Below are 1,153,433 nucleotides of genomic sequence, written 5' to 3' on the forward strand. Positions count from 1 at the left end.
TGTACAGATCTGACAGCAGCAGCATTGACATTTTCCCACCTTTCAGCAGTATCTCCTTTCCATATGGAGAAAAGGCTGCCTGATCCTTATCATTACATCATGGCTTAGTTCATGCTAGACCAAGTATAAATGACTTTGTAAGTCAAGATGCTCTCTGGAAATGTGTGTGTTGTACAACTTTATATGTGGGACAAAACAGTGGTAGCAGAGCAACATAGCCCCCCTCCTTCTGTATGTATACAGTCACATAATTTACTGTGTAGATATCTTTAGTTTCTCTGGCCTCTTGTTTGGATACTTCTGTCTTACCTCTTAACTTACTTATGCCTTGACTAAGAGTTTTATGAAAGGTCATAGTACTGCAATCCTTTTCACAGCAGTAACTCTGTTGCATGACTTCATCCTGTTGCTCAGAATTAGATTTTTCCTTCTGAAATGTTCAGAATGCACTTTGTTATGTTGCTGAAGACTGCATTTTTATTACTTAAAAAAATAGAAATGGGAGACTTTAATTCTCGCTTTGTTGTATTCTTCCACATGAATGTATTTAATTCTGGTCTAGGAAAAGCATACTCGCAACTTAATAACAAGGTAGCATTACTTATGCTCATTTTATTTTGTTCATATTATATTTTTGCCAAGAGTGTAATTTGCTTAAAAAGTTTATGAATATGATTTGCAACACAACTGAGCTCTTGTCATATACAAGCTTATTCTAGGCTGTTAAACCAAATACTAATTGAGATTTCAGGGGAAAAAAACCTTTAAAGAAGATTGTATGGGACTTTCTAAAGAAGTGAACTCTTTTGTGGTTATTGTTATATAAGCAGATAAAATAGGAGAAATTCAACAAATCTAAATAACTGTAAGTAGATAAAATAGCGTGGATTTTTAAAAACACCTTCTGTTACTTTATTCCTATTTTATTCAAGAGATACTGTTTTTCTGATTAAAATTTTTTGATAGGTATTTAATTTTTTTTTATATTAGAAATTTTCACTTGAATAGGTATCTTAGCGACCATGTTGTCCAATACATTTTATGCAATGAAATTCAACACAGATTTTGATAGGGCACTGGTTCAGGCTCCCCAGGGTCACAGCATCAGACTGACAGAGTTCTAGAAGTGTTTGAACAATGTTCTCAGGCACATGGTGTGACTCTTGGGGATGGTTTTGTGCAGGGCCAGGAGTTGTAATCAATGATCCTTGTGTGTCTCTTCCAACTCAGCATATTCTGTGGTTCTGTAATTATGCTTTGCGCTTAAAATTAAATACTCAATCTCTTCACAAACCTAAAAGTAGGTGAGTGAAAGTATCTGTAAGACTTAAAATCTTGTACTAGAGGTGTGAGAATTTCAACATACCTTTTTCTTGTAAGGATCTCAAAATAAAATTTCAGTACTGCTTTAGCCATGATGAGCTGAATTGCTCTTCAAAGCTGCACGGAGTCAAAACAAAGGTTAGGAGAAAGTTGCATTCCAAGTAGGATTTTCATGTAAAGAGATATCGTTTGTTTCTGAGGCATGATATCTTTTGTTTCCTAAAGTCTTCATATCCTTGTGTCTGCTAGAACCATACAGTTTGTGTGTCATGAAACCCAAGTCCAATTCCATTCACAGATGAGGGAGGGAGTGGTTTTTAGGTGGTGTGTGATTTTTTTGATTCAGATTAGGCTTAAAATTTAGTTTGTTTTCCTCAATAATTGAAGTCACATTTAACAGTGCTAGTTAAAGCATGTCTGTTTTAATGATAAAACAGCATTTGAGTCAACTTTCTCTTTCATACATCACTAATAACCTCACTTAAATTTTAGAAGAATACCCATTTCTATATAGAGAGCCCATAAGTAGTGTACTCTTCTGATTCTATTCTGCCTTCCCCCCACCACTGACCGTGTCTTCAGGGTCTCTCCTCGTAATATCGAAGGCAAAACAAATGGTGCTCTGCAGCGCGGTGTCCTGGCCTGCACTTAGGCCGTGTGACCACGAGATGTCACAGCCCAGCTGCGGGTGCGGAGCTCGGCTTCACCCCACCTTCCCTGCCCCTGTTCGCGAGGAGCATCACACACCACCCCCTCCCAGTATTGTCTTCGGAAAAGTATTCATTTCCTAATGGCAAGTATTTCTGTCTGCAACTGCCTTTATAATTTGCTCTCCATTTGCTAACTCGGTAGTCAAAATACTTTGTCTGTTCTGTGGCAAGCATTCATTGGGCTTTCTTCACAGCTGTACTGTTATGCTTTTCTCCTTTAAGCAACTGCTTCCCCTATTGTTGTCTGTATTTTTGTGAGAACATAGCAAAATAGGAAATAATAAAAAATCTCTTCACTTTCTCTATGCCAGTCAAGACTTAGTGTATCTCCATTTTATGATCTTGTCAGCCATCCCTTTTCTAAGGTAAAGAATTCTACCTTATGTTGCAGTAGTTGAAAGGTGTTCTCTACCTTGATTCCTTGTTGCCGCTCTCTTTTTTGTTCTGTCTTGTTCTCGTGGAACCAAAAAGCATGCAGCTTGTGAGATTTGGGAGATTTGTGAAATCAGGTGGTGGCATGGTGATGTGTTCCTCTGTTCCTTAGTAATCTTAGTAATTCCAAATACTTGATTTCCTCTTTTTGATTGCTCCTGAGCATTGAACCAATGTTTTGATAGAGTTGTCATAACTTCAAGGTCATGTTTAAATGTCAATTTTTCAGCTTGTCATTTTTATAAAGGTAAATTATTTTTCCCATATTCATCACTTTTAAGTTTTAATTTACCCTGTATTTAATCTGTTTTTTATTGCCCAGACAGGTCTAGAAATGTGTGTAAGGTTTTTTGCTATTTTTTGGTTGCTTTGTTGGTGTTGTTTTCCAGTTCCTTATCCCCATGCCTTTCCTCTTGATAGTTGATACTAACTGATACAAGTTAGTATCAATTTACAGCATACTTAGAGATTCCCCTTGGTGTTTACTCAGTTTTCCAGATAATTTATGTGCATGTCGCACAAAAAAAGGCCAATTTTTGGATTGCATTAGTGAAAAGTCATTACTGAGAAAACAGTCCAAATATGCTTTTGCCCTTCTTTTTTTTCATTTTTTGGTCATTGGCTTAGTCATCTGAGGATCCATAAACCATGGCATTCTTACTTGTCTTAAGAATCCATAGTGAGGGACTAAGTGCCTTGCAGAAATTCAAAGTTGTATTAACCTGATTTCTTTGTCAAGATACTTGCAGATGACTTCAGGGAGTTTGAGTGGAAGTAATAATCTTTACATCTATATTCATTCTCTATGATAAGATGTGATTCAGTATTGCCATCACCTGGAGGATCTTTGAAGAATAGTGGTTTTTTTCAAAGCAGTGATTCAGCAGCATTGCATAGATCCATTTTCTCCATACTAGCACCATCATCCCAGCACTGTATCCTAAAACTCATCTGGAACGGACTTTACACTCTCATTGTGGATGTTTCCTCAGCCATGACATTATCTATCCCAGTTACATAACTTCAATGTTCAGAAAAAGAACTCAAATAGGAAGATTATTTTTTGGTGCAAGTTAATTTGGAGGGGAAAATGGCAGTAGTTTCTGCATGTATTTTTGTCTGGTTGGTTGGGCGGCTTGGTTTTTCTTTGAAATTGTATTTGATTCCTGTGCTCTGAAAGTGAAGTTTTTTTCTGGGTTTTGGGTGAATAGTTCAACTTCTGAAATCCTAAAGGCTCATTTAGCATCAACCTGTGTGTATAATTTCATTTTCCCAATGTTTTAAAAATATCAAACTTCAAAAAAAAATTTGTTACTACTGACGTTTTTCTATCTGGATGGGGTGCTTATAAAATGGAGGTATCAGTTTGACTTTCATTAAGGTGACATGTTGGGCTCTCACAGAGCATTCTATCCTATTTTCCTGAAAAACTTGGTGAGTTATCCAAATATTAGGTACATACCTATCTGCTGCATCTTCACTGTTAAGTCTGAATGAAGTTCCTGTCCTGGATTTGAATTATTCTACATACGATTGCCTTAACTGAAGAAGCACAAATCAAAATATTCAGAGTAGCCATGGGAGAGGTAATGTCTCTTCTTCAGCCAGCACCTTAATCAGAAATTCTGCTTAAATACTATGCTTTCTCTTTTGTTTTAAACATTTTTCCCGTGCTTAACTGGAGAAAAACTTATACCTCCTTATGTTCTGTGCAGATTATAGCTGTTACCTAACATCTACTGAGGTCTTTGAAGGAATGTAGTTTCCTTGTTAATAATGGTGGTTCCCTAAGAATTATCACCACAAATTTTCTGCCCCCTTCATCTTCTGCAGCAAAGTTTACTTTGCTCAAGGTAACATCACACTCAAAGAGGTTTAACTCAGTTAAAGTTAACTGAGGACTTTTTCAAGTTATTTTTTATTAATGTTTTCAAGAACAATGCCACCGAAGGAAGAATTCCCATCCTTCCTTTTGAGTTCTTGCTCTAAAAGAAAAGGAAGATTGAAATCAAGCTGGCAAACAAAGAATTTTCAGTTGATTATGCCAGTTCACTATATAATCATACTTGGAAATAGGATTTAAGACAAACATTTGACTTTCAAATGTTCATTTCAATGACCCTGAGATTTGTTAAAAATTTGGTAATCTTATAATCAGAGGATGCTAATTCCACAAACAACAATATACAGAAGTAATGATAAATTTCCTTCAATAAGATATGCTCAGGAATTTAATTCTCCCATTGACTGAGTCTCTCCAGTTTCAAAACTCTCTTAAGGTGCTGATTTATTTCTCACTGTTCACTGGCAAGCTGTAGTTCATGAGGAGCTCCACCCTAAAGGGTGGTGGGGAGAAGAAGGCAGATTTTTTCAGGATTCTGAGGGGAAAGACCTTGGACAAGAGCAATCCATCATGATAATGCTACTCTCAGAAGGCTTTATTGGAACTTGCATTAGTGTCCAACAGCTGTGTGCCTGGTCCAGCATGAATGAACCATGTCCCAGTCAAGGTGAATATTATGGTGAATAGGAACCATCAAGTTATAATGCTGTCCAAAAAATACAAAGTACAAGGGTCCATGTTTTTTTAGTGGTCTTTCCCCTTCATTTGAGGAGTGCTGGGTATCTTCAGGTGCAGGTCCTGGTACCTGGGTACAGCAAAATCCAAGAGTGCTATGAATATGTTGCAGATAATCTCTGTTTTCAGATGTGAACATCTGCTTAAGCTTAGAAGCCAAAAACTTACAGGCATTCACTTTCTTTTCTTGTCAAAAAGTGAAAAGCATGATCCCAAAAATATCTGATCCTTCATGGTAGATTTTTTGATCAAGTTACTAAGTTTCAGTTCAGTGATCTTTTACCAATACAGAGGATTTCAGACAGGCTTCTTTAACGCTGTGAAACCAGAAATCTCAAAAGGACATGAGATTTGAACAGAAGCCATAAAATAGATATTGAGTCTAGAAGTCTTTTATTTTTGTATACCAGTTACAAGTAGATTTTATTATTGTTTTATTAAAGTAATGTCTAATATTGAAGACTTTAGTCCTTCATGTCAGTATTGGGACTTGTATCAAATTTAGAAATAGTTACTAAAAAGGTTAATTTTAAATTATATTCTCTTTTATGCTTAATTTTTTTTCAGATTCAGAATCACTAATTTCATAAATAACAACTTATTATTTTAGAAACTATAGGAAAATAATCCACATTTTAGCTTAGGAAAAGCCATAACATACAAGTCACTCTACCCGATGAAACCTTATCATTAGTCAGATGCTCCCTGAATGACACATTATGAGAGCTGAACAATATTCTTAGTGAAAGAGATAAGTCTATACTGGATTTCCTACAGATGCCCAGGGAGTTTTCATGTCTCAGTAAATATATAGAAATTTACTGCAGAGTTCAATTTGTTTTGATGCTGCTTTCAAGCAACAGCTCTAAACACACTTAAGAGTTGTGAAAGCTCCATTTTTTGCTTCTTACTGTCAACTTCCACACAGTATCAAACAACTGTAGGTAGATACTATGATAGGCAACTGGGCTCAGTGATCACTGTTAGACTAGAATCAAGGCAGGAAAAAAGTTAAGGTGAGAGAAAGAAGCAGAAATTAAGAGTGGCACAGAGCATCTTTAAAAAAAAAAGAAGAATAAAAAAGGCAAAAAAGTGAAAGCATACTCAGGAATCAGACTTGGAATGAAAATGCCACACAATCAAAATATATACTAAACAGAAGGGCAAGGTGAGAGTTCTTTTCAAGAAGCAGGCAGGCAGACTGCTCAGGATTGGGAAGCAGAATGAAGCAGGTATTAAGCAGGTGAGAGAAGGAAGCCACAAGAATGAAGCTGCGACCGATCACAAGTAACTGAGAGCTCCCCTGGATGGCATCTCAGATTTTGATACACAGACAGTCAGACACACAACCCAGTACCCCCACACAATCACACAACTGTTCCAATTATTCAGATTTACTAGGTCTTACTGGGAGAATTCCTCTCCCTTCAGTAGAAATCCAGATTAACAGGCACCACCTGATATCTTTATTGCTGTTGTTTATTCTCCATCTGTTTGCATTGCTCGTACTTACACATAGCTCCTCCAAGGTGTCTGTCTTTAAAAAAGGGGAAAACCCCAAAACAAAAGTGCTGCCCTCATTTGGTCAGATGGTCACCTCAGGGATGGCACACAAGGTATCCCAAGGGAGCACTGGGTGCTCCACAATGCAGAGGGGTTGACAGTGCTGCCATCACTTACTTGTTTTCAGTGTATTGTCTAAATTCCCATTTACAGATTGTATTAACTAGTTTTGATTACATTAACCCTCACAAAATGGACAAGTGTCTTAAAAAGAGTCCTGCAAAGAAATTGTCATTGAAGATGATTCTCAACGCAAGCAGGGAACAAGAAAATGGTAGAGCTGACCCTTCTGTTCCAAGTGTGACCTCTTTGTCAGCCACACAACATCAAAACCAATGGTGATCTGATTGGATCTGACAATAAGTTGATCGAACACATTAAAAATTATCAAGACTGAAGTATCCTGTGAGGAAAGGCTGAGAGAATTCAGTTAGTTCAGCCTGGAAAAGAGAAGGTTTTGGGACCATGTAATTGTGGTCTTCAAGTACTTGAAGGGAACCTACAAGAATAACGGAGAGGGGATTTTTACAAAGGGGGCAAAGGGGACTAAGGGGAATGGCTTAAACCTGAAACAAGGTTGGTTTAGATTAGATATTAAGAAAAAGGTTTTCACTGGGAGGATGGCAAAGCACTGGAGCAAGTTGCCCAGAGAAGTGGTGGATATGTCATCCCTGGGAAGAGTTCAAGGCCAGGTTGGATGGAGCTCTGAGCTACCTGATCTAGTAAAGTTGTCCCTGCCTATGGCAGGGGGGTTGGAACTATCATTCTTTGATTCTATGACTCTATGATTCTATGAACTGACAACCACTGTTAATGAAGTTCACCAAAATGCGTATTGTGTCTTGAGATATCAGCTAAAGTTGGTATGGAGCCACTATGGTTAGCCAGATGTTTACAAAGCTACACATTCAGAACATGAAGACAGACAGACCTTCAAAATATTTTTCAGTGATGCTTTCAGTCATGCTGCTCAATCCAGCACTTTGCAAAACTTAATGATAAAAGTCTAGAAGTTTCATAGATAATAGCAAAAGACCACATGCCATTGAGGAAACAATTGTTATTCCCATGACAATAAAAATAACTGAAATAACACAGGTAGAAGAATACAGCAGCAATCTAAAACACACTCTTGTCAGTAAATACAGTTGAAAGATGCATAGAAGACACTGCTGAAGATTTGAAGAAACAAGCATTAGGACAATTACTGCTCCAAATGTACTGGAGAAGATCTATTCTCAACAGGAAACAGTTTTTTTGATGAAACTGATGTTTAATGGAAAAGCTGTGCAAATGTAGCTACTGATGGAGTGGCTGCTTTGACTGGAATAAGAAAGGAATTGCAGACTAAGGCTACAGAGAGCACTGCCTGTGAAACTCCTTCACTGCCTCACTCAGAGGTAAGCTATTGCAGCAAAGTAGTTGGAGCCAGGAGTGCACAGTGTGCTGCAGGACGGCATCAGTGTTATAACCTGACAAAAACGAGCCTTCAAACAGTGGCATCTTCACCAGATTTTGTAATGAGATGGGGAGGGGCCACAAAAATCCCTGGCACTGCACAATGATTCTCTGGATAACCTGTGGCAAAGTGCTTAAAAGTGTTGTCAAACTTAATACATTTTGTTTTACAAAAAGACAAGTGCTCCAAATCCACTGACCTTTTTGGTGATGACAAGTACCTGTCAGTAGTTTGCCACATAGCAGGAATTTCCAAAAAATAAACAGACTTGATGTGTCCCTTTGAGGGGAAGGTGATGTTTTAGCAATGAATGAGACATGCAAACATATTTTATTATATGTTATTCATTAATGGTATGATGTTTGCTATTCATTAAAAATAATAACAGATTCCACAGATCTACACACCTAAAATGGAAGTAATTTGAAAAGTGTGAGAAAATGGTTTATTATACTGGTTTATTGTGACATAATAAATCAACTACAACACCTGTATTAATATATCAAAAGTGGAGTACATAAATCTTACGAATAACCAATATAATATAATTTATTTTGTTTGTCAGATGTATTTGTCTTCTGCCTGTATTGGTTTGAAATGTTTTTTGGCGGTACTACAGGATCAAAAAGGTAGTAATGCTCAGGTGAAGAGTGAGATCTCTTATAAAATTTTCTGCAAAATATGAATCTCTAATATTCTGATTAAAAGAGATGATAGACAAGGTATTAGGTTCATAGTTTTTGCATCTCTTACCTGTGTTTTTTTAATGTCCACCAATTTTAGATTTGTAGTTCTTAAAGCACCTTGAAAAAACAACTGGAACCCCTCCATCACAACAATTCTGATGTTCTTTAGAACAGAAAAATATTAATTTTTTTAAAAGCATAACTAGAAGATTGTAATAATGTATTTTAAAGTATCATAAAAGCAATTGTATTTGTAAATACTATTTGAGTTTTGAATTTCTTTCATATTACTGTTTTTTGCATATTTTTCATTTTTTTCCACATGCCCTTTTTTGTGTATTATTCTGTATTTTAAAAGTAGGTATTTGAAATGTGCTAGTGCAAAACTGTGAGGCACAAAGGGGGCATGTTTTGAGGGGCAAGAAAGCAGTATCAGGTGTAAAATCTGTAAAATCTGAAAAAAAAGAGTAAAAGTGTACTTTAACTACCTAGACATTTTTTTTGCATACTTCATCTTTTTGCAACCAAATAATGGCTTTGGACATATAGACAGATGGACAAGTTTAAAAAACCCAAAATACCAGATTCTGTTAAATATCAGGTCACAATATGGCTATGGGTCTGAGGGTGTACAAGATCTGAAAGTCTCACACCACATATAGGAGGCAATTCTTTGAAACAAGCTGTTAGAGTAATTTTGGAACTTCTGAGAAATTACACCCTGCCCAAGGTAAAGAAATTCTTTACCTTGCTACTATTAGTAGCATTTCCAGATGTTACACTTTGTCCAGATGTACAAGTGGTACTACTTTTTTATTTATTAATTTACTAATCTCTGACTTCCTGGAAATAAATTTTAAAAAATACTACACTTCAATTTATGAATTAAATTAAATGCATACTTATTATCAAAAATATGGAACAGTTGTTAAATATGGGATTGAAAAAGAACTTCTAAAGTGCTAGTAGACAGTAGCTGTACTGTAAAAACAGGTTATGCCTCTGTCCCTGTAACTGGAATTACAACTGTACTTTTGTGATAGCTAAAATTTCTGATTTCCAGTCTGAAATGTGGTTTCTAGTAGATGTGTAACCATTTTATCCGAGCTTGTGTTGTCCTTATGTTTAAACATCTATGTTTCTTCTCAGTGTTTCCTTTCAACATGTGTTTATTAGCAAACAATGATCTGCACTTGCATCATAAATTTGCATTGTTATTCTCAGCTTCAGGCCTTATTTTCTGTGTATATACTTACATACTGAGAAAAGAAATCCCATCAGGAAACTGATGACTGAAAGGTTTTTATCAATCATGAGTCCCTTGACTCAGTTCACCGCATAGGTACAGGAGCATTAGGGCTTGTAGAACGGTGCATTTGAGGTAGAAGCCAAAACAAAATGTGGAATTAGAGGTAAGGAGAAAAGGTAGTGAGCCATCACTTTCTTTAACTTTGATCTTACAAAACAGGGAAATTTCCATTTTCTTATCACCCTAGTAACAGTTCTCCACATGTCCCAGTTTGAATCCATTTTTCTTTAATATAAGTTGCCAGAATTCAGTGTAACAGTATACACAGGGACTCATTAGTGCAATGTAAAATAACATAAAATCTTCTCTTACTCTACTGAAATGATCATTTCTGATTTAAGGTCATGTTTGCCTTGTAGGGTTGCATCACATTGGTGGCTCAGTTGTCCTGAGATTGACTAATATGTTATGATCTTCATTTCCCTAATAGGTTTTCAGTGTGTTAGTTTCTGAGGAACTGTCTCAGAACTAGATTTAGGCATAAATAGTTGTGTATGATGACAGACTGATGTGTCTGCAGAATCATCATGGTACAGAATTGCTCCCATATTTCATCCTCTCTTAGCAGCTCAGGGTGCCAAGATCACATGAGCATTAATTTCATGACTGCTGCTATGCTGGCTGTGTACTGGTCCCCTCCTGCTCACACCTTTTCCCCAACACTGTCTGCTTGATTGCTAGAGTTGATAACAAAGCAGAAAAGGGTTCATTTCAATATGGGGGAGTGGAAGATGGATTTAAGAGTTTAAGCTAGTCCCTGCTGCTGACAGGGCTGGGTGATTTAAGTCACATAGCCACCTATTATTGGGACTGGGAAGCTTTACTTCGTTGTGACCTTTGTTGCCTCCTCTTAATTTCTCCAGACTGGAGAAAATGGAGTGTTCTAGGAGGATTTGGCCATTGACAGAGGTGAGCACAGAGCAAATTGGGATCTTGGCTATCTGATGCTGGAACTTTTTTGAAGTTCTTTTCACATTTCACTTTTCTGCCTCTGCCAGTAGTTTTTGGTTCTTCTCCTCAGACAGGGTGCATGGCTCCAGCCCCGAGACAGAGAGAGGGTTGTGCAGAAGGTGGTGGGACCACGGCTGTTTGCTATTGGTGGTAGGGATGTTGCTTAGCTTAGCAACACAAACTTCTCAGGGAAGATGTTCCTGTCCTGGTTCCTCTGTCATCACCACAAAATATAGTTTTGAAGCCTGTTCTTGTTGAGAAAATAAGTAATTTTATCCTCTCCTTGAGGGCATCAAAATCCAATTTAGTATACACTGCTAAGAAGCCTTGAGCACGGAGCCTGTGCCCCAACCTCATACTTCGTATTATTAAATGTCATGACACTTCCATTACTCCAGTCCCTGAGTCACCCGGTTTTTCCTTTGTCTTAGTTCAGTTCTCTGTGATCACACATGGTTAGGAGGCATTGACATCACTCCTACTTTTTATGCCAGGGAGTTTTAAAAATATTAAATAAGACGGTTCTCAAAGATGATCTTTGAGGAACTCTACTACTAACTTCACTCTAGGGCAGAGGTCTGGCTCATAGGAGTTGACATCTCCTCCACAGCCAGTTCCTTACTTCTCACAATTGCAGCAATAGCCACAATTTTATGTAAAACTTTTGTGTAGAGTGTTACAGAGATCTAGACAAATACTATTCTGCTTTTTATTTGTTCATAAAATTTGCTCCTTTTTTAAGACATCCAGTCATTCTAGCAGGATTGCTTTGCTAGTCATGTCATTTTATTTCATTTTCTGTTCACCCTCATATATTTAATGGTTTATTTTCTCCAGAAGTCCTTTTAGATATTTTGTATTCTGAGATCAGAGTAAAGTGTTCAGGTGTGTAGATCACTTTTTTTTCTGTACTGTTTGCTGACATAAAATAGGTATAGGAATAGAGAAGTGGGAAAACATTGGCAAATGGCATAAGTTAGACTTTCTGTAATATTACTTTCAGTAATGGTTGTTATATTTGAAAAAAAGAAAAATTATTGAAAAATATTCAGAAATAGCTATAGGAATGTTTGTGTGCTGCTTGTTATATGGGTTATGATGAGAGGCTTAGAAAGCTCAATCTGTTCAATATGTTTGAGTGAGGATTCAGATGTAATTTGATTAGGGTCCACAAATAGATTCATGAAAATGAGATTTCTAGTATTTAATGGCCTTAAACGGTATAGAATGTAATAAGGTTCAGAAGCTTGAAACTGAACATAGACAAATCCAGACTAATAAAAAATGTGGATATCCCTTAACAATGAGGGTAACTAACCTTTGGAACACATGATTAAGATTGTCATTACTTGGAGTCTTTACAAAGACATTTAGTTTTGATGTAATAGCAGGAGATTCTTTGGCCTGCAGAGGAAGTATGGTTGTGCTAATGTAGTTATAGTCCCTTTTGGCCTTGATATTCTTCTGCTTCTTTTTAAAAATTCGGATACATAAAATAAGTCCCTCAAACATGCAAAAGAATTGAAATAACATTAACCTCTCCTCTCAGCTTGCTATGTTCAATGCACTTATCTTCATTTTCTATACTTACCAGGAAAAGACCTTACAAAATGAAATCTGCCTGCCCTCCTGCCTTGATAATCTGTAAATGATGGCATTTTATAGCCATGAAGTGTTGGAAATACTATCTTATTTTTATAATACAACAGAGTTTGTTATTTAGTCAAGATTATTTCAGCTTGAATTAAGTCCTAGGCAGTCTATTTTCAAATAAGCATTTCTTTCTTTGTGCTTTGAGAACTAAGAATAAAAAAGCCCCATATGCTGAATATTGGTAGCCACTTAAAAAGGCAAAATACTGCACTTTTATTGTATGTGGGAAACCCGTTGTAGACAGGGTAGCATTGGGGGATTTTTTGAGCCAAGTTTTATGGGACGAGACAAAAATTCATTAAGAAAAATGGGCAGACATGGAGAATAGCAATGGTACTGATTTTATTAGTTATCCAAAACATAGAAGTAGATGGGCCAGTGCTTGAGGTGGCTCTGGCATGAGTGCTTCTGGGGTTTTTTAACAAAAAATTGTCTAAGCTCTATGCTTTACATTTACTATTCAATGTAGAAAAAAGGAAAAAAAGTATTTAACCCTCCATATCTCTCCAGACTTCATTAATTAGTAAATAATTAAGAAAGAGGTTTCTATTAAACAGGTAGAGGAAATAGGAAATGAAAATGAGTTAGCTTAAAAATATTGCATCTTAAAATATTTCATTATATCACTTCTTTCTTCCAATGTCATTTCACATTTCAATTGTTAAATTTTAGCCATTTAAAAGTTAGCATGACTTGAGGAAAAGAAAGCATGAATGGAGAGATAAACATAGACATTTTTGTTAATTTCTTTTAGTTTAGGAACATTTTCACTTTACAAGCACAGAACTACTGATTACTGTGGTAACATTTCTTGACATTGCACACACGGTAAAATTCAGAAGACTGAATTAACTGTGACCTTTACGAGAAATCTTAACCTAGATGATCAAAGTAAAAATGGATAAGCAGTCTTTGACAGATGGATTAATAGACTGTCATCTAATACATTTTCGATATAAAATTTGTTTAATTACTGCACTATTTTGAGAAAAACATATTGCTAGTTTCCAGAAGAAAGTCAAAACTGATGAATTGTCATGAATCTTGAGGATCTAAGGAAATGAAATCAACAAGGTTTTATAGAATTTTATGAAGAGAATAAAATATTCTTAGGTGTTCAATAACAATTATACTAATTTTTTGCTAGGCACCTGATTCAAGAACATTAAATAAGGTATAGAATCTAACTGCAAAAGCCTGCCTTTGGCTTCTAAGTAATGAAAGTGCAAATGGGCACTATGGTACTTAATTAATGCCTGTAATTTTTTATCTGGAGCATTTTGGTGCAGAATAGTTATGATCATTTATTTGAACATATAAAGGGTTTAGGAAACATTTACTTGATGTTTGAAAAATGATGAGGTGAAATGTAATAGTATGTCATTACATAATTTCTTTCTGTAAGGGCAAATTTGAAGTGAAAGTACAAAGTTCATCTGGATTTGTCTGTTAGAGCAGATGTCTGCGATGAATGCTGAATTACTTTAGTCTTTAAACAGAGGATTTAGAAAGCTTCATGTTTTGAGTTGAAGTGGAAATAGCTATGAAAAAAGAAAGCTGTTTCAATGCTGAAGATACGTGAGTTTTTGTGTATATTGTACATTATATAACCTTAAAATTGTAGTACTGTTGCTGTTCCATTCTCAGCAGCTTTTATGTGTCATGTTAAATCATGCCAGATTGGTGGGTTTTACAGTGATCTAGTAGAGGCTACAGGAATACTACCTACTCAATTTTTAGATGTTGAACTTGCTAAATAGTAACATATTGCTTCAGCAGATTTTTAGTGCACCATTTTGCCCTATAGAAAAATGTTTAGGGGAATGTACAGCAGCCAGCACTAAAGCATATTAGTTTATATGAAGAATATTCTCAGTATAGATGTTTTAAAAATAATCGACAAATTGGTATCATCCTTCTTTAACTTCTTGTTAAAAAATGCAAAATGTACTAGAACAAGCCTCAATCCAAACCTGGAATTTAATGTAGCAGTTTCTGCTGCTCTTAATTAAACATGCTTGTTCTTCACACAGAATAATTTGATAAAAATTGCTTATTAAACAATTACAGCACCTTACATTCTGGAAAGTACAGTATGGTACTCCTTGTTCACTTGAACTTGCAAAGAGTTCAAATATATTGTGAAAAATGAATATCAAAAAGGCATAAAATTAGTATAAGCTTAAAATTAAGTTAAACTTGCATGTTGAAAATATTGAAATTGCTATTTCTTAAATTACATGTGAACACAAGAGCTGTGGTTGTTGAATACAGTATTACTGATAAGTAAAAGGTTTGCAGATTGGCTGCACTCACAATAGAACTTAATAGAACAATATTCTAAGACTGAGAGAATCAGATAAATTATAATGACATATAAAGCAGACTCTTCTAAGTATATAATTGTTAGTACTCTAAGGGAAAGTAATAATAATTGTTATAACCAGTAATATTGGATTGACTGAAGGCTTGCAGCAAACAGACCTGCAGAACAGTAAAGCATTTGATAGAATTTCTAACTATAAACTTCAGGACTTCTTGTCCTTCTAGGCATTTGAAAAACAAGCATGGGTGACTACTGAATTTCTCTATTGTGTGTGTCTGCAAATGCCCAAAGATGCTTCTGACAGGGTGGATAGTATCTGAAATTCATGAAATTTGGGGAAGGAGAGAGAAGAGCTTGAGAAAAGAAAGGAAACCCGTCTGGTTTATGTATAAGACAGGGTATTGGACAAAATCAAGTTTTATTGAAACAGATCCTTTCTGAGAACTGCATATATTTATGTAGGTACAGGGTAAAGTGAGAGAACATAGGTTTTTCTTTGTTTGCAGAGCTTATATTAAGTTTCTTACGAGGAGGAATGTTAGCTGTGCAGAGACGTTTAATATTTGATGTGGGCAGTAACTCCTCAAGCTGACTTCAATGCACAGGCTGACAAATCAAGAAGTTGCTTTAGATTTTAAGTGTAAGCACATTTATTGTTTAGTTGATTTGTGCTTCTGGACTGAACGTGACCTGTTAGCATTTTTTAATGATTACTTATCTATCATTAATGGAATTATCCCAATAAATTTGCCTGATTTTCCTTAGGATGTGATAATTTAGAGAATCTTAATAGATAATAGTAAATTTTCATTAATGTATTAAATGCATCAAAAAGCCTGCTGCATGGGATGCTGTAGAAATGCACTGAAAACTAACCCCTTCTATATAACCCAAATATTTCACAACACTGTTGAGAGGAAGAAGGTCATTGTGGTTGCAGGATCCCTATAATAAAGAATTTTTAAAAAGAAGACACAGATAAGATAATAGTTAAAAATTGCAAGGATCTTCAGAGTAAATATAAAATTATTTTATTCAGAAGTTAAGTATATTATTCTGTTAAATATAAATTAAACATAAATATAAATATATAAAAATAAAATATAAAACAATAAATTATTTTATTAAATCAAGTTATTTTATTAAGAAGTTAATTCTTAAGTAAGAAATATTTTCATTTTTATCCCCAAAACCACATCTGCTCCTTGCTAAGTGATTTACTTCTATTTCTAATTAGTTAGATTTTAATTGTGATTTTACCAGGTTTTAATTTCTGATCCAAGCTATGTTAATGAAAACAACAGCAGATACAATTCTTATTGGGTCATAGGACAGGCCCTTTTTGCCTTCAGTGTCTCATTTATCAGTGAAAGTAATTAATTCCTTAAGGGTCTACATTACTTAGAGTAGTTTGTGAGCTATTTAGGCAACAGAGTTCCTGAAAATAGAAAAGCTGTTTTTCAGAGTGTGAAATTGTGGAATTATTTCCCTGTTAAATAACACCAGCAGAACAAGCTAAGTATTATAATTATTGCTAAATAGTGAAATTAGTCTTTTCCATCAGTCAATTTCCAACCACTAACTCTTTCATGAAATGATATGTCTGGAAATAATATTTCACTTTTTGAAATTGTGAGACTTATGGGTGTTTAATGACATTTCACAAAACTATACAATCTTTTAAAGGAAAAGTGTGCTAAAACTGTTGAAACAGTTCTTGTGGGGAGGTAAGACACATAGAACTCCTCATTTCTGAGGGCTGTCTCATCAGAAATTACTCATATACAAGTCATATAACACATGTGAAATGCTTAATACTTTCTCTGTGAAGGGAAAAGAGTTTGTTTCTGATATAGCAGTGTTTCAGCAGTCAAGTCAGTTGTTTACTTCAGGCCCAGCTTTTCTTGTGGTGTTTTTTTTTTCTCCCAGCTTTATTACTTTGCCTAAAAAAATATTTTCTTCTTAGAGTATTTGATCTGTTTGGTTTTATTATTTTTAAAATGCTCTAATGATTACAATTGGAATTATACTACTATAGTTACAATAAGTATATATATATATAAATACTATTTTATATATATATATATATATATATATATATATATATATAATACAGTAAGTATAAATGGTGCAAGAAAAAAAACAATTTCCAAGACATTTTACTTCTAATAATTTCAAGATAATATAAATTACAAAGGCAAGTAAACCTCTAATTTTCAGCAGCCACATCCTTAGTGTTTCAGTATAAGTAATAGCTTTCATTTTGGCACTGAGACACAGGATGGTTTGCTATCCTACTGGTGTACCTTATTGTTTTATTAAGTATTATTAAGGCTAGATTACAACATTTACTTTGCCTCCCGGTTTTTAGTTGAGAATTCTGTTGGACTAGGTTTAGTTTAAAACCAGGTGAACCAACATATAAGTAAAGGTGTCATTAGTATCCAAAAGAAAGGTTCTACTAGGTTTTGTGGTGTTCTTATGCCACACATTGTTCTGTGCAGGATCTCAGATGATCAGTTAATTTAGCTAATTATTTTATAAACTGTGTGGTGTGAAAAAACTCCACTCAGGAAGAGCTATGAAATTTAGAAGTTTTAAATCTAGATCTGTTGGAAAATAATGAGGCTTAAAAAGCCACGTCACAGTTCCCAGCCAAATTCATCTTCATATAAACTGCAGAGCATTGGGAAAGAATAGGTTGGAAAAGGAGGAGCAGGCCTGAGGGAAGAGAAGTTGGACTTGATTTGCTCTTACCTTGTCTGGATATATTGTTCTCTCTGTTCTTTATCTAGGAAGTCCAAGAAGTGAAACTTAGGAAACCTGAACCTCATTCTCTACTGTTAATTATAAAAGCATTTTTGAAATAAACAAGAATCACAGAAGTAATTTCAGTATCAGTATGAGGCTCTCTTTCCCCCAATTTTGCAGGAGTAAGTATTCACAGGTTGTTTTGTCATACTGATTCCAAGTGGAGTTCCAGCTGTTTCTGTATAAACCTTCTGAACTGCTTGTATAATTTTCTTCAGCCAGTCCTGGTTTTGCTGGATATTCCTGTGCTTGCCAGGGAAATAGTTAACAGGAAAACCCAGGAAACGAAAGCAGATATTTGACCAAATTCCATTATCAACTGCACTAAAAATTCCTTAAAAACACTAGACTTCATAGTTTTAGAGTATGTGGTTTTGATAGATAAACCTATGAAGTGACTGCATGTTGCAGTACCTAAAAGTGTAAGAAAATATGACTAAGTAAAATAACCCTTCAATGTAATATTAAAATTATACTAGAGATTAAATGGCAACTATTTGTTTTATTTCCCTGTTTTCTTTTTTGGCATTCCCAACAGCTGTGGGTTGATTTAAAAGTCCTGGAAAATACTGTATGGAATTTTGTGTAAGTGCATTTATAGGTCGTCTTTACGAAGATAAGTACTGTCAATCAGTCAAGAAGAAAATGAAGTCAGGTACCCCAAAAGAAAGCAAAACTAAGTATCCTGAAATCATTAAAATAGAATTTTAAAAATATCTTCTATTTTTGGTTTTCAAATTTCTTGCTGAGCATTCTTTGCAGTGACATTGAAAGAATTAATATTATTAACTTTTAGGATATAGAATTGTTGAGTACGGCTGTGTTCCTTAGCTACAGCTTTGAAGGACACAAATATTTCCACAAATATTCTTAATTCTCTAAAATAGTCTGACTGCAATGGACTACAATATGTAAAAAGAGCATTGAACTTTTGACATTTCATGTATTTTTAAAATATTTTTCACTGTTTCTTGGTATGTGTGTTTTCTTCTGGAAGAAGAATTTTTATTGAGAAGGAAGAAATAAATCATACATAAAATAACCATTTGTTATTCTGGTAGCTGATTTTCACATAAACAGCAAGAAGCTGCTGTAAATTAAATGTTTCCTGCTGATCCACTTCCTTTTAAAACACAGTAGGAGGGGCATTAGTTAACATTAAGGCAAACACAATTATCTGCTGACTACATTGTATTAAAAATAGCTAACAGCAATAATTCTTTGGCTTCTTCCATCTTTGCAGGTAAGTTATGAAATTAGTTCATGTAAACATGCTGGAAAGCAGTAAAACACTTAATGATTTCCTGTATGCTACTCTGAGCCTTGGCTAGAGAAGTAAATTTTAGTTGTGAAGAAACATATTAACCATGGAAAGTATGACCAGTTTCAAATGATCTTATTTTCAGTAGAAAAAATGGAAAAGTATTTGTGGTAAACATGAAATGAACAATTTTTTTAATATATATATACCGGTATATAAATAATTTATTTCCCTCATATTATGTATGCCTTATACCCACGTATGGAAATATGGAAGATGGCTGTTTATGGTCCTTTGTCCCACAATCCTCTTTTCTCCAATTTTAACTCCCAAGCTGTCCTAATTTTGTATCTGAGAGACAGATGACCAAAACCCAACCAATCAAAAAAATCCATCGCACTTTTCAGGAGTTCAGCCTCAGGAACTTTATTTTCTCTTGTGGAATTTTGTAACAATTTTTCTAGAGTGTTCTGCCCAAAAAGGTGAAGATGTCTATTTTGATTTCTGTGTATAAATAACATACACAGTTTTTCTTAAGTATTCACTTTTAATAATATTTCTACTATCATCAGCTGTAGTACTGACCCAATAATTTCATATTCAGATGCAATTATTTGAATATTATTCACTTATTTTAAATAAGAAAAATCTCTGGGATAAATTATGTCCTAACCTAAAACAGAGTTAATCTTGCTCACTTCAGTATCAATGAGACCTGATCTTTTTGTCTGCTGGTTTTAGTTCTATATGCTTTGCTAATGTGAAACCCTTTTAAAATGGTTAAAATAACACTTCACAGGTAATGATTACCTGTATACCTGTATGTAAATACCTCTTACAAATAGGGCCCTTCTGAGATACTATTTTAAATGATCAAATAATAGAAATCATATTGCATAAAATATCTGGAACTTGGGCATGTTGCTGAGCTGTTGCTTTAAAACAGCTTGTGAGTCATGTAGAAAGAAAAAGGAGCAATACAAGCAAAAATGTGTAAATTATAGTTATTTTTGCTGGTAACATGACTAGAGTAATTATTGCATTTTGCAAGTATATTCATGATTATAATATGAAATTTTAAAATTGCTTTTCAATTAATAAAAATAATTTCTGAAAGCAAATAATGTTGTTGAGATGTTGAAGCATTTCTTACATGGTGGCTAATTCGTCCTATGATGTACTCCGTAATTTGAACACTAAAATTTGAATCCCTCCCTGCTGGTCTACAGAAATTCTAGATCTGTTAAGGGGTGCAGTACTACTCATACTGAATTAAATTGCTTGATACATCTGTAAAATAAAGAACACTCAGCCCAGTTTAGTCCTTTAATGTTTACCATATTATTCAGACCTGCTAACTATGTTCATATATCTAATTAAGTATTTATATTTCATTGTAATTCACTTGATCAGTGAGAATTGATTGATTTGATCACTCTGACATGGATCAAATCCAGAGAGTTGCAATTCAAAGGGCTGCATCCTATCATCCTGGCTTTATTCTTCTCTAAGACAGACTTTTTACTTTCTCATTTTGCATCCAGTTTATTACAAAGGATCAGATATGGAAAGTCTTTTTCTCATTGTACTGACATTTCTGCTGCCTTTCCCAGACAAGGTAGGATGCATAGGTTGGAATGCTGGTGGTTTGTTTTCTGTAAGCTTTCAAGTGGGCCATCACAGTCTTCATAAATGTCTTCAGTGTGCTTCTAAGGTCAGACCTTTATGGAAAAAATCAGAGCTGTTCCGTTCTGCCTCATTGTGTGCTAAAATATTGCACCTGAGATCTGCCTTTCTAAGTCTCAACTGGATTCAATACAAGTTCTGTCTTGTGAATAGGAAATTAATTTATAGAACTGCAGAGAACGATGATAACTTGCATAGATGTACTATATCTAGTGGTTTGAGGAAATAATAAAGTGTAAGAATCAAGTGAGAATGACAGTCTCACAGCAAAATTTTTTGATTACACAGAGCTGGTACTTCAATGGTAGTTACAAACTTAACAGTAAGTAGCACACCCTGGAATTGGAACAAAAATACAGCATTTGAGCAGGAAAAGATAATGCCAGAATAGATCTCTGCTTCAACTCTTTCATGGCCATCAAAATTTATTATTCAATGTTGGGAATTTGTAGAGATGTATAATCAGCTGCCTTTTTTGATGCAATTTATTTCTAATTGAATTTGAAGAATGAAATTTCCATACCTCATAAAAATGTCTCAGTGTACTGCAGACTATTTTAAAAGACAGCATTATAACTCAACATTTATTAATGTTTGTTGTTCCATGCACTTTCTTTTATTTGAAAAAGAAATATTTTGGATAATTTTCAAATGATTTTTTTTCCCAGAGAAATGTGGCTTGTCACTTGGGACAACTTTTTAGACTCTGTTACACTCTGTTCCTTTCACAGCCCTTGAAACTGGCTGTGGTCTGCATTGTCTTTGGACATGAAAATATGCTTCTTTTGCTGTTCCCTCCTAGGAGCATTATCCCAGGAAAGCCTAGAGTTTGTTCTATCTTATGCCAGGCTGTTTGGTTCCCATTATGCTATTTATTCCAGGAAAGCCCTTTAAGAGTAATGCTTTTGATATACTTGAGCTCTCTCAGCTTTCATCTGTTTCTTGTCTTTATTTTCTCATCATGCCCCGCTAGGTCAGACACAGTAAGGCTATGTTTATATAATCTACATGTTATTAGCATTGAAATGCACCCTCAGGCACACTGCTTGTGGAGCCTCTTGGGCATGGTTTGGAAGTTCTTTGCTTCACCTGTGTTGTAGAGCCTCATTTTGAGTCAAAGTTGATGTGAAAAGGATAGAAATGTACCTCTCTGTTGCCCCATCCCCCAGAATGAGGTCATGAATTCATGTGGCTTTTTTTTTTCTACAGTAAGACAGAATCTACATCTATTTTAAAAAGCAACTGGAAAGGGCTATACAGCATTTAAGTATTCTGCATGATCTGAAAGTTTTCTTGATTCTTTTCACAGGGTGGTTTTGCATTTACATGTAGAAGGAGGTCGGATTGAAATTATTTACAAGGCAATGGGTCATAGCTTTTGCTTTAAGAGAAACTTCAGACTTGTTCATTTTCTGCTAGTGCAGCGTGCTTTGAGGACAGCCATATTGGCCTAAGGCATTTCTTCAAATGCAATTTATTATAAATCTTTTCTAAAATTTGCAAAACCAAAAGTTATCCTTTGAGATATTAAATAGCATGTTTGACTAAGTTAAATGCATGAAGCATATTTCCACATAGTTGAAGTCAATTGTTCTGAAGGAATTTGATCCAAGACATCATCCAAAGGGATGGAACTCAGAAATCAAAGTCTAGAAGTAGTCATCTTTTAAGCTTTACCTACTCAGATGTCAGGACAGAATTTATCTTAAAATTCTGAGTTTTGACAGAGGAAACTTGTAGTTGATTGACTTCTAATAAACTAAATTGATGGTAACAGCATATGCTATGTTGGTAAGGAAGAAATTTTCTTGTTCCTTCATTATTTCTGAGTATAAGTAAACTATTTCCAAACATTAAAAGCAAAATTGGATAAAATACAAACTCTGTTATTTATGACTTACATTATCTCCTGTAAAAAAAGTTGGTATCTTCCAGCATTCCCAAAAGCCTTCTAGCAATTAGAAAGTTTTCATCAAATTACCTTCGTCTTTTGAATGACTTTGCTGTGGTGTTACATTCTTTAAAACATTATCTCCTGATTATTTACTCTCTATTTTTAAAAATTATTCTGGCAAGATTATTTGTACTGTAATTTCTTATTGAAAGATTAATATATCAGACTTCCATCATATTTCTTAAAAGTGATCATGTACGTGCAAAAAATTAGGGATAAATTATCTAGAATTTGTTTAGAAAATTGGACTATTCCCACAAATGCTTTTAAAGAAAATAGGAGGAGCAGCAGTACCAGAAGGGACTGCACTCCTCGTACCCTCTCGAAAATGAAAAATGTAATGATTCAGTGTAGTTTAATGACTGCAATCACAGGGTCTTACCTTTCATATTTCTATGCAGTAGAAATTGTATTTTTCAATCTCCCAGTTATTAATATTTTATTTCAACATATTCATGCTGTACTTCTGCAGCATCAGATCTACAAATGCTTTGAAATGCCAGAAAATCTGGACAAAAATTCTGTGGTTTTTTACTATTGCATTGTTTTGCCTTTCCTGGTGCAAAATTACTCTGTCATGAAAGGATTATCACAGAAGCACAAAATGGTGGAGGTTGTGATAACCTCCCGAGGTTGTCTGGTCCAACCATCCTGCTCTAGCTGAGGACATCCAGAATTGTTTGCCCAGGACCAAGTTCCAGTGGCTTTTAAATATCTCCAAGGGTGGACTCCACAGCATTCCTGGGCAGCCTGTGCCAGTTCTCAGTCACCACCATGGTGAAAAGGTGTCTCCTGATTTTCAGGGGGAGAGTCCAGTATTCAGTTTGTACCCATTGGCTCTGGTCCTGTCACTGGTCACCGCTGGGAAGAGCTTTTATCCTGTTTGCACTGTCCCTTCAGTTATTTGTATACATTGGTAAGGTCCCCCTGAGCCTTCTCCTCTTCAGGCTGATCAGGATACTGCTTCCTACCACAGTTCTCTTCAGAAGCACATGCTATCTAAGCAGCCACCTTTTTCACTCTGTTTTTTTATTACCATCTTCAGAACTAAGATACCTCACCTTTGAAGACTTTTTTGGAATCTGGTACCAGGAGAAATTCTGTAGAGCCACCCAGTCATATGAGATAGAGCCAGGCTTAAAAATACAGTAATTTTTCACATTCGAGAACAATAGTGTAGCTCTTCATGAGATACTTTCGACAGCATGTTTTTTCACAAAAATTTTTTTTTTTTGCATAGAATTTTTTGTAAACTTAGATGGTACAGAAATAATGACAGCATCTAAGAAATGTTGCCTTATTAAGTTTATTTTTTCAGAAAACCATAGATTGCTTTGGGTTAACAGTAACCTCTGAATATCACTGAATCCAAGTCAGCAGTCATGGGCAGAGACATCTTTCCCTAGATCAGGATGCTCAAAACGAGATCTTGTGCATTTAGTTTTTAACATACCTTGGGATTCAGCCATGGAGAATCACTTAGTGACTTGTGTCACCACGCTCTCACTACTGCCCTGCTGAACTCTACTCACAGATTGCCCATTTTCTCACAAATTCACTGGTTCTTCATAAAGCAGAATAGTTTGAAAAGGAATAATTATTTTAAGTGGTAATTCTGAGACATGACACAATTTCTAAAAAGCTTGCTGTATTTTCTTGTTTAAGGATGAAAACTGAAGTAGTATTCTTTTACCACATAGATATATTTTTGTTTAGATTTTTAAAACCTGCAGATAACTGAAATATGACTGTTTAGATAGCTGCTAAAATAAAACCAGTCAAGTTCCTCTGATTCTAAATCAATTTTTAATGCATTATAGGAAAATGATGAATATTTATATGTTTGGAACTGATTTGCACATATCTTTCAGTGGTTAGAAACTGCATCTCAGCTGTACAGTCTTGACCCCCCTTTTTTCCAATATTAAACAATAGTGGGGTTTAATTGTGCTTTGATCCTCGTATATAATCCCTTTTGGTTAACATTAAGTTCGTACCAGAAAATTTAATTCTAAGTAGTCTCTAAGAGTTTTTTCACTTCAAAAATATTTTGTTTGTCCAGAGGATTATTAGCTGCTACACAGCTTTTAGTTATGGTAGAGAACATCCAAGGCATGCTCATTTCACTGTCCTACAACTAAAATTATACTTAAAAAAGAAAAACCTACAAAACAGAATAAAGATCAAAGCAAACTTCTTTCCTCCCACCCTAAGGAGCAGGGAAGGGAAAGAGAAACAGAACAAAGTGGATAAAAATGGAATTAGGAAACAGGCAGAAAGAGACAGATAAAATATTAATTTTAAATATAAAGGCCTTCCTTTCACTATTTTATGGGATAAATGGTCACCACTCTCACATTAATTTTTCAGTGAAAAGACCTTTAAAATTATTTTGTGCAATTTTTGTAATAATTTAATTCCTTTTGAGACATTTTATAAAGAAAATATTACTGAAATTATTCTCAAAACAATTTTATTTCTGACAGCTCTTGTTATTGAGGTTTCTTAAAGTGTCACATAATTACATATTAATGTTAAGAAATATTTTAAGTAATAAATAATGTCATTTAGGCCAGTCATCTTTTAGTATTTTTATGGTCTCAAGCAAACATAACTTATCTTTGAAAATACTTCTTCTTTGATACATGTTGCTTATGACTAAAAGACAAAAGAACTCAGAGCAAAAGAGAAACATAAAATGTGAAAGTGAAGCTCTAAAATCTGTACATCACTTAAGGCAAAAAAACTGCAATGTTTTAAAAATGTCTAGTATTGTTCCCATCTTTAAAAGGATTCAAGAATGACTCCAGGTATCACAGGCTTGCAACTTCTTTTCAGTATTATAAGAAGGGATGCAGTATAATTAAGGAGAATGTAATGAAATGCTTGGATAAATATATGCTGATATGATCAACCTGGCCTAGCTGCCACAAGGGTAAATCACACATTCTTGACCAGCTAAATTCTTTGAGTCAACAGTAAGTGTATAAAGGGCATCTTGAGGAAGTAATTTACTGTGATTTTTCAAAAGGATTTCTGACAAAATCTCTCAGAAGAAATTGGGTAGAAAAATAAAGCAGCCAAGAGGTAAGGCTGAAATTCTGAGAAGGTTTAAAAGGAAGTAAGCAAGCCAAAATAAGCAACATTTTAATAAATATTTTCTTCACAGACTAGGGAGGAATTCTTATCAGGCAATACGAAACACTTAAGGAAAAAAGATTTTATACTAAAACTAGCTACTAATTTACCTTGTTTCAATAATTATGCTACCTAAATGGGTGTTTTCCAGGAAATCTCTCATGACTGCATTTTCATCACAGTTAGCTAGGGCCACTGATGTATTATAAGGCACCATTTTATTTTAATCAGACTTTGGTAGTATCACAGCTTCAAAGCATTGAATTGACATTGCTGCAGTCCAGTCCTTCTGACTTTGGTGCTTTGTTTTTTTCAGTGTCCCTTGATGCAGTGAAGTATTTGTCTATTTAGTAAATTAGATCAGAAAACCAATCTGGATCAAAATAATCCCATATCCCCTCCAGCAAGGAGTTAGAGATTGTCCAGGTTACTTTGTTTATCCTGTTCACTGTTAGTCACATAAGTACATCTGGTGATGTAAGAGAGGGAATAGAGCAAGGGCAGGAATAGTGGCTGTAGGAGATGCCCTGTTTTGATGGCAATACCTGTTTATTCTTCCTTCACATTATTTTTGAAGCTGTGTCTAACAGCTTCAGGTAGTAGAACAGGTAGTGAAGTCAACTATATTCAGTTCAAACTTGAACTCTAGCAGTTGCTAGCTCAGACAGAAATGCAAATGATGAGACATTTCTGATAAATGCAATGATGAGAGGTACCCTAAAAAGTCTGCAATAAAAATATGATACAAGCTATATATTGATTTTCACCAGACAGCTATGCTGGGATGCATTTCACTTTTCTGAACCAACAGTCAAACTGGGAGTCACTGAGAAAAAATATTAAAATTCTTTTGAGTTGGGAGAGTCATGTCTGGATTATTATGAGAAATACTTAAAAATGTAACTGAATTTCACAGGAAGCTTGAAGATTTAAAAATCAAAATAAAAGCATATATGATGAACTGTATTAAATATGCTTACTAATATAGCATTTCACATATATTAAACAAATTGATTTTTTGTTTTTTTTCCAGTATGTAGTAGGAATAGAGTCAGAAAAAGCTGATTAGTTAGTTTAAACACTAGGCTTAGAGTTTCCTGACATACAGAAGCCTTAAAAAAGCAGTAAAATTTCACCCTTAAACAAATAACAGAATAAATAGCTTTATGCTTTATCAAAATTAATGTAGAGATGAGAAAGATATAACAGAAAATTCCCTGGTTCCTTGGTATGTTGATTACATCTGAACATTTTGACCAAAGATTGTTGGTAATGGATATTGGAGAGGAGTTATTTCTGAGTTTTTCCCTGTTCAGGTACTTGTAGCAGATGATTGACAGCCAAAATATTATGAGCAGTATGGGCACAGTACCATTTCTGGCTACCTTGCAGGAAGATAAACAGCACATCATCTTATTTCAGCTGGCTGTACATGGACAAGAATGGCATGCAGAGCAGGATTTTAGCATGCATGGAAGAGCCAAAGTTAGAGTTAATAGATTGATGTGGCTGGATAGGACAGTTTCTTCAGCACAGTGGATTTATAAAAAATTCTCAGGATTTATAAAAATCTCTAGCTACATCTACAATCTGTGAATCTTCTACTTAAATTTGGCAAAACTTGAGTTTGTGAACTCTCCAAGTGTAAGGTAGAAGTGGTTCTTGTTGAAACACCAGAGAGGTGCCAGTTCCTCAGAACACAATACGCTCCCTAAACAATGTGTCCTACCATTTATTCACATTAATCTTTAGGGAAACAGATTTCATCAGGTTTCATGCTGCAAAGAGTCTTTGAGAATGCAAGAAAGGAAGCAGCACAAACTCTTAAAAATGTTTTACTTAACAGTATTATTAGTAATCTGAAAGAGAGGAGTGTTAAGAAGATAGCAAGCAAATTAGAAGGTGTCGCAAAATTAGTGAAAACAGAAATAAAAACCAGAAGGAGATTGCAAATACAGGAAGGAAATAAGTAAACCAAGGAAAGTTTGCTTAGAAAATTCAAAGTTAATTATACAGAGAAAAATAATATTAAAAAAGTTCAGCATTAGAAATATGGAAAGTAGTAAAAATAAAGAAGCTACGAGGACAATGATTGAAGAGCAAATAGTATATGATTGTGAATTGGAACATGGAATAAACCCAAACAATTTTATTTTGGAGGCAAACTCCCTTCTCAAGCTCTCTGATCTGCAGAGCATGTAAATAAACTGTATCATCTTTCAGAACAGTGCATCTTGTTCTCTCAAGTTTATCTCACCAATTTTGTGAGCTGGTTGCAAGAGAGGATGTATCACCACAATGAAGCATTTTTATCATGCACAAAGGTAATGGATGATGTGAGCTACATTGCTATAAGCAAAAGAACTATAATCCCTCGCTATCTTTGAGGCCAGAGGGAGGTGCAGTATAGCTGTTCATGGCAGGGGGAAAGGCTGTGTCCCATTTCCATAGTTTCAGGTCGTTCTCCTCAGGCTGGGTCATATGGTGGGGCATTCTGCCAACCAAAGAGCTGCAAAGCATATTTTTTGCACTCACATTTTCAGGTCCTGCACAGCACTGCAGTTTCTCTCCATCACTGGAGGAGCTGGAAAGAAACTGCAGTGCTTCACTCAAGTCAAGTCTGAACAAATGAGTTGCTGTTGCAATGGTGGAGAATGAGAGAGCAGGTGGAACACTGTAATAATAATGCTGTCAAGTAATTATTATAATTATTTGCTCTAAGTATCTCAGAGCTTTCTTTTCTCTGTAAGGAAGAGTCCAAATTGAAACACTTTTTGATATTGGAAGGGTTGGCTTGTGGAAGAGGGTAAAAGAACTAGACATATGATCATTAATATGACTATGTCTGCATGGCACCTTAGGGGCTGGACCATGGAGCTCACTAAGGCTACTGCGCCCCTTGATGTGTCTTAGTGCTTTTCATGGTCAAATACAGGAGTCTTGTAGCATTCCCTACAGGCTAAGAAAGGCTTCTGGAGCTCACACAGCCTACAAATCCATCTGCTTTTGTATTTCACAACACTGAGACCTGAGACCCTCTTCTGAAGAGTCACATGGCTGACTTGTCATTGGCCATGTTATGGCACTGCAAGGCAGCTGATGCTTGTCCATGTGTGATTCAGTCAGGAGTATGCTCCAACTTGCTTGGACATGATCTAAGTTTGCAGTCTGCAGCACACCCCAAATCTATTTTATGTTCAGTTTTCTAGTACACAATAAATAACCCAAACAGTGGGCCTGGGACAACCACGGGTCTTAGGAAATGGGCTTTAAACACACATTCCACAAAAACAGAGGCAAAGCCTGTATAGCATGCCTGATAGCTACCTGAAGAGAACTTAATGAGCATTCCCTAATAAAACAGATCCTGTAGAAGAAAATGGAAAGTGGCATGTGTACATTACCGTGCAGTTTAACATGAACAGTAAATGAAAAGACAATGTTAGGATGTTACTGTGCTAACTCTTAAAACACCCTGCATATGTATCCTGCATTCCAAAGCAAGCTGAATGTACTGGAAATCTCCATTGCCATTGTCACTAAACTATTCTGCAGCTGCTTGTCACTTTGTTGAGCCAAACACCAAAAGTTTGCACAGCTATCATCTTCCAAGGGTGCTGCCAGGTTTGAATAGCTTTATTTTATGCCATGATCACATTCATCCTTTCTGGCTGCAGGTATCTCAGGAAATGGTGGTTCAGTCTGTCTCCTTAGGCACTGGGTGTCCTTCATACCTTCTTCAGAATTGCACTTGACATTTCAATATCCCAAACTTAGTATATGTGATACATCGTGTTGATTTCCACTCTTGAGTTAGGCATCAGGAAGAGTTCAATGCTCCTGCCCTAAAGAGAGAAAATATTTCAAAAGATTGAGGATTTTAAAAAGTGCTTAAAGGAGACACAAGACAAAATAAATAATTTAAAAAATAGTGCCATATGAAAATTTTGTAGAAGATACATATATACAGTACAGTCCTATGATAAAGAAAAATAGTTCTAAAAGAGCAGAAAAATGTCGCCAGCTAGGCAGCTGTTAGGGGAAAAAACTTTATCCTAGTTCTAAACAATAAGCTGCAAAGAAGCAGGGATCCTAATGTAGCTGGGACACAGAGTATGAACATGGGATCAGTGGCAGTGAAATGTTTTCTCAGGACAGGGTCCTGTTTTGTCTCTGAGCCCTAACCTGAGCCAGTATTAGTACAAATACGGTAAGTGGATGTGTCTATTTTTGTCAGTCTTCCTCCAGATAGGCTAAGATAAACCTAAAACTAATTCATTTACTTTGAGATTAAGTCTGGCAAAAGTGGAAAGTACTGTTTTACTGATCTCAGATTATTTCCATTGGCACCTGCTTTGGTATTTCTTACCTAGTTTAAAAGTCTTAAATTATATAACATGGTCTCTAATGTCAGAATTCATTTTCCTATAGCATCAATGCTTACTAATATTTATACTAATACCCAAGTGCCTATTAAAGTCTACCAGAATTATTAATCCCCCCCCCTAGTCTTTATTTTTGTTCTTTGGAGTAGGAGTCATTGTTCTTTCTTTTCTCTTTTTCTTTTTTTTTTCCTGGTACAGCTCCTAGCACAATGGTATCCAGATCTGAGTCTGATTTTCTTAAAGTTCTAGAGGAGACGTATTGGAAGCAAAAGTTTCAAAATAGATCTATGCCATCTGAACTTCTGTGCTTCACTGCGTGATGTCCATTTTAAAGGCAGGGTCAGATTCAGGAGCAAAATAGTTGGAAAGATAAAGTGGGGGCTCTGTGAGACTTTAGCCAAAAATAAGATCCTCCATCCATAGTTCTGCAGCCTCTGAGACTGACCTGTAATGTTGTGAAATTATGAACCTCATGCCAGCTTTCATTTGTGTATTGAGCAAACACAAGGACAGAAGGTTACAACTGCTTCCAAAAGAAAACAAAAAAAAAATTAATACTAAAAATATGAAAGTTTCATGTGAGGCTTTGGTAATTGTTTTAGCAATTATTTGATTGACTAAGATTTTGCATCTTGTACTCAATAATATTTTGATTAAAAAGGGTAAATTCCAAAATATGTGAATCTTGTATTATTCAGTCAGATAATATAAACTGAAAGAGTGACTACGTAAGACTGAGAAATAATTAACAAGAAATAGAATTTACCATTATTAGCATAGTTCTTAAATTTCATTCTTCTTGGTTGTGGAGGGAATTTTCAAGAAACCCCTACTACAGAACAGAGAAGTATTATGGAGGCACATAAAGAGTACTTGCTGATAAGCAATCCTTTGAATCCTTGAAAATCTCTTCTCTTTAATAATTATACCAACTGCCACTTCAACCACAAAGCAAAGCTTAAATGGCACAGTGAGTTGAGAAATGCAGCAGTTGTCTAGGGAGGCTAAACAACATATTATTCTGCACTTATTTTAATAAAAATATACATGCATATACAATTTGAAAATGCATGTACTTTCATAAGTATAAGCAATAAGAACAAAAATACCTCAGCAAACAATACTTTTGGTGATTTATGATTCCATTATCCCCTTTATAGCCCCCTAATAGGCATTACATGTAGCAAAAACAAAAAAGGAAATTTTCTGTTTTAACCAGGCCTCTTAATCCTGAGAAGTATTTAATCTTTTGGAAATGTCTCAGTGGCACATTGCTGATGGCATGCAATAAAGGTAGTTGACCTGTCCCCTGTGGAGCAAACCCAAGGCAATCTGCTTAATCTCATCCTGGGAAACACACACAGTATCACTGAATCTGATGAAATCACATGGATATTTTTTCAGATGCCTTGCAAATGCATACACAGAAATTATTAAGACAAGCTTTGTTCAGTTCACAATTCAGCCTTTTTGAAGCATCTCCCATGCCCTTGAAGAACAAAGCTGACAGCCGTATTTAAATTTTGTTTTTAAGATTGTCTGCAAAATTACTCTCATCCCCCTGAGAGGAAGTAACTCAATCCCCACAATGCCGGGGACAGTTAAAATCTAAAATAAACACATAAGAAATCCCCTTATTTAAGACACTGTCTTTTCCCATTATTAGTGTCTTCAGATAAAATACAATTTTGCTAAATTTTAAATAGTCAACTCGAAGCTTTCCATGGCAGGTGTCTGCCTCAGGCTGAAATGAATGTAGTACTTTACTTGTCTTGGAAAGCTTAAGCAAGCAGGTCCATGCTTCACAATAGATTTCATAGGAAAATAATTTTGCTCCTATGAGAAATGTTTACAATTATCAAGGAAACTGTATTATCTTTATGTTCTGGAGCAGTGGCCTAAAGCTTGGCATGAGTTAGGCTGTGAAAATATGCCTACATTTGGCTTGCGTTTATAACCTCATGGAAAAAAAAAGAAAAAAGGAAAAAACCTCCATGTTTTTAGCCACTAGGGTTTGGCAGTTACCTTCTCCAAAGCTCCATCTTCACTGGATCTGCTCCTTGTTTGGACTGAAGGGGCCAAATAAAGCTTTGTGCAATTCCTCCTCTCTTTGACAAGCATTGTGGTTTGGAAAACAGAGTTTGTAGCAGGAGATTATCTCTCTTTTAGTGTCAAAGAACCCCTGCTGATGCCACAGCAATAGAAGGAAAACTGCCTAAGTGGAGCACTAGGAACTGGGCCTGAGTGTTACAAGGATGGGGAAAATTATGGAGCACAGGGCAAGAGAGAGTAACTGAAATTATTAGGGAAAAGAAATGAGGGCAGAAAAAAGTGGAATTAAAATGCAAAGTTAATAGAAAGGAGTGGGAACAGTCAGGATCTCAGAAAGAAATTACTTGACTGGGAAGGCCACCAAGGAATTTATAACTATGATATGGATGTAGAGGAAATAGCACCCTTGGAGGATTTCTGTTTAGGAAATGATAGATAGGTATTACCTTTGTCTTCCCCTGGAACTAGTGTTTTGCTCCAGCCAGGCAATAATTCTGTAGGCCAGATGAAATGCGTGTCTCACCTGCCTCTTGTGGCTGATTCACAGAAGAGGGAGAGTTTTTCACAACTCAAGTACTTTTCTAGGTTACATGTCAGAGGTCTGTACTGCACCCATCAACACAAACTGGTTGAGTGTGTGTACATGTTATGTAACACCCGTTTAGAATTTTTGCTTTTAGAAGCTAGGCAGCTGCACGAGCTTTCCAAACATAGTCCTGTTGTTCTTTGGTCTTTTATGAATAACATATACCTGTTTCCTCAAAAATTGATAGTTGCAAGTTTTTTTTACTGAAACCTGACATGAATCAGTCATTCTTAGAATACCTTCAAGAGTCTACATTGTACTTTCTGTTGCCACATGCCTCTGAGGAGGAAAAGTCTAAATTGGCATATCCAAGTAATGAAAGCATCTGAGACATATTTAAGCTTATGAAGTTAAAAGACAGGGGTGTATGTATAAGCTCAAAATACATCTGCCTGGAAAAATTCAGTGATGAGAAATTTGCAAGGTCAAAGGACAAAAATCCAGTAAATTATTTTCTGGTCATTTCAGCTATGTTGCCAAATTTACTAGAGCTCTGGAGACAGGAACTGACCCATCCCACTCACTATGTGGTGCCCTTTATTTAAAAACTGATGGTGTTACTAAGCATTTAGGAGTTTCCTTTGCCTTTGTACAGTAGAACTAACTGGATTATTATGCAACCTTTATATTTTTCTTTTTTCTTACTATTTACCATTTCTTCCCTGCTGTCATTTTTAATAGCACTGATATTTACTTCTACATTAAATTACAAATGAAGCTTTGTTATGAAAGAGAAAAGAGTATTTTGACTGTAGTTCTGCTAAGCATGCAGTGCTTTGTCATGGTAAATGCTCCCCACAGATATCATGTCTTATAATCACTCTTGCTTAGAGTTAAAAAAAAAAAAAAACCCAAAATATGCAAGTGATAAAGTGTACTGCAAGATTGGTGGAACATGCTGAAACTCCATTCTAACTAGGAATATTGAGTCATTGGCATGATTAAGGGAAATGAGATGACTTACTCATAAATCCCTAGCAATCATCATCTCTCAAATACCACAGCTAATAAATAACCATTTGTTTACAAATAGGCTGTATCATCCTCTGGTGGCTGAGGCCTGTGAAGCTGGATCATATTTACCTTTTTCTGAAGCCTTCCATTAAAGTTTCTAAAAGGTTTCCCTTTAGATGATCTTATGTCTATAAAAACTGAATCCCCCTTAATCTCTTTGAATATTGTATTAAGTACAGCTTTTCTCAGCCCATGCAAAAATCTTGAAATATCACAGTGAGAATTTTTTAAAGATAGTTTAATTGTAAGTCATTATAAGTGATATACTGTAGCTGCCTTTCCTTTAGCCTCCAATTGTAATTAATGGGTTAATTATCTTTTGCATTTACAGTGGATATTTTTTTCCAAAAAGTTAGGCCTATTAGGCACCTGAACAGTTTTCAAGATAATGAACAATGTTGAGTGCATCCCAGTTATTACAATTGTTAAACAATAAGAAGGAAAACCAAAATTTGATTACCAATGAGCACCTGAATATTATGACAAAGCTGTTTTCTCTGAATTAAGTATTTCACAAGAATTTTTCAAAACTTCTCTCACCTTTGAACTGTTTTGTTTTGAAAACCCTATTTTTCAGTGCAGAGAAAAAGTTCATTGATGTAAAATTCCTTCTGAAGAAGAACAGGGATTTCACTCATCAAACCACCACCATCAGTCATAAAGGCTGTTCATACCTCAGATTTCTTTCAGTTGCCTCCTGAAAACAAAACAGATTTAGCCAAGTATTAGAGAGATAACAAGGAGCTGTATTTTTACCAGTAGAGATAACTTGGTTGCTATGCCAAAGACTTAAGTTTTTATTTTTGAAAAAGAAATTACTCCAGAGAATTTTTTTTTCCCACAACTCTTAAAATATACACCAGCACCAAATAAGCAATCATGGATTCACTTGAAGACTTGAGCTGTGAAATTGCATCTCAAGCAATTAAGAATTCTTTGTACTATGACAAGTAATGCATACTAAACTTGTTACCCAGAACGGGCCAAATGAGATCTTCCAATATAATAGTAACTTTTTATCTTTTTAGTGAAATCAATACCTGTAATTTTAACTTTCCAGATTTTCTGAATTTCCACTTGAGAGCATGTACAGCCAATATAGTCCTACATCTTTTCAATTTATATCTCTTCTTTCTGCTACTCTCGAATTATAAACTTGTTCTCCAGCCAGTCTTCTGCATCCATTTAATTTAGTTTTAGCTTTCTGCTTAATCTTTTGCTATTCTTTCAACACTTATCCATAATCAGCTACACCAATTAGCTAATTTCTATTCAGATTAATTTCTTTTCCCAACATTTTAGAATTGTTTAATCAATCAAGATTTTATTCTGGATTGTTTTGCATTTTGTTTTCTTCCCTTGGAGACTGATTTCAATTGGCTTTTGTGTTTGAAAAGAGATTTTCAATTTCCATTGATAAACACAGTTTTATTTTATTTTATTTTATTTTATTTTATTTTATTTTATTTTATTTTATTTTATTTTATTTTATTTTATTTTATTTTAATTATTTTTTTCCCAATACCTTAGAATTTCTTGCTTGTAAATGCTTTTCTAGTTCATTCTGAAATATGGCAAATGACAAGCAAGGGTGCTTTAGTTTACCATATACCCACTATTTCATGTCATATATGGGGGGGTAAGTGCATCCATATAATATGGAAATATATGCTTTATATATGTTTGTGCTTTATATAAAGGTACATACTCATATGCTTAAATGCACAAATGCACATGATGGTTTCAGTGGATGTTCTAATGAAACATAGAGACTATTTCTAATATTTTCTTGTCCTCTTTATTTTTGTAAATTGCAGTTATACTTGAACCATATTGTTTCCTAAATGGAGAATAAGAAACTTCTCACTCTAAATGGCAATTGTGAAGTAAGTTTCTTCAGAAAGAATGGCCCAAAGGCAATATTATCTGCTTGTACCTATTTAATCTCCCCATCCCTCTGAATCATGTGCCAGAACACAGGTTTTTTTAGTGGGAGGCAAATCTTAAATAAGAGCTCTTTAAATAGATTGTTATGTTGTTGTGACAGGTAGAAAAAAGTTAATGAGCTATTAGATGTCACAGAACTGTAAAATCACCAGATTGTTTAGAGCTTCAATCTGACTGATAGCACTGCACTGCAAGATGCAGCTGTAGAAATAAAAATGCACATCTGAACAACGCTGAGTCATTACTCATGTTTGAGAATGTAATGTCTGCTGATTTGCATTTGCTTTGCTGTACCTTATTTTGGAATTTTAAAATGGCTTTGAAATTCTTAGAGTATTAGACCTTTATATGGGTAAAGAGAAAAACAGTTACAGGAGTTAGAGCAAAAAATATTTTTACACTGTACATATAATTTGTTATTTTGGGCATAAATTAATGACAGTGTGGTGGTAATTAAGAGGAAAATCTAGTACCCACTAGTTACTGCATATTTATTTGGCACTTTTGTCTACTTATTTTCCTTTGAAGTACATTTGACACTGGGCACTGTCAGGGTGGTGGAGTAGGAGGCCTGTTGGTCTTAGATAAGATATCAACTCCTAGTTTTCATCTAATTTTCTTTAGAAAAGACAGAAGTGCCTAATACAGTAAACACAATTATTCCAGAGCACTTAATAGAAGGCTAACAAAATAGATAACTTGACAAGCTTATAAAAGCTGTATGAATATAGCAAAGTATGTAAACTGCAATGTTTTTATTAGAAAGTAATAGAAATGCAAATTGTTTTCAGAGAAGGCACTCAAAATAGAGTTTTTTTCCTGTAAAATTGTTTTCTTATTGTGAGACACCAGTGTGGTAATGCCCCAAGAAACAACAGGCATTTTGCTGTTGGCTTAGTTCTAAGAAAATAGGGATTTTCCCAGGACCAAACAGGTTATTAAACAGCTCTATTGTTTATAGTAAAAGCTGTTTAGTACTTTGACTGTCTTCCAGTCAGATTTCCAGTATTAAACCAGAAAACATTTGCTAGGTCTATTTCATATAGGCCTTCTCTTCACAAACACATCCTCTAGCTCTTGAACTTGAATTCCATTTTAAAGTATACTGCATTCTGCTATGGAGGGACACCATTTATCTTATCTGGAGGATGAGTTTCAGTTGAAGTAGATATAGGTAGATCCAAGGAAAGTACCTTTTGGAAGTCAAGAATAAATTAATTGCTGATGAAGAAATAAGAACGTAATCTCTTGGGTTGCTGTTGAATTCTGACTTCAACTATTTTCTGGAGCTGTGAGTTCTTCTAGTGCTCCCATGAAATGAGATAAATAGCTGTATAGATAAACTCATAGACTATGAGTGAATGTGTTTTATTTTTTGAGGGCTAACATTGTCTCTTAGAGGCAAATGCAAGAACTAAACTGGACAGTGAACAGCTTTATAGTCCCACTCCTCTCCTTGGCAGCTGGGCCTTGTGTTTTGGAATCTAAGCACTTACGCTAAATAAATACTTACTATAATACCCTGTGAAACATGAATAAATATAGAAACAATGTATATTAATGGCAAATACACAAAGGCCAATGGATCCCTGTGCACTGGGGAGAGCATGGACTGTGCTGATACAGAATTTGGTGAAGGGGCTAGCTCAATGCCAAAGATGGCACAGAGAGAGGTAAGCTGATTAATTCAGCCTCACACCTCTCCTGATCCAGGAATTTTGGCTCTGTTTACACGACTGGCACCATTGTAAAGAACAGACCTGCCATGAGTCTTCATGGAAGGATCAAACAAGAGTACTTAGTTATGAATTGTGTCTACTTGTAGCAAAGCACTAGAACCTTCTCTGAGGTAAAGAGACCTCTACAACTGTCAAAATTTTATGAACTACTTCATTGTAATTAAAGGGCACAAGAAAGGAAACAGACAAACACAGTCTTAACATCTGCATGATGTCTGGCATCTTGTTTGTTTGATTGTAAACTGTGTTATCTTATTTTGGTGTCATTGCTGGAAATAGATTAGATTCTGTTGTATTGGGACATTTTGCTTTTTCTGAGCACTACTCAGAACCACAGTTTCGAAATCTGGCATCTATTTTTCAGGTACAATTTGAGCACTGCTTTTTCTGCAAGCAAATGATAAAATATACAGATATGCATACAAACCTCAGCTGTATGTGCTAACTGAATACAAACTAAGCACAAACAGGCTTTTACAGATGTAAATTCTATCATTTTCTTGTACAAGTGACAGTGATAAACAACCACACACACCAGTGATTTGCATACACAGGGCTGAAGTTTAGCTTTGAGTGCTTTTTGAGACCTTAAGTGTCATACCCTGTTGACAGCATATTTGACCTGAGAACTTTAGCTTTTAAATCAAAACATTTCCTTGCAACTTCAGTTTATTTTCTTTATATCCATTACCATGTATATTTATTTTTAATCTGTCATCAAAACATCTATCTGTGAATGGTTAGGCTGACTGGTGTCTTTTGCTGAGCTATTTCTAATATGCTGGGAGGCATTGCTGTTTAAGTACATTTGCTTAATTTTGGATCTAATTCTATTAATTTTGCAATGACTGGACATTTTTCCATAGGGTCTTTTGATTGTACATTCCTTGGGGCAGGGATGTGTCTTCCATTGTTATTTTGTGAGTGAACTGCCAGTGATGGTATCCAAGAAGTACAAGTAGACAATAACCTATTCTTTCAAGGAACAAAAAGATGTTCTTTCCAATGCATTCATCTTTCATCTCTCTTGAGTTTGCCATTCAGAGTCAGAAACTGTTTGCAGGGTTTTTAATTTTCATCAATTTCCTAGGTATTTTGCATCTTCTAGTCTTCTCATTTCCTCACTAATTTGCTTCACTATTGTACTCATTAATACTCACTCCTTCTAATGTCTATTTTAAAATCTACAATTCTTGAGTAGAAAAATTAAAAATCAATTTTTCAGGTTGCTTTTTGAAGATATATGATATCCCACTCAGCAAAGCTTTCCTTCAAACTTACTCTGTGGGGTTTTTTTTTCTCTATAGCATCAAAAAAGCAGAAATAATGAAAACATGGCTTTTACAATTGAGGAGACATTGCTAGCTCCAAAGTATAGCTATATTGAAACTATTTATGGAATTTAAAATTATTTTGCAAAGGGAAAGTTCTGGATTTTGTGTTTCCCCTTCAGAACTAGGTCCTATATTTCACCTTGTAGCTGTAAAACTGGCATCAAAACAGATTCATCCTAGACAGCAAAGTCAGACTCTTTTCTAAATATTAAGGTGCTGAAGACTATACTACTTAAATACATACTCTCTGCCTCACTGGATTCAACCAGCTGCAGGTGAAGACCTGACTATAGTGGACAAAACTGGAAAACCCTGTACTCGAGTCCCTGTACTTGAATAGAAGAGTAATTGATCATATATACACTTATTATCAGTTCTTAGCCTTTAGAAGATGTGATGAATTGTGTTCAGTCTCATTTATGTGTAAGACTTTGCGTTTTATTACTCCAAAGGTTGATGAGTTTGAATATATTTCCAATCTGCAGAAAGAACAAGGAGAGAATGGGGCATATCTCAGCAGGACCAGAGAGCCAGCAGAAGTTGAAAGAAGTAGTCAAATTGAGCAGTATGCATTAATTTAAAAATTAAAAGCAGAAATGTTTTAAGAAAGTGGGTTTGTGCATATTGTTTATACAGATACTACCAAACAGATTACTCATCTATTTTCGTCATCAAGAAAATCTTCCAGACTTCATTTTGATAGTTTTAAACAAAACCCATCATCCCAGCTCAAAACTGTATTTGCATATGTATATATGCAGTCTGCTATGAAAAAAAAAAAGATGCTATTAGCACATGGAGTCCTTATGCTTCACCCTACTACAAGAGACAGAACTATGAAGAGAGATTGGGAAAGGAAAAAAAAGGAAAGAAAACCTAAGAAAAAAAGGGATTGCTGGACCTAAACACACAATTGTTCTGGGCTTCTTCCTTATCCCATGACATGCTCCTGTTCTGATGATGTTTCCCTACAATTCCACTAGGAATTTCAGATATAAAGGCACATAGGAACACTCCATGGCATGGAAGATCAGAGGAATTGGTGCTCCTAACACCTGCACTTGTTCCTCCACAAATCTCCTCTGCACTTTACACAGCAGGACTGTGAGTGGCTTTCAGACCAGCTGGTGAAGCAGAAATGCTGAAGGGTTTAGCCCACACATCATCTTGTCTCCATCTCTCCCTGTTACTGTGACTCCAAACTTCTGTTCTTGCACACCAACCCTTGGCTGCCACTGAGGATGTTCTATCCCGTGTAGAACATTCTCATGCCTTTATCTACTTCTGTAAGTTTCTTCTCTAGCAATGAAGATGTAGCATCCATTAAGAAATTATCTAGATAAATTCTTTTTCTGTTGTTTTAAAACATTTCCCTTTTGTTTGTTTCTAAAAATTATTATAGCGACAAATTACTTTTTCTCCCAATTTCTAACTTAAGTGAATTCAGTGGAGATATTCCTTTCCCAGGTACTGAAAACTGTGTAAAACTTTTCAGTTTGACACAGATCCAGGCTTACCACAGGAACCAAGAAGACTGCAGCATCACCCAGTGATATACAGATGTTTTCAGTGTGTGAAACAAATGTGGTTTGCTGCCCACCCACATCCCTCAGAGCTTCATTTCTTCCCTTTGAGCCTCCCAGGTTAGGCCTTTCATCCCACCCAGTGATGTCTGACCAGCTATGAGTCCAGGCCAACTCTCAGAAAAGTCAGCACAAATAGCTGCTTCTTTTTCAACTTCATGTAGCAATTTTGAGGTGAATAAGAGCTTCCACACAAAAAAGGACAGATACTTGTGTGCTCAGATCATGATGCTGCTATGGAAAGTGAATGCATGCCCATTTCTCTCATTGTCTTGGGCAAGGAAGGATGAAACTTTGCCTATGGCCAGAGAATAGTTTTGTTTGTCAGTCATGTAGAATTTAAACTACAAGGAGCTATGTTCATGTTTAAAACTCTTTAAGCCTATCAATTCTATTTTGATAGTTTTCCAGAAAAGGAGAAACAGGATTCTTTATTCCAAAAAAGGAATGGAGATAAATCTTTAAAAGTGTCAAAAATATCATTCAAGGCTTGAGTTGTGCAGCCATTCTTTGTGGTTTTGGGATCTGTGAGCAAAAATGTTAGAATGCAGGGGAGAATGAATTAAAATTGGGGTAGAAAGCTAGAAGACAAGATGTTTTTGAATATGTAGCTTGTAATTTATCAATTTTCATGTGGACTGTGCAGAAAATGGTGAAATTCAAATAGTACATTCAGCTTTTACTCTCTATGAACATCCAGAGCATGTTTTTATATCCCAGTGCAATGTAATTGTTTTAGGATAGCATTTATTAAGCACATAAAATTATAGACTTTTTGAGACAGAAAATACCTGCATAGATAGATCTCAAAAATTACAGAAGTCCCCAGGTTACCAAATATTTACTTACCTGCAGTAAAGTGCCTAAGAGGCAGAAGCAGAGATCGATGAGTGGGAAGATGACCCATTGGATATTTGTATTAGCCACTTTGAAGACACAGTATGGAGGGAATTATTGATAAAGTCACAGCCTTCACGAGAAACCAACTCTGTTTGCAACTCTTAAGTGAGAAATGAAATTGCCTAGAATGCAAGTTGACAGATAAGACTGTTGAGTGAGGCCCCAAGGAGCTTGTGTTGACAACAGGAAACCTTTTATTTGAATTGTCTAAGGGTGGTAAAAGGTCAAAATTATTCAAATGCTGAGTGCAGCAGATAGATGAATCCTGAACCAACAGATTTGTGAGGCAGCAGAAAGCAAAATGCTCTGATAGCTGCATTTTTATAAAGATTATGTAAGTCTCTCTAATTTGTAATAGCCACCTTTTTATATTTTAAATGCAACGTCTTCAGTTCATCCACATTGTAAATGTAAATGTAAGTGTGCTTGAGAAAGACCTGAAAATATCTTTGAAGATTAATTCTTATGTAAGTAAATATCAATAAATGTTTTAGTTAGCTTCTGAGCAGTTATCCTAACTACTCACAAGAGGTGACAAATTGCTAAGTGAAACAAATGACCAAAAGAAGAGATTCTGGAAAAGGCATAAATGTTCTTTTTAATCTGCTGCTGAGCTACTTTATGATCTTAGGCAACTCATTTAATTTGTGCATGTCTTCCCACCATTTCTACCCTTATTAATTAGGACTACATAGAATCTCCCTGCCATGTTGGCTGCACAGTATGTTTTACTATCATCTGATCATAACCAAGAATAACAAGATAAAAATTACACTGGATTCTAGAAGAAGTCTTTGACCCTTTCCATTAAATTGTTCCAATTCTTGGCCTGTAATTAAATTCATATTGTCATCACTCCCCGAGTTTAATTTTTTGAGCTACGAAGAATGGTCATGAAAGGTCTTCCTTTTGCATTTTAGGACATCAGTGTCTCTGTAGTCTATTTAGTCACCCACACCCATTTTACAGTACAACTCACAACTGCAAAATATGCAAGAGCATGGAGTGTGTGTTAATGAGTCATAGTATCGATTTCACCAGCAATATTTTAATGCTGTTTCTCTTGAAAAATGTACAATAAATCTGGGCTCAGAAATCCTTTATATATGTTGTGTATGGTAATAGACAGTCCATATTCAGTAATGTACTTTATTATTCTATATAGAAGCTAAAATATACGCTGTTTTACCATAGTGCACATAAGTGAAAGATCCATGCTAATTTTTTTCAGTCTGTCAGGACATCTGAGAAGCATTCAACACAATGTTGTTTCCTTAGGAGCTCAGCCTATTTGGTGTGGATTGGCTTGCCCTCTAGTGAGACTCCCTGCTTTCTGCTTCTCAAATGCATGCTCTTCCAAGACGCTGCCGTGTGGTAAAATGCTCTGGTTCACCATTATTCCACCTCAGCTCCAAATACAGTTCTGTGGTTTTAGTTCAGTGTAGGTACCAAGTAAGTTGGAGGTTCCAAAACCTTTTCATTAGGCAATACTGATGAACTGCTCAGTTTTGTGGCTCATTGCATTATCATGGTCTGTAGTGCCATTCTTCAGAAGGACCACTGGAAGGAGGTCATGCTTCCTATCTCCCCAGGCTGCTGGTTCAGATCATGTTTTCCTGTCCAATTTGTTAGCATTTCTAGATTTGTAGTTACTGTTTCTAGCTCAAATTGTGCTTGGCCTGGAGATCTTTATTTCTCTCACTGAGATTTGCAATGATTATTCAGAACTTTACCTTAGCCTAAAAAAATATATTCTACCTAGAGTTCTCTAGAAATCCTTTGAATAACAGCAATCTGGTTTGTGCAGAGAAACTGAGAGCACACTGTTATGATGAATTGATTTTAATAATATTATTTTTGCAATAGAGTTGTAAATCTCTTGCAGCACAGAAAGGAAAGATAGGATAAAAAAGAGGAAGAAAGGGAAGTTTGAAATCAGCCAAAGGCAAAAATTTGTACTGACTTTTACATAGTCTAGGGCCTGCCCTTTTCTTCTTATGTATGATCATGTTCACTTGAACTATCTGAGAAATTTCTTTTGGTTTTGGGGGTTAAACTCTCTAGGATTAGGAGCAGATCTTTCTGAGTCCAGGGCCCCCACCTTTGGAATTAGTTTTCCTTGGTTCTCTGCCAATGTCCAACTCCAGTAATCTTCAGAGCACATGGACAAATATTTGTATTTGGGTAAGTTTTTCTGTATTTTTAGGCTTGGTTTTGCTTTGAATTTTACTTTACAGTCCTTGAGATGGTAGATTGGGAACTGTTATTTTCTAACAGGATTATTTAGTAATACCCACCACGGGAAGTTTTCTATGTAATTTATCAGTTGTTTTTAAAAATGAGCACTGTGGTGCCTGAGTGAACAATGTATTTATTTTCACTTTTATTTTGCCATTTTCCAATCTGTGATACTGGGAGTACTTTGACTGAAAAGCTCTAAGGACAGAAGTTTGTTCCTTGCATGACTTCTCTGAGCAAGGCAGGGGTGACTATGCAGGTGGACAGACAGTGGGATGGCTTATCAGCTGTGTGGGCTCACTGCTTTGTTCTGGGCAATTCTGCTGTCAAGTCCACCTTGGTACACGTTGTGCAGCCATTGTGGCTGTGCAGCTCTCCCCTCCAAAGTGCCTGTCTGCAATCGGTACTGCTTTCTGCTTATGAGACCAGAACTGCAAGAGTGTCCAGAAGGTATAAAGCTTTCTACCCAAAATGTAGCCTTTCAATAAAGTCTATTGTAATGATTACAAATGGATGACTGTAAGTAGTCTGAAGTATTTGATTATAGAAGTTAATATATTGATTATATATTGTCTAATTATTTACTTCAATATTAAACAATTGTGCTGGTAATTTCAGTAGAAATGCTCTTCATTTTCACCAATCTGAGAAAATAGCAGGGACTGTAAATACTTGACATGCTTTGAGAATAATACAAAAGGATCTTTTATTAGAGATCTTAGAGATGTGTATTTTAAAAATTCAGTTGTGGTGTGACAAAGACTTGTTTTCTCTTGTGCAAGGTTAGCTCTTGCCCTTTGTCTAAATATATTGTAACAATAAGAACTGTTCAGGTTCCCACAGTAACAACACTGTTGGGGGACAACCCAAGGCCAGGAATAAAAGGGTGTCATAAAGTCACCTGCTTCCCAAAATATCCTGGGAGAGGTTCTCTCTTGGCGTAAAACAGACCAGCTACCAAGGATGTGGCCCGGTATCTGGGCAGAGCGGGTAGTCGCTGTCGGAGAGGTCAGTACATGCATCAGCTGGATGATGTATAGATCAGATCTTTGCACTGCAGGCTCTTAGGAGATGTTTCCAGTTAACTTCCAGAGCAGCTGCTCCTCAGGACAATGGGATGTTATATTTAGAAGTGCAGACTGGTCACCTGATGGTGTCCTGATTTAAGAACGATCAGGTCTGTGCTCACCACTCATCTCTTTGAAATGAAAAGAGGAATAGCTGAAGAGTTGGCTTGGCTCTGGCACCGTTAAGAAATTCTTGTTTTGGTATAAAGCACTCTTAATGAGATTGCATTTTTTTCCCTATCACGTCTAACTTCAGTCTGAGAAGGAAGATAACACAAAGAATAAAACAGTCGAGAGTGCACTGCGATCACAACTGATTTAGCAGCTTACACGCGATTTTTTTTTTCTTTTTCTTTTCTCTTCTTTTATCTGTGTTGATAAAATCGGAGAGCCGGTGGCTAGCACTGATTTAGATTTCCAGCCTGGATTTGTTCTTGTTTTTCTCCTTACTTCAGTTCTCCTTGTGCAGTGCTGCGTGGCGCTGGCAGCCTGAGAGAGAGGGAGCTCCAGTCACACGCATAGACTGAGACCGCTGAGAGGAGATTAACATCAAGGAGCCCACATTTGCAATAGCGGGTGGTGCTGGGGGGAGAGGCGAGGGGAAAATAAAATAAAAGCAACAATCGGGTAAATGCTCCTCTCTTCTCGCCACCAGCACCTTGCACAGGTCTGAAATCGCTTGTTTTGCTTTGCTGTATTGCGCTTGCCTGGGCTGTGGAGAGGGGAGGGGGAGGGGAGGAAGGGGGAGGTTTAACTTTTACTTGACATTACCGGGTTATTGTCACTTCCCCCGTGTTAAACCCCGGCGGTTTCCCCTCGCCCCCACCCCCTCCCCGGGCTCGGCTCCCTCCAGTTAACTTTGTTCAAAGGGCTGCAGCCGGGAGGGCTTGTCCGGGCCTGGGACACAGATAGCGTAAAGTAAATAACCACCACAATTAGGCTGGGGCCGCGAGTTGATCTTCGTGGCGAGAGATCTGCTTAGTTAGCGTTTGCTGTTTCGGGGCGATTGAAGGCCGCCGTGCCAAGGACACGCACACGCACACACACAGACACACACAGTCACTCTTACACACGCACGCTGGATACAAAAGTCTGGAGGATCTAGGGGAGAATTGCAGCCGCCGGATCGGTGCAGCAGCGGCGGCCAGAGCCATGCGTGTCACGGCCTCCTGAGGGGGGAAAAGGAAGGAAGGAAGGGAGGAAGGAGGAAAAAACAAAAGAGAGAAAGAAAGAAAGAAGGAAAAAAGAAAAGAGGGAGAAAGGAAAGCAGAAGAAAGACGCGGGGTGGTGGAAAGTGTTTGCCTGCTTTTGTCTCGCAATACAGTGAACTGGAAGATGGAGATGGATGTTAAGGGAGTTTCTCCGTGCCCGGAGCCCATCCCCCCGGCGGCGGGGTCTGGCGGCTGCCCGCACCAGCGCCCGCACCACCGCGATGGGCAGCCCGCGGAGCCGGCCCCCGCCGCCGACAGCGGCCACCCGGAGCGGAGGCACGGCACTGAGAAAGAGGACAAAAAGGTAGGTCCGCTCCGCCGCCGGCCGGCCGGCGCCGCGCCCGCCGGAGGGGCCGGCTGCCCGGGGCCGCGCTCGGCGGGGCGGGCGGGGCCGCTCCCGTTCCGCTCCGCTCCGTTCCGCTCCGCTCCGCTCCCCGCCGGCCCCGGCCGCGGGCAGCCCCGCGCCGCCCTTTGTCAGCGCGGCGGCGGCGGCGGCGGCGGCGGCGGGAGGCGGGGGGCCGGCGGCCGAGGTTGTCTGAGGACACGGGGGTGGCGGGGCGGGGAGCGCGGGGCCGCCGCCGCCGCCGGGCCCGGGGCGCCGGGCATTGTTCCGCCCGCACGCCCGGCGGGAGCGGCCCAGGTGCCGCCGCCAAAGTTTAACCTCACTCTTCGAGGGGCCGCGGCCGGCGGGGCCGCCGCTCCCGTTCCCTCCCCGCGCCTCGCCTCGACTCCCAGCCGGCGGCGAGGGGCGAGTCACTTGGGGGGAAGGAGCCCGGGCGCTGTGTCCCTCCAGCCCTGCTGTGTCATTGCGGACCGGGGGACGGCTGCTCGCTGCCGAGTGAGAACCTGCGGGTGACGGAGTTGAGCGAGAAATGGGTCAGATCGCACCCTTTGGTGCGGATGTGTCTGCTGCTGGGAGAATCGGAAAGTAGGGAGGATGGGATGGAAAAAGGTTGCCATTAAGATAATGTCAGCGGAGTGCATTGATCAGTGCTTTTGTCTGTGGGCACTGTCTTCATTCATTTTTCTCGGCATGGGTTTGCTAAACTGAAGCCGATGAATTCTGCTGTGTCTGTAGTCTGTGACAGGCAGAGACTGGTAAATGTGTAAGTTTCATCGTAATTCGGTGATGGTTGCAAGGTGTGATCCCTGTGTGCTAGACCGTAAAACACATCCGTTTATATTTTACTGAAATCCGAGTAATTGTCTGAATGCACAGATACCCCCAAACAGATTATAATCCTAGAGTAACGTAAAAAAGAAATGTTGACATGTACTGGATTTGAGCCGTGTTTCTTCAACTAGTTTTACTATAGTTTGGTTTTGTTACAAATGTGTAAGAGAACAGTAACACAATGAAGGAATGTAAGCGAGCAATGCAATAAATCAATGCAACAACTATGTCACACCACATATTTGCATGACTAGAGCTCCAGTTGTCATGAGAAAGATTTCTCATGTTGTATTTTTTAAAAATTGTATTTTTAAATGTAGACTCCGAGTTTTCAGCATTTGCCTCCTACACTTCTGGGTTTGTTACTGTTCGGTAAAATCTGTGCTATTGTTTTAATTAAAAGAGGGTATTGACGTTGGATCATTTCAGTAGGGCCCGTACAGCTTAAGAGGGTGGATGCAAGGGCTTTATTTTTAAAATGGTAACTGGTGGTTTACATATTGTGATAGATGAGCACAGAATTCCATCTCCTTTGAGTTTATGAATATTTAATTCTGTCGTTACTGCATGTTACTGTACCTAGCTGAATGATTCGTGTGTGTGTGTGATTTGTTTCTAGGATCCCTTTCCTTGCACTGTGCTACTTACTAAACTTAAAATTATTTTATTTAAAAATAATTAAAATGTAGAGCCAAGGTTGCCATTTACATGACTTCGTTTTGCCACTGCCTCAAGAATTTTAAAACCCTGCCATCAGCAGAAATCCATGCTCAATAATTACTTTCTGATGCACCACACAGTCTAATGTTTTACCAATCATGGACATGAGGAAGGCAAAGAAGGTGTGACTCAAGGTGAATGAACACCAAAGAAGGCCAGATTCTCTGTGGTGTGGCTAATTAATGTGTTTAGACGACTCAGGATTGCACTCTTTTATTCTGTATCTGCCAGCATTTTCTGGACGTATAAACAAAAGTACGACCTCCTTTTTTTGGTTTTTTGTTCTATCTATAGCCATGCTAAAGTACTGTGATATATTCATCCTTTTTTAATTCCACTATTAGCTTTTCCAAGTTTGCCATTGCCAAGGTTGTTGCAATGACTAGCTTGTATTTTTGGGATGTGCTGTGATATTTCAAACCTCCCCAAATGTATGTATCTTTTCTGGATGCTGTCCCAGGACAACCAGTACTTCTTATTAGTGCAGAACTATTTCAGATATCTGGTAAAGTACTGGCAACAGAAATATAATAAGAAGGGGAAAAACCATTCGAGTGATAGTAAAATCCAACACTATTGTGAAAAAAACTCAAGTCAACTACAAAACTGAACTCAAGCATTTCTGGAAGTATCATCTAAGAACTTTCTAAATTGATTGAAATAACTGTACCACTGTTCTCTTGGCCCTTATACAAACTTCCAAGGCACACTGATACATGCTAGAAGTGTCAGCGCTCTACATGGAAATTGTAAAGGACATTAGAACCTGGATTCCTGACAATGTATAATTATGACTACCTAAATATTAAGATCTTGCAATGTCTCATGATTTCACTGTCAGATTTGCTTTTTGGGATCATGCTTCAATTAAAAAAAAATCTCATATATAATCATTGAGCTCCATTACCAGTGGACATAAAAAAGTTCCATCTAAAAGGAACTGGGTCAAATTTATGTTCTAATAAAAGTATTTTTTGTCACTGTCTCCAAAAGGAACATTGAATTAACCAAAGCAAGCATTTTCCTAAGTCTATGGAATTTTAGTAGAAGATACTACCATAGTCTTACTTATACAGATACTAAAGGTTTTTCCTCTGCTGTATATTAGTTTATTTGTCATTGAGCTTCAATAAAATTTTGAAATGTTTGTAACTTGAAATATATCCCACTGTCTTCAGCTGGGATGCTGATGTGCTGAAGTGTGTGCTTAAGTGCTTTGTTGGAGGAAGACCTAGGCTACTTCTCTTATATCTTTCTGTTGAGACCATCTCTAACTGATGTATGAGAATAGAAATTATGAAGCTAGACTTTATAATTTATTAAGTATACTTGGTGCTTTAAAGCCTAGTTGCCATTTGGGTGGGAGAAAGCGAAGCACAAATAGTAGAGTGCAAGATTTAGAAAGCTAATAGGCTGACTCTATATGGATACTATTTTTTTTGTCTTAAAGCAAAACACATCAGAAAATATTTTTCAACACTCCTACAATGTTTTCTGTTATTTTAGTTAAAAGCATATAGGTCTAATCCTATATACAGAAGCATGTTGACATTCTCCAGTATGGCAAAGTGAGTGACTGGGGGAGGGAACAACCCGCAATCCTGGCTGTTCATTCCTGGCTGGAGGTGCAGCTGATGCCTGTGACAGGTTGTGTGGGTGGCTTGTCACACCATCTTGCCACTCCATGACTCGGTGCCAACAGATCCAGGCCTCTAAATTGTACTGAGAATTCTTTTCATCTTATGTTGGAATGATTGCATCTTTACAAGGATCAGTGTACGGAGCACTTTGGGAGTAGAAGGCAGCTTTGCAGTTCCTTTGCAAGCTGGTGACTGTAGGTGAGGTTTATGACAGCTCACAGCTCAGGATGGGTGGAGTTTTCCCAGAGGCGATACCCTGAGCCTTGCATCAGGACTTTCAAGCCCTTGGCTACAGCCAATCTATTACAGTGTTTTCATTTTCCAAAGCCCCCAAGTTGTCCAGAAGTTTGTCTGAGGTATGGATTTGGTAATGTGTTTTATTCTGAGGAAGACTTCTGCATCTCTCTGGTATGCACAAATCATTTAGCACAAATTATCTACAAGCACCTCCAGAGCTTTCACTTTATACCTGCATTCCAGATATAAAACCATCTGTGAAGTGGCTCCAAAGCGAAGAACTTTCTGTGTATTTATATGGAAGTGAGCACACCGAGGTTATAGCAAAACCAAGCTTATGTGGGCTGGCTACATTGTATTCGGCTGCACAACCAATTCACCCGTGCTTGATGCAAGAGTTCTGAGGTGTTTTGTGGGCTTTTTGTATGTTATTTCCCAGGATGCTCACTTGTGATAGTGCTGTGTGATAATGGCACCCAAGTGTGAGCTTCTAGAGGGGAAAAGCTGAGTGCTTTGGGAAAAGGCACTTGGTATTAACTTGGGGATTCTGTTCTGCTGTACACATGATCTGATCATCCGTCTCTTCTGCTAGCATATTTACAAGAATACTGCTATCAACTATGCAGTGCTTGTTCACTCATCCTCCACAAGCAGTAGGTCAGGAATAGTGGGAGACACTTCAGGGGAATTCTTTTTTAATAGTTTCTCTTATATATTTAGTTATGTTTGCTTTGGAAAGCCAAATGTTACTGTGTGTTTACATTTAGAGAGAGAAGGCTCAAGAAATGCAGTTTATGCTTGAAGCAGATGGTGGGGATTCTTTCAGGGGGTAGATCACTCCAATCTCAAATCAGATGTGCTTGTCTTACCTTAGGCAGTTCTGTTGTGAACAGAAGAGGAGTTGTCAACCACTGCCATGTTTCTTGGAGATTTGATTTTCTTTTGCCAGATAATCTGGACTCATCCCATTGAGCAATCAGAAGTTGAGAACTAAAAACTGAAACTGAAATCAATAATGGCTATGAGGAACCAGTATAGGGTGTGTGGGACGAAGAAAGCAGAAATAGACAACACTACTGGTTGCTTATGGTAGCAGCTTCTCCTGATAATAGTGTAAAATGCACCACCTTGTATTAATTGGAGTTTCTAAGTGCTAAAGGCTTTGTGCCAAGTGTATCATGGGCTATGGTTCTGCCAAGATGTAATGCAGGCATGAATAGCCAAGGTCAGGCCATTGTATGGATAGATGGACAAATTCTTCACCACACAGATAGGGCAGAAAACTATACTTGTGGTTGTTGTTATTCTGAGCTTTTGATGTCAGACAAAAATTCAAGTGTATGCTTAAAGTGAGGACAGAGCCAGAGAATAACGTCTTGTCTAAATCATTGGTAAGAAGATTTCAGAAATCATTCTCCAGCCCAGCAACATCAAGTCTGTCTTTTTCAGATCCACCCTTAAGCATCTGTTCTTTATTCTTAAGCTATTCCTATCTGTGCTGTGTACCATTGTGATATTGGTGTTGATCTGTATAGTTCAGTTTCTTCCTGATGAAGTGGTCTGAAAAAAAGTCTTCCAGGGTTCCCAGAGCCTGGTGGCTGCCTGAGTGGTCAGCCTGACCCAAAGCCACAGATCCAGGACATTCTGAGTCCCTCATGTTCAGGTATTTATCCTGCACATTCCTAGATCACAGCTTTGGGCCAGGCTAACTCATGGCTGTATGGTGAGACTCCTGGACACCTGTTCCTGGAATGGCTGCCCAAAGCCAGAGTGCCTGGCAGGTGCCTCTGGAAGGGAGGTTTTAGTTCTTTGTATTGCTGATGTGGGCAGCAAAGCTATTAGCCCTGCCATTAACCTGTTTTGATGAGCAAGACCCAAGAGCTATCTGCTTTGAGGAGACTAAGTAAAAAATTTAGATTAAAAAAAATTAAAAAGAGGAAATGCATTATGAACTGAAAGCCTTTGCAGGCAGGTCTACTTCTGCATTTTGATGCATTTCATGTATCTGCCTCACTCTTTTTTCTAGTGAGAGAATGAATCCTTAGATGAACCTAGGATTGTGCCTCTGTTACAAAATTAAGCAGATGCGAAGAAGAGAGAGAAAGAGAGAAACTGTTAGTATCTGAAGTCAAGAATAACAAACTCATGTTCTATTAGACATCAAAGAATCCAAAAGGAGATAAGATATTGGGAACAAGACCTCACCATTTTCATATCACCAAAATTACTTTTTTATTATATTTTGGCATTTCCTTTTACCGGGTGACCAGCATGCGGGTCAAGGGGCAGCGATTCTCCCCCTCTGCTCCACTCTTGTGCACCCCACTTGGAGCACTGCATCCAGCTCTGGTGCCCCAACATAAGGAGGACATGGAGCTGCTGCCCCAACATAAGGAGGACATGGAGCTGCTGGAGTGAGTCCAGAAGAGGCCACAAAGATGATCAGAGGGCTGGGGCACCTCTCCAGTGGAGACAGGCTGAGGGAACTGGGGCTGTTCAGCCTGGAGAAGAGAAAGCTCTGAAGACCCTAAGCAGCCTTCCAGCGTGTAAAGGGGACTTACAGGAGAACTGGAGAGGGACTTTTTACAAGGGCATGGAATGACAGGACAAGGGGAAGGGCTTTAAACTGGAAGAGATAATTCTTAATTAGGCATTAGGAATAAATTGTGTGGGTGGTGAGGCACCTGGAAGAGGTTGCCCAGAGAAGTTGTGGATGCCCCATGCCTAGCTGGATGGGGTTTTAAGCAACCCAGTATAGTGGAAAGTGTCCCTACCCATGGCAAGGGGTTTGGAACTAGATGGTTTTTAAGATCCCTTCCAATACAAACCACTTTAAGATTCCATGATTATGATATGGGAAAAAATCTTACCTTAAGTAGATGTCGACAGTATGACAACATTATTCTTACACTAAATAAAAAATGCTGCACTCTCCCAGCTACTGATACGATAATTAACTGAATCCCAGAATTTGGAGTGTGGAGTATGTGTGTTTTATGTTAAAGCATAAAGTTGGAGAACGAGGAATTCACACCTGTGATTTGCCTGTGTCTGTGCTAAAATAACACACATGATAGTGCATGTGAATGATTCTTTAAAATTTTATCCAATACAAAGATTTCTGAAAAAAGAATATGCTATTTAAAATAGTTGTCCTCTCAAATAAATCATATGAGAAATGTTTTGGTGAAGTTTATCAGTCTTACAACTGTTAAAATTTTTCATGCCACTGATCAATAAGTGGATGAAGCTTGAAACGGTGATCGCACTCTGACTGGTTCCTGTAGAAAACATATTCATTGTAATGAAGAGATTTCATGAAAAGTAAATACTGCTTAGAGTTAGTACAAAGTGAAATTAAGTGCATATGTAGCTGATTGAATAACAAATCCAGCGACATAAACAATGAACATCATGGATGGGAGCTGAACAATGCTCTTGAATCATCGGCAACACAACCACAAGTTTTGTGTGCAGAAGACACAGAACTGACTCTCTGGTTAAAGGCAATTTTGTCTTGGCTGCAGAAGGGTTGTGAGGATTCCTACTTGGACGAAGATGCAGCACTGAAAAGGGCTTTGTTATCTCCTCTTGAGCAGTTGGGCCATTGCCTTGACTCAGATGTAGTGGTATGTGCTCATGCCTATGTGCTGAGACTGGAAAGCAGTCCTATTCAGGACTGCATATGACAGCTCAGAGCTTGGCCAGTGCATGGCATATCCTTCCCACTTAAGTAGAGCTTGTTCTCAAAAGCCCAGTATTCACAGGAGTGCCTGGCCAAGAGCTGAGTGCCAGCTTGTAACAAATCTGAGGCTTCAAACAATGGATAATCAATGAAGCTAGAGACGAACAATGCCCATGTTGTAGCATGCTATTCCCAGTGTTTTCCTAGATGCTCGTAGTGTTTTTAGACCATCTCCAGCTATGATAAAAACTTACTCTTCTGCTGAATCCTTACAGCACAGCAATTTATACTAGACTGAGGTTTCAGTTTATGTAATTGCCTAAGCTAAGAGAGATGTATAGTTACTGATGTATGAAGTGGTTCAGTTTTTCTTTGGTTCCATATTTGGTTGTTCTCTGCCTGGCTGTAGCCATGCTGTTCATACGTGACTGGGATTATTTCCCAGCACCTTGTGCTAGGTGGATTTTTCTACTGACTCGCTGCCAGCAGTAATTGTCCGGCAATGGTATAAAAAGTTGCAGAGTCTCGGTATAGTTATTGTTTTTTAACACCTTGTCTCTGAAAATACCCAAATAGTAAAGAAAATGGGACTACAGCTGCAAATGGGAAAAGTAACAACAGGACCACTGATAATAATTTCCATAAAAGTAGGGGTCAGATCAGGTTTTAGTGTGATGTTTAAATGTGTAGAAGGAAAAAAAAATGGATCTGAAAGGCAATGCAGATGTTAGTATTCTACAGTAGTTTCTTTGCTTCCTCACTGTCATCCTTTCTGCATGGTTCTGAAATTCTCCTCTGCCTATAACAAAATTTTCTGTTTTATTTCAGTTCCCCACATTGCATTCTGAGATACAGGGGCAGTATAAACTGTTTCAGGAACTCTAGTAACCAGTACATCTTAGCTGGGATAAAACAAGACAACATTTGGCTCATAGTATGGACAAGGACAGTCATGTATAAAATTTGTTCGACAGCCATGATTTACTAGAAAAGGAGTAATTCTTCCATGCCTAATGGCTTCTGCCATGTGTTTAAATGCAGCTGTTATTTTTGTTATATATTATATGAAGACAAATCTTGTTACAGAAGCAGAATAGGAATAGTTTCTTTGACTGAAAAGCAAGTGTTGAGTGAATCAAAATTACAGACTCAAGCCACAAAGCTTGGTTAATGCACTTAGTGTTCCTGGGCTTTGGAGTTCATTCCATTGAACACCTTGTCCTATGGTTACAGGGTTTATTGTTTCCAAAAAGCTATTCGGCACAGGTTATTCAAAGTGATAATGTGATCAGGAAGTGCAGGGAAAATAAAGGTAACATTCCCCCCTTTAGTTCTAAACCCTCTGCAAAAGATTCTTATAATTGATTGGAGAATTAAATGAAAATACTGTGGAACCCATGCCTGTTCCATCAGCACAGAGTGTGTTAATTGATTTCAACAAGTGCCTCAAGCACCACTGACATCTCTTTTTTGCTATTACCCAGTGATGGTTTTCTCACTGAGGTTATTACTGAGTCCGTACTGATTTTTAGGAGACCATAGCAGAAAATCTGGTTTTGGACCCATACTACTCAAGGTCTTTGTGGAAAGGGAGTTAAAGGGCTAGAATCTAGCAAAGATAACTTTTATGGCTATTGTATTTAGTAGCAATTTTGTATTCAACATAGTATAAATAAATAGGCATTGTGCTTTTCTGTGGATTCAAAAAGAGTAGTGTATTGCCTTGAGGTGTGAATCAGGCATGACACAGGAAGGGTGACTACAAGTCCTCAGAGATGGGCAGGTGAGCATGATGTGTGGGGGTAGGTTGTAAATAACTTCTGCTCTTCAGGTGAATTAAGAATGAGAGGGAGTGACGTGGAGGGGTGGAAAGGGAGTAGCTGGAAAACTAATCGAAAGCAGCAACTTTTGAGTAGGGCTAGCAGAGAGAGGTTTGTAATGTTTGTGTTTTGAGGCAAAAGAGCTTTATGAAGTGTGCACTGGGTCCATGTGGAGTTAAGGAAGCACACAACAGAATTCCACAGCATTCACAAAATGCCAACTGAGGCTTCACAGACGTACAGTGCCCTGGTTAGCCTTGTTAACTTTATTGAGTGTGCTTCGAGGACATGCAGACTTTCAAAGTATGTGAAAACCACTTTTAATAATTAATTGGCTTGCTTTCTCCCGCCTATTGTTTCATATCTAATAAAGGGCAACAGCAAGCCATTGCCAAAGAAAATAGATACAATAATATTTAGGTTAGTTTGGTTTGAGACATGACAGGCTAAAAAGGATCTCCCCAAAGATCTCGGAACTTAAATAATCCCCATTTTTTGTCCTGTCTTATTTCTCTCACCACCATAAGATATGCTCTTAAACTAAATTTTCCCCGATCTAGTAAGTGGTTTCGGGAAGATTGGTCCATTTATAGAGTGCTTCTATATGAACTAATTTATAACTGGAAGCATGTTTCAACTTTACTATGCCAGGGACATGCTGAAATTTCCAAGTGATAAAATGACTTTTTCCTTAAGCAGAGCAGCCAGCATCTGCATTATCATCTACATCCCTGCACACATGGTGTGGCACAGGAAATGGCACACCATTATCAGATGGCTGTTAAGATGGATGCAGGGAAATGGTGAGGTTTCTGGCATGGCCTCAAAGACAGATATCCACAGATGTTCTGTAGTCACTTCAGTGCATGTAGTTAAAGGGTGCCTGCTGTGCGCTTGGGGAAATTTTTGCTTAAACAGATAACCTTAAAGTTTCAAGGAGGTCATGAATATCCTTCCAAAGGGAGAAGGGAGGAGTAGCAAGCTTAGGGGGAAGGAAAGCCATGCAGATTTTCAAGAGGAGCAAGGCAGCAACAAAGAGTCAGACTTACTTTGCCTACTACAGTAGGGAGGTGGCTACTGCAGTGTCATGTGCTGTTGTGGTCTTACACAAAGCATAGCCTTGTTTGACCTTAAAGTGGGATCCAAGGGTGCCACTTCTTGAAGTGGTCAAGAGAGCACACCCTATGCAGAAGATAAATAATTGATGGATCAATTCAGAGAGAGACCATGTGGAGGTTAGAGCATCAGAGGTGATCAAGGTCAGTGTGTCTCAGGGAATCTTTACGACAGGAGTGGCATGAGATAATCAGCCAGATCAACATCAAAACTGGGATCATCGTGTGCTGGGAAACACTGCTCAGGGCAGGGAAAAAGCTCTGGGCTCCCTGATCTGCTCTCTGCTCTGCGTGTTCTGCCTGTTGGAAAGATTCAAAAACTTTCTCTCTTCAGGCAGTTGTTTTGCAGTCATATGCTTTTGTATGCTGCTGCACACAAAACAGTCACTGAGGTCTTCCTAACCAATCAGGTGATGCAGTCACACTTGTACTTAATTGCTGCTGTTTTAGAGTCACACTTAGCTCCTCACAGCAGGGTATCAGTTTGGTCACACTATCCTATTGACTGGCATTATTCCTGGTATCCAGAGCTCTCCATACTGCCCATGTTTGTCTGCAGATTCAAGCAAAGCCCATGGAAAGGTGTCATTCTGCAATGTCAGTCTGCATTTCACAAGTGACTGTGCATGTTACCTGTGATCATAGTGTGACACCTCTTAGTCATACATCCACATCTGATGGTAGTAAGTGGAAGAGACTGGAGACAATAAGTCAAAAAACCATAGATAACAGGTACTTAGGTACTTTTGTACTATGAACTGTGTGATGATAAGAACTAGGAGCAGGAAAACACAGTGACACAATAGTTAACAGCCTTGCTCTTTTATTTGCTGATAGAGATGACTTGTTTCTCACCTACACAAAGGAAAATTATAGATGAATCTGTCATAGGTAGGACTTTTGCCATTTTTAAGACTCAGGTCAGAGCAGTTACACCTGTTGACGCACAGTTCTGTGGTATCAATAATCTCAGTATGCAGTGTGGTCCTGTTTTGTCGTACATCTGTGACAGAGACTGTCACAGCTACCCAGAGCACTGTGAGAAGTACAGAAGTTCAGTAGCCAGGGTCAGGACCTCTGAAAGGTGGTGTGGAGATCACTGCAGAGAATTTAAAAGGTGAGCTACCAAATGAAAAGTACAGAAATGCACTGTGTGCATCAAGCCACTCTGTGCACAAACATAAGTGTATGAGTTGTGCAGAGTAAAGACAGAAAATGTTGAGCTCTTCTTCCAGCCAACACTTGTTATGTTATCATGTTGCATAAAATAATGGGGGAGAAGCATACATACAGCAGTGAGGCAAAAATAATAAAACTCTTATTTAAAAGCCAAACCAATGTAAAATGCATAAATGGGATCAAGTGATAAATTTCAAAGGCTAAGTTACAGAAAAGAAGAATGAGGCAGTTCATCCTTTTCCCTCAGTTAGCAAGAATGAGGGAATGTGACCTGCTTATATGGCTGGCCACTGCTTGGTCTGTAGTATCTGGAGGCACATTCACCATAGGTAAAATACTATTCCCATATTCCATTTGTGCAGCTGGTGCTGGATGCCAATGCAATGCTGGCCACAGAAGGACAAAGTCTTACCTCACATCTGTAGTCTGTTACTGTCCTCTCTTCTGATCTCCTTCCAAACCAGTGCCAGGATGGCTGGCAGTGCTCCTGCAGACTCTGCAACAGAAAACAGAGACCACACCCTTGCCATGAGTGTTACTGTACCTCTCTGACAGCACTTCACGTCAGCCCAGAAGTGTAAGGATCAAAAGGACTAGTAAATTATTAAACTTAAAAAACACAGGGTTTGGAAAAGTGCTTCAGCATCTTTAAAGCTGAGATCTAATATTTGACTTCATGTAGGCTAAGGACAAATTTTGTGTCTTACTAGCAAAGGAATTTCACCATGTTTTTCACAGGCATGTTATATTTTACTGACTTAAAATTATTTATGACCAAGTAAAACTTGTTATGAGTAGAAATTATGCATGAGAGAGTGGAGAAGTACAGACTGTTAAAAAATAATCCAGAGGAAGGTGTATTAGCAGGTTCAGATGGGGTTAGTTGTGCATTGTCAGTGCTCTAACAACTTTCAGAATTTTTACATATACACACTTAGGAGAATGACATTCTATAGTATCAATGGGAAATTGAAACTCACTTCTATTCTTCAGAGCTGTAAGAGGATTGTTTTGAGCAATATAATTTTGGGAGAAATTTTCAGATTTGGAAAATAAGAAAAAGGAAGGAACACGGACAGATCTCTTTTTGAAATAAATCTGAATATTTAAAGTTTACTAAAATTACAATTTTACTGAGCATGCATTGTTCAAATCTTACTATGTTCCACACAAAACTCTCTAGAAAGTCCCTTGATGAGATTTTGTTTGGGATTAGGAATTATCCTTCCTTGGAGCAGGAGAATGCTGTAAATCTTCCACGTAATTTCTGTATGGTTCTGTGCTGGAAAATGCTTTGACAGTTTTTAAAATGAAATGGCATCTACTGAGAGTTTTCAGATACATTTAAGCTCCAAAAGTTAATATGAATTACCTGACAGTTGTCTTAAGTGATTGCAACTATAAATAAAACTGCAGTCTTACATACTTGCATGATCAGATCTTGGAATTCTGAGGTTTTGAGTGAGAAGTGTCATCCTCCTTTATGTAATTAAACAGTGCTGCTACAATGAAACCTGTACACTTCCATGTCCATGTAGCACTAAGTGTAATATTTCAACAGTATAAAATTGCATACCCTACTCTATCAAAAACAGTCTTAGAACTAAGGAACACCAGTGTGCTGGGGATGTGATACCTAATCTGAATCTATTTTTGGTATTAGGCAGTTGATATAAAGTGTTAGTGTAATAACTGAACACTGTTTTGAAGGACCTTAAAAAGGAAATGTATTTTGAAGTGGAAACTGTTGGCTAACTTGCATTTTCCAAGGCTGATATATTTAAAGAGGTATTTCATTATAATACAATATTTCAGATTCTAAGTAGTCTTTTCTAGAAGGGATGTGTAACAATGTCAAATATTGCAGTTGATAGTGTAGCCTTAGCCTGCACAACAAATTTATAAAAGTGGAATTCTTTGTCCTCTTGCTCTTGCTGGATCACCAGTTTGAGGAGTAACACATCTGTAATAGAGTCAGGCTGCTTTTTTATCAGCAGCTGATGGTGACACTCTTAAAAAAGGGCCGAATTCATACCTACAAATAAATTTGTCAACAAAATATGAGCATGTGAGGCAACAGTTCAGTCACGTTTCACTTTCATTTTTTCTCTTTTGTGCTAGGGAGTAACTTTAAAGTGTCAGCTCTTTCAGCTGAGTGTCAGCTTTTTAATAATTTGCTGCAGTGTGTCGACCCCCTCAGAATTACCACATGTTAGCTGTTTACCATGTTACCAGGACTGAAAGCATGTGCATTGAGCTGCTCCCCTTTGCCTACCTGTGTTGCTCCCAGTGACAGCCAGGTGATTATTTTAGCTGACAATTCAGGCACCATCAGAATGCCCCAGGTGTATTTGGTGTAGCTGTGCACAGTCTGGGAAGGTCAGTCAGTCACAGAGCCAGGCAGAGGGAGGAATGAGCCTGGGTGGTGGATGTGCTTGGCAGCCTGGATGGTGAGCAGGAAGACTTACAGGCCTAATCCCTTCCTTCCTTTTCTGAATAGTTGGGCAACCAGGAGACAATTACACTGTAGGTTGTGTGATCTCTGTGGGAATTTGCTTCTGAGAAGTCCTGGCAGTGGAGGCAGGAGAATCTGTTTATCCTACTGTCTGCCTGAGTTTTTGACTAATGCTACCGCTATAGGATGTTATCACCCAGCAGATATTTGAAATACTGTAATAACTCTATTTTTCCCTGTCCTCACTGTCAAAAAGAAGAATGACAAAGGGTTTTACTCATGGCAAACCTTGTGTTAATAATGGTAATGTGCCAGTGTGTATCTAGTTTTGGACTGCATCCTGTGGCTGGTTCCTGACTGTGAACCGGAGCTTTTGCTGGCATTTTCCTGTGTCTGACATTCAATTTGGACCTGTACTGCAGAGGGAAACAGTAGTAAGCTACTAACAGAGTGCCAGATAGTAAGAGGATGACAAGTCTTTTCCAGTCTTGTGTGAATGCTATTGAATGAGCAGTCAGTGTGCTAGGGGCCAGTGAGCCAACAAATATGTTCAGCGTTCCCAGAAAATAGTCTTCAGAATAGTAGGAGGGGTGATTATGAAGGGGAAGCATTTGAGAGCTATAGATAGTGGAGTTAGGCAGGAGAAGTGAGCTGGCAGGAAGGCATTTTGAAGCAAAATGGGGCTCTTTGTAAGCCTTTCCCACAGCAGCTCTGCCCATCCAGCCTGCACGTCCCGCTAGTGTGGAGCTGATGGGGGCAGGAGACTGCCAGCACATTTCCCTGTGGGAAAAGAGGAATGAAGGTTATAGGGAAGTGTCAAGGGGACACACACATGGCATGGACACAAAGGGCCATCTCTGCCAGGACTGCAGCTGTAGCAGTGACCAGGACTGACTGTGTATTTCAGCTGCTTTTGCCAATTCTCCACATTCTGTGAAAGTGAGTTCTCTGAAGCTGAATTGTTTGACAGTCCCTCCTTTTATACTTAGCTGTATTATTTACCAATTTTGAAAGCGGTTCAGTAGGGGATAACTAGTGTTCTGAGATCATGATGGGTCTCGTCAGGTTTCCAGAGAGTAGAGCAATTACTGTGTGAATAGAGGTGAACGTGACGGACAGGCCGGGTGGCTGCTCTCTCTAACCTGAGCATGAGTTTTCTCTTGTTTATGTGCACACTTCTTCTCTGTGATTAGCCTTGGTGGAAATGCCATCGCCAGGGTCCTGCAGGCAGCAGCAACTTAATAGGCAAAATGGAAGGGGTTAGGTGTTCTTCTGTCTTTTTCATTTTTCATTAAATAAGGCAAAATACACAATAAGTGAAGTCTGATTTGCATGGAAATTTGTATGCATGTATAATAGATCTGAATGTTCATGTGGGAAATTACTTTCTTTCAACTCAGTGGCCTGTATGTTTGATTTTTAGAATTATTTGCTTCTTTGTAACTTTCTCAAAGTTTCTATTGCAAAATACTGCCTCTAAATTCCTTGAGAAATACTCAAGCACTTGTGGCTTAGTAGATAAGGATGTTGTTGCCTTCTATTGGGAAGTATTTTTTATTAAAATCCATTGGCAGCTTTTCGATAAATTCCTCTTTTCTTCCTCTGTCAAATGTATTATTACAAGGATAACAATGAATACTGTCATTAAGAAATAGCAGGCATTTAATAGCCATTATTTAAAACTTCTATTCCATAGGCAAATATCTCTGTGTGCCTGTATGTGTAAAAGCCAGTTTTCATTGGGTTTTGAGTGCAACTAAGTCTTGAAATGAACTAGCAAATGTCCTTTGTTTAAACTTAACAATGATTGTACTTGATATTTTCAGAATTAATTTTTAGACCTGTTTTCAATATATTGCTGTTGTGTTCTGAGTACAATAGGGCAGCTTACTTGCAGCTGAATTAAAATCTGTGGTTTAATAGCACTTTGCCTTGCCTAGGCAATAAACTATCTCCCACAAATGGAGGTGCTATCAAGGTAAAACATGTTAAGTTAATTCTGTAACAAATCCTTGTGTTGCTGATGGAAAATATTTCAGAAGAATTACTCCCTGCTATGCGTGGGGGCTTCATGAATTTCAGGATAATGGAGATAACACTCTCTAAGGGGTCTGCTGAAATATACCCTTTCTGAAGAACTGTCTGAATTCTTCTTGGAAGTATTTGTGGATCAGAAACTGGCTATGGCCTAACTACACTTTCATTTGCTTTGCTTTAACAAAAGGTGTCATTTTAAACTGACTTCAGGAATTTGATGAAAAATCCTGTGTGGATACACTTAATTCAGTTAAACCTAGCTAATACAAATTTAATATGCATGGCTAATTTATAGATACAAGCTAAGCTAACAGAGTAAGTTTTTAACTGTTTACATAAATCAGTTTTTAAACAGACAAGGAAAAACTTTCATATAGCACAAGATTGAAGAGATTGGGGCTGTTTACCTTGGAGAGGAAATGAATCAGAAGTGAGATGATAAAAGGTTACAGACAACGAAGGTGTAGGCTTTACAGAGCAAGAAATGCTATTTCTACCATCAGGGAAGAACAAGGAGCATTGTGTGAAGGTTAAAAGTGACAAAGTCAAAAGTAAGTCAGAAGAAATGCTCTGCCATGCCGGGAACTCATTGCTGATGGAAGCTGAAGTTGCTGGATAACTCTGAGGGCAAGAGTTTAACAGGGTAGGCTTAGGGACATGATTTAAGGGTCAATTTGGCAGTGTTAACTGTTGGACTCCATGATCTTAGATGTCTTTTCCAACCTAAATGATTCTATGATTCTATCCAATTGCAATGGTAGGGATTAAAAAAATAAAAAGTGGTGGAAAAGGTAAATGCCTGTTTGTTTGAAGCAGCTCTGTTATTGATGAGGTCAATTTCCCCCCATATTTAGCTGCTGGTTCAATCTCTCAATTGCAGTATTGTGTCTGGGTAGATCTCCAGTAGCAATTTCTTGTTACTGTACAGATTACCACAATTGTGCCCATTTCCTTCCAAAATCTCATCATGTCTGCTTATTTTCTAAAAGCCACAGCAGACTCTTTTGTGGTCTCATTAGGAATTTGAATCACTGCATTTCACTGTTTCTAAAGAGCAAATGCCACAAATTTGTCTCAAAAGGTGACTGTCTCTCCCACACATGTTGATAATAGCAAGTACCTTTGTCTGGTTTCCCGAGTATGACATAGGACAGGTTTGGAAAACTTTCAGTGTTGCATAATGCTTGGTTCTTGGGAACGGGAGTGCATCATAGGCCAAGGTGGTTTGTTCATGGCTGTAGCTGCTAATCGAATGACTGGGATGACAGAGCTCTCCAGAGGACTCCTGGCTAATATCACAGTCTAATGGATGGGCCCCTGAGAATTGCCATGGAGAAAGCAATGCAGACAGAGCAGGAAAATTAAGATTACCTGTTCTCACCTGCTGCCACATCCTGGTGACTTGGACGTATCCTGGCACCTCTTGAACACGCTTCCTAAAGCCTAAAGGGGACTGTATTTTGCTGAGTAAACAGAAGATCCTAGAACCAGGCTTTTGAGTTGGATTTTTGGAGACCATGAGAAAGACTGCAGTGCAGAGTTAACCAGCATTTCTGGATTGGTCCCCATCAGCCTGGTGAGCTGTGTGCTACATGGATAAGAGATCTGGAGAGTGACATCTCGTTCACGTGGATTCCAGTCTTTTTGTTGCTTACTGCTCTGCAGCAGACTCTGAGAGTGTCTCTGCTGTCTCTTGGCTCTCCTTAATCAGCAGCTGCTGCTTTTTATCTCTGGAAGCAGCCTAATCATCTCCCCTGGTAGTTAGTGAGGTTGTTCTGGGACCCAGATGCTACCTGAGTCTTCTGTGTCTCTGGTGCAGACTGAGCATTGTGGCAGCCAAGAATGAGTGTGCTGTGCTATTTCTTTTGTCTCATGTGCTCAGCTAACCCTGCCAGGTTTTTGATCCATACAAGAGTTCTCTCACTTTTTGCCGTTTATGATAGAATGAGGTCACGAGTTAGGTCTGAGGCCATTTAATCATTCATTTTGTCTCTATCACTTACCCTCATATCCCACCATCCTTAGTCATGCCTACAGTATCAGTGGACTAATTGTACTATGGTGGAAAGACCTGACATGCAAATCTTTGCAGGCCTGCTTTGTGCGCCAAGTCTTCTGTCTCTCAAGCTATGTACTCTACAGAATCACAGCCTGGTGACAATGACCCAGTTGTACTCAAAGTCTGAGAAGTTCCCTCTGTTTTCCTCCCCTCCTCCTTCTTTTTTTCCTTGGTTTCATTTGGTTTTTTTTGTTTGTTTGTTATTACTCTGTTTTTCTTCATTAGTGTAAGTGAGCATTAGGCACTGGACAAGAGTCAAGATTCATTTTTTGCCTACTACTTTCTTTTCCTCCTCTCCATTTCTTGCAATCCCTCTTTGTGGATCTCTGAGGATGCAGCTTCAACAGATCCAGTAGACTGGATGGAAAGTTGATGTGTCAATGGGGGAGCTGAGCTGGTTAAAAGAATTTTTCAAAAATATTTCCTTAGAAGAATTTCAGATTTGATCCTATTTCAGGAACTCAGAGACATGTTCTCATGGCCAGACGTGGATTAATGGCAAGCTTAACAGGAGCCTGTTACATGAAGATGTTCTTTGTGGGAAAGTCTGATGGCCTTGCACTTTGGCACTTGGTGTGGAGCCAAGACTTTCAGAACTGTGTAAGTCCCAGCAGTAAATGGTGCTTACCTCTTAGATCCTCAGGAAAAAGCCTAGAGAGGTCGGATAGCTCTGGAGAGGCAGCAGAACCAAAGGTGTGAAAGCTCTGGTTTCGCAGTCCATGGCAGTGTGGCTGCCAGGAGGGAGCTCAGCCCTCCTGGAGCCCTGGCCCTGGCAGGGGTGACAGCTGCTTGGAGTAAATGACATGTTCCTCAGGCTCATGGCTACTGCTGACATCAATACCAGGTTCCCTCGGGCTCAGAGAAGTGGTGGGGATCACCTCCCTCCCAAAGCAGAAGCCTGCAGACTGTCCCAGCCATATGGCAGAGGCAGCTTTAAAAAATTTATTCCATTTGTTAAAATACTGCTTCAATCTAAAGGAAGATGAAAGCAAATAGAAAGTAATTCCTGGTGAACATGAACTGCTGTATTCTGGCTGGCTCCAAAGGGGAGCCTGAGAACAGCTTGCCAGCTGCACTGGAGAGCAACTTCTCCCATTAAAGGGATACAGCAGTGCATTTCTCTTCCCAGCTGGCATTCACTGCGGCTCATGTTTATGGCACTTTCCGGTGGAAGCAGAGCTCTCCAGAGGACTCCTGGCTAATAACACAATCTAATGGAAGCACCCCTGTGCTGAGTGATACTGAGGATGGAAACCTTACAGCCTGCACTGAGAAGTCAGGCCCTGTAAGTAAAAGCTGTAATGATTCATTTCCCTCGTGGAGGGACTGTGGAGAGGCATGTGTAGTGTACAGTTACAGCTAGCACGACAGTAACACCAATATAAAACAAAACCGTGCCAGTAAAAGTAACACTGAAAAAATGTCAGTGAAGAACTAAAGCAAAGGTGATACATGGCTCTTTCTGCAACCAGGACGTGTTTGTCAGTTATTCTCATGGGAATATCAGGTTGTAATTCTGAGATAAGTAATGTTAATACTAAAATAGAGTTTTGTGCCTGTATAAAAATACAGGGCTTAGGAGCGTGGTAGTTTTAAAAAAGCTCTTTTCTGATGCTTACCTATGGCTCCTTTTTGAAATATTGTTTGTACACTAAAATATACTGCAAGTATAAGTCTATGTCTTGCATTTAGATCTAATGTTACAATGACTGTAAAATAACCCATTTAGAATAATATGCAATCGAACTCCATTAATATTGTGTTGTAGCCTGAAATTTCTGCTGTAGTGAAGTTATTTTTATGTAAATAGAGAAGTTTGGATTGTAAAGTAAACAATTTCCATTCTGTATTCAGCAACTGAACTATATTTCTTTTTGACACTTTTGCAAAATGTGTTACACAGGATTAGTAAAAAAATCACTCACTGGAGCTTTTATATTTAATTTCACATGGCTGTGCTAACTGAAAGAGGCAGTACTATGTTAGAAATACAATATTTTCTTTGTTTGGAGAGCGGGATGTTACTTGTGATTTACTTACTTGTGGTTATTGGTTGTTACTGGGAACGCCAACATTTTGGAGCTGAAATTAATAAAGTTGAGGTACATTAAGCAGAAAAAAAATGTAAAAGAGAAAAATGTGTATTCCTTTGAAAATCCTGATGTAGGTCATAGTACAGCTGTGTGTAATTCTTTTAGCTACTGAAATGTAAAGTAGGTGATTGGAAAATGCCTAGGTTTTGTGACTCCCTAGGATACTAATAATCATACTTCAGGTACAAACTCTCCATGTCATGGTCTTACCAACTCAGCCTGCTGCTGTGATACTGGTACCATCAAATTTGAGGCCATACCAAATATGGTTAGATGCTGTCAAAGTAAATTTAACCCTCATCCATTAGGGAATTAGTCCAGGTGAAAGGTTACTTCCAATATCAAAGTGGCCATTTAATGCTCTTATTTCCTTTAATTGGAAATGATAATCAATGAGAATCATTTATAAAACCTGTCCAGACAAGTTATTCTCTACTTAAAATGACATCTTCTGCCCAAGGCACCGTAATTGCAATCAGGTTGATGCCATATGATCATAAAGAGATTCAAAACTTAATTATGTGTATGGTTAACCTGTTTGCAGTACTTGGCAAATAGACCTAAGCAGGTTTTTTCTCTGATAGGAACTTCATTGCGTTTGACCTTTTGTCATCCAAGGATTTGCATAAAGTATTTCCTTCTCTTGAATTAGGTTCTTGAGCGAAATGTTTCACGGGCGTGCTTAACTATTCATCTGTGCTACAATAGCAATTAATGTCTGTGTAAGTAAACCTTCTGTTTTAAAGGTCATTAATTTTCTATACATGATACAGCTCAGAGATCCTGTTACTAAAATAATTGGGAGCTAGAGGTACTGATTTATGAAGGAGGATTAAAAATACTAAAAATCTAAAGATTAGCTAAGTGGTGAGTAGGAAAGGTTGTGATCCAAGTCTTCCTCTTGGTGGTTTTGTTTGTATTGTATATTCATATATTTGTCTGAAGGCCTTTGGCTTTTGTTTCAAGAAAGTCAAACTAGATGTTCCAGTCACCCTTTCTGGTCTTAAAGTCCATGCATCCTACTTGCCTACTTCTTTAAAACCTGAGGAGAAATATGTTTTTTCTTTTTGTGGAGAAATATTTTACCCTGCAGACAAACTAACGGGGCCGGTTGTGCTGTAAGACTTGAGGATGTAGAGAACTTTTGGGTGGTAATGCAGCTCCAGTGTGGCAGCTCTGCCTCTACATTTTATTTTTGGGTCAGTGTGGAATCTGTGCCAGGCAGTGTTTGTTCCACACACAGGCTGCTTTGCAGTGGTGTCACATCACTATCAGCATTAGCAGATCAGTCTTTGCCCTGATGGAAAATATCCTGAGTCCTGGCTCTCCTTTACATCAGTTCTAACTCACCTGTATGGGAGTTACTTTGGTTTTACAGCTGTAACAGGGATAGGCTGCATTTCATTAACTTTATGAAGATTATGCTAAGGTGAAAAAAGGTTTGTGTGGCAGAAGCTTTTCTCACTGATGAGGTTGGTTCAACATTAATTCCTCATATGGATTTGTTTTGGATTTGGCTGCTTCTGTTGGCAGCACAAATAGTTCTGTAGCATCTGGAAAATGGCCGTGCATTGCCATTATAAGAATACTTACTGCAGTATATTATTTATTTGTAGCAATGCCCACTCTTTATTGGGGCTTTCCAAAATGTAGGAATATATTTACTCTGAAGTAATCACAACCTAAATAATCACTAACATACCAAAATTTAGAAATTAACCATTATTGCCAGCTAGATCCATAGAGAATATTTGATGGCATGGCTCAGAGTACTTCAATTAAGAATTGCTGATGAGAATCCAACACAGTAAGTAACAAATTAATGGAAGGGCAAGCAGTGGAGCTTCTTGCAATATTTCAGTGTTATAAAGCTCCATTTCTAAATTAGGAGAGTGCGCATTACCAGACTTTCAGCTTGTTACTGATCCAAAAATGAACATTGTGCGTGAAACACTATTGGATAGTGTCATCTTTGCAAGGAAACCACATGAAGAACTGTGCAGGAGAAAGCAATGTTTTCTTTGGCAATTAAAAAATAGGTAGCTGTTTGAACCTGTGCAGAAGCTGAAGTGTGAGGAAAGCAGAGGGAAACTGGTCAAAAGCAAAGGAGAATAAATGGAGCTGAGCCTCAATGCAAATGGAGTGAAGAGTTCAATGCCTGGCTTCTATGCCACAGTACTTCATAATTTTGCATCACATTTTCCTAAAAACTGATCAGCACTCTGAAGCATGATAAACAAATTCACAAAGAAAATGGAGCTGAAGAATTCTGTTAAACAATATTCTGCAGTACACAGATTCACTCCTGGTTTTTAGCAGAGCAGTTCAAAGCATCACGTGAAGCACATCTCCTGTTGGATTTGTTTTAGTTTTCTGTTAGATATTTCTGTCAATGAGTGTAAGTTCTCTTCCCCATACGACTTCTGTTGACTGGCAGAAACCATCTGGTTAGATATTTTTATGCCTGTTTAATTGATAATCAAGATTGAATCCTGTTAAAAAAATCTGACTTGCCTATTAGTAAATTCTATTTCCCCATTAAACTCTGAAGTCTAGAATACAGAGAGAAACTCATTCCTGACCTGTAATAAAACCGACAACCTCTACCTTCAGCTGGTATCTGTAAGTACATCCTCTTTAATCATGGTCTAATTGAGGCTTTGGTATTAGAAAGGAAGAGGAGACTGTAAGAGCCTGAAGGGACAGTTTATCTTAAAATGCCAAGAAAAATTCCATAGCTTCCTAGCACACAGAGCAAAGTGAGTTATGTTCACCTGTCGGGAAAGGAAATTCAGTGGTTATGGTAGACATTGCAGTTCAAGTCATGAAACAGGATCCCAGTGATGAGTATGGCTTAGGACTGATGAATGATTTATGAATGGCTTTTGCTTTTTAGCTTCTGGAGGAATCTTCTTTTCAAGACTTTTCTTATGCTCTGCCCGCCACCTTTCTGTAAAGGGAAATTTGCAAGTATGACAAAATACCTTGATTATTAGAACTGAAGGTTTAGGAAAAAAAAATTGCTAAATATTGTAAAAGTAGGAATTTAATCATGAGAGCTAGCAGGAATGTGCCTAAGGCTTTTCTTTTTCTCCCCCCACCCCCATCTGCATATCTCTAAAGGGTGTGTACTGTGGAAAACTTAGTGCTTTCTCCTCTATGCCTTCTATATGCCTTGAGTTCCTGTCATCTTCCCAGCCTGCTCCAGGTCTAATTGATGATAGCAGTAGTGCTTTCTACTGGAGAAATACTACTGTTCAAATCCTGTTCATAGTATTTTGGGCAGTAATTAAGTTCAGAATGAAAAGTAGGGGAAGGACAAGTTGTAGATTGGGAGGTATCAGGGATTTGAACACAGCAGTGGCTGATCACAGTTGTCTATTGGTGTCATGCTAGTAAAGCAATAACTTTTAGCTTTCAAACTCCCAGGTTCTTGTTGATAGCTTTTGCAGGTGGCCATTGCCTTCCCTCCACCACAGAAGGTAAATAAACTATGTAAAAGGCCATAAAGTTATCAGGGAGCCTGCATATAACCTGGAAAAGTTGTAGGAATCTGAAAGAGGGGGAAGGATAGATGCTGCATGGCTGGGCAGTCGAATAAACTTGGCCCAGGAAATTGCCAAGTAATTAAAAGAAGGATCTGTGATCTAGTCCATGGTCAGAGCAATTGTTCTGGGCATGCATCTGTACACAGAAATGTGCATGAGGAAATCCTTGCAACTGTAAGCAAAATCCAAGTAATTCCCTGTGTTATTTTGGTTGAGACAAGGGGTTCCCTGTACCTGCATGTGAGCTACGTGGCACATTTCCCTCTGCCTGACTGGGGGCTGCAGTAAGTAATCACACAGCTTCTGGTTGTTCTGCTGCAATCACCCAGGTTTAGATTGCAGCTAAGCATTATCCTCACAAGGCTTAATGGTGAAAGACAGGTATTTCCAACCTCTGCAGCATAAGCACCAACATTCCTGTTTGAAATGGATTATGTTTGTGCATGTAAGAATTTTATTTATGGCTGTTGTCTGAAGTGTTGCATCTGCTGCTCTGTCTTCACAAATGTGGCATTTGTGTTTGTTTCAGGGCTGAGGGATGTATTTGTAAGGATGAGAATGGCTTCAGCTTGCTTTGGTGGTATAGAAGTTTTTGTAAAGCACAGCTAAGGTTTGAATTTAGAATGCAGTAGCCCTGTGCCAAATGGGTGATTCTGCCCCCAGAGTGACTGTGTAGTTCAGATTAGGTGGAAAACAGGGTCTTAGTGCAGAGTTAGAAAGCCCAGGTGAGAATTAATGTAGAATATCTATAAATTGCTCCTTTCCCAACTAGAAAAACACTAGACAAATTTACTCTTTAGCCATCAGGCAAACAGAGACTCTCTTTCCTTGGATTCCTCCTTATATTACAAACTATTTGTAAATATTTCTTTTGGCTTTAAATGCGCTATTTAATAGTCTGAGTATTTTTTTTAATGTAAATGGACAGTTTCTTGTAGCTTGAATGGAACCAGTCATGATGCTGGCTTGTTGCTTGCTTTGTATAGGGAATTTGGGATGAGACATTTTCTTCATTGTGGTTTCTTTATTTCTTTAGTATTGGAATGTATTTTATTTTATTCTGAAGTCAGTGAGCATGGGGCAGAATATGTTCTCTTGAAACCCTGCTGGACTTGATGAGCAGTTTTTCTAGTTAATCCTCAAAGCTCTAGTGCCACTTTCCCCCCTGCCTTCATTATTTTGGTCCCAGTTTGGCCCACTGCATAACAAAAACAAGCTCGAAGGATGCTGTAAATTATATTGGCATGTGTGCTCCCTTGAGAGATAATGTGCTGCTTCATCCAAGTCCCAGGGTACCCTGACACCCATCTGCCAGGGAACTCCTCATCTGCCTAATGTGGGATTAGATGCTGTATGAAGCACTTGCTTTTTTTCCCTTTTAAATACATTTTCTGAATACAAAATATCTCTTTCTACACCCACATAGCTTACCTCTTTCATGTTGTTTTATAATAAGTGTCCGTTATTAGCATAATAACTGCTCAAAGTGACATCTTACATTGCATTGTCAAAGATCCATGTATTAATATTTCCATAGTTCTGATGCTATGATACACTGTAGTACTGTAATTTTACCAGAGATTATTATTTTTATGTCAAAGACCTGCCTATTCCATTTACATACCATACAGTGACACCAAAGCTACTGATAGTGGGCTGTTGTGAAGGTTCTGTAAAGCAATGTGTCAAAAAAAGTATGTAAAGCATAGCAAACCTTGGAGTGCTTTGATTGCTTCTTGAATTGCTTGGAAAAGGAGAATGAGAAAATTCATTCATGCAACATTCCCCTGTTGCGTATGGATTTGTTTATTTTAAAATTGTTTAGGCCTGTCTTATATCCTTTCTTATAAGCAATGTGAGTTGGCAAAGGCCAGCACGCCCCTCTTAACTCTATTTTATTACTTATCAAAAAGCCTTTGTGCAAAGATTAACTGTTCTTGCTCTCCATTTGCTATTATTGCCCCCCCACTGTTCAGTAAGTACCCCAAGCAGTTTTTGATAAGATGACAGAAAGGTTGCCTGGTTTCATTGTTGCTCTTCTCAGAATCTCTTGTATCCTCTGGTGAAATGTTATCTTGTACTTTGTTACAGTAATAGTCCTCAGTGATTCAAAACAGGTATTCTTTTGTCTCCTGCCCTAACAATGCATGTATGGGAGAGCGTTTGTTCTCTTTCACCAGCTCTGCTGCTGCTAACAAAAGCCACGCTGGATCAGAAGAGCAGCTGTCTTTACACCCAGTATCAATAGATCTCCCTCCTCCTCCTGCATGATGATAAGGGAGGGGGGGTGGCGAATGAGCAAAATCATTTTGACTCTTTCCTTGCTCTGTAGGCTGCAGACTTCTCTCTCTGCTGCAAGGCATCTTTCACTGAGTGGTTAGACACGATAACAGTGTGGAACTCAAGTATCTGTGTGCTCTTGAGAGGTGTCCTTCTTGAGCTGCCCCAGTTCTCAGGCAGGGTCTATAAAAAAATGTAAAAAATGCTCACTTGAGGTGAGGATTTCCTTTGACAGTAATGTGCTTATAAGGTGGGTAGAACTGCTAAATTCATACTCTCTGTTTACACATAAAATCTGGAATCTAAGGGAAGTTCATCATCAAGCTATTCCATTTTTTACCATTGACAGCATCTTGAAAAGGATCTGAATAGGTTTCAATATATAATGAAAATATCAGTGGATAATGCTGTTTTAGCCCTCTGCCTCTTTTGGGGTAGCAGGAAAGGGAGTTTGGGAGAGGGGTTTCTTTTCTGTGTTTGTTTGGGTTTTTTTTTCTTTTCTGGGAACTTGGATGAAAGCATTTTACAGATATCATTTGTGGGTAACTGATGATCTCATCCCAAACTTCATCTTGAGGTTTTCTAAAGAAACCCAGAAGATGGGAAGAGAAGAAAGAAGGAAACAGTGCTTGTTGAAATCCCAACACTGGATATCCCTGAGACTTGGTCTGGGTTATGTCTGGCATTGACCCAGATCTTGACGTCGTGCAAAACCATCTCTCACCCTACTTTGGGAATGCTCACCAAAGAGCTGTAGGCTCTCCTGGGATGTTCTGTTATTCTGAAGTTCTTCTGTCATGAGAACAATAATGCTCATAGTCTTAAAGCCAGAAAGACAGTGAGAGTGACATGGAAGGGTTCTCATTTTGGCTCCCATGAGTGTTCTGTATAAAGTGATGCAAGCCCAGTTATAAGTGCTGAAGAAAAATCTTCCTCAGAATAGCTTTCAATTTCATGATTGCATCTGTCTCCCCAGAAATGAAAGCGCTGGGTTAATGTTACTTCCCTACCTAAAACCTTAAAATAAGGACTCTGTCTCTGTTTGTTGTAAGTACTAACACCCCATAAACATGTGATTGCCACTGTAGAAATAACTTGTGAAGAGTGTATTTCAAGGTCTTTTAATATTTGAGTGGGTGTTGGCTGTTTCACTGAGCCATAGTTATTTGCCAAACACTACTTGAATTTCTCATGAGCAATATTAAGATCACAGTAAGTACAAAAAGCATGCAGTAAAACCAATGTCCCCATCCTCTAAGCAGACTTTGACCCAGCCCTGATTGCAGTCTTTGCTAAAAGATAAAAAAAATTAGAAATGGTATTTTGGTGCACTGCAGCACCTACACAAGAGTTTGTCTTTCCGTCCTCTGGTCCACCAGGGATGGCAGGTTCTTATTTTAAGGAGTACATGATTCAAACAAATGCCACTCTAAATAAAAGAGAGGAACCAGTACATTCTGTAGTTATTGGAATGTATTTAGAGCTTGTAGAGTTAAATGATTTACAGCTTTAGATATTTGGATGTGATTTCCATCTGTATGGTGTTATTCATTCCAAAGGGTCAATGAAAAGTACAATATTTTCTGTACTTATTTCCAATCAACTAATGAGATTTCTTGTGATATTTAGCTGCAACAATACACTGCAAGATAGGAAGAGACTGTTCATGAAGATTTGGAGGCACTTCCCAGACAGGCAGTTTCTCTAATATGCCTCTTGGTCCTTTCATTTCTCTGATGAGAACATAATGTGCATTTATGATGAAAATTACAACTTCTCTACATCTTTAGTCACTCTAGCAAACTGCCCTGTTGAGAGTGGTTTGTTCCACAGAAATAAAATGTAAATGAGATCATTTATTTCTAATAGAATAGGTGTTGTGCACTATGATTCTCACAGTACCTGGCTGAACTCTTTCTTGTACAGACACAACTCTTACCCGATTTCTGCAGAAAGTTTGCTGGAACCTCATGGATAAGGACCATGCATGGAAATGTTCTTGTCCTGACTTACTTGTTGGTGAATACTCACTCACCAATTAATTTCAAAGACAGACAAACATTTTCATATTTTGTTTCCCTGTTCAATAATAAATTCAAAGGGGTAGACTGGACAGTGGTTGGTATGCTTAGACTATGATACAGATGTTGGTTGTGTTTATTGACATTATGATGTCAATTTATGTTTTGCCTTTAACGTTCTAAAGTAGTTGGAAACAGTGGGTTACTCTGTTCTGTTGATGTAAATCTGAGTGGCTTTGGGGAGAACTGGTTCCCTCTTTCTCATCCTTTTGGGTAACTGATTTATTTGTTTGGGATTCTGGACTTGGAATTGATTTTGTTTATGTGCTTTAAGCTCCTGTGAGGCAGTGACAAACATTGCTGATGTCTCAGTAACTCTGCAGATCTGATTATCTGAAGTAATTGCATTATGTGACCTCTCACTTTCCAAATCTTCAATGTTGTTACCTGTTTTAAGACAGTCTCTAAGAGCAGCTCTGAAAGGAGGCTGAATTGCCCCTAAAGTGAAGCTCTGTAAGAATTTGAGGAAGGGGGAATTAGATTTCTTTTCTGCTAAACATTTCTATGTCCATCTTCATTACACTAGATAAAATGAGAATGAGGTAAAAAGGCTCTGCAACCCTTTCCAACTAGCTTTGTGAAACACTGAATTTGGTGTGCTGCTGAAGACTGTACCAGAACAAGCTAAAAACTTGTGGAGATCAGCTAGTCCCAGGTTTACTGAAAAGTACAGTTTAATGATAATTTTTGCTTTAATAATAAATAAGGCTGTTCTCCTTGAGTCACAGACTAATCAAATGGCATTTCCAATAGTGCTGCTCCTTTGGGCTGCTGATGAGTAGGAGCTTCAGTTAATGTGAAAGGGTGTGCTGCATCCTCAGATACTTGACTGCTGTGACGTACAGAAGTGGGATGTCTGGCTTTTGGCAGTGTTAATCACCTGTGCTTGAGGGACATTTGTGCATGGATTAATGAAGCAAGAGTCAGGGCAGACTAGATCATGAAAATACTTAGATCTAATTATCTATTTATTAATTCATGCTTTTATTGACTATTACAAGACTTACCGACAGGTAGGATCAGAACCTAAACTTGCTGGACGACTGCATTTGGGGGAGTGGGGGAGAAGAACAGTATGGAGAAATGGAGCTAAGTTTTCTTCTTGAGACTGTTGCTTGGAAAAAAAGAGTAATGTTGAAAGCTACTGCTGGTGAGTTACTGCTGTCTTCCCTGCTTCTGCCCCTTTGGAAGCAACAGAGTTGTCACAGCCAGTTCCCAACTGGTTCTTGGGTGTGACTCTGGAGCAACACTGTTAGGGAGTTTTTTGCTAATATTTAACACACTGTTTTTCAATAGCTTATTATAGCTAATGTTTAATATTTTACTAAGATCAATTTTATTTAAAAAATAAAGCTATAACAGGCTGTAAAACCATATCTTTTCAACTGTTCTTTCAGATTTTTTCCTATCTCTTTAGTTCTTATTGATTCTTATGCAAAACTTGAAGGGAAAATAACCCCAATAACCCCAGCTAGGTTAATTCATTGTCTTATCCCTTTTACTTTAGATACATGGGGGGTGTTTTTTTACCTCCTTCCCTTTCCCCCCACCCCAGTATTTTACTCACAATCTGCTCAGAGTGCTTGTTTCTGTGCCCTGCTAGAATTTGGGCTGAAGGAAGGCTGACCAGGGTGGCAGCAACACTTCTGCAAATGCCTGCTCATACCTGAACATGCCCTTTGCTCTTTGGGACTAAGATAAAATGGGAAAGCACTGGCCTCTGTCCAGTAAGTTCCCATGCTGATCCCTGTGGAGCTGTGAGGATTAAGCCCAACACAAGTGTTTGCTTGGGAACGTGGCTGTAATGTTTTTCAAGTTTCAGATCCTGGCTCATGGCAGTAGACAGCTCTTTTCCATCTTGAATACAAGCCCCTTTTCTTCCTGTCTACTCCTATATAGTCAGCACATCTACCATATGTGCCCCACCTTGCAGATGTTTTCAAATTTGCACAATCCTTTTACTTGACCTGCTCTGTATTCTGAACATTTTCCCTCCTCTGGTAAATACTAGATATATTGAATTTGGAGTAAACCCCTTGTCTCAACACTGTCTGTATCTCAGGCTGAAATCCTGAGCTTGCTGCTTTTAAAATAGAGCTTCTAACATGGTTTGCTTAAGGTGAAGATGATTTCCCAGTTTGTTGTTTGCATTTTTTCCCTTTTTCTTTTTTGGCTAGGTTTTTCTTTTTTTTTCCCTGTTTGTTTGTTTGTTTTCTCAGTTCCTCGAGGTGCTGGTGATCTAGAGAAACTTGTAGCTGCATAAAACATGCAGCATTATAATATGGATACTTTGTGGCACTGAACTTCAGAGGCTGGCTAATAGATGTGGAAGGGGTGGAAGCCTTTGGAGTGGTGTGTGCAATCTCAGCAGACAGCAGCACAGAGTCACTTCCAGCAGTCCTTTGCCAGAGCAGTGCTGTGTGTTTTGGAGGCAGGGTATCTGCATGAGGGTCACAGCTGACAGTTCAGACAAGGAGCTCGATCTTTGTTGACCTGGACTTTTGTAATGATCCATGAGAGCTGTGTGAACCTGTTTTATGCCCATACTGCTGTAAAATAGCAGGATAAAAGGCACACACCAGAAATTCTCTGTCTTTCCACTGGCAGTGTTCTGTCTCTTTTATGGAGGTACATGATTGCAAAGCAGTGGAAAAATTGACTTTACTACACATCATTATAAATGTCTCCTGTTTCTGCCTAGGTCATAGAAAGAGGGAGAATGAGAGGACTTTAAATTTGGACTTTTTTGTCCCTCAAAAAGCCTAAAAGATCAATGTTATTTACTGTTTGTATTTAGCCCAAAAAAAACCTCTCAAACTCTTGTTGGTTATTTTAAAAACCTTTCTGATTTTCAGTACCAATCAGTAGAGAAATTGCAGATATTTTTAATAATTGTTTTATTGTAGTTTGTTCCTATGTGGGCGCTGAAAGTCATACTTCAAGATGATTTCTGTCTGAACTTCTGCCTAGCATAAACATGGGTTCATTTGTTAAAATAGTGTTCAGTATATTGAAGAATTCAATTCGTACTTCTTTGCATATCTCTTAAGTAATATTTAGCCAAAATTTTCATATTTTGTTACTTGCTACATGGAGATGTCAGGCAGTGAGTTTCAAGAAGGCAATAATAACTGGATTCATGTGTTTAAGACCTGATGTATTGGTGGCTTCTGTGTAGTGATTTGGTACTATTGAATTTTATACTAGAGACTTTCTTTTTGCTGGCTCTGAACTTCCATTGCAAAGATGGGAATCAGTAAGTAATATCTTCCACTCCTGTCTTTAGTGGAATTTTGCATGCTGAAGGCACACCCTTAAATGTTGCTGGGGTTGAGCTGGGGTTGCTGAGCCCACCTGAAGCTGTTTCTCCTCCCTTTTTTAAAAAGAGCCATGGTTGAAGAAAAAGTGTGTATTATGATGACTTCAGGAAAAATGTGTAATATCTCAAATAACCTCACTGCTGTTTATATTCCTCAAACCCTAGGCACAAACTAGCAGTAGAATGCAGGCACTCCTTGGATCTCCTCCTGCGCAGGGTTAGGTGCTGGCTGGCTGAACCCCTCTGCCCTGGCTTTCCAGTAATGCTTCTGGACATCAGCTTCATGCTCTGTGTGTGTCAGGAGCAATGCAGGGAAAGGATTTGTTCTTGTGGCAGAAAGCGTTCTTGAGAGGCTCTTCACCGCACAGGGCCTCACACTTATGTTTTGACAGGATCTCTTCTCACACTGTCATGTTCTCAAAGCCTCTCTCACTTGAAGACTCTTATGTAAGGAGTATGGAACTGAAATAAATGCTGAGGGCCAAACAAGTCCTGACTTGATCAGTACACAAACACATTGTCTTGCTTGTCTGAGAATGGCCTTTTTTGCTTCCCGGGCTACATAAATGATGTGTCTTTCTCCAATGGGAATACAAGGCTGAGTATGTCCACACCTTTTGTAAGCATGCTGTCTGGCAATGCTGGCTGGCAGCAAGAAGGCCCTTGGCATATCATCTTTGATGGTGTCCTGGATACAGAGAAGCAGGAAGAGGGATTATTTTGCAAAGGTACAAGCTACTCTGATCCTCTTGGGGCTGGGTGACTTCCCACCACACTTTCCTTGGGGATGTACTGAAATGCCATAGTCTAGCCCACATGCTTCTGCTTGGAAATCTGAACCTCCAGGCATGAATAACTTACTGGAATTAATCTTCAACTGTTGTCATCCAGTATTCAAATATTAATGTGGCTGATCAGAGTGAGGCAGTGCAACCATGGTGGTCATGCAAAGCAGCGCATCGCACAAGTGACATTTCCTAACGTGAGGCAATGTTTGTTCTTCTGTAAAAGGCATTCTAACATTTTTCTTCAAACTGCCAGGCTAAATGGCTTGTGCTGGCCCAACCTCTGCACAGAAAGCAGTGCATTTGTGGTGAACAGCAAATATCAAGAAACAGCATTTGAAGGGGGAAGGAGTAGTAATGGAAATGCAAGAAGGTTCCATGGAGGTGATGAAACTTCTGAGATGCTGCAAGTTTAACAAGAACTGCCCTTTCCTTTGTCAGCCATACAGGCAGTGTAGCACTGGGAAAGAAACAGCACCAGGATCTGAATGAAGTGATCCTTCCAGGGAACAAATGACCTGGTAGTTCTCAGAGTGGCAGGTGAGACATGCCATATGCCAGATTTATTGTGTGCTTTGAACTGTAAAGTTTTGTGTGAGTTCATGAGCTATGGCACTGATCAAGATATTTTTCAGCCTTTTTACTGAAAGGCAAGTGTCACCACAAGTTAAATAATCTTGGATCTAGGTTTTTTTGGGTTGCCACAGAGGAGGCTTGTGTGGTAGGAAGTTATGTCTTCTTTTTAAAATCACCTCCTGGGTTGCATAGGGAGTTGGAGCAAGTACTATTCTCTCATGGGGCTCTGTTTTTCCCATCTGTAGTGATGCTTGCAGATTTTATTTAGCAAAGTTTCTCTGAGTAGCCAACAAAAAGTGGCACGTAAAACTTGAAATCACCATGTTTTAAGTAAATTCAGGAAAAGATCCCAGAAGAATACTCTATTTGTTCATGAGAAGGAATTCTGTCCTAAGTCAATGAAGCTGCTCAGATCAGATTTTACCTTAGTACCAAAGTTATCCCCTTGTATGATATTAGGATTAAAACACTCTTTGAGGGGAAGGAAGCTGCACTCTTCAATATGGCCATAACTATTTCTCAAGAATGAAAAATATCCCTTTCCTCATCTCCTCCACAGTATAAAGTCTTTATGCAATGACAAGGTGTACATTTCAAAACACAATTTCCTAACTCTCATTGAGCTTCAAGAAATAGAAGTGTGTAGATAAGTACAGGCTGAGACACCACATGAATGGATTCAGCTACAGGTTACAAAATCAAGCCTTTTAAAATAAAACTACATGAACAGACCAGGGAGTAGGAGAGACACAGGAGAAGAACTTGTTCCCTGCCAACTCACTTTTTGAAAACCCCAAATTAATTGTAGAGTGTGAAATGTGAACTTCTGTGAGTTGTTGGACAGACCAGAGATCTTCCTGTCCACCCCATCAAGCAGGGCCACTGTGGAATAACTGGTGGCCACCAAGCGTCTTTCCCACAGGCTGGCATGAAGCATCACCAATCCCATTTATGATTCACTTCATAGAGATTTGACAGAAATCTTAGCTTTTGTCTCAGCCATAAAAATTACCCTGGTCAAGTATTACAGTGACCTGAGGAGGTCGCTTGGGGTGAGAGAAGGACGAGAATCTTGTTTCTTGATCAGAAGGCTGGATTTATTGATATAAGATATATAATACACTATAACTATACTAAATAGAATAAAGAGAGAAGTTGCAGAGGCTTGCTAAGCTAAGAATAGAATAGAATCTATAACAAAGTTGTGTCCAGGGACTCTGTCCCCAGCTTGCTCCTGTGATTGGCTCTTAATTATAAACATGGGAACATGAACCAATCACAGGCGCATCCTATTGCATTTCACAGCAGCTGATAACAATTGTTTACATTCTTCTTCTGGGGCCCTTGCTTCCCAGAAGATGCAGAAATCTGAAAGAAAGGATTTCTATGAAAAAAATGTCTGCGACAGTCAAGGATCTTCCTCTGGTCCATCTCTGCTTGGACTTTGGTATTTTCTGCCATGTTGGTTTGTTCCCACTGAACCTCAGGCCTGGACTCCTTTCCAAAGATTCTTCAGCTAGTTGGTTCCCCTTGGACATAGTCTCAGCATTTCTTCTGCATCCAAGATCATCAGAGCTGAGACTCACACCACATTGCCATACCTCTTTGTTGTGGTTTTTTTTTTCTTTTCTTTTTTTTTTTTATTTTTTATTTTTTGACAGATTTCAGTGCCAGACTTGTGAATTATCTCAGTTTCCATGACTTTCAAATCCCATTTCTCATCTATGGTAATTTCAGCCTCTCCAGGCCAGTCATTAAGGGTTTAGGGAAAGAATTTTTCCTACCTACATACTTTTTTCCCCTCTATTTCTCCCTAAATGTTGCAAGCCTGACACTTTTGTCTCTACTATGTTTGTTTCTGAAAACTTTCTCTTCCATGTTCACCGGAGCAAATGAGGTGTTGGCTGGGGAGACACCAGTGGAGGGAGAGGGTATCCATGCTTTTATAGAGAACAGCATTCAGCACACTGAAATTGCAGTTTTAGGGAAAGTCCTGCTCAGCCCCAGCCTGGGGCAAACCTACTGGCTTGGGAGCCTTGAGGGAATGGCTGAAATTGCCTAAGCAGCTTATCAGCTAAAGCAGCTAAAAAACTAAAGCAGCTAAAAATTGAATATATCTTTATTGACTGTTTTTTAACTGGTGGGTTTTTTTTTTTTTTTCCATCCTCTTTGAGGACTTGCAACCTGCTTAAATTCAGGCCGGTTTTTGTTTAGACACATGCCTGACACAATCAGGAAATTTTGGATCTGTGACATACTTATTGTCAGACCCAAGGCAGGGCCATAGTGGCGAGTCTTTACTGGAAAAGAGCTTTCCACATCCACACATTTCCCTGTAACCTCTTTCTCAAAACTACCTACAATATTATGTCTGAAAACATTTTCCTCCCTCCCAAATCAGGCTGCAGCACATATTTAATGCATTTCAACCCCAGTTTCCCATTCAAGGGGGTCAAACTTTTGCAGATTTATTGGTGATTGAAAATGAAATCTTATGTGGGGAAGTACCAGGTAACCTTGGTAACAAGCAGAGCTGTGCCCCACAGCTCTCTGAGCTGACACCCCCCCACCTCCCTCCTGTGCCTTTTCTTGCCGCTTTATTTAGCTCAAGGTTTCCTATGATTGAGCCGATTCCTGTTCTCAGCTGAAGTCAGTGACAAACTTCTTGCTGGCTTTGGGGCTGGAGTGTTCATTGCTGGATAAAATGGGAACACACTCAAGGGATCAATCCAAGGGTCACAGAGCCCAGCTGGCTGAGGCCACCGCAGGATATTCTGCTGCTGAAAAATACACAGCAGAGTCGGATGCGCTCTTCTGTTTTGTTTTAACTTCATAAACATCAGTTCATTTTAAATAGTCTGCTTTTTCTGCCTTTTTTCTTTTTTTTTTTTTTTTAACTTTGAAAAGAGTGCTATTGCTGGAGGTGCTGTAAGAAGGAAGAAGATAAGTTGTTTGATGCTGCACATGACACAAAGCTTGGGGTAATGAAGGAATGGGTATGTTTCAGGTCAGCCTGAGTTCAGGCAGTGAGGTCTAAATAGCTGCTGGAATGGCACAATTTATCATTGTGTGAGAGAGAAGATTTTGGTTGCTAGACCCATTTATCTATGATCTATGTGCCTTCTGAAATCACAGGGCTTTATTTACCATAACAGAAGTTTAGATATAAACTTAAATATATTTTTTAACATAGGGAGAATTTGGTAGCATCCAGATACTATGATAACATTATCTTAAAGTGAAGGTGTGGAAACACAGTAAATCAAGGTAAAGTATCTGAGACTAAAGCAATGCTTTAATGTGTAAATCTTTTCTGTGGCAATTTCCTTGTGGTTTTGAAGTGGCATAGAACCATATGGCATTCTTTCTATGAGGCAAGACTTTTTTGAAGCAATTGTAAGTTATCCTGGATTTGCCATAAGGCATAGAAAAACATACATGTAACTGGTTGATGTGAATCAACAGATGTGCAGCAACTCTTTGTAAGTCTAAGGCCTTACTAAAGTCACATGTCAGTGGCTACTGGGCATGGGCTGATATGGAGAGTTTTGATGAATACAGTTAAAGACTGTAATTCATTGAATGTACAAAAATGTAGTGAGCTGGGGTACTTCAAGATACAGATTAGGTGAGCCTTTTGGCATATTTAATTATTGATGTAAGTCTACCTCTGCAAAAAAAAAAAAAAAAAAAAAGAGGGAAAGCATATTCATAGAGCTAGACTCTAGACTTCTTTTTTTGATGGTGGTTTATGCCATGTGAAGTCATCATAAGGTAAAATTGAAGCACTTTCAATATCACATTGATTAGCAGAGGAATGAAAGATAGAGGTGGTGGGGGCTGTTATTGATTAACATAGCAGAGTAAAGGAGGATTTAAACACAGAACAGTTAACAGAAGAAAGAAAGATAATTGTGATACAGTGATGAAAGAGGTGTGGTGCAGGGCAGAAGGTAGGAGTTGGAGTTACACGGCTGCAGAGACAGCTGCTGATGAAGAAAAGCTGAAGGAAAATACCATTGACATTCCTGAGTGGTTCTCAGGTTTGGTCTTGTTTTTAAAATGTGCTTTCCAAATAAGCTTTTAGCAATGCCACTGCATTATTTTATTGCTGTCATTTGTATGCACTATTCAGCTGCAGCTTTCCATACGTGCTAGAACTGTGAGCTGGGACTGGGGCTGGCACATGGGAGATTCCTGCAGGATTCAAAAGGAGAGGAGGCTGGAGGATTGAGTGACTACTGCAGCTGAGAAGAAGGAAAATGTATCAGTACCTTTGGGAAGTATTCCAGATGGGAGAATTTTTCCCTTTGTATCAGCATCTGCCCAGCTTGAGGCTGGAAGAAGGGAGAGGGTACACTGATATATAACTGCAGGTGTTTCTTTGAGAAATTTCTGCAAAGTTTAGGGGTTATGCCAGCTTTATTTAAAAAGAAAGAGACATGACTAATGTGGGAGGAGCCCTGCAACACAAAAAATTTTTCAAAAAATCCATAATTTTGATTACTGAGCGCCTGTCCTGAAATCCTACTAGGAGCAATATTTTGTATTGGATAAGGAAGTGTGTCAAAGTTTTTTGGGGGGAGAAAAGATATTCTTACACTACTGTAAAGGTAAATCAGTAAAAATACACGACATAGCAGAATTTCTAAGTTAAATCAATAACTCTACACACTAAAGTAGTGCTTTGTAAGCTAAAACTGCTCCACACATCATACTAATCCATTGAGAGTGTTGAGAGTTTAGGAGATTGGTTATACCCTCTGCAATATCAGTAAAATACAGTATTAGGTTACATATGCCTGCTAGGGCAGGCATCAGTAAATAAGTATGTGATATTAAAAATTTGATACTTCTAAGTCATTCTTTGATAGCAGAATGTGTTTATTGGCTTGTTGCATTTACCTTTCTGTGTATGTGAGCTGAGTTAAAATCAGTCCTTTGGCAGAGTTAACAGGCTGCTTAAAGCATTGGCTGGTGTGGGGATAGACCTGAAGATTAGTGCTGTAATAGGAACAGGAGTTGGAGGGCTGACATTAGTTTTCAGAGGTCTCTGGGGTGCCTTACCTGCAGCTAGAGAGGCTGCATTTGCCATTAATTTTTAAATGGTGAATGAGCTGGGCTGAATCCACTGCTTGCTCCCTGCTGCACTGGGTCTAAAGGAAGCAACGTGTGCTGCAAGAGGTGCATCCTGGCCAGGATGGCAGGGGCTGACTGCTTTCTCCCCACAGTGTTTATATCCTTGAGAAAGGTAGACTGGGGTTTCACTGGTTACCTCGGGGAAATCTGGAGGGTAAGTGCATCCTTTAATTGCAGTGTTGACCAGTCTCTGGAGTAGTCTTCTCTGAGGAGAAAGTACCAGCTGCTTCTGTGCTTTAAGGCTGCAATGAGCAGAACTCTGCTGGAGAAGGCAGAATCAGAGTAATACCAGTATCTATTTCCTTCAGTTTTTGGTTTTTTTTTCAACTTTTCATTGCTTAGGAGCAATTATGTACTGCTTCTGGTGCAGGAAAGGGCCATGCAGGGTCTGAGCAGACACCTTTCAGTCCACAGCACTGCTCTGTGAGGACCACCAGCCACTTCAGATCTGATGTTTGCCAGGGGCCTGTAGTTTCTATGGTGAAGATCCTATTTCTAAAGAATCTACATGTTGTAGCACAGCATCCGCTCAGTGTGTTGACCTAGCAATCCTGGAGTCGTGCTTAGCTGAGGTGTTACAGTTCTTTTGGTTTTCTACTTCACTGTAGCTGTTGTGCTTTGCTTGCTGATTCAGGACAGACGGCTTTATCCAAAACATTGGAATTAAAATTCTCCCACTGTGTTTTTGTTCTTAAAGTGTATGCATGCAGTAAGAATTGCCTCTTTTATTATTCTCAATGGTACTCACCAGCTCAAGTCCCTGAAGGGTTATTGGCATTATATTTGAGCCAATTATTTTTATTTAGAAAATTATACTTATTCATCTAGTATAATATTAAGTTACCAGGCTTGATGTTTTTCTCTTCCTCTAGCCTATATTTGCTGAGCTAGAACTGGGAACATATGCATCACATTCCTTTTTATTTGGTGGGCCTCAGAGTCTAAATTGGGACTTCTGAACTGCTCTTGAACACTGGGAAACCATATGTGGCATTGTGTTGTTTGAATGACATTCAAAGCCAGAGGGTTTGTGTGAGCAAGGAACGTGCATCATTGTTCAACCTATGCATGTGCACAAGAAGGCTGAGAGTGGGGGAGAAGAGCTACAGCTTTTCCCAAATACAAAAGAACAGGAAAAAATGTCTTTCCAGATGGAAAAAAATCTCCAGAGCTGGTGTATTCTACTACATACCTTGGCTTAATGGTCCTGGAAGCAATGGGGCACTTGCAGCCCATAGCTGGGTGTGGACCTGCCCCTCATGTTTGCAGCTCCCTGGTATTCAAGAAAGCACAGTGAGAAAAGCTCTCTTTGAGGCATGTGACACATTCCTTACAGATGGGGCAACTCCTGTGGGTGGGGAGGAGTTGTTCCAGGCTGTAATGTATGCTGTCATTTCAAGAAGAAGCTAAAACCTCAGTGTGTGAAGGGTAAGGGTTACTTTAAAGAAGGGTTGGACAGAAGATTTTTGAGCTTCAGGATGTTTGTGCTTCTGTTATAATCACATAAACAAATTTCCCAAGTTTTGTTTGGTTGGTTATTTATACATCTTCAAAAACTTTCAATGGGCTAAGGCGCGAAGTCCTTAAGTGGATCAATAATAATTTCAGTTTAGGAAATAAAAATGAGGGGAAACTGGCCAGCTTTTAGAGAAGGGATGGAAAGACCAGTGAGGTCATGCTGTTGAGTCTGGTGCTGCTCAGCATAGTCCTGAAAGAGGTGGAGAATGAGGCAAAAAAGCCTCCTGATGATACCAGATCAAACAGGATAGCTGAGGTGAGGATGTGCTATGGGTCTGCAGAACAGCCTCACCATACAGAGTGACCAAAGGACCACCTGGTAGAACATGGAATAGTGCAGAGGAAGAGAAACAATTCTAAATTGAAATACACCATGATGGAATGTAAATTACTGTTTGGAAAGAAAGCTTGGTTTATAATAACTGTATAAAAATGCCTGCTGAATGTGCAATAGGAATGAGAAAAAGAAAAAAACCCAACCTGAATACTGGGACTGGTTGGTAAAAAAATTGTGAACAAAAACAAGAGTCTTTATGCTGCAGCGTGAATGCATGGCATGCTTCAATATTGCATCCTTGCTCCATCATTTTAGAAAGGATGCAGAAGAAGGGGAGATGATACAGGAAATACTGATAAAAATGTGGAGTGACTCCCATATGGAAAACTATGCTTGGGTATCTATCTGAGCAGGAAGAAACAAAGATCTGTGAACTCTCAAGTGGCATGGAGAAAGCAAATAGAAAATGCCCATTCACTCTCTCATGCCATGGGAGCCAAGCAGCCTCAAGAGAATTGTTAGGTGACAGTTTTGAAACTAGCAAAAAGGACTTCCTGTAGCTGTGAAATTGCCCTGGGATATTATAGATGCCAAGAATTCCCATGTCAACAGGGGTGTTTGGACATACCCCTTAAAGAAAACTCTCCCGAAGGCTACTGTACACAAAAATGTAGTTCTGATTCAGGGAATCGCCTCACCAGAGATTGCTGGGAGCTGGGGAGTCCCAGAGGCTGGGACAGTGGGACTGGGGAAGGAGCTGAGGCTGTTTGCATTTGCCTGAGGAGGAAAAAGTGAAAGTTGTGAGTGTGATAGGATGCTCAACTTCCTCAGTCTCTGAGCCTATCACATCTGTCTCTTCCCATGTAATTACACCCACCCCGTGCCAGGGTATTGTTTAAATACATGACAAACAAGCTCCTATCCTTAAAAAGCAATTTGAGCTTTTGTGGAAGGATTTCAGTGAGTGTTCTTGCAGAAAAGAATGGCAGAAGGATTTTTGAAAAGAGAAGTCTGGGAGGGACAAAACCAGGTTCAGGGTGAAGTCCTAATTTGCAAAGATATTTTAATGATTTTGAAGGGTCTTTTTTGTCTTAATAGCTGTTTACATTGTACCTTAGTGTGTCACCCACGTGTGAATAACAGTGATGTTGATGTCTGGCAATAATCTCCAAATTGTGAACATCTTTCTATCCAGGCACTTGCTGTAGCTTTTCAGAGAGAGTGAAATGCAGCTGACCCGAATAAAGCCTGTGTACTGAAACACCTGATTTTCTTTTCTTTGAGGGTATTGTAATGTGTGCAGTGTATGTGCTAAAAACGTTGCTTTCTAGTTGGCTCTCCATGTAATGTTGGATTGCAACAGACTGCTCTCTGTCACACCTGATGACTAAACCTGTCTCACCCACGCCATGGGAAAGTACTGGTGCATTGAGCCTTCTTAGAATCAAGCTGTAGGTTATCCTCAGATTTCAAATCTCCTGTGCACTTTTTTTAATATGGCCTCTAACTCAAGAAATACAAGCACAAATGGATTCCAGGCAACAATTAATCAGATAAGTATTTATTTATTTAACTCAACCTATAGAATTATGCTGGCAATAGTTCTTTTTTTTTTTTTTTTTTTTTTTTTTTGAGTTAGACTTTCATTGAGCAAAAGACTGTCTTTTAAACACTTTTCTCTCTTTTTCAGGCATCTACACAGAAGCATTCTGGATTTCATTTGGCATGGTAAGAAACTCCCACTTAATTACAGAAAAAAGAATAAGTTAAGAGCTGTCTGCTTTGTTTACCTCCTGATATGTTCAAAGTGAAAATATGGCTGAGGAAACTAGATGCATTTGATTCATGTTGTGCATTTTAAAAAAGGATGGAGACACAATTAAAGCAAACTTACATTTCAACTGTGTGGTACAGCATTTACTACCACAATACCAAGAACTGGGTCAGAATTGGCTGTAAGCTGGGGATGAGAGTTCATCAGAAATTGCAGAATGTGTGTCTGCATGATGGAGGGAAATTTTTTAAACAATCAAAATTAAACTCCTTTTAAATGGCCCTAGGTGAGCCTGCAATTGCTGTAAGTGTTGTCTAGGAGATCCATGGTTACCAGAGTATGGGCAGGAAGCAATGCAAAGCCAGGTGACTGGGGAGGATGCACTGTGCTGTGAGGGGAAAAGCTGGTAACATAAATGTTGCTGAAATATGAAGCACTTCAACCTAATTGAGAGGAAGGCTTTAGTCTTGCTGCCATAGCTGTGTCAGGTAGGGATTTATTCTAGTTTTGTCATCATTACTATGCTAGCAAAAGCCCTAGAACGTATGAAGTTAGACTAGGGGAAAAAAGGATTTTTTTCTTGGTCAACTCAATATTTTCATGGAAATGTTGTTAAACTATACCTGCAAATGGCCTTTCTGTAAGTGTAAATTGTCTATGCTTGTGTAACCATACCAACACACCATTCCAAGAGTCTACAAGTAGTTGTTGAAAAGAAATCAACTGCACAAAGCTAAAGACAACAAATAATCCTTAGTATAAATTGACTAATTCTTACAACTGGTCGTGCTATATAAAAGGGAAATCCAATGACACCCCAAGTTTTTTTGGATTGTTTTTTGATTGGGTTTGGAGTTTTTTTCAGCCATTCCTCTCAACATGCAGTCATTTCTTCCTAAAGTTCAAACTAAGGAAAATTCAAGACATCATCATGCAGATGTTTTTTACCTCCTTGGGCATTTATTGTCTCTGAGGGACTGGTGGGGCTTGAGCCAGCGCGTCCCAGCAAACCTCGCTGGCGGGCCGTGAGAAGTTCGGCTTTCTCGGGCAGCGCTGAGGGAGTCTCTCTTTGAAGACTCCCTCCTCCCACATATGTATACTGGGCTTGAAGCCAAGCCTCTCTTCTGTAAAGAAACCTTGCTAAAATTTCTCATTTCATGCCCCTTTATGGAGAGAGAGGGAGTGCGAGGGGGAGAGAGAAGGAGGTACGTGCCAAGAGTATTGAGAGAGCAGAGCAGAGTAGATTCTTCATTTTGTGTGTTTGGGGACAGCAGGGCAGCAAGGAAGGAGAAGGCTTTATATTAATTAGTATCATATTTGCCATCCCTTCCTCCCACCTCAAAAGTGATAAGTTGTCCTCCTTCTCTTCTCCCAACCACATCTGTGTTTTTTTTAGACAACGGTTTTTTGTTTGAGTCCTTTGAACTAGCAGAGACACTTGAAATAAATGCACTTGTAAATGTGCCTCCTGCCAGCCTCTGTCTAGTCTGCATATGGACACTTAAAAGAGTTAAAGAATGTGTCTTATGTATCTTAGAAAAATGCTAAGTTCACAGTGGTGACACCTGAAATGACTTTATTCTTGCCTCCCTCTTAGAGTACAGTGGAATTGCTAGTGTATTATTTGATAAACAATCACCAATTAGTTGTTCCAATCCTCACTAATTCAGCAACTGCTCTCCAGGGCCTCCAGGCAGCTTGTATGCCAGTTCATGTGCTCGCCCCAGGTAGCTCTGAACTGAAGGAGTCTCCTTAATTGCTTTTGCTGTTATGTCTGTTTTAAAGGTTTTACTGTTCCTGTTGATGAGCTGGGTGGTGTATTACAAATGTGTGTTTGCTGTCTTACCTTTCCCCAGCGTGCTGTTAGCAGCACAAGTGACATAAACCATAATGCTGCATGGTGGGTAAAAACGCCCACTTTGTGCACCAAATGGAGGGTGGTCTTGCTGACTGGAGGCTTCACTTCCTCCATCTTTTATAGGTTTGGGTACTGCTGGGTGTCTCCATATACAGCCCTTCTGCCCCTGCTGTACACCTAGATCACAGATACATCAGATATCACTCATCTGCTGATCACAGAATGGCACAGGACCAGGAGATGAATTAGTCACCCTTGATCTTAAAGATTCTTGCAAATTCTAATGAACTACGAGCTGTGGATGGGAAGAGTGTCTCTCTGTTAACACTTGTTCCTTATTCTTTTGTCTTACAGGTGCTTGTGACTGATTACAAAATCTGCTGCTGAAGCAACTTTAGAGGTGGTGGAAGACCTATGGTTGTGGATCCTTTGCACATATAAATGTTATTGTGTGTGTCTGTTTGACCATGGTAGGATATTTAATGTATCATAGAAACAAGTTTTGTATCTCCAGTTTCAGTGTCCTTCTCATCATAGAACCTTCCTTTCAAACATATTTTCCTTTGTTTGAGTCTTTAAAAAACCTTGAAAACCCGAAACCTTGAAAAATTGTAACACTCTATGAGAAATGTACACTATTGTCATCTTCTGGGGAAAAGGGGAACTTTACTGTGTCCGCTGTTTTTGTAAGTGAAATGTGGTGTACAGCATGCTAAGTAACTGCTCAGTCAAATGTCAGTGTAAATTCAGAAATCCTCAGAAGAGGAAAGAAATAAATATTTTTATTTTCTCTAAAAGCTTCCCTGTAACATTCTTCTAAAGATTTTCTTCATGAGACAACACAAACTAAGCATTTGAGTGCCCTTTCACTTCTCAGCTTGATGGCAGGCTTGTTGTGACTTTTGGCCAAATGCTCTGAAGCCATTGTAAGCCTCCACAAAGATGTAGCCCATGCTGATAACCAGGGATATGCCTCATCTGTGATGAGCAGGAGGCTTGAGTAATAGATTTTTCTGTTTTAAGTGACACCCCTTTATCTGTACCTTGGAAGAAACTGCAGACAACTGACGTGAAACGCTGCTCACAATATCTGGGCAGAAAGTTGGGCAAAGCTGTTCCTTTAAAGTTGTTCAGCTAAACCCCTTCAGCTGGACCCCTTCCCTTCCCTTCCCTTCCCTTCCCTTCCCTTCCCTTCCCTTCCCTTCCCTTCCCTTCCCTTCCCTTCCCTTCCCTTCCCTTCCCTTCCCTTCCCTTCCCTTCCCTTCCCTTCCCTTCCCTTCCCTTCCCTTCCCTCTACACTGTCTATACTTCAGCATTTTCATTCTGATTTGTACATTTTTTTTAAGTCCTAATTTTTAAACATACTTGCTCTTTTTCAATTCTCCAAATGGATTCTTTGGCCTCCACTTACATAATCCTCCAGACTTGTGGAAATTGTAGATTGTAGAAAAAAGCTGATACCACAGCATAGTATTTGCAGCATAGGGCATCTGTAACCAAACTAAATAGCAAGGCATTATTCACAAGGAGGTGAGGTTATATTTTGCTGCTGCTAAGCTCTTTGCTGTTCAGTTTTAACACTGGATGCCTGGGTTTCTTTTTCTGGAGTGCCTGTTTACTCTTGTATATTTTTATAGAGTGAAAGGGTGGTGGGGAGAATGAGGGTGTTATGTGCAGTAGAGTTATAAATAATGTTGGCTCTCAGGTTATTTGCATTATATCTACTTGCCTGAATGCGTAAAGTTAAACAGAAATGTCTTATAAGAAACCAAAAAAAGGGCAGAACAATGTCATGGATAAGAGGTCTAAAGGCAATGCTATAGAATGTGTTGATTGGGGAGTATTTCCTACCTAGCTAATAAGCCAGACAGAAAATTGCTTACTCCTCCCTCAGCCTCAGAGATCAAACAGAATATTAAAGCCTTAAAGATGCTGATGCAAGGAAGAAGGAGGGTTACTCAGCACCCACTGCACTAAACTGACAGGCAAATGGGGAGCATGCTGGGAACAGAGCTGTATTCCCAGCCCAGAGACAGTGATCCTGGGGTGGATGACATGATGAAATGCAGCTGCTGTGGAGCAGGAGAAGCACACACATAGGGGGTTTTGTTGTTGTCTTTTTGCCCTGTATGCTGTTGACTTGGGGGCAAATAAAGAAGTGCCCACTTTTGGGCTGCATTTCAGTCACTGTGGTGGCTTTTGATTCAATAATGAGACATCGATAATGTTGCAGACTCCTGAACAAACAAGCCTGGGACAAGGATCCAAGGGAGAGTGGCTGCACTTTCTTCACTGACCTGTGGTTGCTTACATGGAACAAACATGCCAAGGTTTAGTCTTGCAGGGCTGAAACTGAAAAGAAGGCAGACTCTAATTTTGGGCAGTGAAGGACTGAGCCCTGAGGAAGCAATGCTGACATTGTGAGGGGTGTCTGGAAGATTTCAGAATATGTCTATGCCTTTGAGTTTTTCAGTGCTGGAATTTAGTTTCTGAAGTGTAATAACACCACTGCATCCTTGTAATTTTATTGCATTTTTATTATGGATATCATCTGCAATAACCCTGCTATCATATTGGCCTCTGCTATGGTTTCAGTAGTCTCTCCATCTAAGATGATGAAAGTGAAGTTGGGCCACATCATACACACTAGGTTTTCTTCCTTTGTTTCCTTTCTCCAAAATGCTGCTTGAGTTAGTGGAATCCTTCTGGCTTGTTCTTTCTTGGTGTTCATCCTCAAAGGTACACAGCATCCAGTTGATCTTTTCTTGGAGAAGAAGGAGTAAAAATATATCCTTGACAGAGCTGCTTCCTTGGTGCAGCAGAGATCATGGAAGACACTGTCCTACTCATTCCTCCTGTCCTTCCTGGATTGCTTAATTGCATCCCATATCAAAGTCTTGCATTCCTGCATGGCAGATGAGTCTTTGGAGCTCAGAATTCAAATTCTGGAGGACCTTGAGGCAAGAAGAACCCTTGACAGGCTTCTAGAATAGCTCTGGTTTCCAGAAGTGGTACAGAAACACCCGTGAATCTGCATAGCTGCCTGGCAAATCTGCAAAGGAGAGCAGTGCAATACTGAAGATAACAAAACAATGTGAAAATAAATGGAATGGCTGAGAGCTGGGATTCAAGCAAGAGCTGCTGAGTGCTCCAGTAGCAAACTCCTGCTAGACCAATTGGTCCCATATGCCAAAGAGGAGTTTGATTTGTGGCTGGGTTTCACAGTGATTTGAGCCTTGTGTCTCCTATAAATTCTATTGGAAACAGAGCTTCAGCTGTGAATCAGTTACAGGCGTAGTTTGTTAATTCAGTGATATATTTAAGTAACACTTTACATCTGGACTTGGCAATCAACTTGAAATCCTCATTTAAAAAACAATAGTAAAGTACCAGAGAGGCATGATGTAGTCCACCAGGGTTTTTTGGTTTTTTTTAGGTTTTGTTTTTGGGTTGTTTTTTGGGGTTTTTTTGGTTTTTTTTTATATTTGGTGGGGTTTTTTTGCCATAAGAGCCAATGTTTCAGTGATGTTTCTTCTAGCATGGAGAATGTATTAGAAAAGTAATGAGTAATTGGAAACAAAATGCTGTTGAGTGACAGAGCTCTGGACAAAATAAACCTACAAAATCTCCAATGTTGTGGAGTAACAGGCAAAATACTATTATCAGACTGAAAGCTAGAGAGGAGAGGAAAAGCAGAGGGTTAGGCTAATGTTTTGGGGTAGAAAGAGACCAAAGCTGGGCTTTGGACATCTGCAAATTAAGTAAGATTTCTGTTGTTTATGTATTTATTGAGAGACAGCTGGAGCCACCATGTTGCAAAATCTGTGTGGAAATACTTACACAGTCTGTTCAGGAGGAGCAAGAAGTATTAATTCTAAAGTTTTCCACCAAGTGGGCAGAACAGTGCTGGATGAAGATCAGTGATGAATAAAGAACAACTGAGTGTGAACAGTCAGTCCTGACAGATCCAGAAGAAATGAGTGTGAGAGATCAGTGGGAACACTTGGTCAAATTACAGCAGCCAAAACCCAACTGTGATATTGGGTTGCACATCATTGAAGACTGCTAAGAAGTTGAGTAACTGAGAGGACATTGTACAGACTTTTGTAAAAAGCTGTGCCTGTGGTCTCAGCTAGAACACAGTGCAGTTTTGGCCTCCTGAGCTCAAAAAGGGTGTGACTGAAATAGGGGGGTTGGAAAAAGGGTGGCAAGAGCATTCAAGAGCCTGAGAAAGCTCCTGCCAGAAAAAGGACCAAAAATATAGCCTTAGGAGATGGAGAAGAGGAGAAATAATACAAGTATGGAGGATACTGCTTATGGTGGAGGTAAGAGGTCAGGAACTTGGTCTCTTCTCATCCCATATCATAGGCCCGCAGGGGTTCAGGATGAAACCCCACAGTGGTTCAAAAAGATAGTAATTATGACTCATTTGGGAGGTGATATTAACAGTTCAGTCTTAATGTCATGACCTCAACTTTAAGATTTTAAGAGGGTAAAGGATAGGTGACAGCTGTAGTCCTATAAAAGCATAACTCTCAGCAAATGTGCCTTGTCAGAGGGTTTGTTACTTAGTTTCTTCATGCTCCAGTTTTCAAACTGTTATTTGAATTTTTTGTGATTAGTTCCTCTTCTGAAATCCTGTTTACATTCTATAAGAGAAGTTAATAATACAGTGTACTTTACTCAAAAAAAAAGAAAAAGCCTTTGATAGAGATGTCTAGTGCTTGTGCTGATACAGTGTAATTCAGCTGCTGTGCAACTTAACAAATCTCTTTTATAACATGTAGTAGTACCTTATTGGTCTAGTTGGCATGCTTTGGAAAAAACCAGTGGCCTAAAACCACTTGCTCAGGTGTACATGAAACAAATGTGTGTGTCTGGGTGTGTGCAGGCACAAATGAATTTATAGTGCAGAATGATAGGGGATCTCTTAATAGATGTAAACAATAATAACATGGTGTGATTTTTTTTTTCCTAGTGGCTTTCATAACTTCCTTCTTTCAGGGTTGTACACAGATGGCTCTTTCACAGTAGGTCCTAGTTCCTTCCACAGTGTCAGAAAGTTGCCTTTTGCTTTGAGAGATTGTTCCTTGAAGCAGAATCATAATTTTTAAACTTCTCTTCACTCTGCTGCTGCTCGGGGTCAACACGTTTGTTGTGCCACAGCAGTGTACTGGTTAAATTTTCCTGAAGGCATGATGCTGCTCTCAAGTAATATGTCTGTTGATGATGAACTTGCTGGTGAGCATAGAATGCATGGCCTTAGACATTTTTGCACTTCTTGGAGCATAGAAATTAATCTAAACATCCGTGTGCCCTTTGTATTGATTTGAAGCATATGGAGACATTTAACAGCTGATCTCCAAAACAATCTGTTATACAAAGCCATACCTTTGTTTAGCTTGCCTTGAACAACTCTCAAGAAATTATGTATTTTTTAACAATAAGATGAACAAATATTCTGAAGCCTGAGTCTTCCCTCTGACAGATTTATCTTTTTTTTTCCCTTAAAGAAACAAGAATAAATTGGTTAGATTTTGTAATATAAATATTGTTAAGGACTCTCTCAGGCTTATAAAGAGAGAAGTGTTTATTTTAGAATGGTATATTTCAAGATCAAGTAGTAAATTATTAATTTTTTCCCTTTCTCCATTTTATTACAGCTTTCATTTCTAGGCGGCTGGAATGATTAATGGGATATGCTGGGCTAATGCCTTGTATTTGGGTATACAAATGATAGAAGCAGCTTCCTGCAAAGCTTTTAGTGTTGGTGCAAGATTGGAAGATATTTTGAAGGCAGTGGGATGGCCATGGCAATTCCACTTCTCTCAATTTAGCCATAAATCAATTGTGAATTATTCTCCCACAGCAATTTTTCATACAGTTTGAACCTGGGTAATGAACATCCCTGTCCTGGAGTGAAATTGTGATTTTTCTAGATCTTGTTGAAGACACAATCAAGATTTATGAAGGGTGACAATGTAAACCCATTACATTTGCCTCTCTCTCATTTGCCTCTCCACCTCATCCATCCTTCCCTTCCCTTCCCTTCCCTTCCCTTCCCTTCCCTTCCCTTCCCTTCCCTTCCCTTCCCTTCCCTTCCCTTCCCTTCCCTTCCCTTCCCTTCCCTTCCCTTCCCACATCTGCCAGCCCAAGGAGCTTTAAAATGTCCATTAGAGCACAGCTGTTGCATAGCAGTGGCTCTTACTGCATGGGCAGTAATTTATCTGTGACAGACAGAGGAAACAGCAATAACCTAGATGGATATGAGATGGTTCAGATCAAGTAACAGGAGGATGTGAGCAACTTGCTCAGTTCTGAACTCTTTTTTTTCCCTCTGAATCTATTACATTCTCTTTTAATGTTGCTTGATATGAAAGTACAGGTTGCTTAAAAAGGAACCTTGCAGAAATTATGCTATCTCTTCCTCACTTTCAGTTTCAAATGCTCAAAAAATGTCTGAAAGCAAAAAGATGCTTTTTTGTTTGTTTGTTTTCCTGGCAGTCCCCAAATCTTCTCTGAACTCTGAAGCTCAAGGTATAGTAATTTCTTCCTTCTCTCCTCCTCCCTCTCCATCTTTGCCATTTACCGATTTGAAGCTGCCAGCACTGAGTAACCTCACTAATGCCTTGCTAATGGTGCCCTTTGCACCAGATGGCAAACCTACATGACAATCACACTGGAATTCTGCATTTGCATACTCTGGAATAATCTGCAATGTTTATGCTTCTGTGTTGCTTGGTTGGTAGCTGTAATGTTGAGCTGCAGTTTATTAGCCCTGGGTAGGGGTTCTTTCCTTGAGAAGGACCCTCTAGGTCCCTTGGAGGCTTTTGGCAAGTCATACGTCAATAAGCACTTTGGTTTTTCAGCCAATAATAAATACACACACACACAAAGTCATTTGGCTGCAGAGTGCCTGAAATTCAAGTTGCAGATTGTATCTGGCCCTTGGGCCAGGAATTCCTTGTTCCTGTATTAGACAGTGCCTAATAGTAGTTGAAAGAGAGAATTTTTAGAAATCATTTTGCAAGTGGCTCTGGAGAGACAATGAATGTAAATCCTTGCAGACTCACAAAGACTGCAGTCAGAATACTGAGTGAAACTCAAAGTGCAACATAGCGGTTCCTCCCTCATCTCAGGCTTCAAAGATTTAGTATTCAGAAGAATGTGGGAAATTGGGTCATTTCTGTACAGTTTAGAAGAGATCTGAGGTTACCAACTTTCTTGCTTTAGTCGTGTAGAAACTCTGAGTCTGGATTAGCAGGAATCCTGAACAGGATTTTCCTCTGCATTTAACATGAAAATCTAATAAATGTCATTTAACTCAGTGAGTGAAATTCTGTCACCATTGAAGTGGATATCAAAATTTCCATTGGCTTTTGTGATAATAGAATATCACCCAATAAGAATAAATCCAAAGTAAAATCTCTAGGTTTTTGAAGTAGTTATTTCTGTCAGGACACACCTGTGAGGCTTTTTGGATATGTTGTTTTAAGAAAAACAATTTAGCTTTCTTACTCAAAAGTAATTTTTCTGCCTTTTAGAAATGGCTAAAAGTTGCTTTTTATGAAGAGCATCATTTAGTGTGACACCTTAAAGATGTGAAGGAGGTGGTGTTAATTACTGTAAAATAAAAGCATATTTAATATCCTTCCTTCAAGAAGTTTGAATTTCTATTACTTGTTCCCCCCTGCCCTTGTTTTTGGTGAGAGTTTATGTGATGACTTTATGGTTCCCTAAATAGTTTTCAGAGTTTATGGGGTAGTATTTTATAACTGCATTCTGCAAGCAGTGGTGTCTTCTGGAATGGCCGTGAAATGTTATAGTAGAGATTTCAAAATGACAGGGTCTTGGCATGGGTTTCTGCAGAGAGGAAAAATGACTTTGGACTTGTTTAGAGTATGTCTCAGTGCAGGATGGCCCCAGAGCTGCCTGGCTTTGTAGGCTGAGGGGTCTGTTTGATCAGGTGGGAATTAGTAAATGTAAGAAATGCCAGAAACAGACTCAGTGTGTAAGTCCAGGTAGTATCTCCAGCACAAGCAAGTAGCAGGTGTCTTAGTGAGCTTATGGAGATACCTCTTGGTTATACTTTCCTAGATTTGGGAATCTCCTAAGCCAGAAAGCACAATAATAGAGGGGGGCTGAGAAGGGGAAGCGACATCTGGTTTATCTTTCTCTGTGACAAGGCTCTGGAAGAAGGCTTCCTTTATCTATTTTTTCACAACACCTGTGTCTCAGTAATTGCCCTGCTAGAAACTAGAACAACCTGACACTATTTTTACACAGAGCATGAAAGTACTTAATATATGAGTTATATGAAAGAAGATCTGACTGGGAGGAAGCTGAAGAAAAAGCAGGAAGTTAAATAGGGTGGAAGATAAAAAGGTTGCATTGCTTTTTACTGTATTTTATTCTTAATTACTCTTTCAGGTACTTCTCCCTTCCAGTATCTCAACATGAAAGATAAATCTATTTTACCCTGTGTGAAAACCCACAAAGTTTGATATAAATTTCATTTTTATATACACCTGTTTCTCCAAACAACCCCAGGCTAACATTTTGTCTTAGTGTAGAATTTGTCCAAGAAAATAAAGTAAGCATTGGCAAGGAAAAAAATAGGAATTTAATGGTATAATAGAAGTGTAAGTTTAAAGGCATAAAGTGATGGTTCACATAAGGATTATAAGACATTTTGGTTGCAGGCTGTTAACCATGCTACCAGTACATTAGAGGAGCCTAACTTGCAGTTGCCTGCATTCCAGAGTTTCACCCACTAAGTCATTAATTTGTTCTCATCTCTGGAAGATTTAACATGACACTGTAGTTTCTTGCATAATCATTTTATTATGCTAAAATGAAAAAAAGTAGCTAAAATGGGTTCTGATAATAGAAACCCAAATACATGAGACACTGTTTGTTCTGTTGAATGCCAAAATCAGTTATAGTTGTGTTTGCATGGTTTAAAAGCAAAAATTGCATGCAGATTTGAAAGCCCAATGAAAAATCAAAGTGAAAAATATCATATATTGAACAACACAGGCCCCTTGTTTCCTGTGCAAGTCTGAAAAGGAACATAAAAGAAAGTATTGTTGATTGTCATATAGAAAATGGACTCTGCTGTATTATCACATAAAATACATTTTCCCAGTTTCTAAGAGGAACAGATTAAGACATTTGAGCACCTCAGCTAGACTTCTTAGAGATTGGCTTGAAGTTATCGAACATATGGTGTTTTGGGTAAACAGAGAGCAACTAAAAAGATATTTGAAATCTTTTAGAATATATATGCCAATCAAATTCCCACCAGGATCTGACATTGTTGCATAGAGCTAGATCATGTAACCACTGCTAAACCAGATCTAAAAAAGGAAGCAAATAGCCAGAGCTAATTCTCTGAGTTCCTTCTGTAGTCAAGGAGTTAAAGAGGTAAATTCATTGCACTTAATTTAGAAGCCTGTGTTGGAATTAAATGAATCTTCAGCTGCCTGAAGATTCTGATTATGATGGGAATTAGCTGGCTAGCCAAGGATATATGCTTGAACTCTGAAATAAAGTGAGTTAGGTGAGATGAATCTTATCCCAAAGATATTACTTTCCTACAGTATGGTCTGGGTGGAATTGTAGTCAAGGCAGCATTTTTGATGATTGACAAATGTGACCCAGAATGAACTGCAAAGAAAAGTCTTCAGGACAAGTGGGAAAAATACTGGACAGGGAATGGGTTCTGATGGTTTTCCAGGGAGTTGTGCTATTGAAGCATCTGAAAACTGCTGGAGAAGTTTGTGTGTTGGAACTGCCAGGCAGCAATTAAGCCCAGCAGCACAGGCTGTTTGTTGTCGAGACTGAAGCATATGAGTTGAGTACACCCTGTTCTAGAGGGAGTTCATGGGCTGGCTGTTTTGCTTTTGTTGGAAAAAAATCCCAAGATGAAGAAAATACCCAGAGTTGTGCTTTCCTTTCTCTTTTGTGTTTGTCTCTAAGTGTTTGGCAGAGCTGGGGTTCCGCTCCAAGTGGTTTAAGGGCAGGCTGATCTGTGCTGTAAGGCTGCGTTGGCAGCAGTGGCTGACATTAGTCCTGCTAGAGAGGTGTTCTCACCAACTGCAGTGGCAGCAGATTTAGGCCTGTATTGAAGTTCACTGTTGACAGATATTAGGACAAAAGTAATGGATGTTCTGTTTGACTGGAGTGTTCAGGAAGACATGATCTGGGGAGGAGGAAGAAACTGAAAATGTTATCAGTACTTAGCATATCTTTCCCTTTCCCTCCTTCAAAACTAGCTGTTTTATCAGTGACCTACACTTAGGAGTTGTTCAGATAGAGGGATGAATGCTTGTGGGTTTTAAAACCTTCTCTTATCATCAGGTTTGCAGAAAACATATTCTCATTTAAGACAATACCTATGCTCTTCATCCATACAGGCACAATGGCAATGTATCAAATTAGATTATTTTTCTATGTCCCTCTCTTTCAAGTGTTCAGAATTTGATGCATATCAGCACTTTGTAGAGGATTTATGAGAGAGGATGTACATGAGGAAAAGATAGTTGATATGCCTCAGATTATGAAGAGTGTCTACGTACATAATATAAAATATTTTTTTGTTTTATTTATCACCTTCCTGGAAAACACAATAATCCAATCAGGACTAATAGTTGGGTTTTTTTTATGTCATTGGTTTGGCAAGCTAGCACACTGCGTAATTCCTTGTTTCTTTCTGGGATGACTGAAAAAATGGCAAAAAGCCAAGCTCAGGAAGCAACTGATCTCAGGCAATGTGCTAGAACCTCTCAATTGGTCTTTGGACTAGAATACAGCAGAGATTACTTTTGTGTTGCTGATGGATGATTTCTTAGTAATAGCTCATAGACAGATTTATTTCTGGCCTGTCTAGAATATTTGACATTGTGAATAACGCATTGCAGCTGATATGCCTTGAAGATCTTGTGAAGATGTAAGCAAATCATATGGATTGTATCCAGCTGCAGTGACTGAATTGTAATGCATAACTACAACTCTTCTCCTGGTATTCTTCTTTGTGCAAAGCCTGCAAAATGCTATCCTCACTCCTGTCTTGGTATGAGCACAAAGAGAAAATTAACTGCCCCTTAGCATGTATAAGCATCTGTCCTTTGCATTCAACTTGTAAAACATAAAACTTCTGACTATTCCTGTAACTAAGCTGAAAAAAATAAAAAAGACTTCCCTGAAAAGCTTAGGCTTAAACCATACACAGGCAAAATGAAAGGAGCAAGGAAAAGCTAACATTTTCAAGACTAGATAATGCATAACATCATCAGTTGCCCATGAAACTATTCCAAATGCCATGTACTCTTCCAATGGGTCTTCACTTTTTTGCCTTAGATCATGGATGATCAAGTAGTGATGACTTCCAAAATGTTTCCTCCCTACACTTAGCAGATGTTCTGTGGACAAATAATGTTTTCATAATGTTCCAATGTACCTTTAGCTCAGGTTATATTCTGTTTTCAAATTGAAAATCTGGTCTCCAGAATGTCAAATTACCTTTTTAAGTTGCCTAGATCAAAGTTGGCCATCACTCTTATGCTCTACTCCCCTTTTTGGTTTCTCTTAAGTATGAGATTAGGTGGTAAATCAAGCTTTATAGGGCTTAAAGGCAGGAACCCTCCATTCTTTATGTAACCAAAATCTACCATAGCATCAAGCATTCATCCATGGGAAGGAATTAATTTGGAGATAAAATATTCAGATATCCAACTCCTTGTTTCATAATTGTGTCTTAGAGATCAGGCATATTGTAAATCAAGTTGAAACTGATTTGAATAATTCACCTATACTTATCAATTATTAGCCAAGGAGGAGGCTACAGTTGTCATTAGCCAAGGAATAGAGGAAGAGAGATTCATGAAACTGCAAATGTGGCTGATAGGCAGATTATGGTGCAGGTCATAAATGTTATTAGGCCAATATATTGTCCAGACTCTGGGTGGCATCACTTTGTTATCCTGTGTGGGCTGTAAGACTTATTGTCCTGTGCTCATCCTCCTCTTTCAGAACCAGGTGCTTAGCTGCATGCAGTTTATTGTCTTCAGAGAAAAATCTAAATCATAACAATGTACATAACAGTATCTGGATAGAGTAAAATCTCCCAAATATCAGCAAAATTCCTGTTGGCTTCATAAGAGCTGCACATGAAATTACTTCAATATTTTATCTGATGAATCACTCTTTTTCCATTCCTTCATAACATTCAGAAGATTATATACTCCAAGGAACATTTTTTTACCCGTTGCCTAAATGCATTTTTCACAGTAAAGATCAGAAGATCACGTAAAGGTGTGGTTGTAGTTTACAATGATAATTTATTAGTGCTATCATTCATATCTTATTTCCTTGCCATACCCTTATGGCATGGAGCGATGCTATCAAAGCATAACGCATTCAACTAAGCAAACATTTTGAATACATTTGGGTAATTTTAAAAGCTAACTGTGTGGTTATACTGTGAATCCTATGTGAGTCTGAGATTGAAACCCTTGTCTGAGATTAATGAAAGGGGCCTGCCTTCCTCCCTTTCCCCTGCCCCAGTTTTGGCCTCTGAAGTTTAGTTTTGGGTCTAGTATAAAAAGACAAATATTGAAGAGCATGAAAAACCAATAAACTCGGTTATGTTAATTCTAAACTTTAATGGGTTGAAAGCAAACAAGTTCAAAACTGTGTTGATTTTCTGAATGGCTTTAACTGGAAGGTAGCTTATTTTTTTGCCCTTGTGGCATGAATTCACTGTATAAAAGAAGGGATTTACTAGGGGACTAAAATGAGATGTCCCTCATGTAGCAGTGTAGCAGCTATATTTTTTTCACTCTTGCATGATCTTTGCCCTACATTGTTCCTCTTGTTGCATCACAGATTTCCCAGGAGCAATGTGCGAAGTTTCCCTCCCCTTGCTCAAAACCTAAGCCTTTTTTCAATAATCTTGAGGTTTTATCCAGTGATATATAAGGAATTATTTCTATTACCACCAAATCCTCGAAGAGAACCATTGTGAAAAACTGTTCAAAGCCCAGGGTGAGCTTTTCAAAGGTATGTGCTTTTATAGGGAGTTGGTTTCATATCATCTCATGATGCGTCTTTGAAACTGTCCCCCATATGACTAAGACCATGTGTGAGACTCTGTGCCTAATTTGTGAGCAGTCATAATGATGGTACGGTAATAGGCATGCAACTGAGCCTGCGTTTTGTTCATAACTCCAAGTGCCTTTAGCTGAATTTTCAAAGAGGCTGAATTCTCACATCTCCTACTACTTCAGTGGAGCTGTAGGTGCTCCGGGACTGAAAATCAAGCTACTGACATACTGCAAAATTAAAGCTGAGGTATGAATGAGTCAATCAAATATCTACTGTTCATTCCTAAGTCAGACTTACCAACTGACTCTTTCTGAGTTAAATAGAGGCTGCTGCCTTCGTCTTTCAGGAGATTGTCAGTTCAAGAATTCCCTCTTTTTGTCACCTCACCTCCCAGACTCTAGCCTTACATAAGTGGTACTTTCTATTCACAGGTAACTGCCACATTTTATTTATTAGTTTGTGTATCTGGTAGCCACAGAGCTTGGTTGATGTGCTGTTTTTTCATCTTCATACTGTATGTCTACATGCAACACTTTTGATTTAGGGTTTGTTTTGGATGCTCTGTTGACTGAGCCGTGATCAATCATGTCATCAAGGCTGATATTCACTTTTAATACATAGAAACAAAAATAAACAAAACTTTGTATCACATATTGTGAATATTAATACATGTTTACGCTTATGCATGTGTATAATTTCATTAATTTATTTGGCATACTGGTATATATGGTTAAGCAGGTATTTTCATGCTTGCAGGGGAAGACATTTTCTTTATTTTTTATTTTTCCCCTCCAGTTTCAACCTTTATAAATCATGTTTTACTTCAAGAACATCATGATGTTGGCTGAAAAAAAATGGGGCTTTAAAAAAATGCATGCTCTTTTTACTTGCCTTTTGGTTTTTGATCTTTTATCTTCAGCTTGGAGATGTTTTCAAAACTCCTCTTTTCAACAATGAAGGCTAAGAGCATCTGGATTTTTATTTTAAAGGAAAAATGAAATCCTTACATAAACATATCATTGAAGGAGCTGGGCTTTAAAAAAACCACCAAATCAAAAGACAAAAAATAAAATTATGAGCCAGGGGTAGAGAAGCCTTAGAGAGAGCAACCTATAAACATAAAAGAATATCTTTTTATCAGTTCAAAGCTTAGAGGCACTGAAGTAAAGACTCTTGAAAGGTGTGAGTTTTTGAGACAATGGAGTTCTAGGAGTCTCTCCTCCTTGCAATGCTTAATTCAGACCCACTATCAAACAAGTCTGAACTTCACTTGGCCAAGAACTTAATGTCTGGATTCTTGTAGGTGCTAAAGAGTTACTGATGAGTAGGTGGAGGAATTTTGGTTATATATGTTGGTGTTTTTCACTGCAATAGCTGTAGCTGTTTGCAGTGCTGTCTGTAACCACCTCAGTCGAGGGTGAATTTTCCTGCCCTGCCCTTGCCTTTGATTGTGGTAAAGCACCCATGGACTGTGAAGAAAACAGCAGGGCTTAAGTGTAGTCTATTCAAGTATATTCAAAATACGTTATTTTTAGCATTATTGTTAATATGAAATGTTCCACCAACCAGCTGGAATTATGCAAATCCTAGCACATGCGTTCCTCACTAATCTGCACTCTTGGATGTACTCTTTACATTCATTTCATTTTATGAATGTCTTTCCAGCATACTTCCCTACAATAGGAGATTGAAAAGCCTGCAATTTTCTTCTTGCCTGATTCTCCCATTGGGTTTTGTTAGTATTTGAAAAAATAAATTGATGTTTTTTTTTATTATTTTTAGTTTTAAGCCCAGATTGAAGAAAAAAATCAACCTGCCAGCACAGATGAGTAGGGAGAAAAGGGAAGGCTCAGCAACTGCAAAATCTGAGTTCTTTATGTTGTTCTTTGTTGACTCACTGTTTGCAGTGGAGACACAAATTAGGGCAGTTATGGAAGGAGCTCTGAAAGTCTGCAAAGTTTTTCAATAACCTCTCATAACCTCTGTCACTTTCACTGATGTTACCACCAAAATATCATGGGCCAATTTCTAGATGGGAAGGAAGGTAAGAAGTGATGGGTCTGTGGTGTTGGCCTGTTTTACCTGTGCCATGTTTGTGGATTAGGAGGACATGGCCAAGGCCTTTGCCATCCTCATCATCCCAACATCCTTACTGTAGGGATAATGCACAGCCTCTGTTACACATTTCTCCTTCCTGCTTGGGGCCTGCTTTGGGTAGCCTGTGTGTGTCCTGCTCCTCATGTACCTTTGCATCCCTGTTGATTTATGGAACAGGCCTTCAGTGCCTTCTGGCATCATCGTAAGCACAGCTGTGGGAAAGGTTTCTGTGGGGCCCTGGTCCACCTGCTGCTGCAATAGTTATCAGTTCCTTGCACTCTAGCAGATTTCCTGGGGAGCTGGAGGATTTGTCCCAGAGGTGAGCAGCCTTGTTCCCTGGTTTGAATTCCCATGGTTAAATGACATTCTAAATCTCTGTTATATCTTCACCTTGTAAGTTGTCTGTTTTAAAGCTTTCTTAGAAAACTCATTCAATTTTAAAATCTTATTTACACCTCTAGTTCACCTTGTTTTCCTATAGAGGTCTTTTCAAACCTGGTAACTTCAATAATTTGTTGTGTCTCTGTGTTTTTGCTGAACTTGTGATTTCCAAATTGAATTGGTACAAGGTTTATTTGCTGCTGCTGTTTTAGTTTTCCGCAATGGAAGATAAAACACACAGCAAGACAGGATTTTTCAGGCTTTTTTTCTGACTAAAATAATAAACCAGCTCCAATTGCTCCTAACCAAAAGCTGGCGATGCATTTCATATTAGCCCTTCTGGGCAGAAGTGATCCACCCTGTGTGCTTGCAGACTGCCTAGCACCTCTGGGTCCTGCACACAAATTCTGATGGATATTGGGATTTTTCATTGCAAGATTCTTACCTTGCCTGAGGTAATCTCTTTTGTTAAGCAAGAAGGGACATTTAGAGTTGTCACTGTGCACAAGAGGTTTCTCACTTCTCTAACAAAAACAAACTTGCAGTTCTGGTGGCTTAGACACACAGTCTTCCATATTGACCTAGAGCTCCAAGAAGTGATAGGGATTTATTTCTTAATTGCTTCAGTCAGTCCTGCTTCCCAGCTACTAGTTATGCTACTTGTTTTTATCTATTTAGGGCCTGATTCTGATCTGTGGTTACTAACACTGTTTCCTTAAACAAATGGAATATTCATTGAGCTACTGTTCAAAGAAGGTGAGAGGGAAGGGAAGATCACTCTGTTAACTAGTTTGAAAACTAAAAACTAAAACTGACCTTTATTTTGCTAGTTCAATATTTATTAGCCTTTTGTAAACATTATGTGTGGGCAGCTCAGTCTCACCTAATTCAAATCAGATTGTTTGAGATTTACTGATGAGCAGATCTGAATGCTGATTTTAAGTATTCTGGCACTGAAACTATTTCCTATGGTGTAATGGTAACCATAAATGTTAGCCCCATAGGTTAATAATATTATACCATGATTGCTTTACAACCACAACTAATTTTTTAAAATTAATTACTTCTACTCAGGAGTTTGTATTGTAAAACAATCTGTCCTCTTAATTTGATATGGTTCCTGGTTTCCTAATATTTTGATAAAGTTGCAAAATGTTGTTCAGAATTATGGCTGTCCACATGACCTCTATTTTCATACTGAATAGCTTGATTTGAGTGCTCTTGCTCTGAATAGCTTTCAGACTTTCCTAGACCCAGAGTTTAACTAATATTGCCATAATTAGGAGTATCATATGAACATAATTAGGTGTATCAAACTCCAGATGAGTTGTGTGAAACAAAAAGGTGTATCAGATGATTTCTGAACTTTAGGAATTTAAGCATCCCAGACATAGTAAAGAGAATGAAAGAATGGCAATTGAGTTTAGCCAGATTTCTAGAACACTTCTGTCTCCCTTGGGTCAATCTGCTTTGGATCCCTTCATCGCATTCTGTAGGAAAGAAGTAATTTTGTGCCTGTATCCATTTAATGGCAGGTACCATGGAGTCCACGTCATCGATTAGAGCTTCTGTGTGGCATTTCTGTGCAAATGAGAAATACCTCACACAAAGCATGGACAGGATTTGCTTGGAATAGTGTAAAACTGGCAGCAGTACCTCTTTGCTGGCACTGATTTAATATTATGTAATGTTTTGTGTAATGTTTTTCACAAAGACACCTTCTGATAGCTGTTTTAAATAATTTTCACAGACAACTCAAAAACCTGCAAGATGAATACTTTAGCATTTACCAATCAGGGCTTTAACCTTCCACTCAGTTGAATGGTGTGGGATTTCAGTTTTTTCTGGATGCATTCCAGTGGTAGTGATTTCCTCTGTGGGGTTTATATTGTCCTTGTAGTAAGGTAAATGCTGAGTTGCCAAAAGCATACCCTTTTCAAAACAGGAATACAGCTCATCCAGCATAAGGCAAGATTCAGCAACATTCCTGCCTGGTATAAACTTTCTACATGGAGAAAATTCCTTCATGCAGGAAAAGCTTTTTCCATAAGAATCTGTTGTACAAAGTATAATATTTTTTTTTATTGAGCGGGTGAAATAGGGGCATAGCTCTTTCAGAAAACTTCATAATTCAAAGATCTGAATTGCCACAGGTTAATCATACATGATAAAAGAATATTTCCCATTGTCTTATTCCAACTGTAAAATGTAAGCAGCTTAAAAAGAAGCAACAGCACATGGAACTCTCTAGAAGTCAAGACAGATTCAGCAAATCTGACAGTAGGACTGGAGAAATCAAATATGTTTCTAAAACATATTTTTCTGATGGTGAGAGATTGTCAGAAAGTGGTGGCTAAGAGAGGTGGCTAAGAGTAAAATAACAGAAAAAGAGAGGAGGAAAGAAGGAGACTGAGGAGAGATTGTCTTTGAAACATCTCACATTTCACTTTGCAGAGCATGCACACATTTCTTTTCCCGATCTTGTTTGCACTATCTGGACTCTGAACCAGAGAAGACTTCCTAAAAAAGGAAGCAGTGGTTTCCTTCCTGCAGCCTTAGACACAGGCTGCAGCCTATAGGGTCTAAGGGGCTGAGTGATCTCTGCACCTCTCTGGCTTGCACACCTTCCCCTGAAGAGCTGGCCCATGCTCCAGGCCCAGGGCTTGTGCTGGTAGGGAGCTGGAGGGCACTGGGGGACTCAGGGCTCCAGCCTTCTCCACTGGCTGCAAACTTTTAAAAGACTTGTTATTTTCCCACACAGTTTTTATTGCTGCTGTTGTACATGGAATGAGTATCAAAGGCTTTAGATGCCTTTAAAATGCAACTCAAATACTGTAAAAAAAAGTCTGGTACAGTCATGGATTAGAATTTCAATCCATTTCAATAGACAAGACTCCAGGCAATTACCAATTCGGTTTCAATACGAAGCAAATGGATGCTGAGACATTTAGAGGCAGTGAAGGAAAGCAATACCGTGCTGCCACGGGGTCATGTAGAAATAAAACTGTTTGCCTCTGTCTTAAGAAATGTTGACAGATTTCAACACCCCTAGGGAAAGAGTGGTAGACGATGGATAGAACAGAAAGAAACTTGTCTTAAGCAATAAGTTGGAGCCCACCAAAAAGTGGTTGCCTAGTGATGGTGCTTTGTAAGATCCGACAAAATTATGCTGGGGACTTCAGAAGTGAATTGATGTAGTCTCCAAAGAGAGGAGGTTTTCGGTTGCAGGCAGCTTTTTACAATGTGTCTGTCTGTGACTGGACTAGTGTTCAGAGATGGAGGGCCAACATCATAGCATCAGATACTCATCCAAACCCAGACAGCACATGAAGATGTGAATAACTTTTTTTAAAGTTGATCTGCTTTTCTACAGGAGGTTGTTTTGACACTCATGTTTTTGATGGATCCCTGGTTCCTAGCATTTGTTGTACTCCTTTACCTGTACAATTTATTCTGTCCTTTCATTGCCACAGCTGTGCTTGTTGGCACTGGTTTTTATTTAGAAAGTGGGAAAATGGCAGGGTCCATGGCTCAACCCGCTCCTTCTGTTCCTTTATTCCCCCACGTGGAAGCAGAGACAAAATTAAATTGCAGAGCATGAGAATTGCTGAAGAGCAAAGTGCTAAGGCAAGATTATAATTGATACAGAACAAAGTTACCGTATGGTGGAGTGATGTTATGCCAAATATTTTTGCAGCCTTTCTAAAAGTGGGAGCATAACTTTGCAAACAACTAGGAAATGCCTACAAATTGCCTGATGTGAATTGCTTTTCTTCATTTAGCAATTTTTTTAGGAGAACAGAATGGTTTTGCTCAATTTTAGCAGTTAATTTGATATAATGCAATTGATGTAAATCATGTAGTTAGCTTGATTTATGTAATTTGTACCAGCAAAAAATTGTTTATAAACCAGGCCCAAAGTGTCTTTCTTAACACGAAAAGTACTTTTCTGACAACTACTGCTGTGAAGTAGAATACATATTGCCAGGCAAACAACATTTCAATTGTATTTTTGATTTCTTTATGGTTGGGGTAGAGAAAAGACTTGAATTATTAATTACAGAACTGTGACATTTTGTGGTAATTTCTTAGCAGATTTGGGAATTTCATTTTCAGAAAAAAAAAAGCTATTATGTTCAAAAGACATTTGGAGAAATAGAATGTTGTTTTCTCACTAATGTATTTCCAGTAAACATGGAGATTTAATGATTTTCAGAGATCTGTAATTGTATGCTGACAGTTCCTCCACTGAGGGAAGACCACTTTACTGAGGAACAATTGTCCCACATGTGGATGATTCAGAATTCCTTTTGCAAGAGATTTTGTGGCTTCTGTGGGCATTTATTACAGCATTTTAAAATATCATGTCTTAAGACAGTGACATTCACCGGATAGTTCTTCTGTCTCAGGATTCTCTTGCAGTGAATCTGTAGCAATTTCTGTGGGATCAATGGTATTACACTGGTACAAAACTGCTGTAAGAGGAAAACCAGATTAGATGCATGAAGTTATTTTTACAGTATGCTCTCTATTGTCATCAGCACAGGCACAATAATTAATAAATTTAAGAGTTTTAAGTATTTGAAAAAGAATGGCTGTTTTTCTTCATACGGAATACTTTGAATAACACATCTAGCAAGTGCTAGTTTAAGAATCTCTGAAAACCAGTGTATGAACAAACAGCTTAGGGTTTCTGCTCTCTACTGCATGTATATAGGTCTTCTGAGGGGCTCCAATAGCAACAACATGCAGTATGCTCCCAGTCACACCTCTCCTTTCCATATGCACAGAGCTGCCATATGTTTCTTCAGTTTCTCTGTCAGCTTTGCTGTTCTTGTTCCTGTTAAATGCAGAGCCTGGAAGCTAGATGTGATTTGCCTCTGGAGCAGTAGTAAATGTGACCCTCTGGGAGGGAAACTCATTATGTGAAAAGGCTGCCCAGTGGCATAAATCAGCCCCCATGGAGTTTGGGAGGAGCGTTTCACACCCTTGAATCTCTGCCAACACTAGTTAAACTGAGAGTCAGTTGTAAGCTTATTGCATACATGCTCTTCCTAAAGAAATGTTTTGGGTTTTTTACCCCAAGTTTACTGTGTCCTTTCCCACTGAATAGACCAAATCCCATTCCACTATATGGACAAACTGAGTAATTTGGTTTCTTGCGTTCTTGAGACACTGTCTTCTTGCTGTGCTGCCTCAGCGCCTTTCTCTGGGGAGCTGTCACAAAACTCCAGCTAATGCAAGTTAGGAAAGCAAAGTTGCTGTCAGGGCTAGTTCCTAGGGTTGTTACTGTCCCCAGATTCTGACTCCATCCAAAATCCTGATGATGCAGTTCATTTGGCTCAGGGCAAACACGCACTTTGTTATACATAACACAGACATGATTACATTTTCCATTTGGTAAAGTCATAGAGTAGCTCCAAGTCTGCCAAAAATAGAGACATGATTCAAGTTGCAAACAAGATGGAAGGATTTCAAATGGCTCCATTACACATAGAGCAAGCATAGTGAAATTAATAGGAAAAAGCTGGTTTGGGGACAAGGGCTGCACTCCCTTTTCCTAAGAAAATGCATAGTTGTGAGGCTGTGCAAATCAAGAGTTCCACTGTTGCAAGTAGAAAGAGTCTGATTTACTTAAAATGCAGGCTGTTGCAGGCTTTACCCTCCTGAAAAGAAACAATTTTTCCTAACTCACTGACCCATTTGTTTATCTGCTGAGTTGCCAAAAATGCATTTACAACAGATGTTTGCATGCATAGTGTGTCTATCTACTGCATGCTTTTGCATCTTTTCTTAGGAGAGACTGAGGCTATTTTAATTGCTAGTTTTCCACTCTCTGTCCCATTACCCATAGCAGCCTCACTGACCTCTGCAAAAAGAAATGTACAATTTAATTGCAGTTATCACTCTTTAAGCTAGGAGCATGGGAATAGGGTGTTCTTCTTGTCTTTTGGTGCAAGGGTCCAATATGCCAAATAGTATTTAATGGATAAATAGGGACTGCATCTGTCAGGCCAGGATATCAAAGCCTTTTAAAATGATGCCAGCATTAGTTTTACAGGGAGGGAAAGACATCACTGTTTGTTCAAAACTGCAAAACAAGGCCTGAAGAAGAATTGTGAGTGGCAAGTCCCAGGCTCATTAAAAAAGAAGAGATGCTCCTTAAAAGACACTCCTGGTTTGCATGTTCAGGTGCTAGGGCAATAGACTCTTGGCTCTCTGAAATTCCAAATCCCATTTGGGGATCTGTCTGGGCTATTTGTGTAAGTCATTCTGAGTCTCACACCCCTAAAATGAGGATATTAGCCATGTTCTAGTCTAGAGGTCTGAGGAGGTTAAATTCAGGTAGGAAAGGAGAGGAGATGTCTACATCTTGTTATGGACATGAGGCTAGAATACGGGTTTGGTGGCCTGTTTGCACTAGAAAAACCACAAAATCACAGAATTATTTGTGTAAGAAGGTGCTTTAAAGATCATCTTATTTCAACCCCTTTGCTGTGGGCAGGGACATCTCCAGCTAAATCAGGTTGCTCAAAACCCCAGCAAACCTGATCTTGAACACTTCCAGGGATGGAGCATCCATAACTTCTCTAGGCATGGTTTCAGTGCACTGCTAGGCATTCTCTTTCATTGTCTCACCCTCATGATGAACAATTGCTTTTCAGTCTAAATTTATGCTCAATTTAAAGCCATCACTGCTTGTCTGACTGCTACATGTCCTTGTAAAAAGTCCCTCTCCAGATCTCTTGTAGGCCTTCTGTAGGTACTGGAAGGTGCTCTAAGGTCTCCCTTGGAGCATTCTCTTCTCCAGGCTGAAGTACAGTCTACTTTCTGCATTAGGCTTTGGAAGTTTTAAAATGAACTGGACAGAGATCTGGAATTTTCAGGATGAGAGGACATAGCCTCAAGTTGTACCAGGGGAGGTTCAGGTAGACACCAGAAGGAATTTCTTCATGGGAAGGGTTGTTAAACAATGGTATGGGGACACCCACCATCCCTGGAGCTGTTCAAGAAATGACTGGATGTGGCACTTGGTCTGGTTGTGTGCCATGGTCTGGTTGGCATGGTGGTGATTGATCAAAGGTTGGACTAGATGGTCTCAGAGGTCTGTTCCAAACTTAATGATTCTGTGATTTTCCAGAGACTGAGAAGAAGGTTCCCTCCTCCTCTCACTGTCTCCAGTGTGCTGGTCTGCTTTGCTGTTATCTCCCCATAGGAACTGCAGATCCTGGTGAGGGAAATGATTCGCTTAAAGTAAAATGAACCTCAGGTAAAGAGTAGCTTGTAAAATAGCATATTTATATAGATGTAATCATTGTATTCGATGATTAACAGTGAACATTATACTTTCTGCATAATAAATATTTTAAAATCAGGTATCTATTTCTATAGTACCAAACATTTGAGTTTTCAGAAAGATGAAATCCTGGGCTAAGATTTTAATACATCAAAATAATATTCATAGATGCTGCTGTTCATAAGCATTCAAGTATAATCAGTGTGCTTTTAGAGATGTTATGTATGTTAATTTCTTCACTCAGTTCACAGTAGTTTTGGTGTTGAAAGAAAACAATAAGAAAAGCAAAAATGTAAATATTCCAATTTAGATATCAGTTATTTATTTCCTCATTGATGCACATGAATAAAAATTATATGAACAAAATAAGGAAAAAAAAAAGCCTGAAAACATAGAACAATATTCTGCAGCACACACAAGGTTTCCATTGGAACTTTAATGAGGTTTATTGGTTTCTGATTTGTGCCAAAGCTCAGGTTATGACCAACCCTGACTCCTTGCTGTTCCTGTGGCCCAGCAGTGCCTCACTCTGCCTGTGTAGTTATCCATTTTTTCTATCCTACTCATTCTCGTGGCAACCTGGCTCTTGGGAGCCTCTGATCTACCTGGGGTACAATGCCTTGTTCTTTCAGTCTCACCTGCTTGCACAGGGGGTCTCCTGAGCATGGCTGACACAGCAGACACCACCAGACACCCCAACACACTTGTAAAAGACAGGCTGGTGTCAAACTAATCAATTTGCTCAGGGGCTAGACCTAGGTGTAAGCTGGTTGAGCACAAGGACACCAGCTGGGGAGTGCTAGTGTGGGGAGTCACACCAGTTTGAAACTGGACTTAAATGGATGCCAAAAGTTTGGTGGTTTGCAGGGCTGCATTTCTTCGTTCTCAAAGAACCTGCAGGAAAGCACAGTCTGTCTGCTCTGCTGCCACAGAGCCTTTGCCTTGCTGTGTGCTGCCTTTGGAGTTTGAATTGTTTGTTGACTTAGAGGGATATAGCAAAATCCAGATTAAAATAAACACCAAGTGTTGCTCCATTTGATCTTGTCATTTCCTGTTGCTAGCAGTAGATAATGATGGAATAATTTGTTACTGTGTTCGAACTCTGCAGTATTGAGAATTCTCCTAATCTACTTTAGCCCATAGTTTGTTCATGGGAAAAGAACAAGAAATTTTCCAATGATTCTCTCATTTCTCTTTTAAAGAATGTTGAACCTGTTTCTGTGCTTGAAAGCAATTAGTATTGAGACTGCTAAGAATAAATTGCTGATACCCTCGAATCCTCTTAATTGCTATGCTGATCAATGACACGCCTGCTTAATTGGGATGATTGTCAGGCAACTAATCCTGTGCAATGCATTTCAATTACTCTAAACAATATATTAATGGCCTACCTCTGTTTAAATGACACATCTCCTGTTGTCTTCTGCTGCTGTAAGCTTTTCATAAGAGCCATAGAGAGAAAGATGGAAGCTTGAGAGGAGACATGTCCTACTTATGCACCCCCTTGCTTTCTTTATGTTGTTCTCCCACTTCTATATCACTCAATTTTATCCCAAATATTTAATACAAAATTATTATGTGTACTTCAAACACAATTCACAAACCGCAGTGAAGTATTTTCCCTCATCCCTGATACCCAGAAGAACCACTTAATTAGTTGTTTTCTGTTTACACTGGGTTCTTTGTGCTAACCAGGGTGTGCTGTTACATGTAGCTTCTCGCTTTGTTTTCTAATGGTATAAAAATGTGTAATTGGACAAGCCAAGGTCTTAACTATTAGAAAAGAATACTAATCAAGTATATTAATGTTCTCCTGTGATTAGGGGAGCTCATTTAAAAAATGTCAGTGTTTTAATGATGAAAGAGAAAGTTGTCTAAAAAAAAGAGTAAAAATGCTTTTCATTTTAATTAGCTCTAATTAGAAGATTAATAGATTTTAAGGACTAAAGGAGTCATTGTGATCTTTAGGGCTAGCTCCACAGGACACAGTGACATTAAAGAAACCAGATGCAGCCTCTGATGGTGCATCAGTGTGCATGCAGCAGATATCTGCTGCTTCCTGGTCATCTAGACCCATTCTTCTGTCAAGAGGGAGGATGAGACTTTCACCTCTTAAGTAAGATATCCAAACCAATTTAAATTGACTGTGTTCTAAAGGTACCTAAGCTAAAAAGAGCCATAGACTAAAAAGAGGATTGAGAATGACTAGGTCAATATGGTGGATAGCAAGCCATATAATAGATTAATCCTACTGTGTGTCATATATCTCACAAATAATGAAATAAGGAGTGAGCCTTCAAGCCACTGCCATAGCCTGAAGGTGCCTGAAGTTACATACAGAGTATTTTGTCCCTGAGAACTCCCCATGCTGCTGTTCTCTCTAGTGTAAGTGGCCAGGGCTGCTTTTGTCTGACCAAACATTTTCATACTGACACAGTGGAAACATTCAGTGAAGGAAAGCCCCCTGACTGTGCAGGTGCCATGCCTGCTGCTGCAGGTCCTTTGATGGGAAGCAGAGTGACTTGGTGATGTGGGAGTGCATGCTGGTAGCTCCTCTGCTTGGGATTATATGGTTCACATTTCTTCAGGTAAGAGGCAGCTCCTTGGCTTTTACTTTATACCTAAACCATGTGCTCCTAAACCTCTTGTTGGTACCCACACTGTAGATTTGCTGACTTCCCTCTGACACAGGCTGGTACACCCAGGACCTTCACAGAAGCACAGAATAGTTTGGGCTGGAAGGGACCTTTCAACTCATCCAAATCACCTGCAATGACCAGGGACATCTTGAACTACTTCAGGTTGCTCAGAGTCCTGCCCACCCTGACCTTGAATGTTTCCAGGGATGAGGCATCCACTATACCTCTGGGAAAATTCTTCCCTGTATCTAGTTCACCCAGAGGCAGAAATGGCCATTATCTTTTTAACTCACTGGAGGGAGAAAGGGAGCTATTTTCCATACAAATATATAATGATCAGGAGCAATTTATTACTTTTTTTTTCAGTAGGAAAAACAAAGTCACTTGCTGTCCCAGTCTGGGTTCATTCAAACCTCAGTGCCCTGCATATAAAAAGACTTAAATTGAGGCTGCTGTAGGTGAAAATTCATCCCTGCTTTTCTTATTCTTTACTGTTACAAATCCTGAAGCACACAGTAGTTGTGTTTGTATGAGAGAGCAAAGGTACCTTTAGTGTTTCCCCTGCCATCCCTCCAGCTCAGCAGGGAAACCTCTCTCTGGTTCTCACCTTTCTCATGAGTTCATAGGAAGGACAGTGTCAGTGTCACATCTTTTTTCACAATGCTGTCCAGTTGCTTGCTCTAAATGTATGATAAGGGTATGGATTATTTTGGATTGCTTCTTTGAAGGGTTGTCCTGGTGCCAGCCAGGACAGGGTTGATTTTTACAAGGAGGGGGCATGGCTGGGACCTGGAGATTATTCTATATCACCTCATGTCATTGCTGGGGATGGGGTAAGGGCGTTCTTCTGGGTCACTGTAGCATAGCAGAGGAAGGGGTTGGGTATTTGGCCTCTTTCACCCTCTTCATTAGTATTCTTGCTGCAACTGTTTGTCTTATCTCACTGCTGTCTCCAGTAAATTGTTCTTATCTCAACCTGTGATCCTCAACTTTGGTGCCTCCAATTCCCCTGTCTATCCTGCTGAGGGAGAGGGCAGGGAGTAAGCAGCAAATGGTTTGGAGAGTAAACTGGAGAGCACCATTCCTAAATCATTACATGTGTGTATTTCTTCACATGAAGACAGATTCCATACATAAACCTGGTGTTTGGATTCAGCCTAGCAAAAGGAAGGGACATCAGGTTTAGGATTGGAAGATCCTTATAGGAAGTCTTCATGTCTTTGGGTTTTTTTTGGCATCATTCTCAGTTTAACACTCCATCATGATTCTTGATAAACTTATAGCTAAATTATCTGTGCCACACTTCCAGGCTTCACTTACCTAACTCTGTCTTTTCTGTTCAGCAAGGAATTTGACATAACCTAATTTGACTCAATTAAATTCTTCTTGTAGAAATCTTTATCCTACCTATTTGCTGATGTACTATGTGAAGTATGTAAAACAATAATAGAATGACTATTTAGCTTTGCTTTGTTAGGTCACAGATCACATAGCTTACATCTTCAGCTTTACAGTAACAGCTCTGGTGTATATTGTTAAAAAATGCAGTTTTAAAAAATGTAAATAGAAAAAAATGGGTTGATTCTTTATTAGGGATGTTCATTTCTGTGCATCCCTTTCATAAACATTTTATATGCCTATTTGTTTCTGTTTATCCTCTTACTGATGCATTTCTGTGTAATTTGTGATGAACAGGCAAATGCATTGTTTTCACAGCACTTACACGTGTAAAATAAGATTTTTTTTTTTTTGCTATAGATTAAACCTCTGGAGAATTGTAAAGACAGACTTCAAGATTTCTACCTTTGCTACACAGCTTTGCAGCCCCCAGTCTTATTATTGTCTTTATATGTATAATCACTACCTCAGGGACAAGCTTCCTTCCAACTAAGAGAGTGTAGTTGCTGAATCTGTATTTTTAAAGAAATCTTTCTTTTCCTGACAGTTACTCCAGAGTAACTGGAGAGAAAAGAACAAGAAAGAGAAAAGGACAAGTGTTTTCTTAGATGTTGATTTGGTGACAAGGTCAGGAGACTGAGGAGGTTGGAGTATTTATGTGTTCTTTTAGGGGAACAGAGGAGAAAAGGGAATAGTGAGAGGTAAGAGGAACAAAAAAAAAAAAAACCCCAAAAGACCAGAAGGATATTGTGTGGATGTGTAGAAGGTAAGACAAAAGGAACAGGGATGAAATTGCTGTGACACTTCAGGGAAGTTGACAGTGGGAGCCAGTATTGATTGGCCATTGCTGGGACTGAAGGGCACTGAGACAAACTTCCATGCCATAGAGGAATAGGGTGGTCAGCTACCAAGATTTTTGATTCAGCTTTGGTTCTCTATGATGTTGCTGTCACAAAAGCCCATTTCTTTTGCTTGAAGTGCTTCTCTGTATGCACAGCACTAGGCTGCGTGGGCTGGCCCCGAGCAGTGAGTGTAAGCCAGCAGGGCTGCAATTCATGTGCAACAGGAGATGGTCCTAGCAGGGAAGACAAGTGAGGGTGTCTGGGGAGAAGGAATGGGGGCCCGTGGACTCCCTGCATATGTGTGTGTGTATGCATTGTGTCTACCCAGTGCACAGGGAGGGCAATCTCCAGCCCTGTCTTTCAAAATTCTTCTCTCCGAGGAATGGGACAGTGCTTCAAGCAGACTTTTGATGGCTGTCTTCATGAATAATGCTAATTGCGTCATAATACAAAAAGTTTAAAACTTTAGCTTTTGTACAGTAGGAAACGGATGAACAGTGCATCAGAAACATCTGTCAGGTTATAGAATAAAGGCTTAATTAGCATTTTTGTGTGGTGCAGAATAATTCATGCTGGGACATCAAAATTTGTCTTCTCAAATGCACAGGAAAACCACATTTTTTTGGTCTTGTTATTCTCAGGCTGGAGGGAGGGAGAAAACAGAGTTGTACCATGTTAGCACCAGTGAAAGTCTGCAGGGTGCAATGCAGTAGTATGTGCATCTTCAAAGTGCTTTAGAAACATGAATTAACACATTGATGTTGCACTCAGATTCTGTGGCAAGGGTAATGCTGCAGTCTTATCCAGAGTTCAAGGGTGTGATTTACAAAAGCACAATGGATGCTACAGAACTTTGTAGCACAAATTCAATTCAGTGACACTTAGGATTCTGTTGCCTAAACCCTGTCTTGAGTTGGCACTGAAATAAAGATAGCAGAAAAAAAAAAAAGGAAGAAAGAAAGACCTCTCTGAATGATCTGTATTCTGGAAAATCTGTCTTACTGTCACATTGCAAATTCCATGTGGTTTAGTTATTACAGAATTGCATGTATGGCTATAGAGAAAGTAGCTGCCTATTCAGTCTGGGAAATGAAGTGTATTGCCAAAGACAATAGTTGGAAGGAGCAGCTATCAGTAGGAGGAGGATCTTGAGCAATTCAGAACAGAAGTCAGTGTAGGTATTTATTCTCCTAGTCTGCTTTTAGCTCCTTCAGCTGTCTCTGACTCAGTGTGCTGAAGCTGACTGACTGCCTCCTTTCATTGACTAGGCAGGGAACTCCAGTCCTTCGCTTTGATCTGTTGAATCATTCCTAAGCTAGATACCTAACATGGGCATGCATATATGATGTGAAAACCTGCCAGAATGTATACTTTTACCTGCAAGGCTATGTTACAAAATTGGAAGAAATAGATGGAAATCCCTAAATGAAGGTTGGATACTTGAAAAAAACCCAACTCTTCCAGAAACCCTTAGCTTTATGAAAGAATCCTTGAGTGAAATACTATGGCTCATGCCTTGTGAATATTAGAGTCATATTAGAAGGACAAAATGGTCCCTTTGGCCTTAAAATGAATATGAAAATAATTTTAAGTTGCTCTCGGGTCTCTTATACTCCTTATGTTACATGCTGGGCTATAGGGTTTAAGGAACAGAATGCAATATATTCATGCTATGTCTTGTCTCCACTGTGGCAGAGAAGTTTAAAAAACTGTAAATAATCAAGAATTTATTAACCCCTTGGTCTCAGTTTTATTTTCCCTCCCCTTTATGTACTGTAGACACACAACATTTTAATTGAATCAATTATAAGTATGATGGGCTAGTTAATAGGATTTATATGCTTTGTATATCCTTCATAAATTCTGAAGCACCATAATGCATTAGAGTTACAGATAAACTATACGAAGAAGCTGGTGAATTGAATAATAGGAAGAATAATAGGAAAACAGTAATTGAAAAACCTATAAACTCCATTAATGTGCGCCCTTCCTTTATTAATTTGTAATAATAATGTAGTGGCTAAATCAATCAAAGATATTACAATAGCTGACTTAAAATGTTCTCTTCTAAAGAGATTTTTTTGCAATTTTATTCTAATTCCCCATACTGAGTGAATTAAGGATGGAGTCAGTTAGATATTGTTCTGTGTTACACCCAACTGATTTTGAGTGGAGCCATATTAGTGTAATTGGTAGCAGAATTTGGCCCTGAACTCTCAATTCCCATGCGAGGAAGGAGAGGGGAGAGACCCTCCCCAGATTTGCCCGTAGTTTTTTTAATTTGAGACTTGCGCAGAAGGAAAGCCTGAGCCCAAGTACCTCTGTACCCACGGCAGCATCCATAATGCATAAGCTATTAAGTGTTGTGAAGAGTGCTCTGCTTGTTGGATAGCTGCAGAATAACATGGCTAACAGATGTTGTGCTTCTAAAGCAGTTGAACTCCTGAGTGTGTTTTTATCTTCTGATCTGCAGCGCACTGTGGCTCCCTCACTGGTGCGTACACAAGGCAGACAGATTAGCGTTAATTAGAGATAGGCTTTGCTCATTTTTCCTTGCCAGTTTCAGTTTTTTGGGAAAGAAAACGTTTCTCTCCTTTGCAATTTAAAATAAAGGCATTTTAGAGTATATGTGGAGGGGGAGGGGGATTAGGCATTACTCAGTGATGCTTATGCTTAAATTGGCTGGTCCAGGTCTGGGAGTCAGCTGTCAAAGTCCCAAAGTGGATGAAGGCTAGTGGGGAGGATGGGGAGGGCAGGGCCAGGCTTGGTGCTGACTTCAGCACAGGAGTCCCAGGAGGGGAGGCACAAGAGCCAAGGAGACGTGCCATTTTGCAGCATGGCTTCGTGAGGAGAAGCATTAGCTGATTATTCCTTATAGGACATTGCTGAGCTTTATTAAAGCATTTTGCATTGCTGCCTATAATGAGAAAGGAAAGGGAGCTCTCTCCACCTTCTGACCCCCCTCCCTCCAGCACCAATGCAAGGGAGGATTTATTGCTTCATTAGCAGCATGATCACGCTTCACAATGAGTATTAAAGTATTGGCTTACTGAGTTATTTAGGGAATGAGTCTCCCCCCAGCTATTCCTCTCTCCCACTGCTACTGCACCCCCACTTTATTTCATGTGTTTTTGCCATTTACCCACCATGATCAAAATATCACTGTTTCCCTTTCAGTAGTGATAGGACACTGGCAATAGAACAAATATTTTTGGGTTGACAGTATGTTGCAGAATTGTAATGTGGGCTGGGTAAATTGAAATCAAAGCAAAACCAGATTCCACTCATTCTTCAGATTCCCAGGCAGACTGAGACATCTTTTGCAGTTCATTGATCTTTTAGCATGGGCTTAGTGATCATTCCCAGACAAAGGGGTGTAAGTTCCCAGATGGTGAAGGCTGTGCTGACTGCTTCAGTTGTACTTGTTTGTTTGGCTTTTTTTTCCCCATCTCCACAACTCTCCAGTTGTGAGAATATGGCAGAACCTCTGCAGTGCCTGCATTTACCTTCCCCCCCTTTTTAATGACCCCTATGATGTGGTATTTAATCAAATCTCATAATTCACTCTATCTAGTGTCCTCCTGAATATATCAGTGACAGAAAAGAATTTCAGCTTTTGCAAAACAATTATTGTGGTAGGCTTGTGAATGTTGCCTTCTTCTCTCATTAATTTCAATTATGTTCTGTTAGATTTCCACAACAGCTGTCCAGCAGTGAGGCTCTGTAGGCCACCATACCTTGGCGCTTTAAATTGTGGTTATGTTTAGAAAAGTGAATTCTTATTCAGCCTGTCTGTTGCCTGTGTGCTTTGAGTCATATTTGCTTACTTTACTGACACAAACACATTGTTTATTACCACTACAATCACAGTGCCAATATACCTCCAAGCTGCAGGATGACCTGTAATCTGCTCTGTCTCATGTAGCCTCAACAACATTGTCAGCAATGCTTAAATTGTAGATGATATTTTGGCCCTGGTGCTTGGAACAGATGCAGCTTGGCCTCCATCCACAGAAAAAAATTGTTACAGTGTGTTTTTTTTCTTTATCTGTAAGGAGGCAATTCACTACTTGGTACTTGTTGGTTTTGTCACAAGTGATCAGCCTTTGATACTACCAGAGCAGCAGTCACAGCAGAGAGGGTTCAAGTCACTTTGGTGAACCTCAGGGGTGTTCAGCAGATGCATATGCTCACTCTCTGAAGCCTCTTCAGAGGCAGCGTCCTTGTTGGACTTGCTGCATTTGTATGAACCAAATATTCTGAGCTGCATACCTGTTTTCCTATTGGTTTTTCCCTTGGACTTGTAAGACTGCTGTGCACACAGAATTTTACTATCAAAGGGTACGATGCTTGTTTTGGCTCTGTAGTTGATACTTCTTTTGGCTGTGTAGTAGCGAATGGATTTATTTTTAACTTTCAGCCAGGCTAATCTGACAGTGCTATTTCAGTTTAACAAATTAACACTTTAATTTGTCATTCCTACCATCTCTTAGGGGAGGGTTTATTCTGAAGGGTAATGTAGTTACAGTGGCAGCAGACACCACTGTCACTGGCAGCAACATTTTCTGACTCCTTGCAGTTTTGTAGTGGTGAAAAATCAGTACTGACACATTTTTCAGGCTATGGGGACACCTGCATTACAAGCACTCATGCCAGGATGTTTCCTTGCTGTGGAGGAAGGAATAACCAGGGCAGTGCAGAACTGGTCTGCTGCTAATATTCATACCGAGGATGACTACTGTTCTTGTCTCTATTTAAGTTTTTTACCATGGGTGACACTGTGGCTGCCTCTCCTTTGAGTTTCAGTTCCTCCTTTATGCAGCCAAGTCTCTACACCTAGTTACACCAAAGATCCTTTGATATCCCTGAAGCAAAGGGCTCTGGCACAATGTGTGTGCATGCTGCTGAACTCTCTTGCCCCTCAAAACCTAGGGATGGAATTCAAGCATCCTGTGGGAAACGTGGGGCTAGTCCCACTAACTATTGTGGGAATTGACTATTTTAGCAGCACGGATGTGATCCTTGAGGCCAAATAATTTGCTCATCTCTTGTATGTTGACTTGTGTCTGGTATATCAACACCACTCTTGCGCTAAACATTAAACAGAAAACTTAAGGGTCAACATGGCTGATGCCAGTGGTCTTTATTGTGTTCCTCCACTGAGTCTTAATGATGTCTGTCTGACACGTGTTCCCCATTTCTTGTCTGTGGTGTTGTGTCTTTTGGTCCACTGCTTTTCACAAGGTCCACAAAGTCCTCTAAAACCTGTGTACAAAAGTAGAAAATCCAAGAATGAGTTTTCCATTCCTCTCCTCCTTTTCCCCACCAAAACTGTCTCCAAGGGGAAGGCATCCAAATCCCTCTGTATTCTCTTGAGAAATGGTGAAAGGATCAGATGGGGCATGCTGGAGAGTCCTGCACAGAGGTGTTGAGCCCTGTTCCATGTAGTGCACATGTGATGGAGCTTGTAGGTGCTCTCTGCTGCTTTGTCTGCCCCAGGGGGATGGATACAGGCCGGGCCCTGGCAAGATGGTGGTCCTCAGGCTAAGTTTGCCCACACCCTCATCACATTTTTAATCTCAAAACTGTGAAAGTTGGTGGGTTTGGGTCTGGTATGGTTTGCCATGGGACAGCAGATTGAGCTCGGCCTGGGCTAAGGACTGGGGGGTTCTGTGGGAGACTGTAGGATGCTTATAATCAAAACACTTGTGATTATCATGCAATCATTTTTTGTTGTTTCTGTGGTTGAGAACACTTGGCTTTGATTTAGCTAGGCCCTGAGCACAAGCTTATCATTAATAATCAGGAAACTCTTCTACTTTTTGTGTTTAGTTAAAAGGAAATTTTTTCACTATTCACCACATAACCTCATCCTTTAGTGTCACAGTTTTATTTTCTGGCTATCCCAAACTTTGAGAGTTAATACCTCAGAGCTCAGGCATTGGATGGGATAAATATTCCATTTTTAGTGTCAATGGTTGTCATAGATACTCATAATTAATATTTAGTGTCTAGAAGAGATCTCAGAATAACTTGAACATAAAAGGATGCTGTGAGATTTTGGCAAATCAGAAAGTAAGTACCTGTTACAGGAATGAAAACAAATCAATTTCAACACATTGTCACTGACAATGTTTATTTTATTGTCTTTGTTCCATAACCTTGTTTCATGGATTTTCAGTTTCTTACATTTTTTCCTCACAGTGTAAGTGGTATGTTGGGATTAAGGCATTAACTCTAAGACAAGGCTTTCCAGTTTCTACATTACCTCACTTGACAGTTACTATACATTAGGTTTCACATTACAGCTCTTTAATTTCCACAGTCTCCTAACTTGATCCTCTTACAGAAAAGGGTTTTCCAGAGTGTTACAGCTACATCCAGCTTCGTTTTAGTTTCTGCCTTTAACAAACATTTGACAAACTAAGGCATGAATGGTACAGGAAGAACCACTTGCTAAAGGCAATCACAATCATGTCCTTGCAACACATTAAATTACAGTTTATTTTGTAGTTTGCTAGTCCTCCTGTTGAAAAATGTTTCTGAAGTGTGTCAGGGTACTAATCTGTCAGCATGTGGTAGATTTTGTCTGACCTTTCACAAATTGTAATTTTGGATATGTAAATTTCTTTTCATTGGCACTCTGTGGTAAGGATCATGATTTCTTAAATTTTTTCTAGGCAGCATACCTGAGATATTTTACTTCTTACTGGATAAAGTAAGATTCAAGAGTGTTCATAGGGTCATAGTGGTTTATCAAATTTTGTGTTGGCCAGAGATGAACGGCAAACCTCTGTTTTGATACAAGGTGAACCTCAACTCTTTCACAGCAGTTGGGGTTTGTCTGCACAGCCCAATGTCTTTCCCCCAGTATCTTTCCTCTCTTATGTCCAGGTGAGAAGATGACACAGTTACCAGCAATGCCTCCAGGTAAGAGGCTCTTTGGGCAGTATCAAACTTTATTATCCCCAAGAGCTCGGATGGGAAAAGCAAGAAATAGCAGTGCTGTTCTCGGTGAAGGATTTTGATTTTTCTTCCTAAGCATTTAGCAGGAGGTCTGACTCTGGATTTGCCTCTTAGTTAACACCTATGTTAACCCCATTCAGAAAACTATCCTTGATTCTCCAGAAAGAAAACTATATCATCAGATCAGTTGTTTTCATTATTATGAAACTACTCTCATTTAAAAAGTTCAGCAAAAACTGCAATCTAGTAATGCACTTCTATAGACAGACAAATTTGTGTTCTCCTTTTTCTTACTTCCTTTTAAGTAGCCTTAAGAGTATAGATTAATTAATTTTTTAATATAGAAATAATCCACAGTAATAACTTGATTCTTGCAATTTTTGTGCCCTTTCCCCAGTTGTTCCCTGATCACTATAATCTAAGTTCATTTGCTTCTATCAGTTACATCTTTTTGCTTGTACTGTCAGATTAATTCAGAAATATTTCCATTGTAGGAGGTATTTAAACCTTCTTTCTTTAGATCCATACCAGATAATCAGGGCAATTTGATTAAAATGGAAGGCTGATTTTTGATTCATGTTTCTTCTTTTTATGATGAGGGAAGAAAGTTCAGGTCATCTTTCAACCACACATAATACTAGTCAAAAAACAATATGATAATCCTGACTCCAGTGGTCTTCATCTCAGCAGGAACTTAATTCTCTTTATCTACATGTAATTCCTATTTAAAATATGAATTAAAACAATGCAATTTAAAAAAATTACAACTGTTCACATAAAATGCAGAGACAATTATGCTGAAGAATCTGTAGAGACATAAATATTCTGCCAGTGCAGCAGAAATAAAATGTGTCCATAGTTCCCTTTAAGAAAAGAGAATGAAAAGTGATACAGCAAAATGGGCAGAGGACAAAGCACTATTTTGATGTGAGATTTTTAGAAGGTACTTAAAAATTCTAGTTGGGTGATCAGCATAGCAGCCAAGAATTTTTTGTCCTGAAAAATGTAGATTAAGGCATGGTCAAAGGTAGATTGCTTATTTCTAAGCACTTGGGAGGCAGAGCTGGACAGCACTGCAGGGAGTTCTGCATGCAGAAATGGTCAAAAGACGAACAAAAGACTTGCTTCAGTAGCTTTCTTACTGTCCCTGGAACTGGGATGTTTTTTTCTCAAACTGGATGGAAGCTTTTGGGTTTTACATTTTTATGAAACTGGAGTTGTTTTAAGGGACAATCAGTTCCTGCAGGTAATAACTTTAATATTCCTTTAATTTCTTCAACACATCAAGAAAGGAACTAATTGATGCCTGAAAATATGACTGACTTCTGCCTCTGAATTTCTGTGCATTTCAAAAATAACTTTTTTTAAAATTAATTTTAGTTGTGCATTATTCTAGATAACCAAGACTTAGGAAATACAAGTCAGTTTTTCAGAATGATGTTTATATATTCATTGTAGTTATAGTACAGTTCAGAAGAGGACCGCTGGGATGACGTTTCTCTTTGGTTTCTGTTTGGGTTAGATCTGCTGGCTTACCAATATAAGTTGAATGTCTGCCTTCCCAGAAAGGGCCAGAAGACTTTTGGGGTTGTTGGATTGCAGTATCAGATGCTGTCAGATGAAGGGACACTTTCCTAATTCCCATCTATTGACAGAAGAGAATGGCCAAAGCAGTGTGGCCAAGAGGGCAAGGGAGGGGATTCTGCCCCTCTATTCCACTCTCCTGAGATCCCACCTGGAGCACTGCATCCAGCTCTGGGGCTCCCAGCATGAGAAGAATGTGGACCTCCTGAGGCAAGTCAGAGGAGGCCTACCAAGGTGATCAGAGGGCTGGAGCATCTCTCCTAAGAGGATAGAGATGAGGTTGTCCAGCCTGGAGAAGAGGAAGCTTTGGAGACACCTTAGAGAACCTTTCTGTACCTTAAGGGGCCTGGAGAGAGACTTTTTACAAGGGCATGCATTTATAGGTTGAGGGGAAATGGCTTTAAACTGAAAAAGGGTAGGTTTAGATTAGATATTAGGAAGAAATTCTTTACGTGAAGGTGGTGAGGCTTGAAACAGGCTGCCCAGAGAATCTGTGGATGTCCCATCCATGGAAGTGTTCAAGGTCAGGTTGGACAGGGCTTTGAACAACCTGGGCTAGTGGACAGTGTCCCTGACAGGAGGGTTGAACCAGGTGATATTTAAGGTCCCTTCAAACTCAAACCATGCTACAAAGCTATGATTTTATGACACTGGAGTAGTTACCTGATAAATAGGATTTCTTGTATTTCCAATTTTCAGGATTTTGGGGGAATATTTTGTTGCTATAAGAGTGACTGACCGTGCGTTGCCAGTGCGGCATGGCAAGTGTTTGTGCCTGCCCATGTTCAGCAAAGCAGTTAAGCACATTCCTAAATTAAAATATGTGAGTAAAGCAGCTTCACTGCTTTATAAAAAGTTATGGCTGTCTCAATCTTGGCCAGTGAAGACTAATTTTCTGACATCTGGGCAAGCTACAAAGGCCTGTCCAGCTGGGAGTTGCCGTCTCTCGTTTCTGCTGTGATTCAGACGTGTCTGCAAGAGGTCAGTGTGGCTGAGGGACTGCAGATTGCAGATTTTCTAGCGATGCCTGCATTTTCTCCATTATACCTGGCACAAACAATCAAATAAATGCAAACCAGAGAAGCAAAATAAATCAGACAGAAGCCTCAAAGGTAAATGAAGAACCTTTGTTTTCCATTTAAAACGGCTGGAAGCAGTAGTCTGTATGCCAGACCTTGGATCTCTTGAAAATGACTTATTCTCAGCATAATTTGCCACCTACATTAGACTGAATGAAAATCCATCAGCAAAAAGCTTCCAGATAGAGAGTCTGCAACACTTGGATTTAGTTCCAAATTTCAAAGGTCATTTAGAAAATCCAGGTCAGGATACAGAGTTGAATTTCAAATGTCCCTGAAGTTCATGTTTGTTCAGACCTAAGCCTAAAGATCTGAACCAACATGATAATGCAGATTTAAAACCTGAGCTTGTAGGTTTATGCGGAATCATTTATACAAACCCTTGGTTACTTTTTTTCTCTATGGTATTATTTACCACACACAAGGGCATGTAAAATAACTACTTAATAATTATGAACTGCTAAAACCTCTCATTATGCATTGAAAATGTGTGAGTGCAAATTCCCTAAATGATGTGGAAGTTGGACTGTTGGGAACATTCAGCTTGTACATTACTGGAGTGTAGGCTACTCTCTAGTACATTTGTCTGATATACAAGACAATTTCATCTCAGCTTGGATGAGATACAGAAGTGTAGGCTCTGTGGAATATGAAGTGGGCTTGGTGGAGCAGAGGGAAATTCATGTTACGTTCAATGTGCCTAGTAAATAATGAGATATTAAATTATAATGTGTTCCAGGAGTTTTCAACTGTATTTTCTCTTTAATCATTTCATTACTCAGAGTCCTTTGTTTCTGACTTGTGTCTTTCATTAGTTTTTTAGTACTTGAGTGTGTGTGTGGGGAGCTCTGGGTCCCTGTGGCACCTTTGCTATATTGATCCCTCAAGCAAGGAGATTTGTCCATAGCAGAATCACTTTTTTTGTTTCCTGAGCTACAGATTTCTGCTATGGGCATGGGCTAGCCCATGAGGAGAGGCTTCACCCACAGCAGCCACCATGTGTAGCCAAAGCTCCCCTGGACCATGTCCCGCTTCCATGGCCCTGCACTCTGAGTGGGCAGGTGTGACTGCAGGTCTGGGAGCAATGGAAAGGGCTCTTGTAGCCTCATGTGAGCAAGCAATGACCTGCTCACTGTTCCTGTCCCTTGGCATCACTGCCTGAGCATTGGACCAGCAAAGCAGGATTGGTGCCTTCAAACAGATGGGCCTGGGCACAGTCTGAGCCAAGGGAAGCAAATATGTGAATCACTTGTGGATGTTAAGGGCAGGATTCCCATTCAATGTTCTCAGCATTGTAGCAGGTATTAGGGTCCAAGCATTTAAACAGTAGAAGTGACTTGAGCTTATGAAAAATGCATGCTGGATAATTAGATTCCTCAAAGTGAGAAGGGGAAGGAAGTCTGCAGGTGTGCTCACCAAGGAGCAGAGGATTTAGGGATGTGCACTCTGGTTTGTACCAGTGAGTCAAAGAAGCCCTGGTATGTGAATTTGTAACCAAATTTGCCACAGGAATGCAAATAGGCATCTAATGCATGGCCTTAGTGAAATTCAATAGCAGATTTTTCAGGTATTCCCCTTTAATTACCAGGTGCTAAAGTGTCCATTACAGGAAAGCAAAAAAAGTGCCTTTATTATGTTTCCATAAACAAGGTCCTGATTTCTTGGACTGAAGCCTCAGGGAGCATTACAGTGTGGCAATTGGTATGGGCTGGTGTACTGGTTGTTTTGTTTGACCTTTTGCTGTTCAGAGGAGCCTAAAGGTGTTGGATCCCTGGTTGCTCATAATTTTCTTATGTTTCTTTGAAAATCTCTTCTTTAATGTTTGCTGTAAAATAAAACCTGTTGACATTGGCTGTGTTTATGGTACCAGTCTGCAAGAGCTCTCCTTTCTGTGCTTCACAGTCTGGACACACAAAGAATTTGTCCAAATATGGGGGCTTACTTAACTTACTGAGTAACCTGCCAGATTATTTGTGAGAACACTTACTTGGGGGCAGTTGTTTCATTTCCATGCACACGCCACTTTTATTTTTCTTAGTGTGAGTGAATGGGCTAGCATACTGGTATAGTTGTCAAAGCCAAAACTGGAACAATTTAATCAAGTGTAAATAAAAAGCCAGGAAATCTTTGCAGTCTTGTATTTTAGTGTGGGTCCAGGGTTGCCTCCAAATAAACTTATATAATGGCAGTGAGAATGCAGAAATGTTGCAGAGATTCCAAAACTGGAAATTTTAGACCATGTGCTGACTGAGTGCTGTGATGCACAGTGGTGTTGTGTTGTCTTTAACATTAATATATAGGCACACATACACTGTCATTAGGAAAATGTGCCCATAGAAGGCACTCAGAAAAATGTAACTGTGCTTCTGACTTATGCAGGATCAATAAAGTTCATTGTTGTGCACTTCAAATGGCTCCCCTCGGTGCAGCTCTCTTTACAGCAGCTTTGAACAATAAAGCCCTTGTTGGACGGTTCTGAGAAACAATAATGAATTTTTAAAGATGCTCATATTTAGTTAAATATATATATATTTATATACCCACACATGTATACCCATACATATGTGTACACTTATGTATTTATATTTATATAAATATTAAATTTTAAATGTATAATATATATTCATAATATATTATTATAAACATAATAGATTTTAATACATATTATCTATATGTTTACAATATAAATATAATAATAATATATTAATATACCCACTCATATGTCCCCATACATATATATGTGTACACTTATGTATTTATATTTATATAATACAAAAAATTAAATATATGTATAAATGGAAACATTTGATAAATAAGAGAAAGCCAGCACAGAAAATGGTAAATGTCTTTTAATTTGGTTATTGTAATGCAGGGTGCTGTCAAATAAATATGCACCTTTATTTCAGAAGATCTGTATTGCTTTGCTTAAGTAAAAAAATATATGCAGTACTGCTCTGAAAAGTAACTTGACACTTGAAAATGTAACCTAGAACTAGCAAAAGGACTAAAAGAAAAAGCGTTGGCCTGCCAACCTCTTAGCTTAGCACCTGACTCAAAGATGCCCTACATTTAAAATATTTATTTTTTTAAATGCAGACTCATGGATTTATTTATAACATGACTATCTCCATGTCTTCCTTCACATTTTGTTCCTTTTGTAGACAACTCCTAACTGTGCTCTTGCATACTATATGGTGGCTTGAATCTTTCACAAAGAGTGTACTCAAAACCTAATTGTATGAAGTTATCTGGGAGGCAGTGGTGTCAGTCTTTTAGAGGTAAAGACTCCTCTGTTTGGCAGAGGTTCTTTACTGTGGTTGTTGTCTCTTCTGCACCCCAAATTTGCAGTCTGGTGTCAGACAGTGTGTGCCCTGTTCATCCTGGGTAGATGGCCTGTATCATCCAGACTCAGTGTCCTGCTTGCATGGCCCTGCATCTTCTGCAGAGAACAGAGAGGGAGTTTCCCCAAGAACTGCTGTTGATGGATGGGCTGGACAAGTGTCAGTACCTTTTCCTTGGCACATCAAACACAGCCTGTGCTGGGCTGTGAGTTCTATGAGGCAGTGTTACAGTCACCCCTGCCCACAGTTCAGTTGTGTGGTTGACAAATTCTCTCTGAACACTTCATGCTACAATACTCCATCCTTTTTCAGTATGGCAGGAAGTCAAATCTGTATGTGCTTACCTCTAAATACAAATGGATACAAATAATAGGTGAATATTTTCATTTGATATTCTGTTCAGTGAAAGAATCAGTCAATTGATTAACCTATTATTCAGTCCATTATTCAGGATTCTATCACCATGAAGTCACAATTATTTAGGAAACTTTGATAAATTTTAAATCTGTTCCTGGCTTAAGACTATCAATTAAGCTATATAAAAAGAAGCAATTAGTCACTTTACCTTTTAAGAATTTTTATTGAAGTCCACACAAAGATTTATTTCTGTTTTGAGAAGACTATAGCCATGTGCCACTGTGTTTGTCTCTCTTAGGTTTATTATTTCATGTACTGTTTTCATTTAATTCCATAAAATTGCTGAAAGCTGTGAGTACTCAGCACCTTCCCAAACTGGGCTACTTCAGTTTCATTGCCTAAGTTTGCATTCAGGCATTTCCTTTAGGTAGAAGTGTTTTCATAAGCTGGGCAGTGGTTTCTGGCAGGAATGTTAATCTTTGCAAGTGCCACCACTGAGATTTCAGTCTTTGAGGGCTACCCCTTGTGGTAATGAAAGAGCCTGTGTTTCAATAATCCTATCATCTCTGCTGGCTGGAGTTTTAACTCCTGGTATGGCCACTTAAGTCTAACAGGTCAAAGAGGGCAGATGAAATGAATTTCACTGTTTTGCTAGACTGGCAGGTGATTGATAGTTCTATAACTTATACTCATTAGCAAAATAAAGTCAAGCATCAAAAGCATGCTAAGGTAGTCACACAAGAAAGGTAATGCACTCGGCAATTTTTCCATGAATTGTTGGGAAAGCCAGGTCTCTACAGCAGACTTTACTGAAGGTAAGTATGTATGAGAATTTCTAGAACATTTGGAGCCATAGTTGCAATAATGAAAGTTGATAGCGGCAATGAAAGAAATGGACAAATGCAAGCCCTAAATCCTTGTAGCACGCGAACATCACTGCTGACAAAAAGCATTTTAAAAATGAGGAAATCTGCAATATATCCAAGATAGTTACTATTCAGTGAGCATCACATTAATGCAGAAACAGCACCATCACTCGTAGGCTAAGAGCCAGTTATGACTGTGGAGTTACTCATCAGCATGCTCCGACTGACAACATTGCTAGGCCAGGATCTCTGCAATAATGGCAATAACAAAAGTTGAGGCAGTCAAAATATATTGAGAAATGCAATCAGCAAACACCATCCCTGTGTTTTAGATCAACATGAGGAAAAAAAATAATAATCAGTGCCCAATGTCAGAGTTCAGAGTGGGTGGAAATCATTGTTAAATCTGGCTGTCTACAACTCATAGGAGTCATCCAAATAGAGTCACCAAGGATTGCTTAGATTGTTTTAACTTCTACTGAAAGGAAATTTGGGTCAAAACTCTTGAAGATGTGAGCTGGTGTAGATGAGTTGATGCTAGAAGTTTTTTATTTTGGTAAGAACAAATTCATTAAAAAAGCACACTCTTTTATTATGATGATGCAAAAATATGAGAATGAAGCTGTGAGATGTTTAAACTTTTTTTTTCTCAGTGGCAGAAAATGTGCTCTGCTCCTCCTGAAACTGGTGTAACCGCAGCTGAAATATGGGTTTTGGTAGATGGGCTTAAGAGTAGACAGCCTGGATAGACCCCAGAGGAGAGTAACAGGAAAAGAGGATTAGAAAACCTGCTTATGGAAATCGGGTAAAGGAACTGATTTGTCTAATTTAGCAAAAAGAGGCCTGAGGGGAAACTTCATCTTCCAAAACATATATGAATGATGGGAAGGAACAGTGAGCAATTGTGGCGCTGGGACACTCATTCAGGGCTCCTTATTAAAGGTTTTAAAAAAAGTGGTTAAAGGAAGCTCTGCCAGGGGTAGACTGGAAGGGCTTGATCCCAGCTCATAATCCAAAGAATGGGGCCAAAATTGCCTTGGAATTCTTTTCCAAGTCTTTTTTTTTTACAATCTTAGAAAGCATAAGGAAAAGGCTTTTCAAGACACAAACCCCACATTTCAGGTTCTACCAATGAAAGGAGTCCAGGTGTATTGAGGCTCAGGCTTTAAGGACAGCGTAGTACAAGGCAACCTGAGTAGAAATGAAGGAAACAGCATGGATATTTTAATCAAGAAGGCCAAACTGTTGGTTAAGCTGCAGTAAAGGATTCTACCAGCTCAGCTATTAATGCTTTATGACTTTGACTGCTCAGAAATTGCTATTACTGCTCTTGCTTTACATGTACAGTACAAAAAATATGACAAACATTCAGAAACTTGAGAAAACTTCAGATGAAGCTCATATCACTAGGGAAATGCTTGTGGGAACAAGATGGCTGATAAATTATGGAAGTCTTCTGCAAAGCAGGGAAATAGGAAAAAATCCCAGAGAATAATGGGGAATGCAGCACTATAGCCAAAATATCAAAGAATACAGATGTAAAAAGTGATAACACTTAACAAAGTAAGCAACTATGTTACACTTCTGTTGACAGGCAAGCTCTTCCACATTGATATGTAAACCAAAATGAATTAATGGCAGTGCTGCAGCCTGGACTTTGACTTGGAAAATTAACCAGTCAACTCATTTTTCACACAAGGTTTAATCATCAAGAGAACATCCAACAGCTTCAAAAAAACCTTAATACATTTTCTGAAATCATGTGACAGATCTCTTTACAAATAACTCTGAAACATCTTGATGTGTCACAGTGTACCTGTAAAAATATTGAGGTAAAAATATCAGTGTAATCTTGAGCAAATGGTTTGATAATAGATAAATTAAGCAAGCATTGTGGCATGATCTCACCTCTGGCATTTGACTAGCCATTAAATGAAAAAGTAGATGGACACAGCACAAGCACCATATGACTCAGAAACTCACTGGAATCAGATTTTGCTGGTTGCAGAAGTCCTTGAAATGGCAAAAAAAGCCCCAACATCCCCCCACACATTCAAGACATCTTAGCATTGTAAATATGAGCTGGTTATCCAACAGGTGTGAGTAACCAACAGATATTGCAGCAAGAACCCCCCAGGTCCCACCTCACGTGTTATCTTAGGAGGCAGAGCTTACAAATGCTAATGCACATCCTTTGCAATAGATTATGGGTCAGTACAGATGTATAAAAGGATCTGCTGTCAAATAGCCAGAATGTGCCTCCACTTGAAAGGCAATTGAGTTTCAAGGGTCTACAAGTGGAAGGCTAACTGACAAATCTTCAGCTCAGAAGTTACTTTTGATAGATAGAGTGCCTTAAAAATTCGAGGCATTAAGTGGAATTAATTTATAACAAATAGTAGAATTCATCAGAGTTTTCAGATAATTGTGCTTTATCATTAATGCTATTCAGCAAGGAAAATGGGAAATATTTGCTGGGAGTTGTGAATCAAAGCAGAGCATCAGCTGTGACAGCTCTGCCATGGGGCAGTTGGAGAAGCACAAGAAAAAGGCCCACAGAAAGAATGTTTCTAATTGAACTTTATGCAGTGTGGGAAATAGTGCAATATTTAACAATTCTGGGAATATGTAGAAAGCTGTCCAAATTAAAAAAACCCAAAAACCTGTCAAGGCCTCGTTCTGGCCTGAAGCTACTTTGGATGGTACAGGAAAGAATCATGGAGGAGTTTTAGAATCTCTTGTGTTTCTACAGTCCTCGCAGCTGCAAGAGGTTTGTGTATGGAATTGAAGTATTTCATCACTGAATAATATATTACAGAGGACAACTAGTGTTACTAGTTCATTTAAGAAAATATTTTCAAAAGGCACTGTGTGCCAAAATTGCAAGAATAAATATATTGTATTGTAAAAAAAATACTAATAATTGCTTCCTGGAGATGAGCATTATAGGTTTCAATTTGTAGCTACAAAGCAATGACACTTTGAATGCACTCAGAAAATTGTACATTGTCTATTAAGTGAATTGAAGACTTAATGGATACGGGTGTTCAGTTTTTATCTCCACACAACTGTTGAAGAGTTAGGTAAAACCACTTGCTTTGACATGACTCCAGAAGGAAAGTACTGATCCAAAATGGTTACTTACAAGCAAAAAAAATTCACACACATTCCCCCAAACTGCTCGAATGTGTTCAGCACAGTCTTTCTATAAGCTAGCAGAATTACTCAAATACTTTTAAAAAGGAGTAGAAAACTGAGCAGAAGCTTTAAATAAGTATAGTCTGGGCAATCACAGACTCCCTTATCACTTCCAAAAATGACTTGCTTGGAGTAAATTGAAGAGCTTTGATAGTTCAGATAGCTGTACAATTCACATGTTCAGAGTGGTGATCACCTTCAAATTTAAGCACTTAATTTAAGAGCTTCAGTAATTTTAAATTGCTATGTTTCACTGAGTGGCAGGCAGAGACTCAAGTGCTACACTATTTTAAAAAACTTTGGGTGTTCTGCTTAATATTTTTCTTTCAGGGAATCCAGAGAGGATTTCTATAGCCAAGCATGGAAAATGGAGCAGATTTCAAGATTACTGTAGAAAAGCAGGAGACTGTGCTTTTTAAAAAGCAGAGCAGAGGAGTTCTCTGGGGAGCGTGCAGCTCCGAAGCTGCGCTTGCCCTTTTCTGTGAACTGTTTGACCAGTCCTTGTGTGGGCTGCTGCAGGAGGTACAAAGAGAGGTAATGACGTTTACATGGGCATCAAGAGACTTCTCTGTCTATTTGCTCTCCTGAAAGAGCCTGCCCAGGTTAGGTTTGTTTCCATTAGGCATTTCTGCTTAACACTACTTGCACAGAAGCAGATAGGAATGAAAGTTTACTGCTGTTAGAACGCTTCCCCCCTTGTGGATTCAGATATTTTTACCTAGCTGTGGGTTTCTTCATTTGTTATTTTGGTTTTACTAGGCTTCAGTTTGATGTCACGATAAATTCTTCCTGTGTGCTTTTAACTAGCTTGGTACAACATTTACTGATTAAATACTTGGCTGAGGACTGAGCTGAGCACTCTAAGTGGTTGCCATGAACTTTGTCTCAGCAGCTAGGAGATGTGCAGATGATACCACAAAAACCCTCACAGCCCCATATCCCTATCAGATGTGGGGAGCAGGATTTTGGAGTGTTGTGAGAAAGTCAGGCTTCAGAGCTGGTTATTCAGGGGTGCCTGGGAGGAGGTGCAGCTCTTTGGGGCAGGAAGGTGGCACTGCAGCCTCCTGCAGCCTGGATCACCACGGGTACTGCTCTTCAGGCTGGAAGGGAACAGGGCTGGGAGCCACAAACTACAGCCTCAGAAAACTTGCAGATGAAATGTCAAGAATTAAATATTACCTGAAGAGCCTAGGAGAGATTCATTGGAGCTGATACCTTGTGACCTCTCATTTAGCGGGACAAGACCAAAATTAGTCTCCTGTGAGGTAAATGTAAAGAATATCTTTCACTTCCAGAAAATTGCAATCCAGCTCAAAGACATTTTATTATTCAGGGTGCCACTTTAAATGTTAATCACTATTTGCAGGCTCATTGCAGCTTCAGACTGGCTTCTTCAAAGGAATGAAGGGGTAGTTCACATTCATCTACCACTGAAATTTGAAAATCCCAGCTCTAAGGTGTACGAGGGGCACAGGCCAAATTGAGTGAATTTGTCAGCTGTTATTTGGGACAGAGTTAGGTTGCTTCCTTGTTTTTATTTAAGGAAAATCAGTAATCTTTGCCTTGTCTCTGAACTTTCACTGGCTTCCTCTAATTTTTCAAAATGAATGTCTATCTCACTGCAAATGTTCACCTCTTGTGTTCTTTCTCTGTTAATAAACCTGCATGTGTTCATTTACCTGTTCAATTTCTTTTTATTGATAGTTGCTGTCCATAGAAGGGTTCTTATTGCTCCAGTTGTTTACTTTATGAGTCCTGGAAGGACTCCGTGAGCTGCGATTACAGCTTGTCACGGAGTAAACTGAATTGTGTAAGAATGTGATATTAACTTTTTAAGAGGTATCAGACAGTTAAGTTACAGCTCACTTTTGATGCCACCTCTGTAATACTGAAGGGCAGTGGGCTTACCTGACTAGTCCTCTCACTAGCCTGAACCTGGATAGACTTGCATGTGTGAAGAGACGAGTAATTTTATGTAGAGGAGGCTTATAATGCTTTCTGCAAAAACAATTTCTTAAATTTTATTCAAGTCCATTAGCCTTGCCTGTTACAAGAAAGATGCTGGAGCTATCTTGTCCAGCAGCCTTTTAATTTTAGGATCCTTGTTTGAGTTTTCCAATAAGTCACACCAGGTGCACAGCTGTGAGGGCAGAATTGTACCTCTGTATACCCACAGCTGGAAGGAATACTTGGGGTTTTCCCAGGGATGTGATTTTGTCATGGAAACTGCACTCCTTATCAGTAAAATTGTGAACATTTTCATTTTTCTCATGGGAAAAAGTAGAATAAAATTAATTCCAAAGCTGAAAATGTTGAATGGCATTCCCAGACTCACCAGTGGCTTATATAACGGGATCTGTCACTTCAGAAAATTCATAACCCAATCTCTCTGCATAGTACAGGCAGCCTTATGATTTAATGGCCTAAGAAAATTCAAGAATGCCAATGTGGACACCCCTGTGTTTCACTGCAGGAAAGAATTACAGCACAGTTCATAGGAATTCTATTGTGCAAGAACTAGCAATAGCATAAAAAATGCTGGTATTCAACTAATATGCCTTTCTTTTACACTGTGTCTCAATTGAATGAAGGAAAAATACCCAAACAAAGCTGTACTGTGTTTTGATTATTAAAAAATCGTGGTTATATTTGACATTGAAAAAATTTCCATTGAAATAATTTTAGTAAGTGTATACTACCAAATCACAGAAAATACTATTCCTATAAATAAAGATAGCAGCATGAGAGGTGGCTGAGTCAGTGTGAAGAATAACAGGGGTTTACTGGCAAAAGGGTGATATTTTGAATACTCATAATTTATTTACTCAGTCTGTCTTAAAATTTCAGCCCATCAATTATACATGAAACTGAATACCATAGCATAGGAGGGGACTAAAAGGCAAGTATTCATTTCCAGCTCTAACATCTCAGTCTTTAAAAAAGACCTACTCCTTAGCATAGTGGTAAGACAGATGGATAAGTGTTGGGAGATATGAGATTTATAGTTTGGCATTATTTAACTGCTCTGTAATTTGCTTGTACTAGCACCCTCGAGACACATTTTTTCAGAAAGTCTGAATTTTCTGCATTTATTCTAGTAATGGTATACTGAGAGTTGTTAAGGAAATTAAAGTCCCATTTCAGGCCTCAGTTCAGCAAAGCATTTAAGTAATTCTTAACTTAAAGTACATCTTAAACCAAATCCTATTTAACAAAGAGGAAAAAAAGGCCCACAAGTCTTCAGAGAGACTTCTTCACATGGTTAAAGTTAACAGCATGGGGTGTTTTTTAAAGTGAACTTGGAAATACTGCCTGTTTCACAGACTGAAGACGCTGCCTGTGCAAATGGACATGATAGATGAAATTACCTGTTGTCCAGAAAGCCTTTATGATGTGGTGAAGGAGGAATGAAACATGATTCAAAATTTTGATCAGAACATAGAATGAATTAGACTTACCATGCTTTGAGACAAGATTAAAAAAAAAAAAAAAAAAAAAAAAGTTGTTTTGCAAGGAAAAGAGCAATCTTGCAGTGACAAACTTATTGGGCATTTAGGTGTGTTCTCCTGAGACATCATGACATTGGAGGCTTTACTGAAAAGCTAGAAAAAAGAGCTTTTCTAATGAATGGAGAGACTTTATCAAACTGGCAGCTAAATCCCTTTCTGTCTTAGGACCATCTTTTAGTAGAATTGTCTCTGCTCCCTGTTCTGGAGAATTTCAGTGGGCTATATTGAGAGTTAATGGCTGTTTTGTCTAATACAGTTCCAGGCCCTGGTAAAGGTCCTGAATAATGTGGATAGATAAGTATTAGATTTGGTCTTGTGGAGCATAATATGTATTTCGAGGTCTCCTCACAAGATTCTATGATACAGCTTTCAGTTTTCAAAGTAAAACACCAATAAAAAATATTTATGTCCACCTCACCTCCCCAGTAAATTGGAAACTGTTATTTACGGTCATTAACCCAAATACAGTTACTTACTTCATACAGGTGGTCTTCCTTATGAAAATTCTATGATATGCACCGGGAAAATACCTGGTGGTCTTGTGTTTTGCCACCTGGTGTGATGCAAGATTAAAATCCAAAATTTCACCTGTGAAGACACTCAGATGACAAATAGCAAGGAAAAAGAAAAAATTACTTTTTGTCTAAGTAGGCCGTTTTCTAGTTGTTCATGAATGAAATTAAAAATAGCCATCAAGTAGAAAGCACCAATCATGATGACAAAGACTTTTTTCCACTCACTAGTTTAGATCATTAGGGAGATCAAAACCTATCTAAACCCCAAGTTTTGTTAGAGGAAAAAAGGCAATTTTATCATGTTTAATGGAAATTTCCCTGTGACAGAAATTCAGTGCTGCAAAATGTGTTTATTCTTCCATATGACAGCACAAAACATGACATAGGGAAAATTCAGACTCAATAGATTTCTTAATTAATTATGTGTCTATATTTCAGCATGTGACTTGAAGTATAGCACCCTTACAGAAACAGTATAAATGGGTCTGTTGTGAGTCTAAAAAACCACTCATTAATGTGTAGCTAATGACAAAAAATGCTTTCCTTTATGTGATAGCAAATTGTTATTAAGCAGAAGAAAGTTAATATGCTAATATTGCACTGCACAGTTAATTTCACCACATTCTTATTTTAACTTCAAGACATTCCGAACTTCTGTGTATCTTTTATTAAGTTTGTCTGAAGAGGGCAGCCTTTCCTAATACACTTGGAATTTTCTTAATTTGACAAGGTTACTGTATGCTGAACAAATTGACAAAGGACAAGCTCGCAATCTGAAGTTTGCCTCTTATTAGTGCCTGTGTTTTCATTGAAGTTTCTCTCCATGTATATTTATCAACCAACTGCAAAGGATATTATTATTTTAAATATTTGACCCCTCTGGTAAAATACATTCCAATTTCACTTACTCTCAATGCTAAATGAAGGAAGACTTTCTGTGATATTTCTGAAAAGAAATTTTAGGAGAATATTATTAGGAAATTTCTGGAAATATGGGTGTCGTTTATTCTTTCTGAAGTCTAAAAATAAGTGGTATTCACATGCATTTTTAAATGCTAAGACTGCATGTGAATAGAACAGGAAAATATCTGTCCCTTTGTGCTGACAGTCCTCCTAATCTTTCATGCTTTTCATGCTGAACTCCTCTCCAGGCTTCAAAAAAAGCATTAGCCTCAAAGTAGACAGTGATGTTACATTTTCTTTTATTTTATAGCTTAATGATAAGGAAACATTAGAAGAAAAAATCTTACAGCAAATTCATGCATTGCCATGTTAGCAGGAAAGATGAATGGCTACTCTGCATTTAGCAATTAGTGTGATAGATTTAAGGGCTCTTAGAAGAATTTATTGCTCTGGTGTGCCTCGATCACGGAGCAGGGAGGGGCATTTGAAGAAGCTGGGATGATAAATTTTTGCAGTTACTGCTGCTCTCTCCACTGTGTTGCATCTCTCCTCTTGCAGTGGCAGCCAGGTTTGAAATGCTGTCTCACCTTCTGTGCTGTTGGGGTTTAGATTGCACAACAGGAGAAGGAATGCTCCTGGACACAGGGAGTGAGCACAGGGGTTTGGAACAGGGAGCCCCTGGCAGCTGCTGCTGGTAGAAGAGGAAGGTAGGTGGAGACAATAGGTGTAGGATTTCACAGGATTTACATAAACAAGCCTCCTGTTTGCAAAAGAGTATCACCAGCTTGATTAGAATCCCTATAAAAACCATGTTAAACTCATTACTTGGGCAGTAAGAGTGGTGGTGTGAGTCCTGTGCAGGACAGTCAGCTAAGCAGTTCTCTCTAGAAATAGCTACAACAAAATCACTTCATGTACCCAGGAGCTCAGTAAGTTTGCTGTGGTGGTTGACAGCTAGCAAACTCTGTGCCACATCCCAGCCACAGCAGCTGTCACCCATGCCAGTTATATTGTGCTTGCACTGACTGCAGTCAAACTGCACTACAATGTCACCCCTTCCATTTCTCAGCTTTTCTCACCTGATGATTAGGTAATACCACTGCCAATCTAGTCAAGAGATCTCTTTTTTTTAATTTGGTGACTTTTTAGGGTCTATTGTCGAAAGAAATTTTTCCTTCTGTCATTAGGTTCAAAGCAGCAAATAATTGAATTTATTCCTCCCATGAACTTCTACTATTATTTAAAGCCATCATCACCAAACTCATTGCAACCTCATTGCCTGACAGAAAGCTTGCTCAAAATCTTATCATTACAAGACTATTTACCTGTTTTTGCAATCCTTGAATATCATTCCTGTTCACTGATCTAAACCTACCATTTTTTCTCACCTTGTCTTTCCTGCAGCAGTCACTTAGTCAGAAGTTGAGGCAGATTCCTTCAGTGCCTTCCAAGCAATGACTGGACTGATCTGAAAAGTGTGGGCCTTCTTCATCTTCCCATTTTAGTATTGGATTGCTATGAAACAGCAGAAATTTCACTGTATCTCTACTTGAAAAGCATCAAATTTCTTACATAATAGTCTCATACTTGTCCTGTGATGTTCCAAGATGTCAGATACTCTCCTTACAGGCCAAGGACCCACTAGATTATTGCTAAATCCTCTAAGAAATCACACTTAATTGTTTTTATATCATCATTTTTCCTAGAGACAATGCCTAACTAAAAGTGATTGCTTGTTTTCATTTTTTGTGGCTAATCTTGGAAAGGAACTCTTTGTCAGACACCAATATTCACCATCACTCACTGTTTCCTGTGTTTAAAGAGTATGTGTCTGTAAAAGGTATGAAAGCTGGATTTTTGAGGTTGAAATGGGAAGAAACATAAAAACAACTCCTACGTTTCCAATACATCCTGGTTTTCAAATTGGAAATGTGACTTTCTCTTTCTGCTCTTAGGAAATATTATCAAAATTAGGTTGTAAAAAATTTGACTAAGCTTATTGTATCTGAGTCTTAATAATTTAGTAGGAATTGCCAGCATTTTTCCTGAATGTCTAATTGCCTTTAAAAATTTGATTCTTCTGGGAATGACTCCTTTATCTGGAAAATAACTATTTGTTTTTCACTTTTATCTCTCACCATTAAAGAGATCATTATAGTACCTCCTCCACCTTTCTATGATTGCATTGTTTGCAAATAAAGATTTTTATCTTTGTATTTTACGGAACCTTCATGATTCATGTCCTTGCCTCCCAGTACTGAAACACATGTAAAATATTCTGATTATTACATCTACTGTATGCCATATTTTACTTTAATTTCTGCATTGTTGTCTTTTGCATTGTCTTATCAAGGCTATTCTCTGTTCTGGCTTTATTATAATCTTCAATGTAAGCATAAATCTGAATTCTTATTTTCTCTGGTAAACATTAATAAAAAAAGAAAAAGTCCCCCCATGCCTTTATGAGAGCATCCATTGTCTTTATATTTGCATTTGTTCTTCTAATGTTTTTTGATACTCTCTATAGTGCATGTCTGATGGTTTCCCACTCAGTACCAGTTTTCAGTGTGGTCACTTTGTTATCTTTTAATACCTCAGATCCAATATTTCTCAAAGATTCTGGGTCACTTTTCATATTTCTTGTCTGCTATTAAAATGGAACAGATAATCTTTCTCAGATTAGCTGCTCAAATAGAACAGCTCTCATTACAATCAATTTATTTTACGTTCTTGGTGTTATTCCTTTATCTCAAATCAACACAGACCTGTTAATTCCATTTTTACAGGCCTGTGCAGGCTTCTGAAGAAAGCTGAGTCTTTTGGTCCCACAAAACAAATCCCCTTTTGCTCTCTGCCATAGCCAAGACTGTCTGTGTCATAGAATCATAGAACCACAGAATATCCTGAGTTGGAAGGAACCCATCAGGATCATCAAGTCCAACTCCTGGCTCTGCACAGAACCATCCCCAAGAGTCCCACCATGTGCCTGAGAACATTGTCCAAACACTTCTTGAACTCTGTCAGGCTTGGTGCTGTGACTTCCCCTACATCTCCTATGACTTGCCCTACATCTCAATTTTCCTGAGTAAATGAAATGCTGGGGCATTCATTTACTCAGGAAAATGGTGAGAGTCTAAAGGACAGAAAAGATGTCAAATGTTCCAGGTTCTTCTGATAACACATCTTATACCTCCTTGAGCATTCTTTCAACAGGAGTGGGTATCCTGGTGATATCCAGGACTGTGGCATTCACTGACTCCTTGTTTAAGTTACTGATTGATGATAATAGAACATTGCTTGGCTTAATACTACACTTAGTTGCACAAAAGCAGCTGCTTTAGAAAGCCACTTTATGACTAAATTTTCTTTCATATGGCTGTGTTGTGCTCCCCTACCTTCTCTGTAGCACTTGGGGGAGTTCTTGACCTCAAACCATTGAATGTCTCCATATTTTTATTTTCTTTTGTTTTTCCAGCTGATTTCTCCTCTTTATCTAATTGCATGTTTCTATGTCTTGTGACTTTCTTACAATTTCTTAATTGTACATTTTATGGGGCTAGAATGCCAACTTTATGTCAACTCCATCTGGAAGACTTGAAGGTTGTTCCTCAATCTCATTGCAGCTTATCTTCAACCTCTCTCTGGCCTTGGAAGAAAGTGCTGACTGCACAAGAAATCATGATGTCTATAGCATCTCCACAGATTTCTTTCCAGATAAAGTTCCTAAGAAATATGTTATTGCTTCTCACCAACAGTAATGGTTGTTCAGGTTGTTCGTGATTTCAAGGGTGCTGCATTTTGTTTGATTGATACAAATAGGAAAGGAGAAGGAATTAGTGGTTACAGTATTGTTGGCTCGAGCTTGATCAGTCAGTTCTGCTAAGGTAGATGTGGTTTGAGATGGATTTCTTATACACAATTTTTAATATCAGTTCTTATTTGATTTGTGAGGTATAAAAGGCCTGTGGACTTCATTACCATTGAAATACATACTTTGAAACTTAAAATGCATTAATTATTACTTTTAACAATCAACTAGGATATGGGAGGTCATGTAGGGAACGTCTGGGGTTTTTTTTAGCACAAAGCTCCTGGTTGGTAAGTGTAAAGAGAGTTTATGAAGACATGATATTTTTATCTCTGGCTTTGTCTAGAAGGTTCCCTTGTTTCCTCCTTTAATGTCTTTATTAAATAAGTAAACAGGGGTGGACAAAGAGAAAAAAGAGAGGGAATCACAGTGTCATGAACCTGCACCATGGTTCAGAGTCCATGTCAAATCATTAGGTCAAGAATCCATGGATGGGGCTGGGTGATAGACATCTACTAACTTTTGGCAATTTCACCTCAAAAATTATGAGTCACTATGTTGATGGTTGTGACCAGACAGTGGATATGAAATGTGAGTACTTTGAGTGAGTGCCTGAGTTTCTATAAAAGTGTCTATGGAATGCATTTGCTTCATCAAAGCCCAAACCCACAGGTTCAGAGAGATGTACTCCTGTGGTTGACAGCTCAGTCAATATCTCTCCTGCTCTGTCTCTTCCTGTCATAACATTGATTTCTGTAAGCTAGAGGAAGTAATCCCTAATGACATTGTGTAACAGCGTTAAGGAAAGATTGTTTTCCCACTACACACTTTTTCATACACAACTTATAAATACATTTCATTACTTGCAAACTTTACCTCTTGCAACTCTGTTACATTTTATGTTCTGCCATTCTATCCAGATTGGCTGATTTCTTAATGTTTTCTTCCTGATTTTACACTTTTATGGAGCAACATACTTGGTGATTCCCCTGCATCACCTCATCACTGCAAAACAATGATGTCACTCTGACATATGCTATTCTCTCAGCTGCCAAGTAAGCTAAGGGATGCATCATGCACCCTTTGCATGGAGGAGAAGACCATATTGTCACCTCACCTACCATCCTTCCACTGCTGTCAACATCACTGCGCTTTGCTTCGTGTCCTAACCCCGTGATCAACAATGTTTGCTGTTGAGGGGTAAAAAATGCTGCATGGCTGTAATGAAATTACATTCCTGTTATTAATCTGATTATATAACCTTTTCCTGTCTTCTGTCTTCCTTTTTACTAACCAAAAAAAAAAAAATGCATCACTCTGCAATTTTGTAGAGCTAGCATCACTAGGAAGCAGGCAGTTTTCCAGGAAATTTTGGAGGATTTTTAACTTCTATGGTTTTGAAGAAACCATGGATATTTAAAGTACTTGGAATTTGTCTAGTCTTATGTTCAGAGCACTAGCTATGAATTTCCAGCATGGTATTGGTATTGTTGAAAAATGGGCAGAGGTTTTGAAGGGAGCAAGGAATTGTGTGTATTTATTACACAGAAGTGAAAATGGTTTCATGGGTGAGCAGCACATTTGAAATGAACAGGCTTTACTGGGGCTCGTCTCCCTGTGGAGCCAGGTGTGGCACCAGACTGGAAGCACAGAGCTACCCTTTCCACTGAGCTGACTTCTCTGATCCCTTGAGATGATGTTTGTGAGGAAGAGGCTGTAAAGGATTTAGTATTATCAAGTGTGTGAGGTCTTACCTCACACAGAGAATCAGCATGGCTTAAGGGTGTCTGGAGCCAGACCAGAGGCAGGTATGGATTGATATGTAGGCATGAAGGCTGTGTTGTTTCATGAGATATTACTGGTTCAAATTTCAGACTGTAATTCCTCTAAGCAGCATTTTTGATCAGAGAGTATCACATAAATTGTCACCATTTCTATTTACCTTGTACGTAGAAATTAATAACTTGTCATTTTCTGTACTGCATTATTGTGGGATAAGCCCAACAAGTGAAAAGAAATAAAACTCAATACTTCAAAAACCAGCTCCCACTGCTTCAGTCTGCTGTGGTTAATGTCAAAAGGACTTTGCTCATTATTCCTTCCTGGACAGTCATAAAGGATATTATAGCCCTTTATAGTATGAGAAGTTAAAACTTTATTTTTCACTTGTGTTTTCTTCATAAATTCCTGCTGTGAAAAAAAAAATAAACACGTTAACCCAAAGGCCAAAGGCCTGTGTCTCACAAGAAGCACTCCCTGAATATTGTTTCTTTTTAACATAACATTGCTGGTTCCTCTTTGCAAAAGTTACAGATATATAAAACTCCATTAAAAAAAAAAAGGAAACAAATTCAGAGAAAGATCTTCAGTGCCTTAACATCTTACAGAGTTGTTAGCTATCTCTGTAACTTTGTTCAGGAAATGACTTTTTTTTTTAATTTAAGAGAAAATCAGGAAAATTCCATAGCAAATACAAGGAAAAAAGAATTCTAGATATTGGACAGTGCACAATATATCCTCAATTTCGTATCCATCTATACATAAACAACTGGACTCTACATTCTTTAAAGAAGCAGCATCTTTTGTAAACCAGATGAACTAGAGACCAGCTGAATGCCATCAAGGTTTTAGGCCAGAAAGCCAAAGAGCCCAGGAATTGGTGGTAGATCAGGTGTTTCATGTAACTGTAATTGTATTCTCAGAGTACTACAGGTGTATGTGTAAGTAGATTTTCTTTGAAGAAAAATGGTTTTGGTACAACTAAGTATTTAGTATACATTCCATTTCTTTTCATATTTTATTTTCTCTATTTATAAAGAAAATAATTTTCTCCTCTTCTTGCCCAGCCAAAAATTTCTAAGTCCTGCAAGTCAAGACAGTGTTTCATGTCTTTACCAATGACCTGCATTTTGAAGAGTAACCCGGTTTGTGGGAGTTCACAAGGCAGTTCACAAGTACCCCAATTGCATAACAAATTTGCTACCATAATAACCCTTTGAGAGGTAGAAGAGGGCAAATTGCCTAGGTCCCTTGGTAGCAAGGAGAACAGGGACTGTGGGTAGATTTAATTTCACCTAACATTAGCCATCCCCAGTTAGATGTCTCAATTAAACTGCCTGCTTAGCCTTTCTCTCCAGTGAGTGGATGGAAAGAGACAGGTACTTCCAGACAGTAAATCATCCCATCTCAGGATGCTTTTCCAGAATAATGAGATGAATTGCCACACTCATCACAAGACTTTATAAGTTTATTTGGGTGTAGAACAAGTTATAAACGTCGCCTTTGTTATCAGAATATATACTCCTTTTTTTGCTTTTAGAAATATTGTCAGAGTAATGACATTTGTCATTCCGGGCTCTGCTTTTTTTTCATAAATTTCAAGTGTGGCCTTATCTTGGAGCTCTCCTTGACTGACTGAGGAACTATTTAGGGCCTGTATATGCTCTTGGCTTGTATTGCATGCAGTCACTGCATGCAATAAGCTCATGGAGAAGCTTGTACAGCCTTATCTCAAGAATGAAATAGTAACATGTGTTTCCCTGAACTGTCCTGTTGAGCCATGCTCCATTGTATTGACTTCCATGTATTCTTTTTAAAGTTTTTATTTTCCGGGTTTCTTGCTATGTTATATACTGTGTTCAGTAGTAGGAATCTTCTGAGAAAACAGTTTTCTTGTGAACTGCATATAAAAAAAGCATCTTTGCACATATACTGCGTAATTTGCTCATCTTTTATCTGTGCCACTTCAGGAGAGTGACAAGTACTTTTTTTTCTTGGTCTCACTAGGATTTGCAGGCAGTCTGATGTTTCATTCAGGCTCAGGTTTGGCTAAGTGCTTGAAGCATTGCACCTGCATCTACGTCAGATTTTCTCCTCTCACACTGACTGCTGCCTGGGCAGCAGTGTGCAGACCACCAGCTTCCCTCTCCATTTTTTCCACAATTTCCATCTCAGTTACAAAGCTCACACATCCAGTTTCCAGTCTTACTGCCTTTGGAAGTACAGTCTTCTGTGAGTCAGACCTTTCTAAAATTTTCAGCAAAACTTTGTGGTCTTTTAAAACAACAGGTGCTCATCTGCAGCTCAGTGAGTTTGACCTCTGTTCACCGGTGGAGGGAATGAGGAAAGGACCAGGACATAAGGAACAGCTTAGACAGCAGGTAATTAGGGCAGTCAGTCTTAATTAGTTTTTAATAGTTGGGGAGGAGCTTTTTGTATCTGCATATGGCTGAGAGGCAGCTTAGGGAGCAGGAATGAGCTGGGGAAGCAGAATGGAAATAAAGGTAGCTAAGAGTGGGACTTGCTAGAGGCTCTGGAGGTGTTGATGGCTGTTTGGTTTAGGTTGTTTCAGTGATGCTGTTAGGGAGCTCTGCAAGAGCAGGGAGGAAGTTTATGTCCAGGGCTTGTGCTAATTGTGCCAGAGGGAGCATTCTTAAATATCCTGTGTTTGTGCTCCTTCTTTCTCAAAAGAAGGAGTGATGTGGGAGGTGATTTTAACTGAAGAAAGGGATATGGTTTAAAGGCCTGAATGCAGCCTATGTTCTCCCTGGTAAAATAGCTTGGGAAAATGCAACACCTTGAGGTCTTTGAGGTGCAAGCTGCATGCAAAAGCTGCTTATCCAGCAGTGAATATGGTCTGGCTTATGGCCTATTCTGCTAGATATCAAGAGACATTCTTAGAGGTAGGTGGGTGTCTAATTTCTACTGGTTGCACCAAAATAGGGGTGGAGGTGTGTGCATTTGGAGTTTGCTCGTGCATAGCTTTTTCACTTGCTTTAAATATTTTAACCATTGAGATGAGCAGGGTTTGTGATCTGGCCTTCAGAATTTTTCCTGTTGCCCTTTAGAACTGGGACAGAAGCTTAGATGAAAGTATTTTCCAGATATTTCAGAATCTACTCTGAATAGTCTGTGTGTGAGCAGTACAAGCCTTTGCTGTATAATCCGGCAATCTGGTTGCCTTGCAACATGCAAGTGAGCCTGTTTCTTGGTCTGTGAATGGAGAAGGGGGGAGGGAAAGCCTGGAAGGGTAGGGAAAATAAAACTCTTTTATACTACTATTTGCAGTTTTTTAAAAATGCCATCTTAATCATATTGGAAGATGAAAGTCATCTAATAAGTACTTCTGAAGTGCTAGTATTTTCTTTTTTGTAACGTTAAAAAAAAAGAGAAATCATCTTCTGTCCTTGTCTTGGGAAGTATTTGTTTGCTGGATGTTTGTCCTGGAAAGGGTTTGCCTGTTTCTCTGTAATATTGCAGTACTGTTTCTCTGTGGGATATTTATCTTTCGGATGTCTTTGAAACTGAGACAGAAAAGTTCAAAAGAGTGATTGCTATGTAGGAAATGTACCTACTAAAGGTATTGGAGTGAGTAATGAAACTGCAGACTGGTATTTATGAGTTTAGACAGGAGGAAGATGCAGCTTTATTGGATGATCCTAAAGGCAGATATCATTACATATATATTAATTAAGAAAGGTGTGTGGTGCTGGTGGAAAGGGATCTTGCTGGAAAACGATTTCCAGGTGCTTCTAGAAAAACCTCCAGCTATCCCATTATTCAACTTGTTCAGAGATTGGCTGGTCATTCTTCTGAAGCAGATGGAGATAGTTTTTCTCGAAGCTGAGACCAGCATAGTGTGCACTTTGTCTTTTCTGAAGTATCTATCAAAAAAAAGTGTTATTCTGTTACATGGTGGATCTGTTCATTAAAAATGCCCATCCTTTTAAGGGTGTCTAGGAGAAGATAAATACACTATACATTAATGCTAATAATTAAATTTGTAAAATTACTGCTTTTTGATAGACTAACACACAAATACAATTCCAGCAGTGGCTGTTTTTCATTAGTTAGAATGACATGCCAGCTTTAGAATATGTAATGATGTATAAGCCCTGGTGGTTATGATTGGCATAGAAATGTACTATATCCTTGGGTGTTAAAAGCCATAAGCTATTTATTTTCATACTTACAAAGACTGTACTACATTGTGGTATAAATCTCACATGGTTGTCACAATTACATTTTTTTTTTTAGTAATTTATGTCCATATGGTTCAAATATGAATCTGTCCCCCTTATTAGCATCCTGCTGGTCACATAATGTACTGATAAATTAGTATCTTATGTCTGAAAAGCCTGTTTGAATTCAGATCTCATGCAAAAGAAACTTAAACCCACCTGGTCTTCCTGATATAAGTACCCTTGTTGTCATGCAGATTTTGTAATACATGAGCTTACACAGTATAGTAGTGACATGCTTGCAAGAAACTTGGTTATTTGCTGTGGTATCCAGTGGGTTTGTTTGGTTGTTTTTCTTTCTTTTTTTTTTTTTTTTTTTTTTTTTTAAGCACCACATTCACATAAGTAAGGAGTGGACTGGAAGCTCTTCTATTATACCAGACTCTAGCTTAAACTGGGTGTAGATGGTGTTGAAGTTGATGATATAAAATAATTTTGAAACCAGAGATAATGTGTAACAAAATAATTGATGTAGTTCTATTAGATGCCATAATGTATTGATTCTTCTTCAGTATCAAAGGCAGTTTGATTGTAAAGTCTGTATGTGACACACATGATATGGATGTGAAAGTATGGCCTTTGTTCTTAGGATTTTGGGGAAAAAAAATAGAGAAATGGGTGAAAGAAATATAGAGATAAATCATAAAGGCTGTTTTTCTTAAAAAGAAAGTTGGTATATAAATAATCCATTATGTATTCCAAAAATATTAAAAAATGAAACTTAGGTAAGGTGAAGTGATTCTGAAAGAACAAGTATTTTGTTTTGACACCGTCCTTTCAATCTTCCAACCCATAAGCAACACCATGTGCCCCTGTTCTCCACTTGAACAGTGAGCCATTGACCCCAGCTGAGTGTGACCTTGTTGCCAGTTCTTTATCTGCTGGTTGATCTGTCTGTCAAATCTGTGTCTCTCCAATTTAGAGCCAAGGGTCTGGTGTGGGACAGTGTCAGAGGCTTTTCACAAGCCCAGAGAGGTGATGTCAGTTGCTCTTCCTTTACAGCATGTTTGCTTAATCTGAGTGGATTCTCTGCCTGATGGGTAGTGCTTTGTAGCCTCAGTTTAGGTTGGGGTTTAGCATTTAAATATGCAGTCTAGGGGACAAAGTACAGATTGAAGTGTATATTGAGGTCCTGAGGTTCGAGGCTGAAAAGGGCATTGGTTGCAAATTCATCAAGCTTCCATCTATGTGATTTTAGTGCAACTGTCTCATATTTGTGGTTTCTGGGTCTCTTGCTTAGGGTTTTGGGTTTTTTTTTAAATTATAGTTATTTACATGGTTGAGATTGGTGAAGTTGCCTGTGTGTACGACAGACGTGTGGGTGAATACTTGACCTGTCCTTCTTTTATTTTGCAGAGACCTACAGCCAACAAGACTTCTGGTGCTCCTTCCTACAGCAGATGGTCCAGTTCACAGCCCCATCAGGTAATATGCCCTTGTCAAAAAGGATATGCAGCTCAGGTTGACACATGCATCCTTTGAAAGTGAATTTGTGAGGGGATCTGAGAGCGTTACCTTCCTGCACCAGCCCAACTGGGTCACACTGCTCTCTGAGGTTGTTGCAGAATATCCTGTGGCAAACTCTTGGATGCAGCTGCTGCTCATGGAGGAGCTTGTACAGCTGTGCCTCCTCTAATGCAGTGGTGCCTCTCTGGTTTGTCAGGGGTGGTTATTGTGCCTGGATCCCCCTGTCCTTTGCATCCTGTCACTTAAGCTACAAGTGTGGGTGTTTGATGCCCTTTGGCAATGCATGAAGTCTGTTCTCATATGCTAGCCCTCCTCCCCCACTGCCCTAGGGTTTCTTTGTGAAGTGGCTGCAATGATCAAAACTTCAGGAGAACTTGCCGAAGCCAGAAACTCTTAAGCGTTAGCCAGGAAACAATATTCTAGTTAATGATTATTTATAAGAATTTGAATGGTATTCAGGGTTTCTGTTACTTATCAAAATTGAAAGACTTTTTTGACTATACACTAGGATATGACTTGCCTTTGTTATTAAAGAACAATGTATTTCAACTAAAGCAACTTTGTCTTCAGAAACTCTTCAGGTATCTTTTCAGTAATGATTGCATTGGCTTTGCTTTCTTCCAGCCTCTACTTTTGTTTTTTCATACCTCTTCCTACATACGCATTAAAAAAAAAAACCCACAAAAACCCCAGTAACCCAGAAAAACCAAAACCACTACTCCCCCTTGACATCATGAAAAGTTTAAATTATCATGGTGAACAAACTCTTGATCTGACATGCTAGATTTTCTTCTTGAAGAACGTTTGTAGACTTAAGAGAGGAAACTTCCACTAAGTTGTGATTTAGCCTCAAAAACTAAAGCAAAAGAAACCATGAACTTAATTTGTGTTCAGATTAGGATGGGAAAAAATGTGGCTAAGTGCTTCATGGGCTGTTTTTCAGCCCATGATACTTTTTTCACTATCCTCCCAGTTTTAATAGTCCTGTTTTCACAAAGTATTGTGTGAGTTTTGTGCCTTCTCTTCATATAAAAATATGGTTATTTTGCTTGCAAAGTTTTCCAAATATTCTGTCTTTCACTTTTTCAACACTGAATTTTTAGGGTAAAAGTGAAGGATGCATAGACAAAATGTTAACTTTTTTAATGGTTATTGCTTGCTCCATCCTAGGGCATTAGACAGTGAGCAAGAAAAAAGTTCATAACTAATGCATATGAGCACTGTTCTGCTCTTCCTGTGTGTGCCTGCAGTTGTCTGTTAATAGGGGATGAATTCTTGAGTCAGGAGGAGATCATCCTAACAAATCATATGAGATGCACCTTATGCTCCGCACACTTGCTTTCCTTTTTGAGGAGGGAGGGAAACATAAGTGCATAATAAAGATTGTTTGTAGTGTTACAACCCTGTCAAACCACTAGCAGAGTTGAGGGATTAACTACCAGGAATGTTGCTTGAAAGTATGTCTAGACTATCCAACATCTGCAGGAAAAAAAATTGTTCTAATGTATTAAAGAGTGCTCGTGGTAGTTTCCCTCCACGTGTGTTGTACCCTTTGCGTTTGACTCTTGTTTTCCTTTGTCATTTCTCCTCTACTCTTTTCTTTTTCTTCCCTGTTTATTGTCAGCTTTTGTCTTCTGTGTTTTGGGTTAATAAGCTTATAAACTTGCCTCATGGATATTATAAATGCCAGTACCAACTGTGAGGATGTATAGGCTTGCTGTGGTTCTGTTTGGGAGGCTGGAATACCGCTGTGCGCTCTCATGAGCTGAGTGGCAAAATATTTGTATTGGATAAGAGATTTGTATTCAGCCTTGCAACTTGCCAGCATCTATATATAGTTTATTTAAACTTTTTTTTTTTAATATTTTTTTTTAAAGATAGCTTTCCAGGAAAGAAAAAGATTAAAGTTCAAAACTCATAGTCTGCATTTTCTTTAGTCTCATGCAGTGAACCCAGTGAAGGCTTTTCCACATGCATCTTAGAAGAATCCACACACAAACCTAATAGAACTACATAGCTGAGACCTTTGATGCATCTAAGAAATGGTAAAAGTTAAATTGATTTCTTCCTTCTTTCCCCTAAGTTTTTCTTTTTTCCTCTATCTATGTGGAGTTGGAAGGTTCATTAGGTGAGAGATTTGAAAGGGTGAGGTCAATGAGTCACAGAAAATAACACATTTTTTCCTGACTTGTTTTGCTTTGTGCTACCCAGACATGCTTATATTTTGTATTGGATAAACTGGAGCATGTTTATCTATCTCAAATATGCTATCTGGGGAAGTTTTTTAATAAGTTTCTATCAATTTATCGCTCTCATGGACACATGGAATTTGTATGGTCAGGTTTTTTTTATATAAAGTTGTTCAGAGAATAGTGTTGTCTGTCTTTTTTTTTTTTTTTTCACTGCCCCTTGAGCCTGAGAAAATGTCTTGTTGCAGGGGAGGCATCTTTGAAACTTGATTTAGAGGTTCCTTCTGACTGACCTGGGAAAGAGGCAATCGTACCTGGTTCAAGCTAGGTTTGTTCAAGCATTCCTCTTTCTCAATGTCAGAATAAGAAGCCATTAGTCTAAGAGGTTGATTTTTTTGGATTTGAGGAATTTATCAGTTGAATTAAGGAATTTGAAGGAGTGGGCAGGAAAGCCAAACAAAATCTCAGCTTCTGAACCGGCATCCATGTAGCTCTGGGATCTTCCTGCCTTCAGATGTACTAAACTGGCTTGAGGGATGGAATCAAGGAGGGGATAAAGATGCTAATGAACCAAAATTGCATACACTGTGTTCTGGGCTACTGGCATTGCTTGATGTGTGAAGAAGTCTGCAGCAATTTTGTGAGAAGCTCTGAACTTAGTCCTTCTGTGGTACTCTGAAGGCTGCTGCCTGAAGTGCAAGTGGCTCTTAGAGCTGATGAAAATGAATGAGGAAGTGGCACTTTATCAGGGATGATGGTATAGCTCTTTCTAACATGATGCTGCTTTTGCTGAGTGGGATGGCATCCAAGGCAGAGCTTCTTGTAGTGATGGCAAATCCTTGTGTGGGACAGTCTGTCTGACATGAGGAATCAAAGGTACACAGGCAGGCTGGGACACAAGACACTCAGCTTTGCAGCTTTGTTGTCTCTGAAAGCAATTTTAACATGAATTCACTCATTACTGGTAATGACTTGAGAACTGTGTGCTAGTAAAAATGAAGACAATTAAGAGAAAATCCCTCTTTTTTCCTTAGGGAAAAAAAGAAGAAACCATATATCTCAGATGCCAGCTTAAGGTCGAGGCATTGAAAAAAATCCATAGATAAAGTGTCCTAAAAGAAAGAATAATGGGACAATGATCCTCCTAATTTGCTATGTCTTAACAGTTAATGAGAGGCAAAAAGTCAGTAGTACCTACTCAGATCTCAGAAATACATCCACCTTGTCTGTGGGTAGAAGACAGTGTTAGGCTGACTTTTCTTGCTCATGAGCACACTAGGGAGCTGGTGAAATCTGACAATTCATTTGGTCTCCACTGTTGGCTGGCATCTTAGTGGCAAAATTCCAGGTCTCTTGCACAAAGGTTGTTAGCAAGACTATCTTTAGAAATGCCTAGATTATATTACTTTCTAGAACTATTCTAATGCCTCTTCAATATTAGGTGCTAAATGAGCCTGCAGAATAATTGGTGTGTATTAAATGCCATTAAAAATAATATAGAACATTTTAGCATCTTTCTCCTCCTCATATCTATTAGCAAGGCATTAGTTTATGAGCTAATGAAGTAAAAAATGCAGAAAGTGAAACTATATCCAATGGGCCACAGGACAGGAGGGCTCTCAGCTGTGATTCCATAATGTTCCTCTGTCTGGTTCCACTGCTGCTTTGTTACAGAGTTATTGCTCTGACTTTCTGGTAGAGGCAAAGCAAGCTCGTTGCTTTCTTGCTGGTAGTCAGAGCTTTGTCCATTGTTGAACTTGACATCAGTGCCTTAAGGCCAGAATATGTTTTCTTTTTTTCTTCAATAAAGAAAGGCTCTTTAAAACTTAAACCTCTTTAAACACAGGGATAACTACTATATTTTAGTACAAAGTGGTTAGCAGTTTCTCCTAGGAATCTGGATAGACAATGGATGTTGACAAACATTCAGTGTAGTGTCTATATTTCAAACAGCCAAAATATTTTATCTTTCCATATGGTAGTTTATAATACCGCTGCTTTGTGATGGGGATGATGGAAATACCAGTATACCAGTCAGGAAGGCAGAAGCTGGGAAAGGTGATTTTCCAGCTATACTGTGGCAGCTGTTTTGTTGAATTTCAGGTTAGAGATTTCAGTATACATAATTTCTCTCTCTCTTTGTCCCTGTTGTGTGTGTGCCTGCTTCCCCCTTGCCTTGTTTTTGCCCTTGTATTCTTCCTGTGTATGTGTTGGAGCAGTAATGTGTTGGTAAGAAGATAATTAGACAGGTGTCTGTTCAGTAGGCTTTTTCACAGCGCACAAGGTCAAAATGAACCTTGTGATTAATTGTGCAGCATGAGAGTAGAGAATTTATTTAGTTTTAGGAAGCCAACTAGGGATGGCTTCTGGTAACGGGTGGGATTGTTGTAGCCTAAAACACCTCCAAGTGGAATTTCATGGCTTCTTGGAGCAGGAAGATGGGTAATAGTGAGCTTCCTTGATGGGTTCTGGCAGACTGCCTGAACACAAAGGTAATCAGAGCAATGGCTCAGAAGATTCATTCCTGTGAAGTGAGTTTTCTTTTAAACTGGTGGAAGATAGCTAGTTCTAAATACTAAATAAAGAGTAATAAATAGTAATGTACTCAACTGCTTTCAGTCTTATTTGTTTTCCTTCAGTGCCTCAAGTCTGACTTGGAAAAAGTCAGTATTGAGAAAGTCACTGTCTCCCTGATGACTCAGCTCTTTGCTTTTCTGCTGAGCACTGCACACTGTGGCAGTAAATTTTAGGTTATGTGCCTGTCTGCTAGAAAACTTACTGTGAACACCAACTGAAGAAGCCACTTGAAGCCACTGAACAGCTGTCAAGTGGCAACAGAATTCCTTCACTCTTGACCTAGGTTTGAGCTGCAGTGTGCTCATCTAAATGACTGTGACTTAGTCCAGCTATTAGGGTTAAACCTTATTTTTAAGGGTCAGATGAGGTCTGGCAATTTTCCAAAGGCAAACCAGACAACCCACGCCACAGAAATATCTTCCTTCTTCCAGGCACTTGGTGTTTACCCCAAAAAAGTAGCAAAAATCAATGGGCTCAATTAGACTTAATAAGGGAAATTTGCCAGTTTTGCAATAAATGGAGTGGAAATCCCTAAATACCTCCTTTCCATAATACATCTTTTCAGAGCTAGGCATTCCTCTTTACCATAGGTCATCAGTTTTGCAGCATTGCATTTTGATCTTTGTTACATTTGGATAAGCACATGGAAAAATCAAGTATGTACTGATAGAAACTGAATTTTTTGACATGTCAAAGGTACTCACTGAATTTCAACAAGCCTCTGTTAGGTTTACCTTGGATCACTCATTAAATTTGAATTTGAGGTGGAGACAGTGCCTTGCAAGAGCAAATTTAAGTAGTTAAACACTTAGAAGGATAATTATTATTTTATGCATCATGTGTTGCCCTAAGTTCACTGAAAGTTTGGAAAATATGAATATCTGTGATCAGCACTCCAGGTGTGCTCTTATTCCATGTATAAGCCATATTATGCACTTGAGAGCCTTTTGGGATTTTGTCAACTATTGATAAAGATAGACCCATGTGTTTGGTCAGTCTTTATTAGTAGCAGACAAAAAATTAGCCATTCTCTTTTTTTTTTTTTCTAGTGTGTCTCACCTCTCATACCCTTGTCCATCTTTTCTGCTGCTGCTTGTTAGGTTCAACTGGAAACCTGGTGTTAAAGGTTCTTTCTGCTTTCCAAAGTTTGATGATTCCTCAGTGAAATCAGGGAGCTGCTGCTTCTGGCATGATGCTTTTTGTAGGAGCGTGTAAGGGAAGATTGAACCTGGCATATGTTTCATAAAGCCACAGGAATCTGCACTGGCAGCCCCAGCTTCACCAAGGTCATGGGCAAAGGCAGAGTTGATCTCAGTGACTGCTTTGCAAGTAACAGGAGAGCAGGGCACACTGAGTTGGCTGCTCAGCTAAATGCATCAGTACACCAGGATGTGTAAGCTATTTTTATTGTGTGAAGATAACTCAGCCAAATGAGACTCAGGAGCAATTGTGTCTGTTGCCAACCAAAGTGCAACATAAACTTAGCTTTGAAAAGTTAAGGCTTTTGTAAATGAAATATGAGGGGAACTAAAAAAGGAAACTGTTTGTTTTTTTTTTTTATTGGACAGTGGTAGAATATGAGTAAATGTAAATGTGTGCACTGTTATTCAAAGGTTGCTTTTCCAAGTATGTTACCTGTTGTCTGGACATAATTACCAGGCAGCTGCTTGAATTGAACATAAAGCTGATTCCTAAGCTCCAACAGGGTAAGAGCCTGAGCCTGGAGGGCAGCAATGGTGTTCATAAGATCCAACCCCATGCTTTCACTTAACTACTTGTGGAGAAACACTTTGTGTCTGACACAACTACTGACACAGCAGGATGAAGACTGGTGGTAATTTTAGAAAGAACCCCAAACCTATATTTAAAAGAAGGGCTTATGTTTTATAGTCACTGTAAATGATAAAATGCAGGCTCTATTCTGCAATCTGTGCATCTGGTACCTCTAGTCTACTCTATCGGTTGGATATATATATTCCTCACCAAGCACGGGATTTGGGCATTAGTTCCCAATACCAAAGTCTTGGTAAACCAGTTATGTTAAATTTCTCCCAATTATACTGTATAAATGTTAAACTTTAGGTGTAATGGTTATGAACACATAGGAGGACTCTTCCAAGACTCAGTACTGTGTATTTCTCTTCTGCAGGTGTGAGGAAGAAATAGCAGGTTTCCTTTCTCAGAAAGGGAAAGTTACCATTACTCTGTTAGATACCATTGTGTATCATGTTGCACTTTCAAGTAAGGGTTCAGAAGATTCCACCTATAGCTTGGCTGATCTTAAAAATCAGTATGCAGGGGAGAAAACCCCATTTTTTCCAAATGATGTTTCTAAACAGCTGATTTTTTTTTTTAGTTTGTTTGGGTTTTTTTTTTTTTTTTTTTTTTTGTGTTTTTGTTTTTTTGTTTTTTTTTTTTTTTTTTTTTGTCTGGTAGGCCAGCAAACTTTTTAGTCCTTTCAATTGTTGTGTAATTACTTTTGATGACAAACACCAAATGTATGTGTTGTGCTAACCCTCTGCTCAGTGGGCTCAGGTTTGTGTAGAGAAATGTGTGTGCTGGGCATGAGGGAAAAGACTAGCAGCATTTGTAATGACTTCTGTAGATGTAAAATGTTTCCAAAAGCTATTTGTCATCTGCACTTTTGTTGCCTCTCAAAACTATTTTCTTCTAGAAGAAGAATTTAATAAGATTTAAAAAGACTGCAAATGCTATCATTTTATAAAATTTTTAACTATAAAGACAACATTCTCCCCGTGTCACATATTGTGTCATTGCTGGAAGATTCCCAGCCTCATTTGGAAGCCTCACTTCAAAACTGCAGACTCAATTTGAGAAATCCCAGGAATGTTCCTCCCATAAGTCTTTTTTGCCTCTTTGGCTTAGCAAGTTAAGTTTATTGGTATTTTTTTTGTGAATGCTGACTGCTCTCTCTTTGACTGAATTTGGTGAGGAAAAGGAAGGATGCAAGTTTTCTGAACCTTTTAGAGACAAAGAAAAGCATGAGATCACCCTTCAGTAGCCATTGGGCAGTTCAAGGGGGAGAATCATAGAATGGCCTAGATTGGAAAGAATCTTAAAGATCATCTAGTTCCAAACCTCTGCTATGGTCAGGAACACCTTTCACTGGACCAGGTGGCTCAGAGTCCCATCCAACCTGGTCTTGAACACTTCCAGGGATGAGGCTTCCACCACTTCCTTTGACAACCTCTTCCAGTGCTCCACCACCCTCACAATTAAGAATTTCTTCCTGATAGCTAATCTAAACTTATTCTCTTTAAACCCATTTCCCCTTGTTCTCTCATTACATGCCCTTGCAAAAACTCTCATCTTTTTGTAGGCTCTGTTCAGATACTGGAAGGTCACAATTAGGTCACTCAAAACTTTCTCTTCTCCAGGCTGATAAATCCCATTTTTCTCAGTCTTTCCTCAAAGGAGAGGTGCTCCATCTCTCTAAATGTGGTGGCAGTCCTCCTCTGGACCTGCTCCAACAGGTTGCTGTCCTTTCTGTGCTGGGGAGCCTACAGCTGGATGCAGTGTTCCAGGTGGGGTTTCACCACATGGGAGAAGAGGGACAGAATCCTCTCGCTTGCCCTGCTGGATGCAGTCCAGGGTTGGATTGGATCAGCTGCATGTTGGCTGGAAGTGCACATTGCCAAATAATGTCCAGCTTCTCATCCACCAGCGTCCCTGGTCCTGAGCTGGGCTGCTCTTGATCTGTTTGTTCTCAGTCTGTGTTGATACTGACCCAGATGCAGCACCTCGTTATTGCTCTTGTTAAACTGTGAGATTCCCATGGGCCCATTTCTTGAGCTTGTCCAGGTCCCTCTGGATGGCATCTCCTCTTTCAGATGTGTCATCTGCAAGTTTGTCCGGGGTGCACCCTTTTTCTATGTCATTAATGGAGACATTAAATAACACTGGTCTCAGTATGGAATTCCAAAGGACACTACTTGTTGCTGATGCCCTTTAGAACTCTGAGCCACTGACCACTACTTTTTGCAAGAGTCCAACCAATTCCTTATCCACTTATCAGTCCAGCCATTGAATCCACCTCAATCCAATTTTGAGAGACTGATGTTATGGGGGACCGTAGATGACATCTATGTCCCTTCCCTTGTCCACTGATGTAGTCACTCTGTCATGGAAGGCCACTAGGTTAGTCAGGAAGGACTTGCCCTTGGTGAAGCTGTGCTGACTGTCCTCAATCACATCTTTGTCCTCCCTGTGTCTAAGCATAGTTTCTAGGAGGATCTGTTCCATGGTCTTGCCAGGCACAGAGGTGAGGCTAGTATGGGTCCCAGGTCCTCTTTTCTGCCTTTTTTATAGATGGGTGCAATGTTTCCCTTTTACTAGTTACCTGGAACTTTACCTGGCTGCCATGACTTTTCAAATATCACAGGGAGTGGTTTTACAATCAGCCAATTCCCTCAGGACTCTGGGATGCATTTCATTGGTCCCAATAGACTTATTTACATTCACGTTCCTCAGGTGGTGGTGAACCTGTTCTTTACTTGCAGTAGGGAAAGTGGTCCCCAATGTGCTCTCCATCCACTTGAGAGGTGTAGGAAGAGGAGTTGCCATTGAAGACAGAGGCAAAAAAGTTGTTTAGTACTTCAGGCTTCCTTTCATCTGTGATTGCCAGTTTTCCAGTTTTGTTCATTGGGGAGAATACACCTTCTTTGACCTTCCTTCTCTGTTTAACATTCCTGTAGAAGCCCTTGTTATTCTTTGTATCCCTTAACAGGTTCACTTCCAGCTTCACCTTGGCCTTTCTCACCCCATCCCTATACAACTGAATGTCATCTCTGTATTCCTCCCAGATTACCTGTCCTTGTTTCCTCTGTGCATTTGCTTCTTCCCCTTTAGTTTGACCAGCAGTTCCCCACAGAGCCATGTGGGTCTCTTGTCTTCCTTGACCAATTTCTTGCTTGCTCTAGGACTCTATGGAAGAATTCCTTAAAGGTCTCCCTGCTCTGTTTTACTGCTGTATCCTGAGGGCAGTCTTCCAGGGATTCCTATTGATTATCTTTTTTAAGAGGTGGAAGTTTGCCTTCCTGAAGTTCAGGGGCCTAACTTTACTCTTTACCTGACCCATATCTCTTGGGACTGCAAACTCCAGCAATGTGGGATCACTGCAGCCCAGTCTGCCTCCAATCTTGATGTCCACAATCAGCTCTCTTACACTTGCCATGTTATGGATTTCCTAACATGGGGCAAAAAACTCAGTTGTTGGTGTCTGTGTTTTTTCAAGAATGACGCTAAACTTTTGCTCCTGTGCAGATTTTCTGGTTAAGGGATGAGCTTACCCCAGAGCTCAAGGAATAATTCACTTAAAGTCAATCAGATGCAAGATGTGTGTATATTCACTATCAGGCTTAATTAGTTTTGTTGTTCACACAGCTACACAGCTGAATTCTAACAAAATTCTATAGTGGATTGATTGAATTCAGAACTCTTTAAATCTGTGAGTCTTTTAAGGAAACTGTCTCCTTGCTGTGTATAGCAACATTATTCTTGACTCTTCCCAAGGTTCAGATCTTGTCATATAAACTTCAGATAATATTGTTTGAAGCTGCACATAATCTTACAATAGGGTCTTTTCATTATGTTATCTGTAGTATCCCTGATGTGTTGACTAATAGCAAAGATTGACAAAGCGTGTTACACGCAAACATCTTGCCTCATGTTCTATTAAATGTGTCATTTGATGTCTTCTGTCTTCGTTTTGACTTTGCTATGACATCTTAAAAGAAAGAGAAGATGCCAACAGATGATGTTTTAACACTTGTCAGCAATTCGTCATGTTTCTTCTTACTTTAAATTTAATTGTTCTTGGAATGAACAGTTCAGAGGGATTTTTTTTTAAATTCTGCTTTCTGGTTAATGCAATCAATTTGATGCAGATGATAATTAGTATGATAATTGCAGCCTACACACACGCTACTCTAACCCCCCGATTTCTTCAGTGTTCCAATGTTTTTAAAGATTGCAAGATAGGTGGGAGCAGAAGAGTTTAAGTTATTTTTAGGGGCCTTTTGCCCCCTTGTTCTAGTATTTAAAAGTAACAGATGGACTTTGCTCTTTGTGCCTCTCATCTTTCATGCTCCTGAAGCCTTACACCTGGAAAGGAAATGCAATGAAGAGACATGGCTGGGTCCACCATCAGCTGCACTAACAAAGGAATTGATGGTTTTCCAGAGCAAACATTAGCTGAGGAGGAGGGTTTACCTTTGGAGGAGTAGCATCTGGCATTGAGCTGCGTCCAGGGGCTGATCTGGGGATGGAGGCATGTCAAGGGAAGATGGTCAAATCAGGGCTGGTGGCATAGGACTGCTTCTCTGCCTTTCTAAACCAGGTCCAGACAAAAACTTCTTTAAAAGCCTTTCCCCTTTCCTGTCTTTTGCACGAAGGAAAACAAAGCGCGCTGATGGATTGTTTTAATAATCTAAGTGATGATCATTCTGTTTGATAATTAGCCATGCAAATCTGAAAGAAACAATTGGTGGATCAACAAAAATAAATCTGCAGGCTACATTTGGGGGAAGAGCTGAAAAAGCTAATTTGGTTATAAAGATAGGTTATGCTTTGTAATGAGAAACGACAAGGCGTTTTGCTGCAACTGTCATGGCAACTTTACAGCTCCTTTATATAGTCTAATTTAAAATGTATTTACCCCGTAGCAATGAAATTGCAATCTATGTATGAATCATAAAAGCTGGGGATGGAAAATACCTCTTGAACATATGGACCAGTTCCTCAAAGGATACAATTCATTTTAACTCAAAGTGAGAGAATAAGATATTCTCTGTCTTCAAAGTGAGCTTTTTTGTCCGAGGTTTTCTGAGTGTGGACTCTAGAAAGGGTCTCTTTGTCTAATCTTGGAGCTGGACTTGGCTAAGAAACTTTTGTTAACTAGAGATCTCAGTATTTAAGTTTTGCTTCAACAGCTTGTGAGCTCTGCTGTCTACTACATGGCTCTACATAAGCTTAAATAGTCATTGAACACTGATAAAATTCACTTTTATCAAGATGCTTGTTAGTCATGTTTCAAGGCACAGATTAGTTGCCTACTGAGTTAAGATCTTAATTGTGTGAGTGCTCCATTTTTGTTCCATCAAGCTGCGTTGATATTTGAAATCAAACTGTAATCAGGAAATGAAAGCCTTTTCCCCCCCTGTTCGGTATTAACAGTGACTCAGTTAGTTGTTAATGCTAAGCATTGGTGGCAGTTATCTGAAAAGCAAGAATATGGTGCTAGAAGGAAAATAAGACTTTTATATTGGTGATTTAAATCAATGTAAGGTTTAGGGTGCTGGTTCTCCCAGCATGTTTAGAGATCCTGTTTCATTCTGATGATCAGCTTTTAGACTTAGAAGGAAATTCTTTGAGAATTTCATGACATCTTCCTAACAGAAGCTAGTTAACTTCCCCAAAGTCACCAAAGCTTGCATTACTCACTCTTATTCATAGCTCAGTATGGAAAAAAATTATCTAAAAATTCTGTTTTCAAGATCCATGATGAATATCTTTATTTCTCCTTTAGTTCTGCCACTGTCTGAGAGCCTTCTGTAGAGTGACCATTACCCTCCCTGTGAAGTGAGCTTTCAGCTTTGACTGGGATTATTTTTAAAAACACCAATGTTTCACACATTTTGGGGGATGGCATTGTTAAAAACACCAAGGGCCTACAAGTAACTTACAGTAATACCTCAAAGTCCACTGATGTGGGAGGCCAGGACCTTAATTCCATTCTAAATGAAATATCCAGGTTTTCTAAGGGAATTGAAATAGGGATAATGTAAGCAAAGAACTAGAAAGAACGATTCTGTAGAAACATGACTTACATATTGTCATAAAACCACTGTATTTCTTGCTTCAGCTGTATGTAGTGGATGTTCAAGACAATTAATGTATCAGGGCAAAATTTGCATAGATGTAGAAACTTGAATTAAAACTTCAAAACCAAAAGCAACTAAGAAGTTATTGAAAAGGCTGAAGTAGCCCAAGCAGAAATCCTACAGAAATCCAAATTTCTGACCGGCATTATAAGAAAAATGTGACTCTGGCAAAATGAGATGTTTTGTTGGTTTCTTTTTCTTTAATTGTGAATGGTGCTCAAATAGGGAAAGCATCTGGACTCCCAAGAATGAATGACAGTGCCTCAATGGATGAGATTGATTTGAATCCCTCTTCATGCACAGGTTAAAATGAGAATGTCAACTGGATTGTTGCAAAATTCAGAAGGGAAAACTAGAGTACTGTTCAGGATTGCAAATGTAACCATCAAAAACTTGTGGTGGGAGATGACAAGCTGGCAGAGTATGCTAATGAGTCTTAGATTTAATGCACATGAACTTTCATCCATGGTTTCCATTTATGGGCAGTGGAAGTGGTAAGCAAAATCATGCTGTGTGCCTTCATAACCGTGGCTGGACTATAAGAAGTAGGGGGGGAAATTGCTGTTAATCCTCCCAGTGACTTTTAGATGGACCTCCAAAGACTAGACAAAATTCTAAGCCTCTTATAACAACTGAGCTCTATTGTGTCCTGCAGTACAGAGCTTGCTTATCCTGCTAAAGATCAAGCTCTGTTTGTAGCCATCTAATGGGAATATATTGAATCTTGCATGGAGTGCAAGCAGGACTTTGATCAATATTGCACGCATTTTATGTGAGGACCTACAGCAGAGGCCCTACACTTAGAAAAACAATTGAAGTAGGTCTTGGGAACACTTGACAGAATATATAAACATATGATGTTATGGTCTCTGTGGAAATCTAGCTGTATTGAACTGAAAATAGACCATACAAGGAGAAAATTGTAGAATTGTAGTCCTTGTAGTAGGACACTATGCAGTAGGCCAGCAAGCTCTGTTTGGATTCCTTTGGAAAATAAAACTACAATAAAATATCTCCCTCAAAGAATTTAGCACATCTCTCCATACTCCACTATGAACTTCTGAAGGAGGAGTTTCTCTGTCTTACTGAGTGGTGTATACTCCAGGTATCTGATAATAAAAATCAAAAGCATGAGTTGTCCAGAGGAAGACATTGCAGGAGGTGCTCATGAGGCTCCATTTCTCCAAGGGGAAGCATGAATTCTACAGTCAATACACAGTTAGGTAAAATAAATATATTACACCAGGGCTTCCATCACTTGTGTTCTCTCTTCTCTGAGGCAATAGCACAATGCACATATCAAATGACTACATACTGACAAACTTCAGGTTGGGAAATGTTATCTGAGCTACTGTCCTCTGTATGTTCACATAACTTTCTGTGTGTTGATTTTTGTCTAGGAATGTTGTGTTTACACTTATTTTGAAAAGTAACTAAGGAATACTAAGGGAAAGTGGGATTAAGTACTGATTTCTGTGCCCTTTGGCTACTTGTTTTCAGTTCTAGTCATCGGGCCTAAGTCTTTTATCTCAGGGCAGTAGTCTGGTATGCTTTCATTTCTATCTGTTATTTAACTAAATTGCATTGTGAAGTAGGAACTTCTTAAGCTTTTTTTTTTAAAGTCCAGTTTTCTAACTTCTCCTTAATCTTGTTTCTTCTAGGATGTTATTTCCCAGATGTAGTATATGAGAAGTTTTATAGTTACTAAGCAATAGTGGTTGTAGTAGTCTTTGCAGTACAAATATTAATATGAAATCCTCCCTATAACAGTGGTGGTTGTAAAACTGCTGATATATCTGCTTTAAGTATGAGGGAAAAAAATGATAAAAGGCCATGTACTTTGACTGATAGGGGAAGTGTCCATGAACTAGAGTGTTTTCATGTCACAATTAAGTGCTATTCTTGTTCCAGAACAGCTTCATGTCCATGAATTCTTCATGTTTAAGGTTGCAGTGATTGTTTTTTGTTTTCAGTGAGAAAGCTTTCATTTAGGGACATAGTCTGTAGCATTTTTTAACTCCTTGTGTACTTTTCCCCATTACAGAATTTTAGAAGCATCTGCAGAATCAATTTTGAGTATTTAAATCTTTCTCTCATATTGCCCTTGATATGATCTTTCTCAAAAACTACTCAGTTTTGGTCCCTGAACACAACAAAACCATCACTATTGAAGGGGCTTGTTGAAGAGCTGCAAACTGAAAGCACCAAACTTTCAGCTCTGGTTCATACCTTGTCACTCAGAGTTGTGGAATGTGATGCCAGTTTCTCAAAGAGATACTTGGGTCTTATTTTTTATATAAATATATACATTTACTGATATATATATGTTGAACTTGCAAGCAACAAGGGTGCTGATTAAAACCTCATCTGTAATTTGGAAGTGCCACGAGGAAGGAGATCTGCCTGAACTCTACCAAGGAATTGGCAAAGTCGTAGGTAAGAGAGGCATGGATCCAGCAACATGCTTGGCTTCCAGCATTAAAAGTCTGACTGAAGTTCTTCACTGAAGGTGCCTAAAACAAATGGAAAAAAGCTCATTAACTCCTCAGGAAAATAAGTCTACTGAGGTGTGTTCAACATAGCGATGCATATCTAACCCTTGGCTCTGAATGCCATCACTTCAGTAGGGCTCAGAAGACAGAATTTCTCACTCTCCATACTTGAATCTTTTTTTGTACATTTTCCTGAAGCAGTTGCTCATCTCAGGGCTGGAGGAGTACAGGACCCGTCTGGACATTTACTCTGAATTGTTACAGCTGTTCTGTTTTTACTTAAATGTGTATTATTATGATCTAAAGTTCTTGGTTATAGAGAATATTTTTCACATGTAGGGCAGGTCAGCTTTTCCAGCTTCTGCTGCAGTGGGACAGTAATCCATCACCATGGCATATTGTATTTGTATCAGTGTACCAAAAAGACAAGTAAGCATTGCACCGACCAAGTCTCAAGCAACTTAATGCTTTCCACACCAAAGCCAGAGACTCCTGTTGCCTCAGCTTGCTAAGGCCTCTAGATGAGTCTCAGGACCCAGCCCAGCTTTGCTTTCCCCTGAGCTGATGTCTGCAGGGATGTGCAGAATAGCCATTAACTCGGGAAGAGGAGGGGATGCCACAAATTTTCCAGCGGTTTTTTTTCCTGTTTCTTTTGTCCTGAAACTTGTTGTGGCTTCTCACTCAGTTAAAATGTTAACTGTACTCTGCTTTTTAATGATTTTATAGGAAAGCCAACGTTTCTTTGAGTTTCAGAGCTGACAAATGTGTTTGCAGCTGAACTAGCTCTGGAGGGAGGTTCATGCCAGCATCTGCCACAAGGAGGCAGAAGCATTAAATCTTAAAATACTTGTAAACCACGTCCTTGATATGTATCTCAGTTTATTAAAACTATGCTTTGGAGTATCTATAGCTGCCTCTGATGTATACAGAAGCTTGGGGAGAGGGAAAATTTGCAGGGGAGAATCCAAAACATCAAAGAATTTCGTGCATGGTACGGTTTTACTTGGTGCTTTGATAAGGTGGAAAAAACTGTTATAAAAACATATAAGCAGCAATTAAAGCAAAGATAAGCCCCCCTTCCCCACTGGCAACAGTTACATGACAGTTTCCCACCCATTGCATTTCATACTTATCACTCTTGGTCACTTACCCTTTGTGAAGGCAACTCTAAAGTCCAGCTCAGTGACAGTGACGCATTAACATTGCAGTAATTGTATTTTCAAGCATGCCTGGTTTCCTGTTCAGCTAATAAGTTGCTTGCTCAGCTGCTTGCAGTAATTCAGAAACGCAGCATGGCATATTCGTGTTTCTGGACTACCTTTTTGGTCTGATTGCACTGTGATAATTCTCTTAGAGGTTAGCTAGAGAGAATTCTAAAAAGCATGAGTGGTTTAATTGAGTCTGATCCCTTCACAGCACTGCTGAATGTGAATGAAATCCCACTTGCATCCTGGTGAACAGACTATTGAAAGCTTGGTGGTGGTTTGCTGTGGATGCTTTTTACACCTGGTAATGCACATGAAAGAAATGGAGAAGGGGAGGCAGAATTCAAAGTGAAAGCTTGTATTTTGTCCTTAATTTGTCCTCCTTTACTTAAGCATCAAAGCACATATGGAAGAAAGGTCACTCTGTTATCTGAAACTACTGCAGTTCAATACGTACCTGGGCATAATGGAATTTGTTTAAGGACATGGTATCATCTGTAATGTCAGATGTCCTACCTGTTACCATCTGTGTCAGACTTCATCTGACTGACTGTAAATACAGATCCTCTGCTGTGTGTCTTTGACTGCTGTCTTGGTTAATGTAGGTTGGTTTGTGTGTTGAAATCCACTTAAAAAAGAAATTTCTTCCTGACTTAAAAAGCATTTGTGTAAGGAACACCTCTTCTGCCTGTGAAGGGATATTGCAGTCCATTGTGTTAAGACGTATTACAGGTTTAAATTACAGATTATGACACTTCAAAGGTGCTCTCTGATACTCATGCAGCAATCAGACATGCAGTCACAATGCTCCTGTGGCTTAGAGGCTCACAACTGAAAAGGAAGGAAAAAGGCATTTGATACCAGAGATGCATTTCTGAAGAGCAGCCTGTTGTTTCACTCTCTTCCTTATGCCACCACAAATGCTCATTGCTGAGGGCAGGCATGCGCTCCCCCACTTCTGCTGCAGGGAGCTCTGCTAATGTGGTGCTTGTAACCTTCCTCTGCTCCAAGCACTGCCTTTATATTTCAATAGCCTGTTGAGCACACGTCTTTCCACAGCCCAGGGCTTGAATTTGGGATCACATCGTCTAGCTTCCACTCCAATTAGCTATTGAATACACTGGACATGTTCATGTGTTAATTAATACCCAGTGAGATGGTATACAAGGTGATGAGTAAATAATGCATCAATAGATGTACATTCTTTCTTGGGTACTGTGAATATCAAGGAGTAGCTATACCTGCTTTTAAATAGGGGGAATTTTGATTTTATTTCTAAAATTATGGAAGCTTTGGATTGTAATTAATGATGCTGTTCTAGTAAAATAGACTTAGTTAGGTCAAGTTTTTGACCTAAAATTATTTTCCTCTTACATTTTGGAGTTAAATGTAGCTTTTATAATTGTTATTTCTAAATAAAAATTTAGAAATTGTGCAGAAGTTGTGCAGAAATTGTGCATTAAAAGTTAAAAGTGAGATAGTGAAAGCAGTTTAGCATCCATGTTCTTTCCTTTGTGTTGCACTTTCTTGTGATTTTATAATGTGCTTGCTGGAAAAAAATAATCAGTGGTATGTGTTGTTCTGCCACAGGCCTGACATTCTGGTAAACACTTCTCCCGCAAAAGATGTGTCAGAACCACTGTGAGGAGCATAAAATAAATGTTTTATATAAGTAAGCTGTTTAATGTCCTGTTACAACCAGTAACATCTATGTTGTCCTGCTAATGCAAGTAATCACTTAACCTTTCTGGTAAGCGACCTTTCCTCTGCTGTGTTTAGGAGGTTGTTTGTGCATCTCAAGACTGCTCAAACCGCTGTGTGTGATTGTCACGTAGCAGAACGCATGTCTTAATGTCACACAGGACTGCCTAAACTCACTTCTGCTGCTTGAATGTTTTATCAGTTTCTTCCGTTCAGAATGGCCTGCCACAATTTTTCTATTTTTTTTTTCCTCTTGGCTAGACATAACAATTTTAACTGCTATTGAGTTTTACCATTTGATTGACTTCTCTGTTATGGAAATGGTGTGTGACATGCCTGGCTTCCTGTTTCCAGGTAAATCGCACAAAAAGAAGGGAGCCTGGTTTACTGTAATGATACTTCACATTTTCAGGTATCATGGCTGAGCAAATGGTTCACTGCTTTAATTACAGTGGTCACTGAGGTAATGTCTGACAGGTTTTTAAGTTCCCAGTTGTCTAGATAATAGTCTGTGATAATGATGTTATTGTGGGCTCTTTTTTTTTTTTTTTTTCTGGTGAAATTGGTGATTTCTACTATTCTTGAAAGTCTGCTGTGCATTTCAGCACAACTGCAGCCTATTGCTGAAGCTGGATATCCTAATGCACATCACAGCTCTGTGCTGGGAGCAGTCATGGCTCTGGTGGGGAATGCACTGTATCCTTAGATCCTCCAGAGAAATGGTTCTATTTCAGAGTGACTCCCACATACTTCTCAGAAACTTCTAAAAAGAATTTTATATTACACAGCCAAAGTGTTTTCTCTCACTGTGTGTAACACTGAAGTATTTTTCAAAACACCTTGACAGTTAAAATGTGCTTGAGTATGAAGTTTTTTTTCCTGCAGTGTCTGATTATGCAGGTGCAGTTGATATAAATTTTTCCTTTTTAATTCCCTCTCCTCCACCCCCAGCTGTTACCTTGAAGTGGTCTGAAACAAGTTTAGTTTAACAGTTTATGTTCTTATTGAGATGCTATGCTTTTCTGCTGCAAGACTGTCTTACAGAAGTCACTGATATATCCCTTGATCATTTTTTTAACTTGTAGTTGTACTAGCAGTGACCTTACTATGAAGTCTTCTCTGTCTGTTGGTATCCTACTCTTGGATGTTATTGCAATGGTATGGTGTGAGTTAAACTGTTTGTCAGACTTTAAAAATATTTTTTTCCCCATTGAGGTGATAGTTTGTTCCCTCCACAGAAGTGAACATGGAACAAAAGCTCTGAACACCGGGAACCTCGGAATTGTTTTTGAAAGGTCCTTTTTGCCTCACTGAATAATTTCAGGACTCAGATCTTTAATTTTTTTTTATTATTATTTTAAGTACAATTTCAGTGGGACCCAACTCTGACTACTCGATAACTACAGCACAACTTATGTGTTGAAAACTTCAAAAGACACTTTTACAACTTGTAAAGCTAAATAACCTTTGAGTTTACTCAATCTCTTCAGGAAAGATTTGTGTTGTAGTGTTCACACCTCTTTAGGTAACAGCATGATCTTTGGGTGGACAATGAGTACATGGTCTGGACATAGCTTTACTCTTAGAGATTCATTTTGATTTTCTTTTATCTTGTGTTTTACCTCCCTGTCTGTTTCTAGCAAAGAAGTGAAGATATAATTCTGATATTGGTTGCTGTCTCTGGAGCCATTTAGTTGTGTTATCTATTTTGTGCCTGCTACACACAAATATGTCCTTGATGTTGCTACTAGTCTGTGATTTAAAACTGCTCTCATTCTTTTTAGTTTTGTCATATGCATACAATATTTCATCTTTTGAGACTGCCTGATATCTTACTGCTGTGTGCTTTCCCTTTATTTACAAGGATAGGTAGAATCTTGTCATAGTTATTAGCTCTGATTCTGTCCACAAAGTCTTTCTTATAAACCTTGTTGTAGCTTTTCTCTACTGCACCTGTATGTTGCTTTTCTGTTTAACTTTTTTACCCTGTGTCTTGTGCAAAATCATATTTTTCCCTCTTTTATACACTTTTCCAGTTCTACTGAGTGAATTATTTGTATGTCTGCTTCCCCAGCTTCTTGGAGTTCATTCTGAACTTGATAGCTGACACTTCCCATGCATTGGTAGAGTTACTGTATTTTCTTCTGTCTTTGCAGATGTGTATCTCTTGTCCCTTTCCTGAAGGGTCTCTCATAATATGTTTTTATTGTGCAATAGCTTTGCAGGAGCTCTGAAAGCCAGAAGATGCTGCTATTAGCCACTATGTATAGAACCCCCCTCCTACAGATATTATAGGCTATGCCTTTCCCTTATCAGTTCCTCTCAGCCTGTGGTGTAAATCATTCAGCTGTGCTTCCTTTGTTTGACTCTGGGTACAGCTCTGTGTCTTCTCTTTTTGCTGGTCTGAGAGGTTCCCACTTCAGAGCCCCCTCTTACCACTCCTGGGAGCAAAGCTCAAAGTCTTTGCTTTTTAACCAGGCCATCATTGTATGGCATTGGAGTTCCAGCTGGGTCTCTAACATAGCGTTCCTGTTGAGTTCCTTCTTAAATTCACATGTATGCTCTGGTTGCCTCCATTGCTTCCGGGAAGAATGCAATTCCTAGCAGGCATTTAAATCTTGGACTGAATAAGGTTGGCAGCATTACTTCCAGGATAATTTCAGGCAAACCTCTAAAAACATCTGCTAAAGCATCATTATCCCAAGGATAATGGCCACCTTCTATTTCCTACTCACCATTTGGAGGTAACCTGTCCCACCATGATTTCGAGCAAGAGATTAAACCAGTGTGGTGCCAGTTTTAGTGCTCCTTGTGGAAAACAAGATTTTAAAGCTTTGTGAAAATTCCTGTTTTTGCACTCTTCATGGGAGGAGATAAATTCTCTAATGAGGCACTGTATAATTTTTTTGGACCTTCTCCTTTTACTCACTAGAGGAAAACTAAGTTTAAAATGGAGGCCAATAAATTAGAAATTGTTTTGATACCATTTTTTTGTCTTCTCCTGCCAGTCCCTCATTTGCTCCTTTAGACAGGCTGTAATGAAACCTCAGATTCTGACACTCAGCAACCCACTTACTCAGTCTAAACCATGAGACAGAATGAGCAAAAGGGACAGCAGTTGTGTCTTTCTGGAGATATTTTTTGTTTTTTATCAGGTCTATTATATCCAAGTAGAATTATGTAAGAATTTGTCTTGACAGCCTAATTTATTCCTTTTTTTTTTTTCCCCCTTCTTCTCCCACAGTCCCCCAGCAGTAGGCATGAAAACTCCTGCCTGGCTTGCTGTCCTCTTTGGGAATTACCCATGAATAATTTTTCAGCATGCCCAAGGTTCTTATCCCTATAAAGCTTATGTTTCTTCATTGTGTCTCGGTTCCCTGTTAGCCATCTGCTACTGGTGACCTTGCAAAAGGGCCTGAGGACTCTTCCCTTCTTCCTCTTTCATCATTTCTCACTTCTGGCAAGTCATGCTCGTGGTATAAGCTGAGCCTGAAGCATGCCAGGAACAAACTGTGCGAAGTCCTTTGTGACCTGAGCAGAGGCTGAGGCTTCGGTGGAGAAAACAAGAGCTGATACCTGAGCTCACATAGACTTTGTAGTGCCTCAGCTTCATCAGGGCACTGCCTCTAAGCTGTGTTCCTGCCATTTGGTGGCATCTGGATGCAGCAGCTCATCTCTGGGGAGCAATCAAGAAGCATGAGACTCTTTGAGGTGACACTGTTTTTCCTTTGATCTCTTGGGCCTTCTTGATCTGATGGTAGTTTGAGCTGCAGCATGGAGGAATCAGCCAAAAAAGTGCCTTTTCCAGGAAACTCTGAGCAGATACCTTCTGATGAGAAATTCAACTCTTTTCTGCTTGTGCAACTTGAGAAATTGCATGAACTCAAATAGGAGGCCCCACAAATAAACTTCTCATTTGAGGAGGGAGAGAAGTTCCATGGCAATAAGCATTGTTAGCAGATACCAGCTGACACTTGAGTTTCGGGCTTCCTTGTGTAATAATGGATGATGTTTGTAAAAAATACTGTCGTAGTCCTTTACCTTTCCCAATAAGTTCTAGTACAAAATGAAAGAGATTCTTTTAAGAAGAAATATCTTCAGCATGGGTACTGACAAAGTACTTGTGGGGAATACCTGGGCAGAACTTTTTTCTAGTTGCAAGTGAAGATGTACCTAGAGAGAAAAAGCAGCTCTTGGTCTTATTTCTCTCCAGGTAAATATGGTTTTCAGTTGCAATTGCAGGGATTTTTTTTAATTTTTTTTTTTTTTAACTAAGCTAATAGTTGGATATGATTCTGTCATTGTGGTCCCTTTGGAAGCATGATTCACCTGAATGTCTGAGAAGGGATGTATGGTGAGTGATGTACTTGCATAGGGTTTCCAGGAATTACTGGTACCTTTCTGTACTGGTGAAATGTGCAGATGGTTTTGGCAAGTTCTGACAAGCTCCTTCTATGACTAAGCATAGGGCTACTCTCATTGTTCTTTCTATTAATCTCTCTAACAATACAAGATATTTGAAGGTTTTTTTTTTTCTTTTTTCTGATCAAAAATAGTCTGATGAAAATATCTGCATGCATCAGTTTGCTCTAGGACAAATTTTGTGTGGCATCAGTTTTTCGTCTTTTGTTGAAGGTTTCCAGCTTTTTCAGAAATCTTGATTTCTGATTTTGAGCATGCCTTTAGGAGCTGCCTTGGCTTCCCCTTCCATTTTATGTTTAACATGCATTAGAGACAGTACAGTTCCTGGAAACTGCAGTTTTCCCTGTTTAGAATCTGTATTATTTTAATGCATGTGATTCTGGTGATTGTAAACATAGGTATTAGTTTTATTCCTTTTTTTCCCAGGTTTCATGCTGCATACATGAAAGAGTGGATGTGTCTGTTCTGTGGGTTTTTTTTTTTTTTTCTGTTGTCTGATGCACAACTTGGTTAGTTTTTTGGTTTTTATAGTGAGATGTCAGCATGACATCCCAACAATATGTGCATATGTGTTATATTGACCTCTCTGTAGCTGAGCTATCAAAGTCTCATCTTGAAATTATTTATATACTTAACCTTAAGGTCCTGAGCAAACATACAGGCTTGATGGATATTATTGGCAAACATTAAAATCAGTGCTCGTCCCAACATATGTTCCTGCTGAACAAAACCTCGTCGTTGTTGGATTTTTTTTCTCCCTGTACTGACTATTGCTCTTTCTAAGAATATGCAGACCACTCACTAGTTAAACAGTCTAGTTTTTTAAAGTAGACCAGTTTCACTTGAGGACTGAAATCATGACTCTACCATATGATCTAATTAAGAGTTTGCTGACTTGGAAGACAATATTTGCCACGTAATTTGTTATTTGTCATATGGTAACCTTGAAGTTAGTGGGGTTGTGTTGGTAGCTGTAGCATCAAGGAGCAAGCAGTCACAGTGCCCTACACTGTTCTTTTGGGATGATGATAAACTGCATTAGTCATAAATGCTGATACTTAGAAAATAGTATTTATTCCCAAGCCTCTCAGTTGCTCTTAAGTATTTACTTTTTGGGTATTATTGGCTTCAAGGAGCATTAACAAAATGATGATTATATGTTGGTTTAAAGGCTATGAATGTTTATTACTTCAAGCAGAAAGACTTTGATTTATTCTTGAAATCACTGGTAGTAATTTGGAACACCCCACTTAAACATATGCTAGAACTGAGGCTTCCCTTGATAGCTCAGTCAGAGATGGAATTTTTCTGTAGTTATGCATTTCTAGGGGTCCTGAGTGTGAACTACTTGCCAGGCTCCACCCATACCTTATGTGTGCACACAACAGACAGATATAATGCTTTACCTTTTATCTTTATTGAAGATAGGTTTTAATATGAATTGGCACAAGTGTTTTGAATTTGGACTATTATGCAAAGAACAGAGCAGTATGAATATCTTAAATAGTGCCTGACTTCTGTTCTTAACACCTGCTGGCCTCCTCCATTGGCCTACTATTGTGAGTGTTGAATAAAAGGGAAAAAAGCTGTATGTTTTCAGATCTATTTTACAGCTGAATGACACATTTCTGAACAGATTAAAAGAAAAAAGAGTAGTGGGGAAACAGCATGGATTTACCAGAAGTAAAGCATTTGACCAATCTTTTGTGGTCAAAGGACTAGGCCTGTGGACAGTGGGGGAGTGGAGGGTATAATTTTCCTTGTCTTTAGCAACACTTCTGATGTGGTCTCCTGCAATATTTGTGTGCCCATGTTAGGGGCAGGTGTTTAAATCGATGCATAAATAAAATCTGATTGGATGATCAGGCCTAGGAGCAATATGTAGGTAGGGCTGTACTCTGCCTGAGCTGACTCTGAGTGGAGTGGTACTCCTGAATTCTCCTGTGATTCCTATGACCTTTTGTGATGAAATCAAGGTCTACATGAAATATGTCTTTCCTGTAGAATATTTTAGAAAATGCTTTGCTTTATTTAGGAGCTTGACATATTTTGTTCTAAGATTCAGGAAGAGTTATTTCTTTGCTCCAAAGAAGTTAATAAATACACATTTCAAATTCAGGAAGACTAAAATTTAGTATATTGATAAGTACGAACAACAGAAGAGTGAATTTAATAACCTGACAGTAATCTTGCCAGTAACACAACAAGATGTGCATTATAATTCAGTCAGGTTCTTCTACAATAGTCATCATCACACTGCAAACTGTACTTAAAGACATGAGCTCAGAAAGAATTTCCAAGTTTACCCAATTTCTTATGAGTTTAGAAGTTGACAACTGCTTTTGTGAATTTTTATACCTCTATCCCATTTTGCAAAATAGTCCTTCCTGTTAGGGTTAAATTGCTGATGGAGTGTCTCAACTGTTAACCAAGAGCATGCACTGTCTTGGTTAATGCACTTACCCTGCCACAGATCTAGGCTGTCATGCTTTAGATCAATCCTCTTGCATATTACAGTAGAGAAAAATCAGAGGCATATCAAAGAACTGGATGTGAAACAATTCAGAAAGCTGCCATTTTTCATAGAAAGCTCCTAATATGCCTTGTTAGGTGATGGCAATCTCGTTCTTGAAAAATCTGTGTTGAAGAATCATAAAATGGCCTGGGTTGGAAGGAACCCTAAAAATCCTCTTGTTCCAACCTGCAGTGGGCAGGGATACTTTTCATCCACCTGGTTACTCAGGGCCCCATCCAACCTGACCTTGAACACTGCCAGGGATGGGGCATCCAGAACTTCTCTGGCTAACCTGTTGACTGTGTTTAGTGTAGCTGAGGGGGTTTAACTTGTGCTTTTCACTTTTCACTGTCTGAAGAACCTTACTGTCTTCTGGGAGAGGGTTTGTGTTGATGTGGTACCACAGTTCAGCCATCAAGAACTGGAGGTACAAACTAGTTCTACATAGGGAAGTACTTAAACATGTTGCAGTGCCTCACCACCCTCACAGTAAAGAATTTCTTCCTGGTATCTAATCTAAATATCCCCTTTTTCAGTTTGAAGATGCTCTGCATTGCCTATAATCATTACACATCCTTGCAAAAAGTCTCTTCACATCTTTTTGTAGGCCCCCTTCATTTACATGTGGTTACCTCTCATGTTACCCCAAGCCTTCATTTTTCCAGATGTCCAACTTGCTTTTAAAATTGCAAATTTAGTGACAGTACAATGATAAAAGCTTTAATCCCAGCATCCTTTTGCCGCTTCCTTTAGAGGCATCAACATTTGCTATCTTAGCAGTAGACTTGCTGCTAACTATCCCTGCCTGCAATGGCCTGGTCTATTAGCCTGGCTAAGGTTCTGATGGCTAAATCTGAGCTTACTCTCGATGATGAGCACATTTTTGGGACATGGGTAATTATCCAGTATGAGCTAATTTGATCTTAAGGGCATGAGAGCAATAAAGATGATATTCATCAGGAAGGCATAATTCAGCTGCTCATAGCTGCTTTCTGTCTCTATGGGTGATAACACTAGTTTTATGTGGCAACATTATCTGGGAAATTTCCTATAAGCCTTAATCCTCTTCTGAATATATGTACAAGGGTGTTCTGTCTCCAGCATTTCAGCATGTCTGTTCTGGGTTAGAAATTCTACCTCTCTCATGGGAAGATGCTTGCTTCTTACCCAATAACAGTGTTATTTTGGCTCTGTCTTTCTGGCTGCCCCTGCACCCTAGAAGGTGCTGTACAGTATAGAAATGGCAATGTCTTACTACAGCAGGACATTGAGTAGTTGGTGGAAATAGCACTAAAATATCTTAGTATTGAAAGAGTTGATTGTCTTTCTTAGCCACTGCAATACCATTTCTTCAAAATATTGATAGTCTGTAGCACCAACTCATAAATTTAGAAGCAGCTATATATTTTTTTTTTTTTTTTTTGGTTTGCTCACTGCATAAATCAAACAAAGCCTTTATGGAAATATAACAAATAATGATGGTCTATTGTTATAAATTTTCTGCTGCTAAATAAAAGGAGAGAAACTCAGTATGAAACCTATGAAAACACAAAATGATAAAAGCAGGTATTTGACTCTGTAAATCGTTCCCAGTTATTCCCAGCACAGGGGGTTTATTTCTGGGTTGTTGTATTTCACCTTTAAATGTGTGACTGCTGTTTTTCTTGAAACTGAGATCTGCCCGCTGTCATCTGAGGACCGCTATGGTCCCTTCTGGGTTTTAGTGAGTATATGATGATCTGGTAGCTGAATTTTACACAGCTTCCTGTGATGAGCATTACAGGCTCCTGTGAGAAGAGACTTGAGCAGCTGAAGCTTGGCAAGCCCCAGTGGATCCTGTTAGAGATCAGAGGAGAAACCCACAAGCAAGGACAAGGAGTAAACAGCGATACATCTGTCAGCAGGCAGCTGATCAAAAATGTGCTCTTGGTACAGTTGAGCATGAAAGAAAATACTCAAATTGCTCTTTCACCTACCTTGTGCTCTGCAAGCTCTTGTAAAAGAATGGCCATCCTGTTGGATTTAGGCTGCCTTCTTAATGAGAAATCACACTATGAGTGAATGTGTGCTATGGAAATTGGCACATCGGATTGCTGTGTGTCTTCTTTGGCAGTCTCTGGAAGAAAAGGGGCCAGTGCTCTCTTCCTTCAGCTGGGTTTTCTGTGCTATAATAAAGCCAAAGTCTAGAAGTAGAACTGTTTAATGAGAAGTATAGTAAAAGAGCTCAGTTCTCACTATTAGGACATTGAATTTTTATTTGTTTTTAAAGAGAAGGATATTATTCTGAGAGGAACAAAAAATATCTGATTAATATTTATTTTCTGAACTAGTCTCACTTACCCTTTTTTTAAGATATTGGAATTATGTCTGCTTTTTTAATTCCGAGTGGTGAAAATAGGAAAAGAGACCCGAGAGATTTTATGCTTACATAATTTACATAATTTTTTACAGTAATAGTTAGTCAACAACCACATAGTAACTTAACAAAACTTAAGAATTGGCATTTCATTCTAGGCATTGCATTATGTGCAAATGTAATATCTTTTTATGATGATTTCTTTGGAGTCTAAACTAGAAGTGCTCCAAAGAGAACACAACAAAATGTGGAAAACAAGTAATGAGTCCTGCTGGTCCTTATGCCATCTGGAGGAAGGGAGCAGAGATCCTGGCACACAAGTGCCCCTTGGTAGGCTACACTGCTGAAAGAGGATAGGATGCTGCTCAGTTGCACTCCTGCAGCCAAAAGCACTTTTTTTTTTTTCTGCTGAGCAGAGCAGACATCAAGTGCATGCTAATTTGGTGCTTGATACACAGGTTACTTGTAAATTGGGAAACTCATAAGACTGGACCTAGAAGCATTTCTAGTGGAAGTTGCATTTCCTTCTGATATTAGTCTTAGGTCAGAATTGCTTGGCAAAAAAGATTTGCTCCAACCTCATTTGAATGTAAAGGGTATCCCAGGTTGCACCTACATTAGGGGTTTGTTCAGAGCAGCAGTGCTGCTCTGAAGCAAGTCTGCTCAGCCTGCCTGCTTGCAAGGCACTGGTTTGATTCACAGTGTGACTCTGGAGCACATGGATTATACCTCTGATGGACAGCAGACTTGGAGGCCAAGCAAATAATGTTACAAAACTGATATTGCCACGGAGAGGATGGACCAAGCAAGACCCCAGCACTAATTGTCTTCTGTGTGAATACTGAAGTGTAACTCAAGAGCTGCCTGCCTGTGCCACACAGGGAAGAGCATTCCACTGTAGCTTTAATGCACTTGGGTGGTGAAAGCGGTGGTTGCTATGTAAGCATGTGTGTGCAAAATATTCATCATAGAACAGATGCATGAAGGACACTGTTTATGTTTTCCTCTTTAGTATCTGTGTATTTAGGTTATCTTACAGATGATATAGTCCTTTAGCAAGAATCCCTAAGGGTGTTGAAGGATCAGAAGGATGGGGGAGAGGTCCCAACTGCTGTAAGAAGCTCAGAAGAGCCTTGCAGAAGTGTGCAATGGGCTGTGGATAGAAATGGCACAAAGATTTGAAATTACCCTCCTCCTCCTGGCCCCAGCAAGTTTTTGGCTGTCTACTTTGGTGGATGTTCAAAAAATCCCACTCTGGCTTGACTGTGTTTAGTGTAGCTGAGGGGGTTTAGTAACTTGTGCTTTTCACTGTCTGAAGAAACTTGATTCCGGGAGAGTGTTTAGGCTCGCGTGGTGCCACAGTTCAGCCACCAAGAACTGGAGGTACAAACTGGTTTCACACAGGGAAGTACTTAAACCTGAGATGTGGCTAACCTGTTATGGAGAGCAGGAGGCATCAGAATTGCGTTTTGATGTGGCTCTTTCTTTGTGTCTTTCTGGATCTTCAGAACATGCTGAATCTAGCTGAGCTACTCTTGCTGGTGTAATTTGGCTGGGTTAGGAAAACCTTAAGAAAAAAAAAATTTGAAGCATCAATCTGTGAGTGAAATATGCCAGGATAAGTAAGAAGTGTTGTAGTTAGAGCTGTAAACAAGATTATATTGCTTTTACTCCCAAATATTAATGCCTGACAAATCTCTATGGAGACCAATGTTCTGCAGGATATTATACATGAGAGCTAAAAGTAATGACAATGAAGAAATTAGTGAATTTTTCTGTAATGGGAAAACGAGGCTATAAAGATATTTTTTCAGTTACATTTGCACAGCTTCTACCTTTAAACAAAGGCAGTTTGTGCAAGAGTTTGAATGCAGTGTGTGGTCTTGTAGGGAGTGTGTGGCTTTGACCTCTGTCCTAACTTCTTATGCACTGGCAAATAAAATACTTACAGTAACTTTTTTTTTTTTTTAACATAAACCACATTTTGAGGTTTTGGGTTTGGCCTCCCTTGTTCATGATGAAGATCTTTTGTTTGAGGTTTTGATCTTCTATGCCTATTGCTTTTCTCAGTTTAATCAGGAGCAGCAACAGATATGCACTACCTTGTTGAGATGCCATGAAATCAACACTTTGATATGGACAAGGAAATCTAAATTTCCTGAGCGATGCTTTTCTGCAATCTACATTTAGAAGACCTAGCCATGCAGTTCCCTGTTTCATATGTTTGATCACATCCAGGAAAGAATGGTAGAGCCTGGAAGTTGCCCTAGTGAGGCTTTCACCCATCTCCACATGGGTGGGACCAAAGCTCCATGCAGCCATGGCCAGCTCATCCAGTCATCCATCTGCCAGCTGAGCAATGGATGCTCTGTGCTGATGGGCTCTGAACAAGAAAGCTGCTGCTGTCAGTCTAAGCCCTTTCAAAATGGGTGCCTGCCTCCTAGGAAAGAAAATAACCACAGCTGGCATTAACTGAGGTTCCCTTTTGGAAGTTTCTGTGGACAAAGTGCCAGATCAGCCCAGGTACTGAAAAAGTCACGAGAGATTAAGTGCTGCTGGATCAGTGTGATGCAGTTAGTGATGCTCCTCTCTGTGGGGATATGCTTTACTCTGTAGCAGTGTGAATAAAGGTTTGCTGAGTTTTTAAAGGAGTTCTGCAAGCATCTAGTTAAAAAGCTTGTTGCTGATAACATTGGCGTGGATAAGGATTTGACTGGCCAGCTGTCCACATGACAATAAAAGACAACTGCCTCTCTCTAAGACTTTCTACACACCTGGAAGATAACTGCAAAGCAGGACTGAAGGTTTTCTATATGCCCACCTGAAACCTGAGATAATATTATATCAATATAATAATATTATCAGTATAATTTTATTTGGATAGAACTTTTTAATTAATATAAGAAATAGAAAATTAATAAAATTAATAGAAGAAATAGAAAATAGATGAAAAGCAATCTTTTGGCACACGTAATAAGTTTTGGTTTGCAAAACTGTTGTAGTGAGTGCAGAAAGCTGCCAGACTGTCTGTTCTGTTAAAGAACCTTAATATTTTGGTGCAAGCTCAATGTGTCCAAACAGAGGTCTAATAGACCAGCAGCCAGAATAAGTCTAAAGATGAATTTGCTTACCATAGTGCCCCCTGTCCAGAGACCTTTCAGGAAAAAGACAGTCTTTAAGTAGCAAGGATTTCAAATTGCTTGGGATTTATGAGCTAAAGCCCATGTGTTGAATTATGCTTGAAAACAAACTGATAGCTACTGTGTTTAAGGACTGTGCTTTCTTCTCTGCAAAGGGCTGTGCATCGCTGACATAGCACATCCTGAAACAATTAGCTTAGGAACTGTACTAATTGTGTTCTTGTACTGCAAGGGAACAGAGTAAAGGAATGTAATCCCATAAATTGTGCCCCAGAATTCAAAAAGGTTGTTAAGACATTTGAACAACTCTAGACAAGGGCAGCAATGCTGGTGAAGGAGCTGGAAGGAATGTCCTCTGAGGAGTAGTTTAGGACACTGGGTGTGTCTAGTTTGGAGGGAAAAGGGTTAGGAAGCCACTTCACTGCTCTCTACAGCATCCTGAGAAGAAATGGAGAAGGGAATGTTGGCTGGTCTCTTCTTCCTAGGATCCTATACCAGGATGTACAGGAATGGCTCAAATCTGCATCTGTCAGGGGAGGTTTGGACTTAACACGAGGAAACACTTTTTCACCAAGAGGGTGGTCAGATCCTGGAACATGGTTCTTGGAGATGTGATTGATCCCCATGCCAGTCAGCAGTTAAGAGGCATTTGGACAATGCCATTAGTAGAATGCTTTAAGCTGTGGTAGGCCCCAAAGCTGTCAGGCAGTCAGACTGGATCATTGTAGCACCCTTCCAGAGGAATTGTTCTATTCTGTTCTTCTTCCCCTTTTCCTTTTCCTAGAAGTACATGCAGAGGAAATCTCTGATGACGTTTCTTCACTGCCCTGCAATAACAGAAGACATTGAAGGGTAATCATGTCCCATTCTACAATTAGGTTCTGTTATTTTGTGGGCAAAAAGGAATGTGCCTTCTGATGGGGGTGACAATTGTGGATTTTCTTTAGGTAATTTGACCACTTGAAGAAATTTGAAAAAAAGAAAGTGTGTGAAATGTGGGTTTTGTAAGACTTGTGTTCATCCAGTTTAGCTGTGATTTCACAGGGTGGCTTAGGGCAAATGTCTCAGCTCAGCCCGGGGCCTTCAGACCCTGCCTGAGCTACATTGTAGGATTGCACATCTCTGTCTCCTGGAGCAGCCTGGGACCTACAAGGGAGAGCTGCTCTTCTGGATGGACCCTTCAGGCCTAGGACACGGCTTGTCATGACTAACTTTGGGGATAACACAACATTGCTGTCTTCCCTGTGAGTCAAATAATGAGACTCTTATTTGCCTGAAGTGCCAGGAGTTTTTCCGTTTCAAATCCACTTTCAGGGACGCATATCACAAAGGTTGCAAGCTTCAGCAGTGTTTTATTGTCTTTCTCAATCTGCTTCAGAGCTGATGTTCACAAATTAACAAAATGAACATATGTGGCCAGGAGCAGGCAGATACATTCTTCAGTTTAGCTTGGAAAAAAATCTTTGCTTCTTTTCAAAAATAAATGGCAAGTGCCCAGCTGTGGTTTCTGATGCTGACTCTGAGGATCATGCATGCTGTATCATGCATCACACCTGTACCTTCTAGAAGAAGGAGAGGTTATAAAAAGCATGGAATCTTGTAGGAGGTGGGTCCTTCCAGTTGATACAAAGTTCTGGGACAAATGAAAAATTCTTTTTTAAGCAGACTAACAACAAAGCTTCAAAATCTTCTATGAAAGATCTATATGTTTTTCTTTCCCTTTAGGAAAAACCATTTCACATCTATTGTCTATTTTTTAACTTCATATAACAAAACATGAAAGCTATAAATTGCATTTTAGAAAGGTCAAAGTTGTTCAGCTCTATAGGAATGTTTTGGTTTATTTTTCATGAATGAAATCTTGTTTGCTGAAGTGCTGTTTGCCATAGAAATGTTATTTTGGAAAATGCTTATCAACAGCTCTAATAGCTCTTGCTCCCTGCCTTAAACAGTTGGACTTTTCTCCCAAGTTGTATTATGAAAGTCTTGTATAATCTGGAAGTTTTACTCATTAGCAAGGCAAAAATTAAATGCAAATTACAGGAGAAAGCTAATCTATTATCTTTATTTTGGCTAAAAAACTCCTTTCAACTCAATCTAGCAGGTTTGTTGTTGTTGTGCTCTTGGAAGTGATCTTTATCCTTGCTGTTTTTGGTTTTATGCTGTGGGTTTAGATAATATCAGGATAATGTACCATGTAAGTCAAGGAAATAATCTTAATCTTCTGTCTGGACTATGACAAGTGTTTCTAATTGTAATTAATAACTCATACATTAAACACTCAAATTAGCTTTGGTTGTTTAAGGTAGGAACTGGTTTCATGTCAATGACCTGAAATTGTTAGGCAGTCTTTCTGAGGATCGGATCATCAGATCTGCCATTAGATTCTCATTTCTTTGGTCAGACTGTTTTCACAGAATTTCCTCCCTGTGTGTAAAATTAAATCCCACTAAATTTCTTGTCATCTTGAATTTAGTTTCTTGCATGATGTTAGAATTTTATCAAGGTTTTGATGTCTAGCTAAAATTTTGTTTTGAAGTGTTTTTTAACCCATTGTTTCAAAATACTTCCTACGGTATAGCCTTAAATACACACATTGCAGTTAAAAATATCTGTGACTGGCCCAGAATCCTGAAAACCCTGGGTTTGCAAACACCTGAACTTTCTCAGCTAGCATAGAATGACATCTTTGCCTACAAGTTTTCTGGTTTAAGAGCAAGCAAAGCCACTGCCTTGCCTCCTGCTCCTCCCTGGGCCGTGTCACGCAGTGGTGGTGCAGGCTGTGTCAGTAGGTAATGTGAGTCAAATGGAGCTCAGCAGCACCTCACCTTTCTGGTGTTGTGGCGTGGTTTGGCACAGTACTTGCTCTTGAGCAGAAGTTTGTTTTTGAAAGGCTGAACTGATGTCTGCATAATTTATGTGAAAATACAGCTACTGACTGGCACCCAACCTCCAGAGAGATGCCATAAAGATTAAATTATGGAGCAGACTGGCAAGCCCCACCTATTTCTCATTTCCTTTGTTTTAGTATGGATGTTAGCAGCTCTTCTTGTGGAAATATTTCTCTTTCTTTCTCTGATTGCAGAACCTTGATTTTTTTTTTTTTTTTTTTGTTCTCTGGAATTTTTTTTTTTGTTCTCTGGATTTTTTTTTGTTCTCTGGAACTTATTTATATAAGTTTCTTTCTCTTCTGACCAGCTGTAGAGATGTTACTGGGAAATTCCTGAGCAAAAGCTCAGTTTATTTCCCGTTGTATTCCACATTATGAAAACTCCTTTACTCCCAAACTATGATACTGCTGTGAATAGGCTTGTTGGATTGCCCTAGAACTAAATTTATAAATGGAGATGCTCCTCTATATGCTATGCTATGATAGATTCTGCTAATGAAGGGCTTGGGTGAGGTGCCTTCTCCTGCATGGCTTGAGGCAAGTGCCATATGAGAAGGGGAGGAAGGAGAAAATGAGGAAAAACGTGCTGCAACTAATGTTTTGCTGTGAGCATGTTTGCAGTATTAAAGCAAATTCATTTTTATAGCCTTGTTAGTTTTGACTTTATGGCCTCCAATTCAATTCATAAACTTAGAATGTCTCATGTAAATGCAAACCTAAAAATGCCAGTAGTGAAGAGTTGGCAAAATAGAGAGTTATCCGTGTAATTTATTGAAAGAATGTAAACAGAGATGAACGAATAGACAGACTGCTCTCATGGGGACAAGGGGAAAGCAATGTCAAAAAATGTACACTGCATGAAGCCATGAAAAGTTAATACAGCATAATGCAACTAGGTCTGCAGAATATCAAGTGAAGCCAATTGCTGCTTTTAGCCCAACATGCTTAATAGATTCAGTGTTTTGTCCCTGTCCTCTCAGCTAATTCCCTTGGGACAACACAAGTAGCTACAAGATGTGACTTACCTCAAACAATTTCTCATGCTATTATCAGTTAAAATGTTTGCATGAAGATCTGTGAAACTTGAAACTAATGTTTAAAAAATTCACAGAACAGTTTTAATGGAGGTTATAACTAGAGCAGAGAGAGCCTGATGCTTCAGTAGATGCCTTGTCTGGGTTTGTGTTGAACTTAGACTTGTTTGATCCTTTGAAGTTGTGTCCACAAAAGCTGTGGGGTGGAGGGATGGGGTGGATTTATTTCAGCAATTTTTAATTTATTGCCTGGCACTTTCCCAACTTGTCTTGCACATGCTTTTTCCCCTTGACTTGCACAAAACTGAAGCATCATTGCAGTTACTTTCCTGTATCTCCTCTGCTGTTCATCCTAACGTGACTAATTAATGATGAAAAACCATGCTCAGGACTGAGCAGGTATAGGGACAGTGCTGGTATTTAAAAAGTTGACAAGACTGATCTTGTTAAGTCACTCACTAGTCACAGATAAGCCAGTTGCAGTGTGGAAGTGGTTTTACTGCTCAAATGTGATGCTGTGCTATGAAATCTGCCTCTTGCTTCTGCCAGGTGCTGCGTTCTCCAGCTTTGGGTGGTGGCCATGGGGTATGAATAACAGGAAAGAAACTACAGCTTTTATGCAAGTCTTTCAATGTCAAGCTTCTCATGAAATCCATTTCATTTGTTCTTTAGTCTGTCTTATGTATTTTGGCTGAAGCTTTCATGGCTACCTTGATAAGGTATCATGGTGACAGTATGGTAGGAAGGAATAGTTCCTTCTTTTCCCAGGAAAATAATTTGAAGTCAGAGATGAACTCAGTCCCCTAAGTTAGGTGAAAAAATACAGCCAATCAGCAGCAGTGGTTTCAGCTTACAAGCTTTATCCACTGGACTGATATAAAGACCATGTCCTTACCCTGCCTTGGTGTCCTTTGTCTGTAAAACGGTGTGTAGGACACAACCATACAAGGTTCTTCTGCTGTGGAAGTGAACTTGGAAATAGTCTGCATAGGGTTGGATGCACACTTCAGGTTGTGTGGGTTTAAAGTGTTTTGCTGGAATGAGTCAAGTGCTTAGTGGTTTGTAATGCTGGGGGCATTTATGGCTAAGTGCAGGACATCTCCAATATTCATGAGAGAACAGCAGCCCCATCATGGGACAGCGTAGCAATAAAATGGTTTTTATTACAGCTTTATAGCCCTCTCGAGATAAAGCCCTGGTTACAGGATTTGTGATCGTACCCTCAAGTGTGTGCAGGAGGACATTTTGCTTCTCTTGTTTAATTTCACGCACCCCTGTGAATCTTCAGCTTAGAGAATGTAAAGATTTTCACAGACATGGGTAAATAAACAAACACCTCTATGTTCATGTGTTAGAGCTTTCATGTCTGCTCTAATTTTGGTAGGAAGCCTGAGGACAAAATTCCCATCAGCTTTAGCATGAACTGGTTCCATAGGTGCTTTCCCTAAGAGAAAGCTCACCCTGGAAGGGGGGTCACTTACTACTATATCCACAGATGTAGTGAAGTGTACAGAAACAGGATGTGTTACAGCCAGTTGGAGGAAATTATATATATCAGCATTTTAATGTTTTTAGTGTATGCATTATATATAGCTCAGAAATTATACTTGGGTAACCATAAAGTTATGACTTTGTGAAGGTTGACTCTTACCTTTTAAAATGTACTTTATTGATATCCAAATGAGCAATACAGCACAAGAGCTTTTGGCATACTGCAATAAAACTTTGAGCAAAATTAGAAAAAGTCAGAAGGCAAGAACAATTTTAAAACAATGAAGATGAAAATTTTAAAAATGGGCGTGAGGGAGGGAAGGAACTTGAATTTCAAAAGTAGTGGTGGAAATATTTTTAAAGTGTCAGTGGAATCCTGCCAAGGATACATACTACACTTTCTGATTGATATAGAAGTTGCCTACCAGCAAAATTTTTGGAAGTAGAAGCAGAAAGATGGACAAGAAGGACATTCAACTGCATGTGTAGTGTTACTTCCCACTTCTCTAAAAAAACCCATAAAAATCCTGGAGCCACCAGCCTTGATGTGCTTATGCAGTTGAGGTTTTTTAGCATGCACAGATGCTGTGGTGGGATTCTTGCAAGACAGTGTGTTCCATATTATCCCCAGCAGTTGCTTAGCATGAAAATTAAAAGCATCTACTTATTCAGCAAACCTGCACAGTGCTGCAAAATGAAAATCTTGGTCCTGATGTTTCTCTTGGATGCGGAATCAAGTCCTTCAGCAGCCTGAATGAGTGGTGCTTATACTGTCACTGTAATGCAGATGAACATATGAGAAGGTTGTGTTCTGTGTAGCATGATCACATAGAAAGGAAAATGTGATAAGTAGCAGATGACTGATGATTTTACAATAAAAAACAATAAATAAAGAAAAAGAAGATGCTGTATAGTTTATTGCAATTTTCTCAAGCAAGAGAAGCTATCGAATTACTTTCAAGAAGGATCTCGGGAGCCTTCCTTAATGCACATTCAATGCCAAGCTCTTGAAAGCCCCATGTATTGTATAATATGGCTAACAAAGAAAAAACTGTGCAACAAAGCAGGGGAGGGGCTCATATTGACTGAATGTGGACAGACTGTGATTGATAGTGTTGCCTTTTTTTCCCCTTTGTGCGCTGTGCACAATAATTACTGTAGGCAGAACCTCATGTTTTAATATATTGTACAATAGCCTCTCTTTTGATTGAAATTCATGTTCATTTGATCTTGACAGCAATGCAAAGTTAGTTTTTTCCGGTAACATTTTTAATAATTAAACAAGCTATTTAAAGCTTGGCATTTTCATTATATTTGCACCAGTGCTATCCATTATTCTGATGATCCAGTGATTCTTTATTAAAACGAAAAATATTACATTCAAATATAAATGTCAGGCATAATTCATAAGTGTAATGAAAGTCATATCTGGCTTGGAGATGCAGTCCCCTCATGCATCTCAGTGGCCAGAGATTGCAGCATCCTTTTATGCTGGGCCACCTGGGTGACAATGGATGCACTCCTAAGCCTGATGTCTGTTAACCCTGGCATACTCCCTCTGGAGAATATTCTGTATTGCTTTCAAAAGTATTATTTCTCTGGATGGAAACTAAAGAGCAGCGCTGTCTCACAGTATTGTTAAGTTGAAATACCTCAGTTTTAATAGTCTGGGCCTGTTATCCTGGAGGGGCAAGAATAAAAACTGAAAAGCCCATTTAGGGAGACTGAGATTTAGGTGAGGCTGTGATCAACCTTCTGTAAAATGCCATCATTCCAAGGGTTGTGTATGATATGGAAATACTACAGTTTAAGTTCAGGGCTTAGGTGTAGATTAACTCTACCCACTTCATGTCTTTGCCCTTACATTAGAAATATTTTCTAAAACAAAGGTAAAGAGTCAGAAAGTACTAATTTCCTATTGAGCAAGAAATATTGGTAATATAGGCCATTATGGCTGATTCTCTTCTGAGCAGCACATGCTTTTCTTAGAAAACCTCCTGTCTGGACTCCTGGTACAGTTCAGGACACCCTGTTACAGCACCCTGTGCATCTGTCCCTATGTGACATGGTGTGACTGACAACCTGACAGCTCCTGAGTTAGCAACATGGATGAGCCACGAGCCTCTGCGCTGTCCTGATGTGCTCATGTGGCCTGGAAGGGGTTTGTCCTGCTGATTCCCTTCAGTGACACAATCCCAGTTTGGTATGTCTGTGGCTGTTTTATCCCCTGTCATTAGGGGATGACATACTCGTTGCAGCTGACTGGGTGGATGTCACTGCTCCAGGTGAAGGACAGCATAGCATTTTTCCTGGTTGAGGACAATATAGCATTTTCCCCCATTTACTTTTCACAAGCACACTGCTTTTGCCTGAGTTGCACCAGTCAGAGAGAAAATGTCAAACCTTGGCTTCTCTCTGAAGAAAACCATTCCAGATGGAAGCTCACCTGGGAACAGGGCAAGAGGTGACCTCATGGGAAAGGAATACTGGCTTTGCAAATACAGGTGTCATTGCTCCATCCTTGCTTTGTTTTTCTCCCAAGGGGAAGGAAGGATTGAAATTAATGTGGTTTCAACTTATATGCAGTCCCAGAAGACTGGAATCAGAGTGGTCGTACGATCTGATATTTTTTACAAAGGGCAGCAGTTTTTGGGCTATTTCTTCATTTCCCCTAAATTATTTAGCATCTTCTGGTTTATTGAAATGACATGAAATGGCAGCTGTCTAAAACTCTGGAGCCAAACTTAAAATAAAGAGTTGATACTATTAGATACTATAACAGACTGAAAGTATTTTTAGATTATTTAAATGATTCTTGAGAACTTTTTTGGAGCTTTTTCTCAGACAGCAATTTCTGGACCTCTTTTCCGGCCTGCTTTTCTGCAGACAGATGGATATAGCTGGAGAGAAATCTGGTGAGAATTGCTGAGAATTGTGAGAGAGAATCTGGTGTTGAAACGCTCCCTCTGAGACATGGTTCTTCCTGGGATTTCCCAGCTCTGGTCTGGTTTTACACCCAACTGTTTGCTCAAAGCACTGCCCACAATGAGAGCCTTCCCCTTAGCATGTGGCATGCCTGTTTGGAGTCTGTGTGAGGATGTCAGTGCCTGTGGATCAGAGAGACTTCTTCAGAGTCACAGGCTAACTTAAAACTCACAAGTATTTACAGAGGGGGTTTAAAGAGGGGACAAGATTTTCTTTAGTACTTAGTTCATTTTGTTGCTTTTTATTATCAATCTGTTTTTGCATTTAAAGAGAATCCCCAAAATTTTGTTATGCTTTTTTTTTTAATAAGGGTAAAGCCATTAAGACAGTATTCTGGGTTATTATTTGAGTATCAGTGTTGTTGAAGCGCATTTTTCAATTTACTCTGACTTTGAAGCCATGGGAGCAACTTTGCATTTGAATCCAATCAAGGAACTCTTGATGTAATAAATGAAACACTAGGGAAAAATCAAGGGTAACAATTGTATTTTCTCCCTTTGACTTTGGATTTTTAATGGGAAGAATAATTTTTGAACATTTTGAGAAATATTAAGTCTTTCCAGGCGAGCGTGCTTTTGCCTATTTGTTTTTTATGTATTCTTGGCACATAACAGTGGGGGATTTTTAACATACAGCTGAGACTGAAATATAAGCTCCCCTAATGAGTAAGATATATTGTCAGTGTCAAGTCAAATACAATAAAAAATGAGTGAATAATATGTGTACAAAAATGTACCATATGCCATTTCGTGATGATTTTTTATTATCATATTTATTCTTCAACTGATGCCACAGGCAGGCAAGCACTTTTTACCTTGTGTGATTCTTTTTCTTTGAAATCTGTATGTTCACTTTTATTTAGCTGATGCTAATCTGTTTCTAGTTGAATAATGTGTGTGTATTTATATATGCATGTCTATAACAGTATGTACATGCCTGTGTGTGGTGTGAAATTCTTGTGACAATATAATACTGCTTGGTGACAGCGAGTGTCTCTTCCTCTCCATGTTTTTGCCTTCTAACCCACGTGCTGGGGTTGAAATGCAGTCCACAACTCAGGCCAAAGGCTCAGTTCCTCACTGGGTGGCTATGCCACGCTCCAAACTCGATTACTTACTGCAGACTCTTCATGCCCCTGTACTAAGAACTGAGAATTAGTTATAGCAGCGTCTGAGCCTGTATTTGGGTTTACTGGCAAAGCTTTTATTGTCATTGATCAGAACTATATCCTGTGTTTAAAAAAGAAATAAATTCTGATTTTGGCCAAATTCTGTAATTTTATTAAACTTTCTGGTGCTCAGAATCTCATTGCATTCATAGGCAGCTTTTAGCTTGACTGTTTCTTCAGCTGAAATCTTTGCTGGTAGAGCAGGGCTGTGATTTATTATGAATTCTTCCCACCCCACCCACTTCTTCACTCTGCTTTTCTACCCTTCCCACATATGTTTCTTCTCTTCGGGTCTTTTTTTTTTCTCCTCAGTTTGTTTATTTTCTTTCCAGTGTGCTTAAACATATTGGCCAATTTAGAAGTTCAGAAATCTGAGGAGCTTTATTTGAGTGTCAGATGCAAGATGCTTTAAGATGTTTCAGTTTTGAGAAGGTTATCTTGGTCTTTGGAAAAGAGGTTTGTAAAGACGTGGTAAAAAGTGTAGCCTGAGCTTCACATCACTTTAACAACTCTTTTTCAATTTAGTCAGTTTTGAATTTAGTTCATTCGGATACCAGGAGCAAAATGATTTCAAGCGCTTTTTATTCGCGTTGAGTTCAAAATATTGATGAAACTAGCACTAATACTTTCTGTATTTACAACCACACTCTGAGATTCAGATGGGGAAAAACTTCCCACCAATGAGAATGCTGAGGTTCAAGAATGTATGAAAATCTGATGGGGGCAGCAGAGGAGAATGCAAATTTACCGGATATTTCTGAAATGCTTTAGAATAACAATTGAGTAGAGTGAAGATTTTCTTTTTTTAACCTTGGTCTGTGTTATGTACACATACAAAACTTAAATTGGTTTCCTCTCTTTGAACACTGACTCTTAAAAAAATACAAAATGAATCCTGAGTTGAAAAAAATGGTTACAGCATAGTGGGGCTGGTTCCCTGTCCTTTTTTCAAATTATGTTTATATTCAAATAGCATACTGTGTTCTAGACTTCAAGGTTATGTTATTAACCATGGATTTCTCTTTAAATGAAGGGATGCCTCTATTGTAATGATCCTGGCTCCTAAGGAAACTCCATTTTCTAATTCAGTTACCCTAATGGCATACCAAGGGTAGTATTTGGTGTATTTAACTAAACCTAGAGCACAGGGGATATCAGAAAATTCTGTAATACAGACTTGAATTAAGCAGTAAAAAGTCGTATTATATTCATCTTCTTTCCACATATAAATAAATAATGTGCCCTGTTACCAGGCTGTGAGGCTTCATTGTCTGCAGTTATGGACTTTTCCTGGCCAGGGGGGAAATACAGAGGATGCAGCTATAGAAAAAAAAAGATAGGAACATGTGTGAATTATGTATTGAGGTTTCTAAGAGTTCTGCACTGTCCTGGGTTATTGTAGCTGTTCCTTCCCTTCTTGTGGGAATGATGATTCATTCAGGCACTGCAGGATGAGAAACTAAATAATTTTCAGTGTGTTGATGAAATATTTGTAAGAGTTATGAAGTATGGCAGGGTTGGTGCAAGAATGAAATAGCTAACAAAAATTATTAAATAAAAGTGTAAAAATATGTAATTATCTGCCACTTTTACAGTATTCCCAGGGATTCTGCTCATCATTTGCTATGAGAGAGCAACTTTTATGACCTTAGGGCCTGGTTCTGTAAATGTAATATTGCTGGCATAATCCTACTGATTGCGCTGGCATAACTTTGTGGAAATCTTTCCAACACCTGGTGCTTAATATCCCAATTCTGAAATGTTAGAGCAATACTAAAAAATGACTGTACATCCTATATAGAATGTGTTCATGTGCACATGCCTATATATGTGTGTGTATATGATATAAGAGACACAGGAAGCAAGAATTATTTTCAGTCCTAGATGAGCAAGTACTTTGTCCACCAGCTCCCTCCACTACTCTTTGCAGTCATCCCAAAATCTTGTGCCATGCATCTGCAGTTGTATAAAAATACTTATATTGTACAAAACTTGTTAGTCTGCTTGTTGCCTCATTTCCTTGCTCAGTATTTTGCTCATGTTCACATTCAGGAAAACACTTCCAGGTCCCAAGAGATGAGGTGGATTCAAAACTCCAGAAACTGTAAAGCATAAACTTTTCTGATCTTTTTTTACCATGTGGATTTCAGACCTTTAGGTTCACAAATTTACATGATTCTTTACAACCTTCAAGGCTAGAACCTTAAATCTGCTTATATGGTGTTTATGTCAAATGCTGTGAATCTTGCTGGAGTTAAAACCCCAAACCAACTAACCAAAGAAAATACACAACCCACTATAGATTCACAAGCTCATAAGGTTAAAAAAGAACTGGTTCAAGCACAGAAAATCCTTTCTGTGGAAATGTTAACATCTGAACTATTTCTTTCCAAACTAGAGATGTCTTGGGCTTTTGTCTTGTCAGCTGCTGCACTGCAGTTTTATTTCACTATTTAATATGGTGCCTGCTTGACCTTCTCAACAGAATTTGAGAGGGTGAGAACAGTTATGCAGATAAACTTTTTATCTCTAGAAAATAGCACTTCTCAAACAGAGAAAAGTTCAGTTAGATTACATAGAAATAAAATTACCTTGCTCTAGTACTAGGACTTTGAGGGGGCTTGGTCAACCAACTAATTGACACATCCCAGGAAGGTGAAGTTTTTGTGAATTTATTTTAGCAAATAAATCAAGATTCAGTAGCCTTCATAAAACCAGCTGTCTAACTGGGGAAGACTGAGAATGTGGGCTCAGAAGAATAACATAGCTGTGTTGAGATTTTTAGTGATAAAGGCTGCATTAGAATTCAACTTGCTGTTGCAATATATCCTATATTATATCAACAACACTGAAAATTTCACTATATGCTTCCTGTGATGTGGAGGATAAACTGTCCTTTGTACTGCAGATGAGGTCTGTGCGTACCTCTGACCTTTCAAGTCTTGCTAATCAATTCTCATCCATCAGGCTCTCCACAAATTGCTGTATGAATAGCTAGAGAGGGGAAATTCTCCTCTCATTATACACACTACAAAAGGTTTGTCTCCCCCTGAAGCACGGAGGTACTGCTGGAGGCAGGTTACTGAACTAGATGTACAAGTGGACTTGATGTGTTCTGGCACGTCCTGTGGCTCCAGCACGAAGGCACCGAGAGAGCCCGTGCTGGGCCACAAAAATGAGTGGTGCCCAGCCTGACAATTCCGTAACTCCTGCTGTCAGAGTGGTTCTCTGCTGGGGAAAATTTGTGCAAGTCAGGGGAGCTATGCCAGTAAAAAGCTAGGAAAAGCTCGCAGTAAGTTATATCCATTGAAGAGTATTTTATTTGGCAGGGGCTGAATGCCTGTCTCTAAGTGCAGGATATCTCCTGGCACCCATGGGAGTGGTGGAAGTCCAGGAACTGTAGTAATCTGGCTGTGGGAATCTGACTCTGCAAAGTGCTGTGCGTCCCCGTTAGGGTGAAAGGCACCTACATAATAGCAATAGGATGTGATGTTAGGATAAATTCAGGATCTTAGAGGAATCTGCTTTCAATATGATGTCCATTGTTTGATATTCAGGGCTTTGACTTCAATGGCTTGTGTTGCTCTAGCATGACATGCTTTTGGGAGGAAAAAGCCCTCATCCTTAAAACAAAATAACCCTCCAATCCTACAAGTTCTTAGTGCATAATCAATCAGAATACAGGAGCTTTTTCCTCACGAAGAATTCCTAGATCTGTTTGTTCACAATTTTTGCAGATGTTTATGTGAGTGCAAGCAACACAGTGTAATGAAACAAATGAGTTGGAAGTGTCAGAATGCCCAATTATCCAACTCACTGCCTGTCTATGGGGCTGAACAATGGGAACTACTAGGCATGCTTTACTCATTTAACTTCGTTTAAACTATTCTTGGCATCAAAGTTGCATTAATGTGATAACTTCTGTGTGGCAATTAACAAACTGTAACAATTGGAGACATTCATAGGGCCTGCTGGGGAAGGGCTGCAGAGTGGGCACTTTAGCTGTTCGGCTAATTTCCTGTTGAACCTGAAAGGAGGAAGGAAAAGATTCGATTCTGGCTTCCTTCTCACAAATCTGAAAAGGAAGAAAAAATCTACAGGAAATCTGAATAGGAGTTGCTGTATCTCCTCCCAAAAGGACCTAAATTCTTCTCTTTTCCAGTTTATCCCTTTAGCCACCATGGCAATTTCCTCTCCTACTCGCTCTCAATTCCTGTGTCACAAAAAAAGGATGGACAGGGGGAGGAGGATATCATTGTCAGGGAAAGGTAGAAGTGAACAGAAAGCAGGTGAGAATCAACTAGAAAAAGGCAGAAAAATCTCATTATATTCAGGAAAAGGACAGCTGGAGTAATAACTGCAGGTGGATCATCAGGGGAATGGAGAACTTGAAGATAAAAGAGCTATTCCTGAGTCCTGCACACTAAGGAATTTTGGAAAGAATAAACTTGATCTTATGCTCTGAAAGCAGCCAGGCAGGCCCTGTTTTCACAGACATTGTTCTCATTGACTTATATTTAAGTTTTCTTTGAACAGAGACCACAGATTTGAACTCACCTTGTTCAAATAGATGTATCTTTTATACATGCAAAATGTCACTTGACTGTAAATTATTTCAGCCTGTGCTTTCTGTGCTAAGTGGTAGAATATAAAGTGGACTGAGACACACATTATGCGGAATTCTGTATGATTGTTAATAATAGCTGCCCAGCCATTCTCCTACAATTTTATGGCTTAAAAATAACGCTCAGCTGTTCTGGAACAAGAGGCCATTGGAAAGGGGTGAGGGCAGAATCTTTCATAACCTCTGAGTGGAAACAGTAGCCGCTGATCTGTTGGCACAGGAATTACCCGAGCCTATTATTATTCTATAAAAAGTAAATTGTTATTACCATACGTACAGACCTCCATTTTCTGGTGCAGAATCAGAACAGCTTTTTCCTGACAGCCCATGCTTCTCAGAGCTGTGCTCTGTGTGTCATGCAAAGGAGTTTCTTGGGGATGGAGGGTAGAAAAATCACTCATGAAAGGACGACCACCTACTGTGCATAACTACAAGGGCTTTTCCAGGGGATGTGACCTCCAAAATTCCTGTCAGCACTAAAACAATACAGCATCTTTCTCACCTTTTTGTAGTGAAGAACAATACATAGCCACTTTTGGTGGAAGCACATTTTTAGTGGCCAAGCCCACAATTCTCACTCCTCTTTAGCAACACATATTCATGTAGGAAATGGGCAAATAAAGGAGTAGAGAGCTGAGCTCTCTAGAGGGCATTTGAATTTTCTAGCTTCAGGAGAATTTTAAAATCTTTTCCATAATAAAACTTTGTAAGAGCATGCTTTTTGTTGACTTGAGGCTGAAAACCCAAACCCAAGTCTGTGCTAAAGCAACAGCAATTGTCTCCACATGGAATGATAGTGTGACTTGGCAATTTTTGTGTCAGATCAGTGAACAGTATTTTTTTTCTGTCAAACTGACTTCCAGCAAATGGTTTGCAGGAGTAAATACTAGTAATGAGTAACGCTTTCAAAATTGTGACCTGCCAAATTTTGACAGTTTCCTCTTTTTAAAAACTCAGATTTTCTAGAGATGTTCTTCTGAAAGATGCAGAGTGTAATCTGTGCCTGGCAACCCAGGGGTGAAAGCAGGCAGTGCAGTCAGCTCTTGAACAATGTTGCCGGAGTATTAGTTTGTGCAGGGGTGTCATGGCTTTCCTGTAGAATTTGTATGTCACACAAGATCCTGGATGCAAAAGAGTAATTGTCTAATTCTGCAGCTTTTCCTTTTGCTGGTGTGAGGTGGGTTCACCTCACTGGGTTCTCAAATCAAATATATTTTAAGTGTGAGAAAATGGCTCTTTATGTTCACATACAGTATGAAGTGCTTAATCATTCATAGCTGAAGATTAGCTGAGTGTGATTATTCACCAAGGTACATTAACAGCAGCTGGTGTTTTACTGCACTCCCACAAGAGAAAAAAAATGTCGGTCCAAAATCCATGCAGAGCTTTTAAAATCATCTGGATAAATATCTAGTGTTAAATGGACCAGATCTTCCTGCCTGCACCTTTACTGACAGAGGTGGTCTTGTTTTCAAATCTCCTGCAGTAAAATTGGAGGATGAAAATGTTTCTTGGGCAGTGTGGCATAGAGGCCAGCTCCCACTCCTTCTGTCGTTGCTGTGTCTCTGCTTCTGGTCTGGATGGTGGAGAGCAAACACTGAACACCTGCTCCCTGGGGAGGAAGAGAGATTGAGCATGTGTCCTCTTTATTCCAGGACAGAAACCAAATATTGCTGGAAACCATATTCAGGTCTGCCTGTGAGTTCTGAGGCACTCCCCTCTACTGCCTTTATCTGTGTACCAAAACTCAGAGGAGGTGCTGTGATGACACCAAGCACCAGTCTAGTGACTGCTCATACATTTTCAATGAGAGAGATGCTCTGCTAGAAACAGACATATTATACTCCAATCACTTATTTTTCATAGTTACAGTGGAAGGTGAAAGCAAAAAAATGTTGTAGAGGTCAGTCAGTCCATCCACCTGCCCCAAGACACTGCAGATAAAACCAATATGTTTCCGACAAGTGTCTGTATAGCTGTTCCTGAAAGGCCTAAATAATGGTGATCCAAGGTCTCTGTAGGCCAGCTCTTGCAGGACTTAGCTATTCTTACCACTAGAAGAAAGCATTTGCTGAAGTCTAACCTAAATCTCCCTTGCTGCCTTTTCAGCCTATTTCTAGACATACAAACCTTGGCCCATGTGGAAAAGGGCTTATTTCCTTTCTCTTTCTAGCAGTCCTTTTCTATGTTTGAAGATCGTTATCGCATCTCCCTTCAGACATCTTTATTTTTAGACTAAACAACTCTGCTTTTCCCAGACTTCCCTCCAAGGATAGGTTTTGAGACCTCTGGTGATAATTCTTTTCATCTGAAATCCTTCAAGTCGGCCTGCGTTGTTCTGGTATTAGAGACGGCACCCAAATCCGGCTGCAGTGCTCCAGCTGTGGGAGCCTCACTGCTTCTGAGCAAAGCAGAAGGTTTGCTTCAGCTGTCTTAGGAGCAGTGCTCCCCTTTATACATCCCACTTTGATATTTGCTTTCTCTCAAAAGCAAAATATTCTTGACTTGCATGCAGTATACGACCCATTAAGATTTGCAAATCCTGTTCTGAAGAGCCACTGCCTCTCCAGTGGTTTCCTCTCTCGTGGCTTTTGTCAGCTGCACAGGTATATAGATGGGTGTATACATATATGTGTGTGTATATATATATATATTTATAAATGTACATCCAGTCATCACATTTCTAGTCTGCAGCCTCACACTTGCTGAAGTGAATCCTCATTTGCTCAGACACTTTTCCCTCTGTCTCAGGATTACTTGGACACTAAATCTCTTCCTCTAAAGGATCTGTTGTACTTTCTCACCTTGATACTCTCTTTAGGCCTGGTGTTTTCTCCTTCATCATACTAAATTTTTAAAGAAAATACTGAAAACTCACAGAATGAAAACAGGTTCCTGCACTTAATTCAGCTTTCCTGTTTGGCAGTGAAGCAATGCTTGTATGATTTTTCAAATAGTCATGTATTAAACTGTAGTTTCACCTATACCTTGGTTGATTTCTTGTTTATGATAAATTGGTGAACAAGTGTTGGAATAGTTACTAAAATCAAACTTAGTACAGCTTCTGCTTTTTCATTCTTCATAAGAGCCATGATGCCATGGAATAAGTTGTTTGTAGGATATGTTATGTGTGTGAGCCATTTGTATGTTTGTTTATAACTTTCATTGTCTGCTTAATTGCTACTTGCAAATATTTTAATTTCATTCAATATCTTTCTGGGATTTGAAGTTACTTTGATTAATCTGAAAGTGTGCTGAAGGTATTTGGAAAAATGAAACACATTTTATCGAGATTTCCTGAATATGGTTATCTGGATGCAAATATGTATTTGTCTACCCATCCACTTGAATTTTGTTGAGGAGATGCTTGTGGGCAGCATGACCTAGGCTTAACATGTACTTGATATCTAGTCCCAAGTTTCAATGTAGTTGTCAGCTAAAAATTTTCTGCAGACTGGCTGGCCTCCCTATTTGGCAGCCTCTTGAACCTAGTTTATTCAGGCCACAGGGAATGTGTTTGTTTTTCTGTGCTTTGGGACAATAGGCTTCTCCTCCTCAATTAGGCAGGAGAACTTCTGTTCAGCCTAACTAGGATGAGAAATGGAATGTAGTTACAGCAGGCAGGTTTGTGCTTAGGTTTGTGACTCTATGACACATATTCTGCCTTGATTTTTGCACTTTGTAAATATACAGAAGTGACTGAAACTTCAAAATTTACCTCACTATTGGAGCATGTATCAAACTACTGCTGGTATGGTTTAGGGAGTTGAGCACATTTGTCACAGGTTTTTTCAAAGTTACTAATGTGTCAGGATCTTGCTATGGCAGAGTTTTGTTCCTGCAGTTTTGTTCTCATGGTGATAGAGCTGTCGCTTCAGCAACATTTTGACATCTAGAATTTTTTCACCAGTATCCTGAGTTGTACTAAGTGATTACATTCTATCTTCAGTGGTGAGCAGAGTTTAGATGTAATTCCTATTAGAACCCAGCCTCTGTCTCTCTGCCCTTCACACTGCTTCAAAATCACAAAAGCAAAACAACAGCACAGTAGCAAACTTGGCTTTCCAGTTCCTATCAGGAGCAGTGCTTGTGTGAAATCAATGGCTCTTAGTTTAAATAGACCAGTTTGGAAACTTTTCCCTTTCCTGTTGGGTTTTTATACTTTTCCAGATTAACTGATTTGCCTTCCATGTTTAATGGAGGAGTCACTAGCAGTTCCTGCTTGTAAATTGCTTAAAATTTACAAAAAGATGGTTGCAGCCTTTCCTTTGAGAAGGTTCTGTCTTTTTCCTGTTTGCAGTGAGTGGTTATATGCAGCATTAAGGATGCCCTTTGGTTAAGGAAGTGCCTCTTTTTATTATTTTTTTAAATCCTCTTCCATAGAATGACATCCACCTTGTCCTGCAATATCAAATATTAAAAAATGCCGCCTCACTCTGTTGCCTTGTGTGCTCCAAGAAGTGCTGGCAGCCCACCAAAATCACTATAAAGTCTAAAGCCAGGCTCTCACTTGTGCTACACCTGCAAAGGTGGAGAAAGGACTATGAGTGCTAGAAAGGTTATGTAAGAGTTATAGTTAAGTGGTTCAAAATTACTTCTTGCTTTCCAGGGAGAAGAGAGAAACTCCCTCTCACAGTGTAGGTTTCAAGCAGCCTGTTGCTCATCCACCTCCAAGGTACCCTTGAGGGCTACAACTTCTTTAGACATCAGTGACAGTGCCTTGCTCCTCCAACTGGTCCTCATCTCAGGGAAAAACCATGCCAAACGAGAATGTCCAAAACTCATCCCACATTCAGCCCGTGCACTCTGAAAGAGAAGGTCCTGTGGTGCAGAAGGCAATGGTCTGTGTATCAGAACAGCTGATTGCACCTGGCCACCATAGAGCCATGAAGTGCAGGCCACCTTTACAGCCTGAGTAAGCATTTCCTGAATGCAGCAGAGCAAGGTGGCAGGGTAGATGGATGTCTTGAACCTGATCCATGTTACCAAAGCAGAGGTACAAGCAAAGGTTCCCTTGCTACCCTCTCCAGCAGGCTCTGGCTCTCTGCAATGGCTCAAAATTACCTTTTGAGTCACCTGGTGCCTCATGTGCCCCGAGCTTGCTCCTGTTGTGCATCACCTGCCAAATCTAGTCTGGTGCTCCTAGATGAGCAAAAGCTGCTGCTAATTTTAAGAGATTCCCTGACTAAAACCTAGTGCTGCATGGCAATTGCAGAGGCAGGGGGTTCTGGTGCTTACTCTTGCCCTTTGGTACTGTCCTGTGTGCAAGGCAATATGCACTTCACTTCCACTACGTGTTCAGATATGTAAACCTTGTGCAAGTGAGTCTCTGAATAGTTCAACCAAATTGCAACCCTGAATCCAACCAAGCAGTTCAACTCTGAAGACTGCAGAATCAACCACAGGTGCAGCAAAAAAGTGTTCCTATTTAACTTTTTATTCCAGCTGAGATGGGAACATACAATCCATGGTGAATTCTGTCTCCTTCCACTCTCTCTCTATTCCCCAGGTATGTGTTTCTTGTTATTGTTGCAAGGAAGGAAAAAAGCTGCAGCATATTGAAATTGCCACACTTCAAGGCAGCATGTTTTGAGAAACTTCCAAAACAAAAAGCTACCACCAGTCTCCAAGCACTGTCTCACTGCACAGCTGGAGAGGACCATCAGGGCTTGAGGAGATGCCATCTGTGCAATTTCAGGGCCACTAAGGTCTTAGAAAGTGTTAATGACATTCCTTAAAATGTCTTCACTGTGGAAAACTTCAGAGCATCTGTCATTTGCCAGTTTTAACAGTGGGAATATCCTGCAGAAGAAAAAATAGAATCTTAACCTGATGTATTGGTTAAATATGGATTCTCTGGCACAAGTGACTGTTTTTTAGTATTTGTGTGCCCTACTAGGGTTAAGAAATACAACAGCAATTAAAGTAGATGCACTCTGATAACTTGCTTCTGCATCAGCGCTATTAATATCCATCTATCTTTTTGGCTAGTTTCAAACAGGAGACCAAAAGAATACCCCACAAAATGCTGAGGCAATACCTTGCATCATAAACTGCTGTGACTGTAATGAAATAAGATTTACACCGCTTTATTTTATAAAGTGTATTTTGTCAGGCTCTTGACAACGTCCCCCTGTTATCAGGGGCTACCATGTGCCCTACAGTGTAAAGCAGACATTGCCATTTGTGTCTCAACTTGTCCAGCATTCCCATGTCTTTGAATTTCCTGGCACTTTAATTCACTCGACAAATGCAGCTTTCTTTTCTCCTTGAGTCAGACGCCGCTATTTCCCAGTGGCGATAAACCTGAAGAAACATCCTAAAAGCTAGATAGATACATCTCTTTCACATTTATTGTGGAAGTAAAATACTCTGCAAAGAATATAAGCTGCTGTCAGGCATGTAGCCACAAGATGGGTGTTTTTCTCACATATGTATCCATTTCTTTTAATAATGAATAATGGACTTTATATTTAAAAGTGATGTTTCTATGAATGTGCTAGATTGTGCTATATTTCTTTCACATGAGTATATTCCCATCATGGCAAACTTCTCACAGAGCTTGCCTTGGGGGCTTTTGTTTAAAGTAATGCACTTTAATGAAAAAGGGCTGCTGAAATTTGTCAGCTTCTTCCAGCATGATTGCATTTTGGTGGTGGTTTAAAAAAATCTTTACCCACTTTATGATCTTCATGCTTGTTCCAAAATCCCTGTTCATTTTTAAAAGTAAAAAGATATATCTACACACATATTACCAAAAGCCCTAAAACTGCCTTGGACCTTTTGCATGAATAGTCTCATTGAAGCCAATGAATAATAGAGGCAGACTTCAGCTGTGTGCAATTTTCAAGCTCAGGCTGTAGGGTAGATTTCAAATATTACCAGCAATTTAGAGACATACACTTTGTGTGTAGTTTTCAAAGCCAGCAATATATTTTAAGGGCTTATATCTAATGAGAAATGGATGAAACTGATACCTCATTGCCAAGAGACGATTTTTGAAATTATCAACCTTGACTCAGTGAAGTAGAGACATCTTTGGAAGAGTGAGGACATGTGAGTGAAGTACCCTTGGACGTGTAAAGGTGAGCGTGCAAGTTCTTGTAAGTTTTTTGGGTTTTGCATTTTTCTTGCTAGAAGTTCAAGTCCTCTGGCACCAGGCAGATGGGCATGGCAAACTGCATGGCTGCAGTGATCTGTGACCCACAGGTTCTTGGTTATTTGTTTTCTCTTCTCCAGGGGGCTGTAGGGCAGACTAACTGAAAAATAGTACTAATTCCTGTAAGACTGGCTCTCCTTTAACAGCGCCAGTAAGGGGCTGTGTGGCTGTACTGCTGAAAAGTGAGAAAGTATTTAAAGGAGACTGGCACGTCCTTCAAGCCATGCACTGTAAGCCCTGCTGGATGCAAGGTGGTCTCTGGGGGGCTGCTGAGGAGATGGGCCATCCTGTGGGGCAGCAGCTGTGCTCCTGCAGCCCAGCCTGTGCAGGTGTGCTCCCACCAAGCAGCTCTGCACTGAGCCAGCACCAAAGGCAAAGGTGACCTGCAGCACAGTGTTCTGGGAGCAGCTGGTTTGTAACTTACAGGGGACAAGAACAGGGCGTGCCACACTTTGTTCTGGAAAATGCTTCCTAACTGCAGGCTGTGTGCTGGATTTACAGACAATTGGTTCCTGTGGTTTAGAGGAGCTACCTACTATTCAGGTCCTTTTCAAATCCAGCTAACCCTAGCTTCTCCTGTCTTCCGAGTATCTTGATGGACCCTGACAGATACAAAGTAAATAAGGATCTCAGGAATCATAATTTTTGGAGATGAATGTTCGTTTATGAATGCTGGTGGGAATCTGAAACTAGAAAATTATACACACACATGTACTCAAGAAATAGAAATGCAAAGTAAAAATAATCCCTCAGAGACTTACTCTGCAAATGTTTCAGGCTGTGTCAGACTGGCCCATGCAAGAGGATTGTCACAGAACCACAGAATAGGCTGAGGTGGAATAGATCCATCAGGGCCATTGAGTCCTGGCCCGGGACAGGACACTCCAAGAATCACGTCATGTGCCTGAGAGTGTTGTCTGAGTGCTTCTTGAACTCTGTCAGCCTTAGTGCTGTGACCACTTCCTTGGGGAGGTGGTTCCAGTGCTCATCCACCCTTTGTGATAAAAACCCTTTACATATCCAGCCTAGAACTTCCCTGACACAGCTCTATGTTTGAGCCAGTGTGAGCCTTGCAGGATCAAATTGTCCTTCCTGGCACAGAAGCAACAAAAATGAACAGCAAATGAAATGTACAGCTGTCATCTGATCACACACTTTTCCATAACAAATATCAGCATCTGTTTTCCAATGACAGGCCTTGGGTTATTGCTCAATGGTTCTCTTGATTGTTTGGCAACATTGTTAGGTGTCCCTAATGGTTGGCTATAAACCTGAAACTTGATCTCCCTTTCTTCCTTCATACTGTTCTAGACAGGAAAGCATTTCCTCCAGAGCCTGGACTCATTTCTCTGTAGAGATGTCCAAAATTTCACCAAGCAGCACTTAGATGGTGTCAATCTAATGGTTCAACAAAGAAACACACTTTAGAGGTTATCAGATAAATATGAAGCCTGTAGGAACTCTGTAATCTATGTAAATTCTTCTTCAGTAGGAGGAAAATTCTTTCAATATGGGAGTAGGATTTCTTCAGATCAATACTTCCTTTTCCCTTAATAAATCTTTAATAGTATCTTTAAGAATTAAAAAAAAAAAAAAAAATAGCACCTCAAAAAAAAAAAAAAAAAATCAGCTCCTATCAGAACATGCCCTGAAGGAGTAAATGAAGCTAGAAAGGGCCAATGTTTTTGTTATTGATTTATATCAGATGTTCCAGTGATGGGCAGAAGTAAATTAAGTGGAGTCTGGTCTTCAGTGGCATCTGTGCCTTTTTTAAAATTGGATTATGTTGTTTGAACTTGCTAGTAGCTCTTCAGAAACATTCTCAGCTTGTTGGGAAAATACTTTGTCATAGAGTAATTTCTGTTTTTTTCTTCTGCAGAGTGGTGTCCATGTTGTCTTATTCTGCTACCCATTTTAGAGTGTTACTCCATATGGGAACCAGGCAGGCAAATGCTTCCTTCCCACACAAAATGATATCTAGATTAGCTGGTTTTGTAGCTCATATATAAATGCCTAGTGGAGCTCTCAGGATTTTTTTGAATTGCAAGTAATACACAAACTGAGTTATTCGGTAGTTGAAGTGTGACTAATACTTGTTTTACATAGTTCAAGTTGATGATTACAAAGTTTGAAGCTTGGTTGAATAGAATTTAGTACCTAATACTCTGCAGAGCTTGTTTTCATTTTGCATTTAATCAATTGGTTTTTTCTTTAATGGATTCTCTTTGAAATTTTATGTTTGTACCAACGCAAAGACTTCAGTATTGCTGTGTTGCATTACCAAGGGCAATATCAGTTTAAATCACTTCATGATAAAACTTTGCATAATCTGCTCATACAAACTAATTAAATGTCAGGTCATTGTAATACAGAGCTCATATTATCACCATGGGTCACTAGAAACAGCAATTAGTAATTCATGTGTAATCCAGTTAAATTCAAATTACGAAAAAGAATGTCAAGTCAGAGTTTTGTTCCTAATTCCTAGTTTTTATAATTTTGTACAAGTTGATGGGGGCACTTAAACATACAAACAGAACTGGTTCGTAATTTAATTTGATTTATACTGCTCAAGCATGCTTTTAGGTTGTTCTAACCAGTGGTCATATGAGTGCTTGTACTTGGAAATCAATTAACTTTAGAACATATACATATTTTGAATATGTTAATCCTTCACTAACTACACTGTTATTTTACTGATGGGTATTTAATGGTTTGAAGGACCTCTGCGTTCAGCTTTCGCAAGCAGAAATAAAAAGTGGCTGATTGTTAGGTGAACTATGCAACCCACAAATAAATGAAAGAGCACCATGGTGGAAAGTCATGGAGGTTGTGCACCCTGGAAAGTGCTAGGTGCAGACAAGTGAGAAGGCAGGAGAGTGCTTTCTTCCACAGGCGGGGCAGGGGCTGTGTGCTGGGGCAGCCCCAGCTGGGGCTCTGTGCTGCCAGCTGTCCAGCTCAGCCGGTGCTTTGTATGGGCTGGTGCCTGCGGGACAATGTTCTGCAGGATGCATTGTCTGGGCTGCCACGTGAGATCCTGTCTCTGCAGCCAAGGACTGGGCAGCTGAGGTCAGTGTGTCCTTCCTGGAGCTTCTCTAAATGTACTGCAGCCAGAGCAAAATCTCCACTGCTACAGTCCTCCTGCTATGGCTCTTTTTGTTTGGAGCTCCAGATAGGGAGGGCATGCTCAGCATTAGGTACCATCAGCTTGCTCTCCATATAGTTTTTATAGGATTTTCCTTTAATTTTCCCAGATATATTTGGATTCAGGCTTCTCAGCATTTGCCTTTCTGTGGTTAAAACCTCATTAGGCTCCTATCATATTTCAAACTAAATAGAATATCCTGACTAAAATGTCAGTGACATTCTTATAATGGCTGTGTCTGAAAGAAGCTAAAGTACTGGTTGTAATTTATTTATATAGCATGCAAAGGTCTTAGGTGATTTAGAGAGAAGTCTAAAGAAAACAATCCTTCTGATCATGTAATGACATATTCTCAGATTATTTTAGCTTCCTCAGAAGACACTTAGTTGGTGCAAGCAGTGTCAGAGCTGGATTAAAAGTCACAGCGTGATGATAATCACTATTCCCAGCCCTGCTCTTCAGTACTGCTCAGATCCATACATACCCAGTTACTGGTTTCACTGGGTGGTCTGTTGTACATTGTTTTCTCACTATAAGACTCTATCAAAATCTCTTTAAAAACATAAAAGGAGCAGCCTATTCCAGGGCACTTTTATTTAAATGAGTCTCAAGTTTAAATATCTACCTTCAGCTTCCAGGTTTAAAAGATATGACCTTCTTTTTTGTTGTTTTTTTTTGGGGGGAGGGGGGGGTTTGGTTGTTTTTTTTTTTGTTGTTGTTGTTTTTTGTTTGTTTGTTTTTTTTGGTTTTTTTTGGTTTTTTCCTTAACAAAGTGAAAATTCAAATGCTAATCACAATCAGCCAAGCCCATCACTGCCAAATTAGGGATGACAAGTATACCCTGCTGTGTTAAGAGATGTTTTCAAATATGAATTTTCAAGAAAGGCATGATTTCTTTGTAGCTTTCCTGTGACATTCACTTTGTAATACAGTGATTACTGAGCATTCAAAAATAAGTGGCTACCCCAAAATATTTTTTGCACTCAGTTTATTGGTGTGTGCAGCACAGCTGTGAGCTGGTAACCTGTAACAGTGCAAAATACTGAAAACTTGAACAGCAGAACCAGATAAACCCAGAGATTGATCAATTTTTATATTTAATTAATCAATTTTTTATATTTAATTAAAGTATTTTGCTTTGGAAAGTTGCTATGAGAGCTGCAGAATTTCCATTCCCATCCCAGGAGATTGATACCAAACCCAGCCAACCCACGAGGCAATGGTACAGAGAGAGGGCTGGTGGGTGTCACAGGGAGCTGGAGCTGCCACAGCTGAGCATGGAGGAGGCTGGGATACACTCATGACTCTTCTTTTCTGAACTGATGAATTAGTAAATATCACACAAGGCTGCATCTTTCTATATCAGCTGAGATCCTGGCCTTGCATTTCTGAGAAAAGAGTGTTTTGAAAAGAGAGACGAAGTAATGAAGAACCTGGAGATGGGAATTTGGCACACTACCAAGAGCATCCTTGCTTTAGTGGAGCTGTATTTAAGTACTGCTGTGCTCTTTGCCATTGTTTCAAAAAGGCAATTATGCTGAGTTCATTAAGATGACATCAAAGGCAGAGAGCTCCCACCATTTATTATGCAAGCACTACAGCAAGTCTGCTGTTCATGCGTGTAGAGAAATGGTAGCGGGTATTTTGTTTTCCCACTTTAAAGAGTAAACTTAACATCATTTATAAGCAACGAAGTCAATAAGAAATTTGAAGAATGTCTCTGACAATAAGCCTGCTTTAGAGTAAATATCTCTTGGTGTCTTTAAAGGTTATTTTAGAGAGTGCGTAGTTTACAGAATCCCAAATGGGAGAGTTTGCTATCTTTATGTACATTAAGAGACCATGACATCAACTCCCTTCACACTGATGTTGACAGAAAACTCTACCTGGTTTTGAATACTCGGATTTGTTTTCTAAACATAGTCTTAGATAGGTCTGCCCTGCAGAGCAGCAGGAATTCCCATTTACCTCACCTTGTGCTAGCCTAGTCACAGTAGCAGTGATGCTGCAGCTGTGTGCAACTTGTCCCAGGCAGTGAAAACACAGAAAAAGGCAGCCACAGCAAGCAGGCACCACACTAGTTACAATAGATAAAATTTTAGCTTTTACTTAATAAAAGAAAAGAGTGGGGTTTTTCCCATGGAATTGCATGCTTCTGGAGTATGATGCTTTTTAAGTAAAGACCATGAATGTTAAAAAAAGTAGGTAGAGGTGATCACTATATCAAGTGGGCATCATTTGAAAGGAAGGATGTTTTCTCATGGGGCATTTAAATGTTTGGCGATCTTTAGTTGTGAAAGAAGTCCTGTCAAAGGAAAGGAATTGAAGTGGCTTGGTCTACATGGAAATGTGGAAGTGAATGAGGATAAATTTAAACTTGAATTAGCTGTGAGGCTGGGATGCTTTCATCACTGGTAAAGGATGAGTCAAAATAAAGTGCAAGTATGCTTAAGAACTGATAGGTTAAGTTTGTCTTGACCTGTAGGTGTAACAGCTCAGAAGCAGCCTGGTCTCACTCGTGTTGCACGAGCTAATGGAAATGCCAGGATTAATTGCCTGTGCACCCGTATGATGACATGAAGCTGCTTGTATACACTCAGCAAATAAAAGCAGCACAGATGTTTCTTCTGAAAAAGCAGTGCATATCATTGTACCAACTTACACAATGAGATGGGCAAGGTTACTGATCTTGGTTTCTGGAGATGTTACAGCAGCCACATCACCAGTAAACTCCCTCAGTGTCTCCCCCAGGGTGATATTTGAAAAAGTTGTGTGCCATATGTTGTGGTCTATGTGGGTGCATTTAGAAAGGAAGCACCCACAGCCATGCAAAAATAAAGCACAAATTGGTGTTTTCTGACCAATTTGTCAGAATCTAGCACTACTGACAGAATAAATATGCTGCCATTTCAGTTGGGTTTTTGGGGGAAGATCTGTGGCTGTGTATGGAGACACTAGTGAAATAATACTAATTGATAAAAATATCCATTGCTTTTTGTGGACAGCCAGAGGAGCTGCCTTTGTGCAGACCAGTACTACTTCTGTGCCCATGGAAACAGCATCCATTAAAAAGAAAACTGGAAAATTCTTATGCGCATTAGCAGAGCATAGAGGGAATGGGATTGTGGCTGCAATAAATCCCTTACCTTTTTACATTCCTCCCTTTCACTTTGGTAACTGCAGCACTGAGAACTTTGCGTTCAACTTAATGCTACATCTGTTCACTTCTGTCTGCCTCTGTAGCTCTGAGGCATTGGGCTCAAATGTTTCCCAGGGCTCCTGCTAGGGAACTGCATTTCCAAATGTGCTTTACTCAAGCTTTCTTTATAACCACAAAATCCTACATGTTGGCTGGTGGACTCTGGGAACACAGACTTCTGCAGTGTAGGAAACACCGGGTTGCTTAGGTCTGAGAGGCAAAGCCACACCATGTGGAAAAAAGATACTGAAAATGCTTCTTTTCATGGCATGCAGCATCACTGCTTGTGCTTTCTCCTTGAAAAGCAGTTCATTTAAACTGCCCTGCTTTGTTTCCATAAATGTAATCTATAGAGGTAATGATAAGCCAAGCAAGCTCTAAGGGTCCTGGCACCGTCAGGCTCTTTAGGATTCATTGTAGCAGGGGAGAACATCTGCAGTCTGAAGCTTCAGGAGTTTGGAACGAAAGATTATACTGTGTGTTTAACCAGCAATGAACTATTTTTAAATAAATGCCTCTCCTATTTGTTAACACTGAGAAAGGACAATAAAAAAAGCAAAATGTGGTCTCACATAGCTTTAGAAGAGACCAGGCCATTACTCCAAAATTCTTGTTTCTTCACTTATGGCTTTCCCCCTCATTTCTAAGTGTGTCTTGTTGATGACTGTGACATTTCTAGCAGTCAGGATATATTCATGCACTGAGGTCCACAGTCCTGAATGTGAGCTGAAATTGTTTGCGATTCAGAGAAGCTCATCATCCTGCTGTCTGCCTTAAGTACGTGGTGGTGGGCAACCTTTCATTATACGTTCCACCTGGGAAAAATCACACATCCCCTCCCAGTGACTGACAAGAGGCAGTGAAATCTCATCTCTTTCTGCTCTCCATCACCCTGCCTCAGCCCATCAGCTAACTGACAGATGGGACATGGTCCTGATGTATAGGTACTGGGAGATTAAAGAACAACTCTACAGCAAAATAAACCCACAGGACACAAGTAGCTTTTAAAATGGCCTCAGGAGACATGTCAGTCAGCACACAGTATGGGATTTTCTCAGGTAGGAATTGCATTTGCGGATTGTGTGTGTTGTTTAAACTGTAAAATGCCCTACTGCCAACCATTTGCCAAGCTGTTTCTTCCTGAGATGAAGGGGGGAGCTGGATCCAGGGCTCCCTGTGTTCATAAATAGAGATTATAGATCTGTATCTACTGTTATCTCTCCATTTACCTGTGTATGCCGAATATCTCTTTTTAAAATGACACTGGCTAAGTTTTGTGTACAGTGGAGCAGAATTCTCCTGTGATATTGATTACAACACACACTGTGCACATTTCTTGTTTCCGGGGGACAATGACTTAAAAAGTTGTTGAAGCAGAGAGAAGCACATGGGTCTTGGTTTAGTTTAATGGCAAATCACATTTGTCAAAAGCACAGATAAGGGAGCCTCACCCCAAGCGATTTCTGTAACAAAAATTGGAACAAAACTTGACCCTGGAATCTGTGAATTCTGAGCTCAGTGTGGGAGTTGTGCTTGCAGGAGAGTGGTGGGCTCAGTCCTTTAATAATACAAAGGGCTTTGTCATGGTGTCTGTTTTTCATGCCCTTCCTCTGCACCTAAGGGGAGAATTTTAGCCTAGGATTATTTTTTTTTTTCCTGTGGAGATGAGCAGTTTGTGAGCTTTTAAAACCCAGAAGCAGAGGCTCTCAGTAGCTCAGCAGTGATTTGTGCTGTGGTGAGCTGAGCTGGTGTGTGTGAAGCTGTTGGTGATCAGGAAAGCAGCAGTGTTCCATGAGGGCAGCTTCCCTAACTAGCATCACATAAAGTAACTTCTGTTTATCTAAGGATGGCTGATTTGTTGTGCCACTCAAATTTGTAGATATTTGAGGGACTGAGTCTTTCATGACATGGTGGTTTCTTTGTCCCTTACAGGCAAAATCATTTGGGAGGTAAAAACTTCAAATTGGGGTATTTGACTGCCTCTAGTACAGGAGATGTGGGAGAAAAGAGTTGAAATCAATGTCACAGGTGAACTCTCAGGTGTTCACAAGGTGTTGTACAAAGCAGATCTGTATGGTTGTTTGAAAACCAAATATACCTTTTAATTGCTCTGAAGTGATTTACTCTCAAGAAGAAAACTTGACTAATTTTTTAGTAGTCAAAGGTAGCAAAGACTTCTTTGGAATTTCCCATTTTAAATTTTTACATTTTTGATCTCTTTAATTACCTATGTACTCATAGGCTGTGTAACACAAGGCAGTTTTGAATGGTGAGACAAAGAGTAAAAGAGCTTTTGCAGCAGCTGGAGCCACTGAAGAAGTAGAGACAGAATTCTCTTTGGCTCTGGCAGGAAAAGCTGGGGAAGGTCTACTGAGGAAATTAAAAATGGAAATTAATTCTGGCCAAGCCCAGTATTTAGGTCTTAATCTTTCAGTCAAAGCAGCCAGTCTGCTGGTGTCAGATCTGCAAAGAACCACTGGAGCACCTTTTGGGGGATCCCAACTCTTCTGACAGCTAGGGGAGGTAAGGGGTTGCCCTTCAGGTCACTTTTTGAGTGGGGGGTGTGCCTTGGCTGAGCAATGATCCCTTGCAGCCTCCTGCCCCTTCTTGCTGCCCTGGGCTGGGCAGGAGAGAAGGTGTCAGAACAGGGACAGCCTTGTGCTGCAGCCAGGCTGAGGGCTGCCTCTCTCGTGCAGGAACCAAGCCCTTGGCTTTGGGCTAAGCAACACTGGCAAATTTATAAGCAACTGAAAGCACTCTGGAAAGGAAATATATATGATTTCATCTACCATGGCATGCTGTAGAGGGTTGAATTATTAAAATGCATGAGAGTTTCTCTTTCGAGCCAAATCAGGAGCTGTGGCTCTTCTCTGATCTGAGGCCTGGCAGTCGGTCAGATTTTTGCTTTCAGTGTACAGTAAGTGCAAGATGTCGCTGCACCTATTTTGCCTTGGTTTTCTGAGATGAAGATTTGCCAGGTGCCTCCTCTTTGTGGCTGCCTCTAAGTGCTGTGGTCATGCACGCTGCAGCCTGAGACAACTCTGGCTCAGCGGGAGCAGTGCCCAGTGGTCACATGTCCTGGAAAAGTGGTTGAAAAGTGAGCTTGGGTGATTTTCATTGCAGGTTTTAGGCAGAGGAAAACAGACTGAAATGTCTGCTCTTCTCCAGACTGTGCTGGCTACTACTGAAGGGCAAATAATGCAGAAGATGACCAGGGAAGCTGCTGTGATTGGTAGCACAGAGTCGAGGGCACCTTTTTGGTACCTGTCAGGCTTTACCATTGTGTAGAACCAGAGCTAAGACTTCAGTTAAATCAAGACCAGGCCTCCTCCCTCAGGAAAAGACTTGAGGAAGCTGGTCAGTCATGAAGCTGTATTTCTTGGGGTTTCCAGCAGGTTCTTCTTACTAAGCAAATGCTCTCTTGCTGAGTGTGTGGGTGTTGAGTTCCAATGGAATCATGAGGAAATTAACAAAAAACATAGAAGGGCCAAGACATGAAAGGCCTGTGCTCCTGGCAGGCTGAGAGATCTTTTTTCCTTGATGTAAACACTCTGTCCCCTTCCACTACTCCTCATGCCGATTTTCTGGCAGTAAAAGTCCATAAAATTGTGCTGGTAAACAAGGCATCCCCGAGTACTGCCTTGGTGGCCATGTGTGACCATGAGGGACTTCATGTGTGGTCACCACATGAAAACATATCCTTTCAAAGAGCTGCAAGCATAATACTTTCACTGTAGCTGGAGCTTTGACAGCTCACTGGAGAGCCTCACATGCAGCTCCTGTACGCTTGCTGGAGAAACGCCGCCCCAGGCACCTCTCATCTGGCTCTTAATTTCCTCCTTGGGAGACAAGGTGTGCGTGTGTGTGAGGGGAGGTGTCAGGACAGCCTGGCTAAAGCTCGCTCAGAACTGAGGGCTGGGTGAAGCTTTCAGCAGGCTGCTGCAGAGTGGGTGTAGGGAAGGAGTAGTGTGGAGCGTGCACAAGGGCACACAAAGCCTCGGTGGGCAGAGCAGCCCTGAGGGACCAGCAGAGCTTCTGGAGGCAGGAGCTGCCCAGCTCAGTGCTGCAGTGTGCAGCCTGCCCAGGTGGCTCTGGGAAGCTGATGCAGGTCATGACTCTGTGCATAACTTATGGTACACATGGAAGTGACCTTCCCTGCAAAATAGATGCGTGCTCTCATGCAGGGTGGGGTATCAGCAGGGCTTCTGTCTTTGTTACATCTCTGACACACAGAAAAATAATTAAAAAGAGGGTGTTTTACAGATATTTTTTTTTGCATTGAGGATTTTGGAACAAAAACGAAGCTTTTCCTGTCACATTGTTGTTTTCCCAGAAGCAGTGATTAGCAACTGCGATAAGCAGCGAAGGCTTTTCTGCAGAGATAGTGTGCTTGGATGCAAAGCACAGCAATTCCCACGTCTGTGCTGCATGCTCAGTCCCTGCTGCCCAGTGCTGGATCTGCAGCACCATTTTCACTGCATCCTTCCTAGAACAACAGAAGTAGGGACCTGGATGATTTTATTCTGTAACCTGTTATCAGAAGTAACTCCTTCCTTCTGGCATTAAGCTAATTGCCTTTATTCTGCATAAAGCGTTTCAGTGACTTGGTGAATTAATATTTGCTCCCAATGGAGAGTACATGAAGTATATTCTTTGTGAAGCAAAGTTGTAAACACACACTGTAAACTCCAAAGCACTGATGCAATATTTATGTTGTTCCATGTTCTACTGGCAGATTTAAGCATAATATTGTAGACTGGCAGGAGGCTGTTATGATCTAAACTCCATGATTATGTCAGTGTTTAATTTTAAGTTCTGTTGCACACAGCACAGTATCCAGCTACGTTTTTTGTGTATGAGTTTCCTTCTGGAAGCAGAGCTATCACTGGCCATGACCTAGACTGAAAAGCATAGAGTTTTCTTCTCACTCAGAGTAAACCATGAATAGTTTGGGTTCTATAATCTCAGTAATTTATCTAGAAGATGTATTTTTGGGTGCAAAGGCAGATGACATATCTCTCACTGATCCTATGTTATCTCTATGTCCCATACTGACACCCCATTATCACCTTTCATCTTCATGTACAAATACTGTAAGAAGGATCCAAATGTAGAAGACCTTTCCTCAAAATGCCTTCAGTTTTATGCAAGGCTCATTTTTTAATTGCATTATGCTGGCAGAACAGATTAGCTGCTCCCTCTCCATTCCCTTTTCTTCCCCGTGAGAAAGGTCCATCAGAGCTAACATGCACTCTCTGTGTCAGTCTTGTCTCCTAATATTTAATTGGTTCATTTTTGCATTTACAGAACTTGACTTCCTCAGCCCACAGTCCTAAGAGAATGCCATAAGCTTATGGTGATCAGCACCCATTAAACCATTAATTTTTGTGAAGGACTCAGCTCCCACTTAAGCAAGAAAACATCTCTCATTTGAAAATTTGCATAGCCAGCATGCTTAGCAATTAGAAGGATAGTTTCAATTTCAGAACTGTGTTTCTTGGAAACTGTGGGGCTTTAGATCTGAGTCTTTAGGTGCTGCAGCTGTGAGCAGTTGCCCTTTCCTGTTTATGGTGGCTGTCAGACTGATGGTTGTTTTGCATGCCTGAAGGTTATTTGTCTGGTAACTAAAAATAGGCTGCCCCAAATAGTTGGCCTCATCCTATGAACTGATGAATTCCTGCAGAAGATACTTTATCTTGGTTCCATCAGTACAGATTGCAAGAGAAGTTGGGTTGTATATATTTTTCCATCACATGTGATGCTCAAATAGGTGGTGCAGTCACAGGAGTCAGAAAGTGAATTTTAGTTTTCAATTTGAAAGACAAATAGAAGTTTTTACTTCAATCCTTTATGCTAAGAACATTCTTGAAAACTTAATTGTATTTGTGGTAATGTAAGCCCACTCCATAAAAGGCATTTCATCATTTTAGTTCACTATAAACTCAAATTTGTTCTTGGCAGTTAAATATGGAGGCTGAAATTTATCATCTGACTGAGGAACTGTAGCTTCCCTGTGTGGCCAAGGAGGAGAGGTCAACCTAATCACGTCTTAAGTGGGGTGTAGCACCTTTGCAAGCATCTCTCTCCACTGATTGCATCAGCAGCTCTCCTAACTTAAGTACTTTGGTCCTTAAAGTTAAGGATGAACGTAGGCCTGAGGAAGACTCAGTTTTTGTTGATGAACAGAGGTAAAATGCTTACAATTCAGCCAAACATTTTTCATTCTGTTATTTGTTGCTGTGGCTGACTGTGAATGTCTCTCTTCCTTTCTATTAATGAATACAGATGTGCAGCTGCCTGCACCCATCTGGCTTTGTTCAATAAATGTGCAGGCACAGACGTTTAAATCAAATATTGATAAATACAGCTTTTAATATGTAAATTCTTGTGAAGAAAACTATGTCTGCCTGTTTTGGTTTTTTTTTTTTTTTTTTTTTTTTTCTCATGGAGAGGCATTTCTGCTATACTGATACTTTTTTTAATTGCCATTGTATTCTGCCTACAGTGGTACATGCATTGATGTTTGAGAGTCAGAGGGACAGGACTAGTTCCTGGAATAGATTTGGGGAGTGAATAAAAGAAGGTAGAAGGAATTCTTTGGGCATAATAATTATTCTGTTGCAGTTGCAACATGTTCCTCATCCAAACACCTTTTCAGAGATCAGAGACACAATGTGTGAGCTGCACTAGTGAAGTCTTGAATGGTCCCAGATAACATCTACAGGAGTGTCAGACTGGATAGTGTTGAAATGTGCACTGGTGTGTGTATACTCAGAAAAAGTGAGCAATTATAACCCCACAAATTTCAAAATTTGTGGCCCTCTTGAAAGTAGTGAACTAAGGCCCTGCTAATATGTTTGACAGGTGCTTAGTGGGGTTATAAAATACCATAAGGAGAGTGGCAGTAGTGGAGAGCCTAGCTAAAGGTCAGCAGTCATTTCTCAGGGTAATTTCTGATCAATTATCACACTTGCTGTTAATTCTAAGATCTTAAGGATCTGTGATTTCAAGGGATTTTTTTCTTCTTTCCTCCCCTTTTTTTATGACAGGAAGTTATTAACCAGAAAAAGTCTGTTGAAAAGACAGGAAAGAGGAATATCCAAAATATCAGGATCGATCTTTTCACAAGAGAAAGCTGCAAATAAGTGTGACTTTAAAGGAGGCAACACTGTTGTATGGGTGTTCAAGGAGCACATGGTGAACTCACAGCATGGCTGAGTGTGCCTTTCTCCCCATTTTAATTTTTTTTCCCCGCCTTTCCAGAAAATCAGATATAAAATGCTCTTACAATAAATAAGTGGCCTAGTTATATATATATGTATATATATAATTTTTTCCATGGGTTCATAAATACACTTTTAACTGCACTTTCTGGTTTTCTCTGGTTTAGAAAAGTTTGTCTTGGTTTGGACTGCTCAGAATAGAAAGGACTCTTTGTTATCTTGAAATATGAGACATTTGCCTTCCTACTCCCCACTTTCCTTGGGATTTTTTTTCTCCTTGGAAGCTGGATATAATGAATTATCAGGTCTTTGACTTGCTTGCAGATTGTATGATGCCCTTTGCTACATAAGAAAGACTTGTCCATCTTGTCTTCTTTACTGGACAAGCAGTTGAAATTGCAGCTTTTGTTGGGCATTGAGTTGAAGATTTAAGGTACAGGATGAGAATAAGAAGTGAGACTTTTTGTTTTGTTTTAACATATGTTACAGTCTCAGCATAATTTATTTTGAGGCAAAAGGAGTCGAAGCAGCTTCTGTGTCCTTCAGCATCTCCCACCCTGTGACTTGCTTCCTGCTTTGCTGTCTAAGGAAGTCATATGTGAAGTTAGTTCCTGAAATGGAAGAGGTGCATTCTCAGAGCTGTGACTGATGGGTTTCTGTCAGCACTCTCAGGACCAGCCCTGCCATAGCAGACATACAGCATTTATTATGCTGCTAAGCAGACTTTTAAGAGGAATTAAGGTAGACATGTAAAACTGCTGGGTATGTATCGTTACTCAGTGTCATAAAATGCAAACTTAAGCTATTCAGTCTGTTGAAATACTTGGGTTTCCTCGTCTGACCTCAGAACTTTCTATGGAGAATACTTGTGTGTCACTTATGGCTTTTTTAGTATCTCCAGAAATGTCAGAAATTTTGTTAGTTTTTCCAGAGACACATATGCAGAAATAGATGGCATTGTTTCAGTGGTTTATAGAGAGATTATTGGATTAAACAACCGTTTTTGTCTAGACTAAACTGCCCTTTTTGCACTCTGGTACAAAAAGTAAAACCAGAAATATATTTTAAAGCATCAACATTTTATTTAAGGCTGTAAATTGTACTTCAAAACATTTTAGATGACATTGCCATTATGTATGCAAATGCAAGGAGCAATGTCAATAAATTGCTCTGTGGGTTGTATTTTATGCTTTGTACTGCGGTAAAGGAATGTATCAAAGAAACCTTTCAAATATACACACATGTTGTAAAAAGTAACACTATAAAACATCAGGATTTGAAATGCTTGCAGTAAGTGCTCTGTGGGATTATGCTGCCTTCATAAAAAGGTTGTCAGCACAAAGAGACTAATTCCAATCTTAAATTAACCAGCTCAGGGGAGCATGTTTTGGTACCAAGTGGCAGGGCTTGTGAATCACTCCTGGAGTATTTGCCCTGTGGATGGAGGAAGAACATGGTCCATAAAGTTCACAATGGTTTTGAAAGGCAGAAATGTGTGTTGGAATCCTGTTGCGCTGTTGGCTAAACTCAGTGGTGGGGAGCTTGTGCTTCATCAGCTCTGCCTTCATCTAGGAAAAGAAAAAGAAAAGAAAAAGCACAAAGAAAAAAGCCCCCAGAAGCCATGCATGGGGAAGTTCCTCTCACCCTGAGCCTTCTTTTATCCTATTTTTGCACAGGTTTTATTGTTGGCCTGGGCAGAGTCTTAAGCTTTGAATTTTATGTAAATGTTTTCTAAAGAGCAGTGCCCAGATAGAACAGGATGGAGTACACTTTTCAGCCCTCAGGTTCAACATGTTCTGGATGCCAGGTCACTCACCCATCCTTCTGCAGGCTCCCAGTATCTCCAGGCAGGAATGGAATCTCCTGCCTTCCCCCTTGTCCCCACCCTGTGCATGTTCTGGGTTGATTAAAGTATTCCTGGGTCCTTCTCTGAGAAAGGGCATATCTTGATGCTCCCAGTGGCATGTCTCCAAGTGCACTATAGGAACCAGAAATGTGAAACAACTGAGTTGTTACTATTCTATAAAAAATGAAGCTTTTTTCCTTAATTCCCTCTAAAGTTAGATCATTCCTGCATGTAGGGAACCAGAGAACAGTATTTGATCAGTGTTACCTTGCTTCAGTAAAACCCCAAGACAAGACACTCTCCTGGAAGGCCATTGGCATTCTGTGCTTTGTCCTGGGAAATAAACACCTGCCTTTACTGTGCCACTCTAACACTGCTTTTAACAACCTTTGCACACACAAATACATCTGAAGCAATCTAATGTATGTTAACCAGGTGTTCATGAGCTGTGATAGATTACTATTAATGGCTGGCATTTGCCTACTCCATCAAACCTTCCTTGGTAGGCTGCTGCTGTGGGAGGATGGAGCTGAACTTTGTGGGCATGGAAAGCCCAGCCCCTGGCCTGAGGAGTTTGAGAGACACTGGACTCTCTGTCCCTGCTGCTTTCCATGTCTATCTCACTGGTCTCTTGCCATTTTCATGCCAGTCTCCATGGAAACTTCTTTCAGGATAACGTAACAGAAATGTGAGTTAGCTCCCTGCCCGCAGGGAAGCTGCCATGGTCCCAATGCCAGAGCCCTGGTGAAACACGGCCCCAGCACGTGCATTCAAGTGGGGTTAGGTGGGTTACAGCAGCTGCTTCCAGATAAAGGTGAAAGCTCTCCTTTCCTGCTTGCCTTGCCAGGCCAGGTCTCCTCAGCCCTTCCCTCTCACGTTTGGAAATGCCCCTGTGTAATTATCCAATGGATTACTTTTCCCCTCCTGTTTGCAGGTTTGCATGATTCATTTTACATTTTAAATGGCTTTGTCAATAAAAGCTTCAGTTTTCAAATGAAACATTAGCTGGTAACTGGGGAAATGTTACAGGAAAATTTTTACTAACAGTTGTTGGTAAATTAATGAGTTTGCTGTGCCACAGTGTACTTAGGAAATGGCAATATAAAAAATGATTTAGAGAGTAAGGCAGTTTATTAGGAATAAAGCACCTGAGTTCTGTCCTTCCCTTGGCTGTTCCGGTTGTTTGTCCTTGTGCAAAGTCGCTGTTGAGTCCTGTGCTTTTCCTTCTCTAAATATGAAAAAAGCAAATACTTATACACATTCTTCAAGGATTTTGAAGATTGCACATGAATGCTACCTAAGTGGGAGCCACAGTGGGCTGAGGAGCCACTTGGGGTCCTCAAAAACAGATGTTCGGTTTTTTGGTGTGACTTTAGGAAGTGACCTGTAACTGAGTCCCCAGATACTCTAGAAGTAGATACTTTAGATGTTTAAAACACTTTTATTTCTTTTTAAATAAGGCCTTGTAGACTTCTTGCAAATGTATTGCTTTGCATTACCCTTTCTTCACAAGAAGTATCAACTGGAATCACAACTCTGTTGTTCCAAGCTCCCTATGCAAACCTCAAGAGAGACTTCCAGGAACCACTCAGTTCAATTAGACAAGACAGAGGCATGTTGGAAATGTTAACCCATTCTGAAATGGCCTGTATGAAATGTGATAGACCTGGAAGGTGAGTTTTAGCATCCTGAAATATTTTAACTGAAAAACAATGTCCTCTTTTGGGCTTGTGGGAGATGAGGGAACTCTGGGGACAGCAAAATTAGTAATTTCTTTTAGTTTCATATGAAATCTATGTCTTTAAAATACCAATTTCCCAGTTTGCATTTAGGGCTGGAATTCTCAGCTACACCTACCTCCTCCCCAACATGAACTGAACTTCAGGTTCAATTCAGAAAAGTCAATAAAATTAAATAGCTGGTTTGAAAATGGTGATTTTGAGAACATTTTGTTCAAGGCACCTTTTGTCCTTCGTTCTTGTAGTGTCAAGTGGGAAAGAAGGCAGAGCTTGAATTGCGTGTGTTCCTGAGCTGTAACCCTCTGCACAGCCTGGGCGTGGAGCCTTGGAAAGTGCTGCCTCTGGCATTGGATGAGAGGGCATGTAACAGGTTATCATAATTCCACTCCTCATCCCCAGTGCCCTTCATAGTAGCTATTAGTGAAATGAGGAAAAGAGGCAGTGAAGTGGTCCTTCACAGTCCCTTCTGTATGCCTTCTTTTCCACAAGGTAGGAAGCTAAGCCTTTGAAGTGACCCTGACAAATGAGAGCATGCACAAAGTCCTGCAGGGAACTTAAACAGCCTTTCTACCAGCTGCTGTCCTCTTTTTGCATGGGATGCTTTCTGCTAAATCTCATTAGAATGGGTAAATATTTCCAATAGGGATGGTGTAAAAATTCTGGTGGTTTAGCAGATGCTGGCTTTACTCACTCTTCCCTCTTGTGCTGAGTAGAGAGCATTTATTTAAAATGTTGTTGAGGCATTTGGTATTATTGCATCTCAGTGAAATAATTCATGGTATCATTAATTGTGGGTTGTTGACAAGATTTTTGTGGAAGCAGTGAAGAGATACATTCTGCTGTGTGGAAAAAATTAATGTATAAATAGAAAACAGAGAAAGTGGAAGCGTTCATTTTGCAACTCATGAACACAGGTGACAACAGATTTTGAATGCAAATATGTATAAAAATAAGGTATTCTGAATGAGTAATTTGATTTCCTGTGGGAGTGTATGAAATTGACCATTTACTCAATATCCCCAGTCTGAAAATTGAAGCTGCGTGTTGTATCAGCTTGACAACCACATCGCATTCTCCTCTTACATTGGCGTTAAGAGGTCAGAGATCATTAATATTTATGTGTGCAGACCAAAATGTAACATTTGTTTTTTGAATTGACTTCTTCATAGTAACTCTGGCCAGATTACCTGCTTGGGATGAGCTATACAGAAGGGAGTTGTGGCAGGGGGAATCTCTCCATTCACCATATTGCCCATTAGAAAAATCAGGTTCATTCAACAGCAAAAACCCGGATCCACTCTCAAAGCTGTTGCTCACACAGAAGGGAGTCTTCTGCTGTCACTCTGATCCCCTGCTGTGATAATTTTTCTTCTAAAAGAGCCATTTCCTTGGAGCTGTACTATGGAAATGCAGTGTGGCTCTATCCTGGCAGGTCTCTATGGTGCCCAAACAGATTAATGAAGTCTCTGGGCTTGGCCTTTCATGGCTCAGTTCTCACTGTAGCGTGTCCAGACTGCCAGAGCACTGAGTCTTGAAGAGATCTGTTAGTTTCTGACAGAAAAGTCCTAATAACATTGTTGTAAACACAGCTGTCTCCCACCCCCGGGTGGGAGTACCTTTCTTGCAGATTTCTGAAACAGCGTGATTATTTGTTAATTTAAAAATATAAACAAAAGGGATACTGCTATCAACAAGGGTGATAAGAAATTAAATTAAAAAGCCTGCAAAAGTTAAGCCTCATGTTATTGTCCTTCATAATCAGGACAGTTGGTCTTTTAAAAACAGAGAGAAAGGGGCTTATTGTTCCTTTGCTTGTTTCAGAAATATATCAACATTTTTTACACCTGTGCTGAAAGTAGTAAAGCCTTCTGTTTCTCAGTATATTTGCATTTGATCCAGTGTTCATGTTAGGGAGACAAATTTATTGATGAGCTAAGTGTTTGAGGCAGTATTATGTCTGAGCATTTTGTATCTCCCTCTTGTGCATGATCCTTTTGCTAGTGAGAAGTGTTCTGGTGCTGTCATGTTCTTCTTCTCCAGGTATCTGCCTTGGAGGTGCTCTTGCTTCTCCTTGCCCCTAATTAATGGCACACAGTACTGTGTTTGCAAAACAAAAGGACTCTGAGTTCACCTCAGCAGTTATTTACTGTCACCCAGTTGCTTCACTTCATTATCTATTTTGCCAAGTAATGTCTGTGGGTGTGATCAAGTGGAAAAATCTACTTGCCACCTTTTTATGGTTGGTGTGGGAATCCCTGTGCACAATGGTCACTTGTCCTTGTCCTTCAGCTTGTAAATATTTACTGGACACAGCAGAAAAGTGGATAAACCCTGTTGGGATGTTTTCCCTGGGAAAATCGAAGGATCATTTGGGTTGGAAAAGACCTCCAAAATCACGAAGTCAAACATTTGACTGACCATGGCACTATGTGTCCAGTCATTTCTTGAACACCTCTAGGGATGGTGATTCTACCATCTCCCTGGGCAGCCTGTTACAGGGCTTGACAACCTTTTCATGAAAAAATTCTTCCTGATGCCCAACCTGAACCTTCCCTGGAACAGATTGAGATAGTTCTCTTGTCTTTGTCACTAGTAGCCTGGTAGAAGAGGTTGACCCCTACCTTGCTTCAAACTCCTTTCAGGAGCCAGTTGGTGGGTGCTGCTGAAATTTTCTGCTAAACCCTGTTAACCCAGCTTCCATTCCTGCTTTCCTGCTGCTGATGCTTCTGCCACTATGGGAGATGTTGCTGCTTTCTACTTCTTTATAATTCAGGGCCTTCCTTACTGTCTTGATACCATCAAGGGTCCTCAGCAGCCTCCCAGCAGGAAAACAAGTAAATAAAAGGAAGAAAAAAGATTCTCTTCTTCAGTGATCTAGAAGTGTTTGGTTAAAATAGAACCATGTGACACCATTCTTCTCCAAAATCTCCAAAGTCATTGAGGGATCTGGTGAGAAGATAATGGTGTAGAGCAGGACCTCCATTAACTTCCCACTGAAAGTGAAAGATGAGGAGGTTCAACGAAGCTCTTCAAAGACCTGAGACAAATGGTTATACCACTGCATCCTGTATTTAAGTGGCCAAGGATTCTGTGTCTTCATGCTAAATGTGTGAGTTGAAGAGAAAAGCACTGGGAAGCACCGTAGTCTTAGATTTATGGCCTTGGGGGATTGAAGATTATTTTCTGTTCTAACTCAAGGTCATACAGCTCCATAACAATTTGTTCAAACTTTCTCCAACCTTGTTTCTCCACTAAGGATGAGGATGGTTGGGCAAATTATGGCTCATGTTCCTCAGATGTTCTAAAACATGTGTCTTGGTTGAAGGTAAGTATTCCCTTTCATAGTTAAATTATTGATTTTCTTAGTGCAAATTTAGTACATAATGTATTTTTAAAAGTTTCAAATAGATAGAAACACTACATTAAAAAGGATTTACATGCAACTCTCAAATCTCTGTTGTAAATGACAGAATTTGAGATTTTAGAAATTAAAGGTAAAGGAGATTTCATTCCTGATTCAGTACAAGAACCTGACAATGAGGAATACTTATTGTCTGGTTTGTAGAGAATTTTATGTTTTTCCTCTACTGTAGTCAGTCAGTTTGCCAACATTCTTTAATGCTTCTGCATAATCTTGATTTTGATTTTAACCCCAATGTGTTTTGTCAGGAAGAGTCTGCAATGGCACTGTGTTGGGAATTTAGGTGACTAGAGACTGGAAAAGTACAAAGCCGTGGCTAATTCCAAGTCCTGCACCTGCAAGATAGTGTGTCCTTGGGCCTAGCTGTAGTATGATAATAAATAGTGAAAGAGACATGAGAAAAGAGAGATGTAGGCCCAAAGGAATGAGGAAGAGTCAATGGTATAGTTTAACCAATAGATTGCTTGGCTTACAGAATATTCATAAGCTTATTATTTGCTGTATAAGTGTTTGATGCTTTTTTCAATAAACTGGACCTGTGATGAACCATCTGGTGTCCTGGTCTCCTTCCTTCAACAGCACTGCTCACAACCAAAAGAACTTGAATAGTTTTTTAAGATTTCACAATGTCATTTAACAAATGTGGCACTATAATTTACGTCTGCAGAGTTTCTGTCAGCCCATTTTGGAGGCGGGGGAGAAGAAGATCTGTTGAATGTAAGAGTAATTGTTATGTTTTCTTTCTCAGTGATACAGCTGCATTTAGTTGTCAGTTATTTTCCTTTGCGATTTTAGTGTGATTTTCTTCCCTTTTTTTGACTATTCCCTGGTTTGTTTTATAAAGAAATTACTTTTGTCCTGAAAGTGTGTGTTTCATAAATATCATCTGATTAGTTTTAGTGTCTTTTGTTTTTACTTTGTTCCTTTGACATATCCTCGTGACTTTATAATCAGAGTAATCTTTGATGCATGCTCAAAACTCATTCCCTCCACTTGACTTATATTTAAGTAGATGTTTTAAAGTCTTTGCTGCAGCAAGATCTCAGTCACCAGTGTCTTGCAAGATTCATTAGTTAAGTTCTGTAAATACCATAAAATGCATGTCAGAAAGACTATCCATAATCTGTGGTTTGGCTAGGAGAAGGTTTCTGCTTTCAGTTTAAGGGGATTTTTTTATTTTCTTTTCTTCTCTTTACTGCTTTGAAAATGCTTGGTATTTCTAAATGGAGCACAGTCCTAAAAATTCCACTGTCCTTGAAAGGAATTTTCTAAATTCCCCTGTGTTTCCATAGCATAGACGCCCCCTTTATTGCCGGTTAGGTGGCACTTCAAAGCTTTGGTTTGAGAAATTGCTGGTTGGAAGTCACACAAGAATTTTTGTTTTAAATTAATAGGAATCTGAATCAGATTTGGGTTTTGTCAGATTTTAAAATTGAAAAACCCCATACCAGCAAGACCACAAGCACTTGTTTCATGCCAGCCTGTTTTATGATGGTGTTTCATCTTTTACTTAGGAGTGGGGATATGATCTACCACCCTATAAGCAGCTACACAGTAAAATCCAAGAAGGCAGTATTTCCTCTCTTTGATGCTCTGCTCTTACTTACCTTCCTGCTCCCAGCACTAACTTCAGTAGGAGTTTTATTGTGACAAAAGATTTGTGATTTGACTCACTGACTTTTAGTAATATTGTTTGAGAGAGAACTATTGCACTCACTCCCAGTTAGTATCCTCCTGTACATTTTATGGTGAAGCATAAACTTAAGTGAACCCTTTATGTAAAATTCCTGCTGTGGTAGTTTTACTCATCTTAAGCAGATCTACCTTAGTCTGAAGACAACAGTGCACTTGGATGACTTTGTGGTCAGCATCATTAGAAAAACAGGTTGTCTTGGAAAAATATATTTGCCAGTGTTATGCATTGGAATGTGGGTTTTCCATCCTACCACTCATATTCCGGTGCTGATGAAAATTACAGTTATTAAGTTAGTCTGCTTTGTCTCAGCCCAACTAGCATTTTACTGCTCGTTTGTCACCAGCTCAGGATGAAAACTTCTGCTTGCCTTTTTTTTTCCCCCCAAGGCAAAATACAAGTAGAATCTATTGACATTTTGCTTTAACAAGAAGCCAGGATGCTTTTCCTTTAAAAGTGATCTTTGCATGTTGCTATGCACTTGATCATAGTTTCCTACAAAAATGAATATATTTTGGAAGCCAGGTATGGGTTTCATTCTCCCTCCTTGCATTGTCTGGAGAAATCACCATTGTTTGGATTTGGATAGAGAAACCACTGTAGTCAGAAACTGAATTGGTCTTTATTTGGAGGGGAGGGTGTTAAGAAATGCTGGATTTCCCGGGTTTGCATAATGCAACCAAGACAAAGCATGTGAAAGCAAAAGAACTGTAAGAATGTTAATATGACTCCAATTGCTGAAACATATGGAGCCAATCGCTGGCACTGCCTCAGCACAACTGGGAATGGAAATTAGCATTTTTCTCTGAAAAATATGGGATATTTCTCTTCCTGCAGTTTGTCTAATTTTTATGGCATTTCTCTTGTATAAAAGCAGGGAGACTTTCAAGATCAAGGTAAGCTATTTTGCCATCAATATTAATTTCTGGTCTTGTTTTTAGTACATTAAAATAGGAGAATTATGTGCAAGGAAAGAAAAAATATGAGGAGGACTTGGTATGCTGTTGAGCATATTCCCTTAACTTTGACACATTCTTGCTGATCTCACTATGGCTCACACTGAGGAACTCCTAATAGTTTTGCAAAAAAATCTGCTCATATCTTGGAGGTGGTACACTGACAAACTGTAAGTTTAAATTGTATTTGGGTTGTGATGTGTCTTTGATCTTAGACATAGATCTGTATTTCAGCTCATTGATGTGATGAGTCACCGTTAAAAATAAGATCTAAAAGCTTTTAAAATCTTAGATGTTGATCTTAAGAATCCTTTAATATTAAGAAAAACTATAAGGTAACTTCAAAAATAACTGTGCTCCAAAGGAATGATTGCTTGATTTGTCCTCTCTGGTGAACTTTCCTCATTCTTCCTCCTTCATTCCTTCTTTTCTGATTTTAGAATTGTTCCAAGTTGAGAAAGCAAGGCTTATTAACCCTGTGGCATCTGTAATTTTTAAAGGACACTTTTTGCTGTTTTCTGTTCATAAAGATTTTTTTCAAAAACTTTACTTTCTTTTTAATGCAGCTGTTATTAATTTATTTATTGTTATTATTCCTTAGTGGCCCAAGAAACGCTATATTTAATTTTATGCCTAGAGATTTAAACATACATAGAGCTGTTTACTGGAATATCACCAGCTGTTTAAGGACATTATATATACGCATATATATATATATATATATACACACATATATATATGTTTATGTGTGTGTGGAAATTAGTATTTCTTGAAACCTCTGCCTTAATTTGGCAAATTCCCTCTGTTTCTAATAAAGCAGGTCAACTGCTGTTGTGGATGACAGCAGGACTGAAAAATGGTTCTTAAGCTACTTTGTGTAAAACAATGAAAATTCTAACACAAGTATCTTTTCTTTCTCTTGTGTTTGTTTTGCCACTGTGTCAGTGGGAAAAACTAAGGCAGGGAAAGAGGATGACCTTTGTTTTTGAAGTAATTTAGATTAAACTTCTTCCAAAAATCTATTTCAGTACAAGCTGCACGTTCACCTCATTGTTTAAAATTACCAACCCAAGATGCAATGTGTTTTGGTCAGCAGGAGAGAGAACTGAGTGCTCACCTTATACATAGCTCCCATGCACACAGTGACTCAGTGGGGAGCTTCTTTTATGAATTCTGCAGTATCTTCTGTGGTTTAACTGGAATGCTTCCTGGTTTGAAGTAGCTCAGGAGAAAATTGCCACTGGGCTCACTTACATGGAGTGTAAGAACTGGTTGGCTGTTCTTTTTTTTTTTCCCTAGTGGAAAGAGCCAGTTTTGTCAAAACTAAAGTGTTTATAGGAACATAACCTTTTTCGATGAACTTTTCCTGGGAAAGAACTAGGTAGAGTTTCTAGTGAAAATTCCCTTAAAAGAACAGTGCTGTTACATGTATAAACTTGAATACATATTGAATATGAAAAGCACCAGTCTAGAGCAGTCCTGCTGGGCTGCTTATTTGCCCAGTTCTTGGCAATAAATGGCTTAGTGGCTCTGAGATCAAGGTTGCATCTAGGCTATTAACCTTCACAGCCATCACTGGATCCTTCCTCTGTGATCTATTTTGCAGCTGTTCATACTTCTGGCTACCAAATTGTTGGGTGGTGTGAGCTGCACAGCTCAGCTGGGCTTTTCCTGAGAAAGCTTTTTCTTCTGCTGCCTTTAAGACTGATAAGGAGCTTCTCTGGGCATCCCATCCTTGTATTCCTCGCCACTTGTCCAAATTAATTTTGATTTCTTTCATACACTTTTATTGCCCTCTTCTCCAGGTTTTGTCTCTTTCCCAAAGTGGAAGGAATGTCACACCTCTGATCTCTTTTGTACCTCCTCCTGTAGCTTCTCAATTTCCTGTATGTGGTTATTGTGAGATGAGGTGCCCAGAGAGTCAAGCACTATTTCAGATGCAGTTGCTGCAGAGCATAACAGGGCCCCTTCTGCTTGCATCCTTAAATAAGTGACATTTGTGGAGTCCTGTCACTCTGGATGTCATCTCTCTTTCTATGGCTCAGCCCTTGCAGCCTGGGGCCCCTGTGCCTCTGGGCTTGGAAAGGATGGTCCCAAGGCGCTGCTGTTTGCTGGTGACAGAATTCTGATTTGGCATGAAATAGCCACCCACTTTTCCATGGTGGAGCTCATTAAAAATTGTAAATTTGCAGTCTCATGTTCCTCACTTTTTATGTATTTCTTACTCTAATAACACCGATAATCTGAGCCCTTCTGAAGAGTGAAGTATTGCCGATACCAATTCCTTTATTTCTTCCCCAAAACCAGACCCTTCTTTTAATGACAAATAAAAAGGGAAACCATTTCACATAAATGGTCAGATTTTGGAGAGAAAAATAGGTTTGGAGTTTGTGTTTGTTTTTTTTTTTTTTTTTTTTCATTTTGTTTTCTTTAAACATGGATCATCCTGACTACTGAGGTGTGAGGAGCACAGCTGTGTCCTGCAGCCACTTCTACACTCTTCCTCTAGTTACAAAGTGCCTGATTTTCCTGTCTGGAGATAACAGCCCCACTTATCCAAATTGTTGTATCAGTCAGAGTGAAAATTAGAGTCAAACTTGCTGGGTTCTCCAGCATGTCTCTGCATTTTACAGCAGGTTAACATAAATTAAAGCAATGTTTTTGTTACCCGAATAGTCCTGTCATTGCTCTAGGAGGTTTAGATTTGACTAATTATAATGTCAGAGTGCTTTTCTGCCTATAATGAAAGTTTTTCCTTCAACCTGGTTCTATTGTTACGTTTGGTCTCCTGGCAAGGTACAATGTTGAAGAAGGGTTTTCTTTTCTTTTTATAAAATGATTACTAAAAGTGAAACATTTACATCCCTCCAAAATTTTCAGTAAGTATAGGCAATTCTAGGGAAGGAAAGTCTAGAAATTAAGTTGAAAATACAATCTTTTAGTAGTGGTAGGTTGTTACACAAAAAATGGCAGGGAAATAAGTAGAGGTTTAAAAAATGAAGTGACCTAGCCTCCAAATTACTCTTTACATTCAAATTCTCAGCTTGAGTAAATCAAAACTGCTGTGCAAAGTGATATGATCTATTTTCACTTAAAACTATTTATCTAAGTCAGTGGAAATATGCTATTTGCACAAGCTTGCTACTGGGGTATTACAAAGATTGTCCTAAGAAAAACAGCTGCCTTTTTGATTCAACAATGGGGCTTAAATACTTGAAAACTAAAATTAGGCAAATAGTTGATGTTATCATTGCCCAATTTATTCCTCCTTGCTATGAAGAATGACACGTCCCAGACACTGGCAAAATCTGAATCCGGACTTTTAAATTCAAGTATTTTGGATCCAGATCTCTGGGTTGGAATGATGAGTAGTTTTCTTTTTGTTTAAGGCATGTTGAAGCTATTTCCTGCAAAAGGAGGAGAAGGATGATGGAATCCTCTGAAGTTCTTCTGCAAATGGCATCTGACCTTAACGTGGGAACTTCAGTGGGTTGGTTGTCGGTTCAAATGCAGAGGAGCATTCCAATCTGCTGTAAATAAACAACAAAGCTTCAAAGGAGACAAGTTACAGCAATACAAACTGCATGCCCTATACCTCTTGTATTGATTAAATCATTCTCTAAACCTGGGGACATTTGACACCTCAATCAGCTTTCCCAAGTTGTACATCAATTTTCTTTGGTGCTAACAGCTCGACTTCTAGCATAGGTACATTGCAAATATAGAAAGATGGTAGAGAAAAAATACTAGGAAGGCTTTACAATTTACTTTTGGATCAAGGGTCACTAACTCCTTTGATATTTTCTTTTCCTCCTTCTGCATGGTTCATTAAATTCCCTGAAAGAATGGTGTGTGTTGTGCACATAAATAAACTAGCAATAACAAGGTTCCATCACTTACGTCTAGTAACTAGCTTAAAAAAACCAAACAACAAACCCCAAATCCTTCTACTATTGAATGGGGCTATCTTTACACAAGGAGTGTCCAAGTGCTTTTAAATCTCTGTTAGTCAAACTTGTAAGAATATATTGCACTCATGAGTTGCAAGGCACTTTTTCAGGTAATTAGTGTATTTATTATGAATTACTGTGGTAATAATTGGAAGGTAATGTAGGTCACATTGTCAGGTATTGTCTGGTGCTAAGTCTCATGGTTGTGTTCATCATGCAAAGTGAACTGCAGGCCACTGCACTTAAAGGACAGTTGTTGCATCTGGCAGGAAGAGGGGTATAGGAGAAACCTTTTGAATTTGGCATCTGTGACCAAGAGTTTTTACCAAGATTGCTAATTACTATACACTTTTTGTGACAGAAATTATAAATCCACATGATCAGTGTCTACATCTTCATTCACATTATTTAATGCAAATTAATGTAAAAATACCATATTGCAAAATGTTACAATAGTTTCTGATTTATAGGTTGCAACACACTTTATTCCCTCCCCTCATCTGCAGAATTTTTCACGTTTTTTATTTCAAGGATTCGCATGATAACATTATTGTTCTTTTTATTAGATGTATTGAAAAAATAATTTTATTATAAATGCTTCAATAAGGAAGGTATTTTTTCTTCTTTGTGAACATGTTCCTGAAAAAATCCATTTTCAGGAATTTGGTTCAGCTGGTTTGTAAATAGTTTTTTCATGAGAATTTGTCCCCTGAGCTATTACTGATTTAGTTAATGGTGTACATTAGCTATTAAAATTGTTATGCTTTTTCAAAGATTGCATTTGCCTAAAACAAGCCTTGGCCATCTCGCCTTCTCTTGCTTCTCAGGCCTTGAAGGAAGTGCAACTAACCCAAGAACATTAGCAAGGTCACTAAATCTGAATTTAGGAAGGATCAGAGCCAATGCAGTGTGTGTTTATTCCTTCCCTTTAGGATTACAGATGCTCCTTGCACAGCTAGAGTTCATAGGATAGGGGAGCTGATAAGGAAGGGAAAGACAGCTGAGCAATATTTGCTGCAGTAACATAATCCCCAGTAAAATCCTTAATGATATCAATGGCCTTTAAAGCCAACTTGTTTTCTCTATGCACACTGAGATCCTTACATATTACCACACAGTGTTCCAGCTGTCTAGAAATCTAGCTCTCACTGTCTAGAAATCACAGGAGGAGTCGGTGCAAGCATCAGGAAAAGTCACTGAGTCTTGTTCTTCTCTCTGGTCTTATGTGATGATTTTATATGACCTTAGAATTTGTCTGGGTGTAAATAAATGAAACAATAAATGAAAAGTAATAAATGAAACTGGACTAGTAATGCTAGTAATGCAAGTCCATTTTAGCTCAATTTTCTGCTGTGAAAGAAGCTTTTGAGGTCTGCTGCCCTGAAAAACACTTCAAGGTGAACTGGATTATCTAGTGAAAATGCTTGACTCAAGGAAATAACAAGAAAGGGGAGAAAATCAGAAGTGAAAACATTCTTTTGGTGTTTCCTGCAGTCCAAACTTATTTTTCATTCTGTGCCTCTTGCTGTTTCTTCCAACCAAATTTTTTATTTGACTTCTTTATTTTTAAAATTCTCTCCCTTTTTTATACTCATTGTGTTTTCTTTATTTGATTACTGATGGCATCAATTCAGCTGGACAAGGAATAAAAAAATAAGTGTGTATAAGAGGGCTGAAGGAGGAAAGACCTTCAAGCAATTAGGCTAATAAATATTCATTATTATTTGTGTTGCATTCACAATAAAGGAAAGAGAAGAAAAAAGGAATTCTGCATTTTAAAAAGGAATTCTGCAGTTTGCCAAGAAAAAAGTGTGCTCTGAGGCATCTCTTGCTGTTAATGAATGCTTAGTTTTGTCTGTCTTCTTGCATACTGATGGTACTTGTTAAAACAATGACCTTTTCCTCATTGTCCCTCTGATCCAAATGTATTTTGCCCAGATGGTTAGCGTAGGTGTTGATCTGGTAGTTTGGAAATCAGTGAAGTTATCTGCTGGTTTATTTATGTGATATTTCTGTATGAGAGCCTTAGTTGACACAGATTTTATTTCAGTGCTGATCAATGAGTGTGGATTTCAGCTGCCTCGCTGGCTGCAGAGCTCTCTGTTGCCTTTGGTAGTGTCTGTGAGTTTGAGGGGTTTGAGGTGAGCTCACTGTGCACACAGATGTCTCCCATACCCAGACATGACCCCATGGCAGGGAGCTCCTACAAGGAGCTTCCCTCAAGTGTTTCCTTTCAATAACTGCTTGGGATCTAATGAAATGTAGAATTAATAGCCAGGACTGAGCTTTATATATGAGTTGGTTCTGTAATCCAAGCACTATCTAATGAGATGGCTAATTAGCACTTTTTTGAGCATCTCCACTGTTAAGGTGAATTGAATGAAGTAGATGAGCTCCCAGAAATATTTCCCTTCAGAGTCAAAAGAGGCGCCCATCTGCCCCATAAAGTATCCTTCAGAAAATTTTCAGATTTGAATTTTGAGCAATGTTTAACTTGTAGCAAGCCTTTGCAAGCATCTGTGAAAGAGATAGGCACTGAGATATGAGCTTTCACCATTAGATTGCTTTAGCCCATTAAATTTCCTCTACTCCATTAAATGTTTCCATTACCCATTTCTTCCTGAATCATGGAGCTTTGTTCTCCATGGCAGGTTGTTTCTGACAAACCTGATGGCAGCTGTGGAAGACTGGAAGTGATAACATCCAAATGATGCAGCCAGAGAAGAGTTGGCAGAAGGATACTGAGGCCAGGGATTTTAGCACCCCTGATAAACCATGATTCAGGGAAACCCCCTTTCAGCAGAGATAGCTGGGATATCAGGCAGCTGTCATGAATAATCAAAGTACATGCATTTTCTTGCTGCCTTGGCTACTAGTTTCTTGTTATGGCTCTTTTTTGGTCTTGAGACTTCAGCAAGCAAAAAAGATCTGTTCCAGTTATGGCTCTGCAAGAATTCTGCTTTGGATCACACAGGTAGGAAGACCTGTGATTACAAGCTAGAGAGAAGTCCTACAGAGAATGCCCTTACACTTTTTATTCAGACTGTCTTAATAGAAAAGCTTAAGCAGCAGGGATAGAGTAGTTATGTTGTTTAGGCTATTGGATAGGAAATGCAGCATGGAAAATCTGTCTGTTTATGGACAAGAATTCCCACTGGCCACATTTACCTGAAAATCAGGTCCAAGGGGCGGTGGAGCTTTTTAAAGTGGTAAATGAAGGCTGCATTTAATTAAAAGAAAGATGTTAATATGAAAGGATTTTTCTTTTGTATAAGCATGGATAGGGATGCTCTGAAATACATAAGAGTCAAAGGTACTTATTGAAAAAGGTCAAATTTGTAGAATGAACAGTTGAAGTGACCAGATATATGCTTGCTTTACAATGCTTTTTTGTGAGGTAGGCTCTCTAATTAAGAGCTGTTTCAATTGAGGAAGGCATAGGGAAAACTGTGGACTTCCTTGACAAAAATTGAATTTTTCCTATGTTTAAAAAAAAAAAAGTGGAATGCTTTTGGGCCATTTTATCTACATATATAGCAAATAAAGATTATATTAGTAATTTTTAATGGTGAATAATGTGTAGTGCTCAACAAATATTTGTAACTGTGTGTGCCTGTGGAATGTAGCCAGGTGAGCCCAAATGATCTGGTGGTAGTGGTAAGAGTGGAGTGAGTTTGCAAGACTTCTGCCAATATTTGATTATCTAGAATAATATTAGCCTGTATGATTGACTGACTTGTGATTTTTTTCTTTGTCTGAAGTATATTTGTATTGTTTTTAAAAAGAAATTAGGCAATTTCTCCTGTTTCAAGTACTAATGGAGTGTATGAGTTGTTCAATATTCTGGCAGCCTTCAGAAGACTTTGCTAAAACTGTCTGGTACAGGGTGTGTGCCCTTTGCACATTACTAACAGCATATTGATGCATTCATTTTGAATTGCAGTAATCTATAGACTATCAAAAAATCTGAAACAAGGGGGTTTATTGTGGTAGGAGCCCCTCGGATTACTATTTTTTTTTTGACATGAGCTTAACATTTATGTGCTTATGTGTAAAGTAACACATCTTACATGATGCAAGATACATCCAAAACAAATCTGGCCCTATTTGTGAATGCTCTTGATCAGTTTTTTCCAGGGTTTCCAAGCTCAGTCTTCAGAATTTTTTTTCCTTTGCAACTCCAGTATACTCCATTAATCTGTTTGAGTTGTGAGGGTTACAGGTGTTTTCTGCTCAGAAAACTCACCTTGAACTGTGCTTTCTGTTACTTCCTCCATGTTTGCTCTTTGCTCTACATTATCTGGTGGAGAAATCAGAATCTTTGACAGTTAAGCTCTTTAGTGTATTCGTTATTCTAATTAGTTGAAACAATTCTATGTGAATTGTTCTTGAGGTTATCATATAAATGCTTCCCAAAAGGGTACATGATACATGAAATGGTCCATGTCAGCACATGGGCGTTCCGTGCATGGTGGGAAACAGCGGAACGTTTAACAAAGACAGTCTTTAGCATGACTTCCTTCTCCACATTGCCCAGGGCAAGCCTATGTCTGTTCATTGGCTCTGGTGGGAACACAGTCTCACTAGATTAAACTCTGCTTTTGTACATACCCTCTCAGCAGTACAGAGCACTTCCATTAAATCAATCAGAATCAGTCAGTTGTTCATTGACGAGTTCTTAAACATTTGCAAGTCAGCTTTCTCCAGTGTCTCTCAGGAGGGTCCTCACACTCCCATTTCAAGAAGAAATGTTTAGCCATCTCCCGTGAAGCATTGTGGCATTTTGGCACCTAGCAGCAGTGCACAAAGCTTGTTTGTTAGGAGGCGTTTTGGGGATGAAGTGGGAAATATCTCTCATGAAGGTGTCAGAGTTGATGACATGAAACCACTCTTGCTGTTATATATTCAGGCAGAATCCCAGAGCCTGAGAGCTAGGATTTAGGGAAAATAGCTAAAAAATCTGGTGCTTTGCCCGGCTATAGCACTTTTAATTGCTGCTTTTTCTCCTTTTTTTTCCCTTCATCTTAAGTTCTCTTATTAGAATCAATTGGCAGCAGTATTTCTCCTCCTCCTCCTGCTTCCCACTGCTCTGTGAAGAAAAATGTGTCTCTTAGGGATTGCAGGGAACAGCACAGTCAAGAAAATTCTTTGTATTTTTAAGTGGGATGATGGCTCTTTTGCCCGAAGGTAAAACTCGGTTTGAGCAGTAGGGGGCATGGAGAGTGTTTGTAAGCATAACTGCAGGCTGAAACACTTTTGTCTTCCTTCTACACCTTGTTCTGGAGGGCCAGAGGGGAGGTCGAAAGTCAGCTTCAAGTGTGCTGCATTGCTCTTTTTGAAATCTCCCAGCTCCTGGGGGTCCGATTTTTCAATGAGAAGTGGGCAGTGCTAGGATGAAACTCCTACCCTTTTGTGAGTTACAATGTCTTGAGCTTTAAAAGAACTATTCCTATAATTACACCTATATCCAGATGTTATTCAGACATTTTAGCTCAAGTAGCCTGGAGTTCTGCAGCTTAGCCTGTGGTCTCAGGGCAGGCCAGTGCTTTAGAAGGAGGACTTGCACCCTCTCTCACCCTCCTGTTCTCTTCTCCAGCATTCTTTTGTACTCCTAATATTTGAATTGCTGTTACCCCCAAACAGAGGCTCGTAGGAAAGGATTTTGGCACGAGAGGCTGCTGGCATATTATTTCTTCCTTTGTACTTCCCAAAGGATGGGATCCCTTAATCTCCTGATTGATTTGGAGCCAGCCTCCCTGCTGCTGAGGGAGGGATGTGAAGCTTTTCTGCCATCATCCCTTTCAGATACACTGCTGGAATGTGCCACTAATCACGAGGAAGAATTTCCCCTTCCTGCTGGCTGTTGCTCAATGCTCTTTGGCTTGCCCTGGGTTGTGCTTCTGACTGGTATCATTGAGGCCTTCAAATTGGAGCTGTTCCTTCATTTCCTTGTGTCTGGAGACAGTTTTGGAAATCATCCTGTTCTGCCTTGCTTCCATTATCTCGGTAAGGCTGCTGGCATGGCCTGTAGTCTGTCACCAATTTGCCTTCATCCAGAGCTCCTGGTTCTTCCCTGGCTTCTGAAATCACCTGAAACACATTGCAAAATGGGGTGGGTCACTGGAATGTTCTGTACCTGCCTTTGCTTCACAGCTGATGTGGATGGCTGAAGATGTGGATTCCTGACCCTGTGACGGTATTTGTTGTATATGTTTTAATTTCCCTTTTCTAGCGGAGAATCTGAGTTCTCAAGTTTACTCTCTATCTATAGGAAGGCAGCAAAGTTGTTGTAGACATGCACCTTCTGTCACAAATATGCTGTGTGTCCCTTCAGGCTTGCATCATGAACTCAAGAGGAGAAATAACTCAGAGTTTCTCATAGAGGGCTGATACACTGCAACCAGGTCCCTGATTTCTGTTTGTGTGCCTTTGTCCTTGAAAAAAGTGTCACCTTCTGCCCATAGCTGCTGGCCCCAGGAAGCCTAGGTTGGGACTGGAACCACTTTTTTTGGGTCAATATGATGAGCACAACAAAGTACTCAAATCAGTTTTGGGAGTTTTTTTAAGATACAAATTAAGCTGAAATGCTGACTCCAGGCACTACCAGTAACATCATGCAGATGTGAATGGGGATCTGGGGAACTGGCAGATTTGTGGTTCCTCACTCTTTCTCCAATGAATGTGGTCACCTAGGAGGAGAAACTCCATCAAAGCACCTGTCCAGTTTTGGCTGGTTTACCTAGAATGCCCAGAGGGATTGTTACAAATATATGCTAGTAATTTCACAGTGGTTGCAGTAATAAAGCAAATTTTTGTCTAAAAAAAGGCTTCTGTGTGTAGTGTTGCATGTGAATGTTATTAGGTGAGCAGCTACACTAAAGTCAGTCAAGTTCCAATTTATCACTGTTCTGGAACCTACCATGAGTAGTGTTCTGGTGAGGTGTAATGGAATGATTGGGTATTTAAATTGCACAGCAACAGCATAGCTGCTTACAGTACCAAAGGATGATAATGAATTTTCAGTTATTCCTTGTTGCTATAAGTGATGAAACAAAACAGTAATCTGAGGCTTTTCTTCTTTCCTCTATATTTTATTTCAAGGAATAGGATCATTTCAATTACAATAGAATTTGCTTACTCTGACTAATACTAAATGCAGCTAACTAACATCATCTACTCCATGCTATACAAACCTTTTGACACAGTTTCATTGCTGCCTCATAATCAGTAAGATTTTCTATTTACTTGAGAGTGGGAACCAGAGTTTACTTCTATGTGGCAGATTTTATTAAAATCAGAACTTTCAGGAACACAATAAATTAAGGGTGTGTGCAGGGAATTTGTACAAAGATATATAACCCTGCATGTTATTAACTACTAATAAAAGTTAATTAGTTACTTAATTAAGAACTAATAAAACTTTTGGCTCTCTAAACTGTGATTTGTTATTGGTGGTCAGTTTGCAGGGGGCTTCAGGGTTTAGCTATAGTGAGGACTTTGAATGAGGAGTATAAAATTAGGGCACATTATGGAAAGCCCTGAAGTTGCCTCACATCTTCTGAGCTAACCAGGGGTTTTGTGGCAGCCTTCAGTGAAGCACATATTATTTCTTATGCAGCCTTGCTGAGAAGTAAAATTCAGCGAAATTCTGCTTACAGCATTGTGTAAGATGAACTGCTATTTCAAGTAGCTGTTTGGAATAATTCTGTGGTGGTCAGTGATCAATGGCAGAGACTTTCAGCAGAGCGTTGGCCCAAAGGTTTGGGACTTTGTGATCTGAAAGCTACTGTGCAGAACACAGCCTTGTTCTGAATAAATATTAGGAATGCAGATTGTGGTGTGGGAACAGAAGATGTAGCCTAGAATATCATGTAACTCTTCAGAGTTTTTCTTTGCTTATTTATCTTGTAAATGTATACTTCAATTGCCGTCCACTGTTGAGAATAAAAAAATTGCTTGAGGAAACTCTTCAGTGCAATTTTATTTCTCAGCTTTGGAATATGTGAAGCCTGTATATTTAAATAAGAAGCTGTGTTTCATAAAGATATATGGGTACTATACATCAGCAAATTAGGTATGATTTCCTGTCTTTTGCTTGGCTTAATTTTTGTGTGTTAAACCTGAGAATCTTCTTATTTTATTATCCATTCAGAAAGAAAACTCTTTGAATAGAGAATTTCCAGTCTTTTGGGGGAACTCAAGAGACTTATGTAAAACTGTTGTCATGCTGATGATGTTGCTTTCTAGGATTTGCAGAGAGAAGTGTCTTGTTTATCCTAACTCAAATTGGAACAAGTTCTTCCCAATAGATTTCTAACAGGAAGTGTTGGACTACTGTGTCACAACAACTGTCAGATGCTCTGTAAAGATAGTTACCCCCATACACTTGGTTGACCTTGTAAATAAAATTTGGTTATACCTTTGAAGTGATTGGCCACACTATAGTTAACTTTTTTTCCCAGTAAAATGCAATGTTTTTGACAGGTGCAGGATAGAGGAGGAAGCAATAAGGGGGGTAATGGGGGGAATGGAATTGATTATAGGTGGTATAAATTTCAGGACAAGTATCAGCTCCTTGCACAGGGAAACCAGTGATTAAAGACCTGGATAGTTCTACACAATTGACTGCTCTGGAGTAGTGTTCTCCAAATTACAAAACCAATCAAGCACCCTAATTGCCTTCATTCAAAACCAGTCACCAATTTGATTCTGTTACCAGCCAAATAAGACAGCATAAATCAGGCAGTGTGGGTGTCAAGGAATGCACAACTGGGACCCAGCCAGATCTTATGTAAACCTAACAATAATGTATTAAATCCACAGGCAGGGGAGACTTGCAATTCTCACTTCAGAGCAGCATCTCCTTTTGGCTTTCTGTGACGTGGCAAGTGTAGGACTGCAAAGCTCCAGCTCTGAATGCCAGCCCCAGATATGATGGTGTGGCTTTACAATGGCTGTGGTGTAAGCGAGGCCTGAACGGGGCCTTTGCTTTGTAGTGTCTGCTTTTATTAGGATTTTTTTGTAAAAGGCTCTAATGGGATTTACTTTGCTCCCATTGAATCAAACTGTTACTGACATTAGTGAGAGCAAGTTCAGACCCCAGTTAGCTTTTCACTGTTGTTGTAAAAGCATTTATTGCTTTCTTTTAGTGGAGTGGAGCGAATTCTTTTTTCATCTTCAGCATGCATTCTCTTTGTCTGCTTTTGTGTGCATATTCTATTTTTGGGGGAAAAAATCCTTTACTTGAAAATCTCACCCTATTTCAGCATGCTTTTAAATGGGAAATGGAGCTGTATGACAACTTTTGGATCTTGAACACACTGGAATGACTATGGAAACAATTAAATGTTGCACTGCCTGAGAAGTCTTTCCTTGGAAGGAGGGATGAACTTCTCTGTAGCTATCCCTAGGACAGAATACCCATTAAACATTCTCCAAGCCCAATTTGACTGTCAGTTTAGGAGGTGCAGTCACAGATAGGCAGTGAAAGATCTTGTTGGTCAAACAACAGGAGTTAAAAGCAAATGGTTTAAATAGATGCTTGAAGCAGAAAAATAAATGTCTGACACTGATGGGGTCATGTAAGAAGTAACAAATTGTGACTGCTATACACAGGAATCTAATGTGAAATGTAAGGATTGAATTGTGTAATATGAAAAAAGGGTAAATTTAACAGAATTTAGAAAACTTCCAGATCTTTCAAATGTGAACAAGAGGATAGTGCAGAAAACTGACAAAATGACAGAATAAACCTAAAAAGGAGTTACAGAACATTTCACTGATACATGAAAAACGGAGAATGTCACACGGAAGACTTGACCCATCTCTCTAATTCTGCTAGTAATAAAAGAACATGGACACCTGATTTCTGACAAAATATAAAGGCATTTAATAAAAATAAATTAATACTTTTTTGGAGAAAATATTGAACCTGTGATATTTTTATAGGAGAAAAAGCTGTGTTTATTATGACCAGTACCTACTGCCTTTATAAAGATGTAAATACAAAAATAATTCATTCTTATGTTTCAATATATAAATGTAGCTTAAAAAAATTCCTGTGCTGATGAAAAGCGTTATTCAGCTTTATAGGTCTGTGGTAGTGTTTGTTTTCTGAGTTCTCTAATAGATTACCTCTAAACTGGTGAACAGGATGCCAGATTCTAAAATAATGGCAAAGATTTACTGTAAGTATCTGAAAAAATATATTTCCTGTTTCTAAATATTTTCTGAAATAGCTGGAAGATACGCTCTTTGACTTCCTTTCGCTGTTAAGTAGAGAAAAAACTCACTATTTTAAAATAGCAAGAAGACTTGCAACCAGTTTCAAGTAGGTGAACATTGTCATAACCCACGAATTCTGGTTAATTTTGTGAAATTGGTGTATTCAGTTCAAGGCTTCATATCTGTAGGTATGTCATTTCTACGCTTGGACAGAGGAGAGAAACAGAGTGGCATGCCTGTGTTGGGCACAATTGTATGTGCAGGACTTGGTCCAGGAGGCAGAAAGCTGGTTGCAAAGAAGTTATGCACAAGGTACAGAAGTCAAAGTAAGGCCAATAAAGACTTCTTTAGGAAGGTCTGACCTAAGCAAAGACAACACTTAAGACTGTTTGGAAAACTGAAACAATTTCTTGGCTTTCTGTACAGTTGTTTCTCAAGCTTGTGGGCCTGCCAGTTGGCTGCCAAAGAGGTGAACTGAGGAAAAAAAAAAAAAGAAATTATGAGTAGGAGATAACCTCATGCTCTTAGTGGATGAACAGGAGGAAAACTGCCCACTGGAACCTGGTGGTGATTGGAGAATATACAGACAAGTGAGGTGCTACTTGTGTAAAGAAACATAGAACTGCTGAGCTGAAAGTGAGCTAAGGAAGGCAAGGAAAGAAACTGGAGTTTCTTTCGCCAAGAGTATGGTGAGGGCCTGCCCAGAAAACCCCTAGACTGGGGGTTGGCTCTGCTCAAACGCAAGTATCTCATTCACTCCTGCAAGTTTCTCATCCAAACCCCAAAATATACTGATCTAATGGGAGAACCTGGTAAAGAGCAGTGGATTCTGAGGAGTATGAAGAAGCCCTTCCCGCCACCAAGCCTCCCCCTTCATGTGCTGAGGGGAGTGTGGAGAATTTCTTCTGAAAAGTGGTATTGTAAGCTGGACAGAGGAAGGAATTGAGTGCATCTCCCTATGAAATCTAATTGCATAGTAAATACTTTTTCTTTCTCTTTTCACTTGTACCCTTTCTGCTATTTTCTCTTCCCATGTCCTGATTTTCATTCCTTCATAGTCTCTCACTTCTCTTCTATTGTGATTTCATGTAATTTCATCATTACTATCTTCTTTTGCTCAGATTTTGGGAACATTTGAATATTTTAGCTAAATATACCAGTACTATAGTCTCTTTGCCTTTCTCCTCTAAATGACCATATTCTGGACCCTGTGTTCCACTCCTTGGCCCAAATTCTCCATCTAGCCATGCTGAGGTGACTCCTTCCCTTTCCACATCCCCAGACGTGTAGAGCACTCAGTCTTGGGTGGGATTTAAAGAAAAAAGCTGTAGGTGCCTGTATCCATTTCCTTCTTGCAGCAGGCAGCCAGTTCTCCGGAGGCAACATTACTACAGGTCAGACTGTGTCCTCCAAACCCTGAGATGGTCTCAAGCTACTCCTCTTTTTAGAGGAACAAATGTATGCAATGTATTGATCTTTCATACCCCTCAGAAAAATCTCTGTGTTTTTATGGTGAGTGGCCTGAAAGATCTGGTTTTGCCAGATGCAAACAAAGAATCCCAGATTTCAGTCTGCAGGCAGATGGACCTTTAAACAAAACTCCCTGCACAGCAGGGACATCTGTTACAATTTGTGATCCACAAACTTTAAGGATACTCAAAATTCAGCTATGGGGCTCAATCCTTAGCTAGACCCAGCAGGAGAAGTAAAAGGCAAAGTCTTTGTGCTGTGAGATTTGCTGAGAGCTGAAATAGTTCCTGCAGCAAACTGGAACTATGTGATTTTAACCTCATGTTTTCTGGAGCATTGTTTGGACATCTTTTCTTCCACTTTTTTATCATAGAAGACCTGACTAAGGAGTTGGGGACAGTGACAAACAGCTTGGTGGGGACATTAGAGGGGTACTGTACATTAGGATGATATTTTTGGAAATACATCCTACCTGAAACAGTGCCAATGGCAATTTTTCTCTTACCCTGTGGAAGCAGGAGCCAGCCCAATTGTTTGTGTTTACATTTAACACTTTCTGCATCTTCTGTTGGGAGTTAAAGGGTACCAAATAATTTTTGTCTCTGGTGTTACGTGTTGGAGAACATAGAACTGCTTCCACCCTACTTTTTGTAAATTTTTCGTAAATTCAGATTGAATTTTCCAAACTTATGAAAAAATAATAATTTTCTATTAAGTACTGGGAAATTTATTCAATGCCTCTTTTCTTTAAAATTTTCAGGGTTTTCTAGAAAGGTCATATGACTCTTCATTGCAGTGGCCATTTCTGATGGCACTGCTAGTGTTTGTGCAGACATTACATGAGGTTTTAAAACGTTAATTACTAGTTGGGATGTTTTTCCCCATGAATGGTTAATAATAAGGGTCATTTAAGACAGGACTTAAGTACTTTGCCTTTTCTGTCACTCATTAAATGTGTATGCTTTCTTTTCTTCAACTTAATTGTTTCAGCAAATACTCCTTCAACTGGGTTCCTTGCAAACATTAAGCAAGGAATTCAAGGAGCTTTGCTTAGATGCTCACAGTGTGTTTTACTTGGACAGATAGGACAAACATGAAATTCATAGGACTGTGTGGCTGGCACACCACATGCTATGTTTTAGAAGAATTCTATCTTTAGCCTCCCCGTTCCTGATGCTTTTAGACGTGAATTAGTATTATGTTTATAGAAGTTCTGAACTAGTATCTGTGAATATTTAAAAAAAATAAATCCAGAAGGTGCAAATTTATAGGCAAGCAGAGCCAAAGCCATTTCTATTTCTTCTTTTGGCAAATATTTAGGAGAAATATTTAGATATTTTAAGTTCTGCTTGACAAGTTTCCCTTAATATCTCAGGTTCTTCTATCCCTAATTGCTGGTGTCACAGCTTTTCCACACTTGTGCGCCTGCCAGCAATGGCTTGAAAAAGCCGTCTGTAATCTAAAACTCCGTTTTGAAATTCATTTCACAGGGTATACCTGGCAAGAAGTCAAAGTGCTTCATTGTGTGATCTTTCCACTTTCTGCACTACACAACATGCCTATAGCTCTCCTAACTGTTCTTTCAGGGGTTGGCTCTCCCCACCTCCCAGATCTGTCTCCACATGATCTGACCTTTCTCATTCTGGGGTAGAAATGTGGAAATACAGTGTGAATATTAATTTAGCAACTGAACTGTGTTCTCCAGAAACAACCTTCTCTCTTACATACAGTTGGAAAAAAAATTGATTTAGCATCTGCTGGTGTCAGACTGATGCTTCATTGTGCCCCTTTGGAAGAAAAAGTAAAAAGCAGGTCTTCTAATCACCTTCTCCTGTTTCTCCCTAGTTTGGGGTAACATTAATTAAAAGGAAGAAATTCATGTTTTGTTGAAAATACTGTCCAACCTTTGTCTAACCTTTAGGGAATATTCAATAGAAGAAGCTTACTGTTTTTCACAGTGACCTATAGTGTTTTTTATCTATTGAATATTTAATATCAGGTGGAGTGTCCCGTGACTGTGCAGCTCTGCTAATTACCTAATGTTATTTGTAGAAATCATTAAGCAAATTTAGTATTTCTCTTTTTGCATAACCAAGTCTGTGGGGAGGTGTTCCCAGCTGGTTCTCTGCCATTTTTAAAATTTCTACCATGTTTAATCCTCTGTAGATTTTTTTCAGATTATCACCTTTTTCTTTGTGGATACTTGAAAACAAACACATTGCTCTTCATAAACTTTAAATTGTACTGGTAAGAGGGAAAAACCTGGATTGTGCATTCGTTGGGAAAGTTGTCAATTATCAAGTAGAAAGAGGGCTACCCCTGGGGGTTTCCATTTGCCAAATTGCCATAAGAGATCTTTTGCTTGGAAAATACTAAACTCATATAAGATGCTAATAGAGTGTACTTACAAGAACATGCCAGTATCTTTATCTTTGAAAATTTCTCTTTTAAACTCTTTTCATGTTGCTGCTGCTCGGTTTGGGACTTTAGCATAAATTCTCATTTCCCAGCTAACATCTGTGGTCAGTCTAACTGGGACATGCTTATGACTGTTTTGTTTTATATTTAATATCAATAAGAATAATCTATTAAAATGCAAAGTCTACCTTAGAGAAACTACTCTTCAACCTCTACATTCAAGTTTTAAGAGTTAAAAAAAAGTTCACTATGTCTCTTAAAAATGTTATAAATTCATGGATATCAATCTTATCATAACTCAGTGAAACCCAGAAGAAAGAAAAAAGATAAGTAAAGACCAGTAAAGTTTATATCAACTCTTATAATCAGTGGAGATGCCATGCTTCTTATCAGAAGTAATTAATAATAGATTTTTTTCATGTCAGTCATTTGGCTACTGAGGCTTTGTTGGCCATTATAAACCTCAAATTCTTTAATTGCCCATTTAGTCTTGTGCTTTAAATTGTTGTTTGTTTCCTGAGAGTCAGATGAGAATACAAATTATCAGGTGAGGATTCTACATATATTTACCTAACTCTAAACGGCTAGCAATATCTAGAGAGAAAGAAGTGAAAACAGTTTCACAAGAATGTGCTGAAATAAGAGAGGAATGGAAGAGTCATCAGGACAATGAAATGGATACCGAGGAATACTCTAAAGCTGGTGATAATTGAAAATCTAGATGCTAGTTGCTTACTTAATTTGTCTGCAAATTCTTGTGCTTCTCTAGTCAAATGTAAGTATTTAAATACAGATTACACAACCAGTTCTTTCTGTTCTGTCATCTTTTCTTCATGCAAAAATGTGGGTTTTTTAAAAAAGGTACAGTGGATGACTCACCTTTTGAAAAAATTAGCCCTTTAATAGAAAGTAAATAGAAGCAGGAAGAATACTGAGGGAAGAAGCAAGACAGTGAAATATTTCAGTAGTTTGTTCCTGTTATTGAGTCTTCTGTTTCCAGACCTTAGCTGCACCAATATTTCCTCCAGGAAGTAAGGGACATAATGAATGTGTGTGTTTTTTCCAAAAATGAGTTTATTAAAAGAAAAAGGTCAATAGGGCTCCTTGCAATTTGCAACCCTGTTACCACAGAGGTAGCATTCTGCCAAGAACCTACAAACACTATTGACTTCCCTTAAGTTCAGAAATTTTGCATCATAGCGGTATTGATTGATTGATTTATTTTCAAGCAAAGAAAAGCACAAGGGAGGGAAATGCATAATCTGATGCTATGTTTTAGAGATTAGCATAGTGGAATTCTCATGTAAAGATCAAATGGGGCCATATGCGCTCTCTGGTTTTGATTGCTTTATCACAGTGATCGATGCAGCAAGGCCGTATCAGACCATTAAACATCTCTTGTTCCATGAGCCATTGCTAAATGCTTCAGAACAAGGTGCAGGATATACTGTGCATAATAAGAGTAGAATATCCTGCCCAGAGAGTATTAATCTTTCTAGCTTTCTTGTATACCCTGCATCATGAAGATTTATATCCTTTTAAAGTAAACAACAATGTCCCCCCTTTCCTATCTAATCCTCCATCTTTTTGTTCTTGCAGAGAAATAAAGTTTTTATCTTCAGCACAGGATCAATTCTGTTAGATATTTAAGTCTTTCAAATGAAAATCTTTTCTATGATTCTAGTGTTGTAACAAACCCTCTGAGCTCCTGTAGACTCCTTCCTGTGTTTGTAGCTGTGCATATTCTTAAGGGTTCTTGCTGCACTGGGACCTTCGCATCCAGAACAAAGCTGACATCCAGGGCTTAAATGACACTTGCTAAAGTTATCCAGTTTTTGCAGAGTGAATGGTTATCAGAATCTTGTCAAAATGCATGATTCTGATGTTAAAGAGACAGATAAACACTATATCTTCTGCTTCATCTAACAAATTTGCCTTTCTTTGATCAGCTGAATGTGATCCATGAAAGCAAAGAACTTCTTAAAATTTGTCTTACTAAATCTGAATTCTATTGTTTTTATAGTATCTATATTCCTGCATATTTTTTCTGGAATTTGAGGATAGAAGAAAATATTTACTTTTTTAGAGTAAAATTTTCTGCTTCTTTAAAATATTTTTAAACTAAAAATGGTTTTCCATCAACTAATTAAATTATTTTGCATTAATTGATATCTTCTCTAGTGAGTTTTGTAACAATTACAATGTTTCTGACTAAAATCAGAATTTTAGGCAGCAGCAAAAAAACCCTTATGTATGTTCTATCAATTTGATCTATCCATCTAAGTTAACAATTCTTATTAGGAAAGTCAATGTAGAAAATATGCATTTTTCTGTATCATGGCCTAAGTAAAAGAGACCTGTAAAAATGTTGGATAACCTCAAATCATGGTGTGACTTGCATCTATTCAGCATCTACTTGATTTTTCTTTTTACTTTGTTAAAAGGTTGACAATGCCATCAAATATTTGAATGGTTTGGCTATTTCATTGCGCAGCAGTATCTGCAAACAATTTGGGAATAATGACAGTCTACAGCAGATATTTCTAAAATTACAGGAGATAGGGACATATATTTGTATTTTCTTCCATATTTAAGCTGTAGACTGTAATTTTTTTCCTGTGTCTTTCTGCATTAGTGTTACATAAAATCTTAGCAGCAGACAGTTAAAAAAATTATATTAACCCTTTCCTCCTAAATAAATGTTTCTAGATATTTCTCTTGAAATATATAAGTTTAAAAGAATGTTCAAAATGTTGTAACAAGGTGTTTTTAATTTCAACATTTTCCCCTTATGTAATATAGACATAGATGAATACATGTAAATATGCATAGCTGAATGAGATGGAGTAAGGCTCTATTATAATGATTCAGCTCCTCAAATTTAATTCCCTCATCTTTGCTCTTTTATGCTGTTTGCTGTCTTAAATTCACCTAATTCATGTTCCCACTTTCTGCTTCATTAAAAAATTAGTCTGCCATCATATTTAAACAAAATTAGAAACATCCTCTGTGTTGTTCTGCCTGTGTTGTTATTTATTCCACTTAATTGTACTTACATTATATATGTGAATTACTGGAGGCCTTTCTGTGTCTTTTGTTGTGGCTGTTCCCAATCATGCAAGCTTTCATACTCATTATATACCTGAACATTGACCAAAAACCTGATTCAGTGATTAGATGATTGGTGACTGATTTGGGACTTTGCTGTTAAAATTTGAATGGACAAAAGATGTCACACATTCTCCCAAAGGGTGCAAAAGAGGAAGCAGTAAATTCTTTTACAGAGGCTGGGAAAGAGCTGTGCAATGTTTAAGTCACATAAGAAGCCTGATTCAGAGGTAATGCTGATTTTTGATCTTCCAAATAATAGTTTTCCTCCTTAGGTGAAAAACCATCTTTTTATTCCAGATATAGTAGGTAAGATTCCTTTCTTTTCTATCTATAGTCATTAACTTACCCTCTCAGTATCTATGTAACAGTTCACTAGATATTGAAAGTTGCACTTAAATAATCATGAAAATACTTATAGGTGATTGGAACTTTAAAAATTTATTTTAAACTGAACAAATAATGTGCCTCCAAAAATATCTCTTGACAATCTTCAAAAGTTCTGAACTGTTCTGGTAGAATAAGGTAACTAGTGTTGTAAGCTTCTGTACAAATCTTTTATTGTTTTTTCCTGTTTCTCCTATAAGGTTATGGCACCTGTATATATTGGAATACAAAAGATATGACTAAATATACTGTATGGGTAATTTTCCTGAAATGTATATTCTAAGCACAGAGCTGCAGAGGTAATCTACTGGCATAGAAACATAAGATTCAAAATGAGACTTTTAAAGGAATTTCTAGGGTATTATTTTTCTGTTAATTCTTTAGCATTTTAAGACCAGCGTCCTTACAGAGGGGTAAGAAATTCTACTCATCTTCAGGCTTTGGAAATATAGTTATCAACTCTAGAAAGGCTTTGACTTGAGAAGCAGAGGTTTTAGAACAACTGGGAACAATGTGACAGCACAGTGTCTGTTTATCCTCAGAGCCCTCTGCTGTGGTTTCTGGTTGTCTTCTATCTTCTGCTCAATCTCTGTTAATTTCTCTTCTGATTTTTGCAGCCTGGACATGATTGCTGTACTTATATTTTAAAATCTGGATTTTTACATTTTAACAAACATTTGGGAATATGAAAGGAGGCTCTGGTTGCATCAGGGAGAAACACAAAAGTAGAGGTTTCCATCTCCCCATTTACCTGTGAAATTTATGATGTTGAAGTTCAATAGGAAGGATCTGAATCTTACTCATCCCATTGGGCACTAGGGGAAAAAAAATCGCTGAGGCTGAGTTGCACTGAGTTATTCCCCTAGCTGTCAGTGTTTCATAAGTGAAGAAGTACAGCTCCACATGCCAGGCTCTGAGGAGCTTCAGCTGGATTTCCTCTCTTGAGGCTCAATGACTTCTCTTATTTGAGCACCCTCCAACAGGATTCAAAAGATCTCTGCTTTCCACTTAGAGCCCCTCAATGTGTAGTGTGTTTGGCTTATTTTTTCTCAGCAGTGTAATTTCATGACAACTGAAGCTATTTTCAGACCTGCCTGGGTTTTTCTTACTGCAGTAACCTTTCTAAAATGTAAGTAATTGGCATTTTGCTGTTGTTATTTTGGTTTATCAATTCATAAAGTATAAAATGCCAATCTGAAACACTTGTGGCTTGGCCAAAAGCAAGTCAGCCCTGTATCTTTAGCTGGTAAGAATAAAAGGAGTGGCTTATAGTTTGAAGGAAAAGGACTATTATGGGGAGGTTGCTTGTATGCATTCAGATTGATACTTGATAGGAAAAGTGATTTAGTATTTAGAAGCATTTGACTGATATTATCGTTACATGCAGTAGACAGTGATGCACGAGACAACTGAGTTTAACTCAAGAAGTAGTTTTGACAAAGCTTTGTCAGGGATCTGTTTGCTTAAACTCATGGTTTACTTTGAGGTCGTGAGTAGTCCCATTGTTCCGAATGCTGTGCAGACCAAAGCCAGAGCAGCTTTGCATGGTCAGATGTTCAGCATGAGTGCCTCATGTGTACCTCATGCTGCTCTGCTCCTTCAGATTCACTAAGTGTTCCATTAACTTAATGTATTTTTGTTTGTTTGTTGATGCCTGTGTCTCCTTCATACTAGTTTAGACCACAGGATTGTCAATAATCTGCAGAATTATTTGGATTTTAATAGCCTTTCATTGCCTTTTTTTTTTTCCTTCAGGGGAATTAAAGCAAAACTAAGCAAATCTTATAAGCTCTGATCCTGTAGTATACTATATTTTAGGCATTTCTCTTGTCTTTTATTTTGGGAATTTTAATGTCATTTTTCATTGAGATTTACTTATTTTTTAATGAAGTCTGTAACTGTATATTGATGTATCCTGGAAGTCCTCACTACACTGAAATCATACAGTTTATGGTCAACTTCCCAGTTATAATTTGCTCATCCTTTTTTATAAGTTAATAATTTCTCTCTTCTCCAGTATGAGTGCCCGAAGCTTAAGGGAAGAAAAAGCAGCTTTTCTTGACAACTCAGTAGCCCTGTGTGCATGTTCCTCTGTTCTGTATTTGATACTCAACAGATATCTGAGGCAGTTGAAATTGATTTGGAATACCCTGAGAGATGGTCTTGAGAATGTCTTCTTATTTTCTTTTTCTCTTTGTAGTGCATTCTGCTTTCTCTTTTGTTTTTTGTCTGTCCTACTGAAGTCATGGAATTGTTAGACTGTCTATTATATTTCTAATGGATCAGTTGAGTACTGGAAAAGAAAGAGGATATTAGCCTTTTCGCATTCAAAAGTGTCATTTACAATATATATGGTTCTATGAATAATTAATTTGAGTGAAAGGCCTGTCTGAGTATGATTTCACTAAGCAAGAAATAGCTTTTGATTCCTGGATTTCCTGGCTATCCAGTTTGCTCCTTGTTTTTTATAACATTCATGGAGCATTTTCAGCCCAACAGAAACCTTTGGCAAGTTCTGATTCAAGTAGCAAAATTCTTATTAGGTTTAAATTTCATTTTAAAAATATTATTTTCTCTGTTCTATTTATCTGCCTTTTGCTTCATCCTCCTGTGTTCCCTTAGTTGGATCTTTAGGGCTGTGTTGTCTGTAATGTCCCTCAAGTGATAAAATGTGTTGGTGCTTAACAGATAATGAGAGCTCAGGCGTGATATTGAAAAGTGAGCCATAATTTTCCCTATATTCCTTAATTCCATAAGAAATGGTGCTGAGCTTCAGATTGTTGTGCTGAAAATTATAACTCCATGGTCAGAGAAACCAAGCTGTTTTATTGTCAAGGGAGCAGGAGCCTGTGCACCAATCAGCAGTAAAACAATTTATGGGAGGAGTATTTGTTTCTCCAGCAGAAAATAAAAACTGTTTGCAGGGTATTGTAGCTAATGACAGGATGGATAAATCATGCACCTGCAGAACTCCTGGTATACAATAGATATAATATTATGGGAAGGAAATCATAGCTTTGATAAATGTCCTAATCCCACAGTGAGGTTTACAAAAGCATGCAAGCCCATCCACAGGAGTTAGCAGGAGAATGGTACATTGGTTAGTTTTGTACGATTTATAGAATTCCTACCAGTGGCCAAATGAGTTTCATAGCTGCACTCATTCAGTAAAGTAAGCATTTTCTGTACGTGAAGGCTTGTAATATGCATATGATGCTGAAATCAACACTTGCCCTACTGTGGCCAAGGAAAGAAATTTGGCTATATTTGGTAGAATTGCAGAAGTGATGCTGTGCTACAAACATTTTTCAGTTGTTCATATGCATCCCTCTTCCCTGATATCTCAGTCCAGATTACATTCACTGGTTAATGTTTCAGATTTGCTTAAATTGTCAGCCAGTTGTTACTCTTGGGGTTGTCTAAAAAAAGCTGTGTATTGCAGATCTAGTGTGAGGAAAATGCATTTTGTATCCAAGACAGTGGGTGATTTATTGTTCATGGAGTAATTCAATATACATGAAGTAAACAGATACATCAGAAAAAATGTTAAGATCTTGTAGAACATAATGAAAAATACCTTTGGGTACTGTAAAAGGGGAAGCAATTCAAGTGTTAATAAAATAATTATTTTTCTCCCCAAACTATCAAAAAATAATGAGTTTCACAAAAGATGTTAGCTCTCTGTAAAAAGTCCCAACTTGGCAGACAGGTAAATGCTAACATCAGTCATTAATCTGTAAAGCTCCTGAACTTGTGTTGCAGTTAGTGTAACACAGAAAAATAAGATGTAGGAATAAGTGGTTTGTTGACTTACAGAAGAATTGATAGAAGAGCTCTGTGTACTTGGAAATGTGATCCTAAGGAAATACATTTATAACAATTTTTTTTTCAATTTTTACAGCACCCTGTTTTGTTCTGTGGTTTACCAAGGGAATGCTATAGCAGTCCCAAATACTGCTCTGTATTTCACAGAAAATTCATTTAAGAGGGGCAACAGGCACATATGAGTCAGCGATTCTTAGATGTTGTAAAAATATTACTCTGGAGATCTGTCAGCAATACGTTTTGTATTTTATCAACAAATATCCTTAATAATAGTGTTCACCAATAGACTTTCTGATCTAGAGCAAATTTTTTGCCTCTGTGGCTTATGTGCTTAACAGCTGCTGGTGGAAGAACATTGTTTTCTCCACTCACTCTGTACAGATGGGCTGTATATGCATTTGTAGGAATATTGCATTGAGTGGTTTATGTGGGTGACTTCTTTAGAAATCAAAAGTATTCAGGTCATCTGTGAAAGAGTCTTAGCCAGTTCTGTCTTACCAGAGTTTACTAGAAACACTCAGTTCATGCTCATCTTGGGTTAACAGAATGCTTCACTGCTTTAAATTGCAACTGTGATGTTTTAAAAAAGGCTGGAGTAAATTTAACAAATACCAATGTGATTTATTTTCAGAAAATAATTACTTAATGACCTACCATTACAAGGTCATACAAGTCAGTGTCCTTCTGAGGTTGTTATGATTTAAATTTATCACAATACATTGACTAAATAATATTCGGAACAGAAGAAACTTTGACATGGCCTTACATGGAGTCAAGATATTCACTGTGTTTAAAAGTAAATCAAAGGTTTAAATTAGACCAAAAAGAATCTAGAAGAAATACATTTTAATACCAGTTTGCTTTTTACAAAGAGGGTAACAAAGTTAAACAAATAAAATACGTACGTTTTGGAAAGTCACCTTTCATTTTCCTTTCTGTGAAAGGAAGACATACAAAAGTGTGGTCCAGAAGCATGAATGTCCCCATTCCCTATGGCTTGGTACTACATGGGTATCAAAACCATTAAAGGCATCTCTTATGCATGCAAAATTCCTTTTCTTCTTCTGGAGAAATTAGTTTGAAGTAGAGGAGCATTTCTTGAGACTCTTGGCTTTGCACCGACTGTCCCTGCTGAGAGCTGGTGGTGGTAGTGCTTTTGGAGATGGATGTGTGTGCAGAAGTTGACTGAAACCCAGTAATCTCTTGCTTAGAGAATCATCAGGTAACAGCAACTTTTTTGGTGCGTCCCACACAGGTTGCCAAGAGGTTTTAAGGCTTTAATCTGGATTACCACTGGCCTATCTCCTATTACTAATTCTTTGCTCCTGGTGCAGATGCTAAGATGGCAGAAAACCAGCCTCTTCATGGCCTCTTCCTCAAGCTGTGAAGGCCTTCATTTTTTCAGCTCCTCTGCTCACTCTCTTGTAACTACAAGAGCAATGTTTCATATTTTGCCCAGGAAAAAAATGCTCTTGGGATTCAAGCAACAGTTAAAAGTACAACATGAATTACAGTGTTGTCACTGGAAATGACAGCAATTCTAACCAGAAAGTGTGAAAGCCATATATATTTTGTTTTCAAGGCATAATAACTCTGGGGGAAAATAATGAATGGCAAAATCTTTTTCTGGGCTACATTCCTTGAGTTATTTGAGACCTATCCTAAAAAGTCTCCCAAGTTAGCATTTGTACAGGGCCCCAGCTGAAAGTATTCCAGCTGTGCAGACCTGGGTCCCTTTCACCTGGCTGGCGGGGATCTTGCCTGCCAAGCAAGGCAATCCCATGGAGAGCATTCCTCTCTCACTTCCTGGGAGGGGGCAGATGGGCTGCATGTCCTGGCTTTTGGCATGGCGTGGGGCAAGTGCTCAGTGCTTTTGGACCCACTGGATGAGCTGCAATCTTACATGTATGCCGAGGTATGAAATACAGCCTCATCATTTCTCTGTGGTTTCAGTGGAATGCTATTTCTCTCAGTTGATCCTGTTTTTCCAGGTAGAGCTTATTGAGTTTCAATCCCATGTCTGGAAAAACAATTTTTCTCTCAAATTTGGTCATGTCTACAAAGTTTTGTTTTTAAAGGTTATGAGACAAACTTGATAAACTTGAAATCTTCTATGGCCAAATATTAAAAACTCATTTCTTACTGAAACAGATGGAATCTGGTCCTAGACAGTAAAAGATTTGCAAGCTATGGTGAATGATTATGTTGGGAAAAGTAGCAGCACAAAATTCCTCTTTTTGCCATTAACAAAAACCCCAAAACCAATCTGCAATACCTTCCACGTTTAGTTTTCATAACAACCCCAAAAGAAAAAAAACCTTTGCTCTTCAGTTTCCCAAACCTTTAAGGTCTCTCAGGGGGATTTTGTGATGAACTAACTTCAGATTTGGTTTGCCAGTTTCATATTTTCTCTGAGCATAAAAAAACCCCTCAACATTTTAGCTCATGCAATAATGTTCCAAGGAAGCTATTTTCATTTCTTTCTTTTACAGGTTATAGGAAACCTTTGATTTCTAGTATGGGAACAGTAGTATTTTGTAAAGCATCCAAACTTTTAAGAGCACAGGACTGTGCTTCGCATCATGGCCTGATCCATCCACAGGCATATAGAGTTTCTGGAAGCAGTACCTCCAGAATGGCAGTTTCTCTCCTTGGCTTTTCCAATCTTCTTAAATCATTTTAGCATGCAAAATAGGGGATGTCAAATCCCTTGAAGAGATATTGGAAGAGGGTGGATACCCTTTCAATCACAATTCCTTTCAGGAAAAAAAACCAAAAAAACTCAGAAGATGCAGCTGAAGGCAGAACCATTCCATAATGAAAATCCGGGGGACTAAAAACAGCTCAAATTGTGTGGGCTAAGAAAATGACATCATAGCTCTGTAAAGTTGCTTTTAAAAAATGAGGAAATGGGAGGCTGAATTCAGATGTTTACACCTCTTTAATCCCATTTGTTTGTTGGTTTTGCTTTTTTTAAAGTCAATGTTAGTCAAGAGGTAGTGTGGAGGAGAACATTTGAGCCTCTCCCTTCTTTTGGAGTGCCAAAGCCAATAATAATCGTGGCATCTTGTAATGTTTGGCAGAAAGGTATCTGATAGATGTAGTAAATCTTGCATTTGATGTGGTGTAAAAATTCAGAAGTTAGCACATAGTTTTCCTGTTACTTTACTGCATGATGACCCTGAAATGCAAAAGAGTGGAGGGCAAGGGTGTGATGACACAAAAACTAAGGCTGTGTCAGAAATATCAGATTTGTTTAATGTCCTAGTCAAAGGACATTATTTATCTTGACCCATGAGCTTCATTCACATTTGAATAGGAAGGAGAGGCTGCTAGTTCTGACATCAACTATAAACTTCTTTAAAACTTGGAAACGTTGCACCAGTCAAAAATATTACCACCATTTAAAATGTGCACAGTGCTTTGATGATAAAAAGTGTTCCATAAATACTATATTCTATTTTTTCCACTGTTAGACTTCACACAACAGCTATTACAAGAACTAAGGACCGAAAGCAGTTAAGCTCAAGAAATACTAATAATACTAATAACACTTTCCACTTCACTCATGCTTATGTCCAAAACTATTCAAATCTTTTACAAACACAAGGGAAAGGTTACTCTAAAAGTTTTAAAGTAAGATTATCCATACTTATAAACCAGAGAAATTAAGGCACAGGAAAAAGAAAAAAGGTTACACTTTAAATTATGCTTAGACATTTAAATTTTACTGCTCTCAATTTTACATTGCATTAGGTGTTTGGGGTATAAAGGGACTGGACTGGCTTGCTCAAGGAAAAGAAAATTCTCCTCTTGCTTTATAATGTTTCTTGTTTCTGGCCAGACATAACAAGGAGGGCAAAAGTTTTTGTGGGTTTTTTTTGGGTTGGTTTTGGGTTTTGTTTGTTTTGATCTGATAATTTTCTGCAGAAGTTTTCTGAAAGAAGCTGACTGGGTTGTCCCGAAAGTGGCAGAAGTGGTCTGCCATTGGCAACCTAAGAGCTATAAATAAGACATTAGGATTATGGGGAGAGGTGATTCCTTTTCTTGATGGAATCAGTAGTTAAGGGGAAAGAGATACACTTCTAAATCCTGAGTAAAAGCTCACATGCAATAAGACCTGCCAGTTTGTGGTGAGTTTACCTTTGCTGGCCACCATATGCTCATCCACAGGGTCTTTTACTCTCCCTCCTCAACACAAACAGGGTGGAAAATAAGGTGGAAAAGCTCATGGGTCAAGATGAAGACAGGGTGATCATTTAGCAATTACCTTCACAGGTAAAACCAGACTCCACATGGGAAAAATAACTTAACTACCAGTTAAAATAAGTTGGCATAGTGAGAAAGAAGGGGAAATTATTACAATACTCACGCCTTCTTCCCTCTGCCTTTTTCCCAGGCTCAGTTTCACTCTTCTGTTCCTGAGTCTGCTTCCCTGCTGGCACAGGGAGGTTGGGTGTTCTCCCTCTCCAGCTCCTCATGCTCATCCTCTGCTCCAGTGTAGGCCACAGTTCCTTCAGGACATCTCCACCTCCTCCAGCTTGGCTTTCTTCACAGATCCTGTCCCACCCTTGCTCCAGGTGGGCTCTCCAGGGGCTAAGGGGAGCCTCCTCACCCACCTCCCGCTCTCCCCCAGTGCTCACAGGCAATTTCTCACTTTTTCCCCTCACTCCCAGGCAGCCTTTTGCTCTTTCCAAGATCCATTTTCCCAGAGGCAGCGCCGCCTTGGCTGCAGGGCCCGGCTGGGCCCTGAAGCATGTGGGTGGCTGGGAGCCAGCTGGGAATGGCAGAATATGGCTGAGTATGGCAGGGTACGGCCCCAGCCTCACCTGGCAGGGGCTGCCCTGCACTGCCAGCACCTGGGCACCTGCCCCGGGCACCATTGTCCCCTTCCAGCTCTCCCAGTTGGTCCAGTGTCTTTCCCAGAGCTGCCTCTTCACTCTGCTGAGAAGGCTGCAGAGGTATGCAGCATTTTGTTTAAAGCTGAGAAAATCAAACCATCAACTTTTGGAGTCCCTGGTCTCATATCCCTGCTCCCTGACCACCTGAGGGGACCAGGCCGTTCTGGGACTTTGTGGCTGGTGGTGCAGAGATCCCTATTTTCTGGCAGACAAGCTGTATTTCTTCAATATTTCAAAGCCAATTATCCTGTGTCTCCACTGACTTTGACTTTGTTTTGCTATGTGTTTTGGGTTTTTTCTGGAGGGGATCCAGCAGCAAGAGAGCAGTTTTTATGGCTTCAGACTTGGTGGTCCCTGACCAGAGCTATTCACAGCAGAAGGGTCTCCTCTCAGGGACCTTTCACCCATGGCTCCTGGCCACCCTGAGGGGTCTGTGGGGTCTCATTTTGTGCCTCTGCATCCTGAGAGATCTTCATGGGAAGGACACCCTCTGCATCCTTGGTGCTCTGAAAGCCTCACTGTTCCTCATGCACCCCATGTGGAGGAATAGAAACAGGGCAGAGGGGCTCAGCTCTGTGCCTGGATTTAGCACCGGGGCTGAACTGTGCCTCCTGCACGGGGACAGAACAGGGAGAACATTTTGTGTAGCACACAAACAAAAGCCAGGCAGAAGGCTGTCCAGCAGCCCAGGGAGTCTGTGTGAAAAACAGGCTCATTTTTGGACCTGTTCTCTCAGAAGTGAACAGGGATAGTGCACATCTGTGTAGTGCCAGGGGCAGATCTCTCCTTACTGTAGTGGAGTTCGCTGCTGTTGTGAAAATAATCAGTTAACAAATATCACAACTGACAATGCACTTTTACATCCCATCAGCCACAGATACCTTCCACTGGTCCATACAATGAAAACCCCTCAGAAAAAATAGGAAGGAGCAAAGTTATTATTGGGATAAAACATTGAATGTTCACAGAATATTCAATGAGGGATCAACTTCTCAAGAGGAGTTAATAAGCAGCCACACTTAAATATCTGATGTTTATGAAGGGAAGAAATGTACACAGTACATGTAAATGTACATTAGTCAAATGTTCATTATGGCTAAAAACCTACTTGATCTGGCCAAAACAAAACCTAGCCTTCATCTCTTATGTAGAAGCAAGTGTACCAGAGCCCAGAAAGAAAGACTTGTTTTGAGGAGTGATCTGAAAGATAAGTAATATGTCAAATGAAAGAAAATGCAGTTTCTGCTCTTTGGGGAAAGAGGGTAAAAGGGGGAAGAAATAAAAAGAAAAACCCCACATTAAAACTCCTCAGTTATTTTTTTTTTTGGTTTTGTTTTTTTTTCCTAGCTGTAGCTATAGCCTCTTTCCTTTGATTTGTCATGATTTAAATTCATACAAAAAGATTTATTTCAAATAAGCCCCTTTAACTGTAGGGGCAGATATTTTTTTCTCCTAAAGCCTTTTGTAAGAACAAAGTAACCACTTGTCACACACGGTGACTAATGAGAGTTTAGTGTGGGTTTTAGTGTTCATTCATACGCTTTGTGTTCAGCTAGTCGTAAGTTAAATCTTTAGAAATCACACCGCAGGAATCCTTCTCTTAGGAGTGGGGGCGGGAGGCGAATCTGTCGAGATATTGAGAGCTGGTGAGCGGAAACTGCTCTTTTCAGGCTTCCTAATCGGCGGCACAGGAAATAAACACATGCAGGAAGTCGTTTGGCCTTTTCTTGAACTTAAAGTTTATGCAGCAATTGATAACTGAGGCAAACTTTGTGTACTTAAACTTTTGAAAATTAAATTAAATGAAGAGGGCATGTTCAGCGCATGCCAGCATGGACTGTAGTTTCTGCAAGCAGCTGGTCTAAATACAGTACTAAAAATTGGAAAGACTACAGAGTATATATTTTTGCAGCTAGAATGTGTCCTTGAAACCTTTTTGTATGTCTTCTCTCTGTCCTCTTTTGCTTCAATTTCTCTAATTCTCTCCTAATGAAACTGAGCTGAAGCATTGAAATCAAATTGAAAGTCATGTTTATGAAGCTGTTTTCCATGCTTCTACACCAGACTCTGCTCTTTCATCCTTTCCCTGACCTTCTCATTTATCTTGTAAGCACTTCAGGGTAAGAATGGTCTTGGATCATGTGAAACACCTTGTTTGATGGTGGTCCATATTGATATTTGGTTAATGCTACACGTATGATGTATAAAAGTTGTCTTTGAAAGGAGGGTAAAAATAAATGAAGTGTCATTCTTGGGTATAGCTTTTGAAATTGATAGCATCAATTTGCTCACAGGGACGTTTATAAGCATTTCTAAGAAATATTATTTGTGTTCATATTTCTCGAGCTTTCACCGTATAAACAAGGTCATTGTAAATTTAATGCTCTAAAAAGAATAGGTTTAGTTTTATAATAACCACAATTAGCTGGGGTAAATTTGCATGGGAAATTTAGAACACCTTTGCCAATAAAAAGAAAGCAAGCAAAACCCAAATCAAGAGCAGAATATGGAAAAAAAAGTACATTTGCATGTCTTTGAAGACCAACCTAAATACCTGCTAAAAATGCATCCACTCCTATGCATCTTCTACTCTTTTGAAAATTGATTCTTTTTTGCTGTCCTAATAAACCACCCCTAACAGTGCAGATGTTTATTAAGAATATTTTTCATAAACAAGGATAGAAGCAGAAAGCTGCAATTAAAATAAAATGAGAGAAAGAAAGAATGCAAGTGACTTACATATCTGTAGTCCAGGTTACTTTCAGATTAAATAATTGAATTTAAAAAAAAATTTCAAGATTTTTGATTTTTTTTCCCTAAGTAATTAGAATGTCATGAAATTTTATAGTGTGCTTAGAAGGTTGCACATTTGATATGTAGTTTTGTGAAGGCCCAACTTTGGCTAGCCCCTAGATGGATTTCAGGTCTTCAAGAAATAGATCTAAACATTGGCCCCAAACTGCCATTTACTGTAAAATGGCCATAACTGATCAGTTGTTCAATAAATGTCAATATAATAAAAATATATGGAAGTTTCTACAATTAATCTTGGGATTGTACCTTCTACACATTTTCAGAACATCCCCTTACTTCTATCACTTATTGATTGTCCATTTGATTTATATCCCAGCCTGAAGTCTAACAGTCATCAGTCTTCCTTTTGGGCATTACAGTGACATAGCTCTTTCACTGATATCTTTGATGGAATCCATTTTTTGCTTTTCCCAGCTCCTTACAGGAAACATTCAACTTAGTTCCAGACCATGTGGCATTATATGTATGCACAATGATGATTTATAGCTGCATTATTTGTATTCTACCCTAAAAGCTATTTTTACGTTGCATTTCTTTCTTTTTTGATAGTCCAGCTCCACAGTGAGAACGTACCAAAACAGTAAATCGAGAGTGACCATGAGCCCTGGCTTTAGCTCCCAGTGGAATAGCAGCCAACCTGCTTGGAATACATACACCTTTCCAAGAGCAAGCTTGCACTACCAGTCTCATGCTAGCTACACCTACTGTGCTGGACATCCTGCTGTAAGTAATGAAAACCTTTTCTGCAGTTACCTGAATGAGCTCTGTGATTCCCTAGGAGGTGGAGGCACTCAGGGGCTGATGATTCAGCACCCTTCTCCAGCAGTCTATATGTCCCATGCCAGACAGAACAGCTCGCATATACAAACCCAGACTCTAAAAAAAATATTAGAATGAGTCTTAGACATAAGCAAATGTGAAAGTTTTATGCCTCAGTAAAAATATATACTTTCTTGTGCATTTAGCATTCTTTCTCCTTGCATGAAATTACTGTTGTTTGTCTGGGTTTTGGTGTCAGAAACATAGTCTGAAAAGCAGTGTTACAGATGGCCTCGTTTCTGTTTCTGGTGAGCCTGTAAGATGAATCAATTATTCTTTCTATTTCAGACATTTTAAATTGTGTGGATTAGTCAGAGAAGAAGAGCATCTCTTCTCATCATTAGATTTGTTTTGACTCACTACTTTATCATTAATGTGATCAGTGGTGAACATGCAATCTTGTTGCTAAGCAAAGACTACTGGTCTTCCATAATTGCGTGAACTGGTGGCCAAAAAGAATGTGGAAGGGTGGCTCAGTGTTTTTGTGTGTTTTAATTTGACAGTCATGAAAGGGTCACAACTATAGGCTAATGGTGAATTTTGTCATATTGGTATTGTTGACTGCTTACAGCAGAGCCCTTTCGTTCATGTAGTTTCTGGTTTTGAAAGACCCCAAGAGAGTTAATGGGGGAAAATCTCATTAGTGTAAGCAATCTTCCTTTCTTCCCCACTCCACACTTTGTTGTTTTAATGTTTGGATTTGAACTTAGCTTTGGACATTTGGTTATAGAACTTCTTAAAAGACATAGCATCTTAACCTCCTGCTGTGTGTACGTAATGAAGTTTTGCCATCCTGTAGTGAATTCCAGTGGGGAAATGCAAAAGTGCAGCTTTTGGTACAGAATGGAAATTGTGCTGTGCAGCTTTATTGCAAGATCTTTGTCATTTGATTTAGATTTGCTATCTTACCTGCCAGCAGACTTCTGGCCAGAAGTTTGGGTTAGAAATTGTCTCAAACATTAACATGGTAATTGAAATAAAGTAGAGGAATATATTTGTAAAATCTTACTGTTTTTTCTGGGATGATGAGTTCTCAGAATAAATTAAACATCTCTATGGACTCTTCTGTTTTCTCACTTCCATTATGGTGTCATTGAAAATGATAAAAACTATTGTGAAGAAATAAAAAGTATTTGACATCACAAGGGCACAGATATTTTCCTTGTTTAGAATGATGGCTCAAAAAGAATCCCATGACAGCTTAATTTATCTTAAACTGTGGGTATTCAAATCATTAACTGCCCCTTAACTTTGATCAGCTAGAATAAACACTATCCCCTCTGTGACTCAAGCTTTGACTCTGCTTAGCAAAAGAGCATACAAGAAGAATGCTGTGCTTCCTGGAAGAGAGCTTAAAATTTGAATTGAAATTTCAGTGTTTTCAAGCTAATTCCACAGTTCCTTTTTTTTTTTGTTCAGACTAAAGTTGAGGGTAGCTCCGCTAGAATTGTAGTACAATATTTATAGGTTATACACATACAATCTGTATGATATTTGTTTTCATTGAGCATCTTAATATGTAGTCACTGGAAGTGATACACCAGTCTGGAAGTTGATTTATCTGATTTCTGGAAAGCAGAGATTTTAGAATGTTCAGAATTGCATAAACCTTTGTGCAGATTGGTTGATTAGCCCTGCCCTCAGTGTCCCTGGGTTCAAACATTTGCAAAACCTGGCACATTTTTTGGTTCTGGCTCATCTGAGGAGCTGTTGCAGGGCTACTCAGCAGAGATTGGACCGATTTCTTAAGCTGGTGGTGAGAAGCTGTAGCAGGTTAGCTGCCATTGCATGTGCCTACCACTGTGATCACACGCTTTTTCCATACCTTCCCTACTTCTGTATTCTCTAAGGAAGTCCATAAGCAGGGCCTGGGCAAGGCACTCCAGGAAATTCAGCTGCAGCATCAAATGAATTTCAAGTTTCCAAGAGAAAAAAAAAGGCCTTAATATTTGGTTGGATATCTGTTTCATTGTATATTATGAAGTTAGACTTAGTCTGGTTCCCGTTCCTCACGGGGATTGTTTTAATTTCGGCTCAAACCAACCTTTTTATGGTAAATGACAATAATAAAGCTGGATATGGACGAGCTCCTTTATTTGTGAATCTTCCAGTATTACATGCTCAACTGGATACCTGCTTTACTTCAGAGGATTTTATTTGCCCTCATCTGACACAGGTTCAGCTGAACAAGTTGTAGGTTGTAGAGCTGTATGAAGCTGTTTCTGCAAAACCTCCCACATGGAATATGTCTAAAGATCATTGCAGTTCCTTGACACTTTGGAGGCTAACAAACTTACAAGCACTGTGCAAGTTCAAGGCAGACAAATGTCAGGGAGTTGGATCTACCCTTGCAGTACTTAAAGATATTAGTCCCTGAAGACAGTGCCAAGAGAAAAGCTTTGGATTTCTCTACTGTTTGGAGAAAAGCTGAAGGAGACAAAAAAAGATTAATTTTAATTGGGCCAAATGTAACTGAATAAGAAAAAAAATCAATTCTCTAATTTTTTTTTTTTTTTTTTTTTAATCTAAATGAAAGAAAAAATATCTTACACAGTGCAGTGTTAAGAGACCCTTATGACTCTGGCTGGTCCTGAGTATGTCAGAGCCAAAGGTGGGGTTTTTATTTTGTTTTAACAGAGAGCACCCTTGGCATGTCTCTTCCATAGTGCTGCAACCATTGATTAAAAACAGTCTTTCCACCCTAGGAGAGAAAGGAACAGGAAGTTTGTTTAAACAGGGTTATTTTTCAGCTCTTGAATTATCTAAGGGAAAAACAGACTGCATATCAACCCAGTCAACAGTGCAATGCAGTTTTTGAACAAACAAGAAGGTGCTAATTTCTAGCTATACTGGGAAGCAGGATACCCCGCAGGATCTGTGTATACTAATATAAATGATAATGTGGTAGATGGTCCTTACATAGTAAATTATTTTTGATATTGGGAGCTTGAAATTCTCCTGGCATTCACACTCAGAGGTTTACAGCCAGAAAAATACAGCATGTATTGCTCAGAATAGGAGAAGACACCTAGTCATGTTTTCCTCTTGAACTTTCTTCACACAGGAAGATAAAAAATAGACAAAGTGATTCTGATTATCCCTGCTGGGCAAGATAGGAACCTTTGAATGATAGTGTCCTTTGAGCACTTTCACATCTACACAGGCTTCCTACCCATGCTTTTTCAAAAGTCTTAAAGACTCACTTCATTTCCTTTTCTCCACATTTTGCTGGAAGGATGATAGAATTTCACAGATCTTCAGAAATCTTGTTCACTGAATTAACTCTAACAAATGAACTACTTAGACTGTACTGTTGTTTTAAAGGAATTAATCTGTAAAGTGAGAAAACAAACACAGATCTCATCAGCTTTGGAGTATTCCAGCTGAAATTGTAAGGGAGTCTGTTATGCCTTTCTTGGATATTCATGTAGCAGTCTCAGATACCTGCCATGCTCACCTTTGTAAAAGTCAGTCCTTACTTATGAAGGAATTTGGCCCTGTGATCCCCTCTGATGAAGCAGACAGATCTGCTACAGAGTGTTGTGCCCTGCAGGGTTTGAAACCTTTGTTGTATGCCCATGGGGTGGTGAATTTAGCTGTGTGTATTAATTTCCCCATGTGCATACATCTCTGTAGCATGCACAATGTCTTTGAAATCCTTATCGAGATACCCAACCCAGGGTGTGTAAGACTTTCCGCTAGAATCCATTCTGCACTCTAACAGGATTTGGTCATGCTCCACTGGATCAGTGACAGCCTTCAAAGCATGATTGGTTAAATCTGTAGAGTTATTATTTGGAGCTCTACACATAATGTTTACAAGCTGTTACATCTGAGATGTCATAGATGGATCAGACAATCAGTTTGCTTAGCAGTCCCCATTCCAACAGTCTGTCCCCAGACTTCTTTCTATGGCTTCTTTAAATGCGTGATTGCTTCTGAAATTATGCTGTTAGTTGAAATGTGAAAAGCAGAATTTAAAAAAAATGTGATGCAGAGTGCTATGAGACACAACTGGCATTCTTCCACTCAATTCTGCAAGCCCTAGTAGGATCTCAAATCTTTAATCTTAGAAACCTTAAGACCCAGTAGAAGGAGCTGTAGCTCCTTTTACACGTTTCTGCTGGCAATCCTTGGATAGAAAAGCAGAAAGGGAGCAAGGCTGTCACTGTGGACAAGTCTAATGGAAGGGCTTACTCACTGTCAGCATGACTATGCAGAGTCCATCGGAAAAATTTCCAGTTCCAGGTAGGTAAGCCTCATTGCTGATGACAGAACTGCCGGACTGCAGCATTGCACAGCTGTAATGCTTTATGTAAACTGACTGTTCTGATCATTACCACACAAATTGGATTAACATCTGTAGTGAGCTCTCGGTGATTGACTGCTTAAGCAACTTATTTTGTATACATTTACAAAATTAGAAAACCTGCCATTTTTATTGGATTAGATAATGCAATGTTTAGGAACCACCTGGGGTTGTGAGATACAATTATCAATTTGTATGTATACATGTATATAATGGCTAAGTTATTAGTTTTAAATGTATATATATATTTAAAAACCCCACAGACCAGGTTTTTGGCTAAAATCTTTGCAGAATGATGTAGGAAGGTTCTCAGTGCAGGGCTGGAGTTGGTTATCAATCTCTAGTTTTCTGATATGATCCTATTCTCTGAAATGTAAACTTAATTAGGGAACACATTTTTGTAAGTGAAATATTCCACTCAAAGTTGGTTCTTTAACAGCAAAATAAGACTGACAGAAGCAATTTACTGGTGCATACCAAATTCACACATCATACCAAATATGATATGACCATACATTATAATGCAAAGATAATGTTTTAAGAAGCACCTTTCTTTAAATTCAGGAAGCATGCAATACATAGCATGAGTGTCCTATACCAAACAGACCTTTATTTCTCTAGAAATAAAAGTAGAAAAGATCAGCGATGAAGTTTGGTTTGTGGTTTTTTTTAATACTAAGATCTTTCCAGTGAGTAATTCTGTTGCACCTCTCCTTAGAGAGAAAGTGCAAAGAGTGAAATGCTTATGCAGTATAATCCTGTCATCACTAATTTCCGAGATATCTGTTTAAACAAAAGCTGTCACTTTCTGATCTGACTTGAGCCTCCTGCCTGATTCATTTTGTAATGTCACGAACAGTGGATTGTGGATTCGTGGAGTAGAGCTGGTCTGATTAGAGAGGAAGAAACTCCTTTTTACACATGCACATCCTTATAATCAGCAGTGATGGGAAAGGAAATAAATAGTACAGTAGGCATGAATTGGAAGTGTCTCTCTAAGAACCTCTCAATTACACTTGCAGTTCTGAAGTCTCGGCTTTCTCTGTCCTTTGTGTTAACCCTTTCTTACCTTCCTAGGCCTTTCATGTGAGATTGCTCCCTACCATTCTCTAGCCAGTATTTCTTTGGTGCTATTGGCCCTTGTCATTATAATGGCCACAGATGAAAAAAAGTGGAAATGGATTCCAGAAATTATACACTGCTGAAGGACCATTGAGCAAAATATCTGCCAGATGTCACTTCGGTCACAGTCTTACAGTAAATAAAGTGTAAAGAATGTGTTTTGATCTTCTAAAGTTGGTGACAGCCCCAGCTTTCCCCCATTAATAAATCTGGGGAAAGGTCAAGCACTGGCTGGAAAGAAGTAGGAAAGGGCTCTCCAACCAGAATTAAAAGAGAAGTGTATCACCAAAAACTATTTTATGTAGTTGTTGACATGTTCCTCATGAAATCCTGCAAGAACAAGTGAGAGTATAAAATGAAGAGGCAGTCATTAAAGTGAGAATCAAAAGGATGTCATCTCCATTGCTAGGTAAAGTTGTGCTATAAGAGAGAAGCTGTGCCAGTTAGGAGAAAAGTAATGAAGGATTGTGGAGAAAGGAATATTTTTGATTGACAAGATATTGTAGCTATCAGGTGCAATGAGTAGCTTAGCAATCAGCTGCAAATCCATATGCTAACGGAGACATAAATTATTTATTCTGTTTATCTATTACCTCCATCTACAGGAACAGAGCCTCAAAAACATGAACTTATTAGGCCACTAACGTAAAACACATTTTCACTGTGGCTTGGCTTCTTTGGAGAAGAGAGGGTGGAAATTTCAAACCCCCAAACAAATATGTCTCTTAATTAACTTTTCTCACCATCTGTGCTTACTTATAGCTGAGGCAAGCGGTACCAGTGACTTGTGAGATTGCTTTCAATGCTGCCTCTTTAGGCCAGCTTTTCAAAGCAGCAATCACATGCAGTTAATTCTGATCAGATCAGCTTATCAGCTCAGTTCATTGTGGTGCTTTCATAATAATTCGTGTGTGACAGCCCATTAAAACTTGGCCAGGCCTTAAAAAAAAACACAAAATCCACCAATGGGTTTTACATTCCGCCTTTGAGTTACCCAGCATATTCATTTTGTGTGTTAAGCTTTGAAATGGAACTTTAGTGAAGGGTTGTAGGGAAAAGTCACCAGCAATATAGAACTCTAGCCAAAGTAGTTAAACTGTATTTTACCTCAAAGAGTAGTTTTATTCAAAAACGTGTACATGATGCTGTAATAATTGTGTTAAATGCTGCCTGTGCCTCTGCTTGGCTCCTGCAAAGGGACAGTGCTGTGCATGGTGCCCACCAGATCTGTGGAGTGTGTGAAAGGCCACTGCCCATGGGTGGCTCAGGTTGGCCAAGTGAGTTTTTCTGTTCTGGAGTACTTTTGATGGATGGCAATTACAATTTGAAGTTGAATGCCCTGCTCCAAAAGGGCAGTGCTTCTCAGAGGGGAGGGAGAGCACTGATAACACAAAACCCTTCAACTGACTCACAACAAATATTTTTCAGAAAGTCTGGAGAAATGGAGAATTTCCACGTAAATGAGTTCAGAAATGTTTTGTTACAGAATTCTGGGGTTTTTTTATTTGTAAGTGGTGTTTTAATGTTATTTTTTCTGGCATCCTCTCCTCATTTACACATCACACATATTGTGTTTTGTCATTGTTTCTCCTAATCTTAACAGATTAAGAATTTTGTAGATTGATGTTTGTTCATGCCTTTTATTGATCTGTTTCCTGTGTGTTATTTAACAGAAAAAAGTTAAATTTTATGCAAAAACTACAGGACAATTTTTTTTTCAACAATTAATGCTAGCAGGATTAGGAAAAAATCCCCTGTAAATAACTAGTGCCTTATTTTGAAGAAGAAAGATTTCTTCATGGGAAATATAATTGAGATCTTCAAAATTACCAAAAGTCCTTACACAGATATATCCACAGCACTTATTTATTGGTAAAATTACTACTGCTGGAAAGTTTCTCATCACCTCCAAATAGTAATAAAGTCAACCACTTTGGAGATGGGAAGTTTTTGTTTTTAAACAGACTCTATGGGAAGCAAAAATTTTCTTGCTGATTCTACATTTTTTTATTCTTGCATACTCAAGAGGAAGAAGACAGAAAGATGGTATTTTTAATAGACTTTAAAAACCCAAACCAGATGCTGCTTTTTTTTTTCTTTCTTTCTTCTTTTCTTTTTTTTTTTTTTTTTTAGGAAAAGAAAATTCCCTAAATTTAGACTGTAAAATAGGCTTGTAGGAGGCAGTAAATACAGATCTTAGTAAATGTCTGTAATTTACAGCTACAGATATATATCTACCTATACATATTTCTATATGCATTTCTGTCTGTGTTCATGAATCTGTGTCTATATATATGTGTATACACGCTTCCAGTGTTTGTTTTGGTTTTCTGCTTTAATTTAGCAAATAGGAGATGCATGGTTCTAATTTAGCTTCTCCATCTCATTTTCAGTAAGCCAGACAGGTTGTCTTTAGGATTTGTTAGTTAAGGTGATGGGTTCCTTCAGGCTCCAGAGAAAATCCTGGTATTTGGGCTTGACAGTAGATGCTACAAACTGCCAACCTGTCACATGTTTTGGAGACCCCTGACACTTTTTGAAAGATTGATTATCGCAAAAGGCCAGCAACTGTGTTGCTTTCATTTTAAATAATTAACACGCTCAGGCAACTTCCTTGTATTGCAGCCTCCAAGGGTGAAGAGTTTTGGACTACTCTGAGCAAATACTGCTCCAAATCATTTTGCTGATGGACTCGTCTCTCTTAATTTTAATTTGGGTTATTGATTTAATGTAAACCCACCCAATTCAGTGAAGGCATAAGGGATGAAACTTTCCTTTTGCCCTTAGACCTTGCCTTGAGGATTTATTTACACCAGGGATGCTATTCAGCAGCACTGTTGACAGGGAGTTCTGTTTACAAAGGGAGATGGAAGAAATGCATGTCGGTGGGAAATATTGATTTGTCAAAATTGAAATGTTCTTTTGATGACATTTCAGTTTTTTTACCCTTGATAAATTTCAAATGTTGCTTTACTGTAAACCCAAATGCTGACCAAAGATCATTTGTCCCTTGCTGATTTCTGACATGTGTTCCAGCAGTGATTTAAACCCTCTGTTAGAGCACATGATCTAAAAAAGATCAAAATCCTAGGGTTGTTTGCATGCCTAATTTTTAAAGCAATCTAAATTTTCTTCTATGTCACCATTTTCATCTTTGTCACCTTTGTTGAAATGTTTGATCTTGCTTTTATTAGCTGGGTTTCCTCTAAAAGAAACACCTGAGAGACATTGTGATCCATATTTCAGTCTTGGGCAAGTTTTTCATTAATTTATCTACTTTTGTCCAGTTTTAAGGTTTCTGTGGGAGAACTTAATTTTGAGGTGACTGGAGGTGTTGTGTAGGAGGTATTTCTGCATCACTCTTGAAAGAGGGAGTTGGAGTTTTTGAGAGGAAAAACAGAGATCCACAAAATAACAGGCTTCATTTCTGAAATCCAGGAAACAATTCATCACAGTGCTGTGTTGACTTTTTCCTTAATAAGGACTCTATTGACCTCAGATTTGGATCAAAAATACTGTAAAAGAAAGTCCCTATCACAAGGCATGTAACTAGACGGGACAGAAAATAGGAAGGGAAGCAATGGCACTGAAAGAGATCCTACCCTAAGTTGTTTGAGGAAAAGAATGGCAGTAAGCTTTGGTTTTCATTCATTCCAAGTTGGTACCTTATCTGTCAAACCTGGCTCTTTTCTGTATTTTTTCCAAGTATATAACTAGGCAGTGTTTGCTTTTGTTCTAAAACCTGTAACTGTAAGGTGATAGAGGTGTTTTAGTGAAACCCAAAGGTTCTAGCTGAAAGGAGTTATGGTTAGTTATGTCCTCTGCTTTCCACCAGTGTCTCTCTTCTAAGCTGTATCAGGTTCTCATTAAGGATGTCAAATACAGGCGTTTGTGCTTTTGGGAAAAGAGACTTGCTTTCTGCAAGGGTATCTCCCCTCAAGGCATCACTCCTTTGTTTCCTTTTTTCTGCTTTTTTTTTTTTTTTATTTGGGGGCTGTCAATATTTTAATGTAGTTTTCCTTTTAGCTGTAAGATGGACTGCCTGGAATTTTGCTGAAGAGATTGACAACCTTTAGGTTTCACAAGGAGCAGAATATTTTTCCATTTATGTACAAATACCTTTCTTTCTTGTGTATACAGTCAGCTTCAATGCAAGAGGAAAAAGATTGTAAGGGTCTGGAAATATCACAAAGGTCTTTGCAGAGATTCTCTTCAGTATTTTCACCTTTCATGCTTTTTTCTCATCTTTTTGAGCATTAGCCTTCTGGCATGGTCAGGTGCTAGGAATTTCCTGGCACCACAGGCAAATACTCTGTTGAGGCTCTGTCCTTCTGCCCTGGTGACCTGTCCCTGGATGCCTGCCAGCATGGCTTGCTCTGCTGAAACCAGAGCTGCGGCAGATCTCTCTGCCAGCTGCTTGCAAGTCAGGGAGAGCAAAATTCAGCCTTTATGTTCAGCATGGTCACCAATTCTTTACAGTTGGACTCTGTCTTAAAGGTCTTTCCCAACCTAAATGATACCATGAACCTGTGACACAGTGTCAAGGTTGTCAGGAAGTTCCAGCATCTTCACTTCTGCTCTGTGCTAGGTTCTCCTCCTGCATCTCTGTGTGGTCTTGGAAAAGCCATGTGGTTTTGTTTGCTCCCCTATCCTACTTTATTTCTTTGTTTGTATCCTGTAAATGAGAACATTTGCCCACAAACACTTAGATGTGTCATTGAGCTTTTTTTCTTTCTTTTTTTTTTTTTTTTCTTTTTGTATTGTCAATGATTTATTTCAAAAGTAGGATCTTTTAAACTCCTAGAAAGCACCTCAATTTTTTGCTTTGTTATTAGGGCAGTCTCTCTTTGAAGACTTCATTTTCTTTAGAAGCTGCACTTGTAGAAATCCTCATATTGTATACAGCTGGGTGAAAGGTTGGATTGAGTTGTTTTCCTGCCAAACTATAAAGTGATTTTCTCTTTAAATCTTTCTTTCCATTTGGCTGCTACTTAATGTCTTTTGTCTGCTTAAGGAGGACAGGTGCAATTATTCACCTCTGAGTCCTGGGAAAGAAATAGTAATTCAGCATGGTCTCTTAGAAAGGAATGTAATTCACTGCCCCACATACGGTACATTATGCAAGACAAACAGAACTGTGAAAGCTGTAGCATTGTAAAGGAGAGCATAGGATGAACAATGCCTGATACCAAGTCAAGCTGTTTATCTTAATATTTTGTTTGGGAGTTGGAAAGTAAAAGAATTAATTATATATTGAAGCTTGATAGAATTGCCTTTTCAGTCTTTTAAAAATCTCTTGGCACTGCTATGTGAAGAAAAGGATATGTTAACATTTTCCAACTAGTTCATTGGGATGTAGATTTTAAAGCAGTGATTGTGGATCCATTGTTACTTAGTTAATTTAATATTTTTTTTCTTTCATTGTGATGAAAATGGGGACAAAGATTTCAGGAGTGTAGCTCAGAATCCATTTCTGAAGAGTGAAAGTTCTCACCCTCTTCTAAAAGAGCAAACCTGTCCACCTCTGAGTTAAGATATTCAGGCTACATAGAGGTTTCAGCCCACAGTGAATATATTCAATATATAATTAATAACTTAATAACTAGAAGAGATCTGCTTACAGAACAAAATTCTGCATTGGGTAAACAGTTTCTAGCTGTGGTCACATAGAACTGCAGAGCAGCCTTGTCCCATTATATTTGTTGCATGACAATTACACAAAAGGAACAGATTTATTTTAAAGCTATTTAATTAAAATTAAAAAAAAATCCCACTCATGGGCAAATAAGTCAGGTTACTGCTTGTACATAGTAAAGTCTTTTAATTTCAGTCCCTATTTTTACTTGCTGATAAGTTTATGACACTTGTACCTTCCCAGAAAAATCTATGAGGTCTGGTGTGATGCTAGAGGGATGTTGTTGTGTAATTTTGAACAGAGTCCTTTTAGCTCCTCATATTCAAATAATTCAGATGCACTTATTCATCAGATCTTTTTCTCCCTTTAAATGCAAGACAATGGTCTATGGAATAGATACCAGTCTCTTCTGGCAGTTAAATGTTCATGCTTCCCCACTTCCTCCTGCATGCTCAGTTACATCAGGAACAGAGACATAAACTTGATGCTTTCCAATAGAGAGTGTCTGAAGCAGAAGTTTGGTCATCTTGCTCTTCTGAAATGTAAAATGGAGTAATTCTGTGATTCTCTGCCATGGCATTTTTTGGTCCCCCTCCACATCCTGCTCTATACCTTCCCCCCCCACCTTTTCTTTTTTCTGCCAGAGGGGTTAACTCAAGGTAAAAGGAGCATCAGAAGGAGGACAAGCATTCAATTTGTTGTTCTTACAGCCAAGTATCATACAATAGGCAAACTGACTATGGAAAATTTCTCTGCTTATGGTTAGATGTACAATTCCCTTCAGAGAAAATACAGGCTACTGTGTAAATCTAAAAAAATCTCAGAATCTGGGAATAAAAGGCTGTGCTGCCATTGCAGAACTGACTGTACCACATGGCAATCACTTTGTTTTTCTTGAAATATTAGTGAAGCAGAAAACAAAAAAAAAATCGCATGACATTAATAAAAGAAACTAAGCATGTTAGTGCTTTTGTGATGGCTAAGTTGTATGGCTTCATGAGTAACTGCTTTTTAAAGGGCAACCAGCACTGAAATCTTGTTAACTGACTAAAACCAAATTAAATTATTTGAATGACTACATCCAATTTTGATATTTTATTGTAAGACGTTCCATGTGAATAAACACCTTTTTCTAGTCTTGTTAACCTCATAAGGGGCATCTGTGTTGGTCGTGGTCGCTCTAGATAGAGTAACTGGCATGGTTGAAAACATTTTTCCTTTTTTAAGGCCAAAAAAAAGAAAGGGGGTGGGGGGGAGTGTAAAGATCTTTTTCCTCTGTAAAAGGAAGAATAAACCCACACAGAAAGAAGAATGCCAGTCAGATTATGTTTTGGGGAAAACAGCTAAACTGTCTGTAAACAACATGTCAAATATAAAGAAGGAGGGAAAAAAAATAAACATAATCTCTTTCAGCAAAAGAGCGAAAGTGAACTTACATTGTTAGCTATAACATTCTTAAGGACTTTTCCATATTGAAATTTGTTCTAAAAAACTCAGTACCTTGTCTCTCTTGCTCACTGAAAACCTAAAACCCAACAGAAATGTCATTCCCACTCAATGAATGCTTTTTAAACCAACCCTATACATTTTTAGGAATCACATGTCTGGAAGAATAAAACCATCTAATTTTACTACATCCAAAATAAAAATAGTTCATTCTGTTTTAAATGACAGTGAATAAAATGGAATTGAAAAGCAGAAGTAAACAAGGCTAGTGATCACAAAGTATTAGTTGCTGGTCCAAACAGGGGAGTGAAGGAGAAACTTGAGAGTCAGTCTGTGCAAATTACACACTGTAAGGAGAAGTTTTTCCTGCTTTATACAATTCCTAAATTTCACGAGGAAGGGAAGGTTTCTTCCATGAAGTCTCTAACTAGAGGGATGTTCAGTGATGGTGTTGGTACCAGCAGATCTGCAGCTGAGTGTGAGACTCCTTGCTATTGGACATTCATAATGCAGATTCCAGTCTTTATTGTTGTGCAGAATGTCTCCCACAGGTATTTCACTTTTGCTTTTCCCTCTCTAAAAGCCCCAAAATATACACTTGCAGTTTCTGTCTGGAGAATACAATCAGCCAAGCTCTCACATGATCAGAGGTGATGAAGGCCCACTGGCCTCCACCAAGAGATTCCAGTTTGTATTCACTGATGATCAGAAGTAGAGGGTGTTTGGTGACAACATGGACTTCTTTGTCTTTGTGTCTTTATTATCTATTGTATCAGTACACTGAACAAGGTTCAGGTGGTTCTAAAGAGGCAAAATGGCTCTGACCTTGTTACTTGACCACATGTGTACATACTGTTATTTTCTGTCCTCATCTGGCTTTTCTTGAGATCATGGCAGAAAGGAAAATACCTTTTCTACATGAGGTAAAGAGATTTTTTTGTTTTGCTTCCCACTATTTTCTTGGCTATGTTTCTGTTCTTTTGCAGGTGCAAGGATCCCCTGCCTACCTGTGGGGATTTTAAGAAAATAATCCTTTAATATGGAAGTGTTTATGTTCTCATTAAGGGGTGAACATAACATTGATTTCCTGTACCCTCGCCCAAAATCTAATTGCAAACTGTAGTGACTGGAGATAAGTCTGCCCACCAGGTTTAGTGCTGTTTTACTAGTTTAATTACTTTTGGGTTTAAGGTGTTTCATGAGAAGAAAAGGGCTTCTCAACAGTTGGGTTAAAAAGGCAGAGAGAAACTACAGCTGTAAGGGCACTTTCCCATGTACTTGAGCATGATTAAATGTAGCAGGGGGTTCTTCCTTCACTGAGTAAATTACCTTTGTCCCACGTGTATATTGATATAAACTTTAAACATTTGCCTTTGCAATATATCTCTTGCTGCTCAGGGTCAAGAGAGAAATTCATGAATGCTGACAGGAAATCTCTCTCCAAGTATAAGGAATAGGTGTACAGTTTCTCAGATAAACAGAAGATTCAGATTGTCAAATTCTTTGTGTGCTTACTTTTAAACAACACACATAGCAAATAAAGCGACATTTTCACCAGATTTATATTAGTGATTTAGATGCCACATCATTTCTCTAGTGTCATACATAAAAAATTTCTTGAAAAATCTGCTTCCCTGTACAGATTGTTTAATCCTGCTGTGATGATTCAGAAAAAAAGACTGGTTTGGGTTATTTGTTACTATTTTAGAAGCTAAAAGATCTGAGTCTTCATGAAACTCTACCTGATGCTGCCAGATGCTACTCAAGTGATAGTTGCATCAAGGTGCCACAGGGTTTTAATAAGAAGTGTGTATTTTTTTTTTCCTCATAGGAATATGAGATCAGTTCATAAACTTTTAATTTTCTCTCCAAACTGTCCCATCTCTATCCATCTTAAAATATTTTTCTTCTCTGTAGCATTATGACAGATTTATGATCCCAGCTGAAGGCTAAGACATAAATAAATTATATATGATCTACTTAATCCAAATGTAATTTGTTAAAATTTGTTCAAAATATTGTCTAACAGACTAGCCTATATTTTAAAATTCTCCAGATCTTATCTCTTCTATCTAGAATTACTTTAAACTATTTAGGACTGCTAAATGTTTGATATTTATTAAATAGAGTATTAATATATTTCTATACTTTATAATTTTCTAATATTGAAACAAATACAAGATTTTCTTGGTTTAACATTAAGATGACATAAATTTGTGATGTGCTTTTCAGTCAAGCTGAAGATATTTTCTTGGACCTTGTTTTCATAAAAACATGAATAACAGGTGTAAAGGAAATATAATGGTTCAAACATTTAGCCATCAAAACTTTTAGATACTAAAATGAGACCAAACCAACTCTAACAAAACACCTCTGGATATATTCATTCAGCCCATGCCTTAGTAGCAGTGCTTTCCAGACTTCACAGAATGGGTCAGGTTGGGAGGGACCACAGTGGGGTCACCTGGTCCAACCTCCCTGCTCAAGCAGGGCCATCCCAGAGCACATGGCACGGGATTGTGTCCAGAGAGTTCTTGAATATCTCCAGTGAGGGAGGCTCCACACCCTCTGAGCTTCTCTATGGAAGCAAGAACGAGGTGGCATTTAGGCCTGTGGGGCTGTGCCATGTGGTGACAATTCACCCCACAGAAGTCACCAACTGCCAGGAGCTCCTGGCATGGCTCTCATTCCACCACCAACCTACATTGGGTCCTGAAATATCTTAAATGATCTTTACTCAACAGCAAGCTTTTTATCTCCGTTTCTGACTGGGAAGTACGTCAATGAATATCCTTGTTCATTAACTACACACTAGTTTTAAACATTTGTTCCATTTAGCCACTCTTTAGGCATGCTATTTCTAGCTCATGCTCTGAATGCACTATTTGATAATGATGGTGAGCAAATAACTTCAGCCATATCACTAATAATCATCTTAACCAATCCATTGTGCAGCTGAACCGGTTGAGTTAATGCAGAAGGCAGAGGGGTTTAGAACCAGTTTCCCTATCAGAGAAGTGTAAGGCCAATGTATATTGATTCAGATTTTATTAAAAAAAAGCAAATTGCTGATCTGAACAGAAATATATGCCAGTCAGAATCAATATTGGCCTCGATGAGATTTATTTTGTTGGAGAAAAGGATCTAATATTCAGGAGACACTTGAGCTGTGGTAGTTGTTGAGTGTTGTTTATTCAGGCAGTTGAATTGTTGGGCTGAAGTAGGGAAGGTTTATTAGCTCTGCCTTGGGCATCAAACTATTAGATTTCATGTAATTTCAGCAGGTTTCTAGGAAATATTTTACACCTTCATGAGTAAATTTGAAATTTTGGCCACTGGGAAACTACATGAGCATTGTATTTTTCATACCATTTTCCAAATAGTGCTTACTTCCTTGAGACCATAATGTTTTTATTATGATAAGCATTATTTGTCCCTCTGTACTGTTGGTGCTCATTTTCTTTTTAAGGAGAATATAAGAATGAGTGCTATACGAGGTGCTGCATAACTATGTTAAAAATAAAAAGGGGAGGGAATGGTGGAGAGCTGCCTCAGATGAAAAATGCCCAGTATGTCAAGGAAAATATATTCCCCGGTGTCATTTCATGCTTTGCAGGGGTCTGTTTTCTGAGTCCAGTGCAAATGCATAATCTCAAGAAAGCTATTTTCTGCTTAATGTGAAAAAGAAGAATAAAGCAATTTTTTATTCTACTTTTATACAATCTTGTCAGAAAAGAGAGGTGGATGAAGAATTACAATCTTTAGAGATGCCATCAGGACTCCCTAAACACAAACCTTATCAACCCCAGTCTGAAATCATGTCAAATTTCACAAATTAAGCAGGACTGGAGATTCTGCTTTGGACACCTCCAAGGAAAACCCATGACACAATAGGAACTAACGTGAACAATTCCTTAAGCAGGTCTCTTTTTTTCCTCTGAGTACACAGGGATGAGATGAATATGGAGAAAGTATGCAAGTCCTCCCTTTGATTCCCTGGAAGAAGTTCTCTACCAACCCTTCCACCCCTCCAAAATTAACGCTTGCTCTGACCTATTTTCATATTTTTTATTCCTTGTGCTCTGTGCCAGAGAGCAGGCACAGAGCAACAGTGAGAGTTCATGCACCCGCCTGCAAAGACATGGAATGTGATGCAAGAACAAGCTAAGACAGGAGAATTGATCTCTTCAATATCCCAGTGGCAAGCACGTAGTGTTCAGCTCCTAAATGAGTCTAAACAAAAGGTCCTGTGCCCTTTGAAATGTGGGATTATCCTTCCTTGCCTACAGCTCCTGCTCTGGAGGAGCACTAGTCTCCTGTAGGTTTTGTGTGGTACCTGCCAGGTCTCTGTGGTTGCTGGGGGCACCCCAGGGCATTTCAAATGGCACCAGGCAGCTATAATTAGGCAACTTGATCAAGCCCTTAGTTCCTAGGACTGCTTTGCCAAATATCTAATTTTAGCTGTCAGTGATGCCATGAGTGGACATTTCAGATGCTGCAGAAAATGAGAATTGTCACCATATGACTCACTGAACCTGCCAACCCAAATGAAGTGCTCAGCAAAGCATGAGAAATCCAAAGACCAGAACCTGCAAATGGGATGTGTACCCCTGCAAATGAACTTATTTTTGGCTACTCACTTTGCTTGCATTGGATTTTGTGTATCGAAAGGGGGAGTGATGTGCAGTAGTAAAAACAAATGAACCCAAGGAGACAAAGAAATCCCCAAACCCCAAGAACAACAAAGAGCTTTCCTGAGATTAATTACTGTAGACATTAAAATCACTGAATATTTTGGTAAATCCTAAAAGGGCTCCAAATCTCCCTAAATGAAGTCCTACAAATTATTTGTGTTTATTATAGGTCAATCTAAATCTAAAAGTTTGTAGAAAAAAATTCTTCAGCTTGGTAGTGTTTTAGTAAATAAAGTCTATATAAAATTGTAACATAATTTTCCTGCAGTACTGCATGATAGTAAACTAACTTTCCAGGATGGGTGGAAGTAAACTAACTTTCCAGGATGGGATTGAGGTAGTCACACTATTCATTTTAAGAAGCTGCCCTGATAGTACTCTGCAGCATCACTTCCAGACTGGACAAGTAGTAATGCTTGGAATAATTCTCAATATGATTAGAAAAATTCACCTTTCACATCTTTATCTGCCCCTAAATTCCATGAATGTAAAAATCATAGTATTCCTGCAACTGGAAAAGAAGAAAAATGTAGTCTCTAAGAAATGGCATCTAAGAAAAATCCTCACGCTTTCCTATTGATGTAACAGTTAAAATACTTTCATGCTATACTCCATCCCCATATGGTTTTCTTCAGTGTTGTTTTCTTAGTTGATGGAGGGAAATTCCCTAGACACATTTTTACATAATTGCTTGTACGGTTGCCGTTGCTTACATTTGTTCTGTCAGTTGTGGATAGTTCATATTTCGAACTATTTTGTTAGAAGTATTCAGAATGCTTAAAAATGCTGGAATAAAGTATATTTAATACAACCACCCACTTACAGAGCTGTACAAAGCTGGAATTCATCCCTCAACTCTGTCTCATGGAAATAGCTTTGCTGTTTTCTTTTGCTTACTTTTTCAGTTTATGGGGTTTGTTGGTGGGTATTTTTGGTAATTATTGGAAATTATTTTGATAGCTGCTGAAAATACATGTTCACCACTCCTTTTGTTTGAAAATTGCTTTTTTCCTCTTTGAGGCAACACAGGCTGCTGAAAGAAGCCAAGGCTCTAGACCCAGGCAATGTAACGTTCCCCTGCACTTCTGTTGATGATATTTTTCAGATTAGTTAATAAAAGGATTCTGTAGCATCACACAAGTATTAGTAGTTAATCTCAGGGTTTCAATGGGAGAACATGTCCTTTACAGTTTAGGAGAACTAGGGTGGAATGAAACTAGATGGGGAGCTGTACTGGCATTGGCACTCATGTTTATTCTTACCTTCCACCTCGCTAAATGGATCAGAGGATATTACTCACCCAATTTTTTTCTGTAGCATTTTACCCCCTAATCAGAATGATGCAGTAATACTTGCCATTGCCCTTCCTGATGTTTTGAAAGTTTTGTCAGTTCCAAGACAGTATTAAGTCCATGTGCACAGAGACAATTGCCTGAGGTAGAGATGAGGGTGACTTCCCATGTGGATCACCTTGCGGCATTTGGGATGTTTTTCTCCCAACATCTTGGTTCTCTCACTTTGAAAGTCAAAGTCCAAAATCAAATTAAATCTGACCTAGTCAGTGAAGTATTTTTTCTGTAGATCTGTAGAGGCCTCCACAAGTTTGATCCATGACTAATAGGAGTTACACAGGATTTTTGTTTTATTTCTTTGTTTGTTTGTTTTTTAATTCCAAAAGACTGATGTTGGACATATTAGAGGTGACATGAGGGTGAGTATTTCTTAAGCATATGCTCTGCAAAGATCTATTCAAAACATTAATCTTTTAAAAACCTAAGTATCCTGTCTTGTAATAAAATAAGATGCCAAATCTCATCAGGAAAGTTCTTTTATTTAGACTTTCTTCACTTGCTGAAAAATTACTTGGGGAAAACTTCCTGAAAGTCAAACCAAAAGCAATAGATTGTGCCTGTAAGAAATCATAAAGTTCATTATGTACACAATGATGTGGGAGAGCAGGAGAGCTGAATTTTTAGTAGCACTGGATGAAAATTAAAGTAATCCTGGGTAAGTAATATGTTGCAAAGTGATAGTTCAGTATGTTTGAAACTCATTTGAATTCAGCTCTGATGATAAGTGAGATCTTAACAGAACATTTTAAAGTGTCTTTTCAAGTCTGTAGTCTGTAGGAGAAAAAGATTTTTATTTTATACCTGCATAATACAAACAAAAAAGTTTTGTTTTGTTTTGTTTTTTTTTTTTCTAGGATGAATTTAGAATACTTGTCCAGTTTTATGTGTTCCCATAATAACCCTTTGCTGGGGAAATAGTCTATCAATTATTCCTGTTTTTCAATTCAGACGTTTTGCATTTTTTAACACAAAGAAGGTGAGAAATAAAACTAATTTCCCAAGTGACTTTGTTTTTCCTCATAATGAGAAATGCAATTTATAGTATTTCAGATGATACAGAAATCAGCTGCTGATTTAAATGGCAAATTTCCATTTTCCATTAATATGACAGTTCATTCCAGTTGAAGAGACACCTTTCCCTGCATATTTGGACATCCTGCCATACAAGGAGATGCTGCATTTGGGAGGGTAGTGGGGATTTTGTTTTATTTTGTTTTTTTTTAGTTTTTAGACTACTTATAATGAGCATCTATCAGGATTAATTTCAAGGTACAGAAGGAGAAGCCCTTTCTATTTGAGCTCTGTTTGCTGTAAATAAACAGCACACTGAGAGAGATACATAAGCCACCCACAAGCACAATTGTAGTTTCAAATCTAAGTAAGCAGGTAAAGGGAATAGCTCTGAGAATTTGATGCCATGGGAAACTTAAGGTATTTCTAAATGTTTCTGATAGTGGTTTACCATCCTAAAACCAGCAAATTATCTTCCTGAATTTCTAATAGACATAGGAAAAAAAAAAGGGAAGAATTTTTGTTTTGTGAAGGGGAGTTCAAAAATCGATCCTTAGTTGTGCCTGCTGTTCATTAATAATGCCATGACAGAGTAACAATTTTAACCATCTTTTAAAATAAAGGTCTCTAATATAATTCCCCAAATATGTACATTAACATTGTATCTACCCTTCACTTTCATGCAAGTAGTATGGGTCTGCCAGTTTATGCTTCTGACTTTTCTTTCCAGTTTGAGGCTTTTCCCCACGATTTTCTTCAAAGTGCAGAGTTCAAGGAGTGGATTTGGCTTGGGTAATCTGGACAGGATTGGAAGTTTGTGCCACTGAAGGGACAGGAACAATTTGTTTGCTGATGTGGTGACTTTGTCTGTCATTCACTGTGCTTGGACTCCCCAGTTCTCTCCAAAAGTTTGAGGTTTGTAAAGAAGATTGTGCCTGTATCTCAAAATATTACCTCAAAGATAGCCTGCTTATCTGGTGAGAAATCACCCTGAGGCTGCTGTTGTGGTTTGTTTCCATAAATTCAGAGCAGGGGTGCCAGTGCCCTTGCCAGGCTGAAGGAGAAAAGAGCAGAAGAGGTGATGCAGCCCACAAGGAGATGATGGGCTGGCAGTAAATGCGGCATGCAGGCAGGACCAGAGGAGCCATGCAAAGAAGCCATGCAAGGTGTTTGTTGAGGTTACAGGCAACTTGTGATACAGGAATGTAAAATGAGAAAAATTAAGATCTGTCTTACCCAGTCATCTCTTCTCACCATTGGCAATACCGTTGTCTTAGGACATGGTAGGGAGCAAGGCAAACTTGAAGGGCCAGACACTGCTGCTCTCCCAGCCTCCAAGAGCTTGCAGCTTATGTGCTTTCTTTTTGTTTCTGGAGGAATCACAGCAATTCTGAGGAAAAATAGGAAAAACTGTTTTTCTCAGTGGTTTTTAGGGAGAACTCCTCCCTCAGGCAGTTCCTGGGAGGGACAGTCTGAGAAACATTTATTTTTGATAATTTAATACACTATTAGTGGGGACCAAGATTAGAATTCCAAGTAGGAGTTGACTTACTGAAGCAAAATGAGAAAGAATATTTAATTGTTGCATGTGAGAGTGAGGATATCCTTAAAAAGAAAGATTACTGTTGTTTCTGGTGGAAATGTCATTATTCCCTTGCTGTGTTCAGATGCCTTTTTTTCCCTGTAGGGTTTGAAGTGGAAGAGACACTGCCCCAAGGATTAAAGGCTGTAATACCCATTTCAGTTGCACTGAAACTGAAGTCCAGATACACGTGGGCTGAAGGGTTAAGAGTTGAGTAGCTAAGATGGTAGAAGGGCTCAAGTGCTTTCTGAGGTTTTACTGAAGTGCTGCCAACTGACTTGAAACCTCTCATCTGAGCAAACACTTGAACTGAAAATATTTCTGTATTTTCCCAGAGAAGTATTTCATTAGTCATCAATAACTCTTGGGGTTATGTACAACCACCTTCACAGGTGTTAACAAATAGCTTGAAATCCGAGAAGACATTATTTAAAAATAAAAGAAAAAAAGAAAGTAGAATTTGATTAAAAAAAACCAAAACAAAACAAAACAGAATAACTGCTTATTGCCTTGTTATTTTCTGAATAAAATTGAAATACAGCAAAGTCCTTGGTTTTTGAATGAATTTTGATTATGTCATCAGAACCCCTGACTGAGTTGTCAAAGTATGAAGAGCTCTGTCCCATTAAGTAAACATTTCCCAGTCTATCTGTTATCTTCCTTCTCTGTCTTTCTGGGGCAATGTAATATGTTGTGAGATGGACAGCTGTCCATGCTGGGGGACATGTAAGGGAAAATAATTTTAAAAATTTAAATTGTAGGGAAAATATTTCATAAATTTCAAAATTAGAATTATATATAAAATAGATAATAGTAAACTTTTCTATTAATTATAGAATGTAGTTACTTTGCATGGGGCAAATTTTGGTTAAATCGCTTTTGCAAAGCAGGCCTTAAATTCTTGTCATAATTTTGCTCCTTGGCAGATAATAATTTTCCTTCTTGGACACTGTCAAGTTCTGTATTTCCATCAGTTCCAAAATGCTGACTGCTAGTGCTCCATTAGCTCTTTTCACAATCTGGATATCCTGAGGCCTCAGGGGCAAGCAAGGTCAATTCAACCATAGTGACCCAATCCAGGAGCTGTGCAGGGAAGTTCTTGGCCCTGCCTGAGGATGTGCAGGAGCACCTGGACAGGCTCGGGCCAGGCCAGAGGCTCAGGCCAGGCTGTTAACAGGAGCTGTGGAGTGACATTTCCACTGACACAGTTTTCAGCCTTTGGCAGTGTCTGACTTCCTTATCCCAATTACGTGTAAATCAGAGTATTTCGTAACTGTTAACAGCCTGAAGATTTTTCTCATTTCCCATGCTTATGGTCTATTAAACTGTCTTCTAGCAATGCTTATTTATGCTGGCTGAGAAAAAACAGTTAAATATTTTTGGTGGGTTTAAACCTGAATTGGAAGTTAGATATTTTTGATGTCTTGCAGTTGTCTGACTGCTGTTAAAATGGGCAGAGGATGTGTTTTCACACACTAGAGAGAACTGTTTTGCTCTTTTTTGCAAGTAAAATGTAGATTTCTTCTAGTAACTATGTAATTGTGAGCTATCTCTGCTCTCTCTCTAACCAGCTTTGTTGGGTGGGGGGAATCACAGAGCTTTAGCTCACACTTTAGGAGATTTAATAAAATATTTCAATAGAATAGTAGCAGGATCATTTATTTTTAGCACAGTGTAGCTGCTGCATTTTATTATGAGATACAATTTATAGACTGTTTAATTTTTTTTCTGTGAGACACAGCTTGAATTTATACTCATTGCTCTTTAGCAATTATTAAAGTTTGTTTTGTATAATCTTAGCTATAAGCTTATAATCAGCTAAAAGAACCAATGAATTTCTATAGCCTCTGAAGTTTCAAATGATTTTTTTTTGCTAGTGGCTGTCTGCTGTTAAATCACTTCAAAGTTTGGTATGATCCTTAGGTATGACAGATACGGGATTTTTTTGGAAAAGAGATTGTTTGGAGAGTGGTTAGAAGGTTGACTATACAGAAATATAGCTTGCATGAAATTTGTGATTAAATAAAATCAATTAGTGTCTTCAGGAAAGATGAAAACAGCATTACTCTTGGTGGTCCATTTAAATTACCATTTCTGAGCAATGCCTTCTGTTTGAAATTTCTTAGGGACAAGAGCAATGGGAGTAGTTGAGGAGCATGAAATACTCCCTCTGAGAAGAATTTGTTACTTTAGCAGCTACCCAGGAGGAAAGATGGAAACTATGGTTCATAGGTGATCAGGTTTCTGTGAATTTATTGGCTTAAACTGTGGAAGGGGGAGATGGAGATTTACATCATGTAGCTTCTCCAAAATGGAAGCTAAAGGTTTGAAATACAAATCAAAAGGACACACAAGCTCTCAATTCTGCCATATTACTGAAAGTTAAAGAGAATCCTTTTACCAAGGAAACCTTTCTACAATAGAGATATATTGCCCTTAAATTTGAGCAATCTATGCATGAGGCAGGAGCCAGTCACTGTCAATCAGCTGGTTTGCACTTTCCCTCTGCTGTGCAAGGCAGCCAGCAGGAATTTAGCAAGATCTGGCTGCTCAGCATCTGACCTTGCCTTGCATGAGGCAGGCTTGGAGGATTTCATTTCAGACTCCAGCTCCTGCTAGCTCAGTGCTTATAAATGGGTTGGGAGGGAGACCATTTCAAGAGCCATGATCATGAGTTGGGAAATCAGGCAAGGATCTGATAGAACATCTGATAGGATGTAGGAAGGACAGATCTCTCTTTTATGGGATGTAAGCATGTTGAGTCTCCCTAAATTTAAATACTTGGCCTCAAAAAATAGCTGTGTACACATGCAAAAAATAAATAACTGTCTCCTTATATCAGGGTGGATTTTGGAATTTCTCTTTTAGTCAATAATTTGGAACAGCTCTTCTGGTTTTGGTAGAGTGGCTCTGTACTAATACATCTGAGTTCAGAACTTGACCCCAGCAGCATAATGAAAAGATCTCCCTGTTGTAGCATGGCATATATCACCACCTGGTGATTTCTGACTTTTGGTGAGAAGGAAATTGGGCCAACACTGTGCCTGCAGTGAGAGGGATGCTAGTTGGACTGACCCAATATTGATGTAGTCTTTTCAAGTTTAGCTTCTGTGTTATCTTGAAATCTTTGGAGAGTTTTCAGCCCTTGTTTCCAGTTAGAAATCCTTTGGATAGCTATTATGTGCCATCTTAAGGGATAAGCAAACAAATCTAACTTCCAGTCTTACCTTTGCCTGTGTTTCACAAAAGCTGTGGCCTTCATTCCACTGAAAGGCACACATGCAGAGTCATTATTTCCTCACTTGAAAGATGAACTACATATTACTGCCTGATGGAAGGTTTTTTATTTTTCCTTAATTTTCAGTTCACATGCACATCTTCTGTTTTGATCAGTCTGACAAGTTAAAATGTAAACTGAAGAGTGGTGCTTATTTCAGATTTGAATAGACCAGAGTACTTATTTAAATATTCCTTCATTACACACATATTCAAACCTTTTACCTGACTCAGGTGCTTATTGCTTTTATAGCCTTCCCAGCCAGTCTTTACAAGGACCTGGTAATTTTATATATTCCTTTTCTACATGATTGAAGTAATCCTCCATTGATGCAAAAAATGTCAACATTTATCGATGAGAGAGACTTGGGGAAAAGTAACTTAAAATGCAATCAGAAAGGGGCTTTTTGTGGAAATAGTTGTGGTTGTAGCATTATACCTGCCCAGTGGTCCAATTACCTCGTCAATGAGTGAAATACACTCTGAGAAAAATAGTGGAGATTAATATACACAGCCAGTGCCTGAAGATCAATATAGTCTTGGATCCAGCTCAGATTTATTAGAAGTGTGGATAGCTCTATAGATGTAAAAGGAATTTGAGAGAGAGAGAGTAATCTCTCCATAGTTTTAAAACTGATAAGCAAATTTGATCCTCAAAGCTTAACAAGAAACAATTCAAAATGGGTTAATTTTCTAAAAGTGCCAAGATGCCAAAGGTTAAAGATTTGCTGTCTTTGGGGGATTTCTAATTGAACATTTCTCCATAATGGAGGAAGAACCAAAACCAGTCAATTTTTATGTCCTACTAAAGTTCTTAGTCTCAGGAGCTTCCACATTAGATATACTGTGATGTCAAGAAATAAATGAGAACTATCAGCTGAGGGTAAGGTAAAACGGACCACAAAATCTCACAAAATCTCACAATAGGGCTCTGCATTTTTGCAGCACGTGTAACAGTGATATGGAAAAGAGAATCTAGTAACAGTTGCCACGCTGACTAAGGTATTCTATCTGTATTCTGAGATAAACAGATATGAAAATGTTTCAGAGGCTGAGGCTAATAATACAGTTCTATTATGCTCTGCCTTTAACACTGTGCATTGGCTTTTACATAGTTCAGCATAATGAAAGCACCAACAAAACAGTATGTGTTGGCTGTCCAGTGTGAAAACAGAGCTGACACTTTAGTCAGACACCTTGCAAAGGAAAAACAGCCCCAAAGGTTTAGCAAAAATCTCAGAAGATGTTGCTGCTAATTTACACAAAGCAAAACAGCAACAAAATGTCTTCCTCAGGGAAGATGTCCCAGCGTTGTCCCAGGACAACAGCAGAGGATCTGTTGTCTTTGAAAAACAGATGCTATGCAGGGAAGAAGAAAGACAACTGGGAAGGCTGACCAGACTGAAAGATTATGCAACCATTCATTGCTGCAATATGGAAGTCAAATGCATTTACATTTTCCGGCTAATAGGGGAAGCTTTACAGTAAACAGGAAAGTCATGGAAAAGGATAAGAAGCACTCTTTTCTTCCTTGGTAATTCTGTGCATTAGGCAGAGCAGACTGTTCCACTGTTTGCACTGAGAAGACGACAACAAGGGCAGTCCAGTCAAGATGATTACTGATTTGTGCAGGGTTGCAAAAATAATGGCAAGTCTGAAATTGAGCTGGAATTTGTGTGGCTTGAATTCATGTCTAGTTTCAGTCAACAGAAACTGTGCCCTTCTCAACATCGTTCAGTAGCTAAGCCTGCAATGATTCCAAGTTGGTGTTATTTTCCTCTCCCTGTCATTTTAGGATTTTGCAACCATGGTTCTGTTCTGTGCTAATGTTCATTAACTCTCCTCTTGGATAATATGAGTTCTCAAAAGGTGAAGCTTGTTACACATTTAGACAGATCCTAACTATTGATTAACACACTTGTGTACTTGAGGAAGTCTGTCACATTGCAAGCATACTGCAGGCTGTATAATCTTTCTGAGTGACCCCTTCATCCTCTGCCTTTGTTATTTACCAGACATCTTAATTTTCTGTTAAGGTAGGACTGTTGACTGCCTTTAAACCTGGAAGAGCATAGGATCCTGCAGAAAAGCTGGCAGGAAGAAACAGGAAAATTTGGTACCTTTTCCCTTTCCAGCGCTCAGGGTTTTCAGTTCAACATAGATTAATATAGAGTCAAAACCTCTGCAGATCTGTCTCTTCCCAAGCCAGATCCTTGCCAGCATCTCCATTTGAACCATTAAACATTGGCTCTATATTTCTTCCTGATCACTATCATGTTAGCTAGGAGAACTAAACATTCTTCTCTGTTCAGTTTAAAAAATGGTTTCTTCAAAACCGCCCCTGGAAAATATTGCCTAAGACCATCTTTCCTCTCTTGCCCTAGTAGGAAAATGTTCATCTTACATTTCATCCTGGCACAAAATATACACAAGTTCTTTTATCTGGATTAAAGTGAAGTTAGTTTACAGATGAAGTAACATCTCTTCATTCAGGTGAACTGTAAATTTTGCCAAGTTTACCAAAGCTAAGTTACCAAAGTAACTGAGAGTAGTTACCAGTTTTTAACTTTAGTTCCTCTAATTTCTTGATTTCAAGGCTCTTTTGGAGACCTGGTCTTGATGAAGACTATGATGCACTTGCAGGGAATCCTATCTAATGCAAAGCCAAATGACTATGGAAGCTGTAACTGCATAGACAAAGCCTTGCCCAGTGCCAGACAAATGGCATCACTGTTTGGGCTGGTGTTGACTATTATGGTGTGTGTTTGAGCAGCTGGACCACAGCTGACCTCACTGACATGTTAAGCTCAGCTTTCTCCAATTGATGCACAGGAAGGAGGTCACCTAAATCAAAAGCAAATTTAAGTCAGTTCTGTCTGGTCTGTGTCCAGAGCTGTGGAAAGCACAAAGAATGTACAGTGCATATTCACTGAGACAGGCAGAATTTCTGGAGCTCTTTTCTGGCCAGCCTAGACACCTTTCTGGCATAATGTGGCCTCAAAATGGGAGGCAAAAAGTGGGCCTTGGGCTTCTGATGTCTGAATACAAATGTTTCTTCTTAACATCATACAATACATGAAAGGAAGCATCAGGAAGGAAATATACCCTGTAGCATCATTCTCAAGGGAAGGTATACTTTCACAAAATGAGAATAAATGAGTTGGTATTATGATAGTCTAATACTGTGATGTTATGTACAACAGATGCATTTTTCTGCTAAGGGTTTAATCCCTTCAGGCCCATTAAGCAAGGGGAAAAGTTTAGAAGGGATGCTGTTAAAAGGAGACATTAATGCACCTTTAAAAGAAACTAGTTGGAGCACAAATCCCAGGAGAAATACAGAACAAAATAGTGAATGAAATATTTATACTTTCCACTGAAGCTGAGTTTATGCACTTGAGGGAGAAGCCCTGATGAGATGGTCTTCCCCTTTGTTCTGTATCTATTTTTCCGATTGCTCAGACACAGCTGCTGCTTTCACAGTCACTCTGAGGCTGATTAGATTAGAAATCATAGGCCTGTCTGCTCAGCATGGCCAATGACACACAGGAAGTTTGGAATGCATTCGAAGCATGTCGTTTGGGTAAAGGAGATTTCTTTTTCTGTGCTTCCAGACATAAATTGGTTCTTCAGGATTTAGTGTGATTGGATCAACTTTTCTGTCTTATTCTGAGCAAAACAATTTAATACATGATCTAAAGCTTGTATATGTTCATGTGAAATCTCACTTAAGGGCTAAATATGCTGCAAGGTTCACTGGCTTTTCCAAGGCTCATGACTCTCACATTTATATACCATTGCTTTTAATTGTATTTGTTCACTGTGAAGCAAAAGTGCATAATAAAAAAGCTGTGAATGGTTTTAGGGGGAGATTCTCTAAAACAGATGGATGCAAAAAGTGCCTGGCTGGCAAGAGAATTGGACTTTGTACTTTCTAGAACCCTTTCTTTCTCTTTAGACCTTGACACTGAGATTTCTTGTACAGGATCATTGTCCTTTTAAAGAAATTATTTATGGTTACTCGAAGAGCATTTTTTATTTTCAAATAGCTTCTGAAAGAAGAGCAAAACTCAAATGCAATTTAGTGCCTTGTATTTTGCAGAAGGGTTGTCATTTTCCTCTACATGGCTCATTTCTTTCTAGAGGGTCTTTTCCAAATGCTGCCCTCCTATTCAGTCTCATTCAAATTACCTACTGCTATTCATCTATCTACATCCCTCAACACAACTGCATCAATTGCCAAAGTGCAAAAAGTGAAGAAAAGGTGGTGCTGTGTTGTTTGGTTTTGGTATTAGTTTATTTTTGGGTTGGTTAGCTGGTTAGGGTTTTTTGTTTATCTGAGTTTTTTTTTCTTTTCTTTTTTTTTTTTTTTTTTTGGGGGGGGGGGGCAAGTATTATGTACTGCAATTTGTAAATATGACATTTGATATAAAGGGCAAAATGACCTCACCCATGTCCCTCTTGTGTTTCTGCTTTCTGAACTTTGTTAAGCTCACAGTTCCACGATCTGATATAATACCTCCACCTGCATTTTCCATAGCTTTGCATTCAATTCACAGAGCTATTGGGGATTCACATTAGGTATTGTATACAGAACATTTAATACTGTTGGGATTGGTTTTTATTTTTCTTTTTTCTTTTTGCTTAGAAATAGCCTTTGTTTTTCTGGGGTTTTATATTTATTTCAATAAATATAAATAGATTTTCTAAAAGTTTAGATAAATCTGAAGGTGCAAAGCATATTTCAAAATCTCTGAAATTATTAAGTATCTAAAAAATTGTTTTAAAATATTTTTACAAGAAGCAGCAGTAGCAATCTTTGTGCATGCTATTTCTCAAGTACATATAAGTATGTAAGAATAAGCTGGAATAGACATTAGAGAAGATAATTTGCACAGAAAGTCTTAAAATTGTGGCCCTCAGGAGTAGTTTTAGAAGATGATTGGGGTCTACTGAATAACATTTTTATTTGTAGTGTCAAATCAAGAGCATATGTAAGAGTGAAAACCATTCCTTGAGAACTGTCAAATCTGATCTTTCTCAGTTTTGCTGCATTAATGAGTAATCGATACATAAGGAAAGGAAATGTAGTAATTTCCCCTTGAAAAGAACTTCTACTCAGTATTTCAATAATATTTAGTTCTTATGGAGCCTTTTGCTTCCTCAAAATATGTTAAAGATATGAACTTATTCAATCCATCCCTGTTAATTTTCCCAGCCCTTCACTGAGACTGGCAGTTACACACTCCTGTTTCTGTCCAGGGGGGAGGATAGGGCGGGTTGCTTAGGCTGCTCCATTAACGTTTTTGTGGACAGGAAAAAGGGGCACAGTTGGATCCCATTTTAGAACTAAGGATTTCCTGATTTTCAGCCTTCTGTTTACACAACTGCATTGTGCTGCTCTGACTTGAACTAAGTATTCCCTGGCTTAAGGGACCGAGGTGTGGTAGATGTAATCAAGATATCCAAGCTTGCCTATCTCCAGTAGGCACACTGGGGCTTTGTGAGCTGTTACCTTGTGCTTCCTGCACATCATTTGGTGTTGTCCAAATGGATCTCCTACTCATGCATCCATTGCCTACTTGGTAATTTAGGACACTGGATTTTCCCTGTAATTTTAAAGCCAAATGCCATTCAACACCGAGCTTTGGTATTTCTTTTACTGTATTGAACTAAAAGGTGCTTTGAGATATTTGCCAGTGATGTATTTTAAGGACAAGGTAGCAATTTTTTTTTGTTTACTTCTTAGAACTTTTTATTTTCTGGTATTAAGGATGCTTTTTCAGGGCGGAACACAGGGAATTTATTGTGTAACACCTGTTAACAAAAGAGGAACCTGATTAATTTCCTACTCATGGTGCTGAGACTGTTCCCCTTTGTTGTCATTTTCTCAGGGTTATTACTCATTACCCTTATTCATTCTGCTTTGATAGAGGTAAATAGCTTTTAATTCCCCCTGCCCCCAAACATTCTTAAAGTTTCCTTTGACAGCTTGTTGTAATTATGCCCCTCATTGAAGACACATTCATTATTCTCTGTTGCCCGGAACAAGATTATTTAAGGCTCATTTTGGATTTACTCTGTGCATGTGTCTTGAATGTATTTCCCTGAAAAATAGAAAATAGCAATATAAGGGCAGTGTGAGATGCTGGTAGATGTGTTACTGGTCACAGCTTGTATAGTTGGAGGTATTTCAATGAACATGAGCAATGTCCTTGTCATTCCATGACAAAAAAAAAAAAAAAAGAGAAAAAAAAAGCCCAAAGGATACAAGCAAGAAACTATTGAAGCCTTCTATACAACGTGTTATTGAGTAATTGTTACATACAGTTTACTGTTGAGCTGTCGCTGTATCCTCAGCTTTAATAAAATATGAGCCAATATTAGGGGCATTTTTTTGCTGTATCAGGAATCTTCTTTTGGAAAGTATCCAATGGCATTATGAATGTTATTCATAATGTTATGATACTGCCATGTGACAATTAGTACATCCTCACTTTCTTCACTTCATCTCCCCAGACAGAATTTATTTGCCAGAATTCACAAGTTCTTAGGAGTGTCAAGATTCTTGATTTGCCACAGCCTTATTGTTACTGGGACATCTCAGTGCTGAGGCATTTAACAAATAGCTCAGGCCATTCCTGAGAGGCCCTGGTTCTTAATTCCATGTCTTCTTTCCTTTCCCTTAGAAAAGCATCCTGCTTGGTAAGGCTTCTGTTCCTAACTGCTAAGGCTGTTAATTCTTTGACAGATCAGACAGCAGGAGTAGCTCCAGAAACATACCTTTGCCCTTAAATGAACTTGAATTCACTTGAATTCACAATTTCCTATGCAGGGAAAAAAAATTAATATCCCCCTGTAACTCTAAAACTATCCCAGTAGTTATGCACTTGCTTTTATAGATTATATGTAAGTGATCACATTTGAATTATCAGCTCTTATAAAACCTGCAGTCACAGGTTTTTAGCTGCATTGCACCTTGATGCTTTTATTTGGAGACAGCAGGTCTCTTTTGCTTGTGTCCTTGATTTTGTCTTATTGCCTGCTCCCTTTTATATTAGGAATTGCAATTTTTTTGTTTTTGTTTTTTGTTTTTGTTTTTGTTTTTGTATTGTAACAATCTTCGACTGTTTTGTAGTAATCTGATTCATTAAGGTATTGGCATTTCTAGTTATTTGAAAACAGTAACATGATACAAGGAATGCTATAGAGATTTAAGGGCGACAGTAGTTACTTTACAAATTAATAATGAACACTAGTTCCTGGCATATCATCAAGAGTATCTTCTGTTATACTTCCATAATATTAAACTCTTTGGTTTATGGCAGACATATTCCTGATGGGGTGAATTTTCAGACTTGGACTCTGTTTTGCCCATAAATGATCCATTGAGAAATGACTGCATATGCATAGCTTTTTAACTGGATATGTTAAATTATTATAAAAAGAAAAAAGAGGTTTCTATGATGACCCATCCCAAGTAAGGAATGTCTACTTTGGAAAGCAGATAGTTGTATTTTTACAAAGTCATGGGCAGTAGGTGCAGATGATAGATATAGACTTAAAATCTTTACTTTCATAATTTGCTTTTTCCCTGGTACCTTATGTTTTGTCTAAGTCACAGAGGGTCAACAATTGCAAAGCTACATGTTGGAGGAGATAATTGTTGTTGAAAAGGAAGTGGTTAAATAAGGATTCACAAACAAAACTGGGAGCACTGGTGGTCTAACCTTTACACAGTTTGTGTTTGCTGGCTGGTCATGGGGTCCAGGGTGCATTGCATTTGCTGCCCATCTGAATCAAACTGGCTGTGAGCAGCAGTTTTTTTACCTGCTGGCATTTCTGGATGTCTGTAACAGAGGCTGCCAAAGCACCAAAACCCCCCCTGAAACAGTAAATGCATGACAAATGGTGAAATATCACACTGGTTAGCAGATTTGGCAGGTCTGCCTTTGCTCTAGGACCACCCTTCCTGTAGAAATTTACTTGTGAATTGTGCAGCTCTGCATATTGTGTGTGGGGAGATGTGTAGCTTCCAGATGTACGAATGAATCTGTGATTTACAGTGCAGTCTATGTGAATAATCACAACTGTTGTGCATGCACACAGATTTTTACAGGATGTTTCCAAGAATTTTGTATAAAAACGACATGGAGCCAGTACATATTTCAAAGATATCATCATCTATACATGTGTCTCTCCTTGCTTCATACAGTCTGTGTTCCTATAAATAGGAACAATCCCAGTCTGAGAAGGAAAATGAGAAATAGTGCAAATAATACAGACTTTTTTTTTATCATAAACGTCTGCATGTGCCAAATCTAAATGTGCACACAGATGCCACTGAAATAGAGATGGCTCCAAACCAGTCTCATGCCTTTAGCCTAGAAAACACTTTTTCATTTCCCAGAAGAATATGAAATCCCTCACTGAGTATGAGAGATTGTACCTTAAAAATTATTTCAAGTGATTATATTTATAGGGTGTTTATGAGGCTCATTACTATGTACATGAGCACATAAATGAAATTAGCCTCACAAGAGGCATTTATCCAAGGACACACAGGATGTCTGCAGCAGAGCCAGGAACCAGAAGATAGCTTCCAAGTTTAGTCCACTATCTTAACCACACTGCTATTTTTGCCTACTTGTGTCCTACTGTACTCCATTAGTGACCAGAAATCTTCATGTGAAGACCTCTGCTCTTTCTTTCCAAAGATCATGTTGGCTTCCCATTCTATTAAGATATCTCAACAAGAATATGCACTTGTGTCATCAGTCAAGATCACTACTTCTAAATGACTGAAGGAAGTAGCAAAAGAAAACACAAAACCTATGTAAAGTAAGATATTACAGATCTTTTTTGAAAGAATATCTCATGCTTCTGCTATAAAGAAATATCCTATTCAGAGAAATCCATTACCCAATTTAGTATGGAGGGGATAATCTACTGTGGATGTTAATCCTTTGGAGTCTATTTTAACTCTCTATTTCATAAAATTATTGCTTCATTCTCTGATAATTTTACAATTCAGTATCATTAATTTTATATATAGAAAAGGATTGATGGAACTACTTATTGTTAAGATTTCCATCCTTTCCCATTAGGAATCTTTCTTTTCAGTTGCTGTAAGAGTAGGATTAAGTTTACTGAGCAAGAAGATTGAGATTAGCATGCACGTCTGGGCCTTGGAGCAGCACCTGCCTGCCAAGGTCTCTCTGCTGCCAGGATGTACACGAGGCTCACTGCTGCAGTTTGGTGGGCTGATCCCATAGGGGAGGACAGGAAGGTTTTGTCCCTGCTGGTCACTCTGTTTGTGGCTGACAACTGGCAGAAGCTTGACCTTTGAGCAGAACTGTGCCATATGATACACAGAATTCTGAAAATGTAGCCTCTTCCTTAAAATGTGCACTGAAATCCAGCACTGACTTTTTGGTGAATTTTGTATGTGCCTGTGTTGCCTACCTGTTAACTGGAGATGAACATAGTTCTCCATCTCCTGAGGCATTAGGAAGATAAATTTACATGTGTTACAAAGCACACTGTCACTACAGTGAAAAAAAACCTGCTTGAGAGTCTATGCAAACATTAATAATTCTGTCTTCAGAGCAGAATTTGAGTGCTGTACAGGAAATATGGTATGGCATTAAAAAGTGATGAGAAAATAAAATATGAAATATTTTGTCGTACAGCTAGCAGTGCCCATTCAACACTGAGAACAAGGCAAGGGGCCTCCCATTAGAGTTAGATGCAATTCTGCAGATTTTTTTCTAATGAAGAGACTCAAGGATGTAGTTAAGGTGGAATAAGCAGTCTTAATTCCAGTGCTCCAGGAATTTTAGCTGTTCACTTTGCAACTTGTCTTTTAATATACTTTCTGTTGTGTTATATAAAGTGGCTAAGGTAGAAATTCAGAGGCTCCATCAGGCTAATGTAGAAATCCTAGTATCATATTCCAGAAATCCCAGGCTTGGTATGACACCTCTTCCCCGGCCAAAAGCTGCTGGTATTCGTGCTGGCAGACATGCAACAACCACCAGCTCTAAGGAGGAGGCCAGAGTTGGGGACTGAGCGCTGAAGGTATTCCAGAGCCACATGCAAGCAGAGCCACAGGCACTGCAGGGCTCCTGGGGGAGCTGCACTGAGTGGCAGGGTGTGCAGCTTGCAAAGTCTGCTGCTGCAAGGGGGGTTTAGTAGCTGGTTCAGGAAATTGTTGTGATGTTTAAGAGGGAGCTCTGCTGGATCAGGTCCAACTGCTTCCAAGCAATCCTGTGGGACCAAGTGTGCCATGGCACCCTGTCATCTACCAGCCTACTTGGATCATGGGTTACATGTGTGTGTAAGTGTTTGTACATAGGGAGCCATCCACCATTTCAGTTTAGAGATGGTCCTTTTCAATGCAGCATGTTGGAAATTAGAGGATCTGTTTTCATTCATCTTTGTAGGAGTTGTACAACTAAGTATCCATACATCACCTGATTTCTTTTTTTTCTTTTTCTTTTTTATTTTTGGCTTGCTGGTTAGCGCTGTTACAAGACTAGTTCTTGAATTAGGTGTTACTGTGTTTCCTATATGCAAGGAGGCAGCAACTAAATTACTGCATAAAACAGATACATAAATCTGGTCAAGTTCGTATACTGCTATTTGTGATGCTGAAGAACAAGAGAATGACTTGCTGTGACAGTGAGAGCATAGGATCCATCACCTTTCTTATAGCCAAGAACTTAATAATAGAAAAGAGCAATTCAGAGAGGCATGCAGAGAGGGTCTTTCATTTGCCCTATCATTCTTCACGACTGTTACCTCCTACTTGATCTTTCACTTTACACCTAAGACATATTTCTCTTGCTGTTTGAAGAGTGCTGACTAGAGATTGACTCTTATCTAATATTATTTAGTGTTAACTCCCCTTCTCCACTCAGACTGCAATGACTGCTTCAGGGTCATGCGGCTGGAAATGAGAATGTTGTGCTCCACAGGTAGTCAGCTCACTGAGCTGGCCCCCCAAAGTGTCTGCTCTTTACTACAAACAGGGTTTTTTTTCTTTTATTGCAAACAGAAATCTCAGCTGCCAAGAGAACCACCTGCATATAAGCATGCAGGTAGTGCAGCAGTGGTTGCTATACGGTACACATTAGGATTCTAGTCTGAATAATGCAGATGTTCAGGGACTTGCAGTGGCTTTAAGGTGACCCAGAGTTACTTGAGTGACCAGGATTTGGGACAGTCCTATGGGTCATTTATTATTATAATTATAATACTTTGGAAAGAAGAGCTAAGAGCTTGCTAAAAGCTGACATTTGCAGCTAAAATATGTAATGCCTGAAGAAATGCAAACCAGCCCTTATTAATATTGGCTTTTCCTAGCAGTAAACTTGAAATATGATGATAGTCTGTAAGCATGCAATGCCTCTTTCCAATTAAAAAATGTTCCTAGTACCGTGTCTAAGCAGGAGTCCAGCAGTGAAGGACAGTACATAAAACTAAGGTAAATCAGTACAGTGTCAGATGGAAAGGAGTGAAGGAAATGGTTGATGCCTTGCTCTCAGCCACAACCCTAACTGAATAAAGTATTTAATTGTGTCCCAAAACCTTGTTAATTTGGCTTCCCCTGTTAAAACAATGGGAGAAACGAACTGTAGAATCAGAAAATTTTTACAAAACTGTAAAAACAGAAGCATTAAAAAGATGAGAGTTTGTAACATGGGCCCATGGTCCCAAGCTCAAGAGTTTGTAACATGGTCCCAGCTGTTGAGATAGGAATTATGAGTGTGCAGAGAGGCAACAACCAAATGCACCCCCCACTATCTCCTGGCTGTTGCTCAGTAAGATAATCACTGGCCTCTTCTCATATTCAGTATAAAAATTTGTTTGAAAGGTATCAAGCAAATAGGAAGACTGCAGATGGTGTCTGGAGATTGTTATATATCATTATACAGGCAAAAAACAATGTTAAAAAAACATTAAGGTTGCAAAGTCAAGTGTTCAAAAGGCATAAAATTACAGACTAATGGTTGTCTATGCAGTTATAATGGGCTTCTCTGTGAACACTCGTTATCATTTTATTGTTCATTATAATTATGCCATTACTCATTAACCTTAAATGTGGGATCATATGGAATTTTCCCACTTGTTCTTTTAATTTAATTTATGTGTGAAAAAGGTTTTAGCTTTAAAAAATAAAGGAGCCTGAAAATGCCATCCCATGGCATATTGACAAATGGATTGTCAGCAAGGTTGAAATCTTTCTATTTATCACAGAGACATGGAGAGTCTGGAAGCATTAGATTTTAATAGTCTGTGTGGACCAGTGCTAGAAGGGGCTGGATCTCTTTGGAGCTGGGTGTGGATGATTTTTGTTGACAATGGAGGAGTAGTCAATGTCAGGAATTTGGGAGTTACCGTCAGGATGCAGAGGGAAAAGGGCTGTCCTCGTTTTTGTGTTGTGTGTCTCTGTGCCCTTCTGTTCTCACCCATTTTGGCTCCTCTCATGTCCTGCTTAGCCCTCCCAATCAATTTGGATCGTCTTGTCTACCTGGTTGCCATCACTACTGCTTTTTCATTCTCAATTTTAGTTGATTCTTAACTTCAGGTCGCATTTTCTACAGGTATTTTGAGATCCCTATTTCATTCTTTTCCTCCTCAGACTATAATACTTACTCACCCTGGGGTCCTTTTATAACACTAGTGCCTTGATGTACTGTCTTCACTCCCCCTGTAACCAAGGCACATCCCTCTTTTACTCCTCAGTCTCCTTTTGTGCTCCCTCCTCCACACCTCCTCATCTCAGTGAGTGATGGGCAGCAGCCCAAGAGCCCAGCAGAGACAGTGCAATACCTCCCAGTACTGCTGGAGTTATGTGCCAGCATCTCCTGCTATGCCCCTGCTCTGTGCAGCTCCTGTTCCTGGGAGGAAGGTGCCGTTCCCTGTCTGCAGAGGTCGGTGCAAGCTGGGAGGGAAGCAAATATAGGGGCTTCAGGGAAATGTATGCTGAGGATGCAGGCACTGTGCCTTTTCAAGTTTCTCATGTGGCCACACCTGGAAAGTTTTCACAAAAAGGTAGCAGGTACATCCCTAGTAGAATGAGTCACCCATTTGGGCAAATATCTGGTCCCTCTGCCACATGTTCTAAGGAACTTTGCCTTCCTTCTCGTTCCTTCCAGCCACTATCCAAGAGAAGAAGATAAGCTTGGCTATTTTTCCTTCATTTGGCACCACCTTATTCCAACACAGGTTAAAAAAATGGCATCTCTCTTGGGAAACAGGAAAAGGACAAATGGTTTGACTGAAATTTCTCACCATGAGCTCGAAGGGACGATGTGATCTGCAGGATGGAAATACTTGGCTGCAATGCTAGAGTTCTGACAAACCAGTGTTTCACTCCAATGAATGTCTGAGACCATGGGAAATGTCAAGGCCCCATAGTGACAAAACACTCCTGGCCCTTCTGATAAAACATTCAAGTAATTGACTAGCACAAAGAATTATTTATTGCAAAAATACAATTAAATGAAATAAAGTTATTGTTTAGGGTTTTTTTTTTTTCTCCTACAAGCTCTTAACAGTACAGAAACATCTACCTTTGCTTGGTGGGAATGTACCAAATGACCAAAATGCAAATTATCTGCAAGCTGAATTTGTGTCAGTATTTAATCTAAAAAACTATATCAAAAGATTAATATTTAACTCCTACTCACTTTCAGTGGTTTCTGCTTGTAATTCTTACCCTGCTGTACGAGGTGAGAATTCTTTGGCAAAGATTGCTCTTAAGTTTTTAAGCTGATATATGTCTTGCTGCCACAGGATCCTGAAAAGACAAGCATGGTGAATGTCAGGGGTGTACAACTTGCAGTTGTGAGGAGAAGGGAATCTGTGTTCATCTGTACGTACCAGAAATGTCTTTAAAGCCCTTTATTGAAAAGAAGTCAGTAAGAGGTGAGATTGATTGGATCCTCAATTTGTGAGACCCAATTCTTCCTCTGTTAATGAACTTAATATTCTCACCTTCTACTTTATTTTAACTCTGTCCACAACCCTGCCAAGGCACCTCAGCTGACATGAATTTAGATGTTTATGGCACATTGCTCTCTCTTTCCATCTAGTAGGATGGATTTCCAAGTTAAAAAGAATAGCGCAGCGGTATCTTTTTCCCCCCGTGAATATTTTTGTTCTATATTCAAAGAACTGCAACATAAGTAAGAAAGTGGAGCCTAAAGCATCTGTGGCTGAGGAATAGGGGCAAGAGAAAAAAATAATGGAGAGAGAAATCAAGAAGAAGAAAGTGCTTGTGCTGGCAAGACAGGCAGTTAGGCAGGGACAGAAATAAAGAGGAAACAAAACAGATGAAGGATTACAGAGTGAAAACTATTTGGGAATAGGATGTTGGGAGTGGTAAATAGGCTAGAACAATAGGGATGAACATTTGCTGAATGTGAATAGAAATCACTATAAAGTTTCCACCATTTCCTAATAAAAATACAGTAGCCTTGAGTCCTTGTGCTTTTATTAAAAATTCCAGCTGGAATACATAAAAGAAGGCAGGAAAATTATTCTCAAGTCAGATAACTTTCAGATGAATGAGAATGTAGAGATTTGATGGGATTTTTTGAAGGCAAAAAATATTTGATGAACAAGACTGAAGAAAAGATGCACAAAGGAGGGGAGGAAGCAAAAGAAAAAAGAAATTGTAGAGAAAAAAGAGGGAAGATTTGAGCTATAATTAGCATTTGTCTGTTTGCAGGAAATAAATGATCTCTTACCCAAAGAATTTTTCTGGTACAGCAAAGTGTCAGTCCTAACCCTGTTTTTGTTAGATGTCAGGTATTACTCTCCTTTTTGCTCTGGCAAGTGTACAAGTGCAGGATTAGGAGGTGAAACATTTCTACAGTGTGCTCTGTTCAGAATGGGATTGGTACTGTTTAGTGGACAATGAGCTATACTGCAGCTGACAAAATACAGGTTTCCTGAACCAAATATATTCAGTTCAATGCATTTTCTTTGGTTATGATGGACAGTAATCTAGTGTGACATAAGGTTTCATTTTGCACGGCAGGCTGCATTGGTCCTGTGGTAAATGGAAGCTGTCCATTACAAAAAAATGCCATTATTCCTATAAAAGAGTGAACTGATTTGAAAAACGGAGAATTGGTTCAAGTCTGCAGCTTACCTGCACATGGAACTTTTTACCCAACTCCCAGTACTGTACTTCACCATTTGCTATGCATTCTCTCCCTATCTTGGTGAGACAGAATTTGAGAGGCAGAAATTCCCCCTCTGTTGGGAATCGTTGCACACAATCTTTTGATTCCATATTTAGTGGACACTTACAATGTTTCTTGTAATGCTTTCGGGGAAGCTTTGCATGTTGATAAGAAGGCACTAGCAGTCCTGGTACATGTTTTTATGTGCTTTCCACTTCAGTTCCCGGTTGTTTTTAGGTGAGAAGGAAAAGAATAGCATTTTCTTGTGGCTGAAGATTACAGTTCCTCTCAGCCTGTGATTTTTCTTTATTTATAAAATGCTTTGGACTGAACAGACTCAGAATTACTGTAGGGCTTACTGGCGCAAGCTAAAGTGCAGATTGCTTTTCCCAGTCATGAATTTCAGTTAAAAACAAACAACTGGTGAACACATTTCCCTAGAGACTGATTTAAATAGGGGTATTTCATTTGTATATTTCCTAAATAATGTTTTCCTGCATGTGTAGAGATAAAAGAGTTTTTGCTTAAGATAGTTTTGCTTAAGATAGTTTTGAAAATATGTTAGACACTTTTTTTTAGACTTTGATTTTTCCTTTTTCAGGGGGACTAAGTAGGAAAATATTTATTGCAGTTAAGCCAAGGAAGAATTTTTATGGAAAAATTAAAAATAATTCAAATTTGAACTAAATTAAAAGAAAATTAGGTAATATTTTGAGATTTCATCAAAACCATAAAATTTCCAGAAGCTGTAATGAAAGGTTATTTTTAAATACTTTTGAATGAAATTTTGGACAAAATTGCAAGAGTAGCACCATAACTGTACCATGTTTTACAAGGGGGCCTATTAGGAGATAAAACAGAAATTGTTAGCAAAGGCTCCTTCAGACCTTATTTACAGCCAGCATTAGATAAAGTGTTACTTAGTGGGCAAATTAGCCTGCCAGATATGAAAGAGACAAAAAGAAATGTGTCTTGGCGTGCTGGGGAGGATATAAGTATGGAGAAAGCAGAATCTATTATATTTGATAGCGATGGAATGTCGCCTGAAATGACCCTCCATTCTTTCCTATTGTTAACTTTTTCTCATGGAAAAAAAAAAAAAAAAAAAAAAAAAGGAAAAAAAAAAAAAAAGCCACAGCCAGTGAATTCTCTAATAGCAGCCGTCTGGATGGTAGAACAACAAACTGTTTGCATACATTAATACAGATTTCTGCTGTGTTGTTTTGGTGCCCAACCAAAATTGAGGTTCCCCTGTGGCACTGTAAAAACATAGAGACTGTTCTCACCAGAAAGAGTTCCAGTTGACACTCGTGAGACACAGACAGAGAGGAGGGAGCAGGAGAAGTGGTTTGGCCAAGGTCATGGTATAGGTCAGTTTCATCAGCACCAGCAGGAAAACAGGACCCAGAAGTCTGTGTTTGTGTAAATAGGGGCATTTACCAGCATAATTATTCCCAGGGAAAAATGCCCATATGAGGCATTACGTGGGTATAACTGCTGTTAAGGATGCTGGTGCAATTACATCAGTAAACTTTCCCAGGCAGATGAGCCCCTGCTCATGGGCTTTAAGCACAAAATCCCATTGCAAGGAGACCTTCTGCCAGAGTGTTGTTGGAAAGCTAGCAAGAGGAAGGAAAGAAAAAACAAAACAAAACAGTCCTCACTTCAATTAGAGGAAAAGATAATTCCTTTCAAGTCGAGAGGCTCAGCTCCTGCTGGCCTTTGTTCTTAAGCTTACCCTTGCTGTAATTTCACAGAGTAACTTGAATAATGCCAGTTTGTTCTGTGATTACCCTCAGCTGGAGCACAAAATTAATATCTCACTAAGTAATTCAGTACATGATGGGCGAACATTTATTCAAACATGCCCTAAAAAGCTAGGATTTTCAATGTTTGCTGGAACTCCTTCAGTGACAATTAATTGCCTATGTTCGTATATGTTTATGAGCCTCAGTAAACAGGCAGCATATTTACATCTCCCCATTACCTTCAGAAATAAACTTCCTGAAGAGAAAAAAAAACTCATGTTCCCTGATTACAATCTAATTTTAAGTAAACAAGGGGTGGGGAAAATGACTAGTAAGCAGGACTTTGGAGGGAGGAAGGTGGGAGGTGAAGAATTTTCTCCCTCTGGAACCATACCACATCTAATGCTGGTAGTATTAAGTTAATATGCTGCAAGAGAGAAATGGCCTTGGCTAGTCCTGTTAGTGTTTGGGGGGGGTTGTTTGCCTTTTTATCCTAAGAGTTTAGACTCAAGACCAGATGCAGTATTTACTAACTTGTAATGCGGAGTTGCTGTGGAATATGGCACCTTTGAATGGCATGTCTTCTAACCTGTGCACAATCTTGGCATTTTATGAAATCCCTAAACTACTGCTGTGTGATCCTCTGATATGCTACAGCCAATGTCTCTCTCCCATTTCTTCACATTGCCCTCACTGAAGTTGCACTGCTTTCTGTCCACGTGAATCCCTTCCAGAACTGAAAGTACCAAGCTTTTGCCCCATTGGTCTTATTTGCTGTGTCTTTTGCCATGCAATGAGGGTTTGTGGGGTGACAGGAATCCTCCGTTTTTTGTCATAACTGGGGCATTGCCATTGACTGGTGTTACTTAATCCTCTTCCACATTGCAGGATGAATTAACTCTTGCAAGGTGTTCCTACAGAGATGTGTAGGAAACAGACTGTAGACAAAGACTAAGTATTATTTACTTTGGTTGTATCTATTAACATCTGCAGAAAGACGACATTAGTGCATAATTTCAGTCTGTCTGTACAACTGACTGCTAGTTTCATTGGCTTGTGCTTTTAAGGAATTATATCAGGTGGAAAACACAAACAATTTAGTGAATGTTCATTGTTGTTCACTTTTCATCTAAAATTTTTCACTCTGCTGCTATCCAAAGATTTCCTTTCGGACTGGGTGTTCAGGTAAAAGTATACTAATGGAAATCCCTGAGCCATAATGTAAAGACAGAAGATGATAAAGTGAAAAATAATGAAGTATGATGATAGATGGCAACTCTTTGCTGTTGTCCAAAATCTTATCCATTAACTCTTTCAGATTTACTTTAAGGCCATCTGTAGCTCTGCCTAAATCTAGACTTTGTGCTGTTGTGATGGTTAGTGCTGAAGGGTGGAGAGCAAACCTGATGGGTTTTTTCTTGCAGGCAGGGAAGGGAGGTGTGTGGGCAAAGCCATCTCGAGTGGTGTTTGGTCTCTTATGAAAGAAAAGCACCTGAAAACAGTGGCATCCCCCAACTCAGAGAGGTTCTGTCAATCCCAGACACTTAATGCTGTCATTGTTAAGCTAAGTGGTTTGATCTTCTGTGTCTTTTTCCCCTTCTCCGTGGCTATCACATGCTTTACTGATGGGTGCGCCAGGGTGTGTCCTTTCTTAGAAACTTGGTTAGCTCTCCTTAGGTAAATCAGCTCCATAAATGATCCATTAAATAGTAAAGTTCTGTGTTCATTAATGAAGTTTTAAGGTAGCTGGACTGAGGGAGCTGACAGATCTAAAAACAAAGTCAGTGCTCTTCTTGTAATCCATTGTAAATAAGCTGTCAAGTATCACTATAGTCTCCTTTGTAATAGCTTTAATGAGTAAATAAAGAGAATAAACGTAGAGAGACAGGGTAAAAACTGTAAGCCAAATATAATTGTTCTTCTTTTTTTTTTAACCTATTAGATTGCCTTAGGTGGTGGTATCTCTATTTCTCTAGTCCTGACTTAGAAAATTTTGACATAATTTTGCCAGTTAAAACTTCTAGAATACGCATGGCTGCTTTTCAAGAACAAGGAGCTAGAAAATGTTTGAATTGCTCCCTGACTCTGATATCTGACTTTAGAAGGTTTTATTTGGATAGGTAAGCTTATTTAAAACAAAAAAAAAAGTGTATGGAGAATTGTATTTTATCAAATAAAAGCCTCTGAATTTTCTACTAGGTATCTGCTTTTTTCTTTTAAATCAGTTTTTGTGAATGAAGAAATCTGCTTTCTATGACAGGTAAAAATACATCCAAACATATGTAATTTTTCTGTACTTCAGGCTGCCAGGAAAATGAGTCTCTTCTTTTTTTTTTTTTTTTTTTTTTTTTTTTCCTTCTGTTGGTTAACTTCAGATTTCTTATCCACAGCATTGGTTGTTGCAGGGTTAATATCCTTTGGTGCATGTCTTTGAATGCACTTGGCTGTCAAGTTTACAGATGATGTGCTCCCATTTATCTAATTTCATTTCTAAACTTTCCATTCAAGGGGTCCTTACTGCTCACCTGGCTCTTGAATCTGCCCTCAGGTCAGTGACAGCAGTGGCAGCAGCGCCTTTGCAGATGCTCTGGGATCTGGCTCACTCCCTGGGTTCCCGAGGCTGGGACTGGCTGGGGCTTCATAATCAGCCCTCCCCTAGGAAGAAAAAAAAAGTTGTGAAGTTGCTCACTGTTGCTCACTGGGATCGAACAGCTTGTCTTTTCTTTTGAGGAACATTTATACTTAACACTCGGTAGGCAAACTGCTATTTCAGTTTGCAAGTGGATTCAGTTATTCAAATGCACAGGCCAGAAAATGAAGGGGATTCTATTTAAACAGTGTGCTCCCAAGTCACAGATGATCTTTTTGATGTCTGTATTTTGCAAATGGAAATTTTCCATTTTCCAGCAGTAGCATTTGTTCAGAGGCTGTATGCTATCTAAATCTGCTTTTGTGGCTGTTCATTTGCATTTTTGCTATGGTATATTGCCTCCTGTCTTCTCCCCTTGGCCCCCCACTCATTTATATTGAATTCCTATTTCTGCTGCCTCCACTCTGTCTTGCATCTCTGAAGACTCAATCATGCAAGATGCTGAGCACTCAGGGCAAACAGCAGAGGCTGCTCAGCACCTGGTCAGGATTACAGGTGAAAAGGGAAATCCAAAGCATCTGCATATTGAAGATTTTTGCTGAGAGAGAGCAGATGAAAGGTGGAGCTGTCCCCCACACACATAATAGTCCCACTTCTGTAGCTTCCCACCTTTTCTCAGTTGCGAGAACTGATGGAGCTACTAGCCAGTGCATCTGATGGAAGAAGTGTGTGTAAATCTTGGGTTGAAATTTTATGGCATGATTTGAAATACTCACAGTAGTCAGATGATGTAGAGAAAACAGCCCTTCCCAGATTTAAATTAATGACCACGGAAAACCTTGCATGTTCATGTAGCTTTCTTGGTCAGAATGCAGAGTTTTCTACTTCCTTTAGTATTTATCTTTTATTTCACCCTGTACACATAGGTTCTTTCTTCTCCCAAATCTGGTTACATCCACGTCTACAAGCCAACCGCTTAGCTAGAAAAACTGCGTTAATATCCTGAGGGAAAATTGAGAAGGTGAGGAGAGAAGCACAACAACTTAATTCTGGCAGTTGAAAGAACAATCTGAAAGTTGTCTCGGCTCAAAGTATCACATACAGTCAAGTAATCACTATTCACTTCTGCAGATCCCAACCCTCAAAAAGTCTATTTCGCCCTTAGGGAAAGCCGGGCGGGGGGAAGAAGAAAGTGTAAGCAAGAGTATCATGCACTACAATGAGAGACAGAGTATTTAAAGCTGAGCACTGATACAGACCGTGGGGCTGGGAGGCGGGGATTGCAGGCTTCTCCTCCCATTCTTATCTTTTTTCTAAATTCACTTCTCAGAAGAGAAGATGAATGAAAAAGAGGGACCCTCAGAAGAGAGACTGAATGGTCCTGGCCAGGTTGGAATGATAATACTAAAGATAGGGAATGAAAATATTTTACCCCACCAGGCTCTCCCTCTGAGTCTGTTGGAAACTGGGGCAATGGCAGTGCTCCACAGGCTCGTCCAGGTGTGCAAGAACCTGCCGAATGCCTGCACAGTGCTCTGGGAACAGGGCACTCGTTTCCCAAAAGTTTATCTCCTGCCACAGGAGGCAAATACGTGTGTGAACATGGCATGGTGTTCCCACTGTATGGCAGAGAGCTGGTACCTCAGTACCCACGATTATGAGGGCCTGGTGATGAAAGCACAGTGCATAGGCGGTATTATAAACCTGTGTATGGTTTCCCGCACTGCCCTTTTGGACTGGCTATGGGGCAGTTATGGGAATCCATAACAAAACCCTCTGCTTATGAGAACAGCAAACTGCCAGAGTAAAGCGTGATATTTCCATGTTCCTGTCATGTGCAAGCACGTGCCCACAAACCAAAACACAGCTGGCAAGTCTAATTTTAGCTCTACCAGCCTTGAGAAATGTCCCTTTAAAGACATTCTTTTTATAATTCTTTTTTTTTTTTTTAAGCAATTTGGTTGATAATGCAGCAGCTGACAATCCCACTGCCATACTATGGATGATTTAAATAAAAACAAAAAGAAACTGCTGCCCCACATTTTTTTCCCCAAAAATTTATAAATAGGCAAAACCACTGTAGAAAGGCCTAGCAATCTGATGACATGTTCAAGAAATAAGTTATTATAAAAAAAGAGAAACGCTAGGATTTGTGTACAAGAGGAAACATTTTGTTATTCACGCGCTTTTTCCCCCCTGATGATTTATAGCCGTGTTGTAAAACAGACTCTTCCTTCGAGTCTTTCGGAGAATAAATATTTGGGATGGCGGTGCTGACACAGGTCCTGCACGCCTGGGATCCCTGGCAGGTGTGGGGCTCTCGGCCGGACGCGGGGGCCACACCTGGCCCTCACCTGGGCCCGGGCTGCGGCAGCTGCGTGCGGGGGAGCCGGGCCGGGGGAAACGCAGCCGCGGGTAACTTTTGTGGCACCGTGGTATTTTCACACGTCTGGGGGAAGGCACCCGCACGTCAGGCCGGCCGAATTTCCTCTTTACCCTCTTCCTCCATTTTGTTCCAACTTTAAATAAACCAAGTCTTATATAAGCGGTTTAACAAAGTATGTATTTAGTATGTCTGGCCCGGGGTCGCCTCTCCGCGAAGTGCCGGATGACGGTGCGGAGCGGTTTTCTGAAGGGGGAGGACGGCGACCCGGCTCCGTCACCTTCCCCCTCCCGTTTGTTAAAACACATATATACATATATTTAAAATTAAAACAATAAATGTGAAGCCGCGTTTCGGGGCTGCTCTCCCCGTCCCCCGCCCCGCGGCGTTGGCGTTTCCCGGGTCCCAGGGCCGCTTTCCGGAGCTGCCGGTCCGGCGCGGGCGCGGAGCGGGCGGGGGCGCGGAGGCGGCCGCGCGGCCTGCGCCGACCTCCCGGGGGAGCGGCGCGCCGAGGTCCCTCCCACCGGCGGCGCGGCGCGGAGGGGGTTTGAATGAAAGACAGGACGAGCCCTGAACACCATGTCACTCCGTGAAGGAGGCAGCGGCAACTAGGCTGGGGAAGGCTCTTCCCTCCCCCCCCCTTTTTTTTATTTTCTTTTTTTTTCTTTATTTTTCTTTTCTTTTTATTTTTTCCTTTTTTTTTTTCCTTTTTTTTTTTTTTTTTATTTGGTTGGAAGGGGGGTGGGTGGGGAAGCGAGAGGGGAGGGCTCGAGAGCGGGGCGAGCCGAGGAGAGGACGAGGAGAGCGAGCGAGCAAGCAAGCAAGCAAGGGAGCGAGCGGCTCTGCGGAGATTTGGAGTTGCACTGTCTTCCCGGCTCCTCTCGCAGGACGCTTCCCTCCCGAGCCGGGCAGCGGGCACCGTCGGAGGCACGCTGCTGCCAGCGGGGGAGGCGGGCTGCTCCCCGCGGGCACCCGGGCACGGGGCTTCCCCCCACGCACGCACCCCCGGCCGCACACACCCCTCCGCGCACACACACACGGACACACACGTATATGTTCGTGCGGGCGCGTTTTCGGCTGCGCTGGAAGTAGCGCGCGGTAGACGGCGAGGAAGTCTCGGCAGCCTCCTCTGTCGCCCGCGCTGTCAGGAATAGCGGCGTGAGAGGAAGAAAGGCCCTGGGGCACTACACCCTGCCAACGAGTTCCCCGCACCAGCCAGAAGGACTCCAGCTACATGGGCAAACGCCTGGACCAGCAGCCAATGTACCCTCAGTACACCTACTACTACCCCCACTATCTCCAAACCAAGGTAAGGGCTGGCGGGGCCGGCGCCTGGCGGGGGATGGAGAGCGGAGCCGCGCGAATTGCGGGCTCGCCTCTTCTCTTTGGCGATTTTTCTGTCTCTTTCTCGGGTTTGGTATCACACAGAGCAGAGCTGGTAGGCAGAAAGCAGGCGTGAGAGAGGCAGGAAGGTTACTGTCTGCCCTCCCATTTATTTCTTTATTTCTTTTAATTTATTTTTTTTTTCCCAAGAGCTGCTGGCGTCGGCTAATTCCTTTTATTGTTTGGGGAGAACAGTGCGGTTAACGCTATCGTAACAGCGGGCAGGTAGTGTGTTTGTTGTAGCATGGGATAAAGATTGCTCTGGACAGCATCGGACATAAAACACTTTTGGTGGATTTTCCAGGGATCTCTACGGTTTATTCACAGCTTAAAAGCATTTTGCTGTTAGAAAAGCCGTCTGTGGCAACTCAAACTTTTAATCAGCTGAGGAGGAGATGCTGTGGAGCTCGGATGAGAGCTCGGAGCTGAGGTCGGAGCTAACCGTCTGTAAACCTGGTGGAGTTTGTTTCAATGCATTGCACTGGTTTTAATATTTCATTAAATATTGAGGATGATATGGCTGTACTCTGTTGCATTTAAAAAGGTCTAGAAATAGAGGCTAACTACTTTTGGAGAGAGTATCCAAGCGCGGACGCTTCCGTTTTCTTTCTTCTTTTCTTAATAATTTTTAAAATGCCAGCAGACTGGAAAGCAGGCCGGCCTCTCCCAGAGAGGCTGGGTGAAGTCTATGCTACCTGGCCATGAGTTAGTTAATTAAAGCCTTATTTTTATAAAGCCATTGTATAATAGTCTGCTCTCTGAAAAGATTTCCTGTGACCAAAGGACAGTAACAAAAGAAAGCCCTAAACCGAAAGTTTGCAAACCCTGTCAGGACGCTGTATTTGGAGGGAAGAAAAAGGAAAAAATACACACTCCACGAGGTGAAGTGTGACCTCTCAGCCACAGATTAGCAGTTTCAGTAAATAAACGAGCATCCTTTAGGAGGGAAAAGCCAAGGCAGGGCACACGCACGTGCATATGGTACTGCGTGCAAACATACACAATGTGCTCCTGTGGCAAATTTAACACATGGGACATCTGATGTGTGCAACTGTGTGTGGTGAAGTGCCACAAGGGAGGCTGACTTCTCCACACTTTTGGTTTGAAGCATGTTAATCTGGCTGCGGTTGGCAAAGGATAAGTTATATTCCTTGTTAATAAAAATTACTTTCCCGTTAACGTTTATAGCTTGACTACTGCATTATATAAATTAACTAATTGTAAAAACTGTGATTCAGGCTGGTTGTTGTGATGACACCAGAAGCACTCAGTATGATTACAGCCTTGTAATTCATGGCAGGGTTACCTCTCACTTCTTTGCTCTGCTGTTTCCTTCACTGCATCGTGCAGATATTTTTTCAGTATGAAATTCATCCTTTTTTAAATTTTGTATTTTGGCGTGAAATTTATCATTTCTCCACCCCTTCCTTTCAAGGTCAATCCAAATAGCATTTTACCTTTGTGACCATTTAGTGTGTAATGTTGCTGTTGCAGCAGCAGCCCGTCACTAGCTTGACTGCAATATTGCCTATAGCTTTAACTGTTTGGGGGATTGGGGGACGCAGGCTGATGCTATTCCTCAAAACCTGGCAAACCAAGGACATGAAACAATTGATGGTGTTTTTTTGAAAGAACAATAGCCTCGAGTATTGGAGGAGAAATATTGGACATTCCATCCCTTTTACTCACGTAGCTTATATTTTGCCAGTTGTCCTTTTTCTTTCTTTTTTCTTCATTTTTTTGACTTTGTAAAATAAGCTTTTTTTGTGGAAATTAGCCTTATATTTGGGCTTAAAGTAGAAAAATAGCTTTTCTGTACCATGACTTTTTTTTTAACCCTTTGCTTTAAAAAACAACTTAAATGCATTTTTATAGCCGGTATAACAAATTATCAACCCCGTGAAAAGTCATGTGCATCAGTCTTGGCACACTTGCACTATTACAGTAAGGACAGGTAAAATTTCAAATTGGTGATACGTTTTATATGCCTTTAGTTTTTTTCCTTTTCCTTGGTCCACAGTCAAGGGCGTACATAAACTCTAAATAATAAACACACATACACGTGCGTGTATACATATATATATATATTTGTGTGTGTATGCACAGATGCAAGTATTTCTCTTCTATAGACTATAAGACTTTAAAGTAGTGCAGACAGGCAGCATCTGGATTTTGTTACCTTTAAGCTAGCCATCAGCTTCTGGGACGTTTTAAAGCAGTTAGATCCATTGTATGTCTAAAGCTAATAGTCGGGTAATCAAATAATTTTGTGGTGGAGAGCCGTATCTTTTATCATCCCTATTGGAGCAACACATATAAATAAACCTTTGTATGATTCCAGCCGGCCTGAGAACTTCAGCTTCTTATTTTCCAAAAACTGTTTTTTGTACCAAGCATGGTAGGATTCAGCTCTACAGAAAGAATGTGTTTTTATGCTCATAGTCATGCATGCTGGGGCTGGGGGGGTGTACATTCATTTGTAATTAAGGAGGAAATTCTAGGCTTTCTTATGGCATGGTACAGCTTCTGAAATTCAGAGTGGCAGCGTGTTCAACAGGCAAAGTTTGGGAATTCACGTTCCCCAGCGTGTTTGGGTGAAGTGCTGCTTTTCTTTGCTTGTTTGGTGAAGTTGCCTTGGCTCTCCGTTGAGAAGTACCGCATTACTGTACATCACGTCCCTCTCACGGGGGAGCTCGGAGCTGCGCAGGATTCCAGCCTACAGACTCTGTGTGTGTGTGTGTCTTCTAACGTGGCTAGCACGTTGTTGTGCAGAAGGGGTGTAAATGAATAGCTATATGGGTAATGGGGTTATAAATAGAAAAAATGGATTCCATATGTTTGTCTGATTCCTTTAACTTTTTAGAGTTTTGTGGCCATTTGTGGAACACAAAGCATGCACTCGTTCCATTTATTTGTGCTCCTTCATTATCAAATGCCACCACTGAAGCTAAAACTTTAATTTCAGGTTTAGGAAAAGCCATTGTCATCCAAAAAAGAGAAGAAGGGGAGGGTGCCAGTCCTTATGAGACAATTGCAAGGAATTTAATATGTCTCTTAAGGACAAGCACTGACTTTGAGGCACGACATAACCTTATTTCTGTTTTTGTGTGACGCTGTCTGACAACTTCAGTTTGCACATACAGTTTTGGAACTTTTTTAGGCAGATGCTGAGAGTGTGGCAAGAGTCCAATTGTCCTAGGAGTGGAGTTTATTTCAAAGTGTTTCTGATTACTGCTGTAAGCGAAGCATAGTCTTGTGTTCTTGTTGCAAAAAATATTGCAGGGAAGTGGTTCAGCTCATGTATATCTGATGAGAATCTGTGGTACTTTTTCATTTTATTTTGAGACGTTAAGAGAATTTCCTTAGCTGCATCCTTGCTGATAGTGTAACAACTGGTTTAGAGGAGTATGTTGCAAATTGTCACGTAGAATGTTAATGATGCCAAATCTTGCGTTATGGTCTGAATTTCTTTCTTTTGTTTCTTGCTTGCCAAAGCAAATTCTTTTCTCTTTGCCATTTAGCACAGAAGAAAACAAAAATAAGCACTATGAAATATCATGTAATGAGAAAAAGGGGAGAAAAATACTAACTCTGAATATATTTGAAGAGTCTCCTTGATTTAGTAGGTGATGTGTTTTATCTTTGTCCTCTGCAGCTTATGATTAGACCTCTTGCTGGGGTCAGCTTTCTTTGCAAACAGGCTAGTGAAAAAACCTGAATCACTTGGGTAGAAAGGAGGAGGTGCCACAGTTACCTGTCGACAGGAATTGTTGGGTTTATGATCTCTCTACCTGCACTCAGGGTAGAAATATGCCAGTTAAGCAGCTATTTCCGTGCAGTTTGCTTTCATGCATTCTCCAGATATTTCCTACTTATTAGTCATGGTTTGGGTCTGGTAATTTAACTCTCATAGTGTTGACTCTGTAACCCAGTCAGATGGCAGAAACACCCCAAAACAAGAGGCAGTGTTTACAGTACCTACTGTACCTCTTCATCTCTGTATGCCTGATGCATGCGTGTACATGAGCAAAAGGAACAAGTGTGATTTCCCAACACCTGCCTGAATCAAATCTCATCTCTGTGGCTGTGAGAGGGATGCAGACTAACCTGCAAGCAAGAGGGCTTAATGAGCTTGTTCCTGAAATGACAGATCCATGCCCCAGCTGAGTGAAAAACAATTCGAGAGTTCCAACAGGTGTACTCAGAAGAGATTAAGTTTGATATAGTGATTTTATGGGTACACACTTAGGTGTGTGTTATATCTCCTTTTTTACATTTTTTTAGGACATCTTTTGGTGTGAGGGAATTGAGGACTTCCTTCGATTGTGTGGCATGAACATACCTTCCTCCTTGCTCCATCAGGCTCTTTCAGAAAGTGTGCATTTGGAATTGGTGCAAAGCTCTTGCCTCTCTTCACCTCTTACCTACCAATCCTGTGCTCTTTAGCCACTCACGTTTCTGTTTAGTGGGTTTACGGCATTCCCCACTTTTGGCCATCTGGCCATACAGAAGGCCTTGAAGAAAGCGTTCCAGATACGGAGATGCCTGACAGGGCTTCTCTGGCTGGTAGTGTTCAGATTGTGTTTGGTGCCTGGTGTGAAGCAGGGGTCAGGTGTAAGGAGTAATTCATCAACCACACACTGATTTCAGGCTGCATTTCCAACCATCTGCAGCTTGGATCGCTGCCAGAGCTCAAAAGTCTAGCTGGAGCCCATGTGATCATGCCAAAGTAAAGGCAAACACTTGCAAATAGAGAAATGCATTTCTAGGAATGAAGTTTGTTCGCACTTAGCCCGGTTTGATTCAGTATGGCACAGCATGTTTTAAATGCCTCAGAGAGATGCCCAAAAGGAACACAAATTCATTTAAATGCCATTTAAAAGTATTTCAGCCTGGCTATGATTTTGATGGTAATATTAATATCTAGCTCTAGTATTTGCCAATTGGCTTAAGCAATAAGGAAGATAAAAGTGTTCCTCTGGAAAATGAAGGAATATATGAACTCATTTGCTTTCCATTTCTCCTTGCATTCCTGGATAAAAATACTTTTGTTGTTTTAAGGGACACGATGATATGTATTGTTAAAATGGTGTTAAATTTCTTGATTGATCTTCCTTTCATATGTTGCCTCAATGGAAGTTTGTTTAAATTAAAAACTAACCAATTCACAAATACCCACAAATGAAAGCACCAAATAAAAAAGAGGAAAAAACCAAACCAACAAACAAAAATCCCCAGACCAAACCTGTGGAAAAAGAACATTGAGATTTTTACTACTTCACTTACATATTATGATATTCTATGACTATTTATTTTGCAACAAGATATTTTATTTCTGTAATAAAAGATGGAAGCTGCAAGTATTTGCCAGATGAGGCTACAAAGATCTTGCTGTGGCGAGTGTGTTAATAGTTATAATTTAGAATGCCTTTTACAAGGTGCCCTTTCAAAATAAAGTGCAGTGGTTCAGAAATGAACTGGTTTGGTTTTTAATGCATGAAGTCCTTTCTAAGAAAGCATGATGGTATGCTTGCACTTTAATTCAAGTATCTTGGTAAAAATCATCAGACTGTCAGTTCTTAAATTTCCATGAATTAAAAAACAGATAAGAAAGGCTGCATTTCAAGTAGGATGTCTGAGTTCATTTCAGGTCTTGCTGTGAGTAGTCTGTATAGTATTCCCTTTGCATGTAATTGCAAGCAGTGTTTTCAAATTAAATTTAATTTTCATTTATTTATTTATTTATTTAGGGGTGGGAAGTAAATTTTCCACTATCTGTACTCCAGGCAGGGACTGATTTTGCTTGCAAACAATGACATACTGGACTGTCCAGGAAGAGGACCAGACTTTTTAAAAACACAAATAGTCTAATTGTATTTTTTTTCCTTGAAGAAAAGAATTTTAGTGCTAGAAATTTTATGTAGAGGAAAATAGTTAATATGGCTCAAGAATTTGCTTCTAGTGCTGCATTAAAATTGTGTTTTGTAACAGTCTCATCAGCTACAGCTGTATGTGATTAAATAGTGTAATATCAAAAGCATGTGTGAATAAGAGCTTTTATGATATAGTTGTTCCATACCAAAGACTGCAGATGGGCAGAGAAGGGAGGCAGAGAACAGTGATTTACTCAGATATTGTCAGAGCCTATACTCCGAGTATTCCTGTTTGCAATTGCTTTCCCACTCATATGGGCAAGATCGAGTAACAAAGGGAAGGTTAGAAGTAAAGAGTTTTACAAAGAGACCTAGTCTAAACAAGCAGGTATCAGCCCAAGGATGGTGTCTACTGATGCAGAATGATCTACCAATATTTTAAGTAGAGGATTAACAGTAATATTATTGAATAGAAGTTATAGTGAGAGGGATCTGTTCTGCTACCTTTGAAAAATCAATGAAAAAGATTCAGTTGTGTTCAGCAAGACAGAATCAGGCCCACAAAGCACATACCTATCACCATGGCAAAACCAGGACAGCTGAACAATATGCAGGTTAAGAAAAAAACCAAACAACCAAACAACAGTCACAAAAGAAATAAAAACAGTAAATCAAAATGATCCTACTTTGTGCAAGGGGCTGAGGACGTAGCTCATCTGATACTTAAAATCATTTTGTGTTTGCTGTGGCTGTTATTTCTATTTAACATTATTTCTCGTGATTTATAATTTTAGAGAATGAGCAGCATAAACCAGATGCTTTGTCTTTCTGTCGGTTTCTCTGTCTGTCAGTTCAGATACAATTTATACAGAGGGGAAGTCTAATTGCCATAGGAGATGTGTCACATGGAGCCCAGTGCCTATAATGAAGATTAACAATTTCAGTAAGAGGCTAAGTGCACTTAATCCACAAAAAAGTATCAGAGAACTGTTTTTGCTTTTAGTTATGTAATTCTTAAGACAAAAATACTGTAGCCTCTTTGAAATTTGAAACAAGTCAGTTTTCTGTGTTGGTCTTTTCTGAAGATACAGTGTTTCTAAATGGAGAATATAAGCAGAGGTTGCTTGTCCTATCTGTAGCTGATTGGAAGTTCCTGTTGAATTCCTCATACTGTTTTTTTATATTTTGTTGGTTTATAGCAAAGTCCAAACTGGAAGTTTTTTATTAGCTGAAAGACTTCAGGTCTGACATTGTCAAATAAGAGAAAGAGGTTATTTTCCCTGCTTTTTTGTATGGAAAGACTTTTTTTCTCCCCCCTTCCTTCCTTCTTTCTTTCTTTCTTATTTGTCTTGTTTGTTTTTGGGCTTGCTTGCAACCATGGTGGAAATAAATTGCTTATTTGTTGTAAAGTTAACTTCAGTATCAAATGTGATAGTTTATTAAAAAGTAAATATTTACATTTTTAAGTGCTTCATTTGTGGTATATTTATGCAGATGAAATTGTTTGGACAGATTTTCTATGAGGGTTCCTCTGTTATTTGTATTGACTTCATTCAGATACAAATGAATGAAATAAACCACCTGACGTATATAGATCATAGTAGAAGCCAGAAGACACATAAGATTGCATGTTTACAATGTAAAGCACTCTGATATTTTGTTCCTTGTTGGTGTCTTCCTGACACATGTTTTATGGTTAGTACCATGTGGTTGTTGATGATTTATGTGCTGTCATGTTGTGGAAGTGATGTCACTCCTGTGTGATTCAAATTCATTCAAGAAGATAAGTTGTTGAACAGATTTGTGTTCTCCCCTCCCCAAGTATAAATCAACCAGCTTTTTTTTTTTTTATTCTGTGAGTTTGCATTCATAGATTTAATCCTGAAGCTGTGCTTAAATACTCTGCTGCAGAACGTGGCATAGTAGAGAGGGCAAGTCTTACTGGTGAACCAACATGGTATTGTTGATTTAACTGATTTCTCATTTGGCTTCTGTTCCACTCCCTTCCCCACCCACTTTCACAGCCCTTCCTCTGCCCAGCTATATTTAGAGAGCAGCCAGGCTGAGCCATTCAGAGTTCAGCCTGGATGCTGTGCAGGAGCCTGACCTTTCCTCCTGCCGGTGGGAGACGGCAGAGCTGGATCTGCCATCAAGTCTCGCTCGTGTGTCTTGCCTGTGAGAGACTCTGGTTATTTGGAACAACATCTGATGCAGTCTGGTTGTCTTCCCTGTTGAGAATCTGGCCACATTTGTGCCAGGGTTATGGGAGGGTGAAAGGCAGCCCGAAGATGCAGTGGATAGGGCAGAGAGCTGGTTTGGATGTGCAGTCCCAGAGCTGGCAAAACCTTGCAGAGCTGCATTGGTGACTTGTAAGATGAAGGGACATTAGGGAACTTCAGATGGAGGCATTTCACCAGAGGATGAAATAAGGGAGCCTGGTGTACCGCTACATCACAAAAGGTTTTTAAAGCTAGGTATCCATAGTTACAACAGGAGAGTTAAAATCTGGATTTCAGGGACTCACCTGGTGTAATGTCCTCCTTCCCTTTAAAGAAGAAAGTGTTTGGCAGTTCTTAAAGCTGGAATGATGTGCCTGTGTGAATTCCCCGATGCTCAGAGAGCTGCCTGTTTAAAGTTTGCTCTATTTTCCCCTCTTGCTCTAATTTTTCTGTGGAAAAAAATGGCATTGCAATTCTTAGCCATATAAGGGACTTGTTAGTTTCTTTATGTGGTTGGGAATTATTTCTTCTTTTGGTCTTCAAAGGCTGTTGCTGCTGAGTATGCTTTAAAGGGAAGGAACTACTTGCTCAGACAAAGGCACAATCCTTATTTCTTCTCTTTCTCACTTCTCTCTGACCTTTTATTGGGGACATGCATATAAATAAATTCTGCTTCTGGAGTTGTGCAAGTTGATGGATACTCTTACAAAGAGAGAAGCATAATGGGAAATGCAGTCTTCATTTCTGTTCTCTCATTTTGTAGTGATGAATTTGGTTTGGTGCCAGTTAGTAAGTACATGACCTTTTCCCTACATCTTTTGATTCACGACAGGGAGTGTCAGAGCCGTGTTAGTGATCTCTTGTTACAGCTTTTAACAAACTATGAAATATTAAAAATGAATTAGGTCACTTGGAGCTCGGCTAATATGTCAGTGATGCAGGGGGGTGATTTCATATTAACGAGGCGTAACACACAGCTTAAAATACAAAATTCAAATTTTTGTGAACACGGACAGCAGGGACATATCGCTTTTAAGTCAGGCCATTTTTATCTTGAAAATGTAATCCTGTAAAGACAAACCAAACAAGATATTTTGCAAAGATGGTGTTATCGGCCACATTCATTTAGTGTTCATTCCAGAAAATTGTATCAGCCTCAGCCTAATTGGAGCTAAGTTTTACAGTGTATTTACTTTAAGATCAGAACTGCCGACAAGATTTCTTTTAGTATCAGCTGAGATGTGTCTACACAGCTGTCGATGTTCTGCTTAGCTGCTATGCACAACCTGATAATCTGCCACATGTAACTGAACAGTGCAATATACACTCGTTTTGTGTGCAAATGACACTTCTGGAATTGTTTAGTGCAAGGGAGACTGGTGATAAAAATGTGCTGTGAACAGTACAATAGATAAGGTAAAAAATAGGACTGATATCTCTCAAAAAAGCCTCTGCCTGGTTTTTGCATTCATGAAAACTACCTTTAATACCACTCTATACTTGCAAGACATCAGAAAAAAGTCAGAGGCACTGCCGTCCTTCAGATGTTTGACAAAGCATGCAGCAGGACTTGGTAAGTTGAAAGCTTTACCTAGGCTGTGTTAAGATGACGTTTACTGTGTCAATGTGGAGCTGCACTAAGTGTACTGTTAAACAATCCTTCATGAAAACAAGCACAAAGCAGACATATTGCTGTGGCCTTTAGCAAAGCAGCTGGGAACTTTCTGCCTGGGGGAGCATCGCACTCGTTGCGTTTCATGTTTGTGCTCTTTGTGTCTCTTTGGAGCTTTTGCCTCCTAAAGAAACACATGGGTTGGTCCAAATATTTCCATGTCCTTCTTAATGTTGCTTTTACTGTGTGTGTCAGCTGGTGGTGCAAGATGGGATAATAATAAAGCTGGCTGATGAATGGTGACTCCACGATGACAGTAATAGTACATGCTGATCAATGATGTGACTGCCATTGCCTCACCGATACAGGTGTGCAATGCACTGAGTTGTCTTGAATTTTGAGATTATGGATATAATTCCTGTCTCTAGGAACAGCTGTGAGAAAGATGCAGACTCCTGGCCCACCAGGAAATACTTGTTATCTGTGTGATTTAGAAGCCTTGCCGGCCACTCAGTTTCTGCTTTATATCTCTGCCATTTTATGAAATCACTGTAATTGTATACAGTTGTCCCTGTGCAACATGCAATTTCCTCTAGTTTGAAAAGCTTTCAGCTTAAGATTGTCTAAACTTAATAGCATAAACATTAATTTACTGTGTTAGATGGGTTATTGGGTGTTTTTAGCATGCATAAGTCTGGCAGTAATTGTGCTGGACAGAAAAAATAAGTTTTGTTTCCTTCACTGTCTGCCCTGCTTTGACTTAAATGGATCCCTGGTGATGGTAATATTTAGCATGTAGCAGTCATTTCAATTTTCAGTGGGCTGTATAAACATTAACTAATCTTCAGAGCCCATTCTGAGAGGTGCCTTAAACACCTTATTTGCTCATGCAATGGCTGCATGCAATTAATGACCTCAGAAGCCTGTACTGGATTATCAAGAGTTGGGGAATAGACTTGTGTAGCATCCACACCTTCTCTCTCTGGGCAGAATCTGGAGGTGGGGAATGCTGTTGCTGCTTTATGAGAAAATATGGTGCATGAGTAGTCTAAGAGTGAAGAAAAAGCTAGAAAAAATAATGGGAAAGAATTTTTAGGAGGGGACATGTTCATCTATAGTTATCCCAAAGTGTTGAGTGCCCACAGCTTTTGCTGACGGAGTTCTCAAAGACATTTGACACTAAGCCCAATGTGACTCACGGAATTGCAGGGCACTTTGCAAGACCACTTACCTGAGGCTAGTGGCTGAACCTGCCTGCTGGTTCAACATTTCACCTTCCTCTTGAGCCTTCCTTGTGCCAAGGAAGAGGACAAATGGAGCAGGGTGAGAGGATGGACTTTCTGGAGGAGAGGAAATCCCTGTTGTGTCCCCTGTGTTGGGGAAGGAGGTTGACTGCAGTCCTGCTAAGGTGGCTGAAAAAGATCTTTGTGGTGTTTGGGCAGTGCTGTGAGGGGCAGATCAGGGCCCAGCTTGCAGTGTTATAGAAATTTGAACAGTGCTTGGCCCAAAAGTTTCCAGGAGACAAAAACTTAGCAGACACCTGGACAAGGATGCAAAGGACTTCCTCATTCTTCCAAAGAGAAGAGAAAAAGGCTTTCAAACAGTGCATGTGCACAGCCCCCAGTCCCACTGGCCCTTGCCAGCTTTGTCAGGCACTGATGGAAAGGTTATAGAAAAACAACTGTCACAATTCCACCAACATTGTGTAAGGAAATTGGTCTGTGTTTGAGTCCTTCAGGTTAATATTTCAAATCTCCAGCACCCTGTTAGTCACCAAGGCAATAGCAAAGAAGTTATTTATGGGTGGGTGTTAGCTAAGTAGTAGTTGATAGGTACAGAACTGTCTCATCCAACTGGCTTTGGTTTTTTCATGGCTGATGTCGTGTGCCTTGCCAGGACTTATTTTAGATTTTCTGTTGTCATTACTCTTTTTATTCCTCTCACCTTGGCTTGTAACAGTATCATATTTGCTTCCCTCTCTGTTTTGTTGGAAATAGTTGCATTTTTAAAAATCACAGCCTGTTTAGCTCAAAGGTACTTCATGGATGGGAGAGAAATGATGATATTCTTGGTGCTGATAACTTCTTGTGTCCCAAGGGTTTTGTTTTAAATATGTGAAAACACTACAAACAAGCGTTGATTATTGGTGTTTTAAAACTGAACAAGGAACTGTGCCAATGGCCACACAGATGTAGATTGTGATTTTACAATGTGTGTTGAGGAATGAAGTAGGACTGCCATGCTCCAGCAACAGCCGATGAAGTAGGCGTTTATGCTTCATCTCTCCTGGTCTTTTAGCACAGGAGTAAATTATTAGTTGTTTATTATTTCTTAACCTTCAGTGGGTGACTTCCTTTCTGCACTAGTCAGCTATTTTGAGGTAGAGATAGGTGGATTTTATTTCCCTCCTCCTCGTTCCCACATTCTCATTTGCTCTCAGGATAGATTGTCAGGTAAGTTCATGCCTTCTTTTTTACCAGCCTGAGGGTCAAAGAGGTGATCTGAAGCTTAGGTGACAAGGAGAGACCTTGAAAAAGCTGAGGCATAAGGGTGTCATTGCCATGACATGAATGTAAGGAAAGCCAGAAGCCTTATTTCTATTCTACAATTTGTCCATCATTTGTGATTTAGCAAATCTACTTCTTTACCAGTGTCTTTGCTTTGATTTCCCCCCTCCCCCCGTTTTGATGTTCTTCTTAGCTTTATAAGAGCTCTGCTGGTTTTCATTTTTTTCTTTCACCTAATTCTAATGTGTATGCCATGGTGTTTGTTCTACCATTTGACCATCAAAACTTTTTTGTTATATATAGATATTGCTGTTGTATTACCTAAGCAGTCATATTCTTCCCCTCTTTTTCTTTACCTTTTCTTTTTTTAAATGGTATTTTACTGTTTGCAGACTGCTTCTGACTGTGCAGTTAGGTTGTGCTGAGCTGCATACAAAGCCAGGGTAAGAGACAGTCCCTGCCTGCAAGAGTTTATGAGCAATGTAAATAAGGCAGCCTGACAAAGGTGGGCAGGAGCAGCAAAGGAGAGAAGTTAAATGCCTGGTAGATTTCACTGCAAAGCAGTGCCAGGACCTGGATGGTAGATGGCAAGCAGTGTTTACTGTTTACCCATATACTGTACACTACTCCTTCACCTTGGGAACGAGTCACTCTGCCTTCCCAGTTCTTGCATTGCTGATTTTCTTTATAATTTTCTTCCCTAATACTTAGGGTTTTAGTTGCACAGAATCATTCCTCCTTTTCTTATTTGTGCACTACCTTTGTGCTTACCTGGGCTTTAATTTCTCCATCTTTGCTGTTTGGTGGCCAGTCTCCCATGCATCATCTGGCAGATTTTGGTGTTGCAAAGTGAAGAAAGCCATGGTGTGGATTTCTGGAGTTGCCTGTGCCGGTAAACTGGCACTGAGCAAACCTGGTCTGAGCTGATGTTGCTGGCTGACTTCATGGAGAACATAATGGAGCTGGACAAAAGAGCAAAGCAGTTGAGGTCACTGTGAGACAAGAAGTCTATTCCCAGCAGATGAGAGCTCTGGAAATATCCTGGTGTGCAGTGGCTGGCGGCTCGTGCTCGGTGAGGATTAGAGCTGGTATGTTTTCATGCTTGCTTCCTGTTCCACCAGGGCTGTAGTGCTGCAGGAGAGCCATGCTGCCCACAACTGTTCTGTGCTTTTGAAAAGTAAATACTGTGGGGAAAGGGGTGCATGTGTCTTGCACTTCAGCAAGCTGGCTGCTGGTAAATGCTGAAATTTCAAAGGGACAGTGCTCTGTACAGTAGCTTGGGGCCTTAGAGCCAGAAGTGCTGGTCACCTGCAGCTCCTTTTAATTTCAACTAGAACCGTATGTACTTTGCACTTTTGAAGACCAAGAGCTCCTTAGGGCCTAAATGTTACCTTTTTTTTTTTTTTTTTTTTAAATAGTGCTTGCAAGCTGGCAGGGTAACCTCTTACTTTTACTGTATTTTTTGTAGGGGAAGAAAAGAGTGTTCAGAGACAAAAGGAAGAAGTTTGGGTCTTTTGGGGTAGTTTTGTTTGTTTGTATTTTCTTTTTTTTACAGCCATGAATAGAACATATTTCCAAAAGCGGGTATTTCTCTTAACAGATAACTCTTCATTTTGTCAGCGGTGTGATGTTAATGATTCAAATAACTTTACTGTTTATTTAGCTTCCACAACTTAGATTGGATAATGAAGAAGGATGTGATTTCTTCCCTTATTTCGTTTTAATTTTTAAAAATTTTGTTCTGTTTGGGATGCATGGACTGCCACAAAATGATTATTTGCTTAGATAGAAAAAATGCAACAGAAGCTTCTCTAGCAGTTATGCGAAGTTTATTTTTATTAAACATGCATTCTGAGAAATTCTCACTGCTTTGGTCTGTTACCAGCTCTTTCAGTTATACTAGTTGGCAGGAATTTATTTTTCCTAAGGTACTTTAGTTCAAAAGGATCTAAATTGTCAAAATGTGTATTTGTTTATGTATCAGTTCTAATCTCCCTCTAGATTGCAGGGAAAAGCTTGAATGCCTAATCCAGATATACCAAAAAGGCTCAAAAGTCACACAATGAAAAGCAGAAGGAAGTCTTCTAAAAAGCTTGGGATGTAACATCCAGCCTCACCGTACCTCCCTGTGTTCAGGTGTAGGTTGCAGTGCTATTTCTTGAGTTTACAGACTCAAGTAGTTTTAAGTAGTAGTTTTAACACTCAGCTGATGATTGAATTTCTTTTAATTAGACATATATTTTGAAATTCTGGGTTTTTGTTTCATGTTGATGCCAAGTGCTGCTGTATCTGTTGCTTACTCAGCATTTACAGTGGGAATATCCAAAGCAGACAACTAGAGGGTAAAAAAACCCCATGCCTAATTTAATTGTATTAATTTTCTTCCCACTGAGGTTGGTAGAAGTGATTTATTGGGACAGATGGAGTGCTGGTGTTGGGAGCCTGGTAACCTGTGTGGTGTTTTCCCTTTGGGCCCCATCCTGTGGTCCAGGTGTGCTCCCAGCTGAACACTGCCTTGTCAGCAACTCTGCTGAAACTGCAGCACTGCATACAGGATAAGGAATTATTCAGTGGGAAAAGGACTATCAGAATTTGGCCTTCAGGATAGAAATTTCATTTTGTGAGTGTATTACAAACAAGAGAGAGTTAAAAGATGAAAAACTGCTTCTACATAGAAAAATAATACTGTTTCAATTTAAGCCTTGGTTTAGTAAGCTTTCTTGGAAAGAAACTTGTTCCTGAGGGCATTTTATCTATTTCTCTCTCTCTCTCTTTGGGTTTTATACTGCTGCCCATCACGGTGGTATCTGAATGCTTTCCATGTAGAGATTGATAGCAACTTTGAAGTCCCCAGTGAACTGTGCAATCTTTGACACATCTTTCTTTAGGGGGTGAGAAAATACACCAGGTGGGATCTTTTTTTTAAAAAAAATATTTGTATTATGCAATTTTACATTCTAATAGTATTTTTTTAGATTGTTGTTTTGGAAGATGTTAAGTGGTTTTTTTTTAAATCCTTTTCATGATTTGACTGAGGTTATGGGTACAATAAGTGTCACATTCAGAATACATTACTGACTTTTAAAAATGGGTTTTCCTAAATGTCACATCAAGCAGATAAGGGATAAGTTATCAAATATCCAGTGTTACAGAGATTTTCTTTGTTGTTCAATGTTATTTAAATTGTTTGAAAAACATTCAAATAATATTTGCACTTTTACAGGTGATGCATACCAGATCTATATCAGCTAATGTAAATTGTTAGATGCAATCTTCTAGCTTTTAAAATTATTCTACTAAGAGTAAATATTTAAATTAGTATATAGAACTAAGTTCCTAAAGCTAGAAAGATTACAGTGAGAGGATTTACTTACTGGTTTAGATATTCAGTTCTGAACCATTTCAATATTAGTCTTATGTGGCTACTCTATCTATCTAGCTATGTAGTCTGTTTAAACAAGGTACTTGGCTCTTCCCAAACAATTTCAAAGAGAAATAAAAATAACATTGTTTTCTCTCTTTCTTTCTAGTCTGTCAGAGAAACACCTTGATTAGTTTATATTTAGTTTACATGCGTGGGTGTCTTCCTTGGATGTGAATAGTAAGAAATTTCTGAAGAAACTCAAATTGTAGTAATGACTCCTGTGGTTAATTCAGAAGATGAGTGATCCTGTCATCATTAGTTAGTTGTTTTTCTAGAGCAACATAGACCTGCCCTAATGCCAACATTTATGAGTGCTTCCAGAAGTGTCCTAGTGAAGATGGAAGTCTGTGGTAACTTTTGACTGAAAAATTACTGGTGGTCATTTCATAGCTAGAGAAAATCAAAGGTAAACCACTCATTATTAAGGCATGGATTTGAACTAGGCTGTGCATTGAGTAGGCAGTTTTTGGAGAAGGAGAAATTCTGATAGAGTTCAGGAGAAATGGGGAGAGCAGGGAGGATAATCTTGCAGTGTGAAATTTCATTTCCTCAATATGCTGATAGCATTTTGTTAGAAGGTGTGCAGTATTAGAAGAGACCTCATCCAGACCATGCTCCCTTCTTCAGAAGTGAAATCAAATGGATTTACAGTACCTCTACCAGACATTTCTCAGTGGCTTGTATTATAAAGAGGTGCAAGGAATTCCTACCTCATGGTGAGAGATGTGGCTGAGGAAGCTGCTGAATTCCTCACCCTTGGTTAGAGAGGGCTCCTAGTGAGAGAGCTTTAGATGTGTTAGTAATTATATGGTGAAGTGGAAAAAATAAAGGCAATTTTGTCTGGTTCTTTAATTTTTTCCTTCAAGGAGAGCCTGCTGCCCCTCCCCCATAAGACACCTAATTTTAAACATGTGAAGGTGAAGGAGCACAATCAACTCAGGTGTGACAGGTCCATCTGAAATGTCTTTTTTAAAATACTTTTATTACCTTTTTCTACAGCTTCTATTTTAACTTAACATGCTCTTCAAAGGTGTCAAACATGCGTTATCACATGAGTTAAATCAGTTTTTACCCATGGATTCAAGAAGTCAGCCTGTAAATTCTTGTTTGAAAAGCTGTGTAGCCTTATCATATTTTTCACTGTCGAGTGCCCATTAGGTTTGGTGGGAGCTACTATTACTACATAATATTTTTGGAAATCAGGCCATTGAGGTATACTTTGGTTATAAATATCTATAAGCTAATTAGGCTTTAAAACTCTAAAGATTCACAAATGAGACACATCTTCCTTCCCTTTCCCTAGTAAAAACCCTGGGTCAGCTTGGATGAGTTCCTCGCTGGCATGGACGGCGTACCCACGTCTCAGTACGTTCTTTGAGCAAGTTTCCTTTTTGAGGCCTGTGAGTCAGCAGGGTTTTGAAGTGGATGAGTCATAGACAAACTAGCTGAATGATGGTTACCAAGTGGGTGGGGGAAGCAAGGATTTTATTCTGGGAAGGTGTAAATGCAGACAGAGGCCAAGCCTGGAGGTGAGGGAGGCCACAGGATGAAAGGCATTTGCAGATAGGAAGCGCTGAACCGGTGTTTGATGCTGGCTGCTCTCTGCAGTTCGCTGCAGCCATGTGCTTCCTCCTGGCTCTGTTTGATGCTCCTGTGCAAAGTCTGTCCCCCTCTTGGGGAGCAGATGTTCCAAATGAGCAGCAGAGAATCCTGACAGATAATAAAGCAATGTTAACTTTGCCGAGAGCCAGTTAGTTTCCATCCAAGAGTTACATTATTGACCAAAAGAGAAAATGACCTACTCTGTGCTTCATCCCTTTCAGTCATCTGAGGTTGGCAAGAAGGCCTATGGAATCTTATGAAACATGTTCAGAGATACAGTTGGTATATATATATTTTTTTAATATTCTCAGGTGGTGGGAGCTGTATAAATGCAAACTACCCATATTATTTCCCATAATATAAGATTTTCAATCGTGCTTCTCCTCCAGAATCCCTGTGTTCTCTTGAATGATGGAATTGCAAATGTTCCATGAAGTCATGAGCTAGTTCCATGAGCTAGTCAGAGCATAGCCCTTTAACATCTCTCTGAGTGGGACAGGTAGCATCAACCATGCCTGTGCAGAGCAGACTAGTGTGCCAGCCTCTGAAATCAGAACCCACAGTGGCATATATTGAACTGTCCGAGAAATCTTCTTGGAGGGCTTGGAAACAAAAATGCAAACAATGTGAAAACATCCTGTTCTGGCCAATCCCATTTGTGGGTTGATAGAAAACGAGAATGCCGCTCCAGAGCACCCCTTTATGCGTTTCTCACGTGTTCCTGCAACTCCTTATGTTGTAATGTAATTTATAATAAGGTTTCCCTTAAGATGGGAGGATTTTTTGTTACACGCTATTTTGTAGTTCAGCAGGAAACCAGAAAATATGACCATATATCATTGCCACTAGAGCTACTGCTGACCACATATCTCTGTATATTAGCAGATGGTGATAAAATCAGAATTTTTTTGTGGGATGGAGTGTTCACTTAGAGTGGGATAGCAGAATAAGTGTCAGTCAGAGAGCTGTGGAAGGAACTGAAGAGCAGTGGTTTAACAATCAAGCCTCTTGCAACCCTGGCTCTCATTCTGTTCTTCCCAGTATGTTCAGATAGAGCAGAGAGAGTAAATACTGCAATTGATAATATCCTGGAGTGCTCAGATACTGAAGGAAGAGACTGTGGTGACCAGATTCCAGCTGTCCTGTTTCCTCTCCCAAATGAAAAAGCTTTTATCAGGATAACATATATAAATACTTTTCATTGCAAGCTCAACTCATTGTAAAACTATTTTGAGTACAAAGTTTATGTTCTTTTGTGTCCGGATGTAGAAAATGTGAGACAGTGAACTGAAGGGTGAGAGGCAATTGAATATATACTCTATAAGAAATATACAGAGAAATTCAGTAGAACAAAGAAAGAGCCAATGGTTGAAAGCTGAAGCCATAAAATTCAGCAGATGACCCAGTGCATGTTTTGAAAGTCAATGGTAGTTTACCAGCATTGCTGAGGGATGTATTGCTGAGGGATGTAGCAGATTCCTCTATCACCTTAAGTCTTTAAGCTGACATTGGGTCTTTCTCATTCATCCTTGCTGTGTTCAGTCCAGGGGTTTCTGGGTTGTATTTATTTCTAGCTTCTATTGGGCAGAAGGTCAAACTAGACCCTTGTAATGTTTCTCCTGACCCTAAATTGGGGGTCTATGAGCTGTGACTGCTTGTATCATTTGAGTAACAAATTCAATTGCCAGTGGTAATGGAGGATATGCAGAGCCAAATCTCAAATTGAATCCAAGCACTGGGAAGAGTGGATGTGCATGTGAGACACACCTGGCTTCCCTAACTTCTGTGTTGCATCTATTTAGACTTCCTTTGAGTCATGCTGATTTACCTACACTCTGACTCTCACTTGGCCCATTGCATTTCAGGGATTGTTGATGGCATAAATCACAGGATGAGACAGTGAAGAGAGCAAGGGTTCAGGACAGATTAATGAAGAGAACAATATGTAGGAAAGCATGACTTTAAGTGCCCCAGACTTAGGGGCCTTACAGCATTTCTGACTCTTTGATATATAAATTACATCAATTTAGATTCCCTCATGCACCAATAGAGTGGGTAGAACAAGTTCTAAGGGAATCTGAGTGAGCATAAGTAGGTATAAATTACATTACCTTACAGATTGCCTCTGAATTTGGCCCAGTCTTTCCTTTATTTTCATTATGTCAACTTTGTGCATTGGCATTATAGTCTTTTCAGCAAGTGGCCTGACAGCTAATGAGTTCTTTCTACCAACAATAAATCAAGCAAGACAGACAATGCTGCTCCGTGTAAATACTTCTCTTTATGTTCAGAGTATTCAGAATCCCATTAAATTTGGAACAGTGTGCTAGTAGAAATGCATGTGAAGAAATGCTATAAAAGTGCTAATTATTCATAAGCCACCTGGTTTCCTCTTTGCTCCCCAGCTAACCATGTTCTCAGGCTAGGGGAAAATTAGAAGGGGACTAGGCAGCACAATAATGCTGAAATATAAACTGCTGTACTGAAAACAATTAAGTCCAAGTGGTTTTAGGAAGTTTCCTCAATTTATGGCTGTTTGTACTCCCCAAAATTCCTGCAACAAACAAGGTTAAAAGAAAAAATCAAGAAATGAACTAGTAACATTTCCATCCTGGAGAGCTGAAATGAAGGAAATTTTAACTTTACTTCATTAGGGAATAGAATGGATTTTTCCTTCTATTATTGAATAGAAGAAAAATTGTATTTGTGTGTTAATTAAGTTACAGTAGAATTTGCTTTAGGAATAAGTTACATGCTATGCAACTTATTTCATCTCTCAGTTCAGAGTATATTGCTAAAAGGCTAAACTCTATTCCAGATTGCAGCATTGATAAATGTTTCTGTGCCACTTCATTATGTTTTAGAGAATTTTTTCTTTTTCTGATGTCAGCACTTAAGCATTTAGGAAGCCATGGGGTAGGTAGAGCAAGGAATTCCTGACTGGTTTCTTCTTTGGCCTTTTACCCTGCTGTATGAACTGAAGAAAATCTCACTGTTTTGTCTTCCTTTTCTGATCTGAGGTTGGCAAGAAGGCCTATAAGATCTTATGAAATATGTTTAGAGATACAGTTGGTATCTTTTTTTTTTTTTTAATATTCTCAGGTGGTGGGAGCTATATAAATGCAAACTACCCATATTATTTCCTATCATATAAGATTTTCAATCGTGCTTCTCCTCCAGAATCCCTGTGTTCTCTTGAATGATGAAATTGCAAATGTTCCATGAATGTCAGTGCAATTTATTATCATCCTTCATTCAGAGCATTACAAAATGATTTGCAGATGCAGGTGTTGCTAATGATTTTCAGCCACCCTCCTTAAAGATTGGAGAACATAATTGTCCCTGTTTCTATAACAAGAATGAAACTCCCTAACTAAAATGAAAAGGCCAGTTTGGAAGGTGAGCTTGTGTTGCCTACTACATCTTCTTGGGGTTCTTTTATTCTTCTGCTTTTTCTGTTATTTTTGCTTAGTGGAATCCATTGGCTACATGGGAAGCAGAATTTTTTTTAAAAAAATTAACGTACAGAAGGATTCTTTAGATGAAAAGGAGGAGATAAGGGGGAAAAAGAAATGCTGCTTGGCAGTCCTAAAAAAGTAGAGTGCAATATTTAACTGTGGACATAATGGCTCTTTCTTTGTTATCTAAAGACTCTTAAACCTCTGTTTTATTCCTAAAACATACTTCAGTGGCTTCACTTGCAGTATCATACAGATTGTTTCTGATTTTAATTTCCAAGAGTCCTTTGTTAATAGGAGGCATCATATATGACTTTTATAAAGGAAGTTTTTAAGGGGATGTGTGGGGAAATCTATTTCTGGCTGTATCTCAAAACAGTCCTTTGTTAAGTTTCCTGGTGAAGAAATCACTGAGAAATCAAAGGTATAAATGGAGGCATACTAGATGTACTAAATGTTTGAGAATGCATAAGTGTATAGACTTGACCTCTTGGATCCAAGATCCTGGTGATAGGACTGACCCTTATCAGTAGAAAAAGGACAAGATTCCTTCGCTCTGAAGGACTGAGCAGGTGTAGTTGGTCCTGGTTGCACAGAGATGCAGAGATCCAGCCTTCTTTCTCTGCAGCCTCAAATGGAGAAAGTACTCTAAAGCATTAGCTGCAAATTAAAGGGTTTTTTTTCCATAGGAAACCCTGGGTGAAGGTTTATGCAGTCATGACAGCTCTCTCTTGAGGCAAATCCTCTTAGGCATTTCTGTATAAAGGGATGTAATTTGAAGCCACATGCCAGTGGGAATAAGTCTACTGGGATGGTTCATGTGGCCAATGTCAAAGGTATTTTAGCACAGATGAGGCTATGATATTTTTGTTGTTATTGTCTTTTAAAGTGAAGCTGTACATACTTTGCTTGTGGCATCTCTCTGAAGGTTCAGTGGCTCACTTTTTATTTGATTTTGATTAAAATCGATGTTTCTGCCAGCCTGAGCGATCTCGTGAGTGAGGTACCTGAGTTTGATTCCTGGATTTGATTTTTCACTCTTGTATGGGGAGGGGAATCCCTGCCTCCCTCTAGAAGGGAAGCAGAGCTTCAGATCTCTGTGCAGCAGCCCTGTTAGGGGTGGGGTGGCTTTGATGGACTCCACAGGAGGGGTCTTGGCCGCTAATTAGCTGTGGATACACACCATGTAGGCATTCCCAGCAACCTAAGCTTCCCAAACACAGAACAGCCAGGGTCGGTGGAAGTCTCCAATCTCTCCCTGATAATCCTATTTAATGTTAACAGGGAAAAATCACATCTTGTGGAGAATTGAGTACTCTGCCCTAGGTTTACATAGACCTTTGTGTTTCTCCAGGGGCTGAGAACAAGGGGTAGTTCTTTTTTGGCTCAGCAGATATGAAGATGGCAGGTTGTGAAGTTCTTGTGAAATTAGGCTGGGCTCTGTACAGCACTTTGTTGCTAAAATGTGTTCTCTATTACAAAAGCTGAGCCAGGCGTACTGGCTTAGATAAACTATCCAAGAGTTGGTGAAGTAATTAGCAAATGTGCACTGTCAGACCAACTAATTTGTTTAATTTTGAACAGGCAGTGTTTATAGATACTTAAATCATCTTAAGAAGTGGCTGTCCAGAGCCATGGCAGGATCGTGATCTATGCAGTGCTGCAGACAAGCAGACCTGTTCCCTCCCTTTGCTGCAACACCACTGAGCTCCGTAGAGGACAAGCACAGCCCTGCTACACTGCTGTTTCATGGTTATTAAATTCAGTTCTAGTGGTAGGAGGTAATTCTGTCCTTGCTGGAAGCTGCTCCTTCCCTGGTGCAGACATTTGCATTTGTGTGGCTACCAGGTGAATCAGGCTAGGGAGAAGATATGTCTGAAAGCTAAGACATTCTGGTTTCTGTTTCTGTTGCTTTTTTTCTTTTTTTTTTTTTCTTTTTTTTTTTTTTTTCTCTCTCCTTTGTCCTTGGGCTCTCAGAGCCAGCTGAGCACATGGCCAAACAAGCACTACAACAAGCCTCCAAGAGGAAGTACAAATACCCAGCCAAGGGAGGTAGAGAGGGCAGAGACAACTTGCATTTTAGGCAACTTAATTGGTAACAAAACTGCAACCTGAGTTTACATGCCTGTTTGTGTAAATTGAATAGTTTACTGACTTCTGGCTTGAGTTGTGTTTGGGTTCTCCAGGGTCCAGGCACAAAAATGTCAGAAACTTCACTGTAGTGACTGAGTCTTTCAGCTTCCTGTGTGGTTCTTTGCCAAATTAAACAGAGCCAGAAATCTCAGCACCAGCAGCTGTAGGGAGTTAATCCCACCCAGATCCAGATTAGCCATGGCACATTCTTGTAACCATAGGCACGACAGTTTAGTGTAGACAGCTGTTCTGATGAACTGATCTGGGAATCCTGCCCTCTTAGGAATGTTTGATGTGTACTGGTCACAGAAGTTGTTTCAAAGTTATGGTAAGACAAACTGGTAGCCTGGATAACAATTGCATGTTTTTGTTGGTGTTGTGATGGCAATACTACATGGGTATCAAAAATGAAATTAATGATTCAGCTTTAGAAGTAGAATGAATTTAACTCCTTGCCTGAAATGATATAGGTGCAATGCCAGCACTCTTCTCTTGTGTTCTGGGGATGATGCCTATTTGCTTATCCAACAGAGACTTGGTACAGGGTGACAACAGGTGTAGAGGGGGACAGCCTGCTTCCCACCCTGAGCAATATCCTATTTTCAATAGGATTTTCTTCCCTTCTGGTTTTGCTCTTGTGACATCATTGTGGATGGTACTGGCTGGATATTTTGTGGAAAAGAAGCACAGGGATAATTGAAAAATAGGATAATGTGGTGATTGTAGACAATGACAACTTTTGACTGGGTGAATGGGGGTAAAATGTTTGAAATTGTTTGGAGCCATTGTGAAGAGTTACCATGGGTAGTTGCTTGAGCACCAGAATTTGAATCTCAGGACAGGGGATTTGGTCACAGAAAAAGAACATATTTTGCCATAGAATAATGGCATTCTAAAAGTTCACCTAGGTTCCAAATGAGAATTGATAATTTCATTGCATAGAAATCACTGAGGAATTGCTTCCAAAAGGCTGTGCATGCAATGCAAAACACACAAACTGTTAAAGGCTGGGAGTATGGTCAAAGGTAGTTATTTGTATGTTTCCTGTGCTCCTGTCCTCTCCCTTTGCCATGTACTTCTGGTTATTGAAGATTAGACAAGATTTGGGGCTAGATGGAAAAGGACTGACATAATAAGTAGAGTATTGTAACCATAGGCACAAGAGTTTAGTTCAGACTGCTGTTCTGGTAACCCAGTCTGGGGATGCTGCCCTCAGAGGATGTTTGTGAACTGGTCACAGAAGCTCCCAAGGTCATGGTGAGCAGGTTTGAAAGCTTCCCTGATGGGGTTGGTAGTCTGTAAGGGAGCTCATTGTCTTCTCAGCTGCGCCCTTAGTGTGCTGTTCAGCTCAGGACCAGAGATTTCAGCTGTTTGGCTCAGCTCTCCTATATTCTCCTGACACACACCCTTTTACTGTGTTGCCATTTCAGTTGTCATCTCTGTCAGCTGAGGACTTTCTTAGGCTGTGCTTGCAGAGTCACAAGTGAGACAAAGCCTTCCAAAGACTTGGCTCTGCAGTGCTGGAAGTTCTGCCTCTCAGCAGAATTTCATTGTTGCTGCACATTAAAGTAGGTTAAACGATCCTGAATCATTGCCATTAAAATAGATTACACTAACTTTGACATTGTCATAGTTGAGGAACACACGTGTCAAGTGAGATGGGGTAGTGTCCCAAGGTGTCCTCTGTCACCAGCTTCCCCTTGTGCCACTGGGGTCCCCGTGTTCTGCTTGGTGCTTTGCCCAAAGGAGCTCTCAGTCTGTTTTTTGTTGCTAGTCACTACTCTAGTAATAATAATAATAATAATGATAAATCTGAACATCTGAGCAGAATCGTTTTGCTATTCAACCTCTGCTGCTCCTTTGATTAAGGAAAGATTTAATGCTTTAATTTGAGACATGTTTTGTTAAAGAATAGAGGGCCTTTGATTCACATGTTTATAAAGGGGTGCACTTCCTCAGCAGAATGGAAAACATTCTTTGGTAGGAAAGGATGTTGAAAGTACAGGCACTCCCTGCAGCTGATGGATTTGTTCTGGGCTCGTATTTATCAGTACATGTTAACACAAAAGAAAAATATTGAGGTATTGTTCTATAAACAAGGTAAATGATAGTTTTTCCCACATTTTTGCTGAGATTGATGCAAAACCTTAAGCTCCATCTGAGTAACTTCTTGATGTTAGGACACCTTAGTGGCAGGATTTCTTTCTTTCTTTCTTTCTTTTTGTTTGTTTGTTTTTCTTCTTAATTTTTGTTACTATATGTTAATTCCCTTCCTTCTCGAGTGATTGTATTTAATGTCAGCAATTATTTTAGAATGATGTTTGCAAATAACGTGCAACTTATATAAAATGATATTTTACTGTGTTAGATAATTTGAATTGCAAATATAAAACTCTCAAAACAAACACCAGTGAACTCCCTTGGTGATTTGATTTTCTGGTCTTTTTGAAAGACTGGTGGCTGTTTCTGACAGCAAAGATAGATATTTTTCTCATTTTTTTTTTTTTCTGAGGGAATAAAAGTTAAGTGCCTATTCTAGAGTAGAGAAAGAACGTTTATTACCTTAAATATTGGTCTTCTAGCTACAGTTTGGCATTATGATTTTATCAGCACTCCACAGTGTCACTAATATGACCCAGAGGTTAAACTTGCTACTGTCACTCTAACATGTGGTTCTTCTAAAACTGTTACTGTCAGCCAGTTCCTGCAAGTCCAATACCACATTCCAGCATCCTCTCTGAGAGCTAGGCTTAGCCTCTCTGAAGCAAGGCTTAGCTTATCATCCTCCTGGTGCAGAAAGGGATGTGGTTTTGAGCTCTGTGGGGTGCAATCAGAGCTGAGAAGTGCTGTTCTCCAGGAGCAGCACACAATAAGTACTGAGTTTTAATCTGCTTTCTCTTCAAAACCTACATGAGCATCTCTGGCTTGGCCAGAACTCAAAGAATTTTCAGGGTTCTTTAAAGTAGGGGTGAGATTAGTACAATTTGAAAGACCTGAAGACCATTATGGCTTGAGCAGAAGGAAAACTTGCAGCTGTTCTCTAAAAGCCTGGCTATTACTGCCCCTTTTGAGAAGTTGCACCATGTCTGTCCTTTTTTTTCTTGTGCAAGACAAGTCAATTGCTGCAGGCAGAACCCTCCACGAGTGCTTTTGAGAGTCTAGCACTGGCCTCTGCTCCATAAATTGGAAGGCTGTGAATCCTGGTTTGCCCTGCAGAAAATATATTGTGTATTGTAGGCTCTTTGAGATCTTTTCCCCTTTGCACACCTTCACAGAGCCAGGCACGATCCAGGCAATTATCTCCATGTGAGAATTTTCACTATTGCAGACTTGTAAAAGTTTCTATTAGCAATTCTGATTTGGAAAGGACAATTGGAGGCTGAAAGAATGGCAAATGCAACCTGGATATAACTTTTTGATCCCAGAACCCAATTAAACTTCTAGTTTTAAAGTGCATGTGACTCCTGAGTTCAGCTGTAATACTGGATTTATATTATTTCCTGGAATGAAAGTCACTGCAGACAATATCCAGAAGAGCATAATAATGATCCAGTGAAAAATGAACCCAGCTTTTGACTTTTCTTCCCCAACAGAAATAAGATAGGGAAGCAATTTAGTTTTATATAGGCTATTCTTTTAATGCTCAGTAAGTTTCCTACCACCAGTGACTTTTTTTCCCAAAGACACCCAAAGATATCTACTTCATTAGGGCTGCTGCTTCTAGACAGTGCTAGTGTGCATTTGTCTTGACATGGCTAGTGCTGTAGTACTAGCACTTATTTGGGAATAAAACCCACAGAATGTTGGTTGAAATATATTATCTAATATCCTATTCATAAGCTCACTTACAGTGAATAATTAGCATTCTGTGAGCCATGTGTTTCTTTCTAAATCCTGTCAAGGTCCTCTGCCTAAAATGATGCTTCAGCCTGATCAGTTTAGGTAAGGGGGAACTTTAGACAGCAGTAATCATGAATGCTCTGTACTGAGCTTCTGTCTGGCTCAAAACAGCCTTTGTGCTTCTGAATTATTATTAGAGACACTTGAGTTTTGGACTAGCAGTACTCTCTCTGTGTCTCATTTTCAGTTATATCACAGGACAGCTTTTGTCTCATAAGGAGACATCTTAGTTCTGCTGCTTCTTGGAGTTTGTGGCCCCTTTTTGCTCTTAGAGATCTCTAGGAAGGAGACCTGAGCTATGTCAAAGATGAAAGCAAGTGTCCTTGCCCTCCTCTTTACTCTCTTTCCTAATCTCTTTGCTATGGAGCATGGCAGGTTCTGCATGTAGTATGAGGTTTTCTGTTCTGAAAAGTGAGAGCTTTGGAGCAAAACATAAATTATTCTTAGGGAGAAAGAGCCTACAAATTCTCTTTTCCATGGAAGTAAATGAAGGTATGAAGGTGTGTGAGAAGTGAGAACTCTTCTATGGAGTTGAGCTTTTTTTTTTTTTTTTTTCCCTACCTTTGCTGCCTAGCTCTTAATTTTGAGGATACCAGCTACATTTTATCATAATGATATTTTTGTCCAGCAAGGCTGTGCTCTGGAAATAAGCAAGAATCAAAGTGCAAATGTGCTTTTTTGATGTTATCAATGGACTTGCACAGACATGAATGAAGTTGTCTATTTCAGCTTCCTGAGGTTGGAACAGTGCAACCCATTTGACATCCTCCTCTAACTTCAGATTGAGCAAATCTCTGTCTGGTGTATCTGACACCTGGTATCTAGGTAGATTCCAAAAATAGGTGCATCTTCATATTCTCTCTTTAGTTTGAGAATGAATGGCAGCCTTTGTTTTCAGCCTTTGGTTGCTGCTGTTCAAATGCTTTCCCAGATAAGGCCGACCTGTCTGTAAAGTAGAAGCGTATTCATTTTTACTTCTGAGAATTTTTCTTCTACCTGATCTGAGTTCTGTCCAGAGACAGAGCAGAGGGAAGCATACATGATAATTTAGTTCCTGGATTACCCTGGATTTGCTGTAACCACAAACACAAGGGGATGAATGCTGTCAAGAATGACTTTCAGCTCAGATGAATGTTAACTGAAGATGAAAATCACTATGAAAAAATAGAGCTGTTGCTGCTAAATCAAAACAGTACATCCTTTTTTAACCCTCTGGGAAAGCCCTTCTTCCACAAAAGATCTTCTGTGAATCAAAAGGATATCGATTAATTCCTGTTATCTCTTCCCTGTTTCACATTAGAAGATGCCTTGGCTATGATGATCATCATCTTTTATTCTTTCTCTGCTGTCTTGACTGAATACAGAATATGACTCTGTGGTCAGTTTAATCCTCATATCAGATGCTGAGAGGAGAGGTGCTTATTTATGTCCAAAATGAAAAAGCAAAAACAACCATCCAGCTGAACTTGGTGATACACTAAGATCTTGGAGCAATGCTTTTTCTGTGAGCCGCTCACTTATTCAAACTGATGCTGATTTACTGAAAAACCTCTCTTGGATGATACAGAGCTTATTGCATCTCTCACCATTGCCTAATAGAGGAAAAATTCAATAGACTTAAGAATTTACCCCTGTACAACTTTTTTTTCCTCTCTTTCTTTCTCTTTTTCCTTATTTTCACTCTAAGACAGTTTGGTAGTTGACCACTTTGCATCTTGATAGACAAGCCCTGTACCTTGAGCTATCTCCATTTGGCGCAGCATGATTCGTGAAACTGGGCTGTGTCTCTCAATCTATTTTTTCTTTCAGACTCTGGAGAACAGCATTGTGCTGTTGGTACTGGTTTTGAGCTGAAGTTCCTATCTGGATAATGTATCCCTGGATGTGGCATACTGAGCTTGCAGAGCTGGTCTGCAATGCAGTCTGGGACCAGATGAGGAAATGGATACTTGAATGAAATCATTATTACTCTCACAGATGCAGAAAAGTAGACATACAGTAATGGCTTAGACAAAACGTATTGTTTAAAGACCATGTTAAATGGATTCCTTCAGGAGGGCTTGTGTTTTTATGGAGAGTGCTGTCCAAGCAAGAAGGATCTGTTCTTCCTTAGCCCAGCAGAGTAATTGAAAATGATTTGGAAACTTCAGTCTGCTTCATATATTTCTCTCCAGGCCAAATACCTGCAAAAATAAACATTCTACTACTTTTTCCATCAAGATAGACATGTTTAGAGGCCCTGTTTCTAATCAGACAATTTTTGAAGCCTAGTATTATACTCTGAAATCAGAGCAGTAGTCTTCTCCACTGATTCACATGTTTTTCCAAAGTAAATGTAAGACATTTTCTTTCTTCTGTTGAACTTCAAAATGTAGTCCTGAGAAGCTTTTAGGATTTCAAGGCAGGGGAATCACCTTGCCTGGAGTGACACAGGCGAAGTGGCCTCAGGGTTAGTGATATAGAAATTCACCCATTGTGCCTCTTTGTCACCAGTCCTTTAAGTGTGTGTTCCCAGGTCTGTTCTATGCATTGGTGTGTATTGAGAAAAAAAATTTTATACAACTCTTCTCATTCTCTATATTTATATTCTAAGGAATGCATCTGGGAGGAAGAGGTGGAAATTCTTTTTACAAAGGATCTTTGATCCCTAGGATCATGATTGATAGGAAGAGATGTGTCTGTATTTACTTTAAAATCCTTTCTTTGAACAAGATGATCCACAAGCACAACTTTGCTAGAAATAAACAGATCAGGGAGGAAGGAGTCAGAAAGTCACTTGGTTGCTGTTACTGAGAGCGTGCTCTGCAGTTCATATATTTAGAATATATATTGTAATAATTTCAGAAGTTGTTTATTAGCTTTTTTCTCTAGCTTGTACTTGGGAACCAGTGTGTATTTCTGTGTATAGGAAATGACCAAGAGATAAATTAGCATGTCTAAATTTTTAGTAAGCAAATAATTAACATCTTTTAATTCTGGTTTCATACAAGATGCTGAATATTTCACTCATTTGCACATGCACAGACAGGCACACACATATGCATTGCTTGTCAGGCTATCCATTTATAGAGATGAAAGCTGGGTTTGCAGTCTATGATGTGCCTTTAACCTCTTTATTACCAAGATGTAGTTATAAATAAAGTATCAGATTTCCTGTTATCCATGTTGCTTCTCAATATGTGAGCAAGTCTATGCACTAGTTCTGATTTGGAGGCTTTCTTACGTGTAGAAGTGATTTTTGGCATGAGTGTTTCTCTGAAGGGGTCCAGTGTAATAATAGACTGCTTTGCTTTATTCAGAAGTGTTTATTTTCAATGTCTGCTTTTGCTGCTCAGAAAGTGGTAGGTATTTGGTGCATTGTGTCTGCCTGAGAAGAGTGGGCTCAATGCACTATTTCAAGGTTTAGTTGCTTTTGAGATACTTGATACTGAAGAAGTGCCTGGTGTGAACCTCGGTTTTCCTCTCAAGTGTGTAATGATGTTGTGTAAGCAGAGTAGCACACAAGCACAACTGCCTCTTGCTATGCTAGTGTAGTATTCCAATTTTAGCTTAGCCTGAACTGATCTGAAATCTTTATCTTGTGTTTGGTGCAAAGATCTGTATCAATAGGCACAGCTGAGCAGTGTGAGGAAGCTTGTGTTGCTGTCTCCAGCATGGTTGAATCTCATTATGATGGGTAAGAATTGTCACAAGAGTAAAAACTTGAGGCTCAGAAGGCAATGTTTGAAGGCTTGCTAAAAATGATGAGACATCACTGACCTGGCATCTTGTTACAAACATCTCATTGTGCTGGTGAGGAAAGCCTTCATATCACTAGCCATCTCCTGAACAGTTTTCTCTTCCTTCCCCTCACCTATTGGCTGTGATCCTTATGAAATGATACAGGGCTGGACTGTGGGGTTTTTGTTTTCTTCTTTTCCCTATGGGATCCTAAAGGAGTATGGTGTCCAACTAATATTGGAACCTCAACAGAGATTGGTGGTCTGATTTTCATTTCAGCATAGTATATCATGAATATTAAAACTGCTAAAATATGCAGCTGTGTGTGCATTTCTGCAAGTACTACAACCCTTGCAAAAGCAAAGCAGTAATTTGCTGAGCTCTAAACAAAATGCTTTCTTCCTTAGGAGATGTTTCACAGTGCAGGTATCAGGAACAGGTGGGGACAAGGGTTCAGCAGCTTGATATTGCTGATGGTGATGCTGGTACTGGGTTGTGATTCTGGCACTGGGAGCATCATTCAGACTTGCACAAGAGGAGATGTTTGGGCAGGAATTTCCTACTGCTCTGCAGAACTGGGTGCAACAGTTGGAAAAAGTCTTGATTCCTTTTTGAGCAAAGGCAGAGTGGTTACAAATATCCAGGCATTTGCTAAGGGCCTGTGTGCTCTGTTTGGGTGGTAAATTGCATTTGAGCCAAACATAGAAGCCCAGCAGTTTCTGCAGAGCTGCCTGTGGAGTGGGATGCCACACAAGTAGGCCCAGCAATTTCTGGTCTTCATTGCAAAGAATGGAACCGGAAACAAATGTTCAATTTTTAGTTTTCTACATGCATCATCTTCTATTAGTAAACACAAATGTAGTCATGGAAATCTGTATGTCTTCCATGTGAAGTCTCTGCTTTTATATCCATTTCCTCAGAATGTAGAGCAAAGCTAAAAAAAAAAAGTGGTTTTATGATGCCAACAATGTTTTTCCTATTTAGCTTTCTGAAAGCAAACCTGAAATAAATAGTTGTGCAGCCAGAGTACAATTTGCAAGCAGTATTTGAATAAAGATAATAAAGAAGAATTACAGTTCACTGTAAGAACTGTTTAGTTGCATCAGTCTTAATGCAGTATTACATATTCTGCATTTATAAAAGTAAAAGAAATAAAATTATAGTGGCCCTAAAATCTCAATACTGCAATATAGACAGCTGCCAGTAGAATCCAGTCTTCATTAAAAAAATAACTTTTAGTATTGCAATAGATTTTTTTTTTTTAAATTAAGACATCTCTGTATCTTTATCCTTCTTGTCCCCAAGGACTTGATAAGTTAGTGGTTCTAAATTCAGGGCATATGAATGATGCAGCTCTACAAATGAGGTATATGTGCAAGAAAAATCATTCCACTGTCAGTCTGTTAATTTATCCAAGTAGACATTGTTCTATCCATTTGTTTTGCGTTCATAGTGTTTTAGTTTGTAAACCTTTTGGAGCAGAAACATCTGCAGGTTGTGCAGGGAGCGGGGTTTTGGCTTGGACTTGTCAGTGCTGCTAGGAAAAAAACCTTAAAAATATGTTTCTGGAGGGAGGGGAAATATCTAAAAGTGTGAGAAGTAATGCAATGTAGAAGTGTAAACTTGCACATACCACGTTTCAATTCTGTTTGAGCTTTGTTGTATACATATCAAATGGTAGGTGAAAACTAGTGAATAACAGCTAAGAAGAACTTTTATGTACTTTTCCTAAGTGCATTATAAATGCACAAATACATTGAATGCGGCAAAATACGACAACATGATTTCACATGTTTGTAAGAAAATATCAAATGGGATTACTCCATGGCTTTTATTAGACAATTGTTAGTATCATTTTTAACTGCCTATCAGTGTGATTTGATCAAGAGTTTCTTAGTGAATGTACTCATTTGATTAATAAAGTTGTATACAATATCAAAGTGCTTGTAATTTAGGCAGAGAGTTGTTATTTTTATTGGGAAAGAAGAGATAAAATCCTATTGATTTGCTGAAGTAAGCTTTGATGTTCAGTAATATATATTGTTTCTCGTGTTTTAGGGCCAGGTTTTCCTTTCCTGAGAATTCCTTGTAGAAATAAAATAATTACCAGAGGATGGCATGTCTTCTGTGCTTTGTCACAGCAGGAGCAGAATTCCTGCCTTACCCTGTTGCAGTCTTTACGCTGCCCTCAAAGGGATTTAGATCAGACCCATAAATCTCAGCTCAAGTCCGTAGGCTATTTGAAGGCATTTCTATAGAGTCAGGTTTCTTCCATTCCTGTTCTATTCACATGATTCACGGTATTTGACTGAGGAAAATGTTCAGGGATACCTTCTGGCAAAATCACTCATCAGGGGGTTGGGTTCTACTTCTTGTAATTAGAGAGAACAGGGGAGGGGAAGTTGTGAGTGCCAGTGGTGGTACTCAGAGCAAATCTGTTCACACCTTTGCTGTGGCTGTGGGGGCTGGTGTCAATTCCAGACACCCTGTCCCAAAGCAGGATCCTTCAGGCCTGTGAAAGGCAGGAATTTTCTCTCCATCACTGCTGCATCCTTGAAGCTTTGCTTCTGCAAACGCTCCCAGCTCCATATTAGGCATGACTAAGCTCATCTAAACAAAGGGCAGGATTACCAAGTATGTTAATAGACGTTCTTTTTACCTATTTTGGAAGTTCTTTCCTTAATGGTACCTTGTTTTTCCTTCATGTGTTTTCCTGATGATAGAGAACTTGTGGTCTGAAAACAAAGGAGTCTGAGTATTCATGCCAGGTACTTGGTTCTGTCTTTTTGCTGATACATCCTTTTTCAATGCAAGTGAGAGAGAAGGATGTCATTGCCATCCTGTGCCTAGGTTTGGAATGGCTCAGTAAAAACATTTCTCAATTTTAAAAGTATATTGCTGACTCCATGTAATGTACTGTCTTTAATGAAGATCTGGTTTTCAGAATTGGAGGTGCCTGACTGCTGCTCCTCATGCTGGCCAGTACTTGGTCACAAGTGATACCCTGAGCAACAGGTGTTTTGGTACAGTTGGCCAGATACCAAGGAAATTGGAGGTGTATAAATATAGAATTTAAGAAATATATTGGTTCATGGTCCAGTTGTCAGCATCTGGCTTTAATTCTCCTGTAGGAAGTGTTCTGCTGTCCTTGTAAAGGGGAGCTAAAGAGAGAATGGGGCTAGTACTTAAAAACTAACTCAAACTTGGCTGCTGAATGAAAGAAATAGCCATGTGTTTTTAATAAAATTTAAGGGAAATATTGTCAAAGATTTTAAAGATGACTGCTCATCTTCCATCTCTCTAGCCCTACCAAACAGTAGTTTGGAGAGATTTTGTTTGGAGTGAATACTCAATGAGAATTGGTGGGGTGGAGTGGTACTTTTGTCTCCTGTAATGCTTCTCCTCTTACTACCTTAAATTATTCTTTTTGTATCTATACCACAGTGGGAAAGATTTTCCTTACATTACAATAGGGCTCTTTCTTTAACTCTTCACTTCCACTGATACTTCATCACTGATAGTTTTATTTCTAACCATCAGTGATGATGTCTCAAAGCATTGATGCTTTGAGAGCATTTTGTGAGGGCTGCCTTAAAACACAGGTTCGTGCTGTTCAGAAATGCTGTGACACGTGTTTGGGGTTATGCATCACATAACTGAAGTTATAATGAGATTTTACCGTGGATTAATGAAGGCTTCTGTGGTCTCTTGTAATTGCTGAATTTGTCTAATCAGTGTTGCAAACATCTTACTGGTGATGGGTCTACAGCACACTTGATTGAAATATTAATAACTCTAGAAAAGAAAGTCATCTCTTCTTCCAAATATCAATCAATTTGTATCTCTTGTGATTAGGATATTTTTTTAGTTTGTTGTTTTAAACAAACTAAAAAAAATTTAGTTTAAAAATTTTAGGGTCTTTTTGAAACATGAGACTATACAAATGCAGGGATCTCTGTTCTCAGCCTTAATATAAAAGCAGTTTTATTGGATAGGAATGTTAAATTTCCCACTGTAATCACTTTGGGGAAAAGTTTCAAGATAAGTGTATGGATAGTGAGTGTGCAAATCCTGTTTGCAGGATTATAGAGTTTGAATGAGAAACTAATTCAGTATGGCATGTTGCTTTTTCGTTTGTGAGTCTTGAGAAGTCAGACAGCACCAAAATCAGCGCTGTTATACTAATTGTGAAACACTTTAGATTTGCAATGAAATAGGCATGGAAAATGTACATGTCGTGACTCACTGGAAGGGATAGGAGCCTTAGTCCTCCAAATTTAAATTTGTTTTGCAGTAAGAGGTAATACAAGAGGTAGAAAGCCGTTTTTCTTTTTTATTTTTTTTCCTTTGACACCTTTTGATTGGAAATGTGAAGTGCCACAACATCTGTTACTTTCCTATAATTGCTCCTTTTACACATTTATCATGTATGTCCCATCAGATTTGATTTTTCTTTTACATACTGTATCCTCTCTTCTAAAATTCCTTTGAATTTAGGTGTGTTACTGGGACTGCACCAGGGCAGAGGGGACGAGAACAAAGCCAAAAGTGTCCCTGACTGGTATTTCTGAGTTGAAGTTGCTTTGTGTGTGATGATTTCTCTCTTTCCTGGCAAACTCTTCTATTCTTTGAGCTGCTATTCTTCTTAAAATCCCATGATGGTGAATATACTGACTGCTGAACTGAAGCTCCAGTTTCCCTTGGGGATGTTTTCCCTCCTGGCTGGTCTGTTACCAAAGATTTAAGCAGAGTCAATCTGTGTGCAGGTTGCTGGTCTTGCAGCATCAAATGGCAGCTGGATGGGAGCTGTCAGCACCAGGGTGGTGATGTGTTCAGCCAGTGCCACACAAATAACTGGTGACTGACCTTCCCCCACATCCAGCCCAGCTAGAAATTCTCCTCATCTCTCTGGGGTCTCTTCTGCGAGGATGAGGGCATTCTAACCCTTAGGGAGTCTGAGCATGTTACAGCCCACAGTAAATGGGATGGAGGTAGGTGGAGGGAGCTGTTTCTTCATCTCAGGCCTCAGGCTAATTGCAGAAGAGTTACCGAAACCCTCTGCTGTGTAGGATTAGCTGGGTCCTCCCTTCGAGTGAGTGTGAGAGTTGGGTTTGGAATTCTACAGTAACTCAGGGATGTCCTTAAATAGGACCACAGAGCCTTGTAAATTTAGGATTTGTTTAGTCTTTCATTGTTCTAAAGAATCTTCAATTATAGCATTGGTTTATGCATGAATGTATATTATTAACCAGTTTTTTAAATGCAAAATCCTGGGAGAGTGGCCTTTTGCAAAGTTGAATCTTGGCATGATAAATTCATTCTTCTGCATCTGAGTGAAATATGAGGAAAGAGTGCAGGTCAGTCAGAAATTAACTCCTTGTGGTCCTTGTTTTGGCTAAGCAATTGGGTGCCCTCCATTCTTTCTCTGATAACTTAAAGCATTTTCTTGCCTTAAACATTTCTGTTAAAATCCTCAGGACATCCCTTCCAACCAATCAGTCCATCCCTGAGACCCTGTACAGGTTCAAGTAAAAACTCCAAACAAATCCACTTTACACTGAAGTATTCAGACAGCTCATAAACACTAAGCCAGAGTCAATATGGAGTCCTCCATCTCTTGGGATTAATGAGCAGCCACCAAGACCAGGGGAAAGGGTGGGAAGAGAAAGAGAAGAAAAAAGTCCAAACTACTCTTTGTTCAAACTTGTTTAGTACACCTGTGCCTTTTGAACAGTTCTTATTGTAAGCAAATTTTTCATTGAAATTCAAGGTACATTTTCTAGCTAGTCACATTGAATTTCAGGAAAAAAAATCCTAATCTTAGTGGAAAGGATTACTAAAATGATGATATGTAAGTGCACATTGTGTTTTTTTCATTTTCCTTTGAATTTTTGAGACATCAAGGTACATTTGGTTCCTGTTCTCAGGCTTTTATGTACAACATGAGGGCTGAAAGTATGCTTTGGGAAATGAAAGCTGACATTCCTAGAGGATCATTTGTTTGGAGCAGCTGGGGTTTTAAATAAAACATCAAATATGAGAAAATCAGAAGAACTGTCAATGTTGTCGTTACCCAAATGCAGTTCCGATCAGCAGTGCTGAAAAGTTGTCATCTGATGGTTACAAGATGGCCTGTGACACAGAGCAGTTTGCCCAGAGACAGGTGTGTATTAGGTTGATGTAACAAAATTACAACCTGCAGAAAGATAGGCAGAGCTGCACTTCCACTCCTCACGTTAACTTCATCTGCAGTGAGGGCTGGGAGACCATGCTAATTGGGAGGGCAAGAAATACTGAGCAATTCCCCTGGGGAGAAAAGAGTCTGCATGAACTGAGAACAAACCAAGTCCATAACTGTCCTGGATTCTAGCATTGTTATAAATTAAAAACACATTTAAGTATGGTTTTGCTGGGGTTTCCTTCTGAGGCTTCATTCCCTTTTCATTCTGTTACGTTAGTTCAATCAGAAAATGTAATTCCAGCTTTTTCTTTATTTTTTATTTTTTGTGTGTGTGTGTGCCTTGATTGTAAAACACAAGTTTGACCTGCCAGTGTGAGTGCAAAGAAGCTTTGACATGTGCTTAGGCAGAAGGGTGTCTAGCACTTGCCTGAGAGTGACTTGACAGAAGAGTTTTTAATTCCCCTGTAAGTGTATGGAGACCTGGCACCCGCTTCTGAGGGCAGCTGGGGTCAGTGTTACCACACACATGCTCTCACAGATTGTTCCTTTCCTTGCAGCACAAGAATATTTGCAATCTGTTCAAAACTTACTGATTTCTGGTTTTAATTGTGGAATGTGCTCAGGGATGTATGTGCTCCTAAACTCCACTCCTTTTGTGGGTGAAGGCCTCATGGAAGTGTAAGCCATGCAAATAATCCCCTCGGAAATGACAGGCAAAGAGGGTGAAATGTCTCAAATCCAACAGTCAGCCTGGCAGAATCCTGAATTTGAACTCAAAACTCGTGAGATGCAGTCTGGAGCTTCTATCACAGAATAGTCCTTTTTTGTCTCTTGCAGTCATTTTTTTTCAAAGACGTTCCTGTTTAAATGTCTTGACCGTGTACAGATGACCTGTAAGGAGCAGTCAATAACCAGAAAGCCTTGAGAATGCTCAGTTATGCTTTATTTCAAAGCCCTGCTCTGTGCAGGATACCTTCTGAACGTGTCTGACAGTTCCCTCTGATTTCTAAGCCCTCTATGGCAGAAATTTGTCATGAGCTGCCATGAGTTAGAGCAGAGAGGCCATTGGCAAATGTAATGTCCTTTCAATATCTGCTTGAAAACATCTAAAGCAAATCAGGGAAACAATGTTTACGTAGCATGGTCATGAAATCATTAGCAAGCTGGCTGGCAAATTATTTAATTAAATTTTCCTTTTCAAAAAATTCTAATGACATAGTTGTAGTGCAGTTTCATGTCCTCCTCCTAGACAAGCATTCATTATGAGCTTGAGTAAATATTAGATATTTATCACATAAGATGTTAAATATTTAATTTTTTCTGTAACAGATATATGTTCCTACCTGGTAGGCTGCTGCTCAATATTGAATTAGAAGGACAAGTTTCTCTTAAGTTGTTTTCTTGTTTAGGTGCACAAGCATTGAACTATAAGTCGATTGAAAGTAAGATTTTTCTGTAGTGATTGTGTGCTTAAGTGCCTACTCCAGGCATTAAGGCTTTTATTTCCAAAGGATATCATTGCAGCCTGGGCCAGAAGAGTCTTGTCATCTTGTCAGTGGCAACCAGCACCTGTAGCTGGTAGTGTAGGGTAAAGTTATGGAAATTTTTCTGTTGGCTTTCATGGGACTTCTCCCATACTGGAATTTCTTTTTTTCTTTTTCTTTTTTCTTTTTTTTTTTTTTTTTTTTTTTTTTTTTTTTGTGTGTGGTGGTGTTGTTTTTTGTGGGTGTTTGAACTCTCTTTGGCCAAACCTGCCACGGTCTTTTCCATGAGTATTTGTGCATCCCAGCTGCCATAGAGTTACATGGCAAGCTTATATAACACATAAGTACATGAGTACTTGGGTGTCAGGTGTAGGTTCAGCTCCAGTCTGGAAGTAAATTTTGCTTGGGTAAGCCTTCTAATGTTCCAATATGTTGTTTTTTCCTCTGTTTATATTCCATTATTCCTCTCATCATTTTCTAGTCTCTGGGAAAGAAGCTGCAAGTGGTTGTTATAGTTTAGCCCTGAAGAAGTTGGTCCAGGAATCATTGCATTGCTTCTTGATCAGCAGATCTTCATAGAAACTTAGATCTAGATCTGGGGCTTGTGACTCCAAGTATGCTTGAAACAGCAAAATGCTATGGAGCTAGAAGGAAATGTATTATTACACCTTGTGTCTGGTTTGTCACTGTGCCACCAGCTGAAAGGGAGTTTGAGGTATGTAGCATGAGGAACATTATGCTGAAACCAGACTGGCAAAGTGGAATCAGTTATGTTGCATGTGATGTCTTCAGCAAAGGTATTCTTGTGTTATTGCCTTGTTATTTTTATTTTTTTTTTATTTCAGAAAAGATACGTCAGCTGTTTGTAATTTTGAAGCATTAGGAAGCAGTCAAAACAGTGACAGCTAGATCAGAAAAACAGAGGCATTCCGTTGTCATAATTGCATATGATAACCCTAAGCATTGTTGTTATTTTAGAGGAAATTGTACTGATTTTAAATTAGTCTTTGATTCGAGTTCTGTGCAAGAAGCACAGCAGAGTTATCTTTGCTTTGGAATTGACAAAACTGCACCGTTTGTCATTCAGTCGTTTAATAGCAACTGGCAAATGCAAAACTGCAAAACTATAAATCAAAAACAAATGTTTGCTACCGCCTTTAAAAAAAGTTGCTGACATATTAGAGGGATGCTAAATGAACCTTATTGATGTTTCATTCAAATTAAATACAAGGTAAATGTTCAGTAATTGCACCTTTCATTAAAATGTGAATGTGTGATTTGCAAGCTTCCCAGCACTGCCCTTTAAAAATCAGCAAGTATTTCGGCCTGGTGGCATTAAGTCACTATAGCTTAGCAATGTATTGGTAACTTAATAAGCTGTTGGCATTTGTTTTGAAGAAATTGTCCTTCACAGGCAAAGTTGTCAGACTGCTTGACTATACAATCTTTCTTCATGTGAAATAATATGATCAGGTTCTTGGTATTGAATTGAATGCTTTACCATGACCTGTGCTTGAGATCTTTGTGCATGGACTGGAATTGCTTGACAGCAGTAGGATCACTTGGTGACAAACATGCTGATTTCATTACATCCATCTAATTTACATGGTAGATCACCTACTGCTGCTGTGTGCTTAGGTCTGACCAGCTCCATGTTACAAAATGGAGCTGTCACCTTCATTTTTTTTTTAATGTTGTTGTAATTAATAATTGTCGGACTCGGTCATTAGTACTGCAGGTGAGTTTATGCCTCCCATGATAGTTTGGCATATGTCTTTCTGTGAAAGAGGATAGGGAAAATTTACATTTTTGCCTGCTTTAAATTAGGATCTGTATTAATGATTTAGGCTATTGTGTTATGGGAGCATCGATTTCATCTTTTCCAATGATTCCTTTTAATGAAATTGTTCAAGGCTCAGTTCACCACAGAGGAGAGGCTGCTCTCTGCATTATTGGAGCCAAGTTTAGGTCACAGATCTTGGCTCTTCTATCATGAGAATCGTTCAATAGAAAACACGGACAGGCCAGAGAACAATTTTCAGCTAATTCCGTGATTGCTTTGAAAGCAGTGGTGAAAAGCACAGGAGTTAATGAGTCTCTCCATTACTTACCCATTCCAACTAACTCAGAAAGCCAAATAGAAAAAGCCCCTGATTTTCAACTGAAGCTATTTTTTGTGACTGTCCCCAAAATAGACCTGTTTCAGCTGAGGAGGAGACCTCTCTCTAGTAAAAGATCAAATGTTTGAAAGGCTGATTCTGCTTCTTTCTGTTCTCCTGTCTGTCACTGGCCTTGGAAAAGTCACTTCATCTTGATTTCTGTCTTCACATTTGAAAAGATAATATTTTCCTACTTCATTAGGATTGTGACTTTGCAGTGTTTGAGCTGCTTGAGGAAACACAAGAGCAATTAACTACAAAGTATCACTGAATACAATTAAAATACAGTGTTTCCTTTATCTTACTGTGTACTTGCTCTATGTTAAAAATACTAACAAACCCCCATAAAACCAACGAAAAAAGAGCCAGTTGAGATCTTCTCTGTTTCCTTATATGATGTATCTGGCATGGTGTCCTTTAAAAAGAAGGATAGGCACTCAAAGAAGAGTACACAAGTGCAGGAATTATATTGATAAACCAGCACCTCAATTCTTAAGGAAATAATTACCATCACATTATGCATATGTGGATATTGAATTGGAAATGTGGTTTTGTATATAATATAATTGTATATGTACCTTATACAAATATAAATATTTAATTAAATATAATCAGTATTTATAACAACTATAATAATATGTAATCATGCGTGCTTGAGTACTAATATATAGATAGCATTTAGTAAATAGACTAATAATTGGGTTGGTACAATAATATGCTTCATATTCAGGATGTCCTTGACTGGCAGTTCCCGCTTTAAACATGTTTTTATAGATTCCTGCCCTAAAGTATCTTTATTGTGGCAAACTCTGAAAGCCTTTCTTCTAGGGCATCCTTTTTGCATTCCCTGGATAGCACTAGGGAAATAGAAAGCTAATTTCCTTGTTTTCATGTAAACAAGGAAAGCTGCAATTCAGAATGCTTTGTCTGGCACAGAAGAGACAAATTATAGTAATAATACCTATCTCTTATATAGCACATTTCAGACCATTTGGTCTAACTAGGGGTCAGGTGCTCTCAGGAAATACCAATTCCTGGTGTGTAATCTGTGGCCTGACTCCTGAATGCTCCCTGGATCCTGGAGTACTGCTGCATTGTGTCCAGCGTTGAAAACAGAGACACCCAAAATTTAGGGCTTTCATAAAGGAAAGTCAAGACAAGAGAATAATCCAGGATTACAGGTTTTGAGAAATGTGCTTTCAGCAGATGCAATGCATGTTGGAATGCACCTGAGTTGTGATGATGCTACAGATGTGGGTAGAGTTTAAAGAGCCCTTTCTGTATAGACAGCAGGACTGTTATCCAGACTTACATTTCCAGCCCCAGTGCTGTCAGGAAAAGGGGCAGCAGTAGCTGCTTCACCTCTTGCAGATCATGGCTCTGTGGCACAGGAGCCCAGGGGCTCACCCAGTGGTCCTCTCTTCCCTTCTCTGACTGTTTTTGCAGTAGCTTAGTGCTTTCTTGTGATTTGTCTGTATCTTGATCTCTTGATCTTCTCATTAAAAAAGGGTCTCTCAAATAATTCCTCTAGGAAATACACAAAAATATTGGGAAAGCCCCCAAAAGAAGTGTGCTTCACTTTCAGGAATGTGCAACTTATACAGTTGAGTAGGAATGACTAGGGGGAAGAAGTGCCAGGAAGGAGGGATAGAACTCCTGGACTTGATTTTGTGTTCTAACTGCAGCACACCAATGTGAATGTGATTTTGAGTCTGTCTGGTCTCTGAAAGTGATGAATGACTTCTGCTGAAGCTGCTCTGCATTTTTTCTCCTGATGCTTCCCGGCTCTGACTTGCAAAGAGGTCAGCTCTGTAAGGAGAAGCTGACATGATAAGATGCAATTCTTGAAAGTCCTTTCTGGTGATAGTAGGTAGGGGGAAAAACCCCCCACCTTTAGTCAGGGTCAAGGTAAAACACTCGGACTGCAGTGAATGTGGGTTCACAGTTACTAAGTGGCTCTTAGAAATAACTTAAACCCAGCATTGCAGAGAAAAAAAGCTTTTCTGATCTGGATCACCTCTCTACCTTAAACATGGTTTATTGAAATAGGGCAAAAAAGACCACCTAAACTTTATGGATGATCATACAGTGCTTGGTTATGGAGTCTGGCTTTTGAGTCAGCCTAAAATGTTAGTGAATGAACGAGGCAAATATAAAGTATTTTGCAGAATTTGCAGGCAAGTCTTCAGTTCTTGATGCTTAAAGAGGAGTTGAATGCCATATCCTTGTTTTAATTAGACCTGCTGAACTGTAAGAAGTGTTTCACTGCTCTTCAGTTTTTGGAGGAAGTTACCCTAGGTAATAGTAGTTTTCCTTATAACAAAACAGGTCAACCAACATCATTTTGATGTGGACACACACATCAAAATATTCTCAAGCTAACAGTGGACATAGACTAGAGATAACAATAAAAGCCTGTGAGTGTCTGCATAGGAATTTCTGTATTAAATACATAAGGAACAGTTTGCTTAAGATTGCTGAAAATTAAGATAGATATGACCATAGGATTCATACTTACCCTCCTTGTTGGTAATTTAATAGTTGTAACAAGACTTGCTTCTAACAGTGCATGCCATAAATAAATTGAATAACCTAGGTATGTACTGCAGAGATTGCTGCATTTATGTATGTGTATATATATATATACATATATATAATTTTTAATTTGTGACTTGCATGGCATAAATCCAAAAGTTTCATAATGTTAAATTATCCGAGCAAAAAAAAAAAAAAAAATTAAAGTCAAAGTAACTGGAAACTGGGAGGTGAGGGGGAGCCCCAAACAGTGGAGATAAAGGAGCAAGCAAAGTGTGCTTGATAATTGGGAAGTAATCTGTCTCAGTAAAAGTTTCCACCACGGGAATAGAGTTGCCTTGTTGAAAGCCAGTAACTGAAACTCATTCAATTAAACTTTTACCTGTACACAGAGGTGTGCATGTGATGGGGAGCATGAAGTGCAGGAATCTACAGTACAAACTGCACATGTGCAGGCTCAGGATATGACAAGCATAACTGGACAGAAACCAATTTCAGAAACTTTTTTTTTTTTAGTAAACTGAATTGGTTTTTAGGATCTGATTTCTCAGGTCCAATTTTTAGCTAAAAACTACTTTCCAGGTGGTAGTATGAGGCTGCTTGAGTTTTGCACATATTGGTTTTGTTTCTGGGGTGGTTGTTTTTTTATATTTACGTAAAGATTGTGGCATGCAGAGATACTTGGAGAAAGGTTTTTGAGGTGAAAATTCATTACTAATAAAATTTGCTCTATTTGCAAAACTGGCTCTATTAATTTCTTTGCTTAGAAATACGAATTTTTGAATTAGTCCTCTTTATCTGGTACTACTAGAGCTAGAAGGGAAGCACCTTCTTTTAAGTATCTAGATCTTTGTTATCTACATTTCCTTGCTGAGACCCAAATTTTAACTAGAATTTTTTTTTTCCCTATTATTATAGCCTTGTAAAATAGCCAAATATTTCAGGGTTTTTTCAGTGGGCAAATATTTAATTCTTCCTAAGACATGAAGAGGTGATTTATGGGGCAGTGAAATGATATTAACAGGACTTACATCATCATCAAAGACAAACTTTTTTTGTTCAAATCCTGATTTATTTAAACTACCTCGCACTGAAAAAAACTGTTCATTGATACATACATTTAGTTCCCTTTTTCAATCTCTTATTTATTGCCTTTCCTTTGCTAGCCTGTGTTATGTTCTCCGCAGCCCTGCTTGCTTATTGTACTTTTTTGATGTTCTTCCACCAGCTCAAAAAATCATATAGTTCATCCAAAACAGTAATTAGGAAAGAAAAGTCTGTGATCAGCATTACTTGAACATGAAATGGTAAAATTAGAAACAGCATGAAAGTCTTCTGATTCATCATAGCAGGTAGCTTTTTTTTTTCCCTGTTGTTGAGAGGGGAGAGCTGCCCAGCCTGCCAGCCTGGCTAACTCCAGCATTTGCATGTGAAGGATATTTCAAAGCAGAAAGCAATCCTGGCAATTACTGTAGGGGAAAAGAAGGAGGAAATAGAAGCTAGTGAAACCTTGATATGTCAAAATTGAAATAGAAGAGGTATGTAAGCTGTTGCTGTAATTCATCTTCCATTAAAGACAGTTGCAATGGAAATTCATGGCAGGAAAAGTGGTTTGATGACATAAAAAGCAAGAGTTGTTTTCTTTCAGGGGGATTATCAGTTGAGTAAAATAGATTTACTCAGAGCTGCCTGCTTTAAACCAGGACAGGACCTGTCCTTTGAGCTTGTATCTCTGATATTAAGAGAAAAATTATTTTCCCTTACTGAAAAATCCCCAAAGGAAAAATTAACTACATTATGGGAAAAGTGAAAAGACTTCAATATTTTGCTGGCAAATATTTTAGCAATGTTTGTAAACTATATTTAGATTCTTGAGTCATATTTCTTAAATAATTGCTAGGCACAATTTCAGTCTACAAGAATTTATTAAAGATATGATGAAATTGGAGAAGGGATGAATTCTGTACACATCAAGTTGCCAAAATAATGCTTAGACCATTTTACAGTTTGCATTTAAATGGAAGTTTACCTCAGAACCTTGCTATAAAGCACAACATACCATCCTTCATAAAACGTTTTGTTTGATAATAAGCTTTTAAGAATACATCTTATAAATCTGTTGGATTACACCAGTAATGTTCATGTAGAAAATATGTTCCAATACAGCTCAGACTTTTAGGAGATAGAATCTGTCTGTGTGTTATACTTTGCCTGGGTAATGTTTTGACTTTATTATTAGCTGGCTGATGATACTGGTGTTCTCAAACTGCTAAATGGATTCAGTGCATTATAAAATGCCTTCCTGTGGGATATTTAAAAAACTTAGATAATTGTTTTCATTGTTTGTTCTATGAATGAAAATAGTTATTGCAAATGTGTGTAAAAGTTGTAGAAATCCCTCGAATTTGACCTTATGTATAATTGTTTCCCCCTTTTAATTGCCCAATACCATTCAGGCACTGTCTTATTTTACATATCAGCATTGTCAAGCATCAGGTATAGCTATTTGTATAAGTCATCAGAAATTTGGTGACAAATATGACCTACCTCTTGCTTTGCAAACACCAAATTCTTGATATTTTCACGAGAGAGCTGCTTTCTGAGTGTCAGGCTGTCCTTTCCTGTGCCTGTTATTTTCAGTTCTGAAGCAGCTGTAATACACACAGAGCAACACAATGTACAAGGGCAACTGGACACTGCTTTTGAAGCTCCAGGTGGGGCTTCTCATGTGACTGCAAATGCCTTGCTCGGCATGGAGGAATTTTCCAGTGCCTTGAGACCCTCTGAGCTCACCTGTTCCCTGGAGCACAGACAGGGCACAGCAGCACCGTGATCTGTCAGGAGTGCTGTCACAGGGTTCCACTTGTTACTGATGGCCAAACAGCAGGAATTACATTGAGGAATGCTTTTTTGTATACTGGGGCTAGGATTTTAGTTAAGACCTTTGGGAAGCAACGTTTGTATAACACAACTTTCTTATGATCCAGCATGGAGCCTAAGCAATAGTGCTCTAGCCCTAATTTATGTCTTCCTGTAAGATGGATACATATTTTTCATTTCCACACAGCTAATTCATGATGGTTCTACTTGGTTTCATTTCTTTTTTCCCTGGCACCTGCCATGCAGCAGCAGTTCTGTGGAGTAGCAGCTCTGCATTCACCTCTTCCACTGCCCATGCAGTTTTGGTAGACTTTGCTCTCATTAGTGCCCATCCGCCTCTCCGTATTCAAATGTGTCAGCCTTTTTTAGCCCCTCAATGTAAGGGGCAGGCTGCTGGACCAAAGTTTAGGCAAAAAACCTTTGGCTTCAGGCTGCTTTGTTTAAAAATGGCTGTGTAAAATTAGGCATCCCAAGCTCTGGTCCTAGGGGACTCAAATAAGTGGCCTGTTTTTCAAACTGCTAACACCCCATTAGTTCCCGTGCAATGATTAGAAACTGCTGAATCTTCAGCAATTTTGAAAATTAGGCCAAGGATTTAGTTGCCCGAGGGTGGTATTTTCAAAAGAGTGTGGGTTAGGCCAACACAAAGTGCTTATAAGCACCTTGCTTCAGTGGCAGCTTTAAACGTGTGACTTTACAAAAGCTAATACTTTTCTTTAAAGGATAGTTATTCCGCCTCCGAGAGGGGCAGATGGGATTTATGGAAGCTGTAGCCAGGAAAGAAAATGCGAGGTATGCATACTTTCAGGTGCTGTGCTGTTAGAAATGTTAGCTTTTGAGAAATATTCTGAGAAGACGTGGAGAGTGGCCAGTCTGTGAGTTTAATAACATGTTTTTGATCTGTAAATGCTACTGTGCCGTGGTTAAAAGGTAACTATATTTTTCTTGTCCAGTAATCACTACTGGTTTAACTGCAGCGCATTTCCTTTCAGAACTGTGTGGTTATAGCAGAAATGAGCTATTGACTGGAATCTTATCATTTATCTAGACTTCTTTTGGTTATTTGAAATGTGCCTGAGAGGTAATAGGTGGCAATTTGCATTCTTTTGTTCTGTGAATTTTACCTGACAGTCCTGTCTACAGGCTCTTTTGTAAGGTTTAAAGGAACACCAGGGAGGGGAGGAAAAAAGCTAAGCAAAATCTCGACCTTGCCAGTACATATTTTTGTTGCATTAAAATTCTGCCAATTTAGGAAGGCTTCACTGAAGCACATGCAGAAACAGGAAGGATCACAGCTCATCACAAACTAGAAAGGAAAGGATTATTCCTTCTCTGCTACACTTCCATTTAAACCGATTTTCCCCCTATTACTTTTATGAGAATTCGAATGAGGGACAAAAATTCCTGAATTCCTGAGACAAGAGTTTCAGGAGGTTGGGTTTTTTTTTATGTGCATATCAAAATTCAGAGGAGCGTGTTCTTTAAATTATTTAAAGTGATTGTCTATATGAAGACCTGCCTATAATGGAATATCCTAACATGTAGTTTAGCAATTTAGAAGAGTATTGGGTAAAAAGCATAGGGCAACAGGATCTCATTAACAAAACAGATTTGATTTGAAGCCCTGATGCAGCTGTTGACAGCATAATTAAAATGATTAATTTGGAGTAGAAGAAGTACTTTGAACTAATTTGAAAAAATGGTTATGATCTTGACCATACATCTGACCAGTGTTAGGCAGGTACATAGAAATGCTTAAAGGGGAAAAAAAAATCTTGACGTGTTTTAGCTGAAGGAGAGAAGGCTTTGTCTCAGATCCCTGTTTTTTCAGACATCAGTTGTTTCCTAATGAAAAAATGAAGGTAAAAAAGTGAAACAAAACCTGACCTAAACACATGAATAAAAGCAGTAATATGTGATTTCTTTCCTAAATGTCTTGGGATTTCTGCGTGTGCCACTTTGTCACAGACAATCATATTTAATATCATAATTAGGAGTATAAATATTCCAAATTACTAATTCCATCTATTTCCTCATCTGAAATGCAACTGACGACATATTGTTACATATTGTTTGCATATATTGGTAATTTTACCTTTATATATATATATATATATATATATATATATATATATAAAAGTAAAAGTATATATACATATGTACTTTAAAAAATACATGGTTTCTTTTCCTCTTTCTCTGTCTTGATCATGGTGGGAATTTCAGTTAATGCCTGGGGCAAAGTGCCCTGCAAGGATGTTTGGAATTCCTTTGCTCCCCATAAAGGAGATCTTTGGAATCTGTAAGAGGGTTAGAAAATACATGGATTTTCTGTAACAATTGGCTTAACTTCTGCAGGTTTCTCTTGTTTTCTTGCTATAATAAATAAAGACGCTTGATATGCTTCAGTTATACACTAAAAGAAGAGCTGGGTTGTGTTTTGTAGTTATTTTAACAGGCTGAATTAGAATGTCCCTTTCTTAATGTCAGCTATGTCACATGCTGTATTTTCATGGGTATTGTAATATGTGTGCATTTAAGCATATATATGTAAGTTTTCCTTTTGATTGGACATCTTATATCTCAGCATTTAATAACTGAGGTGTTTAACATGAGTAATATGAATTGCTCCCCCAAACTGGAGTTTGCAGTTTATGTGATATTAACTTGTTCAAGCATCTCTTTTCATACTACTTGACTCATTTGTGTAGATGAGGCTACAGGGCTGTGAGGTGCAGAGAGAGCATGAAAACTGGGCAGAAGTTTTAGCTAGAGAAAGTATTCAATTACATAGTATTTGTTTATTAAAAGTGCATGTATGTTAAAAGTAGATGTTTAATGTTAGAATGACAGTTTTGTCTGAAATGTGGAGCTTAAGGACTACTTTATTTCTCTCCTCTGGGCTTCTAGATTCATAATTGCTTTTCCTTACTTCTTATTATAATAAAGATTAAACGTTTTTCTTTTGGTGGAACCAAATGGTTTGCTTTGTAAACACAAAGCCACACACACACTCTTCCTGCAGAAGTATTTTTGTTACCGACGCTCACCCCTTCTGCCCAGGAGTCAAGGCAGGTCTGCATCAAATATGTGACATCCTTTTCTTTTACAGCGGGCAAAGGAGTTGCCAAAGTGAGTGTGCAATGCTGTGGGACATGCTCCCACTTTTCCTAGTTCTTCTGCTTGAAATTGAGGCCTGATTTACCACACAAACAAGCAGTTCTCTGCTAAAGATTCTGCATCCTAAATCTAGGCAGCGATACTGCTTTAGCGATGGTAACACGAGTTTTCTGGAAGCCTGAGTGCCTGCTTAGGACATGTAAGGTTTTTTTCTTTACACATTTAATACCTCCCCCCACTTCCAAAACCCAAACCCCAACCAAAATTTAAAAAGTCAAGAAACAACCAACAACCCCAAACCACCCAGATTTCTTGAATAAATGGTCTGCTTTTTTTTTAATCTTGGACTGACCTTTGGAGTTAAGCTGCTCTGTGGTGTATAAATAAGTGGTGACCAATTACTCTTGGGAAGAAGGAAGTTTGATGAATCACAGGAAATAGTAAATTATGTGGATTCCACATGATTCCCAAGGTTGAGACTTTTTTTTTTCTTCCCCCCCTTGCACAGGGGCCTTAACATGTCACTGATTTGATGGGATGGTAGGCTCGGGTTACTTCTGGAGGGCACTGTGGGGGGAGTGAGGAGCGGAAAGCAGAAGATTTCACAGTTGTTATCACACCGAGTAGGTTACATTTGCTCTCCTTTGTTTCCTCCCTGGAGGGTGGAGGGAAATAATTGTGGTGTGCTAAAACTGTTCAAAAGCATACCAGCTATTTGGGGACAGCAAGTGAGGCTTTTAAAGGGAAAAAACAAGGTATGTGAGGCAAGGCTGTGGTGCTGATAACCTATTAAGTTTTACTCTTACATGGTCTCCCATGATTTAAAGTTTCAACATATCCATGAAGTGGTAGTAATATAAATAGTTAGGGTGGGGAAGGCTGCAAGTACTAATAGCAAATAGACTCCAGGATGTGAGAGCAAATGGGGAAACAGAGCCTTTCCTGGTCTACTCTGTCTCTGTCTCTTTGCTGCTATTCTCTTGGCTTCCTTGTCAATTAAAATAATTGCTGCTGAAGATATTTCCCTAAAGGAGATCGCATACTAGGGCTTTTCAGGCAAAATCATTTGCAAGACTTTTAATCTAGTCAGGATATATTAACAGTATGCAGGGGTTTTTATGCGTGAAGGGAATGCTTTGAAATTGTTACACTGTTCATGAGCCCATATAGCTAGACAAAACACTCCCTACTTACTGTCTCCAGAAAACTAAAGTTAATTTATACAGTGTAGCAGCATACTATGTTGTGGAGCCACATTCATATAATATAGTTTGAATCACAAGAATTTTTACTATTTGATTTAGTCTTTTTCATAGCAAAAGTAACTTTTCAATGCAAAAGAAAGATTTTCCTTCCAATTTCTTTGCCATCTTTTTTGCTCTCTTCACATTTACATGGGGAGGTCTGAGACCTAAAATCTGCATTGTGCCACTGAATGTTTCTATTCTCTTTACAATCCCTCTTTCATTCACTCTACAATAGAGTTTATTTGTAGTGTGTGTTAATAAAATGCATTAAAAGAAGCATGAAAGAATGGTACTGAAAAGTGGTGTATCTATCTGGAATTTAGCACAACTTTGGGGGAATTAATTAAAAATAAAACAACCCAAACTCAAACCTTTAAATTACAAGTAGGTGACTTTTTTAGGTGAGCTTTTGTGAGGTCTGATTTGGTCACAGAACTTCATTGTTTGTGTATCCTCAAATGTATAAATAGGTATTTTCTACTAAGAGCATTAGCTTGCAAATGACTGTGGTTGCCAGAGGTAAACTCTGCTCTGAAAGGCCCCTGTGCCTAGGAGAGCACCTCACTGTGATCAGAAACCTGTAGGATGAATGTTATTTCTTCATTTTAAGTCCTCCTTGCTGTTAGTGCGCATTCCTTAATCCCAAGGATGTGTGTGATGCTTTGTAAAGCAGCGAGATGGAGTCCCTGTCCCGTGGAGCGTAGGGTGACTGTGCTCATGCAAAGCTGTCACACGTTTGCTGTCAGGTTTACCCATGTGCACAGCTCCAGAAAAGGCTTTTAGCATCGACCACGTGGTTGGAGCCTGGGTAAGTGGTCTGTAGTCACTGCATGAGTGGTGTTGTGAGAGTATTGCAGCTTTCCATGGGATAAATGCTGGGGATAAATGTGGCACTTACAGTAGCCTTTAAATTGTTCTCGGTTCAGGCATCTTTGGTGCATCTTCTGCAGGTCAGCTGCAAGGCTTTCATGCTGCCACAGCTCAGGGATGTGGCAGAAAGGAGCTGATGTGGAGATTGGGGTCTTGGTCTAAAACGTGAAAAACATCTCAGTTGTAACTTGATCTTAGAGCACCTTGATTTCAGACTGTTTGGATGTGGCTCTTGGGGGAAGACTGCAATTTCCACCTGGATGACTTCCCAAGAGCACTGAAGTGTTGACCTGACAAAACAGTACTTTTATTTTTAGATATGTGGTACTTAGGTTCCTCCTGGTTCGGGCACTCTGTCCTGGGCACTCACCCATTGCAAGTTACCCTCCAGAAACTTGAGCAGTTGAATTCCAAGAAGAGAGATGTAGGATTGCCATAATTACCCACTGGCTTTTCAGCAGCTCATTTGTACTTGAGTGCTACCACTTTTTGGGGACATTCATCTCAAGCCATGTAGGAAGCGACCCAAAATAGAGCAGGGGGACCGGAGCAAGGTGGGAGATACATCCAGCTCCACAAGTAATGTATAAAGGGCTTTCAAGTCTGACAATTAATTGGAAAGTTGGCTGAAGTGTTGATTTGCATCAAACCAAAGAAATCTAAAATTTTCCATCTTAGTTAATGATACTTTGTCCTTTAGGGTAAGAGTGTTTAGATCAAAACAGCTCATCTTTTTCTGCTTGGAACATCCTGTGCATTGCTCACTTCTGGGTTTGTTTGGGGTTTTAATATTTAAACAATGTCAGCTTCAAGTGATTTAGTGAAAAAATGTGGAGAAAAACCTTACTATTTTTATAAATCAAATTTCTCAGTTAATATAGGAGCTGAAACCTTCCTTTCTCTGAAACTATTATCTGAGTTTCAACCATGGATAGGTTCTGTTCATATTTCAAAACACAAAATAAAATTTGCAGTGTATTTAGTATTGATTTCTTCCCTTTCCCCTGATCTACCTGAAAGTGTTATGTGCTTATTTTTATTTGGACTTGCAGGTACCTGATTAGCTTTCTACAAACTGTGGCTCAGTCCAAGGTCAGTTCAGTTTTCAGGCTTGCTGGGGCTCTCAGTAAACATTTAAACCAATTTTCACTGTGACTGACCACTTGGAGAGATTTGCAGGCAAAGCTGGGCAGGAAGTTACAGAATACCACTTCTTCCAGACTTATTCATTGCTCAAGTATCTACCAACTTCAGCAAGACTCTAGGTAAATATTTCTGAGGTGTACGGTGAGTTTTCAGTTGAGAGAGAGGAAGAGTGTCCAGTGCAGTCACTGGGGCGTTTTTTTGGGATAGTCCCACACAAAGAACATGATCACAGTGCAGTTTCCAGCTGCTTTCTAAGTTGTATGTGAGCCCTGGTTTCTGGGTTTCCCACACCCAAAACAATGTTTCCCTTCTCTTAGATAGGTTCAGTTTTGTAGAATTAAATATACATTCATTCAAGAAGGGCTGGCTCTCTAGCTGCATGGATCAGGCACTTACTATGGCACACACATCAGAACAACTTCTTTTGAATCCTTCCATTTGTTTGAGGTGTCTGGAAAAGAGCTTTATTCCAGGTGGAATGTCAAGTTGGTGACTGAGAGGGAAAGGATCTGGTGGAGGAAAGATATGAATTATATTTTCATACTAAAAGCCCCCAAAGTATAGCTGTGTACTAGCAATGCCTCTTTTCTTCAAATGTGAATAGAAGAAATATCTGGTGAGGGAAGAGGGAAGAGCTGGAAACAGAGGCCGAGAGCTGAGCACGGATGCCTCTGACCCACTGCCCTGTGATGGGTCAGTGACTGAGGTGCAGGGCTGGCAGTGCACGCAGAGAGCTCTGAACTGGGCTGGGCTTCAGTTTTTGATGCTGTTTGGTACAAGCAGCTCTCAAATGCTCTCCATCCAGTGATCATCTGCTCCTTGTGAAGGCAAATTCTGCTGGCTGTGACTGAGCAGAACCCATTGGTGCTATTATTGGTGGACTTTCAGGCCAGGCAACATAGTTTTACTGAAGAGTGTTCCTAATAGTCTGAGTTTTTTTGAAATGCAAGATTTTCACCCTGTAAAGAAACAAGATCAATTGTAGGAAGGGAAGTGCATGTGTATATAAGTAAGGAAATTTTTCTTTTTGTTTCCCAGAAAAGCACTAGCTGAAAATACTTTCCTTTGTTTCTTCATCTCTAGAGGCTGTTGTCTCATGAAATCTGAGGTTTCAGAAACCTCCCAGTAGAATGAGAGTTGGCAAAGAAATTCCCTTTTATTATATCATCTTCTTGTAACAGGAAAAAGTGTGGTTGCCAGCAGACAATTTCTTGGTGTCATTTATTCTAATCAAAATGTTCTATCATTGGGCTGCTTTCACAAGTAGTTTCATTTGGCTCTCTTTCCCCTGTTGGAGTAATGACAGCATCTTTTCATTCCCAAATGACACCCAGAAGTCCCCTGCTATTGAGAGTCAGACAGCAGTGTGATGCCTGTGACTTTCACACAATCTGATAAGTATTCATAACTCTCAGGTAGTTTCTGCTTAGCTGGCGCGTATGAAAAGTGGCCACTTACAGCAGTGAACTGACAAAATGTCTTTGTAACTAGAATCTCACAGTCAGTTTCTGGGAGGGGGGAGGAAATAGTGAATGTTCTTGTCAAATGGTTTAACATGATCTCTACCTCTGGGCATGCCTCGTAAAACAGAAGTCATGCGGTGAAGGGGAAGAGAGCACTTTTGATGTATGTATTATCCACTCTTCTGCCATGGGGTGAGAAAGGCTTGAGCCAGCCTGTCTGTTTATCCAGCTAAAAAGCAAATCAAGGTTACCCATAATTAGAGATGGTTGAAGAAGAGGGTGTTCAGATCTGAGTCTGGATTACAGGCAGGCTGCAGTTCGTGTTTGAGGCTGAATGATCTTGTCCGGCTTCAAGGGCACTGACACTGGAGATGGGCAATTTTCAGGCCTCGGATCTTTCCCTCAAATAGCAGAAACACACCGTGTGTTTTTTACAACTTCTTTATGAGGAGAAGAGAAATTTTTGACTTAGAGTTTGGCCCTGGTAGAAATGCTTGAGAATTTCATGCTCTTGCTCTCCCTGTGAAACTTGCATTTAATATTCAGTGCCATGATACATGAATTCCAAGGAGGCAATGAAGTGCCGTTTATGAAAAGGGCAGAGAGCTGTGGCACCAACCCTGATGTTTTGTTACCTGTGGGATGTTCTTGTGGGAAAAAAATTATGTGGCTTAATTGGAACTCTGTTTTGTGCCATTGGCTCTCTTCATTCTCTGCTACTGGAAGATTTATGGGAAGTGTGGGAATGTTTCTTCTCAATTCTCACATCCCCAAAGAACTAGGATTTCATCAGTAAGGAAAGGAGATATAACAATCTTTTTTTAAACGCATTTGTGTATCAGATCTCTGCCAGATTTCCAAAAATCTAGTGCTGGGATCATTAGTTATGTTTGTGAGCTACCAACATCATAGTAATAGGACAGCATATTTGTCATGAACGTGCTGTTTGGGTCTCAAGAGAAAAGGAGAAAAACATGAAGACTTCCTGCCTCTCCCTCCCTCCCTTCCTTGCCCCCCTGCTGCAGTTATTTGAATGATTACATCTTCACATCTAAATATGTGAGCATGGTCTTGGAATGCTAAAAGTGGATTCTTTTCAGGTTTATAGATTAATCTAACAAAGAGGGGTTAACAGTCAAATAGATTTGATGGTATCTATCTAATTGCCTTTTTACATAATTTATACTTTGCCAGCTATAAAAAGATGCTTTGGAAATGATTCGGAAAGTCCTTCAGGAATAGTCCCAATCTCTGCAGCCTTATTAAATGCATACAGGCATGTCTCCCAGTGAGAATCTCAAGCTGTGAAAGTCATTAGAATAATAAATTAAACTTCTATGTATACAGGCATTTTAAACTTCAGGTGAAAATTCCTTATATGCCATGTTCTAATTTTCAACTCAAGGGCTAAAGAAACAGGACTTTGGAAAGGATTGGTGATCTTCTGCAATATTTCACAAGCATAACAAGTCACTGGGCTGTGCTGGCCCCTGAAACATGCTGCAGAGCTTGAGATGTTATTGCTTTGAAGGGTTCTTTCCCTTTCTTGACTTCTAGGACTGCTAAAATCTAATTAAGCTTTTTTAGACTATTTAATGGTGGAAACTACACTGCTAATAACAGAGTGCATGTTGCTATTTTGGATTGGTTCCTGTCAACACTTCCTATTAATATTTTAGTCAATATTATATTGTAAAATGGATTCATTGAATACATTGTGTAATCAGGATGACAAATTAACTTCATCAGGTTTTGCAACTGGAACAACATAGCTTAGAAGAATAACTCTAAGAATGCAAAAGTCAAGGGGCCAATGGAAACATTCTTTCATGGAACAGTCTGTAAGAATAGTGTCTGTACAAATCTGCAGAGTCAACTCTGTAAGAATCAATTTTTTGTTTCCAAAGCCGTCTTGCTTGCGTTAAATTGCTTCATTTGATGAGTGTGTTTGCTTGGATGTTTCAAGGTACTTATCAGCCAGTTAGTGAAGTGGGCCAGAACCAAAGAGTGTTCTTCATGTTTTGACAAAAACTGTCTCTTGAACCACTAGAATTGCCTACTTGACCTGGAACATTTTACCTTTAGCTATTTTGCACTACTTAAATGCATGGCAGAGTATTCACCCATGCCATGCATGTGAGTAAGGGGAGGAGCATGGTATGTGTCAAGGAAGACAAATACATGAGGAAAATAGTAGTAGAGTTGGAGACAGATTGGCAAGGGGGCTGTAATCTTTATCTTCCAATTAAGAATTTTTGTGTCTATTTTGATTAATTGATATGGAATACTCCTTCATAAGTTTCACTAGAGAGAAAAAAGATACTTGTATTTAGGCAAAAGTTGCAATTTCTTCTATTTGTAAAATTCTGAATTTTTTCAGAGTGGGAGAATTCAATTAATGAAATGGATTGTTGTGAGTTGAAAGCTGCTGCCTAAAAGCTAGGGAATGGAAACTCCAGAGTCTTACTTGATTGTGTGGGGCTGTTTTTTAAATGTCTGGAGGTTATGATTGTGGAGGATGCTGGATTCTCTAATTGAAATTTTAGTTCTTAGTTGATACCTTAGGCTGTGATTGCCTAATAAAGTAGTTTAGTCAGAAAGTCTAAGAAACAAAAATTAGGAAGGGATACATTTTTAATAGGAATTAAATTTGTCTTATTGGCTTCAACCATAGCCAGAATGATGTTTTCGCATTATAAGTGTGGTCTCTCACTATGGTTGGTTTGGGGAACTTAATCAAGAGCATTTTTTTTTCCTCTTATAGAAACTGCAGAAACCATTAGAAACAAATGTATATGCAGGGCAGTTTTTAGAGGGGAAAAAAAAGGTTCAAATACTTTCCAAATAATAACATTGAATCCAACTCTTGCTCATTCTGCCACAAAGTAGTCTGTGGCAACAACTGCTGCTCAAACAGCTAAAAACACTGAAGCATGTATTTCAATACAAATAAAAATAGACCTAAAAATGCTTAGTCTGAACCTAGTTCAGAAACTAATCCAAAATGATTGTATTCTGGGAATTGGCTGTATTCAACAACTGATCATTTTTAGCAATTCATCAGGCAATAGTGTGAAAGAAATATCTACTTTAAAAGTACTGAAAATCCTAGTCAATCACAGGCCAGAATTGGACAGAACAAATGGTAACAAGTGGTAGTGTTTCCATTTACTTTGGTGGACTCTCAATTCATCATGTGGTGACTGTTTGCCCAGAGTGCTGGGCTCATTTTGGCCTGGGTGAGTAACAGCAATAATGACCTTATCCTGCATTTGTTTTCCCTGACATAAGTCTTTTAGGATTTATATATGTAGCCTTTTTTCACATCTTCCTCAAATCTGGATGAAAACCAGCCTCTGTGGCATTCTATTTTTCTTCTATACACTCCTAGGGAAACGTCCCTCTTTTAAGATAACTTCCAAGAAATATAGAGACCACTTATACATTGTCTGAATTCCAGATGTGTACAAATCCAGCTCCTCAGGCTTTCAAGGTGTAAGAGAAAATTCTTCCTCCTTTTTTTCCCCTGTTCCTGTCAAGAGGACATGACATCATTTCTTAAAGAATGTTTATTGAGTCTCCAATTAAGAATATTCTCAAACATTTCCCATAATGGAAGTAATGCCTGTAATTGTTATGGCAGAAGAGAAACATCATCTCATCTCACATTGCTACCCTGATTGTATCATGGTGGCCTGACATAAAGGCAAAGAAAGTATTTTTCCCAGACATGCATTTCTTGAAAGACCTGCTTTGCTGTGCTCCTCTGAGCCAGCAGAGCTACGTGGATTGCTGGTCCTGAGACTGCCCATCCAGTCTGAAATTCAAACTCAAATGGGCAGTTGTGAAGCCAAGGGATGATGCCCATGTTGGTGCCTGGCCCAAACCAAGCCCTGGACAGGAGGAAGGTGTCAGCAGCACTACAGTGGTTTTAAGGGCTGCGCTCAGGTGCTGTGCTAAGTGCCACTCCTCTCTTTGGGTAAAAGTCTTCCCTCCCTGCTTGTCAGCTTCTCCGTTTGCAGGAAAGACAGAGAAGAGGTTTTCCTAAAGCTGTTTAACAGGACGAAATAATGTTTTCTCTAAATGACTGGAACCACTCCTTAAGCAAGAGAGAACCTGCAGGCGGAGGAAGTGCCCCTGCATTCCATCTGTATTTCAGCAAGAGGACAGGCATAGGCTTTTGACAGGTAGTAAGCAAAGTTTGATTAATTGACTTATCTATGGGAGATAGAAAGAACTGTAGCAGTCAGCACTCTGCTGGTTTACACCTCCCTAATACAGTTCTTTGCAGAACAGAGCAGTCAAATAATGACCACATTTCCCCGCCCTACACACACACACTTTCTAATGAGTTTTTGCTGAGCTTGTAGTTCTGCTAGGGATGTACTTCTTGTTTGATAATTGATGCACAGAGCCTAACCTTCCTTGGGACAGGTTTTCAAAAAAACAAACAAACAAACAAACGAAGACCAGTAGTTTATGAGTAGGAGCAGGCTGGCTTAGTGTTTTCACCATATGTAGCATCCCTTCTGAATTGTAGACACTTTATTGCTGCTATTACAGTAGGGAGCTCTTCTCATAGTTCTGTCTTTTGCTTGCCTTTAGTGCACAATATGTGAATTTTTAAATCCAAGTTTTACATCTGAGTGGCCTGAAAACTGAACTGCTGTTGTATCGTGAGATAAACCTAGCTCCTCTTCTCTTTTGGCTGACAGATGGATGCATCCACTATGTCACATTAAAGGAATAATTAAAAGCTTCATTTACATGCAATATGAAATGTCCAGAAATAACTGCACTCTGCTTTGAGATGTGCTGTGATATGTACTGTAACTTCGGATTGTTTTGGTTTTCTAAAAATAATAAATGACCCTCCAAATAGTGGTTGGCCGGAGGCATGCAAGAAGCAATCCATAGTATATGGATTTGCTCAATGGCATTTAAAGGACCCTGATTAAAATTCAGCCCAGGCTGGAGTGATGAGAGGACTGTTTACTGAGGGCTGTTTGAAGTCGTCCATTGCACTGCAGCCAGACCAGAGGGATGCACAGATTGAAACGTTTTACCTTGCCTGTCTGCATCTGGCTGTCAGGAGCTGATGACACTCTGAGAGAGAGGTATGCTTGAGAGGCCTGACTGCTCCTGCTTATGAGTCTTAATTTTCATTGTTTTCAGGCAGCACAAGCTCAGCATCAGAGATCACGGCAATAATAAAAACCTTTTTAGCTGGATCTGTGCTTTTTTGTTTACTGCTACAGATGCTACATTTAGATATTTGATTTTAATGTAGTATGCATTTGAAAGTTCACACTGTAAAAAAGACATCACTTCTATTCCTTTTTTCCCTTAGCCTTATCCAAGTACATCTTCATGTAACTCTGAAGAAAGGTGAATATATTATATTCTCCTATTTTTCTGTCTCCTGCTCTGACTAGAGTATATAAGTACTGTAGGGATAAAAAAACCCAACAAAGAACCCACCAGGCACTGTGTCTAAGCTCTGTATTGTTTTATATTGTGGGTTCTTTTGTTTTGTTTGGGCTTTTTTCTTTTTTTTTCTTTTTTTTCTTTTTTTTTTTTTTTTTGTTCTTTTCAAAAAGAGGACTTGTTTTAAAAAGAAAAGGAAAAATAATCATAAAAAAAAAAAAAAAGGGAGTTGAACATGCAATTAAAAGATTATTTCATTTTATTTTTTCTTGGGTCTGCCACTTGACTAGGTTTCAGGATAATAATTGTGAAAGGACTGCTCTTACTCTGCTTCCATATGTATGCTTTGCCACAAGCTGTGTAACCTTGGGAAGGAGAGATGCAGGTGGAACAAAAGGGTTTAAAAAAAAAAGTCAGTTTAAAAAGTTTGAAGAGTAGGGTTTTCCTTCTAGAATGAATCCTAAAGAAAAGGAATGTAAACAGGGTTCATTATTCACTCTCAACACATGGAATGTTTGCACTGTCTTTAAATTACTCCTTGGAGTACCTATCCACTACTTTTTTTACATTCCATGGATTCGTGGAAATATCTACTTGGTATATAAAACTGGTTAACAGAAATTATGAGAGTCAAACCATCATTAATTAATGAATAAAGTAGAATGCAAAATGCCATGCTCTTCAGGGTAAAAGGATAGAGGGAAAAAATCTAGATAACAAAGGAAATATTTTAAAAGTGTGTTGATAAAGACTTTGAAACTCCTGACATTGTATTTTATCACTCAGGGTAATTCAGCTGGTCTCTGGTGCTGAGAGCTCTGTGCCTTCTGCTCGCTCTTGCTGTGATGTGAAATGAGAGTCTCGCTGCCACGATCAGCTCGCACACCTCTGCTGGAAGTTTTCTGGGTTTTCCTTTTTGCAGGCTGTCAGACATTTGGATGTTGTGTCAACATCCAGAGTGTGTTATCAGGCTCTGGTTTGGCTAATCAGTTTCTGAGTGTGCTGGGACAGGTCCTGTTTCCTTTGGGGTGTTTTGTGTTGTTTCCCGTCTCACATGGGTGTTTGTGTACAGCTAATAGCTGAGTGTAGGAGCAGGGAAGCTGCACAAGAGTGGTCACAGGAATATGAAAGAGACAGTTAAATAACCCATGATAAGTCATTATGTGATACTGATTTCTTCCACTATCTCCTAGTATGATGTTGGCATGCTAAGCTCAATTATAGAGAAGGCATAGAAGTTTGTTTCAGAAAAGGTGGGGCTCTGAGAACTTATTCAGCCTGGTTTGTCTGCTGTACTTGGATATAAGCAGATATTCTGAACTAACATGGTCTCATCCAAAGTCAATCACCATTCTTGGATCTATGCTATGGAGAAAAATTCATCTGTATCAATACTGTCAGTATCAGTTATTGATACTGATTGTTACAGGCCAGGGATTTTCAATAAACATTTAGATGTATGTTGTGAAAAATAGTGATTCAGTAAAATATGTGGGAAATAGATAATACTGAGATAATTATCTAGGAAATTGGAAAAAATAAGTAAAGCTTGGTCCCAGTTTTGAGAGAAGTCGTTGGTATTGGTTTAAAACTCTTAATTGCTGCTTGTAAATGGTTATCAGTAGTTATTACCCATTTAGAAGAGTAGGGCTGCTAACATCTGAAATGGAGCAAAAAGTGGCAAATAATTGAGCCTTGAGGGACTCCTTCACTTAGGGAATCACAGATGAAGTTCATATTGCAGCTTATGGGTGTGTGCCTGTAATGAATACACTTATGGTTAATTACTTTTTTCTCTAACATTGGCTGAGCTAGAATCAAAACTCATCCAGAAGTATAAATGATCACAAAATGCAGGGGAGGAGCTGAAAGGGTTCATGATGCAGCTCAGCTAGTGGTGAGTTTCTGAGTTGCAGTCTTGTTTGAGATATTCCTTTACTGGGTAATGCAGAAAGCTCCTAGACAGAGCCTTATTTTTCAGTGACCTACTGGCACAGCTAAGTTTTGATAAATTGAGTCCAAGAAATTGGCATAAATGTGAGCAGAATGGGTTTAATGCTTTTTAAAGAAGTTGAAGCATCAGTTTCAAACAATAGCTTAGAACTAAGTAAAGTAACCAAAAAAGACATGGGTATTACCCTGAAGTCTGGAGGGAAGCAGAAACACAGTTTTAAATTATTTTCCCACATTACAAAATGTAATGTGACTCTAGTAGCTTCTTAGGTGTTCTGCCTAACATTTGAAGTATATGCTGATAAAATTTTTTTCCTGTGCTAGTGGCAGGCTTTAAAATTTCAATAAATTCAGTGGAACATCTGCTAAATGACAGTGGAGAACTGTTGGACAAACAGTTCAACAAATGCTTTTGCCAATCTAGATTAAGAGTTCAAAAAAAAAAATCAATGTTATTTGTACTGGAGGTAAAGTGGGGAACAGACCAACAAGGAGTGAGATGTGGAGGAGATTAAGGGTAGCTGGCAAACAAGAGCAGAATAAGTAGTCTGGGTGAAAGCTAAACTGCCTTCACATCCCGTGGTAGTAACTGTGCATTTAGCTTTGCATGGGTTGTGTGACCTAATGTACTGAGGAACCATTTCCCAAAATGCTGTTGCAGACAATAAAAAGAACTGTGTCACTTGACAGCTAATTAGGAAGCAGAAAAATCTCCTCCTCCCCCTGATGCTCTACTGAGTCCTCAGCTGTACAATGGAAACACTTATGAATGGCACGGATTCATGATACCTTTGCATTGCAGTGTTCATGGTAGTGTCAGCTGCTTCATGCTAATAAGATAAATACAGATAGAATGTCTTCAGACTGTCTTACAAAATGTGAATTTGTTTTCTCTAAGGTCTTTGTTAGTCTTTTCAGCCAGGTGTCATTTGTAAGGTCCTTGCTTATACTCTGTCATCGAAACCTTTTAAGAGCTCTGTGCTTCATTTTTAAACAAGTGCTGTCTAAACTATTTTTTCTACACAAAAAGAATGAAATAAGAAGAAATAATAAAAAAACACCCACTTGAAATGTCAAATTAGCATCTTTGCATTTTTAAGTGCCTCAAGAGTGAAGGCCGGTGAAGATTTGCTCTTCCTTCCTTGCTCAGTGTGTTTCATAGTCCAGAGCCCCAACACTTTTTTTTGGATGAAAAATCTTCCCCTTTTTTGTTCCCTTGGCTTTCCATCCTGATCTCTTACATGAAAATAAATTGTGATGTGTTTCTGTAGGTAGTGAATGCAGCAGTGCCTTTGGACAGGTATCTTTTCCCTGTTGTTGTGCTTAAGGTCATGATGAAGGTTTGACTGATCCTGAGTGCATGTTGGGTGCCCAGCAGTGAATAGTTCCCAGCAAAGCTCCAGAGGGGGTACTTGTGGGGCAGCTGCTGCTTCCTGTGAGCTGGGACTGCCTTTCCTTTCTGTGGATCAGTCTACCCACCAGTGATGAGAATGGGAATCAAACAGCGCCTAAAATCTGTGTGAAATGCAGCTGAACTCTGTTTCACAAGGTAGAAAAAAGGATTTTCAGGGACAGTCTGAGTAGAGGACATGTACAAGAATGCTTGTCTCATTCCCCTAGAAGGCTGGTAGTTAATCATGCATGCAACATCTGGCCTGCTAGGACACAATCTGTGTGTTGGATGTGGGCTGTAATTTCACTTCCTAGGGTTTAATGCAACATGACTTACATCTCTGTGTGGGTGCTGCTGAGGTCTAGCTTTGTGTGTGGCTTTCAGGGGTGTTTAGAAATCATGTTTGGCTTGAAGCAAGCAAAAATTTTCATAGCCCTTTGTTAGACCAATGTATGCTAATCCTGTAAAAATTGTCTTGTACTGGAGCAAGTAATTAATCCAGGCACAATATAGGAATTGTCTTACAATGTATAATTTTAGGCACAGGGGTACATTACCTTCTGCTCTAGTTTTCATACCTGTATAGATGTTCATTTTTGTCTCTGAGATCTTGTAAACTTTATAGGGATGGTTGGAGTAGTTGTGTGGAGAATGATTTGGTATTGAAGCTGTGCTTGGTGAGTACACGATCTGTGATGCTAGAGAGAAGCTGGATGAAGCTGTTTGACCTAAATTGTCATCTACAGTATGGCTGATCCTTAACAAAGATGCATGTAATTTTTTTTTAAACAAGGGTTGCCTAAGAAATAGAAGGGGTAAATGATAAACCTTTGGATGTTTATCTGTTCCATGTGTGATTTTGAAATCTAATTTTTGAGTCTCAGATCATCCAGAGCAAGGTCCTGTGTGATTCCAGTGGCAAAGCTGATTTCACTGGAAGAGCTCCTTCAGGTCCTACAGGGTAGCTGCATGGCAGAAGATTGTTCCTGTGTCTGTGACCTTAGTGCCATGATGGTCATGTAAATTGATCTGTAGAGGAGGATTCCTCTTTGTGGGCTGATTTTAAAAATCAGTGCAAGCTAGAACTTAAAGCTCTCTGGTTCAGCACTTCAAATGCAATGCAGTGTGTTGGGACAGAGACTAACAGAGGCAGAAATGGGTAACAGCTTTTACAAAATGTCATATGGTCCTCAGTGAAACTACTGCATCTAAATTGTATTGAAAGTATGGGGACAGGAAAAACCCAGCTCTGCTTACCCTTCCGAAGAGCCATCAGCTTTTCACAGCACTAGGATTTACAAAAGCAAGAGCTTATTCAGGCACAGTTTGATCTGGTATGATTTGGGGCACGGGGTAAAGCTCACACCCTTCAGTTCTTGTCTTGCCCAGAATTATTCATCTACCAGTTGCTGTTTGTTTTTGTTGTGGAGAAGCTGTATTGCATTACAAATTACAGTAGTGTTGGTGCTGTGACTGAGGCTCTGGCTCCATTGTGGTCACTGAAAGGATGATGTGTGGAAGGCTGCTCCTGCCCAGCTACACAAAGCTCCGAAACAGGTACCAAGCATTTCTTGCTGTTCCAAAGGCCACTTTGAGTGAGGCTTGTGCTCACATGTGTTGCCAGGAGTCTTCAGCACTATTAACAAGAAAATAAAAGAATGGCTTTCTAGTTAGATCAAATTACCTTGTTCAGACTAAATGAAGATTTAAAAAAAAAAAAAAAAAAGAGAAAAAAAAATCTGTTTCCTCCTTGTTATGACAGGTCTGGCTGTCAAAGCCTGTACTGTTGCAGTGCTGCCCCGCAAGGCAGTTGCAAAGTCACCTGAGCTGTTTGGCTGCTTTGCTAACAAATAAGTGTGGCCAGAGTGTTGCAACACTCGCTCAGGTGAGCAGTGTTTCAAACACACCAGCAGCCAGAGTAAGCTCAGCAGCCCCAGATATTACACTAAAAAACCCACTCCTTTCATTCTGTGTGTCAGCTGTAGTGCTGGAGGGGTGCAGGCAAGGGTGAGGGAATATAACTCTAAACAACAGCACATATAATGCACAGTTGCACTTGTTGTTACATCTGGGGGCTTTAGGAGGGTGACAGGCAGGGCTGGATTTGCTTCCCAGGTGAGGCCCCGAGTGTTTTGGCCATGAGAGCTGTGTTAGCATTTCTGTGCAGGCTGGTGAGGGATGGTGTCTGTGTGCCTGTGGAAAGGGAGTGGGTCAGTAAGTGGAAGCACATGGTGTGGCTGGCATTGCTGCTGCCTGTGTTTGCAGTAGGATAGAGTTTCTGAAGGATTAGATAACACGCCAGAGCTCCATGGCGTGCAGTTTTTAAACTGTGTTTACAGTTCAGGAGGTACTGTGAGTAGAGATGATTATGTCCTTTAAGTGCTGTTTTTGTTGCAGCTTCTGTGATAAAAGGAGGCTCTGATGAAGACATTTTTTGCTGGCAGATATGTATTCTCAGAGTTGTTGCTGTGCAAACTTTTGGGGGATGGGAGCAACCTGCAGAGATACCTCAGCACTTCCCTTTAATAAAGGCACATCATTAAACCATTTCCTGCACATCTGAGAGGCTGTTGGAAGAACAAGATGGTATTGAAATGAAATTAAAGAACTGCTTGATTTTTTTTTTTCTTTTAGAGTATTATTTAATTTAATCTTTTTGTAGTATTATGGTTTCTGGGGGAAAAATAATGTAATGAAGACAGCAGAATTACATTGATTCTGTGGTCTGAGTAACTAGAGGGAGAAATTTCAGTCTCTTCTCTCCTTTCCCCTTCTGAAAATATAAAATATGGGATAGAGTACAAATTGTAAAATTGTTTTACTGTGTCAGCTATTAGATTGACTGAAGCAATCCCTGCAATAAAAGAGGCCTTTTGCTGATGTATGTTCCCTGCAATGTATATGTGTATATATTGTATAGATTATGTAGGCACAAATATGCATGATCTATATAATGTATACATTATATTTATATGTAAAGCACCATGAGATACCATAATGGAAATAAAAGAGATTAAGAGGGAAACCTCCTTGTGTCCCAGGCTAGTGATGGGTGTTGGGTAGTGGGCAGCAGCACATGGGCCAGGCAGGTGCTGAGTGGCTGTCAGGACCTGTCAGATGGGCAGGGCTCTTTCTGTACATCTGTCCTTACAGGGCTCTTTCTACACATCTGTCCTTACAGGGCTCTTTCTACACATCTGGCCTCCACCACCAACTGCTGTGGTGGGGACAGGTGGGGTAGAGATGCTTCTGATAACCAGCACACTCCCTGAAAAAGAGCAGTTTGCTCTTGTTTCAGGGCAAGAATGACACCTCTGTGTCCCCATTGTGTGTTAGAGATCATGAAAAGCTCTTCAAGCTATTATGAGCCAAACAGCTAATAAGATTTCGATGGTAAAAATGAAACAAATAATTTAGGTTTTTGGTGATGTTTGGAATTGGAAGATCTTATTCACCTACACAGAATTTCTGTTAGTATGTGAAGAGTCCAAAATTCATAGTGGAAAGATGCATAAAAATTATAACTTGGAAGATGCAGACATAGCAATGCAGCTCAGAGTATTCAACAGAGTCCTTGCATGACCTTTATTCAGCATGGAGGTGGTCTTGCAGCACTTTACTGCAATAGCTCTTTGCAGCATATTGCTCAATATCATAATGGCTGCAGAAGAGCCAAAACATCATACTCTTTCTGTCATCTTCAATATTTTTCCAGAGTTGTGAGCCAGCTGCATCTAGCTTGCTTTTTTTTTATTTTGTAAAGAAGCTGACAATCCCACTGACTTCCGTAACAATGAGTTGTCCTCAGTTTGTTTGTGTATAAAAACTACAGAGCAAAGGCAAGTCATGTCTTTGTAAGTCAATAACTGAGACATAGATGAAATTATTATTTAGCATCCTAAGGATATGAGAGGGATTTTTTTTATTGCTGGTCTTTGAATTGAAAGGTTGAAAATATCTTTTTATATGTGAATATGGACATGGTATGTGCGGGATTTTTATCTGTCACACTGCATTTTGATACTTTCCTCAGAGAAGAGAACCTTTAAACATGTTTCAGCTATGAAAAGGTATTATTTTTTCACATAAAAGCCTTGCACTTTGAATAAATATTAATGCTTCATGTTCAAAACCCCATGTTGAGTCTATGCTGTGCTCTGTTTACAATTTATGTATGTTTAACCTTCAAAATGTGGATATTTTAAAGGCTAATCGTTAAAATGCATGGCTAAGACATATTTCTGGAAGTATAAAATCAGAAGTAATGACTTTAGGCTCAATCCTCCAGTTCTTTGTCTCTCACATACTTGTTTGGATTACAAATCAGAGCAAACAGCTTTTTAAGTTATTGATCCCAAAGCGGCTCTGTGCTTTTGCTGGTATTGAGCTGAAAGGATGGGTCAGATTTAGCTTGACACCAATGACAGCTTTCCATCAGAGGACTGGTTTTGTTCCAGGTGCCAGATGGAGCAGACCAAAAGTTGCTGCAATTTATACCTCACTGCTGTCAGCCTGCTGCTGATGCTCAGGCTTTGCTGTGAGGCACCTACACAGTCTGGCTGTGGGGAACGTAAGCAAGGGGATGGTAAGGTGTCTTAGCATAAATACTGCTTGGGAAAAGTGAGGATGGAACAATTTTCAAAAATAATAAGGAACTACCTGAATACATTCAGTAGTGAGAGGGTTTTTCTTAACTTCCTTACATTACAGATGTCTCAGTGAAGTCTGTGTGAGGAAAACAGCCCAACCCACAATCGTGTTAAGTTAGGTGTGCCTGCACCTATAGAGGGAAGATTATTGTTCCAGCACCCCATCCCATGAGAAATGTAAAGCATTCAGCAAAACCAAATCCGCGTTCTTTGCTGGTGGGTTCTGAATCCTCTGAATTAATCTCTAGAATTTCATGTAATACAGATTTTAATTGAAAATTAATTCCTTGGTAAACACCAACTTGCTGGTAGATATCTTCTAAAGGAGGTTTTCAGCCTTCGCTGTGTTTTCCCATAATGTAATGATTTAGTGTGTCAGGACCAACATTCAGTAGAAGGGTGAAGTAAATTTTGAGAAATTTCTCCTTTACCTGTAATCTTTCTTAGTCAAAAAAGAAGCTTTATGTTTGTTGCTTCCCAATTTAAATAATGTCAACCAGGTTTGACAAGTGGCACCAGTAAAACCCTGTGCTGAAAAGCAAACATCAAAGATATTATGGAAATCTTATTTATAGTTCTTCAATGGTTTGTAATTATTACTGATTTTTTAATAGATTTAATTGATGGGCTGTCCTATAACTTCACCATTAAAAGCTATGGCAAACTCTTTTTTTCTTTTACATTGCCTTCAGTCACAGAAAGAATATTGCTTATGATGACATACATGGTGAGAAAAGCCTTGCTGCTTTTCTGTTTTCTGGGATGGAAGAAAACTGTGTTTTCTTAACTTGGAGTGAAACATTATTTTTAGAGGCTCCACAAATGCAAAATGAACAATCAACTAATGAAGAAGATTCCATTTTTCCCTAATTCTTTTTCCTGTTGGCCAAAATAAGAGTATGGGATATATGCAATTGTTGTTAACATGTTTTAAAAGCAGTTCCAGTATTTGAAACAAAAAATAATGGTTGAAAAGCTTAAAAGCTTACCTGCCTGTATGTGCAAGTTTTACACATACAAAAGATGACTTGGGAGGGGAATCTCAAGAAACAAAAGTTAAGCAAAAGCAGAAAAAGTGCTTGTTTTTGGGAGGACTGATCCAAAGACACCTGTTTATGAGTTTTAGTAAAATGCCTAGTATATGTTTCTCAAGTTTTTTGTGCATTTTATCTTTTATGTGCTATAACTAGAACAAACATAATAGAACATATTTTTGTGATGATGCTTAACATTTATTATTTTGTATCCCCTGCTATATGATCGCTTTTTTTAAAAAAAATTATAGTAATTTTCTTTCTACTGGAATTAGATATTAAAAAAAGTAGACAAGAAAGTGAGGATATAAATAAATATACTAGAATTAGATATTAAAAAAAAAGACAAAAACTCAATGGTTCAGATAAGTCATAAGAAAGGACTGATCTTGTTCTTTCTGTCAGTTGCCTGTTGCTGTTGACGAATGCTGATAAAACAAATGTGATGGGACCAAAAATAGACTTTAAGTCTTTTAAAAAGTAGTGGGATTTTATTGCCTCTGCTTCAAACAAAACTCCAACACCTGAACTCTCTTCCCTCCTTGCTAAAAGTTCATTCTCTTCATTTTTCCCCTTCTCCTTTTCTTTGCTTAGGGCTATGGTTACAGTAATTAATTTTTAAAACAGGAAAATAGAGATTTAAATAGAATTAGAGAAAGACGCCTTTGTACTAGGTACTGTACAGTATAGTGTTTTAAAAGTCAGAAAATATATTAGCAGAAAATGCCTAGACTGTAATTTAGATAACAACCCAGACAATGAGCTAGCTTGTTAATTGTAAAGGCTGGTGGAGACCTGCCAGTTAGAGAACTTGTCATTTTGTATGGCACTGCTCCTCACAGTTCTCCTAGATGGTGAATGAGAGGACATGAACTTTTCTAGTTTAGGCTTTACTTCTTTTAACATTATTATTTTCCCCCTCTTTATTTCTAAAAAAGAAAAAAGAAACAAAACCAAACCCTCCCAAAAAACCCCCAAAACCAAACCCAAAAAAGTCGTTGTGTCAGAAGAGCCAATAGTGGAAGTTTTACCAAGAGTAAGACATAATCAGCACTGTGAGGGAGCAGGCAGATTGGGTGGTCTGAAAAGCAGGGTAAACAGAGATCTGTGGCCTGAACATTGGTGCTGCAGACATCACTGAAAGTGCTCTTTAGACCAAGTATGCAGTTTGCAAACAGTGAATCTCGCCAAATTACTCATCTGAAAACTGTTTCTGAAATAGCAGCCATGAGGTATGCAAAATTACATGCTAACAGCCTTCAGACACTTTTTTTTTTCTTTTTTTTGCATCTTCATTAGAGTAACTGCAGTGATGGAGAGGCAATCCGGGAGTCTCTCTTTGGTCAGGCTGTTCTGTAGCTCTTGGGGGCAGTTTGCTGGGGAGAGATGGGTCAGGCAGCACTCCAGCCCTCCTCACTGCATTTTTAGAGGGCACTGGATGATGGGAAGATGACCTAGCAGGCTGGTCTCCAACCCACGGATCCTCACCAAAGCCTGAGTGCTCTTCAATGGCAGATTTTGAGGAGCAGAGATACTGTACCTGATTCAGAAGTGACCAAAACTAATTTCTGAGGTCCAAGCAAAGAATTGAGCGCAACTTGTCCATAAACACCTGAGTAACTCTCCTGCACCTCTGCAAAACATTAAGGATATGGTTACAGTATTCTGTTGTGCAAAGAGTGGTAAGAAAACAGCTCTGGTGGAGATGGGAGCTGCCTGCTTCATCTCAGAAGAGTTTTGGTATGATTGCTTCCTGCTCACAGTTTAGGCTAGGATTTCCTAGGGAATTCTAGGGAATTAAGCACAAGAATGTCACAGCATTTCAATGGGGTTTAGGTGTCTGATGCTGCAAGGGCTAAGCTTATGCAGAATGACACTAGTCCAATGTATGGTGTAATTTCAAACTGATGTAATTAAACCGATGCTAAAGACTGTATGCATAAGCCTAAGTCCACATTCTGTTGGCTTTATAACAGTTTGGTTTAAATAAATTAGGATGAAGACTTAAACTGAGGTAGAGTATGTCACTCTTAAACTGAACTGTGAGTATATTTGATAAAATAGCTTTGCAGGTGGGCATACTGAAGCTGTATAGATATGGATATGCATTTCCTGGTCAAACTCACCTAAATTGCCTCATTTTTCTTTGCCAGAACAATAGTTCCACAAAAATCTCTCTTTGGGTGTTTGCATAAGCTGTTAAATTATTTAGTGGTTTCCTTTAAAGATTGATAGAAGTAAATTTTCTCTTTCATCTACTCTTCAACTTAAGATGTCCAACCACTGTGCCTCTGCAGACTGCAAAATAACAGGACAGCCACTCTTGTCTTAGAGGAATCTCAACCATCAGAAGCACTGGAGCTTCGTGTGGTTATGTTTTACTCTCTTCTTGACTTTTTCTATTAACTCATCCGAAAGTTTGGTAACACTTTAAAATTTATGCCTGTGGTTTTGGAAGATAAGTGGAAAAGTCAGGATGAGTATGGCCCCACTGCAGCACAGATTTTGGTGGAGGGTGGGGGAAGGTATGTGAGAGAGCTAGTGCCAGGCTGCCTACTTGTGGAATGAATTTATTTGAGAAGGGATTTCTTCAGCAGCTGGTGGTTTCCTCTTTTGACCTGTGCCACTTCCAAAGAGGGCTCAAGATGGTTTAGTGGTGATGAATTGGCAGACTTGTCACTAAGCTGTAAATTTTGAATCTGCCTTGCTGGGTTGAGGTGTGAACCCAAGATCCAGAGGAGGTCAGCATTTCAGATTGCTGCTGTGTATATAAAACTCTGCAACCTTCTTTAGTGAAGGAAGTATTGTTAATAATAATGATATATTTCTTTCACTTTTACATTCTCTGCTATTCCAAAATTATTTGATGGATATCTGTCTTACTGATTAAATGCAATTGAATTAAAAATGAACAAACCCCCCCAAGACCAAGCTACCCAACCCCATCCCCCCAACCTGAAACCAAGAAAAAGCCATCAAAATTGAGCTCCAAATAATTTTTTTCTGATATGACTTTATTTTTTCCTAGTTCCAGGACAGGTGTAGAAGAAACAAAAAATCTCCCTTGTTTAATTGTCCCTTATGATACTGATATTTTTGAGTGTTATTCTGATGTTTCCATTAGAAAGATAGGTTTCCACATAGGCTCTAGATTTTTAGACATTGGATATTGTGGGACTGCATATTGTTTATGCATATTTCGTTTTTTACATTCTATTATTTTTTACATTGTGTAAGGAACTGTCTGCCTGGCATAATGCAACCTTAAATTAATTCAGCTCACTGTGAATGAGCTGCCACTCCAGAGCAACCAACTCAGGTGCAAAAAGCAGTTTATCTCTACTGTTAGGCTTAGCCTTACTTTGACTAAGCCTTAGCCTTACTATTTCTGGTTCTGTTATACTGACCTTTTTGCTGCTGGTCATCCAGTTTCTGTCTACAAAAGGTGAAAAGACAAAGGGATGTAATGCTGTATTGTATTGGTTAACATGTTAAAAAATCTGAACTTATTTATTTTAAATGACCACAAAGTTTTCACCTAATTTGTAGAAATCAAATTATTTACAGCTTCAGTAGATAACATATTTCTAATAAAATTGAAAGTCTTAAAATCAAGTGATGTGACAGTATTTACAACTCCCTATCATTAGCTACTGGGTAGATACATGCATGCTCCTATGTAATTGAACTGAATGAGGAGCTTAAATTGCAATGCTTATTTGTCACACCAAAAGTGAATCCTCTCTTCACAATAAAAGTCCAGGAGTGAGAAAGGGTTGGTCTCTGCAAGAAAGAAAATTTGAGAGACTATCAACACAATTTCACCGCAGAAAGCTTTGCTTCCATGAAATCCCGTTATTTCAAGTACAATCTACTCCATCTAAAATTAGCATATATAATTGAATAGTGCCAAAGGCTCAAATAATTTACACTTAAGCTCATAGCATTTTTTGTAATGCTAAACAAACACATTACCCAAACAGAAACACCCTCTGGGCTTTATCCCTCTCCATCCACCCTAATTAAATGGACTTGAGAACCGGGCTTGAGATATTATGATGACTGAAGATGCGCATCTGGAAATCCTGCAGCTTTTTAACACATAAAGTGGTGACCTATGTCATAACCTAGATTTGCAGATAGCTGTTAGAAAGCTCTTTTGTGCACTACTGTTGGTTTTGGTTTTGAATAACTATGGAAGTGGTAGAACAGTATTGCTGACAGTAATAACGTTCATTTATAGAGCTTTTCTATCCTATGACCTCAGAAGTGCCTAAAATAAAGTTAGTGTTCCCATTTCACTTAGAAGCAATGGGAGTCCCTAGTGACAGCTTAGTCAAAATCACGCAGCCAGCTAATGACAAAATCAAAAATAGCACTGAGGTAGCTATACACCCAAAACCAGGACCGACCTTCTTGGTCCCTGCTCTGTTCTCAAGATAGATAATCACTCACCACAAGCAGGAGGTTCATAAACAAATCTCAAATCTGCACACAGCTCTTCTTTGCTGAAGGTCTCTAGTTTTTTGTAGCATCACACAGGGGTGTATTCACTCATTGTTGATGTATTATGGCTCAACTGGGTTAAATCCTAAGCCTTTTTGGTGTGGGTTTTGTTTCTGTCAAAAATACTGTTTGCCACTTGCTGTGGTATGTTTTATGCGATGTGCAGAGTTTAGTTGCTAGAGCTGAATCTTTCCTCAGGGAAGCCTCTGTTTACGTGCTTAATTTTTAATCTGATCTTTGCTAAATGGCAAAGAATTAGTTTAAGCACTGGCAGACCCTCCATTGTGCATTAGAACAAGCTGTAAGGAACAAGTCTGAAAGAAGAAGGCAAGACAACAAAATTCAGTGATTCTGTGCAGGGGTTCTTTTTGCACAAGTTGCAGCTCAGCCCCACTTTTCAATCACAGCTTATTGTCTGGTGTCTGGTGGTTATTCTAATGTGGCTGGGAGCAGAATTTGGCCAGGAGGTTGTGGTGATTGCCAAGCAAGTGTGGAGTACACGTGCTTTTCCCTGGAGTGCACGAGGGCTGCAGCAACTCAGCAGGTAATTCAGCCACCCTCAGGGCTTGACCTTATATTTTACATAAAGATATAAATTTTTGTTACGAGTCCAATTTGAATTTTTTCATTCTTCTTTCTTGTTTGTTAGGACGCAGCCATGTGTAGTGCTAGGAGAAATGAAAGATCTGGACTTAGGCCTGAGAAAACTTAGCCTTTGGTTTAGCTCTTGAACAGAACTGCAGCAGCCGGGCTCTTGTACCTGCATATAGAGGGGATATTTTAGACTGTTTCAGGTGCAGGAATCAGCTTCACATGCTTTCTTTGAGGGTTTGGGATCAAAATAGATCACCAATATAGACAGGCTTTGGGAGACTCTAAAAAAGGACTTGCTTTAAAAAAAGCAAGTAGCTAGTAATTGTCTGTACAGTGCTTTTGTTTTTCCATTTTGCAAGAAAAGTGTCTTGTTGCTTCAGCCCATTCCCCAAAGCAGGAACTTGGTGCCTCACAACTGGCTTTCAGCTTCTTTTTCTCTTCTTTTCTTCTTTCCTCCCCCTGGGGGTTAAAAATAGCAAGCAGTAAGAAGTGATATTGTATACAAGGCTATTACACTTTTGTCTTGGCCTGCTTAATGTCCTTGACACGTACCCATTTCACCCAGGGACAGGCACTATGCAAATTGGCTAAAAGCTCCATTAGGTTGTTCAAGGCTGGGGAAACCCATCTGTCAGTGTCTGTGACACAGCCGGGCTGGAGTCTCACGTGGGAATCTGTCCTTGAGATACCCAGGCAGCTGAGTTTCTTTTAGCCTCTAGTGTTCCCACAATCAAAGGAGATTGTTGTACGCTCTCCTTCTTGCTGTTTGTGCTTTTTATCATTCCTTTTGTACCTTGATCCCCTTTTCAGAAAAGCACAGGCACAGACAGAATTAAGAGGGAAAGATGTGTTTTACTTCTTTTTTCACTTGCTTTGCCATAAGTGAACAATTATGCATGTTACTTGTGGAAAAATAGAACAGTAGCTATTTGTTGTCCTGAAAGAAGAACAGCTTTATAATCCTTTTCCATATTTTCCTGTGTGATCTGCTGATGGAACACATGGGGTGGATATTTTAAAAAGTCTTGCTAGGGCTCAGCTGCAGTAGATATGTTCTCTGTGAGTGGACCAGAAGTGCATGATAAGCTCACAAAATACCAAAGAACGCACCTATGAAAGACTTTGAGAGAATTTGAATATGTAGCCTGTTACTGGGAGTTGTCTCTGCAGAGACAGAACAGCCCAGCTCCTGCACATCAGTTTGGGAGCAGGCTCGAGTCTTTTCTGCTTGGCATCTCCAGGGAAAAGCTCCTGCAACAGCACTTACTGTACATCTGTTGAGGGAAACCACTTGCTTTTTCTGCTGGGTGTTGGTAAGGTGGCAGAGTGGCAATTTTGCTGGTTTTTTGCTTTCTTTCTGCCGAGGACTCCATTAAAATGCCTAACCAGTGAAGCACACCGTGATGGACGGTACACAAGTAGTTGTTAACCTGTGAGTGCTACAGTTAGCAATGTTACAGTGTTTTGTAATATGAGACAGTGGCAGAAAATAGTTCAGATTTTCATCCCCTTAGAGCAAGAAGACTCGGCATATGATATCAAAAGTAGTGCCCTTCGAAGTGTGTAAGGTCTATATAGACAGGCATCTCAAGCTCTTGATTATTTCCAGCTGGTGTCAAGTAAGAGCCCTGAATACAGAGTGTCTGGCAAAATAGCTTGAGTAACTTCAATGCCCAGTGGTGTTCAGATGTATGAGATAATTATAGCCTTCTCTATAACAGATGTTCTGTTCTTCAGTTTGGCATTTTCTTTCTTCAGCATGCAAAAAATTTTCTCTACCTAAGCTGATGGCCATTTTGATCATGCAGATACAGTTTTTTCCACCTAAAAGTAAGCAGTGTGGTTTTCATGGAAACACTTGTATAGCTACAAGAGTGGGATTTCCCTTTATTTGCCTGTTGAGGAAGAAGAAAAGCACTTTTGATAGCACTGTGTGGAAACTGATGACACAAAGAGTTAATGTGTTGGTATAGCCAGAATCAGTATAAACTTCATCTTTCCAGAAATAGAAGCCAGTGATTCAGCAGTTCTCCTTCATATTGCCAAGTGCAACTTATTCAAATCATGTAATATTCTGCTTTCTGTGTTCCAAACCCAGTCACGTTGTAAGGAAGCTTTTAGATTAGCATATTAGTTTAGATTTTAGACATGCCATTTTGGTTCTCTCTCTTAGGCTCTCAAGGCTTCTTTTTTTCTTTTTTTGTCTCTGGTGGTAACATAGACCTTGCATGTAACTCCCACTAAAAAAAAAAAAAAAATTAAATATTGTGGTAAGAGGCATGGTATATGCATTTTTCTAGAAGTTAGTTGTGTCTGGCTTTACACAACTTTTGTTCTCACAGCTGAGCATATTTTCATACTGCCCCAATTCTTTCAGTGCCTGTGTGAGTAGCTCAGATTTGCCAAGGGGAGCAGAGGGCTTGCAGTCTTGCTCAAAGCCATTTCTGCATTTATGTTTTTCTGGCTGTCTGGTCAGACTGCCACTTCCTAATGGGAGCCAAAATGCAATTAAACATTGGTGAGTTGTGAAAAGGCATAAGTGTTGGCCTTCCTTGTGCAAGGGGTTTCTGTGCATAGGCAAAGTAGAAGATGAAGCAGAATTTTTACCCACGTTTTAAGAAATTGGATGCCCAAAGCTGTTGCGAGCAAAGAACCTCATAAAAATTTTTTGTCCTCACAAAAATTTTGGATTTAATGCTGAAGTCCTGTTTGAGAAATGAATACTCCTTAGGGCAAACTCTTGCTGCAACTTGGCCCTATGTGCAAGAGGGACGAGTGTGCCATAAGGAATATCTTCTTTGGCAGAGGAGGAGGGAAGGGCAGAGACTTTCTCTCAGCAGGTCCAGGGCACAAGGGCCATTGCAAAGCATAAGCTGAAACGCTTTCTAAATGAATGCAAAAAATTATGGGACTGCATAAAAAGCAAAACAAAACCTGCGATGTGTTAAGTTTTTGTGGCCTATTTACAAGTGTCTGAGAAACAGATTTTAATTTTAGTCGATACTCACAAGCCCATCAGTGGAGCAGCACAGGGGGACACCATTCTAAAATAGCTCTAGCAGATGCCACAATAATGTGAGTTTTCCCCGCATCTCTCATTTATTTCTTGCTGTGTGTAGTTTCTTGCTAAATCTGTTCCCTTGATAAAGCAAAGATGTTCTTGCCATTGGACAGAATGGCTAAGTGCAATTGTCACAAACACTAACTGGCTTAACCTTCTTGTTGCATAGCTACTGCTGCTGTTAAATATTTCCTGGGCTAACAGAGATCTCTGAAATGAGTTTTAATGGGTTTTCTTTTCATGTACACAGGCCATGGCTGCTAAACAATGGCAACTTGAAGAAAAGCTATTCTAATGATAACAGCAATAGTGTCAGTTATTTGGATAAACTGTCAGAGGGACGCTGGCCAGCAGTGGATCACTGCAAGGGAGCTTAGAAAATTGACAAAATTAACCTGCTAATATAACCAATACTCCAGATCTTCAGAAAGGATAATTGTCCTATACCTCACGTAGTGTGCAAGTGTTAATATTGGTACTAGATGTCGAGAGACCTCCTATCCTGCCAATTTTACCTTCCTTTAAAAAAGGCTCTCCTTTCACAGCTTTGATTGCTTTAAATTCAAAATATGCAAGTTGATACTGATTTATGAGGCATCTTGGTAATCACTTCCCAGCCTTGTCGCACAATTTGTATTATTTATTTTAAAATTTATTAATTGATAGAAAGTGCCAGCAGCACTGTCTGCATCCATTTCTGAGAGCTTCCGCTCCGTCGCAGAGTGATGAATGTGAATAAGGGGTCAAGTGCTGCTGCAAGGCAGTGGCCTTCTGCTGAATGGTGCTGCCTGAGATCCTGAGGGTTTGCATCCTCTTCCTGGTGGGACTTCTGTGCTCTTCTGCCCAGCATATCTCCCCCCTGCTTAAGAAACCTGTCTGCCCTGGGGGACTGTGGTGGTCCTTGAGTGTCAATGTTGTCTCTCCCTGGTGATGACAAGAGCATGACCAAGCCCTTGGACCATAACCTTGTGGGAGAGGTGTCTGTCTCAGCCTATGTGGGATGGCAAAGGGAGCTGATCTCCTGATGCCACCCTGTTGCTAATAAATGCAGCTGAGGCACTTTTAAGCCGGCGGATGCACAATACAAAAATTGCAGGCTTATAGTGGACAAAGTGTTGAGAATTCTTCCTAGGTGGTGGTTTTTCTTTTTAGTAGGACTTTATTTTTCCTTTGTTTTTCAAAAAAAAAGCTGAGCTCACTTTAAAAACCTGTAAATATGAATGATAGGCTGGGAACACAGGCAGCAAAAATAAGCTAATTTGGGTGTTTGTTTGAGTAAGACCAGCTACTGCTAATGAATATGAAAGTGATTTGTCCTGTCCTGATATCATTAATGAATGTTGAATGTATATTTTAAAAAATTCTGATCAATAATGAAATATTTCAGGAACCAGTTGAAATTCGAAGCTATGAAACATAACCAGAAACAGCCACATAATTTTGTTAGTCCTTTTGTTGCTAATTCTTAAGTGCAGTGAAAAAAACCTAGTGCCTGGACTATTGACAAAAAAATATATTGCAAAAAATATTCTTAAACTTTTCTATTGTTTATGAGTATTTCTTCCTCAACATTTTTTTCTTTATTATTCTGTTTGTAATGAAGCTGGACCTTATTTTTTCTTTCCAGTAGTTTGATAAATGGCTTGAGAGGAATCGATAGTGATGGCCTTGTTTGTTCCTTAGCAATTGTGTCAGGGGAGGGGATTTTGTGCTTGTTTGTTTTTAATTCCCTTTTATTGGCATAAATGATTTTATTAAACATCAAGGTCAGTTCACAAACTTGGGATGTTGGGTGAGAACTGCTAATCGAGAGGTCTGTTTTTTTAAAAGATGTCTTTAAATTTGGACTCAAGTGTAAACTGACAAATATGATTGTGATCAAGTGAGTAGCTGATAAATGCTATTTTAGCAAGTAGTCTGTGGAACTGCCCTCTGCCAGGGCATCTTCAAGTAAAATGCTGCAGCTAATTTTATGAAAGCTCAAAACATTTTAGGCCCAAAATAACAGTGTTTGTAATTAGAGATACTAAAACAGAAGCAGTCAGACCCCTGAGGATTTAAAAAAAAAACAAAACTCAAACATCTCAGTCTCTCCCTACCTCAGGTCTGCTGACATGGCTGTGGCTCCAGCACATCCTGGGTGCTGCCTTGGGAATTTGTGGCCAAGCCAGAACCTTGCTTCGGGGAGAAGCCTCTTTTCCTCTGCCACAGGCATGCTGCACAAGAAGCGGAGTACGTGGGGCAGTTGATTGAGCTGTGCTAGAGCTGAGGTGATGATAAGCTTTAGAAGCAGGTGGTCAGAGCTCTGTGTAAGTTGAATCACATTAGCTCTATGTCATCCTGTTGTATGCTGTGCCATGTAACACTGTGATATATGTCTGGGTTTTGTATATGTGCAAAGGACTATTTATGCTTCCCTTATGCAGGAGATATAAAGCTCCTAAATTAGTTAATAATTTGGCTACACTTTCTTTATGTGTGCAGACTGTGATGCAACTTCAGAAGATTTAATTCTGCCTTATGTTATGCTTGAATCTGCAAATCGACTTCAATACACCTAATTTTTTGTGAGTTCTCTGGACAAGGTTTTGAAATAAAAGAACTGTAGCTTCTTTGCATGGCTGTTATGACCTGCATGGCACTGTTTAGGAAAAGGGAGAAGGAAAGATAAATATGACCTGGTCCTTTATCTTTCAAGTCTGTCGTTCAGCCTTCAATTAGCTGCACCTCAGTGGTGCAGGAGGGAGGGATGTGGCCTGCAGAGGAGTTTGGGATGGTCCAGGGTGAAATGTGCAACAGCTGCCAAGGAGATGAATCCACTGCAAGGTTGGTGTTTATCCATGTAGAAGGGTGCAAGAATAAATAGGCATCTGATAACACAGTGGTGCTCCAATAAAACAATTTGTCTGTAACATAGATATTAAGTAGTTTGATTCAGGCCAGAAATGGTTCTGAAAGAGCACATTTAGAGGTGGTTGTCTTTAGCACCATGCAGAAAGCAAATGACAGTGCAACTAAGGGATGACACATAATGAGAAGCTGCTTGTATAAGTGTCCTTTACCAAACTGTTACAGAGATGAAAGTATTCCGACTCCACCTTTAGGAACATATTGTATTTCCCTATTTCTGTTTGTTTCCTACCATGTGATGAGGTGCAAGGGAAGGTGCTGCTTGCTAAGTTTAGCCCTGCAGACTGTGGCTGCAGAAAGCTGGCAGTTCAGGCTCTGAGAGGGTGGCAGTGCTTTGAGGGAAACCGGGCTGTGCTGTGCCATCGTTCTCCATGGCACCCCTCACAGGGGGCCACGGGGGGAGTATTGCAAAGTCCTGCTTCCCTGGCTGGTGTTAATGTACCAACAGCTTCCTGCAGAAGAGTTACTGCAGACTGTAAAAAGCATTAATGAGGAAAGAAGAGCTGTTACTTCGGTGAATAAATATAAGATAGGAGCACTGAAAAATGCAGGGAATGCATTTATGCAACTTCACAGCCATTGCTGTATTTTTTCAGAGCTCTGACACTGAATTGCAGGAATTACTCTGCAGATTGACTCTTACCTATACTCACTCATTTTGCCATCAGAGTCTGAACAAGCCCTGTCTTTCCAGATATTCTGAGTCATCTTTATGCAGCATCTTTATGTTTAGAAGGGGAAACGGAAAGAAAGGATAGAAGATGTCAGGAGACCACTTGTGGCTCAGAAACCCTCAGTATACAGCCTGCAAAGGAACTTTTAAATTGTGTCCTCCTTGTCATACCAGTGGATCATCAAAGGTCTGCTGGCTATAGGGGCTGTTCCAGATGTGTTTGGCCAGGGTAAGGTCTCAAGATCTGAGATGGGAACATGGAAACCTGGGCTATGGTTTGGCAGCCAAAAGCTGTGGCTGGTCCTTCCCAGAGGTGCCATGATGCTGTATCTATTTCCTTTTCTGCAGCAGCATTTCATCTGTTGGGTTTGGTAGGATGGGGGAATTGTAATGGTAAGTGAACCTCAGTGAAACATATAATAGCCTGATAACAGGTTGTTTCTATCGTTGAGGGACTTCTTGCCTGGCAAGAACTCAATAGCCCAGGGTTCACAAAAGGAAATTTAGTGGCAAGCCATTGCAAAAAAAAAAAAAATAATATTAGGCATATGAGGGATAACACAAATATTTAACACCAGCAGAATTAAGAGTATCAATATACTTTTTGTGTAGGATTCCCTGTTATTTTCTTTTAAGATAAATTCTTGTGAAAAAATATTTATAAATATAGACATTTGTTTTTAAAAGTGTGTTAAAAACATCCAGTGTTTTTAATAGTCTGTCTCTGTATTGTGTCAAATGCATCATCATGTTAACAGTGCAACTTATTTACTTGCAAAAGATGTGATAGCATTCCCACTGACTGTGTGGCTGCCACCTCCTCGTGTTTTTGAGGATTGTCCATGTAAGACATGGGATAAAATGTTTCACATAAAATGTTCTGAATGGAAGGAAGAAGGGGGAAAAAAGAACCCACTGTAAAACAAGAGTGCAGACAAGCAGCATCAATTACACTTTCTTGGTGGCAGATTTAAAACACAGATTGTTTTTTCTTTAATATGAAATCTAATTCTAAAACTGATTCCCACTAGGAGGTTTTTGGAGGACTAAAGTCTGATGGGTCAAATCACAGAAGATGTAGGATGATGATCTGTGTACAACATCTGGTAGAAAAGTGAAAAGTGTTCTGGGGATATTTACTCTCTGCTTGCATTTCTCATGCCATTTCCTAAGATGTTCCCACCTGTTATTAGCAACCCAAATGTAAGTCCTTTTGCTGGGTAGGTCTTTTGTTTTCCCAAATGGGTTGTTTCTTACAGAAACTAAGTCTCAGCTCCTTTTATCATGCTCTGCTAATTCTGTCAGGGGAAGTTAAGGTTTTATGTCCAAAGAGTCAGAATTCAGGAAATACTGGAATTCTTCATGAGCCTGAATTTGGATCCTGTGTGAGCAGTCATTGGCATGTGGTCATTTAAACACTTGATTGGAATGTTGTGCTTTCCACAAGATCCCAGGCTTTGCTGTTTTTAGGGATAGTTTGGTTCATTGTAACTAGGTCTCAATCCTGCAGCTGTCCTCAGACCCACCTGGAAGACCTGCAGTATTTTGCTGCTGTCTTTCAGTGTCCCGTTGCGGATGTTTTTCAAGTTTTCTTGGATCAAATTCCCCAAACCTGAGGTTTAAATTGAAGTTAGCCCTTTAGATGGACTATGTGTGACACTTTATATCTGACATAGAGCCTAAATACTCTGTGCCTGGATCAACCATGCTGCCCATTGGGATCGATGCCTTGATATGACTGAGAGAGTCAGATTCCCTTCACCATTTTAAGATGATGAAAAAGAATCAATTTGTTATAACTATGGATACATGTAATTTAAAACCTTACCCAGACTGAACTTTGATTATCTGTTGGCAACTGGTAGTGTCATTAATTGTGTAACTTTTAGTCTCAGAGATTTTTAAAAACTTTTCAGTTTATTTAATTTCAAATGATTGAAAACCAGACTGCCCTTAAATTAGTGCTGCTTTTTCTTAGAGAGTCTTTCCTTAGTCTACACTGTAGATCTTCAAAGAAGCTGAGGAATAGGATATTCAGTATTTCTAATTCCTTTAATCCAGGGATATTGCATTAATGTAAATACTACTGCTGTTGAAATCTGTGAGGAACATTGTTGTTTAATAATGACTTTAGCAAATGAACTAAATTTGAGGTCAAAGCATAGCAAAGGAATAAAGTTCAGATGTCTCAGTTTTAGTAAATCCTTTTTGTGCAGTAGAATTTGATTATAGGATGTACCTGCACAAATCACTTAGTAGTCATTTGTTCTGTAAGTAAACTTGGAGAGCTTTTAGCATACATAATGCATGAGGTGAAGGAGTTTTGTACTGAGTAGTTCTTTCTTATAGCATTGGATATAAAAGTACTGGATATTGGATACAATAATATTTTCAGACAGCCCTTATCTGTAGTTGTCCAACCACTCCCCCCACCTTGGTGTTACTTGCAGTGCTGGTGAGGGTGCAGTCCCTCCTGTCCTCCAGCTTGTTGTGACAGTGCCACATTGGAAGCCTGGCTAAAGTCAAGGTGAGCAACACCCCCTGGTCTGTGGAGCTGCTTGTCCCAGCACAGAAGTTGAGCCAGGTGGCCAAGTGTAGTTTTTCCTTGCTCATCCTTGTGGATGCTCTAGTCCCTCACATGCTTTGACACAGCACCTATGAGGTTTTTCTCTTTAGTTAGGCTAGATTATCCCCCCATCCTCCCTCTTCTGAAGAGTTGCTATGGCCTTTCAGAGAGAGGAGAGAGCAGCCTCTGGCTGACCCCGGCTGGCTCCCTTGCAGTTTGTGTTCAGTAACCCCTCCCTGGCTTCCTGGAGTAGTTTCTAACGTAATGCTCCTCTTCCTCAGCAGCACTTCTCGCCCCAGGCCCTACTGCTGGGGGAAGACAGCCAAGAGGACTGGCCGCAGACCTTGCCAGTGGAGGCTGAGGCAAAGAAAGCACCAAGTACTTTCTTCTGTCCTTTGTCACTTGTCTCCTGTCCTTTTGAGCAGTGGCCCATCTTTTCTTCCGTTTCCCTTTTGCTACCAACACTCTGGTAGACAAGCTGGTATTCCTAATGAATTTATCTTTCTGCTCCAGCTGGTAGCACTGTGTGTTATTATTACAAAAGTTGTAATACTTGCTAAAAGTATTGTAGTTGCCACTCTTCCCCATTCTGGTTTGGTCTTTCTAATGTAAATAATTTTTCATTTTAGACTTGAACCTTTTTTTTTTCCACAACATTTTGTGCATATGAGCCTATGACAGAGGCATTAAGTGGTATTAAGACTTATAATATTTATATGTATCTGATTTGAAATATAAACCTTATTATTACACCCCGTAATTCTTCAAGCTTCTATTCTAAAGCATGGTACAATATTTATTAAGAAACTGTATTAAGGAGATTTTCTTTCTTCCTTTGCTTATCCTGATTTAACATTTGAAATTACTTCCAATACATATTCTTTCCAGAGGAAAAAAATGCCGACTTAAAAAATAAATCATGCGTGAATGAAGAATATTAAAAGGTCAAAAAGCCAGAAAGCTAACAGAAGAGATTGGAGGCAATGCTGCAGTGCAGAAGGAAATTTAAGCTTTTGTTTATCAGGAAATATATTATTTGGATGAAAAACAGTAAATAGAAATGGCGACTTGTTTCAGGAATTTAACATATGTACCCTGTTACTCTGAATTCCTATTGCTTGCACCAGGAGTAGCTCGTTATCCCAATTAGTGGTGCGTTGGTTTTACACGGATGCGTGACGAAGCAGCTGCGTCCCCACACTGCAAAGCCCCTCACCTCTGAGCGCGGGAGTTCAGCATCTTCGTATTGTCACTTCGCGTGGTATGGAAAAAGCACGTGGCACAGAGCCCAAAATGGTTTAGGCAGAGCATCTTCAGCTGAGTCTGTGCCTGTTAGCAAGACACTTGGCTCATTGTGCCACAACATTTAGCAGAAAATAGTGATGATTTTGGGGAAATGAGAAAAAGCAAGTTGTTGCGTTGAAGTCAAATTTCTGCACTATGAGACATCCTAAGCATATTGGAAAAAAGCAAGCAGGTTGCCTTTAGCAAACTGAAAGTTAGTTTTGTGTGGATATTTTAATTGAGTCAACATTTCTGAGTGCATGAGTCAAATGACATTTGAAACTTTGGACAAGCACAGTGGCACACTCTGTTGTTGAAGAAATGGGAAAGGGTTGAGAAGTTGCCCCATAGTAAATGTAGAGCTTTTAAATTTCTTCCCCCCTGCTCTGAAAACTGCTTAAAATCAGAGGTAGGGGAAACATTGAAGAAAAAAGTAGGAATTAGATGGGAAAGGACTTACTGAATAATATTGGATAGCAATTTTAAAGGTGATGGGTCCTTTGCACATCTGAGCAGCTGGTCAGGTGTATCTATATTCAGATTCACTGTTTTTGAAGCCAAATCGGCATTCTGAAATTAATTTTACTTTTCAAAAAAAAGCTTTGTAGTTTTTATTTGCCATATAGGAAAAACAAGCCAGAATCTCACTCACTGCAAAAAACTTAGTTGACATTTTTCAGTGGCTCTGAGTATTACAAAATGTCCATCATTCAGCAACCCTGTGGTTCCAGGACCTCAAGTCTTGGCAACAAAAAGCATGCTGGGCATTAACTGCTGTGGCATCTACTCAGACAGGTGGCCAAATACCCCTGTGAGTGGGTGGATCAATTAGCACCTTTGCCTCAGTCTGCATTTGGTGTGAATATAGATACACCCCTTGAATATAGGGTGTATCTTGAGAGTGCAGTGCTCAGGCTCCAATTCAACCTAAGGTACATGTGACTTCCTTGTAAGAGTACGAGTGGAAACAAAAGTATGGCAATATTTTGTTTCATAGATCCCAAAAGACACTAGTGTTGGGGTTTTGTACTCACTCTCAGCATGCTTAAGTAAGTTAATTCTCAAAATCAATAAAATCTACAGAAAACTGAGTTTTAAGGGAAAAAAAAGTCTGTCAATAAATTGTATTTAATTCTGAAAATTCCAAAGATAGAATAAAGAAGTTCTCTAATTTTTGCATTAATTATTCAGTTTATTTAGTAGATTTTGCCTCAAGTGGATTTGATTGATGTCTGGAAGATGTTTTAATTGTAAGTTATATTAGATACTTGTTAAATCAAATAAAATTAAACAGCTTTTCCCATACTACCTCCCAAGTCTGCCACATGAAATCTAAAGAAAATGGAGATTTGATAAGGTATCAGAATCCGCAGTAACAAAGTTGAGAGATCTTATTCATCTTCTGTAGCAAATAATTTAAAGCTCATAGTTGACATCCCAGAATGTTCCTGGCATATCTTGCTCACTTTGCCATGTTCATAATGTTTTTTGTGCTCCTGGGATGCCAGTGATGTGATGCTCAAGCACATTTTGACCTGAAGGAGGTCTGGAATTCACCTCCCCACCAAGTTAAAGCTTGCAGAGTCCTGGTCCTTTAGTCTTTCCATGGTCTTAAACAGTATCTCAAGTCATGCGGAATGGTGACTTCATTATGAAGTTCTCTCTCTTACACAGTGGACTGTCTTTAAGAAGGTAGAGGAGTATCTGGAATGGGACAGAGCAGTTCTTAACATGGCGTTTCACACTTGCAGTGAGCCCTACCCCAGCTTCCCTGTCTCCCTTAGCCTTTTTTTGGTACAGTATTCAGGGCTGTCAGAAGCATGAAGGTGACTGGCACCACCTTTGCCAGCTATGTTCATTGGCTGACACTTTAATTTTAACCTAGACTTAAATTCTTACCCCCACTATATCAGCTTACTCCTAGGAAGATTTTCTAGCTCTCCTATAAATGACATTACTTACACTGGTCTCACAAGGTTGGTTGTGTATTCTTCTTCCTAAGTGAGGAATTATGTATGAACTGTAATGACTTGTGTGGGCAATTTTTTAAAAGCTGTTTTCTGTGATGAATGTGCTGGATGAGTTTGCACTGGAAGCAAAAATGTGGTGAGGTTTGTGATGGCTCATATCTTCTGTGGGCATCCTCTGGCATCCTGCCTAGGACCAGTGTGTTACTGTAGCTCGAGGGGTCTCAAAGAAAACATGAACTCTGGCTATTGTGAAATGCCCCAAGTTCTGTGGTGATGATGCCACGCTGCTGTGGAAAGGAAAAGCCTTTCCCAAACTCTGCGTTCCGTGGATTCTTTTGGCTACAGGACGGAAGGCACAACTCATCTTTATATATACTGGGTGGAGGAGGCAGAGCTTCCCCATGCACATCCAGAAAAGATCATTGTGGTAACATGGGGAGATGATGAGCAACATTCCTGGGGAGCTCTGCCATCCCTGAATCCTCCATCCCAACAGTGCTTATGTCAACAGTGGCAGATTTCCTGCTTAATTCTTCCATAAGAAAGATAAACTTAGGAAGCTTGGTTGGATCTTGAAAAACCTTTTTGGTTGGGCTTTTTTTCTGCAGAATGAAAACACATCTGCTTCTGATCTCTGCTCGCCAGATTCTCCACTGGAGAGGAAAGAGATGATATCGACATATAGTTTTGTTCTGTCCTCTAAATTCAGGTTTATGTGGGGGCTTTTTTTGTAGCCAGGTTCTCACAGCAGTGTTGATGCCAGGGTATGTGTGGACTGTGTGCAGAAAAGCAATGCAGCGCAGCACGTGCCTGCTGCATCTCATTTCCAAGATGCTCTTAGGCTGCCACATGTAAACAAATATCCAGAGAGTAAATTTAGTTTCTCAGAACCAAATATGTGTTTGTTCTTGCAAACATTTGGAAAGTTAAGTATCAGCCTTTTGGTCTGCATTTTTGTTCTTAACCTTCAAATGGACTAACAGCTCATTGAAGCCCCAAAACTGGATTTGTGGAAATGTAACAATAACTTCTTGAATTTATTTCCCCCCCTCCCTTTTTTTTTTAAACCACAGAGTTGTTGCATCACAAACAGTAATTGCCATCAAAGTTTGATCTGTGCTCTAAAATATTCTTATTAGAGGAATTGCAATGTTTTATTGTCCAGATTGCCCAGATTTAGTAATTCCAAGATCTAAAGTCTGTTCACATTTAGTCTCAGTGCATCAATAAAATATGAATGGATTGGATAATGAAGCAATAACAGCAATTTATGTCAAAGGATATAGGCTATTGTTTACGAGTTTGCCAAAGTGCCAAAATACTTTATCTATAGAAAGAATTCTTCTTCTCCCTTGTGAGGAAATAAATAATGCCTCAGGAATATTCTGCCATGGCAGCTTCCTGCCACGAAATAAATGGGAGGAGACAAGGCTGTGAAGGTTATTTTCCACTCTGGAAAATATTTATTTGATGACACAGCTCTTATTGCTAATTTTTGGCTTTTTAATGCTAGGAACTAAATTTTGCCCTCCTGGCTGGACATAAGAAGGCCCAAGTTCAAAGAAGTCACCATGTTGTAGACCCAAACTACAGGTAGTCTGTGGATAAGCAGAAAATTGCTTATGAGGGATGAGTAGCTCCATCTGTGGTATAACAATATGTGGGCAGGAGAAGGTGAAGAGCTGGAGCTGGCAGCTCTGCAGCATCTATTACATGTATTCAGTGTCCAAAACCCAGGCAGGCAGTGATGGCCAGGGTATTCTGCATCTGAAAACAGTGTTTCTGATTTCTGTGCCATTCTCCTGTCTTGGCCTGGTTTTTGCTAGAGCCCATTCGTCCTCAGGTGAGATCATCTTCACTCTCCAAATGAAATGCTCTCTAATCCACTTTATTATTTCGACTTCGTCATACTTCAAAATAAGCTATTTTACACCTGACCAATTAGCTTTTCAAATTTCCTGTTGATAATGGTGGTGTGCAGACTATTTCAGTTGGTCTTACTGGAAATAGGAGATACTGTGATTAGTGAGAAGATTTTCAGGCTTCTAGTGTATGTCACCCTGGCTAATGACTGCTAAACTCTCAGTGCTTTTGAAGACAGTCAGAACAGTGAATTCCTGGAGCTTTTTCTTTGCTTTATTGGTTGGTTTTAATTCAGAAAACTATAAAATAAGACCTACTTTGTGGGTAATGTTCATTAAAGAACTTCCTCTTCCTGTGGATGCCTCGATTTCTCTGTATTGTCTAGCTGTAAAATATTTATAAAATTCTAAAATCTGCACAGTCATGACTTGGAAGAGAATTATTTTGGAATAGAGAAAATTGAGCCAAATTTTGCTTGTGCTTTCATACTATAGATCTTGAACGCTTTGTGCTAGGTTCAAGGGAATTGTAGGCCTCCGGAGTATTTAGCCTACTGATTTCTACAGCTTTGTCAGTGAAGGAAAGATCTCAAAGTATTTTATTGATCCATCAAATCCCACTTTCAGTCTGACTGTTGAATGACTGCTGTGTCTGTTGGAGGACTAGGTTGGGGCTTTTTCTTAATTTCCGTTTTCCCCAAGTGACTTTTTTTTTTTTCCCCTGTGTGAAGTGAAAGGGTAAGCAAAACACAATTACACCTTTTTCCCATGTAATAAAGATATCACTTGGAAAAAAGTGAGTTCAGTACATATTTTACAATCACAATAGTCCAATAGTCCTGTGAACACATAATTCTAAGTTTGTTTTTAAATTAGAAAAATATTATTAATGAGAAAATGAATTTTATTGGTATTTTAGTATGTTAAATTATTTCATTCATTCAGTTTAGATACAGAATAGCAAAATCATTGTATGCAGAAATCATTTTTATCTGCAAAAGAATTAGGTTTAGTTATTAGGTTAGACTTTAATAAGATTTTCCCCATCTTTAAGTAATATTGCAATCCTTGTATGTCTTTCATCCAGTAATCACAGAGCATTATATATGCCTTAGGAAGGTATAATGAAGAATCATTACAGATTAGTAAACTGAGATGTAAGGAACTTAAATTACTTGCTTGGAGTAGTGCAGTGATTTTGTGGTACAGAGAGTATAACCCGGCAGCTATCGCTCACTGGGCTTCTTGTATCCAAATCACTTTTAAAGGCCTTGGAAGGAATTCAGAGAAATCAAATCCTCTTGAGGTGTGTTCTGGTTTTCTTGATTGAAAGAACTGTGAGGGAATAGACTTTGAACTTTATTGTCAGTGTTCATCTTCTGAGTTTACTCACGTTTTCACATGCCATTCCTTTACAAATTGAAAATGCTGCCAAGAGGTGAGCTGGTACTTCTACAGAAACAGTCTAGGAAGCTTTGCTGCTGTGCAGAGGGCTTAGAAAACTCAGACCCTTTTACATCTGTTTATTTTCTCTTATATATGTAGAGAAGAATCCAAAAGAAGCTCTGTCTTCCAGGCCTTCATTGGCCAGACGGGAGATAGGTAATAGTCATGGCTGGATTCTGCAAGAGCACTGAATACCCCACAGACTTGGGAAGAAAATTATAGCTGGAGTTCCCTTGGCTGCAGCCTTTCTAAAATGCATGAGGTGTCTGTGTAGCCCGCTTAGATGTTCATTTTTTATTCACTTTTCTGCTCCACCTGTCTATGCATGGGAAATACAGCTTTAACTTCTGGTGCTGTTCGTCACTGAGGAAGCAAACCAAAGGCAGGAGAGCTGCTGTTACTTTGACCTATGTTTCTTTTCCCCTGTATTTCCCTTACTGCTCTGCTTTCTCTTCAACTGTGATGATTGTCTTTTGCTTAATAGGAGATTTTCTGTTCACTCAGCTCCAAAATCCCATCAACAGACTAAAAGTTGGTGGCATCCTCTCATCTTCTCTGTAATTGACTAGTAAGAACTCTCCAGCACACAAAAATTACTCCTTCGTACAGTAGGGTACAGAGAGAACTGTGTGTTCCTAATGTGAGCTGTAAAGTGGTATTTGCACAATTTATTTGTATTTACTTTGTCTTGTTTTATTTTTCTCAATTGGGAGAGAAGGGAATTGTGTTGTAATTGGGCACTTAGATGAATCTAGCAGCTGGAAAACACTCCATTCAGAGTGAAATGGATAGTGTATGTTCACAATTGCTTAAATAACACATGTTTTAATGTAGGACTGTGTGTTGTACTCATTTTTTCATATAAAATATGGACTATGATAGGAAAAGTCAACATATTGGTGTTAATAGGGAATCTTTCCAAGACCTCCCTTTCAAGTGGATAAAAGAGTACAAATCTGGGATAGCCAAAGGTGACTACAAACAAATTGGCCAGCCCATTAGCATAGCTGTCCAGCTGCATCCTGGGCTCTGAGGCCACTCCAAAACCACAAGCCCAACCACCTCAGAAGCCTGCCAAGGAGCCAGCTGCTGCTAATAAAGCAGACTGTACAACTTGGCATCTGGGGCCTGTGATTCCCATCCAAAAGGAATTGTATGTGAAAAATATTTGAAATTTGTCTTTTTAAGTAGTGTTTTGCTTTGGAAAGAAAATACTTTAGTCTAAGCTTGCAACTAGTGAAAAACTACCTAAGAGTACTTGGTTGCCGTGGAAAGATAAATACTGTTCTTGTGTAAGGAGGTTGGATGTTAGAAGGAGGACCGTGGTTCATTTAATATCTGAGAGGCTTCTGGTTCAACATTTCTGGGTTATTTACTTAGAAAGACCAAGGTGTATCTCATTATTCATGCTTAGTTGTGTGCAGTTTCACGGGAAACTGTCTCAAAGAATTGAACTGTAGGGTTTAAGCAGAAGGGTGCATTCCTGAGAATGGATAAGAATTAGCACATTAATTTTTTCACTTTTAAATATTGAAAAAGGAGAAATTTTATTCATTTTTCAAAGATGAAAACAAATCCTATTAGCCATCCGTGCTAAATTAATAAGCTGCTTGGAATGATCTACAAACCAGTTCATTCCCCACACACTCTCCACTGAATAATGAAGCATGAGAATTGAAAAATGAGTTGGTTGCATTGGTTATGTGAAAAATTAATGGCAAAACCAGCTCTGAATTCCAGCTCTCTCTTGAAGTGAAACATTTAGATTTTGCCTTTTTTTTTTTTTGTTTTTCTTTTCTAGAGGTGTAGGTCCTGTACTTGGTTGTTGTGGCAAAACCTCTTTTGCAGGTTTCTACAGCTGGTGTCAGGTTGTTTCGAACCAGTCTTGACAGTGGTTCTCCTTCTGGCTCTTGAGGCAGAGAAGTTAAGTGCTTTTCCCCCAGCCACAGAGGGGCCCGACATCAGAGCAAGGCACAGATTTCCTGCTGCCAGGTGTGCAGGTGGTTCCCCAGACAGTGCCCACTTTGGCATCATCCAGGATCCTGTACCTAGTGGTCCATATCTGGGATCATCATTAGGTTGCCAGTCATTTCTTTCACTCCAGTTATTACTTGGAGATTACCAAACCAGATCTTTTGCTCATTTAGAGGCACAGTGCATACTTCTGCCATCAGTCATACACTCAGCAGCTCAGGAAACAAGAACGGGAAGCTTTCTTCTGACCTGAGGCTTTTAGTCTGGCAACCAGCCAGAAGATGTCATCAGCCTCAGTACAGGCAATTTTGTAATCTTTCTGCAGATGGTATTCTGGGGTATTGCATATGCATGGAAATTACTGTAGGCTGCTGTGGCTGAGATTTATTAGTGAAGAGGGTTTGGAGTGTAGCAGTGTTTGCTGGGCTGAGAAGATCAGCATCCCCTAAAGTGCAGTGTGGCTGCCTCTCTGCCCATCCTTAAAGCATCTCTGAGGATACTGCTGGGAACCCAGGCATCCATGTGTGCCTGTTGTCTGAGCAGTTCTTACTTGAGGAACAGCCTGTCATATGCCCTCATTCTTTGTATACTGAGGACTTTTTTCTTTTTTTTTTTTTAATAGCTGTGGCCTCAAAATTGGTGTAAATGTATTTTGTGTTTGCTTTCACATCCCCTTTCAGCTGGCTGAGAGGGATAAAATGTCTTAAGCTTAAATTAGAATTAGGCCCCCAGTGTTTTCTTCTGTGTGAGGATAAAGATCTTATAATAGAATGAAAATTGCTCTTTGTATTTCAAAGGTAAATTTCCACTTTTTTTTTTCTTGTTTATTAGGTTGGTGTGAGGATAGGACATTTACTCATTATCCCCTGCTAAGACATATGTAATAGTAACAATTAATAATTAAAGTACATAGCACTTTATTGGCTTATGGGAGATATTTCACTGCTTTACGTCATTTACGTGCATTCAGTGTGCATGGTAATCTGGGAGGTGTAGGGCAAAGCAGAAAGAATGTAACCTTGATCTCTGTTGTCTTTTTATTTAACCTTAGCAATGCTCAAAATGTGCAAGATTACCATGGGATATTTCCTGAGCTTTTGGTATGTTAAAGCCCAATGTGTTATACACAGTCATACCTGTTTCTTCCGTGGCCATGCAGTGCACAGAGATTAAAATATGCTTTCAGATAGGATTTGATAATATATCTGAATAGGTACCTACGTATTTAATATAGGTTAGTGTTGCCTGTAGTGTCATCCAGCTGGGCCACAGCCATGGCATAGAGCTGATTTCCAAGATGTGTCCCCGGTGTTGGAGCTCAGTTGAGGTGGTGCCTGTGCTGGTACTCAAGGCTGCTGCTTCAGCTCTCTATTTCTGGGAATGACATTGAAGCCTGAGTGGGTGGGGATTACCCAGTGATAAAATGCGTGTGCAGAGAAATATGATCCGTATGCATTAAGTGCTTTTGATTGTCAGCAAAAGTATCTGTGCAGAGACTTGGGGAAGGGAGCTCATTGCCCTTTCTCTTTTACTGGAGATGAGAGTGAATGTCATTACTTGATAGCATGGTGATCACATTAAAAACCAGTATTTTTTCTTTTAATGGCTCCTGCTTGAGTCACATTACAACCAGGTGAGATTGCAGAGGAATTCTGATGTCTTGACACTTGGAGCTATGTTCCCTCTCTCCTGGTTTAAACGGGAGAAACTGGGAAGATGGAAGGAGGAGGCCAGGAGGAAAGGCATCAGTGCAAGTGTGGTGTTTCATTTCATTGAAACATCTGATCATCACCTGTCATTGATGCCCCCCGTTATAGTCTCCAACTTTTTTCCTGCTAAATAAGGGACTCTTTCCTGCTAACAAAGGGACTTGTTTGAAACAGTTTAGAGCTGCTAATTTAGAAACATCTATCTACCAAGACTGTGATTTAGTGTATGCATAATTATAAGCACTAAAGTAGAGCCACTGACATTAAAGGGGCAGTTGATTAGCATGATCAGAATTACTCACAGACTTAAATATTTTCTCTGTCCAAGGCCTAAAAGTAGAACAAGCATATTAGAAGTCACTAAAGTGTCATTGCTGCTGTAATGAAAATTGCAGATATTTTGCTTTTATTAGTCCATTAGCTTAGCATGGTTAACTTAGCATTGGTCCAACATTTACCTGCTGTTGTCACTAGACATACAGCTAGCAGAGTGTGCTGGTTGCGTTGTGGAAATGGCATTTTCTCCCTCTCAGCAGGCAGTTCCATTCCAGGAGCTCTGACTCCAGTTCCCCTGGCTGCCCATCTGGATCTTGGTCCTCAGGATACTCCAGCTCCTGCAAGTTCTTCCCTAGATTTCAGCTTTTCTGCATAGGTCGCAATGGTGACAGGATGGTCTCCTCTTTCCAATCACTCCTTTGTTCTCCTGGCAAGCACCCTGTGCTGTGAGTAAATACTCCAGTGGTCAGAGAGCCAGGGATAGTTGCAGCAATTGAAATTCTCTGTTGTTGCCTCAGATCAGAGATGTTTAGGTAATTTTTCTAGCATGTGGGTGTCTTTTTTCACAGCATGTATTTACCAGTGAGTTAGGGGAGAATACTGTTTTTCCCTGTGAGAATGCCTCCCTTCTTAAGCAATATTTCCCAGTTGCTGTGCGTGGTTTGTGGTTGTTCAGAAGTGGGTATGATTTTGAGAGCAGAAGGTCTTGGCCTGATCGTCTTTTCCAAACCCTGTTTCTCTATTGCGAAAGACATCCGTAACAACAGAGTGTTTTCAGGCTGCTTTGGAATTTTTCTCCTCTCCCAGCCTAGCCAGCCCTCTGCCACCTGACTGTGCCTGTACTGGGTGCTCCTCATGTTTAGAAAAGACTAACTCGGCTTCTGGCACCAGCTTCTGTACCTTTGGCTAGATACTCTTATTTGTGTTTTAGCATACTCTTAGAGCAGATTGTGTTTAATTTCTTTCTGTAGTGCTAGTTACTCCTTGAGTATCTGTCATTTCAGAGCTTTGTTTTGTGATCTAGCTACTTTAATTGCAAATTAAAGAGTATAGTAGAATAATGCATTTCATAGCTATGGCATTTGCAAGGCATTGCTGGCTTGGAGTGTGTGCAGGTGCCATAGGAGAGGGCAGCTGGAAGTGGTCAGGGAGGGCAGGACAAGCATAGCACAGTTCTGCATTTCCAGGTAACGCACACAATTCTGCCGCGCTATTTTGCCTTTTCCAGTAACAGCCTTTCTGTTTTGCTCTGTTTGCAGCAGTCCTATGCACCAGCTCCCCACCCCATGGCTCCTCCCAGCCCCAGCACAAACAGCAGCAACAACAGCAGCAACAACAGCAGCGGAGAGCAGTTGAGTAAAACCAACCTGTACATTCGAGGCCTTCCACCCGGCACCACCGACCAGGACCTTATCAAGCTGTGCCAGCCGTAAGTGCCCTTCCCATACTCGGTGTCTTTTGTAGGAAGATGTCAGAGCTGGCCTTCCTGCTCACACTTGTGTGGCCCCTAAAAGGCATCGGAAGCCTTCTGCACTTGAAGGTTGAGTGTTTTTCCTTTAGTTTGGATGACTAATTAATGCCTGCTAAAAACCTTCAGGTAAAGAGTTTAGGGGAAGAGAGCTGAGGGCCTTCACATTGACTTTTGTTTGCTCTAATGTGGTTGATTTCTTGTGTTAAAAGGAGAATTTGCATGGCAGGAAAACCTCCCTAATGACAGATTTTATAGTTATAATGATCTGTGAATCACAACCCAGTGCACAACACAACATGGGTGTTCCTCCCTCAATCATTTATCACATTTTATGATTGCTGTGTCACATTGCTGGGCTCAAAGACTGAGAAGTATGAAACCCACTGAAGGTGGCCTTGTAGCCATGTAATTAACATCTAATTAACTGCAGTGCCACTGAAAAATGATGCTGTAGAAAGTGGCACCTTCTACCTCCCTGATTATCTTGAGAGTCATATTTGACGACTGTACTGATAAAGATTGGTTTTATTGTGTATTATTTCTGTTGAAACCAAAGAGGTGGCATAAAGGAGCTTTTTGCTCCTCATGCATCGTCAAAAGAACTACTTCCTAAAACGTTGCACTCTTCTACCCTTCTTTTAACTAAATGTAGTGGACAATATGGAATGACAACCTGATTGGAATTCCAAAGTCTTGATTATTATTGTTGACATGTGGAAGGGAAATAATCCAATTTGAGATTCCAGCCAGAGATCACCATGGTGGAACTTAGCATAACACTTTTTTTTTTGCATTGGAATAAGCACAAGGAGAAATTTGAAAAATAAAAGTCCACTCTTGTTATGATGCAGAACTGCAGTGGTTTTGCCATAGAGTCATCTATTCCAAAAGACAAGATCATCTCTGTATTTTGTAATCAAAAATCAGCCTTTCAAAGAGATATCAATAAATGAAATCTGGTAAAGTAAGGAACAGTCTGGGGCTGATCTACAGACCTGAATCCAAATGACTGTTGTTTTGAAGCTTGCAATAGGAGTAGCAATTCAGTGGGCTTCTACAATTTTGACATTCTGCCTTTCCTGATTTTGATTTAAAATCCTGAAAGACTTCACTGAGTACTCTTTATGAGGGCATGAGTGGCCAAGACTGGAGCTAGCAGCCTCGCTGAAGTGATACTTGAACTTGAGTGAGCTTGAAACTCTTCCCTGTGACTTTCTGCCATTAAAGCTTCTGTGGTAGAACTGACTGCTCACAGGAGAATAGCCTGCTGGCGATGTTTTGTATTTCATGCAAGCTGAAATGTGAATGTACCTGTCCAACATTTGTACAAACTACATGCACTGACACTTTCCACACGTGACAGTCACAGATAATCCCAGTTCAAGGGCCAGATCCTCAGTAGGTATAAATTGACTGTAGTCTACTGATGTTCAAAAGGCTGGTTTGCTTTCAAAAAGCTGTTTTGCGATACATCTTCTTGCAGTCTGACCCTTCTCCAGTTCACATAAACCCTTTCAGCTGATCAGGACTGAACTAACTATTCCTAAAGGAGTCTCAAGCTTTGGGGCTTAAGTGCTGCAGTCGTGGTGTGGGGCTGTGGTGTGAGCAGTGATGCTTGAATCATGAAGTTCAGGCAGTGTGTCCCTAACCCTTGTCTGCGTATGGGAAGTGGAAATCAAGTATCTCAGAGCTTCCTTTTAGCGCTGTGGCAACTTTTTTAATGTGCTCCACTAAACTTAATCTGATACAAGATTAGAGGGCTTTGTCTTGCTGTCAGGAGGTTCCTGTGTGAACAGATGCTCTTTAAGGAAAATGCTGACACTCATTTTGCTGATTTTTCTATCCTTTGGCTGAATGTCAGTGAGGAGAAACCAGATAGTTCTTCTGACTCTTTTTTTCAGAAAATTAAAAGAATTTATTGAGGCAGAAGAGAAGGACAACGTAGGGAAACTTAAACATATGAAAATACAAGAATTTTTGCTGGCCACTGTGGTGGTGCCTTCCCCCCCACTGCTCTCCAGGCTGTAGTGTGATCTGACAAATGCTTAAATCTGACTTTTGCTCATACTCTTGCCAGTGATGTTTTAAGCAATCTCAGACACTCTTGCTCACGACAGCAATATGTAGATTTTAAGTAATATATTGCAAGATATTTTCTTTACCTTTGCAGGTGGTTACACAGTAGAAGTAGATAAAGGTCCAAAGCTCCTATCTCTTCACCTGTCCCCACTCCCAAAAAAACCCCTCAAACCCAACCCTCCTCCCCAAAAACCCCACTAAAACCAAACCAAACAGTCTGCTGCTATATAAACAAAAAGGATTTTTCTGCTCAGAAATGTTGTCCTCTGTAGAGCTCTTTTGTAGCTTACATGGCTGAGGCTTCACCAGGCATTGAAGTCTTCATGTGAAACAGGTATTTACAAATGAGCAGAAGGTGCTGGTTCCTAGGCTTCCTGCATAGCCTAATATTAGCATCATTTGCTGCAAGATGTGAAGTAAAAACCTTAATTCCAATCTATGAGCCACGTTATTATTTTGTAGTACAATATTTTTGAAGAGCTGTACTTAAGGGAAGTGTTCACCAAAGCTGGCTTATGTCCAGCCCACTGGTTCCCATAGGCTAGCTGCCAGTGCCTAAAATGAGCCCTTCTGAACCCATTTCCTCTGCTCTAGCATGGGACAAGGCTGCTAGCAGTACAACTATCATTTCTAATGTCTCAATGTCTCACATTTGCCAGGCTGAAGAATAATGTTCTAAACCCACAATATTTCCCTGTCAGAAGTACAGGAAATGCTGTAAACACTAATGTTTATGTACATTATCATAGCCCATCCCATTTTCAGGTTTAGTCCCATATGGAGGCCACTCTTCAAGTCATGTGTAAAGTTTTTAATTTAATTTCATTTTGTGAGGCGCATTAAAAAGCGAAACCCCTTTAATCAGAATTGTTTGATAAAGTATGGGGCTGTTTTGATGAATCCTGCCTTCTTTTCTGTCTTTCTGCTGTGTGTTTTTGTTGGTGTGCATTGCACACTAAACAGAAAACAGCAGACTGGAGTACCATTGATGCTTGAAGTGCAGAGTCCATTACACGTGATGTGAGACATTTCTGACAAATGTTCCGACACTATCAAACCTTTTATCAATTTGAGAGTAACCTTGTCACAGTAATCTGTCAAACTGTTCATATAACTAAAGAAAAACAAGTCATCATAGGCTGTACAGTAGCTGAGTAAATGAAAAAAAAATTGCTACTGGAAGATTTTTCTTTTTTTGTGGTTCTGATCCTCAATATTTGGTATAACATGTGTCCAGCAGAATTTCATCAAATTTGCTTTTGCAGGAGGGAGCTGTTAGGTTGCACTGTATCTCTTGGGACTCTATACAATAACTCTTTCAAAGGTTACTTCAAAAAAGAGTAAAAGTGTTAAAGCAAGCAAGAATCTATTGTTCTTTTGTATGCATAATCTTCTGGATTTTCATAAACACTGAGTAAAGGACCTTGGCCTCTCTCAACCTTTTCTAAGGTTCTTAAAAAAAGAAGCTTTATACTTATCTGTGATTACATTGATATCAGAACTTATTAGTCTAAAACTTAAATACTTACATACTTCATAATGTTAATAGTAAGTATCACATAGGTCTCATTTATTTCTCAGAGGTACACACTCTGCTGGTGCAGTGGTATACACCATTGTATGTGTATCTATCATTGAATGTGTGTCCAGTAAAAATACGCTTTTCATCAAAAGGGAAGATAATCAGCCTTAAAATGTAACATTATAGACAGGAAAATTTGCAGGGTGTGTCATTTTATAAGCAAAATATAAATTATTATCTTTGAAATAGTCATAATCTGTCACTTTAATTTTCATGCCTTGCCTTATATTTCACCCAGAAGAATTCTAAGATCTTCTTAAAAACATACACAGATGAATTAGTGCCTTATTATTATACTAGACTCATCCTGTTCTTCCTAACTGCATCCTGGTGAAGATAAGTTTAAAGAAATCTGACACACAGACTAAATATCTGAGGTTTATTATTTAAAAACATATTTAATTTAAAGAAGTCAGTCTGCTTCTCAAGATTTTAATTTTTCTGTTTGTTCTTATATTTTTGTACTGAAGAAGATTTAGGCCCAAAATTTTTTAAAAGATAAGATTTGCAGAAAGGAAAGAAAATTTGGGAAAAGAGTTGTTTCATATCTCTTCTTCCCCCCTCAAGTAATTTTGAAAAGTTGGCTTGCAGTTCCAGCATTTGGCTAAAACCTAAGCCTTCCTCATTGCACAGTTAAGACATTGACATGTATTCAAAAGATGACCTCTGTCCATCTTGATTCAGTCAACTTGAGTTCTTTGTGTTCCAGGCTAAAATTAAAGGGCCTGTTTAATTAATTAAAGCAACAACAACAATAGAAATAACTAGAGAGAGTAAGTCTGTCTAGAAATATCTAAAGAGGGTAAGTCTGTATGCTGCTCAGACTAACTCTTGAGGAAGATAGGACAGAATTCTCTGAGGTTTTCCAGGTATGGGAAATCCCTGCTGCATGATTTCCATGAGTATTGCTTTCTTTAAATAACTTCTAGATTGATACTGTTGAGCCGATTATTCAATGTTTTGTAGTTGTTTTGGGTTAGTGGGGTTCGTTTTTTTAATGATTTTGGGTTTTTTTAAATTTCTCTTTTGTCTGAAGGTATCCTGATTGACTCCTTAACAATTCATTAAGTGTGAGATTTTAGCCTCTCGGTTGATTTTGAATGTCCTTGGTTTTGTCTCGTGGAATGCCTAAATAAATATTCAGGCTGTCACTGTTTAGGTTCTACTGAAGGGTTAGTCCCAAGGCTAATGTGACTGAGGTTATCAATTGAAAACTCACACATTAATTTACTTAAATTCTAGACTATTTTTGAAATGAACTGTGTGCATTCCTTTTGCCCTCACAGAAAAAGGTTGAGTTCATTGAGGTTTCAGAGGGGTTCAAGGTGCCTTTCAGGATAGGTTATCTTGTTAATAGCTGCAACAAGTGCAACATTTCCATTAGACCAAGCCTTATAGCAAGTTCATAATCATAATTCCTGCCATGTGTTAAGGCAGCTACAGTTATACATTCCAGACTATTTTTATTTTCTTTTTATTTTGTTTAAATAACAAAACTATATTATATTAATAATAACATATTATCAGTTCATATATTTCATATAATATATTTTCATATAATATCAGTTATTATATGAAAACTGATGGAATGAAGGGGTGGGGAAAGTAAATTCTCTTTCTTTCCATTTTCTTACTGCATTAACAAGTTAAATAAAAGTAATTGAAAATACTCTGAACTATAGATAAAATGAAGGCTAACCAAAATACAATTTCCATAGTGAGCTCAGGACCAAAATACCAAAACAATCTCAGCAGTTAATCTGTTCCACAATGAAGTCAGACAAATTTGTACCCAGTGTAAACTGATGTTCTCATCCCGACCCTTGTGAAAACAAAACCCAAACTATTTGAGACTTACAGACTTACAGAGCATCAGGCTGTGTCTGCTCCTCAATTTTTAAGAAGTAACCTTTGGAGTGGTAAAGGAATTTACTGCATTCTCTAACATTCTGTATGTTAAAGCAATGTGCACTCTGTCTTCCATATTAATTCAAACAGAACCACAACCTCCGTCTCTCCTGTAATTAATATCAGCTGACACCATTGCTCTGTGATATAGCAGAGACTGAGAGGGCATGAAGGTGAGAGCACTCATTCAGTGGGATTAGCTCATATAGGAACCATGTGGCATCACAGGGAATAGTTCCTGCTTAAAGTCTTGGTGGATATTTTGGTTCAGTATATCCTGGTAATATGAGAGCTGGGAATGGCTATGAAATCTGCTGAAGAGATCAGTCGTCATGGGGGCTAAAGAAATGCCCACATCTAAGGGGAAAAAAAGAAAAAAACCCCAAACCTCCCCCTTTCCCCTCCCCTGGATTTTCTTTGTAATTCCAAGTAAAATCAGGAAAGCAAAGTCAGTCCTACGAATGGTGCACTGCTGGACCAAGCAGCCTGCTGGATTAATGTGCTGATAGAAAGCAAGGAGGGAACTACATGAGCATATTCCTCTCATTTGTAAATGTTTGTGTTTGCAGACCAGAGAAAAACACACTGATGCATTACATTGAAGAAATCTGCATGCTTCTCAAGTTCTTTATATCCTGGACTTCTAAAAGTTTAGTGAGAGGGGCAGGATGGGGAAGGAAGGGTAATTTTTTTAAGTCAAATTGCTTTTGATCAGGAGCCAAATGGTGAATGCTAAGGGTGCATAATGTAGGCATAAAAGCAGAGAAAACTGATACTGTGGACATGTTTTGTTAATTCTTGCATTGAAGACATCTTTAGTGATGATGCTTATCAGTGCTGTGAGAAACATTGTGGGACTCTTTAGGCCTGAAGTGATGCAAGGCAGTGACCTTGTATTTCCTTTGAATGACATCTTCGTTTCCAAAATCAGTTGTTTTGCAGTTTTGCAGTCAGTTATATTAATATTATATTTTTGCAGTGTGTAAATATGACATGGATGTGTACAGATTTTTTCTCCTTTACCTGATATAGTTGAAAAATTATTTGTACACTCGTTGCCATTGAAATAATCCCCAAATGTCTTCCATTGTTAGAAACAAACATTAAAGCTGCCTCAGTAGGCAACGAACCAATCCTCTTCTTACCTTGCCTCTTTCATCAGGGAAAACAAAACTTTAGGTCAGCAAATGCCCACAGCATACAGAGAGCTCCATCTGGGATGTGAACGTTCCCATTGTCAGGAAGAGAGGCAGAAAAATCTGCGTAAAGTAATAAATGAGCACCTGCCCTCTCCTCTGTTTTGAATGTGCCTGTCTTTTCACTGGTGTGTGACAGAGTGTCAGTGAGAGTTTCTCATCTCCTTTCAAGTTGGATGAACCTGATGTAATGGAAGATATGGGACGAGGAGAGCATTTTCAGACACTGCTGCTGAAAATATTTCTTTTGATGAATTTTAATTAAAGTCCTTGTGGAATAAAAAAGAAAGAAAAAGTAAAAAAAAAAAAATCCAACCCAGCAAAAAACCACCCCACAACTAAAAAGAGAACTCAGAAATATTGAGTTTTCTGTAGCAATGTGAAGGGCATGACCATAACAGTCACTTGTTCTGATGACTGTGCAGGAGGGATGTTGAGATAGGAGGGCAACACAGTTAATGAGCTTCTTCTAACCTGTGCTGAAATATGTTTCCAGTCTTTCCTTTTCCTCCTTCTTTCTCCACTTCTCCAGTATATTTTTCGTGCAGCCAGTCAGCTGTGGCGTCACCATCCATTCATGAGGCTATTCATGTCTCCATTTGAGTCTGAAAGTGCTCATGGCCAGAAACTGTCCAAAGGACAGACAGACAGGTTCTCCACCATGTGGGACATGTCTGTTTTTGTAATGTGGATGTTCTCTGTGAAAGGGCTTTCATAGCCATGGATCTCTCGACAGTCTGAATTTTTCAGCCCCTTAAGGTGTCTTGTAAAACTCTGATGTTTGGTTTCTGTTTTCCAATGAGGGGGCTGGGTGAAATGCTGTTGGTTTGATAAAGGTTGCTTCATTGCTATCCTTTAAGTCATAGCAGTATTTTGTTGGGTTTTTTTTTTAGTGCAAGTTCTGGTTATCTTTATTTCTTCTGTTTTGAAGCTCATCCATGTGTTTTAGATTTGTCTGCATTTTTGGTGTTTGTTCTCCTAAATTCCATGGTGTCAGGTTCAGTGTCTTTCTGATCTCATATCCTTTGAGAGCTGATGGCAGCAGTGGGAGAGCAGAGCCAGTTGCTGTCTTGCATGCACAGAGAGCGGAGACAGAAGTTCTGTGACTGGCATGTGTTTTATACTCCTTAGGAGCCACCAGCTTCTGAGAGGAGATGGAGACATGCTGTTCACACTCTGACATTTGTGTAGCAGAAATGTTTCTTTAACCTTTTCCTTGAAGGTATGACGCAGATAATGTTCTGCTCTGTTTGAGAACTACATTGTCCTAAAGCTTTGCTGAAGGAAAACAATACCAGCTATGCTTAACAACCTCCCTCCCCAAACCAAGAATAACCTGGGCACTGCTTCCAGCTAATGGCAAAAACCTTAGTGCATGCCTGCAATTTCTATGTGAGGGGAAGTGGCAGGCCAACTTTGGTGGCAAAGCTATTGAATATTATCAGCACGAGAACAAAAATGTCATTGTGTTCAACCGCTAGACTTTCTCATACCATTCCAAACAAGCATCGACAAGAGCTCTGTGCTATGTAGCATGCAATGTCCTTCATTCCAAGTATTTGGTAACTTCCCAGAATTATTTGTGTGACAAGTGTTACTACGAGATTTGTGTTAAAAACTGCAAAGGCTTTAATTTGTTTTAAAGATGTTCACCAGAGGAGGAATTTCTTAGAATTGTTGCAATTATGTCAGAGGTTTTTCTATTTGCCTCGTTATAAACAGAGACAGGAACAACAGAATGTTTTCAGCCTAATTTTTAAAAGATGTTGAACTGACAGAGATCTAAAAAGGTTTTCTTTGTCTTGGGCATGTATTTTCTGTGTCCCCATCAGGAGCTCTAGGGAATGTGGAGACAACTAGATTCTGGTTCTCTTGGAAGGTATCTAGTCATACTCTGGGGGCAACCCTGGATAAAACAAGGAAGGCAATAGCAACGTGGAATTATAGGACCTAGTCTGAAATAAGATTTCTGCCAACAGACACCCAAGTCCATGGAAGCTTCATAGAAGCACAGCAGTCTGTTCAAATAGCAGTTATTGCAGGATCACAGGCATGTTATTGTTTCAGTGTGATGCAGGTAATAAGTGAAGCATTTATGGCTATTACTGCCTGGTGATCACATAAAAAAAAAGAAAACAGACATGCTTTCCTTACTTCAGCTTCCCAGTTGAGCATTTCCACATTCTCCTGGGGTTATAATCCAATTATAAAACTTCAATTATTTTCTGTAATTCATTGATTCAAGAAGAACATTAACTTTTTTAGCTTTTTTAAGTAGGGAACTAATAATTAAAAGGGGTAAAATTATTCACAAAGTCATAGAATTTAAGATCCAGAAGAGACCAAGGGACAGTCTACCATAATTTTCTGGTTGATTAAGATCTTCAAATTTCCCTTCTTTGTTCCGGGAATAAGCATAGAAATTTATTTTGATGTAAAGAATGTGTTCCAGAACAGCACCCACTCTGGAACTGAAGATATGAAAACAACAGCAAGCCTACCACTGTTACTAAGAATTTGTTCCTGTTAAACATGTTCCCTGGTCAGAATTTCTAACCCACTTGCAAATCAAGTTTCTGGTCTTAATTTTTCATTGTTTCCTCTCGATGTAATGAGATTAAGGATCTCTCTGAATTTTCTTGCCCCATCTTCTCCCAGATGCACTTATGCAGTCACATCTCAGATTGTTTTTCTTTAAGAATCCAAAAAGATGGAGCAGTTTAAGTATCTGATTTTAAGACAGTTTTCTCCAGCCTTCAGATAACTTCATCAAGGACTGCAGGCATCATTCAAATGTTTTTAAAACTAATTATTTCATGTTTATGGACATTTGTTATTATATTTAGCTTATGTATGTTTGCATATGTCCTTAAGTGGATGAAATGTGTTACTGGAACATCTGTGGTTTTAAGCAGAAGAAATGATACTCAAAAGCTGCTGTAGTGTCTTAGTAGGAGTGTCAGGAGGTGCCACATGTACTCTGTGAGATCGCAGAACACTGGTACTGGCATTATGTCAGAAGCAGAAGCTCATCTCTAAACCTCTGAGGTTTTGATTACCTTTAATGTTTAGTCATGTGTCTGTTCATCCTTGGCTGTGAGCAACAAAACCCCATAGAATGAGAAAACTGCAGCACCCTTGGAGCTTTACTTTTAAAAATGAGGAATTTGCATCTAAGCCATACCTAACAATTTTTCTACTCATCTTTAATGTATTGGGTCTCCTCTGCTTTACTTTAATCAACACCAAATTTAGAATTGCCAATTAAATGGACTATGGCTAGGAAGTTTTTTTAATGATAACAATTTAACACAAGTATTTCAATATAAAGTTTATTAAGTGACCTAGGAACAAATGAAGTGCCTTATAACAAATAATTCCTATCACATATGAACATACAGCCAGTTCAAGGACCTGAAGGATTCATATAGAATAATCTCTTGGCTCAGAATAAAATAAAGTCAAGGCAAGTGCTTCTAGATAGAAAGGAAAAATGATGCCTATGGTGGGAAAAATGGAAAGTGACCGAGTCCTTGGTGGGGTTTAAATGAAGGCACGGCACTATACTCATGCTGTGATTTTGGTCATTGCCTAAGATAAGAATTGGACTACAGACGTAATTGTTAGCAGGTCTTATAGACATGGGAGGCAGGTTGTAATGATACAGCTGGTAAATGCTATCAGCACTTTCCAGAATTGTAGTTGTTCCATCTCTGTTTTCATGGAGTGGTAAGAAAAAACTCTCTTTTTTGTAATATGGGATTTGCAAGTGGTAATTCTTATTAGATTCCTGTGTTTGTTTGTTGGTTCTTACTGAACTTACATATAGAGAAACAAGAATTGCTTTCAATAACAGGACCACATTTCTTGTCCCTCCTGTGTCCCTGCCATGCTGTTCCCATAGTCCATTGAGGACATAGGGCTGCTGTTACTTCATTGCTAGGAGCTGCTAGCAATCCCACTGCTTTTGTTCAAGTATAGCTACATAGGCACAGAGAGACATTTTTTGATGAGGAAGAGGTGGATTAGAGAGGCAGGAAGTGTAACTACAGCTCATTGCAACTGCTTGGATGATTTCGTCTGTCAGTGTGTAGTGAGCCAACCATGTGTAAACTCCTCATTCTACCTCATTCTTTTTTCCATTGCTCCTCATCTCTCCCTCTCTTCTCTGATACAATCCTCCTCTAAAGAGGGATGTGTCTGCAGAGTAGTCAGCTCATATTTGCTTAGGAGGTGCTGGTTCGCAGGGCAAGGGTATTGATGAGAAACTGGTGTTGAATCTCCCTTTGGAGGCTGCTGTGGGGTTTTTGCAATTCACGTATGTATGGCGTTTTAATCTCTCCACAAAGACTTGGGAAAGAGATTTTTAAAGCACTGTGCCACTAGTTAGTAGCTGTCACCAACCAGTGTGTGAGGCATGCTCTCAGTGGACAGTTTAGCAGCCCTCTGTTGCACCTGGAGCCAAAAGGTCTCCAAGTAAATACATCTCTATCTTTTCAAGCTGCCAAGTCACGGCAGCATCGCGTGGGACTTGGGATGTTGAGCCTGTGAGAGAGATCTCTGCATGTGAGAGAGATCTCTGCATCTCAGCAGACTTACAGGCCTGGGGACCTTTTCTGGCTGAGGGATATGCTGTGGCAGGCTGCCTGGTGGGGACATCAGGGCAAATTGGACGTGCTGAGGGCTCTTGGGATTCAGGCTGTGTGCCAGCAGTAAAGTGCTTGTTCCCTCCTAACGAGGTAGCCCTCCAGTCCTGCTACCAGGAGGGTTGCAGCTGCTCTGCTTAATGGTATTTAGTAACAGTATGAGCAGTAAAGTGTGCTCTCCTGTTACACAGAAATCCATAATGCTGGCATCAGGAGTGGCGGGTAATTCAATCACACCCCCAGAAATTATATTAATGTAGCATTAAAGGGCTGCGTAGACCAGCAAAAGACAGGAAATTATGGAGTTCAGGCTTGAAACTTTATCCTTAACTCACCCATATTGTGTCGAGGTATTTGGAAATTTCCACAGAGCGTGTGATTTTATGAGACATACAGTGGGGTGGATTGTCCTGTTTGCATGCAGAGGATTTCCTTGGTTAATATCAGCCAGCATTATTGAGAGTTATATAAAGAAATTGCGGCACAATATACAAAGTGTAGCTGGACAATGTGAGATTTAAATATGAACATCTTGGTCTGGGCACTTCCCCACCCCAGCTTTTCTGAGGTGCTGCATCAGGCATTCACTGTGTTGACATTGTTCAGATCAAGTTACAGTTCAGTAGCTAAGGCCCTCTTCCAGTTTCAGGGCTAATTTTTAGAGTTGGGTTTTTTTCTGATCACAGTCACTAAAAAGATTTTCTTTTATTTAAAATTTGCCTTTTGATTTAAAGACATTGCTCCTTTTAATTTAATGTAAATTCATGGGAACCAAGCTGAATATTAAACAGAAAGCACAAAAGCCAGCTCTATATCCATCTTTAAGCTTTATGAATAATTTTCCTTATATTTGGTCCTGCTGAAACTAGTAATGTAGCTTGTGTCTTTGAGTCCTCCATTGTACCTCCCTGTAGCAGCAGGGACAAAGGGAAGTTCTTACAAGAACCTCAGGAGGAGATGAGTCAATTTAGAGTCCATCCACAAGATGTTTCTAGAGAAGGCTTAAGCAATTTATGCCAATTTTGTGCTACCCATTGGCATCAGAGACACCAAGAGTCGAGGGGAGAATTGCCTGTCACTCCAAGGATGGGATGTTGCTGCAGTCAGATGTAAAATGGCAGATCTCCACCTTACATGTGAGATGGTGAAGCCAGCAGGTACACTACTTGCAAAGCAGCTGGAATGGCAAGAAGTGCAGCGCCCAGGTATTTTCTCACATCTTCAGGCAGGTTGTGCAGTCTGTGCTGAAATGCATTCTGCCCTTGGATAGCCTGATGCCAGCCCCCAAGTAAAAACCTGTATGAGTCCAAGTAACATCTGATTAGAGTTTGTTTCCATGTGGGGGAAGAAGGGAACTAGCTCCCCTGGGAGAGAGGAAACTACATAATGGTTGTTACCTGGGAGAGATTAAAAAAATTCAATCTAATGCAGTGGAAGTTAAGAGTGACAGAAACCAGCAAGAATCATTTTATTCTTGTAATAGCTCATTTGGGGATTTTGTATGGTGTTTTCTGGGGACGATGAACTCTTGGTATGGTTGAGCTCTGAGGCTGTTACAATTTTTCCCCGTGCGCTTTCTGTGCTAAGGAGCAGGGGAGGAGTGCCACCGTGTCTGTCTGTCTCTGTGGTGAACAGGATGGTCATTAATGACCATGCATAGAACAGGAGGATGGCTGTATCCTAGGGGAAATCAATTTTCTGCAGAGAGACAGGCTTGTAAAGAGTAGAAAATTTCCACTGAAGAGGAGGAGGGGAATAGGGGACAAAATTGGTAGAGCAGGGATTAAAAAATACAAAGGCTTCAAAAGTAAGGGAAGACTCAAAAGGCTTTCTGTTCAAGGTGGTTTTTTTCTTCCCCTGTCAAAATTGAGCTGGTCTTGAACATACTAATCTTAGAGGTGGGCAAGAAATTGGCCTCTGGGAGAAGGTTGGGGGTGGGGGACATGGGGAGGTTGGTGAGAACCCTGCCTGGGGTTTAAACAAATGATGCCTCTTTTTTCTCTTTTTAAGTGCTTTCTTTTAGATAGGGAAAAGCATGCAGAACGGAGTCAGTAGCGTGCATTTCACATTCACAGCATGCAGTTCCTGAAGGAGCCTCTATTGAAGATGCTTCTGGGTTTTAGAGCCCTGCAGTGAAACCTGGGTCAAAGCCAGCTGAGAACACAGCCGTGTTCTCCTGCAAAACTGGCATGGCTGTGGTGTGTGCAGGTCCTTGTGTTCCTCACCATGGGCAGGTGCAGTTTGGGAATTCAGACTAGGGCCTGGATTTTTCTGCCATTCTCCACTGTTATGCTTTTGTGTCTCTTCTCTGAATCAGTTTCACTGGGACATTGAGTGTCTCTCTCAAGTTTGGATGGCCTCCAGGCTATGAAAATTCTCCCGCCCTCTCCCACCGCTGTAATAGTTTGCTTGACACTCAATTCTGTGAATTTCTTTCTAATTCAACTTTGCTGTTCCCTTTGCAGATCTGGGGAAAGTTTTTTCAGACTCTGATATGAGACTTACATGACAGCATCCTAGCGAAACAAAAGCTATTTCACAGGGGAGATAAGGGAACTAAGCTGCAACTGCGGTTAAATATCATTGTTCAGATAACAGCATTAATAAGAGTATATTTTCTTAGACTTTTTAAAGTATGTTTGTGTATCTTAAAAATGTGAGCAGACATAAACCTTTGCATCTTAAACAAGAGGATGATTCTTTTCTGACTCTGCTCAATATTAAAGGCTAAACCAGAGATAAGATAACATACTATAAACATGGAAGCTTGAACAAAGAAACTGTTGTCCTGAGAATGTGGGAAACACAAAGAAACTGAAGTCTGAACATAGGAAATAGTCTTAAAAAATGGAATGTTGCATGTAGAGTAACATTTAATGGCTCTCAGAAATTGCAAAACAAGGCAAATCCACAGGTTTTTCTCTTGATCTCTGTGGTCTCTGGAACAAGCCCAAGTAAAGCGAAGGGCAAAGGCATATGGGAAATGAGTAGCTAGAGCAGACCTTTTCTTTTGCCTTGGCTTCTTACTCAAGATGTTGGTCTTTTGAGAACTTCCTTTCTTGAACAGCAGTAATGGAAAGGGTCAGAAACTCCCAAAGTCTGAGTCAGTGGGAGGAAAGGGTGCAAATGCTGTTGATGAATAAGATGTTTCAGGAATGCATAAATACATGGTTGGATACTGCAAGTGCTAGGTTGATGAAAGCTGACCATTGGGTGCATTCAAGACTGTCCAGGATATTAATTTAGTCATTCACAGTTGTAAATATTTGCAGAATATTTGCCTGTTTCTTGTAGGATGTGTGTTTGACTCCATGAAGAATGACTATGACCCTTTTACATAGGTTTTGTGTTTGCACTGCTTCTGATGGCATGTTCAAAAAGCAGACAGCTTGCTGCTATAGGTGATCATTGTGTTACTAATTTTCAAACCCAGCACCTCTGGGAGATTATATTTGGCAGAATAGCTATGCTGGAATATAATTTATCTGTATATGATATAGACTTGTTATTTATGTGTGAGATAGCATTAGGTGAGGAGTGTCAGCACTGCAGTTTTGATCTGTCTTTAAATCCAGCTCTTTTTATAAAGTAGGGAATAGATCACAGGCTGAATTTGTTCCTTGCTATAATTTTTTTTTCCTTGGAATTGTTTTCTGGGACCCAAACCATGCAACTGTCAAGCAGTGTTCTTACCCTAGCTGAAGTTGTTCACTAATATTTGATGAAGACGTAGCCCTTGGTGTTGCCATGCCTCAAAATTTTATTTCTAGGTTCACAGTATTTGTTTCTTAAACCCTTAGTTCCTTAGGCATGTGATAAGGTAGAAAACTCAGCTTTCAATTCTTATAAAAATGTAGGTTTCTTTCCCTCATGACTCTAAAGAGAAACATGAAAATACAGCCTGAGTCTATAACAGGGGCTTGAAATATATAAGAAAAAGAAAAGGATATCTCATATTTATTTATTTGTAATTTTTTAAATAACAAAATTAACTTCATAACCTTTTCTTGTGCATTAAAGAGCAATTGACAGTGAGCTCCTTGACGAGCTTTGGGAAGACATGGATTTATCCCAGTGAATCACAGTTCTCTCTCTCTCAAAGTATGTCCAATACTCAGAATGAGGTCTCAGATTTTCCATGTGTATCTTTATATGGTTTGAGGATTGTATCTTATTTAATTAGTTTATTTGAAGATGCCTGAAGCCAGTAATATACAAAAGTCTTTTCTTGAGGGCTCCCAAGCAATTGAAGCTAAATTGCTTCCAAATTCAGCATTACTGGTCGTATTTCAAAATGGGCTCACTGTGTTTTTTCAGTGAGTCTTATGTTCCTGGGGTAAAAATCTTCAGCAGAAATATAAAGTATTTAAATTCTTGTGCCTTTCTGTAGATCTGCCCATGGATATTTCAGAAAGGATGGGCTACAATGCATCTCTTTATTGCTTTCCTTCTAGGGTTCTGCCTAGCGGGACCAACCATGTGTCCTTTTAAGGACGGAAGACTCTATGACTATAAAGAGTTTATTTCTTTAGTGAATCCCATGGCTTGTCTCATCCCTTCCTGGTCCCTGTTGGTGTTTTTGGGCACAAAATGAACCACAGCAGAGCACAGCAATTGCCAGTGTTGGCTTTTCTTCTGTAGAAGACTCAGGGCCAAGGTGCCCAGTGCACAAGATTTTCGTTAACTAAAATTTTGTTTTTCTTAGGCTCAGAAGTGTTGACTGATGAGCAGAGTGCTACAGGGTGTGCCAGTTGAGCTGCACAACCCACCCCTTGATGTTTTCTCAAAGTAGATCTTCAACACTTCAAGACAAGGGCAATTGCTCCATCATTGTAAATTAGGGCAGTCCTTGGAGCCAGCAGAAGGGTGCCACGTTTCTGGAAAGCAAGAGTCTGATCCAAAGGGAAGTTTTCAATAAGCTTTCCCCCTCCAAAGATATTTATCCATCTGACATAGTTAGGCTCATATGTTCAAATATGTCCATCTGTCTTTGGATAGTAAAGAGTGAATAATTATTTATACAGTAGACAAAGACTCTAAACGAATTATCTTTTTAAACCCATAAATGAGTTTTCATATCAGGTGACTTCATTTAATGCTACATTCACTTGCAAGTTTTTAGTGGATTTGAAAACATAAAAAACATTACTACATTATTCATAATTGTGTATCTATATTGTGTGGGGGGCAGCTTCACCTAGTTTGAATTTAATTGTTTACATAACTATCACTCAAGAGAAGGTTTTGGTGAATATCTGGGAGTTGTGGTGAGTTACCAGCCACAGCAGATTTGTCTCCTTCAAGCTAATTTCTCTGGTGGTTATAGGCCTGGCACTGGGGAAAGCAAAGCCCTGGCTGACTGGGAACATGCACTTGTATGTCCCGTGTATGTCTGTTTGCTGTGTCAAGGCTGTAGGGAGGACTTTCCACACCAGACAAGCACAATAATTTATGAGCCTACAAACATAATTTAACCTTGAGAAATGTCGTTCATCCTGTTTAAGTTCAACATGCCTGAAATTGTACATGTGTATGAGTATTCAAAAGTATCACGGACAAATAGCTTATCAAATCTGCTTTCACACACTCTCCCCAAGCCTGTCATTATGTTAGAGTTGTACAAATAAATGGACTAAAAAATCTTTGCTTTTATAAATATACTAGATGGAATTAAAATTCAAAGGAACTCAAACCCAGAGGTATTCTGTCCCAGTTCTGAGTGAGCAGTGTGAACTTTTGCCCGCATAATTGTAAAAATCCAAATCCAGGCTCTTGCTGTTTCTTCTTGAAAATTTCAGACAGAAAAAAAATATGTGCCTCTGTGCCACTTTTTTCAAAGTTCGGCCTTTGGAAAGTGAATACAACTGTGACATTCCAGCTCTGGAAATAAAAGGATTAAACTAAATATATTGAAGAAAAAGAATATTTTCTATGATGTAGTTCCCAAATGATGTATTTTGCAATGTAAAATACTGAAGAAACAGTTCCTCTCAAAACTATATTATTTCTAAAGACAACCCAGGTACCTGGATTTTTCTTACTTGTAAATAATGAAATGGGAGCTGTGTGAACTCAAGAAGTCTCACTCACACATTTGACTCAAGTGGCCTCTGTGTGAACCCTATAAAATGCTTTAGCTTTAAATTATCAGTTTGAGTTCACGGTCCCTGGTGGTGGCTGGAGTTCTTGCTTTTATCTGTAATTCCTTTTCTTTTCAATTCCTCTTCTTTTTCTTGTCTATTATTAGAGAGCAACCATCTGATTGAGGCATGTACATATACATAGATATATTACAATATATTGCAGTCATTGAATTCTTTTAAGAGTAAATTGTTTTAGTGAAATGTCAGAAAATCTTCGCAAACTGAATTCTCAGAGTTCCCTTGAATAATGAGGCTATTGTTAAATGATTGAACACTTCAGAGATTAATATCATGGTATGCTGGCATGCTGCTTCATACCAACTGTAATTTAACAATGAATCTTCCGTAAGTAAGCAAGACTGTGAATGAGAAATTGGATTCAAGACAGCACAGCATGCTAGAACATACAAAGCAAACAAATTCTACATTTTGGAATGATATGTTAGGGAGAGGGGAGGTATTTCCACAAATATCTAAAATAATTGAATTGTTGGATAGAGGAAATTTTTTAAGTTTGAAGAACTGATTCATTTTTTTTTATTTCCAGTGCTGCTGAGCAATGTCTTTGTCCTAGAAAAGATTTAGACTTTTAATAAATCCACTGCCTTTTGAAAATTAGGGTATGCCTGGCATTATCATTTGTGACAGGCTACAGTAAACCACATCTCTTTCTCTTAAGGGTTTCAGTTCCCTAAGCTGTCTTCCCAATAGTTCCTGCTATCATACAGAAAATTTAGAGGCACTCTTAAGTGTCTGCAAACAAAAGTTGCATTTTATTTTTTAAAACATCTGAATTCTTGAAAATGTGGAATAATTAGTAATTGAAGATTTAATGATGGCCCAGCGAAAGAACTGAACTGTACTGCATGAAATCATAGTTAGTAATTTGTGCATGAATTTAGTTTTCCATACTTAATTTAGCAACTGTAGAATATTTTGCTAATTAATTATTAACAGTGGTTATTTGTCATGGCAGAACTGCGAGGGAAAAACATAATTTTCTGTCAGAGTCAAAACATAAATGTAATAATTTTGATATGATATACAATAATGTAATTAATTTTTAAATAGTCTTAAATAGCTTCAATATTTAAATATACAGATTTAATATGAATATAATGCATAGCACTAATTAAGAATAAACAGCATTTAGACTAGAAACTGCAGCTAATTGCCAAGTGTCTTATTTGCAACAAGCTAAGGAAAAACTCTGTAAAATGTCAGGCTATTGTGGGGAGTGCCACATTACTAAGTGGTGTTTTATTCTGTCCAGGGTGATAGCCTTATTGTAAACTCTGTCTATAGCATTTGAGGTTGAACCTACTGAACAATGAAAAAACTACCTTTGATGTCTAAAAGTGTTAGATTAAGCCACTAAATTTAATTTATATGCTGAAAAAATTCTTATTCTGATTTTGGCAAAGAAAGGGACAAGGTTACAGGAAAAGCTACCTGGAAACTACTAAAATTATATACATCTTGCAGGTCTGAAAATTCAAGGTCTTACTGTTTCAACAAATGTTGTGTCTGTTTAAATTTCATATACTTCAGCTTCTGTTTTACTTGGTTTAATTTCCCAAATACTTAAAAGAATTGCAATAAGCCTTCAAGCCTGTACGCTCTCATGTGAAATTGTTTTTCCAGAGGTGAAGGTTCATATATAGATATATAAATGCAGATTAGTTTGAATATGAAGTATGACCTTCTCTTTCCTGGTAAGTATGTGTTGTCTTGTAAATACATTTCTAACTTTAATGTGAGACAAGCCTTTCAAGTAATGAGGGTGAAGGCAAGACACATTCCTGGGCTTTAATAGCAGTAGATTTTCTTTTGGAAAGGAAAGCTAGAATTTTAACAGCAAAGGGATTTTTTAGTTATAAGTGTTTCTTTACATGCTTGTTTATTTTCAGGATTATCTTTCTGAAGTTGTTGACATTTTACAAGAAGCAAACTTCACTAAAACCTCTAAGTTTTCCCTATTCTTCAATAAAAGAGCACCAAAGGACCTAACACAGCCTTCCAGGGCTCTATTAGAGCCCTGTGATTTGACATAAATGGCGCTTGTAGCTTCTGAAAAGTGGGATTTCTGAATATGATCTGTAATCTAAAATAGCTTTTTAGGTTCTTTCTTCCTAACATGGAACCATTCTTCAATAGAATGGTAAGATCTTGGATGTCATTTGTCTAAAGCAATAATAGTGTTTATAGACATATTACATAATGTAGCTATTTTATGGATTTCATAGCTTTTTCTCTCTCCAAGTTCCAAAAAATATATTTTCAGTGGATGTGGGACAATGGTGCCTAATTGGCCCATGTATGAGTGAAATGACTACACCCTTAGTAGTAAATATCTGTACCAGAAGATACTATTGAATATGTATATGTTGTTTTAGTGATTCATCAGCTTGTATTCTCTTGAAAATTCACTCTTCCCACATACTATAATGTTCATTACTGTCTGCTTAAAGCTAGGCTTCTCATTGTGCTGGTAGGATCAGAAATAGAAAGTCTCAGTTTCAAAATTGCTGAGCTGCCCTTTCAGAATTTGGTGCTAACGACTCAGGGCTGGTTTAGCTGTACAAACAAAAGATTTAAGAGGCCCCTCTCACTTTTTTGGTGACATTCCCGAAACTCTTGGACAAGTTGTCAGTCTAGATTGTTTACTGACTTCACAGAATATTCTGTGCAGAATTGGGAGAGACTCACTAGGATCATCAAAATCACCCGCTGGGTGGAGAACCTTTATTTAAACCACCCCTGACACAACTTCAGGCCATTCCCTTGGGTCCTTCACTGGTCACCACAGGGAAGAGACCAGTGCCTGCCCCTCCTCTTCCTCATGAGGAAGTTGCAGGCTGCAATGAGGTCTCCCCTCAATCTCCTCCAGGCTGAACGGACCAAGAGACCTCAGCTGCTCCTCATATGGCTTCCTTTCTTGACCCCTCACCATCTTCACAGCCCTCCTTTGGATACTCTCTGTTAGCTTTGTACTTTTCTTAGATTGTGGCACCCAAAACTCCATTCAGGACTTGAGGTGAGGCTGCCCCAGCTCAGAGCAGAGCAGGACAATCCCCTTCCTTCCTGGCTGGTGATGCTGTGCCTGATGCCCCCAGGACAGGGCTGGCCCTCCTGGCAGCCAGGGCACTGCTGGCTCTCATTCCACTTGCCATCAAGCAGGACCCCCAGGTCTGTTTGTGCAGTGCTGCTCTCCAGCCTCTCTTTCCCCAGTCTGTCCATACACCCAGAGTTGCCCTGTCCCAAGCACAGAATCTGTCACTTCCCCTTGTTAGGCTTCATACTGTTGGTGATTCACAGTCTGGGGATTTGTGAAGGTCTCTCTGCCCTTGAGAGAAACAGCAGCTCCTCCCGCTTTTGTGTTCTCTGCAAAGTTAGCATCCCTTCCAGTCCTGTGCCCAAGCCATTTATGAAGATTCTGAGCCCTGGGCTGAGGATGGAACCCTGTGGAACCCCACTAGTGGGGTTTTTCAATCCCATATAGTGGAACCCAAGTATGTGTCCCCTCATTCACTGTGACCCTTTGTGCCCAACCCACGAGCCAGTTGCTCACCCACTGCAAGATGTGTTTATCCAGCTGTGTGCTGGACGTTTTGTCCCGTGGGATACTGTGAGAGACAGTGTGAAGATCTTGTATTTTACTGAGTGAAGGAATGATTTTTTGTAAACATGACAGCCAGACCAAAGTAATTAGAGAAGACAGAGCATCTAAATGTTAAATTCTTACAGAAGCATGGTCTTGTCAGTCCAGTCCACCATCAGTTTCCTGCAAGTAGCTCCTTTTGTTTGTTCCCCAAGCCATGCACTGCTCTTGTGAGGTGGTGTGAGTGGCATGTATTTTGTTGTTGTATTTTTGTATGAATATGAGAATTTTATGTTGAATTTTCGGTTGTTTTTTTTTTTTTTTTAAGTTAAAAATAATATGCAGAGAAAGGGCAACAAAGCAACTCAGTCTTTAAGGGACAGAATGTCTTATATTTTGGGGAAAAAATGTAAGCATTTAAAATGCCATGTAGTACATGAAATACCCAGAAATTATAATGCAAATATATTATTTTTTAAAGTGAATTTCCCCTTTGTATGTGTTTGGACATTGTAAGTTCACGTCACAGTGTATTATAGGAAAAATGTCTCTCCAAGAAATTCAACAGCAGTTCTTTCCATACTTTAGGTCTTCATAATGTGGGCTTTATTTTCTCCCAAAACCCATGAATTGCCTAATAGAGTCTGCTTTAAACAAAATAAACCTGGTTATGCTATTTAGATATTAATTCACAAGAATGAAAGAGCCTCAGAGTTGCTTATCTAAATCCAATTACTGCTGGTCAAATTCATCCCAGTACAAAAGTTCCCAAGATAAAAGTGTACATTACCTAAATGCCCAGAAACGCAGACAGTTTTCAGTTGGGTGGATTGTGCTCGGAGCAATGCTTGAGGCCTTGAGTGAACTCAAATGCTGGGCATGTAATTATTAAGCTCTGAACTCAGAAATTAGTCAATAACTCCATTGGTTTTTACTAAGCAAAGGAGAGTTCTGTATGCTGGTAACTTGAGTTTCAATTCCAAGCTTCCCGTTTTTTGAAGCATGCAAGCAGTGGTTGCAATTGGGTAAAAGCTGTGTTTTGTTCATGCCTGTGCACCCAGTGCCTTGTAGAGGAGGATGGCAGCACTAGTACAGCACAGAGTGGGGTGAGTGGTGAGAGATTTATCCTGTCTGCTCCTACATACATCTTGTGTTACAGGACTAGCTATGGCCAGCCTCAGGGTTGGCTTGAAAGGTGGAATATGCTGTGCCTGTCCCAGAGTTTTTGTTTCCTATAACGACATGGAAAAATTGAAAAGTTTGCATGACCCCCACCAGCCTGGCCTCCTAGGAAATCCATTTTTTGATGCAGCAACTCCTGGTCACAGCTGTTACTCAGCCAGCTGCTTCTCTTGGCATGTTGCCTGCCAGCAGTGGGGTGGGTGACACCTGGCACCTCTGCCTTGAGCTAGTCCTTAGCTGAATGTCACTTGTCCCCTAACCCTAGCTGTCCACTTCTCTTCCCTGCACCCTAGCTTCCCACAGGCAGGAGGAGAAATGGCTCAAATTCTTTGTGTGCTTTGAGACAGCAGATTCTCCTCTGTTTGGGGTTGGCTGTGGTTAAGGTTCATGCATCTTACAAGGGGTATCACTCACAGCTGAATGGTTTCCTTCAGGAACTATCTCCATTTTAACAGCAGTTATCAAATAACTTCCTGGAAATGAGCGGGCTGAGATTTGTCTGCAGTGTAAGTGCTGATCGACCGCCTGCCTGAAAGCTCTTAAAGTGATCTGCTTTGATGTACATACATTAAGGGCTTATTTTGCAGTGCTTGCATCTTTCCTGAGTCTGCTGAGTAGTCTGAAAACGTGGGGTGCAATGGGATGGGGCTCTCCAGAGAGATTTTCAACATAGCTCTATAGCCAGGACTGAACAGAGAGATAGTTTCTTTGTGCAGAGCTCTTCCCTTAGTTCTGCCTTTTGTGTGACATGGTGTCAGTTACTGCTGTTGGTAAGTGAAGAGTTTTTAACTGACTTTTGTAATTTTAATAGTGTATGTGAGATGACTTCAGCAGTTTCACTGATATATACAAGATAAAGTGGAATTGGTTATGTTTCTAAGAAGGTATTTCCACCCTCAACTGAATGTTTTCTTGGAATGTTAGAGTGGCTGGGCTGGGCCAGATAGGAATTTGTTTCAGCAGCTGGGGAGCTCCCTGATGTTAAAACACGGACAACATGTGATGATGCTACTCTGGCATCCTCTCACAGTTTCTGGTGGTATGTGACTTCCAGGACACAAATGTGTCTTTGCTTTTAATTTCATAGTAGATTTTCCCTCCTAGAGGCTGTCCAATAACATTTTGTAGTGATGTCTCTGTTGGGGCATCAGTGTGGGCTGTGGCAGTATTTCCCCAATGTAGCTCTCTATTCTGGGACCTGCAGATTTTAAGCTTTATAATTTTCTGGACAGTCCTTATATATCATGAGAAACTGTAACAAAGACAACTAGTCACTATTTCACTGCATGGGTTCTTCATTATTGTGGTGAAGTCCTAGTTTGTGCAGTTGCTCCTGAAGCTCTTTCAAAATCTGACCACCTGGTTTTCCAGGAAAATTATTACATAAAAAAGAAATAAAAGCATAATTGAATATAAATATTTACAATGATTTTTAAAAGCACTTGAACAATCTTGTTAGTGGTTACTGTACATTTAGATAACACTTCAGGAAGAGTGCCTGGAAACCTTTTAAACAGCAATTTCAATTCAGATGCTCCACATACACATTCTTTGAGGTAGCCAGCTCAGATTCATGATATCTATTTCCTTGGATAGCATGATACAGTAGGTTATCATTAATGATACAGCCATTGTTTTGAAGGGTTGAGGCACTGACGTGGACACAATTCAGTCATCCTTTTATTACCAGAATTTTTGATTCAATATCTTTGAAAGAGTACTTCCATGAACTGTACTCAAGAGAAAATAAAATAGTGCTCACACTTTCTCACAAAAAGGAGACCATACCTGTTATTTCTTTACATTAATGATATCGGTAATTTGTAGAACACAGGTGTGCAGGCTTGTGAATTTCATAATAATTTCTATTTAAATATAAGAGAACAAGGGGTAAACTCTTGTGATGTATTTTATCCTTATTTTTGTGAACATCCCCATTGAATACATTTTTTTTTTTTTTTACTTCTGGGTCAATCAAATTACAATTACAATTAAAGGGAAAACAAGCAGAAAGCCAAACAACTCTGGAGATGAGCTATAGCTTAATACCACACTTCACACATGAGAGAAAGAAATATGACTGCATTTGTAGGAACAAAATACCCTCCTGATTTCATGCAGCACACAAACTAACATTCTTCATCAGAACTGATGTTCTGATTACTGTAGAATAATTACTTGAAATATTTAGTAAAACAGTGTCCAAATTAATTCCAATTACTTTCTTGTGGTAACACTCAGGGTTTATAGCAGTGGATTAAATCGCCGACATATGGCTAATTGCCTATAACAGTGTTTGTTATTGTGGTGCCTCTTACCACTCTGATGTCTGTTTTTGCAAACCTGAAGGTGTGCACATAACTTTGAATGTGGGGAGAAAGCATTTCCTGACCAAAACAGAATTCTGTGAGTAAAATCTCCAGTGCAATGAAATGTTTGCAGGATCGCAGTACGCAGCAAATAACTCTGTGAAATCTGTAATAAATGCAGTGGAACCACAAATGCCTGTCTCTGCTGGCAAGAAATGTAAACTTCTTGCTCTCACGTGACTTGGATGGAACAACATATCAATTCATTAGGAGTGGCTGGACTGAAATGGAGGCTGGGTGTCAGTTTTTATTGGCGGAAGTTTAGGTAGGAGTTGTGTTTTATTTGAGGTTGTTGTGGGTTAGCCACTGATTTTTGTTGGATTCTTTTCCCATATATCTGTCAGAGGTGCATTACTGTACAAGATAGGCGTGTTTTTGCATGTTTTTCATGTACTTGATATTAAATCTAAGTAAATCAAATAAATGAAGATGCACTGCAAAGGCCAAATTTCCTGCTGGGTAGGTTGACCCACTGAACAGCCATAAATCACTGAACTGAATTTTTCTTTGCCTTCTAAAGACGTGCTCTAATATCTAAGAGGCCAAAGTCAACTTCAGGTACTACCATGAAGAATTATAAAATTAAGTGGAACATGAGTGAGTATTAAGGCCCCAGTTCTTGAAACACCTGAGGTTAGAAAAGCATGTGATCTCATGGTTGACATTAAATTTATTATATATTTGGTCAGAGTGGAGCTAGCGATGGCAAAATAGATTCTCAACTACCTACCCATCATAGTGCAGTGAACAGTGGATTGCGCCTGCCTCCAGAGCCCAATATCCTTCTGGTCTACAGAGTCAGCAAAAAAAAGGGGGAGAGAGGTGAAGGGAAGGAAGACTTGTTTGACTGTTTTGGTTCCTAAAAGATATCTGAATTGGGGCTTGACTTAGTTTACACAAATTATTAATACCCTTAAGTCAGTCTTTCCTCCTTCTCCTGACTAGTTTCAGACTGAAACAAAATGAAGCAAAGCATGCTTTTCCTCCTCAAATGAAAGTCAAATGGAAACAAATGCTTTTGTGTTTTCTTAGGCAAAGGAAAAACAGTGAAATGGGAAGTCTCACTTTCCATCTCTCTTTACTCTGTTTTCATGAGTGATGCGGGGACAGTGCCCTTTATCTTAAGCTGAATGGCTACAGGTCACTTGCAGTATGGAAACTTCAGCGGAGAACTTTGTCTCAAATTTTGCTGGTATCAAAGAGTATGTTTAGTTAGGCCATTCCCAGTCTTTCCTGTAGGTGCTACTCCCCTTCATGAGGTATTCAAGTGTTTTCTTGATTCCAGACTGAAATCCAAGGGTCTCTTTTTTACTCTGAGTTATGGTACCATTCCCCCTTTCTCTCCCCCTGGTTTTTTTGACTGGTTTTCTCCGGATGTTTACAGACCCATAGGACCAAGAAGAAAGTGTTGTTGAATATGTGGTACAGTGCTCTAGCTGCCCTTAGAATTCTTGGGTTCTTTTCTGTATAGTGGTAGACATGGATTTCATGCTGAGGCAGAGAAGGGAATAGCAGCAAGGTTTTCCACATTCTGGTTTCTGGATTGAAAGTAGAAGTCGCTAACACCAATTTTATATTGCTGTTAATAGAGATTAACCAGATAAGCATTTGTCTGCCATACGTTTCAATGGTTTATAATTGATGTTGGTTATTTTCCATGGGTGTTGCTTTGCCATTAGAAGACATAATTTTCTTAAATCTTTCTTAGTAATATGTCCTTTGTGGATGTAGAAACTTTTGTTTCATGGAAAAGCCCTCCAAATGAAAGCCCAATATAACAGAGTATCAGTAGTACAATTTAAAAAAATGTAGGAAAGGGCATTTTAAGGAAAGTTCTCTTCAGCAAAGACCAAAATGTATCAGTGATTTGAGAAATAAAATTATTTTACTTATTCTTCTGATGTCTTATACTCATCCATAAATGTCATCTTCTGTGATCTTTTACCTGGATTTTGTGATACTATTAAGTCTGCATTTTTAGTCAACCTCTGGAAGGTAAACACAGATACCTATTTTATGGTTTAGTTGCTTTATATAACAAGTTGTAGCTGCCCAAATTCCCTCTTCACTGTGTTTAGTCTATCAAATTGCACTGCAGTGCCATGCTATCTATGGGAGGGGATATAAATTCAAATGAGTGTTAACATTCATCTTGGCAAGAGCTGGGAGCTGCACACAAACCTCAAAGGTTCTGTTTATCCAAACTAGATAGAGTGTGTGCACACACAGACATGGATGCACACATGAGCACAACTGTTGGTCCCTGTGTATAAAAAGTGACCATAATTCCTGCATTTTCATTAATCCTGAAGAAATGTGGTCCATCTGTATTTAACCTAAACAAACTTAAAATAATTTACTCAAAGAAGCCTCTTTACTAGTGTCCTAAATTCCTTCCTATGATTGGTATTTACGTTGGCAGTGCATGGAACAGAGATGGACAGGTTGTGGCAAGTGCTCTTGGGGAACTCTAAAGGTGTTTGAGCTAGTGGCATAAGGGATCTCTCCAGGATATCAGATGAACATTTTTCAAGAGCTCTAGACTTCTTCCTAGGATATGTGTTGTATATGCATGCAAAAATCACTATGTACTTTACTAAAATATAGTAACTTGTACCTCTGATTTTTGTTTTCTCCATAGGTATGGGAAAATTGTATCCACAAAGGCAATTCTTGACAAAAACACAAATCAGTGCAAAGGTACGTGCAAAGTGTCCACCCTGTGAGTTCATTATCAGTTTGAATGATTGACTGGTGGCTTGACTGCCAAAGCTGTGGCTCCAACTGTGCAATCAACATAATGCACAGTATATTACAAACATATTTAATAATGCCAAAGCTTTGAGTTGTGCTTCCAGTAACATTGCTCATTAATTTTTTTCATTAACAAACAAAATGAAAATCACAAATCAGAACAAGTATCAAATTGCTTCGGCAGAAGAGTAAATTGCCTTCTAACCACATAGTGCTGTCTGATTTGAATGATATCATCAGTGATGCAAATTGATTTCCTATATAAAACTGAGAAACCTTTGGGAAAAGTTTCCCAAGGAAAACCTGGTCTAATTTTTATATTTTTGTGAAGTCTTGGCATATGCTAATAGAAGAAGAAAATATTCTTTATTACATAATTAGATATACAAGTTGCAATTCTGAGATATAGAAGTAATTCCTCTTCCAGTTTTATGTTCCTAATTTTTTTGCTAATGTATGAAAATATTTTTAAATGAAATATAGCATGTTGTGTGTGTAGCTATATTTGCTGAGGAAAATATTGACTAACGGTTGTAGCACTATCTCAGGACTAGAATTGTTACTCATTTATGAGTCTGCAGTGTCACTGAGTCTGTGGCAGAGAAACTGTGCCTTAAAATGATTCTGTAGCTTTCCACTAGTGGTATACAGAGTGCTTTTAGAGTAATAGGATCTGCTAGGGTGGGTTCTCCTGAAAAGAAACACATCCTGGAGAGCATTTTGGTATGTGTTAGTAAAAAGAAAAGGCATTGCAGTTTAGGACTGTCTTGTGAGTGGCCGGACATGGGGTGAAGAGAAGCAGCACAGAAGCATTCTGGGGAGATTATGAGATGGGAGAAAAATTCTGCCACCTGTGCCAAAGATGTTTTTGAGATTTGTAGAACTGTGTGACCTTATCTATTGCTTGCCAGAGACAACATTTATTAGCTACTCAGGAGAAAAGCAAGTTGGAAGGCTGCAGTTCTAGACTTAGAAAACTCTACCAACCCAGTTGGTCATGGGCCATTGTCATAAGCTTGCACTGCTGTGCATTTGCTTTTGCCTGAACGTGTATTTGATTTCCTTGGGGCACTCTCTTCTGGCAGAATTCTGATACCATCACTCAGTATTTCTTTGAATATCACACCAGGAACAAGACCTCATTGTGTTTGGGGTTTGGTGTTGTTTTTTCTTTTTTTTGGGATGACATTAGAAGGGAATACCCTTGTGAGCAGAACTTCCTTTGCTCCCATTGCCAGTGGTAAACAGGGAAAGGAGTGGATCTGTTTGTAATACACAAAATGTGAAGTGAAAATATTGTAGAGAATATGAATGCTAAAATTTTGAGAAAGAAAAATGTCTGGGTTTAGTGTTTTTTATGTTACAGTTAGCTTTAAGATTATTTTAATAGGATCCATATAACAATGAGTTTGTATTTTCTGTTAGTTTGCTTTCATACTGTTGTATTACACTGTAGGGCAGAGATATCTATTTCTATTTTCAAAGACGGATCTTTATGACATAAGCAGTGCCATTAAAAGATCATAAACATAATTGGATTTATTAACAGTATGCTTTATGGCATAAAAATAATAGATGTTTTACTGCTTTAAATGCTGGGTACAATTTTCTTTCTCTTCAGTCAGGCTGCCAAAAAAAAGCCAAAACCTTCCCAGGAATCAGAAGTGGAAGGGACCTGAGGAGGTCAGGACCTGCCTTGGGGCAGGATCAGCTCTAACCCACTGCTGAGGAGTATTTCTGTAACCTTCACTCAAAGGCCTCCAGTGGTGGAGATTCCTCAAGCTCCTCAGGCAATCTGTGATAATCCTCCCTCTCCTCACTATAATGAAGCATTTCCTAATGTCTAACCCAAATCTCTCTTGATGTAATTTAAGTCTATTGCTTCTTTTCTTATCCCCAGTGGACACGTAGAACAGTTTATTCCTTTCCTTTTTGCATCAAACATACACATTTGAAGACTGATCTGCATCTGCCTTATCTTTTCCTGAGACTAAACACTAGTCCTTTAACTTTTTCCTTTAGGGCAATTTGTTTTAAATTTCTCAATATATTGCTCTTTGCTGGTCTCTCTAATTAGCTCATTCCTTACCTGAAGAACTTGGAGCTGGGCATAGGATTTTAGATGGCCTAAATTTGATCATTTTAAATAGTATAGAGGGGTTTCATTTGTCTTCTCTGTGATCATGTTTCTCCTCTTTATTGATGTATACATATAAATAATTTTATTTGTATTTAAAATATAGATACATCTCTGAGGCACAGGGTGTTGCATGAGAGAAGTGATGCTGGTTTATGCTGTGAGATTCTGTGCAGCCCCTGGTTTTGTTACTCTCTTCCAGTGCTGCTGCCAGCCAGGTGTTCCTTATTGCATACTCTGGTCTGGGCTGTTGATTCTTCCCTCCTAGTGCTGGAACTTTTCATTTGTCTGTATTGAATTTTATCCTATTTTTTTCCTGTGGTCTCCTTAATTTACTAAGATTTGAGTATAATCTTAAGCCTCCAGAGTGCTTGCAGCACTTACATCTTTAGTATCCTCTTCACAGTTAATAAATGGTTTCTCTAATCCACTGGACAAGATAATGTGGAAAAGAGTGAATAATGACAGACCTGAGGAAGACTTTTGAGGAAACCCTCTCAGCACACTAGGTAGTGCAATACTGAGCCATTGAGAACTAATTTTTTAAATTGGATCTGCTAATCAGTTTGACACCTACTTCACAGCATTTTCAGCTAGACCTTTTTTCTCCTATCTGCAAGTTTAAACTGTCTCTAAAACAGTGGAGTCTACATCTATTCCCTAGAAAAAAACAGCAAAAATCAACAGACAACAACAACCACCAACTTCGCCCCCCACCCCACAACCAATCCGCCTTTCCCCCCAAACCCAAAAAAAATCCCAAATAAAACCCAGTATTCAAACATCAAAAAAGGAGAAAAACCACACTACTTGTCTGCTCCTTCCCAGTCTTTTGGGTCTCGCTCACTTTCTGCCAAGTAAGAGATTATCTTGTTAAATAAGCACATCATCCTGTGATGGGTATCCAATGAAGTAGGATGGATTAAATTCAATGATAAAAATTATCACATGATTAGTGATTTCAGAATTTATTGCAGTGTCATTTGTGTGTTGATGAAGGTATAGAGTAAAGCTGAAAGTAGAAAGATTTAATTTAGCAAAGAAATTATTTCAAACCTCCATGTAACAGCAGATCTGTTAAAACAGCTTACTGTTTAGCAAGAAGTGTTAGCTTTCCTTTTGGAGAAATGAGAAAGACATTCAGTGATGTACTTTAAGTCATTCTCCATTATTTCTCAGATTTTTAAAAAGAGACCTACAGCATTCCTGTCACGATAAGAAGCAGTGTTATCTAAGGATTTCTCCCTGGTCTGAATTAAGCAGTCAGATCTAAAGTAATCATATAGCAAGGCAGTTTGCTAGGGACACCATTTGACACATAACCTCTCATTTTCAGATTGCTCTTTGTTGGTGGTTTAGCTGCTAAGTGAGGCAGAGGAGAAGTAACCATCACCCTGTAACAGAACAATATATAACAAATAAGCACAGTCATGACAACATGGCCAGAAATCTCTGAACAAAGCAAAGAACAAATACATATGGAGAATAATGAAAAGCAGACACATGATTCATTCAGATGTTCAAACACAAAACCCCTAATGAACAAGTTGGAGAATTTTGGCTGCTTTTGCTTTTTCCCTTTCCCTCCCCTCTGTCCCTCTTCCCCATGCACATTTCCCCTTCTGGGCCTACTGTATTTGCTAATTTAAAAAGTGGGGGAAATGAAATAAAAGAAGCCATTGAAGACAAGCATTAATCTGAAATGTGTAGACTCTTCTCTTTCCAGCCCTCTCCCCCCACCCTCTGCAGCCTGGCTTGCCTTTGGTGGACCCACGTGCTCAGAGCTGAGGGAATGAGTAATGGTTGTTTCACAGTACAGTTTCCATACCTCATAGCAATGGAATACAGAACAGTTAATCTGCCAAATACACAAGCCCATTTCTTAGAGTATGAATTACTGTCATCTGCGTCTGCCCTTGCAGACGCTGTAATTGCATGCATGCAGATTTGCTTCCTGGTTTAATCAGGGACTTGCATGATTTTGAGTATTTTGCTAGTACCTTAGAAGATGAGCTCAGGAGAATGACTCAAAGTCTGAAATTCCACCTGTGGGAATTTTTTTTTTTTTTTTAAGAAAAAAGCTTAGTAAATTTGTAATTTGTAGGAGATAAACACGTCGGTGGTATATTCTTCATTTCATGTCTCTTTTTACAAACCATGAGTGACTCGATATGTTGAATAACAGTGTTTGTCTTAGGAGGGAAATGTGCCTAACATGATGAGGAGAGCTACAGTGATTCTGTTTATAATTTTAGTATTTGATTATGACATTTTCCTGGTTGAGAAATGTTAGCAATGGTCTATTTCTTTTAAAAATATTAAAAGTGTGGGTGCAGATATGCACTCATTAGGACTGGGGTAGGTTTATGGTAAGAAAAAAATGCCATGAGGTCATCTGTGTTAACCCGCCATATATCACATACAATTTTATTTCTCCACTTACCTTGCTGTTTTTAGACCAGGACGTAAAATTTACCATGACCTATTTTATAACTTGAGAGTTTATTTGTGTAACAAAAATGGAATAACTGGAGGCTTACTATAAGTGCTGGAGATAATTGGAATGGCATGATAAAGTGATGTTTCATATCTCCCAAAAGGAGTCTGTCCTGCCTTGTGTCAGTGTTGCTGCTCATATGCTTAAGCTCACCAGCATCCCTAAATACTCTAATGCACTGGAGCTTAATGAGCTGGAGGCTTCTGCTCTGGTGTTCTGATAAACAAAGCTTATATTTGTATAGTAGATATACCTTGGTATGTGTGTTAGATAAAATACTTTCAAAGCTTCAAATTTTAAAAGTGTTCTCTGGACATATTCTATAAGGAGTGAAGGTTATTTGTGATTATATGAAATTATGCATTTTTACTTTATATTTTTAAATTCATATTTTTAAGATGGCACAATTTGGTTGTGACTAGGAATGTGAAGCAAGTCTATGTAAAATAATAAGCTGGTGGGAAAGAGCTAAGCTACACAGAAAGCTATTTAGTTAATAAATTTTATTTATTGGGAATAAGCTCGAATTACAATAACTGTGCTGTGTAATTTATGATTCTCAGAATTGCCATTTTGAAAGGGGAAAAAAATCCAGACAAGTAGGTCTGTGCCTGATCACAGACTGTAAACTGTTCACACTAGGAGGGCATGCACAGTGTGCTTCAAGGGGAAATGGATCTTGTAGAAAGTAAATAATTTGTAAAACAGACTTATTTAATTTTGAAACCCTAGACTTGTGTAGCTAATAAATCAGTCCTGTTTTCGATGCCAGAGTAGCAATAGATGTGCTGGTTTTTTTGAACATTAATTTTGTCTGTTCCCTTTTTCTTTTCTTTTTGATCCACTCCAAAGCATTATGTAATCAGTGGCGTAATAGTTCTCAAGTTATGAAAAGTGTAGCAGTATGGAATATTTTAATTCAGCAGGATTTCTGACAGTGAGGAGCTTGTGAAACCTGGGCAGTGCCGAGTTTCTGAGCGTGGGGCACGCGTTCAGTGAGTTCTGTCTGTCCCTCTCACCACTGACCTGCAGCAGCCCCAGCTCATCTGCTCCTTCTGTTCCTGGGTATCCTGAACAGAGTGCACAAACTATGCTGAGTTGTACCACCTTTGGTTAGCAAGCCAGCTGATAAAACCAAATCTCCAGAGATAAAAGGACAAAGTCTTCAACAGTGTCACTGAGTCCCCATTTTCAAACAGTTGAAAGGAAAAAAGCAAACTTGCAGTGCTGTATGTTTTGATAAGATACATTAAACAACATGAGGCTAGCTGTTTAAAATTTGTGAATATTTGAAGGTTTTTTTGTCTGTTTTGTCTGGTTTTTTTTAAAACTTCAGGTTTTTTTTTTTTTACTTTCACTCCTGTGGTTTTTACAAGTAAAGGTTGAGATAATTTTCTTTTGTTTAAATTAAAAAGTGATATTACTATGGAACCACATGAGACTAAGAGTTCAAGTCTTAAGAAAAAAATGCCTAAAGGAGGCATCTGAACACCATGATGGGAGGCATACATCAAAATGAAGTGAAAGGAATTGCCAGTAAAAAAACCACGAGGTTGTTCCCTCACAAATGAAGTCCAAATTCACACCCTAGCTTAGCAAATAAAAGCTTGTTTGATCTCTGGCCTCATGAGCTATAATGCCTTGTAAATCTGACCACTTTAAGAAGTTACCAGGAACTATATGGAGGTGGGAAAGCTGCATATATGTATTAAAAATAACTACATAGTTGTCTCCTTTAATTTACAGATTGTGTTCATGGGTGTTTAGGTATCATAACAAAGCTATTTTCCTGGCACCTGTTGGGTTGGCCAGCAGGCGTTATTATGTCTTGGCAAATGTGCAAGTGTTTTGCAAAATCTAATTTTAGCTTGGAGGTACAGATTCTCCTGTCTGTATATTTTTGAATGCTTTTCACATCTGCTGAAGTGAAATAGGAAAGGATTCAATGAGTTGTGCCCAACAAGTCACCATAGCTGGAGCACACCAGCACTGGGCAGGGCATCACCATGGTGAGGACTGAGACATCCCCACCCCAATGCCTGCAAAATGCACCTCAGCAAACATTGTTGTCTGCCTCTAGACAGTGCTCTGTCTCTAGCAAGACCTCTAAAAGTTGTTTAGTGAGTTTAAAGCCAGGTCCTCTACAGAGAAAACTCCTTCCTAATTAGTTCCCCAGACACTTTCTTAAATGGCTTCTTTGCAATTAAGGAAAAAATTTCCTGGGTCATTATCTTTTCATAAATGAACTCATGGCCTAGCAAATATTTTATGTAGGGAGACCCAAGATGCTCAAGTATTCTGTGACATATCTAATCTGTGATTATTCTTAATTGACTGCTTCCAAAATCTGCAGGCCCATGTCGCTGACAAATAATTGGTTTAACTTTGTTTCCTTCCAGACAAATAAAAAAGTAAAATTTCCATTTGTACACAGTGATTAATGTTTTGATTCATTGGTCTGTATAAAACTTTGCCAATAGCTTGGCATGCACTTGAAGTGCATTTTGGGACTGAGTAATGCTAGTAGGCTCTTAGTGGTCTCAGCAGACTTGAAAATATCTATTTCATAGCACAGAAATGAACAGAAGAGATTTTTTTTTTATCTGAACAGCGGCTCATAATCAGCTTTGTTGAAAGCTTCCTTACAATGCCTTGGCTTTTTCAAATGTCTTGAAGAATCACTTTGCTTAATTTTTTTTTTTTTTTCTGATGCCATGATATAGCATCCTATACACCAGTAAATCTTTTTGGTCTCTGGTTGCTTGAAGGCAAGTCATCTCTTCCAAAAGTGATGGTTCTCTGTTCAGAAGTTACTTTCTCAAACGTCTCAAGACCTTCAGCACAGCAGCTGCCCTGTAGAAACTTGGGGCAGAGGCAGGAGGAGGCCAGTGCTCAGCTCCTTAGTTTTGCTAGAGCCTACTCTGTTGAGCTCTTTGAGTATACAGCATATGCAAAGCATATGCTGCCTTGATATAGTGACAATTTGCTAATGAATCCAACTGACAGGCTCTTATTGAGCGTGGGTACTCGACAGGAACCATTCTGAATCAGATCTGTGAATTACAATGTGACTTCATTTCTGTGGTTTGCCAGCAGAGAGGTCACTGCTCGCTTCTCCCCTATTACTGCACACCCCCTGCTTTTGTGTCAAAGAGTTGTGTTCACTTACCCAAGTGAATTAAGTAGATGTTCTCTTTCTTGGTAGAGGGTATGAAGCTGTAAAACACTAAGAGGCTGGGCCATCCTTTTTATTTAATCTGTCTTTCCGGGTGTCTGTCAGTCAGGGCTGCCTGTCTGGAGATGGTGCAGGATTGCTTGAGCAGGAATAGATGGGCAACACTGGAGAAAAATCATAACTGCTGGCAATAAAGATGTAGTTCCCTCAATGCTGATCGAAATACCCACCCACACCCCTTCTGGGAAAGGCATTAATGATATTGCTCCATCTATTTAAGCTATGGTAGCCATATACAGGTATGTGAGCACTAAAGCTCTAGGTGCTAATCAACAGTACAGAAAACAATGGTACTCCACAAAAAAATAACTAAAAGGCAGCCTTGTCCTATGGACTTTGCAGCCCAGGTCTTTGACAAAGAGCAGGGTTCACAATCAATTTAGGTACTGTAAGTAGTGTTAGGATTTTGAATGCAGTTACATGGCATTGCTTTAAATTACTGAATTCTCCATAAAAAAAAAAAAAAAAAACCCAAAGCCCAAAAAAACCCTAACCAAACCAATCTTTCAGCTCTCCTGAGAATCGTCATACATTTGGATAACATTTAGTGCGTTTTTTCAACCCAGAATGTTTTGAGAAAAGCTAAATTTATAGATGAGAAAAGGAGGTGCTAGAAATGACTCTCCTACTTGATAAAATAGTTTTTGTCTGACTGGGTCTTCCCCAGGGCCAATAATTGGCTGATGTTTTCTTCCATTAGATGGCAGTGGTGTGATACGTGGCTTCTCTGGACCCCCAAACTACAAGATTTAATAAAAAATTACAAATGGTTAAATTTGTCTTAGTTTGGTTTCCAGTTTCAAAGTCTCCAAGCTGTCAATTTTTTATTCACATAGAAGTTTACAACTTATTGTCCAGTTTAAAGCAAAAGAGGGCTGGGACTTTCAAACAGAACCAAGTTAAATATTTTCAGAAAATGGCCTGTTATATAGAATGGATAGACACTCAGTTGTCCTGCTGCAAGAAATGTGGGATAGATTTAGTTTTGGTCCACCTGCAGTAACTACAGTAATTCACTAGTTGTTCCTCTATGGTGGAACCAGAGCTTGTACTAGTTTTGGCCAACAAGGTGTTTGGGAGAGAGGTATAGGTATGAGAATAGAGGGTGGAGACAGTAAGGAATGTTTGGAGAGAGGGATGGGAGTCACTGAGCAAATTGTAGCATCACACATGGGATAGAACGTGGGCAGAGGCAAGAAAGAAGGGACTCAAATGGATTAAACAACAGGCTTGCTTTATTTCGTTGTATAGAATGTTCTGTTTTATTCTAAACAAAGGAGAAAAAGGGTTGGATATTTTTATATGATCTTTATAAAGATTTTCAGCCACATTCCTTTGCTGCTTGTGATATTAGTTCTGCTGTTGTTTTTTATTAACTTATTAAATATGGAGCAGTAAACACTATTTATTTTTAAATTAATTGAAATGGAGTTGTTGCCCTTCATGGCTTTTTATTAATTGAATATTTTTGCTAAGCTGTCTGCTTTCAGAGCAAAGGTTGCAGTCAGGAGATGGGGGTCAATGGGACCTCCATTTAAATGCATGTTATCTCTGTGTTAATTGCCTGCATATTTAACCAACCAAGCATGTCATTCTGCAGAACTAAAGGGTTTTGTGGTCAGCCTTTAATCACAAAACAGCAAGAAAAAGTCTGAGTGACCTGGTTTGCCTGAGGTATCTTGGTTGCTCTTGTCAGTCACTTCAGCTCACAGTAAATTGCAGGGTAAATTCCACATTATCAATGGAAGGTATCTTTAGAAAGAGCCCCAAAACTAAGGGGAAAAAAAAACCCCAAACATCTGTGCTCAATACTTTAGTGTTTAATTTTTTTGTTCATTTATTGGACATTGTTTTAGTAATTTTATTTTTAAATAGAAACAAGTTTTATTGCTATTATAGACAGTTATTAGAGAAGAAAGTCATGGAACAGACAGTAAATATGCTTCGAGTTTTGGAGACACATACATATTTATCAAGTTGGGAGAATTTGAGTTCTTACATCAGAAAGAATTGCACAATTCTGCCTGCCATGCTCTGTTATCTTGGGTTTTTACTGCAGAAGTGGTAAAATTGTTACACTTAAAGGGAGGGGGGTGTATGCTGTGTAAAAAATTCTTCTGAGACTGCTGGGATTAACAAACTTCTGCTGTGTTTTCACCAGTGTCTAGTAATGAGATTGAGGTTTTGGAACTTAAAAGTGTTTGAGATTGCTACCACTATCAAATTTGCTTGAATGGGGTCAGTCAGTTCAAAAATTATGGGAAAGGAGGGTCTGACAGGGAAATATATGTAGATATTTCTGCTGAATGTTCTTTGCCTTGCTTTCTGCTTCTTTTGTAATAATTCCTGGAATTCAATTTGCCTTTCTGAGCAAATAGGAAGCTGACACTTTTATGGACATTTCAAAGGGCATCATAATGTAAAGCCAGAATTTTCTCCCATGTGCATCACTGCATCTATCTCCATTTAATTTCTTCTTCTGGTTTATTACCCAGTTGCTTAATTTAATAAGGTTCTTCTGCAGCTCTTCCCAGATGCATCTCCTGTTTTGTCTCCTAAATTATCTTGTCACCTCACTGCTTAGCCTCTTCCCGTCATTTAGAAATGAAATCTGCAGTAAGGGTCCTGGCAAAGTTCCTTGTGGAAGTCCACTGGTCCTACTCCCCCCTTGTAGGAAAGATCATGCCCTCTACCCTCTGTTTTTATCTCTTAACCAATTGTTTACCCAAGAACTTTCCCTCTTAAGCTCTGGCTGCTTAGTTTCCTAAGAAGTCTTTTGTGAGGGTCTTGTCAAACGTCTTTTGGAGATCTGAGCAGACTGTATTAGCCAGATCAGCCTTATCCACAGGCTTGTTGACCTTTCCAGTAGGTCTGTGAGACAAACCTACAAAAGTCAGGTTAACTCTTTCAACATATTTTATTTCCATTGATTTTACTCTATTTCTGTAATTTCTGGTGATATGACATCAAGTTTACAGATCTTTATGTACCCGGATCTTACCTGGGGTGTTTTTAGAATGTTGGGACCATGTGTGCCACCTCCCAGTCCTCAGGTACAAAGTCAGTTTTAGGAAAAAAACCTCTGTATATAACTTCTTAGTGTGTGTAGTCAGTTATTGTGTCCTGGAGCTCTTTTCAAACTGGGAGGGCGAATACCATCTGTTGTTGCAATTTGGTAGTGTTCACTTTTGTCAATTTGTCCTATAACCTTCTCTGTGGTCATTTAAAATTAAGAGTTGCATCTGTTCTGGGCTTCCTAAGCAGCTGCTCTCTGAAACAGCACCTAAAAATGTGATCTTTGCATTACATCTCATTTTGCCCAATCTGTGTAGGGATGATAAAAGTCCTCTATGAGCACTCCACTTACTGCTTTTCTCTATAGTTCTGCATTTCAGCTCCTGCAGGTTGTGTGTTGCTCTCTGCCATGCTTTGTTTGATCATTTCTACCCCTCCAGCACCCCTGCTCTGTCTTTTTTACATCTTGGTGTTGAGATGATCCACTCATTGCCTTGCTTTCACAGTTTTTCTGTGACTGTGTTCTGACTGTAGTATGTAGTTAAGTTTACCCATCTTATTTCTTAAGGCTTAAGACACTTAGAGATCCCCTGATATTTCAGTTGTGTTGTCAGCACTGCATTTGAGTGACTCTATGGTTACCTTGCATTACAGTATGTCCATTTATCTTCTTGGGCCTGGTGTTTTATTTGCAAAAGGGATAGATCTAGATCACCTTATGATTTTCTCAATTTTCTAATTTTTCTCAATTCCCCCATCTGCTTGCCTGGAGAGAGAGATTGTCATCACTCTAACCTGCTCCTTCCTTCTGGCTAGCTCCAAGTTCTAGAGGGACACTTTCAATGCAAGAAGATGCAATGTCAGCAGCTCTCAGTGGGAAAGATGCAGCACTGGATTAAATCCTGCTTTACCACCTGAGTCCTGCCTTGAATTGCCAGCTGCCCTAATAGACCTGGACCTGCTGCCCTTGTGTGCAGCTCTCCCACGGGCAAAACATGGAAATGATGATTGGCATATTAAATTGGTTAATTCCTACTTTAATTTCTTCTCCTCAACTATTTGATAGGGTTGTTCCTACCACTTCTTTCTATCCAGGTAATCTAATTGACCTTCCCCTCCTCTTGCTGCCCTAAAGCCAAAAGCCAGAGTTTGTTCCTATTCTTCCACGCAGTCAAACTCACGCTCCCATGGTCTCAGTTTTGCTCTAAGAAATGCTGAGGCTCTTCTTACTCGAAAGAGTATGGAGAAGGATTGGTGAGGAATGGAAGACATAGCATTTAAAAGAACATTCAAAAAACCAGAACAAAATGGGAATGTCTATGAAGAAATCAGTGTCTGGTATTAGGCAAGGGAAAAAAAATGTGTGCACAATGCTGGCAGCAAGAATAAGTGAGAGTAAACAGGCCATGATTAAATATGGGTGAGAGTTTCTGACCACCAGAGCAGCCAAGTTTTGGTCCAGAGGGTGGAGCAAACTCAGTTTTTATGACAGCAGGAGTTGTGGCATGAGCCTGCTTGAGAGTGGGGTCAGGATTCTTGCCCCAGTGCATGCACTTATTTCAAAGAGTTCCCCCAATATTCTGAGTCTGGAGTCAGGCAAATGTTGTGAGATATGTTTCCTTACAACTGCTTTAATAGTCTCAGTAGCTGCACCCCTGCCCAGGAGCAGTGGGGAGGGAGCTGGGAGACACATTCCCTGTAGGGCTGCTCTCCTTGGGGCCAGGGTGGCTGGGCGCTGGCTCAGGGCTCTTGGGATTGTGGCACCACACTATCTACAGCGCTTCTGAGCACATCTTTACCTGGAAGACAGCTGCTAGGGCAGCTCTTGGAAGTTAAAATAGAGGGCAACTGTCTCATTCATCCTGAGCCAGCCTGACTGGCTGTGTTGGGGTGCATGGGAGTGTGTGTGGGAAGCTGTGATTGTTGGCTGAAATGCTTGGGAGCAGGAGCTGGAGGACTGAAGTGTGGCTCTGTTACAGTTCATCTCCTTGCAAATTACCTGTGTGTGTTTGCCAGTGTGAGGCCTAGGAAATGTCTGCAGGTTTGCACATTAAAGAAAAAAAACCCAGCTCCAAAATGGACTTTGTCAAATTAACCTTCAAAAGCCCAGCAAGGTGAGCTTTCAGTGCTTTGGAAGGGAGGGAAAAGCAGAGGACTGGCTATGAAGTGTTCTTCTGTTATTTTAAATGGAAGTTTTGACTGTCACCGAGTCATTTCATATTAATAAGGCTTGTAAGAAAATTGGATTTTCCGATTACAATTTTAATGCCTCATGTTCCCACTGTGTTTTAGGGAAGAGTAGAAGTACATTGCCTATAGGACTAGGTGAAACCAGAAATTTTGTTTTAATTTGCACAGTCTTTACTGACATTCAACTCCTGTGTTTGGCATTCCTGAAAGGGAAAAGAAGAGTGGAATGTAAAAGGGGAAAAATTTTCCAGTCAACACTTGGTTTGAATTTACATACAGCTTTAGAAAAGAATGGAAAAAAGGAAAAAGGTACCATTACAATTACAGTCTAGGTCTGCTGTATTCTTAGAAAAATTATCTGTTCTGTAAATCTCCACTATGACTTTCTTTCTATATACTTCATCAGTATCTTGGCACTGTTATTTTATCCTGGTAAATAATGATTTAAATAGAGGGAACTTTGCAATACAGAAATATTTGGATTGGCATATAGAAAATTGTGCCTCATTGTTTATTTTACTTTTTAAATTTATTTTATAAATTGAATAGACACCCCCCCACCCCCCCACCAATTCCTTCAGAAAACAGAAATAAGATCTAATATTGTAGATTATCTCCTCCCTGGTAGAGATCCACAGATTAAAGGTCTAGTCTGTGCTGTTGAAGACATTGTAAGAAAACATCTCAGACTAAAGAAGGCCTTCAGTTCTAAGGCCTCAGTTTGCTTTGCAGAGCAGTGATATCAAGGAGCTTGGGATATATATGGAGATACATGTAAATATGAGTGTGTGTTGAACTACTTTATGAGAAGTTGATGTCTCAGTGTATCTCATATAACACCTTGAATCATTATAATGCAGGAAGAAACAATTCTGAGCATTTAAGTTATATGAGGCTCAATCAATAAATCCTAACTAAAACTGTAATTTTAATCGGGTGATAAACTTTCTTAGAAAGAGTAGTTTATCAAGATTGGCACTGACATTTGAAGTTGACAGTAGGGTTCAACTCATTAATGTTTCCATTTTGCATGTGTCATTTACTCTGCTTTCTGAATTTTCTGAACATAAGATGGGGCCACCACAGGATGTGTATGCTTAATATTAGATGAATGCTGAAGCAAAGTACTGAAGAAGTCTTTGAGTTTCACTAAAATCAATCTTCTTGATGAAACACGTGTCAGCTCCTAGGCATCCTGGTGCTTCAAAGTTCATTTTAGGACAAAGGATGCGTAAACTCGCTATTACAGAACCCACAAATGCTGCCGTTTATACTGAGCCCTGCACCTCAGTATTTTGTTTTATAGGACTCTTAGAAATATCACAGGCCTGAGGATATATTTGAAAAGCTTCCTGTCCCTTTCATGATGATGTAAAGCTAGCGTTCACAGGTCTGACGCGCTTGGAATGAATTTGATCATTACAGCTAGATTGCGTGACAAAAATTTTATCTTCATTATTTCATTGAAACCCTGCATAAGATGGTGGCAGCCTCAAGGAGCATGTATCCTACTCGCTTGGAGGGCGCATTATACTCCTGGTATTTAAGTTGGCTGGCCTGCATGCTTGTTTTAAATAGATACTGTTTGGACCATTTGGATCACTTTTCAGATTTGGGGCTGAATCTTCAAATGTTTGTCAGCCACTCTCGAAACCGAGGGGCTTACAATGTCTCAAAGTCTATGATACTTGTGGGAAATACATTGCTGCACTTGATAAGTGCTTGCTTGTTGTGCTTGCACTACTACCTCTGAAGCTGCACGTGCATCAATCTCTGTGATTAAAATACATTTAATGGATTATTTTGATGCACAGATCTGTAAACTCATATATTTGTGTGTATGAGTGTGAATAACTCCTTTAATTATTAAATGGGGACTGCTAGATGAGTAAAAACTTCTGGAAAGCTCAGAGTTAATGTAGAAGTGAAGAGGACATTTTTCTTTGCAAACTTCTGGGAGCAAAGAAGGTATTTTACACCAACTGGCAAAGAGCTTATAGGGCACACTTCCAAACCTTCAGAAAAAGTTTCCCACAAAGACTTTTCTTCTTTTTTTTTCAAGTCATGCTGCAGGAATTAAGTTGGAGATATCACTGACCGAAAGGACATTTTTTCTGAATGAGCCGAGAACCAAAGGAAATGACTCCGGGGTTTGAAATCCTTTTATTTCCTCTGTGGAAGATATCTGTGCAGCTGAAACGAACCATTCTGGCTGGCTCCAAGCCAAACTTTATGGGAACTGAGATTAGGAAGTTCTATGGTCAAAATAGCCATTGAACAAATTGCTTCCAGTGTAAAGCCTCAAATTTCCTGATAAAGCTGCAGTGTTTAACCCTTCTTTTTCACTTGGGTGAACAGCCTGCCTGTTATTAGGCACAAACTGTTTATCCAGTTGTGGTCCTGGCAGTGCTCTCAGAATTGCCTGCAAGGGTTTTGCTGCTTTTTACTTTTATGTGAGGTAGACAAAGAAAACCTCAGAAAAAAAAATGTTAAAACAGTTTTGGGTGATGCTTCCCACTTAAGATAGCAGGAAAAGTGCTATAAACAAGACATCAGATTGCCAGCTGCAGTGTATGGCATTTTTGTCTTGCAGCCCTTTCTGAAAGGGATGTTTTATTTTGTTTTGTGATAGTGCTAGCTGGCTTGCTTGGCCTTCATGAACTAAATGAAGAGGCAGGAGGAATAGCAGCTGTTCCTCTGAACTGCACTATTGACTCCAGAGAGTGCTCAAAGGCAGAGTGCTGTGCCTGGAGCACCAAGCCTGGCCTCTGAATGCTGTGGCATGGGCTCACTAATGGCCAAACAAAATTACCTGAGGTACAGAAACAAAGTGCTACAGTTTTGGTTATGGATGTCTTTTGCTGCTACCATCAAGGTAACAGCAAGGAAGGCCTGCAAGGGTGGAAAATAGAGCTGATGCTGGAATTGGGAGCAAAGACCAGGTGTGCTGGTGTGTCCTCACCCCACTGTGCCTGGAGCTACACTGGGCCAGGAGCTCCTGCCAACCACCTACTTGTGCCCATGACCATCTCTTTTCCACGTGGGCAGTGCTTCCAAGCAGAGCTTGTGCCACGTGTGTGTAGGCTGTGTTTTGGGCAGTTCTTGGAGAGGATGTTGGTAATTGCACTGTGGCCATGGACCTGAAACAGGATGTGGTTGCATCCTCTCCTTCTGTCCCTACCAGCACTATTCTGTTCCCCAAAGGGTGTCTGTCTTTGTGCACACTTTGTGGTTCATGCATTAACACCTTTGTGCAACCTAAATTTAAAAGTCCTAAATCGTAGACAGGTGTTTCCATCATTTCACCTGAGAGACTAATTCCCGAAATAATAAAACTCATTATTAGTAAGTTTTTTTTCTTTATACTCAGCCTAAATTTTGCTTTTCCTAATTTAATCCCACTACTCTTCATTATCCTTCCTCCCATACCTCTGGGCACCACACTAATTAATTCATCTCCCTCTTTGGTTTTTGCTTCTTACCCTTCAATATTATAGTTCAATGTTAAAATGCACTCCTCTTTTCTTGTATTTACTCAGCTCAACTGATATATTTGAACTCCAGCAATGTTTCCTTGTAAAACTTTCTGCTGACCTCTATTCAATGTTATTGTTCATCAGTGAACAAACCCTCTGGTTTGTTTACAAATTGCTGGTATGAAACTGATCAGAACAAGGTGCATTACCCCAGGTAAGTGTGTGAGTGACCTTGTAAACTGGGATTTTATATATCAGTGCCTTTAAATAATTTTTGTTTGCTTTTTCTTGGGCTTTTTTTGTTGTTGCTGTTTTTTTTTTTTATTTAAAGGCAGACTGATTGTAGTGTTTATGATCAGGTATGAAATCAAACCAGTTTGACAGTTCTTAGATGTACTTAGGAAGTCCTATTTAAGAAGTATTTAGGGCATTGGTGATTTTAATAATTTGATGATTTTTGCCATGTGAGATATATGTGGGTGTCCTGGCATGAACCTTTCAAAAGTCTCAGCTTGCATGTCTCTCCTTTTCCATCAGCGCTATTTCTAGAATGATTTCTTAACATTTTGAGGCCCCTTCTTTACTATTCTTCCCTTTCTTGGGTAAATAAGTAATTAGACTCTCTGTTCTTTAATGACATTCTAGCTTATATTTGTACACAGCTATCACATCTGCCCTCCCTCATTTTTTCCCCCTGCTATTATCATCAGCATCCTAGATATTCCATGTCAGTTTTAGGTAAACTTTAACAACTCAGTAATGAAACAAATGCTTACTCTGCCATTACTCATCTGAACCTTGACAAAACCATCATTTCTTCTCTTCCTCCCATGGGTATTAATAGACAGGCTTGGACCCTACAAATTAATCTTTTGGCCTTAAAAACAGGACTTTACACCCTAATAATATGTCTTTGAATGTGCCAAATGAGGTATTAAAAATGAAGAACATGAGGCTTTGAACTGTTAAGTGAGGAGATTTTACCCTGAAATGAGGCTTTGTCCATTCACAGGAGGCTTTTAAGGCGAGGAGCAAAGCTTTGGGCTCTAAAAATTAGGATCTTGGCTGTAGCAGAGAGCTTTTGAGGCTCAGAGGAGGCTTTATAACTCTCAAAAACTACCTGAAAGGAGGTTGTAGCAAGGTGAAGTCAAGTGTTTCCTCCCAGGTAACAAGCAACAGGATGAGAGAAACTGCCTCAAGTTGTGACAGAGGAGGTTTAGATTGAATGTTTGGAGAAAAATTCTTCACTGAAAGAGTTTTCAGGTATTGGAAAAGGCTGCCCAGGGCAGTGGTTGAGTCACCATCTCTCGAGTTGTTAAAAAAAATGAGTGGATGTGGCATTTGGGGACATGATCTAGTGATGAATATTATGGTGCTGGGCTAATGATGATCTCAGAGGATTTTTTCAATCTTTATGATTCTGTGAAAAAGGGCACTTCGAATAATTTTTTCATTTAATATTCTGCTCTGCTGTTTCAAAGGGAGCACAGTACCATCACATATTACCAATCACCTTAAAAATAAGAAAAAAAGACCCAACCAAACCTAAGTAGGAAAAAAAAACCAAACAAAACCAAGCCCATGTCCCAACTGATAAGCAAATAAAGGCTGGAAAGAGCCTGTCCTTGTCACTTGGCAAATATGGTACACTCCACTTCAAAAAGAAGGAACAGTATGAGCTTTCCCTGAAAAGAATAAATCCTTTATTAGAGATGGTGTCTGTTAGGAAATATTGGCCAACACCTTCTGCTAGAAGTCCTGTAAATTATCATCTGAAAGTTCTCCAAGACTTAATATTTTAGTAGAATGAAAAACAGAAAAATAATCTGTTTTTCTGTCGCCTGACAATGAGGAGACCCTCTCTGGACCATGTTTCTATGATTGATTAGGAAGAAGGGCCGAGCTGTGTAAAAGCACTGGTGATAGTACTTGGCCTGAGGAAAATTGCTGTAGGTCACTAATAAATGCTAAGCAGGAGAAGTAAGAATAAGGAATACTCTGAAAGAATGCTCTGAATTCATGTATTTCAAGTCTTTACCTTAGAGATTATGGAAGAGTCCTAATGGATGTAACAGGAAGATCAAGTAAGCTCAAACTGGAGAACTGTCACAAGAACTGGGCTACTGGTCACTTCAGAGTTAATAGACATGTGAAGTGGTTTTTGCAGTGTTTCTGTTTAAATGGATCAGCAGTAGCACTAAATTATAGTGAGAAATTGTATTCTGTGTAAGTGTTTAATGAATTGAAGATCTCCTCACAGGTGGTCTATTTTGAGATCCTTTCAAGGAAACTGAAGCTACTGATGGAAAGAGGGTGAGGTTGTCTTTTATCTACAGTCTCAGGGGGAAGTGTTGGCAAAGCTAGGATGAAACATTCTGACTTTTCTTTGCTCTCTTGCGTGCATCTCACAAAACTCCTTACAACTGGCTCCAGGAGGCAAAGAATTCATAAAACCCCTTTAGACCAGAAAAAAATCTGCATTAATTGGTGTAGTTAAGAAAACTAAAACAGAGAGTCCTGGCAAGTGAAATAAAATTATTGAATGATAAAAATGAAGTCTGCATTTTAAAATGCTGTGTAGTAAAGCTGAGTTTCAAAAAGGAGATTCCCCCTTTTTCATGTTGCGCAGTTGAGGGAAACATAATGATTTCTGGCCGTGCAAACTACGAGAAGTGCTATGAAAATTCCAAATTTATCCACTAAAAACATGTAGCAGTACACCTCATGCAAATTACAGCTGCAGTGACTGATGAAAACAAAAATACAGCAGTAGAGATGGATAAACAGTTGCAGATATGTTCCCACACATATGCTCTTGAATTGATAATGAGTTTATTGTGGCCATACCTCATTGTGGACCTTCTCCATTACTATTTGAATGCAGTGAGTTTCACAGTTGTCATTGTTTATGGAAGTACTGTTTAGATTAGTGTGAGACACATTGTAGTCTTGGGGGGAGGACAGTATTCCATCAGCATTTGCCATCAGAAAGCAATGTCATGGTGTGTCATGGTACTTTGCTGTTTTAAGTTTAAACCTGATGGGCTCAGCACTTTGTTTTATTTCTAGAGAGAATCGAGAGAACCGCTGAATGCAGTGTTGCACAATGAAAGGCTTTTGATAGCTAAATAAAAAACAGACACTTGTATTTCCTTTTAAATGATTAACTGGAATGTTGATGTTGTTCCTGGAAAAGCTTAAGGACAGACATAAAATTTCATATTTAAGTAATCTGCTTTCTTGTGTAATTGTATAATTGAATTCTGAAGTAGTGTTGCTGTAGCAAATTGCTATACATTCTTTGCTAATATTATAATTGTATGTTTTTTATAGCTCTAATCATTCTAAAAAGATACATTGTTTTAAACTGGACATTTCTGGAGGTCTGAGCTTGACAAAATTTGTACTAAAATATCTGGTGAAATATTGGTGCTTATTCTTTCAGAGGCATGGCAGTACATTTATCTGATTTGTAAACACTTTTGAAAAACATGGAATTTTCACGTGTACATTTGTTAGCAAAACAATAATTCTTTAAAGTGCTGATTTCATGAGTAGTTTAAATCACTACATGTGACTGATTTGCACATGGAAAATACAGCAGGTGTGTAACTGTAGTGAATGAACACATGGGAAGTATAAACTCTCTTTACCATTAATATCTTCTTATTAGACCTATATTTCAAAAGTGCAGAGTTTGCAGTAATTCTTATCAGTCCATCTTTAGTTTCTTGCCTTTTTTTTTTTTTTTTTGGTAACTCTCAATCTGATCTTCTAATCTATTGTTACAAGCAAAGCTAACACACAAATCCCATGGGCGTCTCTGTCCCCACATTTATGGCTTCTAAATCACTGCTCCTTAACTGATAACTCTTTTCTCTAACCCACCCAGGCAGAGGTAATGCCAGTGGAAATCAAGTGTCATTCTTCCAGTGTCATTAGTTAAAACATTGCCATGAAAGTTGTTTGGTAATGGCAAGCCCTGGATGCTCAGAGCTGTAAGATCCTGCAGAAGGATTGAGGCAGAGCTGGTGCTGCCACCTTTCAAACAAAAGGATTAGAAGTGACAGCCAGCTCTTCTCTTGACTGACTTAAACAATCACTATCAAAATGATTATAGTCATGCTGCATTCAGTCATTTTGTGCTCTGTATGCTAATACCAGTGATGGGATGGAGGAGAGGGTGTTTCATATGCATTGGGCTATGTAGTTAGGAATCTGCTAGTCACTTGTCTCCTGTGCTGTTATTCCCAGTAATATTCTTCATCTTGAAGCTTGTTCCAAATGTCTGAAGTACTGGGGAAAGGGGATGAAATTCTCTTGCGGCACTCTCCATGTATTTTTTTTGAGTGACAGGTTGCTTAACTTCTCTCTGCTTCAGTGTTTCCCCATATGGTATAAATGAGGATTATCTGTCTGTCTTGGATTCTTCCATAGCTTGCATCACTGAAGTATCGGAGTGCCTCCTAGTCTTGGATGCATTTGATCTCCCAGCACCCCAGGATGTGGGAGATGTACTGTTAATACCCTTTTAGAGAATTTTAAAGAAAGTGTGTGGTAGAGCAGATTTTGCAGGTCAGTGGTTGTTATGTTATGAGATGTTTTTCCCTCTAACAGTATATAATACCCAGAGAAGGTGGAGGATCCTGAGAGTAACATTTACTTTTTTTATTATCCTCCTGGGTGAAGGTGTCAATTGGGTAGTTGAGTTGGCTAAATAACTATTGTCTCTCTTGGCCAAGGTAGGCCCTGCTTACATTATAACCAGGACAATCTTTCAGGAAATATGCTGTGACACTGGCTACACCTCTGGTATTTCTCAGTTAAATGTAGCTGCTCCTGATCGAATTAGAGCTGGGTGGCCAAAACTGCTCTTCACAGAATCACAGAATGGGTCAGGTTGGGAGCACAGTGGGGTCACCTGTCCGACCTTCCTGCTCAAGCAGAGCCATCCCAGAGCACATGGCTCAGGATTGTGTCCAGGCAGTTCTTGAATATGTCCACTGAGGGAGACTCCACAACCTCTCTGGACAATCTGTTCTTTACTTGCATGGTAGAGAAATTTTTCCTCATGTTCAGGTGGAACTTCTGTGCATCAGATTCTGCTCATTGACTCTTGTCCTATTGCTCGGCACCACTGAGGAGAGCCTGGCTCCACCCTCTTGGCACATATCCTTTAGATATTTATATACATTGGTGAGGTCCTCTCTCAGTCATCTGCTCTCAAAACTCAACAGGCCCAGCTCCCTCAGAATAGTTTTATAAGACAGATGCTGCATTTCCAAGTAGCTCCAGTAATGTAGCCACTGTATTTCCTGGGCTAAAGTAGAACAAGACCAGGGTATGAACATAACCTTTCTTTCTATCTGGGAAACACTGCCCAGTGTGAGGATGGGAATATGACCAGGTTTTTGGTAAAATTTAAAACATAGTCTTGTGTTCAACATGAATTTAATAATAACATATACCACAAATAGAATAAAATAAGTGTCTTGAATTTCTTATGCAATACTGACATGTTCTGCTGTAGGGTGTTGCAAACTTACAGGAAAGATTTCTGTCTTTGTGGTTGAAGCTGATGCCTTTCTTTCCCAAACAAATTATCTTGGGCATGTGTACATGAGAATAATCTTGCCCTGATTCTCATAGCAAGCTGTGAAGCAGCTGGGGGGAAGGACCCCCAAGGAAAGCAAGGATTGTCCTGAGAACTGTTGGAGATGCTCCCAGTTTTGTGGGGAAACAGGATCCAACTCAAGCTCAGCCTTGCAGTGCTATTTTTTTCCTTTAATCAGCAGATTACCAGGGCAAACACATTTGTTTCAGGGACACAGGAAAAAATTCCAGTGCTAGATGTGATAAAATGGCTTCCCAAACACTACGTACAAAACTGTCATTGGGAAGCAGACATCTCAATTCAGTATCACCAATGCCTTTTCTTTCCTTAAATCATGGGAATATTTCAGAACAACAGCCCTCCACTTTTTTTCCTGTTTTCTCCAGCTCTCTGCTCTGCCAGTTGTCTCATCAGGCAACAGGTTCTATCACTTGTTCTTTTTAGGACATGTGTGCTTTTTGAAGATACCTTTCTTTCCATAGTTCAGCTTTACCCACAAAACTGAAGCTGGGCATACCATTTGGCTGCTTAGGGTATGCCTACATTTGCAGGGGCTATTTGATTTGTGTTAGTGCAGAGCATTCTGGAATATGTGTTTGCATAAACAAACTTCTTTTGCTTTTTTTTTTTAAAGCCTAGTGGAGATGTGGAATTGCCCAGCATGTATGGGCTATTCCACATCTACCTGAGGTTTATGTCTATTACTGTTGCACCGCTCAAAGCGCATCCAGAAAACAGTTCAGGGATTGCTATTTTTGTCCTTGCTCTGGGTGACATGCACACACATCTGTGCCTCCTGTGGTGTCTGTGTGGGGTGATCCCAGGCCATGAAAGGATGAGTTTTTTTCAAGGCCCCAGTTTGGTTTGCAGGCTTTTCAGTATGTGCTGTGAACTGGTGCTCAGCCGGCATTTCCTCCCTCCTGCTAGCGCCAAGGACAAGCTCCTATCTCTCAATACATTAAACCTGTCAATGCTTGACATAAGCAACCAAAAGATTGATGAATGGAATGTGAAACAGCTGGTTTTGAGGGTGTGTTATTTTGATATTGATAGGCCAACACTTTTTTAACAATGAAACCTGTTTCAAAGGTGTCTGTTCAGCGGTTATTTAAGGTGTTTTAAAAAAGAAAAGCAAGTTCCATCATGAACACCCATAATGACTTGTCCTGAAAGTGACCAGTTCTCTGCAAACACATACATTCCCATCATTAATTACTTCTCATGGAGGTATTAGAAGGAGATTTGATACATGCATTTCCAGTAGTTTTATAAAAACATTTTCTCGGCAGCAGTAGAGCATTTGAAGGTCAGGTATCCAGTGTTCTGCTCTGAAGCATGACAGCACACTTGTCAGTATTTACCTGGGATTATGGCCAGAGCTCTGGGCATGGAAGGATCATTCTCAGATACCAGAGAGTTTCTCTGTTGATCTGGATCCTACCCCTTAGTCTGCTGAAACAAGTACTCTGCCACCTTCTAGGTATCTGCAGCTGGTTCCCCTCTTTCTAACATCTGCCCTTGTGAAATGAAATTCTGCAAAATCTCCTTTCCTTTATAAAAGGCCTTCTTAAATCATAGCCTAGAGTTGGGCTTTTTTTTTGTACCTGGAATGATCTTTTCAGCCATCTGCCTTTGTAAAAGCCTTATATTTTCTAATCATTTTATGTTCTATTTTTATCTGAAACAGCACAAAGGGCTGAAATTGTGGGACTACTGATGAACATTTTATAGGAGGCTGTTCTTGACTATCAAGTCTCTTTAAATATCTTCTCTTACAAGCAGCAATAATTAATAATTAGGAAGGGGAAAATCTATTTTCTAATTATTTATTTGGCAGGAAGCTTTTTCTAGGAAGATAAGTAAATACCAAAGGAACAGTGGGTTGAAAAATATTGTGCAAAGTTTATGTAAACAAATTATGTTAAGATAAACAAAAAAATCCAGAATGTGGGCTTTTGGCTCTTGATTAATGTGCTTTTCCGGTGTTTTGCTGGACAGGATCACTCAGTTACACCATGCTGAGTATAAAACTCTTCTAAGGCTTTGTGCATCTGTTTCTGGAACTCTCTCACCCAAGATATGTTTTTATTTAAAAATCCTGATGTGTATCAGTAAGTGCAATGGGCAAGTAGGTCTTGATGTAACCTTGAGGTCACTGGAAATATACCAGGGAAGACTTTGGTCCCAGCGTCTCTTCTCTTGCCGATGGCCACCCAAGTGCAGTAGCAGTGTAATCATAAGCATGGATGTTTGTTTTTGTCTGTTTTTTAGGGTAAGCTTAACACTTGTTGAACTCACATATCTATTGTGTGACAGACAGGCCAAAAGCTCTGTGTTCAAAGGTGATGTAGGACATGAGGAAGGATCCCATCCTGGTTCATAGCATAGGGCAAACCAATTCCTGCTTTCTTTAGCATTTAAAGAGAAAGTCAGTTGTTTTCTTAAAGCTTCAGAACTTACACATACTTGTGGCCTTTAGAATCATCAGACATTGAGTCCATATGGAAGGATTTTTATTTTGCTTTAATCCACAGACTTAGTATTTTGTCTCTAGATTCTAGAGTGCAATAAGAACCCACATTGTGTCAAAAATAAACAGGATTAAACCTCAGTGAAAGAAGAGACTCCAGTGACTAAATCAGAATGCCATAATTACATATAGCAAGTACATATGTTTAGAAGGTTTTTGGTTTTGGGATCCAGAATCTGGTGGCAAAGATAATATAGTGGTTATTTATCAGCACTAGCCCCAAATACTCTGTTAGACTTACATCCCACATTAAAGTCACTTGTGGATTTGCATTTTCAGCGTGTTTTGAGTGTTTGTTTCAGTTATTTAACAGTGCAGTGTTTCAGCTATCCTGAAATAACACATGGATAACAGCTGTAGGAAATCATGCAAAAATTTTATTAAGCACTAGACTCTGAAATTGCCTTTTTCCACTACAAATGCCCTACATCTGGGTCATATCTTCTGGTTAATTCCAATGTGCCTGACAGTGTAACACGAACAAATGAGGAAAACAACAGAGAATGCAAAAAAGAATGAAATAACGAATCAGTGTTCCTTGTGTTTTAGATATTGTATTCCAGAATATCTTTCAGATTTTCCTAATAAATCAGTCTGAAGCTCTGAATTCTAGAGGGGACAACTATGGAAAATCCCTATGACAGAGCTGGCCACCACTATAATGAAGTTTTGAGGTTTATTATTTCCTACCAGTCAAGATTGCAGAAAATTATGTCCAAAAGGTAGAAGCATGTGTCCTCCACAGGTTTTGTTACTGAGCAGTGAAAATATAAAAAGGTATCAGAAACCATTGTCAAGTTTTCTGCAAGCTTTACAGTGAGAGATGGTTGTAATTTCAAACAGATTGTAGCAGGCAACAACAGAAATGCCAGCTGTGTAGTAATTGACTGTCTGGATAGCCTAAAATTTATACCTATGCAATTTTTTTTCCTTTTTAAAACTGAGATTTGTATATCCACATCATACATAAGCTTTTAAACACTAGTCTATCTTTTCATTCACAGAGGTTAACATGACAAAAATGCTGGTATCCTTAGAAGTGAAAAAATACTACAGTGAAATATACAATCTTTCTTCAGTTGGTAGTTTAATATGTATAACTTTTCATTAGTTACAAAGCATATTTATTACAGGCTTCAAATTATCAATGACTGCTTGGTAGTATAAACTTGTTGTGAGACATACTCCTTGTAATATTAGCATAAATTCTGCAGTTCCAAGTGAGATTAAAATGAGGCTAGATAAAAATAATACTTGTAGAAGATAGGGCTGGGGAGAATTTATCTAGTCCCTCTACCTGGTCTTAAGGGAGGCTGAGCTGTTTTCTAGTTATTCTTACATCCTGTCTGCAGAAAGTTCCATGATTGGGATTCCTAAATATTACTAGGCAATGCATGCTGTGCTTACCCATAGGGTTTGGAGTCTTTTTCTGACACCCAAACTAATTTCCTTGCTGTGTTTCAGGCTACTGTTCTAAATGAACAAGGAAACATAGTTTTACCTTTATACATTGCAGGGACTGTTAATTTGCCAGCTTACAGTCATCTCTGCTCTGCCTTGTCCAGCAGCTGGACCCTGAGTTTTTCAGTCTTTCCTCTTAGCTCATGTTATCTAACTTTGTAATTAATTTTTTTTTTCTACTCTGGACTTTACCAGTAGGTCATGAAATGTGGCTTTCAGAAAAGGGCACAAACCTCCAAACTAAACAGTGGAAAGGTTATTGTAGTTGGTGTTAGCACCACCTTCCTGTTCTTTCATTGCAGTAAAATCAGCTTTTCAGTGCTCTGATGGCATTGGTCACTTTGCCAGCTCTATTAACTCCAGCATATATTTTTCAAAGCTATTGTCAGGAGGTCATTCCCCTCCTTAGTTAAAAGTATGTCCCTGGTATGACTTAAGCATCATATTAGATTACTTTTGTTACAAAATCTCTTCTTACCACTTTTTTTTTGTTCTTGCTATTTATATGGCGAAGTCAACAAAGGAAGGAGAGAGGGAGTGATTGAAGACTCATATGTGCAGATTACTGTGAAGCAGCAAGTTCTTGCATGCTCCTCAGGGACTGTTCAGGTCCACACACAGCTCAGGACATTGGGGTAAAAGCACATTATTTACCAGAGAAATTACTTTCAGCAAAGGAGCAACAAGCTGCTTTGCATTTTTTATGGAGTGAGAAAGGGGGTAGCAAAACAGATGATGGATAGTAATTTGTTCCTGTATTGCTACTTTGGTTTCATCTTGAACTATAAGAAAAAATAATTAACCACATTTTAAATATGAAGGGCTTTATAAGCATAACTTAAAATGTAGTAGAAAAGTCTCCTAATTGAAACTAGAAATTGTATTGCTGAATTTAAAATTGTGAATTATTTTTATTCTTTCTATTTATTAGTGATACTTTGTGAGCCAACTGACTTCAGAGCACTCAGAAATTTTCTGGCAGTAAGGAAATAGAATCTTTCTATTTTTAATAATTCAATTGAAATTTTTAGTCATCCAGTTAAAATTACTTGGAGAGGAATACACAGTCCTGTTCTAGAAAGTCATATTTGCGCTAAATCTCATTTTAAGGGTATTTTTCCTTATGTGCAAAAGAAATTAATAAGCTTTTTTTAAAAAGGGTGAGAGGGGAGAGGAAGAAGGGACGTCCACTTGACTCCCCAAAGCTGCATACAGTAAAATTGCAGGGATGGCTATGGACAGATATTCCCACACAAGACACATTTACATGTTCTTTGTATACACAAAGGGCTATTTCAAGTGAGAAAAGGGATTTGATTTTGAGCACTTGATGTGATCTCTAAAGAGCCTTCCTATCTCTGCTCAAAGTCCTACTTTGGAGATTTTTCAGTGAAAAATGTCTTCTGGTACTTGCAATGCCACCAGGTTCAGCTGCCTGCAAGCTTCTCCTTCTCACAGCAGTTAACTCAGAAGAGCTCATGGATCTCATCAGTTCTACTCATACTTAGTATTTCATAGTGTCCGTGCACATACAGACATTCTGGAAACGCCATTATTTTCTATCCATGTGTGGGTTTAATGGGATTTCCGAATAGTTCAAGAGCTTATTTTTCCAAGATGCTGAGAGAAACATGAACTAGTTCACACAGTGGCTCTGGATTGCTTTACCTGAGCTTTTTGCATTGGTTCATCATCTATTGATGTGCAGTATGAAGCAGTGGACAGTATCTAAGGAGAGAATAAGAATATCCTTTAATCGAGTAAAAAGTCAATAAAACACAATTTAAATAAGCCTGAAGGCACGAGCTATTTTTCATAAGTTTAGCTCTTTCTTTTTCAGTCCTCTTTTCTCTCCAGTCAGGTTTTGTTATTAAGCACTGTGGCTTTTTAATCAAAGCCCACAGTTACCCAGAGTACATTTTTATGCTGGCTCTGCCCCAAGTGCAGGCTGCGAGGCTGCACATCGACAGAGAGCCCAGAGCAGCGTTCCTCAACTTGGACCTTTTGTCCCAGCTTACTTCCTGTTGACCGGCGAGTGGCCCTTTGCCTGGCTTCTTGTCAGGTTGTTCACACAGAAGAGAGTTCAGTGTTTCTAAGGGCAGGGAAATCTTGAAGCAGATTAAAACTCGTATGTGATGCTCTTGGACAGGAATACCAGCTTTTCCCTTCATGGGTTTGCTAAAGGACAAAGGTCACAAGGACGAGATAGAGAGCTTTGGTATGCTGGGGTGTAATTACACTCCTGCCAGGGAAGAACAGCATAAGATATTTACTGGCTGACTGTTCTCCTTAATGGCAGTGTTGAATCTCTGACCATGCGAAAAGCCTCATGAAAATGTGCTATTACTTCTCAGAAAACAATTTTAATACAGTTGCTACAGCTCTGTTGCAGTATGTCCAGCCTAAGCACAGCCTTCAGGAGCTGGAGGAAAGAGCTGTATTTGGACATGTCCTTTAATGCAAAGCCTGTAGTAGGATGTGTTTGTCATATTACCTGCAATATCTCATTGTCTGGCTCTTTTCCTCTGCTACATCCATGTATCAATATATGCTTATGTGCACATATAAATACATATAAAAACTTCAGTGTTTATCACAGGAATAAATATATAGCTGTAGCTGCAGCAGTGCAGTGATCAAACTGGGAGCCCTGAAAAAGTCATTGGTGCCCCAGAGCTTTTTAGCTGTCTGAGCTGGACTGCAGAAAGTCACTGCTACTCCCTGGGAGCATTATAGGATTTGCCTTGCCTTTTTAGTGCTAGTGGCAGGGAGGTAGGAAAAGTGTTGCAGTGAAACCTTCTCTGCTCAGGTAATCCTCCTGGCACACCAGCATTTTACTGCTGTCCTGAGCTACAGGGGATTGATATAAATAGGAGATTCCTTAACTACCTGGCCTGGAGGATGATTCAAGAGCATAAGATAAAGGCTTACAGAACTAAATAAAGAAAGATGAGGCTGAACATCCAAACCCCATTTTCAGAGAGCAGGCTTGTGTCACAGGCTTGCGAGGGCAGTGGCTGGGCATTGCTGTGAGTCACCTCACTGAACACGACAGGGCATGGGACACAAATGCCTGTTTATACAGGCAGGGGTGGGAAGAATTAAGCCTGCATTTTCCATGCCAAGAGCTCAGTGTGCTGAATAAGGATCAATCTAGGTCCAAAAAATGTTGAAGAGCTTTTTTGTGTATCTGTGCATGTGATTTTGAAGATTGAAAGCTTAGCTTTTTCTGTGATTTTTGAGGATACATCCAGGTTAAAATTGATAGGAAGGAGCTTGCTTGTATGAGGTTTTAATAGGAAGCTGGCTCAAAGCAATACAGAAGTAGGTTATGAGTCCTAGTGTGTGTCTCTCTCTCATTCCTCATTTCTGTGTCTGCATTCCTGAGGGACTCCTTCATATCACGAAGCCCATTTGACTTATGACCTAAGACAGATTTCATTTCCCAGCTCAACAGAGGTGAAAGGCTAGGGCAGTGTCCCACAACCAACCTAGCTTCCACATTGTTTTCCAATCTGAAACATTTCAGTACTTGGAGATAATTTTTTAGTGTCAACATGCTGCTTCCAGTGGCTGAAAGACAGGGGGAAGTTAGGAGGCTAATTAAACATTTCCAAAAAAATGTGAAAAAAACCCCAAAAACCCCTAATACTAAACAGTTTAGAAAATTAGGGGAAAAAAATCTGGCCATATTTCTAATTGTAGAATGCCATTATTTTTCCTATCATTTATCAGTACATTTAATTTATTGCTGGCATTTTTCCCTTCTATGCATTCCTGGTATTTTGGTACTCTTAATAGCATACCCTTCAAATTATCATAAAGGAAGAGAAGTATTGCTTTATACTTATGGGAACAAACATTGTTAAATATGGAAAACTAAAATTTCTTATTTTTTTTCTTTTGTTCTTTTTAACTTTGTGTTTGTTCCAAAAAAACTTTTCCCCTTTGTGAAGTGCTTTTATGTTAATAATTAGCTGAGCTTATTACACGTGGAAAATTATCCCACTCCCATATGTTAGAACTCAAGAACCATCAATTTTTGGAGCCAGACCACCTATCCATGCATTTATGTCTCTGATTTTCATGTCATCTTGATGGTTTTGGCATAGGAAACCAGACAAATTAGCCTCCTTTAATTCATTTTTTTCCCTCAGCTTCCAAGGTTTTAGGTGCCTGAGAATCCTTTTGATTCTCAGGCACCTACATTTTGGTCTGTGAAGTTATGCAGCTAATGGATCACATATAGTAAAAAGGACCAAATTGCCCTAGAAATACACAGAGGTTAAAAAAAAAAGAAAAAAAAAGGGGATTGGATGTGAAACAGGAGTCAAAAGAAGGCAATGTATGTGTTTGCTGGAAAAGACCAGTGGGCACCAGTGATGGCTGCAAACGGAGAATGTGGAGAGGCTGTTCAGAGTTTGAGCATTAGAGGGCTTCTTTGACATTTGTCCTTGTTTGAAGGACTACAAAGGAAGCACAACGATATCATAAGTGCATGCAGCTAAGAGGCAGCCTTCAGCTCAGCCCCAGTGTCACAGCGCTGAAAGGCTGGTAAGAAATGGATGAGCAAAGCATGCTCACGCTGCTGGCATCAGGGGCACCAGGAGCACAAAGCCACCGGCTCCCAAGTGGCCGAAAGAAAGGATAAACACTCAATTTGCACACACTAAGAGAACGCTTCCTTGACAAGGCAAGCTGAATTACACCCAGGGAAAATTCCACATGCCCTTAGAAAAGAAATAAAAATCAATATAGTGTTTCAAAATACATTTTTATTCCCCGCTTTCAGTGACTTCTGTAAGCTGCATGTCTGCTGCCTGGTTTCCAAGTCCAAGCAGCAATAATGATACATTAAATAGCTGTGTTTTTCTAAAAACAATCTGTTTTCTTTATGACTTAAGTGAAATATTGAAGAATCCACTGGCAATTGTGTTAAATTAGTTGTTTTTTATTGGACGTCATCGGTGAAAGAAGAAATATGAAGTACAGATGTGTACTTGAGTGCTCAGGGAGACAACTTTAGGTGATAGGATGTTGATCACATAGCTTGGCCTTTTGGGCCAGTTCAAAACATCTGTGCAGCTCAGCTGAGTTGTGTTTTTTACTGTTTGGATAGCAAAGCCCGTGTGTCAATACAGAGTTTGAACTAATGAAAGGACTATTTTCTTGGCTATCATGAAAAAGCCAAGAATGTGGACCCATCCCCAAGCATAAATGTAGTTGTCTGAAAACATTTTAGTTACAAGTAGGTGTAGTTACAGATAGCCATCACAAAGATAAGACCCTTAGACTTAAGTCCCCAAATCTCTGCAGCATTTTTTAAAATCCAAATAATCATTTTTATTGCCAGTTATTGTATTAGCAGGCAGTGTCAACTGGAACAACACTTCCATGATTTTGTTTTAAAGTTAGAAATAAGCTTTTGTGTCTAGTACTTTCCTATGTCCTTTTGGAGTGCTGTTTCAGTAGGTTTTTTCCCCTTTGAAATCCAACTTTTCTGTCAGCTGCAGTCAGCTGTGAATTAATACTCTTGGATGAAACAGGGGTTCCCATCTGTTAAGTCTTCTTGAGGATTTCTTCACCTACTCTGGATTGGGATGAATGCAAGATTTTAAAAAAATGGAGGCATGGGAGAAGAGATTGAGGGAAGAAATAGAAGCTTTTTTGGATTGGAAGGAAAGTTTATATGTGCACAAGTATGTTTCCCAGCTGTCTGTTGGTCTAGTAAAATGTATTTTGTCTGTACCTGTGTTTGTCCTGTTCTTAGCTTGGCACTGTTAATAGTAATCATGGAAAGGAACACCCTATCCAGAGAGCTGGCTGAGGGGTGAAAAGCTCAGGCTGGAGCTCTGGGTCTGAATCAGCACCCAGCCTGACCCCTTCCACCCCCACTGAGGGTGTCCTGACCTTCAGGCTGCTCACCCTCCCTTAGCTCTGTCACAACTTTTAGTAGAAATTATGACGTGGAGGTGAAAGGTCTATGGAAACCACGACATTGTTTTGTGTTAATTTGAATAGATTGGAGTATTTTCCAGAGGAAAACTATTTCTTTGGCAACACCCCAGCTCATTCTGCTGTTGAGCCTGCAGTATTTGTGTCTGCCTTAGGAACAAGTTGCAGAGAAAAGCATTAATGGCTTGGAGAGTCACAGTGTTGGGTTATGTAGCCCAGGAGAGTGACACGCCTGTGTCCAGGACTGCTTGCAGACTGTGCTTGGTCACAGAAAAGCCTGAAGCAGTTTGGCATAGTTTGTACGGCCACTAAGCTGTAAGACTAGGAGTAATCAGAGCAGTGAGGAGTTCACTAGTCTGGCCTAGAATCCTAGAAGTTAAATTTAATCAGAAGAAGTAAGCGCCCAACTTACAGACATGAACTGACCACTAGCACACAGCTGTAACTGTGTGTCAAGATATTGACTTGTATGTGGGAAGTAGAATTGAAAACCTTGCAGGCAGGAGCATGTAGGAAGACATCATGGTAAAATGTGGAACAGTCTTTGATTTAGAAATTAAATAGCTGCAGTAAGTAGTATAAACACTGTAAGACATAAGGTTTATGACTTATGAGAGGATTAAAACATTGCTCTGACATTAGATGTTTTGCACCTCCCATCCTTCTCCCTCAGATGAAAGTCCCTCTCTAAACTGAGACATTTTGGTGGTTACCAGATGAACATTAAGAGGAACATGCTGCCAAATGTTAACTCTAAATTAAGATGTTTGTATATTTAAGTGATTATCTCTTTAGGCATGTGCCCCCAAATGAATATCTATAGAGAATCTTTTATAAATAATTCTTTCAGAAAATTATAATGATAAAGTGACTTGTAAGGAAGAGAGGACAAGGAGTCATTCCCTGTTGTGATGCCTTATTTATTCTGAAGCATATAAACAAATGTTATTATAATTAATTCTCTGGCATATCAACATACAACAGGCAGATTCTACCTTCAACTTACAGATTTGACCAAGATTTTCTTTCTTTCTATTTTTGCTCTATATAAAAAGCCTGTGAATTCTTCCTGCTTATCTAGAAAAGTCATCACAGGATCATAGTTAAAGCTGTATATAAATGGATCATTAACTGGGGCTTCTAGAGACTGGCTTTTAAAAATTTTCTTCTAAGTTGTCTTTCATATCCTTCTGTGCAAAGCAGAATGCCATGTTGTGATTGATCTGTCTCTGTAAACCACTGCATATTGTGCAATACTTCTGCTTTCTTTGGTTTTAAGTCATTAGGCTTTCTGAGAATACCTTGGATGAAATGTTGAAGTGAAACATTCACACAGCCTGTAGGAGTGCTACATGTGTCCCTGGGGGGAAGGTATGGTAGCAGTTGTTATCTGTCCAGCAGTCCCCTCAAAACTGATTCAGTTCTTTTGCAGTACCTTATGTCAATGCTGTCAGAGACACCTCCTTTCTGATACAAAAGAGCTGTCAAAGGTCTCCTGTCTGACTTCTAGCCTGAAGGTTCTGTGAGGAGCTATTTCTCCATTTTAATTTTCTATAAATAAGTGGGAACATAAAGTTATCCTTAAGATTGAGATAAAGCTACTTTTTCTAACAATATCTTAGATGTGCATTTCTAAAAGCCCTGGTTTCTAGAGCTAGAAGACACAAACTCTCAGAATCCAATTTTAGCTGCATCACTCTAAATTAGAATAATCTCTCATATTGTCAGTGTTCTCCAGGTATATATTAAGACCAGAATCTGGTCAGTAGATTTCAATTTGCAATCTTTAGCCTGGTGACAATTTAATTGCAAGTAGATAAGTTCTGATTACCCATCAAGCTTCAAGCAGAGACCCATAGTTTTCATCACTTTTGCTAAGATATCTGCTGACACTCTGTGTCATTTTCTAGATTCTGTGAACAGTTACAATGCAAATAACATGTTAATTAATACTGTTAAAAAAAAAAAAAAGAGATGACAAATTTGCTGCCTCAAATGAAAATAATTTAAAGGGCATAAGAGGACAAAACTGTCATCAAAGCTAAATGCATAGATAATCGTAACAGTGGTGTTTAGATAACCTTAGTTATGAAATTTCAAAGCTAAATGTGGCAGGTTAATGCAGTCTACTTAAATGGTAAAATAATGTCATATTTTACACCTATAGTAGATGCTAATGCATGAATTTTGGCAATTTCCAGAATGCATTTTACGATCAGAAAATGTGTTTTGCCTGTCTTACTAGTTGCACAAGATGACTTTAAAGTGCTTCTAGTCTGGTGCAATAACATTAGTCCTTTGTGTAGCACAATGTCCTACAGCGAGCGTAATGACAGTGTAGTTATCATAGCTGTTAACAAATGGGCCTTAATGGTTGCTTCAGTCTTTATGACTCAGGCGAGACCCTTTAAAAATTGTACTGTAAACTCATTAGATGTAATTTGAATTTGGAAGTTCTAGAAATAGATGCTAGCGGATAGACTTTGTTGATGGTCACAGAGCAAAACAATTAATCCCTAGTTTATATATCCTGCTGGGTTGGTTCTTTGTTTGTTGATACCTGGCTAGTTGGAATTTCTTTCTCTGAAGACTGGTTATGATGTTGTGGGTTTGTTTTGTTGTTTTGTTTGTTTGGCATTTTTTTAAGGGAGGCAGTAAAAAAATCTACTTTTTTGGTGTCAGTTCAGGTTTGGAGAGTTGAAAACCTGGTTTTCAGTACTGCTCCCTACATCCCTCAGCTGTCTGATAAGTTGTGCTCTTTCACAGATGTGAGGCAGACTGGTATAAACAGCTGTCCTCCTAGTGAAAAATCGAAGCATTAGATCAGTGTTGATGTCATTTTTATTTATTTTTTTTCTCTTGAATGCTAGTAAATAGTGGTTGAAGTTCATGTGAACAAGGATGTTTAGAACAGTATGTCTTAACTGCCTGACTCTCAACATGAGGCAATGTGTAATTCACATAAGCCTTCTGCAGAAGTTTCTGGATCACATACCAAGTGAAGTACTGGCCTTGTAGCACAGAGACCCTGATTGAAGTCCAGCTTGCAGTTCCACAGGCTCCTTTTTTTTTCCAGGGTAGAGCTCTTTCCAAAATCACAAATGAGTAGTTAGATGATGTTTGGATCATCAGCTGTTCAGTCTTATGACAGAAAAATAGTTCCTTTCCAGCATTAGTTGTTCTTCTGAATGGAGTGGCTCAGCAGAGTCACCCAGCTTTGATAGCAACCAAAAGCATTCCTTGGCCAAGGCCATGAAAATGTTCTTGTGTGCAGTACACAGGGTATCGCTGGATGAGCCGGGTACAGGCACTTGAGCCAAGGGCTGGGCGTGAGCAACTAACCTGGCAAAACAAAATCAAATTCAGATTTGGAGCACTGTATGGGGGAAAGCCAGCAATGTCTCCTGCTCCAGCAGTGATTTATGATGCTTCCTCAAATATGAAACATCTGGGAAGAGGGATCAATAAAGTCCCTTCGAGAAAGTGCATGCAACCGGGTGGCAGAGAAAGGCAGTACCTATGAAAACTGCCATAATCTTGTATGAGTTCATTTCAGCTCTAAAAAAGCAAACAAATAAATAAAGGTTTCTTCCGCTCTCCTTAGCCAAGCATAGGGTAATGCTCCTGATGGATAAGTTCGTTATTTTATTTTTCCCAGATAATGAGTCTCATTTGGGTTAATCCTATGGCAAAGCAACATGCCAAATTAGAGCCCCAGCTCCTGCCTGTACTGTGGTGTCATTATTTCTACACACCCATTGTTTTACCACATAGTAGATTTTATTTGGTGTAGTGAGCCTTTCTGTTATGATACTTGCTGATATGGAACATATGATATTGTGACTAGTCCACGTTTTCTGTCATATTTCGCTAGCATAACCTTGCAAGCGGTATGAAAGGCTTTTACACCTGTCAGAAAGGCTTACTTAACTCATATGTTAGAGCTGCTGCAAAACCGTCTTGCAGAAATGAGCTGCAAATTCAAAGCAGCATATTGAATTTTTTAATTTATTTATTCGCAGCACAGGTCAATTAATTTATTTCACAGTGATGTAATATTTAGTGTTTGGAAAAAAATAGATAAAACATGGGTGAGAAGCTGTTCTCTGTTCAGCTGAGCAAAACAGCAAATGTTTTTCCTGTTTGCAGCAAATACAATGCATGTCATATGCATAATGCTATCCAGTGAATAATAGGCATTCTTGCTGAAATGGTTTGGACTGTATTGTTTTTCCTGTCAACAGAAGATTCCTTAACATTCCTTATTAAAAGGCACAGTACAATTAAACAAACAAATAACTCTTTCCCAGACAGGAAAAATAAATAATCTTTCTGGGCCTCCCAAGCTGAAATTGTCATGCATATTTTATCCATAGTTGATTGAGACATGAAATATATCTCCTGTTTTGCTCTACAGGGCTTTGCAACATGGGCCCCAAGGGTAGTGCAAGCCTTTCTTCTACAATATAATGCAAATAATCAATGATTATCACAGTGTCATATTTTTTTGTCATCTTTTAAAATGGCACTCAAAGAGGTAGCATTATGTGCTTAGTCAGGTTTGTTTATTCCTGTTCCTCAAGCCTCATCTTTTGCTGAACCCAAACACTGAAAAAGAAAACCACCAACAAATCAAAAATTATTAGGAAAATAAACTCTTGAGTTTGACTTTGAGATGAGTCACCGAGAAATCTCAGATCAAAGAACTACCAACAGTAGAAACCTAGGGTTTGTTTTTATAGCAAGAAAGCCCCAGAAATGCTTGTAGGTCCAGTGATATATCCTGTGGAGTATAGAAAATAATGGAGTAAGGGCAATAAATGTATGTATATGATGTACTTTAACTGGAATACATCCTGTGATCTCAAATAATAACTCACTCTTGGACACCTCTGGCCTGGTCTCAGTACATTTTCTCTATCAGGACCCATAGATTATCCCTTCCTGAAGAAAAGAAATGCCTAAGGAGAGATACCCTTATATGTTCCCCAGCTGCCTGGTGGTTGATGGTAAGGCTTTGTTCTTAGCAAATGAACTAGGTATTTTCTTCCTGTTTTCAAGATAAATTACAGAGACTATTACCATAAATCTATCTTTCAAGGGTATTGTTCTATGCTAATTTGTTAAGGGGAAGAGGACATATATTGCAGTCTTAAGTGTTGGATTTGACAGCCAGATTTTGAGTTTGTTTGAATGAGTAAGTGCTTAACACCTTGCTGATAGGTCTTTGTGAATATCCCTCTTAACGTGCCTGCCAGTGCCAGTATGTATGAATTCTGCTGTGTTTTCTGCTTTAGAAATTCATTTGTGATCTGTGTTTTTTGTTAACTTATCATTTGCAGCATTGTTTGTGTTATTGTTACTGGGTATGAAGTTTTGAGGCATGTATGTGATAGTTGAACTGTGACTTTGCTATTTTGGCACTGAATGCCAAACTTTGGCCTCGTGCTAAAAGTGTACACTGATTTTAGACAGTATCCATTTGTCCATTCCTCATGTCAAAATCTGTGGCAGTGTCCTGCAGAAGACAAACAACATATTTTGCTCCCATGCCTTTATTGTTTCACTTTGATATCTCATCTTGTGGCTTGTCATTATTTTTAAAGGAATCCATGGCATATAAAGATGCAGAGATGCTACAAGTGAGCAAATTTAACAACAGCCTGGATGATAATAGTGCTGGCCACAATATCTATGCCACCCATGGCAGAGTCTTAGGAACCTACATTTTTTGGTGCTGTGACCAACAAGGTGTTGGGATGGGCTGGAAGGCAGCTACTACTGGGGTAGGGCAAAGTGTAAGGGGACTCTTTTCACATTGTCTTTCAAGACCTGAAAACCAAATTGTTTCTTCTGTTCTTCTCTGGTGAAAAGAACAATCCAGCCATGGCCCCCTGTGTCTGCAACAACAAAGGTCTGTTTTGCTTCTGATCAACCTTCAGATGCCTCTGTTAGTGTTTAAGTGAGCAGTGATGGAGGCTGTCAGATGCCATCAAAAACTGATTAGGTTAATGAGCTTGTTTTGCCACTTGATGTGCTTCTCAGTAACTGTTCTGAAGGTGAAAATGTGGTAGGCACACAATATCTTCTGGATTCTGAAATCCAGTCTGCTCTTCTCTTAAATATGCTAATATGGGTCATCTATTTTCCCTGTCACCAATAATCAGACTCATTTAGATCACCTTTGATTTGCACTCTGTGTTTTCCTGCCTTTTCCTTTGAGGCCATATTTTGGAGAAATTAACATTTGTTTTGACTTGATTTCTTTCTCATGCTGGTACCCCACGTCTGCAGGCTTTCAGATGAGCCTCCCTGGAGCTGTTTGCAGCTGTAGCTGCTGCATTGCCTTTCAGCTGCCATGCAGACAGAACTGAGGTGTGTCAGTTCCTGAGATCTGATCTGAGATCTCTGAACCCTGCTCTTCTGGTCAGCCTGGATTTCTCCAGTGGGATATCAAATCTCTTGGATCCTCCAGCTGTGTGCTAGCTGTTGCTTTTCCTAAAATAGTGAGAGCATCAGTTTTTTCCAAGCTGGATTTACAGTTTTACCTATCAGGAATGACATTGCTCATGATGTTAGTTTCTCTAACATCCTGGTGAGATGGTCTAATACATGGATAGGTTTCAGGACATATGGTGGCACTGATTTGGGGAAACTGGTGATATGCTCTCTGGTGATCACCTTGGTTTTCTACTGAGTAGGCAATGGCTATCAGTGTCTGACTTGCCTGTAGTTTTCTCTACTCAGTTGTCAATGTCTCTGTTATGCTGAAGTTTCCCATTTTCCCATTCTCTTTTGTGGGAATGTACCAATAAAAAACCTGAAGATTTAATCTTTGACCTCATCATCTTAGTAATCTTCTAGCTAGTAACATTCTATAATTGTTATTTTTGCATGTTTTGAAACCTGCCTTGGAGCAATCAGTTGCTAATAAGTTCCTTCAAGATGAGAAATCTTCTTTTAGAAGTCCTAATTAATGATGCTTCCTGTGTGTGGTAACTATCTTCTCTCTTCGACTAAATTGTGTTTTTATTTTCATTTTTCAGTGGTTGTCTGCTTCTCATTATTAACTATTGCTTATTCCAGGAAGAGTAATTACTCCAGGAGGAGATTCTATTTGTTGATTCTTCTCATAGCCTCCTTTTTTACCTTTTTTGCAGCCATGCTCCAAATGTTCCAAACTTCTATTTCAAAAGTACATCCTCACAGATTCTGTTATTTTTCAGCTTTCAAGAAGAGTCCATGTTTGCTAATATAGACACTGTTACCTTGGTGTGTTCTGTGTCACACATCCATCTTCCTGTGTCCCTGACCTCGTCACTTTTCTTAGACAGCCAGAAAGGACCTTTTAAATTGGAATATATCCCTTAGATCTGGGTAATTCAGATATCTGAAACAGGAGTGAGTGAAAGCCTAGCAGCGTCTTACAATCTTTTTGCCACACAAGACCCAAGCCCCAAAGAAAACGTTTATTTAAAAGAAAGATGTATGATATGTGTTATACATGTTTGTGTGTGTATATATTTTTATATATATATATGCATATACTCTATGCAAATGCAAGGTTCGGAGATGAGTTTTATTAAGATAAATTTTGGCAATAGATACTCTAATATGTGTGTATATTTGTGAGGAAAAAAACCTTCTTATTTTCTTGCATTGTGGAGGTTTTTTATTGTGAGTCTGATTAACTAGAGTACCTAAATGCTGTTTTTACACTAAGCATGTACTTAAGGACTTCTGCTTTTGGGAATCCTGGATCCATGAAAAGAAGCTGATCAGACAGTATTTTGAGCCACAAGGAACTTGGTGTGAAATAAGCTGACAACAGCTCCTTAACCAGTTGAAGACTGGAAGTACAAGTTTGCATAATCAGCAATGGTCCTGCTGCCAATAAGTGAGACTGGATATTCAATTTGCCAGCTGGCATCTTCCCTTTCCCTCTGAATTTTGATTATTTTTATAACAATAACAATAAAACTTAGTGTTACTGTAATGCTTTGCTTCTGAGGAGCTTGAGTTCTTTACAAATGCATGATAACTGGTTAATTGGATTAGTAGATCTAGTTGCCAAAAGGTGAATATAAATGTATTACTCCCATTTTACAGAAGAAGAAATTGAGGCAGCAAGAGGTTAAGTTACAGGAAGGTCTGCAGACCTTAGCCTTGGTGTAGTAAAGGCAATAAGGAGGACAAGTTCAACAGATAAACAGAAAGGGAGATAAAGCAAAGTAACATTCCCCCTTTGGTGATCTAGGAGAATAAATGAGAAGTCTGTATTTCATGTTACCCTTTTAGTTGTAGCTCTGTGAGCCGGACCAACTCATCCTTCCTTTCAGAGAGGAAAGAGTAACCCCTGCAAAGATGAAACTGAGATAGAACCATAGAATCATGTAGTTTGGAAAAGACCTTTAAGATCATTGGATCGAACCATTGACCCAGCACTTTTAAGGCCATCACTAAGCTGTATCCCCAAGCCACATCTACACATCTTTTAAATACCTCCAGCAGTGGAGACTCAACCACTTCCCTTGGATGCCTGTTGCAATCCCTGACAACCCTTTCAGTGAAGAAAATTTTCCTAATATCCAATCTAAACTTCCCCTGGCGCAACTTGAGGCCATTTCCTCTTGTTCTATCTCTTGTTATTTGGGCTAAGACACCAACATTCACCTCCCTATAACTTCCTTTCAGCTAGTTGTAGAGAGTGATAAGATCTTTCCTGAGCCTCTCCCTATTCTCCAGGCTAAACAACCCCCGATTCCCCAGCTGCTCCTCATAAGACTTGTGCTTTACATTGTTTTTAGAATTATTGTTTTTGTTAGGGAAATGGAGGTAGCCAGTAAAGCTGTGATGTGTGAGGCCAAAAGAAGTAAAAATAGTCCTACTTAAGCTGTGGAAGAAGTGAAGATGTTTGTGAGGCAATTGCTGTGCTAACCTGGGTCTGTACTGACCATTTTCCCTGGGTCCTGCAGCTCTGTTGCTTCCAGCAAGCAGGCTGTCTTGTTGGGAGCTCTTTCAGGGACCTCTGCACCTTTCTGCCCTGGGCATGGGCCTCATCAGGCTCAGTTGCACCGAGGGTGGTGGTGACCTCCAGCAGCAGAGCAGCAAAGCTGCTGCTGCTTTCTCTGCCCGTAATGCAGTCAGCTGTTATTGATCCCCTGCTAGGAAACAGGCTTTGCACAGCTGAAGTTACTGTCCTCGTCCTTCTCTCAATTTACTGCCCTTGCCTGGCATGGGGAGATTTGGAAATTTATGTGTGTTGTGTATGAAGCAGGTTATTGTATTTTAGATTAAAAACAGTGGAACTGTCCTTGAAAGGTACAGCCTGGGGAAGTAACAATGAAAATGGGCTTAAATTGTTTTAGTTAAGAAGAGATTAAGAAAAATGCTTTGATCTCCCATGGTAATGATGAACTTCAGCAGATGTACCTGAAGTCTGTAATGTGTTTTTCCACTTTCAGTTAAGCAAAAACCCACCATAGTCTTGTTTTTTTCTTTTTTCATTTTTATTTCAAAGAGAATCTTACTGAGGGCGAATGAAATGCTCATTAAATTGAGCCAGCGTGGTAGATAGTTGTCTCCACTAGCTGGCTAATCTTTTGGGCATCAGCCATAATCAGAGAATGATTATTATTGTAGTCTGTGCCTATGCAGTGAGTTGTTTGTTCCTTGAGATGTCTGTATCAATCCACATTTGGATTTGAGTGATAGTGCACACATATCATGCAAATTTAAGGGAGCACTTCAGGATTTAGTAGGGTGCTGTATACTTGGTGGGGGTATGCTGTCAGTCCAGTGAATCACACCAAAGTTGACCTCTTATTTTTATGTAGAAGTTATGTATACATGTAATAATATTATGTAGCTTGTATGCTCTGTTTACTTTGTAAGGAAAAAAGAATTCAAGAAGAAAGGATTTGTTGGTTTAATTGATTCAGCTCTTTAAAAATACCCATAGTAGCACATTGCTTTAAAATTATATAAGAGAGCAGAACAATTCGAGGCAAAAAAAAATTTAAAAATCCTGCTTTCCAGTTAAAACTTGCTTTTCATTGTATCAGCTCGCTGTGGTTTGTCTGCATGACCCAGCTGCAATGAATGGAATTGAGCAAGAGCCTTTTGCTGGAGCTTTTGCTGTGTGCTAACAGGAAGAAGTAGTGGTGACAGTCATACCCTTCATCATCACTGGGAGAGAACAGAGAGGGGCGGGAAAGGGAGACCAAGACCAAATGAGAACAATATTTGGCCCAAATTACTTTTCCTGACCAAACACTTGGTATTTCTGTTCCAAAGGCCTCTGGCTCACAATGAAAATGAGCTAATCCCTATTAGGAAGTCTTTCTGGATTTTGACTGGGAAGTGTTTGGTGTTGAATGAAAAAGCTTTGAGAGAAGCTTTTGTCCATGTTGTGTTCTCATTAGCAGTGTTCTCATTAGTGAAGCCTTGTGATAAAAATGGGTGTATTGCCCTAGTTTTTATTTATTAGAACTAAAATCCAGTGTGCACGTATCCCTGATTTTATTTTGTTTCCTTATCCACCTATGCTGTGCCTTGCACGAGTGCCTCGCTACCCTATCCCTTCCTCTGTGTGCAATCGCAGCGTGAGAGTCTCACTCTTCTTTCCCTTCCTTTCTTCTCCTTTTGGCACATGCCATGAGCTGGCAAGATCTCACCCCATGCTGTAAGCTTGATAAAGGCTGAATAGTGACACTCGCAGAGGGAAATGTCTGCCCTGCCCAGTTTTAGAAACAAACACAAAACTCTCAGTTTTAAACTGGTTTTCTTAGAATCTGTATAACTCTGCAGAGAGAAGCTCCTTCAGAGGGGGTTCAGAAAATGAGTTTACTTTTGGGGCTCCGAAGTGCCCTACAAAGGAGCTGCTCTCCATTTCCTCCGACACATAAATAATGTGGTGCTCCTGTCTCCTATATTAGTCAACATTACTTGAAGCTGGGCAAAACTGAGGTTCAGAATCTGAGCTGTCTTCTGAATTGTCCTTGGTGAACAAGTTTTTGGTCTACTTCTCCACCATACTTGGAGAAGTAAAATAATAATCTTCTAATACATGTTCCTTCGATAAAAAGATAGTTCTATTAAGTGTGTTCAGAAACTTTCCAAGGCCCCAAGTTCATCTTGAATGTTTTCTAGGTGTGTTTATAGGACAGAAGCAAGTGTCTGTGAAGCAAGTTACAGCAGAGAATCCCTGCAGCAGGCATCCAAAAGCTGTGACAGCAGCAGAGTACTGCCTTTCTCAAACTTTCTCAAAGGAATGTGCTGCAACCTCAGGCTGCAGCATCCATCAAGAAAAGGTTTTGGGTTCTCTGTTCTGTGCCCTTTGCCTTTCAGCCAGGACCAAACTGTCCTGCCTATTGCAGGGTGTGGATAACAAAGCCCCTCCTGGGGCAGCTAGACTGAATCTTAAAAAGTTGATTAACATGGCAGACTATTAAACATATAAGTACAGCATTTTGTGGGGCTGGTTTTGTTTGAGATACAGGGCTGCTCTCCTTCATGAGAGAAATTTTCCATTAAGTACTTAGTACTTTCTGTTTCTGATTTATCTAGAAACCCTGGCATTTTCTCTGTCTAAAAGTCTCATTACTAGTAAGACTCTCATGATATTTTGGCAAGTCTACTCCTCATTATGGATAAAATCAGTAAGTACAGAAACATATTGGACAAGAACTTTTTTTTTAAACTGCAAGAAAAGAAAACTTGGATTCATTTTTCACTTTACTTTTTTCCCCTAATTGCTTCCTTTGTTGCACTATCATTTCAAAACAGACCTTTGTCCTTACTTTTCACCTTTTTTCAAAGTCCAGTTTTCTTGTTTCTACTGTAAAAGCTGAGGTGGGTTTTTTTCTTTTTCTTCTTTTTTTTTTTTTTTTGAGAACTACCATTTCCATCTTAATTGCTGAAATTAGCAGACAAAGGAAATCGGAAGCTGAAGAAGCTAGAAAAACACTAGGAAAGAGGAGATGATGGAAGAAAAGAACAGAAATATATCAAACACAGTAAAGGAAAGATAAAAACATGGGAAGTGTGGGAAAACCAGAAAGTATAGTGAGAAAAAGCAAATAGAAAAGGAAAAGAATTGCGTTGCTAGAGAATGAGATTTTCACTCTCTCCTTGCCTGCACCGGAATGCTTATGTGTTTGCAGGAAGCATACTGGGGTTTATGGAAACATCATCCCTGTTGTCATCCCTGGATAGAATGATTCCTTTGAAATTACTTACAGGAGTGGAAAAGTCATTAATCAAGGTATCTTCCCAGCCTATTCCGTGAGTCTTTCTCTTTTTAAGTCACCTTAGAGGAACAGGGAGAGGAGGAAAATGAAGAACAGGAGTGATTGTCTCAGAACTGGAAAAAATGGACTAGGCTGTCTGGAAAAAAGAAACAAAAAGTCTACAACAGAGCTTTCTACTACCAATGTATCTTTAAAAAAAAAAAAAAAAAGGGAGAATGTGGTTGTGAGTGATTTGCTAGAGGAAGTAGAGGAAGGTCAATAAAATAAAAAAAGCCAGCAACTTTAAAAATATTATTTTCTACTTTATATATTTGAAAAAAAAAAAAAAGGAAAGCTTAAATGAAACAATTTTATTTGTGCTTGTTTGGATGGTATGATGGCCAGGAATTGTTTGTTTCAAGGGGGTCTGCTTCACCTCTTTGTTCTACTATGGGAACAAGTCTCTCACACTGTTTATGTCTCAAGACCCATGCCAGAAGTCTGCAGTTCTTGTCTTCCTGTGCAGAACCGTTTTGCTTGGCTGTGAGCATAAAAGCTCTAGGGAGGCACTGTCTATTAAGGCTAATTCTGTTTCAGCCTTATCCAATACTTTTGTCTTTTGTGTGGCTCTCTCACACTGTGTAGTTTGGCTATAGTTATAATCTGTGTGCCTCTGGCCTATGAAATGTTGTGCTGGTTCACTTGCTTTCCAGTGGCTATGTTCCACACACTCTTTCTCAGAAATTTGCAGAGCTGAAATGTATCCACCGATCAGTCTGACCTTCTGCACAGAACCAGGTCAAGAACTTTTTGCAGCAGACCCAGTAAATCCAGGCTGCATCTTAGCACAGCTGGTATGGCCTGGAAGACAGGACCAGCGGAGATCTCAAAACAAGTTGTTCAGGAACTGGGGTTTTCAAAAGTGCAGTGCTTTACTGAGTAGGCCTGTCCAAATTAGTACTGAAACCAGTGACACAGTGGTGCTCTGCTAGTTCTTTTTGTACTCGATGAGAAACAGTCCTAAATATTCTGGGAGGACCACACTGTTCAGGCACTGCTCTTTGCCATGTAGGCAATAGTTCTTTGTTCAATGCTGGTGGGAAGGTCTCTGATGGATGCTGGTGAGATGCACTGTGGACGTGCCTGTTGCATTTCGGGGACAAATAATCCCACTGACCTCCAGTGGAAGTTCTAGAAGCACTGCTGATTTTTTACAGTGTTTCTGATAATCCCTCTCTAACTGGCTTTTGTGATCCACATGGGTGGTTGCTGTTGCTACTGATGCAGAGAGGTGATTAGTATTTTGTGAAATCCTGGAGAACCCAAACAAATCTAAAGTGCTGTGGTTCTGTGTGATCTCCACACAAATAGCAAAGAGATCTTATTCCAACATGTATGTTTTTGTGATGTCCTGCAGAGAAGCAACATATACTGGGGGAATTATCTTAGTCAAATTCTTAAGAGGATACTGTGATGAAGAGTTTTGGTGCTACACACAGCGTCTGGGATAATATCCAAAAAGCCCAGATGTTTGGTCTTCAGTGGCTTCATTTTAAGCTATTAAATGCGGAGTTTGTTTTTGGGTTGGAAGATGGCTTTTTCTTAATTTTCCTAGCGTGCACTAAAATGTTGACTTTCCTGAGAGAAGCTTGAGTCTGTTGGTTGGCCATTAAACAAGTGCAATGCACTTGTGCCACATATGTGAATTAGGATTGGAATAATGTAATTTGCTGGACTTTTTTTTAAATTTCTTTTTTTAAAAGATCTTAGGTTTTATTATCCAGGACAACAATGCCTTGATGCAATAAATGCAGGCTTCCTAAGTGACAAAATCCATGATAGAAAGGTGAAATGGGCATCCTAATTAGATGTAGTGTAGACTTAGGGAGGGAAATGTCTAATACTGTAGTCTGTCTCACATTGTGTCACGCCATCATGCTTTGCATGAGATCCTTCATCTGCTCCATGTGTTTGTTTCTAGATACAGGCAAGGAAAGGCTACTCTTCTTCTTCATGTGTAATAGTTGTCCCAACCATCTGGGAAGAAAAAAGAAAAAATAAGTAATAAAATGACATGACAGAATGGTATGATTTCTGGAAGATGAGGGAGGTTTTCTCTTTCCAAATGTTTTCCCTGTCTGTTGCTGGAACCTCATATTGTCTTCTAGTGCAGGAGAGAGCATTAGGGAGGCTGAATTTTCTACCTCATGAATAGATGAGAATAAATGGCAATCCCCATTTCTGTCAAAGGTTCCAAGCCTGGCACATGAGGGAATTTGCACCTCAGCTCCATGTTACCCCCTACTCTTGCCCTTAAGAAGTGAAATATTAACCTGCTCTCAGGGTCATATAGCACAATATCACTCAATGTAATAGAAGTAGCCAGCGCAGGTTCTTTTGGTTGCATTATATACAGAAATACGTGGACATGCCATCTTCTCATTGATGCACCACCTGCCTGTGTCACCTCTGGAAGAAAGAGTCCAGGTCTGCCCCAGAAATACAAAGTGGTGCCTAGGATGATGTGGAGGTAGAGCAGCAAGTTGCTGCCATTTCTGTGTAATGGAAATGAGATGGGTTTCCTTTTGTGGACACCCTTTTTGTCATGGGACCTGAGTAACTGTGTTCATTTTTTCAGCCAGCTACTACCTCACCATCTTCCTCCACAGACCCCCCTCACTGCTTTCAGGGTCTGGTGGTGGTGTGGGAAGGTGCTTCCCTTTTGCAATTGGTCACAGAAACAGCTTCGAGAGCTACAGGCCAGCAATGAAGCAAGCAGCACATTTTGTAGCACAGCATTTACACTCTTACGAAAGCACAGCCGTGCCTGCCGGATATTTGTCTGGCTAATTCTTGCTGTTGACAGGAAGCAGACATTCAGGCTCAAAACATTTACATATCTCTGCATTGACAACACCAACATGAGTTTGGCGTCTGCGCGAGGGATGCGCGGCAGTGCCTGTGTCTATTCCCTGTCTCGCCTGCTGCAGCAAGCGAAGGCTCAGGGACTGACCAAGAGCACACACACAAAACTGTGGCAGATTTCGCAGATTTTTGATTATTTCTTTATTTCTTTGATGTGGTATATGAGGATCCTGCTGGGCATTTCAAATGTCTTTTTCTCTTTCTGTGCATTTTGGCTTCCTAGGCAAAATAATGTTTGCTGGGTTTGTGCGTCCCAGCTAAACTCCTTGCTGCTTTCTTTTTTGTTTGTGTTTATTTGTTGTACTACAGTGATGCACAACCACTCTCTGCAAACTACTGCAGACCTGGACATCCCAGTAATTCTCTGTATAATTTATAAAAATGGGGATTATTTTAATAATAAAGTATCCCTCATTAATAACAGCATACGATTATATCTGACTTGTCCTCGCTTTCATTTTTAAAAAGAATATTTTTACATATCTGCCTTCCTCACATTTACCTTTTTTTTTAAGCTTTGAAGTTCATACCTTAAACTGGCTTAATGTGGTCAAAGTTGTATATTTGGCCTTTCACTGGCAATATATATCAATGAATTTGCTTCTTAGTTAAATCCTTAAGGGACTCTGGGGACCCAAAACTTACCAGCTTTATGTTCAGAGGATGCCTGAGCATTTAGGAAAAGCTACTGAACCATAGTCCTTGCTGATATTCTTATGATCTGAATTCAGGATGGAACACAGCAGTTACCACCATCAGCAATGCCCACCCACACCCTCTTTCTAAGGCATGTATCAGATTTCTCATTTACTCTTCAATCATATTGCTGCCAAAGCTCCCTCAATACCTGCTTGTTATACAAGGCAATTACATGGAGAGGTAATTAGATGATCCTGAGGACTGGATTTTGAGAGAAAGAGAAAAAATCCAATAGTAAACCATTTACTTAGCCAGTAATAGAAGAAATCCTGAATGGAAAGTTGGAAAATTATTTTTAGGGAAGGGATCAGATGATTTTGTAAGTGCCCAAGCCATAAATGGCCACAGTTGTGAAGGCAATATATCTGGTACAAGGATGTATCAGGCGAGATCCTTCCAGTAATTAAAGGGTAATATTAAAAGAACTTTGTAAGTCACTGATGTAATCCCATGTGGTCATCTAATGTTGAGTTTTCATCATCCACATTCCAGAAAGACCCAGGATGTCTCTTCCAATCCCATAGTTGTGCCTTTTTTTCTCCACAAGCTCTGTGAAGATTGGTTGTAACCATGAATTTCAGTGTGCAAGCGGCTTCCTACATATTGGCATTTGCACACAAGAGATTGCCCTCCTGCTGGCTTGACCTCCTGATGCCTCACAGTCATCATCCAGGTGGCTTCAGCATGGGCTTCAGAGAGCACCTTCATCAGACCTTTGTGGTGTGGTGGGACCCCCATGTTCTGTACCAGCAGGGAATGTTACATGCTGAATGTTACATGAAGAGCTGCCTTAAATTCAAGATAGGAAGGAAGGTGTTTGCTTCAGATTCAAATGTTATATTATCCACTTGATTATTTTTCATGTATTAGAGATACGGGATTTCTAGTGATAGGAAACTTCTACTAGTTCAAAATTCAGATTTGATGAAAACCCTGTATTTTACCCACTTTATCTGTGTCTTCCACTTACCTACATTGCAGAACTTTCAAGAAAATGGATTAGAGATATTGAAAAGAGATTTTCGGATGTGGTTATTTCTTCTCTTCTCCATTCCTTTTTTTTTCCTTTCTTTTTTCTTTCTTTTTTATTTTTTTCCCCGTTTCTTTTTCTTTTTTTCTTTTTCTTTTTTTCTTTTTTTTTTTTTTTTTTCTTTCTTTTTTTCATTTTGTCTCAGCCTGGAAAACTAATAGCCATTTCTGGTTACCATAATAATAGCATTTTGGAACTTCAGGCTACAGATAAATGTGGTAGATACACGAAAAAAGAAGGTACAACTGGTACTTAACCACAAAAGAAAAAAGAACACCCTGGGCAATATAACTATAAAGCTTTAAGGATGCTTGCATTCTGATTGTCTGAAATACTGTCTAAGTCCAAAATCATTGGGCAAAAATGTACACTGTGTTTTTAAAATGGATTTTGTTCTCACCTTTGTATTGTGGCTTATCCTGCTCTTTGCTGTCCAACTCTGCTGTACTTCTCCTCCATAGCACAGGTGGAATGCTGGTTGTTACCACCAGTCATTTCTTGAAAGGACATTGACCTCTTGCAGTATTTTAGCATGATGGTGGTGGTGGTGGTATCAGGATCATTTTCTTAGAAATATGAAATATTCAGAAGGTATTGCTCATCTCTGCCTAAACTCCAAGAAATCATGAGCGTTGATGGGTTGGAATGGGAGCTCTTTGCATTTTATCCAAAATGTTTATCACAGCAAAGGTTGGCATGCTAGAATTGGGCAACTGGCACGAAAAAAACATTTCACTTTCTTGGGAAAGTGTTATCATTTTGCTGCCTTTTAGAAACTATAGTTGTTTTTTGAATTACAAGTGGTTTGCATAAAGAACATAAATTGCTGTGCTCTTTATCACTGCTTACTGTGTGACAAATATACAGTCCAATTTTTCAAGTGTGGTGTCTTGAAAGTGAATGTGTATTTGAAATGAAAACCATTTCAGTACTTGAGCATCCTCCCTCTGGAACAGACTGGATAATAGCATGTTCATCACCTTGGGTTATTTTAATATTTCCTGAAGCCTGCACAAGATGCTTTCTATTTTCTTGTCAAAACATACTGAAAAGAAAATTATTTTTAATAAAGTACAGTAATCACAGTGTGATCACCAAGTGCATCTTCTCTTGTCAGATTGTTTCTTCCTGCTTGCAAGGATTTGCAGTTACTTAGTGTTAAGGTTGCTGAGCAATCCAGTGTTGGGAAAAAGAGAATGGAATATTTCATTTCTGACAAAGATCCCTGGGTGATACAAAACATCCTCCTTTGCCTCCTAGAATAGTATCACTGTTTAAAATGAGTGCTGGTAGAGTTGGCTGCTGAGAGATTTCATTTCCCTCCTCCCAGGATTTCATTGCTGTCTTCCATGGGTGTGGTGCACTAGAAGTAAAGAACCCATAGATTCTATTTTGTCTGTCCATAAATTCCTGCTGGAATGCCATGCCAGATTCCAACCCTGAGAGATGCAGGACAATATTAGTGTTCATTTCTCACTAGCCCTCAGGAGCTGGAATTAGTCTCATAATTTCTTAGGTTATGTGCCTTTTTGGTGAACAGCTGGTGGATAACTTGCTTAGCTTTGGGTAAACTGAGGTCCAGAATTTAGAAGAGAAAATCAGTTGTTTTACACAGGCACTGGGAGCTTTCAGAAGTAATGTCTGAATGACATTTTCCTAAACTGTTTCTCTACAACAGGTTTTTTACTCAAGTCGCTCAGGTCTAAAATAAGTGATGGACAAATCTCAGGAGATTTGGTTTCATATCTTACCCAAACATTATCCAAGCTAAGTAAAGCTCTGGAGTCTGCATAACTGAGCATGAAACCTCAGAAGAGCAGACTTTCTCATGAGAGTGTCAGTGTTTCCTGCTGTCTGGAAATACCGAGAAAATAGTCTTTCTTGTGGTATTTTGAAACTTCGGCATCTGGACGTCACTGTAATCAGAGGAAAGTGAATATGAAAAATAGTGGTTTAAAAAGCAAACCCTTTTCCAGTCTTGGGTGTAAGGGTTCCTTTCAAGTTTTTCAGGGAAACTGTTAATTGATACTGTAACTCTGGATCTCAAAGCAGGTGATGTAAATCTGAAACTGCAAATTCGGGTTATTTTGTTCTGGATATTGCAAAATATTGTGAGGCACTGAGTGTTTCTCCAGTCAAGGAAAGAAACAGCTATTGTATCCTTCCCTCCCTTTTATATAAATATGTAACTAAGCACTCCTCTTGCTGGGAGAACATTCTGCCTTCTTCAATCACGGCTTCAAGTGTGAAATTTAGCTCAGCTGCAGAACCACAATGACTGTCTCATGCTACAGAAGTCTAGTGAAAATAATCTTAATGATTACATTATGCAACTAATGTATTGATAAAAATGGTATGGTGGTACATAACTGTAATGCTGAATCATACATAGGTTTATGTGGCAATTGTAGATGTAAGATATCCCTGTATTTAAAAATAGTTACTCTTCATTTTGAATTTTGATTGTGAATCAATGGGACTTGCAGAGAAATTTACTTTGAAAGTTAAAGACTGAAAAGTCTGTTTATGTCTTGTTCTTCTGGCACTGTGAGATTTACAATATTTTTTCTTTAGTCAGTCCATATTTAGTAACTTGAGAAATGAATTTTCCATCATTGGTTTTGCATGATTAATCAAAGTTCATGCTGTTAGCAAATACTAGGAAACAGTTCTCAACTTCCCTCTTTCACCAAGATTTTTGCTCTTTGACACGTCCTCACAAAGTCTTAGGTCTCTCTCTTTCTATTGGTGATGTGCTGCAGTTAGGGTTATCCATAAGTATTCACGCACGTGTAGGTTTTAAGGCCCCAAACATTTGTCATATTGTTAGGGATAAACAAATTGTGTTCTGCCATTTGCAAAATCTGGATTTTTATGGCTGTGTTTGCAGTTTGCCAGTCTTTGGGGTTCTGAATTGCCAGGAAGGCAGTGGAAATTGAGAGGGTACTCAAGTGCAATACTGTTTTCTTGATAGGTGTATTTGCTAAATTCGTAACTTCTTATGCCTCTCTCCCTCACAGTTGTTATTGTAACCATCTTTCACAAAGAGTTTTTGTCAGTTTTGAGATCTGCTTCTGTTCCTTCAGAGACTAAGATTTTGGAAGCATGAAGTTCCAGAAAAACAGACATGAATATGCATATACATATAGTTAGTTACTTGTTGTATAAGTACTTCTTTCCTGCATAGCAAAATTTTGTAGGTGTCTTTGTACTGTTTCCTTTACTTATCAGAGATTGACAAAAATAATACATTTAAAGATCATCATGAGTTTCATACTTCAGTTTTGCATTAAAATATTATCATTAGTTACTCAATGCAATTAATAATAACCTATATTTGTATGTGCTCTGCTTAATTCAAAGTAATTGAATGTTCAAATTAAGAATGTGTTTGCAAAGAGATCTCTAAAAATTCTGTTAGTTAGTGCTGCTTTTCTGCAGTTCTCTTGTTATAAAGGGGATTCAAATAATGCAAGAAGCAAAAGAAATCACTGCAGAAACATAATCAAAGTGACAGTTTTGTGCTGTATTTCCATATCAAGCTAAAGCAAACAAAACAAATCAGCTATATATGCATACTTAACAATGTAGGTGCATCTCTGGGGGGGGGATCTGAAATGAAGGGATTATCTTTTCTTTCTTGCATTTAAGAGTCTTCACTTCCAATTATTTTTCTAACTATATATTAGCTGTTTTATTTAAAAGGTGATGACTCACCACTTTCTAACCACTGAGAAGATTTTTATAAAGTAGAGATTTAAAAATAGTAATGATGTAGACTATTTTACTATTACTCTGAGCCTTTGGAGCTGTAGGAATATTTTAGCACAATTTGAACAATGAAAGAAAAAGCTGTTTTTGGTCATTTTGTGTTCAAGGGTGATTCAACCTCTCTGCTTGCTAACTCTAATTTTCCAAGGCTTATAAAACTTTTATTTGATTCTTTATCTGAGAATAAAACAATGTCTGAAAATTGCATAGTAAATTACTAGATAATCACTTCTTTTACGGACTGATTGTCAGAACAAATACTGCCTTTTAAGAGGCACTCTAAATAAGTGCTGGGCCAAAGTGAACTTGAAAACTCAAATTAACTTAGGCTTTTATGAAATCCTAGAGGTTTCTTCTAAGTGTGAAGGAGGAACATCTGTGATAATTATATTATCTTTGATTATATTATTTGCTTAGCTGTGTACTTATACTAGTGTTAGGGTCAAAACTTCATGCTTGTGTCTTCAAATGTATGCATATATATGTAGAGCTATGTGGAAGTGATATCATAAAGTTAAATTAAGGTATTTGTGGTAAATATATTCTATTTAATGGCTTCTTAATTCATCAAGCAATTTTGAGTGCTGCCTTTTCCCTAGGCTGGTATTCCACTCCCTCATCACATTTCCTTTTGGGGGTGGTTCTTAATTTCCAGTCTCTAAGTAACATTAGCAGAAATTGATGAAAAAAGCAAGCACTCTCTTGAAATTACTTTATCCTCCTTTTTGTCCAAATATTTATGCTCCTTGAAGACCCAACCTGTATGATATATTCAGTCTTCTCTGTTCTGGATTTCAGATCTGATATATTGAATTCTAGATGGTCAGAAACAAGGACTGGGAACTTTTTTACATTAAAAAACTTTGTATGCTTGTGGCAAGCATAGTTCCAAATGTTCTGATACATCAGACCTAGGAAAAAAGTTTAGGTATAATGGAATTGTAATTACACATGACCAAATCTGTGTTCATCTTTTAAAAGTTTCTGCACTATTATGTAATATTATGCAAAATTTACATGTCTTATGTTGCCAAAAGGAGTTGATGTGACCAAGTCAAGCTCTCCAATGTGGGAAAATGTCAGAGCTGGAGTTCCTGCTTTGCCACAACTTCCCTTAAACGCCCACATCAGCCCCTAGTACACAGAGCCTGGCAGGAGTAGGGGCTGCCTGGGATATTTGGCCTTTTCCATCTGTCAGGAAGGAAGCAAAGATATTAACTTACAGAAGCCGACCATTAACTCTTTTGATGAAGTGAGTTTGTTGGCATCAGTGGAACCAGAAGAGCTCCTTGGTATGTGTGAGCTCCCCATCAATGTATTTAGGTGCTTTCAAGGTTAGTGAGCCAGGAACACTGGCTGAATTAGTGCCCAGACTCCATGCCAGTCTCCTGGCTGGATAGGGCAGGTCTCCATCTCTTCTCTGCATGTGTGGATGTGTGAGAGGCAGAAAACAGAGTACTGGTTGACTCGAATTCAAGTGATTCAAAGCAGCACCTGTTCAGAGGTGAGATGTGGTGTTTGTCCTTGTGTCAGGGACAGGCTCAGAGCTCACCATCCCTGACCTGTCTTCCCTCATTTGTCATGGCTCCTCCTTTCTCAGCCCTCTGCCGGAGGTTCCTGTGTGCAGAGCTCCAGCTCAGCAGCGTACCAGCGAGCTCCACTCCTCACCTCTAGGAAACCACACTTCTCCTGCTCTTTGGCCTCTTTTCTGATTTTATTTTGACCCAGGGTGAGCAGGTGGCTGCCGAGCTGTGGCTTGGCTGCATGTTGCCCTTTCGAACCCATTGGTGGCTGTGGGGCCGTGGGCGGGCTGGTTCTGGGGGCAGTGCCAGCAGGAAGGATGGAGCCTCTGCAGGGTTCTGAGGCTGTGGGGCAGGACAGGAAGGAGGGCAGGGCAGGCTGGTGTGGTGCAGGGCAGCCTAGTGTGGTGCAGATTGGTTCAGTGGCCGTGGCAGCTCCCTTTCCCACGGTGACAGCAATGACGACTGTCAACAGAGCATCCTCCATGCAAAAAAGCACCTTGGTGTGCTAGCTGTAAGCACTGACTGGGGGACCAAGCTGCTAGGATACCTCAAAACTGCTGTTCACACACACTGTGAGTAACTAATGCTGCTTTCAGCAGTGACTGAGGGACTGCCTCAATGCTCCAAAAAGGCAGCAAGGCTCTCATTCCTGTCGCTACACCAGCGGAGCTCCCTGGAGGTGAAGTGTAAAGCCCATGTGTGCCAGGGGAAGCTCACCTTTGCTCTGTGCCACCGTCCAGCACTTCACAAGAATTACGGGAACCTCAAGTGGCAGGCAGGTCCTTAAATTATTTGGCATTGCCCCTAAGTACCCAATCCATCAGGGCAATTCAGAGTTTGATGTCTAAGAGCCCTACACACCTGTAATTACTTAAATCCACAAAATTGCACCCGTAGGTATTTGCAGGCACAAAAATGTTGGCGTCAAATTAGAGGCCATTTCCTAAAACCTGTGCCGAAATTTTGATGATATACTATATGAGGGGTTGTTATTTTGAAATGGATTTGTGGAAAGCAATTGAAAATCTCCAGGCATCCCATCTGTGTTTAAAGTAACAACAATAACAAAACTTTAAATTAGCATAGGAGATTTAAGACATTTCAGGAAAACATTGATTAAATCTGCCAATGAAATGAACGTGTTTGGCGAGTGACCTAATTAGTGTATGCTTGGTTCTTTTTCACTGCACTGCTTACCACTAATTGCTGTTCTGCTGGTCTTCTCCTGACAAGTAAGAAAAAACAAGGATGAGGGATTTGTTGAGGAAATAGTGACATTCAGTTTTAATTCATTTGAACCTGCTGCCAAGCTTAATTATGGAACTGAGAAACTGAGACCGGGAGGCCCCCAGCCATTTAGGTTATAGGAGACGGAGATGTTTAGTGTCTGCCAGTGTATTTGGGTAGCACTTATTGCAGCTAGCTATAAACTTGAGTTTGCTGATGCTTAGCTGTTTTCTTTCCCCCACAGGTAAAAAAAAAAACCTTATACTGGTTTTATTTTTAAAATTTAATTATTTAGCCCTAATGGCATCAGGCCAGTACAAAATAACAGGCACTGTATTTCTTAAAGGAAGGGTTTAACAATTATTCTAGATAGTCTTGTCCTGGGTTTCTTTGTGCGTTTACTTGCATGTAGGAACTTGTAATATGTCATTCTACAAAAAAACCTCAGGATCCTGGAGGACTTGTAGCACTGGAGTACCAAAGTCACCCTCAGTCCACGTACACTTGAGGTGAGGGGTTCATGTTTGTGATAAGTGCAATTCCCATCTCTCAAAGCAGGAGGGGACAACACAGCTTTCCTTATTTGTGTTTGGAGTTCTTAAAGGAAAATGTCAGGATGCTTCAGGAAAAAAGGGGAAATAGTTTTGGTTTTGGTTTTTCCTGTGGTGGTGATGGATTCTTGTGAGCATAGTCTGAAGGTCCTGGTTTAGAATCTGAGTTCATTTTTCATGATGTTCTGCATAAAAACTGGGGGGAAAAAAGTATAATCAATTGACCAGAATGTTTACAAGGCAGTGAACACACAATAAAAATGCAGGGGAAAGAGAAGAAAAAAAAAAAAGCTGTGGAATTTGAGTCTAGCAGAGGGACAGTCTGGTGGGGCTTGCACTTGTTTTTAAAGGAGGAAAAAGAAATGTGTTTTCTTAGAGCAGTGTTTGATTGGCAGACCCTGATCTGAATTTCATCCCAGGGGATGATTCCAGCCATTTTCCTACCTCTTCCCGGGAGGAACCAGGGAACAGAGCAGGGATAGATGCTGGAGCAGCCAAACCCAGCCACGGTGCACCTGCCAGGGGCAGCCACAGCAGCCCAGTTCTGCTGGCAGGGAGCACAACCCACTTCAGCCCCAGCCTGGACAAGAGGGAAGGGCTCTCAGCACAGGGAATTTGGGGCTTCTTTTACGCTTTGGAGAACACTGGAGAGGATGTTCCAAGACCCAGTTTTAGCTTTTGTAGGGGCCAAACTTCATCCACCCAGACAAGTATACATTAAAAAAAAAAACAAACTAGAAAAACCCAACACACAAAATCCTGAAACCCAAACAGAAAAACCAACACTATTAGTTAGTGCCCGAGACACAAAAAATGAAGTGAGATTATAAACAAATGAAATATTTTAGTGTAGGTCAGTAACATAGACTATAAACATCTACGTGGAAGAATGGGAACTGTACAAGAAGGCATCATGCCTGGTTTTCTGTTATATAGCATTGCAGGGTTCTTGTAAGGATACTTGAATGCTGAAACAGCCTGGGAACTTGGCTTCCCTTGCGGCAGATTGATGTTCTTTGGACGGGTTTTCAGCCATGGAGTGATTTTGTCCTGATGTTCTGTGTGTGGTGCAGAGATGTGTCAGGAGGGGGGAGGGCTAGAAAAAGATACTTGGAATGGAAATGAGCTTGAGGGAAGGAAAAAGAGCAGCTTTGCAGTGAGACTGGGAGTAGTAATACTAGAATGCATAATGGGCAGCTAAAGATGTGGAGTTTTTTGTCTTGAGACTCCACTGGATCTCTGATATGGTCATAGAGCCTTTTGTGTCCACTGAAAAAATTATTAAAATATAATAATGGTTTTAGATATTATGGACTAATGTTACTCCTCAATGATTTATTATGCTAGATATACCTGATATCTATGATACAACACTGGAATATTCTTACACATTCTAGTTTTTATTTATAAGCAAAACTAACATAGCTGTGAATTATTACTGTGCTGTCTAGAAAGTCAGATTAAAAATAAATTCCTTTCTATTCCTTCATGCATGAAACCTGCACTGTACACTGGTGCTAAATATAAAAATCTAACTCCATAATCTGTTTTTAATGACAATGTTAAAATTACCTTTTGCACTTTTACCTCTTAATTGTTGGGCATGGAAATAGTGAGAAATAAAAAACAATTTCAGTTTCCTGAGAAGACCACCTCGCTGTCCTAAAAAGTAATTTTCTCATTGTTTGATCCAAGCCATCTCATCACTTCCCAAGATGTTTCAGATTTCCCATTTGACTGCTCTGGCTTCTTGTCAGGATCTCTCATATAGGAAACTGGAAGTTGCATCTAATTGTGTCTCCTTCTTCCTCCCAGAAGTTTCTCTTCCAGAGGGCAAAGGCTTCCAGGGAGGACTCTTGCTCTCCTGTAGTATGTTTTTTAGTTCAAAGCAGCATCAGCTTTACTGCTGCTCTGCAGTGAGAAGAGAGCTTGCATAGCACTGCAAAGGAAACTGCGATGTAGGACAAGCTGATTTAAAAATGGCTTGCAGTAAAAAAGGAAAATCAAATGAGAGAATCAGAGAAGGTCAAACACTCCTCACATCCCCAAGCTGATCAAACTCTAGTGTTTATTAGATTTGTTATCACAGTGTCCCTCAATCTGTCAGTGTCTGTATTGCAGTGTCCCTCAATCTGGAGTGATGCCGTATCAAAAAAACCTCCCCAGTCCTCCCCACAACAAGAAACCCTCCACCAAACAAACCAAAATAGAAAACTGAGCAAAGAAAAGAGAGGTTCAGATCTTGACTTTGCTACAGAATAGTGCTTTTCATGCTCCTTAAGTCAGCAATTTCTTTAATAATTTTTTTTTTGTTTGTTTGTTTTTTTTTTTGTTTTCTTAAAACTTTGTGGATGAGATTTAAACCAAGAAACAAAAACATCCATGTGCACAAAATTCTTTCATGGCTGGACATTGAGCAATGTATGCATACCAAAATAATAATAGCGATGTTTGTAATTTGAGGGGCAAGGTGATAAGTATACAATCTTATACCTAGTTTTGGTGCAGAGAGGATGGCAATGAAGTCTCCCAGGAGTAGGAAGAAAGGCTGGGAAAAGAAATACAAATGGATACAGCAGGAAATCATATCTGTGGTTGCCTCCTGTAGGATGTGTATTGACCTAGTAAATGGAGATGTCTGCAAAGAAGCTATAAATGTGCTTGTGCTAATATTATTAAAGCTTTCAGGCAGTTCAGTTTCATCCATATGGCTTTCCAGGAAGAAGCCAAAGATGTGGCCCTTGGCCACAGCTTGTCTGAGCAGCACATGCCTACCTGCACTGTAATTGCTTAATAAGATGTAGGGGGTTTCCCTGGATGGATTGTGAAATATATGCAGCTGCCTAAATAGGTGCTTGGTGAGATTTTTAGATCTCCCTAATTCAGTTGAAATCTTTATGAGTAAGACATTTGAATGCTGTTGAAGGTCAGAGAGAGCTCAGTGCTTTAAAAGTTGTGAAAAGTCGATTCCTTGCCTTCTTACCCCTGCTTTATGTCTTTAGGAAAATAAAAATACTTTCAGAGTTTTTGCTATCCATTAGGGGCATAACAGCACTGGGCTTGCTTGAACATACCAGTGTTGCTGGCTAAAGGAAGAAAAAAATGGAGAGGGAGGAAAAGAAGATAGGAAGTGACTGTCTGATTAATATACTAAACTAATGCAAATACTGGGAGTAAGAAAGCCACTTAAAAGCAGATGATTATCCCTTGCCAATCCCTAAGATCTAACCTCTAAGCTGTTGTTCAGATGATACCCCAAAGCAATTCCTGGCAGAGATCTGTCCCTTCTTCTAGCAGAGAGAGCAGGGAGATGAAGGGGATGTGGTTTAACCAAAGCTGAGACTTGGCTATCTCACCATCTTCTAGAGCTGTCTGGCAGTTGCCTGTAGAGCACACATTGGGATTTCTCCCTGAACTGGTCCCACCTGCTGGAAGGCTGCTGTCCCCTGCACACATGGCCCCAGCCTGCCACACAGACTTGTTGCCCTCCTCTTCTGAAGCTTAATCTTTGTATGGCTTTAAAGGACAGGAGAAGGAGGGTTTTCTCGTGAAACCAGCCACTGCAAGCTTTGTATCCCAGGAAGGTCCATAATGTTACCTGCTCTTATGGAAGAGATGGGGCAGGACTCCAGAGCACTGAGTATGTGTGCCCTCCTGCTGCCAGGGACCTTTAATCTGTTAGGACAGACAAAGACCTGCCCACACTCCCCCTCTGCTTCATATTTTCTGGCACTTTGAAGCTTTGGGCCACTGCATTCCCTTAAACCCCACTAGGTTCAGGCGAAAAGATGTGACAAATAGAGGTGTGGTGGCAGTGCTACTGCAAGATTATGAGACTGTGTGAGAGAATGGAAAGATTTTCCTCCTTTATGAAAATAAAATCTTTATCTGTGCTCATACACATGGATAATACTGAAAATCTATATTTATCTGTTTATTTTCCAGGTTATGGTTTTGTAGATTTTGACAGTCCTGCAGCAGCACAGAAAGCAGTAGCATCTCTCAAAGCAAATGGCGTGCAGGCGCAGATGGCAAAGGTAAGAACTCTGTCATTGCAGGTTTATTTCAGCTGTTGGGTTAAATTTACAAAGGTTTGTTTTGCTCCTGTTTTTCTTAAGGTTTTGGATTGCTTATTCCAAAGATTCTTTCATCTTTTGGCTCCAGTGCCTTGTTCATGGTTTGTCTCTGTTCTTGAGAGCTGTGTCTCGTGTAACGGGCTCTGCTCTGATTCTCTCTCTGTCCCCCTGTTTGGAGAGGGCTGTAAGACAGACCAATGAAGTGGAAGAGCATTGGAAATGCCTTTTGCTAAGTACTGGGTTAAAGAGTTGCCTTTTCTTCACCTTGAAGAAATGAAGTTGTTTCCTTCATTTGGTTCCTTTTCTTTGGAAAGTTACTCTTTTCTGATGTGGCTGGTGGGCTTCTCCGAAGGAGTGATTGACTGAGCATAAGGAAAGTCTGGTTGATCTGCCTAGCTTTGGCTTCTCCTGCTTGTTGAGATTTTTTTTTTTTATTATTTTTTTATTTTGAGGACATAAATGAGAGTGTAGAAGGTTGCTGAAAGAAAAGTTGCTAAAGGCTGTCTGGAGATGATTGGCATCTGCTCACAGAGGCTGCAGGAGCTGTAGCAAGAACAGTGAGCTCAGTTACTCTGGTCTTGGAATTGTCCCTTGTCCCCAGGCAAATGGGCTGATGGTGACACAGGGGTTATAGTCATGACCATCGCGTGGTCCAGCTGTTGCCTTTCTGAAGGTGGAATAATCTGTCTTTGGGCTGTAGGCTGTGTCAGCCAGCAAAAATAGCTGTTGCTTTCTACTTTAAAAATGCCTTGCCTGAGAATCACAAAAAGCACTTAATAATGTCTGATTTAGTCTCTCTAGAAATGATGCTGTCCTAGAATCTAAAACAGTGAAAGCAAACAGGTAATTACAAAGAAAGAGGGAAATCAACTGATAAACAACCATCAAATTTGAAGATTTCCACTTAAAGAAATGTTGGTGGTTTAAACCTTTGTTTTTCAATGATGTCTTAGTAAAAACATAGTTTTGTTTTGGTGTATGAGTTTTTTATTAATATTTTATTTTAGGGAGAAAAGTAATTGCTGGTAAATGAGGTTAGCCTTCTACTGAATTACACTCACTGTGCCTGAAAGAAGCTGGATGTCAATGATGTATTTCTTTTTAAAAGCATCCCACAATGCAAGCTAGGCTGTTTTATTGGTTCTTAGTTTTTATTGACACATGGTGATAAAAAATATTTGCTTCAAATGGGTAAAAGATGGCAAGCAGAAGAATGTGAACTTCTGCTAAGGATTGTGCTATTTTATTTCTCAGACATACAGCAGCTCCTTGTTAAAATATAGGCAATTTGATGCATTAGTCAAGCTGTGGAAAAGAAACCAAAGACAGGAGATAGGTTTTGTCCTAATGATTGATATCAAATAGCCCTTTCCAGAAAGGAGTAAATCTATATAAATCTGTAAAAAATCTAAATCCATATAAAACTATACAGTTATGGATTTAAAATTACAGATTTAAAGATAGGATTGAAAGATAAATCTATGCTTGGGGTTGTCAGGATTCAAAACAATGAACAATTGCAGTACTTATATTCATGGAAACACCAGAAAAGATGGTGGCTTAAAACACTGTGGTTTGGATTGTCCAATATTTAGGGACTAAAAACAAAGTCTGATGTTTTCAGAGTGGGAAGAGCTGTACCAGCCCTTGGTGGGTTTGTTTTTTGGGGAACCTGTGGTAGGAGCAGCTTTTTGCCCTGTGAGATTTTGAGGCGGCTGGTGTGTACAGATTTGTTTGCATAAGATTGACTGTATTTTTATTATTTAGCCATGGTGCCTGGAATCTCAGATAGATTCCTTTTACTGTGTTTGATAGCTCAAGATAAATATACAACTAACTTTTCTTATCTCAGAAAAAAATCTAAGTATTTAGAAAAATTAGGTTTCAAAGGAAATTGAGATGACTCCACACAAAGTACCTCACATTGCCGAGAAGGCAGGAGCCTGGGAAAGCAAATCCATTGGAGAAACATGTTAGTTCTTGCATGTCTTGGAAGCCAAGTTGCATAACAGGACTGAAAGACAGCATTACCTGCCAGTGTCGGAATTAACAGTGAGGGCTCAAAGAGGCTTGAGGAAAGGGGCAGAATAATAATCTAACCTGCATTTCTGGAAGTTTAGCCAGAGCAGCTTTATTTCAAGAGCTGCTTTAATTAGTGGTGAATGGTGGCTCTCAAACCAAAAAGGAAAAGTTAAGTCTCAAGAAATTCCCTAAACCTTTTGTGTGCCATGCTTTCATAGTATCAGCATCAGTATCTTTTACTCTGCATTGCAAAGCAGTGAAACTGCCCTGTGTAGAGGCCAGAGAGGAGACAGACTGTAACCTGTGTTCAGCAGGTGTCAAAAAATCTCAGTCCAGCTGTGGATGCTTTTGAGTAAAGGTGAAAGAGGCATTGGCCAACTCTTTCTATGAGCTGGCCTTCTTCAGTAGTGAGAGAAAATATGCTGAAGTCTCGGTATTGTCTGTGATGTTTTCCTGGAGAGAGCTCTTGCTCGGAAAGAGTGGTTCTTTCTCAGTTTTAACACAATATAATTTTTCTCATAGAAATCCAGGAATCTTCTTTGAAAAACAAAAAGCAGAACTGAACCCCTGTCCGTGTTGGCTAGCAGAAGTATCTTGTGGATACTTGAGTAAAATATACTCATTTTATCGATGTTAAAATACAGCCGCCTCCCTCTTTTTTTATAGAATTTGGACAGCATTTTGGCTGATTTTGTTTCAGAGTGCTGCCTCTGGAAGAAGGTTAAACTCTGGTGGATTGATGCTCCAAGTCCCATCAGTATTGGAAGACTTGTTCTGTTGAGGCTAATACACCCCATAAACCCACAAAGGGAAAAAACCTGAACTGTTAAACACGTCTGAATTTCTTTTTTTTGCTCTGATTTGAAGCAGGCGGGTGAGGATTCGGCTGAGGGAGAGGAACAGCAGTAGTATGCCTAGAGAGGTAGTGGAGGCAGCTGAGGAGATGAGGTCTCATGTGGCCCACTTGGTGGGACAAGAACCCAGAGGAGGACCCGCACAAGCTCCCACCCACAGGAGAGCTGTGTGAGGCTCTTGCACTCAGGAGTTGTCACCTGGCTTCTTTTGCATTTCTCTCTCAGAGTTACGTGAACCTGGAGTTCTGACCACTTCTGCTGTCTTATGTCCATCTTTTTCAAAAGTGCTTATCAAGCATTTCATTTATTGATCCCTCGGCTATGCAGCTGCCGAGGGATGTTTTCCTAGCTGGCCTGGCTTGTTTTGCTGTGTGCTTCCTGTGTGCCTTTGGACATGCAGATTCATTTGTGTATATGTAGTGCCTACTTGGTCAGGCTCGTAGAGTCCAGGTGGATTTTTGGGTTTGTCTTCCACTTAAAAATGGCACAACTGATAGGCCTCTGGGTAATCTCACAGGAATTATTGATTTGGTTGTTTCTTTATGCTAGGGACTACAGAAACATGGCAGAAAAAAACCCATTGCTTATGTGCATGATTTATATATCAGTTTAGGTTTTTTCCAGATGCTCCTTTCCTGCATTTCCTAGAAAAATATTATAGACAGAATATGGAAAATTAATAAGGAGAATCTTAGTAATATGGGAGTTGGCTCAGACAAGTAGGCAAAGAAGCCTAGTACACATGAAAAATGTATCAGTGTTCTAATAAAATCTGTAGACACATCTATTCTTGGGATAGTCCTTCACCCAGAATTGCACATTCATGAAGACACTTCTTAAGCTACTTTATATGTAAGTTTTAATGATGCCAAGGAGTCTAAATCACCTGAAAAATCAATAGAAGTCTGCTGTCTAAATAAATTTGAGCTTCTGAGCTTGTGTCAGCCTGCAGTTGAACTGTGCAATCAGTTTATCCCTTCACAGACTTTTGGGGTCCTCTCTGCCATTTTTTATTTCCAGTTCTAGTCTGCTGTAAGATTGCATAATGTGAAAGTTCAGGTGAAGGCAGGTTCTTGCAGAGTATCTAATAGCTTCTTTAATACCTAGCAGCCCATCAAGAGTGTTCAAACAAATGCATTCACAAAGAAAGGGTTTTCAGTCCTGCTTTTATAAGGATTAAAAATGTATTTGATCTTGTGTATCTTCTCTGGGTTTTCCTTTTGTGCATATAATGCATTTAGACATCCTCAAGACCTGCGTGAAAAATGTGGATATTGAAGAAATATTTAATTAGCACTGGCAGTTGTCTAAGTCCAAGGAATCATTTCTGGACTACTCTGCTGCAGTAATGGCCATCCAGAGAGTACACTGCAGGAACTGGTTCTGAGAAAGGGTTGTGCCAGTAGGCTCTGATGTGTTTTCCTCCACAAGGGAATTACAGTAAGTGATTTTGCTTCTTGTGTGATTTTTTTTTCATCTTTCCATCATGCAGAAGCTTAAATACAGGGAGTAGTCACCATCTAGGTGAAAGATAAAAGGGAGCTATTTCCCACAGACCAGAGCCAAGCACAAGAGCTTCTAAAGAGGAACAGAGAGCTGGTTGCTGTATAGTTAAATAGACAGATTTTCTCCAGGAACCAAGGAAAAGGAAATCTCACAGAAGAAAATCTTATTTATTTTCCAGACTTTTGCGTAGGTTTTAAGCATTGCTCTGCTATGAGTCAGCTGACCAAATAAGTTCTTTCTGTCTGCTCATTTTTCAGCTTCCTATTCTCTTATTTTGAAATTACTTACCTTTTTTTTTCTCTGTCAGACACTAATTCTCTAAAGGGCTGGTCCTTAAAATGGAAAAAACTCTGATGAAAACCCTTCTTTCCAATATTTTTTAACCTATTTTAATGAAAAGTTTTGTTTGTTTTTGCCATTTAAAAATTAATGTAAATAATTAGAATGCTGTCCGTACAAAATATGAAATATGGCCTGTATACATGATACACTGGTTTCCTAACTCATGAATGAAATGTCTGCAAATTTTAGCTAACAAAACCTCAGGATATTGAGTTTTTTGATAATATTTTTGGTTAACAGCCCTTCTGACTGAGCTAACCTTCCTTTTGAAACCAAAGTGGGATTCTAGGAGTTTTAGACCTCAATATTGAAATTGTCAGGCTTTGCTTTACTCCTGTGCTTTAATTATCAGACATCCCATCCCCACCAAACTGTTCTATGCAGTCTAATATTTGTATTGATGATTTATTAAGCACTGTTATCGTTTGCTGCTGGGGCAGGAGCTGGTGCCTCTGGAAGGCTCCCCATGCTCAGCAGTGTAGGAGAAGCTGAGAACATGGCCGTGCTGGCCACCTTCCACATGGTTTCTGAATGAATTGCACAGCCAGGCGTGGGCTGCTGCTGCTGCAACACTTGTCAGAGACGTTTGGCACAACTCTTGTACGGGTGTGGAGCACTCTCCAGTGAGCTCTCATCTTCTAAAAATGTGCACCCTCTCTCCCTGTGCTTTCGCACAGCCCCTACTGGCTGACCAATATTGACCTGAATTGGTAACGCTCCTGGGTTCAATGCAAATGGAAAGCTACAGCTGGAAAGAAATGAGAGGCAGTTCAGTTTAGATTTGGAAATTACACATCCAGGTGTTTCTCTCTTCTTTGATTTCTTTTGCCAAGTCAGCCATACCGAAGGTGTCCTGCAGAAGCCCTAACTGGAAGTTCCAAGTTTCATGTACTGCTGCTTATCAAAGTCATGCTGTCCTCATCCTCTCTTGCCTGCTTACCTCTGGTTTTCATAAATTATCTTTAACTCTTGGGATAAGGAATCATAGTTTCCCAGATGGAGCTGGCCTTTATGTGCAGGTTTTGCAAATATAGGATATTTTTCCATTTCTTAAAGGATAATAATTGACAAAGCAAGAACATTACGAAGATGCCAAATTATTTGTTGGTATTAGATTTAATATCAAAATTTCTTAGGACGATATACCTGGAAGGTTTTCTTGGTCAATTTTTGGGGTTTTTTTTGGTGCGGCTTTTTTTTTTTTTTTTTTTTTTTTTTTGTGGTGGGTGGTTTTTTTTTTTTTTTGTGGGTTTTTTTGTGTGTATGTGGAGTTTTTTTTCCTCCAGATGAAACACTGTCTAAATTCAGGATTCATATCACAGATATGCTAGCAAAGGGCTAACTTTAAATTTCAGAAAGTCTGCATTAGCAGATGACAGTGTCCTAGACAATCAAGACTAAAGCAAGGAGTGTCTTTGCACAAATATTGACAGACTGGGGTGATAGCAAAGATACCTGACATTAATGGAAGGACTTCCTAGTCTTATCCAGCCTTGTGAATTTTATGCTTGTATCTGAGAACTATATGGTAGCTGGTGTGAAATGATCTTAAAATCCTTTTCCTGCTTTTAGACTGCATTCACAAGCCAATATAGAATGCATTAGCTTGAGCCATTCTTGAAAGAACATTAAGTTATCCTGGGGGTACTAAAATCCAGCTGTCCTTTCACACTTGCATGTGTAGCTCCTGAAAACATGTAGATCAGCATGAAGGAGGGTGTGCACATCAACAGTGTTTGAACCACACCTGCCAGATTTATAAACAATAATTTCTTTGGGGGTTTTCAGAAGTGCTTAACTTGACATAATTCTACTCTCTGAAAGTTCATGGAACTTTACTGTTGGCCAGTTGAGAGGAATTAGGTCAGTACTATGTTCCTTTGTTCCCAAAAACTGTAGCTCAGCATCTTTCTTCACCACTAAGTTAGCTTAGAAAATCTTACAGCACACACAATCATGTTTATTCTCTAGCTATCACCTCAGATAGACCTGGCCATGGTATTTTCCTTCCCTTTTCAAGTGCTGCTTTGCTTTCTAGATTTACTCTATTTTTTTTTTCATACTGTAACTTCATCTAACATTAAAACATTCCTCTGCCTTTGAAAATTTAAATACAAACAATCAGTAAATATATCCACCTCCATGCTATTAGTGCCTTGCACCACAGAACAGATGCTGAAAGTGAAAAATGTAGCCAACTTTTAGGCTGAAGAATAGTGGAATCACTGGGTTCTTTTCGGGTTATGAACTTCAGCCAAACAAGAGTTGGCCTTTTTTCATAAATACACATTGTTCTTGACTTTCCTCTGACTTGGAACACATTTGAATTGGTAATAATACAGCTGAAATCCACAGAGCTTTGGCAATTTAAGCTGGGGAGAAGAATGGGGCTCCCTATCTTTAGCACTCACATAGCTATACATCTTGGAAGCTCTTACACACTCTTTGCAAACCCTTTATGTTTGCAGAACAGGAAATCTGAGTCCTGCAAATGAGTTAAACACTGGAGTCAGATTAATTCTTTTTTGCCTCCATACTCAGGAAACTCCAAACGCCCCACAGAGGAGTTATCCGACCACAACTATGCAGCTTGGGAATCTGCAGCTCAGACTGAGCAGAACTATGTTCTAAATTCAGTAAGCACAGCTTTACTCACCAGGAAAAAGCCAGCACATGCTGAAATGATCAAAAAACTGTGGTTTTAGAAAATATTACTGTGGTAGAAAATGGACATAGCCTTTCTTTCAGTGACATATCATTTAATTATGTTCTTCTGTAGATCAGCCTGAGGACAATGCTCTTGTAAGGTGAGAAACAAAAATTCATTGTATCTAACATGATGATTCATGTGACCACCAGCAGGAGGATACGTGCATGCTTTTTGGGGTACCACTTAGTCTGGACTGAGACACAGCTTCAAAAGCAATGCAATTTTGTGTGAAAACCAGGCCACTTTCAGATTATTTGGTTTGATTTGGAAAGCAGGTGTGCAAACTTCAGTGGCATTTCTTCTGAGTTGATGTGAGTGCCTGTATAACAGCTCATCAGCCTGGAAATACACAGGTGCACACTCTACCAGTAAACACAAATCTACCAGTAATATGCATAGATATTCCCTGTGCAGCTATGCATCCCCCTCTGAATATCTAAATGTTACTGTATTAGTGAATACTCTGCTTGTTATTAATGACTGTCTCCCATTCAACCAACATGACTGAGTAGTCTGGCTGTAATCTAAATAAATTTTAGTTTAGATGCAGTTTTGTTCACTAATGAATGATAATTTTTGCCACTATATTAGGAAACTATTTTTCTTTTGTATAAAAATATGAAATTAGGCTCTGCTCATGCTATGTGCAACACAGTGAGTCATAATGGAAGCTCACTGAATTTTTTAGTCCTTTCTCTTTACATATTTGTGCTCAAGAAGGGAGATAATGATAACACGAACAGTTGAATTCTATTTGTAGTCATGATAAATTAGCTTTGATGTGATCAAAATAAATGTAAGAGATATAAGGTTGTAAAATCCATTCTGGCCATATCAGACCAGAATAAAGTTCCTTCTGATATCAGATTCTCTTTCAGATAATGCACTATAGCATGTGCCAACAGAGGAGTACAAGAACCAGACAAGCATCTGAGGATACTTCCCCAGAGTAGTCTCTTAGCCTCTAGCAATTTGCAGTTTGGGATTTCTTCAGCTTGCATTGAATAGTCATTTGTAGAACTGCCTCCCCATCCCCAAATAAACAATTTATGCTGCCTGTTTTGCATTTAAAATTTTGGCAGCCCAACATCCAGCTTTAAGAAATTCTTCAGTTTAACTTCATGCTCTTCAAAGATCCATCTCCTTTGCTTGCTCTAGACCTGCAAAGTAGATTTCATTGATTGCTTGCTAATTCTTGTATCAGGAGAGACAGAAGGCTCTTGTTCCCTATGAATCCTTTTCACTGCACTTATGATTTTATAAAATGCAATCATAACTTCCTTTAATCCCTGTTCTGTTTTCAGTTTTAAGAAAGATGTGCCAGGATGTGCGTGCGTCAATAAGGATGTGGTTCTTAGAAGCAAAGAGCAGTTGCTAAGTAATGAACGTGAAGCCTGTTAAAGTGGCTTTGTAATATGAGAGCAGAGCTGACAGGAAGCTTAGAGGGTCATTTTATATCAATATGTTGGACATGAGACAAGTATTGCTAATGCTGTGTAGTGCTGCAGCCTGGGAAATGGGAAAATGGACACAGAGAGGAACAGTACATTTGGCGGGTATCAGGTACTTTGTAAGGCAGTCCTCATTTTGCACAAGGATAAATGCACATATATGATTAAGCCTAGGAAGATCAATTTTTAAAATAAGAACTGTCAGCTTTAGAAAAATGTACCCCAGAAATAATTGAAGTGTTAAAAAAATGTAACAGAGGTATTCCTTTAAAGCAGCAGGTGAAGAGAAGTATAACCCCAAGTACGAGGACATGTGTTCAGTGTGCCAAAAGGAAATATACCCAACTTCCCCCATCTCTGTATAAATAAGGCATTATAAATAATTGCCTTAAAGTCTGGAATTGTTTGGTCACAGCTTTCCTTAAATATTAGATCAAATTAATATCCATCATGTTGATGAACAATACCTGAAACTGATGCCACCAATGGATCAATACCTGGCCAATTCTGTCAGCGGGCTTGAGGACTTTATCTTTGCCAGGGGCTGCTGAAGCACCCCTGTGCATTTTGTCTTGCACCCACTGCTTGGGCATGATGTGGCCAGCAATGCTGCAGCACGTGCCTTCATATCTAAACCCAGGAAAGGGCAGCAGCAGATGTCATGCTGTGCAATGAATCCTTATTTAGGAGAGATTTATATTCATATTCTTCTTTCTTCAGAGCTCATGGCAGAAAATGTTAGTCATCATATTAATCATAGCTCAAAATGGTGGACATGTGGAAGAACCTAGAGGCTCTAAATTGCCAACTCCTCCACTGGAGGAACAGATGGAGTCTTTCTGTGATTCCCAAAGGAATGTACTGAGTACATCTGGGAGATGTACACCTACCAAAGACACCCCTTACACTGCCTTAATGGAGGTGCAATGGCTATTTCCTCTACTGCTCCTCACAACTTTGTGCTGTCCAAAACCACAGAGAACAATGAAAATTTTGATGAAAGCAGCTGTAAAGGCATTTTTTGTAATGGAAAAATTGGTCCTTCCCGGTGTGAACACATGGTTAGAATATGGATATGGTATTTGGTTGGAGGTATATTTTTGCCTTGTTAAAATGGTTATAGCTTTGTTTATCTGGGTGCCAGTAAGTAGCAAAGTGGGAAGTGTTCAATGATTGCCACTTGTCAGTCATCTTCTATCCTGATATTCTTACCACAATTCAAAAAGGAAAACAGATAGTGAAAAAAGATCTTAGTTTCTAGCAAAAAACTTTGGAGTTGAGGTAATTAAGGCTTGGTGCTAGAAAGCTTGGCTTTGAATTCCTCAGAACAAGTGAACATACCTTTCTAGTAGTTGAGACTGAAGTCTGTGTCTCAGACGTCACTTCATGCAATTGAATCATTTTTGGTCTTTAAATTCAGTTGGTAGACAGGTAAAGAAAGAGAAGACACCTTGAATAAAGGCTTCCCCATCTTCAAAGGTATCTTTGGCACCTTACTACCCCACTTAAGTGATAGATGATGCTGTTCCAGTGCAGTATCACAGTTCTGTCTCTCTGTGTATGGACATATGGGGTTTTACTCTGTGCATGCCTAGTTGATAAGTATGCAAGCAACTATATTTATATCAATGTATGCCCACATTTAGAGATGATAATTTAGAAATATTCATGAGAAAATTTTATAATGAGATTCTCATGAGTAGCAAAAAGTATTGCAGTGGTATTTTCATAATATGTACTGTTGGAGTATGACTATTTGCTAGTAATAGCTCTAAGCCCTGAAAATAAAATAGTATGTGGGTTTTTTAGGCATGTGCTGTAGAAATAGGAAGGAAATTGGAGGTAAATTAAATCTTGGTCATAATCAGCCAGTATTTTTCCATCTGTCAGCAAAACCTGGCAAAAAACTCCAAAATAACAACAAAACTGTAAACTCTGAGACGAGATTTAGTGATTTACTGTCTGCTTTAACTGTGCCTATAGCTTGCAGTAGAGCTACACAGCCTCAGGGTTTCCCACATATTTCCATAACTTATTTGTCCATTTTGCATAAAAGGTTATGATCCCACCATTTATCTAAACATTTTCCTAGTCACCTACTCCAATTATAGCTTGTTATGGAAAGCCAGGACTATCATTTATATGTCTGTGTTGCTATATTATAGGGATGCAGCATAAAGCAGCATGTGGAGTGAGTGAAGGGAGGCTTTTTGCACTGTCTTAGCTTCCAAAAAATCTTTTCCCTTGCTTAAAAACTGTTCATCAGTGAAAGGTCACCACTCCTAATAGCATGACCTAACTCACTTCAGCCTGCCTTCCCACTGCACAGCACATTGCACATGGTAAAGTTGTGGGTTTGGTAAAGGAGCCAGAACTGATCCAAAGCAGGTTGAAGTCTGGCTGTAATAGGGTCACAGTGGTCTCGCTGCCCTGCCCTCTCTCCTGGGACTGCTGAGCCTAGAGCAATGGAAATGCTTCCCTTTCAGAATAAAATTTAATTAGCTGAAATACATAATAGCTGTCTTTTGTATGATCAATCTTCTGAGTCTGCTTGAACTCAGGCTTTCTATGTTAAAAAGGAGTGTTGGATGCAGACTTTGCTTTGCTTTCCTTGGAGTTCAAATAAATAGTTTCATCTTGCATGATTACATTGTTGCATGCTATTTACTTCTCTTGAGTATATAAGAAATTTCGAGATTGATTTACAGAGGTACCTTGAAGAGGCTCAACATTTTATGTCAGCGAGCAATTAGATTGGTTACAGGGGTATCTCTCTGCTCCCCTCTAAGTGACTCTTGTGCTGGTTCTCTTTGATCCTAAGACATCTGGGAAGCCTGGTGCAGACTTATCTAAAGGACAAGGTCTAAAAATTGTAGCAACTTAGGCACTGTCCTCCTGAGAGGATCATCTAGTACTTTATTGTGGGTTTTATTAAAAGTTTCTCCATTTCTTTGTTGAGAAGTCCTTTGAATCAGTGTAGCAGCTGAGACCTGAAGCACTTTGAATCAGTGATGGAAACCTCTCACAAACCACAGCACTCTCAATCACCAGGTCTTAGCAATCCATAGATCAGATCAGACATTGAATAATAGCTATAAATACTATTTATTGCCTGTTTGCTGGGGTTTTTTTGATAACCCATTGTGTTGGTCTTTAACTTACTATTTTAGAAGTTTTTAATATGGTATTTGACTTGACAAATGTTTTTGCTTCTTTAATTTTGCCCTTTGTTCCCATGTTAGTGGAGTCCTTTCACTTTAGTTTTTCCACTCTACTCAATCCACACAAAGCATTGGGAAAGCAGAATGATACCACATTTGCATCCTTCATTTTGCTATTTTGAATATAATACATTCTTTTTAGGATGTTCCTACACACTTATCACAATCCTGTTGCAGTTTTGGATCTGAGCTGGGTGGAGCTGTTGCAACAGGCAAAGTCTCTCTTCTGGGATATTCACAGTTCTTCTTGGGTTATTCCACTGACTGACAGTGTTTTTCTATACCTTTTCTATTCAAAATCCATCTTTCTTAAATCTTGTTGAATGGAGCTGTATGCTATTTTCAGAGAGTCTGCAGTGCTGTAATATGTATATTTTATTGCCTTTTAGTCAATTGATGGGCACTGTAGAGTTTGCATCAGAGATTCTAATTTTTAGCAGATGTATAACTACATTATTTTACGTGTTCAATTGTAAAATTTCATTTGCTCAGTTAAATCTCTGAATGCCTTACCATGTCTAGATTCAAATGCAGATTTTATATTTTATAAACACAAGTTTTAAAATTGTGCCAGAAGTGTTTGCAAGCCTTCACAACTAAAGATCTGTTCTTTGGCTTGTCTTTGGTGAGTGTACCAACTGGTTGGCTGTTAACCACCATAAATTTGACACCCCAAGTATCTTGAGTTGTGCTGAGAGGCTAAGTGTCCCAGAGCTTAATTTCTAGCTGTGTATATTTCCAAAACTATATTAAGCCAACTAGGAGATATAGAAAGTAAGTTATATTTATGTGTTTCTAAACTTGAAATGCTGCATTTCACAAAGGAAAGTGAATGTGAGAAATTAGCAATAGGAAATAGATGGGTTTCAAACATATTAAATCCTGGAATTTTTGCCCCATGGGAACATTTGCTTCAGTTATGATAAAATCTCACATTTTAAGAAATGAGGATTAGGTTCCATGATATTGGCAGGTTTTTATTACCTTAAAGATTGCCTTTAAAAAAAAAACCAAACAACCACCACAAACTCTATTATCTATGCAGGTACTTTACTGCTAAAAGGTTTAACATGAAGATAGAATGGTGAAAAATATAGGGGTAAGTTAGAGAGCTATAAGAAGTAAATGAGTTCTAGTTCTCCTTTTTTGTTTTTGGTTGTGTTGTGGTCCTTTTTTTTGGTCAGAATTACTGTCCACATAAATATTATGTAGAGGAAAACCTTGAGATGTACAAAACGTTTGCTAAGAGAATGATCTACTCTGTTCAAATTGCTACTCCTGAGAGATGCACTCTTGAGATATATGTCTCTAATCTTTGTTTTAGACAACTTTGAAATCTTGCTGTCCCAATATAAATATCCAGATTACAGATACATGTACAGATATTTTTCAGGGAATCACGTTTGGTTGTTTCAAGGCAGAATTTGATTTTTGTGAGTAGGAGCTCCAATCTGGAAGTTTGGATGACTCAGATGACCCTCAGCCTTGTTGTACTGCCGCTTCTAATCATGTTTAAAAACAAGATTGCTCAGAGTCATGATGCAGTCATTTGTGGTTCTGAATTTAGTTGCTTTAAAATATAGACCTATATTTTGGACCCAAAGTTAACACGAATATTCAGCTGGCAATAATGAGTGCAAAGTCTTTTGTTAGAAAGATTTGCTGGATTTTTTCAAGATTTTGACTGTCTGGGTCCCTAGCTTATATTCCACTGATGTTAAATACTTTACTGTGTTATCTCTGCTTCTTATTTTATCTTGCAGTAGAAATTGAATATATTGAAGGGTTTTGTTCAACATATGATCTCTGTTGATCTTTTAATTTTAATTCCATTCACACTTTTTCTTAGTTTTTGTTTTAGAAAAAATTATTCAAGGTAGGATGTATTTTGCAAAAAAACCTCTCAAATATTTGATTTTGTTCTTCTTGGTCAACAATAATGTAACTGCCCTTCCTTAACACATTAGTAAGAACAAAACCAACCACTAACTTGTTTCTTTGAGAATAAGCAACAAACTTTGTTTTTCAACTTTAGTGATGTGGTGCAAGATTTTATTCTGGAAGAATTTAGGAATGGGGTCAGGTTTGCCTTTCAAAATCAAGTCCCAAATAGAGGAAAATATCCATATTAAATGATTCCACAAAACTTTTGTGTCTCAGTGTGGGTCCTCTGTGCCTGCTGTGGATAGTTTGAAGCCTGAAGGCAAAGCTGAGATAACAGAATTTTCCCCAGATGTCAGCTTGGCCCATCAAGCTGAAACCAAAATCTAAGCATCTGGCCTTCTGGGCAACTCTGTTTTTATCAGCCACAGTCAGTGATGTGCACTTTCACCTGCTGAATCCATGAACCCTCTCCTCCCTCACAAATCTAAAGAGCTGAAAGGAGGTGCAACTGAGGCATGTTGGGACCTAAATCATAGCTGGGGTTCCAGCAGCTTATTCTAAAGCTCCTTCCAAAAGAGGACTGCAACTGACTTGTATAAGCAGTATACATTAAGGCCACTATTTTAGCTGTTTGAAGACGGGTTAGAATTTTCAAAACCAGTCCTAACAAAGTAAAAAGGCACAATTAATGGGCTTTCTTAAAATTAGAAGTCAATAGCTTCTTACATTATGCAGAATGTAAGAAAGAAGCCATGGTTTCTGAAGCTTTCCATCCAGTGCCATTATTATATACCATTACATTTTGCCCTGTTACACCAATGCAGTTTGCTATGTCCTGTGTTTGTTAAGATGAAACTGTAGCATCAAAAGTGTTATTAACTTCTGCTGTTCACTGTATGTGTAAAGATTTTATTTCTAGATGCTGAATGACAGATTGGATCAAGGTCCAACTGTGTAAAACTTGCAAGGTCAAGACACATAAACAAGTTACGTCAGTAATACATTGCTGATTTATCCTTCCTTTAGTGAAAGATAAACTGACCTGAAATTGTTACATGTATTTTCAGAGAAAAATATTCATCTGGATGGACTCTGAAAAGTGGTTGATGTGTAATAACCTGGTTTTGCATGAAAGTCCTGCAATATGCACAGGCCTGGGATGAGTAGGTCATGAATCTGGCTTAATAATATGAATTAGTAAATAAGCAATTTACTAAATATGTGGTTTCAGTTAAAGGTAATACACTTATTTAAGAAATGTGAGGGTTTTTTTATTTATTGCCTTCTTCTAATTTCATTAAATGCTCATTACCTGAGCACCAACACTGTGCATAGCTCTGTGGATGTTACAAATTAAAACCCAGTACTTGAAGTGAATAAAATACCTACCATGGGAGAAACTATCAGGATGCCTTGGGCAGGAGTTGATTTCAGGCATTATCTCTGGTTTCTGCTGGTGTGCCTGTGCACGCCTGCCTGCCTGACGCGTGCATTCAGGGAGGGAGCGATGGAAAGGTCAGATGGGGGCTATGGATATGATCTCTGTTCATCTCGCTGTGCTGATGAAGTTTTGTTGATTGAATGTAAATATGCCTCAACTCTTCCACAGCATGTGCATCAAAGAGAGCATTATTAGAGCGGAGACAGGCATTTGTTGGGACAATGAAAGTAATACTGTCTGTGAGATACTGTTTAGAGGTGGCGTGCAGTGGCATCCGGATATATTTGCATCTAAATGAGATGAGCGTTTCTTTTCATTCGCCTTTGATTTACCTTGATCGCTACAGGTTTTTATTCCTTCTGGGATTTGGGGAACCATATTCCCATGATGTGCTCATCTTCCCTACACATACTGTCTGCCACCTTCAGTCAGTGCCGCCAGATAAGTATATATAATAAAGATCTTTTACATCAGATCTGGTTACCATGCTGTCAGGCCAGTTAATGGAGTCTGGGACTCAGAAGGAGCAAGGAGTGATGAGTACAGCATTTATTTAACTACTGCTTTTTTTTTTCCCCCTCTTGTTTTTATGTTTAGTATTGACTGTATCTCAAAATGCTTCAGCATGATTAATTTTTCTGAGAATAGCTGGATGATAATGCATAGTTCCAAATTTTTTCTTTCAAAATTGTTTTGAAATCTATTTTTCTTTTTTATTTATTTTGGTCTCTGAAGAGCCTCCAGTAGCTCATTAACCAGCATCCTAAAGGTTTTTGTCTGACTCCCCACTCAGTGAGTTTGTAGATTGCTGTTGGATATGTCAATATGCTCTATTTGTTCTATGTGTCACTTAGCATGGGTTAGCTTAGCAAAAGTATTTCTTGGCCCACCTCTTCTCTTGGTTGTATCAAGTTGTGTTTTAAAGCGAAGTCATAGTAAATCAGTTTAAATCTCGGTATTGTGCTACATGTAGCCATAGCTATGGCACTTAATGGTAATTATGTAGAAAAACACTTGGGAAGTAAAATTTGTAAATCAGCATACATGGGTGAGCCTCTTGTGTTGCACATTATAAACTTTTGCTTTGAATTAATGCAAGATTTCAAATCCTCCTTTGCACGGCATAATCATTCACTGAAGTTTTCTTTCCTATATTCTGCAAAATCTAAAAAGATTTCAGAACTCTTTCAGCATTGGAAAAGGGGAAACTATCACTTGTTGGTCGTTTTTGTTTGGATTGTGCAACCTTACAGGGAGCAATGGACACTTACCAAAGGCAGAGGAAGGTCCATCTCATGCCCCAAGGACTGTGTGATTTGAAAAGGCAAAGGCAATTACACAAGGTAGTGACAGAGTAGTGTGTACTCTTCTAATGAGAGAATTATCCCCTCGTTAACAAGACTTATCCTCACTGTCTTCACTTTTTCTGTCCCTTTTCTCATTTCAGAGAGAGATTTCTGGTTTCTTACCTATTTGCCCAGGTTCTTTATGTTCATGATTTATGATGTTAAGTACATTTCCCTTTCAGTGGAATATCTCCAACATTTCCCTTTTCGTTCCCACTCCAAGTCACTGGGGCAGTCCTGTCCTTCTGACATACTAAATGGGATTTGTCAAGCCCATGGTGTAACCATGTTTTATTTCCATGAGTAATGAGACATTGTGATAGGGCATCTTGTCCTGCCCTAAACGAGACATGCCAAGCCAAACATGAAATGGAATGCCAAACCCTATGTCCTATATGTTTGTCAAGTGTGTGATCTATTTTTTAGAGACCCAACTCAGTACACTGAAATATTTTACTACTTGTGAACTTTAGCTTCTGTTAATATGATTGAAGCAAGTGGAAATGGAAATTGTCAGGGCAATTTAACAAAGCGAGTCTGTAAAACTCATTACATCCCAGGTAGTAAAATCACTTTAGAAGGCACATTCTTCAAACTTGAGCTTTATTCAGTAAACTGCATTGGTGCCTGACCTTTTAAGAGCTTTCCCTTGCTTGAGAGGGAGGAGGGGAAAAGGCCCTGTTGTTCAGAGCTACCTATCTTAAATTACAAACAGCAGCCAGACTTGACTCTGTGCTTTAGATCACACAGGATGACAAAGTGCGCAACTGCTCCAAACAGACAGTTAAATGGCCAGCTATTTAGATGAGTTTGATGTGTATTTCATGTAATTGTATACTCCATAAAGCAGTAAAAAGCCAATGTTGTGTGCTGGCTGTATTTTAGCACAAAGTAAATCAAAGTACCAATCTCATGTTTGTAATTCAAGCTAATCTTATCAAGTGCTGATGCTTTAAAGAAGCTTTAGATTGATACTAGGTGGTGGGTGTGTGAGGGTTAAAGATGCTCTGGAGAAAATAATTCCTGCTAGGTCTGTATCTAATTTTCATAGCAAGATAAATTAGTTGCTTGAGAACTCTCTAAGACCATGGCTGGGTTCCTCCTGCACTGCAGTGTAAACATGCCCCTAAATATGCCTCTCTCTGCACTGTCTCCGTGCATGTCTCCAAATAGATGACAGGCTTTTCCTGCCAAAGTTATGAATGAGCTGTCAACCCACCCTAGATAACAAATTTAGGCTCTCTTTCTCTTTCTATTTTTTTAAAATACTTTATTCTTCCAATGGTGCACCACAAATTTTGATTAGCGGCATACATGAAAACCAAATGTGTCATGGGCTGTGTCTCTACCAGTTCATTATTTTCATTTTCCAGCATCTAAACAATTATGAGCTGTAGAGATTGCATTTTCTTGGAGCTATCCTTTACCAGGCTCATGAGCACAAGTCAGGTTGCTCATTAGTGAGCCCACACAGAGTTTAGTCCAGTAACCTTTGAAGTAAATGGAAAGCCTCCCACATATTTATTCGGTGTCAGGTAGACATTTGGTGCACTCTGGAATTTGGAATTGAAAGATTTTGCCTAATTACATAATGAGGGTTTTGCCTTATCTGTGTTGTTTGTGAAGTTATGGGGAGCATGTTAGAGCTGATTGTGGAAAACTTTGAAAAGAGAAAGTGTTATCCTTCTTTGCAATTTTCACGTGGTTTCACGTAATTTTTTTTTTGCCATTGGTGATATGCAATTTTTTTTCTTCCCTACTGGATCTGTTCCCATCTTGCCTAGAGGTTTTCTGAACACCTTTAGAGATGGTTGGTAAAAACCATAAGTGGAAATAAAAGATCATTTAGAAAGGATTGAGAGTGGGGAATAGAAACTAAAAAGGGAGTTTGCAAAAATTGGTATGAAACAAAGAAAAATATTTTTTCTTTTTTATTTTCTATGGGCAGTAGGATTTGCAAATGCATGAATGGTACTGAGTCCTACATGCAGTGAGAATAGTCAGGTTCCATAGGTGACAGATAAAAAGCTGTGTAAATTCATAGCACTCCTGGTAAGACTCTTCCTTGTGTATGTAAAGCGCAAAAAGTTTGCAAGCATAAAGAAATTATGTGAGATGATATAGGTAATGGAACTCTGCAGTAGCTGTGTTTTTTTACCACAGAGAAGTACTGATCTTTGTGTATAAATTGTTTCACATCAAGGGGAACTTGGTGCCAAGCCAGATGTAAAGCTTAGGATGATGCCTCTTAAAAAATTTGGCCTTTAGTCACACAGAAAAGAAATGCCCCTTGCTTTCCAAGAGGTGAAATTTATTCCATTATTGTTCTACATTGGTAGCATTTCTTCTTTCCTGTTTAAATTCCATTTTCCAGTGTGTGGCACTGCCTTGGGTTTGAATCATCATAAGGGGAGCAATTATAGAAAAAACATTAATGTTTCAGGAGGTGTTAGAATGTAAATGATCTACCATCCTGAGGAACAGGAATGCAGATGAGCTCTTGATTGTTGGTATATGTGGCATGCTTTATGGCTTTCTTTCATAAATACTGTCCTTTGTAGAAAACAGAAATAGGGATAGCTGGGACCATGCTCTGTCCTACTAATCAACCTGCAGACTGTGTGCTGTAATGACACTGGCACAATACCTTTTTAATGCCTAGTTGCTATGTCCAGCATTTAAAAAAACATACTTTAATACAACACAGTATTAAACACAGTTTGCTATCCATAGCTGGGTAATCTGTACCTGTTGTTGAGGTAAGAGGCAGTTTTGAAGGTTTGCATTTCTGGAAGGAAGGTTGACATTCACTGAAGTCATTTAATTTGATGGTGAAAGAAAGTGTTTGTTTAAATACTCAGCTTGCCTTCATTTATTAGAGTTGTTTATGTCGTCCACTCTGGGGCTCATAGAAATGATCACGAATTGCCTTGCCTTAGTCAAACATTTTCAACCAGCAGTACTTTCCCTTTATTTCTGAAATTTCAGATTTTAAGGTAAATTATTTTTCTTTGAATATAACAGATAATGCAGCAATCACTCCCTCCCTCCCTCCATAGTCCTCTACTTGAAATGCAGGTGAAATGTTGATGAGAAAGGGAAAAAAAAAAATTGGATTTTGCAAATAGAATTGTGATTGATTAATAAACCTCAATCTCTATTCATGTATCTTGTCACTATTTTCTCAGCTTTTGCAATGCTGTGGTTACATTTCAATTTTTTGGCCTTTTTTCCTCCATTTGTATTATTTTGCATGTGCTCTCTTTAGTGTCATCATCTTTTAAAGTGCTTTATTATAGGTAGCAAATGAATTACAAATAATTTACATTAACACATCTGCACAGCCTTAGCAGATGTGTTAATGTAGATCCCTTCCCTCTTTTTACCAAATTCTATGAGAAAATGCAACCTGGCCTTAGTTCAGAAAAATATTTTAAAATATGGTGCAGTTCTAGCATTGTAATTGATCATATTAGTTTTTGTTCACAAGGTGAGTATAACTATGTTAAAAATAAATATATTAACTGCTCAGACAGGTTTTCTGTCTGTAGCTCAGATGTCAGCTCTAATGTCATCTCTCTGATTTTCATTTTGCTCAGAACATGGGTAGAATGAGTTCCTGGGGAAGTCCCTACAGAATTTCCCTACAAACACAGCCTCCTTGCTGAGGAAAAGAACTGACACTGCCCTTGGAGCACAGGGTCATTTGCAATGAGTTTAGTCAGAGGTTTCCAATAAACTGTCTTAGCTTTAATTGTAGTTTTGCCTGGTGACTTTGATGTCACTTCTGTGTGAGCAGGAGATGGTCACAGCCTCACATATGTTTAGGCTAACTGTGGTTCCTCCACAACTCATGTGAGGGAAAATATGTTGGCCTGCATTTAACTACCTGGAGTAAAAGGAAAAGATCTATTTTTACAAAGATGGTCAGAAAATCACATTACCCAGGGCTTTTAGAACCCAACATAAAGTAGCACTAATCATAATTATTGGAACATTTTTCCCAGGAATATGGTAGCAATGTTTGAAGGCATAAGAGTCAGACCTGTTTGTCTTCTTGAAAAGTGTTTGTATTGAAAAAGAGATGCAGCTGTTTAATATATACACCATTTTCCTGGTAATCTGAGTCTATCAGTAGCAAAATGAAATGATGCATAAATTTATTGTTGAAATGATGGGAGAACATGGAGAACACTACAGTGATTCCTTGTTTGTCATAATTTCCCCCCTAAAAAGATAGATGTAGGCAGTAAGCATAACCCCATGTTAAACCATTTGGGTTTTTTAACAAATCACTCATATTTTAGTTAGTAACTGCAATTATTTCTTTTGACCTAGTCTTTATTCTTCCAAGTCATAGAATTCCAGGATACAATTAATTTCCAGCAATTCTCACCAATTTTAGTGGGATTTTCAAGCTATCAGTTCTTTTCCAGATTGCAGCATGGAAACATCTATACTCTGTATATGTATGTGTATATGGGAGGCTGGAGCTGTATTAGATAGTAACCATTATTGAGCATATTATGTACAATCTGTTGAATATCAATTTGCTTTCTGCACTACAGTTTCTATTTTGAATAACTAGTTTTTCTTTTTCTCAACATTGCACATAATATTTTTCTGCAATTAAGCAAAAAGGCAGGCAGCAGGAAAGGCACATTAAGAAAATATAATAGCTAGGTGCATTTTTGTAGGCCTTTGTCTTTTTTTCATGCAGTGATATATAAATGATTTGTTTAAATTTTAGGCTACACAAAGATGAAGAATTAAATACAGAGAAAGGACATTTAGGAGTCCTCATAGCAAACACAGTGATGCCTAGAAACAATACTTGTGCTTTCTAGAGACTTGGGGCGAAGACATTTTAACTCATTGTAATTGTGATCAGTGATCCCTTTCTCATCTCCTAGAAAAAAAAAAAAAGCCAAATTTAAAAAAAAATATTATCAGTGACAGATAGAAGATTTGTAAAAAGTTGGGGTTTTTTTTGTTTTGTTTGATTTTGCAAGTACTTGATCCAATAACGATTTCTGAAGTAGCAGTATTTTGGAAAAAAAAAATCAGATCAGTATTAAAGCAACTTAACTGGCTACACTGCTGTGTCTGCACTGTGCTTGCTGCTTTCTGATGGAGGTTTCCCTGTCTAAAACATTGCTGTGTAAGGGTTTGAGTAAGGTAGAGGAGTTTCTGTCTGTTAGGGTGTACTTGATACAAACAGACACTGTGCAAAGCAAAGCAGGCCTTACAGTAGCACTGGCTTAAAATATTCAACCTGTACTATTCAGGGGAAAATTTCCAGTCTGGTAGCTGTGTCATATTTTCTCTCAAAACACTATTTGTTTTCTATAGACAAAGAGCAGCTTTTGTATAGGTAGTTGAAAGTACAAAGAGGTCTCTTGGCAAATCATTAATCTTGCTTATAATTGCTAGTCAGCAGTGTAGCTCTTTTCCATAAATTAAAAGAGGAGGGTTAGCCAAACATCTTGTGTTTCCTGAGGCAGGGAGCAAGAAGAGCTGATTGTCAGGGGCAAGGACTCCATTTGAGACTTATATTAATGTGCTATACCATTCAGTAGGGGAGAAGGGAGGGAAGACAAAGATAGGGAAAAAAAGTATTAACTTTGTTTACATCATTAGAAAGATGGAAGACAGACTTAACTTATCCTTGGCTTCCATTGTTTGAATGGCTTTCCTTTTCCTCATGAGTAAATGACATAACTGCCCCTGTTTGCCTCATGTTTTGTTTCTTGTGAGTGTATTTGCACATGTGTGTCAGTTGAGGAGGGACCCTGGTGTCACACCCCAGAGGGGACATTCACACTGGGGGCTGGCAGGACAAGGACCGTGAGGAACAATGGTTTAGCCATATCCAGAGGAGATGATCTATTAACACCTCCCCTGAAAAGAGTTGAACTGCTCTTCCTCCTTGATGATGTTCACCTAATTATTATTTTCTTGGGGGCATGGTTGCATCACCAAGGTGCAGTTTATGGTATGGGGTGAAAGCTGAGGGACCTTTTCAGGGAGGATTCCTATCATTTCTCCCTATGTCTGCTGTTTTATTCTGTCAGGGGAGTGTCTGAGTTGTCCCAGTGTGACAGTCTAGACAGGGAAGGAGTAGGCTCTCACTGTGTTCTGAGGGCAAGCTGCTTGCTCATGGGATCAGAGCAGGTACAGAGAGATGGTGGGATCCCCACACCCTGCGGCCCTACAAAGATCATGCAGGTGGTGAGCTGGGCTTCTCATGTCCCTCTGTCTTCCCTTTTTGTACTTCTGTCATTTCCTCCTAACTTTTCACAAGAGAAAGCTCTTAATTAGCCTTTTCTTAGTCAGACTCTGAGTCCAACTCAGCTGCTCGTGAAGAGCTCTTTAGGTAAGTCAAGTGTGGGGTGTTCTTCTGTTCTGTGTTCTAACAGAGCTTGTAGCTCAGGGATTTCACACACTGGCATGGCAAACACTTTTCTTTGTATGTATCTCAGGACTACTACTCTTACAAAGTGCTTTAAATGCATTTAAAAAAATCCCACACAAGGCAAAATACTTGTCTAGGAGACCTTGCACAGCCCTGTGCTTGTGGATTAAATATGTGCAGCATGCAGCTATACTGCACTAGCAGCTCTTAGTACTGAACCATTCAGCCTCCTCTGATAAAGGCTGGCATATTTCCCACTTCCTTATAAGTTTCTGGATACAGCATAATGGTATTGAGGATGTGACCAAGAAAGCATGCAGCTCCAAACAATCACACTGGTGCCTTGCATGCCAGGCAATATGGTGCTCATGACACGGGGTGTTTCCCTTTCCCAACATTTTTCTGCCTTGTTTAGATTGAAACCTATTCTGGGAGTTTCCTTATGTTTTATTTTTAAACTGTCTGTCAAATTCCAATGCTTAACTATCATCACAGAAGAAAATAAACAACATCAATTACTCTCTAAAAATAATGGACATTGTACTGAAAGTTGCACGTGCAAATTCATAGTATTACTCAGACTTTTTTAAACATTGTACAAAATCCTTCTTTAGCAAAAAAAGGCAAAAAGTACTGCTGTCTTCTGGGCAGTAGCACTGTGGCATTCCTGTACAGCAGATTTTCCCAACCTCCCAACTGGGAGTACAAAGTTGCATGCCCCAGGGGGACTGCAAAACAGTATCACAAAATGCCTAAAAGCTTGGGAGGCCACGTTTTGTATAGGAGCAGAAATGCTAATAATCCTGTCCCCTTGATAACCTCTCAAGGGCCACTAAAATGGCCATGCTCTATCTCCAGTTTGAAAGCTGCTGCTCTCCAGGCGAGGGATTAACTCAAGCTTCCCAGTACACAAAGGAAAGGTACTGTTAATATTGAATTCTTAGGCAATATAGAAACTTGATTACATGAAGGTAAATGCAAAGACAATGTTTGTTGTCAGAGAAGTTAGTTCTCTGCCAACAAACAGTTAGTAAATGAGATAATTAGAAACATAAAAAGCAGAAAAACATGAACATGGAATGGAGGAGAAGTCAGAGCTTGAAGAACAGTATTTGCATACTGCTCAGATCCCTGTTGTTTTTCTTGTTCATGTAAATTCTCTTTCCTGTTTTATACTGTTCAGCTCTTTGGTTAGTTTTCTGTTTAAATTTCAGTTCGAAGTGTATGAAGAAGGACCAGATGGTTATACAGTCAGAATTGGTGGCAGAGAGGTAGCAATTGATTTTATAATATGAACAAACCAGGTTCTAGCTGTTTGATCTCAGTAATTTCTTCCTAGGTCGGAAACCCATCTATTACATTTCTGTTTCCCATATGGACACTCATAGACTGAGACCAAGCCACCTCTAAACCATCTCTTTGATGAGTTAAATAAATTGATCATCTTGCATCTCACGCTGTGAAGCAAATGCTTTGATCCTTTCATCATTCTTCTTGTTTTTTTCCCCTGCAACTGCTCTAGTTTTTCCAAGTCCTTACTGTGAAAATGAGAACTTGGACCTCGCTTTCAGTTCCTGGATGGCAAGCACTAGAGCCAAGGTGTTTCACTTACTCATCCTGCACCCCCCTTTCATCACATCATAACTTTAGAGTAGCAGTGCTACTCTAAGAATTCATGTTCATCTTCTCATTTAGCCTGACCTCAAGACTTTATCAGAGGTACAGCTCAGGGCTGAACTCACCACCTAGAAAAATGCTATTTCTTATTCCTAGATGAAAGCCTTTATGCTTTTAAACAGTGCATTGTTTGGTTATGTTGATGCATGAGAGGGCACACTGATGTCAGCTTTTGAATCAGTGTGATCTGGGGCTGTAGTGAGAATAAATAGTTTTGCTATTTCCTTTGAAAATAGCGTGATTGTAAGATGAATGATTGTATATCTGGAAAAAAAGAAAAAAGGCTTCAAAATGCAGATGAAACATGAAAAGAATCATGCATAGGATTGGTTTGGTTTCGTGTGGGGTTTTTAAAACTGATCCAGTAATTCTATTAGCCTAATTTAGCATCTTAGTTTCAAAAGTTAGAATTTGTGCACTATTTAAGATGGTCGTTTTGCATTCCCATGTTTATATAAAAGACCTCATAACTGAGTATAGAGAGGGGGGAAGAAAATCCTTTGATCCTTCAGCAAAATGTTTTTATGTAAGTAGCCTTTTCGTGGTGAGCTCTGGAAGTCTGGACAGATCATTGTCCATCTGTTTTTACAACTTTCTGTGATCACTGTCCAGCAAATGCTGTTTAATCTACAGAGAATAAACACTTCCAGAGTTGACAATGTGCTTCCCAGGTGCTGAGGGGGAGGGTCACACAGCAAGGCCATTTGCTGAAATATAGGGAAACAGTCATCCAGAGAAAACAAATATCTATGGAGACTTTAGGGAAGAATCACATCTCTTTCATTTTCTTTTTCTTTTAGAAACCAGACACTCTTTTGGAAAGAAATATAAAGGTACTGGTAACTTGTCTTGTGCTGGACGGATTAGTGCACAAGAAGGAAGAGATGCCAAGATCTTTAAAATCAGTAGCTCTTTTTTTTAAAGATTAAAGGAGTGTGAAGGAAAAATGTAATGTTGGTGCAGAAGGCTAATGAAACAAATTCCTATAACTGTGTTTCCATCTGGGCCACTGTTGATTGCTGGAAGAGGGATTGGAGGCCCACAAGAGCAGCATGGAAACGAGCCGCTGTGTCTGGATCTTGTCATGGCAAGGAGCTTTAGTAGCTCTGAGGCGCTGCCCTCATTTGTGCTGGAGCTTAACATCCCCTCCAAAATGTTCTGCAGCAGGGAGACAACCAGCCCTCATTGCTGTTCATCCCAAGGACTGTCCAGGTCCTACATTCAGATCAGAAATTCTGGGCTGATTTTCCCACCCCAAGAGAAGGTTGCAGGGCTTAGGCTCCCTGGCACAGGATAGAAGTATTGTACATATGTTTTCATGTTATGGTAACAAAAAGGCATGTGCCACTGACACTGGTGCTGCTCTAACTCCAGCACTGCTAGCTTCTTTTTATCTCAATCTCACCTTTGTGAATTCTTGTATTCCTATTCACAGGATATTCCTTCATGGAAATCCAAAGAGCATTACAGAACTCATATACCAAACTTCCTCTGCTGTAAAACCTGGCTTCAAGTACCCTGCACCTCTGAAATACCCAGAATATTCCGGGTTCTTTCCTTATCTTTCTTAATAGTTCATCACTCTGAACAAGACCCTGTAGTCCAGGAAGTTTGTTCCCCAAAATATTTAGGGTACCTCAGCTCCAGGCCTCTCTTGGGATTTTTAAATTTGTTTTTTTGGGTTCCTCTCTTTTACTAGGTGGTTAGTCAGATGGATAATATGTGTATGAACCTAATTTGGGGGCCTAACTAACTTTCCTGGCATCTCTCCATCAGGTGCATCACCTGTGTGTGGCAGGGTTTCAGAAGGGGGAACAGGAGAGGAAATGAAGCAATTTGGCTTTTTGGCTACTTCTCCATGAGCTGTTTGGAAGGGGTGTGACAGGGCTTTGCTCTTGATCAGTCCCCAAATACATAAAAATAAATCTTGTCCAAACACATGCCTTTGTCTAGCTGCAGTGGTTTTAAAAGCAAGTTGCCCTCTGAGCTGGGATTCCTTCTGTGTTTTCTCATCCCAGATTTAAGGATTGGTGGTTTTAAAATGTAAGTAAGTGTTTCCTAACTTTGCCTCTAATCCATTAATATCACATATCATGTAAGCTGCTGAAATTAATAAGTGTAGTGAAGAAACCACATCCACACCCCAACTGGCCTTCTTGTGTGGCTGGACTAGGCCAACAGCACTGCCTGCCAGCAGTATCCATCACTGCCAAATGCAAGTCTACTGGATGTGCAACAGTAGGTTCATGAAATATTTTTGCCACTACAGGTCAAGCAATTGAATATGAATATTGGCAGGATCACATTGAGAGTGTTATTTAATAGAGCTGTTCCTTCTTACAAAATAGGTTTTTAAATGGACTGTGGAGCTAGCTCAGGATGGAAAGGTCTTGTGTCGAACTGAAAGGCTGTATAAACTAACAGCAGCCAAGACAAGGTGTAAAAGCTGGGAAAACTCCATGCCCTGAATGTGGCTGAGTCACATTCAGGGTCAGCACACTTCTATTCTGGACAAGAAAAGTCAAACCCAATCCTTGCCACCTGGGAACACCAAACAACTGAGGTTACTGGGAGTTTGTTTGCTAATCAAAGTGGGAGCTTTTTGTTTGTCATGACTTAGGCTACTTCAAATAGCATCAACAATTTCCATCTTGCTAATTATTTCTAGTTAGGAAGGCTAATGAAAATTTAAGAATAGCTTCTGCTCTCACTTTGTTACCTGCAAGTGTTTTTCCAGCCTGTTACAGTTTTCTGTTAATCTATTCACCACTATGAAGTTTAAAAACAGTAATAAAGAAAAATAATTTGTGGATGACATCATTTCAGAACAAACCTTTGAGGTTTAACTGCAAGGTCAAAGTCACAAGGCACTGGTTTTGACACAAGGTGCTTTATCATCTGCAGAGTTTAAGTTCAGTGGTTATTTGAAAGCTGGGGAGATGCCTGCTGAGAACTGGTTTATGTCAGGTTGACCTTACCAGCAATGGACACTGTCAGCAAAGATCTTAAAAGGGGGTGTGGATGACACATTTATTTATTTACCTATCTGTCACTGATGGTGCTTTGAGACATAACAGCCTTGCAGAGCCTCATTAGATTCACGTAAAGGAAAGAATAGGGGAAAACTACTTTGTCTTGTCAGTACATATTAGATTTAATATGTACATATGTGTGCATATATACACACACAGATCTCTAAAAAGGGAGTGAACTATTTAACTGGTTTTTTAACAGATAATTTTAAATGGCAAAAATACTTGCTGGGATTCAGGGCTTTGGCACAGGATATGTTGTCCCCAGAGTACTCTAAGCATTGCACGTAGTACTGATTATAAAAAAAAAATCTACATCTGCTACTTCAGATTTTGGTCCTTCATTCTGGGCTGCCAGAGCATGGATGACACAATAGATAGTACCAACCCTCAAGATTAAGAGGCAACAAATTCAGGGCAGTGTGGATACTCTTCCATGCTCTGCTGGTGGTTTGCTGTGTGACACTGGTCAACTCATTTTTCTCACCATCTTGGTACTCTCCCTAGCTTTTTTGTTTTTGATACCTGTTGCTCTTGGACACTTTCTTACTTTCTACTGTGTAGAACATAGCACAGAGGAGCCCTGTTCTTGTCACTGTAGCATAAATATTAGAGGAAAGAGGGAGAGAAGCATTTTTCTCTGTTGTTGTTCAGTGTTTCCATTGCACTCTAGGGAATACTGTGGCCAGGTTGACATAAAATTTGGAAATGGATAGTAGGAAAAAGAGCTCTTCTCAAAGTGATCCTCCCACTCCCTCAGGATGGTGTGGAAACTGGATGTCTGCTTCCTGTGTGTGATGGAGCTGGTGGCTCTGCTGGTGATACACCTGCTTAAGTGGTTTTGGCTGGATCACAGCCTGAACAAATTGTGAATTCCTTATCCTCTCCTATCTCCATTACTGCATGCTTCAGAGCTGTAGCAAGGCATTTTAGTGTCCAGGGTAACACCTTGGACTTGGCAGCTCTCCTGCTCCCCCCACGTGGTCTCCTGGGTGTCAGCACCTGGGCTGGGGTGGGCTCAGGCAGCGAGTCCCAGCCGGCTGCAGCCCACCTGGTGACCAGCCCCACTGCCACCGCTGTGGCACTGCCCTCCCTGCCCATGGCACTGCCCTCCCTGCCCATGGCACTGCCCTCCCTGCCACCGCCATGGCACTGCCCTCCCTGCCACCATCATGGCACTGCCCTCCCTGCCACTGCCATGGCACTGCCCTCCCTGCCCATGGCACTGCCCTCCCTGCCACCGCCGTGGCACTGCCCTCCCTGCCACTGCCATGGCACTGCCCTCCCTGCCACTGCCATGGCACTGCCCTCCCTGCCACCGCCATGGCACTGCCCTCCCTGCCATCTTCATTTGGAGACAGTGCTGAGGGAGGGCACTGCTTCTCACCTTGACAAAGCACTCTCTAGCTACCTATGTTAAAAAGTTTGGGCAGTGGCCAGAGGCAGGCTGCTGGGTTATTCCCACCATTCAGTTTGGATGCTTCTTCTGTCCCTGGCCTTATCTTCTCCCTGAAGGTTTCCCTGTCCTTCCCCAAGCCGTGCTTCTGTCAGCATCAAAAACTCTCAATCTGCTTGTACGCAGTCCCTGCTTCTGAAGTTTTACGTGGCATGATCTTATTTATTTAGACTGGTCCCAAATCCACCGTTACAGTTGATCCATTTATGCAGCAGCCCTGTAACTCCTATAGTTTTGACAGTAAGCCCTTGTAGGTAGGTCTACCTCCAGGAAAGCCTTTGAGATGACTGAAATGTAATTAAAAAGTGAAGACCAGATGTTTCTTCCCAGATTATGTTTTCAAGATCACAACAGTCCTTTCAAAAGGGAGGGGAGAAAATGGAAACAAGAGAAAACCTCTACTGCTCTGCTTTAGCAAGGGAATTTCCTGAAGCATATGCAAGAAAAATCTGGATTTTGTTAAATCTTTTTTTTTTCATTCCACTCTGAAGGCTGTAAGCAGCTTGAAATGGTAATAAAACAAAGTGGACTTTCCATTCCATTGTGCAAAGCCAGCAGATTTGTTTTTTCCCCAGTGCACCTGCTTTGTTTCTCAGCCTTTCCAGAGGAAAAAAAAAAAGCCTAATTTTTTTTTTCTGGAACAGTGCTTTACTAGTATTTTTTTTCTGTAATTTACCACAATAAAAATGTTTTCTTGGATATACTTTTGAAAACCCTTCATTCCATTCTGTGAAGGCAAATAAAGATGTGGAGTAGTTGGGGGAGAAAAATCCATATTCATTAGAAGGGAATGTTTGAATAGCTGCAAATCTTTATAGTAAACCTGCCAGGAAACACACAACATTAATATAATTATGGTGTTGAACTGGCAAATTAGAGGAGATATACTCCTGCCATTTTTAAACAAGACACTTCTTATACAGACAGAATGGTTATTTGATAGGTTAAGGTTTCTTCTAAGTATTTAATTTCATTCTGTGATCTATGTATTATGTTGTCTTTGTGCTGTCCTTGACAAGAAAAAGTCCTGTCAAAAAAAGTAGGTGTTTCCCCAGGAGAGTATGATGATGCTTTTTGTCTTGTAGACAGCAAATATGTGGGTAAACTTTACAGGTATTTGCTTATTATCTTTATAGAAAGTTAGATATGGATATGTTATTTAACTTACCAATTTAAGCTGACTTTTAAAATTCAAGTGCTAGTAAATATGCCACAAATCTCTTCAGGACATACTAAATCTACTTTTTATCTGGGGAATATGTTTTTCCTTGTCCTAGGCATCATACACATTTACCATGCCCATGAAAAGAGATCTTGTTTGGTCACTAAGACTATATTGCTGTAAGTTCTGTTTCAAAGTGGGACTTTTTTTTCCCCCCCCACTTGTTTTGACACTTTTCATGATGTGTTCATTGCAAAAATTATGTCCGCATTAATAAGACCAAATTTGATCATTCCATATATATATATATATAAAAAATGAATTTATGAAATTATATATATGAAATTATGAAATTTCAGTTTCACACTACCAGAAGAATATATATATATATATATATATATACTTGACCAATATTTATATGAAAGTAGCATTTTTACTCCCACAGAAATCATGAAGGAGTTTTTAGGTGTTTTCTTAAATTGATGCTGCTAAGAATTCAGCATTGCTGTGCAGACCTGGGGACAGCAGTGGGCAGTCAACCTTCCTGTCCTTAACCAGAGTCAGTGAGGACTGAAAGGTGTTACTGTGTGTTGCTTTCTTGGGCATTGCTGCTAAGGACAATGCTGGAGTGACATAAGGGGACCAAAATGATGTCTGATTCTGAGCTCCTCACTCACTTGTTTTATCTTTAGACCTGCATAATCTGGGTATATTATTTAACAGAGAGCAAAGTGGGTTTGTGGTTTCCAGCCAGGCAGTTTGCTGAGCTAAGCTGAGAGCTGTAGCCTAAGTCCAGCATTCAGGTTGTGCCTACTGTAAGGAGCAGTTTGGACTAAAGGGAGCAGATCTGGGGAGACAAACAGTGCTGCAGAGCTGGCATCCACACTGTGCAGTTCATCTCTGAAATAAAACTGAGGTTTTATCTCACACAAGTTCTCCTCAGGCCCTGGAGGCACCAGGCTTGGTCGTGGTGGAAGTACATCGAGTGGAGTCCTGAACTGAACTTCTGGGTAAATTTGATCTGAAAGTACCTGAGTTCCCTGTGCTCCACAATGGCCCTGTGATATGAACCAGCACATGTCAAGTGGGAATAATTAGGAAATTTGCATAAAAGATACATGCCTGAGTCACACTGAAATGCAAATGTGGATGCAACCTCGATGAGCTTTGTGCCTGTTTATATTCAAGGTACTTTGTACCTCTTGGAAAATGTGAAGGAAATAAGTGAGAGCAGATGAGGATATGGGAATAATTATAGACTGGGTAAGTGGGAATCAAGGCTAGTAATTGTCTTAATTTATGTTGTAAATAGCTTCATACAGCCATTATTGGAAAAAGAGCCTAATAGAGCAAGTGGATTGCTTTATAAGGTTAAAAAGATATACTGGATTGTCTTTTGCCCATATTGTTATCTGTTCATAACAGTGCAGACTGTGTTTTTCAGTTACCAGTTTAGTCCCTTGAGCCTTTGTAACAAAATTTCTGCTCAGTATAGAATATTGCAACGTGTACTGTCAAGAATAACAGTTATCTAAAAGCATGGAGGAAAAAAAAATGCAATGCCTGCTATCATGTTTCTTCAAATAGAGTCTGTGCTGAGGAGCCAGAGTTCAAAAAGCATATTGTGGTACAGCCTGAGCTAAGGCACTGAGTGCTCACACTGAAGAGGATTGCAGGCTCGGGGACTCAGGCATGCAGGGGATTTAGTCCACATTTACCAGAGGATTGCTCTAAGGGTTTTGTACCTTAGGTTTTAAGCATTTGGGGAGTTTTATAAAGATGGGTATTTCCAGGTACTCAAAGGCTGGATCATGAAGTGCATTGACGTGACCTGAGTTAAGATGCCCTTTTGCTCTGGCCTCTTTTCTTAAATAGACTAAGTTGCAAGTTGTAGCTATTTATAAAATATTTTCATCAGAACTGTCTCTCCTTAGATTTTTATAATGGCAATCCCCTGGCTCCTAAAAACCTTGCTCTAATCAACCTCATTGACACCTCTATAATTAAATGGAGAGACAAGAGGCTGAAGAAGTGGAAAAGAGATGATAGAATAAAAAGGAAGCATTAAAAACTGTGCTCAGAAGTCTCTGGAGCCACTCCTGACAAAAGATTTGCAATTCTTGAATTTTCAGGATCTAAAAATGAGGACAAAAGGAAAAAAAAAAGACTGGCTATTTGTTTGTTTTATAATGTTTGTCTGTTACATCTATTCTTCCCCTGATATTTTATATCAGTGCTGTAGATTACTGTAGAGGAGAATATCTCTGTAGAGCTCTGTGTCATCTGGAGCTTCACAGTCCTATCTTTAAATGTAAAATATTTTGAAATGTGCAAAACCAATCTGAATCTCCCCCCTCTCAACTCCGGTTATTTCTGCTCTACCTCCTTATCTCTCTCAGCTTGTTCCTTCCTCTGCAGCCTCTTTGAATGCCAGATGCTAAAATACCTGCTGAATAAATGTTGATTATGGTTTGGAAAAATAAATATTTTGCGAAGAGTTGAGGGAGGGGAGAAGGGGTGCCCTTTGGTAAATTTCTGGATGCTTTGAGGAATTTCTGGATGTTTTGTAGCGAGTCCCAGATATTTAATGAAGAAAAACTTGAGAGCTTCCAAATGTCCTCAGAGCCACTGGTTTCACTGTACAGGACAGTGCTGGTGTTGTGTGCATTTTCAGTCCTCTGGATGTCTTAACCTGCAGCAAGAAACCTAAAAGAAATCAGAGTTGTAAGAAGATCCCTATTGGCCTTAACAGTAATAGCTTATTTATTTGCAGTAGATCCCTCAGAGGGAAGCTCTGGAATCCTCTTTGTACAGAACATGTTGGGAGGTGAGGGACAGAAGGTGTCATGGGAGGCATGCTGGGTGCAGGTCCTACCCTTTGGTGCTGTTGATGAAGTCCGTGGTGTTGCTGTGGCTTCTTGTCTCTGGCTTGCCCTGGGACTGGGACAGCTGAATCTCCTTCTCCTACATCACTGCACAGGAGATGTGGCTCCCATGGACCTGCCCATAGGCCAGCAGCTCTGCTTCATGGCAGCTGCAAAATCCTTCACTGGTACCGTATGAAAAAATAGGATTGTGTCTGACTTATTGGTCTGATTTGTTTGTTGAAATTTCTTTTCCTAATGATATTTCTGCAAATTTGAGAAATCTTCAGCAGCTCTCCTATGAGAGCTTACCAGTAAAGGGCACAGGTGCATGGATGTGGAAGATGCTGCAGAGACCTCCTGGCTTTCCCACCCGGTTCCTGAGGGATTTTTAGGTGCAGCTCCAGCTATTTTTAACTGTGTAGCTGCACAGCCTATCCTCCTGGGATGGGATGCTGACTTGAACTTGCCCAGGGTGGGCCTGTGTTCATACCTCTCACCAAAAGCTTGCTGAAGCTTTGGTTTCATGAATATATAAGCATTATCTTACTATTGCTACTTGAAAGTTGATAGAGGTTATTTAGGACAAGAGGATTTGTTCCCTAATTTTAAAATCAGGATTTTAATAGTCTGTGCTACAGGTTGACTTTTGTTATTTCCTGATTTTTCCTAGAGTCCTTTCCAGCCTTCAGCATCCTGGTTACTGCAAGGCTTGGGACAGGGTTGTGAAAGTTTTCTATATTTTATTTGAATACCCTGAGCAGGAACACATGTTGGTGATTATCTCAGCAGGTCTAGTTTTAATTCAGAATGTGCAGCTCCCTGACCTCTGTAACCACCATCAATGGCAAACCCCTTGCTTACATCCAGGTAGTATTCTCTGGCTACTAAAACACCAGAGAAAGCAGAGATCTAAACAAAAAGTGCATGCACATGTCTTCACCTTTATGTTTTATGAGAAGGCCAGATTCCTTCAGACTTTCTGTAGTCTCTGCCATGCATGGTCTTGAACAACACCTGAAAAATGGCTTCCTGCTTCCTCTCTCCATTCTACAAAACTTTTAAAATGCTATTCTTTCTTTGGTCCCTGAACTTTCAGTAGTCACTTTTGTGAACTTGTGCTTGCCTTGGAGATGAGATGCAGTCCCACAGAGCTGGTCACACTCCACCATGTATCTGAAGATGGCTGGTTTGAACCCTGCCTTGTGTTAAGCTTAATCAAGGCAGTCAGGAGGTAATTTTCAACCATTTACTCTGATTTTATGGTTGTCACTGCCCATATTATGTATGCTGTTCTCAGCCTTTTCCTCCCATGTCTCTGTGCCCATCATGGACCCAAGGCTTTGCCTCCCAGAGCTGTGTACTAATTAGCAGATTTTTTTTCTGATGAGATCCACGTAGTGGATCCACATAGTTGGGCTAAACCAGTGATGAGGTTGGTGACTGCCATCCTGAGAGCTGCTAAAGGAGGTTTGTAAAATGAGTATGACATAATGAATGTAACGCTCTTTTGCATGGCTGGATTTTCAGTGTGCTGAAACACAGAACATTTTTTGTTTATTTTCATGTGCTGTGTTCATTACCTGTGTAATACCGATCACAAAACACTTCACAGAGCTTTCAGAGAAGTAAATTTTGCCAGAACAATGACTCAAAGCTTTAATCTGCTAAAAATCTTTAATGAGTAGATATTTGTTTACTGTGTTAAATTATTATTCGGTAATGGAAGAAAATAGGAAGTGACTCAGACTGTAATAAAAATTATTTTTTTCCCAATCACAGCAAATGCATTGCATAGCAGTTGGTGGTTAATAGTAAATAAATAATGAAAGATGCTATTCCAAACAGACCTGCTTTATTTCATGTTGTTTTCAAAATGTCAGTGGATATGCATTAATAGGTAGAAGTACATACAGAGACCTTACAGAGGTGAAACACAGGCAAGCTTTGATAGTCTTACATTTTGTTTCTGATTTGTTTTCTTCCTGTGTTTTGCAATTCTCCTTGTTTAAGAGGGGATTTTTTTTTTGTTTTGTTTTTGATTGTCTTGTGGTTGCCTGCAAAACATTGCCGGTAAGCAGAAACTGATTGTCGGCACTGCACAGCTCTCCTGGGATTTTGAGCTCCATGAGGTTCACTTGGTTATATTGCTGGGTTTCTTTCCATTTTCAGAAAATTTGACTGTGATTGCAAAGGATTTGTGTAGTAGCCATAATGCAATTTATACTAAGGTCTCAAAGCAATGGAAAAGACTAAATGGTTACAGAGGACAATGAGTGGCTACTTTCTGAGGTGAAAAATAGGAGTGTTATGATGAATAGCAGGTGCTGCTGTGTTAGCAATTATGTCTGACTTCAGATATGAAGATAACTGAAGATAATCAGCCTGCTTGATTTATTTTGCAGTGTGTTGTGGGAACAAATTATCCTGATTGCATATGGTAAATATCCATGGTATGACCTGACTACTTGCTGTATTCTTGGTTGAACTAGGTTAAGTGACTTTATTTTTCATGAAGAAATTCTATTTATCAAGACCTCAAAGATTCTAATTCTTTGATGCAGTCCTAAAGTCCTTCCAAGTGCAATTTTCTGAATGCAATGAAACTTCAATTTATGTAGGTTGTTTATCAGTTTTCAATATTTCTACCTTCTTCCTTCTTGATTTAAACACTTGTACATCTCTTATTTTTGTGTAGTGCCTTTCATCATGAGTCTCAGTGGACCACTTAACCTCACTTTGCTTTGCCACTTACAACAGTAGATAAATATGATGGTGAAAAAGGCAAGATCTTTTTTGACCTTACCCCCCAAAAGAAGAAAAAAGAAAAGAGCTGCAGAAGTTTAATGGTGAAAGAATCTCTTTTTTCAGAACAGTTAATAATTCAGAGCTCAGGGAACTTGCTTAGGTTTTGGTGGTTGGCCTCGGTCCTGAGTCAGTCTAATTTGCAGCAGGGTCTCTAGGGAGCATCTCTTATGGCTCTAAGGAGGGGCTCTTACATGCCAGGTGATTTCCCCTCCATCAGATTATTGGCTGTCTTGAAAGAAGACATTCTCATTCTCTCTCACCCAGACCTTTCTCACCTTGCATGAATAATTGAATAATCATTGGGGCAGGGCAAGAGACTAAAGCTGTAGCCTGCTAGGTATCAGGGATGTAGGGCCTTGAACTCAGAGCTCTCACATCCTGCTGGAGAAGCCTGGAGTCCCTGTGGGGCCTTGTGCTGTCAGATTGTGTGCAGCGCTTTAATGTTCTTTTCTGATTTGGGAAAAGGCAGGATAATCTGCCAGCTATTCTTCCTGACCTGCATTCTCCTCAGTCCCTCAAAGCCCAGCAATGGACTTGTGGCCATCTCAGTATAGGTTTTCCTACTAATATTTTGTGTGCTGTAAGATACACTACTTAATCCATAGAGATACCCTGTTGCTCTCCCAGCTCTCAGGTTTCCTTGTTTTGTACAAAGCAAAAAACAATGTATTCCTGTGGAAAATGATATGTGTTGTTTATCAGTAGCTTTGATTGTCTAAGACTTGTGCAAAAGCCTACCATCAGGCCCATTTTGTTTACAATTAAACCTAAGCTCATTTGTTGGCCAGGGAGTCTGAGGTTTTGGGTTTCTTTTGCTTTTATTTTTTTGTACTAACTTAGTGATAATGATAGTAATAGCAATAATGAGAATTAATCTGTACCTTCCTCCCTGAAATTCACTTAATCATTGTAGAATGCAGCCATGGAGGTTTCAATTATACAAATCAGAAATGCTAGAAAGGGGGAATCTGTGCCCCCAAAATGAAAGGCAGGTGCCAGAGGCCCAGTGCAGACTTCTTGCTACTCACCTTGCAGCATGGGTTGTGGACCTTCTGGGTTAAGTGATAGCTTCACTAAAGATAATGACAAAACTCCCCTAAGTTTTGTTGCCCTTTTCAGAAAAGCTCCCTTCACTAGTTTGTGTCATTTGATCCTGATCATTACATGGACACCATGAGACTTTGTGTTAGAGCTGTCATGGATTGGGCCCATCACTCTACAAATCAAGAGAAGAGCAGTCCTTGCCTCATGAGTGGAAGAGATCCACGTGGAAGGCAGCAGGTGATGAAAGATGCAGGATAATACAGTGCATTAGAGGGTGGCCATGTACCTGGATGTTGTGGCATCTCTGTATCTGTAGAGAGATAGGCTTACACAAATCTGAGGCCATGCAAGGTTTAGGCAGGATTTTTTTTTCCCCACTTGAGGAAATGTTTTGCCTGGAGGTCATTGCATTCTAAGAAATGAAGCTAATGAATAGTTTAGTAGGAAGAGAAAACCCTGGGTTTTAGGCTTTGTTAACTAGTGCTTTCACATGGCTGTGGCAAATTACTCAGCACAAAGGCACGAAGGGAAAATGTCAGTAGTTTGATGCTTGTTTACACAGCATGTCCCTGCCAACTCTATTCCTTCCTATACATCCATTAATAAATAAATGCCTCTCAAAGCTGGGGACAAAATAGAGATCAAACCTGTAAGACAAAACCTGCTGATCTCAGCCCGCTTCAATTCTGCTCCGCCTTCTCTGCCCTGTAGCTGGCAAGTGAAGTTACAACCCAAAATGTAAAATGAGAAAGCAAAGGGGCTGTAAAAGAGGCACTGTGAGATCATACCTACTGCAACACTCTAGCTTGGACATGCACCCAAGTTCGGTGTACGGCAAGATTCAGGTTCCAGTTGGAGGTGGGTCTGAGTGTGGGTGGCTCAGGCTGCCCTACAGCACTTCCCTGAGCCCAGCCTAGCCTGGTCCTCCAGTTCTCACATCAGGACAGCCTCACTGCACTCATTTGTTCTTACATTATGGAAAGGGCTATTTATTACCACCAGCTCAGGAAATGACCTAATGTGGCCTTGTAAGGCAGAATTAATTTGCAATGACTCCAGCTGAAAGTTGGCCATCTTTTAACTTAATAACTGCAGAACTGTCAGCTTCCTTTGAACTTAATAGCAGTCGTGATGTTGAAATAGGAATTTTCATACAGGAAAGCAAACTTGACTTGATTTGAATTGCAGTATGTAGTGTTTTTCTCAGTGGAATAGAGGGAGAGGAGTGTTCAGCTGTAAAACAAAAAGCATTCCTTTTGCGTTTAAATAGAACTCTTACTATGCTGTGTCTTTTGAATACAAACTTAGCAATGATGTTTTGCAGTGAATATTCAAGCTGGAAATATTTAAAATGTGAGTGACTCTTGTAAGTTGTGTGTTTTTTCACAGCAGGGACCACACACTGCAAGTAAATGCGAGCCTACTTTGGCTCTACCACATTTCACCCTGGGATGCAATTTCTGCAAAGGTGTTTTAATTAATTTTTCCTTAATGATCAGAGGAGCAGTTCAGCTGTAGGATGAATAAAGGATTTATTACTGTAAATGCAGAGGTTGCTGATTATTATTTTTCATCTCTAAGTTACTTAAACTTTAATAAATTGGTAATTTTGGGTTATCAACAAACAGATCATGTATACACATGTGAATGTGCAAAATGTAGCTGTTTCTAATTTAAACTACAGTTTATTACTGCCACTGGATCTGCTTCATTGCTGCTAATGAGATTTTAGGGGTTCTCATAATGTAACAGCATGAATAACCTTTTGTTAAGGAAGGCCACCCAAAGTATGTGAAGTGGTGGATACTATTCACATTATTGGTTTGCTGCGTTGAGTTCTCACAAAGGGCTGGATGATAGCCTTTCAAAATGGACAGCACTCCCTCCCCAGTGCATGTAAGAATGTGATTAAAACACTCCTACTCCTACCATGCTGGCTTTAATCATAGTCCCACTCCTTAATAGCCAAGATGTATTAACATCTGAGAGTTGTTAGACACCGTGAAGGGTGTCAGGGGTTTCTGTTCAGCTCATGCTGGACAGGTGTCCAGGGAAGACCTCCATCACAGTGAGCATAAACACACCTGCTCCTGAGCAAGCCTGAGGGTGAAAACCTAGGAAAATGGAGTTCCTCTCTCACAACTGCATGGGAAGGTTTCCTGCATTATCAAAGCAGCCTCAGTGCATGAAGAGCTAGAGTGCAATTAGGCAAAAGCAAAGTATTTCAAATATTAGGCAAGGTTTTATGAGTGCATGACTGCATGGACATGTATCTATCAATCTCATAAACAGCACAGACAGGTGAATAATGTATTTGTACTTGTGGCAGGATTAACTTTATATTAATCCATCTCTCACAGGTCATTTTCTGCTGTTCCAAGTCCCCGAGCACCCCTAAACAAGTGCCATTTTACTTTTGTCAAGTAGTCAAAGACATTTTTCTCTCCCTTACTCAGACAAAGAATTCTTTATTAAAAAATTACTTCAAACCCCTTTCTGTATTGATTTTATTTCCAGTCCCCTGAGTAGTGATCAGAACACATTTGTACCCAGTAGCCCAAAATCATCTACCCAAAGCTCTGACTCATCAGCAATTTTCTTATGCATAGTTTTTTAAGAAATGTCACCGATTTGGGTTTGAAAATGGATGAGGGTATGTGATAAATCATGGATACAAATCAGCCTAGCTCGATTTAAGCCAATGGACTTCTGAAGTTTTACACCAGTTCTCTGTAAGGCACACAAAGGCCCTAATTGTTGGGAATGTCAGTTTTCTGTGGGAACTTAGTTTTTTATAGCATTCAGAAGACATATGCAAATGTCAAGATTTCTTCAAGGCACCGTGTTGCTAATCTCATTTCTCAAGATAATAATTTCACATGTATTCACAAATAGAGTTTGTTAATACAAATATCTAAGAATTCCCTTTTTATTGTACTTTGATGGAGACAATCTGTCAATTTTTACTGTTCATCTCAGTCTGTGAGAGTGGAAAGAGTTAATTTGAATGTTTTCATCAAATTCTAGTTCAAGAAGTTCATTGTAATCCCTTTTCTGTTTTCCTTAGGTAAAGTGTCAGTCACTTCTTATCCAAACTTGCTATTTGATGTTGCTGGGCACTGTAGATCAGCCAGTTCATTTTCCCCACAAGATGGTTCTGTTTCAGCCATAAGTGAAAAAGACAAATGATTCTAATCTAGTTTTATAAAAAACAGAACCTGTGGGTGGAAAAAAAAAAGGTTCTCTAGATAAGTATCTCCATATAGTTAACGTGATTAGTTTTGTTATTCTAACTCTTGCTGCGAGTCCTTGGAACTATTATTCATATTGAATATGATAAACATATATTAGTGTTGTAAATGCAAGCCATATAACAGTGATATATTTTTTAATGTTAGCTTGTGCTCTTTACATTTATAGTTTACTGTTTTAGTTGCTGATCTACCCTTACTTTTTTGCCATTGTTGTTTATAATTCTGCCCCTTCCCCATTTCATTCCAGATAATCTTGTACAAAAGTGTAATCAACTTTTTCAGTTAAAAATAAACAAATAAACCCAAAAGCCTTTAGAAGGCAGGCGAAAAAAAAGAAATGCATTTACACTTGTAATGTTTTTGATATTCTGGTGTACTTTATCAGAGATGTTTCACCTTTTTGGCTTCAATACTCTCTTTCTTGTGCAAGCTTCAAAAGATAAAATTTTCATCACATTGCATAAATGTACCAGTGCAACCAGGTGAACAGAAAATTTTGCCTTTATTAATTAGCAGTGGCAATACTTCAAATAAGACAGTATTATGTAATTTAAAACAAGAATTGAAAATACTGGAATATCAAGCTTCATGCCTTGTTCCAAATAGCAGCCTTCTCAAAATCTGCAGGAGCAAGACTGCAGTGGTGCTGTGATAGCTCATGGGTGCCTCGGTGGGGAGAGTTGGTTTGATTTTGGGGTAGGGTTACAATAGGACAGCAAAGCTCCCTGCGTTAGGAACCCTTTTTTCCAAGGGCTGTTACTCTGTGCTCTTCCGGATGATGGGAAGCTCAGCACTATTTTCAGCTGAGTTAAGATACTGGCTCAGGTTTGGCATGTGTCTGTTCTTATCTTTTACAAGACTTTCCCAACCTGCTGATTACTTCAGGAAGAAATACCAAACTTATTGATCCTCGTGAGATTCAAATGTGTGGGTTTGAAAATGTGTGGGTAGAGTAATTTGTGTATTTTGAGAACTGGTAACTGAACGTTACGTTCTGGTAAAATCGCAGACTTCATATCAAGCTCTGTCAAGGTCTTCATGGAAGGAAGAGAGGAGCCAAATACCATAAATATACTGATTATTGTTTTAACATCATGTAGTGCAGTACCAGTTATGGGATTTGAGGAATACAAAAACTTTTACTTCCCACGTTAAGCAGTTGTGGAAGATCCAAATATACGTGCTGGCTCCTTTCTTGGACTGAACAAATCCCCATAAGGAGCATGTGAATGAGAGACTTGTTTCTCTGTAAGCAGAACTTTGAAATGTTCCTTCTTTATTCCCCATTAAAGTATAATTTGATTTTGCCCTCCCATTAAGTAATCTGCCAGATGAGTATTCAAAGCCCTGTGATTCCCATTTATCAAGTCAAATTAAATGTTTCTGACCAGGTTCATCAACTAGGTATGTTTTAATCAAATTTAATGACATTTTCAATGAAATAGTAAGTGCATTGAGCATTTTTCTGTTTGGATGTGTGGGGGTAGAGGAGGCATTTGCTTCCTTTGAACACGAAGAGACTTGGTGTCAGTCTCTGTTTATTATTGTGAAACATGACAGTTATCTGAAGAAAACCAGCAGGATTTAATCTGACAGCCCAGTAAGGGAAGAGTGCCACCAATCTAATTATCCAGTAATCTAGTCAGAACGGGAGTAATTCTGGGCCTTTCTCAAGTCAGTTAATCACATTTCCCATGCATTAGCAGCTGCACATGCAAAGCTTTTAGGGATGAGCTCTTAGCCCAGTGTAGCCCATGGAAGACACAAGAGAGGCATCATGTCATTGTCTTTGTTTGTTGTCAGGTTGTTTTTTCTGAATTATGATAAAGCATTTCTGTTCAGACTTGCTTTCACTCTTTGAGATAGCTTCTTTTGATGCTTTCTCAGTTCACCATCCATCATTAAATATAAAAAATACTTACTAATTTTGGATGCCCCAAGATGTAGGAAAAGGAGTGTCACCCTAAGGGTGACATTGATAACATTGTCAAAAGTCATCATTCCTCCTTCCTTTTTTTCCTTTTTTCTAATGTCCTATGGTAAACTGAGGAACGTAACAACAAATCAAAACCAAACAAAACCTTCGTGCTTAGCCAACAATTATCAAGTTATCTTCAGGCCAGGTGTCAAACAATGTGACATATATGTGGTATAGAAGGTGGGTTGGGGGGGATTTTTCATGGAGAAAAATTAATTCAGTTTGTGGCAAAAGTTCAGATGTTTGGGTTTTCTGCTTTTGTTGTTCTTTTTTTATTTAACAGTGCTTAAGGCTTGATTCTCCTATTTGCTAGTTGTGTGACAGGCACATTTATCCTGCCTGTCATTTCTTCCCCCCCATTTTATTGTCAAGCCAGGGGAGAAATTATTTCATAACTCTGTCCTCAGAGGTATAACTTGCCAGGCTGAAATATCTACTTTGGATTGTAAGTAGTTGGGGCGAAAAATGCTGATCCCTGAATGTTTCATCATTTTTTGCAAGGGCAGCAGACCTCGTGCTGTCATATATTTATTTCTGCTGTCCAACCCACTGTTCTTGTAAGTGGGCAAGATATGTCTTGCTCTTACTTCAGGAGAAAAAGAAAGATATGTTCTAAATGCGGGCCTTTCCTACACTTGCATTTAAAAGAGAATTCTTGTGGGCTGCCAGATGATATTTAAATGCTTGCTTCTCAAGTTTTCCTGTGAAAGCAGAGGGCTTGAACTCGCTGAAGGTTTAGATATCATCAGGTACCTTTTGGCTTGGTTAACTCCCTGCAATGGGGCTGCAATTTTGTCTCTGGACAGCACCCTTGTACATGAAAACGTTACCCCTACATAAAGCAGAAATAAATTTCAAATAGAAGAATTTAAAAATAGAAAAAAAAAATCCCATTCAGTTCCCCTCTCTAAGCCTTTGCTTAATTGAAGGAGTGCTAAATTAGCTGGCCTGCCTGAAAGACTGCTTGCTCTTACATCAGGCCAGAACATCAAGTCCGCCTGGAAAGATGGGAATGGAGTTTTCTCCTATCTCTAGAAAACAACTGATTAATAAAATATTTAAAATTTGGTGGTCTTCCTATTCAGTGTGCTTTAAATTGCGTCTTTGCTCCATCCTGGCACTCCTTGTCTCTCCCTCCAGCACTCACATAAGTATAACACTTTGGATCCAGATGTTGCAGTTCAATTTGATTTTTGCTATATCTAAATTCCTTTCATCTTTCTCACCTTGCTCAGATTAAGGGAGTTGAACTGAGTGAAGACAGCTTGTGCAGCAGCAGTAGAGATTGGTTGTGCATTTTTTTCAGCTTTAACTTTACTTGTGTAACTCTGGGTGTTGTCGCTGACAGCAGGAGCTGATTTAAATGGAAGAGCTGGTTGTTTTCCATTCCAATTTGACAGGGAGGTGGTGGAGGTCAGAAGCAGAAGAGCTGCCATTAGTGCTGTGGATTTCTCAGAAGGGCAAATGGCTCCAATTAAAAATAACAATAATTCCTTAAGAAGATATACCAATGTCTCCTGTGAGACCCTAGTGACTAAATAGAACTCACCAAGGAGGCATTATGCACCAGAAGGGAGAATGGGAAGAAGTGACCCTGTGAGAAGAATTGAGCTAAACTTCATGCCAAGTTCAGCATTTCACTTGCAAATGAGTACCAGATCTGAGCTGATCTCCAAAAATGCATTTGTAAAGTTTGACAGAAAAAGTCTGTAAGAGCCAGCTTTGCAAAAGCATGGCTCCTTTTTTTAATTTTGACTTAGTGGGAAAAGCAGTTCCAGAACACTTCTAAGAACTGAAGGTGCTGCATTCCATACCAGGGTCCAGTAGAGTCATGTAAGCAATTGTTACTATGCCCAATGTAGTTTCATTTTTTTCTATCAAGTAGCAAGGAACAGCAATGTATTTCATATATAAGTATAGTTCTTCTAAACACTGTTTTGTATTCAGGAGCTTCAGATCCTCCTTTTCTAGTAGTTTTTTTTTTTTTTTTTTTTTTTTTTTTTTTTTTTTTTTTTTTTTTTTTTCTTGGCCATACCTTTTGGAAATATTAGTGAGATTCTCCTGAAGTTCTTCAGGCATCCTCTTTGATTATTATTCCTTAAAAAAGTACAAATAATTAAATTTGTACTCTTGGATGTGCTGCCTATGTGCAAAATTTACTTATGTGGTTGACTTTTTGAGACTACGAAACCAGTGTCTTGAAACAAGCAGGACTTGTTAATGTGTTTAGAAATTTGTGTTTTAAATACTCCCTATGTGGCTAAATAAGAGACACATGCTTTGCTTGGCTTTTTTCTTAAAAGAATTTTTTAAGTGAAATTACCTCAATCTGCAGATAGGGGCCTGTGGAATCAACTTTATTAAGCAGAAAAAAAAACTTCATCAAACTTCTGCTCCAAAAGACATAGGATAGCTGAAAGGCTTTCTTGTCTTTTGAGGTCCATTTAAATTAATTATTTAAATTGTGGTTAATGATTGAGATGTTGAGACTCAGACCAGCAGTTTAACAACTCCTGCTGGGCGGGGCAGTGGCAATGCATAGGTATGCACAAATCTAAGGCCCACTCACAGCTTTACATCATGGGTCTTGCATTTCTCCAGTGATGTTGAGCTGTCAGCAGACACTTTGATTTCAGTATTCAAATTAATATCTGCTGAATGAGCAGAGCTTTGCAGAAGTTGAGCTTTGTGTCTTGTTCATTCTTAGCAAGAGAGCCTGCTGCTGTCTAAGGAATTTCCCAGTGACAAGAAGGGCTTTGTGTAAGGAGTGAGGGGGGGAAAAAGACCTTAACTGACGTAAGGGAATTATCAGTCTGCCTTTCTGTACAAGGAAATAACTGTGGACTTTGAACTCTGGATAATGATGACGGAGTTATCATTTCAAATCTTCATGTAATATATAGGGCCTTCAATTTTTATCCAATTTTCCCCTTGTTTGTTTCTCTTCACTTTTTTTGTGTTAATAAACTGTGGTCAGGTTCCTGACTGATTTTATCCATGTTGCTGCTATTCTTTCAATCTCTTTATGCCATCAAATGAAATACTCTGGACTGGAAGTACAGCATTTGTATTTAACCAGACCATGAATTTCAACCTTATTTGAGTTTAGGTTTTGTCAGTCTTGCTTAATCCTACTGCCAGACCAGAAATACCATTGCTGATATGTGAAAAATGGTATCATGCTACTGATACCATTGCTGTGTGTAAAAAATTAATTTTCCCTTCTTCTTCAACACCAGCATTGGACCTCTGTTTGGCAGCCTGTGTGTCCCTGAAGTGGAACGGCGTGAGCAGGCAATGTTGAGAGACAAAAGCCTTTGTGGTCTGTGTAGTATTTATAAGACCATAGGAGGAGAAAGAGGTCTGAAGAGCTTAAATCACTTGGTTGAGGCCATTATGTCAGAGCTTGGCATTATAACCCATCGTTTTGCTCCCAGCGTAATACTCAGGAGCCACATCAGTCACAGGCTCACACTTTGCTACATCAATCCTTAAGCTTTTAGTGTCCTAAGAGATGCTGCATATAAAAGTGTTTGTACCAGGCAGCTTTTCCACACAACACTGAAGAGACCCCAGTAAAGCTCTCAGGTTAGCCCTGAGGAGGAGGTCTTACACCCATGTCCAGAGACAAAGCTGGAAATGTTCTGGGGGGGTTATTTTTCATGGGATTTTGTTTTTGTTCTGTGTGTAGGGGTTTATTTTTACTAGTGCTCTACCTAACAAGACATTAAATCATTGATTCAAAATGTTTAAAGAAAAAATATTGAAGTAAAAGAAAATACTACAGTAGACAAACCTAAAAGGTCAGCACATACCACAGAAAATGCTGTGAGTGTTGGAAATGTGTGGCAAAGTCAAACTTCTGCATTGAATAGAAAGAATGACCTTTTAAGGGTACCTTTCCTCTGTGTTCCATGTTCTTCAGTTAGATGTCTTCTCATCTTGAGGCTGTCCCCTGCCTATGGTTTCCTCTGATATTTATATTATTTTTCATTCTTCTAAAAGTGCATTACATTCATTTCCACCCTGTTTAATACTATGGAGATTTTAATGGAGTGCTTCATTTGTTTGGGGGTTTTCTCCTTTCTTCTTTTCCAATTTTAATAAATAGCTTTCTCCCTGATGTTTCTAAGTTTTCAAATCTGTAATCAACTTATATCCTTTTCTTCATTTCACTCTACTTCTACCGTCTATAAAAATGCTTTTTGTCTTTTGTTCTTGTCCTATCTTAACTCATTCTGAATCTAGAATGAAGGTCGTGCTTGAATTAAAATGCAAATAATGAAAATTTATGAAGTTGAGAGATTGAGAAAATGAATTGGCCTCTAAACCTTCCAAGAGTGAATGAATAAAGACCTAAGAATTTAGAAATTCAATACTCATAGGCTGGTGGAAAATGACTTTGCTAAATGTACCCATCTGTGCAGTCCTCCTTTATAAACCTACATATTTTAGTTTGTCAGGTTTCCATTGGTTGTCTACCATTATTTTAAGCAGGACAAATATGTGGAGTGCAGAGCTGTCACATTGTGTTTGTGAGGGAAAATATTTTATCCTGGTCAAAAACTCAGTAAAAGAAGTTGCAAGTTTAAAGAAACTGAATCTCTCAGTGATATGATATCCATGACTTCAAAACTTTATAAATGAACAAGCCACAGTAAGAATGCAATGATGTAAAAATACATGGTCTTTTATGAATAATAAATAGAATATCTTATTTATAAAGGAGAACTAAGTATTTATTTTCCTTAAATGTATTACATTCATTATTATCCTAATGTGAATTACTCAAATATGTTAAAAATTTAATATGAACACAATTAGTAATCCCAGTGATTATCACCCCAAGTTATCTAAATTATGTAAATACCATTTTCAATGCAAAGCAAGGTGGAGGAACAATACCCTGCAGTCCTGCAGTATTTTAGGGGAAATGCTGTCAGCCAAGCTTTGCTGGAATCTCCCAGTGATCACTTAACCAAAGCTCATGTAACATGCATTTGGTAGAGATGCTTCTGGGGGGAAAGAGTTCTGCCCTGGCTCTCCCTCACTTTCCTCTCAATGAGCTTCTTCAGAAAATTGCAAGAAACTGATGTGATAAGCTGAAGCCTGATTTTCCCATGGGACAGTACTAATAATGTAGCTTGGGAAGAAGAAAGATGGAAACTGTGTTGACCCTTGAGACTGTCCTGAATACATCAGTGGTCAAAATAAATGGAGCATTTCCTATTAAGGATTAAGTGTTGTAAATGTGATGAAAGACTAGACGTGGGTCATAAAGGCAAACAATGACTCTGATCTGACTTAATCATCCTTATTTTACTAGACAGTCAGTCTCCCGTGCTGCTCTTTGAGCTCCTGGGGCGTATGAAACTCCTGGCATTACTCAGTGAATCCAGGCAAGAGGGGAGGGTGTGGGCTGTTATTGTGGCTTTTCAGCCATTTATTCATCTGGCAATCCCCAGTAGATTGCTGAAATATCAGAGATCTTTGGGCATCTCTGAATTATGGGGGAAAAAATAAAAGGAAGGAAGAAAGAAATGTCATGGGTTTGGAAGTCCATAAGAGACTTATTTGGCATCTTGCACATGGCAGCCTCAGGGATCAGCTTTGATCCCTTATTGCTCATCACAAGAGAGCTGGTGCACTGCAGCCCTACACATATTTATGGCAAGTGGGTCTCTTCATCTCTGTTCAGAGGCCTGCCAAATGGGGAGAGATCCAGTTTGCATAGTAATGCTCCCTCAAACCATCTCCTTAACCTTGGTTTCTCCTCCAGCTCATCCATGTTGCTTATCCAGCACTTGAAATCAATCCTGTGCTATATAAAGAACAGTGAGTGAATGTACTTAGCCTTGTGTTGGGTTGGTAGCTGGGAGACCTCTTGAAGACTTTGCTGTACCTCTTTTAGCCTTCCTGCCACTGGTTTCACATGCTGGCTCATTACTGGGCATCTCTGTGCTAGATGCAGGGTAAGGGGGTAAAAGCTGTCCTTCCACAGACTTCTTTAGCTATAGCACTTGACAAAAAATGTATAAATCTTCATTACCAAGCTGGTTTTAATCCAATATATGCCTGGAATATTGAACTGAATATACCGGACCTCTCCAGATCCTTGTTTTAAACAGAAAAGAGCAATCTTGATTTCTGTTTGAAAATGTTTATTACTGCATCAAAGAAAGTGTTATCAATCTGTCAAACTCACTCAGTAACAACTTATTTGGACCAAGTACAAATGTTTCTTTTGCCACAGATTTATATCCCACGTCAGACTAGGAAAAGAGAGAGACTTTTAAAATTTTTTTCTGCTGTCATTAGCACAGCCTCCTACAGGACAAATTGATTTAATATGTGGAGCAGTGGGGTTGTTCTCATTTTGGAGCTATTTGTCTGCCTTCAGAGAGCACAGGGCTACCTGGAAACAGGCACAATGGATCAGTACCCACACACAGGTCCTGTGCCCCCCTGCACTGCAAGGCAAGCCATGCCTTCCACAGGCAAATTTTTTCGTTACTGGCATGGATGCTGGCTTTGCCTATGGAGGCACCTCTTGGAACACATTAGTGCAATGTATCAGACTATACCATAAACAGAGTTATAGCACATGGTCACATCCAACTGATAGTTTTCTTAGGACTGAAGAGAGAGATCTCTATTTTCAGGCAGAGCGCATAAAAATATTCTTATCCAAGCCTTGTCAACTCTCCCATCTAATTAAAAAGCACACCTCTCTAGGTATAGGAATTTAAATGCCTTCAGTTCTTTCTCTTTTTTTCAGTGCCATCAGCATTCAAATTGTAATTTACAGCCCAGTTCTTCCAGCAGATGTCTTTTTCTTGCAGATCTCATTTAAGAAGATGTTCTGCTGGAGGAGATCTAATGGGACCCAGTTCTAATACAAGGATTTAATTGCTCTTGCTTTCAAAGTGATGAGTTGGCTGATTAACTTACGGAGGCTGGATGGGAGAAAATGGGCCACTATTGGCCAGAATTTAAAATTTATTTTAGATATCTAAAGATGCACTTATGCTTGAAGACAGATTTTTAAAAGCAGATAGATACTTAACTCCTAAACACGGAAATTCCATAAAAAACGAACCCAGAGTGCTTTTTTGGAAAGTCTTAGGCTAATGGTATGCTTTGAATAGCTTTCTCAGACAATTCAGCCTCTCGTGGGAAGAAAAGGTGTCCAAAACTACAAGTTTTAGTTGTCTTTCTTGGCTCTGTTCGTGAGAGCTGTGGGTGTTTTGTTAGGTTCTTAACACCCTTAAGAGCAGTATCTAATCTTGTGTAAGATTTATAATGTACATATGTATGTTTTCAGCATCTGTCCAGGCTGTCTTTACTGTTGTGGCTTTACAGAGGAATTACTAGTCTGTAATCCAGCCCCAAACTATTGAAAACCAGTTTTTATCTAAGTCTGCTCTTATCTGCATCTGTGTTTAAAATAATTTTCCCAAGAGGAGTCTAAAAGCAAAATTGAAATCCACAGGAGGTATTTTTATACTAAGAATTTAATATTCATTTCTACATGTGTTTCAGACACTTTGTCTCAAGGTAGTTGTTTACTTATGAGGTTAGCAGGTTAAATCTAAAAATAGTTTTAGTTCATTTTAGTTCATTTCTTAATTAAAAAAGTTAAAATAGGAGTTTATTTTTTTCAAAGCTAGGTTTGCAAGAAGGCTTAGAAACATGGTGGCAGAGCAGTGGTTTTGGGTCTTGTTCTTTTTGGAGCCTTTGGGTGTTGTTTTTTTTTAATCAGTAGCACCTCAGTGGTACTGAGTTTTAGAAGGGGAATATCAGGCTAACAGTTTTCAAAGCTTTCTTAATATCTGTGGGGGCATTTCACAATTTAACTTCTGGCACAGATGAGATTTGGGGTCTAAGATGCTTGGGCAAAACCCCCTCTGGTGGATTTAAGAAAATCGCCTAGTGTTTCTGAGAAAGAAGGGTAGCCTATGATTTACAATGTTATTTTAATATTAATTTTATTTTATTTTATGCTTCAGTCATGCAGAAAGAATATTGTAAGGCTTTGAAGGCAGCACTCGGAAAAGGTCTGGGATGCTCAGCCTCAGAGTAGCGCTGTGGAGTGAGAAACTAAAGGCTTATTGTTTGCATTTCCTCCCTTTCAGCCCCAGTGGGCTTCCACACTTGGCACAATCTAAGCATTGCATTATTTTTCCTGACATGAAGGCACATTGCTCAGCTTCTTTGCCTTTGGTCAGATATCAGCAACACAAAATGATGTCTTTGTGTAGCAGTTTTGTGAGGAGTAGCAGCTCTGGTCAGTATTTCATACATTCATTTTATTGGTCAAGATCTAAAACCTTCCCTTTTCTCTCCCCATATGAGGGAGGGACACTTGTTCCACAAAAGACTGGTTCTCACAAGACAGTGGGACATTTATTTAAAGGCCAGATTTGAATCTCTGAGAACTTTTCTTCCTTCCTTGTTTTGTCTGGGACTGGGAACAAAAGGAACAAAATTCCACTAACCGCCCCCCACCCCCCCAAAAAAAAAAAAAAAATGTACAGAGGCTTGGTGGCCATACCTCTCTCAAAAGCTTTCTACTTCAGACTACATCTTGGATTTTCAGACTACATCTTGGATTTTCCTTAAATCCTTGGAAACCTTACTGTCTTTCCATGGATATGAATCAATGTCATTCAGGAAGAACTGGCTCAGTGCTGATGCTACAGAGTCCTTGCACTGGCACATTGACTTCTTCAGCCCTTCAGCTTTGTGGTGAGATTGTTTCACATGTTTTGTGTGATCTTCCCATCTGCAGCACTTCAGAATTACTCCCGGGTTGGCTCGGGACCCACCCAACCCAAAGCACAGTGTCAGAAAACTTTTGCAAAGTAGTCTCTTCTCAGCATTTCTCCCATCCACTTCCAAAAATTTTGCAATTGTTGTTGGACTTTAAATTCTCTTTTCAGGCTCGTGTATCTAAATAAATTCTGGGCAGAATGGTTTTAAAATATTTGTCTAAATTAGATGTGGCTGCAGTAGATAGCAATTGGAATAATTATTTATAGCTAAAAGAATGCTGTGTAAACATTTGAAGGTCTTTCTTAAGATTTGGAGAGAATTGCAATTGGTCTTCAGCAGACCTTTCTCTGGAGTTTTGTTTTCATATCCCAAGGTAAAATAAATGTGTTTCCTGAGCTGGTTATAGCAGATTTGTAGGAATTCTGCAAGTTTTGACCCAAATTCCTATATGAGTTTTCAGAGGTAAACCTCAGGCTCTTTGATTGGAACTTAGAGGATGAATTTCTCCCACACTGAAGCCAAGGGAAGTTTCACCACAAGGGTGAAATATGCTTTGGCCACTGGTCTTCATGGATTCCTGTAGTGGGATCTATTTTGCTAGCACAGTCTTTATAGAGCAAAGGAGAAGATAAAAAATTGAAAGGTGTTACCAGTCACCAGCAATGAAACAACACTAGGAAGAAAACTGGACTTTTTTTCTTGCCTTTGGGACTTATTTGCAGCATACCTAAAAATCCATCTGCACGTGTGGCTGAGAGAATTGCTGCCAGTCTGTGCTCTGGCTGCCAGCCCCTGTAATACCCTGGGGCTCCAAAGCAGATCCACATGGTAGCCAGCTTTCTGTGTAAGCTCTCCTGTAATCAGAGTCCTGCTGAGGGCATTACATGATTGACCATTGATTTCTGTTGCCAATATTTTGGCCCTTTAGAGGCATAGTGGGATTAATCATCAGCTGATCTGACTTCATGTGTATTCATTTTGAGGGGAGATGAGGGCTCCTGAGAGAGATGCTGGTCAACTTGAGAATTGGTGAAGGAAGGTGTGTTAGGAAACTAAAAGCAGGCAAGCTGCTTAGGTTAAAGGAAAGGGTCAATAATATGGTAAAGCTCTGAAAATATACTTATTGCAAACTTCCTTTAATGCCTCAGACCTCAGATCACTTTGTGTCTGGTTTGACATGGGTCTCTGTCTGGCTGACATGCATCTGTGTCTGTACAGGTGCACCACATGGTTTTCATGGCACAGCAGCACCACTCAGTGCTTTCAGCAGGTTGGGAAACAGTATTCAAATGTAAGGTGTGCAGGGATCCAAACTAGGAAAACTGAAATTTAGCCATGAGATCAGTTTAGATAGATGTCTGCTTCTCAGAAAATTATCTTTGGAATATCAGTGGCACAGTATAAACTTGGCTTCACTAGTCTCAATGTTGCACTTGAATCTTCCCAACAGATGGAAAGATAAGACAAAATCACAGCCTGGGGCATTCAAAACTCTGTTGTTGGGGTTTTTTCCAAGGTAGACAAGGAGCTCAACCTGCCAAGCAACAATAGGGTAGTGACTGCAGAAAACAAAACCCAGAAAGAGTAAGGCACTGTGACATGTGAGCAGAAAAGAGGAGCAGAGCTGAGAGTGTGCTGGCTGCAGGCTTGGTGTGCTGGGGCTGTGCTTAATGCGAGTTGCCTTCCTTGTGAGAATGGTGTGCAGGGACAATGGGAGCCGTGGATTAGTAGAACAAAGATGGAAATGAGGAGGAAATTCCTTTTTAGCACATTTTGCATGCTCAGCCACCTTGCAAGGTAGGACTGCCGGAGACAGTAGCTGGATATTAATAGGTGGCATTAAATAATTGCGAAATGTAAATGCAATTGAATGCTTCTCTCTGCAGCTATCTAAGTGTTCATTATGCCATAAAAACTAGTTGGTTTTCCACCCCTGTGTGTACAGAAAGAGCTCGCAGTAGCAAAATTCAATTTGCATGAAAGATGAGGAAAGATGAAATATTCTTTAAGTCATTTTTATTCTGTGTAATTTTATTGTGAGCAGATAAACTGTGTATATCTCATTGGTTTTGTTAAAGTTTACAGTAGATGTTACATTATTTCAGAAGATGAAAGAGTCAAGGGTAATAATGCAAGTCCCTGTTTATAAATCTGTTTTGTTGAAGTCTCTGACATAAGAACATGAAAGTGAAAAATCAGAAAATGAAGAAAACAGCACAGACATTCTCATAATAATTGTGATTCACATAAAAATTAATCACTGAAGCTTGGTCACTGGCTGTATCCAAAGTTAAGCATAGCCTGTAGCTTGTCTGTAAAATCAAATACTCTTTCAGAGTGTTAATGGAAATCTGTTACTCACGGCTGAGGGTGCACAAGTGATGCTTGTAAATAAGCTTCAGGTTTTCTTCTTTGAGTTGTTTGGGATTTTGAGAAAGCAAAGCACTCATTCCTGTTTGATAATATTCTGCTTCAGTGAGAGGCATCCTTGGGGCCTCAGCAGCAAATTTATTCTGAAAAGCAAAGTTAGTGCATAAATTATCCTGTATCTAAAAAACGTTTTGATTTTTTGCCTCCTGCATAGGAAGTGATTTCTGGCTTTACCCAATTCTTCCTTCACGGCAGGCTTTTTTCCCCCAGCAGCTTATGTCATTAGCTTATCAAAAAAACTGAGGAGAGGTTAGGGGTATTAGCAAAGAATAATGGATACCTTTTGAAGTAACTTTTTATTTCTCTAATGTAGTTTGGTGTGTCCCTGCTTAATGTTAACAGCTACTGGGTTTCCAGTGGAATAATTAATTTGGGTCATTGCACTGCAGCATTTTGCTTCTCCTGTATCCTAATGCCTGGAAATTTCTGGAGTCTTTGACACATTTGTTTCATGTATTCCTGTACTTTAAATCGGATGTCAAGATTTTAATAGATCCTGAGCTTAATTATCCACCCTTGTCCAAAGTAAGTTTAATGTATGCCCTGTCTGAAACAGGAGAAGTGGTTTCAGGTGCTTTTGTCTAGAGGCTGATATATGGAGAAAGATTCAGTGTAAATGGCTGTGTTTGCTTATTTTCCAACATAGTAGCTCTGACTACTTTCCACTTGGTACAAATTGTGCTAAGGCTCCATTCATTCTTGCTTCTTTTTTAATTTATTAAACTGGCTAAAACTCTTGTAGAAATTTAGTGGGCTCCTCTGGCAGGTAATAGGGAAAACCTAGAGACAGCTGGACAAAATGGAAGGAAGTACTCAGAGTTAATAATCTTTGATCAGCAATTTAATGAGACTGGGTGCATTTCAGAGTAGAATAGGCAGAGAACAGGCTGAATATCTCTGCTGTTTGGTACATTGGTTCTATGCATCTCCATTTGGCAGCATAAATAGTTTTATCCTGTGTGCTGGTGTGGAGCTGAAGACCATTAGGAGGAAGCTGTTAGTGGAGCAGGTGGGCTTGGAGTGTGGGGACAATAGCTGCTGAGAGCAGGGGTGAGCCATGCCTCCCCACAGGGCTCAGCAGCCCTCCTTCCTCCACCAGGGTCTCCCTGAAGATTAGGACTTAAACTGCTACAAGGCTCTCTTCTGGGGCAAGGAAGAGGCAGGAAATGGCCATGCAGAGAGATGGAGGCTGTGTGAGAGGGGTCAAAGGTGGCAGGCATCATCCCACCCCCTCTGCAAGCAAGGCTGGAGCACATGGCTCAGGTTTGCAGCCTTTGGGTGCTTTGGAGTCAGCAGCAGTAGGTGTGATGGGAGCTGCTCTTTGTGGAGCACTGGGCTCTCAGAGCTGTATAAACTTTCTCACAGATGGGGTCTGTGGGAGGGTAAGGGGGCTCAGAATTGGAGCCTCACTCCCTGCTTGGGTCTGGTTTTGCACTCAAGAACTTGTTGCAGTATAAATATTAATATAACCAAGGTGGAGTCCAAAAATACAGAGTTTAAATTTGTCACATGTATATTTTGTTGAGTGAGATGATTATCAGGAAAACTTCCATAAACCTATTTAAATTATTTAATATCCTAAACTGTGAAAGAGAGTTTCTTAAGGTTTCTCAGAAATTGCTGTGTGGCTCTCAAGGCATTGGCATCTGACTGTATTGCCATCATTTTGGTCTAGTTTTAGAGTGGTAAAAGGCACATAACAATCAAGTGGCCCATACATTTCCATCACATTGGTAGTATTCTTGTTGATAAGTGGAATCCAAAAATATAAGATTGGGGCAAGTTCGTTCCTTTCCAGGGAGGCATTTTTCAAGGTCAGGTTTGAAGGGCAGTTTAGAACTGATAGGTGATTTTGACCTATCTCTACCTGTATTATAGATGTTCTGCAGTGACATTAGGTTTGTTCTGCAAGCCTTTACCTGAGCTCCTGGCCTTTTATATCACCCACCTCCGTGGGTGTCATGGACAGGCCAAGTCTTCTGGTGGAAATTTGCTACCCCATCTCTGCTATCCACTGAGGTTTTGTGTTTCTTTGGAGAAAAGCCTAAACTTGATCAGCAGGTTAAAATTTAAACTCTTGATAGAGGTCCCATAAGGGATGTCAAAGCAGGTCTGATCTGTAAACCAGGGCATCGGGACCAGTGTATCATCAAAGAGAGACAGAATTTACGTGACAGGCAGAAGATTCTCCCTAAATTCTCTGCCCAATGGCCTCACAGCATAGTTCTGGATCCAAAATATGAGCTGTTGAATTCACATGCCTTTGAGCTTTGTGCAGTCAATTATGTCTCCAAGATCCTGGGAGAAGCTCCCCATCCTTCTCTTAGTCTCTGAGGCGGGTAAGGAGGAGGAGAAGAGCTGTTTCACTCCCTCCTTGCTTTCTGGCAGAAGGACACAGCAGAGCAGCAGGAACATGCTGTGCCTATAACACTGTTGGGGAGCCTTTGCTGGCCCATGTTGTCCCCTCTGCCCCATGCACAGGGAGCAGTGCCTGCTGCACAGGCTGCCCTGTGTTCCCTGTGCCTCAGTGCTGCACCACCCAACTCAGGCTTCCCTTTACCTGCCTCTTTATTATCCACTTTTCCTTTTATTATCCGGCTTTCTCTTATTTATGTCCCTTGTTAAAAGTCGATTTATTCATTTTAGAGTCCCTGTCTTTTCTTTGTCCTGGCGTTCATTTATTAGTGAGCCTCTTCCATCTTTTCCCTGCCTGACATGAAGTATTTGTAAAAGCCTCTCTTACTCCCCTTAATCCCTTTGGCTAGCGTGAACTCCCCTTGCTATTCTGTTACTCTTACTTTCTCTGCAAGTCTTTACTGATCCTCTGTAGTCTTGTGTGGATCCTCTCTATTTCCAGTATGCCTGCTTTTCTTCTCTAAACCCTCAGAGCAGTCCCTTGTGAAGCCCCACTGGCTGCTCCTTCCTTTTCTTTGAATTTTTCTCTATCACAGGGACTACAACAGGCTGCGTTTTCATTAGAGTGCCTGTCAGGATTTTTTTGCTGCCTTTTGCACTCATGGCTGCTCAGAAGAGGGGCTGGATTTTAAGCACCCCTTTGGGAGGAACAAGCTACATCCCTCCTGCCCACAGCTCCCCCTTTCAATTTGCACATGAAAACTAGTAATAAGGGACAGATTAAACAGCATCATGCCTGGGTGCACTGCTGAGAGAGGCTTTCAATGGGCTTGTGTCCTGCTTCTGCAGCATGTAGGGGCATGGTGTGCAAATACAGACATATTTGGGTGTACCCTGACATCCCTGGGCTGGCTTGCTTCACACAGATGGGATCTTTTTTCCATACTTATCACTTTGTGGATGCATAGTCACCTAAAACATCCTGTGCCAGTGAGTTCTACAGTTTTATTAAATCTGTGTATCTGTTTTAGACCTCTGACAGTTTCACATGATGTTCTCTACTTCTTTAGAAAGAAACAGAGCACTACCCTTCTGTAATCACTCTCACTGTGCTGTTTAAGATTGAATTGAATTTTATCCTAGAGGCCATTTGGTCTGACTACTTTAGATAAACAATATCTTTAAAAAACCCAGCATGGGGTAGTTTGGTGTACACACATTTTACCTAAGCATTTTTTAAGGTAGGCTAGCAACATTCCTGTCTTTAATTGATTTCATACAGATGGGTGTGACATATATGGAAAGATACATAGACATTTTTTCCTTCTGATAGCAACAGGTATTTTAGAAAAAAAGAAGGACATAATCTGTCTAAGGCTGCAAGTGAAAAACATATTCAGCATTAACTTGGCTAGCATCCACACGAATATCTACTGCAAATGAAGTAATAGGTGAATATTTCAGTGACCCTTGGTGATGACTAATTCAGTATCCACCCAGTAATGTAGCAATATAGAGGTATGTGAATAAGGCATGAGGCTGTGGCCGTCACTAGAGTGTCTGTAAGCCCTAGAGCAATGCAGAACAACAGTTGGGAAACCAGAAACACCTTCCAAAAAGAACATGTGTCAGGCCCAGGGTCCCAGCCCCAGAGAGCGATTCCAGATGACTTTCAGAAATGAGGTTATTGCATAAGTGCATAAAATGAGATGCCTGTGAATGCCTGTGATCACCAGAGCTGTGTGGCCAGTCATTTTGAATCTGTCTGCTGCTAGAGGCAGAGCAATGCTTCTAAAATCCTTTTCCCTCACTGTAATTTTAAGCAGTAGGTAGGCAGAGTCAAGTCACGCTCTGGATTCCAGTAATAAGGAAACAGAGTGTCACAACCCATGTTCCCTTTTTATTCCCTCTTTTTCTGAAAACCCCGTGAGTTTATTAGTGGTGCTGTTTTGAAGGTAAAAGTGAGCACCGGGATCAAAACTGCCTTGTCGTGTCCTTGTACGTGGTGGGAGCCAAGCTGTGCTGTGGGCTTGACAGCAAGACCTGCTGAGCTGCACTGGTGCCTGTTAGGCTGCTTGTGTGTTAAGAAATTGGTAGCACCAAGTGCCTTGTTGAAATTCATCCTTTGCTCCACATGAGGTACTCTCTTAGCACATGAAGGAATAATTCATGCTCAAGACTTTTTTTGACATAGGTATTACTGTCATGATATTGAGTAAGAATGAACATGTAGGTGGAGGCACTGGGGTAATAAAATAGTTTTACCAAAATAATGAGGAGAAACAGGAATCCTTGCATGGATTTTATTTGTTAAGAACCCAGAAATGGTGTATGTGAGATAGCAATATAGTGGCATGCAGGGGAGCTGCCTCAAGTGCAAGCAGTGCAGCTACAGTCCTGGTACTATCTGGAAAGGAGGAGATCATTTCTGTTGAAAAAAAAGTGGCTGAATAAGGATCCACAAACAGAATTGGAAGCACTATGGTGGTCTAACCTTGTGAAAGCACTTCTGGCTGCAAACAGAGTTGAAAATGCTTAGTGGGTAAAAAATTTTAAGCATAAATAAAAATAGGCTTACGTTTGGACTTTTAGTAATAATTATATTAAAATGACACCATTCATTAAATAATGCAATACATTCACATCTCTAAATACACAGCAGCTGTTCACTTCTGTCAAACACGATTCCTTTAGGGACTGAATAGGGAAGAGTAACGTGCTGGCTTGCATGGTAATGTCCTGATGAGCTCTGGGCTGCAGCCTGCCCCCCACACTGATTAACAAAGGGTGTCTCTGCCAGTGCCAGGTCCTGAAGGTGCCCCTCGGGCTGGGCAGGAGGTGCCAGCTGGGCAGAGTAGGGTAGGGAAAGAGTGGATACAACACAGACTTTGGAATTGTCCTTCTCAGGCTTTGTAGAAACTGAGCATTAAAAGATGTTTCAGCCTAGGGCTATAAGCAGATGAATTTGGCAGGCTGTGATGTGCTGGAGTTGAAGCTCATAAAAAGATTTTATTTTAAAATTTTTAAAAAAATCATTATATAAAAAAGAGCTATCCTCTTGATGGATAGCTACTTGAGAGAGGGAATTTTCTGGATGTGGTGTCATCCTTGCCAGACCTTTGGTTATGGAAGTCCTTGGCCAAGCTTCCAATTCATAATAATTGATATAAAAATGCATTGATGCACCAACTAATCCGGCAGTAGCTATATTTTTATTGCTTTCAAAGCAGAGGGTTTTATCCTTCACACCAAAACTGAGGTAATATTCTGAAGGTGCAGAAAATAGAAAGTCTTACCAGCAGATGATAGGCACCTGTGAAGAGCCCAGCTTAGAACAGGATTTGAGTTCTTGTATTGTTGGCTTCATATGGTTTCTTATCAAGGGCAGTGAGCTGCATGTCTCCCTTACACTCCCATGCTTCATTTAGAGAAATCCCTGGGCATCCACACGTATAATTTATTTCTAATCACAGTGAGAAAGTCTTTGCATCTTGTAGCAGTCTTTACTAAATAAGGGCATTCTACAGACAAACATCCGCTTGCTAATAGAATGCTGATCCTGAAGATATTATATGACTTCTATGTTTTACCCTTTCAATAGATTTATACATGACATTTTACTTTTACTTTTGCCAAATTTAATTTTCATATTATATTGAATCTAGTATCAGGAGGCGTATAGTCCCTCATTTATGCAAGAAGAGAATTCAGAGTTAAAGTTGTCTCTCTGTACCAACATTTGTAGAGAAAATGACAATAATCTACAAAATTAGGAGCTCAGAGCTTGTAATTTCCCCATGAATTATTCTTTTCTTGTTCCTTTCATATCACTATATTTGTATAAATAGATCATGGTTTATTTTTCTTTCCTGGTGATGGATTTGGAGTGTTTGTCACCTGTGCTCTAATATGATTTGTTGTGATATATTGAAGGTTTTTATCTTGGTAAGGATTTTTCTCTCTTGTGCTTCATTTGGGATTTTTCCCCCCCTCTTTACTGCAGTATTTTTCAGGCACTAGGTTTTTATTCAGTAACATAACAAACTTCCTAACAGAAGTTTGATGAGAACACTCCAGAGAATAAAATTCTGTCATGAGAAGAGACTTTAAAAAGAATACCCCAATTTTATTAACTGGTACACTAAGTTGTGTGGCCCAATATTCAAAGTTCAAAAAGGCTTTATGTGCTATTGGTGAAACTGAGCATAAGCATAATAACATGACATTGACAGGCTTATTGTTTGGGCACTATATCTTTATCCACTGCTGGTTTGTACTGAACAGATGAGCTCACCCACTCTGTACCCCTGCATGCTAGCAAACGTGTGTGCAGAACTTTCCCCTTTCAGCTTAAATCCCCAAGAGTCCAGTCCCTTGCCTTTAGGGACAGGAAGAGGCAGCTACAACATTAATACAGTTTCCCAAGAGTTAGTGTCTCCCCTCTTTTAATTCTTGATATAATCTAGGTATTCTCTCTTGGTCTTCTATTATCTGTTTTCTTTGTGCCTTTACCTCCCACTGAGCCCACAATGTAATGTGATGGTGAAATTGCAATTGAGTGCACCTAAATCAATGTATGGCTTTTAAATTCTTCTCCCTTATGAACTGCATAAAGCCAGGCCTCTGGAATGTAGTGGGGAGAAGCAGCAAAATCTATCTACAGGTGACTTCTGGCTTAAAGGAAAGGAGAAAAAACAGGGCATGTGCATTCCCTTTGTTTATCCTCTCAGGATCACAGAGGTTATCTTTTCTGTTTTGGTGAGATTAAGCGTTTGCAGAGGTTCCAGGAATAGGGATACTCTGGGTTAGATATTAGCATATTTCCTGTCTGACATCAAGTTGGCCTTGCTGTAAGACTTTAACTCTTTCTTTTATAGGGTCACTGATAAGCACTGTATGAATTTTGAACTTCTATATTTATCAATATTTTCTACACATTTTTGTAGCAGTAAACTGGTAGTACAATAATTAACAATAAATGGTTAACATTTTGTTACTTCCACTCAGTTTTGTTTTTCCTGTAGGGCTTCTTTTAATTTCTGTTCTCTCCTGACTCTGTGCTCATCAAGTTGCCATTGCTTTTCCTCACACTGTTTTTGCACAGAAAAGGACACGGTGCTGCTCTCCATGCTCAGACAGTTCCTCTCTGACTAAGGAGGTACTTTACCTCCTGCTGTCTCATGTCTGTCTTCTCAGATGAAAAAAATCCACCCAAAACCTCCAGAGAAGAGCTCAGGTTCTGTGATACTTTTTCAGTAGGTAATACAATCCTGTGCAGTAAAGGCTAAGCAGCTAAATTAAAGCAACTTTGCTGAAAATGTCCATCGAGCATCTTTCCTGCTGCAAAAGTGACAGCCCTTCACATTTTCCTCTTAATTTGTACCCTTTGGTTGACTATAGTATTGATTTGTGCATTAAGGATGATTTAATCTTTCTTCCACCCTCTTATTAAGAGGGTTTGAAACCCTACCTGGAGTCTTTATTAGCTTTTGACATCACAAAGGGAAATGTCAACACATAATGAGATAAATTTCAACATCACAGAAGACTGGAATACAACTTTCATGAAAGATGGATATAGGCAACACTTACCAAGAGAAAAAAAAATGCCCAAAAGACAGAACCCTTCCTTTTCAGCATCCATCCATCTTTCTGTTTGTCTGTTGCTGCATTATAGTATTTATTAGAGTTTGTCTTGCTATACAATGGATTGCCAGAATCATGATTAAGAAGCTTATTCAAATGAATTAAAAATGTTTAAATGAAAAAGACCCGGAGAAGTAATTGCCAAAATTTAATCAAGGATTTAATTTGTAGCACAGACCAGCCAAATGGATTTTGCCGTTTTTCACTGCACTGTTTGTACAAGGAAATTAAAAAGTATAAAGAGTCAAAGACTCAGCAGTGTAACCCTTTAAGAATATTGCAGTATGCTCACTTATTCTCATTAGCTGCATTATATCAAACTTGCTCCTGAGGGCTTGTAGTTTGCAAAGCCAGACCACAGACTGGGGAAAAAAGATGATAGCATTTTTTCCAATGTCATAAATTACTGCCAGCACACATTAGATGATTTCTCCATGCATTGCTGTAAGCAATGGTAGGTTAAATATCCCCCTTCTTAATGCCACTTAGTAATAAATGCCCTCATTTTAGCATGTCATCTTTAGCTGAACTGAAATAACTGAGACTAAAGAGCTGTCGGGGTTTGAAACAGAAACATTTCCCTTGCATTTACTGCGGAGAAATACATACATGGCACCATTATGCTGTCTCTGTTTCATTGATGATAATAAGGTATCATCAAGCCTGGCATATCTGTTTGAACATGTTTTGCAGAAGTCTAATCATTAAGTAATATGTATCCCATTTCATCCGTCATTTCCACACAAAGAGCCATACAGTGCAATTGAGAGCACAATACTTTATGAGCCATGAATAGCTGGAGCAATGATAACTTCCAAGTAGCATATCACAGGCCCAGAACTGTGCTCTAAATTACAGCTCTGAAGAGGTAGGAGGAGAGATAAGAAGCCCCTGCTTGTGAGGAGGAGGCCGAGATCAAGTGTGCATTTCTTTCCCATTTGTTGTGTTTGAAATAAACATTCAGCAGAGTGCTGAATGCTCAGCCTCTTGCTCAGGCAGAGAGGGAACTGGTGCTGCCATGCTGCACTGCCTTGCAGAGCCTGAGACAGCTGGCAGGATGGGGTGAAAGGGTTTTGGGTCATTCAGGAGCTCTGAAGTCCCTTTCTTCCACAACTGCTGACAAGGATGTCTAAAGAAGCCAAACGAGGAAAACATGCAAACCACAAATGGTGAATGGCTTCTAGGTAGCCCGGAAGAGTTTACACGTTCTCTCCATAGCATAAAATTACGTTAATTATTTTAAAAATGAGAAGAAATAAAAAGGCTTCACATTTAGCACATACCTGAGGTGAATCATACCGACTGTAATAGCAGAGAATGGCAGAGCAGTGTGTAGCACTGGCACAGGGTGCAGTGCAGTAGGGCTGTTCCCCTACTGCAGGGGGAAGGGTTTTGGTGTTTGTTTGCAAGTTTAAAGGAAATGGTGTACAGTCAGTGATTCCCACCCCTCTGTGTGTCAGAGAGACAAAGTTGATATTTACTATTTCTTCTTTATTTTACTGCTGTACCCCTGGTGAGTATTAGCTTTATAGCAGAGAGGCAGGCCATGTCTCTCCCAGCAAGAGGTAGTGTTGGACACAATAAGGTGTTTCTAAAGGTGAGGAGCCTTTCTGTGAGCAGACACAAGAACCAGCTGTGGCTTTCCCTGTTTCCCTGCCCCTGCAATCCCTGGGAACTCCTGCTCCCTTCACATTTCTCCTGTCCGGTATGTTGGAAAATGAGGGAGGTAGGGCTTTTGGAAAATGACAACTTTCTCCTCTTGAGATCTTTGGGCTCATGGACTTGCTTAGCTTGCTTCTGCTCTTAGTCATTTTTGGTTTGCATGATGCCTTTACACAGTTGCTCTCTTCACAGAGCATTTTTAATTTAAGGCATCTCTTGCTTGCTCAGTTAAGTGGTTATAATTTTATTTGCACAGCAGAAGAGTTTCTGATAAACAAAGTTAAGACATTGGAAAAGGAAGGAGTCCAAAATTCAGTGGTTGAGTTCCAAATATTTGAATTTTGTTCCTTATCCAGCCTTCTGAGCATTCTAAAGATTGTGGCAGAGTAAATTATGCAGCTGCTTCTAAGCAGAACTTTAAAAGGTCATTTTGTTTCATGAGATCCGAGTTAAATTCATGCATGTTTTTACTTCTTGTCTCCCTTTTAGAGACTTACATTTTTATAAACCATGGTGGCTACACCATGTTTTTGCCAAAGTTCTTGCCTTTAAAACAACAACTAAATACTTCTGAAAAGAACGAGCAAAAGCATTATAGCAGGAGAAATCAGTGGCTATTCTCATTCCACACACACAACATTATTTTCACAATTTATTCTAAATCCAGTTTTATTTGCCATTGAATTTCACCTATCACAGATCTTAACATCCACACTGCAGAATTGGCTGTGTGTTCACACTGTTTTCAGCTGATGGGGCCCAACTCAGTTTAGGTGCTTTCCTTGGTCATAAAGAAAAACAATTTAGGTCACTTTTAGATTGTGACTAAATGTGTACTTTTTAAATTGTATGTAAACCCATGTTTTCCTTTGATATTTTTACATCTTTTTTTGAGTTGTAAAACCAGCAATTAACTTTTTCCCCCTTCCTGGAGTATTTTTGGAAATCTCTCCTTTACTGGGATGTTTAAGAAATGCAGTTATTTTTCCAGGATTATTCTGAATCTCTGGATTTGAAAATGAGAATGAATAAATGTGTCCCATACTTCTTCACGGGATTTCCTGAGCAGAAATAACTCTGTGTGAGCTGTTAAGCTGATGTGTTGCACATCTAAGACATCCAGTAAAATCTTGAAAAAAGGGTCTTTTTTTCTTTATTGCCAGAAAAACATCACTGAACAAAACAAGCAAGTCCTGAGAAAGAGGAATCCATGGTAGTTGGTAGTCCTTGTCATTCTGCTCTTAACATGAGAGTCTTTCAAGAAAAGAATATGGTGACTTCTGTGTGAATTTTGTATCTCCCAAAATATGTTTATTTTAATTGGTTATTACAGAGGTAAAAAAATGTGTATATAGCTTTGAAAAAAAAAGAGTTGTGGTTGTTTGCTTTGGGGTTTTTTAGTATTGAAATTTGGATTTGCTTCATTTTGGTTCTGTTTTTGTTTTTTTTTCTGGTGATACTGTGACAGAAGAGCATTGTACAAAACCTTCTCAGCTACAGCATGGCTTTAGCTTCTCCAGGGACCCTGCTCAGATTGCTGTTGATTTCCCATCCTTGCCAGTTCCTCAGCAGGAAATAAAACAGGGAGTTGCTGCCTCGATCCAAATAGACTCACACAGCATTTCAACAGGGAAACAGAGCTGAAGAGGAATGTTTAGACTGATAAGCTTTTAGAAAATATTTCTGGGAGTGCACTTTTTGAACTGGTGAGCAGAGACAGTCTGTCTGTGTCGGGCACTTCTCCTTCTCCTTATCATGGAATTTACTATGAAAAGAAAGCTACCACCACCTCCTTGAGCACAGAAAGAACCTTTCAAAATGCTGTTTCTCTGAGCTGCTGATACTCTGGAGTCATGCTGGAGGTAGTAAATGAATAAAGCTGTTTAAAAAAAAGTGAATAAAGCTATAGCATCTCAACTATGTTGGAGAATCAATCATAGGCTTGAGCTCATTTGTTCCACTAGAGTGTAGTCTTATAAGAAGAGAACGGCTTGTTCCAGAAAAAAATGTGAATAATGTGATAAAACAAAATGAACTGCAGAATATATTCTAGCCAGCAGCCAAGAAATTATTCACACTGACAGATATTACAGGTAGAGTACATTTTCTGTCTAGAATACCACCTTCTACTTTCTCTTAGCATATGCATTACGATTGCTGTTTTCCTACCTGCTCTGTAGAAGTGCACCCAGCTGTATATGTGTGATTGTGATGCACTTTCTTCTTGTATATCATACAAAGAAATCATTATCTAGTTAGAGCAACTGCCCTTACTTTTACAATTATTCAAATATTTTTAGCTGTTTTGAAAATTTAAATATTTAGTGTTGAAACAGAGCATTGTTTCTCTTCTGTTTTTACCTTGAACTGATGCACATACATGCACATTTATGTCTAAAGAAAGATGAATAGATCCTTAGACCAAAAGAGTAGATTTGCTATAGTCTGAAGTAATAATTCTATGGGCCAAAGTTTTGCTTTAGCTGAGGTAAGGAATTCATGGATTTTTGGCCTATTACTTGAGGTGGTTTCCACTATATCCCTGTATATAGCACACATTATAAAATGCATCTAGATAAATAAATCCCTGTATTTCTTTATCCATATCTTGCATTTTCTTAAACTCATCCTTACAGAGCTAAGGTGGTCATGCTGATGTCAAATGAGCTTTGTTAGGTATTGCAGCCTTTAGTACAAACTCATTAGTATTGCTCTATGCAAGACTTGCCTAAATTAGGTGGCATCAAATATTAGCAGTGCAGCCCACAACAATAGGCCAAAAATTTACCTGGAGGAGGGAGAACAAGAAGGATTTTGAAAGGAAAAAGTAGCCTGGAACTGGACAGACCTAGGGGAAGAAGTTAAAGGAAGGGGGAAGAAATAAAAGGTGATAACACACATCTAAATATTCTTCAGCATATGAATGATGTGTTTAAAAAATGTCATGCTCTTTCTACTTTTCTTATTGTATTTACAACCTGGAACTTCATTCATATGATTATGTGACATGTGGTAGGTATTTTACTGTTGACACAGATACCTTCAGGCTTTTTTCCTAGTGAGATTTTTTGTTCACCCTATGCAACATATGTATTACACATGAACAGCTGCCAATCTTTTATGAAAATACATTTGAAGCCATATACGAAAACTAGGGAGTTTGTCTTACATGAATTGAACTGATTACAAGAGTCTGTTAGAGAAAACATTAGAGAAAACATTGCAAATAGATTTTAATTTTTTTTTTAACTCATGGACAAGATTAGTTCTAGCACTGCAAACCAGTGATCAGGTTTGAATGAGTGCACCTTTATAGGTCAATTGTTTGCTTTTGACCCAAGTGCACCATGGTGGCAAAATCTTTCAGGATGCTGGGAAAATGGATTTATACCTGTAGTAAGTGGACAAAAGCACTGTTACATTGATTACACATCTGCAATTTTCCTTTCACTCTTGGAAGTGACCTAGCCGACACTGGTTTCATATTTCACTTCACAAAATGTTTTGTTTGGGTCTGTTTTCCTTTGAGAGCCTGACTGGGGAAGAATGAGGTCATGCGTTTTGAAAGTACATCACTGTGTGAGGATTTTCTTTATGCATAGCTTCTTTCTGAGTCAGAAGCTTATTCTGGCATGAGTAGCTGCTTATGCCATGTCCTATAAACTGTGTCAACTGAGGACATACCTATGAGTAGTGGAAAACAGAGAGTAGTAACAAAGGACTGCAGCAGGTTAAGCTTAGGGTATGGATAAGCCTCTGCTTAAACTCTGACGTGTATGAAAACAAAGCCAGTGCCTTAACTCATCAATGCTGGGTGTAAAATGAAGAAGTCTGTGAAAATCAGGTTCTTCAAAGTAACCAAGAGGCAGCCAGTGTGTGTGCCATTGACTTTATACTGGCAGTGCCATCCGCAGGGCCCCCGTGCCAGCCCTGTGCTCCCGATCACACGGAGCTGCACGGGAGTTCGCTTCCAAATGGCAAGGTAGTTGACATATTGTGTCTCAATTTAAGCCCCATTACCATTCATTAGACATGCTCCCAGTTAATTATTTTAAAAAATAAATGTAAATAACAAGTTTTAATTATACCCTCGAGGCCATTGATGTGTACAATGTTGGCATTTCATGTTAGAGAGGCTGCCTGAAAATAGAATAAGGAGCAGTATAATGCAAGGAAGAGGTTTTGGGAAATATTATTGCTAACATAATATTTTATAATAGTAATTTCATCAATTATAAGTCTTAATATTTAAATAATGTTCTACCGAGAATCTGTTGAGAAAAGCATTTAGGTGATTTCTTGGCTGTTATATTTCCCTGTGCATTTGAAAGGTTTATTTCATTAGAAAGGGTTTTCAACCACTTATAACATCACAGGGTGTTTTCAGAGTGGTCATTGTACATGTTCAGTTGTAGGTTTGCGTCCTGTCACTTTTGAGCACTGACAACTTTCTAGAGAAATGTAATAATGGTCTGCGCCTCACCACTGTCATTTCTTCTTGCTGTCTGGTGAATTCACTATATTCCCCAAGAAAGTTGTTTGGTTTGGTTTTTTTTTTTTTTTTTAACTCTTAGACAAAAATTTCTTCTTGCCTCATTGCATAGTCAAATAAAGTGGGTTTTCTATGGTGAATCCAAAAGTTTGGATTCTTATCCAGGTACCTTATTTTCTGGCATGAAATATCTGAAAAAAAATGTCTGTTTTTTCCCAATGAAAAGCAAAATTAGATGTGCATTTTGGGTCAATTTGTCTCTCTTAAGATCCTGTACTATGATATGTGCATCTGATTTCATTCCTTTTCCTTACAAAAGTGATCTTCTCTGTAGGGATGACCAGTTGAATACTTTCAGATTATTCTCAATAATCATTCACTGTGAAATTACATTAGGCCTGTTCTGAGTAATAGCCAAGGCAGGCTTTTCTTGGATGCAGAATTTATCCATGGAAGGATAAAACTCAACACGTAGATCTGACTCAAGAGCAAAGGAGCAGTCTGGGGTTTGCTCCAAAACTTCTCCTGGTGGCAACTGCTGGAACCAAGCCCCCAACCTGCTGTGCCTTCCCAGTATTCTTGGGCCATGCTGCCAGCTGTGGCTGCCTGTACACCAGGGTTCCAGCCAGGCAGTTGTCTGTCTCCAGCCAGTTTGTACTGTGTCAATAGTTTTTATAAAGTCAGGAGACAGATATTCACCACTGACTTCTTCATACAGAGAATTCCTGATAGTTCTGGGCAGTTGTACTGCCTGCACACAGAAGTCACTGGCATTGGAGCCTTCTGTCTGTGGAAGCTTCTGCTCCTGCCTTCAAGCAGAAGTAAAAGAAAATGAAAACTAATGTCTGTTTTTAGGAGACACATTGATGAGAGGGACAGGGGAAGAGGGACAGGGGGAGAAGAGAAAGGGAAGAAGGGAAGGGAAGGGAAGGGAAGGGAAGGGAAGGGAAGGGAAGGGAAGGGAAGGGAAGGGAAGGGAAGGGAAGGGAAGGGAAGGGAAGGGAAGGGAAGGGAAGGGAAGGGAAGGGAAGGGAAGGGAAGGGAAGGGAAGGGAAGGGAAGGGAAGGGAAGGGAAGGGAAGGGAAGGGAAGGAAAGGAAAGGAAAGGAAAGGAAAGGAAAGGAAAGGAAAGGAAAGGAAAGGAAAGGAAAGGAAAGGAAAGGAAAGGAAAGGAAAGGAAAGGAAAGGAAAGGAAAGGAAGAAGGAGGGAAAGGAAGCTTTTTTATGTGCTTGAGGTGGCTGTTCAGAGTGACTTCCACTCTCCTGGTGGAACACACAGACCTGCAGCAATACAAGCTGGGCAGAGTGCAGTTCAAATCAGAGTGCATTCTGTGGAGCTGCCTGGCTTGTACTGAGTATTGTCCCTGATGCTTGCAGGCTGTTGAGGATAAATCTGAGGTGTCATATCTCCTGCTGATCCTGCTAGCAGCAGCTTGCAGCTTCTCTTTTCCCAGTGCTGCCAGGTTCCCTGCACAGCCTCCCACCTTCCTCTACCTCTTTTTCAGCCTTGTTTTTACATTCAGACCTAGCAAAAAACTTGGGAGGGGTTGCAAGGCTGTCCTCTGTTATTTAGCATGGGTCTAGCATCTTCTGATTCTTGGGGTGAACACGAGAGCACCCTTCTCCCAATTACTGCAGATAATGCATCCTTTATCTCCTGAAATTATCTAGTTATCTGTGTCATATCACAAGCTGTCTTGGCTTCCTTAAGAGGGAAAAAACATTAAAAAAAACCAAATAAAACCAACCAAACAAAACCACAAGAAACTGAAACAAAACTAATCAAAAACAACAACCAAAAAACCCAAAACAAAATAAAAAAGTAGCAACCACAAAAAATACCCTTCCTATTCAAATCACATTGTTACTTTCCTGCGCATAGGGCTGCAGTGATACCCTACGTCTGCAAGAAAGTAGACATGAACTTTTCCTTTTGCATTTTGTGATCAGGGTAATAACATGATAAATTGTAGCCTGAGATGTATGTGTCTAAACTACATGGAAGCCCATTTTTCTAGTCGACTGCTCAGATTTTATATTGTCCTGTGATCTTTCCATGAAAAATAATCACAGGTCACCATGTCTGACTCTTGACTGTGTTATTGTTTGTCATATATTCAGTAATAATATAAGGAAATTCCAAGTAATTTTATCTTGTATTTGTAAGGAAGGGAATGTGGGGGCTGCTCTAGAAATTTGAAGCATTATATAAACTGCTTCAGGCTTTTAAATACATTCCTTTTCCTACCATAAACCAACCTAAAATTAACAATCTTAGGAGGGGCTATCAAGGTTTACCCCCATCACTACTGCTGCTGGTTGTGTCTGCATTAAGGTTGAGATTAAAATTATTTAGTTTTTAAATCTATTTTAAAACATGCACAAATGAAGTTATGAGAAAATGTTGCCCTAAGCATAATTTTATGACCCATACATTTTGAATATTTAAAGCAGTACTAATAAAAATAAAGCAGTGAATATTCTCAGGGGTTTAATTTTGCTGGTGTGTGTTGATCTGATGGTTTGTGAGTTTTACTACATTTCATTAGGGAAATTTTACCAGAGAAATGGAGTTGAATACACAAAATAGTTTATCCTAAATTGGCAGCATGAATCCTCAGTAGAGCTTGTTTACACGTACTGATTCACTTGAACACTTACTTTATGAAGAAACGTTTTGGAAATAATTTTATTTCATGCAGCACTTAAACAAGAAAGGTAGAAAAAGACTTGCTGAAACAATTACTTTTGGATGGAAGTCTTTCAGATCCTTACAAATGTTTTATGCATTTATTTGTGTTGAACATTATTTTCCTATCCATCAGTAGAGTTTTAGGTAAGTTCAATAAGGCTATTTTCAGATAACTGCATTGAATTTTTATTGATATTGAAGTTTGAAGTTAAATAAATTCCATGAAGTCAACAGCATTGAAATTTTACTAGATCTCAACCTCAAAGGAGAAAATTCTTCCAAGCTTAAAAATGTTGGAGACAAGCACAGTCTTTCCTGCAAAGCTTGAAAGTTTGACTAGACATGCCTCTCTGAAATTAAACCCTCTCAATATTACTTAACTTTCTGTTTATAATGCTGTAATAGTAATTAGCTAGAGGAACAGCTCACACATACATGCTTAATATGCTTTAAGACAAATAACAGATAAAGTGTATTTGAAAGAAAATTGTCACAGTGCTGAAAACAGTAAAGAGAAAAGTGCTTTTCCTTTCAAAATCAATTTGCACTGTCCCTGATTTGTCATTTATACTTTCCCTATTTTTTTTTTTAATTTGGTTTTCATTTTGTTTGGAGCTGCTTTTAATGTTTACTGAATGCTTTGTCCCCCAGCCCTCACTCTTAAAATTCAGCAGCAAGTTAGATTAGTGTTTACTCTCCCCTGGAGAATACTTGCTTCATATTTCCTTTTTAAGATAATGGAGGAATTCTTTGAAGTGAAGAGTTTCATTGGAATTAAGTATTCTGTGGGGTGAAAGAATGATTTCAGCTGGTGAGAGGTGAAAAGGAAAAGATACGGTTGTTTTTATTCCAACATTACATTTTTTTCCTTGATATTCCTAGTCTTTTTTTTCTTGGTATTTGAAGCCTGACTGCAAACAGGTATTGGAGAAAAAACATTTCTGTGTTCACACAAGACTTCTCTTCTTGATTCCAAGTCCAAGGAGATTTGGAGAGACGTTTAAACTCCAGACATTTCAGGGCTGACTTAGCTTTAATACTTCTGTCACGTTTCTCTACCTCTTGTACAGTGTTGACTGGTATTTAAATGGTGCTATTAGAGGGTGTTATGCACTGCACTCCTGCAGTCATGTTTTACAAGTTTAATGAGGACCAGGCAGGATATATTTCTATTGTGGCCTATTGTATTGAATGGAAGCTTCAATTTCTCTCTTAGTCCCAACATGAGATAACTTTACAACGTGCTGAAACTGAGCGGTGCTTGCTGAGGTTGGACCCGCTCCTCACAATGCTCAAGTGAGCTACAAAGCAATCCCAGTTTGCCATCTATTACAGTTTTTTCTTATTCTTTTTTTAGAGCTTAGTTGCATTGCATTTATAATATTATGGAGCTAGTAAAGTGAGGTGTTTCCTGTTTTTTGTTTGATAAAGGGATTGGACAAGTAAGAATACAATAGCATTTAGGTAAAAATCTGGATTCAAATAAACAAAAGAATAGCAATCATAAATATTTAAAGAGGTATAATTTGTGTAAGTATACCTTAGAGTATACCAGTTACCAGTGAAGGGAATATAATCTGTACATTTCTCTCTATACATATGATGGCAGAAATGGCAGAATATGACAGCTACTTATGAAGTTGCATTTATAAGGTATATAAATGTAACAAAAAAAAAATAGTATTGAGTATACCAGCTTGTACAAGATGAAATTTGGATATTTTGACCTGCATACTCCTCTAGTTCACCTTTCTTGAAATTTATTTTTCACATTTGAAAGTTTTTAACAGCTTAAAGCACACATCACTGATTGTCTGAAAAGGTGAGGGTAATCTTTCTGCTATGATGTCATTTTCACTTTTAAAAGTGTGGAAGTTGCAGCTTTGGACCAGACAAGGTAAAAGCAGTTGTGCTGAACCTGGCCAAATGCAGTGTGGCTCTCAGCAGAAGTGACAGGCTGAAGCATTGTGAAAGTATAATAGGATCTTTCTCTAAACAGCACAATAATACATTTTTTTGGTAGTTAGGAGGGGAACTCATTTCCGTAAAATGAAACTAGAAACACCCAATATCTCAGTGATCTAATATTTGTTTTTATCCCTGAATGACTTTAAACTTTTAAATCCTAATATTATAGCCAGGGAAATACCAATTTTCTGTGAGACTTGAAAACATCTTCAATTGTTCTTATTCTGTGCACTTCTTTTACTGGACACTTTTTAACAAGGAAAGCTTATCCGCACAGGAAAACAGTGAGCAATACCAAAGACATACGATATGATTGTTGGAAATGCTAACACATTCCTAAAAGAGTCACCCCTATTTATGATGCTAAAGTCTACATCCTTGTATTTGCTCCAGATGTGAGGCAAGCACTAAAGAAAAAGAAACCTATTAATAAGTACAAAGGATATGTGGAAAGATATCAATGTCTGTGGACAGCTACCTCTCTTCACAGCTGGTCTTTCATATCATTCTAAGATACTGGTCCAACAGGATTTTCTGCACAAAACTGACCTTAGAAACTCAACTAATTAGTCAGCATTAACCTTGAAATATCCAGTTGGGTGTAGGGTTTGACTCACCTCATAGCAAGTGATGGAAGCAGGGAGAGAGTATATCACCAATGTGCAAAGAAGGGCTGCTAATACCAGCAAGTACAGTCTGTAGACCATCAATATGTTCCAAAATGGGCATAAAGTCACAGTTTGCATGTTGAGTGTGCTTACAAAGAGAAAAAAATTTGTTTTCCCACAAGTTTTCATGTTGAACTCAAAGCTGTGATTGTTGATGTAGCATCCACAGTGCATCAGGCACTTTCAGATGCAGTGTCCTGAAGTTTTCACGTGGGCACCACCATTATGAAGTCCAGCATTATCATTGCCATTGAAACAATGCTTCTTTATAAGCAATAGCTGTGGGAATTTAAGTGAAGCAATAATGTTTCCATAGGTTTTGAACTGTGGAAATAGTGACTGCCAATATTCTTCGGAGTGTGTCCCACTGCTGTTAGCAGTGGGAGCTGGGTAAAGAGTGCATTGAACTTCCCAGGTCTTGGCACTCTTAAAATCACACCTTGCTCACCTGTGATGTTGCTTATCTTTCAACTTCATCTTTGGAGGAGTGTTACAAATAATTTCTTCACCTAGTCTTCTGCTGGTGGGATGACCTGTTTGTGCCCTCTTAAGAATGGGCACATTTAAGGCAGGTGCATTTTCTTTCTTGGTAGTACATTAAAAGCAACAATGCTAAAGCTCTGAATTCAAGAAGTTTCTGTGGCTTCTCAGAAGGCAGTGGGGCCAGCCTGGTGCTACTCTCACTCAGCTGTTGACTTTGTGGAAAGTTTAGGGACTATTAAAGGACTATTTAGGAAAGTTTAGACACTATTAAAGTAAGAATTGCTCTTTTTTGTTTTCTTTAGCTAAAATAATATTGTAGCATTGCATTATGCTACATCATACATATGTGATGCATAAACACTGAAGAAAGTAAGAGGGACCTGAGAGGGGTTTTGGTGGAACATTCAGCAGCAAAGTATCCAATGAATTTGACCACTATGATGGTATAGAATTTAACAGAAACTCCTTGTCAACTAGCTGATGTCCTGAATTCACAGCATGAATTGGCATGCACATTTTGGTTACTTCCACACCATCTTTTACTACTGTTCATTGAGGTCTCAGCCTGTAGGAGAGCCCTTTTCTCCCCCTTTCCTCTCTGCTTTACACGAAGGAGATGCTAATAAATACAATTAAGGAATCTCTAGAAGACTTTCTTGCTGCCATTTAGCACCTCACTTTTCAGAAGAGAGCTGCACAGGGCAGTGAGTGTTTTGGTTTGGTTTTTTTTTGGTTGGGTTTTTTTTTTTCTTTTTTTTCTTTAGCCTATCCTTTAAAGCCTGCCCTTAAAAAGAAGCTGATGGCAATGGCAGCCTTCCTGATGAAATCTTCATTAGGGAATGGGTTGAGGCCATCCATCATTTCACAGGAATAACTGAAATGGTTCCTGGCAGCAACAGCTCTGGCACTCTGGAGCTGGACTGAAACTGCAGCCTCAGGGAAAATGTACTCTCATCTTTTTTGCCCAACAGCTCCCCCAGCCCCCCAGTTTCCACATAGCTGCATCAAGCAGCCAATTCACACAGAGGGGAGTGGATGCTTTATGTGTAGTTGCACATCAAGTCTCCCAGGGCTCTGAAGCATTTAACTCATTTTTTTCTTTGGGAAGAAAGAAAAGTAAGGCTCCAGATGTTTTGAGTTTTCTTTTCTGAAATGAGTGCATTGCAGACAGCTCCTGTGCCTCCCTGGGAAACAAGTACCTGCCCAAGCAGTCCTGCTAGTGCAGTGATCATCTCTTGATAACCAAGGTACAGAGGGGAGTTTCATAAAAAGATCAGCACCCACTTTTTACCATTAATATCTTTCTTTTACAAACAGAATTGTTGGGGGGGATTTTCAAGGCTTTTTATTTGAGCAGTATATGAGATCTTTGTTTAACTCAACTCAACTCCACTTTCACTGCCAACTATCTTAGGGATCCCTGGGGCAGCCTGGTGCTCTGTGGCCATGTCCACAGTGTGCAGATGTTCTGCAGTGTGGCTGAAGTCACTGCTCATGCACGCTGTGCTGTGTCGCAATGCACAGCGAATCCAGAGCATTGAGCCATGAATGTGTCACCCGGTGATTTGTGGGAAACAATAATCCCAGCATTTGTTGCATTGGGATTTACATGTGGACGTTTTTGACTGTTTGTAAAAAAACATATAGAGTATGATATTGAGTTTACCAAATATGTGCAATAGTTGTAGGCATAGATTTCTCTCAAAAAAAAAAAAATTCTGGGTAAAAATTGTTGGAGTTCACACAGGAGAATAGTTTCCTAAGGCGTGGGTAAAAAAGTTAGTGTGGATGTTGATATTGTATACTGCATACTTTTTTTTTTAAAAAGAAATGTTTCATTTGTTTTATTAATCTTTTCATCAATAACTTAAAAAATGGTTGTCTTTCAAGGCTAAATACTTGCCCTAGCACCAAAAATTTCCTGTAGGTAAAACTGTGCTTCATGGGAAGCATATTCATTTGCAGTAAATTTTTTTTTCTGAGAAAGAAGTCACTTGCTGTCATGCATTCTTATACATTTTCAAAAATTGCTTTCAGTTGCAGATAGCACATTTTTCCACAGCCTAACATATTTGATTATACTTGTGGAAACATTTCAGGTGTTTTCCTCAAAATTAATAACAATTGTATATGACAAAATAAAATTCCATGCCACTGGAGTTTGTTATGTAGCCCTCAGGAAGGGAAGAAACACTCTGGCTTTGCCTGAATCCCTGTGAAATTAAACCTCTTTCATTGGACATAGCAATTACTTTAATTATAGCGCTGGGGATTTGGAGAGAAGCTGGTCTGCAGGGCTCTGCCTCACACCCAGCAGCCTGCTAACTTCAGCTTCAGCTGAAATACAGCCAGAGAGAAACGCAGCAGCTATAAAGTGACCTTCCTAATGATAATTCTCGTCCTCTGGGAGAAAAGAACTGGGTGGAGGAAGGAGGGAAAGCACAGAAGACTGGGAAATATTCCTCCATGTCTAGCTTAGAAGCAAGGAGGAGGATTGTGCCTGGTGCTGAGCCATCCCTGCACTTTTCCTTGCTCGGTGGTCAGACAGATGTCCTTTGCTTGTCCTTCACCTTGCCTGGCTTCAGGCTGGTGAGGTGGCAAGGAGAGCTGCATAAAGAGGAATGAAAGAGTGCCTTTGCAAAATGGTAATGGTGCTATTGGCATTGCATTCAGCTGCCCTCTGTTTCATCATAGTGTAGATTTCTCTTTCCTTTTCATTTTGACTGGTAAAGGAGGCAAGTGAAGTCTGGTCACAGTCCATGTCTGGTTACTGTCCATGTCTGCCACTCATCCCTGCCTTTCTCAAGCATGAAAACAGAAAGTGAGGGTGTCAGTACTAGTAAACCAAGAGGCCAAACAGTCCAAACTGGATACCATGTAGTAATCAGAAATGTTTGTGATTAGTATTCATATTTAAATTTTAAAGTAAATTGACCTTTTAGCTTTTCTTTTCTTTTTTTTTTTTTTTTTTTTTTAATTGTAGAAAGGCGGGTCTAAAAGCTTTGCTTTTTCTATGTGTTCAAACCTAAATGGGGATGTATTTTCTTTTCTTTTTTTTTTTTTTTTTTTTTTTTTAATTATTAGCTTTTCCTGGGAAGAAGGTGTGCACATACACTGTGATTTCTAAAGAATGCATAACAGCCTCTCTGCTTGTCTCTGAAAGCCAGGTCCTAATTTTTCTGAGATGTAGGCTTCAGCCGTGCTGAGCAGGTGGGATCTGCACAGCCATATTGTCACCTAGTGAGTTGCCAGTTTCCCCCACCACACTGAGTCCCTCCTTGCACTTCAGGGAGGGGAAGGCAGGGTGCTTGTTCCTGCAGCAAATTACAGGTGTAATGCCCATAGTAGAAAATGAGACTGGCAGACTGGTGTGATGGACTGTACCTGAAATCTCTGAGGTTTTATGTGGTGTTCCTGTGTTACAAGGAATCCAGGAAATGGGATATTTGAGGCTGAATTGCTGTTTTTACTGCCCTTGGCTTCCCAAAGGAGCAGCAGGTGTGTTAGTGTGGACTCTGCCTTCTTCCCCATCGTCTGTTGTCCTTTTTATCTGGCTGGTCAGTGCTAGTGAGCTACAGATGTGCCCATGGCCTCGTAGCATGGCTGCCAGGCTGCCAGGTTGTTGTGACAGCATGATTATGTGGCAAGTGGCATCAGTTCTGCAGTTTCTGCCACTCAATGTCAAGAACCAAATTGCATGAAGACCATAGTATGATTGAAATTGTCAGGAACATTTAAATTACAGAATGACTGTGCTCCCAGGCTGTAAAATTAAATGTTACTGCTCACTGAAGTAATTGAGTTGAAATGGCTCGCAAGAAAGCACTCCAGTAATTGTCATTTGAATAAAGTGTTGTCTGTGCTCAAGCCTCCCACTTTCTGAATGGGGAAGCCAGCCAAGTGCCTCCAGGATGTCCATCAGGAGTGATGCAGCAGCCAGGCTGCAGTGCCCAGCCCCACCTAGGACATGCCACAGTCCGTGGGAGGGAGGGATGTGAGGAGGAGCAGTTTCACATGCTGTGTGCAAATGAAGTGAAGCATTTGGCTGCATGGGTGCAGGTCAATGGGGGTGCAAATACTGAGGTAACTCAGGCCACCTGAATGTTCCTGCAATGCAGCCACCCACAGTGCAGGCCTGTCACAGAGTGGAGCCAACAGAGGATGCTGCAGTTATCTGCAACAGCATTCTTAACACATCATTCCCTTTTACACAGTCTTTACACTTCATTTTTTTCCTTACAGTTGGAGGGACTTGCTTGATCTCTTATCTTCCTTTATGACAAAAGACACGTAGAACTACAGTTTTTCTTTGAAAACCTTATCTTTCTCTTGGGTTTAGCAGCTATTAGGTTAAAAACTATGAAGACAAGCAGCATGTTTGGTCATGGCACCAAGCCTACCAGAGTTCAGGTGTTTGGACAATGCTGTCAGACAAGTGGTGTGGTTTTTTGGGGTTGTCCTGTTTGGGACCAGGAGCTCGGGTTCATGGTTCTTGTGGGTCCCTTCCAACTCAGGATATTCTGTAATCCTATGTTTGCCTCATTTCCCTAGGAACTTGGATAAAACAGCCACTGTTTACTGATAGGAGATGGTAATAAAATCTACTTTTGTTTTTCTAGTCATTTTTCAAACATGGCAAAGTAAAAGAAGACAACAGTAAGCAAATTAGTGTGTGTGCGTGTCCATGCATATGTGAAGCGGAGCACATGTTGACAGGGGATGCCATTCCCATGGCATTATTCCCCCATTCTCTATGGCATTCAGGTAGGAAAAAATGCTTGCTCCTAACTGCAGGTTGCCTGAAAATATATGGAAAATTAGTGGTTGTGATTGTTAAGAGCTTAGCCAAACAGGAGCAATTGCTCCATCCGCTTGAGAAACGAAGCAATAGCCAGGTGAAAAAGAATAGTGTAGGGCATAGTTAATTGCTCAGCTAATCAGGCTGCAGTGCAGCTCATGAACAGAGGAAGCCTTGAACAGACATGAGACTGAAAGCAAGTGGGAAAAGCATTGCAGTCACCTTGTGGAAGATACCACACTTCCACTTACCTTGCATTAGGTGAACAGGAGGGGTTTGAGAGTGATATTTTTCTTTCTATTTCATATTCACCCAAAGCGCTTATCTGTCTTTATTGTCTTTAATCTGAGCATTGATATCTCCATTCTCCAAGCCCTGAGTAACAGTGAGTCTGCCCTTCTAACTTGTGTTGAAGCATTGTATTGCAACCTGTCTAAAATCAGGTTTGAAAATGAACTGTTTCAAACAGTTTTCTCCCACCATTTACACTGAGGAGACTTACATGTTCTTGCTAGCCAAAGGAGAGAAAAGTGTACGAATTCTCCCTCAAAATTGTTTTCAAAGATTTTCTCTAGTACCCTTTTTTCCTCTTAACTAGATTGCTCTGTGCTCTCAGTTAAGCAGTAGTCACTGATGGAGAGAAAAACCTTTTCTCTTGTTTTGTAAAGTGCCTTGAAAGATTAGGGGTTAGACTGAAGTGCTTGCTGCTTTATGGTGCTCCACTGATGTCAAGCAGCTGCTAACACACTGTAACCATTCCCCTGAACTGGATTTACAATGCTTTGCATCGTTGTGATGATGCAAGGCAGCTGGAAAAGACCAGTGAATCTGTTCCTTTAAAAGAAATAAAATACTTTGATAATTAAATGTACAATAGTACTTTTATCTCTTTGATGTTTGTTTTCTCTTCAACTCCCTGTTTATAAGGACCAGATTGTGCTTGTGATTGCCAAAATCTGAAATTAAAAGGAATGGTTATGGAAAAGGGTTCTCAAACTGAGGGAGGGCAACAGAATTAAGGCCTGGGAGACATGTGAGGAATAGAAACCCCTAAGTGACAAACATGTTTGAGTTGGGATGCAAACCTATTTAACTCTTGCCACAGGCCAAGCACACCCATATTAAACAGGTATTCTGTTCATACTCTTTCTTGGCCAGCAGTTGATTGATACCATTTGCTATTATTAAAATCCTCTCTTTTTCACCAAATCTGTGCAACTCTATCGGAAGCCAGGATGCTAATCAAGGGCCTAATCGTGTTGAATTTGTTTGGAGCTCATTGCATCTCCTGCATTGGTACAGGACATTGAGGTTGCAGTCCCTTTGAGCCTCCTTGCAGGATCCATCCTCACAGGACAGCAGGGTCTGTCTGGGTTGAACCATGGCTGAGTCAGCATATGTATCTCTGTGCATAGATGAGAAAGTTAATTTTTTTTTATTTTTTCCCTTTTCTTTTAACTGCTCAGTCTTCCATGTGAGATAAATGTGCTGCATTTGGGGAGGTTTGGCATTTGAAGAAGAGGTGAATAAATTTTTCTCCCTTTACTTATGCAGCCTGTTTGTTTACTGTAAGAGAGGAGGAGACAAGCTAATGCAGGCCAACATATAATTTCATATGGCCACGGATGAGTGAAAATATAAACATTTTCTTCTTGATTTTCAAAACATCCCCAATAATCCTGTTTGCTAGTGAGGCATGGTGATGGTGGAACACACACTGAGAACATATCGGGAAAGGCAGACCGAAGTGAGCTGCTGTTTAACAGAAAAACCTAAATATATGCCAAAAGGGAAGAAGTTGTGTAGCTGCACAAAGGGGTTTGTGTTGTGTTGTTTTGTTTCCCTGCTGGTGTGGTTTTGCCCCTTGGTTTGCCTGGAAGGGGAGTTGGAATGTGCTGTAATGTTCTGCCCTCTGTGCTGGCGGCATGGCGCAGGAGTGCCTAGCAGCAGGTCTGGCATAGGGTGATTGATCTCTCCATTTAGGAGGCATAATGCCTTCTGAAGAAACGAGCAGATCAAAGACTTTAATGATTGACAGCGATTTATGCTGCTTTTGTTTTTAATTCCTTGACTCCTGACACTTTAAGATGGGACTTTATAAAAGAAGGATGCCTTATCCTAGGGTTATGCCTCCTTCCATAGCAGGGAAAGCTGAAGGAGACTGATATCCAGATTTCAGATATATTAGTTTTTATTTAAATCTGAGGTTCAGAGGTTTGTGGGCATGCTGTTTCTGTTATTAAATCATTATGCACCTACCTGGGGGGAAAAAAGCCAACAATCTTACCAGGAGTGCCTCTATAAACATTTCTTACTCTCCATAGTGTAAGGCTTGTATATTAAAAATTCTTTGAATAGCTGACCTCAACAGGTGTTTTATTTGAGCAAACAAAACAATAAATAGTAATATAATCCCTGTGGAGCTGGCATTAGGCTTTGTGGGAAATGCATAATTTCCTTTACGAAGTGTAGGAAGCAGCACAAATGTAATTTCTTCATTTTTGTCATTAATACCAAACCATCCTGGAGCTCTTTTCTCCTTGAGGCAGAGGTCCAAAACCTGTTGCATAGGCTTCACGGAGGGATTTTCTGTGCTTTGTGTTAGGTTTTTCACTCCTTTGTCAGTGCGGGTGCCTTTGGGGGGTATGTGCCAGCCGGGGTGCAGCAGGGATGAGAGCATCCCAGCAGCCCTTTTGCTTGGGAGAGGCTGTTTCTCCATCCTGCTCACTGGGAACAGGGAGCGCTCTCCCCTCTGAGTGGCACTGGATGTGCTGCTCTGCTGGCAGTCCCTGCCGTGCTCTCTCTATAAAGCAATTACTGTGCTTTTGGCTTCTTGCTCCTGGAAGGCCTCATAATTTAAGGGCTGGTTTGTTTGTTTGTTAGTTTTAATCTAAACCATATGTAGGTTGGAGTTTTAGTGGCTGTATTTGACATGTTCTGGAAGGATGATGTCAACTTTAAAGATGTGCTTTGCTGAAAACATTTTGGTGTTTCTCCATGCGGCAGACACTGTGGTGTTGTTCTGGGGTCTCCAAAGACAGGGACAGTGGATTTCCTCAACCATTGCCACTGCCATGACAGGCATTAGAAGGTCCAGGCAGGATCATGTAGTCTTGCAATTTTCTAACCTAGCCTTTCATTTTAATGGCAAACAAAGACAAGTCGTGAAAAAAGTTTATAGCTGAAATCTATCTTGATTTAGGCTATTTTCTATGTACTGCATAAAGCAGTAGCGACTTCTATTTTCATTTTCCCATATATATGACTAAGCTTCACTGTTATATTAGTAAAAGCTGCTGTTAGTTTTGCATTGTGATGACAAAACTGGTGTAAAGGGATGTAATCTCCAGGTTAGGTAGGCCAGCAACCTCACCAAGACAGCAAATGCTGCCTTTTTATGCTTACTATAAAGCCTGAGGTCCTACCCCTTAAGAGAGAATGGCTGAACTGTGGAAACCATTAGAAAAGCCCATCGCTATATTTTATTATTCCCATAAAGTTCATGAATTAACATCCACATTTTAAGCATCATTAACTGTTAACTCCTCTATTAACTATTTAGGTATTTTCAGAAAGAAAGTGCTCTGGTAGCCGTTATCAGGGGATTTGAACTATGCTTAACTTTTAACTTGTGAACTCTATTCAGCTTGCTAGGTACACAAATCTGTTCCCAGCTTTGAGCACATTTCCATAAGAAGATTTCAACTAATTTTTGTCCTCTTTGTGTTGGCAAACTAAAGAATTTGTTTAAAACCATGTGAACATGGAAGTTTAGTAGTCCTAGTATAGCTACAAGTTTGACATGTTAAAAAAAATGAAAAAAAAAATTAAATTATTATTTCTTTTTAATAGAGTGGGCACAAGTGTAGAAGAGTCAAAATGCAAACTTAAACCCAGAGGATAGCATTTGCAAAAGTAATTCAAAAGAACACTTGGTATATGCTGATGCTGGTTAACAATCTTCCTTACGTTTAGGTGTTTTTACCTCATGAGTTTACTGATATGCACTCTTTTATTGTTTCTCTAACCTTTGATCTTGGGATTTGCAAACAAGTATTGTGCTTTTGCTTGTGCACAGCCCTTGCCATTCAGCATAATTTGTGTTGAGCCTGCTTGGCCAAATTAATATTTAGTCTCTGTTTTTTTATTTTTGGTTACTTGGGCAATTGAGAAACTGCTTCACTGAAGTTGAACAAAAGCTTAGCTACTTTATATCAAAAATACAGGAAGTCTTTCACCTCCAGATTTTCTTATGCATATAGTATTTAGAGAGAAAGACGAGGAAAGATATTCCCTGATAACTTAATTTTGTTTCTGTGGTTCTGTTGCTGCTAGAGATTTTATAATAACTAGTGTCAGTTAGATCAGCAAAATGCTTGGCAGAATAAGGCCTCATTGACTCATATACTAGAAACAGCTGAAAGGGAAATCCTTTTTTGTTTGTTTGGTTTTGCTTCTTTGCTGAGGATTTTTGTTGTTGGTATGATTTTGGTTGGATTTTTTTTTTTTTTTTTTTTTTTTTTTTTTTTTTTTTTTTTTTGTGGTTTGATGCTTTTGGGTTTTATTTCTGTTTAGTGTTGTTTGTTTTAGAAATGGTTCTGATGTTCCATGTCTTTCCAGGCCATATTTGCACATAAGGTGTTGCTGAGGAAAATGAGCTGCTCATTTGCCCCACTCTGAGCCTTTACACTCATCCTCTTCATGTTACCTGGCAAGGAAAGGCCAGATGCTCAAAACCACAGGGGATTGCAGGAGAGAGGACTGAGATCTGTATGAGGATAGACCTGAAAGGATGGCACCATTTTCATCTGCCACAGGCAGCTTCTGGAATCAAACTGGAACTCACTTAGGAGTAAAAGGAAACACAACCCAAACTCTTAACCAAAAATTCTTGGTCTCGCCTTAGATACCAAAGTTAAATTTAGTCATTTAGAATGGCTTGTTCCTCTCATTTCCTTCTCTAAACCGGTAATCATAGGCAGAGCATAGAAAAAGCTTTTAAAATCAGACATAGTCCTTGGGTCTGCAATTCACACAGGCTTTGCCTGGGTGTGAATCTTGGCGCCAGATTCTTGCTAAAGCAGGGCAGTTTTGGATTACTGCAGTTGAGATCCCTTATGACAACAGCCCAAGCTAAAATGTCTCTTAAATGTCTCTCACATAGGTCAGAGGGAAACTTTCTGTGAGGAGGTACCTAGTCCCAACTGCAAAGCCAGATACTCTAAATACTGCAGATAAATATTAGTATTTCATTTGTGAGCCTAAAACTTTAGTAAATGCTTTTCTTTCCACTAAATGCAATCTGGACAATGCCTGGAAGCTATTCAGATTATTTTTCTGGAAAGAACTTCCCACGTTGAGGGTCAAAGTATTATTAATGAAGAAAGCAAATAATTCAAACTCTTCTCAAAAGTTGGTTTGAAAAATAGAAAATATTTCATGCTTGGAGGCACTGTGTTTGAAATCAAGCAAGTATTTTTCCCAGAGCCAGAGTAGGATACAAAAAGCCAGGTGCATAATGCACATCCAAGTCTCCATGATGGTCATGGAGATGTTTGAGCTCTTACTTCTGCCTTGGTGAGTGGTTCAGTCACTATTAGCAACTATGTGCTTTCAGCTCCAAATGCCCAGTATTATTCAAGTGCAATGATTTGAGACGCAGAATAGAAAGTTTTGATTTGTGGTTTTTAAAATAATTCTGGCCAAGATCTTCTCTCCTGATGGGAACTTACTGTGTAAAAATACTGGCCCATACTTAAAATTAATAAGATTATATAGCTCTTAAGGTGTACTTCGTCACACTGCATAAGGAGAGATGCTTAATTGTACTGCTTGGATGCAAGCATAGTTGTGTTATTTTCCAAGAGAACAAAAGCTTTGGCTAAATAAATTAAGGTAGTTGATAAGACTGTGATAGAAGGTTGGCATCCTATTATAAGTTTGCAAAACACAAGATTGCAAAGTTCAATTACTCTAAATTATAGGACAAGGAAAGCCCTGAGCTGTCAGCATAGGACAACTTTTACAGTGGGATTTCAAGGTGGAAGCTTGAGTTCTGTTTGACTCAGCAAAGGGAATGGATTCCACAGTGGCCCTTTCTCTTTTGTTGTAATGAAGTGATCCAATAGAAAGTGTAAGATGGATTCAGGAGGGAAAGCCAAAACACTTCAAGGATAAAAAGCTGTTGAAAAATCTTATTTTTCTGCTGGGCACTGTTTTCCTGTTCAGATGGGGAAAAAAAAAGACTATCAGCTATGTTTTGAAAAGCTTAAAGGTATCCTTTCCTTCTTTTTATTGATCCCATGCAAAATCAATCAGACCCCGAACAACTGGCCAGAGGAAACTGGTAAGCCCTTTTCCTACTGGGTTTTTTCAGGAAGAAGGTGGGATTTGCCACTGCTGTGCCTCTTGCAGCATTTGGCATGGAGGCAGACACCTCCTTTGCCCACAGTGCTGATGGCCATGCCCACAGTGCCTGGTCCCAAGTCTCCATGGCTGGGAAGCAGTTGAGGAACGTGATCCTGGAGGGGGTAGGCAAGGGATACACCTGTGTGTGTTCCTGTGGCAGTCAGCAGGCAAGTTTTCTTGCTCTCCTCACTTGGCATGCATTAGGTATCCCCAGCTGAACATATGGAGCCAGAGCCATGTGCCAGTGGTGGTGTGCTTTGTCAAGAGCTGTAGGGCTGGGGTAGTACTCTTTAGCTGAGCTTTCAAAGCTACATTTTTATTGTTGCCGGTAACAAAACCATCTCAGCTTGTACACTATCAAAGCATCTTTTGCTTTAACCACATGCCTTGTTTTTGTCATACTGTAATCTTCCCTCAGAATGTTGCTTTCTCTGAGTCTGTTTGATGTAGACTGGAACTCCCACGCAGAACCCTACCCCCTCTTCTTCTGTAATTAATTCTGTGATCTTTCTTGTGAATATCTCTTGTTGAATCTTTCAAGCCCACTTCTGAAATAGATAATCTTTTCACCAGTTTGGCATTGTACTTTCCTTTCAAAAATGTTTAGAGGAGAAAAGGGAGAAACTTCCCCCTCTCAGGGAGACAGTCCATTTGTTGCTTTGGGGAATAGTTTGAAATAAACAGAGTTTGCACATAGAATTTAATGAGCTAAATAATAGTCCCAAGACTGTTTCTTTCAGTTTTGTCCAGCACCAAGATTATGATGAATCTTGTGAAATGTCTAGAGTAGTCACTATTTCCACAGTTGTTACTCTCACTTAATTTTTAGTTGGTTACTGACTTTTTTCCCTTCTGTTTTTCAAATACCAAAGGAAGCGTGGTAGGTGGCCCAATGGAAATTTACTTTGAAACAATTCCTTCAGCTGAAGAAATCAGACTGGTGCACACTAGTGTTGATAAGACTTGGATTTCTTTGCCCTGGGGTTGGTGAGACCTGTAGATAGGAGAGGTGCAGTTGTGACCCTCCTGATGAGGAGAAGGCAGAACATACCGTTCCCAGGCCAAAGGGAGGGATTGGTTTTAAGTGCTGTTTGCAGCCACTTGGTGTACAGAGTGGCTGGCTGGGAAGGGTTGGGCACTGTTTACTTTGATGCAGTTGGAGAAAGATGGAATTGTGTTGAATCTCAGAAATGTCTTCTGGTCATCAGGACCAGCACTGTGTGTATCTGCTGGAGAATGTGTCAGAAATATTTATGGGGTGACCACAAGTTTCCTGAGGACTTGGGCTGTTTGTTCTGGTACCGCTTTGGAGGCACAAAATCCAGCCCTTCAGTGATCAGAGCAGGAGGACATTTTGGCATGCAGAGCGACCTTTTCAGATAGTGTTAGTGAAAACACCCACCCAAATGCTGAGTCCTGAGCTTTGGGTTCAGAAAAGTGACACCCAAACAAACAAAGTCTACTTGGCATGGTTTGGTGGGTGACTTGAGAGAAAAACATGGATTGTTTTCCGCCTCTGAAGATGGTTTGTTTCTTTTTGTTGGAGAAAATTGAATTACATTCTAACAAAGACTCAGCGATAGTTGAGGGTTTTTGCTGGGGGAGGGTTAGTACAGTATGCTTGTACATTTTTCTTTTCTGTTCAGAATATTAGTGTTATTGTGGCTTTTGTTTCTTACTTTCAATGGAAGAGGTTGACGGAGAGGTTAGATACCAGTTCTGCCTCAGTGATTCATTAAAGCGGAGCTGAAGGAACGGAAGTCGCCCTGTTCAAAGGTGTGGGGAGTGTTTTATTGTTCTGCACGGTGCTGTGAATGCCAACGATTTTGCAGCTGTGAAAAGGGCTCTTAATGAGTTTCAGCATTTTAATGTACTTCAAGTTCCCAATTGTACAAATTTAAGAAGCTTAGCAATTCAGTATCTCCTGAATAATAGCATTTATTTTATACTCTAAATACACTTGGGGAAGTCTCAACAATATTGCAGGAAGTCTTGGTAATATTGTGGCTCCTTCCCGATGTAATAGCTTTAGAGGACCTAATTGACTTGAACAGTGGAATTGGTCCTTTAAAAAACACGCACACACAATTTTTGATTAATGAGCCCCATAATAAATCATTAATCTTTTTTGGCTCAGCAATTGTCTGAATAGTTTTCAAAGTAGAAGTTGTGTATGTGTTCCTAAACTGTCTTTGTGATACGGTGCTTGCATTTCAAATCTATCATCTTCAATTAACAAAAAAAATAATCTACCATAATGTAATTTTTAGAAAAACAAGTCTAAACTCTGAACTGCTTGGTTACTAAGAGGCCTGTGAAGAAATATCTAGATAGGAGTACTTCCTCTTAGAATAATAAAAGCACTGTAAAATGACCATGCAATAAGTGTCCTTCTTCCTGAAGGATCCTAAAGTGCTTTTACACATTTTCTATAGTCAATGTGGGTTATTCACCCATCACTTGAATGAAACCAGTCTTTACTGGCTGTGCTAAACAACACTTTTTATAGGAAGGAAATCACAAATAACTCTTGCATTTGAAACTCTGGGGAGAATTTGAGGTAGGCAGATTGTAATTGCCCAATTTGGAAATGGGCCAGAAGACTGTGATTAATATACCCAGGCTGCACTTTAATTGTCCCAGAGAACTCAGGGCCTTGGTTTCAAGTGGGCTTTGTCTCTGAATAGTATTTCTCTTTCTTCATGTTAATTTTGGAGCTTATAGAATATAGGACAAAAGGTTTAGCAGAATTGAAAAGTGGGGAAATTTGTTACTTACATGGGGATTAGCAACACTGGGACAGTACAGCGCAATTTTCTAGGTGTATCACAAGTGGTAGAACCTGGTTGTGTATTTTGTTTTTTCTTGTTTCACTGCATGACCTGTGATTTGGTTGAGTACCTCAAAATATTTTTTTGTCATACTTCACTATTTTTAACTCTTTCAATTTTGTCATTGAAGGTCTTAAAATTAATAGCACAGTAAATGAAAATAGCTCTACTCCTTAGCTATTCACTTTCCAAGGAATTGCTTGGATCTTTTGAAACAATGTAATATCTCAAGAACCTGTGAAAGGCAGCCTAGCAAGTTAAGTTTATTGATCTTTAAAAATAGGGTAATGTAACTCGAAACTATTTCCCATAAAAAACAAACAAGCTGCAGAGGTTGTTGATGCTTTTCCCAGCAGAGCCAGCCTCATCCGCTCCCTGGCGTGGAAAGGCTGGGAAACCTCTGAGTGTCAGATCCCATCCTGAGGCTGCTGGATGTGCAATCCATCTGTGGCCGTCACCAATCTGCAGGTCCACAACTGAGTCAACATCAGACTGAGACATTACTCAGTGGGATTCAGTGGATATTTATTTTTATCTTGGAGAACCTGAGCATTTTTAAGGGTTTTTTTTGCTAGATTTGGGGTTTTGTGACCAATTTCATATTTAGCACATAGATGTGGGGTGTTTTTGTGATTTGTTTTTGTTTTTCTTTTTAAATGGTGCACTGAATAAAAGTAACATTAGCTTGATCTGTTGGCAAAGTTGAGCTGGACGCAGATTTCTCAGGACTGCATAATATCAGGTTTGCTCCCTTAGGTTTAAAGTGTTTACACAGCTAGTAAAGAAAGCTCACACATCCACAGCAGTATGTTTTACCATGTACCACCAGGAATTGTTACAGTCATGACAGGAACCTCACAAACAAACTCTGGAATTTCACAGGTATCTTTTTCATCTTACCTCCTTTAGAAACAACTCATTTTACCTTCAGAAAAAAAAAGGGTGAGGTTTGTTTTGGTTTTTTGGTTTTGGGGTTTTTTATTTATTTATGTCATCAACTGATGATCAGTATCAGCAAGGATAAGCACTGGCGTAGCAAGTGCACCTCAGATAAAGCATTCCTAATTTGCATGATAAAATGGCTCTCTCTCATTCTACTTCTTTGCTCTAGTGGTGTAACATTAGAGAGCTGAGAGTTTATGTTCCACTTCTAAGCCTTCAGCTTTTCTTTCCACTAAAACTGTTTTGAAAACAAGTTATGAATACAGCACCTGAGAGAGGTAATCCAGAAGCCTAAATTCTTCAATAGTTCAAGTTCTCTTCTTTAATGCTGTCTTTTTCATTATTGAAAAAGAAAAGGATTCTGAATCTGGAATAAAGTCATAGAATCATAGAATGGTTGGGGTTGGAAGGGACCTTAAAGATCATCTAGTCCCAACCCTCCTGCCTGTGTGCAGGGACACCTCCCACTAGACCAGGTTGCTCGGAACTCCCCCTCAGGGCCCCAACCTGGCCTTGAGCACTGCCAGGGATGGGGCATCCAGAACTTCTCTGGGCAACCTGTTCCAATGCCTCACCACCCTCACAGTAAAGAATTTCTTCCTAGTATCTAATCTAAACCTACCCTCTTTCAGTTTGAACCCATTCCCTTTGTCCTGATGACTCAAATCATTTAAGGACCAGCACAAGAACCAGGTCCAGCTTTCAGCATCCTAGGAGGACACCATACCACTCCCTCTATACCCTGCAGAAGATTTTCCTTTGTCTTTAATTCCCAGCCATCCACTACATCCAGAATGCCCAATTGTAATTCCTTTCCAGTCTGGGACTCAAGGACTGCCTGTACATCTTTTCTTACAGTTTTATTACTGCAGAAATTCTCAGAGCTGGTTATGATTTACAAGTGAGAAAGAGAATAATAACATCCTTCATTTGTTGGATTGATGCAGCCATCACTTTTTATATGAACAGTTTATACACATATACAAGTAAATGTAAAATATGATCACATGCAGATATATTTAATCACACACAAGCAGACCACCAGCTAAGCACATTAAATGGCTATGCATGGGAATACCTACTTTTCATACACAGTCTTTTACACATATGATGCTTAATTGCAAATGTGCATCCTTTTTTTGGAAGTCTGGATGTAGTTTTGTATGTTTTTACACGTAGGCATCTGTTTAGCCAGATCTTCAAAACTGAAAGCATATGTAAACTGGAATGCACTTTTATGTGTATATTTTGTTGTAATATATATGATACAGCACTATACTTATGTACTCAAACACATTATTCCATTATTGATGGAGAGAGGCTTTTTACAGGAGCATGCAGTGACAGGACAAAAGGAAGTTACTTACATTTGAGAGAGAGTAGATTTAGATTAGATATTAGGAAGAAATTTTTCACCATGGGGTGGCAAGGCACAGGAACAGGTTACTCAGAGAAGTTGATACCCCGTCCCTGGAAGTGTTCAAGGCCAGGCTGGATGGAGCTCTGAGGAACCTGATCTAGTGGAAGGCATCCCTGCCCATGGTCAGGGAGGTTGTAACTAGAAGACCTCTTAGATCCCTTCCAACCCAGGCCATTCTATGATTCCCATGAATGTACACACACATACAGGCTCACACACATGCATACACACCTTACCCACAGCTGAAATACTTTATAGACATAAGAACAGATATGCATGGATCTCAGAGAGCTTAATATTGGAATGCTAGTGCATTTTCTCACAGGCCACTTTAGTACAGCACAGCAAGTCATTGACACGTGAAGTCACAGCCAGCCAAGTCCAGATTTCTGGAAACAAAAGGAAGGATGGGCTTATAAGGCTCGGACCATTTCCTTCTTCCATTTCTCTTTCTTGTAGGGACTGGTCATGTGCACTCAGGCTCAAGTATTGTGCTCTGTTTGAATTCAACTTGCAGTATCTTTCAATCTCTTCTGTGCTGTTCTCTTGTATCATCTTGTGCCATCCTTGTACAGTTTGCCTCCTGGTCTCTGGGTTACAAAAGTAATGAACTGCATGAGCTTCATGCAGCAGCACCTCTGAGCTTGTCCTTCCCACCCTGCACAGTCCTGTGCTGCACAGCCCCTGTCCAGCCACCCCAGTCCTGATGCATCTGTCCTGCTGACAGCTGAATCTTATTTCATGTAGATTGCCAGATATTTTTGCTTAATGGCTTTCTCAAACCTCTGTTTCTGCCACAAGAACAGCACATGTGCCCTTTCACACGAGTTTCTTGAGCAGAGGGAAATTCTTTTTCCTCTCCACAATAGGACCAGGTTATGGCCCTTCATGGCTCCACAAAATCTGCTTTATAATTCTGTCTTGACCTTTGATAGCAGGATAGAACTGGCCACATTGTCCACCTTGCTATACCTGTTTTAATTTCAGAGTGGTTTTCTGCTTACTTCTGCAGATAATTGTTGACTTTGTGTTTTTACTCTGTGAATATGCAACTGGAAACATTCATTGGCTTGGAAAACTCGAGTCAGTGTTTATTGATGAGAAAACAGGATTCTTCTAGCTGATATGAAATGTGGAGGGAACTAATGAAAGGTTTGCAGGAAAACTCATTAAGAACTTGTGCTTACCTTGGTTTTTTGATGTAAGAGAGTTCATAGACTACTTTTTGTTTCACTGCTTCCCCCCACCACCATCTTGCACTATGTTCTTTGGAGATTGAAAAGTACAATAAAATCCCCTTTCTTCTCCATTTTCATTGCATGGCAAGAGGAGAACCTTGTTTCTCATACTGCTCTTTCTATCCTTCCTTTCTCCCCCAGTATAGTAGATATATAGGAGTGCTTACTACTCTCTCCTGACTTTCCCCAAACATCTAGCAATGCACAGAACCACTCAGATATCTATTTTCTGCCTACACAAAGCATAAAATGCCCTTAAATAATGCTCTCTTCCCCAGTGGCACTTGGTTTCTGTGTCAGGGAAGGTAAGATGTGACACTTAGCTCATCTGCAGCATCAGGATCACTATGTGATCCTTTTGTGAGTTAACTTCCCTACACATCTGTGCCCATGATTGACTAAGTACATGGTATTTCTGAAGGATTGTGGAGGGATATAGAAAGATTACTTTCTTTACCACTCTTCTAGTGAAGTTTCATGTGTTTGAACAGTGTATAATTGACCACCATGGGTTATCAATTTGTTTCCTGTCATTGCTGTGCATGGGCACGACATTGACTGCAGCTGTGGAGCAGGGGACTTCCCTGGCAGGAAAAATCCAGACAGGCAGTCCCAGCAGTGCTGAGACTCCAGCCTGGACACCATGGGACCATCCATGCCTGCTCCATTTGGCAAAGAGGCAGGATGTTAACCCCATCATTAACCCTTGCATGTTTCTTTCCTGATGTTGGCCACTAATCTCAACTTCATTTACCAAGGCAATCTCATCACATAGAGCAAGAGCTGCTCTGATAGTGCTGAGGAAAGCACAGACAGCTCAGCAGTTCAGGACTGTGTCATGCAATGGGATTCAGCAGTGTTAATCACAGCAATTCGACCCTGCTTTTTTGTTCTATTTTTAGTATGTTGTGCTTTAAATAAAGGAAAGTTTCGCTTTCCTCCCTTATCATAATATTTCCTCATTTTCATCTGTGGGAGTGGAAACTGATTATTTCAAGGCCTTCTTGCTAACCCTCTGCTGGGACATGCTGACTCAGCTTTGGAAATTCCACAAATAGGGGAAATGTGGTAGTGTTGCATCTGTCGTGCTTCTGAGTGATAACCATCCTTTGTCACATTTGAAACATGACTTGGTTGCCTTTTTATATCTGATGCATTTAGATATAGTAGAAGTATTTTTGCAGTGTGTATTTTGTGAAGTGAGCCTGAACTTAAATGGAAATGGTATTTTTGTCTGTGTTAAATACAGATTTCTCAAAATAAAGCTGTCAAGGCAGTGTTTTACGATGGATTTTGGTTTCCTTAAGCAGTGTCTATGTAGATTTTTTTTTTCCTTAGGTTTCTGTAGTAGTTAAAAGTATCCAGACTCCCTGAAAATTGATGCATCCTCAAGGACTAGTAGGTTTCTATTTCTGGCATGTGCATCAAGATGAATAATATTCTCTAGCAGTTTGCATGGACTCAGGCTAAGTAGGCCTCAACCTTTATCCCAACAGGAATTCCCAGACTAGAAAATTCTGACTTCATTTATGGTTTATAGGAAGTAACACAAAACATGACAAAAGAAAGCCTTCCGTTTTCCTCACAGGCAATCACATGGGACCTGTGCACTGCTTGAATTCACCTTTGGGTCAGTAGGTCAAATATTAAAAAGCCTTTTACTGTCCCAAAAAGTCCTCTTAAGGACTTTTAAAGCTTTTAATGTGGTCCCACTGCTGATAATTTACTACTGTTAATAGCTATGGTCTTTTTCCAGTCCAACTGTAGATAGTTAAATGTTAAGTCTTTGAATTTTAAATGAAGAAATCTGAGTTTCCTTAGATTCCTCAGACTTAGCCTCAAATCTAGAGAAGTTTCTCAAGAGAAACACCAGTTCCTACTGCTCTACAGGTGGATGCAACATTGACAATAATTTAACCCTGTGTGCAAATCTGTTTTGTCTTTATATTTCTGGCATCTTTGAAATGAAATATTAAAGGAAAAGAGTAAATGCATGATAATCATCAGAAGAAATGTATTCACCGAGCTATTTGCATCTTTATTAAACTGAATGCAGTTCTGAAAATATTTTCCAAGCACAGATCCTGATGCTGCCAACTGAACCAAAGTGAATTCTTCTGTGGCATTCAGTTAGAGAAGGATCAGACCATGACAGAGCAAATAATCTGTCCTTGGAAAGAACAGCTGCTGAAAATAGTGGACAGAAACTCCTAAAGCTCCTTGGCTCCGTGGCCAAGTACAGGTTATGTGTGCACAACCACATTTGTAACTTGTGGCTCTGCTGCTCCATTGTGCCATCCTATAGCCTCTGGAAGATCAGACAGCAAAGCCCTCACCTTTGCCATGCTCCTGTTGTCTAAGAAGTCCCATTGCTTCCTTTGCCAAGGAAGGAGCATCCAACCTCTGCTCTAACACCTGCTGCACAGGAGGGGCCAATGCACAGGTTGACCTAAACACTTTTTATCTGCGGTTTGAGGAGCCCAGTTTTGTTCTCTGCAATGACTCTGCACTCTAACCTCTGCACTGAGCAAGTGGTACTGTATCCTGAGACAGATTAGGGAGAAAACCATTTGTTTTCACTGCCATCTGCAACCCTTTTGGTCTAATGTTACTCTCATGAGAGCACAGACATTCTGCTTCAAGCTTTGAGGTAAGGAAGTGGAACAGCCCAGTCAGCTCCAGGACTCACCACTCTTCAGAGTTGCCATCTTGACCAATGTAGACTGAAAAACAAGATCAAGAAATTCTGTAATAATTTGAACTGTTTACTCTGGAATCTGTATTGCTGTGTGCACAAATCTGGCTTCTGAGTATTGGTTATCATAACTCTTGATATTTCAGCTTAAGCGGAATAGAACTGTAGAATTCTTTTAAGAGTTATATTGCCTCAACATAACAAGAGTTTTGTCTGGAAATACTTGGTGTTTATGTCAGGTGTTTGGAAGTATGATTTTAATTAGAGCAAAAATAATTGTGAATTTCTTTTTCACATATTATCGCAATCAGATTTTTTTTTTTTCACTGAACATTTTACATACATACAAAAAAGCATTTCAACTAATTAGTGTCACTGGCCCTGCAGATATTTTTTGAAGAACTGAAGTAAGCAGTGCTACTAAATACTTATTATTTGCTGTATCATGTTTTTCAAAATTACAAATAATAATCACAAGAATCAATTAAAATGGGATGTTTCAGTGCATACTTCTGAGGGTTTTTTTTAAGAGCACTTTAAATTAAGCTGTTAATTTAATGTTATTGATTTAGTGCATATGGAAATTCAGGTCAAATTAGTTTTCTTTCCTCCCTTATTGATAGCAGAAAGTTTATCCTGTGGTCTGATTTCATGCTGTGTCCTCTGCAAAGCAAGTAATCTCTCCATGACCTCTTTGCTCTCTGTTGCACATCACAAACTCACCCTTTCTGTTGGACAGCATCATGTAAAACACAGTTCTGGGAGAAAGTGAATAGCAGAATTAAATTACAAGATTCATTGACTCTCTGTGGGGAAAAAGGACTTGAGTCTTGTCTAAATATCAGTAAGAGAATCCTGAAAAATATACATCAATCAGCATGTCATTAGCTCAGTATAGCATAAAGGAAGCAAACATACTTGAGGCAATTTTGTCCAGTGGGCAATAGAAAACTGTCAGAAATTCACCAGCGTAATATTGATGAAAAATCAAAATAAAGAGATAAGGGATTCAACTTAGGTTGCTGCTCATCTGGCAAAAAAGCCTTTTGGTTCCAGAGGTTATAAGTGAATTTCTGATTTCAAGCCCATAGGTAGGGGTTAGTGTAGAATTTTCAGAAATTGCTATAACAGTTATCAGATCAACTGAGGTTATTAATTGATTCTTACTTAACAGCAATAGAAACAGCAAACCAGTCACTGAAACAGTGTGAAATTGAATGTGGAGACAACTGAACATACTCAGAGTTAGAACGACACAATGATTTTTCTGAGTTGATCTGACTTTTTGGCTCTACTGTATTGTGGAAGATGGAAGCTAGATATTTGTTTCTAGGAAGACTAAGAAATAACGAGTTTTGAAAGTTTCACTTTGTAATAGCAAAAGTATGAATAAGAGGTGTCTACATCAGTATTTGATAGTTCTGGTTACAAGTGTATTCTGTGGAAGTGAAGGGAGGTACCATGTATCTTGTAGAATCTGAAGGCAGCAACCATAGTGACTCAAGCCCATATTTCCCACAGAAGACAAAAGGCAAATCAGATCACCACTGGCAGGTGAATTGCATGATGGAAGGTTCTGCAGCAGCTCTGTGCTGGGCTGACCAATAACAATTCAGTTCCAGCAATATTTAGCTTTAGCAAATGCTGTGCTGTCCATGAACAAACTTAATTAAAAGAAAGCTGAGTCCAGCTTACACAGCAGACACAGCACTCTGATAGTTTGCACAGAGAGAAGAAATCCTGGGCATATATAAACTGTGAACTCTTTTAAAGTTCATGGTTTTAATTAAAACAGTAGTTATAAATAATACTCCACTGTGGAGCTGATACAGGCATTTGCGACAAATAATTTCCTACATTAATTTCCTACAAACTTTTTTGGTTTTGCTCTTCGTAGGTTTGGGTTGGTTTTGCTCTTCATAGATTTGGGGTTTAGGAATTTGCTTGTTTGCAATTTTTGGACAAAATTTGGTAGAGCAATCTTTAGTCTATGCCTTGTTTAAGCAGTAACTGCAAAGAGTGTTTCAGTGATGGCTCAGCAATGCTGGGTACCTAGGTCACATCTTTTCTGATTACATGACTCCAGGAAAAGGATTTCAAACGGCAGAAGTTCTTTTCTTGGGTCATTATAAAGTTCAGTTGTGCTTAAACTTATGTATATGAATAACAAAAAAATAGTTTTCAAAAGCATTGGAAAAATGCTTTTCTTCAGAATAGCACTTATGAGTGTTTTCTGTGTCCATGTGCAGAACCACTGTGTCTTTTTAGAAAGTCACCTTGTTAACAGACTTTTGACATGACTTAATGACAATCAAGCTTGTGCAGAAAATGGATGCTGCAGGTTTAGTTCTAGATGTATTTGTAACGTTTAATGGATTCAGCCTAATTATTACTAAATAGTGGCTGCATAATTATACTGGGGCCAAATCTCCTGTGACATTTTGGAAGCATCACACTTAATAAATTTTGAGCCATCATAGTGTTACCATCAGGTAGGGCTGGGCACAGAAGAAGGATAATTTATGAAACATGTTGTCAGCACTAAGTAAAAAGACACAGCAACTACTGTGAAGTCGATATGTCAGTGTGTGAGATTTAACATCTCAGGATGTCAAATCTTTGTGTATTGGAGCCTTTGGAAGACCATCAAACAACACAGAGATTCTTTTGAAGGTATCTAAGACAAAATAAGCTGCTTTGAATAACCAATGTCCTCTGTTCTTCGGTATTTTCCCTGTGAAACCATCCATGTTTAGACGGTCTTGGTTGAGGAGATAGCTCATGCTTCCAACAGTGTTTAATGCAAAAAAATTTAAAGTGGAAAAGGGATAAAACCAGGCTCAATAGAGATAAGCTTGGGGGCATCATGCCAGTGTGTGAGGGATAGTGTGCTAGTGAGATCTGCTGTCTCAGTGGAGATAGGGGATGGACATCCATGCAGGAGCAAGAATACAGGGGTTATTGATGTGTTGGAAACCTCAGAAGCACCTGAGAGTGTAATAAGTAGGGCTTCTTCCCAAAAAAACATGTTGGGATTGACAACCCAACTAGAAGGTAATCTGACTACTGCCATGAAAGAAAATAAAAATTGCTTCTATAAATACATCAGCAATAAAGAGAGAGCTAAGGAAAATGTCTATACATTATTGGATGTAGAGGGAAACAGTGACAAGGAATGAGGAAAAGGATGATGTACTTAATGCCTTCTTTGTCTCAGTCCTCAATAGTAAGACCAGCAGTTGTTCAGGTGAGTTGAAAGATGGGAATGGGATCAGAATGAGGCCTATATATTCCCAGGGGAAATGGTTAGTGTTCTGTTACACAGATTCATGGTGCCAGATGGGATCCATCCAAGGATACTGAGGGAGCTGACATAGTGCTCATTGAGCCACTGTCAATCATTTCCCAGCAGAAAGGTTGTGGTTGACTGGAAGTTAGCAAATGTGACACCCATCTGTAGGGACAGGAATATCTGGGGATTTACAGGTCTGTCAGCCTGACCTTGGTGCCAGGAAAGGTTATGGAGCAGATCATCCTGAGCACAGTCACACAGCACATCCAGGATAGCCAGGGCATCAGGCCCGGTCAGGATGGGTTTGTGAAAGGCAGGTCCTGGTTGACCAACCTGGTCTCCTTTATGACAAAGTGACACACTTAGTGGACAAGGAAAAGACTGTGGATGCTGTTTACCTAGACTCTACTGAAGCCTTTGACACTGTTTCCCACAGCCTCTGTCAGAAACTGGCTGTTCATGGTTTGGATGCATTTTCACTCCATAAAAACTGTCTGGATGGCCAGGACCAGGGCAAGGTGGTGGATGGAGTTGCATCCAGTTGGCAGCTGGTCACAAGTGGTGCTCCCCAGGGATCAGTGTTGGGGCCAGGCCAGTTCAATTTCTTTATCGATGATCTGGATGAGGGGATCGACTGCACCCTCAGTCAGTTTGCAGATGACACTAAGTGGGGCAGGAGTGTTGATCTGCAGTAGGGTAGGGAGGCTCTACGGAGGGATCTGAACAGGCTGGAATGATGGGAAAAGGCCAATTGTGTGAGGTTCAACAAGGTGAAGTTCCTGGTCCTGCACTTGGGTCACAATAACACCACTGAACACTGCAGGCTTGTTGAGGAGTGGCTGGAAAGCTAAATGGTGGGAAAGGACCTGGGGGTGCTGGTTGACATTCAGCTGAACATGAACCTGTGTGTGCCCAGGTGGCCAAGCAGGCCCATGACATCCTGGCCTGTATCAGCAATGGTGTGGCCAGCAGGGACAGGGCAGGGATTGTCCCCCTGTGCTCAGCACTTGTGAGGCCACACCTCAAATACTGTGTTCAGTTTTGGGCCCCTCACTGCCAGAAAGACAAGGGAGGGCTTGAAGTGGGTTCAGTGAAGGGCCATGAAGCTGGTGAAGGTTCTGGAACACAAGTCCTGTGAGAATCAACTGAAGGAGCAGGGGTTATTCAGCCTGGAGAAAGGGAGGCTCAGCTGAGACCTTGTCATTCTCCACAACTGCCTGCAAGGAGGTCGTAGCCAGGTCAGTTGCACCAGGGGAGGTTCAGATTGAATATTAGTTAAAAATTTTTCACCATTAGGATTGTCAAACATTGGAACAAACTGCCCAGGGAAGCGGTGGAGCTGCCATCTCTGGAGGGATTTAAAAGACAAGTACATGTGTCAGTTAGGGACATGGTTTAATGACAGACCTGGCAGTGCTGGGTTAAGGGATGGACTCAGTGATCATAAAGGTCTTTTCCAACTTAAACAATTTCAAGATTCTGTAAAAGAACTTCAGAAATATTCTTGACAAGGAGACCTGCATTACTTTTAGCAGTTTCCTTCAACTGTATTTGTTATATTATTAATACATTGTGCATTTATAAAATCCATGTGAAGTTTAGGCTTTCTCTACAGCATTGTAAACCTTTTGGTGTGGTCCTGAACAAGAGAGTGAAACTAGCCAGGGATCAATACTTAACTGGCCATTGATTTAGCTTTCTATATCGTTAAAAATGTGCCCACACAAAAGAAAGCAAATAAGCAAGGAAAAAGTCAAAGGGAACCCTGTCAGCTGCCCTTCATTCATTTTGCTCACTGCAATGATGGCTTAAAATATGTCATTGGCAAATCTGGAAAGCTGCATTGTCTGGACCATTGTTATAGCAAAGGTTTCATGAGAGTTTTTTTTAGTTTGTTCCTTCTTTTTATAAAACAAATATGTAATGTAAAAAATCTTTGAGAGCAGGTCTCTTAATTCATATCAGTGTATCTTCATTGATTGGGAAGACACCACATGCAGGTACACAGGCACATCCCCAATCCCTACACCACACTCTTCCTTCCCATCCTTGCTGAGAAGGAGGAAAAGGATTTCCTGCTGTCACTTCTCTGATACCAGGAGGTGGTGGAGTTTGGGGTGACTTTCTTTTAACTTTCACATTTCTAGCCCATATTCATCCTATCTAGCAGTGATTAAGTAAGTTAGGAGCATCCTGCCATGCCTGAATAGGTCAGTGAAGAGAGAACATCTCTAAATGTTCCTTAAAGACACTAGGTATTAGAGTGGAAGTTAAACACCAGGATTATAAATTCAATACCTTACTCTGCCTGAAACCAGGCATCTTTTGCACATGTGAAAAAATATGCTATATTAATATGAGAAAGCAGCTGGACTAAATGGAGCAACAATAGAAAACTGGGGGGAAGGTCTTTTCATTCTGAATTTTGGTCTGTGAATCCAACCAAATGTGCATAAGATCAGCTTTTAAATTAATGTCTGTTTCAGATGTCCTGAAAGTTCTCATGATCTGCAGTACTAAAAATGTGAATATTAAAAATATAAAAAATGAAACAAGAGGAATTATTGAATGTGAATCTTCTGAGGGTAAATATTGCATGCTTCCTCTAAATTTAATTTAAGCTTAGTGGCTATAAAGGCTCCAGTTTAGAAATAATTTAATAAACTGAAGATGAGACTGATGCTGCCATACAACTGCAGTTTTCAAAATGGTGAGCAAACGCTGGAAAACGTGTGAAATACAACATAAATGTTTCCGTATAGATGATCTTGTTTCACATATATGGATCCATAAATGGCTTTTTCTATAAAAAACATTACTATTTTTGTCTTGAGGGGATACAGAAGTTCAACCTAGATCTTTAAAAGAGACAAGGAGTTCAATGCATAGGATGAAGATCTGGGCAGTAGCCATAAGGCAGAGATGAACTAATTTGAGGAAAAAACACTTAAAGAGTGTTTTGAACCTGCATCTGAAAAGACAGAACTGTTTTTCTAAAGGTGAGCTCTAATATTGACCTGTGTCAAAATGAGTATAACAAAGATTCAATTTATTAAAGACAAGCAAATAAATAAATATTGATATATTGATAGTACTATTGATCAACAGTATAAATATTGATTATATCTTTTAAAGGAGGAGTTCAGAATCTCATATTGATCCACATGCAAAGTTAAATACCCAGAATAAGTTTGGAAGATGGAAAAGAAATAATTCGAACTCATAATCAGTGCTTGGTTTCCTAGAGCAAGTTGCTCTAAGGAGAAATAAATTAGGTTCAGTAAAAGGAATTAGTACATAAAGTTTCCAGATAAACCAAACATACTCAGTTTCCAGTCCTACTGAGATCACAGATTAGAAGAGTTTTGAGTTCCTTTTGGGAAAAAAATAACATTGCCAAAAGCTGTCTGCCCCTCCCTACACGTGTCTTTCAGGAATGCATTACTAAATGTACTGCGTAAGGAGCTTTAGCCTCAGCTCACACAAGAAGGAATTGTTCTTTCAGCTTTTCACACGTTGCTTCCAAACATTATCTCAAGATGGGAGGGAAAATCCCATCTGAACGTTGTCCTTCCTTTCAAAAGTGTCTGGGAGGGCCCAGCAAAGCAAACAGCAAACTTGGAGTTGTAGCACATGCCCCACTTGGCTGGGTTTGGTTTTGTTTCTTCTTTTTTTTGTTTGAAATGCTGTTGGTGTAGTGTGCTTCAAACCCTCTGCTTTATAAACTTCTTTTGCTTCCTTGGCACAGGCCTTGGGAGCTGAGCGACTGGCCCAGTTCTTGCTTAAAGGCAGTAACAGAATTTCTGGCTGTTTCCCAGTACAACTGCTCCTGAGCCTTGCAGCAGGACGCCTGCTCTGCTGACCACTGGAGTTGGTCTGAGCCAATCAAAAACATGGGCTTGACCTTCTGCTGGTTTGTAGTATTCACAATTTTAAACCCTCCAATTTTAAGATTGGATTTTTTTTCAAATTATAATTAAAAAAAAAAATCTTCACAATTTTAAGCCTTTCTAGGTGTGGTTTTGACCACTTTGAGAGTGTCTGTCATACACATCCCAAGCCAGAATATGCATGCAGCTAAAGCCGCTGGAATACAAATGCCAGAGGAGCTGAGGTATTATGCTCATACACTGATGGTGAAACAGGCTGCAGTGGGAGCAAAGGGAGTTGCAAAAAGCCATGCACTTCTCTGGAGAGGAGCTTAAATCGACTTAATTTCTTTTTTCTTGTTGTTGTTGGCTCATTCTCTGGCACTCAGCGTACCCACACAGACTGGCACACACAAGGGTCCCAGAATGAGCTTAGCCTAAGGTGGGAGGCTGTGCCAGGATTTCCTAGGGTTGGGACTGACTGGATGAGTTTATCCCTGCTTCGTTGGGGCTGCAGTGCAAGTGCAAACTGTATGTGGAAAATCCTTGGGCTGTCAAATGGGAGACATTGGCTAAAATGAACATCTGTGAGGACAGCCAGGAGCAGGCTTTTGATCGTCCCTTGAGACTGCAACTGCAAGTTTGCATGTCTTGAGCATGGTTCTTCTGCAGTCGGAACACTCAGCAGGCTGCACAGTTGCTTCACTGCTGTCTTCATGAAGCAGCAACTTGGCCTGGTGTTGTACTCATTATTTATCTGTGTTTGGCATAGAGCCTGGGAAAGGCAGGGGAAATGTGCTGCCACACTGCAGAGAGCCTGCAGAGACCCCTGCTCCTGTGAGCCTCCAGGACAGTGGTCCTGCAGTGGCTGGCCCTGGTCCCCCTGGGAGGCCCTTCTCACTCGTGGGGGATTAGATCCAAGGGACAGGTGTGCTTTGGGAAGGCTGCATCCACAGGTGTGTCCCTCCACCACAGTGCAGGGCCAGCATGGTGTCTCTTGTGTGGCCCATAAGGGTAAATTTCTTCACTGCAAGAATAGTCAAGGATTGGAACAGGCTGCCCAGGGAGGCGGTAGAATCACTGTTTTTAAGTAGTGCTTAGAGACACGGTTTAGTGGTAGACCTGGCAGTGTTGGGTTACTGGTTGGACTTGATCATGGAGATCTCTTCCAACCTTAGTGATTCTAGGATTCTGTGAAGTCCCTAGCAAAGCCCAGCCTCTGCTTGGCTGGTGCCCCACAGCACTGGCTCCCAGTCTCCAGCTGTGGGGCATCCAAGTCACAGTGCTGTTGGAGTTGTTTGTGGTGAGCGTGTGGCTTTCTGCCACCCACCCTTTTGGTTCCTGCCCAGACTATTGGGGTCATAGGATGAAGATGCAGTTCTGAAGTGACCTTCAGTATCAAACAGAAGAGTTTCAGCTCTCTCACTGATGGCTGGTCAGTCAGTGCATTTTGGGACTGGAGACAATAATAAATGAGATTTTAGTGGCCCAAGATGGAAAGTAGCATTTTAAAGTCTAATGAAAAGTCTTAGAGAGCATTGAATGAACCACAGGGAGCCTGATCCAGACACTAACAGCACCATCAGTCCTGCAACCCCGGGAGCTGTTCCTTCACTGAAGGCAGAAACTGAGCTGTCAGCTGTTAGGATTATGAAAGACAAGTAGTTCATGGGGTGCTTGGACTTATGGTTCTGGTTAGGCTTATCTTGTCAACAAATAGGCACATTTTGAACAGCAGGACACTTACCTTTGACAGTGAAAAGCTCAGCAGTGTCACAGGGATAGGGAAGAGAATATCTCACACAGGAGCTTGGGGAGTCTGGGAGGGAAAGGCTTGGGCAAAATGAGAGGTTTTTGTTTGGACCGCCACACTGAACATCAGAGATCTCTGCACAACTGAAAAAAAGATCACAAGGAGCCTCAGTGCCAGAGCCTGGGAGTGGGACCAAGCCTGAGAAATAGGGACTCATGAGGGTAGGTGGCAGTGGGGTCTGGCTGCACAGTGACAGGGCAGCTGGGTTCCACATCACCCCTGTAAAGCCTCCTCAGCTCCTGGCTGCCTTACTGTGAAGGCATTTCATCTTGTTTCAGTTGGTTGTGTGATATATGGCTTCTGTGGGCTGATAATTCTCTCTAAAGAAAAGGGGTATTTCTCTAAATGCTATATTTGTATAGTAAGGAAAAATAATGTGAATTTTTTCATTTCTTAGAAAACACTGTTGTGTTGCAGAGTTAGCGTGAGTGGCCTCATCTGTCTCTCTCTGTTTGCAGTATTTATTTATCACATTGATAAAAGATAGACTTGGCAAATCCCTGTGAAAGAGTGACTATGGTCTGCTAGTCTTTCATTCATCCTCAGAGTGTAGCTAACTTTCCACGGATATTTAAAACAACGACATTTAATCTCTAGCAGAGTTAAAAGGTTTATGTGTTCCTGGTTCAGAAGTGAAACACATTGGCAACGGTTCTTATTTATTTTGTTTGTATGACCCAGCTTGAAAACTGAGTAGTCAAAGGAGGAGTTCTCATTTTAATGTGCTGTGGGACTGAGTTGCTTCAGTGAAAGCAGTGGCTGTTGTGAAGTTACTGATGCATAACTCCACTTTTCCACATTAGTCTGGTCTTTGGCTACAGGGATTTCATCAGCATATTTTTTTCTAAATATTAGCAAGAGATGTTAGTCCTTGAGCATTGATTGGTGGATTAATCAAAGCCCTTAACCAATCAATAGGTAGAGGTTTGCATAATAATGGAATTATTTCTGAAGAACTGAGCCAATTGGAATTGCAAAACTTTCTGCTTCAATTTGCTTTTTAATGCCTCTGCTTTACCTGCCTCTATTGCTTATCCTTTCAAAGTACTTAGTAACAATGAAGATGCTTCCAAATTCCTACATGTTTCATTTTTTATATGGTTTTGGGGTGTGGAGAGTGGATAAGGGGGGGAAGTACCAATAAAACTTACATAGCTTGCATACAGAAAAGGGGGAAAACATAAAGAAAAGGGAAAAAAGAGACAGAGAAAGAAAATTATTTGCATTCTTGTCTCCTTGCTTTTCCCAAAGCTAAAAGTGTGATCTGAAGCTCATATTCCTCTTCTTTTCTTGTCTACCTTCCCTCCAGGAATGTTTGCATGATTTTCCTTCCATTGTTGGTACTGTAGCAATTCTGACCCCTCACTAGCATCTTTTGGTTACTGGAGAGGAACTAGCTTTGGATGTGTATAAATGTAAATTGATGTGAGAGCAAGGAAGATAACTGCAGGGAAAGATAACTGGAAAGGGAAATAAGATTTTTCTATATTTGAGGTTTGTCACTTCAGTTGAATTTGCAGTAAGTTCAGCGTTCCCGTGTATGGTGCTCCTCTCCTCTCTTCTGCCCCTTACTTAAAGACATGGTAATAACTGGGTATATTTTTATGGAGAGCAGCTTGAAAACATGACTGCTTTAGTCTTTTATTTCTGTTTTGTAAAACAAAAGAATTCATCATGCACAGTAATGTGTTGTTTCGTGGGGTAGTGAGTCGGGAGATGCAAAGCTAGAATGCAGTGGTCATTAGCCAGTCCATCCAAAGACAAGCATCCATAACCCTGAGATCAGAATCCACATTAAACAGCATAACAGTATTACATGCCCCCTGATTTTGGACCTTTTAGGGTCTCTATTTACAGAGTTTTTTGTCTCATCCAAAAGGGTTAAAATTTCCCTAGAGTCTGAGGTAAGAGAAGCTAAAAACTTTCTTCAGCTTCTGATTCTGGTACTTAGCTACCTTAGATTTGCCTTAGTCATTCTTGCCACTGCAAAGATGGTGTGTGTGAATCACAGCTTGAAGCAATTTCTCTTTCCAATATTGAGGCCTTGAATGTAAAAGGCAGTGATGAAGCAGATATCTTGGTTCTGTCCTGTCTTCATACATCATCTTGAAACAGAATGCATGATTGTGTTTGACAAGGCACATCCTCACTGATTTTAATGGAGTGAAATTTGAAACTAGTTTAGTTAAACCAGGGCAGATGGCTGCAGGACTGTGTGTAATTTCATAACAGTGCAAGGTTGCAGTGCTGCTGCAAGGTTATTAATCTGATTTTAGGACAACTCAGCAAAAAAAGAGTATTGCAGTTGTCAACTCAATGTTGAACAGGTACAAATTAATTCTGCCTATTAAAATGTGTAATAAAAAGAATTAAAAACTCTGTCTCAGAGAACTTTCTCAGAGAAGGTGTTGTCTGGATTACTGCACAATATAATGATTGCATCTTATATTTTTGGTTATTTAACATTAGCTGCAATTATGTAGTAATGCCTGATCCCAGTCAGGCTTGTGCTGGCAGGTGATCAGATATTATGTAAAGCTTATATCAATAAAAATGGACAGAGCCATGAAAATTTGCAAGGGCATAACTAAATTGATTTAATGCAATCAAGACCTGGTTGTCTGTAGACAAGGGGTTTTTTTATTGCTTCAATACAGTTATTTTACATATGGCATCTATGTCTCTTTCATGTTTCTATGCAAGAGTTCAGTGAGCAAGAATAGGAGTTGGAGCGGTTACCAAAATGGAAAGTTTAGCCTAAAGAGCTAAAATAGAACAAGAAACTGCTTTCAAATTTGTTTTTTAAATTATTCATGCTACAGGCTTTGTTCTATAAGATGTTTTCATTTAGTCTCAGAATAAACATGTGACCTGTGTCACCCAGGACCACAGGTTGAACTGCAGAACTCCCCCCTCCTCTCCCAGCCCAGTTAGATCTTGTTGCTTATTATTAAGGAAGGCATTTTAGATGGGGAAAGAACAGGAGAAGATACTGTGAAAAGTATTCTGTGTTTTCAACCAACCTTTTTCATGATGAACAGGCTGAATGGGAAGTGTTCAGGCTGGAAAGCACATCTGCTTAAAATACGTGTTGAATTTTTTTTCTTTATTTATGTTAACATTAGCACATTTGGAGAAATCACGTTTTCTTCACGATCTCTTTGCTAAATTAGGACACAAATCCAAGAACACTTGTTCATGAGAGTAATTTTCTATAAATGAGTAGTGTCACTGAGTTCAATAAGAGCAATCACGCACAGAATTAAGCACATGCATGAGAGTTTGCAGAAATTTGGCAAATATGTTGCCTTCATGAAAAGATTACCCAGCTTTTCTTCTAATGCAGCTATGAATTCTTGGCTTAGTCCTATTTTGAGCAGCCCTTCTTGTACAAGTCATAAGCTATTCTACTGTGTTAAGCCTAACTGAGGATATTTCTCTTATTTTGTCACAGCAACAAGAGCAAGATCCCACAAATCTATACATCTCAAATTTACCCGTGTCCATGGATGAGCAGGAACTGGAGAATATGCTGAAACCCTTTGGACATGTCATTTCCACCAGAATATTAAGAGATGCGAATGGAGTCAGCAGAGGAGTCGGCTTTGCCAGGTGAAACCTTTGCTCTTACTTTTCATGCACATTTTTTCGCCTTTGGTCCTTTGCAGTTGCTGTCTGTTCTGTAGCTTTGAAATCTCACAGCTATGGAAGATGCAGAGTGGCACCTTTATCAGGTTGTATCCATTCTTTCCACCAGAAAATGCCAGTGTAGAAGGATGTTCATTTCATTGCTCTAAAAACTGGTTCATTCTGTTTTGGTATATGTAAATAAAAATGGCTGGGAATAGTGAGCTATCCATTCAGGATTAAGCTTGGGTAATAATAAATGTCCTACAGCAAAAAGCACACATTTGGTAAAGAAACCAAGGCCTGTGCTTAGGAGATCCTGGAGTGAATTTATTGCAGCCGTTCAGTACCTGAAGGGGTCCTGTAAGAAATCTGGAGAGAGACGAGACAGTCTTTAGGGTCCCTTCCAACCCAAACCATTCTATGAAACTGTTTAAATATTTGACAATATTTTTGCAACAGGAGAAAGTAAACTTAGCAGCTGGAAGAGCAAAGGGTAGGAACTGTGACTGAAGAAACGTGTCTTCCTTGAAGCTTCCTTCAAGCTTCCTTGAACTGCAGCTATGAAAAGAGCTTAAGGAGAAATATTTGCATAGAAAAAGCCCTGATGGAGTAGTCAGACATTTTAGACAGAATGGGCAACATATTATTACCATGTATTTCATTGTTAGTACAGATAGACAAGGCTTCATGTTTACTCTCAGGGAATATTTACATAGAATCTCTTCAGCTTGAAACATTCTCAAATCAAATAGTTTTCTTTTCAAAAGCCAAGAAATAGAGTGCTATATATAGAAAGGTATTGAAAAAACAAATAAGAAGAGAAATTTGCAATTCTGCAAATCGGTCTTCTGCTTCAAAAGAAAAGGGGAAAAAAAATCCCAGATCATTGTTTCTACAGAATATTCATAACACTATGCTTTGTAAGGGATGCAAAATAACTTCTTCATCCATAAAATTTCTTTGAAATCCATCATATCTTGGTATATCATGGCACTTCTGTTAGTACCATAATACCACTGAGTGAAATGAGGCACTGTGTGATGAAACATTAGCTTTCAAGAAAAGTGACATTGTAGTGTTACCTCAGCCCTTGATGTGAAAGGTCATTATGCACAAAAAATGTTTAGATAATATTGTCTGAATTCAATGAGAAAAGGCAAAACATTTATGCTGAAAGATGGCACACTGCATTCTTGCAAATTATAACATGATTTTTTTTAGCTCACTAAATATAGATTAGTTTAAGTCATGGATAAACTTGCATTTTTTGAAAATTTACTTACTTTTTGAAATTGTATTTAATTATGGAACATATTTCAGGGATCTTTAGTGATCTAACTTGTAGATTGTGTAATTCACCATGTCAATGACAGTGGGGTAAAACCTTCACTCCATCAAAGTGTGCAGGAGATCTCCCTCTGATTTGAGTGAGGCTAATGTTTATCCAGGAATTTAGAACCATAGTTGAATGCTGACTCCTGGCTTTGCAGAATTATCAATACAACTTTTAATTACATAACCAGCTGACTTTCTTTTTGTAAAGAAGTGCTATATAGTATCTTTTTCCTGTATGTCAAAGCAAACAGGTTGTTAATTTGTTTAGCTGTGCTTGTAGTCATGAAGGCTTCATTCTAGTGTGCCTATGGCGTGGGCACCAAGGCAGTATAGGTAGGGGATGGAAGCTGGATTTCCAGTCCAAATAAGATTTTAGAAGTTCAAAGCAGCACCCCAGGTGAGAATCCTGGCTATTCTGATTGGGACCTTTTATCACAGTATATCTTGCCTGCCTGTGGAATATACCATGATGCTTAGCATAGCTCTAAACAGAGCCACAGAAGCACCAGAGAAAAAAATTAAATTTGCATATGCTGAAATGATGCAGCATCCAGCAATTTTGAAATATGGTGTTTCAAAGTTATTAATTACATTTTATGATGATTAAAAGTCATTTTCTGAGTCTGCCCAATCATGGAAATAGTCAATCTCAAAATAAGCGTATTCATTCAAAAACAGTGAGAAGTAAAGACTGAAGGTAGGCAGCTATTGTCAGATTTTTCTTCTAAATGGGTATGACTAGCAGTTTTATAGTACTGCAGGTGGCTACTCAATCATTTATAACCTGGAGAACTTCAAATGTTCTTGGATCAAAATTATCTTAGTTATGTCTGGTGACATTAACAGCCTCCCTTAGAGTATGTGTGTACAAAACTAACTCTGAGTGTAAGTCAAGCCATGAAACAATTTCCTCCCTTTTGCATCCTTCAAAAGCAACTGAACAGATTTTCCTGAATCTTTCCAGAGCATTTCAGTGTGGCCTGAGCCAACTATGCCTGGGTACACCCCAGGGGAGATTTTTGGGAGGAGAGTTATGAGCAAGGGGCCAGAGAAAGGAAACTTTAGATTTCGACTGTGGCTTCATAAAAGCCAATCCATGCTATAAACTCGACACATCTGCCTCTGCCTCACCCCTGGCCCATGATTTTTATTTCCAGGCCATTTTACCTGCCTTCAGACTCTCCTTGGGAGCTGACCTTCCACAGGGCTCACACTGCTGTGGTCTTTGGCAGGGCTGTTTCTGTTGACACCGGCAAGGAGAAGCTGAGACTAAACACAGCCTATCCTAGAGCAGAGAGAGAAATGAGAAATAGGAGGGGACAGAAATGCTTACTAGAAGTAGGATATTGGAAAAAAGGAGGCACTTCTTTGGATGTGAAGCTTTGAGTTCAGTCTTTTGTAAGATTGCCTGTTAAAAGAGGGAATGACACTGTGGTGCCATTGCTCAGAATGTTGTCACAATGCTTAAATTTGTAGGTGTTTCTCTTAAATATCTGTTGCTGGGAGTTGTCTAATAATTTCCGCAGCTGATCTTTCATTTCAAAAGTGTAAGCGTATTCTTCAGAGCTTAGAACAAAAACATGGTCCTTCATCCAGAAAAAAAAAAATCAGCAAGATGAAAGAGAGCAAAACAATACCGAACAAAACAAACAAAAAAAATATGGAAAGAAATCCACAGAAACTGGATTTGAAATTTCAAGATATAATTTTAAAGTTGATATTTTATGAGTTTGGCAGACAACATTTGTAGTGATGTTGATGGTATGAGTAAAAAGCAGATCAGAGATAGTAAGAAGGTCTTTGAGGGAGGCTGGAATTACTGGATAGGAGAAGGTATTGAGAGCATGGAGGGAAATATTTATCTTCATCCCAAAGAAGTGTTGCCACTTAAAAAGAGGAACTGTATGTGCTGGAAGACTTGGATTTCCACAGGCCCAGAGAGGATAAATTCCAGATGTTAAGGTGACAGAAGATAAAGGAATGACAAAATCACAGTGGAGGCAAAGCAGTGGTGCTGTTTGCTCGGAGGAATATTCAGAGAGATTTCTGAGGATCACCGATGATGCTACTTTGGAGATAGAAGTGTCAGCAGCACCAGGGGATAAAGAACATTCAGGCAGTTTAGGGATGCATTTGTGAAGAGGAAAACTGCTTTGTTCTTCCTTATTCAAGGGTTTAATTGAAGGTGGTTGAAAAGGTGCTATAATTTAGCTTGAATAAATCCATCATCTGGGATGGTAGTTCAGGCTTAGATATTATAAGGATCATTCCTACTTTCAGTCAGAAGAATGATCTGTCATATCCTGCATCTTACACAGGAAATTGCTTTATAATTTAATATCTCAGGTGAAACTGAGATATTAAACTGATTTCCAAACTAATTTGGAAGTCCCAAACATGCTCCAAAGACTTTGTGTGATATCTGTAAAATATGTCTGTGGTGATATTTTTCCACTGAAAGGCCTCCCTGGAAAAGCCTCAGAGCAACACTGCAGGGTGGTGGGGGGTCTGTGTGGGGATGTATCTCTGAGACCCTCAGATATCCATCTGCTGTGGCACCTGAAAAACTCCAGGGAAGGACATATGGATCATACATACGGATCCCTAGACAAAAATCAATGGGACTCCATAAGATGAAAATGAATATGCAGCTCTGAAAGGTGATGAGGGAGGAAGCTGGAAAATTGGGAGCCATCAGATAATTTGGCTGAGTAATTTGCGTAATCCGAGCCTGAGGTACTGTGAGTTTAATTGAAGAACTTTTAGGACTTTGGAAAAGGGAGTAAGGAGATATTGGTGTATATCTTAGGGAGGGACTTTACTGGTACCATTGAATCAATGAAATAAAAATTGCTTTTTATAACCCCACAATAAAATACCATTCAAGTATTATTTAAGTATCTTCCCTAAAGAGATAGTATTGTTAATAATACCGTACACAGGTTTGTCACACTCAGCTGAACAGCAGAACAAGCATTTTATAGGTCTTTTTAAATGATAAAGTGCAAAGAAAGAGGTAGAAACCACTAACTTTTTTATTTTGTTTGCTGTCTTGTAACTTAAAACGACCTTGCAAGATTCCTCCCACAAGCGACATTTTACAACGAAGTCATAAGCTTCTGAAAACAGAAATTTATGATGGAAATGCTGACAGTCAGACAGTCAAGTATTGCACTGCTGGCAGGCACCAGTATAATACTTAACCTGAGACTGTGAAGACAGTAGCATAAATCAGCCTAGGTCTAGGTGGAAATGGCTGTGTGCTCGTGCTGTTCTTTTCCAGTAACACGAGAAAACCTGTACAACACAAATGGTCATAAAAAAATGTTATGATGCTGTTCCCAGCAAATGACCAAAGTCAAGAGATTCTCAATTAGCTGTCACCTCAGAGCAAAGGTACATATCAGGGAGATGCTTCCATCCCTTTGTGACCTAGCTGGGGGTCTGAAGTGAGGCATTTAAACACTGCTCTTGGGAGTTTGGGCTTCATCCTCATCTTTTCGCTACATTATTATTCTGGGAAAGCTTCTAATGGGTTGCTTTTCTTTGCTTTTTCTATCTTTTTTACTAAACTTATCTCCTGCTTGTCCCCATTTTACATGTCTTAAATTTAGTCTTTGGAAACAATATTCAACTCGGCAACTAAAAGGGACCACCAAAAACTAGGAAACGAGATTTTGAGCCATCACAGGATCATTGTTCTATTTATAGAAGCTCTGCATGGATTTCAGTAGAAATGGTTATGCTCCAGTTTCCACTGATGTAAAACTAGAGAGATGAGCCTTTAATTTCTATGGTTTTAGGTTTTTTTTTCCTTAAAGGAGGCTGTGCATCTTTCAGAGGTTTTCAGGATAATGTATATATAATGAAATTATTTCTTCTGACCCAAACAGGTTTCTCTATGGAGAGCAGACCCAAAGAGGTTTTGGGTCTCTAGAGTTTTTTTAATCTCTAAAAAAAGATAATGTAGTGCAGAAATGCTCAGGCAGCTCACCTTGGCATAATGGGTGATGCTGCAAGGTACAGAATGAACCACATCTCCAGAGGAAAAGAGTGGTTTCTGTAGATTTTTTATATTTATCTGAGAAAGTAAACAACCTCCTGTTGTTCAAGCAGACAGTTGAAGAATATACAGGCAAGACATGTTGGGAAAAGATATAATTTGTGAGCCATGAGGAGAACTTGTCAAAATAAATGTCTTCTTAGGCTGTGAGTGGCAAAGGGAATAGCTTTTTTCCAACATAAAATGGATTCAAACCAAAAAGCACAAACATCTTGAAGCAATCTCTTACTGACGGAAAAGTTGGGGAGATAAGATACCTAAATCTGTTACAGGGAAGGAGGAAATCAGGTTGCAGCCACATCAGGGTCTTAGAATGCCTGGAATTAAATTAGCAAAATAAATTTAAAAACTAGTGAATGTATTTCCATGGAAGGATGAAAAACACAGGAAACCTCATGCTAATCAAAACTATCTTGTTTAGAGATACTCTTTATAGTATTTGAGACCTGTAGATAATTTTGCTTCACATCTTTTATATCCTAGCAGTTGAAATACTACCTGTTACCTAATATTGAGATAATGCTCATGTCTTACTAAAATAAGACTTTCAGAAATTATTCAGAGACATCAACCAGAAAAAAAAGGACCACCAATTTTCTATCTAATGTTTGCCAGTGGATCATCTTCCTTGCAGTTAAGTGTTTCTGCCTAATTTCTCTTTTGAATTTATCTGGTTCTTGCCACAACTTTCTCAGGAAGAGTAAAGAAGTCCTTACTCCCTGGTTTATTCTCCTCACAAAGGTATTTATAAAGTGCTATCAGACTGCCCCTCTAGTCATCTTCTTGATGTGCTAAAGAAATTCAGTTCTCTGGTGTGTATTCTAACTATGGTCTCCATTCTTTAGGCTCCCCTCACTGTGGAATACTGTTGCTACCTACCTGCTTCCATCTTTGCAAAATGCCTTAAATAGTAAGGAAACATTGTTCTTGAAGATTTATTATTCCCCTCTTCTAAATGTAAACAATATTATTTTGTTGATCATAACATTAATGTGGGAGTAACAATTTAATCTTTAAATATTTATTTTACATATTAAAAAAATAGTCCTAATTCTCATTTACATTATTATTATTAAGTAAAGTGACTATAGGATATATGCAAACCAAACCCACACTTTTCCACTAAGTGGTAATTACATGGTACTGAATATTTCTCAGGTAATAATTATGTAATTACCATGGTATTCCTTATATAAAAATTTTATTTAGTTGTTTCTTGACACTGCATCAATCTTTATAATAAGCATGTTTAAGAGGTTTAGGTAGGCAGTTTAAATAATATTTATTTCCTCTTCTCTTCTCTTCTCTTCTCTTCTCTTCTCTTCTCTTCTCTTCTCTTCTCTTCTCTTCTCTTCTCTTCTCTTCTCTTCTCTTCTCTTCTCTTCTCTTCTCTTCTCTTCTCTTCTCTTCTCTTCTCTTCTCTTCTCTTCTCTTCTCTTCTCTTCTCTTCTCTTCTCTTCTCATTTCATTTCATTTCATTTCATTTTCATGTTAAATGTTCCCTATTACTTCTAACAGCACATAATGACTACTTTGGTGCCATTGGTGTCTGAGAGATAGATAATACAATTTTAATATTATAAAATAAATTATTTTAATTTTATTTCTATAATATAATAATTGAATATAAATATAATAAGTATTTAATAGCAAGATCTAAACATCAAATTATTTGGTTTTGATATTTGTTTAAGCATCCACTGTTTAAGATTGTTTGGATTTTCTTTTCTTTTACTTTTCATATTGAGGTATCTTTAGTTTGCAAACTTTAGCTAGAAAAAATCATAAAAACATTCTTCAGATTTAAAAAAAAATTACTTCTTTTCAAATTGGACAGAATATGGACAGTCTCATTACTTATTTTGTATTTGGGATCCCTACAACTTAGTTTCCAGAATTGGGAGATATACAGACACAGGTAAAAATAAATTGTCATAGTTTTATTAGTTCTTCTGGGTTTATATAATTATCTGTACCTTTTAAAAAATTATAAAAACCTATGACTTTGATAATCATTTTTTTTTCTGCGGTGCACTCCTGGTTCAAAATAATATTTAGTTGCATTATGATTATCTCCAAATTTCATTTAAAGATGTATTATTGTTTTATATCCTCTTAGGATAAACACCAAAAATATGCAGTTGAAAGGAATTTGAAAGTGACACTTCACAAATTATCTAACGAGACCAAATTTCTATTATCACATGAAGCTGTTTTCCTTTCCTTTCCAGCAAGTATTGAATATCTATCTCTTTCAGTAGAAAGTTTTGAAGCATCGAGGATCTTTATCTTTTATCCAGAATATTATATTTTGTCATATTTTTGTTCTATCATTATGAAAGGAATGCCAATATTAAAAAATGTATTAAATTAAAAAATATATTTAAGTGTGTTCTTCTCCCAAGTTTACCCGTGCTCAGCTGACATTCTTTTACTGAAAACCTTTTAGCATATAACAATTCCATTAGTGATATTTTTATTAAATCCCAGTCTCAAGCAACATTTTGAAACATTGCTAGCTCGTATAAGAAGAATAATTCAAAGCACATTCTACAATAGAGGAGTGCTGCAGCTTTCTGAAGGAAAAGTAGGAGGAATTTATTAATGTGGACCTTAAGAAAGTGTATTTTTGGGATCTCTGCCCAGATACAGCTCATCTTTATGGATAAAACAAGAAGAGGAGTAATGTGTGAATCTGTGTGTGTGGATAGATTAAACTCGTGTGTAAGTGCCTGCCATAGACATTGACACATAAAAAATCACATAAATGGCTAATATTGGTCAGAATTTTAACTAAACTAAACCCAGGGTCTTGTTAAGGCAAGAATCAGAATTTTGCTAATATATCTGGTTGCTCTGTACCCCTAATTTTTCCCAGTCAATCAGTGAGCTAATCATCCTGAAGAACTCACTTTGAAAGGTTTCTTTCCAAGCAGAGGGGTGTTGTGGACAATTACAATTCATGTTTTGGTGGCCCTGGGCTGGAAGCCTTCCTGATGAGAGCATGGCTGCCTGGCCAGCCTCTGCCACCCCCACGGGCAGAATTGCAGAAAGCACACGAGGGCTCAGGTGGGGCGGGCAAAGGATGGATGCAGTTGTTACTCAGCAACACATCTGAGGGGAGCATGTATAGAGGGCTTTGTCTATTGTGCTGCCTTTTCAGGCTGAGTCGATAATGCCAGTGTCGGTTTCAAGCGAAGCGTGTGCCAGATTACAGATAGCCAGCAATGGCATTTGAGAGCCGTTAATTGTGAAACTTGAGAGGAAAATGTGCACATTCTTTTTCAGAGTGCTATTCGAATTATGGGCTTTTTATCCCAGAACACTGTGGGTTTCACTTTTATTCTCTTCCCACATAAAACGCATGAAGTGCACTGAGTCTCTTTCATTTGGCAGCTTATATATTGCATTCTTTGCAGGGATTGCTTTGGCTTGTTAAAATGTACCCCATGTATTAAAATGAAATTGTCACTGCTGTGTGGTGCAACATAACATGGTTTGACACCAAGTGCCTGCAGCTACAGAAAACAGACTTTTATTGCATTTATTCTTTCAGAGACAAGAGTCTCTAAAGGCTCAGCGCAGACATTCGCTTAGTTAAGCCTGAATGAAGCCAAAGCGAACAATCTAAGTCACTGTCTTTGTGCTTGTAGAAATGGCCCAGCCCACATGATACACGGTGATACAACCTGGAAGGGGAAAGTTTTAATTTCATCTGAAACAATTGCACAATAGACTGACTTCCTCAAAAAATTAAATGGAAAGGCAGGATTTTTAGGGCTTTTTTTTTGTTTTCTTTGTGGTATGTTGTGGTGTGGTTTTTTGGACTCGAGAAGAATTGTATCCTGGGAGACAAACTGCTGCTGTGTGTGAACCACTCTTTCCCCAAACTGTGTGACAGAAAGAGTAGTGGAAAAATTAATTTTAAAATGATCTAGACTGCTGAGAAGTAAGCAATATATATGTCAGCAGAGTTATTTTGTGGACAATACCAGGAGGTACATACTGGTGCAATGAAGGAGCATTGAACATGATTTTTAAACACAACTTTTCTAGGAAATTACCAGCTTTCCATTTCTCTCTTTCCTCTTTTCAAAGTTTCTAAACCCCCTCTGTAGCAAAGTTAACGCTTTTTCTGGACTTGTATGCAGTTAATTTAGACGATCTGAAGCAATAGTGAGTTTCCAGATGTGGTATAACCATGGCTTGAGGTTTGAGTAGTAACTCTGTATTTTTACAATTTTTAAAAAATACATTTACCAATTCACTGTTAATATTTTAATATCTCAATGCTGAAAGTTATCCTGAACTTATAGAAGATGAACAGTAAAGCTGGTGTTGCACATAAATTACTTTCTTTGCCCAGAACTTGGCTTTATGTTGTAATAGTCATATATGCATTGTCTTTGGTTTTACTATAAAGCCTGTCTTTGCAGGTTGCTTTCTTAACATTGTAATCCTTAATAATTGTTGTTTGATCCTCCGTGTTCTTCTCCAAATCCTGCAATTCATTTCTTTAAGCCATTTGAAGTTATTTTGGGTGCACAAGGAGTCTAGAAACGTGTCCATTGCTTTTCCAAGCAGCACGTGAGAGCATAAAGGATGTCCTTGTTCTGGGTGATGCCCTGGAGCCAGAAGGGGTCTGTTCATTGACAGGGCTGTGCTCAAACACAGCTGGGAGTGCAGCTGCAGGCAGGGAGGGTGGCAGGTCCTCCTCAGGAGCCACACTCTGACCTAATGGGCTCAGCCAGTTTCTCTGCAAAAATCAGCAACAACAGCTTTGAAGGTTTCTCTCAGCATCTGTGCTTATCCTTTTTTTCTCCTTCTGCTTTTTGGGGTTTTTTTGCTGACTGAGTGCTCTCATAGCAGTCTAGTAACACATATTGCCTCTACCCATATCCCACTCTCTTCTCTTTTCCAGAATGGAGTCTACAGAAAAATGTGAAGTAGTAATTCAACATTTTAATGGCAAATATCTGAAAACCCCACCCGGTCTACCAGGTAAGTCTAGCCATCATTGTGAAATTTAAAATTCACTGAAGAGTTTAGAATACAGAAATACTGGAATTTTGTCTTGAGAGTGGCTTAAATTACTGCCCCTGCTAAGAGGGCATATAACCTCCCTGGCTGAATCCTATCTTTTATGACCCATAGCAACTTTTTCTTACCCTGCTTTGTATGTTTTAAGCATTTGTGCCTGACAGCAGCAAATTTAAGAACATGAAATTCATGTTGTCTTGCTGTGGTTTTTTCCTTTTGAATGTGGTTTTTTTGATGGTTTTTTTGGGTTTGGTTTGGTTGGTTGGTTTTGTTTGGGTTTTTTTACCAGTTAGTATAGCAGCCACATAACTAAATGTCAATGTTTTTCTAACTAGGAATATAACTTATATAAGAGCTTGATTATAGCTTTATTATTGATTATTAATATCCAGGATTTCAGGTTATAGCAGCTGTATATTCATCACAGTTACCACTTAGTATTGCTTGCTACTATTACCTGTATTGACAGCAGTAGCTGTTAATACTGAGGATATTTCAAATATTGGTATTTTTTCTTGCCATAACTTAATGAAGTCCTGACACTTTCTCACAATACCCCCAGAACACATTCACTGGTGTGTCTGTGCCACATTGAAAGTCAAGTTCCAGCTATTATTTTGCTTTTCAAATCTTTAGCTATCATCCATGCATTCATCAGCTGTGCAAAGTTTAGTGATCAGTTGCTCGATACTTACTGCTTGACAAGACCTCTCTAAGGCCGCAAATTTTCAAGGATTTCTCCTGAAGGGCTGCATTAAATGAGCAGGAAATGCTTGCAAGAATTGTGTCCTAAGTTATCTCCACCTTTTTTTCCCCCCCTAGCTTCCTTTAAACTATTTCCTTTTTTAGTTACTTTCATTAAATTTCTTCTTATTCATTGCCTGGTTCTTTATGCAGAAGATGTACTGAATACTCTAATTAAAAGAAAGCCATCTGCACAGCTACAGTGTACAGTAATTGAGTGCTGCAATGTACATATAAATTTTAGTCAGATCACCTTCATGAAAGAAGATAAAGCTTTTAGTACAAGCTGCAAGACTCCATATTAAGACTGCTTTTTCTAAAGTAGTCACTGAATATTTTTCTCAGCACTAGCTAGTGAATTACACCACCAACTTTGTCAAGTACAACAAACTTGGGCTGCGTAGAGCAATGGGCTGAGCAACATAGGCAGAGAACTTTAACCTTTGCCTTGCCTTTCTGTATGCACACTTGGAGTCCCAGCAGTAATCTGTTTAATATCATAGCAACACCCAATGGAAAGAGTGTGAATAGCAAGGAGTCAGTAAAGGCTGGCTTTGTCAGTATAAGTCTGTGTGCTCCATGGTCACATTCCCAGTTGTCTCAGAGAGGACACATCATTAAATCCAATATTAAAGCAGAATATTCTTAGAGAGCCTGCTAGAGACAGAAAGCTACATGGTAAAGAATGACAGCTATAAAACGAAAATAATTTTCTTTTTTTAATTTTTAAATAATCAGAAATGTACTGAGTATTCAACATGAACAATGTCGTACATCGAAACAGGGGTTTTGATAAGACAGCTTATTTTACTACTTGATTATTTACTTCTCATTATCTCATTTCAAGAGATACACTGAAATTGGATTTTAATGGCTATAACTTTTGATGCTTTCTTCAAGGACATGAATCAGTTCTTAGTTTCTTGAGGAAGAAAAGATGCCTGTGTGAAAAGATTGTCTGCTCTGTTTCTGTCATGATTGTTGTTGTCAGATGGAATTTAGTTGCAAGGATTATTTGTGAAGTGACTATATTAAGGGTTTTAATTTACCTGAGTGCTGTTCAGATGCAGATATAGCATAATGCAGCTTGGGAAAATAATCACTGAACCATTAACTGAACTCACTCAGCTATGCAGGAGGTATCTGTAAGATCCCATTTTGTCCTCGAGTTTTGGGAGGCAGATTTTGTATCTCTGAACACAGGTAGTTAGAACTTGTCACAGGGTATTTGGTCCACATAAAAGAGGCTGTTTGTGCCTTGTTATTAGAGTAGGTCACTCTTTAAATCCATAATTAAAAGATTTTTTGTATTCGTTCCTCTTCTTAAGAAGCCAAGGCATAAACATGATCACCTTAGCAGTGGGGTTGATTCAAGGGATCATTTACATTTTATCCAGTGCAAAAAATTATTCACTCCTAGTTTCTTCTTGTTGTAGATTCCTGTTAAGCTTGTACTCAGTTTCTACATCTGTGCTATGAACCTGTACTTAAGCCTCTCAGCAAAGACAGAAGTGTCTTGCATGAAGCAGGAAGGAAAATCAAGTCTCTTAATGTACTTGGAAAATCACAATTATAGTCTGAAAAGGATTCTCCCAGCATCTCAGTAATTGGCATGGAAGGAGAATCATCTTCAGTTTATTTATGTGACCTCTTTATGGATATCAGTTAAAAAACAAAGAGAGCATTACTGGAGATATGCAACACTGTCTGTTACTAACTCTGCTGCTCAAAGGCCTGGTATTAATGACAGCAAAAATGGATCAATACTTTTAGGGTTAAATTACATTGATTTTGGATTTCCAAATGGATTTCTTTCAGGTGTGGCAGTGAACTGAAAGGGTTTTTTGCATTTATGTCCACATCTCTTATCCAAGCTCTAATGTTCTGGCTCAGCTTTACCAGCTAATAGAAGGTTGCATGAGGCCCATCAAGAAAGAAATCAACCTGGCTGTTGGCCATGTGCTACTGGCCTGAGGCAATGGGATTATGGACCAGACAAATCATTTTGGCAGCTCTCCTCCATCCCTGCTGTCTTCCCCTGCTGAGTTCCCTGAGATGTGATCCTGGTGATGTGTCACCATACATTCTGTGGGACATATGTTTGTGACATCAGCATATTTAGAGGATAAAATGCTCGTGTGCTGCAGGGGTAGTTTTGTCTGGTCACCCAGTCATGATGGAAGATCTGGAGTAGGTAGCTTTCACATGATGTTGAACTGCCCATTAGAAAGACTGGGCACCATATCTCTGGCTTTCCTGCCAGAATAAAGTTATACCTTACCTGACTTAGTTATACATTCCCAAAGAGTTATCTCAAACATTAATTTTGAACAGAAAGCTCTTTTCCAATTAGTTTTTTTTCTTGGCAAATGAGATGTAAACACAGTTAAATTTTTTTAATTTGGTTTTTCTTGTTGTCAGGTTTGGGGTTTTATTATTGTTCTTGTAAGTCAGAAAAAAGTTGCAAGAGAGTAAGTCCTGTGTACCTGGATGTTTGAGCCTAGCCAAGAGTCACACATCAAAGCTAGCCCAGGCCAACAATGCAGCAGGAAAGCAGTGTTACAATGGAAGGGAAGGAGGGCACACAGGGCACCTTGGAGGCTCTGTCCTTTGTACCTTCTGAAAGCAAAACCACAACCACCCTCCTTGACTTTTTAACTTCAATCACTGTTGTTTCTTAAAAATTGTTGAACTGAGCACTTGTAGCTCCAGACCGCTCAGCTTCAACCCAGTGACAATGTAAAGGTTGTTTTCTGTCTCTTGAAACATTTTGATGGTCAGTTGTGCAGTGCCTAGGTAAATTGAGCATCGCTGTGTCTGTGTTAGTGAATAATTCTCATTAAGGGGCCTTCTCCATTCAACTCCTTGGCTGCATTCCACTCCAGAAGGAATTGCTCCACTCTCTTGCTTGCTCAACTAATAAGCATTTCATGATGTTCAGTCTTAGATTTACAGTACAAAATAATTGGTTGTTCCATAAATAATTAGTTAATGTCTTAGCATTTCTTTCAGACTGAGAAAGCACAGTCATCTGCAGAAATCTGCAAAATCTCAATTCTTGGCAGATTTCATGTCAACTTCATAAATATTCTGAGTAGCTTTGAGTGATTATTATTTTAGTGGGTTTTATTTGTGAGAGGTTTTTTTGTTTTCCCTTTATTAGCATTGCTTCTCTGATATAAATAGACCTGCACAGCCCAGTGGGTGTATTTTCATCCTATAGAGAATTCAACCTCATGTGAAACTAATGCTATAGACCCTGTATGACCATGCTGAAAGTCAGCAAATGAATTCTGTATTGCTCTAAATCTCCATTGAATTGTGAAGAGCACTACTAATAATGCAGGTAGCTCTCTCCCAGTCTTTCTGTACTGCATCTATTTTTGATGGTGAATAGGAGACTTCATATCAAATCCTGCTAATTTATTACATTTTGCAATCACTGAATTAAATTAAAATTTCCTAGTTCGTCTCTCAGTAACAAGTTGGCTTCAGTTTCGATGGGGAAGTTTAGGGAATGATATTTACACAGTTTTTTGTTCAGTATCCTTGGATGTTTTTAAGTAATTAATTTTCTCTTTCTGAATGACTGCAAAAATGCAAACATTCCTTACTTTTCTCTGGAATTTCACAGAAACGTGTCTCAATTGTGGTAACTGTCCTCTGCTGATATGTCCATTATACTCCCTCACAACGTTTTCTGGTTGTTACAGTACACGGTAGATTTAATTTTCTTTCCATTGTCAGAGGTCATTGGGCCAGTTACTTTCTCAGAGAAAACTTAAAGCAAGTGAGACACATAGATGCTACATTACATGGTCAAGAATCCTCCTTATCTTATTGCTAATTTAATTACAGATATCTAACAAAAAAAAAAGAAGAGGGAACTATGATCCTTGTGTACATTAAGAACCCCACAAGTAACCAGTGGCTATCATTTTTATGCTGACTTTTACTTGAGTAAAAATTCTTAAATAGAAAGAAATTATCTGCAACAATACAGATGTATTTGCAAATATCTCATATCTTGCTTTGATCATTACTGGATGTGCTTCTTTTTTTTTTATTATTTTTGAAAGTGTTCCAAGCACTGCATTTTTATGGACTCATTTCACCAAAATCAATTGATATTTTCTGCCTCTCTACTTAGTTTAAATATTTCTGTTAGGACATCTCTTATGCTCTTGCACCACAGAGAGTAAATTCAAATAATTAACCTTTGCTTCAGAGAAGTAGACTTAGAACTTGGAATACTCTCTTGAGAGCAACATGTTTTCTAGGATATTATGCCTTAAATGGTGATGAAGGAACAGTATTCCAGTTGAGAGTTAACTGTGTACTGGATATTAACAACATTTTCCACTGTTTTTCTCTTAGTATATGAACAAATACTATCATGTTTGTCATTAGCGATGCTCTAAATTGCTTTTCTGAGTGAATGAACTTAAAATGTTTTATCTCATAGCTTTTTAGACCCTGTCTCCTGGTGTTTTTTAAAAATCTTTTTTTATTTAATTCTCTGTTCATTTATATAGATAAAACACTGATAAACCCTTCCAAATATTTCTTCTTGGGGCATTTGCATAGCTGTCTGTATGTATGTATGTTTTTGACATTTTAAACTAGATAAGACAGCAGCCAAAACTATAAACCAGGTATTGGTTTGTAGATATCTTAAAACATTTGTTGAATGCTACAGAGAACTCAAAATAAAGAGGATTCTACTAGATTTTCTGCTGGTAATACTCAGTGAAACTAGTTTAAAAAGAGGGTTATCTTTTACATATTGTTATCATCAAAAATTTTATTTTCCAGATTTTCTCACTTGTATTCTCAGTTCCTTTCATGTATATGATATTCATGTTATCTGAATCTTTTATATTGTCTAACTGAATTCTAAGAATTCAGGTTTGTAAATACTTCCATTGTTATCTGCTGACTGCACTATATAAATTATTCCTCATTGTATCAGAAAATATGATCCTTCTAAAGACCTTCATAAAAAGTAACAGTTTAACAAATTTTCTTTTTATTTTTCCCATTTCCAATTTCTGGCTGTCATTTTTATGGAATTGCTGTTATCTTTCACTTTCTGTGCTCCATAAATACACAAACTCAGCTCATTGTTAGCAGAAATTTCTTTTACATCGCCAACCCTCTGAATATTCTTTTAACTTCTGTTGGTTTCATTTTCTTTGCAAGTCTTCATATTTGACAAACAGCTAAAATCTTTAACTGCTGTTTGAGTCTTGGTGGTGACCACGAGGACTGTGTAACACCTGTCCTGCTTTGGGCCCCACGTGCTTCCCATGCCCTCAGCAATGTGCAGGCCCTGTCCCAAGCTCAGTTCTCTCTGACAAACAGCTCTGTGCAGAATGGGCTCTCTGGACCTTTTGCTGGGGTTGTGTTGGATGTTAAAAGGTGCCTGGGTGGTGTGTACAGAAGAGAGGGTCCCTGAGGAAATAATTTCATTTTTCAGATATCACATAATGTTTAAAATCACATAGACTTTGCAGAAGATGGTCATAATGAAGGACTTTCTAACAAAAAATCTGCAGAATGGGTACTGAGTTATTGGAAAATATAAAACCTTTTACTTAGAAAGCAGTTCCCTGTTTAGATGTCAGTGACTTCAGTTTTTGGCTCGTGCAGGCTTCTATGATGTTGCCAAAACCTCATCACTGCTCCAAGTTTGCCCTCCCTTTTAGACTCACAGCTGTCAAACACCACCAGCACAGGCTCCTGGCTTCACCCTCCCTCCAGTACTTGAGCAAACATCATTTGTAGTTAATCCAAGGTGTACCAGCTCTTCAGCAATAGATTTCCAATAGCTTTTGACTTCACCCGGAATCAAGTGTTTCTTGGACTTTCAAAGTTCCCTTCCTTTTCAAGACAGCCTTTAAAATCTGATGATACTTGTTTTGCTTCATGGCATTCTTAAGAATTTCAAATGTGAAGTGTATCATTTTGTGCCGCTGAACAAGATGGGGCTCTCTCTCTTTAGCTCCTTTGGGGTTTTTTATGTAACCTTCAGTTGTCCTTACTGTGCTGATATTGCTGTAGATGTTTCTGGTTCCATAACACATATTTCCATGTCATGATGCAAGGATACATTCCAATTTACTAGGTCTCTTGGATCTTAAAGATTGTATATTCTTTAGATTCTTTAAAGGCAAGGGTTATTTTTTCTAAAAAGCAAAAAAGAAAAATTCCTACCTAGTCAAGATTTTATGTCATTTCCATTTGGTTAGGAGGATATGGACATATTTTTTTCCTCAGTAAACCCCAGTAGTTGGTACACACTAATGTCCTGGAGGAATGAGGGCTGAGCCAATTTGTATTTTAGATATTAAGAAGTATGTGTCTATGTATCAGTGCTAATCCATGTAATTTGAGCTCATGAGGAAAGCTGTGTGAGGGAAGACAGAATGTTACCATCATCTAAAGCCTGCTTTTCCAAAAATACATAAAGTTGTTGATGATGGGGACAGTATCAAGATCTGAAGTGCTTTATATTTATGTTTGGTTTCATTTGATCTTGTACTGGTCTGTAAGTTCCTAGGAAAAGAAGGTATCTTTTTGTATTTCAAAAAGCTGTATGATCAAATACTGAGTTTTGTAATCTAGCTGTATAATTTGGGAGAAAGTATTTTACAGGGTTGGGGTTTTTGTATTACTTTGTAACAAGAAATGCATAAGATCAGTTTATTTGTGATATCACAGTAATTCAGGTCATGATCTATAAAATAGCATTACTGCAGTTTGGATTAAAGTCTTCCACATGGTTTATAAGAATGAAAGTTAGAAAACAATATGGCATATAAATGAGAAAAGATTATTCCTTTTTTTTTTCTTCCTGCCACAGTAGCACCTGCCGTATCTTTCCTAAGATTTCTAAAAGTCTGCAGCATAAGCAGAACTGCGTTGCTTTCTGATTCATAATATCTAGTGACAATGAAGTCTGCCACAGTTTATCTAAACTAATTTCAACATATACTTTTCTTTCTTCTTTTAACACATGGGCATTATTTGCTGTTAAGAGTGACTATGTCAATCTTCTAATTCCGAAAATCCACTCCCTTTATGGGAAATGGTAGATATATTTGCTTAAGCATAAAGAAGTCCCTTCTGTATGCTCCTGCTGCATACCCAGCACAGCTGAGAGTGTGTGCACTGAATTCTGTCTTGCCTCATACATCAGCAGGAGAAGTGTCGACAAGTTCCTGGTGCAGGGACAGTTCCTCGGATGCGCCTGTAAAATCCGAGACAAGACAGACGAGTTGCGCAGGTGTTATGGCAGGCAGAATTTATGAGCCAGAAAGATTCACAGCTTGAATTTCAGATTGTTTAGGTCTAAAGGGCTGGCAATTTAAAACAAACAAAGCAAATAAATAAAAAACATGCAAATCAGAGCATGAAACAATGTGGAACATTGCGAAGTTATTTGTGCATGATTCAGATTTCAGGGAGCAATTCAGCTTTTGCATCAGCTGTGGCCAGCAGTGGCACAACTCCTCCTGTTTCTTCCTCTCCTGCATTACTTTATTAGTCCCTTCAGGACACTTGAAATGATGGAGTACATCTGCTTTGCAGACCTTACTGCTGCAGTATGGTGTTGTCACACCTGAGCCAACTAGTTTAAAAGTCATTTAAAAAGCCAACTTGAGCAAGGCTGAGCACAGACTAACCACTTGAGCTCATAGTGTGTTATGCTCAATAATAATACCCAGCAAGTGGTTTGCATGATCTCATGGTTTTTTTTTTTTTTTTCCTTAACTGAGGAAAATTATTTCCCTTTCAGGCCTTTCACAGAAGAAATCTTCCTTTCCTCCTCCCTCCCTCACACTTTTCCACTTGCTTACACATTGAACACTTTTAAATTCAAACTGTAGAGAAATTTATGTCAGAAGCTTCAATCTTCTTTACCTATACCCTGTAAATTCCAATTAAGCTGAACAAAAAAAGTTTTATTGAAGCTTAACAATGTGCAAATAGATATTTTTTGACGCACTCCTTTGTGCACCTGTATTTCTACCAGAAGTGGAAGCCTCTGGGAATTGACTTTTCAGGTGTCCCAATAAAATTGGAGTATTGAATTTTCATGTTTTGGAACACCACTGTAACTCAACAAACATCCAGGAGAGGTACCTTGAAGTGCCCTTGGGTGGCAGACAGCCTTATGGAGGCTTTCAGCTGGGTTTGTCCCATCAGGGCTGGTACAGAGAGTTTTCTGCAAAGACATTTTCATTGGCAGAGCATGTGAAAAACTTGGTAGCTGGAAAGAGAGGATTCGTATCCAAGCTTCTGAGTACTTGTCTGAACAGGAGTCATCCTGCAGGTGCATGGTGTGTCCTTAAGCATTCTGGGAAAAATTTGGCCCTGATGCCTTTAGGAAGGTCTTGGTAGTGAGAAAGGGGGTGTCACTGGAAGGGGAAGACACATATAAGGGGGAAAATTACACAGGGCCTGTTGTCCCTTTGTAGTCTTGTCTTTCTGCCACACTGTGTCCCTCCCTTCCTCCAAAAGTAAAACTGTCCCTGGCACCAGAGGAGCATTAAGGACTCTTCTGCGGGCCTTTCCCCAAGCATGAAGTGACATGAAGTGTCTGAAGTAGCGAGTGAAGACCTTTCCCTTTGAGATTCATCCTGACAAAGATCAGGGGTACCACAATAGCAGTTTCCATACGTTTTGAATACCAGAACCTTCTCTCTCCCTTCCCCATATGTTTTGAATACCTCAAGGTATTCAAATAAGTATGCAAGGAGCCTCTTGAAGTCTCCCTTTCACCCTTCTCCTGGAATGGTGCTGCAAAACACAGAGAAAAGCAATCCAGCCTTGAAAATAATGGAGGAGCAGAAGGCTAAGATTCTATTTGATTTTTTATTTGTTTGTCCCAGCAACAATGTCATTGTGCTGGTCAGCAGTCCTGAGGAGCTGTAAAAGCCCCATTTCTTAGTCATTTCTCTGAGCCTTTCTTTTTTGAATGGCAGCATTTGATCACAAGATCATAGAAAGGTCTTTCCCAGGTTCAATCACAGGAACTTGAAAGAAGGGCAAAGCAGCCTACATTTTACTTGGGCTGCCTCCGTGTCTATGATGTGTCTGCCATTTATCTTCTACAATGTAAGAAACATCAAGAGGGAGGGGAAAGGTGATGGATATCTGATTTTACATTTGTCCTTTTTGTTAAAGCTCATTAAAGCAGCATTTTATATGTAGCCTTTACCCTACCACCCAGTATATAATCTTTCTGTATATAGTATTTTTGGAACTGCTGCTGTTCAGCAAAAAAAAAAAAAAAAAAAAAAAAAAAAGAGAGAGAGAGAGAGAAAAAGGGCAAAGGAGTAATTTAACTTTTAGATTGCACAGATATGGTAGGAAAAATAACTGTCAAACACCAAGTTTAACAATCCTTACTTCACATAAGACTTTTACATTTCAAAAAATGCAAATTTTAATGTCAAAAGAAATCCCCTCAAAACAACTAAAAAGGTATATATCCCAGTTGTCATGGGTGGCTCTTCAGTTACAGTATTACATTACTGAATATAATCAGCATCCTTCTCAATTAGGGTACTGATTGCACAATGAATTATGAGCCTTCTTCTGATTCTGAGCCTTTTTTCCTATTTTTCCTTCACTTTCCCTCTTCATTTTCTTTTTTCCATTTTTTCCCTCACTCTTCCCTCTCTCCCATCTTCCCCTCCTTCTCCTTCTATCTCACTTTCAGTAAATACTGTAACTTTGTGATCATATGAGAAGCTTTTTAGTTCAAAGCTTACACTATTAAAATATGAAATATGCATTCAAATTAAGAAAATATGACCCAGCAGCTTCCTAACTGTATTCTTGTCTGGATTTCCCTTTCCAACCTCACCCATGGTAACAGCATCATGAATGAGCACCTGCCCTACAAAGAAATTCTTCATCAGCTAAATTTTACATTACAGTGTAATGAAAATCTCAGTATTTGGAATTTTCAAAAGAAGCTTGGTAGCACAGGAATAAATATATTGCAAGAACCTGCATTTCACTAATGTAGGAGTTGCTGTCATTGGTTATTTTCATCTCTAATTTATCTTATTTCAGACTAGCCTCAAGGGTGGCTCTAATAGAAAGCAGGGGAAACTGAGCTGGATTCTTTGAAAGCATTCTTGAATGTGAGCAGTAGCACCAAGAAATTTACCTTTGCCTTAGGAGGCTTTAATTCCAGCAGGTGTGTGGTGGATACAAGTTTAGGTTAAGCAGTTCATTTTCCATATAAGTTATCTTTACTTTAGCATAGTGCATGCAATGTAAGAGGAAATAATAATTAAAAATTATTCATTATTTAAAAATGCAAATTTTTGTGCGGTTAATGGCTTGGTAGGCAATTTTTAATTTTTATATGTTTTGCCTGCCTGTAATTTCAACCAAATAGTTCTTTTGTGTATAAAATGACCCAGATTACTGATACAGCATTAGGAGCTGCATCCAAAGTGGATTTAGTTTCAGTGCTAATAAAATAAGAGCTGTAGATAGGAAATTATAGTTGAAGGTGGGAAATATGGAAGATATTGGGATTGGGGTATGCCTTGAATTTAAAGGGGTTTTTTTTCCCAAGACATTGCTTATTTGCTGGCTTTGGAAGAGTAAAAAATATTCAGCACTGCTAAGAATATACATAAGGGGTGGTCTGAATCAAGATTCTGCTGTTCTGATAATTTTGTGCGATCATTGACTCCAGAAGGTTTTTCTGAATGCCAGAGTAGTGACATAAAGGAGGTTTATTCTGTAAGCGTGTTGCATATTACTCCTGATATCTGTTACTAATTTAACATTTTGGGCATTTTTTGAATTAGTTTGAGTGAGAGCTATGTCAGTCCCAATAATTTTCAGGGATGCTTAAGTATTGAAGTCTTTTAGGGTTAATTGAAACTATTGACTATTAATCAACATTAATGTAACCAAGTGTATGAAAATTAATAGATAGAGCCAGACTGTCAGACCTAGGAAATAAAACTGTATCTTCATCCAACAAAAACAACTTGGAAGCTGAAAGCTTCTATTTGTCACACAAGAAAGATCAGCTCAGGGTCAGGAAAAAGATCCACCCTTCCTTTAACTCAAGAGTTTCAAAAAGATGCTAATTATATTGATTTTGATAGTGTTTTTTGTTCAACAGATGTTCTTCTCCTAGGAAATACATAGAGACCACCAACATACTTCAAACAGACCCCCAGAAAAGAGCAGTTACCACATAATGGCTTTCAGTCATCACTGATGTGTCTGAATCAATGGCTAATTTGTTATCTCATTACCATTTCTCATGCATCAGGTCCTGTACCTAGCAGTGATCATGAAAACATTTCTGCCTGATTGCTGCATATCTTCCAATAACAAACACAGATTCTATTTATTTTCATGCTTCTAACCTTTTGCAGAGGGAAAGCAATATAGGCAGAGACTAGTGGCAAGTGCTGTGCAAGATTGCCATTGTAATTAGCCCATTTCCCAGGAACACAGTGATTCCCAAGCAGTCCAGTCTCAATCTGAAACCTGTAATAGTGCCCTAAGGAGGTATTGGGAAAGGCTTTAGCCAGCACAAGTACATTTAATAAAACCAAGTGTGGCTGTCAGAACTTACAAACACTAGAAAGAAATCAAAGTAACTCTGTTATCTAACACAGCTGATGGATTCCAGACTGGGGTGGTTTATGTGCAGCATCTAAGAGGGATGTGGCAGGGGAAGATTAGGCAGGGGAAGACACAGTGCTAAGTTCATTGGGATGTCAGTCCTACTACAACTATGAGCAGAGACCTTTGGAAACCAGACATCATGCTTTCTGTGAGGGAGTTCAGCTGTTAGGAATATAGTATGTTTGGTCTTTGCTTTAATCTACATTTTAAATTTTTTTTAGTGTTTCTTAAACTGCAGCTTTATTGGTAAGAACTGGTTTGACCTGTGCAAGCAACTACTCGGGAGACAGCTGCCTGCATCTCACTTTGCTTGCACCTTGCAGAGAATATCTCGATTAATCAAAAGGTTGTCCATCACTCTTCCCTGTTCCCAGCAGGCTTAGTGCAGTGTGTCTTCCCTGCAGCTAGCATTGCCTTGCTGTCACCATCTCTTTTATGCCAGCATTTCAAAAATTTCCTCCATGGGTTTTGAGCAGCCTCAGCTGCACAGAACTTCTTGTAAATACATTGCTGCATCTCCATGTGCTGTGCCTGCAGCACTAGATCAGACACTGTCTGCATCTTGTCACTTATCCTCTCCTGGAGGAAGAGTTTTGCTGGATGATGACACAGCACAGATTCCTCCACTCTTGGTAGGCAGACTGAGCACCAATGACCTTAACCTACAGCCTGTCTGTTGTGTCCTTTTCTCAATGCAGAGTCAACACTGCTTAATGTTTTAGCCTGTGACAAGTTAGACAGCAGAAACCTTCTGTTTTTTGATAACCTCTTTTGATAACAAGCTTTTGTCATTGGAGCTAAATCTGTGTTACAGTTACTTGTGTTGGTATATCCCTTTTGCTTGGGCTTTTCAAGTTCTGATACATGTGAAATATGCTTACTTGAATGTGCCTTGTAGATGTTGCTTTTTGTAGATGAAGATACAGTCCAACAGCCTAGGAAAATCTGAGTTGTGCTCCCACCTGTCGTGCCAGAATTGTTGGCAAGCCCATTTTTCCATTAAAGCTGATTCTCTCAGGATTGTGTGTATGTATAAATATATATATGGAGTTTATTTTCCCCCTGAAATCTCACTGATGACCTTGATTGAGAAAGGTTTCCTAGCACATACTTAAATAACCCCTATTCAAATTTTAAATAAGTGCTTGATTTTTTTAATCTGAATAGCAGTGGTCTCCCGAGTTGGAACCTTCTGTATATAGATTAAAAGAGTATTTGGGTAAGAGCAAAGTTCATTCTCTAACATCTGCCAAGATTTTGAATGACAGTTTTTATCTTTCTCTTAAAGACAAATGAAAATTAAAAAAATTTGGGTAGATCAAAATCAATTTGCTTGAATTGGTTGAGCAAGCCAAGAACTCCTCTGAATCGCCAAATCTTTAGATGCATATTGACATTCACTTACAGTAAAAACAGTTCTGTTCTTTTTATACTCAGAATGCTTTGGACATTTTTGTTTGTTCAATATGCATCTCTATTTCCATTCTGTTCAATGTCTCTAATATTTTACCATCTTAAAAATTAATTAGCTTGCAGAATAAAATACAGAAAATCTTTGGCCATTCTTTGGCAGCAAAGGTGAGACCAAACAAGAGAAGATATTAGGCAGGAAGTTTGGAGTGCTAAGAATAATAATTAATGCATAGCTTTTTTGTGTACTTTTTCACTAATGGAGCTCAAAAGAAATCTGGTTTTTAATCCTACATCTTAGTTCAAGCTCATTAACTCTTCTTAAAGTTAGATTGTGTTCATTTTGATGGTTTTGATGGATTTTATTTTGGTTTTAGTGATTATAAATCTGTTTTCCTAGGTAATCCATTTTAAGGAATTAATTTTCCTGATATTTTACCATTGTGTTCTGATTTTTGAGAGAACTGCTGCCTGCATCTTCATTCTGCATACTGCTTTTAATTTGTTGGCATATGCTTTTGTGCTGAAATACCTGTCTTTTAGAATTAGATCTCAGCTGAGCTGGATAGATAATTGAGCCATGAATGTTAGCATTCACTTGTCTTAGTTCATTTTTACAAGCTTCTGCAATTGAGCTTAGCTCTTAGCAAAGGCCTTGTGTTCCTTTCAAGAGGATATCCTTTTGCTCTTGTGGCACTTTAAAGGTCTGTCCCTAGTATCTGCCAAAACCAAAATAACAATTCCTAAGGTATTTCCTGTTTTCTTGTGTTAAGAGCTCAAAAGCATCTATCAACTTAAAACAGTTCCTTCTCTTCCGTGCTAGCTTTTAAAAGTTGTGTCAGTCTTAGAAACATCCAGTTTTCAGAAAGTCCCCTTGACTTTGACATCCGGATAGATTTCTCTTTTAATATTCAGTCTTTAGTTTCATACTTTTTGCAGTTCATTGAAATTTTTTCACTCCTTGTTGCCTAGTTGGAAATCACAAACCTCTATTCCAGACAAAAAGACAATCTTTAGGATGCTCAGTCTCCTCATTTGCCAAAATTAGAAACATGCTTAAGACTTTTGCCAGATCCTGGATTTAATTTCCTGGTTAAAGGACTACACCTTCCTTTTTTTCCAAATTTTTTATTTTTTACCTTTATTTGCCTTTAAATAGTTTGCTTCTTTCCCTGTGCAGTGAGATGGCAGTTCAGAGAATGTCTTTGGGCTTGTGAGCTCACAGGAAGAGGATGCTGGGGAATAATCACTTTGTGGCACCATCACTGCTTTCCCATGGCTCTTACTGCTTGGTTCAGAGAAAAGATTCTTATCTACTCTATTTATATTCTTCATTATAATTATTGGTTTTTTTCACTGTATAAAAATAAAAAGGGGTAAGTTTTGAATCTCTGACCCCTAGATTCTAAGTAGTATCATTTTAACAACCCACAAAAAAAATTTTTTTCCTCCTGAGACTGTGCTTGTCAGAGTCCAGTACTCTCTGATCTAGTTCCTTCAGACTTTTCACATGAGAAGAGTTCGCATGAGATTTGTTTAAAGATACTTGACATTATGTGGGGTTGTGATTTAGAAGAGTAATACACTAAAACTACAACACAAGCATGATATGGCAATCGTTTTACACAACAGAATCAGAATAGAGGCATGATTCCCAGGGCCAGTCTTATGCTGCACTGTCATGATGCCAAACATTCCCAATCACTGCAGAGGAGCATGTGGCTCAAAGCCAACTCAAACCTATTGCTTTTTTTTTTTTTCTTTTTTTTTTTCCCAAATTTCTCTTATTAACTGCCTGTATGTTACACTTTACATGGGCCTGAAATTTGTAGACATTTGCTGCATGGTTCAGAAAGACATTTACACCCTTTGGATTGAGTCAGGGAATTCCATTTACACAAACAGGTGATCTACTCAACTGATAATGCTCTTTGTCTAAAGCAAAGGGCTCTTTACCTTGTGGGTGTCATTTGTGTTGTGTTCAGTTTAGCTTTCTTAACAAGACTGCGCTTGCCTGTATATTCTTCACTCAACTTCATGAGGACATTCCTCACCTGTGCCCATCTCCTAGCCCAAGGATGATGAGCTCTTGGTCAATGATTTTCTGCTCCCATCTCAGGCATACATAGAACCACAGAACCCTCTTGCTGGCACAGAACTCACCAAGCTCCTCATCCTTGTAGCACTAAGAAAACTTGGTAAGTGCCAGTCCTGGCCTACAAACTGTGGCCAAACAAACTGTTAAATCTCTTCAACGGGTTTGAGGCAGCAGGAGCGTTCAATGTTCTAATGCAAATGTAGGGTTTTGAAAACATTTGATGTTACATTGGATTTTGATTTGTAAGATTCAGGTTGCAATATGTGGAAATCAAAACACAAGCATGATATAGCAATACACAGTATTGCTGTAATATGCAATATTGAACTACAATACAAACCTGATTCCAAGTGCCCATGGTTTTTTGCTCCACCATCATAAAGAGAGACGTTTTGTCTTCATTAAAGAATTCCCAAACACAGAATAAAAAAGAAGCCTGGAAATCTTCAGATGGCCTGCAGTCTGCAGGTAATAGTAAGACTTGAGGCAGTCTTACTATTTGTTTCCTAACAGTTTGCATTCTTCTGCTTCTTTGTAAGAATCAGTGTTGCAATGTTTTTTTTTTTCCTCCTCTAAGACATAGGTCTCATTTCAGCCACTACTTCTGAAAGAAAATTCTTTAAATTTCACTAAAATCAAGTCCTGAAGTTGTTGGGGGAAGAGGAGAGCCTGCATAATGCCCTGAGTTATTTGCAGATTCAGAGTCAAAGACTCTAGGGTAATTGTGCGTGACATTTCGGATCTGAGATCTGTCTGCTTCGGGAAGGGGGACAGCTCACTTGAAACATTTCCCAGGATCAAAGCTTTTTCTGGCTCCATCAGGAGTTTCAGGTTTAAATGGCAATTCAGTCAGATGTATTTTGTGCCATCAGCATGTGGATGCCAGCTCAGCCGTGCAGGGACAGGGTGGCTTTGTGTGCTCTGGTGGGAAGTTACACCGCTATGTAAGGCTGCATTTGGTTAATAGAATATAAAATACCATATGCACTGTTGATTTCTTAGGCATCGTGATTGAAGTGAGGCAAAAGCAAAGCCATGAAAGTTAATTTTCAATTTGCCATGCTAGAAAAGGAGAGAGGGGAAGTAACCTGGATAAGATGTGGGAAATACAAACCGTATCTGCATGAAGCTATCCTAACCTTTGCTGTGCTTGTGAACAGTTTCTGTAGTCAGCTTTTAAGCTGACTAGTTTCATGGTCAGCTTTTAAGCTGCAGCCAAAATGTGGAGAGCAGTGAGCATTGTGCATTCCATTTTCTGTGCCATTATGTTGGAGCCAGGGGTGTCTGATGAAATCTCATAATGAAACATGTGAATGCTTTGAGCAGTTGAACACAGTTCAGCAGAGCAGAGCTGAACTAATGTGGACTGCCTGTTTGCCAGTAAACAGATAATTGCACTCTCTTGTTTAATTGAATTTTCATGAAAGTAAAATAGATTTTGGTAAAGTCCACCATGAAAATGTGTTCTACATGTTGATCCTCTATATAGGAGATCAAGATACATGGAGAGAGGGAGGGTGTCTATTAGATACACAGATAAGGCTTGAGGTTAAATTAATACAATTTCCACATCTCATGCAATTTACGTTTTTACACAGAGGGTTTTCCATTGCTGCTGGTGCTGTTATCAGTAGCAATCTCTTGACAGATGGATTAGAGTCAAGGAGCATTATTAGGCCACAAAAAGTTCTTTTGTTTTGCAGAACAACCTTGACATGTATCATTCATACGTGGTTAGTTTGCATTTCTTGGCTACCAGCCATTCTAAATGGTAAAGAGCATAGTACTGGACAATAGGAGGTTTTGGGGTCTTATTTTAAAAAGGAAAAATCAAAGAATCCTTTTGATTCATGTTATTTCTCATGAGGCTATCATTTCAAAGGCTTGGCATTGCAAGTTATGTCATCATAACCTTCTCTGTTCTCCTTTACTTGCCTCAAGAACAATTTTCTTATAGAGGAGAGGCTGGATATTCTCAACAATATGCCTTCTTTTTGAAAAAACTAAAAGTTTTCTAATTTCCTGAGGTGCTGTTGGCAAAATTAACAATTCCAGTTTGTTGCTTCATTCACAGTCACTTTCCATTGGTCATTACAGCCCAACTCTTACTTAAAATTCTGGATTTTGACTTTGGACTTAGAAATCAAAAGCTTGGTACTTGCTGCTTCTCTATGTGCTGTACAGACTGCACTGAGGAATCAGGCAGACATATGTGATCCCCTCTCAGCTGTTGCCAATGAAAGCTGAAGAGCTGAGGCAGAGAACCCATTGTCTGGTTTTTGGACGTCCTTTTGGTGTAGATGCCCTACATTTAAATACCTGAACATGGTTTTCAAATCTAAAAACCACTGAAAATTTCACTGCTTAACATAAACTTTGGAAAACCCCACTCTAGACAAGAAAACAAACACTGTAATAACAGAAATGCGGGATGGAGGGAGTTCTCATTTTCTAATTCCCTCATTTGGTAAAGTATGTGAAAAGAAGGCAATTAGATGTTAATGAAGTGTTTAGAATTATTACTGTAACTATTTGGTATAGGTAAAAGCAGTGTTCCAGATTTTTTTGTACCAGTGGACAGGCTTGATCTTCTATCAGCTTGTGAAAGTTTTTAAAAGTTATCATGTCACCACCTCTCAAATTGAAAACACCACCTGTAAGTTTGCTGCGAAGACTTTGTTCTCTGATCTTATGGTCCATAAGAGGTGTTATACAATGGTTTGAAAGCCCACTGTCTGTAAGGCATTCCTAAAATACCTGGTTTATTTTAATGGTTGTTCATAGAGTCCTGATTCAAATGCTAGCAGCATATTTTCCTTAATAAAACACTGTCCTTGTAAGGAAGCAATCCATCCCCCAAGTTAATTTGAAAGTTTCTTATTCACTTTAAATATTTCATTACATTAATTTTTCAAAGCAACAAAACAAACATTCATCAAGTGAAACTAAGCATGTCACCCTTGGATCTGTACATCTGTTGCTCTTCTACTGCTTTTCTGCATAATTTATTTTAATACATTTAAAGTGTACATCTCATTAAAATTCCTTACACACATTTATGTACACAATTCATATTTAAAAAGGAAAAAAGGTGGGAAAGTTTCATGGCAAGGAGGTTCAACAACATGACTCTCCCTTAGTTTTTTGTCAATTGAATGTATGCCAATGAACTGCCTTTAACCACCTACCTCAGCAGACACTGTCATTTGCCTCTCTGAGTCTCTCTAACTCGCCTCTTTAGTGCCTTTAGAAATCTCCTACAGGATATTTTCACTCTACTCCTAAAGTCTTTGTTCCTCTTTAAGTGCATATGTCCTCCTCTTCGTCCTCTTGTCATCACTTCATATAATTTATATATACAATGAATTCTGCGTCAGCCCTGCTATCAGCCAAGACAATACCCATCAGATGCCCTAAGGAGTTCTTGTGGGCACATTGGAGTGCTGGAAAGGATTTTTATTTTTATTCTATTCATCCTTTCTTTTTCATTCATCATTTCCTTGTCAGTATTTTCACCCATTGCACTATTTGATTTGATTTGATTTCATTTAATTTAGCATTGTGGAGTTATTGTATCTTTTAAACCAGGTGTAGCAAACAAGTCAGTCTGGTAGCTTGAGGTGGTAACCTTTTGAAGTTGGTGATTTGTTATTTCAGTCGCTGCTAAAATTTGTTCCCTGAAATCCCTCATAGGTGTTTTGGATTATGTGTCATGGTTAAAAGCAATCATAAAATGTTATCATAACACTTGAAAAACCTTAAGAAAAGCTTATAACTGCATAAGAGGACTCAAAATGCTTTGTCAGGGAAAGGAGGACCATATTTGAAAAGAAGAAAGTATAAAATGGTCATTTAAGGATTTACCTTCCAGAACCATTTATTTGGCAATAAATGACATTTTAGGTAAGTGGTTGAAAGTTTCTTTGGATTTTCACATTAAGCTTTTGACATGTATCGCTTAGAAACCTCATGAGAGGTATATGCTAAATGAAATTCAGAAGTAGCAATTGTCTACTTAAATAACCTTTGTCCTTCTTAGAAATAAGAGTTAAAATACACTGACTGGAAAAGTTTATTCAGAGTTTACAAGGGAAGCATCTCTTTGCTTCCTGGATGTGATACGTCAGTCAGCGAGGAAGAGAGATTGAAAGCCATATTTGAGCCCTTTAAAAAGATTAGGTCAGGTGCATTCAGCCACTTTGGTTTCCTTGAAATTGAGTAACAGAAAGTGCAGCTGTGAAGGGAAAATTGAGAGGGTTCCCTTCTGAGGAAAAGTTATTTCATTTTATCCCAATTACCTAGTTCCAAATAAGCAGCCCAGGTTTAGATTCGGCAGTGTTGAATATAGGTTACGAACGAAGGGAGATGATCTCAGCCCTGCGAGGTGATGGGTCTGGAGGCAGCTGAGCTCCTGTGTTCTGGAAGGCCTCTCCTTGCACCCAGTGAGCATTTGAACTCTTTAGTAGCAGGCAACCACAATTTTCAGGGGCTGACTGTTGTGACATTAATTCATCTGTGTTCAACATCAAGAGGAAAAGAGTTTCATGTGGACTCTGTTGTCTGGGTTGCCCCTATGTATACAGGGGTATGTGTTCCTGGACTTTGGGCTAGTGCACTTCTGTTATGCTGGGATTTTATCTGGTCAATTATCTACTCCAAGTTTTATCACAAAGACAACCAACATTGCATGCTACAGAACAGAAAAGGTGGAGATTTTAGAACAGACTGGGAGAACAGTGGACTACAATAATTTATCTTCAAAAGATTTAAGTGTTAGGAATGACTGATGCAAATTTCCTCATTTGTGCTTTTCCTTGGCGGTTGTATGTGCAGCAGAGTTTTGCATTAGGGATGGGGGCCATGCCATTTGTTTCAAGATATTTCAGCTACTGGAAGCATAAGAAATTTAAAAGACTGGAGTTAAGTTCACAGGTTGATTTTTCCCAAGTAGTGCTAGGTAATTTCATATGTATCTCACTGAGATTAATGAGTGAGAATCCTGCAATATATTTTAACAGACTCAGGATGACAAGGCAAATAATGTTTTCTTACCGTCCATTTGTTTCACAGATGTTTACAATTTGCTTCCTGGAATTTTCCTTATATGTATTTGATGTGGAGCACTGTCTGTGGCAGATGGGGCATTGGTCTGATCAGGACATTTCTGGTTTGCCCCAACAAGAACTCTCCTGTCTGGCAGCTGTGTTCATTTTGCTGTTCCATTTTGGCTTGCATAGCACTGCATACAAGGAAAGTGGGACAAAAGCTGTCAAAACTCTTTCTTACTATTTTTATAAGCTAAAAAACTAAACCAAAAATGTTTCTTATTCTGAACTCCTAATTGAAGTCCTAATTAGTCTATGAACCCAAGTGATTTTATGCTTTTTGCCCTCTCACTACTCATACTTCTATTTGTTCTGCTGCACCAGCTTTATTTAATTTCATCTTAAACTATCTAATACTTTAATCTCTTGATGTCAGTGACTGGATTTGTCTATGCCGTGGAAAGCTCCCAGAAAAATGAGTCTGGGAACTATCAAATGCTACTGCACTGCAAGAAATGGTTGATTAGGCTACGGTCAGGTCAGGGGCTTACTCCTCATCAAGAGAGAATTTCATGTCCCCTTTTATTAAACTTCAATGATGTGTACCATACTTTGGTCAATAAATAGCATTTTGCTGTTCATGCCCGCTGGAAATAATACATGATGCTGCAAGTATTGATCAAAGAGCTCTACTCTGTTAATCCCCCTGCTTGTAGCAACGTTAAATATTTAGGGATTCTCCCTCAGTCCTCTGAAAAGTGTTTCAGCCCTGCAGAGCACACTCAGCCTTTCTGCTTTATACACGTTTTACGTGTTACTCTTTTTACTTTTCTTCTTTTCTAAGAACACATGCATGATAAAGGATTATAAGATGCTTGCACCAGTTTTTAAGGTTTATTACATAAGCATGTTGTGAATGTATACATTGATTGGGATGGTGTACCGATTCAAAATTAAAAAGGAGAATGCCTCAGAGAGAAAATCTGTCGGTGCCTCATCTACAAGTGGCTGAGTTACATTAAGGACTGAGAGGCTTACACTGTGCAGCACATTACTGTATTGTGGGAAGACAGATAACAAAGAACACATATTCATATCAGGTTAATTCATCCAAATTATCTGAAAAGTATCAGAGTACTAAAAAAATGAGTTATTTCTCTGCTATGTGCTTGCTTATTGTATCTGTATTCTCATCAAAAAGTCTCAGAGTTTTGTAGCAGAAGATGAAATGAATCATGTAGGCTTCTTGTCTCCTGTACTTGCTCATTGACCTCATGTAATCATTTATCCTCAATTTTTATAATAATATATTGAAGGCAAACTTGATATTGTCAGGCATGCAATGGAATATGCGCCAGGACGCCTTCCTTCCAGTGGTGAGGTGACAAATGAAAAAGAAAATAAAAATGGATTTTGCAATTTAAAACATAGTGTGCTCTGGGAAGAATGCATGGCAAGCTATAACGTGATATGATTCATTTCTATATATGCAGAAAAGAATTTTACACAAAAGCTTTGTAGGAATTGTATGGAATATTTAAAGTAACATGAAGCCTATGCTACATAATGGTGCTTGCTTTATGTGTCACAAGCTAGAAGAAAAGTTTAAATACTTTGCTTGCCCTCTTATCTTTCAGTAAGATGTCGCATTATGCTTCGTCCCATTACTTATTTAATCATCCTTTGGACCTGGTTATGTGTTTGGAAGGGAAGGCTAGTAAAGAGAGTAAAACAAAATGCACACATGCTTCTCTCACTAAATTGATGAAGATCTTGTTGATACGATGTAAAGAAATTGCATTTTAGATATCTTCAAAGCTGGTGCAAAAGAAGCCAATGCTTTATGTTGAAAATTTTACATGACTTTGAAGGATATTCTCTTCTTCTAGGTGATCAATGCTGAGTGGATTTTAATCGTTTGAGCTTCTCTGATGCTCATTAAAGATAAAACATCCAGTGTTTCAGATCCTTAAAGTGTTCAGTCTTAAATGCCAAAATGGATGTTAGAAGGGACAGGGTACTTTTTAAAAAGCTAAGCTTAGTTTAAGTGGTTTTGCAGGGTGAAACTATGAAAATCTGTCCATTACTGGTGATAGATTCACTGGTTGATGGTGCCACCACAGAGTGGGAAAGAATGACTACACCTGCCCCTTTCTTTCATCATGCCTCAGGATACAATGTTGTTCGTATTTAGGGCCAGCACAGGGATACTATCTTCTTTCTTCTGTAAGCAGTATTCTTAATCAACAGATTAAGAAATCTGGTGTCTGTCAACAGTATTCAAAGTAATGTTTTCCAAATACCTCTTATTTTAGCTTGATTCCATTCCTGTATGTGAGGAAAACATCCCAGTTTTCCCAGTAAAGATGCAGTAAGATGATCTTTTGGAGTTCTTGATACCTTTTTTACTTAAAAGTATCCTGCTCAGATGAGTTGACTTCACTTTCCAAGGACTCCTGCTTTTCCTGTACAGTGAGTGAGTCTCTGATGCCTAGGAAGAAACAGAGCCTAGATCTCTTGCTTTCTATACCTGGGTCTTAATTTTGAGACCAGAACATATGTTTGTAATCCTCCTAATCTTTACTGACTGCCCTCAAAACAGAGTATAGATCTTGGAATTAGTGAGAGGTGATTTTGGTGTAAATGGTTGGGCCCTATGTTTTTGGAGCAGTTCTGCTGAATATATATTCACTGATTTCTATTGGTGTGTTTTCATTTGTGGCAGACAGGTATATCTGAATACATGATTTATTGTTTTCTGTTACATTTTTGAGCTGATTTTTTATCATCTGTATGTAAATAAATTGTGCTGCCAAAGTCGGGAACTGAACAAAGTTTGCACAGCAGTCATAACCAGAGGTATCCTCAGGTGAAACATTGAGTTTTTAAGGTTCAGGTTGGATGGTGCTTTGAGCAGCCTGATCTACTGAAAGGTACCCCTGGCCATGGCAGGGGAGCTGGATCTGGATGACCTTTAAGGTCCCTTCCAACCCAGGCTCTTCTATGGTTCTGTGATTGTGTTCTTAAAACTAACAACTCCTCACTCTCCATGCAGGGTGGGACTTTATGGGAGGTACAACCACCTTTTGTATCCTCCACAGCTGCTCATGGCCATGCATCAGCTGAGGTGGGCATCCCTAAGTGAGGAAACCTGTCTTTGCTCTGAATACAATGATTCTTTTTTCTGCACAAAGGATTTGAGTCTTGAAATTTTTCTTGAAATATCTCCTAATACTCCAGAGTTTGACACAAGGAAAGGCCGCCTCCCATACTGTGCTAGGGGTTCCAGGTTTCCACTTTTCACACATTTTATGGACAAATGATGAAATGCTGGCTGCTGTGCCACTAACCTGGATGGGATAGAAATACAGCACAAACCAATGCATTTATTTGCACTGATTGGTTGGCATTTGTTCTAAGTTTCAGCAGTTTGTCAGTAGCACGTGATTACTCTTGGAATTTAGTGGACTGCTGGAACAGTTGCAGACTGGTTTCACTATGATGAAGTTGAACTAGTAACAGAGGAGGCCCTGTAGTGGATGGCAGCTTGTGTACTTCACCATGCACAGAACAGGCAATGGTTCCTGAATTCTGGAGGGAGAAGATTGCTTCATTAAAATAGGAAAAAAAAATGTAAGGAACATGCTAAATCATAACATTAGGGAAAAATATAGAGCTGAGTGGATGTACGCTGCATTGGAATGGACTAACAATTTATGAAAACATGCTGCAGAGATTAAAATACAAGAGCATATTATTTTTTTACTTAGAGAACACTTGTATGATCAGAACTGTGTGATGAAGAGCTTTAACTTTTGTAGGTAGATGTTTAGCAGAGTGTGTTTGCTGAAATATCTGTCTTTCACAGCCAAAAGCTCTTTTGTGCCTTGTAAGCCCATGTGGCCTGACAGAGGTAGTTTTGTGTCAATGCTGAGTGATTGCATGCTTTCTGGGTCATTCATGTTAACATTTTGATTATAGTGATGAGTTACAAGGGATGAGCTGCAGAGACTGTGATGTTGCATTGGAATGTACTAACTCAGATGAAAAAAAAAGAAAAAAAGACGTTTTTCAAACTGCAAAGCTTTGAGACAAAGTGAATCACATAAACAGATGATCTTTAAGCAAATTTTCTGCTCTGTGTTGTGGTTGTGTTGTCAGCTGTTGTCCTAAAATCTTGGTGTCCTTCAGAGTTTGCTGTGTTTTACAGCAGCAGTGATCCCAGGAAGTCTGTATGAAATACTAGGATGGGCTCATTTGTGCTAAGGTATGAATCCTTATGAGAGCTCAGCTTCCCCCATAATTCTGTCTTGTGTTTGGAAAATATGTGTGACCTGGAAAGCACAAAAATGGAAATTGTGAGGAAGAGAGAGGGGCATAATCCTGCATGGATGAAAGCACTTTGCATTGTAACCAGCTCTGTTCTGCCACTTAACCACCACCAGGAGACAAAAGACAAGAGTAAGTGCTCTGCTGTTAAGCCTAAGTGTTATATCTTGATTCTTTTCTGCCCAAAGCACTTCAGACTAAGTGCACAGCTATACATTAGGTTTGAGAATCCCACTTGATTTGGAATTTTTTTCTCAATTTGGAATTTTTTTCTCCTCAGTGCATCTGTTCTCTGTGTCTGTGCTGGATGTCATAGTCACTTCTCTTTATTGGTTACTGTACAGACCTGCATGATCTGCCTCCAAATAAAATGAATTCAGTGTTCCTTTAAAAGCAATGACAGGTAAAACCCCAGACCTATCTTTGGCTTTCAGTGAATTGTATAAAACCTGAAATAAATCTGCTACCAGTCACACAGGACAAATTCACCTTCCATGAACTTGATTTTAAAGGCTTGTCTACCTCGGGGATCTCTGTTGCTCATTCCCTGTCCCTTCTATGCATAGAAGTTTCATTGATCTCAACAGGATTTCTGTGCACTAGGCACTTACAGGATATGCAGCAGAGACCTGTGGTGCAGATAAGAAATGCACAATACTGATTGGAATGAAAATATGCATCAGAACATGTAGTTCTACCAGAACATGTAGTTAGCTTTTCATATGGAGAGTGGCACTGAGCTGAATTTATGTGCAGTGTAATTTGTGTTTCACACCATTTTCAAGCTTCATTCATCTAATACCTCTGTGAATGCTCCAGGTCCCCCCCGATGCCTTCAGGTGGAGGCTCCCTGTTTAAACATTTGCTAAAATGGATATCCTGTGGCTATGAAGCATACAAGTATATAGTGCAGTCCGGAATTTTGTGTGGAAGAGGAAATGGGTATCCTGTGTATGTTTTAGTAGTTATGACAAGTATTTCTTTGAGGTAGAACTATTTTTCAAAGGTAGTGTGAGGTGCTGGATTGACCCACAATCTTCTGCATACTCTTGCATTGTCCCACTAGTGCTTTGTGCAATCTTGGAGGATTAGCTTTGCCACAGAAAGGCATAAGAAAAATTAAAATAAGTATACAGCTGTCTAGTTTGCAAACTGGAAAAGAATGAATGGCTCTCTATTATTATTTCAGCCAAATGTGTCCTCTCATACTGTGCAAGGCCTCAAGTGTTTTGACCTGATTATTTTATCTCAGCAGGTCAAATTTAGGGGAGAAGCCATTCTCTTTCCATTGTCTTTGTCCATGCACTGAAAATTTTAATAAAGCAAGGTTAGAAGAGCTGTTAAAAATCTTTTCCTTGTTTTAGTGTTAGTGTCTCACTCTTCTCTCAAATAAGCTTTAGCTCTCATTAAGCTCTTTTTTTTTTTTTTTTAATTTAAATTGTTTTTATCTCATGTTGCCAACGAATCAATCAGAGGAGCCATCCCTATGAATACAGAACATCCATGGAGGCCAACATTGATTTCTCCTCAGCTGCGTCTTATTATAAAGTTCCCTGGTGTGAGGAAGACACTAAATAGAAGCTAATAGACATTACATCTCACATACATTTTCACATTCTGAAAAATACAGCTTGGGAATTTTTCTTTTTTATTGAGAATTTAGCTTTTCTTTCTTGAGAAAGGCAAAAAACCTTTTCTCCAATTCTTCTTTCTTTTTTTTTCCTCCCAGTGCTGGAGAGTAGAAACTTGCTCAGGTATTGGGTGTTATTCACCCTGACCAACAGAGTGTAATTGCCTTGAAATAATCACTTTTGTGGTAGAAATGTTTATATTTCCTGCTGTGTTAATTGGTGGTCCTAGTTAAGCCTGCAAGATAGGAATTTCTCAGATACCAAGAAGTCACTTTCCAAGCAGTCTGATTAGTAAAGAAAAATGGAAGACAGCCAAGTTATTTTAATAGAATTTTTAACTTTTCCAGGAAAAAAATTGTAGAAACAAAAATAGACCACCTTCCCCTTTTTTTTTACTGACACCAGCCTGTTGTGCATAAATTTGTAAACTGTCATGACATGAAAGGCCAGTGTTGGGAAAGGCAGTTGCATGAAGATAAGAAAACCCAGGATAACATAAGTAGATCTGACATTCCCTTGTTGACAGACACGGTGGGCTACTACTCTAACGTCATTGTAAAAAAGTGTCCCAAGTCAAACCTCAAGAAATCCAGTTTATCCCTCTGCCCAAGGAGTGCTCCTTGGCTGGGTGCTCTGCATATGGTGATTGTTACTGGGGGCTGTAAGGGTTAAGCATCTCCTTCCACTCTCACAGTTAACTTTCCCATTGCCTCCTCTGACAGCTGAAGGCCGGAGACCCCTTACATGACAGAAGAGTCCCAATGGGCACAGTTGTTCCTCCTAGTTCAGATTTTGTGAAAATAGGAAAAAAACCCTGTCCTCCATGGAGCAGAGCTCTTGACTCACAACCTTTGCCCACCACAGCTGGAATGTTTGCTTCAGCTTCCTCTCCAGCATCTTCTTTATTCAAAGAGTAGGCTTGTGAATGTGAAGACAGCTTTTACAGAATCACAGAATGGGTCAGGTTGGGAGGGACCACAGTGGGGTCACCATGTCCAACCTCCCTGCTCAAGCAGGGCCATCCCAGAGCACATGGCACGGGATTGTGTCCAGGCAGTTCTTGAATATCTCCAGTGAGGGAGACTCCATAGTGTCTCAGGGCAACCTGTTCCAGTGCATAGTCACCTGCACAGTAAAGCTGTTCTTCCTCACATTCCAGCAGAGCTTCTGTGCATCACTCTCTGGCTGTTGCCTCTTGTCCTATTGCTGGGCACCACCAAGAAGAGCCTGGCTCCATTGGCACCCACCTTTACATGCTGGCAGGCATTGATGAGGTCCCCTCTCAGCCATCTCCTCTGGAGGCTGAACAGGCCCAGCTCCCTCAGCCTTTCCTTGTGAGGGAGATGCTCCTGTCCCTTTGTTACCCACACTGGACTTGCTCCAGGAGCTCCATGTCTCTCTTGTCCTGAGGAGCCCAGAACTGGACATAGCTTCAGATGCTGCCTGAAAGAGGTCGCTTCACTTTTTTTCCTCTCTCAATTCTTATGCTGAAGGTAATTAGTTGTGTTGGTTAAACACAAGATTCGAGCCTGCTGGCTCTAAAAATCTATTTGGAAGTTTTAAGAGGGATTTTATTTTGTTTTCTTTTTTACTCTCACCTTACTGCTATCAAGTGGCTACTTCTCAAAACAGACTCTCTATAGGCTGTTGGCTTCTTTTAATCCCTGTATGTGGTGCTTTACCATGATTAAGAGAACCTAAGCATTCTTCAGATGTCTACAGCTTTGGAATTAAAATTTAAATTACTTCTACCAGAAACAAATCAAACTTGCATTGCAGACCTACCAAAAATACATTAATATATATTAAACTGAAAGTTCTTGGTGGAATAAATTGAGAGATTCAGTAATGTTTCTCTCAGCAGTGTCATATCCAGAGACATTTAAATTCATTTTGATCTTAAATTGAGTTTCTTTCTGAATTCCAGGCCAGACCAGCATTTCTCAGCATACTTAATGAAAGCATCTGCTATGCTGGACTGGTGTTATATGTAAGTAAGTGAATAGCTAAGTGAAACAAGGAGCTGAAGACAATAACTGAGCCCAGGATTTGGATCAAATATGAGTGCTCTGTAGTGTCTACAGTGTCTTCTGTAGGTAGAGGAAATGGGGTGATGGTAATTTCTGTCATTATTTTTGTCTTTCACCCATCCATATGGTGAGGACAGTTTTCACAGACAAGACAAAAAGAGAAAGAGACTGGATTCTTAATCAAATTCTTCATAATTAGGTTCCCTTTTTTTTTTTTTTTTTTTTTTTTTTTTTTTTTTTTTTTTTTTCCACACAAGAAAGAAGGCTGAAAGGAATCCTTCTCCCTGACCTCTCATTCCCATTTCTGCATCACTGTGTCAGAAATAAGACCTGTTAAGCTAAAGGATAAATTAATCTAACAATCTAACAGTAGCATAACACAAACAAAGAAGAAAATGTCCTTGTGCATAGGCAGCTTCAGTTGATATTAAAGAGAGCTGATACAAATACAGACTCTCACCAACACATATGCACATTTGAATTTAATGTATAAGATCAAGTTCATTTTCCTTTTGGCTTTGGAGAAGGAATTCTGTTTACAGTAGGGCAGTGACATAATACTGCAGCATAAGTTACCCTTTGCATTGATATAAATCAATGACTTCAACTTTTGCCATGTCATCAACAAGCAGCCAAGAAATTTTGTCTTTTTTTAATCCGACTCACTAACTTCCATATGTAAAGAGCTATTGCCCACTTTCTTAGCCAATTTTATGATTTAACTGTCCTTTTTTAAAATCCTTTCTGCATATTTTTACCATGATCAGTATATTAAGTGTATTGTTGTTTTTCTAGTATTGCTAGTCAGATTAGAAAAGATCAAATCTCACTCCATTTTGGTAAGCACTTCTGTGAGTAGGAATTCTAATCTTCAGGCTCAAGAGCCTAAATTTACCCACTAGAAGCTGGCTATAGAAGCTTGCATCTCACTACATCACTTGGTCTCTTCTCACATCTAACAGAAGGAAATAGACATTTTCAATTCATGTTTCATCTTGTTCTGAAATTGGCTATATGTCCCAAGTCCCAACTCTGCTTTTTCATCTCCTAATTGCTTATAGAGGAATCTCAGGAGGGGCAGCTCACATGTAGAGATCTGTTATGCCCCAATCTGTTTCAAGGAGAAACAATTCCTTCTGAAAAGTTCAATAACATGAGGAGATCTTGCTTAGAAACCATAGGGTTGATGTCAAATTGTTTCTTCTTTTGTGGTGTGGCTCCACCGTTTGCTATGTGTGTGCTCAGATCCTTGTGCTGCATTTCCCAACCTCAGGAGAGAGGACCCGTACCCTGAGCAGGGTTTTTGCCCAGCCAGTGAGTATATAAACTTCACAGGAAATGTGACATTGCTAGGAGAAAATTAGAGCAGTTGTCCCCAGTAAAACCTGCTGAGTTTGTTTTATTCAGGCAGGCTGCTGCAGAAGCAGATAGCAACCATCTCTGATGTGTTAGGTGATGCTTTGGGAAATCATCCTGAGAAGGCACCCCCATGAATTCTACTTCATAGACAATGAGCTCTGATTCTACCTACAGGAAGTATTGGGCTGGAGGCTTAACTGTGTTTCTCTTCAATGTGAGCAAGGGGAAGAGCAGTGCAGGTTTTGCCAGGTCTCTTAAAAAGAGATTTGTAAAGGTCTTAACCTGTCAGCAAGAGAGAACAGTAACTTGCTCAAGGTTAAAGCTAAATACTGAATGCAGCAAAATATAAAAAATTACATGGACTGTGGATGGCACTGCACAATCTTTTATTATGGTCTTGGATGTAATGACTCTCTCTTACAGTTCGTTTTGGCAGAGAAATGAGACTCCCCCATCTCCTCCCTCAGAAAGCCAGTTTGCAGATCAGCACACTGAGCACAGTCTGGTATCACAAGTTATAATAAAACATGTGATAACACAGCATACTTGGCTGGAAGTTGGTAGTTTATCTGTAATAAACTTTCTTTACTTTGTGCTGTGGACATAAAACCCCCGGACTGAGCTGCAGTGTGCCACTGTGGTGGTAGTGGTTGATTCACCAGATGCTGTACTCTAGGTAGTGCCAGTTACCAGTGGCAAATCAATACATACAGGGTTACCCCTCTTACAGAAGGTGAAGTAAAGGAATAGTCAGGGTTATTATAACATATGCAAGTTTTCATCATTTAAGTAGAAAACCAAAACAGTATTTAGCAGCTCGGCTTAAAATGGAAAGGACAATAGCAGATATCAGCCTCGTTCTTAAACAGTTTTTAATAATAACATTGGATGTATAGGCTTCAATGAATTTTGGATCTAGCCTCATTGTTCTTTTGCAGCTCTTGAACACATGCTACAAGCAGAAATAAACACCTCTACACAGACTTTTTTGGTGTCAATATCTTTGCAAACATAGCAGTCATGCTGTAGTGTGATAAGGCATGTCAATTTAAAGGAATTAAAAAAAGAAAACCAGGAAGTGTTTATATGGGATATGTGTTATTTTCAATTACTTTATGTGCAAATGTGCTATTCAAAGATTCTAGGCATTTCTCATTATATTGTCTCCCTAATTTCGAGTGTATTCTGTGTGGCATGGATATTATATTGGTATTTTCCAAGGCAGTATGCACACACTGCTACCACCACCACTTTTAGTGATAATTGAATAATCACCTACTGAGTCTTTTCTTATTCCTGTGATTCTTTCTATACAGAGGTTACACAAGTAGTAGTTGACTACTGAATAATTCTGAATTTTGGTATAAATGTATTTAAATATGTGCAATGAATGTGTGTACTAACTTTGCATTTGTTGTCTCCAGAGGGAAATAGCAATTAGTTGTTTGTTCAACTTTAAAATTAAAGTTAGTCCCAAAGTGCCAAAAGAATGGAAAAAAACATTTTGTAAAATGTTTCATAACTTACTTTTACTTCATATGGTCAGTTAAAACACAGATTCAGTGTTTTCATATCCAAAAGCTGTACAGCCCAATGTATCACAGATACATAAAAGTGAAATGTTTTGATTAAAAAAAAAAAAAAAAAAAAGGAAACAAGTAAAAAAACTATCTTGGGTAAAAATGGGAAGAGAAAGAATTCACAAAGAAAGTGTCAACAGCAACAATTCTGAACTCCAGCTACATTGATCTAATTTTTATTTTGTCACTCAAAGCAGGAGAAGTTGAAGTCAAAGTTTAATATCTCTAGACAAGGGCACAAGTTGCAGAACTCAGGAAGAGTTGCCAGCCTCTAAAAGAAGTGCTGATTTTTTTCCCCTTTAAAAATGAGAAGAAAACTTTTATATTGAAATAACAAAGAGAACTTAAAACAAGGACAGAAAATTTGAAAACAAATAGAAAACTTGGAACAAGAAAAAAGTACAGTATTTTATTTTATTCCAAAGTATTTGTTTTTCTGTCCAAAGTGATGTGATTTTGTAGCATTTCTCTCTTGAATGAAAATCACAAAAATTTCCGTCCTCAAGGATCAAGCAATGAAACCTCATGTATTTCAATGGCTCTGAAAGTGAGTTTGAACTAACTTTCATTAGGGTTTTAACATCTTTTCCTTGATCTATTTCTCCTGTAAAATGTGCATTGTTTTTCTTTTTCTTTTAGTTTGTCTTGTATATGTATATATATATATCTAGAATGTAGGAGCATCTGAAAGTCCCTATTACAGTTCTTCTCCTGGTGACCCATTCTAAAAATTCTGTTTCCAAAGTCCCTACCTACTACCAGAAAAGTGATGAGTTACATTATTTGTGCATTAAGAACAATGTCAAATATTGTCTTATGTGTCCTCTGTTTCTAGTTTTGTACTTCAGCATTAAATGCTTTGTTTGTTCCCTGTAGGCAAGTTAATACCATAAACTACCTTGTGTTCTGGTAATTCAAGCCTATAATAATGGTGAGGATGATGACAGGATGTTCATAGATTTATAGGAATTAAATGGTCCATTTTGGCCTTTAGGGTGGTTTTCTTCTTTTCCTTGTTTTTCCTTTGCATTATTCTGTGAGTGTAATTGACGTTATTGAAACATGAAGAAATTTTTGCTCAAGTTTTTTTTTACTTTTGACTCATTGAGTGTTGTAATACTCAAGTATTAGGTAGTCAAGAAGTGTAATGGAAAATACAGTGTGACCAAGTATGGAGTCATTCAGTGCAATACAGAAAACTGGATTGGTAAGGAATTTGATCAGAGGAATACACAGTGAGAACTGATATGAAATGCAGTTGAGCAAGGTTGTAAGGATAAAGGATGATTTTGTTAATTTGCCATGTGAAAGAGTGTTGAAGAGCCCAGAATCTTCAAATACTTAACTCAGGAGAAATGGAGGAGGGAGTCAGAATAGAGCATTGAGATGAATATCTAAATTTTTTGCTTTATGCTTTGAGTTTTGTAAAATATATACATTTTCATGGCACACCAAAAATGGGAAGTTTTATTGTATCTAGATCTGCATTTATGTTCTGGCTATATCTAAAATGAAGTATTCATAAGTCAGAGAGCGTGTACTTTGGAAATGACACCAGTACTGGCAAATATCCTAAGCTGTATTCTTAATTCCTTGCTTATTCTCAGTCCTGTGTTTGCATACTTACTAAATAAGTAGGAAAAAATTAAAATGTCAACAATTGGAGGTGAGGAACAGTGGAACTGTTGTACAAGTTGCCTTACACACGCCTTATTTTTGAAATACAAATTGTAAATGAAATAGCAGATGACATTATGTAAATTCATTCCTCTATCAGCAATTTTTGCCAAGTAATGAAAATATAGTCAGAATGGTGCTTGGTGGATTTGCATAATTACACATCTGAAAGTCTTAAGTGGTAATAACCATTGTTAAATTACTTAGTGATATCATTTTTTCTAATTCAAACTAAAGTTTCAACAACTACTAATTGAAGGGAATTAACTAGGCATGACTATTAAAAACAAACACAACCCATGTCAATTTGATCTTAAAGCTTAAATTGTAAGATTTTTCCTTTTTTAAATTTTGCTGGCTTCATGCTTGTCACCCTTACCTTATGGAGTTTCTGGGGCCAATGTTCTCATGTTCATGTTGATATCAGGAAAGCCACATTAACTCTTATGAGATCTGATGAGATCCAGCATTCAGAAAAAAAATTTTAGCCATGTGTTTTGATGGGTTGGAAAATGAAATTGCATTGTAATGATAGTACAGCAAGTTTGTTTTCAGCGGGGGTTCTCTCCTATGGACTGAGTGGGAACACTTCACATAATGTGATAGTGCTGTACCTCTGAACATATATTTTATTCAGGATGACTCCTTAGATTTGAAGGAATGGGGAAGACTGTAGAATAAAAGAAGGTAGGTTAAGAGGAAGGGGTCACTATGCCTGAATCATGTGTCAGACACCTGGCACAGTAAATTGAAGCACCCTCCCTTGGGGTGGACCCTATGTAATTTTCCTCATTTTCTTTAATGCAAGAATGGCAAATACTGAGAATGTTGCTACTGGTGGTTCATTGAGATTGATGTCATGGAAGTCCATTCATATAAATGAGTTCAGTCCACTTCAAATGCTGGAGTTCAGATAGGCCAGAAGCCATAGCAATTGCATTATTTATGGAGAGGCCTTGCAGACAAATAAACCTTCTGCATGTTGTATGCTAACAAAAAGAGCTGATGTTGCATTTGGGAAAGGGAGGACCAAGAAGCAGAAGATTAATAATGGAAAAAAAACAGCTAGATAAATTTTAAGCTCTTTGAAAAGCACATTTGCAGCAGGATTTTCTTTCTCACAATATTTTCACTCAAATCCTGAAGTTTTCTTTCTGACAGGAATATTCCGGTTCTGAGTATAACTTGCATATATTCTGTAGAATGGTCTATACAGACACTAGAGAAGAACTGTAGCCATCCCAGCATGTGGAAAATAAATGTTTTTGGAAATCTGGATTCCTTCAGAACCTCAGGCAGGAGGTTCTGAAGGAATGCAGAGACAGGAGCTGTGTGAGTGCACCATGAATGCATGCAAAGGAGGAGAAATCACTCCATGCCCTTTTGCCAGCATTTGTTATTTTTAAGAAGATGAGAGGATAAAGCAGAAGATGGTAAAAGTTTTAAAGTTGTGTGCTCTGTGATTCTAGTTAATTATTCTGATCACATGGCATGGGTTATGTATTTTTGAAATATCCTAGCAGACACAGCAACTGAGTTAAAGCTATTAACAGTGAATCTCCAAAGAATCCCTACAGCTTCCCATCACTCAGTATCAGGCATTAAGATTGAATATAGGCATCAACATAGAAGATTCTCCCAGAGAATGGAGACAGGCAAGTCATCATCAGGCGCAGAATTCTCTTGCTCAGAATAATTGCCTATTTGCTCTGCATTCGAGCCCTATTCCTTGAGCTTAGATCTCCTGCACATCTAGTTAGAACTTGCAGAATTAATATCAGGTTTCCTGTCACCTCACTTATTACTTTTGTCAGTGGAATTCAAGGAGAAGAGTCAAAAACATGTTTTTTAGAGGCTATTTCTTAAGGACTTCTGTTTTTTCTTTTTTGTTTAAATAGAAACCTGTCCGTTAGCATGTCAGGTTATTTCTGTGGCTACACTGGAAAGGACATCTGAATAAATTGCCATTTTACAATACAGGTATTGTTGCTTGGAGATCATTATTTTGTTATCCTTTCTAACCAGAGCCACACCTTGGGGAAAAAAAAAAAAAAAAAAAAAAGTCCTTAGAATGGGAAAAATAGGTTAAATAGCAGATCAGATGTGTTCTCTTTAGACTTCTCTTTCTGAAGGCTTCTTCTATTCTGAGTCTTAGTGCAGAGGAGCAATCTTTTGAATAGGACAGCAATACAAAAATGCATTTAATTTGTTTAATGCAGTGCTAGGAAATCTCAGTGAGTCTTTGTAAAGAATGATGATATACAGATGGCATATTGAGAATCTTCACCGGAAAAAAAAAATTATGTCTCCTTCCTAGTCACGTAGGATTCCAGCAAAGGACACAAAAGACTATTGTCCTTTAAACTTTTAAGTAGTCTTCTTTTGAAAGATGACCTGCATTTTCATGCATTAATGAATGGAGTGGTGGGTGGACCTGCAGTGCTGTAAGACCAATAATCACAAGGTCCCGCTGACTTCAAATTATATTGGCTGAGGAAAACTAAAAAAAACCCAGTGCAATTCTTCATACAGATAAAATTTGAGTAAATTAGTACAATCCCATACACTCAGAACAATTGCTACCACAACCTGCTTTGTTCCAAAGAGTGTAAATGCTGTTATAGCAAATAAATTACTGGACTTTGTTAGTCACTGCCACTTCAATTAGTGAGTGTGCTGGAATTCTTACTCACTACTTCTCTCTTAACACTGAGACTTTTTCATTGGTTTGTGCACACTCATATATATCCCTGAAGTTTTAGCTGTTATTTCCTCTTCTGTGTTATAAAAATGTAAAATACATCATCTTCCTTTCATAATGATTATCTCTGTGATCTCCCTAATCAATAATTAACTAATATATTTTTGCAATACAGTAACAATGCTAGCTAGTAGCTTAACAGCAAAACATCTGTTCTTATGCTGAACTCTCTCATATGGTCTTCACTTAATGTTTTTATGTAGCAGATTTTTTTTAAAGGTTAACATGCACAAAAATTTTATTAATTGCCATCATCATTTTGGAACCTTCTTGGAGAGAATGCATGTGAAGGAGTTCACCATGACAAAGAAAAGTTAAAAATATGGGTTGATTTTACTTCTCTACTGTCATTTATCTTGGCTTTGTCATTGTTTTAAAGTATCATTCTGTATATTATTAAAGTGAGGAAGTTTCAGATCATGCAAAAACCTTCTGTAAAACAGATTTTATATCAGAATATGAAATAAAATGAAAAGTAATGAAAAAAGAAATAAGGTTAAAAGGCCAAAAAACCCATTAGAAACTCTATGTTTGTGTATTATCTAGCAAATCAAATGTCAGGGGAAGACATTTTTGAAATAATTATCAATAATTTAAAACAAAAAGGAAGCAAACAACAGAAGCCTTCTTTTTTTATATTTCAGAGGGTAAATCCAGGCTGCTAAATCCATCAATAAAGCAATTATATGGCATTATTCTGATTTTAAAAGACAGTTGCACTTTCAGAAGGTTTGCTGGAAAACTTCCCCACCCAAACATCATTTTCTGTTCAGAGGTAGAAGATTGTTGCTCAAGTGAGGGGTTTTGTTCCACACATAAATAAGAGAGCATTGAAATGGTGCCCACCAGGGTTGGCAGCACAGCTGAACAATGCAAGTTGTACAATATTGAGAGTAAACGTGGATTGAGACCTGGGGATAGACACAGGCCTTGCCAGCAGGAAAATTGGCTTTCCAGAAAGTATGTTAGTTGAGAAGCATCAAGACAGTAAATTCAGGGAAGGAAATGAATGTTGTTTCCCCTTCAAGTTTCTCTAGTGGTTTGATTTTCTGTGTGCTGGTCTCTAAGACCCCAGTGAATTTTCTCTTTACTTGTGCGTTACACTGTTTGACATTGGGATATAGCAGGAAAATCCCAGAGATTTGTGAAGGTAGGTGAATTTGGGATAATCAACTATACTTTGCCATTCTTAAAATCAGCCTTCAAAACTTCTTGAGTATAAACAGGGACAAGTTAATTACAGCAAATTTTATTTAGTACAGACTTACTTCTGTCTGTCTTTGCAATAGCATCATCTTTGGCTTCACATGAAGATGACAGGGACGTGAGCACAGCCTCCTAGGTGACATTGCCCTCTAGGGATATAGATATGAGTGTGAGCCTGGAATAGCTAAATATTGCAGTGAATAAACAGGTTTGTTTGAAACTTTGGGTAACTGCACAATTACTGTTCTCATGTTCTGTATTTGATAACTTTCTACAGTTCCAGATAATATAGGTGTGTATGTGTACATATGTTATATGCAGCATATATAGAGAAATGTGTGTGTCTGTAATTGCATCCAGTCCTTATTACAAGCTCAGTTTGGATGAGCACTGCAGATCAGGTTGCCTTCTGATAAAGAACTTAGTGAGTTGATGATGGCATTGCAAACTTGTATTGGTGAATGAGATTTTTCCTGACCTCGATTGAAGTGGGAAATGAGGCTGAGAAAATGGTGCAGCTAGGCAGAGCTGTTTGAGAAGGGTTAACTTGTGAATAAATACTACACAGCAAGTCAGGAGATCTGTACTCAGTGTCTGTGTGACACTGGACAACTTTCATTATCCCCGTGCTGCATCTCATCCCTTTGTGAAACGAAGGAAATACTTCACTGCCTACTGGGAAAATGAAATCATTAGTGCTTGTAAGGTGTTTGCAAACAAAGTCAGTGATAAGCTCTGTAAAAACCCCCACCTTATTTAGAATGCAAAATGTGGCAGCAGAAGTTACCTTGGAGGAGCCTGGCCTGACATAGCTTGAGAACTGCATAGGCATGCTCATACCCTAATCCTGCAGCACTAGAACATGTTGCATAATGTAAATATTAATAGTTCAGTTTGTATGAGAAGACTCTCCTACAAGGGTATTACAAAGAAGGAATAAGAGATACAGGATTAAACCTGGATTAATTCTGTGCTCACTTTATATACTATGTAAACACATAGTAAAAACTGATAATAAAAGTAAGCTAGTTTGGTCTAGGTTGACCATTTCAAATAAATACATTTTTCTTCTGGTACTATAAAGCAGGTCTTCTTGCAGTGTTTATTCTGGTTTGGCACAAAGGCACTCTTAAAGCAAAAGCTTTTGCCTAAATGTATTTTCATCTTTGTTTATCCACTAGCAAGAGCAGTCTGTTACAAACAGGCTGTGCTGTCTGGGTCACCATGATTTCATCTAATGTCAGATGTGCTTGTGTTTCAATCTAGGTACTATATTCTGTCCAGGCCAGTTAAAAATCCCATGCATATACCATGTAGTATAACTTACTGCCAAGCAGTAAGTTTCCAGAGATCTCATATGATTCTGTCCCTCTGAATTCACAGTTTGACAGATCCACATTAATAATATGGCACATGTTCCAGAAATCCAGTTCTTAAGGCACCTCAGACAGAGGTGGAGACAAAGAAATTTTACATTTTTCATCTCCTGCCCCACCACCAAGTCCATGCTGGCCTTTTCAGTACAGCTGCTTCCACCCTTGCCATAGAGTTTAGGAGTCACTGGTTATCAGTTTATCCTTCTCCATTCAGAGCTGAGCTTTAGAGCCTGAGACATTGTTCTCCCCACTGGTAACAACCCAAGAAGCAGAACTGCACTGAATAGAAATAACAAATGTGGCTTAATGGCAGCTCTTTTAACCATTGGTTGTCACTCCTTTTAAGATCAACAATCAAACAGAATCCCAATGCTAAATAAAATCTAGGGTTCCATTTTTCCTCTCCTCAACACTTCTGTTAAAGATATGAAAGCACTTTCTGCCATGGTTTATTGTTACAACCGAGTCACATAGAGCTGTACAGTATTCTAGTATTATGGTAATTCAGTGGAATTAATACTGACATCAGTCTGTTGTGGTTCATTAGCTGGAAATTTTCTTTGTGTGCAGATCCTAGCTGAAGTATTTGGAGGACATTTGATAATTCAGGTAATATTAATATTTTCATTACTCGGTCTTTACCTCACCCTTCATTTAAAACTCCTTGTTCATCTTCTTGCCATACTCAGGACTAGGATTTTTCCGCTGTTTCTAGGTCTGTATTAGAAGGCATTCTCAAAAAGGTTTTTTCCCTCTCACTTCAGTTTGCTTGTCTCTCACCAGGTTGCAAGGTTCAGTACTCACCTGCCTTTTCATGACAGGAGAAAGCCATGAGGTGTCTGCTAGGCCTGCCACATTCCTTGAAGTAGAAAAGTTGTTGCCCTTTAATTCTTACTTTCCTGTGTTGTCTTCAAGTTTTATTAGCAACCTGTTCTAGACTTTGTTTTCTGTCTCCAGGGAAATACTACATTGTAAGCAATAAACTGGTAAAAAGGAAAAAAGAAAAAAAAAGAAAAAGAAAGAAAGGAAACCAAGAGCCAGATTAGCATCTCTCTTAACAGTAACGTGAAAAATAAGCTCATGTTTGCAATGAACTCTTCTTAAGATTGTGGAAATTACAACCCAGAGGTCATACACTTAGCCACTGGCAGCAGAATGTTGTCACTCCCTGCTGGCTGATTCATGAAATAATTTGCTGTGAAGAAAATTGCTGTTTCACATCAGCTGGAAATGGCTTTTACCAGACTTTGATACTGCTGTTGAGTTACAATCATGCTTTTAACAGAGTTGCCCACAGACTCATCATGCCAGCAGGGCTGTATCCATGTGCCTGTAAACCAAAGAAGGATCCCACTCAAATGGGGACAAAACATTAAAAAATAATGTGTTTTGGTGCAGGCAACTATTAGTATTTCTCATAATGCAATTTATCTGGAAGAGAGGTCCTTGCTTTTTCATCCTTCACATAGTCATCTGTAATTTTATTTTCTGTGGCATGTTAGTGTTGGCTCATCTATAGAATTTTGAGATAAGCTTTGAATTTACTTTAATAACAGAACCTTGGTATTTTTGTATAGAGGAGACTCAATAGTCTCCCCCAGTTTCTTTAGTGATTTGATGCCAAACAATTGCCCCTGAGACCATCCACAGCCTCACAATGCAATAGAATAGGTGTTCCTTTCCTCTTTTCAGGTAAAACTACATCTTTTATAAACTTCTGTCATTCTGTTTGCTATAGGCAGTGACATTTAAGCAGCCATTTCTGCTAGAATTTTCTTTTTCTGCAGTCTCTGTGAAGTGTTTGTGAAGGCCCCTGTTGTCATTCAGAAATGGAGGACATGAGTTGCATTTGCTTTTCTGTAAAGCTAGGACATTTTCAAGGGCAATTCAGAAGCATTTCTTTCCCTCCTTTTCCAATTTTTCCATTCATTCTGTTAAAGTGTTTTTCTTTGCATATTTCTATACCTTTCTTTCCTTTTCACGTATTCTTCCTTGTGCTTGGCTCTCTCATGTTCTGATTATTCCAGTATTTTTAACTGAAGGAGTAGAGGGTTGATTTTTTTATTTTGCCAATCTTAGCGTTGAAATCCTACTCTCTTTGTAGTTTTTGGGTGCATGGCAAAGTAGAATCTAGTATGACCTTCATAAAACCTTTAAACAATGCATTACAACATTAAAGATTAGTCCATCACTCAGTCTGTAATATGTAAGTTTGCTTCCTTGTCTACTCTCAACTGAGAGCTCTGCAGTTGAAAATTTCAGAAGGCTTTAGTGTTATCTGTTTAATATTCTAGGATATTGTCTCAGATGATAATAAAAGCTTTTTAAGCTGCAAGGGATCGAATTTTCCTTATGTCATAGCACATTAGATTTAGTGTTGGTATCATCAACACATTTTGAAAAGAGCTAAGAAGTATGAGTAAGGTCTTCCATTGTCTTGGGAGAAGATTATAATTTCACTTTTTTTGTCTTTTCCTTGGATAAAGTGTCATCATAAATAGGTGACTTAGTGGAAAATTCCCAGTGACTCCACTGTGCAGTTCTCTGTCATGGAAACCACAGGTACAGTTGTGCCTTGAAGGCAGAGCTTACTTCAAGCTGGTGCAAAGCCTGATGTCCTGACAGGAGCTCCAGGTGGTCGTGTGCTACAGGGCCTTTCTGCCTTCTTGCCCTTCAAGGAATTGGGAGTTCATGTGAATTTTTTTTCCAAGGTCTTATCTTCCTTTTCTAGCACATAAATGCCCGTGCCACATCTGCTCCCTACCTTCAGGTACTTGGGGAGGGGGGCAGGAGCCATTCAGCACAGTTGCTACCCAAAAAAAGTCTGTCTTTCAGACTCAGGGCTTGGAAGTTGCCAGGAGGGGCAGGTAGTGCATCAGGCTGGAGCTGCAAGGGGTGTTGATGTGTCCCATGGGTGCTGTATAGTTTGCAGAGCTTGTTCTGAGCTGCTTCTTGCCCCTTCTTCTGGGGAGAAAAAGGTAAAGGGTATCAGCATCCTTACCTTATGTATTGTTTCCAAAGTATTCCCTTCCTCCCTTTGGGCTCATTTACAGAAGAAGATGGTGAGAGCACACAGTGAGGTTTTGTGGTACACAAATTATGCTGTCCAAGGCATTTAGTGTGACTTGGTTATTCTCTACCCAGCAAAATGAACTCCGGCCTTTAAGAATCAGTCAGTCGCTGTTTTTTAAGTGCTTCCTGCTTTGGAACCTATATCCAGCCCTGGTTTTGTCACAGTCAGGGTCAAATTCACTTTTTAAAATTATTCCTGCATTGAAGTGAGAAAGCTGGTAATGCTATCTGTTAGCTCCTAGTAAACTCCTTCATTTTAGGGCATACACAATATAACTTTCAGTGAATGCAGAAAAATAAAATGAAAGAAGGGCAACAAATTAAAAGAAAGATTCCCTTCAGATTTTCCTTCTTTCTCAGACTAATGGCAAAATGATATGGCTGAGCTATGTTTTAGATTATCAGTGCTTGGAGTTTTTGCTGCTGCACCCAGCAGTTGTTATTAGAATGTGTGTTAATTACAACTGATTTAAATAAAAGGGTTTTCACAAGGAGGTCTGAGAAAAAAAGGTCTGAATATTTCTGAATATTTTAAAACTTTTTAACAGATTGATAGCCAGTTAAAAATTAACTTTATTTTACATTTACACTGGAATATTTCATGCATCTGCAGTAATCAGTGCTTTTAGAGATAGAATTTTTCAGCTCAGATGTCAAGGTCATGTTACTACTTTGACAACACACACATCTCTACCCAAACCTAATATTTATTGATTGTATATAATTTCTACTGGTGCTTTTTAACAGACTGTAGCAGAGCTGCAAATAGTGTTATATATATATATATATAAACATATAGCCACTTTTTAAAATTTGAGTCGCCATTCACAAAGACAGAATAAATGCGACTTTTCCTAACTGAGAAAAAGAAAAAAAATATTATTATAGCACATACATGTGAATTAAATAAGCTAATGGTCATAACTGAAGGGGTTTTTTTCCTCATGTAGTATAACCCTGGGTTGCATAAGCTCCTCTGGACATTAATAGTATACATGTGTTGGAGTGTAAGCAGGGAATCCCAAAAGTCAACTTCAATTATTAAACAATAAATGTGCATGTGCAGGAATTGTCATTATGCTGGTGGAAAGAAATAATTTCATTAACATGAGACATTTGTTCTGGTTTCCTTGTTTATATTGAAAACATGTTTGAAGAAGTTTTTTTGTCTCTCTAGTGTTAGTTCTAGCAGTGTCATAAAGAGGAATATATGATGATAATGTTCTGGCTTATCTAAATAAATACAAAGTAAAAACTAATACAGAACTTAATAAAATTAAATTTAAAATAAATAGATTCCACATTAGATATTAGAGTAACACTTAAACAGCTACATGAAATAACCTTTTATGAACAGAACCAGAATTAATTATTTGTACAGCATAAATTCTAATAATTTTATCTCTGGACTGTCAGTGCAAGTAAGTTTTTCTCAGTGGGAATAGCAAAGTCTCTATGATCAATAATATTTGTTTCTGAGAATAGTAAAAATAGATTTTATAGCAGAAGCATAGAGCTATTGTTTTGCAAAGCAGCTTTGGATAAAAGGTTTGCATTTGTTCTTTTCTCCTGAGACTACTAAAGAGAACACTGAAAAAGTAAAAGGGGTGACCACAGAAGCAAGTAGGGTCACCCATTACCAGGGATTCATTTTATTTCCATTAGAGAGGAACTAGAAAGCATATCACACTATTTGTACCTGATTTTCCATTATAAATTATGGTACATGAGATAATTTAAAAATCGCTCAGCCTTTCAGATGAAGCCGCCTCTGTTGCCATTCCGTAATAATTGAACAGTAAGAAATAAAAGATCTCCATTTTCATCCAACTAAAGTAACTCGTGAGATGGGAGAAGAGAAAAAGGTATATGAAGTACAATCTTCCTGAAAGCTCACAGGGCAGCTTCAGGGCGGGATTTAAAGAGTGGTTTTGGATTCACATTTAGAGGGTCAGGTTTCCTCAGTGAGCTTCTACCTGCAGATTGGAGTCCTGGGGCCCCACACAGCTGATGTATCAACCACGGTTGGTTCAGGAGCACCAGTATGGAGTACTGGCACGAAAATCAGAGTGCTACTGGTTTAAAAATGTGATACAATTCAGGCCTCTCCTCCAGTTCACTGCCTCAGTGTATGAATTTTCAGATTTAATTCTTCTCTGGGATGATGACCAACCCAGTAAGACAGCAGAACTTCACTGTGTAATTTTTTTTTCCCCTGAAAACGGGTTCTGATGACAGGTTGGCCATTGTCTTCACTCTCTTGGCATATTGCCAATGTGAAGGGATTGCAGCTTTAAGTTTAAAGGCCAAATAAAACACAAAAACAAAGTTTGTAAGTATATTCCAGCGTAACTGCTGTCATATTTGCTTCCAGTGAAAGTGTTCTCATCAGCTTCACTGGATCCTGGGTTTTTGGGTTGGACATTTTTTACCTGATCTCTATTAGTTCTTTGTCACATTCAGCAGAAGTGTGTGTCTGTGTGGCAAATCATGCATGGTCCAGAAATTTACAGTGACAAACACAAAAATATTTTAAAATTATTTTTTAATACAGGAATCTATTTTCATTTTGGCATTTTAAAAATTTTATTTGGAGGACTCAGCTCCTGCCCATCTTGTAGTCCAATGAGCATCTGATGCAGTAAGTCAATAGCATTAAAGTGGTATAGGCAACTTCTATTTTTTTTTCTCTTTTTTCCTTTTAACTATGTAAGTCAGAATCCCAGAGAATAATTAGTATTTGCAAAAATCTATTAAAAAAACATTGAAATATAATTTTCGTTGTTTTGTTTGGTTTGTTTTGAAGAAATGTTCACAGCTGTCAGCTCTTGTCAATGGGAAGAAACTCTTGACAGGGGACCATTGTATTACCATAAATCTTTATTCCACTGATTATTTACATCATTTCCAGAATAGTAACATAGACTCTTCTTTCTTCATTGTCTTGCTTAGTTACTCTGGCATGATAGGAAACCAGGGAAGTTAGAGCACCCAAGTTCCACACAAAAATTCTTCACATATGATGAGTGGGTTTCTTAAGCATTCACCTTTTAACAGTGATGATTGAGCAAGACAGAGGCTTTTCTTACTTAACATAAATTAACAGTTCAATACATAGTTGTTGTCTGTCTCACAGATAATATGTGAAGTGATTCCAATGACTTGTAACAAATGCTCCTTTCAAAACATGATACCGTCTCACTTCTTTTGTACATGGCTTTTCCAGTGAGGAACAAATCCAAGGGAGTCTATCAAAGTGGTTTTTGGAGGAGATATTTGCCCAACTGCATTACATGTTTTGCAATTAGAATTGGCACATTAAAAGCATGTGCCCTAAATTTCAGTTTGTAACAGATACTGTTAGAAAGTCATAGAACAAAACCCTCTGTGTTTAAGCATAGGTGTGTGAAATTATTTGTGCAAACTGATGCACATGTTTAGTTGGTTTGGTTGCATAGTCATTCAGTAAGAGGATCTAGTGTTTTGCTGGAAAGGCTCTTGGAGAAATTTTAAAACTGCAAAATAAATCACTCCTTCCACTTCCTTCTCATCCAGTGGTTAAAGATTGTGAGAAGCTGTCACAGCACTGGTTACAAAGGATGAACCACAGCTGGAATTTTTCAGCATTATGCTAGGGACCTTTAATAGGGCAGAACTTTGCCGTATCATCAAGTTTGAGGAAGCGGATTTCTTTGGCAAAACCCATGGGCCTGAGTCTGCTGTTGCTTATGCTTACCTCAAATTTAAATTTGGGTTCAGTAGAGAGGCTTTGGGATCAATGTGAATGTCTAATTTCTGTGAGCTCAGCCTTTTGTTTAAAAAAAAGGCAGAATCCAATGTTAAAATGCTGAGTATTTTATAATGATTTAATAGTTAATAAAATTAAGTAATCAAATTCCAAATTCTATTCTGTATTTGCTCACCATGCATTCATTCTCTCCAACAGAGACCAGCACTAGAGTTGGATGAGAAATGGAGTTTGGTGAAATAAAAATAGACCATCATATCACAACGTTTCATCAAGATTTTAATACTATATCTCAGTTTTTCTATTTTGATTGATTTAACTTTTCATACCATATTGAAGCATCTGTTTCTATAACCTTTACAACAGTTCCTCCTTATCAGCAGATTGGAGTGGAGCACTTTAATAGGCCTGAATCAGGCACTCCCAGTTTGCTGTTCCATTCAAAATTTAAAAAGGAAAATAGTTTTAAAAAAACCAAACAGACTGTAAAGTGAATGTTGCAGTTTCTTATAGAAAGGTTTCTGGTCTGCTCTAACAAATATTTAGGGACATTTCAACGAAAATAAGACTAAGCAGAAGTTTTCCATGTAGTTGCTTAAGTGTTGAGATTGATTGCAACAAGATCTGCTCCACACTTCCATGTTGGCCTGTTGTTTCTCCACACCTGTTCCACCTGCTCTAAGTAATTTCTGTTTCACAGGGTAGAAGTCCTAACTTTCTGCTTGATACATTTTTTCTTTCTGAAATTTATTTTTCTTTTCTAAGATGTTCTTGGTCTTTAGACGCAATTATTATACAAAAAGATGAAAGGATTGCTTCCCATTTCTTAAGACAAAGAGGAGAACAAGAGATAATTACTTAAGCTCTGATACAGTTTATCAAAAGTAGATCAGTTCCTTTTTCTTGTTTACCCAAATAGATGTTGCTCTATATTTTTTCACTTTGGTGTCCTTTTCTATTAACTGTTCCCCCAATTTCTATAATTATGTTGTGAAAGTGAAGTTTTATACAACCTAAAATGCAGTGATAACTAACTCATTGTTTTGCTTTCATAATCATCTGTACAAATCCAATTAATATCATGTAGTTAAGTTTAACTAAAATACTGGTAAATCTGCAAAGATGGAGAAGGGCCTTGAGGGGAAGCTGGATGAGGAGTGGCTGAGGTCACTTGGTCAGTTCAGCCTGGAGAAGAGGAGACTGAGGGGAAACCTCATCACAGTCCACAACTTCCCCATGAAGGAATGTGGAGGGGCAGGCACTGAGCTCTCCTCTGTGGTGACCAGTGACAAGACCCAAGGGAATGGCCTGAAGTTGTGTCAGGGGAGGCCTAGGCTGGGTGTCAGGAAAAGACTTTTCACCCCAAAGGTGTTTGGGCACTGGAGGAGGCTCCTCAGGGAAGTGATCGCAGCACCAAGCCTCACTGAGCTCAAGAAGCATTTGAACACTCTCAGATCCATGGTGTGACTCTTGAGGCTGTTCCATGCAGGACCAGCCTGGAGATAGAATTTGATGATCTTAGTGGATCTAAGTGGATCTATTCTGTGATTCCAAATCAGGATATTCTATGATTCCATGATATATCCTGTATATGGCTCAACCTCTGTTAAAAGCTAACTCTTGTAAACATTAAGAGTCTCTCCTGTGCCATCACATCTTGTATCATGGACTTCTGGGACAAAATCTATTACTCTGTCCTTTAACAGCTCCATGCAGGATAGAATGAAGTGGTTATTTGCCATATTATTTATGGTTTTCCTTACTCAGGTAACACTTTGTCCTTACACATCCTATTCTGTCACGTACCATCTTTTGTAATTCTTCATCTTCATTTCCCAAGAGCAGAATAGCTATGGTTGTGTTTTATAATCTTCCTTGAAGTTCAAGTTTTCTTTGTGTATGACTTTGAGATGAAAAAGTAATGCGTGGCAGGACTTTCCTAGAAGCCAGTGGACTCACTAGAGCAGAGAGTGACTCTATTGATGGCGGCCTGGAACTTGTACATTTTCAAAGCTTACAACAGCAACATTCATTTTGTAAATAAACTCTGCAGGCTCTGTAAATACCGTAGTCCTCCTGGGTACATCCATCTGAGCCCAGATATTAAATCAAAACTTAAACTTGCTCTGTCCTGCCTTGCTGTACAGCTTTTGTGTCTCTCATGTCTCCCTGTGAAATACTGCCTCCTTACAAAATGGATTTGATGTTAGCATAAGTTGAAGTTTTTCCTAAAGACTACAAATGTTTGATCTATAACAGACAAAGAGTTTGGTTCTTACATGGATGTTTCAATCAGATGTTCTATGTGATTTGCACATGAAAATGTTACCAAACTACTTAAAATTTGGAAGGCAGTTAGGAATTAAAATAGTTATCAGAGCTTGGTCAGTATGACTGCTTGATCTAATTGTGAACCCAATTATTACTGTGCACAGTTTTTTATTGTGGAGGAGGATTTGCCAAGGCTGAAAAAGAAATTAATCCAACTTTCTCATTAAAACATACTTTGAAAAAGATCATTAATTATGCAGTGACCATTCATTGTCATACCAATGACTTTTTAATTATTTTTCTTCACATTAACAAAATAGAGGTGGCTAAAGACATACATGAATGTTCACAATGCACATAGCTGTTTTTACTGTAAACGTTACTTTCATTGTTGCAAAAAATGAGAAGAGACTAAACTCTTCCTCACATACTGAAAAATACTCTGTCTTCAAAAATATTCACAGTAAAAGCAGCTGAAATGCATAAAAATGTCCTGTTACTGCTTTTTGTATATGTAATTCTTGCTGTTGCTGGACAGATGATGCTAAATGACAGTGGGGAACAAGCTTTCCTCAGTAACTCTCAAGACAGTAGAAGTTTCAGAGCACCTGAAATAATGAAAAAGTCTCACCAAATGCAAATGACAGCTTTCATCTTCCTTTATGAAGCACATGCTCATGAATATATACATTTTTGCACATGTAGGAGCTCGAGTGTATCTGCCTTCCGATGAATGAAAGAATACGGAAATTATGTATTCAGAATTAGTTAGGAGTTTGCTTTATTTTGTTGAATTCTCCAATTTAATTGAAATTCCCTTCCTGAGCTGGAACATTTCTTAGAGACTGCCAGATTTGAGAAGGGGGCACTGTTACCCCTTCTCCTTCCTTCAGAAGTTTTTGTGCTATTTAAGTAGCAGTGCTGCTTTTGGTGATGCTAACAGCCTTTTGGCAGTTCCGTGCTGTTTGTCTGCACAATCTGTCCATCTAAAGTAGCAGAGCATGAGAAGCTGATCTCCTGAGGGAACTCCAACAATATCGACAGGCTTGATTGACATAAAACCAGTCTCTCTCTTTCACCTCCACTGAACTCTCTGAGTAAATTCAGGGCCTGACTGAAGTGAGATAGGGTTTTAGCCATTGACTTCCATGGGAACTGAATTTGAACACTAGCAGCTACTGCACTCTCCTAAGGCAGCCCTGAATTTCTTGGCAAATGCTGTTTAGAAGCACTATCAATTTGATCCCACTTCCTTCTCAAGACTGAAAGCCAAGTTCAGGACTATTTATGTCTTATTAACTAGAGAAGGCTTTGGATGGGAACTGCAGCAAGCATTTAAATCTTCGCCTTGAAAAATGGGTTATGGCTTAATGAACCTTGTTCAGGTTAAAGCAGTTATTTATTCTTGATATTTGTGTTTGTTGCTGTCAGATAGAAGTCAATGAAAGAGCAGTGCCTTCTATCTTGAAGAGTTTATCAGGATGGAATAGCCTGAAATTTGTTTCAAGTGAATCAATTCTCACTTTTTTAACAGGAAAATAGCAACAGTAGATTTTCCAGATATGCTTCAAAATACCACATATGCTTAAAACTTAGAGGATGTCAAGAACCATATAAAAAGATCTGCTTATCACTTCAAAATGTGAACATCTACAGATATCCAAATTACATTTTCTATTAAGTCAGAAGTACAAAAGGTGAAAGAAGAGGCAGAGAGACAGGCATTTATTTTCAGTCCGTGTGTTCATACAGAGGAAAAAGAGAAAAGTAAAAATGCAGGCCATAAATTGAAAACTGTCTACATGGAATGAAAAAGAAAAGAAGCTGAGAAGTTTTAAATATTCCCTTTTTTCTTTCCTCCCCTTCTGAAGTATTTGGGGTGAAATATACCACTTCTATTGCAACCCATGGATATTATTTATCTAATGTTGATATTGCTTGTCTAGTTCCTAAATATTTTCTTTTTTTAATTGATAACCATGGTACCTAATTGTGATCCTTTTCTTGGCTTAAGTAAATTTATTATTTTTAAAACATGTTGAAAATTTAATGAAACCATTAAAAAAGAATTCTACCTAGAAAGAATTATGCTCACATGGTGGAATGGAATGTTGTCTTTCTAGTATCGTCTGTTGCTCTGCATTTGAGCAGTAAGAATGATGGTACTAATATCTGGGTGTATCTGATGTTAGAAAGCCTAGAGGACCTTTCTTACAAAGAATTTCTAAAGGGCTGAAGTAAGCCAAGGTTTGAGTTCTTTGTACTTAGGGCAACATCTTTGAGCTCCCAAGACTATTACATACTACTTTACGTCCTGAAAAAAGAGAGATTATTATTATTTAATTTGGTTATTTTTATATATATATATATATATATATATATATATATATATATATATATATGTTACCATAATTGTTTCCAGGAGTAAACCACCATTAGGACCTACACCGCTTCAGATTTAGGATAATCTTCTGTCTTGTGTGATGCTGCATCCCTGTGTTTAGGGGGAAAAAAAACAACAAAACCCAGAAAATCCTCAACCCAAACCATCCTATATGGGCTCTGTCTTCTTGTCAGAACATTTTGTTTTGAAATTTTTACTTCTTTAAAGTTGGTCAATACAGACTGACTTTATCCACAGAATTAGCCTCAGTTTATTATAGAGGAATATAATTTCCCATGCAGAAATTTGCCTGTATAGAGCATTGTCCTTTTCCACCTTCTTGCCAACCTCCTGAAAAGTCTATGCAATATTTTTTTCATATTTTTTCTAGATGGGGTTAGTAAAGTTGTTTGGTCCTCTGTTCGATCTCAATCAACCTTAGTAAGCCACTAATTAACAAATATGAGGTTGTCAGATGGCAATGCTGGAGAGGAGAATTCTGGAAATGGTAACAGCTTCCTATTTGTGGTTGGCCAAATAGAGAGAGAGGATGTGTAGATTTCCTAGCTTGTTAAACCACATCACAGTACATGGGCTGATACCAGATGTGTTCATTAGCAGATGATCGGGGCGTGTGTAAAAATCCACTGTGCAGATGAGTTTTGCATGGTCCTCCTGACGGTATCATATGTTACTTAGTAGTTGTTCAGTGCTTAAAACAAAAAGCTTTTGAAGCTTCAGATGTGATGTTTAATAGGCCTTTCTCTAATGCTGGCTTAGCACCTGCTCCTCCCTCACCATCACATCAAAGTGAACTCTTAAGTAACCACTCTGAAATCATGCAGCATCAGGCCATGGAGCAAAACCAGTGAAAGCACAGGGCAATCAGCCCTGTAAAGTCTCTCCATCTGCAGAAAGAATCTCCATAGCCACCTGGATGCTTTTAAACCTTCATTATTTTAAATTTAAAGTGGTTGGCTGAGCATTGCTTCTAGAAAAATCTGATACAGTAATCAAAGTTGGAGGTGGGGAAAGACCTCTGGGGTCACACAGTCGAGCTTTCTGCCAATAATGGATTGTTTCCTGCAGTTCAGTTTCTAGTGACCTTGAAAATTACTAGCCTGTATAAAATGGTAATGAAAAAACAAAGGTGTTGTAGCTTCAGAAGTAGCCAAAGTGATGCTGTCCCAATGTGAAATTGAGGTTTTGATGTGAGATTCTCTCTGTGTATTGTTTCTTGGTTGCAGTTTTCAGGTGATCACAGTTTTAATTTATACTTTCTGGCCCATTTTGAATTGGCTATAATCAGGAGGTTGATGGAGGTCAACTTGTTTCAATACCACATGAACTTGTCCCTTGACCAAATAATAATTTTTATTACAAATAAATAAGTCAACAACTTGATTAGCTCCCCCTACCCAAAAATCTTCTTCACATCTCTGCAGTTGTATGGTTTCAACATTTCTAGCCTCCCAGAAACAGGAAATGGGAAGGAAAAAAACAGTTTTCTTAGTTTTTCCATGAAAACTCTTGTTTAATTAACAACAGACTTATGCCTGGGAAGTCAAAGATTCCTGAAGAGACTCAGATGTGACACATGATTTTTAGGTTTCTTTCAAACAGACAAATATTGGTTTACTTCTCTGCTGATGTAGGCAATAAAGCACAACTCTAACAGACACCTACTGTATGTGAGTGGGTAGAATTTGGCCCTCCTTTTAAGCATTAAGCAAGAGAGACAAGCTCCCACCAGCAGAGTAATTAAAGTTTTGGCTAAAAAAAATATTTTAGGAGGCTTTGAAAAGCAGAGTAGATTGGAAAGAGATCCCAAGACACCAAGTTCCTTTCCTGCTGTGCCCGTTTGATGTGTGTTAATTTCTTCTCTAGGGGTCCCTATTGTGGGCTGCCTTTTGGGGTGTGCAGTGCTCTGATTATCCTTTCTTCCTGGGACTCTGGCCCCTCCTGACCATTGTATTCACACACTCCAGGTCTCACTTGGAGAGGAAAAGGGTTTTCTCAGCTGCCAACTTGCTTAAAAGAGGGACTTAAGAGGAAAAAGAAAGCTGATTGGACTGGGCTTGGCAAAAGTCTCCATTTTATTCTGTTTAGTCAGATTTTTAAAGGACTGGATGTTGAGGAACACCAAAATAGTGAGAACACTTATTCCTGAAGCAGGTTCTTGCAAAGGTTTTACAATTAAAAACAGAAATCTGCTTTAGTAAAGCAGTGTTTATCCTTGCACTAATGCTGGTCATGAATACGTGTCTAACTTAGCTGGAACTAATGCCTGACTATACTGTTCCACTACAGCAACTTAACATTCTGCGTAGGCTGATTATTTTTTCAACAATATTTGCTAAATTCTTTTAAGGGCTGCCAGTATATATTTTTTGAAGCTTAGTTAATAAGAACAGCTGCCAGTGGAGTCAAGGCTAAAAGAGGCAAAAAATATCTGCAGAAGGCAAGATTTTACTTCAAAAGATCAGTATTACAAAGCACTACTGTTGCTGGTATAATCACTTTCTTTGGGGGGGATGCTAATATAGACTGGGTTTCTTGTCTTCACAGCCCCCACTGAGCCTTTGCTGTGCAAATTTGCTGATGGAGGGCAAAAGAAGCGCCAGAATCAAAGCAAATACACACAGAATGGAAGGCCGTGGCCCAGAGAAGGAGAGGTAAGTGCCACGTAGCAATTATTTTCCTGGGGTTTGGCAGAAGTCAGCGACAGACCTGGAAGTCTACCTTTCAGACTGTGAAGAAATCAGATTGCACACAAAATGCAATCGTTTCATACAGAAAAAGCTATGTAAGCAGTGGGGAGATGGAGGTTTATGATAATGTGCAGAGTGTAAAGTTACAGGAAAGGAGAATTTCTGAGCTTAGTGAGGAACTGTGCACAGCCTGGTCCCAGTGTGAGTGCTCTGCAGGCAGACCTGAGCTGAGGATTCTCTTACTGGTGAGCCATCAGCAACCAAGGTGTGCCTTTTACAAACCACATCAATTTGCACTGAAGCAACTCAACAGTGTTATTTCCTCTGTCTAGTTTCTGGTGGTAAAATATCCTTAGGGAATATGAGAGCTGTTTCAAAAGAGAGATGTGCATCCAGATGTAGTGTCCATGTAAAAGTTTTCTGAAAGCTTATCTGAGCTGAGCTCTTCATTCTCTTCAAGACAAAGCAATTTACAGTAGCCTCAGCTGCCTCATGTATACAACATTTTAAAATAATCTAATGGTTGCTCTCTGCCCTGCTGCAAGGAGTCTGTTACTGGAGTTTCTTTTCTGTGTGAAGTGACTCCAAATGAAGGTGAAATAAGAAAGGCATTTTTTTGATTCTTCAAGAGGTTTTTTTTCTGTTTTTGAATTTTATTACTGAGAAAAGGCTTGAACAAATAAGATAGATCTGCTCACAGTGCCTGCTTATACAAGGTGTTAAGTATGAAGGCTGAAGGACTTGCAAGTATTTCTGTCCTAAGCAACTATTCCTTGTGTTTATGATTGAGCCTTCAAGGAAAAAAAGTATTGGTCTCAGTTGTGCTCCACTAGAATATAAGTTATAGGGGGAGTGGGGGCAAGGTGTCTCTTTTTGGGTGGAGGGTGAGTGTTGCTTTGTTTACTTCAGTTTTACAAGGCAAACTAAAAACAAAAAATTATTTGCTGTTTCTAGTTACATGTTTCTAGAGTATTTCTGCTTTTTTTTAACTTCTAGATTTATCTAGCTGATACTTTTCAGACCGTTAGTTTATGACATATATACTCTAGCACTATTGGTGAGCTCCCAAAATAAACAGAAAGGCCTTTTGAAAGTGTAGAAATTTCTCCCACTATCCCATGGTTGTTCTACACTCTTCCAACAGCAGAGGGTCCCTTTTTAGCTCTGTGGGATGAAAATCCCCGTGTGGCAGACATGAGGACATTGCAGAAGTCTTCAAAGGCTCATTGCAGTATTTTACATTGTGTGTCTCAAAAAATTGAGTTATTTTCTCAGGAGCCATTATGGTTTGTCATGTTCCTCAGGGATCTGCTGAGGAACAAGTGCCCAAGAAGTACTTCAAGCAGTGGACTCAGCTCAGCCTATATATAGCTTGAAAAACAACGATTTATGTATAGAAGACACCAATAAATTCAGCAATCCATATTTTAAAGACCTCTAAATCCTTGTTTAAAAAGTGAATGCCATCACAGCTATTATCTCCGCTGTTTTATACTTCCTTCAGTTCAAATCAATAATAAAAGAGAATATAAAGTTAAAGCCAGCAAGTCACCATTATGCCTGTGGCCTCAGGGCATCAGCTTATTGCATCTTGTGTAGTTCATTTGTTGCTAGTGGAGTGGTGCCTATTAAGCACAGTGATATCCTGGTGACCTGGAGGCAGGGTGTGGCTGGTGTGTTTGTAGTATCAACACTTAAAAACTGATTTTCAGTGCTGGAAGACATCATTCCTTGTTGTTGATTGCAGTCGAGTACAGAGCTGTGTCATGGTATAATGTACAAACATGAAAAGATGGTAAAGACACAAACTCAGAAATATTTCAGGCTAGATTTTCTCAGATTTCCTCTGTTTACTAACATCTGGTTAATACCTTGCTGCACATTGGACATTTACTACCCAGACCGTCAAAGACGAGAATGCATGTTCTCTTTTAAGGTCCCTCATTTATTGAATTTCTTCCCCACTGTTTATTTTCTTATTTCCAATGTAAAATCTTTCTGTATAATTACTCTTAAATTTCATATGCAATAAGGTTTTTCAAACTCTTTGTCCTTTAACAATTTTATTCTAAAAACAGTTGTTTTTAGAATTCAGTTGTGCTTCAGGATGCAGCACTTGAGTAACCCTCCTACCGTTATTTCTGTAGTTTTTTATTTCTTTTAATTTCTTTTTAAAAGAACAGGCGGTGTGAGTAGTGAAAAACAACTGATCTAGGACAAGTGTCATAGTTCTGATGACAAATGGGATCTGGAAACATTCCCTTCACCTCTGGTCTTTCTTGGTTTCTTCCCCAAAGAAAAGTATTGAAACAGCATCCAAGAGATTACTCCCTTAGTGTTCCCACCCTGGCCAAATCCTGTGGTATCTAGACCAAGATGTATTTTGGCTATTGTTCAGATAAGCCTTTGCATTCTTGAACACTTTAGTGAAGAGCATTTCTAAAACAGCTGAGGTTTAACCAGCCTTAGCACTGAGCGTGCAGAAGGATTATTTCTCGGAAGGGCAAATCCCGGAGAAACGACGGCAGCAGTTCTGTCACTGGCCTCAGACTTGAGCTGTGCCAGTACTCTGCTGCAGGGAGGGAATGGCAGGACATTTAGTGAGGAGGAGCAGGTTTGCTGTAGTCCTGCTGTTCTCAGAGGTTTTGCTCTCTTTTATGAAGAGTTTCTATGGAATTTTATAAGACAGGATTTCTCTTGGTTTTTTGTGAAGTTGTCAGGTCATGCTGCAGTAGAAATTCCTATCTTACATCTTTGTAGATTGCTTCATAACCGTACATAATTGGCTGTTAAATTGCCTGCCCTTTTAAAGTCAAATATTTAGGAATACACTGAATATCTCTTGGGATTTTTGGGAGGTCTGGGTGGGGGTGGGTTTGGTGCTTGGTTATTTGGCCAGTTGTGACCAGGGAAGAATGGCAGATCTTGAGTAGTGCTTTCTAGTCCTTGCCCTTACACTCTTGTTTGGAGTCTCAGGAAATGTTCAGCAGATTTACTGAGACATTTAACTGAGTGTTTGTGATGGTTGACCAGTTTTGGACTACAGAGCTGAGAGGTTATATTAGTGATGGCTTTATATAAGGCTGTCAAATTAGGCATCTAATAGACAGGTGCAATAAATGTACAGTGAAACCTGCAAGTGTTGGAAATATTTGCAGTGAAATTCTGACCCAGCAACTGACATAATTTCTGCACAAAGTTCAGTCATTTCTTTTTTGGGCTAGCTTCTCCTCAACTGGTTTAATTAAGCACTCTGTTTTGAAACTTAACCTGACAAGATTATATTGAGATCGTGATAGAGGATAATCATATTCAAACTCTGTCTGTAAAATATTTGATTCAATTTACCTTTAAATTGTAATAGACAAGTCTAGAGGTGGGTGACATAAATCTCCAAAAATGTTTTAGTCAAAAATGCACCCAGGGAATCAAGTGTAGTCACAAAATGAGATCAGATTGGATTAAAAACTGCAACATAAATTTTGCAACATAATCTTCTATTGCAGATTTAATGAAACCTTGTTTTGGTTATTCAGAAATAAAGTCTTTTGATACATGTATTTAAGAGCAGGTTTATTTGAAAATTACGTGATAGACAGGGAAAATTCTGCCTAAAGTTTATTACTGTTTTCTAGAAATTGTAGCTTTCCTACATCTGGTCAGCCCAGTATGATTAAGGTTTTTTAATGGTCACAGTATTTTGAACTGTTTGATATTTCATTTGCAAGTTCCTGTAAAATTTGTTCTATTTTAATAGTTGCATTATCTTGTAAGAGAGTAGCACCCTTACAGTATTGTTGCATGTATCACAACAGTGAGATAATGCATTGAATTTGGTCTGGTGTCTATAATGATATTCAATAATTGCCATTGAATTTGGTCTGATGTCTGTATTGATAGTCGATAATTGTCACTAATAATTCTTCCATTGATTGCTTTTTTACTTCCATAATCTAAGTTACATTATGTTATTTCTAAACATCCAATAGGTTACCTTCTTTTCCTTCCCTTTCTTCTCTTCCTCTCTACTCTTTTCTACTTTATTTTCTTTCAAGCTCAGTTCATGGAATATCCAAAGAATTAAGCATGTTCTTAATTCTTTCTTAAAAAAATAAAATGACCGGGTAGTTTGGGAATGTTGCTTTTGTAACAGTTTCTCTTTTTATCCACTGTTCATTACAACTTTGCCTAGTGCAAACAGCAGTTTAGAGAGAAAAACATACAATAGGTAAGACACTTGCCAAATTTTTTGTAAAGTCAGTACCAGTGAAGGGCTGAAGCAATTGATCCTGGTGCCAGTGGTCTCTTCTTTACCAGCAGATGCATTTAGAAATGATTAGTAGTTCTATTGCAGGCCTATTTATAACTCAGGCATGGATTCTTTTTTTTTATGCTTCCAAGGAGATATTTATATTTATATTTATATTTATTTTTATATTTATATTTATAGTTATATTTATATTTATATTTATATTTAGTTGTATTCTGTAATCCTGAGTGTGCAGACAAGTAACTTTTCTTATACCTAGACAAACAACTTTTCTTTGCTGTGAGAATCAATTCCCAATTCTGTTGAGATAAGCACTAGTACCCTTACATGAAAACCACTCACAAGGACATTTACTATATATATTTAGCATATATATATATATATGTATATATATGTCTGTTAGTTAAGCATTGGCACTTTGCATGCTTATTTTCAACAAAAGCTCAGTTTAACAGAGAGAGACATTGAACCTGAGAAGAAGCCCTTTCTCCAGAGGGAGGAAGAGAAGGGCAAAAGATAACTGACCAGTAGGTGAAAAGATCTAGAATAGTGACACAAGATGCTGTTGCTGTGGGCAGCATTTTGAAAAGATGCCTCAGTGGCTCAAATACCAAAGATCAGTTTGGATTTTGAGCTTATAAAGTTGATAGAAATATTTTAAAAGTACATGGACATATCTTAAACGAATAGCCTACATGAAATCACTGTCAATGCAATCAGTATTTTAAAAGGGCCATGGTTTGGTTAAAATAGAATCAGCAATGTACCTTTCCTTAGAGATCAGTTTTCTTTGTTTTCATTTTAGCTTTGAATTTCCTTCTCTGGTGAAAAATGTCATGCCATTTGCCCTGGAGATTTTCCTACACTTGGGTTTTCCTCCAAGTTCTGCTGCTATAACAGTGTTTTCTTAGGCAGAATAAACAAATGTTGGAAACGTGGAAAGGACATACCTTTTCCTGTTGTATCCCCAACAGATATCAGGAGTGCTGCCAGCCACCGCTAGAATTCTTCCCAATTCACTACAGCACATACATCTAGTGTGCAAATGTGAGTGTAATACACAGCTGGTACTGGATCACACTCAGGCAGAATGGGGATACCAGATCCCCAAAAGCAGATCTTTCATAGACCTGAAGATGACATGGTGGAATGTATTGTGGCTATGGAAACAGAATAATTGTGTTATATTATATATGTTCTCTTTTGGTTTGTTTTTTCTTTTTTTTTTCTTTTCTATTTTGTAGTCTTCGGCACTTGTATTTTAACAAATAAGATGAGTTGAAGTGGGAGGAAGGTGACTCAATCCCAAGAACAGAAGCTGTGTATGTCAGACTTCCATTCCAGTTCTGTAGGACAAAAGGGTTTCTTGTCATTCATTTGGGTATCTGAACTTGTTATTGTGTTCGTCAGCACAGTCTCTGATGTCTGAGTTCATGAATCACTTCCCAAGTTTGACAACAATAGTGTATACTTTCCTCTCCACAGCACTTTTCCCCTCAGAATCTGCAGCTTCTTAAGGAGCACACATCACTAAGAAATGCTCCATTCCTTTCATATCCATCTAGACTAAGAGGCATCACATTTATATTCTAGATTTCTCCTTCTCTAAAAAGGAAAGGTGTGGGCAGTTATTCAGAATTAAATTCAGAACTCTTTCTAATAATGTTGAATATTTCTGTCAGAACTGTTTAAATAATCAAAGAAAGGAATTCTGCCAAGTTAACTTCACTGGTGACTGAACTTCTTTTATAAAATCAGTATTTTGCATTAATCTCATCTGGGTTGATGATTTCTTTTCCCTACTCTCTTCTTTCTTCAAAGCATTTCAATAAGGGTATCTTCTGTCAGGGCACAAGAGATCCTTGTGTTGTGATGCCTGGCAGATACTAGTGATGGAAAAGAAGCAAGTACAGGAATCTGAGTGTTGAAATTTCAATTGATTCCACTGCAGTAGCCAAGAGCATGCCTTGGGATGGCAGTCCTGCAGTGGGAAAGGGGGAAGCTCCGAGTCCGTGAAGATTGGGAGGACAGACTTATCTTTTAGTCTAACTCCCACGTCAGTTCACGACTGAAATCCCTTAAGTGCAAGTGTACAACCTTACCTTTCCAAATCTCACCTTAAGGAAGAGAAATCCAGGGGAGCTTCTGCTTGGAAAGCCCACCACATCCATGGATTTCACCCCTTTTTAATTTCCAGGCCTCTCCATTTTTTCCAATGGCCTGTGGCCTCCTGCACAGCCCCAGATCCTGCGTGGCAGCAGCCTGCCCTGGCAGAGGTGCTCCAGCTCAAGGCAGAAGCTGGCCAGGGCAGGTTTGAGGAGAGGATGTGGAAGTCTCACCTCTGAGGAGGAAATGTAGCACATCTGTAGCAGGTCAATATTGTGGTGAATTTTTGCACAGTGTTGGGAAGACATGTACACTGAGAGTAGGTATGGGGATATGATGGTGAAGATGTGCATAAAAGGAGCTTCCCAGCAATACAGAAGATGCTGGGCTGCACTGAAGATGCACAGAATAAATTGGTCATTTATAGACATTTATGTTTGCTGGAAGACTGATACTGCACTGCTAAGTTTTTTTCTTGTGACACATCACAGGGGTTGGGTAGAGAAATAATAAATCCACTTCATTTCACATGATATTGAAGATCAGATATCTTATTTTCAAGTCATAAAAAGAAGGGAAAAAAATCAAATCAGAAACAGAACAGCTTGTCTTTGCCCATGGAAAAATTTTCACAGTAAAGTGTTGAACAAAAGGCCTTCAAACTTCCTGGGGAAACCCTTGTTTTCCAGATGCTTTTTGATATTTCCTGCTCTCTATTGAATGAAAGAGCTTAGATTTAAAGACAGGTGCAGACTGAATCTCTTGTTCTTAGAATCTCTTTCACTGATGCCAACAGTTAGAAAACTGCAGCAAAAAGTAACAAAAACTTTCATTCTTTCCACAAGTCCTTTAAGTTCCAACACTTTGTTAAAAATAAGATAAATAAACTCATATGGTTTAAGTAATATTTTTTTAAAAATCACTATTTTAAACAAGCTGAGTTAATTCCTTTGTCACCTGACTTTCTGAACAGACCAGTAGTCATTAAGAATGACCTTTATTTCTATTAGTGTGTTTTCATTCAGTAGCTGAGTCTAGGGCCATTATCTGGCTGAGTGGCATGAAAATTATGTGGTTCAGCTGTTCCTTAATAGAAGATGTATCTGACAAATACTTTCCTAAAGTATTCCATCATCCGTGCCACTCCCTCTGGTGCCATTTTATCAGAAGTGTCACTATGAGAAAAAAGAATAAGACCCTCTCCTTCTGCTGAGACATGAGCAAACCAGTGGGTGAAAAGGCCCAGAAGAAAAGAGTCTCAGCAGAGCAGAGAGCTGCTATAGGGGCATCAGCCAGTGCTTGCTGTAGTTCAGCCTGTATTAGCACTAGGATGGCTATATTCAATTCTGATTTTACCAGAATTGAATATAGCTCTCACACAGAAGTCTGAGGCCAATTCTAATATTCTGCATTTGGTATTTTTGGAATTTCTGTTTGTCTGCTATGGAGGAAAGTTCAGACAATTTTCCAGTAAGTTATTATTGCTCATCAGTTTTTATTCCTGATGAATGAGGATGCTTCAGACCATAAATCTTTGGCCGGTCCAGGCTAAGTGTTGCCACTCCTGGGCTTCCAGCCAGCATAATTTTGTGGGGAGAAATTATACAACTTGATGAGAAAGAAGTAAATAGTCCTGTGTTAGCAGCTATTTGAAATAGCAGCTGTTTAAGGCTATGCAGCAACGGGGGATATTAGCAATGTTACTGGGCCAGCTGTAGGTGGTTGCCATATGCACACATGGCCACACGCTGTGTCCTATTTGTCCAATGTGAGACTTTCCATTTACTGGTAAATGTGATGGTGATATTTATAGTGGTCACTGCTGAAGTACTTGAACAGATTCTCAGAATCTGTCTCCACACAGTAGAGATATGGGACGTGGATAAAGAGGAGAGGAATGTCTAGCCTATCATATTTCGTACTTTTCAGGATCACAGCTCTGTCCCCTGTTCTTAATGCCAATATAGAGAACTGAGTTTGTGCAGTTTGTCTGCATGGACCCACATACAGGTCTGGGTGTGATGGGATTGGAGGGCGAGCTTAGTGTCCATGCCATGACCATGTGCTCAAATATCCATGAGAAAAGTAAATTAAAGTGGCACAAACATATTTGCAGGTCTCACATGGACAGCAAGTGAAAGAACTGCTGTAGGTTTTCCTGCACCTTCATTCTTATTTATGTCAAAGAAACTAAAATAAGACCAGTAGTTCATTTTCACTTTTCCTCCTAGACCCACATACTTTGTTGTATTTTTTCCCCCAGTCACTAATGCAAGCTGCATTAGTGAGCCCTGATCCAGCAGCTCTAAGGACAACTAGATCTAGAAAACCCTAATTTAGAAAACTTGGATTTGTCCTTTTCCAAGAAATTATAAATTTTTTTTGTTAGTCTGTGTAGACATGAGATGAGAGGTAAAATGTAAACACCTCAATTTAAAGGGAACATCTTAAGTTATTTTAAAAAGTATTTTAAAAAAATGCTAGAGGTAATTTTTCTGTTCCTCTAGGGCTTGTACGTAATATTTGTCTTCACTGGTGCAGGAGTAGAAAAAGAGAGCAATAACAAATTTTATACATGTTGAAAAGAGAAAGGAAAACAAGACAATGTGTTTCCTCAAAAATGTATTGCAGCCAAAAAGTTTTCTTTTCTCTTTTGTTTGTAAATTTCTACATTTCCTTTAGTAATTAATGCAACCTTACTAAACAGTGTAATGTGCTGAGCATGCATAAGACATAAGAATATAAAGCCAAGTAAGGGATTATGATTTTCAAAGCGAATTTTTTTTTTACATCAAATTCATTAGTGGTTTGAGTCTCTCTAAATTCAGTTCTCTGACATTTAAAATTTGCAGAAATAGCCATTTTATTTCTTTTTGTATTAAATCAATACTCCCTTCAAAAATAGCCCCATGTACTTGGACTTAGTCTCCTGAATTATCCTTTGCTTGGGAGAGACTACATATTTTATTAAAACAGTGGCATTTTCATAAAGCAAAACATTTGCCCTAGCATCTGCTTAAAAGAATAATGAGAGAAATATACAAATTTAATAAGGACACGAGCCTTTTTTTGGCAGCACAAAGTAGCATGAAACCTGGTCTTTCACAGCAGAAATTATTTTTGGCCTCTGGAAATTTGGACCACCTCCTCTTAGACCAGTTTGCAGCTGCTGGGGTAACCCAGCTCTTCCAGGAGTGCTGCCCACCCTCTGCCTGCTCGTCACCAGTGCCTTTACCCTGGCTGCTCACCTGCCTGCCTGGGAACCAGCCAAGCCCTGGCGCTTTCCTGACCTGTCTGTGCAGCCATCTGGAAGGGGGCAGGTGCCATTATTCAGAAGTGCTTTGGTAGATGGCTTTAGGGGCACGAGAAGCTCCCAGCAGGAGCACAGACCATGCCACGTGGTTGGTAAAGCATCTGTCCTTGAAGAAAATGCTGCCTGTTGTGACCGTGGTTACAGGCGTTTTCAGGATGAGAGAGAGGCGAGAATGTTGACTCCATGATCAGAAGGCTTGATTTATTTTTTTATGATATATATATAACATTATGACTATACTAAAAAGAAATAGCAAGGAAAAGGTTCCTCAGAAGTCTAGCTAAGAATAGAATGAAAAATAGCAAAGGAGCTCTCTCAGACTCTGTCCGAGATAGCTCAGTCCTTGATTGGCCATTAATTATAAACATCCAAGAGGGGCCAATCACAGGTGCACCTGCTGCATTCCACAGCAGCAGATAACAATTGTTTACATTTGTTGCTGAAACTTCCCAGCTCCAGCAGGAAAAATCCTAAGAAAGGATTTTTCATAAGAGATGTCTGTGACAGCCTGTCTCAGGCAACAGGCATAGGAAATGTATGAAAAATGAAGAGGAATACAGTGTCTTGGGGTGGGAGGGTGCTGTGGTGTTTTTTCAGCTGCTCTCACAAGGACAGAGCAGCACCTTGAGCAATTGAGTTTCTCTCCGTTGTGCTTCTTACCCTGCACAAAGGACAACTTCTCATCTCTTGGTAGTCTTACGCTGGAAAGTAGTTCACAAAGGGAGGGATAAAAATCTATAAGGAAGGCAAGAAGTCAAAGCAAATGCAGTATATGGGAGGAGAGATTGTCAGTTCCATGTCTTTAAGTAAATGCTGGGGGGAAAAAAGGTCTTTCCTGAATGACCTTGACTGCTATGTTGGAGCATAAGGTAGAGTGCTAATACTGTCTGCAGCCCTGCTCTCTCTCTGCCTTTCCTGTGGTACCTGTGGATATGTCTGCTAAGGGTGGCAGGGATGACAGTTGTTAGCTGGACGATGTTTTGACGCTGCCAAATCCTTTTGCACAGGTCACGGTCTGCCTGGTGGCAAATGGCAGTTGAAAAGCTCTGTGTAACACATTAACAAATTCTTTTGCTGTCCAGACCTCTAAGTATTTTAAAAGCTTTGTTTGAAAGCTCAAGCTTTTCTGCTTCACAGCCCATTTTTTGTTTCTTGTCTCATGGTAATAAATTAACTCTTAACTACGATTTGCCCCTCACAGAAACTGTAGGCAGGGGTCATACAGGGTGTGACCTTTGTAGGAAAGATGAGACTCCTTCCTGTGAAGCTCTCATGAAGTTGGCTTTGGAGTATTACCCAACCACCCATCTCACAGGCAGCAGCAGGAATTGGGCCTGTCTTGTTATAGTGAATAATCAGCTGTAAGTCATTAATTTCAGTGGAGTTATTAATTGATACTGGTGCAAAAACCCCCCACCATTTTCCCTAAATGTTGTGGAAAGATGGCAACCAACAGACTGAACAGATCTGTTTCTCAGTGATCTCTCAGGCTGGGGAGGTACCCAATCTGTCCATGCTGCTTTTGGCCATCTGAGCTTCCCTTGAGAATTTAGATTTCTATTTAAGTTGCATACAGTTTTTATTCATATTGGCTTTGAATATGTTTCATGTCTTTTTTTTTTTTTTTTTTTTCTTTTTCCCCTTTTCCTTCAGTAATAGTAAAAATCTGTTTTTCTTCCCTAACTATGTGCAGGCTGGCATGGCTTTGACTTACGATCCAACAGCTGCTATACAGAATGGGTAAGAAATGCATGTTTTCTTATGTCTTTTTAAAAATTATTTTGAATGTCATCTTCTGTTTTCTCTTTCTGCAGTGAAACTTTTTGAAAAGCAAATCCACTCAGTCATATTTTTTCTGAAGCATATAATGCTATATTGTCAAGTTCTTCTTTAGTTTTCCTTTTCTTTTTATGCCTTCTTGTTTGTAATATCCATTTGAATGGGAAGTTGTTTTTTTTTCTAATAGTTTCCATCTCTATTTGGCAAATGTTAGTAGATGTCTTTTTAATCCCTCTCTGTCATGAAGTGGAAACCAGTAAAGTTTCCCTTTACTGACTTGGCTTTTGTTAAAATAATCATTGAAGATTCCAACGTATTTTGAATAATAGAGCTGTTACTTCATCTGGGGTTCTTTCTGCAGGCTGGCTTCCTTCCATGTCATTGTCTGAATAAAAATGCCAGATAGGGAGAAAGCCTTAAATTAGTGTGTAAGCAGATGGGATTTAAGGTTAATATTCTGAGCAACACTCTTCTTTACTTCTCAGCTACCATTTGTTGACACGAGGAATTGCAATTTTTTCTTAAACCAAGCAGTGAAAATTACATCACCATATTATTTACCTGCATGATTACTTTTCCAATTATTTCATAAACTAGAAAAACATATCCTCTTTATCTAGCTCTCTTTTCAGCTAGGTTAACAACAATTTGAAAAGAGGCAGGAAGTTCATCCCTGAACTCTTTGACTGTCACTCTTTGATCAGAGAGATGCATGAGATGATTATCAAATGCCATGCATACTCTCACCTGTGTTCTTCAGCTGAAGGGGAGAATGTATTGATATAGATAAGAATGGGTTTATTTGTTAAATATTTGTTAGTCACTGCTAGTTGAAGGAAAAAAACCCTAACATTCCCAGTAGTTTAAAAAATCAATAGTAATATTAGTCTATTTTGCTTCATTTTCCTTTATAAGGAGTAATTTTGTAGGACTTGTGATATTCCTGTGTTGTGGAGGAAGAGGCCAAACTCAGAAGAATAAAGAGCTTGTTTGTAATTGTGATTTCAGAATTCTCTGCTTCTGTTTTCCTGTTCTGACCTCCACATGAGTCATTCTTCTCTATTGTCATACTTTTCAGCTGCTAAAACATTATAATCTATAAATAAAAACATCACTGGTTCATAGTACACCAGTGTTGCATGTGGACTAACTGGCTTTTTTTTTTTCATATAAGTTCCTGCATATCAGTTGTGTGAGTGTTTTGGAAACCGTAGTTTGAATGACCCATTGAGACTAATATGATTTTAATCCAAGAAGAATTCTTTTGAAGTTATGAAAGTTATCTCAGAATCAGACATTATTTATATCAAAGAACACCTATGGTATTGAGGCTGCTCAGGTGGTTTGGTCATTTGATTGCTTGAACATGTTGTCACTGATCACGGGTAAAGAAATTGTACCCAATGGAAAATTTCAGTTCTGCAGTTTTTAAAACATTCTTTTGTTTTTAAGGCAAGAAATAGATTACATTACAGTACCAGATATCTCTCTAAGAGGGACGATTGATTACCGCTTTAGCATACATCTTTTTTGTAAAGTGTCAAAATATTTTTCAGTTTTATCAGGACTAAACCATCATTCAAAATGCTCTTGTGGTGAGATCTTGACTGTGTGCAGGATCATGAGGATCACCAGGACCCTTTTGGTCCAACAGGATTTTTTTATCTCCCCAGACATTCACTCAGTAATCTCTACGTATCCTGTAGTTTCAAGTTTTTTCTCTTTTTCTCTATAAGCCTCTTTACTTGCAAGTACAGTGGAAATCTAGCTCAGGAGTTTTATTTTAACAAAGTCTGGGAGCACCCTGGTGCTTTGCTTGTGAAATGTGTACATTTGATCTGTTGCTTGCTGACACATGACACAGGCATCGGTGTGTGGCCATGGGGAAAGAAACTTTAAGGCCCTTTAAGCTCTGGGAAGTAACAGGGTTAACTCAGCAAAGGGGCATCTTCCTCATGGGAGGGCAGTGTGGCACACCCACCCTGTGCTTAGAAGGCTGCAGAATTCTTTGCCTGTAATGCAGGCCGAGCCACCAAGGTTTGCATGGAGCAATGTCACCCAAAGATCTGTAAAACAAAGGTCTTTTCCTTGTGGCATTCAGCTGGGGTCACCAGTGCAGAACGTACTGAACTGAGTCTGAGCATGAGAAATGTAAAGATACCACGTCAAGGTGATGATTCAGAAGAGTTATAAATCACCAAAAAAATTTGAAAAGAAAGATTAACTGCACATGCTGATGTTTACTAGAGTTCTTTATAGGGTTGATAGATGCATTTGGATGCATCTAAGTTGCTAAATCCACACAGGATTATGTGGAGGATGGAAGCCTACTAGGAAACCATGTCTCTGCAGCAGGTGTCATGGGGTGGTATTTAAAATTCACAGTTCCTTAAAAGGAATGGATTATATTAGGTTTTAAGTTGGGCCATAACCAAACCTCAGGGAAGAATCTGGACTCTTGTTTCCAGATGAAAAGCTAGGTTCTTATTGCTCATGGTGTCGTACTATCACTTTTATTGCCATATAACTGCATATTTGCCTTGAAAATCTACAGCAGAAATAAAACAGAGTGTGAGAAAGGCTCTCACTAAAAATGACAATGATTTTTTCCTCTGCTAAGAAATAGATGATTTTCTTCTGAGTCTATTACATTATAAAGCTCGATTCTCCATTTCATTATATTGTTTTTATGCCCGTGTAGCTCTGTTTAAGCATCCAGTGGAGTTACATCAGCATAAAACTAGTATAATGGAGTGGAGAATCCAGCCCACAGTGTACCATAGCATTGCAGTATGAGGTACTGAGGATATGGTAAGCACACACTTCAGTAGATAAGATCTTTTCACTTGGCAACCACTTCGCCTTTTTTTGTTTTATAATAAGCCTTTTCTGAATTGTGTTTATAAAGGTACTCAGGTTTTATTTTGGGGAGTAGTGTGCCTGTTGTAATATGCTATTGATTTTTCAATTTGTGCCATTAGCATTGTTTTAGTAGTTTTATGCAGTCATACAAGCAGCAGGATAGAGCTCTTGTACTTGCACTGTAAGGAAGCTCATTTAGAATGTTCCTGAGGCTGGAGTCCTCCTGGCCATTTGACTAGATTGCGATGTGCTTTATCAGTTTAGTGCCTCATATCTGGGGGACAATTTTGTGCATTTGCTGGCCAATGGGCTCAATATTCAGATAGGTCTTTTCCAACTCCAACATCTGACTGTGTGCCTTGTTGCAACGGAAAATTGCTGCCTTGATAATGCTTGGTAATACTCTTACATTATGTGAGCCCCAGGATGCTATTTATGAATCTAACTTTTTCAGTACTGCCCGCAGGCACGAGGCATGAGCAAATGGTGTTTATTGCAGTGCAAATAGGATCTTGCTCTTGTGCAGATTCTGTCTGGAAGCTTGCACATTCCCCAATAGAATGGGAACCATATGGATTTTTTTTTCCACTTTTTGGCAGGGAAATAGTGACCAGACACTGCAGATAATGCAGTCCCCAAATGCAAAGGGAGGGTTGGTGTAGCAGAAGAGTATGTGCTTTGTCTGTTAAGCAACAGAAACTGTTGTTAAAGTGCTGCCTCTGTGTGCCTGATGAGGCACTGGAAATTTGCTCCTTTTTAACATCGCTCAGAAATGTGTTCTTTTGAGCCCCTTATAAACCCCCTTTCAGGAACTTCCTGGAGCATCTTTTTGCCTACAAGTGATGAGTTTCCCCTTAGCTTATGGAATCTAGGCATGCTGAAAAAGTCTATTTTTAATACAAGGGTGACGTCCATTTTGCCTTGCCCTTGCCACCTGCACGCTTGTGCTCCTAGCATTGCAACTGCAGCTGAGGAGCAGGGACATTGTCTTGCACCTGCAAAAAACTTCTCAGATCAATGTAAGGATGCAAACTGCATCTGCAGAAAATGCAGCTGAGCCTTCTGGAAAGCTCTCCTTAGAGCTCACAGGTCAACTACACCACAAAGCCTACAGCTCTCATAATGCCTGGTGCACTGTACTAGATACGCTGCATGCATTTTAATGCCAGGAAACTTGGAGGCATAATTTAATATATTTAAGACAAATCAAAGCCAGTATAATTCATATCTCTTTCCACTCCTCTTTTTGATGTAGATATTCTGATGACTGAGAATCCTGTATTCCCTTGAATGAACTTATAACGTACATCTTCCACCTCATTTCACCTCTCCCTAAGCCTAAAGAAAAAAAAGAAGGCAAAGCCTAAGACTGAATATAGGAAGGTCCTCAGCTGCAAATCTTGTTGTCTTGCTGTAGGGTTTGTGCCAGAGCAGGCCACTCTTGTGTTTTTGTTCCCCTTGTCCCCTTATTAGATCCCCAGCATGCCACTTGTGCCAGTTACGTATGAGGATTTTAGCCCATTTGTATGGAGAGGAATTTAGAGAGATGCCTCAGTGTCCCGTGGGGGAGGGCGTGTTGAGCCCTCTTTGTCAATGAGCCCTGCCCTGGCAGCAAGTGACTCCAGCAGTGTGGTAGGTTGAGCATCCCATACCTCAGGGTGGCTCTGCTTGAGTCCATCCCCAGCAAGGACACCTCCATCCTCACCACACCACTGTTCTTCACTTATGCCAGAGACATCCACATCCTTTACTATTAGATCCTTTTGGCCACATTTGGCCCTGAGGAAAGAAGACAAGCCTTTGTTTCTTGATGTAAGAAATTCCTGACTGCAAAATCATTTCTTTGCAGCCTGTTGCAGTGGCTGAGATTGTAACACTTGATTTTTTATTACTATTATTAAAATTGAAATATATGAACTGGACTTTCCTGCATTGTCATTTGCAGCATCAGAGTTTCTTCCTTTCTCTTCCTTAATGCCCTTGTGCAGGAGTTTTCCCAATACAGCTGAATGTCCTGGTGATATGTTTTATTTGATCCTTATTTGAGAGCATTCCAAATGGTGACAGATAAATGGTATTGGCAGGGCTGTGGGAAGGGCTTTATTTTCCACATTACTGTAGTATATATTCTACAGGCTTGGGTACTATTCAGATAAATGCATCTCTAAGCTGAAACTGAAATGGCAAGCTGTCTGTCAAATTCTTGGCTTAGCACACATTTTCTGTAAATTTGTTAGTATTTGCTGGGATTTATTGGAGAGTTTATTCCAAAGAGTCAGCACTATTTCCAAATGGAAAGTTGTTTCTTCCCTGTACTTGTCTTTGTCCAAGTGGTTCATACATGGTTAAGGGTATGAGCCCAGCATCAATGCCAGGTTTATGAACAGAATGAGAAAAGAATAAACAAAAATGTGTGGTTTTATCAAAAGATATTTGGTTTTATATTATTTTTAGTTTAAAAGATTTATATATATTTCTATACATTACACATTTTACCCATAGACTACTAAATTTTGTCAGTCTGCTATTGAGTATTTTCATTTACTGCACACAAAATTTCTTAGTTGACCCACTTAGCAAGATCATAGCCCAAGTGATTTCTGGTTAACATTGATCAGAGAGACCCCTGTGAAAGGGGTTAGATAATATGCAACATGCTAGTGCCAGAGATGACTCTGCCTAGTGGTATAAAAATCCCTTCTCCCTCGATGTTGTGTGAAACTAATATTTGGTGTAAGCGTGGGGATACAATTGCCTCTAAGTTCTCATAATAGGATATATATAAAATTGGGCAAAGGCACAATTTTAAAATAGTCTCTGTGTGAGCATTGTGAGGGCTGATAAATGGTCCTAAAATAGCATTATATTTCTATTAAACAAAAAATCACTCAGATGCCACCTGCTGCTTTTGGCATTTTAAAATCTGATTTGGAATAGAAAGAACAAATGATTGCTTCTCTGTCTCCCTCTCCCCTCCTAACTTTGAATGTTTCCGCCCAGCGTTCAAAGAGAGCAGCCTGTTTTTCCAAGGCTATTGGTTGAAGTCAGTAGTTATTTGAGCCTGCAACCAGAATGAATGCATCCAGTCTGAACTAGACTGATTAGTACTAAATCTGTGATGCCAGCGTGATCAGGAAATAGAGCACTTGTTTAAACACCAGTAATGATTTTTTTTTTTTAGGTTTTTTTTTTTTTGTTGTTGTTGTTGTTGCATAGCTCTCAGGGAAAGCTACTGTTGATTGCCTCAGAGTAGGGAGGGGAAAAATATAAAAAGAGAGGGAATGCAATTCGCTTCACTGTGCAGAATCTTCTGTTACTTACTGGTGCATCCTCTGTGAGGGGTTTGAATTGTACAAAAGAGCACTGCACGTGAGTGTTTCTCTATGAGTCCAAAATACAGGCATTTAGACATCAGTAAAACCACAAACATTCTTTTTAAAGCAATTTTATTGTTCTGGCTTGCAGTTAAAACTGCAAAAAGGTCAAATGCAAAAATCTATACAAGCATACACGTATTAAGTACTAATACAGTCCAGCGGTAGTGATGATATTTTCCAAGTGATAATTTTATCAATAATCATTAACGCACAGGGAAGGAGAAAGAATATAACATTTATTACCATCAAGCAAGAAATGGTGCAGGTTCTGTTCATAGCATGCAACAGTGGAAATAAAACTGGCTAAATCTGAGATTTTTAGTGCTGCCTGGGGCATTTAGCCTCATAATTCCTGATACATTTCATCAGAAAAAGGGGGTTTTGCTCTCTGCATAGATGAATACAAAAATTTCAGCAAGAGTTTTTGTAGCCACCCCTTAATAAAATAATTCAGGCATGTATATAGAAGGTGTTATTTTCAGCACTGAAGCACTAGGATATGAAAAGAAAACCGTACCCTGTGTAAAAATGAAATCGGTAATGTTGTCTTCGATATCGTGTAAGAAATTTCCTTTCACTAGCTAGCGCCCTGGAAAATCAGCTGCCTTTGCATCTCAGATAATTGCTTCTTGTATTGTGAAGTTCTATATTTGTGCTAGTTGAACTGAAAAAAAATATGCTTTGTGTAAATATTCCTCCTCCTTTCTATTTTCAAGATCTGCTCAATGGAGCCATCACATCTTTTTTATTGTGGTTTTGGAAATAGATGGACATAATTACCTGGATAGACTCTTTTTGTCTTTGCCCAGGAGGCAGTGAATTATTTAGTCAGAGCCTAAGTAGTCAAAAGGTTCAAAAACCTCTTGCCTTTGTTCTTTGTTTGCAGATTTTATTCCTCACCGTACAGTATTCCAACAAACCGCATGATTCCACAGACATCAATCACGCCATTCATTGCTGCTTCCCCTGTCTCTACATATCAGGTACGTCAGATATGCTCTTGTCTACTGTGTTTCCCAGTTAATGATGTTTTGGATGTGGATGAAGGCTGAGTGTATACCAGAGAAAACTGTGAGTGCTTGCACTCTTAAATCACTCTTGAAACAAAGGGCTCTCTAGGAATATTCAGGTATCATTGCATAGTTTTAAGTGTTTCCTGCATTATTTACAGAAGTAATGAAAGCCACTGTAGTTCTTAATTTCAGTCAGCTTCTCTGATAAAAAACATTTTGCTTAATTTCCAATTGACAACACCAGAAGCTTATAATTCTTATTGAACTGTTTCCTCATTTTGGCTCCCCTTCATTAGCCAAAAGTTTTTTAAGTGTTTGTTTTTCATAATTTATGTTGACTGCAATATACTTTGACCTTTTGACCCCAGCTATATTTTTTCCAGTAATAACATCCTTTAAAAGTACTCATTTTTGTCCAATAATCCCTGACAAAACAAATTACTTGGGGATAAGTGTCCTCAAATCGTTCTTTAGCCTGCTACATGCCAAGTCATTCAGAGTTTCTCTTTTCAGCATATCCCTCTCAGATTTCCACTGGGAAATATTGTCTTGTTTTGGCTTTCTGAGATGGAAGTCAAAACCAGATTGTATATTTTTTATTATTAGCCATTGTCTGGGAACTTATCACTTCACAGAAGCTGGTCATTTACTATACATTTTCTAATTTTAGTTATTTTTACTCCTGTGCCATCAGTGCTCTTCCAACCCTGATTCTTACCTGAAATAAGCTACCCAAACTTTCAGAACTGCATGGTGGGCTGTTCCTAATGTTAGGGTTGGCTTGTTGGGGCTAGGGGATTGTAGATGGTATGGTACTGCTTACAGGTAGTTCTGAGATGTTACTCTGCTTTAAACTTGATCTTCAAAGATAAATGATTCTTGTAATTCTCTTTGACTTTTGTGTTATTTTATTTGAGATGGCTATGTAGCACTTGCAAAACAAAAGTTATTTTGATGAGGTAAATTCAGTAAATTTCAGTAATGGCAGCACCAAAGAAGAGTCAGTGCCAGAGATACACGCTGCATTGTGTGCAGCTCATACAGTTTTCTTGTTAGCAAAGCTGGCTTAAGAGCCATTCTACTTCCCATTCAGGCCACTGAGTTCAGGCCCCCAGGCACCCCAGCCACTTACTTTCATCACTGCTCCACAGTTCACAGTTGCTCCCCTTTTCCCATTCTGGTTTGAACCATTGCATCAGTTTGTGGTTTCATGCATTTGCACCAAAACCATTCTTTTTTTTTTTTTTTTTTTTTTTAACTTGTATCATTTTCCTTAGATAGTTTGCAATGAGCAGCAGCAAGCTGTGGCAGCTCTAGAGTGTTTTAGCTCATGGGGATTCCCAGCAGAAAATGTTGTAGTAGAGGTGTGTTCACATGTGAGTGTGCTGGTTTTGGTTCTCAATATGTTTTGCTGAACTTGCTTTTCAACAAAAAAATAGACTTTGATAAACATATACAAATGTTGGAGAAATAATTATTGTTATAGAATTAATTCTTGACACTTTATCCATTAACAAAATCACTGGGCATCTGGAGAAGTGGGACCTTGTAGCTTTCTCCTTGTTATTCCTGGTCATGCTCAGTCTGAGGTGCTGCACACCCATCTCTGGGACAGCAAGTGAGGTGTTCTCTGATTGCTCTAGCACTGCTACATCTTTTGTGTACTTGTGTGTTGTGGTGTCCAGACTGATGCAAAAGGAAACTAAAATACAAAATTCTATAGTATGTGGGACATTCACACATTGAACAAAAGGTAGATGTGGCTTAGAGATGCCACACATATATACAAACACCCTATAATGTGTCTAATTCTTTGTAAACTTGTTATATCCTTGAAGTATAATACATGGCAGTCATAAGGCAGAACAACAAAGAAAGTCTTTGATGATTCATATGGAGTTTTGGTGGGAACAGACCCCAGGATGCTCAAGCTAAGAATGATCCTGGAGGGGCAGACTTCTTAAGCCAGCTTTGCCATGAAAGCTTTCAATTAGAATAATTTTCAAAAATTCTGAATTAGATCTGCAGTTCTTACTGGGAACAGAATAAGTGATCCTGGGATTTCTAAAAATGTTATACCTTTAAAAGTTCATTCAGATACTTTTGAAAATAAACTTTGAACATATTCTGTCTCCTGCACTGTCGGTTGGATGACATGTTCATGATTATATTGATGGATGAAAGCAAACAGTGCAAGTGAAAAAATAGGACAACATGGAATATTGAAGGCTACTTTACGAGATAAAATGTTGTGATTCATAGAAGTGGTGCAATCACTCAGACTTCTGACTTTGGTGGAAAACATTATCAAATGAAATTTGAAAGCTTTTTCCTTTGTCAATAACTTTATGAAGCATAAATTAATTTTGTGTTGAGTTATAAGACTTAAGTCTTTTGTCAAAATTAGCATCTTAGTTATAATAGAGAGAATATTTTTAAGTAAATCTTTAGGTTTTAAACTTTTCTATGCTAATTAAAAGTATTTGATGTGCAGGTCCAGAGTACTTCATGGATGCCTCATCCGCCATATGTTATGCAACCAACAGTAAGTGGATACTTGGTTCTATCTGGCTAAAAGTGCTTCCATTGTAGCCTTGCTCTGCTCTTCCAGCCACACTGAAGTCTTGGGTCTTGTAAGAGCAGCCAGCTGCTCCCTGAGACAAGAGCCCTCTGCCGTAAAGATTTTCTTTCTTTAAGGAGCACAATTTGATTTAGTGGAAAGGGGAGGATGGGTGATGTGTTATCTAATTGCACTGATTGTACGAGAGTAACAAGTTCTGAAGTGTTGCTTCTGAAGCTGTGCTTCAGGGACTGCAAGATAACCACATATCTGTGTACTTTGAATTGCCAGGATCAACACGTGACCTTTCCCTTACATGCTTATCCGTCAAAAAAGTCCTGTGCAGCTTTAGATCAAGGACCCTCAGTGCCTCAGTAATGCATTTCAACGTGGTGGAAAAGGGTGAATCACAGCTGTCTTAATCTGCTTCATGATTTCGCCAGTCAACTCTTTCTCCCTCTGCCCCAAGAAATTGTCATCTTTATCAATTTACAACTACTTAAAGGTGCACTGTGTTTCTAATCAACATTCTTTAGAACTAGTGCAGCTGATTTTTGTTTATCTCACAGAAGAGTTTTGATGCTCTTTACCTAAATATTAGCAGTATATCAGGAGAAAACACCATACTGAATTCCACTATAGACAGATCACTTTAGTTACATTTCTACCTTTTTTGAGTTTCTCAGGTATAGATCCACTTGACAGTGCCATTAATCAAAATTTAAATGCATGCTCCACATAATCATCAATATAGTGATTTTTAGAAGAGGAGTAATATTAAAATGAAGGTCTGTAGTTTATGATTGTTTGTTATTTATATTTTTGTTCAAATATTTTGACGTCATAGTGGTGTAACTTCTGGTGAGTTAGCTGTACAGCAACATGAATATATCTACATATCTTTTTAGCTGCAAAAAGATATTTATATGTATATATATATATATACATATAAATATCTATATATATATCTATATAATATATATAGATATATATAATTTGCAGCCCCTTTTCCACACCCCTCAGTTCTTTGGAGGCAAGTTCTTCAATTCTCTCACAAGGCAGGGAGTATAGTGTGGGACTGACTGGGGACCCAATTCCAGCTGCTGCCCCTCTCTGCAGACTCTGGGAGAACTTTCCATCTCAGTGGAGTAAAGCTGTTGCTGTATTCCTTGTGGGGAGATGAAATGTGTTGAAATTCACAGTTAACATCAGTCCTGTATTCAAATATTTGGATTTAATAGCATACCACAAGAAGTCTTAGATGTGTGTATTTGATGAGTTATGAAACTTGTGGAAGCCAAAGAAGTTCCAATCCTTGCAGAAAGACTCCCTTTCTAAAAGAAAAACCTAAGCACTCTACCAATCCAGATTTTGTGATTTGTGTGTTTGAGTTTTATTTGACAATATTGAGCAAAGCATTTTTTGCAGTGATAGTAGAGGTATTATTATGAAGCAATTAGATGTATTTACCCCTTAGTAAGGACATGAAGAAAAAATTGTCTTTTGTAGTGAGTAGCACCCTCAAAATGCTGAGTTAAATGGGTGTTCACTGTGAACCAGAGGGTCATGTCAAAAAAGGGAAGTCTGATTCTAGATGGAAAAGCAGAGGGACTGTGGATAAGTGGTGTACCATTTCTGTTCCAGTCTCATTGCTGTTGTGGGTTACTTCCATGTGTTTTCTGTAGCAATCCTAGACTCTTCACTGACAGATTTTTCCCATATGTTTCCAAAGATTATGTTCTGAAGAGGACATGAGGCATTTAGTACCAAGGAAGCATAAAAACCAAAAAGGCAGAACTACCATTCCCCAGGTTTCATTCAGAGATGAATTCTTTATTAGAAATGTCTGAAAACTTGTCAGAGTATTGCCACACAGAGAATTCAGGAGACTTCAGAATTAATGGTCTGTTTTGAAAGAAAATAAAGAATCTGTGTTAATTTTAAGTTTCTGTAGTTCCATGCCTAACTATATATAGACTCTATTATAGGCACCTCCATAGCCAGAAAAAAAAAAAAAAAAAAAAAAAAAAAAAAAAAAAAAAAAAAAAAAAAACAGAAAAGAAAAGATTACAATAAAGTTGGCAGAATTAAGGGTGTGAGTTTTGGTAATCCTGTGAGCTGATCAAACTGGGAACTTTCCAATTTGGTTAGCTTTCTGTTTCTTCTTATAAGCTAGTTTTCCATGCTGTTATCTAAATTGCCACCACTTTACTTCATAATATTTTATGAGGTGATTGATTGTGGCATGTGATGTCCCAATGGACACCACTGCAGAAAAATGTTACATTCCCCTTGCCCCAGGAAGGAGAACATTTTGTTAAGCCTCTATTATTCTTTGTCAGTAGAGATGAACTCATACAGAAAGCACAGTTTGAATTGCTCAAACAGTGGTGGTTAATTCTTTGTTTTGATTATAAGTATCCACTAAATCATGTTACTGGATGATTAGCTTTTCATTTCCAACAGAAAGTCCTTCTTGATATTTATGTATAATTTAACAGCACGTAGTGTCCCTCCTGACAAAAAGACGGGCAGAGCATGCTGTGGAGGAGACAAAGGGGGTTTTTCACTCAGCGTGCTGAGCACAGGCAGGGCAGTGTTCTCCCAGACTGGCAGCCTTGCTGACAGGAGGGAAGAGCTGTGCTGCACAGCACTACCATCCTGTGTCTGTCTGTCCCTCCTCTGCCTGCCCATCTCATCTCCCTTCCCACCTGCCTCCCTGTGCAGCAAATACAAAGCTCTTTCTTCAGAGATATTCCCTGCAGTAGCTTGGCCTGTCAGACATTTTTGTCCTTTATTTCCCTTTGTATATAAATTTCTGCCACATTTTCCTGATACGTGCATGTGTGCATTCTGTATCCATTTACTTGGTGGATTAAAAAGCCCACTAGAGTAAAAGATTGTATCTCCACTTCCTCTATAGCTTTTAAACTACAACCAGATAAACCTCTGACCCTAACAAACAAAAATGACATATATATTAACTCAAAATGTTTGAGTATACTGGTCTCCCTCCTTAGCCTTATTTGTCTTCTTATTTCTGTGATACCCTTAAAAATAGAAAACAACCAAAGTTACATTTTGTAAGAAAACAATAGTCAGAACATTTTTGTCCTAAAAGGAGAAAGACAGATGAACAGTCAAGGACACTGCAGGTATAGAACTGATATTGTAGAATGTTGCTAATAAACAACTGCAGATACAATTTTTAGAGGGGTTTTATTTTTGCTTATCAGTGGTTTTTTGCTGGTCTTATTCCAAGAGCCATGGAAAAATAGTATCAAATAGATTGAGGTAGCATTGCTATTTCTCAATAAGTATTATTGAAAATAAACTTCTGCTGGCATAGTAGGGTCGTGCATGAAAATTTCTCACATCTTAATGCTTACACAACCTTCAGGGTTTTGGAAAGCAGTATTCCTGAATCATGTAGACATGATGAAAATCTACCCGGAGGATCATGTGTGATTCAGACACTTTTGAAATATGCATCTTTTGTGAATTGAACCTTCACCACTTTTTCCCATATTGCTTTCACTGTGTCAAAGTAAGAATACCTAAAATTTGGCAGTTTCATTGCTTTGCCACGTGCTCTGGTTGGTCTCCACAGTTTTAATGGAAGACAAGCTCCAAAAGAGTTACAGCAGTGTGAGTTTGGATTAAAATTGGCAAAACATTTAATGCACTGATGATAGTCCAGGCTCAGTTTAGTTAACTATATCTTTCAAAGTACAGTGCTTACTCTTCTGTGTTTGAAACAAAAGTCATATTTTTCATTACTGCCTCAGGATAAGGATAGACAGATAGTGATGACAGAATGAAAACATAAATGGGATAAGAGTTATTCTGAGGCTTATAACATTTGCCATATTACCATGTTTTTCCTGTAGTCCCTGAAGGCTGTTTGAAAGTTATGGGGATACTTTGAAAAACATGTTTACACGTCAATTCACATGTAGACAGTCTCATTTTTTACTGATAGGGGCATTTTTAAAAACCATTTTGATTCAAATCTTTATTACAAAAAATACATGTATTCTTCTTCTTCAAAGGCAATTTTTTTAGTGATCCAACAGAAATACGCTACCTTAAGGCTCAATGTACAGACTGGTTTTACTCTTATCCTCTTTTATTTCCAAGTAAAACTCTGTGTGCAATCACTGGGTATGCGCAGATAGATGTTCTTGTCAGTCTGGAATAGTTTCTACGTAATAGCTGGAGAAGGAGTATGCCAGTGCCAGCAGGAAGGCTGTAAGCAGAGCAGCATATGGAAAAATGTACCACTATAAAGATATAGATAAATTATAATGATAAAGTATGTTGGGGAGAACTTCTGTTCTGGAAGTTTCTCAAGCCCTTAGCGTCCTTCTAGAGCGGTCAGTGTCTTAACAAACACCCTTATTATTTTTTTCTGTCATCCTTCCTGTGGCTCATGGCTGAATGGAATCCGTCTGTCTTTAAAAGCACCAACAAAAACGTGTCTTTTTTCATAAGCAGTGTAAAACTCCAGCTTGGTGAGAAGCAAGGCTGAATAAGGGCTCCACATTCTTGCCTCTTGATTGTTGTGCATGAGTGTAGTAGCATAAAAGGTACAAACTGTTCAACTGGAATGGATCAGTTTTCATTTTCTCACTAGTGACTCTGCTGCTTTGGATAATACCCAAAATACCACAGCAGTTTCAGTGTTTTGATTCCTACACTCTGGAACAAAGAAGTTCCTTGTGCTCCAATCCACATCCCTCTCCCAAGACAGCTTTCTCTACCTCACGTTTATTGCTCTACCTTTTTAGTAAACAGAGCCAGGAATCTATCTTGATTTTGCCTGGTTGAGTGTAAGAAAACAAAATATATCCTCTGCAGACAGTTGAGTCCTGCCTCCAAGATGAAATGTGAGAATTCATCTAGCTGGTATGAAAAGTAAACAGGAAATAATCCTTAGAAATTGGAATCTTTAGCAAGTCTTTCAACTTTTAGCTGTGTGTTTTTAAGAGATCCTTTGAACATGAACTTACTTGAACTCTTAAGGCTAAAGTGTTTAGAGGTTGAAATAACTAACCAAATGTCAGCGACAAAGTTCTGCTGAGCAATTTTAATTCCAGTGTTTCCCGAGGCAGAAAATCAAGGACTGCAAATTCTATAACTCTGATAATCAAGGCAGTAATTGGCAATGTTCCTTTGGGGCAGGCAGGCTCACAGGAGGTCAGTTCTGCCTCCCCCTCACCCAGCACCCAGTGTACACAGATGTTGTCTCAGTGCTACCTGAACAGGTTTTTCATTGGCTGGTGAGCATGTGCTTGCTGATCTCCTTTAGTGCCAGGTGTTGTTGTTCTGGGGAGAGTACCCAGGACAGAAAAGCAGTGTCTGAGTTCAACTAACTTAGACCTCTAAAAGAAAACAGGTGTAAGAGATTCAGCCAAGTTGCATCTCCTACTCAAGTGTAGCAGTTTTTAAGTCCGATTATACAATGCTTCTGGAATCATATCAAAGTATTGCTCCAGTCCTTTGTTCTGCTGTTGTAGAAATTAATGTGAATGCCAGAAAAAGATACATTTAAGTTTGATTGCCAACATTTTTTGACACTCTGTTAGAGCCCCCTAGTGAAATGGAGCATTTTTTTGTGATGGCAGCAAGACACACCACATATGGATTCACTTAGAAAACATGGACAGGAGAACCACAAATGTTTCCAGTAGACAAGCCCTTGCATTTGAGGAACTTGTGGTGTGCTGTTTTATCCTAAAAAGACTTCAGACCTCTAGTCAAATTTTCTTTTCTTTCCAATATTCTACAGATAGCATGAACACTAAATGTATAAACCATCAGTTTGTTTAAAGACATTTACATTAGTGGAAAAAAACATAATGTCTATGTTTATATAAATCTATAAACATAAGTGAAAAAGATATTTGGAAAAGAAGGCAGCTGACACTAAATTTGAAAGGTTCCCCAGAGTTTCTTGAAGCCAGGAAATTCTGGTTGAGGTTATGGAATATTGATTTCTTTTTAACAAAAAAGATGCAACCTTACCCGTCAACCTTCATTGTCAAGAAAAACCTTAATACAACAGCTGTTTAAAAGCAGTTTTATCAAAGGGGCCTATTTTTTAAAAAGATAGTTATTAATCAATAGACATTAGAGTACCTTCTGTGGAAGAATGTAGTGCATTTTTAAAAAAATCAATGCCTAATTTTGTACAAAACCTGCATTCTGCTTTCATGCTTTCACTTTTCCCAGTCTGTGTACATCATCTAAGAATATCAGCAATACTTAATTTATCTCCTATTAATATATGTAACAACTCTGTTTTCATGGAGATTTGCATTTTCATCAAGTTTTAGATTTACACAATGTGAAAATCCTGAACACAAATCTGTAAGATTCATATGTTTTGTTTGCCATTTTGAGCAAAAATTCCTAATTTGGTGAGCACTGGTCAAGTTACTTATTTACCAGGTGGTGGATTAGTAAGTAGGCAGATTGTGATAGGATCAGGAGAGAGTGGTGGACTGTGTAAATGTATGCTATTAATGATAGGCCAAGAATTAGATGAATCAGTTTGCAGAGAGTAACAGGCTCAGCAGAGTGGTGAATTTAGCTCACCATCAGGTATTTTGCCCTATGTGATGTATTCTGGTTAAGTGCGCAGTGAACAGGCTGAGGTGTGTGACATGGGTGTGTTACAGTCCTCTCAAATTTACCCTCCATCATGAACCTTTCTCTTATTTTGTGCCTAGCATTGTCTGCTGTCTTGCAGTTGGTGCTGATGTTACCCACCTTCCACAGAGAGCGCTCTCCTCTGCTGGCTTACAACAAATCAGATGACGTGCGCGTCGTAAGCCGGACCCCAGCGTGCTTTTAGCAAAGGTGGTCGTGTGGTGCAATTGCCAAACATGCAGGTTCTGTGATGGTGGAAGGGAAAGGCAACAATTTTCATCTGCCACAGACAGCAAAGGGCTTTGAATGTGCTCTGTGGTCTGAGAGCACAGAGGTTTCACACTAGTTGGGGGCAAGGCTGGGAATAATCTCTGGGTGCCTTTCCCATGATGGAGATGTGGTTCTCATTTCCATAGTGCAGTTAAGAATACAAGATGTTACCAGAGGACTGTTCACCAGTGGAAGGGGACCTGAATCTCCTTTCTGCCTCCCAAACTCCATCCCTACAACTGCAGGAAATCTGCATTTCCATTTACAGAAGAAGCATTGGGCAGCTTTGGAGAAGGAAACAGGTTCTGGGGTTCTGCAAACCCAGAAGAGGATTTTTGAGGAAAGCCTGTGATTTACAAGTAGAGTAATGCCAGGGCAGCACCTTAACTGTGATAACTGCAAAATAGGATTTATAAAGACTGGCACAACCTGTAAAAGCTGTAAAGGTGAATTCTTGTTAGTGAAGGATCAAGTCAAGTTTTGGGCTGTTGACAAGATGTCCTTTTATAAACAATTGAATAGGAAGAAAATTATGTATGAATCAAAGTGCAATCTTCAAGGTTAATTAATTTACTATTTTTTTTAAATATGGTATTCATTTGAGGTTTTGTTCCAGAGGCTTCAACTGGTTTTGAAAGAAAATTCCAAATAGAAATCATGCATATTTGTTTAGCTACAGATGTATTTTATAGCTGTATTTTTCCTTGCTGTAGTACCTTTTTTACCTGAGCCTGCCTTTCCTCACACTGGCTTCAAAGAATACATGTAGGCTTAGAGCACTTAGTGACAGACACTTTTTCATCTGCCACTGATCAGCTTTTTGACCTTGCAGAAAACATCTTTCTCTTAGGCTCAGTTTCAGATTTTTCTTTTTTCAAATCCCAATCTATTTGAATTATAAAACTGTCATAGTGCTAAATAGTTTTTAGTAGAAGTTTGTGAAAAGTCTGGTGGAACAAGGGCCTATATTGACTGATGCCTCTAAACACATCCTCACAGTGATGCTATTAGGGTTCAAGATTTTCATGTTAATTTTTAAAATGCTACAAAAGGAAATATTGGATCTGATTTTTACCAGTATAAATCAAGAGTTAACTTCACTTGAGAAAATTGAATTGCATAGGTGTGAAACAGCAAGAATTAGAAGAGAATCATGCCTGCAGCAATAAGCTGATGAAGGAGACTCTGGCACCTTCTTAATCCTTGGAACAACAGCACTTCCATAAATTACCATTATGTTACAGCCAAGTGTATTCAAGGACCAATTTACATAAGTAGGGAAAACTAGCTAATCTATGTATTACTTACAACTGCATCATGATTTTTTCTAGTGCAGGACTTGTGTAAAAAAATTATAATAATGTACTCTAAGGACTTAGTCGCCAGTTTATAAGATTCAAAATTCCGGTATCCAGGAACCATAGAGTCACAGAATATTCTGAGTTGGAAGAGACCCACAAGGATCATCAAGTCCAACTCTTCAGTGAATGGCCCAAACAGGGATTGAAACCAAAACCTTGGCATTATTAACACCGTGCTCTAACCAACTGAGCTAATCTCAGTGGCATGTTACATAATCCCTTGCAAAACCTGATTAAATACTTTGATTTTATGCCTCTTGATAATCCTATCAGGAGGTTTGTTTCAAAACACCTTTGCTCTGAGGCTTAGCATTCAGTTTTTAATTTCAACTTAAAGGTGCTCCAATTCATTTTGCCTCCATCTGTTCTTGGTCAAACATTCTTCCTACATTCAGTAACTGTTGTCCTATCTCAATGTTCGCCACATTAATTTATAGACAAAAATGTTACCTGCGTTTTCATTTTAGGTTAACTATGTTAACATCACTTCATTTGCAGTAATCTAAGGATTTTATACCTCTGGCTGCAACAATGACCCTTCTTTGGATCTATTCCACTTTGAATTCATTTTTTTGGGGCAGCCAATGCTCACAGGATTCAAGCCTTTTGTGCAAATAGCTTTAATACTTCCTTCTCTTCTCTGGGACGACTTTGCTGCATTGTAAAATACCTTTCTTCCCTTGTGCTCATGACTGGTAATGCTGTCGTCCTAAATTCACTGAGATACCCAAGTTTTCTCCTTCTTCCATGTTTCCAGCAGATGCTACTACATGATAAAGGAAACAACATGTTAGCCTGATTGACTTGATGAATTTGTGCCTTGCTCTGTTTAGTCCAGCCCTTCCTGTGTGGTATTCTAATTTGCCACTTAACTTAATGTGCCTTACAACTTTGCAATTTCCCCAAATATTATTCAAGGGAATTATTAAAAGCATTGGATGAGAGCAATCCTGAGGGAGATGTTAGTGACCCTCCCACTGAAGTAGTATAGCTTGTCTTTTAGCACAACCTGTTATCATTTCTGCTTTAGTTAATCCTTTATCATCCCCAAAGTTTAGTAATTTCTGGCTGTAACACTGCCTGAAATACTTTATTGACCTTCAGAGAGTTTAGATCTGCTGCATGTCCTTTGTTGAGAAAATAGGTTATTTTATTTTTAAAAATGAGGTTAGCTAGATCTATCTTTGATTTATCTATGTTCTATCTTCATTAATATCCTTTAGTCCTGGCCACTGGACTTGTGCTCATATGTTCCAGCTCTGCAATAGAGATGATCCAGTCCTGCTTCCTCAATTCACCTTGAGTTCAGTGACTTCTCTGGGTTTTTCATCTCCTTTGTCTGTATTCATTTTTCTGCCCAAACACTCACTCTCTGAGTGCTGCCTCTGCTGTCTGCTGGTTCAGGTAGGAAATTGAGAGAGTGAGAGAGTGTCCTTATTCAGCTGGGGCTCCTTCTGAAGTGCGTCCCCCATCTGCCCTGCATGGGGAGCCAACCTCTGGGTTCTCTCCTTGGTTTTCACTTATCTATGTAAGAAACCTTTTGTTATGTGTTTGAATATCATTTGCAAAGTCTCAGGTAGACTTTTAGTGAATTTTATTTCTGCCCTCCAAATGTAGCATTTTCTTGCCCTTTTTTTCCTCCCTTCTGTGTTCATTTCTGATATACTTGTTGAAGGGTCTGAGTAAGTAGCTGATTAATTAGCACCTTCTCAACTGTAACTGCTGAAACATCTTACTAACATAATTATTTTAAAATCGTTTTTGCAGAGGCAATGCTAATAATTTATTTTTTTATCTCAGTGTATAAATGTAGGCTGTGGTCTGACATTCTGGAAGTTAGAAACATTCAAGATACCATAAGTAGTAACTTATTATTGAAAGTATTGAATGTAGTCAAGTCTAACAGTATTTTACATTCATTTCTAACTGGTAAAATGCTTTCTTTTAATTTCCAATGTCCTTAGAAAGAATATAATATTGACCTAAACTTTGCAGTACAGAGGCAAATAATGTATATCTTTCCTAAACTGATTTTAGTCCCATTGAAGTGGAGTAATTGCTTAATTACAGTTTTCAGGTTGTAACCTTGTGGCCTTGTTTTCCTCTCAAGGTGGTGTGCATTAGGATTAAGTCCATGCATGCAGCAGTGTTTGCCACAAAGCCTCTTGTGAGTCAGTGGTATCTGCAGTGCTGTTGAGAGGAAGGTTTCAACCTCTTTCTTACAGGACTGAGAAAACAAATAGTGAAATGTAATAGCATAGACACTGAACATTCTTTGGCTGTTTCATAGTGGATTGATGAAGAATGAGTTGTGTAACACAGTGATCAACAGAATCTGAAGAATTTTGAAGGAGTGCCAAGTTGTTGTTTAGTGAAATCACTACCTTTAGACTACCTGTCAAAGAGATGCACTTCCAGCAGAGTAGGTTCTCTTATCAAATGACCTATTGTTAACAAGAAATTGGAAATTAGGGGCTGAAATCTCACTTCTTCTTTTTATGGTTTAAATGCAATTTTTCATTTCTTGTTACTGACTACAAGCTTTTGTTAAAGGATATCTGCTGGACAGACTTTCCCAATCTGTGCCTTTTACATAAGCTACCTGAGATATTTTGTAATGTCACTGCAGGTCTTCTTGCTGAGGAGGGACCCTGTCTGTAACATCCACCCCAAAGCCCAGGTGTAGCCTTTCACCATTGTGCTTTTCTGAGTGAGCAATTGAGTGGAAGTTATCTTTTCTCTATGCATGGCAAACCATACGTGCACATCCCAAAGCAGGAACACAATTGCATTCCTCATTATCAGTTGTCTGTTTCTGCCTCCTAAAAATGCTGTAAACTCACAGAGTGTGGAGTCCTCATGGGGGGTTCAGTCTGGGATAACTTGGATGATTACTTCAACTTCAAGCTTAGGATCACAGGATTGACACCCTGCTACTGATCACTGTGGTGGGACAAGAGGGCTGCATATGATTCACAGAGCACAGAGCCTGCTTTCAAACAGCCTTTGTACTTTTACCGTACGGCATTCTGCAAATCATTATGCACCCCCTCTTTGCCCAATCCACACAGGATGTGAGTCTGTGTCAGCTCCCAGCTTGGTAGCTTTCCTCTTTAGCACTATCAATAAAAAACTCCTTTTTGCAGCTTTGGAAATTACTGGTCTACTGCCTGCCTCTAGCCAAGAAGGTGGGGGTGGGTGTCACATTCACAGATGTCCCACATCTGACAGGGCTGTGGCTAGAAGTGTATTTTCCGTAGGCAGGTAGGGGAAGAGACTCACCACTGCAAAGCTGGTTCATCTGCACTGCCACAGCTGCTCCTGGCTAAGCCAGAGTTCAGTGGTCCAGGAGGACAAGCAGTGTTCCAGGAAAAGCATGGTTGTTGTATGCATTCCACCACTGACATTTCTTCCTGCTGGCAGGCCATGTCATTTTTGTGGAAAGGAGAGGATTGCTCTAGATGTACTTATTTTAAATGAGGATGAAGTGTTTGATGCAATGATTGTTTCCTGGTGCTTGTCACAGTTCTTTCTTTAGGGAGAGAAAGGGGTGGACATTTGTCAGGAGCAGTTTGAATGTTTCTGATAGACAAGCAGATGCAGAACCCCAGCTCACTGATTTGTATCTGTGGAAGTAGCTAAGCTGTATTAGCTCCCTTGCTAACTCCCCTCCAAGTGCAGCAAGCAAAGACACTCATCATGACAGCTAAAGCTGTGACAGGCCACATCTTGCCTCAGGAACAGCGCAGGAATAAGAAAAATTTGAAGTGAAAGACCTGTGCAATTCCCCTGGTTTCATGCTGCTTTCTGCAGACAGTAACACCCTATTCACATCATCAGCTTTCGCTTGATACCCAGTTTTATAACATTTCAACCTAAGTCTTCACAGGCGTTCAACACCTTGGGCTATTGGTTCTACCAGGAGATGACTATAAAGCAAATTTTAGGCAGCTGGTTAGAGCATGGTAATGGTGGGAGAATCTGGTCTTTGGAAGGGAGTCCTGGTACTGCTGCTGCTGCCCAGAGAAGAGTTATGGCTCAGAGCTCAGATTTGGACTCACACAGCAAACATACCTTCAATCCATGCCAGTGTTAAAAGCATGGACCTGGAGTAGGTCCTGGGAACTCCATACTAGTTTGGCTCTTTCCTTTGCTTTGCCTCCACTGTCCAGGATAGAAAAGCAAGATAATTTATCCTTGGATGGCACCATTCAGGCTTGGCTACAACCCTGAGAAACATTTCACTTGGCCCACACAGATGATGTGCATGTCTTTGAGATTCTGGACTTCACACTTCAGTGGTAGTAACCATGGATGTTTTCACTGGGATAATAGAAATATACCAATGTGTGTAACTGCATCCATTCAGGAAAAAAGAAATAATTGGACATGCGTGTAAGCCAGGTGAACTCATTATAAACATCTTGTAATAGAGCTTGGGACGTTTCAAGTACCACCATTGAAGAGAACTTCCTCACAATATTTAAAATGTCTACATTTTTTATTCTTCCTAGAGTTTTACATGCCATTCAAATCTGTCTTTCAGATAAAAATCAGTGATACAGGTCATGGCTCTGAGAGTGTGGGCTGTGGTGATTAGCAGTGATCTGTTTGTGGTGATATTTGCCTGCTTCCACAATATGCAATGTATTTGAATCCTGTGTGAGCTTCTTTTTGTTATTTTGTTCAACAGACAAGTGGAGGAGTAAGTAGAAACGTGCCATGAGTGCTGTTGTATCGAGTGAAGTATGAGACTGTGCTTTGCTGTTTCCTTTCATCTGCTTGGCCAAGCTGGGACAATATGTAACCAGGCATTATGCAATATTTGTTCTGCTTCTCACAGCATAAAAAGCCATGTTAATTCTTTGGTGCTGGTTAAAGTCCTGTGGATAAATACAAGGGACAGAACTCTTTGACGTTGACAATTCCAATATCCAGTATAAGTCATAGGAGCATCACAGGCTTTTGTATGTTATATGTGCTGAAGGACAATAGTTTTACTCAAATGTGGTGATTTCCCTCTGAGAAGTATTTTCTCTATTTCAAAGAATGCTATCTATCATTCTGACATGCTCCAAAGTAGAAGCCCAAGCCAAACAAACTAAGCAACAGCAAAATCAGCTGAAGGCTAGAATATGTGACAAAGACTAAAATCCCAAAAGAGTCTTCTGTCAGGCACCCAGTTGTACCCTAGGTATTTCCATTTAATGAGTTACTGTGAAGTGAGTGAAAATTAATGTGAAATTCTTTAGTATCGCTGTGAGTAAGCCCATTTTGTTGACCTCTGAGTTAGGAACTACAGAAAATGTCACGAGCTGCAGCCAGCTGTTCATGCCTTCTGCAAGATCTGCTTAGACCTTAAAGCAGCTGACCCCTAGATATACCCAAATAGCAAGTTTATTATGAATACACCTGAACTGAAGTGAGAAGATGAATTACCATCTTTGAAATATAGGACAGTTGCCAGAAAGTTTTAACATTTTCTCTGTAGAATAAGGGGCTTGGGAATGCAACTTCCTGAAAGTGATGAATTGGTTCTGATGATTGATGTAAGGCTCTAATTTTCCTGAAGGTTTTTAAAGGCTTCTGAAATGTTTCTGAAATACTCTAGTAATTGGTGTTGTACAATATTAAAAATCCTTCCAAGCTGTCTAATTAACTACAGCCATAGTTGCTTCTCAAAACCAAAATTAACTACTTGGTTTGACGTATTGTGAGCACTCTTACACAGGTGGATAATTCTAGCTCCACAAGGAGTTTTGGTCACCGAGTTTCTCAGTTCAGTGGATCTGCAATTGAATCATTTCCTCTTAATGGGTGACTTGACTAAGTGGTTTGAAAGTAATTAGCAAATACAGTGGACCCAGTATTGAAGTGTATGATCAGCATCTTATCAGGAGCTACTTATTTCCTGTGGAAAACTGCAGTCAGCTTCTCAAGAAATTCAGAAAGCAACTTGTTGCTCCTGCTTCCAAGGAAGCTAATCAAGGAATGCTTGCACCATCCCAGGCATGTTTTGACTTGTGATGAAGTGATCCCAACTGATTTTAAAGGCATTTTCAGAAAGTCTGTTCTTTATTGCTATTGGATGTTTTATTTGGTCACTTTTAAGAAAGCAGTAATTGTCTTCATACAGACGCAAACTATTTTTTATCCGCTAATACATTTTAGTCTTGGTGCACAGCTGTTAATGGGATATGCTTCCACTCCAGAGCAATTCAGATTGATTTTGTTTCTACTTCAGAAATATATTACAGTAGAACCACAGTATATAAAAGGGCTCAGTGTGTTGAGATGAAGTAGCCTCATGGTATTTGCAGCTTCTAATGGGAGCTCAGTACATTTAGAGCAGAAGTGGTGATTGATTGTCTGGTACTCAGGCTAATAGATAATGGCACTGAGTTAGTCAGAAGCTCTCAGCTCCATCAAAATCACACCTGACATTGGTCTTGTGCCTCTTAATATTGATTGGGTAGTTCATATGATAAAAGCAACATGTTTTGGAGGAGATTTCCAGAGCTGAGTGAATCTTCCTTCAGCTTCAGTTACATTCTTTCCAGAAAGGCTTCCTGCCTAGAGTAGCAGTACTCCTCCGCTGGAAAATTTTTAAAAGGATGTTCTCAGGTCTGTTTATTTTTAATGGGTTTGGATGCGGTCACTGAGATCCTGTGAGGTCAGAAGAATGGAATGAAAGTGGTCACAGATGACACTTGAGCTATTTCCACAGCTGGACGCACACCAGCCAGAGTAGGCGGTCCTCTGCAGATGAATTAGTTCATTGAAGTACATGATACAAAACATCTGTTACAATGAGAACAAACAAAAACAATGTGCCTTTGAAGACTGGGATTTGTTGCGAGCTGCTTGCAAGGGTGCTGAATGAGGCAGTTGTCAGAAAGTCAGAAACATTTTTAGGCTTGCCCTTGTGTGAACTAAAGCAAAACTACATAGTAGAAACAATTAATTAAATTAAGCAAAAGACCGTTTTACCCAAATTTTGTTGCACTGATTCCTCATACAGCAATGGGGAGGGAGACAACCCCTCTGTATCAAATGTTTTTTATACCCTAAACCACTTTTAATGCAATGATATAACTCCAGCTGAGTGGCTGTAAAAACTTAGAAGCTACAGTGGTATAGTTATTCTGTCAGTCGTTCCCTGTGCAGCTTTATTACCAGCTGTCTTGAAGTGCAATAGACGTTTTTCATTGTCACTGCCACCTGATGACAAATAAAACCTTCAAAATGCTTTTGCTTGAAGGAATAACTCACAGCTCCTAGCCAGAAGTAGACCTTTCACGTCACCTTAATGAGCCAGAGCAATCCAAACATTCCCACCCCATTTTACTCTTACAAGGCAGATGCTTTTGGCTGCCTTTGATTTTTTTTTCCTCATGGTCGAGCGGGTGAGGAAGTAGGAATACTAAGATATTTATGGAGTAAACAAACATGCTGTGTGTATTAAGACTGAAGACAAATCAATCAAAGCTAGGTGTTTATCAATTATTATAGGGCAGCATTGTTCTCATGGACAGTTTAAAGAAAATGTAACACTCCTAAAATAATGTGTTCATTATTTAAGCCATGGTAATGATGAATTAGATGCAGGTATACATCAAAGCATTGGTTCCCCTCTTTTTTTTTCTTTTTTCCTAAATTGAGCGTGCTGTCACACGGATTTGATGGATGAGAATTGTGTCCTAGATACATAATAGAAAAAGTTTGCACTACCACAAAATGCTCCCAAAGAGGTTTGGATGCCCAGTCTGTGTAAGCACACTAGGTAGACAATGCTAGTAAAAAAGTAAAAAACCTAAACAGAAATGAATCCTTTAGATCAAGCATGTGGTAGGGATATGTGATTTTGGACCTGGAAATCTTTTCGTCCATCCCCTGCTGGTGACCTGCCATGTCTGCACAAGGCTGCTGTTTTTTTAAGGCTCAACAACTGAAACAGGAGCTTCTGTGAATCTCATGAGTTTCAGATAGGCCGCTGGGATGGGGTCCTCTTTTGTGGCTTTCCATCTGGGATCCAGTGGTGGGTGTCAAAAGAGGTGAGAAACTGCAGAGGAAACAAAATTAAACAAGGTTCTTGTATAGTTCAATTGATTCTAGTTTATGCCTTCCCGATGAGCGGGGTGTCTGATTGTATATGTAGTCATAATTTATTATAGCTGTACAAGACAATTATGTTAATCTTACTTTTATTTCCTAATATTCTTTGATCTCATACACATCAAAGATGTAAAATTTTAGTCTTGTTGATAATTAGCTAGAAAGCAAATATGTTGTCTGTCAGTACAGAGGATACAAAGCACAAGAAATTGTCCTGGGGGAGTCTAGATTCTAGACTAATTTTTTTTTTCTCCTCATCAGATTTTTATTTCCCTTTCATCAGTTCCCTCAGCCATTAAATAAATGTACTGGAAGTAAACTTTGCCATTTTGAAATTCATTCAGCTTATTAAACCACCTAGTCAGTCAGTATGAATCCTCAATTGAGGAAAAGCAGTTTGGTACATCAAACAAAAATGAACATCAGTGTTTCCCAAAGTTGCAACAACCCCTTGCGGTCTGTACTGACGAAGGTTTCACGCTTGCTTGCTGCTAGTTTTAAGCAGGCACAGGCTAATGCTGTGCACAGTTCTCATTTGATTCACCCATTATAGTCCAAAGACTTTGATTTCTAACTTGTGATTACTGCTCTGGTCAAGAACAGCAAATGAGGATACACTAAATTATTTGGCTCTGCAGTTGCTCTTCAAAGCTGTCTTTCTGGAAGGAGAAAACACACAGGGATTATTTTACAATTTCTGCAGTGAATCTCTGCATCAGTACTTTATACCTCCAGCTGGTGGATTTATACATCGCAGTTTATTCTGGGATTGACCCCTCCCTCCACTTTTGTTCATGAATTGCAAAGAGATCATTATCTTCATAAATTTGTTTACAGTCCAAAACTTCCATATGAATAATTTATGGCAACATTTCAGCCTAAGGATCCTTCTCAGTGTGCATAACAAGTATTTATTAGATGGTTTCTTACTGGAAATTTTTATTAGATTTGATTCTTTCCTGTTCCAAGGCTGGTTGTCCTTATCTTTATTAATTACTTCAGCTTCTTGAAAAGATGGCTGTTTTGCCAGAAAACAAAATTTTGTTTCTAGGTTAAACAAGTTTACAGGCAGCATAGGGCCACAAAATTTACAATTGGATTACTGAAAAAAACCCAAAAATCACTGAATTACAATCTGAATCTGAAAACAAGAGCAGAATCATCTCTGCTAGACATAACTAATTAATGAAAATCTGTCTGTGCTATAAAAATCTTTTGTATACCTGCATAGTGATGTACAGCTTGGCATCTGTCTCAGAGGATTAAAACAATGTGAAATACTGGTAGTTGATGACAAACCATAATTAATTTCAGAAGGTTCAGGATTTCAAGCCAAATTTTTCGAATTCACTAAGATCTGTATGTTACTGTGATTGTTGGATTACAGAAGTTTGAACCACTGAAATTGCAATTAGCTTCTGCTAAAATTTTTGCCTCGTCTAGTTCCCTCTTCAAGCAGTGCACTTCTGCATTACTTCCCTGAATCCATAATCATCTGCAGTGACCCTGAACTGAAACACCAGAAGATGGTCCTTCATGATGCTGCAGTTCCTTGATAGTAACAGAAAATACCACAGGAAATACTAGCAGAAAACCATTTCATGTATTTTTCAGTCCCACAAGTGGATTTTCTGTGTGACTGGAGAAGTCACTGCAGAACAGAAATGTGGCTGCCAAGAGGTTGGTTTCTACTGGAGTTTATCAGAACATCTGTTGTTAGTTACTATGCATCTTTTGATGTCAAAGACAAAACAAGAGTTTGTTTGGTTTTTGGAGGAAGGGGTTTCACATATAATGAAGATTCACAAGCATGCAGTGCACAGAACCCGGCTCTCGAGTCCCTGTCACTCTGGAATTAATTAGAGGACTATTTTTTTCTATCCACAGCTCTCAACAAAAGATAGGAGTATTAGCCATTTGCCTATCATCTCATTCCTATTTATCTTCCTTTGGATGTTTCTTGTTTCCTTTACCTCTGAGGCTACCCTTTGCCTCTGGCTATGACTGACAGGACTATTACATATATAATACTCTGTGGATAATAAAATTTGGCTTTGTGGGCAGAATCAAATAATAGCTCTAAAACTTGTCTTCAAGTGAAAATGTGCAGACGGAGAGAGTAGTGACATGGAAAAAGTTGTGAAAATGTTGTTTTGACTCCACTCCCAGAGAGAAATTAGGGAGTGAGGAAAGGGTGAGAAGAAGAACAAAGACCAAATATCTATAATCTCTTTGTTTTCATTTCTGGGTTGTTGAACTAATTTTAAGCTCTTTTTTCTCCTTCAAATTTAGATAAATTCTGAAATTATATGTCATTTTGAAATATGGTGGAAACATTCCTTTTGACAGCTCAAATTTTTTATTCTTTTGGTCACAACTATGTGCCAAATGTGACCTGGATTCACAGGATGTTTTATGCTCTTTCAGAGTTGTGTTTTTTTTTTTTTTCCAAATAACTTACTGTTCATCTCAGCAATATGTGTGTACTATCCAGCTGGCCTTCTTTTCTCTAGCTTCCTCAATGATTTGTTCCTCCAAAGCATCCTCTTACCATCATGTGAAAGACATCTTACTGAACTCAGGGCAGACTCAGCTGTCTGATCAGTGCTTCATGGAAGGCTGGTCATCCACTTTGGGTCAAAGACTCACTCTGGTACATTTACCACAACAGTGACTCACCAGCTCATTCCTCTCTGGCTCCAGAGCAAGGTGCTCTCTGTTGTCTGAGGCATTTTCAGAGCATTTGGTAGTAGGCAACTCCCATCAGCTGCCTTGTAACCTGGAGAATTTACTTCAGGTAGGATTTAGAAAATCACTTTGAAAAAAACTTGAACTGCTCTTTCTTGGCTCATTCGTGGAACCTCTGAAATTACTGTTGACCACAATAGTAGTTAATTTTTAGATGCCAGAGAAAATAAACATAAAGATTTTTTTTTTCCTGAGAAAACGGAACACCTCTACAATACTCAAATAGCTGAAAGAAATTCAGGAAAGCTGCCCAAAAAAAAATTTATTTCAGCCTAAACTTCTGCAAATCAGACAGTGTGTGGAAACCACAAAGTCACAAAGAAGTAAAAACATCTTTGGGGTATGTCAGGATCTGACTGCTTGCTGTACATTCCCATGGACTAGTACACAGTGGGTGGTGGGAAATGGTGGTGTACAAAATAAAAGCTGTAATAAATAAAATCTTTTTGTACAGATTACTGCAGCATGGATATGGATAAGAGTAAAATAGAGTAACTGACCTGATTTACTCTGGTAAATTCATTTAGAGAAAACTGAAGCAGCAGACTTTGACTTCATTTGCCCATGTTGCTTTGGCAATTCCTCTGAAACTGGCAGTGTGATAGCATGGATGTGGTCCATTCACTAATCTGGAAAAAGGAACAGTCTTTGGTGGTTACCATCCTTCTGATAAAACTGAGTGCCCTGAGAAGACCCAGTAGCCATAGGCCAGAGGCAAACACCCTCTGTAGGCAGAACAGCATGCCGGCCAAGGACCATGCAATCCTCTCCCTGATCAGTAACCTGTGGAGATGCAGCTCCCTACCTTTCCCAACCCTTGGGAAGGCTGTTGGACATCCCCAGTCACAGTGGTGTATCTCTGTGGTGGACAGTTTCTCTGTGGGTAGCTGATACCTGAACAGAACTGAGCAGCTGTTGCTTGATAAAACTTTCAGTCCCAGCAATGACCAAACCTGGTGACCCAGCACTGAGGCTCTCTGTTCCCCCCATGTACTTTCAGCATATTTAACATGTTACAGCTGTGCTCACTGCTATACAATAGTTAAGAGGGCTGCCAGCATTTCCAGTATGAACTCGTATTTTAAGGATAATAACTCAGCTGTAAAAATGTGCTCTAGGCTGAAACTTTATAAGGAAGATTTCTGCCCAAGAGTGACTTTATCTGGACAGAAAACAAAAGGGAAAATATATCAATTTAGTCATTCTTAATCAGTAAAGATATATTTTTAAAAAGTAGAATAATCCTTGCTGGATTGCTTACTTTCTCTTCTTTCTAGCCTTAATAATAGCCAAAATCTGCATCTTTCTGAACTTTTCACGTCTCCTTCTTAGACTATTTGAACCATTTTTGCACTGAATATTTACTCACATGGGTTTCTTTTAAATTTCTTTTCCTCAATATTTTCATTTGCTTTTAAGAGACAATGGAGTGTAGAGCAAAGTAGACTCAGAAGCCATTTTCTCTTATTTATTTCAAATCTGCTCAGCATGAATCAAGACTTAAAATGTATCGTTTTCTTGATCAATTTGGACTAGTGTGTGTAAATGGAACCACCTGTTCTCTTTGGGCCTGCAATGGTGACGACCCAAGATGCACCCCCCAGTCTGAACACTCAATGGCTCGGGAAAGGTCAGATGTAGATCCAGACTCATTCCAGAACACTGATAATAGATCAGCTCCTGAGTTCTCTTTATGTCACACAGGATTTAAAACACTTTGACATCTTTGGTAGAAGGGAGACTTACAAATGTTAATTGTTTATTCTAACACACAGACTGGTTTCACTGGAAGTACCTTAAAGTAAAGGAGAACTTAAAATATCCGATTTTTAGTTGAAAAAATCTGTTTACTCTGTCTAGGCTCCATTTTTTTCTGACTGGTGACACATAGCTGAGGACTTGAATTTGATTTTATCTATACGATTTGTACCTTCCCAGATTTAGATACAGTTACCTTTGAAGGACCTGCTCTGTGTACTTGCTGCCATCACCTTTACTGGCCTCTTGAGGTCTCATGCGTCTGGGAGAGAAGTTTTAGGCTGGGACACTTCTGCAGCCACAGTTTGCCCAGATTGTGCCAATAGTCTCAGTTGTTCAAAACAGTGTACATACTGGAATGGTGTCTCATCCAGAGCAGGGTGGATTGTCCAGGAGCAGCAAAATCCAGGTGCTGGTGACATTTTGCTTGCAGAGAGTCCAAGGAGGAGCTGGTCTGGAGTTTTTAAAGTCAGAAAAATCACGCTTAAAATTTGTAGAGGCGTGAGTGAGGCATAGTCTTGAGTTACTTTTAATGATGGAATAGAAGGTAAGAAGGCACTCTTGGAAATACATGCCTGAGTCTTGGATTTGAGGACTTGATGGAATAGAAGGTAAGAAGGCACTCTTGGAAATAAATGCCTCAGTCTTGGATTTGAGGACTGTCACAGAGCTGGCAGTGCCAGTAGATAGTTTTAACCTGTCAAAGGATAAACCTCAATACAGAATGGAGTGTATTCCATCCATAGCCTCCCCTAAGGAGTTACAAGTCCAGAAAATGAAATGCCATTTGGGATCTGGACCAGGACACACAGGCTGTGAAAATTTTGGGGTTTAAATGAAAGGAAAGGCCGGCTAGAATGGCTGTCTTTCCATTACTGTGTGGGAAAGGGCTTTGTTTAACATTACTGGTTACAAATCTAACAGAACATGACAGAGAGACAGATTTCTGTATTTGACCTTTCTAATAAGGTGCATTTTTAGTTTTAAAGATAGATATGAATCACTGTGATCTAGAATTGAATTGATACAAAACATGAACAGTGGATTAGTACAAGATTTCCCAGTCTATCATCTTCAAGTCTAAAATCTATTATTGAACAGAAGCACATCGTTAGAAAAGCATCCTTACTCACCCAGAGTTTCATTTATAGCATCTTCTGTTACCTGTCTTTCCTAATAGGTAGGATAAGAAGGATTCCTGTGAAGATTATGTGCATATGACTGGTCCTCATCAGCTTTCCAGAATTTTTAAATTTGAAAAATGGTATGAGGAGGGAAAGGACATAATTTTTAGACCCTTCATACCTTTAGTCTTCCTTTGTGCAGGAGCTGCCAACAAGGAGTTGAGACATAGGCAGCAGATGGCAGTGCACCATAGTGCATCCTCATGGAGGATGGACATTGTGTTTGTAGCTGAGTTCAGGAATGACACAGCAACATTAATCTCAGCATTTCAAGGTGACTTCCTACCCACCCCATGCAGCTGTGTACCTGGGCTCCATGGCAGCCCTTCCATCAGTGTGGCTCTGAGAGTGCAGCCTAGATTTGAGCCTCACCTAGGAATTAGCTCTCATGTTGAAGAGGTCCCTTTGGCTTGACATTGGAAGGGCTGACCTGAAGTCCAGGAGCAACTGTGTGAGGCTGCCTTATTTGTAGTGTCCAGCACTTATAAATTCTGGTTTACAAGAGCCTGTCTGATCTCAGAATTGCAGGGAAACATCCTGATACTAACCATTTCTTAACTGTTGTTCCCATACTTGTCCTCTCAAGTACTTGGGGTCTCACAGAGGAGCACTCTGCTGTCTCCCACCCTAGCACCTCAGTATGTGTCCTTGGAACTTCATTTAGTGATATCACCTCACTGTTTTGAATGCTGAAGTTATTTCAGGTATTTCTGCCTAAGTCTGGTTGTGTTAAGTCCTTTTAGTCTTGTGGAGTTAACACCACACACAGCCATACCATTTTCTTCACTGTGTAGAGTGTCATTTTTGTCATCTTACCTCTAATATGACCTTAATACATAGGATTATATTACCAGCCCACTTTTCTTCTTGGTTTTGGGTTTGTTTTTTTTCCCTTGTTGATAGCCAGTTCCTAATAATTTCTGATGTCTCTCAGTGTCAGTGTTTGTCCTTCTAATCAGTGAATATTTTCATCCAGCTCAGCTGTTAGATTACAGTTTACACGGTGCAAGTCCCTCCAGGTTTTGGGGCAGGAGACAAAACACAGCACATCTGTTACTGTCACAGCTTCTGCCCTGTCACTGGCCGTGGCAGTGTCAAGGCTAGAAGTGCACACAGGAGAAGTGTCACTGGACTTTCCTCCCCAAACCCAGTTAAGCACCTTCTGTGCCTGGCAAATGACCTATGCACTGAATCTTGCCAGAAAAGCAGAGATCAGCAGCCCTGTGTGTCAGACACTGGGTCACATCTGTTGCCATGCCTTTGGGGAGCACCCAGACAGGTGGGACTGCCTCACCTTGCATGGAAAACTGGAGGGCCAGGGGGAGAAAGGGCCCACTACATTAAACATCTTACATGCTCTCTTGTCACCAACCTTCTCTGTACCTCCACTTAAAAGCACAAGCCTCTGGAGGCAAAATTTTCTGTCAAGCATTTTTCTTGTTTTAGGAACATGTTTGCCTAAGTAAAATAAAATTAGCAACCATTTTCAGCTAATAACAGAAGTTTGTACTCATTGCTCATTAAATGTTCCTCGTGAATAGGAAGTTTAAAAACCAGTCACTGTTACTCTTAGTGATATTTGCCATAATAAATCCTGCACTGAGAGTTTCAAATGTTAAAAAAAACCTATCCACATACTGAAAAAACATTGTGGCCTGAGTGGGTGTAATAGAATTGGTAATACAATTTGTCTTCCCATGTGTAATTTTTTGTGTGTATATATGTATATGTAAAATCAAACTATTGAGGATACAAATATGACATCCTTTTTGAAAGTTTCATTTGAACTCACTAAGACAAAGCCGTGAAAATGTTAGCTAGAAACCGGTTCTGGCTTGTATTTTAATGTACAGTTTGATAATATCCATTTATCACCTAGGATGAGCCATTAAGTGAATTTTCACACCTGGTTATAGGCAAGAAGGGATGGAATAGAACAGAGCTGTTTGAAGAGAAGTATTATTTGGATTTAACTTTAATAGATGAAATTCCATTCTGATATTAAGAAAAACTAGTCCGCAGGAAAGAAACTCCTGATTCCCATTTACTAGGATGGCACATCAGCCGCTGGGAGACAGTGAAGGAAGGAAAAATTTCATACACGTCAGAATATATATAAGAATATATACAGAATGGAATTGCTTGTTTTGACATGGATTGAAATCTTTCTTTTGTGAAATCTGATAGTGAAAAGGGCAGGAGAAGATTTGATCTGTGCATTACAGTAGTTATGTCCTAGGCAAATTACCACCTTTGTGTTTCTTTTTTTGTCTTCCAGGGATGCTAAACCCTCTTTGAGTTGTGAGGATTCATTGTTTGTGGTGACTGTTCTTGGCTTAACAAAAGCACATATGTGGAGTGGCTACATAAAGCCATCAGCCGAGTGCATACTCATAAGCTGAAGAGTAGGGAAAAAAGCAAATGAGATTTCCCATTCCCTTCTAGAATAGGTCACATGAGGGATCAAGACCTGCCTATGGCCTCTCTGCCTTCTCCAGAAATTGTTGAAATGAATACCCCACTGCAACAGGTCATTTCCTAATTGCTGTGGGCTCCTTCCTGATGGCAGATCCCAGCTAAAATACGCACATTTATTCCTGCATATAATACCAGTAATTTTATTTTATTTCTTGCTGAAGAAAGTTGAAAAAAGGTATGAAAACTTCAGATTTTGAGTCTATTGAGAAGCGCATGGGTTTATGGTCCAACCCACATGGGCAGACAGTAAGGGCAAAGGTCTAACACAGGGCTCACAAAATGTGCTTCAGAGTCCCTGTAGGAACTCAGATGTATTTTCCATTCATAAATATTTGTAATATTGTCACTTTCTTGAATAGACTTTCTCTTTAGATCTTACTTTGGGTGGAAAGATACAAGTCACCATGCAAAAGTCAGCTTACGCACTGAGTGACATGGGCAGCTTTTTGTGTGCAGAATAAATGCTATTTGTTTTTGTTAGGTCCTTTTAGATTAACAGACAGATATATACTCTGATATTTACTGATTTTTTATGATATGTTAGAAGCATAAACTACTGACATATGGTACTGCCTGATATAATACATTTATTAACTGATACAATATCTTTTCAGGTATTGCTTTATTTGTACACATAGTTACCAATATAAAACTCTTCCTATTGCATCAGTTGTCTTCTCCTTATATCTTGATGTTCCCATTTCTACATCCTTTTAATCTGCATTTGTACATGTAGGGTAGTATCTGTACATTATCAAAAGCTGTATTTCAGACTAGGAGACAGGAAATACAAGGCAAGAAGGACAATGGGAAAGAAACCATCAAAAAAACGTGGCTATTGTTGTAAGAAAGGTGAAGCCTACACAAGGGTCACCTTTGTTCTTTATTTACCACTCTATATTTGGATTCTTAATCCTTTAAAACCAGGTACTTCTGGGCAGTAACTCTCTTGGACGTATGATGTATGCTTTCAGCCAAAGAAAGAGGTTCACAAACATAGAGCAAAAACAAAGAAAGGGAAAGCAAATGTGCCCATTGCTCCTCAGAGGTTGAACTAAGTTATGAAGGTGATGTCCGATAAGAATTTCAATTAATGTCCAATATTCAAAATATGGGGATATGTTTACATGGTAATGTGAACTCAGGTTTAGTGCTCAGTGCAGAAGCAGGGCTCAGCATTGGTGGTTTGTATCAGGTTTGCCTATTCCAAAGTTAAAGCTACTTTAACTTAGAGGAGTGTTTGGGCTTCTTGCTCGCTTTACCACATTTTTAGCAAGCTTTTGAAATCAACAATGTAATGAAACGAAATGAAATCCCAAGATTTGCAGAATATACATTTTTAGCTGATTTTTGCTGATCTTCTTCACTATACTCAAATCATGATTTAACTTCTGATAAACTGGCAAATGCCTCAGCAATTGCTATCATTTCACTGAGAAAGGGGAAATAAGTTTTCCTTTGTTTTGAAATATCAACAAATATTCCCAGCAGAGGTGATGACAAGGACAGAGAGGATTTCAAAGCTACCTTTACTCTTCCTGCAACAGTCATAGGAGTTTGACCCTTACCAACCAGTTTGGAGTAGTTCAGTAGACTCAGTTCTGACAAGGGGACCTGGTTTTTCTGCTGCCTGTGAGAGGCAGCCCAAGGAGATCAGACAAGTCAGACTAGACAGAACAGTAAATCAATCGAAATATGGCCATCATTTGTTCAGTGTGCAGAGAAAGTGTATTTCTCTGCAAAAAAAGCTTGCATGTTGATTTTTTTTCATATTAATTCTTGATAGATCTGTCTGTCTGATAAGTATAAGGAAAGTCATCCTTTCACTCAATTTAATAAACCTCAAGGAACAACATGTTCTCGATAACATAAAGGCATTCACTTGGTAGTAGGATAATAAATTTTCAGATGGAATGGCCTGGTGCTCATATGTCTGCACAAGATATCTGTAAAGTTTATTGGCTTTACATTGACCAGTATTTACAAAGCAGAATTTGTGAGTATGGTTAAATTATTTAAACTTCCTAAATAAAGGAAAAGTAAATTCTAAAATAAACAGATGCTTACTGTAAGCTTTAAAAAATATTTATTCAGCTGGTATTTTCCCCTTAAGTCCAGTATCAGTATTAGAACACTGAAATAAAATAGAAGCCTTTAATGCAGTTCATTATTGTAGAAATCTGTGACCAACTAATCCATCCTCCCACTGGCCCCAAAGTGCATCTCTCAACTAGTGAACTCTCCATTTCTAAAGCCTCCTAATACACTTTTTATTTCTGATGTCACTTTCCCACCCTTCAACAGACAAAAGGTGGCATTTGTCTTTACACCAATATGGAATTGTTCTGCTGATGCTTTTTGATATTGACAAATATTTAAAGATATTTTACCTCATACACCAAACTGTATTTGGTGTCCTTCCTGTAATTTGAGTTTTTTTGCTATATAGGGGATGTGCAGTGTTCATAAATTCCAGTTTCTCTCTTTGTAAGTGATAGACTATATTCTGAAATATATACATTTACTTTCTTATAGGAAAAGTATGTTCATAAAGCTTAAAGCATTCTAAAACAGCAAGGTCTTTCAAATAAAGTGAAGAGGAAATCAAATGTGTATGTCAGCTTATCTCAGGTTTATCAAAATGTTACAAAAACCATACTTGTCTGTATCATTATTCCTTACGATTTGCCCTATTAATTTCTTTTAAAGCCACTCTAGCATCAACAAAATTGTATGAAAAATCATATGCTAAGAATATCTTGACAAATTTAAAAGTCATTATTATCAGTTTCTTGTGGGAACTAAAAAAAAAATAAAAATAAATGTAATCCTAATGAGGCAACAGGGCAACAGGACAGATCTAAATAATTGACAGGACAACTGCATTTTTGCCACTGTCTTTGCCAAAAATCTCATTATAATTTCTTCTACAGGTTTTTTGCCATTAAAAAGGGCTTTAAGTAATAGTTTGCAATGCTAAGATGCCTTTCTATATATTTACAACCTCAGTAAAATGAGACATCCGAAGAGATGAAGACGAAACAATATGTTTGATATAACGTTTGCCAGTAGCCAACTGGATGTTTATCAGCAATTGCATATTATAGGCTGAAAAGAATCAAATTACTTTTAATATGATGGCAACATCTGAGGCAAGACATTTTTTTGTCTTCTACAGCTAAATAAATTGAATATGAATGGACTTGACAGCATGTAATATGAAATGCATTATGGTCTGGAGACTGAGGGTCGCCCTAACAACCAGACAATATTTCCTTAATTAAGTATAATTTCTTTCCTACGTGATCACAAGAAGATTCTGAACTGGTGAATTAATGATCTGGGAAATGCATGTAATTCTCTGCTCTAGGTAACTGTCAGCTTAAAACATGTTAAGCTGTCTTAGGAAAGCTGCAAATATTTGATTTGTTTTTCCAGCTTCTTTTTCTAGTGTATTAAATGGTGTATATTTAGGGACAGGAATATATATATATATTCAATTTGAAAATTATATGTTTTCTGTATCTGAGCAATATTTTTGTCCTTGATATATTTTCTCTCTCATCCTTATATTTTTAATAGTTTGTTTGCAATACCTGTTGTGCTTACTTATTTGCTGAAAGACAATTGCTCTCAGATTTTTCCATTCTATGTCTGGTAGTTACATTTGTTACACTAAACCATAAGACTTCCTTCACCATTGCCCCTTCTTTATTTCCAGGTTCCTGAATTAAACCCAGAAATAGTTATCAGTCTGTCACATATGTAATCACAGCAAGTTCCTCCAGCTGTATTTTTGCAATAAGCATCTTTACACAGGATTGCATCCAGAGGGTTCTTGAGTATCTCCAGTGAGGGAGACTCCACAGCCTCTCTACACAATCTGTTCCAGTGCAGGATCACCTCTACAGTAAAGAAGTTCTTCCCCAGGAACTTGCTTGGCATCAATCTCTGCCTGTTGCCTCTTGCCTCATTGCTTGGCAGCACTGAGAAGAGCCTGGTTCTGTGCTCCTAACACCTTCCCTTCAGATGCTTACATACATTGATGCCCTCTGATCATCCTCATGGCCCCCCTCTGGACTCTCTCAAACAGGTCCACATTCACTTTATGCTGGGGCACCCAGAGCTGGGTGCATCTCTCCAAGTGGGATACCATGAACATGGAGAAGAGAGGGAGAATCACCTTCCTTGACATCACAAGTGGGAGCCCAGCTTGTCTGTCATGGAAAGGCCTGAGGCAATTCTCCACCTTTGAGCCAAAGGAGAGCACTGCTTGTAGAGGGAATTGAGAACTGTTTATCAGTTGACAGATTTAATTTGAGCACATATGGTTTGATAGAGTAAAAATGCTGAGCAGAGCTTACCATGTCCTATCATAACCAAAAAGTGCAGTTGAAGCGCAAACCCTAGAACCTCATCTGGCTGCGTGGTGTCTGGGGCCACTGATTTCAAAGGCAAAACAAGATTATTTTTGTTGTGCATGGCTCTTCTTCAGACTCTTGCATTGATTCTGCTATGCAGGAACTGCTTAATGGGGTGAATGAGTGTGTGCCTAGCAGACTTGCTTTTAGACCCTTGTACCCGAAGGGAAGACTTCACTGTGTGGTGGTTCATTAAATGAGTTAATCCATAAATTAATCAATGTAAGCCAGTGCAAATTAATAATAGCCAATAAAGTGGCAAAAAGTGGGAAGTGTTGCAGGTTTGATCGGCTTGTTTCCTAAGCATTTATTTGGAATCATGACAGATACTCCACAGAGGCTAGCTTTTGTAATTTGTCAGATTTCTTTAGGGACTCTTGTCAATGCAATGTAAATCCACACTGTGACATAAAACAACTGTGTATGTATTTCATATGCTGAGGATATTGCAAAAATTACTGACCAAAATGAGCCTACCTTCTTCTTACCCCACTTCATGCAAGGAATGAGATGCAGGGGCTGCAGACTCTATACTTCTCAGATAGGATGTGCATAGAAAAAATATTGCTGGAAAGTGAGGCAAAATTGAACTGATATTTCTCTAGAATTTTGTATTTTTATTTATTTCTATTTGCAACTGAAAATTTGAAATCCTTAGCTTCTAATGAGATCCTGGGCAACGCAGCTCTATGTAAATGTGAGATAAACATGTAAGAACAGGTATGCTATGAGTTTTGAAACAAGTTTGTTTTACAAGTTGGTTAAACAAGTTTGTTTATAGGTGGATTTTTCCAGTATTCTCAAAGGGGGAAAAAAAGTCAAATTATTTTAACAGATATATTCATCTATATTTTTCACATATTGTAGCAGATGTGATTGTGCAAGTTTGTGATGTGTGCACACAAAGATGCATACAGAGTAAAAGTATTATTTCTTATGAAGAAATGACTGGAAATACTGCCTTATGTCAGTATCTGCAAGAAAAAGAGCAGACCACACTTTCTGACTGACTTTCTCTAACCAACATAGGAAATAGCGTTTTACAACATAGAACTGAAGAGAATCAACACTTCACTAAGTCATGATTTTGCCAGCATGGGACCGTAGGGAGTGGGAGAGCAAAAACCAAGCAATATGAATGGCAAAGGAGCTCTCTCTCTCTTAAGCTCCTTTGGCATGTCTTTTGTTTCATTTTTTGGTCAAAGTCTGAGTCTTGCTTTAGTACATATGGTCTTTGTTATTAATGTCTTTGTTTTTCATGCAGAGAAGAAAAATGCTTTTAAACACTGTGTATGTGTTTTAAATGAGTGTCACTACCAAACTCACTGTCAATAGCTAGTCTTACTTAACCAGCTATAAAATACCATGAGTTAGGGTTCTTAGTTGAGACTGGAAAAATCCAAGATAATTACCATAATAGGCTGAAGATCTCTGAGACTGAGGGCTTTAGAAGGCAGAGAAAATTGGGGACATATGTGTTCTGTCTGTAAGATTGTTCTATATAGGATATGGAGAAACGGAAATGACAGGCATTTTGCAATGTACAGTAGCATTCATCATAGAAAGAACATATGCATTTGTTTGTCAGAAGCAATGAAGTAAAAAATGACACTTAATTGGAGCTGACATAAAATGGCCTCATTAGCAGTACAAATAATATATGTGTGTAGCTTGGTTGTCAATAGGAGCAAAACATATTTTTTCTGACAGATGTATTAGTGTCTTTTAAGATTCATGTCAAGTTTTCAGTCAGGTTCACTCATTTAAAGAATGCCTTTTTTTTCTTCTTTATTTTTTTTTTTTTTTTTGGAATATGAGAGGTTGAACTGTAAATAATGTGTGTTTCCAGGGTGCTGTGATAACACCAACAATGGACCACACTATGTCAATGCAGCCAGCAAGCATGATGGGCCCTCTGACCCAACAGATGAACCACCTTTCCTTGGGCACAACAGGAACGGTAAGATCACTCTTTTTTTCTCTATTGCACAGCATCTCTTGCTTACTGATTTTCCTAAGGTAATTGGCTACTCTTTTCAGTGCTTTTGGTGGTGAAATGAGGGCTTCATCATCATAGAGTAAGCATTAGCTATTACAGAACAGAAATGACAAAATAGCATGAGCAGTGAAATGGTAGGCCAACAAAACCTGATCTATAATTAAAAAGAATTATCTGTACTAGTTCTCATGTAGTTATGGAAGTACTGCTCTATCAATTTATTTTTAAGTTGTTTGCTTGTCAGTCAAGAAAGTTTCATACCACTGGGATCAGGAGTTCTGTCTTTGTGGTAGGATCCACTGCTCACTTCAAACCATAGCAGCCAACCATATGTATTTTGTTTCAGGCTTAGAAATGGGATTTTTGGTCAAGGCCAGCTGTGTTTCTAGTATATCATATTTAAATATGCATATTTCAACAACTGTTTTCAAATTTTCCTTTTCAACTGTGTCAGTCATACTCAGTTAACTCCCCCAGAGTCAGAGAAAGGCAAAAAACCATTCTTAATTAAAATCCTTTAAGCTCTCTGAAAAGTTCCTAAAATACAGCAACTGCAGACCATAAATGGTGGTTTGATATGTGAATGTGGGCACATTGCATGTAATGTAAATTTTTGCAAAAGTCAGGCACACATATTACACTTCTCTTACTTTAGCACACATGCCATTTATGTAATAATTACATGAAAAATGTAATTACAGAACATGCTCTGTTATGCACTTACCCTTTTTTTCACCACTGTTCTACTTGACACTAATCTATAGGAACACATTTTCCCAACTTTTTTTTTAGTTGAATAAGATATTTAATGCAGTTGCATCTGTACAAAGTTATTTAACTCACTGTGTTGGCTCTCTTCCTGATCTCTTATCTTCTGCTGCTTCGTCCTTATCTGTTGAATTTAATTCTAGCTCCAGTGTCTCTCCCCACTTCTTTAAAAAATCTCAGTTAAGATCTAAGAGTTCTGTATTTTTTTCCTGAAAAAACTTAAATATGGTGGTTCATTGTTTATTCCTGGCATTTTAAATGTTGCATTCAGTGATCAAAAGAAGTAGGAATTGCATGGCAAAGTTAATCTCAGCATTTTCCCCTTCATGAAATTGAAGGAAATACTTGGTCTAGTGAGAATTTCTGCATGTGTAATTATTGTGGTTCCAAAGCTTGTTTAAAAGTTAAGGCAAGGAAATGGAAAATGAATTCTGATTATGCTGTTGGGCAACTCCTATGAATTTCTTCCTCTGCCTGTCATTTTCAATTCCATAACATTTAACAGACAGTGTCTTGTGCATCGTTGTCTCACAATCTTAATGCAAACTAGAAAATTCCCAGTTAATGTTCTCTTCTTGCTTGAGACCACTGTTACAGTGCTTACAGTAACAAATCCATCTGGGGAGTCGGGCAAAGGACTCCGAGAGGCAGTGGGTCATCTAGTGAGTGAAAATGAGGCCCTGAACTCATGGTACTGCAACCAAATGAAAGTCTTTCCTTTCTTTTCCAAGCTCTTTACACAGTTTTATCTTTCAAGGTCGCAGCATTCCCTGTGATAATTTGTTAAAATTCATTCAGAGGTATACCATAAAGGTTTATGTCTGCTATCTGTAAAACTCCTAAGTCATTTGCAGAAAACTTAAAGAGCAAGAAAGAGTAAAAAATTGATGAGTGCTACAATATCCATAGGCTTTCTAAATATCTCAAATGACACCCTATTTTATCACATACAAGATTTCTCTTAGATAAAAACAGCATCAGCACCATATTCAGTTTAAATGCTCATGCAAGCAGTATAATCATGGATGTCATAGAGAGTTTCTTCTGTTGGGAATTCCTCCTATCAGAAATTACAATTTGGGCTGCCAGTAGCAGTTTTGCTGGATGTATCCATCCAGATGTGAAATGCATTCTTCAGCATGTATTCTGTTACAGAAAAAAAAAAAAAAAAAAAAAAAAAAAAAAAAAAGAAAAAAAGTGGGGAACATGAGCTATTTAGAAATTTGATTTATTTAGAGATATTTTTACTTCATTTATTTGGAATTCTGAGTTTTGGTCCAGAGAGAGGAGCATTGAGAGCATAAAGCATGAAGAATTGTGCCAAGTCCAGGCCATACTACTGTGAGTAGCTCAGCAGGACTAGGTTTTATGGGAGATAAAAGATATAAATTATACATTTCTGTTATGAATATATTTTTCAATTTTTTCCTTAAAACTGTGCAACAGAGTGCAATAAAGAGCCACCAGCTACCTTTCAAGAAACCAGCCAGATTTTTTTAGGAAAACAAGACAAAAAGTCAAAATAATTCTACTCAAATAATTCTACTCACTCTTGGCAGTAACTCTGTCCCAATTTAATTTAGAAGCTTGCAGTATGCAAAGCAGTTTTTATTGGAAGGGTTTCATATGTTCATTTCCTTAGACAAAGCATTTTGCTAATTAACATAACATATTTTTCAGCCGAAACAGACCCCTGTGGTCACTTAAGTGAGAGTGGACTTCAAAACCACCTCCACACTTGCCTGATTCAGGATGAACACTGGGTTCCTAAAACATTGCTTCAACAGAAAATCTATTCTCTAGTGAGTGAGCTAAAGAAATAGCATAAAGGTCTATGCATCTTCGTATCTTGTGGGAATTACTCAGCCTTTTGATGTTCCTTAAAACATTGAAGTACTCTGTCCAGGCTGGAGCCATTCCATCTCCCTTCACTCTTTAGCTCTGTGGTGAGGCAAGTGACCTGAGTAACAGCAGCCTCTGCCATTTTGTGCCTTGACTCCAAAAACTGGATTTGAGTTTTGATCTCTCAGCCCTGAAGCACACATTAAAGCCCTTGGGAATCCAGGGGGCAGCTGCCTCCATCCACTTTTTTATTTGGTCACCAGCCCAGGTCGGGCTTCATGCTGCTGGGGGTGTTCACTTCCATCTGGGAGCTTCCAATTCAGCAGTCAAAGCAAAGCAGTTTTCCTATAGAGTCACTCATGGTCAGCTGCATTTCCCTTGTGCTGGGTAAAGCCTTCCCCCCAAAACCCAAATAACTTTGTTTAGGAAACTGTTTGACATGAATAGGGGCAAGAAGTTTTCTTTCTATCCAAATTCCCAAAGAATGCTTATTTAATTTCATTTTATTATATTTTTAACGTTCTTAATTCTTATCTATTATTGAATTGTCCACATAAAATTAGACATATCTGCTATACCAAGCTCTCCCCAATCAGGAGGATGTCTAAGCAGGCTATCAAGATGCCTGGAAAAGCTGCAAATCCATCTTTGCTTGCTTCCAATGCCAAAAAATGATACAGGGCACTGGAGGGACAGAGGAGGTGTGCCATTTATGGCATCTCGACCCTATGTTCCTGTGTTGTGAGAGAAACTGGTACAGCATTTGCATGTCCCAGTTACTGTGCTTTGTGCCTTATCCACCAAGAACATAATTCTTTTTTGCCTTTATGAAAATCAAATTGATTTCTGCCGGTGAAAATACAGTTTTTGTTGCTGATGAATTGAGAGGCACATGTGCTGCTCTGATCACTTCCCCATTCTGCTTGAAATCTGGAGTTAAGCAGACAATCTGCCAGAGGGGTGATTTCTGTCGTATTTATATGTATTTTTCATAGATACCTCTTCACTCAAAAAGAGCAAAAAGCATTTACATGGCTGTGCTAGCTGTGGGCAAATACATAAAGAAAACCCAAGCTTAAATTATGTCAAGATTACAGCAAGAAAGCAATAGCTCTGAATATTCTGATTAAGGCTGACAACCCAGTCTCAGCTCCTACAATTGTATTAAAATGAAATTTTAATGCCAGAAGGCATAATGTGAAGATAGACAAGAGTTTTATGGCTTGATTTTTTTTTTCCTAGTTTATTATTATTTATTATAGTAAGTCTTGTTTTTCCTATGTGATATTCACCTACAATTAGGTCTGCTATTAAAAAAGGTACTGTAGAGAGAGAATAGAGTGTGTGTCTGTAAGGGCAACACTGAAAGAGCAGCATTAGTATGTGTTTAATAATGTATAGAGGCTGGAATTGTTCCATCATCAACCTATCACTCAAAATGTTTCCAATACAGCCATTGATCTGACATCTCTTTCGTGGTTTAATAACATTGTGATTGATGCCTGAGTGGATATAATACAAAAACCTTTAGAAATGTAAAAACTGAGCAGTTTGATCACTGCTTTCAGTTATTGCTCCTTGGCACTTCCAAGTTTGGCCATCAGCAGCAATAATCTGCCTTTTCGGTGGGAAGAAGATTTGCTTTATTCTTTTTCCTCTACTTGTCATTCCTGAAGGAAGTTTGCTGTTTTGCACTTTCTTGGTTGGGGTTTCACTCCCCTCCCTGGTGTTAGCATCCATTTCAGACACTGCTTGGATTCCAGTTTCATTCAATAGCTTGAGGCAGCCTTTGTTAGTCCTCATAGGCAGAGGGGTAACTCCAGCTTTTTTTCCCTCTCCTTTGGAACTGCCTTAGTGTAGCCTTTTTTCATTTTAAACCTTTGAGGCCAATGGAAGAGTGAATAGAAGCCAGGTTTTTACTCAAGCTGGTAGTTCAACTGGGCTCCTTAATTGTTCTTCACACTTGATGTTCACTCTATTTTCAGCTTCTAACTTAAAAACTTGATAGGCAACTTACAAAATAAACCCTCCATTGCACTGTTTAAACAGCAACAAGAACAAACAAACAAACAAAAAAAAGTTTAATTGTTCCAGATACTCTGTATTAAAAATGCAGTTAGGTGAAAGAATTGCAGTGACATAATGTGGGATCCTGTTGAAACTGCAAACTACCTTAACTCAGCTTTCCTGGTTTATAGTATCACCAGAATTTCTCAGTGGAATAGCAGGCTTGTTATGCAGGTACATCAGTCTTATCTTTCACTTTGTTAGTTCTTTTTGTTGCCAGAAAGGCTTGATGATATCTCCAGAACCCTTCAATGGAACAACAAGCTTGTTATAGGTTTTTTATCTATTATTTCCTTTGGATACTCCATGGTCACTGGTGGTTTAAAATGTCACCTGAAGGCCTCAGCAGAATAACTGCTTTGTTAGATAGGGTTGCTTTTTTTCCCTGTTTAATCTCCCATTCTATTTGCAGATACTACAGCTACATGGAGCTGAAACATCATCACATTCCCCTCATGTTCAGATTCTTGTTCAAGGAGTACTCTCTGTTATTCTAATTGTATGTCACAAGGTCCTTGGAGAGCTACAGGAGCAAAGTTTCTTTGCAGTCTTGTGCCTTTCACGTTATCAGGTGTTAATCTTAGAGCTCTTTTATTTTATTTATTGACTGACAGTTTCAGTTACTGTTTGTGTGGAAAACATAGGATTGAACCCATTTCAAATGAAATAGCCTAGTTCAGGCTGAAACTAAGACCTTCCTTATGCTTTTACTCAGCCAAAGTCCAGGGAAAATGGAAGTGATTAACAACACGGAGCTGTCTGGGGTAGGACATCCATTTAAGGAGAATTGATTCTGGTTAGAAGGGAGAAGATCAGCATAAATTCTTGTGAGATTTATAAAAAACAAGTAACTCCTCCTGCATCTTTTTTCCCAAACATTCTCTTGAAAGGCAGTTCCAATTTACCTCATGTAATTTGAGATAAAAAGGAGCACTCAGTGAAAAGCACCAGATTCTAAGCAGTCAATAGCAGTCAGCTCTTTCTGAGACTCTTTCTGCTCATCTGTTTCAACAGGGGTTCCACAGTCTATGCTTTACCATAGCTGTGGCTAGATGGTATTTTTGAATGAATAGAGTTTATAAAATCATATCTCTGTAGTGTTCCCCCTTCTCTTCAGAATTCCGCTCTACCTTCCTGCCATTTGTTAGTACTGGCTTTCTGTTTGCCATTATATGCAGGTGTTCCAATCTTGAAAGCCACTACCTCTCATAGGCAGGGAGGGAAAATGTAAAAGGTGAATAAACATAGATGGAGGGAATTCCATTTTTGGCCCATGCACCACTTCATCTGAGCCCAGCAGGTCAGTAGCTTTTATTCTGTGTTAAATTTTACCTTCACACAACACTTCCACAAATGAACAAAGAGCTTTTGCTGCCTCTCTTTGAGGTATCAGCTACTGACTCAAAGTGACATTAGCCCAGATTCCCTTTCAGAGAAGGAATCACTCCCTGATTGTGGTGATAAAAATACACATCAACACAAAGCAACAGTGATGGATCAGCAAAGCAAAAAGTATCAGAAGTATCAGCCAGAAAAGCCCTAACTAATATAACTTCATTTTCATCATAAAACTGACCTCATTCATATAATTGATTTGCAGATGACTTTACGTAACTGTAAACTAGAGCATTTAGAGGCTTGTTTCTCATATATTTTTTTAAATATGGGTGCTGCAGTTCTTTTTGGGATTTCTAGAAGCGCCACCTGGTGAATTAGAGTGCAGTTCAAAGCCACCTCTTCCAAGCATGTTATATTTTTGTTTAGTGATAGCCATGCAGTGCATATAAAATGAAATTTTTTATTTTGTAGTAATGAATAGGAGCTAAAAGCCATAAAACTAGTAGTATCTGACATAAATTTAGTGATCTGCAGAATATCCCCCCCAAAAAGGCTCGTCTGTAGTCATACCCCCAGAAATTTTTGTTGATATCTCTCCTCCAGATGAAGCAAGATTGCAAACTCATTTTTTTAGTTGCTAGTAGGTCATTTACCTAAATACTTGGAATTTCAAGAGGAAAAATAAAATGTTCACACATTTTCTTGTGAAATTGTGCTGATGCTGTAAATGGCAGGGCAAGTTTTGGGGAGAGAAAGAATCTCTTTATTTAGCAGATAGGGAGGTAGAAGAGAGGAACAAATAATAAGTTTAAAAAAATCCTGGACATTATTCTAGGTTTGAAACATCCCACCACACCTACAGCTGACAAACTCAATAAGAGGTGGAAAACAAGAGTACTGTAAATGTCAGGTCTGTCATCTCTATTTTCTTGATATGATTCTCTTTTGTAAATGTGTTCCATTTTTCAATCAAGAAGAGAACTCTTTGCCTTATTAAAATGTTGTTTTTATTGTACTGCCTGTGTTTAAACAAGGCTTGGGTAATTCTGACTGAAATGAGGAATATGCTTTCCAGAGAATAATAAATCCAAATATAAGAGGTGAAGACAAGCTCTGTGTGGGATCTGCAATACAGGACAAGTTTGAGGATCTTAGAGAGGTGAAGGGTGTTTTTCAAAACTGTGGCCATGTGAAAAGTGTCTCCCAGAGATGCTGCTTCCACAGCTCCTCTCTGCCAAGAGCTGTGGAAGCAGATCTGTGGTCATTTCTCTTCATATGCAAGTGCACACAAACACATCAAGAAGTCTTGAAATCCTTGAAGAAAAGAACAACATGATAAATTATATGAGAAACCAGCTAATTTATCCTAAGTACTGGTGCAATCCTTCCCACAATATCTTTTAGGTCTAAGGTGAAGCACTGGAACTGTATCAACTCTCTCAGTGTGAGACCTAAACTTTAGCTGAAAGAAAAGGGTGTGAAGGTGACAGACAACAGTGGTTTACAAAACAACTTAGGTGCATGAAGGGTATCCCTGGAAATGCTAAGAAATTTTAGTGGTGCTAACAAAAAGGCTATGAAAGTAGAATAGGGAAAGCATAACTTTAATATGTTGCAGAAGACATTGAGAGCTAGACTAGTGTTTGGAATGAAGCATAGAAAGTTCGATGTTTGGGATGTCTAGAAGTCAACTGGACTTTAAAATCCACAGGAGGAATTTCCAGGTGTTGACACAAATCCAGAGCAGTCTAATAGCCTTCTTTCATCTCCAACCTCTGTTTTTCATTACAAAGAGACATTGTTATTTCCGTTCAAAGCAAGTAACACTTATTTAAGTACCAAGACTTCAGGGTATTATAAAAACTTTCAAAAATGTTTACTGAGCATGATGTACCAAGATTCAGAAAAGAGTTGTGCATCAAAATAACATTTTATTTGCAATGTCTGAGGTTTACAGTCAAAGAGTAAACATATGTTGCAACTGAACATTCACAGTATTGTCTTACTAAAAATCATTTGGAACCAAGAGGTAAGATTGATTAATTTCAACATGTTTTGTGTGATTAGTAAGTATACTGAACTCTTTAGATTATTTTTTTTTCTTTCCAATAAGATGGTTAAATTTTGTTAAGCAAAATGTTTCTACTCTGAGCAGCAACCTTTGAATTATATTTCCCATGTTCTTTCATAAGGGAATTTTTTTTAATTCAAGAGGTATTGGGACTTCACAGAAACACTAGATTGCAGGTGTTGCAGTGTTTTGGAAGGTAACCTGTTGCCATGTTACTGAAAACACATAGAATGGAGTTGAAAGTGAATTTAATATGAAAGATGTTCAGTATTTTACATATTTTAATCACAGTGGAAGAGATAACATAACCTGTGTATTGGACAAAGTCCTGGGCCTACAGCTGCTCACAAAAATAAAATTCCATTGAATTTCACTGCCTTTTCCTATATCATATCCCACTGAATCTCAGCTCACAGTGCATTTCACAGTTAATCCGCATGGCTTATCAGATGGTTGGCAAACTGGTACCCCAAAGGTTTAAACTTCCTGTAAGACAAATTACCACTGCTTTTGAGGTATCTTTCTTATTTTCTTCTGGAAAGAGCAGCCTGTTCAGGGTTCACTCATTTGTGAAGCAAGGTTAAATGAAGGAGCTAAAGGTACAGGCTTCATACATTGTGCAGGACACTGGTATCCTGTATATACAATGATTTCAGCCTGAAGTTCTCAGAAAAGGATAAGCTTGGTTCAAATTATTTACAAATCTATAGGGAGCTGCTGATGGCAATAACCTCTATGCCCTCTGATGGTATTTTATTATCTGTGAGTTATAGGTGTTTCTGTGTCAGAGCTCGGAGGCTGTAGAATCCTCTTGCTCCTGAAAGACTCAATTTGGGAGGAGATTTCTGCTATACCTAATATTTACTATGAAACATCTCAGTCAGCACTTTTCATTGAGCTGTGGCAAGGGGTTTGAGAGCAGCTGTGTTGAGTGAATTTGGGAGTTTGCTGAATTGAATTGTTTTTCTAGCAAGGTGATGAACTGTTGAACTCAGCAGATTTCTACTGTGTGGCGGAGGTGAGCAACACCTCATCGGGATGGGTCCAGGGAGCGCTCATATCCAGAGGCACATCCTTGTCTGGTTCCATGAGGGACTCCTCTATCCTTTGTGACATTTTATGACTTTTGAATGTGATATAATCACCTGTATGCCTCTAATTTTGCCTTTTTAGTATCAGTAGTTTGCCTTTTTAATATCAGTAGTTGTAACAGAAAATTTAAGACTTTAGTATCTAAGTGTCCAAATTATTGCGCATTTGCCAACCTCAACTCCTGGTTTTCCTTTGCTGTGTTTCCCTCAGGGGTTCCTCTTAAATCAATATAATATTTATATGACAGAAACTGATTTCACTGATGCAATAGCTTCATGCTGTTTGTGTTCTCTGGCTTGTGAAGCACAGCTGTGTGCAGTGTTTGCAGAATAGACCAAAGGTGCTATGATTTCCAATGTGATTTTTTTTTCCAACTGCTCAGGCACCTGACTTCTCCCTTCCTCCTGTTTACTGTAATTTTGCTCTGCTGCCAGCCTTTTCCACCTGAATCACCTGCATTTGACTGAAAAATGAGTTGTATTTGTTCTTTTCTCAATTGCTATTTTTGATAGTGCAAACCAGAGTGACAAAAATACAGTAACAAGGGGATGTGAATTGGGCTATGATGATATTCCCACAGATAACCTTGCCTAGTTTATCCACAGAATCAAAATTAGTGCTCAAAATTTTAGTGTTCAAAAATAACTTTTTAACAAAAGCTATTTTGCTAACTTTCTTTTAACATACAAATGCTCCTAACTAGCTTTAGTACAATTGATTTCCTCTGAAGACAATGGACTTATCTCAGAGCCTTTTGTTTTCTGAAAATAAATGGCTGTTCCAACAAAATGGCCATAATTTGAGTGATTGATATTATTTTCCTACACACATTCTATAAGATTATTGTATTACATGAAGTTTATCCATAACTAAAAAATGCAAGTAGCAACAATTTCAGATTTCCTTGATGTCTTAGGGGACATAAGGAAATAGTAGCAAAAAAATTCCACTCAGTGTGTGGCCATTGGTTGAAGAAGTAGGTTTCCTTATTTTATTTGCACCTGAACAGTATTGAGAGCAGAAGACCACTGACCTTGCTGAAATCTTTATCCTTTGTTTAAAACTGAGTGTAACAGAATTAGAATTCCGAAAATGATTGATGGAACAATTTACAGTAATTAATCTGCGACAGAAGGCAAAGAAAATAATACATTTCAAGGCTTACAAATCCACTTTTGTCTTTCATTAGTTTTCATACAAATGTCATGAGCAGTCTTATATTTTTTTGCATTTCAAAACAGAAAAATATGGCTTAAGTACCATGGCATCATCTTGAGCTTATTTTTAATATTAGATTTTTACTTTATTGCATACACTATTGGATATGTGTTCCAAGGACTCTTAATTATATGATCGCAATTACAAGTTTGGCACAGAAGTGTAAAGTATTAATGTCTCTTGTCTATAATTGTTATACAGAGATCTTTGCAGGCAGAGTTGATCCTGTTGTAAGCTAAGAAATTTCAGTACTTACTGATAGTTTGAAGCACTTATTTTTTAGGCAGTTCAGTTAGTTCAGTTTATGAATCCATGGCATTTCTATGGAAGCATTTTAACTCCATCTGCACACATCCTGCAGATTTATGGTAAACATTTCTTCTTTTTCTTTTTTTTTTTTTTCCCTAAGGTGCAAATTATACAGGAGGGAATCTGTAGCATTTGCTTGTCCTCCCAAACACAACAGGACTCCAGTCTTTTCAGAGACATCCTGAGGCAGAGAACAACCAACAAATAGCAACAGCAGCACCTATAAAGCATTTTATATCATCAAGGTGTTTTAAAAATATTAATTAAACCTTATAGCATCACTTGAATAAATAATCATATTAACGCAAGTTCTTCAATTCCCTCTGAGGTAAATTACCTCTGTACAGTGTAGCCTTTCTTAGAGTATGGACAGCAGCTCCTGTTCCAAACCCAGGGATGCTCAGCTGTACATTTGAGGAAAAGCCCAAAATCTCAGTGTGATGGACTGCCATAAGCTGTTCTGGTTAAGGCAGCTGAACTAATTGGCCCATTCTTCTCAGTAAGAAAAGAGAAGATTTGGCCAGTTGAAGTTAGATTTGGCTTTACTGCCTAGCAGTGAATCTTAATTGCTTCTTGCTGAATAGTGTGTAATAATCTGTCCTCTATATTAATAATAATGAAAAATATTTTAAAATAGAATTTTGCAGTTAACTCAGTGATCTAAATTCCCATACCAAATTATATCATGAATGTCAAATTTTGCCATTTGTATTTCCCTGAGTTCACTAGCAGTATGGACAGCTGTGTCTTGGTGGTTGTATTTAATGTTTTTAATCTTGCTCTGTTTTCATCTTCATGCTCCATGTAGTGTTTCTCATGATCTTCACAACAAACAAAAAAAGTCCCAGTCCTGAGGCAAGGATGACAGTTAAGCAGATGCTGTTTCAGTTCACAATTACCATTCCTTCCAGGCTGTTAGGGGATATTACAGCTGGGCAGGCTGGCAAACCATCCCCCGCACACACCCTCCCATCTTAAGATTAAATTCGTTGTCCCTGACTTCAGCCACTAAGAGTGAGGAATCTGCAAATGCCCTTATTCAGCTTCAGGAATAGCCAATTTTATACTTTCTAAGTGTTAATGCTGCTAATTTGTATTTCAGCAGCGTGGCCTGTGAGTTCGGTGTAGCACTTGTATGTCAGCAGCGATCCTTCTCTGTAAGGTGAATCATGCAAAGTCCTGTGGCTTTAAAGTGTTGATATAAATTTATTTGACAGAAAAATGGCCACTTTGTCATCTCTGTCATATTCTTGGACAAGGAAATCTGTGGTGCAGTTAGGACTTTGTGCAAATATTTGTACAGCACCTAATCTCTTTTTTTTCACATATATTGTGTATAAAAGGAAAGGAGAAAGGGAACATTATGCTGATCAGTGCGTGCCAGTGCAGAATGAAGATGTCTGAGCTTTCCAGTCAGTCCATGTGCCAGAGCCAGAAGTGCATCAAAGAACCAGAATGGATAACCTAGCCTAGAAATAGATACTCTGCAAGATCCTCCTGAGAAGAGCAATTCCCTGACTAGGCTGGCATTTAGAAGAGGCCAGAATTGCTTGCCTGTACAGGCTGGGGTGCATTTGTGCAGCATTTGTTCCTTTTCGCATGATTGGAACGGAGGGATCAGAAGAGCTCACTGAGGACTCCTGTTAGGGCCTGTGTGGAATATTTTAAATATATGCCTTTAAGGAAAGCTGAAGATGATTGAATTTCAGTTTGATAAATGTAGATGGGCTTTCTCAGCTGTGGTTCTTATTTTTTTCTGGCACTGTATGTTTCATCCATGCCTTGTCACCAATAATATTTAAGAGAAATAACATCTCTCACCTTTGCCTCCTGATCTCATGATGAAGAGAGTGGTTGAAAATGTTCTTTAAAAGCACATGGAGGAGAAGGTGTTACAGCCTTTCTTTCTATTTCCAAGTGGCAGTGTCTGAAGCATTCCCAAGTGTCTGTAAAGAATCAGTGGTGTCCTATAGAGGAAAGCTAAATGCCCCAATAGAGATTTGGGAGAGTACAGGACGCTCTCTCCTGCTGACCTTATCAGTTATTGTAGTTTTGCTGTCATTGACAGTAATGTTCCATGAATCTGGAATTCCATTTGAGGGGATGTAGTGTGGTAGATTTTTTGTCAGTTTTAATGTTCCACAGTGATTTATTATGTGAAATTAATATATTATTTACAGTATATCTACACCTCTGACTGTGCATTGTGACACAGTCAAGGAATCTTGTTCTCTCTTAGAACATCCATCTCCAAGCTCTATTCATTTATTTGCCATCTGGAGCATCTATCTTGTACCATTTTCAAGCTGTTACTATGCAGCCACTGAAAAAGGGATGAAAAACTGTCTCTAAACTTTGTATTTCATTCAGATATAAATTTGAAAAATTCTATGACAACAGGATTAAACATGTAGGAATTGCATATTGAAACATCTTAGAGGATATTCCAGACCATCCTTCTGTAAATGGAGCGGTGCATCTCTTGGTACATTTTTTTGTTTCCTCTCCTTTATGACAAGTAGCTCATCAGTCTACAGCATTTCCTTTCTCTCTCTCTGGAAATGGTTTTTAAATGTGCACTGCTGAAAAACCTTCCTTAGAGCCAGTCATGACTGGGAATTTTCTATTTTCCCCTCTGCCCAGCCTTATCTTTCTTTATCTTGAATTTGCCTTTGGGGCCAGACTTAGCCACGTTTCTGAGCTGGATGCAAAGTTTCTCAATCCCTCACTCCCAGGTCTGCTCCCACCCCAGGGAGGCACAACCTCGCAGTGCTTGTGAGTGACACCGTAATACATTGCCTGGATGAGAGCTGACAGTGCCCTGAGAAATATGACAGTACCTCTGCCCTTGATCAGGCTTCCCATTTGAAAGTTTTCATTTTGGTAATTACATCCTTCCCAGATAGTAGCCCTAGTCATTGATCACACTAATATCATTATAACTGATTCCTGTAAGTCACCTTTTAAAGACACTTTCTATGGTTTCTTTTCCCCCTATATCTTCTTCCTCTGCTGTCACAGGATAAGACTTTTTCTGTCTACCCTTCATCTGATTGATTGGAAATGCCAAATACTTCCTTTAGGTATGGCCTGGTGATATACACATCACATTTCTTCCCTTGGGATCTTAATCAGAACAAGTAATGGCCTTTAGCTTTTCTCATTAGCAAAATGGAAAAGCACCATACCCAATCCATTAGAAATACAGCACTGTAATATGAATTTATAGGAAAATGGCTGCATGCCAGCAGACAGGGAGTGTGAGTTTACCTTAAAGGATTTTCAGGAAAAAAAAAAAAAAAAAAAAAAGAAAGAAAAAGTCACCCTTTCTGTCTGGCTTGCAAACATTTTGAGACATTGCTTATCATGCCTGTCTGTCAGGCATTTTGCTGTTGCTCCTTAAGTGTTGTTTGGACATCTCTGTCATAGAAAGGGCATTCTTAAGGAGGAAATATGGGTGTTTGAACATGTATTTGTATTTTCCCCAATCTTGGTTCCCTTCCTGGATTATTGTCCTCATAATCTCTATCAGAATTAGAGAGAGGGGAGGAAATTGTGAAGATTTTGTTATTTAGCTTTGCTTCTCATTTTTCACAGAATGTGCTAACTGAAAAAATGTATCGAGAGCAACCATTTCAGCATACTCGTCTATCAAGCTGAGACTGCTGCTACACTTTTTTTAGCCCTGTCTAAAACTATTTACATTTAGTACAGTGAGGGCAAGGACAAGACTGATTAAGAGATTTTTTTTCTCCAATGATGGGAATTGCTTTATATTTGGCCAGGTCTCTATTAGCCATAGAAATTATTAAAATTCATACATCAGCACTGAAAACTTTCAGTGCTTATATTTTCCAGAACTGTAAGAAGGTATTAAAGCACAAATCCATATCAAATGATAATTGTATAAAATTTGAATGCATATGAGGTGATTCTGTCTCCTTTGGAAAGCTAGCAGTGAAAGAACCCAAAGAACAGGCTTGGAATGTTGCTATTCTGCCAGCACTAAGACGCATCTGTTTTACTGGCCCCTTCAAGCATTGCTCACGTTATTCCTGGTAAAATAACTACTAAGCATACTCATAAAGCTCTATTTAATAGTGTCTTTTGAAAAATGAGTACTTGTACTTTTTTATTTTTCAAACAAACCTCAGGTTTGCAATGTGTTAAGTTGCTCACCTGTACAAAGTGAGAGTTAAAGCTGAAGCATCAGGCTTGTGATTTTGGCTACTTTGCTTGTGGTTCATCAGCTGTGTTGATCACACTTCCCCAACAAAACAGTATAGGTTTAGAAAAATAATAGGTAATAGTGATAGGTTAAGAAAAAAATGTAATAGGTTAAGAAAAAATACTATACTATAGGGAAATAGTATGAAAGACCTTCAAGAGTCAAGAATGGGAGGTATTCTAAAGGGACCTCTCTCTAGGAGATGAATTACTAAGTAGATTATAAAGCAGGAGGGCTTATGGCAAGGAGGGATGGCTATTTTTTGAAGTATTGGGATTTTTTTTTTCCTTCTTGCATTTTCTGTTTTGTTCTTTTGGTTTTCATTGTTTTATCTGTTTCATTGTTTGTTTCAATATTTAAAAAATTTTTGGTATCTTCTTTACCTCTTCCCCTTATCTTTTGGATGAAACAATGACAAATTAGGAGAGATTCTGTGTAATTTTTATCACGCAAGTTTAGGAATTCAACATTATTAGCAAATCTTTACATGGTAGATAAGCTGATGACATAGCAGTATAGTTCAGTCCACTCTGCTAAAAGTCAAAGTTTCTCCTTTGTTTTTGTAGCCCTATTGCTGATATGATCCAATGTGTCTCAAGAGTTCCTCCCACAGCTGATAGTTAACATACCGAGGGGCAGACTGTAATATTCTTACAGTCACATTCTATCAGTAGAGCATTGACTTTAATTTTAAGGTGATCCTTCTTCCACAAGAATTTCAAGAGTTTGTGGAAGTGGAAAGGGAAGATTTCCCCAGAAATGCTCACTACTACCACTTTTCACAGCCCTGCCATGTAAGCAAAGCTAGTGATCATGTAAATACATTTCAAGATTTTGACACAATTTTTATGCCAATGCGAAGCAATATTTTGTACTGCATCATTTTAAAATACTTTAGGTGCACTGAAGTTGGCACCAGCCATTAAAGGTTAGTATTCTCTAGTATCCCCACCCTATCCAAATGCGCATATGGCTTATCCTTTTGCTGAAGTTGCAGATAGATGAAGAGTTGGCCAAGCAACACTCATGGTTTCCAGTTTGTGGGAAATCAGTCTTGTGAAATTTGGTTTCATTCTGATTCATCTTCTAAAAACTCAGAACAAACCAGAAAGATTGTCCCTTGAGCCAGAAATTCCAAACAGAATTTAATTTTCAGAAACAATGCCTCATGTTGTTCCCAATACAAAATCTAGTCTGCAAGACCTTGGCAGCTGCCAACTGGCTTAAATGTCCATCTTGGTTTCTGTCAGTTTTCAGGCAGCAGCTGCAAAACACTCCCAGGATTTCATGTTCCAGAGCAGCCTCAGCATGCCCAATGCTGTGGGCAGGCTTCCAGACTTCCTATTGGGTCAGCTTACAGGTCTGCTTTCTGAGGGCCAGATTAGTCTGGCAGCCAAGTGAGAAAACCCCAGGAATGTTACTTTGGTGAGGCAACTTGGTGGGATTGTCCTGGAAAAAAAAGCAGGGCACTGGCTTGAAGACTGAAGAGGTACTGCCAGTTTCCAGATGTGTGGGAAGAGGTAAGGGCATCCCAGAGCTTCACATGAGGGCTGAGATGAAGCAGGGCTCTTGGGTCTTGTAAACTCCCTACTCAACCATATCATCTCTGTGTTGGGCTGCCTGGAAGGCCTGAGTGCATGATTTGGGGGATGTTTATCCACACATACCCATGAGCAGGCTGATTTTCCTTGTATCCTTAGGCACAAGGCCCAGCATTTCCCAGAGGGAATGTGTTTCCCCCTGCCTAAGCCTGGACTGGCATCCATTCAGGAAGGGCAGCTTGCAAGGCATCCCTAATGCCACTGCTGGCTTCCAGGGTAAGCCTCAGAAGGTGACTTGCCCTGGAAGTGGTGTTTCAGGTGTCTGCAAGGTGTTTCAGGCTCACTGAACCGACAGCTTCTCCTCCGTCTCTGCATGCAGGGTACTGGTGAACAGCAGTGTTTTTTATGAAGTAATGAAATGGTCCCTGCCCTGCCCTCCCTTCCCACAGTGATATCTTTCATACTTGACCAAATATTTTGGATTCTAAGGATCTTTTAGAGATAAAGGACTGAAGAATATCATGCTTTAGCTGCTATTAACAATGTCCAAGGTGTACACTGGTGGTATAATTCCATTATCTTACTACCTTTCCTCTGCCAGGCATGACTGCCTTTTCACGAAGGAGATGTTGAAATTCTTCCTGTTTCTAGGAAAACTGGAAATACTAACATTCATGTGCCCTTTTGTCTGTTTTTACTGTTCTTTTTGGTTTGGTTTAGCTTCCAGCTAATTGTCCTGGCTTTCATATGTTTCATTCTTGGACAGCTGGCCCATGAGCTGTCCACTTTTATCCCTGGTCTGAAAGAGCAGTGGAAAGTGCATGTGATGATTGATGAGCAACTGTTATTTAAAGAGTCTAAGCAGTTCTCCTTTTGTTTCAACCATACAGCATGTTTGCACACAGCAGTCTGCTTCTCTTTAGACTCTTCAAATTCATGGAGATTTAATAGCATCTAGAAGACATGTTTCCCTCTAGAAAACAATTATTTCTTCATATATATGGATGTGTTATTAATAATAGCTCAGCGTGCTTATATGTTGAGAGATTCACCAACACATTTTATTTTTTTTTACTTATGTTGAAAATATGAAAATGTACAGATCGGTTTTCCTTCATCTTACTAGCAGCCATTCATCAGGGACTAATTGGCAGAATTGCAGTTAAATGGAAATATCTAAGAGTTTCCAGCTAAAGGGGTGTATAGGGAATTTTTAAGTATCAGAAGCCACAGTTATAATTCTGCTGCACCACCCTTTTATTCTTCAGTATACAGGATCTGAAAGAAGAATATAAATGTGTGAATTTCACATAGAATCTCAGTGATTGCCACCTCTGGTTGACCAAAAATGATGCAGTATGATTACGGTACAGTCACTATACCCTGATTTTATATGGGGCACTGCAGACAGGACTGTAATAAATCAGGCACTAACCCGTGCTCAGAAACTTGCCCCAGAGAGCTCATAATGTGCATTCATAGGACAGGTACATAGAGGGTATTAAAAAAAAAACCTCTCTTCTAGCGAAACATGTAAGAACTGAACAAATATGAAAATACAGCAAATTGCCAGAGTCTTGTTCTTTGTTTTAAGCACAGAAGTCTTCCTTTCTTGCAAATGCATCCATCAGACATATGGCATTATCCAAATGATACAAAAAAGCATTTTTCACATCTTGGGGCTGTTCATATATGCAGTCATACATGGGGGATCAGTTTACATTTCTGTACAGTCTGCATGGATCCCCACCTACAATGTCACAAGGAAGAGTGAAACTATCATGGCCTTGGTACACCCACATGGACTGCAAGGATCTTTGGCACCCTCAGGTCAAGTTCCTAAAGGAAGTTTCCAATTAATGAAAGATGCAATCAGAATGGAAATTTGTTTTCACATCCTGATGAGTTTTCCTCTGTTTTTGCCCTTTTTACATATTGATGAGATATCTGGAGGTGGTTTGAGAGTTACTGAGTTCTTTTCTAGTGTCAGCCTTTAGACTAAAAAGTGGTTAAAGTGAATGAGCTAGGTTTTTTTTATTTATCTGTTTATACTGCTTGCATTCACTACGGTTGTTACAAAGTGTATGCTAGTGAGAGCTGGTGCACAGTTGTATGTGGGTATCTGACTGTTCTCATATTTATTTATTCTAAATAGTCTTTATCTGATTAGTCCTGATCACTGTGCTTTAGTAGCAGGACTGAATTTCAGACAGAAGAAAAGACCTGTTAGCTATGGGGGGGGTTAGCTCATCTGCACTTTTTCTTCTATACCTTTGTATTACTCTGATTTCCACAGATAGGGATTTGTGAAGGATGTTTAGAACTCCTGAAGAGAAAAGGAGATTAGCTTGCAAATATAGTTCTTGAAGTTATTATTCTCTCTACCTTCATTTAACTTGCTCAGAGAATTAGGTAACATCTCATTAGGAAGGTTGAAAGGGAATTGATAGCCAGCATTCCTAAATACATTTGTATTACTGAGCAGCAGGGAAGGAATGTTAAATCCGGTGAAGATTTCTATTCTCTGCCTGAACAATGAGTGCAGTGGCCCAGCGATGGTATTCTGTTGAATGACAGAGCTGCTCTTGATAGGACTATGGTAATTGTGTGGTAAAATGGAATTATATTATTATATTTTAGGCCTGGCTGATAATTATTAGCAAAATTATTGTAATATATGCAAAAACTTCATATCATTTATTCTCCCATTCTTTAATTGGGAGAAAGTGAAATTAATAACAGCCATTGAATAAGTACAGGATTGAGCTGGAAAATGAGAATGCTTCTGGGTAGCAAAAGATATTTTAAGTTTAAAGTGAAAACTGTGGCAGCTGGATATTGTGTTTCATTGAACTGCCACTGGCACTGATGAACTAGATGGTCCTTTTCTCTTCCTGAGTTCCCATATCTCCATGCCAGACTATTGGATAAGAGGGCACAGCAAGACAATGTTCTTTTCTATTGGAGAACAGAGTATTTTCAAATGAGAAGGTGGAACCAGAGAGAAAAAAGCAGTGGTTTTATTCCACATTTCATTAAAGTTATAACCACCTGACAATGGTCAAAGAGAGACGCAGTTTTTGTTCTTTGCAGGGAAAGAGATTTGAAAGTGGAAGGGCACGTTTCCTTCATGGGGTTAAAAAAAAAAAAGATTAAAAAAAAAGGTAAAAATAAATTCAGCCAACAGACTCATTTCCTTCAGTTTTCCAGCAATGCAAATGTTTTCACATAATTCTGTTAGTGATGCAGTGTCTAGACTTCTCAGATGGTTTAAAAGATTTAAAAAAAAAAAAAAAAAAAAAAAAAAAGGCAGAAACAAACCCTGGCATTAATTCTGGGAATCCTGAAAAGCTAAGTCATTATCACTGTACTATAGCTCATGTGGTGATAGGAAGCCACAAATAGTCATTGAAGACCAGATTCTGGAATCCTAGCTTATTTCAGATACATGATTTAGCATTTGCTCACATTAGACATCCTGTTTAATCTCCCTTTAGCAGGCTGTGTTGGTTGGTAAGGGCTTACCACATAGTCTGGTACAAGGCTTCTGTATTTTGGCTTTCACCGTGAGTGAAAAGGCTCCCTGTCTTCTCAGGAACATCAAGGCTGGTGATAGAAGGAAAGAGATCTTTGATTCTTGCAACAGATATACATTGGCATAAAACAAAGCAAAACCCCAGAAAAAAGCATTTGCACATGGAATATATAAAAGGCTTCTTAAACATTTTTTCCTTGCTCATTGCCATTTGTCCTTAGCAAGTCTATTGATTCTGAGTGTTGTTTGAGGTTTCCAGATTTACTGCAACATATCTGTTACTATCTCATTTTGTTAGTTCTTTTTTGTTTTCTTTATACCAGGAAACTTATTCAACATTGATCAGATTATTAACTGTTGTCAGTCTCTAAAATCCCACAGTACTCGTAGTGACCAAGAGAGTTCATGCATCTGCAGCAGCCTCTGTCTAATCACAGCTGTGTTATTTTATAGGCAACTAGGCCTATAAATAGAACTGAACTTTAGCGTGGTTTCTTATACATTCTGTTAATGATGGCCTTCAGAATTTAAACAGAATGTGCAGCCAAACTCTTCTGGTGATGTAAATGAAATAGTTTGGTCTTGCAACAGGCACTCTTTCAGGCAGTGTCTCAGCTCAAACTCAGTAACTAATGGCTGGTGTAAGGGGTGTTTGCTATGTACCTCAGCTGTTAGGCAGATGCCTGATTCTGCATTAACCTGGGCCTGAGAAAAGCAGGCTAAGAGCTTATTAGGGCGGATGAATAAATGGACATTACCTGTGCCACAGTCTCAACGTAAAAGCTCCTGCAAATTCCCTGCAGGTGATTCAGCTCCACCTTTGATGGGTAAATCCTATTATCCTACTGCAGCATGCTCCCTCACTCTGTTGGGTACAGGCAGCTGTCTTCCTCCTGTGTTTTTATTTCCCAGTGCCTGTCACCTTTATGGGTTTGGTGTTTGCTGCAGGCTTAACAGGATCCTTGCTGGAGCCAGGCTGGGACACCCTGCTGTTTGCAGATCTCGAAGAAGAGATGTTGCTCTCTGAATTAAATATGATCCTTCTTGAGGGATCTCATTTTGTCCCCTCAACCCACCTCCTCATTTGTTACCTCCTGGCATTTAACTCTTTGTAGTCACAGAGGGCAGTATCTGAAAGAACAGAGGTGTAAGTGTGCATCAACACTCTTGTTTTCTAGCTAGGTATTTTTTCCACACATTTAAGTTGTTTCAAAGTGGTAAAAAACAAAAACCCCATCGGAAAAGACATGAGTAGAATTCTTAATGTAGCATATAGACTAAATTGGTACCTGATCAGTGCAGTCTGAATTAAGCAGTTGGGCATCATAAAGCATGAATCATATTATAATACTGCACATCTTCAGTGCTGAGAACATTCATTCTCTGTGCCGTATGAAGAAAACAATAGTTTACAAGCAAATTAGGAGCCTGTTGCCACCAGCAATGTAGTCGTTTTCTGTAGTAGAAATTACTGGCTTTTAAAGGATCAGACTGCTGAGAAAAGCTCCCTTATAACCTCCAGATCCATCATCTCTGCCTGTAGAGTCACTATTCATTTTACTGTCAGAAATGAGCAGCTTCTACTTTTAGACCCACAAAGCCTGTACAGCTGTGGAAGAATGAACAGTGGTTTCCTCTGCCTTGCAAATAGCTTGTTGAATGACTGATCACATCACAGCACAAGAATCTTTAATCCTGATGGAAACACATGACAATGAAAGGATGCATTTGGGTTCTTCAGATTCTCTCATTTCAATGCTCATAATATTGATATTTAGTGCATGTAGCTGGGTGCTGGGTGCTGCTGAGCTGAGCATATGAGTCATGCTGTCTCTGTCTCACACATATGTGTGGCTAAAGAATTATCCAAGTACTGAGTGTGGTTCACAGAGAAAATAAATGTCAGTGGTGGCCTTCTGACATAGATGTCTTCTGTGTTTGCCATCTGCCTACTTCCAAGTTACATGATGTTCTTGAGGTAGATGGATAGCCATGTGCAGAGTATGTATATTTACAGGAGCTGTAATCCAAATTGAGCTGCATTACAACAGAGTCCCTCAGCTCAAGGATATCCTTAGACTAGAATTTTCATCCTGGGTGGTCTTAAACTGAGTACATATTAAATATTTAACTTTTCTTTAAATCTCAGAATAATTTCTGAATACCTTTTCCACCTCCTAGCCTGGACTCTACTCACTTTAAAAGATCCAGAGCACATTTTTTAATAGAATAGCTAGACAGAGTGTCTGGGGGACCCAGGAAGAGACATAGATTCCAGTGGGCTCATTGTGTGCTGAATATGGAAGCTGCTGAGCAGCAGTGTTCAGGAAGCATTTTGCTAAACAACCAACCATGAATATTCATGACAAGGAATTCAACTCTTGCATTATCCAAACCCATTGTTGTAAGTATCAACACTGACATTGTGCCTTAGCACTGTGTAATCTTTATTTATCCTGTGAGATCAGAGAATTAGGATTATGTAGTTCACAAAGGAAAGAAATACATGTAAACTTGCTTGAGCCAGTGTCAGTTATAAAAAAAATTAATCTGTCTCCTTTTTCATTACACTGTTAGTAAACAAACTAAGCTGAAGCAGCTTCCCAGCACTACTTCCCATGGTAGAAACTGATCCAGCAGGGCAGACACCTCCAAATTCATGTGGTCTCAGCTGGGACTCCCTTGTGCTGCATGTGAGGGGGACTTCAGACACTAGACACCAAATATGTGTCTCTGAGAACAAAGTCGTACTTGTCCTTTATAGGTTGGTAAAGATTTTTACAGAACCTCAGTGAACCCTTCAGTGAGACCCTGGAGACAGAGAACCAGTTCCAACCCTCATAACATGTTTAATTGCTGGCCCAATAACTCTTGCCTGAAATGGTGAGTGTATCTTTACATTTGTAAAGAGGAAGGCATTAAATATGTTTGGACATTCCACTGAAGGGCACCATGTGTGTACCAGTGATACAGACCACTGCTGCTGTGTGATCCAGGGCCATTTATAAAGCACCAGTATTCTGAAGCACTGAAGCTTGGCTAAATTTTCCTGTGACCAAAATCTTTGCCACAAGTACTTTGACTTCATTCGTGCCATTGGTGGAACTAATTTGGCCAACAACATTTTTCTTTTTAATTATAGAACTCTAAGGATTTTTCAGAAAAACTGGTCCACTATTAGTACAGATATTTAGACATGCAGAGTGTTATGTACAGGGGAGTAGTCACTCTCCTACAGTTCTCCAGGGAGTCTGGCAAGTAACTCCATAGCTTTGGTCTCCGGTGCTTTAAATCATCGCTGTTTGGCTGAATGCAGTTAAAACTTCTGCAAAAAAAAATGAAACCAGGAGGTGTGAGTATCTGAAAAGACCAGGGCAAGCAGGCTTTGGCCAGGGCCACCAGTGACACTCAAGTTAACAGTACAGTTTTCCCTAGAGAAAACTGTCTGGTAGTGAAAGAAGCAACATGAAGGAGGCTGAAAAGTAAGATCAGGATCTGCCTCAAGAGATAAAAAATAATAGAGTAAGAAACTGCACACCTACTGAGAGCAGTGCTTTTAGAGACAGCAAAGACATCAGTAATTCCCAGGCAGTTTCCATTGTTGTGATACAGAACACAGTGCCAAAGGATTTTGCAAAAATTGAGTGATCTGAATTAACAGGCTGTTGAGTAGTTTATTGTTTGTATATTAAGTCAGATGGGTTTGTGTGTAAGGTAGGGAATGGCAGACAACTGCATCTTATAGGAGTCTGAATGTTGTTCTTCTGCCAGGTTCAAGGAAGACAACAGAGGAAGTTCAAGTTGAATGATACCACTTTATTATTTAAATTAACACTTTCAAATAAACTCTATATATTTGTACAAGTGAAGTTAGACTGCATGGATGTTAGAACCCTTGCAGGTCTTTGCAGAGCACTAAGAATGTGTGCTTTAGGTTAATGTTAAATATTGACACATTTAGAACAATGCTACACAACAGATGTCTTCCCATCATGTGAGGGCATGTTACAAGGCAGAATGAATGGAGCAGAAGGAGCTCTGCAACACTCCACTGTAGCACTCTCATTAGCTGTTGATCTGTGAGGCAGGAGAACAGCCCAACTGCACCGAGTACAATAGGGAGAGTTGGCCTAATGCTTTTGGGGGGTTAACCTTCGTATAAAACACTATTGAATTCAATTCTCTTCCTGAAGAACAAGGAAAAAGAGCTGCAGAAAGACATGGCCTGATACAGGCACACAGACACTGAGGGCACTCCTCTCTCTTTGCTCAACTTCAGGAAAACACTGTGAGTTTGGGAAAAAATACTGTGGTGGTTCTCAACACCATATGCTGCTCATATTTCAAGTATGCCTTCTATGTCACATATGATCCTCACTTAGTTTTTTAATAGAAAACAATTTCACTTAAATACTTTTTATTTTCTTCTACTTGAAATAATATTTCAGAGTTTAGCTGTAAGATTCTTACATATGCTGTTGTCATTCCCTTAGGCGTTTCTCCAGCATTGCTGCAGTCTTCACCCCACTTTGCAATTTCACAATGCATGTTTGTGACAGGCATATCAAACCATCCAGTTAGTTTAGAATTGAGGTGGGAGAGTGCTTTAAATGTAAATTTTACTATAAACAGCGGAATAAAATCTTGCAAGCACTTCCTAGCTCTGCCAGGAAGCAAAGCTATATTTAACTCATTTTAAAATTCATCAAATACATTGTGGGCTGATTCAGATCTTTGGTGTGTCTTTGAAGATAGCATGTAGTGGAAGTGTCATACAGTCAGTTGGGGAATTGGGCACATTCTGAGATTCTCGTCAGTGAAGATATGTAGTTAGGACTGGATTTTAGAAAGAAAAGTACATATAGATCTAAGGACTTAATATCAATACTTTATTTGAAAATTTGAACAATGACTGCTGCATTCAGTTCAAGAGGTTTTTGAGAAGTGCTGTATATAAAGAAATCAGTGCCATAGCAATGACAAAATTCACATGCATACATGAATTTTAAAAAAGATTGTCTTGTAGTACTTGGGAGAGACCGTCTTTCAGAGAAGCTAATACAAATTGTTGCTATAATAATTTGCACAAGTTTCAAAATAGGAAAGATCCCCGGATAGTAAGAATAAGCCATAAGAATTTAGCTAAGGTACCTGTGTACAAAAGGAGAAACTCCAGACGGATCTTGCTCTATTTCTCATGTCTTGGATTGCACCTATCAGCAGCTTTGTATCCCTGTAAACCCAACTTCTGCTGTTGATGGGGTAAATATAGATTGGAATAAATCTCTCAAATTTCATGCATCATGTTTTGTAGATGTTTTAGGTGTCATTAGATAAGATATATATACATATATAGATATATATAGATATATATAGATATATATAGATATATATGTATGTATGTATACTGCTATCATGTCTCCACCGATTTTTTTGTAAGTGCAAATAGGAGTCTCTTAATTTTAGAGAACAATCTGCTTTTGTTAGTGAGATGTTTACTTGCCTATATTTAGATATGACCTGAGTTTGAAGTTCAAGATTACGATTTTTTATAGCTGGGTAAGTTGTACCCAAAGTCCTTACTTAAAAGAAATAATATGCTACAGTCTTATTAAAAGCTCTCTATGGGAAATTGAAAGAATGTCATTTTTCTAACATGGTTTTATGCATCTTAATTGTGGTTTTCTACTGTTCACTTGCTTTTGATTTGTTCTAGTATATGACTGCTGCTGCACCTATGCAAGGGACCTACATTCCCCAGTACACTCCTGTGCCTCCAACAGCTGTCCCTATTGAAGTAAGTTTATCTCCATCCATTAAAGCAGAGTGAAGGGGGAACAGAACTCTTACTTATTATGTCTTTGTGCACCTGTTGTTTGAAAGGGGCCTAAAGGTTCTTTATGGAGTGGTAGCTGGAAGCTTCCAGCTTATTAAATGAGGACTGCACTTCTCTTTCTCTTTTTGTTTTCTTTCTTTCCTTTTCCTTCTTTTTTCTAACCCCTCTTTTTTTGGTTTTTTTTTTTTAAATTATTTGCAAGGGCTCTTGTTTTGCATTTGTTTTGTTGTACAGCAGGACATGGAATAAAAACATCAGTGATTATGACTATTTTTTCCCCATGTACTTGGGAGGGAGATGGGAAGAGACAGGAAAACAAACCCAGCAGGCAGACCACGAAACCAAAAGAGATTTCAAGAAGAGAAGATTGCAAGAGGGTTTGATGCGGTCCTTAGCAAGCATAGGTAATTGCTGAAACATTTAGCCACCAGAAAAAGTGATTGAGCAATGGAAACCTTCCTCTTGTATATACAGACGTGGAGGATGCTGCACTGACTGAGTGCTTTTCATCCTTGAGGAAGGATTCGCTCCCTCCCTCCTTGGGGCTGAGTCATGCTGATGACAGTCTAATGAGTAAGTATTTACTCAACCCTGTAGACCACAAGCTGCTGGGAGAGCGTCAGCTTGGCCTCCACTTCTGTGAAGCTTCATAAAGGCAGCTGAGCACAGCGAGAGGAGGGAGCCTTGGCATCCTCTTCCCTGTGTGTTTCTCTTTGGCACTACCCTCTCTTATTAACAACTTCTGCCCTACTCTGGGGTAAGGCAAGGAGTGCCAGGGTCTCTGTACTTCTGTCTTCATCTGTGTGACCTTTGGATTTTGTGCTATTACTACTCTGTGCTTTGAGGATGTGAGTTAGTGGTACTGCTGGCGTGGCTTCGCCAGCAGTCAAGTGGGCTTATCCTGTTTCCTCCTGGTTCTTTGCAATTATTCCCAGATAAGGTCCCACAGGAAAGGCTACTGCTGTTCTGTTGTACTGAGCTGGTTATGTTTCAGTCTTTTTTGCCTCGGTATGATTTTGCCTTAAACCTCATTTGTTTGCAAATGCACTGTGAGTGCCTCTTTTCAATTGCCATTCTTAAGTCTAAATCAGGCAGATACAAATCTGAATTAAAGGAGATGGTGGGAGAGAGAGTGGTTCATATCATGGGGTTGTCTGCACACCATGCTGACCTGTCCAAATGAGAATTAAGGTTAATTTAAATTACTTGTCAAGCCCTCTTCCCTATCCCTTGCTCGTGCAGTCATGCCTTCTAAAGTAACTCAATGTCATAATTATCTACTATAATAATCAAAATGTTATCTGAATCTATAGCCTGTTTTGCTCTTATCCAGTGATGATGATTATTGTTAATGTTTATCTGTATTCATGTAGCATCATGAACCAGGACCCTACCATGCTGGATGCTCCACAAGCAGAGACCAAAAATACAGTCTCTGCCCCAGAGAGCTTACAATCTCAAGATGAGGTGGACAAAAGGAGAAGGATAAAGACAAGGAAGTAGACAGAAAAAAATAATACTGGCAGTCTGCTAAGCAATAGATACAAAGAATTTCTGAAAAATGAAACTGATATTTTAACAGATGCTTTAAAATAAACTACCTGTTGTTTACACGAGGCTCAAATAAAAACAAAGCAAGTGCTTTGTGCTCCCTCTTCTGGCTCTGTTGTGTGCAATAGAGTAATAAAGTATGTTCCCTGAAGATACTTGCTATTCATGACACCAACACACCAAGCATGAGAGTAGAGGAAAGAAAATGTATCTTGCTTTGAAAGCATACAAAAAACTTAAACCAAGTTCAGACTGTCTAAATAGGATAAGAAATTGTGCATAATGTTACATTCATGAATATAATCTTTTATGTATTTACTTATCTACTTTTTGCAAATATATAAACAAAACAAAACTTCATTGGAGCTTTGACTTAACAGATTAAAGTCTTTAGTGTAAGGAAAATTTATTTTTGAAGGGAACATGCATAGAGACAGTATGTAGAAGAGGGCATTCTTCTAAGGTGACTCAAATTCTTTTGGATGTGTAGTAAAGTGGAAAGTGGTGGGTCTAGATTCTGCCTTTATTGCATTTTAAACCAAACAAAATAAATGTGAACTCACTGTGAAGTTGGGCTAGTTAATCAAGAATTAGAAGAGGTATGTATACATTGTGAAAAAGCCAAGTAAAACTCAGAATCCACCAAAATCAGAAGATTTGCCTCTAGCTTTGAATGGGCAGGGAACTGCCCTTGAGGAGGGTGTTTTTTGCTACAACCTGTGAGAGCAAAGTTCTGCTGGTAGGCTGAGAAATCTTCTTGTTGCTGAATTAGCTTTCTAAAACTGATGGAGTTTGTTGTGTTAGCATGTGGTTCTGCTACCTCAAACTCTCTTGATCTCTAGAGAAATGTGTGAAAGGTGAGCTGGTGCTGAACTCTTGTACGTAATTCACTGCCATGAGCAAAATTTTTAAGTTTTTCATCTTCTCATTTGGTTCCCTAGGGTGTTGTTGCTGATACTTCTCCACAGACAGTAGCATCTTCATCACAGGAAGCCAGTGGTCAACAGCAACAGATGACAGTGGAAACATCCAGTGAACACGCGCCTGCATATTCTTACCAACAGTCTAAGTAAGTAGGCATAGGCTTTGGAGTCAGAAGGGTTTGCTTCTTGATTATAGCAGGCCAAATTTGACTCCCTCTTTCAGAAATATAAATTCTGAATAGCTTTGTTAAGTTCTGATGAATTCTGGATATATAGCACTGTAATTAGCAAAAGGTTTTGGCTGACGTCCTCAATTTGGCAAAATGTCCTTGAGCTCCTGCCCACAGTGATATGCTCTTTAACTGTCTGCTGCTTTTCTGGACTCAGAAGGATCTCAACAACTGTGTTAACAATCATCATGCTGGGCTAAAGCAGCATCTGGCATCAGAGGTTAAAAAGGGCTTAAATTTTGCAGGGGTGAAAATATTGGCACAGCGCACATTGGCACATGTAAAGGTTTCTTTCTGAAAGTGTAGTTAATGAAGCAGTATAAATTACCCCAAGTTGGTATTTGTGATTGTGCAAAACTGCCATGCAGATACGGAATAGGCAAAACCTGGAAATGGAAGAAGAGGGATAAGAAGGAGGTGGGTAGAAGCACTGCTCAATCTGTCTCCATTCTTCTGCTCCCTTTGTTTACTTCCCACGGAATACCTTGGAAAGTTCAAACTTTATAAACTGACAGCTGTATTTAGAACTTCTAAATAGTCCCTTCATCTTCAGAATAATCTCTTCAAACACAACTTCTCTTTGCTACAATAAAAATCTTCACAAAGGGAAGGTTTCATATTGACAGGATGCTCACTGGGACTGATAAATGTTGGTCAGATTCTAGGAAGAAGCACAAATCCAGTCTTTCATTAATACATGTATATTGAACACCAGCATCACTTTGAAAATAGAATTATACATGTTTTATCTTGGGGAAGAAAGTAGAGAAATAGCCAGACAAGAAATACGATAGATATGTCAGTCAATGCATCATGACTCTCTACTTACAGAGGCATCAGATACAAGCTGGTATAGAAAAGATTAGAATTAAAACAATTTGTCAATTGCTTTACTTCATTTTTGACCTCTGGAAGTGAAAGATGCATTTGTTTTTCTACCATATGAGTATCAAATGGTTTCAGATTTATGTGGTTTTGACCACAATAAAAGAGAAGACTATTTATTGTCATGCCTATATCTGTATGTACATATTGCAAAAACAATCAATCACAAGCTACCCAATTGGAGACACAGACTATGCATGCTTATCCTTTCTAGCTGCCAGTCTCTCTAGCACCTATAAATAAATGATTGCAAAATACTTACAGCATATAAAAGGCAAAGAGAGAAATATGTGTCTGTACCATCCTGTTGACTTGTTTTAATGAGTGTGTTCTGTAGCACTTGGATCTGATGATTTTTGTGTCTCAGTTCCCTTTCTCTTACATCTCAAAGAAAAAGGACTTAGGTCTAGAAGCCCTCATAACATAGCTGTGAGCTGCAGATTCTGGCATTTTTCCAGCATAGGAGAAAACTACATTGCAATTCTTTATTGAAATGGATGCTGTGTTTCTTGCTCATGTGGTGAATTCCCTGAAAATGAGATCCCTCATCTTTCCTTGTCAGCTACAGCCTTTTTGCAGCGATGAATATACTTGTAATGGCACTGGCATTTATATTCAGAGGACTTTCTTTCTTTTTTAATCAGACAGGCAGATCCACCACAGATTTTTTTTTTTATTGTGCTTATTTCAGTATTTTTTTTAGTCTGAAATTGGCCCTCTATTTATAACTGCCAGTTGCAGACAGAAATGCAGTGTGGGAAGCTGTAGAAAAAAACAAAAATATACACAATCTTTGTCTTTAAAAATTAACTTCTGATGGAATATTCCAGTGACTCTTAATATAAAACGAAGTGAATTTGTTTTATAATTAAAATATTATTTTATTACTCTGCTTTTCAAAGGGCATATTTATTAATAACAAACATCATGCCAGATACAAAACGATAATTGTCAGCGTGAGATATAAGAAAATAATTTACATGACTAGATAATGATTTTGCCAGATATAGGCAAAAGAACAGGCAGACTATATAAAATTATTTCTTGGGAGCTGATCAGTCAGGAGAAAAGTTATAATGGTATATTTCCTTACATTTATTTTCTTTGCAACAATCATGAAATTGCAGGCAACGAAGGAGAGAAAATGTACTAAGAATGAACTGGGTGGTATAAGGACTCTGTACTCTCTTTGTAAGTAAAAATAAACCATGAAACTTGGAATTTAAATTCCACTTTCTAATCAGCATACGTGTTCTTTTATTTAATATGCTGAATGCTGTACTTGAGGATCCCACCCACAGAGTTCAGAAATGGCAACTTCATGGCAAAAACCTGGCTACATATTGTGTAGATAAAAAAAGCCCTTGATTCTGAGCAGAGGAATCTACTTTATGAGGAAATCACCTTAATTATTTTAGACCCTACTCCCGTTTTTCCTTGTAAATATTTAATTTTGCACATTAAAGCATGAAGACTATGAAGTGGAGATCAGTGGATATCCTTGCAACCAAAAAGTATATTCTCTTACCTCCAAGCAAAACTCTGCTGGACAACATACTCTGATTTTAAATGTGGAAAGAAATATGTTTTTCTAGAGCCTTTTGTAGGCAAACTCAATGCCAGGTTAGATTAGAGGGCTTGTGCTGTGTTGGTGATATTGGACTTTCACACCTATGGCAGCCACTTGAGCCCTAGGGGCAGTAAAATCTCAGGAGGTGAGCTTCCAACTTGAGTAGTCCTACCAGAAATTATGCATAGAAAATCAGAAGAAAATAGTTAATTGTTGCATTCCACATAAATCTGTTCTTAACTTCCAAAATATTAATGAATGCAATGAAAAAGCCCTTTGGCAAATTTAATATTTAAAATTGTAGTTCTGTATTTACACTCCCAGACAAAAAGTTCTGTGGCAAATGTTAGGTCGTCAACTTTCTTCAAATTTAACTCCTAATTTTAAAATTTATTTTAAACTAGGCAAGGCAAATGCATTAATATTTGCAAAAGGAAAGGTGCTGGACTTTCTTGTGTTGAACTTTGGTCAGGAAAGGATTTTTTCCATGTAAGCTTTAAAGACTCTGGGAAAGGTAACAGCTGACCCTTACAAATAGCCCCAGACACAGAATATAATTTTTATGTAGGTTTTGGGCCTCTCTTAAAGATCTCATACAGTCTTTTCCTAATAAGCTAGATGCGACAGATCTTTAAGTGACATGAAACATCAAAAACACAAAATGAGAGGTATCTTCTGTAGGAAGAAGATTGATTATTTTCCTTATTCTCTGTGATAAATTAAGAAACATGTTAACACTAGATGATAAAAAATATATATTTTTCTAATTAATATTGCTTTGAAGGTTTCTGCTAAGTTAGCCTTAACTGGCTCATTAAGCAGACTGCTCCACAGTGTAATTGTTCTTGCCATCAGAAAATGTGCTTTTTCTAGCAAACTGGTTGTATTCTTTTATTGTAATTTTATCTTTCATTTTATTATTAATACCCAAAATAAATAGTGGCACTTATTATTATGAAAATATTCACCCTCCTACTGAATTACCTGTGAAAGATTTACACAGTGTTAAGCCATGTATTCATCTCATTTTGGTGCAGTTAGACTGCCTATTAATGCCTAGCATTCCAAGAGTAAATTCATCTGCTTAAGATGTGTTAATGTCCCCAAAGTAGGAGTTCCCTATTTTTGCCTCACTATTTTCAGCTTAGTGGTGGTATCATATTTAAACAGCTGCAAAGTCAGTTTAGCTTGGATAACTCTTAAAGGGAATTGGGTGGAAAAAAAGGAGAAGAGGCTATTTCAGAGTTGTTTTGACTTAATGACCACTTTAATTCAATTGTTTTTACAGACAATAAACAGGACTGAAGAATGTCGGTCTGAAATCTTTGCCTTGAATGGAGAAACTTCACTGAACAAGAAGTTGGCTTCCAGTTTGCACAGGCGTCAAATGAATGCTTTTTTTTTTCTACCTTTCCCAACGAAAACAAAACAGTGTTTTTATGTGCTGTGCAAATGGTTCCGTCATGTAGTCTGACAATTTTATTTTTGCTATTTTTTTTTTCAACTGAAAGAAAAACCCAGAGGAAAAATGCTGGGTTGACATTTCATCTGGATGAACATTTGAATTCAGAATTTACCTGGAGGTGTAGCTAGATTTTTTTTTTTTTAAGCAGAAAAACTGATGATGTCAAGAGGGAGCAAGTTGCGATGAAAACCAATTGTCTTCCTCAAAAATTAAGCTACTCTTTTTCTCTCATTTTCTTTTTCTTCTTGTTTTAATCTAGAGTATTTTTTGGTTTTTTGTTTTTTGGTTTTTTTTAAAAGAAATGTTTAGGTAAGGTTTATCTTGAATCTTAATTGCCTTAATTTTAAGGACGTCAAAGGCTCTCAAGGCAAGCTGTCAACGTCTTGTTAGAAAACCCGAGAATGAATTGAAACTGCTCACACCGGTGCTGGTGCAGAAGTTTAATAGACTGAGTTTTTGGGGTGAACAAAAAATAAACTGTACAGTTTAAAAGAAAATGATTTTCTTCTTTTGAAGAAAAGTTGATGATAAAAGGAACTGTGGCAACTGAAAGGATTGGAAAAATGCTGGGACTTTTATGAACTTTGTCTTAAGTGTTGACAGAAAAAAAAATCTAGAAGGCTAAAGCATTTTACAGTAAAGTTATTGAATTGAGAAAAAAACTTGCTGCATTATAGAGAATGCAGGGTTTTTTTCTTGCAGAATGCAGATTTTTTTATTTACGAAGCGTGATCGCTAGCAAAAGCATTAGTGCTTTTTATCTGCAGTCTTTTTTATGAGCTTTAAGAAGTTTTTAGTCTGCTTTGCTTGTCACATTGCAAAAACCTAGCTTAAGAGCATTAAAAAAACTTAAGTAGATAGGAGCTTATGGTCAAAAAAAGTGCAAAAAAAGCAATAGATAGAAGAAATTGTTGACAATTTCTGTAGTCTTTCCTAGTTGTGAACAAATGCAGCCTATGGATGGCCTATTTTATACCAAAGATGAAGTGACACCCTAACGCAGTCCAGAAGATAGAGGGTTTTTTTCTTTTTTTTTTTTATCTTTATTTGACCTACATGGCCGGACCAGTTCTTACTTTCTTGTTTGTTTAAACTATCTTCCACTGGTGTTTTACATACTGCATATGTTTGTAGTGGAAATTTCAGAATAGTTGGTATCAGAAGCTGTCCAAGTTTTTGATTATGTGCTTTGGAGAACATTCCAAAGCAAGGGGGATTGGGCTACCAACTAATCTGTCCAGGCAGGCTTTAATTTTGGGGAGTTTTTCTCTTTAATTACCTGATCTTTGGTATTTCTACTGAAACAACAGTCTTCCTTCTGAATTCTAACATACCAATTCATTTCTTCACCTCAGTCTTTGTCATCGTCCAGCATGCATAGCCACCTTAATTGTGCATTTATTTCTCAGTGTTGCATTTGAGTTGCCAGGTAGATATAAGAGAAAGCAAACTTGATATCTGTTCTCATTTTAGCTTTCCCATACAAGCAGAAATTTTGAAAATTACGTTGTATTGTCATGCAGGCGGGAAGTTAAAAATTGTTCTTCTCTGCTATAATTTCTGTTGTCTTAATACGTTGGCTGACAATCACTAATTAGTATGATCAGGCAAAAAAAAAATTAAATTTAATCCACCAAAACCTGTTTTAGGAATGACAATTACTTTCCATATATAAATCTTTATTATGGCCCTTACTTCTTCTAAACAGACAAATGAAAAAGGTGAGAAGGAAGTCAAAAGATGATTTTTTTCCTTAAGGAGGCAGAAGTAAAGCAGCATTTCATATATACATACATACACACATATCTATGTGTAAATATTAAACCAAACATTTTTAAACTTTCCTCCATCCAGAAGAGAGGGGAAGGCTCATCACATTTACTGTGGTGGATTAGACACAGGGTATCCATTAAAAATAAGGAAAATGAAAACATATGTTTTGGATCAATCTGATTCAGCTGCCCAATCTTAAAAAGAGGTCTGTGTTTCCCTAACCTGACTTTTCTGGGGAAAAGAACACAATTATTTTTTTAAATTGATAAAACAAGATCGTATTTTTTAACATAATGGGAGGGGGGAGGGGGTTTCCCAAGTAAATGCTGCTAGGTATGCAACATAGAAAAGAGAGAAATGGGAGTTCACATGGTTCTTCACCATAGGAAGAGGGCCTGATTTTCAGAAGTGCTAAAACTTCTGCTTCCTCCAAAGTAGTTGTTGGTATTCAGCACTTCTGAAAACCAGATGATGCCAAAGTAAAAGAACAACATCATCCTCAACATGTTTTTAATTCAGAAACAAACCCCAAACCTCTCTTTCTGTTTCATGTGCTGTCTCATTACTTGTTGCTTTTTGAGAGGGGCACTTGAATTTTGTCCTTGGATAAAGGTTCCCTCTTTCTTTAGAGGGCATATGAGGGAAAAAATCAATCTAGCCTTATTTTCTTCCTTTCTACACATACTCTCTTTCTGTCTCTCTCTGAATTATTTGTACAAATGGAGATAACCCCAGGCACAAGTCAGTTAAATATGAAATAAAGACATTTGTTTCTGTGTTAGTTCTAATGTGACACACAAAAAGTCTCATTTACTATCAACAATGAGGCTACAAGGTAGCTACCATGTGGCTGATGAATATGCTGAGGTACCTTCTTGTTTCTATTCAAAACTCTGCTGCTTTATTTATACATTCAGAAACATTTTTCTTATTTTTTTCAGCAAAGTTAAACAATCTCAGTGTTTTTTATTAAGCTAGGCAGGCAACATGATATCACAGTGCCTGTCACTTTAAAGTGTTTCAAGTGCATTCTGTATTAGAATTGTTTCCTTTCTTTTCCATGCTATAATGTTCAATAGTGTTTGAAATCAAAAGAAACAAAGCAAAGAAGTAGAGGAAGAAGAAGAGGAAAGAAAATGGACCCCTTAACTATAATTCATCATTTTACTGATCCCAAAAAAAAAAGTGAACTGGTACTTGAAATCTATGAATTGTAAACACTGTGAGCCTTGATTATAAACAGTCATAGATCATAAGGTAAGAAAAAAGCTTATTTGGAACTTACAAAATGCTCAGAACGTTGTAACTCGTTTCTAAAAGTTAAAAATGAGATAAAAGTGAACAGTGAAATAGCAGCACACTTGCTGCATGGGTGTTGTCACTTGGTGGCCTCTGAAACCTTAAACTGGTTTTCTTTATGTCTGTTCTGGCTAATATGGTTTTTTGAAGGTTTGTAGTTATGCTCTGTTTAGTTTCTGGTTTCCATTTTTTTTTTTTTTTTAAGACCTGAATTTGTAAAGTCAATATCTTTGTCTGTCTTGCCAAATTAGCTTTAAATATCAGGAGAGTTCCTGAAAGATTGCAGAAGCAACTCTAGATGTCTAAGGCAATGGTGCCTGGCCCAGAGGTCTAGAAGTAATATCAAATCCATAAACTGAACTGCGTACGTACTTTCCATCACACCTGAATTCTTATAAATAATCAAATCTGGATGTTCAGGTTTGGTAATTTTTTTTACCTTAAAAGAGAAATACAAAAGGGGTGTCAGAAAACTATGAATTATGGCTAGAAAATTCTGAATACCTGGACTTGTCACTTATCATTGAGGGAAAAAAGAAAAAAAAAAAAAAGACACAGTGGAACTGAAGAGAGTGTTATATTTGCAGGTGCTGACCCGAGTGTAGATCAGGGCACTGAAAAAATCTCACTGTTCCCGCTGAGATTGCAGAGGGACTCTTCTTCCTATCTGGCTCTACTGCTGGTTTTGTAAGCACTTTTCACCTGTGACAGTCAGGCCTCAAGTTGTGAATGTCCTCTTTTTGCCTTCTGGTGAAACAGACTCTTGAAATGTCCTTAGCCTGTGCTTACTTGTGTAGTTCTGTTTACCAAGAGACTGCCTTGGTTGTGTTGGTCAAGAAATCCACCGTAATGCAGAATGAGGCATATCTGAGAGCAATTGCATCACATTGTATCATCTTCTGCTATGGATGCATGCCCAAACCTGGAAGATAAAGGCTGGTCATTAGAGAAGTGAGGGCTTAAACTTTCAACGGGCAATTGGACTGTAGCATTCGAATGGATTTTTACCCGAGTAAAAATCAAATGAAGGGTATTATTTATGTATGTATGTGTACCAAAACTCAGCAAATTTGAGGAAGCCTGCATTGTAATAAAGTTTATTTTTAATATGTCATAGTATTTGGATCTATATTATGTTGTTTATGGTACTGAAGATTGAGACTGATCCTAAGTGTTTAAAAAATTGCCATGCTTCATGGTTTTAAGCTTGATGGTGCTCCTCATGCCACTTCATTTTAATGCTGAGGTTGACATGAGCAAAACAGGTTTAGGCAGACTCACTTAACTCCACCTATAGCAAGAGTCATGCTAAAGAGTGATAATGTGCTTAAAGTAATGAATCAATCCATTTTTAGTGATGACACCAAATGTGGTAGTTGAAGATAGTAATGTTTGATACACGCGTGGTCAACATTTCCTTTCAAAACTTTATTTAACATGAAATTGGTCTGGATATAAAAGAAGTGCCCTAGGGTAGGGGATTTTCCTGGTCTTTCCCGGTAGCCCACGTGAACCAAGAAAACAGTCACGGTGTGATGGAAATGCAAAACAGAAAACAACAAAACTGCTGACATTTGGTGCATTGGTCTTTTCTGTTTAATGACAATTGACTCTAGTAACGAGGACTCCTTTCATTTCCAATACCCATACCCACAGTCATGCACGCACACGTTCTCAGAAGGAGGGCTGAGTGAGCAGCAGAATTCTCCTCCCCTTCAGTGGAGCAGATTTCCAGAATCTCAGCAAGCAGCAAAGATGCAGAGTAAGGAGAGTTATTTTCCTCTCAAAAAGAGCACCAACTTTTTCTATCTTGCTCCTGTCACCCAAATAGGCTAGAGCTCTGTATTTACCCCAGAGATTTATTCACCTTTGTGCCTCAAAGCAGGCAGAAGAGACCCTTTCTTCTCCCCCTTATTAACATGCTCTTTGTTAAAATTGAACAAAAAATTATGACAGTAAAGCTGTAAAAGAAATTAATCCCAGCACTGATTCAGGTTTCCATGATAAGAACAAATTCTTGTGTTTATTGAAGTTGTTCAGTTCAACTGTTAATTCCCCAACAGTGACAGCTGAGTTCTTTCACCTTAATAAAAATGTGTAACGAAGTGGAAAATGTCAGCCCTTGACAGGTTCACAAATCCATTTTTCCTTGTAGGTCCAAAGCCTGCAAGGTGTAAGCACCTTCCAAGATCTGGATCTGTTGTCCTTAAAAGAGTACCTGCCCAACATTAATTTTCTGCCTTTAAGTGTCTTTCTCTTGGATAATAATTTTATGAATTTGGTGAAATTTACAGTCAGTTATATTTTTAAAAGCCCAAAAATACAGCCTAAAGAAGAGAACATGATGTTTATGTAATTGAAGTATTATTAAATATGATGTATTTCAGAGTAGAAGAAAATTCTACTATCTTTTTGAGGCAAAACAATTTTATGTAAAACCAGGAAGTGTACAGAATTAATTTAGGAATTTTTAATTGTTTTCCTTTTTAAAGGAGAATGAATAGATTCTATCTGTAAGAAAAATCAAAGCAGCTTTGAAAGCAGATGAACTTCCTATCAAGAAAACATGTATCACAAAAATGGGTCAGAGGTTCTTTACAGCCCTTACAGACTTCACTGCAGCCAAAATGTAGAATACAGAACCTCTGTGATACATTTAAATTATGAATCTTATTTATATGGGCATCTGTGTGCTGATGTCTCAGAATGTCTCTGAAAGATCTGTACTGCTATGATTTTTTTTTTATGTTTTCCATTTGTAACACAGTCCTAAATAGCTGCCATTTTCCCACTTCTGGGGCTTTCTGTAGATCAGTGGATGTTAGGTTTAAACTTCTGTTTTCTTTGATGAAGCTTTCAATAAAAAAATAAAGAAAGAAAAGAGCTGGGTGACTCTGTGTTCTTGTGGCACCTTTCTGGAGAGGCTTCCCAAGGCTCTGACTCTTCTGGCTGAGCACAGAGGGAGCAGAAAGGTTTTGCAGCAAAGTCTGCCTCTTCTGCACCTTCACCAAATGGAAGGGAGGAATCAGAGAGACAGGACAGCTCTGCTGCACAGCCACCCCCGTGCCAGGAGGTGAAATCCAGGAGGAAGTGCTTCTCCCACCAGGACTGAATGTACACTGCTGGTGGGGATCTGCTGTCCAGGCTCTCAGCTGTGCACCTGCTAGAAGAACATTGCCTCTGCTTCTGAGGTTTATTTTAAAGAGTGACTTCAGGGCAAAAGTTGCCACATGGAAGACAGAAAATCTTTACTTGTGGAATAAGTACAGCCTAAGCATGGTAGAGTGAGCCATACTTCATCTTGAAAGGAAAGTGGAAAGTAAACTGCCTCCTCAGCCATATCTCACAGGGAGCAAGGTATTTGGTGCATTCCCTGTGGCTGCTTCACTCAGCAGCTCTCTTGCTGCCATGTGCATTTCTTCCCACCAGGCAGTTTCTGTGGGAAAGGTGAGAATGGGGTGGAAGGGTCCAGCTCCAGTCTCCTCCCCAACTAAACAAAGTGGCTTTGTTCACAGGTTGGGAATCACTGAGTGCTCCTTTTTACCTACCAGGAATGTGCCTGTCTCCCTCAGCCCTATACATGTTTTGTGGGATCACCTGCACACTTTCTTTTCTCTTTATTTTGCCCGATGAAATACGCATTGACGATCTTCTAATTCCCTTCAGCTTTACCAGGAAAGAACAAAGAAATCCTTAGAGGAATAAGATGAGGAAGCAGGTGAGAGGGGATTTTGCAAGTGCACCGGTACTGAAATGTGCATTAGTTGTGGCTGTGATGATGGTGAGAAAAGGAGGAAGGCAGGAGGCTGAAGGTGCAGGCTGCCTGGAACTCTGAGTGGTGGCTGAGGAGCCTGGGGAGATCAGCAGAAAGTGGGACACTGTGTTCCACTAACACAGATGGTGCAAAGGTGGTTTATAGCTGATGTTCTGGGGTCAGGTTTGTCACTGCCAGGACTGCTCCATTTCCAAGATCATTCCACTGCAAGCTCTACTAAAATGAAATTGCTAACAACTGTGGCACTAGTGGGTTTGATTTTATTGTCTATCTCCATTTCTGTGTGCATATGGAGCCAGTCTAAGGGGAGTTTGCATCAGCTTCCACAGAAGTTCAGCTAAGAAGGCTTCCTCTTCTCATCCTCCTGGCCCCACTGTCAGTGTCCAAAAAAAAAAAAAAAGAGTTAATTGTGTTAATTGGCAAATTAATTCTAAGGCTAAGACAGATACAATGATATAAAGAATAAGGACAAATGGGGCATTGTTATGTGTGAGATGTGTTTATTCCAGAGGACAGAAGCCGTTTTTATCAGTAGTCTGCATCTGGAATGGATGTCCATGACTTCCATGTGGAGAAAGCAATGTCCTTTGATTGTCACTCCTTGAGATTTCAAGTAGAGGGGAAGAGAGAAAACAAATCAATAGCTGTTATAGCATAAATTCAGGACAATTCCACAATCAGCAAGTTTACATAAATTTTAATTTTAATATTGTGGATGACCAGAGTTTGCTCATTAAGACCAAGGTCTCAGGGTGCCAATAATGATAAGCAAACCCAGAAGCAAAGGGCCAGGAGCAGAAGTTACTGAAAGCAGCAAGCAAGCCATGATTCAAACCAAAGTGTCCATCTGACTGTTGGCAAACTTGCTGTGGCATTTTTCTGTGCCTCAGCTCCTTGCCCCATTCTTGTCAATCTGATCTTCAGCAGAGCACCGTGCACTGGGCAAAGGTCTCCCTCTGGCTTAGGCCAGCACCAGCATTAGCATGGTGCTAGTTAATGGCTTACAGAAGTGCTCCTGAGGCTGCAGGCAATGGGAGGATTTCTGCCAGGCAGATAACAAGCCTGCCTGGAGGGAAACGTGCTGCCCAGCACATCCAGGAGGCTGCAGCTGCCCATTTCTGCACACAGGGCAGGCGTGGGATGACTCCCATCTCCGCAGATGGGAGGCAGGCAGGACACAGCACATCCCTCCACTGAAGCCCTCCCAGGGCCTGTCAGTTTGGGGAAACACATGCATGGTCATCAAGGTTTGTTTACCAATGTTACAATGTTCCTGAAAAAAATCCACTTTTTGGCAAGGTCCTGTGACCAAACCACTTCCTTCCTTTTCAAAATTTGTGTATAGGACTCTAGCAAAGGTGTGCTCACTTTTAGCAGATGCTTTGCACAGGTACCTCACTGAACTTACTTGAAGGAGCATAAATTAATGCTAAATAATCTACTAGATATGTGCACTGCTTTAAATGGAGGAGCTGAAAGTCGATGCAGTTAAAATGATGCAGGTATTTTTAAAAGTTGAATGGGCTTATGTTTATAGTGTGGCTAGCTGAGGCCCTAGGTTCTGCTGCATGGAAATGCTGCTGAAAAATAGAACTGTGTGAGAAAAAGATAGAAACCTTTATTTACACTTATTATTTGATTTATTTCACCATTTTTTACCAGTCAGTACATTCTCTATCTTTTGCATGTCAGTTGACATGCAGCCAACTGAAAATTGTGTAAGCTCCTCGAGCATAATTCCTGTGGGATCGAGTTCCATGTTTCTCACTCAGAAATCATTTCCTCCTTATTAACAGTTGTGCTACATCACAGGGCTGCTGACTAGGATGGTCTCTTCCTCAGGTAGAGCAACTTCTGCCTGGTGTTAATCTTGTATGAAATACTCTTTAGTGGAGCTCCTCTGAGCTTTTCACACATCATCTTGCTTTTTTCTAGTCTTGGTGACATGCAAAGTTGCACTGCCACCACTGAATCTCTTTAGTACAGAGGAAGGGGCAGAAGCAGGCAAGTAGACACACCTCCTCAGCTGATACCAAGACCCAGCAATCCTTAGCTGAAGAAAAGAACAACCATTGCACAACAAGCTGAGTAAGCCATCAGGAGAAGTGGAGAGCTGACCCAGGGCTTCCTTTCTCTGTTTGTGCTGCAAGTTCCAGGTTCTCAGCAAGCACTCTGACAGCCTGGCTTTCTTGCTCTAAAGGTGAGTCTTTGAGAGGCACAGAAAGTTACCACTAAAAAAAAAAAAAAAAAAAAAATAAATAAAAATCAGTTTTGCAATGTTTCACCCCTGTTTCTCAGCTGTGACCCTTCAGTACTATGTCCCACGCATGCTTCCAAATGAGTAAGTAAATATTTATTACAGTAACACACAGTGGCCTCAGTCTCCATTGGATGCCATGTAAACACAGAAGAAAAGACATGTTCTGCTAGGCTTAAGAGGGAGGGAAAAAATTATCTGCCTAATCTATTCAGTGATTCAGATTTCTGCTAGACCCTCTGACACACCTGAGTTTAGTGGGATTTGGTATTTCGTGTTACTTTTCACAGCAATAGCTGGCTATAACACAGAGTTCAAGGACTGCTTTCCAAAATCTGTTATCCTTTTCACGTACTGATTGTGCTGTGAGGACTTTGGGATATAAACAGCTGTTTGCAGATGCTGATTTTTGGAGAACATCCAATTCTTTTTTTTTTTCCCAGAAGAAAAAATTTTCATAAGAAACATCTACTACTGTTTAAAAACATAGAGTTACCCAGTAGTTTCAGTGCCACCAAAATCATCTTGAGGTGCATGATTCACCCCTGTGCAGACCTGTATGGCAAGGATGAAATATTTCTTCAATCCAAAAAGACGGCCAGACTGACCTTTACAAGGTACTAAAGCTTTGAGCGTGCTCTGGGTAGTGATGAGTGTTGTCTGCAGCAATGACTGAGACAGGATGCTCACAGCAGGGCTGTTTCTACCACACAAGGGAACTGGTTTGTCTTTGTAGAAGAGCACCTCACCCGAACATAACTTTAATGTCTTATACAGTGAGCTGGCCATAAAATTGGCCCTTCTTTTGTCTTTTGCACCGGGGACAGGGCTTGCATCAGAAGTGTTTTCTGAAAATGACACTTTTTCCTTGCTTTCCCTTTGAAAGTGACCCTTTCCATGCTCACAGCGTGCTGGGAACTGTGTCTGTATTTCTAGTGGGGATGATGCCTTGTCAAGGCTGACCTAGAACAGAGGCTGGACAAAGTTAAAGAATAAAGTAGGTATTTATTAAAAGGCCTCAATGGATACACCTTGGGCAGCACAAGACCCCAGCCAGGGCTACACCCAAGATGAACCCAAAATGGTCACAAAAATGGACAACCAGTCACAACATATCTTGCTTTTATAAGTTCTGGTCCATTTGCATATTGGAGTTAATTGTCCAGTCATAGTTTTAGGTTATGAAGTCCCATCCTTGTTTTTCTCTCTTCAGTCCACCATTGTTTATGCTCTTGGGCCTGAAATTTGGATCATTTGTCCCTGGTCCCAAGCTAGAGAAGAAATTGTTTTGTCTAGCTGCTCTGTGAAGAGAGCTTACCATCCCTTAATATGAAGCTCAGAACTGCCCACTAAAGCAGTACAGAATTCGAAAAATGTAAAAGCTAAAACCCGAGGCATCAAGGACTCTGCCCCTGCAGAGAGACATGAGAGGCCCCTGGACAATGAAGGTTTTCTTTCACATCAAGGCCTTCCCTGGACTGCAGCTAATAGACCATTTGCCAGTCCTGCCTGTGTGAATTATGTTGATTACTGAAACATGTTTCAGCTCTTGCAGCCAACTCTTCTTGACAGGAAGTCCTGAGAACAAGTCCTTCGTGTCTCCTCTCCACAAAAAAAAAAAAAAAAAAAGTGTCAGAAACTTCCTCCAGCTGTGGAGACCCAGAATCAGGGAATTGCAACAGCAAAAACCTCTGCTCTTTGGCTAAATTATAGTTGGTTTTATTAGAACTTCCTGCTCCTCCCAATCCACTTCAAGCTGATTTATCTCTCCCTTCCCTATGACACATCCTGTCTGACATGCAGAGTTTAACTTTCTGAGGCGATTTCTATTACTTGCCTACACAGCACTGAAGAGAAGCCTTCAAAAAGTATAGCTTCAACAAGCTAAACCACACTGGATTCTCTGCTGGGAATTCTTCAATTATTTTTTCCCAAAGCATATAATTTTTTGTTAAGCTTGGAAAGATTTCTAATTAAAAAGTAGAGACTTGAGCATCAAAGCTCACTGTGGTAGTGTGGACTGTTTACCTGAGAGAAGCAGTTTGTCTGTTGTGTAGGAGTATTAGATGTTCTAGATAATTGGACAAAAATGTGAAAAACTAAACAAACTTCCCAAAGAGAAGAGGTAGGAAAGAATCTTCCTAGGCTTGGCAGGCTAGTAAGTCTCTATCCAATTTTTCCTCTCCTTTGGAGGCTGCTACAAAGGTTTAGATATGTGACCAAGAGCTACCCTGGTGAGTGAATTAACAAATAATTCTGATTAATTCTGTGCACAGATTAAAGGGAAGCATGGCTGGCTGAGGTGCACACAGGCTGTGAGGGAACAAGGACACTTGAATGTTAAATAGCAAGACATCAGCATCTGGCTCAGAAAATTGTCTCCTCCTCACTGTGGCACAAGCAAGCTTTCACTTTATTGGTAAAAAGGGCTCAGAAACACAGGATGAAAAGTTTTATAGCAGGATTACTTTTTCCAGTACTGATATCTACAATCTCCAAAATAAATTATTTACCAAAAAAAAAAAAAAGGCCCCAGTCACTTTGCTTTTTCAGGTCCCTGTTGCCTGCCCTCAAACCCAGCACATAGAGACGTTTAATCAGCACAGCTCCACCTGCCAACAGACCTTATCAAAACTGCAGGAAGAGACACTGAGTATTTCAGACTTGTTTCAAAAACAGTTACAGAAGATTCACATTTGTGTGATAACTTTTTTTGCAGGCTAAAGTGCTGACCAGAGTCAAGAAAGATGTCTGCTTTCCATCCTTTGCAAAGTTCTGCTTTCCTCTGCCCCTTTATGAAGTGCCATTTAGGAAAGTTGTGCTGTGGATATGAATGTATGTACCTGTGCATGAACAGATCTGGGATAGTTTTATATGATAAAATTACATGGTGCATTATACTCAGTCTTCTTTAACCCAAAACCCATCCTCAGATCTCAAATCAAAGAGCAAGCTACAGAGCTGACAACCTGTTTCTTTCTTCCTGCAAGAGTTTCAGCAGTAAATCTGCTTGGTAGAAAGGCACACGTGCAAAACGTGCCTGTCCATTTGATCCACACCACTGCGTGCCAGTGCCAACTTGGGCTTTTGCCACCCTCCCTTTAGTGGCTGCAGATGCCATTAGGTGCCACAGACACAGCAGAGATGTAGTCTGTAGAGAATAAAAAGCAGGGAGGTCCATGACTCTAGACAGGGAAAATTATCTCCGTGCAGAGGTCAGAGAAAGACCTAAGCAGGGGAATCTTTTCAACCATAATGAGCAACAAAAAACCCCTCTCAGTCCTCTTCCATAGCTTTACTTAAGAAGCCTTCAATCCTCCTTTTCTTGCAATAGAATTCATTGCTTCTTCTGTCCCCACTTCCCACCCAGTGCAGATCTATTCAAAATGCTTGGTGTTCCTGTAAGTACTGAGCACTCCAAATGCAGAATGCCAGTGAGAGCTGAGTGCGTGCTGGCGGGGCTTGGTCCGACACGGCGCGATTCCACCGTGGTAGCTGGCTGCTCCAGCGAAACTCTCAGGGGCCTCGTGAAATTACTGACATGAAAGTAGCGTTTGGGGCAAGAAACGGAACTCATTTTTCAATTGACATTAAAGAGGAAATCATTTTAGTGTCAGTTGATACTGCCCAGACACATTTTCAGTAATTAAGGCTCAGAAAAAGCAGTGGAAATACCTATGAGGTGTTCTAAGAATGAAGCCAGAGGCAGCGTGTGAGAGGTGCCAGCTGAAGGAGCTCCTGGGCTGAACATGACATGAAATGGGAAACCTCATGGAATATGACCATGGAGAGAACAAGAGCAGCCCAGAAGAATCAAGCATGGAAGGAGCCTAAATTGTGCTTTTGAATACAGTATGAGAACAAGAAAGACAGAGGAGATTTCAGAACTGTGATGCATGTGTTTATGTAAGGAATTCTTGTGACGTTGAGGTAAGGAGGAAAAACCAATCCTGTGCCCTCTTTCCTCAGCTTTGAAACACATGTGAACCCATTCCTTCCCTACAAATTGCCAATACAACATCCATATGTCACTTGGTTTCCCATTTTTGTGCTCTTTCATTATACTAGATTTTACCTCTACATCCAAATACAAACTTTGGAGGTTTTTACAAGTGCTTAGGTCTTACTGTTTCCATATTATTTCTTTTTTAAATCAGAATCACTTCAGAGATGCATTCTATTATGCACAAAAATAGGTGATATTCCTACCATTTTAGGACCAAAAACCACTGAAAGTGAGCTTGACCTGCAGTATGAGAATACTTTCTTTTAACATGGAACTCACAATTCCCTGATGGGTTTTTTTGCTGTATCTCTCTGGCAGCTCTTGAGGCCTCAGGTGAAATTACTCTGGCTTCCCTGTGTTGGCCCAAGGTAGAGGTGGATAGCTGAACAAGGCAGATAGCGAATCCCAGGGTGTAAATTTTTGGCTGTTGATTACCTAAATAATTTGCAGATTACCAGACGCTATCAGCCCCTACTTTCCACACAATTTTGTGTCACTACCTGCGCAGAGAGTTTATTGTTGAGTGAGGATGTGCAGCAGCACCCCAGAGAAAAGAGCACCTTGAGACCACAGGGGATAATGCCCATTTTGAACCTGCATTTTGAAGAAATCACTGGGGCTGAAAAGGGGGTCTCTTTCCTGCTCCTCAAAATTGTGGCACCATCCCATTTACTGTCAGTTTCTCCACTCAGACATCAGTTTGGGTGTGTGTCTGTAAACAAATTGTCTTCAAATAACTTTTTCAAGGTTTTATGAGGAAATGAATAAGCTCCCTCATTAAATTCAAATTCTTTTTTGTGTTCTGCTTTTCTTATATCTACTAAGAGCCCAGTCTGCCTCCCATCTCAGAGAAAAGATAATATTCCAAGAATGACAAAGGGAGCATATCATGTTCACAGTTTGGTTATATCTTTGTTTATCTGTTAAGATTTGCTTTTTGTGAATCTTAGCTATTTTCCTGGTGTAACTCTTTATAGCAGAACACATTGCACTCTTACTTATTCTAGACAGATCCTGTAAAAATTTATGGTTCTGCATCAATAATAAGAGTCATTAATCATAGTAACAATGCACATCACAGGGTCTTCCAGGCATTCACCACTGAACTTGCTGAACTGTCCTACAAATGAAACCTTCCCCTTCCCAGTAATTATTTACAAGCTTACACAGAAACCAAGAAATTTTGTTAGAAAAACTGTGAGAAAAAAAGATATAATTTTTTCCCAATGGATTTGTTGAATGATGGTGGTGAGGAAAAATCTCAGCTACAGGAAGGAAGAAAGGGGGTTTATAGATATTAGGAAATGCTTCATTTCTGTAGTAAATGGAAGATTGTTTTTAAACAACTCACAATCAAAACTTGTGGACAAATATTTTGTTTATAAAATAGTGTGAAAATTATTCCCAAAACTAGCCATTTCTTTAGTTTAGTTTCCAATCTTCCAACAACCACATTAGCCAATAAGTACAACTTCTCTATATTCATTGTTTACTTACATACAGGAAAGAAATAGCAGGAGAAAAGTAATCTAGCAGATTAGAGCAATGGACAGTAAATCCAATTCTATACCAAGTAAAGTCAATACAAATTATTCTGCTGAGTTCACTGGATACAAGAAGCAGCCTGTGATTCAGACACCATAATATAAGCAGTGAGAAACAAAAGAACATAAGACCAAAAAGCAAGAATTGCAGAAATAAGGCAACAGCTGAAAGAGGAGTCATACATTTTAACTCTTCTTTTTTGAGTGAGCTTTAAGAGCACATTTTGACAATGCTGACTTTTGAAGGTCATGGAATATATTTAATTTGGCAGCTATAAAGATGGTTCAACCACAACTCAAGTTCTGAAATCTTATCCAAGATTTTTCTCCTTCTTTATCAAGAAAGACTGCCAATGGATTAGGATGCTATCTCAGCAGGGATGGGATTTTTATTTAGTCATATCACCTCTCTTCCCCACTGCATTTCCATCTACTTTTTTGAGAGGGTTTGATGGCTGTCAGAGAGGTGAACGGAGCCTTAAGAGAGCCTGAGAACTAAGTGGAGAAGCGATATACAACCACTGAATGGGCAAAGGAAAAAGGGAGCCTGGGGAAAGAAACTGAAGGAAGAAGTGGAGGGGGCTCATTTGCCTCAGCTGCAGAAATGGATTAGAGCTGGTATATAGACATGCATTTGTGGTTGCTCAGCTATGTACTTAAAGTCTCTGCTTTCCAGAGTATTTTCTTTATGAGACACAGTACATTTGACAAACTTTCCAGCCTTTAAAGAAACAACCTTGATCGTTTTTTTAATTCACTGATTCATTTCAGGATCTTAATCTGAAAAAAGGAAAGATTATATTTGTCAGGTAAATTTTATTATTTAAATCTACTTTATAAGAATATGAACACAATGTAATGTCACCACCCTTACCAATGAACACTTCAACTCTTTTTTGTTTTTCTACAGTATTGGTTTTGCTGCATGTATTTCTGCCATGGAAGCCTTAACAATGTTATGCCTATCCCTAGTCCTCAGTGTAATTGTGAGCACACAGTTAGAAGTATATCATAACTCTGTATAAAAGAACATTCCCAAATGACCAAATTTTGCATAACCTAGTGAAGAATTAGACCTTACTCATATTGGGCAAGCTCCCTCAGGCCTTGATCTGTTCTGATGTGAGTGCTGTCCTTGAGGATAATGTATTTCTCTAAAAAAGTAACCAATCCTTTTTTTTTTTTTCTTCCTTCAAAACAAAACAAACAAAAAAAAAAAGAATTTTGAGAAAACAAATCCAGATCCTTCATATAAAACATGACTGCCTTTCTCTGACTATATGGCAAGCATTACTCCAAGAAATACTTAAAACAAATGATTGTTCTTATTGTCTAGAAGTTATGGCATGTAATTTGTTCCCAAGAATTGCATCTACTGATAGAAATTGAGACAACTCATGCCAGGTAAAGTTGACAGGGCATCAGGGGAAAAAAACCCCAAACCTTGTATTCATGTAAATATTTGCTCACTGTTAAAGGTTCTCTATGAGATGCAGAGGTTGAAGACATTGAAGATGTCTTCTGTTCCATGAAGTCTGCAGGACTCCAACCCTTCTAACACAGACAGAATCAGGAGAGGAGACAGCTAGAAATGTGACGGAGTATTTCTCTTTTTTCCATTACATATTCAAGCTTTTTGTGGTTTTAAATGCTCATCAATGATTGCCGCTCCGTATCAATGAGTGTGACAGTCTGACAGTCAAGACAAGAAGCTTTCAGTGTAGAGACAGACTGGAACTGATTGTGTTTTGATGAGCGCTGTGGCTTCCATTAATCATGTGATCAGACCTTCCTTCTTTTGGCGTTGCATTCCTTCCTTCCTTCCTTGTTTTAAGGCCCCTGGCGCGTTTATTTTCCCGGCGGTAGGGCCGCTGCTGACTTCTTTCCACCAGATGGCACCACAGACTGCGAGCCATAGCCGCGATCCATACGTGTGTGTGTGTACACATATTGGTATAAGTGGATGTGCACATGAGCGCAGCCACGCACATGTATGTGCTGGTGAAAACACACGAGTACTAGACACCTAAAAAACTCATTTTCCTTGCCTCTTATCCTACCTCACGAGGCAGAAGGAGGAGCAACACCAACCAACACCATGCATTGAGACCAAGCTAGAAATAATGCTTCTGTATTTGACACTTTCAGGGTACAGGCACCCCAGACTATTTAAAATAAAAGTTATTAAAGAGGTAGTGCATTTTATGAATTTTACTTTCTAGCACAATTTAAAGCAGGCACTTTCTTCTAAACTGAAAGGCCTACTGCATGGTCATTCTCATATACAGTTCAGTTTTAGAAGGATTATTTTATGGAATCCAAATGTGAAATCTTTTCAATCCAACTTTCCATATCCAATGTGGGCTGCCTACCCAATGTTTCTGTAGGAAATGGCAAGGGAATGCTGTCTATCTTAACTGGTTACCTCCCTGATATTAGTTTGACTCTTCAATAGTTTCATCTAACATGTTCCCTGTAAGAATACTGTAGAAATCTGAAAGATGAACAGAATTTGATAATGGACACCGAAAAACAGTTTTAGAAGAAACTGGCAAATAATACTCATAAAATTTTCCTTATCTAGCAGGTTAGTATTTAAAACACAGGTGGCAAATTTGGTTGTTAATTAGTATCTCCTTTTTTTTTCTTAATTAATCCTCAGTTGTTTCAGTTTATTTTAGAAACAAAACCTCTCCTTTTATCTGAAAAGTCTTCAATGGGGATTTTCAGCTGACTACTTAAATGTCTGAGGTCTTTCTTTTGCAGAGATGAGAAATAATAGTAATTGTTTTGAGGACAATTATATTTAATTGCTACTGTAAAGTTCTTGCTGAAAAGGTGGTGTTTCATTCTGCAATGTAGACTAAAGATATATGGTTATTGTTTACAAAGAGCTTGTCAGATGCATAAAGGTTTTTGGTTTGTGATTAATTTCCAAGTTTTTTTAATTTCTGACATTTTCATAATCCTGATGGCTTTCCCTCCATGCTTTTAAAGAGCTATCTTCACTTGTGCTGTTATCTTTACTTTGTGGCAATTGTCATAATCTATCATAACAGTAAAAGACACAACAGAAGCTATATCATTTTAGTGCATATGGAAGAAAAAAAGGTTTGTTGCATTTTTCCTCCATCTGTTCCTGTCCAGCTGTTCCTTCCCTCCCTCCTGATTAGGTGTCACAAAGGTGAAACTGCCCTTTTCTCACCCTATGCCTCTAAGACATTAATTTGCAGCCCTTTCTGAAATGGGCTGGCATCTGCTGCCTCCTGTTCCTGCAGAAGAATCTTCAGCCTGTCTTAGCCTCCAGTCTTAGCTAGGAGCTTAAGCAATCCTGAATGTATTGGGAACTTGCATGGGAACCACCGGGGGAAAATGCATCACTGATTTATGATGGGTGCCAGAACCAGCAGCAAAGAGGAGCAGTGACTGACCAGCAAACTCATAGCACCAAAAAGCAAGTTGAGATTCCCCACTTGGGTACCCTCTCTGAGAGCTCAGAGACAGGGAGAAGTATTGAAATTCCGAGGATCATTAAATCTGGATGAGGCTTTTATGAGACAGGAAAGCTGCTCTGCATGCAGAAGGCTGCAACTTCATCTCACAGCATACCAGAGCCTTTGCTCCACATGGTATCCTGCAAAACAGGTTCTATGTGTGAGACCCTGAGCTCTGCATCCACGCTGCAGATGCAAAGCTCCAGGCTGAGCTTGCCTCGCATGACAGGCGTGCTATATAAGCTGCAACATGTGTGAGAGACAATAAATCATGCTCTTTGGAAATAGTGCAATAATCAATGACCAGGGAAGATGGATAGCTGGTCAGGGAAGATGGATAGTTGACATGGGAGACATGCAGAAATAGGTCTTAGCTTCACAGGATGGATAGAAACAGACTGAGATGCTTGTTAATTGTTTCTTCAGTCATGAATGTAATTTCTTAAAAGAATACTGTAAAATACATTTTAATGCCTCATCCTTTAAATCTCTTCTATTTCCCCTTCTTCGTTCCTCATAGATGCATTGGCTTGTGTGCTTGATGGCACCTAATGTATATATTTTTACTTAATTTGATGAACAACTGTAAGCACTCTTTTAGCCTACTGTGAGCATTCAATAATCCAAAGTGTCTCTGAAGTATATAGGCCCTGTTGCTGCTTTATAGGGCCTGATTAAGACAGAAATAATGTATTATAAAATCATCACTCAAACATCTTTATCCATCATAACTCAGGGGTAAAAACTGCCTTGGCTTGCTGATCTATTTTTACCCCCTCATTATGACTCTACATTAGAAATTGCAATGAAGTTAAAGAAGTAGCCTCCTCATGGTCCTCTGGGTGTTTTCTATTAACAAGCAATTTTACATTTCATTTTAATGGCAATGTCCCCACCCCTTCAGCTGTGGCTGGTCAGTCCAGAGCTGTCTCATGCTACCTTTTGGGAAAGGTTCCTCAGTTTCCCTATGCACAGAAATGAGAGTAAAAGTCGTTCCTCAGCACTTCAGCATCTATTTGAAAGCATAAATGATTGTGTTTGCAAAGAATCTGGGATCTTTAGACACTCATTTTCTTTAAGAATATGCCACAGATTATTTTCTAGATTTGCCTGTATGAACTGTAAGTGACAATATTTTTTTCTACCCTCTCTTCTTCAGTCTCTCCCCCACCAAGCCCAGATGCAGAAGTAAGTGTGGTTAGACTTGTGACAGCTCAGATCTGACTCTGGTAAATAAAAAAGTCACACTTGGAAACTCTTGAGCCAAACACAATAATCCCCTAGTTTATACTGCCACCGAGGACAAACTGGCAACAGGAGTGCGATTCAAGGGCTGCCATGTGTCGGTTTCTCGGCTGTTTAGGTGACCTGGAAAAGCCCGAGGTGGCCTTGGACAGCCCGGTGCTTCAAAGGACGAGCAGAAACTTCAGATCTTTTCTCGGTCTCGGTGTTTATTAATTGTTTATCTAAAAGATTTTCTCTCGGCCCAACAGAGGTCTGCACAGCATGTCAGCCATGGGCACACTGAGAGCCCCCGGGGCGGTCACCTATCTTTATACCCGAAGTTACGTATACAATATTTATACTTTTTCCCCAATACCTTTTACCCTTATTAACCGGTGCACTTTTAATAATAACCAATCCCAAAGTGCCAACATCACCACAGAAGATGGAGGCCAAGAAGAAGAAGAAGAAGAACAGGACACGCCCCAATTCCTCCATCTTACTTCTTTAGACCCCCCTGTACAGAAATCCTAAACCCTGTGTCTCACACTCTAATTAACCTATCCCTTCACCATTCACCCAGTGAAATCCTCCCATCCTCATACAGGTGTCGTCTCCCTTGCAGGATCAAAGTCCAGCCACCAGACACTTCTGGCAACATTCCAGGACTCCCGAGCCCCCCAAGGGTGGTCTCAGTCACTCTGCACATCAGTCCTGAGGTGCTGAGATCCCACAGCCATGCACAGACACAAACAAGAAAGGAGGTACTGGAATAGAGGAGGAGGTAAACAGAAGAAAGGTGGGAGAGCCCTAGCTTAGGGAACAAAGGCTAGAGAGCCATGAATATTAAAATTGTTGGTATAATGATGAAACACCCAAAACAAAGCAGATTTTTTCAGACTGACAGAATATGACACGTGGGCTCACTCACTCCAGGTAACACTCTGCTGTGAAAGTAGGTCCCCTGAAAACAGTAATACATCGCACTGGCACATATATTTTAAGTGAAGTTTGGATCTATTGCATGATAGAATACCTGAAAGAAAAAGCTAGAAAAACAGGAAGTTTTCTTTTTCAATGTATTTAAAATCTGAAGTTTTTTCCCACAAAATTCTTTTATTTTCATTTTACATAATATTAAAACATATTAACATTAAGACTTTGTCCTATCTTAAAACATAAATTCCAAGTTTTCCTGGCCACTAAGATCAATGCTGAATATCCATTTGCCAGCTCATCTTTCTGACTCCATTAAGTCCCATCAGGAGAATATTTTTGAGAGTCAAATTGTATCGATCCCACAGCCGGGCACGTACGAGGGGACTGTGGTTGGGCAGGCCATGGGAATGTTGCATAAAACATGGGACAGAAAGTCTGGAGAGACTGGAGGAAAAGCTTGATGCTGTTACAAGTCATCCTTTTCACGTCAGAGTGACTGAAGAGCATGCACATGTCTGAGTGCAAGGTCTGAGTGCAAGGGCCAGCACAGGCTACCCCTGAGCTGTGTGAGGGAGCAGCACCCTGAGTGGCCATGGCTGGCCGTGGGTACATCTCTTTTCCAGCATCTCTTCAGAAGCCTTGGCCTTTCACAACATAAATACCTTTGTCTTCTCACAAGGGTTAGTGAGCTTGGGCAGGACCAGGTTTTGCCCTTGCTGCTTCTACATTCATCTACAGCTCCTCTGTCTCAAACCACTAATCTCTGATCCCAGGGTAGACTCTTTGCTGAGATAATCAAACTCAAGTAGGAAACTGCTTTAAAAACTGAGATTTTATGAAGCTATTTGGGACTTATCTTTTGATGTAGGGTGAAAAAACCTCCAAGGCCCTGTCTGCTCTGTGTCTTTTGAAACAGTGTCATTTCCAATAATCTAAGTAAAGGAAAGATCTGTGGTTAGGAAGTAAGGTTAGCCTCCAAAAAAAAACCACCTAAAAATTATGAAAAAATGTCCAGGGAAATACCAGAGGCACAATAACATATGCCTGGCTTTGGGATTTATTACCAAAACTAACACCTGAATGCCCTGCAAACCAGGCTATGCTGTGGGCAGGGAGGTGAGGAAGGGCACACACTTCCACCTTCAGGGCTGTGCAGAAAGGGGCAGCCATCCCATGCTGCCCCTTTGACCACCTCTCACTGGAAGCAGATAATAGAGCTAGACTGAGTTTCACGTGGGGATGAGTGCCTAAACCAGGAAAATTGAGTCAACCCTAGCTGCATCCACTTTTTCCAGGGAATCATGGAATCATTGGAAAGACCTACAAGATTGACCCCAACCATCAGTGCGGCACTGCCAAGCCCGCTTCAGACTGTGTCCCCAAGTGCCACATCTGCAGGCCCTTTAAATGCCTCCAGGGATGGTGACACAACCACTTCCTTTAGCAACCTGTTCCAATGCTTGATAAGCCTTTCAATAAAGAATTTTTTTGTAATATCTGATCTAAAACTCTCTTGAAGCCATTTCCTCCTCCTATCAGTTGTCTCTTGGAAGAAGGAACTGGCCCACACCTGGCTACAACTCCCTTTCAAATATTTTCCTAATTAGCTCTTTCAGAGAGCTAAATAGAAGTGCTTGCAGCTGATGAGGGAAGCAACCAGGCAGTTGAAATCATGTGTGATTTCTTTTACCTAGCCCTTGATGCTGACCCAGCAGAGCTGACTGTATGATGCTCTCTCCCATGGTTATTGTTTGAGTCCAAGGAGTGCAGCAAGGCAGCTGAGAAAGTGAACTGTGAGTAATAATTAAGTTGCTTTGAGGGCTAATGTGTGATCCAACTCTCTTGGCAAGGTGGAATAAGTTTGTGATTTTTCCAAGGTAGTTCATTATCATAGTCAGCAGTTTCTTCAGTTTTCTTGACATGTGGTCTCGTTTTGCTGTTGCTGCAATTTTGCTGGTGGTTTTAGGCTCTGCATGTGCCCTTTACTTACTTATGAAATTCTTACTTTTAGTTCCTTTAAATTAAACTTTGTTAGCACAGAGCTTTTGGGTTGCAGTGCGCAGTAGTGCTCTGACTGCAGCCCGTAGACATACACAGCTGATTGCATGTGACATTTTCCCTTTATCTCCCAAAAGCTGTGGAGTGGTTTTGCTGTTCATCTTGCCCTTTTTCATTGCTCCTGAGCTCTGGAGTGTCTCTGTAAGGAGCACATTTACTGGCGATTTGTATGGATTTCAGTGCAAACTGAAATCAAGGGGAAAATGATCAAGAGACATCTGGGAAATCATTGCCCATCATCTTAGCATGCTAGGCTGCTTTGTGAGTGCTAATACCTGTAAGCAAGCCAGCCCAATAGCTAGGTAATTTCTGTTAATCTCCATTAAAATTCAGGATTCTTCTTTGCAAGGGTAGGAGACTTAGATCAGGAAGGACATGTTCTGTCTTTGTGGTTAACTCTTTGAGGGTCTTCTTTTTATGTTTTGGTGTATTTATGTGGATTAGATTTCCCATTTCTAAAGTGCCTTGCATCTGTTGGTCCCCTCAAAACGTATGGCACAGGCTGAATTCAACAACAAAAGCCTTATCTTTGCGTGTGCATTAAGGTTCTTCAGCAGACCTGCAAGCCAGATGATCTACGCAATTTGCACTGCATATTTCTTTGGTTGACTGTAGCCCTGGCTTTTTGTGTACCACTTACACTGTGTAATTACTCACGAGACATGAGCCCTTCAGAGCCTCTGCACAGCTCCTTTGAAACTGCAGCCCACTGTGTTTGCCTTGAGCACTTTCAAGACTCTTTATTTCCTAAATGATTTGATGCTGCTCAGCCATTTGAAGTGAAAAGTGCTTTCAAGCACAAAAGACTTTATGTTGATTTTTCTTTTGTTTTAACTAAATTCTTTGAGAAGAACAGGAAGGAGGCAGCTTTGTGAGGTGAGTAAATGATAGCTAGCCCAGTTGTGGGTAGAGAAACAAGGCTGTATGCACAAACACACGCAGGGTAATAGTCTACTTCAACAGTAGGTTCCCTTGCTAATTTGGGAAGCCATTCCAGCTCTGGCTTGATTCCATTTCAACCTCAAGCTGTGAATAAGGAGGGCTTTTAAGCTGTCATTTTCTTAAAGACAGCTTTAAAACACAAGAGGAAGAGACATCAATTACCAAAGCAAACAAACCTATGGAAATAAAACTCTTTTTCTTGATGAGTAATTCAACACCGACAGTGAATGCTACCAGATTTTGCCTTTTCCTTCGGTTATTTTGGTTGGTTGTTTTTTTGTTTGCTTTGCTTTGTTTTTTCAGAGTTTATTCATAGGTTGTTTTGAGGCTGAGGACTTAATGACCAGAAAGCTTGTTTTGGCAGGTGAACACGTTAACAAATGAGTATGCAGCACAGGATTTGATTTCAAGTGAAGTCAAAATGAAGATAGTGGGTTAATTAATCATAAAATGTATTATTACTGAATTTGCATTTACATTTTTTTTGTACCTGAGAGAAGCATTTCTGGACCTAGAATAAGGTGTGATTTAGCCCTTTTCTTTCATGGTATTTTCTCCAATCATAGAACGAAATCTGGCACATCCTTTTAATTTTAGGTAACAGATTCTGTCTGTTGTGCAAGACAGAGAGACGTATCCTGGACATTTTTGTGTGTATGTATTGAATAAATATTAAAGCAGTGTATTTCAACTCTTCATATGAATGAATCCCTGATGCATTAAGAAACCTGGCAGAAAGGTGAACACCATTTTTAACCAAAACCATAAAACCAAATGAAACCTTTTTTTTAACCTATTCTAAAGAATTTTCTCTAGGTAGCTACAGGTTACAATCTGAAATGAAGCTTTCTCAGAAAAAACAAATTAATTAATAAATTAATGATAAATAATAATAAATAGACTCTGTATTTAATTACCAAGTCACAGAACACCAAGCTTGGAAGGGACCACCAGTGCGTGTTCTGGTCCAATCCCCCTCCTCAGGCAGGGTTTTCCTAGAGCACACAGCACAGGATTTTGCCCAGACAAATCTTGAGTATTTCCAGTGAATATGTCCAGGCTCCACACCCTCTCTGGTCAGCCTGTTCCAGTGCATGGTCACCTGAACAGTATAAAGATCTTCCTCCCATGCAGGTGGAACTTCCTGCAACAAGGAACAAGTTTTTGCCTGCTTCTTGTTGGAGACACCAACAGGTGACAGGTTCCAGGTAAGCCCTGTGTCACAGATGATGACCCTCTGGGATGTGTCATTCTGCCAGTTCTCAGTCCATTCACCCTTTGCTCTTCCTGTGTTTGCCTATGAGGATACTGTGGTAGGCATAGCCAAAAGCCTTGCTCAAGTCCAGGCAGACAGTAAGGACTTCTCTTCCCTCGTTCATCCAGGTAGTTTTGCCATTGTAGGAGGCAATCAGGTTGGCAAGCAGGATTTCTCCTCAGTGAACCCATGCTTATTGCTTCTGAGCACATTCTTGTCTGCCAGCTCCCTCAGCACTTGTGGACACATCCTTTCAGGCTCTGTGGAGCTGCAGATGCCAGGTTTGATGAGGTGATCTCTAACCCTATCCTCCTTGACCATGGGAAACTCTTCCTTGCACCTCTGGCTTTCCCTGGACCTAGGCCTGAGATTCCTGAGGGCTGGTCCTGTCAGTGAAGCCTGATGCAAAGAAGGCATTCAGGATCTCTGCCTCCTGATTCTACATTCCTTCTCCCTCCATAAGTGTACAAGGGCAAGGCCAGTTATTTCTCTGCGATAACAGAAACCATGTGTTCAGCTGGTATCAACTGCTGTTGCTTCATTAACAATAGCAGAAGTGTGCCAGATCATCCACTGAGATTCTTGGCCTGTAATTAACTAAACTAGTGGTTGCATGGTTATATTTTAGTATCTCTTAATGAATGAACTGAAAACTAAGCACATACAGTGAAATTATAGCCTATCCTTTTATTTCTGGCAGAGCAGCCTTATTTTGTCTCTGCTTTACTGCTTATAGACTTTCAATGTTTCATTTGAATTTGCACTGAAAACAGAGGTCCAGGCCTGCCTTGTGTAGTCCCTGAAGTGAGTGGAAGCTGTACACCCACGTCAGAGGAGAAATAATTATCTGAGCTTACTTAATATGTGTGTACTGTATTGTGGTGTTATTTCCAGGGTGTGTTTCCTAGAAATAAAACACATGGTAAAACACAGTTGGTACGCATTCTAAGATGAAATTATGATATATGACTGCTTTTGAATCTTGAGGTTGCTGCATTTTTATAGGGCTGTAATTTTAAAATAAAATCAGTTTTATACAAAATAGCTGCAGCACAATTGCCAGCCTACTTTGGAGCTATTAAGGAAGATGAAGATATTGAGAAATATGCCCTCTTAACTGAAATCTAGTATCTCTCCCACTAAGATTAATTTTAAGCCATCTTTTATTCTTCTTATGAGTGCAAGCATATCAGAGTGTTGTGCCAGAATCTGAGAGCAACTACACAGATATCACACTTCCATAGACCCATGTGAAGTAACAGGTTTTAGCTCTCTCAGCCCTTCTTCAATTGTGTACTTCTGAGGGTGTGGGAGAAGGTGGAAGAAGGATTTTGGGTCTGTGTGAGTGCAATTGTAAAAAGCTTAATTCATTGCTGTTGTACTTGTTTTTATTGGAGTCTTTCCTGCAGAAATAATGAGCAAAGCAGGAAGAACAAATGAAGCTGTCTTTTGTAATTCCAAACAGGAATACTGAGAAAAATAAATTGGTTGCAGTTGAATTGCTACAAATTTAGATATTGCATCTTCACTTCCCTACCTCCCTATGAGTTTCCTGTTGCATGTCTTCGTGTTTTCCCCATTGTGCTCTTATTCTCTCATTGTAAAACCTCTAATCTATCCCCTGTCAAGGCTTCCAGATCTGGAAGTCCATCATACCATAACTGGGTCACAGCTAAATGTGGCCTGACTGGCTGCCTGGTTGATGAGTGCCAAAAGGCAAGCCTGTCTAGGCTAACCAGCCCTTCAGTGCTTCATCTGTTTCGTGTTGGACCTTCCCTTCCGCCCCTTTTATGGAAAAAACATGTATTAAAAAATACGCTGTTACTTTGAGATCTGTCTCACTCTCAGATTCGGTAAAGTTAACCAATAGGTTCAGAAATTATGGGCTGTAGTGAATTAAACAACAGGAATAACTTGTTCCCCTAAAAAAGATCCAAAAAGGTAGAAAACATTAGGAAAATATAAAAATCTCCATAGTCAAAACAAAACCCTCCCCCCAAAAAATCCCCACACCAAACCACGTGGATTATTTATGTTCACTCACCCTTGTGGCTTGAGGTATGGGGTGGTGGATTAGTTATGTGCATCTTGTTTTTTGCTTTCTTTGGTATTTTGTGCTTGAGGAGGTTTTTGCTTTGAAAGGGTTGGTTGGCATTGTTGTTGTTGGGTTAGGTTTGTTTTTTGGAGTTTTTTTTCAAACTGAAAATATTTACTTACAGCAGATTGTAAGGAAGCAGCTCATGTGAGTGCATAGTGTATTCCTAGTGTCTCAGTAAGAAAGTGAGACCTCTTCAACAGGGTGATATAAGAAAGCTGGTGAGGGCAGAGGACAAGGCATAACTGAGGCCAAGGAGCTCATATTGAGCTCACTGATATTGGTACTGCAGCAGGATTGTAGGAAGATGGAGCATCAGGGGACCAGCTGGGGAACCAGCAGTTGTGGCTCTGCACTCTGGTTAAGGGAGGAAGCAGGACTCTACACCTTTGAAATTTTAACTTAAAGCTACTGCCTTTGTTTCAGCAACACAGTTACACCAGAGAAAGAATACCTGCCATGAATCTGGCACATCCTTTGAATTTTAGGTAACAGATTCTGTCTGTAGTGCAAGACAGAGAAGCATGTCCTGGACATTCTTGAGTGTATGTATTGAATAAATGCTCCTTTGCTCCCTCCAAGGATTCCTGTTGAGCAGGACTGGTGGGCACACACAATATACTTATGCATGACCTGTACATACTTAAACTTTAGGTATTAGGTGTCTGCTTGGGGAGGAAGGAGACAACAATGGGATTTGAAGTAACCTTCAAGTGTTTCAGAGGTCATGAGAGCAAATCTTGAGAGATGCTTCAGTGCTGTACAAGTATGAGGTGTGAACACTGAAACAAGCTGGAAAGCATCAGCATCAGTCAGAGTGAAGTGTGATAAGTGAGAGATACTAATTAAAAAAGTCATGTTAGAGTGTTGATTACAACACCCCACTAACTCTGTGGGGCTTATGATTAAAAAAAATAAATAATCCCTACCCACAAACACACAGCAAGGTCTTCCATCAGATCAGTGTCTGTTATGACTCTAAACCATGCTTAGGAGCAGTTTGTAGATGAGAGTCAGTCATGTACTGTGCACTGCATAGCTGCAGGCTTCTCTCTTTCTTTCAACTGTCAGTCTGTCTCCTGAGATTTATCTGGAAATTACAACTGGCTTTGTGCTAGGCAGGAGCTGAAGGATAAATAGTTCCCACAAGCGAAAAATGACTCATTCAAACTACCCCAGTTCCAACAAAAAACGTGGTGTGGTGGAGGTCATCTATGTGGACTGCATTAAGACACTTAAAATGTGTCTAATTTAAAATAATATGCATAGTTAGGTAGTCTGAAATGGATTTTTTAAGACCATATCTAAATGAAAGTATGGCTTAGTTTGATTATATCCAAACTGAAGCTTAGGGGCCCCACCCCTAAGTACCAATCTAAATCAGAACCTCTTGGAGATTCAGGGAGCTCAAATACAGACTATAGGGTTTAAAAAACAAGTTTGTATAGACAGTAATTTTTTATCTGGAGTTCCTACTTTTGCAAACTGCTCCTTATTTGCAGAAAATTACTTTGAAATCTGTGTTTCATATGGATTTCCTTCTAATAAGTGGTGGAGTATAAGCTTAATGTGGTACTGTATTTAATTGTCTGCTCAAGCAGAGAGCTGAAGTAAAACATTGAACAATGAAATTACACTGCACCAGAAATACAAGGTGTGTGGTGATGAGGAATCAGCCTCTGAAAGTCCCAATCACTACAATGTGAAATTGCTTCAGCAGAGTGAAATAGCTTAGGACAGAGCAGAGCCAGTGAGAATCAGGCTTTGTGCTGGTGAGCATTTTCTCCCCTTTCTTCTCCCCCACCACCCAAGTAATTCACTAACTGTAGCCAGGGATTTATTTTTTTTTTACTTATTTCTCACTTCTGCTTGTATTTTTGCCTGCAATTACCTTTTAAAGAGATTTCACTGACAGCTTCATTATTTCACTCCCCTGAGCACTATAGAAGAGCACAAGCAAAAAAATCTTCTGGTTTATACTGACTATTAATGACCTTTGCCAGGTCTGCAGACCAAGCAATGCAAATAGCTGTCATTTATAACACCAACATATTGTCTTTGCTAGTGGAAATGTGTTACACAAATGCATGATTGCCTTTGACTGCTGGCTGCAACATATAACTTGTGTATCTAAGCAATATGAAGCAATCCTTGCAGAAAAGCAAAAGGAAACAAAATGCCTTTTCCCCCCTTAATTAACTCAGAGAATATTAAAACCATCTTCAAAAAGTAAAGGGAAAATACTCTCATGCTTGCAAAAGTAGCAATCATTTTTACAGAGCCGGCGAAGAGCTGTACTGCCCTTCCATCTCACCTTTAGGATAGCAGCAAATCTTGCTTGGCTGGTGAACCAGTATGGTCTAAAAATAGCCTTTGTCTGAGTGGGAAATGCAAACAGCTCTAGTTTTTTCAGTCTGTCTGTGGGACTTCTGTCAACCTGTACCAGATTCCAAATATTTGGGTAATTTCTTAGCTGAAAGTGTGAATGTCCTTGCTTATATTTGGGATGTCTTCTTCTAGGGGCAGAAGTTCAACATTTAACAAAGTAGATTTCATCCAAAGCACAAGTTTTTTGAGTGACAGGTCAAAGAATCCATTTTCTGCTCAGATAATGCTATTAGAACAATTCACAAAGCTCACAGTGCGCAGGTATTTCTAGACTCTGTTTGAAATGCAATTGCAAATTCTTCCTGAAAGGCTGTGAATTTCTTGAAAGAGACATCCTATTCTATCTCTCAGTACTATTGATCTGTGTCTCTATCCCTTTGGTCAGATAGAGAGAACTTAAATTGGAGACTGCTAGTGAGGGATTTAACAAAGGAGCTGCTTCAAGATTTCCACCATGGGTCTTCACAGCATAGAAAAGGAGATTTAGCAATGTCAGCTATTATACATCATTGGGTTGCTGTTATCCTTGACTGAAAAGGGAGATGCTAAGATAGACTGAGGAGAGAAAAGCAGTGTGACTAGCAATTTTATCATGTTAGCATGTTACAGTAATCTTGCCACACTGTAGAAAAATACTGTCAGTAATGCAGTGCTGAAATAATACCACATCCTATTTTGGCTGAAAAGGGTGTTCTGACCCTCTACTGGTTTGTGAAAACAAGCAGAATATGCTGCTTTCCCTTCAATTTGTCACAGAAAAGTATACTAAACGAAATCTAAAAGGTGGTGAATGCATCATGCAGTAGATATCTCTAAGTAATAAGCTTGTTCAGAGAAGCAGAGTGAAAGCTGTAGAAGCCATGGGCTTTTTCCAAGCTATCAGAGGTAGGCTGAAGAAGTTGTTCTTGAAGATGTACGATACAAAAATCACATTACTAATGTGTGCTACTATATCATACACTACTATAGTGATATACATTATGAACTACCATTACTAATTAGACAAGGAGAAAAGTCTATTAATTTAAAGTTAGGTGCTAAGCTGCTGGGTGTCAGTTCTTCCTAAATTGCTTTAAACTTGCAATGTTTCATGGCTGTGCAAGTATGTGTTCAATACTTTTCACTGCTTGAACAGAAGAGTGAAAGTAGGTCAGTAATTCTTAAAATATATTGTTCAGGAAGTGCCTTCCTCTGAGAAACCTCTGGTATTGTAACTCTGAAAGGACATTTAGAGTTATTAAACAACTATTTCAGATTAATCTTAGATAACATAAATGATAATATTTTCCTATAGTCCAGCTTTTCATGCTGATGACTCGTTGATGAAGATAGTTACATATAAACTGAATATTCTCAGTGTAAATGTTACAGCAATCCCCAAACAAATACAAAAATTTTCCTCCCATCTCCTATAGCATTAGAAACCCTAAAAAATATCCTATTATTCCTGATGTATGGGATGTAGGGGGTTGTTATTGGGGTTTTGCAGGTTTAGGGATTTTTTTGCCCATTGACTTTTGTCATTTTCCTGTGATGTTGAAAATCCTGAAATCAAAATGGTTCTCTTAGGTTCTGTTTATGACTGTCATTGATGTAAAAAGATCTGCAAAAACACTTAAATGCAGATTTAAATCAACATCTAATCAGGAAATTTCTTAAGCATGTGCTTAAATGAAAGGGCAAGCAAAAATATCATTTAACTCAAACCAACCCTGTGTGTTCTCCACAACCAAAACCAGGGGTTTAATAACTGTTATTATTTTAAAAAGTTCATTCTGCTTGGAGAATTTGACTCTAGTCTGGCTCTCTTCTTTGTAGATGCAAGCACATTGAATCCCTTTGCTTTTTAGAACATGTGCAAAGATATACTTTTAGATGGGCCTGGATGTATTGGACATCAAGAACGAAGCAAGGTTTTTCTGTTGTTTCTCATTACCAGAAAGATCATTGAGATGCTTTTTTCTGAACTACGCCTCTTATGACACAGTAGGCAAGGGTCTGTCATCTCTGAACAAATCTGAGAATGTCAATAAGCAGTGGTGGCTGCTGAGCCAGATTATTTGTGCAATACCTCAGAATTCTCTGAAATTAGCCTTTAGAAAGTGGTAACATGTAGCTCAGCATTTCCTCTGTTTCTTGTTTCTCAATTTTGTGAAACTTAGAGCCAGTTAGCTTACATGGCTAGCTGATGGGGGAGATAAATATGAACAGAAAACTCTCTTCTGTCCCTATCCTATTTTGAAATAGTGAAAAATATGCTGACTGGACGTATGATCTTGAAAACAAAGTGCTCACTGGGAGCCTTGATCACTCAGAGAGAGGCCTGAGAGGCCAGTGCCTCAGTAAAGCATGTAACTTTTAAAACTTCCCATCCTACTATGCTAGGTACCAATCTTCTACTCTACTTTAGCACCTCCTATTAGAAATGGTTTGATTCTGAGCTAATTTTCCTAGGAGGTCTCTTTAGAAGAGATGAGCATTGCAGGAGCCAGTGCAGCTCCCACTGAGCCAAGCTCTGGGAGAGGCCAGAGGATTCACTCTTGGCAGGCACCTGCTCATCTCCCGTGGTTGTGAAGAAAGCCCTGGGGAACCACACTGCATGTCCAAGTCTACCTTGAGGTGCCCAGGCTTCGGTGAGGTCCTACTTTAAAGTAATCAGAGAAAAAACTGTTTTCCTCCCTTTTTGGGTTGCTCTATTTATGGCAGTCAGGAAAACTTGCCCACAGTGAGCTTAGAAGCACAAATGTAAGAAAAATAGTTCCTTTGCATTTCTTCCTGTTACATTGCTCAGCATCTGGACAGCTCTCAGTGTCACAATAGCTGTCTCCTCTGTTTGCACTGTGCCTTTTCCATGGAAAAAACAGGAATTTTGAACCTCTTGGGACCTTATTCCAACAGCTTTTATTGAGGGCAAAACCCATGTACTTTGATTTGCCTGAAAAGGCAAATATGCTTTTATTGAGGATGAGGGAAGAGGAAAAATTTGTCAGTTTTTTCAATACAAGTAACCCAATAGGTATTAGTGAATCAGTGGATTTATCTTTTATCCTTTGTACTGTTATTTTATTTTTTATTTTGCCTTTTTTACCTTAGGGTGCTAGTATTGCACAGGATATTAGCTTTGTATTTTAGCCACTAGGTGGAGAAAGCAAGCCTTCTGTTATCTAACAGCATTTGTTGTATTATGCTATTCTGACCTAAATTCCATAGATATTTTGAAGCAGAAAGGTCCCTTCTTTCCTGCAGTACTTCAGAAGGCAGAATAGCAATGAAGAGTGGAGAGTGGCTAGCTACAATCCTGCTAGAATATATTTTAAGAAAATATGGTGGAAAATCAGTTCTTAAAGGTAAAAGCAAGTATATCACAGGCAGCCTTGTATAGTCTTCTGAACTGGAATTTTGATCATCATTCCTTCTGATATATGTGTTACTGGAGCAAGGAGTTGTGCTGCCACTGCAAAAATATTTTACAGAGAGAGTGGGCCTCTTCTCTTAGAGCTAAATCACCTGTCACATCTTCATTAGGATAGAAAGAAAAACAGTGTACAGACAGCTTGTGATGGCAACCTCCCATTTTAGAGCCATTGGGAGCCTTTGTTCCAACACATCAGAACACATAGGTGAAGTTTAAGTTCTTAGCTGGGAATATTGAAAGACATCGATTTTGGAAGTTTGAAAGATGTTCATTTTGGTACAGCTCAATCAGAAGAGGTCTCTCACTGAGGCCCTACCCCAAGCTGCTATGGGTGGAAACTGACCCCCATTCTCTTATCTTTTAAAGCAGGATTAGAAGGGAGATGGTAGCACTGCATCCTATTGCAAATGATATCTTGAAGGAATAATAATTGGTTTTGTTTGTATTTGCCAAAAGGGATCACTGCAGCATTCTTTTCTTTAAGTATGTGCTGAATTTTATCCAAATATGCTAATAATTCCTCCAACCTGACCTGTTGTCCTGATCCTACTAAAACTATTTTTTCTGTACTATGGAGACCTCCCTTGGTCTAATTATGAAGGAATTTCAAATGTCTGTGTTGACAGCATGTTCTCATTTTTAGGCAGCATTTATTCCCACTAAAGACAGTTTCTAACACTAAAATTCCTGGAACACATCTCTGGGCAGCAGTTTCTGTCATGAGGATTGACAGAGTAATTCTTCATTCAAAGCCAGTGTGAAAACCTGATAAATCTGTTCCTTCCCTGTCCATCTTGATCCTATCCTGGCCTTGCTGCCCAGTCTGGGAAATGAGTTTTTTGCCAGCATGTTCTGCTTCAGAGGAAGGAGTGGTTTAGATGGTCTATATGCTTGTAGCCCATCCTTTTTATACCTGTTTAGTTATAGAAACCTAACATAGCAGTTTGTGTTGAATTCTGCAGGAAATAACTTTGGCCAATTGTCCTCTTAAACTGCATTCAGGACTGCAGCACCTTCCACCATGAATCATGAAAATACACTTAAGTTTGATCCTGGACTGTACTCACTATTGGCTAGAACCAGTTTCTAACAAATTGTCCTGTCCCATGTATCAAAAAGCTGCATAGAAATGGTTCAAAAGAGAATACACAGATGGAGGATCTTGACCAGTGAAGTCAGAACTCTTTTTCCAAGTAATTTAAAGACTTTTCACCTATTTTGATCTGTCACTCCAGCTGAAATGAGACAATTTTCCTGTCTCAGGTGCAGTATGGGTAACTTATTTTGCAGCAGGCAGTATGTGATGAATTCTGCAGGTGAAAAACAACATTGAGGCATAAAAATACATAGAGAAAGTACATAATAAATGAACAGGGAAAGTGTTTATAAACACCTTTCAAGCTAAGAAAAGGGTCTCATTAGACTCTGTTGGTTCCTTGATTATTGCAGTTATTTGCTGCTTTCTATTTCCACCAAATTCTTCCACTACAGATTTGGATAAAACCATATAAAGCCATGAGGATGATATTCTAAGATTGTTCATTCATGTAGCTTACCAAATGGCATCTGAAAATTGTTTAGCTTCAGTGTTCATTCATGGTCACTACTAAATGATTTTTTTTTCATTCAGTTTGGTATTTTAGGATTTCATGCTACTGCTTTTGTTTGTTTGTTGTTTTGGTGTTGGTTTAATTAACCTTTGTATGCAGGTAAAGGGATGAGTTTCATTTTCATGTGCATTATCAAAGTTAAAGCTTATAGCTCTGTTCCACTTTTTTTTTTCCTCTACTATCCTGTCCATATGTTATCTTTGGTTTTCTTTCTGGCTTTCACATGTATTTATGAAGAAATAGGGAGAAAAACACTGATATTTTGATTAGTACAAAGTCTTTAAAGTAGGTTGATTGAGCTTTTCCTAAATTATTTTTCATCTTCAACCCTAAATATACTGTACTGATAGATGTTAAGCCTTATCAGAAGGCTACAATGATAGTAAGTAATTTTTTGACTTCATGGATTGTGTAAACTAGGTTTTTATCAGCTAAAGAACTCTTATATATACTGCTGGACAAACTGCAAATCAGATCTCCAAGCAGGTTTGATTTGTGGGTTGATGACTTGTCTGAGCCTCGCTGATAGAGAGGCAGCAGCGCTGGTGAAACACTGCTCAGAGAGAAGAGGAACATTGAAGGGTAGCACAAAGAGCAAAGCCAGAATGTGTCTGAGCCAAGATTACTGCTTTGTTCTCATGGGTTATCTCAGCTCTAAGGGGAATTACAGAATGAGTGTGATCCTTTTTCAGAAAAGAACCTTGGCCTTCTCATATCTTTCAGAATACCTGTAGTAATCAAGCTGAATGCATGAGCTGCTGTGAATGGGATCTGACGCTGCCCCTGTTGAAGGCAATGTGAGGAGTCCCAAAAACTTCAAAACAAGACAAATAGGGCTCTAAATGCCTGTCAGACTCAGGTGAATGCATGTCAAGCTCCCCACAGCAGCTACTCTGATACAGAGGCAAACACAAGTTGCAAAGGGATGTGGAGAAGTCATCAGTCTTGAGAAAGCGATTGGACACCTGGGAAATTTGATCTGGGAAGGTTTTCCATCAGATGAGTGGGAGGACACAATGTAGAGACCTTCAAAAATATAAAAGGGTGCTGTGTAAAGGAAGGAAGGAAGGAGTCTTTGCTTTCCCTGTCAGTGATAGATGAGACAAGAAGTGCGCCTAGAGAGATTTGTGAGATCTGTGAGATTTCTTCTTTTCTGTGAGATTTCCTTTCCAACTCAGGAGAATGCTGATTTTAACAGCTGGTGACTACCCAGTCAGGCAAAGGAAAGTTTGTTTCTAAGTACAGGTTAAAGAAGCAATTTGTGGGAATGATTTCGACTAAATATTGGGTTTTCTGTTAACTTAGTAGTCTGTGATCGCTGCAACTGCAGAAATTTTAAATAAATATCTAAAGAAGAATATTTATATCTATTAAGTCTAATTTGATTGATAACAGCCTACTAAATCTTCTCTCTTGTATCTCCCAAAAAACTTCCACAAAACAACAATTCAGACCCATTCCATTCGCAAAAATCCAGATTCAGATTGTGGCGACAAATATATATATGTAAGGATACAAATGTTTATATACATAGGGGAGAGGGAGAGATTCCAAGGGCCCACATTTTCTGGGTATTCCCTCTAAAAGAAATAAAGAAAAATTGCAATTCATTTTTATACCACCACTCTTCCCAGTGACAAAGTAAGAATTTTAGCTAAAAGGTTTCACCCTTCAAAAGTTAAAATAATTAGAAAATATGATGGTCCTTGAAGCTGAAGATGAAAGTTGAGTCTGAAGTACAATCTACAACTGATGCCTATTGCTTTCAGAGGTGTGGGTTTTGACCACACCTGTGATGAAATGGCAAACTGGCTTTTTCAGGAACATGTTGTTCAGGTCTGTGGGCTACATTGATAGTGACTATAGACACACTGATAATGACTATAGACACACCGACAGCGAGGTTAACTGAGAGGAGCTGGAGTGGCTGACAATTATTAAGTATATTATTGGGTTAGTACGTTCAGTCCTATATCTTTAGTAACTGTAAGATGAAGCCCAGTAGGTCAGTAGAAGAATCCTGGACATTTCTAGAGTGTTAGACTATTCCTCTTTTCTATAATTTACATCTCTGTAGTATGAGATTTTTTTTATACTGAATGAAATTTCATGTTTATAGATGCTAGAAGATGACTTCTACACCAATTTAGTGTTGCATCTTAGCCAGTTGTAAATGCAAATTAGGGCAAGGATGGCAAGCATGGATGGTGAGGTAAAAGTCAGCTTTTCCACTGTGAATAACAGGTACATTGAAGTTAGGCTGCGGCCCATGTAAAAAGGGAAGAGAAGCATCTTGGATTACATTGAGTAGAGTAAGAAAATCAGGGAGGGAATTAGAAAAGGTATGGACCATAAGATGAACAGGAAGGTGAGATAAGAAAATTAGCTTTGAATGGCTAAGTGTAGGGCATGTTTGTATTTGCCTAGGTTGCAGAGAGTGTGGTGAGGAGAACCTTGGCTAGCATTTTAAGTAGGTGACCAAAACAGGGACTATCACATCCTAGGTTCTGCAGAGAGAAGACCTAATTATTGGTCACCCTTTTAAAATGAGGTTCAAACAGATGAACTTCGAATATTAATAGGCGTGTGTCCAATTTTAAACATCTACATTTTCAGTTTAGTCTTCTGGTACTTGTCCCTTTAAAGAAGAAAGAACAAAATCCAGGCTGTTGGTTGATACTGCTAAGGGATTCTACCTCAGTTGTGTTTGCAGTGGAGAGTGTTCCAGTTAAATCTGTATCTTTGCGCAGGAAACAGCAGCCAATTTGCTTGTCTAGATTACAAGTGTAGCTTTGTATCCTCGCATGATTGCAGGCTAGCCTGGACAATCGGGCAGTGTTTCAGACCGGCTGGCAGTAGGCAGTCAGAATTCTGATTTTGAAGCCTGCTTGCTTTCTTTATCCAGACCAGCTCCTTTTTCAAGTCCTTTTGGGGACTCTTTCCCAACAGGGCAATGTTAGGCAAGATTGCAGAGAAATAAACTTTGGTACTGGCAATACTGTCATCACCTGGATTCAGCAGAATCTCAGGGGAATGGCGTGGTAATGGAAGTCTGTGCTCTGAAATAATTTTCAATTAAAAAAAAGAGAGGCATGCTTCTCATTTATTCAAAGACATGGCACAGCATCCAGGATTGTCAGGAGAGCCTTACACAGGCCAGATAAACTAAATTACACTTGTAAGCATTTCCTATTCTGTGTGGATCGTCAGGGTGAGCTAGAGTAGAGAGCTGTGTATTTTGTACTGCTGCAGGAACTGGGGCAGTGCCAGGGCAGAGCTAGACAGACTTTATGTTCCCAATAGGTGGGTGTAAAATTATAGCTGTGGTGATTTTTTTTCACATTTTGCCTCTATTTCCACTGAGAGTAAAGCTTACCTTTAAGGAGAGATAATTTCTTAGATGAAACATCTTCTCCTTCCAACAGACAGCTGCCACAGGTCTTGCCATACTGCAGTTGACAATAGTTTATGTTGTTCTGCAAGATTCTTAGGGCTTTTTTTTTTTTTTTAAGTATTTCTCTCCTTTGGACCATATAAATTACTTTATTGCAATATTGAAACTGGCATTCATGATGAAATTGTTTGATTTAAGGAGGGGAAGTGAATCAATTTAAAACCCTATGCCAGAAAGCTTGGCTTGCCTTTGCTTTCTATACCCAGCCAAACTTTTAGGGCCATGGGAAGGAGATATTCTTCATTCCTTTAACTGACTAGTCAAAAAACTGCCATTTATGACAGAGTGACAGGGAGAAAGTCAGTGCAGTTAAGCAAATTTAGTTTAGTCCTAGGTGAAAAGGGGATCTGTAACAGAGCTTCACAAAAGTTACATGTTGAAGATTATTTCCTAGGAGATCATATTTGTGGTAAACAGTTCATATTACACACCTAAGAATTGCTTATTGTCCATGAAGTCCAAGACATCACAAATACCATTTTCTCAAACTCCTTTTGGCTACTTTTCATTTCAATATTCAATGGGAGATTTCCTAGAATTAGAGCAAGTAATGAATTGACCAATAACACTTCAGAGGTCCAGACAGCTTTGTGCATGGGCCTCATGACACACAGATATGTCAGTAGCAGATTTGTTTAGGAGTAACTCTAATGCATAGGAAGTTTCTTTAAATGACTTCCACTACCTTCTTTTCATTTTAACATGAGGCATGGATTCCTTAAACTATATGCTTTATTAAACCAGTTTTTGACTTTTGCTGTTGTTTACCCTGGATGGTCAAAGCACTCATTAGAGCACTGAACTCCCACCACCTGCCACAAGTGTAATCCTGTACCTTATGTCTTGTTACCAAGAAAAGCAAAACAGAAATGCAGAACAGAAATGCAATTTTTGTAAACACTATAGTTAGATCAAGATTCCCAGTTTCTGGTAAACATATCATTTGAAGCACAGAAGTGTTTGTCTGCTTAAACTCCTGTGGAGTCCTAGCACAAACATCTAAAAGGCACAGAAGAGAGTTATTGTGGAGCTGTTCAGCTCTGAGCACATTTATACGTGAGCACTGTACTAAAACTTTGTTGTCATAAAGAATTAATTTAGGTGTAATTTTAAGAGTATATGGGTAGGAGGGACTTCAGAGACTGTGGATGAGAACTTCCCCTACTGTGATGGAGGACTAATAAGCTAGCAGCCTCTCTTGGAGCAACCTAAAAAAAAATTAATTCAAATAGAAAATATTTCTAAATAATTACTTTTTTCTAGTTATTTTCTAGTTGTAATTCTTGATTACACTCAGAAGCTCAGAATTTTTCTTAGGCTTCCTACAGTAGCTTTTGATTTTTCTCCCTTATATGTACTGGAAAAGTGTTGCACTGTGTATCTTCAACTCTGCTTTTACTCACTCTCTTCTTCTCAGAGGAGACTAATTCATCAAATCAATCTGCTTTTCTTAATTGATGAGTGTGTTAGCTCTCACACCATTCTTGTTGATATTTTCTTCGTTTCTTCAATTTTTCATGTCCCAAATTGAAAGGTGCACCAGGCAAATTTCACCAGTACTAAATACAGCACACTGAGGAAAAGTGATGCCATGCTCTGGCTTCAAAATTTATTTATTACTTACTTCAATTCCCTAGCTTCTCTTCTGCAGTAAAACAGCTTACATATTTTATCCCATGTCTTATATTTGGTCTGTCCTTTCAGCTTGTAGTACTTTACATTTGTTTTGAAGTTTTTGACTTTTGTTATTTTAACCATATTCAGTTTTCAACACTGTGATGAACTTTCTCCTTTGCAGTCTCAATTATTATCATTACTGAATTATGAGAGTATAAACATATGCTCTCATACCTCATTCTGGTCATTAAGAAAGCATTGAGTGGAGTCAGGCCCAGAGTGCATCCTTTAAAACCCATTTGGTAGCCAAAGCTACTTTTTTTTTTCACCCACTGTATTGTAATGGAGTCATTACTTAGTTTCATAGACTGCTGATAGAAATTCTATATCAAAATCAAGATACACTTTTTCTAGTGAGTTTTTAACCCTCACCCCCCATTCCAGCCACAAGGCAGTCACTGTAGCATAGAAGGAAATGTAGATGGCAGGACATATTTTAACTGGACAATTTTAGGATCTCTAAATAGTTATACATAATTTAAGAGCATGTTTTTATAATAATGCCACAATCTCAAGAACAAGAAATTGCTTTTTTTTTTTTATTTTGTGACTACGTGCCATGATTCAGATTGTCCTTGGAGGACGTGTTACAAGACAAAAGGTTCGTAGTGGTATTTATGAATTAGCATAATCCACAAGCTGTTCTTTACTTTGTCACTTTCCTTACTCTATATAGCAACATGTTGCTTTGGGTAGTGGAGCAAAATGTTGGTCATGGAACAGTTTCAGTCATTACCAACACCCTCTGCCACCTCCCAAACACTAGACATGTCTGCCATGCCTTTTTGACCCAGCTGTTTCTGCTGCTGATTTTTTATATTTCATTAGTGCTCATGAATATGCTCCCTCAAATGCAGCACAAGATGGATATCAAATTTTGTAGACTGCATCAATGTAGCTTTTTCTGCCTTCATCTGGGAATCAAAGGGGGATAGCTGAGTTTATTGTAATCTTATTTCTATTACCTCTGCATTCTTTCTTCTGTGTTCCTCTGAAACAGGAGTCTGTGAATGCAGAGTGCCACTGAACCTCACTGAGAGGTTAGGAGGGATGTTGTATGTTGTATGCTGAATTTTGACTTCTATCCTGCTATCCATGCAGAATGCTTTTCCATTTCCTTTATCTTTCTTATCTCTATTAGCACAGTTTCTTTTTATTGCAAATAATAAAGTCACAAGCCAGTAATGGAATTTTTCAAACCCATTGCACAATCTTTGATAATAATTAGGGGGAGGCAAAGGTGACTTCTCTCATTCTCAGCTGTTGTATTGTACAAACTCAATGTGTCTGACAAACAAATACAAGGAGATCTGTCACAAAACAATGCTGGATGCATTTCCTTTTTTCTGTGAAGTTCTGATTTATTTTTTTTTCTCTCAAGTTATGTCCCTCACCATCAAATGTGTTTTCTTTTAGTAACTGGGGAGGGCACAGGGAGAAAGAGATATTTATAGCCTCTTCCTAGGACAGTTCTCTTAGCACTAAGCACACTGCTAGGATGGAAATGAAATTAACTTTAGCAAGCTTTTCAGCTGAAGGCTATTTTATTTTGATGTCTAAGAAATATGTACTGAGTAGTGCCAATATTCATATGTTCTGTCCACCACCACTCCTGGGATACAGAAATACCTTCTAAATGTAATTCTATTTATTTTGAAACTATACAGTTGAGTTTGTAAATGTGCATGCTTCAAGAAAAGGAGCCCAGACAGCACTCATGCTGGATCCTGGATTGTCAGTATTAGTGCCCAGTCTGCCCTCCTCCCCATGCCAGCTCTGCTTTGGGTCACACAGCTTGGCTTTCTAAGCAACCACAGCTTTCAATATACCACAGCTTTTAAGCTGTGGGTACAGCTGTGTGAAAGAGCACAGTCAATGGGCTTTCCCCAGAAAGATGAGTGTCTAAGGCTGCCATGTGTCTGGTGGTGTTTTCTCTTATGATTTGTCAAGGTAAAGCCAGCAGAATTTACCCCTCAAGCATCCTCATAATGTGCTCAGGCAACACCCAGCTTCAGCTTAAAGCTGCAAACTGTGATAGATTACAGCAGTGTCAGTAATCACATTGGTCAGTCTGAATCCAGAGACTGAAATAAAACCACTCACTGGTAATTTTGTCTTGGTGCTGTGAAGGGACTACAGGGCACTCAGTAAGAAATGATTTGCAGTTTTCACATAAGCAGTTTGTCACAGGGGGGGACTACCTGTGGTCAGAGTGGCTGTGCCTCACTTATCAAGAACAGGGAATGGTCACTTGGATCTTTTTATTTCCTTTTTCTTAAACTATTGTTCCAGTGCTCTTTTTGTTTCACAACCTATGCACTGTGTAGGTGTGTTCTGATAGTTATGATTTTGTCAGGCTCTAACAGAAGCTGCCTTTTACTTACTGACACATGACTGAAAACATTCTGGTAAGGGGAAACAGTCGTGAACACTACTTCCTAGGCACAGGATTGAGATGCAGGAGGGGTCGATCTGAATGAGCCCTGGGCTCTGCCACATGCTTTCTGCGTGATTCTGAACTTATTTGTAATCAACACTCAGTTGTCTGTGGATGCTTTAACCAGTTTGAGGTTAATCATACCATGGAAGCAGAAATACTTGAGCTCTCCCCTTACCCAGCCAGCACTGGGCTGCCCATATTTAATAGTTCAGGCCCAATGCCAGAGAGAGGCAGCTGTGCTGCCTTCCCAGCCAGCCTGGCTCTGTGAGCAGTTCAGCCACACTGTGTCTCAGAACACAAATTAATAGCCCCAAAGACTCAGTCTCATTTTGTGGAGTCATCAGGAAGACTTCAGTGCTTTGCTCCTATTTCCCACAAGGAATGGGGCTGCACAGAGGCAGTTCAAAGCCAGCCAGGCTTATTGAGTGCCACCTGAACATCTCTGTACAACTCTGGACGTTCCAAGAAGATTTATTTGCTCAGGTTCAATGCCAGCCTAATAAATTCACTTGTCATCTTGTCAGCATGCCTGCTTGTACTGTGGCTGGAGCTAGCACCTTATTCAGCAAGAACCTTTTGAACTCAGCATTAGGTTTCTGGTGAAAAGTATTGCAGTTTAGCCAATGGTATCTGTGTGCTTCAGATCCCAGCTTTGTTGACTTTTCTTATGCTTCATGCATGCACTGCAATAGGACACAGTAGCTTTTTCAATGAGATTTATTCTGCCAAGGTACTTAGAGGAAGTAAGAAGTCACCTGAGTTGTGGGATGAAGTAGAAGAAATAACCACGTGGCAGCATTACCTGGTGCAAGCTCAGGGAATTCACACAGCATTAGCAGATCTGTGACAGCTGCTCTAGAGGATCTACCCTCTGAGACAGATTGCTGCGCTCTGTGAAAGGATAAGCCACCACAGACCATACAGAGGGGCACTTTTTGTGGAGTAGCTCATAAACTGTAAACTCATATCCTGGATTCTTAGGTTTAAAGCAAAAAACTTAAATATACATTTCTTTTCTATGAAATGAGAGGCAAGTAACCCTTCTTTTGTATGGCTGTTGACCAAAAGTCTTAAGAATTTTGTAAGGAAATGGTCATTACAGCTATCTGATTATTTTTGAACCAGTGCAAAGAGAAAGGGCAAATTTTGTCTGTTTTTCCAATACTTCCTAATGATATCTAAGTCAGTGATATTCTACAAAGAATGTCTCAGAAAAAGCTAAGGGAAAAGTCTATAGTGGAGGTTAATAAAATGATGTTAAAGATTCCCAGGTGTGACACAAATCCACCAAATAATATTCCCCTTTGCATTCTCAGGAATTAGTTGAAATAATCGGACATGATACCCTACGCTAAAACCTTTGTATGTTTATATTTATAGGAATAAAAAGAACATGCTGTTCAACTACTATCCAGTGTCAATCACAACCTATGGAGCTGATCCAAAACCTTGCAGAAAGCTGTGTAACTCAGAAAGTTTGGCTCAGACGCTTAAGCCTGAAAGCTCCACTTATTGGCTTGGGAACATAAGCAAGTAGAACTCTACATATTACGACACTGTATAGATTGTCATGCCTCATTCAGCCAGACACAAGCAATGATAATAAACAAACATACTTAAGGTAGCATGAGTGAATCATGCAGACAAAGTAACTCATTCAGGTCTATGGGCAGGTCAGACTTATTTATAGAAATGTGATTTACTTCTGTGTGGATCTATAGAAAGAGTCCATGATGGAAGGCATGTGTCCTGACAGCATTATAAAGACACTGGTAGAACTTTGTATACACAGTACTTATCTTTGTCTTTGAGCAAGCTGCACTGGTGTTGTGATACTGCTTCCAGGTCCTGAGGTAGCTGATATCTCTGTGGTGGTGCATTCACCAATGCAGATGTGTCCTAAGAGGGCCATGTTCCCTTGTTCTGCTGTGTTCCCCTGTGGTGCTTTTTTGGGTTCTGCAGTAGGAAGCACAGCCAAAATAGTCACAGCCTTAAGTCTACACTTTTATTTCAGAATCAATTTTTCAGTTTTATTTAAGTTTCTAAATATAGTTTGAGTGTTTCTAGTGGGATCTGTGCTGCTAGCTGAGGCAGGGCTTTCTGAAAATTCACTCCTAGAAAATTAATTTTATGCGTTGAAATGTTGGATGCTGAGTAAAATGGGACCTGTTAAGCAAGACAGTGTCTGTTTTCCCAGGAAGAAAATGAAAAAGAGAAACTTGTCTATCTCTTAGATTGCTTGATTTAATCTAGGAAGAAATATTTGGTTGAGTTCAACACCCAAGAAATCCAAAGTCATCCATCTTGCTCATCCAATAAATGAATACAAATAAGAACTATATATAGATTTCTATAGGAATTAAAACTCTCCTGGTTTACCCAGGCTGAACAAGTTTTGATTTCATTTGTCTATGTTTAATAAACCAAAACAAATGAGTCTGAATATCAGCTGCAGATTTCTGGGAAGGGAAAAAAAAACCAACCAGTGGGCACTAGGTGGGAAGGCAAGAGCTGACTCCAGAAGAGAGGAAGGCAAGAGAAAGGAAATACAGTGAAGGAATCTCTGAGATATACAACAGGGAAATGTGTGGAGGGAATATAGGGTTATGGGGTGCTGAGCCAGAGCCTCCTTTCATCTGTGGAAGTCTTTCCATTGACTTATGCAGATACTGAACAAGGCCCTACCAGAGTAAGTTTGCGCCTCTGTAGAAATATCTGAAGCCAAAACAAAAATAATTACAGCACTGAATGGATTGCATTGGCTGACTTCTTTAGTGTCTAATGTTCTTTGGCAGGGCTTCATCCCGATTATTCCATCTGGAGATAATTGTGTGATATCATCCATAAAATTAAAACATAAATCAATCCAACTAGTGATCAGCCTCATGAGCTGCTGTTTAAAAACACACATGGAAACCTAGCGCTCCCTGCCGCCTTAGCAGGATGTGCAAAAAAAAAATCAGTGAAGTGACAGGACAAAACAAAATCTTTCATGAAACCTACAAATCTTTCATGAGCTGTAAGAGTGTTGTCAACAAAATGCATAGAAAATAATAGAGGAACTCTGTTTTACCTTATATTTTACCTAAACTATTACAATAGGCAATATTTGAACCTAAAAACTTTTCGTTTTTGTTGGAATAATGTCTTCAACTTTAACAGTTGCAGTGCAGCAATAAATTGGTGACTTAAAGCAAGAAATCAATTATTAGCAACTGAGAAAAGATATTCCTTATGGAAGAACAATTTTCTCTTCTAGGCCTGTAAAGTAGTACCCCTACACCAATAATGTCCTTATGCCTCCTTTCTGTCGGGGAAGGCCATTATATCACTTTATGTGATATTAACTTCTACCAAGTAGTCTTTAAACCATGAAGAACTAATTCAACTTCTATATTTCACAGTTTTGAGAAAAGATTATTTTCAACAAAGATTAACAACCATTCATTTTGACTGTTAGCAATTTACTTTTGTTAAGAGAAATATAAGGGGTTAACCTAGGAAAGGCTCATTTAGGAGATTAATTTATGCCTTATTTCTCTTGTCTTACTTTGGAAGTTTTAGGAAAAATGATAAATGGAATCACTTCAAGAGTCTAGACATCTCTAAAAATAACTGCGGTGTTTTAAATGTGATATAACAATGCAAATTAAATATACATATATTTATACACACACATACATGGTGCACATAAGTGAGTGCTTATGGAAAGCACCCTTAGCTCTCTTTTGGGAGATAAGTTCTATTTTACTTGCTATCCCTGTTGGTAACATCTCACAGTTGTGCAAAACTTTGCAGAAAGCAGGCAGGACACTGTGAATGAAGTAGTTGTCCATAAATGTTCAACTGGATCTCCATGGCAAAATGTACATGCAGGACTCAATCAGATATGTTTAGTGCAATTCTGAATAGAAACCTATTGAGAGACCAAAAAATTTACTCCAAGTTTCTTTCAAAGGTAGAAAAAGGCAAGATATTACTAACCTTTGATAAGGATTGTACACTTTTGCATCTTATCCATAGCAACCATGTATTAGAAATAAAATAGAAAAATATAAACCATCAATATTAAAATCAATCAATATAATATTCTGGGTTAAATTTTAATGCTTTATACCTTGTTTTATCTAGATATTAGTCTCAGTCAGACTTGCACTAATGTTTTTTCAGTAGGTACCAGTGTACAGAGCTTCTAGAAAACCTAGAATGAATTGAATTATAGTATTTCATCAGAAAAGGTATATGCCATATCTGGGATGTGCTGGTTTTGAGTTCTTTCTTAAAAAGAAATTAAATTAAGAATGACATTTAAAATTTCTAATATTACACATATTTGATATACATATCTATGTTGATACCTGCTTTATATCTCTTTATATATTTATGTGTATTCAATGTATTTATATATTGCCTTTATACTTTTTATATATATACACACTTCAATTGATTAATAATTTGATAAGATACTAATCTAAAGAGCAATTGCCAATGATAAGATCATACCCTCTGGAAAAGAGAAGAAAGAATAAACTTGATTCTTAAGTTACCCTGAAAGTCCTGCAAGGCATCCTGTTTAATATGGTAGAGGAAAAAAATAGAATAAATATATCTTACTGCTTTTAATTAAAGGTTTAGATGCTTCTTTACCAATCTTCTCTGACTACCTTTTGATTGGGATTCAAAGATTGATCTTTCCTTTCAAAGAAAGTTAAAAGATGGGAGAGAGATTTTCTGTCAACCCCAGAATAAATTTCCATAAAAACAGATAAGAGGCCACAAGAATTGGTAGCTGGAGAAACAGTGACATCAGTTCAAATGTGCTGGAAATGCATTTGATGTTTGCAATTTTGCTTAGAAGTCAGTATCTAATTGTCAATATTTCAACCATATCCATCACTCTGGCAGCATATTGTCTGCACTGGGAGTTTGTTAACACAAAATAGAGAATAGGCACAGCATTCAGCTCACTGGGTAACTGCAGAACAAAAGCTTTTGTTCTCCTAATACTTAGATAGTGACTCAAGATTAGAAGACATAGCATTTTTGAAATTAGAACTGGCAAATTTCATTATTACAGCAAGAGAGAAAGAAGAGTAGTTGACATGAGATGACATCTGCTTTTTAGAGTTATTAGACTATACCCTGAAGAAAGAAAACAAAATAGGAGGAACAATATCTCATCATTTTGCAATGTATCTTCATCATATGGCTTGTTTTTCAATTAAAACTTGGCTCAGGTAGGTCCTGAAACACAGAAGCAAGAACAACTGCTGCATGCAATTCTGCAGTTGAAATCTCTGGGGGCTCTAGTGCTGCCCTGTGATTAACTAGCTGTACTGCAGAGGTATCAGGCTTCACCTGTGAGACTTGGGAGAAGGCAGCTGATGTATATGACTTCACTTCATTACATGCTCAGGCTTATGACTCATTTAAAAACAGGAAAATTAGGAAGGAAAAGCAGTTCTGTGCCATCCACTTCATCCTCCTACGAATGCCAGCTTCCACTTAATAGAAGATTACTTGGAGTTTTGAACAGTTTCAATGCTCTGGCTAGTTGAACCCATCTTAATTTCCTACAGGGAACTAATTTTAAAATCTCATTCAGAACATGACTTTAACTTCATTCCTAGTTGCTTACTAGTAATAACACTGTTCTGCTGCTTAACTAGTTCTCTTTCTGGTTCTTCCAGTTACCACATATTCTATCATCTAGTCCATCATCTCTCAGCCTACCCTGGTAGGTAGTGAGGTAGGATATGGCTCCTTACAGATTAGATGCTCCTGCCAGATTTATTCTGTCCTGAATTTTGGCAATGGTTACAGTGCAGTTTTATACTAACCTACTAGGGTGAGTTGATTTCTATGGACACTGAGTGAGACTCATACCAAGGAATTTTTGCTGCCAATTTTATGCTTTCTGCAACTTGTATTGTTGTGGCCTTTGGTGGTATGCACTTGAATTAGAGTGTGGTGATCAAACCCACAGCTTAACGCTCCCCTCCTGTAACATGCCATTATAGTCTGCCAGTTGGCCACAAGTCACTGCTTTATTTTTACTTGTGACTTTTGTTAAAGTTTCTGAAAGCCATTAAAGTGTAAGGCATTATATTTGGGGCTGTATGAGCATCTGAGAAGGGCTCCTGCTTACCCTAAAGAGTCTGACATACATACATAGGTGGAAAAGGATTGGAGAGAGAAAAGGGAAACAAAAAGCTGTGAGGAAGCAAGATTTGCCTGATGTGCATGAGATGTGTAGTTAAAATATATTTTGCCAAGTGTGTATATGTCTTTTACTGAAGCCATGCATGAAATTTTTATGCAAGGAGAAAATTAGCTTTGTAGTAAATGCAAAAAAACCCAACAAACCACAAACCAAGACACAAAGAGAATATTAAGTTCCTAGTGAATTGCACTGTGCTACATAATTGGATGAACTCTATCCATGGATGAACCCTGTCATGGAGTGAGTAGTGCCTATTTCTCTTCAATGTTTTCTCTGCCAGAGCCTTGAAACTGAGCCTCCTTTGGGGGAATGGAGAGAGCAGAAGTGCTGACACCACAGCTTCCTTCTTGCCTTCTCTACGTTCAGATGGAAATTACATTCTGTTCTCTTAATAGCTCTGTTTCTTACTATGCAGTGTAACCAAATAAGCTGGGAAATTTGTTTACTGAATTTCAGTGTGTACATTTGTAAAAGTTTGAATAATCAGTGGGATCCTAGCCTAAAACCATCTGATTTTCTCAGTGGTCCAACACTGCCTGTCCTTTCACAAACACACTTTAATTGAAACAGGCCACACCAGGGTGTGCATTAATGGGCTGCTGTTGTACTGCTTGGGTGGTAGAAGGTAATTGGTCTCTGGTCCAGTGCTTCACAATGCTCCAAAGGCATGTGCCAATGCTCTGTTAATGCACACCCTGTTGTGACAGTGCTTAATTAAAATCTTAGGATATCAAAGGCAGAGAGCGCTAATGAAGAAGTTTCTTTCAAGCTGGTAAATACAGTGGTATGACATATTAACCAGTGGAATGTATGCTGCCTGGTCCTGGCCTGCAGAAGGCTCAGCTGAGTCTGTGAATAGGAAAGGAGCCCAGTCCAGGGCTGTACCCACCCTTGCTGAACTGTGCAGGGCTGTAACCAGACTTCTGCAGGCGGGTCCAAATTGTTTTGTGCTTTTTTCTGTCGATCTGTTTTTCTATGGACCTGATGAATCTGAGCTTTATGCTATCAAATGATAATCAACTGTGTAATGAAGTATTTTCTAATGTGTAGATAGATTTTAGATAAAGATAAATTCAAATTTGGTTATGTAAAGATACCCTTTTCTCCCTCATTTTCATTGAGTTAAATGAGATAAAGTACTTATAAATAAATTATGTTTACAGATTTCTACCAGGAATGCTGGTTTTTGCATACTATATGAGCTACTATGCATGTTATACTGCCAGTTTATGATCACACCCATGCCATCTACAAAATGAAAATAAAATTATGGGCCATTTTTTATGCATTTTGCAAAGGAGACATACACTATTTGTCAGTTTTTGTTTAGTTTTTGAGAAGAGACAAGTGTAACCCGCTTAAGGTTTTACTGTGAATATAAAAGGAGATATGTATTTTATGAGCTGGCCTACCAAATGTGAGTGTATTTTCTCTAGGTATAAAAAGTATGGAATAAACTAGTCATCTGCTTCTGATGGCCTGACAGAGGATAGAGAGAGGGGTTTTGGAACCCCCAGTCTGCCAGTTTAATGTGAGCCTCAAGGATACCCACCTGTTGTTGCCCCAAACCAAGTTCCAAGTCTGTGGAACACTTAAACATTGCAACTATTGAGGTGAGTGCAGAAGTCTTGTGTGTCCTTCAGCTGCCTGTGCAGGTACAGGTGTGCAATCAAAAGCAGGTACACTGCACTCAAACACATCAATGAAATAATTTGTCTTGTTAATTCTTCTGATTCTTCAGGAAGTTTTTAAGATTCACTGTCAAGGTACTTCCTCATCTTCTCTCTTGTGCATTCAAATATAGTCTAGCTGTCTTAAATCCAGGGCAGTCTTAAATTCTGTAGGGACGGCCTTCAGATATGGAAGTTGAAATATGACATACAGAGCAACGCTGAAACCTTAGACATAGGCTTTAAACTCTCTTAGTATTAACTTCATATGATTTTCCTTGTGAGGTATGTGCAATTATCTATTCCCTTCTCTAAAGCAGCCAAAGAGCTATGGTATCTTCCTAAAACTTTCCAAGGAAACAGTGTTTGAACATTCTGCAGTTATAATAGGCCTGTATGGGTGCTCTGCTGTAGGTTAAGTTACAACAGTTAAGTTTTGTGTGGTATTGAGTAAGTCAGTTTAAATAAAAAAGAAATGTAATTAGCTCACAGTTTTCTTCAGCTCAGATCTACCCTAAGGAGCTCTTCAGGGGGAAAAAAAAAAAGTGTTTCAGAAGGTTGTTTATAATGTTTATAAAACAGATAATCATGTCAGTTCTGCTGTTACTTTTTTTTATGGAGAACTAAACTCTTTAGCCTTAAAGAGCTTAAAATTGTTAAAACCTCAAGAATACCCAAGAAGATCCAGGGGAGAATGAAATGGAGGCTTCATTTCAATTAGAGAATAGGGACTCAGAGAATTTGTTGTCTGCTTTATTACTTGGGAGCATTATCTCTGTCCTCTGCTGATATCTGCCTTCCTTCCGGTGTAATTCAGTAATGCGTAGTGCGGCTTTAATCTCCTGCTCTGTCCTGTCTGTGTGCTGTGAGACAAGAGAGACAGATGAGTTGGGAAGTCAGGGGGCAGTGGAGCTGCAGCACACAGCTGTGTGCCTGTCAGGTCTCTTCAGCCATCCATTTGATCATGCTGCTTTCAAGGCCTGTGGAGACCAGAAAACAACCCCGTACACGCCACCGTCCCCAGGGAAACAGCAGTTGAACCTTGTCACAGAGACAGGCAGCAGAAGAGAAAAGGTCTTCTGAGAAAAACAATTTTAGGCGTTCTGCTGGTCAAATAAGGTCCTGTCTGATTTGAAGGGGGTTGCTGGTGCAGTTACACTGGTATAACTACAGCAGCAAGTTCTGCTGTGGGCATTGTGGCCTATGCTAGAAAGCATCTTAAAGCAGTTCTTAAATTCAGTGATCTGTCCTTTTATGTTCCTATAACTGTATTTCTTCAAAAGAACTTGCTGATCTCTATAGATGTTCTAGCACATAAATTTAGATGTGACATAAGCGTTAATAAGTAGGGAAATTATTGTGCTATGGATGTGCTATCTGTAAATACAGAATTTTCCAGCAGAATGCCTCTTCCTGTTGCCTTTTGTAGAGCTAGGCAGCATGGAGACATTGGACAGATATACAGACTCAGGAAGGAAAGGGAAATTTTACAGAGCTTTGTACCATGACCAGCTGAAGTGCAAGGACTGCCCTTTCCAGTCATGGTCTTACCCTGCAGCTAGATTGTCACCTAAACATACATTTTCCCCATCCTGTTTTGTCCAAGCAGCAAGGGCACATTTTGTGCCTCCAGGAAAAGGTGTACTCCTCTGTCCACAGTAGTTCTGCAGGATATTATATAAAGTGTGTGCCAGATCTTGTGGTGCTATTTGAAACTTGCTGACATGGAGATGTTAGACATTGCAGCCCAGCCTGGGCTTTTTATGCCTCTCCTTTTCTCCCCAAGGAATTTCATTCCTTAAAGTTCTATTATACATGTGCTATGGGGACACAGCATAATTCTTTTCTGCTTTTAGTGTTGTAAGGTGGTTTCTGTTAAATTTTAATGTGTTGGTTTTGATGGTCCACCTGTTCTTTAGTTACCCTTGATGCTGTCCTGACCTTTCTTGAGCCCTTATCCTAATTTTTAAAACATATCCCAACAAAAGATCTCTGAGACAAGATCCAGCTTCTATAAATTCAGGGCTTGTGCATGCTTCCATGTGTACATAGACACAGGCTGAGACATAAAACTAAAATAACTGTCTCTTCATTCTTTATAGCATTTCTATCAAAACTGTCTCACAAAACTGCAGATGGCACACTTATGAAGTTTTGTGTTAGACTTCACAGGCTGAAAAAGAGTATGATTCTTCAACTGGAGAATCCTAAAGCAACACAGTCCTCCTCCTGTGGTGATTCCAGAAGCTCCTTGTTTAGTTAAGATCTCTAAAAGGAGCTGGTCATAGGGTGATATACTAAACACCAGCTCCCAAAGGAATAGTCTGAATTAGTACTTGGACAGAGGATATTTAAAAATGATGTTGCAATTACCCCCCAAAAGTAGTGCTGAATCAATAAGTAATTATTTTAGAGATTTTTTTTTCTTTAACTGTTTCTGTGGAGAAAATTAGTATAGCTAATATTGCTGCGGATGGCTACTGAAGATCCACAGGGTACTTCATGTCATAGTTATCTGCCCAAAATCTTGACTTTATTCTGATTACTTACACTCCTCCTACAATTTCAGCAACACTCTGAGGATTCTGTTGTGATTCTTCACAAACTAATTTGTGTATTCCAGATGTGAGTGATTCAGAAACAACATATGGAATGTCATCTCAGCCTCACTGAGTTGGTGCAAAGAAAAGGCATGTTTGTACAGGACTTGAGGCCTCCCAATAGGAAGGGCTGTTGAACAACAGTTCTTCAAATATGAGCATTGTATAATTTGTCATGTTGCTTTTGATGCTCAGACATCTGCTTTGCTTAGTTCAGAAGTAACTTCAATTGTATCCACACTGGGAAGTTGCAGCAGGATAAAATTTTCCCTGGTCATCAAGCCATCAGAAGAATACCCAGGACGTATCTGGGGGATCATCAGCTTTACTTTATTAATGGAGAAAACTTTGGCAATGGTTGCAAGATTCTGTCTTCCTTTAAGGGGTGGATTAACTTTGTAGCTATGTTTGAGAAAGATGAACTAGGAGCTCTCTGTTGTTGAAGGCCCATTGCTTTTGACACAGACTTCGTTTGGAGTAGAGGCATTTTTGGGGGTCTGCAGCCAGAGAAGATTCTCCTAATACTGAATTCTTTTGCATATCTGGATATTGCTAAGTTAACATGTTGTTTCAGGCTGGCTTCAGAGCCTGCTCCTGTTCTCTAAATGAAAAGGGTAAAGTTATTTTGCCCAACAGTAACTTTGTGTTGCTAGGACTGGAAGAAACCTGTTAATCGTTGCTTCCTTAAAGCTCTCTTTCCATGTGTTGTATGGTTTGTGGTGTTGGTGAATTCATAATATTCTATGAGGCTTCTTTACTGTTTCTTCAGGCCCTGGATCCCATACCAAAGAAATGGGAGCAGAAAACCACAGGCTGCGTGTCTGTGGCTACAAGGCTGAGTCTTGGAGCTGGGAAGAGGAGTTGCTTGTTGGCATGGTCAAGCCCCTGTGGTTGAGCACTTGCTGTCTTGTCCTGTGGTGCTGGCAGATTCAGACAGACAGACAGACATGGAAGAAGGGTTGGGAATGCTTACAGGCCAAAGGTCTAAGTGAAACCTCTGGTCCAAGTGGCTTCTCCCCTGGCCTTTTGTCCTGCTGCACTTGCTGTGGGATGCAGGGGCTGCACATTCTGCTGCAGAACTGCTAGATGGGGTCCAGTGTGTGTGCCTGAGCTAAACAAATCATGGGCAAAAGGAATGATGAAGGCCCTATCTTTCCTGATCTTCAAGGGTGGTTCAAGATGCAGAGAAAGTCTCCAGTGCTCTAGAGAAGCCTGAAAACCCTGCTTAGTAGGCAGGATTTTTTTGCCTAGAACACCCTCTCTAGAGCAGTTGGGAGAATGTTCAAGTAAAACAATACCTGGTTAAAATTCTAACCAGAAATCTGAAGGTGAAGTCAAGAAACTTAATGAGAGAATTAAAAAACACATGGGCTTGGGAGTAGACCAAGTGGACTACACTTCTCTGTGTGTATGCAAAAACAATTTCTTTAGTGGTTTTTGCTATAGTATCAGAAATTTTGACTGGTACATTTGTACTTGTCTTCTTCCTCCCTCCCCTGTTCTATGTTCCTTTCCCCCACCACCTGAGTGTCACTGTCACTTCACAATGGGGTTTCCTTTGATAATAACTTTCCCTTGTTGCTGGAGCACACAATAGCCATCTAAATAGTGAAGGAACATAATGGGGTACACTTTTAGTGTGGGCAATTACGTGTGCAATTCTCATTAAGAATAACAGGACTTGAAGTGAAAATTTTCCTCAATATATCTACCAGCACAAAGCCTTTCCCCTTGTGAGCAACAGATGGGTTTTCCATAATGGCTCATTACCTCCTTGCTTTGTCATGCTGCCAGAAATAAAATATAAAGTTATTTATGGATTGAGAAAGATGCACAAGTCACTGTAGATCATTCCTTGCCATATTTTATAGTTTATCTGGTTAGTACTCTAAGTCTCTCAGGACTAGCAAGTTTCAGAAGATGACAGAGCATTATATGAAAATTAAGATGAGTGTCCTTCTGTCTGGTTATTTATCCTGATGGTCTTGCATCTCCAGGGTGATGCTATGGTCTCCACTGGGACCGGTAATTTGGGTTCTTCAGTAGAAAGGAGGCCATTTCTCAAAAGAAATTTTGTCAGCTGTGACAACCCATTTCTTTGAAATTTTACTGTTAAGGGCAGAAGGTAGCACTGTTTTACCATGCATCATACATTTGAAAAGTTAGACAATTTACTTGATAATATTCCTTATTTGAAATTGGCATGGGGGATGGGGTCATTGCTTGGCACATCAGCGGGAAATGTTATTCCTTTGACAGCTGATGGTGGAGGCCAAGAAGGAAGGCAATTCTGATGTGGGGAGTTCTTTCACTTATAGTCATTCCACATTATTAAACTCTTTACATTGGAATTTATAGCCTGGGTGTACCACAGATTCACTATTATTTCCACAAATACTTGATAAAGAACAGTTTCTACTGCAAGTGTATTAATCTGTCACCTTTGATAAGTGATATATATCTTTATGGTGACTTACATGGCCATCAAGGTTAGGAACCTGAGGGCAAAATTTAAAATACTGTTTTGACACTACTTAAAGCAAGAGTTTTTCTCAAAAGGATCAGCAGGTGGGTAAATCCCAGTACAGCTGGAAATCCTCTCAGAAATGTGGAGGTCTCACACTAGTTTGAGAGATGTTCTTACCAGGAGTTCTTCCTGCCTGAAGTTCTTCCCCCTACGTTTAGGATGGCATTTTAAGTTTTTTATAATGTACTTGAGATTGGTCTGACCTCAGTAAATGTTTAAGTATTAACCTGAATTTGGATAGTTGCAACCATGTGCTTCTGGACTGAAGCTCTAAACAATAAACCAAATATTTTGCTTATCTTCGAGCTCAGGTTTTGTTCTTATTAAGTAATTATGCAATTTGAGGAAGTTCACTGAATTAGTACAAGTGGCAGGAAAAGAAAAGCAGGATCTTCTTTCTCTAAAGTGAATAAAAGTATGTTGGAGTGGGCTGATGTTTGCGTGGCCTAGCAAGACTATGGATCCCAAGTGTTTCAGTTTTCAAAAGCTTGCCTATTTCATAGCTTGGCAAATTCAGTGGCCTATTCATAGATGCAGTAAGAGATCTTTCTCCTTTTGTAACCAGCCATGCTTTCTGCATGTGCTCCTTTGGAGTGCTGCTGTTGGGTCCCAATCTGTGGGAAATGCCTCTGTGCAGTTCATTTAAGGTATAATATAGAGATGGTCACAGGGCAGTCGTTACATCTTCTCTCAGTGGTGTTAAGCAAAGAACATAAAACATGGGTGGAAGGTTCGTAATGGAAATACTCTGGCTGAACATACGCTCTCTGTTATTTACACAAATGATCTCTCGAGGTCACATTCTGACAAAGGTTCTGGCCCATGGACAAAGAAGGGGATGTAAAACTGGATGCCAGCTAAAAAGGGTTGTGTCTATTCTAAATGACTCATCAGGGGCTGATCTATGCCAACCTGTTTACCAGCTAATATCCAGTGGCAATGAAAGGTACTACTAATACAAGAAATGTGAAAGAAAGGATAAAGTGACACTTGTAAAAACAAATCTTCTTATTACTTTATTGTGATGTAATTACAATTTATTGTATGTAATCAGTTAAATTTCTGGAATCAAAATTTGCATCAGTTTTCAATGTCCATTTTTGTATTTTTTCAGTTGGTTCTCTTTATTACACTTTTTAAAAAATTGCTTCCTATAATCAATGTACTCTTTAGTTCAAGACTTTTTTCTCCTCAAGCTGATGAAAACCACCAACAAAATGTTTACAAGATTTCCTCTTTTATTATTCTAGAAAAAAATTAAGTACTGTACAACATTTTTTTGACTATCAATATTTAAGCAATTGGGATCGACCTTTGTCTTGCCAAACTATCAAGGCTACCCTATCTAACCTTTTTATATATGCAAAATACATAACTTGCTTGAAAAGACTATCTTCTTATTGTTGAAATATCTATTTTGATCACCCCAGAGCATATTTTCTTATCTTCACTCCTATCTCATGGCTTGGAACATGTTCTTGTTCCACAGTTTAGCAAAGAAAAAAAACCAAACAAAAAACAAAAGTAGGCTTATCTTTCAACTTCTCCAAGAGTTTTGTCTGCAGCATTCCTCAGCCTCAGTTACCTTGTGTCACCACAGATTGGGAAGCACACTGAAGTGTGATCAAAGTCCTCTTAGGCTTTTGGATTATACCAGTAATTCATTATGAAAGACCATTTCACAATGAGATTTAAATGCTGTTCCACACAGAAGGGAGACTATTTGTATATTAATATATTCCCCCTTCTTCACTGCAGAATTATACTGACTTTGAAAATGCCAAGTCTGTTTAACATTCAAAGAGCATGTCAAACTGTTTGAAAAAATAATAATATAAAAAAGTGTGCCTTCCCAAGTGCATATTTTAAATGTTTGAAACTATCCCAAGAAAAGGCCACTGATTTTTTTTCCCCTCAGTTTTACTTCACAAAGCCTGTTTATTAGCCACCTGGTGAGCATTTCTGCACCTACAGCTTGTCTTAATAAATCACTGACCATTTCGTGCTGCTGAGGCTACTCAACCTCAAGTTTCCAAAATCTGCTTGCCTGAGCAAAATAAAGGAAGGAAATTTCCAGGGGAGGCAGTTAATAATTGTGCATGGTATTTTAAATCCAGATGCAGTAAAGTGGAAGCTTGTAATGCTTCCCCCATTCTTGCTGCTGCAGTTATGGAAGAAGCAGATGCTGACTTTGGATGACTTTGAAGTATTGAGTATAAGGCAAAAAATAAATGCCTAGGGAGGATTTTCTTCTAGCAAGTGACCTGATGCCATAGTTTAGGACAAGAACAGTAATGTAGAACTGTTAAAATGATGAGATTTTTCTAGGCCCTTAGAGGTATCCTGGGAAAACTGCTCAATCCTGACTCTCAGAACTGAACACACAGGCAAGGGAGGGTTCAAATAAAAGGCCTTTTTATTAAGTAAAGAACGAGGATATCAAGCAGTTGAGATGGATTCCCTTTGTCATACTGGACATGAATGTTGTTAAGAATTGATTGTAGGACTGCACCCAACACACACTCCTGTTTTAGCCTGAGTGGTAGCAAGGGATTCAGTGAAGCCTTCTCCTGCACCAGGATCTCTGCAGAAAGAGGCAAGGCATCACTATCTCATCACATCTTTTCCCCCTCAGTCTCATGCTTGATGACCTTGTCAGGATGAATCTAGATAATGTACTCACAGAGAACACCGGCAATAATTTTAGGGAAGCTTAAGCCATTGCTCTGCCTTTCTTCCTCCTCCTGCTATTTTCTTTGAGTAATGAAGTCAGTTGAACCCCATTATCTTAGTGGGAAAGGTTAGCAAGGCTGATTTGGCTGGGATTCATTCCCTTAGGATAAACCCCCAGGGGGATTGCACTCGAGAGCTAAATGCCTGGCTACAGATATCTGCTTTCATGTAGGGAAATTCATGTGAATGAGACAGAGTGTTATGTAGCTATGTTTCCTATTATTGATAGCAGCTGCCTTGTGGAGGGGAGAAGTGGGTGAGCAAGGCTTGATTTCAGAGGAAATCTCTGATGCTACAGTTTGATACTGCCAGGAGCCTTTCTGACCAGTTATAAGTTTGAGCTTTGAATCTGAAAATAATTCATCTTTGGATTTGATGTGCCTAATGTATCAGTTTTGTGCATCATCATCATCATCTTTCTGGGTTAAAAATAAAACCAAAACAAAACCAAATTCCTTTTGAGTTTGTGGCAGCTAGTGCTTTCTGTAGTAGCTGTGAAATACATACTCCTGGAGAGCTGTAACAAAGCAAACCCTAAGCTTGATTTGTAGAAGAAAAAGTGTTGTTAGAGCTGTCTCTGCAGATGCACTGGGCTTTTCATTTCTCTGCACATTGCCCTAATCTTGCTGTTTGTCTCATTCAACCCTGTTCTCGTTGCTCAACCCTGCAAGGTCCATACTCCTTACAAATTAAGCCAAGTCACAAGAGATGACTTCAATGTGAGTTGCAGGTAACTAGCACTTGCTAAAATTTGACAGCTGGGTAGCACATGTAAGGCCTCAGGTCATAATATAGTTGTGTATCAGATAATTCTCTTCTCTCTTACTTCTACTGGGCACAACGCTGCCAAACTGCAATAGGTTCATAATAATAATGATGTCACTGGCATAGCTATTGATTGTTGCTCCAAGTATCTCACAGGGCTTTATTAATTTGTCACGAGTTTCCTGACCAGATCAGCCATGCATTTAAAGGTCCAGGATGCTAAAGGTGCTTGGGCTTATGTAACTGACAGAAAACTATGTGGATTTGTGCTCTTTCCAGTCCAATGGCAAATGGCACTGGTGTGTACCATTGGCCAAGATCAGAACCACAGGCTGAACAACCTCAGTACTCATAACTTAGCCATGTTTCCTCCTGACATCACTGTTCAGCAGTGAAGCCCATTCAGCAGAATTAATTTAATGCACAAAGTAAATTGATTTGAGGGAGAGGGTGGGAGAGAAAGCTTTTGAAATATTTATTGAGTAGTTTTTATGGGATAAGATGGTGAAACAGTTGGAGGAAAAAGAGAATGAAAGAGTCAAACTTATTTTCACTAGCTGCTGAAGGAAGAAGATGGAGCGTTCAGCTTTTACACTCAACATTCTGGTCTTACCTTCAATATGAGATTATGATTAATAGTATAGACCTATTTCAGTCATATATCTCTATGTCTAAAAAGGAGGAAGTCTGTGATACTTTATGAGCAGGGCTGGTTATAATGATGAAGCTGGAAGAAGAAAACAGTGCAGGAGTACACTTATTTTCTGTTTATTTTTCTATCTTTTATTTAAACACAGTTATTTGCCACAGACTTCATGCCACACACCCAGCAATGGTTACTAGAAAAGTGGGAGCAGAGGCTAATGTTCCCCTTTATTTCTCTGTAAAATCAGTGCATGCTTGTATTCCATGCCCTACTTAATGCACGCATTTTAGCTTTTTAAATATTAAAATTCTGTGTTTGGTTTTGGCTTAAAAAGCTATTCAAGGGTGGTTGTTTACTTTGTTTACAGAGCACAAAAAAACCTCTCAAACAGTCTGTGTTGTATATATATAAAATATATATATACATATATATATATATATACATTTATATATATATATATATATATATATATATAAAACTATAAAACCCTTTGAGCTCCTCCAAATGTGCCAGGAAAAAAAAATATATACATAAAAGTATATATAACTGTGTACCTGTATGCATGCATGGATTAAATCCAGAAGTAAATTTTCTACATTGTGTAAGACAGATATCTTTGCTATTGTTAAATAAGGATTTGCTATCCTTTCATATGTTATAGTTTCTTATTTAACCTCTCAAAAGTGTGACATACTTGAAGACTTTGACGAAGAGTAAATTCCCTCAAATTGTTTGCCTGGGGTCAGCTGTTTAATTGCAGTGGGTGCCCTGCAATGCAAAAATAAATCTCTTACATTAACTCATGCAAACCTCAGGCTGGTATCTGATATTTTACAATAACAGTGCATAATAGCATGTGAAGTTACCTTAACCTGCAAGACTAAGTATTCTAAAAGTGGTTACATGATTTTCCATGGTTAGGAAATCGTGTTGTTTGGGATAGAATTCCTGTCCTTGACTGTAGCATTCACTGGCAGGATTTTGGTAGCTCCCTTACAGTCATTTCTCAGTTTAGGATTGTTCAGGTTAGCAGGCTTATCTTCACTCTTGGTTCCATTACTCTGTTGCCAGCTCCTCTCGTTTGCTTTAAAATTACTGAACTCCAGTACCCTCTTAACATTCTGCATTGGAAGGAGATGAAAAATTCTCTGTGTGTCTCGAATTAGACCAAGAATTTGAAAGGGGATGGACGCTGAGCTGTCTTCTCATAAGTGCAGATGGTCTACCCAGATGAGGGTTGGATCGCTTGAAATTTGTGGAGAAAAATGAAAAGAGAAGAAAAGGAAAGAAAAAGGAAGCAAACCCTGCTTTTCCTTGCTTTCAAACTGCTCTCTAGTGAAAGGAGGTCAGCAGCCAGGACAGTCCCCCTGACTCTTTGCAGGTGCGCTAAATATGCTTGGATAAAAGTTAAAGGGGAAAAAAATGCACTTTTAAAGGTGGTGCCTTTTAAAGAGTGTAGACTGCATTTAATTTCCTCAGTTGCAGTCAGACTTTACACCACAACTTGCCTCCAGAGGTCTCAAAGCTGGGTTAATCATTTTTCTGACACTTTTTTTTTCTCTTCTGTTTGGAAAAAGCAACTTTGTTGAATCAGAACCTTCTGTCAAAGTTTTCAATGACACTTCATTTTGGAAAATTTCTACCTCGCACTTTCAATGGTGCTGACATTGCCGGGAGTGAAATAATTTAATATTTCTTTTCAGATCAGTATTTCAATTTTTAATACAAATATTTCAAAGGTTATGCAAAATGAAACTTTTTAAATAGGAAAGACATGTTGGATCAGAACCTAATTTTCTCAGGAAAATTCTATCCTGTTAGGAGAAATCCTCTGGTTTTGTGTTAGCTCAGTTTTTTTGCTTGTTTTTTATTCAAATAGAAATATGAGCAAATATTTTACTACTAAAATCGTTTCCATAATAGAAAATCTGGGGATGTTTATAGCTGTAGTGCAAATTTTGATGTTTATCACATTGGTATGAATTCACAATGGGGTCTGGTGTGCATTGGGGTGACCTCAGTTACCTCGATGTGATGGCATTCCAGCCACAGTGAGTGGGAACACTCTGGTCTCCTAAGGATGGTTGTGGCAGCAGATGTGCACTGTGCATGTCCTCCAGTTGCCTGCTTTTCTTATGGCAACATAAACAGTTTTCCAAATGTAAAGTGATCAATACATTCATTTGCACATCCCAAGGCAGTTCAGCCCAATGTTTTACTGCATCCCAAACCTTCTGGAGCAGCAGGAGCACGTAACTTAAACCACTTGTCTACTTCATTTAAAGATGTCAGACAGACAATGGAAAAGTCACCTCATTGTTAAATAGGGATTTGATTGCTTTTTCCAACATAAAGTGTCTAGCTTTAATTTTCACACGCTCTATTTTGTGCATCTTCATAATGAATTTTTTTTTCTGTATATTATAAACCACAGACCACTAAGTCCCTTTCCTCTGAAAAGGGACATACATTCTTTCATTGTATGGTTTATTTTCCATTCTGTAATGCTGTTTTCTGGACCATTGTCAATTTTTTAATAGGCATTAACAAGCAGTGGGAAAATTGTGGTACTCAGCATATGTTTGCTTATTGCTACAATTACCATACAATACAATACCCCATTACAATAACATCAATACCCCATTACATTAACATCAGGCTGTCTGTGAGTCTCTTTTGATTACAACTGAGCTGTGATGTCCCACACCACGTAAGGGATTTGGCCTTTCTCTTTTTCCTACTTCTGCACCTAGCTCCATTCCTTGCAAGGTGTTTGTAGCATTATGAGCAGACAGAAAGATGCTTTTCAGAAGTATTCAGCACAGCTGTTGAGTCTAAGTCCTTAGCTAGCCAGGTGTTTAACAGAAAAGCTCTTCCTCCTGATATTACATGGAAAATATAATCTAATAATAATCTACTTCTTCCATAACAAACCAAGTCAGAGAAAATAAGGCTTCCCCTAACTTTGAGTAGCTCTCTGCACCACTTCTGCAGGTCTTTTTGTAGCCAGCTGTGAATTGTTTGGGCAGAAATTGGACAGGAACAGCTGCTTAAACACCTGCTACAAGGCCTTTGATCTCTCCTATTACAACAATAACTTTTGAGCCTTTGAAAGTTTGCTCATCTGGAGAAGAAGATACAGTTTAAATTTCACTGCTGTCAGGGCTGCTGCAAGGGTGTACATGCTAAAGTGGTAATAGAGTTTCCAGGTGATTCTTTTATGTGGGTGCATAAATTGACTTTCAAACTGTTTATGATTATGTGGAAGTAAATATCCCTGAATTTTTTCCTGTAGTGAAATGTGGAGTAGAAGGTAATTGTTATATTCTGGATATAATACTGTCCCAGCCTGCCCAGTACCATACTTCTAGGCTGCTTTGCTCTAAGGACACCACTGGATGATTGTTTTGCTCTTCCCCATAGTTAAACTGTTCTTATCACAGGGTCAGCAATGTGGACACACAGAGGGTTGTTGCTCTCCATGTTGCTGCTAAGGAGGGATTGGATTGTTAATTTTGCTTTAGACAATGTATGGTGCTGTTTAAGGGATGCTGTGTGCTCTCTGAGCTTGCATTTAATTTCACTTGTACAACCACTTCCATGGAAGTATGAGAAAGAGAGGTATGATCCCCAGCACAGAAGTTTAACAGCTGCTTTGATTTTCTTGAGCCTCATGGGGTGAATAGCTGGCCCAATTACCCTGGTATAAATGGAAGAGTTGTAGTGGGACACTAGATCTTGTGTGCAATTAATATTTCTATCATGTATGGGAGCAATTTCTTGCTTGATTTTTCCTAATCTGGAACTAATGAAATATTGATGACAGCATTTGGCATACACACTACCAAACTTCACACTGTTCTTCATTATATATATTGCTGCAACACTGATGCTTTGAAACCTCCAACTCACATTATTATGAGGCAATGGCTAAAATTTCAGGTTTTGTCATCGTTTCTAAAGGTAAAACAAAAATTAAAAGGGAAGCAATACTTCAGGTCAATAAAGAAAAACTGGAACCAGTCGAACTCCTCATGTTTTTATCTGTTCCTGGGTAGCTTGGTGTCTCAGGTGGCAAAACCAAGATAAGATTGAGTGTGCAGTTTCTGAAACTGAAACCCCCTATGGCTTTCCTCTCTCTACTTATAAATAAATATATTATCAGCTGTTAATTAATCATTCCAACAGTAAATAACCTTTTAACAGAGTAGTTAATCTGTATGAATAATTGAGGTTGCAATTATGTGGGTTCCACATTGGTTTTATACCACCCAGCTGGGAGAAAGCAGTTTTGGGGAGGCTAATAAAATGTATCTATTACAAACTTTTGGAATTCCAAGAATACTGGAGAGTTTTCTTCACCATCCTTAGTCATTCAGTGGAATTCAGGTCTACTTTGAATTAGAGGCACACCCATGGAGAAACATATTAATTTCTGAAACCTAAATGATAAAGCTCATCCACATCTCCAGCAATAAAAACTAAATGGCTTCCTTAGATAGATATTTCTAAATAATTACATAATTTTAATTTTAGGAGATCAGAGTCAGAAACTTATTTGCTTTTGAAGAGTGGTGTTATTGCAGGTTGTTTTTAGGTTTGTCTGAAATTTATAGAAAACTGAAATTGGCTAATTTTATTTACCCTGGTGTTTATTTACCCTGGCATTTCTTCCCCTTCACTTCCAAAGCAGATCTTTCTCAGATACGCTCAGTGGTACAGGCAAAACTGAATTTTATTGTTTTAAAGATGACAGGCACACTTTTCAGTCATAGCCAAGGACATGTGATAAGATGGACTGGAGATACAAATAGGAAAATAAGTTTATTTTTCCAGCTGTTGATAAAGTGTAATGGATTCATAGGAGACAGTTCCTGCTGCTGGGGCGGGATATTAACTCCCTGCAGTAGCTGCTACATCACTCATTCTAAATTCTTTGACAGAAGGAACAGCCTTAGTTCTGCTTTTTGTGATCCTGTCTAGGTGAGGCAGAGGACAAGGCTTTTCCTGTGGTGGTGCTGCCTCTGTGCCCAAGCCATCCTTTCAATCCTTCTCTAGCTGTGTATCCACAGCTAGATGGTTTCCCTATTGCTTAGATAGTAACAGGCAGAGGCAAAATGCAGAACTATCTTTGCCAAGAGCAGGCAAAGCTATAGTAGGAGTCCTCGTAAAATGTATGTATTGTATAAGTGGCCTTGCCCCAATCCTAGTTGTTCTAAATGGGCTGCAGCTGTGATGACCTTAATTGGGCTGCAGCTGTGGCTAATGAAGATAACTGGGATAAAAGGGGGTGGGTTGGTGGTCAGGGCAGAGCCTTGGAAGAGCCCTGATGAAGAAGCAGGAGCAACACTGCTGTGAAGAGATGCTGTGAGAAAACCACCCAGAAGGTATGGGACTCTAGAAATAAGATAACAACAATACGAATACAACACAAAGCGAGGCTTTCATCAAGGGAAAAACAGCAGTACAAGAAGCAGTCTTTACAACTTGGTTAAGAGAACTTACCAAAAGTTAGCTGTAACAGAAAATATGGTCTTGTGCTGTCTTATCACACCAAAGTTTTCTATTAGTGTCATTCACCAGGAGGAAGGCTGCTCCTAGCAACAGCAAAAAAAAAAAAAAAAGAAACACTTGGAATAGTTAATTTTATAAATTATCCTCAAACAATGCACTGTCCTAGCAGCTATTATCCCTCTAGAGCCCTCCAGACTGTGCAGTTTGAGTATAGGCTCAGAAGACATCTGCAATGAATTTTCAGGCTTTCTTAGCAGTTCTGAGGCTAATTTTTATGGTCAAGGCCTGGCATAGCTAAAATGTTCTGTTAGAATCTGTGTCTGTAGAGTTGGAGATGTCTGAAGACTGGGTGGGAATCACTAGGCACCCTGGAGAGCTGCCGTCCACTGACAGCTCTTAAGAGCAGGTGGGAAACGAATCTCAGGCTTAGGCAAGCACACTTATTCTAATCTTTGGGATAGCATAAAATGCCTCTAAGAAACCATCCAGTTCTAGCTGGAGTATCACAAGAATCTGAGTTTTTGGTGCTCTGTCCATACAAAACTTTTCTTACCATTTTGGCAGTATTTTTCCCATCTGATGCTTTTATTGTAAGCAGAACTATGTCTATGTGGCACAGTCACAAGTCTTTCTGATAATCAAAGGAAGGTTTTTTCCTGTGGTCTAACACTTAACTCCACTCCTGTCACACCAACCTCCCCCCTGCAGTTTTTTACTAACCCTCTAATCGAGAGAGACACTAATTTCAAAACTAGGAGTCATTTTCACCAAGAAAATGAACTGCTTTTGAAAATGTCAAAAAGTAAGATAATTTTGCAACTGTGTAGCATAGGTTAAACTTGATCTTTCATTACAAACTGACTTTCCCGTTACTTGTTTAGTTTTTTCTCAATATTTCCCAGGTAAAAAAAAAAATCACATAAAATTCCCAACCAAGTCTAACAGTGATATGAATTTCTGAAAGAGTGTGTGCTAGTATCTAGCAATGTCTAGCACCCAGGAAAAAGGATGTCAAGGAAGATCCATGTGCAGTTGAGTAGGGGGAGAGGAGGATGAAACAGCTGAGTCAGATCAGTCTATGCCAAAATATTACCTGATGGTTTCTTAAATTGTCATCCAGCAATTCATGAAATTCAGCATATCTGTGAGAGGTCAGGGTACTGTGAAAGCCAGAAACTCTTTGTGGCATTTATATCTTGCAATGGCAGCTTCTTGAGGCACTGGGGAAGGGTGAGACAAGAAAAGGAGGAATCTTTTCTTGTAAATCAATCAGATTTATTTTCAGCCTACACATGATAATATGATGCCCTATTATGCAGAGTTCTGTATCTTTACACACACCAGCCTGGCCAGACTAATTTTCTTCAATCTTGATTCACATTAGCTGAATATCTGGCACTTCATATTTTTCACCAAACTGAGTTGTTTCCCCAAATGCTTAAACTATTGGTACCTATAAGAAAATATTAATGAGTGATAACCAGAACCAGCCCAACATGTTTGACAAAGTGCAATGTCAGCAATCTTATGGTCACAGCAAGAAATGTAAGCAAGTTTTTTTGTAGCATGAAGACCATTCTAAGGTTTTACTGTACCTATGATCCAAATACTCCCAGTAATTTGAGTAAATAGTAATCTGAATGCCTGTAAAAATTCATTATGGCACTATGAACAAGAATTTTGGAGGACACCATACTTAAATCCCTAATTGTTTGGTGCTACTTTAGGCACTTGTTATGTGATAAGGTAAATCAGTTGTGGTTATCATTATGTGAATTACTATTATACTTTCAGAGAAGGTAACCATTCTACTCTTCTTACCCACAGAGTTTAGGTATAATAATTTAATTCTTTATTCATATACAGTAGCATCTATGATTCTTAAATGGGACTTGAAGTTGAAATAGCTCTTTGTTTTGAAAGTATTGGGTCAATTTATGGACAAACTCTTGAGTCTTAGAATTGACTGTGATTAACCATATCATGTTACTCAATGCTTTTGAAGGCTGCTTTGCTCTAGGATGTCATGAACAGCAGCTGTCATCAAATGCCCATGAGACGTGGAATCTATTCTGGTGTTACAGACAGTAAACAGAAATGAGGCTGCATAGGTACTTTTACTTAGTTGGTTCTATTTGCAGTAGGAAAAACAGCTTTTCTAAAGTCAATGATACAATTCTGTGGCTCAGCCAGGAATGGCCAGATCTTCTTGATAGTCCTATGACCCCTTAGCCAGACATCCCTACAAGAGACCTAACTGTTATACTACCTTGCCAAGTTCCCTATTAAAGCTTTATTATAAACCTCACTCAACTACAAGACAACTGTGCTGAGGGTCCATTTTTTTCTAGTTTGAGTTCTGATATTAAAACACTCAAGACATACAGGAAGCTTTGTGCATCCTCTATGTCTTTTCAAATGTTATAAATTCCATGTAAACCACACAACTTCCCCAGCATAATGATAGGATAAATTGTGAACTTTACCTTTATTCATTCTCAAAGACTATTTTAAAACAGGCACACATAAATGAACTAATCAAATTTTTAATCTCATCTGACTCCCACTTCACTTAGCAAAAGCAAGATCTTTGTTATGCCTCACTTGTTGCATAGTAACCAGCCCTCTCTGAGAAATGCAACTATGCAAGCTGAGAATTAGGGCTCATTATGCCTTTGCTGAGGGCTCATTAGGATTGCTTGCTGAGGGTGCCATCTTAATTAGGAATGAACCTGACCACCTGAAAGTAATTCACACTGGCAGCCAACTGTAGTATTTTCCAATTTTGGATTTGTCTGGCTTCCATCTGCCAGCTTTGTCTTAGCACTGACTTTCTGTTGATATCAACAGTGATGTTTCTAATATCATGAATTGCATCCTGTCTCCTGGGTGCCATCAAGTTGGACAGTTCCCTTCACAGCATGGTTCTGGGCGGAGGCCGGCTATAGCAGAGCCGTGGTCAAGAAGATGAAATGGAAAATATCAAGTATCAGACAAGACATGAAGTGTATGACCTTGAAAAGTAAAAATTCAAAGCAAAAGCTCCTGCTTCTTCTTCTAAAAAATTTAAGCTAACAAAGCATGCCCTTGCTCTCTCTGCCATCTCTGAAAGTACTGAACTGATGCATGAGTGGGGCACAGTGTTGTACTTCACTATGTTTCCTAGAACCAATTTCACCTATTTCAAAGATATCTTAAGGAGTCTGTGTTGATGTAACCTACCAACCAAGCAACTGGAGCTTTATTTCTATGCTTGCTATATCCTAGAGCAGCCACAGGACAAAACAAGGTCAATGTGTGCAGATGCTGTGTAATTATGTTTTGATGACAGCACAGTGACATAAGCAAGTCTACATAAGAAAACCCACAGACGGTCAGGAGCATGAACAAATTTAATTGACTTAGAATCTGTGTGAGATGCAAAAAGCTAAAAGGGTTGGAAATTCCCTACTTTATTTCAAATACAACATGGAACCATAGGTGTGCTGCTAGTCTGTTAAATATAGGGGGAAAAAAAGAGTTAATTTAAAGTATAGCAACAGGCTTGTGTACTGCAGGCAGGCACATACCCCTCAGCAGCCAGGCTAATAGGAAGTGGAAATTGCAACATATTCAGCTCCACTGAGGTTTGTTTAGTTTTAGCTCTGACACAAACATTTACTGCTATCATGGAGCCACATTTCCTCAAAGTTAGGGATTAAAAATTGAGACAGGTTGTGCCATGTTATGTGAGGTTAATGGAATGGTTTCCCCAGTAGATTACTTTTCCAATTGCTTCTGTAACTCAGACTAATAGGTGAATTCAGTACACTGTACTTCTTGATATGTTGATTTTTCCTATTGACTAATAGTACTTAATAATGTATTTAACATTTTACCTTTCACTCAGGGACTTCCAGCATGGCTTGCTGCCTTTCTATTTTCAAGGTGAAGCAGAGTGATGTTTTAAAAATATCTCCTCGAAGAATGGATAGATGCTAAGTGGACAAATGGCTCTAGAAAAAATTGGTTGGATTTCAGATCTGCAGAGAGGTTTTACAACATTTCCACATGCACAGAATTTTTTGACAATTGAAACCTAAACCTCAGGGGGAAAAAAAAAAAAGAAAAAAAAAAGTGATTTGTAATGGTCCCAAGGAATGCAGACTTTACTAACATTCTGAGATTGAAGCCAGGAAAAGTAGAAACCAAAAATATTTATCATATCTTTGTGCATTTAGTGTCCCTCTCCAGCTCACACTCAAGCACTCAATGCTCAGCTCATTTTGCACTGTATTTATGGGGGAAACTCATGGAAAGTAGGGGCCCCTGTAATAATGAATAACCCTGTAATGATGAAGTACACTTGAAGATTCTGTACTCCATAAAGTTTCCAGGTGACATCCATATCTCCACAGAAATCAGGTATCTTTAGACTCTCATCTTCTCTATTGGTTCCATAGCACACCTTACTCTGGCAAGACAAGTGTTTCTCACTCAAGCTTCTTGGCCTTTGAGCTGTTTAAAGCAGAGATATCACACTTAGACAATTCTGGATTTCAAAGAGTTGTGTGACTGCTTACAGAAATCGACACAAAGCCATTTTCCTTACTGTTCTCACATCTAGTGGCTGGTGCACTGTAGGAAAGTCAAATAATTTAGGGCACTGAATTCCCTAGCACATGTATTTCGTATTGGTAAAAAAACAAATCCCAAGTCTAAGGAATTTAAGTCAGAGTATTGTGGTTAAAGGTTGACCACACTGTAGTTAGCGTTGTTTATTTTCTGGATTTGTTCTGAATTTGGATAGAGTTGAATTCCTAAGGCTGACTTTGTGTACACCTATAGATTCACTGAGTTTTTAATTGCTGTTTTGCTTAAAACAGCAGCACCTATGTCATTTGGTAGTCTGAGCTATTTGCCTTGGATAGGTTTTTCAATATCTCTGGGAGAAATGTTCACTTCAACATCATCCTTCACTTGAACGCAATCCTCTGTAACACACTCCTGTCTGTTTTGATTAATTAATTCATATGCAATGGTCTAATTTCATCCTCTTACCAGTTACACCTCATCTCTCTTTGAGTGGGATAAACAACAGAACAGTGAAGACAAATGTTTATATAGAGACTTAGTTTGGCTGGAATTCCTGACTCTTAGAAAGAAAAATTCTTGTACATTATGTACTAGTGGAACAGAGCACACAAATACTCTATTTTGTTGAAAGAAAGCCAGTTATGAATAAGTGTGAACACTATTAATATAAAAGATCACCTCACTTAAGCTTAAAAATGAATACCATCTGCAAAACTGTTCACAAGCTGGAATAGAAAACCACAAGTGACCAAAAAAACATCTCAAAGGAGTATTCAATATTTAAACATGACTGCTTATGGTAAAAAGAATTAGAAAATGGCAAGAAGCTTTTTAACATTTAAAAAAGAACTGAAATATGTAAAACACTGAAAGAGTTTCTGTGGATTTTCAGTTAAGAGGAGCATTTGGGGATTAATATAAATAAAGAAGTATCAAGGTGCAAGGCATGAGGCAATTTTACTTTAGTTTACTGTTGGGAAAAACATAGATAATCTTTTAAAATGTAGCATTTAATAAGAACCACAGGCAAATTTTAAGACAGTTCTCTACAGTGGGTCTCCTTGTCCAGGATAAAATCACCCAAGAGGTAATTATAACGTTAATGCTAATAGACAGATCTTGTTGTTATTTGTTGCCCATTAAGAGCCCCTAGAAGGAGCTATAAAGAGCACAGATTGAGAAGTCAAGGCCTCTTTGTAATCAAGAAGGTATCTAAGGACATTGAGCCAAAATCACTTTGATTTGTGGATAAAAATCACTTTGATTGTTGGATATCTGATGGCTAATGGAACTGCCCTAATGCATCTCTTTTTCCATGCACTCAAAATTTCTGAGGAAGAGAAATATGAAGCAGGTCTAGACTGAAAAAGCAAGAGATCCTTGTGCCCAAAGTGTTTAGCACTAGAACAGCTGCCCTATTTACCATGAGGGTGTGTTCTGCAACTCCATGACTGTCTGTCTGCTGCTAGTAGTTTGTTCTTTCTGCTTTAATTCTTTCATCTGCTGGCAGCTATGTCATTTTTACAATTGAAGGGATTGTGCAAAACTTTTCTTTTGAATTATTTTGGCATGTGAATATAGCCTTGTGTGGAAAAGAGGTTTATTCTCTACTGGGATTGGGAGGGATTATGGGAAGTAAAATTTCTAAAGATTTTTTCATCTTTCTTCTGCAAAGCAGTTGTTGGTACTTAGTTTTGCATTGTTTGCTGATTTCTGTTCTAGCATTGTGCTGAGCCACTGGCAGTATGTCAGGAAGAACAGTTGTATCAATTTAGCTTGGTTAATGTACAAAGCTAATGAAATTTGCAAGTGTTAAATACGTTGCATATGATACTCTATGACTGAAGTCATCATCTCTTTTGATGCAGTTCTCTCCAAATCGAAATGTGGGGTTGATCATCAACATCATGTCCTACTTTGGTCATGTTCTTCAAGGAATTCTCCTTAACTTCAGATTGTCATATATATAAAATCTATATCTTAGATTGGGCATTTTTGACTGCCCATAAGGAATGCAAGGGCAGAAATTCCTCAAATATGTTGATGGGGTCCCTTGACCAGGTACTTTCTTTTGCATGTTTAGTTTTAGTCTTTGGATCTCTGCAGTGTGCAGTCTCACAAGCCTCTGCACCTTATTGCTGTGTTGTTGATTGTTTTGAATTTTTATGAACTGATCTTCACCTGTCTTCAGTCTCCTCATGCATTATACCTCCCAAAATGGCAGTACTGGTATGAGAGCAGTCTCAACAAGCAGTACCCCAGGTGGGTGGTTGTTTAGCTCATGTTTAGATTGACATCTTCTATTTTAGTGTTCCTTTGATAAAATATTCACCTGAAAATAGTGTAGTTTATAATCAGAATTAACTTAAATAAATATTCAGAGTTCCATGCTTCTTCAGTAAAAATAATTTTTTGACTTTCACTGAAGAGCTTCATTCTGGGTAAGATTAGTCAAAAGTTGCCCTTTGTTTCACCAAGATAATCTGAGTGCCTGCTGAAAATCTTTACAAGAGTCATGCTCTTGGAGATGCTCAGCTCATTTGGGTTAATTTTGGAAATCTCCAGCTGTCAGTCAACACTTTGTTACAGTGACCTGAGGTGGGAGGTGGAGAAGACAATTCTCACATAGAAGTGATAATAATAATAGCTATAGTGATTAAATAAATATGAACAAAAGTGAATAAACATAGAGAGCAGTGTGGAATTTCTTTCTGTTTGTTCAACTTTTTTTTTATGAGACTCCAGTGAAGTGTACACAATGCAATGGTTTTGCTAGGCAGTATAGAAACCTTCTGAAAGCAAGATAAAGTGTTTGATGTTGTTTCCATTTGGAAGAATTCAAGCCATAATTATTCAGTATTACGAAACCAGAAACCAACAATATTTGGTAGTGTCTGCTTGAGGCTCTGGTCTAGGGCACAGTCTTTCACTGGCTTCGGGCTTGTCTAGTGCCCTTCAAACTATAGCCTCTTCTTCATCCTGAACAAAACCCTTATTTAAGCATCCTGTAAATGCTGCTCTTCTGAGAGCTGCAGAAATGACACTTTGGTAACACCAAAATGGATTAATTATTAGCAGCTGTTTTCTACAGAGAGCACAATAAACAATGCAGTGGAGATTTGTGATATACTCTCTTTGACATTCGGCTTTTAGATCTGAGTATGAGACGTGTAAAGACTCAAAGAGGGGGGTTTTTTGTGTGATTGTAGCTGTTGTTCACAAGGCATAAAAATAAAAGAGGACCATTCCCCATGCAATTCTGCCTGTGAGTGCCTGACACAGCTTACATTCAAGCTGATGTGAGCCATTTAAATCCATTCCTAAAAGCAGACTATGCCTTTTATGACAACATTTATGTAACTGATTCATATACACAGGCTTTTAAACTTAGGAAAATATTGATTGCTTAATCTTCTCTCTTTCTACACAAAAAAGTTAGCATGAACACAGATTATTTCATGAAGCTCTCTTTGAAATTATCATTTCAGGGGGATTTTAAGTATTTTAAAGTGGATTCTCTCTCTGCCATTTCTGAATCAGCATTTGGTCAAGTATAGAATTGTATTTCCTGAATATGAAGTGACATGGAGATGCGTAATCCCAAAAAGCTAAAGCATCCATAAACTAATGAAATCTTGTAAATTGTATTTTTCCAATTTTACAAGCCCCATGCTTCTTTAAGCTAGAGTTGTAAAAAAATCTTATGAATGGTAGACAGTATTGTCATTGTTCATATGTTTTATAAATGTAATGCAACAAACTCATTCAAATCCTATTGAATTCACTGGACTTACAGAAGGTTTTGGAAATTAATTTCAGCTATAGAACCACACCTCAAAGTGCCACAGCCATTTTAAATGGTCATAACTTTCAATTTTTTTGTTAGTGGTTCTGACAATGGTAACACTTGACAACTGCTTCAGTTTTTCTATTCCATTCCATTCAATTCTATTCAATTTTTTTTAATAATTCCTTAATTTATTTTTGCTTCCATAATATCAAAAAATTGGGAGGGTTAAGGGAGAGGTGATTATTCATTTTGTAAGTATGGAGGAAGAGGAATTTGGCAGCTCTCTTAGACCTCCCTGTCGGACCACATATTGCAAATGTAGTCTGAAATGTATCCAAAAAAGACAAACATAGGAACTGAAATTTTAACTCTCATTGGCAGTGACATTAGTAGACTCAACACAGACTCTGGGGTTTGGATATATTTTTCTTGTTTTTAACTACAGGGATAAAACAACTAATACAGCTTCAATCCTTTGTGGTATTTTGCTTTCATGGTGGAATATTTTGCTCTTGCCATCAGACCTCTCTGATGTAAACTGGAACTTGTACCTATTTAAAAAGAGCAGAGTAAGTCCACAACACTGCACACATAAGCATTTGTGTACATATTCCAGAGTGCACTCTCTACATTCAGTTATTGGCAACTTGAGAAATCTCTATGTGTTTATACTCTACCACCTTCTGCAGGGTGCCTAAGTAAAGCAAGGTATTTTTTTCTTCAAAATTATTATCTCAAGAGCTCTTAAAACTGTTTACTTTGACTGACCTTTAGGATGGAATTGGAATATTCTGTGCAGTGAATTTGTAAACAAGCTGGGAAAAAACAAGTAGTAAAATCTGTAAAAGCTATGATTATCCAACATATCACTGGTCGGTGGCTTTCTCTCTAATTCTGCCACATAAGAGCTGAAAAGTCAAATCTGCCCTTCTAATCTCTTCCCCAAACCTGTTGAGCTGGTGATTGGCATGTTTTCCTTCTGGGCAGTGCGAAGCAGCAGCAAAAGCCAGGAGAAAGAAGGGACAGGGACAAACTAGTGAGTGGGCAACAGGAGATGGGTGGAATGGTGGCAGCAGTTAATGAAAGCAGAAAGAACAGGAAGAGCCAGGCTGCCAAGAAGGTTTCAGGACGACAGAAGGGATTTGCATAGACCACTGGTTCCTGTCTTTTCTGTGGCTTAGACGTACCTTAGAAATTTGGATTGTGTTTTGTTTGACTGACCTCAGCTCCTCCTCTCTCCTCTGTGTGGAAATCCCTGCTGTCTCTGTGTCCCCAGCCCACCCTGTGGCTGCTGTTTCCATCCTCAAAAAGGCCAGGAGGCACTGGACATGCTGCACATAGAGAGAGTGTAGCTCTGGCAAACTTTATTCCCTTGAGCTCTGTTGCTTGTCAATTCTGTGTTCTCGCCTCAGCAAGAAGAACAACATATCTCATTGGGAGCTGCTGGAGAGACCACACTGTGGCTTTTTCTTTTCTATCAATGGAGTCTTCTGAGTGGATGAAGATGGTACTGTCCTACTTTACTGAGGACACATCCTGTTGAGAAGCCAAATTGTTTCTTTTTGTCTCAGACACCAGAATCCCACGTGAAGAATGCACTTCTACAAACACTAGGTGCCTTGCCACAGGCAGGGTAATGAGAGAAATGGAATATATATGGAAATTGAGAAACATGGTCATAAACTAGGGATGTCAATGACAACTGGAAGAGATAATGTTATCACTGCTGCCTGTAATAACAGAGGCACTGGCAACAGAACTGGAATTAGCCTGCCTCTTCTTTTCCACAGCTGTACTTTTCTGCAATTTCACCATATCAGCTTTTTTGTTTCTCTCTCAATAAATGTAAATAGTTTCAGTGTGTGAGCTGAAACCCTGGGTCTCACTATAATGGTATTTCCCTTAATTTACAAGCACTCAGAGGGCTTCAGGTACCACTAGAGCAGGTGAGAGGATCTGCAGCCCCTAAAGTTTGATTTGATTTATTTTTATGTGTCACATCTCCTCCTCTCTAGTCCACCTTTGTTGTCTCCTCCTAAATCCCACACTACTATCTAATATGGATGGTGTGTAGTGCATTATCACTGTTCAATCATTGCTTACTCCTTCAACAGGCAGCAATGTAGACCTTGGAACTGGGCATACCCTAGAGAAGCACATCTGCCTTCCACAGCTTCAGCTCAAACTCAGTCTGTAGTAAATCTGTACTGATTTTTCTTGGTCTCACAGAAATACTATAATTTATCTCTGTCTCTTTTCATCTGACATAAACAAGAACACTATTTCTTGGGAAATGTCATCGTTTTTGTTGTCTGGATTTTCACCCAGGCTGCAGTTCTCCCTTGTAACACGTGATCCAGTCTCTATCAGTCAGCCCCAACTATCCAAATTAAACTAGGCAAAATGGTGGACAAATTCTCTTCTTGGAAATATGACATTCAACCTTCTTTTGTCTTCATTTGAAAAAGCACAAGAACCTACTGACAGAAGGGGAGAGAGGGAAAGAAAACTTGTTTGGCTCAGTTTTTCTCTTTCTCAGTCAAGCATTGAAAACTGTTGTTCAAAGTACGCTGAGAATTAGGGAACAGCAAATTTGTGCAATTGAAAACAGTTATGTAAATTGAAATGCCAAATTTCCTGTGCCAGATGCAATATGAATTCACTGTAGGGCAAGAACTATCATTAGAGCTCCCTAGGAAAGGAACTAGAATAGCAAAGTAATGATTTTAGGGTAATATGCTGATGTTATTTGAAAGCTGGGATTGGGATGCAAACATTTGTGCAGCATTTTGTTTTATGCAGTCCCTTGTTAATGCATCTGGTATTCATTTTAACACCACTAATCCTAATGGATTCATTTAGTACTTGTGGATGTCAAAGGCATTTCCTGTAGGTGTTGTGCTGTGATGAAATACTTGATACTGGACACTTGAGGTGTTAGCACATTTCCTTTGATTATGTAATTTTTTTTCACAAGCTGTGACAATAAAAATCCTAATGGTATGTGTGAGCAGGAGCAGCTGTATGCAGAGACCATTGTATCAGCAGTATTTGATTAATGCCATGGTCATGGGGATTCAAACCTAATAGGTAAAACATTCAGTAATCCTGGCAGTAAGGAGAATTTGAAAGTGTTTCAGAAAAGCAGTCTTGGTTGCAGATAGAGCAAATGAGCAGGTTTTGTCTAGGTGGCAAACTTATTTAAAAAAAAAAAGAAACCAACCAACCTGAAGTCAGTCAGCATTCACTTTATCCAGATGAAATTTGTTTTCTGGCTTTTGTGTGGAGAAAAAGGATATGAGTGGGACAAGGGGGCAGTGTGGTTTGTTCAGCTGGATGCTTGCTTGTTCTCTCTCCAGAAATTGGTCTGCCTATCCTATACATTTGCAGTTTGTAGTGGCATTTATTCAAGAATTAGCATTGTCTTGAAAGCTTTCCAAAAGCTTAACTTTATGACAAAATAAAAAAGCTTGCAAAGTGATTCCCCTCAGATTTCTTGGTGGGGTTTTTTGAGCTTTTTGTTTTGTGGTTTTAGTTGTTTTGGGTGGGATTTACAGTATGGCTTAGGAATGTGTGATGGAACTAGATCAAAATGGACTGTAACATTTGGTTATATGGTTTGAATTATTATTAGACTTTGAAAAATACTTTTATAGTAGAGTTGTAGCTTTTAATATGTGGGTTTGTCTCACTGCATGTGATCCATAGCATAGTACCTTCAAATTAATTCTATAAAAAAGCCTGCTACTTCTTTTCTCCACTGCAGTAAAATAAATGCAAGAGAATGTTTCACAACTCTGTCCTTGTCTAGTATGTCAGTATTGTAATATCCAGCTCAATAAAATGTCTCACCAACACTAAATGTGAAAAGTAAGCCTTCAGATCATTATTGGGATAACACAGACTCAGAATACTGCAGGTGAAGCTGGGTCTTAAAACATTTTATTCTGATTCAGCTGCATCCAATTTTTCAGAATGTGTTTGCATCCATCTCTTCCTGTCAGAAAAGTAAGGGAGTTACTTTTTAAGTATTGGTCATATATAAAAGCCTATTGAAAGCTCACAGCAAGACCAAGTCCTCTAAAAGGGTCAGAGAAGATAGAAGTCTGTTTTCACAGCTCTCTATCTTTCAACAGTTGTACTAGCTTGTGGTGAAGACAGGAACAGAAGGGTGGACATAAAGGAAAGTTATTCTGACCTTGTGTCCTTAGCCAGGGCAAGGGGAAAATCCAGTATATCCAGTGGCCGGAAAAATCATTGTTACAGATGAGGTATTTTTGGTGGCTTAGTTTGTCATATAGCAGGTGGTATAACTTTGTGGGTAGCAAAACTCTGTCAGTACCTACCATGAGTCCAGCAGGAGTGTCTGGGAGCACAGCTGCCAGCAGCAGCCTGCAGCTTCTCAAGGCACCCTGCGTGCCAAGCAGATCAAATCACCATGAAAGAGACTCATTCTCTTTAAATGTCCACGATATTGCTTATATGAAATAATCCTAAATGTGAATTCTACTGCTTTTGTCACTGTGACTGCTGAGAGCTGAACTAATTTATCATCCCTGCAGTCACTCATTTATCTGTTCAGAAGGGGGAGTTAAGTGGACTCTTGCAGGATTGAAATGAGCAGTTTTTGCTCTCTCTGGTTCATGTCAGTGTTCCGAGTTTGTTTTTCCAGAAGCTCATAGAAAGGTGGTCCCCTTGAAATTTAGGTCTCACTGTTTTACTTCCAAAATCATAAAACTCCAACTACCTTCATTCATGTCTTTTTTGCTAAACCCGTACTGTGAAAAAAGATCTATAATAGTGCAGATACAGCAGCTGATGACCAAACCAACCATATAATCCACAGCCAATTCATCCCTGTTGATATGAAATAATGGCTTTTCTGAATACGTTATGCCTTTCTTGCAGAATTCTTCTTTGGGATAAAGGTTAAGTTTCACTCATCATTTTCTATCTATCTTTACTGTCCCTCTCCAACTCCAGTCTTTCTTTTAATGCATGTTGAAATATCAGAAAGCAAATCTAATGTAAACAAATATCTATTGATATCTATGGTTTTGTATAACTGTTTTATGACTGTGACTCCCACCACCTGCCTTTCCCCAACTCCTTGATTGAAGACTACAGTGTACGTGGTTGCATTTTCCCAAGAAGGAGTATTATTTCCCATTGCACTTTACCTTATTGTAGCATTGAGATAATGAGATGTTATTGCCTGCTAAAAATCCCTTTTTACTTATAGGCTACTTTTCATTTTCTTGATCCCCTGGAAAATAGTTGAAGTTGTAGAAAGAAACATTTCATATCTCACATGGCTTACACTGACAGAGAAGAAACATTGGAAAGTAGCTATTTTCTTTTTTCCTTTCTATTTTTACTGAGTTACAACTCAGGTCGCCCATTAATAGGCTGTTGCAAATGTCAGCTCTGACTTAAAATATTTGAAGTAATTAAAGTAATTTCTTACCACTGAATTTCATCAAAATTATTTGGAGAGAAGGGACCTCTTTGTGCCTCTTACATTTTTCTTTCTGTTCCAATCCATCTATTAAAGTGGTACAAAATAAAGGATCTTCCACCTTCATTTACTTGGGAAACCCTACACAGGATTTCCACACAGTAATTTTAACAACCCAGCATGGATTGGTTTCCATGTATGAAGTCTCATGGATATTTTTGCCACCTTTGAGGCCATGTCATAGGAATGTAGGGCCTAGGCTTGTAGGTTTTCCTTGCAGGGTTCTGTTTCAGTATTATGTCCCAAAACATGCAGATAGAAGTAAAGCTGATGCTGTCAAGGAACTCTTTACTTTATAAAGCACTGCTTCTCTATTGAGGTATATTGCTCTTTCGTAGAAAACACATTACCACAGAGCTAAATAAAAACACTTTATGTGTTATATATTAAAAAATGGTTATTAGCCAAATATGTTTTAGACACTCACAGTATCATTCTTTTTATAGCACTTCTAATGCTAACAATCAATTTCCAGTATTTGGGCAGTTAAAAATATATGACTTTTCTCATAGAATGCATTCCATTTAATTCTTTGTATAATCAACTTTTCTTACTCAGACTTCCAAAAGATCTCTTTGGATGCTCAGTTAAAAGGTAAATTTCCTTGCTTCCACCACAGTAGAATGGACCCAAGAACATTATTAACTATCTGTAAGACTGATTACATGCTGTGTTCTGGACCTGCAGCGTGGATTAGGCCTGATAGTTTTTTACTGCATAATTCTTTTCTAGGTATGTTTTGCTTTCTTTGGCCTCCATATCATTAAACAGCATGACAAGTGATTATCCAGAGTTTGTCAGAAGAGAGATTCTCAAAGGAATTCTGGCTGCTTCAAAGGAACAACATTACAGCTTGCTGCAAAATAATTAATGGTGTTCCTTTAAATAAGCTGCTGTGGGAAAGTTCTTTAGGAAATATGGTCTGTCCATGATCATCAAAAGCCACAAGCAAAAGCTCAGGCAAAGGCTGGACAACTTCTTTGTATTCTAGCTTGGCCATGAAGGTCATACCACATACATGAGTCTTTTGGCTGATGTACCATTGGCTGATGTTCCCTTTTTAGTACTTCAAACATAAAATAGCATCTGTGTATCTATTTCATTAACTCAGGTGTCTGTTTAAGTTGTTAGAGTTTGTGGCATATACTAATAGCCTTTGCCTATAGATGACTTTAGAAAAGCTTTATTTTAATCACAGGAAAAGCATTGACATTCTTCAGAAAATAATGTATTGTTATTGTTGCTTCATCTAATCAGGAGGTGAATCTCTGGCTTTATCTGTTAAATACAGCAGAAGTAGCTTCACTTCTCTAGGTAGAAAATCCTGTCAGAGTAGTGAGCTGAAGCTGAAAACTGCTAATCATGTATCAGCTGTCTGTACTAAACCAGCTGAGAAAGGTAGAAAAGAGACTGATCTTGTGTGTGCCTCTTTCTGTATACTCACATATTCAGTTCTCCTGATAGTTATCATGGTCTAAGGAAGATACAAATAAGTATGATGTCAAATATTATGAAATATCCAAGAACTTTTTCTCCCAAACAACAAAATAATCTCACTCTTATCTATTCTGGTGGCATTGGGATATCGGGACCTGGTTGTCCTCACTGGGATATCAATTGAAACATTTGTGAAGTATCATTTCAGAAAGCTTTTAAATTGCTAGGATCTGAATTATATCCAGAATATGTTGTGGACAGTAAAATATAATTATATGTTCATCATGCTTCTAGATTGTACTTCTATGTGACCAAGGCAGGACGTCACACTCAGAGATGGTTTGTCATATAATTTTCATGTATTTGTCATTGATGTCATTCTGAATTTCTTCTTTGTAGAAGGAATGCACACACACACATATGTCCCTGTACACATGCATTTCCAGTTTCACCTTCATAAAGCACACTACAAAGGTAGCCCCACAAACGTGGATTGAGAAAGGATATTAACAACTGCACTTTAAAGCAGGCTGCTCTCTTTCATTATGGGTCAATTGGGAAATTATAAGAATTGATTCATTGCAAACAGCTGTGTTTGTGAAGGAAAAAACCCAACAAAACAAAACTAGCTGTGCTGGCATATATCCACTGCATGTCAGTAAAAGCATAAACATGTGCTAGTCACCAGATCTTAATTAGCTTTGTGTTCCTAGTTTGAGCATGCAAGCATTTCCTATAGCTTAGATTATTTTTCTTCACAATTTTGAAGCTATGTCTCAGCCCAATAAATCAATACAGAATGTGGAAATAAATATGAATCTTATAAATTTAATGAATAATAGCTGTTGTTAATGTAGTTGGTAGTGATAAATTGTTGAAAGAACCAAAATGCTTGCATTTATCATTTTTCAGTCCTTAGTTAAGAAGATACAAATAATTAATATTTCACAAATCAAACTTTTCTTTCCAGTCTTACTAGCAACTTGAATTAAATAGATATTAATTTAAAATGTGAAGGTGAGGCAGGAAAGAAAACAAGGATATGACCCCAGCATGAGACACAGCATCATGTGGAGGTTATTACAGTCGCACTGACACTGGGAGTAAGCACATGTTTCAACCTTACTCTGAACCTGGCTGGATAATTTTAACCAATTAATTTAGATAGAGGATTAAACATAAATAGCCATGCTATTGAGACTCATGTGGATTGTAAGTGACCTCTGAAGGGCAGAGAGCTTAAAACCTTGCTCAAAGAAGGTCAAACTTCAGGTTGCACATGGACCTGTTCAGTCAAAACAGGTCCATGTTTTTGAGAGTCATAATATTAATTGAGAAAGAAAATAAAAGTATTTTAATGTACATAACTTTATTAGGTCATGCTTGTTATTCCGTCTGAAATTGTCTGGTTTCTTTGACAAAAAAAAATTGCAAGCATTAGGTCATTAAATTTTCTTTATATTTTAATGTAAAAATTGAAAAATAAATACCTCAGTAAAACTCTGATATTTTGTAAAAAAAATCGCTTGTATTTTGCCATCTTAATTTAAACAGAACTACATTTCTTGTTCTCCAGTTAGTTTTTCTGCCGTCTTGAGATTTGCCAAATAAAACCAAAAAATGAAGAAAATTTATATCTCAAAAGCAGCAGTAAACACTGTAAACACTGTACTTTACATATCATATATTTTCGTTGCTTCCATTTGTAAAGAATGGTAAATTATGTATATTGAATGGTAAATAGTTTTCAGTAGCATGAGTATGGTTTTTGAGCATAGGTTCATAACTCTTATCTTGAGTAGTCCTATCCAGCACAGTCTGTGCTTTGTAGTGTTGGTTTTTATTTTAGTATAGAAAATAATGTATACGTAGGAAAATTATCCTGATTGATATTAATCACAGGAGATGGATATGGTGATAGGGAAACAAATCCTTGGAAGTATTTTCATAATCTTGCCATTCTCTGCTGCTTGAAGGTGTGGGAGTGGTGGATTATGGTGGAATACATTCTTTTTAAAGGAAGCGTGGAAAATAAAACAACCTCTGTCTTCCATAACAAACAGTAGGCTAGCAGGTATTTGCTTATACTAATTCACAGCACTGGAGGCAGAATTAGGTGCCTGAAAAACCTCCAAAGCTAACTTCCAGGTCAGAACCCCCTCCTAGCACTTGGGGAGTCTCAAACTGGAATGACTTTTGATGATTCCCTGGAATGGGAGTAAGGATGGGAAGCATCCTCTGCTAACTGAGTTCACTCATGTAAGTGAAGAGCAGATTTTGTTCTGCCTGGTTTCAAAACACTCAAGAGCTATTTTAAATTTCTGTGTTTAGGCATGTGGTCTCTGCACAATGGTGTGAGTGTTGAACCTGTTGCTCTGTATTCGAGACACGTTCAGCTGCATCCTGCACTGTCAGAGCACAGGTCACTGGAGCCTGCCAATTAAAACACATCTCTTGTGTTTACACACTGCACTGAAACATCCTGGGATGAGATTCTGAAGTTTCTTCAGTCCTGAACTGTAAACTGTAAGGAATTAGCATGCAGGGAGAGCAGGTAGAGAGACTCCTGAATGCTCAGGTATGCAAAGTCTTTTCATAAGACACAGAAGACACAGTGCTGTTGCCGTTCCCTCTCTGCCACAGCCTTTCTTAAAGCACAGGGTCACCTGCTGAACTATGAAGACAGATATTTTCTACAATAGTTTTCCTAGAGTAGCCACTTTTTTTTTGCTTAATCTTGCTTCTTTCCCACATTGTACAAACATGTCTTGAACGCACAAGCTCTCACCACAGAAAGACTTTAGAAAGTCTGCCACAGTTTTCTCTGGTTTTGAGGAAACTGTTCTCCTCCTCTGAGTTTTATGAGCTGGTAGTCAAGGTTCAGGAATTTGCTTGTTATTTTTTCCTTGTTGTTTGACGTGAGTTAGAAGAATTTTTTTTTTCTAGGAAAAGTACTTTTCCTTGGATAGGTTTCCCTGGAAAATAAACTTATGCTAATATTTGGCAAAAATGGAAATAAAATGGCTTTGTTCTGAGAACTTTTGATCTTCTGATATGAATAGAGATTTCTTTATTGGTTGGTATTTGGCAGAAACCAGGGGTCTCTCTTTCAGGAATACAGTCATTTTTCTTAGAAACTTAAAAGCTATTGAAAGAGTTATTTGACATTTGGTTTGGAGTTTCTTTTTTTCTGGTTGGAGAGACTATTTTTTCCTTACATTGTTGTGAAAATAGTTGGCCAGATTTATCTCTCACATTTCTCCACTGAGACCAAACTCTCTTTCTTCCCTCTATTCCTTCTAGCAGGTTGTACAGAATTATATCTAACACTAAGTATATGGTGCTATTTTCCCAGTTCAGGACATTTGGGCAAACTTAAAACATTCTTTTTCCCAGTTTAGCCAACCAGCACAAGGAAAGATGATATGCTACTTAGTAAAGCACTGGCTTCCTCACAGATTTTCTGACCGGAAGATGGAGTTGAGAAGTGCTCCTTTCTGGGAATCTATTACAATTTAGGTGAGTCTGCTACTGCTGAGAACTTTGTCTTCTTACTATATCACAGGAAATAGTAGGGCCAAAATGGTGAGGAGGAAAGTTAAATAGCTGTATGGCTTTTTTACACCAAGTACAGTTGCATTTGTAGCATTTCATTTCATAACAATAGCCCTTTTTTGTTGTCATTTTTAACAAGCATAAGGAACATAGTGACGGTTTTGACCGCTTTAAAATAAATTGGAGATTTTGGGCTTCTGCATCCTTCATTATTTAGTCCTACTGGACAGATTTGTAAATTTGTCTGTGATTCAGAGTACACCAAATCCTCTTATTTAATTTTATTTGGAAGGAGCACGATTAGATTATTAACCATTAGCAAAGTAATTGCTATGCCCACAGTGTTACTTTATTTTAAATTCCTCCTATTTGAATTCCATGTCAGTCTATTCCATGCTAACCTATTGCATTAAAAAACACGCAGGAGAAAGGAGTGAGGGAAGCCAGCCAAGGAATATTGGGCCTGAATATTATCTTTTGAATCTAATTATTATTCAGGAGTGGCATAAAGTAAGATTGCATAACTTTACACGCTAGCTCTAACGTTTTATCCTAGCTAGTAGGTGTTCTATGTGAAAGTTCCAATTTTTCTTTACCTCAAGGAGGGAGGACATCAGTTTCTTTTTTAAGGCAGTCACACATCTCAGCAGCTATGACCTCTCACCTGCAAAACTGTTCCCTTTCCACAGAGATGGTCTGGTCCCCCTCCACAGAAGATGTAACTGACTCATAAGCCACAGATGCCAAAATCATTGCTGCAATGCACAGGTAACCATCATCTTACTTCTCTACTGATACTACAGAAACAGGAGTGGTGGAGAAATGTTTGCCCATTTAGTAACAATAGAGGAAAAAACCACTCTGTAGTAGGCCCAAGAATATTTGATAACAGTTGACCAGAAAGAATTGACTTTAAGTAGCTCAAAGAATTGTAGGCTTCTGCACATACACAGGACAGACACAAAGTTGTGCTTACCTGATGACAATTTTAATTTTTTTGATTAAGAAAGAGTGATAACTGGCTTTTTAAAAATAATTTCATAAAAGTCTACAAAGTTTTCCTTATGTCATGTGGATCAGTTACCAAATCCCTCTTAAAAAGTTGTGTGTGTCAACTCTATGCCCCCAAAGTGTTCAATTTATACAGTAAAAGTTCATTTCTTTGTTCGCTCTCTCATACTACTTGGCTTCCAGTCATCTGAGAGATTTCATTGATCACTGTTTGCTCATAATACTTAGCCTTTTTATAATTTTAGTGGCTGCATGCATTGGTGTGGCTTTCTCTCTACTTAGAAAATCCTCCCCTTCTTGAACTGTAGATTTTGCTTGTTAGCCAACCAAGCTGTTCAAAACAAGACTGATTATCTTGTCTCTAATGACCATTTTCAAGACACTGCCAAATAGTTTTCTTTGATTCTTTTAATGCTATTATTTGATTACAAAGGAAATTTGATTAGTCCCAAAGCCTTACAAAACATCAGTTTTAAGAAAATTGTTATTAATTTTTCTCAACTCTTCAAAGATGTTGTCTTGCAAGGCAACAATTACTGTTACATAACTGGACCTAAGAGTACCTTTGGAGAGATTACAAGGCAAAATATCTGAACTGCTGTGTCTTATATTCTCTATGATAGAAATCATGAGGAGTCTGCAGCAGATAACAATATGAAGGGTATAAATGTATTTTTACATGAGGTGTGTGGGGGGGGGGGGGGGGAAGTGGGATTTAACCACAGATAAAAAGCTTGAACTGTGGTATTTCATGCATCTCTTCCTTTCAAAGAAATCAGAAGATTAGACCCTCTACACTCTCTCCATAGCCCTCCTCATAAGGCTAAGCCAGTGTACAAAGCTAAACAAAAGGATTTTTCTGAATAAGTATATATAGAGCTAAACAAAAAAAAAAATCTGACTTCCTTTGAGAAAGTGTTATAAAATCAAACATAAAGTAGCAAGAAAATAAAAATCTCCCTCTAGCACAATCCAAAGTTGACATGAGATTATAAAAATACTCATGTATTTAGTCCAAGATTTTTACTCTGGTAATAAAATAGCTTTCTTGGTCCATGTCAAAAGTTGAGCATGAAATTTTATTTACTTGTACCTACAGCTTATTAGTTGAATGGGCAAAAATAAATTGAAATAAATAGAATTCCAAAGAAACATTCTGCCTGTGTTTTGCTTTGGTTTGGGTTTTGGTTTTTTTTGTTGGCAGGTATAGGGGATTCTTTTACAGATATTGGCAATGCTGTAAGACATAGGTGATAAAACTAAATGTGGAAAATTGCTGCAAGTACAAAAAAAGTAAAATTGGAAATTGTCTCTGTGGTATTATGCTTCCAGTAGAGTAATGTTCCACATGAGCTTATTTGAAAGCTTTATTCTCATTGTACAGCTTTTTAAAATGAGTTACATACACACACAGCAAAAAACACCCACTTTTTGTGAACAAACAAAGGTGTGAACTTATTTGAAATTGCTTCATGCTGGAGGAAATCAGTAAAAGCATTGGTGATGGTAAGAATAAAAAGTACAAAAGAATGAGAGGAATAAAAACTGCCAGGAAAATTTGTTGATGCAAGGCTCTTCTTACCTTTTCAATGAGATATTGCAAAACATTCGACTGTTCTGATGTTTTTGCTGTTCTGAAGTGGCAGAATTACTTTCTCAATGCTAGTCATGGGCTGCACATTGCTCAGCTCTTTCCACCTCGTTGCTGAAGAAGTACACTTGGCTATGAGGGGCCTTGGAAGAGACAGGGGAGGGGTTCTTCACTTGTGCAAGAGCTTTTCTCGGTGTCAGCAGCACAGGGGAGCAGTTCCCATGGCAAATGTGAGCACCACTGCTGGCAAAATGCTCCCACAGCTGTGTCCTGCTTCCAACACAATGCGTGCACCTCGGCGTGCAAACAGCCTGCCCCAGAGTGAAGCAGCTCTCTGCACTTCTGCACATAGAAAGAACTCAGAAGCCCTGCTTGCTTTCACCTTCCCTGGCATCAGAGCAGCCTGATTTCACAGCCAAGCTATGGTTTTGTTTGTTTGCCTTATTATTATTATTATTATTATTATTTTGAATGCCCCAAATACCAATTTTTGTAAAGGAGCGCTTCAGAGTTCTTCAAACCCCCACCCCACGAATTCAGCTTTCTCATCCCTCAGTGCTGATGCTGACTGGCAGAGCAGCCTCCTGCCACTGTGGTGTCTGAAGTTGGTCTTGGCAGGAGTTGTTATAAATTCCTAAGTGCAAATGCAGCATGTAAGTTTCTGAGGAAGCACTAAAGGCAGGCTGAAAAATGTCATGCCCAGATTAAAAGGGAGTTGTGCAACCCCACATACCAACAGGTGGAACCCCACTGGGAATCGCCAAGAAAAAAACATTGGCAAGATTATAGTGGAATTTACCATGATCATTGCCTAAGCCTAAATACAAAACCTTTGAAAAAAATAGGCTGGTGTTACAGAAATTATAAGATTTTATAGGAATTATAAATATCAGAGGGGGGGAAAAAGTTTATTTAATAAACAGAACGAAGTTTGTCAGCTTCTTTAATCAAAGAGTTGTGTTAGAAACTCAGCAGTCTGTGAAATTTGTAAGTCTAGTTTGATGAAATTGGCATAAATTAATCAATGTTGGCTGTTTTTTTAACATATTTTTAATATTTAAATAGTTTTGTTTATGTTATTCCAAATCTCTTTTTCATGACACAACTGGAAGAAATATAAATTATGAAGTGTAAGGAAATTTGAAGATAATTTTTGTACCAAGCTGGACTTGTCCTGTGTAAAAGTTGAGAAGTGAGAGTTCAAGTACTTGAAATGTAGGCAGAGGATGCTGGAACAATGAATGCGGGTTTGAAGTGAGAGTTCATAAGTGTGTGTGGGAAATTGTAAGTGTTTTGTAAGAAATATAATATACCTTCCAATTTTCACTGAACACATTCATTCATTTTATGAATACTTGAGGGTGGAAGAGTGTAAGGAAGCAGTGATGGTTGTTTGGGGCTTTTTAATACCAGTCTGCTATGTCTTTCAGTCAGTCAAATCTTTTCAGTGTGGTTTGGTTTCACTACCCATTAACAAAGTCCCACTCACAGCTTATCTTTTTTCTGATGTTTCAGAGAATCAAAGAGAGGTTTGTGTTGGCAGTGTAAGCAAAACTAAATACACACTATGCAACACAATGAGGGATTGAGAAGAGTGCTGCTACAGTGGGCATGAGAAATAACACTAGGACACCTCTAGCCATCATTTTGTGGCTAAAATCACACTAATTTATCTGGAAAGGTGCTCTAAAAAGTGAACTTCCGACATTGGAAGTCTCCCAGCTATGGGAGACTTTCATCATCACTGTTGAAGTAGCAGTATTTTTCTGAGGGAGTTTGTAGTCTATTAATTAGAGTGTTATTGAATCAATAAGAATTAGCCTTTATTTGTCTTGAGGAGAGATTTTTGTCTGTCTTTATAGCTGAACAATGAATAGATTTTATTTTTACAATTACTATGAACAGCAGAAGTGGTATTTTATTGGTATTAGAATTAAACAAGCTTGTGGGACTATAAGCAGACCATCTACCGACTGTAGCTTTTGTAACTGTTTTCTCCTTGACTGTGGAAAGTGTCTGTCTTTGACTCATGAGGCCTGAATCATTCACCATTCTCTTTAGGTTAAATCCCAAGCAGGCATTAGTCATAGAATTATGGTATGGGTTTAGAAGAGTAATGAAAAACAGTGATGGTATTTATAGAATGGTTTGGGTGGGAAAGGACTTCAGGGATCATTTAATTGTAACTCCCCACTTCCACTAGACCACGTTGCTCAGAGTCCCATCCAACTTGGACTTCAACACTTACAAGAATGGGAGAACCACAGCTTTTCTGGTCAACCTGTGCCATTGTTTCTCCACCTTCATAGTAAGGAATTTCTTCCTAATTTCTAGTCTAACCCAGCCCTTTTTCAGTTTGAAGCCATGCCCATGTGTCCTGTCACTACAGGCCATTGTAAAAAGTCCCTCTCCAACTCTCTTTTAGGTCTCCTTTAGGTACTGAAAGGACAACTAGCGGGTGAAAAAGTGTTTCTAATAGCTTATTTGAAAACCTTCTGGAGACCTTGAGAGATCATTCTAGAAGTAACAGGGTCATTGCAAAGACCACAGCAGCAGTGCTACAATAATATCAGCCAGTTTTTGTACGTTTCACCGTTGTTCTTAAGCGATGGTGATGGACTGAAGACTACAAAGGGTAAAATTTTGCCACAAAGCAGCAAGAACAGGGGTGAACATCAGTTAACTCTCAGTTCTCTAAAAGTATAAATCAGCTCCATTTTGAGGTTTTCTAATCCCATTCAGGATTCAAACACCTCTATGGAGAATGCTTCCAGTTGGCAGCAGTGTCTACTGATCCTTCTATTGTTAATAACGCTGTTGATGGTTAAAAAGATATGTGTCCTTACAAAGGTGTGCTCCCAGAGGTCATGGAGCTGAAAAATTTTAGAAAATGTATATTTGGGTGAACTTTTGATGTCAATCAAAAACATGTGTCTTTCAAACCCTTACATTCAGATTGGATAAATTTTATTATCTTTTGAGGACTTCCATTTAGATGATGTACTGTAGAATTAAAAGTAGAAAGCATGGACTACAGTTACTTCCAGATCTGCTGGTCTTTGCTTTAATAAATAATCAGTACTCTGAAAATTAAAAATATGGTAAGAAATTAACAGTTGAACTGAAAAAGCAGTTAAAAAACCATTCTTAAAGGGCCCTTTTTTTATGTAAGGATGTGGTGGCTCAAAAAGCACTATATAAAACAGAACCTGGACAGCATTGACTGTGTACTGGCAGCCATATTCAGTCTTGTCTAAGATGTAGTTCAACTGCTACAGAAAAGTAAAATATTTTTCTTCTCCTTCTTAAAAATTTTTTCCTTTCAAATCAGCAATGTCACTCTGATCCCTAGGGTTACTATTCTCACTAATATGGTGAGAAGAGCAAATTTGGTAACATACAAGGATGGAGAAGTTAATAGTCTGTCCTGGACAAAAGGAGAGAAATAACTCGGGCTTTGAAGCATCCATTCCCCTAGAGGAACAATCTTTTATATGGGTCATAAAAAGAGAGCAGTACCATCCAAAGAGTGTTACTGGTCTTATGGAGTTTTAAGGGGTTTCTGAAGCAGAGACAGAAAACCAGGGAGAATTCAGAAAGGGCAATTTTGAAGCAGCAACTCATGATTTAAATGACTTGGAGGAGAAGGCTTGGGCTGAACTTGATCTTACTGTAAATATCTTTGGTCATGCACCAAAACCTCAGAAAAAATGGAGGCCTGAATTAGCTTAGCACATTGACAAGGTTTTTAAAAGGAGGTGAAAGCTAATTGTTCACAGATGGCACAGTGACCTGTGATAACTGGAATTGTAGTACCTGCTTCAGGGAAAAAAAATTTCAACTCTCTTTAAATGTAAGATTTCTGATAATTCACAAGGAACTATATGCTTCCCAGAAACAGACTCCAAATTTTTCAAAGTCTTGAATTCCAGGTAAATTCCATACTTCCACATCACACTTATTGTGATTGTTGACTTAAAACTGTTAAATGTTTTAATTAAGCCCTTGAAAACAATCCCAGATAATACCACATACTAATGCAACCCCAAGACCACTGTTGTAGCTCACTTCAAGGTGGAAGGGGAAAGAAGGAATGGGGATACTCTGGAAATAAGGCTTTCTTAACGCTTTTTTCCTGAAAAGGAATTCTGCTGTTTTAACACAGAGTATCAAAGTGTTCTATTTGCATGGCATAGTATTGGTGGCTGGGGGTGGTCAGACCTTGGAGGGCTGCTTTGAGTGACTCTTCAGGAAGGTGCTTCGAATAGTGGAGGTGGTGATGGTCCGTGGTCATGAAAGGAAACATTCAGTGCTACAACTCCTTGGCACTTTTGCCTTGCTGCCTCTCTGGCCAGCAGCCTCACAGTTTGGGCCATTGCATCCAAATCTGCTGCCTCTCAAAGCAACAGATACTGCACGAAGTGCAGATGGTGCTGGCTGTCCTGAGATGCATGAAGTAAGAGCGTTGAGATAAATTTGCTACAGGACTTGTGATTTATAGCTGTATGCACTTAATAATGCCCAAAGCATTTTGTGAATTAGGTGGAAAAAATAAACGAACAACTTGCATTTTGCAGAGTGGGCAAAACTGCTTCAACAACAAATGGTTTCAGAGCTTATTAAGAGAGAAAACTGCAACTTAAAGGGACAAGCAAGTGGAGACAAGAGTGAGTGTCTTTATCTTTAAACAATAAAATGATAGTGGGAGTAAAAAATGACTAAATAAATAAAATGCCATGATAAGGGTCAGACTTCTCATAAGTAACACCTACAAATCATGTGTTTGAACTCTTCTGCATATCTGAATTCATGAATAAAATGTTGTAATTCAAAAGTACTAGGATTAAAAAAAAAAAACAAACCAACTAATAAAGCATAGTTTGAATCTCATAGTTTAAAACTTTGGACTGGAGGGAGACAAATTTATCCTTCCGACTTTTAATCGCTTCCTGCCCCCATCATTTCATTCTCAACGTATGATGGCAAATGCAGAATGAATACATTCAGCTTTTAGAAAACACAGCTCAATCTATCCTATGCAGAAACACCTACTGCTGTGTGTTAACAGGGAAATGTCTTCTATTAAGCATTTAGGAAATTATCCTGAACTAGAGAGCCTACACAAAATCTAAATATTTCATCTAATTTCTGACAGAAACAGGAAACAGGAAAGAGCTTCCATGTAAAGTACAAACGATATAATAAATCAAAATGCAACGCTGCTCAGTGGTATTCCTCGCTATCTCTTTCTGGCTATCTGGAACCTCCTTCTGCTGTCACTGACAAGAAGGAATTTTGCCAGTGGCATTGGTAGGAGACAGTTTGCTTCCTTTCTGGTGTGGATATCCGTCCAACAGTATTTTGAGTTTTGTATAGTGCTTTGTCCTGAAAATGCCCTTGAGGATTTCACAAACTATGAATGCAGTCACAGTTTTGCCACAAGCCTCGGGCAAAGCACAGCCCATTGTGTTCATTGACTCCAACACCACTCAAGCTGAGAGTTACAAACTGGTGCTTAGGTTCCTCCTAGCACCCAACAAACACTGCCTGGGAAAGACTGGATGCCTTGAGAGATTTAGGAACCAGAATGGTCAACAGAGAGTCACCTGCTTGGTCTAACAGGGCTATGCACTGCACTGCTGTGTTGCAACTTAAAACCTACCCCCTCCATCCAAATAACTCCACAAAGACAAAAGACTCACTCCTGGGAATTGCAGCCCACAGTATCCTCTTTTCAAGGCAGCTTGCCTGCAGCCTGTCAGGCAATAAAGAGAGAGCCAATGTTTCCTCTCAAGTGCAGCTTGGTATCTGCTGCAGTAGGGCAATGTCAGTGGCTGGAACACTGATCTAGGACAGAGGAGACAGCAGCTGATTCTTCTCTTCTCCTGACTGATGAAGACATCTTGCAAAAGTGAGCATTCCATATGGCTGCTGGCCAGTGAGACCTCCATATGGCTGGTGCTTTCTTTTCCTGAAGCTGTTCCACTTAAGGGGAATATGTTGCACGTTCACTGGGCCAGTGAGGGGAAACGTGATACTCGGCACAATTTTTGGATACTTATGAGGGAAAAGGAAAGGACTGGGTTTAAGTTACTGCTTTGCAGAGGGTTTGCATTTGACATAAACCAGCTATGAAGTATGTGCTGACTTTGGAGCAAGACCTGGAACTTGGAACATTGTCTTGCCTAATTTATTGTCATCATTACCTAGAGAAACAAAATTCTAGTTTTTCTCCACAGGCAGCTTTAAAATTGGTGTTCTCTGCAGTGTGTTATGTATTTGAGGGTCTTCTGAGAATTAGCCTTTTCAGACAGATGGGCCTGGTGGAGATCATGGATTTAAGGACTACAGTTTTGACATGATCAATGTTTAGGCATGAAACACCTCATTTGAATGTATACCTAAGCAAAAGAAGTTTGATCTTCTCACTTCAGAACTCAAACCTAGGTGTTTCAAGCCTCTGACCAATACTGAAGCATGAGCTCACCCTTCCTCTCCTGCTGTTCCTATTCACTGTTGAAATGTTACTTCCCCAGTAGGATTTGCAGATTTTTAGCTATTAGGGCAACATTAAACAGGAGGCAGGATATTGTATCTGTTTGCTTTAGGGGTGCAAACATCATAGATACTTGTGTGAAAAGTACAGTGGGCTGTCCCATCTTTAAAACTGTTTTGGTCCTAAATTTATGCTTATATTCAAAAGACACCACAAGAAAACAACAAAAACTGCCTGTGGCCTCTGAGCCCCTCTCATCGTGTTGGGCAGTGACGCAGCACTGACTCAGACCTTTCTACTGAGACAGTTGGACTGTTTCCTGTGCGGGAAAGAACCTGCAGCAGGAAATGGGAACCCTACAATTCCAGGCACAAAGTAGTGGCCTTGGTACCCCTTTGTGCATTTGCAGAAGGTCCTATTAACATTAATCAGGGCTAGGGACAAAGTAGCTGTGAAACAGTTCAGCAAAATACTACTCTTTGTTGGTTTTGATGCCTGCTTTGAAGCTTTTTTTTCTGGTGCATTTTTTTATGGTCATGGGGATTTTCTGTAGCAGTTGCCAAAGGAAAGGGAAGGGATGACAGTGCTTGTAGATCAATTTGAAACATGAGTATCTGCAAAGCAGTCACTGAATTGCACAAAGAGGGGGTGGGCCTATGCATCCATGGCTAAGGGATTTGGCTGATTGTGGGCAGTCCCAGACCCCTCTTCAAAGACTGGCCTTTTCCTACAGTTTTAACATACTTGGGAGGCAGGGCAGCAGCTTAACAGAGCCCTGCGCTTCTCTCCTGGCCCTGGGATCATTATTAAACCCTGCACAGGGACACGGTACCCCTGAAAGGGGGAAGTAAGCATTCCTCTCTCTCCCACACTTTGTTGGGTTAGGTGCTTTTCTAGAAGCCCAGAAGTTTTCTTTGAGTTCTCTAATTTCTATAAAATCTGTTTAAAATCTGACAGCTCATACTATTTATTTACTTCAGAAGCTGAATCTTCAAAAGTGAACCTTGCTCACTTGCTTGAGAAAAACACAGCTTTATAAGCACCTACTCACAGGAGATTTAATCCTGAGGAAATCCAGACATCTGCCCAAACTCTAGCTCAAGCCTTAAAGCTCCTAAGAGATTCAGGATTTCAGACAGATCCTGGGTCTGGTGTTTTTTGCTGACTCTGTCCAGAAAGCCCCATGTGCATCTCGATGCCCGGGGCTATAATTCTGACTGCACATCACTTACAAGGGTCCCAGTGCTCAAGCAGGAGCCTGGTGGATATTTTGGAAGGAGCAGGCATCTAAGCATGAGATGTTTTACTTGCATGCTACTACATTCCTTATTTGATCTACCACCCTCAATATATCTGTTTAGAGCAGGTAGATGAGAGACAGAACTTTTGCCAAATGATTTCACATGTGACTCTCAGAACATATGGCATAAATCCTTTCAATACATCAGTCTGTCATCTGCTTTCTTGGGTGCCCTGCTGCTATCACACCTAGCTTCCATTTCGAATTTTTCAGTCTGAATTGAAAGTTTTTTTAGAAAGAGACCATCTTTTCTGTGTTTTACACTTGATACACAGTGACTGTCTATTCTCAGATCTTAACTAGTAGCAGTACTAATTGTCCACAGGCATATCCTGAGGACATAAATGCCACAGAGCTTCTCATTTGACTTTGAAATTTTCTTTAATAGTAACAGAAAGCACTCTACATTTTGGAGGAACAAATTCACTTTCTAGAATCACTGTTAAAAATATGTGCCAGAGGATAAATAGTTGGAATTTCATGTTGCCAGCAGTCATACTAAGCTGCTGGTTCTGGTTAGCACATGTAAATCCAGCAGAGCACTGCAGTTCCAGTGCCTTTCCTTGATGGCTTGTCATTTTCTGTAGCAAATCAGCCTGGTTAATTCACTTTCTCTGCAGTCTTAAGGAGCTGTTGATGCATCACCTGTGATAACCTCCAACCATTCCAGGGAAGAGCTGTCAAGATCTTGTTTTCACCTTCTTCTGACTAACTGCAACTTCAGGGCATTTTACAGAACTTCCCTGTTTATTTTCCTGATTAGCATCAGGGTTCACAGTGAATCATTCATCAGTGCAGCCGCTCAATAGGCTTTTCCTGGGTCTGCCTTAGTGTTAGTCAGAAAAGCATGAGTGCAGTGCAGCTAGTCACCTTATCTGAGAAATGATCGCCTTATTCTTTGAGTAGAGGATTAGTTTTGATTTGTCTGTGCAAAATGAATATCTGCAGTACATAGTTTGTGGCATTTTGAAGTGATAAAATTTTACTACTCTTTTTTTCTGGTCAGCTTGCATCAGTTCACCCTGTTTTACAAAAAGAAAAAAAAAAACAGAATAGCCATCTGGAACTGAATAATATAAATGGCCTACTGTGCTGTCTTTATGGTAAAGATATTAACTGTTTAGTTTTTCCTATTGTCCAGCGCTTTCCAGACTTAACATCTTACTGCAGCTTTGCTTTATTTTCTCACTGTGTTCCCAATACATTTGTGAAGTGTGCTGGGGGATTAATTCTTCGTGCTTCTCAAATACTCTAATTTTGTCTTTAATACTCCCATATTTTCAGGCTAATGAATCTCTTTTCCACTGATCTCTTTGTTCTTTCTCTAATTTCTACTGCCAATGCTGTGAAAATGTGGTTTTCTCTGAATAGAATTTGAGGCACAGAGTTGAAGCAGAATATAAGTGTAAATCTTTTGGCAATGTTTCCACTTCCTTGAACACAAATTTTGTTTAGGTAAGGAATGATAGAGTAAAACCCTACATTGTGCCTAATCTGCACCAGAGTCATGTAAACTGACCTGTAGCTGTCATGTAAGGTTTCAACATACTTTTGATTGGTCTTATATAATAATAAAGTGCAATTAGGTGCCAGTTATGGCAAAACTGAAAAGTTAAGTAGAAAAACAAAACAGTGTCATGTAGTGCAAACAAACTGGAAAAGTATAAAAAATAGCATTAGAAAGACTACAAGGCTGTTGAGATTTGAATTGGACAGATATTCAAAGACATGAAAGTCATGTGTCTATTGTGCAAATTTTAGAGGCTAAAACCTATCCTTATCCAAGAGTGCCTGTTAGCAGACAATTATTTCTCTATTAACCATGTGTACTTTCTGAAGACTGTAAAAAAAGTTACAAGAACTTATGAGCAAGATCATTTTGATAAAAATTTTTAAATGGAAGCCTCAGTTAAAGACAAAAGTATTAAACCTCCTCCTTTTGTCCTATAAAAAAATGGTATCTTATGGTTTTACTGCCAAAGAATGATGTGTTCTGCAGTTGACACAAATTTATTTTCCAAACCTTAGTTCCTGCTTCAGATTTTTTAAAAGGAAAACGTCAATTTAACAACAATTAGTATAAAGGGTTAATGGAAGAAGATGAGCATGTAAGGGAACAAACAGCAGCTTACTCAAGCTTAAGCTGTCTTTAACAAGCACATGAGAAAGATGGGGTATGTGTTCTGTGCAGCTGGGCTTAGCCTGTAATTTGTCTGCCTTTTTTCACTTAGGCTAAATATTAATAGTGTTAGCCATGTAATTCCCCATAAAATAATAAACTTGGAAGCGGAGCCTGAGATATTATTAGCAGCGCCTTATTTTTTCTTTCTGTTAATGTTTCCCAGACTCTGCCCTGCCTACATTCTCATTAGTCAAAACTGCAAGAAAAGCAATGGCAACTTGCATTTTGTGAATTTGTAGTTCCATGCACTTTCCTGCTAAACTCTCTTTGCTTACTTCAGAACTCTCAAATTACTTCAGCACAAGTGAATCTGCCATTTCTCTATTTATTTAACACTGGTTTGCTGAGTTGTGGGTGGAATGAATGATATCAAAATGTGTAGCTTGTGGTGGTTGGAGGCATTTTCATAATATTTTCCTAGTTTTATGATGCTTGCGCTTTTTGTTTGTTTGTTTTGCTTGAAGCAAATGTGAATAGTCCTAAACTTCTGAGTTATTTGCAAATTAAGCAGATGTTCCACTTTTAGTACATTTAGAAATCATTTAGATCTTTTTTAGGTTTTAATTACGTTTCAGGAGTTGTGTGCTTGGACAGAAATTAAAGACAAAGTGCAGGAAGAACTGATTTACAGTTGCTGTTAACATTTCTTAGAGTGCAGACTTTTCCTTTTCATAAGGCCCAGAAGGGCCAGTGTAGAAAGCAAACTGCAAAAGTAAAAGACCAACTACTTGCATGCTGTGCCACAGTGAATTTCTCACCTAGGTATTCTTCATGGGGACATAGCTGGGAATAGCTAACAGAGTTACCTAAATTGATGGCAGTGCTGCTCAGGAATTCACTCCCGAGGCAGCAGCAGTTCTCCACAGAGCATTTTCAAGCAAACCAGGGTACAAGTTTCTGTTTTGACTCAGCAGCCCAAAAAGGAGTGAGCAGAGTGTGGGAGCCTCAGTAGCTGCCTTCAACTGAAACAATGCTGTACATGAATCAGAGCTGCTAGAAGCACTGTTATTCTGGAAATGTATCAGAGAAACAAGGCATTAAATGACTGGGACAGATCTTTTCAGACAGCATTCCTATTGGTGATTAGGCCTCCTTGGAAAATCTTCTGACCAACTCTACTTATCAGGGAGCAAAGTGTAGAAAAGGAAGTGTTGAACATGGATGGAATTTATATGAATACCATCCTAACAATTTCTTTTCCATATTATGTGCACTGAGGTAATACATCAAGGGTTCAGAAAGGGAGGAAAAGGCCACGTAGCCATGTAGACAGAACATTCTGGTTTTTTGGAATTTTTTTTTCCAAAACACAGGTATTTAAATGTGAAAAATTTTAGGTAGTTGTGCTGAGTTGTCAGATCATCAGAGAAGAACAGTGAGGAACTGGAGCAGGAATAGAAGAATGAAATGGAATCTCAAGAGGAATGAAAAGGATATTAGATGTCTTAGACATCAATAGAAGTGAGCTGTTCAGCAGCAGGGATGGAGAGGACAAGCAGCTTTTAGTAATGCAAATAATGAGGTAGGAGGGCTGTGCAGCCAGCCAGATAGATCTGAGAAAATGCCCTGTTTAGAGGAATGTGTGTTGGTACTTGGTTAAGAGCTCTTTGATTATTAGAAATGGTGCAGACTGTGTCTGGAGTTTTGACTTCTAGCTTCAAAGGACATTCTTCTTGGCACAGAGGAAAAAGAGGTTTATTTTCAAATCAAACCAAACAGACTTTGTAGCAAAAGAAACCACAATTTGCTTATTTACTAAGAAGGCATACATAAATCTATTCAATTTGAAAATGGAGATAGCCTCCTGACTATACTTTTACAGGCCACCTATTGCTGCCTTAATTGCTGCTACCAGTCAGCTTAATTGGGAAATCAACTGTTGATTTACACAGCTGATATTCCTAACACACTTGCATAAATAAACACACAACCTCGAGTGATTTTTTTTTAAAAAAGATATCAGAAAAGTATCCAGCCATTTTGTCTGGTGGTTTGGATTAACTCTACAAAAAGAAAATAACCTTCTCCAAACAAAAAGTGAAGTTGGATTAACTCATTAAAGAAAATTACTTCGGGGTATAGGATTGACAAACACAGGAAGAACTTACATTTTCATAGTTCACCTAAACTGTTTTTTCACTGACTATTACTGTTTTTAGGCTTGTGCAAAGCCTCTAGAGCCCTCACCTGCTTCTTCCATGAATTTATGGCTACTCAGACAAAGCCACCCATCCAGCTGAGCAATCTGACCATGTGTTCCCTCCCAGAGGTTGTTTTTACTACCATTTGTCTATCAATCAGACTTGCTTCAATCAAAGGGGGTTACCTCATTCCTAAATTGTTGGAGTATGGCTGCAGGCTTGGATGAATGTGGACAGCATTTTTTTTAGTCCCAGTAGAGTACAAATACAGAGCATCATTGCTTTTCCAGTGTGCAAAAGTAGTGTGTGCACAGGGAAAGGAAAAACATTGGTGAGAATGAAGGTTAAATGTTTCTAGAGCCTGCATTTGAACTAGCTGCTCTTTTTTTTTGTGCATTTCTGAGACAGTGTAAATCAAAGTGCTGGACTGGGGACACAAGACATGCTTCAGGACTTCTTTGTGTCTGTACAGGATTAGACAGATTGTTCAAAAGACCAAAGTCTTGGTCAGAGAAGCTCAGTAGGAGGATTTACATGCTGATAGAAAAGGGACAGTGTTGCTAGCTGTAGTCTCAGGACTGAAAAAGCAAACTGGTCACTGCATTCACCAAATTTGTTTGGGATGTTTGAACGTGGTAGTGACATGGGAGAATTTTGGGAATTGCAGATTTATTTGAAATGAGTGTCGAAAGGAAAACACTGCCCTCAGAAGCTTAGATTTCATCTACTTCACTTTAATTGCACACAAGTATATCACTCTCATGGAGGGTTTGATGGTAGCTCTAAAAACACTAGATTACTGCACAAGAAAACTGGATTACAAGTTTCCACAGTAGGAATTCTGTTGCTGATGTTGGTATTTGTTCAAGTCCATCATTATTCAATTGAAGGGCTTGATGCTCCTGAAGAGAGACGAATTACTGCTTTGAAGAGCAGTGCTGGCAATGAAGAAAACATCAATGCTGCTGCTGGCTAATTATTTTCAAGTCATTGGTAGGGCTGTGTTATTACTGCAGAGAGTGAAATACAGTGTTGAAGATGTTCCATTTACTGATGAGAAGCTCTTCATTCTGACAAAGAACTGGCTTGCTGGCAGGCAAACTTGTCCTGCTGCTAAAAGAAAATTGGTAGTGCAGAGAGATTGTTTTTGAGACCTTCAAGAGGTCTAGAAACCATTTAAGAGATTTTCTCTAAGGCAAACTTGAAAAATAAAACCACAATAAAGAAGACTGCTCCAATAAATAAAACAATAAACATCCCTATTAAAACCCACTCTTGCAGGAGGTTTTAGAAAGGTGGAGACCCTTGAACACCAGTGGAAATTTTGGATGATTTTAGGGTTTATTCTTCAACCTTAAATTTAGGTTTGATTTATTTTCAGGAACGTTCATTCTATGAGAACTCCAATATAACATCTTTGTCATTTTATGAGAGGGGAGGACAAAAAAAGGAAAATGAGAATACAAAAAAATAATATTGCAGGTAATGTTTTAAGGGAGACACTGACAAAGGAGAAATAGAGTAGACAACAAAAGGACAATAAGGATTAAAATGTTACATGATGAATGGTTTGCAGGTTGAGAAAGTTTGAGGTAAAAGGAGGGGAAGTAACAGCAATTCAGAACAGTAGTGATAAGCTGGAGAACAGTCACCCTTGTAGAGGATTTGTTGTCATGTTGTGTAGTGGATTTTAACAGATCCTTTTTCTCCTAACACACACTGAAACTTTTTGTTTCTGGTTTTAAGCATGAGGCTGTGCCTGCCAGTGGGTTTTTTTTTGCTGAGCTTTCTGGGGTTACTGAAGCACATAGTAAAAAAAACTTCCAAGGAAGCCCACACATGGATCAGCATTTATTGTTATAACTCGGGAAAACTGAAGTACATGAAGAAAGGAGGAATTGTGCAAAACACCTTGTAGAAGTGATCATTCTGGCTTACATATTATTTGCTGACTATCCCACTTCAACAAGAATTTGCAGAGTGGCATACTTTGACTAAACCACTATGCATTTATCCAAAGTGTTCAATTTGTGATAATACCAGGGCCTCCAAGCGTATGCAGAGGAATAACTTACCAGTACAAAACCCCAGAACTGCCCTTTGTTGAATTTTCATTACTTTCTCCATTCTTCACGTTTCACAGAATTTGAGCTGGCTTTAATGTCTAAACATATCTTTAAACATAATCAAACTTATCCTGGTGTAAAGGAACTGCCAGAGAACAATAAATAACTGTGGTTTCCTTGGCTAATTCAGTGTAATACCCCTTTTTGCTTTGAATGTGAGCATGGAAAGGAATTGTAGATCTCCTTTAGGTATGAGAGGAAAAAACAGTTTGCCCATGATGGCATGGGCAGGTTGAGTATCTCTTGCTATTTTCCTAAGAACTGTATATTCAGTAAATACTTCATTTCTGAAGCAGATTACATTTATTATACTAACCCACACAACCAGGATGTCTTCTAGTGAGTCAAAATGCCCCTGTGATGTGGCTTGCTGCCCTTATTTAAATTACTATTTAAAATAGAAATGAAAACTTTATTTCCATGTATTTTGCGATTTTTTATTGTCATAAATGGTTGAAGTTAAAATCTTATGCTTTTCTCCTGCATACTTTACTGCTTAGAATTTGAATTCCTTTTATCAAGCTATGTTGGCTTTAATATTTACATGTATTGTATTATACGATTCTCCATTGCCAAAGGCTAAGCTTCTAGGTGAATTGATAAATTGATAGATAAATAAATAGTGCACTTCTGGAATAAGGTGTTATTCTGTGGCTCAGTTACATCCCAGTGTTCAAAATCTGAATTAATTGAAACAGCATAAATTTTACAATCCATTTTCCAGCCTGTGGTAAAATGGAAACTTTGCCTACCATTACTAGTATGTTGCCTTTCTACCATTATTTTGTTAAATAGAGTAATAAAAGTAGCAGAAATTGCTTCACGAATAATGCAATAAAGCGTTTATAGATTATCATTATTTTTTATTTCTTTTGGGTCTTAGACCTAAGACTGACAAAGTAATAAACATATGTGGTTTCCTTTCATCACAGCATCTATCTTCCCTTCATTAGGTGGTTTCTGTTCTCTGGCTTGCAGGCATGTTGTTTGTGAGGTGTTCCAATGCCAACAACACATCCACATCCACTTTACTGCTATTCCTGGGTCCATCAAATACTCATGCTTGCTGTACTGAGCTGTAAATTTACTGTGAGTTTCAGTCACCAGAGGGCACTTGAATGGTTTTCACACAAACCATCTTGCAAATGACAAAAGTGCAGACCAAGCTGTCTGTGGAGGGTGCAGAGTGGGCACATAACTGTAGCCTGTGATGCACCAAGCTTTATATGAAAAGGAAAACACAAGTGAAGAGAAGTTAGTAGAAAGTAAAATCTTTGAGAATGTATCAGGAAGGCACTGATTTCCTAGCTAAAGATGATGGAGTGACATTAATTTTTTTTAATTAAAAAGATGAGTCAGATTTATCTGCTGTGAGAAGGAAGTAGTTAGGTTTTGTAATGTCTCCACTTGAGGATTTTTAGTTTCTTGTCAGTCTGCCTGTAAAGCTCATACTATTTCCTCTCTGAAATGCCTTTAATAGCACAAAGTTTTGTGTTACAGAAGCCTTCTTAAGTTGATTGAAGATTTTTTTTCTTTTTGAGCTAATTCCTGCTGAGAAATTTAATTAAGCTCTTGAAGGTGATGTATACTTTGGTTTAAGTTAAAAGACATGTTTACTTCTTTTTTTTTTCCTAATAATTACTAGTCCCTTTCAGAGCTATTTCAGTCATATACCTATATGCCAAAAGACCCAGTCGAAGTCATGGTTCACTCACCTCTAATATTTTTTTTTCTTTATTAGAAATAGGGTTTTGGTTTCTCATTTATTTTAGTTTGCCAGAATGCAGGAAAAGAAACCTTCTAACATCTTTGAGTTTAGGGATTTCTTCAACAAACTGAAAAACAAGATCAGGTTGTGGCCTTTCAGGTCAGTTCTGAGCAAGAGGGGATCTGAAGTGCACTGTCTGAGAAATACCCACTCCTGTCCATGTTTCTTGGTTCAGGTGTGTTCCAGAATGGTCTGTAATAGCAGTTAAGCATAATGAGGGCTCCAGACCACATCAAATATGACAGTCAGCTAGTGGGGCTTCCTGCCTCTCATAATGTAGAGTATAAGGGAGAAACACAACCACACTGCCTGTGCACAGCACACAAAGCTGAGGGTTGGAAGAAATTTTCCTCCAGCCTGCATGCAGCCAGTCAAACTCATTATCCACTGATTCACCTACCACAGAACCATTTAGGCTGGAATAGACCTTAAAGATCATCAAGTCCAAATGTAAATTTGCCCAGACGCTAAAATTTTTGGAGATGCTACCTTTTTGCCGCTCATGGAAATCTGGAGCTCTCCTAACAAGCTGAAAACCAGTATTCTTTTTGGCTAGACTTGATATAGGCAGACTTTTCAGTTTTGCTAAAAGATGTCTTGGGTTTCTTGAGTTCCCTTTCTAAAATAACTTGTTCTCTATTGACTCTGAGTCTTAGAATAGCCACAGACAATGAGTGCAATGCAAACAAGTAAAGGAAATTAGAAATGTGTGAAATTTTCCCAGAGTTTCATGCTTAACAAAAGATGGTGGCAAAACAATTTTCAAAACCAGAGCATCTATATAAGGCTCTCCCCATATCTGTTGGTATTTGAGAGACCCCTGGGAAAGTGACCAACACTTTCTTTCTGAAGACCTTAGAAAGGGAATAACAGGTGAACATACTTTAAGCTATGCTCTATATAAATCAGTCATATGGCTTCAAGTTTTGCTGTACTTTTCCAATTATGCTTTCCACCTAACAGTCACTTTTTCCATTAGGGAAATGCTAGATATTCCCTTTGGCAGCTCTGCCTAAATAATTTGGGATTCACATTTCTATTTTCCTAGTGTGACACATTCCACTTCCAACACTGATACTGAAACTTGGTTTGCATCTCTAATCACTCCCTTATTTATGCTGTAACCCCAGGATATAAAAGCTGAGACATGGAGCTGATAGCACAGAGATGAGTTGGAGTAACTCCACCAAATTTAGAGACAACTCTTCTCAGTGATGTAAATGGACAATTTGTCCTTGACTTAAAAAACCTCAGGATGCTACCCAGCGAATTTATTTGGACTGACAGCAGAGTAAATGAAATTAAAATATGGCTAGTTTTAGACTGTGGAATAATAAAGAATGCACTGGAGTCACTAGTTTTACAAATTTTACAAGGTGGATTGTGCAGGAAGGTAAACCATATGAACTGCAAGAGAGCATGACAGCTTAGAGCCTCAGACTTTTTCAACTAATTCTTGGGTTACTTTACTTTTCCTTGGAAACCATGTCTTTCTCTAGTGGGAACTGGATTCTTAATGATGCTTCCCAAATGAACTAATTAGTTGCATTAGTATGTGTTCAACAAATTTAAAACAAAAATCAATCTAAGGTAGTACCAAGGCTGGACTTGTTGATTTCTATGTTTGGAAGTTGCTGCTTCCAGAATACTGCTAAGTTGTCTTGGGGAAGCTCTACCTGATTAAAATCCATCTCTGTATTGATTTTCTTCAGCCATGGGATTAACTCTAAGTCTTGATTTCAAGTCCCAGTTTGTGAATTTCTGTGTTATAAGTCTTACTTGTCTAACTCATTTAGGCTTTACCACTGGCACAGCATCATATTCCAAGAAAAATGTAGGGAGAGACCTCAAGTTACATTTCTGGTCTTCGAATCTGAAATCTGTCCACAAAATTTGCTAAAGTACTTGAAACTTCAACAAAAAAAGTATGTTTTAGATTTTTACCTCACGCCTCCATTTAATTTGGCTTGCTCATTATGGAGAAAGATTTTAATCAGAGAAGTTAGTGAACTGGCTAATCTGTCATTATTTTGCTTTTCATTACCCTCCAAGATCATTCCTGTGCAGCTACAGTATATTTAACTAAAATGAGGATTTAGCATTCTAAGGCATCAGCTTGTAATGATTCATTATTTCTAATATATTCAGTTCATACCAGATAATTTAAAAGTAAATCCTTTTAACTAGTTCCCTCCAGTGGTCCTTATGTGAGCATTGTGCTCAGATGGACTTCTGGAATCACAATCCATTACAATGTCTTGTGGAACTGGGATTTTGCCTTAAAAAGAAAAAGCAAATTATTGCTGTTTAATGAGGTCTGCTCTAAGTTCATTGACACTGAGTTCTCAACAATACATAACATCCCTGTCAGTCCCTATATTAACTGCATATTATGCCATTAAATGTCCTGCTGTTTTTTATATAATGGGAATTTGTGCCTCTGGATTGCCTTTATTCAAATATTACAATGAAGTGATAGAAAAATCGATGATGAATATTTGATTCTAAAAAAAAAAAAAAAAGTAAGTTATAAATGTAGGACTCAACAGTAGGTTCTTAACATTTCCAAAATATTCATATATCATTGGATTTGTGCAATTTGGGATGCAGGGGGAGTTATCCAGCAAAACTCTAGAATGATAAAATTACAGGTCAAAGTCATCCCAAGGTCACACCTGTGCAATTGGAATGAATTCAGGGAGAATGTGTGCCTCTAGTTTTCCTTCCCTAGTTGGACATTTCCAAGATATTCAGAGATGAACTTCATCTTCAAAAGAAAAAAAGGAAAATCTAACTTGTTTTTTTCTTTAAGGTAGCATCATGGGGATTTGTTTTGAGGTGTTAAGTTTTTCTGAATATTCAACATTTTAAGCAGGTTCTGTAGCTGAGAGCCATTTTTAGTTAATGTTTCTTGTCATCAAATGTACGAAATTGAGAAAGCTCATTAGAGAAAGGGCAAATTCTGTGCCTGCTGGACACAGCAGATAAATTGTCGCCTCCCTAAATGTCCTCTCAGCTCAGAGTTTGCCTAAATCCTCTAACACAAGTAACTTGCCTTTGTTTGGTCTCACCTTTCCCTTACTTGATGCCAGCACTACTTATCAGAGTAAAATCTGTAGCTGAGTTAGGTGTAATTAAGATATTTAAGTTCATAAATGACAGATTTTTGGTTTGGGGGGGTATCCATTCCACTCCTATGGAAGGGGCAGTGATCTCCTATGGAAGTCAGTGACAAGCCTACCTTAGCATTCTTTGGTTTAGGACTGGGCCCACAAATGGGATGGTTATATCTATCTTATTCAGTGAACCAGGTTCCAGTGAAATCAGCTTATGGATTGGTCCAAAGTGCAAAGGAATCATAGAGGTGAAAAAATAAAAGTCTTCAGTGTGCAAAGGACTAGCATGTAAACAATTTTTATTATGTAAATTTTATTATTTTCTTTTCCTCATCCATATTATGGAGTATTTTACTCAAGCTGACTTGGAAACAAAAGTACCATGTTATGAGTACTTCTCCATAAAACCATACAGTTTGAGGATTTTTCCCCATGAAAAATGCCAGTATCTAGATGGCTCTGGCAACTAGCTGGAATATGGGAACTGCCCATTCAAGTATTTTCTCTACATGAGTTGGGAGAGGAGCAGCCACATACACTTTCTGTGTCAGCTGTGTGACTCTTGTGGTTTAACCCCAGCCAGCAGCCAAGCCCTATGCAGCTGCTCCATCTCTCCCCTTACAATGAGATTGCAGTGAGAACTGGAGGTGTAGAACTAGAAACTTCTGGGATGAGACAAAGGCAGTTTAATAGGGAAAGCAAAAGCTGTGCATGGAAGCAAAGAAAAACAAGGAATTAATTCACTGCTCCCCATGGTCAGGGAGGTGTTCAGCCATCTCTAGGACAGCAGGGCCCCATTACTCATGTAGACAAATGCCATCGCTCCAAACGTTCCACACTTCCCCCTTCTTCCCCCCATTTTCTATACTGATCATGATGTCCTAAGGTCTGGAATATCCCTTTGGTCAGCCTGGGTCACCTGTCCCAGCTTTGTCTCCTCCCAGTTTCCCATGCTCCCCCAGCCTCCTCGTCAGTGTGGCAGTACAAAAAGCAGAAAAGGCCTTGGCTCAGCATGAGCCCGGCCCAGGAACAACAAAAACATCTCTGTATTGCCAGTTCTGTGTTCAGCACAAACCCAAAACATAAGCCTGTACTAGATACTGTGAAGAAAAACCCCAGCCAAAGTTTTATCGGTAGTGTTCAGCCTCTTTTAAACCTCTCTTGTGGATGGCACTTTTCATCTGGGTGAATCTAAGGACTCCTTGTGTAAAATTACAGAATTCTCTTCAGCCCGCATAATAGACCACTCACTCAGGAGACTGTCTTTAAAACATGGATCTTGATTGACATCTCATCCAAGTACCAAATAATTAATTACACCAATCTTCGTTTATCTTGAAATTTGTTTCTGATTTCTGCTGTTGCCAGCAGAGCTTCACTAGAACCATTATATTCTATTGGCCACGGGGTTTGCTTAACTGACATTTTCCAAAATAGAAGTCTTTTGCTGAAAATAACTTGTGAACGGCATTACTTATAGAATGGAAGTGTGAGCCAGCTACAAAAACAATTCCTTTAGCTCCTCAAAACATTTTAGAATCAAATTTAAAACTTGGTTTTGAACCACAGGTAATATATAGTGTAAATATTAATTAGAGGAAAGAGAATGTCTTTGAATTAACTCTAATTAAAATGTTGAAAGCAATAGACATTTTATAAGTGAAGCTTTTCTGTTGTTTTTTAATTGTTACCTCTGGCCCTCTAACCTTCCCAGTAATCCAAATTAAATCATTCCCAAAAGACCTAATTAGGTCTTTTCCAATAAAACACAGTACAAAAATGTCAAGAATAACTCCTGCAACATGTTGGGTAAAGGACAAACACCCTTGTCAAAACAGGATACCTGGTCACAGCCACAGATCACTCAGCACTCTCCTTTCACACACATTGCTGCCCAGATTAGAGATAGCCAGGAAGTGCGTGTTGTTTACTTGGAAGCTGGCATGAGAATTGCACTGGTGTTCCAGCTCGCCAGGATGGAGAGGGGACGTAATAAAGAAGGCAGCAATCATCCACAACTTCCCTCCTTCATCCTCCATGGCTTTTTTGCCATTAATTTAGTTTACATTTAACAATGGGGGGAAAAAATAATCATGTCATCCTAATCTTTTCTTTGTAATGGGCTTCAGTTTTGCTATGCTTGCTTGGGTGGATTTTTTGTTGTTTGGTGGGTTTTTTTCTTCATTTAAATTCTGTTTCTTTAGACTACTTTCCTCTGCCTCATAAAATGTTGTTCATTGGTGCTGCATTGTCAGGGGATCAGCATCCTGTGTTTTTTTAATTGGGTACAATGGCAGTGACAATGTGTGTCCTCCGTGAAATTATGGCAAATTTCTATGTGAATTGTTTCATATATTCTCACACATGGCCTGTGAAATTACTGTGTAGAAAATGCTGCAGGCAGGGAAAAAAACAGCCCTACAATAGCCATGAAAATAGCATAGTCTACAGGGCTGGAAATCAAAGATTTTGAAAGGCAAAGCTGCTCTTGATGGTCACTGCTGTGTGGTCTATTACTGTTCTGGATTCTGGAACCTCGAGGGGAGCACAACGCCCTGGGCAAGCAGCCTTCACAAACATTTTCTAACACCACAGAACTGGGCCTAAAATTAGTGTGCTTTTATCTCCTTGTGCCTCTGGGTTCTGTCTTTTTGATATGCCACCAAAATCACTCAACTGGGCATAAAAAAAGTGTCAGAAACATTTTCTTAGTTGTTACATCTGCATGGAATAGACCCACAAGTTTGATGGTTGATCTATATAAATACTTGGAGAGGCACTAATTTTTCTACAGTGGTCACTTTCAACAAACTTGGAGGGAAAAATTCTACCTCATGTCAAAATGCCAGTAACAACAACACAGCTTTGTGCTTTGAATGACTAAAATTACTGAATCTTCTAGAAGCTGCCACATAATGATGCAAATGATCTGATTACAAATTTTCAGCTCTGACATCCATGACTGGAGCAGGAAAATACATTTAAAAGCCTTCACTCCACTATTTCACTGACTGAACTCAAGCAGGACTCATGAACCAAAGTCCTTGGGTAAGAGTTTCAAAGAGTCTTAGCCCAATATCTTGTGATGGCAGCAGAAAAGAGTCTGCTTTCGAAATCCCATCATACTTCTCTTTTGCCCAGAGTTAAATAACAGAGAGAGTTATTGCAATACTTCATTTCTAAGTTTCTGCTACTACACTATTAACATACAGAAACAGGGATGCAGTATGTCTAATATGTCATGTAAAGCTTCAGCAGAAGAGAAAATATTGAACCCAGAATGTTCAAAACCTGTTTTTATTTTCATTTCCAAACCAGAATTTGAAGTATTAACTCTTTCTTTCAGTGAAGAAACTCAAGGAAAATATTAAAAAATTACAAATTTTGGGCTATAACTCACAGGACCAAAAATGTATGCATAGCATTTGGTTTTCTTTGGGTGGAAAAATACTAACCCAAAACTCATTAAATCTATTAAAAAACATCTATAGCAAAGCGTTGCCTTTATACCCTAAAACGCTACTCATAATGAAATATATTCAAGTCACCATGACACAATGAGTTCTTCAAATCATCTCTTGTGAAGATAAAAATTTTCAAATGTGCAAAACACCCTGTGTATTTCAGATTGTGCAGTGCACATTCTTGGTTAGGCAAGCAAAGTGCCATGGTAGCTTAATGTACATTAATATGGAAATACTGTAGAGGACAATCTCAAAGTTGAGTTTTAGCCTCATCCAAAGTAAGGCATTGATGGGATTTCCCTGCTTTGAACTTGTACATCAAGGGACATAAAGGAAAATAAAGGAATGTACATGTATTAACTGTTCTCTGGGCAGTTTGAGTAAAACTGAAGATGGAATTTCAAAGCCAGCTCAAGTCTCTAAAAGTGTGTCTACACAAGAGATTATTGTTCCTTTAAAAGGAATTCAGATTAACTGTGAGAACAGAATCTGATTCCCAAACTGGTGATCTAAGTACTTACTCTTACTGCAGGAAGCATGGCCATGTTACTTCTCTTAGTCTGTGATTAATGGGATTTATTAACCTGGCTTAATAAAAATTGTTCATGTAAAGGCTGACCCTTTTTTGTTTCTTTTAACCGCTGATTTGAAGACAAATTTCTGAAAGTTTAGAATGTCTTATTTTTGAGGAGGTTAAAGTGAGATATTTCATGTCCCCATTATTTGAAATGTACATGTTCTTGCCTATATTACCAAGTATAACCTACTCAGGTTCTTCTTTCTACTTGAAAAGCTGTAAGGCATCATAATAGGTGGAAGAAATTTGGGATTGCAGGACCAAAGTTAGAAAATATTAGTTCTCTGCTTTCTGTCTTCTCTTAATGAGATGATGGAAAAGCAGGTTCTTGGGAAGCATCAGGATCAGAAAATTACAAAGCCATTCCTCAAGTCACATTTACTCACCAAATAGAGAATATTTAGAACTGTGAATTATTTCCACTCAAATTCTGAAGTATTGTTGAGACAATAAATCAACTCTTTTTTCATATCACTGCAGAATTTTCTCCCTTAGTAAAGATACTAATGCCTATCTTGGTTTTTTTGATGGGTTTGGGTTTCTTTGGTTTTATCTTTTATTATACAATCTAAACAGAATGAAATATCATAATGATTTCCACACAAGTACTACTTGTAGTTTTGTTTTATGCTGATAACAAAGATTTCTTTTTTTGTAAGAGCATTTTACAGCTCCTTTTCAAAAATCAAAAATAGTATTTCCCTCCAAACCAGTTGTGTAAATTAACTTGAATAATGTGTAGGAAGGGAGCTGTTTTTGATAAATAAACCAAATAATTCTTCTCACAAAAAAAAGTCTCTCTACTATCAATATATCCTACCTAATACCGAATAACAATTCCCGGAACAAGGAACACTGATTCTCTTATTTAATTAGAAGACTTGTTTCTCATGGGCACTTGTGCTGATTTATGAATACCTATTGTTCTTAATTTAACTACACATTCAGTTTTGCACAATGGAAGACATATGTGCTCTGGCCTTGGTTCATTCAGTATACACACAAAACCCAAGCTTCTCTGTGTTTTACTTATAAGCAGCTACAAGGTTCTTAATTCTAGAAACCCTTAGGCCACACTAAATATTATTTATCCAGTAATTTACCCAGGAAATCTGTGAAGAATGAAGGGGGAAACATTTTGTTCTTTAAGTTGCTGAATGTCATAAAGTCTAATGAAGAGAGGGGTTTGTTTCAAGTGTTTTAATCAGAGAAAATTTAAATAAGCTTCTGAAACTCAGAGGCCAAATTCTCCCATTATTAGCAATTATATGAACTTATTGAATGTAAGAGTAGCAGCAATTTTCAGCATGATTTGAATTTATTTATACACCTTAGGTCTGGGACACAAAGTCTCCTAAAAATAAAGATGAGGTACTGGGGTTAGGATTGTTCTTCACCCTCTCCCTCTCCTCTTTTTGCTCTCCCCTGATCTCTTCTTCCCCCTCCTCCTCTCCTCATCTTCCCTCACTGTTACTCTGTCTCTGGTCTGTATGGGTGAAGGCTTACAAAAATAAAAAGCAATTCTGAAGTAATAAATACACTTTGATTATTTCAAAAAAAGGTGGACTTTGGCAGTTGAGGGTGTATTTGCAGTAAGCTTTTATAATTCTATATAATGAATGCCAGGATTCATTATATATTCATTGTTACAGCTGTAACAAAATATACACATCTTTCAAACCATATGCCTATTTCTTCAAGGCAAATAAGGGAGAACAATAGTTGTAAGATTATTTAAATATCTCAACTTAGTTTAAACTTTGGGGTAAAACATTTTTCAGGCAAAGTTGCAAGAAACAGCAAAGCAAAAATAATTTTGAAGCAGTATAGGCTTGAGCGCACCAATCAAAATGTTTCTGATGCATCACATGCATGATCAAAGCCAGGTATGATTTATCTGTTAAAACACTCTTCAACTGCATTTGAGTGTTTCTGTCAACACAGCTTACAATGTTTGGTCTTCTTTGTGCATGAGATGGCTCCAGATCATGATTTTCTCTTTGCCACCCTAGTTAGCTCTGAGCAAAACTAAGTGTCAAATTTGATCAGCTTCAAACTCATTCTTGCTGGTTTGATTGCAGCATCCACAACTGAAACTTAGAGCCCTTCTGAGAGTAGTGTCTGCTTCAGATTTCCCATTTGCCTACTGGCACTGTGTTAATTGAGAAGTGATTTGTGGACTGGGCTCTGATGGTTAGAGCCATTTGGTCCTCTTAGATCCTCTCCATCTTTGTCTGAGTGGAAGCTTAGATCAAGGGATGAAATCAAGCATGCTTGATCACGAAAAAGATATTAATGCTGATATTTCTCTGAAATATTGAAGAAATGTAACTTAGCAGAACAGGATCAGAGTCCCAGGGAAATCATCTACACATCTCGTGTCAGTGTCATTCCTGATAGTTATGTATCTCACCACTGGTGAGAAGGTTGTAGAGCTTCCTGCAACTTACTGCAGGGTTTTCCTTTCCTGCTGTTAGAAAGCTCCTCCCAATGCCCATCCTGAGTCCTTCCTATGGAACTTTAGGCTGTATTAGGCACAGGGAATGCATTTTCCTTCTTTTTTAGTAGCCCTCTCTGTGTTTGACGGATGATCAACTCTGCCTTCTTCCCTACCCCACCCCTCTTCACTATTTATTGAATCTTTCCTTTAAGGTTGTGTTCTGAGAATCTCTTTTCCTTTTTCCCTCTCTTATTTTTCGTGGCTCCTGAGTTGAGATTTGGGCACAGGTCTACCACTTCACTCAGCACTCATATATCAGCAGCTGACAGAAACTGAGGGATGGCTTCCTATGTCTTGAAAATTGCTTTACATGTCCCCTGGTTTCATATTTATAATTTTTCTTCCAAACATGACACTGTCAACACAGTTTTTGAGGGATTATAAACCCCAAACCCTAAAGAAGCCCCATCTAATGAGCTACTCTTCCTATGACTATTATATAGTTATGCAGTTAATCAGTCTTACTTAACTGTATGTCCTCTTAGACTTACATCCTATGATTTTTAGGTAATTTCTCCAACTGGCAGGATCACTGGATCCTAATCCTGTCCTCCAAAAAGCTCACAATTTGTCCTAGCTCCATGCCACTTGGAAATTTAATAAGCATGTTCCTGTAATATATATTGGCTATAAAAGAAAAAAAGATGATTTTTCATAGTTGTAAATTATTCATGACGTACCTATTCATATGGATATTGCTGGTTTTTTTCTATAATTGCTGGATTTTCACTAATTAAAAAAATGCTAAACAGGATTTCTTGTGGGTGGCATGTTGGTCTAGAATTCCAGAAGTCCTGAAATACAAGTTCATATTTTACATCAAGTTTTTGTGAAAAGTACTGTATAACAGATTCTTAAATGGAGTAGCATTTTAGTTCCATTTTCCTTCAACTGTCATTACCTGAGGTATTCAAAATTGAAATTGGTTTTAGCTGAATCTTCTTCTTGTCCAGGTTCCAAATGGACATCAGTTTCTTTGCATGGAAACGAAATGTAATAATTCCTATCCTCCACAAAGAACCATTTTAGGCATTTGCAGTATTGCAGTTTCAGCAGGGACTTTGCTATTAAATGTAATATGGTGCAGGAGTAATAACTGTTACTGAAAAACACTCTAAAAATTCTTCCTGCATTTTGCTGATTATTCTTTCCAAAACAACAGCCTACCCATGAGTTATGATCCACTTCTCTGAGTGAATGCTGCTATTTGTTTTAGAAATCTACATCTATTTAAAACAAGCCTTAGCTCGGTTTGATTTACTGAGCGTTTAAGCCCCAAAGGATGCATAGTCAATGCATTCCATTAAAGAACAGATACACAAATCTACTGACAATGACCAGAATTTGTTTATTGCTTGTTACATTTACAGCACAGGTCTGGGCCTTTGGGCCTTTGGTTTCTGCTGCTAACTGTGTGTGTCAGTAAAATTATTTAACCTTTCTGTACTCAAGTTCCCTTAGCTGGGCATTTTACCAGCCTCAGAAGGGTATTACAAAATTGAACTAAGAACTGGCCTTTTGAGTTCCTCAGATAAAAAGTGTTGTCTAAGTGCCAAGCAGTACAGAAAATCTGGAGGGACCGTGCTGACATTTAGGATGTGGTTCTCATTTTCATTACTGTTGAGCTTCACTAACTTCAGCAGTTATTTCTGCCATTCATTTGCAGACAAGAATCACATCCTTTGTATTTTAAGGGGCAAAGAAGAGCTGTTCTTCCAACAGGCCCATTCTGTCAGTGGGTAAAAAATGGGCAAGCCTTTTCTATTTGGTTTCCCAGTGAGGAAGAAACAGTTGTAACAAAATATACACATATTTCAAACTTATTTCTGTTTAGTTTAGAAGTTAATGTGCTTCTTGAATTACTTCATTTTGCATAGCAATACCTTCACTCCTCTGCATTACCTTAGGCATAGGAACAGACTGCTAGAAGCAGCTGCTGAGGGCAAATTTAGGTACACTTCCATTTGACTCCTCTTGCTTTCTTCAGGGCATTGAGCAGCAGAAATGAAGGGCATGGCAGGCTGCTCTCCTTCACAGCTCCATGCTCTCATGGAGAATTCTTTAGGAACTATACTCAGGAAGAGATTACCCCTTGGCAACACTTGCAGCGTTACCAGTTATAGCAATCAAGGCCTTATTCGAAATAAACTTACAGTATTTTTTTCTTCCAAGATCATATTTCTATTAACTTCAGTCTCCTAGTAAGATTTCGCTTTTTATCTTCCACACCAGGCTAAAGGTACTTTTTCTTTTAAGCCCTTTGTGATTCTTCTTTTGTAGTTTCTCCCCTCTTCTTCTACTTGTGTACAAACATCTTTTAACTTTCTCCTGTAGAATTGTCCAGCCACATTTTAGGAGAATCCAGTCATGCATTCACAACAGGAAGATGTGCTGAACAAATGCAAGGGTGTTTGGTTTTGTTGCCTTTTTTTATAACACAATTTGGGAAACAGTGTGTCGCCTTCATTCCTCAGAAACTCCTGGATAAATTAGTATAATTTTTAGTTTTATATTATTTTATTCTTCTTATAGTTCCATGATTTTTTTTTTACTTGGAGGGGAAGGGAAAAACCTACAAACATGAAACCTGGGATTTTATTAAGCAAATCTGGAAATACTTGGAAGTTAACATTATAATTGCTAAATTTGACAGGGATTTGTTCTTCTCAAAGACTTCTCCAGTCAACTCAAGACATGAACCCTTTCACTCTTTACTGTACACCAAATCAGTGAACATTTATTAGCATTTTTTCAGTCATACCTCTCAAAGCTATAGTGTTTCTGCCTCACACATTATCACAAAAGTGTTGTTGACCATATCCAGATAGATCATAGGTTACTTAACTTCCTTATAAATGAATGTGATCCTGGACATGTTACTGCAATTCAGAACCAAGAATAGCAGCAACCTGCCTTCTTGTGTACTAGATATGAAAGAAGCTGAGGGCAGGGAAGTAGACAAATGTTTCCATCAATTAGGGAGAAATTTTTCAATAACTTACATTCTGTTTAACTGTAATGATTTGTGTGTGCTATTTGATCCATGTCAGTGCCATTTCCTCTAGCAATTGAAATGCAAGATTGATTGGATCGAGGCTAATAATATGCTCATTTATATAAACATATACTCAGCATTGTTCAGTGTCATTTTTAAATGGTTCTGAGCCAAACCAGGAGCTTTTAGAGGCAATAAAATACATGGCTTGTCTAAATAATTCAGTCTTTTCAAAAAAGTGGACTAAAAATTAATTTATTTATTTTGTTTACAGTGATAAACAAAGATAAAGATATCAGACCAGTTATTTTTGGCAGCTGACATTCAGATACTCAGAGACATTAGCATTGACAAAGAGCTAAAACTTTGCTTGAATATAAGTTTAAATTATAAAGTAGCAAAGATTTTTTGTTCTTCTCCACAGCTCCAAATAGATCAATCAGCTTTTTCACCATGATGTCATGTACTATTTAACAACCAACTGCAGTATCCTTGAGGAATGGCAATATCTTAGACAACAGAATAATCATGAATCCTGTCACTACGACAGGATTCTCTATGTACATTCTTTACTACTGGGACACAATCTGTGCATTTTTTCAGTACTGACTATGTTTTCTACCTGCTTACAATTTACTTCTATCTTGTTCTCTGTTAAATTGACCTAACATCAGAATTTTTTTTAACACAGTACTTGCCAGGAAAAAAAATCAAAGTATTCTTACTTCATGTGGAAAATCTTCTTACTTCACATGAATACACACCAGTAAATTGAACTATAGAAATAATCTGTGTCCCTGCAGATTGTAAGATTACCAGACAGAAAAAAACAAAAAGTATTAAATCATTTCAGCTTCATTTTTTTGACCTCAACCTTCAGAAGTATTTCTCTCTTCAAAAACTACTAATAAATGCAGGTAATGTCCTTGCTTCAAATTACTTTACAGGGAGTCCTGGTTGAAAACTCTGGCTCATTTTTGTCACCTGGGGTATCAGTGACTAGATTGGTCCTTGATAAAAATTTTGTAGGATTTAGAAAAGATGAGCTGGGTGATACAAAGGAGAAGCAGATGAGTTAAACAGCAGCTCAGATGGGAGAACTGTCACAGGCAGTATTAGAGGAGTCTGACTGTGCAGGCTGTGAAAAAGGCTTACCAACCTGCATCCACTGTGCTGATTCTCCCATCCACTGAGCTGTGATTAACACAGTTCCATATGAATCTGGGGGAAAAAACCAGGATTTAGTAATATCTGTAAAACATATTGTTCTGAAGGAAAAATAGTCTAGTTTGGCTGATGGGTCTAGGCTAGGTGCCAAGGCAGCTAAATCATCAGTTCTCAGGCACTCCTGGGAAAGAGTGTGGAAAGTCCCCTGATTTTACACAGTGTGTTAAAATAGTTCTTTTGTTTGCATGATGTTAAGGTTGAATAAGATACCATCTGTGCTGAGTTTTACATCTTATGACACGAATAATGACCATAATTGGTCTGATATCAGCTACTTCTACTCATAAAAGAGATATAAAGATGGGTATAACAGCAAAGCAGTCCTGGATAGGTGCCCAGTTTTGGGTCTTGCCTGTAAAGGTTCAAAAAATGCCATAGGACTCTGCACAGATTGGAGGAAAGAAGCAATTGTCTCTAATAATTACTTCAAACCTTTCTAATTAAAAAATAATTAGAAATACTTTAGAATAGTAGCACTTGTTTCTCATGGTAAGAAGGCACAAACAATCAGATAAGTACGTATGAGTCAATTAAATGTCCCCAGGATTGGCTTTAAGACCAAATAGCATGGAAGAACCTGTCCATATATTAAATTCTCCGATTCTCCAAATCAGGTGTCTGCATCCAAACTGCTGTTGGGAATTTTCCCTGGCCAGTGTCAACTTCTGAACAGGGCCCAGGACTTTTTCAGGATGGGCTATCAGCCTTGGGCCAAAACTGTGCCTGGAAACATGTCAAGTTAACAGTATGGATGATTGAGACAGAGTGTCCAGGACTGTTCCTGGCCCTGCTGCATTTATTGCTGTAGATGTAATCTCTGTGCTTAGGTGCCACCCTGCTTATATGTCCTTTATGTGTGACATAGGAACCCCATCAATTTAGAATTTGATGCAGAGGTAGAAAGATTGACCACACCAGGTACCACAAGGATGGCAATGAACAGGTAAAATAAAGATTCTTTAAGAGACAAAACCCATAATGTGAGTTACACCTCATATACATTCTAGTACTCTTTCTCTCTCTGTCTCTCTAGTTTGGGCTTTTTCATTATTATTGGCTGTACTGCTAAGAGTGTTCATGAGCATATATTTGTCATTCTGAAGGTTCTTTCACTTATGCCAAAAATGCAATAAGTGAAAATCTCACTCTTAGTGCACATTTCACCCCCTACAAAATTTGTTACTATAAACATCTCACCTAGTTTCTGCCTTTCAGATCCCTGAGTACTTAGAAACTGAGTTCACCAAGCTGTAGCTTAGTCCACATATCAGTATGCTTGAAATCAGTATGTATGATATCAATATGTAGAAATCATGATAAGACACCACTATTAGCCTCTGATGTTCCTTTTGCAGTTGTTGGATTTTCTGTTGGTTTAAGTAGTTTGATTTCAGCGAATGACTTGAACATGGCTGAAAAAGGCAGGGTCACAACAAGCCAGAGGCTGCTTAGGACTCTGAGTAGAAAGCTACGTTCACATGGCAGTGGTATAGGGAAGAAATAGCCAAAACTGTGGGAGGGGGATCGGGTGATTTGGTGATAGGATATTACTGCAATAGGCATATGGGCTTTTATTGGTACCTGTCAGTTTTGCCTGAAATGGGACTGTCCTTAGAAAGTTACCCCATGTTACTTTATGTTTCAAAGTTGTATGAAAGCGCTGGCAGGGAGCTGTATCAGGGAACACATTTTCAAATACCCTCTGTGCTGGCAGGTGGGTGGTGCTGGAGCTCCAAGTATTGCAGAGGAGTGGAGGCTGCCCAGCCACTATGCCCTGCCTCCTCTAGGCATCTGAGCAACCTGAACAGCAAAAGTGAAGCGCATTGTTCAAGAGACAAATGTGTGTTCCATGCCAATGCAGACAGGAATCCTTCTGTTGTAGGTAATTCCATGTCATCCCCAGACTACAGCAGTATCAGTTCCATCTCAGCTCTGAATCGTAACACATGGCACTCTTTTCCAAATGGGAGGCAGAGGAACAGGAAGCCCATGATTTGTCTGAGTAGTATGGACCATCTGTACCAAAACAGGAAATGAACTGGGTCTTCAGAGCTCCAGAACAAGGCTGTCATCATAGGGTCATCTATTTTCCCTGTGCCACTATGCTTCTTGTGAAATAAAATGCCTTTCTCTGCTGCCCTGGGAATCTGATTCTGTGTACTGAATAAATAAAACAGCGAAAGCAGGAACAGGAATAATTTCCTTTCCCTTTTAAGAGTTTGCAGACTAATTTATTCTGTGTTCGTATTTCACTTTTCTCTATCGACCTCGCACATTTTCTGTATTTTCATCCGTGTTTAAAACTGTCTGTTTCACATGTCATTCTTTCTTAACAACATAATACTTGACATAATCTGCCCTCTGGATCCTTTCTGTGGTGTAATTATATTATCTTTGTTGTTATTGATTTCTGTTGCTAGGGGATGAGGTCATGCCACTTCTGGACAGTTTTTTGCAGTTCAGCTGTATACTTTTAACTCTTAAAGATTTTCCTCCTTAGAACACCGATTACCAAGTTTCTGAAGTCCTAAAAAATGCCAGCAATCCCAGAGGATGATTTCGTCTGAGGAAAGATTGCAAGATTTAATTATAAAATAGGAAAACAGATAGCAGTTAGGAGAGATTCTGATCTTAGCTGTTCTTTTCTGAGTGCTGAATTTGGCCAATGAACTTTGATTTATTTCTTCAGCCTTGAAATGTTATTTTTCAACAGTTTGAATGCTTCCAAGTTAAAGTACTATAGGATTTCTTTATCAGTTGCACACTTCCAATTGAATTTTTGGAAGGGGCATGTCCTTTTGAAATACTTAAACTACTTTTGCTCTTCACTGAATTTCTGCTTTTTTGTTGAACCTACATTCCCCTTTCCTTGCAAAATAAAAACTTGGTTCCATAAGATTAAAGAACTGATGCAGAATTTTAAAGATTTGAACAATACTTGAAACCAAAGGGAAGGGTGAAATAGCTGAAGGAGGCTTTTTAAAACAAAATTGTTACTTTCAGTATAAACTGGGATTTATTTTTTGTGTAGTTGGTTGGTTTCTTAATGCAACTTCAGACTGTGCTGTGCTCTGCTCCTGGGTGAGACTTTTATATGGTCTGGGGATAAAATCTAAGGCTTCAGACTTCCCAGTTAATCTCTCACAATCCCACTGCAGTATTTCCCTGTGTACTTTGACTTCTGCCTGCATCTCTTAGAGCCTGCAGTACCACCCAAGGATTTTTGGAAGTTGGCACCTCAGCTACTGTAGCTTACAAATGGTGGCTTGCTTATCTGTGATCTGCCAAGAGGGTTAAGACAGGGTGTGCCAGATCCTTGTCCCTGGTCTACTTCAGCCTGCTCTGGGCTTTGCAGCTGGACAAACTGCTGAGCTCCAGTTGAGGAGTTTCATGGTTGGACAGATCTGCCATACCATCCTGGCAGACTATGCAATACCTAAAATTTTTTATCCGACAGCTTCAGAAAATATTGACTTATAATAGGAGACTATTTTGGAGGATTTTTGACACACTATTTCACTGTATTTTGTCTATTGTTTGCTTTCTTTGCGTGAGGCTGCCAGATTCCACCCAGTATGCAATAATTTTAACACTTGAGATTCTGTAATTAAAAACAACTCATTTGGTATGTAGCAGAACATGGAAGATCCTATTTCCAACCTTTTATTTCTGTTTGCCCTTAAAATTTGGATTTTACAGAGCTGTCTCTTGGAGATGTTCTCAGAATTATGTTCTCTTGTACAAAATAAATGTCCAGCTTATAATGAATCTGGTAACAGAATCTGCAGTTACAATGAGGTCTGTATCTGTGTTCCTGGCTTGAGCAGGGAAATATCCATCTCTTCCCTTTACCTAAGACCACTTCTCTTGTAAGAAATACCCTTGTGCTTTCATTTTAGTATGTTTTTCAGCTTGCTCTTCTCACTTTGGTAATGAACATGTAGGTGAAAACAGCAAATCTATCTGCCATTAAACTGCATACTGCCAGGGGGAGTGATCTCAGAAAGTGACTTTCGAACTTTGAAACCCAAAGTGTTTACAGCAGATACTTTTTCTTATTCTAACCTAGCCTGGAATATGTCCTCAGCTGAATGCAGTTGTGCTAGGGCAAAACGCACTACTTGCAGCTTGTGGGGTTCTTGAGTGTGTCAGGAGCATTGTGTCCTTCAGTGCAGAATCCCACACTGCACACAGATATACGCACACACTGCTTTCCTGTAAAGAGACACTGGTTTCTGCAGCAAGTCCCAGCACGGCCCAGGTTTGAAAGCTGGGTAACAATGACATGGCTGGGTACATGAAGGATTAGTGTATGAACACCAGCACTTCATTGCTGGCAACCCAGAAACAACAAGCCAAATGGATACCTTTTCTTTTGCCCCTCTGGTTTTGTTGTTCCCAAATCCTTTCTGTCTGTCTGCTGTATGTGGTGTAGACCTCATATTTAGTCAGACAGCCAGCGAGGGAGGTCATGCATTTTGGATGCTTGTCCTCTTCCAGGTACATGTAGAACATGTATGGGCTACATGAGGTAGAAGCAAAGTATTAGTGAAAAAATTATTTATTATGACATCTCCTAAAAGCATGGCACAAAGGAATTGGTGGGCAAGTTTTATGTGAGCAAAAATATGTCAAATGCTTGTGAGAGGAGCAAAAGAAAGCATTAACGTCTGCAGAGGGCTCTGTCTTTTTCAAATGCAAAGAGTTTCATAGTAAGTAGCACTTCTTTTAAACCTTACTTTCTGTTAGATCTCTGTGGTGTTGCCAGCCATCCTCTACGAGCACTGCAGGAACACCATGTTTAGTTACAGATGTCAGAGACAGACTCTTCTCTGCCTTCTCCTGCTGGCAGAGTTCCCAGACTGGGCTGTCTCCTATAAATTTGTTTGCTTACCTCAGCCAGTGGTGTGTGAAGGCATCCCAGAGGACTTGGCTCCCATCTTCCTCAAGGTGAGAGTAGCTCTGTGACAGACACTCAGCACTCAGAGTCTCTCAGCACCAGGGGGTGTGAGCCTGAGATTCCCCTTCACACTGTGCCCAGGCACACACAGCTCCTGACACAAGCTGCAGTGAGGATCCCTCCAGCTGCCTCCCTGGTGCTGGAACCAGCCAAACCACTGAGCACTTACCTCAGCAATTTCTGTTCCTTGTGAGCTTAATCCTAAGCAACTGAACATTTCTTTCCTACCTGTAATAGAATAAATGCAAATAAGTGATGTGCATGGGAGGAAATGGGGTGAAGCAGAACTGTATACATATTTGTACAATGCTTATTTAATCTGCTTAAGTTATCTCCTGTTTAGAATGATCTTGTTTGCTTCAGATCAACAGTATAAGTATAAATCCTCACTGGTGCTGTGATCTGAGTCTCCAAGGAAGCCCTTTGAAGAACTTACACCCTGAGCACTCTTGGTTATATATTCATTACTTTTTACACCGTAATTTGCACCCATAGTTTATACCACAATAAGAACATTTTATAATATGAAATCTACATCCTTGGGTAATCCACTAAAAACACTTATTTACAGTGAGAGCAATACAGAAAGGGATTACTAATAGCTTTCCTTTCCCTACTACTGCTGCAGGCAGCAAAACAATGGAATTAAATTTAGCTTTTTGTGCTGTCTAATCAGATGATTCCAGGATTACTGACTCTCTCTGGCTGCTATGGCTATGAATACATAAAACTGGTCAGTTCTGCAGTATTGCATTTGTACTCCTGCCACTGAATTAGCTCAAGGCAAGCTTTGTGAGGTGGGAAGAATAGGACTGCAAAGGGTTAGGAGTCAAGGGAAGTATGTTGGACAGCTGGGGTTGATTTGGATTGGTACAATTCCATGGGAGTCCATAAGACTGAGTAATGACTCAATACAAAATTTGGCCATAACATTTAGACCCAAGAAAAACGGTGTCCACAGTTCTACGGAGACCAAGTAGGGTCATGTATTGGTTACTTTCTGGAACACTATCGTTCTATTTCTGGGAGAACTTTTGGCATGATATTATGCGTTAGTAGAACCAATCTGCTTTGTACATGTCCTATACCTGTAAGTAAAAGTCATCTGTTTTATTGTAATTGCATAGTGTACAATAGTTTCAATGAAAGCTTTGCAAACCCAGTCCTTGGACTTAATGAATCAGGCATTGAATTCACTGATGTAGGTGATGTAGGCATTTGGATTACATCCTTGGACAATTGCTTTGCAGAATGTATCTCTAATCTGATTTGGAATCCTGTGGTGTGCTCAGAGGAGATGTATGTGTACAGCCTTGTGCTTCACAGTGATTTTGAAGAGAGGAGTCTGTCAAATTTATAAATGGCTCTATTTTAACTTTGCAGCCACATGCCTGCAACTGCCCAGCCCCAGTGTTTTTTCTCATTTCCATGGGGTTTTAACAGCTCTGTTGTAGAATCCCAATTCTATGAGCACCAAAGTCCTCCTGCTTGAGCTGGCAATGGGAAGTGCTAAGGGGTAGTTTTCTTTTTTTTTCTCTGTGTCTTTTTGGTCACTTGGGATTACACGGAAGGCATTGACCTAATCATCAAAGACCCAGGCTTCAAGCCCTTCCTTAATTTCTGCTCATTACTTACTCAGGCAAGGATCCAGTTGACTTCCTTGAGTTCAGCCTCAGCAAAAAAACAAATTAAGGACTTGGCCTCAGGTCTGATGTCATACTCCATTTCCTTTCACTTTAACTCTTCCTTTTACCAGGTGCGGAATCTGAACTAGAGAAGGCAGAGAGGGATTGTTTTGTTTACAGATTCTTCAAGTTGCCAAGCATTTCTGCTGGGTTTTTTTTCATAACACAGGGTAGATTTCAGGTCTTGAGGGATCTCTGAGAAAATGTCAATGGTGTCGCTGGCAAGAAACAAGTAGGGAAATCAATACTAGTTTCTCTGAATACACAGCATATAAGCAGTTGAACTGATTTCACATAAAGGCTCTGATTACTCATAAAGACTCTGCAGCCCTCTTTAGAGCTCTTTATCTTATCTGCTGCAGGTCATGATGGCATTTCCTGGCTCAAAGAGGACCCCAAAATGTCACAGGATAAGATAAGTGCTGTTTCCTGCCCTGGCACACCCAATGCTGCCTGCCATGCCCCCAAGGGTGGGCAGACTTGGTCTCTCCATTCCATATATAGATATAGATATATATACATGTAAACACACACACATATATACATATGTATATGATTTTTGTGGTAGACAAGAGATCACTTCTTTACCACTCTTTGTTGATTCAGTTTATTCCCCGTTTGAGAATGAAATTGTAATGCAAATAAATTAATAATGTGGAGTGCCAACTCCATTTCCCCTCCCCTTTGTTGTCAGGGAGACTTAGCTGACTCCAAGTTTTCCATTTTGAGGTCAGGGGCTTAGGCATGAGCAAAGCCTCCCTCAGGGCTGTGCTCTGTTCTTGCATATTTAGGCTGCAAAGAACAAGACAGAAAAAAAAAGTCTTCTAGATCTCCTACTCCCAACTGCTTCATGAGTGCTCGGAAAAGGCCTTGCCCTTTCCAATTCAAGTTAGCATTTCGGATTCAAAAGACCAGACAAATGCATGATTGTTCCATAGATATGTCTGCCTCAGTTCAATGTCATTACTGGAATGCTGTCAGAGTAGATATCCTGTAGTTTCTTTGAGACAGATGCATTCTGTCTGTGCCAAATATATTGGCAAACACACAAGCACACCCAAGTACGCCCTCACGCCAATGCATTTGTGGAGGGTTCCCAAGCAGCATAGCTGCATGCAAATATGAAAGATAGCTGGGCAAGCAGGGCACTCAATAATCCTGGGCAGCCCCCCGAGATGATGTTATGTAGATTCTGACAAAGAGTGGATGGCAGTGACAGTCTCTGGGTCCCTCCACAGAAGCGGCACTGGCCTCAGTGAGAAATTAATTTACAGCTGTAGAACTCTGTGAGGCGAGTGAGGTTTGGAGCAATGTGAAACTTGCACCTTCCCTTCAGCTAACAGGTTTCAGAGTGTTTTCAAGCTGAGTAAAATATTCACAGTCACAGATCTTTCAAGTTTCTTCTGTGCAAAAAAAGCACTTTGGTAATTTCCAGTAGGAGTAAACCAAAATTTATGAAGAACAATCATGTGCTCTGAAGTGAGTTTCTACAGCTCTATTTTTGCATGTGTTTGAATTTTGATAGGAAGTGCTCTAAATGGCCTTGGTTGCCTCATTGGTATTTGCCACGTGAGTTTTTTGCATCCTGTTTCATATTTTTCAGCTAATAATTAACTGTACTGAGGGACCAAACATCATGGGCTTCCTCCCACCCCAACTGCCTCATGCTATTTCATTATTCTTCAATTTTTCACAGCTCTTTCTTCCTTCAGCACAATCATTCATTTGACTGTTGGCTTCTCTTCTCTTTTCCCCTGAGTAGCTGCATATTCCCTGGGTACAAAGGAAAAGCATCTCAAACATTCTGAGCCTGCTCTGTGGTATATGGGTTTCTGCCTTTCCTTCCAGTTTACGCAAAGCAGCTCAGCAGAAGAGCTTCAGCTGGTCTGAACTGCTGAAACTCCATTGCCCTTCAGTGGAGCTGCAATGCTGTATTCCAGCAGAAGACCTGGTGGCCTTTAGCTTCTGATTGTTTCTTCAGCTACTAAATGATCTGGAGACCTGTACTAGGACACAGATGATACAAGGAGCACTATATAGCAAAAAATTCAAGATCCATTTTAATGAAACAGGCTGAAGCATCACCGTGCTGTTGTTATTAATCACGCTGTCTATTTGGAGGTCAGTCCCACTCACCCCCAGGTCAATCAGAGAAATCACCTGTAAACCAGGAGACTGGAAACAACAGACATGTCTGAGAATGGGAATAAATACCAGTCTAATTCTTTAGTCAGTCTTCAGCTCATGGATTCTAAGTAGTTTCAGTGATGTCAATGGTAATGATTGTACAGTCCAGAACTCCATCTGCAATGAACACAGCTACCACTGTGTATGGGGGAGTTCACTGAAAACTAATTAATCTTCCTCACCAGAATTTTGCCTTTAAGTAGATGACTCAGCTTTTTAGCAATGCTGTGCAAATAATAACTTTCATTTGTATTCAAAGGAAATCTGAAACCTGCTTGATCCAGGGTTTTTTTTATACCCTACCATGTTCCTTAGCAAACCCTTCCAAAGAGACAAATACGCTACATAAATCACTTTTATGCTACTCATGTCCCTAACTGGGGATAGAAGTTATTTATATATCTCTATTTATCTCTCTCTCTCTCTATATATATATGTATATATAAATATATGTATATGTTTGTGTATATATATTGTTATATTTATCTATTTATGTTTATGGATAGTGCACACACACCAGCCCACAAAGAAAGGAAATGGATGGATCACAGAAAAGGAAGGCATCATTTCCATCAGCAATGCAATGTAGATGTAAAATCTGGTGGACTTCAGAGTATTTCAGGAAAAAAAGGACAGGCCAAAACTTTTTGAAAGCACATGTTTGGAGAAAGCTTAAAATTGTTATTTGTTGTATTTTAAAATACTTTGCAGCCATTGAGAAAATACTGTATATTCCTTCTATAGCTCCAACAAAGGCAGGAATGGTATAACCTAACTCCAGAGAAAAGGAATAGTTTATTGAAAGAGCTCCTTTTTCTAAAGTGTCAGACCTCTGGCCATAATTTAATTTAAATGGTACTTACAGACTGGATCTTTCTTGCTGATACCTTTATGTAATACTTTGTTGACTCTGACAGTGCTTGGGCACAGACTGGGGGGACATGGTTGTGGATAAGCTGGTGCTGTGTGCTGATCGCCACCATATCTGAATATCCACCTCTGCTCTTTAGCAAAGTGACTGACACAAGTGACTGCAGCACCAAGTTAGCCAAAAATCACAGGTTCTGTTGCCTTACCACAGGCAGTGATGGACAGGAACAAATGCATTCTAAAATAACCTCAGGAATGCACAGCTTTGTTATTTTGTTTTCTTTTCTGTGCAAAAGAATGGGGTTTTTTTCTTAATTACTTGGCCACAATTGAAACTAAACTTCTCTGTTAAGGTTTTTGCAAAGTATGCCTCATGGATAGTGCAGCATAGAGGCAGGATCAAGTTCTTTATCTATAGGAATACTTTTAGAAACAAAAAAAAAGCACAAAAATTTTGTAGGTTCTTCAATTTGCAAGTAGCATCCTGTAGAGCTATATTGCTCTGCCTTGTTTGCAGCAAACAATAGAACATCAGAAATACTCTGGGAAGGAAAGAGTGTTCAGTTTCTCAAACATCAGTGTTGCTTTGACTAAGCAGTGGCAGGGCTCCTTTCAGTGGTTCTGTGCTGGAGTTCATATTGTATGGATTTCCATTTGGCATAAGCATTCTATCAATGTTACAAAGGAAATTTTATACTACACATAGGTGGTTTAGTTTGTTTAAGAAGCGTTTGCTTACCTAAATAATACCACATTCAGTGTCTAGCTTCAACTCTACATTCCTGACTCTTAGTGTTGCAAGCTTCATAGCTGAGCATCCCTGCCTTATCTTCTAGAGGTCTTTTTCAGTGGGAAGGGTAACTAGAGAGGCTGGGTTCTTGTCTGAGAGTGAATACTCAGGTCCTTCTTCATGGCTTTCAATTGTTCTCTGCCTTACAGTCAACATTTGGAAAAGTACAAGTGTTTCAGAATGTTGCCTAACTTCAACATAATTGAGAAGAAAAATATTTTGGTATCTGAGAGTCTGGAGATTGCAGAGACCACTAACTAAGAGTTGCCAATAGCCCAGGCCACTTAGTGTGTATGTTTTAGACTAAAAAAAGGTGAAGCTCCAAATAGGAAAACAAGGCTTGAATTTTTCAAGTTAGTCTAAAAAACTGTAAGAACTAGAATGCTCAGCCTTAGTGAATATAGCAAATCAATTTCCACAAACCTCTGCTTTTACAGACAATCCTGTTTATTACATCCAAACCCACAAGTTCTTTGTTATTTAAATCATAACTATCAAATTGTTTTCCACTTTTTTGATAAAACCACAATAAAATACATGATCCTAACAAAGGGAAAAGCAGGTGGAGAATGAAAATAGAGCTAATTTTTACCAGCTGGAATCCCAGAACTTTTTCCTTATGAGATTTTTATGTGAATCAGGGCCACTGAAGAAATAACAGTCCATAAAATTGAATCAACACTCATTAAATCCAGAAGGTGAAGTTGGTTTACATGTAAAATAATCTAAAAAATCAACTATCTACCCAGTTTCTCTCTGGCTGTTTATGTTAACTGCATTAATGGTTAGAGGAAAATTTATCTCTGGGTAGGTCAATATAATTTCCTAGAAGTTGACTGAGCTATTCCCACACTGAAATGGGTCCTTTATGTTTTGAATGTTAGTGGTTCAAACTACAGTTTGGAAAGTATTGGTAGCTACAACAAGGGTTTTCCATTTGCACGTTGCTGCTGTATCTCCTGGCCCACACAACTGATAAGAATAGCATCTGATAGGACCCATGTGTGGCTCTGAGGTCTGAGCTTGCTGAGGAGTTGTAGTGCAGGAAAAGCCCCAGGGAGAGCTCTGGCTGACTCAGGCAGGAAATCAGCAGTGTGTGCTGCCATGCTGGCCCTGCATCCAGCACGTACACCGTGGACACCACACATCCCCCTGCAAGCCAGGAGCCCACACCCACTCTGCTGCAAGGTGGGGAAATCCCAAAGCTGTCCTTCCTCAGCTCACAGAGAAAATCCTCACAAGCTGGCAGAGGCTGTTCAGCAGTTCAGCCTTACACTTTCACAGGGAAAGTATCTGTAAAATCAGTGGATAAAATGAACTGTTTTGTGATACTATGGCACACCAATATTTTTTAGAGTATCACTCATTTATATTGGTATTTTTCAGATGTGGACTGCAGAAGAAAAAAATATTAAACTGATTATATGAAAGCTTCTTCATTAACACATCTCTATGTTTCCACTGTCACCACTGTGCAATCTCCTAAGCTTCTAAATGCTTTCTGTGCCCTCTTTTCTTTTATCACTCTTTAGGTGATCCAAAAGTGTCAGGGTCCTATGTCTGTAGTGTCCTGTGGTGATAGGGAGGTACCTATATCTGTAACTTCATGATCTCTTCCTAAAGCAGAAATTACTACAAACCAATCCACACCAATGGTTTAGATGTCAGTATGGAACAAAACAACTTGGGTCAAATTTTTCTTCACTTGTCAGTGTGAGGAATGTCTATAAGGAAGAAAGCCCTTTGCAGGAAATGAGCAAAATCATCAGCACTGGTGAATATAGACCATGCAAGCACATTCTCTCATGAGAATTTATTTTTAAGATGAATTTCCCAACATTCATCAAAGCTGATGTCAATTAATCTAATCACAGCGTACAAAATATTTCAGTTATTAACTGTATTGGCACATATGATTATGTGTGATTATTTTCTGCTGCCTCAGCACTGTGGCATAGTTTTTTATGCATCCTTCCCCAACTTGCTTTTCTTTCCATTGCTACTTGCAAATTGTTTTGAACATATTTCATCAGGTACCTCCCCTCCAGAGGAATTAATGTGCAGTTGGAGCAGCTGAGGCAATGTAGTGACAAGTAGAACTCAACAAAAGAATACATTGCAACCAACAAGAAGCCTATATTGACAGGTTGCTCAGGGCTTTGGCCTACCAGATATGCTCCTTCTCTACTGCTTATCCTCATGAAAATTCACTTTTTTTATATTCAAGAAAAAATGCTTAACTCTGATTTATGGTTGCTGTCTCTTTTTCTGCCACTATTCACCTCAGCAGAGCCTGAGCCTCTGCAGGTTCCTGAAGGCATCCCACCTCCAGGCTGAGCCAGCCCCACTCCCACAGACTCTCCTCACAAGAGGCTTCGGCCTCAGCCACCTCAGGGACTCTGCTGAGCTCCAGTTCACTGAAACCTTCGTGTACTGAGTGGCCCAGAGATGAACCCAGTGTTCCAGAGACAGCCAAACCAATGCCCAGCAAGAAGGAATGACTGCTTTCCCCTTTTTCTGGCTGTGTTCCTGCTGGCACAGCCCAGGGCACTCAGCCTTCACCTCATGCCTGCCAGGATCCTGCTGGCTCAGGTTCAGCCAGGTGTGTGCGCCCCAGGACCTCGGTCCCTGCTCCACAGAGCTGCTCCCCAGCCAGGCATCCCAGCCTGTTTCCTCTTGGATGATAGCCTGTTCCAGAGATGGCAGGGCAGGTGTCCTGACTGAATTTCATGAAGTTTCTGACAGTTCATTTCTCCCATCTGGCTCATTCTAAATGCAGCCCTGTCCTTGAGCATATCAGCTGCATCCCCCCACGTGCCTTTCTCCTACAGGTGGTTACAAACTTGATGAGAATAATTCTGTTCTCCTTCTCAGACCTAGGGCTGAGCAAGGCCCCTTGTAACTATTTACAAACGCTTGCGTGTAATTTTTTTCCATCCGTTCTTAATTACAAGCTAAAATTGTTGCAAGTATTGCACAAAAAAACCCTTGGACAGTAAATCTGTCAAAACATAATGTTTCCAGCAAACTTGTTGCAAGATGGTCTGAAGAAAATAAAATTAGCCTGCCAAGATATTTTGTAAGGCAACGGGAATTGATGGAGTAATTTTACACATTATTTTGGCATTTTCCTATCTGACAAATTTATGGGGCTGGTGAGAAGTGACTTAGACTTCACTTATGGCTTAGCTCTAAAGTACCTCCAGAAATAAATGTGGAGGAGTGTCAGCATGCCCAAACGTGAATTGAAGGCATAAAGGATAACATGTGAGTGGCAGGACACTGTTTGGGGAGAAAAAAATCACTCTGGTGTAATTGTATTTTTTTTAAGTTTGATCCCAACTCTCTGATGCTCATGTGGCCCTGACTTCAGAGGTTGTTAGCAGGGTACTTAATTGGAAAAAAGCAGAATAAGAGGTTCTATAAAGTTAAGATCTCTTTACACTACTAAAACACACACACAAAGAGGCAAAATGCCAAAAATGTCATATTTAAAGCACAAAAGATGCAGAGCCAGAAATTCCCTGGCTTCATTAGAGGTGTGAATATTACTATGTAGTTTTTACTCTGAGTTTTGGCTTGGTTCTCAGTTATCATCTTTATTCATAAGCTCAGAAATTCTGCTGAGTGTGTCAACTGACTCTTTGCTGCTGTGGCCAAATGTGTTTTCTTCTGGTTTGGAATATTTCTTCCAGCTCCTCTCTCTGGCAATATGTTCTTGTTCATTTGTTGGCTTGATTTTGCTAAAAGGATGGGACAGTAGGCTTGAGAAAGTAAGGAATTCTTCCTCTTAACCCTTACATAGGCATTTGCCATCTTGCATGCATGATTAACAGGTTAGCAGATATGAGAGGTTTTTGTTTTTTAACGGATCCGGTGAGAATTTTGTGATTTTGTCCAACTATTCCCACTTGAGTGTATGTCATCTTCAATGCAGCTCTCTGGGTTTGCATTCCATGAGATAAAGAGCTGTGTAAGAGATACCTGGCTGCCCTGAGTAACTTGCTTTGTATACATAACCCAGCTTAAACTGCAGCAGACACTAGCTTCAGAAATGGAAGCAGCAGAGCTCCATCAACCCAGCACTAAACTCAGGCTAGTTAACCTCCCTGTAAACCTCAGCACACCACCTAAAACTTTACAGCATCTGAGGTCACGCCTTGTTTTTCCTCCTCTTGGATACATGGTGAGGCTGCTTGATGTCTGAGCAGCACTCTTGAGCATCCCTCCAGTGTGCCCCCACCAATTGTACAGAACTGGGAATTAATTCACGACCATTGTAATAAAGTTTCCCATTCCCAAAGCCATTTTCCTTTTGGCTTGAATGAGTCAGTGTACTTAGGCAGCAGGATGGAGACACTGAAGCCATTTTCAGAAGCAAAACAGGAACAGCTCTGTAATCTGTAGACTTGAGTGGGAAAAGAACAGCAACTCTTAGGGAGAGAGGCACGACACAGCATGGCAAAACTGCCTCTGAAGATGCTATCAGCACAAGTTCTTCAGTTTTTACTCTCTGTCTACAGGCATAATAATGATGGTTGAGCCCAGAGAACTTTTAAAATCCACCTGAAATGATGGCTCATATTGCAGCCTTTGTTCTCATGTTTTGAGGGCTGTCATTGAATTTTGATATCCACCAGGGCAGAGGTAACTCCAGGTCACAGCACCCAGACAGGGTCCAAGAGGCCTCTCTTGCTCTGAGCACAACTGGTCCCTCTCCCAAAGCAGCCATGTGAGCTCACAGTGTCCAAGCTGCTCTCAGTCCTGTTCCAGGGGTTCTTCCATGTGGAAATAAACATATTTATTTTGCTATCATAAAATATTGAGTGAATAGCCTTAGCCAATGTCAATAATTCCTGGTTAATGCATATTTTTCCAGTTGTAGAGCAAAATACAGCCATATACAACTAAGCCATTTTGATTGTTTACCTAAGGAGGCTCAGCTTTGAGACAAAAATCTTGCTCCCTTGTTTATGCATCTTTCCATATAAAGCACGTGAGGTCCCAAGAAGTCTTGAGATTTTTTTGAAGACAAAGGTTGGTGTAGGTTTATATCATTCATTTAAATCAGTGGAGCTAATGTGATACTTGCTAGCTCAGGATCAAGCCTCCAGACTCAGGGAAAGATTTTACTAAAAATTAAAAACACTAGCTGTGTTACTGATGTATTTCAAAATTGCTTGTAAATAGGTGGCAGAAGTTAAAACGTTCATGATTTGCAGTGTCTGAGCTTAAGGTCCAGATACAACCATAATGTCAAAAGTAGGATAGGAGGAAGACAAAACTGGGGCGTGAAGCATGCTTATTGAAAAAGAAAATATTACCAAGGAAAGGATTGAGGGAAAAGTGCAAAAGTGAAACACAGAAATGGCATAAGAATTTTGTGACCTTTGAGGTGAGAGAGACTCATCTTTGAAACAAGGCATTTAGCTCACTTAGCGAGTACAGTGCTGCAGTGGCAGAGGCAGCCTCCAGTTTTAACTGATTGTCACCTCTTTAAAAATGTTTAGGGTGAGCAGACACAGTACTTCCTTAAATACTGCATAAGATACCATTTATCAAAAAGAAATAGGTGCCATTTGGCACCTGCTGTAATTGCTGTGATGGAAATAGTAATACATAAGTATCAGAAGAATGGGTGCCACATTTTTTAACAGCTCACAGCTATTTTATGTATTTCTAATGGCCAATGAATAAATGATGCAACATACATTTTACATATCTGTGAAGTAATGAATCTGAGATTAAATCATACATAATGATTTTTAGGTGCCAGAAACATTTAATATATTGAAGGGGAAATTTATTTGATGTGAAGCATGAATATAATTACAAGGATGTTGGAGAGTTTGTGGGAATACTTTCTAGGCAGTAGAAAATTATTTGGCTCTAGCAGTAGACCCACCATAATACATGAAACACAGGCCCACAGACCTCACCCCAGCTGCTTAGGTCATCTTCTAAACCTCCAGTGTTTAATATCAAGTGCTAAATATTCTTGTTTTAACTGATCTTGCCCCTGCTTGCTACTGCAGTCAAAGTGAGCCACTTTAACGACATATGGACACAGCTGAGCATAAATGAGTGGTGAGGAATTTAAAAATTAATCATAATGAAAAAATTACATGACCTTCCTGCAAAAGATCCCCCCTCTCTTAATCAGTAAAAAGTGTTGTTCAAATAGTAAGAGAGAAAATTCATTTTTTATTCCAAACAAAATGTCTGATTTTTTTAACTCACTGGAAGGAAATGAGATAATCTTTAAATAATGGAATTTTTTAGTCATTTTTTGACTCTTAAGGAGAAAGTACATTGTCTGCCAGGCAGACGAATCTTTCATCAAAGAATTTCAGATGTGATTTTTTTTTTTCTTAATGTAATAAGACACTATGCATTTTGTCTTCAGTTCTCTGGAAGAGATCTCAAAGAAGCAATTAATATCAAACTGAATGACTGACCAACCATCTGCCAATTCCAGCACATTCAATACAACTGATGCTTTATTCAAATACAGAGTACAGACTCTGCCACCAGAAGAATTGATTTAGGTCAGATGGGAAGGGAAGAATAATATGTAATTATACATACAGTCAGATTTGATCCTATAACACTTTGATGCAGGAAAAGTGTTTTTTCTGCTACAGTAAAGGAGAAAAGATAGCAAGAAACTTTCAGTATATTGCAATGTGTAAGATTCAAGTCAAGTCATACTGAATCTTTACTTGTCATGAAGTTGTCTGGTGAAGGGGAGGAGTTACCTCATTACAGAAGGCTTTGCTGTTTAAACCCACATATTTAGAGATGTTAAAAGGATTAAATGCTCAAATCTGATTTATTTTGGTGGACTTGGGCAACATAATCCTCAGGCAGCACTTAACTCTCATGTTTTGACATCACAGAAGGCAGCTGCAGGAACAGGAAGCCATCCAACAAAGGGAGAGGAAATCCTGGGTTGTTTGATTCAATAGAATATAAATGAAGAAGACTTTCTGAATAAGGATTCAAAGCTTGCAGAAGACATTTTGTGTCAGCTTCTGACCACTGATTTGGTGACAGGCTATAAATCAACTCCAAAGTTAGCTACAAAGTCATGTGAGGTTTTCTACAACCTTAGGATCGGTGGGTCTGCACTATATTTTTCCTCAGTTGATTTGCTTATCTGTGGAGAGACGTGTTAGAATCTTTTCTGGAAACAAGGATAAAAAATCCTCACATGTGTTAGCATTTCTGCATTTACACAGAAAATATCCTCAAGTCACTCTGCAGGATGTGAGGGGAAGCTAGAGGAAATGTGATTTCTGAAAGTAGGATTTTCATGGCTGGTTCTGCAGATCCTAGGTTTTTGTAGAGAAAAGCAAATTATAACAGTGGTCAAAATTAAAAATAGTTCAGAGAATGCCTAACTTTTACTTTCTTTTTAAAAATTATTCTTTGTTGAAATAATGCTATTCTGGTATGTGACATGGACAGAAATCAGGAAGAATCATATCAATCAGGCTTATCTATACAGCATGGAGTTCTGAAAACAGGCAAAAGGCACTACAACTTACACTAGGCACTTTCACAGAAGTGAAAGTGCTAGCTTATTTATTCTTGAGACTCTTAGAACCTCTGCTTTGATATTGCACAGAGTCAGTCAGTCAGAAGAAGTGCTTTGTGAGTCACCAACAGCTCTATGAAGTTGCAGCTCAGGAGTTTTATGAGTGAACTTTGAAAACAGAACTTGATTCTTGACCCAGACACATGGGCCTTAGGATTAGCTAAGTGCTTTCATTGTTCACCTGTTGATTCCTGTGTGAAGCACCTGTAGGAAACACATATCTGCACAGTTCAGGTATCACAGATAGTCAGTGCTTTCTCCTGAAAAATACTTCTGAACTCAGCTATTCACACAGTGCATCCTTTTGGAATTAATTAGCAGCATGTGAAAATAATTGCTAACAATTAAATCCCTGTTCATATAGCCAGGCCCTTTGTAAAGCCAGGATAGTAGGTTTTCTGCGATTGCCTGTAGAAAGCTTCTGATTTAATTTTTAATTACTGGTAGTGCTTAAATCACACCTTTGCCTGTTATGCTCTGTATTTCAAAGGTCAGTGAGGATTTATTTGTTTGTTTAAAATAAGGCAAATTAATTTACTTTAATTTTCATTCTCATTGAGTTAATTTGGTGTGAAGGAAAGAAACTTTCTGCTTCTAAGGAAATATTAACCGCTTTTTTGTAATCTGACACTCTTGCTCTATCTGCCATCTCTTAAAATATTGCTGCTGACATTTGTCACCCTAGTGAGTGTGAGGAAGTGAAACTTAGTGAACTTAATTCAGATTCTTTAGCAAAAATTATGCCTGCTGCTTTTTTCTGCCATGGCTGGGGGAAAGGGTAGAAGGCCTCTAGCCTGGAGTCAAGCTTGTCTGCAGCCAAACTTTCTTCTTGTTAGATGTTCTCCCTCTGTGCATTCCATCAAGCTGCACCTCCAAGCTGGCCTGCAGATAATGACACTGTGGGAAAGTTGATTGAGTTCTTGGCATTGAGCTCTGCTAACCCTGGTGTGCAGCAGCCACAGAGAGACAGAAGCTCTGCTTTGCCTTCCTCAGCAGCTCCCAGGGGCAGCTGTAGGCCCTGTGACCATGTAGGCCTCATGGCTTGCAGTGCTGTCAGAGTGATGGCTGCGATGGCTGCTTACTGGTGCTGAGGCAATTCTGTATCCCTGCATTTCTAGACACCATTTCCTTCTTCCTGTTGTTGTACATTTTATCTCAACAACACAGAGCATCAAAAAGACCAGGTTTTAGCCCAGTGTGCTGGTTATTTAGGCTGCTTTTCTTGGCTCTGCTTTGACACTGAGACCTCTCTTGACTGAAGAACAGCCCCTGTCCGAGCCAACCCACAGCAAATTCATCCCAGAAGGATTTGCTGTCTTGGAGGGAAACAAGGACTCAGGCACCCCTTCTGACTACTTTCACTTATATACTCACTTCTTAAAGTGAGCTGAAATGCAAACAGATTTCTCTGCACCAGTTTCTTTTCAGCAGCAGAGGGTTCTACGAAGCCTCACTGATTCAGCTCCCTGCTGAGGCATAATACATGCAACTGTCTCCCAATAGATTTCTGCCCTAAAAAGTATCTTTTCCATTTCGTTCTTTTCATTGTTATGCCATCTAACATGAAAGTAGAAAGGACAAAAGTAATTCTTTTTAGAAGCATTTCTTACTGCAGATGTGAAACTCTTAGTGGCCCTTGTAAGTTAATACACAATAAAATAGATGATCAGGCCATCAGACCCTGAGTATCCCAGGAACAGATGGTGTATTGACTGCTAAGGGCTAATGTTCATTTTAGGCACTCTGATTGCAACTGAATCTAATGAAAAGGTATGATTCTCAAACCCCCTGCTGCTTAAAATGCTCTGTTTTATTCCTGCTACTATACTTCTTTTTTTCGAGATTGGGAAGATTAAAAGATGAATGAGATCTCAAAATTGGAAGACAACGTGTAGCCTCATGAAAATTAGATTTTTATTTCTTCCTGATAGCGCTAAAGTAAAAAATTATTAACCTTGTATTCCAATTCTCTTCCCTGGATTTCCAAATCTGTGTTATGTCTTATGAATCTTTGCTTAATAAAATATGAAAATCCTGTAACTCCTTCATCTACAGTGGTGCCTAGTGTTTCCTAATAATAAAAAATAGAAACCATTTTTACAGGATGAATAACTAAATACCACTGTAGTAATTCAGACCAAATTGCATTGTATATTTCTTAGAGCTGTGAGCTATAAGATACATATTTTTATTTTAAAATATATAATTTATTTTTAAAAATAGGATCATTAACAATGGTATTTATTTTATACTTAACAATTGTATTTAAGTAACACTCTGACTACTACTTCCTTTTATGGGCATTTCCTCAGGATGTATTCTTATATTAGTATTTCCTATGCTTATAGGGTAGGTCTGTAAATGTTTTTAATGTTTTTTAATGCCTTTTTAGTTCTTCTACTTTACTTTGTTCTCTAATTTTTAACTAAGTCTTTTAAATGGAACTTTTAACTATTTTTGATGCTTCTTCAAGGATTTGATCAAAATCCAATTTTGCCAAACTTTGTGACTAGTAGAATAGTTTCTGTAGTGTCATTGCTATTTTTCTTTGATAAATTAATTATTCACAAGAAAAAAAAAATGTCATACTTGGGACTGTCCTGTGCAGGGCCAGAAGCTGGACTTTGATGATTCTTGTAGGTCCCTTCCAACTCAAGATATTCTATGATTCTTTGATATAAAAGATGTTTCTTAGTTCTTTACAAAGACTTCCTTGTATTTAATACAACAGAAATGCAGAGAATTACTTGGGTGAACTTGGTGATCCTGAATGTTCACCAACAAGGGAACATAAAAACCAGAATTGTTTCTATGGTTTATATGTAAAATGGATCTCTAGGTTACAGTGAGAAAATAATAGGAGTATTATTTCATCACAAAAGGAAATACCACAGTAGGAAATGAGAAACCACGCAGACAAATTATAAAGTCAGTGCAGTTTTGCTGTAATACAATTATGAGGCTGAATACATTTTAAAACATTACCTTTTTTATTTAATTGGATGTTGTGGTTACTGTTTCATAGTAAATACCACAGAAATGATTGTGCAGGCTGTACCTGTATATGATTTGAAATAGCAAACTTTCACCACTTTTCAGACTTGGAAAAAAAAAACTATGAAAAAAAATTCAGGTATCTTCCAAAGAAATAGGTAAATGTAAAAAATCTAATACAACCTCTTTGCTGGTTCAGACTCAGTGTAAATTTAAAAAAAATTATGGATGCACTTTCCAGTGAAGTTGTGTGTTCAGTCTCTTCTGTATTTAGATCAATAACATCTGAGAAATGGGGAGAGAAGAAAACTAATTGCCCTTTAGTCTTACCTCAGCCCCCTAGTCCATGTCTAAAATACAGTCTGCTGCTCTAGTAGCATTTTCAGGACTTCATGCAGTACTTGGCCCTAGAGTAGCTGAGTTTGGATTGCAGTGTTCAGGGGTTTGTTGTAAGAGTTGTGAAAAGTAATGCTTGGACTCGTCTATCTTTGAGGTCTTTTCCAGCCATAATGGTTCTATGGATCTGTAACAGATCCCAGTGGACTGCTCTGTACAGTGAACTCCTCTGCTAATTGCTCCACAGATCATGTGCAGCAGCTGATACGAACTCTCTGCACTTCAGAAGCACCAACCTGCAGAGCTGCCTGGGGGAGAAGGAGGAAGAATCTCATTTCTCTGCCGGTACCACCGCTGGGATTAAAGGTATTGACAGTCACCCTTGTGTTAAAGCCTTCTGTGTGCATAAAAGGAGAGCAAAGTGCTGAAGCAAAGGTACTAGAAATGATCTATGCCTTAGCAGAGGTGCTTTTTAAGTGAAAGCAATTTGGCTTCAGAGTGAACACAGTGTAAATTACAGCACAACACCCTGCAAGAATGTTATAGTTAGCAGAAAGGTATTTATACATGGATTTTTTTAAAGCCTAGGGAATTCAGAGTTAAGATTAAATTCACAAGCCATCAAACACCTGAAAGTTTAAAATTTCATAGTTAGGGTCCACAAATTTATTTGGCTTGCTCCCATGGATGATAGCTGTCTTCCCAAACTCCTTTTTATCTCTCTTGTAGATCAAGGGTTTTTAAAATATTTTAAGTCAGTAAATTTGAAGATATTGTACTTTACTTGCACAGAAAATTGGGGAAGGGATCAAAGTATGTGTATGGTTTTGGTTTTGGTTTTGGCTTTGGCTGTCCCTTCTCTGTCCCTGAGTTGCTGATGAGCTAATATTGGAACATCAGGATGGATTGCTAGGAAATCACTAATCAACTCTGGATATGTGAGCTTAACTCTGACTAATATATCCATTGGATCATGGATCTTGATTTTTTTCATGTTTTTGCCATGTGAGGAAGTGTTGGGTTTTGGTTTTGTCTCATAAATGCTGAAAAATCTGCAAAAAATATCTAAATCTAAGAAAAGTCTTTGAATTCCTGGAAGTTTACAAACATTGTAATGATTATTGAATTCTCTTTTCTATAAAAAAACAAGCTGAGGGGAAATTATATTTCAATCCTTGCTTTGAAACTTGACTTGTGGATGTGAGGGAATTGTGGGGGTGAATTTTAGAATTAGGATAAAATTACTGATAACTATGAAATCTGCAGATGCGTCATCATTAATGTATGGTGTTGAGGAGTATACAGGACTGGGGAATCCATTATGTGTGTTGAAAACACAACTGTTATCCTTGCATAAATATTTCATGCAGTTTAGTGGTGAGCTTTTCAGCTCCAGTACCTGTGAGTTGTTTGAGAGTTACTAAGCCTGCATCTTTTGCACAAATCCCAAAGTAACAGAGGCACTGCAGAGTTCAGAGCAGAAGCTTAACCCATGTCAGACTTCACTGATGCCCTTTCCAGTCACGTGCATCCTGCCAGCTTTGCTTCTGAATACAAGTCAAATATAGCGGTCTGTAGAAGTAATGAAGAAATACATTGGCAGTGTTTGTTTTTAATTCTCCTTGTGACCTGGACAGCTTATGAACAAATGTGGAAGCCTAATTAAAATAATGCATTGAAAGCTGTCATTAGATTTGAACAGAGTGAAGAAGTAGTTACACCTTTTTGATTTAAAAACAAAGCAAGTTGGGAATCAGATAGAAAAATAAAACCTCCTTTGTTTGATGGCTCTCAGGGATTAAAATGAGTAAACAGTGGAGATGTTTGGAGAAGTCTCAGCTTTTCCATTCCTCCTTTTTGTGTATTGCAAATACTGTTACAAGAGAACCATAGGTAATTTTGGCTCTATGAAACAAATGGCTGGCAGTTTTTCAGGCTAGAAGCAGAGAATCCCTTGCACTGATCTTGGCTGATGAAGAAGACCAAAGTGTTTTCAGTAGCTCACAGAGATAGCAATGTTTTGATTTAGAATCAGCGCAGAGTATACCATTCCCTGCTTATCTACAACAAGCATCTGTTTAAAGATTACAGTACTTTCTATAGAGCTGCAAAAAAGTGTTGACATGTTGTAAGTTGAAGGGAGATGGAGCCCACAGTGTAATCACACAGGATACTGCCACCACTGGAGCCAAAAGCAAAGCTTGCTGCGACTTCATCCAGTTGAAGGATTCGCTCCCAGCTTCTGAAACAAATACAGTGGAAAGACAAGGCAGAGAGTAAAAGGGCTGTTTGGCAGCTCAGTACTGAGTCAACTACTTAAGAACAGCCAGCCAACCTCTGACCCTGGCCAGCTAGCAGGTCTGAACAGGCAACAGGTTTCCACTACTTCTGAGGAAAAGGAAATATGGATGTCAGAGTTTGGCTCGGTAGTCTCCCTAGTGGTGTGAAAGCAGGTACATCATTATGCAGTTTGTTTGGCTGTGGGAGGATCTCTACAAACTATGATGTCCCACAACCATCACCCTCTTGTCATTTTCTCACAGATGTGTCTATGTATTCATACTTCATTTTTTCTGAAACAGAGATTTCTTATTTAACATCATCAAAATAATGCACAGAAACATGCATGCACACAAATATGCTGAGGAAGTAAATGTTCAGTGTGTGTTCTGTAACATCCAAGATTAACTATTGTCTTCTACTGGAGTTATAAACACCAGTTAAGGTTTTCCATTGTCTGAGACTAGGATCTCCCATGCTTGTATTTCTACAGACATATTGCAAAGCAATTTGTGTTTCTCTTCTGGTACTTTAACAGAATTAAGGCTTTGTATTGATTAAAAGTAATCTTAAGGAAAAATTTAATAGCTTTTTTTTCTTAAAGCACCAGGTTTAATTTAATGGCAATTAAGAGTTTGGTGTTTCATATGTTTTATTCCTTTAGAAATATCCATTGTCTTATAATTCCCTATTTCATCAGCTTTATATTTTACATTTCTTTTGGTTTTGTAACCTTGCTTACCAAGAAGATTACTGGGAATGCAGGGAAAAATTCTCAGCAAAAGAGTGTTCATGTCTTTTGAAGGGTTGTAGGAATGTTGGACAGATTTAGTAGCGCCTTTCAATCAATGCAGACACAATCTTCTTAGTGTGCACCAATTTGATTATGTGCATTTGTATTCTTTGTGCTTTGAGAACACCTGTAGAAGTGCTTCTGCAGGAGGTAAAGGTAAGCAGCAATGAGACCTTTGTGAAGAGCCCATGTAATTTACATGGATTAGTTTAAATAGGGAGCTCCTACCAGATACTACATGTCAGTTGTAGTTTGTTACATAAATATTCATAGGACAGAGATAATAAAAAGGAAATCTCCCATATATTTCTTTCTTTATTCTTTATGCCTAAAGACATTGAAAGTAAAACCTATAAAAAATTGCACTGTACCCTTTTTCCAATTCACAACTGAATAATTTCTTATCATTCCAGAACTAGACATGCTCCTTAGTCATTTATTATCTCTTGAACTGAATTCCATGTGAGCAGTAGGACTCTCTTCTCTTTTTCCTCTTGTGTCTGTGGGTCTGTGAAGGCTGATGCAACTTCAGGAGCAGAGCTGACAAAGGAGTACCTGCTGGTAGCTTTGTAGGGTGCTGCTGAGCCCCTCCCTGCCTCAGACATCAGTGTCCCAGCCAGGGATTCCCTCTCTTGTGATTCCCCTCTTGCTGGGGGAATGTTGGAGTAGTGGCTGCTCCTCAGGGTTCAGTATCTCCATCTGGCCTGCTGTGAATGAGTGTGGGGAGACCAAAGCTATGGCTGATGGTAGTCACAGGTGAAGTGGTTTCACTGGTAATCATGATCCCAGTCATGGGTTCTGAAATACCTGACACAAATTAAGTATCCTTGTTATTTTCCTCCACAGCAAACAAGACATTTTTCCTCCATGCTTGCTAGAGGGGAACATAACTGAGAGAGATTAGCATATTTATTGGCTGAAGTAACAGAAATTTGGGCGGGGGGTAAATGTTGTGAATAAGAGTCAATTATTACTTTCTTGACTGAAAATTGGTGTAAGAATATACCTTGACTTTGTTAAGACTTGTAAAATAGCAGATGCTCTTACTGAGGCTGCCACAAATGTTTTGTGAGACTTGCTTAACTGTTCTGACCAAGCAGTACAGATGTGAGGAAAGCAGACCGTGTCCATCAGAAAGACAAAAGAAAAAGTAAGGGGCCCTTCCCACTATTAATTTCACTGTATTTGGTTCCTTGGGGCTTGTTTCATATCACTTTGGGGTTTCCACTCCTGATGTGTCTGTCATGACTAATCTCATAATTTAAAGTTTTAAGCCACTCAGGGTATGGAATGGCAAAGCTCTTACAAAAGGATGACCAGCAATATGTTAAACCCATCTTAATTACATTGTTGGAATCAAAACCACTTGCATGTAAGCATTAGCTGGATAAGACAGCAAATTGCTGCTCTCTGTAAGTGTTAAACCAACCCTAGGAAATCTTGCACTGTTATGAAATTTTGTGATTTATATCTGCTATTAAGAAATATTAAAAGTCTTCAACTATGCAGAAGTGCACTATAGCTCGAGGGGATCTGGAGATGCTTGTATTGTGAAGTGATCCCTTATGAGAAAAGCTCTTCTTTATTTGACAGCTGCATTGTTCACCCCATGATCTGCTTCCAAAATATTTCAAGTTGTGGATTAGCTGCACTGTTTTAATTACTAAATACAGGCTTTTTTAATCAACCATGCTTCTAATGCCTGAGGAATTTGCCTGATCCTCTGGTAAATGTTAAGTCTTTGTTAGCAAGAGGCATTTGAAGAATAGCTCAGTAGTCTGAAGGCTAAAGAAAATCCATAAAAAACAAAGATATATTTTCATTTTTCTAGTTCTGTATATGAAAAAAATGCTGATATGCTATAAACTATGTAGCCTTCTGCTATTTTTCTAACCCTTGGGGAATGCAGTGCAGAATGGACACTTGTTCACTTACTAAAATTTCTTTTCAGCCTCACAAAGACTTGGCTTCCCAGCTTGATGAAAACATTCTTAGGAGTTTATATATAGCACTGACTCTTTGAGCAGTATTGTTTAGTGACAATAATAACATTATTGTTTTAGTTTCTCAAAAGCTCCCTTCACAGCAGTAGTTGAATAGTAGCAGACTAAATGCCACAGTATGCTCCTATGTGTTATACCATTTTCTTCTGTACCCACACTCATAGAAGATGCAGGTGTTGGCTTCTCTCACCAAATATTTTATATTGTTTAATAATGTCTATGGCCATAAAAGTATTACTGCATGAACCACACCTTCACAAAATGTGAATACAGCTTCATGATTTGTAAAATAGGATGAAAATAGAGGTTTTTTTGAACGTGCCTGTCACAGATGGTATCGATTAAACCATCTTTGTTGAAGTAATCTTTTTTTTTTTTTCAAATGCCCCTATATAGTTTAAGGGAAATATTTTGTCACAGTCATTTTATACTGGCTCGGGATTTGTCTGCCTAGAGAATTTGACAGCCCTTCCAGTGAAATGAAGTCAACACAGAGGTTGAGCACTTTTTTGCCCACTCCATCAGGATACTTTCATTTAGAAGTAGACCTTTTTTCACTCCAGTTTGCACAATAGAATATTTGAAATGCTTTTAAGGATTTTTTTTTCAACTTCAAACATTAAGCCTAAGCTTCCAGAGCACCTCTAGACAGATAAAAGAGCCCTTGACTTGCTCAAGCAGTTTAACTGCATATTTGCTTGGTATGTATTCGTGGTAACATAACTCATTTTTGTAAAAGTAATTTATAAATCAGGGGATTTCTAGGTTTCTAATTTACTGTTGAGCATCCATTCTTGTAAAGCTGCTGTTTTGCTTAGCCAGAGCTGTGAGAAAACACCATTGTCCCAACCCCAGTTTTACATTATGCTCACAGATGTAGCATAACCTCATGTAATTGAGACAATCCCTTGTGACATGCTATAATATAATATAATAGGCCAGCTGGTAAAAGTGGAATAATGAAGAAATGTAAGTAACTGTTGATGTCAAGATAGGGCTGATGTGAATGTTGTGCTCTGGCCAAATCCCAAATTAGGGCAGAAAACAGACAGCTGAAATAGGTATGGCTTGAAGCAGCATTCAAAATGTTAGAACACTGTAGCAATGTGCAAAAAGCTCACTCACTCACTTATTTTCAGAGGAACTGAGGATTATCAGCACCTCTGAAAGAGGCCCCTTCCTAAAGAATATTTCAGGGTGAAGTCAGAATGCATGAGAAAAAGAACTTTGCAGAAATTCTTCAGCAAGAACAGTGGTGCCATTTGCATCAGTCATAGCCGTACTTTTACTATGTATTTGGTAAAACTCAGGCTGTTGAGGATGCAGGCACATTCTTACAACATTGCTCCAGAAACATGCAACCAAATCATATCGATAAAAAATGAATTGTACTTGTTTGATTGTGCTCAAAGATACAGGATGTGCATTGGCTAAAAAAGTCACTGTGAGATCCTTATCTGACTTGACTTCTTGGGAACAGAGATATACTTGTATGTACAGACAGTCAAAATTCCCTTTTATATAAATGTTGACTTGAGCACGAAAATATTTGAGTTTCTTGTCCAGAATATTCTTGAAAGAAGAAAGGGAGAGTTCATTATCTAGAAAAAAATGTTTTAAGAAAACTTTAAAAGAAAGAACCATGCTTCACAAAATGCAGATTTTTTTTTTCCCATTCCTCCACTCCAGCCCTTTTTGCAAATATTTCTGATTAATTAGAAATTTACATTTTGATTTTTCTCTTGCATTTTTTTTGATATTCAGGCTTGGAACACACCAAGTCCTTGATAATATTACCAACACTGGAAGTTAGAGCAGCCCCCTGGGGACAGTAATTTCTGCTGGTTTTCACTCAGTGTTTAGAAACAACACTGACACCCAAAATGTTTAAAGTTTTGCAGCTTCTTTGGACTCACTCCTGTGCTAGTCTTCTAAGGGAGTGGCTTGTGGTTTCACATTTAAGTTAAGCATCAATCTTGCAATATGAAAAATTCTCTAAGAGGCTAGTAAACTTCTCTCACGTTGTTGAACAAGCTCAAAATCTGACCCATAATATTTGATGATATTTCCAGTATGAATGAGGTCAGGAATGTTATTCAGGGTTTAGAATTTTTTCACTTTGGGTTCAGCAAATACAAGCTCTAGCTCTTCAACACTCATTTTGTTCAAACTACTGAAGGTTAGATGGTTTCCAATTTGGTACCAAATTGATCTTGTCAGTGGAAATAACCAAGTGCTTAACATGTTCAAATAGGCTCTAGCTGCAAGAGATAAGGCTTTGTAAGCATTGAAAAATTGAAACTTTTGTTCAGCTATAACATATTCAAAGCATAACTTGATGAGATAAATTTGCCACATCCCTCTATTTCCAAGTGGACTGAGATGGCCAGCAAAGGAAAGAAATATCTTTAAAAGGGGATGTTGGAACACAAATTTTTCAGGTGGAAAAGGCAAGTTAATGGTCAGACACCCAAAGCTGGTTTTTTTGTTTCAGGAAGGGAGAATACAAAGACACCTTAGAGGAAAGAACAGTCTGCAATTATTATAAAGCTGAACATGAGTTCAGCCTCTGTTCATGTCAGTCATAACCAAGCAAGTTGTTCTTGGTCAGTTCTGTGGAGCAGACAAGGAGAAAGTGGAAGGAGATGTTGTCCAAGTACAAAAGCATGGAGATGACTGCATGTTCTTTTCCCTACTTGTCATATAAAATCAAAAATTTCTGGAAGTCCAGGAACAGACTGAGATGGGAAGGGGAAGAAAGAATGCAACAGCACACATATTTAAAGAAAATTGAGACATTGAAGACAAGGTGATTTGAGAAAATTAAGTTGCAATAGATGTCAAAGTCTTGATTTGCATTTTTTCATGGCCATCAAGCATTTGCTTGGACATCCTTATTTGACAGCTATAAAAGCCACTCAAGTTTATGAGTTGAGACAGAAAAGAATCAAGAAAGAAAATAAAAAACTTCTCCCTCAAATTTTCTTATTGTCCACATGTGACCTAGTGTAAATCCTCAGGGAATACTGGTTTGAAGTACAATGTGGTAGAGAAATGAATGAAACAAAATACAAGAATTCTCTAGTTCCAAATACATGTCTGTAAGGGAAAATCACTTAACTTAAACAACTCATTACTTTTTCTGTGTAATTGAAGAAATATTTACCTACCTCAAAGGAATTTATGGATTGGATCCTGACTCTGGTTTTATAGCCACATAAATGAAAATTTTAGCAATGAACATTTTGTCTGGTAAAAAGACCGATTAAAAAAAGGAACTTTTTTCAAAAGAGCCTTTTGCAGGTGCAAAGCAGTAAGCATTAGTATTTCCTTAATAGAATTTGACACCACATGAAATTGTAAATAGTTGCCCATCTCTTCAAATTCCAAAGCCAGTGATAACAGTGATGATACAAATAAAAGCTGGTTTATTTTGTGTCATGTTTAGACTGTTAGCTCCATATGGAAATTTTAGAAAAATTATAACCTTAGCTATATTTTCACTACCTGGAAAATAGTGTCCGGATTTGTAAAGAAATGCAACATAAAGGAAGTTTGCATTCAAATCAGAATTAATGTGATGAGGTTCTGAGTTCCTTATCTTCTGAAATTTGACGTCAGAAGTACTGCTGACTCGAAGGTGCTTCAAACATCTGTCCATACCTGGTAAATTATTAAAAAAATCATAATTTGTCACACCCTCAAGCTTTAGGAGTCTAAACTATCATACCCTTGTCCATTTGCTGCTTCCTCTCTTTCCTGCAAACCTTTACCCTTATGTTTCTTTGTCACAGGCCATGCTTGCTTTGCCGTGCTTTTAGACATTTTGGACTGGATAAACAGAGACAGCTACTCTGTGCTTGGGGTAGATAGTTGTGTGCCTCAAAATGGTTGGCTTCAGATATATGGAATCCTAGAATGGTTTGGGTTGGAAAGGACTTTAGCGATCATCTAGCTCCAAGCTCCCTGCTATAGGCAGGAACGCCTCCCACTAGATCAGGTTGCTCAAATCTCCATCCAGCCTGACCTTGAATACCTCCAGGAATGGAATCATAGTCACTGCTCTGCCTCAAAGATGCTGGTTTATGAGTTGCTTTCTCCCTGATGTCTTGTTGTATTCCCTTTTCATGAAAAAAGTTAAAAATTGAAATGTAAAATGCTTCCTTGCCCCAGACTTTATGCTATTGGCAAAGGAGGGAAAACTGTGCCAGTAACCTTAAAGATGTTTTCAGTCAGACTTTTGAGCAAATCCCAACAAAATCACATAGGTCTCAACATAAAAAGCTTTATTGCCAATTCCCTCACAGGCCTGATGCTATAGTAAATTATTTGATTGCTTTGCACATTATAAATTATTGGGAAGGATATTTGCAAAAGTTCCTAACTTCAGATGTATTTAGTTGTATCAGTCATGACCATAGCTCCCCTCCCTCCATTTGTCCCCTAAAATATAATCTAGTGCCACCAGGCTGTTCTGTGCCAGCAGTTCTGTTACCACAGTGGTACAAGCAGCTGTGCTTCTGCTTCAAGGAGGTTGAAGAACTAACCAGAATCTGCTCTAAAAATTTTCTTCATTAAGAAGCCCAAAATGTAGATGAAAATAGCAGAATCCCTTGCTCATATAAGCAATGCAAATGCAGCTGATGGTTGCTTCACTTTCCGAGTTCTTAATCTTTTACACCGCTGTACTTAATTGGAGATGTGAAAGCTTCAGCACCTTTGAAACAGCTGCAGTTTGTCCTTACGTCAGAAGATAAAAATATTCCACTCTAAATATCTAATTCTGTTCAGTTACAGTACCACTGGTGCCACATTTAGGAATTCTGGCTTTCAGGTTACTTAAAATAAAAATTTTTTAAAAAATCTGATAAACTTACATCAAGTATGACTTTTCTAGAGTCAAAATTAACATACTTGAATGACAGAAAGTGACACATTTTCCTTTAAAAGGTTTTTCTGGAATTCACCTTCTGTTCACACAGCATATACATCTCTTCCTGCTCATGACTTCTGTGGTTTACATGTGCACTGGTTAAAGGAGCATCTTAAATAGCTTTTTATTTGTGTACTGAACTCCATGTGGGACCATATGCAGCAAATCGTAAATGAAATAATGGCAAAGTTTGTATACACTTTCCTCCTGCCTTTCTGTCTCTGTTATAAAACAGCTTATTTTTGCTCAGGTTTACATGGCTACTATTAAAATCATCATGTAAAAATCAATTTTCTAAGAATTTACAAAATACTAACCATTTGTAAAAGCAGACTCTAAGGATTCACTAATTATACCTCTAATTAAAAAGAAATCTCTCTCATGGAGCTGTAAATAATTCATTTTATGTAATACACCTGGGAAGAGTAGACTCTCCTTTTTAGGGGAAAGGATTCAGAGTTTTCTCTAAATGTTACCAAGTCAAGGGTAGAAAATACAATTAAAAATGACATTTTGATCATAATCCTTCTTTCTGATATGGTATATAAAAGAAAAGATATATTTAGTAATGGATCATTTCACAGAAAGGCTTAAAATGTCAATGCTGCTCATATTTTATACCTTTGCTCTGTGTGTGTTGATAAGCACTTGTTCCATTTGCTACCTACACAGTGATAAAGCTTTAAGCCCCCTTCTCCGGGTGAAAGGATAATCCAGTGGTAAGACTGAAATTTGAATTTGATGAGCAGCTTGCCATGGACCCATATCTGGTCACCTGCTGCAAATCCCTTATTGCCATATGGTAACAAAAGCAGTAAATTTTGCAGGTTTAGCTTTTTTCTGGTGCTGTCTGTCAGACTTATCAGGCCTCGTTGGGTTGGTGAGACACCTTGGCTGGAGAGAGCCACCTGGAAAGGTGGGACCACTCAGTCTGGGGAACCAGGCTAACTCAAGAATGAGCTAAAACACATTAAATGACTTGCACAGGATCCTTTGCAGCACCTGACTGATCTTCTATCATTTCACTATGCTCATTAGTGGGACTGACTCCTGAATGTTTCAGCATCTCACCTTCTTTACTGTACCATACTGTCTGCTTGCTAGACCAGTCCTGAGATTTTAGCTGGAATGGGATAACTGGGTCTCTGTCTGGATAAAATTAGCAGCTATGTAGAATTTGAACAAAGATTATTCCACTGGGCAGGAGGGTTTTCTGGTACTGGTCCTCCAACCAGTCTGGTGAGTCACTCGCTGCCATTCCAGAAAACAACAGATGGGGACATGACCTCCTGCAACAGCATGCAGAGACTCCTGCTTAGAGAATCTTTAAAATGTATTTAAGATGTCTCAGCCCAAAAGTGGGACCACAAGGGACCTGGAGGAAAGATAGGATATTTACACCAATATTCCTAAAGCTATATCCCATGAGTTGGGAGAGATCACCTACAGGGGTGTGGAGTGGCTTCATCAGGAGGGGTTTAAAACCAGCATTGAAATTATCAACTAACTGTATAGTGATCTATCCTGAGGTTCAAGGAAGGAAACTGACATACTGAGCACAGGACAGGCAAATGCTTTGCATGCAGCGAGCCATGGGCTCGAAATGCCTTTGACAGAGGAAAAATGGAGGTGTGTGGGACAGCTGTGGAGCCAGGATTTGCAGTAAGGGGTGTGCATTGTGGAATTGACTGGGTGATGCTGGGTGTGGATAGGCAAAGCAGTGACAACTGCTATGGACTACTATGGACACCTTGGCTAAGGCAAAGCACCCACCCATGGGTGGAAATGGTAAAATGAGAAACTTACTTCAGTTCCCAGGGTCAGAATGAATATTTCACTGACATGTGTGTTGTGAAATGAATATTTCAGAGATGCTTGGTCATTATTAATGAGATTTGTGTAAGCAAGAACTAGATATACAGTGGATAACCATTGGCTCTTGAGTTAGCAACATTTATACATTCTGCTAAACCAGGAAGGATTTAAACAACAGCACAAGGTCAGAGTCCCCGTTATGCTACTTTTTTCTCTTGGATTTAGACCTAACAGCATCTGCTGCACTGCATCATCCTGCTAAACACATCAAAATAGTCAAGAAACACTTCTGAAAAGCTGGTTGTCATTTCATACTAATTTCCTGACAGGAATAAGGCTAAATTGGTTAGACCTTTTTTTTTTTTTTTAAGGAGCATCAGCATTTGGCAAATAAGGATGCATAAAACTAATTGAATACACTATACATTTCAGTAGAACAGGCTTGAATAGTTCCTGCACTAAATTACATATGTGGATCCCACTGTTTCATCTGAGATCATCTCAGCAGGGATGACTATGGAAATGCAAATTTACACTGCTGCTGAGCCCTTGCAGATTTTACACTGTGTGTCAATGATTCACTTAAGGATCTTGGTATGGTTTTTATTCTTTCTTAACATTCAGCAACTCAAACATTCTGCTCTCCAAATTAGATAAAATTATTTAAAAAATAATAGTATTTTCAATATATGATCTGGGCCTCTTTTTGCTTGAAGCAAGAAGTTCCACATTTCCCTACCTCTCCTTTGTGCAAGGTATGAGTATGTCCATCACTTCATCTAAAGTATAGAGCGGACTTCATGACAATGATCTTTCATAAAATTTCAAAACATTACTTTTTATTATGATTTTCTAGTTTCCCAAAACCAGAGTCAACATGGTCGACAATTTTACTTTTTGCACAAAATCCTGCACTTATTCTGCCATCTATTGTTTTTACAAAGTTTCCTTCAAATTCACTGGAAGCTACGCCAAGGTAATGACTGATGGAGCACTCCCTCTATGGAGGTGTTAGGTATCTTGTTAGACCGGCTGATAGAATTGTTAAAAGATATCCCAGTTCTTGCCTGCACAAGCTGTTTTCACATAGTCTCTCACACAGACTATCACAGCCAGTCTGACTCCATGTCTGTAACTATGCAAAACTGGCAAACTCCTAATTGCATCAACCTTTGTACTAATGAAGGAACAATGACCAAGTAAATGACCAAGACTGGCTTGCTGAAGTTAGGAAAGAAAATACATCTCCTAATGACATCATCTTGCTTTCCTCCATTAGGAAAAAACTATCTGTACTGTGAGCATCAAAAGGAAGAAAACTTACTTTACTATGAATTTCTTTGGTCCTTAACTTCTCAGCCGAAGTTAGGAGGTTTTGCTTAAGCCTTACCAACAGTGGAGTCATTAAGAGAGGTTTTTGATGCTGCAGACTTTCTGGTATCCTATAAAGACTGCACTTTTTTCCCTCGTGGGAGGCACTGATAGCCTGGCTCTGCCCAGCCTTGATGGCAGTGGTAGGAGCTCCATGTCTCTGAAGCTGCCGTGGCTCTGCCGCGCTCGCTCAACCATATTATTGGGGACTGAATGGGCAGGTAGGCACAGCACTTAACAAGCCACAGGAGGGTAGGTACCTTACTAACAAGTGTAGAAAACTGTCTGGAGAACTTGTAGCCAGGATAGTCAAACTCACATTTTGGGATGTACCTGATCGTCAGGGGATTGTTGACTTTCTTCCAGGTTACAATAAGACTCTGATACATGCTTCTCCTGCCACTAAAATTCACTTGTGGGACAAATTTAGGGACGTTTAAAACAAAGAAAACCCAGTCATTCTGAAAAGTAAACTGCATTTGGAAGAATTCTCAGTATAAACTGGTCTTTCTGTTACCTGGGCTCTTTGGTGCTGTTTATGAGAGCAAAGATTTTTAGCAGACACAGTGAAAGGAATAGCACGCTTTTGTGCCAGTGCTGAAGGTGCTTTTACCTTGAAACTACTGGTATTCCTTGACATGAGAGATTTGTGGAAAGTGTGCTTGGAGGCCTCACTGACTGGAGCATGCTGCTCTGGTCTCCTTAGCTCAAGGGCTGTGTTTTCTTGTAGGTCAAAGAACAGGTGTCTAGCACGAGACAACTTCTAGCCATCCCAAGAATTGAATGGGTTGGATATTCTCCAGTCAAACCACCCTTTTTCCCTTTTTTTTTTTTTCTTGTTCAGAAAATGGTGACTCATCACATCTGCAATGATTTGTGGAGCTCTGTCTGTTTAGCAAACTGACAGAGAACTGTAAGGACGTTTTCATCATTGCACGCTGTTTCCTGGCAGGAGGTTGTAGAGCCCAGCAAGTCACTTCTTTGGCCCCACAGGGCTTCTCTGGGTTTTCATAGCTGTCAGGATCTTTCACAGGCATTTGGAGGCCAGAAACCCAAGGAATCTAAGGTCCCACTTGGAGTTTGGCCCACTGTTGTGCAGCAGCTGAGAGATCATGCTGGGAAACCCTCTCAGCGCTTTCATGCAGACACTGCTGAAATTTCCCAGAAATAAACTGCCTTTTTTTTTTCCTAAAGAAAAAAATAGCTGTTTATTTCTATACAAGAAACTTACAGATAATTTGGATGGAAAAGAGAGTCAATACCTTTGTTTCTTAACATGACCTAAAATTAAATGTTTAGAAGACCAAAACCCACCACACATCCTTAAACTACAGCATTTCATTCTGCCCAGAACAGTCTTGCTTTCATGTTTGGAAGAAAGAGAGGCTGAGACATTGTTTTCTGGTTTTGATGGTGGTTCATGTAGAAAGCAGGACTTAAATAAGCCAACTTAAAATCCTGCTCTGTGTGAGGATCCTGCTCTGGGCATCTTAGCCAGTGAGCTGGAATGTTGATTCCTGTATTCCTCATCTGCTGCCTCATTTGTGGAGTCTCGGGGCCTTGACTCCCTGTTGCTACACAAGAAGCTGGGCATTAAGCAAGAGTCTGTCACAGTCTCCAGTTTCAGTGTCATTTTAGCTATTTTGAAGCTAAATATTTGGGAATTTCTCACTTCCGTAGGAAACTCTTGACAAATGTCTGTATTTTTGTTCCAAAGAGGGAAAAAAGAAGTCTAGAATTTCCTACAGAGAAGAAATTTCAGCTCTTGATGTGTTCTCTTTAGGAATATCCATGCTAGAGGCCACAGTATTGCAGATTTTGGAGCAATAGAAGCTGGGCAAACTAGCTGGAGGCAATCTGAAGTGTCCGTTTTGTGTGATGTCATTTTATATATATCCAGGAACAGCAGAGTGCTAATTCTTTGACACATTCACCATAAGCTATAGCTCTAATGAGTGTAGGGATGCAGGCTTTGTAGGCTTGTCTGCAAATCATAAGAGGTGTGAGTTTTGGATGCAGTCATCTGTACTGCCAAACCTTACCCACGTGTTGTTCTATTCTCTTACTGGGATTTTTCTACTGTTGCTTCTATTAAGAAATGGCATTGCTCTCAGAAATTGCAGAAAGTGGTGCCTGCTGCCCCCTCCCCAGCATCCCATTGTCACCTTTTCCTTCTATAAATGTCTTGGAATAATTAGAGCTTTTTAAACAAATCTCTTTGTCAGTGAGTGATGCTAGAGCCCTTCAAAAGTAATTATTAGCAGAGGGGCATTGATTAGCCAATCACCCAGAGATTTCTTTCCTTTCTCAAGCTTGGAAAATGTCCATGGAGAGATTAAAATTTCATTCAGTATGCTGTTTGCTAAAGAACAGCCTTTTGGCTCCATGGAATGAGAGATGCCTCTTAGACTGTGCTGTCAAAGCTTGTCCTCTACACTCCCAAATTAGTATGAGTCATTTCTGAGAGCATTGAATATTTGTCTGCTAGTGAGGCTGCAGGTGCTGGGTGTTATTCCCAAAGTGCTCTTCACATTCCATGCTTGCTGTTGTGCTCCCCAGCACTGCCCTTCACTCTGCTTGTTTAACTGAAACATCCATTCAGTTCCTTGCTTGGCCTTTGTTGCAGGGAAACATCGATCCAGGCCTTTTACAGTAACTTCTGACACCAGAGGTGTCTGCATGCTCTTTTTGAAAGCAACCACAAACTTGAAGGGAGAGGCTATTGTGTGCATTAGACCAGCTGAAACACTGGGAAAACAGAGACAAGTCTTCACACATGCAAATGTTTCCTCTAGCCTGAAGGAAAAGCATCAGGCAGACTCAAACTAAATAGTATTGCTCATGGCTACAAAAACACCATATTTACATATTGTAATGTTGTTTGTAAAGATGCCAAAGAAACAGAAAATTGAAAGCTGGGGAGGGGTACTTTAAATTTTTTGTGTTCTGCATGAGAAACTGTTCCCCAAACTGAAATAATTTTGTTTGGCATTTTTCCTAGGTTTGTACTGACTCTTGAGTGAATATAATCACTTAACAGAGTCACAGCAATATTTATTGGCTGGCATCTTTAAGATTGTCTTCCTCTCTTTTGCCTTCTTTCAGTCATTAGGACACTCCCTCAGCCCTGCAGTGCTTCGTTTTCCTTCCAGCCTGAAGGATGGTTCTCAGGTGTTTATTCACATGCATCATAATGTCATAGTCTCAAAATATCAGGACCAAGCAGGAGACTTTTCAGTTTGTAAATAAGAGCAAAATCTATTAGGTACACAAGGAAGGAAGAATTCATCATTTAAACAATGGATTAGAAACAGTGGGCACAAAAAGATGCTTGAAACTGTATCCTGCATTTAAAAGAAAATAGACCCTGTAATTTACTGACCAGAATTTACTCTTCTTTTTTTCTCTCATGCAAGGAGTGGGCTTCAGCACAGGGATCATACTAATTATATCTTAAACTTGTCTATCTTAAATATCACCCTTTAACCTATGTGAATTATCATAGTCCTCTCTGGAGATGGAGGAACAGAGACAGGCAGCTCCTGAGACTCATTCAACCCAACTCTCTTAAGGGAGAATGAGTAGTCCTGTGTTGGCTTGGATTGCCAGTCTTCAAGATAGCTAAAGCTAGCTGAGATGAGCCCAATTTCCCAAAATGGAACCCTAGATTTTTCCCCATCCCCTCATCCTACTAATTGCTATGTTTGTCTCAGAAGCACTAAAGGAAAAAAAGAGTAGATATCGAGTCAGCTGGCAGGATCCCCACAGGATGATGCTTCTCTTCTAATCATATATATATTAAAAAAAAAAAAACAACTGCAGTTAATATTGTACAATCTATAAAGAGTTCTCTACATTTAGCAGAAATAAAATGTAAAGCATTCATCCTTATATTGAAAAGGCCCCTGGAGCTGCAGCAATCCACACTTTGAACAGCTGAAGTGGTGTTGTAGGAGATGTGCTCTAAAGCAGAGCCAGACTCTGTGCAGTGCAATCCCCTGTCTGTAGTGACTTTGATAAAGAAGAAAAAGTGGAGATCATTGTTAGCCAAGGAGGTTTGGAGAGCTTACTCCTTGGAATCCAAGTGGTAAATGCAACATGGTTGGAGAAATTTGGATTTGTATTAAAGCCTAGAGAGCACTCCCCATGCTGATGGAACTAGTGGGACACAAGGAAGCTTGTATTTTGCAGAATCAAACACTCATTTAGTGTTCTACTTTGTAAAGAAAGTGTTATGAGAGAAACTTCATTTTCAATTCCAGTGGAAATGAGCAGAACAGTCCACTTTGGGGGGCATCTTTAAGTTCCCAAAAGCAATTACCACAGTGTGGCCTGACTGCAAAGTGATCTGCGGGGCAGCAGCCTTCAAAGTGCGTGGGGATCTCCCCTGTAGGGCTCCTGCGTGATCTCTCCCAAGTGGATCTCATTGCCACCTATCCGTGAGACTCTGCAAAAATGTTTCCAGTCAATGCACAATAACAACACTTGTTGGAGACAGGTGAAGTTTTCTGGATTCCATCAGAAGGCTCTTTCCTTTCTCAAAACTGGGGACTGACTCATTTCAGTACTTGAGTGGAGCCTACTCTGCCATCCCACAGGTATTTAACCACTTTCCAGGAGCCTCAGAACCCATCAAAGTGATTTCTGGGTAAACCTTAATCTAGAGGTTTTGAAACAGCTGAACTTTTTCTGGGGGTGGGGGAGGGAAATTAAAACCAAATTTTAAAAAATTGGTTATTGTACTCCACCTTTGCATTTCTCTTTTCATTAGAAAAGTCTGTAACCTCAACAATTACACTGAGGCTTTTAAGAATAAATTCATCTAAAGCCATTTCTACAAATAGGAAGTAATTAGACTGTGGCCTTTGCTTCAGACTTTGCTAGACAGCCACTTCTTACAGTCATCTCCAGGCAGGCAAACCCAAAACTGTCATATAGACATGTTCTGCAGCTGGATGGAGTGCTTGAACCATTTATGACTTTTGGGCCAAATCTCATATTTAGTGGTTACCCCATGTCCCTCTATTCACTCTAATGACTTTGATGAGGAAAGAAATGGAATTGATAGAAACTCAACCTAGGCTTTCAAGCCAAGACTGCAGGCAACAAATCCAAAGCACATTGATTTAATGTATACTGATAAAGCAAATATCTTCGTCCCAAAAATAAGTAGTGTGCTTAAATGACCAAGACTAGTAGGCTGAAGTCTGTGTGGTTCATTACAAACAATTGCACCTTATACTGACAAAGCATGACTTGTAGGAATAAGAAATTCAAATTCTGGTAAGTAGACACCAATTTTATACTCTGTGATTATATAGCAATGGAAAAGGAAGAAAAATGCTATCCCCTGATATGTTCTGCACTAGTCCTGATAAATTTCAAGCACTCTGATCCCACAAACTAGAGAAATAAAATTAGTTCCAAGTCTGTGGGTAGTCACATGGAATTAATTATCACCATTACATTTCTTTCAAATGGATAATCAAACCAAAAGTTGCAGTTTCTTTTCTGAGACATTGCACCTACTTAAGGGTCAGCCTGTGGAGGTGCTCAAGGTCTTCCAAAAGGCCAGTCACCTAATACAGGTGGTGAATATGCTTCTGATTCTGATCTTCACTTAAATGCTTGGATTTCAGTGGAAATAAAACCAGCTATAGCCTTTTCAGGAGGATGTCAAAAGCCAACTGTATATATATATATATATATATATATTTATTTTTTTTTTTTTTCAAGAGGCAAATCTCATGGTGTCCAAAGTAGGTGTAGAAAGCGCAGTGACAGTTCATGAGTGTATGTGACATGCCCTTGAAATTTCTCATCCAGAAACATGATCTGTTTCTGAAGAGGGGAATGGTGCTGGGCAGCAAGGCTGCAAAACTACATGGCTGAAAGGAGCAGTTAAGTTGTCGTGTTGACTGAAAGGCATTTGGGAAAGAATGAAATGGGGATGCCTGAGTGTTAAGTGTGAAGTTTTACAATTGTAAGAGGAAGGAAAATAGACTCTGTAAATCTCTCCACTATGATGGAAACACATGTAAGAGGAGGTCAGTTTTCTGGAAGATGGTCATTTGAAACTCATTCTCATTTGAACTTTACTTCCCCTTTGCTTCCTGAAATGAGTGAAGATAGTTTCCAAAATTAAAGATGGGGAAAAAAGGCTCTGAAAATCTCATGTCACTTGAGTCTTTTCACTGGTAGATCTATTGTTATATAATCACTATAGGAACAGAGAAAAAAAATCAAATGGGGAAGACTCCCTTGGAAGTATTCTGATTAAACTATTGCTCCTAAAATGCTAGAGAAAAATTTCAGAATTTCTAACTTCAGAATCTTTGTTGGCAGTAGTGTAAACTGTGTTCTTTGATTTTGGTCACTGTGGTTAGTGTAGAAACTGAAGAAAGAGAGAGATTTTTAAAAAAACTCTTTGATTTTTCTGTATTTTTGTGCTCTTAGGTCTGACTGGCTCCCACTGTAAATTGAGACCTCTCTAAAGTGTGTTTTGTTAATGGGCCATGGGAAAGAAAATACAGATTTAGCACTCCCTCCTCTGCCTGTGCCTTTTGTTCCCATTTTAGAGGACTGACATTTCAGAGGGAGCTGAGGAAAGAGCTGTAATAGGGTCATCCCCATAACCCGTGCTGATGGGGGAGGCTCCTTCGCCTGGTCCTGCGGTACCTTTCATGCTAAAAGATAAAATGTAAACCTTTTTCATGTCTTTTGCTGTACTCCATGAGAAATACAAAGGACCCATATGTTTAGGTTTCAAGTTACTGTGTTTGCTAATACAGAGGGCCCAGCTGCATACAAACCTCTGATCTTTGGGGAGAGTTGGAATATACCCACTTCTACTGATTTTCAAATTGGCACTTCGTTTATCTCTCAGAAAAGCAATAAGAGGAACATAAAGAAGTGAGATATATGTTCCACATCAGAATTTCCCTGTAATTAGGAATATTTCAAGTCCTCTTTTTCTGTATCACTTATATAGAGTGGAAAAACTCATCATAAGCAAAAGGCGAGATTTTCTATCTGCATGCAAGACATTTATCATTAGGAGCTATGAGAGCATGAACATTAATTTTTTCTCAAGTCTTTCATATCTTGTGATTTCTAACTCACTTTTGTATTACATTTTTGGATGATAGTGTTCAATTCACTACTTAGGGATTGTTCCCAAACTCTTTAATATAATCCATATCCATACAGTATTGAAGGATCTGACTTAAATTAAATCTGCAGAAGAAGGGATATTCAAAGTTCTCTATTTTTTGAGTATATCATTCATCTGTTGCATCAATGTTGCTCAGTACTGTAAGATTGTGCACTTGTTGTGTCCATTCTGAATTACTTACATATCCTTGAAAAGCAAGAAGAAAAGATCAGAAGCAGTGAGCATTTTGTCATAAACTTCATGGAACCCAGAATTCAGCTTTTAAAAAACAGAGTCCTACTTTTCGGGAAATCTTTGCTCAGTCACCACGGAAGATTAAGCATCACTTGAGAGAAGGTATGGAAATGATGCTTTCATTAGTTACACAAATGTTGATCAAAACTATTTTGATTTAATGGATGACTTAACTCCCTGGATTTAAATGGAGGTGCAGCAAGGTCAACCAGCTGCCAGACAAGAACCAGGTTCATTAATCTTAAGGGAGTCACTTCCACCAATTTTCCAGACATTGCGTTCTCCCATATCATTGCAGGGTGAATGAAAATCTATAGGCAGCAGTAAATAATAGAAGAGAATATGATAAAGTAGAGGGAAGGTTAAGGGTAACCTTCCTGTGAGTTGTTTTCCTGCCATGCATTGCTTTACCCCATTGGTTTGCCAGTCCCAGAATGTCAAGCTGTTGCAAGGCTGTTTCAGGCACTTCTGACAATTCTCCCAACCGTGTTTGCTCGATCCATGGTGTATGTGCAACCTGGCTCCCAGGTACTGTCTAACAAGGCACAACTGCATATGAACCTGGAATGTTGTGCATAGAGACCTTCAGTGGTGTGGCACCCTTGGGAGCCCAGTAAATCATCTGATATCCATGCACCACTTGTGTAGGAGTTTGCTTCTGAGAACACTTTTGTTGCTGGAGTTTCAGTTTTAAAATTTATGCCTGATCACAAGTAGGTTGTGCAGTGCATATGCTCCAGAGAACATTTGCATGCTTTTGGTGTAGTTTAAAAACAGATTTGCAGGACAAAATACGATCCAGTATAACTCAGCAGAAGCAACCTGGCTAATTTTTAGAACTTAAATACTTTTTCTATTTCTTAAAGTGAAAAGGGTTGACTTGCTTCTCTATGCCTTCTCTCGTGGAGAAATGCTATCATGCATAGGTGATGATGTCTCTTAAGAGCTCTTTTAAATTTATTTATTACTATTTTTCATAGTCATTGCAATTAGTATTTTATTGACCATTTTTTTACTTTTTACTAATTTAAATAAGAAGACAGAATTTTCTTCTTGTTTGTGCTGCTGTAGCTCCATTGTTTTTGGTGCTTCAGGATGGAGTTCAATTTAGAGGATAATTGGACTTTTTTATACATATAAGCTCATAATGAAGTTAAGATAAAATTTCATTTCCATTTCCCTTATTCCCAAATAAGCTGTCATAAGAAAATGCACTTCAGAGGAATGTCATTTGGTCATGGCATGTCTTAGTAATTCAAAATCTTGGCTTTAAAGTGAAAAATAGTAACTGGAGGTGAGGTTTTTTTACTATTCCCCAGTATGTTGCTGTTCTGCACTGGACACATGTGGGATTTTAACATTCTAGTCTGGACACCTGCAGCTATTTTCTCTGTTAACAACTTTGAAGGCTCCAAAGCCTCAGCAAGCAGAAATGCCTGGCTGCAGAGCAGTGTCCTTGCTGCCCAGCTGGGAAAAACTCTGCTTGACTTTCCCATCTGCCTCCCCCCAGCACTTCTGAGAGCACTGTTCCATGGGGTGGAGCGCTCTTCTGGGAAGAGTTAGCACAAAATACAAGGAACCTGAAAAGAATGAACTCACTGTGTGGCTGGGGGAATGTGTGTGCATGAAATTCAAACCAAATGTCTTAAGGAATTAAGACTGGTTTGCAGAGAGACCTCCTGTGTTAAGATTGTAAGCTGAGTGTGTTCTGCCAACAGAAAGAGAGGAAAAATGAATGTCATGGACCCTGCAGATTTGCAGTCACCTGGGAACTTGGGCATGTGTGAATCTTCTGACACATAAGCAGCCACATTGAAGTCAGTGCCCACGATTAAACTTCTTCCTGAACTGGGACATGGTTATGAATTATTGGGTTAGTTTTCATTTTTTTCCCCATAGGACTGCTTTTAATTCTGAATTCATTCATTAATGTTTATAAGGTGCACTGAGATCTTCAAACGTGCATGGCACTATTGAAATGTTAAGTGTTGTTACAACTTACGCTTGCAAAAGCAGCTGAAGATGAATTTACTTTAGGTGGCAGTCAGTAATGGCTCACTTGGAACAGTTACACATTCTATGGGGTAAATAACAGGACTGTTATAAATTGGAGCAGTGCTATGTTTACATAATAGACAGTAACCACTCCAGAGGTACCATGACAGTCAGCTTGATAATAGGCATTTTGGAAATTATGTAAATACATCTATATGTGAGGAAGCAAAATGGCTGTAGGAGATAGAAAGTTGACAGTTACTAGTAAATACTGCATGCTTGCAATGTTTTCAGCATTTTAATCTTTTTATGCAAACATGTCCATCTGTTAACCAAACATGATGGCAGAGCAGAAAAGGGGTTGAGTTCCACAGGCTGCCCCTAATGTACACACCAGAGCTATGAGATGCACTAGAGATGGACTGTACAGTGTGCTGCTGAGTTTGCAAGTCAGGCAGTGCTGCTAAAAGCTTTCAGGCACATTTTTTCCTCAGGAAACTTCCTCCATCTTCTCATTCCCCTTTTGGCTGTGTACCTTCACGTAAGCTTCCTCCCACACTTTAAAAAATGCAGTCACTTCTTTTCTGCCAAGCACGTTGCCTGTCCTCCATCTGCGCTGTGCATCTGGGAAAAGTCCTCCCAGCTTTGTTCCCTGTCTCTACAGCAGTTACCTGGTTGCTTCTCTCTTGTCTTGCCTTATCTCTAATGTTCTGGGTAGTAGTGTTCTGGTACGGAATGCTGCTTTATGAGGCAGTGTGAAACTGTGTCTGCCATATGCCATAACCACGCTGTTAAAGGTTGTGCTCACTAAGTGTACTCACTATGGAAATAACACCACAGTACCAGCTGTAAGAGTGAAACTCTGTTCTTGACTGGAACTGTTCTGTGGGTGATTGCAAAACCCTTTTTCAACAAAAGCATTGGGAAAGCAGATTTTGATATAGATCACTCATTTTGGAAAAGGAGAAGAGGGACCATATGAAAAGACATAATTTAAAAAATTACTAGAAAAATTATTATACAACTTTTTATTCCCCAAAATACCCTGTCCAGAATGGTCATCTCTATCTGTGTTATTCCATAGCCTTGATGATACCCCTACCATTACATGTTTCATATCAGATATTTCCCCATAATTCTCCTACCATTTAAAGAAAAATCACTCTGTATCACTCTCTTTAGTTTCCCTGACTGTTAAAAAAAATCTCTAATAAATTTTTAAGGATTGACTATTAAGGATAAGCTAAAAGCATCTAAAATCCTTTTTTTTTTTTATTAAAATAATTTTTAGTATCCAAAAATAACAAGCCTAAAGGCAGGAAAATTTGTCATCTAGGAATTCTGTTGATCCTGTGCTGCAATGGTTGTATGACAGTCCAGGAGAACTGTATTCTTAGGAAGAATCATTCTAGTCTTTCCATATTTATCTGGCTTCTGTTTCTTCATAAGGCTGTGCAATTTGTAGCTTCATGACAGGTGTCCAGTGGGGCAAGCCACATGAGGTGCAGAAATCAAGCTGCCTTTTCAAATCTGAGCAGCACTCTGCAGGGACACAGCCTGCTTGTGTGGCTGCTGAGCTGCACGGGTCGCTTGGTGTGTGCCCACCCTTCAGCCCAGCTCCTGCTGGGGGGGCACAGCAGGAAATCCTGTCACTGGCAGAGGTCCCTGGCCTCTGGTCCTCCTTGCCCTGGCTGACACAGAGAATGTGATTCCTGCCATTGGGTCATCTGGGGTGACACTGAGGGGAAAGAAATCTGGTGGAGCTGGAGTAAGGCACTTTGGAAGTGTAGCCTGCTGACAAACTGGGATAAGTGTGTTAATTTTTATTTTTTTTAGCAGTAAAATATTGAAACATTTTATTGGGGAGGTTGGGCTGGGGAAATGCTTCACTCCACCAGAGCTCTTATACATCCAGTTTATTCATTAGGCATCCAATCAGAGAATGAACCTGGACTGCAGTTTCAATACACTCTTGCAGCTCAGTCTCATGATATGCTCCTTGCTTGCTCCTCTGCCACAAAGCTCTCAAGACTCTTCCACTGCATCTAGAAGCCAGAAAAGCTCTGGAACAAAAAGATCTGGGCATAACCCCAGTGTCAGAGCTGAACAAGTGGAGAAGCTTTGGAGATGATATGGCTTTCCATGTTCCTAATAAGGATTATTCAGATTTAGACTAAAACTTACTGTAGGGATTTGATTTGTTTTTTAACTTATCATCCTGCAATAGTGTCTATCAGCTAAAAAAAAATTCTACTATTACTTAACTCAGTTGACTGTTTTAAAATCTGAGATAATACTTTTATCCACATTTATCCATGGTTTTATAAATATTTTACATCCTTGAGAATTCTGTTACCAATTTACAAGTAATATCTCAGCATTAGAGTACATGGCAGATCTAGAGGTTTACAGTCAATAAGAAGAAGCCCAGGGGAGGTGGGGAGTCTGGATTTCATTCTTATCTGTGTGCACAGAATCTGGGTTAAAATGAGGACATGCTCATAAGATTGATTTTCTTTTCCTGTAAATACAATGGAGGGATGAGTCTTTACAACTGCAGAGAAACACACCCTGCCATAACAGGATCCCCACCCTGTCTCTGCTCAGTCCTTTTGATAAAAGCTCCATGCTGTGGGCAGTCCAGATTAGTTTTAGATGAAGCAAATTGGAAAGGTTAAGGGGGATGGGGATGTGTGTGTCCAGACTTACAAAGCTGTCCATTCTGGTTTTCTAGGAAAATGCCTAGGACCCACATCTCATCCCATCCCAGCAACTGCTAAAATCTCTGTGTCTCATCAATATCCAGTCCAGCTGTGGGACTGGGACAGTTTCGCTTTTCATTTGGAATGGTCCATCTCTTCTCAGAAACATGATTTTAACTGAAATGTGGTGTTTACGGTATGTCATTTTCTCATTTATTTTGCAACACCAACTATCATTAAAAGAAGACATTTACGGGAAACATTAGGGGAAAAGGCAAAAGTACAAGAATTACCATCAGCAAGACACTCACTGGGAAAGTGAGAGACACACAGGCCAAAAAAAAAAGAGATATTACCAAGCAAACCTAGATAACAGGGGCTGACATTATTCTTTCTAAAGTCAAAATGTCATGGGAGTAGAAAGGAATGATATGTATAGCATGATATTTTAACTGGGCTGATTTATGGTTGGCTCACAAGAGTTGCACAGAAACAACCCCAGTGACAGATAAATTTTAATCAAGATATAGGTCTTTCTCTTCCCTCTTTATCCTTAAGTCATATCATTAGCCCAAAGAGTGACTTTTGCTTTCTTTTTCTTCTTCAAACAGTAAGAGAAGCTGAATAGGAGGAAAAATATCTATCTATAGAACAGGTAAAGTTATTAAAATTTAGACTTTGGAAAACATATTTGGAAGCGCTAACTGTGGGACAAACTGTTAAGAGTTTTTTCTTGCAAATCCTTTAAGGTCCAATCCAGCAGCTCCAATCAGATTGTTCTGAAGAAGAGTTTCTCATAACCAGAGAGTCTCAGTATCCAGTGAGGAGTGGAATTGGCTCATGCACATTGTTTTAAATTTCCTGTGAATTAAAAAAAATTAAATTTCTCTTTACTCTCTCTCTCTAATACCCTTTGTGTGATGATGACCTGATTGTAGCCCAAATTTTGCTTGTACCATTTTAAGTTGGGAGTTTCAAACAGCCCAGGCAATTCTGATATTTCTTGCTACTGCAGAGCAGGGTTAACTGGGAATCATAACTATTTTTATTAGCTTCAAAAATCTGGTCTTTTATTTTTCCATCTGTTATTAATTTTTTTAAGGGATTTCATTTTTTGAGGTGTGAAAAAGGCAAACAGATTTTATTGGCTTTTTTTTCTCCCTGCAAAACCTGATTAAAAATATCTTTCTGCACAGAATACACTCAGCCTTTGACACTGTGGGTGTGGAACTCTTCTGAATCATGATGCGACAGGAGATAGATTTAGTACCTAATTCACATTTTAGTAGGGAATATACTTTTCTTTCCAAACTGCAGCTTCTTTTGATAATTTTGTTGACAGCATTTGTCATCAAAAGTAGTGTATGCATACATGTATGTAATTCTGCTGTGCTAGGGAGTGTGGTGCTTTATACTGTTTAAAGGTACTGATGTCTGCATTGTAAAATCTAAAAGGAAAGTGAGTTAGCCATTGTGACACAGAGGGGGCAGCTGAGTAACAAATGTATTATTTTCTTGCCTGCCAACCTGCAGAAAGGCAGCAGGGCTGGTGTGCTGTGAGGCTGGGTAGGACCCTGTGGTGGTGCTGCTTAGTTCCTCAGGTATCCCCATCTCTCATTCCCTTCGCCTCTTTCTGTGTTGAGTACATCAGTTTCAAGTTTGGATATTTTTTCATCTTCCTTGCAATTTTAGAGGCATTGAAATAAGTGCCTTTTGAAGAGGCTCTTTGGCCTGGCTGCAGGAATTGTTCCTTAGAGGAAGACAGCCAGTAAAATAACACTAGAAACAAAAGCAGAAAATGAGAAAACCAGCCCTGATGGGAATGATTTACAGGCAATCTTGGTGAGATTAGTAAAAGGAATAAAAGCCAAGTCCACAAAAGGAGAAATGAGATACTGATCTCTTTGCAAGAAACACTGTCCCAGAATTTAGGTCAGTTCAACTGAGCAGCAATAAACAAACAAAAGCCAAGAGAGCTTACAATATTTGGGATCACAAAAAGCTTAAAACCGTTCTGAAAATCATATTAATACTAAGCCAACAGGAGAAACAGAAAAACTCTTGAGTGAGCTACAGCACACCTCTTAAAAAAATTGCCTTGCATCCCCCTGAAGATCCAACATGAATATACATTATAGCGTTTACTAAGCACTAGTTGACCATGTCTTGATATTTTGCAAAGTACTTTACATGCTGTGCCTTGTTTCTGTTAGATTATTTCTAGTAGTCAATGCCTGTATCTGCTCACCATCCTCATCCCTTCCTGAGAAATTTGTCCTCCAAATCCACACACTCAGTTCTGTTCTTGCAAGGTAGTTTGGAATCTTCCACCACTTTTTTTTTCTTTTTGATAAAATTAAAACTTCTAAGGACAATTTGTCATTTATGACAAAATTTGAATTGGAAAATATTTTTCAGTTCCAGGAGCTTGTGGTCCAAGTGTGAGAATAACATTGTTTCAGGCTAGGTTTCAGTATCTCCCACTAGAAAGAGATCCCTGATCTTCCACAATTCAGGCATGGCATCAATTTTGTTGTCCTGATCTGTTAAAAGAATCTGACAATGGCATAGGAATAACAGGGAATATACTTTAGGCCTCTTTATGTAAACTGTGAACATGAATGAATTACATATTAACAAAATGCAGTCAAGTCATCTAAAGCAGTATTTGGTGCAGCACCGTGATGGATATTTCTGAACTGCCTTGTTCTGCTCCAGATCTGGGCCCTCTTTGCTGCAGCACACATATGACAAGTTCAGGCTTTGAGATTTTTCCAGGGTCCACATCTATTATGATCCAGATCAGATTTCTGGATCAGATTTCCACACTAATAGCCACTGCCCACTGATTAGTGCTGCAGCCAACTCTTGAAGCGTTCTAGCAGTTTGCCCGGTCCCTATTCATATCATGTAGGCAAATGCTCCTTAGTTATGTGCAAATAAAACAGATCCCCACTTTACAATCAGCACATCCATTTTATGTTTTAAGAACAGATTGTTCAGTGCAGCAAAGTGCTATTCATCATGGAGGCATTTCCCACACTACAAGCCAGAATCTTTTAATTAGACTCCAGGGATTGTTGCTCCCTGGCCTGCATTTCTAGCTCGAGGGTATGGTGGAGAGAAATTCAGCCTGAGAAACCTTTGTGGCACCTCACGTTCACTGGCAGATCTGAAAGCTTCACCTTCAGGGCCAAAACTTGCACTGTCTTTGAGGCAGTTCTTACTCCTCAGTTGCCTGCATGCTTGAGTTAGTTCAAAGGGAGTTACGACATAAGGCATAAACGGACTCAAAATCCAGGTTTTTCTGGTCGAGCTGGAAAGGACTTTAGAGAACATCTGGTTCCAACCCGCCTTTCGTGGGTAGGGAAAGCTCTTCCATGCAGTGGGGGAGAAAAAACCAGAAATGCATAAAGGTTAATTAAAAATTATTTGCAGTTATATAATATCCTAAAATATAATATGGATAAAAAAATCAAGACATAGAGTTCTTTTATGTTCAGAATGAAACACTTGCTGCTCTCCAGTAGCTGGAATTGCTGTGAATCCATTTTGGGTTGAGATTATTTAAAAACAATGGGAAAAGGATGAAAATCAATGTAATACAACAGTTTGGAAAGATTTTTCCTGAAGGAGAGAAACACCTTTCAATTGCAAAATCAACACAACCTTTTAGGGTATTCATGACCCAGTGTTAATTCTGCTGCTCTGACAAATGACCTTTTTTTGCTGCTTCAGAATCAAAGAGAGAGCCACTTTCTGGACTGAATGGAGCTGGGTGAATCACATGGTCTATGGCAAGCTCTGGAGTGCTTAGCAAATGAAGTCATCCAGACAGGATTAAACACAGTTATGTCTCCCTAGTAGAGCCTTGTTTATGGAAAATGAGTTTGGGCAATTGGCTTAGCCTAAGCACATACTGTTCTTTTTTACCTAGGCACATAAGACTTTCTTCTGTCCCAGGCAGAAAATGTTCCTGAGTTTAATTCATAGAGATTGAGCTTGGAAGAAGAAGGCTGGCCTATCTCCTCTGAATTCCCATAGGCTTGGCAAGCTCCTCAATGTATACAACAGCCTGTGCTGGTTTTTTTTCCTAATGAAATCCTACACTTTTTGAGGTTCCTGTGTCTTTTCCAAATGAAGCCGCCAAGAAACACATGAAACATATATCAGCTGCAATTAGAAAATGGTGGTTTAAAATTATGTTGGTATTTTAAAGCATAAATATTCCTATTCATATGCATCTCAAATGCAAAAATGCACCAGCTGTGAGGTCTTTCCTTTACTTCAGCTTATGAAAAACTCCAGGGGATCAGGAAATTTAGAGCACAAGAATGGTTTATTTTTATACCTATTTCCCTTGTCATTTCCTTTTCCCATTCCAGTCCCTCTGAGAGGAACCAATTAACTTGAGACATTTTCCACATTCATTAGTATCTTCATTAAAAAAAGGGCAGAATTGTTTCAAGACTTGTATCTTGTGCCCACTAAACTGTGATAACATTGCCTGACAGAGTGTAGAGAATAGCAAAACTGTTAGAGATATAAAATCTGTGAATTAATAAAACTGTTACATTTTGCATCTGCACTTGTATCAAAATGGAACAGAGACCACTACAAAACAGCAAGTTAGTAAATAAAATGAACTTTAAGAAAGCAGGATAGTGGCCATAAATTAAAAGGGGATTGTCAATGCAGTTGGAGTTAGTTGCTGGCAAATAACCTCATTAGCACTTTTCAATAGAAGAACAAGGTGTTCTGGCTCCAGCAAAAGGCTTTAACACTATCAGGCAAATAAAGAGTCACCAGAATAACACCTGGGCTACATGCCACAGTCAGAGAGATGGGGCAGCCCCATCTGGATGCTTCCTGGGGAGTCCTGGACCCACAGATCCCCTGCTGCTGATGCATGTTTACTCTCCTCTCTTCCTCTCCTCTCTTTTCTCCTGCCATTTAGTGGCACCACAGCTGCCCTGCCATGATCACAACCAGGAGCACAGGCAGGGGATGGGGAGAAGCACAGTACCTGGAGGGGCAGGGAGAGCTGGTCCCTTAATATGTGTGGTCTTCTCACCTGATCTGGCTGGTTGGGGGTATTGCTCTTGTCCCAGAAGCCTTCTTACATGTCTGCTCTGATTTGGGCCTGGTGCTGTTCCCTTGCTTCTTGGCCTCAATAGAAAAACAAGAGGTTAGTAACAGAGCAGAAGAAAATTACTTTTGCTGGTATATATCATTCCCTGTTGTTTATCACTGTATTTCTATGGCCATACCATTCCTTTTTGCATACCACCACATCGTTGCATACCACTTTTTTATTATTGTTATTTCTAGGGAATACACTAGCAGGTTCTTTTCTGCTGCTCCTTTTTATTTTTTACTACTGAGGGAGCTGGAATTGGCTCAAGCTGTCCAGCCAAAATTGCATATAATATTCAGAAGTCCTCAGATTTAATAAGACCAAGGTAGACGGTTCTTATAACCACTTTACTTCTTTGCTATGGAGACATAAAATCCAGTGCAGATTTTTCCCATCCTTCAAAAATCAAATGTTGTAGGGTCAACATTAGGCACTGAAAAATAGCATACCTTGGAGCAACTACAACAGATTTTCATTTTAGGATTAGGAATTCCTGTGTATCCGCAACACTTCAGGCTACTCTTCATAATCTCTGCTTTTTGCCATGCTGACCAAGTTGTCACAGAGTTATCAGTTCTCACTAGCAACCCTTCTCTGACCCATTTACTACAAAGAACTCCACAGTCTCTTGCAGTGACAGCTGCCCAGCACACACACATCTGACACTATTTTTGGTGAAGTTCCAGCAACTTGCTCTGTAATTCCTAGCTGAATCTCTTTTCCTATTGCAAGGGTTTTAAAGTTGCCAAGCACAGCCAGCATTTAAGGCCTAGGTTTTGTGGCTAAAGGCAAATACAGTAAATTCTGAAAGCAGCTAGGGTCTAGTTGCTGCTTGAATGAAATGACTGAGTCTTTGTAGCTCCATCTCAACTATTAAAATTAGAGAGAGAAAGAAGATGGAAGGAAAATCAAAGGATTTCCCATGAAGCAAAACTGTCAACTCCAAAATAAAATGAAGGAACTTTTCATAGTTCTTAATCTGATCCCCCCAAACCTATGGTAAGATTAGAGAGGCTTTTTGGTTAGAAGTCCTTAGTCCTCAAGCTCCTGTATCTTCAAGACTTCACTCCAAATTTTAGTGTGCTGCTGTGGGAAGAATAAAAGTTTTCCTGAATAAATTGTCAGCTGCATTCAGCAACTGCTTGCAAATTATTGTTTCTCTAGGGGAAAAAAGACCCTCAGTTTTAGGGAAAGGGCTTGCAAATGCATTGCAGTCTGTAGGTTCAGACATAGGAAAGAGATTTCTAAAAGCAAAATTTAATACAGGAAATATAATAACCAGGTTGTTGATAAACACAATATGACATCACAAACAGCCCTGAATATAACCTCCACCTCTCACTCATATCTGCTGCTGTAATTTAGTATCTGTTATCATGTTGCTTTATAGGCTTCATTACACATAGAAGATAAAATCTCAAGCATCTTTCAGAGTATGCAAGCACAATGCCTTGTAATAGAAAGTATTTCAGTTTCAGAGTGCTGAAAAATTCTCATGTTTAAAAATGTTTGTATAGGACAGTTCACCTCAGAAATTATGTTTAGCTTTTTAAAATAACATTTTTCTGATTTTAATCAGCTTAATTCTTCAGTCTCCTGTACTTAAAATACAGGAAGCAAGAATTAGACAATGGATAAAAGAGCTCATAATAACTAAAACAAAATTTCCTCCCATGAAGTCGGAGATCTGGACCTTGCAGGAGTATCAAAGTGCTGCATTTATTTTCTGTGCACTCAACATTTTTAAATACCATAAGGCTTTTAAAAATAAACACCTTAGAGCACTATTCCTCCTAAAAATATTTTTAACAAATACAATTTTGATTTTGGTTTCTATATTTTTGAAAAGAAGAAAATTAATTCTGATGTAGGGGAAACTGGGAAACAAAGCAAATGCTGCAACATTCCTGTAGAAAAGTAAACAAACAAACAAAAAACACTGTAGACAAAGATGTACAGAGCTATCAGATTGTAATGGCAGTGAAGGGAATCACAGCATACTGGAAAAGGGAAAATATATATAAAGCCAAGTCAATCTCACTACAGAAAACAAAAAAGATAACTGAAGCATGTGCATTGGCTTTACTTGTCCCTGCCATACATCTGTGGATTTCAGTTGTTGATTAGGGATATGGGAGGTTTTTACATTTCATGTGTCTGCTACTGGCTTGAGGATATAGACTCTCTCCTTGACACCAAACTGCACATGAGACATGGAATCTTGCAAAAACAAATGCTAAGTGTCCTCAAGCCAAGCTCAGAGCTGTGCGTTTCAGAGTTTTCCGTGGAGCTGGTTGTGCAGTACTCAGCCTGCCCTAGTCATTAGGGATACCTCTGCCTTTTCCACAGGTTAAGATGGAGTGATAGAGCCAGAGCACTTTATGTGATGAAAAGTTGGATAATAATATTTGTGGATGTTTTCTAAACTGTTGAATAACAGCTGGGACTGTTCTGACAGCACAGGTGCCTTTGCAGGTGAAAGGTCAGCAAAAATTTTATCCCCTGATTACTGACAGAGTAGCTGCAGCTAAATTTTGTGAGCCTTTTGTCTAATGAATTATGGTTTCAGTGATATGATCATTGGTCCAGCTCCTACTGAAGTCAACAAGAATCTTTCCATTGATATTCAAGAGAAGCTGGATATAAATAGTCCTACAAAGTCAGTAGTCTTTGGGAAATGCTTCTTTGGCTTCAGACGGAGAAAGATGCAGCCCAGTAAGGCTGTAAATATTTCAGGATAGAGTTATATACTTCTGCTGGCACAGCAGACACTTTCTTTTTATCTGGACATAAAGAGCACTTCAGACAGCTTCTTGATTTTAGCTGGTTAGAACAGTTTTAAAGTTCACAAAATATTGCATTTTAAGTGGCAAATGTAATCCTCACTGCTGTGGGTTAACAGTGGGAAATTTTTTGAGAGAGCTTGAAAGAACTCGCTGTTTGCCATGTTGATGGACATTCATTGATTTGCTGCATATTCTTGGGGGTTAATTGCAACTTTAGATGTAAGCATTTTGACACATCCATGGATCAGCAAAAGCTCTGATGCAGCCCTTCTTGGAGTTATTGCAGGACTGAACTTGCATAGTGTGGATGATCGAGTCAGAGAGGCTGAGCCTGCTCCTTGTGCCTAAGATGATCCTTTAGAAAGGCATTTACCATGTTTGCTGAAGTTCCCTGAAGAGATTAAATTTATGGACTAAGACTATTACTAGAGGTAGTGAAAGTGGGGTGGAAGAACCTCAGAGACCTTCACATACAGGAAGTTGCTATGGGATTCAAGTTCTCCATCACAAGGACTTGTTAGGAGTGGGCCAAGAAGAAAGATGTGAACAAATCTCTGAAAACCTAAAAGAGACCGAAGAGAATTTAATTAAATGGACACTGAGCTACCTACATCTGCAAATAAACACACTGTATGGAGAAATAGAAGTATGTGCATAGTGGGGATGGAAGGAAATTCGGTTTCCTCCATTATAAGTTCTGTCAATATGTCTTGCACTGACCAATGTTAACGAAGTAGACTGTATTTTCATCACTATCTGATAACTCTGGCCATGGCAGTGTGTTTGTGTGCATGCTAAGTCTGTGTGTGTGTGGAAAAGGACATTTTTTCTGCTTGTCTGCACCTCCTCTTCCCTTCAGTAGACAAATCTGGCAAGGGGCTACTCTCTTTACCTCTGTTTCTGCATGACCTCCCCTGAGAACAAACGGCATACACTAAAGCTTTGCCCTGAAAATTTTTATAGCTCCTCTAAAAATATTGTACACACACTTAAAAAGACATCTTATCAGAAAACAATTACATGGAAGCCCTTTTAGAGTAAATTGCTGTAGGAAAAACATATCCTTCCTCTCCTCACACAGCATCAACACATACCATTATTACGTACGTGTTCCTATCAGGAGTCCAACCATGTATACAGCTGCATATTGAAATGTCTGTACATTAGACAGCTACATACTTTGAGCAGCTTCAGAAACTGCAAGCAGATTTTAAGCACATTCTGTGCTTCATCCTTATGGCCCAGTTCCTGTTATCCATCAAGCCTGTTTTAAAATAGGACGCGTTTTTGGTACTGCAAAGTCAACAGTGCTGGAAAGTTGGCAGGTAGGCTTATTTAAACAACATTCCCAAGTAGTCTCCTGGCAGGTGTTTCCAGAGTACTTTGAGCACAATTCTTTGGATGGGAGATCTGCCAAAGTACATAGCAACAGGGAAAGAAGTGTTTTCCTTTTACCACAGTTGGGACAGTGCAGTGTTTTAGATGCTGCACCATGCATCCATTTCAGGAGCTTATTTTGGCACTGAGTCAGAACCTATACAATGGCAAAATACACAGCATCTTCCTGCCTGTTTAATGCAAGTGACTTCCAGAATATCGACTGGTGGGTTATCTTCCTGGCAATGGGCCAGCCTCTGACATGCCTCTTGCACCAATCTAGTCTGTCCAGCTATATGGAAACCTTTCACCTTGGAACTCCTTTTCATAGAGCATCATGCTGCAAGGGTTTGTGCAAGTTCAGAGCAAATGTTCATCTCACAGCTGGCCAAAAGGACAAAATGGGAAGGGTGGATCAGAGAAGCCTTTTCTACCTGGCACTGATTTCTGTTACAGCCAAACCTAGCTTTGCTTAATTGAAACCTGTCCTTTGGATTTGAAAAACACACGAGTGGTTTTATAATCCTTCTGGCAGCCTGTCCACTTCTCAGTATGTGTCCTGGACCTAAAATTACCTTCTATAATATCCCTGCAGAAATGGTCTGTTAGATATGTGTACTCTTACCTACATACAAATGCCCTCTGACCTAAAATAGAAACAGGTATGGGGAAGAGTAAACAGACATCAAAGGCTAAAGGAAACATTAACTGAGGATATGCTGGTTTGAAATTTAACCTTTAATGTACTGAAATAAGCCCTGTTCAAAGGCATGGCCACAGCATGTTTGGTTGTTAAGCAAGTTCTTAGTAGTCTAATACCAGAGCTGCAGCTACAGGTGACCTGCACTCATGCAGCCTTGATACAGGCTGTGGAGTGAGCTCTATAGCACAAATCTGTTTTCCAAAGTAAAGGCTTAAATCTAAAATCCAATTCTAGTTCTTAGTTGTAAAGGAAAAAAAAAAAAAAAAAAATAAAAATCTGGGTCAAATCAAAACACCTGTATTTTCCTGGATATGTAGACAGCCTAATGAAAAATTTCACATGTGACCTATTCCCATCACTTGAGAACCTTCCACCATTGAGGCAACTGTGTCAGCATCCATACTGCCAGTAATTTCACTTGAGCTGTTGCTGGGCATGTGACACCACTCCATTCTGGCTCTGTGCCCACCCCCTCACTCTTCCACATGCTCACCCACCCCACTGGCTGTACAGTGAGCGAATAACACCTTCACCTCTCTCATTCCTAACTCTGCAAGCTGCCACAGGGACAGAAACCTACAGTACTCTGTAAGCTGCAAATGACAATACTGTGTGCTAAAGTCTGCAGGAGGACAAGCAGAGTGGGCGGTAACTATTTTTCTGTTTCATTTTGTAAAAATCTTCATTTCCCGATTGAAATTGTCTGGCACAAAGTTTTCAGGTTTGGAGCAGTCTGCATCAAATCCAGCTGGCCTGGCTACAAAATATGTGGACTAGCAAGGACCTTTCTTTGTCCTCTGCAAGAGTCAACCTTCCTGTTTCACTGAGGCTGTTTCCCACCCAAAATTCACCTTGGCCTGAGCTAGCAGCAGGCTCTTCTCTAGGGACTTGGCTTCTCCAGTGCATCGTGACTCCTCCTCCTGTCTTCAAAACTAACTTCAAAGCTCTCCTCTTATTGATATTTTCTATGTGACTACTTCCATTATTTTTCTTTGTCTTTTATATGTAAGTAAAAGGGAGATTTTTTTTTAATATTGTATCTTATATAAGTTAGAGAGCTTAGGTATGTGCTTACAGACAGGGACTCTGTGGCATCAGCCCTTGCAAATACAGCACAAACAGAGGCAGCCTGGCATCAGACACCTCCTTGTCCAGAGGTAGAGGGTGGATGAACAGGAGAACATGAGGACACAACTAAACACTGCATGGTGACATGGTAGATCTGAGCAGCCCTGCTCTTACTGCACTGTGACATGATGAGCATTGCAGCAAATGGAAATTTTCGGCAGAATTCATGATAAAAACTGTCCAAAACAAAGCACAAGGGATTACTTCAAGGAAGCCCAGCCCAGCAGTATAGTTAAATACTATATTGTAGGGGAGAGCCTGCAGTATCTTCTCCCTAAGAAGTTCTTAATAAATAGTTTTCCATTACTTTGTGTAGTAACTGTTTTAATTAATCAAACCATGAAACAAAGAAAATGTGCAATGGATCCAGGGGAATCAGCTATTCTATTCCTAGTTTTGGTGTCTGACTTACAAAACTACTTCTCAGTGGTACACATTGATACTAGAGTAATACTGAGGCATTACAGTGAGAATAGCTAAGTTTTCTTTTATCTTGTTTTTTAGAATAGCTTAGTTATCAATCATTTAATATTCTCAGGGGGTGACATTTACTCTGACGTTGGCTCTGTCCCCAGGGAAGAGAGTAATCCAAGAAAATAAATGCCAATGCTTTAAGTCTGGATGAAGCAAAATTTGAGTGACTATTTCCAGAAATGTTTATATTACTTGCCAGTCTACGTTGCTCAGATAAAAAATAGAATGAATAATACTAGTATGGTTTGTAGGAAAAAAAAAAGCTATATTCTGAGATGTTATTGGAATCCTAAGCATTTCCAGGTGTTGTGCATGGCTTACAATGGTAAGGATATAAATTTTCCCAGCCTCTTTTTCCTTTTTGTTTTGACTTTTTCTAATGTTGTGAAGGATACTAGACTCACAAGCCTAGAGAATATTCATGTGTCCTGACACAGATTATGTATGCTCCTGATGATTGGGCTTTTCCATTCTGATCTATGATCATATTTCTTTTTTGACTTCATTCTTTTATGTTGGAGCTGTCTACCTTCTCCAGATAATGGAGAAAGACCATCACCATTTTCTAACCAAAAAAAAAAAAAAAAAGACACCAATGTGAACACAACACCACTTGCAGTGATGCTAACACTTTTTAGTCATTACCAAAGTAGGACAGATGTAGTCTAGTGACCTAAAAACCTCAGATTTACTTTATAAATCCTATAAATCTCTGGATTCCTTAACAAGAATTTGGATCTGTTGCATCTGATTGTCAGATTGATAGACATGCTTGTTCACAGGAATAAAGAAATTTTAGTTCCCTAACAATTGTGAGTGGGCATATATTTTCAAACAACTTGCCTTTAATTTCTGGGGTTTGCTGATAATTGCTACTCTTAGCTAGGAAATGCTCCTCTTGAGGAATGTGCAGTATGCCTATCACTTTTTAAAGTAAAATATTTAAATCTATGTGATCTCAGAGATCTGCATCAGTCAAGCAGGCTCTTGGAAATGGAGCTTTGGAAACAGAAAAAGAAATTTTCAGAGCTTTTCTAAAACTCAGGGGACATTGCCCGTCATTCTCACCAGTAGCTTTTGAAAGAGGAATGTTCCTGGATGTTTTACTTCCCTTACAGTTCTGGCTGTAATTTTACTCCAATGCTGGCATAGCTTTCGCTAGTGTGGGCAAAGGTCTTGCAACCAAATGGAATTTCTGTGAGTGTGGTTGCAAAATGCTTCTTCTAGAGAACCTGACAAATAAAACACAGAAGAATGTGCTGAGTTATCAGTGTGGGGTTTTTTTTGCAAAGCATTCTAATGCCTGTCACCCTCTTTGAACAGTCACTTCTGACATTTTTGAGAGTTTGTCTGTACCAATGCCAAATTACCAACTAGAATTCTGTATTAAATCAACCTTTCAGAATGCAAAGAAATCACATATTTTCCTCTGTTGGGTGAAAGGTGCATAACTGTAATTCAGTGGAGATTTTCCTGCAGAAAATAGTAAGCACTTAAAACCTTGGAAGAAAATGTGTTTTAAGACTAGCTGAATGGTTACCAGGCCGTTGATTTGTAGCCAGCTTTCAGATCCTTGTTTGTTTGGACCTGTATCTAGGCACAGCTGCTAAATCAGCTTACCAGCACACCTCTGTGGAACAGATCCTCCATCTAGTAACTCTCAGCAGTGTGTGCTGCTGTAGCATTTAGCTGCCAGAGACCAGAGTATCAGTTCTGACACATCCCATTTCCTTTACTCACCTCAATAACTGAAATGTGTCCAATGCTCTACTCTTTGGATTTTGTGGCCAATTAATAAAGGGGATAGAGAAGGTTAGCTGGCTGATTAGTTTGTTCCATTGCAAAGACATTTTAGGAAATCCCAGCCCATGCAGGAGAGGAATATGGAATAACAAAATTTAAATATAGAAGAACAAGAAAGAAGTAGCACATTAGAATTGCCTGTTGGAAGGCAACTCACCTTCTAGCAAGACATGAGGACAGGGCAAGGAAGGCAAAAGAGATTCCAGATTCTTTTTAAGGGCGATGTTACCAGAACTCTTGGGGAAGGATTCTCAGTGGAGACACCCAGAGAAGATCATGGATGTAGCACAGGCTGTTTTCTTACAGGGTGTTGTCTGCTGAGCTTTGTCAATATGACATCTCACTTTAAACAGCTATTGTGTGTGTGTTCTGTTCTGTGACACCACCCAGTTCCAGCTATCCCAGGCCTGTTTTAATATAAAAATAACTGTCAGAACCCAAGGATCTGTTTCCCAAATAGAAATCTGAGATTATCTTCAGATTTCAATATGCAAGTGAGAATGGCTGTATTTGAAATGACCATTCCCTTATAATATCTTTTATACCAGAGACAACCAAACAATTTTCAACATTTTATTTGAGCAGAAATACAATGAGAATAGCAATTCAACATTTTCTTTTTATTTTTTTAACCTGTTGTTAGCTCTGTGCCAATGCTCAGCTTCTAACTTGCTGAACAAAAGTAGTGACTGTATTTCAAATACATCATTCTGTTCTACATCATTTTTTCAGGAATATTGCAGCAAATAAATTTACTAATAGTATTCCTAGAAGCTATGAATTTTAAATGCTTATTAGGATTCATCTGCAGAAAATATATTTTCAACTCATAAAGCCTAATTTTTAGACAAGATAATTTCCATAATATTTCAGCATCTTAAATAATTCCATCTCAGCTCAAAATGAATGCCATGCAACTGAGTCATTGTAACAGACCACTGCCATGCTTTTAAACCAGTACCAAGCAGAGTCAAATTCGTTATTGCAAATAACCTCTAGTTGTATTCTGCCACAGAACAGGAGAAATACTCTGTGAATGAATACAAACCAGACTAACTCTCAACCTTGGAATTTTAATTATTGAATATTCTTACCCAACTGTCTGTAAAAGATGCAGTCACTAAATTTTGAAAAGCATATGCATGAAAGAAAACTGGGAGGTGTTCACTATTTATTTCCAAAATTTTCATTTCATTGAAGTACATGATTTGTTGCAAATTATTTACTAGTTCCATTAATGAGAGAGAGAGAAAAAAGTCATACAACAGCTTCAAAATAGAAAATGTACTGTCTTAAACTGAAGGATAAAGAAGACATTTCTCCTTCAGAGCAGGCTTCAACTGGTGCAGAAAACCATGTACAATGGAATTCATGTCATATCACTTCAGTCATCTGGAAAGTAGATGTTTAATGTAGTAGCTGCTTCAGTATGCTCTGTAGCCAGCGGCAAGTAGGCACCTCCTGAAAATCCTCATGCACCTCAGATGGGTTGGGTACTCCTCCCCAGTGATTACAGAGGAAGCATCAGTAACCTAATAGCTCAGACAGCTGCCTTTCAGTAGGTCAATGTCAAGTGAGATGAATCCTCCTCAGGGAAAGGCTAAAATTACAGGTCAAAGTTTATTGTGTGTGCGTTTGTATTTTGTCACAAGGGCCTTTGGCTGGTGAGGGACAAATGTATCCATGACATTGTTGTCCTGCTCCTGGAGTGGTTCTCACTCTGAAGCACAGCAGCCCTGGGGCTGGCAGCACTGGGAAAGAGCAGCTCAAGGAACAATGGGCTCGCAGCTGAGCTGTGCGCAAATGAGGAAAGGAAGCCATTTGTCATCCATAGGCCTTAATGGAGAGCCACTTCCTATTAATTAGAGAAACACAGAAATTGAAAAAAAAGAAAACAAGAAACTTACGTAATATGATCTCAGAGCTGGCTGATTCGCTAATGTAAAACACAGGGTGGAAAAAAAAAGGCTGATAATGTGGAACAGTAGGGCATGACTGCTGATCTCATAGAAAAAACATGCGGAAAATACTATTCAAAACACTGGCAAAATGACTTCATGTGAAAGGCAGATTTCTTCTCTTCCAGTGGGCAGAATGTTCCAAAGGAACCTGCATGCATCTGCATGTGTGCTTTTTCCATTAGCAGGCGTGCAGGAGGCTTGGGTATGGCAGAGTCAAATGGGCAGTGTTCACATAGTGAGGGTGTTTTTGTCCTGGATTAGGGCAAAGGGATTAGTTAGATTGTATCTGAGACCTTTCCCACTTCAGCCCCGCATGTAAGACTAGGAGAATTTTCTGAGGTTTCAATGGGTTGGGGAGCAAAAGAAAGTTTCTTACCAGATGCAGTCATTCAGCTCTAGCTCTCCAGACTCAAATGGTTAGGAAAGCAGAATTAGCAACAGGACGTGCCCAGTCCCTGCTTTTCAAAACTGGAGTCTGGAGCGTGGGCAAATGACCCAAGACACTCTCTACTACTCTCATTTAAACATGTAACAGGTACACTTTTTATTTTATTATTTTGTCAGTCAGGAATGACTGAAGAAATGGGCATTTGCTCACACAGAGCAAAAAGAAAACCTAAAACCCTCCCTTCATGATACTTTTAAAAATTAAAATTTGCCAGGCAAAACTTCCCTTGTATTTCACATACTGCAAAGAGTGTTTAATAGTGACTGCTTTAGGAAGAGAGAGTTCGCTGTGCTAAAAATAGAACATCCAGTATTTTGCATGAAATGTGATGTTCAAAATCATTAGTATTTACTAGAAACTTAGGAGGGATTTCTCTAAACGTTTATGAATTCTGACTCCCACTATTACACACTCAAGTACTACACTCTTTTGCTTTTATTGGCAGGAAAAGGAGTTTGACAGGGGCTGATCAGAGACTTGAGAGACAAAATTGTTGGCCTCTGTTTCTCATGCTGTTTTTCCTTCCGTCACAAAATCTATAATAAGCCTGGGCATTGAATGAGATTCCACACATGCTGAAAAATGAACCCAGATGTCCCTTTGGAGTTGAGCATGGTCCTCTCCTGAGCAGACATCTCTCCATCACTTCCCTGGAGGTAAATGTGCCATATCAGCACTACTTGTGTGAGCACAATCTCTGTCACCCCCTTCCTTCCTAGCCAACCTATGTTTCTCATCTGTGTATTTTTGGAAATATCTAGGCGAGGACAAAACTGAAGTTTTAACCCATGCCCAATAACCAAAAAAAAAAAAAAAAAGCACTCAAGTCCTGAACCCTGGGTATTAGGTGCTTGTCTGTGCATTGTGTATTATTTTGTCTTCTCTGACACCTGGTGTTATGACACCTTTTAATTCTTTGACAAGTGCAGTGGCAAAATTAGTCATTTTATTGCTCATAGCTGTTGCATGCACTGTCTTGCCTTAGTAGTGTTATTGTCTGAATTAAACTAGTCTGCTTCAGGTAAAATCTACTAGGAGTGCCCATTTTTAGGCAACAGTATTTTTGTTAGGTGAGGCACTGATCTGACTCAGATGTAGCTTACACTGGCTTTGGGTTCTTTTTAGAGTTGTGCAGATGCCATGGCAACTGACCCAGGCTAAGAGAGGCAGGCGGGGCACTTCTAAATGGGGCTTTGAGATTTTCAGCACAGTTCACTGGAGAATAACCTGAAATCCATATATATATATATATATATATATATATATATGGCACTCAGCTGGGATTTTGAAGTATTTTTTTCATTTAGAATATGTTTTTGATACTTTCTGACCTTAGGCAAAATAGCCTTGGCATTTGCAAAGGCTCTGAAGATTGTTAATATTTGACTAGCCCCTATAACTTCAGCAAATCAAGCATCAAGTGCCATAAGGGAGTGTGACAGGAGTTTGTCTTTTTGTTATTCAGGTAGGAAACACACATTATTCTGAGTCATTGTATTTCCCAATGATCTAAGAGCTGCAGTAGTCCACAACAGAGGGTAAGAAGAAGGGTAGGAAACCCAAAGTTGGCACACAGGTATTCTGTCATGCTGTGTTGTCTAGAGGTAGAAGCAACATCATAGAGGAAAGAGAGATCTGTAAAAGGTAACACCACCCTGCTTCTGTTTAAATTTAAACTGCAGTGGAAACCATTGTCTCATAAAGAATTGAAATAACCATCAGTAAAACATTCTATCTTGGAGGTGCAACATGTCCTGGATTTCTGGTGATCTTTTACTAGACAGGTTTTAATCTCTGTTTCAGGGGAAGAAAATTACATCCTGATGCAACCCTTTCAGATAGGCTGCTGCCACTGGGCAAAAGACTATATTACCTAGATGAGGGGAGTTTTGTAATGTAAATTGTGTCCCACATTTTCTTTTAAAAAATTTCCTTCACTCTCTCTCTCTCTTTCATTTTCAAAACAGCTGAAAATTTGTCATGTGCCTTAACATAGAGCTGAAATCTTAATCCCAGTTTTATGAGGTCTATTAAACTGATATGTACTGTGCTATGTGGGAATTAATCCCAGGTGGCCTCCAGGAAAGCCTGGTGTCTCCAGTTCTCAAGTGATTGTCTCCTGTGCGTGTGATCTGTGTGTTTTCCAGTGTGTACAGTGCATTGTGTATTACAATTTAATGAGATAAAGACAAGTGGAACGTGCACACTTAATCAGTTCAAATGATAGTATTTCCTAACCCATATCACCAAGAAAGGCTCACAGCTGTTCAGGCTCATTCCAGTGAGTAATAGCTTTCAAAAAAAATGAACCATAAAAAACAATAGAAATCAAAATGTAATTAGAGTTAACTAGTAATCTTTCTGTCTTAATTACAGCATTGTAATTGTCCTTACTTCAGAGAGAAAACTCCTGAGAGAATTTTGCCCACTGGATTGTTTAGAGAAAAAAATCAAAACCTTGTAATTTTTTCTCTCTTGTGTGGTTTCTTCCTTTATCCTATAAACTGTCAGGCTCATGTATTTTTAATTTCATTGCCTGGGAACATGCTAGCTGTGGTATGGAAGTGACAAAGAGAAACTGAGTGTTTCTGAAGTCTTATGGAAAAATTGGGCAAAGTTTAAAAAGGTCATCGTCCACATTGCTGCAGAAATTAGTGATTGTTCTTCTTCAAGGAAAACTGCTGAAAAAGTACTGGAAACTACTTACATGAAACAGGGTTATTACTTCATGTATTTTGAACTTGGTGGATTGTACACATAACATTCCTCCAAATTAGTTCTACCTCCCTCTTTGCTCCTAACCCTTCATATCCCCTTTGCAGGACATGTTTCTCTAATGCCTGTTTTTGCCCCTTTTAGACTGACCATATTCTGAAAGTTCTTCCTTTAGTTCTTCTTTTAGTTCCCTTTTCATCTTCTCCCCTCTTATCTTGTCTTTCCTATAATGAGCGGTCTAATCCCATAGATATTCTAGAAGAGAATGTTGTGGGTATACTCTGACTGTCTTCCCAAGGCCTTGTCCTCCCACCTCAGATGTCTCTCTGCTCACCAGAGCCCTTCTGCTGCTTCATTTGATTGTCAGGGTGGGATTCACTCACATAAACATCAGTGTCCAGAGACCTTCCAATGCTTAGGGTATTCCATAAGGCTTTCAGTTGTCTGTCTTGAAATCTATTACAGGGCCTGTGTCATTTGAGGCTGTCACAACTATGTTTAGGTAGCTGAATTGTTCTCTCTTAAACCCTCTTGCTCTTCTCTGGCACTGCAACTTGTTCTCTGTGACAAATGCACAGTGTGTAGGCACAAGACAGCTCATCGAATATCTCCTCTCTGGCATATCTATTTCCTGGGAAGCTCCAGCTGTTGCTCCTCTTGAAACTTTTTTCACAGTATCAACTTCCAATACTGAAAGAGTTCTAGAAAATGGGGGAGTCACTCAGTCACGTCAAGGTTTATCCCTTGATAAGCCACATTTGCCAGCAGGATATTGAAGAAAGACAAATTATCACCCATACTTGAATCTACATCCTGATTTATATCACTATATATTATCATAGGAGGTTTGACAGAAGGAAATGCATTCAGGATTTTATCCCACTTGTAGCACTAATTCCTTATTTCCCAGATTATGATTTTGCCTTGCTAGTTTCTGATAATCCTTCTTTTTATGTCTTCCACATGAGTTCGTGTGAAAATGTAGCTCAGTCAGGTGTTTTGGGTGAAAATCTGGAAGACTCAACAAGTGTAACATGGAACCAGAGTCTGATACTCTTTTATTTTCCCAAACCATTGCTCCATGCAGAGCCTGAAGAGTAACTATGAAGCTCAGCAATGCTTCAGACAAATTGAGCCTTGAAAATGGTGGCAATGGCTTCCTTTTCCACCCACTAGTCTTTTAAAACCCCACTTAACATAATTCTTCCACGAATTTGGCTAAATATTTGACCTTATGTGTCAAATTATGAAACAAATTACAGAAAATGCAATGTTTTTCTAAGAAATTAATGAAATGTAATCATAGAATGTGTCTACTCAGTCTAGAATCTTGTCATCCTGGGATTTTATTACATGTGCAAGTATTACTGGAAGAAGTCTAAAGAACTGGCCCTTTGGGAACACTTTTTTATGGGGAAAAAAAAAAAAAGCCAGATAACATCAGTTTGCTGATAGGGCTGAATGATTTTTCTTAAAGACATTCTTCTGTGAGGTGGGAAAGCATCTATCTGAAAATCAGTTCTTTCGCCAAATTTTGAATCTCCTCCTCAACATCTTTGTAATGACAGGCTGGGAAATCTGTGGGCAGTTGTTACCAGCAGTAGTTTTGCCTTATTTCCTCTCAAAAAAAAAAGAAAAACCACCAACCAAAAAAACCTCACCCCTGTGTCCATTTTAGCCTTTCTTGCTTTCAGACACAGTCAACAATTTGATGCAAGTTAAGATAATGAACACTGATAGGTATTTAATGTTGTTAGCCAGCTATGTACACTTGGCCAGGTATGTAACATTGTCCTTGTACTCGCATGTGTGACAGGATTCCCTCTTGATCTCTCCTGAAGCCTGACTGAAGTAACATTTAGAGGTCACAGTGTGATCTCAAGGAGCAGTATCATAAGATGGTACAAATCACTTGGCTGTGGACAATCCCTTTTATCAGTACAGGCTGGGAATGAGCAGATGGAGAGCAGCCCTGGAGAGAAGGACTCAGAGGGGCTGGTGGGTGACAGGACATGACCCAGCCATGGGCACTCACAGCACAGAAACCCAAATGGCTCCTGGGCTCCAAAGCAGCGTGGGCAGCAGGGCAAGGGAGGGGATTCTGCCCCTCTGCTTCACTCTGGTGAGACCCCACCTGGAACCCCGCATCCAGCTCTGGGGTCCCAGCACAGGGAAAACACGGACCTGTTGGAGCAAGTCCAGAAGAGGCCACCAAGACAATCAGAGGGATGGAGCACCTCTCCTGTGAGGAAAGGCTGAGAGAATTTGGTTTATTCAGCCCGAAGAAGAGAAAGTTTCAGGGGAACCTAACTGAGATCTTTTACTACCTGAAGGGACCTCACAAGAAAGGCTGGAGAGAGAGTATCTACAAAGACTTAGATCAGATATTCGGGAAAAATTCTTTATTGTGAGGTTGGTGAGCCTCCCTCCCTCTATCCCTCACCCTCCTGTAGATCACTGGCTTTACTTGGCAGCTCAGTGACACTTACTATTATGGAGCATCTCCCCACTTTGTGAGGTGGCCAGCAGTCAGTCAGCCCTGTCTGAGAAGTGGTAGAATTGTGTCTCTGCAGGGCTTGATAACTGAGACGTTTTGCAATAGTACCCAGAACCATCAGGGGAAGTATTTATAAAGCAATTGGAATAACTTCCCTGTAGTGCTTTCCCAGACTTTTCCAGCCTCACAGCTCTCTTAGATAACTTTTCCCCCTCATCCATTTTCATTTTCTCGGATACTTGGGTAGCCACTTCTAAAGTCTATTGCGCAAAAAATTCTTTCTGATTTGCAGGGGGTTTATCCCTGCACATAGTTCAGAGTCAGAAATCAGTCTCCAGTGGCAGATAAAGTCTCTCCCTTAAATGCCTTTTAACCCTTTCCTTAACTTGGGCTTAAGTGAGTAGAGGAGATATGAAGAACCAAGTTGTAAACTCTTAAAAGAGTAAGGAATGCAACTTTTCTGGGAAAATACATTCCAAACACATCAGCTCCAAATACAATGATTAAGAACCAACAATATTTTTTTAATTCACTCTGACACCGAGTTAGCTAATACAATTTAGTAGGAACTTCTATGTTATTGATTGTTGAGTCAAAATATTTTCTGTGACAGGTCACAAAATGGTTTTGCAGCATTTCCACACAGCTGGAGAAATAATCATACAAGCAAAAGGGCAGCAGCTGTGACATTTCAAAGTCTTACCAGGAATGGAATTCTGGAAATGTAACAGATGTTTAAAAGTCCCCATCATCTGCCCAGTCCCTCCCAACCTCTTTCTCTTTCTTGCCTACATATGTATTAAATAACAAGTAAAAGAAATTACTGATACAGTATAGTTCTGGTTGTTTCCAATTTATATTATCTGATATTTTAAAGAAAATATATCCACATTTAAAAAAAAAAAAAAAAAGTAGAGATTTTTAGGGGTCTTAGGGGTTGGATGTCTCAGCTTTAAGTATTAAATTGTGCTTTAAGAATGAATGAATTGTTGACATCCATTTGAATCCAGTAATTCAAGGCTCTGCTGTGAAAGAAAGGCTGAAAGGAAACCTCCAAAACTGTAAGTTCACAGCAGTAATTGACTAACTTTCAGCCCACCAGACAACTGAACAGACAGCTTGCTTTTTCCAGCATTTATCTGAGTCTCACTCACTATACTGCTTGCAACCACTGTGAAAATTATTATCCTGAGACTGCAAGTTTGAAGACTATGGATGAATTGCAGGAAGAGAAAATTACATAGTAAGCAAGTGTAATCAGCATAGTGATTTTTAGAGCAAGTTTTTTAGTGACATACTCTCTGCCTTTGGGAATAGTTTGTGTTTGCACAGATTTTCTTGAAAAATTCTATTTTTTTCCTCATGCAAAAGGAACATTATTTTCAGTTTACAATTCTTCAGCTAAAGCAAAAGATCAATTTATTTAGCATTCTTAAATATTGATATATGTATTTCATGTAACAGAATTTGTATTTCACCTGTATTTCTTCCTCTCAGTATATTGCAGCATATTTTTAGCTGTTTTTAAAGATTGATTTTTTTCTTTGATTCATTATGAAATATCTTTGCACTATGGGTATTCATTTACCAACTTCTGCAGGTAGTTTCTCCATGGTCACCTTTAACAAGAAACTCTTCTTGACTTCAGTGGCACCAAGAATGTGTGTTAGGCAGAACCAAAAAAGAGCACACAAGCACTCAGAAAGCAGGAACACTGAGCAGATGGCAGGTTCAGATTTGCAACTCAGAGTCATTAATATAATCTAAAAATAGCTGAAGGCATTTATTGGTAATTTTTCTATACCAAAGTATGAAGCTGCAACAATGAAGGATGTATTCTGAAGGACTTGGCAGCCCTGTGCAGAGCTCCTGGTCCTGGAGTTCAGATCCTTTGGGCCATCTCAGTCACAGACTGTCCAAGGTTCCTATTGCTCTCATTTGCATCAGAGTGGGTTTTGGTTTATTCAGTTTAGAAAACTTCTTTCTGGTTCCTGTGTGAGTTTTTTTGAAACTATGGTCATTTATTTGAGATGTTCAGCCCTTCTGAATGGCAAGTCTGTACTTGCATGCAGTGATTTGCATGCATGTTTATAAGGGGACAGAAGTGTGTGGGGGGAATCTCTCTTGGCCAGCACAGCTTGTTTATAACCTACTGACAACACAGGGTAGGTACAGCTATGCTGAAGTAAAGGGAGCCTTCTGATGTACCTTGTGTCACAAGGCCTTGTCCAGAAGGGCTCCAGTAGGAGGCTCTGCCAGTTGATCCCAATTAGCACAACTCTGTCCAGTCTGGACCAGTGAACTCCTACCAGAAGACAGCAGTTGGCACCTTTTCCAAAGTGCTCAGAGTGCATGGTGAGGCTGTTGATGCTGCTAAGGTGTTAGTGAAATATCTAGAAGTGAATTCTGCCTTAATATAAGTTATCTCACAGTTACCATGTCCACTCAAACTTAATTTGTCTTCATTGCCCTCCTGTACACCCCCTGTTGAACAATGCAACCACCGCCACTTGCACCAATTCAAAATGCCCTTCGGGAAGTGTGTAGATGAAGCACAGTCAGCTCAGGCTGAACCCAAGCAAGACTGAAGTGTGTCTGGCTGAAAGGAGAAACACTTTGAAGAGCTGGCCAAAACATTGTCACCACCTTTCCTCAAAGATGCATAGCCTTTATTCATCAAAGTTATGGCTGACTCCTCATTAGAAGGGGTGATCAAATTTGCAGGAATTCCCAGAAATACTTTCTCTCACTTTGAGCTCACTAGGAAGCTCCGTCATTTCCTTGTCGATGGACATGTCGTCCCAGTGATTCATGCAGTTGTCACCTCCATCCTGAGCTCTTGTAGCAGAAGTGGAGTCAGAAAACTGTGAATAGATCCAGAAAGTAACTGCTGACTTTTTCCATAGTGTAAGGTGATTTAGCACTGAATGTCTGAACTCAAGTACCTCAGCTGGCTTCCGCTTTCTCTCAGTACCTGTTTACAGCCTGGGCCATAATTTTCCAAGGAATTGAAGAAATGTCAGAGTAAACCAGGTACTTCTGATGTGCTTTAGATCACGGGGTTCAGGAAAAAAATGTGGGAGAACTATTTGCAAAATCAACCTAGTTTTGTTTTGTGATACTTCTTGCCAAGGTAATGCTGCTGTGGAATGCTCTTCTGGATTCTGATCATCTTGATGAAATTTTGGTGTTTTCCCTATGTGATTGGGTGGATGAGGAAAGGAGCTTATTACAACCTATGACACAATTCAACAGCTCTTTTTATTCCATAATCCCCTCTTCCTTTTGCTCCCAAAAAACAAAACAAAACCAACCTCCCAAAAGCACCGATACTTAGTAAATATTGATCCCACAGACCATATGCAGAGGTAACCCAGGACTTTACTATTGCTTTTGATTTTTCTGTGAAAGAAATTCAGATAGTGCCTTGTTCTGTTTAGGATTTTAGGCTTAGAAGCTCATTTTTTTTACCTTCAGGCTCTTTCAGTTACATTTATTTCAAGGGAGGCCATAAAGCTTTTCAAATACTCTGGGGTTTAAAAAAATTTGAATTCCAAAGTTCATGAGTGAGACCTTCTGAGTGCAAAAGCCAGTTCATGTGATTTATTCTCATGGAACAGAATTTGTTTCTGCTTAAATACTGAGAAGTTCTCTGCTGCTTCATACTCAATTTGAGGTTGTTAAGACTGTGTACTTCTTAAGCAATAAGAAAAATGTTGGAATTAGTCAAGTAAATCAACAGTTTCATTCAGAATGAAAACACAGGAGGGTGGAAGGAGGTTGTATTTAGAAACTGCTTTTAGAACAGTGAAACAGTTTAATGTTTAGGTTTATTTTGACAAGTGAATAAATACAGGGAATACAGGTTAAACCACTGTAGAAAGGGTGGTTTTCATATGATAGTAAAGAATGTGAATAAAAGTAAATTAAACTGAAAGGAATACTCCATCAAAATGCATGTCTTTCTTTGGAAAAGCAGAATAATAAAGGTTGACACAGAAAGCTTAGGTGAAAGTGGGGATACACAGACTGTTACTGCACTGAGGCCAAAAGGCTTGGAAGAGTAAGTAAATTGCATAGGAAAAATGCTTTCAGTCTTCAAAATATAAATCACCCTTGAGTTAGTATACGTGTCACAAGGAGAATTCATGGGCAAATTGGCTTGCCTGCAACCTTTTTCATTCTAGAACATCTTACTGAGCTAAGAGGCCAATGGCCATATGTTTTACCTAGCTGTAAGGACCAGGCTCAGGTCTCAGAGATGTGCTTGATCCTAAGTTGTGAAGCACCAGCTGGGAAACAGGCTGCTGCTTTGAATTAAACAGAGCAGCAGACCTGACTGGAATTCATTGCAGAAAGACAGCTGTAAATCTGTGGCTAGCACAAATTTCTGTGGAGAAGAAGATTGAAAGTTCATTTGCACCAATCATGGGTTGTTCTCTTGGTTGTTCATATGACCAAGAGAGCAGTTGTGTGTCTATAAAGTTCTTTCCCAATTCTCTTTTCCACCACCATTCTGGCTGCATGCATTGCTGACTGAGAGATATACATTGGCCAAACAAATCCTTGCTGTCCTTTGAGACAATCTTGCAGCCTAAACTGCACATCTGATGAATGCAACTAGTTCACTGAACCGAAGAAAAAAGGCTGATAGAAAATATGTATTTATGTATGACTGTCAATCTTTTGGGAATCGAGGCTGCTTTTTGCATTCAGTGAGTTGCGCTAGATGATCTTTCAAGGTCCCTTCCAGCCCAGGATGTTCTGTGATTCTATAATGAAATGAATGGTTCGCTCTATCTCCTGTATGCAACAACAGCAAAAAAAGGGAGAAATTATCATTCCAAACTGCCATTCTTGTAGCAAAACTAGGGAGGCAGGCAGGCAGAAACATGTAACGCAGATGTTACTGGTGGGAGCCACTCATGGGAAGAGCCATTTTCCCATTCATAGCGACCAGTGCTGGGGAAAATGGGCACCCCAGAGTGTGTAGACAAGGCATTAGATGTGCAGTTAATAAAATTCACACAAATACTTCAGCATAAATTTCCACATTCCTGTCAGACTGAAGGCAGGGATGCCTGTCCCCAGTAGACCCCATGAAGCTGAAGCCATGGCTCTTCCCTTCTGCCCTACATGGAGGAACTTCTACAAGAAATCCAAGTTTATTCATGTAAAAAGAGCCTGGTAGAAACAGCAAAGAAGCTCAAAGAGAAAGACAGATTAGTTCAAAACAAAAAGGCTAAAGGATCTCACTTTCCTAGTTGCCATGGATTAGAGGTTTTCTGTCCTGAGCCCGTAGCCAGTGAGAGGAAGCAGCTGGAACTAGACAGAGAGAGCTGCTGCCCACACTTTTCCTATGATTTTCGTACTTTTTTGGAGATTGCTGTAATTTATGGTCAGAAAATAAGATTAGTTAACTTAGTCTGGCCCATGTTTTCTTTAATTCTGACTTAGTCCAGTAACTTGTCCTTAGTTGCAACACATTTCCCCAATCTGAAGACCTCAAGAAATGCAGAATCCACCATCATCTGGACCAGGGTTCTTTTTCCAATGATCAGTCATCCTCCCAAGTTTCAAAGGAACGTATGCCATTTCACAAGCATCTCCCTTAAGCTTCTGGTCATTTATTACATATTATTTTTTTTCTGGTATTTTCTCTAGATAAGCATAATTAATGGAGACATCTCAGTCTTATTCTTCCCAGCTGAATTAATCTCTGGCAACATAAACCAGGAGTAAATCTGTCTAACAGTGTCCATGGAGAAACAGCATTGTTTTAACTCAAATAATTCATTTTAGTGTTGCACTTTACTAAGCACAGGGGACTCTCTACCACCACTACCCTTCTTCAGGGACCTGAGGCAGTCGCCATAATTGTTGCCAGTGCTAAGACCCAAAAAGGTAATAAAAAAATAGATTGCATATTTCCTTTAATTATAAATTTGCATTATTTTGAAGATTACATTTTTTTATTATTGTTCATACCTGGAGAAGATTAATCAGAATAGTCTGAAATTAAAATTTAGTGTTTTTCTAATTATCCCTTAATTTGATCATTTTAGTGGCAAACTGGGGTGTACTAGGGGAAGAGGAGTGGCAGTAAAAACAGCAAGATAAACACTTGTGAAAATTATAAATATTTCTGAAATATTTTAACAGAATTGGCTTAGGGAATGAAATGTCATTCCCTTTCAAAGCTTACAAAACATGTATTTCTTTAGATTTCCTGAGAAGACTTCACCAAATCTTAGTCCTTTCTACTGTCATGAATAAGGAGAACTCCTCGGGAATATGGAACTGAGCTGGTTTACCCAGCAGATCCTCTTAGGGATATCATAAAGAATGTTTCTTTATGTGCAGTTTCCTCAGATCAGGGAAAGCTGCTGTATTTGCTGCTTCCCTCTTTTCCCTCCTTTGTGGGGCAGTAACAGAGTGGAGTCGTTTCTCAGGGGTGTCACAAAAAATGAATACATGGATCTAATGGCTATAGCTCACACTGAAGAAAAACAACATTCCTGATCAACGGAGCAATATGAATTGTTTAAGCTCAGCATGGGAAGAGTTCTTACTCCCCAATAAGACTTCAGTAGTTTCGGAACAGTTACATTAGGAATTAGAAAAGCACTCAGAGTAAATAGCAGTAATATAATTATAACCCCTGGGGAAGGGTTTAGAATTTTGCTTTAATCTTAAAAACAGGACCTTGTTAGGTGAGCAAAAGGAATACTAATGCCTTCATCCTTTCCAGATGATTCACACTGAATCCTGATTGTCCAATGTTGTTTGACATTAATGAAGGTAAATAAATCCACAGATATCTCTCTCACTGATTTAATCTAATTGGTTCTGATTGCAAATCAAGAACTTCTGAGAATGTCATCATTTGTTTAAGGAAGAAGATTGGACACCTTTGAATTTGACTGCCTATATTTTATTCTTGGCCACAGCTCAGAGGTAGACCCAGACACCTGTGCTAACTATTTTGCAAAAGTGTTTGGTCTTGAACATTAACCCCATGACAAATATCAGTCAGCTTTAAACAAGGCATTTGTGCAGTGCTCCACCTGAACAAGGGGTATGTGTGCTGCACTCTTCTCCTTCAAAGGAAGGCCAGGTGGCACTGTTGCAAAAATACTTGCTCACTCTGTCAACCTATGTGTAAACTGATAGGCCTTGAAGAGCTGCTTCTTGTCACTTGTGAGGCATTGTTTTATAAATCTCCTCAGTAAAAATTGCTTTCCTTGCTTTAATCTCTCCACAAAACCCTTGTAGGTAGGTTTGCTGTCACAGCAATCACACAAAGTACTGTACAATGCCAAGACACTATGCTACACATGAGTTCTTACCACATTATTCTCCAAGAACTTCTTTCCACCCAGTTAAAAAGGGGTGTCACTTTTTCCTTTTATTTCCCTTCAACAGTCTCTTCAACAACTACTTAAAATAATTCCATTGTGGATTGTTTTGCCAAAAATTACTTTACGGAAAATCTTAAATCTCTGGCTTACACTCATACAGTAAGAGCAGTAACAGAACTGAGATGGGACCATAAGTGACCACAGGAATTTATCCCTCTTTCCTTCCTTACACAGCCTAACCTACATGAATAGTAGCTTGACATGACAGGTGCTTCTGCAACTGTTTTCCCAGGGCTCTGCTCTGACCTCTAATGTCTGACAGAGTCTTTTTGCTCTTGCTGGTTTTCTAAGCACTTTAAAAACAGCTGCCAGTATCAGCTGAAATGAAATTCAGATAGACGAAGATTTCCTTCATCCAGCACAATGAAGTTTCCCACAGAGACTGAGCTGGTGTGTTTGAGAGGCTGACAAGAGCCATGGGGTGAGGCAGTGCTAGGTTAGTAATCTAAGGTCACTGAGACTGCTTAGCTGTGACCATAACCACCCCCTGCTACTGTTTCTTTGTACACTGCTGGAGAAGCAATTGTTTATACAAATAAAATTTATCACACTTTTACAAGAAAATTGCCCAACATATCAGAAGATGAAGGTTTTCAACTCCAGCTCATTTCGTTTCAAGCCAACTGCTGTTTCTGTGCTGCTCAGTGAGCACAGCCCATTCAATTTTAATTTTGTTACAAACAAACAAACAAAGATAACTAGTAACATACGCTTTAGAAAGACTCTTTTTCCTAGGGCAAGATGTTTGCCAAAACCCTTTGCAACAAAGAGCTAAGAGCAAAAACTGTTCTAAAAACTCATGGGTGTCCCTGAGGAGTGTTTCTGAACCACTCAGCTCACCATCACCTCTCACCCACCCGGCTCCAACCTGGGTTTTATACAATGGCAGGAATATAACAATCATTTCATTAGAATGGCTTGATAGTCCACTCCAATCTGTTATCCTATCTCTGCACTAAATCCCTTAGAGGAAACAGCCCCCCCCTCCAGAAGCAATGATTGCAAGGTATAAGGTCAAACTAAACAAGGACTATCTTTTGGACATGCTTCTTGAGTTAATATTAAATAGATGTGTCTATGCATGTAATGTAATAAAATGAGATCACAAAATGGAGAATTCTACACACCTAGGGTGGCTGATTCCTAACCAAATGTTAGGCCTGTCAGAAAAAATTTTAAACATTCTAGTTAATATTAATCTTATGTATATGACCTAAGTGCCCTTTTTCAATCTGTTCCAAGAAAGCAAGACTCTGCTGACTTCAGTGGGACAAATGTCTGGCTTTAAATTTTATACATATAGAGTTTTCTAAATTAGGTAAAATTGGAGCTAAACCAGAGCTGCAACCCCAGACCCCAAAACTTGGAGGAAGCTTTGGTTGGAATACAAGTTTTGCAGCTGGTCTCTGATCTGAAAGGAGCAAGCCCAAACCTCCTGTGAGTGCTGAAGAAAATTGTGTTTGGATCCAGATTCAGACTTCACAAAGTGGGGCCCATCTCCTAATGGTGCAGATGAAGGCCAGAAATGGCTGCCTGCTGCAGAGGTAGGCAGGAAGCCCCCAGCAGCTGCATGCTCTGAACAGTATAGCTGCCTGTGTGCAAGAGCACCAGCACAGCAGGGGTGAGCCCACAAAGAAGTGTCTACGATAAACGGCTTTGCAAAAGCTGAAAGTGGTGTGCACCCTTTGTAGAGCAACAGCAGAAGGTTATTCTGTGGGTGCTGCAAAACAACCTCTAATTCCTGTCAAGGACTGCAAATGCTGCCTTTGCAAAATGTGTGTTAGTCTTTGAAACCAAAGTTCACACTGGTGGCTGCTTATCACATATTGACTTGCACACTCTATCAACGCCTGCAGTTCTCACTTGTCACCACTCCTTTCACACCTGGAAGCTCATGTTGCTAGTCTATAATTGGTACTCAGCTATAAGTAGTAAGTGGTGATGTTAGCAAGCCTTAGATGGATCCCTTTTAATACTACAGATGTCTTGTTAAGAGTCATCAACATGAACACTGGAAAGAGATGGATGCTTGCACCTGAAAAATGTAGAAGAAGCCACATTAGAGTTATGAAGTACATATATCATTTATGGTATTTTACACCAGTGAAGTGAATTCTGCCCTATAAATCCTAATAGATAAATCCTATCCACACTGTGGGGTAGTAGTTATTACTTGAGTGTTGCACAGAAAAACCCTGTCCACAGAGTTATGAGTTATCCCAAATTTGTCTGCTCATGTCCCATACACAACAGTAAACAACAGAAATAAGAATAAATATACTTTGTTTAAAAACCCATTCAGTGCTGTAGGCAAAGCAATTATTTTTTTAGGTCATAATGTGCACTCATGAGAAAGGAAACGTGCTCATTCTTCCCAGGAGCCTCTTTCTCCATGCATTCCAGCTGAGCATCCTTGAGCACTTTGTTGGAAGCAGTGTATCTCCTCTTGTATAAAAATTAGTGTGTTTCCTCTGAGTCTTAGAAAACTTTTATGGCTCCCTGAAGAGAGGAAGAGACTGTGGTCATGAATGGTGCAATTGTGATAATTTGCACCTTGAATGGTTTATTCCAATGCAAAAAAAAAAAAAAAAAAAAATGCTTTTTACAAAAATTAGTCATGAAAAGAAATTACTCAGGTTCTTCTAGTGATTACCTCCAGTGGAAGGCTAAGTCATATTTACATTTGCTTCACCAGCAGTTTGAAGGAGGTTTACATTTCCATGTAGAAGAATCAAAATGGTGCCTTGCTCCCTTCATCACCTCCATGACCCGCCTGCCTTCAAAGGTGTGGCTTCCTTTGCCCTGACATGGGTGTACAATGAGCAGAAAACAGGAAGGCCATGGGGCTCGGCTCTATGCTCCAAGCATCATGCAATATGAACTGGCATCATTTGTCATGGCACATGGAAGGGATTGTGACTTTCAGGGGATGTTCTGTGGGACTGGAGACTTTTGGAGCCTGTGTTGTAAATTATTGGGCTGACAGCCCTGTCTGGCTTAGTGTGGGCAAGGAAAGGAACAATACCTGAAATGCCTGTGTAAAATTTGGTCCTTGACAGATTCTTATTGTTCTCATCAACACCCAAGAGGATGAGCAACATCAAAACTAATCAATAAGTAACAGCTAGATATCCATGTTCTTAAAGAGTCTAAGATAGCACTTACTCCACATTTTTATGGGTAGAAATTCAGAGATGAAAACCGCCTTGTCAATCATTATTGACTGTATGACTCTGACACCAGCAAATCACACCATTGAAGTGCTAAAAATCCTGTTTGCCCTTTAAATTCTCTTGCCCACTGCAGCTAAGTAAGGAAAGAAATTAAGCAGTGATGTAGTAGGTGTTTCAGATAGCATTTTTCCTTTAATCTTTATTGGGTTTAAGAAACTTTACAGGAAATAGCATGTAATATCTTTGACAAGAGCCATGGAGTGTGACCCACACAGGGTAGACAAAGGCGTGTACCACAGCATTTCTTTGAAGGGCACAACAACCCAAAGCAACAATGTCAAACCATGCCAGCCCTGGGGGCTGCTGCCTAGCAAACCATGCAGTGTGCTGAGTGGGCTGAGCAGGAAATGGCAGCTGGCCGGAACTCAGAGGGGCTAGAAATAGCTGCAGGGAGACTGTGAGAGGGGACTCAGCAACTGGAAGGACCAGGTGAGAGAATGCAGTTCGTGTGATCACTGCAAATTAGACACCTCTTTACAATGAAAATAGGAACTGTACTCCCCAACATGCCACTAGGATCCATAAGTAGATCAGACAGGGGTGGAAACGGGTTCTGTACAGGAGGCCAAGCTCATTCTGCTAACCCAGCCCCAGCTCATGTCCTAGCACCACATGCACATATAGGATTGCACTGCTAGAAAAGGTGGGACCTCGTGACATGGTGTTTTTACAGGACATTACATATCAGCTTATCAGCACATCTGAAAATAGCTAGAAATTTTTGAGGGTGGTAATGAAATGGAGACCAGCCTGGGCTGGGACTCTTTATTGTGGTTAAGAGGGCAAGTAAATGAGCTGTGAAGTCTGTTATGCCACTCTCATTTCTCTGTGCCCTTTATTCAGGGTTTCACTAAAAAACTCTAGGTGAGGCCCAGACGTTTTACCGCTGTTTAATTAAGAGAGTGTGGTAGTTGCTAATTGTGAAACTAATAGTCGTGATTTTTTTAGATGAAATATAAATGTGCAAAGACAGTTTTGAAAAAGTAGTTTGTAAGTCAAACTCTAGCATTGTTTGACAGACATAGTAGTAATAGCAAAGATGTTAAAAAATTTAATTTTACATAGTAGTCTGTCATTGACACCCAAAGGAAACATCAGTGGGGATGCATTATAACACTCAGAACAAATAAACTGAAAGAAACAGAGGAAAGATTTGATAGAGAATAGGAGAAATGGGAGAAAGGAACCAAAAGAATGGAGGCAAAAATAGGCAAAAAAATGAAGACATGCCAATTCAGAACAGCATGCCCTTTAAAGGAAAAACACTGAAATCATATAAGAGTAATTTCATGCAGACAGCTGTATATTATTTTTCATTTGTGATGGAGATTATTGAAGTTGATTTTTCCATCTTTTCTTATTTCTGAAACATTAGTATGTTTCAGAAATCATGAAAGAAAGGTAGAGATGAAAACCAGGCTAGTATTTATGGCAAGCACATGCATGCATCAAATAAATAGCAAGAACTACAAAATCTCTTCAGAAAATTCAGTCTGACTTCAACGGGATATTTCTCTCCATAAGGAGCATCACTACACTTCTCTGCACAACATCCCACTCTGCTGCCTGGCTGTCTTGTTTTACTCACCATAAAGCCTACAAACTCCTCAATTTCTGAGCGCTGTTTTGATATAAGATTGGCAGAGGTCCCTCAGGACAGGAAGGCTCCAAGTGCTGCATGATTCAGAGATCAAACTATGGTAGCACCGGACAAGATGTCTCCTTATCTATACTTCAAAGCATGTGAAGAGACATCAAATATTCACTAACACTCTCATCCTTCATCGTTGTCAATTGCACCTCCATTTGTAGTAGGCAGAAGAATTACCAAACTGCTTTCTCCAAAGACAGAAATATCCTTCCAGACAGGGCTAAGTTGAGCAAGAAATGTGGTACATGATTTTATGGAAGGGAAAACTGACTTTGAGCCAGCAATGTGCATTTGTTCCCTCACTGAAGTCAATATCTGGGCATAGAATTTGGGAAATTGACACTCCAGAATTGCCAAATTGACAGAAAATACTGTGTTATTTCTCCATAGACAGTGGAGTCAATATGAATCGTTTATTAACTTCAAAGCATTTAATTCTCAGTTAAGGATTATCTATAACACTTTAATATTGAAAAAGGTAACAAAATGGGTGCAAATTACATTAAAGCTTTCTCTAATACTCCATGTGTTGTTCTAGTGATGCAGGGAATGTTGAGTATCACTGAAGCTGTTGTTTAACAATCTTTGCCTCATCCTTGCAGAGGCCTTTAATGCCCCAATGTTTGTCCCAGCTTAGGAGACAGAGTAGGTATCCTTCACATCTGAGAGTTTGAGGTGAGCATGGTGTAATTTTCACTGCTCGGTGTTAGACTGCTACAGCCAGGAGTTGAAACCACTGGTGGCAGCCTGGCCACTCTGGCCTGAGATGTGACATGAAATGCTTGCCCAACATTCAAGGCTGGTAGGATTGCATGGAGATAATAATACAACTGGGGAGATGTCACACCAGTTGGAAGATGTGGGAGACTGTGTGCACAGCCTGAAAATGGAGCTTGCAGGCTACTTTCATGAAGCTCTTAATCACAGATGAGGAAAATAGCAAAAGTGAATTTTATTAGCTAAGTTGTTTGCAAGCCACAGTTAGCTTATTTGTTATGGGGTCAGCTCTGTTGGAACAACATCCAACTCCCAAGGCATTCTGGATCCTCCTGAACTGCTTGCTTTTGACCTCTAAAGCACAGTAGCCACCTCCTGTGACCACAGATCATAAAGTTGCCTTGCAGATAAGAATTATGGAAGCGTGCATTTCCTTCCTGAGAGGAGCAGCTGTGCTATCGCAAATAAATTTGTTTAAAGATCGCGGTCAAATGAGCCACTTTAACATCATCAGTGTGCTGCATTCCTGAACAACACAGACATGATCTTCTGCTTGGTGGGGTGGGAGGAGGCTTTCCTCAGTTCTGGGGCTTTGTGGTTGAAGTACTGAGATTCTTTCTGATTAGATTTAGGGATATATTTTATGATAGATACACAACTCCCTTTTGTTCCTGTGGGAAAAATGAAACAGAAGGGCCTCTGTGTTTTACTACTGAGGTTCTTTGATAGTTTCAGATATTTTCTGAGGCTTGGCATCCAATGTTCAGATTCTTTTTAATGAAGAGCCTATAAAAACAAGCTTTAATGATAGTAAATACTACAAATTATGCAGTAATGAAAACAGGTTCCATGGGTAACCATATTTTTGAGCAACTTAAATTATATGCAGAGTACATCTGTAATAATTTGTTTTCATGGCTTTTAAGAGTGCCACATCATCTAGAGTTATTTTTACAAGTTCTTTTTCCATGTAGAAGATTCCACACAAAAATACAACACACTTAACGGAAGTGTGCAAGTTTCCTTCCAGCTCAGATACTCATTGTAGGAGCTGAAGAAAACAGTATAAAGTGTCCAAATGTCCTTTGTTTTTGGAAAAATAAGATGGAAGTTTTAGTTTAAAGGTTGTGTGGTGACATTAATGGTGTTTCCCGCCAGAAGCACTGCAGAAAGATATCTCTTCTGACACCAACATAGTTCTGCTTTCACTGTTGCAGGGTATTTACACAGCCACAGTAAACACAGAGCAAGCCAATTCGGTGAAGCTTAGAAATGGTTGATTTGCATTCTAGCTAAAAGTCAGAGATCATATGAACAGCAGTTCTCTGAGAATAGAGTGCTAATTCAAATAATATTTCAAAACCTCATTTTGATAAGTGTCATTCAGAAGATTTGTGCAGAAAGCTTTACTAAGATAAATCTTGAAGATAACATTATTGTTGTTGCCTCTGATGTATGCAGGAGTCGATAACAAGCTGATTTCTTTTTTCTGACGGATGATTACACACAACAGATGTTTTAATTTGATTATATCTATGAGATAAGCATAAATGCTGTGTTAAGTCCAAACATTTTTTATAAGTTTTGAAAAACATTTTCCAATGAATGTAACCTTTTGTAAATGTCCTTGCTGGAGGGTGTATGTGTTCTCATAATGGTGCAAATTATCAATAACAAGTTGAAACCAGTGATTAAACAAAATAAGAGAACTGCGTTTAACAGCAGCTGTAATTCTGTGTTCTATGATAACCTAAATTAAAAGAGAAATATTATTCAAATGGTGATACAGAACACAAGAGTTTCACACTGCTCCAAAGAGGACAATGTGTTCTTCAGCCAATGATACACAAGACAGGCAAAGCTTTTATCAAGGATGCTGAAAGGCTAATGCTGTATGCCAAGCACCCTCAATTTGAAAATTAGCAGGCAAATGTCAGTTTTGTGAACAGAGTGCTGCAGTGAATGGAGGTTTTGAGTTTCAAATAATACAAGCTTACAAAATTTGACTTTGATTTGAACTGAAATGCCAAAATTTCTCTGAAAAATAAACTTCTTGCCTAACTGTAGTGAAATCAGTGTCAGATATTGTTCCCATGTTCTTTTTTCATATGTAACATGGAGAGAACAAAAAAAAAAAATCAAAACTAATAGCCTCCTTCAAAACAAAAGCCAATCTGTATCACTATGAAAACATCAAAATGGGGCATGCCAGTTTTTCAAGCAGATTTGCTATTTTTATTTTGAAAGTAGTTATAACAAAACTTGTCCAGAGTCATCAATGTTTTTATTTGGGCCAAGCTACTTCTTCTAGTTACTTCATAAATCGTTTCAGTAAGGCAATATCAGCATACTGTGTACCTGGTTGCCTCATGTCATTCCAAACAAAAATCACAATGACTGCCAATGGGTAAAGCATCATGTATCTTACTTTATGTGATGTATACAATTCAAAGGGCATTTTCTTTAGGATTCATGTCTCTAACATCAGATACCTACCAAGTAGATGTCTGGGCTAATTATGCTCCCTATCATCAGCTCTTTGTGTTTAGAAGGTTTTTAAAATATCTCAATTCCTTTCTCTCCTTGGATGATCAAGGGAATGTGGGTGACCTAATAGCCTGCTGCCACCAAAATGGCAGTTCTGTTCATCCAGCATTTGTCCTCCATCCTTTGGTTCTTGAACCCGATCTGGGACTATCCCATCACAGTGAAACAAACAGGACTGATCCATCAGATGGTGAGAAAGGCGACAGATTCTCTCAGCCATCTCCTGGAACTTCAGACCAAGGCTAAATTTTAGGCAGCTAAAGTAAGTTGAGATGTCTCACCCCACACCACATATATCAGCTCTACACAGGCATGAATATTATGTTGTGTTAGTGCAACTGTATAGGCCTTACTTAAGTCTGCATCTGGGAACTATCTTGTTCTGGGATTGTTACATAAAGCAACACTGCAGTTAATAAACTAATCGAAATAATTGCTTTATTGTGGACATCAGCAGCTTGTGGCTGTGAGCAGAATGGTTTTGAGTGTATGTTAAGTACAGTGAAACAACAGCTTTTTTGTAACAATGAATGTTTTGTAGAAGCTTGAAAGTGTTTTTCTACAAGGATAATGCTGTAGTTCATGTGGGATCTTGACAGAAATAAGATACTGAAAGCTAGAAAATAGGATAACAAAGAGAGATCATTTATACTTGGTAGTTTTATGGACTGTTTTAAAAGCTATACTTAAAACATGCAGCAAGGAGCAGTTAGCATGTTTTCTCTAGGAGACCCTGAGATACAAGAGGTACTAAATTGTTTGCGTTCTCAGTATATATTTCCAAGGCTCAGAAAGAAAACACAATATTCAGTGCTTTGATATTTTGCCTTTTCAAATGAGGAACTGAAAATAGCTGTCTTCCCTTACCCTGTCAGGATGGAGACTATTATTTACACCATTAATCTCCCACTTTTGAAGAGGACTCTTCCTCTACCTCAGTCAGGCTGAGGTTAAATACTCACAGTTTCAATTTAGAAGAAACTGCTATCTGAAAACAGGGAACTGGGAGCTATGAACAAGGAAATGGAAAGAAATTACCAGCTTGGTCTTGTTTCATATATTTTGGTTGTCCAGGGAATCCTGATTAAGCTGCATTTGGGCCCTAAAAGGGAGGTTTGTAGTACTCAAAAAGGCAAAATATGAGTTTTCACTAATGAGCCTGTCTGGGATAAATCTGTGACCCAAAGTTGGCTTTACTTTGACTTCCACACAGACTATTGGTGACAAAGATACACTGCCCTTCCCCTGAGGATATCCAGATAAAATTTCCTTCCACACAAAAACATTCTAGTAACATCTCTCACTGGGGTTCTCTGAACACTCAAAGCTCACCTGTAGCACAATCCTCACTGCATGATGATCTGTAAAAATAAAGGCAGTTCTTACATGGTAATATCAAATTCCTGAAGTCTACCTGTAGTAGACTCCTCACTTGCTGGGTAACAGGTGCTGTATCACCTCATGTGAGAGAAGGGCAGGGATGCCTGGCTGCACTCGAGGATTTGAGACCACTGGAAACCCGAATACAGCCCTTCCCAAAGGCAACATCTCCTGCCAGTCTCCATCACTTACTGCCAGACCCTGGATGAAAGAGACTGGGCAGAATATGCCTATATTGGAAAAGAGCCACAGCACTCATGTGAGGGAGAGAGATGCGAGTGAGACAGTGTCAGGCTTGCCAAGTCACGCCTGGATTGTGACAGGTTTGAACAGTAATATTAAATCTGTACTTGTTTGCTTTTAAACTTCTTTTTCATCTTGGAAGGTAGTCACCAGAAACTAATAGGAGAGTTCAGCACACACAGCCAACTTTCTAAGCAAACTGCAACTCTTTGGCACCTGCAACTTGACAGCTCTGAGGAGAGAGCAGTGTACAGCACACAGTATATACTTGTGGGAGTTGAGAAATGCTTTTGTTTAAGTGGATACTGCAAACACAGCCACCATCTAGCACAGAGCTGGCGCACAGGAACTGATAAGAACACCCCAGTTTATGCTCAAAGGGGAGTCTGCAACTTTTCTTACCTCTGGAGGGTGGTGACCACCACATGTTTGAGTGAATCTTGACTATATTAAAAGAGGGTGAGGGAGAGGGAAATGCTCTTGGAGAGAGGTTTATGAGAGTTTGTACAGTAAACTGAGACTTCAGGGTGAAAATATGCATTTAGGGAGTGTTTAAAACTAAATTTACATAAAAGCACAATTATTTTTTTTTAATGTCTGTTATAGGCCAATTAAATTCTTTATGCAAACATTTCCAAATTCAAACAGAGGTGATCTGGGACATTCAGAGCATGAATTACATATATTGCCCCGAGGGCTTAGCCCTCCTTCTGAAATACCCAGATCTGTACCTCTAACTAATGTTGTAACTGAGACAAAAGTGAATCAACAACGTTGGAACAATCGTCCTCAAATTATCCCCATGTACATCAGTTTACCCTTCAATCAATGCCCAGCCATTTAAATCAGAGAGGAAGGAAGACTGTGAGCTGAAAATGGGTCTCAATACAACTGCTGTCTATGCAGTGACTGGATTTATACTGGCAGAGAGCTCAAGCCTTATTCAGGTTCAAAACTGAATGATTCTTACAATCTCTAACAGGGCCGTGAAAAGCTGGCATCACCAGTGTGCTCCTACTCTCTGAATCCTGGGTGCAACTTCCCCTTGTAGAGAAGACAAAATCTCTGGTAGAAGTTCCTTTGGAGAGGGATGGAGACATTTGTGTCACATGCACAACATCTGAGGTAAAGTAGTGCACAACCAGCCTATTTGGGAGCAAAACAAGCAGCAGGTGGCAAGTTGTTCCAGTCAGCTTCAACATCTGCAAGCTGAGTGCCCAGTTAGTCTGTGTGAATATTTCCTGCTGTTACCCCGACTTCAACCTTCCCTGCTCCCTGCTTTAGTTCATCTGCAGGCTACGTCCTTCTTTCCGATACCCCTTCTGCAGAGGAGGAAACAAGCTGCTGCAGCAGCATCCCTAAGGTCAGGGATACGGATGCGGGGAGGAGCTGTGCAAAGTCCCCATGTCCCAAATGACTCGACTGGGTCCTTTTCAACTCGCAGGGAGGGAGCAGTAGCCCTCTGAGCTGGCGGTTTCCTGTCGACCTTGAGGCTCCCCGCACGGCACGGTGCAGCTCCGGGCGGGTGCCCGGGCCCGGTCCCCGCCTCGGAGGGAGGCAGGCGCAGCCATCCAGGCTGCACGTCGGGGCTGGCCCCGGCGCGCTTGTGGTGGGAGAGCCAGACCTGAGAGGGGCTGGCCTCTGGCAGATGATTGACACCAAACTGGGTGAGGTTTCATGTTAAAAGGAAAAAAAAAAAAGGGAAAAAGGAAAGAAAAAGGGCGAGAGCAGGGGAGGGGGTGACTGTGGGAAGGGGGAGAAGGAACTACTGTAAGAGTAAGAAAGTCCTGCCCAGCTGTTTGCGAAGTTTAAGATTTCCTGTTTCCCCTGCAGCGCCGAAGTGAAGTTTCAGTGAGTCACCCGCGGTCCCGAGCAGCGGAGCGGCGCAGCCCCGCTCCCCGCCAGCCCCGCCACCGCCGCCGCGGCCTCCCCGCCGCCCCCGCGCCCCGCCCGCGGCTCGCCGGCCGCGCCGATCCGGCTCCGCGATGACTCCCCGGCTGCCGAGGAGCCTGCGGCGGCTGCTGCTGCTCCTTTCCCTCTGGGCGCTCATGGGCAGCTCGCTCCCCGCTCTGCTCCGGGGTAAGTGCGCGCCGGCCCGCGCTGCCGCTTGACAGCTGCCGGGGCCGGAGCGGGGCGGGAGGGGACGGGGGCAGGCGGCGAGGGACAGGCGTCCGCCGCGGGAGGCGGGGGACACGGTTGCTAAGAAAGTTTTGAGGCTGGAAACATTTCGGGAGGGGGTGAGCGTGTTTGTTGATGGCTCTGCGGGAGAGTAAGCGAGGAAGAAAGGACTGGGAGTCTCGGGGTTTCGCGGCCAAAGCTGAGGTCCGTCCGTGGAGGGAATAGCGGGGAGAAAGGAGCGGATTTGGCAGGAAATCGGCCGGGTCTGCTCGGGCCGGAGGAGCCCGGAGAGGGCATGTGGGGGCTGCCTGCAGTGGCCGGGGGAAGGGCTGCAGGGCCTGCCCGCAGCTGATGCGGCGGCTCCCGCACCTGGTGCGGCCCCGTGTGCAGGGCCGGGCCGGGGCGCGGGCCGGGGGAGCCGCGGCGCCTTGGCAGCGCCCTCCGGGCCGGCCCCGCCGCTCGGCCGGGCACCGGGTGTGTGTGCTGGGGCACCGAGTGTGTGTGTGCTGCACCGCCGCTCGGCCGGGCACCGGGTGTGTGTGTGTGTGCTGCACCGCCGCTCGGCCGGGCACCGGGTGTGTGTGTGTGTGCTGCACCGCCGCTCGGCCGGGCACCGGGTGTGTGTGTGTGTGCTGCACCGCCGCTCGGCCGGGCACCGGGTGTGTGTGTGTGTGCTGCACCGCCGCTCGGCCGGGCACCGGGTGTGTGTGCTGCACAGCCCCGGCCACACGGCCGGAGTGCCTCGGGTGCTCTCAGAGGAGGGCCTGTGCGCGGCCACAGAGCCCGCTGCTGCGCGGGTCTGCACTTGGTTACCAACACTTGGGTTTCGTGAGAGTTTCTGCTAAGAGCGGAGTCCAGCCGTGGCTGTGAGCAGTTGGACTGAAAAGCACTCATTTCTCCGGCACTGACTGTGCATGTTGCTTGGCTCACTTTAAAAGTGACACTTTACAATCCTTACCCTGCTTCTACCAAGACATCCTTAGATAGGTTTTTGGGGTCTGCAACTTGCAGTATTCTTCATATCATAATTTATTCTATACTATGAGCCAAAGTTCTGCTGCAAAAACAAGATTCCTGCGCTGAGCAGCCTTCTGTCTCTGTCCTACCAGTAGTTACCCACATCTGTGAATTAACTTCTGTAAAATCAAGGTTAGGCCCTAAATCACATTGCAGAACAGGTGGTGAACCTAAAAGGAGAACCAAGAGATTGCAGCAAACTGCATCTGAAACACTGGTGAAGAATTAAGAAGCTTTCTAAGATGTCTTGTAATGGCACATCTGGATTTAGTCTTCAGGTAAGGTGTGCACACCTGGGCTTCTACAAACTTTGCCCTGGGCCCTCTGATTCTCCTGTCTGGTCCATTCATGGTCAGCAGTTGATCTCAAATTTTGGCAGAAACATAATAATATAAAGTAGATAACTCTTGAATAGCTACTGCCTCTAGCTATGTGCAGTTTTGACTAACTTCATGCTTCATTAACAGCCCTGTCAAAGTCAACAGGTTTTGCATACCTGCAAAGTTACTCATGAAAACTTAGGGCAGAAGAAAAGAACAGTGTAAGAATAAGAGACTATGGTGTCCCACAACTCAAAGTTATATTAAATTTGAGGTGTGTAGCTTCTTGTTAATATTATATATTTTCTCTATAATTTTTCATTATCGTAAATCATAATCAACTAGTGATGGCCTTTATTTTGACCCCCAGCCTCAAACTTTTGCAGATTCCCATCACAAAATACTTTAAATGGAGAAGCTCAGCTTTTGTTAATCTTGTGTTATTTATTATTATACTTTGTTTTTTCCCACTCAGTCAGTTATAGACAGTCTCAAACTATGGGTCGATTTTTAAAGGCGGGCATGGTTCAAGAATTTGTTCATCTTTCTTGTCATAGGTCCAGTGAGGAAAAAGAACATAAACTAGCTACAATTCCAGCATTTTTCATACTCATCTTCATCTACAGCCTACAATAACCAAAACTGAGTAGGCCTGTTGTCAGATAATCTATCCCATAGCTTCAAAAGCTGTTTTGATAACCACCATAGGATTCTATTGTGCCATAGAATTCTATTATGACAGAAGAGTTGATCAGAAAGCAACAGTTCTGTGGAGCAGAAAGTGTGAGGTTTGGATGTTGGTAGTTATCTGGCACCAGAATGAAAATTAGAGCTGCCAAATGCTTGGGGGAAAACAAAACAGAAAAAAGAAAACAAAAAGCTACTTATTTTGTAATATTTCATCACTATAGTGAGGCTGAAAAAAAAAAAAGGAGATATATTAGTCTCAGAAGAGCTCAGTTCCCAGGTATGCCTAGTAACTAACCAGATGGCTAGTTAACAAAGCAGCAGCTAATATTTCATTTTAACATTCTTCACAGCAAAATGTTAGACAAGAATGACACATTCCCGTAAGGATTTTGGAAAAACCCACAAATTCATGAACAGGTTCAACAGGAATTTTCTCCTTTGAAAAAGATACTCTCATGCCCTGTACTACACAGAAGTAATTGACTTTTTTGCATAGAGTAAAGGATCAAGGTGTAATTTTTTTTGAATGATTTTGAATGATTTATTGAGCATTTTATCAATTAATGGCAGTGCAACTCAGCAGTTGCCCACGTAAGAAATTGGTGTTAGTGTGTTCAAGTGAATATGAATTTGTAGTTTGTCTTTGGGTGATCATAACCAGAAATTTGTTCCTTGGAATCATCCATGTAATAATTGTTCATCTCTGAACATCAGGAACTTAATATCTCCATTCAGCCAAACTCTATTTCCATTATTGTCTATTTTTTTGAAAGTCATATCAGAGTTAGTTAATTTTATAGTATGAAAATCAAATTTAGAGCTTCAAATGTTTGCAAAAGGGAAGTAGGAGAGCAAAATCTTGTAACGGGATGGAACATGTTTGTGACAGGACTGAGTCTAAAATGCATTCCTGCCCCCCATTAAAACTGGCATTTTTCCAGGTATTTCAGGAGGGAAGTAGGGATGTATCAGAGATGATATTGCATTTTCTTCTATTTATGGGGTATCCTTGAATTGTGAGACTTTTATACCTAAGACTTTGAAAAACACTTTTGTTTACTTGCTATTTTTAGTTCATTGGCATTAACAAGCTTCTCTAATAATCAGGTGGTGAATTCCATATCAGAATGGTTTCTATTAAAAAATTATGAGCCAGATCTTAAACTTCTGCAAATTAATATAGTTCCATTAGCATTAGTAGAGTTATACAGAGTTACAGCAGGTTTCCTGAAACAGTTTCAAAAGTAATTTCAAAAAAAAGGGCAATGGAGTAATTCAGAGTTTTTCATATTCATAGTATTTTTTCACTCATATTTTATAAACACTTACTATTATATGACCTATATTTAGTCAAACAACATTGCTTCAAAATGAAATTCTCCTTTCTGGGATGAATTGTTACAGTTTGAATGATGTAGCATCCTATAATGGGGCCTAATAAAAGTTGTCATTGTGACAAGGTTAACTCTGAACACGGGAGGAAATATGGTATCAGGCTCTTACCAGAAGGAAAATTCCTCGTGGTTTGGTTTGTGGGGGTTTTTGCAAGTTTTTTTTAAAGGCTTTTAGAAAGCATTTGCTCTTTTGAGGGGAAAAAAAAAAGAGCCAAATATCACTGTAGCACCCGTTGTTGGAGTTTCCGATGCTTATATTTCCTCTGCAAGATATTTTTAAAGTGATACATTATTGGTTTTTTTGGTTTTTATTTTTTTGCATTTGTGGCACAGGAACTCTTTTCTCAGTAATGTATGTGTGTGCTACATGCACTTTGCTAACATTCACTGCCACTCCTCCGACCTCAGAAGAGCCGTGCCTTACTTCCAGTACTGCCAAAATGAGCAAAACCAACAGGTTGTGCCCAATCTGGTACTCTTGGATCTTGCATAACAGGGTGCACTTATATCAGCTAGGTATGAAACATGCTCACTCGTGCTGTGACAGATCCTGATGAAAGTGATCGTGCAATCTCCACCCTGGCTGGCATGGCCACAGTCCAGCCCACAGTGAAAGGCAGAGCTTCCAGCCACCTCTGTGGTCCCAGGATTAGCAGGGGGAACAGCTGATTTGCTACAGCCCTGATCTGCCCATGGTTCCCACAGCCCTTCTGGCACCTGACAAGCAGAGGAATGAAAGGGTGCCCTGAGGCAGGTGGGAGACAGCAGCGTTATTTCCTTTGCCACAGAGGAGCCTGTTGACTCAGGGGAAATACCTAGGTAGGCACATCCCAGGAACATTAGATATTTTGTATGGCCAGAGCATTGAAAACTCAGTAAAATTGACTGAGGTATCAACCAGTCTCTAAAGATGTTGTAGAGTACAAGGGGTTCCCAGTGGAAGTAGTGGAGAGCCTGTCCTGATATGAAAAAGACAGTTGGCTGAATCCTAGTCTAAGAGAGTGAGTGCTGAGATTTGGGTTACTTAATTGATCTTTAGCCTTAAATTTTGTTGGTATTAGAGAGGTTTTTTGTTTTGTGGGCTTTTTTTTCCCTACCCATAGGATAATGGGAAGTGATTTTTAAACCCTTATAAAATGGTTTCAAGAATAAAATAAAAGGCGATGAAAAACTACTTGTGCTTTTCTATGAACTCTTGTTCTGGAAGATCAAAATAGACTAAAATAAATCAGAAAGAGTATGTCTTGGCTTTGACAGCCAAAGTCCTTTGGAAGTTTAATTTCACTGGCAGGTGTTGTATTAAGAAACAGCAGAGAAGCTTCTTACTACAGGGGATAGATTGCTTTTACAGCAAGGAGTGGGAGTACACACTGAGACAGGGCAAATGCCACTGTAAGCAATGGGTTGGCACTAAAAATCTGCAGAATTGGGTTCTCAGTGACCCAGCTAAATCTTCAACAGTTGTTTTTCATATTATGTCTGCACTCTGGCATAGCAACAGAGCAGCAGCACTGGCACTTGTTGAGTACAACATTTTATATCCTACTGCCTGAAAGAACATGGTTTTAGTGGTGTACAGATGTTTAGGGTAAGATATGTAAAGAGAGCAAATTGCTTCAAACGCCATCCACTGATGGAACCTCATCCAGAGGAGTAGTTAGAACTAACAAATCTCACCAGGAATTGCTTAATTCCATTTTTTCCTGGTGACAGCATGCTCATCATTTGTATGTGTCCATTAGCTTCTAGAGATTTTAGCGGAATTGAAATTGAAGCATATTTTAAAGATCCTGCCCAGCAGTTCGTATAGGCTAATGTCAGCTTGTTTGCATTGCTGCACAGCTTTAGCAACTGTTCTAGATTTTTAAGAAATGATAACATTAGCAGTGTCAGGGGAAGTACTAGTTGCTGATTTCTCCATGTTCATGCGTATTTTTTTTTTAATATGCCATTTCCTTGCTCTTTCTCTTGCTGTGAATGCCATTGTAGTTGTTACAGCTGGAACTACCTGTCCTTTTTTTTGCATGGGTTTTAAAGCCTTTTCACCTCTGGGAAGATCATCTCAGGAAGAAATAGTTTTCCCTTGCTCAAACAAGTGGTATTTAGCAAGAACTTCCTGCTGGCATTCATCCCTGAGTTAATCTGGTTGAAATTACAGCTGGTTGAGAGTTTTTGACACTGTTTTTCATGGGAAAATGCTGATTTGTCAAAACTGAGACAATTTGTGGAAATGTACCAGTTTCCATTAAACTTTCATCAGGAAACATTTCCTTTTTTTTTTTTTTTTTTTTTTTTTTTTGTGTGTGTTTCTTCCCTAGTCCACAGTGGAATTTCTGATATAGAAAGATAAAAAAATAATCATTAATCAATAATTAGACTAAACACTGGTCAATGGAAGAAAGGTGGGATTAAGTGCATGGCCTGACTCACAAAATGCACATTTGAAACTGCAGCTCCCCCTATCCACTCTCCCCAGGATATTGGAGGGCTGTCACTCTCACTGGGCATGCATATATAGACATCCCCATATCTAACACCTCCAATGATTTTGGTTTCACTCTGTTGTGTGTATGAGAATGTATGAAATGTTGAAGCACTTTGTGTGGCAGGAAAAATATTCCCCTGACAGTGTTTTTCAGGTTGACCTGTAGCCTTGTGTTCATTTGCTCCTTGTTGGGTGGGAATGGAAGGGCTCTGAATGGCTTGAGTCCTCTAGTCTTTGTTTCATATCGTAATAACAAGCTGTATTCAGAAATCTGTGTCATGCAAAGGAACCACAATTTTTATTATTAACAGTCCTATTAGTCTGACTCTAGGATTCCAATTCTCTGCTCACCCAGAGTAGTGTTTTGCCAAAAATTGGACTGAAATGAATAGATTTCAGGAGCAGATAGAGGAGTCTGCTTCCTCACACTTAAAGCATGCTTCAGTTGACTACCCAGTAGTTACATCCCTACAGTGACACCTGGGATTAACACTGTGCCTTTCAAATGGCAATTTGAAACCAGAGGTATTAGAAAGCTGTCTTCTATTCCTACTCTCTTCTGTTTGTACCCAAGCACTTCAGCCCACACCCTCAAATGAGCTGTTTCCCTGTTCTCTTAAGTAGATACCTGAGGTTTTAAGATAAAAAAAGAAAGATTTATCAAGCAGCCAAAGCTATACGTTTAGCAAGTGATTTGCAAGTCACACTACATTCTTTATTGTGTGTTTATAGTTACCAGTAACACAAGTTTTGAAAGGTCAATTCTGCCCTCTCTGCAGCTGATCAGTTCTTCCAAAACATTGCATTGGTATTCCCATGGGCTTTGTTTAATGCAGCATTAAAGCCCAGTTAAAAAAACTGGTCTACGCAGGGGACATTAGAAAATGCAGATTTGTTCCCAAGGTCATGGTGGTTCTGTCAGGGCTTAGAGACTTTTTTTCTGTGAATCTAAACAGTACACCTAGAGAGCAGCAGGAAGGTCTCACAGTTCTATTCATCGGAGCAACATTTTCCAAGTAAAGACCCGAGCGTGGTTCTTACGTGCCTGGGGCACTTTAACAGGTCCCTTTAAAAACTAGCATTGTGCAAGTGGAGCGCGTGCAGCCAGGCTGTCAGCTGGCATAAATCAGCTTCCTCTGTTCAAGCCGAGGAACCTGCCCTGATTTATACCAGCTGGCAGAATCTGGCCACAGAATAAATAATAGGCAACTGTATGTTATGAGGCTGTAATTCCCTCGAGGGGGCTTTTGTGGTATCAGTCTTACAGGAGCCAGAGTGATCTGGTTCTCTTTCTTTGAGCTAGAGAGTAATTTGATTGCAGTTTTTTGAAGTCCTCAGAACATTAAGAATGGGAGATTTCAGAAGGAGAATGCTTCCAAACTTCTTGTAAGGTATCATTAAGAATTTTTGCCCAGGAGAAGTCATGGTAGGGGAATTTGGGAGGATGCAGATGAATTGATGTGGGATAAGCAGTCCCAAAAAGATAAATATGTAAGAATGATGATTTCTTATCATGACCAGGACTTTCCTTTAAAAACACTTGTGTGCATTTCCTAAGATGTATGAAAACTGAAGCTCCCTCATCACTGATAAGCTTCTTGTGCTGGTGTAGTTAATAAGGAAGAAGAGTGGAGAATGTGAAATGAGGACTAAAGAACAAATGCCTTCTCAGAATGTGGATGTGGTTTTTAATTTTGTTTAACATTTTACCCAGAAGGATCATAAGTGAGCTGGTACTCAATTTATTGACTTAGCAAGAAAAGGGGTTTCAGTTAGATTTATCAAGTGTTGACCTGTAATTCTACTGGATCTAAATATTTTAGATGTGAGATGCAGGTGAGCCATCTCCCTCCAGTTTTAATCCTGCTATGGATTCTGCAGCTCAGAATGGGATTAAGTTCATCATGCCTATACATCACCTGTTGGCATGGTTCGATGGTGCCTGGGGCTTTTTGGATGATAATGTGGCAATTTTGTAGATTTCATCTCACTAACTAATATAAGCACATCTTTAATGTTGCTGTACAAGGGGCCGAACTTTGAAGCAGACCACAGGTGATTAGTAATGGGTTATCTCTTCTGGTTATTTTCAGAGAAGAAAGCAGAAGCAGCTCTCCAGGATTCTTGTGTGTCTTGAGATACTGATCTGGTCTGATCCTGAGCCTAATTAGCAGCTTAGATACTGCTGAAAACTTGTTACATAAAGTTGTAGTACATCTGTGGTTTGGATAGCACCTCTTCGGCAACAATTTAAGTCAGGTCTTAGTTCTCAAAGGAAGATTAAATTTCTTACCATTTTGGCTGCCCTCCTGATTTTAGCATTACCAGGCTGTCCTGAACAACTTCCGTATGCTTTGGGAGCTCTGTGGCTGGAGCAAATGTGAAGTCATAGTTACATCAGGACTCGGTGTACCTTAAAGTACTGCAGCCAGCAGTGTATGTGAATAACTTCTAGCCACTGAAGTCCATGCTTGGGGAAGTAGGATAGATGTAACTACATCTTTTTTCTTTCTCAGCTTTTTTCCTCCACCTGTCTAGTCTCTTAAAATATTCCTTCTTTATGCAGTTAGTATCCACTGTGCAAATTCAGGCTGCACTTGGGGTGCTCTGCTCTCAGCTCTGTAGCTATCTTAAGCTTTCCTTTAACGTGACTGGGTAGTGATTTCAGAGTGTTCCATTCTTCTTGAGAAACTTACAGAAAGGGTGCAGGAAGTAAGGAGTAAATCTTTGTGTTTCACTAACGGGAAACATTTAATGAGATTTTTAAAAATTTTGAACAATCTGCAGTCAGGAACCAATGGAGAAGAGCTGTCATTTGCAGGTGCTGGTTGATCTTTTATTCCCTTTGATCGGTCCTGCCCACCAGCATGCAGCAATTACCCTTCTCATTTGTTTCTGGCATACAAGGGGATCTGTGATTCTGCAGTGACCGTGCTGTGGCAGTAGGCCAGCTGCCCTGCTGTGTACCTTCTACCTCGCCACAGCTCCTATTACCAATTTTCACGGTTGCCTTGCCTCTTTTCCTACAGTGGTTAGAGCTTTTGCCCTGAAAGTGGGAGACCCATGGTCATGTCACTCCTCAGCCTGAGAGTATCTAAACTCCATCAATGAAAGGCTCTAGGATGAAGGATCCTTGCTGGCTGAGGCAGGGGAAGGCTTTAGAGGCAGCACTTTGCAGAAAAAGGGTTGACATGTGTGTGGGTGGTCCCCCAAAGCATGTCACAGGAGAAGAAAGCCTGTTCCCTGATGGATTCATTCATTATTCCAGCCCCTGCAGGGTGACTGATATTCTCTCCGGGGAGTTCACAGCACAACAAAGAGACACTCTACATACAGAATCTTTTTTCCTTTCTAAACTGAAAACAACCATTTCTCATCCTCATGAAAAGATCAGAGGGGACCATGTAATAGTCATGACTTCGTAAGCTTCTTTATTTAAGCCTTCGCAAAGTAACTAGGTCAGCAATACATGCTTCTGGGCTATTGAATTTCCCTTCTTCCCCTCAGTCTATTCTTCCATTTCCTCACCCAGCTTTACCACAAGGGAATGCCTTAAGTCAAAAATCTGGGAAGCTGATCCTTTTATTGCATTTGTAGTATTCTCATCTGGTAAGTACAGTGCCAGGCCATGAGGCTTTCAGAGCTATCATAACCCAAGTTTGCTTGTAAACAGGAACACCACACTGTCTGGTTGTAACTAAAGCCATATCTGCTTTCTCCTTGCTCTGGATAATAGATATAGGAAGATATTCAGCAGGAAGAGTAACTCTTCTGGAAAAGAAAATACAACCAAAATGTGTTTCCTTTTTTTGTTTTTCTTTCTCCATCAGCTTCTTGCTCACACATTCCTTACTTCTCACATTTTATACTTTTGCCTTAAGGTTTCTGGCTGGCTGGGGGCTTTGCTGTTCTCACTTTTTCCTGACACCACACTGGCATGATGAATATTTATTAGTGCAGGAGCAGCCTAGGAATTCTTATACATATATGTCCTCTGATTTTAATGTTTGTGAAGGAAAATAAAAATGTGATCCCAGCTAAATCACCAATATTCAGGAACTGGGGTTCAGAATGAAGAATCAGTCATATCCTGTTATTTAAAAAAATATGCACTTGACCCTAAACAATTTCAAAGTACCTGTATTAGACATGAAAGTTCATCCTGTACAGACTGAAAAGGATTAGAGGCTCCTTATTTCATATGGGAGAAGGAGACAAGATTTGTTGGTGACTTACAGCTAAGAACAACTTTTGCATCTAAGCCTATGGTTAAAGCAGTGAACTAGGACATGAGAAGCCTCTTAGTCTTTAGAGACTCAAACACAGATTTCCAGCTTCCCATGATCTCATCCATTGTATTTTCGAGGCCACCATTAAACTTCAGTACAGTCATTTATATTATTATTTCCACAGTTTCAACTTGTGTTGCTTAATATATGAGAAAAAGTAATGCAATGATGTGTTAATTACAGTTTCTATAGACAATTCTAGAAGTTGTGGGAAATGAACAGAGATTGTTTCAACACTTGCCTATTGTTATTGGGAAACTGAGGTTCAAAGAGAGTCATAACCTCTGTTCTTTCTCTACAGAAATTCTGGATTAAAGCCTTTAGAGCATCCAGAAATTCTCAACAGTCTCAAGCACCCTGTCAAGTCCAATACTATATAAGCACTTTTTTCCTCCCCTATTTTTCTCTGGTTAAGAGGCTGTGTGCCAGGAGCTTGGTGAGGCACATGGAAGCTTTGGTGACTTTCTTCTGTTTGACAGCTGAGGGCCTAACTTTTCCCTCAGTTGTCCGCATATATATTATTCATGGTTCAACCAATTTGCACATTCCCAAACCGGGCTTTTTTCTTCTGGTGGCTCATAGTGTGATTATCAGGCATGTACCTACTGGTGGTTTGAAGGCAGAAACTTACTGGCCTTCTCATCGGTGAAGGTGGGTAGCAAATGCTAGAAGCAAACCACTAATTATTTGAAGTATCTTACTCTTGAAAGCTAATGACAAGGCACATTTACCACTATCATAACCACATGCCTAGAAATAGAAAGCACTGACACCTGCTTTTCCAAGCTATTGCTTGGCCTGAGTACTTAGACTGCCCATACAATCATCACTTTTCCCTTTAAAAAGTGGATTTTGATTTAAGTTTCCACTGTGCTTTTGGAAATGAGATGTAGTTTGCTTTTACCAGGGCATCAATTTCTACTCTATTATCCTTAGCCTGCAGTGGGTAAGGAAGGAGGAGGTACTGTTTGTTTGGAATCATGCTGTCTCTTTTGCATTTTCAGGTGAGAGTTTAATGTTAATAATTTCCTGCTTTTTCAACATGATGGATTGTTGTGGTTTTGGATAAAGGAAGAGCTAAAGAATTAGGAATAGTACCCACAGCTGCTGTTCTCTGGCTGGATATGAGATATGGTTGGTTAGATTGGTCAGATATGCAGGCACTTTGCCATGCCTTGTTAAGTTACCATAAATAACATAAACACCACTAACTGGGATAATTTGCCTTGAGGCACAGTTAAGATTGTGCAGCCTAGCTGAATCTGCTCTGCCAGAATGCTTAGCTGTAGGTAGCAGAGCTCAAGTGGAAGTTTGCCACAGTTAGTTGGTGGAAAATAGGGGTTTAAGCTGTGCTAACTTGATGTTTTAGACTCCATGGGGGACGATATTTTGAAAGGTGAAAAAGCATCTGTTCTGAAAAATGGAAGCTGTAGGTGAATGAAACCACCCCAGACACAAGGGTTGCATTTTTAGCAAACAGGATACTTTCATTATCAGAGTATGGCCAAGGCATGTGATAGACTTTCCAATGTGAATCTCTAAATTAAGACAGGGTTTGGCTTGTTAAACTCATAACCAGGTACGTCAGGGCTTTGCAAAATTAGCTGGGTGGAATGGCTTCACTTTCAGAAGGCCAGACTGGGAATACCATCCATGGAGTCATAGGGCTCTTGTAACCTTTGAGTCTTTGATGCAGCAGGTTTCCACCACCAGGCTGGTGTCACTTGCATCCCTGTCAGAGTTAAGACTAGCATCTCCAGGAGTAACAAAACAGTTAAACTGCTCTGCTAACTAATGTTGTACAGGGATATTTCAAATATGCATGAGTTATAAAATTTTACATCCAAGGAATTTAAAAAATGTCTCTATTGCTATGGAACACTTTCCTCTGGTATAGTCTAAGCTATTACTGTGTTGGGAAAGCTTGGAATAGTTTTGCCTTATGAGAGCACTTTTAAAAACAAACTGTGTTGTACATGAGTGCAGTGTTTGTGAGAAATGCCAGAGTGGCAGGTTTAGAGAATGAGCTGCCCATGTCACTGAGCAGTTTTGCCAGAAACCGTAACAAAGCATGTAACTGGCTCGTGGTGTTTGAGGGATGCTGAGTGGCTCGGCTGCTAGACCATGTTATGCACAGCTTCCTCAAGGACAGTTGTTGAAATAGTATTTTCATGATGTAATTATTAATCCACTTGGCATTTGATTAAAAAGATCAAGGCATTTCATAGAAGCCCTTAGACATCCTGCAGACTCCTATTGATTTGTACAGTTGAATAAGTGCCCTCCAGATTAAGGATGATGATGACCAATATCCAGAAACACTTGATGGCTCTAAAATATTAAACGTCAATGAGTATAAGTTGACATAGCAACACTCAAAAATCACAGCATCTGGTGAAGATCTTATCCTATTAAATTTAACTCATATATGTGACAATAAACATCTTCTGTCCTGCAGTGGCAGGAACATTATGTAGTAGCAGAGGAACATAATGCCAGAAATGAACTGCACTGGTTAAAAATTTATCAAGTGTCATTATATCTTGCTTTTCACAGTTCTTAGTTGTTAGGAAAAAAATGATTGAAGTAACTGGATGAAATTTGATGTATTCAGATGAAAATTGAGAGGTAGTGGTAGGTTCTGAGCTGCTGCTTGGCACACTTGCTCTTGTGATTCTGTCTTACCTCTTCCCAGCTTTCTCTTCAATAGAAGGAATTGTTTCTTAGAGACTTAAATTAGTCTTTTCTTTGCAATGTTTCTTTTAAACAAGCTTGCAAGTGTATATGCTGTCTTGGAGTCCTGGTGAAAGATTATGGTCTTAAGAATTACTGAAGAGATAGCTGGAGGACTGAAATAGTGGATTTAGAGTAAACAACTATTACATAAAGCAACTGGGAGGGGAAAACCGTGGAAATCCAACTTGATGTCTACATTTCAAATTTACAATTATATTCTATCTCATAATAAATGAAGTGTAAGAACCTGCAGTCCCTCACATATCTTCAGGCAGGTAGACTAAACATTTTAGATTGGCAAGTCCCTTCCTCCTGAGCAGCACCTAATGTGGGAATGTCTTCCCCTTACATTGTAATGCAAGCCCTGGTAGGGGCTGGGTGCTGCAAGCAGTGAGTAATGTGTTGTTGTATGGAATGAGGAGTGTTGTGTTCCTACATGCAAGTCCTTTAGCATTCACAGTTAATTTCTTTTAATGTGGGTGGACCATGCACTCATATATATTCAAGTGTCCTTAAAATACTCAGTTTTATGATATACTGAATGAATTCTCTTTGCATGTGATTTAGAAATAATGGCAAAGATAAGGACCTTTCAGTGAAAATTAAAGAGAGGTATTTATGGATGAAAAACCTATTTATTTCAGAATGGGCAGGTTATAGTCATGGCCTTTATTTTCCTTTAAGCCCAGTAAAATTTCAACCTCAGATAGAAATGAAGGAGTCCTTATTTTGTGCCCTTATTTCAGCAGGGTGTTATTGCCAGCTAGTAATTCACAGTCTCAGAAGTAACGGGGAGAGTAATTTGCAAATGCATGAAAAGGAGCAGCTAACACCTGGGAGATATGTTAGCAAATTTACCTCTGGCAGACAAAGGAGATGCTGCTTTGTTGAGAGAGATAGTTCTTTACCAAGAAATCTGGTAACTCACTAAGAGTGTGCCACAGCAGTAGGGTCTTTGCAACAGAAGTCTGAAAAAGAAAGTTTTCCTAAGGTTGAATATCATTAGAAGTGTGTAGTTTTATGCATATGCCCTTTTCTCAATACTCAGTATATAATTCCCATTAATAGTTGTGGAAGTTAGATGCCTCTATCAAGATAGCATGTCCCCAGGGTATTGAATTCTATTATTCTGCTTCTTTGCATTAACTTGACAGAGACAAATATAACCATCCAAGCTACTGAATTTGAGAAGGATGTGTATTTTTCTTCAAATCTATTCAAAGTGATTCTACTCCTAGGGGATTACATTTGTGTCTAACTTTTCTCTGATTTACTATTTTAGCTGAGCTGATGGATTATGAAAGTAATTTCTTTTTAATACTGTTTTCCTGAAACTGTCATTCAAAACTTGCTGTGTGGGGACAGAATGGTTCATAAGCACCATTTTCCTGAAGGAAAATGGCTTCTCACAGTAAAAAGGAGCTCTGAACAGAGCTTCCGCATAAACATGTTTGCCCATCAGTAGCTGACAGAGGAGCCTCTGTGTGTGTGCTAAGGATGTAGACTTGTTAAATGAGTCTTCTTATTTGGAAACAGTTTTTCAAATAGACTAGCAATGATGGATTATATTCAGTTCTAGAGAAAGAAATTGCATAATCAGTATATTATATTGTAAACTAGTACCATAATAGTATCCTCTAGGCATGGGCTGTGCCTTAACTTAAATTCCAGATCTCTCAAATATTCCTCAAGATCAGAGGTCTTCAAAAACCTAAATAAAATCAGGTCTTTCATGCTGCTTACATTAGTAAGTTGTCTTTTTATATTAAGCTTAAACCAAAATACCCAGGTAACAATTTTAGAATTGTTACTACAATTTTTGCATGCATAACATCCTTGTTTTTGTTTTGTTTTCTTGTTTGTTCATTAATGGCTGGAGGAACAGATAGTGGCAGTGAATTCACTTAAAAAAATCCCACTAATATCCTCCTTTTATCTGGAAAAACAAATATTTATAAATCCCTCTGATTTATGTAGCTGTGTAACGTAACGATTGCAAGTTTGAAAGAACAGTTGTCTGGTTAATCCATTTAAATGCTTATTTTGATTGGGCAGCTGTGAGCCTTTGTGTGCACACAGCTTCTCCCCACACGTACTGGAGTGTTACAAAACACCACAGAAATTCTGGTTTGTTTCAGCAGCAACCAGTGCACACACAGAGTTTTCTGTTGTGCAGATAGAGATTCTTGCCATGCAGACCTCATCCTTGTTTAAGGTGGCCTCAGGAGCTGTGGCCGAAGCCAGTTTGCTCTGTCAGCTCCAATCCTGGCTGTCCAGGTTGCTGAGATCATGCCTGAAGAATGTGGGTTCTGGTTGGAGGCACAAAGCACCCCCTGACTCACAGCTGGCACAAAAGGTGCACCTGTGAATGCCAGTGCGGAGGCTCACTACGGAGCTGGGCATGGAAAAGAGTGAGAAACTTCTGTTCAAATATCTCTGCCTAGGTGAGATTAGAACACTGCATGGCAAGCCTGCTATTTATGTGCTCCAAACCATGCCGTTGGACATAAAATCCTTTTGTGTCTTACTCATGCTGTTTCTGCCCCTTGTGCTTCATAATTCTGCAGTATTTCCTGCTTGTAAATGTGATGCTTAAACTGATATTTGAACAGATGCAACCCATTCCAATTACTGTATTATATTTTAAGATTGCTTTTGATTTACTTTTTTTTTCTTAAATCCCAAATCCATTATTTGGGTTTGGCTTTGTTTGACTAAAGTTTTGTTCGTTGGTCTACAGGCTCTTGATTCCAATTTAGAGAAAGGAATTGTAGTCAGAAGCAGGATATTTGAAATCAGAGATACAAGTTGCAATTCAGCAGAAGTTTCAGAATAGAAGGTAAAACTTTTGTCTGGGTTTACAGAGTGTTTTCCCAGACTTGTGGTAGTTTCAGGTAAATATTCATCACACTTTTCCCCTGAAACAAAGCAGAATTGGGGTGAGACTGGTTGAAGTTTTTTATTTTGTGTTCACATTACAGAACTGCAGCAAAATCAATTACTTCACGTCAGACAGAGGATATATGTGTTTCACATACTCTCTGTCCCTTTAATATCCTTCCTCTTTAAAAAATTGTATTCTAAAGACAAGACTGTTCTGACTCTTCCAGCATCCTGTGAAGAGGAGGCTTCTGGTAGGTCTCTGTACTGCTGAAGAAACAGTCACAGAGAGTAGTACCTGTCTTCTCAAATGTCTCCTATACAATATTAACTTGAGACACCAAAAGTCCTTTTTCTATACTTCAAAATCCAAATAACCTTGAATCCACTTTTACAGTGGATTTAAACAACTATGAGGCCTGAGGTGCTTCTGCAGATGTGTCTGGGAAGAAACATCAGTCCTTGGAATGCTCCCCAAAGCATCATAAGCCATGCTGATGAGTCCTAAGCAAATCCCATCTGCCCTTGCAGTGCTGATGCCTGGCAGAAAAGACTAAGTGCAGAGCCCCTGTTTCCTCTCCCGGAAGGACTGTGACATCTGTCTCAGAGTGTGTAACATTTGAAAGCAGACTGTGGGTTGGAGACAGCAGCAGAAGGCAGGTCCCCCATGTCCCTGGCATGCTGGGCAGCCTAACCTTTCCCCAGAAGTAGCTCCAGCCGTAGATCCACAGAGACTTTGCTCTTGCTGCTGCAGCTGAAATATGCAGTTTTGCCTTTCCCCAGCTGTGGGTTGCCACTCCTCATACCACATTCTTCATTGTGTTTGTGCTGTCAGATAGATGTCTGGACTGGAGAGCTCTTCTGGGTCAGGCTGGCCTTTGGAAGGGGAGGGAGGTGTGGTAAGGTGCGGTCTGATTCCTCTGGGAGGCAGGAGAAAGTGCAATGGGGAGTGTGAACAAATAACGAGCAGGGGAGCATGGCTGATGTTTTTTTCAAAATTCTTTGTGCAGATATTCCTCTATAGCCTCACTAGAGAGACAGGAAAAAAGGGAAAAAGGGAAGATCTGATGTGCTCACAATGCTTTAGAAACAAATTTGTCATTTTTCTGAAAATGGTCTGAGGATTTCTCCATGAGGCAGACAATTGTTTTTCTCAAAATATGCTGTTTCTGTACATCAGAAAGGAACATTAAAATGAAGATGTCAGACGTGTGTGTGAGCAGGCCTTTGCAGTGGCATCCCCAAAGGAGGGATCTGATGAGGGCTCTGTAAAGCTGCATGTGGCAGGAGCCTTTCAAATGGGAAGATGGGTATGTATTTCTGGCTTCTAAACCTGTCAGGAAAGTGCGTGTCAGTAGTTTTTAGGGCATACTAGTAAAGCTAATAAAAATGAGAATTAAAAGTATAAAATAGCAAATACAGGAGGAATACTTTTTCTGATTCACAGAGCAACCTGGCTGTATCAAAGGGAACCTGTGGGAGTCAGACGTAGCTTTGAATTTCCTGTTTTGTGTGATTTGTCACAGTCTTTATGTCTGTGCTTCATTTTCACTACTTTAAAAAGCAAGCAGAAGTCTTCCCCCAAAGTAACATATTCTGATAACCTTTCCTGGAGGTAGGTCTCTGAGACCAGAGAGGGTTGGGAAGTTCCTGCCAGTCTTCTGAGTGAACAAACAGTATTAATAAATATCTGCCCACCTGTATTAACTCTTGGCAAGCCATGGCAGCTTCTAGTTAGTATTTTCACAGTTTCCTCTATTTTTTAATCTTAGTGTACTCTTTTGAATACAGTAGAGGATATGCATTTGGCAGGAGTTTAGCTGTAGCAAGGGTTAACTAGAGAGAGTTAATTGTAGTTTCAGCAGAAAGATTTGGCTTTTTGCCACCTGAGTTTCTGTATGCTGCCAGTGTAGAGAACAGTCTTCAAATAATTTCCATTTTGTATTTGGAAGAGATTATTTTCTGCTATCTATCCAGCCTTCCTTATTACTGCTGAAAATGCTGCAGATAGATAATCAAGTTACACAAAAGCTTTTTTCACACACGGAATTCAGACCTCTTGAGCTTATAGCTGATTTTAAAGGAATTGAATAAACCACAACTACTTTATGCGTGGTAAGTCTCAATTTTGAGTCTGACTAGACTTGTTCCTAATACAACCTGTACTGAGGAAACTTAACAGGATCCAGTTTTAGCAGGATTTGATAAAAACCTTAAAACCTCCACCCTTTTAATTAATTGCGATGAACTCATGTGATGGTGTGTGTCTGCCAGGCCAGTGCTTAGTTACTTGTAGCTATTCAGAAAGTTAGGCAGGATGAGGTCTTATACTGAGTAAAGTCCCGTAGGAGTGTCATTTGTGAGTGTTTGGCCAGGCAAGTATGTTACTATATTTGATTTCTATGTGTCTTTGGTGGTGCATGGTCTATGGGAGTTGAGGGCAGGGCTCCCTCTGCACAGCAGCTCTGTGCAGCAGTTGTCATTGTAAGGGAAAAATAGAAACTGTACCAATGTGCCCACCAACTCTGTCCAGCTACAATTCCCCATGGGAAGGATGATAGGGTTTGGCAATGCCATACAGCAGGAAGCTCCTAGCACTTTTGAAATTTGCCTCTTTGCCGGTACCGTGGATCCTAATGTGTTCTAGTGCCCAGAAGTTTAGCAGATGATGCAGTCCCTTGACCTGAGACATAGACTTCAAAACTTCTCTGCTTTCCTCCCACCTGTAGCCTATCCAGTGAGGATGCACCTAAAAAGGCAGACAAGATTGCCTTTGCCTTAAGCAGATATCCCAAGATGGGCATTTAGAACTGCTTGTAAGTAAGAAAGTGATGCCTCCCAATAAGCAGCACTGTTACCTTAAGAATATGATCAGTTTCTTTTATGATCTCATGGGCCTTTCAGTTCACATGTGAAACTGAGCACATTCAGTGGCCTTGCAGATAAACTGAGGTGCCAGGGTGTGTCTCTATGGAATACTTCATGGCTAATAGAAATAGCTTAGCCATAACATTTTTAGCAAATAAATTCTGTTCCACCTGTGCTGGGTGGGCTTCTGAATTTCCCTGTTGGAAACTGGGAGTTTAATAAATAGACCCTTGAAAACAGGGTAAATGGCTCTTTAAGATGGATGTTCCTCATTACTTTTGTCATAAGAGACATAAGGGGAAGAAATATAAATTAAGCTTTCGGAGGCAATATGTGCCTCCATCAGGACAAATGATTCACCTTCCCCATTGCTATTATGAAGAATTAAGAGCTCTATCATAGTTTGAAGCAGGCAGGCAGTGGTGTGACTACTGAGGGAACAGGAGTGGAGAGAAGCATGTTACTATAAACAGGCATTCTGGACTGACTGAGGAAGAGATGCAGTTCAGAAACTCCATTCAATCTACACAGAAGGTACAACTTCATGGGTTTTTGGAACCTTGCATGGGCAGAAACTTGCATGGGCAAGGTTCTTCTGTAGCAGAGACTAGAGGCATATTTGTGTTTTTCTAAGTCAGAATTGTTCCTAATTATGTATGTTCAAAATGTTAGGGGGTTTTCCACAGAGCCTCATCTGTCATGAAAAAATATCACAGAAATAACTGTATTATGCTTGAATGACTGCTGTCTATTTTCAGACCATATAAGTTGGAAAAATAATATTTGTACAAAGCTGAAGTGTTTATACTCTTTCAGCTCTGTTTCAAGTGAAGTAATGACAGCTTTCACTGAGCAGAGGAGAAAACAAAAGGAGGTTTAGATGCAGAATATGCTTCTTAGTGCACAGGTCAGAGTTAGTTATACAAATGTCAGTTCTGAACCATGCTTATTCCAACAAAGCAGGAAAGCCGGTTTTGCTAATCTTGAGAACCAGATGAACATTGCTGTGTTCGATGTCCATTGTGTATTTGAAGTCCCAGGAGGGGTTAACCACCGAAGACAACTTCCAGTAAATTGCAAACTCAATGCATTATGCAGGAACAAACCTAGACCCTGTAGTCATAATTGAGTAAATTGACATTGCTGTTATATCACATATGGTTCCCCATTCCTGTGTGCTTTGTTAGGGAGGCTGTGGGTTAAAGTCAGGAGAAGATGAAATGTCCATTTAAGTGCCCTATGGGAAGCCATCATTTAGATTTTTTTCAGCCTCTTTTCTTGGAGACAGTATTCTTTTGTTCCCCCAGCCATGGAGTGCTAAATAGTGGCCCGAAAATGCCTGCAAGTTAAGGATCTGCAGGTGAAAATCTATCTCATTATTGGAGGCATCACAATAATGTTTTCAGAATGCTTTCACACTTCTATTTTAAGTGCTGAGCTGGAGTCTCCTCTCACCTGCACTGCTGTCAGTCAGAGTCACGACAGCGAGCTCTCTTCTTGGGCATGTTTGAGGCACTGCCCTGCCCTGTACCAGAGAGAAGAGCCTAGCCCATGATTAAAACTGCTAATGATCACTCATTTTGGAAATAGTGGATAAAAATAGTGGTATTTTAATCCTTTAAATACAAAAATTATCTTCATCTTTAGGATCTCCAGTGTGCTGTTCCTTCTCTTTTTTTCTCTGGTTGTGTCCCTTCCCCCAGCTCCTGTCAGATTTGATTCTGTGTCTGTGTCAATGCCTGCAGCAATCCCTACAGCAAAGTTTTGCCAGTTCCACTTGCTGTTAAAAGCCAGGCACTTCTATTGCAGAGGCAAGTTAAATGAAATTTTCCAACTCCTGCTCCTTTTCATTTTGTCTTCTCCCTCTGCATGTACCTTGCCCTATACCTTGCCTGCTGGTAGGTGAGAAATGGTGGTTTCCCAAATTCCGTGCATGTCATCTGTCTTTCCTTTCTTCTGCCTTGGCCTTCCTTCAGCTGGGGGTGGCCAAACTACTCTTGCCTAGGTCTAGCTGGTCAACATGGCTTACCCAGTCTGCTCTCTCGTTTCCTAGCATACTTCTCATGGCTGAAGAGCCAGTCACACAAACCTCAAAAAACCTGTGGGTCCCACCAAATCATTCTTTGGTGTGATAGGTGAGACTTGCATTTTTTTCATACAGTGGGCAAAAGCCATGAGGTGCATCTCCTCCAAGTAGTTCACAAAGTACTGTGTTCAAACAGGACATTATTTTGGCTTTTATCCATTGCTGAGCCTCTGAAATTTGCAAAAGTGCAATCAGTACACTCAAAGGCACAACTTTAAGTACTGACTAAGGCAGCTGTTGTGCTCTGTGGTAGTCAGTGATCTGTGACTGTGTATGATAAAGATCGAGGCTGAGAGATTCTGCAGACCAATCCATAGGAATGTGGTTTCCTGGAGTCCTGCCACAGGGGTAGTTAAACATTCATGGAACCTGTTTTCCTCTGACATATTTTAGTTGTACGTAAAAGATAGCGCATGTTTGGCTTTACAGAGGCTGTCTCAGCACTCTTGATAATCATTGTTGTTAATCTTAATAGAAACAGTCACAAAAGCATGAAAGTCCTGTACCCATGGTAATCCTGCTGGGGTAGCTCATGGTTGAGATAAAGGACTGCACCTGAAGCTGTGTCCAAGATAGCGTGAGCACTGTGAGCTCATACTCACATAAGGAAAATAGGAGTATGTACCAGTGACACTCCATTTCAGCTCAGAGGACATTAAGCTTAGAAATGGCAGCTGCAACTGAAAAACTGAAAATACATATTTCATAGGGTTACCCTGAAGTAACCTTATGAAACCCTCCCTGTTGTGATGGGAGTTACTAGGTGATCTGCAGTGTTGCCAGCTCCTGTGATTTTGTAATGAGTAATAGGAATACAGCTGTTTTTCTTGAAGATCCACCTCCTGGATCCCAATGATTTATTTTCATTTTATTGTGTCTTTTTTTCTAGTTAGACGGTAATTCCAACCCTCCTGCTCATGGCCAAAGTTTCAAAACATGTCTCAAAAAGCACTCCTAAGAGTACAGACAGCAATGGCAAGTAAGGAAGAACCCAGCAGTTTTTTGGTTGCTTGGGGTTTGTTTTTTTGTTTTTCAGGGTTTTTTTTGGTTGTGTTTTTTCCCTTCCTTTATTTCCATTATCTGTCTGACAAGTCTTGTGATTTTGTAACTCATGATTTTTTTTATATTTAGGATTGATTATGTTTCCATCTTCACTTCCTTGTATTACCACACTGGACACAATCAGTATATTTAAGAGTACCCATCAGGATATACATCCAGGTCTTGAAAGCAAAACTCAGATCATGCATTTTCCTTGACTCTCTCTCACTCCTGCAATTAATTCATCAATTTGTGTAAGGCAAATTTAATGAAGCTGGCAGGGTCTCCATAACTGTCGAAGTTCCACTAGGGCTGTAGATCATGTGCTGGGGATAGTAGTCAAAACAGAAGTCATGCTGTGTTTAGTACAGTTCCTGGCAAAACTTGATGTCTTTCTGTTGGATGAGAAGGCAATACAGTTTGAATGCTCTTCATAGCTGCTACTGTGCTTTCCAAACACAGATATATGATGTCATGGAGCTGTGCTCTTTGGGAGAACAATCTGCTTCAAGGCTCTCTGATGTAGACATTGTCCACCTGGCAGATTTCCATGATGTAGTGGAGTGAAATCTTCAAGTCTCTCCCATCAGGTGGAATTATCTCACAGCAGCTGAGTAGTTGACTTCCCATCCCAATGTCTCTCTCAGCATTTTTTTGGGCGGGGAGGATGGGATTTGCCTGCTGCTTTATAAGTATACATGTGCCAAAGACACTGGATGAGAGAACAGAAGTGCTGTGACAAGATTTTACAAGATAGGAGTAAGAGGAATTGGCTGCTGTTTCTGAAATGCATCTGAAGACATAAAAAGTTTTCCAGTGTAGATATTTCCAAAAAGACAGCATGTTAGTTTGGGCTTTATTTAATGTTGTTAGCTTGTGAGAATTCTGTAATGATTTTAAAAATAGGAGAAAAGTAAAGTACGACCTTAGCCCTCAATAGAATTTACATATCCACAGACAACAGATGCAAAGCAAACCACTTCAAGCAAAGTCAATAGACTTTGGCTGAGGTGTCCTGTTTATGATGTCCTAGAAAATCATAAATAAAGATGTGAACCACAGAAGAGTAGTGATATTCTGCAAGCCTGGCTCCACCGGAATCCATGGAGTGGATATTTCTAATGTGACTGCTCTAGTGTCTCTTCCATAATGTCCAGTCCACTTTCTGGCTTGCATGTTCCATACATTTTAACCACAGTGGCTGATCTCTGCTGAACTGGTTGGCTGAAAGTTTCATAGCCAAGACAGCACAGTCTTTTATTTGGAGCCCTTTCCATGGACAAAGAAGCAAGGAAAGCTAGAATTAGGCTTCCTGTAGAAGTCAAAATAAGAAATTTAACATTAGACAGTGGGTGGCAAATTCAAATTTTAGGAGACAAGCACGCACTTTAGGAGGGCTTCATTCACCTTTGCAAATCTGTGATTTCTCTGTTAACTTTTTCATTATTTTTTTCTTGCAAAATCAAAGGTTGGTTATGTCCATAGTATTCAAGTGACTTTGGTTTTCTCAACAGGAGAAAATCTTGAGATGGCTCATGTGGTATGAGGTGTGCCGCAGGATAGTCAAATATTTTTAGAGGTGAACATTTAAGTGACTACAAGAAGAGGAGCAGTCTGCTGGTCCTGAACCACTCCTTGCTTATGAGTCCCTCAGGGAATGAGTGAATACACTTTCCTAGGGAAGAATCCTACCAATTTGTCATTCTCCAGGCAGGACTTTATTGATTAAAGATAGGTGTGAGTTCATGTGACTTGGAAGAAGACCCATCTTTTGAGGATTTCTGAGTTCTCAGAGTCTAGTAGCAGTCTGTAATCAAAGAGTGACATCAAAGTTCCTATCTAACTCCAGATTTCCTCTCAGGCAATCTGCAGCATCAGATAGAAAAAATCAAATGTGCCTTTAGTTTGGAACTAGATGGGTTATCACAGGAGACAAGGCCAAGGAGTAATAACAAACAGACCAACATCTGCTAGAGCATTGTGACAGTCTTAGGGAAAGTAAACTGCAGTCTCACTTTAAACCAAATGTTGAACCAAATGTGGAATAAAATTTGTCCATCTGGACAATTTGAACTGCCAGAGGCATGAAAGAGTCACTGATCTGTCAGCCTCTGTTAGAAGAATTTTGGGGAGAAAATGCAAGTGTAATCAGTTCTGGAAGTCCCAAAACCCCATTAGCTTTTGATAGTAATTAAACCTGATCAGAAATTACCTGGTCCTAACTGGCCAACCTTTTGCTACTGTTGCTAGTGATTAAACTAATGCCTACCTTAGAAACTTAAGGTTTGTGACTTTAGAGGGGATTGCTGCTTTCCAGATGGCTTTTTTTTTCTTTCTTTTTTTTTTTCTTTTAATCAAGTAGTTTGGGTTGGATATCCCTCCTTGGAAGAGGTCCAAACATAATTATTTTCATCCATTTGTTCCAGTGGGTGAGCCTTGGTAGAACCTGGCACAGCCAGGGATGGCGTAGGCACCAAACCCATTCTCTCATCAAATATAATGTTCTTGAAACAGTTTACCTAAGGACCCACCTTCCTGTGGCTCTTGGCTCCAGTGCTGTGGCCACTGGAGGGGACTGAGTCATGTTCATGGCACAGGCAACCATCGTGCCACAGCTGCCATGTGAGCTCAGAGCTGAAAGCAGCATAGATGCAGCTGATGCCTTTCCCCCGTGCTCAGTTGCAGGCACCCCTGCCACAGGTTTCCTGTGTACATTTGGGTGAGTCACTTCACCTCTCCCTCAGTATTTGTCTCTATTTTCGTTCCAGGCTTTTAGCACCATGGATTGGGTTTTTTTCTGGGTAGAGGGACAGTCCCTCACTATGAGGTTGTTTCAATCCTTACTGCAACCTAGAGAAGTTGTGACAGCTATTAGTTTCTCTTCAGCGTGTGGTAAGGAAGAAGAGATGTACACCATCCAGAAGAGATGTACCATTTGCTATAGAGAGGATTATGTTGACATGTATTTCATAGAATACTACATTCAAGACCTTCTGAGTTCCTACCACACCTGCTTCAATGAGGCTTTTTTCCTCTACATGGCTACTGGGAGTTGTTGCAACGCAACAGAACAAGAAATGTTTACCTGGGGCTTAAAATTCTGCCAGCCCATAATATCCTGCCAGCGTTCTCCACCCATGTAAGAGCTCCCAGTGTTGCAAATGGGGTGGCACACCTCCCTTGGAAAAGTAGCAATGTTTATTTTGACAAAGCTTGATAGTAAACATGACAGCTTTGATGGCGACATACACTTGGTTATTTACTGCTTAGAGGACAAGGTGGGACAAACTGTCAGAGACACCCTCATGTTGAGTCAGGAGGTTCAGAAAGGACCCCCTCGCATTCTAAGCCCCTTTCTCAGGTGGTTTCCATGTGTGGCTGGATCCAGACCTAGTTCCAAGGTAGGAACTTAGGTCTAAAGGATTATACGTGCACAGCAGTCCTTTATCTCACTTAGCTAAGATTTCAAAGTTTCAGCTTGCTTATTCCCCTTTCACTTACTGAGTATTTAGTGCAATAAGTATTCTCACAACCTCAAGAGGCATCCCTGTTCAAGGGAAGATCCTGGCATGCAGCCCACAGCTGTGCAGGAGAGCTCAGCAGACCCTGGGCTGTTCCCTATTTATGGAGTAAGATGATTGACTTATAGTAGTATTTGCATGCCAGCTGTATTTTGCTTGGCGCATGCTCAACTAGACCTCAGCTGCTGAGTAAGTTTTATGGCCCTCAGCTATTGTGCTGTTATCTGTCTTCCCAGAGTCCAGCTTTAAGCCAGGTGCAGCCCTCACAGCCACCACTGCTAGCTCTTGCTTGAGCCAAAAGCAGGGAGGAGCACAATGCCACACCCAGTGAGCTCATCCTAACCGCCCCTCTGCGCAGCATCCTCTTCTATACCATAAAACCATTGGAAGTTTTGCCGCTGAGTATAGTGGCTGTTAGATCAGAGACCTTAGGTCAGTTCCAGAGCATGCTAGTGATAAGAAAGAAGGGTTTTTTGGATGGAGAGAAAACCTTCCTCTCCATCTTTCACAATGGTTCAGAACTCAATTGAAAATATTAGCAGGAGGCTCTTTTATTTCCTCCTGGAAAAATCATGTGTATTTATTTCCTGTAGTAAAATAGTCTAATGGTAGTAAAAAGTGAAGTTCTAGAAGGAAAAAAATGATTTCTCTGCTAATTGAGTAGAGAGAGGGGGAAATTATAAATCCCTGGTTGGCTATTACGGGTTGACTAGCAACATTTGGCTACAGAAAGCAATGTGAACACAGTTTTAACACGCAGGTGGCTACAAGAGAAGGGTTGTGCTGCATGTAAGCCCAGTATCTCCTCAAAGTGGTTCACCCTACTTTTCCAATTACATTGCAAAGTGAGTCAGACTGAAACTGTTGTTGATGGTGTGCTCCACTTCAGATAGTTGCATGTTCGTTTTAGCTTTAGGAAGAATTTTGTGTCAGCATTTTCTGTTCCTTGTATTTACATTGTCTTTTCAAAATAGTTTTTGAGCTAAAAGTATCTTTCCTGAAGTTCAAACACTGGCACAAAAATATTTTTCCTTACTGCTGCCACACTGAAGCAGATGGCAAGTACTGAGACTCAGAATCAGTAAGCATGCAATTCTTCAATTTCTTGGTGCAGAAAAGTAGCTGTTGGGTCAAAGCAGGCATCTACAAGACAGGCTGTCATTGCAAGTTAGTTTGAGTTCAAGTCCCCTGCAGTTGGCCCTGTTAGACTCCTGCAGTAGATCACATGAGCTGCACAGATGCCCTCTGCATTTCTGGCTTGAATTTTACCCACATCCTCTGGCAGGCCATCTACCTTAAGCTCAAAGTCTGTTCCAGCTCTGTGATTTTTATGTGTGAACAGTAATCAGATTAGGGATGACACCTAGGTTATGCCTCAGGTTAGTAAAGACAAAATTGCAAAATTCATGCTGATCCATGTTATAATGATATGACACAGCTAATGTGCATTCTCAGTGTGGAACCCACAGTTACTGTGGCACATAGACCATAACGCAGTGTTATACATGGGGGACAGATACACTGCCTGTGAGTAATGCAAATGGGTGAGTGCAGAGGAGCTATTTCAGTGCAAACTGGTTTTGGAAAATGCATAACTCTGCAAATTACGGAGCAACTTTTGCCCCCTCTGAAGTCAATAGAAATTCATTTCACTTTTCAAATTCACTTTGATTAACCTGGTCTTGACATCGTGGCACTTACCTTGTTGTAAAGAAAATTGGTAGCTGTGAAAGATCAAAGATTTTCTAATTTAAGGTAAGAGGAAATGTTTGCTCCTGATGAAAACCTTATCTTCATAATAAGCAATAATGCAATCTGATCACCTACCATTATTGAGTTTCTTTTTTTTTTTTTTTTCTTAAGCTGAATTTACATCACCTGTAGAAAGAAATAAGGAAAGTGGACTGAAAATGTCAAACTTATGCAAGTTTTGTGATATTAAAGCAACAACCTGCTCAAACCAACATCGGTGCAGGAGTAACTGCAACATCACTTCTATCTGTGAGAAGAGTAGTGAAGTCTGTGTTGCTATATGGTAAGTTATTTCTTCATACAGGTGGGAACAGGAGCACACCCTCGTTCATCACTGCTTAGTACTTTCCTTGATTGCTCTGATATTCACAATGTCCCTGCTCCCTCACCAGGCTTTGCTCTCCTGCTTCCAGCTCATATCTCTGCACAGCATACCAAGAGTTGCTTGAGGTTAACAATTCTGATATGAAATGTTCTGGAGACTTGTTTTTTTCTAAAACAGTTCTGTTCCAGCTTACACTTATTGGAAAAGAGGCATGGTTTTGCGCAAGCCATTAAGTTGTATCCACCCACAGCACTCAAGAGTAGAAACAGATTTGAGGCTCAAGAGAGGATTGTAGTGACAGTTGCTGAACAAAGACAATTCTCTCTCAGGGTTCAAGGGAACTAGATTATGTAGGTTTATCACAAGAGGCTTATTGCCATGTATAGGTAGAAATATTTCCTCTTAATGGGAAAAAACTTCTGTGTCTGTGGAGACTTTGATGTAGGCATGATGCTTTGTTTGTTGCCCCTGTCTTGGTTCAAAGAAATCAAGAGTTTATGAAAACACATTGTAAATATTTTTTTTGTTTATTTGCTTTAATCTTGTGTTCCAGTCTAAAAACTGGGGCATCCCTTGCCCTTTCATAAATGGGAATCCAGTCCTACCAAGGAAAGCCAGAACCACTCTTAATGAGTTAATAACTGGACTGAAGGAACACAACAGAGTGTTTGCAGCATTGCTGCTGATTTAGTAAAATAATTAGAACCACTTACAGAGGGACATAACTAATTAATGTACTGAGGGATTAGTTGTGTCCATTGAATTGAGATGTTCAGCATAATTGGAAGTAGGGATTTCAGTTCAGGATCAGTCCAGTGTGCTTTTCCTTATTTCTCCTGTGATTCTTTAGTAAGTCATCAGTGTCTATTATTGCCATAAAAAGGAGCTGTTGTACAATTTAAGATGCATGTTGGATTTTTCATTACCATTTATCCAAAAGGCAAGTAAGTTGAGAACTGTAAAGTGCTTCTTTGCCAACAAGTCTTTTGTCAATGAAATTAAATCTGTGGACCAGGACAAAACGCAGGAATATGGTCCAGATTATCAGCTATAAATATTTCCCTGACTGTGAGGCAACTCTAACTTGCATCAGTTTTTATGATTGATATTTTGCTGGGGTGTTTTTAGTTGGTTGAGGGGGTTTTTTGTATATAACTCCTTCAGTGCACAAACTGTGCTGATTGTAGGCTTCAAAAGCAAAATGAAAAGACCAACTCGCTAGAAATTCTCTGATTTTGAGGAAATAATTCAGTTTTTCTCATAATTTCCCACAGATTTTTACTGTCTACTTAGTGACCACAAAAACCAAAAGTATGTTCTGAAGTTCACAGCAGTTCATCAAGCATTAGCTTGAATAATTCTAAGTGAGATTTTCAGAGGCACTCTTGTGAGCTTAGCAGGAATATGATACAGGAATAGCTGTGCCATTGTACAGCTGTAAGGAGCCCAGACGGTGCCAAATTTGCCCGATTCAACAAAGACAGAGAAAAACATAGGATGCTCTTTAAATGCCGTTTATGTTCTCAAAAGAGGTAAATTTTGGCCAGGTGTAGTCCTGTCTGCTCCCTTTATAAAATATTTCTTTTTTGATTTCAGTTTTCTCCTTTTCATTTTTAGGAGACAGAATGATGAAAATGTGACGTTAGAAACAATATGCCACGACCCCCAGGAAAAACTGTATGGTCACATTTTGGATGACTATACCTCAGAGCAGTGTTTAATGAGGGAAAAGAAGGATGATGGGGGATTGATGTTCATGTGTTCCTGCAAAGGTGAAGAATGCAATGATATGCTCATTTTTACATCAGGTAGGTTTAATAATTTACCTGGCATTCCTACACTCCTTGCAAGTAATATTAACTGGGTCAATATTAACTTTGTTATTCTGATGTCCTTTGGAATTGCATTTTGTGGAGGAGAACTTCTAATGGCAGGTGCTATTTTAGTCTTTCTTGAATCTTGAAAAATCTCAATCTTTCTTTTCTGTGTTCTGAGGGTACTTCTTCCTGCCAGGCTGTCCTCATTTTGAAGTAAGTCTCGTATTCAGTTCAAGATATTGCACTTAAAAGCTGATGGAAGATGAAAGCAAGATGTTTACAGTTGTTCTGTGGGCACACCAAAATGCAACACATGCTAATTACATTATAAAATCCAAACTAAAGGCAAATGCTATTTTTAAGGTCCTACCTCTTCTAAAAAGCTGTATTGCCTGAGTGTGTTATCTGCATATAGAGATGTTACTGATAACCTGATAGGCTGTGAATTTTAAGTCAGCTTCTCTGGTGACCATCTGCACCTCCCTTGTGGTGGGTGTGAAGAAGCTAGGCTCCTCTGGGGAATATATTCCCCCACACCTACATGGCTCAAGGCAGTGTATGTGAGTTCAGGCAAACCAGGGAAATGTGAGTGCAGACCAAACAGCAAGTGCATAACCCATCCCCATTCCACTTCTGAGCTCTGATGGGGCCACTGCAGACACAGTGAAGGCAGTGCAGGTGTGTGCATTGCTGCTGGACCTACTGCTGCACACACAGATGTGTGTGGGTGCACACACCCCTTTTGCTTTATTTTGTGCTACCTGCTGTGATTATTTTGCTGAGACAAAGTCAGGTTTCTCACAGGGAAGGGTGAGGTCTCCTATGGAGAAATTTATGTATTCACACTTCTGAAGGGGTGTGGCACACCACACCCATCCCCATCACCCATAAATTCCTCAGAAAAGGATATAATTAGGTCCTTGTTAACTCAGATAACGAAGGCTTGGGATGCTGTTTCCACTCCTGGGAAATATGGTGTGGCACTGCACTGAGGTGAATGACTGTGTGAGCAATTGTAGCTCTCACTTCCTAACCTCCAAGAAGGCCAACTAGTTTAGGTCTCAAAACCACACCAAATTAGCCAAGAGCAAGCTAGCATGTTTTTGCTTCCCTTGGCCCAGGCTATCCCTTTCTGGTGCCAGTCCTAATCCCCGTCTTCCTCATCCCCTCATCAAGCTTGATTTGAAACCAGACAACCTGACTGCTCATGCATGGTTGTGTGACCAACCCTTACTTGGGTGATCTTTAAAGGATTTGGAGCATATACTGGTATTGATATGAGCACAGTGGTAGACCCAGGTAGACAGATTGCTTGGTTTTATTGAAGAGAATGTGTCCCCAGAGAAGAGATCTTACTCTGTGTCAGCTGCCTAGTGTTTTTGTACAATATGTACCACACCCTTGTGGATTTTGGCTAAATTGTATGTTAGCCACGTTATAGCTGTTTTTCCTGGAGCTATGTAGCTGAATGAAATCACTTATAAATATGTGTCTTTGGTGTGTAAGTACAGTTATGAAAACCTTTCTAAAATTCAGCACCAAATGCCTTGATTCCTATGAACTTTGCAGCTCACTCACTCTTCCAGATCAACCCACAAGGAGTAGTAGACGTTTAAACCCGGTCTTTTTACCCAAATTCCTTTCACTCTTCCAGTGGAGCCTTTCCTTCTAGGTCATGTGCTGTGAGCACTTCAGATGACTCATGAAAACCATGTGCTGCATTCATATATATTAAGTGAATAACTACAGATAAAAATTAAAGTAATGTAAAACTTCACTCCGTAACATTTCCAGTTCATTCATAAACACAGGCATTAACTCCAGTCAGGAGGGGGGAGAATTGAGGCTTTGTCATTCCTTTTTTATTGTTGTGGATTAGTGTTTCTTTTAAATGAAAACAGCCCCTTTGGGTTGCTTGCCTGGTTAGCCATGGCAGGAAGACAAACGATTTTTACAGTATCAGACATGCGGTTTCCTGTCTGTGTTTAACTTTGAGCAGAACATCACAGCCAGCTGGTCCATGGCTCCTCCAGACAACTAGATAATAGCCTGTAATAATTTTGCCTTTGGAATGACTGTCATCCAGATCTATTCTGTACATTGTTCTTGCAGGATTTTTTTCTCTACATTTCTTAAAGAGCAGAACAAGAACTTTTTTGCAATGGTTTTGCACATTCTAGTTTTGGAGAGCAAGATGAGAGCTACTCTAAAAAAGCCTGATCAAACACTGATTTTAATAACTTATTAGCACAAATAGAGATAAAAATATTAAAATTTTTCACCTGTTGATCTCAGCATTTCCTTTCAAGCAATTGTTATAAATAACTAGTATTTTACCTCTTCTTCCTGTATGCACTTAAGACAGACCAGGTTTAGTTTGTTTCTGCTGTTTCTGAGGTAAGAAAGAAAACCCAGGTTAAGGCAACAAGTTCTAATATCCACCAAAGGTTAGACACTGAATTCCAGTGATTCACAGCTGAGCTGTTATTGCTTATGGAAGAATTGGTTTATAGCACTACTGGCTTGCATGAGTCTTGACTGTGAAGGGCAAGCCTCCTGACTCCATTTTGAGACACAAGCATCTAAAGGTTTTGGTTATTGGAGGTGTTGTGACTCACTCAAGAGTGACTTTAGAAATGTTTTAAGTAGATACATGAAAATCAAATGCCTGTTTTTTTATGGATTTTCATTCAAATTGCCAGTCTGCAGGATAAGCAAGACACGGTCAAAAATGTGCCTAAATATGCCTGTAGTTCTGCTGTGTCAGGGGGCTGACCCTGATTCAGATCCCTGGCACTCCAGGCCACAGGCAGCTGGTGGAAAATACTGAGTGCAAAATCACTCCAAATAATGTTCTGTACTTCTTGGAGAAATAACATGCAGGAGACAGGTAACCATTGTAAATCTGACTACTCTGTGTTTATTTTTTAATTGCTCTCTTTTTTTTGCCAAACAAAATTGTGGGTGACTGGCAAGCACCCCTGCACTTTCACCCCTGCCATGGGAAAATGCTTCTCACAGCAAATCTCAATGCCAGTGTTTTGTAATTATTATTTATTCAAAAGTCTAATGTTAGTGTTACCAGAAGGCAAAGCTAGGGAGCAAAACCACTGGAAAAGATTAGCCAGAATTGGGGTAAAAGGCCTTGAGTGGCTAGAAGCTGGCTAGGTAGCAGACAGAGGCCTGGTCTTTCTGTTGTGGAAAAAATGAGAGCAGGACTAGACTATGAGGGCTTTTTGCACCCTGATGTCTGGTTGTGTCTGGCGGATCTTGTCAATCTTGCTTTACCTTCTTCTGCTTTGATCTGCTGGGATGAATCAGGTCTGTCTGTAGTTGTTTGCACAGTCCCAGTTCTCCTGTGATGATTGGGCAGCTTTGTTCCTCTGCTTTCCCTTCACCACACCTCCCAGCCATCAGCCAGTGCGAGCATGACAGCTGCCTAACAAAGCTGGGCTTTGTTAACAATCCCAAGTTCTTTGACTGAAGTTAAGTCTGGTTTACCTAACGGACCAAGCAGTACCAAGTGCCCTTTCGAGCCCCACATTTAACCTGTTCTCCATGGGCAGAAATGACCAGGTACTCATTGTAGACAAGAAGATGGGATTCCTGAATGTTACTTGGTGCATGCATGACCTGCCTACCTGCAGTGCAATGGAACTCCTTCCTCTTGTGCAGTTCATTTAGGCACAGTCATTTATTAATATGCAAACCAGCAGTGGAGACTGCAAACAAGAAAACAAATTCTTTAAATACTGTTACCAATATATATGCAGTTGTTATCCTGGGCGTCACGTTCAAATCCAAGCAACGGTGCAGAGAACTCAAAAGTTGGAACCAGGATTTCAACACAGTTCTGTTTTATTTATAGTTGTTTCATCCTAATAACTGACATGGTGGTAATTTTTTTATCCTCACCTGTCTCTTGCCATGCTATGTATATCTCCATGAAGCTTGCAACCGAGGTGTCTGTGAGATTGTTTTGGTAACTGTGTTTAGTGCTTACCTACTGCAAGATGAAGTCATTATTTTGGGCATTCCTACCACACCCAGATATGGGAGAAACCTTAAGCAGCAACTCTGAACCATCCAGACAGTTGCCTTGAAATACCAAAACCTCAGTGACAGAGATGACTGACAGGTCAAAAAGAGTTTATGAGAATAATGAAGCTAATTGGGGAAGTGTGTCGAGGGAGGGAGGGTGTTGTGCTACTTTTAGCCAGTTTTTTTGACTTCGTATTGATCCTGGTTTTACAGAGTTGGCTAATTGAGAATGTAAGAAACATGCCTATTTGATTAATCAATTGTGGCTGAGTCATTTGCCTGAACAAATTACAGCCTGTGGATTTGCAGTGCTCTAAGTGTTGTGATTGCTCACTGTGTACAGTTGCTACCTGGGAGAGCTGGTGCTGCCCTACTGCCTGAATCACCACAAGCATGCCTGTGTGATGTCCTGTGCCCAGACTGCAGGAAATATGGATAATGTTTCAGAATGTCCTTAACTTTGTACCTCTCATTTGTCTCTAACATGTTGATCCTGTCTTTTCCTTTCTTTCTCTCCTCTTCCTCTCCTTACTAGAGTCAAAGTGTTAGTGATTTTACTTGACAACATAGGAGGATCTCAGACTTAAGATCTGTGTGCAAACAGTCACCAGTCCATAAATACTTGTGTGATGAGTTGTCCGGTGCTCAAGGAACATCAGAAGGGAGATGATTACAGCTGGACTACTTCCAAGTGAATTTTAACAAAGGCTTTCATTAATCTCTCTTTCTGTTATCCAACTAACATGTTCAGAAGGTAACTGTATTCCAGCTGCCCCATAAAAGAGGTCAGTAACATTACATAACATTCCACCGAGCCTCTCACTGCTTGTATATTGGCTTTGTTCTCTATGTTTCCTCTTAGGTATTTGCAGGCACTGGAGTCCCACCCAGTGCCTGCAGCTGTGTGTAACCAAAGGAGAGGCTGTGTAATGCTGAACATCTGATTCACTTAATGGGATAGAAAGGAAATAGAATGAAAAGAGGCTAAAGGAGCCAAAATTTTGGTTTGCTCTGTATTATTTATATTGTTTGCTTCTTAGGAAAATAATCGTGCTCAGTTACAGATTTGTGTAAAAACAAACTAGGCAGTGCTCTTCCAGTCTGGTTCGCATATTTGTTATAATTTGCATCACTTGAGAGCTTAATAAGTATGGGAATGTGGCCAACCTTTTATCAGGTTGTCATGGAAGAGACTTTAATAATTACAGACAGAAACAAACTGTAACTAACACTGGCAACATAATATTTTGGGAAAGGTTGGAGGGGTGAAACTCAGGCTCAGAATAAAAATAGTCGTTAATGTGTGGCATCTGTTGAAACATATTGAAACTGGAGAGATTGATTTGTTCCAGAAATCCACCAGCAAACAGCAGCAGACACCCAAGCTCTATAACTGAGCCATGTATCACAGAAACTCAGTCACGTCATGTAAAGTTAAAATATGTTGGCTTTCATATTGCTGAGTAGGAAAGCTCAGCTAAAATGTCGAAGTGTGTGAGAGATGCCATGTACACACAGTGAAGGGACCTATTAGAATGGAAGAGATAAGAAGGGAATGCTTTAGTGGGGTGGAAGATTTTAAGCAAATGGGTGCTGTGCCAGCAAACCAAGGAAATACTTTCTAGCCAGCAGTGGGAGAATAAAAGCAGCAACAAACTATGTGTTCTGTCTTAGAACTTAAGAGTTTCTTAGACGTCCTGGGTGCTGAATAGCATACTTGGCAATCAGTTAAAAAATTAAATCCTGCTTACAATAGATGAGATATCCATTAGGTCATTGCTGCCCGGCCTTTTTGCTGAAGTAAGCCACCCAGAGGCAATGAAGTTGCCTCCCTCACACCCTTGTGACTAAGATGCAGCCATTCCCATCAGGTGACAGATGCATATGCATAACTCTTCCAACATGTAACACATGTAACTGGGTCATGTAACTGGGGATTTTCCCTGGGTGTTAAAGAGAAGTCATGAGTCCTGATCCCCCTAGGTGGTTGTGTGCCAAGGCCAAAACTGCAGGTCTGCAGAGGAGGGCAGCAGTGGCTGTGCCATTGGTCTTTAAAGTAGCTCATACTTACTACCTTTCAGGAAAAGAGATAAGTGGTGGCACTGGGCAGTGACATGCATTAAGAGAGCTAGGCCTGGTTTGCCAACCATTTGTTGACTGCAGCACAACATTTAGGCAGTAAATACCCAGAAGAGCAGATGAATGGGTTCCCATACCTTTAAGTAAACCCTTAGGGCACAAAGTGCTGGAACCTGTGCTTGGGTCACAGCAACTCCATGCAATGCTGCAGGCTGAAGGAGGAGTGGCAGCAGAGCTGCCTGGGGTGAAAGGACCGGGGGGTGCTGGTCAGCAGTGGCTGAGCAGGAGCCAGCAGTGAGAGCTGGTGGCCAAGAGGGCCCGTGGCATCCTGGCCTGTTTCAGAAAGAGTGGAGCCAGCACAACCAGTGCAGTGATTATCCCCCTGAGCTCAGCACTGCTGAGGGCACATCAAATCCTGTGGGCCCCTCACTACAAGAAGGACATTGAGGTGCTGGAGCATGTCCAGAGAAGGGCAGCAAAGCTGGGAAAGGATCTCGAGCACAAGTCCTGTGAAGAGCGTCTGAGGGAGTTGAGGTTGTCTAGCCAAGAGAACAGGAGGTTAAGGGGAAATCTTTTTTGGCTTTCAACTACCATTTGAAAGGAGGTTGTAGCAAGATGGGAGTCAACATCTTCCCCCAAATAAGAAGCAATGGAACAAGAGGAAATGGCCTCAAGTTGTACAAAGGATGTTTAGATTGGATAGCTGGGGAAATTTCTTCACCAAAAGTGTTGTTAAGAACTGGAACAGGTTCTCCAGGGAAGTGGTTGAATGAGCATCCCTGGAGGTATTTAAAAGATCTGTAGATGTGGCACTTAGAGACATGGTTTAGTGGTAGACTTGGCAGTACTGGGTTTACAGTTGGACTGGATGATCTCAGAGGTCTTTTCCAACCTAAACAATTCCATGATTCTATAGCAGGCCAGGCAGACCTGCCAACTACCGGAGGTAGTGCCTCTCCAGGAGAGAGATCCTCTTTTGGATACCCTGGTAATATCCTTTTCAGACTAAAAGATGAAGACATACAGCTCAAGCACAACTTACTGGCCTTTGACAGACTTGGATTACCTAGTCCAAAAAAAGATCCTGTCAAATACAGAAACTTGTTGAAGGAATTCTACCTTCAGGAAAGTCTGCAAGAAATGCCAGGGTTTATTTTCCACTGGATGGTAAGATAGAGCCCACTCTGTTTTTAGTAATCTCTCTCTTCTGCCATGAGTTGGCTCAGCATAGAGCTGAAGGAGGGGTGAAACTGATTTCCTGCACAGCAAAACTATTAAACTGAAAAAAAAAAATCATCTCCAGCAAGTATGCAAATTTAAAATATTTCCAAGAAGCTATCATGATAAAAAAAAATGCAGGTTAATTTGTTGGAGTGTGGCATTTGAATTTGATTATTAGCAAGTATTTTGTGTCAGGATCAACCATTTTCCTAAGGAAACACCCTCCACCCTGAGTGAAAAAGCTCCCCACCCTCTGTCTTCAAACTCCCCAAAACAATGCCTGTAAAAACTCCCCAAAACAATGCCTGTAAAACTAGCAGAAATTTTTAAAAGTTGGATCCACTTGCCATTTTAATTCTAAAAAGGCCAAAATTTTTGGCCAAAAGGCCATCACAAATGTACATGAAACACTGAGCTACAGAATTTCATTTCCACTTTAGAGCTCTTCAATAGAGGTAAACTAAATTACTCCAAACAGCTGTTCAGAGTAAATTTCATTTCACTGAAAGTGAAGCATTTTATGGAGCTAGTTTTCATCCAGACAGTACTAAAGAGATGGGCAGGCTTTTCCATATTTTGTTGCCTAGTGCCTTGCTCAGAAATCACTACATGTGCAAGTTTCAAACTCCCATTTTGTAAAAAGCTCTCCCTTGATTCAGAGCAGGTCTTGAACTCAAAGCTGCTGTACCCCACCCATACCAGTCCACTCATTGCTGGGGATTCAGCACTTCACATACTTCTCTTGCCAAACTGCAACATTTGAACAGAAATTCTGTTCAGGCAAAAGCATTCAAAAAGTGTTGGTTTTCATTCCAGAGTGGAATTCAAATCAAACTTTGAAACCTCAGAATTTCTACAAAATGGAGTTTTCCTCCAGTCAGCTCAAAGGGCTGCTTTGTGTCTTGGGATCTTGTAAAATAACTTGATCTCAGTTCTGTGTCTGAGACCATGTTTTGTGACTTTGTGTTTCTGGGAATTTTTAAGACACTGCACAAGCTTGCAATGCATTGGTGTCGATATATTTAACTTGAGTTCTGCTAACATCAAATATATTTTTTCTCTGCTCTGTGGCTTTGACTAGCAGTTGAATAGGCAGCAGCTTTAGAGCTCGCAGGAGCAGCAGACAGCAAGGAAGTAGTTCTGTCAGTACTGGCTGGGCATTCTGCTGCCTTGCCATTCAAGTGTGTCCTCATTTCACTGCCATTGTTTTACTTATTCCTTCCAAAGTTCACTGACACTAAAGTTGTATCAAAGGCATGAAAACCAACCTAAAGAATTTGCAAGCTCTAGGGCTTTGAAGCTCCCTGACTGAACAGGGGCTGTACAGTGTTTCCATTTTCCTTGGCACCTGAGCCCCATTCCCTCAAGGCTTAGGCAGTGTTAAGGGTTATGCAGATGGTTTGTGCTTAGTTTAAACCACATACAGGAAGCTTTCTTTTAGCTCAACTTCTCCATTGTTATGCTATATTAATAGGCTCTTTTGAAGCTTAAGAAAGGACTGATCCACCCAAATAATAGTTGTGGGTGGGGAAAGTTATTTAGGAGCACGTTTGCAAAACATGAAAGGCTGTTTCATTTAACCATTTCCTTGCCTGCCTGTACAGCCAGATTTTGCTCATTCCAATGCTCAGAAAGAGGAAACTGCACTCCCATTTTTTAAATTACGAGGTTTCAGTCATAGGTATTTATTTATAAGTGAACATATTTATTCTTAGATTCCTGTAGTCAAGCCATAAAATGTTGGCAAGCCACTATGCAAACATACAGCTATGCTCTGAATTTTGATCCTGTCTTGATTTTGTACACAGATTTTGCAGAGAAGTTCCCTGTCCTTAGTTTGTGCAGGAATGGGTGATTTGATTCTGCTCATATCATCAAGCAAAATCAAAGACAGCTCCAGAAATTACTTGCTTGGGACACACCTCAGTGCCACCAGCTCTTTGCTCTTGCTATCCCCTTTAATTCTCCTGTCAGGCAGCTTGGTCCCCTCCTAAGATTAGAGTTCAGCCTTGTCAGTCCTGACACTCAGTTCTCCCTGATGTGTGCTCATTCTTGCACTTCCCAAACATTGAGTGGGATTTGCCTAGTGTCTTAAATACTGAAAATTAGCAAGCCTTTGTCCCTGCTGTCCCCATTAGGTGAGGTTGTGCAGCTGTACGCTTTTCACCCCCTGCTTCTCTGCTTCCTCCAAGCGAGCCTGCCAAAGCGGATGTGTCACTTTGCAGCAGGGCTGCAGGATGATACAGTGCTCAGGGGGAAGTGGCCAAACTGCTCAGCTTCTGCTTTGATTAACTTTGTTTTACATTCTTTTTCAAGTAACATTTGCAACATTGACAGTTTTTTCCCTTCTACTCAGAAATTCCCCTGCACCGCAAGCAGAGCTTTCTCTTGTGCAAAAAGAGGAAGAGCTGAAGGAGCTGAGAACTCTGCTGGAGAGTTCTCAGCTGTAGAGCAAAATAATACAGCCTGCTCTAGGACATTGTAGGAATGATTGGAGATCCTCACACAGTCCATAACAGTAAAGGAACAGGGTGTGTTTCTCCTCAGTTAGAGCTGAACATGCACCCAGCTGCCTCTGACTGCTTGAAAGACAACTAATACATCTTAGGGCTTTTGTCACTCATTTTGAAAGATATTTGTATTTCAGATATCTGGTCTACATGCTGCAGCTCTGTGGCAAAGAAAAATTACTTAAAATGCCCTAAAGAAACATTTTCATCATTGTGAAAGAGTATACCCTATGATATGGATGACATGTTACTCATTTCCAAGGGCAGAGTCCAGACTTAAGCATGCTTTTCTGTGGTCAAGAAAAAGCACCAAAAAAAACAAAACCAGCAAAACCGAACCCCAAATATTCAACAAAATTACTTTCTCTGATTGTTACAGGTCATAGTTGTGTCACGTAGTTGTGACCTGCTAGCAGTCAAAACTCCAAAACAGCCATCCCACAATGCAGTCAGTTCTCCTCCACCAGGGTGTTTCCCAAGTTCTTAATAAAGCAGATTTTCTAGAAGCAAAGAATGCACAAGGGAATAAGCCATGCAAATCTATTTACTGACAGTGACATTTGACTTTCTAAATATATTCCTCCCATAAAAGCCATACAAACACAGCAGGTTTTTTCTCCTCTTCAATATGTTTAAAAGCAGAAGAGTTGGCTTTATTCTGTGATTAATTTTTAGGTATTGTTTTGATTTAAAATGTAATAATTTTAAAATTTACTAACATATTGTTGTCAAGAGAAACTACTGGAGAACAAGGATTTGTGGTATGCATAGGTCTGGAAGGAGGGATTACCTCAAGTTCTTTTGCATAAATGAAGGATATATATTTTTGTAGGTACTGCTAATGCATGTCATTGACCTGTGCTAGGCTGGGAATGACAGGCTATAAAGGCACTTCTTCCTTGAAACCCTCTGAGAGGCTAGGATTTAATTACTCGCTTGCATCTGGTTGATGAACCTTTTAAAGAGAGGAAGCACATCCTGTTTCAGGATGCAAGCCTTTTTCCAAATAAAAAGAATATACTTTTCAGATGTCCTATCACCTGCCTTTGAACAGCTGGTGGCTCTTGCTAATTGCCAGCTGAGTTTACATTGGAATAGTGATTACAAGTGAAATTGGAGGGTCAGAGGTACTGCTTGTTCTAATTGTAGACTTTTCACCCTTGTCCATTTTAGCATTGCTCACCTTTGTTTTGAAAGGCACAGAGTAGGGGAAACAGAGACTTGTGGCTAATGTAGTTAGTGACAGCTTCCCTTCAGACCTTATTAAACTTTTCCTTTTCATATTGACTTATTTGGCCTGGTGCACAGAGCCTGAGTCAATGACATGATTGTGAGCATCCGCCAGAGCATCATGCTGCCCCCACAAGCCACTTGCTTAACTGTAGCTGCAGCTTCATTTGTTTCAGCCCATTCAGGTTAGGCTCCCAGGGCTTCTTCCTAACAATTCCCTCCCTCATGCAAAAATGATACAGTACATTTTATGTGACTCAAAGGAAGAAAGAGACTGAGAGTAAATTTCCATTTGTTCGATCAAATCAGTTTCAGATATAAACTCTGGCCCTCCTTTAATCTCTTCTTGGAACAAAACTGTTCCCTTTTAAACTGGTTGTCTTCCCTAAGAAATTCTGAACTAACTAGAAGGTAGTTTTTAGAGGTGACAGGGCAGCTCTTACCTGTAGGATAATAGTCTGTACTCTTCCCAGAACACATCCCTATTCTAGAATAGGTCCCTGTTGTTCTTCTATTCCCTGTATGTTCCACCTAAGAATGTGCACCAGGTATGGAGTTTGGAGTGAACATCTTCTTTACAGCAGAAAACCAGTGTACAACCAGCAAGGAACCCACAGAGGAAGTGTTCCAATACAAAAATCCATATAGAAGTACCTGGAGGGTGGTGGTGGTGACTGTTCTGAGCCTGTTAACATGCAGGTGTTTAAATTAGTTCTAGCAACACTCACATACATCAAAGCATGAGAATGAGTTCTGTTTTTTGGGTCTTTATGGAAGCATACAAATTTGTGCCTAAATATTTTTGTATAATGTGTGAACAGACTTCCTGAAGATGGCTTTGCAGGGATCGTAGTAAAATATACTGGATCTGGAGTAATAACTGGGCAAGTGGGAGTTCACAGGCTTCATTGTCTGTTTACTTATAAAAAATGAATATGTTCTAGTAATTAGTGGTTAAAGGAGCAGTTCTGTCAAGAATACATTGACAGATTAAGTACAGGAGACCTTGGCTATTGTATTCAGGAAAGTGAAGATTTAATCCATTATGTATTAAAAGCCTGAGAGAAGAACAAAGCGAATAAATTACATTAGGTTCTTACTTGTTCAGTTTTGGCTTTTTATAAAGTAAGCAGACAGGGAAGTCATGGTAAGCAGAGGCCTACATACAAAACAACATTTTGAAGCAAAAAAGCAGTGACAATTTTTATTTGCTATTAGGGGAGAAGATAATGTATTGCATTCTGGATAAAAATTATAATTATTGACTGCCATCTGTACATATCAAACTATGATATAACTTCATACATGCCCTCCTTCTGTTCTTTACAGATGACCCCCATAAGCCAGAGGAGAAAGATGAAATTTCCAAAGTCACAATCATAAGTCTTGTCCCATTACTGGTGATTTCTGTTGCTGTGATTGTTATCTTTTATGCCTACCGCACTCACAAGAAGAGGAAGCTCAGCAAGGCATGGGAGAAGAATGTTAAGCCCAAGAAACATAAGGACTGCAGTGATGGCTGTGCCATTATGTTAGACGACGACCGCTCAGACATCAGCTCCACGTGTGCCAACAACATCAACCACAACACTGAGCTGCTGCCCATTGAGTTGGACGTTGTTGTTGGCAAAGGAAGGTTTGCTGAAGTGTATAAAGCCAAATTGAAGCAAAACACATCAGAACAGTATGAAACTGTGGCAGTCAAGATTTTCTCCTATGAAGAATATGCTTCCTGGAAAACTGAGAAAGACATATTTTCAGATGTAAACCTCAAGCACGAGAACATACTCCAGTTCTTGACAGCAGAGGAACGTAAGACAGACCTTGGCAAACAGTATTGGTTAATCACTGCCTTCCATGCTAAAGGAAACTTGCAGGAGTATCTCACACGGCACATTATCAGCTGGGAGGACCTCTGGAAACTTGGCGGGTCCTTGGCCCGAGGGATTGCCCATCTGCACAGTGATCACACACCCTGTGGTCGTCCCAAAACACCTATTGTACACAGGGACCTAAAGAGTTCTAACATCCTGGTGAAAAATGATTTAACCTGCTGTCTCTGTGACTTTGGGTTATCCCTGAGGCTGGACCCTTCCCTGTCTGTGGATGACTTGGCTAACAGTGGGCAGGTAAGTTAGAAGGTTGAAAGGGGAGCAGGTAATGTACCAGTTTGTCAGTTCCTGGGCTGAAAAGATGGAAAAACTGTAAGCTTCTGTGGCAGCTTTGACTTAAAATAATTTAAAATTAATGTGAATGTGTTTATAAACAAAGCAGCTCTAAACATTAAAGCAACAACGAGAGGAGTGCAATGTAGGTTTTGTTATGGTTGGAGATCTGCATGTGTGTGTGATGCAACCATCCTTTCACTTACACCAAACATGTATGAGCTTGTTAGCAACTGTTCATGGTGCTGCTGCAATGCACACACACAAATACAATAAGGATCTGCTTCATGTTGTGAGGTTTTGATCCAGTTTTCATGCCTGATGGCATTACACTTCTGTGTGACTTGGCCCAATCCTGGTCAGCTCCAATGTACATGAAGTCAGTCTTGCATCCTCAAAACTGTAAGCACGTAATTACTGATACAATTTTAAAATTCAAAAAAGACCTCTTTAATGAATGGTACATTCTCCACATGTAAGCAAATACAAGGATGTCAAATAAAAATAATTGCCCTGTTGTGATTTTTCAACTAAGGAGTATGGATAATACTCATCTACTTGACAGGGATGTTTATGAAGGCGTTGAAGATTACCTATATCTACATATTGTCTCTTTTAATGAAAACTCCCATAGTATAAATTCAGATAATTTGTTAACTTAATTCCTAATAGTTTAATTATACATATATTTGTGTGGTTTTATATTTATCTTTTTATACATGGGTCACTCAAATCTTGTCAATTTAAACTGACTTTTACGTCACATGGAACTAATAATTTAGCTTAGAATATTTTCAGGGACAAATCTTCAGTCTGTGGCATGCTGTTGAGTTCACAGGAGTTTTACTGTGCTTTATCAAATGTGGATATGCCTTTGGAAGTCTCCTTATTGAAAAGCAACTGTCCTGATCTCATTTTTAGAAGATCTATTAACCAGAGCCAGGAGTGAATGTTAATTAGTGGAGTCATATTTAAAATGCTACAAACACTACTCTGTTACATATAATTTCTCTCCAGCATGCCAGATCTTTTTAGAGTTCAATGAAGTCATTCATACCAGATTGTCAGTCATAAGACTGGTCCCATTTGAAGCAAGACAAGGACTCTGAAAGTCATCACCCACAGACACTTTGCTTAAAGCAGACCCTTATTGCAAGCTGATTTCATTGCTCAGAGTCACTTGGAAGTAGGAGGATACTGTCACTTCCACAGTCCACACCAGCACTGATGACAAAGTACAGGGCTGCCCAGATCAGGTTATGGTTTTGGAGTTGGTGTCCTTGGGCACTGATGTTGAAGCTGACTGTTTTATTTTGTTTAGCTTCAGTTTAGGGGTGACCCAGCTGTTGTTCTTCTCTGTGACAAGGGGTATGAGTCAATTGATTTGGTTCCCAATTCTGCCTTGTTCTTTTTGGGCACACGCGAGCAACCCACTTTAATTCCCCAACATGTCAGCTTCAATGCTCTAGCTTTTATTAAAGAAGTCTTGCACCAAGATTTGCTTTCTGCATAATTTCTAGAATTTCCCCCTTGACTCAAACCCTTGCCACTAGGAGATTCAATTTTATAGCTTTTATAATGGAGCTGACCCAATTTTTAATTCAATAAAAACTTGAGCTTTCGATGAAATAAATAAGAGTGCAAGTATTTAACTGTTTTACTGGTCATCCTTAGACACCAATATTGAAGGCAAATTGTTGGGATTATAAAGCCATCTTCTTTCCAATCTATCCAAATACCTTCCATATCATGCAGATATAGCCATTATTGACTGCAATACCAGACTGGAAACCACCTTTCTACCCTATAGAACCTTTGCACTCTTTTGAGTTTGGTCATCCATGATGGTTAATATTTGCAGACATTACTTTATGTGACCATATAAATCTGGACCTTCTTCCCACTGTGTTCAGAGAAGTGGTAGGTGACTGCAAGGACAGCAGTTCTGTACCTCAGCAGCATCAGCACCCTTGTAATAGATGATTTCCCATAAGAGCTAAAGAGAAATACATACTGCCTCTCTGACTGATGCACCTCAGGGCATGAAACATCTCTCAACAGGTTGAAAGAAATGTAAGATCTCCAGTAAAAAAAGATTCAAACATCACAAAAATGAAGTGAGATGGTCCCTCTCTAGAAGTTTTGGAAAATCAAGAACTGAAAGCAGACTGGTATTTGCAAAGAAGAAGCATATCCAGACTCTAGAGGGACAATCAGCTTGGAATTTCCAGAGTTCAGATACCTAAAAATGCCTTTGAGGCTCAGGAGTCACCTGTTTTCAAGATACAGAAAAAGTGGTTTTGGCCAAAAGACCTAATAATCTAGATGCAGATAAAGGGACATAAGCAGAATGGAATATATGATAAATTCTAAGCAGGATGGATTTAAGATTGGCTTGATAGCATTCTTCAAGTCAATTTTTGTCTGCGCTTTCTTTTGTGCATTTTAGTTGTAGGCCTTCATCCTCCACTGTCCTGCAAAAGTGCAGAATCCTTTTTATTGCTGCAAAGAGAATGTTAAATGCCAGACCAGGACAGAACTTTGTGGCAATATGAGGGACCTGTGTTTAGGCATCGTTAATCTTGTTAAAATCTGCAAGGTTTGCAGATGTTTGCCCATGTGCACAGGTAACCTTTTCAAGTTTTGGATGGGGTGTGCTTGGAGAAGAAATCCTGTGCTAGAGAGTTAATGGTGGGTAGCAGCAACCTCTGCTCCAGTGTTTCCATATGTACATTTTATGTAGGGAAGGGAGTCGGTGCTCACCTTGGTGGTGCTGAGACATGACTGTCCCAAGTTCTCCTTCAGTGTATAGCTGCTATTCACATGCTTGGCCTTAAATTCATCAGTGTCAATGTAGCAGGGAACTTAAATTTGGGACTGCTCACACTGAATTTTTTTTCTGTCATCTGTTTATAAAGACTTTGATCTTACAACCATTCAAGTATTTTTGACACAGAGATTGTTTGCTGTTGCAAGGTCCTATGACAAAGCCATGTTCTTGATCTTTCCTTCTTCACATGATACTTTCCACTTTTGTGGAACATCTTCCCATTTGCCCTGAGCCTGAGGTGATAAGACATGTTTACAGAAGCTTATAAAAAGAGTATCATAGGGTTCTGTCAAGACTGTACATTTACTATGTGGCTGTCTGCAAGTGCAGACCCAGTAACTGAAATGATCTTTTGCAGCCCTGCTTGCCTCTGGGCTCTGGAGTGATTGCTGTGGTGTAAACAGCTCGTTTAAATCATATGTCCTACTGCATCACCCACTTATGTTTGTTCATCTCTGCCATTAACCAGTCTTCAACTTGAAGCTGTCTTTGCCTGATGAAAGACTTCTGTTTGCAGTTTTTCAAGGGGGATACGTTATTTATACCCTGTGAAGAGTTTGTCATTTGAGAGCAACTGTTGAGTGATCCAAGAATTCTTCCTTAAATCTTTTCTTGTGATAAAAACAGACTTTTAAACTTTACTTTCTGTAATGCAAAATCATAATCCAGATCTCAGCAAAGCTGCCAAAGTCATTGCTGAAAATTGCTCAGTATGAATAAAGTTTATGAGAATGTTTTTTTCAAAGGGGCAGATTTTTGGTTTCAATTCAAATGTGTGGTTCTGCATTCAGTATTTGTGTGTTTGCTTTCTTCTCCCAGGCCTGCATTTACTCTCCTTTTAAGCCTGCCATGAAAAGAAACAGCTAACACTGTAATGCTGTGCAATATAATACAATGTGTTTCTTGCTCATCTGAAAGACACTTGGTCTGCAGCAATTGCTTCAGGCCCAAAGGTTGGAGTTTATCTGTGAATGGCCAAAGAGTGAGAAAATTTATCAGTGTCAAAATGATTTGCTTAAGGAACTAAAAAAGGCCATTTTTTTTCCTCACCAGGAGAGGTGCAAGTAAGTTGGTAGTCAGGACAATGCCAGATTCCCCTGGCAGCAGAAAATATGGCCTGCGCCAAGTATAGCCTGAATTTTTGGATACATGTCAAATGGCACTGTTTCTGTGAAAGCTGGAGTTAAATCACAGTGGAATCCAAAACATGAATTGCAATTTCAGCTCATGAGCTCTCCCCAATCTCTTCTCCTGTAGGTTGGCACAGCAAGATATATGGCCCCTGAGGTTTTGGAGTCCAGGATGAACCTGGAGAACATGGAGTCCTTCAAACAAACAGATGTGTACTCCATGGCTTTGGTCCTCTGGGAAATGACATCTCGCTGTAACGCTGTTGGAGGTAAGTGCCATCTGTTTTCTTCTCTCTAAGAGTATGTTGAGACAGACATGCTCTCATGGTTGTCTGGAGAGAGGGCGATTCTTTTTACCTATCATAAGCTTTTCTGGTGTATCTGGATGCTGTAAATTAACAGTCCTTCAGTAGTGTGAGATGCACATGTGCATGAGCAGGCTTGAACACGAAGCACTGAGCGCACGAGTAAACTGATCCTCAGTTGGTGTAAGGATAAGTTTGCTGTTAGGTAGGTCACTTCTAAAGATTATTAAAGTCTGGTTTCCCTATGACATCTTGGGTAGCCATGGATTAACTCAGTCTGGTTGATCTCATCCAAAATAATTGGAAACATAAGTCAATTTGAAATATTAAACTGAAGAAGTGATAACTGCTTCCCATTTACTTTCATGGAATGTCAATTCTCAAACCTAGTAAGGGCCAGTTAAATGTCACATTTGCTAATTGGTAATTTCCGTAAGAGGCATCATAGTGGGATGGAAAGTTTCCTGTTTTCCCAAAGTCACCAGCTGCTGCACATCATGCTTGGTGATTTTGCAAGAGATCATCCATATGAGAAATCAAGGGATGTTTGCGGTATAAAGTGTAGTAACAAAATAAAAATGATTGGAACTGACTATCAGAACAGCTCCATGAAAAGCTGCTGTGCTTGTTCATATTCAGAGTGTCTTCTGAAACCAAACTCTCCCTTTCTGCTTTGCCTAAAGTTGACCCAAAATTCCCAGTGTGCAACACTGGTATGTGCTAGAAATCAGAAAAGTTGCTGTTGGGATATCTACAATACATGTTGCCATGTTTGAAGTTTTTTACCTTTCTTCAGGAACTAAAATAAGACAAAGTTACATGTCAAATTCTTCAGCCTTCTGGAATTGTCTAAGAGTCATTCTAAAAAATATTGCTGCACAGTTCAGGGCTCACACAGGCAGTCTAAGGAGCAGGGTAATACTAATGTGGATATTATAGTAGATATGCAACTGTGATTTGATTTGTTATCCTTCTTCCAAAACCACAGAAGCTCCCTTTTCACTGGACTTGGCACAGTTCCACCTTGAAGGGCTGCCATAGACACAGAGACAGGGCAGTCTTGCAAGCTAGAGCACTATGCTATGAGGAACACAGTGTACAGGAGGGAAACCAAGGTCCCAGGGGAAGATGTGCATAGCTGCTCCTTGTTTCTCTACCAGCATCTGTGGGATACCACAAGGGAGGTCTCTGAAGCCACTCTGTACAGTGACTGTGTGGCTGCACCACGATGTCCATGGGCAGGAGGGAGGAATTGCCTCCATCTCAGTCTCCTGCTCTGTCTGACCAGCATTTGGTCTTGCTAGGTGGGCTGTATTGTGGGCAACAGATTTGCCCCTGTTTGCACCCTGCCAGGAAAGCTACAAAGTGAGTATGTGTGGTGAATATGCTAGCATAAAAGCATGAAAAGAACACCAAATTCTTTTCTAGTCAAACATTTAAGGGTAAAACACTTGGTGGTTCAGGAACTGAACCTCAGTCTGACAAGGCAAACCTATCCATATTTAATGGATCATGGTCATGCCTGTTTCTAAGTGCATTGGCACAACCTCAGCCTTTCATTAGCACTTTTGTAAATGTGGCAGAGGAGATTTAAAACCTGAAATAAAGGAACTATGCCCTGTCTCATGATCTGTCTCTGTTTCTTGCATTTAGGAACTCACCTGATTAGTATAAATATGAGCTGTTCACTGTGGAGTCTTTCATCTTTGATGATGCCTGAGTCCCTTCCTGTTCAGATTTGCTGAGTAGGGCAAAACGAAGATTGCAGCAAAAGCAAACCTTATTGCTGCTGTTCTCAGAAGGCAACTGCTAAAAGAGGATACAAAGGGAGTTTCATAAGGAAGGAAAATCACCAGCATGTTTAGCTAGAAGAGACTGACCCATAATAACCTTGAGAAGAAGAGCTGAAGTTATTTCAGTAAAGGGAAATATTTTTCTGTCCCGGCATCCCCTTTCAAGTGATGCTTAACCCCCACCCACATCCTGGTTTTCCCTATTCATTTCATCCCTCACTCATTCTCATCACCAGAAACACATTTCTTGAATTTTATTTCTCTATTTCAGTCATCTTTCCTGAGATGTGGTCCCCAGCAAAACCCCAGGAGCACTAGGGCAGATCTGTAGGGGTTGGAACTTGCTCTTAGCATCTCTGACTAAAGCAGTTAAACACAACTCCCAGGATGTAGATCCCTTAACTTGTCACTGGCACTGAGCTGCAACAGCAGTGCACCATTACTTTCATTTCCTTCTCAGATTTTCCCCTGTTTCGAGCAGTCTGGTTATCTTTGCAGCCAGCTGGTGAAATACCCTTACAGTGATTCATGACTGCAGCTCCCCCTCTGCTTTTCTTCTCCATCTGTCACTTGTGAGACTCCCTCCTCTCCTCACAGCCTTCCTGAGGAGCTGCCTCTGCTCACGCAAACCCCTCTTTTACTCCTAGACTGTTTGGCAATGAGAAAAATGTCTTTGCATGTGAGGCAGAGTAGGCTGACCTGATTGCAGACAGCCTTTTCAAAGGAGCCTAAAAGATCTAGGCTCTGTCTTTGCAGGGCAGGCTTGGCTCAGGGCAGTTTTGAGGTACAGAGTGGGGAGTCTTAGCCAAGACAACAGCATTAACAACTTTATTTAGGGAGGGAAGCATGCAAGGAAGGGGGACTAATTGCCATTCAGCCACACAGAGGTACAGGGGCTTGTTTCTTTTTCAAAGGGAGCTCTTGGGATTCATTTGTCAGCGTGCAGGTGTTCCGTGAGTGTGGGAGGTGATGCAGGCAGGTCCTTTCACTACAGACGCTTTGTCAAACACAGCCTCCACGCTATGCCAGACCTCTTCAGTCAGCAGACATTTAAACAAAAATACCCAGCAGCACAATCCATACTGTGAAGCTGCTGTAGTAAATAAGTAGGTGGGGATTGGCTTTTGTGAAAGGCCACGCTATTCGTTGTTACTTTGTTGTGCTAAATATGGAGAAGCAGAAATGGGGCACAAGGGAAAGGGAGACAGAGGCAAAGATCGAGGTTGACTGATTTTTCACCAGAGTATAATTTAAGAGGCATATTTAGAAACTCAGCAATACTACTTTGGGGAGAACTTCAACTGTTCCACACTGCTGTTAACTTGGTATTTCATTCAGCACAACAGCTGTGCACCAGATGCTGCACGTTGCAAGAAATACAATTTTCATCTCAACCACTTGCTTTCAGAGTGACACAGCTTTGGTGACTGAGACAAGTGTAATTTCTCTGACAGCCTCCTAGAAAGAAAAGAAAACCATCTGGTTTGAATTGCAACTGCTATGGGTGAGGGACTATTGGGGGGGGCAGGGGAGAAGGAGGGGAAAGAGAACTTTTGGATACATAGGTTTGGTGAAGAGGGAGAAAAGAAAGCCCTCATAAAATGGCAGTGTTGGTCGAGCAGTATTGTACTCCTGGAGTGGTGGCTGGCTTCAGTGTGGTAGCAGAGCTTTGTTTAAAATGGCGGCCTTGCTTTACCCGAGCTGTGTTTCATGTGAATAAAATCAGGAGTAATCTTATGCTTACTTGGAAAGTCAGCCAAGAGTCACATTTTGGCAACTAAACATTTGTGCATCCTGTACCTCATGAAATGCTCAGCTTCCATCACACTGACGTGGAGCGGTGACGTTCCTGGCAGCAGGGAGCAGTCAGATGGCCTGTGCAGCAGGGCTGGGCCTGCACAGTGGGCCCTGAGGTGGCTGCAGCTGGGGGCTGATTTAAATTTCTCCTTCTGTGAAGCAGAGCTCAATCAGGACATGTCTGCACTGCACTGGCTTGTAGTGGCATACAGCCCAGCTTGGTAGATCCACACAGTGCAGTGTCACCTCATGACAGGCACTCCTGTCCTGGAAATTCTCCCAGTGTCACCACAGTGCTACATGTAAGGCAGCAAGTACTGTCCTTCAACAAGCCCATGTGGCAGTGGATAAGGTCACTGCACCACACCCCGTGCTGAGCACTGATGTGTTTGCCACTTTTCCACCTCAGGATTCACTGAGCAGCCCCTAGGCCTGGTGGCAGGGTTCATGCACTCCCAAATCTTTAGAAGGGGGACTGTGTCTTAGATCATCACTTAGGAGGTATGTGTGCACAATGAGTTCACTCATCCCAATGCATCCTTCCCTCAACAAGGAAACCTAGGGAAATTTATGAAGTAAGCATTTGACAGCATCTTAAACTTGTCCTGAAACAGCTTTTGGGCCTCTGTTTTGGGCATTATTTTCCCTTTGTGCAACTAGTGCAAGTTAGCAGATTCAATACCCAAATTCCTCTAGCATGAAGAAAGACACCATCTGAACTATCTGCACACACTACCTGTGTTTGCATGAGCTGTCACAGCAGCTCCACCATCAATTGATTTATCCCTTCTTCCCCCTCATAAGCTCTAAATAAAGGGGCATTTCAAAGGAACCTAGAAGTTCCCAAACACAAGCTCACTGCTGCAGACTCTGCCTCACAGTTGACTTCTGCTGGCCTTTCACCTCACTCCTGCTTTGATCCTGCATATAAAACATCATCCAACATGAGAAGTTGTCCCATGGAAATCAGTAAGATAGATCACATAAGGGAGTGTCAACAGGGTTTGTGGTATGCTCTTCTGACCCAAAGAAAACTTCACTGCAAAAAGCTTAGAGTAGAAGAAGATCACAAGTGAGCCAAATTTTCAAAGCTTTCATCACACAGAACAAATAGATTTTCAGTAATGTCTCTGTTTGGGGCTAAAAATCCCATCCCTGCCTTTCTGAAAACTGTAGCTAGGCCAATGTCAAAAGAAACTAGAGGTTCAGCAGTTAGTAGTGCAAGTCAGCTCTCAACCATAAAGATTAAATGCTGGAGGTTAAAGTTGAAGGAAGTCTGCCATTTTTGAATGCTAAACGTTCTGTAGTTCGTGGTTCCTGATATATTTATGGTACTTCATCCAGTTGTCATTTTTGGTGCCCAGCTGGTCTAAAACCAATGAAAAGAAATATATAAGGCATGAGAAATAGAATCAGCATCTGTATACAGCCACACACAGGCATCTAGCCACAAACATCTTAACCTACCTCAAATTGACATCTGTTACATCTACTGCAGCACGTAAACATGATCCATGAATAACACCGGCTATTACTGCAAAACATGTCTGACACTTGAGATTCCACAGCATTAGGATGACTTACTGCATGAGGATTTAGTGGGCTTTTTTTTATTTTTCAAGGGAAAGAGAAGCATGATAATAAATAGCAAAGAGATGCCACATGCTTTTCAACCTGAGGGAAGGCATGACTGTATTGGTAGAAAGTCATTACATTGAATTGGCATCTGGCCTAAATTTCTCTTTCTTTACCATAAACAAAAACAAAGCAACAACAAAAAATCCAAATCTGAAAAATTTATTCAATCTCTATATTTGGAAGAGGAATGGTCATAACTTACAACCAATTTCTCAAACAGAAAAAATATATTATGAACCTATCAATTGCCAGGAAGAGTTTTCCCTTCTCCTGCTTGAACCATCTCATTAACTTGAGCAACGTTGAGATTAAATTAGTGAGAGGGAACAACAAGTCAGCATCACAGCACCAGCTTCCCTCTGTTGGCCATTGAGACTCTTCTAACTCCTCACCCTGCAAGATCTCAGAATCTTGGCTGGTGTCCATGACCACTACCACAACTGAACCATGACTGATGGAGATGGTGCAGGAAATGGCCATCTAGGTCATGTGATTTAAATTCTCCTGGTGAACTTTAATACTTTTGTTGGCTTTGAACATATAGGTATGTGCAGTATAATCATTGTGCATCCACTGCATATCAACCCATGTCTGACTAGCAACATGGCAACTTCCCAATTCATTTCTAGGGCTGAGTCATCTCAGACTCAGATTAATGCGGGTGAAACTGGTTTGCATTCTTGCACAGGAAAGAGAGTGAGGCAGACTTTGGCCTTTGGGTCTTAGAAGATGGAAGTTTTGTTTCTGGGCTATAGCCATTCTCCAAAGCATCTTGTGGAAAGTGGCCAGCAGCAGATGGCTAGGGAGAAGGAAGAAGGGCTCTGCAGGAGGCATCTATGGGTGATCTGCTGCACTGCACGCAGTTGTTTGCAGCTGAATCTCTAAATGCTAAGCATTCGAAGCATGAGGTTTAATATCCCTTCCAAAATGTTTGTTATTGTAACTTGGCCATTCCTTTTAAGCATCAGCCTGATAAAGTCTTTGTCTCATGGCCATCACATGCAAGTGAGGTCTACAGCCTGACTTCAAGGCTTTGGAGAAAAATCCAAAGATAGTTATCTTCAATACTACCTTGTTTTTATCATGAGACATGGCAGAAGGATCTGACCTGCGTCATCTTGATCCTTAGTTATTTTCAGTAGCATATCATCCTTACCTTTCTCTCCCAAAGTAAACAAACCCAAGTGTTAGAGGTTCTTCCCAATTCTTCTGGGTCTTTAATCCCTATTCATGCATTCTCAGCAATTTTTAGCCCTTTAGAGGAGTGAGCAACACTGGGTACTGCAGTTGAACTTGGTTGTAGCATCATGCAGCAGTGGTTTGTCTCTGTTCGTTTGTCTCTGTTCACACATCATCTGGGCATTCACATGCATTCTCCAGACTGCTTTGTAGATTATACTTCAGTTTTTCTTGCCCCCAATTAATTCCTAGAAAGAAATAAGAGGCAGCAGAACAGGCCAACTTCATAAATCTTTATCTGATAGCAGCAAGTCATTAGGCCTGTGAGTAAAGTCTCCATCTGTTCCCAAAGAAACCACAGCATTTTCTACACTGTGTCAGCATCTACTATAATATTTCCGCTCTCAGAGATTTCTTGACTTTTCTCCAAGAGTCCCATATGTCTGCCTCTTCCTTTCTCTCTCCAAAGAAAAGCAAAGAAAATATGCAACATGCAAACAAAAACTAGAGTGGCAGCAACCCCTTCAGAAAGCTGTGCCCCTGTATCACAGGCCAAAACTGATCCATTTTGGGAAGGAAATCTAAAATAAGAGCAGACTACTACTTTCTACAAAAGAATGCAGCTTAAGAGTAAACAAGGGCAGTATGGCAGCTTCCAGCATTGCTCCTTAACTGTATCTTTGCCCTTTCCTAGCAATTCACACATTCCCATCTACCATGACCTAGATAGATTTCAGTTTATATTTCACCTGATAAGTGTGTGTGGACTCCAGGAGAGCTAAGGGTGACCAACTGTTCAAAAGCTTGGCTCATGCAAAACTCACCTTAAACCTCCTGTGTGTTTTACCTCAGCAGAGATTAAAAGGCTCACAAACCAATATAGATTACTCTGCTTCTTGGACTGTTGCTAATATTATTATGTACTAAAGGGTTTAAATGAGAATTGTTTTGTTGGCTAGGAAACAAAAAGGGGAGGGAGGGAGGGAGTGTGTGTGAGAAACACATTTGAAACATTTTTGAAAATGCCAACTGGCTTTGCTTTGTTTGGAGCTGGTCAAGCAGAACACTGGCAGCGAGCGGCTAATCAGTAGCTCCTACTCCTCAGAGAACAACCAGCTCCCTCCACTCTTGGCACCAGCACAGCCCAGCTAAATTCCCTGTGTTTGCTTCTTTCCCAGAAGTGAAAGAGTACGAGCCCCCCTTCGGCTCCAAAGTGCGAGAGCACCCTTGTGTGGAAAGCATGAAGGACAATGTCCTGAGAGACAGAGGGCGGCCCGAGATCCCCAGCTCCTGGCTTAACCATCAGGTAAGAGCACCACACGTGGGCAGTGGGAGCTGCACTGTACATTTAGCTGCTGCCTGAAGCCTGAGCCTTACCTCAGTGCCCTGCCCAACAGGCTGCACCTCTCTTTGCATGGAGACGTCTGTCACACATGGAGAAACTCCATCACAGAGTGGCACCGGTGCTGACGTGGTTCAGGCACCACAGTTCTCTGCACCATGCCTGCCCCAATGCCCTGGTATTCCTGCTGCACACCAGTGTAATCTAAAAGCAGTCAAAACAGAAACATTGGAAGCCTGAGATCCAAAAATCACCCAGAGAGCTGCAGAATAGTTAGGCCCTTAAAGCGCACTGTGTGTCGGCTCTGAAAGGGCAAAGAAAACAACTTCACACATGGGCCTCTGTTGCAGGCAGAATGAGAGCTTCAGACAAAATTTATTAGAGAAGCCCTCCTGTTGAGTCATGAGGTACAGAAAGGATCCCCTTGCTTTCTAAATGCCTTCTCAGAGAGGTGTCTACGTGTGACTGGGTTGTCTTAGCCCCAGATTTTGTCAACAGTTTACATTTTAAGGACTATATAGGTGCAAACCATTATACAACTTTGTCCCACATGATTAAGGTTGTCAAACCAGATATAAAAATATAAATTATTTATTATGATAATAACTAGACAAAAAGGTCCTAGAGTTATGTACTACACAGTGTAGGAGCTGTAACTACTCATATAGTGTGCACTATGAAGCAATATTGAAGCAATCATATTAAAGCAACTGTACTAAAGGTAGAAAACCAATTATTAACTTAAGATTGATGTCAGACACCCATGCCAACAACCTTAGGCAAATCTCTTCTGCTCAGCATCGAGGAGTAACCTTGGGGTATTCTAACATAACTCCTCAAGGGAGTTATGTTAGAAGATGCTGTTGTTGAAAGGGCTTTCATAATGTAAAGCAATTGACTGTCAGTCAGATGTCTCCAGGCCAGGTCAGTCAGCTCAGCAGTTTTAGATAAGTTATTAATAGTATCACTTGTTTGTTCCTTTGTTGTGTAGTTCACCAGGTCTGCCTCATCTTCACCTCACTATCAAGATGTTTAACTTTGAGTCAGGCTGGTTTCAGCATTATTCAACACCAAAAGCAGCATGATGCCCTTCTCCATTCACCACTGGTAGCTTTGCAAACAGGGCACTCTTCAAATTTGTTTTACCCCATTTCCAGGGAGACCATCCTACTACAGAGGATCTTCAGCAGAAAAAGCAAATCTGAGTACTTTACCCTGGAAACCAGTCATAGTTGTATCCCAACTGTTGACAGGTTTAATGAAATAGGAAATTAGTCTTCAGCAAGCCAGTCTGGTTTTATTCAGGTTGTGCATTAGCAGTCCATTTCCCTTGCATATCACAAAGCACTTTGTCAGCTTCCTCTATTCACGAGCACCATGGTTGCACTTCCTAGGCAATGGTAGATTTTTTAGTAGAGAAAACTGAATGGAAACAAGCCAAACACATGCATTTCTTCACCTTTGCTCTCAGTAGTTTTATCAGTAGAAATAAAATGTGAATCATATTAGAGAAGTGAGGCTTGTTCATTCCACTTCTTAATGAAATATGCTGAGTGGTCTTCAGTGACAAAAGGAAAGTATCACAAACTTTTATAAAAGGCCAGGCAACCAAGAATATCATCTACTATTTCCATCAGGAGCAATGTAACACTCCCTTTTTAATTCCATTTGGGAAGTGAAAATCAGTCTGACAGCTACATAAAAAAGACCAAGTGAGTGGCTAAAATCAATCATCTTTCCAGCCAGGAACACCTGCCACCTGCTGACTATGGCAGAAGGCAGCCCCTTCCTGGACTGCAGGAACTTGCTCCTTATGTACTCAGCTGTGAGGAGTAGGCTATTGAGGAGGGGAAGAAAGTTGAATTTTGAGGGAAACCTGGATATCTGATACTACCTGGGTATCTGATACTACCAGCACTAAAAGCCCTTGAGAGCAAGGCTGAGCGTGCAGAGAGTTGCAGCTTGAGGTACTGGCATAGAGCTGTAAGATACATTGTGGATTTCATCACCTCTGGCTTTATAAAGCAAGTAAAATGATCGAGATTTGGACCTAGGTGTCCTGTATTTGACTTCAGAGGTTTCTTCCATGTATAAAACCCACATCTCAAACTGCCCCAGCACAGAGAACCCCACCAACTAGGAGGGCCATGAACTTGTGCTTGTGTCACCAGAATGGGCACAGCTGGCCCCAACAGGGTTCAGCTAAGAGTCTAAGGAAGGAGATGCCTGATAACATGCTTAGAGGACATTTAATGAAGGTGGTTTTAATTCCCTTTGCCTGAATCTCTTCAGTGTTTCATGTTGTGCTGTTTAAGATGCAGTGATGCATCAGTTTCCGCAGTGCTGTGACAGTTTGCAGCAGCTGAGGATCTGCTTTGAACTCCATAGAAGTTGTTCTTACTGTAATGGCTCTTCCATATTAATTTCCTTCCTCTGCAGTTGTGTTTTTGTAATGAACTCATTATTCATCATGATAAAATTCTGGAATAGATTTACATATTACAATTACCCCACACCCCCCTTAATGAGATTTGTTGCGCTATTGATTTCAAGTTAATGTTTAATATTTAATTTAATTTACTGCTTGTAATTTCAATGCCAGCAGAAAACTAATGTTATTTGTATACAGACAGTAACATTCTGCTATTAGCATTGACATCAGTCAACATCACCAATTAGGTAAATTATACAATTAATGCAGTGTTGTGAAATGTTATTTTTTTAAATAAGTTTAAGATAAATCCTACTTAATGGGCTTTTAGTATCATAAAACAAAACACAGTTTCCTGTGGCAAATACTTCATGTTTATAAAAATCATTACAGAGATGCAACTGTTTTTTTGCTCCTGAAAACATTTGCATTGGAATTGAAATGAAGGTTAAACAGTTACAACTGTGAGTGATGTGCTTAAGTGTTTGTGGGACTGTGGCCCATATTTGCACATAGATTTAGGTAATCTACAAGGAATTCATAAAGAGCTGATGTACAGCCCAATATTGCTGGCAATCAGAATTCTGTTTGAAAATCCCAAGCAGAATTCAGCATTCAGAGGCATGGGTTGAGCAGGAGGTCATATTATCCAAGAATTTTGATCATATTTATTAAAAAAAAAACCCTGCTTGATTCTATATCACTAGTCTGAAGCATCGCTGTTCTTGTTAGATCAGACCACATGCCCAGAAATGACAGTTCCAACTAAAGCGCTGAAAATACTGTTTCTTAAAAAAAAAAAAAAAAAAAAAAAAAAAGAAAACAATGCCCCGTGACAGAAGCAGCAGATCCCATAAAGAACCCCCAGGACACACGTGGAATAACCCCCGAGTTTCTGAGGGCCTGAAGCAGCTCTGTGGGCGAGGCGTTGCTGGTGGCTGCCCCGTCACGGGCGCTGTGTCTGTGCTCCCTGCAGGGCATCCAGATGGTGTGTGAGACGCTCATCGAGTGCTGGGACCACGACCCCGAGGCGCGGCTGACGGCGCAGTGCGTGGCCGAGCGCTTCAGCGAGCTCCGGCACCACGACAGGCTCTCGGGGAGGAGCTGCTCCGAGGAGAAGATCCCCGAGGACGGCTCCGTGACCACCGCCAAGTAGCGCACGCCCGGGAGCTCCGGGACGGAGGGAAGTCGCTCCTAGACGTGTTCACCTTGGCAAAGGAAGAGGTCTTGATCGGTGCCTTGACTTGCTTCCTGGAGGACTGAGGCTGTCACTACTCCCTTTGGGCTCCAGCTCTGGACAGGGAGATGTATTCTGGGAATTACAAGCTGGGGGAGTAGCAGTCATACCCTAGCACTGGCGGCCAGCATCATGTCGTAGGAGGAGCTATATATGGTAGCACTTCCTCAGGAAAAGGATTTGAAAATAGCCAATAACATTATGCACTTTATTAATGCCTGTATATAACTATGAAATTGCTGTTTATATATATATATATATATATATATACATATACATATACATATATATATATATAAAATGTGTGCGTGTATATATATATATATATATATATATGTATCTATATATCTATAAACAGCCATGTCCTGGGAAAAGAAAAGTTATTAAAAGAAAGTGCATCCAGGAAATTACCAGTACATTAGAAATCCCACCCCTTAGGGAAGGAGCCTGGGGGGACTGGTATAGCACCACACCAGCAATTCTGCACTAAGCGTTCTGCCAAAAAATAGGAATAATATGCAATAAGAAGATGACTTTCCAAGCATGTGCTGTGACCACCTGGCTGTCATCCTGCTGTTCACAGGAGCAGGAGCAGTCTCACAGCAGACAGGCAAAGTTGACTTTGCAGTTACTTGCATGGTCCTGTCTGCAGCACATTGTGGAAAATTCAGGAATGCCTTTTCCCTCTCACCTTAACCCCAAAGTCCTCAAAGTGTTCCAGAACAGGCATGTGAGGAGGGTTGGTCCTTCCCACATGTGTGTTTTGTGAGTTCATTAATGTTATATGTTTATTGCTTTGAATTTGTGCTGCTTGCAAACAGGTTGCAAAATATCAGCTGGATCAGTTTTCCCCTCCTCCCGTCCCCACCCTCAAACCATACAGAACAGGACAGGGCCAGCAACAATCCAAGCAGATGTTTTATATTTGCTGAGCATTCTGAGTGTGGGCAGTCCTATTATTTTCCCCCTGTCTTTCACCTTGATTGTGTTGCTATAAGAACAAACTTTTTTTTTCTCTTTTCCTTGTACAGTGTGTCTAATTGCTGGGCAAACCACAGTGTGACTGTTCCACACTTTCTAAAGAAAGAGGCAGCAGCTGTTGCCTTTATTTTTGCAAAAAGACCTTGGAGGTGAGGGAAAGCTCCATAGCAATAGGTTAATGGCATATCCTGCCCTCAGCATTGCTTGCATTTAGGGCTGCCTCAGCAAGTCAGCAATTCACAGAATTAAAAAAAAAAAAAAAACAAAAAAAAAAACCAAACCAAAAACAAAGAAGGACTTTTTCAACAGGATCTTTCAGACTTTGCTTGCATTCTTTCAGTTCCCCAAAATGCTTGAGAGAGTTGACATCACATTGGGCCTCTAAACATGACAGCAGTATGTTTAAGAAGTGCTAAAAATTTTGTCTTTAGGTGTTTTTCAGTGATTTATCCACTTTTCTCTTCCTCATGGCATGTCAGCAGGCCTTGCAATTTAGAAATTCAACCAGCACAAACCAATCCTGGACCCCTGAATCTGGTGTTGTTTATTAAACACCTTTGACACATAAATATCAATATTCCTCTCAAAAATGTTGCCATGCAAGTCAATAGGAATCATGCTTATTCAAATAGGAGTTAAGATTTATGATGGCAAATACTTTATTTGAAATGGTTTTGTAACTGCTTTTTTTTTTTTATTTTAACCAAACTGCTCAGAGATGTTAAAATAGAGTGGGGCAAAACCTCCACACCTACAGTGGAATTTTGAGGATACTATGGCATTTTTTTAGGGATGGAATGTTGTAAATTCACAGGGCCATAGGCAGAGGTAGGAGATGTGGGTGGGGAGTGCATCCAGGCAGGTAGAAAGTCATTACAGTGGTAATGACTCAGTCTCAGCCCATTTCTCTTTCTCCATCCACACAGAAGGTCAAGAAATGGCAAGCAGTAGTTCCTGACAGTACTGACGTTTTTATGGGGTTTTCTTAACACTACATGTAAAGGAAAATTTTTATTCTTTTAAGGAATACTTCACCATGTACATCATGTATGAAATAGGAATGTGAGCAATATATACTCTTGTATATCAAAAGTTTCAAACACTTAACTTGCTTTGTAAACTGTTTTGAGGGGGTTTTTGTCTTGTTTTGTTTTGTATAAATCAAATGTTTATTGAAGCAAATAAAATAACACCAATTCAAGTTCGTCTCTGGATCATCCAGGATAGGGAGAGGGCTCTTCCTAAAATGAGCCCTATCCTAAATTGATTCAAGTCCATTTCTTCCCACCAGGGGCCCGAAGGTCACTCTCAGTCTGTGCAGTGTGCTTTGCTAATGACTCCTTCCCCTAGTCTCCAGCCTGCCCTTCAGCAGAGCAGCACCAGCAGATGGGCAAACTTGCTGGCCCCTTAGCCCCTGCCCTGTTATACCTTCACTAGTCTCAAAGGAAGGGAGGGAGAAAGGGCTTGCAGCTGGTGCTTTCCTACTGCTGCCTTGCTCAGGTCTCAGGTGGATGTGACTCTTACAGACATGGTTTAGTCAGGGACTGGGCAGTTTTGGGTTAGCAGTTGGACTCTGTGATCTTAAAGGTCTTTCCAGCCTAATGCATTCTATGGTTCTATAGTTAGAACCATAGCTAGACCTCAGTGGTTTTGGTGCTGATGTGCAGGTGAGCCAGAAGACAGCCCACTAAATCTGTGTCACTGAGAAGTGCGTGATTAATGTGCTTGTGCCTTACAGCTACTGCTGTCCACAAAGAGCTTTCACCTTTTTAAGGTGATACCCCTCCCATGGAAGGCATGCAGAACACAGATTAAAAAAAAAAAAAAAAATAGAGCAAGATACCTCCCTCTGCCCTCTTCAAATTGTCTTGAATGTTACTTGGGTTGAATCTAAGCTTTTGCACTGGGTGCCTTCCACCAGCATCTGATACCGGCATCTGAGATGCTCCAGACATCACCATTTTTTTCATAGATTGTATTCTCATGCTAAAACCTCCACTGACCCTCACACTTGGCTGCACTATCTTCTTTTGAACCTTCCAATGTGGATACCTCAAAGAGGAATCCACATCTTCATTCATGAGTCAAGCAAAATCACAGAATAACTGAGGCCAGCAGGGGCATCTCATTCTGTTATGTGCTTGTTTGTCATCTGTCCAGGGTTCATGTCATCTGGTCATGTTCAAAACAGGCACTTAAATCAGGTTGCTGAAGGCCTTGTTGAGTTTTGAGCATGTCAGTGATTTCAGTCTCTTTGGGCACCCCATGCTCTGAACAGAGCAGCACACACAGGCAGTGTCAGGTGCACAAAGGACAGTGGCCACATCTACTCTGAAGCTGGCAAAAGGAGGGCTTTGTGAAGGAGGCCCTGCCTAGGTGCCCCCCAAGCAGACAGCCACAGGTGAGCAGCTCTTCCTCCAAGCCAGCTGCCCTCTGCCAAGCACAAGAACAGCTCTCAGCTTCCTGACAGGGTGCAAGGGCTCACTGCCCACACCTCTGTGGTTTCCAGCAGTGCCCTGCTGAGCCTTGGCAAGCCCAGCACCCCTGTGGCTGGCCCTAGCGTGTGCCAGTGCGCTCAGTGGCCACCCCTCAGCCGTCCCCACCACTGGCCGCATATTGGCAAAGACCTTCAGGCCCCACATCCTGTTTATGCTGGCTCAAAGTCTGAGTCCTTTTGGCATAACACAGCAAGCAAGTGTTGCAAATGCATTTTAAAAATGTAGCAGGCAAATTCCACAGATCTTTTAGTCTTGAAGTACATGATATCCTTGAAATAAAGTACTCTATATACTTCTAATATTTTTTTTTTCAGTTAAGGTATTGCCCATCTGTCTTATCCTAAATATTGTATTGTACATCCTACTGTGAGCAGCTCCTAATTAGCGTGTTGGTCAGCATTTCATCACCAGAGTGCACAGCAAGGAGGGTCCAGCTGTGCAGTGCAGAAAGCAGTCCTTGGCTTTTCTGCTGAACCTTGCAGTGGTCTCTACTGGATAAGGAAGTTTCCCAGTGCAGCCTGCCTGTGTCACCAGTTCACATAATTTCCAGCACAGTGGGGATTTCATCCCCTTCTAGGATATTCTAAATTGCTACTGGAATAGACGAATGATAAAAGAAGGAAAAAATAATGACCCAGCTTCTGAGGAGAAAAAAAAGAAATAGAAAAGCATTAAGACATCATTATTCCGAATGCACCTGGAAACAAACTGGGCCACATGTAGAGCACCTGCAATATTGTCCTCTTGTCAAGCCAGCTGTACTGTGGCCCAAGGGCTTCCTCTGCTCCCAGAGGAACAATGATTAATTTATTTCCCAATCCTTTTTTCTTTCTCTCTCTACTGCTTGCTTTTTTTTTTTTTTTTTTTTTTTTTTTTTTTTTTTTTTTGGCATTATGTTTTTAATAAAATTCTGCCCCTGGCAATTTTTCCCTCTGGCCACAAAAAAGATGGAGTGAGTTCAGTTCCAGACTGTCTGCCTGTTCCTGAATGCAGCTTGGCTGCCTTCATGCTGCTTATTACTTGGCAAACACTGCTGCAAGTCAGTGCACACCATGTGGGTGTTGAGAAGGCTCTTGCTGTGGGGGGGGGGGATGGCAAAAATTCGAGTCTCAGCCTAGGTCAATGTAAATGATGCACCTCATTGCAGGATTTTGGTGCTTGGTTATTTTTTTTCTTTCAGACACCTGTGTCCTGCTGGGTTACATTTCCCAGCACAACCCACAAGACTCACTTGGCCTGAGTCCATGGTGCCCCAGCCAGGTTGTCTGGACCCCGTTTCCTCTCCATGCCTTGACCTACTGGCTGCTCTCACCTACTTTTGACCTCTGGATGCTGAATGGTGTTGCTCATGGGCAGAAAGCTGGAGACCGTGGTTTGTTGAAATACAGCCAAATTGTGAGTCTCCTGAGGGGACCAAGCCCAGGAAATAGATTTAAAATTCTTGACTAATGAATGCTTTAAGCACCATCTAATCACTTCATGAAGAGGCAAAGGCAAAAGGCAGCTCATAAATTATCTGTTGTGAATTATTTGCTCAGCTGTAATGGTGATAAAACAATCTCTTCAGATAGTTTCATTTAGGTAGCTAAACTCTTAAAAAGATTAGACAGTCACCTGATCAAGTTTGGCATGATTAAACCCTCACTGCTAAAATGTCTCTCTTGCAAAACATTGCCATGTGAAACCAGGGAGAGCAAAGATCCCTGGCATTTCTTCCTGGGCTGGCCCTGTCCTGTGTCACAGGGGGGAGCACTCACAGCTGAAAACACTTGTTCTCTTTCTCCTCTGCTGCAGCAAGGATTTTCTTCGGAAGAAACAAAAAGCAATTCACTTTGCTCTTTGTTCTTTCATCCATAGCCTCAAGCCAGGCTGCCAGCAGCGCCTGCCAACCACTCCTATTCCCCAGCACCTTCAGATGCCCAGCAAGGGCTGCACAGTGACCTCCCTCTCCCCCCAGTTTTGGATCAGGTGCTGGTCTTCCTCTCACAAAAATTCTCCTCTGTGTCTCTGTTTCAGAAAATAGACCTGCAGCAGATACTGCACGACCTCCCAAAGGGCCCCTCACCATTGTTTCTGATCGGTCTGGAGCTGTGCCCTTCCTCCTCCCATCTTTACCCCAGCAGAGGCTGCCCTGACCACCAGGATCTGTCCTGCAGAAACAGCACCTGAGCAAGCAAGCCCACTGCACACACCTGTTTAACACAGTGCCCCTTGGCTCTCTTAGGGCAGAAATGATGCAGAGGAAGCAAAGCCCAAGAGAACCACACATCACATGTGCATCTAGCGGGCTTGCACAGACATGGTGATCAGGTTTCTCGCCAGGTTTGCTGTCTTTCTGCTCCCATGAGTGGTTGCATGAGGCTCCCTGGACCATAGTTGTCTTCTCTTTCTGAAGGAGCAGACAACCACATAATCTGCTCCTGGTACCTCTGGGGTGAAGCTTCCATTGGTTTGTAACACACATGAGCAACTTGCATTAGGCCCCCCAACCTCACCCTCAACTCTCAGCCCCCTCCACATGAATCCCAGGTGCTGAGCCAGAATGAAAACAGTCCTACAATGCTGCCAGCCCTGCCAGAGCAGGGGTTTCTGTATTTTACAGCTCAGCCACCTGCCAGTGTAACATAAGGCTCTCTGAAACGTCCCAGTTTTTACAGAGTGCTTCAGCAACCAGCTGGCAGTGTGTGGGGCACAGGCAAGTGCTTTATTTTGGTATTTTGGATGAACTGAACCAGCTTGAGATGCAGGACCTTGAGATCAGAGCTGTATGCTGAGCTACAGAAATGGAGCTTCCCCCCTCCCCACCTCAATAAAGCCTGTGCCACACAAAGAGCTCCAAAAAGTGATTCCTTTCTGTTAAAAATATGCCAGGGTCTTCATGATTCAACCTTTCAGGACACCATTTAAGGTTATAATTTTTTTTCAGAATCTATTGACTGCATCTAATTCCTGATTTTGCTTGAAGGTGAAAATTGTCTTTCTAGTTCTCAAACTGAAGCCAGTATAAAGTTCTCCTCAGATAATCTGTCTCTCTGTGGCTGCAAATATTCAGCTCTTAAGGCTGGGCTTTATCTGACTTCGTTATACATGTATGTGAGTGCTCTGCACTCACTGATCAAGGCTGTCTATGCTATGACTACTCAGTAAGAAAGGTTTTGAAAGATATCCATGTTAAATTGGAATACATTGTTTGGCAGCATGTAAGAAATGCTTCCCCAGAACCAGAAGTGCCGAGGGTTGTTGCTGCAGTGATTGAGATGGAAATACAAGGCCTGTTCTGGGGTCTGTCAGAGCATTGTCACGTGACTTTTTGAGGACCATTTAAAGTAAAGTACTATTTTTTGAAAGAGCAAGGCTTTTTGTATGCCTAGAATGACAAAAACCAGTGTTTCATGTTTGATCCAGCAAAACTGAAATAAAGGCTGTCAGGGAAAGGATCCAGTGAGAGAAAATACAAAGCCCATCTGCTCAAAACTGCTGCCACCAAGGAGAATTACAATTTGCAGCACATGGGTTAGCAGACAGCATATTCGGGAGCAGACCGTCAATAAGACAGGCACTAAGCAAGTTAAAAATAATAACTGCTGATAGTTGAATTCAGACATTTCTGGAAAGATGAGGTTTCCTCCTTTCATCAAATTAAAGTCAAGCTACTGATTCTCTTCAACAAAAATACTTGCTTCCATAAGCCATCTGGTGTTTCTGGAGGCAGAAGAAAATAGGGTATACCTTTAATTAGCTAAAAAAATTTAGACAGGACATAAATCTCATACTAAGACTTTCAATTTTCCAGTTGGTAAGTCCTGTACAATTCTACACAGCCTCACTCTGTACTTTGGCTACCACCCCTTTTGCTCATCTAATCTTCATGTGAGCAGCAGGAGCAGTGTTTCTGTGACATGACATCACTGACGCTGCAGCCCCAACACTGAGGAAGAGTCTGCAAAAGCAACTTGCAGGGGATTGGAGAACAGGAAAAAGTTCTTCACCCACAGGGTGGTTGGGCACTGGAAGAGGCTCCCCACGGACATGGTGACAGCACCAAGCCTGACAGAGTTCAAAAAGTGTTTGGACAATGCTGTCAGGCACATGGTGTGACTCTTGGGGCGGTTCTGTGCAGGGCCAGGAGCTGGACTTCATGCTCCTCATGGGTCCCTTCCAACTCAGCTTATTCTGTGATTCTATGATTCCAAGTATGTTTTGTAATGCTTAGAATGCCATAGTGGAATGCTCCTGTGTTTTGAGCATAAGGAGATCTCCCATTAAGCAGCAGGTTGTTTAGCTTGTGTACACCTGGAAAGGACATGTAAGCCTTATTAAATAAGGAGGGTGAGGGGGGGAACTGCCCTAATTTCATTTTAATGTAAGAATGTTAACATTAATTTTCTTGCCTTGAAATAATTTTTGGAACAGTTGCTTTAAGAACCTCACCTTATGAAAGCTGTAGGAAATGGAAGAAAGAATTTAAATTAACTTGTTTCAACATTTCTCAATTGTTTAGGTTAATCACAGTAAACCAAACAGGATCCAGCCATACTTAAACACAGCCTTTGCCCAAGTATAAACTGTTTACTCTACCCATGACACACAACCAGACAAAATTAATTCCTGATCTGGGGAAGAGACTAATTTGCTTTTATTAGGTCTAGATGAAAACATTTTGGCAGAGTAAGGTTTGCTTTTCAATGTGAAAGAGTCTCAAAATGTCCTGAGAGCAAGCAGGTGATGCAGCAGTGTCACCATCAGTGTCACCATCCCCGCCACGTCCACAGCTTGGCCCAAATGTGGCTCCTGTGGCCAGGGTGGAGCAGGGCTGTGCAGGGAGCCAGGGGCAGCCTGAGCATGGGCAGCAAATGGAAGGGACCACAGCTGAAGCCTGGAGAGGAGGAGCCTGCTCTCTGTGCTTTCATGGATGGGCTTTGGGACCATCCCTTCGCTTCACCAACACTGCTCAGGTCAGTAGATTTGACTTCAGCAATTTGACTTCTCGTGTCCATGGATTGCAGGCAGGTTTTCAGCACTGACACCTTGCTTTGCTCCACACGTGGAGAGTGCTCACAAAATAGCTTAAAGACTGGCTGTTCTATCCTTTAGGGGCCTTCACATTAGTGCTAAGAATAGAAAATGGCTCAAAAATACAAGCAAGAAATACAATGGGTTTTTACAAAAAACTTTTGCCTTTCAATTTTCCAATGTGCATTTTGACAGTGCTTGCTGAGACCTGATTGCCATGTGGGATGGCTATGCTGGAGTTGTCTATTTTTGCACTACTTGTCCTGATGCTCAAAATGAATCATATTAGTTTCTGGAAGAGATAGAAATTTTTTCCATGGACAAATGCATGGAATAAACTTTGGCTACAGGGTCAGAAAGGTCAAATGCTGATGTTCATCTTTTTCATCTCCTTTTCCATGTGCACAGCCAACACATTAGCATTAGGGATGTATGAATGCTATGAAGTGAATGCCTTCTCTTTACCATCCCAGCAACACACTTACTGCTTGAGCCACATATCTTGTCAATCATAAAATTATTAACTTGAGGTTATGTGCTGGGTTTGGCTGAGGAAATTTTCTTCGCAGTGGCCTGATGGAGCTGTGTTTTGGAGTTGTGCTGAACACAGGGTTGATAACACGGAGATGTGTTTATTGTTGCTGAGCAGGGCTTGCACAGAGCCAAGGCCTTTTCTGCTTTCCATAGTGCCACGCTGGCTGGGAATTGGGAATGCAGTTGGGAGGCTGAGAAGAGACACAGCTGGGACAGGTGACCCAGACTGCCCAAAGGGATATTGCAGACCTTGGGATATCATGCTCAGTTTATAACGTAGGGGAAGAAGAGAAAGCAGGAGACATTTGGAGTGATGATGTTTGTCTTTTAAGTCACTATTACATGTGATAGGGGCCCTGCTCTCCTGAGGATGGCTGAAGAGCTGCCTGCCCATGGGAAGCAGTGAATTAATTCCTTATTTTGCTTTGTTTGTGTGTGCAGCTTTCGCTTTCCCTATTAAACTGTCCTGGATGATACTGGCTGGATGCCAGGCACCCACCAGAGCTGCTCAATCACTCCCCTTGTCAGCTGGACAGGGGAGAGAAAATACAGTGAAAGGTTCATGAGCTGAGATAAGGACCAGGAGAGAACATTCATCAATTATCATCACAGGTGAAAGAGACTTGCATTGGGGAAATTAACTTAATTTATTACTAATAAAAATCAGAGCAGCGTAATGAGAAGTAAACCAAATCTTAAGACACCTTCTGCTACTCCTCCCTCCTTCACAGGATTTACCTCATCCCCCACAGTGGCTCAGGGAGACAGGGAATGGGGGTTGCAGTCAGTTCACCACAGGCTGTTCTTGCCATTGCCTAGGGAGAGGAGTCCTTCCGTGCTCCAACCTGAGTCCTTCCCACGGGCTGCAGCTCTTCACAAACTGCTCCAGCAGGAATCCCATCCATGGTGTGCAGAATTGCATTTTTAAATGACTGCTTTAATTGTCTTCCAATAGTAATTAAAATGAAATCATAGGTATTGTGAGCCTCATGTTGTGCTTTCATTAAGATAGTAATTATGGGGAAAGAGCTCTTAATTGGGAAGGGGAATAGCTTTTTATTTTTTAATGCCCTATCTCCTACAAGATTGTCTCATCAGATTCAACACTCTGGGTTCAGAGCAACATCTTTGTCCTCCAGTTCTAAAGAAACCTAGCAAACTAAATGTGGAGGGTATGCTTTATGAAGAAAACATTGAAAAAAACAAAACAACAACAAAAAAAAACCCCACAGAAAATAAAACCCACGAAAGAACTGAAAAAGAGAAAAGTATCTGGAAAGGTCAAACTGTTTTGCACTTGTTTGGCTATATTATTCTTCTCTCTACCTACAATCAGACAACAAAAGATTAATTTTCAAAATAGCACAGGATAACAAGAAGGTGAAGAATGCTTAATGTATTTCATTGTTTCAGCCAGACTGACCTGGGTGAAATGCATTCTCACAATCTCATACCTAGCCACTCTTCTCTTTGAGTACTCTGACTTTCCTGAGTAAAATGAGAGTACATGTCTGACTCCAAATCCAGATGCAAGTCCCAACCACATTGTGGCTCTGTACCAAGGCAAGATTCCCGTGTTCCCTCATCTTCCCCTTTCCATGTTCTTGCTTTCCATGGAGTCAGCAGCCAGGCACATGGCCTGGATAGGCCTTCCTGCACCTGCCAGCCTCAGCTCCATCCACATCCAACCTGAGGTTCAACCACTTCAGGAACAAATTCTCCAAGCTGCAACATGCCCCCAGATGTGCAGCTGCAGCTCTTGCCCCCATGTTGTCCAAGAGCTAGCACTTGTCATTTGAAAGGGTGCAAGAGGAGCTGGGGAACCCATGCAGTCCCTTGTATCTCAGATAATTACGAGGGGTGGGAAGTATCAAAGTATTTATAGACAACTGGAAATCAATGAAAGAAGAATAGGAGACAACATGGATTTAGGCAGCACTCTATTTCCTATCCATTGTTTTAGTAATAGCCTAGGTGATGGACAAAAATTCCAGCTTATTAAATCTGCAAACCGCATCATGCTGGGAGAGGCTGCAATTGTGCTGCAGGACAGACTGACTGACAATTCAAATTGTTCTTGGCAGATTAAATAAATATTTTGAAAAAAAAATATTCTCTTTAGTGGAAACACTTACTAAAGACTAATTAAATGTACAGATATCTAATGGGGAAAAGCCACTTAGAGCAGTTGGCCAAAGAAGCTCTAATGCCCAGGGAGGATCACAAACCTGGTAAGAATCAATCATCTCTTGTTGTTACAAAAGAAGGTGAACATCCCACTGTGATGGATAAAGAGCAGTGGTGGCTGACAGATGTACAGAGTGATCCTGCCACTCTTGTAAAACCTGGTAAGGTTCCAGAGGGCTCCTCTGTCTTGTTTTGGACAGAATAATCAGAAGATTTTAAAACATGGCCCCTAAGGAAACATGAGAGCAATTACTGCAATGCAGAACTAGATAAGAAGACAATTAAGGGTTAATAAGATTAGAATCTTTGAAGATGTAGAAAACACAAAGGGGGAAAATACTTGTTGGCCGTAATTGTGGTGGTTTTCAAGGACGTAAGAATAAATCTGAAACATCCATTACAAAAACCTCAAGGGAGGGCTGCAGGTTTTCCAGAATTTTTGGTCATGAATTATAGACTAGAAAAATGTTTGACACTGGTTCTCTGATATCACTGGTCCTGTTTCAGGATGGAGGTCATATTTTCTCAATGAGATCTTGAGATCTTTTCCTGCCACAGAAGTTCCAGAGCTGTATTCAATCAATGCCTCCAAATGTCTGAGTTCAGAGTGGCCAAGAAGCTGGAAATTTTCTTCTGTGGGAAATTGCAAAATGTTCTGGACCATGGCGGCAGGACATCCTCTTTTGCAACTCCCTATAAAACACTGATATTTCTCATGGAAAGGAAAATATAAAAACCCCCTGACATTTGGATTGCTTCAGAGTAAAGGTCCTGCACTTCTCTGGACTGGTGCAGACTCTTTTGGAGTCATGGGTGCAGTTTTGGGCACCACAACATAAAGACATTAAGCTATTAGATAGTGTCCAAAGGAGAGCCACAAGGATGGTGAAGGGTTTGTAGGGGAAGCCTGGTGAGGAGTGGCTGAGGTCACTTGGTCTGTTCAGACTGGAGAAGAGGAGACTGAGCAGAGACCTCATTGTGGTCTTCAGCATCCTCAAGAGAAAAGGGGAGGGGCAGCTACAGATCTCTTCACTCTCATGACCTGTGGATGGAACTCAAGAAAACGGCATGTAGCTGGCTCAGGAGAGGTTTAGGTCAGATGTCAGGAAAAGTTTTTTCACCCAGAGGGTGGTTGGGCACTGAGCAGGCTCCCCAGGGAAGTTGTCACAGCACCACGCCTGACAGAGTGCAAGAAGTGCTTGGGCAATGCTCTCAGGTACATGGTGTGACGCTTGGGGTGTCCCGTGACGGTCCAGGAGTAGGACTTGATGATCCTGATGACCCTTCCAACTCAGCTTATTCTATGATAAAATCAAGCCTGGTAACTGAGCATTTCTATGACAAAAGCAAGCCTGGAGACTGAGCATTCTGAAGCCATACAACTTAAAAGTGGTTTATACACTCCTGAACTCCTTTTTTTGACCTTGATAAAAAGCAAGGGAAAGGAATTACTGCTTGGCCGGGTAGCTCAAAATAACGGAAATTAATTTTTCATGTTGCCATGAGTTCTCCATTGTTAATCTTGGATGCCTCAAATACACCACTGTCATAAGGGATTACACGGCATTCTGGTCACTACTTAGGCAGGATAAAGGCAAATAATCACAGGTCTGCATATTTTTCCCCAAAGTCCATCGAAATTCAATGTTTTTAAAGGAGATTGCCAAAATCAAAGCAACATTTTCTGACAATGCATTTTTGCAAAAAAAAATCCTAAGATCCTTCAATTCCATTCCCTCCCCTGCCACATGCAAGCGGTCCAGCAGTGCTCGTTGGAAAAGACCTCCTGGTTGTGGTACAAGTGGGATATCAGAGGATACACCAGCAGATGGAGCACATGACTCTGCAGAGCTATGCTTTGGCTCTGTAGCACCAATCAATATTTTCACTGTTCGCTGCTCACAGCTTGAGGTACAACAGAGCTGGACCAGGCACTGAGCCTGCTGCCCAACTCGAGTTTCCTTGCTGCTGTTCTCCAGATGAGAGGCTAGGTCTGCTTTGATGACCACTGAATTTCTTGGCTGGGTAACTTTATTTACATATAATTTAGACTTAACTCATGATTGTTTTAACACTGCTTTTTATGCCATCATTAATACTTATCTTCATAATTTTCTGTTTTGCAGGTGTTTAGTTTGTCCCACATTAAATAAAAAAGTGCTTGCTGCCTTTTGCAAGTCCTCAAAGATTTTGCACTTTCTTTTTACTGTCTCCTCTGCCACACATTCTTAGAAATCACCTAGTTCTCCATGCACATTGAACTCTAAAATTTCCACGAAAACTTCATCAGCAAATTTTGTGAACATTTGTCTGATCTTTCTGGGAAGGTTAGTGATGACAGTATGAAGTTAGATTAGCTCAGAATCAACACCCAAGGATCATCCAGTCCCCATTACTCATCTTTCACTGGTAGTCCTATTCACTTAATGCTTCCAGTCCTGCTTCCCATCTTATGTAAATTGTCCCAAATGATGAAACAGCAAATACCTGAAGAGTCTAGTCTATAAAATCAAGTTTTTACTCCCATAAAACTCTCTGGCTATTCTAGCAACACTCCCTCTGCTAAGCCCATATCAGAGTATGCCCCATTTTTCACTCACTGCTGTCTCCTGTTAGTGACTTCTTCCACAATTTTTCTAACGCTATGGTACAAGTTTTTACAAAAATAGAAGTTTTAAGCTTCTTGTGTATCATTCATCTGTAAAAGAGGACAAGTAACATTTCTCTCTGCTACTCTTTGTCTTACTCAGTTTCTCAAGGCCAAACTGGTCTCCCATGTGAAGTCTTGATTTTGGTGTTACCATGGTTTCAGCAGAGGCTGTGGCTGCTCATCATCTGAGCATCTGGACAAATCCATTACTGGGAAAAGGAAGGCAAAACACTCCATCAGGATAACCTGAGCACTACTTTTGCTTCAAATTTCAATCTTAGCCCTTATGCTACTCTGACATTTTTTCTATAGCTCCAAATACTGAAAATACTCCTCTGGAAAATAAATTTACTGGCATGAGAGAGGGTACAGAAACAAAGAAAGAATAAAAATCCATATCAACTGGCATGCAAAGAAAGGATGGATCAAGCTGCCAGTGTCAGTGCCTGACAGATTTAAGGAGCCACTTCCCAGAATGATAAGCTGGGTGAGAGTTTCTTGGAAGAACGGTGTTATGCACAGTCCTACAGAAAAATGTTACTTTCCATGGGTCTATGCTGTTTCATGGCAAGTGTTTTCATCATACTTTCCATTTGTAAATAGCTTTGTACAAGTTATTAATTTAAGAAGTAAATTACTTCATCAAAACAGACTATCTGTGTTTGACAGAAATATTGAGTCCACATCTTTCACCTTCCACTATTTGCCTTCATCCTTGTTAAAATTAAATGATTTTACAAGTTTTATTTCATGAATTTTAGAAATGTGTTCTATTGTTCTTTATTTGTACATGAGCTACCAAGGCTGAAAGTGGTCTTCTCTCTTGGACTTTTTAAAGATTACCCTTTCAGTGTCACTTTTCTTACTAATAAAAAACTTTACCATAAAACATACAAAAATCATCAATGTATGACAAAGTGTCCACTGCAGTGCCAGGACATGCACAGTTCTTTGATGACTCCATGACTGGAACAGCTTCCCTGCTCCACTCCTGCAGCACAGGCACACAGCAGAGGTTAATCATTCACACAGCCATTCTGTGGGCTTGCCTTGAAACCTCTGACATTCTCTTTTTTGTTCCTCTTGCAGAGTGAATTTCCTGGTTTTGTTTTATTTCTCAAAGTAATTTTTTGGTTGATTATTGTGCAGTTACAGAATTAGAGTAATAACATCTAATTGTACATCTGAAGAAAAAACATGTAATTGTGGGAGACTAGATTCAATTTAAAGAAAAAAAAACCCTGCACCAGGTTCTCTTGTGGTGTGCACAGTGCATTTGCCAGGCAGCACGGCTTTGATTGCATCTAATCTGCAATTAGCGTGAGCAATTAAGACAAAATTAACCTGTGCAGTTGTATTATTTCAGGATTTAACAGTAGCAATATTTAGCAGTTACTGCACTAGATACAGTGCTCATAAGCTCAAATAATTACCAGCATTTACCAGTTGCACCACAGAAAGGAAGACAGGAATGAGTGGGCTGTACCTGCAACATCTGATTTCCAACAACTGATTTTCCACATGTTACTCAGCCACTGGAAAACCAGGAAAGGAGCCAATGGGGAAGAGAGGCTGGGCGGATTTGGCACAGTAGAAAATGTGGGACTCAAATCTCACTTTTAGCTCACTTTTGGCTTGTCACACAACTCCTCCGTGACCTAACAGAAGAGATAAAACTCAACATTTAGTAACTCTGAATTACTCTCCTCTGCCTTCAACATTTCATATCAGTTTTGTAAGCCCTATCACAACACTTGGAGATTTAAAAATAAAAATCACTTGAGCATGAATCAGTACAGTGGGCTGTGTGTATGAGGAAGCCACAAGCACCTAACAGGTTTTTACATACCTTTACTTGGCATTCTGGGAATGTAACTCAACCAGTTCTATTAGACTTTTCTTAAAGAACATTTCTTGTTCTTTAAGGATGGGCCAAATGATATTTGAAAAGCATCTTAATGCATCACTGAAGGATACAAATGAAAGTACGCTTCAATTCAGTCTCACAAAAATAAAGATAAATCTGAATCTCTAGGCACAAACAGAACAGATAAACTGAGGTGTTCAGAGGGCCAAACTGGTGTTGAAATGAGAGATCCCAGTGATATGACTCAGAGTCCAATCCAGCAAGAGTTTCCAGTTAAATCAGTGGGACTTAGAAGAACTAAAATCGAATGTAACCAGACTGTGATGATCAGTGCTCATTTATCACAAAAAATCATAATAGAAATCCTGAGAAATCCTGAGACAGGGACTGCTGGCTCTAGGCACAATGATTTATGTGGGCGATTTTGCACATGGACCCATCACAAAATGCTCAAAGTTTTCCCAAGATGAAGCCACACAACTAAGAGTAAAATCTACCTCTGTATCCCTTCTAAATATTTCTTTCCTTTTCTGTTGAAAAAATTATTAGAGGTAGACCAAAGAAATTACAGACAACAAATGGATCAGCTTCTATAGTGATTTATGCATGTACCTCACTACTTCCAGAACTTTGTTTAGCATCCTGATTGATGGAGCTTGCCAGTAACTATGAGAGGGAGCTCATGGGTAAATCCCAACAAGCTAGTATGGCAAAAATATAATAAAAATCAAACATCTTTTTGCACAGACAATTTAGCTTCTACATTTGAAAGCAGGAGTAAGATAAATCGTGACATGTTTTCACCCAAAATGTTTATCAAAGATGATGTGGGCACAGCACACAGATAAACCACATCCTGAAGCAGGGTTAAACTAGGTTTCACATTTTAAAGCTGAAGTGCTATTTATGTGGAGTGCTTAGAGGTACCTTCCATGTTTGTATATGCAGCTTTAGATTGACAAATGACAAAGACAGCCTGTATTTATAAGGGTGTCATTTACTTCACTTTTTATTAAAATCACCAGCTACAAAATAGACATTTTGTACATACTACTCCAACATAAGTAATTATGAGAAAATTACATTAGTCCTGAAGTGAAACCATCATATTGTGCACCTGGGACATGGTAAAGGGTCAGAAACAATGGAAAACATATGGAGATTGGATAAGGTACTCACATCACACTGGAAGGTTAACCTATAGCTTCAAAGAAATCAGGGCACATGATGATCAGAGACTTATTTTCTGCAACTATGAAAAAAATTCCAGTTTACTCTCACTTAAAAATACTATAGCCACTACTGCTACAGAAAGGAACTGTGTTACTTCTGCCTGACATGTGCAATTAGTGCCACAGTGTCTGGAGAACACGAAGAGAAACAAGACAGTAACACTTTTTTGATCATGGTGGTGCCACAAAACACCACAGACCAAATTCTCAGCTGATGAAAGGTGTTATAACTTCTCCATGAATCAAAAAATCAGGTACTCACCAAGAATCTGGACCATAAACAAAACATCCTGACACTGTATTCTGTCTTTCCCTTCAAGGTCAAAAAAAGAGAAGGAGAAGTGGTAATGGTCCTGTCTAACTCAAGATGAAAGAGCAAAGGTCTCCCCTTCATGCAGCGTTCCTTGAGACTCTGCACTCCACCCTGAGTGACTGGGAGGCAAAAAAAGCCTTGTGGGCCCTGAATTTAGGCTTTCCAAGATCAGGATAACTGGTACAGCCAGAAGCACGCTCTGTCAAAAAATGATGGAGGGATTTATGGGTATTGAAGAGCAAAACCCAGGGGCCACGTTGTGATATTCATTTTATTATCAACATGGGTTCTCCTTAAAGTCTGTGTATCAGTATGATAGCACAAGTATATCCATTCCAGGACACTGTTAAGGGCACCTGCCAAGGGCTGCAGGTGACCCTTGCTTTTAACCACTGCTCTGGCTATGTGACCCCCCTGGTTATCATGACCTTGTTCAGCTTTGCACACCATCATCCTGGAGACTGGAAGTAGGAATTTCATGCAATGTTGGATCCTAGTACAATGTAGGAAATGAAAACGGGAAGCTTTGTGTTTAAAAACAGCTTTCAGAAGGACAGAAAACATCATAGCAGGAAGGTTCATAGTGGCCAGTGCTACCTCAAATACAGAATAAGGAGCAAACAGCAAAACATTAACGTTTAGCAGATGTTGATTACAAAGTGAAAGACATGGCTATTTCCATTGGTTTGCTGCAACAGCTTCATCACAAGAAATACATTTCTATCTTTATAAAATGGATTATTTTTATGGAATAAAAAACAGATGAAAAGTATAGTCTAAATCTCACCACAAAGACAAAGCACAGAACTTAATTTTGTCATTTAAGATTGACCAAAAATGTTCAAACTGTTTATATCCTAAAATCACAGGAAGACCTTCTCTGATCACCCTATGGTAACAGCAGAGTAAAATTATAAATTATACACTGATAACATTAGATCAAGTCATCTCAAGTCTGTAGGAAAATACAAACAAACAATGACAAATAAGCAATTTTGCTATATTATTAATATAAAGTAATCATGCATAAAAAATATATATCTTCCAGGTAAATATATATTTTTTTCTATGTTAAAATTTTAAAGTGCATCTAAAAGCTTCTAAATAAATCTTTACACTTTAAAAATAAATGAAGGTGAACGGCAATTCAGAAATTATAGGTAACTCCTGTTGACAAAGAAGTAAGAAGTTCTAAATGTTATTCCAATATTTTCAGCTCTCCTAAAGTGGTGACATTTTGGATGGGCAACACTGGCAAACAGTGACTGGACCAAATGACTGTGTTTCATAGAATCACAAAATTCTATGGTTTGCAAGGGACCTTAAAAAGTCATCTGGTTCAATATTGGTTACTCAGGGCTTCGTGCAGTAGGTTCCTCCGGGTGTGATAACTACACTGAGCCTCATTGCACTGTCTGCCTGTGCTCACAGTGGAAAACCTGGGCAATGCACCTAGTTAGGTGGCCTTGAGGAACTCATTTCACATAAGTTCACAATTTCCAGTCTTATCATGTTAATTACCAAACTAAAATATTGACAGAGTAGATAAGAGAATTAACTAGCATATTAAGGCTCGCTGACAAATCCACTCGTAATCGCAACTTCAGAGGAATTTTGCCTGCATGCATAAGTGACCAGTTTGAGCTACGCTGTGCACGGGCACCCAGTAAATAGCGGCCTTTCCTGGGGCACAGACACCATTCTCAGAGGAAACACTACCTAGACTGGCAGCAATGGTGCTGGAAGCATCAGCCTGCCCCCCAGCCCCTGTCAGCAAATTCTTTCCTGTGAAGGGGTGCTCTACCTGCAGAATTCTCAACACCAATCTATAAAATGACAGTTTCCAAACTATCTGTCAAGCTTTTTACTAGTTTCCACAAAATAGCACCAGAATGCTGCTGCCACTCTCTCTCCATGAATATCACACATGAGCAGCACCTGATGCTGTGGAGCTCCAGCTACAAGTCCTTAGCGAGAAGCTCGATTTCATCCAGCAGGAAGTCCATGTCCTCTCGGCTAACCTGCGGGCTGATAACCACCTGCCGGAAGAAGTTGACTCTGCCCCTGTGAGGCTGGTACCCAAGCATCATGCTGCCCTTCTTCATCATCCTCTCCTTGATTATAGGAGCAACCTGAAAGCAGAGAACAAAGAAAAGGTTTGATGTCATGTTCAGAAATACAGCAAGTTCCTGAAAGAATTGGAGCAAGATCTAAACCCAGGTGCTTGAGGCACTGATCAGTGACATGGGAAAGGCTGGGTAAAGGTTTCTAGTCTTCCTGCTTTAGATTAAAGGTCTGAACTCAGGAAGAACATCAGCTGCAGCTGGTTAAAGGCTGGGTTTGTCTCCTTGTGCTAACCAGGCTAAGCATGACTTGTTGTCCTTGATGACCCTTCTCCACCACATCTGCAAAGCAGCTGTCCCTAGAGGACATTCTGCATTGAACCCCTGTGAAACTCAAGTTGCCAAAAAACTCAGCGTGATGCAATAATAAAGACAAGGCCTGATCCTGGCGTGTGAGATTTTATCTCGTAGATTTACAATGTGAGTAGCTTTTGGCTACACCAGTCTTGTGTTGCATGGGATGAAATCTTACTGCAGAAAAAAATCCATGAGTGAGACTGGCAGAGTCAGGTCCTTATAGCAGAGCATTTGATCTCATCCCAGCAGGGCTCTTAACTTGGGCCAATCAATCTCATGCACAGCTTAAAGCGTGTGAGTAGTTCTGCATTGTCATGCTTGAAATAGGTCATAAGCTTAAATGCTTTTCTGGACTATTCCTTGGAAGGCAGAACTAAGTATTTTGACAGGAGTATTTTTTAAAAGACCTTGCATTTTAATATATTAGTAATAACACCAAGGTATTTCAGAAGAGTGAGTTCCTCTCTTTCTCTTTGTGATGGTTTGACTTTGAACTAAGAAAATAGGTGTGTGACCTAACCTTGCTTTCTGCATGAATTTATTTCAGCTCTAAAACTTTGTGCCTGATTTGGAAAAGAAAAACGATGATGCTGAACTTACCTAATAGCCTTATTTTTACATTACATATTTCAGTAGTCTTTTTTGCTTAGATTGAAACAGATAAAGTTCTCAACACTAACAGCCTAGCTTTGCTGTGTTTCTTTAGTGGCCAAGCCCCCTGAGAATGGGTCACAGCAGCAGAGGAGCAGCTGCCATTTCCTCAAAACAACGTCCCGACAGCATAGACGTGAACAGCAATTAGTTACTTCTAAATGCATTCATCTAGTTTGCTTGTGGGAGTAGTGTGCAAATTAATAACAAATTTAATTTAATTTATTTCTTAAAAAATAAAATAAAATCCTCTCCACTTCAGAGCAAACATATTCCAAACTGCACCGACACCGGCTGTGTCCTGACATTACCTTGACACTATGACGTTGTGCCCCAGAGGTGCTGTGCTGGGCACCATGTACACAGAGTAAAGAAAAAACTCCTCCACCTCTGTCCTTGACAGAGCCCCCAGGTGACTTCTGCTCATGGAATAAAGACACTACAAGTGCAAGGGGAGAAGTGAATTCTTCTTAATACACTTTCTCAGGCTCTTCTTTAAGATTCAAATCCCTATGGCAGCTTTTAGCCTTTATTGATGTTCCATCACAGTTATTTCATCTTTTGTATCACACTATTGATTCTTTTCATCCCAACACCTGGTGCTCCATAATCCATCATCCCAAAATGTGCAGTAGTGCAAACAGAGGCCATGAAAGCAAAAACATTTACAGCTTTAGTAATTTGAGGACTGTAAATACACTGCATTTCGGTAGGTCTTCTCTCATGGAAAGGAAAGGTAGAAAAACCTCACTTTCATGCGCTCCGTTATTACCTCATTCATCCTCCATGCTAATGAACCTGTCCTCTTAATTTGAAATGTGTTCATCCCTTTTTGAAAGCAAAACAAACTCTTCCTAAATAAATAAAACAAAAAATTGATTTATAAGCTTTGGATGGGACTGGTTTTGGAAAGACTTTCCATCACATATTTGGCATGTTCTTTTTGCTTAAGTGGTGCAGTCAGTGTAACAAAACTTTCAAGGATCCTATCCACAGAAAACAATAAGGAACATAATCTGTGTTCAAATGTTTAAGCACGTCTCACAAAAGAACCATTAAATGATACCTGCATGCTGAGGCTTGGGCTTGAGTGGCACAGGGTATGACTGCTAACAGAAGGGAAAGGCAGTTACCACTTTGCAGCAGAAAAAATACACCTGTAAGAAACTAATTGCCTAGTGAGGAGTTCAATGAGTTTAATTCTCACTGAAGTCAATGAGAAATAAAGATGCTCAAATATCAGAAAGAGCTGCCCAGCCCCATTCAGGATAGGGTCCTTGGAAAGCAATTTAGTGAGAGTGAGATTGCTTCACCAGTCCAATTACTTTCCTACAGAACTTTGTTCAAATTGCAAATCTAATTCTTTATGTGGCCCATCTGTGGAGCAGTCTCAGAATTTTAAGTGTAATATATCCTAAGCCTGAAGGTCTCTTCTTTCCTTTGCTCCCCTCACCTCTTCCTTCCCACTGCTAGTCTCCCCTGCCAATTTTCCCTGGGGATTAGTGTTTCAAACACTCACTACAGCAGAATAAAAGCTATCAGACAGGTTCTTCTTCCGCCTCAGAATGTGGGCAGGAGGTGCCATGTGTGCAAGGCCATTCTACACCAGAGTTTCCCACACTGCACTGTGCAGCCAGAGCCCAGGGAGCTTTCCCTAAGGATTGATGGGTGCATCACAATCTGTGTGTGCAGAGCTACACAGTGGCTGGAACAGTTCATGCCTCCCTTACTCCTGATAGCAGAGCTTTTTAAAACAGGACAAAGATTGCAGAGTAGTTTAGTTCCTTCTCTACCTACTTGAGTTACAGAGTGATCTTTTCCCACTCTCAGCCAGCACTCAGCCACACTACCAACAACAAAAAGTTTTAGCCCTAAACTTTAAGCTGTTTCTATCAAGAGTCCAGACCACAGCTGATCCCCATGCATATTTACATGGAAGATGCCAATGCTTCTTCCCATCACATATACACACAGAGCAGTATAAAAAGTTGCTGGGGTCAGCTTAGACACAACAGCTGAAGTATCTAGTGCTCCACAGGGACCAGAAGAGCAACAGATGTCCTTCTCCATATCTCAAGTATCCTTGAGAAAAGTGATTCTGCACAGTCACACCACAGCACAACATTTTTTTTTTTTACTTTTAAACCACTGTGTCCCACTAATTGATCCATCAATGACATTTAATCTGAATTTCTCCAACACTTTAAGAATCTCCATCAGGCTCAGGTTATAACAGCACAGCAAACTTCAGCAACCACCATTACAGTCTGACTCAACAAAAGGATTGAGCACATTCTCAGCAGGAGAATCCCATACCCAGTGTCTCCAAGAGTTAGTTCCCAAATCTGGACCACAAAAATCTATTCAGAGGACTTGACAAAAGTCCTATTTGAGAAAATTTCTTCTTCCAAATAGAAAGGCCTCCAAAACCATTCTCACCTTGGTGAAGCTACACAAGCCTTATTCTTGGGCCAAGAAGAGCCTTCTAGCACATGGGTTTGTTGCGCAAAGGGAAACAGGCAGAGCAGCTCTGTTAAATAGGTTATGTTCTCCACTGAATAGGTAATTACTCCATTGGTCATGGCACAGTATTATGCTTTGGAATTCAATCACCATTAGCTGCCTTTTGGTGACCATTATGGACATTTGTAAGCACTGGTTTGTAGATTTTATTCTAATAACAAAACAAAAGAGAAAAATCACAACAAGATAACAAAGTGCTTAGTTTGTTCAAAGCACATAATCTCGTTGACTTCTAAAATACATACCCCACTACAACCAGTTTGTAGTCCAAGTTGTACACTTGGTCCAAAATAGCAGATACCTTCTGCTGTGAAAGAACAGAACAGAGTTATCTGGCTCCTTTGTTCATATGAGGTAAATGCACCGAGCCCCCAGCCCCAACTGCACTGGTGCTGCTGGGTATGGACAGCTAAATAACTTGCCCTAAAGAGAAGCAGAATTCCCCAAAATCCAAAATATGCTATCTTGGCTTTCTTTTTTTTTTTTTTTTTTTTTTTTTTTTTTTTTTTTTTTTTTTTGGTGCTGAAGCAAAGAAATCAGCACCTACTGGTTTAAATCAACCCCCTACTTTTCATGTCATCCCTGGCAATTGCAATTAACAGATATGCTGAAAATGCAAGAAAGCTCAGGCAGGACAACTGCAGACTGGCTTGCTGATAATGGAAGACCATGTCAACCTTGATTATAAATTTCTTTCTCTAGTACCTTCCTTTAATCTGTAAGTGACATCATTTTAGACCTAATTGAGTATTTTCAAACGGTCCCATCACAAATTATATTCCCTGCCCCTGACACATCTGTTACCTGGATGCCACCGGGTACTGCCCTCATTCTCACAGACTCCAGCTGGATCTCTCCAGTCATGCCTCATATTACATATCACAACAGTTTTTCCCAAACTGTAGGCTAGAGGCTATGAGCTTTAAAAGCAACATTATGTTGTTTTTTGTTTTTTTATTTTATTTAAACACTAAGACAAAAGGAGCGAGTTGCAAAATTGCTCACAATGCTGGGTAAAAATATTCTGCTAAGCAATGATTTTATGAAAACATATTGCTTCAGGGGAAGAAAAAAAATGTGAATTTGAAAAATAGCCTAAGATAGAATCAGCCAGAAAAATAGAGAAACCAGGAAAGACTAAACTTTTTCTAAACTTTGGAAACAAACATATTTTGAGTATTTGTTTCAAAACACTGTTTTCAATTAAAACCTAAATTCAATTGAAAATTGACCCATTTTTATTAAATCCGTAGAAAAGGACTGAGAAAATTTAAACTATGCAAATTGCTTCATTTTAGCTTGCCTGAAAACAACTTTCTGATCAACTGGACCCAAGAATTTCTTTCAGTTTCTCAATTCAATGGCCAAGCAAAAAAGAAATTCATTATTTGTAAAACCATAAGTATGTGAGATCAAATGTTTTATTTAAGCTGACACTGCTTAAATAAAACATCTGTAGAATTGCTGTCCCTTGGAAAAGAGAAGAAAGCATGAGAAAACTCATGGGACTGCCCATTCTGTTGGCCAAACCTGTCTGGACTTCCCATGTGAACAGCTTTGAGTAGCATGGATGAGTCCAAATGTGCTGACCCAGCAAGGACTACAAAGACAGAATGCCTACAAAAACTAGTGTTAATATTGGCAACTGCTATCAGAATCATTTTTCCAAATCTTTTGAACAGTTCCCAGGTGGTTGAGCATCTCTGCAACACGAAGTTGAAGAGTTATTCCAGTTGCTGGCAGCAGTAACTCCCAGTCACGGGACCCCATTCTGCTTCCCCTGATATTAATTTCCAAAATGCCACAAACTTCAATAGAAGCAGAATGCAATTATCTAAATTTCCTGCTTAAGCCTCTGCTTCAGGTGGCAGTTTGCAAACAGCTTTCAGCTTTTTCTACAGAAAGCCACATTCCCAGTAAATCAATAACCTTTCTAGGGATCCATAAAAGCAGGCTAGACAGCTTTGGAAGAACAGGAGCATATTAGCAGCTCAAACTATTTCTCTTCCTCAAATACAGCCTTGATTAAATTTTCCAAGGTACAGAACACCACATGAGGAACTGGCTGAAGATTCGTAGCTAAAAGACAAAAAAGCTGCCCTTTTGACAAAATGGAAAGATCACATTCTCACGATTTCACAGATATGGGAAACACATTTTGAGTTCTTGTCTAAATTGTCTAAATTGTTCCTCGCAATGGAAGACAAGTTTATACAGAACAGTCCCTCTCATCTGACCACAAAAATCTATTTTGTCTCCCCCAGAAGGGGCAAATTTTCATTTGGAAGTTCATGATTTTTACTTAAAAGGCAACTATTGGCTGTTCAAAGTCTAACAAGTTATTCTTCCTGCTAGAAATGATCCGTTTGAATTCAAGCATTTTCATAACAAAACAACCACTGTACAGCAATTGCTACCAAAAAAAAAAAAAAAAAAAAAAAAAAAAAAGAGTCAATACAATAAAACCCCAATTTATAAAGTATTTGGACACAATCTTAAATTTTTACATAATGACTATCAATTTCAGGGGTTTTTAACACTACAGTTTCTTATCATGCTTAAATGATAGAATGGGGGTTTGAAGTACTGGATACAGACTCTGGCCCCAAACCCTGCCAGAGGCTGTTTGGACAAAAGACTACATCTCTTTTGGGTAAGACACTTCTTTTTTCCTATATAACCCTTCAGAATACTGAAGTCTTTATCTGGTCATACGTTGGTGAGGGTTGGTCTCTTCTCTCAACTAACAAGCAATAGGACAAGAGTAAATGACCTCAAGTTTTACCAGAGGAGGTTTAGATGGGATATATTGGAAAATTTCTTCACTGAAAGGATTGTCAGGCACTGGAGGAGTCTGCCCAGGGAAGTGATTGAATCAGCATCCCTGGGTGGGTATTTAAAAGTCATGTCAATGGTTTAGTGATGGACTTGGCAGTGCTGGGTTAATGGTTGATCTCAATGACCTAAAAGGCCTATTCCAACCTAAATGATCCCATGATTCTGTGATTCTATCTATTGCAATTGGCCAACCCACTACACCCTGATACAAGTGGGCAGAGCATTCACAAAGTATGATATATGTATTTTATAATTTCTGTGTTGAGCAGGTTTCACAAAGACCAGCCACAACATGCCTGCTGCATTTCCCAGCATGGCTGCACAAGATAAGCTTGATATCAATTATACCAGTCAGTATCAAGCAAGAACAGTAGCTGACATTTTAATATCCATCACTGGATGCAATACAAATGAACAAAACACTTTTCTTGGTTGGCTGTAATCACAAAACTAGCTAAATACTATAAATATTTGGAAATAATTGTGCTTTCATCATATTTTAACACCGAGAAAGTATATTCCCCACTGTTAAATATCTTTTCTTGCCTTTTGCTGCAAAATCAGTTGCTGGCTTTAAAACAGGCTTTTCCCCTCCTGGTGATAATTAAAAACAAACTCAGACCATTTTTCAGCTGTCACAGCAACCAGGACAATCGAAATACCAAATATTTGCACACCCAATCACAGCTTTGTTCCTGTAGCCAAGGTTCTCTGTAAAACCCAAACATGTTTTTCTTTTGTCTAGAATTTGTTCTGGGCCCACATCCCTAAACCACTAATAAATTATTGCCTTACACTATTGCGCCAGTGTTCCCTTGTGCCACACCACGCAACAAAAGCAGAAATAAGTGCATTTGTCAAAATAGCAGTAACCACTTCCACGTTCTTTGGGCAACTAACATACCAAAGAACAGATGCTGCTGCATTTTTGTCCCAGAACCAACATTCTCTGTGCAACTTCGACTCACACTCAGGGCTGCACAGTATGTCCACACTACCACATATTGCACATCATCTTCCCATCCACTGCTTTTTGCCAGAGTACTTGTTATGAATCCCAAAAATCCCTGAAAACTACCTGAATAATAGGAGATGGTGGGTTGGTTTCAGATTTTTATTGTCTTCAACAACTTCTTTAGGCTAGTCATTTATAAAGACACTTATATACAAAGAGGCGAGAGAAAATAGCCTTCAGACAAAGTATTGGCCTCTGAAAAGGAGGAGCCAGGACAAACAGCCCCCAGAACAGAATCAGCACTTGAACAAGTTTGTATGTGTTTTTACTTACAGCTAAAAAGTACACTGGTGAACAACATGGTTTTCCAGGTGCACAGTCCCATGTCTGCTTCTGTCTGAGCACAAATGGTTTTTCAAGACAATTCACATGGAATTCTTCTTATTTTTCTGTAACTTCTGTGTTGCTTTACCAAGATCTCATTAACAAGCCATGTTGAAAGTGCAGGTATTAAGAAAACTCCACAGGCTAGCACACAACACTATGATTCCAGTGTTCTCATCTGTTCAAAAGAGTTGAGCACTACTGGTTTTATAAAAGTAATTATTTTAAAAGCTTTCACAGCTTACACGAGGCTCTTTGTGAACCATTTTATTAAGTTCTCATTTTAGTGACTAGGATTTCCAGTCTTTCAACCCTGCCAAAGCTCCTCTTCTCCATTCAGGATGAAAGGGTAGCATGTTGTCTGGAAAGCAAGAGTTACAAAAAAAAAAAACTACCCTTTTGGTTTACACACACAGGACTGAGATTCCCTTCCACTCCATTGAGGGAATAAAGAAATCATAGTGCAATGTGAATGTCTGGGGCTGAGAGGGACACCTTATAAAAGGACTCAGTTGCATTTGGTGGTGATGTCACCACCCAAAATTCAACATCCACACATGTCACCACCCAAAATTCAACATCCTTCTAGTGTAGAAAAAGTTATGTCACTTCAGAAACTTGGAATTATTCCCCACTGTTAAGATCTTATTTACTATTTGCACAAGTCAGCAAATAGTACCAGCACCTTTATTTTCAGTACAGTAAGAATTACAGATCAGCAATACATATTCTTTAACAAGATCTAAAGAAAAATGGGTATTTTAACAAAATTAGGTAACTTTCATACCTTCTTTTTTTCTCCTTAAAGTCATCATACTGACTTTCTCAGAGGCTGCATACAATTCCTTGGGGAGCATGAAGGGATGGTGTCTACCATGACCCAAAATGCTAACACAAAAGCAAGGTAGTTGTCTAAATTAACAATGAGGTAGTCACCTAATTTAACATAGTAAATTATCCCATTTGCCCCTCCACACAGTGAAATACAAGACCAATAATTGTCAGTTATCAAAATTATTTTTTTACCTGAGACTCCTTTTTGTGAAGCCTGATATGGCTATGAAATAAAAACCACTGAGCCCTATTAAAGTCAACACATTTTTCCCATGTACATCTTGCCCCCAGAGAATGTTCACTCCAGCTCAGCCTTGCCCCTCTCCTTGTTCCCAGTGAGCTGTTTTATCTTTTTTTGGTTTGTTTTTTTTTTTTTTTTAATCTCAAACTGAAACCCAACATATGTTACAAACCTCTGTGATTAATGCATGGACAACCAGGAAACTGAAAGAACAAAGCAGGATCTCTAGGGTGTCGAAAATGTGCAATTCTATTGCAGTCTGAAAGGGTGAAAAATGAAAGGAAAAAAAATGAGCTGCACCTATGAGTATTTGCAAACTAAAGAGTCAGAGTATAGGTAATGATGATTAATAACAGTCTGAAGTAAGTAGAACTAGACTGCAGTCAATCCCTAGATAATTTAAGGTCAGTTGAAGGGGGAACAGCAGACTGGGCACAAAATTTAGAAACCATTTTCCAAGGATTTGTTACCTCAAAGGAAAACACGAAATAAAAGATCTGCTAACCTTGGGCCTAAACCCTTAGAGATATAGATACAGCTCAGTACTCAGAGGCATAGATGAAATTTTCTAGTCCTGTACACCAAATTGCTCTGAGGACCTTATTCTTTCACCAGCCTGACCAGGTATTCCCTATTTACCATGGTAAATGACACAATTTCCCACATCTGCCTATAAATCACACACAATCAGAAAGAAAATAAAAGCAGGGTAAAGTACTTGCATGTTTTTGTCAGGGTTCTGCACCAGCACAGATAATCTTACAGAGAAGGAGAGAGAGCAAGAACGATGTTTTGAGCTTTGAAAGCAATTATGATCTGCTACACAAAACTTATCCATTAAAGTCTGACAGACTCCACTTCCTATATTGAAAAAGTCCTGCAGAACTCCATAAATGCAAATAATCATCCTACAAAAATTTAGAAGTTTTCTGATTGGTCAGTGTGTCTGGAAAAGGTTCTCCACATTAATCAACATTCACCTACAGAACTCTGCCATTGAAATCACAGGGATTTTTATAGCTAAATTCACCTGTGATGGAGTTAGACAAACCCATGTTTCCCTATAAATATCACCCATTAAATTATCTATTAAATTTGAAAGGAAGGTCTGGATATATGCTGAATGGACATCAGTCTCAAGGATTTTCAACGAGTTTAGAGAAATGCTTCTCAGTTATAATTTTCTTAGATTTGTAGATATTTCTAACCATATTGACCCCTTTGGAGAGTAACAAGAAATCCTTCCCTTGTATGTATGAAAAAGAAACATATTCCATCTCTTTACTCTTGAAACTAACAGCTAAAAAGGAATCTGTACTTAAATATCTGAAGCACAAAATGAAATCTAAAGTCCTATAAACAACTTTGTACACATGAAGGGGCAGGATTTCCTCCCACTAATCGCCAAAAACATTTTTGACACCCCTCACATCACACAAGTATAAAAACTGTTTAATCACACAGATGATGCAAGCTGTGCACCTTTTCTGTGGCATTAATAGTAATTGATCTTTTCTCAAACATTTCTGAAATTTCTTATGAAGCAACAGCAAGGAAAGACAGTTTTATGTGAAGAAAGGACAGTTTAGGGCCCAGACCTTTTTTCCTTCTATCTGCAAATTCAATGTTTACCTTCAGTGCCTGAAAGAAGTGCTTGATGCAGGAGAGAAGTGCAGCTCCCCTCTCCTCCTAGTGAAGTTGGTGATAGGAAAACAGAAGAGTGCTAATGTAATAAGTAGATACTAATTTAAGTGGACACAAGTTTAAGATTTATTGACCTGAGAGCAAGAGGTCAATATTTATTCAGAGAACAATAAATCTTTGTATTTCCTTCTAACAGATGTTAATCCAATGTATGATTAAATCCATCCTATTAAAGTTAATTAGACTGTGTGTCCTCTTGAGCCTTGTTGCCAATAGTCATTAGTATTGCATAGGTCATTATTACTGTGCTTTGATAATTAAATCACATAATATTGGATAAAATTAAATATATGGGGGTAGAAATATTTATTTTCCTGTATCATGACTATATTGTTGCCAATTTCATTAGGTTCTCCTTCATGCTGCTGTAGACCTTTCTTACATTGTTCTGCCAGGACAAGCACAGCTAAGGAATCAAAGGTTCTGTTTAACTATGCCATGTTTCAAACTTTTCATTTGTCTTAAAAACCTGATGCTCTTAAGGCCTCAACAATCTACCTGTCATGCTCTAGGCAGGTAAGAAGGAGAGACACAAATCAGTAAGTAGCTACTGCTAGGGAAAAGAAAAAGAGAAAAGGAGCCATACTCCTAAGTATAAGTGAAAAATTCTTTATATTTTGGAATTTTACAGTGCTTTCCATCCTCACATTTCAATGTACTTCTCAGATAAGAAGAAATACTATTATCTCCACTTTAATCTCTGAAAGGAACTGAGTCACACAGAAAGGAAATAATGACTGAGATCTTAATCACAACTCTATGCCCAAGCTTGAAGTCTCTCAGGTACATTAGTGAGCAGGACAGGGTATTTTTAGTGCAAATTGGCCTTGCAAATATTCTTGCAGAATGCACATAAACTCATCCAATTTGGGTCAAAGAGGTTTCCTTCCTGGAGGAGCCTCAGCTGAGCAGCAGCAGGATGCAATGCAGAGTGCCTCCCTTGCAGTGCAGATGCCAGCTCTGCCACAGTGCACACCCAGGGCTGCTGACTGCTGAGAGCTTCACTCTTGGTGAAGGCTCAGTGAGGGATCACAGAAAATCAAATCCTGGTCAGTCCATCTTCTTTATACCACACACATCACTAACACAGACTACTATTTCCCAAGTTCCACCTCTGTCTATTGACTTAGATTGATCTTTGACAGTATTTTTCCTTCAGGACCCACACTGTTTACAGACTGCAGCTGGTTATTTTTGTAAGAGCCTCGCACGTAAGGGGAGCAACAGCTTGAGAGGAAGTGTTAGATACATTGAACTTTACAACATGTTACCCAGAGACACAGCCTTCAGCACTGAGTATAAAATGTGCAAGTAGGATTCTATTCCCATCATTTTGGCAGTGTAAAGGTTAGACATCTAGCCTATGCTAGCCATCTAGGCTTTGCCTTTAGTTAAGGGAGAAAAAGAGGCACTGCTAGGGAGTGATTCATCTCATCCTAGGAAAAGACAGGCCTTAAGACAGATGGGCTCAGTTTGGAAAAGCTTTTCTCCTCCTACATGGGCTTCAGAGGATGACCTCTGCCTAAGTTTTAGGTGGCTAAAGCAAGGTGAGATGAAATCCATGCAGGTATTTCATCTGGAATCAAAGCTATCTAAAACCCATGTTCCTCTGCTGTTTCTAATCTAAGGTGGACTGCCCCAAAAGCTGCACTGGATGAAATACAGAGGGAGGATATCCAGAGTATAAGAAGATTCAAGGGGAACCAAGTGTGAAAAATGCATTATGCGATGCTTAGGTGAAGAACCAAAGGTGTGAGCAGAGAGAGGTCAGGAGGTCTTTTCCAACCTAAGTGATTTTGCACATTAAAATACAGGGAAAATAAGACTAACAGGGCAGATACAAACAGACAGATGGTCAGCAACCTTACCTATCTCAATCCCACACTTAATCACTGCAGACTATCCTTAATTCTTATTGAATCAAATTTCTTTCTTCTGTCTGGGTGTGAACATTAATAAACTCCAAGATGGACAAGCCAGATGGCAGGACAGGAGGTCTGAATACCTGCAACCAAGGTGTCAGCAACTGGAGAGACTCAATTTCCAAAACCAGCTACTAGAGAGAAAGGAATGTACATACGTTTCAAGACGTCGGTCCTTACCAGCTGAAGAGAATATGACTGTTTGCAGTGCCCATGTCTGTATGACATGATTTTAGATGCGTTCATGGGGATGTTCATGCCAGTAAAGACACTGCTCTCTATGCTGATCTCTGCAGTCAGCTGAGTGTTTATCACATATTTTGTGTGTGTGTGTGTATGTGTGTGTGTGTGCATGCACACACGTGTGCACATGGGCACCTCTTGGAATTTGTGTACTCACTGGAGAACAGGGAACCACAGTGCTCTCACACCTGTTGGGCTAAAAAAGGAGGAATGTTGCTGGGCCCCAAGGCCAGCCACCTTTTGACATTGTACTGAATTGCCTCTGCTCTGAAGTCTTTTCCATGGTTGATAACCCAACTTAAACCATTCTGAGTCTGTGGTTTTCACTGAAATGGTAGGGATCTGTGCTTTGAATAATTTTCTGTATATAAGAAATAATTCACATTTTATCCCAGGGGCATCACATTGGTCCCAAAAATGCACACTGATCATTAGAAAACTCTGGGGTGGAGCTCCATTTGGCATGAACTTGAAATGCAACTTCAGACTGGGATTAAATATACATATGTTTTTACCTCATTATTTTTTCATATGTTAAGCTCTCTAAGATCAAAAACTTAAATTGCAGAGAATGAGGCAATGTGAGGTTTACATTTCTGATGCTGTTTGAGAAAGAGCCCTCTTTAACCAAGAACAGTTGTGAGAATACGTGCAAACATCATCCTAAGGGTGTGCCTCAACTCTCTTGACGCTATTTCCTTCTATGTTTGGAGCCAGTTTTTATAAATTTAGCACATACAAATTCTTTTGGTGCACTGCTGCCAAGCTGGCCATGTGCACATGCAAAGATGATTTTTTCCTGAAAGCACAGATTATGTGCATGCATATGTTACATATATGTATACATGCAGCTGTGTAGGACCAATTTAGAATGAAAGTCAGGGTTGCAGTGGACACCTCCAAAAAACACAAACACAAAAACAAGCCAAAGGAAAAGCTCCATCTTGTACATGACACAGCTCTCCAACAGGCTATAGAGTAAATGACTCTCACATCTAGCATGGCTATAGGCTACTGCCTCCTACAAGCTCCAAACTGTGGTTATTTTACTCCACTCAGATGATTCTCATTATAACTGGGATGAGTGCTGAGTGAAAAAGTCAGTGTATGAATCATATAATCAATTCAGTTGTCTGGAATTTTGCTTTTCCATGCATTTCCTCATTGCTACACAGATCACCAGTGTAAAACATGTTGTAGCTGCATCAAATTTCCTTTTGCTCTTTTAACCCTAAAATTACCTGTGAGCAGATATGCATTTGCTGCTATCCAGCTTCCTAACCACTGATGATCTGTGCCTTCACTGCCTGCCTCACAGAAGTCACAAAGAGTTACAAATATTTACACTGAGGTTAAATCTAAGGGGGATCTCTTTATTCAGCTTCTGGGATAAAGACTCTGCACTCAGTGCCTGTGTTCTGCTCAGGAGAAAAAAAAAAAAAAAAAAAGAAAAGAAAAGACAACCCAGACGTTCAGTTTAAGCCTAATTTAAGCCATGCCATTGCTCCATGCACCATCAGATCTCATCCATCTTTCCATACATGGAGGTGGCTCCAGAGCACTGCATCTTTTGCCACAGCCCTCATCCATGGCACCTCCTCCCACACTGGAGCAGAATTAGGGTTCTTTCCAGCAGCTTTTAACCTTGCCAGAGGAAGGATGTATGCATGTGAGTGGCTCTGAGCTCTAGTCACAAGACAGGCTTCTGCTTTCTTACAGATTTATACAGAGAACAAAAAAGAACTTTTCCCTGCTATTAACATTTACTGTTCATGTGATGCTCTCCCTCTTTTAGCTGTTTATTTGAACTATATTTTTTTGGCCCATAAGAGCTGTAGTGCATTCCAGTGTGTGTTGTACATCATCATCTTACAGTCCTGCATTTTGGACATTTCCCTCTTGCTATCTAAACACTGCACCATTGATATTTTCTACCTACAGTCACGCTGCACTGTACTGTACAAGATTTCCCCTTGTCCCAGATCTGTCTGGGCCCACCCATCAGCATCCATTCCTGAATATCATACCTTGCCTTTTTCAGTACAAGAATATTTTTGACTGATTCTCTTCAGTGGAATGCATTTTTTCCAGCTACAGAATCCAAAACACATCTTGCAATCTTCCCTTGAAGTCAGTAGCAATCTGAAAGTGCAGGACTAGAGCAGGTTTTATCATTTCAGGGTGGGTAGTACAGAAATGGTTTTCCATTGGTTTGTTTTTAATCTTATAAAAAACTGTAATCATGTTTTCAGAGTAATGCCCCCCTGCTTTTTCATTACTACCTTATCTTAGCCAATGGTAATCAGTCTGTACATTCAGACACTTAAGTTTCAATCCACAGCAATTATTTCAAGAACTAATATATATTAATTCCTTTATTATGGAAACAACACTAACCCCAGCTTGAAGTTATGGAATGTTTGATGAATGTTTTATGATCTGACAGAGAGAAGCACTTCCTACACTTTTATCCAACAGCTGATTTAAAAAATCACAGTTAGAACAGGATATGTGAATTTAGCAGCACCTCTAACGTAATCTTGAAGATTATTATACTAAATAAATTTATCATTACTGGACAGTGAAAAAAGTTTAAAAGCTTGGCAGGAAAAACTGTCGGTCTTGTGCTTTCATTTTCCAATGTCAGCTGTGATTTTGGAAGGAGAGAACACAACTTGGGCTGCTTTTGATCACCATCTAGTGCATGAATTAAAGAACTGCACAGGTTTAAGGACCGACTTACTGATTTAAAGTTAAGCAGCAGCAGGATTAACAATTCTTTTCATCATTTCTAGAAGACCTCAGATAGGCTTAGTGAACTTGAAAAAGGAGGAATTTCCTGATGCCCCTAGCTGCCTGATGAAAGTCAATTGTTTCATGAAAATTCTGTTTTCTAGTAGTCTTGACTATGATGGTCTAGGGAAATAAAGAAAGCAAGACCTGCATGGTGAAATAGGGTCTTCTTCAGTCCAACTAACTTGGTGAGAAGGAGCAACATGGTTTCAAGCAAGGAATCCTTCACCAAGCCTCTTCCATGTGCTTAAATGCTACATTCATTTCATTGTTTTCTGTTGTCAAGTCAGACACATTTGCAAAATTCTTCACTTACAAAAATTAACTGTGTGCATTGTTACAACTAAAGTCCACGTTCTGGTTGTACTTCAACATTTATCCATGCAATGGGGAGGACTTCAAGCGTGGTAAAGCAGGAGGGTGACTGGACAGAGGAAGACTATCAGTACCACTGGGGATAAAAAGCCCCTGGCAGCTTTAGGTGTTGACCATTGTAGATGACTCAGGACAACTTGGACTATGCTTTTCAACAGTGCTGGCCAACCAAGGCCAATTCTTGGATAAGAGACTCGCTTTTCACAAGTCATACTGTGGCTCCACCCACAGAAACTCAATATTTTCACCCTCAGGAACACACTTAAAAGACCAAAACAGAAAATATGTCTCTACTAAAACAGGCTTATACCTTCAATATTAAATGTTAATAGTGTGAATTTCCATAAAAAATTAGCAGGAATTTTAGGAGACACTGGGAAGAAGACCTGGCCTGCAGAGAGCAGAATAGCCTTCTTTTTAAGGGAAAAAATGTTTCCTTTCCCCAATTTTCTTATGAGGCCGGGTGAAGGAGCAGTAAAAGATGCTTCAACACCATGATTTACCAGTAGTCTATAGACACTAGTAGTTATAGAATATCTACCCATGCTAATAACCTCACACAGCAACAAAACAGAAATAATGTCTACAGGTATCCTTTTACATCTGAAATTCAGACCATCAGCTGAACTCTCAGGGAAAAAGCAAAAACAAAACAAAAAACCCCACAAAACAAAACAAAACAAAATGGCACTCAACTACTGTTAAAAATGTATACTAACTCCTCAAGTATTACAGTGTTCAGACTCCATAGAAGGCACTCCAATGCCTAGGAAGAACTGTAAAATCCTCACAGGTTTCACATTTTATTAGACACTGATCTCTCAATGGTAATTATTCAATACATCTTATTCAAGGTAAATTTTTAGTCTAAATCCTGCAAATCACAATATAACTTTAAACAAATGATTGAAGGAGAGGAGAGGAGAGGAGAGGAGAGGAGAGGAGAGGAGAGGAGAGGAGAGGAGAGGAGAGGAGAGGAGAGGAGAGGAGAGGAGAGGAGAGGAGAGGAGAGGAGAGGAGAGGAGAGGAGAGGAGAGGAGAGGAGAGGAGAGGAGAGGAGAGGAGAGGAGAGGAGAGGAGAGGAGAGGAGAGGAGAGGAGAGGAGAGGAGAGGAGAGGAGAGGAGAGGAGAGGAGAGGAGAGGAGAGGAGAGGAGAGGAGAGGAGAGGAGAGGAGAGGAGAGGAGAGGAGAGGAGAGGAGAGGAGAGGAGAGGAGAGGAGAGGAGAGGAGCCAGTGCTGCCGGGAAAGTGGGAGATGCTTGCTAGTTTATTCTTTAACAGCTCATGCTTTCAAAACAGAACTTGCAGTATTGCTGAGGAAATTATGTTGATTTGAGAAGTGGAAGGAATTTCTTGCCCCCCCAAACACGGGGTTTTTTTCCGTGACAGCACCAAAGGGACGTGAGCAGCCTGAGCGCTAAGGAGCAGCCCGAGCCCATTGCTGTCGTTCTGGTGCCCCCCGATGGACACCGCGCTCCAGCACTGCCTGCGGATGGGAATCCTCCGGGAAAAGCCGCGCTCCAGAGGGGACCCCCAACTGCTCGTGTCGCTCTTCAGCCGGACACGAGCCCTGAGCCCCGACACAGCTACGGACACAGCAGAATTCCCATCCTTGGGATCCAGAGCGGGGCATCCAGGGCAGGTCCTCCAGCCAGGTCCTAACCACCAGCCCTAACCACTTCCAGCAGAGCACCTTGGCAGCTTGGGCAGCGTGCTCAACACAACCAGCTCATAGCTATTGTGGATTGTGAAAAACAGCCTGATTCACAAGCACAAATACAGCTACACAGAATAGTCTGAGTTGACCTTTCAAGGTCATCTGGTCCAACAACCCTGCAGCAAGCAGGGAAACCTTCAACTACATCAAGGCTGTTCAAAGCCCCGTCCAGCCTGACCCTGAGTCTTTCCAGGGATGGGATAGCTGTACAAATCTACATTATATTAATCAAATTAAGGCATCATTCAAGCAACCAAGACACATGGATACCCAGCACTGGCCTTGTCTCACCTTCCTTCCCCAGCAGTCACCACATCCTGTTACAACACATCGACCCATCACATCCACAGACTCGAATTCATGCAACAATCAGTTTTGCACACCCTGTCCCAACTCACACATCGACCCATCACCTCCACAGAATCTAATTCATACAACAATCAGTTTTGCACACCCTGTCCCAACTCACACATTGACCCATCACATCCACAGACTCGAATTCATACAACAATCAGTTTTGCACACCCTGTCCCAACTCACCAGCAGACCCAGTATGATACATCTTCATTTCCAACCATATTGTGGCTCAAAGAAATTACTCACTGGTCTATAAATCAGCTCTTCCCCCTGTGAACTCATCACAACTTAACTATACTCAGTGATGCCTCAGGAAAAAGATGGTCACAATCACAAAGACTGCTTTAAAAGACTTAATTTCCAAAAAACTTCAGGTGGAAAAGATAGATGAAAGCTTAAAGCTCTTTAAGAAGAGATTAGATGGCCAAAAGCTGCAATCCTTCAATCAAGAAAGAAGACAGCTTTATCTGAAAGCCCATCCCGATTTATTGGCAAAGGGAAGATAGCAAAGCAATATTTAACAAGCTGAAAGAGGGAAGCAGATCAGATAGCAATCAATACAGATGTGACATGAAGAAAATTTATCAGAAGGAAAAGAAAACCTTGATCGACAGGACCAAGGAAAGAAGAAGTGGTTTAGTATGTACATTAGGGATGGCTGAAGCCCTATGCATGGTTAAATCATTAAAAATGCAGGCAAGGCAGAAATGTTCAATAAGCTTTCTTTTTCTGCTGGGAGGGATTCCTACCACAAATCTGATGAGCTTTCCAAGCCATCAGCAGCCATCAGGATGTTAAAGATCAACTGAAGAGAAATTTTTAGGTCTAGGCCTGGATGGCTAAGATAAAAACAGCTCACTGAAACTGTGGGCAATTTTTGAGGATAATGTGGCAATTTCAGAAAACAAGTACTACTATTAGAAGTGGTAAGGAGACAGACCTAGTGAAATAAGATTGCTTAAGTCAAGGTGAACCTGAAGTTAAAAAAGAAAAGCTCATGGTGGATTTAATTTATAATGAGTTAAAGGTAGGAATACATAGAAATTATAAAAATTTATGGAAACAGATTCAAAATGTAGTCTTTCGTGTTCAGTTATATTTTATATCTTTGCCAAGCACCATTTTTTTGGGTCAGCCCACCTTCATTATTTTGCTGATATTCCAAGTTTTCTTGATGATTTATTTGCACTGAGAGCATTAATGGGAAAGCCTTACACAAGCCATTTAAATGAAAAATAGCAGGAACAATTCACACAGGAACAGCACAAAAAAATTAGGACCACACAATAGGAATGAAGTAGAACCAAGCAAGATTTGAATAACTAGCTTATCTCCCCACACAGGAAAAACAAAATGTCAATCAAGCATTACTGCTAGTGAGGCTCCACAGAGATCAGGATTAACCTTGATGCTGATCCTCACTGTTGGTTTTCTGAAAGTCAATAAATGACAGCTGATACCATTTGCAAGTGAGAGATTCACAAAGGGAGAAAAATGAGGAAGACAAGCCATTGCACAAACCTGGACTGCTCAAATTCACTCAAAAGGTAAGTTAAGCACACAAAGAAAAAAGCAGAGACAGCTCAAAATGGATGACTACCCCAAAAACAGTGACTCTGAAAAGACTGTAGCAGTCAACAATAAAACAAAATCCATATGAGCTTCCAGGTCACACATCAGAAGCCAAAAATTCTTCCTGCTAAGAAACTGACTTCTCTGCAATTGCTTCCACTCTACACCCAAGCCAAAATCAGCTTTCAAAAGTTCTGTCAAGAGGCGGATGACAAAGTTTTGTAATTAGGTCATTTATGTGAGTGCTTTAAAACAGTCAAGACTGCTCTTAAACAAAGATTCACAGATCATAGGACCACTGGTTTTTCTGGGATGTCAGTTTGTTTTCCACAGGCCAATGGGAAAAATAACCCAAACCACCCAAGATGTGCTGACAATTTATTTTGTTCTCAAATTAGTAATTTATACACACAAGAAAACTTTTCATTTCAGATTTCAGCATTAATCGCCTTTTTTTTTTTTTTTTTTTTTTTACAGAGCCTCCCAAAGAAATACAGTAGAAGAAAAAAGGTAATATAAATATAATCCACAATTTTATAAGCAAGTGCACAGATATTAGGGAGACAATTTTATCTCCTAATAGAATAGTGGAAACAGAGGTGCTGGCATAGTTCAGAAATTTGTTGGGGTTTTTTACGATAATGAAAAACGGGAAGGATGATGATGACAGCCACAGAAATAACTCAATGTCTAATGAAGACCTAAAGATATGAATCTATTTAGTTTATAAATAGAAGAATGAGAGGTGACTTGATTATAACTTATGAGCAAAAGGGAAAAACACATTAGAGAAGGCTATTTTAGTGTGGATAAGTATTTTTTCACCACCATTTTGTACAGGAAGGCTAATTAGCTATTGAAAGGAGGGACCAAAGAATGTGTTAGTTTTACCATTCCTTGATGTTTTCCTATCAAGAACAGATGCCTTTCTAGAAGATGTGCTTATACAAAAGTCACTGGTCTACCCAGAGAAGTCTCCAAAATACAGAGCTGGCCAAGTAGAAAACGACAGTACTCTAAAGCAACCTCTAAACCATTCTTTTATTGAATATTTGTGAACTATGAATCAATAAAAAATTGCAATTCTTTTTTAGACATGCTGCACTTGCCCAATTGTCCACATCCTTTGAAACTCCACTGACATGAGAGTTCCCCACTTTTGCCTTATATAACAAATAGAGTGAATATTTCCCCAGATAGGCTAAGCCAGTGGTGAAGTTGTCACCCATGTTTCAGACTACAGTGCAAGTTTACCTTTACTGTGAGGCAAAATAAAATTCTGTTCAGCAGCTGCTCCTTTCCGGCTGATGAAACAGGAAAAAAAATCTTATTTTCCATCAAACACACAGTAACCCATGTTGTAGCAGTCAATTAATTAAGGGTGAAACTCTAAGATTTTATTTTCCTTCTGTCCAACTCATGGGAAAATGACTAAAAAAAAATCACTATGCTATTTATCTTATGATCACTATTATTGCACTGTGGTCAATTCACTGCTGTTATTTATTGAACATGTCAAACCCAACAGAATGCTACAAGACACTTGTTCCATTCAGAAACCACAGCAGGTACCAGCTGGCAGGACTGGCACCCCCACCAATACCACCAGAAAGATTTGTAACCAGAAGGAACTTTAATTGAGTAGTGTAGAAATGGTTCATTAAAAAAATCACCACTAACAGACCACACTACTACTCACTGTTCATTCATCCACCTGCAACTCCTAATATTCAAGTACCTTTATATCTAAAGCACTCAGAGAAGGTCCTGTTACCACACCCTTGAAGAGCAAAAGGCAGCACTTAAGAAGGTGCCAAGAAATGGTGCCTTCCATTCCTCACTGCAGTTTAATTAGCGCAAAAGCAAGACAAATCATGCATTAACAATTAAACAACTGCTCAGAATGATTTTTGCTTGGCCATGCTCTTTACTTTCACTCTCAGTGAGATTCCTCCTATGCACAGGAGCAAGGGGAGGGGTAGATATTGCTGTTATCTTGCATGTACCCTTCAGCATTGAAATACCAATTATTAGTAAGGTTAATGAGTATATATAACCATCATAAAGGAATATATATAGCCATCATGTATCAAGCCAGTGGCTCTGGTGGGCAGTTCCCTTACCAGTCCCTAGTGCACCACAAAATGCTCACCTAAAAATCACTTCAGTATCAACCCCATTCAGTTCAAATTCCCACTGTAAAACAGATCCTCTGAACTGCACACCAAAACCCTCCCCGGGCCACATTCCAAGTTTTTTTTCTCTGCCAGGGTGCTAGAAAAGTGCTAGAAAAGTCAACCTTCCTTCTACCACGTTTAAATAGGAAAAGAATTTATCCCTTGTGCAAACCACAGAGCAGCAAGTCCACAAAACCCTTCTGTTACTGCTGTTTTTCTGAGACAAAACTATACATCCTCACCATACCCACACAGTACCACCTGCGCAGCTTCAGGCTTGCAAATTATTGCTTCCTTCCCCATCACCAGGAGACCAGTTAGGATCCTTCAGAGAGCCCCTGAGGCTTCTCATATGAATGGAGTAAATTCAGAGCTGGCAGACAGATGGATCAGCTTCACAGACCCAGAGAACATGTTCAGTGCTCCTGAGGGACCGTTCTGCAGACACCCAGGACAGAGATGAGATAGTCATGAGTCAAGTGTACTGGAGATACTCTGAAATGCTAATGCCTCTCAAGGACTGTTTTTCTCATTTGCAGAAAATTAGGAGTTGGAAGGGGCTAAAAAAGGAGTTTATTGTTCCCCTGAATGTCAGATAAAATAATTTAAGTCAGTGCATTAAAATATTATTAAAATCTGTTATGAAAAAATAGATGATAGGGCTTTTATTCAGGTAAAAACAGCACAGAATGAAGCTTCTAGGGACCTCAGCACTCCAGTACTTAGACATTCCCAGAATGCTTCAATTATTGAGTTCCCCTGTGATATATGCTGGGTTTCATTTTGATCCACAGGCTATTAAACATGATCTATGATACTTTCAGAAAAGCAGTAGTTTGGAGTTCAACCTGTAACTCGAACTTTTTTTTTCTTCTATCACAGGTTATTAATGTGCATATGGCACCAAGAGAGCAGAATGAAGGGGTGCACAGATATTCAGGAGCACAGTGCTGCTTTAGGAGAACAAAGTGCATAAGGTCAGGCAGAACAAAATGTGCCGAGTGTCTTCACACTCTGCTTTCTTGCTAAAAGCAGTTCTCTTCACAGAGAGGCACAAAAGGCCATTTAAAATATTAGCCAATATGTTCTAACTCCAACATGAAGCAAAGGAAGTGTAATTAGTCCCATTTAAGCAGAGGAAAATACATGTTGATTGGGCAAACAAGTGCTATGTAGTCAGGAATCTGAATGCACTTTTTCATTGTCAGGGTGATGAAACACCTGCCCAGGGAGGTTATGGAGTGTCTCATCCTTGGAGATATTAAAAAGCCACCTGGACATTGTCCTGGACATCTGACTGTAGGTGTCAGGACCTCAAAGACCTGCAATGCTCCCTTCAAATATCAACTATTCTGTGATTCCTTTTACAAGTTTTTTTTACAATGAAGTTACTTGAGTAACATTTTATGTTATTCCATCCTCTCCCTTTCAATAATAATCTTCTTTTATATGATCCCAGGAGGTAAATACATACCCATATACATGTGTATGCATAGGAACACACATGCATTTACATTGAAACACTGCATATGGACTGTTCTAAAGAGTTTCACAGTGTTGCATTACAAAATATGAATTTTTTTTTCATTTCTGTAGCAGTAATGAACAAAAATGCAATACTGTTCTGTGGAGCAACATGACTCCAAGTAAGAAGTACTTATTTTTTGTTATGCTATTGGGAAATGATGAAAGGTGCAAACAAGGATGACATTGAAGTGCTCTTAATGCTAACAAACAAACAAAGAGACATGAAAAACCCTTACATTCATCACAAATTCCCTTCTCTTTTCTATACTCAAAAATAGTTTAATATTTGCTTTCAAAAAATTGTCATAATTGACATAGTTCTCAGATTAGCTTTTTCAATTGCGCCCAAACACAGATAAAACAATTTTCTGTTGCCAACTAGCTGCTTAATTTCTACGAATTGCACCATTTTCACATAGTCCCCAAAAATATTCACCTTTCTGGAAAAGAAATGGGGTTGTTTTACCCTCTTGGTCTTTCCACAGTTTAAGAGATGCTTAACAATGGGTGCAAAGCACCTGCTGCTCTGGGTAACAGGTTCTATCTATTTGAAAGCCATAGAAATTAAAAAGTGCTGTCTCTGTTCACACAAAAATGGGAAGGAGCTCTTATGTGTGCTTAAGTGCCCTTTAGTAAATTGAGTCTGCAATAAAGCAGAGAATGCTGTTCCACTGAATCCCCACCACCTCTGTCGACCTATCAGTCCCAAAATAAGACTTTTTAGAAGCTTCCTGTATACAAACAGAAAGATATAATTATATGTGAAGCTTTTAACAATGCAAAGATTTGAAAACAGGCTCTTTTCAATATCTGAACTGAAAGCTAGAGTGACACTCAGGTCTAAGCCTGCAAAACTTGTAAGATATTGGACAAGTGGAACCCATGCTTTCCCTGTAGGAAAGGAGTACACCTAGACAAAACACATACCACCACCATAGGTGATTTGCTATGGTCCTCAAAGAATGGTTGTGTCAACTGTTCCTTTTTTAACCTGAATAAAGTACCATGTTTAGCCTGTGGCCATGGCGCTCCTGGTACTTCAGCCAGCTAAGGTATCATCACAGAGCATTTCATACTGCGATGGAAACACACCTTGCAGTCACCTCCTTGGAAGGTTTGGTCCTTTACTTTGAATCTGTGGGTCTCTTGTGATTTTATTTCCTAACAATACTTCTCTCCACTTTGTCTACTGCCCCCAGCTTCATTTCATGCCATTATGTGTATTACCACATGGAGAAATTATTGGACCTTCCATTATCCTTAAAAGGATTTCAAGCAAGAAACGACTAATGTGAAACCTACTTCATCTCTGGAGATCTGAGCAATCTTACTCTGCAGGTGGTTTGGGGAAGATGAAAGCCTTGTTCAGCTTGAATGCAACATATGGAGCTGCAGCAGACTCCCTCCCACCAGCTCTGATTGTTTTAGCAGGCTGAGCACCAGGGATCAATAGAGCCCAGTCCCCAGTGTGCCTTGAACATGCACAGCTCAATGTTAAGTCCCTGACAAAAGTTGCCCTGCACTCTCATCTAGTAAACCATTCAGCACCAAAATCATTGGGGTTCCTTCTCTTTTTTTTTTCCTCCCAAGGACTGAGGTGTAGTTTTAGCAGCTGTGCAGCAATGCTTTTAGAATAGAGTTGTTTTGCTGCCAGATGTATTATTTAGTGACATTGATTGTTGCCTATTTGCATCAACTGAGACAAGCACCACTGGCCTAACATATGTAAAGATTTCTGCATGAATGGGACTGTCACTGGAACCCAACTGATACTACATATCCCTGAAAAGTCACTCTGCAATAAGGGACAAAGTAGAAAGCTAGAACAGAAATGTGACTGTCATGTAATGAGTTACTGCAATATCACTTAGGACTATTATAGAAAGCAGAGGCTGGAAGCAGTTCACAGCCTTGTCTTATCTTACTACATCTACTGTAGTTACAATAGAGTCATAGAAATATACCTCTGTTCTAGCCCCATACACACACTTGATATGCCAGATATCCCATGAAAGAGCAAGTGTGAGATCAGGTCACTCTCACACACCATTTTATGTGGCTGAAAGTTAGGCAGGTGTACAACCTCACCAATGTAAAATATAAACTGAAGTGCCCCTAACACCTGGGTAGAGTCCTAAGGTGAAATGGGCACTGTCAAGTGCATTGACTCCTACTTCTGATGAAGACTTCACCAGCCAATTCAGAACTTTAGACTAACACTACTACTTCAGTAATCATGCAAGAATAAATACAAAAGAGAAAAAAAACCCATAAATTCCAGTTATAATCAGATACACACTCAGAAACCAAAATATTTTACTCTGAATTAACAATTTTTTTTAAAAGCATGTTATTTTTGTATTCTTATAACCCAATTCTATGGCGAATACATTTAAAACAAAGTAATGTTAAATACCCTGTTTAATTAACAGCTACAGTCACTTTTGTACTGATGAGTCATATAAAACTGCAGAAGAAGACACATATTAAAAGGGAAAGTGTGCAAATCCCTCATTAATGAGGTACTGAAACACTGCTATAATTTTTCTCTGCTATTATATTATACTGTACTGTTTTGTCTCATTTATCAAATCCTAGATCTTTCTTCTTAACAATAAGAGTCATTTATATGCAGCCAAACTACAAAAATTTTATTCATCTGCTACAGTATATTATGCAGTATTAGGTGCAAAATAAGAGATGTTGCTGCTTTAAAAATAATGCCTATTTTATTATTAAACTTCTAAGCATCACCTTATGCTGAGGAATGGTCACCCTGATTATTATCTTGTTACTCATTCTGTGGCTCCAGTGCTTGTTGAGCCTCTCTCCCCTAAGGTCCTTGCCTGCAGCCCTGCCTCCACAGGGCCCCCTGATCTCACCTCTCCTGGAATGCTGCATTTCTGCCCCTCTTGAACACAACACTGAGAATGCAGCTTGGTCCAATCAGTCGGGAGGAGATTTTGCAGCCCTTCTCTCCAGAAGCCTGAGAAATGAAAATCTAAAACAGCACACAGCATGCTGAGGATTTAGTGTTAGGTTCTTTTTACCTGTATTTAGAAAGAATGCAGCCAATCAAGGGTCATGGCACCTCTTAGGTTCCCCTTCTGAATAATGAAGCCTTTCCCAAGGATGCTTCTGACTGCAGGTTGCCTAAGTCATGATCTGGGAGCCCCCTTTCTTCTTTTCCATGTTAAAGATGGTGGGAAACCAGCCAGTTCCTCAAGCAGCTTCCCTGGGTAAGTGCCTTAAGTTTTACAGGATGAATCTGAAGCTTTTGTTGACCTTGATTCTCCTGACAAATAAAATTTCTTCAAAGAGGCCCTCCAGAGGTCCCAACTGATATGCTGAAATGACAATCCACCAATCCTCTGTCTAAAAGAAAGATTGCCAAAGCAATCTCTTCCACCTGTGGATTTTTGTTTCTTGAAGTCCACAAAAGATTTGAAGGGTGCTTTAAGAGAAAGCAAAGACCTTGAGGGAGGCACTTGTGAAGTCTAGATGGACAACACCCACAGCCTTTTCTTCCTCACTAAGCTGGTCACCCTGTCATGGAAGCCAATGATTTGGCCAATCTAACTCCTGTATATTTCTGTGCAAATCTTACCTTTTTTTTTCCTTGTCATTTGTTGTGGTCCTCCACCAAAACTGGTGTCAAACTGAGCTAGATGCTAGAGGCAGTAGGCTACTTGCTACCATAAAAGTTACTTATGTAAGGAAAGTTCACAGAACCCTGTCTCTGCCATTACTCTTCAAACACACATATTAAACTATCATCTAATTGTTTCCCTCTTCAAGAGTAAGAAAAACACAGGGATGCCAGCAAATCAAATAACATTTTGCACACAAATCTATTTCAAGTAGAAATACACTTGCATATTTAGGACATATTTAGGACCTTTCTTATGCATAAACCTGATTTCACTGCATTTAATACTGTGTTTTTAACTCATGTAATTTTTCTCTTGTTCTTCCAAAATGTGGAGAACAAACTTTGTCAATATAACCAACTGGAGGTCTTGTTTTCCCATCCCATTCAAATCTTGTACCATAATCAATAGGTATTTTAAACACATAAGTACTGCTGAATGTGGTCCTTGATTAGGTTTTTTTTTTTTTTTAATTTATACTACAAAGATCACAAGATTCAGGGGTTGCCAAGGCAACACCTCTTCAACCTCCTTACATTTATGCTTTGAAATGAAATCTCTCATTACGCAAATGTATCACAACACCATTCAGGATGACAGGCTATTTTACAAATATGCCTTCAGATAACAGATATATTCTCCCAAATAGGACAGAAAGGCTGGAATAAGGTTACCTTTTACTACGGTGAAGAGAGGAGGGGCAAAATGGCATTATTCCTATTCCAAGCTATACAGGTTTTAGTAGGACATTCCTACTTTAACATGACTTGGCATCCTGAGCCTTCTATTACAGCCAATAAATTTTGTATTACTTGGCCAAAAATCCTCAAAAGGAAAGGAAGGAAACAAAACCAAAAAACACCAACTGCATTACAGAAGTGGAGTCTGAGCCTGAGATTCCAGAATTTGGAGTTACTGAATCTAACAGCTGTGTATAAAAGCTTTACTGAACCATTGGAAATCTAATACTCCAGCATATGTTTTTTTATAACTACAGAGCAGGCAAAGTTTAGTAACCACAAAAGGCTTACTAGGAACCTACTGCTGCTTTTTTAACCTAGATCTTGAGGTCTAAAGTGGTACTTAGCAATAAACCACTAGCCTTCTTTATTGAGCAGTATTCATTACACAGTACTCTACCTACAGTCATGCTCCAGGATCATTTGGCAAGGCCAGGGTGCTGCAGGAGGAGGGGTCTGTTAAAACAGTTACTTCTGTGCTGTCTTTTTGTCTGCAAGACCAATGTCTGAGTTTCACCAGACTACAAACTGATCCAGAATGAGTAAGACACAGCTAGCTGACTGTGATAGCAGCAGGACAGCAACAGGACACTTCCAAATCCATCCCTCCAAACTCCTCCTTGTGCCCTAGCATCCTCTGTGCTGCCAGGAGGCTTTCCAGAGATGCTATCATTAACAATCAGCTAGTTCTACATCATCTGCATGCATTTCAGTATAAGCTGAGAAAGCTGACTTTTCTAAAGAGGAGATTGTTGCAAGAACGTGTAGAGATATTTGTAGGTACGAAGAAAATACGTAAATTTAAATTATATCTGCTTATGTGCTTTTACTTCTTCCCTCACTCCCATTTCTGCCTTGCAATTTCCAGTTCAGTTTTTCTCACCGCGACCCCGTTATACGCCGACCATTCTCAGCAGTAAACAAAATAAATCCCACTGTGTCACCAAAGGAAAAGGAGCGAAATTCCCACTTGGGGGCGCATACAGCACTGGCAAAGCCATCGCTCCTTCCTCCCGACAATTATGTCAGCTCCAGGTCAGACAGCAGCCCTCAGTCTGCAATGACAAAATAACACCTCTGACAGATAATTCCAGTTGGCTCTACCAGCAACTCCTCTATTACCACAGAGGGCCCGTTTGCAGGGTTTCCACAAGAAAAAATCTCTCCTCGTTTGTGAAGAATGGCGCTGGGAAACGCTTTACACCGGGTCGTTAAAGGGCTGTACCGCGTGCAGCGCAGGGCATGGACCGCCTTGGACCGTCTGACTGCACCCAAAGCCTTGCTGCACTCTTTATAGAACTAGCTTCACTGCACAGCCAACTGCTGCTGTAATCCCAAAAGATCAAAGCGGTGTCAGACTGTGGATGTGCACAGAATTCCCAATTTCACACATAACAGAGGAATGTGCCATTCATGCTGTTCTTTACTTCCCCATCATGTTGTTTTCTCACTCCCTAAATTGTTCAGGTGATGAATCAAATGACCAGTTAGTGACTGTTCCAAATCCTTCAGGCTTCTATCACCTTTCTGTTTTGAATGTAGGAGATTCTGAAGAGCCCAGATTTCACAGCTGAAGTTGAAGGCTCAAGAATTTAAAAGAAACAAACAAACAAACAAACAAACAGCCTACCAAAAAAAAAAAAAATTAAGCTTCTGAGAGACATTCTATGTAGGACAACAAGAAGGCTGACATCAGAATCCGGTATCACACCACAATGCAGTCAGTCCTGACACATTTCCATATAAAATGGGCCATGGAAAATGGAGAAGAGCCAGTACAGCAGAAAACCTCCAAGGTTATTTTGCATAGGACTATGCAAATTCTTCACAAAGCTGAGGACTTTAGATCTGAACAATTTGCTTATCAACTTTCACCAGCACTAAAACTCATATAACTAGCTTTAGAAGACAACATGTTATTCTGAATAATATTGCTGAACAAGTAGTTTAATAAAATAAATTAATTACCCTAGGGATTTTTAAGACATATGTTTTCTTAATTATTGTCAGTTATGCAGGTCAACAAAAAGGAAGATTGATTTCTGGATAAACAGAATAACTGGAATGTTAAAATGTAGTGTGAAAAGAGAAATTGTGAATGAAAGCATTTTAATGCTCATTTAGTGATATTATGGGAACATTCAGGAACTGCTTGCAATCAAGAAACTGTCACAGCCCCATCTGTCAATCAACAGTACCATGTAACAACCTCTCCAGCCTTAATGCTCTTATCATTTACACCTTGCTGATCAGGATGGATTCCTTCTTGTCCAGCAATATATTTGTATTGATTAATGTAATATAATAACCATGATGGTTGCATCAGCAATGTTAAAACAAATTGATCTTAGCTGAAAAAGTCAAGTCAGTCTTATTTTTTCTGACCCAGTGTTGTCATCCCATCTGCTCACTGATACATGTTGTGCCCCAAACTGGCCCTCAGCATCCAAAAAGCAGAGTAACCCAGACCTATCCATGCAGAGAATCAGGAAGGTGAAATAACATGTTTTCACTGTGAAACAGGCTCACTTCTGCAGTGTCAAACTACTTCCCAGCAGTGCCTAAAATAACACAACTAACCATAATCATTTGTTGTTTCCTCCAGGAGAGAAATTTGTGCCACTTCCTTGGGAGTTTTTGTCTCTTTTGCACTAGATTTTTTTTTCCAGGCTTTTATGGGGAAGAGTGAAATAGTTTATGTCTTAGAATTTGGGATTTCTTAGGTTTTCATCAGAGGAGATATAAGAATCAAGAAAATGTCACCTTGCCCATGAAAAGAGCAGTTGTGATCTGCAGCAGTGGTCAGTTCTTGGAAGAAATTGCACACAAGCTTCTTTCCCTCCAAATTATTTTCCAAAAACACTGGCTAGGAAATCTGTATTTCCAGAATTAATCTATCTATATTGGTACATAAAATAAAGGCAGGTATCTATTCCCTACCCTGACTAGAAGCACCATAGAGTAACAGAGCAAAGAGACAGTAAGTTACACTCCATGAGCCACTCAAATATACGTGCTCAAAGCCATTTGTTGTGCTTCATCCTTTCCCTCCTTGGTCCCATATGTAGCCACATAAATCAAACAGTGACACTTGCAGCAGTTTTTCTTCTATGCCTTCCAGTTGCTCATTCCCAAATCCTCACTCCCCCATGAGTAGATGAGCTGTTATACAGCTCGGTATACACACATACATATATATACATACACACGCACATATAAGGCTTCTACTCTAAGGAGAGGACAGGAAGCTCCAAACAAAAGGAACACAACTTTGTGAAAGGATGGTAAATGCCAAGCCCTTGCATCCATTCTGTGGCTATGCATGCATCTAGACTACAAAAATATACTTTCCAAAACAATACAGATGGGGTTAAGGAAGATCTCTCTCCTAAAGACACTCCAACAAAAATTGAAAGTGATTCCTGTGAAAGCTGTTGAAATGAGGGAAGATGTTACAGGAAGCATGTATATAAAGTATGTATGGCTGTTTACATAGATGTGTATATCATCTGCATACTATCTTCTAGTTTAAACTTCTAGTAGCAAATTCTCTGAAAAAATAAACACAGAACACCACAGCTCTTCCAGAGATGAGCAAACAATGAATTAAATTCAATTGCTCATAGAATAACTTATTCAGTAAAACATAATACCACAATGTCTAGTGGTTTCTTAATTAAGTCTCAACTAATGATTCTCCACTAGTAAATTCAAAATTTTACTGCTGCTTTTTTTCCAAGATGTTCATGATTTTCTATCAGCATGGCAAAGAGTTACCAAGACACTCATCTGTGAAGCTTTTCCCACAGCATTTTCCCATTGTATTCCTGTTGCCATTTATGTTTAACATCAGAAATATATTCTTAAGCACTTCCTTACTTGCATTATCATAGATTATCACAGATAATGCAAGCCAATTTCCAAGGACAGCACTAAGTATATGAAACAGGTAATGAATGAATAATCTGTCTAGACAAGAGATGTGCCAACACTTCCTCTTCTCTCAGTTCTGCCAGCTGCTAACAGCTTGGATGGCAAACTGAATACTTGTTAATGCTTACATCTCTTATAGTAAGAAAAAAATAATTAGATTTTTCTAAACTAATAAAAAACTTAGATATTACCAACATCTATTTAAGGATTAAATCCCCAGTCAACTGACTGGTTCTAATGGTGAGCAAAGCTGAGGGCTATTTCCCATTTTTTTCTGGCACACAGATTAATCAGTAAGGCTCAGGTAACACATGACACTCACCTGGTGCAGCTTTTGCCAAAATTCAGGTCCATCCTCCATTTTTCTTAAGCTTGGTGGAATGTACCAAAAGCAGACGTTTGCATACTCCGGCTAAACAAGAGAACGAGTGATTGTTTATAAGATGTAATAGGACACATATCACAGCTTTTCAAAGAGTTCTGCTTTACTTTTTGTGAGGGTGAATTCTTTGAGTTTATACTCTTTCCTTTAAAGCTTCCTCCTCCAAGTCACCTTTGGTTTCCTTGTTTTCGAAACTAGAAATAATTTCTCAAATCATCCATTCCTCTTCCTGCTGCCAGGGGCTGCTTTTCAATCTCTTCTTCCTATATCCATCTTTAACTCTGTTTTACTCAGTAAAAAACCTTGGCTAGAAAAAGTATTAGAGAAGTGCAGAAAGTAAGTTACAGAATTCATATTTGAAGCAACTTTAAAGAATACATTTTCTTTTAAGTGTTTTGGGGTTTTTAAATGGAAATTTCCAATTATGCCTTTTATACAAAACACAAAAACTCAGTTTTTGTGACCATGTAACACTTTCACACCTCATAATTTTTCTACTGAACAATGCCAATCTCCTCTCATATCACAGAGCACACTATACAGTGCTGGAGTTAATGCTGAATTTCTCAATTGCCACATTTTATAAGAATCTCAAGATCCCTTGCCGGGTGTGCACCATATCCTGAATATATCCTGTCTAATATCTAAGGAGGCCTTTTGAGCAAAGACTGAGACTTCACATGTCTGCTTCTCTCCAGGGAAATTTTGCCTTTAAACTCAGCAGAGTTTGCTGCAAGGCTCCCAGCCATGGCTGTTCACCATGCATTATAAAATAAGGCATTTTGTGCTTATGTTTCTCTATCATATATGATTGAGAAAATGTTCCCAGCAGGCCAGTCCAATGTCTATACATTTCCTGCTAATTTGGAACTTTTTTTTTGTTTATCTGTATAGAGAACAATAATATGAGGAATAGATACACTTTGTGATGCCATCCCACACAACCCTTAAATCACTAAGTCAAATCTTGACCTCCACTATTTGCAGCACAGCATTCAGATGGCAAATAGATTTTAATATGGATTATGATAATTTGGATTGTGAACTCACACACCCCACTCCTCTCCCACATGCCATCCTCATCAGTACCGGAGGAAAGAAAGAAACTCTGTTAAAAGGGAGCTTTACTGACCCCATCCTGTGCTGCTGATCTAAAATTCTTCAACTGATTAGCAGTTTTCAAAGTTAAAGAGAAAAGTTTATATTGTATGAATAGTATAAAATATTTTTCACGTTTTGTATTTTGTCTAGCCTAACCTGGAATGCTCATGGTGGCATTACTCCACCTCCCATCCTCCTCCATGTGCTCTCTTCCTCATGACCCCACACAGCTGCCTGTCTTTCATACAAGCACACCTCCAACAATGCAAAAAGGTTTTCATTAAAATGACAGGTCTTTGCAACATCCCCCAATATCAGCCTCATTAACCAAAGAGCTGAGGACAGATGGAAAAGCAGTACTCAAGCTCTATTCCCTACTTCCCCCAAGCAAGCTCTCCAAACAGGAAATAAGCTGACAGGTTTAGCAAAACAAGTGAAACACACAACTTTTGGGTAGCTCTTAGGAAGATGGGAGTCAAAGTAGAACTAGGGGAAAAAATATGGACTTTAACAATGAAAAGTCCATCTTTAGGATCAAACTATTTTTCCATCCAGCACACAGTCTTATTTGTAGGTCTGGCAAGCATTGCTTTTTTTACAGCCAGCCTCTTTGCTCTCACAGAAAAGTGCTCTCTATGTCCCCTGAGGAAATACAGGACCAGAAGATAAGAAATTAGTTAGAATGATGGTAAGGAGCACAGCCCATGTTATGTGTGTTCAATCATATCTGTGGACCTCCAATACATAAACTGACTAGATTAGATACTTTAAATACAAGTTGGTAATTGACTAAAAAGAACAAAATCAAACAACTGAGGCTTCCTAACAATAACAACAGTTCAGTTCTCATTTTACTTACCTCTAAAAGAAGCTGGAATCCCTCTCTTTTTTTAATTTCCTCTACAAGATACCTATAATTAAAAAATTAGGGATTTAAAGCATAGAACAATACACAGAGAAACAGCAAAAAAACCCAGGGTCTTAAACAAGTATTCCTTTTTGTGTTGTTTTTTTTTTTTTTCTACACTTAGAAAACAACAGAGTCAAACCTCATTTCTACCTGCTGTGAAAATGCAATAGCTATTAGTTCCTGGAAACAAAAGAAGGCTACAGCCAGCCAAGGAGCACTAAGGAGAAGCCAAATTCTGTCCTCAGGCACAGATTTTCAGCAGAGCCACATGGCACAAATTGATCCTATTTGCATCAGGTTGTGAACTTTCCCACTGCAAATTAATACCTCCATCCCTTGTTCACAAGTGCCAGTGCTGGGCTGCCATGTTATTTCATTGTCACTCTGACACCTCTTGCATTCTACTATCACCAGAATCTCTTAGCTCAGCCCAGAATTTAAAAATTTGAACATACTTCAAGCTCAGCAATTTTCCCAGTGCTGCCCACATTCCACATGGTACAACAATGTAACTTTCCATTCAGTGTGCCACTTCTTATGTACAACAATCCCTGGACCTCCTGTGCTAACAGGGTATTAAAATGGGAATTTCCTTCTCACCTGCCACGTGTGAAAAACCTTCAATGGAGAGGTGGGTTTGAATCAAAATTTTGGATACAAACCGCTCCAATTTACAGAAATTTTTTAAAACATGACCACAGCTTTGCATGGCACATATCACACAGGAATTCTGAAGCAAAGGGGATGTAGATGGGAATTCTCTTTTCTTCTCCCTCCCTCAAGGCCTCACAAAGAAAAATTTCAACAAATTCACTGCAAATTCACACTGCTTTTCCATTCCAACAAAATTTTAGTTCTTTTACATGAAGATATTGCTGTTTAACATTAATAAATGTTAGTTTAACTGACACAGTTGAACTACTGATTGTGCACAAATCTGTTCTTCTCTTGCATTCACTGTTTGGCATTTTCCTGTCTGAAGCTGCATTACTGGTCGTCACACCAGTAACTCTTTTTGATGAGAAATACTGTGAGAATAACCTCCCTTAGTCTTACCCATACACCTGAAATTTGCTGCCAGCAGGGACACCCCTAGCACAGCTGACTCTGCACTGCCCCTCCTCAGCAGACATGCTGCAGAAACAGGCTGGCTGGGTGAGCAATAAGCAATACCCTGGATGGCACACACTTTTCCAAACAGCACCTGGGGAGTTGTCACGCTGTTTATCATTACCAAGAGCTGTGCTGTGACTCACTGCCTCCCAGCACACACCCCAGCACAGCACTGCTGCAGTGCAGGGCCAGAGCCTGTGGCACACAGCTCAGGAGTTGTGTGTGCACTGGGGAGGGGTTTCCTCTCCCTGGAACTAGGTTCTGTTGTTTCTGCCATCACTGCTCAGATCCTCCTGTGCGCACTGGTTTGCTATCTGGCTGTTAATGTCCACACTGCTGCTTAGGCTGAGAGACATGATTATCTGTAATTATCTTATGTCAAACAAGCTTGCTGCTTCTTGCTTGTCCTGTTTATTACAAGATGCTTGTCTGCGCCATAAAACCAATTTCAACAACGTCAGCAGGCTATTCATATGGTAGTGGCCTTCAATTAATTTTTTTCTTTTAATAAATTATGAAAGCAAAACCTATCCATAATCACTTTCCTTTTTCTTTTTTTTTTAGGTCTTGAATTGTTAGAGCAATTTTGCAATGCTAATATCTTTCCCTCTTACCTCAAGTGCCTTTATTTTATATCACCTAGGTATAAAATCTGACATAGGCTACCTGGTGTCAGTCAGGTTCACAGCACTGTTAATCATGTTCTTAACTACACTGCCAATAACCTAAGAAGGCAGCTGTTAGAAAATCCATTGCCCATGATTTATCTTGCCAGGATCATTTGATGGCAGTGGAGCAATTTACTTTGTGCATCTCTCCACAGTTGACAGTGAAGTTTTATTATCATGTCACAATTGTAGTATGTTAGAGGGGCTTGAGTCTTAGCGAAGACCAAAGTACACAGAGAAATGTCATTTGCTGTGATTAAGCCTTGCAGAAAATGAGGGGTGGAGATCTGCCATGGAAGTAGACATATGTCTGCTAACAGTGGGTGTCAGAAGAGGAAACAGGCAGAAAATTTCCAAAGAAGATGAAGCATAAGATGCAGAGTTGTTTATGTAGTAACTGTAGCTGTATTGTAAAAGCAGTTTATGTCTCCTTTCTTTTTAGTAGTGCTTTATAAAGCAACATCCCTACATCAAAGATAATTGGGGGAAGAAAATACACAAAAAAATCTGAAGCAATCAGTGGGATGCTCTACATATTTAAAAACCAAGCCTTTCCAAAGAGACAGCATCACAATCTTCCTGGGATATTTAATACCCTGAAAGCATGATTCATCTCCAGAACAAGAAGATACTATTGGAATAGCCAATAGGCAAAGTTTGCTGCAGAAATACATGCTTGCAATTACTCTAAAACCTTTGCAGCTCTGCTTGGCAACAAGCAAAAAAAAAAAAAAAAAAAAAAAAAAAAAAAAAAAAAAAGCAATGTTGCCCTTAAAGCCCTAAAGTCAGTGGACTAATTCCAGAATTAATCCAGGTCTTTGTTCAGGAACACTGAAATACTACCCTTGCAACTGAAGTAACATCTAATGTAACAAATGAGGAGAAAGGCTCTGAATGTCTGCACGGCAAGTAGTTGGTAAACCTGGTATCCATACAAATTCAAGATGGCAATCCCACCACTGTGAAGAATCTATTTCATCAGATAATGTCTAAAAATTAAATTTCTTCCTAATAGAAAAACAAACCAAACCCCAGAAGAGACAAGCCAGTCACTCCTTATAAGAGTTACCATCTGAATCCTAATGTTGAACAGAAATATCGATCCCAGAAAGGTCATTAATCACTACACAGTCAGTCAAATGACCCTGGCCAGCGACCTTGATAAGGCTGAATTCTCCTACTGATAGTGGAAAGAATTACTTACTCTGAACAGACAAAGAACAGAACAATGCTTTGCAACAAAAACAAGGTGCAATTTAACCAGAACATATTAAAGAAGATATAACCAACCAAAAACCTGAGTGACTTTAAAGAAATAAAGTCACAATTGTTTTTTGGTTCCACTGGTTTTGGTTCTTTCTTTTTATTCCTTTCAAATCCACTCTGGGTTTAGGTCAGGGGCATTTTTATATTTTTATTTTCTCTTTAGGTAACTTCATTAGAGTCAGACTATTCCTTGAATTTTGATTGAGGTAAACATTCAATACTTTTCTACTTGTTATTTCATATAAAAAGTAAAATGTCAATACCAATTATTTGACTTAAAGCAGTGTGTAGCTAGCTTGGTGTAGTTTTCATTGTGCTTTTTTTTGTATAAAGTCTGAACAAATATTTTACTTAAAGTGAACTTTTTTTAGTGGGCCATTATTTCAAAATTATTTATTCTAAGAGAAGAGAAAACCACCTGTACATGGAGTCTCTTCCCAGAAACAAGGACATCACCATCACTTTATAAACACCTTCTACTAAGAATTTTGCTGAATCCACTTGTGAAACTCAGTTCTGCAAGACCAAAAACTTAATGAAACTGAAGAGGACAGGTGTGGGGAAGATCACAAGAAAAAGCTGTTTCAGTCCCTAACAGAAATGTAATACTATAAATGTAATACTGCAAGCATTAAGAACTTCAGCAAACTTGAGAAAAACCACTCAGTATGTCAGAACAATATTGTTTGCATACACCCTGATACATACATTGTTTATATACACCCTAATATTAACACAGTGTCCTCATATGAGTTTTCCATGATCGGTTTTTTGCGTTTCCTCTTTCACAAGGAATGATGTGAGCAGGAAGCTTTGATTCTTGCCAGACACAGCTTGGATTCTGGCACATAAAACTTCTTTTACACCAAAATCAGAACACACAGTTGAACAGAAAGTGTTGAAAGAAAGTGTTTTAGTAACTCTGTCCTATGTGCGTAGTTCAGGTAACACAAATGTTCCCCAATACAGACCAATAGCCTAATTTTGACTTCTATGTTTGCCAACATTTATGCTTATTGCTAAAAGCAATCACTACTATTAAATATTGTATCAAATGTAATAACACTAATTATTATTGTTATTACTTCCACCTATTATACACAAACAAAAGGATAGAGGCAAAATGTAACAATGGGGTCTGTTCCAGGATATGGAGTATGAGCAGTGACAACACTTCAGCCAATAAAACAGACTAGACATACTCAAAACTGTGAGGGCGTACCTTGCCAAAGCCAGTGCCCTGTTCACTCTCTCCTCAAGGCCTGTAGTTCCCAGTGCTTTCCACATCAGCCAGAATTTGAATGCGTCTGGACGCCTGCTGCACTGAATGGACTTGTCCCCAGTGTCGTAGCTGACGTCGTAGAACTTGTCCTGCTGGAACAGGTAGGCAGCCTCAGCAGAGTAGCACTTCTTCAGGAGGCCCTGTGAGGAAACAAGATAGAGACTTCCATTGGTGATGAGCATTTTCAAACCTCCTCACCAAAGCCTTTCTTTTCTTGTCTGTATCAAATTCTTATCAAACAGATCCGGATATGCAGGATAGCATCCAAAGCTAATGATGTGGTTTAAGAAGCCTGGATGAGCCTAAAGTCAGTGAATTCACACTGACAACCAATATTTATTTATAAATATAAATAAATATTTTCTTCATAATGTCATGAAAGAGCAGTGATATAGATCAGCAGGTTGAAGAGGAATTTTGACTCAGATCTCAAGAAATCATGGGAGTGGGTACCACAGAAACAGTTGCCCTAAAACATATATGGATATGAAAGAGACAGAACAAGGAGACACCTGCACCAGGCTTTAGATCACAGAATCGCAGAGTATTTAAAGCTGGAAGGAATCCACAAGGATCACTGAGTCCAATCCAAGTGAATGGCTCATACAGGAACTGCACCCACAGTCTTGGCTTTATAAGCACCACCATGTTCAAGAATAACCCCTGAGGAACTTCCTACATGTTCACAAATGGCTCAATCCATTCCTGCTTTGGTTAGTTGCAGGTAGGGAAGATTTTAGCCCAAAGAAATAAATGTTTAGCCCTTACTGCCAAATAGTCACTGTGGATTTAGCACAGGCTGGCTGTTTGAACAGAAAAACCACAAGGAGGTTAGTACAACCCATTTTTTTTTCTCTTTCACATTTCAGATAAATGTAACATTTGAAAATAAACTTAAGAAAATATGCTTTCATATATGCTAATCATGATTTCTAAATAAAATTATTTTTATTCAGGAATCTCCAGCCTACAGCTTCTGAGGGAGAACCTGGGCAGAGATGAGCAGCACAAAACAGACAAAGATTAATGAGTGATGTGGCAGGCTCCAGCAGAGAACAAAGCTGGGAAACAGAAAGCACAGAGGCTGCTACAGATTTAAAGGTGCAGAGGAAGAGAAGAAAAATAGAACTGGCTGTTGGTTGAAGAATGATATACCAAAATATACTCTGTAAAACTATGAAGTAGAGAGAAGGGCTGGCAGAAAGCAGGTCACAAGAACAGAGATGAGGGTGGCCCTGTGAGGGGCCCAGGAGACAGAAAACCTGGATCTGTCAGTGCTAAGAAGAGCACAACTCATCTTCCAACTCAATCTCACTCTTCAATTTGAGCAAACAAAAAAAGCATTTCTCATTTTGCCCTTTTCTTTGCATCTGCTGCAATTCTGATTTTAAAATGGCACAGTGTCTGATATTACTCTTGATCAAAGTGTCATATTCCCACAACAGAGGTACAATTCTTGTTCTACATTCCAATATCCTACTTATGACTTTGGGACTGGCAATAAAATGGAGTAAAAAGGTCAAGACAAAAAAAAATTAATGAACTGACATACACAGAATAACTGCCTCTCTCCTAGACTTTCTAATTCCCTCCAAAAAAGCAAAGCAAATAAAAAACTCCACCTGCACACCTATTAATAGAGCACTAAAGGAGAACACCACCAAAGTTTCTCCACAAGTTCTGTGAGGGTTTGACAATCCCATTGTAATATTTGATAAAAGTACAGCAAATTTGGTCTGAACTCTTAAGTCACAGGAGCAGCATGTTCAGCCTGGTGAAAAGGCAGCTTTTATGACAGCTTGGGGGAAAAAAGGGTTGGGTGTCTGCTCCTCTCCCTTTGCAGAGTGATAATGTGCAGCTGCAGCACAGGGTAGCCACAGCTGGAAAGCCAATGATGGATGCAGTGTTTTGCAGCATATAGGATTCTAACACCTACTTGGCAATTTTCTCAAATAAAGAAAGGCAAGAAGATGACATTAGAAATGACAGAATAGCCAAGCACTGAGGCATCTGTATTTTTGAAGGTTTTTTGCAGCTTTTTTTCCCTCTGGCTAGCAGCTGCACAACAAGAAACAGGAGTCATTCTGTCAAGACATTGTCCTTCATTCATTTAGACCTTCATTTATACCTTTACTTCCAGGAGAATAACAAGTTTACTAGACATAGTGTTTAAAAAAAAGAAAAAAAACAAGCAAAAAAGCAGCAACATCCACAAATTTAAGCTAATTGCTTTGTCTCTTACTGATTTAAAATGTTGAATGATGTATCTGCAGTGTGTGTACAGCAGGGTTGATAAATGAGGCACTATCTTCTGCCTTATCAGAATGCAATGCAGCTGCACAATAGAGGATGTCACAGAATAGAAGTTCCCTTCATGCCTGTCATCTGATAAATAGTAACCATTGTTTATCACAAGAAACCTAAATGCAGTTGGCAATATTACAAAAGACTAAGAAGTTCACTTAAGATCACAGGACAGTTGCAGAGTTACATAGTTTTTAGAAAATGCTCTAGAGTGAAAATGCAACAAATATTTTGATGGCCCTGAGTCAGCTTGTGTTGTTGGTAGTGTAGTTCATTATTAATAAAAAAACTGGCTGGTACTTCATCTCCTGGTGCATCTGAAGCTGACAATACATGTGGCTTTATGATCTTTTTCCACCTGCTTATCCTACTAAGAATGCAACACGCTGAAGAAATCCTGCTGAAGATACTGATGCTATCAATCTCCAGAGGCAAGTATAGTGACATCCTCCTGCCTGTCACTAGAGCAGAGAGGAAAAGAAATGAAAATCATCCTTTGTGAGAAAGAGACAAATATCAAAAAGAAAGGTGGAGGAGAAAGAGAAGGGAAAAGAAAGAGAACAGAAGACAAAAAAGTCACCTCAATTTTCCAAGTCAAACAATGGAAACGTAGAAGGAAAAATAAAGGACAGAAATATGCTTTAAATATGCTTTCTAACTCAGGGTTCTCAGTCCCAACAGTTTTCCACACAGTAACTGAGCTGCTACATCTGCTCAGAATTGCAAAAGTTTCATTAGAACTGCCCCATTGGACAACTTGGAGTTTCTTTCTTCAGCATCTTTTCTCTTTCCACCCTTTTTAATGCAAGTTCTTAGCCTTATTGTCAGTCTGTTAAAGTTTAGGAAATGGAAATACTATTTTCATAGAGGCTCCAGTCCACTATGAAGTTTCAAAGAGTTTTTGATTTTGATGAAGTCTATGAAGAGCTTTTGTGTGTTCTAATTAATAGAAAATTGATGAAAAAATATTGATACTGAAGGCAAGAGCTCCAGTTTCATAATTCAATATATTTTTCTCATTGAAGAGACTTACCTACAGCAAGTCTTCTGATCTCTTTCCATTTCCATTGCTAGTCAAAAGTGAATTTCAATTTCATTAATAAAATATCTTTTTCCCCAAGACAGGCCTCTCCCTGATTTGCCTTTTCTGAGGCAATAAGGACAGCCTTTTGAATAGCATACTTGAAAATTGTCAAAAGCAATGTAGTGTTAAAGGACACTACAGCAACGTGTTTTGAGAGGTGAGAAGGAGCTCTCAGTTGTATTAAACCCAAGCAAAAGCGATGAGAACAGAGCATTTCCTGCAGCTGCTCTAGAGGGGAATCAAGGAGGTAGATATCTCTATATTGCTAATGATGAGGAAGAGATTACATGTGGATAGCTGCCATCATCACCTTAATCAATTATATTCTGCACTAAAATGAGATTTCATTAGCTACGTTGAGATGTTATTCTTAACTAAGAAGTAAAAATTCTGCTTATTACCTAGAACTGATTCTGAATTACCTAAACCAGTGCTTCACTCTCATGAGTCACAGAACTTTGGCAGTCGTGATAAACAGTTCTCTGTTAATATGTAGATAATATTCACACAGATATGGATGACAGCAAGGACAAACTGGAGTAACTCTGTGGTTTTTAAGGGAGTATGTACAACCCAACACTAATTCTTAGCGTTTTGAGAATATATAAGACCAAAACTGGGTTCACCAATGTTTTTAGATTATTGGTCCATCTAGGTTTGCATTTAAACAGTCACTGCAATTCATGATTCAGCAATACCAGTGTTTTCTGACTAAGACGATCTTGGAGAAGTGATGAAAGTTACTCAGGGCATGGCAGTGAAAAACGAATTGATGAGCACTTCTTGAGTACTTTAAGCACTGAAGAACTACAGCCATTGATCTGAGCTTTTACAAAGGATTAGCCAATCTTTCTTTCCCTTTGGTGAAATTGCTTCTCTCTTCTAATCAAGCCAAACACTTACATCTCTTTTCTATGTCTACCTTCCTTGGAAATATTCCAATTTTGTTTCACTAAAGCTGGAAAATACTCTTTTATCAGCATTTCACTGCAGTTAATCTTTTTTTATCAGTTTTTTTTTTTTTTAATCTGTACAGGAAAATATTTAATTACAATGTTTCATTCTAACAAGTCAGTTGTAGTGTCTTAAATATAATAACACTGCTAAACCCCATTGAAGAAATATGGCAAAAGAAAAACCCAAACCAAAAAAAGCCACTATTACCTATGTTAATGGGAAATTACAGTGTTACCAGAACAACTGAAATGTGATGACATCTTCTAAAGATTAACTTTCATACAGAAAGTACGAAGGAGAAGAAGAAAAACTGAAGGGGATTAATTTGCTCACTTATAATCAACTAAGCCTAATTCTGAAGTATTCAAAATTTCCAAATGGACTTCAATGCAAATGGGAAGATGGGCTAACAAAACTTTCTTAATCAGTCTTTCAAAGGGAATTAGGGTAATCCACAAATGGGACTTAACATTCATAATTAACATTTTGCTGCTTTGATTTCTTGGAGAATTCAGAACTTCAGAATCTACCTTAGGTTCCTTGAACACTCACTCAGAGAGCAGCGTGTGCCAGAGTCTTCCAGCTCACATCTCAGCATCCAGTTCCCACTGATGCATCCTAACCACAGTGTGAAGGAATTATGTTCACATACAAACATGTGCTTCATCTTAGCCATAGGTATTTATGTGCTTCAGAAGTGGAACAAGCTCCCAAGTGAGAAATGATACATGTACTTTTTCCTTCTCTTACTGGTGCAAAAATAGCATTTTTAATGGGAAACTGGATTCAGCTGCCTCTTCTTGTATGGAGAGGATCAAAGTGAAGCAACACTTCTCTGTCAAAGTGTCTCAAATATGCATTTGATCTTTTTTTCTTAAGGATTTATATTCCAGCTAGTTAATAAGAAAGTACTCAAATCTGTATGTGTGTCTGTTTGCATATAAAGACTTCACTGGCACATACACAAAATGAGTAAGAGCCAATTTCCCAGGAAGCAGACAGAGTAAAACAACCTTTCTTCCCAATGCTGCCAAATCTTCTGCATTCCAAACATTTCTCACTGTACAACATGGATCTGATGCTGCAATCCATAGTACTTCTGTTTTCACCCCTCAAAGACCTAAGACTCAAATTTACAAGTATTTCTAACACAATATTGCCTGGCTGTCATTTAAAAGGGGAATGGGATCACTCTACCAGACCTTACACTGCACAGAAGGGAACCACTAAAAGGCTGCCAGAGCCCTGAAGTTGGAACAGTGTTCATAAAGTGACTTGAAAGGCTAGAGCAGCTAGAACAGTTCAATCCTCTACATTTCTTTCCTTTATCTTCCTGAGAAATTTCCACAATTCAGTCAAAGTAGCCTAATCATTACCTGGGGCAATATCAATGTACTAGGCCTAATTAGTTAAAAATACAGCATTGAAATCTTCCCAAGCTTGCAATTAAGATACTGCATTAATCTTAGTCAATAACATTATTCTGTTTGTTTTTCAGCTCAGAATAAAGTGATGGATGGTAACACTGAAATATAATCCTATTCAATCTCACAGGCTCTAATGTAAGGAAATGAGGTGGCACAGTTCTCCTTACTGTCCTGCCAGGTCTCACCCCTGACCTAGAGCAATCAGCTACAAGAGAGTGCTGATTAGCAAGTACACTCTTTGGTCCTCATCAGCTCTTACCAAAAGAAGTTCATAACAAATTACATGGATAGGTAACCCCAGCAGCTGAATAGAAAATATCAGTTGTTTTGACAGAGATTTATAAAAGCAATTTACAAACCACAGCCACAAAACAGCAATGCAAACCTTAGGGGCTCAATGTCATCGTGAGGTTCAGTCTGTTATAACCTATGGAGTATAAGGTAAAATTCACTCATAACGATGGCCAGTTGGCATAAATTTTACCAGGTCTGATTTTTAAATGAAGGTTGAAATAATGAACCTCTTACTGTTTGTTTGGGGGTTTTTTTGAGATAAAAGAATGCCACAAAGACGCAAGAAAGGACTTTCGCTACGTTGCAAAGTCATCTTGAGATCAGAGCTCTGCTGTTTTCCTGCTAGACCTCTAAATTAGTCATGGCTTTTGGGAAGTCTAAATCACCCTGCTGATGAGGACAAACTGATAGAGTGTGGGCAGAAGGCTCAGCACCTTTACCTGGATGTGCTCTGACTCCCAGTCTGGTGCTTCCTCCAGTGCAAGGGGAGGTGCAGATGAGCTCTGCCTGCCTTAAGCAGACACAGCACTGCTGCAGTCCCCATGGATGGCAGCTATTCTGAGGGCTTTGATGAGCTCAGTGGCTGAGTGTGCCAGGCCCAGGTGACAAAATACTCCATTCTGAATGCAAATTATGTGCAGAAGTTAACTAGCAAGGGCACCAGCTGCAAAATTTGACCACTAGTGAGTACAGTGATTTGGATTGTTTTTACCCTTCTCTTTTATTCACCCTTTATTAATTAAGTGGTGAAATTCAAAATAATATAATTCAGCCTTTGTACTGCAGTATAGTAAAACTGACTTTCAGCTGTTTCCTAATTATTTCCACTTTTATTTTACAGCAATGACAGCTTATTAGAATACAAAAAAAAAAAAAAAGGAAAAAAGGAAAAGAAAATAAAAAAAGGTCAGGAGGGCTTACAGAATTATCTTTCACCAGAAGAGCACAGCACTGGATTCCTGCCAACAGCATTTTATGGGGATTCCAGGCAACAGAATCAGCTCTGCAAAAATCATAAATAGAGAAAGGGAGGTGAAAATTGCATCTATAATCATGGGTACTTAAGAATCAAAAAAGACCAAACACAATCCAAGCAGACAAATCAGATTTCCCATGCACCCACACCCACCACAGGTTCAGAAATCTCTCCAACTATTTTTAAAAATGCAGCACTTATGGAAGCCAACAGGGCACCTAACTTCCACCTCAATCCCTAGTAAATAGATTCAATTGACTTACCTGTGGATACCATGAAGAAGTCTGCGATGCTTCCTTGATATCAAAGCTGAGCCACCCCAAGAAGCCTGTTGGAACATTTACAGAGCAAGAAAATATTATTTTTGATAATACTTCAACTAATAATTTCTAAAGGTGTCTTATCTCATTTAAAACTTTGTTTACTACACGGTCAGTGGGCTACATTTTGCCTTTAGTTACACCTCCTGAAATAAAGACAGCAGCCTGGGGCTATGCCTGAAATAGAGGAGGTTGTGGTCTGTGCCAGAACATGAGCCACAAACCAGAGTGGTCCTTCTGAGTAAGCAAAGGCAATGAACTGAAATGTCCTTGCATAACCAGACTCACTCCTGATACCAAAAATACCTGATACCTGTTGTTGCTTCCTTTCCCCTGGCCTTAAACTCTCAGTGACAGCAGAAAGCCCCACTTTGCACATCTTCCTCCTGCTAGCCAATTCCTTTCTGAGAATTTCACAGGGGAAACAGTGGGCAGAGATAATCTCTGGCAATTGCAAAGGCCAGGCTCAGATTTTGCAGAGATATGAAAAGCAAAGTATGTCAGTGAGCAATAGCAGCATTTCTGTCACCAGCAACCCAAATGAGCTTAAAATTACTGAGAACTCTCTCAGCTCACCTAAGAACTAAGTGTGTGCTCTAAGAGTCACTTAGACCTTCTCTGTAGTGAGGAGCTCTTCACTGAAACTCCTTTTTTACTTCCATCTAACCTAGACATTCATCTTTGGGTGATACTTTTGGCAGATGTGTCTCTCCAGGGACTATAGAAGGAACGCAGACAACTAGTTTTTTATTACATATGTTTAATTTCTGGACAATTTGAATTAGGGAATGTGATACTTTTTCATGAATTCTGCAAGGATCTGGTCTGTGAACCTTCAGCTCCCAAACAATAACATTTATCCACAATGGAAAGGTGAGGAGACCATGCAAACATTAAACATGTCACACAGAGCATTTGAGAAGTTACTGCTAGATAAATAAATATATAAAAGTATTTTCAATACCCATGAAGGCAGAATGTACTTAAGCGAACTACCTGTGAAGCAAGCAAAGCTCTTCAGAGACACACAAAAGACATCAGTCCACAAAACTGACTCAGTTCATAAATTTGGACTCAGTTTATTAAAAAAAAAATTGTAAAGAAGAAGAAAGTTGCTGATGTAAAGATTCCTGACCTAAGCATAGAAAATATATGCTTGTTTGGTTTTGGGGGTTTTTTTCTTTCATTGAAATAAAAATATGTGATAGCTGATATATGAGTTCATCATTGGTATTTGCTTCACAGGCCATACATTAGGAATGAGATCAGTTATCTCTGGGAGACAGGATGGCAAAGGCTCACAAGGGAGATGAAAGTTATTAACTTGTCTTAAAAAGTCATCCTCATTAATGCCACACATTAATAAATCAAATCATATTTTACATTGTCATGCTCACAGCATCCTTCCTGAGACAAGGGCTGCTGTACAAGACTACAGGTGGGACCTGAGGTAGGAAATTATTTTGCCTCAAACTTCATGGTAATCCTGCAGTACCATGACTTGCAACTTTTTTTCTCCAGGTAGTCCAAATTTGCCCTGCTATGGGATGACAATCAAACTAATACAAGAGACAAATACTACTCCTCTCATATAAACAACTCTTTAAAATATAATACATTGTTAAAAATTTGCATCCAAAATTTCCGTGTTTGAAAAAGTTGACATTCTTACACTGTTTGTGGAAAACAAGACTAAAAAGGCAGTTGAGAGGTCATCTCAACAGTGCCACCCCAAAGCCCTACTCCTCTCATTTCTCTCAACTACATCTTTTTAGAGATTATTAATCATGGACCAACTACACATGTAATTAGCACTGAAGTGAAAAATAAAATACAGACAGAGACCAGCAATTCCTGCCTCCACAGCATTGTTGGCCCTACTTTCTGCCTTTTTTTAAAAGAATATCACTGTAGATCTAGATGACAGAAATAACATTAATCTACTTGAGCCACAGTAATACTAGATGAATTTGTGATCCATGATTCTTTACCCAATTCAAAGAGAAAGTGCTTAAGGATCCAGGGCTAGAAAAAAAACCAAACAAAACAAGAAAAAAAACAAGAAAACAAACAAACAAACAAAACCACAAAAAACCCAACAGCAACAATAATAACTAACAAAAATACCTAAAAACCACAAAATCAACCAAAACAAATAAAAACCACAAAACACCGTGAAGGAGAAGGCATTGAAAGAGACTGAAAATCACTGGCTTTGTCTGGTTTTAAAGGCCTCTCTAATGATGGAGGCTGCACAATTTAACCACATAATTTGTGTGTAACAGGAATAACACCATTTTAATTTAAAGTGTCAGTCCTAAACAATGTTACCATTTGTCACACCTCCAGTGGTCAGGGAACAGATTAGTCCCTTTCTTTTAGCAGCACCTTTTGAAGCTTCTGTAGACTGTTATATTCTGCTTATTTTGTTTTTCTAGTTTAAATAACATCAGTGCTTTCCATCTTTTCTCATTGGTCATAATTTGTAAATATGATTATGTTTATTTACATTGTTTCCCATTTTCTAATCTTTCTCCTGTAGAGCCTTCTTGAACTGCATCTTTTTATTTGGACAAAATTTAGATAAAGCAGATGGCGTGTGAAGCAGAAAGAAAGAATCCTTTTATGTACCTCCTTTATTCAATTCTGAAAGGTATTTAACTCTATTTGAAAATATCACTGATTTGTGAACTAGGAAAATATCTGGGCTTTACAGTAAAGATCTGCTATCTAGTCAACACTCCCCAGCCTGTCTGTGTACTTGATTACTGCAGCTGAGAATTCTATCTCTATTGAACTGTAGCCTAGTTTTTCCACTTTTTTCTCAAATTGTCAAAATCCCTTTGATTTCTAATCCTGTCCTCCCACTGCCTTTGTCAGAAGTCTTATGTCATTTTCAAATTTGTCAGCACATTCTTTTTCATCCAAGTGGTTTAACAAAAATACCAGATAATTTCTACCCTAAGACAGACCTTTGTGGAATCCTGCTCAAATGTTTTTCTCCCTTCAAAGAACCACTGGTAACTGCTCTGTGGGAATGGTTTTCCAGCCAGGTTTTCACTCGCTACCAGAACTGCTTCTTGGCAGGTTTCTCTGGCTTTTTGATGAGATATTGCAAAGTCAACAAGTGAAGTTGACTGCCTCTCTTCCATCCAAGGGACTACAGAAGGAGGGCAGATTGATCAAACTAGAATGACACATTTTAAGACAAATGCAGCTGAGATCCACACAGGGGAGGTCAAAACACAGCCCTTATCAACCTGTGTCCCTCACAATGTAATTGGCAACAAGGTACGAGAAAATTTCTGTTTCATAGGCAACAAATCATTTACAGCTAAATGATGGAAATCACAGTGTGCACTGCCTGATTAAGCTAATTACCTAAGCATGGGCGAATAGGTCAAGCCTGATTTTCTCTACAGGCCTAATAATAGGAGAAAAAAAATAGTCAGGACCACCAGGGAAAAAATACTCACACATAGCATTTAAAGCTACGTGAAGACAATACATGGCATACACAAATGCTGGAGGCATATTGATGATACAAAACAAGTTATTAAGAAAGGCATCAGAGATGGAGGTTAAAATACAATAAGCTACTGGAGTGCTGCACTGTGAACAAAATAAGCTTGGTACAGCCTTTGCTCTTAGGCTTGACTGAACTGCCTGACTGCCAGGGCAGTTTGGACCTACTGGTATTATCTTCTTAAAACATTTTCCTTAACTCGCTTTTCCTCTCTGGTTTGTCTTCATGTCAGAGCTTATCTACTATTTCTGGCTTTATTGAAATTTATCTTCCTGAAGCTCAGTGAATTTCTGTTGACATTCTCCCTTTTGCCCTTCCTAAGTATCACAAGCTTTATCATTTCATATTTAATGAAAAGAGTGTCCCTAAGGCAAACACATCAATTTATGGGATCAGAAAATATTCTGAAATTAAATAAATCAGTGTAAATCTGGAAAAAACACCACTGACATTCATATAAGATATCCTTAGTAACAGCTTGTGAGAGCACTTACAGTAGATAATCCTGATGCCTATTAATGATACACAAAAAGTTCTACATTAGACAGCACTTAACCTGGGTTATACTCTGTTTTAATTGCACTGTACTCTTTTTTTTTCCTTCAAAGTTACAGCAGGCCTAAACAGCAGAATACTTTGTAGACTGCATAATGTGTAAATCATTCCACATGAAGCCAGGCCTTTCAGCAGATTGTAGATTCTCAAAGATTTCAAAAATTTTACATTCGATCCTATAGTGGTAAGAGGTATTCTTGCTAAAAAAAAAAAAAAAAAAAAGAAAAAAACAATCCTTCTCTGTGTTTCTTATAGTCTTTCTGAATGGTAGAGACTCAGTCTCACTGTACCTGCTCACATACAATTTCAGTAAATCTCTTTCTAGTGGTGCTGTGAGGGAAAAAATGTTACACTAAGAATCACAGTCTGCTCATTTTACCATTGCACACTTGTACATACATGTATGCCAGATGTCACCTCTGGGGAAAGCTTTCAGTCTTTCCCTATAACTTGTCCTCTTATAAATACAGCTAGAAACTTTTAACAAAAAAAAAAAAATTAGAGAAACAGCCATCCACCCAATCCTTTATATAGTGTGAAAAATAGAGAAAATACTGATAGAACTTCTGAGAACCACTGAGAGGTTCATAACATGAATCACATCTTAAGAGAACAATTGATATTCCAGACTGCAAACTCAATTTATCACTGGACATTTGTCCTTCTACTGGGAAACAATTAACATCTGACAACTACAGTCATTTCAAAACAGAAAATAACGTAAAGATATCCCTGGACACTTTTAACTTAGCTTAACATGAGGCAAATTCAGAAGAATAAAGCTAGTTCTTTTCAAAAGACTAACAACTCACTAAGGTTCAGAACAGGACCCAGGCTCATCCCACCATATTTGAGTTCAGCTGCAGGGAGACTGCTCATTGTTCTCCTACAGCCACTGGAGATGGCTCCAGCCACATCTGTCTGACCCACCTAAGGTCCAACACAGATTCCAACCACATCCCTCCCTCCACCAGCCATACACAGACACACAAGAGAGTTGTGTAACAGCAGTGTTGCCCTCCTGCTGAAAATCTGATGAGTTCTTCCCAGCAGCACACAGCCATGAGGCTTGGCAGACATTTTAAATATTTGGCCTAAATTCTGCATTTTTGTCTCCAAGAATATAAGAAAATTCTTTTGACTCATACCTACAGTGACTTTATTTATTAATGTCTGTGAGACATTTATTTGAAACATGTATCACTGCCTACGTGATCCTTCTTTAGATACTCAACATTATACAAACATTTCAGAAATTTAGAGCGGGTTTGGAAATCTCCACAAATATTGCTCCAGATTCTCTTATTGCTCCATGACTTTTAATCTAGCCAACTATAATTCTGGATTTGTGGCATTGCAATTATAAAGAGAATGCAATTTTAGAAAAAATGAAGTGGCCTATCTTTAGAAAAATACATTTAGAGCTAACTCTTTCAAATCATAAAAAGGCACAGTAAATATTCAAAAAAGATTCATTACAGGATTTTAATATCCAAACCTAAAATTACAAAGAATTTTTTTAAAAGAGAAAAATTTCTGAACCATTTAGGAAAATGTAAGGATATATACAGGAAATTCAAATCTGTAAATATGAAACAGACTAATTTATGACTGATTGAGTCAGAAAGCATATCTTTATTTTAACCTGTATGAACCTCACACATAATTCTAATGGGTCTCTTCCCCAACAGAATGTGGGGACAATCAAAACTTATGTTTGTATATCACTCTTGAAGCATTTTTAGGAGGTAGCAAGAAGAAGAAATTGATTATAAAATAATTTTGAACTACAACCTGACAATAACAGAACGGTTTTGGCTGCTTGTCAGAACCAAGTTATTTGCTGTTTTGCAGCATATGTAACAGAGTCAAATCAGAACATATTTCTGGTCTCTATGTAAGGAAAAAGAAATGTTATTAGAGCCCAGCTTCTAAAAAAGAAATATCAACAGTCAAAGAGCAATTATAAAAAAGCAGTGCTAAACAAAACCATGCAGTATACAAACTCACATCAACATGAAGCCAGAGGCCATGCTTTTCACAGATATCAGCAATTTTATCCAGAGGATCAAATGCTCCCAGCACAGTTGTGCCTGCTGTAGCACAGACAAGAAATGGTGCTGACCCCTGCAATAGGATTCAAAACAAAAAAAAAGTTATCATTTGCACTGTTCATCTCTTCCTTGTATACTTGCAGAGCTGAAGTATAAAAAGATCTAGGAAAGTAGGACAAAGATGTGACAATCCACATTTTAGTTTCCCAGCAGAAGGTACTGCATTTAATAGTGCTGGATCTCTTTTTCTTTTTTTTTTTCCCATTTAAAAAAAGAAAAGGCATTTTCCATTTCTACTTAACACCATCCCAGGGCAGACTTCCGCAGCTTCAGACTGTTTTGACATATGCTACTTTTGTCAAAATCAAAACATACCGGATATATGACATGTCTCTTTATACACTGATTTTCAATTCTCAGTCTTTCACATCTCACTACCATATATGCTGTCATTCTGACTGATAAAATAAAGCAATTAGCTCAGCCAGCAGACTACCCATGCAAGGAAAGGGCTCATCCCTTTAGGGTTTCCACCTGCACTGTCTCTACAAGACCCCGGTTCTCTGCCTGGTGAAGAGGAAACTTCAGCTAGGGAAGGTGATTTGCCTTCAGCCATTGGTGCACTCCATGACAGGGACAGTCACTGCTGTCTGATCCCACGCCTGACCTGCAGCTCAGTGCTATTCCCTTGCTCCCACTCCTGTCTGGGAAAGAAGAAGGGCTGAAGACAGTAACTGAATGTTAGGAGAGAGACTGCTGGAAATCTCAGATGGTGTTCAGGTCAGTCAGGTGGGATAAGGAAAGCTTTTGTCAGGCTGGGGTCTCAGACAGCCACTGACAGCCATCCATCTTTGCTTCCCTTCAGCTAGCAGCATTCTGGCTCACAGATCCTTGCAGATCTGTGTTGGCTCTGCTTAGGAGCAGAAACTGCAGCAACTCCATGAAAGTAGTCCATGAGAGTCTGTAGCAGCTCCATGAAATTGAGGGTGTCTGCCCCAGCAGTGACTGTGCAGTCTCACTGCTGGGAAGTGCCTGCTGAAAGACCTGCTCTGCACAGTTCAGCACCTGGCCTGCAGAATGACAACACACCTACTGCAGGGGCTCCCAGGGTGTCATTGGATTGTGCAAGCTGGGAACACTCAAGTTCATTGGCAGTGAATTAGATCTCTCAGATGATGTAAGTGTGTAACTCAATGGAGCCTTAGTGAAATCAGACATCAGCTGAAAAATCAAACTCCACACAAGTCTTCCATGTATCTTCACCCAGCTGAAATATGATTTCTTTTTTTCTTTTTTTTTTAAATATTGCCACTTTAAGCATCTACAGAGACAGACAGGCTTATATCACATTTACACTCTGACAGTTTTATCCTTCTTTACAGTGTAGAAGACTGTTAGAATGGTACGTAATTATGATTTATTTGTATTTTAGATTTTCTTTACAAATGGCTAAAGCAGTGAAAAGTAACATTGGAATGAACTTAAATTAATCTCATACATTCACAAAGACTTACCAGCCTTTAATTCACTTCTTGGTAATTTATTCTGAGTACAAGGTCCCACAATATTTAATCAAACTTACAAATCAGCCTGAATCTTGAGTACAGAACTCTTGCAAGTGAGGCAAAGATGTATCCAACACATCTATTTTCTATTAGTGTTCCCAGCAATTTTGTCTCACAGCTACATCAAAGTCAAAGGCTCTCAAGCAGCCAATTGGTAGCACAACTGCATACAGGGAAAAGTCTCAGATATCTACAAATTCCAGTAATTGCTACCATTATACTTTTTCCCACAAAGAAGGGAATTACATTTTTATTACTCTTGACAATATAGTTAATCTAGTCTTCCTGCCTAAGTTCTCTAAAAAGAGAAGACTCTTGCCTTTCATATTTAGTGATCATTTTGTGCTTCAGTCATCAGCAAACACATCTTCTGTTGTCTAGAGTCATTAGAATATTTACTGTAATTTACTGAGGCATCCTTCCGTAAAAGTTGTAACAGACACAGCTGGACAGACACACTGAAGCTCTGATTAAATGAAAACCTTCCAGTACACCTGTAACTTCCTTTAAAATGCAAGTGAAATCGTGTTTTCCTGCAAGCAAAGCATTTTGTTTTTATTTGTGAGGTACCATACTGAGGTAGACCTTTTCAAAAAAATCACAAATGCCAGATGATTTCTTTCAAATGACCATTACATATTGTTACAAGAACAAATAAGATACTGTTTTTGCAAAAGCAAAGAGATGATTCTCCTGCAAGCCTGCTTCCCATTACTTTATTTCATTTCAGTCCCTTTTTCCCCCCCAGCTTGCTCAAATGAGTATAGGTTGTATTTCTCAGAAGTAGGGAAGGAGGCAAAGAAGAGAATTTGCTAGGTCATCAGGGCCCCCATGTATCAATAGCTATGTTATCAGCATGAAACTCAAATAAGAGATGTTTTTTTGGCAGAAAATGTATCCAAATCAGAACTTACTGTAAGCTGTTGTGGCCATGCCAGTGCAGGACAGGACAGGGCTGCCTTGGCTTTTCTATCAGCCACAAAAGCAGATTTCCAAGACAGAATTCCATGGAAGTATCATCTATGCCATGAACATTGCACTAGCTGCTTTGTATTCACTCATCATGGACTAAGAGCTGAGCTTTGAATTTTACTGCTCTGATGCACAAACTGGAAATGAGAAATAGGGTGAGCTAACCAAGCCAAAAGAAGATCCTCTTGGAGGTCACATTCAGTCCTTCAAGCTCTCTAAAATAAATTATGTTGACTATAGGTAAGGACTGCCTTAGAGATTGTGGGAATGTGTGTTAATGTTGTCCAAATACACATCAGTGCCTTTCCAAATTCTTGCCTTTGACTTCCTACTTGGCAAAGTCCCTAGGGGAAAAGAGGCACTTCTCTGCCCCCTCAGTAGAATAATAGAAAGGACAGAATTTAGCATTTGAAGCTTGTAAGACAGTTTTAGAGACTAAGCCACATGTTACAGTTGCTGCTCACTGCAGAGGCAATAGAGCAATAGCTGCTGTAATTAACTGAAAACCTGTTTTAGGAAAACATACTGCATCCATTTAAAAAAGGATCAAGGGCAAAGGAAATCCTATAAGAAATGTGCTAAATACTTCAGAGCAGCATTGTACTCAGGACTTTCATTAGCAGTAAACACCCTGTGGAATTTTCCTCCCTTTTAAGAGTGTAGAACCCATAAGCCTTGGCTTGTTCCACAAGTTTGTGGTAAACCGATTGTACCTGTAAGAAAGACATTGTTACATTAACTGCCCTACTTTTAAGATTTTGGTCACTCTTAGTTTTCCTTCCTTTCACTCAGACACAAGCACACAGTCTGCACACACTCCTCTCTCCTTCACACTCTCTCTCCCCCTCTCACCTCTTTCCTGGCCCGCTGGACTTGTTTCTCCAGTTCCTCAGGTATCATCTTACCTCTAAGGGACACAGATTTAAAACTTTTTCAGTTACATTCAAACAGGTTAGTTACGTACAGCACTACTGCATTTTACAAAGGCTCAGAGATCAGTCATGGCTTTTGCATTCTTACCTTTCATCTGTTTTGATGAAGTACACATTCTCTGTACCAATTCCCAGGAAGGAGGCTGCCTTCTTCATGGAGTAATGGCACTGTAAAAGAGAGAGGCACAAAAAAAAGGTACACACACAATTAAACAAGAGAAACAAATTCCTTAACATAGGGAACAGTGGCAAGTAGAAAAGCACCTAACAGCCATGACAACAGCATACTGTAACACAAAAAGCAAAATGATAAGGTGCATATTACAAAGCCCATAATGTACTTAATACACACAGAAAACTGGAGAAAATAAGACAAAAAAGTTGTGCACCATGTTTGAAATGCAGGGTTAAGAAAAAAATGGGAAGCTCTACTTCATACAATTTTTCTTAGAGTTCATTCTGCATTAGAATGAAAAGTAGAAACTTTGAAGTGTCATCAGAGAAGAATTATTAATTGTTTCAAAATGTTTTAATAGAACTAAGTCAAAAATATCAATGAGTGTAAGAGCTAGGAAATGCCTGAGGAAAAGGGCCTAAAGTCTGTTTAACTCAACAGCCTGGAAACAATTAATTAGGTCTGAAAGTCCAAAAGCACCACTCCTTGGAAACTGAACCCTTAGTTAGGATGTGTATTTGAAGCTTCTACTACTTTATATTTGTAATGATTCTGTATGCTTTCTCTAATCCCCAGCTGATGGCCACTGCCAGAGACAGGATACTCTGCTAAATTGACCTGTGCCCTCAAAACAGCAACCCATGTTCACAGGATCAAGGAGCTCAACCTACCAAAGCTTCTGATGTGGTAAAATGGGGATTTGCAAGGCTTTCAACATCCTATTCTGCAAATGGATCTGGAAATCCTGATGGTGTGTAGTTCATATGATTGTGAACCTTAGAAACTACTGTGAAAGCAAGCAGACCTTAGACAGGACTCAGCACATCTTCATAATTTACTGTGGATTTTGCGTAAGGTTCCAGTGTGGACCAGTCTGCATTTTTCAGAAAATCAGGTTACTATTTTAGCAAAGAATTTTAGCTAAGTCTCATCCAGAGACATATCTGGATGAGTACAAAGACACATGCAGCCCACTTCTCACTCTGCACTGAATAAAGGGCATCAGACTATGAAGCCTGTGGAGTGCAAAAGAGGATTTTAGAAATGGGTGTTTATTTAATCAGAATGTGGTAAAATGACTAAGGTGAAAATTCTATTCAAGCCCACAGACCACTATATACTTTTTACAAACTTTTTTCTTTTCAACAAATAGTAATGGTTTATCTAACCATTTTTCCAACGTTCGCCTTTATAAGGACCTGCTCTGCTATGGATACTCTTATTCCAGCACAAGAGCACTTTGGCTCATTCCAGAACAAGAGCACACTGATCTCTGCTTAATTTGTGTTCAAGATTAGCCTGGGAATTCAAGATACAGTAACCTCCTTAACCCAAAGGTATTTAGACATCAAAACTACCCACTTATAGCAGCAGAGTCACCTTTGAGGGTTCACCCCATCCCGTAGGACTAGAGAGTTCTCAGAACCAAGACCATCCAACCCTTGGATTATCACTGCCCTCCTCACAAAAATAAAATTGTCTCTTTTACACATTATTACTGAAGGGTTAAAATGAAGCATACTCCAGCAAACACAAAGATGTCTGAAATTGCTGCTTTTCATACAGGAGGTGAAGCCAGGTGGTTAATTAATTCCATTTTCTTCCTGAGAGTTCACACAAATGCAGTTACTGCAGAACATAATTAAGAAAAATGTACAACATTTTAATGTGTGGGCATGAATATATTAAGGATATTAAAGCCTGTCACGCTTATTTTGATGAGATGGATGATCTCAAAGGGCTCTTTTTCTTTATGACAAAGAGGTTTCCCCCACCATCACCCACTTTTTAAACAAAGGCATAGAGTGACATGAAGCTACTGAGTAGTTTTAAGAAAGCTTAATTTGTAACATGACACATCCACAAGGCCTTTAGGGCTCAGTCATTTAGACTGTTGCAAGAATAATAACATACATAGGTGGATAATTAGTCTTACATTACTTCAATAAAGGTAATAATGATTGTAAGTGGCTGTGTGTTGTTCAGCAGAAGTTTGGAGATGTTTTTGACTGACGAGTGAATCACTTCAAATACAAGTTGCCAGAAATCACTGATTTCTAGCCATTACTTTCAAATGAAAGGTATGAATCACCAAGAATAATCAGATCCTTCCAAACTGAATAAGACCTGCAAATTCAGAATACTAGTAAGCAGACAATCAGCAAAATATATATTTTATTATAAACAATGGTATGAGATACTGGAAGAAAGATAAAAGAGGCTTGAGTACCTGAGAGATTATACCAAAAAGCTGAGGAAAAGAGAAGGAAGAACAGAGGGAATACAAAAACAAACAGGCTGCAAGAGAAATTATTTTTCCTTCAGAAGAACCTCTGTACTTCTTGGAAAATTCTGTCTTTCACTAGGACAGAAAAAGAACAAGACCCATAATACTGCATAGACTTAGGATATGCTTTCTTTGGTGAAAAAAGAGGTCTTTCAGTTATACTGATTGAAAACATGTAAGAATTTCTTCCCCCTTCTTAGAAGCCATTATGCTAAACTGCATTGCACCATTTTAAGAAAAAATATACCAAAGAGCATTTAGCAGCTATAGTCACAAGAGCAACAACTAATTCACTTTTCATAGTTCCCTTTCCAAAAAAAGGAGAAAGAAATATCCAGATTAAAAGTATTATTTTAAATACTGTGAGTTCAGGTTACTCTTGGCATGTCTTTCACAGTTTCTTTGGACAAATTATTGAATCTGTAGCCATTTTGTAGCAAGAAATTACCATCTCAGAGCACAAGATCAAATCGGAACATTGGTGCATTTAAGATGTGCTGCTGTACTATTTTACCTATATCTAGACATAGTTTTCATCTCCTAATGATGTTTGCAAAGACAAGGTACTTTCTAGCTTTGCTCATTAAAACAGAAGACAAATTTGTATTTTCTTGATTTTAAAAAGTTTCCTAGAAACACGATTGCATAAAGCAATTACCTTATTATGAGATTGTTTTATTACCTTATTACCCGTTTTTGTCTGTTATAATTTCAACAGGGGACAACATGACAAGTTAATGTTGTGTTCTCTCGCTTTATTACTTTCATGATCAAGTTGCACTGGGGAGGAATTTAGTTTCATTTAATCTAAAAAAACTGCTCACATCAGCATGTACATTTCAACTGTTTACAGATCCTCTTCTACCCTTACTTGCCTCAAATTTACCAGATTTCTACCTTTCAGACCAATGTAGCACATACGTGTGCCAGAATAAAGTTTAGATGGGAGTCAGATAGCAAAAGGGATTAAAAAGGTGGGCTGATATCTATAACTAGAACAGCATTTATCTCCTACAGAACCACAAATTATGCCTCCAGAAAGTGGGATATAACAATTACTCTTCTGCTGCTCCTGTCTCAAGGGGAATCACACTGCTATGGTCCAGCAAAAAGTATTACAGAGTAGCAGCATAAAAAGTGTTCACTGCATATCACCACAGCTTTGAATATCTAAGCATTTGCTTACAGGAACAAGGAGCCTTTTTATTACTGAAGGCCAAGCAGAATATGTGAGGACCTTGGGTGGGCCATGCATTAAATATACATCTTTATATTATCCAAGAACATACAAAAATACATAGCCTCAGATCACATAAGTCATTGAAAGTCTGTGCATTCCCCTGCTTTGCAGCAGGGCAACTCTTTCAACTTGACAAGTGCCAAACTGAAACTTAGAGACTTAGAAAATCAAGGCAAAAATCATTTTATTTCAGCCAAGGCCTAAAATGGCACAAGGGCCTTGAATGAACAGTCATGTCTTTTGACTCTTTATCAATACTGTGTTCATTATACCCTCATGGCTTCTCCATGCCAATGCTCATGCCTGATTCTTGATGAAGATAAACTCAGGTTGTTAATTTCTCCAAGTTTTGTTTTACTTTTCCAAGTTTGTTTTGTTGGGAGGGTTGACAATTTGCTTCTCCAGGAACCTCTTCAGTTAAAACAAACAAAAAAATCCAACAAAAATGGAGGATGTTTGGATGAGGGGATTGAGTGTACCCTCAGGCAGCTCACAGATGATACCAAGCAGGGTGGGAAATTGATCTGTTGAAGGATAGGAAAGGATTTGCAGAGGAATCTGAACAAGCTGGATTGATGGGCAATGCCAAGGGTGTGACACTCAGCAAGTCAAAGTGCCCAGTCCTGCACTTGGGTCACAACAACCCCAGGCAGCACTACAGGCATGGGGAAGAATTGCTGGAAAGGGGCCCAGTGGACAAGGACCTAGGGGTGCTGGTTGACATCCAGATGAACACAAGCCAGTGTGTGCTAAAGTAGCCAAGCAGGCCAATGGCATCCTGGCCTGTATCAGCAGTAGTGTGGCCAGCAGGGCCAGGGCAGTGATTGTTCCCCTGTGATCGGCACTGGTAAGGCCACATCTCAAATCCTGTGCTCAGTTTTGGGCCCTTCACTACAAGAAAGACATTGAGGGGCTGGAGCATGTCCAGAGAAGGGCAACAGAGCTGGTGGAGGATCTAGACAGTGAGCCCTGCGAGGAGTGGGTGAGAGAGCTGGGGGTGTTTAGCCTGGAAAAAGGCTGAACAGAGGTAATTGCTCTCTACAACTGCCTGAGAGTGTAGCCTGGGAGGAGTCAGGCTCTTCTCCAAGGCAACCACTGACAGGACACAGCCTCAAACTGTGCCAGGGGAGTTTCAAGCTGGACAATAAGAATTTCATCACAGGAAAGGTTAAGCATTGGAAGTTTGCCTAGGGAGGTGTTGGAGGCACCATCCCAGGAGGTGTTCAAGAAACAACCAGACATGGCATTTAGTGACCTGACCACAAGGTGGTGGTCAGTCAAAGGTTGAACCTGATGATCTTAAGAGGTCTTGCCCAACCTAAATGATTCCTTGGTTCTGTGATTCAAAAGTGCAAAATGTTAAATAAGACTCAAAATAAAAACAATAATAAAAGAACTAGGATTGTATGACACCAGTGCTTCCGTACTTTTCTCAAGTGTGGGCTACTGATTACATATATTCTCAACATGGCTTATCTGAACAAAAGTTTCCAAAAAGTCATCTAGCTTGGACTCAGTACAGGTGGATTCAAAATAATTATAAATGAATATGCCCATTTCCTCCCTCATAACACTGAATAAACACTAGTGATCTTAGAAAATAGTCACACTATCTGGCTATTAAAAGCATCAGTTTTACAGTAAATGATTATTGAGTACTAAAGACTATGTAGTTGTTTGAAGCAAACAAAGTATTAGAGATCAAAAGCATGGCCTTACAAATAATTTACCAATTTATTTTTCCTTGTCAAGTTTATGTTTTATGGTTTTGGTCTTCCTGGTGAAGCAAAGACATAAAAATAAATTTATTCTGGCAGACAATTAAAATTTCTTTTGACATGAATTTAAATGTTTGCTTATTTCAGAGTAAGAAAATATGTTGTAGTAAAACCATGCAATGAAATAAAACGTTACTTCATGATGAAAGTTTCATGGGCTTTACTTCAAAAGCATTTATGGAACTTGCTTCAAACTCATTTTTTCCTCCTTAACTATTTTGAAGATGTAACATGAGGGATTAAGTATGAACTGGCATGTATTTCCATACACACACTTTTCAGAAAAAGAAAAGAAAGCAAACAAGAAAAAATATTTTTGGGGGGGGGGAAAAACAAACAAACCACCTTTACTTAGAATATGTGGGCTCAGTTCCAAAAGACATGTTATCTTGGAAAACTTACACAATGCTTTCATCCCTCAGGCTTCTTCAAAATAAGCCTCTCATCTAGTTGCACTGCAAACTGTTTGGAGCATAAACGTCTGAGCTAAAATTATCCTAGTAAGTCCATATTTTCTAATACAACAAGGTTCTGTGCAGGCTTCCACTGGGGCTTTTATATAGTAGAGTCAGAATTAATAACAACTCTACACTAATCAAATGATAAATTCTGAAAACTGAAGGGACAGGGAAGAGAAAAAAGGCTCCAAAATCTACCTTCAGAATAAATGTACGAATGTAACTCAATTTCCCACAGGCATTTTGGATTGATATTATTCAAAAACTTTAAAAACTGGCCAGGTATTTTCAATTATTTAAAGAAAAAATGTCTAAAGGTCCAGAATTTTTTTTCTGAGAGGCATATGGTGGGTTTGACTCTGTACCACATCCAATCTGTATATTCAGACATAGGGCAAAATGGGAGCTGCAGAGAGCCATCTCACAGGCCCACAAGTACTGAGTTTAGTACAAATTAAACATGCAGAAAAAAACCTTTGACATCCAAAACCCACCTACAGTTCCTGCTAGACTTTATGCTGTGGGAAATCAAATGCTGCAGACCTCCACAATACAGCACATGCATTCTGCTTCAGGTTTGCCCCATGTACAACCTGTTCTTGTATCAGCAGTTTTCAAAGCAGCAACATCTGTGTTTGTTTTCTGAAAGCAAGAAAGCTTCTGCAGGGAAATTTACCATCAGACTTCTCCACTTGGCTCCAATATTCCACATCATACATTGATGTCAGAATTATTCTACCAGTGCCCCATCAGATATGCAAATGATATCATTTTGCAGCAACTGAAAAAATAAAGTTCAAAAAGCTTTTCTTTGTTTTCATTTTACCTCTTCTGAAGCGAACAGAACTAGTCTTGGCAGACCTGAGAGCCCTTTCTCCTTTATCTCAGGGCAAAATCTGTACCTTGCTAAGTTCATAGCATACATATTAGAAATAGAGCCACCTGCAAAAAGAGACATACAAATATTGTATTAGCCACAGTATGAGTACCTTTCCTGCATCTGAGAGCTTGACCCATTAAGGGAAAAACAAACCCCACAGGCATCCTAGTGATGCATCCATCACAGTTTATTTCCTCCCCTGAAGGCTACATCCATAAAATGAACCTTGGGCTCTGCAGCAGGCATGGAAGCAGAGCCTGTTTGGATGCTCTTTGGGGATATTTTCCTCTTTGAGGAGTAAGAGCTGTGCCCAAGCAGTCCTTCCCAACAGAGAAAACCCTGGCATAGCACCTTCCCCTCTACACTGCAGCAGAACAAGCTCAGCTGCCTGCACCAAGCTCGGAGCCTTGGAGATCTCTTGGGCAACCAGGCCTCAGAGGACCAAGGGAGAAAAAAGATCTTTGGGGAAAAAAAAAAAAACCAACTCAAAAATAAACACAGTGAGTGGGAACTGAAAGATCTGCAAGGTAAGATCTGGACAAGTTTTATTCACTTGGGACAGGTTTTATTCACCTAGAAGAACAAAACCAAAGCAGTAAGAAAAACCCTTACATAAAACTAGAACCAAAACAAGGGCAATTAATTTATCTTCTCTCAGTAGATCACTAAGTATTAAGCCAGAAATTCTTCTGTAAAAGCAAGGCTTCTACCAAAAATACACATCCAATTTGATGTGAAAAAGAAAACCGTACCAGTAATATATTAAAAAATAGGGATTTTTATCTTGTTTATTTTTCTACTACTCATGTGTAGGCTAGAATTACTGACTTTCTTTCAGTTTAGGAGAGGGAGTTTAAACTCATGTACTCATTTAATTTCTCTTCTCACCCCAAAATAGATCTAAAACCTTCACAACTATCCCAATTATTTGTTATCTGAATAATCTGTGAAATATCACCATTATGCTTCATTATTTCAGTGTTGTGGGCTTACAGAACATTTGAAACATATGGTTTATCAAGCAGCTTTAGAAGTATCTGTTTGGCCTGCATTATCATAATATTTAATAAAATTATAAAAATTCAAAGGAGTTAAGAACATGTAAATTCTTGCTCCCACAGTTCATAAGCAGGATACAAAGATCTCAGGCACCATGGATTGGCATCAAGCACATAAATCAGGTCTGTCAGCTCAGTTGACTTCTTCCCATGAGGCTGTTGGTATTGTTAATAAGGTCAGGAAGGGCATCAGCTACAAACAATTAATTTCAAATAATTCCATATAATTATGTTTAATGTAGAAGTGTTTTCATTCTTTCACTGGTCAAAATTGCCAAATTATTACTAGAAACACATAAGATAAGCCTAGAAATAAAAATAAAATAGTTTTGTCTATCACTACACTTTTGCATGCATTTTCAAATATGCAATTTGTATGACTCCAATGTTTATAGAATTAATGGTATTAGGCAGTTTATAGGCAGCTTGAGGTCTGAACTGTTCCTACCTGGATTAAATATACCATCCCCTTCTTCCCAGCCTATGAATTCAATCATTTTCTTGATGACTGCTTCTTCCACCAACAGAAATACAGGGGATACTTCATATGTGTATCTGAAGAGAAATTACAGTATGATAATTGGTGTTAAAACTACATAACTCATGGCACAGAGCATTGCTAAAACTAGATAAAGGCTTCTTGCACCTTTCTCTAATCTATCAGCAGGTGATCACCACCAGCAGTAGGACTCTAAACTAAAAACATTATGGATCTGATAGAATAGACCAATTAATTCGTTTCTGGCAGGATCTCATTGACACTTTCACTCTCAAAGTAATACACCAGAGTTTTCTATTAATATAGGTCACATGCTTAAATTTCAGCTTTACATTTGCAAGTTAACAGTAGATAAGTAACCATTTCTAGTCAACTGTGTGCAGAACGCCTCAAAGGAATGAACAACTAAGTTAAGTCTGATTAATTTATTTTTATGTACTATGTGAGATAAAACTCTAGGTTTATTAACTTTGAAAAAAACTCTCTCCTCATAAACCCCAACTTCAGCCAATCTAAATCAGAGGGTTTCCTCTCCCAAAGTCTTGCACAATTCCTGCCTCTTCTATAACACTGAAAACAGAAATCAGAAGCAAGGAAGCAAAAAAGCTGTTATTTCAAAAAACATACTAATTCATCATCAAGAGGACAAAGAACCACACTTACACACTGGGGTTCAGTGCTTCTGTAATGAAACGAGCCACTAACGAGTAATAATCTATCCCAGCATACAGCTGATTGAAAAATCTCGGGTGATCTGCAAAAACAGATGAAAAGCAAGTGACAGGATATACCAGAAAAGAGAATACATCACACTCCCCCTCAGCTGAATGCTGGCCATTGCAAACCACAATTGACTCCATTCGCCCAGTATTCTCTGGATTTGCTGTCCTTCCCTAAAGTTAGACATTCCTTTGAAAGTAAATTTAATAAGCACTTTCAAGCTTCAAAATACGTCTTGAGAAATGCAAGTGGTGCACAGAATAATTGTGAGTTGTTCACAAATTTTATAAAGCAAAAATAAAAGGGATTGACAATTGAGTATACATAGTGCCTTTAAACAGTGGTTTTGAGATGCCACAGTCGATGCTCAGCCAAATTTTGCTAAGCCATAGAATACAGGATCACAAGCAGCTGTGCCTTTTCCCCCACCAGAGTTTCAACACAGAAAGAAAGAGAGGCAGTCTAACAGCTTGGAACATTTTGCTGCACACTTAAAATGAATGAGAAGAGAATTTATTTACCCTCCTTTAAACACTGAGATATAAGTAATTTTGACAAAATTCTATGCTATTGCTGACTGTAAAAACAACTCTGTTCAACAGTGAGGTCACCACCTAAATTTTAATCCACAGCACACAGCATTTTTATGTGCAAAACTACGTAAACAGTATGGCTCCATTTATATTTATATTATATTATAGGGCTTCAATAAATGTCTATACTCAAATTAAAGACTATTTGCACAGCATATTTTTATATACCACATCTTTTCTAAGGTGACATATTATAATCTAAAGGCAATTTGCAAAAGTAATATAAATAGAATGTCTTTAACTAATTCAGTAATTATATCTGCATATTATTAGTACACTACCCCTGCAGATCAGTATCACTACTCTGATGTGGTTTTCAAATCATAAGCTCCCTCTCAAAATTATTTTACAGTTTTACTCTGCAGCAACAGAGACTGTAGCAGGGAATGCAGCCCAGAAATGCACAACAAACTATATCAAATGTCTTTTTTACTTAACAAAATACAGCCTAAGCCGTACAACATCTGAAATCCTGAGCTACAGATTCACAGTGCCATTTCCTGAACAGATGTTGTTCATCCCTTTTCACCAAGATTGAATTACCCTGCACACGCTGCAGAAAGGTTAGCTATAGAGAACTAATCCTGCAGAGCTGTGGTGTACTGTCTCTGAAACACCGCAGGCTCTCCTCTCATGGTGTCTGGAACAGGAATTGCTGTCTATCAGCAAATTAACAACCTGCAAGACTATTGCTCAAATAGAACAATAATAAATCGAGGGTCTTCATCACTAAGAACATATGAGGGCAATGATGGTTGACTCCAAATCTCATCACTCAGACAGCAGGAAATCACACAAAAAGGTCCTTCTCCTGCCTGTTTTGCTAGATAGACTGCTATATCATTTGTCTAGATGACTTTCCCAAGACTTCAAAATGACAGAATCTACTATTAATGCAAAGGACATTACATTAATTACGTTTGATAAGTTTGCCATTATGACATATATTAGTCAAGCCTATGGTGACCAGAATTCAGTAAAGCAACTGTTTGCACACTTGTATAGGCAGAAGGGAAACAAACACTCACATTCCCAGTTCCCTAAAAGGTGACAGAGGTTTGTAAAGATTATCCCATCAAAGTTAGCATGCAGAGCAACAGTGCTTAAACCCCATTCCTACTGGTTTTGACGCTGTATTTTATAACATCACGGCAGAGCTGCAGGATCTTCTGATGACATTCTCCAGTGTCCCTCATCTCCAGGTCAAGAATCTGCTTAAGCTTCTCAGGGGCTTGCCACTCACAGACCTAGTGATGGGGAGCAGGGCAGACACCATCAGTGAACAGCTTAGCCAGGAGCAAGAGGTTATAGAGTACAAAGTAATCACCCCATTCAGCTCTGCTTTCACACAACTTCCCATGGCAGGGCAGTGTGCCATCAGAAAATAGATCCAGTAAGCTGGCCTCACGGGATGTTGGTTTTATCATGTCTCAGGCAACACTCAAGCATAAACATTAGAGTGGGAAATGCTGAAAGGCAGAAAAGAAATAAGCCTGCAGCTCAAATTCTGTTGCTAGCTAAGGATTTGTAATCACAGCATTTCAGATGCTGCTCTGCCAAGGGGTGGGAGCAAGCAGTGCATGCCCAAAGGCAAGCACAGTTTATTAGCAGGACCTCTTCCCATACAGCCTCTTAAGCAGGTTCTGCAGAACCCACAGCAATCTTATAACATTGTCCTTTCACGGTGGTACCACACCCACTATCCTCCTTCTCCAACGCCTGTGCCTCTGAGGAGAAAACAAATAACCCCACTCCAAACATGAAAAACACTACAGTCATTTGCGATCTCAAAGAAAATGACCTTTGCATTCTGAGATTAAAAAAAAAAAATCATTTGCTGGCAGATATGTATGCTAATTTATGTTATTGGAAGGTTTTATTATATATTCCTTATTAATTTGTAAGGCTATATTTTATTTTGGAGCCAAGCACAGACTAGAAACGATTTTGAGGCTACTTAGAGTGCAATAAAATAGAGCTTATAAAAAATAGATTTATTGTTCATTACCTTCACTACAAAGTCTCAACAACACTCTACAGCTTTACCTTTTCTGTTACATCATCCGCTTTCTGGACAACTTCTTCCATTATAATCTTACACGCCTCTTCCACAAACTTCTCTCCTGCTTTTGAGTCCATTATTGGACCATTTAGGATGACCCCATCCACCAAAACAGCATTCTTCTTCTGAAGCATCTCCTGCTTGCAAACACCAACTGTAAGAGAAATAACTCATAATTAAAGCAAGGATAAATAAATAATAAACTAAAAAAAAATATTCTTTCCCTGCTGGAGATTTAGTCAACTTAAGAAAAGCCTCACGTAGACTTTTTATCCGTACAAAAATCCCAGATTTTGGTGGAAGAATCTTTACAGACAAAAAAACCCAAACAGATTACTTCAAACATAGACTGTTATTCTGCAGGCAATAACAGTCTACTTGTATTGTACCTACTGCTTCTTCTAACATACAAAAGCATGCAAGGGACTTTCCAAACACAGAGGAAAATACAGTTCTGGCTTAGAACATGTTACAGCTGTACAAATAGAAATACAGATAAAGATAATGGGCATTTTTCTTAATTGAAAATGTTTCCCTCCACAAGCCATCCCTCTGCTCCCAATTTTTCATGAAATAACTTTCAACTTTGTGTCCTGTATCTTTATGCTGCTCCTTCCCATCAGCCAGTCCCCTTGCTCAGAGTCTTCTGCATTCTTTGCAGACTGCTTCACTGACCCACACTCCCTGGAAAAAAACCCTTTCAATGCCACATACCTGTACTTCTTTCTGCCCCTATCCCATTAAGTGCCCTCAGTCACTAATTACAATAATCTGCTAGGCAAATTATCTTGTTTATTTTGTTGATTCCTTTCTCCAGTGATGATCTCTTTCCCCTCCCTCACCTTTACCCAGGAGACATACTCTCCGCCATTAACACATTTTTACTTCCACCTTTGCATTACCCCGGAGAGCTCATCCAAGATGCTTGTGAGACACTCGCCGACAGCGGCAACTACGTATCTCTTTCATGTATTGATTTCGTATGGCAAGATCAGGACTCTGTTTTTCACCAGCATGAGGATGAAGATGAAATTGAGACATTTGGAGATATGGAGGGAATAGATATTTGAAACAGTATCGCACTGAAAGGAGAAGCGGTAACTACTGTAACCAAATTATCTGGGTTACAGGCAGTATCTGTTCACTGATCCTGCTTTAGAATAGCTGAGGTCTATGGAGCCAGGCAGCACTGCCACCGTGGTTGTCTTCATTTACAGTGAGGATGGGGCAAGGCTGGGGTGTATGGAGAATTGAGTGTATGTTCTGTGTCCAAAACAGCTTTATCTTATTGCTTTACTTTTTGCTCCACTTGCAAAGCAGAGAACACAGGCGGCTCTTTCACAGGTCTAAACAACTGAATTTCCAGAGGACTGCCAGGCACTGCAGTCCGACACATTCATCATGTTTATCATAATTACAGCTCCTCATGCACAGGAGGACTTAGAAGAACAACAGTGATGCTTAGAAATGTACATCACTTCAAGGTCCATTGATTGAAAGAAACCCTGCTAATCCCATGAGCTTTTATTTTCTGGTGACTCAGAGAAGCTATTCAGTTCACTTTGACTTTTCAGGGGAGATATGACAAACAAGACAAAATTCTAACATGAGATGGGACCTCACACTTCTCATAATGCTGCCAACAAAAACAGCACACACACACACCCTCCTCTCGCCTTTCTAAAATTACTTCTATTTTTAATCCAAATGGGCAGCATACTAAATTTTTCTGAACAGAGTAGCCTTCAGCCCATTGTTATAGTAAAGGCATAAATGTTCCTACTGGACAGATGGAGAACAAGCAGGCAAACAGTATTAAATCTTCAACAGGCAAAGAGGGAAAATCACAGACATCAAAAACGTCAGTTCTCATCATGCTTTCCAGCACACCACAGCAGAGGCACTGTAAAGAAACCACAGCTTTGAAAAAGTCTTAGATGCTTATCTCTGGAAACACAAGCTAGTAGGTCAACTTTATAAGATTTAAAACCCTGGGTAATACCAGGAAATTGAAGGCATCAGGGCTTTGGGCAGAGAGAACAGAGACTAATTTTGTGTTGAGACTTAGTTATTTGATGCATAAATAGCTGCCATAAGTACTATTCAGAGTTTAACATAAATATAAAAAAGAATTTCAACCTTAACGTCACCTGGAGGGTCTATGATCTCTATGTACGCCAAAGGTGTTTTGTTTCTATGAAAAATAGGACAGGATCTAAAAAAGAACTCCGTGGGAGACTAATATCTATTGCAGAGCACAGATATTGATACCTCCTTTGGTTACAAGCAGAATTGACGGCGGAGCAAGAGAAGTCACTAATTCTTTAACTCCTTTTTTTTGTTGGTTTGGGGTATTTTTGTTGTTGTTGTTTGGTGGATTGGTTTGGGGTTTTTTTGTTCTCCATAAACTCTCTGCTAGAAGCAGAGTTGTGAAAAAGATTTCTATTGGTAACTCCCTATTCCTGTCACTTTTGCACAGAGATAAGATACTAATATTTCCATGACTTTACAATGATCTTTTTACAGGAATTCTGCAACAGCAGAACTTTACATTACTTTTTCTACCAGGTCTTTAGGGAACCGAGTCATAGGTCTAACAGCTTCCTGTTTGAAGCAGGTCTGTTCATCTCTACACACAGTTTTACAGTCTCCCTAGGATCCTTTTTGGATCCTGAGGAAGATATGATCTGGAAAATGGGTGATGGTCTATCTCTAATCTCCATATCAGTTTCAGAACTTGAGCACAGCCTATGAAAGAAAGGCAAAGCAGAGAGGTTAGAAGGAAGAGATGGAAGACAGACTTCATTTCAACAGCATTTCACCTGTGTAAAGCTCCAGCAAAGAGTTTGTAACTCTGCCCATATTTTAATTCATCGAATAATACTCCTTGCAATTATTTACCACATTCTCAATAACTTTTTTCATTATCACTTATAATTTCAACCTGAATTTGTAGCAAATTATGCCCCAGAATATTACCATAAAACCATTACCTGAAATTAGCAGAAACTTCATAATTTAGCACTTCACAATCACGTGTTAAATCAAGCCCCAAGCACACACATTTTTCTAAGATTTCACACATTTTTCAGGTTTCAGAAACCACTACTACAGGTTTCAGAAACTACTACATGCACTCTTCTCATCCCTCATGATCTTTCTGCAATTGATGATACCTAATCTTCTACTTGTACTTATCTGACTTCTTGAATCCTTATAAGATGATCAAACTCTTCCCTATCAAAAAATAATTGTGTGTCCTCTTGGTTGCAGTAAAGCCCTGAAGAGGATAACTAAGTAGATGATAAACATCTGAAATTCCATAATATTTTTTCTTTTTATCACATTTTTAAAAGAGGCCAATGATCTATTTATTATGCTTTAGATAGATTAGCCTCCAGAAAGATTCCAGTTCACTTTCTATGTCACAATTAAATAGATGCCTTTAACACATTCTCAGAGCTCAGCATCCAAGCTAAGAAACACACACTATGTTGATGATACATATTGGGTCTTATAAAAAAAATCATTCATCAAATGGTCACATTATTTTCCAAAAATTTTGGGCCTTTTATATATCTGTGTCAGACACATCAGATTGCACTAAAGGAACATGACTTTTTTCGAAGTGGGAGAGCCCACTTCATAGAAAGAGCATCTTGTCACATATACCTCTTTTGTTTTCAGATAAGATAGAGAAACCATCTAGAGATGTGACTGTAATAAATATGTTCTTTCCTATTTGAGAATACAGAAACATACTCTGAAGCAGACTCAGAAAACAGACTTCCAGAAAATACATCAAATACCATTTCAGCCAAATGGCTCCAGGCTTGAAACAGAACTAAAAATTTAGCAAATTGAAGTGCTTTAACAGAGAGATTAAGAATTACTGACTGTTAAAGATATTTTTCTGCAAAAGAGAAGACTCAATTCTGCTCCAGTTGAAGGCAATTGGGCATTTAGCCACTGGCTTCAGCAGCAGCAAAATCAAGCACATAATTCTCATATTTCATCGTGAAAGAAATATTCTATTACAGAAGCCTAAGTATTTCCAACCAGCATTTCATTTTTATGATCAATATTATTTTCCCAGCAGCAAACATAAATTAATTGGAGTTGGAATAATATACAGGAAAAAATAAACATTTTTTCAGATGTTTCTATATCTTTATGTAAGTACTACATATATTTTAAAAGCTTCATCTGTTTCTATATTTGACTGCTCAATCCTTGCACTATAAAAAGAAACTGAAGCATTGTACTTGGCCCATTCTAACAATATTTGGGAGAGTAGCGTGAAATTATCAAAAAGATTTACTGCTCACAAGGTGAATGAGGAAACAAAAGGGAGCTCTTGTGAAAGAGTAGCTTATGTTTGAATGCCAGAGCCAAATCCTGTTCAGTTTATACTGTATTAGCCCCACTGACTATTTGGGGGAATGCAAAAATCTGGCTTTGACCAAAGGCCTATTTCTACTTTGCAACAAATGCAGTAGTAATTGCCAGCATTAATCAGAAAAAAAAAATTAAATTTCTCATTCTGTATGATCTAGTCATGGGTCTTCTTTCAGTGTGTCCAGCAAAAGAAAATAAGTGCTTTCAGTATCAAAACTCCACCATGTTTAATGAATTACTGTGGTGCCAGATCATGTATCAAATCATTAAAACATACTTGTCCCACACTATGCAGCTATTTGAGTCCCTTGGTATAAACAATATTTAAAGCCACTTCTGTTTCTTTAATCACTGCTTTCTGTACATATGAATAAAGTAAAACCACTCTAGTCTTAGGGCAAAAATATATTGTTTCTTCATAAACTGTTTTCCCAGGCCTGTCACCAAGTAAAGGAGATGCAGTTTTCTTAAAATCCAGTGTATAAAATTTCTTGTTGTCCAGGAAAAGCTATCCATATGAAAAAAAGGAGTGAGCATGTGTATGGTAGGGCTTATGCAATTCCCCCTATATTACATATTCTTGTTTTGCAGATTTATGGACCAGGCCTGTGGACAGGGAACAAGTTGGGTACTTCCCCTCAGAAGGTCAGCAGCAGCCACCCCCACACAGGAATCCTCTGACTGTGAAAAGGCAAATGTGACCTTTCTAGAGAAGGACCCAAGGAAAACAAAGTGCTTGTGTCTGGGCTCCAAAACCCCTGAATAGGCTCATTGAGCTCACTGCTAGCACTGAACAGCAACAGCACTACAAATGGATCCTATTCTCCATCCCACACCTGAATTTCCCTTTCCTAAAGAAAGGGTTGGGAGAACGAAATGAGGAGAGGAGACACAGAGAGGAATATCTGACAGGAAATGTAAGGACCATGCTAGGACAGAGGTCCTGCTTTCAGAGGTATTTCCTGAGCTCTGAGGAGGGACTCTTTCGAGCTGAATGCTCACAACATGTCATGTTGTGCTGTCCTAGGCAGGATTTGCTTAAAAAAAAAAAAAAAAAAAAAAGGGCAAGTAAAAGTTAAAATATAGGATTCAGACATTTTTATGCAGCCAGTCCTTGGGAACTGATGTTAATTTTTCATAACAACTCTACAATGCCCCAGCTAATAAGTGCAGGAATGATTTTGCTGTAACATTTCCAATTAGGAAGAAAGGCTGTGGAGAATTGGAATTCACCTTGCTGCAAAACTGAGAAACAGCAAATGCCAACTATGAAATGGAAATCCCAACTCCCTGACCCCAGTGAGATTCTTTCTCACATGTTCTAACACTTAACACCTGCTAACAGTGTAGGCAGTATCTGAGAAACACAACTCTTTTCATTTTAATTAAAAGTTGTGCATTGATGGTGAACATCTAATGGGCATTCCTTTTTCAGTGGAAAAGTGACTGAATCTACAACATTAAATCAAACCACTGTGTATGGTATAGAAGAGTTAACTTCAGGAGGCTGAGTTCAAACAGAAATGATGAATACAGGTGTGACCCACATAGAACATACAGAATCCCTGAGAATTTTATGGTCCAGTGGAAAAAAAAAAAATTAAACGAAAACACAAATAGTTTTTTTATCCAAATGGGAGTTCTACATCTTGTTTTAAAAGGGTTCCTGACAGCCTACAATTTCATGCAAGAACTATATTTTTAATCATAATATAAAATCAACTTTTAGCTCCAGTCTTTCAAAAATCAACTAAGAAGGCAGTAATTTATAAAACTGAGTTTAATGGGATTCAGTGCAAGTTAAAATGTAGAAATAGATGAAAAGTCTAAATTTCATTTTCGGAAGTTTTACCTGCACATTCAAGTTACAGTCAAAACAAGTATTTTCTTCTCACTTTTTCATATCATAAACACTTCCATATTTTATGCTTCCTACAAAGGATTTCCAGTTGCTGTTCAATAACTCATGCCCACAACACAACTCTGAGATATGCCCTTATTTACTAACATGGGGAAGCTAGTGCATAGCAAATCAGAATGTAACTTTCCAGACCACTAGATTCTCTGAACTAGTTCCTACATAGATATTCATCATTTATTAGCCTATCACTTCAATGTAAAAGTAGTTTAAAGTAGCTCAATGCACTTTCAAAATGGAGCAAGTTGCCCTGCCCAGGCTGTTATAACACTGCTGGTCACATCAGCAGAGATTGGTCACACAGATGAGGGACCCAGCAGGGCTCTGGACACACCATTTCAGGTCGTGCCCACCATGGGTTTACTACCAGATTTTGGGAAAGCACTCCTGAGCTGCAAGAAGCCAGGCTGCTGCATGGCACTGGCAGGGGCCAGCAGAAGACCCTAGCAGTCCTTTTCTAGAGCATCAGTCTGGATGGTGCCTGGTGGAAGCCCAGATGTGATCCTGCTGTGCACACTAGGGCTCAGCAATGGCAAGCTGAAAGAAACCCACACAGAGCCACCACACTGCCTGTAGCCTGACTGCACCCAGAAAATGGATACCTTATTTTGTTTGGGGTTTGTCTGTTTGGACCATGTCAAAACTTAAATCAGTCATTTGACCTCAGCATTAGCACTGCAACCAAATACCAGGTACATACAGCATTTGTCACGTGCTCTTCCCCCTTCAGGCTGGTGCCAGAGCTTTTTAACATGATATATTGGCCCCAAAGGGGCCTCAGTAATCCCTGAACAATGGAGTAGGGCTGCTTGCAAAAAATTCGTTTAAGCAGCTCAATGAGACCCTGCAAGCTGTCTTGCAGTGTAACCAGCAGAGGGATGCCAAGCCACTTTAAGACAAGATTTCCTGTTGAAACCCTGACATTTGCCAATGGACAAGATCATATTTATAAGGCTTTTCAGCATACATAAGATGTGACAAAGGGCAGAGATAGCTAAGCTTCAGAGACACAAGCATTTCCAAATTATCTAGATTTAACCAACTGCTTTGTAGTCATTGCTACTTTGCTGACAAAAGACTGTGGTCACTAAGAACCACCTTTCTTGTGACATTCATGAGACTGAAAAGCTTCTGGTCCAGTGGCTTTTACTTTGAAAGACAATTCTATTTGCTGACACTTGACAAATTTTTCATTAAAAAAATAAAGATCACATATACTCAAGAAATGGTAACAGAGATGGACATTCATACATTTGAATCAGGTCAAAGACACCTTTTATTACCCTTAGATGAGATCTGACAATAATTATTAACAGAAATAACCACTACTGATGCGCTACAAGGCAACAACAATTTGCCTTTTCAATTTATTATTCCCTCATTACATATGTATAAAGCCCAGTAATGCCAAAATAAGATTACTTGTGTGCACAGATGGGAGAACAAAAGGGAGGAAGTGGCCCAAAATTAGCCATGTCCTGATGAGTATCCTGGACTTATCAATGCTTTCAACAATTGCCTCCTACAACCTCTGCAGTTTGTGGCACAAGACAAAGCAAAAAAGGCCGTAAGAAATCTAACTTCTGATTTCTGCAAAGCTTGAAGAGGTAAACATCTGGGATGAGCATAAAAAACCATCTCAAACTGGATCACAGAGTAGGAGGAAGTCAGAAATACAGACATCTACTTCAGTGTGTCCATTTTTTCTGTCTTGAATACGTAATAAATGCTTATGCAAATAGAAATGATCTTTAAAGAAGCAGGCAGCTTAAAATAGTCAAGAGCAGGGAAATTAAGGCAAACGAAATCTAAACTGTTTAATAGGCAATAATAGCTGAATCAGTATGCAACGAGATCTCATAAAGCATTAAAAAGTGACAATTCCTGGTTGTATAAGTGACAGTTTAAAAGACACCTTAATCAAGATAGAAAAGTTATTTACTGAACTTCTCAAATGTCAAATTAAGCTTCTTCACTAAATGTTCATTAACCGCCAAGAAAATTCTTATTAATTTTAAAGCACCACGAATGCACTCACTCAGAATGGCTTTATTTGATGCAAGCTTCATTTCTTGCAAAATGATGTCTCCCTTCCTTTGATGAAGTGGTATTAGGAAAGATCCAAGTACCTCTTTTATCAGATCAGATTTTAAAACACAGGAGAGATCCTATCCCTCTGCTCTGACCAAAATACTAACCTGAGTGTCACATTACCAGCGCCTTAAAGTCTCCCTAACTCCCAGGGTGTTTCACCACGCTTCACATTACAGATGCTTGACATGGCAACATGGCAACACCTTATACAAAATGTTTGCCAGCTCACCTCCCCAGTCTGCTGGTGGCATAAAACCACATAACTCCCAATTCATACCAAATACAGGCTGAGACACCAACAATTCAAAAGTTTAAAGGCAGAATATAGCATAAATGCTGGCTGCTCTCTTCCTCTTGTGATTGCCAGCTCTGACTCTGTTGATGAGCTAGCAACCTGCTTGAAACTCTGCTTAGCACACTCAGATATATGCCCCAGAGAAAACAGCCCACCTATTTTTTTTCTCCAAATACAGAATTTGCCAAGCTTTCTCCATGCCAAATCAACCCTGGAAAACTACCCTGATGCCAAATGACTGAAGTATATATGCAGTGAAGATCCCTTTCTGCAGCCAGGAGTAGGAATTTACAACTTGGTCCCCTCTCATTATTAGGATTTTGTGTGAATGAAAGCATAGCCAAAAAAAAAAATCCTTTTACTCATCCATGCATAGTCATTAAGGCTTCCCTTGTGGACTGTGGTGATATCTGAGAGAAATTAGGCTCAATTAGCAATCAGCAAGATGAAATTCAAATGGTCACTTTCAAATTGAGGGGGTTTAAAAGGGGAAAAAAAATACAACAAGGAAAAGAACCCAGTCTCACCCCTCAGAGGGCTCCCACTGCGCTCACCCCAGCAGCTTCTGCAGGTGTTAACTCTCTGCACGTTCAAGTCTCCACTCCACTTTTCCAGCTGTGCAAAGCAAACACAATGCTAGTGCTGCAACAGGCAGGTGCCTTCAGCCTCTCTCCCAGCTGCTTTCCGATAGGACTTTAAAAGCTAAGAGCCCATAATATCAGTACTGAAAGGAGAACTGCATTGATCAGCTCAGAAGGTCTAGTTTTAACAATGGACTCACATTTGCTTATGAAAAAAAAAAAAAAAATCAGCAGGCAGCAAAGTTGTACAACCGCAAGAACCACAGAGCCAAATTTCTACAATAATTTGAGCTTCTAGAGAAGTCTACAATGTAGCCTAACCTCATTCACCATCCCACTTGGGAGAAGCTCATTCACCAGATAGAACTTGGCAGAAAACACAGCAAATCACCGAAGACAAAAGAAAGAGAGGTCTGTGAGAGTAAAGGATTCCTCATGAGAGGGAAAGTGCAAAGAAATAACAGATGCTACCCATGAATAAGGTGAGACTGGAAAACCTGCAGCAACAAGGGTGGAGATCACATTACCATCAGACACATTCTCTCTTACCAGCCAAAGCCAATAGTTTTGGAAGGAAACTAGGAAAGAAATTAGTACTTTTGGTAGCATACAACAGGCAAAATTTGAACAAGAATATTACTACCCAGCTAAACCACCAGGATCTCAGTCTTAGTGACTGCTGGCAGCATATCTTTGGGGTTGTTTAGGCAGAGGATATAAATATAAGCTGCATCTGAAGCAAATGATTTTGGGAGCTGCTGTCACTCATACAGTAGTACCCCTGCTACTCAGGTAGAACAGCTGTCCTTACAGTAAAACCTGAAACTACTACAGGCACCAGGACATATTTACTACACACCAGAACTGTCATGTAACCTTACAATGCTCCTTCAATTTACATTAAGTAAAGAAAAAAAGGGATCCACTGTTTTTAAAATATTAAGTTTATGCAGTTTTCTTTCAAAAATATGATTTTGTTCAGAGATTTTTTTAACTAATATAATGCCAATAATTTGGATGACCCACAAATGCAAGAGATTTCTCAATCTGGGAATAAAAGCTTTTTTCACTGTTTCATCCATGTTTAGGGTAAAATATAAAAGAAATTTATTAGGTCTCAAGTCTATTTTAATGGTTTTCATAAGAGAGTCACAACTTGAGATAAGTTAAGAAATTCTTATCAAGAATATTGATCTTGTGGGAGGGGAGAGAGCCATCTGCAAACACTTTTACTATTTTCTGACTTAGCAATCAGCTTCCATTCACAAAACCAAGGACTTCCTCCTTTCTTAACCTTGCAAATTTAATCTCCGCATTTTCTAAGCTCCTCCGGCAGTGTTTTGTATTAGCCATACTTCATCCACAGTCCCAGCTTTTATAAATATATGGTCAACGTTCACTTTTCATTAATGATGCAAGGCCTTCCTCTTCATGCGGGCAAAGAACTTGATAACACCTTTACAAAACAGGATTAACTTCTCCCTTACTGAGACCTTTTGTTCCAAAGCAAATCCCTATATTGCTATATATCACTATGTTATTCTGGCGCCTGATGAAAAAAAAAAAAAAAAAAAAAAATTTAAACTAAAGGCACCGCTCTTTAAAGATCACTTATTTCAACAAAAAAAAAACAAAAAAAAACCCACAAAAATAACACCACTGCTCTGCAATGTTTTTATGACAACTGTTGCAAAGTCTGCACCTTATTAAGCCATGCTGGCCACGCTGCTGCCGCGCTGTAACAGAAGAAGGTTACGGGAGGATGCCCCGCAGGCAGGCAGCCCTCCACCTGCGCTGCGAACCGACCCTGTCCTTTCCCCCTGCCCCGAGGCGCCTCTCCCCGCCAAGCCCGGGGTTACCGGCTATGGGGAGGCTGCAGGAGCCCCGCAGGACGAGGAAAGTGTTAAACGCGCCGAGGGGGCAGAGAACGCTCCGCTTCCCTCCCCGCAGCCTGTGCCGAGCCCTCCGCCCGCAGCCCGGCCGAAGCGGGGCCACAGGAGGGACAAGGGCAGTGTCCCCCGCCTTTACCCTCCATCCCGGCGTCGCGCTGGCCCCGGAGAGGAGCGGGGGCGGCCCCGCTGTGCCCCGGCCGCTGCCGCAGCCTCCGCTGTGCCCGGGCTGCCGGGGCCGCTATAAATACCCTCGGAGCGCCGCGCCAGGCCGGGCCCGGCCGGGCCGCCCCTCCCGCGGGGCAGGGCGAGCGCACGGCCGGCCACGGCCCCGGGCTGCCTTCACTGCCAAAGCGAGGGGTTGTGGCAGCCGCTGCTTGTGACAACGGGATTGTTTCGCCGCCTCTAAAGCCTGAGCGGTGCCTCAAAGCCCCGCCGGGGCTGCGGGCTCCTCGGCAGGCCGGCAGCCCTGAGCAGGGCGCGTCCTGCCCACCGCCGGCAGCCCGGCCGGGCACCGCCGCCTGCCCAGGGGATTTGCCACACTGTCACAGAAGATTCTGAGTTGGAAAGGATCCACAGGGATCATCAAGTCCAACTCTTACCGCTCACTGCACAGAACATTCCCAAAAGTCACACCATGTGCCCAGGAGTACTGTCCAAATGCTTCTTGAACTCTGTCAGGCTGGTGACCACTTCCCTGGGAAGCCTGTTCAGTGCCTGACAACACTCTGGTGAAGAACCTTTCTCCAATATCCAACCTAAGCCTTCTCTGACACATCTTCAGGCCATTCCCTCACAACCCTCTGGTGAAGAACCTTTCTCCAATATCCAACCTAAGCCTCCCCTGACACTACTTCAGGCCATTCCCTCGGGCTCTGTTGCTGGTCACCACAGAGAAGAGATCAGTGCCTTCTCCTCTGCTTCCCCACACAAGTAAGCTGTTGGCTGTAGTGAGGTCCCCTCTCATTCTACTTCTCCAAACTCAACAGACCAAGTTTTATAAGGGCTCTGGATGAGTTGTGTTCAATGAGCTGTTCCAGTTCATTCCAGGACACGTGCCCTGCACAGCATGACATAGGCCTTCGTAATCCTCGTCCCTTGATTTCCTCCTAATTACTGCCTCTTAAAATAAATTTCTTCCTAATTGCTTCCTTTTAAAATAAAAAGGTAAACAAGCTTTGGTTTTGAGCACTGTTGTAACAGGAAGGCCTGAAAGTGTCCAAAAATTAACGACCAACATCCCCAAAATGTTATGCCTCCCCTTAAAATTGGATCATGATTAATATTTGACAGAGATGTTTGGAAGTAGTGAAATATTCACATGTGAATTGAACATCTATTCACAGTAGTATCCTAATTTTTTTTATTTGCTGGGAAAAAAGTGTAGCTCTTTTGTAGCTTAACAGCAGATTCTACCAAGCCATTAATAACTTACACAATTGGAGAAGATAATTTTGAAGCCAAATAGATATCCTACACTGCAAGAGGTAAGTATTTGAACTTCATTTTGATAAACAAAAGGTATTGGTATCGCTAAATTAAGAGTTTGTAGTTGCCTGGGAACAAGCAATTGTGGTCTGATTGTATTCATCATGGGTAAAAGAAATACAGCCCCAATCAAAACTATGCATTTATGGTGCTTCAAAGAGCTAATTTCCCCAAACTGAGAATAACAGTAGGGACAGCTGACAAGGAAAAACATATTTAGTGTGAATGGCAAAAGAGGGGCTCTCATAAAGTACCCATTAAATGGCCAAAAGACTGACTTTTCAATCACAGAGAGCAGTAACTTTACCATAAAACCTCAAAGGTGGCAATCAGAAAGCAAATGGAAAACAAGAGAAATTATATAAATTGCAGTTGCTATAAATTGCAAGTTACCATATCAGAAAATAATAATTTCATAGGGAAGAAAAAATATCCATGGTTGTGACAGCTGAAGACAAATAGGAAATTTAAAGTGTGTTAGGAACAAAAGAAAACCTAGTGATGGTACTAGCCCACATAAGTGGTTTTGTGCTGATGTGTTTGATGAAATGCAAACATGTTCTATAAGTACTTCTGTGCTACAAAAGAAACAAGTAGATGTATCTCAAGGGGATTATGAAGAACTGCTCCAACCCACTAGTAATTAAGAAAGGTGAAAATCATGATTTGTGAAATTACATAGGGGTGTTAATCTTCTACCAGTAGTCAAAAAATGAGCAGGTGCAATGAGAAGAAAATACAGGCCAACACTGGCACCCTAAATAATAAAGGGATAATCATTTCATTTAAAAATATTTCAAAGTAATTAATAGAAATAATTCCAGTCTTTTTTATGAAGACCAGGTCTAATCAAACTTCTCTAAATTCATTCTTCAACGAGATTGCTTGTTTGGTTATGTGCATACTGATGGTTCAGATTTTAAGTCTGAAAGAAAACATGGTACCCCATGATACCATTAAAGCAGATGTTAAATTGACCAGGCCTTGCCTAGTCAATTTAACTGATGACAAAAAAAAAAAAAAAAAAAGTAAAGGAACCTTCTTTCAATGGGTATTTTTCTCTGAAAATTACCCCAAAAAGAAAAACAATGGCAAAGGTGCCAAGCAACCAAGTGAAGCAGTCTGAACTGAGTGGCAAACTGGATCTTGTCAAACAAAATACATCTTCTGTAGCTAAATCCCTGTAATAATCCCTGCAATAAACCTGAAGGATTGTAGATGTTGTGCTCTGAGAGGGTGATGGCACTCACTGGAAGCAATTTAGGGGCCGTAGTCACCAGCTCATCCTAAACACTGACTGTGATGTTGCTAAAAGGAAGGATTGACCTGCATCAAGGGAGTAGGAAATAGGGAATGTAGGGAACTCTCTGGATATATCACTGATTATACCAATCTTGCATACTGTGTTCCTGCCCGTGTTTTGAAAAAAAAGTCGAAAAATACTAGAGGGGGCAGATTAAGAGCTGAAAATGTGATTTGAGAGTTGAAGAAAAATGCTGCTAAGTGAGATGTAAAGAGCACAATCTGTTTATCGTATCAAAAAGATTGACTTGATTACAGCATATAAGTACCTCCATGCAGAAAAAAAATACTGGATTCTGAAGGGCTCTTTAATCTAGCGGAGAATGGCATAACAAGAAGCTGTGGTAGAAACTGAAGTCAGGAAAATTCAAATGTAGCACAAAATTTTTCTTTTTAAGGTGACAACACATCACTGGAGCAGCTAATAAAGGCACCAAGAATTTTTAAATGGTTTTATGTCCCTCAACCAGCCCAAGATGCCTTTCTGGAAGACAGGTTTTAGCCAAATGCAGGCTACTGCTACTGCTCTCACTGCTTGTACATGTGTGAAATTTAATGACACGGAATACAGAGGACATCAGACCATATGACTAAATGGTCCTCTGTGTCTTATTTAATTTTTTCTTCTTATGCTAAGTAATTATAAGAAGGGTTGGCTACTGGTGAGCATCTGCTCAAGATGATATTCTTTGTCAATTGACTGCAATCAGTCTGAAAAAAATGACTACCCCGAGTGTGTAGGATTCTAAATGACCGCAGTATATAAGTTGGCAAGCAGCATGAAATACCAAAAGACAATCAACATTAGTCACCTATTTTCATTTATTTTCATTTGTCATTGCACTAAGCTGACAAGATTTCAATTCATTTGTGTCAAAAAGGAGCTTAGAATAGGTTAAGGAGAAGCTGAAGGAAAGGGCAGCGGTATGAATTCATTAAACAGAGTGGCCATCAGACTTAGGTAACATGGTAATTAAACACAAACTTTGAAATGCTGGCAGGCAAACCAGACAACTAATTCAATATGCAATATTGCACTGGTAAATATACATTTTCAGTTTTAAATATTTATGGATTTCTTGCCCAGTTTCTGCATAAATGAATCAAGTTACCTCACCTGAAGCTATGATCCCCCATAATGAGCTGTGGTATGCAGTGGAGACTAAAAGGTTTGACACAGCTAGTAATGCCTACCTCTCTGAAAGCAGCCAGGACCACACAACTGAATTGTGTTGCACATAAACTATTGAGAACTGCATTAAAATATTAATGAACTAATGTTCTTCTTAAATTGTTGTATTTGCCAGGATGTGAACTTGCATCTTCTCTCTGCTGCTTACCAAGCTGATATGGCAAAGTTACAACATACGCTTGCTGATGTTACAAAGCTGAAAGCTCTCAGTGGCCTTTCTGATTTCATTAGCTGTCCCCTTGCCTGAAGTTTATTCTCTGAGCACAAAACCTTTTCAACAAGTCAGGAACCTCCTCTAAACAATGCAGAACCCAAATGCTGTAAACAAATAGTTAACACAGAAGATTAGAATAACAATTGATTCTTTACTGAAGGAAGAATGAATTGTGTTGAAGAAGGAAAGTTCATTTTGGAGATCAGACATAAATTTTTTTCAAATCTACTAGTCCAAAATTCAGAACAAGGGTGCTTTCCAAACAAAAAACTTAATTTTATCCAAAAGAGGCTCAAAGATCTTGTAATATTTAATACTGATATGCAAATTCTAATACCATGTGATTGGTCCTGACTTTTAGAAATTACTTAGAAAAATGACAGGGTCCTTAGATGGTCTTAAAGATGGAAACTTTTTAAATTACCATATACTCCACAAATCTAACCTGAAAGGTGCATAAATCAGCACTTCCTCTGTCTTTTCCCCAGAAGATGTTGTGGGCTTCATTTTTAGAATGAAAAAGAATTCACAACCACAAATGGAGGGAAAAAAAAAAAAAAAACTGCAGGATCCCTGAGTTTGTGAAAATCAGATCCAGATCCAAGGTCATTAATAATTGAAGTGTCATGGTTACCTCCATTGGTGTCAACATCACCTACAGAACTCAAACAGTAGTAGCCTGGTGCAGGTAACTGAGACAGGGACGAAAAAGCATTAAGGAGCTGAAGGGCATTCATTACCTTTTTGATGCCTAGAGGAATAATGTTGCTGTGCTAGTGGAGGCCAACCAAAGGTGAAGACTGATCACTCTACACAGTAAAATGAAGAAGTAGTAGGTTCTCCAGTTGCAGTATCTGATGCCTTCAAAGGAACAATATGGCATGAGATGGCTGGCAAAACACATAGCTCAGAACATCAAAGCAACAAAACATCAGCTGCCAAGGCTTGGACCCTCAAGGCATCAGCAAAGACAACAAAGCCAGCAGGAATCTGAGAGTACTGAATTCAAACTGCAGGACAGGACTCTTTTTGGAGATGATATTTTGCAAATTGGAGATTAACAGATGTCATTCCCTTGACACAAAAATAGGCCACATGTTCTTTTGGACAGCGCATCTGCAGCTGCCCAGAGGTCACATATATAATAAAGACTGGATGGAGGGAAGATGGGAAGCAGTTCACAAACAGCAAAACCTCCTGGATCATTACGAGGCAGGGCAAGGGCATGACAAATGCCAGGACTCAGTGCTGTCCCTGCTGGTGATGCCAGGGGCAGGATGAGCAGGAAACAGCAGCCTAAAGGAGTCAGAGGACTAGAGAGACTGACTGGAAGGCACTTCCAGAGGCACTGGAGGGACTTCTCAGCATTCCACTGCAGGCCTGGGCTGGACATCCAGCTCAGGCCTGTGACCACCTCATGCTGCTAGCTTGATCCCAACCTGCTGCTCAAATGGAAACTTACTCCACCTCTTGGCAAGTCTTTTGTGGTTTCACAGACCCAGCTTAGATACTCATGTTGTGCATGTAAATCTGTTAAATCACATCTGTATTTTCTTGAGAAAAAAAGTAAGGTAATCCAAATAGGTCTGTTTATAACCTTTCAAGGCTGACTGCTGTTCATTCAAGTCCATAATGAGAATTAGAGATCTGTTAATATTCCCATGTTTAATAAAAGCAGCCATGCAACATATATTATTAAACAGTAGACTGCCTACAGTGCCTGATCTCAAAATTGAAATACTATTTTTGAATAACTGGTATGTCTTGTACATTGTCCTTTAATCAATCTTGGCAAACCAGGACATGTCATATTCCTTCTCTTATGTTTTTGGTGGGAGGTAAAAGAATTTAAAATATCTTAGGAGGAGGAACCTCTCAAGGTTTGGGAATCAGCATACAGTTTCACATCTTCATGGTGAAAAAATGCTTAACAAATCTCATTACTCAAGTTTATGGAATTGCTTGCCCCTTCTGTAATTCAGAAAGATTAAAATGCTCCTGCAAATTAAAAATAGGATGAACAACCGATTAGAGCAAGGTTTCTGTTTGCCATTTGAATCAGACAAAGAGGGAACAGGCACAATAAGGAAATCACAGTTGAAAATTTTGAAAAGTGAGGATATAGAAATAAGACCCTAATTTTATCTGAAGATCTTATAGATTACAAAGAAAATGTCAAGATAAGCTTCATTGCTATGATTTACAATATTACCAAAATCTTTTCACAGATATATAACCCATTTTTGCCTGTTTCACTGTGTTTCACTAGACAGAAAAGCATAGGGGAAGATAGCTTAAAAAAGCAAGGTAGTTTCACCCTAATTATGTGTTTGCATTTTATTTATTTTAATAAACAAAAATATACAGACATGCACATAGCTTTTGTCTTTCTATTTTTAAAGCAAGAATCTTAATCTATTTTAAGCCAAGGGGATCACAGAGAGGGATCGAAAAAATTAGAGAAACAGTAGATACCACTCTACTGTGGTCACTGCAGCTAGCGTGGGCATGCATGAGCCATCTCTAAATTAGCAGGATTAGGTATTTCTGAAGAAGTACCAAAAGTAACACAATGCTCAGGGCAAGCTGCAGACTCTTGCTCAAAGCTGGGTATTTGGCTTGTGGCCCACTTGGAGCCCCACATTGCTGCAGCTGAGGTGCTGCCTTGCACAGGAGGGTGGTAAAGGATTGTATGGGCTGGCTGAACAGATATAAGATCAGTCCTTGGGTAATCTTGGAAGTTAGGAGACAAAAGCTGTATATGAGTATTGCAAAAGTTGAAGATGAAATTAGCAAATAAACAGGATTTCTCTCCTCAGTCAGCTACATCATAATTAGACTCTCCCACCATGTCTCTTTTCCTAAAATTTTATAGATAGTGTTGAATCAGGCCTCACTAGATATTCCTGAGACAATAAACTCTGAAGGGCACAGAAGTAGAGATGATGAAGGAGAAAATGGGCAACTCTCCCATCTTGTCAAAAATGTCAAAAAGTTTGACATTTTGAAGTGTCAATAATCTTAAGAAAACCCTATATACATTGGGGTTTTTTCTCGTAAAGTAACTTACATGTTTATTCCACACCTAAAAAAAATTAATCCTTTGTTGTTTTCAAAAAAAAATGAAACTGGAAAATTTTGAGAAGGCTAAGTACATGCCACCCTGAAATACCTTTGCAGCAAAGGCTGTAATTTTCACATTAGCAAGCCATAAAATAAAAGGCATGAGTATTGTTTCTAGAATCAAGATTTATGTCCTTTGTAACACACAGCCCCCAGAAGGTAACACAAGTCCAAGAAATGCACTCAAACAGGTCTAGCACTCCATCCAGTGCAGCTCATGGTGTGAAACCATTTGGAAGCAGATAGAGACACCAGACTGTAAGTGAAAGACATCTCCATTGTCTTCCAGAGCATGTAACCATGCTAAGGAGGGTTAATGCTTCAGCTTCCCATCTCTGTAATCTCCAGGAAAAAATGAAGTTTGTATCAATTCAAGACAGATTTTACATGAATTCTCTCCTGTTGCAAAACAAGAGTCACAGACCACATAACATTTAAAAAGGATGCAAAGCAGCAGGCAATTTCAGAACCACACTGAGCAATGTTATTTAGCAAAAAACTAGCCTGTGGGTTCTGCAAATGAAATTACTCCCAACTCTCACTTCCATGGAAAATGTAGAATTTTGCGTACAAAAAATGTACACCAAGCAGCATGAAACTGCATTTGAGGACAAAAAACAAGCTTATTTGAGCCATCTTCAAACCTGATCTGACCTTTGACAATTTCACTGCAATGAGCACCATTTCTTCTCTTCATGTTATGGATAAAGAAGTCTGAGGTAAAATGAAGTTGCTGCATGCAGGGATTATAACAGTTGATATCATGGCTGGGATACAAAGACTAGGAACAGACAAGAAGCAAACAGCTGTCACCATCCCACACCCAGAACAAAGGGGTTTTTTAATGGTGGAATGTTTCAGATAATGGAAATACTGCATGTAGATTAGAGAGGCGGTTTCAGTTAAATGGCTTACTGCTTTTCAGTCTTCAGGAGAAATGAAGCAGCAACAGGGAAAGGCATAACTCCAGCATAGTATTAGCTATGTGAAACCAGAAGGCACTTCTGGTCTATGTCTGCTCCCTCACGCTAGCACAGGCAGAAGTTAAGTATTTCAGTGGCTCCTTTTTATCTATGTATACACTTAGTTAAAAAGCACAGCTACACCAAACACCATGATTGCGACAACTAAAAATGGTTCTGATATCTAAGTCCCCCATGCAGAAAGAGAAGTGACCACTTATTTCCAGTGGGCAGATGTTCAACTGTGATTTAGGTCTATCCTGTTGCATCTGGTTTTCACACAGCTTTCACAACACCGAGCTGTACCCCTGGTGCAAATAGGTAGCATATGCAACAAGCTGACCTTGAAAAATCAGGCTTAAGACCAGGAAAGAAATGACTGGAAGCTGGACACTGTACGTATTACTGCATATCAGTAATATTTGCAAATTTTTTTTTTGTTGTTGTTATTTCTACAGCAGCTTTTTACTAGCAAAGGAAAAGGTTAGTTGATGACAAAGCATCTTTTCTGAGATCAAAGGAGATAAACAAGAAATAAAAGCACCTCTCAGGCCAAGAATTATGCTAAGCAGCTCACTCCTCTTAGCATTCTAAGCTCTTATATAACTTTAAAAGTCCCCTTTGTTAGATTAAAGAAAACAGCTTTTCATGCAACCAATATAGGGGACAGGAGAGTCAAAGCAACACCAGTGTGCTGCTGAAAGTTAATTACTATACTCCTGAGCAGTCAAAGATCTGAACTCCCATCTTCTGCATCCCTGCAAAGGGAGCACATTTCCCACTTTGAGCATGGGAATGAGCCAGTGAATTTACACGATGGCAGGGCAAAAAAGAAATGGAAATGTCATCTTCTCACTAGGAGAAAAGCCAAATTCCTGTTGCTGAAACATTATATTCCCTCTTTCTGCTTCTCAAGGACTCAGAAGACCACTTCTTCCAAAGAAAACACCATGGAAAGTGCCAGATGATTCTGCTGATAGAGTTGACACAATCCTGAGGCAGGTTTACCTGAGGAAGATGCTAATACAAGATGTGGCACCTAAGAAGTATAGCACAACTTTATTCCTGGACTGAATCCTTCTGACAGGGATACCTTTGGAGACCTTTTGTAATATGACCATTATATAAATAAAAAAAGAAACTGGAGTTTCTAGGTAGAAATGGCAGTGTAAACATGAGAAAATAGAAAAATACTGAATAAAAGGTTGTTTTCACATTTTTCAGCTACATTTTCAATTTGGCAAAGACACAGCTGAAGGGCTGAACTGGAGCCCATGTGCTGTCATTTCTTTCACCATCAAATGCTTTTGGAGCACTATTAGATATCAGGATTTTGTGAATTGGTCTCCTGAAAACAGAAACTCATACAGTGGTTTTGAGAAATTTTAGGGAGAAAAATAGAAAAAACTTAGCTTAAAACCAACAACTGCAAGTTGACGAAAGTGTTTTAAAATCCTGGATCTTTCAGATATGTAGACTCCTTCATGGGATGTGCTGATGTTAGGCTGCTCAGGCAGGAAAGTGGAATCACTATTCACAATACTTTTTTTTTTAATTTGATCATTTAGAACAGATTTTTTCCTGAGACATAATCCATTCAAACTTTAGTTGCATTCTTTGCCAAGACATCTTTTCTCTTGGGATCTCTCTGGATTGAACAGGTAAAGGAATGCCAACAGCAATTGCTCACTCAACCAGTTGTACTAAAAATAGTAGAGATGACAACACTGCACAGTCTTCTGTGCTTGATAAAATGGAAGAATACAAAGACTTACTCTACAAGCACATCAGAAGGAATGGAGACAAATTAGTCACAAAATACAAGGCTTGTCAGCAGTGAAATGGAAAGAAAATAAAATGAACTTCCACCTTGTTTTAGAAAATACCCCAGTAATAGTTTACAAATAAACTGAACTACAGGGAATATCTGACAAATATATAAATCAAGATGTATGAACACACTATGAAGAATTAAATAAAGAGAAAATCCATCACTTTAACATATTCTTTCAGTACCTATTTACATGAAGCAGTACAGAGAAATATATAAACACATTTAGAGAGAAAGGCACCATTAAATTCTATATTTCACAACCAACTATAGGACATTAAAACCATTGCATTCCCTTCTGCATCATAACCATCCTCAAACATTTAATACCAAGAGCAACTTAAAACCAAAATATATGATTTTACATTCTGTGTGTTGCATCCTGCACATAAGCAACCCATTTTTAAAGGTTTGTCTAGATACACTTCTGGTATCAGTGCAGCAGTTCAGACACAGAAAAAAAAAACAGCACAACAAACAGATTCTTTTATCACTGGTATTTAAGAGTGTTAAATCACTAGATTAGGCCAGCACATTTTAAAATAATGTCTTTTAAAATAGAGCTACATATATTGACACAGATAATTCTTCTTAATCATGTAGATATTTGATTTCATTTCAAAGGTCAATCCCTATAGTTTAAAACTTCTCAATAAACAGTATAGCTCCCTAATATAAATTGACTTACTGCAGCAAAATTAGATATCTCAGATTACTCCCACTTTTACAAGATGACTGTTCAGGCCATTTACTTTTTATTACAGTGTTTGGCCATCATAAGACAACACTGCTACTATTTTTGACCCTTCTCTGTAAATGCATGAATATACTCTAATCCTCGCCTATTGAAGTTCAGTTCATTTACAGGGGCAGAGGGACAATAAGTGCTTTTGTTATATTCTGGATCCCTTGATTTCTTTACAGATGTCAAACAAATTCTGAGTATTCTTAGTACTAGAATGGATGTAGCAATGTGCCATTAGAGTTTTCAAGAAAAACCTCTGTTAACAGCAAACAGGACTTTTTGCTTGACAATTCCAGCCCTGAGTAGCTTGCACACTTAATTGTTCTCATTTTCTCAGAGGCTAATTTTAAGAACTGGTTTAATGAAAAAAATACCCCAAAGAGTACTCTCTTTTCCTTTCCAAAGCATATATAAGTTTGTTGGAAGAAATACCTAAATATCTGACCCAGTCCAGAATCATTAGGAAAAACCCATATTTATCGTTTTGTTACTCTAAGGCTTTTATAAGTATTCTAATCCTCACAACAATAAAAATTAGACACTAATTTGTTTCATAATTAGGCAAGCTATCAAAAATTGAGAGAGTTAATTAGTATTTCTCCCTTACCAGTGCAAGAAAAAATTCTGTTCAACAAAAATGTTGCAGCAAAATGATAAATAACAGAACACCATTCAGGGAGTTTCCAGATTCTAGCCAGCACTAAAAGGAATAGGGAACTTTTGGTATATTGAGGCATTAAAAACCAAATCATTCCCACCTGTTGGGAACTATGCATGAGACTTTTCATAGGTTTGCAACTCAGAGTTGAGTTTGTCTTTTTGGGAACTACCTGGTGATTTGTGTACTGCAGTGCCATTTTCTGTCTAAGAACAGCATAACTACTAATGCCTCTTTGACAGTCTCCTCTGAGTCCTGCTCCAGAGTGCAATATACAACTCTTGTTGTAAAGAATGTGCTGAAGCTTTCACTTGATTTCTTGTTTACAATGTCAACACTTCTGCTTTCTTCTCTTTTGTTTAAAGGATAGAAGCATATGGCCCTTAGTGGCCCTGAAACCCCACAGGGTAATTTTAACAGACACTGTATGAGAGAGACTCTAAAAGTTAACCTAGTTTGACAGCAGCTCTACCTGAAGGAGCTTAATTTATAAAAAATGTATAGGAAAGGACAGATTTTCCATCTGATCTGTGCTACAACAACAGAGAAAAATAAGACAGACGCATAGAGTGACAACATAGGGAAACAAGCCTACAAGACTCCTGTGCTAGTCTCTAATGAGCTCCTTCTCCCTCACCCTGCAGAAAGATCTAACAGAAAAACAAGCAAACATTAAAAAAAAAAGGTTAGCTTATCTTCAGAATATTGTTTTTACAAGGTTTGACACAACTTCTCTAACAGTGGGTTAACGGTCAGCATCAGATGCATCTGAAAGTCTGCATCCAGTTTCTTGTGTGTCTCCCTCTCAATGTATCCAGGACCATCAATACTAACACAGAATCTAATTAGCTGTCTCAGAAGATAGAGGCCACTAAAAACCAGAATGGACATGGAGGATGAACAATTGTCCAAATCAAGATGCATCTTGCTCAGGCACCAAGGGTTAAGCTGGTCCCCAGGAACGAAGCCAAAAACTCCTTCCAAATTAGATTGGAAAGAAAGGCTTGGAAGGTTTTGGTCTCTATCAATAACATGATGGATTGTTTACTTTGTAGGACCTTCTAGGCTTCTTTAAAGGACAAATTCTCCTGGTACTTTAGAGTCTGAACACACTGGTATTGCCCCAATCTCTTCTGCTTTTTTCCTGTCATGTGGTGTGCTTTTGTTTTTCTGCCTTTTATATTATGGCCTTTTGTTATAACGAGTTTGGGGGAAGTTCTGTGGCTCCTGGGATATACACAGAGTAGCATTTCTGTTCACTCACTTGTATTAAACATTTATCACAGGGCTGCCTGCTACTGCAAAGGACTATATTTCATGGCTGAGGTGATTCCTTCAAGAGTCTTCTTCCTTCAAGGTGGTCTTTACCAACCATACATTAGGCAACTTACTGTGCAGGTCAAAGGGAGCATACTCCAAGCCCACCCTGCCCAGCCAGCAAAAAGAAAGCTAGACAGTCTCCAGAGCCATCAGCACAACATAAACTCAATATTGCTGTTAAAATAAACAGCAAAAGCAGAGATTTCTTGGTCTGACTGCAGCTGCTGCTGCTTCCACCATCTCCTTCCTTATCCCAGGGAATCAAACTTCGCACTGCAGATATTTCCACAAAATGTCCTCCTGCCCAGCTCCCTGGTATGTTAACACCAGGCTCAAAACAACACATAGTCTCCATCTACCTTTTGCATTGGGTGATTGTAACTCTTTGGCTGCAGATTTTAATCCCTTCCCTCCTGAAATTTGCTATCTTATTTAGACATTTTTTCACCTCAAGCTGTCATTGTCACATGCACAATTCCAGAGCCAGTGCTGAAGGCAAACAGCATAATCAATGTGCTACCTAGATCCTGCCCTCAACCTGTTCAGGAATTACAAGGAGAAATGCTGTCCCCTTATGAGTCAAGAAAATGAATTACTACCAACTCTAACAGTGAGATTTTTCAGCCTTGGTTACTGAAGCTCCGAGTAAAGCACTTTATACTGAAAGCTTCCCCTGTGGCTGCCACCAGAGGACCTGAATCAATTAGCAAGGTATATGTAGGAAAATACAAAGGCAAAAGTGGATCCACATTCATACAGACCCTCCTTCAGCCACTCTCCTTCTCCAAATCATCAATATACCTGACCCACTTTCTAACTCCCTGTTGTTGCAGATGTTGCTGACGCAAAACCTGCTTCAGCTTATTGGGAAGATACATTCATCAGAGAAATAATGCAGTGCAGCAGTGTCTTCTTTTGTCAGGAGCAGCTGGAATTATTGCTTATTTGGTGTCACCCCAAGGCATTCATAATTGGGAGCAGAAGATGTGTGTGCCAAGATAAGCTATAAAAGACACATTTTATGCCAAAAGCAGGTTGGGAATGTCCTTGTAAGTATGGCAAATGGTTTCATTTCTACCTTAATGAAGGCAGTTTTCTTGGATTTCATTTTTTGCCATTTGCATACAAGAATTTGATCTGCTGCAATAAAGATTCAAGTAGCATGCATCTATGATGGCAAATTACCAAAGTCCATTATTTCAGTCTGCAACAAATTCATAATTCTATGATTAAGAAAAAAAATCTCCACAACTGCTCACATTTCCGAGTATTTAGATATGAATCTGAGGATTTAATTTGACAATGAAAGAGCATTATTTTACATGATTTGAAGCTAATTTAAAATTAATTTCACCATGAGGTTTGTTAGTTTCAACCCTGCTCAAAAAGTTTAAAACAAAATCCCATGATGTCCCAACGCACTTGATAGTTGGCAGTGCCAAAGGACACGTGTTTCCACTAAGATGACTGACTGTGGATGGAAATGACAGAAGCATGGGTATATATTTCTTTTTGCCAGGTTTCCCACTGCAGTAGTAGCAGCTGGCAGAGTAGCAATCAGCAAGAAAACAATAAGATCTTAAACCTCTGCAGCTGTTTTCTTAGCATCCCACTTAGCCTTAACTGCAAACACACACTTCCATCAGCCAGCCCCACCAAATGGGTGATAACCTGTTGTCCCCTGTCACATTTCCTTGCTTGGCCACGGTCTGAGTAGAGGTATCTGTGACAAAAAGCTGCATCCAGCTCAGGCTCACCACCAGGACTGTGCTGTGTGTTTCCCAGTGGGACACCTTCCTGTCCCCTGCTCTCCTGGGGACAGGCTGAGTAAACCAATTCCTAAGTTTCTGAACAAGCCTGTCAGGAGCCTCCCTATTGTCAGAAGGGATTATTGCTACTTATTACTAAACAACTCCTGCCAAACCTCTGTGCAGGACTATCCCCATGCATCTGACAACACCAGCCATTCCTGTGAGCAACTCAGCTGGGAATGATTGTGTTACAAAAGTCTTCAGCGTGACACATTGCAGACTACTGACTACCAACCTTTCTAGTCCAAGCCTCACTCCAGTGAATCCTTTGTCCACCAGTCATAGCCAGGAGCTCTTTGGCACAGTGGCTTGGTGGAGGGCTCTGCAGAACACTGAGTGAGCATCTCTGCATCATCTGCATGTGTGAGAGCACACCAGTCATACCCCAGAGTTATGAGTGTTGAGTTTCATTACTTAATACACAAATATCCCCCATGACCTCAAGTGCCTTTGTACAGTACTCAGATAAATCCCTCTGCCAAGATCAAGTTGCAGGGCCCAGAGACAATCACATACTACACAATGCCATAAAAAGCACTTTTCTCATATCTCTTCCTGGATAAATAAAACTTAATCTCCAAATGATAAAATATTTTTTTAAAAATTTAAATAAAACAAATAAACAAACTATATATTTCAAATATATTCTCAATTTTATTCTTTATCAGAAAGCCTTTTAACTGGAGTTTTTCAGAAAAAAAAATTACCTGGGATTTCCAGATGACTTTATATTTTAACCCAACTGAGTGGATTACCATTATTCTTCTAAAAGCAGAAAAATAAATTAACATTCACAACACAGAGGAAGAAAACACTGATACATTTTGACACTTATGACTTGCAGATCAGAGACCTATGAAAACAGTACTGCCCTGTCAAGATTTAAAAAAATGATCTGGACGAAAATCACCTACAGAATTCTAATTAGACCTATGCTTCTCTGTCCATCCCTGACATGTCACATGTTGAACTTCTGCTTCTTCCCTCTGCAACTCTAAGTCAAAGAGTGAAAGGTCTCACATTTGTTGCTGGGTTGTTCTGACCATTAAGCAAATAAATGACGTGACAGGAGATGTATTTGTTGGGTCGCCTTATGTCTGAGATGTAACCCATGCATTTTTAGGGATGAAAGGGAAAGCGTGTACTGAAGCACAGGATTATGACCACATGATCAGGATTGTGCAGGACAGAGAACCTCGAGACAAAAGCCTGAAAGGACTTGGCTCAGAGCAGCAATGTGCAAATGCAGAGTTTCCATGGGAATAAACTATTTTGGCCCAAAAAGAAGCTACTTGGAATTCAAATTGGGGCAGCACTTCTAAGGCCAAAGGACCATGTGGTCATAGTTTTTCTCCCTTGAAGGAACAAATGTTTTCCAATCTTACTCCACTTACACTTGCATAGTCGCAGAATATGTAACCATTTCAAAGACCATGGACATTATAAGTGGACTAAGTATTACCATTTTCACAAAGTTTCCTTACTATTGCTGGAAATTGTTAGGCTTTGATAGGAAAGATTCTTTTCCTTGTAGTCAGCCTTGTTGCTAACTGGCCTCATTATGGCACTACCATCACAGTGCTCATCATTACAATTGTTGCAGTGGAACATAAAACCCTCAAGAAGTTCAATCATAATAATTAAATACTGTAATATATAGACAGAGGAAACTCGTTACTGTTGAAGCTGGCCTGGTGCTGGACACATTGCCCAGAGAAACTGTGGATGCCCCATTCCTGGAAATGTTCAAGGCCAGATTGGATGGGACAGTGACCAAACTGATCTAGTGGGCAGTGTCCCTGCCAATGGCAAGGGGTTGGAACAAGATGATCCTTGAGGTCCTTTCCAACCACACTGTAGGGATTTTTAGCCATGTGAAAATAAGCTAAACTACACTATCTGGCCCCAGCTTTGTTGAGTTTTAGAGACACTGCCCCAACACAATATTCACAGTACTGTGCAGCAGAGGCCCATCTTAAGACCAAATTGCTGAACTAATTGCCACCTGGAAAGCCCTCTGCTTTTGTTGATGCTGAATCCAGTGACAGTCAGAGAGGGAAGCTGACCTCAGATGCATCTTAGGCTTTGCAGTACTCTTACAGGTGTGCTTAACTATTGGATGAAGGGCTCTGATCTCACTCTGAGCTCAGTCTCACTGAGTCTCCTCAGTGAGACTGAAGCAATTTTAATCATTGACATGTGGCCAAGAGGGGCTATTTTTAAAAAAAAGTTTTCTGAAATAGAATAGGTATATATTTAGGTGGGATAAAACTAGAACATGTTCCCAACAATAGAAATCACATGACACTGCTCAGAGAATCTGTAAAACTTTCACTAGAAGAGTTCAGATCATCAAAGTTTAGTCACCAATTATTTTTTTTAGGAGGCAGAGAAATAAAAATAGCTGTTGTATTTTGGAACCATTAATGATCTCATGTAAATTTTTTCCACAATGTTTACTCCAACAAAGACAATTTCAGCTTCAGCAGTCTATGCCCAAGTGCAATGGATGTGAATATATAGTGGTTTTAAAAACAATAATAAGACAGCATCTCACTATCTTGTTTTGATTCATCTTCAGGAGACGTTCTCCATACAGATATTTTTCCTAATGTTACAAGTGAATCAAGGGCCTGCAAGACATTTTAAATTGTTTCAACATCGTCAAGTAGATAAAATGCTGTTGAAGTTGGCAAAGTGTAAAGTTGCATGAGATGATAAATTAAGGCTAAGAGGAAAAGCAAGATGCCGAGTACTTGGAAAAGGAAATGGAAAAAAGAAATCAAGACCAAAATTTCTCAGGAATCACCAAAATTTCTCATTCTCTGCAATATCAGTGACTAGGTCAGAGTCCCTGCAAAACTAGAGGACAAAAGATGAGAAAAATCACAGAGTTCTCACAGGTTGCTGAGCTAAAGGCAAGTCTCAGGAAAGAAGAACATACCCCTACAAAGGCTAAAGGCCAAAATAATAAAGCAGAAGGACAGCTTCAAGTCTCTCTGCCAAGAAACTAAAAGAGCAAATTCCAAGTCCCAGAAATATTAGACAGCAATCCCTAAACAGAGATACCAGTTCAGAGCATATAAGGACATTGGGTATGTGCACACAGGTGGAGAGGCCAAGATCACGAAATTCAGAATCAGATTTCCAGAATTCAGTGTTTAGGGTATCAGTGCTCAGGTATAATAGGAAAGAGACATGGTCATGAATCAAAGAGCCTGGATTTAATTTCCGGCAGCTAACTGGAGGAACTCAGGGCCTCAGCACTACAGTCTCTGGACCTGACAAAAAAAGTCTTTTTTGAACTCTCATACATCAAATAAGTTTGCAGGATGGAAATATAAACTATATTGTCTGCAACAGGGATAATTAGCAGGGATCTGTACAAATAAAATTAAGGAAAGACCCTGGCAAAAGGCTCCTGAATATGGGATCTCATGGGAGGGTGTAGATGTGCTCCATGTAGTGCTGTGGCCTTGCCTCTCTACCAACCCACACATCAGGTGCCACAACAGGCACAGTGCAGGTCACACTGGTCATGCACATCCTCCATCACCAGCCTCTACAAAGCAGGAGAAAGGACAGGGTGTTTCTAGTGGATGGCTAAGGCAAAGAACAGTCAGGTGAGAAAAATGAGATGCAGTGCCATGGCAGGAGCAGGCAGGAGCCTTTGAGCAATTGCAAGATGTGACAGGTCTGTGATTTCCTTAATGTAAAATAAAAAGAACATGTTATCCTTTTAGGAGGAAAAAAGCTTGGGGCCCTCAATCACAGTGACAATCATCCTAATAACATCCTAAAAATAATCCTAATAACAACCCACAATAACTGAAAGGTCAAAGAAGGATTGCTGCTAGGTTTAGCTAAGGAAATTCACTTGTGGTTTTAATTAATCATATCCAACTGGCTTAAAAACTGTTCTTTGGGCTCTTTTCAGCATTCCCAACACATTCACTGAGCTTCTCCATCCTAAGCTGCAGGAAAGGAATTGATGATTGTCACTGAAGAGCTAAAGGTGCAAACACCAACATAACGAGTCTGCCTGCGCTGCCTAAACTTGACTGTACCCCTCATGTATGTGCAGCTATGGGTATTGTGGGGGCTGGTTCTCAGTTTCTCAGACCACTTGCCAAGCAGGACATGGCCTCAATGAAGCATATAAACCAGGACAAGAGGCTTCCTTGATGGAAAATATCTGATCAGATTTCTCCAGTATCAAAAGCATACAAACAGATCTTTCCGTATTCATCTTGTCAATAATTTACAATTAAATTAGCATATATTTAAAATCTCCTACTCACAGATGGACTGGAAAACTTCCATGAAGCATTACACAATTGAGAGGACAAGTGGATGTCAGATTCAAGAGACCAGGGATCAAAAGCAGGAAGCTGCAGCCAGTACAGACAGAAGAGTCTAATAAGAGACTCACACTAACATTGACTGAAGCTTCAGCTCGCAGCAGAGAGCAGCACAAAGCCACCGCTTGCTTTCTGATGTTCAGCTAAGAACAGAGACAGCTGACAGGACTGAAATGGGCTCTGTCACAGTTAAGGGACCAACTTTATTCTCCCACTGGTGCTATAAATATTCCCTTGATTTAACTGTTTTCCAGCAGTTAGTGCACAGACATGTCAAGAGAGAGATAATGCTTATTTTTTAGCAGGATTTCAAAATTGCAGTCTCAGTGACTTCCTTTTTGGGGGGCACATAAGTGCCAATCCAGATTGGAAAATCATGTTTCTAAATGGCCTCCTTTGAAGCCCCACACTCAAAAGCAGCACATCTTGACAAGCAGAAGAGAATTATGGTATTTACCAATGTGCAAAAATTCACAGTTGCTAGAAATATGTATTCCAACATTTTTGCTTTATAGTGTATGGATGGAAAGTGAAAAATACTAGGCAGTGCTCAGTTAGCCTTCTGCACTGTGAAGTGCACCGTGGCCTGTTCTGTTTTCTTGTGCATAGCAGGATAACAGCTCCTCCCCAGGCAAAGCACGGGGGATGCTCAGCGCTGCCTCTGCCATTCTCACCCACCTTGTACATTTGAGTATGCTTTGTACTGACCCTGCTACAACTACTCAAGATTATGGTAAAGGTTGTGTAGATTTCTATAGTGACAAATTCAAAAATAAATCTGATGTAAGAACTGTGTGAAGAGAAGGAAGTCAAATGTGAAACTTTCTGGCCTGCAACAAAATGAGTTCCAATATCCAAAGCACTGTGCATGAGCTGGAGATGTCTGAAGAAGTGCTGCTGGATATTTCCACAATTTTATATAATTGTTGAAATATCCAGCACTATAACATCAAAACTTGCATCCCATCAAAAAAAACCACCTGTCTCAATGCAATCCAACATGTTTTCAAGCACTGCACTGTTACAATCTGGAATCCTACTAATTAAGCCTTGCAGGTGAAAAAAATAATCCCCTGCAGAAATCATTCAGATCTTCTAAACTTTCTTCTACCTAGTTTTCTTTGTGTAACTTGTAGAGCTGGCACCAAACATATATTACTGTGGTTTTCTTGGCACGAGGCTGCAATGGCAGAAGGCCATGTTGTTCAAGTGAAATAGATACTAAGTACCAGATGCGCAGAAGGGCTGGGGCATATACATTTCACTTCTCTCTGTATTTACCTCCCTACCCTGAAGCCCGAATACATAAAACTGCTGCCTGTCTCCTTCCCCTCGTGGCATATAAACCCTGAATTCCCTCAGGGGACTCAAGTGTAAATGTGAGCGCTCCCTGAGTCTCTGGAAAACTTCTGGCCATGCACACAGAGGCTTAACATCACTTGGAGTGCCAAGCCCTGCTGGGTTCCACCAGTTGTTGTTCCATCTGAGGGGTGATCCAGCTGGTGGACTATCAGCGTGTCTAAAAGAGGAGTGTTATTGCTCCTTTGGAGGCACAGCTAGCAGAGAAACCCTGCTCCCCTTTCTGTACCACAATCTAGTGGTAAATTCAGCAAGTGAAGATACACACTTACAGCCATCCTCTGCCTGATGGGATTCAACTTGCCCCTCAAAAAACTTCTCTTACCACAAGTGCTTGGCTGTTTTATGGGGCAGAATCCTTACAATCTCTCTGGCTGAGCTGGCTTCAATTTGCATGAAAAATTAAAAGCTCATTGAGTGAAGGAAAGTAACTTAACTCTGTCACCTAGTGGTCAGGATTCTCTCCATGGAGTTTGCAGCCCCAGGTCAACAGAAGTGATTGCAAATTTTGCAATGAAAAGTTACAATAAACAGTCAACATTGGTGAAAGGATGATGTCCCAGAACTTCACATGGGGGAATCATTAAATACAAAGCATACCCCTAACATCTTTCACTATTAAAAAAACAAACAAACAAACAAACAAACAAAAAAAACCACAACAAAAAACCCAAACAAAACAAAACAAAACAAAAAACCCAACAACAAAACAAAACAAATTAGGGAGTGTCAAACAAATACCATCCCTTATCCTCAGATAAGGGCAGTTTGAGTGAGAAAGATGGGTTACATTCCACTCATCAGAGCAGAACAAAGTGCCCCAGTGTCTGTGTGCTGGTTATTGCCTCTGAGCTGTTTTGCTGCTGCCTCATTCTTCAAACATAAAGGATCAACACAAATCTAGGCTTAAGAAAAAATGCATCCTGAAAGCTGAAGGGTGGCTGAAACACAGCAAATCTCACACTCTCACAATGTACGAATTTGTATTCTAGCACTTGTACCCAGGGACACTGGGAGCCTCTGAGCTTGGTTAGTTTGCCATCCAGCAACCATTTTACAGGTGCAAAGGACACCTGGAGAGTCACTGTGCTGCTCTGTTTAGACAATCATCTTCTGCTTGTTTTCTTCCACACGGAGAAATCTCTGAGTCATCAGCATCATTACTGCCTCCTTTTTGCTTACCTAGCCTCATTAAGAGGATTAGACAGATCAGCAAGGGGGAGCAATTTAACCAGCACATGCTTTACAAACAAAGCTACACCAATTTCTTCCACCTCCTCTGATATTTTTTTTGCCACGTGAAGAAACACTGTGGCCTGATATTCCCTATGCAGGGCTTCTGTTCTTGAAAAGGCAGTGCTTTTTATCTGCTGTCTCAAAGACAAAATGCCCATGTATTTCAATTCTTCCCATCAGTCTAACATCTCTATCTATATTAAGTTGAAGATGCTTATCATTCTATTGTCCAAGCAATTACCCCATACACAGTAGAGAGCATTAAATGCTCCTTAAATCCCATTACAGCCAGAGGAAGATGAGTCACTGATGGTAACTAAAATAACCATGGCATTGAAGTTGTTTTCAGTGACTGTTGCACAAAGGCTATGGAAAAAGTCAGGATGAGTGACATCAGGAGTCTAGTGGTAAAATCTCTCTCTTTTCAAAATAAGATAAAAGTGGTTGAGATTCATGTCTAAAAGATCCCAAAGTATATATATGCTCACACCAAAGTACACTGCAAATATCTGAAATGCAGGGAAAGCCACTTTGCAAAGCTGTCACAGAGTCCAGAGCAGTGTTAGGGGACATGAGTCAAGTCTTCCATAGCTGAAGGATAGATTTGGCCAGGAAGCACTAAAGGTGAGGCCTATTCTGCCTCAGCAACAAAACTGATGTAACAGCTATGGGAAACAACAGCCCTTCCCTTCCCTTCCCTTCAGTAGGGAATTCAGTCTAATTCTCTTTCTTATTCTGCTAGGGCAGCATTTGGTGCTGACCAGGAAAGGGGAGTATCACCTACTGCCCTTAAAAGCCCTGTTCCATTTCAGAGGAAAATTACTTTCTTTCCAGTTTGCTCTATGAGCAGGCACCCTGCCTGTCTTGCCAATCTACCCATAAGCAGCTTGTAAGCCTGATGTGATACCAATGTTTATAGTCGAGGATAGGAGCAGAGAATTCTTTATCTGTGGGTTCTGACTAAGCTGATACCTGCTACTCTCAAGTGAATGCTGAAGTCCTTATTCCTCTCATCTCAACAGGATTTCTGCCAGTGAGGTATGAAGGCATAAGGATGCAGTTCTTGGGGTTTCTGCAGCTCTCAGCTGCATCTTAATATTCTACAGCTATTGTTAGAGAAAAACTACTGAATAGGACTTGGCACAAAGTAACAGAGCAAGCTTTAGATCTTCTGTTTATTGCATTTCATTTAGTGAACTTCCTTGCATGGGATTAAAGATTTGGCTTTCTACAGCAGCAGCAAATATTTTGATTTCTAATAAAAAAATCATGTTGATTATTCAGGCCAATGGATCCACAGCAACCGTGACATTACTTGTGACAAGTGATGGGAACAGTGGATATTTTTTGCTAGAGATAGTAAATTGGAAGACAGCTGAAAAATGGAACCAGCACTGGAAGAGATTAATGAGGAACTAAATGATTTACAAGTACCATGTCCTCATTTGACTGGGAATTAGATAAATTAACCAAAAAAAAAAAAAATCAATGCATTAATGAAGCCGAAGGGCAACTCCACAAATACATTACAAATGGACTTGGAGACAAAGAGGGGGGAAAGACAGGAGGGAAAAAGCAAGCAAAGGAAAAAATGACAGCCTACATGTAAAATGTGCTTAGCAACCCAATGGAAATGGTAACAATTCAAGCAGAAGCCCTTAGTGTTGCTTCCTGAGGGTGACAGACAGGGAAGGAAAAGCTGGTATGAGACAGTTGAAACTTCTCTTAAAAAGAGGTAACTTCGTATCTGGGGAAATCTTAAAAGAGAACTGAGTCATGCTACCAAAATGATAGAAGTTTAATTTTAAACATAATAAACTGGATGGATATAGTGTTATAAATGCCAGAGGTAGAGGGAAATTTAGCCAATATTAAGGAACACACTTTCGAGGACCTTTCAGGATTCATTCCTCTGGCAACAAAAAAATGCAAAAGCCATGTAACTTGTCCTACTTCAGCAGACTTCCATAGCCACAAGATGAAAAATATTGATTCTGCGCCAAAAATAAATTCTATATGAAAAGGAATACTTCTTGGGAACCCAAAAAACATTACCACATAGCAGGATTGTTACAAAGGAAACAGCAATGCTGTTTTTCAATAATTATCACCACCAGTTCCATTACTTGGGCACTGAATTCAATCTTATCCTTGACAAACTAGAAAAGGGGCTACAGGTCAACAGGGAATGACCAGTTATTTACATATTAATGGTCATCCTTCCAGCCTGTTGTTTCAGTAACACAATTTTCACTGACTCTTGAGCTGAGGGCTGTTCATACTTAGCCAGCTTAAGCATTCTAACAGGCCTAATTATTGGTTTATTACCAGCATTTTTCAGGCCCCTGGAAATTGGGAAAGGATTCACAGAAAAATTTTACAGGCCAGGTTACCCCTGCAATTCATTAAGGTGATCCAGCTATATATTGGTAATAAAACATCTGTAAGATTTTACTCCCTCTCCTTTGGTGGGAGTTTGCAACTGCAACAGCCATGTTTGCATAATTCAGTTTATACTGTTTAACCTGCTTAAAGCTTCCTGCTCTAATGCTTAACAGTGCACATAATGATTAATATAAACATTACTAAAAGTATATTCTTCTGAAGCTTTTCCCAGTTATGAATAAAACCAAAAGAAAATCCAATTTTTCCAGTTCAGACTCCAAACCAAGAAATGGGAAAAATATTTTAACACTAACCTATTTGTTTTCAATTTTAATATTATCTTTAGCATAGACCATATCCAAATATTTGGTTGACCAGAGAGGGACAGTGAGAATCACTCTGAATGGCTTCAGGCTTTTTTGTAAAGGAAGTTATCTGACCGGTCTCATCTTCTGCAATAAATGTTTCTATATTATGCACACTAAAATTATTATGTCAGGAAGAGACAATACACACCATCCTAGAGATGGATAACAAGTGCTGTTTCAAGAGATGAAAACCACTGTTGTAATTTGGGTTGAGCCTAGATTTAACACTTCCTCATACAAAGTCCAAGCAAGAACCACTGGATTTTGGGCTATTAATGGAGAATGGGATGATACCTTCCCTCTCTTTATTGTTGTAAGCTCCCTTCTGAATGAAATCTCTGATTAATGTTGGGCTTGATGATCTTGGAGGTTTTTTTCCAATCTTAATGATTCTCTGATTCTGTGATTCTAATCCTGGAAATACTTATGTTTGGAAAATATTAGAACTGTTCTTGTCAATATTTCCATCTCTTCTTTTTAGGCTTTTTGTTGTTGTTGTTGCAGCCAACAGAATTTGCTGAATTAATCTCAAATTCAAATATTGTTCTGACCAACCAAATACAACCTATTTATTATTGAAGGAAGGAAAGTAGGAAGCAGCCAGGATGCAATTTTGCTCTGGGTAAAGATATTTTATAGGTTGTGTGTGTGTAAAAAAAGGTTAAGGACGGGGACCATAAGATGAGCTGTCCTTTTAGTGTGACATATAGCAAATTTTAACTGCATCCTTAGAACTACTGGAGAATGAAATTCATCTCTGTGTAGAAAATTGCACTTAAGCCATCAAAACAAGGCTATAAGTGAGAGATAATGGTTGTATATACCTTTTCCTGGCTCATTAATGGAGCTGAATTTCCTCCCAAATGTTTAGGATAAATATGAATAACTCTTCTGAAAAACTGCAGAAATGCCACAGGTAAGCACAAAAAGTTAGTTTTCATGAAGGCTTTTAGTGAAAGAGAGAGGTGTTGTGAATTCCTGCACTCTTGCAGAAGTGCCCTTAGTGCACATGATACTTCCTGGTAAGTGTGCTCCTGCTGTGCCACTTCACTGCTTGGTAGGCACAGCCACAAAAGCCATGTGGATTTTTTTAGTATTTATTCTTGAGGACTTTCCTTTCTATTCCATTTCACTGCTTAGGTGGTACAACTCATCAAAAGTATCATGTGTTACTAGTGCTATTTCAAAAAAAGGGCAGTTAAAGAGAGAATCCTCATTTGGTTAAAAGGTTATGTTAATTTTGCTGGACATACAATCATTATGCTTTCAGTGGGGCATTCTTAAAAGATTCATAGATCCTCTAAAAGTAAGATCCAGTCTTTGATCGAATCAGCATGCAAGCACACTTTTTTCAAGGATTCAAATATCAAAATAATGTTGTCATGGAGCAGCCCAAAAGAATATTTTCCCAATATGACCTCAAGTACCCATTAAAATCCAGTTTTGCAAGGCAATGAGTAATCTGATGAGAGCCTAAGTTGTCTCCATGCTTTGCATAAAGGTTCTCAGACTGCAGCAGCAGGATCAAATTGAAGGAAAAACAATACAAAGATGATAAGAAGAGAAGAAGAAATACATTACCCTTCTGTTCTGCCTTCAAGATATTTGCTATCAATATTGATAATGTTGCAGTGAAATTAAATCTATTCTATGATGTTGTATTCTCAAAACAAGCATGTTTCTCAAAACAAACACATATTTATTTATCCTCTTCATACAAACAGTCATGCCTATCTGGAAGAATCAGAGTTGTGAAAGGAATAAATTCCAAAGCACAGGGAATGCTCTTCCCACATCTCCCTGAAAGTACACAATAATCTGAACTCTTGGTCTCAGCAGGCAGGCAGTGAAGGAGCGCCAAAGCCACGGCTGCTGAGGTAAGGAAATTACAGATCTCTGTGTGCAGGGACAGCAGTGCCTCCTCACCGGCCTCTGGAGAAGGAGCTCCACCTGCCAGGACACACCTCGGAGAGCAAACGCCTCAGACACGAACCACCCCCAGGTGGGCACCTCCTGCATGTCAGGCATCCCTGGGAACGCTGGGGAGAGGAAATACCCCAAGAGAACGTGAGTGTGTGAAAAGGTGGCAGGAGGAGGAAGAGGAGAAAGGACAAGATCATCTACCAGGTCAGAGGTGTAAATAGAGAGATGCTTGTAGCTTCACTTGGAATGCTTTTGTGATTCTTCCCACCAAAACCAGCAGGACCAAAATGTTTCCTGGTGTAACAAATTGGAAGATGTGAGAGAAACCTCAACATGAAATCGCTCTGATAGACTTGTGAGCTGTACAAGAAGGAAAATCATGTTCTGAATGAGGGAAAAACTCCAGTTGCCCTACCATCAATATGCTAAATGAGCCATCCTTACTCTCCACTGGCCCTGGGACAAATGACAGACATGCTGGCAGATTCAGAGGAGTGCCAGCCACACATAACACACACCTGTGACTCCTCATCCTGTGGGGGACTTGGGACTAATCTCTGCACTGCTGGGTGACACTGCTGAAACTTCATAAACCATTCCACCACATGACAACAATTTTTAAAACAAAAACAAAGATCAAGAGAAGGAGACCCCAAGGGCAAATTATTTGAAGTATTTCAGCACCCCACTGTATTCATACTCTAATGAAGATCACACAAAATATTTGATGGAGCAACAAAAGTGCCAAAGTGTAAAACATTCACTTCACTATTAAATTTTAAAGCTTCAATTATAAAAATGTCTGACCAACTCTAACTGGCACCTTTACATTTATGGTAATGAGAACAAAAGCAATGGAACTTGAGAGAATGAACTGTTCTTTCATTTCTTTGGATAAAAGCAAAGGCATAAATCTTGTAATTAAGAGAGAGTTTGAACTGCCAGTGTTTGAGCCAGACAAACTAGATCTGTCTTGCCCGTAAGCAGAGGCTTATAACCTTGGCATGATAGTTAGGACACACACTCATTAATGTCTGTCTAGAGCTATAATATGAGTATTCCTTTACACATCTGTGCCTTTCATTCTCCATTCACAGGCTTTAAACTAGTTTTTTTGGCTTGCCACCTGCCTTCTCATCTATTCAAGAAACCAGCTCACTTTGTGGACTCAATGCCAACTTCACACCGATGGCTGGCACATGGTCTGTGGACTATTTGAAGCAGAAAAGGAGCTCAGATCATACAGAGTCCTTGTACTATTTCTCCAAACACACACAACATCAATCCCTTGTAACTACACCTGAGAGAACACAAAGAAATGTTCCACGTAGGTGGAGCTCAGGAGCGTAGTAGCAGCTGATGGCAGGTGTGTCCCAAGGTCCTTCCTGCTGGAATCCTCTCTCTGACAGGGGCCAGAACTGGATGTTTAAGGAAGAAAACAGAGATAACATGTAGAGAAACCACCCAAAAAGTGGATGGGAAGCCTTAGCATTATGCAACTTCCCGAACTATTGATGATGTATTTTTTTTTTTAGTCCATGCATTTGTCCTGTCAGTTTTGAAACCTGCACAGACTTGTCAGGTACAGAATGACACTTTGCCCAGGCAGACCTAATTTTTACCTAGCTTTTGTTGTATAAGTCTTGAATGTCTGCTCTAGACCATTTTCTGCAGTTTCTCTATCAGCTGGGAGAAGCAGGGCTTTCAGAGGGAAATTCCACTCATCATTAGCTTAGTTATTGCAGATGCTGGGGATGGGTTACTGCATGGAGATGTTTTTTCCTCCATTAACCTAGAAGGGAGCCTGACGAAAGCCTCACTTCTGACAGCTCCAGCTAGGTGACACAGATGCATTGCCAAAAGCATGCTTCTGGAATGCAAAGACACCTTTGCTCTAAATGGGTGATCCAAGGAACACAGAAAATAGAGTTAAAAGGAATCTTGAGAGGGTCCCTTTAACTGTACAGGGATTCTCTCAACATCTCAACTGAGTGATTCCATTGTTCTTTAGGATGGAGCTAGTTACTGGAATGACCTACTCACAGAATGTGTTTTCTTAATAAAGTCCAGGGCTCTGACACAATGAAAACTGAAATTAGTACAATATTTGACAACATACTTGACCTTTCCAAGAGAATGCACTACATAACAATAACAAAAACAACAATAAGATGTTTCAGAAAAGCTGAATCTGATCATGCAGTGAACTGCTAAACAGGAATCTGACCAGAATCTTTAAAGGGGGGAGATAATTAGGCAAATGTTCAAGATACAGAGCCTCACAAGAATGTCAAATGTCACAATTATCCATTTACTTGATAAAACAAGTGCTCTGTTGATTAAATTTTATTGCTCTCACTGCTTCCTGCTTTAAAGATTAAAACATCAGAATCAATTCTAAGACACCATTTTTTGGGAAGGGAAAGATGTCCTCAGAGGTTAGCAGAGGTCCTCAGACAAATTCTGACCCACTCCTGAGGGCCTGTAACACCTGCTGCCTATCACAATCACAAAACCCTGAGTTCTGTGGCCTGTGCTGGTGAGATGTACAGGGAGGACCCACAGTTTTGGTTTCATCAGACCTTCTTTTGGGAAATCTCATCCACCCACCAACACCAACTATTCAATGTAGCAGTCCTCACCAGCCATAAAAGCTGGCCACTGCAGGAAGCCAGGTGAAGAACATGGCACTTTTACTCTGCTTTTCTGGTTCACCAGCAATCACCTGGCTTTAGGCAAACATGAAAAACTCACAACCATTTGTGTTCCAGTCTGGTTCACCGTGGTATTTCCATCCCAGTGTAATTTTATGCATCAGCACAAACCTGGAGTGACACAGGAGTTATTTCAGCCTGGCTATTTAAAGTTTCACAGAGATGAGCTGTTACAGTAGGTCTGTTTACATGAGAAGAGGGACATTGTGATTTACAGCTCATGACAGAATTTGGAAAGGCCAGCTGCTTTCACTCTGTATTACACTATCGCTGGCTCTAGCACGAACCTGACCCATCAGTTTTGGAAATCCCTCTGTTTCTACATGAGGCTATTTTCACATCTTGCTAATCATGTGTAGCAACAACAGCTACTGCCTCTGCCACCAAATCCAGATGTGTCAACTCCAGGCTTCTCTCCTGCTTATTCAGCATTGCCACTGAGCTATGCCCTGCATGGTGTGGATGGTGCTGTCCTACTATGCTGCTCTGAGCTTCTTGGCTCAAGCTTTCAGTGGACTAGAAGCAACTTTAGGCTTGCTCTATCTCTACAGTGGAAAAGAAGAATGGGAACAGTGCAGCAATACCAGCTGAGCAGTAGCAGCTGCAGTCATAATATCTGTGAGGATTCCTGGAGAGATAAAGCAAGTACAAGGAAGGGGAGGGAAAAAGTAGGAGCTCCTTTAATGGAATTATCTTTTGATATACACAGATGCCCAGGAGCTGAAGGATGCTCAGCCTGACATGTTGATATTACAAAGTTGATCTGCCAAAGGACAGTGAATACCATTACCTTTGCTGTGCTAGGTCTTGTCCTTAGCAGCACCATTATAAACTCCCCAAGACTTAGGCCAGTTTTCAGAAATAGAAACCCGAAGTTGGAGCTACATTTAGACACTGGCATCAAATGGTGAGTGGCAGCTCTTGCAGGCTCAGAACTTTTCACAGTTAACCCACCCATGTCTCAACATAAACTTAGCTGCTCAGGTCTGTGCTTCTGTTCCTAAAACCCTTGTGTGGTGAATCCACTTTCACCTCACCCCAAATCCCCGCCCTGCCTGCTCATTAGCTTCTGATTCAGTAACCTGCCAACTAGCCTTATGTTCACAATTCCATCAGAGCCTGCTATCACCTCTCACTGTGATTTCAACTGCTGAGCAGATTAACATTCAGAGGACACAAACAATAAACATTTTGCTTCATTACTTCTAACGAATAAATAAAATGGATTCCAGAAGTCCTCCCAGCCTCTTCCTCATTCTTTATTGGTTTTGATGTACTAAGCCACAGTGTCCCAACCATGGCATATTTCTCTTTACATTCCACTTACTTCACCGTGAAATGACTCAATTCAGCCAAGAAGATTTGAAATACACACTAAAGGCAGTGTAGAACAGCACCCTTACCAAGTGTGAAAAAAGAAATATAGTTCATAAACAGAGTAGAAAGCATATTTAAAACAACTTCTAATGAACTCCAGAGGCAGCAGAGCTTGAACCAGACAACATATCCCTGACATCAGCATCGGCTTTCAAAAAAATCACATTGTCCACAGGTCATATATTTCACTGCATCTCTGAAGAAATGCTAAATCAATAAAATAGCTAAAGGTTGCCAATGAATCAGGCAGTGTTCTATAAAAAGCCAAGCATTATTGCTGCGGGGCAACTTAAGAGCTGACGAAATATTTGCAAGGAAAAGGCCATCCCTCCCACTGGAGCCCATTCATATTCAGTTGTTTGACACATTCCAGCGGACACCAGTGAGCAGTACCAGGAGCTGGAGTCGTGTTGGCCTGCTGGCTCTGCTGCAGCAGCTTTTCTTGATGATGTGGGGTTTCTAACACACTGTCAGTTTGAGTGCTCCCCCTCCCTGAGCCTGGATATTAGCATCCTTATGAAAACTCAAGCTTGCATTGGCAACACATTCACTAATTAATGTCTGTGCCACCTTGGCACCCTTATATTCAGATTGCACATTCCACACTCAGCCTCCTCAAAGGGTCACAAAATTATCCATACCTGGTAATTGTGAAATCAGAGCTGGGAACTTTTTAACAATTCACAGTACATCATTGGTTTAGTTGTTTCTGTATACACCACAGGATACAAGCCATCTTCTTGCTGAGGGGAATATACAGAGGAGAATAAAATATTAGGTGAAAGCAACTTTGATATTCTACTGCAAATCCACAAACTAAGCTTACTGGTGTCATAGACTACTTTTGAGTTTTGTTTCCTTCATGTGCTGACATCCATCTTATGGAGTGGAGTCCTTAGAAAATCAGACTATCATACTCATCCGACTCAGTTTTCAGAGAAGTAAAAATAAAGGTCTGTGTCCATTTCCTGAACTCATGCAGAACACTTTGATCTTTTTAGGCTATCAATTTTAAAAGAGAGAACAGCAGTCTGAAAGCCAAATCAGTGTTGATGGGGAGGCTAAGAACTACTGGAACTAAGATTATCTTAATTTCATGCAAAAGCTGGGACTAGAACTTTTATCTCTCAGTGTAAACATTCTAAAAAGTGCTCTCTTTTCAGTCATGGGAACATACCATTTCTGCAGTAGTTTCAGAAAATAATAATCCATTCCAGAAATATATAATACATGTTTCATGTTTTGGTGACACAGGTCTCTATTCTGCTTTCCTGTTGTTAAAAATAAAGGTTTTTCACAACCATACTTTCAATATGCATTTAATATTTACATATAGGCTGTTTTTGACAAAACAGGGCTTTTGGATAAGCTTCAGTGAGCACTGTGTTCGGCTCCATTACCATCACAGCCCTCTGCAGATATATCCTCCCACTGTTACCACCAACACTGACACAAAAAAAGGGGTCTTATTCTCCTCACAGTCACTCTCCTGAAAGCTTCACAGTTGGAAAAGGCCAATCTCACCTACATTTCATTACTCACCTCAAAGAATTTGAAAGTGCAGCGCAATGTCAGAGAGAATTTAGGCTTTATGCATGTTTTACTCATAAATGTTTTTCAAGTTTGGCCCTACATCTATACCTATCTACCTCTACATGCTTCCATGCTAGATTCACTTCTCATAGGCACTTGGCAATGGCAAAGACAACATTTTCAAGCAGATGACTTTGTGGGTGACCAAATGCTCACCAGCTAAATACACATCAAAATTGTTTTCCTTATTTTTTAGGAAGGCAGCCCAGAAAGACTTATGGATTCCAAAATGTTTACCACCATGTGTATTTCAATATTGTGCTTGTTGGCAGATGGTGATTAAAAACTTCTTTTCAGCTACCAGTTCTGTGGAACACTTACTTATAATACATCAGTTTTTTCTTTCTCCTGTGATAGACCCACTGGATCCTCACAATGTACGGGTTACAAATACTTTCCATTTCTTCATACCTTTCTGATGTCATACTCTGAGATACTGGGCAGTGAGAAGCAATGTCAAACAGTATATGTCTAATTAGTCTCCTTGTAAATTCAGCAGGCATTTCCATTTATCATTGCTGTGATTTTTATTCCCTTGAAATTATCTGTTTGATCTCAATTGCTTTTTATCATTTTCCTGAGCAGAGTATTTTTCATGTAATAATTTTAAATGCATTTCTGCAAAACAGTTGTCCTTTTAGCCCTAATATTAAAAAAAATAAATTCTCTGCTGCACAGTATTTTTTGTCATTATGCTGTATTCCTTTTCTACAACACTGATTTCTTTTTCATATTCAAACCTGACACAAGTGGCATAAGTGGGTGGGATGATGAGCAAAATTCAGTCTATGTATCTTCAAGCACAGAAAGACTAAACCAAAATTTAATTAGGCCTAAGTAAGAAAAGCTGTACTGCAGCAATGACAAAGCAGAGCATCTCAAATGTTGAATGTGTTTCTGATAAGTGAACATTTACAGATGCAGAGGGTACAGATACAGATCTTTTCCACAAATTCTGATTCACAGAATGTCATTAACAACACCAACTCACTAAGTTTAATAAAAATAGGTGTTCTTGTAAAATTCTCATCAAATGCAACATTTATATCCTTCACCTATACAAATCTTTAGTATTAACACAATAACTATTCCCACAAAGTAACTGCAGATTGGTTTGCATTGTTCAGCATTTATCAGGCTCTAAAATGAGCTCAGAACATACCTAGAGTGGGACATTTACCCCTCCAAATTTCTGTGGAGTGAATCTTGTAGGTTTTATTGTGGTAGAAGGAGAAATCTATGGTAAGCACCTTTAATATTGTATTTTAGATGAGCTATATATATATGTACAAGCTCCTAACATCAGGGTGAATCTTGCCACTGATTTCCAAAGCTGTTAGGCAAACCCTAAAAAGTGCACTGCACATATTCCCATTTCTTTCTCATGAGTGCAAATAATGCTGGGCACAGCATGACTCCCCCTGCTCGGGTGTTAAATGGAGGCTGGAAAAAGCAGATGGCTTTTTGTTACTGGGATGCTGAAGGTACCACAGGGAAAAGACAGTTAAGGATCTAACTAAATCAACATTTCTGCAGTAAAAAAAATGAGCCAGTGGTAGAATGTGTGCAACTTTTATAGCATTATTTGTGTTTCTTTAGGCTTGGGATATGGTATTGTAGTGCTATCACCTCTCTGGCTGAAGTGTGTCAAATCTTAAGTGTACAGGTTCTGAAAGAAGCAGACTGTTTATAATGATATATGAATGGTGAAATCTTTAAACAGTTGATGACTATGCCTACAAGACCTTTTCAGATGATATATTATGGCATGTATCTCCCTCTTTTTCTCCCCATACTATTCAAAATGTTAAAACTGTCTCTGATTATGATTTGTGCCTGAGCTAAGAATACAGACTCTGATCAGCTACAGCTGCTTTATCATACTTCTCAGTAGGTGTAAACTGAGATATTTCTACTGTATTTCTCAGGTTTTTCACCTCCACACAAACACTGGCTTTGCAGCTGGTGACTTGGAAACCTGGTATCAGGATCAAGGAAAACAGTTCACAATTGCCAACCACCAAGGACTGTCAAACTTTGGACCCTACTCCAGGAATGAGCAGCCCAAGCTCACACACTGCTCTAGTGGACAGGCCACTGAAGGCTTGGCTACCACTGGACTCCCCCATTAGCTCCACCTGATGTGAGCATAAAGAATTAAGTGCTCCAGCACGTTCAGTCAAGCAAGGTCACAAAGAAGAAAATTAATGTCACGTTACATTTGATCTGGTGTCAGCAAGGTCCATTTTCAATAGAGGTTTTGTCAGTAGGGCTCAAGTTATTGAACTCTTCCAGCCACTCCTCTTATCTGATTAATCTTGCTTATTATTTGATAGCTTTCAGGTGTGGTGGAGCTTGCTGAAATCCTCTGGCCACCATGGACTAGAATAATGCACTGTAATTTTGCCATTTCATTTTAAATCTCAGCTGAAAAACAGCTGTTCCCCAAGTCTATAATTTGCTGTGGCTTACTACTCCTTCTACTGTTATTTATCCAGGTAACTATATCATTTAACTCTGTGAAGCACGTTGGAATGCAGCTTATCTGGGGAACACTAGTAAGCAGAGAATGAAGTGAGACTCTTAAATCAGATTTCACTGATGGCTTTGAAGAGCTTCTAAAAATTCTCACCTGGTGCTTCCCAATATAGTCATTCTTTATACATCTATTCCATAATATGACATGAAAGGAATTTTTGGCTTCAGTCCTTCTACTTTCTGATTCCAGCAGCTCCTGAAAATCTTTCAGATCAAAGAACCAATGGCAGTTTGTCATCTTTGCAATGATGCATTTTTAAAAGGTATAGCTGGTGCAAGAAGTAACATGTACCTTTTCTGCATCAGTGCATTTTTCTAATTAAGTAAGATTCCCTGTTTCTGCAGGCTTGACTGGCCAGATAATGGAGTGCAGTGAGATTTGTCCTGAGCTGAATGCTGCAACAGGGACAAAATTAATGCTGGGAGAAAAATGACATGAGAGGTAAAATTAAGTGGAATGATTGCAGTGCAACTATATAATTCACTTCTAAATTATTAGAAAAATTACAAAAGTGTTAATCTTTTAGCAATTAATGTGCCAAATTAATCCCCAGTTTTTTATAGTCCATTAGAATCTAATAGAAAAGCGGAAAAAATCTTGTGAAGAACCTTTCTTTAAGCAAGCTGCAGAACTTGGTTGAAAATTATATCCTTACTACTCAACACCACAGGATTTTTTATTCTTAGGGTATAAAAAAAGGATACACTTGATAATGACATTCTGTTTTTGCAAGGCTTTCATATTTAGGGATTTCTAGCCAACCCATTCCTGCCTGGTGGAGTTGGGATCTTTATTTGGACCCTGCCTGCTGGGTAACATGCAACTAATTTTGTCACTGTCTGCAATGTTTTCCTTGCTATCCTTTAGATACCTGGTCAATTCAAATTGAAAATGAGCCCAGGACTGTCACTTACTGCATGCATTTACAGTAACAAGGCAAGTGGTGTGCTCATTGCAAGTTGTTCTTTAGTTAATTTTCAGCGGGGATATTAAAAGAGAGAGAGAGAAATGTGAAAAACTGCCTTTGTTTGACTTTTGCTTCAGCAGTGTGGGTTCATGATGAGTAAATTGACAGAGGATTAGGTCTTGGGCAAGGAGATGCAGAGTAACCAGTGGCCACAGAATCCCACAAGCGTGCTACAGAAAGGCAGGCTGCACAAAAACCCGGGTCAGCTTTCAAGCTGGGTTTCAAAGTGCTGCACATGCCCTTGTGGTAGCAGAGCTTCTGATCAACCATGGGGATCAGTAGCTTCTCAGATATGTAGCTAGACACAGATTTAGAGACCTTATAAGGAGCAAAGGGTCTTACTTAAATATTCTTTGTGGGAAGGGAAAATGCAAATGAATGAGTCACGGCTTCAATTAACATCAAGTGCACTCTAATGGCCAGCTTCATTCTGGTTGATTCATCGTGTAAAGCTGCATGTACCCCTGCAGAATGTGTAACTAGGGGTTTACTAGTGCAGTCACCAGCTTGCAGAGTTCCTCTGCTGGCGCAGGACATGAAAGTACTCTCAGCCCATGGCTGCCATGGCACACTGAGATTCAGGGTTTATACTTACACAGGGCAGCACTGCACCCCCAAAAAGTCCTGTCCAGAAAGATGTGGTCATGATAAAGGTAGTCTGAAAAAACAGGCCTCTTTGCAAGAGTCATGGAGCAGTGAAATGCTCTAAATAGAAAGAGAACATAATCTACATGGAGAAAGGTTCTCATTTAAAAAGTATAGAATTAATCAATACATCTCTGATCCTGTTATCCCCTTATAGTAAGGTTTTGGCCTTGAGAGGCAAGGTCCTTACTCTGACACTGTTATTAGACTAGTTCCTCTTTGCAATAAGCCAATTATTTTGGATTAATGATTAATGAAATTCAAAATATTAAAAGCCATAAGATTTCCATTTACTAGTTACTGCATCAAGACCAGTGATTGTGTGCAGTTGAAATTGAAGAAATGTTTCAAAATAAAACATTGAATTTGGATTTTCTACATTAGAAATTTTCAAGAATCCAACATTATTCTATATAAATGATTTCCAGTGATTAATTATTCTCCTTGTTAGAAAGACATACCTTATTTCTCTGAATCCCAATATCCACAATCATGAATAAGTACTACAAAATTCTCTTTTTTTGTATTATTCCAGGACCAAAAATAAAGCTAGAAAACAACTGATATCTGGTACTGGACAAAAGAGATCCCTACACAGCTTATAACTTGTACTTATACCTAATGTCTGAACTGGAGATGTGAAATCAGTTGCTACAATATTTTTCTTTCAGGAAGGAAGATATTTTTCTGCTCTAAGGAGCAAAACATAGTGACTGAAAGCCTCAGGTATGATTTTATTTTTAACCAACAATTACTCACAAAATGGGACAAAGCTGAGCACAACACTTGAGTACCAAGGAAGGGCTAACAAGCAAAAGTGTACAGATCCACCACAAAGAGAAGGTCTGCTTCAAGTGATGGGGACAGATGGGAATGGATTTTGAGTACGCTGCTTTTGAGGAATGCTCTTATGAGCCAAAACACTACACTAAGAAACAATGTCCATGTGTATATTACATCACATTGCAACAGTTTGCAGAGCTGTTCAACCAAACTATCTGCCAGTTTTAAATCCCAGCATAGACTGCAGCAAAGATATGCAAGCTTCCACCAGTTGATGCCATAGCCCATCTTCTAGAAACAAATAGAAATGAAAATGTTTTCGGGTACTGCACTAACACTGAAAATTACCATCCTACCTTTCACCAGACTTGAAATTCTTGAGCATTATTTGTCTTTCTGGTTTTAAAATCTGAAAGACAAAAAAACTTTCCTTAGAAGAAAAAGCCATCATGGAGAAAGATCAAATCTGAGAAAAAGAATGCTCAATGGTCAGCTAAAAACTTCCCTGTTCATCCTTGGCTGATGCTATAGTAATAGGGAATATTGAATGTATTGGAAAACTGCAAGGTTCACTTCCCCTTTGCTGAACCTTTTCTCACTCAATGGCCAGCTAAAGGGATTCTGTCATTCCTTCATTAACACTGCTGATAATCACCTTCTGCTTTGGATCAAAGAGGCACAGGGTTGTGCTAAGGGGGGAAAAAGCCATTTGGATCAGGTTTCCAAATCAGGAAAATCATAAAAATCACTGATTTTATCCCAGGCAGACATAGTATTCATAAACTCCAACACTCACATTTATTCATCCAGTTTCCTCATGGACTTCTCAAGGATTCATGTGATAGGAAATCAGCAAGTAGTCACAATGACATTTACTTTTAAGCCAAACATTGCTCCTCCTCAGCTCCTTCCCACTTATCAGCATTTTTAACCTGCTCAGATACTCAGAATTCAGAGCAATCTGTTTTAAAAACAATATTAATTCCTTTATTTCATATTAGAAAAAAGATGAGTTGTCAAACACAATAAAAATAGTCTTCATTTTCCAGGAACAATAAAGCCAGCCTACCTAGGTTTCCATTGTTTTGCTTGTCTGAGATCCAGAGGGGCTGTCTTCCACCTTTGGCATGGAAATTCCAATGCATCCTAAATTTTATTAACACATGAGACAGCAAGACATTGTTTGTGGCTAAATTCTGCTAAGATCTCTGCTGCTAGGCAACCTGCCTTAAGCACAGTGTGAATAAGGTCAGTCAAGTTTCTAGGTCAGCAGGATGCATTTTCTGCGAGCAAAATTTGGTGGCAGACTTGATCTCAGTCTTGAATCCAAGTTATCCCTTACTCTGCATCCCTCCCTGTCTTGCATTTGGTCAGCTCCTTATCAGCTTTGAAACACTGCAAGGATGAGGCACCTCCTCACACAGGCTGGTGCTCTGACCAACACAGGCATCTTGGGGAGACCAGTAATTGCAATGCACTTTAACCTGGAAACCTGCTGAATGTTCTGTCATGCTGCAAACACACACTGCAGACCCTGGGCAGGAGCTGGGACAGGGAATTAGGAAAATATGCTAAGTGCAAATAGAATAGCTGCAACTCCTATGAGATTACACCAGTCACACCAGGTCATGTCTGAGGACAGGCTGGAGCCACTCCAAGCCAACAAAAAGCCTCTCTGCTTTTTCTCCAGCTCCCCAGAACCTCAGAATCTGCAGGAATCCATAACTCAGTGCAAGGAAGATGTGCAGTGCCCCCGCCACAGCAGAGACACACTGGCAACAAAGAAATTAAGGCTTTAGTGCTAGAGGCTCAAGGGCCAAGGGCCAAATGACTTCATGTTATGGGCCCAGATTCACCACAGCTAAATTCAGGTCCTCCACTAAGGCATCCCATCCCCAGGCTTCCTCTGTACCTTCAGGGACCAGCTCAGATAGTGTCTGCAGGTAAGCTAGATGTTTTAGCCCACGTGCTTCAGCTGAGTGTCTCTGATGAAATGGGGTGAACAAGGAGCACAGATCCCTTTCCTGGTAACTGACCAGCTGCTGGGGATGCCCTACAGCTCACTGCAGCCTCATCAGTGGTGACATGATGTCCCCTGACTCCAGCTAGCAACAGCTGTAGGTCTGAATCACTGGAATAGCTAAGAACCATGCCCTGCACCATATTAGAAAAAAACTCAAACAGCAGTTTCCAGTTTATATGTCATATTTTCCAAAACATATTTGTCTTGAAGATATGGAGGGTTAAGAAAAATGGATTACCTGCCAAAATCACCCAAATTCTTCTTTATTTTGACAGTGGATCTAGACAAAAATTAAGCAATGAATATACAGCATATGAACATATATATGGTTGAATACTAATCCTTGCTACTGTGTGGCAAAATTCATCAAGGAGAGTTTTGATCTAGCTTTAAAACACTGCAAGCAGTGAACTGTGTCTATGCATTTTAAATAGCCTGAATACATAATAGAGTGATTTTTTTCCCAATATTTCTTACATGAAAGACAGGTGAGGGGAACACACATGTAATACACATGGTGTGGGGGGTTTTGCCTCATGTCATATTATGCTATGAAAAGTATGTCTGAAGTTTTATTCAGAGTTTTTGCCACTCCAAACAGAATTGTCACATTCATGTATAAAATAAGTTTGGCCATTAAGTCTTCAAATAAAAGCAAACCATTAGCTATGCTCACTATAAAGCTGCACCTGGTAGACTTGCATATGAGAAGTGCTTCCTGAAAGACAATGGACCAAATGGAGATGGCAATGAAAATGTTTTGCAAAACAAGAACAAAAAGTAACGCACATAAAATCCCCGTTTTGATGATCAATACAGTCACTGTTATAGTGGGGGTACCCAAAATCTTCATGAAGTCAAACAAAACACTTTGAGCCAGTGACTATGTGCTGTCTAAATTACATCATTCCAGGGCAGAGGGGTTTTTCTACTACCAGATGGTTGTTGCTCCAGTTGTGGTAGCCTAGATATGTGCTGACATCTAGTGGGCCTTTACAGAATAAATACAGCCCAAACACTTATTAATTAGCAATAAAGAATAATAATCTTAGATTCACAAACATATTTTCTCGTTTTTCTTCCTTTCCCCCCACAGCGCATGGAATTGCATTCTAGATAACTGAATTTTAGTGATTATTATGTTTTTCAATATTTGTTCAAGCTGATGTTTTCTAAAGCACTGTTCCCATTGACACCATGCTGTGTCCTTTGGGAAAATCCACCTGGAGGCATTTCTTGAGTGACAATCACCATGTGTTTAAGCAGAGACTGTAAAATTGAAAAGGAAATAGATGGGAGTGCAGTTCTGCATGTCTGGAGCCACAGTAGGATCTGTATACACCTGATTTGATCAGAGGCTCCTTAAGCTGTTCCTACTAAATTCAGATCAAAATTTGTCTTTAAGCAGTTATTTACCAATTATTGTAAGTAAATGGCTACAAAAAGCCTTTAAATGATCATTTAGTTTACTACTATCTTGAAAACACCTTGCTATATTGTAGACATCAATGAATATTTATGAGATAATAGTCAAAACTCTACTTAGAAACCCACTTTCCATAGTATTTACTCCATCTTCATTCAGCACATATTTCTGTTCTTTTGCAAAACCATGCTTGCAATGCACTCCTCATTTAGGATAACTAAACTAAGGAGAAACTACTAGAACCTTAACTACTGATTTCAAAGTAAACTGAAAGAGGAAACATGACCAGAAAATCAACTGCCTTTAGGAAGAACTGATTCAGGATACCAAAAACTCCTGCTTAGGTTTCAGCTGATTTTAGAGTCCCTGCCAATGAGAAATGCTTTTATTACTTGAGAAATAAGACGCCTGGAGGTTTTACAGTGATGTATGTGGTGAGAGAACCTCAGTCATATTCAAACCCTGAAAAGAAGGTCTATACCCCCTCCAAGGGGTCCCGGAGGCTGCCTTTTAACCAGCTTTGATTTCCAGGACATTGTCTTTTAGGCTAAAGGAATAGGCTGCTCCAGAAGACCCCAGGTCACAGAAAGGGAGAGGAATAATATGCTGAACTAGCACTGAAGAGATTTATTCTGAAGGAAGAAAATGGAAAACACCCTCATAGCTGGCATATATGTGTTGTCACTCTTTCACACAATCACTGGGGCACCTGACATGTATCCACCAGTATCCCAATAACCCAGCATGGTCACCTCCTCATGAACAGGTCATTACTTACCACTTGCATGACATTCATTTTGGGGGTATTACAATTCAAGTGGCTGCTCAGCTGGTACCCAATAAAGAGTCTTACCACATAATGCTATTTTTCATTTTTCGCCTCAATGTAAGACCTGCTCGTGATTTATCAGCTGTAGCAAAGCACAAAGCCATAATTTTCTTTTATTGAACTCGCTCTGGGTAGCCATCACTCTGCAGAAATGCAGATGGTCATCTTATTCTTATTCTTAGCAACGGGATGAATGCCACAACTCTGCTGACAAAGACAGCAAAGCAGCCATTTATAATAGTAAGAGAAGCATTCCATTTAATATCTGTGTTAGCTGCACATAGTTGCTATAGGATTCTACTCTGCTAATACTTCAGGACTTTACAGCATTTAGGCAAATTTGCATAGCATGTGTACTGGCATCCAGGTGAGACTTCTGTGCTTATGGCAAATGAAACTGAGCTATACCCCACTATATATACAGCTGGCCTCCAACTGAACTCTAATCATAATCAGGCTTTATGATGTGTGTTTGAGGTAGTGCCATTTTGTAATTTGTCCACCTCTCTCTTCTCTTACTTCAATTTTCAGGGGCTTCCACACAGTGCAGATGAAATTCTGGTTCTGGATCAGAACCAATGAACTTGAGTGAATTAAATGTATTTAACTATTTCATTGTCAATGGAATTAAGGAGATGACATGCAGCTTCCCTTTTGTTTCAAAAAACATGGATTTAGGGAATTTCTGATGCCAGCAAAAAACACAGTTCCTCTGTTCTAGGGTGAGAAGAGTGGCAGTGAATTATTCACGGCAACTAGTGGAGTGCCCAGAGAGTCGCCCTCTGATAACCAGCGAGTTTGTGGAGAACAAAAATATGGTGTTGAATATTAAGCAGAAAGGGGCAGGTGTTTTCTAATAAGCACCCTGCTGGATCCTGCCAAAGGGCCCCCATACAGACCTTAACAGCTGAATCTGGAATGTGCTTCATTTCATCACAGAACCGGCTATTGCCACAGCAACGACTCTTGACTAATAATTCAAAGAAACAAAACAGAGATGCAAGTCAAATCCAGAAATTAGAGTATTTAATCGTTTAGAATAAGGGGAGATTTTACCTAGCATTTTCAGTGGATGGATTCAGAGCAAAAATTCATCCAACATCTGCTAATGCCACATTTTAGTATTGCCTCTTCAATCAGAGTAAATTATATAGCTTAAGTGTTCATATCACCAATTAATCTCTACTGAATCAGATCTGCATATTAGTTGCTTGAAATAGGCTTAATATAGCCATAATTGTACAAAACACGAATACCATTTTTCATAATAATTAGGTAGTCACTTTGCCCTTTTTCCCAATTTGTCTAAATGTTCATATTTACATTAGAAGTTAGCAGTTAATTTTATCTATACAACCCTTCTCAATTACTCCATTGGTCTGTCAATAGAACCTTCAGCTTAAGGCACCAAACCTGTGCAAAGTACAAGTACTCAGTGTTCACTGTATCAATTTCCTAAGAGGTCCATTTGAGAGGACTGGAACTCTGCTCGAACAAGCACGGGTCAAGGAAGCAAATGAGATATTTCCCACTTTGGAAAAGGCTCAGTGGAGGAACCAGGCACACTGACCATCAGATCCTTTTCTCCTAAGCCGAGAGCAGTCCAGGAGCCTGCTCTGAGAGGACCATGGGGCCTTGCAGAGCAACTGCCTTGTGCCAAAACTACCCAAGCATTGCAGTGCTCTTCCACAGCACAATCTGAGTGCCTTATTTGCTACAAAGACCCCAAATGAGACAAGGAGATAATTACTCTGACCTCTGCTTGTTGAACGTTGATAGAGAGAGAATTGATAGCAGCACCACGAACCGTCCTCATGTTTCATTTCTTGATGTGCTGTAAACCTTTGACTTGCTGCCAAAATTTAGGGTTGCTTTATGAGATAATCCCAGCTAAGTTCAGTTTCTATGCATCTTCCTGCCCTTCTGCTGGAGACAGGGGCATGATGTAGTTAGCTAAGAAAAGAAACACAAAAGCTTAAGGACTATGAATAATGATCTTGAATAAGTTCTTGCATTTGCAAAACAGAGATAATACTATTTACCCTAGTATATTAAATTTATAAAATACTTTTCCCCTGCTGGAGTCTCTAAATCCCTTATTAGACCACCAAGAATTCTCTTATACATCTCCTGCTGGTTTTAATCGCCTACTCTCAATTTCAAGGATATTTTCCTAAAAAAAGAAACAACAAAACCAAACAAACAAAAATCTGCATTTCAGAAACAAACACAGCAGCACTCAGGAAGAGCATGAGACTTGGCTTGCAATAATAACTTAAAAGATACTCTAAATGCTTTATTAATCCATGGTGTTGACAGCTCGGAATGCCAAATTATCTGTGTTGCACTGAGCCATGAAACTATCCCATGAGATACTAAAGTCCACCTTGAGACAGCATTGAAGGCAAAGCTTTGATCCTCGAGGCTGACTTGAGTAAATCATTATTTTTAAACTCTTTAATCCCTCATGCATCCGTAGCACATAATTTTAGTAATGCATTTGACTTAAAGTTCTTATTGCTTCAGAATTCAATCCAACTTCTACTGCAAATAAAGTCAGAGCTCCCAGGGGCTCCAGAGAGAAGAATTACTCCTGCTCTACTGACAATTCTCCATTGAACTGATGAGACGACAAAAACTAGTAGTCATCAGGAATCATCATTTTACATTCTTTAGGTGTTTTGTACTCTTTTACTATATTTCAGTGCAGCATTTTCTGCAGAGGAGGAGCACAAGAATTAGAAATCCAGAGGTCTTTAATTTCAGTTCTTGCTCCCACACAGGATCATGAGATGACTGCTAGAAAATAACCACCACCGATATCACCCTTAGTAGCAGACAGCACCTTCCATCAGCTCAGATACACCAAGCTAAGGTTTGGGACCTTACCCACACTGCCAAATAAAGTTCAAGCTGTGTGGCATTGCCTCATCACTCTGCATAACGTTTGGCCAAGGGTTCCCCTTTAGGTCCCCTGCAGTTGCCCCATAGCCTGATTTCATAAACATTATTTAATTGTGTATTATTCTCAATTCAGCGCATTTCAAATAATGCTATGGCAGTGTCACAACTCATCAAAACAACACTTTATCAGTACAAAATGCAGGCTATAGGTTGCATTATATGTGGTTTAACAGAACCCTTGAAGGTGCAAAACATCTTAGGATATCATTAGGGAGAGGAGAAAACAAAACTGGTCCTGACAACACAAAACAGTGCCAGACTGCAAAACAAGCATTAGCAGCCCCAAGGGTACATTCCCTGTCCCCAGTCTCTCCTGCAGCAGAGACACAGCCCTGGATCCCTACACACTCCAGCTGAATTGGCCCATTCTGTGGGCTCTGCCCTGCACAGGGCTGCCTCAGGCTGCCCCTCCCTGTAGGCATACGTCTTGTGCAGCCAAATGCAAGCTCAGTTTCTGCCTGTAATGCAATGATAATAACGTTTACTCAATTTCTCTCCATAAAGTTCACCTTATCAATGCCAGTATACCGTTCATTGTATTGAAAAAATATATCTTCTTTGTGAATACATATCTTCAATAAAGAGAATAAACAGAGAGATGTTTTATATCACTGCAATTGCAAGCTGTACCTGTGATTTAGGCAGTCATTTGCCAAGTGCTGTAAAACACACCCACTTCTGAAACTGCCCGATCTATTAACTGTCAGCTCAAAATCAAAGGCCAAAATGAGCTCCTGCTGGCAAAAATAATTAGTGCCCGAATATTGCTGCAGCATTCTGCTCTCTCTGCAGTTCCTGGAAGGACAGGTTGGAGAGGGAACCCGGGGTGCCCACATGCAGGATAACCCCTCAAACAAAAGCTGCCTATGCAAAGTATCACCAGCAAAGGTGAGAGGAGCTGTCTGTGCATGATCAGAAATCCTGCACACTTACTGCTTGGCTGATCTATGTGTCTGCTAATTTTCATGGTGGTGGTGCTGTAACTCAGACATCATTGCAGTTGAAGAAAGCTTATTTTGTACGATACGCAGTGTCCTGAAATAAAGCCTGTCACTGCTGTCTCAAGCTTACATTGCTACCAGGAGTCAGTGAATCTCAGTGAACTTGACAATGTCTTTGGAAAACAAATTTCTTGCTTCTCAGAAAAACATCACGTGCTGAGTGTGAAAGGGATGGATAATACAATCCCTTGCTTTGCCTGCTCTGCTCTTTTCAACTCAATAAGTCTCCAAAAATCTCCTTGCTGGAAAAAATGAGCTGAAATGTGGATGATCTGGTTCTGTTTACCAGAAGTATATAATTGCACATATGTGTCAGGGAACCTGCTTTCTAGATAGCATTTTTAAAAATCACAATCAGCTAAATGTTTCAGGTTTTTGCTCTTGCTTTCAGGGGATGAAAAATACAGATTTAGGCAGAGAAAAAGAATAATTTAAAAATAGTCAAACTTTACTAGCTTAAAGCATCATTATTATTCAGGAAACACTGTTTTCATTTAGTGCTTCACACATGGCAAGGGCAAAACATCCACTTAGATCAAGCAAGGGAAAGGATGCTTTCACCTGCCATCCTGAAAAAAAAGATGAATGCTTGTGCTCTGGGTTATGTCCAGCAGACACCATCCCCTTAAAACAAACTTGTTTATATCAGCTGCAGAAAATTATAGTTCTTCTTTCACCACCACCACATAGTGGTGAAAAAATGACCCTCAACAGAGGGTCAACCAACCATGCAGTAAGTTCTCAGTGAGCAGGTCAGTGTGCCTGCTTTTAGGTGTTTTAGATGTTGTACATCTCCCTGTTTGCTTGAGAAGGACCTCATTTTTACCATAAGGGACACTTAAGTATAATTAAATGTTTTCATGGACTGCCTCTCAGTTGCTCCTTCTTGTTGCACTAACTTCTCCTGTGGAAAATGCAGAAATCAGTGCTAAGAAAAATTCTGACATCATTTCAATACATTGTAAACCTCCCTGCTTAGACATGTGTAGCTTAGCAGCACCTTTCAGTCTAGTTTTGCAACAGCAGGTTAAAAATATGACCTCTGAATCCCATTTGGTTGGCTAACAGACTGAAGGCTAAGAGGGAGACAAAAATCAGAGCTCTCCAGAAGTTTGACATGCTGAATTTCCATATTGGTGGTATTGAAAAGATAGAAATAGGAAGGTAAAGAAAATGTAGTGAGACTGTCCTTTCACAGCTAAAATGAGCCATAAAATAATTGTTAATGAAGAAATTCACTTCCTATGAATACAGAATTAACAACTGTAATTCTTATATGAGAATCAATTAAGATCGGAATAATGGTAGTAATATATAAGTTTATATGACAAAAGAATTATCTTCAGCAGTCCATTAATATTAAAAAGTGTTATTAATATTACTTTAGAAAACGTTCTTGACATGTTTGTAGGTATACATTTTCATGTTTTCTGTGTAGTTATAAGTATTTAGCACTATAGAATTTGAGCACCTTACAACTTCCAAAGGAAGTCCATTGTTTTTTACTTACCTTTCTTCAAGGATGGCAGAGCGTAAAGATCATGAAAAACAGTCAAAATGCTCTATATTTTGTCTATAGCTTTACATATTCACTGTAAACACAGTCCTAGTCTTCCTAGCATAATAATGTCAGTCAAAAGCTTTGTTATTTCACAAAAATAAATCCACAACCAACAACTTCCAAAGCCAACTGAGAGAAATAAATGTGGCTCTAGATTCCATTTCCACCCATAAACACTGCCACTAAGGCAGCAAGGAGCAAGCCGAGCACGACCCAGAAATGATCGTGCTATTTGTACAGGGAGGTGCTCACCAGTCAACACACAGCAGAAGCTTCATGCTCTGCATTCTGTGCAGCAAGGGGATGCTGCAACCTGCCATTCAAAGCAGTCCTTGGAACTGCAGGCAGCTGTGGGATTGGGGAAAGCAGCGAGGTTGTACAGGCCAGTTTATTAGCAGAGGCAAAGAAAGAGTGTGTGCAATTGTCTTAACAAACTGTGGGCTCACACCCATGTGAGACCCAATTGCAGCCACAAGCTGAATGGAGAGAACTGAAGGCTGGTGAGACATTTCTTCTGCTGTTGGAAAAATGTCAATGACTATCCAAGAGGCCTGAACGAACAGGGCTGAATATCAACCAGAACAGGAAGACTAAGCTGGAAAGAAGTGAAAAAATTTCATAATGAAAAAGTGTGAACATGGGCATCAGGGAAAGAGATTTATAAAATTTCTCTTCTTTATCATCTCCATCATCCCTACTTCCCTCACAGTTTTGCTTATTTGAAATACCCTCTCCCTCCAGTCATTGTCCTTCACCATTCTCTTAAAAATGCTTCAATCTTTTAAAGTCCACAGAATCTAACCTGAGCTAAGATATTAAATACATGCATCTTGAAGATGAAAGAACAAGTGAGAAGCCAGAGACAGAATAAATTAAATAATGGGAAAAATTCTGGCCATGAAAGCAAAAGGTGAGTGAGCTTATCCCACTCTTAAAAATTCATGCACTTTTCCAACATCCTCTCTAACGCAGATTGTGTTTTGTGTCTGTTCTGTGCATATAATAAGCTAAAAGATCACTCTAAAAAATGTTGTCATCACTCCCATAACCGTCTCAAATCTACAGTAGCTTCTGCATTCTTTGTAGGATGCTGCTTAGAAAACAGATGTGCTACATCATGTTACTTGGGAAATATGAAAGATAGGGTGAATAGGCACATTCTTCACATTAATACTTGGTCAGCTGAAGCTAAGAAATGTACATGCAGAAATGCAAAAAAATTTTTTTGAAACACTGACTTTTGAATTTAAATCATTGAAAAGGAAGGGATGTGGGACTGTAGATTTTCTCCACTGACTTGGATACATAGATACATAAATCACACTGTTCTTTAAGAACCACTCCATTAAAAAATCAGACTTAGACTCACATGTGCATCAATGTGCCTTATTCAGAGTCAATAAGTTATTTAGTAATAGTACATTCTGAGGTGTGTGAACTCTACAATAAACAATATACAGAAAAAGGGTAATATCCTTTAAAGCAGTCCATGAGTTATTTAACAGCCTCCACTCTTGTTCTGTGTCCAGAAGCTCATGAGAGCAGCTGCACACAAAAGGAGCTAGCCTTCACCTGCTCTGTGTGATTAATAAATGCATTTAGTGGATATTAATATAATTATCCATATAGGCAAAAACCTGTTCTGTTTGTGCAAGTCCTTATCAGGATTATATATAAAAAGAGATTTAAATCATAATATAAATATAAATCTAATATAGCAGAATATAGCTAGTATGACTATTAATATATGCTAAGTTAATTCAATTTAATTATATTATAAAATTACATTATTTATATAATTATATGATAAGCATATGTTGTATTGCAGCTATGCCTGTAAATAGAATATTACCCAGTTCCAGACATCAGTGTTTTCTTTGAGCTGCTCATGTTTGCTTGGAAAGGATGGTCCTGAGGCTGCTTTAAACTACAATCTTAATTTTGCTTCTTGTTCTTTGGACTCCTCACAGACCTTTGAATCTCGAGCAGACCACAGGATTCCACACTCTGAGAAGATTTACCACTTATAGTTAAAAGGCATCTCAAGATAAACTGGACTTTCTGCTTAATTATAGTGCAGCATGGAGGAATAATTCCACACACTGTGCAAGTACAGACAAGTACAGTGGAATATGTTGTCATCTTCTAACTACAAAATAATAATATAATGGAGGATGGTACAGTCTCTAGTTCTTTTTTAGATGGATGGAAACAAAGTAAGGCATCTTTTGACACACTGGAGGAACACATCTAGAAGTGCCTTGATATAACATGAGAAAACGTGAGAATTGTGGTCAGAATGCATTTAGGTGAGTAGATAGAGGAAAAAAGCAAAGTTGGGGTTTTAATGGCGTTTGTGGCATCTTGGAGCCCCCTTCTATGAACTGTGTATTTGAACTTGAACTTCCAAAGCTTTATTAGTGCGCTTCTCATCTCAAAGCAAGGGATGACCTGTAACAAATAACATTCAGAAGACATTTATACACCCACTTGCAGTATGCACAGATAAAACTGATATAAATATAATACCATTTTTAAGATTCTAATACACACATATCTCAAAATTGAGTTGTGTAGAAAAGAGACATATGGATAAGAGCATAATTTCTTTCAAATGACATAAATTCTTATATTGGAATGAAAACATGGCATGTTGTCTGGGCTAGATACTAAATTAATTCTATTTTTTATATACACAAATATTTCATAACTTTGCTAATTTAAAAGGTTTCTACCTTTCCAAGTTTCCCAGTTATTAAAGTAAATCAATTACTTTTGAAAGGTCATACACTGCCAAGACTGTTCACAAAGGACCTGGGACTGTGTTGTTTATTATATTAAGCATCAACCATTTTTATGTGGGCCTGGGTGGCCTGAAAATAACAATTCCTGGGGCTAGATCTGAATTAGAGAACCTCTTCACAAGCTGAGGTATCTCTGTGGCGCATCCTGGCAGTAAGTCTGAGTCTGCAGTAGAGGTGGAGGCCACACATACTTTGTCCTCCCTTTTCCTATGGAGGTGGCTGGTGCAGTACAGATTCCAGCCCTGAGCTGGTACAGATGTTTGACCAACAGAGTAAAACACACTGCCCCAACAGCTATTGCACATCTCTTCCAAGGGAGAATTGGCCAGCCTCATGGAAATAGCTCACAACCCCCACAAATCCTACACTGCACAAACCCAGCAGCACTATACTGCAGGTTTTGGACTGGAAGCATCAAAATACACAAGGAATTTTAAGCATGTGAACTAATGAGACCTATGCATAGCTCTCTTCTGGGTGAAATATCAGAAAGATACTTACGGTGTATCAAAAAATTCCCAAATCTTCTCATGGACATGCAGAAATTTTGGCATAGAGACACTAACATAAGAGAGTTATTCAAACTCCAGCTGTGTTCAACTTTCAGCTGCTTTGTTTACAGTTTTCACAAAACTCTTAGTCTTATTAGCATTTCTTTTTTATTATTAACTTGATTGACACCATATCAATCACTACCAGACACCAAAAAATTACAATCTCTATTCCTAGAGACTGGCAGGAGTCACCCTTTCACTGGCTTTAATATGAATGCCTCAGGTTATTCTGTACAGCAGCAAATACTTCATTAGACCCCAAACTGTTCACCAAAGATTCATTTGGAATCACAGAAAAAACTGCAGCTGCTTCAGAAACAGAAAATACATTGCCATGGTAGGAACTGCAATACAGACAATGCTGAAAGAGGAAACAAAAAAAAAGCCAGTAGGGTTAAATTAAAAGTTCAGTCCAAACACTGCTTAGCAGCGTGAATACAACTGTCTGTCAGAAAAGGAGCATAATTTCCAACACTGTCAGTCATTTACCACAGAAAACTACAAAGTTGCGTTTTGAACTGGTCAGAGCCCAGGAGACTTCACATGAAATGAAAAGCAGAATGAAGAAATGCCAAGGAGGCAGCGAACTGTTTAAAGATCTTTCTCTTCAAGGAAAGGGGGAAAAAAGGCAGATTGAGAGGTATTTAAAGGTAAAAATAAGAAAAAATCAGAAAATAAATATAATTCTAAATAATTTCTTATGTACAAACATTCCAAGTGGCCTTGTGCACATAGTAATCTCATAAGTGCTGTCAAATAATGCTCACCAGTCAAAGCACTTTCCCAAGTTTTATTGCAATTCCTTAAATTTTATAGAGGCAGTTAAAAGGGATGTGAAGCAAAGGCAGCATTCTCTTAGCCTTTTATGACAGACCTCACAAATTGCTTTATTCTAAGAAAATAGCTATACCCATTTCCTACTGTA

General features: G+C 39.3%; 3 protein-coding genes and 1 long non-coding RNA gene across 15 annotated transcripts; 3 read left to right on the top strand and 1 right to left on the bottom strand.

The window, feature by feature from the left end:
• The first annotated feature begins 45,260 nt into the window (after positions 1-45,260).
• RBMS3 (RNA binding motif single stranded interacting protein 3) lies at positions 45,261-750,069 on the top strand. 5 transcript variants are annotated; one of them, XM_063155034.1, is made up of 18 exons: positions 45,261-45,352; positions 46,010-46,200; positions 150,529-150,597; positions 259,357-259,530; positions 401,434-401,603; positions 428,993-429,051; positions 489,117-489,208; positions 595,645-595,802; positions 606,140-606,219; positions 659,226-659,332; positions 670,751-670,797; positions 677,962-678,058; positions 680,583-680,633; positions 711,487-711,597; positions 737,362-737,442; positions 739,974-740,101; positions 742,198-742,261; positions 743,929-750,069. In XM_063155034.1, exons 2-17 carry the CDS (start codon positions 46,021-46,023, stop codon positions 742,241-742,243), a joined length of 1,650 nt encoding a protein of 549 aa, XP_063011104.1. In that variant the 5' UTR covers positions 45,261-45,352; positions 46,010-46,020; the 3' UTR covers positions 742,244-742,261; positions 743,929-750,069. The 5 variants fall into 5 exon arrangements, with proteins under 5 accessions (XP_063011104.1, XP_063011094.1, XP_063011113.1 ...); XM_063155024.1 differs by lacking the exon at positions 45,261-45,352 and having other exon boundaries at positions 45,513-46,200; XM_063155043.1 differs by lacking the exons at positions 45,261-45,352; positions 742,198-742,261 and having other exon boundaries at positions 45,514-46,200.
• LOC134417627 (uncharacterized) lies at positions 46,643-90,062 on the top strand. 2 transcript variants are annotated; one of them, XR_010027599.1, is made up of 3 exons: positions 46,643-46,734; positions 87,324-87,361; positions 89,620-90,062. It is a non-coding gene; the product is annotated as an uncharacterized LOC134417627 (long non-coding RNA). The 2 variants fall into 2 exon arrangements; XR_010027600.1 differs by lacking the exon at positions 46,643-46,734 and adding an exon at positions 65,168-65,302.
• A 196,627-nt stretch (positions 750,070-946,696) lies between the features above and the next one.
• On the top strand, positions 946,697-1,007,189 carry TGFBR2 (transforming growth factor beta receptor 2). 4 transcript variants are annotated; one of them, XM_063155089.1, is made up of 7 exons: positions 946,697-946,819; positions 974,049-974,220; positions 975,880-976,070; positions 988,490-989,289; positions 993,413-993,554; positions 1,001,176-1,001,303; positions 1,004,747-1,007,189. In XM_063155089.1, the coding sequence occupies exons 1-7, from the start codon at positions 946,726-946,728 to the stop codon at positions 1,004,924-1,004,926; spliced, it is 1,707 nt and encodes a 568-aa protein (XP_063011159.1). In that variant the 5' UTR covers positions 946,697-946,725; the 3' UTR covers positions 1,004,927-1,007,189. The 4 variants fall into 4 exon arrangements, with proteins under 4 accessions (XP_063011159.1, XP_063011177.1, XP_063011168.1 ...); XM_063155107.1 differs by lacking the exon at positions 946,697-946,819 and adding an exon at positions 947,945-948,153; XM_063155098.1 differs by lacking the exon at positions 946,697-946,819 and adding an exon at positions 968,581-968,602.
• Positions 1,007,190-1,021,718: 14,529 nt separating this feature from the next.
• Positions 1,021,719-1,102,673, bottom strand: GADL1 (glutamate decarboxylase like 1). Of its 4 annotated transcripts, none has more exons than XM_063155139.1 (15): positions 1,102,590-1,102,673; positions 1,091,260-1,091,429; positions 1,090,334-1,090,460; positions 1,088,564-1,088,654; positions 1,087,850-1,087,956; positions 1,086,290-1,086,405; positions 1,079,614-1,079,693; positions 1,079,446-1,079,500; positions 1,076,013-1,076,129; positions 1,069,865-1,069,929; positions 1,069,547-1,069,628; positions 1,062,500-1,062,699; positions 1,058,180-1,058,231; positions 1,056,160-1,056,249; positions 1,021,719-1,024,414 (listed from the first exon to the last, which is right to left on the bottom strand). In XM_063155139.1, the coding sequence occupies exons 1-15, from the start codon at positions 1,102,594-1,102,596 to the stop codon at positions 1,024,241-1,024,243; spliced, it is 1,533 nt and encodes a 510-aa protein (XP_063011209.1). In that variant the 5' UTR covers positions 1,102,597-1,102,673; the 3' UTR covers positions 1,021,719-1,024,240. The 4 variants fall into 4 exon arrangements, with proteins under 4 accessions (XP_063011209.1, XP_063011218.1, XP_063011227.1 ...); XM_063155148.1 differs by lacking the exon at positions 1,102,590-1,102,673 and adding an exon at positions 1,102,421-1,102,536; XM_063155157.1 differs by lacking the exon at positions 1,102,590-1,102,673 and adding an exon at positions 1,102,264-1,102,357.
• Positions 1,102,674-1,153,433: the final 50,760 nt, after the last annotated feature.

The sequence above is a fragment of the Melospiza melodia genome, chromosome 1 (genome assembly GCF_035770615.1).
Source record: "Melospiza melodia melodia isolate bMelMel2 chromosome 1, bMelMel2.pri, whole genome shotgun sequence".
Taxonomy (NCBI): domain Eukaryota; kingdom Metazoa; phylum Chordata; class Aves; order Passeriformes; family Passerellidae; genus Melospiza; species Melospiza melodia.

What these genes read in the sequence shown, in the direction of transcription:
- GADL1 (XM_063155130.1), bottom strand. Translation starts at nt 1,099,660, where the DNA reads ATGAAGCTTGCATCAAATAAAGCCATTCTGA. An exon ending in CGGATGATGTAACAGAAAAG is followed by an intron (nt 1,090,461 to 1,091,259) that starts GTAAAGCTGTAG and finishes CCCCATCACTAG; the next exon opens with GTCTGTGAGTGGCAAGCCCC. An exon ending in AAAATACAGCGTCAAAACCA is followed by an intron (nt 1,088,655 to 1,090,333) that starts GTAGGAATGGGG and finishes CTGTTTTTGCAG; the next exon opens with ATCACCCGAGATTTTTCAAT.
- RBMS3 (XM_063155034.1), top strand. Translation starts at nt 46,021, where the DNA reads ATGGAGATGGATGTTAAGGGAGTTTCTCCGTGCCCGGAGCCCATCCCC. An exon ending in CGTGGCCCAGAGAAGGAGAG is followed by an intron (nt 659,333 to 670,750) that starts GTAAGTGCCACG and finishes AACTATGTGCAG; the next exon opens with GCTGGCATGGCTTTGACTTA. An exon ending in ACAGCTGCTATACAGAATGG is followed by an intron (nt 670,798 to 677,961) that starts GTAAGAAATGCA and finishes CTTTGTTTGCAG; the next exon opens with ATTTTATTCCTCACCGTACA.
- TGFBR2 (XM_063155089.1), top strand. Translation starts at nt 946,726, where the DNA reads ATGACTCCCCGGCTGCCGAGGAGCCTGCGGCGGCTGCTGCTGCTCCTT. An exon ending in GAAGTCTGTGTTGCTATATG is followed by an intron (nt 974,221 to 975,879) that starts GTAAGTTATTTC and finishes TTTCATTTTTAG; the next exon opens with GAGACAGAATGATGAAAATG. An exon ending in TCGCTGTAACGCTGTTGGAG is followed by an intron (nt 993,555 to 1,001,175) that starts GTAAGTGCCATC and finishes CTTCTTTCCCAG; the next exon opens with AAGTGAAAGAGTACGAGCCC.